The 1,153,433-nt window shown below is 40.1% G+C and overlaps 9 protein-coding genes, 7 long non-coding RNA genes, 2 other non-coding genes and 2 pseudogenes across 52 annotated transcripts; 13 read left to right on the top strand and 7 right to left on the bottom strand.

Moving 5' to 3' along the window:
• Nucleotides 1-196,601: 196,601 nt before the first annotated feature.
• MIB1 (MIB E3 ubiquitin protein ligase 1) lies at nt 196,602-322,664 on the bottom strand. Of its 4 annotated transcripts, XM_003356369.5 has the most exons (21): nt 322,170-322,664; nt 304,240-304,411; nt 301,483-301,612; nt 292,994-293,098; nt 289,487-289,553; nt 286,482-286,686; nt 282,072-282,255; nt 273,152-273,296; nt 271,380-271,513; nt 262,731-262,838; nt 249,011-249,208; nt 246,122-246,273; nt 227,235-227,367; nt 224,435-224,521; nt 222,373-222,534; nt 219,705-219,886; nt 216,562-216,754; nt 212,218-212,296; nt 208,463-208,576; nt 207,099-207,199; nt 196,602-203,724 (listed from the first exon to the last, which is right to left on the bottom strand). In XM_003356369.5, exons 1-21 carry the CDS (start codon nt 322,396-322,398, stop codon nt 203,584-203,586), a joined length of 3,021 nt encoding a protein of 1,006 aa, XP_003356417.1. In that variant the 5' UTR covers nt 322,399-322,664; the 3' UTR covers nt 196,602-203,583. The 4 variants fall into 4 exon arrangements, 2 of the variants coding, with proteins under 2 accessions (XP_003356417.1, XP_084820467.1); XM_084964341.1 differs by lacking the exon at nt 271,380-271,513; XR_014807734.1 differs by lacking the exons at nt 196,602-203,724; nt 207,099-207,199; nt 208,463-208,576; ... (5 more) ...; nt 227,235-227,367; nt 246,122-246,273 and adding an exon at nt 245,449-245,896 and having other exon boundaries at nt 247,663-249,208.
• On the top strand, nt 236,292-245,756 carry LOC110261182 (uncharacterized). Of its 4 annotated transcripts, none has more exons than XR_002345058.2 (4): nt 236,292-236,378; nt 236,922-237,088; nt 238,282-238,518; nt 245,493-245,756. It is a non-coding gene; the product is annotated as an uncharacterized LOC110261182 (long non-coding RNA). The 4 variants fall into 4 exon arrangements; XR_002345059.2 differs by having other exon boundaries at nt 245,490-245,756; XR_014807784.1 differs by lacking the exon at nt 245,493-245,756 and having other exon boundaries at nt 238,282-242,228.
• On the top strand, nt 241,939-242,011 carry MIR133A-2 (microRNA mir-133a-2). Its single transcript, NR_049174.1, has one exon. It is a non-coding gene; the product is annotated as a microRNA mir-133a-2 (primary transcript).
• Nucleotides 322,665-322,970: 306 nt separating the features above from the next.
• On the top strand, nt 322,971-389,576 carry ABHD3 (abhydrolase domain containing 3, phospholipase). Of its 9 annotated transcripts, XM_084964398.1 has the most exons (11): nt 344,028-344,248; nt 344,736-344,899; nt 346,443-346,625; nt 362,059-362,104; nt 376,835-376,947; nt 382,502-382,675; nt 384,247-384,295; nt 384,385-384,550; nt 386,995-387,106; nt 387,631-387,632; nt 388,714-389,482. In XM_084964398.1, exons 1-11 carry the CDS (start codon nt 344,087-344,089, stop codon nt 388,890-388,892), a joined length of 1,350 nt encoding a protein of 449 aa, XP_084820524.1. In that variant the 5' UTR covers nt 344,028-344,086; the 3' UTR covers nt 388,893-389,482. The 9 variants fall into 9 exon arrangements, with proteins under 9 accessions (XP_020951829.1, XP_084820521.1, XP_020951828.1 ...); XM_021096170.2 differs by lacking the exons at nt 344,028-344,248; nt 386,995-387,106; nt 387,631-387,632 and adding exons at nt 322,971-323,205; nt 335,661-335,801 and having other exon boundaries at nt 388,714-389,576; XM_084964395.1 differs by lacking the exons at nt 344,028-344,248; nt 386,995-387,106; nt 387,631-387,632 and adding exons at nt 323,380-323,431; nt 335,661-335,801 and having other exon boundaries at nt 388,714-389,576.
• On the bottom strand, nt 326,807-343,915 carry LOC146402762 (uncharacterized). Its single transcript, XR_014807807.1, has 4 exons — nt 343,698-343,915; nt 341,187-341,249; nt 327,907-328,138; nt 326,807-326,900 (listed from the first exon to the last, which is right to left on the bottom strand). It is a non-coding gene; the product is annotated as an uncharacterized LOC146402762 (long non-coding RNA).
• On the bottom strand, nt 370,460-376,433 carry LOC146402761 (uncharacterized). Its single transcript, XR_014807806.1, has 2 exons — nt 375,002-376,433; nt 370,460-374,707 (listed from the first exon to the last, which is right to left on the bottom strand). It is a non-coding gene; the product is annotated as an uncharacterized LOC146402761 (long non-coding RNA).
• On the top strand, nt 381,801-381,908 carry LOC146402760 (U6 spliceosomal RNA). Its single transcript, XR_014808686.1, has one exon. It is a non-coding gene; the product is annotated as a U6 spliceosomal RNA (small nuclear RNA).
• A 40,395-nt stretch (nt 389,577-429,971) lies between the features above and the next one.
• On the bottom strand, nt 429,972-442,944 carry SNRPD1 (small nuclear ribonucleoprotein D1 polypeptide). Of its 3 annotated transcripts, none has more exons than XM_021096167.2 (4): nt 442,829-442,944; nt 437,287-437,363; nt 433,438-433,629; nt 429,972-431,582 (listed from the first exon to the last, which is right to left on the bottom strand). In XM_021096167.2, the coding sequence occupies exons 2-4, from the start codon at nt 437,354-437,356 to the stop codon at nt 431,506-431,508; spliced, it is 339 nt and encodes a 112-aa protein (XP_020951826.1). In that variant the 5' UTR covers nt 437,357-437,363; nt 442,829-442,944; the 3' UTR covers nt 429,972-431,505. The 3 variants fall into 3 exon arrangements, with proteins under 3 accessions (XP_020951826.1, XP_003127902.1, XP_005653461.1); XM_003127854.6 differs by having other exon boundaries at nt 442,850-442,944; XM_005653404.4 differs by lacking the exon at nt 442,829-442,944 and adding an exon at nt 442,543-442,809.
• An 8,866-nt stretch (nt 442,945-451,810) lies between these two features.
• Nucleotides 451,811-459,135, bottom strand: LOC146402759 (uncharacterized). 2 transcript variants are annotated; one of them, XM_084964320.1, is made up of 2 exons: nt 457,852-459,135; nt 451,811-454,999 (listed from the first exon to the last, which is right to left on the bottom strand). In XM_084964320.1, the coding sequence occupies exon 2, from the start codon at nt 453,077-453,079 to the stop codon at nt 452,702-452,704; it is 378 nt and encodes a 125-aa protein (XP_084820446.1). In that variant the 5' UTR covers nt 453,080-454,999; nt 457,852-459,135; the 3' UTR covers nt 451,811-452,701. The 2 variants fall into 2 exon arrangements, with proteins under 2 accessions (XP_084820446.1, XP_084820447.1); XM_084964321.1 differs by having other exon boundaries at nt 451,811-455,003; nt 457,856-459,133.
• ESCO1 (establishment of sister chromatid cohesion N-acetyltransferase 1) lies at nt 452,303-543,227 on the top strand. Of its 4 annotated transcripts, none has more exons than XR_002345054.2 (13): nt 452,303-452,428; nt 470,163-470,277; nt 488,336-488,438; nt 488,678-490,813; nt 504,185-504,299; nt 505,379-505,439; nt 507,189-507,303; nt 510,717-510,848; nt 526,199-526,322; nt 526,864-526,953; nt 530,913-531,056; nt 535,286-535,473; nt 542,031-543,227. XR_002345054.2 is itself a non-coding variant. In XM_021096164.2 (12 exons), exons 4-12 carry the CDS (start codon nt 489,275-489,277, stop codon nt 542,176-542,178), a joined length of 2,532 nt encoding a protein of 843 aa, XP_020951823.1. In that variant the 5' UTR covers nt 452,303-452,428; nt 470,163-470,277; nt 488,336-488,438; nt 488,678-489,274; the 3' UTR covers nt 542,179-543,227. The 4 variants fall into 4 exon arrangements, 2 of the variants coding, with proteins under 2 accessions (XP_020951823.1, XP_003127900.1); XR_002345055.2 differs by having other exon boundaries at nt 452,303-452,715; XM_021096164.2 differs by lacking the exon at nt 526,199-526,322.
• On the top strand, nt 516,261-521,771 carry LOC146402758 (uncharacterized). The gene is made up of 2 exons (XR_014807732.1): nt 516,261-518,156; nt 518,990-521,771. It is a non-coding gene; the product is annotated as an uncharacterized LOC146402758 (long non-coding RNA).
• Nucleotides 543,228-547,489: 4,262 nt separating the features above from the next.
• GREB1L (GREB1 like retinoic acid receptor coactivator) lies at nt 547,490-821,328 on the bottom strand. 7 transcript variants are annotated; one of them, XM_084964308.1, is made up of 34 exons: nt 821,298-821,328; nt 689,693-689,800; nt 674,477-674,636; nt 674,064-674,261; nt 666,170-666,346; nt 652,113-652,289; nt 647,280-647,402; nt 632,056-632,184; nt 629,471-629,587; nt 628,553-628,672; nt 627,402-627,539; nt 625,624-625,809; nt 620,128-620,454; nt 618,693-618,821; nt 618,023-618,157; nt 614,992-615,189; nt 594,534-594,714; nt 592,609-592,801; nt 586,338-586,471; nt 582,191-582,530; nt 577,316-577,431; nt 576,378-576,622; nt 573,535-574,073; nt 573,301-573,403; nt 569,455-569,610; nt 569,045-569,184; nt 563,186-563,347; nt 562,837-563,044; nt 557,435-557,600; nt 556,287-556,514; nt 555,265-555,406; nt 553,551-553,751; nt 550,965-551,103; nt 547,490-550,241 (listed from the first exon to the last, which is right to left on the bottom strand). In XM_084964308.1, exons 3-34 carry the CDS (start codon nt 674,631-674,633, stop codon nt 550,078-550,080), a joined length of 5,868 nt encoding a protein of 1,955 aa, XP_084820434.1. In that variant the 5' UTR covers nt 674,634-674,636; nt 689,693-689,800; nt 821,298-821,328; the 3' UTR covers nt 547,490-550,077. The 7 variants fall into 7 exon arrangements, with proteins under 7 accessions (XP_084820434.1, XP_084820435.1, XP_084820438.1 ...); XM_084964309.1 differs by having other exon boundaries at nt 562,837-563,041; XM_084964312.1 differs by lacking the exon at nt 632,056-632,184.
• On the top strand, nt 583,362-605,010 carry LOC110261180 (uncharacterized). Its single transcript, XR_014807730.1, has 3 exons — nt 583,362-583,499; nt 590,478-590,557; nt 604,874-605,010. It is a non-coding gene; the product is annotated as an uncharacterized LOC110261180 (long non-coding RNA).
• On the top strand, nt 618,784-620,122 carry LOC146402757 (uncharacterized). The gene is made up of 2 exons (XR_014807731.1): nt 618,784-618,910; nt 619,473-620,122. It is a non-coding gene; the product is annotated as an uncharacterized LOC146402757 (long non-coding RNA).
• LOC146402756 (uncharacterized) lies at nt 642,458-646,897 on the bottom strand. The gene is made up of 2 exons (XR_014807733.1): nt 646,463-646,897; nt 642,458-645,385 (listed from the first exon to the last, which is right to left on the bottom strand). It is a non-coding gene; the product is annotated as an uncharacterized LOC146402756 (long non-coding RNA).
• Nucleotides 820,617-885,047, top strand: LOC102157456 (uncharacterized). Its single transcript, XM_084965711.1, has 7 exons — nt 820,617-820,732; nt 820,798-821,021; nt 821,057-821,778; nt 822,729-822,808; nt 846,843-846,994; nt 878,683-878,926; nt 881,832-885,047. Exons 1-5 carry the CDS (start codon nt 820,617-820,619, stop codon nt 846,895-846,897), a joined length of 1,197 nt encoding a protein of 398 aa, XP_084821837.1. The 3' UTR covers nt 846,898-846,994; nt 878,683-878,926; nt 881,832-885,047.
• Nucleotides 885,048-905,872: 20,825 nt separating this feature from the next.
• Nucleotides 905,873-906,464, top strand: LOC110261179 (proteolipid protein 2 pseudogene; annotated as a pseudogene). Its single transcript, XR_014807729.1, has one exon. The product of XR_014807729.1 is annotated as a proteolipid protein 2 pseudogene (transcript).
• Nucleotides 906,465-907,623: 1,159 nt separating this feature from the next.
• LOC100620187 (grpE protein homolog 1, mitochondrial pseudogene) lies at nt 907,624-909,585 on the top strand (annotated as a pseudogene).
• Nucleotides 909,586-926,745: 17,160 nt separating this feature from the next.
• Nucleotides 926,746-1,077,779, top strand: ROCK1 (Rho associated coiled-coil containing protein kinase 1). 7 transcript variants are annotated; one of them, XM_084964317.1, is made up of 33 exons: nt 926,746-927,703; nt 964,361-964,442; nt 982,764-982,864; nt 983,557-983,694; nt 985,063-985,238; nt 986,582-986,666; nt 987,926-988,070; nt 988,386-988,524; nt 991,190-991,281; nt 1,003,511-1,003,670; nt 1,005,782-1,005,842; nt 1,010,284-1,010,369; nt 1,013,085-1,013,133; nt 1,021,805-1,021,940; nt 1,024,017-1,024,108; nt 1,024,209-1,024,455; nt 1,035,015-1,035,121; nt 1,036,557-1,036,707; nt 1,039,565-1,039,725; nt 1,041,338-1,041,522; nt 1,043,301-1,043,370; nt 1,046,521-1,046,615; nt 1,051,877-1,052,042; nt 1,055,076-1,055,169; nt 1,055,614-1,055,702; nt 1,059,757-1,059,945; nt 1,061,254-1,061,413; nt 1,067,780-1,067,850; nt 1,068,062-1,068,150; nt 1,072,656-1,072,734; nt 1,072,893-1,073,154; nt 1,073,852-1,074,059; nt 1,076,233-1,077,779. In XM_084964317.1, exons 1-33 carry the CDS (start codon nt 927,611-927,613, stop codon nt 1,076,234-1,076,236), a joined length of 4,062 nt encoding a protein of 1,353 aa, XP_084820443.1. In that variant the 5' UTR covers nt 926,746-927,610; the 3' UTR covers nt 1,076,237-1,077,779. The 7 variants fall into 7 exon arrangements, 6 of the variants coding, with proteins under 6 accessions (XP_084820443.1, XP_005653457.2, XP_084820441.1 ...); XM_005653400.4 differs by having other exon boundaries at nt 1,010,281-1,010,369; XM_084964315.1 differs by lacking the exon at nt 1,076,233-1,077,779 and adding an exon at nt 1,074,355-1,074,593 and having other exon boundaries at nt 1,010,281-1,010,369.
• Nucleotides 1,077,780-1,102,400: 24,621 nt separating this feature from the next.
• USP14 (ubiquitin specific peptidase 14) lies at nt 1,102,401-1,151,363 on the top strand. 2 transcript variants are annotated; one of them, XM_021096161.2, is made up of 16 exons: nt 1,102,401-1,102,524; nt 1,107,254-1,107,399; nt 1,111,026-1,111,058; nt 1,121,605-1,121,709; nt 1,122,439-1,122,542; nt 1,127,485-1,127,543; nt 1,130,536-1,130,666; nt 1,132,553-1,132,633; nt 1,133,005-1,133,090; nt 1,134,061-1,134,175; nt 1,137,216-1,137,281; nt 1,137,435-1,137,527; nt 1,141,046-1,141,174; nt 1,149,034-1,149,094; nt 1,149,463-1,149,570; nt 1,150,608-1,151,363. In XM_021096161.2, exons 1-16 carry the CDS (start codon nt 1,102,509-1,102,511, stop codon nt 1,150,754-1,150,756), a joined length of 1,482 nt encoding a protein of 493 aa, XP_020951820.1. In that variant the 5' UTR covers nt 1,102,401-1,102,508; the 3' UTR covers nt 1,150,757-1,151,363. The 2 variants fall into 2 exon arrangements, with proteins under 2 accessions (XP_020951820.1, XP_020951821.1); XM_021096162.2 differs by having other exon boundaries at nt 1,102,401-1,102,814.
• The last annotated feature ends 2,070 nt before the right edge of the window (nt 1,151,364-1,153,433 follow it).

Raw genomic sequence — 1,153,433 nt, 5'->3', positions numbered from 1 at the left:
CCCAAATTCCGTATTCTTCTCCATCCCTATTTTAAAATATACATATGCACAAAATACACACGCCTGCGTAGTATGTGTCTGAATATATACTTGTTTGGGGCTCATGGGGCTGGGCCAGGCTGGCTGGATGCTACAAAGGGCTCTGCCTGCAGCAGGGTCTAGGGAAGGACTCTCGGGAAAAAGCATGCCGGGAAACTGTCCTAAGAGATCCCCTCAGACACACTGTATTTCCACTAACGAGCGAAATAGAGTCAAGCAAATGATTAACAATGACCATACTGTGGGCCAAAACATTCCACAAAAGGAATGTTTTTTGAGATCTTTTGCCCCTATCAGGAAGTGTTTTGGCTACACAGCATATTTCCTCTCAATTTTATCCAAAGAAGAAATAAGCATTGAAATGGAAGAAGCTTAGGAGTTCCCTTTGTGGCTCAGCAGAAACGAATCCGACTAGTGTCCGTGAGGACTCGAGTTCAATCCCTGGCCTCCATCAGTGGGTTAAGGATCCGGCATTGCCGTGAGCTGTGGTGTAGGTCACAGACACGGCTCGCATCCCACTTTGCTGTGGCTGTGCCGGAGGCCGGCAGCTATAGCTGATTTGACCCTTAGCCTGAGAACTTCAATATGCCGTGGGTGCAGCCCTAAAAAGCAGGGGGGAAAAAAAGAAGAAATGGGAGAAGCTTAATTTTGCTAATATCCAGAAGTGATGATGATGATGATGATGATAATTTATATTTGTATTAGAATAGCGTTCAATGCTAATAGAACTTTAGGGCTCAGGGCTTTTTTTTTTTTTTTTTTTTTTTTTTTTTTTACTGCCACACCCATGGCATGTGGAGGTTCCCAGACCAGGGGTCAAATCAAAGCTGTAGCTTCCAGCCTACACCACAGCCAGAGCCACACAGGATCCGAGCCGCATCTGCGACCTATACCACAACTCATGGCAACACTGGATCCTTAACCCAATGAGCAAGACCAGGGATGGAACCCGAATCCTCATGGATACTAGTTGGGTTCTTAACCCCCTGAGCCATGACAGGAACTCCTACTCAGAGCATCTTCATGATCTCCTCCTGCTCCATGACCTCCAAAGTGAATCATCAGACAACACTAGAGTGGAGTTCCCTGGTGGCCTAGTAGTTAAGGACATGGCATCATCACTGCTGTAGTGCAGGTTTGATCTCTAACCCTGGAACATCAGCATGCCATGGGTGTGGCAAAAAAGAAAAAAAAAAAGGAGAAGAAAAAAGAAAATACCAGAGTAATTTCCCCTATGTTCAGCTCTTGATGGCTCCCCATTGCCTACAGAAAAAAGACCAAGCTCTTTGGCGTGGCACAGAGTACTGTCCTAGCCTGTTCCACCTCCTCATTCTACTGCAGCTGCAATCGGCTCTGTTCCTTCCTCCTTGATCTTGAACACACTGTTCCCTATTCCTAGAATTACCTTTTCCCCTTTATCTGTCCCCTGAATTCTCATCCTTCAGGATTCTGTTCAAATAGGGTCTGTTTTCTCATAATTTCTCATTCCCAAAAATGTCATTCTCCTCTCTGTGTCCCCACTTGATAACTTAGTATATGCGCCTCACAATGCGTTTATTGATTCATTTGCCTATCTCTGCCACTACTGTGTGATTTTACCAAACAAGAACGTGGTGTCTGTCACTAATGGATACCTCTAGAACCTAGCACAGGATATCACAAGTATTATCTAAGCTTCACAGTGCTGCAAAATGGGGGTGGGGGGAGGCCACCTCTCATGATTTTCATGAGATTAAAATCACATGAGTAAGAGGTCAAAAGAATGTAGACCTATCGATTGAAAGTATCAATAGACCTATCCATTAAAAGTATCAATATTGTAAGTTTATTAAATGAATGCTTGAATCTCACTTTAACAAATTTACTCACATGGTCACGCAGAAAGTTCACGGTTACATCTGTGCAAAGCAGACGGGGTTAGAGCAGGCAGTTTGGAGGCTGAGCCTTGGAAGAAGCGCTGGAATGCTTGCTCACTGCCCCCCACCCCCCACCCCCGTTAGGGCTGAGCTGTGCCCTGCAAGGTAGGCAGGAGTGTTAGTCAAACCCACCCTACAAGGGAAGCAGTTCCAGGAGAGCCAGTCCCTAACATTCCTGGAGTTCTATCAATAGCACTGAGAACTTCCTGGGAGCCAAGGACAGTGGTGGACACAAAAATAAGTCAACATTTTCCTGGCTCTCCAAGAGCCTACAATCTCATTCAGGCAGCAAAGACATACAGGAGGGTCAACAACACAAGCTAGAATTTGGTGACTGTTGTCAGACAGGTACATGCAAAGCCCCTTTGTGGCATAAGGGAGGGACAGAATTTTAGCCCAGGGGATGGGAGGTGGGGGCTCTAGTGTATTCTGTGCTTATCCTGGGCCCTGGGGGGTCACATGGGTTTCATTTAGTTGTCACATTATGGTGAGGTAAAGGGTCTTAGCCCAACTTAAAGATGAGCTTGGAGAGGCTAAATAACTTGCCGAAGCCACAATGACGACACATGCAAAGCTTCAAGTTGTGATACTAACCTCTGTAGTTCACCAGCCTGATCCCCAAGCAGGGTGAGACAGCCTCCTGAAGATAGGGGGACCATGGGAGGGACGATTGAGTGCCCCAGGTAGAAAGACCATGTGGACAAAGAGCCAGAGGGCAAAATTTACCAAGGGAGTAGCCTCTGTGTGTGTGTGTGTGCGCACGTGTGTGCACATGAGAGAGAGAGAGAGAGATGGGGGAGTAGGAGGAGTGAGTCATAACTAGACAAAAGACTGGTATACTAGTAGACTGGGACCAGATCAGATCATGGGTGCTTTGAGTTCCAGAACTAAGGTAATTTAAAAAATAATGATATATATATTTTTACATATTTTTAAATTTATTTTTAAAAGATTTTCATTTTTATTATAGTTGACTTACAATGTTCTATTAACTTCTGCTCTACAGCAAAGTGACCCAGTCATATATATATATATATATATATATATATATATATATATACACACACACACACACACACACACACACATATATACAAGCATATACACACACACCATGTATACATTCTTTTTCTCATATTATCACAAGTGACTAGGTATAATTCCCAGTGCTATACAGCAGGATCTCATTGCTTATCCACTCCAAATGCAACAGTTTGCATCTACTAACCCCAAACTCCCAGTTCATTCCACACCCTCCCCCTTGGCAACCACAAGTCTGTTCTCCATGTCCATGAGTTTGTTTCTTTTCTGTAGATAGGTTCATCTGTGACATACACTGATTCCAGATATAAGTGATATCATATGATATATGTCTTTCTCTTTCTGACATACTTCACATAGCTTGAGAGTGCTGCAAATGACATTATTTTTCTTTTTTATGGCTGAGTAGTATTCCATTGTGTAAATATACCACATCTTAATTCATTCATCTGTCAATGGACATTTAGATTGTTTCCATGTCTTGACTATGTGAATAGTGCAGCTATGAACATAAGGATGCATGTATCTTTTTCTTTTTCTTTTTCTATCTTTTTTTTGGTCATTTTTAGGGCTGCACCCATGACATATGCAGGTTCCCAGGCTAGGGCTTGAATCCAAGCAGTAGCTGCCGGCCAGCTACTACCACAGCAACATGGGATCTGAGTCACGTCTGCGACTTACACCATAGCTGACAGCAACGCCAGATCCTTAACCCACTGAGCAAGGCCAGGGATTGAACCCACTCCCTCACGGATACTAGTTGGGTTTGTTAACCACTGAGCCACGTTGGGAACTCCTGCATGTATTTTCTTCAATGAAATTTTTGTCCGGATATATGCCCAGGAGTGGGATTGCTGGGTCATATGATAGTTCTATATTTAGTTTTCTGAGGTACCTCCATAATATACATATAAAACATATAATTATATATAATTTATTTATATTATTATAGTTTATAATTATATACTATATAATAAAATTATAAAATACATATAATTTATATATATACATATATAGGCTGCACTTGTGGCATGCAAGAGTTCCTCAGCCAGGGATCCAACCTGGGTAACAGAAGCAACTTGAGCCACAAAAATGACAACACCAGATCCTTGACCTGCTGAGCTACCAGGGAACTCTAGTGATGATGTTTAAAGTAATAATAACAATACTTTGTGATTATCATGGTTCCTTTCTTACAATCAACTTAAAGGTCTTTCCAATCCATAATGTCAAATTCCTGCTGCCATTTACCCCTGTCTTAGGGATTGGGAAGAAGAGACGGCAAGCGTGTTAGTAACTTGTGCAAAGTCAGGACACGTGTGACACCTGGAACACTGAGTCCCTGGCAGCCTAGACAACCACATACAAACCTTAGTAATGGATCAACCCTGAGCCTTATTTTTCTCACCTGTACAAGGGAAACAATGACCACTGTGAGGTTGTCTTGAAAACTTTTCAAACTTTATAAGACAGCGTAGGGTAGGATGGACAGAAGTGAGATAAGCAAATATTTCCTGTAATCCTGGAAATGTCATTAGGGTCCCTGGCAATAGGGGTCTAATGTTCAGAGAGATTTATCTGGAAGAGGGAAATTTGCAACTCATCGGGGCCGTGCTGGTGGGCACTGTGAGAGGAAATCATTGCCTTTGCATCTCTGAACCATTGACAATGTCTTTTGTTGCTGAATGTGCTACTTTGCTCCTGCTAGTAAAATCTTGTCAAACAGGAAACAGGTTTTTAAGGCAATGGGGTCCCCGTGAGTTCAAACTTCTGCTTTCAAATGTTCTTCCAAGATGCACAATTGGCACGACTCACAGGAAATATTTAATTGGAATCGGAAGGCGCTGGCTCCACGGGCCTTGTTTTATATTGTCTGCAGGCTTCTGCTGAAATGGCTTTGGTGTGTAAGCAACAGTCAGTCATTTTTATACTTGCCGATGGGGAGTGAAACCAAAACAGACTTCGAGGGTGCTTGGGAGACACAAGTGCAATCTCCACGGGGTTAGGAAAAGAGAGGAGGAGGAGAACTGTCATAGGAGAATTACGCTCAGAGCGGAGAAGGGCCGAGACTGAGCTGGGACTGACATATTTATGAGCTCAGTATCAGTTGCTTGGGCTGATAAGCGTTGGTCACTCAAGGAAGGAAAAGTCACCTTTGTGTGTATAAAATATGCAAGATTCATAGCCTGAAAGGACTGAACAGGAAAGCATTAGGTAAATAGAGGACTTCCTTTCAAATATAATGTGAAAATTAAATTACTTCAAGGAGGAAGAGGGGCGGTGTTTCTTTCTGAGTCAAATGTTGAGAAAACTAACTACTCCTAAATTTGAAATCAAGGTTAACTGGCTTTCAGCCTTTTGTGACCCATTTCTAGGAACATCGGGAAAAGCAATTCCCCCTGCAAAGCCCTCCAGCCTCCTTTTGGTGTGTCCCCTGCCTGCGGACGGGTTTTAAGGAGGCTCGGCTCTCAGATCTGCTTCTAACTGGCTGGATGAGATTGGGCAGTTTACCTGGTTCTCCAAGACTCCCTTTCTTTACGTGCAAAATGTGGATAATAAGGGTACCTGTGCCCTCAGATGGTGTGAGGGTTAGATGAGAAAATGCCCTTTAGTTGCCCCCAGCATTTAGCAAGTGTTCTGTAAAAGTGAGCTATGATTATCCTTATACCCCAGACCACTGGTTTTCCCCAGAGTTTTCTACTCTTGGGACATGAGAGTTTGGCAATTATCCCCACGAAGTTCAGGAAATTCTCCCCAGGCCCTCAAAGAAATAGATTGCTTTTAAAGATCTGCCTTAGGAGTTCCCTCATGGTGAAGTAGGTTATGGATCCAACGTGGGTTTTGATCGCTGGCCCAGAAACTTGCATGTGCTATGGGTGAGACAAAAAACAAAACAAAACGAAATGAAATGAAACGAAACAAAATAAAATAAAATAAAATAAAATCTATGTCGGAGTCTACAACACTCTGGTAGTTGAGGTGGGGGTGGGGACAGAAGAGGTTTTCCCGGAAATTCTAGCCTGATTAATTTCCCAATCCCCAAACTACCTTGATCCATGGAAATGACCTCCATGCCTTGGCCTTTAGAGCATTGAATGGCTTCTGGATTAGACTTCCCAACATAGATAAAGGTCCTTCTACCCCATTCCTGCCACCCGTAAACCTTCCCCATTCCTTGTTCCCTACTTCCTCTGAGAACCAACACGATTCTGGCCTGATAAGCCTATCTCCGTTCACAGGCGGGCTTTGCATATCTCAGAACCTACCCTCACCCTCAGAATATTCTCCGGGAGCCACTAACTGCCCTGGCCCATTCAGGCACCATTGTAGGTTCCTGCATGATGAGGGTTTGTGACAAATGTTCTTCCTTCAAGGCTGGGCTAGACAAGATACTTTCTAGAAGAGACAGGAAAAGATCTTATCTTTGTAGACTTTTCTATCACATAGGAGAACCTCCAGTCAATCTGCATCCACCATATACTCTTAGAAGCCCCCTCTCAGTGTCTCTTGTTTGGCAATAAACTCACTTCGTGGAGTAAAAGTTATTCACAGGAGCCCATTTTATAAATCACCTATTTCCTCATCTCTCTGTGGTGTCTTCCACAGAAAATGCATCTCCATTTTGATTTTAAGTCACTGTGTTTTAACTCCTCACAGGGTCTCACCGGAAACAGCCTAACACTTATCTTTATCTCACATCCCACAACCCATCAGCAAGTTCTCATCCACCTCCATTTATGCTGAGAACTGGTCCGCTAGCCATCCCCGCTTTTGTTCCTGCCCTGGGACAAGCCACCATCGTCCATGCCGAGTTTACTGCCAGCATGTCCTAGCCAGGCTCCCTGGCTCCACCCTGTCCCTCCTGAGTCCACCTCACACAGCAGCCAGAGGAATCCTTTTAAAAATTTAAGTCAGGGGTTCCCATTGTGGCTCAACCGAAAGGAACCTGACCAGTATCCATGAGGATGTGGGTTCCATTTCTGGCCTCACTCAGTGGGTTAAGGATCTGGCATTGCTGTGAGCTGTGGTATAGGTCGCAGATGTGGCTCAGATCTGGTGTTGCTGTGGTGTAGGCCGGCAGTTGCACCTCCGATTCCACCCCTAGCCTGGGAACTTCCTTATGCTGTAGTTGCACTCCTAAAAAAAAAAAAAAAAAAAAAAAAAAACCTTAATTGATTAATTAATAAGTCAGAGCAGGTCACTTTTCTGCTCAAAACCCTCTATAGAGTCCACATCACATTCTGTGTAAATAGTGATGTTCCCATACGGTCAGCACCCCTCATCTGCCCTTCACTTTCAGTGGTTTCAGTTACCCAAGGTCATTGTGGTCTGAACATACTAACTATTAAATTCATAAGACATAAACAATTCATAAGTTTTCAATTGCCCACTATTCTGACCGTGTGATGGGCGAAATCCCACTCTGTCCCACCTATTCGTCTCTGAGTTATCGGATGACTGTCACACTACCACAGTGCTTGTATTCAGGTGACTGATTTTACTTAATAATGGCGTCCAAGCACAAAAGTAGGGATACTGGCAATTCGGATGCTCTCTTACTGTGCCTAAGTTATAAATTGAACTGTATCAAAGCTGTATGTACACAGGAAAAAAGTGGCATATATAGAGTTCGACACTCTCCACTGTTAGAGGTGTCCACAGGGGCGAGGGGGGCGGGGAGTGTCTTGGAACGTATCCTCCAAGGATGATGATGAACGAGTGTAGGACCTACAAAGCCGTACGCCGCCCAGCCTCCACGGGCCTTTCTCATCTCATCTACTGCCTGCCTCTCGCTCAGCTACTTCTGCCCCCACCCTAGTCTTCTTTTGGCTCCTGAAACATGCCAAGCACAGCCATACTTTAGGGCCTTTGCAACACATGTCCTCACCTCCTCAAGCTCTTTCTTCAAATCTCACCACCTTAACCAAGATTTCCCTGACTCTTCTATCTAAAATTGCCCCCCCCCAAAAACTGTAATTGTAATGTATACATGTAAGGATAACCTGACCCCCTTGCTGTACAGTGGGAAAAAAAAAAATTGCCCCCCCCTTGAGAGGTCCCATCGTGGCACAGCAGGAACAAATCTGACTAGGAACCGTGAGGCGGTGGGTTCGATCCCTGGCCTCGCTCAGTGGGTTAAGGATCTGGCATTGCCTTGAGCTGTGGTGTAGGTCATAGACACGGCTCGGATCTGGTGTTGCTGTGTTGGCTGGCAGCTGTAGCTCCAATTCGACCCCTAGCCTGGGAACCTCTATATGCCGTGGGTACAGCCCTAAAAAGCAAAAATAAAAATAAAATAGCACCCCCTTGGAGTTCACATTACTGCTCAGCAGTAATGAACCCAACTAGTATGCATGAGGACGCAGGTTCAAGCCCTGGCCTGGCTTAGTGGGTTAAGGACCCAGTGTGGCTGTGGCACAGACCAGTAGCTGCAGCTAGCTTGGGAACTTTCATATGCTGCGGGTGCAGCCCTAAAAGGAAAATAAATAATAATAAAATAAAATAAAATAAAATAAAACAGCACTCCCTGTGTTCATGCTTTCTATATTCATGTCCTGATTTATTTTTCCCCTCATCATATTTAGCACTTACCTAGTGTATAATCCATCATTTATTTTGTTGATTTGATAGCTCATCTCACTGGCCTCACTAGAATATAACCTCCAGAAGGGCAGGGGTTTTGTCTGCTTTTGTCCCCTATCTCCAGTGCCTAGAACATTGTCTGATACCTGAACAATGCTCTTATCATATTCGGGCTCAATAAGAGGCTTCATTCAACGCCTCAGTCCTATGGGACACGGACATAGTCATTCCAGTAAGAATAGGAGTTAGAGAGAACTGGTCTTAAACCCCATTGCCCACCATTTAATTGCTGTATGACCTTGAGCAAAAGACCTCACTTCAAAAACTTAGGTTCCCATCAGCAAAGAGGGAATCATAACAGGACTCATTTCACAGGACTGTGTGGCTAAATAATTTCTAGAGAGTGCTTTGTCTGGAACTTCAATAAGTAGTAGGTGTATTTATTGTTGCTGTCATTATTCTCAGGTGTCATGAACACCCAAAGTAAAACTCATCTGCCACAGGATGGAAGAAAAGAACAGAAAGAACACATTAAACTTTTAAAACTAACTACCACATGGGAGAATGGCCGTGACTCAGGAATGTGTTGAATTTTCTCACTCAAAATTGCCACATTTTCATTATTATAAAGTATACCACTAACAACTTCCTTAGAGAAGCAAAAAAGGGCATGGCAGGAAGTAGAAAAATATTTTGCAACCACAGCAGATCACAGAAGAGACTCCCCACATTAATCAAGTGTTTTCTTCTTCCAGTGGGGTAATCTCGAGTACATGACACAAGATAAACAGAGAGCCATGCTCCATTAAATTTATGAAAGGGCGTTGTTTATTTTTATCACATTTATTAGACTTGAAAGATATCCTTTAGTTCTCAAATCCACATCGGCTGCCATGTTTATTTCTGGATTGCTGAGTGCTTTCACAAATAAGAAAAGGCTGGTTTTTCACCTCCTGCAGACTAGTTGCATGCCAGAGCGCAGAGGGTTAAAGATGGTTCTGGTGGTGGCGCACTGCATTGATGTGTTGTTGGGGTTTGTTTCCTTTTTGTTTTGTTTTATTTTCTTTTCTTTTTTTGGCCGCCCCAGGCATATGGACATTCCCAGGCCAGAGATCAAATCTGAATCGAAGTTGTAATCTACACCACAGCTGGGGCAACGCAGGATCCTTTAACCCACTGTGCGGGGCAGGGGATCAAACCTGTGTCTCTGCTGCAGAGACACTGCCCATCCCTCTGTGCCACAGCAGGAACTCTTGTTTTGGGGTTTTAAAACAGCTTTTTTTATCTGGTGATTTAAGGCACCCTGGAATTCTGTGCAATTCAAAAAATAGGTTCTAGGATTTCCCATTGTGGCACGGTGGTTAACGAATCTGACTCAGAACTGTGAGGTTGCGGGTTCAATCCCTGACCTTGCTCAGTGGGTTAAGGATCTGGCATTGCCATGAGCTGTGGTGTAGGTCACAGACATGGCTCGGATACGGAGTTGCTGTGGCTATGGTGTAGGCTGGCGGCTACGGCTCCAATTAGACCCCTAGCCTGGGAACCTCTACAAGCAGCAGGTGCAGCCCTAGAAAAGACAAAAAAAAAAAAAAAAAGTTCTATCTGCTTGGAGAAACAATCAGGTCTGATTAGGCTGTTGGCCCTTGCTCAGGTTTCTAATGTGGGGTGACCACACCATCCATATTTCAGAGCAGCTTGGTCCTCTGCTGCTTCCTGTGCCAGGAGGGGCTGAGAAATGACTCTAAGAGCCCTTCTCCAGCTGCACCCTGCCCTCTCCCCTTCCCTCTTGGTCCTGCTGGCCTCTCTCCTGGAGAAGTCCAAGGAGCACAGAGGTCACAGCTAGGACAAGGCAAGGCGACTGTGCACCTGTTCCTCCCCAGCTCTGCAACCCTGTCTGCAGTGCTCCTACGCTCTCCTGCATTCCCTTGTATTGGGTCCCTCTGCTCTACCTCTGCACTGATAGGGGGATCAGAAAGTTGCTGGCAGTATAGATTTCTCAATCTTTTATCGTTTACTGTCCTCTTAACATCGAAAATATCATAATTATTCTTAACTCCAAATAAACCTAGATTTCAGGTATTTTATCTTTTTTTTAACTTTTTTTTTTTTTCCTTTTTAGGGCCACACCTGCAGCATATGTAGGGTCCCAGGCTAGAGGTCTAACCAGAACTACAGCTGCTGGCCTACTCCACAGCCACAGCAACGCAGGATCTGAGACTTGTCTGCGACCTATACCACAACCCACTGAGCGAGGCCAGGGATTGAACCCTAATCCTCATGAATACTAGTCAGGTTCATAAACCACTAAGGAATGGGAACTCCTACCTTTTTTTTTTTTTTTAAAGACAAATTGGTGGGAGTTTTGGTAAGAAAGGCTCAAGAATAAATGCCCTAGGAAGGCTCAAAATACTCTCCAAATTCTAATATGCACAGCATGTCTAAAGTACTGGAGATGTCTGTCTTGTTCCAAGAACATCTGCTGTTAGATGCTCATTTCTTTGAGCTCTGCTCCCATCTCACTACCATTTACCATTTCCAGTACATTTTCTTCCCAAAAGACTTAGTCCAGGACCAGGCCAGTATCCCCCTTCCCTCCCCATGCCTCTCCTCCCAACCCATCCCTGCTAGTATTATCAAAACTCCCCAGCCTACTGCTCATCCTAAAATCAAAGTTTCTGGCCATTCACACCCCAGTGAAGACTGGCACAGATACTGTGATCAGGTCCCCCAGGAAAGCCACCGCCCCCAACGCAGTAACAGGATGTCCTCTCCAGCGGAGTGAGGATCAGCTTTCTGGTCTGAAACCTGATTGCCACCACTCCTTTGGAGTTAGGACCACGCTAAGTTGATGACCAGACTCTGGAAAAGATGGTCTCAGCCACTTCCCTGTCTAAGATAAGGTAAGGGCTTTGCATTTCATCTGAAAGAAAGGATCATCCTGGGGATAGAGGACACCGAGAAATAGACATTCCTCACTCAAGGCTGGGAAGGCTCTCGTCCTCAGTGAGGGACACAACTTTGGGGTTTTTTTGGCCGCTCTGGCAGTATATGGAGGTTCCCAGCCAGGGATTGAACCCAAACCTCAGCCGTGAAGTGAGCTGCTGCAGAGACCATGCTGGACCTTTATCAAGCTGTGCGAACTCTTAAGACACCTTTTTTTTTTTTTTTTTTTTTTTTTTTGTCTTTTTGCCTTTTCTAGGGCCTATCCAGTGGCATATGGAGGTTTCCAGGTTAGGGGTTTAATTGGAGCTGTAGCCACCAGCCTATGCCACAGCCATAGCAATGCAGGATCTGAGCCACATCTGCAACCTACACCACAGCTCACGGCAACGCCAGATCCTTAACCCACTGAGCAAGGCCAGGGATCGAACCCCCAACCTCATAGTTCCTAGTCGGATTCATTAACCACTGAGCCATGACGAGAACTCCCTAAGACAACTTTTAAGGCTGAGAAAAGGATACTTGAAATTTCCTGACTGTGCTGAGCACACAGTGACCTGGGGAACTGAGACAGGCGGGGTTTCTAATCTCCCCTGTTGTTCTCAAACACTCCTGGAGCCTGCACCATCTGGCCACAGCGCCATGGGCTACCAAGCACCTAGGACTCCATCAGCCAGTGTGTAATTCCAGCTCCAGAAAGTCACTCAATCAGTAGAGCCTCGTGCCTCAGTGTCGTCTGTTGCAGAACGGAGACACTGGGCTCGTGAGCTTGGCTATCCTTCCCCCTTCACAGTTTTGTGATTCTGTTGCAAGCAGTGACTCCCTGCGTTATGCTTTCTGTCCTAGAGTAAGGTCATCAGAGTGGTAACCAGTAGCCCTGGAATCTAAAATGTCATCTCCAGAAACTCGTGTCCACCGTGCTCAGGATACCTGCCACCCACCCCTAGTCAGCTCTGCAGGGCCCACCAGGAAGTCCTTGGGCAGGGACCCCCACCCGAAAGGGGAGGCCTGTGAGATCACCACGGTGTCTGCCCTGATTGATGGATCAGAGTCCCCGGGACGGGTCCTGCCTTGTCTCACAGAACATTTAATCACACTCTTTTTTAAAAAAAATTTTTTAAATTGTATTTATTTATTTATTTTTGTCTTTTGTCTTTTTAGGGCCACACCCACGGCATATGGAGGTTCCCAGGCTAGGGGTCGAAGCAAGCTGTAGCTGCCAGCAGATACCACAGCCATTCTTTTTTTTAAACTACCAAGTTCTCTCCCCCGAAACTAAAGGTGAGGAGTAGCTGTGGGTCAGAGGCACAAGAACAAAGGACACCCTCCCCCAGGGAGGAAATACAGAAAGGATTATCCTTTTTCAAAGGTACAATAATGAAATACTTTCCTTCCCCTGGACAGGCAATTTTATCAGGGTTCACTGCAGGGGAAACAAGATGCTATTGTCTCGATTTAATTGGCATAATCTCTCCCCCTCCTCCTAATGATCCTTCAGATGGCTGCTAAGTGCTTTCTGCTTGAAGATGAAAACCCCTTTCAACTTGGCACCTTGCGTCCTGCCCAGGCCCCTCCCCGGGCTCCAGAGGGGACAGTCCCTGCCTTTGCCCAGCGCCTTTCTCCTTGGCCCAGCTGGCCGGTGCCGGGTCCCCAGATCTCAAACACTCTCCCTGGCCCTGTTGTCTTGACCCCTCACTTCCACACAGCATGGACATTAAACTAGTCAGCAAGGGAGCTGTGCCACAGTCCCCACAAGAGTCACAGAATTCCTGAACCAGAGTCCTTTCCTGAGACTTTCACAGCTGCAGTGAGGGGAGTTCAGGGGTGTGGACACACAGAGAATTCTGTCATGAAGCCCTGACATTTTTGTCCTGTGTAGTGGAAGATGGGAAATGCTGAGTAACCCGCAAAGGGTCCTGCTTACATGGGCCACATTGACTCACCTCTGTGGCCCCTCCGAGGTGCCCTGGTCAGACGCCTCAGCCAACAAAGCCACACGGGGCAGGGCTGGGCAGGTGACCACCGGTCTTGCCCCCATGGTCTTCTGGCTGAGAGGAAGTGGAAGCAAGCTGTCAAGATGTTGCAGCTGCCTGCCACCTCTGGGGGTCTTATTTCCAGAAGAATTTGAAAACAGAAACTCAAAAGGGGAGCTGGGCAGAAGGGGCAATCTCCATGGAGAACAATGCAAAGTCCAAACATCAAGCAGACAGATATCCGAAGAAGCTTGCATACAGAGCCCCCCACCCCACCCCACCCCAATGCTGAGCTTCCGTGATAAGGAGCCCATGACTAACGCCCCACCCACCCCGCCCACTCCTACATCCTGCATATTCCTGAGGAAGATGCAGCTCTCAGGTTAGAACTTCAACCAAGAGGAGGTTAATAAATTCTGGAAGGTTAAATTAACTTACTGGGGAGATTTCTCTTTTACCCCCTCTCACAACATTTTACCCCTTCCCCACCCACCCCTCCCACCCCACCCACTCCGTTCTGCAGTAAAGTCTAGAGGATTGAAATCTCGAGAATTTTTATCAGGATTTTCTGCTCAAGATAACCGATCTCTAACCCAACTTGACAGTGCTTTGGCACGAGTATTTCAATAGCCTCGTTTCTGGCAAGTTCTGAGACCTCCAGGAAGACCAGGTCTCTGAATCAGACTGTTAAACCAGACCTAAATCATCCCAGAGGGACTCGGGTTTAAATGTCAAGAAACGAGGATATGGAGGTGTTTTCTTCTTGTGCTGTTTGGTGGTTGCGGAAGCCTGGAAAGCTCAGGAAGACTTCAGTGAAGTAGAGGAGTTCCTAACATTATCTTCCACTTTTTCTTTTTTCTTTCTTTCTTTTTTTTTTTTTTTTTGTCTTTTTAGGGCCACACCTAGGGGTCAGATTGGCGCTACAGCTGCCAGCCTACACCAGAGCCACAGCAACACGGGACGTAAGCCGCATCTGCGATCTACACCACAGCTCATGGCAACGCTGGATCCTTAACCCACTGAATGAAGCCAGGGATCAAACCTGATCCTCATGGATACTAGTCAGGTTCATTATTGCTGAGCCAAGATGGGAACTCCCCACTTTTTCAATTGAGAGCACTTTCATCAGAGGTGAATTTCACACAGGACACTTCAAACATCCAGAGTTTAAAAAAAAAAAAAAAAAAAAAAGATACAAGAAAATAAAATCTAACTCATGGAAAGAAGCCTGTTTCCTCCATTTGGCTGGAAGAATATGATGAACCACCATTTTAAAATTTTAGTTCTGGAACCCAAAATTATATCCTAAGCTGCCCAGGATGATAGCAGTGGCATCTAGCTGTGTATGAGCCCAGTGTGTGTTTTGGTCCAAAGAGACTTTTTCAAAAGCTTTGTGAGTCGGAGTTCCCTTTGTGGCTCAGTGGTTAATGAACCTGACTAGGATCCATGAGAATGCCTATATATACAGGCTCAGAGTGGAACCTGATATCAGGAGAATGATGTTGCCTGTTGAGCAAACTCAGAATGGACCCAGGGGTACTAATCCCCCTCAACCCAACCCCATTGAGCAAAGTGTTCACATGCACCCAGACACAGCTCCAGAATGCAGGGAGAGAAGGGGGGCTCCAGGGTCTTGATCTGAGTCTTGAATTGAGTCAGCATTTCGCTAAATCACCTTAACTGTCTTTTCTTTTCTTTTTTTAAAATCTTTTTAGGGCCGTACCCAAGGCATATGGAGGTTCCCAGGCTAGGGGTCGAATCAGAGCTATAGCTGCCAGCTTACACCACATCTCGCAGCAACGCTAGATCCTTATGTGAGGATCAGGGATCGAACCTGCATCCTCACGGATGCCAGTTAGGTTCATTTCTGCTGAGCCACGATGGGAACTCCATCTTTTCTAATAGCGTTTACACTTAACATTTCCTCCATAGCTTCCATTCAGGCCCCCTCTCCTTTAAACAACCACAAATGAACCCATCAGTAAGCCTCTGTCCTGCCCAGAGGGTAAGGAAGTGACCCTCCTGACCCGGGGGGGGAGGGGGTTCTCCTCAGATCTCCTTCTCTAAGTGAGAAGAGAAAGAGCCAACAGAAGGGCAGAGGGAAAGCATCACCTTCCAGAACACAGCATAGTGTATCAGCCTTTCTATATTTCCATCCTTGGCTGAGTGTTCATTTTGCAGCCCTGACTGTCCCCAAATTCTGGGTCAGTCATATAAATTTAATTTTCTACCACCACATCAGGTTTCCACAATCAAGGAAAAAAGTTTCATATATATAAAGTAATATTACTTAAAAACTTCATTTCAGAAAAAAATTAAGCATTAAAATGTTACTCCCATTGTGTCTCAGTAGTATCCATGAGGTTTCAGGTTCCATCCCCGGCCTCGCTCAGTGGGTTAAGGATCTGCTATTGCCGTAAGCTGTGGTTTAGGTCGACGATGTGGCTCAAATCTTGAGTTGCTATGTCTGTGGCTGTGGTGTAGGCTGGCAGCTACAGCTCTGATTTGACCCCTAGCTTGGGAACTCCCATATGCCACAAGTGCAGCACTAAAAAGAAAAAAAATTTTTTCATTCTTTTCTTTTCCACCTCCTTTATACTACACACTTTTCCACGGTGACTGACTGATTTTGTTTACACTTCTATTTTATAAGTGCTGGCCCTTCTACTGCCCTCCAGGGCATGGCCACAGCATGGTTCTCCTTTTGCATTTCCTTATAACAAGGATGTATTAGTTCCCCTTTTGTAGACACCTAGAACCACTGATGACCTCTCAACACGAGCTTAACACTTTTATTTCCTCAAACTATCTTCCAGGTTTGGGGCTTTTTCTTTGTTTTTTGTTTGTTGTTTGTTTCATTTGTTTTTTGTTTTGTTTTGTTTTGCTTTTTATGGCCTAATCTTTGGCATATGGAGCTTCCCAGGCTAGGGGTCCAATCAGAGATACAGCTGCTGGCCTACGCCAGAGCCACTGCAATGCAAGATCTGAGCCATGTCTTCGGCCTACTCCACAGCTCACAGCGATGCTGGATCCTTAACCCACTGAGTGAGGCCAGGGGTCGAACCCTAAAGCTCATGGTTCCTAGTCGGATTGCTTCCACTGCGCCATGATGGAAACTCCTGGGGCTTTTTTTTTTTTTTTAATACTTCTTAAATCAAAGACAATTGTGTTCCTCATCCTAGACATACTGTTTCTGGTATCTATGTGTTGATTACAAGAAAGAAAGAAAGAAAGAAAGAAAGAAAGAAAGAAAGAAAGAAAGAAAGAAAGAAAGAAAGAAAGAAAGAAAGAAAGAAAGAAGGAAGGAAGGAAGGAAGGAAGGAAGGAAGGAAGGAAGGAAGGAAGGAAGGAAGGAAGGAAGGAAGGAAGATGGAAAAGGAGCAGATAGCAAGAGAAGTTTAACACCTAAACATGGGCTGAGTTTCACTCCTTCTCTGTCTTACGGAGGGTTTAACATCATTTCTGAAAATGTGTTTTCAGGGGAAGTTTACAGACAATTGTCAAATACTTTTGATGCTACTCTTAGGTAGCAAGTTCCATAACTAACTTGTCTTAGGAAATTCCATAATTAATCAATTGTCTCAGGAGAGTTTTAGCCAACATTTGTTACTTTAACTGTAATTTGGTTATTTCACACAGAAAGTGGCTCCTGTCTGCAGGCCAGAGCCCTGACGAAGAAGCAGGAGGCTGTGGGCAGCACTGGCCCTGCCTCAGTTGGAGCTGTGTCACTCTGGATGATTCACTGAGATCACTGGGTCTCCATGTCTTCATGCAAAATGGACTTTCTGTCTCCCCACAACTCAGGGCCATGGCAAGATTAAAAGAAGAGTGCAAAGCTGCTTGCAAGAAAGAAAGGAGGATCGTTCATCTACTTGTTCAGTCAGCGTTTCACGTGGACCCAACGTGTGTGTGTGTGTGAGATGAGTTGCCTGGCATGGGGCTGAGAAGACACGGACTGGGTCCAGGATAGCATACTGCATTTTGTCCTCAAGGCTCTTCGGTCTCCTCTGGTCTGCGACAGGTTATCAGGCTTTTCTTGTTTGTTGATGACCTTGACAATTTTGAGGAGACCGAGTCAGGTATCTTATTGAATGTCTCTCAATTTGGGTCTATCTGATCATTTCCTGACGATTATGCAGTTATGGGTAGGACCACCGTGAATGTGAAGTGCCCTTCTCATCGCATCACATCAAAGGTGCAAGCTAAACACGACTTATCGCTGATGATATTGACCTTGGTCACCAAGCCAAGGTAGTGTTTGCTAGATTCCGCCTCTGAGGAAGTTACTGCCCCTCCCTCTTCTGCCCTTTGGAAGCAAGTCACTAACCACAGCCCCCCGCTCAAGGTGGGGAGAGGCCCCGAGGGGACCTTAGCTCCACCTCCTGGCAGAAGTATCTATGTAAATTATTTAGAAATCTCCTACAGAGATTTGCCTCTTCTCTCCTCATTTCCTTTTTTTTTTTTTTTTTGTCTTTTTAGGGCTGCACCCACGGCCTAAGGAGGTTCCCAGGCTAGGGGTTGAATCACAGCTATAGCCACTGGCCTACGCCACAGCCACAGCAACGCAGAATCCAAGCCACATCTGTGACCTACAGCACAGCTCTCGACAATGCCAGATCCTTAACCCACTGAGCGAGGCCAGGGAGTGAACCTGCATCCTCATGGATTTGTTTCTGCTGAGCCACAACAGGAACTCCACTCCTCATTTACTTTTATCAGTAGGGACTCATGGATATTTATTTTAGACTTTGGGTTATAATCCAGTACTGCATTATTTATTTTCTTGCTCAAACTCTTCCAGCTTTGGCCATTGGGAGCTCTCTCAGGTTGGGTCTCATGTCCCTATGATGTACCTTATTGTTCTGTGTTGGGTTTTTTATTTTAGCATTTCCTTTTCCAGCACTGCAGGATGCTTCAGGCTGTATTTCCCTGCCCCAGCCTTAGCATCAGCCTTTTCTCCAAGGGACTGGAGTTCCTTTTCCTGGACATTGATGGTCTTAGAAACCAGGATCTGTGTGTGGGGGGGTTCATCTACCACTTTTTTCTTACTCTAGACATCAGTCTTAGCTCTTAATAACTCCTCTGCTTATGAATCTCCATTGTTCTGATTATTTGCAGAATGAAGCCCAGACTCTTTGGCTTCGTATCAGGGCTCTCTTATAATTAGCTCCCCATCCAGCCTTCTTGGGACTTATCTCAACTCTCCCCAAGTCTCTCATGCCTCAGCCAGATGGCTTTTACTCACAAGGTCCTAAAATTCTCTTATCCTGGGGAGTTCCTGTCATGGCTCAGCGATTAACAAACCCGACTAGGATCCCTGAGCATGCGAGTTTGATCCCTGGCCTCACTCAGTGGGTTAAGGATCCATTGTTGCCGTGAGCTGTGGTGTAGGTTACAAACACAGCCCAGATTTTCTGTTGCTGTGGCTGCGGCGTAGGCGAGCAGCTGCGGCTCCAATTGGACCCCTAGCCTGGGAACCTCCATATGCCGCTGAAGCAGCCCTAGAAAAGATGAAAAGACAAAAAAAAAAAAAAAAAAAAAAATCGTAACCTCTGTAAAGGGCATATCCCACATATTTTGTATGACTCCCAGCACCTAAAAATATGTCTGGATATAGTAGGAACTTGATAATTACTGACTAATAAAAGAATAAATAAAATATCTTTAGAACAAAAAGGGCATATCAATTTACTTTTTCATGAGGAGTATTATAGCCTGCTATCTCTCTCATCGGTATTATTACCATGACCGGCATTACATTTTCTGGGTTTCGTTTTGCATTTATCTTCGCCAACCTTATAGGTATCAAAAATAAGATCATATTGTGGCCTTAATTTGTGTGTGTCTCTCTCTTTGTTTTTTTGCTTTTTAGGGCTGCACCTGTGGCATATGGAGGTTCCCAGTCTAGGGTTTGAATCAGAGCTGTAGCCGCCTGCCTATGCCACAGCAACGTCAGATCTGAGTCGTGTCTGTGACCTACACCACAGCTCATGGCAATGCCGGATCCTTAACCCACTGATCGAGGCCAGGGATGGATCCCTCGTCCTCATGGGTATTAGTCGGGTTTGTTAACCGCTGAACCATGACAGGGACTCTATAGGCAATTTCTTTCTTTTTTTTTTTTTTTGTCTTTTTGCTATTTCTTGGGCCGCTCCCACGGCATATGGAGGTTCCAAGGCTAGGGGTTGAATCGGAGCTGTAGCCACTGGCCTACGCCAGAGCCACAGCAACACGGGATCCGAGCCGCATCTGTGACCTACACCACAGCTCACGGCAACGCCGGATCGTTAACCCACTGAGCAAGGGCAGGGACCGAACCTGCAAACTCATGGTTCCTAGTCGGAGTCGTTAACCACTGCGCCACGATGGGAACTCCTTTTTTGGTCTTTTTTGGGCTGCACCCATGGCATATGGCGGTTTCCAGGCTAGGGGTCAAATCAGAGCTGTAGCTGGTGCCCTATGCTAGAACCACAGCAACGAGGGATGCAAGCCGAATCTGCAACCTACACCACAGCTCACCGCAACACTGGATCCTTAACCCACTGAGCGAGACCAGGGATAAAATCCACGTCCTTGTGGATGCTGGTCAGGTTCTCTAACCTCGAAGCCACAACGGGAACTCCCATAGGCAATTTCTATTTAAAGTATTTCTGGATGTTCTCTGGTGGCACAGTGGGTTAAGGATCCGGAGTTGTCACTGCTGTGGCTCAGACTGCTTCTGTGGTGAGGGTTTGACCCCGACCCCGGAACTTCCACAATCCTGGGTGGGGGAGTGTGTTTTTGAGGGCATGTTTGAGGCTGGCAGGATTATTAGGAAGTATCTATAACTCCCATTGGCCAAAGAGAGGGACCAGAGGTCCAGGGCAGCAAGAAATCTTCCCAAGGTGACCCAGGAGTGTAAACTCTGCAGCTCTGCAAGTCCAGAGTGTTGCTTAGCAACCCATGCCCCCGCCCAACCTCTCAATAAATATATTCTCACACCTCACACACAGGATGCATCGAGATAAGAAAGCAGGCGGTTTCTGTAGAGCTGCATAAGAGTAATCAAATAAGAGACGTGGAATAGGCTGCAGATTCCCAGAACTGACCATGTCCTCATCCCCCAAATATCACCACAACCCAGGATTTGCCATAGGAAGCCAAACAATTATGCCTCTTAGTTATCAAGGCACACAAGAGTCACATTTCTCAGTGACCCCCTGGGGGAATTCATAACCTGCTAATCCCAGCCAGAGCATTCTTGGAAATGTCACCTGCCGAAGCCAACCATTCTGAGAACAGGGGCATGGATGGTGGTGATGGGTGAGGGAGCTGCAGCAGTTATTTAGGGATAAGTGTTTCTGTGGGAACAGTGGTGCCTGGTGGGCACTCCTCACAGGGGTGTTGCTTTATCTGCACTTAGCACAGGCTTGGCAGAATCTCTTTCCAGGACCCTGGCCTTTTCCCATGTCCTCTGGCTTTCTGGTTTTCCAGGAAGGAGGAAGTCCCAAAGCAGGCTTCTGAACACTGGAGCCAAAGTGCCTTCTCACTGTCCCCCTGCTCTGCCCTGAATCTTGAGAGTGGAGACAGTGGCTGACCCCTGCGGACTGTGCTCCCCAGGATCTCACTGCATTCTGTCTGGGTTCAGCATCAGCCAGTGAGAGGTTCCAGTGGGAGATGGGGAGGGAGATGAGCCTTTCTCCACTCCCTGCCCTCTGCCCGTAAAGGATGCATCGCCTCCAGCTCGGGCTCCTGCAAGATGGGCTCGCCGTGGTCCCACTTCTGCTAGGTGACCATCCCACATTCAAGTAATGCCACCTCCTTCTACCCCTTCAGCCTGAAGCACTGGGGGGTGCCTGTCGAAGCTGACATCTTGGTTGCCTCAATGTCCCCTGTTCAGCTTCTGAGCTGTACCTTCACCTACATAAGGATTCCTGCTATAGGAAATGCCAGGGCAGGTCCCATTTGCTGGTTGGACACTCACTCTGGCAGGAGTAGCAAATACCATCTCAGTGAACTTCTGTCCCATTTTTAGTTCAAAGATCCAAAAGTAGGAAGAAATTGGTCTGGACTGAAAGAAACCACGTTACGGACAAGGAGACCTTCCAGTGAAAATCCTCCACCCAGCTGGCAGTGGCTTCCCCATGACTGGGGCCCTGAATACCGGCACCAGAGTTGGGCACCTCTGTTCTGCTGAACCTTCTCACACACTCAGTCATTTTGTAACCTCCTGCAGGAACTGGGCGAGACATGGGGCCTGAACACGTTCTTTAAATCCTGTCAAGACGTTTTGGAGTTTCTGCTGTGAAGCAAAAGATCAGCTGCACCTCTGCTGTCCTGGGATGCAGGTTCAATTCCTGGTCCAGCACAGTGGGTTCAGGGTGTTGCCACAGCTGTGGCATAGGTCACAACAAGTCGGATCTGACCCCTGGGCCTGGAAATCCATGTGCCTGGGGGTGGCCAAAAAACAAACAAACAAACAAACAAAAACCACATACACACAAGACTTTCTTGTAAAACGTCTAAAAAACCCTGGCAAAGTCAGTCCTTTTTTCTTTCTTTTCTTTTCTTTTTAGGGCTGTACCTGCAGTATATGGAGGTTACAGTCTAGGGGTTGAATAGGAGCGGCAGCCACCAGCGTACAGCACAGCCACAGTAACACCAGATCTGAGCTATGTCTGTGAGCTACACCACAGTTCACATCAACGCCGGATCCTTACCCCACTGAGTGAGGCCAGGGATCAAACCCACATCCTCATGGATCCTAGATGGGCTCTGAACCTACTGAGCCGCAACAAGAACACCCAAAAGTCATGGAACTCGGGTTCCAATGGAGACTCTCCCCTGAATTCCAGCGCCCCTCAGGCTGCCCCTGAGGAATTTCCCCTTGGGGAGTCACCTCTGGCACCTCCCCCAGTGATGGGTCAGAGGTTGTCCAGCAGAGGTTCGGGTGACCTAACAGAGGAGGGAAGCAGAAGAGTCGGGAACCCATTCATGAGGGCAGGTCCACTCCAGAGTTTCTGGAACAGGAAGCTGGGGTCGCCTCCACCGCCCCTGGCTTTGCAGCCCTGGGAGCCAGGCCTGAGGGGAGCAGGCGGCCCTCGGCCATGCCAGGCAGGGCGCTGCGCTGCAGAGACAAGAAGAGGCCTCTTCTCCCGATGCAGCTCTCCTGGCCCAGGAGGAACAGCAAGTGCAGGATCAAATGAGTTCCTCCTCCTCTAAAGTGCTCTGCTGACGGAGGGGGTTTGAAGCCAAGGCCCAGAGGGCACATTTGTCAAGCTCTCAAAAAATAGAAGCCAGGATCAAAGCAGAAGCACTTTCCAAATATAAACATTTGTCACCTACGTTCACTTTTGATGTGCCCCATTTTGAATACGTCTCTCCTTTATAAGAAGGACAGCTTAATCTTTCCGTACACACACTTGGGCCCTTCAAACGGAGCCCAGGGACAATGTGGGGTGGGTGGGGGAGGAGAGAGAGGAAGTTCCAGCCAGGCAAAATAAAAGACAAGAGGAGAGAGACCCCATCAGAAGAGCGAAACAGGAAGGAGAAAAGGAAACTAGCATTTATGGAGCCCCTGGCATTGTATGCATTACCTCATATTTTCCTGCAGATTAACTCTGGAAAGAGGGCATCATTATTCCCATTTTATAAAGGGTGTTAAGTCACGAACCCAAGCTTGTAAGAGTAGAGCCAGCATCTTTTCCTGGCTGCGTCTGACCCTTCGGTCCTCGCTGCCATCTGTAATAAGTGACCTCAATTAAAGAAAAGTAAGTGACCTCAGGTCAGCATGATGTCCATTGGACATTCAGTGCCCACTCGCATCTATATGTCTGGAAGGTACCATGTATTTTAGAGCTGGAAAGAGCCTCCATGGTTCACCAATCCAGCTCTTAACCAAGACCCGATGCCCAATTCCAAAAGTACAGCATTTCAGTTTTCCTTACTTTTTTTTTTTTTAGGGCCACACCTGCAGTATATGGAGGTTCCCAGGCTAGGGGTGGAATCAGAGCTGCAGCTGCCAGCCTACATCACAGCCGCAGCAATGCTGGATCCTTTAGGCACAGAGTGAGGCCAGGGATTGAACCTACATCCTCATGGATGCTAGTCAGATTCATTTCTGCTGAGCCATGATGGGACGCCTCAGTTTTACTTTTGAAAGCACCCAACTCTGCCATGTTTCTACAAAGTGTCACAATGGAGCTATATGTGCCTGCCATCTACGGATGGTGTGCCATTGCCCTCATCTAGAACACCCCTCCTCGCTCGTCTAAACCCTACTCACTCATGTTTGGTTGGTTAGTTGGTTTTGGTTTTTTTGTCTTTATTAGGGCTGCATCCACAGCATACGGAATTTCCCAGGCTAGGGATCAAATCAGAGCTGCAGCTGCTGGCCTACACCACAGCTACAGCAGCACCAGATCCTTAACCCACTGAGCAAGACCAGGGATCGAACCAGCATCCTCATGGATACTAGTCGGGCACATTAACCACTGAGCCATGACAGGAACTCCCCCAGCCCTACTTACTCTCGAAGGCCGAGCTCAAGGATCAACTCTCTCCACAAAGCCTTTCAGCGCACGTCCACATCCATCAAGTCTCCACTCTCATTTGGAATTCTACTGTCTTATATTTACTCTCTAATGGTATTCGTGGTTTAGTCCAGATCCTTTCATGGGATTGTAAGAACCTTACAGCAAGTGGAGCAAAGGGAACAAAATTCAGCAAGAATTGTGGGTCATTCTCTTCCCAGAAGCAGACTTTCTGGTTGGAAACCACTGGAGTTACCACTCAAGGGACAAGAGAGTGACTGGTGAGGGGTCTGGCCCTCCTGAGATTTCGGTGCAGTCACTACCAGTGACTGGCTTCTTCTACGTGTTTAAGCAAAGGAAAAATGGAGACAAGTGTTCTCATAAATCATGGACCTTGACAGCCTCAATTTTCTAAAAAAAAAAAAAAGGAGAGAGAGACAGAGAGACAAGGAATTAGGATCTGGAAGGAGGAAGATGAGGCTGAGGTTGGGAGGAAGGTTCTTCTAACTTGCCTTTCTGACCAGGGAATTGGTTCTGGTTTCTTCCTTCCTCTCTGTGCTCCTGAACTGGGAATCAGTCTGAAGACTCATTTAAAAAGCCAACCCAGGAGTTCCTGTCATGGCTTAGTGGTAACAAACCTGAGTATATCTGTGAGGATGTGGGTTCAACCCCTAGCCTCGCTCAGTGGGTTAAGGATCCAGTGTTGCCATGAGCTGTGGTGTAGGTCACAGAAGTGGCTTGGATCCCACATTGCTGTGGCTGGGGTGTAGGCCAGCAGATGCAGCTCTGATTCAACCCTAGCCTGGGAACCTCCATATGCCATGGGTGTGGCCCTAAAAAGACCAAAAAAAAAAAAGCCAATCCAGAGAGATTTACCCTGAGTTCATATATTTCTCCTGATGAAATTGTGAAATGTATAATTACAACAAATGATCAGGTTTAATTTAGGAAATGGTCATTGTTGAGCGTGGTAAATCATCTTTCAAATAAACACACTTACAGTCTTAGAGATAAAGTTCATTCCCCTGGGATGAGGTCGTTTGATGGAATGCTACTAGGTCCTGGGCAGGGTTTCAAAGCCATTCAGTTACCCTCGGTGAGATAGAGCTGCTGGGGTTTATGGGAATGTTGGCACCCAGGTGACACATTGGATAATCTTTAACAGAGGAAGTCTGTCTGGTGCCTGCTCTTTGTTCCAACCCCACTTTCATATTTGAGAACCCTTGTGATACACTTGCTATTCACGGCCGCATTTGGGACCGTCATGAGCACAGTCTGGCCTTGGATGTTGAGCAAATAAAGCCAAGCCTCCCCCCTCCCCTGGCCTGATTCTCCCTCCTTGAGAGCCGGAGGGCAAGGACAGACGTTGCTCTCTGCCCAGTCATATTTTGCAGGGGCAGTGGGGTGCATTTTCTAAAACATATTTTACACCCATTATTTATTTTCTTAGGGAAAACATTATACTTTGGGGCTCCAGACTTGCTGTGTGAGCCTGGCTGCTGGTGTCACACAACATATCTCTTGTAAAGAGTAGTTTCTCCAGGACAACATAAACTCTTGTCCAGACATTTTTTTTTTTTTTTTTTTTTGGTCTTTTTGCCTTTTCTAGGGCCACTCCTGTGGCATATGGAGGTTCCCAGGCTAGGGGTCTAATTGGAGCCGTAGCCACCGGCCTATGTCAGAGCCACAGCAACGCAGGATCTGAGCCGCATCTGCGACCTACACCACAGCTCACAGCCGGATCCTTAACCCACTGAGCAAGGCCAGGGATCGAACCTGCAACCTCATGGTTCCTAGTCAGATTCATTAACCACTGTGCCACGATGAGAACTCCCAGACAATTTCTTGAAGATTATTCATAGGAGGAGACAAGACGGTGTCTTCATGACCAATAGAAGAATTTGGAAAAGAGCATCTGAGACACCAAGCGATTTGATTGGAAAACAAGGAGAGACATTCTTTGACATATGCTGAAAGTTTATACATGAGTGTGTGGTTAAACCAAGAATGACTGCACCAACCATTACTTCTCACCTACACATTTCCTTGCACCAGCTGGACATTACCTGAGGCAACAACAATACCCAAGATGACTTTGAGTTCATTGACTTTCTCCCAGTGCCCTTCCGGCAAAGATGAGGGTTTAGTCCCCATCACAAGGCCACTGGTGAGCACATTTGGACTGACTGACTCAACTCCATGTGTCCTATTTGTTAATTGGACACCCTTTGAGAACAGAGGCTGCACCCCCCACCCCCCAAAGGAGGACTCAGTGACTGCTTCTTACTAGGTGATTGAAATGGAAGATATGGTTTGGCTTTGTTTCATTGCTCCAGACTTGAACGTCCAGTTAACATCACTTCTTGCACAAATATCTGTGAAATACTCACCCTGCGTTACAGATGAAGATGGAGAGATAAATGGGACACGGTGACTGTCACCCAAGAGCCCCACGGGGGCAGGCAGGATGAGGAGCAGCTATGGAAGAATGGCTGCAGGAAGTCCAGGCAAAGCCTGGGCCCCCGCATCCCTCCCCCCATCCCTGAGGGAGCCCATGGCCAAACTCACCACTGCGTTCCTGGCTCAAGGGGGCTCATCCTTCTCAGAGGAGCCCCACTGACAGCACTAACGGAGGCTGAGGGCGGCAGCTGGTGCCAGCGGACACAGCCAAGGGCCATCAGCAGCCCCAAAGCCAAGTGGAGCAGACATCTGCCTGCCTCACTGAGTTCGTGAGCCGGAAGCCCCCACACGCTCACCCAACACTCTCCTCTGGGGTGACACTTTGGGCGACGAGGGACGAAATCGAAAGATAGGACACCTCTGAGGGCTCAACCATAGAGGGAGACTCAGCACAGCCCAAGTTCACTCGAGGTTAAACTGCACAGCCTGGGGGGAATGGCAACCTTCCCCCAAGGACAGACTTTTCATCAGCAAAGACAATAGAGACAGACAAGAGAGGTCATGAGGAGGTAACCAAAGGATTTCTTTCCTAAGGGGCTTTTCCTAGAGCATCATGTCGCTGGAGAATTAAGTGTGTTCCTCACGTCTCCAGACACAGGTGAGCCCCGAACTATCTCGAGATGAGGCTTTGCGCTCCGTACCTTGCGTGTAACATGAAGGATTGAAGCAGGTGATCGCTGAGGGCTCCCATTTCATCTATTCACTTCTCGGCCCCAACAAATCATTTCCTCAAACCTTCTATCAGCAAAGCCCAACACGGGCTTTTCATTTAACCATTTGTCTTCATCACGAAAGGCTTTTCTCCAAGACAAAGAAAACTTCTAGGAAAGAAAAAGGAAGGAAAAAGGGGGAAAGACGTAATAATCGCACCCAGATATTTATCCTTCACAGTGCTTTATGTAGAGAGTGATTTTCCTGTTATATTTAGATTACAATCAAACTGTAAAAGAACTCTTATCTCCCTGAGCCTGCTTTTTTACTTTAAACTCCGGGACCTTTGTCCCCCTACATTAGAGAAGCTGTAAATACTACAAGAGAATGTTTACATTTTAAAAATCCATTTTCCTTGATCATTTGTAGAAGGAAGGAAAAAAAAGATCTTTGTACTAACACACCAATTCATCTTGACTTTGTAAAAACTGTTTCCCACAGAAATTACATTTTGTGTTCAAAGTCACCTGAAGGCCGCCCTTCTGTAGAGCCACCTTCATTTCTCCCAGCTTTGGTCATAGGTTTGCTATGTGTGTCTCTCGATCTTTCCTTCTCTTGTCCTTGACATGTCCCTGAGAGTGGAAAGCACTCTCCACTTTGGGAAATTGACCTTGTAAACCTGAAACAGACCTTGCATGGGATGTGGGGCTTGGGTTTGTGGTGTTCTAAATCTGCAACTAGTGCTTAGGGAAATGGGTTTGGGAGTCCTTCCTAAGAATTAGAAAAATCCCGGAGTTCCCGTCGTGGCGCAGTGGTTAACGAATCCGACTAGGAGCCATGAGGTTGAGGGTTCGGTCCCTGCTCTTGCTCAGTGGGTTAAGGATCCGGCGTTGCCGTGAGCTGTGGTGTAGGTTGCAGACGCAGCTCAGATCCTGCGTTGCTGTGGGTCTGGCGTAAGTCCGTGGCTACAGCTCCGATTCAGCCCCTAGCCTGGGAACCTCCATATGCCGCGGGAGCGGCCCAAGAAATAGCAACAACAACAAAAGACAAAAAAAAAAAAGAAAGAAAAATCCCAAGCTAGTTCTCAAGCACCGCAACAGCACATCGCACCTGGTCACCAGTAAAGCAGACACCTTACCAGAGAAGCAGACACCTTACTGGAGTTGCCTTTGCTGGCCAACGAAAAGTGTCGTGAAAGACCAGCAGAGGAAGTTCAAGGGAGATGTTTGGCGAGAGAGCTCAGGGGAATTTCGGCTGCCCCAGGGATAGATCCACGAAGGTCGGCACTTACCCTCCATTCATACACTTGCTCAAAGCGGGAGTGCCCTAGCCACTTCAATCAGAGCATCTGCACCCGTGTGTCCACGCGGAACATCCACCTGGCAGGAAAAAGCAGGGTTGCAAATGAAGATCACTTGCCAAATTATTCACTTCCTAGCTGCCGAGGAAGCAACTCGGGAGAAGTCTTTTTTTTTTCACCCATTATAAAATCAGTTGGGGAGTTCTCCCTGTGGTGCAACGGGATTAGCGGCATCTCTGCAGTGCCAGGATGCAGGTTCCATCCCCGTCCCTGCACAGTGGGTTAAAGCATCCAGTGTTGCTGCAGCTGCACCATAGGTCTCAACCTTGGCTTAGATCTGACCCTTGGCCCAGGAACTCCTTATGCCTAGGGTGGCTGAAAAAGAAAAAGAAAAATCAATTGGAAGAATTTGGAGGGGGACACCATGTGACAAGCTCTAACTGGAGGCTTCCTCTCATTCTGAAGTCATTTCCCAACTTTCCATAGACATACTTACTTACAGAGCCTTGATCGATCAAAATAGATACTTTTATCCAGAAGAAAATCCATGCCTAGTTCACACGATTGAGACCATTTAACATTAATAAGACCCCATTTGGTCAAATGCATTCTTATTGCTTGTGACCCTTTGGAAAGCACTGTTCTTAGAATGGAGGGCAGAGGAGAGAGAGGGAAAGGGACAAGATTCAGCCACTGCCCTCAAGAAGATAAAACAAAAATAATTATGATATATCAGAGTTCCCTGGGTGGCGCAGCAGTTAAGGAAGGCTAACAGGATCCTTGAGTATGCAGGTTCAATCCCTGGCCTCCCTCAGTGGGTTGAGGATCCGCAGTGGCCATGAGCTGTGGTATAGGTTGCAAACAGAGCTCAGATCCCACACTGCTGTGGCTGTGGCGTAGGCCACCAATTCAACCCCTAGCCTGGGAATTTCCATATGCCTAGGGTGCAGCCTTAAAAAGAAAAATATATATATATGATATAGAATGAGACCATAGAGAAGTGAATCTGGCATGTATTTTATGCTTAATAAACATTTACTGAATGAATGAGTGATTAAATGGTTGGAGAGTAAGTATTTCAGAAGCACGCATGAGAAGGAGGTCACCTCTGACTGAGGACTTCCAGGAGCTGACATTTGAATTTGACCTTGAATGGTAAGTAGGATTTGCTCAGTGATAGCTCAAAATCCAATCCAGGTCAGGGAAGGGTGTGAGGAAACAGTAGGCACAAAAATGTACATAGGTCATAGCTAGAGGTCTGTTGAGATGGAATATTGAAAGAGGAGCAGTGGAAACTGGTTAGGGGTAAGACAGGCAGTTCCGAGTTTGAAAAAGGAAGATTTAGATGCCAAAGCAATGGTGACTTGCAGAAACTTTTTTTTAGGGTGAAGTCTATGAAATTCATCAATTGATCAACCTATCTGCAAGATAATTTTCACTTTACTGCTTTAGGATCTGCATATTTTTTGGCCTGAACCATCCTATGTGCATTCTAAGGCCCTCAGAACAATCCTATAATCAATGGTTGTGCCCAATTGGACTTCCTTCAGTCAGTGTGGTCCATGCCATGAAGGATGAATTAGGGCAGGAGAGATAAGGGTGCAGCCTCTTAGCCCAGCATAGATGAGGGAAAAAAATCTAAGTCTCTGACAACCCACAGGAATTCAAAGGCAGCTGAGATTCTCAATGGATTCAATCTACTTAATTGAGGCCCAAAATGTTCTGGGCATTCTGATCCATGCTACCAAAGGGCGTCCAGAAGCTGATGATCTGGTAAGAGATGTCCATCCCAAATAACCATCGTGAGCTATCATAAGAGTGGTCCAAACAGAGCGTCACCTAGGATCACACAAAGGATCATCTGGATTTGGGTGCCTTGAGAAAGAAGTTCCAAAGTGGCATCTTTGAGGCAGGTGCTGGGTCGGACAGAGAGGACCTTCCATCAGAAGGAGCAGCAAAGGCCTCGGTGGTGATTCCCAGACCTGGCTGCACATTAGATCCAGCTGGAGGAGTTCCCACTGTGGCTCAGCGGTTACAAACCCAGCTAGTCTCCATGAGGACCCCTGGTCTTGCTCAGTGGGTTAAGGATCTGTGGTTGCCATGAGCTTTGGTATAGGTCACAGATGCAGCTCAGATCCTGTGTTGCTGTGGCTGTAGTGTAGGCCAGCAGCTATAGCTCCGATTCAACCCCTAGCCTGGAACTTCCATGTTCCACAGGTGTGGCCCTAAAAAGCAAAAAAATAAAATAAAATAAAATATTAAAACAGGATTAGCATCGTCTTGGGAGTGCAGAGACACGGGTTTGATCCCCAGTACAGCACAGTAGGTTAAGGATCCAGCATTGCCTCAGCTGCAGCTTAGGATCTGATCCCTGGCCCAGGAAATCCCTATGCCACAGGGTGGCCAAAAAAAAGAAAGAGGAAAAAAGTGTTAATCAAATGATTGTGCAGGTGGTTAATTACAATCTTGATCAGTGCTGGGAAGGAGATGTATGATGCTCAGAGAAAGATATCTAACCAGAGGGACCCCACCTGGGGTATCAGAAATGGCTTCCTGAGGAAATGATCTGTAACTGGGACTGGAAGGTGGTTTGGGACAAGATGAGGTCTGCAAGGTGTTCAGGAGCCAGGTGGCAGGAGCTGCTGGCTGTGTTGAGGGGACAGTGGTCTGTAACCTAAGAGCAAAGGGTGGGTTTGCTGGAGGAGAGGACGACTGGGTCAGCTCTGGGGTGACTTTGCCTGCTGGGTGCAGAGAGGTTGGTGGGGTTTGGAGATATTAAGGGACTTGAGAGGAGGGTCTGGGACAGACACCAAAAAACAACTGCACGGAAGGGAACGTAGGGGAAGAGAAGCCTGTGAAGGGGACGGTGGGTGAGGCAGTGGCTGGAGCGGCAGGAAGAAAACCAGGTGAGAGGGAGACCAGACGCCCAGGGAAGAATTGTCACTGTGGACTCGGGTAACTCGGGTAACTCGGGGACAGAAAAGCATCTGCTCGATTTTGCCCCAAGCAGGTCTTAGGTGACCTTGGCCAGAGCAATTCCCGCTTAGTGGTGGGTCCAAATCAGATTCCTGAGGTTGCAGGTGCAAATGGAAGTGACAAAGCAGAGTCTTGAGGGTAAACAATTCTTGCCTGAAGCAGAGCAATTAAAGGGAGGAGGGACAGAGCTCGAGGGCTCAGAGGAGCGAATGCACATGAAAGGGTGGGCCAGCTCTGCCGCTCTGTAACAAAATAGCTCATTATTATAGGGCACAAAGTGGTGTCTGAATCCAATCCCCCACTGCTGTCTTGTGCTGTAATAGGCCAGCCCTGCAAGATAGGGGCTGTTGTCCCACTTCATAGATGACAACACTGAGGCTCAGGGAGGAACTTGCCCGCACGTTGTTGAGTTAGAGACAGGATTCAACCCAGCTCTTCAGCCTGCAAGGTCTGTGCTCTTACCACACTGCCTCTGCCTTATGGAAGCACCTGCAAACAGACGTCTCCTGAAGACCCTTAAATTCCCCTGAATCCACATGTGATTGTGGCTGCAGTAACTAGCTCTGTTTCTCACTGTCAGTCAGCCAAGGTCCATGGGGTTAGGCGGTGGAGTGATAATGTGCGTGAAATTTGGATACAGCTAGACCTGTTTTTATCACTTATTATCTGTGAGCTTTTTTTTTTTTTTGTCTTTTTAGGAGGCATATGGAGGTTCCCAGGCTAGGGGTCGAATCGCAGCTATAGCCGCTGGTCTACATCACAACCATAGCAATGCCAGATCTGAGCCGAGTCTGCAACCTACACCACAGCTCACAGCAATGCCAGATCTTTAACCCATTGAATGAGGCCAGGGATCGAACCTGTGTCCTCATGGTTGCTAGTCAGATTCGTTTCTGCTAAGCCACGACAGGAACTCCTGTGAGCTTTAATTTTCACGTCACAGGGGAAGAAAAGGGAGAGTTTTTGTCTTGGTTTAGGTTGGGGTTTTTTTGTTTGTTTTATTTATTCTTATTTTATTTATTTATTTATCTTTATGGCCACACCCTTGGCATATATAAATTCCCAGGCCAGGGACTGAATCCCAGTCACAGCTGCAAACTATGACCCAGCTGTGGAAACACCGGATCCTTTAACTCACTGTGTAGGGCCAGGGATTGAAACTTCTTCTTCTATAGTGACCTGAACTTCAGTCAGAACTTCTGAGAGTTTTTTTTGTTTTGTTTTGTTTTGTTTTTGTTTTTGTTTTTTTTTTGTCTTTTTAGTCGCAAACCCTCGGCACATGGAGATTCCCAGGCCAGGGATCGAATCAGAGCTATACCTGCCCGTCTACTCCACAGCCACAGCCATACCAGATCGCAGCGGCATCTACAACCCACACCACAGCTCACGGGAACACTGGATCCCTAACCCACCGAGCAAGGCCTAGGATTGAACCTGAGACCTCATGGATGCTAGTCAGATTTACTTCTACTGAGCCATGACGGGAATTCCAAATTCATTTTTTTCTAATCCATAGGCTTCATAGAGAGAATACAATCGTGGACTTTGATGGAGACTTTTGTCTGAAGGGCTTGCCCAGGGCCAACACAATAAGCACAATGATTGGTGTTTCTCTGGTTCCTCCCCCAGCACATGCCTGCACATGAGCCCAGATTACGACTTTCTCTCTGACAGTGCACGTGCCAAGAACAGTGTGCTGCTGCAGAGCCCACCACACCTCAAACACAAGCTGTTCAGCTTCAGACCCACCCCGGCCACTCCTGGGTCATGGCAGGGAATTCACCATCACTTTGCCCATGGGTGGGCTATGACTTTACTTCTTAGGAAACCTCCATTTAAAAAAAAACCCTCTTTAAATGCAGTGCAGGATAGTTCCTGTCGTGGCTCAGTGGTTAACGAATCCAACTAGGAACCATGAGGTTGCGGGTTCGATCCCTGGCCTCGCTCAGTGGGTTAAGGATCCGGCGTTGCCATGAGCTGTGGTGTAGATGGCAGATGTGGCTCAGATCCCACGTTGCTTTGGCTCTGGCATAGGCCGGCAGCTACAGCTCCAATTCGACCCCTAGCCTGGGAACCTCCATATGCCGCCAGAGCGGCCCACGAAACGGCAAAAAGACAAAAATAAAATAAAATAAAAATAAATGCAGTGCAGGCAGGTCAGTGACCTCTGACAAAGTAGACAGGAGGTAGAGAAAAATCAGTAGTAGAAGTGCTAATCACATTATATCGCTTTAAGCTCCATTACTCCACACCGCCCCCGCTGGGCTGGGGTAATTCAGCACTCAAGCCACTCCAAGAAATAGCATAGAAAAATGACAATTCCTTCCACCCTTTCTGTATCCCATTCCCAGGTATGAACAGTCTTCCATTGGATGTGTATCCTTCCTGACCCCTTCCTATAGACACAAAGATTACATGCAGATATTAGAGGATGATTAAATTTTTCTCCAACTCACTTTCTCATCTAATGCCATGGATATCCTGCCACATCAGAAATACAAGTCCACATTCTTATGAAAATTTACGTCGTTTTCTGTGACATAAATTTCCCTGGGTCCTTTGACCATAACTCCCAATATGTTGTTCTCAAGAACTACACTTGGGATAGAATCCTAGAAATAGAATTTTTTGATCAAATTCTTTTTTTTTTTTTTTTTTGTCTTTTGTCTTTTGTCTTTTTAGGGCCTCACCCTTGGCATATGGAGTTTCCCAGGCTAGGGGTCTAATCGGAGCTGTTGCTGCCTGCCTATACCACAGCCACAGCAACGCCAGATCCAAGCCACATCTGTGACCTACACCACAGCTCACGGCAACGCCAGATCCTTAACCCACTGAGCAAAGCCAGGGATCGAGCCCCAACCTCATCGTTCCTAGTCAGATTCATTTCCGATGCGCCACAACGGGAACTCCGATCAAATTCATTTTAAAAAGCTGTTAGTTAACACAAGAATGCCCTCCGAAAATGCTTTTCTTTCCAAGTCTGGAGCACAAGGACTCCAGACTTTGCACTTTCAACCAAGGTGTCAGAAAAACAGTGGAGCCAACCAAAACCGGTTACATGTTGCTAAGAATGCTTTGTTAAAGAAGCTCCATCTAGGGAGTTCTCATTGTGGCTCAGGAGGTTTAGAACCTGCCATTAGTGTCTGTCAGGATGTGGGTTTGATCCCTTGCTCAGTGAGTTAAGTATTCGGTGTTGCTGCAAGCTGCGGTGTAGGTCACAGATGTGGTTTGGATCCTGTGTTGCTGTGGCTGTGGTGTAGGCCGGCAGCTGTAGCTCCAACTCAACCCCCAGCCTGGGAACATCCATATGCTGGAGGTGAGGCCTTAAAAAGAAAAAAGAGAAAAAAAAAAAGGTCTATCTAATGCATATGGGGAAGATTTCTATTTACAATGACTAGGGAACTATATCTAATCACTTGTGATGAAACATGATGGAAGATAATATGAGAAAAAGAATATAGATATCTGTATGACTGGGTCACTTTGCTGTACAGCAGACACTGACAGAACGTTATCAGTTTTTTTTCTTTTTTTGGTCTTTTTGCCTTTTCTAGGCCTGCTCCCGTGGCATATGGAGGTTCCCAGGCTAGGGGTCGAATTGGAGCTGTAGCTGCTGGCCTACGCCAGAGCCACAGCAACGTAGGATCCCAGCTGTCCGCGACCTACACCACAGCTCACAGCAACGTCAGATCCTTAACCCACTGAGCAAGGCCAGGGATCGAACCTGCAACCTCATGGTTCCTCGTCAGATTCATTAAGCACTGAGCCATAATGGGAACTCCTCAAAAAAAAAAAATTTTTTTTTTTTGTCTTTTTGTCTTTTTTATTTTTTGCCATTTCTTGAGCTGCTCCCGAGGCATATGGAAGTTCCCAGGCTAGGAGTCTAATCGGAGCTGTAGCCACCAGCCTACGCCAGAGCCACAGCAACTCAGGGTACAAGCCGAGTCTGCAACCTACACCACAGCTCACAGCAACGCCAGATCCTTAACCCACTGAGCGAGGCCAGGGATCGAACCGCAACCTCATTGTTCCCAGTCGGATTCGTTAACCACTGCACCACGACGGGAACTCCAAAAATACTTTTTTGATAAAACAAAATAAAATGACTGAGCAAACAAGTCCTGGTCACCAGTATTTTGCCTCCTTTGTAAGGTGCTGGGATAGAAAGACAAATAAGGCGTCATGCCCATCCTTATGGACTCAGACTGGAAGAAAAGGCAGATCTGGTCTCAGGAGAACAGTCATGCAGGGCTGCAGGATTGCATAAGACAGCCAGAGACTTGGAGCAGAAATTACCTGGAGAAATTCAGCCTGTGAGCTCCATGGGACAAGGAGAGAAGGAGAGAAGTGGGTGCCAGACCCTTAAGACTCTGAAGGGCATGAAAGGGCTTTTCTCAAAAACGATCAGAAACTATTATTTATTTTATTTATTTATTTATTTATTTTATTTATTTTTTTTTTTTTTTTTGCTATTTCTTGGGCCACTCCCGAGGCACATGGAGGTTCCCAGGCTAGGGGTCTAATCGGAGCTGTAGCCACCAGCCTACGCCAGAGCCACAGCAACGCGGGATCCGAGCCGCGTCTGCAACCTACACCACAGCTCATGGCAACGCCGGATTGTTTAACCCACTAAACAAGGCCAGGGACCGAACCCGAAACCTCATGGTTCCTAGTCGGATTCGTTAACCACTGCGCCACGATGGGAACTCCCAGAAACTATTTAAAAACTTTTCGGCTGGGAAGGCAAGCTGAGAGGTCCCACAGCTCTGCCTACAGGGACTCATCGAGGGACCCTCTGGCCAAACTGGAGAACTTGCAAGACAGAAATGTGGTGCTGGACCTTACTGGGCTGTGAGGAAGGGGCCAAGGGAGAGAGACGTGAGTTTCTGGAAAGGGTTCATTTTAGGTCACAGGGGGAGATACTGACTTTACTAAGCTTGTGAATTGCCCTTGATGGAGGACAATCAGGACTAGCTGTACCAGACCCCTCAGTCTGCTGGAAGAAAGTCCTATGAGAATGTGAGAAGGAGTACAACTTAGGGCAGGGCCCCAGGCGGAGGACAGCCCCTGCCAGAAAGTGGGTGGAGATTCCAGAAGGCCTGGGTAGGCTGGCCTGGGGTCCTCTCTGACCTGCGGCCCTACTTCCTGACCTAGCTTCTCAGTTTGTAATCCCTTTAACAGGACAAAGAGCTGAAATGCTCACGGGCATTTCGGGGGTGAGATGGAGGTGGGGGGGCGGGGGCTAAAACCAAACTTTAGCAGAACAACTGGAGGAGTTTGTCAGCACAACAGACCATGGCTACGATTAAAGCGATTTGGGAGAAAGGTGTTTTGGTCTCCCCGTCATGGATATTTTTGATAAACTCTCGGACCCCCAGTTTTCCAGGGACTCAACTTAGAGAAACGCCGCCCTCAAGTCATCACAAGGAGACAGTGGGCTTCTCAAGGAATCCAATGCCTGAAGTTTCTCCTCAGCCCCAAATCTAGTCAGAAACTTGTTTTCTGAGGCCCAGGCATGAGCTCACCCTCCAGGGGTGTAATTCAGTATCACCCCAACCAAGCAGAATCACAGGACACCCTCAAGCCTTGGCCAAGGGCTCCCATCACACTCCAGAGACTAACAGAGGCCAGCATTGTAATTCCCCTCCCCCAGAAGAATCAATAGGAGCCAGTCGGCGTAAACAGATCCTCCTCTGCTCGGATGAAGCCACACAGGAGCATCGGAGGGAGCATTAACAACACTGCTTTGTGAGCCTGCTGGCATGGCGCCACCCTGCTTCTCCCTCCCAAGAGGTGGTGACCAGCGCGGGCTGCGTACTTGTGCCCAAGCCTTACTGCACATTTGGAAACCTCCACGAGCTATTTGAGTAATTCACTTGGGGCTGGAGGTTCACCCAGGCAGAGGCCAAAGCCCTCGCCCTGTGGCACGCGGGTTCTCTCTCCTCTGGACAGGGGCTCCTTTTTTTATGCAGGTGGACATGCCTCTGGTCCCCCTTGAATGAAAGGAAGCACAAATAGAAGAGTGGAGGCAGGGGGGATGGGGGTTGTCCTTTTCCACCCCACAAGCCTTGAGCCTCACACAAAGACCCTCCTTTAGGCAGCCCGACTCTGCCAAGCCGGTTCTGTTTTCACACCTCGGTTTAGAGATAAGAGGTAATGCTGGGGAATCACATAACCAAGTTGCGAAATGAAGCTGATCAGCTAAAATTGACCATTTTAGGTGCCAAAGGGGGAGCTAGCTAGGTCTGTCCTCAATGGGGCCCCTGTTTTCCTTCCTCCTCACCCTTGAGCAGCACGTTTCTTCCAGCCTCCGGGCGGGCCGGCCCATTGGCTATGGCTGAGAGCTGACGGGGATTTGTTCTCGGTCAAGTGCATCGACGTTCACTCACTGCCTTCTGGGAAGCACTGGGATTAGCTGACACCAGGAAGCCCGCTCTGAGCCTCCCAGCAGCACAGGCAATTGCTCTCTTGGCAGGTGACTCCTGTCAGGAGCTCAGTTATCTAGACTGTGGGGACTTAAGGGGACAAAGGCAAGATGTCAAAGGACCCTTGGATCTCTGGTCTCCTGAGTACTACCCACTAGGATGCTTCCTGGAGTAGGAGGGGAGGAGCCCATATCCAAGGGTGTGAGCAAAAGCTGTGAGGAGGTGCACCTTTGGGAGAGACCATTGTTTCAGGGTGACCCTGTCCAGACTGCTGCTGCTGCTTTTTTTTTTTTTCGCCTTTTGGGGCCTCACCCGCGGCATATGGAGGTTCCCAGACTAGGGGTCGAATTGGAGCTGTAGCTGCCAGCCGACACCACAGCCATAGCAACGTGGGATCGAGCCGCATCTGCAACCTACACCACAGCTCACGGCAACGCCGGATCCTTAACTCACTGAGCAAGGCCAGGGATCGAACCTGCAACCTCATGGTTCCTAGTCGGATTCGTTAACCACTGAGCCATGAAGGGAACTCCCAGGCTAGGGTTTGAATCAGAGCTACAGCTGCCAGCCTACACAACAGCCACAGCAACGAGGGATCTGAGCTGTACCACAGCCCATGGCAACACTGGATCCTTAACCCACCGAGGGAGGCCAGGAATCGAACACGCATCCTCAAGGATCCTAGTGGGGTTCATTAACCACTGAGCCACGATGGGATCTCCAGGCCTGGGAACCTCTATACTTGGCTTGGATCACTGCAGAGCTTCAGGTTTGATCCCTGGCCTGGTGCCCTGGGTTCAGGATCTGGTGTTGCCACAGCTGTGGGATAGGTCGCAGATGTGTCTCAGATTTGATCCCTGGCCAGAAACTTCCATAAGCTTCAGGTGCAGTGCAAAAAGTAAAAAAAAAAAGGAAAAAGAAAAAAAAAATTGAGGAGTTCCCGTTGTGGCGCAGCAGAAATGAATCTAACTAGGAACCATGAGGTTGTGCGTTCGATCCCTGGCCTCGCTCAGTGGGTTAAGGATCCGGTGTAGCCGTGAGCTGTGGTGTAGGTCACAGATGCAGCTCGGATCTGGCATTGCTGTGGCTCTGGCATAGGCCGGCAACAATAGCTCCATTTCGACCCCTAGCCTGGGAACCTCCATATGCCACTGGGTGCGGCCCTAAAAAGGCAAAAGATCAAAGGGGAAAAAAATTTTTTTTGAGTGAGAATAAATATCAAACTTTGGACAGAGCCAACCTGAATTCGGCTTCTCTGGGCTGAGGGTAGAGTGGGGGCAGGAATGGGGAGGGAGGTTTCAGCTGCTTAGCTTGATCTTGGAAACATGTGCATCAATGGGCAGGTACCAACTAACAGCAAATTTGGATAGGAAGCCTAATGGAGACTCAGAACTCTTCCTAAGGATGGCTGCAAAAGCTGACCTTCACTCAAAGAGAATCAGAAATGAGTGGCAGAACACCTCTGCCTTGCCTTCCTTTCTCCCAGTTGATGTGGTCTTGACTACAGCTCTTTTTTGGATAGAAGGCACTCTGCCGGGCTTTTGCCACTCTCCTATATTCTTATTCCCTCTTGCTTGGCAAAATTTGATTCTCCTTTTAATTACTCAAACTTTTAAAAATAAGGGATCCTAATCTTTGCTCATCCACTACTTTGTACTATTATTACTATTGTTGTTGTTATTCCATGGATTCCATGTACTAAAGATCCTGTCTACCAAACAAACTGCATTTATTAAGAAATACCTCTTAGGAGTTCCCATCATGGCTCAGCAGAAATGAATCTGACTAGCATCATGAGGATGCAGGTTCAATCCCTGTCCTCACCAAGTGCGTTAAGGATCCGGCATTGCCGTGAGCTGTGGTGTAGGGCGCAGAAGTGGCTCGGATCTGGCATTGCTCTGGCGTAGGCCAGCAGCTATAGCTCTGATTCAGCCCCTAGCCTGGGAACCTCCATATGCCTCTAGTGCAGCCCTAAAAAAAATAAAATAAAATAAAATAAAATGCATATAGAAACAGAAAGGACCAAGAAAAGTAAAAAAAAAAAAAATTTTTTTAAATGCTTCTTAGTGTTTCCATTGTGCGTCAGCAGGTTATGAACCCAACTAGTATCCATGAGGATGCGGGTTCGATCCCTGGCCTTGCTCAGTGGATTAAGGATCTGGCGTTGCTGTGATATGTGTTATATCACAGACACAGCTCAGATCCCGTGTTGCTGTGGCTGTGGTGTAGGCCAGCAGCTGCAGCTGCAATTAGACTCCTAGCCTGGAAACTTCCATTTGCCAAGGGTGCAGCCCTAAAAAGCAAAAAAAAAAAAAAAAAAAAAAAAAAAAAGAGAGAGAGAAAGAAAGAAAGAAAAAATACTTCTTTGCAATCAGCATCAGTGACCAATGTCACTACATTGGGTAGTTACAATTCTAGCACAAAGCAAAAAAGACTTGAGCTTCTTAGTCGTATGTATCTTATCCCGGCTCAATGCATTAATTTTTAGGCAAATTTTGTAAAGCAAAATTTTAGTAATTGTATATTTTTATATTCTGCCATTTGCAATATTAAAGTGACTAGGAGAACTCCCTCTCTCTCCACTATCCTACTTAGAGGTACAACTTAGAGACCCAATTTAGAACCAAAGACATTAAGTTTTGCTCCTCTTTAAGGAAAGGGATTCCGGAGCTTGCAGAATGGGAAGAATTCTTTGCTTCTGGCTTTCCAGAATAAGAAAATCCAGTGGGCAGAGGCAAGAAAACCAGCTTCCCAACTCTTCAGGCTCAAGGTTGACCAAACCAAATTCTTTTATATATCTGGATCCCTCCTCCCCATCCAACAAGGACCAAGAGCTAAAGGGGGCCCACAGAGGTGGGCTCCGGACTCCCGTGTGCCCTTAAATGGCCCTCTCTGCCCACCTCTTTTAAGAAGAATTTGTGCCTCGGGTGGGGGTAGTTACAGTAGCAGGTACATTAGCAACATTTAAGGCCCTCTTATCTGGCTCTAACCTGCTTTCCAGGAGAGCTTATCTCTCCCCCACCCACACCACTTATTTTGCAATCAATGGTCTGGGGTAGATGGCTGCAGCTGGAGGCAGTTTCTGAACTTCCGAGGAGGGGTGGATGAAACTTGAAAAGCATAGTTTGTATGATAATTTTATATAGGGGTGGGGTGGGGGGGAATGGAAGCAAATGCCTATTGCTGTCCCAATAATAACTACAGAAAGAAAAGCTTGATAAAATCTTAGCTAATGGAGATCCAAGTAAGATAACTAAGAGCCCACCCACTTTAGAGAAGTGAATGTGTGTCTTAGGAGTGGGGGGTATTGGGGGGAGAGGGGGCAGCGGGGGCGGGGGGCAAGTGTGCGCGTTCTCTGTTTATCCGAAAAGGGCTGCCATTGAACAAGCCACTTTCTCTGGCCATGGGGTCTATGCCCAGTCTCTGCTCACACCCTGCGTTCTCATTCTTCCAGCCCTCCACCCCTCCTACTAGCCCACCGGCCTCCGAGGCCTCTACCCTCCTCTGAACACCGTGTGGGCCGGCCCAGCCGCCCTCCACGTTCCCTCGCCTCCTGGTGTCATCACTCCCAGGCCAGGACACTGTGACGGAGGTGTTCATGAATATTCTCAATTTGACTGCTAAATTACTCAATCTCTCTCTCTCTCTCTCTCTTTTTTTTTTTTTTTTTTTTTTTTTTTGGCAGTGTCTGAGGCATGCGGAAGTTCCAGGCAAGGATTCAACCGGAGCCACAGCAGCGACTATGCCGGATCCTTAACCTGCTGAGCCATTAGGGAACTCCAATTATTCAATATCTTAACATCTCTAAAGTCCTAGTAGTGAGCCCCCAGGATACGTCCGGGGCGGGGGTGGGGGTGGGGGTGGGGGGAGAACACATCATGGCCTGTGAAAGTTCCTGAGCCAGGGAGCCAAGCCCAAACCACAGCAGCGATCCCCAGCCGCTAGAGTGACAACGCCAGATCCTTAACCCGCCACACCACACAGACTCCCAGTGTACTTTTTTTTTCTTTTAGGGCCACACCGGCGGCACATGGAGGTTCCCAGGCTAGGGGTCTAATTGGAGCTGTAGCCACCGGCCTACGCCACAGCCACAGCAACACGGGATCCAAGCCACGTCTTTGACCTACACCACAGCTCAGGGCAATGCTGGATCCTTAACCCACTGAGCAAGGCCAGGGATCCAACCTGGAACCGCATGGTTCCTAGTCGGATTTGTTTCTGCTGCACCACGATGGAAACTCCCCTGTGTATATATATATATATATATTTTTTTTTTTGTACTTTTTTTTTTTTTTGTCTTTTTTTGCCATTTCTTGGGCCGCTCCCGCGGCGTATGGAGGTTCCCAGGCTAGGGGTCGAATTGGAGCTGTAGCCGCCGGCCTACACCAGAGCCACAGCAACGCGGGATCCGAGCCGCATCTGCAACCTACACCACAGCTCACGGCAACGCCGGATGCTTAACACACTGAGCAAGAGCAGGGACCGAACCCGCAACCTCATGGTTCCTAGTCGGATTCGTTAACCACTGAGCTACGACGGGAACTCCTATTTTTAATTTATTTTAATGATGGAAGGATTGGAGACTTTGTTCTATATCTTACTCTTTTAACCAACAGTATGCTTTTTAAATACATGCTGGTGTGTCTATATCAAATTCCTTAATCTAAAAAAGACAGAATGTCATTGTTTACATCCACCAACGTTGACTTATCCTGTCCCCTAGTGTGTGACATCTCATTTGCTTCCCCGCCACCACACACACACACACACACACACACACACACCAATGCACTTTCAGTCTCAGTGGAGGTGGGCTCTATGTTTCTGTGAGCATGTCTACTGGGTTGCATCTGGGGATATGAGGCTGGGACATAAGGACAGGAACATAAGAAGTGACCTATCAGACCCTTTGGGATTTGTACATTCAGAATTTGAGTCTCCAAGGATACCTTCAGAAAGAAGTTTCAAACCATTTTGATTTTTTCCCCTTTCTTTCTTTCTTTTTTTAATTTTTTTCTTTTCTTTTCTTTCTTTCTTTATTATTTATTTTGCTTTCTAGGGCCACACCCGAGGCATGTGGAGGGTCCCAGCCCAGGGGTCCATCAGAGCTACAACTGCAAGCCTACATCACAGCCATAGCAACATCGGATCCGAGCCAGGTCTTCGACCTACACCTGAACTCATGGCAATGCCAGATCCTTAACCCACTGAGCGAGACCTGGGATTGAACCCACAACCTTATGGTTCCTAGTCGGATTTGTTTCTGCTGCGCCATGACGGGAACTCCTTTTTTCCTTTCTTCTGCATATAAACCTGGCCAATATACTCTTAAAAAGCACCAACACTATAAATCAACTATAATTTTTAAAAAATGTTTTAAAATAAAAATAAAAAGCATTACAACTATTAGTTTTGTGGGCAGATACTGGAGACATACAACCTAGGTTCAAATTCCAATTTTACAATTTACCAGCCAGACTCAATTTCTGTGTCTCATTTTTTTCTCCTCTGTAAAATGGGCATAGCAATAACAATCGTATCTACCACTCAGGCTGTCACATTTACAACAGTGCTTGGCAGTACTCCTGCCAAGCACTTAATAAATGTTGGCTGTCATTGTTTAAAATACATACAGGTTCAGAACCTACAAAACCATTTACATAACTTCTGACACCGTCAGCATAGAAAAGCTAAGACGTTGAAAAGAAAATAAAGAGAAACAGAGGATGCGTCTGGCCACACCAAAGGAATTCTCTTTGTAATCTCTAAGGGCCAGAGCTTTACAGGCCCATAGACCTAAGACCAAAAGACCAAACACTTAGCCATAAACAACAGAACCCCAAAGAAATCAGCTCCTTTCTCTCGATCTGGCCCTGAGGGGTTTACAGCTAGCAAGTTCTGGCTCCAGGGGGCCGCTGGTCCCCCCAGTGTATGAGATGTTACTGGGGGTCACTATTGGTTTTTCAGCTTCTTTGTCACTTTCCCATGCTGGACCCCTTAGGGTCTAAGCTGGATTCAGAAGAGACAGCGCCAGCCGCCAGGGAGCTTGAAGGCTGACACTGGCTGTGGAGAGAGCTTCTCTTTCATGTCCTGTGACTCCAGAGTGACTCAGTCCTAACAGCCTTGATTCAGGCCGTATTTAGGAGGGGGCTCTGGTGGGGCTCAAGCCTGAAATTTATGGCTTGTTTGTCCTGGACCCATGCAATATTTTTTCCTGCCTTGAAGATGAAAGGGTTACTATTCTTCACACTTGCCCATCTCCTGCATTTTGTGGGATGTAGGCTTCTGCAGTATCCCTCTTATTTATCTGGAGAATTAACTTCTAAAGGATATGCTCATCTTCCTAACCAGCCATAGCTGAGGGCCTTGATATATAAGACCCTCAATGGACAATTGGACAACTTTCTGAAAAAAAAAAAAAAAAAAGCCATGATCCTTCCCACCCTGATGACTATTATCTGTATAAACTCCATGGAAAGACCTTTGAGTAGACAAAGAGAAGCCAATCCTCCCACAAAGTTATAAATTCCTTGCAAGAAGGGCTGGGCTCTTGTATTTCTTTGATCCCCCTACAGTGCCTAGCACAGTGTCTGGTACATGATAGATACTCAAATATTTGTTGATTGATAAGATTCCAAGACTCAGATCAGAGTGAATTGACAACAATTGTCTAAGGAGAACTGAATGGTTTGATATACACAATCTCTTAATTCTCCTTATCAGGAGTAGTCAAAATTCTAATCTACACCAAAATATTGAAAAGCAAAAATTGCGGTATCTATAAAATATTTTGTAAGTTTTGGGATCTGCCTAATGAGATCAATCCAATGCTTATTTGTTTCCTGATAAATGACAGACATTTATCAAGTTTCCATATATGTCAGGCACCAATTCCAGGCCATCAGAGAAACAAAGACAGAGACATTTCCTGCCCTAAACTCACCAACAGAGTAGAGACTGGAAGGCCAGCAATTAAGATATTATAAAGTGAGGAGTTCCTCTTGTGGCTTAGGGGGTTCAGAATCCGACTAGAATCCATGAGGATGTGGGTTCAATCCCTGGCCTCACTCAGTGGGTTAAGGATCTGGCTTTGCTCTGAGCTGTGGTGTAGGTTGCAGACGTGGCTCAGATCTGGCATTACTGTGGCTGTGGTGTTGGCTGGCAGCTGCAGCTCCAATTCTACGCCTAGCCTGGGAACCTCCATATGCCTTAAACGAAAAGAAAAAAAAATTGTGAAGACAACATCAAAGTTATAATTTACTGAGATAATTTAAGTTGCAGTTTGAACATTATAAAGCGTACACGAAAAAGTTACATGAAAAAGCAGTATGCCAAGAGGCCCTATCTCGGAGAAGGGCCATCAGAATACATTTATTTCTCATCTGTGAAGGTGCTGAAACACCTTGAAAAGCTACACAAATGTCTGCACCATTTTAAAATTAATTGACCTCTGATCTTCTCACTTTTGCAAGGTTAAAGCCAAAGGTCAAAGTTGAGAAGCTGGATATTGTCCCCTTTAAACTGTCTTATTTTTGTATAGGACAACATGACCCAGAGTTTGATCAAATCTCAGGGAGGGGGTTTGGATGTGGCCGACATTGACTAAATCGACAGCAGCGCTGGTTTATACATTTAATTATCTCCACAACCCACTATGACAAAAGTATGAATTTGTCTCAGTGCTGCTCAGATTGAGCAGGATTTCATCTGGCACCGCTTCGATTCTTTGGAATGTCCAGTCGTCTACAAAAATAAGAGAGCAAAGCAGTAAATGGGTTTCAATTCCAAGCCCACAGCTAGAACATGAGTCAGCGGGAGGAACAACCTTTTTCTGGATTGAGTCTAAGAGTCCTAGCCTTTCTGTCACCTACGTCTTTCTTGTTGTTCAGAGATCAGCATAAACCACTTCTAAGACATTCTTTAGTCATATTCCTTCAGAATCATGACCGAAGGGATGAGCCTCTTAAAAGTAGGTCAGATCCTCGCCAGCCAGGAATAGAGAAAATTAAATACAGGCGTGGAAGCCAGCGAATGGGTTGTGCTCTCCACCCCATTCAGCTAAAAAATAGTCAAGGAGGAAGGGAAATTAAACCAAATGGGCTTGCTAACATGCCCCTCTATTCTCCATTTCCTAATCCTTTTATAAATTCCATTGAGATGGGATTTGCTTTTAGACTGATTATGTGGCTTAAAAATCAGCATAATTACAAGATATTTGTTGAAAGGAAATTCCTCATCTGGGCTATTTGGTTTCCTTTCCAGTATTGCCTAGTGGATGACCTGGCTGCAACCAGCTCCATCTGGGACCTTCCGCAGGCATTTCAGAAGGAAAGACCTTCACAAGAACCTCACAATCTTTAAACGAGGAAACCAGGACCCAGGAAGAAGGCAGATGGTTTTCCCAGCAACTTGGGGGCAAAGCCAAGAATGGGGCTCTTTTCTTTTCTTTTTCTTTTTAGGGCCTCATCCGCAGCATGGGAGGTTCCCAGGCTAGGGGTCTAATCAGAGCTGCAGCCTCTGGCCTACACCACAGCCACAGCAACGCAGGATCTGAGCCACATCTGTGACCTATACCACAGCTCACGGCAACATCGGATCCTTAAGCCACTGAGGGAGGCCAGGGATCGAACCCACATCCTCATGGATGCTAGTTGGGTTCGTTAATCTCTGAGCTACTAGGGGAACTCCTCTTTTCTTTTTTTTTTTTTTTAATGAGCTCATTTATTAACATTAATTATTGACCACATAGAAAATGGGATCTTGAAAAAAATTAAATTTAAATATGATATCATAGAGCTGAATTTCAACAGTAACAGGAATCAGGTAATAAACCGCTCCCTTTGATCAAGAATGGGGCTCTTGACAAAGGGATTTTTTTTTGGAAATGGAAAACACAGGCTTCCTCCACATCTCCACTTCCCTTTTGGCCTCAGAATGGATCTTCTGGGCCATTCCAGGCCAGGATTTTTCTTGTTCTGCCTTCCGAAAAAAATTCCAGAATTTCTAGCATCTGTCATCATTATATTATCAACGGCCACTTACTGATTATCATAAAAGACCTTTGTAGGAGGGAGATAAGTTCCCACTTTCACAGAGCTTCAGTCCGGAAAATATGATCTGAGATTAGGAGAAACATTTATAATAATAATAATAATAAATTTTATTGAGCCAACTCTTAAGCATTTTACTTGTCTCTTATCATGCGCACATTCAACTCCATACCCATTTTACAGATGAGGAAACTGAGGGAGTTTCCTTGCTGAGGCTCAGTGGTTTAAGAGCTGGTCTGGTATCCATGAGGATGTGGGTTCGATCTCTGAACCCACTCAGTGGATTAAGAATCCAGCATTGCTGCAAACTGCAGTGTAGTTCACAGAAACAGTTCAGATCTCGCACTACTGTGGCGGTGGTGTAGGCCAGCAGCTACAACTCCGATTCAACCCCTAGCCTGGGAACTTCCATATGCTGCAGGTGTGTCCCTAAAAAAAAAAAGATAGGAAACTGAGACCAGCTAAAAGTCACAGAGCTTGAGTGATGACAAACTTGTATCTCACTCGAAAGCCCTTGCACATAAGCAATAACAATCGCTCATAGAAGAATAGGTGTGTGTGGGCGGGTGGAGGCCTAAGAAAATGGAGTCATGTGGGCTCTTTCCTCAAGGAGGGCCCTAAAGTATTACATATTATACACACCATTTTATGGTTATTCTAATGATGATACAGTCTCATCTTATACCCCAGGAAATGGGAGTTTTTCTCAGCAAGGACACTTACTGGAAACAAAACCTCTCTCCATAACACTCCTTAAAGTTGACTGGATATTTTAACACAGTAATGTTCCCTTTGCAGGCGCAGATCCATCAAAGGGTGGTTTTGTTTTGTTTTGTTTTGTTTTGTTTTTGGTCTTTTTGCCTTTTTCTAGGGCTGCTCCTACAGCATGGAGATTCCCATGCTAGGGGTCTAATGAGAGCTGTAGCTGCTGGCCTACACCAGAGCCACAGCAACGTGCGATCTGAGCCAAGTCTGCGACTCACACCACAGCTCCCGGCAACGCCGGATCCTCAACCCACTGAGCAAGGCCAGGGATCGAACCTGCAACCTCATCGTTCCTAGTCAGATTCATTAACCACTGAGCCATGATGGGAAGTCCTGTGACCCCGGATTCTAAGCCAGGTAGCCAGGCTTCTGATTCCAGACTGTCCCTTATCACCTCATCCACACAGTACAGCTGCCTGGGAAATGTTAGAAACGAATTCAAACCTACAGGGAATCAAATTCTTTGCTTTTTAGAGCTGTGTAGAGCTGTGTAGAGGTGTAACAGGGCACAAGGGTTACTTTCAAATCATTCTCACTCCGGTTGCCTCCTCTGTGGCCCCTTACAGAGTTTGGGCGTCTGGTCTGTTCTTAGCAGAGAGAAGCGGAGTTGCATGAGCCTCAATGTTTGTGAAGGTCAATGTTGAAAGGGGTGCCCTTGAGTGTTTCCTTTTACATGTTTCTTCTGGAAGTAAACAGATATTTGGGTCACCAAAAGCAGCTGGGAATGGGGACCAAGGACAGTCAGGATGCATAGAAAAACAGCATCGTTGAGGCTGTTTGGGATAGAAAGTGCTCAGGGGTTTTCTTCCTTTTTTGGAGAAACATTGCAAAATAGCTAATATACAGTCAAACGGGCTTTTTCCCTTGTTCCCTTATACTGTTTCAAATTTCCCACTTGATTTCTGGTCACTGGTTCTTTGTGGGGTTTTTTTTTTTTTTTCTTTTGGTTTTTAGGGCCGCACCCATGGCATATAGATGTTCCCAGGCAAGGGGTTGAATTGGAGCTACAGCTGCCAGCCTACACCACAGCCATAGCAATGCAGGATCTGAGCTGCGTCTGCAACCTACACCACAGCTCACAGCAACACCCAACCCTTAACCTACTAAGCAAGGCCAGGGATCAAACCAGCATCCTCATGGATAACAGCTGGATTTGTTTCCACTGCGCCACAACAGGAACTCCCTCTGGTCACTTTTAAAGGTTTGAAGTCACTTAAGTTTTATGGAAGAGGATTTTCTTATAAATATATACATATTTTTTTGGCCACACCCCCAAGGTGTAGAAGTTCCCAGGCCAAAGATGAAAACCATGCCACGGAAGCAGCCCAAGCCACTGCAGTGACAATGCTGGGTACTTAAGCTCCTGAGCCAGGCAAAAACTCTTATAAATAGTTTTAATCATCACAGCTAATTTATTTTTACCCCTTAAGAAAATAGCTTCACCGTGTAAGCTGGCCTTACCAACAGTTGGTAGACTGAAAAACTTTATGATGATCAGAGTATCTATGAAACTTTGAAGTAGCATTTGAATATAATATTTTATCCACATTCTAACTCCAATAGGAGAGCCGATGTGGAATCAGAAATGGCTGGTTTTCTTTCAAACTGAGCCAGACACTGGGCAGAATGGGAGGGATGTCATTCTTACCTACCCCCAACTTTATTCCCAGGATGCTGGAAGTGACTAAGACAGCAGACAGTAAAATACCTGGGGAGTTAAACAGTGACTTGTGTGTGTAGAACTCTTATGAAAAATAGACAGGAACACCTGAGAGAGAATTTACTAGAGGCAGGCTTCACCTTTTTATTGGCTTTTCATGAGAAAGGTGTGGAGTAGGGAGCCACACAGAGAGGTTTTGACTATGAGTACAAGCCTGAACATTTTAGCTGAGGCAGCGGGTGGGGAACCAAACAGTGGAAGAAGCTCAGAGCTTGGTGTGCAGGTTAATAAATATGAGGAGGAATTATGTTTTATGTGATACGTAGAATTGTGAGGGAAAGGTGAATATTATTTCATTTTCTTTTCTTTTTAGGGCAGCCCTTGCAGTATATAGAAGTTCCCAGGTGAGGGGTCCAATCACAGCTAGCAGTTAGCCAACCCACCTAGGATCCATGAGGATGCACGTTCAATCCCTGGCCTCACTCAGTGGGTTAAGGATCTGGTGTTGCCATGAGCTGTGGTGTAGGTCACAGACACAGCTCAGATCCCACGTTGCTGTGGCTGTGACAGGCCAGCAACTGCAGCTCCAATTCTACCCCTAGCCTGGGAACGTCCTTACAGCGTGGATACAGCCCTAAAAACCAAAAAAAAAAAGGCTGAGATGATTCCTCCATTCCTGTTTTACCCCCTTTGTAATGTGCCTTTGCCACTTCTCCCACTGAGAAGTGAGGTGCCTTTCCCCAGCCCTTGAATCTGGGCCAGCCTTGTGACCTGCTTTGACCAATAGAATATAGTAGAAGCGACATATATGACTTCTGGTCCTGGGCCTCAAGATGCCTTGCAGCTTCTTCTCTGGGCCTCTTTGATTCTGCCCTTGGAAGAAATTCAGGCCAGTCTCTTTGAGGAGGAAAGACCATGGGGAGAGAGAGGCCCGGCTGGAGCCAACACCGGTTCTAGGCATGTGAATGAGGTCACAGAGCAGCCAATCCCAGCCCACCTGCCATCTGGCTGCTGTCCTGAGTGACCTCAGGTGACACCCACAGAAGAACCTCCCAGCTGAGCCCAAATTACTGGCCTACAGTATCGTGAGCAAATAAATGGTTATCGTTTAAAGTGACTACATTTGGGGCAGGCATGTTATGTATTCATAAACAACTGATAGAGTGATAGAGAACTTGGTATTAGAAGTGGGGTGCTGGTAAGGGGGAGGGAGTGGAATGGACTGGGGTTTGGGGTTATTAGATGCAAACTATTGCATCTGGAGTGGATAAGCAATGAAGTCCTGCTGTTCAGCACAGGGAACTATATCCAATCACTTGTGATGGAACATGATGGAAGGTAATAGAAGAAAAAGAATGTATATGTGTGGAGTTCCCATCGTGGCTCAGTGGTTAGCGAATCCAACTAGGAACCATGAGGTTGTGGGTTCGATCCCTGGCCTTGCTCATTGGGTTAAGGATCCGATGTTGCCGTGAGCTGGGGTGTGGGTCGCAGATGCAGCTCGGATCTGGCGTTGCTGTGGCTCTGATGTCGGCTGGTGGCTACAGCTCCAATTCAACCCCTAGCCTGGGAACCTCCATATGCCGCAGGAGCGGTCCAAGAAATGGCAAAAAGACAAAAAAAAAAAAAAAGAAAGAAAGAAATGGGGGTGCTGCCATAATTAACCTAAAATATGTGGTATTTGCTTTAGGACCAGATGGAGTGTAGAGACTGGAAAAGTCATAAAGAAACTGCTAGTGGACTAACTGCACTAGAAAAGCAGGGAGAAAACTTCTGTAGGGAGTTCTCATTGTAGCTCAGCAGGTTAGGAACTCGACTAGTATCCATGAGGTTACAGGTTCAATCAATCCTGGGCCTTGCTCAGTGGGTTAAGGATCTGTCATTGCCATGAGCTGTGGTGTAGGTTGCAGATGCAGCTGGGATCTGGCATTGCTGTGGCTGTGGAATAGGCCGGCAGCTGTAACTCTGATTCACCTGCTAGCCCAGGAACTTCCTTATGCTGCAGGGGCAGCCCTAAAAAAAAAAAAAAAAAAAAAAAAAAAAAAAAAAAGGGAAAAACTGTTGTAGGAGGCTGGGAAAAGGTAATCTGTGTTTTGTAGCAAGGGAACAATTGGCCACATGTTGCCTGCCGTAACATGGAAGATAGAAAATATGCCTAATGAACTATGGATCTGAGTAAAGAGATTCTGTCTTAGAGACAGAGAGAGAAGCTAAAGGAGTACTCAGTCTGCAAGTAGAACTTAGAGGGAATGCATGTGGAAGGCCTACTCTGTACTTGATTGAAAAAGAAAATAATTTTTCATCCCCACATCTCTTCAGTTGCAAAAGTTTCTCAGAGTAAGCAATGGCTTCCAGAAAAGATAAAACAAAAGCTGTGGCTTAAAAACCTTCTGTCGATACCTCCGAAAACCTAGGAGACCCTCTCATTTGGACAAAAGAGCTCTGCACATCTTAAAGGTATTTTCCTAGAGCTTCTTGACTTGCTGCCTAAAGTAAGAGAGATCTTATCTATTGGAGTGGACTGCAATCTGACATAGCGGAAATCCACAGATTTTAAAGGAATCATACAATGTTAGACGAAAAGGGACAAAGTCTTCAAAATGAAAATAGGCTTCTGCATCCCCAACTTTCTATGGGCAGGAAGCCGGCAGAGAAGTTTTTTCAGGTGAAAACCTGGGCAATTTTTTTTTTTTTTTTTGGTCTTTTTGTTCTTTTAGGGCCACACCTGTGGCATATGGAGATTCCCAGGCTAGGGGTCCAATTGGAGCTGTCGCTGCTGGCCTACACCAGAGCCACAGCAACACCAGATCCAAGCCGAATCTGCAACCCTACACCACAGCTCACGGCAACGCCAGATACTTAACCCACTGAGCGAGGCCAGGGATCGAATCCACAACCTCGTGGTTCCTAGTGGGATTTGTTTCCACTGCACCATGACAGGAACCCCAAACCTGGGCCATTTTTAAGGAAAAAGAAATAACGTCTTGGAGGTGGGGAGCCAAGAGCCCAGAGGGCAGAACCATGAGTCAAAGACCACAATGGACTAGGGAACCACTTCCAAGGAGCAGAACTGGGTTCTTTTTTTTTTTTTTTTTTTTTTTTTTTTGCTATTTCTTGGGCCGCTCCCGCGGCATATGGAGGTTCCCAGGCTAGGGGTCGAATCGGAGCTGTAGCCACCGGCCTACACCAGAGCCACAGCAACTCGGGATACGAGCCTCGTCTGCATCCTACACTACAGCTCACGGCAATGCCGGATGGTTAACCCACTGAGCAAGCGCAGGGACCGAACCCGCAACCTCATGGTTCCTAGTCAGATTCGTTAACCACTGCGCCACGACGGGAACTCCCAGAACTGGGTTCTAATCAGGAAAATTCCCTGCCTTAGAGTAGAGGGACCTGAAAACACTTACCCAGCTGGGTTTTAGCATTGTCCTGTACCAGTGATGGCTATGTGTCTCCAGTTCTTTCCTTTTCTGAATGGAAGTGCCTGCAGTGGTGGTCTGGTTTCTCTCTCATCATTTTATGTTTAGGGACAGAATGGTCCAGATTCCTATAAACTAAAAATACAAGTTTCCAGCGTTCCCACTGTGGCATAGTGAGTTAAGGATCCAGTGTTGCTGCACTGTAGTCCAGGTTGCAGCTGCAGCACAGGTTCAACCCCTGGCCTAGGAACGTCCACACATGTGGGTGTGACCAAATAAAGAAAAAACAAATACAAGTTCTCTGCATTGTTCTGCCCCATACACATACTGTGATGTGTTTTAGGAGGCACCAGAAGAGGCTCATTCAGATCTGGGCCTAATTTTTCTTTTTTGTCTTTTTAGGGCCGCATCCATGGCATATGGAAGTTCCCAGACTAGGGGTCAAATTGGAGCTGCAGCTGTCGGCCTATACCACAGCCATAGCAACATGGAATCTGAGCTGTGTCTGTGACCCTCTCCACAGCTTGAGGCAAGGCCAGAGCCTTAACCCACTGAGTGAGGCCAGGGATCGAACCCATGTCTTCATGGATACTTGTCAGGTTTGCTACCCCTGAGGCATGACAACGGAAATTCCTGGACTTAATTTTAATGACTAGATCCTGAATGTCAAACCTAATGCCATATCGGAATGACTCCTGTAGGGAGACGTGTTTTTTGTGGAAGAAGGATGTGACTGATTACGGTCAGAGGTGGACTTCGGTATATGATTTGCAAAAATGGGCATGAAAATTTCTCCCACCCCTATATGTACATCGCTTTGTAAGAGGACTTGACTGTGTTTCCCCAATAAGAGAGCCTATTTACCCACAATCAGAATCGGAAGAGGCCTTCGATAGATGGCGGCAGAAGCACCATGTACAACTGGAGGCTCCAAAAGGGCTTGCAGCTTCTGCTCTTGCCTCCTTGGAAGACTGCTCTCTTGTGAAGAGCCCAGGTTTGCCTTCTCGAGGATGGACAGACCCCATGAAGAGACCCCTCACCCCACCGACCCACCAACAGACCCAGGAGAGACCAGCAGAACCATCCAGCTGAGCCCAACCCAAATTGCTAACCCACAGAATCATAAGTAAACAAAAATGGTTATTGGAGTTCCCATTGTGGCTCAGTGGGTTAAGAATCTGACAAGTATCCATGAGGATGCAGGTTTGATCCCTGGCCTCGCTCAGTGAGTTAACAATCTGGCCTTGCACAAGCTGGGGCATACATAGGTTGAGGATGTGACTCAGACTTGGCATTGCTGTGGCTGTGGTATAGGCCGGCAGCTACAGCTCCAATTCAGCCCCTAGCCTGGGAACTTCTTTATGCCACAGGTGCAGCCCTAAGAAGACTAAATAAATAAATTTACAAAACAAAATTTTTTTGATAAAAGATAATTCAAAAAATAAAAACATAAAATATGGGAGTTCCCATTGTGGTGCAGGGGTTAACGAATCCAACTAGGAACCATGAGGTTGCAGGTTCGATCCCTGGCCTTACTCAGTGGGTTAAGGATCCAGTGCTGCTGTGAGCTGTGGTGTAGGCCGGCAGCTGTAGCTCCGATTAGACCCCTAGCCTGGGAACCTCCATATGCTGCGGGAAGCAGCCCTAGGAAAGGCAAAAGACAAATAAATAAATAAATAAATAAATAAAAACATAAAAACCAAAAAATGGTTATTGTTTTAGGCCATTTGGGGTTGACATGTTACACAGTAATAGATAACAGATAAAAGGGGGGAGAGTCTACCTCAACAGTCAAAGACTTTTTTTCACCTTCCTTCATAGTTCCTGGCTCACTATGATGTGGGCAGAGTTATGAGGGGCTCAGGCCTGGGCAGCAGGACAGTCCCTGTGTGCTGGGGTGTAGTTTGAATTTCTCTGACTCTCCCTGGAAGAGCGAGGAACATTAACTCCCTTTGAGACTTAGGACTTCCTCAATAGTGGGTAATGATAATGATTACAGCCCTGAACACCTATTAGTGTCAACACAGCACGAAGCGTTTTGCTTGGATCACCTACTTTAACAACGGGTCCTATTGTACCTACTTGCAATTGAGGTAACCGAGCCTTAGAGAGGTTATTTTGCTGGAATTCAAACCTCATCTCACCCTAGAGCCTTAAGTATTGTGCTGAAGCCCAACTTTGCTGGCACAAGGACGCAAATGTAGACGCAGATAGGAAATAGCGATTGGTGGGGGCTTGAGAAATGCTAAAGATTGAATATGGAGAAAACTTTCAGAGAGCTCCTAGCTTAGGTGGCCTCTTTTCTCCAGACTCCCATACCACCAACTTGATTATTTCCCCACTTTTCTGCAGCCATGACATCTTTTGCAAATTACTTCTCAATCTTTGCCTCAAATTCATAAACTCTGGGGAGCCCTATTGTAATCATCAGGTAAAGAGAAAGCAAGTCAGCCTGAATTGGCTCCAACACAACTATCTCACCAACTCCTTGTCACCCTTGTGCTGTTTTTGCTCCACGACAGCTCACCACAAGCTAGAAAGACAGCCACCTCCATTGGATTTGCAGCTTTTAGAATCCCAAGGTCAATTCAGGATTCAGAACAAAAGTAGAGGAGTTCCCGACGTGGCTCCGCAGAAACAAACCTGACTAGCATCCATAAAGATGCAGGTTCGATCCCTGGCCTCGCCCAGTGGTTTAAAGATCTGGCATTGTCATGAGATGTGGTATGGGTTGCAGACGTGGCTCGGATCCCGTATTGCTGTGGCTGTGGTGTAGGCCAGCAGCTACAGCTCTGACTAGACCGCTAGCCTGGGGGCCTCCATATGCCACAAGTGCAGCCCTAAAAAAAAAAAAAGAAAGAAAAACTTGACATTTTCACTGCAGTGGTTCAATTCACTGCTGTGGCACAGGTTCGATCCTTGGCCCAGGAATTTTCCCATGCCTCAGGCACAGTAAAAATTGTTACTGTGTGTGGTGATGGATGTAGTGATCATTTCGCAGTATACACAAAATATCAAATGATTATGTTTGTTGTACACCTGAAACGAACATAATATGTCAATTACAGCTCAATAAAAATAATATTTCTTTTTTTTTTTTTTTTTTTTTGCCTTTTCTAGGGCCACTTCCCACGGCATATGGAGGTTCCCAGGCTAGGGGTCGAATCGGAGCTGTAGCCACCGGCCTACGCCAGAGCCACAGCAATACGGGATCCGAGCTGCCTTTGCGACCTACACTGCAGCTCACAGCAATGCTAGATCCCTAACCCACTGAGCAAGGCCAGGGATCAAACCCACAACCTCATGGTTCCTAGTCGGATTCGTTAACCACTGCGCCACGACGGGAACTGCTAAAAATAATATTTCTAAAAATTCTATTTTCCACGTTTCTCCTATCCCACTGCAAGTCATAAGTCTACATGGAAATATAGATCTCTCCGGAATCAGCATTTTCCTCTACCCTCCCCCCCCCCCCGCCCCCGCCACACACCCAGACACACACTTGTGCACGAGCAGTGATAGGAAGGGGTCAGGGAACCAGATCCAAGCAGGCCTAGTGTGTGATCTGTGTTTCCTGGCGCTCCCAGCCTCTCCAAGAGACCCGTCGCCTTCCAGGTGTCCTTAGCAAAGGGCAGACACACTCGTCTCTGCCGAGCCTCTGATGTTGTCATCCCCCAAACATTTTCATAAGATAGCGAGTGAGGGACCAGGGTGTTCAAAGGGAGGATTTAGTCTATTTACAGATTCATATCAGTGGGTGGCCAACTTAGTTTGAATCCTGTCAGAGGACAGGAAAACCAGAAGGCTGGCTTGCTCAATCAAAGGTTTTCAAATATCCATTTGGAAAAGATGTAGAGTTTTGAGGAAAATCCCAAACATATTTTCGGAGGCGTCTGCTCCTCCGCTGTAAGTCTCACATGACCCACAGTCAACATCGTGTCTACCTCAGACTTTAGTATTCTGAGGCTTGGGACCCGCGAGAGAGCATGTTGCAATAGCTATAAAGGACCTCTTAATTTGTGTGTGTGTGTGTAATTTAAGGAACTGTTTTTGCCTTTGCTCCTTAAAAAAAAGTGTTTTCCTAAAATGAATAGAAAAAAAAAATACAAAGAGTTATATACTAAATTAGAGAGCTAAATACCAGCTCCTCTGCCTCCTGACTAGATGTTGGCAAAATTTAGTTACAGTTCTTCAAATTATAGACTGCCAGACACCAAAGTTACATGTATTTTTTTAAACTTTCCAAAGGTCTAGAAAACGTTGCAAACAAAGTAAGAAACTCCAACAGAAGAGCAAGAAACAGTCTTGGAGTCTTTTTTTTTTTTTTTTTTTTTTTTTGCTTTTTAGGGCTACACCCTCGGCATATGGAGGTTCCCAGGCTAGGGGTCAAATCGAAGCTGTAGCCATCGGCCTACACCACAGCCACAGCAATGTAGGATCTGAGCTGTACCTTCGACCTACACCACAGCTCATGGCAATGCCAGATCCTGAACCCACTGGACAAGGCCAGGGATCGAACTCACAACTTCATGGTTCCTAGTTGGATTTGTTTCCACTGTGCCATGATGGGAACTCCTTGGAGTCTTTATTTCCTGTCACCGCCCTCTCCTCCCCCTGCCTCCATCCCCAGTCCCAGCTTCCCTCTAACAAGGAGAAGGGTCAGGATGTTGAGTGAGATTCTGACTTTGAAACAGAGCAAATAGGAGTTCCCACTGTAGCTCAGTGGGTTAATGATCTGGCAGAGGCACCAGTTCAATCCCCAGCCCACAAGGTGGGTTAAGGATCTGGCATTGGTGTCCCAATAGCTTGGGAATTTCCATATGCCACAGGTGCAGCCCTAAAAAGTAAATAAAAACAAACAAACAAACAAAAGTACAAAAAGCAGAGAGGGGAGGAGGGAGGGAGGGAGGACACTGGCATTTTTCTGCCAGGCTTGAAAATTTTCCCACGCCATATGAAACAAATGTTCTGTGTAATTTTCCAGTGGCCTTGATTAAAGATGTTGTGTAACTCAATATAACTATAGCTTGAAGAAATTGAAGACCATGCCAGGCTTATCAAATGTTTGGACCTGGCTAAAAATCCAGAAACATTAAGCCCTCAAAATGTGGCCAGCTTATTTCTGCAGTCTGGTCCTTCAGGATCTCCCCTCCTTTGCCTGGCACTCAAGTCCTTTTATAGTCTGTCCCTGATCTACCTTTCTCAAGGTCCCAGGCCTTGCATATATCATTCCCTGAGGACCCATGCTGGCTCAAGCCCCCGACAAGCCCTCTGTGTAGCCTTGCCACCCCATTTCCATTCTCTCTCATATTCCCTGCTGATCTGAATCTGCTTCTTTCTGGAGAATCCATACACTCCTTCTTGGAGACTTTCTTCATCACCCCCGTTGTCTGAACTCCAAACATTTGTCCTGGTCCAAGGCAGTCCCTTGGTGCAGGAATAACTCAGGCACTGCCTCTTGCCAGTCCTTAACTTGGGCATGACCTTGGCTTCCCTGACCCTCTTCCTCCCTCACGTGAACAGCACAAGATCCTCCTGCTGGAAGTTTTGTGAAGATGAAGTGAGGTAATTCAACTAGAGAGCCCAGCACAGTGTCTGGATGTTTGGGGGCCCACTATAAATGCATTTTCCCATCTCCTGTGCCAGGCACAGGCTAGGCTCAAGGAGAGAGCAGCAGTCTCCTCTGCGTCTGACATTGCAAAAGCAAGTTTTCCATTTGTCTGTGCCTCATTTTCTTCATCTTTTTTATTTTAGGGCCGTACCCATGGCAGAGGGAAGTTCTCAGGCTAGGGGCAAAATCAGCTCTGACCTACGCCACAGCCACAGCAACACCAGATCAGAGCTGCATCTGTGACCTATACCACAGCTCACAGCAATGCTGGATCCTTAACCCACTAAGCGAGGACAGGGATCGAACCCGCATCCTCATGAATACTAGTTGGGTTCGTAAGGCACCAAAGCCACAATGAGAACGCCCTCATTTTATTTATCTTGAAAATGGGCTGTTGCTAGTATCTCCATTATAGCCTGTATTGTAAGCCTAGTGGAGTTAATGCCTAGAAAGAGCTTAGAAAGTTGTCTGGGCCATAGGAAATGTTCAGTACATCTTAGCGATAATGCACATGTGGGCAGAGGGAATGTCGTGGTGAACAAGACAGATGTGGTTTCTGTCTTCATGGAGTAAAGTGGAAGATAAGACACAAATACGTTTGTCTACCGGACAACTCTTTTGGCATTTGACATATGTTATCTTGAGTTGTTAGTTATCTATTTACATGTATGTCTTGTCCCCTATCAAGATGGTAAATTTATTGAGGGAGGAGGGCCTGGTTCCAATTCTGCCACGTCCCCTGCATGGCCCCAAGTGTCATGGATAGGGCAGACATTCAGTAATATTTACTGCTGATCACCGAAAAGGTTGATCTTTCATCCGAAATAAAAACTTTATTATGAAGATCCTATTCATCGGTGAGGATCTATGACTCACTCTCAGTGCAGTGCTCGAAGCAAAGCCTGAAAGATAAACGTGTCACCACACCCAACGGGCACACCACCTCTAAGTCCCTCCCACCTGGAAATTCATCTTGGTTTTGGTTCACACACATTAAGCTCAGCCACTGTCCATCGACAGCTACTGTTGACCCCTGGTCCCCCGAACTGCACGGTTCCAAGAAGTAACCACCCAGATTATTTCATTTCACCCTGGCAATACCCTGTGAGGCGGGCACAGTTACCATCCATATTTCACAGCTGGGGAAACTGAGGTTTGGGGAGCTGAAGTTCTCTGCCCAAAGCCATGGGTGAGCGGTGGAACTGAGGTTTGGCACTAGGTGGGGAGTGGGCAACCTTATGACAGCCTGCCCGATCTGGTGACCAAAAGACAGCTGGCCTTCCTCAAATGAGAAGGCAAGGGCATGGGAGAGCCAGCGACACGGCCCAGCACCCTCTGCAAGCCTCCAAAGGAAGATCTCAAGCCACAGGGAGAAAGCCTGTGGGGTGGGTAGCCCTTCTCCCTTGGGGCTCTTGGCCACTCGTGCTTGTCTGCAGAGCACTGGCTCAGCCTCTGGCCCTGGGCCTTCACATGGGCCCCCCACCCATGGCTCCTCACCCAGGGGCTACCAGCCAAGGCCCCCATCCTCAGCCCTCCTACCCAACCACCCCCCCACACCCTCCCACACGCCCCACATGCCCCCTCTGCCAGGGCCCTCACCAAGGATCCCCACCCACAGCCCCTACCCATGCCCCACCCCATTGGCCCCACCTATGCCCCCCCAAGCCAGAGCCTTCCCCCAGGGCCTCTCACCCCGGGGGGCCCCCCACCCAGGGGCCCCTCCAGCAAAGACACTGACCCACTTCTTCCCTTCTTCCTCTTATACTGCCTCTTGTTGGTGACTTTTTTTTTTTTTTAATTTATGATTTTCAGCCCAGCCGGTTGTTAGCCTGCTGTGTTTGGAAATGGTAGATAATTAAACCTCCTGGCCAGGTGTAAATGCAACCTTTGTCATCTGGAGGCTGGGAGAATTACCTTGCTGGGCTGCCACCTCCCTCCGGCTCGGCTCAGACCCTCTTCCAGGCCAAGGTCTGCCAGCCTCAGGCCTCCCAGCGGATTTCCCTGCCCTGAGCCCAGCTCAGAAGTCAGAGAGTTCAAATGGATGAACATGGCTGCAAAAAACACTCTGAACAGAGCCTAGAATCCAGGGAAACACCAAGCTTCCTGTCTCTCTGGCTCTGTTTTTTTCTTTCTTTTTTTTTTTTTTAAGAGAATTTTTACCAAGGAAATAATAAAAATATGTAATCATTGACCAAGCCTTTCCATGTGAACCAGAGATACGTGCTCATTTCTGTTGCCAATAAACATTCCCACTCGTCCCTTCCTTTGCCTCCGAAGCCCCCCTGTGGCCCTCAGAGTCCACTTGCCCGCTTCCTCACTCACGTGTGGCTTCTGGCCTGAGCCCCAGGATGCTGCAGCCAGGTGGGGAAGGGCAGGAGCTGGAGGAGGCCACCTTCTAGAAATATGTTTCCAAGAGCCCTCCCTCGAGGAAGGCCAGACAACCAGCACGAGCCGTGACCGCAGGCCTGCGGGTGGGGGAGGCCCAGCCAGGACGCCCTGTGCTGTGAAATCGCTACACCGAGGACAGGAAGTTCTGGATCTGCATTAAGGGATCAGCAGCCTGAGAAGCAGCCAGAAGCCTTCTGTTGACTTTTTCAGGCCGAGTTCTCACCAACAGACATGTGCTTCAGGAAGGTTATGGCTGAGCAAACAGCACGCAGCTAGTGTGCTTTCCGCACCCACAGCCCGCAGGTCCTGGCGCTGCCCAGGGGAGCTGGAGGCAGCCGAACCTGTTCTCCAGCTGCTGCCATTTGTCAGAGTCCTTTCAGGCAGGCGCTGGGTGGCTTTCGTTGAATTTCAGAGCAGTTTGGGCAGAGAATTAAGTCTACTTGGGAGTTCTCTGCAGGCAGTAAATAAATATTTGTTGAAGGCAGAATGAATAAATCAATAAATCAATTAAGATGTGTTCAGCAAGTGGCCCCCCTGAGCCCGGCCCTGAGTCTCACTGTGGGAGACTCAATGCCCCTCCAGCCACTGCAGGCACGTCGGGGCACAAAACTAACCACCGCAGAATCATCTGAAACCACCTCATGCTAAATTTGCTTTAACATCGTTCCATTTGGGTCTTTGCAATTGATGTTACAGATCACACGGCACTGTGAATTTTGCAAAGGCTTTTGGTTGAAACAATACAATTCTCTCTCTCTCTCTCTCTCTCTTTTTTTTTTTTTTTTTTCTTTTTTGGCCACCTCATGGCATATGGAGGTCCCCAGCCATAGTTGTGATCTACACCGCAACTGCAGCAAGCCAGATCCTTAACCCACTGTGCTGGGCTGGGGATCAAACCTGTGTCCCACCACTTCAGAGAGGACACCAATCCCACTGGGCCACAGCAGGAACTCCCTGAAACAATACAGTTCTAACCAAGAGAAGGATGTCGACAATCCACAGCAATGGCAGGCATGTTCCATATGCCAGCGAAGGAGGAGAGAGGAGGGTGGCTTGGAGAGGCTCATGGGCGGGAGGTAGGATGCAGGTGCATGGAGAAGAGCAGGGTCTTGGGCAGCAGGGGAAGCAGCTGAGGGGGTGGCTGCTTGAGACAGTTCCAGAAGCTGCAGTGATGGGCTTCCTCCAGGATGGCGTAGGTGCCCAGTGTGTGGCGTGGGAAGGAAGCACACCCCAAAAGTCCCAGAGGTGCTAAGATTTCTCTAGCCCAGGAGGGGTGTATTTGGAGGACTGGACTCGGCCAGAGGCAGAACCAATCAGAGAGAGATCAGCCTCGGGGCTGGAAAGATATTAGGCTGGAAAAGAAAGGGCCGATCAGAGTTCCCGTCATGGCGCAGTAGTTAACGAATCCGACTAGGAACCATGAGGTTGCAGGTTCGATCCCTGGCCTCACTCAGTGGGTTAAGGATCTGGCATTGCCATGAACTGTGGTGCAGGTGGCAGACATGGCTCGGTTCCCACGTTGCTGTGGCTCTGGCATAGGCCGGCGGCTACAGCTCTGATTAGACCCCTAGCCTGGGAACCTCCATATGCCGCAGGATAGGCCCTAGAAAAGACAAAAAGACCAAAAAAAAAAAAAAAGAAGAAGAAGAAGAAAACAAAAAGAAAGGACCGATCTTAGACATATTTCAAAGAACCAAAGGCAGAATGGTGACAGGTGGGTGACAGATGTGGAAGATTGCGGCAAGGGGGGGAGGGGATGGTGGTGACCTTGTCCTGAGGTCTGGGCTGGGCGGTGAACAGGATTGGGGACATGGGAAGGGTGGCATCGACCTGCTGCAACAAATCCCCTGTGCCCTCGGAGCAGCCCCTGGACTCTCCCTACTCCTGCCCTCCCCTCCTGCTGGCCTCAGAATCTCCTTTTCTCCTGGTTCTCAAATCAGCCTCATTCTACCCCAGACTTAACCTCTACATAGACTTTCTCACTCTTCAGATGACTAGTTATCCTTTTTTGTGTGTGTGTGTCTTTTGTCTTTTTAGGGCCTCGCCCGCAGCATATGAATCGGAGCTGTAGCCACAGGCTTCCACCACAGCCACAGCAATGCCAGATCTGAGTTGTGTCTGTGACCTACACCATTGCTCATGGCAATGCCAGATCCTTAACCCACTGAGCAAGGCCAGGGTTCGAACCTGCCTCCTCATGGATGTCAGTTGAATTCATTAACCACTGAGCCATGCAGGAACTCCTATCCATTTTTGAGAAGAGAGACATTGCTGAAAAAACAAACAAACAAACAAAAAGATACACCCATGAGATGGGGAAACCCCAGCCTTGGACACCATGGGGAAGTTCACTTGTGAAAATTTCAGTGATCCATCTCCAAAAGGCCGGCCCTTGGATCTCCTGTCATGGCTCAGCTGAAGCAAATCTGACTGGCATCCATGAGGATGCAGGTTCAATCCCTGGCCTCGCTCAGTGGGTTAAGAATCCCGCGTTGCCGTGAATTGTGGTGTAGGTCCCAAATGCGGCTCGGATCCCGTGTTGCTGTGGCTGTGGTGTACGCTGGCAGCTATAGCTCCAATTTGACCCCTAACCTGGAAACCTCCATATGCCATAGCTGAGACCCTTAAAAAAAAAAAAAAAAAAAGCCTGGCCCTCAGAGCACATCAGGGAGATTCTCTGAAAGAAGAGACAATGGCATTTCAAGGAAGGAAATGGGACAAGGAGGAGTTTGGAAAAGAATTCAGGGGCATTGATGGCAAACAAGGGAGGAGCTCAGACTTTAGCCTTGGCCAGCCCCCAGGAAGGAGTGTAGTCTTCGAAGTCCCTGAACGGGTGGGAGGTCTGGGAGGTTGGTCTGGAAACCAGATACCAGCAGAGTGGTGGCTGATTGAGTGAATGAATGAGGAAACGGAGGGATGGAGGGAGTGGCTTTAACACTAACTGTGCTGGGAGGTGGGGGGAGGGGCTGTCTATCACAAAAAAGAACACAATCCCTGTGCTTTGGAGACCCACAGTTTATGCAGAGAAACGTAAAGACAGAGAATCCCAACCATGGAGCCGTCCCAGAAAAGAGAGACTAGGGATTGATTCTTCCAGGAGGAGCTGGGAAAATTCCATGGATGAGGAGACATATGAGCAGGACCAAGAGGGTAAAAACAGAGTTCCTGCTGGGGCGCAATGGGATCAGTGGCCTCTTGGGAGTGCTGGGACACAGGTTGGATCTCCAGCCTGGTCCAGTGGTTTAAGGATCTGGTTTTGACCCAGTTTACAGCTTAGTTTGCAACTGTGGCTCAGATCTGATCTGTGGCCCGGAAATTCCATATGCCTGTGGAGCAGCCTAAAGAAAGAAAGAAATAATAAAAACAAAAATGTAGGGGGTTCCCTTCATGGCTCAGCAGTAATGAACCCAACTAGTATCCATGAGAATGTGGGTTCAACCCCTTGCCTCGCTCGGTGGGTTAAGGATCTGGCATTGCCGTGAGCTGTGGTGTAGGTCACAGACATGGCTCGGATCCTGCATTGCTGTGGCTGTGGTGTAGGCTGGCAGCTGTAGCTCCGATTCGACCCCTAGCCTGGGAACCTCCATATGCCACAGGCGCGGACCTAAAAAAAAAAATTAATTAATTAAAAAGAGGGTAAAAACACTTGCACACACAAACACATACACACCCTAAAGATATATGCAGAGCGGCCCAAGCCAGAAGTAACATGGAAGCTCATTACAGGCCACAGGCACATTGCATGACACATGCAAAAGCAGGAAGCTATGACAAGGTTAGGGGTGAACTAAAAAAGTTCCAAGAGGCTTGGAACATCAGGTGTGAGGGAGGAAAGCCAGGGAGGAGACTGGCCATCCCCATGATGCCATTTTCTGACGTCAGGTACCCAGGAGCAGCCTGGATGGGGTGGAGAGATGGTAGGAAATTAAGGAATTCTGTTTGGGACAGGCTAGTTGTTCATCATCCATCTCTTCAGCCTCCTCCCACAGCAGCCTGAAAGACCCAACCAAGCTTTGTCAGAAAGACTCCCCAGAGCTTGGTCACTCAATCTACCACATTTTCCAGAGAGTGAAATGATCAGTTGAGCATGAAAGAGGATTATTCTCACTGAAGAGGTTCAGATGTTGGCATTTTAATTGACAACCCTTCTCCACTGTGGAAATAGACCTAGGGTGGTCAGGACTCAGGACTCTCCTAAAGTATGGGCATCCTGATCTGTGGTTGAAAATTATTATTATTATTATTATTACTATTATTATTATTATTGTATTTTTAGGGCCACACACATGGCATATGGAGGTTCCCAGGCTAGGGGTTGAATTGGAGCTGTAGCTGCAGGCCCACACCACAGCCACTGCAATATCAGATCTTCAACCCACTGAGCGAGGCCAGGGCTCAAACCTGTATCCTCATGGATGCTAGTCAGATTCATTTCCACTGAGCCACGACAGGAATGCCTCAAAAATGATTAAGAGAGGGGTTCCCGCTGTGGCACAACAGGATCAGCATCATCTCTGCAGCACCAGGTTGCAGGTTCAATCCCCAGCCCACCACAGTGGGTTAAGGATCCGGCTTGCTGCAGCTGTGGCATAGGTTGTAACTGCGGCTCGAATATGATCCCTGGCCCAGGAACTCCATATGTCTCTGGGTGGCCAAAAAAAAGGCAACTCTGGCAAAAGGACAACAAGACATTCTAATAGTTGCTATAAATCCGCCATAGGATGGTGGGCATGAAACAAATGTTGATCAAGTGAGTGACTGTAATGACTTTAGCGCCGGCCCCGTGCGAGGTGCTTCAACAGGCAAATACGGCCCCTGCCCTCAAGGCCTTCGCAGTCCAGTGAGGAAGACAGGTGTGTAAACACATTGTTACGGTGAGATTGCTGTCATACAGGAGAAGCAGACGGATAATAAGAGACCTTTATTGCTAAAGTACAAGGGGCAAGGGGGCGTGTAGCCCAAGCTGATGCCAGGACCAGGGTGCCAGGCTGGAGCATCTGATCTTTATCAGGGAGGCAACATGGAGCCATGGGAGAGTTCTAAGCTGAGAAGGGACCTCATCACGTCCACATTCTGGAAAGATCGCTTTGGCAATGGTACAGGCAATAGGTTTAGTTTCAAACTGGGGAGAAGGTAGGCCAGCTGAGAGGACAGTTCAAAGGTCCAGATGAGAGAGGGTGACTTTATTTATTTATTTATTTATTTGTCTTTTTGCCATTTCTTGGGCCGCTCCCAAGGCATATGGAGGTTCCCAGGCTAGGGGTCCAATTGGAGCTGTAGCCGCCAGCCTACACCATAGCCACAGCAACATGGGATCTGAGCCGCATCTGCAACCTACACCACAGCTCACGGCAACGCCGGATCCTTAACCCACTGAGCAAGGCCAGGGATCGAACCTGCAACCTCATGGTTCCTAGTCATATTTGTTAACCACTGAGCCACAATGGGAACTCCAGATGAGAGAGGGTGACTTTCTGAACCCAGGGAGCTCCAAGAGGGGACAAAGAGGAAGGCATTCTGTTAAGAGGGGTCGAGAAGAAGGATGCTGTTCAGCTTGGTGCTGATCTGGTGCAGGAAGGGGGCAGCAGTGGGGAGAGGGCATGTCAGGCAGCTTCCTGGTTTCCTATTTGGGTGGTGGGGTGGTTGGTAATAAAACATCACCAAGGAGGTGACTCAGGACCAAGAGCAGCTGGAAGTAGGGAGGGTGTGAAGGGCGGGAGGGAGAAGACACAGCAAATTCGAGGAGCTGAGATCCTGTTGGTGGAGGGCCTGGAGGCAGCTGGATGTTCAATCAGCAGGAAACCAAATCAGGGCCCATGGGACTCACTTGTGGCGTGACCTTGAACAAGTGCCTTGGCCTCTCTCAGCCTCAGAGTCTCCATCTGAACAAGGGAGAGGCAGATTTGCATGTGACTCCGGGAGCTTGGAAAGGGCACTGGTGGGGTGCGGACATGCCACTCAGGGTGCCAATATAGCTCTCTCACTCAGCGCTGATGCCATCACTGGATCCCCCATGCTGCTGGCTCTCAGGTGCCATCATTAGCAAGCCACAAAAGACATTCCAAGTGGGTGTCCTCCCTCTCAGCATCCTTCAGGTTATGCCTGAGTGTTTATCGAGAGGAAGGATGCTGAGCTCAGCGGACTTCTATGGAGCTGGTGCCTCTCAGCAGCTGCCTACAGGTCTCATCCCCTCTTGGCTCCAGCAGAAATAATTCACATTCTTTATTGATTTATCAAGTATCAGGAGTCACAAGACACTTCCATGTTTCAACAAAAGAGCTGAAACAGTTGAATAGTCATAGCCAAAAAAACCCTCAACCCTTACCTCGCATCTTATAAAAAAACGAACTCTAAAACGATCATGAGCCTAAGCATAAAGGATAAATCTGCGAAACCTCTAAAAGAAAACACAGCAGAGGGGGTTCCTGTCGTGGCTCAGTGGAAACGAATCTGACTAGTATCCATGAGGTTTGATCCCTGGCCCTGCTCCGTGGGTTAAGGATCTGGCATTGCTGTGGCTGTGGTGTAAGCCAGCAGCTATAGTTCCAATTCAACTCTTAGCCTGGGAACTTCCATATGCTCCACTTGCAGCTCTAAAAGAAAAAAAAGAAACACAGGAGAAAATCTTTGTGACCTTGAGTTGGGCAAAAAAGTCTTAGGTAGGACAAAACAAGCACAAATGATTTTTTTTTTAAAGTTCATAAGGAGGCTCAGTAGCTCAGCACGTGCATGCACACACACAAGCACATACCCAGCCCACTGCCCTCACAGGTGATCTGAACCCAACAACAAAGATTTGCCTTCGCAGCCCCTCTTGAGCTCTGCTGCTGGAAATGTAAATAGGACAAGATCTGAGGAGGGTAATTTTGTGTTAAAAGTGCTGAAAATTCTCCAACACATTCATCCTGATATGTTATGCTAGGGAATCAAATAAAAGTTCAGGAAGTAATAGTAAATTTACAAGATGATAATTTATCAGGGTAATTTATAAGATGATAATTTATCAGGGTATCACAATGTCTAAAAGTACAGACTCAACTGAACTGGCTGACTTGAATGCGACTCCATGCCTTACTAGCTGTGTGACCTTCAGGAAAGTTACTGAACCTCTCTGTGCCACGGTTTCATTATCTGCGAAATGGAGGTAACAAGAGTACCTACACCTTAGGGTTGTTAAGGGATTAATTGAGATGACACATGTAAAGCAATCAGCACAGCTCTTGGCCCATAGTAAGTCTTCTAAAAATAGTAGCCATTAGAAAATAATAATAGGAATTCCTGTTGAGGCTCAGTGGTAACCAGCCCAACTAGTATCCATGAGAATGTGGGTTCAATCCCTGGCCTCGCTAAGTGGGTTAAGGATTCAGCATTGCTGTGAGCTGTGGTGTAGGTCACAGATTTGGCTTAGATCCTGTTTTGCTATGACTGTGGCGTAGGCCAGCAGCTACAGTGCTTATTTGATCCCTAGCCTGGGAACCTCCATAGGCCGCACACGTAGCCCTAAAAAGAAAAAATAATAATAATAGTAGTAGCTATTATTGAATGGCTAAAGGGTGTCCCTCAAAATTCATATATTGCAGTTGTATCCTTCAGTATCTCAAAGTGCGACTGTATTTGGAGAGGGTTTTTTTGTTGTTTCTTTTTTTTTTTTTGTCTTTTTGCCTTTTCTTGAGCCCTTCCTGTGGCTTATGGAGGTTCCCAGCCTAGGGGTCTAATCGGAGCTGTAGCCTCCGGCCTACACCACAGCCACAGCAATGAGGGATCCAAGCGTTGTCTGCGACCTACACCACAGCTCATGGCAACGCCGGATCCCTAACCCACTGAGCCAGGCCAGGGATCAAACCCGCAACCTCATGGTTCCTAGTCAGATTCATTAACAACTGAGCCACTGACGGGAACTCCGGAGAGGGGTTTCTTTTAAAGAAGTAGTTAAGTTAAAGTGAGGTCCTTAGAGTAGGCCCTAATCCAGTAGGACTAGTGTCCTTACAAGAAGATTTGGACACAGTCAGTTACAGAGGGATGAACGTGGGAGGACATAGGGAGAGGCCTCAGTAAAAGACAACCCTGCTGACACCCTCATTTGGAACTTCCAGCCTCCAGAACCATGAGGACACAAACCCTGCTGTTAAAGTCCCCAGTCTCCACTGCTTTGTTACAGTAGCCCCAGCAAACAAATGTAGCCATTAAATCACCAACTAGGGGAACTAGTTAAATATATTTTGATACAGCCATTCAGTGATAAGCAATGCAGCCTTTAAAAACAACTCTCAGGGAGTTCCCTTGTGACTCAGTGGGTTAAGGTGCTGGCATTGTCACTGCAGTGGCTCCGGTTGCTGCTGTGGTGAGGGTTCCACTCCAGGAAAAAAAAAAAAGGTCTCGGTATATATTTACTGAACTATAATAAAATATTATTAAAGGGAAACAGGCTATAAAATATTATGCATAAATAATATATTTTTGCTCATAGGTCTAGGTGTATATACAAATAAATAAGATGTGGGAAGCATGATTATCATTGAGAGAATAATGTTTAGGATTTCTTTCCTTTCTGCTCATTTGAAAGTTTTTTGTTTTTGTTTTTTGCTTTTTAAGGCCGCACCTGTGGCATATGAAAGTTCCCAGGCTAGGGGTTGAATCAGAGCTGCAGCTGCCAGTCTATGCCACAGCCACAGCAACACGGGATCCAAGCCGCGTCTGTGACCTACACCACAGCTCACGGCAACACCAGATCCTTAACCCACTGAGCGAGGCCAGGGATTAAACCCACATCATCATGGGTATTAGTCAGGATCATTACTGCTGAGCCACAATGGGAACTCCATTGTTTTTAATTTTTCTATCATGAGCAAAGATTGCTTACACACTCCAAAAAAAGAAAGAAAGAAAGAAAGAAAGAAAGAAAGAAAGAAAGAAAGAAAGAAAGAAAGAAAGAAAGAAAGAAAGAAAGAAAGAAAGAAAGAAAAGAAAGAAAGAAAGGAAGGGAGGGGGTGCTCTTGAAGCCAGTCACCCTGAGCTGGGCCAGAGCTGCTGCCACTCAGCAGAAATCCCCAGACAGGAGCCAGAGGCAGACAGGGGTAGAGAGTCAAAGGGCCAGTGGCCCACTTCAGGGCAAACGAAGGCTGTGGGCAGGTCAGCCCCGTGTGAAAAGACCATAGCAATCCGTCCTGGAGAAGGCATTCCGACCAAAGACTCCAGCACAGACTCAGAGTAGATCTGCTCCCTCTTCTGTCCCTCTCTGCCACGAGCCCCTCCCTCCCCACGTTCCTGTCTTTCTGGAAAGCCTACTGGTTATAAACAGAGGATGCCAGGCTCCGGGGATTGGGAGCAGCCCGGGAGACATTTAGATTTGCCCCCAGGATTAATGACTTCAAGGAGCATTTGCCAGGAACTCTTCAAAGCTGAAAACAGAAGCCCTGAAGCATTAAATATAAATAAATACTTAGTCGATTGGTTTCTTCCTTGCTTTTCAAAGGGCAATTTACTTCCTGGATTATCATTACAGTAGCCTGCTCTCCGGAAACCAGGATTGTTCAAGTGCACAGCTCAGGGTTGGGGCAAAAGAAAAAAAAAATGTAAAAAGATCACCTTGTCATAGATCTGTTTCACCCTATATTTCCTCCTAGGTTGCCTGCATCTGGAAGGGCAGAGCAGAAGCACGCCCCCACCTGAGGCGTGTTGTTTTCCGTGGCAAACCTGTCCTTTTCTCCCTTTGGGGTATATTCATTTCCTTTGGGGCGGGGGGAAGCTCAGTTTCTCTAAGTTAACAAGAAACTGTTGTTCTTGCAGCTAAGGTGGGAATTCACTTCAACAAGTATTTAGTAGGCTTCTCGCATGTGCCTGAAACTCTGATGAGGCCAGGGAGAAGATCCCAGTTTAAGACCTGGTGCCCATCGTCAAAAAAACTTGCAATCCACTGTGCAGATATGACCATTACAAGGCAGAGGAGGGGGTTATCACAACAGCATGGGTTTTTAACCGAGGCCACCAGATGGGCCCCTGCTCTGTGACCTGCAGAGACTGCGGGCACCCTTTGCAGGTATGTCCCAGAGCTCCCTGGAGGAGAAGCCCACACGTTCCTCCGTTCTGAAAGGATAGGGGAGACCCACAGGTCAGAGATACAGGAATGAAGGTTGGGAGATGCATCCTGACACCTTCCCTTGTCCCAACCTCATCTTGGTGGCAAAGCGAAGAGTCACGAGGCGGGGGCATGGGGCCTGTGGCTGCTCCATCTCAGGGAAAGTTCTTCCATGTTATTTTATTTATTTACTTATTTTTGGCCATGCCCTCGGCATGTGGAAGTCCCTGGGCCAGGGATTGAACCCATATCACCCAAGCAGCCTCTGCTGCTGCAGTGACAACCCAGATAGATCCTTAATCCACCGTGCCACAAGGGATCCCTATCATCCACGTTCTGATGGAGTCCCTCACACCACCACCTCCTCACGCCATCACTTCCCCACAGGCAGTTGCAGAGCCCCCACATCAGGTCTTGCCCTCCCAGCAAAGCACCTGTGTATATGTTGAAAGACTTTGGGGGTGGATTTTTTTTATTTTTATTTTTTTGCTTCTTAGGGCCACACCCTTGGCATGCGGAGCACGCCAGATTCAAGCCGTGTCTGCAACCTACACCACAGCTCACCGCAATGCCGGATCCTTTAACCCACTGAACAAGGCCAGAGATCAAACCCGCAACCTCATGGTTCCTAGTCGGATTATAAAATATTGGCTATATTCTCTGGGCTGTACAATATATCCTTGTATCTGATTTATTTTATGCATAGTAGTTTGTGCCTCTTAATCCCTGACCCCAGCTTGCTCCTCTGGAGACCAGAAGCCTTGAGAGGAGTCCAGGCAGAGGAGTGGCCTGCCCCAACTGGGCTGTAAGCTGACCACCTGCTGGTCCCCCCAGCCCTGCCTTCCAGGCCTTCTCAGAGCCTTTGCCCACCTGGCCCACTCCACAGATCTTAGGGGATCACCTCTTCATCACCCATCCAAGTGAGTGTCATCATTTTTTCCTTTCCAGTTCACGCTGACCTTTGCTTCTTCTGAGCACCTTATGGACACACAGTCCGTTCAGTGGTCATCTCGCTTGTAGAATCTCCCAGGAGCATATGAGCTCGTTGCCAGCAGGAAGCAGTCTTGCCCTCATTGCCCCCTTGGTGCCAAGTGGTTGTCAGCCATGACCTGGAATAGGAGGGTGACTGTCCGATTAGAAAGTTCTTCCCAGGAGTTCCCGTCATGACTCAGTGGTTAATAAACCCAACTAGCATCCATGAGGATGAGGACAAGGGTGCAGCCTTAAAAGACAAAAGACAAAAAAAAAAAAGTTCTTCCCAGAGTTCTCTTGTGGCTCAGCCCCTCAAGGACCCAGGATTGTCACTGCAGCGGCTCTGGTTGCTGCTGTGGCTCAGGTTCAACCTCTGGCCTGGGAACTTCTGCATGCCCTGGACGTGGTAAAAATAAATAAATAAAAGAAAAAAGAAACTTCTGTTGTTGACCTAAGAGCTACATCCCTATGTCTTCCATCCTCAGGGTCAGCTTTGGCCTCAGGAACTGCACAGGGCGCATCTACGTTCTCTTTCACATGGCAGCCCTTGAACGCTGCTTTAATGCACGTACCCTTCCTGGTTCCCCTAAGAAGCTGATAACTCCCACATCTAAGTCCCCAGGCCAGACCCATCCCCCCGACCCAGAAGAAAGCAGCTTTTGGATCTGGTCCAGACTTCTCACCATCATCATACCCAAAGTCCAGCCTATCCACCTCTTCCTAAAATGTGCTTCCACCATAGTCTTAATTTTGGTAAAAGGCTTCATCCAGTCCCTGGGGAGAGGCAGTGCCCCAGCACTTTCCTCCCATCCCCTACCTGGCCTCGCCCACCCTCTTCTCTCTACCCCACCGCTCACCACTTTCACCCACTCTCCTCTCCACAGTGAAACTGGCCTTCCTCCCTGGCACTGTGCATCCCTCTAAGCAATCCTCCCCCTTGCTCCTTGGGTGATATTTCTGGAAGGCAAACCTGCCCCCTACTTCCCTACTCAAAGCCCTTCAGTGATCCCTATTTATAACTCTTAGAATAAATGCCAGACTCATCAGTTTGGGGCGCCGAAGGGTGGGGAGGGATAAGCTTCCAGAACCAAACAAGAATTGAGATTCAGCATCTGTACAGAATAGAAACATGGACTAAAACTACTATAGGAAACTATAAAATAGGAAACTATTAGGGAAAAGATTCAGAAAAGTCCCAGATTAAAGTTGAAGACTATGAGTTTAAGGGGAACAGAATGAGGAGAACTTGGCTTAACAGGTATTTCTAAAAAACAACTGCCCTAGGAGTTTCTCATCTGTGACAACAGTATGATGTCACCATCTGCAAGATTACAGCTGCCCTGTCCCGCCCTGTGGGTGACACATTTTAAGTGGAATACTGGCATCCTGGCATTTTACCAGCAGAGGGTAGCTAGGATAGTGAGAGTCTGTAGACCTGGCCAAGTAGAGAACTTTCCATTCATTTGAGTTCTGTGCAATTCAAATGAAGTATCTTTGGTCATGAAGTGCTGTGCTTCAAATCATAAAAATACATCATGAAACTCAAGGTCACACCTGGACTCTAGATCCCCCTTACCCAGATCTACCACTTCCCCCATTTTCCACAGCACTATTTCTTTCTAACATATGGTGTCACTTCCTTATTTATCATGTTTATTGGTATCGATCTTCCCCAGCTGGTTCATTGCCTCCATGAAGGCAGGGACGTTGGTTGGTTTTATACACTGATAGATCCTAAATACCTGCAACAGTATCTAGCACATAGTAGGTACTCAATATAGCAAAGATAGCTATCACATATATATATGGCTATATAGATGCTAGTCTAGTGGAGACAGACATGGAATTCTGCCCACTAATTATGCTATTTCTCCCTTTCAGCAGAGTCTGCCTTCTATATTTGCAACCACGTTGCTAATTAAGGCATTGGAAAGTACAAGGCTACAGGTATACTGATGTATGTGCCTCAAGAAATATGGCGACAAGGTCAGACATAGCAAAAATTACATGCACCCATCACTCAATAGAGGTTCATGTAATAGACTATCATGCTGTCGTTTTTTAAAAAGAATGAGCAGGAGTTCCCACTGTGGCACAGTGGGTTAAGGATCCAACTGTAACAGCTCCAGTGGCTGGGGAGACACGGGTTTAATCCCTGACCCAGTGCAGTAGGTTAAAGGATCCAGTGTTGCTGTACCCGTGATTCAGGTCACAGCGGTGTCTCTGATTCAGTCCCTGGCCAGGGAACAGATGTGGCCATTAAGAAAAAAAGAAAAAGATTAAATAAAGCGAGGCCGATCTGCAGGTACTGATTTCACGTGATCTCCAAGGTGTATCATTACATTGAAAAATGTTTTTTTCTTATTTATTTATTTCATAAATCTTGCCTTCTGCAATAATATGGATGGGCCTTGAAGGCATTATACTAAGTGAAGTAAGTCAGACAGAGAAGGATAAATTATGTGCAGAATCTAATCAAGTCAAGTTTGGGAGTTCTCATCGTGGCTCGGCGGTAACAAACCCGACTAATATCCATGAGGACACAGGTTCCATTCCTGGCCTTGCCCAGTGTGTTAAGGATCTGGCATTGCTGTGAGCTGTGGTGTAGGTCGCAGATGCAGCTGGGATCAGCTACAGCTCCAATTCTACCTCTAGCCTGGTAACTGGCCCTAAAAGACAAAAAATAAAAATAAAAAGGTTATAGAAACAGAGTAGAGTGGTGGTTATGGGGGTGGGGGCATTGGTCAAAGGGTACAAACTTCCCTTTGTACCTAAGTTGAGTGAGTTCTGGAGATGTAATCATGACACAGTGATTCTTTTTTTTTTTTTTTTTTTTGTCTTTTTGCCATTTCTTGGGCCGCTCCTGTGGCATATGGAGGTTCCCAGGCTAGGGGTTGAATCAGAGCTGTAGCTGCCAGCCTATGCCAGAACCACAGCAACGCGGGATCCAAGCCACGTCTGAGACCTACACCACAGCTCACAGCAATGTCGGATCCTTAACCCACTGAGCAAGGGCAGGGATTGAACCCTCAACCTCATGGTTCTTAGTCGGATTCATTAACCACTGCGCCACGACGGAAACTCCCCACAGTGATTCTAATTAACAATACTGTGTTATATACTCTGAGTTGCTAAGAGTGTAGATCTTAGATGTTCTCACCACCCAGATACTCACACACACACATACACACACAGGTGATGTATGTGAGGTGATGGAGATGTCAATTAACTATTGTGATCATTTCACCATATATACATTTGTCAGATCATCACATTCCACACTTCAAAGTTATACAATGTTGTATGTCAGTTACATGTCAACGAAGATGCAGAGGGAAAGGGAAAGTACATAATAGCACTTATTATGCTTCTGTGTTTTTTGAAAATTTGAAGGCATTTTTTTTTTTTTTTCTTCTTCTTCTTTTTGGCCATGCTCCTCGCAGCATGTCGAAGTTCCCAGGCCAGGGATGGAACCCACGCTACAGCAGCAACCTGAGCCACAACAGTGACAGCGTGGGATCCTTAACCCACTAAGCCACCAGGGAATCCCCTAAAAATATGAAGAGCTCTCTACCTCAGCCTTGCCCCTGCTTTAACTTTTTGGTTTGGTTTTGGTGGTTGCATTAATATTTATCTAATGGATTTTTTAGGAATAATTGAACCACCACCATTAATCAAGCACCACAATATGCCAAGCAGGTGCTAGAACCTTTAAATCCTAGGACATAGTGGTCACTCTTCCTCTTTCACCGCTGGAGAAATTAAGACTCAGTGGCTTGCCCAGGATCACACGACTCCTGGAATCTTCGGGACTTTACCCTTCCAAGCCCTGCCCCTCTGTCAAGGGCAGAGTTTGCCCCTGCATTTCTCGGTGTCTCCTCTGGGTACACAGATCACAGTCTTCAAGGCACCCTGGCTTCCTGGCTTCCTGGCTTCCAGGAGCCTGGCCAGCTCTCCCCCTGTCCCCTGCAGAGGTGTGGAATGACGAGGCATTGTCAAAAGCCTGTCAGAAAGCAGGAGCCGGCAGCTCTGTCTCTCACCTGCCCAGGAAACAGAACCTTGCAGACTCACTTCTGACGGTCCAGGTGGGATAATTTATCGCCTGCCCCTCAGACGGACTGCTGTGCAGGAGGCAGCCGGTTCTGGGGCGTCACACCAGCTTCTCCTTCTCAGGCTGCAGGGAGGAGCAGAGCCACCCGCCATAGGGCCGCCTCAATATCAAGGCGAGCTCTGTTGTGTCTAAGGCTGAAGGCCGGAATTTAGTTAATTTTATCATTTAGGTGATTCAACTGTTTTAACGAGGAGACGGGACCTTGGGGCTGGTGGCGTCACCGATAAGCAGTGGGGACAGCATCCACAGATGGGTGACCTTGCTCTGCTTGTAACTGCTCCTTTCCCCTCTGTCCTTCCACACCCCTTCCCTGATTTCATTTTCTAGTCCAAGGTTTTAGCACCCGAAGGGGAAGGAATAATTAGCACAGCTGAGCCTTGGGAAAACGCTGCTTCAGGGCAATCCACATGTGCTCAGCTGGATCTGTGGCCTTCGAACAGAGCCTGGCTGGATGCTCCCCAGTGCCAGGCCCCACGTCCACAGGGGGAAGCAGGCTGCCAGCCTAGTTCCCCTCTCCTCGGGGCACAGGATAAGGCCGTCTGCAGGGCCAGCCAGTGTCGAGGTGAGGGCTCTCTGGGAGGCCCTAACCCAGGTGGCTCAGGAAGGGAGGGAAGGCCGCTAATTCTCAGCCCTGCTGATTCAGTCCCATTCAAAGTTTATGGAGAGCCTGTGAGGACAGAATTCTTTGCAGGAGCTGGGATTTGAAGAGGAGAGAGATGTGTCCCCACCAGCCCCAAAAGAACTGAGCTGTGGTTGTTTGGTTGACAGAGCCCGACAGGGGCCCTGCCTGGGGGTCAGAAGAGAATTTTTGGCCAGAGAGCAAGAAATAAGCCCAAGAGCCCAATTAGGAGGGACCGCTTGGCCCTTGGAAGCCCGGTTCACCCAGATAATGGGAAAGAGCCACACCAGGCAAGGATGTGGTACAAGGAAGTTCTATCATGTAAATATTCTATCCCATTACCCCCTTGAAGATGTCTGTACTCATCTGATAGACCCTAATTTGTGATTTGATAAAAATGTTTTCTTGAGATAAATGTCATGTGATCGTGTGTATGAGTGTGTGTGTTTTTAATGTACTTGAAAACCCATTGCCTCTAACCGGTTCTATCTCTACACACATCCTGAGATATTTATTCACCACCCACTTCCATTCATTCTGCCCATTTCATTGGAAGCTGTATAAAGTTTTAAGGTTTCTGTATTCAACATATTTAAAACATGAGATGACTTGGAGGTTCCAGTTGTGGCTCAGTGGGTTATGAACCTGACTAGTATCCGTGAGGATGTGGGTTCGATCCCTGGCCTCGCTCAGTGGGTTAAGGATCTGGCGTTGCTGTGAGCTGCGATGTAGGTCACAGACGCGGCCCAGATCTGGTGTTGCTGTGGCTGTGGCATAGGCCGGCAGCAACAGCTCCAATTGGATCCCCAACCTGGGAACCTCCATATGCCACAGGTGAGGCCCTAGAAAGACCTTAAAAAAAAAAAAAAAAAAAAAAAAAAAAAGAGAGAGAGAGAGCGACAACTTCATTGGCTTATATGTAAGGATATTATGATGTATTCAAATGCATTTTTCCAAAAACAATTATGTCCGTGTGTAAATAATTTTTCAGGTCATCATTGGAGTAAATCCCTGGAAATTTTCAAATAAGGAAGTTTCATTTATTTGCTATTATTGGTTTACAAACTTTGTTTCAGTGAAAATATGCCTTCTAACACAGTGTGCAACTGCTTCCCTGCCTGAACATTACCTGAGTGAATCAGGGTATTATTAATTACATAAGAATTATACAATATGATGCCTCCAAGTGCTGTAGAACTGCATTGATCTAGTTTCCTTTACACTGACACTGACATTTATTATTTTTTAATTTAATGCTTAACTTTTTATAATTTTTTTTGCCTCTTTCTATCAATGTTAGGCTGTAACTTTTTTTTTTTTTTCCAGCAAAGACCTTCACATACTTATTACTGAGAAACAACAACATAAAGTGAACCCATTTCCTGATGTACTCAACAGCGGCTGTGCTGTAGTGAAATGCAAGCAAGTGGCCCCACACAGCACAAATACGTGCACCACCTCATTTGGGGAGGCTCCTTTGAGACCCAGCTTGGTTCCTCTCCAATGTCTTCTCTTTGAGTTGTACCTGATTTTATTACTGGTTTTCATTCAAATCCACTGGGGAATGGGATGATTCTGCTTTTGCTTCTTGGCCAGGAATTGCTTGATCCTGAAAGTCTTGTGAGAAGACATGGCGAGGAACTAATTCAACCACACATAGGATGGCAGAGAAGAGAAGAGAGGAGGGTAACTTTTCCTTTTTGGCCATGCCCTCAGCATGCAGAAGTTCCTGGGCCTAGAATCAAACCTGCGCTAGAGCAGTGACCTGAACCAGATTCTTAATCCACTGAGCCACCAGGGAATTCCTAAGCTGTAACGTTTAAAAATTGCTTTTAGCATTCCAACTTATAGCCCTTAATTTGTTGCTGATATTGATATTAATTATTAATGCTAATATTAATAGCTGTTTATTAGGCAGATACCATATACCTGACACTGTCTTAAGCACCTCAGGATTAAATAAGGAAATTATTCCCGTATGAAGCAGGTACACCGTTATCCTCCATTTACAGATGTAGACACAGAAGCTTAGAGAAAAATCACCTTGCCCTTCTTCTCACAGCTGGAGGCAAGAGGGAAATTTATGCTGGATGAATCCAGGACTCATGCTGTGCACCACTCTGCTCTCCTAACTGCTCCTCTGGCCTGGTCTACCAGACATTTATAGTCAGTTACAAATGTTTCTAAACTAAGAGTTCCTAGGCTCCGAGTGAGGATCCATGAAGCTCTTCAGTTTGGAAAGTCCCTTGAGAGTTAGTGGACTTCCTTTCTTTGCTGACTCCTTTGTCCTCAAGCATAGCTGAAGTAGCTAAGTTTGCTGAAAAAGAAAAGCTGGCTTGGAGTTCCCATCGTGTCTCAGTGGTTAACTAATCCAACTAAGAACCATGAGGTTGCAGGTTCGATCCCTGGCCTTGCTCAGTGGGTTAAGGATCCGGCATTGCTGTGAGCTATGGCGTAGGTCTCAGACGAGGCTTGGATCCCTCGTTGCTGTGACTCTGGCATAGGCCGGCAGCTACAACTCTGATTGGACCTCTAGCCTGGGAAAATCCATATGCCATGGAGCGGCCCAAGAAATGGCAAAAAGACAAAAAAAAAAAAAAAAAAGAAAAAAAGAAAAAAAGGAAGAAAGAAAAGATGGCTAACTGAGGTGTCCCCACCCCCAGAATAATACCTTGCTTTTTTTATACACCATCAATCCTAGAATTTGTTCAGAACCATACACGCATATAAATGAGCATTTTATTTATCTTTACAACGTCTGTGATAAGCAGTTGGTAGTAGACCCTATTATGACAATTTTACAACTTTTTAAATGAAATTAGAGACACCAAACACCAAAAGGAGAACCCACAGGAATCCTGCATGTTCATACTGACCCCAACATTTCCTTGATCCATTGACCCAAACTATAGTGTCCTTGACCCTCGGAAACCCAAGATCTCTTCACATAGCATTAGGCAAATATTTGCTCTCCTTTTCTGTTCTTCTTTATGTTTTTCCACTGCTTCCATAGTGCTCACTGACAATGCATGAGGCCCCATGCCAGGCACCGAAGTACTTACTCTCCTTCCATCCCTTCATGACTGCAGTTGCTGCAGAGTCAGCAGAGGATGCAGACTTGGTGCAGGAAATGGTTTTATGTCTTTGTCTTCTCAGCACATGGCTGCTCCATTCTTCCAGATGCTCAGGCCCAGCTCTCGAAGTCATTCCCGACTTCTCTCTTTCTCTCCTACGTCACATCCAATTCATGAGAAAACTCCTCAAAATAGACCCAGCATCTGACCCCTTCTGACCACGTCCATGGTCACCACCTATTTCAAGCCATCATCACCCTCCTATGGTACCAAAATGCCCCCCCCCCAGGCCCTCTCAGTCTATTCTCTAATAACTAGAGCAGTTCTTTTAAAACTCAAGTTAGGGAGCTCCCTTTGTGGCTCAGCAGGTTACGAACCCCACTAGTATCCATGATGATGCGGGTTTGATCCCTGCCCTCACTCAGCGGGTTGAGGATCCCGTGTTGTGAAGGTCTCATATGCAGCTTGGATCCCCCATTGCTGTGGCTGTGAGGAGGCAGGCCAGCAGCTGTAGCTCCAATTCGAGCCCTAGCCTGGGAACTCCCACATGACATGGGTGCAGCCCTAAAAAGCAAAAAAAAAAAAAAAAAAATCTTAAGTTAGACTGTGTCAGTCCTCTACTCAAAACCTTCCTAAGGCCCCCAGCTCATGCAGAACCAAAGCTAGAGGCCTTTCGAAGACCTGTACCTCCCTTACCCTTGACCCGAGCCCCCAGTTGCACAGGCCTCCTCTAGGGCACCCACTGGTGACAGTTGTGCATGTATCTTTCCAGATGTTTTTGATTTTTTCATTTTTGCCTTTTTGTCTTTTTAGGGCCACACCTACGGCATATGGAGTTCCCAGGCTAGGGGTCCAATCAGAGCTGCAGCTCCAGCCTATGCCACAGCCACAGCAACACCAGATCCAGGTCACGTCTGAGACCTACACCACAGCTCATGACAATGCCGGATCCTTAACCCACTGAGTGAGGCCAGGGATTGAACCTGCATCCTCCTGGATACTAGTTGGGTTCATTAATCACTGAGCCACAACGGGAACTCCTCCAGATGTTTTTATCTGAAATTTTGACCTGCAAACAAACACTGGGATGCTACCAAGAGCCACCCAGCAGGCCTCGGGGATCCCAACCAGTGCTTGGCTTTCCTCACATAGCCAGCAGCCAGCCCCCACCCTGGGCACTGGAGGGTTCCCTCCATCAAGCTGGAGAGCCTGCCCCTCCCCTGCAGGCACAGCAAACACGGGTGGTGACAGAAGGACAGACTTTCTTTTTCAATGTGCTGGAGGTGGCAGAATGCCCAGGACCAGCCCAGCCCCGGCATTTCAGAGAGAAATTCCAGACTGAAGAGACACCTAGAGAGAAAGGGAGGCATGGAAATCCCTACAGGCTTCAACACTAACCCTTCCAAGGAGGATGGGAACAGGAGAGGTTAGCAAGAGGGCATGAGGGCTAATGCAGGACAAAACCAAGCCAAGCCAGGAAAAAAAAAAAGGAGTTGGGTATTCTTCACAGGCCACCAGGGATCAACCTCTGGGTGCCCAAGCAAGCTTCCGCGTACCAAGGCCAAGTTCCTTCTCTGTGTCTGGGAGGTGGGGGGAGGGGAGGAGATTTCCCGTCTCCTCTGGTTTCCTGTCGTAACTGCCTCAACAGCACCTGGCACACAATAGGTGCCCCCATGTCTGCCCGCTGGTGGAAGGTGTGAACTAAAGGCCTCCCTGTTTCAAGCCCCTTTCCTTTCCTTTCAGGGCCCTAGAGGCCCCGCCACTTCTGTGTTCCCAAGGCCTATTCCCTGGGCTATACCTTCCCAATAGAGGGACAAAGGGGCTCTGTTCCCAGAAACTCTGTCTCCTGGAGTCAGGAGAATTCCCGGACGGGGCAGGGACCTTGCCTAAAACAGAGAAAGGAGAAAGAGCTCTAGGTGAAGGCAGAGGAAGGCCAGGGGAGATCAAAGAGGGCCTGGACAGGGTCAGGGGTAAGGAGTGCTGGCAGGGAGACAAATGAGGCTGCCCGAGGGGTCAGCCGAAGGACAGGCTCAGACCCAGGGACAGCGCAGGAGCACCTCTGAGAAGGAGACCTGTCATTGCAAAGAGACAATAGATGCAAAAGATAAGGGAAGGTGTAAATTAATGGAGCAAAGACCTGGCCAGAGATAAGGGTATCTCCCTGTAATTAAAAACGTACAGACTCACCATCTCCAAGTTTGGGGCGGGGGGGGGAGGGGGGGGGAAGGAGTCCCAGACTCTCCTGTGTCGGAGCCCGGGCCCTCCCAGGAGGCGCAGGCCAGTTCATGATTAGCTCCTAGCTGAAGGTTTGGAAGCTGACTCATCTTCATCCTGGGCAGGAGGAGAGCGGGAGCCAGTTACTTGACATGAGAGGAGTAACAAGCTCAGCAAGAGCCAGTGGAGCCCTGTGCTTTCTTCCACGGGGACCCTCACTTCTGAGGCTGGCCACCAGAGGCCCTTTTCCAATTTCCGAGGCTTTTTGTTGCTGTTTGGTTGTTGATGATGTTGGCGATGGTGATTGTGTTTCATTTTGGTGCTAAAATGCTAAGCTCTAGCTCAAATACTGATTGAATTTGAACTTGACCTCACTGGTTTCATACCCCAAAAGGTGCTGGCTGGCAATTTCAGGCAAAATTCGTCTCCCTGCAGCCAAAGCTGATTAAATAGTAGAATGGGAAAGATCATAAATCCTAGAGCCGTCTGGGGCCACCATCCTACTTTATCTACCTGCTCCCTCGAAATTTAGGTCCAGAACCTCCACCCTCTCATAGGGAGCTGGGTGTGCCTGGTACGTGGTAGGCACCCAACAAATGCTGGCTGTCATCATTGTCGTCATTATTTATTTTATTTATTTTGTCTTTTTTTGTCTTTTTAGGGCCGCACCCAAGGCATATGGAGGTTCCCAGGCTAGGGGTCCAATCAGACCTACAGCTACCAGCCTATGCCACAGCCACAGCAACACAGGATCTGAGCCGTGTCAGCAACCTACACCACAGCTCACAGCAAGGCCGGATCCTTAAACCCACTGAGCTGAGGCCAGGAATCGAACCCACAATCTCATCATTCCTAGTCGGATTCATTTCTGCTGTGCCACGATGGCAATTCCCATCATTTTAATTATTACCATCTTTCCACCACAACAATTATTACCATTAGCAATGCCCTGAAGTAAGCGCAGACCTCTTTTCCAAACCCCCATTTCCTGCCTAAGCGTTAGAGAGCCTTCCCAACCCTTCACTCAGATGTGTGGGGCCCATTCTAGGACAGCCGACCCAAGGAAACCAGCATCTCAGATGACAGCTGTGGGGGTGGGGAGTGGGGTAACCACAGACCCTCGGGTGCAGTGTCCAAAAATCCGTGCATCCTTCTCACTCTCTCCTCACAGCCCGTCCTGCACAAATCCTGTCTAGTATACTGCCCAAAGAAGTGCCGACTGCACCTGCTTCTCCACTTCCAAAGCTGCCACCACCCCGACCTGAATTGCCTGAACTGCTGCAAGAGCCCTCTGCCTGTCCCCCTGCTTTGACTCCTCCCTGCACTCCCTAATCCATTTTACACAAAACAGGCAGTGATTTTTTTATTATTTTGGCCACGCCTGAGGCATGAGGATGTTCCCAGGGCAGGGATCGAAACCAGAGCCACAGCAGTAACAATGCTGGATCATTAACCCACAGAGCCACCAGGGAACTCCAGCAGACTGATGGTTTAGAAGACAGGACCACAGATGTCCCTCTTGAGCTTAAATTCCCTCTGCCCCCCCACTCACTGTGGCTTTCCTTGCACTTCAGATAAAATCTCAAGATCTCTGCTGCCTGAAAACTGCCTGCAGGACTGGCCTCGCCCACCTGTGCAATCCCATCTGCAGCAGCTCCTGCTTGTCCACTTCCCTCCAGACTTACCAGCTTCCTTTCAGGTCTTCAAACACCCTTTCTCCTCTTCAGAGGCCAAGTTTCATCATCAATGGCACTGCCTGGCCACCCTCTCTAAATACCTCCCCAACCCCTGCCAATGACTCTCTTTTCCAGCATTGTGTTCATTTTCTCCCTCAAGTTTATTTCTGTAATTAGATATTTATGTGTTTGTTTCCTTTTTTTTTTTTTTGTCTCTATTAACATGAAAGAAGAGGTCTTGTGTGAATAAGGAGGAATGGAAGACAGTGAATAATTATATCTTCAGCATTAATGAACTTCTAGGCGTTCCTGTCGTGGTGCAGTGGAAACGAATCCAACTAGGAACCATGTGGTTTCAGGTCCGATCCCTGGCCTCCCTCAGTGGGTTAAGGATCTAGTGTGGCTGTGAGCTGTGGTGTGGGTTGCAGAAGTGGCTCAGATCCTGCATTGCTGTGGCTGAGGTATAGGCCGGCAGCTGTAGCTCCAATTCAACCCCTAGCCTGGAAAACTCCATATGCCACAGGTGCACCCCCCCCACCCCCCAAAAAAACAAAAAATAAAGAACTTCCAAACAGGTCATTAGAAGCTATCAATACAGAACAAAAAGAAAACAAGACTTAACACCATCAACAAAGCTTCCATGACCCGTGGAACACTATCAAGTGATTTAACATACCTGTAACCAGAATCCCAATTGTAAAAGAGAGATCAGGAGAGAAAAAAATTTTGAGTATAGAATGGCCAAAAATGTCCTAAGTTTGATGAAAAAGTCAACTCCATATCCAAGAATTTCTGCAAACCCCAACCGGGATAAAAACAAAAAATCACACCTATGCACATCATGGTCAACTTGCTATCATAAGAACATAACAGCATTCTTTGAAGCCCCATTGTTTAAATAATTTTATTGGAGTGTAGTTGACTTACAATGTTGAATTAGTTTCAGGTGCACAGCAAAGTGAATCAGTTAAACATACACATACCTTCATTCTTTTTCCCCATATAGGTCATTACAGTCTATTGAGTAGATTTCGTTGTGCTGTACAGTAGGCCCTTGTTAATTATCTTTTTTTTTTTTTTTTTTTTTTTTTGTCATTCCTGCAGGATGTGGAAGTTCCGAGGCTAGGGATCAAACCTGCACCACAGCAGCAACCCTGCTGCTGCAATGACAAGGGATCCTTAACCCACTGCTCAACAAGGAAACTCCAGTTACCTGTTATATATCCAGCAGTGTGTATATGTTATTCCCATCCTCCTAATTTATCCCTCCCCTGGAGCCTCATTTTTTCTCTTAGAATATTCTACACTTCATATGAACCCTACCATATGTGACTTTCCCAGTTTGTAGCAGCTTCAAACGTCCCCAACCAGGCTAGCTTCCTTCAACTCTGAACGTGAACCATCTCTGATGGTTACGTCTCTGTTTTAAATTTTTATTTACTGTTTGAACTGATAATACCCAAACATGTTGAAAAATCTAACAATTCTGTATTCGGGTCCAATTAGAAAGGCAGACCCATTAAGAAATACATACACACAAATACACACATACAAAAGAATTTGCAATGCACAATTGCAGGAGCTAGTTAAGTAGTCTTTGTCGGACGGTCCATCTGATGTTAGAGTTTGAGGTCTATAGGAAGATGGATATAAAGTGGGGGAGAGCAAGGATAAGCAGGAACCCACAAGGGTGTGCTAGAACCCATGAAGATGGACTGAAACGTGTGTCAGTTCTTGTGGCCTCTGATGGTGGTGTCCTGCAGGAGAAGCTGGTGCCCTCAGCACATAGCTAAACATAGGATTCAGATGGGCACAGAAGTTAGAAAAGCTGAAAAAGGATCCAGGGGAACATGATTCATTGCGGCCCCAGCTGCTGCCCCACGCCAACAAGGGTGGCCAGCAGATAAACGGCAGAGTGTTAAGATACAAAACATCTTCTGCTTCCCTTCCACCCTCCAAAGCTCCCACGGTAATCTCTTTGGGCACCTACTCTAACAGGAATGGGGAGATGGCATTCTGGGAAATGTAGTTCAGCAAAGTTGACCCACAGCAAATTTGCCAACCCTACAAAAAGGTTCACACTGCAAAATGTCTCCTTTCCACCTTTATCTTTCAATTTCCTTCCCCCAAACAGCTGGTTATCAGTATTAGTCTCCTGTGTTTTCTTCCTGAATTACTCTCTGCACACACAAATATACGCAAATACCTGGCACTTGGTTTATTTTACACAAGAGTTTGCATACTATACCCATTGATCAACATCTTGCTTTTTTCTTTACTTTTTTATTTTTTCCTTTTCTTTTTTTTTAGGGCCACACCTGCAGCATATGGAAGGTTCCAGGCTAGGGGTCAAAGCAGAGCTGCAGCTGCCAGCCTACGCCACAACCACAGCAATGCCATATCTGAGCTGCATCTGAGAACTACACCTTGCCTTGTGAGCATGCTTTTTAATTTTTAACTAAACAATATATCTTGATACATTTTTCATATCAATATATGAAGTTTTGCCCTTTCTTTCCTTTGACATTTGCATAGTATTCTACTGTGTAGATGTACCACGATCTGTTTAACTCACCCTTATTGATGGACATCTATATTATTTTGAAACTTTGCTATTTTACATTCAACAAAGAATAGCCTTGCACACACATGAATGTCCTTATAATTAACGCTCATTGTCAGTCTGGTATGGTATCAGCAAAGCTGAGGCCAGAATTGGAGATTAGTGGTGCCAGTTAGTGCACCCAACCTGCAGTTGCAGTGAAGTGTCTGTTTTCAGATATTCAGTCCATTTTAATGTCCACCATTTGCAAATTCATGTCATACCTCTTGTGCATCTGTGCCTTCTTCTGTCTCTGTCCTAGGTCATGAGCTGCATCTGAAACTGTTGTATAAAGGCTCAGTAAAATAATCTAACCAGTGATTTAATATTTACAGGATAACCATCTAAGATGCTCACCAGGGAATTCTTACTGTGGTGCACTCGGTTAAGGATCTAGCATTGCTGCAGCTGTTGCATAGGTCACAGCTCTGGCTCAGATTTGATCTCCGACCCAGGAACTTCCAACTGCTGTGGGGGCAGCCAAAAAAGAAAAAAAAGAAATTTAAATAAATTTAATTTTTTTTTTTTTTTTTTTTTGTCTTTTTGCTATTTCTTGGGCCGCTCCCGTGGCATATGGAAGTTCCCAGGCTAGGGGTCGAATTGGAGCTGTAGCCACCAGCCTACACCAGAGCCACAGCAACGTGGGATCCAAGCCACGTCTGCAACCTACACCACAGCTCACGGCAACGCCGGATCCTTAACCCACTGAGCAAGGGCAGGGACCAAACCCGCAACCTCATGGTTCCTAGTCGGATTCGTTAACCACTGCGCCACGACGGGAACTCCTAAAAAAATTTTTTAAGTAAAAAAAATAAAATGTTCTCAATAGTATAGATGTAATCTTTACAAACAAAGTAACATGGAAATCCATTGACAGATGAGGCAAGTGGTTGACAAAGCTGAAAAGTCATTCATTGTTCTGCTGTCTGAATGTTACATTTTCCAATGGCAGACGTTGCAAATATCAAATGGGAGACAAGCTGCTTGAGCAAAGAAATGTGAGACTCACAAAGAAAGACAGATTGGCCAGTTTCTTTTCCTAAGAACATTTTCATTGATTTTTCCATTATTGAGTGTTTGCTTAAAGGCCCTTTCACCCTTCATTCCAAAGGGTTTTTTAAATATCACCTTCACTTCATTAATACATTAAAGATCTGGTCCTCTCTAGAGAGGAAATATTTTTCTTTCAGGAGTCATTGTTTCAAAACATAAGCATAGAATGTTTTGAGTCATAGCATGATGGGGGCGTGCAGATAAGACACATACACAAAAGAAGAAAATGCAGAGTCGCTTGTAATAGCACATCCCAAAGTGGCTTGTTGTACCGTGCTAAGAAAAACCCTCAAAGAGCAGTGAGAGATCTGAGGGTGACCCCACTGTCCCAGAGCATTCCGCCAAAACTCCCCAAAACTTTTCTGATGCTCCTGGTTCCTTCTGTCTCCCACAGCCTGTGGTTCTAGAAGGCATTTCCTGGAGAGTATGACCAGAACCCAGAGTCAAGATTTTGAGCCAGAAAGAAGAGCAGTCTCAAGAGATAGTACAAAGTCCCTTTGGGACAGAGCAAAGAATAGAAGCATGAAATTGGAAAGAAGTGGGAGTTCCCGTTGTGACTCGGCAGGTTAGGAACTCAACTAGTATCCTTGAGGATGCAGGTTCGATACCTGGCCTCTCTCAGTGAGTTAAGAATCCAACATTGCCACAAGCTGTGGTGTAGATAGCACACACAGCTTGGATCCCACGTTGCTGTGGCTGGGGTGCAAGCTGGCAGCCGCAGCTATGATCAGACCCCTAGCCTGAGAACTTCCATATGCTGCATGTGAGGCCCTAAAAAGACAAGAAAAGAAAAAAAGAAAAAAAGAAAGAAAGAAAGAAAATAGGAAGAACTGGGTTGGAATCAGATTGGAGAGACCTTGAAATGTCAGATTTGTAAGAAGAAAGAGAAGTTATTCCACACAAGCGTAGCCCCCAAAGAGCGGCCAATAGGAAAGGTCCCTGATTTGGGACCTTGGGAGGCAACTAATATTAACAACTGTTTTATAAATGGATACACTCGGGTCTGGATGAGGAATAAGAATCAGATCTTGAGAGTGGCTGACTTCCAGATCTGCGCTTAAGCAATCTCACAAGCCGGGCTACTTGCAGAGCTCAAAAGATTTACAAACACACGAGGAAGGCTCGGCAGAGCCAAAAGCCAGCCGTGCTCTTTGGTCCCAGGCTCAGGCTCCTTCACGGAAAGGCTGCAGCAAAACTGAACCATTGGCCCCTGGCCATATAATGAATCAGCTTGAGTGAGAATATTTCGCCAGTAGAGTCCAAACAAGCTCCCATAGGGGCCTCCAGACCAGCTCCTAATTAATAGACTCTTGGCCCACAAGTATGAGAAAACATGTTTGCAACAATAAAAGGAAAAGAGTGATCACAATGGGGGTGGGGCTAACGGAGAAAGCAGAGGGGAACATTCTGATGGGAAGATGGATCCAGGTCTAAAGTTAGCTGGTGAAGCAATAATTCAGACCTTTATTTATTTGTTCAAGTCAGATGTGAGCAGCTACATAAATTTGATTCCTGGTTTTGAAATCCAGTCTACACAGCAGAAGAGGAGAAAACCACCACGTTGAGAGGACTCCAACATACAGTCAAATCTCCAACAATTAATATTTTTGAGTGCCCCTTTGCTGCAGTGTTAGTGCAGGCACTGGGAAAGTCACACAAAGGCCATAAGATATAATTATTGTTCCTTATAAAATGCATATGAGAAGTTCCCATCGTGGCGCAGTGGTTAACGTATCCGACTGGGAACCATGAGGTTGCGGGTTCGATCCCTGCCCTTGCTCAGTGGGTTAAGGATCCGGCATTGCCGTGAGCTGTGGTGTAGGTCGCAGACATGGCTTGGATCCCATGTTGCTGTGGCTCTGGCGTAGGCCGGTGGCTACAGCTCCGATTCGACCCCTAGCCTGGGAACCTCCATATGCTGCAGGAGCGGCCCAAGAAATGGCAAAAAGACAAAAAGACAAAAAAAAAAAAAAAGTATATAAACATAGGCTGATCATCTTTAAAGTCTCAAAAACCCAAATATAAATAAAGCACAGAAAATAAATTCAACTGAAAAAAGTTCTGACATAATTCTTCTGCAAGTTACATGGACTCCTATGAACAAATCACAGCAGTAATTATCCAAAGTAATATTTAAGATAACAAAAGAGATGTTTGGTCTTAAATGTAAATTCAAATATAGAGTGTCTATCATAGCAGATCAGGAGTTCCCTGGTGGCCTAACAGTTAAGGATTTGGCATTGTCACTACTGCAGCTCCGGTTTGATCCCTGGACCTGGAATATGCCATTGATGCAGCCAAGGAAAATTTTTTAACTTGTAAATACTGTATTCTTTAATGAAGTAAGAAAGAAGATCAAGAATAAAATGTTGAAAGAGTTCCTGCTATGGCTCAATGGGTTAAGAATCTGACTGCAGGAGTTCCCCATCGTGGATCAGTGGTTAATGAGCCCTACTAGTATCCATGAGGATGCAGGTCCAATCCCTGGCCTTGCTCAGTGGGTTAAGGATCTGGCGTTGCTGTGAGCTGTGGTGTAGGTTGCAGACGCAGCTCGGATCCTGCATGACTGTGACTGTGGTGTAGGCCGGCAGCTGTAGCTAGGATTTGACCCCTAGCCTTGGAACCTCCATATGCCACAGGTGCGGCCCTAAAAAGACAAAGGACAAAAGACAAAAAAAAAAAACAAAAAACCCAACTGCAGCAGCTAAGGTCACTGTAGAGGCTTGGGTTTGATTTCTAGCCCTGGTGCTTCCATATGCCATGGGTGCAGCCATAAGAAAAAAAAGGGAAGAAAATGTTGGATGGTCTTATAAACTAGGTCATCTTTAGGATAAAGATAATTTTTTCAGGACAGCAAAAATTAGGAGTTCCTGTTGTGGCTCAGTGGGTTAAGAACCCAACTAGTATCCATGAGGATCTGGGTTCCATCCCTCACCTCACTCAGTGGGTTAAGGATCCATCCTTGTCACAATCTGTGCCGTAGTTCTGCAGCCTCATCTCCAATTTGATCCCTAGTGCAGGAACTTCCATCTGCCAAAGGTGTGGCCTTTAAAAAAAAAAAAAGTAGAGTAGCAAGTAAGCTCTGCACATACACCTAAACCATTTGTTGTTATACTAGAGCCAGTACTTGTATTCGTAGAGTTCACAAATCCAAACACAACAAATAATTAGATATCAGTATCGATAGGAATAGCAATTCTTTCACAACCACCACACTGTGTTTCTTCTTCTCTGATAGGTTGAGGGTCACCAGGTAGATGGAGGAGTGAGTGGTCATGCCTGACACGCAGGGCTTCCGAGCCCCCGGAACTCTGAATGTGCAAGGCCCCTCGGAAGTCTTTTCTTCTGTTCACTTTCAGAGGATGCAGGACTACAGGGAGGGCTTGGGGTGGGTGTCTACAGTAATGGCAAATTAGAAGAGAGGACGCCAAGAGCACAGAACCAAGACTTCAGAGAGTTTGAAATCTTCCATGTCTTTTTCCATTTTGATCTGTTTTCCTATTGTGTATCTTGGTTGTGTGTTTTTTTTCTAACTTTAATTTTAATTTTTTTATTTTTTGCTTTATAGGGCCACACCCGTGGCATATGGAAGTTCCCAGACTAGGGGTTTGAATCAGAGCTGCAGCTGCCGGCCTACACCACAGCCACAGCAACGAGGGATCCAAGCCTCATCCGTGACCTACACCACAGCTCACGGCAACACCGGATCCTTAACCCACTGAGTGAGGCCAGGGATTGAACCCGCATCCTCATGGATCCTAGTCGGGTTCATTAACTGCTGAGCCACAAAGGGAACTCCCTGAATTTTTATTTTTTGTTGATTTAAAATGTTGTGTCCCTGTTGTTTATCTTTTAGCATAAATGTTAGCACACTCCAGCTTAATAATACCCTTGGGTATCAGAGAGAATTGTAATAAGGGAAGTTAGTCTTCAGAGGCAGCAGTACAGTCTGTACAGACAGCTACATAGACTACTAGTGATAATCAGTCGGAGCTCTTATCTTTTTATTTTATTTTATTTTATTTTGGCTGTGCCCACTGCATGTAGAAGTTCCCAGACCAGAGATCAAAACCTTGCCACAACAGTATCCTGAGCCGCTGCAGTGACAATGCCTGATCCTTAACTCACTGCACTGCAGGGAACTCTAGTCGTGCTTTTAAAATGAGTATGTTGGCTCTTTGGAACCTCTAACACCTCTTGTAATAGAAACAGTGTTACAAACAGACTTCACGTCCTGGTACTTGCTCATAAAGCCTATTTAATAAAGTCCCCAAATATTTCATATGACTTTTCAATGAAAAATATAAAAATATAAAATACTTATAATATTGGGAATGACTTCTTGGCACATCATGATGTTTTAACTACAAGTTATGGTTGAAGTAAAATTACAAAGGCTACCCTGGGAAATCAACTTGTTAAAGTGTTTTCAAGGCAAAGGTACTCTGAATTCCATCTTAAAACTTGGGAACTTGAAGAAAGTTACACACACACACAAACACACGTGTGCACACACGCACTCCATGTGCTAGAGTAGAGCACACCCATTCAGGGAATACTTCTTGTTGTGGGGGACTCCGGGGAGAGAAAAAGTTGGTAGTTCTCATGTGTAAGATATTTCCATGTCAAGATTTTTTAATTTAGAGAAATGCCTATTTAATATCTTAACTGATAAAGGAAAATTTAAACAGCTACTAGTATTAGCATTAATAATTATGATCAATATCAGCAACAAAATTAAGTGCTATAAATTGGAATGCTAAACGCAATTTTTTAAAATTACAGCTTAGGAATTCCCTGGTGGCTCGGTGGGTTAAGGATCTGGCATTGTTACATCTGTGGCCCAGGTCACTTTCTTAAAGATAAAGGAAATTTTAAGTCAAATTCTTATCTTTCCTACGTTTCCTTCTAAATTTTGTATCATTGCCATCCCAGCCAGGCTGACCCTCAGAGAGCTGCGTCCTGCCCCCAGCTCAGCTCCTTGCCAGCTGTGTGACTTTGGAAGGGCACCCTGGCTTTCCTGGGATTTAATTTACTCAAATTAAAACTGAAGACATTAACGTCTGACTTGTCAGCTTCACAGAGTTGTGGTCGGCTCAAGTGAAATAACACTGCGTTCTTTGTGTGTAATACTTAGGCTTTTTTTTTTTTCTAATGTGTTCACACATTTTACCCTCTTGCCAACTCTTTAGGAAAATTAACTCTTTAAACTTTAACATCCTCCACGAAGCCAAAACAGAAAAAAATATGTGAGAATTCCAAGGCTCTTGGCAACTCACCCAGGCAACCTCCACACCTCTGCCAGCTCCCAACCCTTTGCTGCCCTAACACCAGCTGGTACCAGGAAAAACACTCTTTTTCTCTTCTTCTTCACTCCTACTGAAAGGTCATAAAGGAGGCTAAAGTTGTTTTCTGTTTTGGGGGGGGGGGGTTGTTGTTTGTTTTTTGGGCTTTTTGGTTTTTGGTTCTTTTTGTTTTTGTTTTTGTTTTGCTTTTTAGGGCCACATCTATGACAAGTGGAAGTTCCCAGGCTAGGGGTCAAATCGGAGCTACAGCTGCCAGCCTACACCCACAGCCACAGCAACGCCAGATCTGAGCCACATCTGCAACCTACACCACAGCTCACAGCAACGCTGGAACCTTAACCCAGTGAGCAAGGTCTGGGATAGAACCTAGGTCCCATGGGTACTAGGTGGGTTCGTTACCACAGAGCCACAATGGGAGCTCCCAAGCCTAAAGTTCTGAGAGTAGAGAGAGTTAAGGGGAATATTATCTCACTCAAACACTCTTACAGAGAAGTTTCCCTACGTCTCCAGCGACACCCACAGGATCTAACCCACTTAGACCTGTTCAGGTAGTGCAGGTTTAAAGGGTCCCTGTCAAATCAAAGAGCCCTTTTTTTCTTCCCTCGGGGACAACATGCGGGGCTGCCCTAATGCCCATCAGACATTAATCCCTTGCCTGACTTTCTCTGCGGTCACTCTTGACTCACCTCAATGCAGACACACCAACGGCACAAAGGAGCCGTGACTCAAACAGCGGTCAGTGAGACCAGCCTCAACAGTGTGGCCGCTGAGTTAATCATAAATCATCTTTATTCTCTCCTACGCCTTAAGACCAGCGTTTGCCCTTCCCAAAGCAAGTCCACGTCCTCCCTTTGAGTAATGGGTTTGACAACCCCAACTCAAACACAAGCCTGCCCCGTGCACCGACTTATCAGGGCTGCTTGGAATGGAGGAGGGGAGGGGCCGAGGGACAGAACAATGGCGCCCTGACTGGAGACTCGGCGTTATCGGCCACCATCGGAACAGGGCCAGCACCTGTTTTCTGTGCAGCATGGGAGCTGGTTCCAGTGTACAGTACCAGGTGGTGTCAAAGGCTGCTGCAGGGCCCCTCTGTTTGTGAGGGCTGTTGACACAGGGTGGAGCCCGGGTGATGGAGGCTGATTCCTGCCCTATTGTTCCGATAGCCATAACTGAGGGGAGCACTCTGGGCGGGCGGGCGGGCCCCTCTGCCCTGAGCTTGGGAGTTCCATCTTTTTGGAGATGAGCCTTCAAAGAAGAGCTGAAGAGCTGTGCCTTTCCCTCCAGGTCACCAGAGAGAGCACATTACAAAGAAAAGGTGTTTTCGGGACTCATCGTATCCAACTGGTACCAAGGAAGAAAGGAAGTAAGAACTTAAGAACTGCTTACACAACTGGAGGCCTATGGCTCTTCAGCCAAACCCTCATCTTGTCAGGAGACCTACCAGACAAACGGAGGGCCCCAAACCACCCCAGACTTTAGGTCGAAGATCCAGCGTATGTCTTGAAATAACCCCAATTGCTATATAATTCATGTGACCCATGGATGTAAGAGGGCTCCCCCTGGAAGCTACTTGGATTTTTCTGCTAATCATCTCCCCTGGGTGTAATCAACCTTCCAGTTCAATGAAAGCTGCCTCACAGAACACCCCACCTGATTCAGGGCCCATTGGCCTACATTTCTGTAACTAACCTTATTCCTACCCTAAACTGGTTTTTCCTACCTCAGTTTCCCATTCTTTTACAGTTCAGCTGATTAGGTATAAGGTACCTGAACTTCTTCTTGGAAAGGGATGAACCGCAAATCAAAAATAAAACACTTCTTGGAGTTCCCATCGTGCCTCAGAGGTAAGGAAGCCGACTAGTATCCATGAGGACTCGAGTCCAAGCCCTGGCCTCGCTCAGTGGGGTAAGGATCCATCGTTGTGGCGAACTGTGGTGTAGGTCACAGACATGGCTCCGATCTGGTGTGGCTGTGGCAGTGGCTATGGCCGGAAGCTGTAGCTCCGATTCGACCCCTAGTCTGGAAACTTCCAAATGCCGCGGGTACAGCCCTAAAAAGACAAAAAAAAAAAGAAAAAAGAAAAAAGAAAAAAAAAAATACTTCTAGAAGGGAGCTCTACCTATGTGCCCTTCCAGGATAGGATTTCAGGCAATTCTAGGAGAAGCTTTTTCCGAGTGTAGATTTTATGATGGAGGAGTTTGAAAGTGGAAATAAATCTTAGGGACTTTGGGAAATTGGAAGGGGTGTGATTTTCCTTGGGGGACAAATCAAGTCATGAATTCAGGTGTTTTCTAGGCTTGCTTGGACTTTGCCCTCAGGATGAATTCCCAGCTCCTTCATTCACGAACTTGTAAAGCTGATCAAGTAGCTGAACCCCTCTGAGGCTCCGCTGTTCCCCCACCCCACCCCAACTGCGTCGGTCACATCACGGAGAACCAGGAGCATTGGTGAGTTCACGCACATGACTGTAGTCGGCCCAGCGCACAGTGGGTTAATACATGTTCCTCTGCTCCTTTTTTCTGCCTTCAAGCTGCTCTTTCTTCCTTAGCTTGCAGCAATACATTTTCTTTGAAATATATGAGAGAATCAGGCCAGTAAAACAACAGCACGGACATATGTTGCCACCCAATGGAAAGAACATTTTGTTCACTGGTTTTTTTAGCGTGGGGCTAATTTAGTTGATGGAACAGTTGGTCTGGATTCAAATTCCAACTCCATTTAAAAGCTCTGAGCCTTGGGCCAATTATTAATCTCTCTCTCTAGGCCTCAGTTCCTTCATCTATAAACTGGGATTAGTACCATCAACAACATATATCAGATGAAATAATCAAATGAAATAATCCAGGTGAGATGCTTTACTAAGTGCTTGGCTTGTATTAAGTACAGTTAAAGTTGGCTGTGGTTGGTATGTATGGCATTATAATCATTGTCATGTTATTGATGTTATTGTTGATTTGATTATTATAACCATCATCACCATTATCCAGGTTGGTTTCAACAAGAACTTTTTTTTTTTTAAATGGCCTCACCCACAGCATATGGAGGTTCACAGGCTAGGGGTCCAATTGGAGCTACAGCTGCCGGCTTGTACCACAGCCACAGCAACATCAGATCCAGGCCTTGTCTACAGGCTACCCCACAGCTTGCAGCAACACCAGATCCTTAACCCATTGAATGAGGCCAGGGCTCAAACCCCAGTCCTCGTAGATAAGAAGTCAGGCTTGTTACTGCTGAGCCACAACAGAAATTCCCTCAAAAAGAAACTTATTCAGGAGTTTCTGTCGTGGCACAGTGGAAACGAATGAGGTTTCGGGTTCGATCCGTGGCCTGGCTCAGTGGGTTAAGGATCCGGCGTTGCCATGAGCTGTGGTGTAGGTCACAGATGTGGCTCAGATCCTGCATTGCTGTGACTGTGGTGTAGATCGGCAGCTGTAGCTCTGATTCAACCCCTAGCCTGGGAACCTCCATATACCTCAAGTGCAGCCTTAAAAGCAAAGAAAGAAAGAAAGAAAGAAAGAAAGAAAGAAAGAAAGAAAGAAAGAAAGAAAGAAAGAAAGAAAGAAAGAAAGGAAGGAAGGAAGGAAGGAAGGAAGGAAGGAAGGAAGGAAGAAAGAAAGGAAGGAAGAAAGAAAGAAAATGTGTTATTATTCAACTCCTTGAATTTCAAATTTAGTATGTTAATATTTATTAATACTGGTAGTGGTATTGATGGTTATTTTCTCCTCTCCACCTCCTGCCAGTCATGAGCTGTGATAAAACTATGTGTAAATATTATTTAATTGGGATCAGGCCTGTGCTAGGCACCTTCCACGCACTGCCACATTGGGTATTCATCACAACCTAGAACTCAGGCATTTTTATTTTCTCATTTTCACAGCCCAGCAAAAAATATTTAGTGAGAGGAATCATTCAATCTAGATCACACTGCATGTGGCAGATGTGAGAAATCCTAAAACTATCTGCTTCAGGGGCCAAAAGAATTAGACCAACGATGATTCCAAAAATTCCCTTCCAGCCCCAACACCTATTATTCTAAACTGATCATAATTCTTCTTTGTTTCCATCTCCCGTATGAGTGAATATATCATGTTGGATTGAGTTTAATGTAATTCTATACTTTGTATTTTAATATTTTAATAATATAATATTAAAATACAAATAGAACCATGGTTTTAATATTAAATATTGTTTTGATATTTTAATATTTTAAATAAATGTCTATAACTTTACAATTTTTTTAATGATTTTTATTTTTGCCATTATAGCTGGCTTACAGTGTTCTGTCAATTTGTGCTGTACAGCAAAGTGACCCCATCACACATACATATACACTCTTTTTCTTACATTATCATGCTCCATCATAAGTGACTAGATATGGTTCTATAGTTCCCAGTGCTACACAGCATAACTTTATAATTTTTTTTTTTTGTCTTTTCTAGGGCTGCTCCCACGCCATATGGAGGTTCCCAGGCTAGGGGTCCAATCAGAGCTGTAGCTGCCAGCCTACACCAGAGTCAGAGCAACGCGGGATCCAAGTCACATCTGTGACCTACACCACAGCTCAGGGCAACACCAGATCCTCAACCCACTGAGTAAGGCCAGGGATCGAACCCACAACTGCATGGTTCCTAGTCGGATTCGTTAACCACTGCGCCACAACGGGAACTCCTAACTTTACAATTTTTATCAATGCTTTTACTCTAGCAAATTCTATGTAAGTAGCCTGATTTCTGTCTGTCTCTCCTCTCTTTGCTCCCAAAGCCTTCAAAGAACTCTTCCTCCTGCTCAGGCACTACAGCCCTTCCCATGCCCTTCCCACCTTTCTAAATTCTCCCTCCACCAACAGTCCACATAAGGTCCCCTTCCCCCTCTGCTGAGCCTACCTCTGTCTGGACCTGTCTCAGACTCCGTTTGCCACCAAGGCTATTTCTCTGATCATTATCAAGACCCAGTTGCGGGAGGCAGTGGGTTGGATGGGGAGTTTGGGGTCGGTAGATGCCAACTATTACATTTAGAATGGATCAGTGGTGGGGTCCTGCTGTACAGCATAGGGCATGATGTCCAGTCTCTTGGGCTAGAATATGATGGAACATATAGAAAAAGGATTGGTGACTATGCTGTGCAGCAGAAACTGACAACACTGTAAATCAGCTATACTCTAATTTAAAAAAAATTCCAACCAACACCCCTCTGAATCCAAAGTCACCTCAAAAGGGCTGAAAAGAACTCTTTGAATGCTCTTATCCACTCCACAGAGATCCATACACTGATTATTCCTTCCTTGAGGACAGGGATTCTTGAAGAGTTGACCTGAGGTGTAGGCATATGATGTGGGATTCTTAAATGCACATTCTCCTAAATGCAGATTCTAATTTGTAGCTCTGGGATGGGGCCCGAGAGTCTGCATGTCTACAAGCTTCCCCAAAAAGCTGGTCCTTGACCATACACCTTATCTCAATTCTGCCTCTCAACATCCCTTCAAGGAAGGCACACTGCCCACATCTTATAGATGAGAAATGGACTAAGAGAAGTTAAGAGAAGGACCCAAGGTCCTAGAGCAAGTGAGTAGCCGGAGAGGGATCTGCAAGTAGCCAGCCCTTTCTGACTTCATCCAGCTAAAAAGAATACAGACAAAGACATATAAATATCTGTGTGTATATGCACGTCTGTGTGGAATGCTATCGAAGGTGTTTAATGGCCCATCTTATTGCAGTAACCTGAACACACATCAGTGGCAAGAGAAAATTTTCAGTCCTGCATGCCGTCAACACTTAATAAACATGAAGTCTGGAGGTGTGAGTAGGGAAGGCTGAGCACCTGTTGTAGGGGAGGCGTGTTCCTTTCATTAGGAGCAAACCCCGGGGAGGCCTTTGCAGAGTTTTCCCTTGGAGTGCTGCATTTTACGTGTGTTACTGATTAAACTGATTGACTCTAACACGTTTTTTCCTCGAGCAACCCAGTCCCACAGAGAGCCTCACAAAGACAGGCATTTCATAACTAATTGGAATCGTGAAAGTAGGAGTGTGGATAATGGGGATCCTGGATGGTGAGTCACTGCCGTCTCACCAAGTGGGAACAGGATGCTGCTGAGTCAGCGAGAGGCGGATGCAGCCTTGGCTGCTCCCAGGAGAGACGCCTCTGTAGCAGCCATAGGTGGTCCAACGAGGGAGGTTTTGGGGGAGCCCTGCAATCGAGTTGGAATATGTGTGTAGGGTGGAGAGGAGGTCCAGGAAGATAAAAATTAAATAGAAAACTCAGAAGGTAAAGCAGCGAATACACAAAAGATTACCCTGCATGCAGACTAGAGGCCATCAGAGCCCAAAGGAACAGAACTGCAGCTGGGACTTAAAGAACTGATGGGATGTGGAGGGAATGGTGTTCCAGACAAAGGCCCAGGGAACAGGGGCATAAAGGCAGGGTGTTCACAGGGAGGATTGGAGAGGAGAGGGTGGAACACCGCCCCCCATCCCAAACCCACCCAGGAGCCTAGCAAAGGAAGTTTGGGTGGGCTGCCTGCCAAGTGGAGGACTGACTACCTCGGGGTCTTCGCAAGCCAGGCCAGAGAGTGTGGGGGCCATACAGCAGGGGAGCGGCTTAGGAAAGGCAGCAGGCAGGGTGACATATAGTAAACAGGGCATCTACAGTCAGGAAAAGTGGCTTTGGATCCTGGCTTCATTCAATGTGTTAAAAACGGGAAAAATCATGCCTGTGTGAGTGTTAGATATTTCTGTCTGTAACTTGGGCATAATAATTGTTTCTCATAGTATTCTTTCTGTTGACCCTCCTTAAAAATAATAACAAATGGAGTTCCCACTGTGGCACAGTGGGTTTAGAACTGGGTGTTGCGGCAGCTATAATGTAGGTCACAGCTCAAACCAGAATTCAGTCCCTGGCCCAGGAACCTCCATATGCCATAGGTGCAGCTGAAAAAGGAAAATAGTAATAATAATAATAATGATAATGAATGAAAGAACTAGGGGAAGGGGGTGCTAATGGCATGGAGGAGGGTGGGGTGACAGACACCTGCCCCCTCTGACTCACAGGTTATTTTCAACGTGGCAATTCACATCCTGGTCCCAGAGCTGGCCAAGAGGACACTTGGTCAGCTGCCCCGTGTCCAGGGTGTCCTCAAGGGTAGGATAGGGAAAGGAGGTGGCAAGCTCTCCAGGGACAAGCCTGTCCCAGGGCCTTCCTGGGCCCCGCCTGGCATTCGAGGGGGAGGGACCAAGTCCAAACGGGGCTGAAGAGGCTGAGACACTGGGCCTCTCCCAGGGACCTGCCACCACTCCCTGCCCAGCACCTTCGGGAGGGGCCAGAGAGGAGCGAGGACAGGCAGAGCCACCAGCTGCTGCAAGCAGGACACTTCTCCTCTTTGTGGAACATGAGCCAGGGGTGAAAGATATTCAGTTTGTCTTTTTTGTGAATGGATTTTATGAACAAATAGCATAAGACCTCTCAGAACAATGGGCCCAAGAAAGGGCCTGGCCACAAGGAATGTGAGTCCAGGTTTCCAGCCTCTAAAACACAAGGACCAAAAAATAAAAAGTAAAAAAATAAAGCACAAGGACCAAAGGCCTTCCTGGATGAAAGTTCTGTGGCCAGGATGGAGTGACCAGCTGCTTCCTCGTGGATTTTCAAAGGCTGCTCCTGGCCTCCAGGCTCAGGAGCCTTCAATGATTTCTTATTCAACACCCTTCAGACCCTGTTTAGAAAACAAACATTTCCTGGATATCCATCCAAGTGGGATACTTTGCATAATTACACTACTTACCATCACAACAACTCTGTCCTTCAGACACTTTTCTAATCCCCATTTGACAAAGCATGACATGAAGGCTCAGAGAGTTCGCTCCAAATTCTTGGTACAGCCCAGCCCACCGTTTTTCCACAATCAAAGCTTTCTTGCTTCTGGTTTTTTTCATAGCCACAGGCAGCATTTGGGAACTTGTACTAAGCTTCCCTCCTGCTGTGTTTGCCCATCAAGACACACCTACCATGGCCTTGTAGATTGTCCCCTGAGCTGATCCCAAAGAGAGCTATTATGACCTTTACCACCACTAATAAACCTGGCTTTCATTTACTGAGCATCTACTGTATGCTCAGCACCTGAGTTTATTTATATGATCTTATTTAAATCTATAGTTGTGTTTATTTGATATGTTAGAATACTGAAACACAGAAAGATAAATCCATTTGCCCAGCATCACAGGGGTAGTAAGTGATGAAAGTGGGATTTGAACCCTTAAATATTGAATCTAGATCAAGCGGTGTTAAGCAGTGACTTGCACGTGCATATAGACTCCAACTTGTTCTCCCAATTTCCTTAATCATTTTGAAAGTGCTCACTAATGACAGGAGCAGGACATTTGGGAAATGATCAAGACAGAATAAACACATGACACAACTTTCCCAGGGCCTCTCTAGGGAAAATGGCATCACCATCTACCCAGTCGCTCCAGCCAGATATCTGAGTCCTCTTGGTTAAGAAAATTTTCATATATCAGTATATATTCTGATAATTGTGAAACAGAGTATTTAAGTATATGATTTGTTTTGTTTTTTGTTTTGTTTTGTTTTATTTTGCTTTTTAGGGCCTCACCTGTGGCATAGGGAAGTTACCAGGCTAGGGGGTCAAATTAGAGCTACAGCAGCCAGCCTACACCACAGACACAGCAACACAGGATCCTTACCCACTGAGCGAGTCCTGGGATCGAACTGGCATCCTCATGGATTACTATTCATGTTCCTTACCACTGAGCCCAGACAGGAACTCCCTAAGCTACAATTTGTGATTATTCAGTGCAAGAATTTGAATCTATTAAAATGGCGATTATTCTTCCCAAGCTGCAGACATTGGTCTCGACTCAGTCTTCAGCCATGAAATGTGTTACACACGTCACGCTAAATCTAATTGTCTGCTGGCAAGTGCCACCCTCCCCTGAACAAGTGAACTACCCAGCCTAAAATAAATAGAACGTTTTATAACCAGCCACATTGTTTTCACTTCTAAACAAACGCCCATTTTCAACATATTTGTCAATTGTAAATGGCCATCATTAGAACCAACAAAGTTTAAACCTTTCGAGTGTGTGGAGTTTATAATTTGGGGAGTTCAGATGGGGGCTGGAGGAGGAGGTGGCATCCTTAAAAAGAATAATCTAATCTAAGAAAAATGTCCTAATCTTGAAGGATCCACGTTCACCTTAATGAGAACAGTAGCATGCAAAAAAAAAAAAAAAAATTTATTATTATTACTATTTTTGCTTTTTTTAGGGTCACACCTACGGCATATGGAAGTTCCCAGGCTAGGGGTCGAATGGGAGCTGCAGCCACCAGCCTACATCGCACCCACAGCAATGCCAGATCTGAGCTACATCTGCGACATACACCACAGCTCACAACCACACTGGATCCTTAACCCACTGAGTGGGGCCAGGGATTGAACCTGCATCCTCATGGATACCAGTCGGGTTCTTAACCCACTGAGCCACAATGGGAACTCCAGAAAAATTATTATTCTAAAATGAGCCAGTATGCCATTTTCACAGGAGGAAAAGAAACGGAAAGACAGGCTCACCCATCACAGCTCAGCTCCCCAGCTTGGCCAGTGGAAGGTGCATTCCTGGTGTCCAGGGGATCTCTGCGGCACAGATGGAGGCCAGCTGGGCCCACCCAACCACGGCTCTCAGAGTCCCAGCCCCTCTTAAGTCCCCAAGACTCACCCTCCACATCCTTTACAAACTGCACAGATTGATAACAAGACTGAGTCTGACTCTCTAGCACCCTCGCGCCAGTCTCGCTAAGTTTACTTTAATCTGTATCGTCAATATTCCCTTGACTTAACTGAGACCTTTCATTTTCAAGTGTTTGGGGCCAGGCAGCCTTCCGGCAGCAAAGACCTGAAATGCTACAAGAAGCTCCCAGCTTCTACTGAAACCAGCGTGGTCATGGTCTGGTTTTGAAAAGCTTTGGCTCACAGCTTGAGAAGCTCTTAGAGCCGAGGAGGATGGAGCTGCCAAATGGATTCAGAACAGCGGCTGTTCTGTGCTCTGTCACACTACTGTTTGCTTTGCGGTTCCCTGGGCCCATGAAATGATACCAGCCACCCAGAGCAACAAAAGCAGCGACCCTCACGTCTGCACAAAACCGAGTTGCTCAGGAAGCATAGAAAGCCCTTTTGTCTGAAAGCCATGTTTTAAAGTACTCATCAAAATACCATGATGAATTTTTGTTTAACTTCGCAAAGATATTTTCACCTTAGACATTCATGCTAACAGTGAAAGAGCATTGTCTCCAGTAAGGTGTTGCTCTGCGAAATCTGTTACAAATAGTTGGCTCTAACTTTATTTTAAGGAAGTAGAAAGGGCAATCTCAAAAAACAATAGCCAGGAGCTCCCATCATGGCTCGGCGGTAAGGAATCCAACTAGGATCCATGAGGACGCAGGTTCGATCCCTGGCCTCGCTCAATGGGTTAAGGCTCCAGTGTTGCCATGAGCTGTGGTGTAGGTCACAGATGTGGCTCGGATCTAGGGTTGCAGTGGCTGTGGTGTAGGCCAGCAGCTACGGCTCCGATTTGACCCCTAGCCTGGGAATTTTCCATATGCTACAGGTGCAGCCCTAAAAAGCCAAAAACAAAAACAAAAACAAAAAGCCATCTTAAAATGAAGGTGACGAGCCCTCCATCCACCAATAAATAGTGGGTTTTCAGATAGTACCATTTCTATCCTTTGCTCAATGCTTATTTATTTAGCAGAAGGCCTGCTCGCGTGATGTTCCATTAACATATCAAAAGTGAGTTGTTTGTTTTTTAACTTGTGCTGATGAATTCGACATTTTCATTCTTTGGTGGGGGGGATACTTAGAGGATGGTGCTGCTGAAATGGGAAGGGTTTTGAGAACAGAAGGATTTTTGTTTTAACCCAATGAATTTTATTGTATTTTTAGTTGTACAACCATCATCATAACGCAATTTTACAACATTTCCACCCCAAATCCCCATCCCATCCCTCCCCCCCAACCTATCTCCTTTGGTAACCTTAAGTTTTTCAAAGTGAGTCAGTTTCTTTTTAATTAATTAATTTTTTTAATTACTCAGTGAATTTTATTACATTTATAGTTGGCCAATGATCATCACAACCCGATTTTATAGCATTTGCATCCCAAACCCCCAACCTGTCTCATTTGGAAATCATAAGTTTTGCAAAGTCTATGAGAAGAAGTTCATTGTGTCCTTTTTTTAGATTCCACATATAAGTGATAGCATATGATGTTGGTGTCTCAGTGTCTGACTGACTTCACTTAGCATGATAATTTCTAGGTCCATCCATTTTGCTACAAGTGCTGTTATTTCTTTCCTTTTAATGGCTGAGTAATATTCCACTGCGTGTATGTACCACATCTTCTTTATCCTCTGTTGATGCACATTTAGGTTGTTTCTGTGTCTTGAAGATTGTATATAGTGCTACAGCGAACATTGGGGTACGTGTATCTTTTCAAGTCACGGTTTTCTCTGGTTAGATGCCCAGGAGTGGGATGTTAATCCACATTTGGATTTGACCATTTCACTCTGGGTCATAGGGGCAAGTTACCTTTCACCCCTTTGAGTCATTGTCTTTTTCTGCCAAGTAATGCTACAGGTTTGCGGTGGTAGTAAAATAAAATAACATAAGCTGGAACTTTGTAATTTTTCTAACCCTTTCTGTGGGAAGCATCTCTCATGAGTCGTCACACTTGGTTTTGGAGTCTCCCCCAAACCCACATGCCTCTGATGGGAGAATGGTTCACGTGAGGCCTGATCACTCAGGGCGGTGCTGGCCAGGCCCCGCATTGCCGAGATGCCTTCTATAATTCCCAAATTCTTCTCATTTTTTAAGGCTTTCTGTCCTTTACCCGAGGTCAAAGGAAAGGGTATGATCTTTACAATAAAACACAGACAGTTGGATCAGCCGGTCGGTCAAATACTCCCAAATTGCCCCTCTGCGACCTGAGGATGAAGTAAGCACACCTGAGGAATTCCTCATCCGATATTCTTATGTGTCCTTGCCGAAACCTGGGTATGTCATTGCAACTATTTTTATGAGATTGTAAAAAATAATATCTGAAAACAAACAAACAAATATCTCCATGTTTGTGCTGCCCTTGAACTGTTATGATTAAAGAGAGATACCTGGCATTAAGTTATATATTCCTTATATCCTGTCCTCCTTGCAAGTGCAAGCTTTCATATTTTGTAGACTTTGAGGTCCGACCTATTGACCCGGGTCCCGATGTGCTCACTGTCAGGCCGAAAGGACCACCCTTCCCACTGGCTCTGCAATCAGGAGGCTGACAACCACCCAGTCAACCACCCGTCAAAGTCCCTGCTGGTGACTCTCTCCCCAGAGGAAACTGCCTCCCTTCCCCCACTTTTCCAAACATCTTGGGCATCTCAAACAATTGCAATTACACTCTGGTTGTTTAAACAAACAGCAGCACAATTCCCCAGCCCAGGGCCCCAGCTGAGGGATTCCCTGGGCCCCACTCTCACCACCTTCCCCCGCCCCCAGCCACTTTCAGGCAAGACAATGGCTCTGCATTTACCGTGGGCAGTTTTGCGCATCGAAATGTTTGCAGACACTTGGTAAAGTGTCCCAGGCCAAGTTTCCAAAGGACATACCTGCACATTGTGTTTGTTTAAGCAGCCAATCCCAGATAAGAGGGGGTTGCCTCCCCTCTTCAAAAGCCAAGAATGCAGGACCAAGGCTAGAGGCAATGCTGTGGGAAGATGGGGCAAATTCCCCTGGAACAGAACACCTGAGCCCCTAAATCCACATCCCACTCCCACCCTCCTTTCAAAGAGCGGACCTGCTTTACAGAGAAAGTGAAATCAGGGAACTGGTGGGATTTTTAAAGTATTTTCCAAATAAGACAAATGGGACAGGGAAAGGGGACATTTTCAGTTCTGCAGCCGGGCTGGACCTAGGAGACCCGCAGGTTCCCTGTGGAGGGACTGACCACAGCTTCCCCACTGGGCAGCCCACATCACATTAAAGCCCACTCATGCCCAGACTTGAAAAGAATAAGAACCTCTCATCCCGGCCTCCAAGTCTCTCCAGGCCATTTCTGCAAAGGCTGCCAGCCAACCTGTAAGGACAGCGTGGTGGGTACCACTACAATTCATTTACTCACCCACCAAACATTTACTGTGATTTACTTACCCCAAATCCATAACAGTACAAGAATAGGTAAGAAAGGAGAAGTCTAGACTCTCACGTGTGATAGAAAGTGATAAGTATCTTAAGAGAGGAGCAAACAAGGACACTGGGAGTTCAGAGAAGTCATGACTTCTGGCTGAACAGAGGTAAACAGATCAGAGAAAGCTTTTTAAGGAAGAAACCCTTTGGGTGGGTCCTTGAAGGCTGCCGTCAGGGGAGATGGGGGGGGGGGGCCGTTGCTCCGCAATCTGGCTCTGGACAGGCTCTTCCTCACTTAGTTCTAGTTTTGGTTACTTCTCCTTGATCCTTCATCCCTTAAAACAGAAGTTCTTAGGAGTTCCCGTCATCGCTCAGCAGTAATGAACCTGACTAGTATCCATAAGGACGCAGGCTCAATCCCTGGCCTCACTCAGTGGATTAAGGATCCAGCGTTGCTGTGGGCTGTGGTGCAGGTCACAGCTACAGCTCCGATTAGACCGCTAGCCTGAGAACCTCCATATGCCACATGTGTGGCACTAAAAAAAAAAGACAAGAAAAATTTCTTATATTTTCTGAGTCAGAGGCTTAGAGAATTTCTTGACTCTCTCTAGAAAAACGCATATATACTGAAATATGGCACATAACTTCAGAAGAGGCCCAGATTTATCCAGGAAGTTCATAGTAAGAATCATTAGGATTGAAAGTAGGTATTGAGAAACCCATTTTTGATAGGAGGAGTGACAGAAAAATGAAATCTCCATCTACCTATCCTTTGCATTTTCATCCATATTTTTTGAGTTAATATATGTGGTCTACAAAACCCTAAAGGAGAAAAAAAAAGGGCTTCTTGGCTTTCCATGTCATTTGAAAAGCTCATTGATCTCAAGAGCAACATCTAGGAAGAAGCCAGAGAGTCATCCCGATATAAGCCTGTCTTATTTCATCAACAAAAGCTTATTTCACCTTTCAAAGTTGCTTGGGTTGCAAATTTGGAAGCAGGTTTTTCAAAAACCCCAAAACCGACCCTCTGAAATTGTCACAAATTCACACAGGAATCTAAATCAGACTTCAGTGTTTCCTTTCTACAATACCTGAGAGCTGTGGAATCCAGGAGGAGCAATGCTGACTTAATGGCATTCCATGGAGATGGGACAGTGTGTGGCTCCCAGCCTTGCTCAGATCCACTTGCCATACATGTTCTATGAACGAAAAAAATTAAGACCGAGGGAGTGGATGAGAGGTTTTATGATAGAGCAGACACACGAGACAGATTACCTACTTAAAATATACATACCAAGCAAGCTCATATTTAAAGATATTAGGCTCCAAAAACTGATAACACAGAAAAAAAATATGTTTATTAAACTTTTAGGATAATTGTGAATTCACATGCACTTGTAAGAAAGAATACAAAAGAATCCTGTGCACCCTCTACCCAACTTCCCTGAATGGTGACATCGTGCAAAACTATAGCCCAGTATCACAATCAGAATATTGACATCACCCCAGTGACATTACAACAAAGACAGAGAACAGATCCATCACCACAAGAAGCATTCCTGCTGCCCTTTTAGAACCACACCTCCTTAACACCAGTAGTTACTAACCTGGTTTTTTGTTTTTTGGGGGTTTTTTGTTTTGTTTCTTTTTTTAGGTCCATGCCCATGGCATGTGGAAGTTCCAGGCTAGGGAAACAATCGGAGATGCAGCTGCCAGCCTCCACCACAGCAACACCAAATCCAAGCCAATTCTGTGACCTATACCACAGCTCACGGCAATGCCAGATCATTAACCCACTGAGCGGGGCCAGGGATCAAACCCAAGTCCTCATGGACACGAATTGGGTTTCTTACCACTGAGCCACAGTGGGAACTCTGTAACCTATTCTTTATTTCTAAAATGTTTTCATCTCAAGCATGTTACATAAATGCAATCATGAACTATTTAACTTTTTTTTTTTGTCTTTTCTAGGGCCGCTCCCACAGCACACGGAGGTTCCCAGGCTAGGGGTCCAATCGGAGCTGTAGCAGCTGGCCTACACCACAGCCATAGCAACTCCAGATCCGAGCCCCCTCTGTGACCTACACCACAGCTCACAGCAACACCGGATCCTTAACCCACTGAGCAAGGCCTGGGATCGAAACTGCAACCTTGTGGTTCCTAGTCAGATTCGTTAACTGCTGCACCACGACGGAAACTCCAGTATTTAACTTTGTGATAATGGCTTTTCTTCCCTACTCAACATATTGCCCTTGAGATCCATCAAAGTAGTTGTGTGAATCAACTGTTTCTTTTTATTGCTGAGTAGTATTCCATTATGTGGATGTACCACAAAGTGTTTAACTTGCTATCTGCTGAGGGACATTGGGATTGTTTGAGAGCTATTAGGAATATAGTCACTATAAACATCCATGTATAGGTTTGTTTGTTTGAAGATTTACAATGTCATGTTTATTTCAGGTATACAGCACAGTGATTCAGATATACATATATATTTAGATTTTTTTTTCATTTTTCAGAATCAAATTTTTAGATTATTTTCCCAAAATATTGAGTATATACAGTAGGTCCTTGTAGGTTATTTATGTTATACATAGCAGTGTGTTTATATGGGTCCCAACCTTCTAATTTATCGCTCCCCGCCTCCACCTCCATGTACAGGCTTTTGTGTGAACCCCAAGTTTTCATTTCTCTGGGATAAAGGCCCAGGAATGTAATTGCCAAGTCACTTCATATTTAGTTTTCTAAGAAACTGACAAACTATTTTCCGAAGTGACTATACCATATTACATTCCCACCAGCATGGTATTTTGGTTTCCTGCACAATGTCACCAGGAAAAATAGTGTTGTCACTACCATGTATTTAGCTGTTCTGATAGGTGTCTGGTGATATTTCATTGTGGCTTTAATTTGTATTTCCCTAACGTCTAAGAACATTGAACATCTTGTCATATGCTTATTTGCGTATTCTCTTCAATGAAACGACTTATCTTTTGTCTTTTTTCTAATTGGACCATTTGGTGTTTTTATTGTCTAGAGGGTTTTTTTTGTTTTGTTTTATTTTTTATTTTTATTTTTTTGTCTTTGCTGCACCCATGGCATATGGAGGTTCCCAGGCTAGGGGTCTAATCAGAGCTGTAGCCACCGGCCTATGCCAGAGCCACAGCAATGCCAGATCCGAGCCACGTCTTCGACCTACACCACAGCTCACGGCAACGCTGGATCCTTAACCCACTGAGAAAGGCGAGGATCGAACCTGCAACCTCATGGTTCCTAGTCGGATTCGTTAATCACTGAGCCACGATGGGAACTCCCAGTCTTTAACTTATTTTTTATTTATTTATTTATTTTAGAGCTGCATTCATGGCATATGGAGGTTCCCAGGCTATGGGTTGAATCAGAGCTACAGCTGCCAGCCTACACCACAGCCACAGCAATACCAGATGCAAGCCAGTTCTGTGACCTATGCCACAGTTCATGGCAATGCTGGATCCTTAATCTACTCAGCATGAGCAGGGCCAGGGATGGAACCCACATCCTCATAGATACTAGTCAGATTCATTACTGCTGAGCCACAATAAGAACTCCCTTGTATGACTTTTCATAAAGGAAAATTTAATTTTTTTTTTTTTTTTTTTTTTTTTTTTTTGCTTTTAGGGCTTCACCCTTGGCATATGGAAGTTCCCAGGCTAGGGGTCAAATCAGAGCTACAGCTGTGTATGTCACAGCCACAGAAACACAGGATCCAAGTCGTGTCTGTGACCTATACCACAGCTCACGGCAACGCCGGATCCTTAACCCACTGAGCAAGGCCAGGGGTGGAACCCAAAACCTCATGGTTCCTAGTCGGATTTGTTAACCACTGCACCATGACAGGAACTCCAGGAAAGTTTTAAATTTTAAAGAAGTACAGTTTATTTTTTATAGGTCACACCTTTGATGTTAAGTTCAAGAACTCTTTGCCTAGCCCTAGATCTTGAAGGATTTTTTCCTAAAATTTTTATTTATTGAAACCTATGCCAATTTTGATTTAGTTTTTGTGCAAAGTATGAAACAAGATGAGATTGGTGGGGGGGGGGGTTGTTTGTTTGTTTGTTTGTCTTTTTAGGGCCACACCCACTGCATATGGAGGCTGGGGTTGAATTGGAGCTACAGCCGCTGGCCTATGCCACAGCCACAGCAGAGCCAGATCTGAGTACCTGCAACTTACACCACAGCTCACATCAATGCCAGATCCTTAACCCCCTGAGCAAGGCCAGGGATCAAACCTGTGTCCTCATGGAGCTAGTCAGATTCGTTTCTGCTGAGCCACCATAGGAACTCTGAGGTTGGGTTTTTTTGCCTGTCATTGTCCAATAGTGCCATTACTATTTATTGAAAAGACAATCTTTCCTCCATTGAATTTATTTTACCCTTTGTTAAAAAGTAGTTAGAGTGTATTTCGGAGTTCTTTAATCTGTTCCACTGACATATGTGCTTATCTCTGCCAAAAGCATACACTCTTGATGACTATGGCTAGGCAAATCTTGAAATCAGGTAAACTGGTTCTTCCTACTTTACTCGTCTTTTTCAAAACCGTTTTAGCTATTTTAGTTCCTTTGTCTTTCCATATAAATTTTAGAATTTTGGAATTTTGATAGGAATTACATTAAACCTGTATTTCTTTTCTTTTCTTTTTTTTCTTGTGGCTGCACCCATGGCATTATGGAAGTTCCTCGGCCAGGGATGAATCCAAGATGCAGCTGTGACCTATACTACAGCTTCCCTTCCCGGTTTTTGTTTTTGTTTTTTGTTTTTTTTGTCTTTCTAGGGCCACATTTGTGGCATATGGAGGTTCCCAGTCTACAGGTCAAATCGGCACTGTAGCAGCCAGCCTACACCAAGCCACAGCAATGCAGGATCTGAGCCACATCTGCGACCTACACCACAGCTCACAGCAATGCTGGATCCTTAACCCATTGAGAAAAGCCAGGGGTTGAGCCCTCATCTCCCTGGATGCTAGTTGGGTTTGTTAACCACTGAGACACGACGGGAACTCCCCCTTCCTCTTTTCTAATGTAAGCATTTAAGGCTATAAATTTTCCTTTCAGCACTGCTTTAGCCATATCCCTCAAATTTTCATACATTATATTTTCATTTTCATTCAACTTAATATATTTATTTGTTTTCCCTGTGATTTTCAAAAGAGAATTTTCTCTTCGTGTTTAGTTTCCAAATGTTTGGGGATTCTCCTGTTACATTTCTGGCATTGATTCCTAGTTTGGTTCAGTGTGGTCATAGACACTCCATAGGATTTCAGTTCTTTTAACTGTATATTTTCATCGATCTCTACATGTATCTTTAAATGCATCTTTATACATGTCTTTAAATGCATCTCTAGTGTATTATATATTTTGTAAATTGAGTTTAATTAAATGCTGTCTACCAATATCCCCAAGAAGTTTTTTGTTTGTTTGTTTTTACTACTTTCAGCATTATGTTTATCTAAAAACACTGGCCTTTTAGACTTTTTTTTTAGAGCCATACCTTCAGCATATGGAAGTTCCCAGGCTAAGGGTCGAATCAGAGCTACAGCTACCAGCCTATGACACAGGCACAGCAATGCCAGATCCGAGCCTCATCTGTGACCTACACTGCAGCTCACAGCAATGCCAGATCCTTAACCCACTGAGCAGGGTCAGGGATTGAACCTGTGTCCTCATGCATCCTAGTCAAGTTCGTTAACCACTGATCCACGAAGGAACTCCCCTTTAGACTTTTTATTAGATAAGAAAGGCTCTTTTTCAGAGAATGCAACTGAATCTTGGATTAAAAAGTCTTTTTAATCTGAAATCTTGAAACACAAAAGTGCCATCAGTTCTAAATGTCCATCATTTGATGTCACATCTTCCTCCTGTGCCAGATTTTCCTCCAAATGAGAGGAAATTGGAAGGTGAGTAAACAGAGGGAATTATGGGAAGGTGAAGAAGGTCAGCTAAATATCAACTAAGGAGGTCATAATACATATCCCCACTTTCATCTCTCTATCAATCTTAAGGGCCTTGCACAGGAAAAAAAGAAAGTTTAGGATCATTCTTTTAAAAAGCCCCCAGTTGGTAAGGAATGTAAAACTGAGGAAATATTTTCCAAGAAAATTGGTAAGATCTAGAAAAGGGATAGGAAAAAGAAAAGTTTCCAATTTCTTCAAATTTTCTAGTTTTGACTGCCGCAATTTCATAAAGTAAACTCTTAACTCACTCCGGGCTCTGAAAATCCCCTTAGCTGATTCTGCAGCTCAGGTGACTGGGCCCCACATATCCTGTAATCTGTATTTCCCAAATAACTTGTTCATTAACTCCAATAAAAAAATTTTTTTTAATTTTAAAATGCAGAAGCCTATGTTCATGCCTCTTCCTGGGTTACTCAGAGAGGGCTCGGCACTGCCTCTCTTCCAAAGGCTCTGATGAGCAGGCCAGGGATGTTTCCCCAATTGAGACCATCCCTCGACCCCCCAGCCCCTCCTGCTTTTCCCCTCCCAGGATAAACACAAAGCAGAGACCAGGCTCCCAGCGGGATGACCTATAAGTGACCCTTGGACTGACCTAACACTCTGGTCACTCTCTCCGACAGGTTTGTTTATCTTGGAACCTCGGAGCCTCTGCACCCAAAATTTTCATCTCTAGACTCCAGGTCCTCCCAAGTGAGCTGTCAGTCACAGCTTAAGTGCGTGGGGGACAGTTGCATGATAGCCTGAGTTTATTTACCAAAACCTGATGTTTATGCTGTTCAGCAAAGGGGAGGGGCCACAGGCTGCTAAATTTAGTAGGTTGGGAGACAATGAAACATTTCCATCAGGCATTAGCCTTCACACTACAGAATTATCAGTGGTCCCTGAGAGCCCATCTCTCCCTAGGAGATTAAAGGTCCTCAGGTAACCGAAATTTGGTATCTCCAAAGGAGGGGAGTCTGTGGTCAGTCCATTCCCTAAGAGCTTATTTTTAATCAGCCAAATGTGAGGCAAGAGGGAAGCTTTGGCTTCTAACCCCTGAGTATCACCGTGTGGCTTGTCTGCTGGGACTGCAGGCAGGTTTACACTTGATAGTGATGTCTTGATATTTACCTAAAGAAAATATAGATGTTGTCCCTACTCTGGGTGCTGGATGGAGGGATGATCCATAAATGATGATCAATAAATCCAAAAGCAAGGATGGGTATAAGAATTTTACTAAAAATTTTTTCATAGCTATTTTCCCAGATAGTCACTTAAGAAGTGATTGACATATAGAATTCTGTACTTCTATTCACAGTGTCAGTGCTAATCCCAAGGGATAAAGCCTGTTCAGAGGTTTGGATTCAATCATACACAGGCCCAGCCCAACAGTGCCTTTCAGGACACCATTTTCCAATGGTTGAGTCCAGCAAACATGGACTTTTAGCTAAATGAGGCCAAATCAAGAACGATGACAAGGTTGATCACAGAAATAGGCTTCTTCCCCACCCCCTCCCAGGAGATTTCAAATAGATCCGAATTGCCAAAGAATGCTTTTATTTGGTGGACCAGATGAGGAGAGGGGAGAACTGTCCCTTCCGAGGGCAGTGCAGAAAGAGGGCTCTCCTCCCCTTTTATCCCATTAGAGTCCTGCTGGTGGGTGACTGAGAAGCCCCCTCTATTATCAGCCTTGGCTTAAATAAACCTTCTGCCCCTGCACCCAGCCACCTCCCTCCGTGCGGCAGGCCCCATCCATCACTGTCACCTTTGCAGAGTGGCTGCCATGACAGTTCATGATCATTAACCAGCCCGGGTGTGCTTTGTGTTAAAGTGAAGACACATCAAACGCAGGAACACTGCAGCTCCTTAAAGTTACAGGAGACGTGGATGCGCTGGGGCCCGTGGTCGCCAAACTTGACACAGGGCTTGGACAAAAGGTGAAAATGAGCCCTGGGTCGCAATGCCTTCGGGATCCCTTCTCATTCCTCAGCTCCCCCTCTCAGGGGCAGAAACCAAGTGGAAAAGAAACAGTGTGGGAACTGGGCTACAGAGGCCTGATAAAGGAATGTGAGCAAAGGAGGCAGCGACACTGCCCCTTAAATCGCCCCTCCCCCCATACGCTGCGGGGGGGGGGGGGGACGCGCACACTCAGTCAAGCACCTCCCCCGCTCTCCCTGGCACCCCCCACCCTCACCCCCTACACCCTCACCCCCCACCCCTGTCTTCATAAACCTTCTTAACTAGTGGGCTCAAATTCCTGAAGCACACGGAGATTGAAGCTGCCTCTCCATTTCACAAAGGTTTATAATACATAAGCAACAGAATTCAGGAAAGGTATTCAGGTATTTGGGTGATTCTGCTTACGTTTCATGATTTCTCCCGCGGGGGCCCACGGTTTAATGAAGACACTTGCTTTTCTTATCTGGACTTTTCTTCAACAAGGCCCAGCTTGGGGAAATGACCTTGAGAGCAAGTTTGAGAAGGAAGAGGGAGCAGGCTCTGCCAACCAGTACATAAAAATTAAATGACAAAAAGAAAGAGAAACAAACAAGCAGTCCATAACCACGCTGCCATCAAAGCAAAGGAGTATGCATGCAACTCTTTATTCATTCAAATGATATTTATTCATTCAAATGACTTTATTCAGTCCCTCCCATGTGCCCCAGGGCTATAAAGAACAAAAAGTGGTTCATAATTCTTAAGGAGCTTAGAGTCTCTGAAGATAAACAAAGTATCTACAATGGAGATGGAGGGGTCAGGACTGGATGTCTCAAGAAGACCTTCCAAGGCATGTGGCCAGGTGGCTGGGTCTTAAGGTAGAAGCAAGAGGTCATCAGAGAAGGGGGAAGTGTAACCGCACACACAAATCTGCAACATTAATTGTAGAGGGTGTAGCAGTTGTTTATTAAGCATGTATATCCAGGCTATGGAGCACTTGTAATGACTTGTAATGACTCTGAGTTGAGATTGTTAAATCTCAGAAGATTTCAACAATTCAGTTTGTAGGCTCTCTCAATAATTGTGTTTTATATTAATTACATGTTGAAATGATCCCATGCTGGACACAATGGGTTAAAGAAAACCTGTTATCATTGTTATCATTATTTTTGGTGGCACCTGTGGCATACAGAAGTTCCCAGGCCAGGGATCAAATACAAGCCACAGCTGCAACCTATGTATGCCACAGCTGTTGCAATGCCAGATCCTTACCTGCTGTGCCACAAGAGAATGCCAAGAAGATCTATTATTAAATTAATTTCACTTGTTCCTCTTTTTTTTTAACAATACAGAATTTTTTTAATACATAAACAGAAAATATTTAAAAATTTCTAACTCTCCTAAGAGGCCACTTTTGCACTTTCTTTCTTTTTCTTAAATTGAATTTTTTTTTTTTTTTTTTTTTTTTTTTGTGCTTTTTGGGGCTGAAGTTGGAAGTTCCCAGGCTAGGGGTCAAATCAGAGCTGTAGTCATCGGCCTACATCACAGCCACAGCAATACCAGATCCGAGCCTCGACTGCGACCTACACCACAGCTCACGGCAACGCCAGATCCATAACCCACTGATCAAGGCCAGGAATCAAACCTGCGTCCTCATGGATACTAGTTGAGTTCGTTAACCGCTGAGCCATGACGGGAACTCCTGTCTTATTTTTTAAAGTGACTACTAAAAAAAAAAAATTGAAATTGGACTTCCCGTCGTGGCACAGTGGTTAACTAATCCAACTAGGAACCATGAGGTTGCAGGTTCTATCCCTGGCCTCACTCAGTGGGTTAAGGATCCGGCGTTGCCATGAGCTGTGGTGTAGGTCACAGACGCGGCTCAGATCCTGTGTTGCTGTGGCTCTGGTGTAGGCAGGTGGCTACAGCTCCGATTGGACCCCTAGCCTGGGAACTTCCATATGCCGTGGGAGCGGCCCTAGAAAAGGCAAAAAGACAAAAAAAAAAAAAAAATTGAACTTAGCTATGTGGATCACATTTCTGGTTCCTCTTATATTTCTATTGTATACAGACTCTTTTTTTTTTTTTCTTTTTTGTCTTTTTAAGGCCACACCTGTAGCATATGGAAGTTCCCAAGCTAGGGATCAAATCAGCACTGCAGCTGCTGAGCTACACCACAACCACAGCAATGCTGGATCCTTTAACCCATTGACGAAGGCCAGGGATTGAACCCACGTCCTCACGGATACCAGTGAGCCACGACGGGAACTCCTACAGACCTTTTAATTGTCCCAGCAACCATATGTGCTTTGTATCTTCTTTTTTCAGATGAGAAAGAAGGCCTGGTGAAGGAACTCCTGTGCCTGCAGCCCACAGCTGGTTCAGTAGCAGGAAAGAGGAAGCTTTAAGGGTTCAGTACATATTGGCAGTTTCCATGGCTGAAGTGGCCAGCAACGTTGAGCTCCAAGGAGAAGGAAGTGAGAAAGAACACAGCAAAGCACCTTCATTAGATATATTTACGTGTGTATGTTGTTTAAAAATTCAGACAATATAAAGGAATGGAGTGGCATGTAAGGATCTCTCCAACACAACCCACTTCCCAAAGCCATTTCTTTGTTTCCCCTGAGAGGTGCTCAAGGCATAACAAGTATATATATATGTGTGTGTACATACATACATATTACTAATATATGATGCAATATATAATACCTATGATACATGTATGTATATTTTTATACACATAGCAAGTGTATATAAATATAAATTTGTATAGTGTGATATAGAATACATATGTATGTTTTACACACAAGTGTATCTATTTTATATAAATGTGTATATTTAATCCCCCATCTTGTACAAATGGCCTGGCTCCTTTTTTATCTATTCTGTACAGGGGGGGCTAATATAAGATTTTGCTGAAAAAAGAGTTCTTCTGCTTTTAAAAAAACTCTTGAATCTACTTATTATATAGCTTCTGAGGCCCCTTGGAACTCAAAAAACCTTTGACTTCGGAGTAATATAATTTCATTGTTTGGTTCTGCTCTTCTACCGTATCATTGGTCATCAGTTTGATTTATTCAATGTGAAATTCTTGGCCAAGGGCAAGGGCCTTCGTGACACCATTGCTCCTGCAGGAAAATGTGATTTACTTTCCAGCAGGTCATTTGAAGATAGAGAGCAGCTCCCTTGAACATAAAATGTTCACTTGTAGTGTTTTTGCCTTATGTATCTATGAATACAATGGAAATTGAAAGGAAATCATTTTCTTTACCCACAAAGAGGAATTAAATACTACTCAGCCATAAAAAAGAACAAAATAATGCCATTTGCAGCAACATGGATGGAACTAGAGACTCTCATATTAAGTGAAGTAAATCAGAAAGAGAAAGACAAATGCCATATGATATCACTTACATCTGGAATCTAATATACAGCACAAATGAACTTTTCTAGACAAAAGAAAATCATGGACTTGGAGAACAGACTTGTGGTTGCTGAGGGGGAGGGAGTGGGATGGACTTGGAGTTTGGGATTAGTAAATGCAAACTATTGCATTTGGAGTGGATAAGCAATGAGATCCTGCTGCATAGCACAGGGAACTATATCTAGTCACTTGTGATGGAACATGATGGAGGATAATGTGAGAAAAAGAATGTGTGTGTGTGTGTGTGTGTGTGTGTGTGTGTGTGTTTGAGTCACTTTGCTATACAGCAGAAATTGATAGGACACTGTAAACCAACTATAATGGAAAAAATGAAAATAATTTTAAAAAAACAAAAAGAAGAATCAAGGTTCCTCTGATTTACTCCATGTATTAATATTTCAAATCCTAGCCTCAGCCTTTTAATAGTTCGGTGGACTTAGGTATGTTTTTTAACTTCTATCTTAGTTGAGAAGTTAAATAGAACAGAGGGAATAACAATATCTACCTCGTGGGATGAGGAGAAGTAAATGAAATAATAAAGCTGCTTAGGTTAGCTCCCTGAATACAATAAACACAAAATGAGTGTAATTCATTTTATTATTTTTATTATGCTTATATCTATTGACTTTTACTATGTGCATGACGTGTCAAATGAGTACATTTTTATTTATTCATTTATTTACTTATTTATTGGCTATGCCTGTGGCCTATAGAAATTCCCTGGCCAGGGATCGAATCTGAGCCACAGCAATAACCAGAGCAGCAGCAGGGACAACACCGAATCCTTAACCCACTGAACCACCAGGGAACCCCTAGAATGGGTAAGGTGTATTGCCTATGTCATAGGACTATTTCGTGGATTGAATGTAGTAATAAATATTAAGCCCTCAAATACCAGGGGCATGGAAGCATTCAATATCATATTACATCCTTGTCACTTACCTCCTTTAAACTATAATCTTGAAATGATTAAGGCATAAAGTTATAGTTGTATGCGATTGGTATTAAATGTAAAATGTAACCATATTATCAAGCTTACTTTCTTAATGTTATTCTGAATTATTGCTAATCATATTGTGCTTTTATGCTCATAGAGGTGATATTGAATAGCAAAGAATTCCCACTGCTTTTCCATAACACTCAAAGTCCTCCTACATGACACCTCCTTCTTAAAACCCTTGTTATACCTAAGGCCAGATCATCTCTAGACCTTCTTTAACAGGCAAGAGAGATGACATGTCTGGACCATCTCTGGACCTAATTTAAATCTCTTTCGACAAGCCCTCACCCCACGCTTCCATCACCACAGGCCTCCGAGTTTAGAAAAGTGGTTCTCAAATCCTGGCCCTGGTGTGTAATTTATCTTTAAAACAACCTGCTTCTGGCTTTTGGTGTCACAGGGCAGAAGCTACTGTCATTCAGGAAGAAGACTATGGGCCCCATCAGGTCCAAGCTGGCCTGAGAAGCCACCACACAGCTCGGTGGCCTGTGCATCAACCTTGCCAAGGGTTATGTGGTGCCCAGGGGGTCACACAACCACATCCTGACTTTGGGCATTATTATAGTTTTCTATACCAGCAGGAAAACCAAGTGCCGTAATTTCTAGTCACTCTATTTGGAAAGGATAAAACAACAGCGAAGAATCCACTGCCCCAGGTCAGAGCCCAGGAGGTAGAGTGGTGGTGACCAGCCATGCTCTCAAACCTGCAGGAGGAGCTAGGGCTTCACCAAGGTCCAGGAGAGACCGTCAGGCAGAACCACCAGGCAGCACTGAAGATGGTTGCCCCCAAATCTTAATAAAACCTTACCTAAGAGGGAAGACTCTGTGTCGGTGTGGTAAATGGGCCTTGACGAAACACAGCCAAATGAATGAGCATGAGCTTCTGGGTGTTGGAAACAGCAAGGGAAGAAGGAGGCAGAGAGGGGAGCAGAGAGGGGAGCAGTGAGATCTCAGGCAGGCTTATCTACAGACAGAGCGGCTGGGAGCACTGAGCAGAGAGAACTCAGGGTCCCCACAGCTTGGGGTGGGCGGGGGGGGGGGGGGGCCAGCTAGTTATATAAGGAGAGTGGTAGTTTCTATTTTTGGCACATTCTATTTTTAGGACAGTTGGATGGAGTAAGAAACAGGGAGGATATAAAGTATGTTGTTATAATTTAACAGTTTCTCCAGTTATTTTTGTCTTGCCGCTTTATGTTTCATTTGGTACAGTTACCTCCTGACACTGGGGGCACAGGGGCAGAGGTGGCAAGTGTTGCCTTAGGCTTGAAACCTCATCTTGGAAATTCTGAATCCCAAAGCAGAGATGTGTAGTTTCTGAATGAGGGAGGAAGCTTTTATTGACATTGTGACATTCTATTCCAGCCGCTCCCCCAGAGCCATTAGTTATGGAGTTATACTTGTAAGTGTGGACCTACAAGTATAACTCCCAAAGGCCTTTTCACAAATCCCAAGAACATCCACCGAGACAGGGGAGGAGATGCGCTCACACTGGTTCCTGGCTCTAAGACCCTGCGGGTGACCAGGGGCAGAGGGGACGCCATGGGGAGACAGTGCCCCTACTGCTGCCAAAGGGAAGCACCAAGCCTCTGCCCCTTACCAACTGGGACACAGGGGGCAGAGGTTAAAGGTCAGGAGGTGAGCATTACTCTCCCTTGGCCCCTGCTCACAGAACCATTCCTCCTATGGGGCCAGCTCAGAGAAAACAAACAAAAAAAAAAGCCATAAAAAGCTGGCTTCCTACCATAGCCAGTCATACCCACCATGACATACTTTTTTTTTTTGGCAGGGAGGCCCAACCTGTGGCATATAGAGGTTCCCAGGCTAGGGGTCGAATCAGAGCTATAGCCGCCGGCCTACACCACAGCCACAGCAGTGCAGGATCCAAGCCACATCTTCCACCTTCACCACAGGCAACACCAGATCCCTAACTCACTGAAGAGGGCCAGGGATAGAACCTGCGTCCTCATGGATACTAGTAAGGTTTGTTACTGCTGAGCCACAGTGGGAACTCCTGTAATATCTTTTTATAAGAACAAAAGCTAGAAAGAACCTAAATGCCTACAGTGAAAGAATAAAGTTAAATCAACTATGGTGCAGGTAAATCTACACAGCTGTTACAAGGAATGACATAAATCTGTGGAGAGACACAGGGAAAGACAGCTGAAATGGTTCTGAAAACACATTTAAGACTCATACCTCATACTTTGCTGCTCCCGTGGTTACACTATTTGCATGTTTTATTTTAATTTTTTTTTCTTTTTAGGGCTGCACCCATAACATATGGAAGTTCCCAGGCTAGAGGTCAATTTGGAGATGAAGCTGCGGGCCTACACCACAGCCACAGCAATGTCAGATCCGAGCCAGATCTGTGATCTACACCACAGCTCACAGCAACTCTGGATCCTTAACCCACTGAGCGAGGCCAGGGATAGAAACTTTGTCCTTATGGGTACTAGTCAGACTTGTTCCCACTAAGCCACGGCAGAAACTCCCTATGTGCATGTTAATGTAAGATAAGGATGCCTAAAGCAAAAAGAAGTGAATCTTGATGAGTGGAATTTGCAGATGTTCTCAGGCCAGTATAATAAACACCTTCGAACCCTCCAACCCACCACCCAAAATAAAAGCAAGCAACTATACAATAAACCACATTTAACCCGATGACCCCTCATCACCTTTCCTGATTTCCTGATCCCCTATTAACCACATTCTCACTCCCCTTTATAAATAGTTGTGTTGACTTTGTAGATAGTCCCTGACTTAATGATGCTCAAGGAAGGTCTGTATATGTATATTTAAGGTATATATTTCACTTTTATTTTTAATTATAAAAAAGGGTATTATGCTCTTTGTAATATTTTGAAACTTATTTCTTTACTTAGTAATATTCAAAGAATTATTCACTTTGCTATATATTGTTAAGTTCATACATTGGGCTGCTCTGTAATATTTATTCGTCTACTCTCCTGACGTTTCCAGTTTTTTGCTCTGGTGGACAGGACTGTTTGATCATTCTCTTTTTTTTGCTTTTTAGGGCCACCCCCATGGCATATAGAGATTCCCAGGCTAGGGGTATAATCAGAGCTACAGCTGCCGGCCTACATCACAGCCACACCAGACTGAAGCCACATCTGCAACCTACACCACAGTTCACGGCAACGCTGGATCCTTAACCCACTGAGCACGGGCAGGGATCGAACCCACAACCATTTCTTGGGCTGCTCCTGCAGCATATGGAGGTTCCCAGGCTAGGGGTCTAATCCGAGCTGTGGCCACCATCCTACACCACAGCCACAGCAACGCGGGATCCAAGCCGCGTCTGCAACCTACACCATAGCTCATGGCAACGCCGGATCCTTAACCCACTGAGCAAGGCTAGGGATTGAACTCACAACCTCATGGTTCCTAGTCGGATTTGTTAACCACTGAGCCACGATGGGAACTCCCTGTTTGATCATTCTTGTGCATGCCTTTTTACTGTTACTGTTGTTGTTGTTATGCAAGAATTGCTCTTTGGTACATGCCATGGAGTGGGACTGCTTTGTCATAAAGTCTGTAAAAGTTCTACTTTAGGAAACAATGCCACTCAGCTTTTCAAATGGGTTGTATGAATTACTCCCACTAGCCAAGCCTTAGAGCTCTCTCTCTAGATTTGCTGCCTCTCCAACATTTAGTACTGACTTTCGTTTTCTTTTTACAGCTGCTCCAGCAGCCTATGGAAGTTCCCGGGCTAGGAGTCAAATTGGAGCTGCAGCCTATACCACAGCCATAGCAACACCAGATCTGAGCTTGCAGCAAAGCCAGATCTTTAGCCCATTGAACGAGGACAGGGATTGAACCCACATCCTCAGGGAGACAATGTTGGGTCCTTAACCCACTGAACCACAATGGAAACTCCATGTTGGACTTTTTTGACTTTTGCCAACTGGAAGGATGCAAGATGGTGTCACAGTGTATTTGATTTGCATCTTGCTAACCACTGTGAGTACCAGATATCTCTTTAAATGGATCTTGGCCACACGTAATCTATTTTCTATGAAATGCCTGCTTGTGTCTTTTGCAGACGCTTCTCTTGAGTTGTTTGTGGTCTAAGTAAGCCTCGCTGGTGCCTGAAATGGAAATTCCAGGGGAAACATTTTTCAAGGAAACTGATGTTCACCTGCCAGGAGATGGGGCTGGAGGGACACACAGAATCCTAAAAGGTTGGTTTTCATAGAGGAATTCAACAAAAGTCTGAGTGTGACATCCTAGAGACACCAGGAGGTGAATGGGGCTGGAATGTCAAAATCTCCCCCTTTCCTGCCTCGCTACCTGCCACAGCAGCAAATCCCCAGTGCCCTGTGCCAGGGGCTTCCCGCACTTTCCGCAGCGCCCTGCCAGGAGCCCTCAGCACCTAAATGTTTGGTGTCCCTTCCGCTGAGAGCAGAATAGCAAGTTCAGATTACTGCCCAAGTTCTTTGGCAATGGAAGAGATCACTTTAGCTCTGCCCCCCAGCCATTAGGAAACAAATTTCCAGAGGTTTCTGAGTAGCGAGGAAAGAACCTACGTAGACACAAATCTTCCAATTTATAATCGGAAACTGCAGGCCCAGTTCTTTTAAGGAAATAGATTGAATTTCAAGAGGAGACAAATAAATGGAAAGCACAGAGCATACTGCTTCCAGAAGTGGCGGCTCCCAGCTCTGCTCTGGACCAAACCATTTTCAGCATCACAAATCACCCTCAGCCCATTCGGGGGCTGCTGCTTCCAGGAGCCTCACAAAGCCTCCCCCAGAGCAGCCTCATTTGGATCCAGAGGGATCACTTCCTGTCCTTCCCAAGATCTGTTCCAGTTGCATCTACCAGCTGCTGTCATTCTTTCATGATCAGTTAATTTCTTCTTTATGATCTTAGAGGCCTTTTCCCCTGTTCTCCTTCCTTTCTGCTCTGCCAACACCTGACGTCAGCCTGTCTCTGGCCACAGACGAGGTGAGGTCAGGATGACCTGCCTCTGACTTAGTTCCTGGGCACTGGGTCAAAGGCCACCCAGTGTGGACATGAGCCATCAAGAGGCAAAGGGAAGGGGAGGCTCAAATTGAAAATGAAGTCTTTGGTTTTTCCTAACTTTGTTTTGTTTTATTTATTTTAGCGTTTTAGTGCTGCACTTTTTAGGCATGTGGAAGTTCCCAGGCTAGGGGTCTAATCAGAGCTGCAGCTGCCGGCCTACACCAGAGCCACAGCAAGGCTGGATCCAAGCTGCATCTTCAACCTACACCACCACTCATAGCAATGCCAGATCCTTAACCCACTGAGCTAGGCCTGGGATCAAACCCCCATCTTTGTGGATAATAGTCAGGTTCATTACCGCTAAGCCACTTTGGGAACTCAGGATTTCCCCTAACTTAAATGGAAATCATCAAAGGAAATTCTTTGAGTCATGTACGTCCTTTTTTTTTTTTTTTTTTTTGGCCAGGCACGAGGCACATGTGGAAGTTCCTGGGCCAGGGATCAAACCTATGCTACAGCATACTTAATCCACTGAGCCACCAGGGAAATTCTGTACACTTTTTTTTATTATGGTAAAATATGCATAGCATATAATTAACCATTTTAAAGTGCACAGCTCAGTGGCATTTAGTATTTACAACATTGTACAACCACCATCATCATCCATCTCCAAAAGTTTTTCTTCATTACAAAGCGAAACTCTGTCCCCATTAAACGCAAACTTCCTACTCTCCCCTCTCTCCAGCTTCTGCAACCAATATTCCACTTTCAAATTTGACTCTTCCAGGTACCTCATAGAAGTGGAACCGTCCAATATCTGTCCCTTTGTATCTGGCTTATTTTACTTAGCAAAATGTTTCCCAGATTCATCTATGTTTACGTGTATCAGAATTTCATTCCTTTTTGAGGCTGAATGACATTCAGTTGTGCATATATACCAAATCTTATTTATATATTCATCTGTTGATGGACACTTGAATTGTTTCCAACTTTTGGCAATTGTAAAAGTTGCAGCTATGAACATGCTTGTGCAAAGATCTGTTTGGTGAAGTGTTTTTAATCATTTAAAACTGTTTTTCTCCAATGCACACACTACCTTGTGCCTCTCTAAAAAGCTAGTAAAAACAGACCAAAGGGCTGGGTAGCATCATTAGCCAAGGACTATGCACTTTCTGAGTTCTGCACAGTTTGCATTGGGCTCAGACCAGGGGTACATCCAATCAGTGTGGACTGCTGGGGACACAGACGGCACTTGTCACGTGGATTCCTGCCAAGGCTAGTCCTCACAAAGGGCCAGCTGGGTCCAAGTGACCAGCTCCTGCCTCAGCCCAGCCTTATCAAAGGGTTACTGAGCCCTCATTTTGATTAGGCAAGTACTTTATAATCATTTACTAACAGATCATTTCCATCCTCAACAGCCATCAGCCAATGTAGAAATGGAGTATTTACATGGGGCGGGGAGCCAATTTCATATGGAGTTGATGTACAAATATGGGTGCAACCTTAGAGACCAAACTTGCTTTGCTCTCAGGAAATAAGCATAAATGTTATACTTGCTGTTCTGTCGGTGAAGCCATAGTCCCGAAGGTGGGGACTTCTGTACCTGACCACTCCACCTGACCATGGCATCCAAAAGGATGACCTAAGAGCTATGAGTTTTCCGAAGTTCCTGTTGTGGCTCAGTGGATACGAACCCAACTAGTATCCATGAGGATGCAAGTTTGATCCCTGGCCCCGCTCAGTGGGTTAAGGATCCTGCGTGAGTTGTGGTGTAGGTCGCAGATGAGGCTCAGATCTGGCGTGGCTGTGGCTGCAGTGTAGGCTAGCAGCTGTAGCTCTGACTTGACTCCTAGCCTGGGAACATTTTTAGGGTGGGTGCTGCCCTAAAAAAAACAAAAAATAAAAAAAGCTGTGAGTTTTCACTGACTCCTCCATATGCTCTCCCCCAAATCCTCAGAGAGGACTGTGGGGTGAGAAGCATGAACAGTAATAGCTGATCCCCAAGAAAAGGATATAACTGCCAAGCAAATGCCACTATGACAGCATAATACCATCTGTCATTCAATAATGCAAATATTGGGGAGCACAGCAGAAACGAATTCTACTAGAAATGATGAGGTTTCAGGTTTGATCCCTGGCCTCAGACAGGTTAAGGATCCGGCACTGCTGTGGGCTGTGGTGTAGGTCAAAGACATGGCTCAGATCTGGTGTTGCTGTGGCTCTGGCGTAGGCTGGCGGCTACAGCTCCGATTCGACCCCTAGCCTGAGAACCTCCATATGCTGTGGGCATGGCTCTAATAGTACAAAAAAAGACAAAATATAAAAAAATTTTTAAAAAATAATGTCCATGTTATTTCAAACCCCACTCCTAACTACAATTTCCATAGCCTTTTACTAATTTTGGTTTGTGGGATTCTATAGTTTTAAATTCCATTTCTCAGGTGAACCACATGTTTTACACACACACACACACACACACACACACACACACACATATATATTTTTTAAGGATATGTGGGCTTTACTTATTTATTTTTTCTTTTTACAACCTCACCCAAAGCATAAGGAAGTTCCCAGGTCAGGGGTCAAATCAGAGCTGCAGTTGTCGGCCTACAGCACAACCACAGCAATGCCAGATCCAAGCCACATCCAAGACCTACACCACAGCTCCCAGCAATGCCGTAACCCAGTGTGCGAGGCCAGGGAACTTGCATCCTCATGGATACTCATCAGGTTCTTAACCTGCTGAGCCACAATGGGAACTCCCTAAAATTAAATTCTTGATGTAATCTCAGGCTCCACCCCAGACCACTGGAAATAGAATCTGCATTTTCACAAGATCCCCGGGTGCTCGGAGGAGCCCTGCCCTGGAGCACAGGCCAGCCTTCAAGATGATGGAGGACATTTGTCCAGCTGGGAGGAGGGACGTGGAAGAGGTGTGTGTCAGGGTAGGAAAGTCAGAAAGTTTCGCCTGGTGGCCTCTGCTCCTCAGGGAGATCAAACATCAGTAGTTCATTTTGGTAAAGAGCCTGAGAATTCAAATACCAAGGCCAGGGAGCTTCACTCTTCTTGATCTAATGATTAGGATACTGCTTTCAGAGCCGGAGCTGCTCGTTCAGAAAATATCCATTTCTGGAGTTCCCGTCGTGGCTCAGTGGTTAATGAATCCAACTAGGAACCGTGAAGTTGAGGGTTTAATCCCTGGCCTTGCTCAGTGGGTTAAGAATCCGGTGTTGCCATGAGCTATGGTGTAGGTTGCAGGTGTGGCTCGGATCTGACATTGCTGCGGCTGTGGTGTAGGCCAACAGCTACAGCTCCAATTCAACCCCTAGCCTTGGAACCTCTATACGCCTTGGGTGCGGCCCTAAAAAGACAAAAAGAAAAAGGAAAAAAAGAAAATATCGAGTTCACATCCTTTTTTTTTTTTTTTTGAGGGCTGCACGTGCGGCATATGGAAGTTCCCAGCTAGGGGCAGAATTGTAGTTGCAGCTACTGGCCTACACCATAGCCACAGCAATGCCAACTCTAAGTCCCATCTGCGACCTACACCACAGCTCACCACAACACCAGATCCTTAACCCACCAAGCAACGCCAGGGATTGAACCTCAATCCTCATGAATACTAGTCAGGTTCTTAACCCACAATGAGCCACAATGGGAACTCTGAGTTCACATCCTTGAGGGGGACACTGTGACACATCAAAGCCACTCATTGGAGACAAGAATCTAGCCTCTTCGCTCCCAGTTTGAAGAATTTTGCTACTGTTTAATTTAATTAATCACAAAAATTATAACAAGAACTTATAATTCCAAGAGACCCAGGGATCTTGATTTGATTTGATTTGATTATACCTACAGCATACACAAGTTCCAAGGCCAGGGATTGAACCTGTGCCACAGCAGCAACTGGGGTCAGCCAGATCCTTAAACTGCTGCACAGTTTTAAAAAAAACTCCCTGGATTTTTTTTTTTTTTTTTTTCCAATGCAGAGAAGCCAGTCCTGAGCTGGTCTTGGGAAAGGAGAAAAAACCGGCAAGTCGCAGGGACCCAAGGAGTGAATGCGCTCTAATATCAACCATATGTTCTCTGCACTTCTGATGGGGATCCCACTCTTCTCCCTGCAAGGTTTTGACTAAAGCTTACCATATGCCGCGGGAATGCTTCACCACCGCGATCTGACCATATACGCCGAGAGCTATATATTATTACACAGAGTGAGTTAATCTGTGCCTTGATTATCTGTGTGTCTGGCCATCTAAAGACATCCATGGCATGGAGCTCTAACTCATGACTGACTTGCTAATTTGAAATAAAGATATCTGCCTCCCTTGTATACACCCCCCCCCCACACACACACACTTAGATGTACATTACAGTAGCATCTGCCAATACATTCTGAATGCATTGTCAAGTCTATCCTCCATTCCTTCCTACAGATGTATTGCTGCCTGAGAACTGGGGAATTACCTTGCATTTGAAAGTCACAGTGGGGGAGTTCCCTGGTGGCCTAGTGGTTAAGGATCTTGTGTCATCACTGCTGTGGCATGGGTTGGATCCCTAGCATATGGAAGTTCCTGGGCCAGGGATTAAATCCAAACCCACACCTCTGCAGTTAGCCAAGCTGCTGCAGTTGGAGTCTTAACCCACTACACTACAGCGGGAACTCCAAGATGAGGTTCTTTCTGCCTGCCCGCTAAGAGGAGAGATTGTGGACAGATATAGTAAGATTGTCTTCAGGGACATTGACTGCTTTGATTTGATTATTTTATTGAGCTATTCAGTATTTTTCAGTTATCAGAGAACGTAATTATCACAAGTGGTGAATGATGATGATCCATTAGTAAAAATAAAATTAGGAGTTCTCGTCGGGGTGCAGAGGAAATGAATCTGACTAGGAACCATGAGGTTGTGGGTTCGATCCCTGGCCTCATTCTGTGGGTTAAGAATCCGGCATTGCCGTGAGCTGTGGTGTAGATTGCAGACACCAATCAGATCTGGCGTTGTTGCGTCTGTGGGGTAGGCAGCTACAGCTCCAATGAGACCCCTAGCCTGGGAACCTCCATATGCCTCAAGTGTGGCAAAAAAAAAAAAAAAAAAAAAAAAACTAAAACAAATTTAGTAGAAGGAACAACAGTAATAATCATTGCTGTATGCTGGAAATGTAAGCCCATGAACTTTGTGGCTGAATATTTCAGATACTATGAGTAGACATGTCCAAGTCTGGCTATTTCTGTTAAGATAAATTTACAAGGTAGCACTTTCATAGACCTTTAGAATCAGCAAGAAATTTTCTTTTAATCCCAGCAGTATAGTTTTTAGAATGTCCTTGGCAAATTGGGCCTGTCCAGATACACATGTTAAGTTATTGCTCTGTTATTTCAGGTGTCAAGAACACTTGGATGAGAAAGTCTTTCCCTGTATGAAGGACCGTGCTGGATACTGGTAGCTTTGTAGCTCTTCAAGTGAAGGAGTAGTCCAACTGGACCAAGAGCCATGGCCAAAGCCAGAGGAGGACCCCCGGCCTGTCAGTCCATCCCTGGACTTCAGAGCTGTGGAACCAGAGGCTCGCTCTCCAAGGAGCTTTCCATCTACTCATTCCAACTTGTTCCCTAAATCACCAGAAAGTAAAAATAACACTTACTTATTTATTAGGCCCTTAACTACATGCCAGAAATATGTGTTAACTCATTCAGCCCTCAAAATAATCCCATAAATTAGGAAATATTGTGTTCCTTACACAGGTTAAAAACTCTGGCTCAGAGAGGTTAATTAACTAGCCCAAGTTCAACCAGCAGCAAATGATGAGCTGGGAACTGAATTTAAATATGGCAAGATACTGCTGCTTCCCACATCAGAGGTATTTCCTCAGCCTCTTAGAGTTTTAGTTTATACCTGTTTTATAACTTATTCTATTTCCCTAGCATCTCCTTCAGATAAGAAAACATCCGAGAGGCTTTTCAAAAGCTTCACCTAAATCAGAAAGGACTACTCTCTTTTAGCTAAGAAACTTTAGTGATCTCATTCCATTTTGTATTCTTGCTTTTTTTTTTTTTCTTCTTTTTTTTTTTTTAGGGTCACACCTGGGGCACAAGGAAGTTCCCAGCCTAGGGGTGAAATCAGCTGCCGGCATACACCACAGCCACAGCAACACCAGATCCAATCTGCATCTCCGACCTGCACTGCAGCTGATGGCAATGCTGGATCCTTAACCCACTGAGCAGGGCCAGGGATCGAATCCCCATCCTCATGGATACTAGGCAGGTTCTTTTTCTCCTGAGCTACCACAGGAACTCCTCTTGCATTTTTTTAACATGTACATTTCATCCTCTTTCTTTCACTTCCCTAACCTCACAAAGCTGCTGCCCTTGGCCTACTTTTGCTATAAACTCATTCATTTGTTTGAATGTCCATTGAGGGTCTGTTCTGAGTTCAGGGCCTGTGTTCTTCCCTGGAAAGACAAATATTCATAAGTTCTCACTCTCAAGATGCTCCCAGTCTAGTGAGGATGACAGTCATGCAAACATGATTGCAGGGGAGTGGGTTTTGTTTGTTTGTTTTAGAGCCACATCTGCAGCATATGGAGGTTCCCAGGTTAGGGGTCAAATCAGAGCTACAGCCACAGCAACATAGGATCCAAGCAGGGTCTGTGACCTACACCACAGCTCACAGCAACACTGGATCCTTAACCCACTGATCAAGGCCAGGTATCAAACCAGTATCCTCATGGATCCTAGTTGGGTTCATTAACTGCTGAGCCATGAAGGGAACTGGTACAGTTGAGTTTTTTAATTTTTTTTTTTTTGGCCACACGTGTGTCATGTGGATGTTCCGGGGCGAGGGATCAAACTTGCACAACAGCAGTGACAACGCAAGGTCCTTAACCCACTGAGCCAACAGAGAGCCCACTCAGTGGAGTTTTACACAATCGTGGCCACTATTAAGTACTTTTATACACCCTTAGACACTTTCAGTTAAAGCTGGAGAAACACAGAGAAACCAGCAATGAAATCGGCTTTGAAGCACTGAGGTGGTATCAAGGAGAAGGGTGAGCATTTTTGGAAGAACAACAAGAAGAAGGCATGAGGGAGCTCCCATTGTGGCTCAGCATGCTACGAGCCCAACTAGTATCCACGAGGACTCAGGTTCACTCCCCGGCCTCCCTCAGTGGGTTAAGAATCGGCCTTGCCGTGAGCTGTGGTGTAGGCCAGCAGCTGCAGCTTCAATTCAGCACCTAGCCTGGGAAATTCCATGTGCCGCAATTGCGGCTCTAAAAAGGAAAAAAAAAAAAAAAAAAGGAGTTCCCATCGTGACACAGTGGTTAACGAATCTGACTAGGAACCATGAGGTTGCAGGTTCGATCCCTGGCCTTGCTCAGTGGGTTAAGGATCCAGCATTGCCGTGAGCTGTAGTGTAGGTTGCAGACGAGGCTGGTATCCCGAGTTGCTGTGGCTCTGGTGTAGGCCGGTGGCTATGGCTCTGATTGGACCCCTAGCCTGGGAACCTCCATATGCCACGGGAGCGGCCCTAGAAAAGGCAAAAAGACAAAAAAAAAAAAAAAAAGAAGGCATGATGTCTCGGGAGTATTTCAAGGTCTACACTGTGACTCTGGAATGTGAGGAGCAGGGATTCACATGCGATGAGAGAAGAGTGAGGGGGAGGGGTCTGGGGCCCAGGATGGCAGGCCTCGTGCCCCTGGCTAAGAGTCCAGGCTCCATACTGAGAGCAAGGAGGTGCCACAGAGTCTTTTTCCTTTGGGAAGATCCCTGGGTGCCCGTGAGAGACGCCACAAAGACAGAGACCAGTGAGAGGGCATCTGAGGACAAGGCTGTGCCGGTACCCGATGGAAAATGGGCTCGATGTAAGGGAATGAGGGTGGGGCCACATTTTAAGACGTTTCTCAGTAGGGTCCAGATGGTGAGAAGCCTGGATGGGCAGGGCTTGGAGCCTGAGTTCAGTTCCACTCCGAAATGTCTTACCTGAGAGTCTGGCAGATGGTGACAATATTAAATGAAATACGGCGTTTCTAGGAAGAACAGGTTCAGAGGATTGGGGAACGTGGTAAAGAGCATAAAATAGCAAAGAAAACATATGAAGCCTGGTGCCTGGGTCCTACTCCCAGAGATTCTGTTTAATTTGTCTGGGATATAGCCTAGACGTGGAGATATTTTATTTAATCTCACTGGGGAGTCTAATGAGAAACCAAGTTGAGAACCACTGTTCTGAAGAAATAAGGAAAAATAGAATTGTCAGAAACACTGAAATTTAAAAGACAGGAAGGGAGTTCCTTGGTGGCACAGCGGGTTAAGGATCTGGTGTTGTCACTGCTGTGGCTCGGGTCCCAGCTGGTGGGGCAGTTTTGATCCCTGGCCCTGGAACTTCTGCCTGCTGTGGGTGCCGCCAAAAAATAAGTAAATAGATAAAAGGCAAGACGAATAGACCAAATGTCCATTAAAATGTTGTTAATCAAATTAACTATGTGATTTGAAACTCAGCCCCGAATTCCAGGTAAGAAGGAATAAACACAGTCCACCCCATCTCTCCTACCAAATGCAGCTCCTAGCTGGGAGGAACGCATGGAGCAGCAGTTTGAAGATTCTGTAAACAGTAGCAGATGGATCGGGAAGGAAAACCAAGGTTCAAAGTACCTCTGAACCAAGGGTGAGTTGATCACATTGTCTGCTTCAGTATTGTCCAGTCTGGACATAAGGTAGCCTGATGGTGGACGTGGGCTCCAGGAGAAACCCTCTGATTCTGACTCAAGGACCAGGAAAGAGGTCTCCTAATGTGGGAGAATTTTCCTTTTTCTTTTGTGTTTTTCTTCTGTCTGGAGGTCTGAAAAGGGAAACCCAGAAGCCACAGTGTACTGGGGACACTGAAGAGAGGAAGGAGTTTGGGGAAGTGACTTGGAGAAGTTGTTTATAAATACCTGGGCTCACCCTTAAGTGGCACAAGTGTGAGCCTGACCCTAAATAGTATACCAGAAGCTTGGAGATGGAACTATAAGCCCAGATGGGCCACCACCCACTTCCCACACTGGCCACCAGGTGGCACACGAGCCGGAAGGGTCTGAATAGCATTGCAAAGACTTTGAAAGTGTAACTGACAGAGAAACCACAGCCCACAGAAGGCTGGTTGGAACTTGCTGGCTGAACCCAAGTGGTAGAGCAAAGAAATCAACATTTTCCATAGGATTTAAATAAGACCCAGAGATTCAAAATATCCAGAATATGGTACAAAATTACTCATCATATGAAGAACTAGGAAAATCTCAACCCAAATGCTGAGATGACACGGTGGGAATTACCTGACAAAGACGTTAAAGTAGCTATTATAAAAATCCAAACATATAAATAATTATATTAAATGTAACTGGTCAGAACAAATCAATTGGCAGAATGGCTTTTTTTTAGTGACCAAATTATGTTCTGTGTTATAAGAATTCACTTGAGGAGTTCCTCTCATTGCTCGGTGGTAAACAAACCCAACTAGCATCCATGAGGACTTGGGTTTGATCCCTGGCCTTGCTCAGTGGGTTAAGGATCCGGCATTGGCATGAGCTGTGGTGCAGGTCACAGACAGAGCTCAGATCCCAAGTTGCTGTGGCTGTGGCGTAGGCTGGCAGCTACAGCTCCGATTCAACCCCTAGCCTGGGAACCTCCATAGGCTGTGGGTGCAGCCCTAAAAAGACAAAAAAAAGAAAAGAAAAGAATTCTCTTGAAACAAAATGGTATAGGAAAGGATGAAAGTAAAAAAAAATGTAACATTTACCGTAAGGATTTGAAAACTATGTCCACACAAAACCTGTACAATAGTTTTATCACCATTATTCATAACCGCTCACAAACTGGAAACAACCTAAAAGTCCTTCAACCAGTGAATGGTTAAATAAATATATATATGATAATAAATATATATATATATATACACACACACATACACACACTTGAAAAACAACTCAGCAAATAAAAAGAATGAGCCATTGATAACACACAACTTAGATGGGTCTCAAGGGAATTATGCTAAGTGGATAAAGCCAGTCTCTAAAAGTTATATACTACTATATGATTCTGTTTCTATAGCACTCTTTTTTTTTTTTTTTTTTGTCTTTTTGCCTTTTCTAGGGCCACTCCCGTGGCATATGGAGGTTCCCAGGCTAGGGGTCTAAAAGGAGCTGTAGCCACCAGCCTATGCCAGAGCCACAGCAACGTGGGATCCGAGCCGCGTCTGCAACCTACACCACAGCTCACGGCAACACCAGATCTTTAACCCACTGAGCAAGGGCAGGGATCGAACCTGCAACCTCATGGTTCCTAGTCAGATTCGTTAACCACTGTGCCACGACGGGAACTCCTATATAGCACTCTTGAAATGACAAAACTATAGGAAATATAACTCACATCTGCTTGTTTCTGCATAAAGAATCACTGGTAGGCTACACAAGGAACCAAGTAAAGTAGTTCCTTATATGAGTGGAGGAAAATGGGGCAGATATGGTAGCAGGAAGAATAAGATTTTTTTCAATGTATTCCTTGTTTATTGCTTTTCTTTGTTTTTTTCTTTTTCTTTTTTTGGCTGCCCTGATGGTGTGCGGAAATTCCAGGGCCAGGAATCAAACACATGCCCCAGAAGCTACCTGAGCCACAGCAGTGGCAATGCCAGATTCTTAAACCACTGCACCACCAGGGAACTCCCTATCGTTTTCCTTTAAAAAAAATTGAGGTCAAGTTCACATATAAAATTAGCCATTTAAAAATATACAACTCAGGAGTTCCCGTCGTGGCGCAGTGGTTAACGAATCTGACTAGGAACCATGAGGTTGCAGGTTCGATCCCTGCCCTTGCTCAGTGGGTTAACGATCTGGCGTTGCCGTGAGCTGTGGTGTAGGTTGCAGACGCGGCTCAGAACCTGCGTTGCTGTGGCTCTGGCGTAGGCTGGTGGCTACGGCTCCGATTAGACCCCTAGCCTGGGAACCTCCATGTGCCACGGGAGTGGCCCAAGAAATAGCAAAAAAAGACAAAAAAAAAAAAAATATATATATATATATACAACTCAGAGTTCCCGTCATGGCTCAGTGGTTAATGACTCTGACTAGGAACCATGAGGTTGCAGGTTCGATCCCTAGCCTTGCTCAGTGGCGTTAAGGATCTGGCGTTGCCGTGAGCCTGTGGTGTAGGTTGCAGACGGAGCTTAGATCCCGCATTGCTGTGGCTGTGGTGTAGGACGGTGGCTACAGCTTGGATTAGACCCCTAGCCTGGGAACCTCCATATGCCACGGGAGTGGCCCAAGAAATGGCAAAAAAAAAAAAATATATATATATATATACATATATATATATATATACACACAACTCAATGGCATTTAGTATATTACAATACAGTACAACCACCACCATTATTAAGTTCCAAAATATTCCATTACCCCCCAAAATACCTTTGTACCAATTAAGCAATCAGTCTCCATGCCTTGTGCCCAAGATCCAAGTAACCACCAATCTGCTTCTATCTCTATGGATTCACCTATTCTGAATATTTCACATAAACTGAGTCATACAATATTTGGATTTTTGTGTGTGTGCAGATTTTTTTCATTTAGCATGTTTTCCAAGTTCATCCACATTGTAGCATGGTTCAACATTTCATTCCTTTTTATGACTCAATAATATTCCATTGTATGGAATATGGCTTTCTTTTTTTTTTTTTTGTCTTTTTTTAGCTATTTCTTGGGCCGCTCCCGCGGCATATGGAGGTTCCCAGGCTAGGGGTCGAATCGGAGCTGTAGCCGCCAGCCTGCACCACAGCCACAGCTATGCAAGATCCAAGCCATGTCTGCAATCTACACCAAGCTCATGGCAATGCCAGATCTTTAACCTACTGAGCGGGGCCAGGGATCGAACCTGCATCCTCATGGATTGGTTTCCACTGCATGATGGGAACTCCCTAAATTTATTTAAAAGAGAAAAAAGTGGAGTTCTCTGGTTGGTGGCTCAGTGGGTTAGGATCCAGCATTGTCACTTGGGTTACTACTCTAGCACAGGTTCAATCCCTGGCCTGAGGATTTCTGCATGCCACAGGTACAGCCAAAATAAATAAATAAATAAAATAAAATAAAAGGAAAAAATAAAGATCAAGCAGAAGAGAAGGAGAAACTAGTTTACTATGGTACATAGAATAATGGCCCTCAAAGATGTTCACATTCCAGTTCCTGAAACCTGTGAGTATCTTATCTTACCTGGCAAAAGAGACTTAGCAGATGTGATTAAGTTAATGACCATAAAATAGGGAGATTATCCTGGATTACTGGAGTGGGCTTGATGTAATCGCAAAGGACCTTATGAGAGTGAGGTCAGAGTCAGGAAAGGAGATATGGTGATGGAAGCAAAGGTCAGGGAGAAAGACTTGAAGGTGCAAAAGGGTGGGCCTCAGAGATGGAGGAAGGGGGCCTGGAGCCAAGGAATGCGGGCTTCTAGAAGGCAAAAAGGCAGGCCAACCGATTCTCCCCTAAAGCCTCAGAAGGAACACAGCCCTGCTGACACCTCTGTTGGAAGACGTCTAACTTGCCGAATTGTCAGATAATAAATACATGTGTTTTAAGCCACTGAGTTTATGCTTCGACAGCTGTCAGAAACTAACACAGCCACAAATGTTCTATCCCCTCCAGAACAAAATCTTGCCCAAGAACCTCCTTATCAAGGCTTCCCACTCAGAAAACACCACACATCTTACAAGTCTTTTCTTTTTTCTTTTCTTTTTTTTTTCCCCATCTGAATCTCTTTTCTTTTTCTTTTTTTATTACTCAATGAATTTATTACATTTATAGTTGTACAATGATCATCACAATCCAATTTGTTAGGATTTCCATCCCACAACCCCAGCGCATCCCCCCACCCCCCAAACTGTCTCCTATGGAACTTTTCTTTTTTTTTTTTTCTTTCTAGGGCCACCCCTGTGGCATATGGAAGAAGTTTGCAGGTTTGGGGTCAAATCTGAGCTGCAGCTGTCAGCCTATGCCACGGCCACAGCAACACCAGATCTGAGCTGCATCTGTAACCCATGCCTCAGCTCACAGCAACACTGGATCCCTAATCCACTGCTCAAGGCCAGGGATCGAACCCTCGTCCTCATGGATACTAATCAGGTTCTTAACCCCCTGAGCCCTCCTCATAAGTCTTCTAAATCCCTTGGGTGAAGGTGGGAGGATGAACCACAGATGGCAAACTTTCACTGTCCTGTGAGGTGTGAAAGATGTCAGGGACAACATAACCCAAGTTGTCTTCTATGCACCTCCAGAGCAAATGCTAAGCTCTAAGTCTTGTTGGATAAAGATACATGACTGAAAGGACTCAAAAATCTTGTACAAATAAATAAATAAATAAGCGATCATTATTACCCTTCTCAGGGATTGAACCAGAGCTGCACAAACCAAAGCCAACAGGCTTCTTTCTTATCCCCACTGGCAGTATTATTACCTTCAGGTGGCAGCTGCAAAGGCAGAGAAGTTGAAAAGCTGCCCCCTGCTTCACTCTTCCTCCTGACCCCTTTCCCAGAGCTCAGCGGGAACTGGCAGCACCTGCTCATCCGAGGGTCATTCATCAGCTGAAATGTCTGCGTGTGGTTTTGCTTCATGTCCATCCTCTTTCAAAGCCCCCAGGGATGCCTCACATCTAATGCATGTAATATGTTCACTTGGTGGAGTTGGCCCACAGAGGGTAACTCCAGGAGATAAAAGACCCAAGAGCCGGTTGGGTGGTAGTCCAACGAGAGGATGGCCTATAAATTTCTGCTGGCTCTTTCTACTTCAGATGGATGAGGACAGCACCATCACTATCACCACCTGCATGGAAAAGACAGCTTTGGAGCTCAGCCAGCTGTGACATAAAAGTCCACTTAAAATTCATTGAAGAAGCACTTGAAGAATGTGGATCCATGACAAGGGGATAGGGCTGAATAAAGCAATGTAATATTTCTTAGAACCCAAAAGAAAGGGTTACTATTTAAAGGGGGAACTATTTGGTAGTATCCTCAGGGAAACAGTCTCCAGAAGGTGGAAATTTCATTATCGATGAGATCAATAACAATATTTATTGGGTGCCCGCTGCAGTAATCCTGTGGGTGTCTTGCTGGCAGTGAATTCCATTCCCTTCCAGGCATGACGTTTGGGAAGGATTACCCACCCCCAGTTCAAGGTGTGAGCCCGGATTTGTTGGAACCAGTCAGTTATTTCATCTCCCTTGCCACACTGATTGGTTGAGGGATAAGCACCCAATGCAGACCCAAGCCTATCAACACTTGGCATTTCACAGCCACTGGTTCAGGGGATGAAAGTGCATGACCAGATATGGCTTCATTAGTTGGAAGCCCTGCGTTTTGGATCTATAGTTGAGGAAAACACATTCTCTTTCTTTCTGACTGTGATGGGGAAGCATGCAGTATACACAGCAAGGGTACCCTCCTTTCAAGAAGGAGGGTGACAGCCTGGGATGGGACCAATATCTTGGAGGGCCATGATGACATGCTGGGACAACTAGATTAAACAACCCTGCAGCCTACGCTCTGAGTTTTCAATGACACAAAGCAACAAAATCTCTTGCTATTGTGGCCAGTGTGTGTTAGTTTTTTTTCCGCTTTCAATTGAACGCATCTTAACCAATGCGCACACCAACACCACATGTCAGGGGCTCTCACACATTCTGTCTCAATTAATCTTTACCGTGGCTCAGTGGTGGAGGTGGCACCCTCCTCTTTTTACAGATGTCAGGTGTTCTATCCACCTTGAAACTACTGATGGGTGGCAGGGTCAGGGTGTGGCCTTGGTTCAGCCCATCCCTCAGACCTCTGCTGTCCTCTGTGGGCACAGTGTCTCAGGGAAACTCTCCAGCACCACCTTCTGCAATAATTCTTCAGATTGGCCCCAGGAGAGATTGTTCCTATTGTGAGACAAGCTTCTATATTTCATATCTGGCATCCTGTCTCAGGAGCTGGAAATTTCATACAAGTGATTGCTATACACTTGAAAAAAATACAGCATCATAAGTCAACCATACTCCAATAATTTTTTTTAAGAAAAGGAAAAAGAAGTCTAGCAATTCTTGGAAAAACATGTGGGAAATCATGTGTATGTGTAAACTCATGCCTGTGTCAAGTCTCAAAGAATGAAATGTAAGTACAAGGGGTACCTAAATACACCTTAACAAAAGCAAATTCACAGATGTGGATGAAATCCCCACATTTTGTATTTATTCTTCAAGTTGGGATATTCCATCAGTACAGGAAAATTATTGTTATTATTATTATTATTATTATTACATATTGTTATTATACATTATATATTGCTATCTTATTATATTATATATATAATTTCAAGATACATATTAAGGCATATATCTTGGTTCAGCTGAGGTTAAAGCAGAGCTCCACCTTCAAGGACTCTATGCTGTCTAGTGTAATAGTCTCCAACAGAGTTTTTTAATCATTGGCTGCATCAATTAAAAAGAAAATTGAGGAGTTCCCATCGTGGCGCAGTGGTTAACGAATCCGACTAGGAACCATGAGGTTGCGGGTTCGATCCCTGGCCTTGCTCAGTGGGTTAAATATCCGGCGTCGCAGTGAGCTGTGGTGTAGGTCGTAGACGCGGCTCGGATCCCGCATTGCTGTGGCTCTGGCGTAGGCCGGCGGCTACAGATCCGATTCAACCCCTAGACTGGGAATCTCCATGTGCCATGGGTGCGGCCCCAGAAAAGGCAGAAAGACAAAAAAAAAAAAAAAAAAAAAAAAAAGGAAGAAAATTGAGCGGAATTTCCCATTGTGGTTCAGTGATGACAAACCCAACTAGTATCCATGAGGATGTGGGTTTGATCCCTGGCCCAGTTAGGTGGGTTAAGGATCCAGAATTGCTGTGAGCTGCAGTGTAGACTGGCAAATACAGCTTTGATTCGACCCCTAGCCTGAGAACTTCCATATGCCATGGATGTGGCCCTAAAGAGACAAAAAAAAAAAAAAGAAGAAGAAGCAAAAGGAAAAAAAAAAGAAAATTGAGCAGATACCCCAGTTTATGTAAATGTAATTATTTATAAATCAAATACAAATCCTACCACATGTAATAGTGATCTGTTGTATATGTGTGTATACATGTGAAAATATACATGCATATATAATAAAACCTAGTTATATTTATATAAATATACAAAATAATAACACATAAATAAAACATAATAAATGTGAAAGGCAGCAATAAACAATATAAATAGAAGTTATAACATTTTCTTCCCTTTCCCCACCATGAATGAATCTTCTTCTTTGCCCCCTGAGATGCTCAAATCCCAGTTGGGAAGCCATCCGGCAAGTGGATAAGGAAGACTTGCAAGCAAATAATTTGTAATGTAAATGGGAAGTTAGAAGTGCACAGCAGAAGGAATGAGGAACTCTACTGGGGAGGAGAAGGAGGAGGGCTGCCTGGAGGCAGGACCTCTGATGAGACTTTAGGAATGAGCAAGACTTTGCCAGCAGACTTGGGGATCAGGGTGCTTTTCAGGCAAAGAAAACAGCCTTTTGAAAGTACGTTAGTATGAAAGAGGACGCGGTACGCAGAGAAGCAGGAGCAATGGTTTCAGGATAGGGTAGAGGTGGTAAAAGAAGAGTTAAGTGCAGTGAGAAGAGTCGGTTCCAGAACATGCGGTAGAGATGAAGCCTAGGACATAATGCAAACCTGAAATGGGAACTGTTTGCTCACATTTACATTTTAGAAAGATCATTCTGATAGAGATGAGGAAATTCTAAATGAAGTCTTAGAGTATCGAATTAAAGCAGTAAATCATATAATAGATTAGCATGTCCAAATAGTGTTTATCCTAGGGTTATCCAGATGGTTTAATATTAGAAAATTTATTAACATGGAATCTTGGATTGCTTTTTAATAAACAAAGTTCATCCCAAGAGATGCTAAAAATCTTTTCTATCGATTTCCAACTTGGGGAAGTAGGACATTCTTAAAGAGCAAAGAACATCTATCTCAAACATACAGCCCAACATGTTATTTAAAGCTTTTCCATTAAAGTCAGAAAAAAAAACCAAAAATACCAAAAACTAGCATTATCATTTCATATTGTGGCAAACATTCTAGTCAATGAGAAAGACATTAAACAAAAACAAGCTTACAAAATGAGGAAGTGGAAAAGCTGGGCTGTGAACTCAGAGCCTTCATTCTAAGCACTGCACCTGCCAGCCTCATGAGTAGACCCTCACTTGGAGCGTCTAGTTATGGTGAGAAGCGTAAAGCCATAGCTTCTAAACCTTAAAACACAGATTGGGATAAATACGGACACTTAAAAGGGTAAAAATATAGACACATTAAAAAAATGCCACTAGGGGAATTCCTGTCATGGCGCAGTGGTTAAAGAATCCGACTAGGAACCATAAGGTTGTAGGTTCAATCCCTGGCCTTGCTCAGTGGGTCAGGAATCTGGTGTTGCCATGAGCTGTGGTGTAGGTCACAGACGTGGCTCAGATCTGGCACTGCTGTAGCTGTGGTGTAGGCCAGTAGCTACAGCTCCAATTCAACCCCTAGGCCTGGGAACCTCCATATGCCACAGGAAGCGGCCTAGAAAAAGGCAAACACACACACACACACACACACACACACACACACACACAAATGCCACTAGGTGCTTAGCATCACACATAGTACCTTGTAAGTGTTCATCCGTCCTTCACTCACCCAACAAATGTTTATTGTCTGCTGTGTGCTGTGAGTCTGAACTACTTGATGTGGTGTCCCATGGAATTGAGTCAGGAAAGGGGAATCAGAGAGTTAATCTGTATAAAGAGAAGCTAATCACAAATTGAGGTGACATGGAGGGAAAGAAGAGGGTACAGAGAGAGAATGAGAGAGGGAATGTATCTGGGGCCTGAGGCAGACACAGAAGTGGCAGGAGATTCCTCTCTGAGAAGCTCCTTTTTTAAAAAAATTTATCTTTTATTTTATTTTTTATATTTTTAGGGCTATACCTGTGGCATATGGAGGTTCCCAGGCTAGGGGTCAAATCGGAGCCTTAGCTGCCGGCCTACACCACAGCCACAGCAACACAGGGCCCAAGCCATGTCTGCGACCTGCATACACCACAGCTCCCAGCAATGCCGGATCCTTAATCCACTGAGCGAGGCCAGGGATCGAACCCTGGTACTCATTAATACTATCTGGGTTTGTTACCGCTGAGCCACAACGGAACTCCAAGAAGCTCCATTCGAGAAGTGAGCTCTGAAGGATGCGTAGGAGCCAGGTGAGAAGCGGAGGGGGGACCCCAGAGATTGTGGGGTCAGGGGAGGCAGGGACAGAGAAGCCAAGGGCGAGATAGGCCACTCAGATGGAGACTGGGAAGGGCCCCTGGATTTGGCCACTCAGAGGTCCTGGAGTTGAGGACTAGAGCAGTTACAGGGGCAGGGCATGCATGGAAAAGGGTGAAGTCGATACGGAAAGGAGGTGTAGACACTAAAAAAGATAGCAGAGCAAAGGCAGTGCCCCTGGAAGAAAGGAGCCTTGATGCACTAAGCCTCAGATCCAAAACAAGAAAGACATCAGCTCAGCCCCATTGTCCACCCTCCACTACTGCAGACTGTCCCCTGGAGACAAAGCCCCAGGCCAAAGCCTAGGAATTGGTGCCTTGAAACAGGTATCTGAGCCTCCACAGAAAAGATTCTTTCTGAGCTTTAAGACATTGGTCCAACACTGGGACCCAGAGGCTCTGCCTCGATGCCTCCCATTAAAGGAGGGCACAGCATTTGACCCCTGCTCTTCTTTGAAGCAGCTGCAGCTTCTGGCACAGTAGGGGAGGGCCCCAAAGCCACCTGTCCCCAGCTCAAAGGCCCGACTGGCCTACATCCCACTCATTCCTGCTTGATTCTGAGTCTATATTTGAAATCACCCCTTTGTTGGAGGTCTGGTTTGGGGCATTGGGAACAACATCTGGAGATGATCTGTGTTCCCCCCTCCCTGGGTCCTGGGATGGGGAGACCTCTGGGATTCTGGTCCCAACACCTGAGCAGGTTCCCCAGTGAGTAACAGCAGCGGGATGGGTCTGAGGGAGGTGTTTCCTAGAGAAAAATACTGGGCCCCTTCCCCAGGGGTCGCTGGACCACCATACGCCAGCCAGAGGAACGCCTCAACATTTGAGGTGGAGGAAGTGTGATGACAGGGGCCAGCGTGACATGATGAGCCGGGAGCGGAGGCCAAGGCTGCAGAGACGGTCCTTCTCGGTGATTTTCCTGGGTGGCTGGGTTTGGGCAGCTCCGCCCACGTGGGTGTCAGATCAGGGCCAGAATGTCCTCCTGTCCTCCAGCAGGTCAGCTGGGACAATGAATGAGTGGCACTGAGCCTGGGCAACAGCCCTACGGAGGAAAGTGGGGGAGAGGCTGCCTCCCTAACTAGGAGCCTGGTGACAGATCCCCACTGAGAGCGCTGACAGCTTCCCTCAAAGGCCTGAGCCCGGCCCTGGGAACCTGGAGAGGAAGGAACCCTAGGCCCCCAGTCCGCAGCCCTCTCCCTTCAGACACTGTGCCCATTGTTGACGAGCAACCTGGCGGTTACTCTAAAGTGGCTAAAGTGTGGCACATCCTCCAAGGCCTTTCCTGGTCAGATCAGGTGACGGTTTTCCCTGAGCCAAGCCGAAAAAGAAAGGATTAGCCGCCACCTCCCCTCTCCCTCGGAGGCAGGTGAGAGTAAATCCATTTAACTGACGGGCGCTGTCAGTTTACAAATAAAACAGAAACTTTAAAAGCCGCCTTTGTTCCACTGAGGCAGCCGGCCTGGCAGGGAGGTTAGATTAGCAATTTGTCCTTTGTCGGAGCTTAAACTGAACCTCCTTGTTTTAATGTTTATTTGCCAATTTGCATCTTCTGGCCATTTCAACCCAACTCCAGCCCCCACCCCCCCGCCCCCGCCCCCAAGTGTCCCTGCTCAGTTTTCCTCCTCTGCAGAGGGCCTGACAAAGCTGGATGAGGGCACTCCCAGCGTGAAACTCCTGCAGGCCCGTACCTTTCCTTCTGCCCCCGTTGAAACTGCTTGGCCTTCCCCTGGCCGCATCATGGAAATGACGGCCCAGGCAGCTGGGAGAAAAGATGGTTCATCCAGACGAAGGGAACCTTCTCCCCACCTAAACGTGTGTCACCTCTAACACACAGCTCCCCTCTCCCTCCATTTCCTGAAATAGAGTCCTGGTTTTTAGGCCACACTCACAGCATGTGGAAGTTCCCAGGCCAGGGATCAAACCCATGCCACAGCAATGACTTGAGCCCCAGCAGTAACAATGCCAGGTCCTTAACCCACTGCACCACATGGGAACTCCAACAGAGTTCTAGTTTTGACGTGGCCAGTCCTTGGGTGGTGGGCAGGTGTCACCACATGTGAGCATCTCCTTTTGATTTTGCCAAGGTCCTGGAGGACCTGAGAGGGTGGGGATGATCTCTGCAAAGCTGACAATATGCTGGGCAGAGTTATCTGGAGGGGCTGACCAATTGTTATCACAGTCTTCTCCTAAGATTATGTATTAAGTACCTAATTGTACACGATCCTCTACAGGATCTCAGGGCTGCCTCACCTAGGATGAGCTTTCACCTAAGATATGAGCCTACTTCTTTACTTTAAAAAATTATATATGTACGAAATTTTAGAACTTCACAATTTTTTCAAGCTTGCAAAATTATTTTTTCCAAATAAAACTTATGTGGGGCCAAATGCATGAAATAAAATAAGCAACCCGTTCTCCCTGGTGGGCCCCCTGAGGCATCTCAGAGGAGAACCCTGTACTGCAGGACACAGTTTGAAACTTCTGGATTAAATAAAGGGGTGCTTTCCTGCAGTTCTCACAGTCAGGCTATTCCTCCCACATCCCTTTTCCCAACCTGCCATGTGTCCCACCAGATACCAGTCCTGGCCCTCCTTTCTAATTCCTTCCTCACATTTTCTAAACATCAGCAGATACTTTGGGAAGATTTCTTTTTTTTTTTTTTTTTTTTTGTCTTTTTGCTATTTCTTTGGCCGCTCCTGCGGCATATGGAGGTTCCCAGGCTAGGGGTCGAATCGGAGCTGTAGCTGCCGGCCTACACCAGAGCCGCAGCAACGTGGGATCCGAGCCGAGTCTGCAACCTACACCAAAGCTCGCGGCAACGCCGGATCGTTAACCCACTGAGCAAGGGCAGGGACCGAACCCGCAACCTCATGGTTCCTAGTTGGATTCGTTAACCACTGTGCCACGATGGGAACTCCGGAAGATTTCTTTTAATATTTTCAACATGTGTCCAATCTCTTGAGATAGAACATGATGGCAGATGATAGGAGAAAGTTATATGTATGTATGACTGGGTCACTTTGCTGTAGAGCAGAAATTGGCACAACATTATAAATCAACTATAATTTTTTTTTTTTTTTTTTGGTCTTTTTAAGGCCACACCTGCGACATATGGAGGTTCCCAGACTAGGGGTCCAATCAGAGCTGCAGCTGCCAGCCTACATCGCAGCCACAGCTACACGGGATCCAAGCCACATCTGCGACCTACACCACAGCTCTCGACAATGCCAGATCCTTAACCCACTGAGCAAGGCCAGGGATCAAATCTGCGTCCTCATGGATGCTAGTCAGATTCATTTCCGCTGAGCCACGACAGGAACTCCCTAAATCAACTATAATTTTTTTAAAAATAAAAGAATAAAATTTTCATCCTATCACCTCTCCTGGTAAGACCTTCCAAGTCCTTCACAACTTGACCTTAATTTAATATTTCAGTTTTCTCTTTCGCTGACTCCCTAAACAAAACTTCCACCTCCACTCCTCCTTAAGCCTTATGACTCGCCAAGACCAGCCAGCTCTCCATGCTGAGGATGTCAGCCTGTGCACTGCAGCCAGCCCCAGGTCACTTCAGGCTTTAAGGTTCGACTGAGTCTTCAAACTCTTGCTACTCTGTGGCATCTTCCAGGTGTATGCTGATGCTGGCTCATGGTGTGGTGTGCGTGGGGGGTGAGCTCATACTCTATGGGGGCTTTGTCTGTATAGACCCCGTGTAGCTTGAGTTGATGGACTCTCCCTTCAGATCTGTTTCATACTTGCTTCTCCCAAGAAAGCACTATGTTTATGTTAGTCAGTTGGCTTGAGAGTTGGGGGTGCTCCTGGACCACATGGGTAGTTTCAATTCAAACCCCAAACCCATGTGAGGGACCTATTGTTATGGATTCAGGCACAACTTATTCCACCTGGATTCTAGGCCAGGTTCCCTTATTGTCTTACTTTGCGGGTAGGTTAATTTCCCCTCCTCTACGTCACCCTTTTACTGAGGGTGAGGTCCTTTGAGTGTCCCAGATTTAAGCAGGTCTCAGATCCTTCTAATCCTTGGGCATGAAAAGCCATGCTTCTAGGTTGGAGAAACCGCCATCCCCACCCCCCAGCCCCAGGAGAGCCCAAAAGTCAGCACTAATTTATACCACTTTGCTTTTCAGTTCCTCTTCTTTTTTTGGATCTTGGGGATTTCCTTTACATTTTTATGAGCTCATTTTACAATTTAAGCATTTCTGTTTAAAAACAGACATGTCGAGGAGTTCCCATCGTGGCTCAGGGGTTAACGAACCTGACAAGCATCCACGAGGATGCAGGTTTGATCCCTGGCCTTGCTCAGTGGGTTAAAGATCCGGCGTTGCCATGAGCTGTGGTGTAGGTTGCAGACATGGCTCAGATCTCAAGTTGCTGTGGCTCTGGCGTAGGCCGGTGGCTACAGCTCCGATTCGACCCCTAGCCTGGGAACCTCCATATGCCGTGGGAGTGGCCTTAAAGGACAAAAGAATAAAAAAATTAAAATAAAATAACAAACATGTCAAGGAGTTCCCATTGTGGCACAGCAGAAACGAATCCAACTAGTATTCATGAGGATGTAGGTTCAATCCCCAGACGTGGCTCACATCTGGCATTGCTGTGGCTATGGCATAGGCTGGCAGCTACAGCTCCAATTCAACCCCTAGCCTGGGAATTTCCATATGCTGAGGGCACAGCCCTGAAAAGCAAAAAACTTTTACAAATTAACAAACACATGGATACAGAGAACACAGTGATGGCTACTAGAGGGGAAGGGATGCGGGGAGGCTGGAGTGGATAAAGGCGAACAACTGTACAGGGATGGAGGAAAACTAAATTTTGGGTGGAGAGGACACTGTAGTGTATAGTGAAGTAAAAATACAGTGTTTTACAAAGGAGTCTTATATGGTGTTATAAACCAGTGTTACTTCAGTTAAGAAGAAGATGGAGGAGGAGGAGAAGGGACAGTCAGATCTTCAGGTGGCCAGGAATTTCCTTGTCACTCTAATTCTAGGCCAGAAGTAGAACTTTGGGTTCTCATCCCAGCTAAAGCCAAAGTAATTTGTGACCTGCCTTTTCATCAGAGACTTCAAGTGGTAATGGTAGCAATGTATTAAGATTAATTTCCTGAGGGTGATGGTTGTGGTTTGATTTACAGGAGAATTTCTTGGTCTAAATACTGAAGTATTTAAAGGTGTTAGGGCATCAGGTCAGGAAGTTTGTTTCTCATGGTTCAGGGGAAAAATTACTTATCCTGGAAGTCTAACTTTTCTGTGCATCTTGTTGTTTTCAAATTATTGAACTAAAAAATAAACGTCTGCTTTAATTTTTTTTTTCTGTATATTTTATGCAGAATTTCCAAGCGTTTTGTAGTGACGAGGTGAGGGGTGGGCACATTTCAGGCTCCTAAGTTTATAATATTTTCGTAATTGTTTCTTTGGTTAGAGTATAAGTTCCCACATTTATTTCTTTGTACTGTACACACAGCTTCTAAAACTCTGCCAAGCACATCGCAAAAGATCAATAAACATGGGGTGAATGAATGAACCAAAGATATTCGTGCTTTCCCTTTTCCAGAAGGATGACATAGGGATCAATCCTGACCCTCCTAATCAATCAGCCCTATGACCCTGGGCAAACCACTTCCCTGAACCTCATTTTTCTTAAGTGCAAAATGGAGATGATCCCTATCTTACATGGAAGTTGAGAGGATGAATATGTACTTCAGGCAAGGGCCTGGCTAGTGCTTAGTTATAATGCGGGTCTGGAGGACATGCACAGAACGTTTTCTATTTAGTGATAAGGGTTGAGTTGATACATTAAAAAGGCCCTTCTGGGGAGTTCCCACTGTGGCTCAGCAGTAATGTACTTGACTGTATCCATGAGGATGCAGGTTCAATCTCTGGCCTCGCTCAGTGGGTCAAGGATCCGGCATTGCCGTGACCTGTGGTGTAGGTCGAAGATGCGGCTTGGATCCCGAGTGGCTGTGGCTGTGGTGTAGGCCAGCAACTGAAGCTTCGATTTGACCCCCTAACCTGGGAACTTCCATATGCCCCAAGTGAGGCCCCAAAAAGCAAGGGGAAAAAAAAGACATTCTGGGAGTTCCTGACTGGCCTAGTGATTAAGGATCTGGCATTGTCACTGCTATGGCACAAGTTCAGTCCCTGGCATGGACAAAAAAAGAAGAAAAAAAAAAAGCCTTTCTGTTATTTATTCATTCATGTAAAAGTCTTGCCAATACTTGTTGGCTCTAGACTGAAAGAAATGCTTAACAGAGGGCCTACTAAAAGCCATCACATATATATTTTTAATTCCCTCCCAAACCTGATCATTCAGGTGTTACTCTTTTCTTTTTGGAGGATTTCATAGATGTTTAATGACTTTCTGCTTATCCAGTAAGGCAGAAAGAAGATTCAAGCCCAGATCTCTTGGACCTGTGTCAGCCACCACAGCTAATTAGATGGTGGAAGTGGATCAGGTACGTCTGTAGCCTCAACTCTAGAGAACTTGATTAACCAGTCACAGGGAGCAATTCAGAAATAAAAACAAAAGAATAACCACAAAATCTCCTCTGCCATCCAAGATTTCCCCCAACCCAGGCAGCCTAGCTCTCTGAGGTACCCAGCCATCCTGAAGATCTCAAAAGCTGTGATAGAGGTGGCTGTCTCACCTCCCAGTTCTCTCCAAGATGTTGGCAAGATATTTTACTACCCCTGAGGGGAGACACGAAGGCATGGAAGCAGTGAGGGGAAAATCCAAATCCAGATTAAAAGGAAAGTTAGCTGCCAGAATGAATGTACTACATTTATGATTAACCACATTAACGTGAAAAGAGGGATTAGCTACTTGATTAAGAGCAAGGCTTCATCCCAATGCAAGCAAGCCCTGGTTTGAGTGCTGGCTCTACCACTAATATCAGTAGAATGATCTAAGTTACCGAGACTTAGTTTCCTTGCCTGTTAAAATGGGTGTAAGGGAGTTCCCTTCATGGCTCAGCCGTTAACGAACCTGACTAGTATCCATGAGGCCACAGGTTCGATCCCTGGCCTCCATCAGTGAGTTAAGGATCTGGCATTGCTGTGAGCTGTGGTATAGGTCATAGCCAAAGCTACAGCTCCGATTGACCCCTAGCCTGGGAACCTCCATATGCTGTGGGTGTGGCCTTAAAAAAAAATCAAAATGGGTGTAAGGATATTCAAATCACAAGGTCTCTGTAAAGATTTAAATAAAATATGTGAGATGCCCTTAAAGTACCTGACACTTTGTAAGCATTCATTAAATGGTAGTTAGACAACCAACAATAACAATAGAAAAGATAGGACATTTTTAAGAACTTTACTGGAGTTCTGCCATGGTGCAGTGGATTAAAGATCCAGCATTGTCCCTGCAGTGGCTCAGGTCACTGCTGTGGTGCAGGTTTGATCCCTGGCCCGGGAACTAACACGTGCCGCAGGCATGGCCAAAGAACTTTGCATACATTTATTCTTTATTCACAACACCCCTATGAAACAGAGACTATTTTCCCTGTTTTACAACTGAGGCACAAAGGCACAAACACTCAGGCAACTGCCCAAGGTCACACGTGTAGGAAGCGGAGACAGAACATAAACGTAGGCGCTCTGCCTGCAGAATCCACACCAGTTAAGCTGCATCCTAGTTCTCTTGCTGCCAGTATCAGTATCAGTATCAGTATCAATACCAGTCAGTGATGGTGAAACTGGAGGAGGCAGAGACAGATTCAAGTGGGCAAAGACAACAAGAACATCTGCTGTGGGTCCTCAGACAGACAGAGCCAGGAGGTCATGGTCGTTTGGGTGAAAACCTGGATGCACTCAGCCAAAACTCCCAGAACGTTCAGGGCCTCTAAGGCTGAGAAGCACCTACCTGCATACAAATTAGATCCATGCTCCTAGAGAGAGATGACACAGCTCCAAGCTTCAGAAGGACTGCAGAACTGTCCCCAAGCATCTGTGAGCAAGGGAAGCACCTACCTGTGTACAAATTAGATCTGTGCTCCTAGATCTGTCAGAACTGTCCCCAAGCATCTGTGAGCAAATGGATGTGGCAGGTAATATGTTGAGCACTGTGTGAGGTTTCCAAGGCTATATGATTAGGAGCTTAAACCTTAGAGGGAAATAATCTATCACCCATGAGAAGTCAGGGCCTGGAGAAGATAGGACAAAGTTGGCCTTGAGACTGGGAAGATGTGGACCAGTAAGAATGTTCTTGAAAGCACCTGGTGTATTCACGGGGAGCTGCCATCTCACTGACTTAGTTGAAATCAACGTTGGTTCACCAAGTGGCCCACTCGAGGCAGCAGCTGCAGGAGACTTACCCACAACAAGCCGAGTCACCTGGTCTGAAACAAATCACATTTCTCAGTCTCTTAAGAACATCACTGGGAAATGCTAGGGTGAAAGGTTGATTTGGAAATAGCTCAGTTCCTGGCCCTGGAATTTTTTTGACAAGATGGATTCAGGAAAAATAAATTAATCTGTGCAGCAGGGTCAGCAGTGGAATGGTGAAAGAATGCTGGCCTTCACTGCAGGAAGGGAAAGTGCTCGAAAGCTGCTTCAATGAGGGCTCAGGGCTCCAGGAAACGCTGTGTCTTGGCCTCTGCCCCCAACCCCAACCCCACTCTCGTCATTAAATTGGGAAGGGGCGGGAAGGAGGCCCCTCGGCTTTCTCTTCGGTGCTACTCTGGACAGTGAACACTCTTATTTATGCTCACAGAGAAATCGGAGTCCTATTTTAACATAGAAAGAATGAAGATTGGAAATACTTTGTTTCTGTGGAACTGAATCCAAATGCATCTTGGGAAATGCTAAATTCAGCTTGGAGAAAATGCATTAAAACTATCCTTTTTTTAAAAAATTAATTTATTTTTTATGGCCACACTGATGGCATATGGAAATTCCTGGGCCAGGGATTGAATCCAAGACACAGATGCAACAGCGCTGGATCCTTTAACCCACTATTCCCGGAGGGGAATCAAATGTACACCTTGGGCCGCTGCAGTCAGATTCTTAACCCACTGCACAATGGTGGGAACTCCAGATTAAAATTATTCTTGAATAAAGCAAGAGAATTAAAACAAAAATAATAATTTCAAGTCCAAAAAGTAGCCCCCTCCTCGTTTCATCTTAATTGAGAAAGAGCCTAGGAAATGTGGGAAAGGTTTAACCAATGCATTTCTCTAGGTTAGAATTATATTTTTGTTTGTTTAGTACTGATTCCTAACACCTGGTAAAATCAAACTGGACCCCAGAAAACAGAAAGTATATTCAAAGAAAAGTCAAATCAGCCGCTTGTTCTGGAATCAAGATGCCATTGGAGCTGTCTACTCAGCCCTGCAGCCAAAGGAGCCGTGGGTTAGATGCTCAGGGTTCCCAAAGAATTCTCAGGAGTGACATCAGGCACTGGGACAGAAGAGTGAAGGGATAAGGAGTTCTCCTGCCAGTGACATTTGCACTCTTCCCTGGAGTCTTCAGTAGAGACCAGAAATCCCAGAGAAAAGAAAGGAAACCCAGAACAATGAAAGAGGTCGTGGCGCAGCAGAAATGAATCCGACTGGGAACCATGAGGTTGCAGGTTCAATCCCTGGCCTCGCTCAGTGGGTTAAGGATCCGGTGTTGCCTTGAGCTGTGGTGTAGTTCACAGACAAGGCCCGGATCTGATGTTGCTTAGGCTGTGGCATAGGCCGGTGGCTGTAGCTCCGATTAGATCCCCAGCCTGGAAACCTCCATATGCTGTGGGTGTGGCCCTAAACAACAACAACAACAACAACAACAACAAAGATATATATATATATATATATATATATATATATCAATTCCAAGTCCTTCCCCTGGCCCCTTGTAGTCAACCACATCTGCCTTCCCCAGCCCCCGGCAACCACTGATCTGTCTTCTGTACACAAAGTTTTACCTCTTCCAGAAAGTCAAACCAATGGAATCACACAGTACATAGTTTTGAAAGCTTAGCTTTTTTCACTTGGTATAATGCACTTGAGATTTCTCCATGTTATCTTAAAAAAATCAAGCAAATGAACTTATTTACAAAATAGAAATAGATTCACTGACATAGAAAAAAAACTTATGGTTACTAGAGGGGATGGAGGAGTGTAAATTAGGAGTTTGGGGATGTTCCCCTGTGGCACAGCTGGTTAAGGATCTGGAGTTGTCACAGCTGTGGCACAGGTTACAACTGCAGCATGGGTTCGATCCCTGGCCTGTGAGCTTCCACATGCCAGGGGTGTGGCCAAGAAAAAATTATGAATTTGGGATTAACATATACACACTACTATATATAAAATAGATAAGCAACAGGGATCTACTGTATAGCACAGGGAACTATACTGAATATGTTGTAATGACTTATAATGGAAAAGAATCTGAAAAAGAACACACACAAACTGAATCACTTTGCTATACACCTGAAACTAACACAACATTGTAGATTAACTATACTTCAATTTAAAAAATGTTTAAGAGACAAAAAAGGAGATAAATATACAACTATATACAATTAAAAAAAGCAATTTGCCAAAAAAAAGATTCCTCCATGTTATTGTGTACATCAGAAGTTCATTTCTTTTTCTTGCTGAGTAATATTCCATGGTGTGGATATACCACAGTCTGTATAACCATTCACCTGTTTAAGAACATTTGAGTTTTGTTTCCACTTTGGGACAACCAAAATCATAAAGATTTTGAGTGAACGTAAGTTTTCACTTCCCCTGAGTGAATACCTAGAGATATGATTGCTGGGTTTTATGGTAAATATATTTAACTTTATGAGAAACTGCAAAACTTTTTTCCAAAGTTGCTGCCCTGTTCTGCATACCCCCAGTGATGTACAAAAGTTCCAGTTGCCTCCCATCCTCGCTAGTAGCCGATGCTGTCATGGTTTTTGTTTTGTTTTGTTTTCTACTTTTAGCCACTCCATTAGGTGTAATATCTCATTGTGGTTTTATTTCACATTTCTCTAATAACTAATGGTGAATAATGCCTTTTCATGTGCTCATTTGCCATCCTACATCTTTTTTGGTAAAGTGTCTGTTCAGATGGTTTGGCCCATTTTTAAATGGGTTTATTCGTTTTATGTATTCTGGATACAAGTCCTTTATCAGGTGTGTGATTTGCAAATATTTTTCCCCCATTGTAGCTTGTCTTCTCATTTCTTAACTGTGTTGAACAAGGACCTTTTTGTTTGTTTATTTTCTTTTTTGTTTCGTTTTGTTTCTCAGGTTAAAAAAAAAAAAAACAAGGATCTTTTGGGAGTTCCCATTGTGGCTCAGTGGTAATGAAACCAACTAGTATCCATGAGGACACAGATTCAATCCATGTCCTTGCTCGGTGGGTTAAGGATCCAGCATTGCCATGAGCTGTGGTATAGATCTCAGATGAGGCTCAGATCCCGCATTGCTGTGGCTGTGGTGGATACAGCTCTGATTCAATCCCTAGCCTAGGAAATTCCATATGTCACAGGTGCGACCCTAAAAGACAAATAAGAAAAAAAGGATCTTTTTACTTCAGATTACATGACGTTATGACACATGGTGAACAGTTAATTGTTCAAGGGTATGTGGTTTGGATTTGCTCTACTGCATGCCTGGTAGGGATCAGAAGAGGGATCAGCATGAATGGCCATGGCCAGCTGTCCTCCTCCTTAGGAGGCACTGTCTTGTTCCCATGACATCCAAGGATGCAGCACATCCCCTGGTGAACAGTGGGCTTTCTATAAGCATACATTCATTCATTACTGAATGAATGGTTGAATGAAAGATGGGGCCATCCAGAAGAGTGCAATGGGAGATGCGGGTGAAGCATACAGGGGCTGCTACCAAGCTAAGAATTCTATTTTATTTTAAAAATTTGGAGTTCCTGTCGTGGCTTAGTGGTTGACAAATCCAACTAGGAACCATAAGTTTGTGGGTTTGATCCCTGGCTTTGATCAGTGGGTTAAGGATCTGGCATTGCTGTGAGCTGTGGTGTAGGTCGCAGATGCAGCTTGGAGCCCAAATTGCTGTGGCTCTGGTGTAGGCCGGTGGCTATAGCTCCAATTCAACCCCTAGCCTGGGAACTTCCATATGCTTCAGGTGCAGCCCTAGAAAAGACAAAAAATAAATAAAAAATAAAAATAAAAAGTAAAAATTTGTTTATTTTTATGGCCACATCCACGGCATATGGAAATTCCTGGGCCATGGATTGTATTCCTTTTTTTTTTTTTTTTTTTTTTTTTTTAGGGTCACTCCTGCAGCATATGAAGGGAGATTTCCCAGGCCATGGCCACAGCAACCAAGATCCAAGCTGTGTCTGCAACCTACACCACAGCTCATGGCAACACTGGATCCTCCTTACAACCTCATGGTAGCTGGTTGAATTTGTTTCCCCTGTGCCACAACAGGAACTCCCAAGTTTGAGAACTTTTGACCAATATATATCATTATGAGAAAGAATGGAGTCATTTGTGAGAGACCCAGTGTGCTTCATATAATTCTTCCTCCTAGACCCCATGCAAACCGAATCTAAATTATCCCCCCACTAGTCTTCACAGCCAACTCTCTTTTCTAAAAAACAGGTCCACTTGCTTTTCCCACTCCCTCATCTCTGTTTTATGCCTTTTGAACTTGATGTGTGAGAAAACCACAATTAACCTTGAATCAGGAGCCCAAGTGCATTCTACTAGGATTATTATATTACTGAAATTAAGTACTTTAATGATTCATGTAGAAAAGAGTCAACACAAATGTATAAAACCATTCATCCCTCTTTTCAATGCTATCCAATCAAATTCTACAAGTCACTTCTTCTTGCCCTTATCTACTCACTCAACAATTTTCCAAATGCACCCAAACATGGACATTGGAAGTGTCAGGACCCGGATGTCTACAGTTGGGATGTTGCCTTGCAGACACTAGCCCAGAAAGCAACAGAAAGTGTCAGGAAGTGGCTGTTGCCCACAAAATATCATATATTAGGACAGTATGAAATCTTTAGGGAGACGGTTGTATTCCCAATTTAAGCATATTTTCGACAATGCCTTTGGCACTAGTCTTTTTCTGCTTCCTGTCGTTTGCAGCCTGGTTTACCATCAGGACAACAACAGCTAGGAGATTCTGGTCCCAGCTCTGCTATTCATAACTTGGAGACGTTACTTAACCCCTCTGGCCCCAATGTCCTCATCGACAGGTAAGACTGGACTCGAACTAGATCATCTTTTCCTGATTAAATGAGATTCTGGTTATAAACCTAACGTCGGGGGAAACATCCTAATTCATAACCATTGATCTTAGTGAATTAGGGCAATAAATGTCTTTCCAAAGATTTAAAAGAGAAAATGATCCCTTATTATGCCAGTGGGGCAAAGTGAGACTTTTGTTGATCCATTTACAACTAATCAGAGCAAAGAAAAAACCTGGTACCTATTAACAAAGTCCATTTTTTAAAGAATATTTGTATGCCAGTCTGTTACCTAAATGCCAAACAAAAGAAAGAACTCAAATTACTCTCCAATTCTTTTCAGCCACCATACCACCTCCACGACTCATTTAATGAAACTTCCAAAATCCTCTCTAAAAAAAAGAAACTTCAGCACACGCACATATATATAAACATTTGAGAACTTGGAGTGGTATGAACTATGTAAACTTTTCCTTCACAATGATCTCCAATAAAGAATGATTTTATAGGGCCTGTTAAATTTCAAGACTTTAGAGATGTGATTTCAAGAGACATAATTATTAGAACAAAATCTCGTGACAACAACATTATAGTTATGAAGGTAGAGATATATAGTTAGGTGTAGTTATGTACAGATATAGTTACGTTGACTTTCTAATAAGACTTCGCCAGTCCTCACCAGACAAAATCCAGGAACTTAACATTTATTTGACCTTAGGATGACATATAGAAAAAGTTTTAGCATTATCTGTGTCATATGAAGACACAAAACATTGACATTTTTTATACATTCAAATTTGCTCACTTTTTTTTTCTTTATTATTTCCAGGTTTCCAAAAATGTCTTAAAATTTTCCCCCACTGAAATTATATAAATATTCTACTAACTTTTCTCCTACCATTTTAATTTTTTACATTTAAGTCATTGTAGCTAGAGATTATTTCTATACATGATGTAAGAAAAGAACATGACTTTTTGTTCAATATAAAAATTGTAAATTATGCCTGCATCATTTATTAAATAAATCATGTTTTCCCCTTGAATTGAAATATTACTTGTATGTCATATCAGGTTGCAATACAGTCTTTCGATCTTTTAATATATTCTTTGAGTCTTTCTGGACTTTACTCATTATAACAGATTCAAGGATATTTATTGCAGTATTTTTTATATTTACAAAAACTTGAAAAAACTAAGATGTCTATCAGTAGAAGAATACATAAACAAATTACAGAGACATTCATATCCTTTAGAAAACTATTTATTAGACCATAAAGGTAACCTCAATAGATTCTGTCTCCAACCATAATGTAATAAAATTAGAAATTAAAAATGTATTTCCTTTAAAAGACTATAAATATTGATACCCAAAAATCATATTATAAAGTAATACTGTTTTGCAACTTTTTTTGCAAAGTTTTATTTATTTATTTATTTTGCTTTTTTTAGGGCTGCACCCGTGGCATATGGAGGTTCCCAAGCTAGGGGTCTAATTGGAGCTGTAGCCACCAGCCTACGCCACAGCCACAGCCATGCCAGATCGAGCCTCGTCTGTGACCTACACCACAGCTCATGGCAATGCCGGATCCTTAACCCACTGAGCGAGGCCAGGGATCAAACCCACTAGTTCCTAGTCGGATTCGTTTCCACTGCACCTCAACGGGAACTCTGCAAAATTTTAAAGTTTTAGATTAATAAATATTTAGGGAGTTCCTGACATGGCTCAGCAGTAATGACCCGACCACTATCCAAGAGGACTCCAGTATAATCCCTGGCCTTGCTCGGTGAGTTAAGGATCCCGTGTCACCATGAGCTGTGGTGTAGGTTGAAGATGCAGCTCAGATCCAACATTGCTATGGCTGTGGTGTAGGCTGACAGCTGTAGCTCCAATTCAACCCCTAGCCTGGGAATTTCCATATGCCCCAGGTACCGCCCTAAAATAACAATAAATAAATAAATATATAAATGTATAAATATTTAGAATTAAAAATATTTAGAATTAAATCAGAAGCACATGTCAAATTTTGGAGGACACAGCTAAAGGATCACTAGAAAGAAATTTATATTTCTAAACACATTTATCAGAAAATGAAAAAGGTTATAAGCAAATGAGATAAGAATTCAGCTCAAAAAACTGAGGAGGAATTCTCTTGTGGTGCAGCGGGTTAAGGATCCAGCATTATCCCTGCAGTGGCTTGGGTCACTGCTGTGGCGAGAGTTTGATCCTTGGCCGGGGAAGTTTTATATACTTCGGATGAAGCCAAAAAAAAAAAAAAAAAAAAAATCAAAACACCAGGGAAAGCATAACGGAACAAATTTTATTTTAAAAACCAAGAAGGAAGTGTAATCTTGACTCTAATATTAGATAAGGACATGATAAGAAAAGAAACTTAGAGGTCACTTTCACTTATGAATGTAGACGTAAAAATCTTAAACAACTAACTGAATCTTTTTTTTAATTCATTTTAATTTAAAAAATTTTTTCTCTTTCTCTTTTTTTTAATTTTTATTTATTTATTTATTATTTTTTTAATTTTTTTTTTTTTTTTTTTTTTTTTTTTTTTTGTCTTTTTGCCATTTCTTGGGCCGCTGCCGCGGCATATGGAGGTTCCCAGGCTAGGGGTCGAATCGGAGCTGTAGCTGCCAGCCTATGCCAGAGCCACAGCAACTCGGGACCCGAGCCGAGTCTGAAACCTACACCACAGCTCACGGCAACGCCGGATCCTTAATCCACTGAGCAGGGGCAGGGATCGAACCCGCAACCTCATGGTTCCTAGTCGGATTCGTTAACCACTGAGGCACGACGGGAACTATTTTTATTTATTTATTTTTTGTCTTTTTGTCTCTTTTTAGGACCAGCACCTGCAGCATGTGGAGATTCCCAGGCTAGGGGTCTAATCAGAGCTGTTGCCGCCAGCCTACACCAGAGCCACAGCAATGCCAGATCTGTGACCTACATCACAGCTCACAGCAAAGAGGGATCCTTAACCCACTGAGCAAGGCCAGGGATCGAACCCGAAACCTTGTGGTTCCTAGTCGGATTCATTTCCGATGTGCCATGTCGGGAACTCCTGAATCTTTTTTTTTTTTTTTTTAATTTATTCTATACTTTATCCCATTTTTTTTTTTTCCCACTGTACAGCAAGGGGGTCAGGTTATCCTTACATGTATACATTGCAATTACAGTTTTTTCCCCCACCCTTTCTTCTGTTGCAACATGAGTATCTAGACATAGTTCTCAATGTTTGTTTGTTTGTTTGTTTGTTTTACTGAATCTTGATCAAATAAGGTTTATTCCAAGAACGCAAGTGTGATTTAACAAATGGAAATTTATCAAATTCACTCACCTCATTAACAGGCTATAGGAAGCAAACAGCATTATCTTAAATGATGAAGGAAAAGCTTCTGATAAAATTCATCGCTTATAATTTTTCTTAAAAATTCTAGCAAACTGGGAATAGAAGCAAAATTTCTGAACTTTTAAAAGTTATACATCAGTCTTCAGTTAACATACACTTAAGACAGAAACTTGAGATGTGTTCCCTTTAAGATAAGAACGAGATAAGGGTGCCCACTATCACTATAGCTGTTCATTATTATAGTGAAGGTCCTGCCCAACCCTACAAGAAAAAAAAAGTAAGAGGAATTAGAAGGAAAAGGGGAGATACAAAAATGCTAATATTTACAGATCATCATCTATGTAAAAAAAAAAACTAACAAAATAATCAACAAAACCATGAAAATAAGAGACATTAACAAAGTTATAGAATAAAAGAGCATCATCTTACGTAAATCAATAGCATAGTTCTTCTTCAGGAATTGAAAAACTAAGACCCTGAGGGCAAAATCCCCTCAAAGGCCTGTTTGTGTAGGCCTCCACCAACTAAGAATAATTTTTACCTTTTTAAAGTTGTTTTTAAAAGAAGAAGAATATTCAATAACCATATGCAACTAAAAAGTCTAAAATATTCATTATTTGGTCTTTTATAAAAAAGTGTGTCAGGAGTTCCTATTGTGGCACAGCAGAAATAAATCTGACTAGTATCTATGGGGATGTGGGATTGACCCCTGGCCTCGCTCAGTGGGTTAAGGATCTGGCATTGCCCTGAGCCATGGAGTAGGTCACAGACACGGCTCGGATCCTGCGTTGCCAGTGGCAGTGTCTGGAGGCTGGCAGCTGTAGCTCTGGTTTGACCCCTAGCCTGGGAACTTCCATATGCCTCAAGTGTGATAAGAAAGAAAGAGAAAGAAAGAGAAAGAAAGAAAGAAAGAAAGAAAGAAAGAAAGAAAGAAAGAAAGAAAGAAAGAAAGAAAGAAAGAAAGAAAGAAAGAAAGAAAGGAAGGAAGGAAGGAAGGAAGGAAGAAAGAAAGAAAAAGAAAGAAAGGAAGGAAGGAAGGAAGGAAGGAAGAAAAAGAAAGAAAGAAAGGAGAAGAGAAGGAAGGAAGGGAGAAAGAAAGAAAAAGAAAGGAAGGAGGGAGGGAGGGAGGAAAGAAAGAAGGAAGGAAGGAAAGAAAAAAAGTGTGCCTGTTTCTGATTCAAACCAAGGATAATCAACTGGAAAAATCTAACTTGAAAAAACAGAGCACAGGGAATACCCATTGTGGTTCAGCAGGTAACAAACCCGACTGGTATGCATGAGGATGCAGGTTCAATCCCTGGCCTCACTCAGTGGGTTAAGGATCCGGCCTTGCCTTGAGCTGTGGTGTAGTAGGTCACAGGCACGGCTTGGATCCCATGTTGCAGTGGCTGTGGTGTAGGCCAGTGGCTACAGCTCCATTTTAACCCCAGCCTGGAAACCTCCGTATGCCTCAGGTTTGGCCCTAAAAACACCCAAAAAAAAGTATTAAAATGGGCAGGGGGAGGGAGGGGTCTACCTTAGTACTGACAACTACAGTAAAATATTAATAATAAAGAAATAGAAATAGGAGTTCCCTGGTGCTCATTGGGTTAGGCATCCAGCATTGTCACTGCTGTGGCTCTGGTTACAGCTGTGCTTCGTGGGGGTTTGATCCCTGGCCCAGGAACTTTTGTACACTGTGGGTGCGGCAAAAAAAAATGTTAAAAAAAAAAGAAATAGAAATAATAAAGAAATAATATGATTAAATAATAATAGAAGGAGTTCCCGTCGTGGATCAGTGGAAACGAATCTGACTAGCATCCATGAGGACACAGGTTCGATCCCTGGCCTCACTCAGTGGGTTAAAGGATCTGGCATTGCTGTGAGCTGTGGTGTAGGTCGCAGAGGCGGCTCAGATCTGCCATTGTTGTGGCTGTGGCATAGGCTGGCGGCTATAGCTCCAATTTGACCCCTAGCCTGGGAACCTCCATACGTGGCCCTAAAAAGACAAATAATAATTATAGTAATAATAGAATAACACGTCTTTGAAGCATTGAGTAGTTTTAAGTGTGGTAGACGCCGTCAGCGCCACACTCATTGCTCCCTACACTCTGCTTTCCAACACGTGTCTGCTGATGTATCCTGCCCCAGCTTGTACCTGCTCACAGGGCAGCCCCCCAAATGATGGGATGCTCACACCCCTGGGAGTAGCTGTTGGCCAAGGACAGAGGGAAGCAGAGGACAAGAAGCTCAGCTTCCTTGTGCTTCAAGGGAGTAGCCCTGAGGCAGTTCTTCATGGGTTTCTAGAGTTCCCCAGAGGCTCCATGTCCAGCTGCCCCAGGAGGAGTGTCTCAAACACACCTGAGAGTGGCTTCCTTCTCTTCTCCGCAGCCCTTCTCCACCCTCTGAGATCTCCTCCCGGACAAACCGCTTGGACTCAAATCCTCATTTCAGTGCCTGCTCCTGGGGATATGCAACCTAAGACAGTGAATAAGTCTTATCCAAGGACCTAGAGCATGCAGCCATCATCAGATCAAAAATCTCACGAACTCCCCCCCAAATCCTCTCCAAGAGGAGATCTCCCTTTCCTGGGATTTGAATCTGAGAGTAGCCTCCCCCTCCCTTCTCCCTTTGGTCCTTGCCCAGTCTTCCCTTCCACCTCTCAACCTCTTCCCCTGCTCCCACTCCCCTCCCACCCCCGTGGCCATCTTCTCATTCCTCTTCATTATAAACTTGACTTTGGTTCTTTTCCCTCCAGTGCTTCCAAGAACTGCCTTGTGAGTTAAGATGAGAAGAAAAGTCTCTATATAGAGTCTGACCCTCTAGTGCAGAAGAGGTATGTCCACAGGTTATTTTTTTAATACTGAAATTAATAAAAACAAGTGATTTTTTTTTTTTTTGTCTTTTTGCCATTTCTTGGGCCACTCCAGTGGCATATGGAGGTTCCCAGGCTAGGGGTTGAATCGGAGCTGTAGCCGCCGGCCTACGCCAGAGCCACAGCAACTCGGGACCCGAGCCGAGTCTGCAACCTACACCACAGCTCACGGCAACGTCGGATACTTAACCCACTGAGCAAGGCCAGGGATCGAACCCGCAACCTCATGGTTCCTAGTCGGATTCGTTATCCACTGAGCCACGACGGGAACTCCACAAGTGATTTTTTATCCCTACAATACTCACGGTTTTTGGGTTTTGTTTTGTTTTGTTTTTTGCTTTTTTAGGGCCATACCCAAGGCATATGGAAGTTCCTGGGCTAGGGGTCAAATCAGAGTTGCAGCTGTCAGCCACAGCCACACCAGATCCTTAACCCACTGAGCAAGGCCTGGGATCGAACCCACATTTTCATGGATACTAGTCAGGTTCTTAACCTGCTGAGCCACAACAGGAACTCCAATACTCATATTTAGTGGTCACCATGCAACAGAGAGGTTCAGAATGTCTCAGAATGCATGCAGCCTGCTAGCAAAAAAGAAAAAATCTCCCTCAGTGAGCACAAGCAGAGCTATCAAGAGGCAGGGAGATATGAAGAATGCCCAGCAAGCACATGAAAAGATGCTCAACATCAGTAACTGTTAAGGAAACGTACATCAAAACTACAATAAAGCATGGTCTTAGTCATCTCAGGCTAGCGTAACAAAATACCACAGACCTGGTGGCTCATCAACAACAAATACTTTTGCAAAGTTCTGGATGCTGGAAGTCCAACATCGGAGTGCCAGTATAATCAGGTTACAGTGAGGGTCCTTTTCTAGGTTGCAGATGGCTGCTTTTTCATCTGATCCTCACATGGCCGAAAGAGAGGAAGCCAGTTCTCTGGCCTCTTCTTATGAGGACACTAAAATTCATGAGGGTTCCATCCTCATGACCTGGTTACCTCTTAAAGGTCCCATTGGACTTAGGGTTTCAACATACAAATTTGGGGGTAGGGGAGAGGACAAATATCAGGTCCATAGCAGGTATGGGCTCACTCCATTAAGATGGCTACTATCAACAAAGAAAATAGGGAGTTCCCATCATGGCTCAGCAGAAATGAATCTGACTAGCATCCATGAGGATGCAGGTTTGATTAGCGGGTTAAGGATACAGCGTTGCCGTGAGCTGTGGTGTAGGTCACAGACATGGCTCAGATTTTGCATTGCTGTGGCTATGGTGTGGGCCAGCAGCTACAGCTCTGATTTGACCCCTAGCCTGAGAACATCCATATGCCGTGGGTGTGGCCCTGAAAAGAAAAAAAAACAGGAGTTCCCTGGTGGCCTATTGGTTAAGGATTTTAGGTTGTCACTGCTGTACCTCAGGTCACTGCTGTGGCACCAGTTCAGTCCCTGCCTGAGGAACTTCCACATGGCTCAGTAGCAGCCAAAAGAAAACCAGAATGTCACTGCTGACAAGGATGCAGTGAAATTGGAACCCTTGAGCACCATTGGTGAAAATGTAAAATGGTGCAGTTGCTAAGGAAAGCAGTTTGATGGTCCCTCGAAAAAGTACAAAGAGAATTATAAGATGATCCAGAAATCCTGGGTCCCCAAGAGAACTGAAAGCAGAGACTAGAACAAATATTTTATTTTATTAATTTATTTTTTTGTCTTTTTACCATTTCTTGGGCCGCTCTCGTGGCACGTGGAGGTTCCCAGGCTAGGGGTTGAATCGGAGCTGTAGCCACCAGCCTACGCCAGAGCCACAGCAACGCCAGATACAAGCCGCGTCTGTGACCTACACCACAGCTCACGGCAACGCCGGATCGTCAACCCACTGAGCAAGGGCAGGGATGGAACCCGCAACCTTCTGGTTCCTAGTCGGATTCGTTAACCACTGCGCCACGACAGGAACTCCCTAGAACAAATATTTTAAACACCCATGTACATAGCAGTATTCATTATAAAACCTCAATAACTAAACAGATAGAATTCACAATAACCATTATTATTCACAGTAACTAAAACATGGAAGCAATACAAACATCTATCAATGAATAAATGGATAAACGAAATGTGGTCTATCCATACAATGGAATATTATTCAGCCTTACACAAAATGGAAATCCTGTCTCATGCCACAACATGGATGAATATGATATTATGACATTATGATAAATGAAATAAGCCAGTCATAAGACATTATGATAAAGAAATAAGCCAGTCATAGAGGGATAAATACTGCATGATTCCACTTCTATGAGGTGTCTAACATAAACAAACTCGTAAAAACAGAAAGTAGAACGGTGGGTACCAGGAACAGAAGGGGAGAGGAAAATGGGGAATTAGTGTTTAATGGGGACAGAGTTTCAATTTTGCAAGATTTAAAAAAAATTCTGGGGTGGATGGTGGTAATGGTTGCTCAGTGTGAAGGTGTTTAATGCCACTGAACTGTATGCTTCAAAATGGTTAAGATGGTAAATTTTCTGTTGTGTGTATTTCACCACAACTTAAAGTAAAAATAAAAATACAATGGCACTTTTTAAACCGGAAGTGGGGGCAGGAGAGACATGAAAAGCTAAAACATTTCTTACCTTCTGCAATTCTGCCTTAGTAATAGACAGAAAAAGAAAATACTTGAAATGAGCCATGAGATGCTCTACGTGCAAGTTCTGGGCCGATGTTTGGGTCTGAGGAGAAGCAATAATAAAGCTCTTCTGAGCTGGGACTACTTCTTATGCTTGTTTTACGCTTTTGTAGCCCTGATTATTTATATCCAGTTGGATGTGAATAAAGGTAACACAGGCTGTTTTACTTTTTTTCTTTCTAACGAAGAGGAAAACGCATAGAAAGAGTGACGATGTCAAACACATTTGGTTAGAAATCTCTTATTAAAATAAAAGACGAACGCAAACATCTTTTTTGTTACAATGATCCAGTAACATAAAAGGACACAAAATTAAAAGCACACAATGGCTTATGGGTGCCCCTCAGCCAAGGGTAGCGATGTTTACTGAATTATTAAGTGAGCAATTATGATAACATATGATATTAAAGACTGTGGTGTTGGTAACGCCTGGTGTATTGTTGGGGGGGGCTGGCCAGAGAGGATGGCCCCCACCCCACCCCGCCTTGTCGGGGCACAATGGATTCAACGACACAGGGGCTCATCCACAAGCACTATACTGAACACAAGAACAACATGTGTTTATTCCCAAAATTATGTTAAACAAAATAAAATTAAACGAACACCCTTGCATTTCCATCCCATCAGGGAATAGAGTTTTAATGAAGCCACAAAGCAACTAGGTGACATCTTTATCAGCCCTCATAAACCTTGATTGAACACACAGCGATAAGGCCTGTTTAAACTGTGCTCCTCCTGATAACAGGCCTGGAGTCCGCGCCGGCCTTAGCAACCAGCCGTGACAGAGCCACCCCCCATCCCAGAGTCGCCCGCTAGGCACAGCAAGCCGCGGAAAGCCACCGCTCAGGGCAGCTGGCTTATTTGGGGGTGAGGGTAGTGGGGTGGGTAGATGGGAGCAAGGCCCCTCTCCCTGGTTTTCTTGGAAGGAGACTTTTTCCCCGAACCAACTTTGGCAACTGGGGGTGAGGAAGATGCTGGAGAGGAGAGTGCTTTAAGCCCTAGTGACCTTTAGCATTGATGTCTGCAAACACAGAGAACTCCAAAGGGCCGGTTTTAAAGGATTTTTGAATGGCCAGCTCTGGTTTTCTTTCCGCCAGCATCATAAAGGCATGAAAGGTAAAGACATCTAAGAACAGGGAGCCATGGGGTTTTTCTAATAAGCTTCAAGTCTGGTTCCTCTGGCCCTTTCTTTTAATGCTCAGCACACCCAGTCGCTACTGGTTTCTTCAGTCCCATCCCCGTTGCCCGCCAGCCTTCCCAGCCCAGAGCCCACAGCGCCCCCCACAGGCTGTGGCAGCCAACGCCTTCGGTGGGAGAGGCTATAATTCTGCAAAACAGTGGAGAGGACATCCATCCGGGAGGCAGGCTGAGGATCCACTTCTTGCGCAAGAGGGGAAACCGCTCGGAGCTGGGATTCCTGGCCCTGGTTCCAGCCCTAGCCTTCTCCAACTAACTGGCAACCCTTGGGGACAGCCTGTAACTTTTCTGGGCCTCACCTTCTTCAATCAAAAGAAGAGACAGTGGGACTGAAAGACCTTTCAGTTGTCTTCCAGGTCTAAAAGGAAAAGATTCCATTAAAAAGTGTTTTTCAGGTGTTCCCGTTGTGGCGCAATGGTTAACGAATCCAACTAGGAACCATGAGGTTGCAGGTTCAATCCCTGCCCTTGCTCAGTGGGTTAACTATCCGGTTGTTGCTGTGAGCTGTGGTGCAGGTTGCAAACTCGGCTCGGATCCCCCGTTGCTGTGGCTGTGGTGTAGGCTGGTGGCTACAGCTCCTATTAGACCCCTAGCCTGGGAACCTCCATATGCCACGGCAGCGGCCCAAGAAATGGCAAAAAAGACCAAAAAAAAAAAAGTGTTTTTCAGAGTTCCCGTTGTGGCTCAGTGGTTAACGAATACAACTAGGAACCATGAGGTTGCAGGTTTGATCCCTGGCCTCTCTCAGTGGGTTAAGGATCCGGCGTTGCCATGAGCTGTGGTGTAGGTTACAGACTCGGCTTGGATCTGGCATTGCTGTGGCTCTGGCGTAGGCCGGTGGCTACAGCTCAGATTAGACCCCCAGCCTGGGAACCTTCATATGCCGCTGGTGTGGCCCTAGAAAAGGCAAAAAGACCAAAAAAAAAAAAAAAAAAAAAGCGTCTTTCCATATTCCTTTAAGCGCCCCTCCCCCAATTTTTGATACTATTTCATTACTACAGTGGGTTATCCTATAGGTCAGGGCAAAGTATACAGTAGGTTATTTCCTACATCACTAAGATATCGGTTTTCACAATTACCTCCAACACACAGACAACAATAAAACGTCCCCTCCTCTCCCCTCACCCTTCCCCTCACATTAGCCATGCCTCCCCAGAGGGCAAAGTCAGACCCCTCAGATGCCTCCTGCAGGGCGGTAACCTGGAGCCGGGGTGGTAGCCTGGAGCCCCCACAGAGCAGGGGGGAAGGAAGTCCTTCAGCTGGGGAATTCCGCCGCTCTGTGGAAAACACCTGGCCTCTGTGATACTCAGGGACTTGTATCTTCGGTTGAGTTTGCAAAAGAACCAAGCTCTTTCAACCCAGGAGATAAATAGGAAGCAAGGTCATCTCTAGGGAAATTGGCCTTTAGGATAATAACCTATCTTTGGAGGTCTACCCCAGCCCACGCTCCATGCCAGCAATTTCCCTTGAACATTTGCGTGGAATTTTATATGTGTAAAGTGGTTTTCCATCACTTTGTCATCAGTCTACATTCCCACGACACCACTATGGTTAATATTACTTGCTTTTTTTTTTTTTTTTTTTAAGGGACTTTATGCACAAGGAGAGAAAAGCATGTCAAGTGACAAAACTAATAAATACTAAGGCAATGATTCTGGTTCTATCAGTGATAATCTTACACACATTGTTACAGCGTCAATATGTTCCAAACCCCAAACTAGCCTGAAATGTGATGACCCTGGAGGTGTTTTGAGGGTGATGTGGCAGAACAGCTAAAACCCCAGCTGCCTTGGAGGCAATCTCCTATCATCACCAAAACTGCAGGAGTTCAGAGTTCCCACTGTGGCCCAGCAGGATAAGAATCCAGCTAGTATCCATGAAGATGCCAGTTTGATCCCTGGCCTCGCTTGGTGGCTTAAGGATCTGGCATTGCCATAGCTTCAGGGTAGGTCATAGATGTGGTTCATTATCTGCCATTGCTTTGGCTGTGGTGTAGGCCTGCAGCTGCAGCTCCAATTCAACCCCTAGCCTGGGAACTTCCACATGCCGCGGGTGCGGCCCTAAAAAGCAAAAAAGAAAAAATAAATAAATAGAAGAGAAGGACTGTAGAAAAGCCAAAATTATGCAGGCAGGAAATAAACCCATCATGTCACACCATAGGATTTGTAAGATAAAGTTCTCCATTGAGCCTTATTCCAGGGAAACCCAATCTCCTTCCTTACCCCTCAAGCACAAGGCTGGATTAGAGAGGTAGATATTTTTGGTTTTAGACAGTAATTTTCCAGGTTCCTTCATCGTGTAAGATCCTATACCAGGAGTTCCCGTTGTGGCTCAGCAGCAATGAACCCAACTGGTATCCATGAAGACTCAGGTTCAATCCCTGGCTCTGCTCAGTGGGTTCAAGATCCTGCGTTACTGTGGCTGTGGTGTAGGCCAGCAGCTGCAGCTCAGATTCAACCCCGTACCCTGGGAATTTCCATATGCCACGGATGTGGCCCTAAAAAGACAAAAAAAAAACCACCACTGGGATTTTTCATCATAGACTGCAAAGCCTCTACATGATGCTCCCAGCAACCTTGTGTGTTAACCACCCCCATCATGGCCAAAGACCATGGTAAATCTGGCCCAAAGTTCCAATTCTGAATCGCATTTATTTTCCATGGAAGGATTTATTTTGCTGCCTCTTTGGGGGAATATTTAATTTTCTCACGTTGGGGTGAAGGGGCTAGAGAAAGAAGCCACGTTTCAGAAAGTACATTTTGTTACCATTAGTTGGCTTCCACTAACATCTCTAAGACCAGCACTGACAACTTAAGGCGTCTGAAAACTTTATCTCTGCTTTCATGCAGCATTCTCTGCCTTGCTAACGGGGAGGACTGTGTCAGGCTAATCTCTAATCCCCCAGCGGCCCCAGGGGTGGGCCCTGCAGAGGTGATCCCGCCCCTCCCTACGTGATGATGAATTGTCCCAGAGGTGCGATGGACCAATTTCAGGAGCCAAAAGAACAAAAACCCACGGAACTTAGTAATCCTGCAACAACCCCCCAAAAAGCAAACTCCAAGTATTATCAAGGGTCAGGTCCAGGCGTGGAGACACTCCAGACTCTTTCTGTGTGTGGAATTCCCACTGAGACCTTCAGCCATCCTCACTGGGGTTTCAGACTGTAATGTCTTACAGATTTCAGGGCTGGCCTTTGACAGCTCTGACATATCTGAACTAAGGCTAACCTCAGCTAGTGACTTGAAAGCCTGATAAGTTATACTGTACCTGTCAAAGCCTCTCTCCACTGAGATTCTCTCTCCTCCAAAGGGCCGACAACAACAAAAAAAGGATGATGATGAAAATGTACCTTCATTTGACTGGCATAACCTCCTCTGCATATTATCACTGCTGTTCTATTATTCTAAACCTTAATTCATAAAAGAAAATAGAGACCACTTAGCGGAGGAGAAAATATATCAACTCAGTCTCTTCCAACCCTCTAAGCATTGCTGGCCTGTCTAGGAACATCAATTCCAGTTTTGAGCTGGGTTAGGAGAGATAGAAGGCCAAATCCACACGGTCAAGAAATGAGACGTGTCAATATCCCCCTCCAAAAATTCAAGGTCTATCTCATAGACCCCACAGTGGAAAGTCATCCCTGCACTAGTCATCCTCTGTCCCCACAAAAGGTAACTGCAAACACTCATCCCAGTCCCTAATATCACCCTGGTCACTGTGACACTGGGGCCCGAGTCAGTCCCGAGCACGGAACCCAGAGGGAGCCAGGGGGAATTTTGCTCCAAAGACCCCGGAAGAAAGGAAAACCCGCCTCTCCACTCCTCTGTCCCCAGGCCTGACTAGTGATGAGGTTTTACCTTAGACCATGGAACATTTAGGAAATGAAAGACTTAGCCAGATTTATAAAAGTAAAGACTTTGGGAAAAGCAATACATCATGAAGAACCCCAAATCATAAACAATTTCTACCCTTTGCTAGCTCTGTGCTGTTATAAGTCCTTGAAAAGGTACTTTTCACCTTTTTTGTCACAATTCTTTACTGTGACAAAATGGGAAAGCTATGTCTTCCTTTCAAGAGTATTGAAAAGGAATTAATTTAAAGCACCATCATACTGTAAGAATTGCATAAATGTCAAATCACGAAGAATACTGTAAATGATTTATTTCTCATCAAATAAAGTAACCCCAGCTAGACAACTAAAAAAAAAAAAGACTTGAAAGAGGGTTTTGGTCTAGGTTGGCACAAATGCATCAATGTGCCTGGGACCTGGGCCTGCAGGACACATTCCTGCACTCTAGACCCTTCGACTCAGGACACTCCACTTTCACAACGATATTTTGTTTATTACAGGAATATATTCTCCTTTTTAAATTTAAACAGGGAGTTCCCTGATGGTTTACTGGTCAGGACACAGCATTTTCACCACTGTGATCTGGGTTCATTCTCTGGTCTGAGCACAGATCCTACATCAGACTACTGCATGCCACAGACAAAAAATAAAATTAAATAAAAATTTAAATTTAAACAAAAAAGCTTTTAAAAGCACCTCCTGCCCCTTTGTCCCTACTCCTGCTCCCATTCCTATTTTCCTTTTTTTTTCTTTTTTTTTTTTTTTTTTTCTGGCCATACCCACAGCATGAGGAAATTCCAGGGCCAGGGGTAGAACCCATGCCACAGCAGCAACCTGAGCCACAGCAGTGACAACTACCAGGTCCTTAACCTGCTGAGCTATCAGGGAACTCCTCCCATCCCTATTTTCTACCAGCCCTACTTGTCTTCCTTAATGTAACTCCTCTTAGCTAAGCTGTGTGTCCTGATGGGCAGTGTTCAGGGCATTTAGTTGTATGTGTGTATATAGTGTCAGACTTTTAAATATACAATTTCTTACTCAAGGATTAAAGCATTTGACCTGAGGCACTTAGATATTGATGTGAACCTCTAGATTAAACTTTAATCTCTTCAGCTGGCTTGTGCCCTTTACAAGGTAGAAGCTAACTCCTCAGTAATTGCAAAAGAAATCAGTACTGTGGTTAACTCTCAGTTACCTGAAGACTCATTTTCCAGTCTGGTAACTCCTGGGCCCTCTCTGCTTTTCCAACTCTGCTTGGGTACCATATTTGGCTATTTTCCCTTTCATTAGCACCTCAGACAGAAAGCAAACTGATTAGATTAAAAAGACTTTTTGAGTATAACAGTTGTTACTTGTGACACTTTTCTTCAGTGCATTCAAAAGCAGAGAACTTGGGGAGTTCCCTTTGTGGCTCAGCGGTCACAAGCCCAACTAGTATCTGTGAGGATGTGGGTTCGATCCCTGGCCTCGCTCAGTGGGTTAAAGATCTGGCATTGCTGTGAGCTGTAGTGTAGGCCAGCAGCTGTAGCTCCAATTCGACCGCTAGCCTGGGGGAACTTCCATATGCCGCAGTTGCAGCCATTAAAAAAAAAAAAGCAAGAGAGAACTCGGAAATTAAATTTTTAAAAAACAGAGAATTTGGAAATTATTTTTCCTCTGATTGCCTAAAATGAGATTTGAGTTTATCGGCAAATTCTACCTACTCACGCCCTGGACACCCCTCCCCCACTGCCCAAAAGCTGGGACAATCATGGTTTGGCTTTGGCTGAGATTTATAGGGGAATGTATCTGGATTTCCCTCTCTACCCTGGTCTGCTAATGTCCAGTTGGCTGCCGTTCAGGGCAAGGTGCCAGGCCTATATTTTGGGGAAGGATCCTTCAGAGAGATAGGGGCGGATGTGATTTGGCCGCTATGTGAGATCTGGCATGTGACTTTATGTGCTTCGGTGTTATGTTTCCCAAATTCAGCACATGCACTTAGAAGGCTGCTCATCATCATCACAGAATATCTAGGCAGCAACCTCTTGGCACCAGAGTGCATTCGGAATGTCTTTTTAAAATACTATTTGAGTGAGAGGCCCGGGAAATGCACAATGGCATGGCACTGCATGGTACTGACCTGTTATGCTGATGTGGGCGTTTCCTGGGAAATTTTAAGATATTTCCCTGTTTCTGACAATCTGAAAGAACTCTGGAAAGACATGGAATCCATTTTATAATTGTTTTCATTTATTCCGTGAAAACAATGGCAAGTGCTAATTTGAAATTAAACATGACAGAAAAAGAAAGGAATATTAGAACGCTGCCTTCCCTCTCTTAGACAATTCGCAAACAAGGGTGAAGAATGTTTTTGAATCACTCTTCTGAGCAAAACTGTCTTGCCCATGGCTTCCAAGTGTTTTCAGGAATACTTTCCCCCACCAAGCTGGGGTTTCAAATTTGTGATGATAGATTCTGGCAGCAGGTTTTTGGAAAACATATCTCTATACCATGTGAAACTCCAGCTCTTCATTTAGCTGAGCACGCTGTTACTTTGCTGTCATCAGAAAAGACACCGGTGTATCACTTAAGAGAATAGCAGAGTCCCAAATAATTTTTAAGGGATGGATGTCAAACACCTGGTGTCAGTTTTGTAGGAAGAAGTCAGCAAAAATAGAGCAGGCATGGCCCCTTGTCCCTTAAAACCATCAAGTGGCCGGCCAAGTTAAAGGTGTATTGGTGATGTATATGGTTCATCTTCTGATTTTGGACAAAGAGTTTGATAAAGAAAAGTAATGCCACCCCATTGGGAGAATGGCTTCCTGAAGGCTGGATTTCCTCCTTGGAAAATCAAAAAAAGGGGAGCAGGCTGATGACCTCAAAGGCTTCTTCAGACCAAGAATTCTTAGCCTGCTGGTAGGGTTCTGTCTATGTCCTTTTCCCCAGCAAGAACATTATTAGAGGATCAGGGTGGGGAGAAGCGCAGGGAAAATGACAGGCCAACATGTTTTCAAGGGCTTCATTTACTTTCCCCAATGTCTTGTCCTCACACAGAGCCCAGCCAAGTTCAGAGAAATTGGTTTGGGGAAACAAACACAACTTAGACATCACAATGTCATGTTAAAAAAAAAAAAAAATGAGTAGTTCCCATTGTGGCTCAGTGGTTAACAAATCCAACTAGGAACCATGAGGTTGAGGGTTCAATCCCTGGCCTTGCTCAGTGGGTTGAGGATCCGGCGTTGCTGTGAGCTGTGGTGTAGGCTGCAGACATGGCTCGGATCCCGTGTTGCTGTGGCTCTGGCGCAGGCCGGCAACTACAGCTCCAATTGGACTCCTAGCCTAGGAACCTCCATATGCCGCGGAAGCAGCCCTAGAAAAGGCAAAAAGACAAAAAAAAAAGACAAGACAAGTCACTCCAGGTGTGGGTTTGCAGCATTTTAACCAACTGGTAACTCTGTTTTCCTTCTTCCTTATCAGGGCCCAAGTTACTAAGAAAACAGTTTATTTGACTAAAAATCATAAACGACAATAGGAATCTTGGTGCTGTGCAAATTAAATGAGATGTAAACTCTTAGCATGGTGATTGGCATTAGTAAATAATCGATAATTATTAGCGATTGTTGCATTGGTGACAACTTACTTTTGGTAATCTCCTTATGAAGCAGTTTCACATATTATTTCACTTAATCTGATCTTTCAACACGTGTTTAATGGATGCCTGCTAGGATGTGTCAGAATCTGTTCTGAGCACTGGGAATACAATCATGACCAAGATTGGCAGAGGCTGTGCCCTCACAGAATTTATGTTCTGGTTGGGGGAGAAAAACAGTGAACAAGGAAAAATGGTACAGTGAGGGGACCAGGGTAAGAAAGGGTGGGGACTGGTTGTTACACTCAGAGTCGTCGGGGAAGCCCTCTTTGGTGAGGAGACATTTGAGCAGATGCCTGAAGGAAGTGAGGGGTGAGCCCTGTGAATGTTCATGGGAAAGTCGTTGAAGGTGGAGGGAACAGCAGATGCAAGGCCCAGGGGTAGAAAAGTGGGTGGCATGTTTGGGAAAGAAAAAGGAGGCAGTGAGAGGCTGGGGTGGGAGGATGCCAGGGGCCTGGACCATGGAGGGATTCTGTTTTCTTTCCCAGGTTAGAGGCAAAGCCTTTGGAGGGTCCTAAGCACAGGAGGAAAGCAGGGCGAGGAGGCAAGGGGACAGAGCACTGAAACCAGGTCAGGGTGAGACTTGAGTCGCTCTGCCCATGCCTCCCCGGACAGACACATGACAAGAGAAGGTCGGATGTACTCATGACATTAGGAGACACCGGGCTAGATCCAGTTTTGAGTAAAAAATCTGGGGAGTTCTCATTGTGGCTCAGTGGGTTACAAATCCAACTAGTATCCATGAGGATGCAGGTTCAATCCCCAGCCCTGATCAGTAGGTTAAGGTCCTGTGTTGCCACAAGCTGCAGCATAAGTCACATATGTGTTTTGGATCCAGTGTTGCTGTGGCTGGGGTGTAGGGTGGCAGCTACAGCTCCAATTTGACCCCTAGTCTAGGAACCTCCATATGCTATGGGTGTGGCCCTAAAAAAAAAAAAAAAAGGAAGAAAAAGAAAGAAACCTGGGCGAGGGGTGGCAGTCACTAGATTCGGAAGACCATTTTGCAAAAATCAAAGCCTCTAACCAGTTCCCTGGAGAAGAAAAGTTGCTTGTGATCTGAGCTACCAACTGTGAGAGAGCCCCACAGCGAGGGTAGGGGACCCCATTAGAATCCCTTCAGGGAACTTTATCTCCTTCTCCACCAGGCTAGGGAGCCTCCAGGCTCCTCAGAGGAAGCTGCCAAGAGGTTCGGTCCTCAGAGAGGAGACGGACCTGCATCAATCACTTGAGTATTTATCCAGTGCTGACATGCCCACAGCTGCGATAGGCCAGCAAGAAATCCTGGTCCCTGTCATCAATTTGTTTATAATTTGGCTCAACAGAGATGGGACTCACATAAAATGCTTTGTAAGCAAACCCCTGAGGTTAAACCAAAGGCTCACCCAGAATAGGTCCTTAACAAATAGCTGTGACGGGAACTGTTAAAACTTGTAGGAGTTGGGATAGAGGAGAGATCCCCATCTTGACACTCCTGGGAAGGCTCCAGGGCTCGGGGGCAGAGTGTAGGACGTGCCCTGGATGGAGAAGTTCTCAGGCCAAGGGAGAGGGATGAGCAAGGCTTCCATCTGCACCGGGTCCCCAGGGACGTGGCTAACACGAGAAAGCTGCATGTTGTTAGGTGTCTGCTGCACAAGCACTTTTGTCCCGCTGTCCCTTGATCTTTCTTACTGATATAACGATACCGCCCTTCCCTATTGCGTTTTATCCTCGAAGAGACTGCAACATTGGGGGTAATGGGGAAACCTGTGATCCTGTGCCTGGCCTGCCTGCTGTTGGAGAGATCCTCTCACTAGATGGAGATGGTGTCCTTGCCAGCAACAGGCGGTGGTGACTCTCTGCCATCTGCTGGCACACTCCCCTCCAGCCACAGAAAGGCCAGGCCTGAGTTAGCTCCGTAAGGACGTCTGGGGGCATTTCCCCTAATCCTCAAGAGGCCTGAGCCACAGGCCCTCAGGCAGGCCCCTCCCAAACCTGGGGAAGGGTCCCGGAGTGGTTCATAGGGTCACATTGTTTGTAAAATAGGTGAAAGTAATATTTTGTTTTGTTTCCCACCTTTGGCCGCAACCATCACATAAGGAAGTTCCCGGCCAGGGATCGAATCCGAGCTGCAGCTGCAGCAGCTCTGGATCCTTAAGCCGCTGTGCCACAGTGGGAACTCTAAAAGTCATATATTTCAAGGGCAATTGGTGAAGACTACTTAGTGTTTGCACTCCCACTTTTCTTCTGCTTCTCTGTGTCAAGGGCAGACATCGACATGGCTTGTGGTGGCTTCTCTGTATGTTGAAGTGATTGCTAAGCCAGCCTGGTATGGACATGGCTTCTAGGACCACGCCTCTCCCCCTCCCTGCCTGGTGGTGTGATGAAAGAAGGCAGGGCCAAGAGGGTCCGTCAGGATACATGTGTCCCATGGCCCCCTCATACATGGGTCGTGCGGGAGAAAAAACATTTGCAATAAAGGCAACTGGAAGCTGGCCTGTGAAAAATTCTTCCAATCATCGGACATGTAAATGGTGAGCCAAAGATTTAGGTATTAACACCTAGTCAAAATGGCCTGGTCTCCAGTCAAGATATTAGGGATGGGGTGTGTGTGGGGGAAGCATTTACAATAAAGGGATTTCTTAATAAAAATATGTTCCCCCCATCCCCGATTTGGAAATATTTGTAGTCTTTTTTCCTAATTGCAATTTGCTGTGATTTATTTTTCTCATTCTAAATAAAAATTTACTGGAGTTCCTGTCGTGGCTCAGTGGTTAACGAATCGAACTAGGAACCATGGGGTTGCAGGTTCAATCCCTAGCCTTGCTTGGTGGGTTAACCATCCGGTGTTGCCGTGAGCAGACCCGGCTCGGATCCTGCGTTGCTGTGGCTCTGGCATAGGCCAGCAACAACAGCTCCGATTCGACCCTAGCCTGGGAACCTCCATGTGCCACGGGAGCGGCCCAAGAAATGGCAAAAGGACCAAAAAAAAAAAAAATTACTTTAATGTCTACGTTTGTATTTGTGATTTTCTATTGTTTTCCTAAAGAGGACATCCCAAATTATATAAGCTCCAGGCCCCACAAAAACCTTGATCTTGAATGTCCATATTAACTTGAATACCTCTTTTGCCAAAACCATGGAAGGCACTGATTTCTGTTTGTCTGGTCGAGAGGCTATGTGCTACAGACTAGGGTCAGAGACTGGAGCTGGACTGCCAGGGTTCAAATGCCATGGGAAGAATGAGCCACCACACCTTAGGAGGTACTTCATACATGTTAAATGTATGATTAGTGCTTTTGACCTGTCAGTTCTCATTCTGAATACTTAGATACAACAATTACAAAACATAGAACTTTAATAATTTGTAACCCTGTTTTATGTTCAATCATTTTTTTTCTTTTTTTAAGGCCATACCTGTGACACATGGAGGTTCCCAGGCTAGGGATTGAATCAGAACTACGGCTGCTAGCCTACACCACAGCCACAGCAACGCAGGATCCCAGCCACATCTGCGACCTACATCACAGCTCACAGCAACGCCAGATCCTTAACCCACTGAGCAAGGCCAGGGGTCGAACCCACAACCTCATTGTTCCTAGTTGGATTCGTTTCCACTGCGCCACAACAGGAACTCCTATTTCAGTCATTGTTAACTGAAACACTATTTTAAAAGAAAAGAGTAAATTAAGGCTTTGTGTTCATTTCATCCATTTCACACCAGAAGGTAACGTGGGGATGGGGTGCAGGTGTCAGATGAATTCGGCTTGAAGAAAGAGGCATGCGAAAGAGAGTACGTGAAAGGCAGAGCTCCCTCCAACAGCAGAAAGATCCCCCTGCCCCAGGGCTAAGCCATGGAGTCCTAATGGCAGCAGCAGCTCTTCAGGTCACTAAGAGGATTTTACTGACCCCTCGTGGGAGAGAGGAGTTGGTGCACCAAGGAAGACACCAGTCCAGGGAATTTTTTTTTTCCTACAATCCTTCAGGGAAAAACTCAAGAAGGGGGAAGGTGAGGTATGTTACTAACCGCCTGGGTTCTTCCCATTCAACTTGAAACTCTCATTGACAGTCAATTCTCACATCACCTTTTTTCCTGACAGACCTCAGAGCTCCCATCAAAGGCAGGTGTGCGATATCAGGTTGTGGTTTAAAAAAAAAAAAAAAGATAGGAAGGGAGGGAGGGGAGATAAGAAAAAGAAAACTAATGTTGGAACCCTAGTGCAGCTACTAACTAAATGAAAAACTGAGAAATTTGCTGAATTTCTCTGAACCTCCCCATCCTCACAGGTAAAATGAAATTCAGTGACGGAATCAGACGATATGTATAATGCACTGTGTGTGGTAGGTACTCAATAAGTGCTTACGTTGCTATCCTGACGCACAAGAATGTCACATTTACTCACCGTCTTGACGTTTATTAGGCAGTTACTTCACACCTAGAACATCCCCTTAAAAAGAGAAAAAAATTTAGAGGTTTCTCTTTAATGAACAATTTCCTCAGTTGAGGCCCGGTCTGACAGCCTCTGACCACACACACAGATAGAAAACACTTCTTGTTCAGGAAGCTTGGTTTCCCCTGTGCAAGCAGAATTCCAGGTGGGGGCACAGAGAACACCACCTGCCCTCCCCAGTGGGGCCAGCAGGACGGTGTGTCTTCCTTCACCTTCACATAGGAAATGCCTAAGGTCCCACACAGAGGTAAATACTCTGCTGAAACCAGAGGGAGATGATTCCTATTTTTTCCAACCTGCAGTCTGAGGTTCCTATGTTGTGAAATAACAAGCCCTCAGGATTCCTGGGACATAATGGGATGGAGAGGAGGTGCAGGACAGCATGGTGGCAGTGCTTTTCCCCCGCAGGAGACACTGGGGTGACGCCTTCTTGCTCTTTTCTTCTTCCCAGGGGAGAGGAGATCAGGCTGAAGGATAACAGATGCTGAACTTGAAGGGACTGGGTTAGAGGAAACCAAACTGCCTGGCTTAGGATAACTTCGCCAGAGCCCTGGAATGATGCCCACAACTTTCCAGGCAACCCTGACCTCCCTCCTTACCAAGCCAGGGCGGCCCAGAAGAAGACTTTCCAGGCCACGCTCCCAAGGCCCCTCAGCTCTGGAATGATAACTTCTACTTTTCCTTTTCTTGTCTCCCTCTACAGAGCAATTTATTTTAAAAGTTATTCTATGTAATTAAGTATTAGAAGTCACTGCAAAAAAAACACAATAAAACAAAAAACCTTCATTTCCACACCCCAAAGTCAGAGCCACTAGCGCTATCAACACTATTGAGTTGTTAGAGGATTACGATGCATGGGTAACACATTCGGCATGGTTCTTGGCTCATAAGAAGAACTCAATAAATATCAGCTGTTAAAAAAAAATAAATATGAGTTCCCATCATGGCTCAGCAGAAACGAATCTGACTAGCATCCATGAGAACGTAGGTTCGATCCCTGGCCTTGCTCAGAGGGTTAATGCTCCGGCATTGCTGTGAGCTGTGGTGTAGGTCGAAGACGTGGATCAGATCTAGCGTTGCTGTGGCTGTGACATAGGCCATCAGCTACAGCTCTGACTCGACCCCTAGCCTGGGAATTTCCATATGCCACGCGTGTGGCCCTAAAAAGATATAAATAAATAAATAAATAAATAAATAGTAAAAGTCATTGTTACTAAAATGTGAGAGGTTAGGTAAAGACCTTCGGCATAGTATGCATACCTGTGTTTTTTTAGAAAGGGAGGAACCAATATAATTGGTTCCTTAAAAAAAGACTAAATAAATAAATAAAATAAATAAGGACCTGCTGTATAGCACAGGGAACGCTACTCAATATTCTGTCTAACCTATATGGGAAAAGAATCTGAAAAAGAATGGATATATGTATATGTAAGCTGACTCACTTTGTGTACACCTGAAACTAATACAACACAGTAAGTCAACTATGTTCCAATAAAATTTTTTCAAAAAAGAAAGTAGAAAAAGTAAATAAAAATAATGGAGGGTATATAAACCATAATTATTTATAATTATTAAAAACCATATTATTTATAGTTTAATTTCTTTATTTAAATTAATTATTAAATTAATAACTATGTAATTATTTTATAACTATTATTTACATGGGAATGGAGGTTGGAAGGGACAGGAATGGAAGAATACATCTTGTTTTGTATAACTGATTTTGGAAAAATGTACATATTTTACATAATTTGAAATGAAATTGAATAAGGCAATTCTTAATATCCAAAAATGAAAGTAAACCTGTATACCCAGTTGGTAGCATAATCACACAGAGAGGGCTACTCCAAGGACTGTAAAACACAGAACTTTGAGTAAAACATCCCCAGTGGGAAATACTCCAACATTAGAAAGAACTATAAAAAAAATTAACTGTTTCTGCAAATTATATTGTTGGTGAAAACATTGTGCTTATGCAATAAAAAGCAAATATATTTATTAAATAATTGAAAAGACATGTAGATATACAATCAATGAGGCTAAATAGAGAACCAATTGTCCTGAATTTGAATAGAAAGTTCAGTTTGAACACATGGTCTAGTTTTTCTTAAATATGTTCCTAGCTCTTTCCACTGAAAAGGTCAGGAAATAAAGACCAATCCAAAAGCACTGACATTGCCTTATCGCCTTTATATGTCATTTATCACTAAATAGTCAGGACGCCTTGGAGAAAGGTTCTATTCCAGGTCTGTACAGAAAATGTACAGATGAGATGGAAATCTTATCATTTCAGAAAGTGAGGAAGCTCTCAAGGATGAACAGGTTTGTGTCAATTAGAACTCAGGAGGGAATCTGAATAACTTTCCACTGACCAAAGATGGGACAATGTGAGCTTCAAAGAGAATAATAACTGCAATATACTGAAACATACAAACTGTTTAAATATGTGAATTTATAATACTGCAAACAAAAGCCCAGGATCAGATGGCTTCACAGGCGAATTTTACCAAAGATACAAAGAGGAGCTTATATCCATTCTCCTTAAACTTTTCCAAAAGGTGGAAGAAGAAGGAACACTCCCAAAGACATTCTGTGAAGCCACCATCACCCTAATACCAAAGCTAGACAAACATACTACTAAAAAAGAAAATTATAGGCCAATATCTTTGATGAATACAGCAAAAATTCTCAACAAAATTTTACTCAGCCAAATCCATCCAACACGTAAAAAACCCCACGACCAAGTGGGATTCATTCCAGGCTCACAAGGATGGTTTAACATAGGCAAATCAATCAACATCATACACCACATTAACAAAAGAAAAGTCAAAAACCACATGATCATCTCAATAGATGCAGAAGAAGCATTTAACAAAGTCCAATATCCATTCATGATAAAAACTCTTATCAAAGTGGGTATAGAGGGAACATACCTTAACATGATCAAAGCCATTTATGACAAACCCACAGCAAATATAATACTCAATGGAGAAAAGCTGAAAGCCTTCCCACTAAAATTTGAACAAGACAAGGATGCCCACTCTCACCACTTTTATTCAACATAGTATTGAAAGTCCTAGCCACAGCAATCAGACAAACAAAAGAAGTAAAAGGTATCCAAATTGGAAGAGAAGACGTAAAACTGTCACTGTATGCAGATGAAATGATACTATATATAGAAAACCCTAAGAACTCAACACCAAAACTACTCGAACTGAGCAACGATTCAGCAAATTAGCAGCATACAAGATTAACATTCAGAAACTGCTCGTATTTCTGCACACTAACAATAAAATATCAGAAAAGGAACACAAAAATATAATACCTTTTAATATTGCACCCCTGAAAATTAAATACCTGGGAATAAACCTGACCAAGGAGGTGAAAGACTTATATACTGAGAACTATAAAACATTCATCAAGGAAATTAAAGAGGATTCAAAGAAATGGATATTCCATGCTCCTGGGTTAGAAAAATTAATATTGTAAAAAAAGGCCATACTACCCAAAGCAATCTACAGATTAAATGCAATCCCTGGAGTTCCCGTCGTGGCGCAGTGGTTAACGAATCCGACTAGGAACCATGAGGTTGCGGGTTCGGTCCCTGCCCTTGCTCAGTGGGTTAACGATCCGGCGTTGCCGTGAGCTGTGGTGTAGGTTGCAGACGCGGCTCGGATCCCACGTTGCTGTGGCTCTGGTGTAGGCCGATGGCTACAGCTCCGATTCAACCCCTAGCCTGGGAACCTCCATATGCCGCGGGAGCGGCCCAAGAAATAGCAACAGCAACAACAACAACAACAACAACAATAAATAAATAAAATGCTTTAAATAAATAAATAAATAAATAAATAAATAAATGCAATTCCTATCAAACTACCCATAGCATTTTTCGCAGAACTAGAACAAACAATCCAAAAATTTATATGGAACCATGAAAGACCCAGAATTGCCAAAGCAATCCTGAGGAACAAAAACCAAGCAGGAGGCATAACTCCCCCACCCAGACTTCAGGCAATATTACAGAGCCACAGTAATCATGTGGTACTGGTTCCAAAACAGACATACAGACCAATGGAACAGAATAGAGAACCCAGAAATAAACCCAGACAGCTTTGGTCAATTAATCTTCAAACAAAGCAAGAATATAAAATGGGCAAAAGACAGTCTTTTCAGTAAGTGATGCTGGGAAAACTGGACAGCTGCATGTAAATCAATGAAACGGGAACACATCCTCACACCATGCACAAAAATGAACTCAAAATGGCTTAAAGACTTAAATGTAAGACAAGACAGCATCAAACTCTTAGAAGAGAACATAGGCAAAACATTCTCTGACATCAACCTTACAAATGTTTTCTCAGGTCAGCCACCCAAGGCAACAGAAATAAAAGCAAAAATAAACCAATGGGACCTAATCAAACCGACAAGCTTCTGCACAACAAAGAAAATCATAAAAAAACCAAAAAGACAACTTACAGAATGGGAGAAAATAGTTTCAAATGATGCAACTAACAATGGCTTGATCTCTCAAATATACAAACAACTTATACAACTCAACAGCAAAAAAGCCAACAACCCAATGGAAAAGTGGGCAAAAGACCTGAATAGATATTTCTCCAAAGAAGATACAGGGATGGCCAACAGGCACATGAAAAAATGCTCAACATCACTGATTATCAGAGAAATGCAAATCAAAACTCCTATGAGGCACCACCTCACACCAGTCAGAATGGCCATCATTAATAAGTCCACAAATAACAAATGCTGGAGGGGGTGTGGAGAAAAGGGTACCCTCCTGCACGGTTGGTTCGAATGTAAACTGGTACAACCACTATGGAAAACACTATGGAGGTACCTCAGAAAAGTAAATATAGAACTACCATATGACCCAGCAATCCCACTCTTGGGCATATATCCAGACAAAACTTTCCTTGAAAAAGACACATGCATGTTCATTGCAGCACTATTCACAATAGCCAAGACATGGAAACAACCTAAATGCCCAATGACAGATGGATAGATTTAAGAAGATGTGGTATATATACACAATGGAATACTGCTCAGCCCTAAACAAGAACAAAATAATGCCATTTGCAGAAACATGGATGGAACTAGAGACTCTCATACTAAATGAAGTTAAGAAAGAGGAAGACAAATACCATATGATATCACTTATACTGGAATCTAATATACAGCACAAATGAAGCTTTCCACAGAAAACAAACTCATGGAGAACAGACTTGGTTGCCAAGGGGGAGAGAGAGGAGGAGGGATTGGGATGGACTGGGAATCTGGGGTTAACAGATGCAAACTATTGCCTTTGAAATGAATAAGCAATGAGATCCTGCTGTACTGCACTGGAAACTATATCTTGTTGCTTATAATGGAGCATGATGGAGGATAATGTGAGGAAAAAGTGTATATACGTATGTGTGACTGGGTCTCTTTGCTGGACTGTAGAAAATTGACAAAATACTGTAAGCCAGCTATAACAGAAAAAATTAAAATCATTTTTAAACAAACTTGTAATATTAAAAAATATCAGTCATCTTTGGAAGTTGCTAAGGATCAACTCAATAAAGTAAACAAGCCATTTATTATTTATAAATGAAATAAATCAGAAATAATTAGTCACTGCCTTTCTTTTAGGAGGTCTTATGAGTAAATACATGGTGTCAAAGCAAAGGCCGCTTCACTATGATAACCGTGGAGGAGAGGAACCATCTGATGGCTGGGATGGAGGGGGTGGGAACTAAATAAATCCTGGTTAACAGGTTGGACAGGTTAAGATGATGCTTTCACTCTCAAACCAAACCCCATTTCCTGGAGCAGAGCTGTGCGGGTCACTAATGGTCTTTTTTTTCTTTCCCTTTTTAAAAACTGAAATACAATTCACATACCATTAAAATTCACCACTTTAAAGTGTAAAATTCAGTGGTTCTTAGATGTTGTGCTGCCTTCATCACTGTCTCATTCCAGAACATATTACATATTACCACCCCCCAGAGAAACCCTGTACCTGTTAGCAGTCATTCCCCATTTGCCCCTCCCCCCAAGTCAATGGCAAGCATTATAATCCACTCTCTGTTTGGATTTACCTATTACATTTCATGTAAGTGGAATCAGAAAATACATGGCATTTTGTGTCTGGCAGTTTCTCAAAAGGTGAAACTTAGGGTTACCATATGATCTAATTCCCACCTAGTTATATACCCAAGATAACTGGAAACATGTATATTTGTCTGCCACATGTAATATCTTCCTTAGTAAGATTTCTGTTCAGATTCTTTGCACATTTTTTATTAGGTTCTTTGCTTTCTTAATGCTGAGTTTTAAGAGTTCTTTGTACATTTTGGATACAAGCCCTTTGTAAGATGTGTTTTTAAACTATTTTCTCCCAGTTTGTGGCTTATCTTCTCATTTTTTCAACAGTGTCTTTTGTAAAGCAGTTTTTTTTTGTTTTATTTAATTTTATTGGAATATTGCTGTATTGGTTTCAGGTGTATGGCAAAATGTATCAGTCATACATACAAATATATCCTTTTTTTTCCCATACAGGTTATTACAAACTATTGAGATTTTCCTGTGCTATACATATACAGTAGGTTCTCATCAATCATGTACTTTGCAGTGTGTAGATGTTATTCCCACTCTTAATTCTTTCCTCTCCCACAATGGTTTCAACTATGGTAAACATAAGGTTGGATTTGAAATCCGTGAGTTTATTTCTGTTTTATAACTAAGTTATTCTGTGTCATTTTTATTAGATTCCGCATATAAGTGATATCAAATGATATGTCTTTGTCTGATTTACTTCGCTCAGTATGATCACCTCTAGGTCCATCATCCATGTTGCTGCAAATGGCATTATTTTGTTTTTTTAATGGCTGAATGATATTTCATTGTACCACATCTTTATTCATTCCTCTATTGATGGACATTTAGGTTGGCAAAGCAGAAGTTTTTAATTTTAAAGAAGTCCAACTTATCGATCTTTTCTTTAATGTATCATGCTTTTGGTATTGTATCTAAAAACTCATAACTAAGCACAAGGTTACCTGGGTTTTCTCCTGTGTTATCTTCTAGAAGTTTTATATTTTGGCATTTCATTTTTAGCTCTATGATCCATTTCGAGTTAATTTTTGTGAAATGTTTATGGTCTATATCTAGATTTTCTTTTCTGCATGTATATACCCAGTTGTTTCTGAATCGTATCTTAAAAAGATATGTTCTTTTCTATTTCATTGCCTTTGTACCATTGTCAAAGATCTGTTGACCTATATTTGTGTGTGCCTATTTCTAGGCTTTATGCTGTTTGATTGATCCATTTGCCTATTCTTTTATAGGCAAAGATAATATCACACTGTCTTGATCACTTTTTTTTAAAATTGAGATATAGCTGACATAATATCTTGATTACTAGCTTTATAGCAAGTCTTGAAGTCAGGTAGTATTTGTCCTATAACTTTGTTCTTCGGTATTGTATTGGCTATTCTGAGTCTTCCCTTTCCATGTGAACTTTAGTATCAGTTTGTCAATATCCATAACATAACTGGCTGGAATTTTAATTTGGGAGTGCACTGAATCTTTAGAGGAGGTGAAGAGAAACGACATGTTTACACTATTGATTCTATCCATAAACATGGAATCTTCATTTATTTAGATCTTTTAAAATTTTTCATCAGTTTTATAGTTTTCCTCATATAGATCTTGTACATATTTTGTTATATTTATACCCAAGTATTTCAGGATTTTTGGTGCTAATGTAAATGATATTATTTTAAATCCCAAATTTTAATTTTTGTTTCATTGTTCATGTTTCACAGAAAAGCAGTTAAGTTTATATCTCGTAACCTTGCTATAACTGCCTATTAGTTTCAAGAGTTTTCTTGTCATTCTTTAGGAAATTTCTATATAGGCTATCAAGTCATCTCCAAACACGATTTTATTTCTTCCTTCCCAGTGTGTGTAGTTTTTACTTACTGTTCTTTTCTTACTGTATTAGCTAGGACTTCAGTGCAAGGCTAAATAGGAGTGCTGAGAGGGGATATCTTTGCCTCATTCTCAACCTTGAAGGGAAAGAGCATCTAGTTTCTAAATATTAAGGTGATGTTGGCTGTATGATTTTTGTATAAAGCTATTCAGATTATCTATTTCTCCTTGTGTGAGTTTTGGAAGATCTTATCTTTCAAGTAATTGGTCCATTTCATCTAAGTTATCTAGTTTGTGGGCATAGGGTTGTTTACTATCCTTTTAATGTCCATGAAACCTGTAATTTTAGTAAGTCTTTTCATTTCTTGTATTAGTCATTTGTGCCTTCTCTTTTCTTAGATAACCCGGCCAGAGGTTTATCAATTTTATTTATCTTTTCAAAGAACCAACTTTTGGTTTCCTTGATTTTCTGTGCTGACTTCTTGTTTTTACTATCATTGGCTTCTGCTCTAATTTTGTTTTTCTTCTCCTGGTTTCTTCGGATTTAATTTTTTTTCTTCTTTCCCTCATTTCCTAAGATGGAAACTTAATCCTTTTTGATCTTATTTTCTAATTACATATTTAATGCTATGAATTTCCCTCTAAGAGCTGTTTTCACTGAATTCCACAAATTTTGATAATTTGTATTTTTATTTTCATTTATTCCAAAATATTTTTTACATTTGAAACTGCCAGCCATATTATTTGCAAGTTTGTTTAATCTCCAAGATCTGTGGGGTTTTCTAGCTGTCTGTTAGGAATTTCAGAATTCTATGGTCATCTGTGAAAATACTGTGTGATTTCTCTGCTTTTATATTTGTTTCCATTATTCCTTCTCTTATGTTTTCCTTTGATAGAACTGAGTTTCTCACCAATGTTATTTTATTTCCCTCTGAAACTCTTCCTTTGACACTTCTCCCAAGGTCACTCCAGTGGCAACAAATTTCCTCAATTTTTATTTCTCAAAAAAAGTCTTTGTTTCCCCTTCACTTTTGAAGGATAATTTCACTGGAGATAGAATTCTAGATTGATATATTTTTTTCTTTCAACACTTTAAATAATGTTCCACTCTCTTCTCACTTGAATGGTATCTTAAGAGAAGTCCAATATAACACACTTGCTCCTTTAGAGGTAAGCTCCTGTCCCAGGCTGCTTTCAAGATTTTTCTCTTCATCTTCAGTTTCCTACAGTTTGGGTATGATATGGCCATATATCATTCTTTGGTATTTACCCTGCTTGGTGTTCTCCGAGCTTCCTTCATATGTGGTTTGGTGACTATCATTAATTTTGGGAAATTCTCAGTCATTATTGCTTTAAACATTCCTTCTGTTCCTTTCTATCTTCTCCTTCCAGAATTCTCATTAAACATGTTATAGCTTTTGTAATTTTCCCATAGTTCTTGGATAGCTGTTCCATTTTTTTTTTTTTTCTTTTCTCTCATTTCAGTTTTGGAAGTTTCTATTGACCCATCTTTAAGTTCAATATCCTTTTCTCAGCCATGTCCAATCTATTGATGAGCCCATCAAAGGCATTCTTCATTTCTGTTAAGTGTTTTTACCTTTAGTATTTACTTTTGATCCTTTTTTTAGAGTTTGCATCTCTCTGTCTACATTATCTATCTTTTTGGATGCTGTTTACTTTTTCTATTAGAGCCCTTATCTAGGAGTTAGGCCCATGTTTACTGTTTGCTATAGCTGTACTAGAAGCTAAAATTTCATCCCGTGTCCTTGTTTTTGTCTCCACTATTGTCTTTGAGCTTCCCTAGAGACTTTTAGAAGAAGGTCTGAAATGTGCTGTTATTTCAGTTGTTCTGTTATTACACAGGAGCCCTCTTGATGTGGTGGTAAGATGTTGGAGGAAGAAAATATTTGATAGTTCTATGATTAGGTCTCAAAATTTTAGCGAGCTTCTGCCCCAGAGTGTCACCTTCACCAATGGTTCTCAGTAGTCTTTCCCTCTTAAGTGAACCAAGAAGTCTCCAGTGTGCTAGAGTTGGTTATCTGCCTTCCCCCACGTAGAAGCCTAGAGTGGATTGGGGTTGAGTATTTTGTCAGTTAGGCTCTGGCAAAATAGTTTCACTTAAGGTCAGGACGTTAAGTTTAACGGAATGTTCTGGGTTACTTCCTCCCTTCCCCTACCAGAAGCACAGGGGGCTTTTTCTCTGATCTTCATTGTTGAGAATCTTTCAGTCCTCTTGGTGGTGAAACTCACAGAAGTGTGGGGATCACTCTGGAGTTTTAAGTTTGTCCACAGTGAGTCTCTAGCACTCAACAATTACAGTTTAGAGTTTCCTATCCTAGCACTGGGTTCAGCAGTGGTCTCAAGCACCTGGGCTTCTGCTTTATGAAGCTGTGATTCTATCTGCCTGTCTACTCTTTTTGGAGCAATGGCTCATCCCATGACCTCAAATCTCTGGTGGGATCAAAAAGATTATTTTCTGGTTGTTCAGGTTTTTTTTTTTTTTTTCCCTTGCCCTTAAGACAGGGTGTCAACTTCCAAGCTCCTTACATGCCTGACTGGAAACCGTAAGTCCAAACTTGTTTTTATTTATTTTTTATTTATTTATTTATTTTCCTTTCCTAGGGCCGCTTCCCACAGCATATGGAGGTTCCCTGGCTAGGGGTCGAATCAGAGCTGTAGCCACCAGCCCACGCCAGAGCCACAGCAACGCAGGATCCGAGCAGTGTCTGCAACCCACACCGCAGCTCACAGCAACACTGGATCCTTAACCCACTGAGCAAGGCCAGGGATAGAACCCACAACCTCATGGTTCCTAGTCAGATTCATTAACCAATGTGCCACAACGGGAACTCCCAAACTTGTTTTTAAAGGACAATAACTACTAGGGTAATATGGCAAGGGCAGGACTGAAATGGGAAGGGGCTGTTGTAGTAAGACCAAGTAGAACACTTCTGAAATTATGATGGAAGAGTTGACGAGTCCTTGATAAAAGCATCAGGAGTGAAGATGAGGACTAAGCTCAAGAGACAGTTCCAGGGAGGACAAGATGGCGGAGGAGTAGGGGGACACGCTCGCCCTCTCCCACAAACACAACAAAAAAAGCACATCTACAGAAGAAATGACTCGCACAGAACAGCAACCAATCGCTGGCAGAGGAACCTAAACTCCAATAATGGCAAGAAGTTCGTGACATTATTGGGCAGAACGGGAGAAAAGAGGAGAGTGAGAGAAGGTGAATCCGAGCGGGACGGGCGCTCCCGAAAGGGAACTGCGGAGGAGAAAGAGATCCTGCACCCTGGAAAGTCTCCTACCGGGCGAAAGATCAAATGAACCGGAGGAATCCCCAGATCCAGAGAAGAGTGTAGCAGTAAGTCGGAGTACGGAAAAACGGATCAAGAACCCAACGGACCATCTGAACTACGGGCACAGTCACCAAAAATTGAGACGCCTGGGTGGGGGCTGGGCACCGAATCCTCGGCTCCAGAGGTTAGTCCCCGGGAAAGGGCCGGGGGACGCCTGGGTGGGGGCTGGGCACCGAGACCTCGCCTCTGAAGGTTGGTCCCCGAGAGGGGGCCGGGGGACGCCTGGGTGGGGGCTGGGCACCGAGACCTCGCCTCCGAAGGTTAGTCCCCAAGAAAGGGCCGGGGGACGCCTGGGTGGGGGCTGGGCACCGAGACCTCGGCTCCAGAGATTAGTCCCCGGGCTAGGGGGGCGGGGAAGAGCGGAAATTGCTTGGGAGGTCTCTAAACCATTTGACGGGCAGAGACTGCCTGGGAGACTAGAAAACAAAGCTGTCGCAGAGGAAGGGAGCAATACTCTAGGGGCGGGGAAGTGGAAAGCCGCCTCAGAGGGAACCTGGGAGAAGAGCCTGGTCTGCGCCCGTGCTGGGGAGCGGAGAAAAGAAGGGGTGGGTTCCCATAGAATACCCCCCACGCCACAGCAAGCTTACAGGCCCGCTAGCTAGCAGAAAGCTGTGCTTCCCAGTGCATTCCCTCCCCCCACCCCCGCCACCCCCTACGCTCTCGCGGAACCTGGGGCTGCCTGCCATCCAGGAGGGCTGGCCTCAACAATTGCCTGAAGCCTACCACCGCAGGGGCTCTCCCTGCACAGGCCTGCTTGCCCTTTGGAGGGGCTACACTTCCACAGAGCAGCACCAAACACCACCAGCCCCCTAGAAAAGGCCTGCAGCCCAGAAAAGCTAGAACAAGCCTAGCCAGGCCGTGAATAGATCGACCTAATTCTCCGACGGTTTTTCTGAGACGGGCTCCCCCGGGGAGGAGCCTCTTGGGTCTCCAAGGGCCCTGCTACCCGCCCAAGACCCCAGGGGGTGCTAAGACCTAGTGGACCAGCTGCATAGGACTGCCAGCTCCAGGCAGGACCCCCTGCACCCCAGAAAAGCTGCAACAAGCCTGGCCGACTTAGGAAAAGATCTCCGACGGTCTTTCTGAGTCGGGCTGCCCTGGGGAGGAGCCTCTTGAGTCTCCAAGGGCCCTGCTACCTGCCCAAGACCCCAGGGGGTGCTGAGAACCAAGTGAAATCTGCTACCATCGTGGGGTGGACCTCCCAGTCCTGTCTGCCCTCAGGAAGTCCTCCTTTGCTTCAAAGAAACACTGTTAGTTCCATCAACACTCCAGAAAAGCCACACTGCCTCAAAAAAGATTGACCAACAACGACAGCCCTCAGGAAATATTCCACGGCAGTGACAAGGCAAACACTACCCGATAACGGAGAGTACAACTCCCTCAGGAGAAAGAAGACAACAAGCAAGATGAAGAAGCTGAGAAACCACCCCCAGTCAAACCAACAGGAGAACTCACCTAAAACAGTCAACAATGAAACAGATCTCGGCAGTCTGACAGACCTAGAATTCAAAAGAGAAATACTGAAAATACTGAAGGAATTAAGAGAAGATATGAACAGTAATGCAGATACCCTCAGAAAGGAGCTAGAAAATATAAGGAGGAGCCAAGAAAAACTAGAACATTCATTTGCAGAGATGCAAACTGAACTAGGGGCAGTAAAAACCAGAATGAATAATTCAGAAGAACGAATCAGTGATGTGGAAGATAGAATAATGGAAATCACTCAATCTGGTCAACAGACAGAAAACCGAATCAAAAAACTGGAAAGCAATATAAGAGACCTATGGGATAATATAAAGCGGGCCAATCTACGCATAATAGGAATTCCAGAAGGAGTAGAAAAAGATAAGGGAATGGAAAATATATTTGAAGAAATTATCGCTGGAAACTTCCCAAATCTAAAGGATACTGGATTCAAGATACAAGAAGCACAGAGGGCCCCAAACAAACTGAACCCAAACAGACCCACACCAAGACACATCATAATAAAAATGGCAAAAGTTAGTGATAAAGAGAGGATCCTAAAGGCAGCAAGAGAAAAACAGAATGTTACCTACAAGGGAACCCCCATAAGAATATCAGCTGATTTCTCTACAGAAACACTACAGGCCAGGAGGGAATGGCAAGAGATATTTAAAGTGCTCAAAGGAAAAAATATGCAACCTAGAATACTTTATCCAGCAAGAATATCATTTAAAATAGAAGGGGAAATAAAAATTTTTCCCAACAAACAAAAACTTAAAGAATACAGCAACACAAAACCCAGGTTAAAGGAAATATTGAAAGGGCTTCTCTAAACCAAAAAGAAAGGAAGGAAAGGGAAGAAAAAAGAAAAGAAAAAAAAAAAAAGAAGAAGAAGAAGAAGAGGAAGAACTAGGACTGAGGAAACCGTAATCAGAGAGCAGTCACTCAAATAAGCCAGCATACAGATTTAATCATGAACATGCTTCAAACAAAATAAAATTAAAAAGAAAAAAATAAAAGAGTCATCAAAACCATAAAATGTGGGCAAGGGATGTTAGGAGGTAAATAATCCTTTTTGTTTGTATGTATGTCTCTCTTCTTAATTTTAATATAATAATGAAGTGTTTGAACTTACAGGACCATCAGGCTAAAACACACAATTATGGGAAGGAGTTAGCATACTTAAAAAACAGGGCAACCACAAGCCAAAACCAAATAATGCATTTGCAAAAAATGAAAAAAAAAAATACACTCAAGCAGATAATAACAGGAGACCATCCAACCAAAAAAAAAAAAAGAAGAATGGAGAACCATAGAATCAACTGGAACACGAGGATCAAATGGCAATAAATAATCATCTATCAATTATCACCTTAAATGTCAATGGACTGAATGCCCCAATCAAAAGACACAGAGTGGCTGAGTGGATAAAAAGGCAAAAACCTTCAATATGCTGCCTACAAGAAACTCACCTTAGGACAAAAGATACATATAGATTGAAAGTGAAAGGCTGGGGAAAAGTATTTCATGCCAATAGACATGACAGAAAAGCAGGAGTTGCAACGCTCATATCAGACAAAATAGACTTTAAAACAAAAGACATAAAGAAAGACAAAGAAGGACACTATTTAATGATTAAGGGATCCATCCAAGGAGAGGATGTTACTATCATCAACATATATGCCCCAAACATAGGAGCACCCAGATACATACAACAAATATTAACAGACATAAAGGGAGATATTGATGAGAATACAATCATAGTAGGAGACCTAAATACCCCCCTCACATCAATGGACAGATCCTCCAGACAGAAAACCAATAAAGCAACAGAGATCCTAAAGGAAACAATAGAAAAGTTAGACTTAATTGATATCTTCAGGACACTATATCCAAAAAAAGCAGAATACACATTCTTCTCAAATGCTCATGGAACATTCTCAAGAATCGACCACATATTGGGACACAAAGCGAATCTCAATAAATTTAGGAGCATAGAAATTATCTCAAGTATCTTCTCTGACCACAATGCCATGAAATTAGAAATCAACCATGGGAAAAGCAAAGAGAAAAAACCTACTCCATGGAGACTAAACAACATGCTACTAAAAAACCAATGGGTCAATGAGGAAATCAAGAAGGAAATTAAAAACTACCTTGAAACAAATGATAATGAAGACACAACCTCTCAAAATCTATGGGATGCTGCGAAAACAGTGCTCAGAGGGAAATTTATAGCAATCCAGGCCTTTCTCAAAAAAGAAGAAAGATCCCAAATTGACAACTTAACCCTCCACCTAAATGAATTAGAAAAAGAAGAACAAAAAAGTCCTAAAGTCAGCAGAAGGAAGGAAATTATAAAGATCAAAGAAGAAATCAATAAAATAGAGACTCAAAAAACAATAGAGAAAATTAATAAAACCAAGAGCTGGTTCTTTGAAAAGGTGAACAAAATTGATAAACCCCTGGCCAGACTCACTAAAAAGAGGAGAGAAAGAACCCAAATCACCAAAATTATAAATGAAAAAGGAGAAATCACAACGGATACAGCAGAAATACAAAAAACCATAAGAGAATACTATGAACAACTATATGGCAATAAGTTTGACAATCTGGAAGAAATGGACAATTTTCTAGAATCTTACAGCCTGCCAAAACTGAATCAAGCAGAAACAGACCAACTGAACAGACCGATCACTAGAAATGAAATTGAAGAGGTCATAAAATCACTCCCTACAAATAAAAGTCCAGGACCAGATGGCTTCACAGGTGAATTCTATCAAACATATAAAGAGGAATTGGTGCCCATCCTCCTTAAACTCTTTCAAAAGGTTGAAGAAGAAGGAATACTCCCAAAGACATTCTATGAGGCCACCATCACCCTCATTCCAAAACCAGGCAGAGATACCACCAAAAAAGAAAACTATCGCCCAATATCATTGATGAATATAGATGCAAAAATTCTCAACAAAATCTTAGCCAACCGAATCCAACAACATATCAAAAAAATTATACACCATGACCAGGTTGGGTTCATCCCAGGTTCACAAGGATGGTTCAACATACGCAAATCAATCAACATCATACACCACATTAACAAAAAAAAAAGTCAAAAATCATATGATCATCTCAATAGATGCAGAAAAAGCATTTGACAAAGTTCAACATCCATTCATGATCAAGACCCTCGCCAAAGTGGGTATAGAGGGAACATTCCTGAATATAATCAAAGCCATTTATGATAAACCCACAGCAAATATAATCCTCAATGGGGAAAAACTGAAAGCCTTCTCACTCAAATCTGGAACAAGACAGGGATGCCCACTCTCACCACTGCTCTTCAACATCGTTTTGGAAGTCTTAGCCACAGCAATTAGACAAACAAAAGAAATCAAAGGCATCCATATAGGAAGAGAAGAGATCAAACTGTCACTGTATGCAGATGACATGATTCTATACCTAGAAAACCCTAAGGACTCAACCCCAAAACTCCTTGAACTGATTAATAAATTCAGCAAAGTGGCAGGATATAAGATTAACATTCAGAAGTCAGTTGCATTTCTGTATACCAGCAATGAAACATTAGAAAAGGAATACAAAAATACGATACCTTTTAAAATTGTACCACACAAAATCAAATACCTCGGAATACACCTGACCAAAGAGGTAAAGGACCTATATGCCGAGAACTATAAAACCTTAATCAAAGAAACCAAAGAAGATGTAAAGAAATGGAAAGATATTCCATGTTCCTGGATTGGAAAAATCAATATTGTGAAAATGGCCATCCTACCCAAAGCAATCTACAGATTCAATGCAATCCCTACCAAATTACCCATGACATTTTTCACAGAACTAGAACAAACAATCCAAACATTTATATGGAACAACAAAAGACCCAGAATCGCCAAAGCAATCCTGAGAAACAAAAACCAAGCAGGAGGCATAACTCTCCCAGACTTCAAGAAATACTACAAAGCCACAGTCATCAAAACAGTGTGGTACTGGTATCAAAACAGACAGACAGACCAATGGAACAGAATAGAGAATCCGGAAATTAACCCTGACACCTATGGTCAATTAATCTTTGACAAGGGAGGCAAGAACATAAAATGGGAAAAAGAAAGTCTATTCAGCAAGCAGTGCTGGGAAACCTGGACAGCTGCATGCAAAGCAATGAAACTAGAACACACCCTCACACCATGCACAAAAATAAACTCCAAATGGCTGAAAGACTTAAATATATGACAGGACACCATCAAACTCCTAGAAGAAAACATAGGCAAAACACTCTCTGACATCAACATCATGAATATTTTCTCAGGTCAGTCTCCCAAAGCAATAGAAATTAGAGCAAAAATAAACCCATGGGACCTCATCAAACTGAAAAGCTTTTGCACAGCAAAGGAAACCCAAAAGAAGACAAAAAGACAACTTACAGAATGGGAGAAAATAGTTTCAAATGATGCAACTGACAAGGGCTTAATCTCTAGAATATATAAGCAACTTATACAACTCAACAGCAAAAAAACCAATCAATCAATGGAAAAATGGGCAAAAGACCTGAATAGACATTTCTCCAAGGAAGATATACAGATGGCCAACAAACACATGAAAAAATGCTCCACATCGCTGATTATAAGAGAAATGCAAATCAAAACTACCATGAGATACCACCTCACACCAGTCAGAATGGCTATCATTAATAAATCCACAAATAACAAGTGCTGGAGGGGCTGTGGAGAAAAGGGAACCCTCCTGCACTGTTGGTGGGAATGTAAACTGGTACAGCCACTATGGAGAACAGTTTGGAGATACCTTAGAAATCTATACATAGACCTTCCATATGACCCTGCAATCCCACTCCTGGGCATCTATCCGGACAAAGCTCTACTTAAAAGAGACACATGCACCCGCATGTTCATTGCAGCACTATTCACAATAGCCAGGACATGGAAACAATCCAAATGTCCATCGACAGAAGATTGGATTCGGAAGATGTGGTATATATACACGATGGAATACTACTCAGCCATAAAAAAGGATGACATCATGCCATTTGCAGCAACATGGATGGAACTAGAGAATCTCATACTGAGTGAAATGAGCCAGAAAGACAAAGACAAATACCATATGATATCACTTATAACTGGAATCTAATATCCAGCACAAATGAACATCTCCTCAGAAAAGAAAATCATGGACTTGGAGAAGAGACTTGTGGTTGCCTGATGGGAGGGGGAGGGAGTGGGAGGGATCGGGAGCTTGGGCTTATCAGTCACAACCTAGAATAGATTTACAAGGAGATCCCGCTGAATAGCATTGAGAACTATGTCTAGATACTCATGTTGCAACAGAAGAAATGGTGGGGGAAAAACTGTAATTGTAATGTATACATGTAAGGATAACCTGACCCCCTTGCTGTACAGTGGGGAAATAAAAAAATAAAATTAAAAAAAAAAAAAAAAAAAAAAGAGACAGTTCCAAATAAGCAATAACAGGATCCAGCAAATATTAGATGTGATAAAAGTATGGAGTTTCCTGGTGGCTCAGCAGGTTAGGGATCCAGCATTGTCACTGCTATGATGCAGGTTTGATCCCTGGCCCTGAAATTTCTACATGCTTCAGGCGGCAAAAAAATAGCTAGTCAAATATGACTGAAGTTTCTAGTTTAAGAAACTGGATAAAAAAGACAATACTATTATTAACACAAGTATACTGGAAATAGTCAACTTAAGGTTGGGACATACTAGGTTTGAGGTTGGGACATACCAGGTTTAAGGAGTCTGGATACCTATTAAAACATGCCCAGATTAAGTTGCAAATAAGAATCTTAGGATATAAAACTCAGAATCTTCCAAACCTATATATGGTAACTGAGCCAATGTAATGATGAGATTATTGATAGAAAATTAAAAGAAGCAGCAACATGTAAAACATCAGCATTTTCATAAACCAGGGATATCATGAACACTTTCCTCTAGAAACACTGAGAATTTTGAGCAAATTATTTCCTTTGAGATTAATCCCACACTTACATAGGAACTCCTATATAACACTTCTGTTCATCTTAGTAGATTTAAGATAACCCTGCAATGAAATCTTAGTTCTCTAAATCTACAGGTTGGGAATATATTCTCAACATGTAGAACATACATAAATACAGGCCATCTATACCTTTGGAGGTAATAATACCCCTTCCCCCAAAATATGACTATGTCCTAAGCCTTGGAACTTATGAATATGTTACGTTACATGGCAAAAGGGAATTAAAGGTGCAGGTGGAATTAAGGATGCTTATCAACTAAAATTAAAGAGGTTATCCAGATAGACCCAGTGCTATAACAAGGATCCTTAAAAGTGAAAAATCTTTAGAGGCAGAAGAGGCAATGTCAGAGTGATTTAGTGTGAGACACAACTGGCAATTGCTGGCAGAAGAAGATGAAGATGGATGAGACCAAGGAACGTGGGCCACCTCCTGCAGCTATAAAGAGCAAGGTAATGGATGCTCCCCAAGAACATCCAGAAAGGAACACAACCCTGACAACAACCTGATTTTAATCCAAGGAGACTCATGTCAGACTTCTGACCTCCAAACTTTCTATTGTGTTAAGCCACTACATTCACAGCAATTTGTCACAGTTGCAATAGGAAACTACCACAATACTCTTATACTATAACATACATATTAAGGGCATATAACCTTTCTGAACTTCAGACTTTCTTCAGTATGATTTGGCCATGGTCAGTAGTCAAAGGCTCTCTGATCTGATTGTTTCCCTATTTTCAGGGTTAATCTCACCTATAAAAGCTTTTTCCAAACTGTATGTCAATGTTCCCCTCAAGATATTAATTGGTGTTCTGTGGAAATAAAGGAGAAAGTATGATTAATAAATAGTCTTAAATAGATGAGAAATAATGTTTATACTGATTTGAAAATCTGCCTTTCAGAAAGTTGCTGTATCTCAGAGTGTGGGGACTTGGTATGAAGCGGCATTTTAAGCATGAATGCATTACATTTGGTTAAAACATCACTGCAGAGGCAGCACTGCCCAGTGCTGTCTCAGTGACATGACATCAATTCATGGACTGACTGATGGTCACTGCTCCAGGTCTTGTCTAATTTTTTCATATCATGTTTATCACTTTTTTATCCGTAAAATAAAAATAAATTTATCAACTAGTTTTGTTATAAAGAGAAAAACTATTAGTCAAATGATCATTCTTCAGCAATCAATTTACCTGAGAGATCATTTCCGGGTTCTACTTTAATCCATGCACTCATTCTATCCTATAAACTCCTATAAATGCTCTACATCTACCATTTAAAAGTTTCCATTATTAGTAAATTCAGGAAATGCTACACTGTAAGACTAACAAATAATTCTCACTCCTGTGAAGGATGAATAATACCAATGATAAAAAAGCAAAATCACATTTTCTAAAATGGCTTTATTTTCAAAACCTATACAGAGTTTCAATTTAATAAAAAATATTGCCATGAAATACCTAATTATACAGCAACAGAAATAACTCCCCAAAATACAGGTAGAGGTTATCCAAAAATAAATTCACAATTTTAAAGTTGGAATACATATGCTTTTTTCAAATAAACAATTTTAAAAGATTTTTGTTTCAGACGGTTTCCCTCTTAAACATAGGAGATATACATACGTAATTTTTTGAACTAACACAAGACCATTTTTCAGTAACTTCACAAGTGCTTCTATTAACCTAAAAAATAAAACAACCCCCAAACCCTTCAATTACTGACTTAGTCACAAAATGCTAACAAAGTCAAATAAATCATTGTTTTAAAATGTATACCTCTTGAAAATGAAATCTACATCTGAGTTGGGAAGTGTAATAAACTTTTTATAGAAGTTGAATCTTCATGACTAGTTGATCTGTTTTCTATCAAGTTTATGCTATTCAGACTACTTTCACAATATCTCTTCATCCTGAAAGAATACGAGGTGTTATAATAGGAAAAGCTTCTTTGGCCCTAGAGATATAGAGGTACCTTAAATGTAAACAACTGCAATGAGAGCCTTCCTTCTAGATGCAGGCACCTACGTCTTATATAGAATTGGAGATGTTTTTTCTTGTTTCTCAAAGACGTGATAATTTCCTTCCCAATAATAAAAGATTTGATATATGAGATTTGTTTTCAAATGCTGCAAGAATCAAAATTCATGTATACATCTATAAAGAACATTTTCAAAAGATCAGAGAAAAGCATTATATAATATCACAGGCTTTATTAATGGTAAATGCATTCATTTTTAAAAGCTTAGCTCTTGCTACGCATTCTTTAAACAAAAGCTAATAAGCAAGAATCATTTGTCATACAAAAACTATACTCACAAACAAGACTTTAAACCTAATTAAGTGAAAGCTAAAAAACACTAGAAAAATACAAAGCAAAACAAAGCTGTAAGTCAATTAAACCACCTTCTATCGCTGAATATACAGCATTCAGAAGGACACAAGCATACTGAACGTAATAAGAGTATTGATTGGGGGGATTCGGTCTAAGTAAGACTACCATTTAAAATGTCATGCACTTCGTGATTCTGGTTACTCATTAACCAAATCACTTGAACAAAAGGTCTTCTTCTTCTTTTTTTTTTTTTTTTTTCATTTGAGAGGAAGACAATCTGTGTTTACCAAACAGATTCTCCTTTTATACTAAAATAGTAAACTGTATGAACTCTAGCTCCTCTTTCCAGATGCTACTTATACATGACTTTTCATAATGACTTAACAAGTACTTTCCTGGTAACAGTGTCATGGCCATAAATAACCCATTTAAAAAAAAAAAAAAAAAAAACAAATTTCAAGTGCAAATCTAAGGAAACTTCCTTTAAAGAAAGAATTACCCAAACCCAGCACACAAGCAGTATCATTATTACAACACAAGTAACACAACTTATGAATGTGTGTGTAATGATAAACACACACTAAAGACCACCTTCTGTAAAGTTTTAGTAGTGTTGCCAAGTTTATAATTCTTTCAAGGCACTGAAGAATTATGTAGATGAATTTTCCAAAATATAATTAACAATTGCTTAAACTCTTAAAAAGCCCTGAGTCAGAACTTTCAATAGCTTCCTGAAATTACAGATTTCAGACAAAATGGCACATTTATTTTACAGAAAATCACAACACCATTTTGCTTTTGGGAAGAAGTCATGTTTATGAAACAGAATTAAGTAGACTTCACAAAAAAAGTAAAATATTCAGCAATATTATCTTTCTTATACATTTTGTAAGCATCATTGTAACTTGTAGTTACAGATTTAGGCACCAAATTGATGTGGGAAGTCACCTTTCTTGTAATACTAGCTTCCTCAACAAGATAATCACAACTTCAACCTCAGATTCCCATCTCCTTCTTAGCTCACAAATATGAACGCATGCTGGAAAAGTAATACTCTGACAGAAAAGGAGGGAGATAGAAAATGCTGATGTAGCAACTTACAATTTTTCATTCATCAGTTCTACTATCTAGTTTATATTTTCATACTCTAGTTTCACCAACTACTGACCATTTATCAGCAAATTGAGGCTCAATCTAAAAAATTTTCCCTCTCACTGTAGCAAAGCAATGTACACATGACACAGTATTAAATAGTTTTTCCTCAAATTTAATGTTTTAAAGAAGTACAGCTATAATTATTAATACTGTATAGCTTTATATAAATGTTAAAGTTCCAAGGCTATATACGATTATCAAGTAATTATCAGTAAGCATTCCTATCATAATATTCAAGCAAATAAAATAGGTCACTTTTTGAGAGAAAAAAAATATTTGAAACAGTTACAAGCAGACTTAAAGACAAGTAACATTTTCAACAAGGCACACATAATTTGTGAAGATCTGCTACTTTTCCAATTTAGTACAAATTCAGAGTTAACCTAATTCTAATGTTAAAAACATGTTTCTTCCCTCTGGCTCAAAATGAAATAACAAGCTCTTCTAATCAATAGATATTTGAAATCCACTCAATTATGACTGAAGATAACTGGGAGGGAGGGAAGAAATTCTATCTCCTTCAAATTTTAGGAACTTGATGTTTACCATAACTTCAGATCTTGCAACACAAACACTGGAGATATTCAGGTGTTTCTTGTTTTACATTTAATCAAAATTCTATTCCTCCCGGCAGAAGAGAAAGAGGGGGATTGTTGCTTAACAGGTATAGAGTTTCAAGTTTTCAAGGATGAGAAAGTTCTAGAGATGTTTCACAACAATGTGAATAGACTTACATCATCAACTGTACACTTAAAACTGGTTAAGATGGTAAATTTCATGTTATGTGTTTTTACCACAATAAAAAAATGCAAAATATTCTATTCCAAAATTCAATTTTTACAGAAATTATTCCTATAAAATATTTTAGATGCTCTGAGAAGATAAGTGCTTTTCTTTTTGGATTTTGTTTTTAAGCAAGCTATAAGCAAGTCTAATTATAGACTTATTAAAGTCCATAATTTCCAAAGCAATTGTCAATTAAACTACACTAAAAACTGGCTGAAAGACCCTTTATCCAATTAAGTCTACTCTCTACATTTACCACATTAATAAAATAGACATGACCTCTTCTCTAAACTCAAAACCTGATTTTTATTCTGCAATCCCTACTGTCCTCCCTGTGCAATCTCATCACCAATTCTCCTAGTTCATAAGTTTAAATAATTTCTTGTCCAAAAGGGCCCCAAATTCATAATAAATAACAGTAATTGGGCAACACATAACTAGAGAGTCTATTTCTACTATGTAAAAATGACCCAGCAAGCTTTTAAATTTGAATTGGACCTAAACCTTAAGCAGCATGCATTGCAATATGTTAAAATGCTCTCATAGGCTGAAGCCATCAAAGTTATAAATTTAAGAAAGTTATTTTCAACATTATCAATTAACTTTATGCCTCAGTAGCTAGACGGCCAATTTGCAATGTTTAAAATTACAAACAACCAAGCATAATTTGGCCAGCTAAACTAAAACACATGTGTAATATAATATTCCTATACTAATACAAAATGATCTTCTCTTGGAAAACTTTCTTGCTCCCAACAAAATTAAATATCTAAGTATATAGTATAAGCAGTAAGAATGTTAAAGTATGTGAAGAAAAACTACTAGAATAGCACCATCTGGTAGGTTGTATGTATGTTCTGGGTAACAAAGCTGACAACGTTAGTTAGAAGAATAAAAAAGAGAAAATGTGGTAGGAGTCAGGGGGTACAGAGAGGGACTCTGAATACTATCAATGACAATTCCTCCAAGTATTAGGAAGATATGTTATCAGGATCTTTAGATGCCTTCTTTTTGAAGGGATCACTTCAAATATCCAATGGTTGCATGATAAATTCTGCACGTGCCAAAACCCTGACAATTTTTTCAATGTTGTGTATCTAGCCTCCCACGCTCAATAAATGTTTTTTTTTTCTATGAATGAATGTAATTTTTAAGTAATTCTAGGAAAAGCAAAAACTCTTTTGAGGCACAAGATAAAGAGATGATAATGACAAGGAAACATCCTAATTGGGAAAGCACTGCTGAGACATATAATAAGAGGTAGCAGTTTCAGTTAGAGGAAATTCACTTAAACAAGTTCTTTTTTTTTTTTTTTTTTTGTCTTTTGTCTTTTTGTTGTTGTTGTTGTTGTTTAAACAAGTTCTTAATCTTATTCTCTCACAAACCTGCCAAAAAAATTTAAAATAATTTTTCAAGGGCTTGAAAACATCAACAGAGAATCATTTTCTATTCACTTAAACAAATTTCAAAGTGGTACAAACAAAGGCAATCCACAAGCACACAGCACTACATTTATAGTGACTTTGACTTCTGCAATAGTCTATGTTATTAATTCTTTTATTTTTTATTTTTTTAGGGCCACACCTGCGGCATATGGAAGTTCCCAGGCTAAGGGTTGAATCTGAGCTGCAGCTGCCAGCCTACACCACAACCACAGCAACGCCGGATCCTTAACCCACTGAGTAAGGCCAGGGATTGAACCTGCATCCGCATGGGTAACAGTCAGATTCTTTTCTGCTGAGCCATGACGGGAACTCCTATACGGAGGGAATACACTAGTCTGGAAGATGAAATTGCCTTTTAGGGATACAACTTTAAGCACTGCAGCACAGAAGACAAACAACAAGGGTCTGAGTGAGGCAGAACTCTTGACCATACAATACTCTGGTTGGCCAAACTATGCATGAAGCAGCCAGAGGCTCGCTCTTCACAAGCTGATCTAGCGGAGAAGAGATGGGCAGCCTATGGCACAGGAAGAAAAGGAAAATCCTGACTTACACTGTTTTCAAATATGAAAGAAAATCGTCTGTTCCTTTATGTCAACATCATCAGACAGATGTTCCATCTTTTTATAACTTTAAAATATGGCTTAAAAAAACAGCCCCAGTGGCCCCTTATTACATAACTGAGTAGAGTCGATACAAATTTTCAAATTTAAAATTTGTGAAAACTTTTAAGTTAATCAGCTAAGCACAAATATGGAATTACTGAGATTATACAGTCAACCACCAAAGCACACCATTGTTTTCACTAGGACTTGCAAAGCCAGCTGCCATTAAATAGCTAGAAAAATAATGTTTTGAGAGCTAGAAACTTTGTACTTTCAAATTTAGTTCTTGGAGCAGAAAAACTGAAGTAAGAACCAGATTCAAAGGAGAGGGGAAAAACTACAAAAAAAGATAACCACCCTGGAGCTCCCACTGTGGCACAACAGGATCGGAGGCATCTTGGGAACACTGGGACGCAGGTTCTATCCCCAGCCCAGCCCAGTGGGTTAAGGATCCCGCATTGCCACGGCTGAGGCTTAGGTCATGACTGCGGCTTGGATCTGATCTCTGGCCCAGGAGTTTCATTTGCTGTAGGGCAGCCAAAAATGAAGTGGGTAAGAGAAAAGGTAACTATTCTTAGGAGTAAACTTAGATAGTATGTAATAGATACTATTGTAAACAGCTGATACTTCTATAACCTGGAAGTTATGAACCCTAAAACACTTATTTATGTGTATATTCATCCTAGATGCTGAAAGATTACTCATTCAAAGGAGGAAAAAAAATCATCAGATGTCCTAGAGTCAAAGATTGAGTTAAAAAAAAAAAAAAAAAAACACAGGTAAGCAGACATATTTCTGTAAATGTCCTAGTCATTCTTTCTAAACTTATTTACCAACAGTTATTTACTACATCTTGGATATTGCTGGAAGTTAAAATAATAATCTTCATCATTAAGTATAAAGAGAGACTGTTTTCTTCATAGTAAGAATCTGAGAGATAGTATCTGAGAGATAATGGGAGTGACGCCTATGATGAAAGTAGAATCAGTAATGCTGGCAAAATGAACAGATACTGCAGACAGACCACCACTGCCTGAGGACAGTGCATGACCCTCCTCAGGTCCCTGGGCACCACTACTTAGCACATTAGAAAAGCTAAATGGAACCTCAGAGGCCCAAAGAGGGCAGTATCATTTCACTGGTCAGATCAAGTCTGGATAAGTAACCACAGGGGAAACTGAGGCACATTTTTCACAGACTTTTTCTTTTTTAAAGCTGGCTGAACAAAACACTGTATAAATTAAGAAAAGCAACTGGTAATGGTCAGTTAATAGGTACTATTTTATTGGATAATTCCCCCCCCTTCCCTGTCAGTTCCCCACTATGACTGCTTATTTTTCCTTTTCATGCCTATCAGTCATTCTGAAACTGGCAATTAGATTCAAGTTAAATAATTTTCCTCTGAATCCAGAAAATAAGTTAAATGCAAAGTCATTATTCTCTCATTCTGTTACCATTAACTCTAAGAATTCAGAACCAATCATTTGGATACTTCATGTTACCTTAAAAAAAGAATCCTCTTTTCAGTATTCCCTAAACCATGCAGAACATGTACTATCATTTTATCATTAATATATGTGACATAATGGTTTGACTTGCCCTTTTCATTTGATACATGATTTTTTTGAGTATCTCTGTCAATTCACTGTGTGAAATCATGATAAACTGAAGGATGATCATAAGAAAGTGAATCTTTTGAGGGCTAACTAACATAAGCTGTAAGAGAAAATTCAGTATAAATAAAAAATAACAGGAGATCCTTAAAGGAGTTTTTCCCCCAGAAGTCAAAGGTAAATTATCTATGAATTACATGGATTTGATGTTTCAAACTGAAAGGGAAAAAAAAACAAAAAACACAGCTTCAAATACTGTTTCATAGAGTTTTTTGTTGCTGTTCTGGTACATTTACAGTCTTATTACACTCTAGTAAAGAAACTATGATATTAAAAATTAATTCATTGGAACATCCAACTAGCTGAAAAGCTCACTAAGATCTCATGACCAAATACTTTAGCTAACAAAACACACCAAGTTTTTTAGTTAATACAAAAGTATTCTTCGTTCAATAGCCTTTCGACAAATAGGACATTCACTCATTCGGTCTCCACAGAGCTGGCATGTTCCGTGGCCACATAGGAAAATCATATTCTTCAGACGATCCAAACACACAGGGCACATTGTCTGGAATATGAGATAACAACATAATAAATGCTGAGACATTTTCTATTTCAAAAGTGTATGTGACAATTTTGTAACATCATTAATTTTGTTGCTTTAGTCAAATAATCTATTGCTTTAAAATTTTTAAATAGTTCCAATATCCTTATAAAACAAAAATATTGGCTGCACTGTCAGGTCAGTAGAAAAAGTACTACATAAAATAAATATTACAAAAAGCAAATAGTGAATAAAATTTAGAATGTAAATGCTAAAATCTAATAGGAAATGGATGAAAATAGCCCCATTCAGTCTGAAACAGATTCTCCAACTCTAGGTACTCTATGCATGCTCTTTTTGTATGAAAATAACACAACGTACCCAGGGAAGCAGTGAGGAAATCCTGTTAAGAACCAAGCACTACGCTACATGGGATACAATCTCAGTCCTAAATCACTCCCACTTCAGGCTTAAGGAAGTTAAAAACTTCCCAAGGCAACTCACAGTGTGAACTCAGGTCCACGAGGCCCCAGAGCTCTTGCTTGTAAACCTGATGCTGCCCTGCACTGCTGTCAATGTAGACCCCTTAATTAACCTTAGTTACATATTGATAAAGACTTTTTCATCTTGGAAGAATACAGCTGTATAGTTCTGTGAAATTTTCTAGAAAATCACATATTTACTTATAAACTGTATTTTAACATTTATAAAAACCTTTTACCTTAATATATCATAACACTTCATTCTGAATTATACTTTTCCCAAATAACAGAGAAATGAAATAAACAAGAATGTCCAGATAAATAAACCAGGCCTAAAGCCTATATAAAAATGTAGCTACCAATTTTGACAATACCAGAAATCATTGCGAAGAAAACAGAAAAAAGGAACTGCAGTCTAACATGCTAGCTCCATTCTTCCAAAGTAATTTTCACATTTAATCTTAAAGTTTTGAGAAGCAAAACTATAGAAAAATCATGTTTTAATTTTAAGAAGCCAAAGAAGCTTATTAAAATAGTTTCTTTTCCATTAAACTTTCAAGAGGTCTCTAACTTTCACTACAGTTAATTAATAATTCTTAGTTCCAAAAGTAAACACATCTCAGCAGCCCAGGTTAAGTTACTTTAGATTAATATATTCTTAATAGTACATAAAATTAGCTTTTGTCTTTTAAAGAGACATTGAGGTAATAGAAAGATTAGAGTTTTAAAACTTAAAAAGAGTTATTCAGATGCTTTCTCTGGGTGACCCTGAAGGGGTCCCTGAAAGAATTTCCAACATTCCACAGAAAATGAGTTTTAACTGTTTAAATACTTTAGTGATGAAATATGGTAATGAAGATTATTTAAGAAAGAAAAACTTCTTTCAAATGGTAAACTTTGGACAAAGGTAGGGCTGAATTATTCTTTTACGATCCTATTTTATAATGCTCAATAAATGTCATTATTCACTATAAGAACAATTCTAATTCACAATTATGAGACAAAAAAAGCTCTTCACAGAAGATGTGTCCAAAAATCAGTTTTATCCTTCTCTAAGTATCTTATGGAAATTGAACTGAGATTCTAAGGGGCTTCAAAATTTTAAAACATCGGAGTTCCCATCACGGCTCAGTGGAAACGAATCTGACTGGTATCCATGAGGACTCAGGTTCGATCCCTGGCCTTGCTCAGCAGGTTAATGATCTGGCATTGCCATGAGCTATGGTATAGGCCAGCAGCTACAGATCTGATTTGATCTGGGAACCTCCATATGTCTTGGTGCAGCCCAAAAAAGACCCCCCCCCAATTTTTTTATACATATCAGATGAGCTAAATATGTTTCTACATTAAGAACTTATAAATCTATCTTTATCTTTACTTACTACACAACAAGTATTACAAGATGCTGGATTTCAGAAGAAAAACTGGCCTAATCGTAGTTTTCATCACTTCAGATGGGTATTTAAATTCCTATTAAATATATGCAATTAATTCTAAATGAATTATCCCAAAGATCATTAGTTATCCTGGGCCACTATCTATTGATTATTTTACTTCCCTATAAATCCAGATAGAAAAGACAAGGGCATGACTCTAACAACTGCACAGCAACACTGATGTGACTGCCACACTAAGAAGTAACACCCTCTGCTGCTCAATTCTTTGAATTAATTGCTGGGTCAAATGGTAAGATAAGGGGGAAAAAAGACTTTCTTATGTTCCATATAGCTATGAGTTTTAGGTAACTTCTTTATTTTAATGCCATTTTGATTAAATATTAAGTAGCTATAAAGAAGTACTTCTTTGATATGTATACCATACAGAGAACAATATAACCACTACTCAGTGTAAAGCATGGAATTCCACCCGTGCTTTTGAGGCCCCTCGGTATGAACTCTTCCATCCTTCCCTGATAACCACTGTTCTGAATTGTGTTCATTTCTCTTTTCCTTGCTTTTCTTTATGGGTGTATGGGGGTGTGTGTGTGTGTGTGTGTGTGTGTGTGTATCCTTTTCTCCTTGTTATTGAAATATCACATCTATACAGAAATGTGCACAAATCATAAGTATACAATGTAATAAACACTCACAAACTGATCAAATGCATGTAATCAACTTAGATCATGAAAAAAAGAGTTATCAGTACTCTTAAAACTTCTTATGCCCCCTCCCAGCCACCCCAGCCAAAAATACTCTCCTTGATTTTAAATACCATCTGTGTGATTATTTTTTCCAAGGTTGCATCCCCAAATATATCCTTTGTAGGTTTGTTTGTTTGTTTTGGTTTTATTGCTTTTTAGGGCTGCACCCGGGATATGGAAATTCCCAGGCTAGGGGTCAAATCAGAGCTGTAGCTGCTGGCCTACACCACAGCCACAGCAACACCAGATCTGAGTCGCGTCTGCAACCTACACCACAGATCATGGCAGTGCTGGATCCTTAACTCACCGAGCAGGCCAGGGATCAAACCTGGGTCCTCATGGATGCTAGTCAGATTCATTAACTGCTGAGCCACAATGGGAACTACCTTTTTAGGTTTATGAAATGATGACAAACTATTCAAGTGTTTTTACTCATATATATTCTCACTAGCATTGTAAGAGTTACGGCTGCTACGTGTTCTGCCTAAACACTTGACATTGACAGTTTCTAACATTTTTCCCCTCAATCTGATAGGTGGAAAAAGATACATCATTGTAGTTTACCATTTTTTCATGTTGCATATTGGTCATTGGTGTGTTTCCTATTTTGTAAAGGGGCTATTGAAATCTTCTAATAAGATTTTGCCTATTGCAAATATACAAATACTACAAATGATGCACTAGTATGATACATGCTCACTACATAAAACACTAGTACTTTTACAGAAAAATACCATTCTTTGAATCATTGTTCACCATGAAGAAATCGCTGTTACCTGCTCTTTAATGTCCTGTAATTGTTGCTGCAGCTTCTGCACGTCTGCGTTGACATTGGTGTTATCCTTATCCTTTTGTAACACTGGAATATTTCCACTTGCTATAATACAGATAAAGAATCTTAATGCTTTGACTGTTTTGAAAGAATGGCTTTTTAATTTCTAAAATTAATGGTTTTATTTATTAAAAAGACAAGACTATTATTATTAAATTTTTTCCCACATGTGGACAACAGATATGGCAGCGACATTAATGTTATATGCCGTCATTTATAATCTTCAAAAAGGAACAGGTTTATCTATTAACTTCTAATTACACTAAGCTCAGCTAGACAATAACCTCCAGGCAGACTTTTGGGTTTTCCAAGGCTCTCCCTGTTGTTACTGATCTGAGATTAGGAACTCCACAAAAGAAAGCTCATGATCTCCTGAATGAAGAAAAAATTTTTATTTCACTTTTCCTACTTTCTAGATTCCTGGTCTTTTACTCCAGCTAATCTGTCCCTGGGATTTTTATTCTGCCCTGTTGTGATAATGACAAGAAGGCCCGGGTGCAAATGGCTGCACTAATGTTCTTCCTCATCCAAACAAAGAAATCAAAGAGACCAACCAGCTTATGTCTAGTGCAAAGATGAAAAGTATTTTCACAAAGCTGTACTACAGCTGACCATTGAACAACTCAAGGGTAAATCAACAACCACTTATAGTTGGTCCTCCATAGCCACTATTTCTCCACATTCCCTGGTTCAACCAACTGCGGACCATGTAATCCTATAGCATTTACTACAGAAAAATATCTGAGTATAAGTGGGCCCTCGCAATTCAAACTGCCTTGTTCAAGGGTCAACTACACTGAAAAGGTTGAAGGTAAATAATTGCTTTTCATCTTTCCACTTGTTCACTTGGTTACATTTCAGTTTATCTACAGTTAGTCTGTCACAAATAATTCCTGTTCCATAAAATACTCAAACACATCAACAGGTAAACCTGTTACATAAAGGAATGAGGTTAACACTTGCATAATCTGAAAATAATAATATACAATATGATGTCTTCCTCCACTAAATTTCATCTTAAAAAGAGCCAGCAAATTTAGTTAGGTAAGAATGCAATAATACTCTTTATATCATACACGGAGGTTTCTTAAAAGCCTAATGTTTAAAGTTCTATAATCATACTTCAAGATAGAAAAATATAATTTCATGTTTCTTATTATATAACAAGAACAAAACCCTACCTATTCCTTGTAGATTCAGGACACATACCTTATGTTTTGCAAGGAGACACTGTACTATGAGAAAAGATATCCATGAAAGTCCCAACAAGAAAGCAAAATAAGAAAATACTTAAGAAAACGCACTTACAAATGTCATCAGTGGCATCCTCTGAGCTCTTCCCTCCACAACACATGATGAAGGGCACTCTTCGTTCAACTACTGCGCGACACTGCACACACTTTTTCATCAGGCTAGCACAGTCTGGAAACAGCAAGAGGACACGTCTCACAAAAGAGGACATGAATAGGGTCGCCTTCCTCGGCTCATTTTTCGTAACTCAAATTTAACACTAAAATAAACATTAGGTAAGTTATATCAATAACATAATTCTATCTCCTTAAAAAATGTTATCAATTTAAGAGTGTAATTTTTCATTGGTAGCCTCTAGATTAGCCCATCATTATGGAAATAAAGACACTTTCTATTACACTGGAATAAACTGTGAGGGGGGTTCTAAGTTTTTAAAAAAATATGTAACAAATATTTCAAGATCTTAATGCTTGAGAAAAAAGGAGGGAGATATCCTTTACAAATTTAACTACTCCAAGATTTAGAAGGGTGCTTACATGAAACTTTGAATAATTTCCTTTCTACCAAATTGATGTAATCTAACAAGGAAATTGCTAAGTGACTGCTTTTTTAATGCAGTAGTCAGGAAAATACCAAAAAAATTATCACATGGACTCTTTCTAATACTTACATATCAGTAGATTGCTTCCCTATTCCAAGAAAAAATATCAGGCACAAATCTATGTTCTGGATTATTAATATTACATCTAAAGTTATTAATTAATTATAAAATTGGAGTTCCCATTGTGGCTCAGAGGAAATGAATCTGACTAGCATCCATGAGGACATGGGTTCGATCCCTGGCCTAACTCAGTGGGTTAAGGATCCAGCGTTGCTGTGGCCGTGGCGTAGGCCAGCAGGTACAGCTCCAATTCAATCCCTAGCCTGGAAACCTCCATGTGCCACCAGTGCAGCCCTAAAATGACAACAACAACAACAACAAATTATAAAATAACACCTAGCAGGAATTTCCATTGTGGCTCAGCAGGTTAAGAACCCAACTAGAATCCATGAGGACATGGGTCTGATCCCTGGCCTCACTCAGGGGGTTAAGAATCCAGTGTTGCTGTGAGCTGCAGCATAGGTTGCAAATGCAGCTCGGATCTGGCATTGCTGTGGCTGTGGCATAGGCCAGCAGCTGCAACTCCAATTCGACCCCCAGCCTGGGAACCTTCTGTACGTTGCAGGCACTAAAAAGAGTAATAATAAAATAACACTCCTAGTGCCCAACATTCTTCCCCATTAGCATTTATTATGAAAGTTTACTCCATATCTTAGGCTATGTGCCAAGTATTTTAGTCATTTCAAAAACAGGAAAAATAACAAAACTGTGGCAAGCTATCTTGTAACAAGATAATATGCCTTAACAAAGCACAAAAGCACTGCCATGGTCAAGGGGATCATATATTCCCAACAGTATTTACACCAGTTAGCCAGAGAATTGTCGTCAAAGCTGATTTTGTGCTGAGGCCTAAAAAGAAATGTTCTGATGCTGGCTTAGGCAAGAAGCACTAGGTAGGAGCTAATATTAGTAGATATCTAGTCTGGAATTTGTCTTCAATCTGAGCATAGATCTTTCTTTCCTTGAATTTAAAGGATTAATTTCATTGCCTGAGTATATACTATGTAACCATAATTATTTTGAATTCTTTTAACTATTAAGTTAGGTTGTCACATTGTTCACATAAAATCTTTCTTCAGCCCTTCAAAAGGGATACAATTTCTCCTTCTGAGCTGTTAAGGAACCTTACTCTCTCTCTTTTTTTTTTTTTTTTTTTTTTTGTCTTTTTAGGGCCGCGCCCGAGACACATGGACGTTCTCAGGCTAGGGTTCAAACTGCAGCTGCTGGCCTACACCATAACCACAGCAACACCAGATCCAAGCCATGTCTGAGATTTACACCACAGCTCACGGCATGGAGATCCTTAACCCACTGAGCAAGGCCAGGGATCAAACCTGCATCCTCATGGATGCTAGTCAGATTCCCTTCCACTGAGTCATGACGGGAACTCCAGATACCTTACACGCTTCAGGGCTGTAATACTCTGCAAACATTACTCTGATGTGCAGACTGGACTAACTGCTGTACTGCACAGTTTCTCCTTGAGAAAGGGATATTTTCCATCTTAACTTCATCTTCCCTAGCAAATAAATGTTTACGAATGTGTCTATTAAAATAAACAATCTACTTCTTATTGTGAAAATAAATGAGATACTCAAAAGATTAAGACAAAATGCCTGGTACTAATTAAGAGCTCAGTAAAGTTAGCTGTTACTCTTATTTTAAAGCAAAAATAATGTAAAAGCTTTGGGAAACTCCTAGGGGAAAATACTACATTTAAGGCTCTAGAATCTGTGTTATCAACTGCTAACTGTAACCAGCTTTCATGTCTCTGTAGGCATCACTATGATCTATGATAGGGTCAGCAAACCACAGCCTGTTGGCCAAACCCAGTCATCTGTTTTTGTAAATAAAGTTTTAATGGAAAACAGTCCAACTCATTTTTTTTTTTTTAACTTGTCATCTCTGATTGTTTCTGCACTACAAACGCAGAAGTGAATGCTTGGAAAGGGGTGAGTAGTTACTAGGGAAATCATGTGGTCCAAAACGCCAAAAGTGTTTATTATTTGACCCTTTACAGAAAATGTTTGCTGGGCTATGAAAACTTACAAAACCTGAGCTCTTTTTGCTTAAGATAGAATTCTCTTTCTTCGTGCCCTCTGACAGCTGATAACAGCCATTATACCAGTCTTTGGTAAACAGAAACAATTACTTATAGCAGAACATTACTGTAGAAAACCTTGATCCTTTCTTAGTTGATGGGCTACTGATTAGAATGAAAAAAACACCAATGCTGAAAGCAAATCTGTGTCAATGGGATTAATCTATCATACAATTTGTTTCTTTAGTCAAATATTATATTAAAACCCAGCACCTAAATGACTGAACTACTTTCTAATAGTAAAAAACATGCTCTACTTTGGGCTCATTTTGGGGGGGGCATGCCTACAGCATGTAGAAGTTCTAGGGCCAAGGACAGGACCCAAGCCACAGCAGCAACCTGAGCCACAGCAGTGACAACACCAGATTCTTAACCTGGATCTCTGAGCCACCCACCAGGGATCACCTACCTTGGGCTGCACTTTACTTCAAGTAAAGTGTAAGTTGTTAAACTTGTTTAAAATTCTTCATTGACAAGTAAAAAGAAGAGAATATTAATACTAAGTATATTAACTTGAACAAAGGAGACATACAAAAGCAAAGTTTAAAACTTCTCTTAAACTTTAATGTTACTTATCCTCACAAAGAAAAGATTTCTATGAGCTCTCAACACAGAAAGGTTAAGAAAGCCAGACACTACTCCCGCCCTATGGTTGCTGCGGTGGTTCAAAGGGCAAGTGTACAAGAGGGACAACATAAAGGTGAAGACATGAAGATGTGCTAATTAAGATGTGAAAAAAGGCTAGACTAAATATTTCAACATTCATTTTTGGCAATGATTTCTCCTGTGTGTGAGGAGAGATCATTCTGCAGACACAGAAATGAAATAAAAGGCGGAGCTGGTAGAATGCAGCACATTCAGTTCCCTAACACTAGGGACTGAGGTAGGAAAGAGGTGACATTCTTGAACAGAGAACAACTAGAAGGTCCTAAAAGCCCACCAACTCTTCTGCTCATGAGGTACTAAAAAAAAAAAAAAATCCAAAGATACAATTTGTTTCACTTTCTATTTTTATGATAATTCAGAGGAAGTTTTGTATGAGCTACTTACTCTCACAAGCACACATGTGTCCACACGGCTGAAAAAGAACAGCTGCTTTCTTGTCAGAGCATACCACACATTCTTCAATCTGCAAAAAAGAAGTTACAGCACAAGTGTGAACATCTACAAATAAATCCAGTGACTCTAACAGTGCCTTCTGTATCCCGATGTATTTCTCCTCCATAAGGAAGCACCCCCCCCCCCCACAGAGGAATTTAACACACACTTCTCCCCTGTGCTCTACTCTCTTGGTTACTCATTTTCATATCTTTAAATACTCCACCTAAACATGTTCTATTTCCATTTTATTCTCCCTACCTATCTGAAAGAATGATACAGGAAAACTCCATTTTCTCTGAAGTCAGGGAGACCAAACTAGACTTCAATTTCCTTTTTTTTAAAAATACTTTTGAGAGAAAAATTTTTTTAAAATGACTAAGATAGATTACTAATATTGATTTTAAAAAATCTAGCCAAATTAGCCAGGGGTATTGATGACTAAGATAGATTACTAATATTGATTTTTAAAAATCTAGCCAAATTAGCCAGGGGTATTGTTCAGCTATCCCACATCTGAGGAATTCTATCCCAGCTGTCCACTGCCCTTGGCTCCTTATCTGTTTTTCATTGATGCGCCTCCCTTCTGACATACATTCTCCCCTTTTTGTGTCATTTAACATTACTGTCCAAAAATGATGACCAACACTTCACCTAAACAACCAAATATTGCACACACTCTCTCTACGAACCTTTCCAACTTAGACCTTGTTATGTACATAGAAACTATACACTCATGGGAACCTAGTGGGAAACAGTAACACACAACTGGTCAGGATCTTTCTATCCCTGGGTTCAATCCCAGCTCTGATATTAACAAAGTATCTAACACTGTTGAGCTGCAGCTTCTTAAAAGTCTGAGCGATAAAGAACAATCCTTTTTCACAAGGTGGTAAAGAGTCAATTAGAAGACATGGAGAGGAGTTAGGTGGCCTTTATTCAAGCACATCCTTGAACGACTCTATGTATGAGATACTGAGGGCATATCTGAACTACGACACAGCAATATGGAGGAGTAGAAAGAGTTCTGAGAAATATTTTTACAAAGACTTGGTAACTAATAAAATCTAAGGAATGGTGAAGAACAAATCTGATATCTGTTAAGTTTCTGACCTAATCGATTCAAAACAGTTAAAAGAAATGAATTTCAGTCTCCTACAGCGTACAGGAGGCAAGACCACGGTGTTCTTTCCAACTGCAGGATTATACATCCAATCTTTAGACCTATTCAAAGTCAGACTACAATAAAGGGAATGGTCACCTTCAAGTATACCAAGCTGACCCCCAAACCTTAAACACTAAGCAGTACACCACCAGAACCATGGGGTGGGGAGCAGAAATACAAAGACTCTGGAAATGAGGGACTCATCGCCTGGAGGTAGGTACTACTAATTTTTCATAGCTCCCAACAAAGGTTTTCCTCTCTTATAAGGGCTGAAGGACCATGGCTAGTCCTTCAAAGAGCTGTGAGTCAACTATCTGTCTGGCTAGTAAGCTACACAGAAAAGTAGGTACAATCTAGGTCAAAGAAGAAATGAAAAACCCAAATGTTACCAGTTAGACAGACAGGCAAGTCTCAAGGCAATGACAGCAGGGAGGTGAAACTCTGACCACTGTAGCCATCTGTATGTACACAGCATTTTTCATATAAATATTTTAAGAACTGTATGTGCTAAAACACTGGCCAAACATTAAAAGGCGACAATGAAAAAAAAAAAAAAAAGAGTCAATTAGATATCATGTGTAAAGTGCTTTGTTTAGTTCCATGCTTAATATAAAATCAGTGGCTAATACATAATAATTCTCTTCTCCTCACTATTTGAAAGATGTGCTGGTTTTTAAAATTATTCCAATGCAACCATCTATGCATCTGAATTGTTTATAGAGTTAAGAATAATCTCGCAAACTGATTTAATAATCATTTACCTAGCCATTCCTCTATTTTAAAGAAGGAATCCTTGTAAGTACAACTCTTTCCCCTTTTGGATTTTTTTTGCTCAGGTTACATTCCCAGGAGTGTTACTGTAAAGGTTTATATGTTGTCAGGATGGTCTCTCAAAAAACATGAACGCATTTAATCAGCCAAATGCAGTGTTAAAAGAGTGCCCACGTTTTCCACTTTCCGGGCTAGCATTTTTTAATGTTTATTTTTGCCAATTTGATAAGAATGGTTAACAATAGTTCATAATGTTATTGAATTTCATTAATTGCTAAAGAAACCAAACTTGTTTATTCTCCTTCCCTCCAAATACTAGTTTCATATTTATCTTCAGTGAGGATGTACATGACTCTTTAACCACTTGGGGTCACTATTTCTTCATGTTCAAAGGCTCTGCAACCAACCTGGAAATCTGTCTGGTGGGTATGTAAGCTTTCATACTTTTGCAGGTTTGAGAATTCTGTTAACTTAAAATACAAACAGAGGCTTACTGATTCTTAGCTTCAGAACTGGTCTAGAGAGGAAGAACAACATATTCCTTCCTCTCTACCTTCCTATTCTGTCCACCCTCCTTGCAGATGTAGTTCTTCATTTTGTCTGTGCGTCATAACACAAAGGAAAGAATAGGGACTTAAGAATCAAGAGAACTGCACTGACAATCCACCATCAGTGTACTTCTTTGAGCTTTGATTTTTCCAAGTAAATACCAGACTTAACTAGATGACCAATAAGGGCTATGAGACTCTGCGTGTCACAACCTGGACTCCAAACTCACTTTACATCTCTTAAAGCACCTATGATATCCCATATGACTTTTAACTTAAGTCATAATTTGCCAAGAGATTACAAATTTTTAGCAAGAAATTATCATATACATCTCTGTCTTGGCTACAAAACAAATGCTCAATAAAGGTTTCTGAAATAAAGCCTAATCTAACAAAAAGTTTCCGGCACAAAAGCAGAACATACAGACCAACCTAAAAACAAGAGAATGGTTTACATTTTTATTCTTTCACATTCTTTCTCAAACTGTTACTCTGTAAGCAGGTAACTAAGGCGAATTATAAATACCAAGAAGAGTGACCCACATTAATTAATTAAAGCACAGGTGACATAGATGCAATGCATATAAAATGCCAACACAGTGCCTGGCATACAAGTACTGTCAGTACATGCATCTCACCTTTACACATAGATTAAACAACTACACATGTACTATTACTCCAGTATCTCCTGTCCAAAAATAACTTCCTTGAACTTTTTCCTGTGTCAAAAAGTTTACCAATGATATATTATTCATTTTGACCAAAAAAAAAAAAATAGCTTTAGAAGGAATCCTATGAAAACGTAAGAAACACTGGCAAGATTTCACCTTTTAAGTCACTGCCAGCTAGTTCTCATGAGAATTAGTGCCAGCTCCTTTCTAATTAATGAAGGTTAATGAATAGCTTAGGAAATATCAAGAGATAAATGAAAAGAATCAAAACAAGGGAGTGAAAAGAGTGTATAAACTTCATAAATGAAACCAAAGAAAATCAATACATTTTTTTAAGACACTCAACCTTGAAAGAAAGCTTTTGTAAGAAATTTAAATAGTACTTTATACACACATACTAGAAAAATCTAAAAAAAATCAAGTACTTCAGTAAATCAAAATGATTAAGACAGTACACTTACGAGAAAGCACTAAGTTGCATGGAAAAAGAAGGAAACCAGAAACCCAGACAATAATACAACTTCTCAAAAAGCAAAAGGTATCAGATCAGATAGAAAGCTCAGAACAGATTCAGAATCTGGCCATCAAGAATCACAGGATGATCAGACTTTATGTGCCAAATGGGAAGATACAATATGAAATGAATAGCATCATCTATCAGGTTTTCTTGCCAAAAATGTCTAAGTTGACCCTAATCAAGCCATTATATCCAACTTCCAGTTTACAGAAACACAGAGGACACAGAAAATTAAAGAATGCCACGATAAAACAATTAAATAAATCCAGAATGTGTGACATTCTACTGAAAAAAATCAACTTGTCTTTTACAAAGGTGAATACAATAGAAAACAGTCCATGCAAAAACGTGCAGTATAAAAGTAGCTACAACACAGAGTGGAATTAAATACATCTTTAGGTTATAAGGGACTATGAAAATGAAATAGGAGGTTACTTTTATTTTTAACTAGTACTACAGTTTACATATCTCAATTGGCATCATGATGAATGTTTAAATTATAAATTCCTATATTTAGATGATTCTTAAGAAGAACAAATTAAACACACAGCATCTTAATTAACATTAGCTGTAGTCTCAAAGAACTTCATAAAATAAAATACTACATTTAAAAAAAAATGTTACCTTTGTCCTGGATTGAACTTGTTCTTTACAGATGAGGCATTTCTTGACTCGAGGAGAACATAAAGAACAGGTAGCAATATGTCCACATGGGCCAAAAAGAGTATCTCTCTTCATATCTGAGCACACCATACACTCTTCTAAGGTTTCAGAATCATTACTAATCATAGATGGACTTCGAGAACCCACCTGACCACTAACAAAAGAAGATATTTCTAATCAAGCCTATCAGAATATTTGTATTACAAATTCATTATTTAAAAAAAAAAAACATCTAGAGTATCATTAGTATATGTAAAAAAAAACAGCTTTGGATATATTAAAATTAGGCTTTAATATCTATATATGAAACACCATATACTACATATTTTTCCGTTTATATACCTCTCTGCATTTTACATACTTCTAGAACTATTCAAATTTCAAATGAACAAATCCTCACCCAATGGAAAAGGCTGAATCTTCTTCTAACAAAGAAAAACACTAGTTTAAGAAAATTAACATAAACACAGTTTCACTCAGAAGTTGTTTCATCTATAGAGAATCAGCTGAGGAAGCCAGAGGACACAGGAATAAAACAAAAATCTTAACTAGAGTTCATGTTAGTTATCCTAACTACAGACAGAATGAAGCATCATCAGAGTCCCCCACAACTGACAGGCACTCTGGAAAATATGTCACTGCAGCTGCTGTTTTGACATTTAAGTGTGTCTTTAAGGAGCATAAAATTCTATTACAGAAAGACAGAACACATTTATAAATACACACACACACACACACACACACACACACACACACACACACGACATAGACATGACCAACCACAGCCATAGAAAGGGGTTCTTTTCCCTTTCCACTACAGTCCTCAGAAACTCATGAACACATGTGCTCACACAAAGTGGTCTTCCTTTATACCCCAAGTTAAGTTACTACTGCAGGAATCACTGTGTCTATATATATATATATATTATATATATATATATATATATATAATATTTATTTATTTATTTTCTTCTCTTTTCTTTTTTAGCCACCATGCAGCAAATGGAGTTCCTGGGCCAGTGATCAGATCTGAACCATATCTGCGGCCCAAGCTGCAGCTGTTGCAATGCCAGATCCTTAAGCCACTGTGCTAGGCCAGGAATCAAACCTGCGTCCCAGTGCTCCCAAGGCACTGCCAATCCCATTGCGCCACAGCGGAGAACTCCACTATGTATATTTTAGATGCTTTTTGTCTTTCTCTAACAGAATTTTGTGCTCCCTAAGGATACACTTAAAGAAATGTATATGCCTCTAAATATAATGGAATACTACTCAGCCATAAAAAGAATGAAATAATGCCACTTGCAGCAACATGGATGGACTTAGAGATTACCATACTAAATGAAGTAAGTCAGAGAAGGACAAATATCATATGATATTACTGATAATGTGGAATCTAAAATATGATACAAATGAACTTCTTTATAAAACAAAAACAGACTCACAGATATAGAAAACAAACTTATGGTTACCAAAGGGGAAAGAGAGAGAGGGATAAATTAAAAACTTGAGATTAGAAGCTATGAACTACTATATATAAAAAAAACAACAAAGTCCTACTTATAGCACAGGGAACCATATTCAATATCTTATAATAACTTATAATGAAAAGAATATTAAAATACATATATTATAATGGAATCACTTTGCTATACACCAGGAATTTACACAACAATATGTTAACACAATTTAAAAATTAAAGAGAAATGATATATCTCATTATATTAATTTCCCTGTAACAGAGCTCTATGTATGAATCCTAAAGAGATGTCATTTCATCACTATACATAAATTATAAGAGAAGAAAGAAAGCACAAAGGTCCAGGGACAACTACTGAAAGGTTTAATGACAAGAACCAGGGATAAAGGGCAATAATACTGGTATAGCATCATCTGGATAAAAAAACTAATGAGGAGTTCCCGTCGTGGCGCAGAGGTTAAAGACTTCGACTAGGAACCATGAGGTTGCGGGTTCGATCCCTGCCCTTGCTCAGTGGGTTAACGATTCGGCGTTGCCACGAGCTGTGGTGTAGGTTGCAGACACGGCTCGGATCCCGTGTTACTGTGGCTCTGGCGTAGGCCGGTGGCTACAGCTCCGATTCGACCCCTAGCCTGGGAACCTCCATATGCTGCAGGAGCGGCCCAAGAAATAGCTAAAAAAAAAAAAAAAAAAAAAAACTAATGAGATGTACCTTTTTGTATGTCTATAATATTTCATAGTAAGAAATCCAATGATATCATAAATAATTAAAATCACTGACATTTTACCTTTAGAAAAGAAGACAATCTGTAAAATGATCACTTTCAGAAAAAAACTCCATCGGGAATTGGTTCATTCACTTCTTTATTCTTTCAATCTTTTGTTAATAATTACTGACTGCCTATCAGGAAACTGTGCAGGGTACTAGAATTATTGCAGAATTTGTGTGAGATACACCCTATTGGTGAGTGTGTAAACTGCTTCTATTTGGAAGAGTCTATTAAAATTTTAAATACATTTAACATTAACCCCAGAAATTTCACTGGTGAGACTTTTTCTTATAGATAGATTCTCTAACATACTGCAGCACAAAAAGGTCAGATTGGTTTAGAAAAGTTTCTTCAATCGTATTATGCATAAAGCATCATATTTAATAAAGAAGAGAATACAACATGAAATTAAAGACATGCTATCTCTAGGAAAAATTTTAACATATAAAGGATAAACATAGGAGTTCCTGTCGTGGCACGGTGGTTAACGAATCCAACAAGGAACCATGAGGTTGCAGGTTCGATCCCTGGCCTTGCTCAGGAGGTTAACGATCCGGCGTTGCTGTGAGCTGTGGTGTAGGCTGCAGACGTGGCTCGGATCCCGCGTTGCTGTGGATCTGGCATAGGCTGGCAGCTACAGCTCCAATTAGACCCCTAGCCTAGGAACCTCCATATGCCACGGGAGCAGCCCAATAAATGGCAAAAAGACAAAAAAAAAAAAAAAAAAAAGGATAAACATAAAGACAGGAAGTACAAAGACAAAGACTCTTTAAGAAATCAAGTCCTCTATTGTAAAAACCACATGATACTTTATGTACAGAATATCAGGCTTTATGATAATAAACAATACAAACCTGACTTTTTCTTTATGACACTTTGCCAGTGCTTTGCAGAGACTTGGATCAGGACAGAGATCAAGTGGTGACTGACCCTTCTTATTTCGAATGCTAAGGTCAGCACCATTAGCAGCCAAGAAGCAGGCAATAGATGCTGCACTCTTCTTCTCAGCTCCCTGGGTACCAAGTCCCATTATTAACTGAAATCAAATGAAAAGAGTTGTTATTTTTCCTTTAGGAATCTGTTATCAATTATTATCACCAAATATGTGTGTGTTTGCATATATATGTATGTATCTATGTGTGAATATATATGTGTGTGTAAAAAACATGTCTGGGAAGAACTTACAGACTGCAGCAATGTGGTGGACAGCTCTGAGTTGCAGTCCTACTACCTATCCTCTCCCTCATCTCACCTACCCCTTGACTCCTCAGGTAAGGTTGGAGGACTGACCCACTCTCCAGCTTGAGAGATGAACGGAGGGTGACTCAAACCACTCAGGCATCCAGCTCATCTATGTGATTAGTTAACCCAAACCAGGTCAACTGAGGCCAATAAAACTCAAGAAAAGGACTTCTAATTGAAATACTGAGGAAAAAGCACTCCCTTTTAATAGTCAATTTGGCTCTGGAGCTGCTAGCAACCAACTTAAAACAAGAAGGGGAAAGACAGCTGAGAAAAGAACCAAGAACTAGGAATTGAGCCGCAAAGTGGAGAAGGAGACAAATCAGGTTCTGCTGTCATCTTAGCTACTGACTCACACATCTTATCTGAAAATAGTCATAATAATTGTTAATATTTATGGATCAGTTATAATGGGCCAACAACTATTTGAAGTACTTTCCAAGAATTAACTCCTTTAATCTTTACAACCTCATGGAGGTAGTTACACCCTTCCCCTCATTTCAAAATGAGAAAAACAAGGCATGGAGGAGTTAGAGTTATTACCCGTGGTCATACAAAAAGGCAGAAATTCTGAAACACTTTGGTCTTAGAACCCTTTTGCCTTCTTTAAAATGATTCTAAAATTCATATGGAAAGGTGAAGGATTTAGAACAGTCAAACAACTCAAATAAAAGAAGAAAGCTGGAGGACTTATATTACTGACTTCGACATTTATTATGAAGCTACAGTAATCAAGTTGGCATCACATAGCTAAAGACATAAACAGAAGATAATTTATCTGTGACTTTAGATAAAGACACAACAGGCAATTCAACAGAAAAACACATTCTTTTCAACAAATGGGGCTAGAACAATAGGATATCCACAAGCAAACCACCCCCCCCCGCAAAAAAAAAGTTTGATTCATACCTCGTACTATATATATATATAAATTAATATATATATAAATTAATTCAAAATGAACCCCAAACCTAAATGTAATAGCTAAAACTTCATAAATTTTTAGGAGAAAAACCTTAGTTTCCTTCAATTAAGCAAAGATTTTTCGGGACACAAACAATGAAAGAAAAAAACTGATATTCTAGGATAGACAATAATGGAAAATAATATAAAAAAGAACGTACATGTATGACTGAGTCACTGTTGTACATAAGACACTGGCACAACATTTTTTTTTTTTTGGTCTTTTTGTCCTTTTAGGGCCATACCCTCGGCATATGGAGGTTCCCAGGCTAGGGATCTAAACAGAGCTGTTGCCACCTGCCTACGCCATAGCCACAGCAACTCGGGATCCAAGCCGCATCTGCGACCTACACCACAGCTCACAGCAACGCCAGATCCTTAACCCACTGATCGAGGCCAGGAATTAAACCCGCAACCTCATGGTTCCTAGTCAGATTCGTTTCCGCTGTGCCACAACAGGAACTCCTGGCACAACATTTTAAATCAACTAATAAATAAATAAGCAAACAAACAAATAAAAAGGAAAACATTGGTAACTCAAACTTCATTAAATTTAAGAACCTCTGCTCTTCCAAAAACACTGTTAAAAGAATGAAAAGATAAGCTACAGGCCAGGAGAAAGTATGTGCATATCACATATCTGCTAAAGAACTTATACTCAGTTTATTGGAGTTCCCGGCGTGGCGCAGTGGTTAACGAATCTGACTAGGATCCATGAGGTTGCGGGTTCGGTCCCTGGCCTTGCTCAGTGGGTTAAAGATCCAGCGTTGCTGTGAGCTGTGGTGTAGGTTGCAGACGCAGCTCGGATCCCGCGTTGCTGTGGCTCTGTCATAGGCTGGAGGCTACAGCTCTGATTCGACCTCTAGCCTGGGAACCCCCACATGCCGCGGGAGCGGCACAAGAAATGGCAAAAAAAAAAAAAAAAAGAACTTATACTCAGTTTATAATAAGAACCCTCAAAACTCAAGAGTAAGAAACAGCTCAACAAAATAATGAACAAAAGATTCGGACAGACACTTCATCAAATATTGCGAGTGATGAACTAGGAAATGCAAAGATGTTCAACACCAGCAGTCATAAGGAAATACAAATTAAACCACAAGACACCACAACACTCCTGTTTGAATGGCTAATGTTACAAAAGGAGAACCAAAAACCTTTTAGTAAAAATCTGAAACAATATAGTTAGTATTGACTATTTTCCACAAATAGCTGATAAAATATTTTATCAGTTGCAGGTTAAATTAGCCATAAATATAAGATCTTGCATTGAAAGATGCCCCACCAGTACTGAGGTAAAAGATTATCTTGACTCACTGTGTTCTTGGACGGCTCCCAGGCAGCATCAACCTTCCCCACATCCTGCATGTCCTGAAGCTGACGCAGCTGAGACAAAGTGTGATGCCTCAGGGCTTCATGCAAAGGTGTATCCCCATCCTTATCCTGAATATCTAATTTGGCACCTGCACGGACCAAAAGCTAAAAGAGAAAAACATCTCACTTTGCTAAGTATCCCACCCACGATAAATTACATCTAAAGCAACAGTGTGACAGCCCTTGACCTACCTGATAGGGCTGCCATGAAAGCTTAATTTTTTTTATGTTTCTGCTTGTTACTTACACCCCCCTGTGATTCCTTGCAAGTTACAATGTGCCTGATTATCCAAATATATCAAATTAGAGAAAGCAGAAAGAAATGAGAACCAATGTTTGTTAATTCGTCTTTTCTAAGATCAAGATAACTAAGGGAAATTTAGGACTTTTTTTTCCTCCTTCTAATTTCAGGTATGTGAGTTGGGATATTTTAAGTATTTCCAATAGGATCAAATCATAATGTTCAAAATTCTATTATTTAAATAAATAAACAAGTTATTTATTCAATTCTCTTTGGTCAATTTTCTCCAAATGTGTGGTTATAAGTCCAAATATCAGAGAAATAAAGAATTTTTGGCAAGAGAAATTTTATTAATTAATTGATTTTTTGGCTGCGCCTGCAGCATGTGGAAGTTTCCAGACCAGAGATCAAACCCGCCACATCTTTAAGCACTAGGCCACCAGAGAACTCTCAAGAGGAATTTTATATAGTAGTAAATGTGAAGTGTTTGCTAAACTACAAGCTCTTACAGAAAATGCATAACTGATATATTTCAATCAATATTTTAAGTAGTAAATATAAATCTTTGCTTATGGTGCTTTAATAAGCTCCCTAATCCTTTCTACAAATGCTATCAAAGGTTTTATTTATTTATTTTTTTAATGATTTTTATTTCTTCCATCATAGCTGGTTTACAGTGTTCTGTCAGCTATTAGAGGTTTTAGAAAAACACCACACACAGAAATTAATCTCGAGCATATGGTCTTACCTGTCTTGTCAAATTATCGTTTTGTTTTATTTTTTTTCGAAAAGATTACACATTATGTCGCTCTAGGACAATTTCTCAAATTTGAACATGCATCAGGATTACCTGGAGAGCCTGTTAATCCATAGATTCCTAATTCCCACCCTTGAAGGTTCTGATTTTGGTCTGAGATGGGGCCAAGAATTTACTTTTCTACCAAAGTCCCAGTACTACTGCTGCTGCTGTTTCAGCCTCCAAACTTTAAGAAATCAGCATTCCTTGGTGGTCTGGTGGTTAGGACTCAGTGCTTTCACCATTGTGGCCCTGGTTCAGTCCCTGGTCTGGGAACTGAGATCCCACATCAAGCCACTGCAAGCCACAGCCAAAAAAAAAAGGAATCACTGCTTTCACAAACAAGTTTTAAACAGTTAAATCTTTCAAAACCTTTAATCCTGGTTTACTCTCGATTATAAAAATTAAAAGTAGAAAAAAAAGAAAAAAAAAGGGGAGTTCCCGTCATGGCGCAGTGGTTAACGAATCCGACTAGGAACCATGAGGTTGCAGGTTTGGTCCCTGGCCTTGCTCAGTGGGTTAACGATCCAGAGTTGCCGTGAGCTGTGGTATAGATCGCAGATGCGGCTTGGATCCCGAATTGCTGTGGCTGTGGCGTAGGCTGGTGGCTACAGTTCCGATTCGACCCCTAGCCTGGAAACCTCCATATGCCGCAGCAGCGGCCCAAGAAATAGCAAAAAAAAAAAAAAAAAAAAAAAAATTAAAAGTGAGTGTACTTTATAAAAAAACAAATTTATATGTTCTTGAAATTTAAGTATTTTGGGAATTTATAAATCTGGTCACAAAATTTAAAAAAATTGGATTATCAGAGTTTTAAGATTTTCTCTAGTACAAATTAAAACTCTCTACCCAACTGATGTAAAATGTTAGCGGAAAATCATCACAGTTTTTACATCTAACCACGCCTTTTGAGAAATCTAACAATATTGCACTTAACAAGCTAAGATTCACTTTAGCAGACACATTACCCTCACAATCTGGGTGTGCTGCCGCTCAACAGCAAGGTGTAGGGCAGTCTGCTGGTTCACATTCTGGATATCCAGGTTTGCGTTACCCTGAAGAAGAACAGAGCTTCCATGGTTAAAGGTGACAGGAGAGAAGCACATAAAACTGCAGCTTTGTGAGGAATTGATAACAACACTGGACACTGCTGACCATGGCGCCCTAGCTGCTGGGACACTGTTCTCACGTGGTAGCAGATACCGTAACAAAGGAAGAAGTGGGTGCTACAGCAAACTTTCTGAAGTAGAACAGCAACTTTAAAATGTTTTTATTATGATAATTCCATCTACGAATAGTTAAAGGACAAAGTACAGAGTCAAACACAGCTCCCTTTCAGTCTCCATTATAGAGCAATGGAGATAACTGGCTCATTTTAACTGTTTACTGAAATTATCAATGAGTCATCATACTGGATTTAGATTTCTTTTAATGACCTAATAAGGTCACTTCCTCTTGCTGCATAATTAAGCTCTCTCTCATTCAGTGAAAAGGAACTTTGCTGGAAGGTAAAAAGTCAATGCTTAATCGGTACATACAAGTACTCACTGAAGGAAAAGATCAAAGTCCCACCAGGTCCTGGGAAAGCCAAAGAACTACATGACAACAGACAAAGCCAAGGACAGAGAAAAGGGACTGAGGAAGCAAAAGTGCTAAACTTAGTGTCAGTGGACCTAGGTTCAAGGGTTGTCAGCTCTGAGCTTTGTGAACTTAAGCAAGTACCTTATCATTTCATGCCTATTTCCTCAGCTCTAAAATGGTAACAGCACAATCTATTTCACAGGTTCAATGTGAGGCTTAAAAAAAAAAGGATGTTAAAATATCTAACACAACGCCTAAAATTAAAAAAAAAACAACTAAATACAATAAAGCGCTACAGATTCAAAAAAAATAAACTTTATGTCTTAGAAGCATTCATGCCCTTTGGTCACAATTCTGATATTTCCACCTGTGCACTTGCTTGGAGCATCAGACAGAGCTGAAACTCCTGTGATGCTATGACATGTTCTGGAAAATAGGAGTTTCTGGTTTATTTTTTATTATTTATATTCCTTTGAGTGTAATCATTATGTGTTTTCTTATCATGTCTGTTCTCAATATAAATCCAGAGAGTGAGGGAATCTCCTTTTTAAGTTTCCTGAACTTTTTCATCATTTGGATTTTCCAAAGTAGTATTCATTGTATGGATGTACCATAATTTGTTTATTTGGGCACTAGTTGATGAACAACTGATATGCTTCCAGTTTAGGGCTATTATAAATAAAGTTGCTACAAATATTTAGTAAGTACATTTGTGTAAAAATGTGCCCTCAGTTCTCTTGGATACATACCTAAAAGTGGGATTACTGGGCTGAATATATGTTTAACTTTGTAGGAAAAGTGCCAAATTGCTTTTTAACATGGCTACCTTGAAACACACCAGCAATATTTTTGAATTCTAATTGCTCCACATCCTAATCAAAACTTGGTTTTCCTGGTATTTTTAATTTTAGTTGTTGTAGTTGGTGATTAGTAGCATCTCACTGTCATTGCAATTTCTGTTTTCCTAATGACCAATGGTACTTTAAGGAAGGTCACAGGATACATGGGAAATATACAAAAATTGCAATGCTATATATTAGCAGTACATGACAAGAAACTGAAATTTTAAAATGACAATTTATAAGAGTCAAGAAATTAAAGATAAATCTAATTATGTACAAGAGCAAACTCCCCTAAAGATTTTTAACAGAAACTAATAATCTGATTCTAAAATGTATTTGGAAATTCAAAAGATCTAGAATATTAAAGTAGTTCAGAGGAAGAAGAACAGAGTTAGAGAGGACTTACTCTGACTTCAAAACTTAACTATAAAGCAACAATAACCAAGACAATGTGGTTTGGCTTAAGGTCAGTCAATTGGATTCTGGATGAAAAGGAATTTACAATAACATTTCTAGGAGAATTAATAAAGGCTGATGATGGCAGAGGAAAGGTAGCTAAACTTGTGAATTATTCCTTTATCTAAACTTTATAGTTTTTGCAGCGTCTATCTTATGACCTAAGACCTAATTACACATAATGTACTAACTACTAAATTTTTCTGCTGTCTCATCTTCTTAACTAGACTGTAAGTTCCTTGAAGTCAGGGATCACAAATAATTCTTTGGTAACTTCAGTGCTTCTCTATGGCATCTGCTTGACTGAAGCATTTAAAAATTTTGCTGTATACCAAAACATTAAAAAACTACAATAAATAGGTTCCTCCTCAAATCCAATCTCAGAAAAATGTAGAGGCATCTTCTTCCTGAGATGAATGAAATGACTAACATGGGCCTGTGCTGCTCTCCAACCACATATTTCGGGGGTCCAACAGTAGTCATGAACTGAATCCCAGATCCTGGCTGCAGCCTGGTGTTACCTGTGGCGAGTGGCCACACCAGCTTGGTCCTATGGCTGATTCTTCCACAACAGTGGCAGCAATTCTGGAAAATCCCTTTTACTTGATGTCCATTTCACTGGACCAATCCAGGAAGACTGCGCAGAGGAAATACTGGAGACAAGGATCCAGAGCTCACCCCTCTTCCCCCAATACACACACACACACACACACACACACACACACACACACTCTCTACCTCCCTCCATTTCAGACTAAATTCATATCATATGTGAATTTACATCATCATGTGATTTTACTGTAACCTATTAATAAGTAGTTGATGAAGGAATAAATAAACGAATAGCAATAACCCCAAATTGTTAAAAATACTGAACTGCTTTTCCTACCTGATGTACCAACAGTTCAGCCACTTCTACATGATTATTAAGGGCAGCCAGATGCAAAGCAGTATAACCATCATCTTTCTTCTCATCCACAATCCATGGTCTTGGTAATTTAGATAGTAAAACACGCATTGCACTGAAAGTCAAATTTACATATAATTTGATATTTAATTAAATATTTTATTATTTTATTCAGAAAATAATTCAAAAGTAACTTTTATAATGAAATGAATATCCCTCTTTAAAGAAAAGTATGCGCTAAAAACACACAGAAATTCAAAATTTCTAAATCTTAAATGCATAGCTTTTTGATAATTTTAAGAGGTAAACAAATTACTGCTATTTGGAGAATAGAATAAAAACAGAATGGAAGTGCTACAAAGGGGAAACACCATGAGAGGAAAAAGAACCAAAGATGAAAGAAATATATTCCAATCAGGACACAAAATTGGCTTTGTGGAATCTCTTAGGTTCAAAAGGAATTGTATGTATTAATGAAAGAGTTGATAAAGCACGACCAGGTAACAACAACTAAGTGGGAAAAATAGTGATAATTAAGACAAATTTATTTAGCTGGCATGAACTCTGCATTTTAAAATGTAATACATGTTATTTAGCAATGCTAAATCCAATTGATAACAAAGCACACAAAATGGTCACCATAATCTAATATTTAAAATTTAAGGTATGGTAACAAAGTATTTCCAAAGCAAAAAAGACAATGTTATCCTAATGAGCACCCAAGAGTAAACCATCAAAGATAAGGGGAACTAATTATCAAGAAATGATGCTTCATAAAGAAAAAGCTAGCCTACCCCTCAAAAAGGAACATAAAATCAGAAGCAATTTTTCTTACCTTAAGTCAGTAACTTTTAACATAAACGTGGTATGTGGAAAACTCATAATTTGGAAAAATGCTCCCTTAATATAACTATGCACTAATTGTTGGTTTAAAAAAAAAAAAAAAAAAAAAAAGACTGAGATCTAAGATACCAAAGTAAAGAGTATTGGATTTGGCACAGACAACATTGATTAGATACTGAATCTTCCCCTACACCTAAAAAAGGCAGTAAACACTGAAAAAAAACAGCTTTTAAAACTGTGCCAGTATAAAAAGGGCAGGAAATAATAGTAAGATACATACTGGAGTAGTTTTTCCCTAAGGGAATAAATATGAGTGAAAATTTGAAATAGAGAATTATAAACATATAGAGAAACAATCTGAAGTTGCAGAGTAAGAATATGTGTAAATAATACTGTATGTCTCTAAAATAATGAGACTAAGGCCTAACGTGACCCAGAACATGGTTCCTTAATGGCAGTGGTCTATGAATCCCATGTAGGCAGTCCAAGACACCTGAGAACAGGCTTTGGAGGATCCAAGAACCTCTAAAATTGTACTCAAATTTGGAAGTTTATAGCTTTTATCAGATTTTTAAACAGGTTTATGACCCAAGGGATACTGAGAATCAAAACTTAAAAACACCCTTCAGTGGTTGTTACTGAAGTTTACAATCACTGTTCATGGGTGATAGATTTCTCGGAAACCTATGGAAATGCATATAAGAATACTTTTTTTCTTGTCTTCTTTTTAGGGCCATACCCGCCCCATATAGTTCCCAGGCTAGGGTTGAATCGGAGCTGTAGCTGCTGGCCTCCACTACAGCAACAGCAAGATACACCAGATCTGAACCACATATGTGACCTACACCACAGTGCACAACACCACCAGATCCTTAACCCACTGAGCAAGGCCAGGGAATGAACCCGTGTCCTCATGGATCCTAATCGGGTTTGTTACTGCTGAGCCACAGTGGGAACTCTGAAAATAAGAATCTTTACATACAATTTGGAGGGAGCCCCAAACCCTTAAGTCCCATTCATTGACCTCATATAAAGCTAAAGATTCCTGTTTTAGTTCATTTTTGATAATTATAAGGGTTCAAAACCTCCTCATTCAGAGGCTTTTTTTTTTTTTCTGTCTTTTCTAGGGCCGCACCCATGAAATATGGAGGTTCCCAGGCTAAGAGTCAAATCCGACCTGTAGTCGCCAGCCTACACCACAGCCACAGCAACGCAGGATCCGAGCTGCGTCTGCAACCTACACCACAGCTCACGGCAACACCGGATCCTTAACCCACCAGGCAAGGCCCGGGATCAAACCTGAAACCTCATGGTTCCTAGTTGGATTCATTAACCACCGTGGCTCAAATTCTTAATGGGGGAAAAGTACTAGTACAACTATATACTATGGAGTGTTTGGATTTGACATAATCGTGATGCTAATGCTACACATTATCTATTACTTTACACACCTGACCATGTGAGAAACAGTTTTATGATTCTTTTGGAGAGTTTTAAAGATGCAATCATTTAAAATCATGTGAAAAAAACTTTTATTAAAGACAAATGTAATCATTAAATAAGGTAAACATGTTATTGATATAAAGAAAAATGGTTATATAAATGTGTTGAGAGAAATGGTGATAAGAGAGGGCGTTAATAGTTTTCACTTACATGTTCTTGCATTTCACAAATGAACAAGGTAAGGAAAGCTGAGGACTCTCAGAAAGAATTGCCAGTGGCTCAGAAAGTTACCAAGGCATTTAAAAACAAACAGATATGTATGCATTCTTGAAAGCCTATGGCCTCTCTGCACTCTCACTGCTTTGTGCCTTTTTGCTTTTTCCTCTCTTAGCATAATATGTATAACTGAACTATCAGAACAAGAGAAAGGCCATACCAGGCTACTGTTGAGAGTGACAAACAAAAACAAAAAAAACAAAAACCCTAGTCCCTTTCAGATCACATTCTACAAAATATATCATATCCTAACATTAAAATGCAAAATTCAAATTTTCAGGAAGCAAGTTTTTATTTCAGAATAAACTTCTATAAATTAGTCCCACATATATAAATGTTATAAATTATACCGCAGAATACCCATATTAAAATATCTTTTTTCCTCACAATCCTGAAACATTAAGAAATATACTTAAGGAGTTCCCGTTGTGGCGCAGCAGAAGCGAATCTGACTAGGAACCATGAGGTTGCAGGTTTAATCCCTGGCCTTGCTCAGTGGGTTAAGGATCCGGTGTTGCCGTGAGCTGTGGTGTAGGTCGCAGATGCGGCTCGATATGGCATTGCTGTGGTTGTGGTGTAGGCCAGTGGCTACAGCTTTGATTAGACCCCTGGCCTGGGAACCTCCACATGCTGTGGGTGCAACCCTAAAAAGACAAAAAAAAAAAAAAAAAAGAGAAATATACTTAAAAATAAAAGAAATTTGGGATTAAACCAAACCCTTTAATTTAAACTCATTAATATTATTACAATAAATGCAATGTTTTTTGTTTTTGTTTTTTACGGCTGCACCCACAGCATATGGAAGTTTCTGCACCAGGAACTGAATCCAAGCTGCAGTTGCAGCAACACCAGATCCTTTAACCCACCGTACCAGGCCAGGGATTGAACCTGCACCTCGACAGCTATCCAAGCCACTGCAGTCAGATTCTTAACTCGCTGCACCACATCAGGAAGTCCAAACACAATGTATTTTAAAAAGAAATGGTAATTTCTGATTTTCCATAGAAACAATGTCACATTGGCAAATGAGGTGAATACACCAAACAAGAGTCAATTAAGTAAATAAAACAAATGTGTAGCTAAAGAAAAAAAGATCTGTAGAAGAGAAGATCCAGAAGTCTAATTGGGATAAGTGAATGAATGAATGAAAAATCACCAGGATGGAATTATAATAAAAAAGATGAAAATTATGTCTTTTTCTGGAAAATAATAATTGGTTAAAAAGAGAGTGAAGAAACGGTTTGTACAAAAACTGGAGAAAATGAGAAAAAGTTTGTCAGTGTATCACCAGCATTATCCATAAAAAAAGTTCCATGACAAACAACCCCAGTATTCTAATTTACCCTCCAGGAGAATCAGGAGAATGCTATCAGTTTTCAGTACACCATCATATGCAAAGTCATCACAGTTTGATGACACTGTCTGTTAAGATCATCCAACCAGCTGTCTTGCTCACCAATTTGTTTCCATTTTTTAACTTGGCTTTTCATAGATTTCTTCCCCATACCCCCACCCCTGCCCCCAGGGAAAAAGAAATCTACTGATCAGCTGGTGTAAGTACCATAACCCATTTAGGAATATTTCTTCCTGTAAACAGTAATTTGGCATTCTTTATTAATGTTAATTAGTGTTGGTCATCTCTATGGATCTAAAAAGCCCTGTGAAGTCCCCACTACACACTCTCATCATCATATTTCTATCTCATATCTCTACATGCAACAAATGGTCATGATTCATCTCTAATACCAAAATTTCCATAGAAATCTCTGCAAAATGTAAGATTGCTATAAGAAATAAAGTAAGGTTGCATCTGTGGCTCTGATTCAACCCCTGACCCAGGCATTTCCATATGCTGCAGATGCAGCCATAAAAAGAAAACAAAAACAAAAACAAAAACAAACCTGGAGGACTGGGTAAACATGTAGTGTGTGTGTGTGTGTGTGTGTGTGTGTGTGTGTGTGTGTGTGTGTGTGCGCGCGCGCATGTGTATATAATGGAATATTACTCAGCCATAAAAAAGAATGAAATAGGAGTTCCTGTTGTGGCGCAGTGGTTAACGAATCCGACTAGGAACCATGAGGTTGCGGGTTCGGTCCCTGCCCTTGCTCAGTGGGTTAACGATCCGGCGTTGCCGTGAGCTGTGGTGTAGGTTGCAGACGCAGCTCGGATCCTGAGTTGCTGTGGCTCTGGCGTAGGCCGGTGGCTACAGCTCCGATTTGACCCCTAGCCTGGGAACCTCCATATGCCGTGGGTGCGGCCCAAGAAATAGCAACAACAACAACAACAAAGACAAAAAGACCAAAAAAAAAAAAAAAAATGAAATAATGGCATTTGTAGCAACTTGGATGGACCTAGAAATTTTCATACCAAGTACAGTAAGTCAGACAGAGAAAGACAAATACCATACGAGAGCACTAATACATGGACTCTAATAATAAAAAAATTAAATGAGATAATGTAGGTGAAATCTTTTAGTACAGATTCTAAAACTCAATAAAATAGTGTTGTTATAACTCTAACATTACAGACCTATAATCTACACACAAATTTCACTTTTCCCCTTCCCAAGAATTCCTCCTGTATTTTTTTTTTTCAATTTTTAAAAAATTTTATTGCCACACCTGCAGCGTGTAGAAGTTTCTGGCAAGGACTGAATCTGAGCCAGAGCTGCAGCAACGCTGGACCCTCTTAACCCACTGTGCTGTGCCAGGGATCAAACATGCACCTCCACAGCAACCCGAGCCACTGCAGTTGAATTCTTAACCCACTGTGCCATGGCAGGAGCTCCTCCTCCTGTATTCTTGATTTTGGTTATTATTATTACCATTTAACTAGCCATTGAAGTCAGAAGCCTGGGAATCATTCTCGATCCTTTACTCCCTTCTTATTCCTACATTCAATTTGTTCTGTTTGATTTTCCCTTTTAAAACTAAAACTATTCTTTCCCATGGGTCCCAATATTCTAGATATGCTTTTATTACCTTTTCTCTGAACATTTATAACAGCCCCCTTCCAATTCTATCCTCTATACCACCTCCACACAAATCTAATCATTTCATAGTATTCACAAATTCAGAAAAGTGCCAATCTTTGGGCCAGTCTGCAAGGTGAGCTAAGAAAAAAAAAGACAGTCCCTGGTCCCCTCACCCTCACATCCAGAGCAGCTGTGAGTGGCCTATCTCCCTTCTTCCCATGGGGAAGTCAATCTGAGGAACCCACAATATAACTATGAAGGTCGGTTGTGCCCTATAGCACCCTAGTTAATTAAGAGGATACTGCAGTCATGCTACAAGCACTCAGGCCCATAGAGTTGCTGAGATAAGTGCAGAACCAACTCAATAAATCAATAATTTTATTAAGCCAACAGACTCTCACTTGCAGAACAGAGTATGAGATTTGGAGATAGTCCCCCTAACATCCAAACACTCTTCTTCATTTCTCAATCTGGTTGTTTTCCAAAAGGTTAAGGACATGGATGGTTTAAGGATAAGATCTTACTACCAGTTAAGCAGGCATTTGTGAATAGTGCCAAAGAAGCATTAAGTTCCAGAACAACTAAGAGTGGTGCCTAGCATAATCCCTGGCACATGGTAATACTCAAACGTTTGCTGAATGATGAACAAATGAGTTCTAAGAAGCAGAGGGGACAAGCAGCTGTTTGCATTGGTATGTAACAATCAAATGGCACTGGGTCCATTTTTAGGCCCTGCCATGCTTTGCAATCTTTCTTCAAATAGGCAACATTTTTCCAAACAAAACATAGTAGCTACACTGAGGAGACCTTATATATTAGCATTATTTGATGCAAAAAGACATTAGACTGGCACTATAGCACATTTTTGGTGTGCAATAAATGCTTGCTGAGTCAATGAACAATCCCTCAAATAAAGCATGTCCAGAATCCATAAAGGAACTTATTAAGAAAACTGATCAATCCCAAGCAGTTCTTTAGGGTACCTAAAAGCAGTTTAGTATGTAACAGTCTCAACACATTTTTATTCAATACACACTGCTAACTAATGGAAAGAAATAAGAAGTGTAGGAGGGTAATATACCAAACTGCTATCTGTGAAAATCACTTTGGCAATGAATATGGATGTTTTTAATTTCTTTCATCTATTTACAGTGATAAACAGACAGGACTTAAATGTTTAACTCTTGTGTGTGTGTGCTTTAGTTTTTTCCCACAAACTTTTTTTTGACAGAAATCATAATTAAAAGGTTCATTAATTTAATTTAAATCCATTAACTAGGAATCTGGTAATGTAGTAGAACTTAGCTCAAAATGAGAGTGACATGCAGTGACAATACAGGCTGTAGAGAGTTGTACAGGTGAGTCCTCAATCGTTCTTAAAACAAGACAACTAAAATTATCTCTAGAAAAAAAAATTGTATTGGGGAAATAACAATTAAAAATAAATACATGTTTTAAAAATGAAAAAATAAAAATAAAATAATCTCTTAAATAACCAACAAGCCCCATTTCCCTTCTATGATGTAAGCCAGGGACACCCATTTTACTTATCTTTATACCTGCCTTATGCAGCTATTATAAGGTGTTCAAAGTTTTGTTGAATGGAATGAAGAAAAAAATAATCAAACGAACAACCATCTTTCTGAGCATACTGAGACAAGAATTTAGTAACATGCTACATTTTTGGTGCATGTTCCAGTCCCCAAGGATCCATTCCCTAACTGATTTCATTTTTATAAACCAGAGCAGCAGCAGGCACGGTGGTGATGATTTCAGTCTGAGGCCAAACTACCTGGGTTTACCTTCTGGCACCAGCGAACTGAATGGCTGGTGACATGAGCAAGTTACTTATCTTCTATGCCTCGGTTTCCTCATCTATAAAATGTGAGAAGAACCACAAATCTTATTTCCTAGGTCAGTTATGAAAATTTAAAAGGGTCAGGAAGAGTGCCCAGCCCTTCATACATTATGTGAGTGTTTATGTGCAGGGCTTGGGGGACAGTTTCACTGCTACAAAATGGTCAGCAAATATGGAGTAATTTAGAAAGCTGAAAAATTAACCCACCTCATACTCTGAGACATGTGTCATCTTCTCACAGTATGTCTAAAATTATTTCAATATCTAGGAAAGTTGGTGGTTTAAAACTGTCAAGTACCTAGAGAAGCACTCTTTATGTCACTGTTTTAAAACAGCCATCCAAAGTAATTAAACTGCTATGTTATTAAATGCCAAAGACAAAAAGGCTGTCAAGGACAATCTTCCTGTGTAGGAGAATGAGCTGAGAAAAGCGATAATGGTTTTTCTTCATTCTTAACTGAATCAGTACTGAAGAGACTATATTTGAACAAGAACAAAGGTATAGCTGGTTTTTCTTGGGCATTCTTAGATTTGTTAAGATCTTAAATTGTATCTCTATAGGTTTGTTGGATTTGATGTTATTTTCTTCTGCTTGGTTAAAATATAAATTTCAATATTAAAATTTATGGTGAATATACAATTAAATTTTAAAGCAAAAGCATTTTTCCTTTGCAACATAATGTGAAATGATCATGCCTAAATGCTATATCAGAAAATTACACAAGGCAATGTAAAAGAGAAAAAAAACTACTTCACATTTGAAAATAAAACAGAATTTAATTAACAATAAAATGATTTTAATTATGTAAGTATACATAGTTTCAATATAAAAGTATACAATTACTTAAAAGCATTCTAGACCCTATTTTTCACCTAAGCACTACAAAAAAAATTTACTAAAATTGACAAAGAATTAGAAGTTTTAAGTAGCATTTCCAAGATTTCATTTACACACTTTTTTCTACTTTAGTGCTCTCTCTCCACCTTCAATATACAGGTTCTACTTACCATTTTTACAAATTTTTCATCAAATGTTATTCATTAAATTTCAAAAGAATGTATACCAATAACCAGCTGTAAATGTAACACTACAAAATTCCCTCAGGCTTTTAGCTATGTAAAATATCAATATCCAGATTTTTTACCAAAGAAAAAAAATCACATCATGAAATATATTTGGCAGAGGCATTTTACGTGTTCCCTATCTGTCCTAAGACTGTCCTGCTACTAGCCAGGGCAGTATTTTTTCCTCTTTTCTTTTTTCTCTGCAGTGCTTCTAAGTATAGTGACAGCCGCATCAGGCTTTCCCAAGTCTCAGCGCAAGCTCAGTGAAAATGTGGGAAATGTAAGTGGAAACATGAGACCGCTTTATTTGGCAGTGCTTTAAAAAAAAATAAATAAATAAAAGGGCAGGACAAATGGCAAGGCAGTGTTTGGACTGCAGGATGAACAATCAATAGGCAGAAAGCAAGATAGAGGCTTCCTCAGCTTTTGGATCGACAATCGACAGCTGAGAGACTATTTTTTGCTATGGTTGACTAAATATGGTCAGGGAAGAGAGAGGCACAAGAGAGCCTGTTTGCCTGGGAGTGCATGTTTCAAATGCTTAGCTGCCTATAAAGCTGTAACAGTTCAGCCTGTGGCCACTGAGGGAAGAATATAAGTTAACCTCTGTAGTGACCATGTGGAAGTCCTGACCTTGCTTGCAGACTTGACCTCTGGATATGACAAGGTAGCTTCAATGCAGATCTACCATTTAATCCTGGAAACTAAAAACAAACAAACAAACAAACAAAATCTCACAGCAAGAAAGATGCAGAATATTTCCTGAGAAGTCAGAGGAACCCAATGTATTCTGGTGGGCAAAGGAAAAGAGGGTGAATGTTATTTGGAGGGGGGAGTGAGGTGTGTTTTGGTTTTTGTCTTGGGTTTTTTTGTTTTTTGGGGTTTTTTTTTTTTGGCTTTTTTAGATTATAAAATTAACCTCTTCTGCAACTTTTCCCCCCAATTCTGAAGCATTCCATCTGAGAAATAAGTGAGGTTCATTTTTTTTTTTTTTTTTTTTGGCTATCGGAGCAAACTTCCTTGATTTCTTAACTTTCCATAAGCAGATACAAGGTACAATATTAGTAATAGGACATCCACATCAAATGGCCAATGCTGATTTAATGTTATTGCAGGGTTTTGTTTTTTTTTTTTTTAGGATAAGGAAAGGGAGAAGGAAATGAAAGCTGATTTATTTTTGTTCATTTGTTTTTCAAATTTATCTTAAAAGGTAAGGTCCTGTGTTCACTGATACTTCCCTCTTACTTCACCGACTCATGAAAAGAAGCGCTGATTCAGCAAATAGAGTGAAGAATCAAGATGAGATGGCTGCTGCCGATGTGACTCTCTAGGTCATATCTCTCCTCCTGCTAACGCCGCATGACACTGAGCTTACAGGTAACAGAGCACCATAGGCCTATACTTTTAAGGATGCTTAAGACTTTCTGACTTTCTGCATGCTTACCTATTATTGACCTGATACATGTCTTCATTGTTAAATTCTATCTGTGCACAACCTAATTTCACAGTTCAAGTAGATAGCTTATGTAGTGTAAAAAAAGAACGTTGTTCAAATATCATGACCGATAACTCTAGATCTCAAACTTGTACAAATCCATTCCTGCCTTTTACCTTATTAAAGAGTTAGTCTTTATTGTTTCAAATTAAATGCTGATTTTGCATCCCAAGTAAATCACATTCTGCTTTCAAAGTATACTATCTTTTAAAAACTATTAACTATTTCAAGGTTTAGTCAATCCAATATCTTTTAAAAACTATTAACTATTTCAAGGTTTAGTCAATCAAGAAACTTTGGAAGACTACAAAATACTTTTTAATGCTTACTCTAATAGTTGGGCACAAAAATAAATCAGAAATGTGCATGGTGAAATTCTAACGCTGCACTGCTGAAACTGCTATAGTACTGGGCTATCTACTGCTACATTCTGATTTGCTCTCTAGAAACTGCACCAGCTTTTTATCACAGGCAACAGAAATTCTACTTCCCATGCCTTTTTTTCTCCTTTCTCAAATTTAAATTTCTCACAGCTTTCCTTGAAAATAACCTTTTAAGATCACAATAATAAAAGGCAACTGACCAACTATATTTCTTTTTATGCTAAATGGTCAAGCTAAAACCCAATTGCTCACAGGCTAATACCTTTCAGTTCTTTTAAGTGAGATTTTGGAAAAGTTGATTGTTCTGGTACTTATCCTTTATATTAAATTAAAAAAATCAAAGATCAAAACAACTGAACTCACTAAAATTAGATACTAATACATCTATCTGTATTTATATTTAACCCAAACAGAAGCACTAAAGTACAAAATTCAGGTAAGTAACCAATAAAAAAGGGAACAACAAAGTTTTCAAATGATCATGATCTGTGACCTTAAAAAAAAAAACAGAAAATTCATCTTTAAAAATTCAATTCATTCACACTCTAAAAAAATCTGTTTTTTCTCCTTGTCATTTCAACTTTAGAGTCAATATCAGAAGTACTAACTGGCTAACTGTTAAGTTTTTAATAAGACGTTTAGTTTGTAAAAAAAAAAAAATTTGCATCAAATTAATTCATGTCTACTTGTAGGATCTAGAAGCAAACTGCAATATAAGAAGAAATTTGCTCTGAAGACTATGAAGAAACACTAGGCTGATCTTAGCAATTTTTGAAATACACTCTGTAAATCCTCACTCTGTAAATCCTATGAATGTCTTGAAAAAAGAACCAAACCAGGACAAAATTCAACAGATAACTGGTCAATGTTTAGAAGTGTATGTCCACCAAGAACAAGGAACCATAAATGGCACTACTCCCATGCCTCAGGTAAATTTGTTATAATGTTTATTAGTCTCTGACAGTCTTTGCAAATGATCTTCCATTGCTCTCCATCAGTAAGATAAATGCTTTACTAACAAATGAGAAAATAAAACATTTCATGTTTTTACAGCTACCAACTTAATATTACCTACTCAGAGTACATACTTCTTTATGTACCCATATGAACATACAATGCTATGGAATGTAAAGAAGTATGTATTTTTGGTAGGCAATAAACCGCCAAGAGGGAACTAAACTGCAGCCATCTGAATGATCTTTCTATGACAAATTAACCTAATATCAAAGAGATGACCTTTGGCAATACTACAGCAGAAAAAGGTACCTACTACTTACAGATGGAAACTAAATGTTAAGATTTCTATTTTGTGAAGAAAAAAAGTTCTACTGAAGTAGATTTAAAATTACCATGAGGCTTCTTTAAAGTCTTTTAAGTTTAAAGCATACTATATTTCACAATTTTAAATTAAGCACCAACATGATTAAAAGTTGAATACAAAAGAGAAAACAATATTGCTAGCAAAAAAGAATGACTGATACCCATGGCCTATTTTCTGTCTCCACAATTTGATCTTAATTTAAATGTATCACATTAGTGGGGCTGACTGATTTGTTAAGAAAAACAAATATAACAAAAGCTGACTTCATTTACATTTTAACAGCTATTCTTCTATTTTGATAAATTTATAATTTAACAATATTAGAGGAATTTCTGAAGCAAGTTTTATTGTTTTGGGTTTTCTTTTCTGAAAGCTATAAACATAGTTATAATTTTAAAAGACTATCTTTAAGTAAAACTCTGCCCTCAAAGGAAAAAAAGTGGTCCTTGTACTTCTCAAGTTTATCAGGTCCTTAATCCAGTCTCTACTTTCAATACTAGGTAAGTACTTAGAATAAATCAAGACATATGATTTATTCATGAAAAATGACATTCTGAGAAACAACTATAAGTCAACACAGCTCACTGGTAACAGACTTCCAAATATTTAAAATAAATTAATTATCTATATTACCCTTGAATTTGCTTTCTCCAAAGAGGGCACATAAAATGAAAACACTATAGTCAAGAAATCAATTTATACAGAGAGAATAACCATCTTTTATTGGCATTGTGCAATTACAATTAAATCTTTTATAAACGTGATAGGCCTACTATTTCTGGTATGCTAGATATCAAAATACTTTTTTGTATTTTATGTAAAATTTTGTGTAATATACATATTAATATCAAATTATAAATGGTAAAGCTCTTAATTTATTAGTATCTGTCTTAAGAACTTAGAAAAAAGTAATACTAATATTCATATATTTTAATGATTTATTACTAAAAGTTTTGTTTTGACTGGAGTATTCAGACATGTATAAAAAGCATAATAGAAATTGCCATAAGGTTATCTATCAATTGTTGAATAGAAATTGCCATAAGGTTATCTATCAATTGTTAATTTTCTCTCTATTTAAAAAGACAACTATATAACTGTCAAAAGATGATCTTCATTTTCTCAGCAGATTATGAAGAATGAGAGAATGACTTAGATATGGTAACATGTTATTACATATTTATTAGAAATCACAGAAAGTTCATAATTTAAAAATTCTACAAAGAAAAAAAATCAGTTCAAAGCTTAACTTACTCAAGAATAGCCTTTCTTTCAGATTATCCACAGAAAGAATGGCAAAGCTTCATGTTACAGTTAAGTTTAACTGTACGTGCTCTAACTACCAAAACCTGACAATATATACCCCAAAAGTAGAGTTTCCTCTATAAAGCTACTCGAAGGGTATTACCATACCCATATTTTATAATGAACAGTTACATTTATCATTCTACAGGTATAAAAGTTTTTAATTATTTTAAAACACCCCATCAACTAAGAACCTCACCGCTACAATGTTAAAAATATATAATCCTTAGAAAATAAAATGACAGCATTTGTTATTCATTTGAAAAAGTAATTTATATACTGATTCTAGTGCTTACAAGTTTAGCTTAATATATCTAAGAGTATTTTCAATCACTCTAAAATGTCACATCCATCACTTAGATCAGCTGTTCATTTTTAACCGAGTACATATTAAACTCCGGGCATCTGCTGACACTGGTGTAACTCAAACATTTCAACTGTCTCTCTGACAGGGATAACAGATGCTGACATTATCAAATGCTGTACTATTTTTTTTCCATGGCCTTTCCTTGCCCCGATATGGCCAGTATATGAAACTGAACTGTCATCCAAAAGCACACTTGAGCAACTGGATCTGCTGAACAACTCCCATATAACTAGTAAAAATAGAAGCCAGTTTTATTGCTATCTTCAGCACTTAAGTCCAGGCAATTTAACACCTGTTTCACTTCTATTAGTAAAAATGACAGAAAGACTTGTAGTTACATTAATTTCACTACCAGCATGATACCAACCAACAGATGCAGAATATACTTTATATGAGAATTGTTTGAATATTGCCTGAATTAGTGTTGACCTTCTCCCAGTTTGGTTCAATACGGTTAACTATTTATATTTCACTGAAAGCACTTACCTTATAGACAAACTGTGATTACTCAAACTTTCAGAAGAGATCTCTTCCCAGTACTACACTATACTGCTTTACCGAGTTTTAATGGTAATTTTAATACTCAAGAACACGATTATTGCGAACCACAAGTCAATGTATTATTAAGCTGATAATGAAAAGTAACTAGGCAATCTGTATCCAAAATGACAGAGAATTCAGTCAAGGAACTAGATCTTTAAAGTTACATTGTTAACCATGATTAGTAACACTGCATAAGCAAAAACAAACAAACAAAAAATAAGCTATTACACACAGCTGTTCCTTTCAACACAAGTCTAAGTAATACATTGAATATATGTGTGATCTGTTTATAAACCAAAGGACAGAGGTACTTTCCACTTTCTTAAGGCCACTCATTCTTTGACCCCCTGTCAGCAATTTGCTGCTGGTCCTTAAGAATATACTAAAAAAAAGCAGCAGTGATAGAAAAGTGTGACTAGCAGTATTCTTCCCTAACCTATTTTGTTTACTTGGTTTACTGCCCAAAGATAAACAGAAAATATTACTCTGAAATACATCAAGGTCTATTTGCTCTTTTAAATGGTGTTGGTTTTGAAATAGGTTACTGCCTATATTTAAGAATTAAGGTGTTAAAGATGTTCATCGATAAGTCCTTAACGCAGTAATAATGCGTCAAAGGGTAAAGACTTCTGCGCTACTAGAGTAGGAAATAGTGAGGAAAATGCCTTCAAAATAGTAAATTTTACATTCAATGACTGAAGTACTAATGTGACAATCACTTAACATCTGTGGAAGGTCCATAACCATAATTTTACAAATAAAAAACATTGTAACTGTTCTGGATCCCAAACTAGCAGCACTGCAATGCTTTGCTAGAGCTGGTAAAATGGAACCAAATCGCCTCTTCAATGGATTTGGTCCCCTTCAACCAGCTGTAGCTATGCATTGATTACTACAGGACAAGCCAGCGTTTTCATTTATCAATATCAATCACATGTCAAATAATTTCAACTTATTTAAATTATTCAGATTATAACTTAAATCAAATAATTTGTTACTATTAATTCTACTTGGAAAAGTCAAGCGGTAAATGATGCTTATAAAAAGCCTTATGAAAAATGTGTGTATGACTTAAGTATTTCAAATAAAATTATTTTACTTACTTTTGGTCTTGGTATTAAATCACTTAACCTTCAAAAAAGAAATGGTACTGAAATGTAAACTATGCCACATAATTTTAAAAATACAAAACTTCCTTCAAAGGAAGAAAATATCTGGGAAGACCATCTGAAACCGCAAGAGGAATGCCAGTGTGGTTCACAAGGACACACACATATTTTAAATTAAGGAAAAATATAATATACAAAACTCCAGAAATGTTGAGACACTACCTTCTACAGGATTAGCATGTATTCCACTGCTATTAACCAGAACACTGATAGGTACGGCGGGAAAGGAAATGCTGACACTGGCAGAGCATCTTGTGGACAGACTTAAACCTTAAGTATCTCATTCTTCTGACCCTGAACCTAAGACTTTAATCTTTTAATTCTTTACATAAAAAAGAAACAAGATAATAAGCATTGCTACTTTTTAACTTATGCAGGTATTTTACCTCTCCAAACTTGTTTCCTTAGTTTTAAAACAAGACTTTTCTTTTTCTTTTTTTTTTTTTTTTTGTACACTAAAAATGGTTCCTTCTGCCAGGAGAGAAAAGCCAATTTTAAGAATAAGATGTTTGATATGGAAAAAAAAAAAAAGAAACCCAAAATAACCCAATTTCCAATTACGACCATTATACAACTTGTAAGTTGTGTTATCCTCTGATACTCTTTCATGTCCAATTAAAATTACACTCTTTATTTGGCAATCTACAGTCACAACTGCACAAAATGTCTTAAGGAAACAGGGATAAAGAAGTCGTGCAGCCTTATCGAAAGCACCACCACTTTGTTGTAGAATGGAAGGTTTTTTTTCTTTTCTTTTCGATTTTTTTTTTTTTTAGGGCCACATCCGAGGCATATGGAAGTTCCCAGGCTAGGGGTCTAATTGGAGCTGCAGGTGCCAGCCTACACCACAGCCACAGCCAAACCAGATCTGAGCCCCATCTAGAACCCACATCACAGCTTGCAGCAACACTGGATCCCTAACCCAATGAGTGAGGCCCAGGATCAAACCTGCACCCTCACAGAGACAGTGTCCTTAACTCACTGAGCCACAAGGGGCACTCCTCTTTCCTTTTTTTATGTCACCTGACACTCAGTAGCTAGTTGGAGTTACTGTTACAAACTTCCAGGGGAATTCTCAGGAATTGAAGAAACAGAAGTAGTATTTTTTTCTTCCTTGTATAGGCTTAATAACACTATTAAATATACTATGCCTATTCTCAATCAAGTTAAACAAATCAATATATTTAAAAGTTACTCATTTTCTCCATATTTCAATTTTCAGTCTGTCTTAAACTCTATAATTTGAAAATACTATAACCTAAATTAAACTCCCTCAATAAAATCTCTTATTGATCATCCTAATTTGAACTGCTCTGTTTGAATTCCTGATAGCTTCTCCACAGAATTTATATATATATATATATATATAATAGTGGGGACTAACATGTATTGCATTCCCACTATAGTCAAGGCATCATAGGAGATACACAAATAAATATTCACGCCCACAATTTTAACAGAAACATAAAAATGCACGTTCTAAGGGACAGCATGAAGCAGATTATAATTACAACTAGAACAGAGGACAAGGAAACATAGGGTAATCAGAAAATAATTTCAATGATGAGATCTAGGCTCTCTGGTAGAAAGTTGGTTAAGAAAAATAAGAGGGATACTGGCACCTTAATGAATGAAAATGCTTATTTACTGAAGACAGCAGATAATTTTAGGAAGAGAGAATAGTATAAGGGCTGAAGGGCAAGGCAGGCAGAGGGATTTAAATTAGTGGGAGATAAAGTTAGAAAGATAGGCTCAGGAGACACAAAGTGGGACTGATATACTAAAACATCCTTAGTTAAATCATTGACTGTCCATGTGTTCCAGTCTTGCCTCATGTATAGGCCATACTATAGAGAACATAATATAAAGTGGCTAAAAGCAAGGATTCTAACATCAACTAAACTTTGCTCAAGTTCCAGCTGTTCTACTAGTCAGCTGCATGATCGTGAATAAGTCAATTCATCTCTTTATAAGCCTCATATTCTTTGTCTATAAAATGAGGATACAGCACCTGCTTTAAAAAGCTGTTCAAGGGATTAAATGAGATAATGCATGTTAAATACTCAGTAGAGGCCTGTTTGTAGTAAATGCTATCATTATCATTTTCCATTTGAAAGGCAGGGAATATATAATACTATTTTGTCTCTTTACAATGCCAAAGTCTGAAGTGTTCAAATACTTAAAATCTGAAAAAACAAATCAAGACATAACCTAAAATACAGTCACTTATTTCATCTTAGATTAGTACCCATTATTCCGGGTACCAACAAGCAATCACAATAAAATCCTTTTGTTCTCTGTGCTCACCCTCTAGTGGTGAGACTAAGAAACTAAAAAAACTGCAGGGAAAAAAAAAAAAAAAAAAACCTAGAAGGAAACATGATGTATAAATGCAATATGGAGCAAAGAATAAGAATTCATGATGACTACAATTAATAATACTGTACTGTATATCTGAAAGCTGCAGAGGGAGTTGATCTTAAAAGTTCTCATCACAAGGAAATACAAAAAACTGTAACTGTATATAAACTTACTGTGGTGATCACAATATGTACAAACGTCAAATCATTATTTTGTAACACCTGAAGTTAACGTTATATGTCAATTATATCTCAATTTTTTACATTTACGATAGATCAAGTTTTCAAAATAAAATTCTAAATAAACATCTCCTTTAGTCAATATATATGTAGGCTTGATTAAACTATAAACAGAAGACATTTCTAATACAGTTTTCTAAAATGCTTCTCAAGATAAAGTTGTTCCAAAATATTCATTCATAGAAAGTTCTAGGTTAAGTGAAGCTAAGCATTTTCTTTTCTGTGGGACTCTGCAGATCCTTTATGAATTCTACGACTTCCCCAAGTTATTTCTCAAACATTAACCAGGGCACTTTTTTCAGTAGACCACCTATTATTATAAACAATGGTTGAGGAACATCTATACTAGAAGTTTATATAGCTAGTTATATGATTTAAAAGAAATTAGGTAACTTAACAGTTATTTAGCCACAAGTTAAAAAAAAATTACCCTACAAACAGATAACACGGCGTTAAAGGACATCTGAGAATGATCTTGAAGCACAGATCTCAAAATGGAATGCATTTTAATTAAATCTTTAGAATGTAAGTGAGTATTCCTGATATTTTGTTTATTTATTTGTTTGTTTGCTTATTTTCTTTTTTGGCTACCCAGCAGCATATGGAGTTCCCGGGCCAGGGATCAGATCCAGTTTGGACATACGCTGCAGCAACACCGGATCCTTTGCCTGCTAGGTATCGAACCTACCACCTGGTGCTGCAGAGACACCGCCCAGCCCATTGTGCCCATTGTGCCCGTGGAGGAACCCTGGGGATTCCTGATACTTTATAACTGTATTTAATATATATTTAAACAGTCATTTCATAACACTTGTATTAGTTTTAAGTAAAAAAAAACCATATAAAACTAATGAAGACATAATTTCCACAGACCTTAAAATTATTTAAAAGATTAAAATAAGCCAAAATTATTTCCTCATCATTATCAGAACAAGGAAAATTTCTTCATTTATTTATTTTTGCTTTTTAGGGTTGCACCTGCAGCATATGGAGATTCCTAGGCTAGGGGTTGAATCCAAGCTACAAGCTGCCAGCCTACACCACAGCCACAGCAACACCAGATCTGAGCCACATCTGCAACCTACACCACAGCTCACAGCAATGCCAGCTCCTTAACCCACTGAAGGAGACAAGGGATTGAACCCAGAACCTCATGGTTCCTAATTAGTGGGAACTCTGAAAATATTTTAAAATTGCATATAAAACAGTAAAAGGTGACATCTTTACCTGGGGTTTCCTCTTAGTGCAGCATGGTGTAGTGCATTAAATCCATTATTATTTGTAATGGTAACATCTGCTCCAGCTTCCAGAAGAACTGCCAGGATATCATCACGTTTCTTACTTATTGCATCATGAAGAGGGGTGTCACCTTCAGAATCCTTTTTTTTTTTTAATGTAAAAAGATTTTCATTAGTTCTTAAATCACTGTATGTAATATTGTTATATTTACCTACTAAACAAAGAAACAAAAACAGAAGCCATATCCAACAACTGCAAATAGAATACGCTGTGTTAAGTTTTAAAATGCAGATGAGAAAATTAGCCTCATTTAAAGAAATTCCTACTTAATCTAGATGGAAAACACAATAAACATGCTATAGGTTTCCAAAGAAAATGAAAAATAAAATCAAAGAAGCACCCTCAGATATAACCCAGAAAATAATAAAATTTAATGAGTTGGAAAAGGCCCTTCCCAAATTCATTAGCTTCCAATGGCCTGCCATACCACATTCCTACCATTAATTGTTTTACCCTAAAATTCCATACCAAACCTACAGCAGTCTTGGAGCCCCACAGTAATGAATTAAAAGTCAGTGATTCTCAACATTAGCTGCACTTTAGAATCTGTGAGGAGGTCTTAGAAATTCTGATACCTAGGATGTTCTTCAGAGTAACTAAGCTAGAATCTCTGAGTGTGAGAACCAGGCATCAGCAGTTGCCCATCACAGCTCCCCAGATGAATATGTTGTACAGTCACAGTTGAGAATCATTAATCTAAATGTTTTTAAAGGGCAAGAAACTAGCTAGTTAACTCAAAGTGAAACAAACGTAAAAGAAAATTTGGCAGTCTCAGTCTACCTTTTTCTCAAGCTGGCTAATTTTTTTCACTAATCAACAATTTAGCAGTTAAGTTTTTATTCAATATAAGTCATCTGGATAAATGGGTAATTTAGACCTCATTCATTTCACAGTTGTAAATACTATACTCAGGAAAGCCATATATAGCCAAACCAATGGTATATACCACAGTTGCCCAATCCAGTCTTCCACCTACTTTTGTAAACTGTTTTACTGGAACACACTCGCACACTTTCATTTACGTATTATCTAGGGCTGCTTTCATGCTACAATGGCAGCAGTGGAGAGCTGTGATAGAAATCATAAGAAAGACCAAAATATCTGAACCATCACAAAATAAGTTTGCCCATCTCAGATATATATTCATCCACCCGCATAAAAAATTCCTAACACTTCGGAGTTCCTGTCGTGGCACAGTGGTTAACAAATCCGACTAGGAACCATGAGGTTGCGGGTTTGATCCCTGCCCTTGCTCAGTGGGTTAACGATCCGGCGGTGCCGTGAGCTGCGGTGTAGGTTGCAGACGCGGCTCGGATCCCGCGTTGCTGTGGCTCTGGCGTAGGCCGGTGGCTACAGCTCCGATTCAACCCCTAGCCTGGGAACCTCCATATGCCGCGGGAGCGGCCCAAGAAATAGCAACAACAACAACAAAAAAAGACAAAAAAAAAAAAAAAAAAAAAATTCCTAACACAAATTCAACCCAACAATCCAACTTCTATCCCATCTGATGGCACTGAAATTTAGTTTGAGACAGGCTCTTAATTAACCTGGTGGAAAAGAAGCTTCTACAGGCCCTGATCTATCCTGCCTTCTCTATCCCACAGGACCTATTCCAAAACTTTATCATTCTTCTAAATCACCCCTTCTACACCTACCATTCCCCACTCACTCTCAAAAGATGACTGTGCCTCCCATTTCAGACAAAAAAAAAAATGTGAGCAGGTATAAATTCTGGCTCCTTCAACAGAATAACAACTTCAACTCCTCTCCCATCCTCCAATTCAGCCATCCACTTAGAAGCTGTCAGTTCCAAACTCTGTCAGTGCCAAAATGGATGCACCTCAGAAATAGTAGTGTGTAGTAACCACCTAGCTGAACAAAATCTGATTTTTTCAGTTCTTCTCATACCCTCAGTCCCATTACCTCTGTTCTTCTTCATTACTTCTCTGAGGTCTATCCAATTTAATTCACCTGACTGCCAAAACTTTAGATGAGAAGAATCATTTAAGTGACTCTTCCTTCAAAAATTAGGTCCTACTATATAAATCAATCCTAAAACCCTATCTATACTGTCCAAGTCTGAAAATCTTCCAAGACTAGATTAATGACTGGACCAAGACTCTAAGATAAATTAAGTGACAATTAAAATAATTTAGATTCTTGGAGTTCCCCTCACGGCACAGAGGAAATGAATCTGACTAGGAACCATGAGATTGCAGTTTGATACCTGACCTTGCTCAGTGGGTTAAGAATCCAGCGTTGCTGTGGCTGTGGTGTAGGTCAGCAGCTGTAGCTCCAATTGGACCCCTAGCCTGGGAACCTCCATATGCTGCAAGTGCAGCCCAAAAAAGCAAAAATAATGACAATAATAATAATTTAGATACCTCTGAAGTAATAATTATTATGAATACTGAAGCTCACTGTCATGATCAATAAAGTTAAATCAACTCATAGCTGATATTTTTTACAAGGCAGTCCCCATTCTCAACCCCCTGACTTTCTTATAAAAGGCTTTTCCAAGAAGGAATAGGTCACAGACGCAGCTCAGATCTGGCGTTGCTGTGGCATAGGCCAGAGGCTATACCTCCAATTTGACCCCAGGCCTGGGACCTTCCATATGCCTCAGGTGCAGCCCTAAAAAATAAATGAATAGGAATAGCTGCCAATTTTATGACATTCTATACTTTGGTACCATTTACTACAACTGACCATACGAAAAAAAAGAACTGATAAAGAAATGCTTACCACGGAACCCAGTATTTCCATTTAATAGAATCCTTGAAATATCTGCAGAATATATTTCTTTACGGGTTTTACCTGAAGACTGGGATGACAGCCAAAGTCCAATAAAGTCTTCACCACTTGAAGGTGACCTTTGTTGACAGCAATATGAAGTGGCGTCTGCCGGCGCTTGTTTCGAGCATTCAGGTCAGCACTCCCTCGGTGCAGCACTTCTATAACAGCACCTTCATCTCCAAAAGCTGCATGGTGAACAGCTCTGTCTCCATCTTTATCCTAAGTAGCAGCATTTAAATCCGAGTCAGTGAATATTTTAGAAAGAAAAATAAAACTTGAAGCTCTAATAATTAAGAAACAGATTCACATTAGAGAGGAAAACAGATTAGAGCCAACAAAATAACTAGAAATTCACTTGAAGAGTGATTAGCTCCAAAGATAAATGACCTGTATTGTTTTATGTCACACACATACCGGACCAATGGTTATATCAGTAGTAGTCTGATTCTTCAGTTCTCCTAATTTATCAGCCATGATGGTAAGCCAACATTAGAAAAATGTTAAATCAGGATACAGGTACATAAGGTTTTTTCCATTTAAAAATTTTTACACAAACTTTTTAATGGCATAAACATTATACTAACAATTGAGTAATTTAAAAAAGAAAGAATGCCCAACAGTGTGATCTCAACTAATTTTAAGAGAAACATATCAACACGTTAAAACTGGTTATCTCTAGCTAGTAAGCATACATTTTTCGGTATAAGAACAGAAAAAATTTTAAGTACTTAAAGATAAAAATGAAACACAACCAAGCATAATTCCATATATTGATAATTCAAGAATTATTTCAGAGGAATCAGTAGGTATGCCTCACTTTCAGTAATAGGCATATATCTAAGGAGATGAGAAGTAGAAAAAGACCCAATTGCTTAAATTTTTTTACTTTTAAATTTTATATTACTCAATGAATTTATTACATTTATAGTTGTACAATGATCATCACAACCCAATTTTATAAATTTCCATCCCAAACCCCCAGCATCCCCCTACCCCCCAACCTCTCCCCTTTGACTGACTTCACTTAGCATGATAATTTCTAGGTCCATCCATGTTGCAAGAATGCTTTTGTTTTGTTTCTTTTAATGGCTAATATTCCATTGTGTATATATATGTACCACGTCTTCTTTATCCACTCTCTGTGGATGCACATTTAGGTTATTTCCATGTCTTGGCTCTTGCAAATAGTGCTGCAATGAACATTTTCAAGTCATGGTTTTCTCTGGATTGATGCCCAGGAGTGGGATTGCCAGATCAAATGGGAGTTCTAGTTTTAGTTTTCTGAGGAATCTCCATACTGTTTTCCACAGTGTTTGCATCAATTTACAATCCCACCAACAGTGTACTAGGGTTCCTTTTTCTCCACACCCTCTCCAGCACTTATTGTTTGCAGATTTTTTGATGATGGACGTTCTGGCTGGTCTAAGGTGGTACCTCATCATGGTTTTGATTTGCATTTCTCTAATAATGAGTGATGTTGAACATCTTTTCATGTGTTTTTTGGCCATCTGCATGTCTTCTTTGGAGAACTGTCTATTTGGATCTTCTGCCCATTTTTTGGATGGGGTTGTTTGTTTTTTTGGTATTGAGCTGCAGAAGGTGTTTATAAATTTTGGAGATTAATCCCTTGTCAGTGGATTCATTTGCAAAGATTTTCACCTGTTCAAATTTTTTTCAAATGGAAGAAATTGCTTTAAAAAATTCTTTTACTGCACCATAAATACACACAGTCCACATCAAAAAGTCTCACTACTTTGCTAGGTGCAGATGAAGACGGGTAGTATAGAGTATTGTCTTTATTTCATACACATCTCAAATTTTCACATCCACAAGCAGGAATACTCTCAGACTTTCTCAAACCCACAGTAGCCCCTGGTGGACTCTAGTTTTTGCAAGTAGTATGAAAATCCATATGGCACTCAGGCTTATCTGAACTACTTTTCAAAGATAACTGAGATAAGGACCATTGTGGTTAAATATATTTAAAACAAACGAGTTATTCACTCAAAACAGATGCTGAATTCAAAATAGTTTTTGGTCTTTGCATATCTTCTCAAACAGACATTAAAAATAAAACCGCTCATGTAGGAGTCTAAAACAATTTGACAAACATACTTTTTTTTAATTTTTTATTTTGTACTGGAGTATAGCTGATTCATAATGTTGTGTCGGATTCAGGTGTATGGCAAAGTAATTCAGTTACACATATACATACAGCTATCCTTCTTCAGATTCTTTTCCCATTTAGGTTATTACAGAACATAGAGTTCCCTGTGCTATATAGTAGGCCCCTGTTGATTATCCGTTTTATATAAAGTAGTATTTATATGCTATTGAAAAGGTAGGAAACCACAACTCAGGAGTACTTCTACTTTACTAATATTCCAGCTAAATAAGGTTAGGAGTTTTTGCTACCTCTCAACTTTGATCATAAAGTAACTGGCAAATTACCAAAGGAAAGATTTAAGATTCAATTCTTGTGCCTCTGAGCAGCATTATACTTAAACATTCTAGGAAAAAAAAAAAAAAAAAAGCTTTTTTTTTTTTTTTTTAAGTCCTTTTGCCTTTTCTAAAGCCGCTCCCGTGGCATATGGAGGTTCCCAGGCTAGGGGTCGAATTAGAGCTGTTGCCACTGGCCTACGCCAGAGCCACAGCAACGTGGGATCCAAGCCGTGTCTGCAACCCACACCACAGCTCACGGCAACGCCGGATCCTTAACCCACTGAGCAAGGCCAGGGATCGTACCCGAAACCTCATGGTTCCTAGTTGGATTCATTAACCACTGTGTCACGAACTCCAAAAAAAAGCTTCTTACAAAAAAAAAAAAAAAAAATTGTGTGTGTGTATATCCTTAACCTCACTAGTAACACATTTCAGTATTTCAGAATCTTAGATTTAAGATCTTCCTAACCTCCAACCTGGATCTATTTTTTAAGCCTATATGGTGGTATTCCTTCCATTAAAAATGGGTATATAGGAGTTCCCACTATGGTTCAGTAGGTTAAGGACCCAACATTGTGAGGATGTGGGTTCAATCCCTGGCCTCGTTCAGTGGGTTAAGGATCTGGAGTTGCTACAAGCTGTGGCGTACACAGGTCACAGATGCAGCTCAGATTCGGTGTAGTAGTGACTGCACAGTAGTCCTGCAGTTGCAGCTCCAACTCAACCCCCAGCCTGGAAACTGCCATATGCCACAGGTGTACCTGCCCCCTGCCATAAAAGGGAACATCAACCTACGAACACTCACTGAATAAAAACAGGAACCATTTAAAGAAGTGTAACATGTATTTATGATTCTTAGAAAATCGCTACTGAAACATTTTTTATACAAGTTCCATCAACAATTTATTTACATTCAAAAAACCCTAAAAAATTAAAAACTATATATGTCGAAAGGAAATACATAAGAAAAATTTAAAGATTTCTGGAAAATACATACACAAGAAAACAATTACTTTACAGATTATTATTCTAAATTAGAAAACCTTAGTTGCACAAAGACCTTAACATACAAGGTATGTTGCTTCCTTTCAAATTTATCTAAAGTATTCAAAAAACCTAAAACATTCAGGTCATTATTCTGTATTGATACTGGCACCAAATGAGATGTTGAGGGACAACCCTATGGCCCACTTCCAAAAGGTTACCTAACAAGACTTGTGAAGGGGCCTCAAATTAAAACTTGGCTCTTTTCCCCTCTTGTCCCATCTTCCTTCCTCTCAAACCCAAAGCGGCTCTTGTTCCAGTCCTCCCTTTTAGCTGTCAGCACCACTGACAATATGGCAACAAAATAAGTACCTGTAGGTCATGCTTACCAATTTCTTTCCCTGAACCTTAACAAGGAAATACCCAATCCTATGGCTTTTACTCTTCAATTTAGGCTCCTATCTAGTCTCTCTTCACCAATTACGTCTAATTAACTCAGGCCTCCCGTCATTCTCATTCATCTGACCTACTCCCATAGTTTAACCAGCATTCACTTTATTTGTAACTCAAGTTATTCTTCACACAAAAGACAAAATTCTTTTTATAAAGCACAAAATTTGTTTCAAACTCTTTAATGTAACTCTACTAAATAAAGAACAAATCTCGTTTAAAGCCTACTTCTGTGGACCATTCCAGACTCATCTGCTGCCATGTTCCCTCATACATAAATCTCTAACTTATCAACTTAACATGTGCGGCTCCTCAGACTTCAATGCTCTTATACATTACCTTGTTGGCTTGAGAATAGATATCCTTTAAAACTCAGCTTCTCTCCTATGAAACTTTCCCTGACTCTCACAAAATTAGTTTATATCTTCTGTCATCTCACTTATCACATGATAGAATAATAATTTGTTTCCAAATATGTTGTTTTTATTGGACTGTGAGCTTCTTGGGGACTCTATGTCTTAATTATTTTTATTCTCAGGATGTATCATAGTACCTCCTAACTAGAAAGAACCAAAATAGGTGTTTAATCGAATCCTTAATTCACCTTAATAATAATCATGGGTTTTTTTCCCCTTATTTTTGAATCCTTTAATATGCCTTAATAACAATCATGGATTTCCCCACCCCACCCCACATCATGTTTTTTAATGGCTTTTTTTTTATTATTGTGGCAAAATACAAGTAACATATTGGTAACTTTGCATAAAATAAGTCTCCTAAAGACAGCACACAGCTGAAACATTTTTTTTTTTTTTGTCTTTTGTCTTTTGTGGTTTTTTTTTTTTTTTTTTTTTTTTATTTTCCCACTGTACAGCAAGGGGGTCAGGTCATCCTTAGATGTATACATTGCAGTTACAGTTTTTTCCCCCACCCTTTCTGTGTTTTTTTTTTTGTTGTTGTTGTTGCTATTTCTTGGGCCGCTCCTGAGGCATATGGAGGTTCCCAGGCTAGGGGTCGAATCGGAGCTGCAGCCACCAGTCTACGCCAGAGCCACAGCAAAGCGGGATCCGAGCCGCAACTGCAACCTACACCACAGCTCACGGCAACGCCGGATCGTTAACCCACTGAGCAAGGGCAGGGACCGAACCCGCAACCTCGTGGTTCCTAGTCGGATTCGTTAACCACTGCGCCACGACGGGAACTCCCTGAAACATTTTTTAATCAATCCCACCATTCTCTGTCTTTTGGAATTTAATCATTTTAAAGTAATTACTGAGAAGGAAAATCTATCATTTTACTATTTGTTTTCTACATGCCATATAGCTTTTTCCACCCTCGTACTCCTACATCACATCTCTTGTATTTAGTTGATTTTTTGGTAGTGAAACATTTTAACTCCCTTCTCATTTCTTTTTTAGTATATTCTATAACTGTTTTCTTTGTGGTCACCATGGGGATTGCTTCCTAAAGTTCTGACACTCTAATTTGAATTTATACCAGCTTAACTTCAACAACATACAAAAACTACTCATTTACGGCTCCATTCCCACCCTTTCACCTCATCTTTGTACACTGTGTGCCCAAAAACATGAACTAATAACTTGAAATTTGCAAAATTTCTGGTCATTGTTTCTTTAAATAACCTCTCTGCCCTCTTTGCTTTCCCCCTTCTCCTTCTAGGATTCCCACAATGCACATGGTGATATGACAGGTGATCACCCACAGGTCTCTTGGGTGCTCTTCATTTTTCTTCAATTTTTTTTCTTGCCTTCTATTTATCAGACTTGATAGTGTCCATTGTCATGTCTTCTAGTTCACTGGTTCTTTCTTCTGCATGGTGAAAATTGTCTTTGCAGTCCCCTGCGAATTTATCATTAAAGTTCTTATACTTCTCAGTTTTGGAATTTGTTTTTGGTTTCTTTTTAGGTTATCTATGTCTTCACTGATATTTCCATTTTGTTCAATATCCATCTTCTTGACTTCCTACACATCTTCATTTATTTCTCAAGGATATCTAAGACACAACCGTTTCAGAGTCTTTGTGTAGTAGATCTGCCATCAGGTTTTTCTCAGGTCCAATTCCTGTTGATATTTTTTTTCTTTTGAATGAGCTATGCTATCCTGTTTCTTTGTATGCCTTGTGATTTTTCCATTGAAAACCTGACATTTGAATCTAATAATGCCATAAGTCTAGAAATCAGAATCTTCTCCCTCCACAGAGTTTTTTAACTGTTGTTTTTGGTTTTTGGTTTTTGGTTTGGCTTTTGACTATTTTAGTGTGTCTTCGTGCTTACAGTCTGAGATGTAAACTTAAGGTCCTGAGGTCTTTTTTGTTGTTGTTGGCTTTTTTGTTGTTGTTGGCTTTTTTTTTAGGGCCACACCCACAAAATATGGAGGTTCTCAGGCTAGGGGTCGAATTGGAGCTGTAGCTGCCAGCCTACATCACACCCAGGGCAACACAGGATCTGAGCCATATCTGTGACCTACACCACAGCTCATGGCAATGCTGGATCCTTAACCCACTGACCATGGCCAGGGATCGAACCTGGGTCCTCATGGATGCTAGTCAGATTCATTAATCTGAGGTCTTTTTTAAGTCTACACTTTTCCTCAGGTATGTGCAGTGTCTTTCTAATTTCCCTCATATGTGCAGTTGCTTTTGAATATCCTCATCTTTAATGCCAGACCCCAGTAAAAGAAAAAGAGAAAAATGGGAGAGGAAGGATAAAAGAGCACAGACCCTTAAATTCTCTGGAAGATCCTTCTGCCAAAGGGTAAGGGCTTGCAATGGGAGGGTGCAACATTGACTGCCCACCTCTGTACCTGCATCTCCGTAATAAGAAGCAGCAATTAGCAATCAGAACACAGATCTTGATATTTGTAGGACCGGATTCTTATTACCCACCCTGCAAGCTGATCTAACAACATATACATGGTTACCTGTATGGCTTGAGGTAGGGGTATGGGTAGCTCCTGCTGAGCTAAGAGCTGAAATTAATCAAAGTTAATCACAATTAACCCCCAAGCCTTTCCCTTGAAATAGCAAGCCTTCAACAAGACCCAGGAGTTCCCCTCGTGGCTCAGCAGTTAACGAATCTGACTAGTATCCATGAGGATGCGGGTTTGATCCCTGGCCTCACTCAGTGGGTTAAGGATCCAGCATTGCTGTGAGCTGTGGTGTAGGTTGCAGATGTGGCTGTGTTGTAGGCTGGCAATTATAGCTCCTATTCGGCCCCTAGCCTGGTAATCTCCATGTGCCACAGGTATGGCCCTAAAAAGACAAAAATAAATAAATAAATAAATAAAAAATAGTTACATCAGAAAGAGTCTGTCAGTTCAATTCCTAGTACTTCCTAGGCCGCCACTGTCCCAGAATCTTCTTGTAACCATCATGATTTTTACCTTCAATAAAATTAAACATTTCCTGAGCCCACTGACATTTTCAGCAAATTAATTCAGCTATTTTATTATTCTCAAATATAACAATATTGTACTTCTTCTTATTTTCCTTAAAGCTCAATTCATCAAGATGCTGCTATTCTGATTTTAAAAGTTAAACATAATGTTTGGAAATGGTGTATTCTGGTTCATTCATTCATTCATTCATTCAATGAGTATTTACTATGTGTCTACTACGAGTTCAGGACTGTTCTAGACATGAGAGATACAACAATGGGCAAGATAAAATTCCTGCCCTCATAGAGTTTAAACAAAATAAGTAAATAAAGTATAAATGTTAGGTAGTAGAAAGTGTCAAGGAGAAAATACAGCAGAGAAGAAGGATTAGATAAGACAGCCAAGGGATGTCCCCTCTCAGGGAAGGATTCAGTAAATATGTGAAAAAGAGAGAGAAAGCCATGAAGATATGTGGGGTATGAGAAGGTTGAGGAGATTAGCATGGTAGCAGCAGGAAGGTTGAAAACTATTTAAATTTTGGACATATTTTAAAGAGCCAAGAACATTTAGTGGTAGGTCAAATGAGGAATACAGAAAGGAAAAAAAAAAAAAAAGAGGAATCAAAAATAATTCTTAAGATCCAAACTGAGCAACAAAATAAACTTACTGATAAGGGAGGACTATAAAACTATGCTATGTCCCCTTTCAAAACCTGAACTTTTCTCATTTGGGCAATCTCAGATTGCAGTTTACCTTCCTATAAAAGGGACCTTAAAGACTATTTTCTGGGTCTTATAAATTAAATCTTTCTTTTGATATCCCATGTTTTTAATAGTGCCAGTATTCTGGAGGGTGGGGGAAAGTGTGGGGATAGGGTGGCGGGAAAGTCTCTAGTTACAACTTGAACTAATATGAATGCCCAGGAACCATGTATACCAATTCCTAGAGCCATTTTGGAGGTTATTATTGTGAGTCCTGGCTTGTTTTAAACTGACCGGTCCTTAAAGCCTACTTGCCCTTTCCTTTTCAGATTACAGTTAAATAAAATGTTTCTACAGTTTTGTTTTCATTAACCAGACAGAAGAATAGACAGAATTAGCAACTGTTTTTTGAGAAACTGTACTATCTAACTTCTACTAGCTGGAAAGAAACATTTAATAAGAACAGAAAACAGGAGTTCCCGTTGTGGCTCAATGGTAATGAATCCAACTAATATCCACGAAGATGCAGGTTCAATCCCTGGCCTCATTCAGTGGGTTAAGGATCTGGCATTGCCATGAGCTGTGGTATAGGGCACAGATGAGGCTCAGATCCTGCATTGCTCTGGCTGTGCAGCAAGAGCTAGATCTCCGATTCAACCCACAGCCTGGTAACTTCCATATGCCACAGGTGCAAACCACCCCCCCAAAAAAAAGAACAGTCCAACACAGGTAATAATACCTTAAATTCCCATTGTGTTCTATATTATAAATGATGTCTTATTTATTTCAAGTTATTAGCACAGAGGAGGAAACTTATACCAATTAATTGGTATAAGGAGGCTTATACCAATTAAACTTTGTGCCCAATATCATTTTGGACAGTAATACCATTAAAACTGAGTTTTCTGACAAAGTCTAGTATTGTTCCCTACCATTAATATTCTCTATTCAAAACAATTTTCATTAAGCTTAAATAATAAAACCACCTCAAGTTTGCTGCTATCTTCAGTATATATTTGCACTGTATTTGAAAAACATCGTGAAGAACACACTTTTTAAAACTGAACTTTTTTTTCATTCAATCCTTCACATATTTACTTATTATATTCATCATAGGGAAAAAATACTGAGTCCCTGGAGGATCAAAAATTAGCTCAACTATATCAACATACCTAAGATCTCACAGTCCTCGGCGCCTTTACCTATACATTAAGAAGCAAACAATGTAACCCTACTGTACTGAGGGTACAACTTTCCAAAATAGCTGAGTTTTCCCTAAGACAAAGAAATAGGGAAAAAATGTAACCTTATTACATATTTGAAAGGTAATATATATGAAATAATGTAGTTGGATAAAAGCTTAAATCAACCCTCCAAAAAAACCCCTGTAATAGTCATCTATACTAGAGGCCAGCAAACTTTTCTGTGAAGAGCCAGAAAGTAAATATTTTAGGTTTTACAGGCTATATCTCTTGTCACAACTACACAACTACTCAGTTCTGCAGCTATAGCATAAAAGCAGCCAGATACAATAAAATAAATGAATGGGTATGTTGTATTCCAATAATACTTAAAAATACAAATGGAGGGCTGGACTTGGCCAGTAGGCTATAGATTGCAAACTGTGATCTGTACTATGCTGAGCCCACTTCCTGATGAAGATGAAAAAAATGAAAGGATACAGACTATTACTCTCTTTATTCTTTAACCTCAAAATTTTTAATAAAATTAGATTTTTAAAAAATCATTGTTAAGTATAATAAAGTTTTTAGAAAAGAGCACTGATCTTTTAGGATACATACTAAAACATTTACAGATGAAATAATATGATATCTGGATCTGCTTCAAAATAATTCACTGGAGGAAACGGGAGGTAAGAGGGTACAGATAAGACAAAATCAGCCAGAAAAGGAAAACAAAGTAGGGTAATGGGTACACAAGATTCACTATACTATTCTATTTCTATAAATGTTTAAAATTTCCAATAATAAAAATATTAATAGCAACAAATCAATTTACCAACAAGCTAGCACATGATGAATCACAACTTGAACTGCATTTGCAAAATCATTTTCTCCATCTTTTAAACCAGAATTTCCCAACTTCAACACTACTGACATTTTGAACCACACGATCCTTTGTTGTAGGAACTGTCCTGTATATTGTGGGAGGTTTCAGTAGCACCCTAGTATCCGCCAATTAGATGCCAGCAAAACTGCCCTGCTCCCTACCAACCAATTGTGATAATCAAAAATATCTCTAGAGGGAGTTCCCGTCGTGGTGCAGTGGTTAACGAATCCGACTTGGTTCGATCCCTGGCCTTGCTCAGTGGGTTAAGGATCTGGCGTTGCCGTGAGCTGTGGTGTGGGTCGCAGATGCAGCTCGGATCCCCCAGTGCTATGGTTGTGGCATAGGCCACTGGCTATAGCTCCGATTAGACCCTAGCCTGGGAACCTTCATATGCTGCGGGAGCGGCTCAAGAAAAGGCAAAAATACAAAAAAAAAAAAACTCTAAAAAAATGTCTCCTGTGGGACAAAAATGTCCCTAATTGAGAATCACTGTTTTAAACAAACTACATTGCTGTTTATGACAGATAATGTTATTCTTAATTCTAGAAATATAAAACTACAATGGATTTTTTGGTCTTAGGCAATGAATTGTATTCATACTTCTTTTTTTTTTTCTTTTTCTTTTTTTTTTTTTAAAGCCCGAACCCACAGCATATGAAGGTTCTTAAGCTAGAGGTTGAATTGGAGCTGTAGCTGCCAGCCTATACCACAGCCACAGCAATACGGGATTCGAGCCACTTCTGTGACCTACACCACAGCTCATGGCAACGCTAGATACTTAACCCACTTAGCCAGACCAGGGATTGAACCTGAGTCCTCACAGATCCTAGTCAGATTCGTTTCCACTGCACCATGATGGGAACTCCATATTCATATTTCAACCCAATTTTTATATGTAGTTTTTCCTTTACCAGTTGGAACACTGTGTTATTAACTTAACCTGATATGTAAATAATCCTTTTTTCACACTATTTCTACAAATCACATCTGCCTCCAATGGTTTTGAAACAAAAAATGCACAGAATGGAAATACAAATGAGAAGTATGGTAAAAGTCCACATGTATCTCACTGCTTTCGTAACACACCCAGTTTTCAAACTGAAAGGTAAAATTATTTACAAACAACTAGCCTACCAAGCAGTGCTCAAACTCTAGTCTTGGCATGTGTACTGTAATAACTAACCACTCATTTTGTATTTGAGTTCAATTAAGGAAAAAGAAAACTTATTCTTAAAAAAGTGGCAACTTTGTTCCCTCTCCCACAGCTGCATCCCTATTCTTTTTTTTTTTTTTTTTTTTTTTTTGTCTTTTGTCTTTTTACCTTTTCTAGGGCTGCTCCGTGGCCTATGGTGGTTCCGAGGCTAGGGGTCTAATCAGAGCTGTAGCTGCCAGCCTACGCCAGAGCCACAGCAACATGGGATCCGAGCCGCATCTGCCACCTAAACCACAGCTCACAGCAATGCCAGATCCTTAACCCACTGAGTAAGGCCAGGGATCGAACCCGAAACCTCATGGTTCCTAGTCGGATTCATTAACCACTGAGCCTCGACAGGAACTCCAGTTGCATCTCTATTCTACACAACCTCTCACGTGAACAAGTCTTTAGAAACACAAATTTATGGATAGTCTCATGTTGTCAGGTTTAGTAATTAAATTGTGAATAAGAAAAATACACTTTAAAAAATCAGGCAGGAAGAGCTCCTCTTGTGGCTCAGCAGAAATGAATCCGACTAGGGTCCATGAGGACACAGGTTCAATCCCTGGCCTCCCTCAGTGGGTTAAGGATCTGGCGTTGCCGTGAGCTATGGTGTAGGTCTCAAGACACGGCTCAGATCCCGCATTGCTGTGGCTGAGGTGCAGGCCGGCAGCTACAGCTCCGATTCAACCTCTACCCTGGGAACCTCCATAAGATGTGTATGCAGCCCTAAAAAGACAAAAAAAAAAAAAAAAAAATCGATCAGGAGTTCCCGTCAGGGCTCAAGGGAAATGCATCTGACCCGGTTCAAACTCTAGCCTGGGAACCTCCAAAAAATAAAATTAAATTTAAAATTCAAAAATCAGGCAAAAGATTTTTCATTTTTCAAGCTCTCACCTTACTAGCTTTCATCAGAAAGATGTTAATATTTTAGTAGTTGTTGCTATTGTAGTTTCTGGAATTCATTAAACTAAAAAGTGGGACGTTCAGCTTGGGGAATTCACCCCATTTCGCAGATCATTTTAAAACAATAAAATAAAGCAAATGCCTGCTATTTACAAAACACTGAATTTATAACAAATATTAGGTTCCTAAATTAATGACCAAAAAAAGTATGACTTAAAAATTACTATTGTAAAAGCAAAATCAAATAATGTAATCTCATTCATAAATACATCACGGTAATAAAACTAGTATGAAGTTTACAGACGACTAATGTGCTAATTTAAAATTCAAGCTTTAGGCAAAAGAAAATTCCAACATCAAAGATGACTTATTTATAGCTACAACACCAATGGCTCTTTCGTAGCTGTCCAACAACTTGATACATATAACAGGAAAAATAAAAACAAAAATAATGTTAAGACTTCTCTTTTCAAATATATGTCTCCAAAATTTTGCACATCCTGGTGCTGCAGAGATGCAGCCAATCTTGTTGTGCCACAGTGGGAACTCCTATAATATATTTTTAAATGATTAGGTTATGGTTAATTACAACAAAAGTCATCCCTCATGCTAGCCCTACAATGAAATCCCAGTGACAATAAAAAACCATTTATTTCTTCTTTTTTTTTTTTTTTTGGCCAGGCTGGTGGCATGTGGAAGTTCCTGGGCCAGTTAACTAACCTGCACTACAGCAGAGATCTGAGCCACACAGCAGTGACAATGCTGAATCTTTAACCACTAGACCACTGGAGAACTCCTTACTTCTCCTTTAATAAGAATATACTCTAAGTTAAATTAAGCACATATACACACATAGAGTGATACACATGCACTGCAAAATCTTCAAAAGCCCACATTAGGGTCAAGAAACATTAAAACTAAATAAATTCTAATTTACTGGTGCCCTCGGGGGCGGGGGAAGGGACAGAGAAAGGTCACAGATCAGGAACAGTTTTGCCCCACATGATTTATACTCCTCTTGCCTCCATTTTTCCAGTATGGTTTGTGACTAAATCCAACTGGGCTCTCAAGGGCAGAGAGGTCTTACCATAACAAAGGGAAACTCAGAAATCTCCACTAAGAATCAAGCCTGGAATATTAAGGAATCACAGAAAGACATAAAATGGTTCAAGATGTCTCTTTTTTGTTTGTTTGTTTTTGTCTTTTGTCTTTTTTTTTAGGGCCGCACCCGCGGCATATGGAGGTTCCCAGGCTGAGGGTCAAATCGGAGCTGTTGCTGCTGGCCTACGCCACAGTCACAGCAACACCAGATCCGAGCCTCGTCTGCGACCTCTACCACAGCTCACAGCAACACTGGATCCTTAACCCACTGAGCGAGGCCAGGGATCGAACCCGCAACCTCATAGTTCCTAGTCAGATTCGTTCCCACCGTGCCATGATGGGGACTCCTTCAAGTTGTCTCTTGCCAATTTTTTCTTTTCAATCAGAAGAGCTTAAGAAAATATTAAATTTCAAAATGAAAACAATCCATCTCATAGAAATACCATCTAGGACATTAATTTTTACTTAAGATATTTTTAAAGCTTAGTTTAATTACCTCTGCTTCTACATCCACATTTTGCTTCAAAAGTAACTTCAAAATGTCAACATGTCCATTCTGACTAGCAGCTTGCATAGCTGTGTGACCAGCACACTGTCCATTTACCTAAATTAAAAAAAAAAAAAAAGATGAAGAAATGTTACAAATCAGAAAAAGCCAATCTATACATCTAGTATAGGTTTAAATCCGGCAAACTGTGTGATTCTATGAGAACAATTTAATTTGATGTTCTGTATATCCTAGTATAGGTCATCAGAAACCAAATTCTCTAATTTAGGGAGAAGTGCAGGCGTTTTTTAGAAAGATGAAAGTTCCATTGTTCAAAGAGTTATAAAGAACTTGTACCAGTCTGCAAAGTTGAAAACAGAAAGGAAGGAAGGGAAGGAGGGAAGAAGGGACAAAGGGAAGTAAGTTATATTTGTTTTGTGCATGTGTGTCTATTTGAATCATTAAATCTCAGAGTCTGTTCCAATGAATAAAAAAGCAATGAAGTGAATGGAAAACCTTTAGAAAAGATATGGGCTACTAGAGTATAAATAAATTCAACTCAATGAATATAACTAAATACCAACTGTAAACAAACTACCATGAGGAGTACATAAATGAGTTACCAGGGTAGCTACACATAGCTGTTCTACTATGAAGGAGTAATCTCCAACTTTTTCTTCACTTTAGATATTGTGCAAATGCATAACTTACCCATAACATATGCAAGCCTAAGTACAATTCCTTAATCCCAGCACATTCACTCCCATCCATAAAACCATAAAAGATGGTTAAGGACACCAATTACTAATATCAGAAACAAAAGAAGGGATATCATTACAGAATTCCTGGACATTAAAAGGATAGTAAGGAATATTTATGCCCACAAATTTGATAAACTAGATGAAAATGGTCCACTTTCTTGAAAGATATACTCTGCCAAAACTCATACAAAAAGAAACGAACCATCTGAAAAGGTTTATATCAAATTAAATAAAAAACTAATAACTTTCCAAAACAGAAAGCACCAGGCCTATATGGGTTTTAACAGTGAATTCTACCAAACTTTTAAAGAATTATACCAATTCTCCACAATCTTTTTCAGAGGATAGAAGCAATCTATGAAAGTAGCATTACCCTAATACCAAAAGCAGACAAGTATACTACAAGAAAGGAAAACTGCAGACCAGTATCTCTCATGAACACAGATGCAAAAACATCAACAAAATGTTAGCAAATCAAATCCCAAAAAGTACATAAAGAATTACACACCACAACCAAGTGGGATTTATCCCAGATATGCAAGACTGGTTCAACATTCAAAACTCAGTGTTATCCATCACATGAACAGAGTTACAAAGGAAAATCACATGATCATTATCAGTAGATACAAAAAAAAATCATCTGACAAAATCCAACACCCATTCACGATAAAAACTTGGTAAACAAGGAATTTCCTCAATTTGATAAAGACTAGATACAAAAAACTACAGCTAGCATATTTGATATACTAATCAATGGTGAGAAACTCCAAAGTTTCCTACTAAAATCATGTGCAAGACAAGCATGTCCTCTCTCATCACTTTTTCAACATCATACTAAAACTCCCTGCTAATACAGTAAGGCAAGAAAAAGAAATAAAAAGGATACAGATTGAGATATAACACATAAACTGTCCTTATTCACAAATGACATGATCATCTATGCAGAAAATCCAAAAGAATGGACTAAAAAACTCCTAGAACTAATAAGTGATTTATAGCAAGGTTGAAGGATATGAGGTTAATACAAAAGTGTCAATTGGGTTCCTAAATACTAACAAGTAGAATGTGAAATTAAAAACACAGTACCACTGCATAGAAAAGGAAATAATCAACAAAATGAAAAGGCAACCTACCAAATAGGAGAAAATATGTGCAAATTATATATCTGATAAGGGACAAATACCCAAAATATATAAAGAATTCAAACAACTCAATAGCAAAAAAAAAAAAAAAAAAAAATCTGATTAAAAAATAGGCAGAGGGGGATTCCTGCCATGGCTCAGCAGAAATGAATCTGACTAGCAACCATAACGTCGCAGGTTCGATCCCTGGCCTCACTCAGTGGGTTAAGGATCCAGAGTTGCCGTGAGCTGTGGTGTAGGTAGCAGACGTGGCTCAAATTTGGCGTTGCTGTGGCTATGGCGTAGGCCAGCAGCTATAGCTCCAATTTAACCTCTAGCCTGGGAACTTCCATATGCAGAAAGTGAGGCCCTAAAAAGACCAAAAAAAAAAAAAAAAAAAAAAAAAGGCAGAGGACCTGAATGGACATTTTTCCGAAGAAGACATACAGATGGTAAACAGGTACATGAAAAGATGCTCAACATTACTAATAATCAAGGAAACGGAAAAAACAAACAAACAAAAAAAAAAAAACAATGCATTTACGTTATCATCCCCACAAATTAAATTCTTAGGTATAAATCTAACAAAATATGTATAAGATCTACATGAGGAAAACTACAAAACTCTGGTGAATGAAATCAAGGAACTAAAGAAACAGAGAGATACTCCATCTTCATGGATAGGAAGACTTAATATTGTCAAGATGTCAGTTCTTCCCAAACTGATCTATAGATTCAGTGCAATCCCTATCAAAATCCCAGCAAGTTATTATGTAGATACAGACAATGTGATTCTAAACTTTATGTGGAAAGGCAAAAGACCCAAAATAGCTAACCCAGTATTGAAGGAGAAGAACAAAGCTGGAGGACTGACACTATCTAAGACTTATTACAAAGCTCCAGTAAACAAGATAGTGCAGTACTGGCCAAACAATATTCAAATGGAACAATGGAAAAAAAGACAGCTCAAAAACAGCCTCTGATATATCATCAAGTGATTTTTAACAAAGGAGCAGGAGTTTCCATTGTGGCTTAGCAGTAACAAACCTAACTAGTATCCATGAGGACATGGGTTCGATCCCTGGCCCTGCTTAGTAGGTTAAGGACCTGCCATTGTGTGGCTTGGATCTGGCATTGCTCTGGCTGTGGTGTAGGCTGGTACCTGCAGCTCCGATTCAACTCCTAGCCTAGGAACTTCCATATACCATGGTTGTGGCCCTAAGAAGACCAAAAAAAGGAGCAAAGGCAATACAGTGAAGCAAAGATTGTCTCTTCAACAAATGGTGCTGGAACCACATGCAAAAAATGAATCTATACATAGACCTTACACCTTTCACGAAAACTAACTCAAATGGGTCATAGACGTAAATGTAAAACACAAAATTATAAAACTCCTAAAAGATAAAATAGAAGAAGCCCTTGATGATCTTGCATATGGTAATATCTTTTTAAGATACAACACCAAAGACATAATCCATGAAAGAAATAGTTAAACTTTAAAAAATGGAAAAATAAAAAGAAATAATTGATAAGCTAAACTTCATTTAAAATTAAGAATTTCTGTTCTTTACTCCCAAAGCAATGGAAATTTAAGCAAAAGTAAACCAATGGGACCTAACCAAACCGACAAGCTTTTGCACAGCAAAGGAAACCATAAAAAAAAAACAAAAAAGGAGTAAAAAGGAGTTCCCGTCATGGCTCAGTGGTTAACGAATCCAACTAGGAACCATGAGGTTGCGGGTTCGATCCCTGGCCTCGCTCAGTGGGTTAAGGCTCCGGCGTTGCCGTGAGCTGTGGTGTAGGTTGCAGACACAGCTCGGATCCCACGTTGCTGTGGCTCTGGCGTAGGCTGGTGGCTACAGCTCCAATTAGACTCCTAGCCTGGGAACCTCCATATGCCATGGAAGCGGCCCTAGAAGAGGCAAAAAAAAAAAAAAAACCCAAAAAGACAACTTACAGAATGGGAGAAAATAGGTTCAAATGATGCAACTAACAATGGCTTAATCTCTCAAATATACAAACAACTTATACAACTCAACAGCAAAAAAGCCAACAACCCAATGGAAAAGTGGGCAAAAGACCTGAATAGATATTTCTCCAAAGAAGATACAGGGATGGCCAACAGGCACATGAAAAAATACTCAACATCACTGATTATCAGAGAAATGCAAATCAAAACTCCTATGAGGCACCACCACACACCAGTCAGAATGGCCATCATTAAGAAGTCCACAAATAACAAATGCTGGAGGGGGTGTGGAGAAAAGGGAACCCTCCTGCACGGTTGATTCAAATGTAAACTGGTACAACCACTGTGGAAAACACTATGGAGGTACCTCAGAAAAGTAAATATAGAACTACCATATGACCCAGCAATCCCACTCTTGGGCATATATCCAGACAAAACTTTCCTTGAAAAAGACACATGCACCCGCATGTTCACTGCAGCACTATTCACAATAGCCAAGACATGGAAACAACCTAAATGCCCATCGACAGATGAATGGATTAAGAAGATGTGGTATATATACACAATGGAATACTGCTCAGCCATAAACAAGAACAAAATAATGCCACTTGCAGAAACATGGATGGAACTAGAGACTCTCATACTAAGTGAAGTCAGAAAGAGTAAGACAAATACCATATGACATCAGTTATAACTGGAATCTAATATACAGCACAAATAAACCTTTCCACAGAAAAGAAACTCATGGACTTGGAGAACAAACTTGTGATTGCCAAGGGGGAGGGAGTGGGGTGGACTGCGAATCTGGGGTTAACAGATACAAACTATTGCCTTTGGAATAGATAAGCAATGAGATCCTGCTGTACAGCACTGAGAACTATATCTAGTCACATGTGATGGAGCGTGATGGAGGATAGTGTGAGAAAAACAATGAGTATATGAATGTGTGATTAGGTCACTTTGCTGTACAACAGAAAATTGACAGAACACTGTAAACCAACTATAATGGAAAAAATAAAAATCATTTAAAAAAAAGAATTTCTGCTTTTCAAAATATCAAGGTAATAGGAAGACAAGCCACAGACTGAGAAGAAAATATTTTCAAAAGGCATATCTGATAAAGTACTGTTATCCAAAATACATAAAGAGGAGTTCCCGTCCTGGCACAGCGGAAACAAATCCGACTAGGAACCATGAGGTTTCGGGTTCGATCCCTGGCCTCGCTCAGTGGGTTAAGGATCCAGTGTTGCCGTGAGCTGTGGTGTAGGCCAAAGACGCGGCTCAGATCCCGAGTTGCTGTGGCTATGGCGTAGGCCAGCAGCTATAGCTCCATTTAGACCCCTAGTGTGGGAATCTTCATATGCTGCAGGTGTGGCCCTAAAAAATATATATATATGTATGTATGTATTTTATATATATATATATATATATGTGTGTGTATGTATTTTATATATATAAAATACAAAGAACTGTTAAAACTCAAAATTAAGAAAACAACCCATTAACAAATGGGCCAAAGACCTGAACAGACATCTTATTAAAGAAGATACCCAGATGCCAAATAAGCATAGGAAAATATGCTCCAATCATATGTCATCAGGGGTTAAAACAACAAGATGCCATCGCCACCTATTAGATTAGCCAATATCCAAAACACTGGTAACACCAAGTGGTGGCAGGATATGGAACAACAGGCACTCTCATATAGTACTGCTAGGAATGCAAAGTGGTGCACCCAATTTGGAAGACAGTGTGGCAGTCTCCTACAAAACTGAACACATTCTCACTATATGATCCAGTAATTACATTCCTTAGCATTTAACTAAAGAAGTGAAAAGTTATGTCCACATAAAACCTACATGCAGACGTTTACAGCAGCTTTATTCCTAACAAAACTTGGAAGCAACCAATATGTCCTTCAATAGATGAATGCATCAACTGTGGTATATCCAGACAATGAAATATTAATTAGCACTAAAGAGAAGTGAGCAATCAAGCAATGAGTGCTGCAAAGTTATATATGGTATGATTCCAACTATACGGTTTTCTGGAAAAGGCAAAACTATGACTACAATGAAAATATCAGTGGTTGCCAGAGGTAGGGTGGGAAAGAGAGGTGAACAGGTAGAGCACAAAAGACATTTAGGACAGTGAAAATACTCCATGTGATGTTATAATGATAGATGTCATTATACTTTTGTACAAACCCATAGATGGCACAATACCAAGAGTGAATCCTAAGATAAACTATGGACTTTGAGTGATTATGATATGTCAATATAGGTTCATCCTAAGTAAACAAATGTACCATTCTGGCAAGTGATGTTGATAATGGGGGAGGCTATGCATTTGTATGGACTGGGGGAATACATGGGAAATCTCTGAACCACTCTCAGTTTCAGTTTGTGAAACCTAAAACTGCACTAAAAATAAAATCTAAAAATAAAAAATCATCAATAATTCTAGATATGAAAGACATGATTTCTAAAATAAAAAGATCAAACATCAAAAGCAATGGATGAAAACAGATCCACATCAAGGCACAACATTGTACAAGTTCAGACATTGGTGAAAAAAGGAGATCTTCATGCTTGACAGAAAAAACAGCTCCCATGCAGGATCAGGAATCAAAACGGCTTAATAAGTCTTCTCAACAGCAATTCTGAATGCTGGAAGAAAATGGGATTATTCTGAAGAAACGATATCTAACCATGAATTTTATTCCCATTTAAAACTTAATTGTGGATCTCTCTGGTGGTGCAGCGAGTTAAGGACCCGGAGTTGTCACAGCTGTGGCTTGGGTTGCTGCCATGGCATGGATTTGATCCCTGGGCCAGGAACATACTCACAGACTTAGAGAACAGACTTGAGGTTGCCAAGGTGGGGAAGGGATGGAATGGGAGTTTGGAATTAACAGACACCAACCTATTATACATAGAAATACAGTCCTACTGCATAGCACAGGGAACTATATTCAACATCCTGTGATAAACCACAACTGAAAAGAATACAAAAAAGAATGTATATTCATATGAATACACATATATATGTATAACTAAACATGAATAACTGAACGTATGAATGAATATATATTAGACATTATATAGATATAACTGAATATATATGAGTACACATATGTATGTATAATTGAACCACTTGCTGTACAGCAGAAATTAACACAACATTGTAAATCAAGAATACTTCAATCAAATAAAAAAAAAAGCAAAACTCCTAAAATAAAAATCAAGAAATAACAACAGGAGTTCCTGTTGTGGTGCAACGGAAACGAATCTGACTAGTATCCATGACTAGTGTCCATGAAAACGTGGGTTCAACCCCTGGTCTCACTCAGTGGGTCGGGGATCTGGCATTGCTGTGGCTGTGATGTAGGCCGGCAGCTGTAGCTCTAATTCGACCCTAGCCTGGGAACCTCCACATGCCGCAGCGGTGTCCCTAAAAAGAAAAAAAAAAAAAAAGAGAGAGAGAGAGAAATAACAATAGAAGTATGTTACTGAAAGATATGGAGGTAAATGTATGAAGAAAAATTGGCTGAAAGAGATGAAAATAGTTGTCTCTGAAGAAAAGGAAAGTAAGATGGATGAGATGTTATTTTTTATAACAAACCTTATAGAGCTAGTTTTTCCTTTAAATTTTGAGAATGTATGACATTTTAAAAAACAATGAAAAAGATTAATGAAAAAAATTAAGTACAATAAAATGTAAATCTGCTTGACTGAATATAAGAGAGGTCTGACTCTACCTTCCAAACACAAAAACATCTGGTACTTTAATATCTGAAACAAATTATTTGCGATAGAGCTCACGTGCAATTAGGAAATCACTGTCGTACTGCTGCAATTGATCTCTCTCTAGAAAACCTAAAATGCCACATAAGCTCATAGAAACAAGAAGTTTTTTACCTTATAATTATAACTATCTACATACTTACATGCAAAGATGTGGCAACAAAAGCCCTTGCTACACAGTGACAAGGATCCAAACTTACACTCAATGTACAGTCTCTTCCCCAGCACTGGTATCACACTGGTGCCAGAAAAGTACCAATGGCAAAGCCAATGGACAACTAAGAAAGAACCAAAATTTAAATTTTTTTTCTTTTTGTTGACACACTTATGGCATATGAAAGTTCCCAGGCTAGGAGTCAAATCAGAGCTACAGCTGCTGGCCTACACCACAGCCACAGCAACACTGGGTCCTTAACCACAGAGTGAGGCCAGGGATCAAACCCCCATCCTCAGGGACACTATGTTGCGTTCTTAACCAACTGAGCCAAAACAGGAATTCCCCAAAATTTAAATTCTGGACCCATTTAAAATAGGGCTTATGTGAATGATGAAATTACAATATAAACTATTAACATTTACAAAATGCAAAACCCCTAACTCGCCCGCACTAAATTAAGGAACAGTCAACTTTCACAGGGAGAAGAGGGAAAAAGTTTAGATTAAATGTATTTACATGAGAAAATTTCACTGAACTTCCCAAAAGGACACTAACTACTCAAAAATCTATGCTTGAACTAAATTTTGTCAGTGACTGACCTAAGTTGATGTAAATTTTGTCAATCATAAAATTTTAAAAAGTCACAGTGTTAAAACATCAATATCACTTAGAAATACACATTGAAGAAATGATGTCTGGTGTCTTTTTTAAAATATCACAGAAAAACAGGGAAGAAGGAACAGATGAAGCCCAGGTGGCAAAATCTTAATAACTGCTGAAGTTTAAGGTTCATTACACTATTCTATTTTTGCGTATGCTTCAAAATAATTTTTAAAATGCTCACATCCACATCTGGTCTTTTTAGCAAATCTTCCACTTTAGCAACATCTCCATTGGCAGCAGCCTTAACTAATTCTTCATTGAGGTCACCAGATTCTTGGGTTTCAAATAATTTCTTCAAGAGTTGGGAGAGTCTTTCTGTAAAGCATCAAATAAAGCTGCTAATATAGGAGGATCTCAAACCTTAACTACTAACAGACAAGCATTACCCATATGCCTATAATATATACTTTTCCTTTTTTATTATTTCTACCATTAATATCATTTTGTACTGTGCTGCTATTACCCATGCAAGTTATAATTACTACCATATAAAGCTGCATTAAATTCAAGCCCACAAGTATTTCCAGTTTATTCCAATTCATATATTTCAAGTTAAAATTTCAAAAAGAAGAGCATTACATACAAATTATAATTTAAGATTTAGGTGTCATACCAAAATATTATATGAACACACTGCAATGGAAGTGTTATAATGATACAATTGCCTTTCAGATCTTAAGCATATTATATTGACTCTTAGAGCTCAATGCTACAGATGAACAGATCAATGACTAGTATTCATCTATAAATGTAAAAATTGAGAAATAAAAAAATTAAAAAAGATTATTATTCAAAAGAAATATAACCTTGTGGAAATATTTTATGGACAAACCAACATTTAGTTGAAGATGGAGCTCTAGGTATTAATAATATACTTCAAAGGTGGCAAGTGATAGGTTTTGACTAAAACAAGAAAAAAATAGGGATGTGTTTATATAAACCCTTTCATAAGTTTTTTTTTCCTAAATAGCATTTATCAGTAGGGAATCTACTCAGTTCTACTCCTTAACTCTTGGATCTACTTACTAGAAAGCAAAGAAATCACAAAGTGGGGTAGAGGACCAACACCAAGTCCACATTATTTGAGAAAAGGATATTAACCATGCTTCACTCTTTTGAATTGTACAGAGTCAACCTATACTCAGCCTACTATGATGTCATCTAATCTCAAGGTAAAAATAAATACCACATGATTTAAATTTCAAACACATTAGCAAATTACAGCAGGAAAGAAGAGACAAGCTGAGGAAGTAGAAAGCGGTACAAAATAAAACTGGAGGTCACCCAATGTTTCCTTTACTTTCTTAACGTTCACAGTTATGGTTCTATCTCCTTTTCCCGATGGCAGTAATATACATTCAGTAAGTTTTAATTTGTAGAATGAACTGAGTGTGTACAAAGCTGGAGTATAAGAAGGAAAGACTTTCGGCGTGAGTCCACCTCAGCATCCAGCGTATTCAATCTCAACACACAGCTCTCTATTCACTGTGGCACGTATAACTCATTTAATGACTAGAGAAAAAGTATAGTTGACATGTAAAAATATCAAAAAGAAAGCCATCTGCTAGCAATAATGCTGGAAATAAAAAGAAAATAAAGCAGTCTAAGAAAGTGATGGTTCCTTGGCAGAAAACAAAACTTCTGACTCAGGAGTAGAATACTGAATTCCAAACATCTCTGATTTGATTTGGAGAAGCCCTTGATACGTCCAAGAAAAAAACACGTGTTTATGAAAATTTTCCAGGACATGCCTCAGCCAGAACATAGTTGTGAATTGTATGAAAAAGAAAACTTTAGCAAAAACTTAAAAGGTAGTTAATATTTCAGTGAATTTATGTGACCTGGGAGAAAACCAAGAACACATACAACATTATCTGTATATGAGAGCTGGAAAATTAGGAAGGTTCTAGTGTAAACCACATTACTTTCAGAGAAACATGAAACAAAACATACCACCAGATGCATTGCTTATAGCTGATCCTGCAGATGCCACCTTGGAAACTGCTGCGGGATTGTATGTCCAAGACGTTCCACAAACTTCTACCTTTAAATCACTGTCTGAATAAATCTGTTGTACTCGGCCAACTTTACCTAAAGTCTTTAAAAAAAATTGAATTCATGTTTCCAAGTCTAATGTATATATCATAAAAAATCAATCACCAGTTTTTACATGTTTAAAGTATTAATTTTACTTCATTCCTAATTTAAAAAAAAAGATAATCATGTTCAAATGGGTTATTTGTTAACTACAAGCTATAGAGTATCTTTAAAAAATATTTTCATATTATATATCTCTCTCTTAAATATTCCACAAGAATATAAAAACAATCATGACAATCTGCCTCATTCAGAAAAGCTCACAAAATCCTCCTTTTTGATATAACCTTTCTTTTTTAATCTCTTAAGATACCTCTTAAGAAGTTGTAACTCAAGTAGTCCAAAACCATCATGAATCCAGCCTAAAAAAATAAAATCTGATTTCTGAAAAAGACAACTTAAACCAAAAAGGGCTCAAAGCGTACATCTATGTTTAAATCCTTTTTGGAATCAAATCTGATTTCAAAACAGAATTATGTAGAAATAACACGCTTAGTAAATGTAGGGAATAGGAAGAGCAATGAGGTACAAAACACAATCAGCAGCAGCTCTTACCATATGGCAGGTTCTGTTCTAAGAGTGTTCTATGTATTGACTCACCTTACGTGTAAAACCCTGAACGTTATGTGATATTATTAGCCCCATTTCAAACTCAGGCCCCAAACCCATTCTCTTATGCACAATAAAATAACCAATAACAACACTAGAAAACTGGTGAAGAATAGTGATAATATCTATTTCCTAACACAGAGGAGATTGTCCTTAAACTTGTTTTCTCATTTGACCTCTCCACAGCATCAACCTCAACTTCTTGAAAATACTCCCTGGATTTCTGGATAACAGTCTTGTCTTTCTGCCTGTTCCTCCTCTTTCTCCACTCTCTGGACTCGTTTCCTTCTTCATATCCCTAAATCTGTTCATTCTCCCCAAATGCTATTCCTTAGCTCTTTACCCTACTTTCTTGGAAATTCATCCTGTTTCCAATAACTTCAAAATATAGTAACTACTCTAGGCCTGTTTATCCCTCTCCTCACCCCCAACACACACAAATTTTAAGTTCCAATTAGACATTTTCACTTAGAATTTTCGGTAATCACCTCAAACTCTTAGGCTGTATTCTTTGTTTCTTCCTCCTTCAATGTTCTTTATAGAAAATCTCAAACACACAAAAACAGACAATAATACATTAAATCCTCATATACCCATCAACCAGTTTTAATATTTGTCAGCTCATGGCCAATCTGGTTTTCCCAACCCATTTCCCCTCCTGTATTATTTTGTTATTGTAAACTCTTCTTTTAAAAAAACCCCGTAACTTCAATATTATTATCAGTCCATCCCAAACTACCAATAACTCTAAAATAACATAAACTACTAATCAGTGTTCAAATTTCCAGTTGCCTCACAAATGATTTTTTTTAGTTTGTTTAAATCAAGTTCCAAATAAAGTCTACACATTTTTTCTTTGCAAATTATTTGTTGAAGAAACAGCGTTATTTGTCCTATTAAGTTTCATCTGATCTGAATTTTGCTAAATGGTATAGTTTAATAGGTTATCTGTCTTTGTATTTGGTAATAAACCCTTCAAATTGGCTGCTAGATCTTTTTAACATCACCTTGAAATCTTTGATAGTTTCCTTGCTATCTGGTATGAGCCTCATCTTGGTCACTTCCTGCCAAAGAGCTGTAATTCACCATTTCTCCAAAGAGCCCTGCTTCTTCAGAGAGGGAAAGGCTACTTCAAGACATAATCTGGGCACCGAAGTTGGTTACTGTTACTGGAATGGTTACTGGATCCAGGCCTTATCAAGGACAGAGCTAGAGAGTTGGGGGGAGGGGGTTTGATTTGAAACAAAGATAAAATAAGTCAGGGGTTTAAACACTCTACCAATTCAAATTCAAGACTAGAGGGTTTTTACTTAACCGCTTCTCTAACACATCTGTATCTTCTTTTTGCCACTCTGATCATTCTGGTTCTCACAGTCATTGGGGATAACAGAATCAGAATTTTCATGTAACTACTCATTTGGTTTTTTGTCATATTACAAACACAACAATCTCAACAATCTCAACACTATCACAAACAATATATTTCTGAAAATTGCTAAATATTTCTTTTTTCATGCAGTTCTCAAGGGCACAGTCCTTCTATAAGGATACAAAGACAAATAACTGTGTTTAGAAATCACTTGGAATTTCCTCTATATGGCTATACCAACAGGAAACACATTTACGTTCATTTCTTTCATTTTATTTTCCACTTTCAGTAGTTTCCTTTTCTTTTTGAACTTAATTTTGTTTTCTAATTGAATAAAATACATGTGATTTCAAATCAAATCTGAAAAACAAGACATATTCGAAGATATCTCCCTTCTACCTTTGTCCCTACACTATATTCCCTTTCTAAATACAAACACCTTAAGTTTATAGTTAATCCTTCCATTGTTTACTTTTTTAAAGTTTGTATTAAACTTTATATTAAACTAATTATCCTAATAGTTTTGTTTACACTAATAACCATATATATACATGTCCTTATTCCCTCTTAAAAAGAAAAAAAAAAATATATATATATATATATAGTCTATTGATCCCCTAGCATGTACAATATTGGAATTAGTCATTCATATGTTCTTCACCTTACCCTCCTTCTCCCCTAAAATTACAATTTTAAATAACAGTATTCAGTCTCAATTAAAAAATAAATGCAATCAAAGAGCTTATTAAATTTTCCATATCCCCTCTGCATTTCTACCCCAGTTTGCGACAGTTGTATTTTAAGTTGTGAACACACACAATCACTATGAATTCTCCTCTATAACCATTATTTAATCTTAGTTCAACAGATAAATGTGTATTTAATGATCACCACCAGTCCTTCAATTGACATCTCTTCAGTCATCTTGGCTGTCTGAGACTAATTCTCTGACAGATTACTCAGAAGAGGCTCAGAGGGGAGTGATTCTCTGGAGTCTTACATGTTCATAGTATCTATAAACTTTAGAGGACTTGAAGGTCAGTTCAGTTACACATAAAATGCTTAGCTTATATTTTCTTTGTTAAGTACCTTAAATAAATGTTACTTCATTGTTTTCTGGCAAAAAACATTGAGACCATATTTTTTTTCTTAACAATCCTTTATACATAACTTGGTCTTTTTTACTAGATACCCAAAGAATTGTTCTTTTCTTCAAAATTCAATTATTTTATCAGAATATGGCTCAGTGTTTGGTTTTATGAGTCAGTTTTCCCAGGTATGCAATATGCCCTTTTAATGTTCAGTTTCAAATTTTTCAATTTCAGGAAAACTTTCCTAGAGTCACAAACTTTAGTACTTGTTATAGTCCATTACTTTGGTTTCTGCTCTTTCATTTTTGCAAGGACTCCCTAATACATAGGTAGTCTATATTTGTCACCTCTCAAATACTTTTTTTTTTCTTTTTATGGTCGCATCTGCGGCATACAGAAATTCCCGGGCTAGGAGTCAAATCAGAAATGCCTTACCCACAGCCACAGCAACACCACAACCACAGCAATGCCAGATCTGAACCACAACTGCTACCTATGCCGCAGTTTGCAGCAATGAGAGAGGCCAAGGATGGAACCTGCATCCTCACAGACACCATGTTGGGTTCACAACCTGCTGAGCCACAGTGGGAACTCCACTTTTTTCGTTTGATTTTAAAATTTTTCCTACTTTTTACCTTCTATTTCACTTAAGGCATCATCTTTTGTATTTATTTGCTCTGTGTTACTTCCAGCTTACTCTTCATTTCTGAAATAATCTTTTAAAAAATTTCCCTAAGTTCCAACACCTTGATTCTAATTATGATTTATTTCATTCTTTCACATCTTTTATTATTTTCTTCATTTTTACTTGTTTTGGGGTTTTTTGTTTGTTTGTTTTTTGGCTGTGGTATGCAGTGGCTTGATATGGGATCTCTGTTTCCAGACCAGGGACTGAACCCAGGCTACAGCAATGAAAGTGCCAAATCCTAGCTACTGGACCATCAGGGAACTCCCCTCACTTTCCTAATTTTTTAGCTCATTCTGAATTACGAGGTTTAGTTTTCTGTGCATATCTTTTTGGTGTACTTTCATCCATCAATGGAGAAGTTATTCTATTTCTTATTGTCTTTTTTCTTTCTTTTTTTTGGTCTTTTTAGGGCCACACTTGTGGCATATGGAGGTTCCCAGGCTAGGGGTTGAATCACAGCTGTAGCCACTGGCCTACGCCACAGCCACAGCAAGGCCAGGTCCGAGCCACATCTGTGACCTACACCAGGGCTCACAGAAATGCCAGATCCTTAACCCACTGAGTGAGGCCAGGGACTGAACCTGCATCATCACGGATACTAGTCAGATTCGTTTCTGCTGAACCACGATGGGAAATGGGAACTCTTCTTTTTTCAATAATAACAGTATATGGGGCTTTGACCATGAATCCCTTACAAATTTTACCTGGATTTACTCTTCTTTGTCCCTGGAGGGTAAGGTGAAGAACATATGAATGACTAATTCCAATACTGTATACATGCCAGGGGACCAAGAGGCTGTATGTATTTAAGAAGGAATAAGGGGTGTGTGTGTGTGTGTGTGTGTGTGTGTGTGTGTGTGTATTGGTATAAACATAACTACTAAGATAACATAGTTTAATATAAAGTTTAATACAAACATAAGGGTGTGTGTGTGTGTGTGTGTGTGTGTGTGTGTGTGTGTGTATTGGTATAAACACAACTACTAAGATAACATAGTTTAATATAAAGTTTAATACAAACTGGCTTCTATTCCTAGCACTTTCTCTTCAATGGAGAGCTCTGCTTTGGAAGGGAGATTTGGCTGGTTAATTCTCAGTTTACTTCCCCCAGTTACTCCAGGCCCTTCAGACTTTAGCATGGACCTGTTACTCTCACCCCAAGTTGGGGTCTACCAGAGCCTTCCCAGGTTCAGCTGTTGTTACCATATCAACATACCACACTAGCCAATGAATGAATACTCATTAGCTCTTTAGGAGTTCCCCTGTTCTCAGGTCCATCTGATGCTCCATTAGTTCTCTCTGCTGCCATACTAACAGATGCAGACCCAGTAGCTGTCAATGGTTTACCTCTACTCATTCACATTTTAGGGTTCAAAGATTAACTGGTTTTGATGTTTGCAGCTTTTTTGGTTATACTAATCTAGTTGTTGACTGTTTTAATCAAGAGGATTTGAGAAGATTTAAATCTGTATCACCACTACTAGAATCCCAGAGTTGCCCTCTAGAAATGTATCTAGAGGTTTTATTTATACAGCAGCTTAAATGGGAGGTAGACTTTGAAGTAAATCAGATCTGGATTCAAATTCCAGTTCACCACCTTAGCTCTGATTTTTTTTTTTTTTTTTGGCCGCCCCACAGCAGAGCATATGTAGTTCCTAGGCCTAGGATCAGATCTGAGCTGTAGTTATGACCTAAGCCCCAGCTATAGCAATGCCGGATCCTTAACCCACCGTGCTGGGCAGGGAATAGAACCTGCATCCCAGTGCTCCCAAGACACTGCTATTCCCATCGTGCCACAGCAGGAACTCTTGGTTTTCTCATCTTTAAAATAAGGATGCCACAACATTGTAAATCACCTACACTTCAAAAAAACTTTAAAAAACGAAAATAAAATAAGGACCTACTTATAATATTCCTGAGACAAATAAAGTATGTTTATGTACATATCTGTATACATATATATGTAGCACACTCTCAGTATGTACATGTACATCATTCAGCACAGGGCTTAGAATAACTAGGCACTCGGCATACATAAGATGTTATACAGTGTCAGAGAGTTCTGGCTGTGGCTCAGTGGTTAACAAATCCAACTAGGAACCATGGGGTTGCAGGTTCGATCCCTGGCCTCACTCAGTGGGTTAAGGATCCAGTGTTGCCATGAGCTGTGGTGTAGGTCGAAGAAAGGCTCAGATCCCACACTGCTGTGGCTCTGACGTAGGCCAGTGGCTACAGCTCCGATTAGACCCCTAGCCTGGGAACCTCCATATGCCGCAGGAGCTGCCCTAGAAAAGGCAAAAAGATTAAAAAAAAAAAAAAAAAGATGTTATACAGTGTCACTGCTAAGGGAAAAAACAAAAATATCTCTACCATAAAAAAATCTTAAGGGTTCCTGTTGTGGCTCAGCAGGCTAAGAACCCAACCAGTATCCAGGAGGCTTCGGGTTCAATTCCTGGCCTTGCTCAGTGGGTTAAGGATCTGGCATTGCCTCGAGCTGTGATATAAGCTGCAGATCCAAGATACAAGGCTATGGCAAAGGCCAGCAGCTGCAGCTCCAATTCAGCCCCTAGCCTAGGAACTTCCATATGCCATGGGTGTGGTCCAAAAAAAGAAAGAAAAGGAAAAAAAAAAAAAAAAAAAAACTTAAAACAGTATATATAGCTCCTAGAAAATGCTGGAAAAATGACATTTTAAATAACACCACACTATCATGAGGCCTGAAGTATGTTAAAACTACTTTAACCAACTTTATTATTATTATTATTACTATTTGTCTTTTTGCCTTTTCTAGGGCCGTTTCCTGCGGCATATGGAGCTTCTCAGGCTAGGGGTCTAATCAGAGCTGTAGCCAGGCCTACGCCACAGCCACAGCAATGCCAGAGCCAAGCCACGTCTGTGACCTACACCACAGCTCATGGCAACACTGGATCCTTAACCCACTGAGCAAGGCCAGGGATCGAACCCAAAACCTCATGGTTCCTAGTCGGATTTGTTAACCACTGCTCGATGACGACGGGAACGCCTATTTTAACCAACTTTAATATCAAAAACAAACACAACGAAGAGGGATTACATTAAAGTCAACTTCTTGGAGAAAAATAAAAGATCCTAAAATATAGTCCCAAAAAACACATACAATTATCACTTATTCAATACTTAACTAAAGCAATAAAAAATGTCAGAAGCATGGGTAAATTACAAAATGTCATTGTTTGTTAGCTTTTTTAGGGCTGTACCTGCAGCATATGTAGGTTCCCAGATTAGGGGTTGAATCACAGCTGTAGCCATTGGCCTATGCCATAGCCACGGCAACACGAGATCTGAGCAGCATCTGTGACCTACACCACAGCTCACAGCAAGGCCAGATCCTTAACCCACTGAGCAAGGCCAGGGATCGAACCTGAAAGGTCACAGTTACTAGTTGGATTCGTTTCTGCTGCACCACAATGGGAACTCCTACAAAATGTCTTTGAATGAAAGCACCATAACAGAGATCTTTCTTCTTTTATGTTCATTACTTTATCTCTAAAGGCTAACAGGTATATTGCTTGTGCTAAGACATCTGCTGACAAACTAAGGCAGGGGGAAAGAATGGACTGATGGAAGGACAGGACATCATGAAGGATAGGAAAGGGAGACTGGACAGGACCAGAGGGGACAGACAGCAAATGGAGGAAGAGTTGGGGCTGGATAGGAAGAGAAAAGGTGTTGACCACGTCAGGGGACTGAACAGCACAGGAGGGTGGAGGGGATGGGATGTGAGGACGGATGGGAGCGGATGTATATGGGATAGGAAGCAGGTACTTAATAGGACTTGAGGGCCCAGGAGCAGGGAGAAGGCAAAGCAGAGGGCTGAAAAGGAGAAAGCAGCAAGGTGGAAGGACAGGATAAAGGGCAAGGCGGGGGGAGGGGGAGCAGGATGGAACAGGTAGTACAGAAGGAAGGGGACAGGAGGACAGAAGCAAAGGGAAGATGGAGAAAGAGAAGGAGAGATAAAAGAATCCAGAACAAATTATTTGCTGCTGAAATCTGATGTATTGAATGAATAAATACATTAAACTGTAGCTCTTTGGGAGCAAAGCTGCCTCAGAAGGCACACATCTGAGCAGCTATTCCAACCTAAGTTTTAGAGAAGCAGGCCCCCCAAGTGAGGAAAGTTGCAGTGGTCCAGCATTGCTGGTGACTGGGTGAGCACATCACTCTCATTCTAGGGTTAAGTATCAGGAAGCCTCTTTGCCTCATTCCAACACTACATTCTCCACCAACAGCTCTATCAAAAAACCCTTCCCAGGCTAATCTAACTGGAGTAAGTTAGAAAATAAAAGGCATACATATGCCAAGCTGCCAATAAAGAGTACAATTCTCAAAGGATTATGCTAATTGAGTTTCTAAAATTAAAGTCTTGGAGTTCCCATCGTGGCTCAGTGGTTAACGAATCCGACTAGGAACCATGAGGTTGCGGGTTCGATCCCTGGCCTTGCTCAGTGGGTTAAAGATCCAGCGCTGCCCTGAGCTGTGGTGTAGGTCGCAGATTCGGCTCACATCTGGCGTTGCTGTGGCCGTGTCGTAGGCTGGTGGCTACAGCTCTGATCAGACCCCTAGCCTGGGAACCTTCATATGCTGCGGGTGCAGCCCCAGAAAAACACACACACACAAAAAAAACCTCGATAAAATTAAAGTCTTAAAAACTATGTTATCATCGGAGTTCCCGTCGTGGCACAGTGGAAATGAATCCGACTAGGAACCATGAGGTTGTGGGTTGGATCCCTGGCCTTGATCAGTGGGTTAAGAATCCGGTGTTGCTGTGAGCTGTGGTGTAGGTCTCAGATGCGGCTCAGGTCTATGCCGTGGCTCTGGCATAGGCTGGTGGCTGCAGCTCCAATTAGACCTCTAGCCTGGGAACCTCCATATGCTGCAGGTGCAGCCCTGGAAAAGACAAAAACAAAAAACAAAACAAAAAAAAAAAAACTACGTTAGCATGGTGTAATTCCTAGTCCCAACTACTTTATATATACTTACTGGGAGCATAGCTTCAGCCCATTCTCCGTGTCCTCTTTGTAGAAGTTTAATTCTTTCCAGATCATAACAAACTTGAACAAGATCCCCCACTTGAAACTGTGAGGTGCCTCCTTCTGCACCCTGAGCAGCATCCCCACTTCGGACAATGTTTGCTTTAGTGAGAACAGCAGGATTGAAGGTCCACCTAAAAGTCAGAGCCAAAATTCAAAAGGAGTAAGTTTACTTAATTTTAACACAACATTCTTAGCTAACCATTGCAGAGAAAAAGCCTTCTAATACATCAATTAAAAGCCTTCTAACACATTTGCAATGACATTCTGAATGATTTTACAATTTTATCATACAAATTTGGAAAAAGAGTCATGAATAATCTTACCACCCGAATATGATACACTTCTGTCTATATTTATTCTCATTCACATGTTTTTTAAAATTATTATAAAAGTAATACACACTTACCATTAAAAATTAAAACAGTTTAGAAACAGGTAAAGCAAAAGTCCCATTTCACACAAACACACCTGGATTACCATTCTCCACCTCACTAGACACCAGTTAATGGAGTTAATACTCCACTACATAGCCTTGCAGATCTTCTGAGAGAGAGTTATAAAAGAGAGTGAGAGCTGTTTTCTTTTCCATAAATGGGATCACAATATGCATACATATATATTATTCTATAACTTCTTTTTTGTCAGAGAATGCATCTTGGAAGATTTATTTTTCAATGTAACAGATAGAGATCTACTTATTTCAATTTGATGGCTTCAGAGTATTCCACAGCATCAATATACACAAATGTACTTAACCATTCTCCTACTGATGACTATTCAATTTTCACTATATTACAAACAATATTACAAAGAACATCCCTGGATATACATCTTTGTGCACATGGGGGTCAGCACTTCATTAGAGATTCTTAAAAGAATTACCTAATCAAAGTACATATTTGTTTACAACTGTTAAAACCAAACTGTTCTACAAAGAGTATACTGTTTTCCCATTCCATAGGCAACTTCGTGAATAAAAATACATAGTTTTAGTTGGTCATGTATGGTTATTACATAATCATAATTATTATATCAAAACAAGTTTGGACTCCATTTCTTCTTTCCTATTACTAAGCATTTTTCTATGCTGATGCCATCTTCTTAACCACCATTTTATTGACTACTTGATATTCCATCAAATAGTTGTACCACAGTGTATAACACATTTCCCCTAGACCCACAGGGCACTCCAGGGAAAGAAGGTTCCTAGTGAAATAAGCATTTACATTCTGGCACACCCGCCACCATTTTACTAATGGTCATTAGCATATGAAAGGCTCTGAGAGGCCACAACATATAAAAACCCACAAACTAAATTCCCATGCCATGTAAGTAAACATTTCTTATTAAAACAACCACAAAGAAGTGCCTCTGATCAGTTTAGAATAAAAATCAGATACACAAAGTTCTCAGCCTTATCAATCACAGTGCCCTTTGCCTCACCCTCACACTACTAGACCTAAGTACTGCCTGAACACAGTAGAATTTACTCAAGTTCCTTTTGTCTATAATAGGGCTTCCCTGCCCAGGTGAAAACTGCATCTTTCAAACTTCATGTAATTTTCTCTCTTAAGTGTTCTCTGATTTGTCCAACTGAAATGATCACTCTTCCGTTTTTTTCTCAGCAACAGTTTATTAAATTTTTATCCTGCATTAGACCTTGTGATTAGCGTTAGAATTACAAAGACGACATGGTCCTCTGTTTTGAAGGAGTTTCTCTTTTAATTTGGATAGACAAAGTCAAATAGCTGTATTAAAATGTTTTAAGTCATCGTGATAGATGAGTTATTCAGGCTGTTTCGAAGACAGAGGCAGAGAAATAAGTGCTACATATACAAGCCAGGAATACCAAGGACTGCCAGTAAACACCAGAGCCTGGGAGTGAGGCACAGAACAGATTCTGCCTCAGGGCCTCCAGAGGAACAAGTCTTGCCAACAAGTCCTTGACTTTGGACTTTCAGGCTCCAGAATTGTGAAAGAATAAATGTCTGTTGTTTTAAGCCACTGTTTGTGGTAATTTATTATGGCAAGCCTAAACCATATTGAATCTTCTGATCAATAAACATGAAATGTTTTTCCATTTATTTAGGTCATCTTTAATTTCCTTCAACAATGTTTTATAGTTTTCAAGTACAGAATCTTGTACTTCTTGGGCTAAATTTATTCTAGGTATTTTATTTTTTGTGAAGCTATTGTAAATGGATTTTTTTTTTTTTTTTTTTTTGCTTTTTAGGGCCACACCCACGGCATATGGAGGTTCTCAGGCTGGGGGTCTAATAAGAGCTACAGCTGCCGGCCTATACCACAGCCACAGCAACACCAAATCTGAGCCGCATCTGTGACCTACACCATAGCTCACATCAACGATGGATCCTTAACCCAGTGAGCAAGGCCAGGGATCGAACCCACAACCTCATGGTTTCCAGTCAGATTCGTTTCCACTGCACCACAACAGGAACTCCGGAATTCTCCTCTTAATTTCATTTTCAGATAGTTCATTGCTAGTGCACAGAGAAAGAACTGATTTTCCTATACTGTTCTTGGATCCTGTGAATATGCTGAATTCATTTATTCTGTTTTTTTGTGGATTCCTTAATTTTTTCTTTTTGGGGGGGGGGGTTTCTTTTTAGGGCTGTACCAGAGGCATATGGAAGTTCCCAGGGTAGGGGTCAAATTGGAGCTGGAGCTGTCGGCCTGCACCACAGCAACAACAAATCCCAGTTGCATCTACAACCTACACTGCAGTTCATGGCAAAGCCAGATCCTTAACTCACTGAGCAAGGCCAGGGATCGAACCCACATCCTCACAGATACTAGTCAGGTTCATTATGGATGAGCCACAATGGGAACTCCAGATTTTTCTATACACAAGGTCATGTCACTATGAACAGAAATAGCATAACCTCTTCCCTTTTCTTATTTCTTCATCTTATTTCTTTTTGTTGCCTAACTGCCCCAGATAGACCCTTCAGCACAATATGGAAAAGGAGTGCAGAGAGCAGACATTGTTTTGTTCCTGATCTTAAAGAAGAAAGTATTCAATCTTTCACCATTGAGTATGCTATTAGCTGTGGGTTTTTTGAGAAATTTTTCTGTTCCTAGTTATTAAGCATTTTTATAATATATTATGTTGGATTTTGTCAAATGCTTTTTCTGCGTCTTGATATGATCATGTGTATCCTTAAGATTCAAACACACACAAAAAAAGATTTGAACACATTTAGAGCTAATTTTATAATTTGGTTAGAGACTTAGTGTCAATTTTTCTTATTCCATATAAAATCCATCCCCTAAAGAACCTCAAATAGTTTCTTTATGTACAGTTCAGTAATAAAGCTTTGACAGTTATTCAATTTAACTACTGATTTTTCTTTTTTTTTTTTTTTAGCTGTTTCTTGGGCCGCTCCCACGGCATATGCAGGTTCCCAGGCTAGGGGTCGAATCGCAGCTGTAGCCACCGGCCTACACCAGAGCCACAGCAACGCGGGGTCCGAGCCGCATCTGCAACCTACACCACAGCTCACGGCAACGCCGGATCGTCAACCCACTGAGCAAGGCCAGGGACCGAACCCACAACCTCATGGTTCCTAGTCGGATTCGTTAACCACTGCGCCACAACAGGAACTCCTGATTTTTCTTTAAAATACTTTAAACATACTAGTAAATTGGATATATTTTGGCCCCTAGGGACAAATAAATAAAAGCTACGGGCCCAGTCTTCAAGAAACTTGAAATCCAGAGACAAAATAAATAACAATTTTAACAGAAAATAGGAGACCTACAGATGAACAGCATATGCATATACCAGGAGAGTGGAAGGAGAAAGGAAATAAGCATAGAAGTTGAATATTTATAGGAGGCAGAGGAGTTAATCCAGAGAAAGATGTAGAAAAGGAGGAAAGGGCATTCTGAATGGAAGGAGTGGTGGGTACAAAGTTTACAGAAGTGAGAAAATGCATGCAATTAATTCTAGACTGTGATTAGGGTTGGTGTGTGCATAGGTGTCAGTGCTGGAGATATAGGCCAGAGTTTTATTGTTATCTTCCTTATTCAGGGAAGACTCATAGAGTCCAATATCAACACAGAGTTTTTAGCTATACTTGGACCTAATACTGATACAGTGTACTCAGCTCCCTAAAGGAAAAAGTACACAGAACGTTGAATCACATTCATATAAATACACACACAGTTCTTATTTCCCTCCACTTTAGCAATATATTCTGGATTTTCATTTACTAAGAGCTAGCTGTAAGAAGTCTTTATTACACCTCATCACTTGCTTTCTTTAAGGCTCTTTTCTTTATAGTTAGTATAATGGTAACTTTATCATTACTGAAAATTAAGAAATATCACCAACCTATTGCCACTTGGATACTGTACTACTATGTCATGATCTTCATCAATGCCACAAACAGTTCCAGTTGTAGTTAAAGTCTCAAACATGCCATCAGTCCATCCTCCATGACCGTGCTGTAAAGACTGTACAATTTCTAGGTCAAGATCTATATTGACCAGGTCACCAATCTGCAATCCACCAGGGTTCCTATTGCCATTCTGCTCACCTGTAATTGCAGAGAGAGTTGACAAAGGAAAAGGAAATCACCACAATGACACGCAACTGCATTGTTTTAAACAAGAAAAGTCCCAGATATTTGAGTTTTAGTTACCATCTAATCTTAAAATGTTTTGAGGATATACTGTATCAAATTCTAGAATGAGAGCTTTAAAAAAAGAAAGAAAAGAAACATCAAACTCAAACACAGAAATAATAATTTACAACAATGACTAAACAGGAGCAGAATCTATAGAAGACTAGGCAACTACCTATCAGAACACAAAGTTCTGGGTATTGATGATAATCACCCTTTTGCCTGGATGACCTGGTGAAGAGCCAGGACAACTAACTAAAAAATATGAAAGTCAGCCCTAGAATTTTTTTCTCTAAAGTTCTTCATATAATTACAACCTACAGAAGGGGAAAAAATAGTTTCAAATGATAGAAGTGACAAGGTCTTAATCTCTAAATTATACAAACATTTGATACAACTCAACAGCAAAAAAACCAACAACACAGCTGAAAAACAGGCAGAAGACCTAACAGACATTTTCCTAAAGAAGATATAGATGGCCAACAGGCACAGGAAATAATGCTCAACATCACTAATTATTAGAGAATGCAAATCAAAACTACTATGAGGTACCACCTCACACTGGTCAGAACGACCATCATTATCATTAATAAGTGAACAAATAATAAATGCTGGAGAGGGTGTGGAAAAAAGGTTCCCTCCTTCACTGTTGGTGGGAGTGCAAATTGGTACAACCACTATGGAAAACAGTGTGGAGGTACCCTAGAAAACTAAATATAGAACAACCTTATGGCTCAGCAATCCTACTCCTGGGCATATATCCAGACAAAACGTTCACTGAAGAAGATATATATGCACCTGTATGTTCACTGCAGCACTATTCACAACAGCCAAGACATGGAAACAACTTAAATGTCCACTGACGGATGAATGGATTAAGAAGATGGGGTACACATCATGGCTTAGTGGCTAACAAAATCTAACTAGTAACCATGAGGTTGTGAGTTTGATCCCTGGCCTCACTCAGTGGGTTAAGTATCTAGTGTTGCCATGAGCTGTGGCATAGGTCGCAGACTCAGCTCGGCATTGCTGTGGCAGTGGCGTAGGCTGGCAGCCTCAGCTCTGATTAGACCCCTAGCCTGGGAACCTCCATATGCCGTGGGAGCGGCTCTAAAAAAGACAAAAAGACAAAAAAAAAAAAAAAAGATGGGGTACATATACACAATGGAATATGATACTCAGCCATAAAAAAAAAGAACAAAATAATGCCATTTGCAGCAACATAGATGGAACTAGAGACTCTCATACTAAGTAAAGTAAGTCAGAAAGAGAAAGACAAATACCATGTGGTATCACTTATATCTGGAATCTAATATACAATACAAATGAACCTATCTACAGAAAAGAAACAAAACTCATGGACTTGGAGAACAGACTTGTGGTTGCCAAGGGGGAGGGAGTACAATGGACTTGGAGTTTGGAGTTAGTAGATGCAAACTACTGCATTTGGAGTGGATAAGCAATGAGATCCTGCTATACATATATATATATATAGTCCAGGGAACTATATCTAGTCATTTGTTGTAGAATGTGACGGAAAGTAATGTGACTCTCCGTGTGACTGGGTCACCTTGTGTATATATTTACGTATGACTGGGTCACCTTATAAATATATACCCCTTCAGTATATATATATATATATATATACACATATATACACTGAAAAAGAATATACATACACACATACACACACACACACACATATATATACATATATATATATATATGTATACACATATGACTGGATCACCCTGCTGTACAGCAAAAATTCAAAGAACACTGTAAATCTACTATAATAGAAAAAATAAAAATCTTTTTTAAAAAGCTCCTCATATTATTATTCACCAAATGGTTCTTGTGATTTTTGCCTAAAGCTCATCTTTAAATATTTCAAAGCCCATATCTGTGATTATTTTCAAAGCTACTTCTGGGATAAAGTATTCATGATCATAAAATATTATGCTGAGGGACCCTAAATGTGTATGTTGAGTCTACACTTTTCCCATAAAGGCAAGACACAAAACAAGAAAGTTTCTGAAAGCAAGAGAAAGAGATGATCTCATCAAAACTGTAAGATTTTCTTCTACATTCTCTTTTTGTGAAAAATTAAGGTATGCCACAAGAAAACAGCACGTTGAGGCAATAAGGCAAATCAATGATTTGGAAAGAAGAACACAGAGTTCACATAAGAAAGGAAAGCATTCAGAGATTAAAGGCTTAAACAGAACAATGTGGTAAATGCTCATTATGGCAATCACGAAGAATCTATGAAATGAAAACAGTTTTGTTCTTCTTGTTCTTTTTTTATTTTAATGATACATTAAATTATATTCACCATATTATTTTACTCTTGGCGCTTTTCTTATACTTTCAAAGGAATTCTACAGAAATTTTGAGGAATTTTTAAGCATTAAAGTGTTAGATCCTATTCTCAGTAGTGTAAGAGATATAACATTGGTAATCTAACACAAAATTTTTCAACAATATAAGTTTATGGTTAAAAGACAAAAGTCTCAAGTACAGTAATGTCATGTAAATGGTATATCAATTCTCAAGACATGACAACTCTTTCAGAGTCTAAATAAATCACTTAAAAAAGAACGAATGCTTTAAAATGAAAATGAAATCAAAAGTACATGTCTTTAAATAGCTTTAATGGTAACTAAAATTTTTAAAGCTCAATTAGGTAATTTTCTCTAGACTAATAACTCACCTAGCACAGGACAATGATCTCTGTAGAAAGAACCTCCTTTGGCATCCTGGACACACTTCAGATCAGACTGAAAAGAAAAGAAACCAAAAAAATTCACCCTTGAAAACTTCAAGTATAACTCAATATCTAAAAGAGGAAAAAATGTTCATCAGCATAAGTCAAGAGTGGCTCTGGTCAACAGTCACACTAAACACTGCTACCAAAAACACCATCATCAAAAATTATAAACTTGATCTTCAGATAAGTCATACTTTAAGCTTTCTTTTAAAGTCCAAAATCAAAATGCCCAGATCTTTACCATTATACTTCAAAAACAAATGTTGATAAAAAGGATTAAAACAAAAATCATGTGTTTCAAAAGTATGTAACACATCCAATTCAAAAATACTTTTACCAAGAGTTCCCAATGTGGCTCAGTGGGTTATGAACCCGACTAGTATACATGAGTATATGGGTTTGATCCCTGGCCTCACTCAGTGAGTTAAGGACCTGGCATATCTGTGAGCTGTGGCCTAGATTGCAGACAAGGCTCAGATCTGGCATTGCTGTGGTATAGGCTGGCAGCTGCAGCTCCAATTTGAGCTCTAGCCTGGGAACTTCCGTGTGCTGCAGGTGTGCCCCCACCCCCCACCAAGAAGGAGTTCCATTCATTTGATCTTTCTAATCAATCTTATAAGATATACAAGGCAGATACTGACTCATTTTATAAAGGAGATTATCCAAAACTAAACTGCCAAAAAGGAGAAAAGGAAAGAACTAAATCCAGTCTTTTGATTCCTTGTCCAGTTAATTTTCATTTACATTACCTTTTAGTCCTTACTTCACCATAACTTGGTTAATTCAAGTTCCTTCCCACTTTACTTTTATAAGAAATTATAAGTATTTGAATGGGGAGCAGTTGTAGTATAATAAAAAGTACAGAAAATACGTATTTAGAAGAGCAATCTTTGGGGTGACTGAAAATTCAGAAACAGATTTCACTGAAAGTGCCTAATAGGGGAGTTCCTGTTGTGGCTCAGCAGAAACGAACCCAACTAGTATCCATAAGGATGTGGGTTCGATCCCTGGATTGTTCAGTGGGTTAAGGATCCAGCATTGCTGTGAGCTGGGATCTAGGTCGAAGATGAGGCTTGGATCCCGAGTTACTGTGGCTGTGGTGTAAGCCGGCAGCTGCAGCTCTGATTCGACCCCTAGCCTGGGAACTTCCATATGGCGCAGGTATGGCCTTGAGGAAAAAAAAAAAAAAGTACCTAATAGTACCATGTACACACACACACACACACACACACACACACACACAAATCGATCAGTATATACTTACCTATTAAGGAAAGGAGCTCCTTTTACATACGCATAAACACACATAGAACCCAAGTCTCTTTTACAGCCTCCTTTACAACTAATGCTCAGATTTAGTTCAATCCCAGCCAAAGAGACATGGGTCAAGTTGTTTTAAAGAAATACTTTAACCTCACAATTCCACTTCTAGGAATCTCTCCTAAGGAAACATACCCATAAATATACAAAGACATCCACAGGGATGCTTACTGAAACACTTCTCGCAACAATGAAAAAAAAAAAAAACCCAACCCAGAAACCCATCAATAGAAACCTCATTTATGTAAACAATGGCATAACCACACAAAGGAGTACTACTCACTCTTCAAAAAGAATGGGATCGATTTATACACATACTGCTCATGAAGTACCTGAGCACACATAGCATGTAAGCCTTCATTTGAAGCAAGTTAATAATCAGTTGGAATTCTAAAAAAATCTACAATTTAAAAACAAGGAAAGGAGTTCCCGTCATGGCACAGCAGAAACGAATCCAACCAGGAACCATGAGGTTTTGGGTTCGATCCCTGATCTTGTTCGGTGGGTTAAGGATGCAGTGTTGCCATGAGCTATGATGTAGGTCGCAGACGCGGCTCAGATCCTGCGTTGCTGTGGCTGTGGTATAGGCCAGTGGCTACAGCTCCGATTAGACCCCTAGCCTGAGAACCTCCCTATGCCGCAAGGTGCGGCCCTAAAAAGCAAAAAAATAAAATTAAAAATAAAAACAAGGAGTGGCATGAAGATAATAATGAAAAACTCAATACCAATGTTATATATGATTATAAAACTGGCATATAAAGTGTCTGTTTAGATTCAGAGTGACTTGTTATTTTGTCTTTTTAGGGCCACACCCATAGCATATGGTACTTGCTGGCCTACACCACAGCCACAGCAATGCCAGATCTGATCCACAACTGTGAACTACACCACAGCTCACAGCAATGCCAGATCCTTAATCCACTGATCAAGTCCAGGGATCAAACCCATGTCCCCATGGGTACTAGTCAGGATCATTACTTCTGAGCCACAACAGAAACTCCAACTTTTACATATAAATGGAATAAACTAAGGCAAAGGGACAGTGGGATATTTTTCCCCCTCTTAATGAGCATAAAATAGGTGGGGAAAGATGAAATTTAAGAATTCTTTAAAAAGAATACGTGTGTGTGTGTGTTTGCGAGAGAGACTGGGTCACTGTGCTGTACAGTAGAAAACTGACAGAACACTGTAAACCAACTATAATGGAAAAAAATAAAAATCATTAAAAAAAGAATTCTTGGGGAGTTCCCGTCGTGGCACAGTGGTTAACGAATCCGACTAGGAACCATGAGGTTGTGGGTTCGATCCCTGCCCTTGCTCAGTGGGTTAACGATCTGGCGTTGCCGTGAGCTGTGGTGTAGGTTGCAGACGCGGCTCGGATCCTGCGTTGCTGTGGCTCTGGTGTAGGCTGGTGGCTACAGCTCCGATTGGACCCCTAGCCTGGGAATCTCCATATGCCGAGGGAGCGGCCCAAGACCAAGAAATAGCAAAAAGACCAAAAAAAAAAAAAAAAGAATTCTTGGAATGAAAAATGTATTCAAGATGGAAAGGCTATAAAAGCATTAATATTTTGGCATTAATATAATATTTAATTATACTCTATAAATTAAGAAGCTATGGTAAGAATTTGAACAATGATCCATCACATGCAGAAATATAGGGCAATCCACTGAATAAACTGCCATTACTCTCCTTAACCACTTAAGTAATTCAAAGTGTTTCTAGGAGAGTCATTTTCAATTATCAACACTCTACTCCAAAAATACAACAAGGGAGTTCCCTGGTGGGTCAGTGGGTTAAAGATCTGGCATTGTCACTTCTGTGGCATTAATTTGATCCCTTGCCTGGAACGTCTGCGTGTGCCGTGGATGTGGCCAAAGATAAATAAATAAATAAATAAATAAATAAATAAATAAATAAAGGCGGAAAAACTCCTTAAAAATAATTTTAACATCTATTGTATTAAATTCTCACTTTACAGATGTTCCCACACAATGCATGATCATGATCTGGATGGCTGTATTCTGACAAAGAAGACAAAAGAAAACAATAAAAGAATACAGTAAGGGCTATTTTTATTCCCTTCTTTCACTCATCCAATGTTTTCATCTGTGTGGTTCTTGCACTTACCATGCCCTCAAAGCCAACTCTGTAAAGGTTCTTAGCACCATTATCCCAGAGAACATATGCTGCACTATGCGGGCTTGATGCACTCCAGTCTTGGATTTCTGTTACCTAAGGGAATTTTTTGAGAAAAAAAATATTTTAAGGGGGAGAGGCGAGGTTGGTTTTTTTAATTATATTTAAACCTTAAAAGTTATTTCAGTTATAATCCTGTGTAAACAGGATCATGAAAAATAATGTATTTGCCAAATGCACATCACTTCTAACATATAATTGAACTAGAGACATTTTTCCAGAATACTGTAATTTCTAAAACCACTGTATGAATTTTAAATTGGGAGGCTTAGTGATTACAGTGATGGATTATCCAAAAATATATAATTCAATATAAAATTTTAAATCTTTACTCTTAAAGGGTTCCTTCTAACGACAGTGTATTCTTTTAAGCCTATTCTTTGATAAAACATTTTAAATCTTTGACTAAATACTCTGAATGATTCAAGATAAACCTGCTCTCTAAAACAACTAAATCAGCTAAAAGCTGAGAAGCACAAGGCTCAAAGGCCATGTTCAAAGAAGTACCCCTCAGTTGCCCCAAAAAGCAGGCCATCTAAACTAAAACACGATGACTACAATAACAAACCCAGACAGAGTCTCTAGGCCCCACATTCCACCAGACTGATTCATAAGACCATATAATATTAAACAAACAAACAAAAAAAAATACTGGAGTTGTTACTCCTTTAGGGCCAAGAATCAACTACACAAAAATGATATACAATGAGCACTAAACCTGGGTATTCTCAAGTGAACCGGTCTACAGCTGAGAATGGGAAGCTGCACATGCACAACTCTCGTTTTCTTTATCTTGACACTTATAATCAACCAGCCTTCACAGTAACTTAGAATGCCAGGGTGATGTTACATGTCATTTTTAAGGCATGTATCATGCCTACTATTTCAAATAAAATATGTAATGATCCTTCTTTTTTCATCTTGTACTAAAGAAAGAGTTTTGCAAGCTAGGTATTTTATGGTGCTTTTGTAGAGATAAGAAGTTTTCTGAAAGATGTTTCAAACTGTTAGTAAATGAGTCCATTTATTCTTTTTAGTTTTTAAATAAATGCATTACAGAAATGTATGTAAACTTTAAAGAATAAAAAACGAAATGGGAGTTCCCGTCGTGGCGCAGTGGTTAACGAATCTGACTAGGAACCATGAGGTGGCAGGTTCGATCCCTGGCCTTGCTCAGTGGGTTAAGGATCCAGCGTTGCCATGAGCTGTGGTGCAGGTTGCAGACGAGGCTTGGATCCCGTGTTGCTGTGGCTCTGGCCTAGGCCGGTGGCTACAGCTCCGATTCGACCCCTAGCCTGGAAACCTCCATTCGCCGTGAGAGCAGCCCAAGAAATGGCAAAAAGCCAATAAATAAATAAATAAAAAACGAAATGAAGACCAGACTGAGAAAAAGAATATTATCAGTGCTCTTCAAGCCCCTGTGTCTCTCATCAATCCTACCCTCCCTTGCTTTGCTTTATGATTCCACAATTAACCACTATTAACCTTACAAAGCAAGTTTCTAACACTCTAAGTGAAGCATAAATTTTAGCAAAAACTCCCTTCCCGTTATAATAAAATCAGATTCTGCTTCATTTATTTTAAAAAAATGCAATGCTAGATTAAGTAAGTCTGTGTTTTCATGAGGGGGACAAAAAAGCATTTGAACTATTTTTTAAAAAGACTATGAATTTTATTTAAGTCGAATTCATCCTAAATTTCAAATTATTTGGAAAATAAGCAAGTTCATTACTCAAGCTCTGAATCACCAAATGAAATTCCTTCATTGATTTGGCTCACTGAGGAGGAAATAAGATGGAAGGCATAAGAAAATAACTATATTAATTTCATACTTTCAATTCTGACTAAGAAATATGTACAGGAGTTCCTATACCATGGCCCAGTGGTAACAAACCTGACTAGTATCCATGAGAATGCAGGTTCAATCCCTGGCCTCGCTCAGTGGGTTAGGGATCCAGCATTGCTGTGGTGTAGGTCACAGACATGGATCGGATCTGGAGTTGCTGTGGCTGTGGCGTAGGCTGGCAGCTAGAGTTCCAAAACCCCTATCCTAGGAACTTCCATATGCTGCGGATGTGGCCCTAAAAAAAAAAGAAAGAAAGAAAGAAATAGGTGCAGGGAGTTCCCACTGTGGCCCAGCAGATTAAGAACCCAACTAGTATCCATGAGGACAAGGGTTCAATCCCTAGCCTCACTCAGTGGGTTAAGGATCCAGCGTTGTCATGAGCTGGGTGTAGGTGGAAGACACAGCTCAGATCCTGTGTTGCCATGGCTGTGGTATAGGCCAGCAGCTGCAGCTCCTATTCGACCCCTAGCCTGGGAACTTCCAGATGCCACACTACATATGTGGCCCTAAAAAGACAAAAAGTAAATAAATAAAAAATAAAAATTAAAAAAGAAATATCTAACTATATATAATAGAAAAAATAAAAATCATTATTAAAAAAAGAAATATGGGCACCATGAAAAGATGTTCCACATCGCTAATTATGAGAGAAACGCAAATCAAAACCAAAATGAGGAGTTCCCACTGCAGAGCTGCAGAGAAGAATCCAACTAGGAATTATGAGGTTGTGGGTTCAATCTCTGGCCTCGCTCAGTGGGTTAAGGATCCGGCATTGCCATGAGCTGTGGTGTAGGTTGCAGATTTGGCTTAGATCTAGCATGGCTATGGGTGTGGTGTCAGCCAGTGGATCCCTAGCCTGGGAACCTCCATATGCCATGAGAGTGGCCCTAAAAAAAAAAAAAAAAATGAGGTACCACCTCACACCAGTCAGAGTGGTCATCATTAAAAAGTCTACAAATAACAAATGCTGGAGAGGGTATGAAGAAAGGGGAATCAAATCCTACTACACTTTTGTTGGGGATGTAAACTGGTACAGTCATTTGGAAAACAGTATGGAGGCTCCTTAAAAAAACTAAAAGTAGTATTGCCATATGATCTAGCATTCCCACTCCTACTAATCATATATCCAGAAAAACAACTGTAATTCAAAAGGTACATGCACCTCTGTGTTTATAGCAACACCATTTACAATAGCCAAGACATGGAAATAACCTAAATAATCCTTCAACAGATGAATGGATAAAGAAAATGTGGTACATATATACAATGGAATAGTACTGAGCCATAAAAAATAATGAAATAGTATCATTTGTAGCAACAAAGATGCAACTAGAGATACCATACTAAGTGAAATCAGAAACAGAAACACAAATACCGTATGATATCACTTACATGAGGAATCCAAAATGTGGCACAAATGAACTTATCTACATAACAGAAACAAACTCACAGACGTGGAGAACAGACTTGTGGTTGCCAAGAGGGAAGCATGAATTGTGAGTTTGGGATTAACTGATGTAAACTATTATATATAGAAAAAAAGACCTACTGTATGGCACAGGAAACTATATTCAATATCCAGTGATAAACCCTAACAGAGAAGAATATGAAAAAGAATGTATATATATGTATAACTAAATCATTTTACTATATAGCAGAAATTAACACAACACTGTAAATCAACTATACTTCAATAAAAACCTTTTTTGAAAGGTTAAAAAGAAAATCTGTATGGAATGGCTGCTAAAACCATTAGGTAAAAGATTGCTGGGAAACTGCAAAGGATCAAACTGACAACACCTGCATTGCTCAATCTTAGGAGCACTAGGAGACTTTACGTGCCTCTTAATATGAAAATACACACACCACTGATGAGGTACTCTTGCCAAAATAAACTTGAACCTAAATCTAATCATTCTCTACATCTAACAAATAATTTATTAGAAATATAAAGGTTAGAGGAACAAGTTAAAGAATGCCATAAAGAATCAATCAGCCAAATCCAAAGAACTTGGTTTCTTCAACAAACAAATGACATTTTTTAAAATTTTTGAAGTTGGGGAGTTCCCGTCATGACGCAGTGGTTAACGAATCCGACTAGGAACCATGAGGTTGCGGGTTCGGTCCCTGCCCTTGCTCAGTGGGTTAAGGATCCGGCATTGCTGTGAGCTGTGGTGTAGGTTGCAGACGAGGCTCGGATCCCGCGCTGCTGTGGCTCTGGCGTAGGCCAGTGGCTACAGCTCCGATTCAACCCCTAGCCTGGGAACCTCCATATGCCGCGGGAGCGGCCCAAGAAATAGCAACAACAACAACAACAAAGGACAAAAAGACAAAAAAAAAAAAAAAAAAAAAAATTTTTGAAGTTGGATGTTCAGTTCATGGGAATTTGTTACACTATTCTTTCTATTCTGGTATATGTTTGAAATTCATCATTATAAAAAGAAAGAAATATATCTGCGTATCTATGTGAAACAATTAACATACACTTAAAAGTATTTATAAAACGAAAACAATCTTAAAATATTAACATAGGTAGTTAAGAATACACTATACACTTCCATGATATCCTTACATCATGTTTGCCAAAGCCTACACTTGATGTGTTTACTTTTGTGTTAACACTGTTGCCACTATGCAAAAAATCATGGTACATGGTGGGCCACAGATTGCGTCAGTACTGCAGCATCAGCCTGGACTGAGTACATGTAGTAATGAGAATGGGGTGGGGATCTTGAACTTCAAGGAAAAAAAAAGATAAGAATATACTACACACTGCTCACATGAGTTATACTAACAGACCGGGACAGAGTAGCCAGCACTGAAGGGAAAGGGGGGGATTTAAAAACTTTCTCCATTCATACACAGGGTCAAAAGTGTCAAAGGACTTCGCGTCGTGGCGCAGTGGTTAACGAATACGACTAGGAACCATGAGGTTGCGGATTCGGTCCCTGCCCTTGCTCAGTGGGTTAACGATCCGGCATTGCTGTGAGCTGTGGTGTAGGTTGCAGACGCGGCTCGGATCCCGCGCTGCTGTGGCTCTGGCGTAGGCCAGTGGCTACAGCTCCGATTCGACCCCTAGCCTGGGAACCTCCATATGCCGCAGGAGCGGCCCAAAGAAATAGCAAAAAGACAAAAAAATTTTTAAAAAGTGTCAAACAATAAAAATTACATTTCATCTCAACCCTGCTTATACAATGTTACCCTGAAGACTTCCTCTTATATTAAGCTCCCTCATTCAATCACATGTGCAAAATGGTTTCATTTATTTTTTCTTCACTTTGTTCTTAAAATGTAACAAGTATATAAATCATAACAAACCAAAAATGTAACATTGATGAATCAAAGCTTCAAGAATGCCTGCTTCTCAACCCCCTTAAAAAAAGTGCAAATATAACAAAAATCCAGAAAATTCCATTTATGTGGCTTTAGACTTTAGCAGCAATTGTCTTCAAAAGCTGATAAGACAGAATTTTTCCAACCCTCTGACCATAAAATGAACTGTGAGGAAGAATATAAAGTTAAAAATTTTTAGACTGAAAATACTAAAATTTACATCTTGTGCACTCTTTGAAAAGACGTTATCAGAATTCACACTCCACCAAAGGACAGAGTAAGCAGGATGATGTACCAGGAAAGAGGCAGAGGCACCCATAGAGGGAGCTTCCAGGATGATGATGGGCACCAGGCACCAAGGGCAATCTCTCCAAACTGCAGCCACATGATTCACAGGCCAGACATGCTAAAGGCTCTTATCACCAAGATCCCCACTGCCACTGTATCATTTTATCAACCTAAGGACACACTGCTTGAGTGAAGCTGATCCAAATTCCCAATCATACTTGGCTTATTGAACTATGTAATGATGAGGTTCCCTCTCTCCCCTCCCCCTCCCATCCCCTGCCACCTAAATCAGCTGGCTCTCGTCTCACCCTACAGAATATTCTGTTTTGACCTACTCCTAAAACACTGAGGAGTACTATGGCAAGCTTAGAAGCAAAAAATGCATGTAACTCATGTCCTCTGACCATATTCCTGTCCAGTGCCCAGTACCTGGCCCATACCTCTGCCCTGCCTGATGTCCTGTGTGTAGCTCTGTGCTTCCCAGGACTTACTAACGACCATGCCTACTAACTACTCCAGAAAGACTCATAAACCTCCAGGGTCGCATAGCAGGTTATCCAGAGACTCGATTCAGTTTATATTCTCCTGGGAGCTTTTGTCTAAAAGTGGCAACTCTGCCCTGTCCTTACAATAGTTAGTTTTGTGCTTGCTACCTGGTTTCTCAAAAATCAAATCCTACATGTATAGGACACAGCACTAAGTCATACAACAAAAAAGAAAAACAATGGAATAATGACAGCAGCAATCAGTTACCATGGAAGGTTGCAACTGGGAAAGGGTAAACAGAAGGCTCTCAAAGGTATTTATAACATTCTATTTTTTAATCTGTATAGTGGGGGAAACGTTTGCTTTTTTCATTTTACTACTCTTCTTCAAACTTTAACATATGTTTAATACATCCCATGTGACACAGGACTGCTATCAATGGCTGGATAAGTTGTACACTGCAGAAAGGGTCTCTCCAAGGAGAAGAGTAGAGTCTGACAGTTCTGCCTAACAAGACTCTACACCCAGGGATAAGGCTGTTTCTGCGCCCACTCCCAAAGGGGCACCTTTTCTCTGCCATTGGTTTGCCAAGCATGTCCCCACAGCACTCTATCTATCTACAGACGACATCCTTCCCAAATTCACACCAGGCTATTTTTCTTTTTAGAAATGTGCTTCTCAAACTTTAATGTGTACCTAAATGACCCAGGGATCTTGTTAAAATCAAAGTCCTAAATTTAGAAAATCCAGGCAGAAGGGGACCCATTATACTTCTACAAGCTCACACCAGCTGCATGTCCACATGTTACACTACAGTCACAGAATTTAGATTTACACTTTTGGTTATCTAGCTCTCCTAATTAAATTGCATGTTTCTAGAGTTCCTTTTGTGGCTCAGTGGTTAAAGAACCCAACTAGGATCCATGAGGATGGGGGTTTGATCCCTGGCCTAAATCAGTGGGTTAAGGATCCCATGTTGCTGTGGCTGTGGTATAGGCCGGCAGCTGTATCTCCGAATGGACCCCTAGCCTTAGCCTAGGACCCTCCATATGCCACAGGTGCAGCCCTAAAAAAAAAAACAAAAATAAAATAAAATAAAATAAAATAAATTATAGGTTTCAGGAGAGGAGACCTTTGCCTCTTTTGTTTATTCCTATAATTCTTATGCTTGGAACAGAATCCTGCACATAAGTGTTCAATAAATATCTACTAAATTATAAAAAAAGTACTGCTTCCTCAATAAAAATCAAAGCACTTAAAAATATAAAAGCCAAAATATTTGTGTGACTTTCAAACATTAAAATTAAACCTTACTATTTAAAGTGAAATCAGTGTAACAATTCTCTGAATTTAGAAAAAATGTTTAAAAATCTTAAATTCTAAAGAATCTATATACCCCAAGTTGTTACAAAAGAGGAACCTGTAGGAAGAGTTCCTCAGATGACAGAGACTTTAAAATCATCATTCCTTAACGCTAAAAACAATACTTTGAAAAAGGTTAACAGTGGAACTGACAGTGATTAACAGCTAAGTCTCAAATGTGAAATACTATTCATTTCAGTACATCTAGCAAAACACAGAGAGTACAGTCTGTATTTGTTGACTGACTGAATCAATGACGGCATAATCAGCAAAAGCAATATGAAACCCAAAATAAATAAAACCAACACCCACTTACCCTAATATCCCTGGCAATCTCACCCAGTTAAAGGGACCATTCACAATTCCTTCAGAACAACTGCTGTAACTGACGCCAGACAGCTCTACACACCACCCAAAAAGGGTAAAGAGCTAAATGGACTAGATAACAAAGTAGCTGTCTATTAGGCCTCACAAACAGGTCTCTGAGAGAATGGAATACAAAACAAGTAAATTCAAATGAAATTTTTAAAAACAAGATAGTCAAGAGCTTGAGATACTGCTTATGGAAGACTGGTCCAAACAGGATGTTTAGAAAGGCATGCTGGGCAACAGAATGGCAATATGAGGCCTAATGGTGGAAAGCTAAAATCTACCCAAAATCCTTCTCACTGAGCCAATACTTACAACAGAGCAGGAAGGGTCTTTTCTTACAGGAAAAAAAAAAAATGAAAATTTTAAAAACTGTTTTTGGCATTAAAAAATGGGCCAAAGAGTTCCCATCATGGCATAGCAGAAACTAATCCAACTGGGAACCATGAGGTTGCGGGTTCTATCCCTGGCCTCACTCAGTGGGTTAAGGATCCAGTGTTGCCGTGAGCTGTGGTGTAGGTCACAGACGCGGCTTGGATCTGGCATGGCTGTGGCTGTGGTGTAGGCCAGCAGCTGTAGCTCTGATTAGACTGCTGGCGTGGGAACCTCAATATGCTGGGGGTGCAGCCCTAAAAAAGCAAAAAAAAAAAAAAAAAGGCTAAGAACTTTGATGAGTGATAAAAATCTACTAAATATACAATATTCTAGAACAATGATAAATTTAAAAAATACTTACCTTTCCCCTACGTCCATTTCCTCCATCCTGATCTTCCCACTGCCAGTCCACTCCTCGTACCACTCTGGCACCTGCAAAGATCCCTCTGGCTGTAATCTTCTTAGATTTTCTACGAGACTCTAACAGAACCCTAAAAATAAAATCATTTATTTTCAAATTTATATAAAAATAGGTAACAGGAACATTTTTTAAAATGACATTATAGAAAAGTTTATTTTGAAAATATAAAAGATTTTTCTTTGTTCTGGTTACCACTATATAACAGTGTGTTTCAGGAATACCATCCACATTCCAAAGGTTATGACAATGAAGACATTTGTAGCTGGAATAATAATAATGGCTAATATATACTTACCTTTTCCTATACATAAAAGCACTAACAGAGGTGTAAAATCTGTTATGCTCCTTAAGAAGAAGGTATTGTTATTCATTACATTTGTTTTACAAATGAAGAAACTGTGTCCCAAAGAGATATGTAAATTTGCCCAAGTTAAACTGGAATGGAATCAATACTTCAGGGTATCACTTTACTCTTCACTGATTTAGAGGTAGCAAACTCAAAACCCTACAACTGTCAGGCAAGTACTATAGATGAGGGCTTAAGAAAGATAGCACCAGGAGTTCCCGTTGTGCTAGGAATCCGACTAGGAAGCATGAGGTGGCGGGTTCAATCCCTGGACTCGATCAGTGGGTTAAGGATCCGGCATTGTCGGATCCAGTGTTGCCGTGAGCTGTGGTGTAGGTTGCAGACACAGCTGGGATCCCACATTGCTGTGGCTGTGGTGTAGGCCAGCGTCTACAGCTCTGATTGGACCCCCAGCCTGGGAACCTCCATATGCTGCGGGTGTGGCCCTGAAAAGACAAAAAAAGAAAGAAAGAAAGGAAGGAAGGAAGGAAGGAAGGAAGGAAGGAAGACAGCACCCCTGCAATGACAAATGGTAAATGGCATTTGACCTCAAGAGCATGATTTGTATAAAGGGTACAAGTCTTTCCGTGCTTCAGCCAACTACCGCCAGGAACAAATGCAGGCTCTGTGTTGACAGTCTTTAGGGGAGTGAGGGAGGTTGGGTGGTAATTCAAAAACCTGGTTTTCTGTGAAATCACCTGGTTTTATAAAGTTCCAACTGTTCAAAATTCAGAGCACTGTGTATGTCAAGTGGCCCGGATCTGACCTACACTAAACTGTCTCCAAAGCAGTGCATAGGAGTTCCCGTCGTGGCGCAGTGGTTAACGAATCCGACTAGGAACCATGAAGGTTGTGGGTTTGGTCCCTGCCCTTGCTCAGTGGGTTAACGATCCGGCGTTGCCGTGAGCTGTGGTGTAGGTTGCAGACGTGGCTCGGATCCCGCGTTGCTGTGGCTCTGGTGTAGGCCGGTGGCTACAGCTCCAATTCAACCCCTAGCCTGGGAACCTCCATATGCCGCGGGAGTGGCCCAAGAAACAGCAAAAAGCCAAAAAAATAAAATTAAATTAAACTAAATTTAAAAAAAAAAAAAAAAAAGCAGTGCATATCTACAAAAGCCTATGGACCTTGAAAAAGATTTTATACTCAACTATCTAGACCAGCTTGGTTCTCCAAGGCTTTCTACCCCTTATTCTTCTACATCTTTCTCATTTCTAAAAATCAAAAAGATTTCCTTTTTTTCTTTTGTTCTACTCTTATCTCACTATTTTATTCATTTTCAGCATGTCTCAACTATACCCTAACTTTAAAAACTGTAAGCAAAAGACAAAAATAATTTGTTGAAAATTACTCCCTTAATAATTGGCAGGCCCAGGATTTGAACCAGGGCAGTCTGACATCAAAATCCATTTTTCTATTATTCCTGTTGGCTCCCTTTCATGGACCTGACTCTTGCTCTTACGCATTAGCAATATCTTCATGACAAAACTCAATCACCTGAAATTCTGCACTCATTTGCAATTAACACCCCTCTCTCTTTGCTCATAAGACACTCAATACTATCTCTATACACAGGCAGAAACACCACATGGTAATCACTGATGATCAAATAATCTCTTAGCCTGTAAACTCCTTAGGAATACCATGTCTTACTTATCTTCAAATTTACACAAGTATAGTCTTAATGCTCTGCAGTCTTAATAAATGCCTCTCGCTGCAATAAATGGGCTCTAGGAGTTCCCAACATGGCTCAGTGGTTGATGAACCCAACTAGTAACCATGAGGTTGCAGGTTCAATCCCTGGCCTTGCTCAGTGGGTTAAGGATCCAGTGTTACTGTGAACTGTGGTATAGGTCACAGATGCTGCTCAGATCCCACATTGCTGTGGCTGTGGCGTAGGCCAGAAGCTACAGCTCCAATTAGACCCCTAGCCTGGGAACCTCCATATGCCGCGGGTGAGGCCCTAAAAAAGACAAAAAAAATTAAAATAAATAAATAAATGGGCTCTAATGCTCATCTGACAGCAGCTAACAGAACAGACTGCATATGGAGAAGAAAACAATCAGCCTCTCTTGGGCCACCCTTGCATTTCTAAAGACTGAGCAGTGCCAAGTCTCCATACTAGAGAAAGAATAGCTCAGACTACCTTGGAAAAAACACATGTAGCTCCATCTTCACAGAGCTCTTTTCTCACTATGTGGTAGGCCTTGTCCACACTGAGCCTGCTATCTGCTTCTTCCTGACTAAACCAGCTGTCAGAAGCTACTTCCTAATCTTATTTTTAAGGCTGAATGATATAAAGAATTTGATAGAAACAAGAAGTTGCAACTGGAGAAAAAAATTGATTCCCATACCTCTCACTTCCTGGTGTAGTAATTCTATAAAAGCGATGCCTTAAATGATGTTTATCTCCATGATAACAAACTGTGCACAAATCGTAATTTGTACACTCCGCACATTTCCATCGAATGCCAATGATTGGTTGCTGGCGGCAGGTATCACACATGGTTCCATCATGCTTGATGCCTATTAAAACAGAAATACACGCTTACATTCATTACAACTGTTACTTATTTGAATATTATTCCCCAAGGGAAAAAAAAGAACACACCATTTTACAAATTATTTCAATAAAGCAGGAAATAACATTTCAAATGTTCTATTTCAAGATAACAAATTGTGAATATTTTAATCAGTATAAATTATAGACAAATTGATTTCTATCCCTTTTGTTTCAATAGTAAAAGCACTTCTCAATAGCATTTTTCTTGCTCTCATCCACAAACCGAAACTTAGGTTCAATCCGGAGAAACAAAGAATCCTTTACCACCAAGTAGATATGTCAGACTTCAAGCACACAAAAAGCTTTTGAAGAATGTGAACCTATTCTCCAGGTAAATAATTTCAAAAGCAAAGACAGTTTTATCCTTATGACATCAGAAACAAACTATCAATTAACTTAAGCATTTATCCCTAGGTACTAAAAACTTTTTCCCCATCAACAATACCCAGTTTAATAGGAAATAATATACTATAGTTGAGTTTGGTGTGTGTGTGTGTTTTAAGGAACAAGAGAAAATAAGCAATTGGTAATATAACCTCTACTAAAAATGTTCACATAGATACAGAGTTTCCATTGTGGCTCAGTGGTTAACGAACCGGACTAGTTTCCATGAGGACCAAGGTTTGATCCCTAGCCTAGTTCAGTGTGTTAAGGATCCGGCGTTGTTGTGAGCTGTGGTGTAGGTTGCAGACATGACTCGGATCTGGCGTTGCTGTGGCTGTGGCGTTAGCCAGCAGCTACAGCTCCAATTAGACGCCTAGCCTGGGAACCTCCATATGCCACGGGTGTAGCCCCAAAAAGACAGAAAAAAAAAAGTTCACACAGATAGATGAAATAGATATTAGAACTATAAAAGTACCACTATAAAGCATATAAAGTAATGAAATAGGAGTTCCCGTTGTGGTGCAGCGGAAACGAATCTGACTAGGAACCATGAGGCTGCAGGTTCAATCCCTGGCCTCGCTCAGTGGGTTAAACATCTGGCGTTACTATGAGCTGTGGTGTAGGTCGCAGACGCGGCTCAGATCCTGCATTGCTGTGGCTATGGTGTAGGCGAGTGGCTACAGCTCCAATTAGACCCCGAGCCTGAGACTCTCCATATGCCGCCGGTGCAGCCCTAGAAAGACAAAAGACAAAAAACATAGATATATATATATATATATAAAACATGACTTGTGTCCTATATATTTAAACCATTGCACTAAATGGAAAAAACAAAGGTATAAAATCAAGATTCTCATCTATAAATTGAGAAAATACTTACTTTCCTATCTGTTATAGACTGGGAGTTTCCCCCACCAAAAAAAAAAAAAAAAAATTCCGTAAGTTAAAGCTCTAACCTCCAGTGTGATGATATTTGGAGGTGAGGCCTTTGGGAGGTAATTAGGTTTAGATGAGGCAATAAGGCTGGGCACCCATGACGGGAAGTAGTGTCCTTTTAAGAAGAATGAATAGAAACCAAGGTCTCTCCTTCTCTGCCAAGTGAGGATATAGCAGGAAGGCAGGGAGAGAGTCCTCACTAGGGAACCAAATTGGCCACTACTTTGATTTTGGACTACTCAGCCTCCAGAAATGTGATAAATAAATTCCTGTTGTTTAAATCACCCAGTCTGGGTTGCTGTGCTGTACAGAAGAAATTGACACACTACAAATCATCTATACTTTAATTTTGTAAAATATAATCATTTTTACATAAACAAGGAGACAAAATAAATAGATAAATAAATAAAAAAAAATAAGTCACCTGGTCTGTGGTAGAGTGTTTTGGCAGCCCAAGCAGGCTAAGACAATACAGAGAGGGACACTATAAAGCTAAAGAGATATAACAGAGAGAAACATACTCTGAAAGGCTTTAAAGCAAAATGCAAATATAACGAATTACACTGCACTTAATCTTAACATAGATGTACTAAATATACTAGTCATCTATTTATTTAGTGATCAAAGCCATCATGGAGATCCTGCTGTGGCACAGCAGGTTAAGTACCCAGCATTGTCTCTGAGTGGTGAGGGTTCAATTCCTGGCTCAGGAACTTCTGTATGCTATAGGTGCATCCAAAAAAAAAAAAGTCATTACATATCCCAAGGAAAAATTAAAGAGCCTAATAAGTTTCTCAATTTTCCCAGAGATGGCATATAACAAATTACCCAACTTCTCCACTGCTATTCTCTAATTACTATTTTATCTCGGGTTTTTCCCCAGAGCCATGGCTTCCCTGCAGCTTTGCCTGTCCTCTCGGTTCCTTCGTCTTCATGTCAGAATAGCAACAGTGGACACAACAGCCATGCAAGGCAGCCCTATATACCAGTAGCTCATCTACCACTTCTCATTCTGTCTTATGTCCTATGGCTAATTAATTAAGATTTATCAATCATGAAAATTATCATCAGCCACAGGCCCAAAAGAAATTATACACTAGTTTAACAAACTGTAAACTAAAATTAAAACCCAAATTTATAGCTGCACAACTCAGAAACATCAGCATTCAATAGTACTGTATGTTTCAGTTTTTTAGAATATAAATCAAAAGAATGAAATGCAATTTTCATCTACTCCTCCTTTTCAGGCTATATAAATGAATACACAGGAAAGGATTTGTTTGGTGTTTTTCAATTACATAAGGATTTTTTTTAAAGTACTAAATAATCCACAACCTGGCTTATCATCTCCATGGCTTACTAAGAATTTACTACATTTTGCTTTAAATCAATATATAGTCAATTCTGTATAGTATCCATTTTAAAAATAAAATTTCATAATTATTCCTGTAATTATTATTTCCCAACACAAACAACAAAAGTTTACAAAGAGAAATTATTCTAGCTTGTATACCAGTATTTTTAAGTATATTCCAAAACCTACCCACAAAGATTCCAAAGAACTGTCGTAATTGTCTGACACAGGCTGCTAAAATGAATTTTAAATTTTCATAAAATTGCAATTTTTAATTAAAAAAAATGGAAGCAATGAGATCCTGCTGTATAGCACTGGGAACTATATCTAGTCACTTATGACGGAGCAGGATAATGTGAGAAAAAATAATGTATGCATGTATGTGTGACTGGATCACCTTGCTGCACAGTAGAAAACTGACAGAACACTGTAAACAGCTATAATGGAAAAAAATAAAAGTCATTAAAATTAAAAAAAAGACAAAAAAAAATGGAAAGATCACCATATGAATTTTTTAAAATTCATCGATCTTAATACTGAAATACAGCTATATCTCAGCTTTATTTATGCCAGTTACATTCCTAGAAAACCAAGTGTATACTTAAAATGGAGGAAAGGTATGGCAGATTATAAGGAAAGCCACCAATCTAATTCCATTTCGAGTGCTCTTCTGAGAATAATACAACGGCAAGTGACCATCAAGAGGCAGGTCTGTATTCCTCCTCCATAGAACCTGGAGAGATATTTACAACTGCCTCGGTAAACATGAGGTGGCAGAAGTGACCCTATATGATTTCTGTGCCACTTGTCTGTCTCTCTCCCTCCCCCAGGATGCACGCCCTGCACACCTTGTATTTTAGTACTAAATCCGACTCCCCTGAAGCTGCACAGAGGAGAGACCACAAGGAGAGGCCACAAAGAGGTATAGACAGAGATGCCCAAGGAAGCCTGGATGTACAAGCCCCTCCACGGTTTGACTCTTCTGGCTGAGGCCTTAGATACTGTGGAGCAGTGGCAAGCCATTCCCCACCAAGTCTCTCCAAATCCTTGACTCACAGAAGCCTTAAACATATAAACTGCTTCGCACACACCAAGTTTCGGGGTACTTTATCATATAACCATTGTAATTAGAACAAAGCAAGTTAAAAATAAGCTACAATCTTTGTTATAGTTCTTTGCAGTACAATATATCAAAAATAATATAAATTAAAGAGGTAAATATGAAAAAAGGAAACCACAAAAATACTAGAAAAAAAAATAAACACCACATTTTACAATTCTGAACAAAGTTTCTCTGAGCATGACACAAAGCCTAGAAGTCAAACACACACCCATGAAAGCACACACACACATGACATGTATAAACAAAGAACATCTGAAAACTCCTCCCAACTGTTACAGTGGTTGAGGTACACAGAGGCGGAAGAAGGCATTTTCACATTTTTTTTCTGTATACACTTCTGAGTTGCTTAGTTTTATTATAAGTATATTAATTTCATAATTCTAAGAAGAAAACACGAGATATCAATTTTTATCTTCTTGAATTGGCAAATAATAAAAAATCATATGTCAGTGTATGTGAAGATGGTGTCAAGAGAGACAGAGTGCGCTGACAGGGAACTATAAACTGGTAAAATCTCTGGAAGGTACTCGCCAATGTTTCAAATGCTTCAAAAGACTTTGATCCTGCCTTCAAATTTTTTAAAAAGTAGATCCAATGATACTAAAATTATCTGTAGTGAATAAAAATTTAACATAACTGACATTGAAAATATAGGGCTATTTATGTACAAATTAAGGTAATCCACAGAGGAAAATTCTATGCAGTCAGTACACCATGTTGTAGACAAAATGCTACTGAGATGGTAAACTATTATTTTATAAAGCAGTTTGCAAAGAATTACAGTATAGCACTTTGGTAAATAAATTACATTATATGGAGTTCCCGTTGTGGCTCAGCAGTTAAGGAACATGACTAGGATCCATGAGGACACAGGTTCGATCCCTGGCCTTACTCAGTGAGTTAAGGATCCAGTGTTGTCATGAGCTGCTGTGTAGGACGCAGACTTGGCTCAGATCCGGAGTTGCCGGGTGTGGTGTAGGCCAGCACCTAAGGCTCTGATTCGATCCCTAGTCTGGGAGCTTCTATGCCGTGGGTGCAGCCCAAAAAAGCAGACAGACAGACAGACAGACAGATAGATAGATAACATTAACACATGTGCAAAGAATACATGTGCACATATACTAATACATGTGCAAAAAACATATTAATACACGTACATAGAAAAACTAGAAAGATAACCCCCAAAATGTGCTGATGGGATTGCCCCTTGTGGTGTTCCAAATTCTTGACACTGAGAATTCTAGGAAGCAGCAGGGTGAGTAGGGGCATTTAATAAGCAGGATAAGCATCAGAAATGCTGGTATATGTCACTTATACTTAAAACGAAAGCTACTGTTCCTGTCATGGCTCAGCGGAAACGAATCTGACTAGTATCCATGAGGACAAAGGTTTGATCCCTGGCCTCACTCAGTGGGTTAAGGATCCGGCAATGCCATGAGCTGTGGTGTAAATCGCAGACATGACTCAGATCTGTCGTTGCTGTGGCGTGTGGCATAGGCCGGCAGCTACAGCTCCAGTTCGACCCCTAGCCTGGGAACCTCCATATGCTATGGGTGTGGCCCTAAAAAGACTAAATAAATAAATAAATAAAAGTTTTTAAAAATAAAAGCTAAAAGTAAAGACATAAGGAACTCAAAACAAGCATTTACAGAAACCGACTTTCAGTTACTTTAGCAGTGTGGTATCTAGCTGCTACTGGGAAGTTTTTCTTTTAACTCTTACCGTAACTGAGCTATTCCATGCTTACGTAAAGAAAACATGCCTAACCTAAGTATACTCTTCACTGTCATGTGCCTCAAGTCAGAGTCTAATGTCCCTACCACAAGAAAGCACCAATGACTGAAAACTTCATTATTCATATCAAATAGCAGTTAATAGTAAAAGTCCATAGTGGTTAAGTTTCTGAACAAGGTCTCAAATTGGTTTCCTATGTCATCACAAAAAGTCAAATGTACTAAACAAACTGCTATCCACTACACACTAACTGGTGTATCATAAATTAGACGCACAGTTCTTCAAATGAGTGCAGATTGATGAAAAGCACAGGGAAAATGTATCCCAACTCCCCTCCTGACCAAAAAAAGAAAAATCCAGTTTTCAGCTATTCCCTAATTTATATATTTTTCAGCTCTAAATTCATTTTCCACAAAGTACACTGACACATTCATGAGCTCATAATCTGAGCCATTACAGGCCTTCTTTAGATGGAAACATTTCAACACTTAATGACAACTGGAAAAAAAAAAAAAAAAAAAAGCTTTCTACAATTCATGGTAGAAAAGAATACTTCAGGAAAACCATTAATGCACACAAAAGCACATCCAAATCCTTTCTTAGTTCTCACAGTTCAAATGCCAACAAAGCTACTGAACAGCTGTGAAACAGACTAACACTGAGAATTGAAAAAAAGTAAACAAAGCAACCTACTCCACTACCAAAATAAGCAGTACAGAATTGTTAATGAAAATCCAATTAACTGACTTTAAAACAAAAGTTAATATTTAAAGAGAAAGAGCATTAAATGAACAAGTCCAACAGTTTACAGATCCCATAGTTTGGTAGCTTTTTTGTTTCCTCTTACTACACCTGCCCAATTCATTCTCATCTAAAACCACTCCCTCCAGTCTAAACCTACTTAGCTCTGACAAGACTTATTCCTTAAAATTTTAATTTCATAAAACTTAATTCCCTAAGCCAATTAGTGCTTTTTCTCCTTCCTACAAAATAACACATTGCCCCAGAGAGCTAATGCTCTTTCACTTTGCTAAAAGCTTTATGAAGACATCTGCCACCGTTAAACGAACCACCTGATGATAGCTTTTGACTCATTCTAATACTCAAATGACCATCTGCTCTTCATTTTAGTGACATCTCATCTAAATTCAGTAACTTAGAGAATGTAGACAGCTTAAGTCTTTTTGTTGGAAAAATTCAGGAAAACAGTAAAACATGCTAGCCGAGATCAATAATCACAAGTTCTTAAGAGAGTCATGAAAAACAATTCAATTCACAAAGCACTGATTTAGTTAAGAAAAATGTTAAATTTCCAGAGAGAAAAGATGATTGAAAAAGAGAAGGTTCTCATTACAAAGAGTTCATAGATAAAGCACTTCAGCATGGAATAGGAATATCTAAATTATCATTTCGTATAATAGCAAAAGAAAACAAATATTCATTAACAAGAGAGGGAAAACATGTATTAGGTATACAATGGAATACTTAAAATGAATGTTCAAGATACACAAATTCCATATGGATGCTGAATTTTAAATAATAAATGATAATAATAACATAATAATGCTGAATTAAAAATTACACAAGAATAAAACAAGTACTATATAAAGTAATCCATATAAAGTACTATATAAAGAAATCCATGGGAATTACTAACTTCTAAACAGTGGTTACACCTTAGGAGAGGAAGGAAATGAAACTAGGAAGGACACAGACTGTTTCAATGATATTAGAAATGCTACATATATATATATATATACATATACATACACACACACACAATTATTTGTATACATATATAGATAGATACAATTATATATATATATATACATACAATTATTTATGAATCACTTATCTACTTGGATATCTTAAACACTATGTAACTTTAAAACTTTTTTATGGAGTTCCAGTTGCGGCGCAGTGGAAATGAATCTGACTAGTAACCATGAGGTTGCAGGTTCGTTGGCCCTGCTCAGTGGGTTAAGGATCCAGCAATGCTATGAGCTGTGGTGTAGGTCACAGACTCAGCTCAGATCTTGGGTTGCTGTGGCTGTGGCGTAGACCGCAGCTATAGCTCCGATTAGACCGCTAGCCTGGGAACCTCCATATGCCATGGGTGCAGCCCCAAAAAGACAAAAAGACAAAAAAAAGAAAGAAAGAAATTGGCTGAAGTATAATTAAAATTCCTAATGAGGGCAAGGCCTTTGTGACCTTCCAGTTGCTTAGTATACTCCACATTCCTTACTCTTGAGAAGCAGTTAATTAATGAAAATAAGATTGTTATTATTTCTTTCGGCCAAGCCCGCAGTACGTGGAAGTTTCAGGGCCAGGGATGGAACCCATGCCACAGCAGCAATCCAAGCTGCTGCAGTGACAATGTCAGAGTCTTAACCCACTGCACCACAAAAGAACTCCAGATTGTTGTTATTAATAATACTAGCCACTATTTAAATCAGTAGCAAGCTAGGTGCTTCACATAAATTTTATTTAATCTTCCCAACAACACTAGAAGGTAGGCATTCTTATTCTCATTTATAGATGAAGAAACTGAGGTTATTAAGTCACACATTAGTAATTGAATAGAATTGAATAGGCCCAAATTCAAACCTATGCGAGTCTGATTACAAAGTCTGGCCTTTTATGCTCTTCATTCTACCAGGGTGAAGAATAATTACATATCTAGGCCATCATGTTTCCCATTCAGCCTAATGGATTCAAGATATAAGTTATTAAATCCAATTCTGACATATTCGAATAAATCTCAAAGAGATACATTTTAAAAACTGAAAAGATTATCCACTTCTCAGTTAATTTTAATAGCGTAGTAGAGTGAAAAACCATCTATTTCCAGCAGACTATTGTTAATGAGTTAAGGAGATGTCTTTGAAAGCATCTCACCCCAAACCTAAAACTCCCTCATCATATCTTTTCTGTTGGACAAGTTATTCTCTCTATTTTTGCAGCCTCTGCTACTCTATTATAAGCTTGCATAATAAACTTACAATCATATCTCACACAGTCCAAACAAAAGAAACAAGGTGTCAAATTAGGCATACAACTGGCAATTTTAGTAATATATATTTATTTTAGCATTTGTTACACAAGAGTTGAAAATTAATGAGGTCAAACAAAAATGAGAATTTTATCCACTTTGTTTTTTCCTGCTAGTAGGTAAAAATTCATTATTTCATTTTAGAAGCAAACATGTACCTGGATCTACACACCTTAATTTTACAGGTGAAGAATTAAGGTTCAAAGAGACTAATGTTACAAAGAAGGAAAAAAAAAAGTCTGACAAACCTGGATTTGAATCTCCACCATCAATTAATTACTTATGACATCTTGGGTAAGTTAGTTCATTCCTCATAGCTGTTTTCTCATCAGTAAAATGAAGGCTATCAAATAACATTTTCATGAGGATTAAATAAGATAAAGTATGTAAAAAGCTTATTAGCACAGTTCCTGACACATGAAGGAGCTCAATAAATTTTAGTCCACTTCCCCTAGTTAACCAGCCCACGTGATAAAATCCAAAATGAATACAGACCTTAATTTCCCTACTAACCTAGTACCTTTTCCATTACTCCATGAAGAGACCAAGGAAGAGGGGTGAGCAAAGCATCATGATGCAAAATATTACAATCCTAAGCTTTTATGGCTTATCATCAATAGCCTTGCAAAATTCCTAAAATCCAATGACTTTTTTTTTAATATCAAAAAGTTTTCACCCTGTTTCTTGCCTTTTTAGGAACAAAATTATCATCAAGAAGATAACCCCACCCCAGGAGAAAGCCATAGCATATACTCTTATCAGGAGAATATAAACTAATCCTAACCACAGCAAGCATCTGCAAAAGTAAATAAGCTTCCAAAAGTACTCCAAAGCCAGAAATGAATGTCTGGACTACCTGCTGTGTTCCATTATCTCCACCATTAATTTAAACCTCACTTTCTCTTAGTTGGCTCCACAAATTCATTTATAAGCTAGTTGCTTACAGAGTTAAGAACTATTTTCCCTCAGAAACAAAGTTTTAAAGATAACTAAGGTATCAAACTATTTCATAATTACATAGCACTTATCCATGGGCAAAGATAAAAACTGTTACTGTGGTCATAGGGCTCCATCTCAGGAAATGGTTTAATCCTTGTCATGCAAACATGATGGTTAAAAAAGGCAAGGTAAATTGGGATGGGGCACACGAAAGTACATGAGTAAAGAAATGGGCTTAGGAGAATGAGAAGGAATGTTCTAAAAAAGTTCCTACAGATACTTAAAATGCATAAGCTCCTGCCTGGTGACTCAGTGCAATGGTTTCCAAAGTAAGGTACATGACCTGGGAAACATAGAAGTGATCCTCTGAAATGCAAGAAGAAAACCCACAATCTCATCTGTAGATCCAAAATTCCAAAACTCTAAGATATTCTGTGAATGAGCAGCAAACTCACTCAGTGGTAAATCCTGACCCAAAGAGGCACATAGTCTTTATTTACTGCCTTAGTATAATTATTCATATGCTTCCTGCAGAAATATCAGTGTATCTGACAACAGGGTGGTGCTGTGGACCTGGAAGTGAATGGCAAACACATTGTATTACAGCAAAATACTATAAAATCCAAAAGTTTAGGAACTCAGTCCCAAGTATACTGAATAAAGGATTAAATACTTCTATTAAAACTTTTATGTTTACCTTTTTGCCTAAAAAAGTCTAAGAATGAAATTAGTTTACTAATTGTACACTACCAGCACCCTCGGTGGGCCCCCACAAAAAAATCACGCATCACACACAGAATACAGGTGTACTGAGGTGGGGGTTTTGGAGTATTAGGGCCTCACAATGATGCTCACTTCTAGTGAAGACATGCTGCATCTTTTTGTACCCAGTTAAGCAGACTTGTGGAATTTGTTCTAATGATACAAAACATGTTAATTATCTTGAGACAAAGTGCTTTGTCAAAATTAAGAATGAATTCCATACTTTTTTTTTTTTTTTTTTTTTTTTACAAAATAAGCATTCCCAAATTGTACACCTTTTCTGGAATGAAAAGTGGTTGTTAGTGGTATGCTCCCTCTAGAAGATTTTTTTTTTTTTTTTTTTTTGCTTCTTAGGGCCATACCCACAGCATATGGAAGTTCCCAGGCTAGGGGTCAAATCAGGAGCTACAGCTGCTGGCCTATACCACAGCCACAGCAACATGGGATCTGAGCCTTGTCTGCAACCTACGTCACAGCTCACAGCAATGCCAGATTCCCAACACACTGAGCGAAGCCAGGGATGGAACCCGTATCCTCATGAATACTAGTTGGATTCATTTCCGCTGTTCCATGATGGAAACTCCCTACATTTTTTTAAAAAACTAAACTCATGTGGAGTTCCTGTCGTGGCGCAGTGGTTAACGAATCCAACTAGGAACCATGAGTTTGCGGGTTCAATCCCTGGCCTTGCTCAGTGGGTTAAGGATCTGGCGTTGCTGTGGCTGTGGCGTAGGCTGGGAACCTCCATAGGCCACGGGTGCGGCCCTAAAGAGATCAAAAAAAAAAGAAGAAATGCACTTCCTCCCTTTGGATCTATTATCTATCTCTATCAGGTATCCTGAAAGCTAAAGCATCCAACAAAACCGAGAATGAAAAAAAAAAACAAATTTTGACTCAGACTTGATTTACTAACATACTAATGAAGAAAAATCACATTGCTCTTATATAAAAACATATAAATATTTTGATGAGATGAGAAGTAAAATACCAAAATACCACCCCAAGGTTAAATCCTTTCAGTCTAAGTGGCTATCCTTTTTCTACATATTTTCCATTAAAAAAGCTTTAGTCTTTTTTTCAAACTCACATAAAAAGCATTATCTAGGAGTTCCCGTGGCGCAGTGGTTAACGAATCCGACTAGGAACCATGAGGTTGCGGGTTCGGTCCCTGCCCTTGCTCAGTGGGTTAACGATCCGACGTTGCCGTGAGCTGTGGTGTAGGTTGCAGACGCGGCTCGGATCCCGCGTTGCTGTGGCTCTGGTGTAGGCCGGTGGCTACAGCTCCGATTCAACCCCTAGCCTGGGAACCTCCATATGCCGCGGGAGCGGCCCAAAGAAATAGCAAAAAGACCAAAAAAAAAGCATTATCTACAGTATTTCATTAAAATCTACTTTTGCACTCACCATATCTTTGGTAGATATAGGCCAGTTCTTTTATTTTAACTGTTAATATTTTATTGTATGGGAGTCATGCAACATAACATACTCATTACATATAAATTTTCATTACTTTCCAAATTATTGCTTTTATAAACAATACTGTAACGAATTTACTTATACATACCTCTTTATGACTGTGCTTGAGAATCTTGTGAATATAACACTAGAAGTAAATTCTTTTTTTTGCTTTTTAGGGCTGCACTTGCAGCATATGGAAGTACCCAGACTAGGGCAGAATCACAGCTGCAGCTGCCACAGCAACACGGGATCTGAGCCCCATCTGTGACCTGCACTGCAGCTCACTGCAATGCTGGATCCTTAACCCATTGAACAAGGCCAAGGATCAAACCCACGTACTCATGGATTCTAACTGGGTTTGTTACTGCTGAGCCACAACAGGAACTCCTAAAAGTAAATTTTAATGCAGGGTATATGCATATTTGAAGTTTACAAAATGTTGCCAAATTGCTTCTCAAAGTGGTTGTACCAATTTACAATCCCACCAGCAGCTTGAGAGTTGTTGATTTCCCAATATTCTTTATCAATACATAATATTTTTAGTATGTATCAAATGAATGGAGTGAAATCTCTTTTAATTTCTATTTCCCAGGTTAGCTGTGAGTTAGCTGTATGAAGAGTTATTAGCTCTATAATGTCAAATCAAATTTTCAAAGCTAGAGGAAAATTTATATTTAAATTGACTAATTCATTTATTTTATAGATAAAGGAAAAGCTAACTAGCTGTCGTCCAATTTCTAACTGAAATTTTTCTTTCACACCAGGTAATGTAATTTTCTGCGTTGCCCCTGACCATACACATACATGCATAAATATTAATAGGCCAATTTTTCTATGTCATAAAACAAAAGAAACTTTATAAATAAGGTGAGATTTCAGTAATTTGAATATTGGGTAGGATATGATAGTTTAGTAGATATGATCATGTCATATCTTCTGCCAAGGTCAGAGCCTGGCTTCAAGAGCCCAGGATGAGAGGGCTTTGAGCCACTGTTTGAAACAAAACATAAAAATTAAGAACCCCAATAAAGTAAAAAAACAATACCATGATAGTAAAGGCTGACCAGCTGGAGAACTGACCGCCTCATGTGCAGCTCAATTACTTACTCTGACAGCATAAGATCTAAAATAGGACAGGTATGTTTCCTTAAAGGAGGCTAAATTATGTACAATATACTACCTGTTACATACTGGATACACAAACAGAAAACCATTAATGTCCGACCATAGTGTTACCTTAAGTTAATCAAATAACAATATCATAGACTAAAATAAACCATTTAAATTTATTTCAATTTCCTGGTCAATTTTCCCTCAGGAAAACCAGTATAAATGGTAATTATTTCTGAACTACTATACTATACGTGGAAGAGAGAATGATGGAGAAAAGCAAGGCCCGACTCTTTAATCCTATACCTGCCATTCACCAGATCTGAATGGACAAGTTTCTTCCTCTCTCCAAGCCTTAGTTTCCTTTTATCTGTGTTAGGATATCTATCTAACATCAGATCAAATGAGTCTAAAGCTCTTTGAAAAGATTATTTTATTCAGAAAATATTCACCCACAGCCATGGCTTTGCTAGAAAACGGAGATACAAGGAACACACTCTCTCCCTCTCTCTCTCTCCCCACCCCCTTCCCCTCAAACTCATAATCTAGTGTAAAAGACAATTACAGCATAGCATGCCTGTGGCAGTAGACAGAAACACAAGAGCACACTTCGATCACACTGACCAGCAATTAAAGCAGGTGGAGGAGAGACCCTAGTGGACAGCTTCCTGGAAATATACCCCCAAAGAAACATCTAATCCAACTAGAGGGATAATGCAGTAAAGTTTAGAATCTATATATTAGAACAGCATTGTATTTGCAAACAAATACATACATGAGAAAGCTGTTTCATGTTCTTTTATTTTCCCCTTTCTCCCCACTCAGTAATGTCAATCTCTATGAGACATATATTACTGACATACAATGAAGACTTGGAATCAGCTGAGGGGAAAAGGAGACAATAAAGACTGTGGACATCTCAAACAAACAAGCATCCTGCTATTCAAAGTGTATCCATGAGCCAGCATCATCTGCATCATCTGAGGACTTTTAGAAATACTCTTGCTGAATCCCATACCTACTGAATCTGAATCTGCACTCTTAAAGGTTCCTAGGTAATCTGTGTGCTTCCTGTCTGTCTGAGAAGTACTGACAAAGGGGTAACTATTTCTTGAGCTCTTCAAGTTGATTCCTTGAGCTCCTCAGTTCAACCAAGCTGTGTGGAGTTTTAAAACTAGAAAGACTTTCATCATTTAAAACATGGTTTTAGTAGATAAAGATAAAAAGGAAAAGGCATTTTACAAAGTCTTTAAAATAGACAGAATCCAGGAGTTCCCATCATGGTGCAATGGAAACAAATCTGCCTAGCAACCATGAGGTTGCGGGTTGGATCCCCGGCCTCGCTCAATGGGTTAAGGATCTGGCGTTGCCATGAGCTGTGGTGTAGGTGGAAGATCTGCCATGGCTCAGATCTGCCATTGCTGTAGCTGTGGCTGGCAGCAACAGCTCGGATTAGACCCCTAGCCTGGGAACCTCCATATGCCTCAGGTGCAGCCCTAAAAAGACAAAAGACCAAAAAAAAAAACAAACAAACAAACAAAAGAATCTGTAGGAAAATCAAGTTTTCCCTGCAGATGCCATCAGTAAAAAACATCTCACAAATATCTTATCCTTTCCAAGTCTGGCATCCTATTCACCAAACATGGTTCCCACAAGTCCTGTTTTTTCCTAGGGCTCTGTCCTCTGATAATACTCTTTTCTCCTATAGTTTTAGAAACAGATCAGGAGAGAAATAGGGAACCTCAGAAAAGAAAAGCTGAGGGTTATTAATTCATTTCACTTTTTTATCCAGAGTGAGCATTTCTAGACCTTCAATTGAACCTGGTCCACACATGACCTAGGAAGTACTCTTTGCTTGAAAAGGACAAAGAACTGGCCCCAAAACAGTCAGCAACACCAGAAGCAGGTTTTGTTAAACTTATACCTCTAACTTTTGTTATCTATATTCAGGAGGGGGTGGAAAGAACTTTAATATGAAACCCAAATTCATTTTCTCCACTCTTTCTGTAATCAACTGACCAAAAAACAAGCATTAAATAAATACACATTTATTTAATGCATTAAATAAAAACACATTTCTCTGGAGTTCTGTGGCACAGTGGGTTAAGGATCAGCATTGCCTAAGCTGTAGTGTAGGTCACAGCTGTGGCTCAGATTCAATCCCTGGCCCAGGAACTTCTATATGCTACAGGGATCCTTGTGGGTTCACTGAGCCACCAGGGAACTCCCATAGGTTTTCTTTTGAAGAAACTTTATTTTCTTGCTTTATTTGCTTGACATTTTCTCCAGAAGTGCTTTTAAAATTTAGCCAACAGAATCAGATAAACAAGATGAACTGCTATGCAAAAAAAATTAAATAACATGTAAAATTACCTTATAAATTAAACTAAGATTTTAAAACCTCTGAAAAATGCCTATTTTTACATAAGATAAACTATTTACATGACAGATATACTCCATACTAAAAAACATAACGACAGCATTAATATTCCTTAAAAAATTGCTGTAGTACAGGATTTGTTGCACTTTACCTTTACCCTGGAAAGATATTTAAAACACCCCATAAACCTACAATTACTGATCCCAAGATGCCTCCAAATTATTGAGCTGTGGTCAAACTTTAGCTTGAGCCAGCATGATAAAATTTTAAGAGTAAGCAGAAACAGGTACATGTCCCACACAGTGTTGCTAGAAGGGTAAATTGGTAAAATGTTTTCAGAGGGCACTTAGTCAACATCTGCCAAAAAGTTAAATATGTTACCCTTTGACATGCAATTCCACTTCTGAAGTACTTAGTACACATGCACAAGGATATATGTACAAGGATTTATTCACTGCATCATTGTAAATAAAAAGTCTGGGAGTTCCCACTGCAGTGCAAAGGGATCAGCACCCCAGCTCAGAATAGCCGGTTAAAAGGATCCAGTAGTGCCGCAACTACAGCACAGGTTGCAAATGTGGCTAGGATCTGATCCCTGGCCTAAGAACTCCATATGCTGCAAGGCAGCCAAAAATGGAAAAAAACAAACAAAAAAAAGAAACGGTATAAATGCCCATCAACAAAACACTGGTTAAACAAATACTGCATCCAGTCACTGGAATACTATGCAGCTACAAAAGAATCGGATAGACCTATATGTGCTAACATGGAACAATCACCAATATGTTGTATTAATCTAAGAAACAAGTGTGCAGAAGAGAATATAGTGCTTTATTGCCATCTGTGCTTTAAAAGGATTGCTGATTTACAATACACATGCTTGCAATGAATAGAGTATTCTGTAAGAACACACAAGAAACTGGTAACCTGGCAACCTCTTTTGTACTTCTGAGCCTTTTCTTTTGTTTCTACACATACATCCTCTTCAACATTTGAAAACCCAGATAAGAGGAGTTCCCTTGTGGCACAGTGGGTTAAGCACTGTCGCTGCTGTGGCACAGGTTCAATTCCTGGCCCGGAACTTCGACATGCCTCAGACATGGCCAAAAAAATAAATTAAATTAAAATACAGCTAAGAAACACAATTTTATTAATTATTTTTTCAAAATCTGCACTGTCTTGTGTTAATTTCCTTTTTATTGCTGCTAACAATAACTATGTAACTATTTCAGGATTTGTTAGAGTTTGCCAAACTCAATCGTAAAGCTTCAGAAGAAACTTATTTAAGCATTTTGGTTTGTTTTTGTTTTTGTTTTTTGCTTTTTAGGGCCACACCCACTGCATATGGAGGTTCTCAGGCTGGGAGTCCAATCAGAGCTACAGCTGCCAGCTTATGCCACAGCCAGAGCAATGCCAGATCCGATCTGCGTCTGCGACCTACACCACAGCTCATGGCAACGCCGGATCCTTAACCCACTGAAGGAGGCCAGGAATCGAACCCGCATTCTCAGGAATCCTACTCAGGTTCGTTAACCACTGAGCCACGACGGGAACTCCTGAAAATTTTCAAACTTTAAATTTGAACTATTTCCTACTGAACAAAGTATCAAGGATAAATCTATGTGAACATGAATTCAAGTAAATTATTTTATGAGAGCAGGCTTTCAGTCTATCATATTATATTAAAGAGTCAATAATAAACAGTTCCCTGAAATTTGGTGAATCAAGGACACTGACTCACTGCTGTGTTAATGGATAAGTCTCTGACACAAACTTACATATGAACTGAGATGTTAAAATACATATACATACCAGGTGTCCCTTATACCTATCTTTCACTTGAACAGAGTATTTAACACAAAAATATAATTCAACAGCTTAAACTTTTTCCGTTCGTTGGTATAAATATATACGAGGAAACATTGAGGATTTTTCAATCATTGCACAAAGTACCAAGTAGCATTCAGCTACTGAACTCCAAGTCTTTTTAGGTGTTGGGGGGAGAGGGAGGGCATCTCAAAAAATCTGAGGTACCAATGGCCCCTCGGCAATTGTAACCCATCAACTACGCACCATATGGCAAGGCAAGCCTCCCTTCGGACAGTTATCACTCGGTGGCTGATTAATTTCAATGGCTTGTTAGAAAGGCCTCTCCAGATCCCTTCCCTAGAGAAGGAGGGGAAGTGTCTGTTGTTTTCCCGATGCTTTGTGTCTTCAGGCTTGAAAGCATCCCGGTGAGGCTGCTGCCACCGTTTCTCTTGCGAATTGAGTGCAGGGAATTGGGGCGGGGGAGGGGTCTTCTCTGTAAGTTTTTGTTTACCAGGTAAAGAACCTAAAATTCTTTCGACTCATTCTCTTTCCGCTCCAGCCCGGCGCTGAGGGCGAGGCGTTCCAACAGCGGGCCTCTTTCAAGCCTCGCGACGCACTTCTCCCCGGCCTCCCCCTTTCCCCAACGCGCGCAAGCCGGGGGCCAGGTGGCCGCCGCTTACCGGTGGGCGCGCTGTCCAGGATGCGCAGGTCGTAGGCCCCGGAGCAGCGGTAGTTGGCCGCGGTGCCGTTGTCCCACACCACCACCACCTCCTCGGGGCTCTCGAAGCTCCGGACCGTGCCCACATGGCCCTCGCCGCCGTCCTGCTTCCCCCACTTCCAGTCCGGGCCGCGCACTACTCGGGCGCCGACCCCTTCCACCATCACCCGGTTATTCCTGGAGTTACTCATCGGGGCCCCGGCGGTGGGCTCCGCCGCCGCCGCCGCCGCTGCCGCCGGAGGGCCCGTGAGGGAGTTGGGCCCCGGCCGGACTCTCGGCGCCGGCGGGGGCGGCAGCGAGCCCCGGGGAACGTGGGAATAACTCACGGGGGCGGCGGTGCAGTCACCGCCAAGCCCACAGCCGCTCCCCAGCCGTTGCCGCCGCCGCCGCGCCCCCCGCTCGGACTGGAGGCCCGACTGCAGCGGCTCGGAGGCGGCGGCGGCGGCGGCAGGCGGGCAGAGGGGAGGGGGCCGTGGGCGGGGACTCCCCCGCTTCCTCCGGGCTCCCGGGCCGGGCTACAGCGACGGCCGCCAGGAAACCACGCTCTCCCCCGGCCGGGAGCGCAGGGAGCGCGGGGGGCCGGGGGAGGCTAGCCCGGGAGAGACGGCGCGGTCGGCGGAGAGCAAGCCTAACTGCTGGCCTGTTTTCTCCCCCAGGCCCTTGCTCCAGGGTGGACGCCCGAGCGCCGGCGCCGCCTCCTCCCCCGTGGGCAGTGATGGTACCTCCCGGCGTCCGGCTAGCGTCCGGGCCCAGGGGCCCCCTTCTCTCTGCCCCCGCGCACGCCGCCGCGCTCCGCCCCTCCACAGAGTCCCTGCCCGGCGAGAGCGGCTCCACATCCGGGTACTGGAGCACCCAAGGACCGAGCAGCACCTTCTCTGAGAGATTAGGAGGGGACTTCTCAGCAACAGTAGGATGGAAGCGCTTTGGAGATCCGCGCGACTGGGGAGAGAAAGGAGAGGAAAATTGATCCCTAAGCGTCTCGCCACGGCTTTATGAGAGTGCGCATGCGCGCGGCCTGGAAAAAAAGGGGGGGTAGACATCCACCCCAGCTTGAGGCGATGGAGGGGTGGCTCCCCGGAGTAGTCGTGGACCGGTGGTGCGGCGCACCCCATTGGCTGTAAGGGAAGGGGCGGGGCAAGGAACTCCCTCAGGCCGCGGTGGAGGTGGGACTGGAGGAAGTGAGGATCCGGATGCGACCCGGGTTGCTGAAACTGGGTCCCTCTGGTGAGGTCAGGCTTTCCTCAAATTCTTGTGTACCTGGGTGTGCTGGGTGGAAATTTGGGATTACATGTCCTTTTAGTCTTCTTTTTTAATGGGGCGGGGAATAGGACAAATTATGGGCAATCTGTATTTTTGTTTGTGTAAATTGAAAGCATTTCAGACCGCAGTATGTGATTAGGGATGTGTTTTTAAGCTGAGCAGAATGGTGATGAATGATGTGTGTCTTGCTTTTGTGCAGAGTCAGGATGGCAAGTAGACTCCAAACAGCACAAGCTCCTGGGAAAGAGATTTACAAGCACTTTGCCCATTATAACAACTCCCATCCATTAAATAATTCCACCCCCCTCCCATAGCAAAATACAACCCTGAAAGGAAAATAAGTGTACCGTAAGAGCGGATTCTGGCCGCTATTACTTAAATGACTTTGTGTAGGATTTAAAACCACTGGTTCACAGCCCAGCACGGATGCATTGTTAGCATACTGTTGTTTTTCCTGAGAGTCAATTAAGCAAAGAATACAAATATTCAGCAGAAGGAAATATTCAGTTGGAAAGAAAAGGTGTGTAAAATGGAACCCATGAATTATTATATAGTGAAATTAATTAAATGTTCTTAATTTTTCATATTAAATAAAATAGGAAAATACCAGTATGGCGAAACAGGGCTTATTTTGGGTTTTTTGGGGGGGAGGGGGTTTGTCTTTTTAGGGCCACACCTGCGGCATATGGAGGTTTCCAGACTAGGTGTCTAATCAGAACTGTTACCGCCAGCCTACACCAGGGCCACAGCAACGCCAGATCTGAGCCGTGTCTGCAACCTACACCACAGCTCACGGCAATGCCGGATCCTTAACCCACTGAGCGAGGCCAGGGATCGAACCCGAAACCTCATGGTTCCTAGTTGGATTTGTTTCTGCTGTGCCACCACGGGGACTCCAAATAGAGCTTATTTTGGAAACTAAACAGTTAACATGTTTGTTCCAAATAGGCCAGCCAGGAGTTCCCATTGAGGCTCAGCAGGCTAAGAACCCAAATAGTGTCTGTGAAGATATGGGTTCAATCCCTAGTCTTTTTCAGTGGGTTAAGGATCTGGTGTTGCTGCAAGCTGCAGCATAGGTCACAGATGTGGCTCAGATTTGGTGTTGCTGTGTCTGTGACATAGGCCTGCGGCTGCACCTCCAACTCAGCCTCTAGCCCAGGAACTTCCATATGCCGCAAGTGCAGCCCTTGAAGGAAAAAAAAAAAAAAAGGCCAGCCAGGGAGTTCCCTGGTGGCCTAAAGTTTAAAGATCTTGGTCGCTGCTGTGGCGCAGGTTCATTCCTTGGCCCAGGAACTAATGCATGCCATAGGCGCAGCCAAAAAACCAAAAAAGTCCAGCCAAATATCTAGTGTATTTTAAAGTGTTTTCATCTTGGAAGTATAAAATGTGCTATTCCTGCTCTGCCAACTCTTTCTTCTCTCTCTGGGATCTTTTCTGGCTTCTTTCTTTTCTTGTTAACCAATTAAATTGATCACATGCATTAATAAGTTGATAAAAATATTTTTAAAAATATATAGCCACTGGGCAAGTTATACTGTGCTTTACCTTGTAAAGAAAGTTAACTCAAGAAGAGGCCAGCTGAGATGTTAAGATTCTTAACATCGTGGCTCAGCCAGTGGTTAACAAATCCGGCTAGGAACCATGAGGTTGCAGGTTCGATCCCTGGCCTCGATCAGTGGGTTAAGGATCCAGCATTGCCAAGAGCTATGGTATAGGTCACAGACACAGCTCGGATCCCGCACAGCTGTGACTCTGGCGTAGGCCAGAAGCTACAGCTCAAATTAGACCCCTAGCCTGGGAACCTCCATATGCCATGGGTGTGGCCCTAGAAAAGACAAAAAAAAAACAAACAAACAAACAAAAAACACCAAGATTCTTAACAGTGCAACCTTACATTTTACATCAAACTCAGCATATTGATAATGGTTTTGATAAGTATGATTGTATTCATCTCACCCAGGAGTTTATACTTATGAAGACGTCTAATATATAGGTAGGCTTTTATTCTCAATACTAGAGATTAGTTATAATAACTTTGAATTTTATTTGCCCTTAAAATGGAAACAGATCTTAAGAGATCTAGCCCAGTGGTTTTCTTGGTTTTTTTTTTTTTTTTTTTTTTTGTCTTTTTGCTATTTCTTTGGGCCGCTCCCGCGGCATATGGAGGTTCCCAGGCTAGGGGTCTAATCGGAGCTGTAGCCACTGGCCTACGCCAGAGCCACAGCAACGCAGTATCCGAGCCGCGTCTGCAACCTACACCACAGCTCACGGCAACGCCGGATCGTTAACCCACTGAGCAAGGGCAGGGACCGAACTCGCAACCTCATGGTTCCTAGTCGGATTCGTTAACCACTGCGCCACGACGGGAACTCCCCAGTGGTTTTCTTTTCTTCCTCCCTCCCCTCCACACCCGCTTAACAAATCCTCTGTTCTTACTCTGTACATATGACCTATAACAGGAAATAGGTTCTCTATGGATGAAGCAACATAGCAAGGCCGGAACCTGCCTGTGGTCTTCGCTTCCTCCTATCTTTGCAGGGGCTATACAGAAACTCATCAAAATCTCTGGAGTACCACTGAGCACAATTAATCAAATTAGCCTATTCCTCATATTTGATAAGAAAATGAGGCCAGCATTGTGCCCAGTATTACAGAGGAAATTAAGAAATAAGGTAAAACTATAACCCATCTAACACTGGATGAATTTCTGTATATTAAACACTCTTTTATCCATCCATCCCCTCATTAAATACCTTGTGAATTTATAAACTATCATGTTGCTAAGTCTATTTCGGGACCCTTAAATTAATGCACTTTGCAAATCGTCTCCAAATATTTTTGATCAGACACCCTTTCAGTACAAAATTTTTGAACGTGTACTTCTAAAATGTGTACTTATTAATGTATAAATTATACATGTGTCTGTCATGCTTAGAACATAGTCATTTTGAACACATGTATGCTTATCTGCCCATTTGATCAGAAACATTTGCCATTGGAAACTGGTAAGATTTTTATTCCAACCATAAGTAAGATTAAAAATAAACCCTTGCTTCAGAAATGAAGTCATTTTGCCATTCATCTACTATCCTACACTATGACTGAATCTGTGTCTGCTTTAGAATCTATAAAAATGTCCAGTATTTGGAGAGTGACTTTATTAGAGTAACACTGTCTACTGCAATGGACCCCAAAACACATAAAGGCTCAGATACAACTTTTGTTCCTCATTCATATGATAGCCTAATGCTTTCCTCCACGTGGTGATTGAGAGACTTATGCTATTGTTCCACCACCCCCTAAAGTCATCATTGTCTAGTTTAAGAAAGTGGGAAAGAAATACAGAGGGAGGCATACTTACTTCTCAAAGCCTTGGCCCCAAATAGCATTCCACGCAGTCACATTCCATCATCTAGAATTCAGCAACATCTAACTGAAAGAGGAGAAAAAGGTAGCTTAGCTGGGTGCCCAAGAAGAAAAGTGTATCAGCTAGTGTCCAGTTAAAAAAGCATAGGCCAGGAGTTCCCGTTGTGGCTCAGTGGTTAACGAATCTGACTAGGAACCATGAGGTTGCCGGTTCGATGCTCAGTGCGTTAGGGATATGGCATTGCCGTGAGCTGTGGTGTAGGCTGCAGACGAGGCTTGGATCCCGAGTTGCTGTGGCTGTGGTGTAGGCCGGTGGCTACAGCTCCGATTGGACCCCTAGCCTGCGAACCTCTGCATGCCGCAGGATTGGCCCTAGAAAAAGGCAAAAAGACAAAAAAAAAAAAAGCATAGGCCACTCTCAAGAGTTCCAGTTGTGACTCAGTGGTAACGAACCCAACTAATATCCATGAGGATCCCTGGCCTCACTCATTGAGTTAAGTATCCGGCGTTGCCACGAGCTGTGATGTAGGTCCCATGCAGCTAGGATATGGCATTGCTGTGGCTGTGACGCACGCCCACAGCTGCAGCTCTGATTCGACCCCTAGCTTGGGAACTTCCAGATGCTGTGGGTACAGCCATAAAAAAGCAAAAAAAAAAAAGCCATTCTAAATATTAAAACAGGAGTTCCCGTCCCAGCTCAGCAGAAACAAATCTGACTAATACCCATGAGGATGTGGGTTCAATACCTGGCTTTGCTCAGTGGGTTGGGGATCCGGCGTTGTCGTGAGCTGTGGTGTAGGCCACAGACTCGGCTAGGATCCAGTGTTGCTGTGGCTGTGGCCTAGACCAGCAGCTGTAGCTCTAATTAGACCCCTAGCCTGGGAACTTCCATATGCCGCGGGTGTGGCCCTAAAAAGCAAAATAAATTAATAAATAAATATTCAAACAGAAGGAATTGAATGCAGCTAATTGTTGGCAAAAGCATGAGAAGGACTGCAAGAGCAAAAAGATTAGAAAGTCCTGGAAAACCCTAGTCCTCGGGACTAGAAAAAGAGAAGAAAAAGTAATGTTACCTAGGACCCACAATCACCATGCCCTTGAAGCTGCTGGTGTGGGAATGCTGCTGTTGTTGCCAAAGAACTCCATGACTGGAGGGCACACTCTGCTACTGCAGCCCCTGGAACTGCCTTGTTTGAGTAGGAACCCGGATGCTGCCTGAAGCTCCATCAGAAGCAGAAAGCAAAAAATGGCTTCTCCTGTCATCAGCTGGTCTCCCATTAGTCTCCTACAAGTAAAAAGAACAGACTACCCTGGGGGTACTCAGCACCATTCTCACCCTTCTATTATACTTAAACTTCCACGAAACAAGGGAGTAACATCATTCATCTGCTTGACAGGATGCAAATACTTCACTTAAAATGAAGATACCTTCACCCTCTCCCCAAAAAGAGATGGCACAAAGTCCCACTCATCACCATATCCATATCTGGGAGATATTAATTCCATTTCCGGTTCAACCACAGTTCCTCCTAGATGCTCTGTAATCTACATTCTCGTTAACCACAGGAGTGCCTGCTGTGGCATAGTGGGTTAATGATTCACCTGCAGCAGCTCAGGTCTCTGTAGAAGCACAGATTTGAACCCTGGCCCTGCCTCCCCTTGCCACAGCTGTGGTGTAAGTCAAAGCTGTGGCTCAGAGTCAGTCTCTGGCCCTGGAATTTCCATGTGCCACAGGTGATGTATTGCTAGACTGACAAAAAAGAAAGAAGTCTCAAAAACAACCAACACTCATATAAAATGGCAGAGTCCATAGGAGGAAGAATGGATAAAGGAATTATAATACACATATATCACATACACACACAATGGTATATTATTCAACCATAAAAGAATGAAATCTTGCTATTTGTGACAACATGGATGGACCTTGAGAACATTATGCTAAATGAAATAAGTTAAATGGAACGACAAATACTGTATGGTCTCACTTATATGTGAAATTAAAAAAAAAAAAAACGGCTTATAGATTTGTCGTTGCCAAAGGCAGTGATTGGAGGGTGGGCAAATTGGATGAAGGAGGTCAAAAGTACAAATTTCCAGTTATAAAATAAGTCATAGGGATGTAACATACACCATGATGACTATAGTTAATAATACTGTATCATGTATTTAAAAGTTGCCAAGAGAGTAGATCTTAAAAGTTCTCATTACAAGAAAAACACCTCTGTGTGTAGTGACAGCTGTTAACTTACTGTGATGATCATTTTGCCACATGTACAAATGTCAAATCACTAGGTTGTACACCTGAAACTAATACAGTGTATGTCAGTTACACCTCAATAAAAAATAATCTGGAAAATAATTGGTTTTATACATAACAAGTGTTGCACATTGAGGAGTTTCCACCATGGCTCAGCGGAAATGAATCTGACTAGCATCCATGAGGACGCAGGTTTGATCCCTGGCCTTGCTCAGTGGGTTAAGGATCCGGTGTTGCCGTGAGCTGTGGTGTAGGTCATAGACGCGGCTCGGATCCCATGTTGCTGTGGCTGTGGCGTAGGCCAGCGGCTACAGTTCCAATTAGACCCCTAGCCTGGGAACCTCCATATGCCATGGTTGCGGCCCTAAAAAGACAAAAGACCAAAAAAAAAAAAAAAAAGTGTTGCACATTGAATTATGTTCTCCAAAAAATAACCTCTGATAGCTGCAAATATGACTTTATTTGAAAAAAGAGTGTTTGTAGATTTAAGTAAATTAAGATCATGTCATACTAGAATAGAATGCGCCCTAAATCCAATGACTAATGTCCTACAAGAGAAGGGAAAGGAGATTTGGATACACCGACACAAGGGAAAGAAGGCCATGTGACAACAGAGGTAGAGATTTGAGATAATGATAAGAATTGCCAGCAACCCAGAAAACGCAGGGAAAGATTCTTCCCTGAAGCCTTCAAAGAGAGAGCATGGCACTGACAACACCATGACTTTGGATTTCTGGCCTCCAGAACTGAAGAAGAGTAAATTTCTGTTGTTTTAATCTACCAAGTTTATGATACATTCTTCCAGCAGCCCTTGGAAACTAATACAGCAAGAAAAGAAGAAAACAAGTATGGCTGTTACTGTTCTCAACAGTGATGGCACTCATCTCTGCAGGTGCCCTAGGGAGGTGATTTGCTTTGGGTTTATTGTTTTGATGAAGAAGAGCAGTTAACAGGACTTCCATTTGGACTTTCTTGCTATTATGTTTCACTCCGTAGATCAGGAAGCCAATATACATGTTCTTCCATTTGCCAAGTAAGTATGCTCCAATTGTGCATTCAGGAACTAGGGAACTAACTCTGGAAATCATTGTACAGTGTACTGGAGCCAAAACTGGATTTACCATGTGACCTCCATAAGCTGCCACTCTGACCAGTGGGTTCCGGTGGCTTCTTGGGTGCCCATAAGGGTTGGCATACTCATTGCTAGTATATAGGAATTTCTAAAAGGGAAATTTTCCTTTCCCTAGTGCCCATTCACTCTGGAAAATGGCTGCTGGTTTTTTGAGGGGAGGAAAAAAAAGGGAGTGTTCTAGATACATTTTTGGCTGTGTCACAGGGCTCTCTCAAGAAGACCCAACCTCCTCTTTATTCAAGGACTTGTAAAATGGCATCTATTGCAAACTACTACATTTAGAATGAATAATAACTATAGCACAGGAAACTATATCTAATCTCTTGGGATAAAATGTGATGGAGGATGAGAAAGAAATGTATATATATGTATGACTGGGTCACTTTTGCTGTATGGGAGAAATTGGCACATTGTAAATGAATGATACTTTATTGGCATATGTGGGTGAAAGGCTGCAGTATGGCTCTTCACTGTGGTGACTCAGGTCTCTGCCTACCAGAGCTAGAGGTTTTCTGATTATATAAATCAAAAATTACTGCATGAGTTCCTGCCATGGCACAGCGGAAATGAATCCGACTAGGAGCCATGAGGTTGTGGGTTCAATCCTTGGCCTCACTCAGTGGGTTAAGGATCCAGCATTGCCCTGAGCTGTGGTGTAGGTCACAGATGCAGCTCAGATCCCTTGTTGCTATGGCTGTGGCGTAAGCTGGCAGCAACAATTCTGATTGGACCCCTAGCCTGGGAACCTCCATATGCCGCAGCTTCGGCCCTAAAAAGACAAAATACAAGAAAAAAAAATTTACTACAGCAATTGGCACAACATTGTATATCAACTGCACTTAAATTTTTTTAATGTGGAGTTCCCGACGTGGCGCAGTGGTTAACAAATCCAACTAGGAACCATAAGTTTGCGGGTTTCAGTCCCTGGCCTTGCTCAGTGGGTTAAGGATCTGGCGTTGCCATGAGCTATGGTTTAGGTTGCAGACGCAGCTCGGATCCTGCGTTGCTGAGACTCTAGCGTCGGCCAGCATCTATGGCTCCAATTAGACCCCTATTCTGGGAACCTCTATATGCTGAGGGAGCGGCCCTAGAAAAGGCAAAAAGACAAAAAAAAAAAAAAAAAATTTAATGTAAAAAAAATTACTTAAGTGAGGTGCTCATCTATTTAATGCACTATGATTAATAGCCACTGCCATAGATCTATGTGAGTTAAAACATTCTGACTGCCACACTGGTCCCACTGCCCATTTTATTATCTACATTCACTTAGTCTCTGGGAGTTAAGGACTGACACCTGACCTCTGTGATTCTGGCCTTGAAATAAAAGAACCTATTTCAGTGGTGAAATCTCCCACCATCAGCCCTGACCTGCAGGTGGCAGCCATCAATGAGCTTTTTAAAGAGGCTAGTGACCCCCACCAATTGATGCATTTCTCACTGTCTTAACAAAAAGAGTCTCCTTCAGGACGACTTTTCCTGCTTCTAAAGCTCTTAGGTTCCTTCCTTGAAATTATACTAGGGGAGTTCCCGTCATGGCGCAGTGGTTAACGAATCCGACTAGGAACCATGAGGTTGTGGGTTCGGTCCCTGCCATTGCTCAGTGGGTTAACGATCCGGCGTTGCCATGAGCTGTGGTGTAGGTTGCAGACGCGGCTCGGATCCCGTGTTGCTGTGGCTCTGGCGTAGGCCGGTATCTACAGCTCCGATTCAACCCCTAGCCTGGGAACCTCCATATGCCGCGGGAGCGGCCCAAGAAATAGCAACAACAACAACAAAAAGACAAAAAAAAAAAAAAATTATACTAGGGAAGTTTTGGCATCTTAACCTACTGAAAATAAGCCACATTCATCAACCAAACTACACATTTGTCCAAAAACTCTGGAAAGTGCTCCCATATTGATAAATTCATCCCAGCCCAATGTTAAATTCTATTCTTTTTTGTCAGGCACTTGTACAATCCATTCCCCATATATTCTCAGGTCTCTGACAATATAAATTTGCGAAATCTTGCAATTTGGGGGAGCTTATAATATTTCTTCTCCCAAGTCAGACAAGGAAAGACATCAGATGAATTCACTATAGGGTCTTCAATAAAAGAAAGCTAGTCTCCTCAGATATGGGGAGAAGGAGCGTTTGGGTTGGCAAAGAAAGCTCAAAGGAATGAAAATATACACAACCACCTAGATGGATCTCAAAGGGTTACATACTGTATAAATCCATGTATATAACATTCTTGAAATGACAAAGTTATAGAGAAGAGGTCAATGGTGGCCAAGGGTAGAACAGGTGGAAACGTGTAATACAAGAGTTTCTTTTTTTTTTTTTTTTTTTTTTTTTTGTCTTTTGTCTTCTTGTTGTTGTTCTTGCTATTTCTTGGGCCGCTCCCGCAGCATATGGAGGTTCCCAGGCTAGGGGTCGAATCGGAGCTGTAGCTGCCAGCCTACGCCAGAGCCACAGCAACGCAGGATCCGAGCCGCATCTGCGACCTACACCACAGCTCACGGCAACGCCGGATCGTTAACCCACTGAGCAAGGGCAGGGACCGAACCCGCAACCTCATGGTTCCTAGTTGGATTCGTTAACCACTGCGCCACGACGGGAACTCCAGAGTTTCTTTATGGTGTTGAAACAGTTCTGAATTCTGATGGTGGTGTCAGTTACATTAATCCACACATGATAAAATTTCATAGAACTATACACTCAAAAAAAAAGTGCATGTAAAAGCTGGCTAATCTGAATAAGGTCTGTATCTGAGTTAATAATGTACCAATGTTAGTTTCCTGCATTTTACAAAGTACTGTGGTTATGTAAGGTACTAATCATTGAAGAAAACTGAGCTAAGGGCACACAGGAACTATCTACTATTTTTGCAACTTATTTATGAGTCCTAAACTTTTAATATAAGTTGAAAGAGGTGTTCCCATTGTGGCTCAGTGGGTTAAGAACCCAATATAGGAGTTCCCCTCTTGGTGCAGTGGTTAACGAATCCGACTAGGAACAATGAAGTTGAGAGTTCGGTCCCTGCCCTTGCTCAGTGGGTTAGCGATCCGGCGTTGCCCTGAGCTGTGGTGTAGGTTGCAGACGCGGCTCGGATCCCGTGTTGCTGTGGCTCTGGTGTAGGCCAGTGGCTACAGCTCCGACTGGACCCCTAGCCTGGAAACCTCCATATGCCACTGGAGCGGCCCAAGAAATAGCAAAAAGACAAAAAAAAAAAAGAACCCAATATAGTCTCCTTGAGGATGCAGGTTCGGTCCGTGGCCTCACCAAGTGGGTTAAAGGATCCAGCATTGCTGCAAGCTGTGGTATAAGTCACAACTGGGGCTCGGATCTTATCCCTGGCCTTGGAACTCCATATACCACTGGATGGCTAAAAAAGGAAAAAATTTGGAAGAAAGAAAGATGGAAAGAGAAATAGATGGAGAAAGAGAATCTAAGGAGGACATGGAGGTTCAAGTTTTCAGATTTGTCTGAATCCACACAAATGCCTTCATTCTAAGTCTCAGAGTCAAACTTTTTCCCAGTCCACGCCCATAGCAGGGGTTCTGGGTCCTCAGTGGTATCGTTGCACTGACAAGTTAACTAACCCTGGTACTTCCTTGCTTCTCTGCTTCTAGACTTCTTTTTTTATGAAGACCTAAATACCCTTTTTGTTGAAGATGTTTTTAGATCATTCTTCTTAGTTGTTTTGTAACTTGAACCTGAAAGCAATCCTAATTCAAGTTCTTGACTCATAATTTGATAAGTGAAAATTTTATTCTCTAGTGACGTCCATCCTCTTCCTTTCTAAAATTATTTTTTCCTAAACAACAAAAACAATATTATATTAGTTGGAATCTTTACTTCAGAAGACAGAAAATGCAGTTCAAATTGGCTTCTCTGAAAGGAGAAATCTATTAGATTAGGATTCAGATTTTCTTCAGTTCCCATTTCTGCCTTTCCTTTTCTTGGTTTCCTTTGTAGTTACCAAGTGGCCTCAAGCTCTTGGCTTCATTCATCCTCACTGCTAGAAGTTCCAGTGGAAAAGAGGTTCCCTGCCCTCTCCTAACAGTCTCAGTAAAGCCTCCTTATAAGACAGTGACTGCAAATGGAAATCGTACCTATCTTTGAATCAAACTCTGAGGTCATGATAGGTCTGGGTTTCACATGACTCGTAAATTAGAGGTGATGTCAGCTCTAACCAAAGCAGCTGATCTAACAGCAGAAGCAAGGATACCAGTGCCGGAGTTCCTATCATGTGGCACATCGGAAATGAATCCCACTAGGAACCATGAGGTTGCAGGTTCAATTCCTGGCCTCGCTCAGTGGGTTAAGGATCCAGCATTGCCATGAGCTGTGGTGTAGGTCGTAGATGTGGCCCGGATCCTGCCTTGCTTTGGCTTTGGTCTGGGCCAGCAGCTGTAGCTCCAATTAGACCCCTAGTCTGGGAACCTCCACATGCCATCAGTGCAGCCCTGAAAAGAAAAAAAAAAAAAAAAAGATACCAGTGCCAAAGAAAGTAGAATAAATGCTCAAGATTCATTGCGGAAAATAAATATTAGTGATCACATTGGAACATACCACAATGCTTAAGCTGAAATTGTTTGTATTCCAAAACAGATTTAGAGGAAATCATCTGACATTAATTTTTTTTTTTAGGGCAGCAGGTGTGGTATATGGAAGTTCCCAGGCTAGGGGTCAAATTGGAGCTGCAGCTGCCAGCTAACACCACAGTAACACCAGATCTGAGCCTTGTTTGCAACCTACAACACAGTTCACGGCGAGGCCAGAATCAGACCCTTATCCTCATGGATACTAGCCGGTTTCATAACCCACTGAGCCACGACAGGAATGCCTCATCTGACATTTTAGGTAGCACCAGTATTTTTGAAGAGAAACAATATGGTAGGCCGACATGAGCACTGAAATCAGGAGCCTGGTAACTACCACTGAGGCTTACTTACTAGCTCTGTGTGCTTCAGCAAATCACCTAACTTCTCTGATCCCAGTTTCTTCACACGTAAGACAAAGGTGTTAGCAATGTTTGTACATGTAATGGTTCTTGATTTGCCTTGTAATATATTCCAGCATGCTTAGCATTGAGAACCGCCAGAAGTTGGTGTCTGAGGACACTGCATACATTTCTCTGGCCAAGCTTGTCAAATGCAAGAATTTTAGGGGCCATGTGACCTGTGTGCCAGGCTGGCTCTTGAAGACACTCTGCTGAGAAGTAGGGACAATATCAGCCTGCACACACCCCTTGCCTGACAGCATTTGTCTTTGGGAACTGAGACATACTTGCATCATCCCCATGAATTTATTCCAGCCCCTCTCCTCCAAGCCAAAATATAGCACCTTTTTGTTTGTCCTCGCAAATGAGATTCACCAACCAGTGAGAACTTGAGTGATGTAACAAGACCCTTGTGAAATCTTAGGTGTGTTTCATTTTGTTTTCCCAGGAAGAAGAGAGAGAGCAATCCTTCTCCTCCTGTTGGCATGTGTTCAGACATTCAACATTAATTCCAGCAGCTCTGCATGTTACCGTGAACCCCTTTGAGCGCTCTCAGACATTCCATCGCAGAAAAAACTGCAAATTGGCAGTGAGTCCCATTGTCGTTCCTAGTGCTCAACTGTATAAATCTTCTCTTATCTGTTACTTCTCTACCTCCAAGCTCTACCACACTTACGACGTTTCACTGAGATGGATATTCTAATGGGAAGATGAGAGGGTTCTAGAGATAGGTGATGGTGATGGTTGCATAACAATCCAAACATAGTTAATGCCACTAAAGTGTACACTTAAAAATGGTTAAGGAGTTCCCATTGTGGTGCAGCAGAAACAAATCTGACTAGTAACCATGAAGATACGGGTTCGATCCCTGGTCTCACTTAGTGGGTCTGGGATCCGGCATTGCCTGAGCTGTGGTATAGGTTGCAGACACAGCTCAGATCCCATGCTGCTGTGGCTGTGGTGTAAACCAGCAGCACTAGCTCCAATTCAACTCCTAGACTGGGAACTTACATGTGCTGCAGGTGCAGCCCTAAAAAGCAAAAAAAATTAAATAGGATGTCCCCCATTAGGGCAGTGGGTTAAGAGTTCAACTGCAGCAGCTCAGGTCACTACAGAAGTATGGGTTTGATCCCTGGCCCAGTGCAGGGGGTTAAAGGATCTGGCATTGCTGCAGCTGAGGCTTGAATTGAGTCCCTGGCCCAGGAACTTCCATATGCCATGGATGTGGCCATAAAAAAAAGGAAGAAAAAAAATGGTTAAATTTTATCTATGTATGTTCTGACAACATAAAAAGAAAATAAAACAAGAATTACAGTAGGATCTAGCAATTCCTAGATATATACCCAAAGAAGTTGAAAGAAGTCACTCAAACTAATATTTATATAACAATGTTCATTGCAATATTATTCACAATAGCCAAAAGGAGGAAACAACCCAAGTGTTCATCAACAGATGAATGGATACACAAAATGTGGTGTATACATACAGTGGAATATTATTTAGCCATAAAAACAAGTGAAGTTCTGATGCTACAATATGAATGAACCTTAAAGACATCATAATAAGTGAACTATACCAGAGAGAGAAGGATAAATATTGTAGATTCTACTTATATGAGGTACCTTTAATAGTCAAATCCGTAAAGATAGCAAGTAGATTAGAAGTCATCAGAGGGGTTGGTGGAAAGACGATTGAGGAGTTATTGCTCAGTGGTTATAGAGTTTCTTCTTGGGGCTAAGAAAAAGTTTTAGAAATGGAAGTGGTTGGAGTTCCCGTCATGGCGCAGTGGTTAACGAATCCGACTAGGAACCATGAGGTTGCCGGTTCGGTCCCTGCCCTAGCTCAGTGGGTTAACGATCCGGCGTTGCCGTGAGCTGTGGTGTAGGTTGCAGACGCGGCTCGGATCCTGCGTTGCTGTGCCTCTGGCGTAGGCCAGTGGCTACAGCTCCGATTCAACCCCTAGCCTGGGAACCTCCATATGCCGCAGGAGCGGCCCAAGAAATAGCAACAACAACAACAACAACAACAAAAGACAAAAAGACAAAAAAAAAAAAAAAAAAGAAATGGAAGTGGTGATGATTGCACAACATTGTAAATGTAATTAAATGTCATTGACTTTTATACTTAAAAATGGTTAAAGTGACAAATTTTGTTATATAGATTTGATCATATACATAGAATATATATAATACATATATAACAAAACAGTGCATGTATTTACTACATAAATAAATATGTATTTATGGGAGTTCACTTGTGACTCAGCAGGTTAAGGCTCTGGCATTGTCACTGCTGTGGCTCTGGTTATAGCAGTGGTGTGGGTTTGATACCTAGCCTAGACACTTCCAAATGCTAGGGGCATGGCCAAAAATAAAAAAATAAATAAATATGGGAGTTCCCATCGTGGCTCAGTGGTTAAGAATCCGACTAGGAACCATGAAGTTGCAGGTTTGATCCCTGGCCTTGCTCAGTGGGTTAAGAATCTGGCACTGCCATGAGCTGTGGTGTAGGTCCCAGACATAGCTTGGATCCCAATTTGCCATGGCTGTGGCGTAGGCCGGTGGCTACAGCTCCAATTCGACTCCTAGCCTGGGAACCTCCATATGCTGCAGGAGCAGCCCTAGAAAAGGCAAAAAAAGACAAAATAAATAAATAATATGTATTTACATATAATTTTGAAAAAATTTATAATATAGGATTTCCTACTGTGGCCCGGTGGGTTAAGAATCTGATTGCAGGATTTCCTTTCGTGGCTCAGCAGAAACGAATCTGACTGGCATCCATGAGGACACAGATTTGATTCCTGTCCTCGCTCAGTGGGTTAAGGATCCGGCATTGCCGTGAGCTGTGGTGCAGATTGCAGATGCAGCTCGGATCTGGCATTGGTGTGGCTGTGGTGTAAGCCAGCAGCTGCAGCTCCAATTTGACCTCTAGCTGGGAACCTCTATATGCCTCAGGTGCAGCCCTAAAAAGGAAAAAAAAAAAATGTATAGAGAAATTTGAACAGACCTATAGCAAGTAAAAAGACTGAATCGGAAAGCCATCATGTGATATCACTTATATGTGGAACCTAAAAATAAGATACAGAAGAGCTTATTTGCAGGACAGAAACAGACTCACAAACTTTGAAAACAAACTATGGTTATGAAAGAGGACAGGTTGGGGGGAGGGGTGGACTGGGGGTTTGGGACTGGCACATGCACACTGAGGTATATGAAATGAGTGGCCATTGGGGACCTGTGCAGAAAACTTTACCCAATATTCTGTGATAATCTATGTGGGAAAAGAATCTGAAAGAGAATGAATGTGTGTACATGTACAACTTAATCACCTTGCTGTACACCAGAAATTATCACAATAGCAGAAGTTATCACAACATTGTAAATCAACTATATTTCAATAATGCTTTAAAAAATGGAAAAAATATGAACATCTGTGTGCCAACGAATTAGATAATCTAAATGAAATGGACAAACTCCTAGAAAAATACATACTACCAAAACTGACTCAAGAAATAGAACAGACCTATAGTAAGTAAAAAGATTCAATCAGAAATCAAAAACCTTCCCACTACCTCCTACCCCTCCCCCGCAGATACTCCCGCAAATAAAGCCTAAGGCCAGAGGGCTTCATGGGTGAACTCCACCAAACATTTAAAAGAGAATTAACACCAATGCTTCTTAAACGCTTCTGAAAAATAAAAAACAAAGCATTTACTAACTCATTCTATGACACACTATTACCTTGATACCAAAGCCAGACGAAACCAACACAAAAAAGGGAAACTAGAGACCAATATCCCTTATGACTATAGATTAAAAAAATATTCCAGGAGTTCCCCTCTTGGTGCAGTGGTTAACGAATACGACTAGGAACCATGAGGTTGCGGGTTCGGTCCCTGCCCTTGCTCAGTGGGTTAACGATCCGGCGGTGCCGTGAGCTGTGGTGTAGGTTGCAGACGCGGCTCGGATCCCGCATTGCTGTGGCTCTGGCGTAGGCTGGTGGCTACAGCTCCGATTCAACCCCTAGTCTGGGAACCTCCATATGCCGCAGGAGTGGCCCAAGAAATAGCAACAATAACAACAACAACAAAAGACAAAAAAAGAAAAAAAAAATATTCCAAAAAGTAGTAGCAAATCTAACCCAGCAGCTCAGTAAGAAGAGTATTCATCATGACCAAGAGGGATTTATCCCAGAATGAAAGAGTGGTTCAACGTATAATAACTATACCATGGAATTCCCGATGTGGCTCTGAAAGTTAAGGATCTCTGTGAGGATGCAGCTTCAATCTCTGGCCTGGCTTAGTGGGTTAAAGAGCCAGCATTGCCTCAAGCTGCAGCCTAGGTCACCGACAACGTGGCTCAGATCTGCTGTTGTCATGGCTGTGGGGTAGGCCAGCTGCAGCTCCCTAGCCCAGCTGCAGACCCCTAGCCCAGGAACTGCAATATACCACAGGTGCAGCCCTAAAAACCAAAAAAAAATTATACCACATTACAAGGATGAAGGGGAGAAAAAAACCACATGATCATCTCATTTAATGCAGAAAAAGCATTTGAAAATATCCAACACCTTTTCATGCAGAAAACCCACAACAAACTAGAAGGGAATTTCTTCCCCATGATAAAGGGCATTTATGTAAAACTTACTGCTGACATTCCACTCAATGGTCTAAGGTTCAGGATCCTCTTCCAAGTAAGTGTGGTTATTCCGAGAATTCAGTTTCTTGCAGCTTTTATGGAGGCATGCTTCTTAAAGGCCAGGAGAAGAAAGAATCTCTGACCTCTCCCATGCCTGACCCCTGCGGGCTCATCTGATTAGGTCAGTCCAACCAGGATAACCTCCTCTTTGATTAACTCACAGATTGCAGACCTTGACTACATCTACAAATCACTTCACCTTTGCCATATAATGTAACATGAAAACAGAAATGACATCCTTCATATCTACACATCCCACCCATACTCAGGGAAAGTGGATTTTGCAAGGGTGTGTACAGGCGAATATTTCACTGCCGTTGGCAGATTCTGTGCTCTTACACACTGGAGGTTTGTGACAACCCCACTTTGTCAGGTGATGGTTAACCTTTTTTTTTTTTTTTGTTGTTGTTTTGGTTTTTTAGGGTCGCACTCGCAGTACATGGAAGTTCGCAGGCTGGGGTCAAATTGGAGCTGTGTCTTCGACCTACACCACAGCTCACAGTAAAGCTTGATCCTTAACTGACTGAATGAGTCCTGGGATCAAACTTGCATCCTCATGGATACTAGTCAGATTCATTTCTGCTGCACCACAATGGGAACTCCCAGGCGACGGTTAACTTTTTTAGCAACAGGAGTTCTTGGCTCAGCGGAAACAAATCTGACTAGGATCCATGAGGCTGCAGGTTCAATCTCTGGCCTCGCTCAAGGGTTAAAGATGCAGCATTGTCGTGAGCTGTGGTGTAGGTCGCAGACACGGCTCGGATCCTGCGTTGCTGTGGCTCTGGTGTAGGCCGGTGGCTACAGCTCTGATTAGACCCCTAGCCTGGGAACCTCCATATACCCTGAGTGCGGCCTTCAAAAGACAAAAGGACAAAAATTTTTAAAAATTTTTTAAATAAAAAATAAACTTTTTTGGCACTAAAGTATTTTTCAATTAAGATTTGTAAATTTTGGAATTCCCGTTGTGGCTCAGCAGTAAAAAATCAACTAGTATCCATGAAGATGTGGATTTGATCCTTTGCCTTGCTCAGTGGGTTCAGGATCCAGTGTTGCCATGAGCTGTGGTATAGGTCGCAGACTTGGCCAGCAGCTGCAGTTCCAAATTGACCCCTGGCATGGGAACTTCCATATGCTGCAGGTGTGGCCCTGAAAAAAAAAGAAAAAAAGATTTGTAATTTTTTAAGACATAATGCTATTATACACTTCATAGACTACAGTATAGTGGAAACACAACTTTTACATGCACTGGTAAACAAAAAAAAATTCGTGTGACTCACTTTACTGTGATACTCGCTTGATTGCAGTGATCTGGAACCAAACACAGTATCTCCAAGGTAAACCTGAACATCGGGGGGGAAGAAACTTGAGAGGAGGACATTTTAGAATTCTGTCTGCCAGAGGCTGTGATCTTTTTTTTTTTTTGGTCTTTTTAGGGCCGCACCTGCGGCATATGGAGGCTCCCAGGCTAGGGGTCGAATTGAAGCTGTAGCCGCCGGCCTTCACCACAGCCACAGCAACATGGGATCCGTGCCTCGTCTGCGACCTACACCACAGCTCACAGCAACGTTGGATCCTTAACCCACTGAGCGAGGCCAGGGATCGAACCCGCAACCTCATGGTTCCTAGTCAGATTCGTTAACCACTGAGCCACGACGAGAACTCCAGAGGTTGTGATCTTTGATGAAGGAGGAAAGCGCCTTGCCTTCACCTGTGTTTGGTATCATTTTCCCCTCCTCCTACCTCCTCAAAGACCATATCCCATCAGTCATACAAGCGTGAGTGTATACTTGAGGTAAGTTTGGAGGTATTCAGCTAAGACCATAAGAACATACTATTCTCTTTTCCTTTTTTTTTTTTTTTAACTTTAATGAGTTGCCTTGCTTAAGAACTGATTTTAGCACTGATCCTTGCAGTGTTTCACATGACCACTCCACACTTGCCTACTATGGGTACATTTGCTTGTAAACAAGCTATTTAGGAATTAACAGAATAGGGTGTTTTCACAGATATCATAGTGGCCAAAAATATTTCTCTTCCCAGCTACGTAAGATCAGAAGTTGCATCTTTGCCTGAAGGATAATTATATAGACGTTCTATTAAGGTAATTTTTATCTCAACCATTTCAGTTGGAACCTATATGATAGCTTGTCTTTTTCTTTCTGTCTATATATCATTCTGTCTTACACAAAATATGTCTTTGGCTTTCCCCTTTGGAAAGCAGGAAGAAGAAGCATCAACTTTATGTTCCTCCAGTTGAGTTATAGTCTAAATTAGTCCTCTCCATAGGAAGGTATTCCCAAGTGACTCCAGTTACCTTGGAGGAAGCAGGCTAATTTATCTCCCTATTATGGATACTACTTGGCTGCCATACTCTGAATCTAATGAACACAAATTAACTTCTAAGGAAGCTTTAAGGATTATAGCAATAAATCTGTACAGACTGGGCTATGGACCAGAAACTCATCTTTTTTTTTTCTTTTTTTTTTTTAAGATACAGAGAATTTTAATGAAATTGGCATCCCCGTGGATATCAGTCAGGTTCTTCACCTGCCAAGCCACAATAGGAACTCCTGATATGTGTATATTTCATTTTGACTAAGTTTGAAGTAAAAATATCAAAATGTGGAGTTTCCACTGTGGCTCAGTGGGTTAAGAATCAACTAGTATCCATGAGGATATGGGTTCAATCCCTGGCCTGGCTCAGTGGATTAACAATCCAGCATTGCCTCAAATTGTGGTGTGGTGTAGGTCACAGATGCAGCTTCAATTCAACCTCTAGACTGGGAACTTCCATATGCTGCAGGAGCAGCCCTCAAAAGAAAAAATAAAAAAGAAATACACATGCATCTCTGTGGCCAGGACAGAAAGCAGGTGCTGGCATTGCAAAGAATTCTGCATGTAAATTGTCAAGGATGGCAACCACCAAATGCCATTTGAGTTTCTGGGTCTACTCAAGTATAAAAGCCAGTGAAAGATACATTCAAGGGGAGGCTAGCATACATTATTTCATTTAGTCATCTTAACAACTCTAAAGCAGAAATTACAGATTAAAAAAAAAAAAAACAGACTCAGTGAAAATAGTTATTCTGGATACTGGAAACCATTTGGCTATGGCCAAATAAAATAAATTGCTCACTCTGGCCCATTCCATTTCCCTGTCACTAATTTATATCATTAATTTACAATCCTGTGAAATTCGGCATGGTCTTTAAGGCTCTTGCCTTTTTCCTTTTGCTTATTTGAGCCTTGCCACCCTTGGTACCTTTTGGTGGAAGTAACTCATAAGAGAGTGTTAAATCTTCTAATCTTTTTAGATGCCTGTGAGTATCTCCTGGCTTTAGTCATGGTTCCATAAATAAGCCTAGGTTTCTTGTCCCTACATTAGGTAACTGAATTTCCATTATGTCCATAAATTCAAAGCATTAATGAACCACAAAAATTTTGAATCCCAGTTTCTATTCTTGATCTCATTTATTTTGGGGAACCACTTCTCATTTAAGTCATACTCAGCTACTTAAAGGATTCAGAGAGATTCAAAGCCAAGTATGAATGTCCTCACTGTTGAATGTTTATAGACTCGTTTTTCTCTTTTGATAATCCTCGAGGGCAACACAACTTCCTGGGGGATGTCGGGGTTTTTCACTTAGTAGTACATCCTCCTAACATACCTTTGACATTAACTCCTCAAATCTTTAACTACCAAGTGCACTTCCTGGGCACCCTAAACCTGCTAGTTTACTATAAGGATTAACCCAGCCGCTTAGCCTTGCGGAACCGTTCAAGGTCACCTGAACGCAAGCTGCCGGGCCCATCTCCTTCTCCGAAGTAGCGCCCGCTCTCTCCCGACTCTAGGGGTTCACTAAGGCTGCTTGAAATATGACGGAGAGACCCCCTTACGCCTCGCGGTAGCCGGGCTCGGAACCGCGAGTCTGGAAGGTTCCAGAGTGGCTGGCGGTAGGGGCGGCCCGGGGGAAGCCGGGGCGGAGCCGGCGGCGTCCGGCGGGCCGGGCTACGCCTCCAGGGGCCGCGGGACCGCGCCCGTTGGCGGAAGCCGCGCTCTGCCCGGCAGGAGACGCTCTGGTCTAGGGTCCTTGGCGGCGCCGCGCCCGCTCTGGCTCATTCTCTCGCTGGCTGGCTGGCTACCGCCGAAGGACCGGCGCGCTGAGGTCCCCGCGCCATGCAGCGCTTAGCCATGGACCTACGGATGCTCTCCCGGGAGCTTTCCCTCTACCTGGAGCATCAAGTCCGGGTTGGTTTCTTCGGTTCGGGAGTAGGCTTATCCCTGATCCTGGGTTTCAGCGTCGCTTACGCCTGCTACTACCTGAGCAGCATTGCGAAGGTGAGCCGGGGGATGGCGTGGGGCCAGGCGCAGGGCCGCGGGCGGCTTCGCCGGGAGTGACAGCATCGGCGAAGCTGAAGGCTGCCCCTGGCAGGGGCGAGTGGCGGTGGCGGTCCGGGGAGCGAGCTTGCGGCTCCTGAGTTTTTCCCCTTTTCACCCTCGGCATCTGATGGGCGTCTTTTGAGCGCGCGCCAGACCTGCTGACCTCCGCGCAGGCGGCACGGTCCTGTCACCGTTCTCTCACCCGGCTAAGCTGCTCCAGCACTTTTGAGGATGACTCCCGCATGTCAACTCTCGCCTTCCCTAGAGGGCCTTGATAAACCACTTTCAAGTTCGTTGTGCTTGAATTATTTGCTTCGGGCTTCCAGAAGGATATGTAATCGGAGGGATCGCGCGCGAGGGACGAGTCTGCGCTCGTTTCTGGTTTACGGTTGGCAGAAACTTTACTCTGTTCCGGACCCTACACTGACACTGGCTTTCCCCACAGAAGCCCCAGCTGGTGACGGGGGGTGAGAGTTTTAGCCGCTTCCTTCAGGACCACTGTCCTGTGGTAACAGAAACATACTACCCGACGGTCTGGTGCTGGGAGAGTCGAGGACAGACACTGCTGAGACCTTTCATCACTTCCAAGCCCCTGGTGCAGTACCGGAAGTACGTAAATTTACATTTTCGGTCATTTCTTCAAAATCAGGTTTTCGCATACCCCCAGTTCTTGGTAAGTATACAGAAAAGAAAGGGGGAATGAAAATGGGAGTTATGTCTGCCGCACACAGTTGTAGGGAAGTATTCAGATATTGCCTTTCACTATTGGGGGGGTGCTCTGATGTAAGTGGTTTATTTCTAAGATGAGAGAAGTGTTTGGGGGTTACTCTTTTCCAATTTGTCATGCACCTGTCCTTCAGGACCTGCATCCTTTGATGAGAGAGTGTGAAAGTGAGATGGGGGTGAGCTTTGAGCTGGGGGTGAGCTTTGAGCTGAGGGTGAGGGTGGGTGGGGGTGAGAAGGATGCCAGTTAATTTGGAGGACCCCAGTAAAAGGACTTCATATTGATAAGCAAACGGGTTCTTGATGACAATGTCCTTGAGGTGATAAAGATATGGCCCAGAATATATCAGTAACAGCAGATTTAAATGGTGCCCATTATAATTATTATTTTTGTCTATTTTGGGCGACACCCACAGCATATGGAGGTTCCCAGGCTAGGAGTCAAATCCCGGCTACAGCTGCTGGCCTATTCCTCAGCCACAGCAACAGCAGATCTGAGCCATGTCTGCGACCTACACCACAGCAATGCCAGATCCTTAACCCACTGAGCGAGGCCAGGGATTGAACCTGCATTCTCGTGGATGTTAGATTCATTTCTGCTGAGCCACAATGGGAACTCGAGTAGTGCTGATTATTAATTTTCCTGAGTCATCTAGTCCTTCTGGAGTTTCTTTTGTTGCCTGAAACTTGCACTGTTTGGGACAAGTTCATTGATACTGTGTGAGAAGTAACTTTGAAGTGTTAAAGAAGCAAGTTTTGTAACATATGCTGTAAGGAGACTGCATTATTGAGTCAAAGAACTAGAGCCGTGATCATATCAGCATTTTACTTATTCATAATTCCCTATTGAATTATTTGGGTGACCTCAGTCAAGTAGGGGTTAAATGCTGGGTGTTTTAGAGTAATGAGGAAATGATTAAAATGAACACTTGTAACAGTTTGAAATTTATTTTTATGTACTACCTTTTACTGATGTTGCTGGAAATGCTTTATGGTACTAGTTTCATGACATTCTTGTGATGAAAGAAAGTGATGTGTGTATTAGTGAATGCTGGAAGAAATTATTTTCAGACAGAATTCCCGTCATGGCACAGCGGAAACAAATCAGACTAGGAACCATGAGTTGTGAGTTCAATCCCTGACCTCACTCAGTGTGTTGAGGATCCATTGTTGCTGTGAGCTGTGGTGCAGGTTGCAGACACGGCTCAGATCCCTCGTTGCTGTGGCTGTGGTATAGGCCCGTAGCTATAGCTCCTATTGGGCCCCTAGTCTGGGAACCTCTGTATGCCTCAGGTGCAGGCCAAAAAAAAAAAAAAAAAAAAGGAAAAAAATTATTTTGAGATGACCAAATAATGTCCTATATTGTATTAATAATGTACTAATGACTTGAAACACTTAATGAGTATATCTTTTGAATTATTTCTTTTAGTGAACTTATTAAAACTGCAGATGGAGGACAGATTTCACTGGACTGGTTTGATAATGATAGCAGTAAGTGTTATATGGATGCTAGCACCCGACCTACTGTCTTATTGTTGCCCGGCCTCACTGGAACAAGCAAGGAATCATATATCCTTCATATGATCCACCTTAGTGAAGAGTTGGGATACAGGTACCAGTGAAAGATTTCTTCTATTTTTCACTTAAGTCATTCTAAATGAAGCTTAAATATATCTATGTGTTTGTTTCAGAAACACTTGTTATTTCTCACATGGATTAGGCAATTCCCTACATTATTATTTTTCCCTTCTACCTCCTGTCCTTTTCTCAGGAAAATGTATAACTGAAGCATTTCGTAGGAAATAGCACTTAGGTACTCAGCAGATTTTGCCTGAATGAAATTAGAATCACCTAGGAATTGACATTGGACCCAAGTCTAAGAAGTAGTAGGCCCCATTGAAGCAACTGCTGTGGAGAATAGCAGTTACAAACCCTGAGAGACTACACAGTGGCCCTCATGTTACCCTCCATATTTGAGCCCTGTATCCACTCACCTTGTCTCATTGCTCAGATCTCAAGTGTAAGAAATATTCGGGAGTTCCCATCGTGGTGCAGCAGAAACAAATCCGACCAGAAACCATGAGGTTGCGGGTTTGATCCCTGGCCTCACTCAGTGGATTAAAAATCGGGTGTTGCTGTGAGCTGTGGTGTAGGTCACAGACTTGACTCAGATCCGGCATTGCTGTGACTGTTGTATAGGCCAGCATCTGCAGCTCCTATTCGACCCTTAGTCTGAGAACTTCCATGTGCCGTGGGTGTGACCCTAAAAAAGACCCAAAAATAAATAAATAAATAAATATTCAGAATCAACTTGTAGGTCACCCTTATTCTTCCAAAGGTGATCTGTGCTTTTTCTGTCTGAGTTTGCAGGTGTGCATGGCTAGTGTCCAGTTAATGATGGCACAGCTGTTTTTGAGTAACCATTATTCAGCTCGGTCACCAGATCCTATTTGATTTTCGCAAGCAACTTTGCAACTTTAAGTTTCTGTTTCAGCTTTAAAATTTAAAAGACGGTCATTATGAAAGATACTGTGCTTCTTTGTGCCTCAGTCTTTTTTAGCTGATGGTAATTATTGTAGTGGGATCAATCTGAGTTGCATTTAAAATAGAGTTGTATCTTTTCTTAAGCTTGAAATACTTGTTTGTGTGAAAAACTGAGGTTGACTTTATATTAATAAAAATGTTTTGATATAAAGAAGAAAATACCATAAGAACTAACTCAATTTTACTAAGTTAACTCTGATTTTTTATAGATAAAGCCTGTTTTGTTCAAGAGGTGACAGTCTCTTGGAAGCTTTGCTGGAGTATTCCAGGATTATGGTTCCAATTAAATTTGCACCAAGAAATAGCAGGAATTCATCATTATCCCATCAGTTAGATGTGAGGCTTGATGCCAGTTTTTTGCTAAAACTTAGTCATGCTCAAAAAGTACAGATCATAAAGTCTTTTGTACATATTTAAATTGGTGATTCTATACTTGGTCTGAACTGTCTCCTAAGACTTAGAAAGTGTTTTTAAAAACAATGTAGTTGAAACTCAAGGTCTGAATCTCATAAACCCTGGAGTTACCAGTATGCGAGACTTTTTTCCATCACTTGTAAAAGCTGCCAGAATTTATTACCATGGCTATCATTGCACTGTGCTGGAAGGTTGGAAGGTTCTGGCTTCCCTAAGGGTTAAAATATCTTCTCAATTCAGAAATTATATTGAGAATGTACAGTATAAGGAAGGCTTTGTGCTGGGTACTGTGAAAAGATGGAAAGACTTGTGAGAAATTGTCCTTTCCACAGGGGGCTCATGAGAGGGAAAGGCTGAACTAGGTCACTGCTTGAAGACCCAGATTATTTGGGTGCAGGAAGCTCTAATGCTGAGTGACACTGGACTTGAAGGTAGAATAAGCAGTGGTCAATAAACTTCTCAGTGGCCTTTGGGCTTATCCCCATTTGGGGTTTGTTTTTTTTTTTTTGGTTTTTGGGGGGCCGCACCTGCAGCATATGGAGGTTCCCAGGCTAGGGGTCCAATCGGAACTATAACTGCTGGTCTGTGCCGCAGCCATAGCAAATCTGGATCCAAGCTGCATCTGCAACCTACACCACAACTCACGGCAACACCAGATCCTTAACCCACCAAGCGAGGCCAGGGATCAAACCCGCATCCTCATGGATGCTAGTCGGGTTCACTAACTGCTGAGCCACGAAGGGAACTCCCATTTGGTTTTAACTGCAAGAAATCTTTGAATCCGGGTTGGAGAGGGTTAGCTATTGTTGTATAACAAATTATCCCCAAACTTAATAGCTAAAATCAACCAGCACTCTGCTCACAATTCTGTGGGTCAGCAATTTGGGCTTAGCTCAGCTGGGTGGCTCTTCTGGTCTTGGCTGGGATCATTTGTGCATTTGTGGTCCACAGCCAGGACAATGCCATGCCTGGGAGCCATCAGCAGGGGTGACTCATCTCAGCTCCACGTGGTCTCTCATCTACCATCAGGCTTACCTCAGGTGCACTTGTTGGCAGAGGGTTCCAAGAGTCCAAAAGTTACAGCTGCAAGAACTTCTTCAGGCCCAAGGCTGAGGACTTTCACAATGTTGCTTCTGCCATGTTATAGTCAAAACAAAAGTCATGTGGTCAGCCCTGAGTCAAAGGGTAGGGATACGGACGCCATCTCTTGATAGGAAGTAAGGCTATTAAATGTGTTTGCAATCTGCCACCGACAGCCAATAAAAAATGCCCTGGGACTTTGGCACAAGACTGGGTTGAGTCCTTAGGCTGCAAAACAGATCCATGTCACTGATACTGTTGCATTGGATCTAGTAGGTAACAGGGCTTGCCGGAGGTTATGTAATATGGGGAGCAGGGGTGTGCATGGGCTTCAGAGCCAGGTCTGGGTTCTGATGTTAGAGCCAGCACTTACTGAGTGACCTTGCACAACTAACTTTTAACTTCCCCAATCATAGCTTCTTGCTTACTACAGAGTTTAAATGAATTAGAATGTGTAAAGTGTTTGGTTTCGTGCCCTGAACAAAGTGGGTTTTTAGAAAGGTTTCTGTCTTCCTTCCTAGACCTTCTATTCCCTGAGCAAAGTAGGACATTTTTTATAATTTAAAGAGCAAGTATGAGCAAACCTACCATGTAGGAAATACAAACATCTAGCTTCCTTGCAAGAATGCTTTGATGTTATTGTAATGTCTCTTAGACATTAGTTTCATAGACAGTGTGAACAGCCCAATATCGTGAGGGTGCACTTGACTCAGGCCCAATTTTCCTACCTTATGTAAAGGTTGAGTATGTTGGGAGGGTCATGAATTCTGTCAGGTCACCAGGGAAGCAGTGATGCTCTACTGGTGAGTTAAGATTTAGACATTAGAGAGAACCTAACTCCTGGCATATTGTCAAATGAAACCTAAGGGTTTCCTGTTGTTACTGTTAAGTGAATCTTTTTTCCCTGTACCTGAAAACTAACAAAGACACACGACTTTTCTGTTTAAAGTCCACTCATTCAAAATTAATAGTGAGGAGTTCCCGTTGTGACGCAGTGGTTAACGAATCCAACTAGGAACCATGAGGTTGCGGGTTCGGTCCCTGCCCTTGCTCAGTGGGTTAGCGATCCGGCGTTGCTCTGAGCTGTGGTGTAGGTTGCAGACACGGCTCGGATCCCACGTTGCTGTGGCTCTGGCGTAGGCTGGTGGCTGCAGCTCCGATTCAACCCCTAGCCTGGGAACCTCCATATGCTGCGGGAGTGGCCCAAGAAATAGCAACAACAACAACAACAATAACAACAAAAAGAAAAAAAAAAAAACAAAACGAAACAAAATTAATAGTGAAAGGAAACTAAGCTGAGGTTCATTTAAGGTAATTGTGAGCAAAGGCTGAAAAGTCAAAGGTCAATAGAACTGAACGGGAAGGACTTGGCCTGCCAGCATGTAGTCCATCCTCACTGGCAGAGTGCACTGTGTATGCCCTGAAAAAACTCACCCCTGAGAGGAGAAGAGAATTGCTGAGCCAGACAACCCCAGTTATTCTTCCAAATTGTATCAATCAGCCAAGTCCTTCATCTCCTGGAGAGCAAGTGAAGAAGTAGGAAAGGCCAGGAGTACATTTAGAGAGAAGCACTCACAGAAACCAGAGGCCTGGAGAAAAAGTCATTCCCTCTAATAAGCTGGACCCATGTGATTGAAAAGTGGTTAGAAACCACACCCATTTCTTCAAGATTTTTTTTTTTTTTGCCTTTTTTTTTTTTTCTACAGTTGCACCTGCGGCATATGGAAGTTCCCCAGACTAGGGCTTGAATCAGAGCTACAGCTGCCGGCCTACACCGCAGTCACAGCAACATAGGATCTAAGCCGTGTCTGCAATCTACACCTGCAGCTCACTGCAATGCCAGATCTTTAACCCAATGAGAAAGGCCAGGGATCGAACTCACATCCTTATGGATAGAAGTAGGGTTTGGTACTGCTGAGCCACAATGGGAACTCCCAAGTTTTCTTTCTTAAAAATTCTAATTCTATTCGGGGAGTTCTCGCTGTGGCAAGGAAGGATCAGTGGCATCTTGGGAGTGCTGGGATGAGGGTTCAATCCCCAGCCCAGTACAGTGGGTTAAGGATCCGGCATTGCCACAGCTGTGGCTCAGATCTGATCCCTGGTATAGGAGCTCCATATACCTCCGGATGGCCAAAAAAGAAAAAAAAAATTCTTCTCAGTAACATAGCCTGATAGATATCATTTTGTATGCCAGGATAAATCCTGTTTTCTTAAATCTTTTTTCCATTCTCTGAATTAAGTTCTAGCACTTCATCTAAAGTCAGGAAGAAAAACAGTAACTCTGAGAACTTCTTAAACCATATTTTACTCTGACCTCTTTTATTTATTTGCATATATATATTTTTTTCTTTTTCCACTGTACCTGTGACATATGGAAGTTTCTAGGCCAGGGGTTGATTCAGAGCTGTACCTGGGGCCTACACCACAGCCACTGGCAACACCAGATCCATCTGCATCTTGGTGCTGCTGAATCCTTAACCCACTGAGTGAGGCCTCCTCTGACCTTTTTTATTGAGAGCTTTTATCTGCTATTTTATTCCACCTCCAACTAATATTAAAAAAAGAGTGACCCATACAGAATTATGTGTTAATAAGCTCATTGGAATCTAGGTCAGTCATTAAGTATTTTGGAACTGTAAAGTACAGTATCAGAACCTATATTCTCAAAGAGCATATGCACAGTCTAGTGGAAGTGACATTCAGTAATAGGGAAGAAATGCACTAGAGAGGACTAGGATTGACAGCAAGTGACAGAAAACTCAAAATAACAATGACTCAAGCAAGACACAAGTTTATTTCTCTCTCATGTGAAGATCCAAGAAGTCAGACCAGGGCTCTATAGTGTCAGGAAACTAAGTTTTATCATGGTGCTTCATAACCCACGGCTGCCTCAGCTCCAGCTATTACATCTGCATTCCAACACTCAAGAAGAAGAAAAAAGGAGACTAGAGAATGCACCATCTTCCTCGGATGCTTTCCAGCCATTGTGCACACCAGTTTTGCTTTTGTCACATGGGGCTGCTCTTTATGTAGAAGGGAGGCTCAAAAATGAAGTCTTTATTTTGAGCCGCCATGTACCAAATTGCATTGGGCACTTCTGTTACTGAGGAAGAAGGAGAGGGTGGATAATGGGAGATAAGTGGCAACCTCTAGCACCGACTGGTCAGAATGTTGCAAGTGCCAGGATCCTGGAATATCAGAAAGCCAGAGAGACATTTCATAGGTGGAAGAAATAGGTCAGCAGTGTCAGGTGCAGACAAAAGGGCAAGGAGGCCGAGGATGGATAAAGCACAATTTGAGAAGATTCAGTAGAGTAATGGGGAAGGACACCCAGCTGCTGCAGGCAAAGATGATCTCAGGAGGTGAGAGCAGGAGTGGGTCACACATTTCTTTGGACAGAGAAAGAGAAATAGCAAAAGAGGGCAAAGGAGTCAACTAAGGAATTTGTCAAGATTGTAGGCTTATGTTTCAAGAAATGTCCTTCTTGCCACATTTTTTTAAATACTTAACAGAAAGCACTGATTTTCTGATGTGGTTTGACAGGATCAAAATCTGTCCTTCACTGCAGAGCCTGCCTCTTGGTAGCCAGGATGCTATTGTCCATCATTTACCTCTCTGAGATTTGAAGTGGGAGAGGATTTTTAAAGTGGTTAACATTTGACTAATTTTAAATGTTCCACGGAGACCCCATTGTAGCTAAGAACAATGACTAGTTAAAAACCAGACTAGTATCCATGAGTATGTGGGTTCAATCACTGACCTCTCTCTGTGAGTTAAGGAACCTGCATTGCCGCAAGCTGTGGTGTAGGTTGCAGATGAGGCTTGGATCTAGTATGGCTGTGGTGTAGGCCAGCAGCTGCAGCTCCGACTTGATCCATAGCCTTGGAACTTCCATGTGCTGCAGGTGAGGCCCTAAAAAGAAAAATAAAATTTTTAAAATAAATGTTCCATCACTTTCCAGTTTGAAGTTTGGGCCTGTGCTTTTTATTTATTTATTTAGGGGAAGCAGCACCAGTGGAAACTAAGCATTAGGTGACATTTAACTTTTCCTGAAGCAATGGGAGTGCACTGGTGGGTCATCTACAGACTCTTCCTGAGGGAGGAAGGAAGAGGAAGCTGAACTAAGGAAAATCAGGCAGCAAAACAAAAGGACAAATTTTGACTACTCCCCAGTCTAAAAGCAGTATCTTTTTTTTTTTTTTTTTGTCTTTTTGGGGCCACACTCGAGGCATATGGAAGTTCCCAGGCTAGGGGTTGAATTGGAGCTGTAGCTGCTGGCCTACACCACAGCTACAGCAACACCAGATCCCAGCCACATCTGCGACTTACACCATAGCTCACAGCAACGCCAGATCCTTAACCACTGAGCAAGGCCAGGGATCGAACCCAAGTCCTCATGAATACTGGTCAGGTTTGTTACCATTGAGCCACGACAGGAACTCCTAAAAGCAGTATCTTAGATAAGAAGTTATTTTAAGTTAATACAAGAATGTTTTTATCTAAAAGAATTTTTGTCATTATCAAAACAACTTGATTTTTAAAGTTTTGAGAAAGAGTTGGTTAACAGATTACTCATGAGACTAGCTAGATGAAATAATGCTAAATATTAGAAAGCACTGAATGAAGAACTTAGTTTATTTAATGGTATTTCTGGGAAAAAATTATAATGGATACTGACCAGTGGTTTTAGTCTCTAGGGAACTAGCTTTAAGATATGCTACTAGAAAATGATACCTCAATTAACAAACTTTCAGAGATAAAGCTCCTTTTATCAGAGCTGGCATGCACGTGAGGGGCACTCTGTGCCCAGAGCGTCAATCTTCTTTGGAAAAAGAGACTTTAATGTTCCTAGCTTAGATAGCATGGGGCAACATAGTGAGCTGGTTAGGTGGATCAATGAGTCAGATCTGCCTGGATTCAGATCTCAGCTCTGTCACATACCACTTATGATCCATGGACAAATTATTTAGTCATTCTGTGCCTCACTTTTTTCATCTGTAAAGATACCTATACTTCATAGGGTTATAAAGACAGCATTAATATGATCCTATGCGTAATGTATGCATGATATAATAGATATGAAGAACGTTGACCCAGTTAGAATTCACATGAGGAAGATAGAATGTGAGAACATTGGAAAGCAACTGAGCAATTCCTACTGTGCAATGGGATCAGCGGCGGTGTCTTTGCACTGACAGGACACACGTTCAATCCCCAGCCCTGCACAGTGGGTTAAGGATCTGGTATTTTCACAGCTATGGCATAGGTTGCAACTGTGTTCAGATCTGAGCCCTGGCCCAGGAACTCCATGTACTGCGGGGTAGCCAAAAAAGAAAAACGAAAGAAAGCAACTGAGTAAATATTATGGAAAATGGGAGAGCTACTGGGAAAATAAAAGATTCCAACAAAATGTTCTAAGAAATCTCTGAAAGAGAACTCTTTATGCTAGTTATGTAATAAGGTTTTCAGCTTCCTCACATTAGAGATAACTTTGACTTTTGCCCCTTGTGGCCACTGGTTTTGAAATATTATGCCTAAAAAAAACTGCATTTAATTAAATATTAACTTGTTGGGGTTTTTTTTAATTCATAAAGCTTATGATCAGCAAGAAATGATTATTATTACCATTTTGGTGCACTGAAATTAAAGTTAGTTTTGTTGGGTAGGTGCCACATGATAGGCCCCACACTAGATGCAATACACAGGTTATCTTATTTCATATGTGCCCAATTCCATAATATATTATTATCAGAGTTTCCGTCGTGGCTCAGCAGAAACGAATCTGACTAGTTATCCCTGAGGATGCAGATTCGATCACTGGCCTCACTCAGTGGGTTAAGGATCCAGCATCGTTGTGAGCTGTGGTGTAGGTCACAGACATGGCTCGAATCCTACGTTGCTGTGGCTGTGGCATAGGCCAGCAGCTACAGCTCCAATTCAACTCCTAGCCTGGGAACCCGCATATGTCCTAGGTGTGGCCCTGAAAAGACAAAAAAAAAAAAAAAGAAAGAAAAATATATATATAATTGTTATCCCTATTTTACCAACCAAAACCAGAACTACAGTATTAGTAGTTTCACCAGAACTAGACAGTTAATGTGTAACAGAGTTATGATTCAACTGTACAGTCTTGCTGCAGAAAAATGTATGATTTTTGTTAGGTTTCTTTGAAATGTTGGTCACTTTTGAATAGTCTCCTTTACTACTTTTTTATACCCTTGGATATCTCAGGCTCTTAACTTGGGAACAGCTAGCCCCTCACATCCCATGAATGTTGCCTATCAAGATAATCTAGACCTGTAATATCATAGTACTCAGTTTTATCCGGGAAATTCAAGACATAACAAGAAAACAAGTCATGTTTCCTACTCAGGGAATAGATTTTATAGGCAAAGAGTTGAAACAGAAGAATGAGGTTCTTAAATTTTGAATTATTTTTCACTGTTCTCCATTGCCACGTGATAATCAGGAGTTGGGTATGTAATACAGTCAGTAATATATCCTTGGTAATTACGTGTTTGATTTCTGATGCTTCACATTCTAAAAAAAGGTATATGCATTATTTTTATCTGTCTTAATGCCTTTATAACCTCAGTGAGACTGGAAATGTTCAGGTAGTATCTTTTTTTTTTTAGGTGGTATCATTTTTTTAAGAGAACGTGTATTATGCTGTTGGACGTAGTGTTATAGAGTGTCATTCATACACTTTGTATCTATTCATTTTTTTCTCATTGATAAAGGGATATTAAAATCAATTATGATTGTAGATTCTATTGCTCTATTTAATTCTGTCAATTTTTGCATCATGTATTCGGAACTTCTGTTATTAGTCATATGTACATTTATGATCTTTAGTCTTTGTATGAATGAACTCTTTTTTTTTATAGCAAGAAATAGATTTATTAAGATAAGACGCTTGTGAGAGATGCAAGCAGCAGGCACGGAAGCTCTGCCTGAATAAACTCTTACACCATTGTGAAATGTCCTTTATTTCTCCTTGTGATATCTATGTGATAATACTATAGCCACTCTGGCCTTCTTATGTTTCTTATACTTCAACTTCTTTAACTTTCAAACTATCTATGTATTTATATTTAAAATGTATTGCTTATAGATATCATATGGTTGGATCTTGGCTTTTTTATTCTGTCTGATAATTTCTGCCTTTTAATTGGAGTTTTTAGTCCAATTACATTTTATATAATTATTGATATGGTTGATATAAAGTTTACCATTTTAGTATTTGTTTTCTGGTTTTGTTTGTTTCCTTAATCCACTATCACTTTTCTTTCTCTTTTTGAGTCTGAGCTGTGGCTTTTTATCAAATTTGGAAAAATTTTGGCCATTGTTTCTTCACATATTCTTCTGCCCTGTTTTCTCTTCTCTCTTTCTAGGACCAAAATTACATGTGTATTTTATCTTTTGATAACATCCTCCAAATCACTGAAGTTCTGTTCTTTTTTCTAAATCTTTTTCTCTCCCATCTTGAGATTAGAACTGCAATTTATAAATCCAGTGAATGTTTTATTTCAGATATTTCATATTTTATCTAGATTTTCCTTTTTTTTTTTCCTGTCTTTTTGCCATTTCTAGGGCCGCTCCCACGGCATATGGAGCTTCCCAGGCTAGGGGTCTAATCGGAGCTGTAACCGCCAGCCTACACCAGAGCCACAGCAACATGGGATCCGAGCTGTGTCTGTGACCCACACCACAGCTCATGGCAACACTGGATCCTTAACCCACTGAGCAAGGCCAGGGATCAAACCCACAACCTCATGGTTCCTAGTTGGATTCGTTAACCACTGAGCCATGACAGGAACTCCTAGATTTTCCTTTTTTTTTTTTTTTTAATTGGAACACAGCCATGGCAATTTCTTTTTTTTTTTTTTTTTTTTTTTTTTGTCTTTTATTGCCATTTCTTGGGCCACTCCCGTGGCCTATGGAGGTTCCCAGGCTAGGGGTCGAATCGGAGCTGTAGCTGCCAGCATATGCCAGAGCCACAGCAACATGGGATCCGAGCAGCGTCTGCGACCCACCCCACAGCTCACGGCAATGCTGGATTGTTAACCCACTGAGCAAGGCCAGGGATCGAACCCGCAACTTCATGGTTCCTAGTCGGATTCGTTAACCACTGAGACACGACGGGAACTCCCCGATTTTCCATTTTTGATAGGTTTTATTTCTCTGCTGATATTTCATCTTTTTTTAATTCATTGCAAGCTTATTTTCTTCTCTGTCCCTAAATATAATTATAATAGCTACTTTATTTATTTATTTATTTGTCTTTTGTCCTTTTAGGGCCTCACCCACAGCATATGGAGGTTCCCAGGCTAGGAGTCTAATCAGAGCTATAGCAGCCAATCTACGCCACAGCCACAGCAACACCAGATCTGAGCTACATCTGTGACCTACACCACAGCTCACGGCAACACCGGGTTCTTAACCCACTGAGTGAGGCCAGGAATTGAACCCACAACCTCATGGTTCCTAGTTGGATTCGTTTCCACTGCACCACATCAGGAACTCCATAGCTACTTTAAATCTTTACCTATTAATTCTAACATGTAGACCATCTCAGGATCAGTTACATCAGTTATCTCACCTCTTGAGTATGGATCATGTTTTCCTCTTTCTTCGTGGTCTAGTAATTTTGGATTTTGTTTTGGACAGTTTGAATGATCCATTATAGAGATTCTGGATTCTGTTCTCTTTTCCTAGAGAGTTTCTATATATTTTCTAAAGACTGATTTTTGACTTTTGTTTGTTTTATCAGGCAGCACATTTGGCTAAATTCATACTTCAAACTCTGTCTCCTCTATTGTAAACAGCTGCTGGAATCTCTGTTCAGTTTTCCATCCTTAGTTGGACTGCTTGGAGTCTGCCACACAGAAGGCTCAGCCAGAGCTTTGGACTCAGTTTTTTTAACCAGAATTTAGCACTTTGCCTCTCTATCTCTTTTCTGAGAATCACCCTCTCATTTTCTAACCCTTGTAGTTGCAAAAAACTCTGGTTTCTGTTTTTTAAGCCCATGAGACTGAACATTTCTGTTTGACCTTTATCCATTACTGAGTAATACCACCTGGTGCCTCCCTTCAGGCAAAAAGCTGTAAAAACAAGAAACTCATCCAATATTGTCTTTTCTTCCAAGTTGTCATCTCCCATTTCATTTCTGCCTGCTTTGGTTGTTCTCCATTGCCTTTATAATTTATCAAGAGTTTTTAGTTATTACTCTATGGAAGGGTTGGCCCAACAGGATCTTCCATGACATTTCTGCAAGCCGAACTTCCTTGTCATCTTTTCTTAACCTGGCATTCTGAACCCTAGGCTTATTTTGATCCTAACCTATTTTTCCATCTTTATTTTCTATCATTATCCTACTAATGATAGAATTTTCACATTAGTAGGATTCTAACTACTAGTTTCAGCTGATATGATCTAATTTCACATCCCTCAGGAACTTTTATACATTTCTACCTTATATCTTTGCTCACATGCTCCCTTCAACCCATTTTATATCCCACATTTTCCTTCTGCTGAAGTCTACCATTTTCTGAGTCTCGGCATAAGATCTCTCTGCTGTTTTCATGAATCCTTTGCTTACTGATTTTAACCATCCTGAGCTCATAGGGCTCTATTATCTATACCACTCATTGAACATTGAAATATATGCTGCCTCATGACATCACTTTTGTTGTGGTCACTGAACTGAAAATATGATGCATTTCCTTTCAACCTAGTTAGGTTCTTGAGGACAGGAACTTTATATATATATATATTTTTTTTTTTCTCCTACAAGCTCTAACTCAGTTTTTAATTTAGTAACTGGTTTGTTTAATAAATTTCTGAATGAATGAGCCATTCCAATATTGATATTCATATGAATTGCCTTGAAGATGATCTGGCACATAGAAAACACTAAGTAGTATCTGTTATTATTATCTGAAATCAGCAAAGTGATCTCTAAATATTCCTCTCACTCCACCCTTTGCTGATTATTATTTCCTTTCATAGACTTAAAGACATGTGGAATTCTAAACCTGGAAACTATTTAAATTTGTCTGATAAAATCCCCTAAAAATCCTTATCAAATAAGTGGTTCTCAGCAGCCCTACTACAAAGAAGTGTTTGATCGGAAATGTCTGTAGTGCCCAAGGTTGAGAAATCCTGTGCTGTGGGTAGCTCTCTACCTCTTATTTAACCTTCATGAAGTAAAAGGCACCTGCTTTCCTAGTTAACATGTTCTGTTATAGAAATTTCGTAACACAAGAATTTATTTAGTATTTCTTCTCTTTATATTTCCCCTGTTTTGAGAAGAAAATTTAAATAGTTAAATATGTAGGAAAAATAAGTTTTACACAACACTTTCCCTCATATACACACCCTTTAAAATCATCTGGGAGAGGAGCTCTCTGGTGACTTAGTGGGTTAAGGATCCACTGTTGTCACTGCTGTGGCTCAAATCGCTGTTATGGCTCAGATCCAATCCCTGGCCTGGGAACTTCCACATGCCACAGGCCAAAAAAAAAAAAAAAATTTGCTTGGGAGAAATTGTAAAAAATTATTTGGAGAGAGTTGTTATAAAGTTAACAGGGGCTTAGTAAATATCTCAGGAATAGTAGTTGTTTCAGAGCCATTCTTTTAGTTTTATATGAAAAGTGTAAAGTATCCCCTGATAATGGTCAGGGTGGGAAAGGGGTTAAACGAAAGCTGCTAGTTGCTTGTCACCAACTGGAGTAGGAGAAAGGGACCCAGCAGACTCCTTCTACCTTCCTCCTTAGCTGCTTTCTCCCTCATCCTCCCTTATCACTCTGCCTCATTCCCGAGGTTAGAAGTGTATACAGTGGTGACAGCTGCTGATTGAACATTGTCAGGAACAAAGGCAATGGAGAGGTCAGTCCAATTACTCCTCTAGCAAGAGGTACTAGAGTTGTGATCCACTTTTCTTAAGTTGCCTAAAGGAAAGTCCAAATATCCCAGTCTGCAGTTTGAAAGAAAATCCCAGGTGTATAGGCTGCTTTTTCCTGACTTTGCAGATCATCTTTTTCTTTCCCCTCACTGGTTCTCTCAGGGGCAGTCACATGAAGATACCTTGCCCCAGAAGCCATTTTTATCCTTACTTAGTGTGTGCTGAAAGGGGTTCTTTTCTGAATGACGGGAAGCCTCCCGGTTCAAGGTCACAATTAACTCTAGCCATGTTACCTAGGGGCTTATGCAAGTAAACACAAAGTGGCTGTCTGTCTTGCCATTCTTTTAGCAAGAGAAAATTAAGGACTCAGTGATCCTACTCCAAGTTTCCTGCATGTTTTCATAATATATTTAAGATCTTTGATTAGTCAATAAATGTAATATTTCTAGCATTTTTCCAAATCAGATTTCTGAGATTTTAAACATTTAAAACATTTTTCTTTTTTCAGCTGGGCCTAATAAAACTTCCTGTATGACTTTTCAGATGCAAAAAAGAACTCCTTTGCAAAAACATCCTGAATTGAAATCTAAATCCCCTGAGAGGAGAGTCCCACTCATGAATGTTCACTAAGGTAGTCAGTTAGTTCATGCATGCTTAGAACCCATACAGCAATCAGCAGTGCCCTGAAAGAAGGGAATTCAAGAACATATAAAATTGTCACATATATTCCTTTTTTTTTTTTTTTTTTTTTGATGTACCCATGGCATGGTTGAAGTTCCTGGGCTAGGGATTAAACCTTTGCCATAGCAATAGCCCAAGCCATAGCAGTGACAATGCTGGATCCTTAACCCACTGTACCACCAGGGAATGCCCCACATATATTCTTAATTATAGGCTTTTTGTATTTATTTCTTCTACATTAAATCTATCATGAAGGAGTTCCTATTGTGGCTCAGTGGGTTAAGAACCCAGCTAATACCCATGAGGATACAAGTTTGATCCCTGGCCTCACTCAGTGGGTTAAGGATCGTTGCCGTGAGCTGTGGTGTAGGTCACAGACACGGCCTGTAGCTGACATTGCTGTGGTTGTGGCCAGCAGCTGCAGCTCTGATTCTGTCCCTAGCCTGGGAACTTTCACATAAACCAGGTAGGGCCCTAAAAAAAAAAAATCATGAAAACCAAGGAAGGGAATTAGAACCTTAAATGGCCTTGATTGATTACAAAAGTAGATAGACAAAAGCAAAATGGATTTTAATGAACATGAACATAGATTCACCAGATCAGAGAGAACCCATGCAGACATAAGTCAGGATTTTGTTTGAGAGTGGCAAAAATGTGTACGTGGGGTTATGGCTGACAGTATTTTTTCAATGCAGAATGACTTTGTAAAGAACCACCATTGCTACTAGTTAGCTAATTGTTGTTGTGTACTTATCTGTGAGCCAACATTGCCTTAAAGTCCCTCATGTATGACCATTGACCCAGGAGAAGCAAACAGGATTATAGGTCACACAGGTAGTCTTTCCTCCCCTAAGTCAGCTGAACACCAAGCACTACCATAGTGGGAGCCCAATTTCCCATTCAGGTGCCATGCTCCCTGCAGCTCTACCACTGGTAATGTTTTCACCAGAGGTAAAATTCCAGTCTCCGTGTTCTCTGAGCCTCGAGGGAACAAGAGCTATTTCTCAGGTTAGGAATAGATACTTATTAATGTTATAAATAAAATAGGTAGAGGACTTTTTTTTTTAATTTAAGGCAAAAACATTTAAGTTTGACTTGTATTCAGAATTGTTTTTTTAATAATACTCATTGGAGGGCTACACATGTATGTAGGGAAGAAATTGTAAAAATTCTGCTTTTGGTAGGAAAAGTTAACATCACTTTGATAAACAGTTTTCCAGTTTGAACTCACATATTGAATTAGAGAACTAGAAATGTGTTTTAATGCATTTAAATCAAATTGTCAAACATACTCATGTCTTTGGAACTGATTTTAAGAACCTTTTCATGCTCTAAACAGTGTCGGTAAGATGATTTTAATATTATCCTGTGAGTAAGAATCATGTGTAAAAATAACAAAAATTACTTTCCTGGTTTTTAGATGTGTGGTTTTTAACAACAGAGGAGTGGCGGGGGAGAATCTCTTGGTAAGTAAATTTAAATTGACAACAGCTTAATTTTTAAAAGAATCATTTTCCAGTTTTATAACAAAAACATATTCTTTCATTTAACTCATTATATAAACAATACAAGTTCACTGTGGAAAATACAGATAAGAAAATAAAAGGAGGAGTTCCCGTCGTGGCGCAGTGGTTAACGAATCCGACTAGGAACCATGAGGTTGCGGGTTCGGTCCCTGCCCTTGCTCAGTGGGTTAACGATCCGGCGTTGCCGTGAGCTGTGGTGTAGGTTGCAGACGCGGCTCGGATCCCGCGTTGCTGTGGCTCTGGTGTAGGCCGGTGGCTACAGCTCCGATTCAACCCCTAGCCTGGGAACCTCCATATGCCGCGGGAGCGGCCCAAGAAATAGCAACAACAACACAACAACAACAAAAGACAAAAAAAAAAAAAAAAAAAAAAGAAAAGAAAAGGAAACTTGTAATATGCATAATTATACAGCCAGAGGAATCTCCTTAGTCTATGTCCATCCAGACCTTATATTTAAATTTTAACATGCAATATGTTTCTAATCTTATAAAAATTAAGGCTTTGTTTTATAACTTTTATACTTCTATATTTTAGCACCAGTAGATTTTTATCTACATTATTTTTAATGCAAAACATATTTTCTTTAAAAATTAACTCATACAAAACAAATTAACCAGGATAGTAATACTTTTTTTTACTTAAGAAATTTATTATTGTCATGAAACAGATGAACTGCATGTTATATGCCTATTTGCCTGCCAAAGTTTACATAAAGGAAAGATTATTTATTTATTTATTTATTTTTGTCTTTTTAGGGCAGCACTCTTGGCATATGGAGGTCCCCTCCCAGGACAGAGGTCAAACCACAGCCACAGCAATGCCAGATCCAAGCCACGTTTGCAACCTACATCACAGCTCACGGCAACACCAGATCCTTAACCCACTGAGCAAAGCCAGGGACAAACCTGCATCCTCATGAATGCTGGTCAGATTCATTTCCCCTGAGCCACAACAGGATCTCCAAAGAGATTGCTTTGAATCAGCTTTTTTTTTTTTTTTTTTCCCATTAACCTCTAAAGTATTTGCTAGGATTCAAGTTCTTCCATCGCTTATAAAATTGTCCCTCTCTCTGAAGTTAAACCTGTGAGTTGGAGTGAGAATTAATGCCCTCACTGGGAGTTTCTCAAAGCTTTTAAGCTGTTAGTCCCTCAGCACTTAAACAGGTCAAAGGCAATCCTATCAAACTAGAAACTTTTTTGAGTCATAAACAGATAATGATTAAGACTATAAATGACTGAGTCATACTGGGAGTAAAAATTTATAATCATGTCACTAAAGTCAGTACATGGAAAAGAGTTCCTGCACTTTGCTTTACAGTGACTGCACTTTGCTTGCACAAGTCTTGGAGAGAACCAAAATCAGTTCGATTTCAAAGGCTAAAGTTACAAAGTGTTTATGATCTTACTGAAGGGCCTCATAATAAGTAGTTTGATGTGAAGGTTCACATTTCCTTATTTAGTCCAGCCCTTGAGAAATCTTGTAGACAGACAGTAGGTGCTCTTAGGGGAAAGATTGGAATTTGTCACTGTGGCTCTGGGCTAAGCAAATCATTTTTGAGCAGACTTTGTCTGCTAAGTGTCCTCCTATGTGTTTCCAGGACACAAAGATGAGGAAGACATAGCCTGAGGCTCTCAAGAACACAACATGCTGCAAAGTCCATTCGGTCCCATAAAGAGAGGGGCAAGGATCTCTTCTTTCAGCCAAGCTGTGTGGTGTGCCTGTTAAATCAGGCACCATACAAGGCAGTAGAGTGAGACATGTACACATTATGATACACAATCCTGACCCTACTTAGGAGCTTGGAAGTTGCAAGTCAGAAACATAAGGATATATATAATACAGTGCCAAGTGTAACCACAGGAAAGTTTATTAAGGCTGCAGAGCTTAAAGGGGAGCTGTAACTAACTACCTGGAGGAGGTGGGAGAACATCACAGGGCGGGTAGATTGGAGTTGGATCTTGAAGGCTGTGGGTGGAACCAGCAGAGGGGATAAGAGAACTTTCAGCATAAAGAGAAAGGTATTAAAGAGCAAGTACTTGTGGAGGGATAACAATGGGTAATGTTATCTAATGATTATTGAGTCCTAAGAATATATCAGTTACGTCTTTCCATATTTAATGTTCAAGAAATAGGAACAACCCAGTGATTTAGGTAAGCATAGCCACTACCACCACCCTCCCTTTCCAGATGGAAGAAAATGAGGCACAAATAGGTGAAGAATTTGCCCACACCAAGAAATTCAGAACCTGGCTTCAGACCCAGATAGGCTGACTATGTGCTTGACTATGTTCTTTTTTTTTTTTTTTGGTCTTTTTTGTCTTTTCTAGGGCCTCACCCACAGCATATGGAGGTTCCCAGGCGAGGGGTCTAACTGGAGCTGTGGCCGCTGGCCTACACCAGAGCCACAGAACACCAGATCCGAGCCACGTCTGCTACCTACATCACAGCTCACAGCAATGCCAGTCCTTAACCTACTGAGCAAGGCCAGGGATCGAATCTGCAACCTCATGGTTCCTAGTCAGATTTGTTAACCACTGCGCCACAAAGGGAACTCCTTTTCTTTTTAATTTTAAAGAATTCTTTGAGTTCTTTTAGCTTGGTCTCTGTTGTCTTGTGCATTAGGTTGAATTATGATGAACTGGTACAAATATCTGTATCATAAACACTAATACAATCTAACTTAAGAAAGAATAAAGAATAAGAAAGAGTAGCTCCCACTGTGGCACTCTGGGATCAGCAGGGTCTTGGGAACACTGGGATGACAGTTCCATCACAGGTCCGGCACAATGGATTAGGGATCCAGTGTTTTCGCAGCTGCAGCTTGGATCTGATCCCTGGCCCAGGAGCTCCATATGTCAAGGGACAGCCAAAAAAAAAAAAAGAAAGAACAATGCCCAAGTGTAATGATAATTATATCCTTTTAGAATAACTACTCTAAAAAATAAATTAAAGGGTGTAAATGAATCATAATTTAATATATGCTTCATGTACCCTAGTGGATCACAAAAATGAGATGCCAGTATTGGTTATTAGAGCTAGCTTTGATATTTAGACCTCTTGACAGTGCTTCTTCCTTCTGCCTTATAGCTATGGACAATTATTGTTTCAGACTAGAGGAACTTTATGTTTATTTATACCTCACCTTGTTCCAGAAAGTATTTAATGCAGCTCAGACCCAGAGTAAGTAAGACTTTAGAGTAGGCATAAAAAAGAACAAAAGATGCAGAGTTCCCTTCGTGGCTCAGCAGTTAATGAACCTGACTAGGATCCATGAGGATGCAGGTTCAATCCCTGGCCTCACTCGGTGGGTCGGGTATTCTGCATTGCCGTGAGCTGTGGTGTAGGTCATAGAGGCAGCTCGGCTGAGTTGCTGTGGCTATGGCCATGGCTGGCAGCTGTATCTCTGATTTGACCCCTAGCCTGGAAACTTCCATATGCCATGGCTGCAGCCCTAAAAAGGAAAAAACAAAAAACAAACAAACAAAAAAAGATCAAACAGGAAGAAACTGACGCTTGACTGAAATTAACCCAAAAAAGCTAGCAAAGGTGAAATGGAATTTAGGTTAAGGAGTTCTCCTAGGAGTGGAAGCAATGCAGAAGTAAAAGATTTGCTGAAGTATGTTGGTGATATACTTAGAATTTGTAAGGATTACAGTGGCTCCTGCAGAGCAGAATAAGAAAGCAGAAACTTTCCACCAACATATTGTCCTCATTTCCAATTAGTCATTGCAGGATTGAGAGAAAGCCAAAATCCTTGCTCACTAGAAAATGAGGAGCATGCATGTTGGCCTGCCTGGAGCTCTTACCTGTGGAAGAAAGAGTCCTAGTCTCAGTAGACTGATCCTCAGATATCCCCCGAGAATTCTTGGGGCCCTCCAAGTAGATGGTGCCTTTTCTTGCTCTCTGCAGATTGGTTTTCAAGGATAGGAATCCAGGGTGTTGTTGTTGTTGTCTTTATAGGACTGCATCTGTAGCACATGGAGGTTCCCAGGCTAGGGGTCCAATAGGAGCTGAAACCACCGGCCTATGCCACAGCTCACAGCAACGCCAGATCTTTAACCCACTGAGCAAGGCCAGGGACTGAACCCACGACCTCATGGTTCCTAGTCGGATTTTTTTTGGCGGCACCACAACGGGAATTCCACAAACTCCCTAATATTAATGATTACTTTGTGGACCATCATGTTTACAGCATGGTTTAGGAATGATAATTTACAAAGAACTCTGCCAAACCTGAGTTTGTTGAAAGCTACACAAGGGTCCCTCTTTTTCTGTTTAAGGTCATGTAGACTTCTGTACCCCCAAGCCCAACCAGTACCCCCTCCTAGCCACTTTGGAAAATACTCTGGCAGTTTCTCAGAAACCTGAAAATTGAGTTGTGGTGTGACCCAGCAGCAGTTCCACTCCTTGGTTTGTACCCAAGAAATAAAAATGTATGTTTATACAATAACTTGTACACACATATTTACAGCAACATTACTCATAATAACCAAAAGATAAACCGAGATAACTATCAGCAAACAGATGGACAAATAAAATACGATACAGCCTTGGCACAGAATATTATTCAGCATTAAAAAAGAAATAGGAGTTCCCGTCGTGGCGCAGTGGTTAACGAATCCGACTAGGAACCATGAGGTTGCGGGTTCGATCCCTGGCCTTGCTCAGTGGGTTAAGGATCTGGTGTTGCGGTGAGCTGTGGTGTAGGTTGCAGACGCCGCTCGGATCCTGCATTGCTATGGCTCTGGCGGAGGCCGGCGGCTACAGCTCTGATTAGACCCCTAGCCTGGGAACCTCCATATGCCACAGGAGCGGCCCAAAGAAATAGCAAAAAAGACAAAAAAATAAATAAATAAATAAAGTGCTGACACATGCTACAATGTGAATATACTATGCTAAGTGAGGGAAGCCAAACAAAAGATCGCATATTGTATGATTTCATTTATATGAATTATTCAGAATAGACGCATCTGTGGGAATAGAAAGAAGGTAGATTGGTGGTTGCCTAGAGGTGAGGGGAGGATGGTGACTGTTAAAGGTAGGGGGTTTCTTTTGGGGGTGATGAAAATGTTCTACAATTGTGATAATAGTTGTACGACTCTGGCATTCCCGTTGTGGCATCTCGGAAATGAATCCGACTAGTAGCCATGAGGTTTCAGGTTCAATCCCTGGCCTCACTCAGTGGGTTGAGGATCCAGCGTTGCCATGAGCTCTGGTGTAGGTCACAGACTCAGCCTGGATCTGACATTGCTGTGGCTGTGGTGTAGGCTGGCAGCAACAGCTCTGATTCAACCCCTAGCCTGGGAACCTCCATGCCGCAAGGGCGGCCCTAAAAAGCAAAAAAACATATGTATTTGTACAACTGAGTATAGTGAAAAAAAAAACCCACTGAATTGTACATCTGCAATGGGTGAATTGTATGGTATGTGAACCATATCTCATAAAGCTGTTAAAGAGAAAAGCCTCCTTCAGGTACTTTCCAGTTCAAGTTAGAGCCAGTTCAGCAAGTAGAGAGGGACTGGTGGGGGTGGCAGTGGAACAGAAGCCCGAAAATACTTTAAAGCCGTGCTGCTCCAAATGTGGTTTGAGGGCCAACTTCCACTTCTCAAACTGACACCAATCACTGACCATATGAGGGGCTGCAAGAAAATATAAAGCCACTTCAGCTCCAGGCACACTGCCTAGGGGAGCTGATTATGTTTTTCTCGTAGAAATGCCCTGTGGTGAGAGGAGCAGGATGCTGATTTACCTTCGGACACCAGCCCCTTATCTCACCCTGGACTAGCCCTTTAAGTAGCTCTGCCTCAGGGATCCTCTAATCCGAAAAACCTCGTTTAATAGATGAGGACGCCTCTGCAGAAGTGGGGTGACAGGCCTGAGGTCATAAAACTGATTAGTGGTCTTAGGGCAGGAACTCGGACTGTCCGATGTCTTTGTGGTTCAGCTCTGGCTTTAAGTCAAGTCAGGCTGCAGAGCTGGGGGGTAGAGGTAAAGAGGGTTTTCAAAGAGTAATCTTGCCTCCATCTCCAGTTCCTCGGGTGGTTAATTAAGGACTCAGATCAAGTGAAATCCGATCATTTCCTACTGAGTTTTTCCACCTTAGCTTTACCTTGGAAGCTAATGGGGTAGGAGGAAGGTGGGGCTCTTCCCCCTCCTGGACCCCGAGTTCTGAAGGGGGCCTTCAGAAGGGTGGGGGACGTTTATGGCCTGAGGGAGAAGGGGCACAGAGTCCAGGGCCAGTGAGGACCCAGTTCAGTTGTCAGGCTTTCACCTTCAGGTACTGCCTGAAGGTCTTCCTACCAAACACCACTGAGTGCCACCCATGTCTGCCCTTTCCTCAGTGCTCCCCAAAATAACCTCTCTCTCCTCCCTCTACCCATCAGAACAACCCAGGAAGGTTGGTAGCGAGATGTGAGCCTGCACTGAATCCTTCAGAATCTTCTCCTGACACTTGTAGGTCCAGTTCAGTAACACCAGCTGTCGGTACCTAAAGGATTGTACAGTTCTCTGTTTCAACAATTTTCAGAGTTCTCTTGTGATGCAGTGGGTTAAGGAGCCGTCATTGTCACTGCAGTGCCTGGGATTGCTGCTGTGGCTCCGGTTTGATCCCTGGCCCAGGAACATGCCATGGGCTTGGCCAAAAACAAAAAAAAACAAAAACAAAAATAGAACAGAACAAACCAACAACAACACAATTTTAAAATAAAAGAAAAAGAATGTTTAAATAATTAAAGAATTTGAGGAGCAGAGTTCCTGTCATGGCACAGCAGAAACAACTCTGACCAGGAACCATGAGGTTACAGGTTCGATCCCTGGCCTCACTCAGTGAGTTAGCGATCTGGTGTTTCTGTGAGCCGTGGTGTAGATCGCAGACTTGGCTCCGATTTGACCCCTAGCCCAGGAACCTCCATATGCTACCGGCGCAGCCCTAAAAAGCAAAAAAAAAAAAAAAAAAAAAAAAAAAAGAAGAAGAAGAAGAATTTGCGGTGCAATGATAACAGTAGTGTAATAGCTCACCACCATTTCTCGAAGGCTTCATCTGAGCCAGGTGCTCCTTTAAGCCAGATGTTTAGCAGTACTTCCCCGAGCACTGCAGGGAATCCCAGTAGAACTAGATTTCCCTCTTCCCAAGTCACTCTAGGTAAGTTTTGTCATTCTTGTCACTGCAGTCTCCTCTTGGCTCAGCTCTCACCCTCCTTCTTTATTCTCTTCCAATAATTGGTTCTCATCCTTGGCTGCACAGGAGAATACCCTGGGAAGCTTTGGAAAAAATACTGATTGGAGTTCCCATTGTGGCTCAGCAGGTTAAGAACCCAACATAGTGTCCTTGAAGATGTGGGTTTGATCCCTGGCCTAACTCAGTGGATTAAGGATTGCATGGCCACAAACTGTGACATAGGTCACAGATGTGGCTCAGATCTGGGGTTGCTATGGCTGTGGTGTAGACTGGCAGCTGCAGCTCCAGTTGGACCACTAGCCTGGGAACTTCCATGTGCCGGGGGTGCGGCCCTAAAAAGAAAAAAAATACTGATCCTTAGACACCATCCCCCAAAGATTCTGATTCCTTTGGGCTGAGGTGGAGTCAGGTGTCTATAATTTGTCCTAACGCTCCTTGGCGAGTCTGATAGGCAGCAAGGACTGAAAACCACTTTGAGGAGGTGAGGAGTCCCAGCTTCTTAGGGGTCTAGCCTGAGAAATCCCGTCTGCCTGGCTGACCTACTCAAAGCCACTCACAAACTGTGCTCATTATCAGTGTCACTGTGTAGCCTGACCACATAAGCATGTGCCACGGCCTTCTAGAACGTTGGCAGGAACATGACACATAGGCTGTCTTGCTCTCAGACTTGGCCGGGTGATTTCCTGGGTCCCTTTGTTTTGTGGTTGGTTATTCTAAATAGCAAATATCAGGCAAATTTAGATACTTGGTCATTTTATATCAATGTAGGTGAAGTGATGATTCCTTAACGTGCTAGTTTTATTTAGATATGCATACTTTTGTTTTCTCTTATTTAACAAACTCAGTTTCCGCAAATATGATCAATTTTCCTAAGAATGCTTTGGGCAGCTCTCTGGGTACTGGACTGAGAGTGGATGGAAGGGAAACAAAACAACACAGCAACAAAAAAACACACTAGAGAGAGCAGTTTAAAAACATAATTAGGGAGTTCCCCTCGTAGCGCAGTGGTTAACAATATCCGACTAGGAACCATGAGGTTGCGGGTTCGGTCCCTACCCTTGCTCAGTGGGTTGACGATCCGGCATTGCCATGAGCTGTGGTGTAGGTCACAGACGCGGCTCGGATCCTGCGTTGCTGTGGCTCTGGCGTAGGCCGGCGGCTACAGCTCTGATTCGACCCCTAGCCCGGGAACCTCCATATGCCGCAGGAGTGGCCCTAGAAATAGCAAAAAGACAAAAAAAAAAAAAAAGCATAATTAGTCCTATTATAAAAAGGATAATTCCTTTGGGGGTAGGCTGCATCTATGGAAGAATCATAGAGTTCATTTAAGCAGCATTTTATCAAATATTTGAGTGCAGATCATTAAATACTGTAAGGAAGTAAATTATAAGGAAGACTGTAAGATAAAATATCCTAAGCTCTTGATAATTATCAAGACATTACAATAAAGTAAATGTTAAATTGAAATGTAAATTATTTTTAAAAAGACATTTGCATCCTTTTCCTGTTTGTTGTTTTTTTTTTTTTTTTTTTGGACAGAAAGCTAAAATGTTTTTAGGATTTGGCCTGGTTCTGTATTGGTAGTGTGGCAGGCATTAAGAGAAGGGTCCTGGGTTATAGCTTTTGCTGCAGATTAGCAAATTAATCTGCTCCCAGAATAGCTAGAGAGTCAAGCTACCTGATTAACAGGGTGAATTTTGTTTCTAGATCAAAAAAATTTTTAATGAAATTTGCATTTTAAAATAAATGACTTCTAATCAGGACAAGAAAATTTTCTTTCGCGATAAAGAGAAATCTTTTTGGGGTTTTCCATTGTAATTTCAGAGGTAATGAACCCAACTACCATCCTTGAGGATGTGGTTTCAATCCCTGACCTCGATCAGTGGGCTAAGGATCCAGTGTTGCCATGAGCTATGGTGTAGGTCGCAGATGCAGCTCAGATCCTACATTCCTGTGGCTGTGGTGTCGGCTGGCAGCTGCAGGTTTGATTCGACCCCTAGCCTGGGAACTTCCATATACTGAAGGTGTGGCCCTAAAAAGCAAAAATAAGAGAGAGGAATCTTTTTGGGAAGTTGATCAACAGATAAATTAGATGTAGTCCATAGATAAACATAAGATATATGCTTTATTCTTCTTAAATATTATGTATAAAACATTAAAAATTAATTTCACTTCATTATTCTCTTTATTGCTTTTTTGAAAAACTAACCTCTCAAATCATTTAACAAATTACTACTCTTTCTCTCTGATCATAGTTGAAGTTGAACAATTCAGACCATCCCGGTTTGTAATTATCATCAAATTATTCTGTTTAACTTATAAAGTATCTATGCCCAAACATCTGCTAGAAGGTTATCTATCCTTTAGATTTTATGCATTTTTCCAGAATACCTTTCCCATCCTCATCTCACTCTAAAAGGCGTTTTTGGGGAGTTCCCTGGTGGCTCAGCAGGCTAAGGACCTGGCATTGTCACTACTGTGGCTCTGGTTATTGCTATGACCTGGGTTTGATCCCTGGCTCAGGAACTTCACATGCCATGATTGCTTCCAAAAATAAATCAATTAAAGTAAAATAAAAGGAGTTTTATCACTCAGCTGAATCCTCCCAGGCCTTCCTTCCTCCCCTTAGTGATTAGGTGTGGCTTTGCCTCTGTTCTGGAAGCATGAAATAAGGCAAGGATTACTGCAATAGGATGGCTGCTGATTGTATTAGTAGCCTAAGCAAGTGAGAATTAAATACATGTTTTAATCCAAAAAGCCATCATAAAGTTATATCTTCAAACCTGAAGAAAATATCTGCCAGGCCTACCAATTCAGTGTATCACCCCCATTGGTATCTTTGCTGTGTATCCTAGGTGAATTCTTCCTTTAATGGGACTTAAGTCCTATGAAGAAAGAAGGCCTATGAGATTTCCTCTTGGTACCCACCAAGTAGCAAGAGATTGTGTGACAGAACCACAGAGTTTTGCATATCAGGTTACTAATTTGCATACAAGTTACTAATCAGGTCTTGCAGTTCTGTGTGTTTCCATTCAACTGGATGAGTATTTATTGACTATTAGAGATAGAGGTGGAGTTCCCATTGTGGCTCAGCAGGTTAAGAACCTGGTTATTATCTATGAGGATGCAGACTCAATTCCTGGCCTCGCTCAGTGGGTTAAAGATCCGGCATTGCTGTGGCTGTGGTGTAGGCCGGCAGCTGCAGCTCTGATTCGACTCCTAGCCTGGGAACTTCCATATGCCATGGGTGCAGCCCTTAAAAAGAGAGAGAGAGAAATAGAGGTGAGCAACATAGTAATGGAGAGAGCCTCACACAGATAGGGAAGGCAAGGAGCAGGCAGGCCAGGATAGGTAGGGGTGGAATTGGAAAAGGCTGTGCATCCTGGAGAACAGGGGCTAGGTCTAACCTTTTGTCTGATGTTTACTCAGTTTCTTCAGGGCACGATTTCAACAGGCATAGTTGACTATGAAGGCAGCGTGGCAGATGAAGTTTACACAAGTGGCAAGGATATTCGAGAGGCCTAGCAGGCAAGAGAACAGCAGAGTCCCATTGACCAGAATCCATACATGGGGAGGAATAGTAGAACACCGAGCTGGAAAGGTTTCCTGGCATATCGTGAAGGGCCTTAGCAGAGGACTTTGCATGTGATTCAGTCGGCAGTGGAAAGCTAATGAAGAATTTTAATCCAAAACATTGTCAAGATTAGAGCTGGAAGTGTTCTTTAGGGATAGTAATCTGATGGTGAGTGGAAAGAATGATTATGATGGTATTTGGGAAAGGCTAGGAGTTAACCAAGTAAGAGGTTATTGCAGTGGCCCAGGTGGGAGATATAAAGGCCTTGGAGCAGAGACAGCTGGCACCATGCCCCTTCCACGCCCCTATCCCCTTGGCACTCACCATCCGCATGCTGGCCTACCTAATGGCTTCCCACTGCATACACTCCCATCTCTTTGACTGGGGAACTTCTCTAACCACAGCATTCTGCTGAGCCTGTGCTCAGGGCAGACCAGGGTGCCAGGAGCAGCCTTCAACCAATGGCTAAAGCGAACTGGTGGATAAATAACCCAGCTCCCTTGCCAGTCAGTTGGGATAATTCTGAGTCATGTTCAATGCAGTCTTCCCAAGTGCCCCAAAAGGAGTGAGTGAGACTCAGCTGCCCACTTCTGGCATCATTATTGGCTTCCTGCCCCTCCTTAGTCACTCACCAGTTCCCCACTGTTGCTTTCTGCTTGCATGCACATCTTTGTCTCAGGGGCCTCCTGAGAGAATCTAACCTAGAAGGCCTTTGCTAGAGTAAGAAAGGACTCTCCTGTGTTTCCTGCAAAGGTACTGGGGAGGAAGAAGCTACAGGGCTTGGCAGTTGATTGGCTCTACATTAAGGGAAAGGAAGAAGGCAGTGTCACCTGCCCTTTTAATTAGGGATGTATAGATGTCCTTTATAGAAAAATGGAAAGTTAGGTGTTTTCATGAAGAGATAAAAGTGCATTTGGGGGCATTTTGAGTTTGAAGTACTGGCAGACCATGACTTTTAGAACTTGGGAATTTGCATCTGGAGCTCAGAAAGAAGAGACTGGAGATTCAGGTTTAGTCACAGCCTAGAGGTGGTTGACAAAGCTGCGAAGATAGACAAGACCTCCAGGAGTTCAGAATTGACCAGAGCATAAGTAGATGCATGCTTAAGACAAAACTTTTGGAAGTGAATTCTCACATTTGAGGTTTTGGGAAGAATGACAGGAACTGGCAGGAAATGGAAAGCCAGCAGCAGCAGGAGAACAGGATGGAGCCATCTCGGAGCTAAGGGAGTGGCCAGCTAGAGACACATTGTGCCAGAAAGGCTCTAGATGTGCTGCGTTTCAGAGTTCTGATCCACACCAGCATCATCAGTTTCCATCTTAACATAACCCATTGAAAGAAGAACATTTCGGGGAACCAGAAACATATCTGAGGGTACCAGATATTGATTTGTTTACGAAGTATCTCATGGAATCCCAGTGCTTTACAAGAGTTAGTTAACTAATTACAAACTTAAAATCCAGGCTCTGCTACTTTGTGACTTCTGACAAATTACTTAACCTTGCTGAGCCTGTTTCCCCTTGTGTAAATAAGGAACCAGATGTTGTGGTCCTTCCTGTTCCTGAGATTCTCTGATCCTAATAGTCTCCCATCGGCCATTTTTCTTGTCCCCTGTGTATGTTCATGCATGTGTGTGTGCATGAGTATGTACATACATGTACACAGATACTTCATTGAAGCCTGCATAACAAGAGTATGTGTTGGTGACAATAAATAACTCAAATTTTAAAGCCTTACAGTGTGGGCAGACCCAGATGTAGTAACAATGCCAAATAAAGATGATCTTTTTCACCTGAATTCTTTTGTTTTTTTTTTTTTTTTTTTTTTTTTGTCTTTTTTTGCTATTTCTTGGGCCGCTCCCGCGGCATATGGAGGTTCCCAGGCTAGGGGTCTAATCGGAGCTGTAGCTACTGGCCTACGCCAGAGCCACAGCAACGTGGGATCCGAGCCGTGTCTGCAACCTACACCACAGCTCACGGCAACGCCGGATCATTAACCCACTGAGCAAGGGCAGGGACCGAACCCGCAACCTCATGGTTCCTAGTCGGATTCGTTAACCACTGCGCCACGACGGGAACTCCCTCACCTGAATTCTTGTGACAAATTCTGCAATTACTATGCATCTGCGTGGTAGTAGATATTGTTTGTTTAGATTTTGCTTTGAATTATTTACTCAAATGCATTTAATCATAAAATATCTTTGGAAGTATCTCAGCTTTGTCACTTATTGGCTGTTCAGGAGTTTACAGAAGTTATTTAACCTCTCTAAACTCAATTTTCTCTTAACTCAGTTTCTTAGGTATAATAGGATCTTCCTCAGGGTTTTGTGTACACATATTTAATTATTCAATAAATGTTACAAATACTGTCAGGTTAACAGTTATCTTTTGGAAAGCTTTATATTTGCAGATCTCAAAAATATGGTTATAGGCAATAGGAATGTTTTACACTTGAGTTTAGTTGGAGGGATCTCTGAAAATTATAGCTTTCTCAGAGAGCTCATTAGTGATTGGTGAGTGACATAACTTTTGATTACAGTTTATTGGAATATTATGGTCAGTGTGGTACAAATAATTGGTTTCAGTATTTTTATTAGGGTAATATTACCAGATGTTTCTCTTTGTCATAGATGTCTGGTTATTTTATTTCACGTAACTTTATTCACAAACACACTCTTTTTCACAAAAACAGGATTGCCCTCTGTCCTGGATCTCAAACAAAGCACCTGTGAAGCTTTTCTGCTGGAAACAGAGCCCTTACTGATGAAGTTCACATGAAGGCCATTTGTTTTAGTGCATTCTGTATTGAGGCATAATCAGCTTTACGTATTTTAGTATGGTTTTTAGTGTAGCGCAGCTGGGGCTATGTGAAAATATTCTTGAAAAAGAAAATATGTAATTAATAAAGCAGACTGGATGTTGCTTTATGTAGAGTGAAGGCAATGCCAGAAAAATCACACTCCTTCATTGGTAGACAGAACTCAGGACAGAGCAAACAATTCTCCAGTCAGAAGCCACAATTTAATTTTTTTGTGTGTGGCATTATTGGAAAGCCTTTTTTTGTCTGTTTTTGGCCACACCTGCAGCATGTGGAAGAGATTGAACCTGCACCACAGCAGCGACCTGAGCTGCTGCAGTGACAACACCAGGTCCCTAACCTGCTGTGCTGCAAGAGAACTCCTGGAAAGCCTCTTTTGTTTGCTTGTTTGTTTGTGTTTTTAAATAAGAATTAGTTTGGGAGTTCCAGTCGTGGCTCAGTGGTTAACGAATCCCACTAGGAAGCATGAGGTTGCGGGTTCCATCCCTGGCCTTGCTCAGTGGGTTAAGGATCCAGCGTTGCCGTGAGCTGTGGTGTAGGTGGCAGACATGGCTCAGATCTGGCGTGGCTGTGGCTGTGGAGTAGGCCGGTGGCTACATCTCTGATTAGACCCCTAGCCTGGGAACCTCCATATGCTGCAGGTGCAGCCCTAGAAAAGGCAAAAAGACCAAAAAAAAAAAAAAAAAAAAAGAAAGAAAAAGAATGGCTTTGGCTTTGGTAGGCATAAGTTGTTGGGCTTTCTTTTCTATAAAGAGATGTGATTCTCCACTTTTTCTTTCTAAATTGACTCTGTTCTTGTTTAGAGATAACATTTGAGTACGATACTGTATATCTGTTTAATTTAAGGCATTTATATTGGTCTTGCCCAATTTCTGTCAAGGTTTCCTTGTATGATCAGTCGTTAGTGCCAGCTTGAATAGTATTGACTCTAAATGGTATATATGTGTACTGCGAGACAGGAAAATGATAAATTATTATGACTCATAGGTGTGCAAAGGTCATTTTCTCATATTTACAGCTTTTCTTTTTTACATTTCTGTATTTATGCAAATCATTAACCTCACGATTTTAATTTCTCTGCTTTACCTGTCATTGCTTATAGACACCGAGGACTTACTGTTGTTCAAACACTGAAGACTTGGAGACAGTCATTCAGCACGTACACAGTCTGTACCCTTCTGCTCCATTCCTGGCAGCAGGGGTTTCAATGGGAGGGTAAGGTTTTCCTTTTCTAAATTATCCAAGAGGGAAGTGGTCTTAGAGACCCCCTTTCAGGTGACTGTAAGCTATGAGGATATGTAAATGTTTGGTTTTATTTATTTATTATTTATTTATTTATTTATTTATTTAGTCTTTTTGTCTCTTAGGGCCACACCCAAGGCATGTGGAGGTTCCCAGGCTAGGGGTCCATTCAGAGCTGTAGCTGCCGGCCTACACCACAGCCACAGCAATGCCAGATCTGAGCCTCATCCCTGACCTACACCACAGCTCACAGCAACACCAGATCCTTAACCTACTAAGCAAGACCAGGGATCAAACTCGTGTCCTCATGCATGTTGGTCTGATTCGTTAACCACTGAGCTACGATGGGAACGCCTTGATTTTTTTTTATATTTCACCATATGTAGTTCAATGAATGAGGGGATTAATTCAGGTAGATTTTAATATTTTCCTTGTCTACTGACATCTGTGGCAATGTCTTAGAGTGCTTGGGGTTTTGTGAGCCTGAAGGGTTGTCTGAACCCCACAGAGTTGATTTCTGTCACTCAGCAGCAGTCACATTCACTGCAGAGTCCCTGGTGTGCTCCCAGCTGTCCCTGCCACCGCATTCTCTGGGACCATTCAGGAAGCCAAACTTGTACAGTGACTTGCGTCACTCCAGTCATTGAAATAATCACTTACTGCTCTCTCCAGCTGAAGAGGCCTTCAAAGTAGTTTTTCCCCCAGGTGGTGTGTTTCTTGTTTGTTTAGTCTTGTTTAGTTTTGTTGCTGGATGCTCTGGGATGCTCTCCTGGAAACTGACAAATTCTGTTTGTAACCCCCTTCTCCAACTGCTATTTTAAGCAAATAAATATTATAATTTGTGCTTCCAGCATAGGGACTTTTGGGAAACTTTTATCCTGTGTATATATTTAGCCTCATTTCTACTAGTAATTGTTTAAACTTTCTGTTCTAGTAATAGTGAGCTTAATAAAATCCAAAATTTTTGTCATATGGCACTCGGCTGTGCTTAGATTACCTGAACGATTGTCCAAAGTCAACACAGGAGAGAGAAAATGATTTTTTCCTAATTTTGATTGATTAATCCCTTTTTTCAATTTTCAAAACACCTTAGGAGCATATTTACTTGAAAATGACCAACTTTACAAATGATGGACTCTGAAAAATTGGCTCTAACCACCACTTTTTGGATTCTGATAAACATAAAATCAGGAAGAAAAGAATACGTTTCTTACATTAGCATGGAAGGTCTGACTTGACCTACTAAAGCAAAAAATCTGAATCGGTGCAGAAAACCCAGGCAGAATCTGTGAATTGTGCTTAAAGGACAATATTTCTCTTCCCTTTCCTTTGCCCCTTAATGAGAAGGACAGGATGCCAGCTGAACTTTTTTCCCTTAATCATAGAAATTCTTGACTTTTTAAAGGCCAGATCTTACATAAACAGGCCCAGATTCTCTATTCAGGAGCTCCTGGGAAATGCCTATTCATGTCGAATTGAAGCCTCAGTGCCTGCAGGCAGAACTTGACCATTAGCCTTTGCAGCTGGTTGAATATTAATGTCTTGTAAATTGTTCCGAGGAAGTACCCTTTCTAGTTGCCTAGCACTGTGACACGTTCCCAAGTGGGCTTACCACTTGGGGATGTATTTTACAGCTCGACACATTTTTCCTTTTGGAAATGCACCAGACAAAAGCGTCTGCACCCCTCCCTGCTCCCGACTGGTAATCCCTAAGCCTGTAGTGTCTGGGGCCAAGTAAGGGTTTTGTGCCAGACTAAGTCTAGCCAAGGAATCCATGCTGCTCTGGAGTCAGTCAGATTCCAGTCTTCCACAGTTGGTAAACTCACTCAAAAAATTTATAGAGGGAGTTCCCATTGTGGCTCAGCAGGTTAAGAACCTGACTATTATCCATGAGAATGCAGGTTTGATCCCTGGCCTCACTCAGTGGATTAAGGATCTGGCACTGCTGTGGCTGTAGCGTAGGCTAGCAGCTGCAGCTCTGATTTGACCCCTAGCCGAAGAACTTCCATATGCCACATGTGGGGCCCTAAAAAAAAAAAAAAAAAGGTATAGAAACTTCCAAACAAATAATATACAAGTAAGGAATATAATGAGTTTCCGTCATGGCACAGCGGAAACAAATCCAACTGGGAACCATGAGGTTGAGGGTTCGAACCCTGGCCTCGCTCAGTGGGTTAAGGATCCTTCATTGCCGTGAGCTACGGTATAGGTCGCAGACTCAGCTTGGATCTGGTGTTGCTGTGGCTGTGGTGTAGGCCAGAAGCAACAGCTCCCATTAGACCCCTAGCCTGGAAACCTCCCATATGCCACAGGTGCGGCTCTGAAAAAACACCAAAAAAAAAAAAAAAAAGAATGTAATGACCCCCTCATTAATATTCATCACTAGGCTTCAATAACTATCAACTCAAGGATAATCTTGTTTGTCAGTATCACCACCTGCTTCCCAACCCCCATCCCCATTCCTTCCCAACGCTGATGATTTTTAAATAAATTTCAGGCATCATTTATAAAGATTTCAGAGGTTATCACTAATAGGTGGGGTCTCAAAAAAAAAAAAAAACCATAATACATTATTTCCTCTGAACAAAACTAACAATAATTCCTAAACACCATCAGATATTCAGTCCGTATTTCCTTTCCCTGTTAGTCTGTTGGCTATAAGTTTATCTGGCAAGAGCCAGATAAAGTTCGTATATTGAGATTGATAGATCTCCTAAATCTCTTAATCCATGGGTTCTTTATTTTCTCACTCTCTCCCTTTCCTTCTCTCTTTGCCTTTTTTTTTTTTTTTGCCTTTTCTAAGGCTGCTCTTGCGGCATATGGAGGTTCCCAGGCTAGGGGTCTAATGGCCTACGCCAGAGACACAGCAACGTGGCATCTGAGCTGCATCTGCAACCTACACCACAGCTCACGGCAATGCCAGATCCTTAACCCACTGAGCAAGGCCAGGGATCAAACCCACAACTTCGTGGTTCCTAGTCGGATTCATTAATCACTGAGCCACAACAGGAACTCCTATGATATTTTTTCTTTTGGTGAGAAAAATGGAGTCTTTTTTTTGTCAAAGTGTAACAGCCTTTTTTGAGGGTAAACATCTTGACCTAATTTTGCTCCTGAATAATAACCAACAGATACCCCTACCTACTCAGTCATACCTACTCCTGGTCCTTCCTACTCCTGAGAGGTTTGCTTCCAACTCTTTCAATTTGTCTATTATACCAGCCTCAGGGAAATCTCTGACCTCCAGCCAAAGAATGGCGCCACCAAAACCAGGACCCTAGATTGATCCCTTTGCAGGAGAGTAAGCATCACCCCTAAATGGCTTGCTGAGTCGTAGTACTATAAACAAAGAATGCAGTCATTATGAAGAGTTGTATTCAAAACTGAAATTTCCATTTTTGATCTTTTTGTTTGTGTGTGTCTTTTTAGGGCTGCACCTGTGGCATATGGAGGTTCCCAGGCTAGGGGTCAAATCAGAGCTGTAGCTGCTGGCCTAAGCCACAGCAACACCAGATCTGAGCCGCATCTGTGACCTACACCACAGCTCAGGGCAACGCCAGATCCTTAACCCACTGAGTGAGGCCAGGGATCGAGCCTGCATCTTCATGGATACTAGTCAGATTCATTTCTGCTGAGCCATCATGGGAACTCCTCCATTTTTTAATCTAAAACCTCATCAGATTCACTTTGCAAGCCATTCTTGTTGGGGGGGAAAAAAAGGAATTTGTACCCGTTTGTCCTATTTCAGAACCTGGGCAGTTAGAGAAATAAAGAATAGAGGAATTCCTTGGTGGCCTAGTAGGTAAAGGATCTGGCATTATCACTGCTGTGGTTCAGGTCACTGCTGTGGCATGGATTCAATCCCTGGCCTGGGAACCTTTGCATGCCACAGGTGGGGCAAAAAAAAAAAAAAAAAAAAAAAAAAGAATGAAAAATATGAGAGACAGAATTTAGACTATCATCCTTTGTCTTAGTTGGCAATGCCAAACTTAGGTTTCCGATGTGAGTATTAGATGAAACTATGTTCTTGTCCCTCTTACCAAAATAGAACTAGAATAGAATCAGGAAAATTGGTAGAACAAAATGAAAAGGGGGAAATGTGTGATAGGAGATAAGGACAAATAGCAGTGGAGGGTAGGAAGAGAAAACAAATGACACTAAAGGCCAGTTGCACTGCCATGATTCAGACAGTCTAACTCTGGATGAGGAGCCCCTGGAGACTTGCTGTCGGGTGCAAGGATACATGGGCACCTGGATGCCCACCCTGACCAGTTACTCAGAATCTCTGGAGGTGAGACCCAGATTCCTACAGTAGTTTCAGAAACTCCTCATTTGATTCCAGTGTGCAGCCACATTTGAAAACCAGTCCTCCTGTAATCTTTCATCTCTGCCAGGGATTAGCAAACCACAGTCCAAAGCCCAGATCTGGCCAGATGTCTGCTTTGGTACAGTGCCAGAGCTAAGAATGGTTATTACAGTCTTTAATGGTTGGAGAAATCAAAAGAATAACTATTTCATGACATGTGCAAAATATATAAAATTCAAATTTTAGTGTCCATATAGAATGTTTTGGTGAAACATGGCCATGTCCATTCATTCATGTATTGTCTACAGCTGCTTTCCAACTACAGTCCCAGAGTTAAGTAGTTGAAACTGAGATTATAGGCCCACTAAAGCCCCAAACATTTACTTCTTGGCCCTTTTTAGAGCAAGATTGTCTGAAACACCCCTCACGTAATAACTTAAATACCCAACTGGAGGCTGGGGCCCAGGGAGTTGCAAAATTTTAATAAATTCCTAATGTCATTTTGAAAAAAAGAAAAAGGGTACTTGCTTTGGCAGCACATATACTAATTAGAACAATACAGAGAAGATTGGCATGGTCACTGCCCATCAAGGATGACGTGAAAATTCTTGAAGCTTTCCATATTTTACTGTACAGCAGAGATTGGCAAACTATTGTAAGTCAACTATACTTTAATAAAAGAAAATACATTAGAGAGTTCCCGTCGTGGCTCAGCGGTTAGCGAACCGGACTAGCATCCATGAGGATGCGGGTTCAATCCCTGGCCTCACTCAGTGAGTTAGCGATCCGGTGTTGCCGTTAGCTCTGCCATAGGTCGCAGAGACAGCTCAGATCCCAAGTTGTGGCGTAGGCTGGCGGCTATAGCTCCGACTGGACCCCTAGCCTGGAAACCTCCATATGGCACAGGTGTGGCCCTAAAAAGACAAAAAGAAAAAAATTAGGAAAGAAGAAAAAAATCACTCTTATGGTGGATTTTTCTTACATTTTATTTATAAAAAGATACTTATATAATAACTGTATGCTTTGTCACATTCTCATTATAGCTGACTGCAAGATAAGTAGATGAAAGTCAGAAAAGAATGAAGATATTTGCATGTTTTCCAAGATAAAGGGCTTAAACACTGGTTTATATTTTTCTTCTCCGTAAAGTCCACAATTAGTGGTGGGATTCTTGAGAGAGGACAAATTCGTCACTGAGTTTTCTGCTTTTCTTCATTTTAGAATGCTGCTTTTAAATTACCTGGGCAAAATTGGACCAAAAACTCCTTTGAAGGCAGCTGCAACTTTTTCAGTTGGTTGGAACACTTTCGCTTGCTCAGAATCATTGGAGAAACCACTGAACTGGCTGCTTTTTAATTATTATTTGACAACTTGCCTCCAGTCTTCTGTTAATAAGTAAGTCATCTTTGACACCTGATGTCTCTCTAAACTTTTTTTTTAGGGCCACACCCACGGCATATGGAGGTTCCCAGGCTAGGGGTCTAATCAGCTATAGCTGCCAGCCTAGGCCACAGCCTCAGCAATTCTGGATCCAAGCCGAGTCTGCAACCTACACCACAGCTCATGGCAACACTGGATCCTTAACCCACTGAGCGGGGCCAGGGATAGAACCTGCAACCTCATGGTTCCTAGTTGGATTTGTTTTTGCTGTGCCACGACAGGGACTCCATCTCTAAACTTTTTGGATTACATGTCACAGCAAAAAGTTTTAAACCACAAGACTGCTAGTATATGTATATTTATGTTTGCAATATACGCATTAACTACTGCACCAAAATATTCTTTCCATTGTCAACATATACAAAAAGGAAAAGATGTTAAGTATAAGCTAAAAATATACATAAATGTTCTAATGTTTTTTTTCTATACCCCAATAGATTACCTTGTGCGTCACCACAGCTTATGGCAACACCAGATCCTTAACCCACTGAGTGAGGCCAGGGATCAAACCCACATCCTATTGGATACTAGTCAGGTTCCTTAACCACTGAGCCATGATGGGAACTCCTCAGCCCTCATGGTTCTTAACATTACCAAAATACTGTCTTAGCATCAGTTTTTCTAGAATTGTTTAGGTATCTTCTAACAGTTAAATAGTTTGGTAACAAAGAACATGGAGATGTTTTTATTCATTTTTTTGATGACTGTTATCATGCATTTTTAAGTGAATTGACAAATTTAAATATAAACTCTAAATAAAAAGTGCAGTTAATTTGGAAAACCATGGTTATCCTGAAAGTTGACAAGGAAAAGTACTTTTTAAAAAATGTGCCTTGAAGTTCCTGTCATGGCTCAGTGGAAACGAACCCAACTAGGAACCATGAGGTTGAGGGTTCGATCCCTGGCTTCGCTCAGTGGATTAAGGATCCGATGTTGCCGTAAGCTGTGGTGTGGGTCACAGATGCAGCTCGGGTCTGGCGATGCTGTGGCTGTGGTGTCGGCTGGCAGCTACAGCTCTGATTAGATCCCTAGCCTGGGAACCTCCATGTGTCACTGGTGTGGCCCTCAAAAGACAAAAGACAGAAAAAAAAAAAAAAAAAGCCTTCTGGAAAGATCCCCTGTCATGGCTCAATAGTTAATGAACCTGACTAGTAACCATGAGTATGCAGATTCGATCCCTGGCCTCACTCATTAAGTTAAGGATCTGGTGTTGCCATGAGCTATGGTGTATGTCGCAGATGCGGCTTGGATCTGGCATTGCTGTGTCTGTGGTATAGGTTAGCGGCTCTGATTCGACCCCTAGCCTGGGAACCTGCATATGCTGCAGGTGCAGCCCTAAAAAAAACAAAAAGACAAAAAATAATAATAATAACTTCAGGACATATATCAATGTATCCTTTTCATGTCTGATTAAGTAAATATTCATTAACAACTTTATGCCCTAGTGCTAAGTTACTTATGTATTTTAGGTATGTTTGAGATGGGAATGACCTTAATGTTTTACTTTTGAAATTCTTTTGTTCCAGGCACCGGCATATGTTTGTGAAACTAATTGACATGGATCATGTCATGAAGGTAGGAGAGAAACTTTATGTCATCCTTTCATTTCCTCTTTCAATTCTAAAAGTAAATGTAATCTCTCTTTTTTTTTTTTTTCTTCCCAGGCTAAATCCATCAGAGAATTTGACAAGCGATTCACAGCAGTCATGTTTGGTTACCGAACAATTGACGATTATTATACTGATGCCAGTCCAAATCGTCGACTGAAATCAGTGGGGATTCCAGTGTTGTGCCTCAATTCTGTGGATGATGTTTTTTCACCCAGTCATGGTAAATTAACATCTTTGTATACAATTTGACATGAATGAACCTTTAAAATACTGTTCTTTTTAGGAAAATACAAGGATAAGAAATAAAATGTCAGTCATATATTGTTTTCCACTGTGATAAATAAAAAAGAACTTGAGGAGTTCCCGTCGTGGCGCAGTGGTTAACGAATCTGACTAGGAACCATGAGGTTGCGGGTTCGGTCCCTGCCCTTGCTCAGTGGGTTAAGGATCCGGCATTGCCGTGAGCTGTGGTATAGGTGGCAGACGCAGCTCGGATCCTGCGTTGCTGTGGCTCTGGCGTAGGCCGGTGGCTACAGCTCCGATTCGACCCCTAGCCTGGGAACCTCCATATGCCGCGGGAGCGGCCCAAAGAAATAGCAAAAAGACCAAAAAAAAAAAAAAAAAAAAAAAACTTGACACTCATAATTTAGTGTCTAAATATCTCAGATCACTTTACATATTTTTATACACCCTTATCTAGTCTACTGTGACATCCTCAGAACAAATTATGACTCTCAATATTTTGCTTGTTCCCAGAGTTCCCGTTGTGGCTCAGTGGTTAACGAACCCGAGCATCCATGAGGATGCAGGTTCAATCCCTGGCCTTGCTCAGGGTTAAGGATCCGGCATTTCTGTGAGCTGTGGTGTAGGTGGCAGATGTGGCTTGGATCCCAAGTTGCCGTGGCTGTGGTGTAGGCCAGCAGCTACAGCTCCTATTGGACCCCTAGCCTGGGAACCTCCATATGCCACAGGTGCAACCCTAAAAAGACAAAAGACAAAAAATATTTTGCTTGTTCTCACTTTTTTTTTTCTTTTTTTTTGTCTTTTTGCTATTTCTTTGGGCTGCTCCCACAGCATATGGAGGTTCCCAGGCTAGGGGTCGAATCGGAGCTGTAGCCCCTGGCCTACGCCAGAGCCACAGCAACTCAGGATCCGAGCCGCATCTGCAACCTACACCACAGCTCACAGCAATGCCGGATCGTCAACCCACTGAGCAAGGGCAGGGACCGAACCCGCAACCTCAAGGTTCCTAGTCGGATTCATTAACCACTGTGCCACGACGGGAACTCCCTGTTCTCACTTTTTATAACCTTTCATTCTTATCAAATAACTGTTCTTTGGACAAACTATGTTACAGTATCTTGGCCTCTAGAATACATTGTCATCACTTGTTTTATCTTCCAGAAGTTCTTATCCAGAAGGCTTTGGAATTTTCCTCTCCTTTTAATCTAGAGGAGAACTTGACTGAGACTTAGATATCTCAATGAGTATAGCACCTTTGGACTATAAGGTCATTTTCAAGGGAAACAGCCTGTTTTCCCCCTGAATACTGGATAAAAGTATGGCCAAATTTAACTTCCTAGCTCTATTAATTCAAGAAATATAGAATTTGGTAACAAAGCTGTATGTGCATGTGTTCATACATTAAAGCAATATAAGATGCCTAGAAGTAACTTAAATATAAGTAGACTTAACCTCTAATATTTTCTAATGAATTTTCACAAAGCTTTTTATAAAATGTTTTCTCCTTATTTCTCCCCTAAATTGTTTTTTATTACTCAGTGAATTTATTACATTTATAGTTGTACAATGATCATCCCAATCCAGTTTTATAGTATTTCCATCCCACACTCCCAGCACATCCCCCACTCCCATCTCCCCTAAATTCTTTTAAAATATTTTCCCAAGTATTTCATTTAAAAAAAATTATTTTGGCTAAAAACACAGTACATTGTATTGTCAAAGTTTCAGAAAGTCCCCAAAGTTTTTTTTTAAAAATCACTGACCATCTCTCTAGTGGATATCATTTTATTGTATGATTTGTGACTAAATCACAGGTGGCTTTAGATGACTGGGACTTTTGGTCTTTGACTACAAATCAGAAAATTACACTGTGAACTTTAGTATCAGTTGAATTACGTGGAGATTGTTTAACCTTTCTCATCAAATTAACAAGGTCTTGTATTTCTGCATCTATTTTTATGTTTCACAGGCTCTTCTTCCACCAATAGAAATTTCCTAGCTTTTAACTTGACCCACTTGTTTGAAGTTTAAGCCATTCCTTATTCTTTCCCAAACCCTTAAAATCATCTCACCACTCTGAAATAGTGGACAATTGTCTGTGTTCTGAGAGCACAGGCAGCCAGTATCTTTCACATGACTGGTACATGGCCCAGCCTTTTGTTCTTGTGATATGACTGTGACTATCAGTGTGTTAGAAATTTCTGAAATTGGGGCTCTTAATAATCCCATCAGAGGCAAGTGAAGCACTCAAAGTCCTTAATGTGAGGTGAAAAAGGAAAAGCAAAAATAGTATGTCATTTCACCTGCTCCTCCCCTTAAGCTCTCACACCTGATCCCAAGATAGATGTTCATGGTTTTTAGGTGTGACTGGATAAGGATATGAGTTCAGGGCCTATTTAGGACAAGGATTAGGCTTCCTAGGCCTTGATTTAAGGTCTTTAGCTTTATTCTTCAAGGGATGTGGTGAGAGGTCCAACTTAGAGCATCATCTAAACAGGCAGTTTGGGTCCAGCAGTGGCTCTATCTTGGAAGGGTCTCAGTTCTCCTGTAGTGTGTTAGTTTACATTCCTTCGTTGGAAGGGTGTGGGATAGGGAGATCTTACCTTTAATGAACTCATTTACCTGTAAGACTCTACCCAGGATGTGAAGGTCTAATTATTGCATCAACCATGTTATCTTAATTAGAGATATAAGATGTAGCAGTATCTTTAATCAGAACATTTCTCCTTCTCATACCAGGTTGTGATCCAGTACAGATCACAACCCACAGTGTGTACCCACAGCATGTTGAAGTTCCCAGTCCCAGTATGGAACCTGCAGCACAGCAGTTATGATGCTAAATCCTCAACCACTAGGCCACCAGAAAACTCCATTATAGATCCTAAATCAAAACATTTTCACTGTTTGAGCTCTAACCCAGGGTTGGGGGGAAAATAAAAATAAATAATTCATGTCCTTTAAAGTTTTTTGGGTTTTTTGGTTTTTTGATTTTTTGTTTGTTTGTTTTGTTTTGTTTTTTAGGGCTACACCCATAGCATATGGAGGTTCCCAGGCTAGGGGTCCAATAGGAGCTGTAGCCACCGGCCTACACCACAACCACAGTAACTCTGGATCCAAGCCACGTCTGTGACCTACACCATAGCTCATGGCAATGCTGGATCCTTAACCCACTGAACAAGGACAGGGATAGAACCTGCGTCCTCATGGATGCTAGTCTTGTTCGTTAACCACTGAGCCACGATGGGAACTCTGTTCACCATTTCTTTTTTTTTTTCTTTTTTACTTTTTTTTTGGTCTTTTTTGCCATTCTTGGGCCGTTCCCACGGCATATAGAGGATCCCAGGCTAGGGATCTAATCGGAGCTGTAGCTGCTGGCCTACGCCAGAGCCACAGCAACTCGGGATCTTGAGCCACGTCTGCAACCTACACCACAGCTCATGGCAACTCCGGATCCTTAACCCACTGAGCAAGGCCAGGGATCGAACCCACAAGCTCATGGTTCCTAGTCGGATTTGTTAACCACTGAGCCATGACAGGAACTCCACCATTTCTTGAATTATTAATTTCTCAAAACAAAGCTGGACCTATACTTTTGTGTCAAGATTAAATACTTGGTTTGGATTGATTCCTCCAAAAATAATGTGAAATGATATGAACATGAACCGGTATAAAAATATAGGTGATTGATATAAATTAGTCAGACTTACTCCATTAGCCGTGCTCATTACAAATGTTTGTTTGTTTGTTGTCTTTTTGCCTTTTCTAGGGCTGATCCCATGGCGTATGGAGATTCCTAGGCTAGGGGTCTAATCGGAGCTGTAGCCACTTGCCTACACCAGAGCCACAGCAACACGGGATCCAAGCCGCATCTGCAAACTACACTACAGCTCATGGCAACGCCGGATAGTTAACCCACTGAGCAAGGCCAGGGATTGAACCCTCAACCTCGTGGTTCCTAGTCGGATTCGTTAACTACTGAGCCACCATGGGAACTCCACAAATGTTTGTTTGTTTAATGGTGTTTTAGTTTATAGAGATTGGAAATGATAAAGGTGTATACTTTTCCAAACAACAACTGGTAATAATTATATATATTTTCTCTTTTTCCCTTCTCTGACCCCTCCCCCATTTTTCATCAAGCTATTCCAATAGAAACTGCTAAGCAAAACCCTAATGTCGCTTTGGTCCTTACTTCTTATGGAGGTCACATTGGTTTTCTGGAGGGAATCTGGCCAAGGCAGTCCACGTACATGGATCGAGTCTTCAAGCAGTTTGTGCAGGCCATGGTTGAACACGGACATGAACTCTCTAGCATGTAGTTCTTCTGGGGCATTTTGTCTGAACCACTGTAGGAAGGTAGCTCAGCTTAGTGCACAAACCTTAACTACTGTATATAAAGCAAATAAGCCAGCAGGGGTTAAAGAGGTCCAGAATGACATACAAAAACTACTTTTGGGGGAAACAACTTTGTAGCAAGAAATAAAATATAGATTTAGATGGTAACTTACGTAGATTTTATTTTTCCTATGCCTTACCACGTTTGACCTTAAGTAAAGTAGTACAAACATGGAACTGCACTTAACCAAAACTATTGTATGAAAAGACTTTAATTCCTCAGGGTTTTAATTTAGGCTAGTATTTTTTTAGATTACTTATTTTAGGTGATATATGGTCCTTTCATAATTGTTAAAGAGACTTTTGTTGTTTGAGTGTAAGTTATAAGTTGGCACATTCCTAGGGGTATTTATACCTAATGATGGCAGCCTACAAACTAAAATAAGATAAAATGCAATGTGCTGAATCTTTTATGTATTTTAACTTTGAAAGGCAAATGCAACAATGTTAGACTGACTTCTGTACATGCTCTTTTACTCTGATAATATTAAAGCTGATTTATGTTTTATAATGATTATAGTTCACATGCTTATTTTTAAAATAGTACATATGCATACATATATAACATATATAGTATTATATTAAATAAATTGTACCATTTTAAATCATTTCTTTGTGAGGTGGTTTTTGTTTTGTTTTGTTTTTTTGCCCATGTCTCATGCATGTGGAAATTCCTGGGCCAGGAATCAAACCTGCACCACAGCAGTGGCCCAAGCCACAGCAGTGACAACACCAGATCCTTAACCTGCTGAGCCCCACAGGAACTCCTTTGTGAGTTTTTATCCACAAAAATGTAGTCCTTAGAAAGTAATTTATGATAATTTCATAAATGCATTAGTAAGAAATATTAAAATGGTTTTGTTGCACTGTTTCCAGAATACTGGGCTTCCGCCATTCATACCAATTAAAAATTCTTTCAGCTAGGAGTTCCTGTTGTGGCTCAGTGGTAACAAACCCGCCTAGTATCCATGAGGACATAGGTTCCATCCCTGGGCTCACTCAGTGTGTTAAGGATCTGGCATTTCCCCGAGCTGCTGTGTAGTCTGCAGACTCAGCTTGGATCTGGTGTTGCTATGGCTGTGGTGGCCGGCCCTAAAAAGAAAAAAAAAATTCAGCTATAGGAAATGCATCTAACAGTTGCCGAGACCAGCTCAGCAGGGTGGGGCTGAAGAACAGGTGCTATAGAACTTAAGGAAAAAAGTTAACATAAAACAAGACACAGAGACATTTATCTTAAGTAAAGGTGGGAACTGGGGACTCAAGGTCTCAGGGACCAAGAGCCCTGCCTCAAGAAACCACACTGCTTTTATTGTGCTCTTTAGATGAGATCAAGTGAGGAGTGGCTGTGGGTGGATGATATAGGGTTTGTTTACTATTATATAAGTTCTTTTACTATATTAAAAGCCACTTAGTTGATAAAAGGTTAAGCTCTTACTCTGACCTCTAGGCACATAACAGTTCTTAAGCTTAAGTCATTTACCAGCACTGTGACTGTTTTTCAAGCAGGAAGATGGGATAAAGTAAAGAAGGACAAAATGGAGTTTTCAGAGAAATATGTCTCACAACAGTGACTTGGGAATAACAATATTTAACAACATTGCATCACAAGAAGTCTCCAGGTAAGCAGGTCAGGGCTGATGTAGGTGTTTACCACGGTCATCAGAGACCCAAGCACTTTCTATTGCCACATCCCTAGCAGGCAGAGTAGCTAGTTATCTCTAGACACAGGACATCACATTTGTATTCAGAGAAGAGAAAGAGGGAAGGAGTGGGGCCAGACACATCTTCCCCTTTGGGAAAGTGAAAGCTTTCTCAGAAGACTTGGCTTGTATCTACCAGCCAGATCTGTGTCAAATGGTCGCCCTGGTTGGAGGGAGGCTGGGAAATCAAGTATATAAACTTTTCCAATTGCAGTGGAGACAAAGGAGAAGGGAAAGGCTAACCAGGCAATAGCAATATCTTCCATACAGTTCAACATCTTTTCCTACTATTTCCACCGTTTAAAAAATGTATTTTGTATCATGTTAAGAAAACCATGTAATAAAAGCATATTAACACAGAACTGTTTACTAAAAATGCCACCTTTTGGAGAGTTAGTGTTAATGTACTCTCGTAGATACGCTGTAACCGTGTCTAGAATGAAAGCAGTGATAATGCCAGTGATTTTCTTTCCTTTCAGATACATTCCGATTCGATAGTAATAACTCTCATGTTCAGGTGGGGCTGATCTTATAGATTTTAAACAAATTATGTCAGGAAGATTGTCCCCCTTGGCCATTGTCAGAACTGGCAAGGTAGCTCACACAAAAATTAATTCCAGCTAGATGAAAGAGAGAAGCATTTTTTAATTTATAAAAGTCCAAATGAAAATGTGGAAGGTTTTTATAATTTTTAGAATTAGAAGTCCTTCTTAAGCAAAATATAAAAATGAGAAGGCCAAAGAACAAAACCGACAGATACATTCACATAAAGATTAAGAAAAAAAACTTCAGTTCTACAAAACCACCATAACCAAAATTAAAATACAAATGGCAGGAATTCAGTTGTGGCTCAGCAGTAATGAACCCAACTGATATCTGTGAGGACGCAGGTTCAATCCCTGGCCTCACTCAGTGGGTTAGGGATCTGGTGTTGCCGTGAGCTGTGGTATAGGTCACAGACACAGCTTAGATCACGTGTTGCCATGGCTGTGGTATAGACCAGCGACTACAGCTCTGATTCGACCTGTAGCCTGGAACTTCCATATACCATGGATATGTCCCTAAAAAGACCAAAACAAACAAGAAATATTTGCAATATATACAGGGCTAATATATCAAATAGCTAAAGAACCCCTAAAAATTAGTAATGAAATATCTGATTGAAAAATGGTCAAAATATATAAAAAAGATACTCATAAGAAAAATAAGTTTATAATAAGGTGAATAGGGAGTTCCTGTTGTGTCACAGTGGTAACAAATCTGACTAGGAACCATGAGGTTGCAGGTTCGAGCCTTGGCCTCCCTCAGTGGGTTGAGGATCCAGCCTTGCCATGAGCTATGATGTAGGTCACAGACAGGCTCAGATCTGGCGTTGATGTGACTGTGGTGTAGGCCAGTGGCTACAGCTCCAATTCAACCCCTATCCTGGGAACCTCCATATGCCATGGGTATGGCCCTAAAAAGACAAAAAGACCAAAAAATTTAAAAAATTTAAAAAATAAGGTGAATAATCTCACTAGTAACTTAGGAAATGAAAAATTTTAAAACAGGGATATTTGTGACCATTGGAGTTCCCGTCATGGAATCCAACTAGTATCCCTGAGTATGTGGTTTCGATCCCTGGCTTCACTTGGTGGGTTAAGGATCTGGGGTTGCTATGGGCTGTGGTGTAGGTTGCAGACATGGCTCAGATCCCAAGTTGCTGTGGCTGTGGTGTAGGCCAGTAGCTGCAGCTCCAATTCTACCCCTAGCCTGGGAACCTCCATATGCCCTAAAAAGACCAAAAAAAAAAAAAAAAAAATTGTGACCATCAAACTGTGAGTGTAATAACATACAGGATAATATACAAAGTTGGTGATAGTGTGGGGAAAGTTACCGAAATCATTGGTGGGTATGTAAACTAGCAATTATTTTTTGGAAGACAAAAAATTTGACAGTATTAAAGTACAAAAGCAACCATGTTTAGCAATTCCAATTTGAAGAATCTACCCTATAGGATAGGAATAGCTATAGGAAAAGCTAGCAAGGATGTGTAAATATATAGGTTTGTAGCTGCTCTGGACATTTAGGATAACATACTCAGTGAGAAAGTGGGTAAGTTATGACACATTCACAGAATATAACGAGCAAAAATAATGAGGTAGTCCTTTATGTACTGATTTATAAAGCTATTTCTGATCAACTAATAAAACAATTTGTTGGTTCATACGTATTATCTCAGTATAAACAAAAACAAAATACAGCAATACGTGCGTGTGATGTGTTATGTTAGTTACAATGAGATGAGCATTTTCAAGTGTTAATTCTTTTACACGGAGGGTAAACGATTCTCAACAGTTGTTTCTCCAATACTAATAAGCTCTGAGAAAGAAGGACTATCTTTTCAATATGTCTACATCCCAAGCACTTAGCATACTGCATGGAACAGTGTAGGTCCTTAGCATCAGCTGGGTAATAGTGGTTTGTGTAAGAATGAAAATATTGGGTGTTCCTGTTGTGGGGTGCAGCAGAAACTAATCCAACTAGTATCCATGAAGATGCAGGTTGGATTCCTGGCCTCACTCAGTGGGTCAAGGAGCAAACAAAAAAAAGAAAAGAAAAAAGAAACTACTACCTTGTAAGCCTCTTCTCTATTTTGAAGAGTCAATTTGAAGTGTATTCTGGAATTTTTCCAGCTGATTACTCAGTTTCTATTGATTATTGTCACCATTAAACATTTATTCAAAGCTTCCTTCCAGAGCATTGTTTTTTGTTTTGTTTTGTTTTTTTAGGGGCCACACCCTCGACTTTTGGAATTTCCCAGGCTAGGGGTCAAATCGGAGCTATAGCTGCTGGCTTATACCACAGCAACATAAATTCTGAGCTGCGTCTTTGACCTACACCACATCTCATGGCAACACTGGATCATGGACGCATTGAGCAAGGCCAGGGATGGAACCTGCATCCTCATGGATACTAGTCAGATTCATTTCCACTGCACCACAACAGGAACTCCCAGTGCATTGTTGTTGAAGTAGGGATACAAAAGGATACACTGGCTTTTTCCCCCTTTCTTTCCCTTTTGGCAGTTTCTATACATAATATCTCAAACCCAGTGCATACACACATACGTATTGCTGCAGGCCCGTCCCCAGCCCGTCCCCAACAAGGGTCTGCCTTCCTGGTGTTGTTTCAGCTGAGACTGAATTTGGGTCAGAGGCAAAGGAAAGTTTTATTCTTCTATTAAAGAACAGAGACTTCACGTACTCTCGGTGGGTGGGCTGCTTCATAAGGATCTGGGGGGGTGGGGGGGGCGCCGTGCGAGGTTCTCGTGAGGCAGGCACAGCAGCGGCTGTGCAGTTGGGGCAGGTGTCTCTGCCCACAGCCCGGGGCCACCATCTTGGATTGAGTGTCCTGTGCTGCCGTCTGCTCACAGCCTGTCAGTGCACCCAGCTGAGGTGCTGGCGCAGCCATTTCACACAAGGAACTCCAGCCTGAAGTGCGGGGTTTGACGCCTCTAAATGCTGCGCCCTGCGAGCAAGGGGAACTATACTAAGCACAAAGGAAAAGAAGAAAAAAAAAGGTTAGACTTTATTACCCAGCTTCTATTTTTATTTCCAGGGAATTGTCAATGGGCTTTGCCGAAGACAGTTTTATAGAACAAAAGTTACTATGTGCAATAGTCATAGTGCAATATTTGCTCATATTTTGCAGCCCATCTTATTCTAGTCTTATCTATTTTATTTTCAACTATCCTATTTTCATTCTTTAAGAGAAAATGAAAAACTCTTTTCAGTTCTTAAATCTGGGCCATGGGTGTACGGAACTCACTGCATTCTTCTCTCTACTTTTTGGGTTTTGTTTTTTTTTTTTTTGTTTTTTTTTTGCAGTCCTTTTAGGGCCGAACCCGCAACATATGGAGGTTCCCAGGCTAGGGGCTGAATTGAAGCTGGAGCCGCCCGCCTACACCAGAGCCACAAGCAGCGCTAGGTCAGAGCTGCGTCTGCGACCTACACCACAGCCTACACCACAGCTCACAGCAATGCCGGATCCTTCACCCACTGAGCAAGGCCAGGGATCGACAGGGCAACCTCATGGTTCCTAGTCGGATTCGTTTCTGCTGTGCTACGACGAGAACGCCTCTCTACCTTTTGTGCTTTTTAAAAACGACTCTAGGAGTTCCCTTGTGGTGCAGCAGGTTAAGGATTCAGCATTGTCACTGCAGCATCTTGGGTCGCTGCTGTGACATGGGTTCAGTCCTTGCCCTAGGAACTTCCACATGCTGTGGTGTGGCAAAAAAATAAGTAAATAAAAATCAATTAAAAAAATTACTCTAAAAATGCACTTTTGAGGAGTTCCTGTCGTGGCTCAGTGGTTAAAGAATCTGACTAGGAACCATGAGGTTGCAGGTTCAATCCCTGGCCTTGCTCCATGGGTTAAGGATCCAGCGTTGTCGTGGGCTGTGGTGTAGGTCGCAGACGTGGCTCGGATCCCGCGTTGCTGTGGCTCTGGCATAGGCCGGTGGCTACAGCTCCGATTCGACCCCTAGCCTGGGAACCTCCATATGCCTCGGGTGCGGCTCTAGAAAAGGGCAAAAAGACCAAAAAAAAAAAAAGATGCACTTTTGAAACCCACTAATGTGTTGCAATCTGCAGTTTGAAAAACCATTCTGGAAGTTACTAGAAGTTAAAAGAAAAAAGTCACTATTGTCTATGGCAGCGTCAAGCTTAGTTAATAGCTTCTTTACTTCTCTGCTTTTCTCCAGCAGACTGAGCACATTGAAGACAAGAAATATGTTCTTTGCTCTTCATCTTATCCCCTGGGGCCAGCACAGTGGCAGCCTCATATTAGGTGTATTTTTAATTAATGATAATGAATACTTAGTGATACTTGAAATTTAGGCCCTGACGCTGACATAATGGTACATCTTACATACAAATCAGGGGTGAAGAAAGGAGGGATTTTTTACAACCTTTTCCCAAGTCGGAACATCTGTTAAAGCAGTCTGGGGAATTCCTGCTGTGGCACAGTGGATTAAGAACCTGACTGCAGGAGTTCCCATCGTGGTGCAGTGGTTAACGAATCTGACTGGGAACCATGAGGTTGCAGGTTCGATCCCTGGCCTTGCTCAGTGGGTTAAGGATCTGGTGTTGCGGTGAGCTGTGGTGTAAGTCGAAGACACGGCTCGGATCCCGCATTGCTGTGGCTCTGGCATAGGCTGGTGGCTACAGCTCGGATTCGACCCCTAGCCTGGGAACCTCCATATGCTGCAGGAAGCAGCCCTAGAAAAGGCAAAAAGACAAAAAAAAAAAAAAAAGAACCTGACTGCAGGAGTTGTGGATTCCATCCCCGGTCCGGCTCAGTGAGTTAAAGGAACCAGCGTTGCTGCATCTGTGGCTCATATTCAGTCGCTGCCCCTGGAACTTCCATATGCAGCGGATATGACTATGAAGAAAAAATAAAAATTAGGGAGTTCCCATTGTGGCTCAGCGGTTAATGAACCCAGCTACTCTCCATGAGGACATGGGTTCGATCCCTTCTTTGCTCAGTGGGTTAAGGATCCGGTGTTGCCATGAGCTGTGCTGTAGGTTGCAGACGCAGCTCAGATCTGGCATTGCTGTGGCTGTGGTGTAGGCTGGCAGCTGTAGCTCTGATTTGATCCCCAGCCTGGGAACCTCCATATGCCCGCAGGTATGACCCTAAAAAGACAAAAAGACATAATAAATAAATAAAAATATTTTAAAGGGCAGTCTGTTTCCCCTGCAGACTTCGATGTCAAAATGGTAATTTGTATTTATTTATTTTTATGGCCACACCTGCGGCATATGGAGGTTCCCAGGCTAGGGGTCAAATCAGAGCTACAGCTGCTAGCCTACACCACAGCCACAGCAACGGGGAATCCAGCCGTGTCTGTGACCTATACCACAGCTCACAGCAACGCTGGATCCTTAACCCACTGAGCGAGGCCAGGGATAGAACCCGCAACAAATGAATTTGTTCCTATTTGGATTCATTTCCACTGTGCCACGACGGGAACTCCAGAATGGTAATTTTTAAAAATCTCGGGAGTTCCCGTCGTGGCGCAGTGGTTAACGAATCCGACTAGGAACCTTGAGGTTGCGGGTTCGGTCCCTGCCCTTGCTCAGTGGGTTAACGATCCGGCGTTGCCATGAGCTGTGGTGTAGGTCGCAGACGCGGCTTGGATCCTGCGTTGCTGTGGCTCTGGCGTAGGCTGGCAGCTACAGCTCCGATTCGACCCCTAGCCTGGGAACCTCCATATGCCGCGGGAGCGGCCGAAGAAATGGGAAAAAGACAAAAAAAAAAAATCTCACTGTTGGCCTGAACCTATAAAAGTGCTAGTCATAAAGGTAAACACTTCTTAGAACTGAATTTGGAGTCAGTGAGGACAACCTGAAGTTCAGGTGATAAGGCATACTTAGGAAATATACTATTTTAATTCCAGTTCTCATTTAAAAGACAGTCTTTTGGTCCTAACTTTTTTTACATGTAGGCCAAGATATAGAATAGAAGCTGGTGTTACTTTTGTGATATAATATTGATATCAATATCAATAGTAATGCATTGATATTTACTGAAGCACATGGAGTTCCCAGGCTAGGGATCGAACCAGAGTTGCAGCCACTGGCCTACATCACAGCCACAGCAACTCTAGATCCGAGCCATGTCTGCGACCTACAGCACAGCTCATGGTAAGGCTGGATCCTTAACCCACTGGGCGAGGCCAGGGATCGAACCCACAACCTCATGGTTTCTAGTTGGATTCATTTCTTCTGTGCCACAACGGGAACTCAATTTTTGTTTCTAAGCAAAGAGAATGCTGTTTATATATTCAAGGCCTCATGATGATAAAAATGATGTTTTATGCTGTTGTCATATGCATTATAAAGATGTGAATTATTCAGCCATGCTATTTGACCCTATTAGTACTGAAACTAAGAGATACTTTTTCTGGCTCTATTCTCCAACCACCTAAATGTGAGAATTACTTTGAAAAAAGTAAAAGGCAAGAATTTGACAAAACTAATTTACCTCATTGAATATCTCTTTTAAATAAATGTAATAACTTGAATCAAATACAAAAGACTTGGGGGAGGGGGAGGGAGTTGGATGGATGGGGAGTTTGGGGTGAGTAGATGCAAACTGTTGCATTTAGGACAGATAAGCCATGAGGGCCTGCTGTATAGCACAGGGAATTATATTCAGTCACTTGTGATAGAACATGATGGAAGATATGAGAAAAAGAATGTGTATATATATGTATATATGTATAACTGGGTCACTTTGCTGTACAGTAGAAATTGACAGAACATTTAAATCAATTTTAATGAACATTTTAATAAGAAATGCTTCACTGTCAGTTGACAATGACACAGTATTGATTTATTACCAAACAATTGCATATTTGTACCATCTATAAAATGTTGTCATCCTCCCAGAGTTAGATGCTGATACCCATATTTTGCAAACAGTGCAATAATCATATCTGCTCCATCTGTACTAGTTAAGTTTATTGTTGATTATATTACCAAGGACTCAGTAGCAGCTGGATATGAATAGACAGGCTACCAGCATATCAAGAGATCTGAATGATCACAAAAAAGCATTATTCTTTTCAAACTGTCAACTTACTAATTGGTTTCTGTAAATTTTAAATGTCCAATTTATCTGCCTCTGGGCAAAAAGTTTCAGATTCTTTTTCTCTATTTTTCCAAGCTCATAGTGAAGCATGCGTAGCTTAATTCCGGGGCTCTCACTACAGTTTATTTCTTCTAATGCCACACGGAAGTGCTTCTATATGGCCTTTGAAACCTCTAGATTTTCTTATCAGAGTTAAAAGGACGCTTTAAGAAACATGATGTAGAATAAACTATTATATATGTTGTCATGATATATATTCTAGAATATTGGAGTTCCCGTCGTGGCGCAGTGGTTAACGAATCCGACTAGGAACCATGAGGTTGCGGGTTCGGTCCCTGCCCTTGCTCAGTGGGTTAATGATCCGGCGTTGCCGTGAACTGTGGTGTAGGTTGCAGACGCGGCTCGGATCCCGCGTTGCTGTGGCTCTGGCGTAGGCCGGTGGCTACAGCTCCGATTCAACCCCTAGCCTGGGAACCTCCATATGCCACGGGAGTGGCCCAAGAAATAGCAACAACAACAACAACAAAAGACAAAAAAGACAAAAAAAAAAAAAAAAAAAGAATATATGAGTAATGTTATAGACAAGATATCAATATAGAAACTTTAAAATGCCTAATACTCTCTATATTTCCTAGAGCTCTTTATAATTATTAATCATAGTTCCTAATATTTTTAAGATCATTTCTTGGGAAAGAAATTTGGGCTTAAATTCAGAACACTTGAGACTGATTCTTGGCTCTGTTGCTAATTCACCATTTGACCTGAAGCAAATACTTTATCCTTTCCAGGCTCTGATTTCTTCATCTGTAAAATGCAGATGGTAATATCAAGGTTACAGATTTATTATGAGGATTAAAGAGATTATATATGTGTGTATATATATATATATATGAAAATGCTTTGTGAACTATTAAAGTGCTATAGAAATGGAATATGTTGCTATGAAAAGATATTTACTATTATGAACCAAATCAAAACAAAATGACATTTTGTTACTAATGTAACTTTCTCTAGCAAAAACACATTGGGGGAATTCTCTGGTTGTGCAGAGGGTTAAGGATCCAATATCGTCCCTGCTGTGGCTGAGGTGACTGCTGTGGTAAAGGTTTGATCCCTGGCCCAGGAACTTCCACACACCGCAGGAATGGCAAAAAAAAAAAAAAAAAAAAAAAAAAAAGGGATTGAGGGTAGGAAAAAAAGTACATTTTGCTCTGTTTGGTGATGTTAACCTTGATCCTTTGGCTGCAGTGGCACCAGCCAGGATTCACCACAGTGAAGTTACTAATTTTCCCTTTGTAATTATGTAACATCTTGGGATGGGATGGAGGGTGCCTACTTTGAGACTGTGCAAATATCCCACTTCTGTTTAAAATTATTCCCACTTATTAATGGATCTTGCCTACAAAAAGATACTATTGTATTTTGATAGTCATTTTTTTTCTCACATTCCTTCTGTGTTTATAAATGGAATCCTGGAGTTCCTGTCGTGGCTCAGTGGTTAGCAAATCCCACTAGGAACCATGAGGTTGCGGGTTGGATCCCTGGCCTTGCTCAGTGGGTTAAGGATCCGGCATTGCCGTGAGCTGTGGTGTAGGTTGCAGACACGGCTCGGATCCCACGTTGCTGTGGCTCTGGTATAGGCCGGTGGCTACAGTTCCAATTCGACCTCTAGCCTGGGAACCTGCATATGCCTCGAGAGCAGCCCAAGAAATAGCAAAAAGCCAAAAAAAAAAAAAAACCAAATGGAATCCTTCTGAAAAAAATGTTGTTACTTCTCTCCCCTACCCATCCCATTTCTTTATTTGTTTAGTTATTGACATCTGTGCGGACTCATGAATATTTTCTTTTTTTCTTTGGGTTATAATTCAACACTATCCTTATTTTATTGTTCATGTTATTTAACTTGGGGGTTCTGAACGGTTTCTATGTCCCTTTGCTATGCTGCTTTATTTATTTATTTATTTATTTTTAAAGCATGTCGGCACCATCAGATGTTCTAGTCTCATCTTTTCTTTTCCCTACTCCAGTCTGGAATCAATTAATTCTCTAAGGAGTCCCGGTTCTTTTTTTTAATTAAAGAATAGCATTTAAAAAAACCAAGATCTGGGTGCCAGATATGCTCATTGTTACTGGGGTCCCACTGCATGTAACCCCTTTCAATGGAGGTAGTAAAAAAAAAAAAATTATGTGTAGTTATAATGCATCACACACGGTCTATATTTATCATCTGTAAATAAACATGAGTCCATATTGATACCTCTGACTCTCAGGTTGGCATACAGAATGAATTCCCTTATTTGTAATTTCTTTCTCCAAGTGAGAAACCTGGCTCTGATTTTCTACCATATATTTACTTATTTATTGAACAATGTGAATAAAAGTAGATTCCAAATAGTTTCAGAATGTCTAACCTACACATCTGTGAGAAACAAATTTACTAGCTAGAGCACTTAGTGTAGTTTTGTGACTCCTTTGTAACACATTTAGATTCATTTGTCACTATCTGTATTCCACCCTTCTCTCCACATCCTGGTGGGGATTTTAAAATTTATTTAAAGTTTATTCTTTGTGGTAAACTGGTCTATGGGTTTTAACAAATGTTTAGAATTGTATGTCCACTACAAACTTTCTATCACCACCTAATTCCCCCATGACACAGATTAATAGAAATCCACACTCTTCATCCCCATAGACCCTGGCAACCACCAACCCAATTTCCTCCCTGGGATTTTTGCCTTTTCTAGAGTGTTATGTAAATGAAACCATGCATTTTAGGTCTGGCGTCTTTCTCTTAGCAAAATGCATTTGAAATTCTTCTATACTGTGTGATTCAGTAGTTCATTCCTTTTTATTTGAGTAGTATTCCATCATATGGAGGTACCATGCTTTGTTTATCTGTTTACTTGTTGAAGGACATCGGTGTTGTTTTTTTTCTTTTTTTTTTTTTTTTTTTTTTTGTCTTTTGTCCTTTTAGGGCCATTCCAGCAGCTTATGGAGGTTCCCAGGCTAGGGGTCCAATAGAAGCTGTAGCTGCCAGCCTCCACCAGAGCCACAGCAACACCAGATCCTTAACCCACTGAGCGAGGCCAGGGATTGAACCTGCAACTTCATGATTCCTAGTTGGATTCATTTCCACTGCACCACAATGGGAACTCCTGTTTTCAGTTCTTAGTGACTATGAATAATACTACTATAAACATTCACATACATGTTTTTGTGTGAACATAAGTTTTCCATTTCTTTTGAGTAGATACCTAGGAGTGGAATTGCTAGGTGATATGGTTTGTATATGTTTAACTATATAAGAAATTAATGAACTATTTTCCAAAGTGACTGTACCGTGTGCATTCCTACCAGGAATTTATGAGAGTTCCAGTTGCTCCAATCCTCAGAGCATTTGGTATTTCTTTTTCTTTTTTTCTTTTCAATTTATATTCTAATAGATTTTAAACAGGCAAATATTAAACTAAATAAGTCAGGAGTTCTCTGGTGGCCTAGCAGTTAAGGATCCAGCATTGTCACTGCTGTGACTCTGGTCACTGCTATGGCACCCGAGTTTGATATCTGGCCTAGGAATTTCTATATGCTGCCTGCACAGCCAAAAACAAACAAGCAAACAAACAAAACAAAACAAAAAACCCCTAGGAGTTCCTGTTGTGGCTCAGTGGTAATGAATCCAATTAGTATCCCTGAGGAGGCGGATTCGATCCCTGGGCTTGCTTAGTAGGTCGGGAAACTGGCATTGCCTTGAGCTGTGGTGTAGTTTGCAGATGTGGCTCAGATCAGGCATTGCAGTGGCTGTGGTGTAGGCCGGCAACTGCAGCTCTGATTCAACCCCTAGCCTGGGAACTTCCATATACCATTGGTGTGGCCCTAAAAGGTAAACAGAAAAACCCTAAATAAACTCAGCTCAAGATATTCAAACTACGTAGATGTGCAAATTTTCCATTACATCACATTTTATGTATCAAAGAAAAAAATATTAACAAATATCAGAAACTGAGAGGCAGAGGAAGATATGAGAATAGTTCATTTAAGATATTTTGGGTTTTTTTGGAGTTCCTGTCATGGCACAGCAGAAATGAATCTGACTAGGAACCATGAGGTGGTGGGTTCTATCCCGGGCCCCGCTCAATGGGTTAAGGATCTGGCATTGCCGTGAGCTATGGTGTAGGTCGCGGGCTCGACTCAGATCTGGCATTGCTGTGGCTGTGGCGTAGGCCAGCAGCTGTAGCTCTCATTTGACCCCTAGCCTGGGAATCTCCATGTGCCACAGGTATGGCCCTAAAAAGACAAAAAAGACCAAAAAAAAAAAAAAAAAGATACTTTGTTTTTGTTTTTGCTTTTGGGGGCCACATGTGTGGAATATGGAATCAGAGCTGTAGCTGCTGGCCTATGCCACAGCCATAGCAATGCCAAATCCTTAACCCTCTCAGCAGGGCCAGGAATCACACCCCCATTCTCATGGATACTAGTGGGGGCTTGTTTCCACTGAACCACAACAGGAACGCCCAAGATAGTTCTTTTTATACTCTTTTTTTCCTTCTTCTTTTTCCTTTTTTTTTTTTTTTTCCTCTTTTTAGGGCCAAACCTACGGTATACGGAAGTTCCCACGCGAAGGGTTGAATGGGAGCTGCAGCAGCCAGCCACAGCCACAGCCACAGCCATAGCAGTGCCAGATCTGAGCTGTGTCTGCAACCTATACTACAGATCACAGCAGTGCCAGTTCCCCAACCCACAGAGCGAGGCCAGGGATCGAACCTGCATGCTCATGGATACTAGTCAGATTCATTTCTGCTGTGCCACAATAGGAACTCCTCTAAAGCTTCTTTATTGACATGTCCAGTCCTATACTGCTCAAAAAGATAAAATATTAGTAATCATTAATGTATATTTGAGTTTCAGGTTTGTACAGGATATACTTGTGTTAGGCTGGGATGGATACTGAGAACCACAATAATGGTGAATTCAGATACATACATTCTTTTCCTTTTACCAGGTAGATTTTTATAAATGTTATAGCAGATACACAAAGTGCTTTAGGGATATAGGAGATATATCCTATATATAATTATGATGGGTGTAAGGATTAAGAGGGGCTTCACAAAGAAGGTAATATTTAAATGAGATGTTAAAGGAAAGATAATTCTTGGAGTTCCTGTCATGGCTCAGCAGAAATGAATCTGACTAGTATCCATGAGGACTCAATTTCCATCCCTGGACTTGCTCAGGGTTAAGGATCCAGTGTTGCCTTGATCTGTGGTGTAGGTTGCAGATGTGGCTCGGATCTGGTGTGGCTGTGGCTGTGGCATAGGCCAGTGGGTACAGCTCTGATTTGACCCCCTAGCCTGGGAACCTCCACATGCACCAGGGGCAGCCCTGAAAAGACAAAACATGAAATAAAATAAAGATAATTTTTTTAGATGTGTACAGGTGGAAGAAAAGGGTTCTGAAAGGAATGTATAAACCAAGTTACAGAAAAGAGAGAGCAAAGCAAATCATTTAAATCATTTAAATCATTTTCCTTCTGCAGGTCTCTTACACTGCATCAGTTTAAGGATCTGGCATTGTCACTGCAGCAATTTGGGTTACTGCTGTGGCTTGGGTTCAGTTCCTAATCTGGGAACTTCCGCATGCCATTGATATGGCCAAAAAAAAGAAATAATTTTCCTTCTGTAACAACTTTATTATTCCTCAGTCCTGCAATTAATTAACTCTTCATCCAACTTGACTTTTGGACTTCATCCAACTTGACTTTTGGAGAGGGGAATATTTCAGTCTCAACCTCAGGTCTCAGTGACCTCTGGGCAACTTCCTACAGCTACAAAGAAGGAGGGGGAAAAAAAAAAAAAAAAAGAAGGAGGGTAGTATAAGTGAAATTCCAGCACCTCAAAGTAACAGGGGAGGATGCATATCTTTAGAGAATGTGAGCATGAGATTTAGCAAATCTCACTGGAGGCAAAAATGCGTGTGCTATAGTGTCTCATTAGTTCCCTGTGTGTCCTTCTTAATCTACTGCTGAAACAAACAAAACAAAACATTCGCACACACGCAAAAAATCAAAAAAACTAAAAAGGTGGAAGTGGTTAATATTAGGCACAAAACATAAATATATCCAGGCTGGGAGTTCCCGTTGTGGTTCAGTGGAAACAAATCATTTTCATTTCTAATTTTATTGATCTGAGTCCTTTTCTTGATGAGTCTGGCTAAGGGTTTGTCAATTTTGTTGATCTTTTCAAAGAACCAGCTTTTGGTTTCATTGATTTTTTTTTTCTATGGTTTTCATCATTTCTATTTCATTTATTTTTGCTCTGATCTTTATGATTTCTTCTGCTTACTTTCAGTTTTGTCTGTTCTGTCTCTAGTTGCTTTAGATATAAAGTTAGTTTGTTTATTTGAGCTTTTGCTTGTTTTCCAAGATATGGTTGTATTGCTATAAGCTTCCCTCTTAGAACTGCTTTTTGGAGTTTCCACTGTGGCTCAGTGGTTAAGGAACCCAATTAGCATCCATGAGAACGCAGGTTTGATCCCTGGCCTCACTCAGTGGTTTAAGGATCTGGTGTTGCTGTGAGCTATGGTGTAGGTCTCAGACTTAGCTTGGATCTTGCGTTGCTGTAGCTGTGGTGTAGGCTGGCAGCTACAGCACCAATATGACCCCTAGCCTGGGAACTTCCATATGCGGCCCTAAAAAGACAAAACAAACAAACAGACAAACAAAAAACTCTGGGGAGTTCCTGTCGTGGTGTAGTGGTTAACGAATCCGACTAGGAACCATGAGGTTGCGGGTTGGATCCCTGGCCTTGCTCAGTGGGTTAAGGATCCGGCGTTGCCGTGAACTGTGGTGTAGGTCGCAGACATGGCTCGGATCCTGCGTTGCTGTGGCTCTGGCGTAGGCTGGCGGCTACAGCTCCGATTAGACCCCTAGCCCGGGAACCTCCATATGCCGCAGGAGCGGCCCAAGAAATGGCAAAAAAAAGACAAAAAGACAAACAAAAAACCCTGTTTTTCCTGCTTTTGCTGCATCCTGTAGATTTTGGATGGATTTGCCATTGTTATCATTTGTTTCTAGGTGTTTTTAAATTTCCTCTTTGATTTCTTCAATGATCCACTGATTGTTTAGTAGCATGTTGTTTAGTCTCCATATGTTTGTGTTTCTTGCAGTTTTTTTTCTTGTTGATTTCCAGTGGTATAATAGCATTGTCATCAGAAAAGATTCTCAATATGATTTCAATTTTCTTAAAGTTACTGAGGCTTGATTTGTGGCCCAGAATGTGGTCTATCCTAGAGAATGTTCTGTGTACACTTGAGAAGAATGTGTATTCTGCTGCTTTTGGATGGAATATTCTATAAATATCTAATAAGTCCATCTGGTCTAATGCACCATTTAAGGCCTGTGTTTCCTCAATTTTCTGTCTGGATGATCTGTCCATTGTTGTAAGTGGGGTGTTAAAGTCCCTGCTATTATTGTGTTATTGTCAGTTTCTCCTTTTCAGGTCGTTAGCAGTTACCTTATATATTGAGGTGATCCTATATATTTATAATTGTTATTTTTTTTTCTTCTTGGATTGATCCTTTAATCATTATATAATGTCCTTCTTTGTCTTTTATAATAGTCTTTAAGGTGTATATTGTCTGATATGAGTATTGGTATTCTAGCTTTCTTTTGATATTCATTTGCATGGATTATTTTCTTCCATCCTCTCACTTTCAATTTGTATGTGTCCCTAGAACTGAGGTGGGTCTCTTGAAGACAGCATATATATGGGTCTTGTTTTTTGTATCCATTCAGCCAGTCTTTTTGTTGGGGCATTTAATCCATTAACATTTAAGGTAATTATTGATTTGTATGTTCTTATCATTTTATTAACTATTTTGAATTTGTTTTTGTTGGTCTTTTTTCTTCCCTTCTCCTCTTGTTCTCTTCTTTTGTGGTTTGATGACTAGTGTTGTGTTTGGATTGCTTTTTCTTATTTGTGTGTGTATCTATTATGGATTTTTGGAAGTTTTTTTTGTGGGGGTGGGTATCTCTTTGAGATCGTATTCTCATTTCCTTTATTTTTTTTATTACTCAGTGAATTTACTACATCTGTAGTTGTACAATGATCATCACAATCCAATTTTATAGGATTTCCATCCCACAACCCCAGTGCATCCCCCCACCCACAAACTGTCTCCTCTGGAGACCATAAGTTTTTCAAAGTCTGTGAGACAGTATCTGTTCTGCAAAGAAGTTCAGTCTGGCCTTTTTTCAGATTCTACATGTCAATGAAAGCATTTGATGTTGGTCTCTCATTGTATGGCTGACTTCATTTATCATAATAATTTCTAGGTCCATCCATGTTGCTAAAAATGCTGGTGTTTCATTCCTTTTAATGGCTAAGTAATATTCCACTGTGTATATGTACCACATCTTCTTGATCCACTCCTCTGTCAATGGACATTTAGGTTGTTTCCATGCCTTGGCTATTGCGAATAGGGCTGCAATGAACCTCGGAGTACATGTGTCTTTTTGAGTCATGGTTTTCTCTGGATAGATGCCCAAAGTGGGATTGCTGGATCAAATGGTAGTTCTATTTTTAGTTTTCTGAGAAATCTTCATACTGTTTTCCACAGTGGTTGCACCAATTTACAATCACACCAACAGTGTACTAGGGTTACTTTTTCTCCCCACCCTCTCTAGCACTTACTGTTTGTAGACTTTTTGATGATGGACATTCTGGCTGGTGTAAGGTGGTACCTCATCGTGGTTTTGATTTGCATTTCTCTAAGAATGAGTGATGTTGAACATCTTTTCATGTGTTTTTTGACCATCTGGTATGTCTTCTTTGGAGAACTGTCTGTTTAGATCTTCTGCCCATTTTTTGATGGGGTTGTGTTTTTGGTATGGAGCTGCAGAAGGTGTTTATAAATCTTGGAGATTAATCCCTTGCCAGTTGATTCACTTGCAAAGATTTTCTCCCATTCTGTGGGTTGTCTTTTCGTTTTGTTTAGGGTTTCCTTTGTTGTGCAAAAACTTTTAAGTTTGATTAGGTCCCACTTGTTTATTTTTGTTTTTATTGTCAGTACTCTTAAGAGGTGGATCTGAGAAGATGTTGCTGTCCTTTATGTCGGAGAGATTGTTTGACCTATGTTTTCCTCTAAGAGTTTATAGTGTCTGGTCTTATATCTAGGTCTTTCATCCATTGTGAGTTTATCTTTGTGTATGGTGTTAGGGAGTGTTCTAATTTCATTCCTTTCCATGTGGCTGTCCAGTTTGCCCAGCACCACTTATTGAACAAGCTGTCCTGTCTCCATTGTATATTCTTGCCTCCTTTGTCATAGATTGGTTGGCTGTAGGTGTGTGGGTTTAATTCTGGGCTTTCCATCCTGTTCCACTGATCTATATGTCTGTCTTTATGCCAGTACCATGCAGTTTTGATGATTGTTGCTTTGTAGTATAGTCTGAAGCCAGGGAGTCTGATTCCTCCAGCTCCATTTTCCTTTTTCAGGATGTCGTTGGCTATTCTGGGGCTTTTGTGCTTCCAAACAAACTCTAAAATATTCTGTTCAAGTTCTGGGGAAAATGTCCTTGGTAATTTGATAGGGATTGCATTGAATCTGTATGTTGCCTTAGGTAGTATAGTCATTTTGATAATATTAACTCTTCCAATCCAAGAGCATGGTATGTCTTTCCATCTGTTTGTGTCGTCTTTGATTTCTTTCATCATTGGCTTGTAGTTTTCAGAGTACAGGTCTTCTGACTCTTTAGGTAGGTTTACTTCTAGGTATTTTATTCTTTTGGATGTGATGGTAAATGGGATTGCTTCCCTAATTTCTCTTTCTGCTCTTTCATTGTTAGTGTATAGAAATGCCGTCGATTTCTGTGTATTAATTTTGTATCCTGCGACTCTGCCAAATTCATGGATGAGCTCTAACAGTTTTCTGGTAGAGTCTTTAGGGTTCTCTAGGTATAGTATCATGTCATCTGCCAATAGTGATAGTTTTACTTCTTCCTTTCCAATTTGGATTCCTTTTATTTCTTTTACTTCTCTGATTGCCGTGGCTAGGACTTCCAAAGCTATGTTGAAGAGTAGTGGCAAGAGCGGACATCCTTGTCTTGTTCCTGATCTCAGCGGGAAATCTTTCAGGTTTTCACCATTGAGAATGATGTTAGCTGTGGGTTTGTCATATATGGCCTTTATTATGTTAGGTAGGTTCCCTCTGTGCCCACTTTCTGAAGGGTTTTTATCAGAAATGGGTGTTGGATTTTGTCAAAGGCTTTTTCCCTGTCTAGTGAGAGGATCATATGGTTTTTATTCTTCAGTTTGTGAATGTGGTGTATCACACTGATGGATTTGCAGATATTGAAGAACCCTTGCATCCCTGGGATAAACCCCACTTGATCATGATGTAAAATCCTTGGAATGTATTAGTGGATGTGGTTTTCTAGTATTTTGTTGAGGATTTTTGCATCAATGTTCATCAGTTAAAATTGGCCTCTAGTTTTCTTTTTTGTGGTATCTTTGTCTGGTTTTGATATCAGGGTGATGGTGGCCTCATAAAATGAGTTTGGGAGTATCCCTTCTTCTGCAATTTTTTGAAATAGTTTCAGAAGGAGAGGTGTTAGCTCTTCTCTAAATGTTTGATAGAATTTGCCTGTGAAGCCATCTGGTCCTAGACTTTTTTTGTTGGAAGTTTTTAAATCACAGTTTCAATTTCAGTTCTTGTGATTGGTCCATTCATCTTTTCTATTTCATCTTGATTTGGTCTTGGAAGATTGTACCTTTCTACAAATTTGTCCATTTCTTCTAGGTTTTCCATTTTATTGGCATATAGTTGGATATAGTAGTCTCTTATGATATGAGCCTTTGTATTTCTGTGATGTCCGTTGTTACTTCTCCTTTTTCATTTCTAATTTTATTGATTTGAGTCTTCTCTCTTTTTTTCTTGATAAGTCTGGCTAAGGGCTTATCAATTCTGTTGATTTTTTCAAAGAACCAGCTTTTCGTTTCATTGATCTTTTCTATGGTTTTCTTCGTTTCTATTTCATTGATTTCTGCTCTGATCTATATGATTTCTTTCCTTCTACTAACTTTAGGTCTTGTCTGTTCTTCTCTCTTGAGCTGTTTTAGATGTAAAGTTAGCTTGTTTATTTGAGCTTTTTCTTGTTTCCTGAGGTGGGCTTGTATTGCTATAAACTTTCCTCGTGGAATGGCTTTTGCTGCATCCCATAGGTTTTGGAGTGTTGTATCTTTGTTGTCATTTGCTTCTAAGTATTTTTTAATTTCCACTTTGATTTCTTCAGTGAGCCATTGGTTGTTTAGTAGCACGTTATTTAGTCTCCATGTGTTTGTGTTTTTTGCAGTTTTTTTCTTGTTGATTTCCAGTCGTATAGCATTGTGGTCAGAAAAGATGCTTGATATGATTTCAGTTTTCGTAAAGTTACTGAGGTTGGATTTGTAGCTCAGGATGTGATCAATCTTGGAGAATGTCCCATGTGCACTTGAGAAGAATGTGTATTCTGTTGCTTTTGGATGGAATGTCCTATAAATATCTATTAAGTCCATCTGGTTTAATGCTTCATTCAGGGCCTGTGTTTCCTTATTGATTTTCTGTCTGGATGATCTGACCATTGCTGTAATTGTGTTATTGTCGATTGATCCTTTTAAGGTTATTAGCAGTTGCCTTATGTATTGTGGTGAACCTATGTTGGGTGCATAGATATTTTAAATTGTTATATCTTCTTCTTGGGTTGATCCTTTGATCATTATGTAGTGACCTTCTTTGTCCCTTAGAATATTCTTCATTTTAAAGTCTATTTTGTCTGATATAAGTATTGCTACTCCAGCTTTCTTTTGATCCCCGTTTGCATGAAATATTTTCTTCCCTCCACTCACTTTCAATTTGCATGTGTCCCTAGAAGTGAAGTGGGTTTTTTGAACCACTATATGGATCTTGTTTTTGTATCCATTCAGCCAGTCTTGGTCTTTTGGTTATGGCGTTTAGTCCATTAACATTTAAGGTAATTATTGATATGTATGTTCTTATTGCCATTTTATTAATTGCTTTTGATTTGTTTTTGTTGCTCTTTTTTCTCCCCTTCTCTTGTTCTCTCCTCTTCTGGTTTGATGACTATCTTTAGTGTTGTATTTGTGTTGGGTTTTTTTATTTGTTTGTGCATCACTTGTAGACTTTTGGTTTGCAATTACTCTGAAGTTTTGATATAAGAGTCTATATATATATGAGATTGTTTTAAGTTGTTGTTTCTTAATTGCAAGTTCATCTCCAGTGTCCTGCATTTGTACCCACCTCTTCTCATGATTTCTGATTTTGGTGGCATAATTGTGCATGGATGATTTCGTGTCTTTACTGTATAGATACCTTTACTGGTAAGCCTTGTCATTTGTGGTATTTTTGTTTCCTGTTGCTGTCTTTTCTTTTCTGCCTAGAGAAGTTCCTTTAGTATTTGTTGTAAGGCTGTTGCTGAATTCTCTTAGCTTTTGCTTATCTGTGAAGGTTTTGATTTCTCCTTCAAATCTGAATGAGAGCCTTGCTGGGTAAAGTAATCTTGGTTGGAGGTTTTTCCCTTTCATCACGTTAAGTATATCATGCCACTCCCCTCTGGCCTGCAGAGTGTCTGCTGAAAAATCTGCTGATAACCTTATTGGGGTTCCCTTGTATGTTACTTGTTTCTTTTCCCTAGCTGCTTTCAAGATTTTCTCTTTGTCTTTGATTTTGGTTAGTTTGACTAATATGTGTCTCAGGGTATTCATCCTAGGGTTTATTTTATATGGTACTCGTTGTGCTTCCTGGATTTGAGTGAGTGGTTCCTTTCCCATGTTAGGGAAGTTTTCGGCTATTATCTCTTGGAATATTTTTTCTGTCTTCTTCTCTCTCTCTTCTTCTTCTGGCACCCCTATAATATGGATGTTGGTGCGTTTAACGTTGTCCCAGAGTTCTCTGAGACTCTCTTCATTTGTTTTCAATCTTTTTTCTCTTTTCTGTTCCGCATCCATAATTTCTACTAATCTGTCCTCCACCTCGCTTATTCGTTCTTCTGCCTCCTGTAGTCTGCTGTTAGCTGCTTCTAGTGAGTTTTTTATTTCAGTTATTGTATTTTGCATCTCTTCTTGTTTACGTTTTATATCTTGTATCTCTTTGCTCAGTGTTTCCTGTAAGTTATCCATCTCTGTTGCCTCCAGTTTATTTCCAATGTCTTGCCTCATCTTCAGCATCAACAATCTAAAGTGTTTTTCCTGGATGCTGAGAATCTCATCATCACTTAGCTGATTTTCTGGGTTTTTTTCCTTTCTCCCTCATCTGAGTTATAGTTCTCTGTCTTTTTGTTTTTATAGGTTTTTGGCGTAGTGATCTTTTTACAGATAAATAGAGTTGTAGTCTCTCTTACTTCTGGTGTCTGCCCCCCTGGTGGCTGAAGTCAGTATGGGGGCTTGCTGTAGTCTTCCTGATGGGAGGGACTGATGCCTGCCCACTGGTAGGTGGAGCTGATTCTAATCCCTCTGGAGGATGGGGCTTTGTCTCTGGATGGGATTAGAGGCAGCTGCTGCCTGAGGGGTCTTTAGGCAGTCTGTTTACTGAGGAGCAGGGCTGTGATCCCACCTGGACTGTTGTTTGCCCTTGGGCTTCTCAGTGCCACTGACTTGGGTGGGGCCAGATTATCCCAAACTGGCCACCTCCAGAGAAAAGCATATTTCTCAGGAATATTCTGCTGAGTATTCCCAAGAGCTTTGCTTCCAATGTCCTTCCCTCACAACAAGCCACATTCACCCCTGTTTTCCCAGGAGGTCCTCCAAGAACTACAGTCAGGTTTGACCCAGATTCCTATGGAGACTTTGCTTTGCCCTGGGACCCAGTGCACGTGAAAGTCTGTGTGCACTTTTTTAGAATGGGATCTCCGTTTCCCCCAGTCCCGTGGAGCTCCTGTGCACAAGTCCCACTGGCCTTCAATGCCAAATGCTCCAGGGGCTCTTTCTCCCAGTGCCAGATCTCCACACGTGGGAGTTAGATGTGGGGCTCAGAATTCTTTCTCCTGCAGGTGAGTCTCTGTGAACCAGTTAGTTTCCGGTCTGTGGGGCTTCCCACCTGGGAGGAGTGGGGTTGCTTATAACACATAATCACCCCTCCTACCTCTCGATGTGGCCTCCTCTTTGTCTTCTGGAGTAGGATATCTTTTTGAAGGTTTCTAGTCCATTTGGTTGAAGATAGCTCAGCCTTTAGTTGTGAATTTTGTTGTTTTTAGGAGAGAAGTTGAGTTCCAGTCCTTCTATTCCACCATCTTAATCCCATCTCTCACCATGAAGTTTTGATATAGAAGTCTGTGTATATACAAGATTGTTTTATGTTGTTGGTCTCAATTGCATTTCCAGTATCCTGCATTTTTACCCTCTTCTTATTATTTCTGGTTTTGGTAGCATATTCATGTGTGGATGATTTCCTATCTTTACAGTATAAACGCCTTTACCAGTGAGCCCTGTCATTTGTTATGTTTTTTTTTTTTTTTTCTAGTTGTGGCCTTTTCTTTTCCACCTAGCGAAGTTCCTTTAGTATTTGTTGTAAAGCTGGTTTAGTGATGTTAAATTCTTTCACCTTTTGCATGTCTGTACAGCTTTTGATTTCTCCTTCAAAACTGAATGAGAGCCTTGCTGGGTAGAGTAATCTTGTTTGGAGGTTTTTCCCCTTTCATCACTGTAAATATATCGTGTCACTCCTTCTGGCCTGCAGAATTTTTGCTGAAAAATCTGCCGATAACCTTATCAGGGTTCCCTTTTATATTATTTGTTTCTTTTCCCTAGCTGCTGTCAGTATTTTCTCTTTGTCTTTAGTTTTGATTGGCTTGATTAATATGTGTCTCGGGGAGATCCTGTTGTAGCACAGTGGAAACAAATCCAACTAGTAAACGTTGGGTTCAATCCCTGGCCTCACTTGGTGGGTTAATGATCTGGTGTTGCCCTGAGCTGTGGTGTAGGTTGCAGATGTGGCTCGGATCCTGCATTGCTGTGGCTGTGGTATAGACTGGAAGGTGTAGCTCTGATTCAAACCCTAGCCTGGGAACCTTCATATGCCATGGGTGCAGCCCTAAAAAGCAAAAAAAAAAAAAAAAGAAAACAGGAGTTCCCATTGTTGCTCAGTGGCTTAAGAACCTGACATAATGAGGATGAGGGTGTGGCTCTTAAAAAAAAAAAAAGAAAGGCAAAAAATCTATATATGTGTGTGTATCTCAGGGTATTCCTCCTTGCATTTATTTTATATGGTACTCATTTTGCTTCCTGGATTTGAGTGAGTGATTCCTTTCCCATGTTAGGGAAGTTTTCAGCCATTATCTCTTCAGATATTTTCTCTGGCCCTTTCTCTTTCTCTTCTCTATCTGGTACCCCTATAATACAGATGTTGGTGCATTTAAGATTGTCCCAGAGTTCTCTTGGACTTCTTCATTTCTTTTCAATCTTTTTTCTCTTTTCTGTTCCTCATCAGTGATTTTCACTAGTCTGTCCTCACCTTGCTTATTCATTCTTCTGCCTTCTATATTCTTCTGTTGGTTGCTTCAAGTAAATTTTTATTTGTTACTGTGTTTTGCATCTCTGCTTGCCTAATCTTTTTTTTTTTTTTTAGGGCCCCAGACCCAGGGCATATGGAGGTTCCCAGGCTAAGGCTCAAATCAGAGCTACAGCTGCTGGCCTATACCACAGCCACAGCAACACAGGATCCAATCCCAGTCTGCAACCTACACCACAGCTCATGCCAGCGCCAGGTTCTTAGCCCACCAAGTGAGGCCAGGGATTGAATCTGAAACCTAATGGTTACTAGTCAGATTCATTTCTGCTGTGCCACAATGCGAATTTCTGCTTGCTTAATGTTTAAATCTTTTATTTCTTTGCTCAGTGTTTCTTGTAATTTATTGATCTTTGCTTCTAGTTTATTTCCAGGATCTTGAATCATCTTTGCTATCATTAGTCTAAAGTCTTTTTCATGGAGGTTGGTAATCTCCAGGTGATTCAGCTGTTTTCCTGGGTTTTTTTCCTTGTTCCCGTATCTGCATCATAATTCTCTGCCTTTTCATTTTGTATAGATTTTTGGTATGGTCTCCTTTTTGCAGACAATAGGGTTGTAGCCTCTCTTGCTTTTTTTTTTTTTTTATGTCTTTTGTCTTTTTTGTTGTTGTTTTGTTGTTGTTGTTGTTGCTATTTCTTGGGCCGCTCCCTCGGCATATGAAGGTTCCCAGGCTAGGGGTTGAATCGGAGCTGTAGCCACCAGCCTACGCCAGAGCCACAGCAATGCGGGATCCGAGCCGAGTCTGCAACCTACACCACAGCTCACGGCAACGCCAGATCGTTAACCCACTGAGCAAGGGCAGGGACCAAACCCGCAACCTCATGGTTCCTAGTCGGATTCGTTAACCACTGCGCCACGACGGGAACTCCCTCTCTTGCTTTTGATGTCTGCCCCCCTTGTGGCTAAAGTTGGTACGGGGGGCCTGCTGCAGGCTTCCTGATGGGAGGGACAGGTGCCTTCCCACTGGGTGAGATTAGAAGCAGCTGTGTGCCTGGGAGGGGTCTTTAGGCAGCCAGTTTGCTGATGGGTGGGGCTGTGTTCCCACCTAGTTTGTTGTTTGGCCTGGGGGTTCTCAGCCCTGATGGGTAGAGCCAGACTTTTTCAAAATGTCCACAGCTAGAGGAGTTCACTCTGAGGATTATTCCCATGACGTTTGCTTCCACTGTCTTTCCCCCACAATGAGTCACAGTCACCCTCTGTTTACCCAGGAGATCCTCCAAGAACTGCAGGCAGTTCTGGCTCAGATTCCTATGGAGTCTCTGCTTTGCCCTGGGACCCAGAGCACATGAAAGCCTGTGTTCACCTGTCAAGAATGGAGTCTCCATTTCCCCCAGTCCCTATGCACATAAGCCCTGCTGGCCCTCAACTCCAAAAGCTCTGGGGGCTCTTCCCCCCAATGCCAAATCTCCAGATGTGGGAACCTGATGTGGGGCTCAGGACTTTCACTCCCATGGGTCAAAGTGCTATTAAAAATGTAAGATATTATTAAGTACTCTTACTGTGACTGAAGTACTAATACTCCAGAAATTAGTATTTATTAGCCTGTGCTTTCTGAGGGCCGGTTAAAGAAAGGAATTTATAACTGTTGTGACCCTTTCCCTTCATTCCAAATACTATTCACAGTGCCTTAAGCATGTTTGTTATCTTAATCCTCCAAGAACACTTTTCATGTTTGATGGATGAGGGAAGTGAAACAAAGAAAGTTTGTTCAAGAGAGAAGGGCAGAGCCAGTATTTAAACTCAGTTGCTGTGTTATACTGCTTCAGAAGCTTCAAAGAACACAGGAATAAAAATCAAAACAGGGAGTTCCCATTGTGGTGCAGTGGAAACGAATCTGACTAGGAACCATGCGGTTGTGGGTTCAATCTCTGGCCTCGTTCAGTGGGTTAAGGACCTGGTATTGCCATGAGCTGTGGTGTAGGTTGTAGACGCGACTTGGATCCCGCGTTGCTGTGGCTGTGGTGTAGGTCAGCAGCTGTAGCTCCGATTGGAGCCATAGCCTGGGAATCTCCATATGCCATGGGTGCGGCCCTAAAAAAAAAACAAAACAGGAATTCCCATTGTTGCTCAGCAGCTTAAGTACCTGACATAATGAAGATGAAGGTTCAATTCCTGGCCTCCCTCAGTGGGTTAAGGATCTGGCTTTGTTGCCCAAGCTACAGCATAGATCACAGAAGTGACTCAAATCCCACGTCGCCATGACTGTGGTGTAGGCCAGTAGCTGCGGTTCCAATTCGACTCCTAGCGTGGGAACTTCCATATGCCAAGAAAAAAAAACAAACAAAAAAATAATGCCACCCATAAAAATTTATTGACAAAAAATTAAACTTGAAATAGATTAATCCAATTCAATCAAACCTCTAACTTACAGAAAATTCAGGGGCAAGAGATGATGGTGAAATAATACCTAGGGGTCCAATCAGCAAAGTCAGGAAACTACAAGTTGCAAGGAAAAATCCAAAAAGGAGTAACAAATCAAATCAAGTGCAGGAGTTCCCATCCTGGCTCAGTGGTTAACAAATCCGACTAGGAACCATGAGATTGCAGGTTTGATCCCTGGCTTTGCTCAGTGGGTTAAGGATCCAGCGTTGCCATGAGCTGTGGTGTAGGTCCCAGATGCGGCTTGGATCCCATGTTGCTGTGGCTCTGGTGTAGGCCGGTGGCTACAGCTCCGACTCGACCCCTAGCCTGGGAACCTCCATATGCTGCAGGATCGGCCCAAGAAATGGCAAAAAAAAAAAAAAAAGACAAAAAAAAGATCAAGTGCAAAAATATCATTTATAAGACAATTTGAGGAATGTAAAAACTGCCTAGATATTTGGTAGTATTCTTGTGCATAACATAATGCCATAAAACAGCCCTTATCTTTCAGGAATACACTTTGAAACATTCGTGGATGAAATGTCTCAGATAGGCTTCAAAATAAGTCAGCAGGTCATAGTGGGGGCTAAGGGTGGGGAGATGGGTAGTGGTATAGGTGAAAGTTTGACCATAAGTTGACAGTTATTGAAGGTGAATAGTAACCATATGGGGGTTCAATGTATCATTCTTTTTTTAGTCTTTTGTTTTTTTAGGGCCACACCTATGGCATATGGAGGTTCCCAGGCTAGGGGTCAAATCGAAGCTGTAGCTGTCAGCCTATGCCACAGTCACATCAATGCCAGATCCAACCCACATCTGTGACCTACACTACAGCTCAAGGCAATGCCAGATCCCCAACCCACTGATCGAGGCCAAGAATTAAACCCACGTCCTCATGGATACTAGTCGGGTTCATTAACCATTGAGCCATGACGGGAGCCAGCGTACCATTCTACTTAGAGTATGTTTGGAAGGTCCACCATAATGAAAGTGGCATATAATTCCACTAGGGAATACTTGGACATATGCCATGGGAGTGGCCCTAAAATGAAAAAAGAAAAAAAAACAAACAAACCTCTGGCTGTGTCTGTGAAGATGTTTCCGGGTGAGATTAGCATTTGAGTTGGTAGACTGAGGTAAGCAGATAGCCCTGCCTTTTTTTTTTTGCTCTTTAGAGCCGCACTTGTGGCATGTGGAGGTTCCCAGGCTGGGGGTCTAATCAGAGCTTCAACTGCCGGCCTACACCAGAGCCACAGCAACACCAGATCCAAGCCGTGTCTGCAACCTACACCACAGTTCACGGCAACGCCGGATCCTTTACCCACTGAGCGAGGCCAGGGATCAAACCTGCAACCTAATTCCTAGTCAGAGTTGCTTCCGCTGCACCAGGCCGGGAACTCTGGCCCTGCGCATTTTGGTAGGCATCATCCAATCTGTTGAGGAGCTGAATAGAAATAGGCAGAGGAAGACAGAGTTTGCACAGGGAAATCTGTGTGCCAGACTGATTTATCTGTACATCTGTCTTCTGCCTGCAGAATGGGATTTACATCATTGACTCCCCCATTTCTCAGGACTTGGACATACACCATTGATTCTCAGGTGTTGGGGCTCAGACTGGAATGTTCTTGGGTTCCAGCTTAGAGAGGGCTGATCATCTCTGGTCTTCTTAGACTTTATAATTGTGTGAGCCAATTTATTATAATAAATTTCTTTGTATGTGTAAGTGTCTCCTAGTAGTTCTGTTTCTTTGGAGAACACTGAGTAATACAGTTCTCCAAGAAAGTTTATTGGTTTCCTTTAATCTACTGGTAAACATTAAAATTCTTCTTGGCCAAACCCCTCAGATGATGTACACTATTTCCAGCAAGAAGAGAAACGGCATTTTTATATGCTTTATTGTGCACAGTTGAGGGGAAATACCCAATAAGAACAAATATCAGGCCCCTGGCTCAAATCTTAAAACTGCAGAATTGAATCCAGATTCTTTTTGGTCTTCTGTCAAAAAGGCTGCACCTGCAGTATATGGAGGTTCCTAGGCTAGGGATCCAGTCGGAGCTGGCAATTCCAGCCTATACCACAACCACAGCAATGCAGGATATGAACTGCATCTGTGACCTACACCACAGCTCACAGCAATGCTGGGTCCTTAACCCTCTGAGCAAGGCCAGGGATGAAACCCATATCCTCATAGATACTAGTTGGGTTCGTTAACCACTGAGCCACAACAGGAACTCTGGAGTCCAGATTCAGATTGCACAAGCTGTAGATCAGTCTGTGATTTGAAAGGCACTTATTATACAAAAGGTAGCTGCTAAATGAATATTAACCTTGCCAAGGCTCAAGGTGTTGCTGAAACTCGGCCTCTGTCTGACAGTGCTGAACAGAAACGTGGAGACAGAGTTTATGGGTGAAGGAGAAAAAGATAGCTTTACTGATTTGCCAGACAAATGGGGCCACAGCCGGCTAATGTCTTAATGACTGTGCCCCCTTTGGGAGAGACTGGGAGGTGGTTTTATAGTTTGGGAGTGAAAAATAGGGCCATTGATAAGATCAGGGTAGGTGAAAGCTTGCATTTTCAGATTTGGTATTTAGGTGGTCCCAAGATTGGTTCTGATGATCCTTCTTTTAGAATGAAGAATGCTTCATCAACATCTTCCACCTATTGGGAGTTTCAGTTCTGTGGAAGAACTCAAAGATGCTGTTATATATATTCCTTGAAGAGGAACCAGGCCCCTGGCCCAAGTTTGCACTACTGTCTCCTAACTGTTCCTCCCTTGTCTCTGATCCCCTCCCTTCCCTGATTAGCAACTGTTTGAACTTGCTTTTTGGAACTCAGAAAATTGAAACTGACAGCACTCATGGCCTGAACCTAGCCAGAACGCAGACTGGGACTTGAACCCTCATGCTGAGACTCGAACCCAGCCTAAACCCAGATTGGGACTTGAACCCATGATTTTAAATTAGAATCACTCACCTGGTGACTGGACTCGCTGAGGTTCAGGTTCTTCATGCCTCAGCGCAGAAGGAATTTAGCGAGAGAGAAAGTAATAGGCAAGAAACAGATTAGGACTGGACGCTTGTAACAGATGCAAGCAGGCAGGCACAGAAGCTCTGCCCTGAAGATCCAGTGGGCTACAGTTTTATTATCCAAGTGGAGTGGGGGTCGGAAAAGACTGCCTATTCCTTTCTGGGAGTAGTAGCTCCTCCTTGGTATCCAGTGAGGTGTGTATTCAAGTCAGCAGAAGGGAGGTCCTCAAACTCTCGCCCTTGGTCTGAATCTGAATACAGGTCTCACCCCATCCCCTAGCCAACGACCTGAGGCAACTTGAGGCAATTCTCGTACTTCCGCTAGTCAAGCAAGCCTGCCTTGTTCTGATGGCTTTTTTGAGCAATTTATTAACTTAAGTGATCTCCCAAAATCCCTTAGATTTCCCTATCTATGATCCTTTATTGGGACTTCTATAACTACCTGTTCCTACTCCATCCCTATCAGAATGTCATGGAGGCTGAAGCCCATTCCCCCAGAAAAAAATGGGAGACAGAAAATCTTGTGTGCCCAGGAGCCCCACAGGGCCTTGCGCAGTTTCAAAGACAAAGAAAACTGAAGTTCCAGCACTGGCAATTCTTGTCAGTTGCCTTTCCATGTTTCATTTTGGCTTCTAGATAGAAAATATTCCTTGCTGTGGGACAGTTGATTTCTTTTGTCAAATGCATCAAATTGAACAGAGAGGTTCCCCAGAGTGGAAGTCTTAGGGACAGCTCCATCCTCAAGTGACCAGTTCTGCAGCTATGAAGGCTGTTTATAATAAACATAGGACAATTGTGGTCTAAGCTGCCTAGCAGTTCCCATCATCTAGGCCCTGCTTCTCCCCTGAAGCCAGTGGACAAGAGCAATTCTGACAGTGATTTGGGACGAGAGCTGATAGGGAGGTTTTGTTTTCAGAAGCAAATAGCTTGTTGGAATTCGATTCCAGTTATCAAGGTACTGAATGGTGGAGTTCCTGTCATGGCTCAGCGGTTAGCAAACCCGATGGGCATCCATGAGGTTTGATCCCTAGCCTTGCTCAATGGGTTAAGGATCTGGTGTTGCTGTGAGCTGTGGTATAGGTTGCAGTCTCAGCTTGGATCCCGCATTGCTGAGGCTGTGGCATAGGCCGGTGGCTACAGTTCTGACTGGACAGGCTGACCTAGTGTGGTATGTTCTGTACTAGTCATCCTGGGGGAGACATAGGTAAAAATCTGATGATTTTCTTCAGCCTCACTTTATGCCAGTGGAAATTCTGTCCTGGTTATAGTGATTATAATGATTGTCACATTTTAAAATGTAGCAATACGCTTGGAGGAAAAAAAAGACAACAAATTCAGAATGTACATTGCTTAGTCTCTTTAATTTGGCACAACATGGATATTGCATTTCCTAGTCTAACAGCAACACAGGGTATGAACATCCAAATGTCACATGATTGCTGGTGAGGATGTGGAAATTGGCTGGAGTGCCAAATAGTATAGGCACTTTGGAAAACAGTCTAGCAAAAGTGTAACCACATAATCCAGTAGTTCCACTTGAGTGTGTATAGGAAAGAACTGAAGACTTATGTTCACCAAAACTTGTACAGGAGTGTTTGTAGCAGGATTACTCAAATTACCAAAAATGGAAATAACCAAAATGTCCATGAACTGATGAATGGATAAATGCAGCATACTCAAAACATGAGATATTATTCAGCAATAAAAATGACTTAAGTACTGACATATGCTTGGATGAGCCTCGAAAACATGCTAAATCAAAGTCAGTTTCAAAGGATCATACATGATGATTCCATTTATAGGAAATACCGAGACGAGGCAAATTTAGAGACAGAAAGTAGGTTAATAGTTGGTTAGGGCTATAGGGGGATGGGATGGGAGAGATTGGAGGATGATGCCTAAGGTGGATGGGATATTTTTGCGGTAATGAAATGTTATAAAATTGATGGTGGTGATGGATGCCCAAATCTGTAATATACTAAAAACCAATTAAAATGGGTAAATTGTCTGACATGCCAATTATATCTCAAGAAAGCTTTTTTTTTTTTTTGGTCTTTTTAGGGCCACATTAACAGCATATGGAAGTTCCCAGGCTAGGAGTCAAATTGGAGCTACAGCTGCTGGCCTACACCACAGCCACATGGGATCTGAGCCATGTCTGTGACCTATGCCTCAGCTCAGGGCAAAACCAGATCCTCAACCCACTGAACAAGGCCAGGAAGCAAACCCGCATTCTCATGAATATTAAGTGGAATTGGAATTCCCGTCGTGGTGCAGTGGTTAACAAATCCGACTAGGAACTATGAGGTTGCGGGTTCAATCCCTGGCCTTGCTCAGTGGGTTAAGGATCCAGCATTGCTGTGAGCTGTGGTGTAGGATTGGATCCTGTGTTGCTGTGGCTCTGGTGTAGGCCGGTGGCTACAGCTCTGATTCGACCCCTAGCCTGGGAACCTCCATATGCTGCGGGAAGCGGCCCTAGAAAAGGCAAAAAGACCAAAAAAAAAAAATATATATATATATATATATATTAGTTGGAATCATTTCCACTCAGCCACGACAGGAACTCTCAAACTTGGTTATTTATTTATTTGTCTTTTTAGGGCTACACCTGTGGCACATGGAGGTTCCCAGGTGAGGGGTAGAATTGGAGCTACAGTTGCTGGCCTACACCACAGCCACAGCAACACGGGATCCGATCCTACACCTGCAAACTACTACCCCACAGCTCATGGCAAGACCGGATCCTTAACCCACTGAGCGAGGCCAGTGACCGAACCAGTGTCCTCATGGATGCTAGTCAGATTTGTTTGTGCTGAGCCATGATGGGAACTCCAAACTTGGCCATTTTTAATTCAAATGTCAAAGTTACTTAGAGCTATTCTATATATTAACTTTAACTGCAAAATATTTCCAACACTGACATAAATATAATTCTCTCTACCAATTCAGTTAATTTAGTTATCAATTACAAATTGTCTCGAGGTATTCACTGTAAAGAAATACTATTTAGTGTCCATGATGATGTGTGTTCGATTCCTGGCCTTGCTCAGTGAGTTAAAGGATCTGTTTCTGTGAGTTTCGGTGTAGGTCACAGATGCTGCTCGGATCTGGCATTGCTGTAGCTGTGTCGTAGACCAGCAGCTATAGCTCCAATTCAATCCCTAGCTGGGGAACATCCATATGCTGTAGGTGCAGCCCTAAAAAGAAAAATCAAAACAAAACAACTCCAAACACCATATAGGAAAATTTTCTTATCATTCTTTGCTTCAACAGGCATGTCAATATAGACCTTGGTACACTTACAACTTTCCTGAAGAGAAAAGGTGTGACCATATGCTTCTCCGTTGCTAAAATGGTCAGCCAGAAGTAGCAGGGGCATAAAACTTGGATTGTAGAAGACTTAAGAGGAAGAGAACATAGCTTGTCCTTGGCCAGTTGTCTCAAGAAAATTTAGTTCAGGAAGTCAAGAATTCACAGCCGACAGTTCAACATATGCAAATCAATCAAAATCATACACCACATTAACAAAAGTCAAAACCACATGATCATTTCAATAGATACAGAAAAAGCATTTGACAAAGTCCAACATCCACTCATGATAAAAACTCTTACCAAAGTGGGTACAGAGGGAACATACCTTAACATAATCAAAGCTATTTATTACAAACCCACAGCAAATATAATACTCAATGGAGAAAAGCTGAAAGCCTTCCCACTAAAATCTGGAACAAGACAAGGATGCCCACTCTCACTACTGTTATTCAACATAGTATTGGAAGTCCTAGCCACAGCAATCAGACAAACGAAAGAAATAAAAAGGTATCCAAACTGGAAGAGAAGAGGTAAAATCGTCACTGTATGTGGATGACACGATACTATATATACAAAACCTTAAGAACTCAACCTAAAAACTACTCCAACTGGAGTTCCCATCGTGGCGCAGTGGTTGACGAATCCGACTAGGAACCATGAGGTTGCGGGTTTGGTCCCTGCCCTTGCTCAGTGGGTTAAAGATCCGGCGTGAGCTGTGGTGTAGGTTGCAGACGCGGCTCGGATCCCGCGTTGCTGTGGCTCTGGCGTAGGCCAGTGGCTACAGCTCCGATTAGACCCCTAGCCTGGGAACCTCCATATGCCGTGGGAGCGGCCCAAAGAAATAGCAAAGACAAAAAAAAAAAAAAACTACTCCAGCTGATCAACAAATTCAGCAAAGTAGCAGGATATAAGATTAATATTCAGAAATTAGTCACATTTCTATATACTAACAATGAAATATTAGAAAAGGAATACAAAAATAAATACCTTTTTAAATTGTACCCCCCAAAACCAAATACCTGGGAATAAACCTGACCAAGAAGGTGAAAGACATATATGCTTAGAACTATAAAACATTCATCAAGGAAATTAAAGAGGATTCAAAGAAATGGAAGGATATTCCATGCTCCTGGGTTGGAAAAATTAATATTGTAAAAATGGCCATACTGTACAAAGCAATCTACAGATTTAATGCATTCCCTATCAAATTACCCATGACATTTTTCACAGAACTAGAAAAAAAATCCAAACATTTATATGGAACCACTAAAGACACAGAATTGCCAAAGCAATCCTGAGGAACAAAAACCAAGCAGGAGGCGTAACTCTCTCAGGCTTCGGGCAATATTACAAAGCCACAGTAATCAAGACAATGTGGTACTGGTACCAAAACACACATACAGACCAATGCAACAGAATAGAGAATCCAGAAACAAACCCAGACACCTACCATCAATTAATCTTCAACAAAGGAGGCAAGAACATAAAATGGGAAAAAGACAGTCTTTTCAGCAACTGGTGCTGGGAAAATTGGACAGCTGCATGCAAATCAATGAAACTGGAACACACCCTCAGACCATGCACAAAAATGAACTCAAAATAGCTTAAAGACTTAAACATAAGACAAGACACCATCAAACTCCTAGAAGAGAACATAGGCAAAACATTCTCTGACACCAGCCTTACAAAGTTTTCTCAGGTAGTTTCCCAAGGCAACAGAAATAAAAGCAAAAATAAACCAATGGGACCTAATCAACTGACAAGCTTTCGCACAGCAAAGGAAACCACTAAAAAAAAAAAAAAAGACAAATTACAGAATGGGAGAAAATAGTTTCAAATGATATAACTGATAAGGGCTTAATCTATCAAATATACAAACAACTTACAGAACTCAACAGCAAAAAAGCAAACACCACAATAGAAAAATTGGCAAAAGACCTGAATATGACCTGAATAGACATTTCTCCAAAGAAGATATACAGATGGCCAACAAGCACATGAAAAAATGCTCAACATCAGTGATTATATTAAGACAAATGCAGGAGTTCCCGTCGTGGCTCAGTGGTTAATGAATCCAACTAGGAACCATGAGGTTGCGGGTTTGATCCCTGGCCTTGCTCAGAGGGTTAAGGATCCGGCATTGCCGTGAGCTGTGGTGTAGGTCACAGACTCGGCTCGGATCCCGCTTTGCTGTAGCTCTGGTATAGGCCAGCAATTATAGCTCCAATTAGACCCCTAGCCTGGGAACCTCCATATGCCGTGGGAGCGACCCGAGAAAAGGCAAAAAGCCAAAAAAAAAAAAAAAATGCAAATCAAAACTCCTATGAGATACCACCTCACACCAGTCAGAATGGCCATCATTAATAAGTCCACAAATAACAAATGCTGGAGGAGGTGTGGAGAAAAGGGAACTCTCCTTCGCTGTTGGTGGGAAGGTAACTGGAACAACCACTATGGAAAACAGTTTGGAGGTACCTTAGAAAACTATACATAAAACTACCATATGACCCAGCAATCCCACTCTTGGGCATATATCCAGACAAAACTTTCCTTGAAAAAGACACATGCACCTGCATGTTCATTGCAGCACTATTCACAGTAGCCAAGACATGGAAACAACCTAAATGTCCATCAACAGATGAATGGATTAAGAAGATGTGGTATATATACACAATGGAATACTACTCACCCATAAATAAGAACAAAATAATGCCATTTGCAGCAACATGGATGGAACTACAGACACTCTCATCCCAAGTGAAGTAAGTCAGAAAGAGAAAGACAAATACCATGTGATACCACTTATATCTGGAATCTAAGATATGGCACAGAAGAACCTTTCCAGAGAAAAGAAACTCATGGACATGGAGAACACACTTGTGGTTGCCAGGAGGGAGGGGGAGGGACTGGGAATTTGGGGTTAACAGATGCAAACTATTGCCTTTGGAATGGATAAGCAATGGGATCCTGTTGTATAGCACTGGGAACTATATCTGGTTACTTGTGATGGAGCATGGTAATGTGAGAAAAAAGAATGTATACATGTATGTATGACTGGGTCACCTTGCTGTGCAGTAGAAAATTGACAGAACACTGTAAATCAGCTATAATGGAAAAAATAAAAGTCATTATAAAAATTTTTTTAAATAAAAATAATGATAAAGAACCAAGGAAGATTAAACCTGCAAATTTAGAAGATAAAATGGATTACTCTGAAAAATATTTTTACAGATGGCCAGAAAGGCCTTGTGAACCACTTAAAGCAGAGGGTTTTGTTGGTTTCCATTCCCCTCACTCTAACTCCCAGGACCTACACCAAACCACCCCAAATCTACCTCCAGTTCTGCAGCTTCACCCTATCAGGATCATGTCAAAAGAGGCTTAACTTGATCTGGTGTTGCTGTGAGATGTGGCTCAGATCCCAAGTTGCTGTGGCTGTGGTTCAGCAGCTGCAGCTCCTATTCAACCCCTAGCCTGGGAACTTCCATATGCCCTGGGTTCAGCCCTAAAAAGACAAAAAAAAAAAAAAAAAAAAAAAAAAAAAAAAAAAAAAAAGGCTTAACTTACCAGTCCAGATGTAAACAATGAGCTGGTTATCATTCAAGCCAGAACAGATAGAAAAGAACTCCCCTCGCCCACATTTTTGCAATGGCATTATAGTGTATCTTGGTGGTTGGCAAACCATGACTTGCAAGCCAACTTGAGCCCTCAGCCCACTTATGTAAATAACGTTTTGCTGGAACACAGCTATGCCCGTTCACTTAACTATCGCCTATAACTGCTTTGAGCAGAGTGAAATAGTTAAGACAGAAGCCGAAAAGCCTAAAATACATACTACCCGGCCCTCTACAGAAAAAGTCTGGAGAACTCATTTATCTATAAATGACTTAACTGTTCTAGTTTTGGACAAAAGGGGTTGTTTTTTTTCTTTTTTTGCTTTTTAGGGCCGCATCCATGGCATATGGAGGTTTTCAGGCTAAGGGTCTGATCGAAGCTACAACTGCCAACCTACACTAGAACCACAGTAACGCCAGATCCAGGCTGCCTCTGCAACCAACACCACAGCTCACAGCAATGCCAGATCCTTAACCCACTGAGCGAGACCAGGGATCGAACCCTCAACCTCATGGTTCCTAGTTGGATTTGGATGGGAACTTCCTGTTTTCTTTTTAAATTAAGAAATGATGAGAGATTTCCCATTGTGGCTCAGTGAGTTACAAGCCCAACTAGCATCTATGAACATGCCGGTTCCATCCCTGACCTCGCTCAGTGGGTTAAGGATCTGGCAGTGCTGTAAGCTGTGGTGTAGGTCACAGATGCAGCTCAGGATCAGGTGTTGTTGTGGCAGTGACACAAGCTGGCAGCTGCAGTCTGATTCGACTCCTAGGCTGGGAACTTCCATATGCTACAGATGTAGCTGTAAAAAAAGAAAAAAAAAAAAGGTTGAGGAGTTCCTGCTGTGGATGCAATGGGATCTGTGGCATCTTTGGAAGGCTGTGACACAGGTTCCATCCTCAGCCTAGCACAGTGTGGTAAAGGATCAGATGTTACGGAAGCTGTGGCGTAGGTTGTATTGTGGCTCAGATCTCATCCCTGGCCCAGGAACTCCATATGCCTTGGGGTGGCCAAAAAAGAAAGGAAAAAAAAAAAAATAGTGAGCAGTCTGTAACCTTTTATCCCTTGGACTCTCAAATGAAATCCTGAATCAAAGGACAGAAAAAAAAATTTAAGATTCTTGACTTTTTTTTTTTTTTTGGTCTTTTTGTTCTTTTCAGGGCCACTCCCACGGCATATGGAGGTTCCCAGGCTAGGGGTCTAATTGGAGCTACAGCCACAGGCCTACCCCACAGCTCACGGCAACGCCAGATCCTTAACCACTGAGCAAGGCCAGGGATTAAACCCGAAACTTCATGGTTCCTAGTCAGATTTGTTTCCACTGCACCACGACGGGAACTCCAGATACTTGACATATCTTAAACTGCTTAGTTTCTCAATTCATATTCCCATTAACCTACTCCAAATGGTCTTCTACCCTCATAGTGATAAACACTACTAAAAAATTACTTGAGTTCCTGTCATGGCTCAGAAACAAATCCTATATATAAATTTTTAAAGGAAAATTTCAGATAAATTTTTGGCTCAGATAAATGGAGCACTACCACGTTCTTGTACAGAAAATAGTAAATGCTTCAAAATTTCTCATCAAATGTATACCTCTTATTTTGTGGATCTGGATCCACAAGAGTTTTCACATTAAATAACAACCAATATCAGACAGTTTTCTATCTAAACTCATAATAAATTCTTTTAAACAAACCCCAAAAGTCCACAATCAAAAGCTTAAGCTTTAAAAGATACCAAATTGTGCAAGATGCAGCAGTACTGAGAGCCTGTATACTTTATGGGGGAAAAAAGGGTGGGCAAGAGAAGAGTATTACAATCTAGCCTTTTTTCTATTTGTGCTGCAGTGCTTCTTTATAATGATAGTCAGGTCAAAAGGCTTTTTCTTCATACAATTTCTTTTCACATAAAAATGAAGTAATGACCTGTAGTGGAATAAACTTCTGGAATTAAAGCACGTTGATCTAAAACTGGAGTTGGGAGGAGTTCCCTGGTGGCGCAGCAGGTTAGAAATCTGGCCTTGTCACATCTGTGGCACCGGTTCAATCTCTGCCAACTTCTGCATGTCCCTGGCACAGCCAAAAACAACAAAAAACCAAACTGGAGGCGAGACAGGCCTGTAGCAGAGCACTCACAACCTGCCATACATTAATTACTTCAAACAAGATGCAGGCCTACATCTTGACAGGAAGGTGATGACTGTTTCACAGTCTAGCAGGAAGAAAACTCTCTCTCTGCCCAAGGACAGCCAAGCCAATCAGAAACTGTAATCACTCCACATGGCTTACAGGCACATGAAAAAATGCTCATCACTAATTATTAGAGAAATGCAAATAAAAACTACTTTGAGGTGCCACGACACACCAATCAGAATGGCCATCCTTAACAAATCAAATTAACAAATGCTGGAAAAGGTGTGGAGAAAAGGGTACCCTCCTTCACTGTTGATGGGAATGTCAATTGGTACAATAGCAGGAAGGTACCACAGAAAACTAAATGTAGAACTACCATATGACCCAGCAATCCCACTCCTGAGTATATATCCAAACAAAACGTTCCTTGAAAAAGACACATGCATGCGCATGTTCACTGCAGCACTATTCACAAATGGCCAAGACATGAAAACAAACTAAATGTCCATCGACAGATGAATGGGTTAACAAGATGTGGTATATATATACACAATGGAATAGTACTCAGCTATTAAAAAAACACAAAATAATGCCATTTGTAAGCCTCATGGTTGGAACAAGACTCTCATACTAAGTCAGAAAGAGAAAGAAAAAAACTCCATATCGCTTATATGTGGAATCTAAAATATGGCAGAAATGAAGCTATCTATAGGGAAAAAACCCAAAAACTCATGGACATGGAGAACAGCCTTGTGGTTGCCAAAGGGGAGAGGAAGGAAGTGGGATGGAATGAGAGTTTGGGGTTAGTAGATGCAAACTACTACACTTAGAATGGACCAACAATGAGGTCCTGTTGCATAACTCAGGGAACTATATCCAATAACTTGTGATAGAACATGATAGAATATGAGAAAAAGAATGTATATATGTATGACTGGGTCATTTTGCTATACAGCAGAAATTGACAGAACACTGTAAATCTACTTAAAAAAAAAGGAAAGAAAGAAACTAATGACTCAACCAATGAGAAACCTTTTCCTGCAATAGACTCTGGATATTAGAGCCTTTCCCAAGGTCTGCCACCCCCATGCTCTATAAAAAGCAAGCTCCATTCCTGGTTCTCTGGATTTGCTTATGGTTTGCCATAGCTTGCCTGTTCCAAATTCCAACTCCTCTGATTATTCTCAAATAAACTCATTTTTGCTAGTACAGCAGCTGGCTACCGTATTATTTAATCTAGTACCTACTAGGGTTTAGCCTTACATTTAAACAGTATTATTAGACTGGTTTCACACTATAAATATCTACATGTTAAAATTCACAAGATAGGAGTTCCCGTCGTGGCGCAGTGGTTAACGAATCTGACTAGGAACCATGAGGTTGCGGGTTCGGTCCCTGCCCTTGCTCAGTGGGTTAACGATCCGGCGTTGCCGTGAGCTGTGGTGTAGGTTGCAGACGCAGCTCGGATCCTGCGTTGCTGTGGCTCTGGCGTAGGCCAGTGGCTACGGCTCTGATTCGACCCCTAGCCTGGGAACCTCCATATGCCAAGGGAGCGGCCCAAGAAATAGCAAAAAAAAAAAAAAAAAAAAAAAATTCACAAGATAAAAGTTAAAAATCCTGTTACACTGGCATTTAGCTTAAAATGAAAATGAGCTTCCACTGCTTTTAAAAGACAATAGGAAGTATTTTTATTATCGAGTATTCACAAAGTACAACTATGTATAAATGTATATCTAACTCCTATAAGCTCCATGAGGGCTCCAGTCAACTTCTTTATTCACTACTTATACTTTTCTGTTTGTGCCCTTCAAATCTCTCCACATTGATGCATCACTGGGTTCCCTTGCCTTCTGCTTACGTTCAATAGGAGAACAGAACATGGAAAAGAATGACACACACATTAATACACACCACACACAAATGTTCTTCTTATCTCTCAATTTACATACCTTCCATACAACACCTAAACTTCCTTTTCATTTATTATATTACTCTTTTCCTTTTAGGGCTGCAGCTGCAGCATGTGGAAGTTCCCAGATCAGGAGCTGAATCAGAGCTGCAGCTGTGGGCCTACACCACAGCCACACTGGATCCAAGCCACATTTGCGGCCTATGCTGCAGCTTGCAGCAGCACCAGATCTTTAACCTACTGAGCAAGGCCAGGGACCAAACCCACATCAAGGACACTATATCAGGTTAATTCATTGAGCCACAATGGGAATTCCCTAAACTTCCTTTTTAGATAAGACTCTCCAGAAAATTTTCTTCTCATTAAACAAACCCACATAAATGATTAAATGAAAATACAGATTTAGTTCACCCTAACCCTGTTAGGTTTTTCTCTCTTTAATATATAAACAAGTGGTAGTTAGCTTTATAAGAAACTATACACTATTTTTCTCTAAATTTAACTAATTAAAACAAATTTTTAAAAATCCTTATTAATGATTGGAAAGAATCCAGTTTTGCTATCAAATAAGTAGGTCTTTTTCCTTCTGTTCTTAAAGGACTACTTGTAAAAATATTTGATAACGAAGCCAATGACAGGTACATTCCAAATTAAGATGTCACAACATTGCTCACAACAAATAATCTAGGGAACATTATTTACAGTTTCAACTCAAGAGAATGCAAAACTACATTCTGTTGAGCACCCATTTAAAAAAATGAAACAAAACCAAAAAAATCATTAACAATGACAACAAAATCAATGACTCCTGAATTTTAAGACGATCATTTTTTTTTACTAAGAACCTAAGTTTCAATGAAACAAAACTCAGGAAAGGAGAATCAATTTTAAACCTCATTCCATAGGACTTTAGTTTCTGAAGTGCCAAAAAGAACTTACTCCACTTGTAGGAAGATTCCACAGAATGGAGTCAAGGTAAAACAATAAAGCACATAATCAGAGAATGTGAAATAAAAAAATGTATATTCTATATATATTCATAAAAGAAACATTTTAGTTTGAAAAATTAAAAGTCTGATCAAAGAATGGAATTATCTTGGGACTGCCTCACAGTAATGCTTAGCTCTTACTGTGTTAATATCATGAATATACATGAACTATTCAAACAATTTGATATAGTCAATAGACAACTCTGTCCTGCATTTATGTTTATTAAAAACTGACAGAAACAAACAAAAGCTGTACAAAAAAGTCTGACCACCCTTTGAAACAGTAATCTTGAGAGACATTATCGCCTAGGACCGCCTCTTCCTCTGCCTCGGCCACGTCCTCTTCCTCTGCCTCGGCCTCGGCCTCTTCCCGCAACTGAGGGAAAATAAAAGCAAAGATAAATTCTCTTCTGTGCTGATGTCGCCTGGTCACCACAAACAGCACACACAATAAAGAAAACTTTAACTCAGAATCACCCTTTCTAACACATTATCATGCAGAACCAAGGGCCACTAGCCTACTAAAACTGTAATATTTGTTTCATTTGATTTTATTTACTAAGAAAATTGTCAAGTTTAAAATTTCTTTCTTTTTTTTTTTGCTTTTTAGGGCCGCACATGGAGGTTCCCAGGCTAAGGGTCAAATCAGAGCAGTAGCCACAGGCCTACACAATGCAGGATCCGAGTCTTGTCTGCAACCTACACCATAGCTCACAGCAATGCCGGATCCATGACCCAGTGAGTGAGGCCAGGGATGGAACCCAAAAACTCATGGTTCCTAGTCGGATATGTTTCTGTTGCACCACGACGGCAAACCCTTAAAATTTTTTTTTATATTATGCCTCAAATTCACCACAAATGAAATACAGATGATTTGAATCTTCACATAAGATGAAAGAGGTATCATCTCAATGGACCGGAACAGGAACACAATGAGCCAGATTTTTTTGTTACTGAATAGATTCCAAGCAAGCTGGTCCAAAATCAAGAAGGTTTAAAATATAGTACATCAAGTAACAACTTCATGACTTTTCAAAATCTTAAGTCATCTGATCCAATCATAACCAAATACTTTAATCCAATAACAATATTCCTATCACCTGGTCATCCTAAGGGCTACCTGAATATCAATGACAGAAAACTCACCTCCCAAATGAACTTTTCATTTTCAGACATCTATGAATATTTTAAAAATCCTGACATTTCTACTCATTCTTCCTAGTCTTACCATTCAAAGCAATAACATAAGTCAAAGACTTCTCTTAAAACAAGGAACTTAACCACACTTATCTCCAATTCCCTCTGAAATACTACTCATGATAAAATGGTAAACACCGGAGTTCCTGTTGTGGCTCAGCAGTTAACAAACCTGACTAGCATCCATGAGGACGCAGGTTTGATCCCTGACCTCGCTCAGTGGGTTAAGGATCCAGCGTTGCCGTGAGCTGTGGTGTAGGTTGCAGACACAGCTCCGATCGTGCATTGCTGCAGCTGTGGCATAGGTTGGCAGCTGTAGCTCCAATTCTACCCCTAGCCTGGGAACCTCCATGTGCCAAGGGTGTGGCCTTAAAAAGACCAAAAAAAAAAAAAAAAAAAAAGTAAATACCCACAAGGAAAAAAAAACCCAAAACAGTGACTGAAAGATATTGAAGCAGAAAGATTTCAGATTTGAAAATACTTGCAATGTGGATCAGAGCAAAAGTCAGAACACTGGGGATCAAGTGTTTTTTAGGCCATGCACAAAGGGACAGGAAGTAAGAACAATGCATCAGTCTTTTAAATAGCAAGACCAGGGGAGTGTGCATTGTGGCGCAGTAGAAACAAATCCAACTAGGAACCATGAGGTTGCCGGTTCGATTCTCTGGCCTTGCTCAGCAGGTTAAGGATCTGGCATTGCCATGAGCTATGGTGTAGGTCTCAGATGAGGCTCGGATCTGGTGTTGCTGTGGCTGTGGAGTAGGCCGGCAGCTGTAGCTCCAATTAGACCCCTAGCCTGGGAACCTCCATATGTCGCGAGTGCGGCCCTAAAAAGACAAAAACTAAAAAAAAAAAAAAAAAAAGGAATAGCAACACCAGGAACTATAAAACACTATAGGTACTTTCAGCAAGTACAGGCAATTAAAACCAACCAAACAACCTGTGTTGTCTGCAAATATAAACATGTTTTGTGAATAGTGTATTAGGGTACAAACACACCATATACAAAAATGTTCGTAATCCTTTAAACTTACCAGCTTCCCTCTTCTTAGATTTCACCTTCGGTTCAACATCCACAAGTAGTGTATCCAGAGGTAAACTGTCCGGCAGAATAAAATATCGAATGTTATTGCCTCGAATACTCAGTGTTTCCAGCTGTACTGGTTCTCTGTTCTTCAGGGTCATTTTCACAGCTTTAAGATGTGTATTCATGCTGACATCTACACCTAGAGAGAAAAAAGGGCAATTATTAGTATAATGAAGGCAATCACTTAATCTACCAAGCCAAAGGAATTTCCCTTGTGGTATAGCAGGTTAAGGATCCAGTGGTGCCACAGCTGCAGTGTAGGCTGCAAGTGCAGCTCAGGTTCAATCCCTGGCCCAGGAACTTCCGCATGCTGGAGCCTTGGCCAAAAAAATACACTATCAAGCTTCAATCAGTAGCCTGTTACAGAAGAGTACTGGTTCTGCTACAGCGCAAGTTTCTATGATACAATAATAGTACAATTAGTACAATTGAGTACAACTGGTAATGATGACAGTATAAATCAGAAATCTTTCCTTCACTAGATTTTCCCTAACTTGTTGTTTTGCACTTATGTGTGCTTACAGCTAGCCATGAAGAAACCCAGACCGGTACACATGCCTTATTCTGACAATCCCTATGTATCCTCCTCCCATATCAGCATAGGCAATGCTTACTGTGTGGTTCTCTGTCTCCTTAACTTCCTTACACCCCATTCCACCAAGCTGTCTTCATTTCTGTTTAAGACAGCCCTAGGGAGTTCCCGCTGTGGCTCAGCGGAAACAAACCTGACTAGTATCCGTGAGGATTTGAGTTCAATCTCTGGCCCCACTCAGTGGGTTAAGGATCTGGTGTTGTTGTGAGCTGTGCCGCAGTTCACAAATGCAACTGGGGTCTGGCATTGCTGTGGCTGTGGCTCTCAGCTGTAGCTCTGATTAGACCCCTAGCCTGGAAACTTCCATATGCCTCAGGTTTGGCCCTAAAAAGGAAAAAAAAACACCCTATTAAGTACTGTGCTATCTGTCCTTATTAGCAGGAAAGTGACATGTCTTGTGTCTTTTAAACTGTGCTTTAAAATAAAGGATTCAGAGTTCCCATTGTGGTTCAGTGGTTAACAAACACGACTAGGAACCAAGAGATTGTGGGTTTGATCCCTGGCCTCACTCAGTGGGTTAAGAATCTGGCGGTGCCGTGAGCTGTGGTGTATGTCGCAGATGTGGATCGGATCCTGAGCTGCTGTGGCTGTGGCGTAGGCTGGTGGCTACAGCTCCAATTAGACCCCTAGCCTGGGAACCTCCATATGCTGTGTGGCCCTAGAAAAGGCAAAAAAAGACAAAAAAGAAACCCCAAAAACCCACAAAGGATGCTATTGTTTTAATACTTTGATTACTAAGTAGCACACGTTTTGAGTGGTCTGCCTCAAACAGTTTTTCCCTTTAAGCCATTATTTTTAGTATGAGATTTTACAAAATGAAAGCAATTGTTTTCTAGGATGAATATATGGCATTAGAGTAGGAATACTTGATTATTGGAGCCTTTATCAGCATGTTTCAATAAATGGGATAACTAAAGATCTAATTAATTTCTGTCCCTAGAAAGGCCAGAAAATATGAACCCTCCCAACATCCACCTCAAATTTACTGAACTTACTACTACAAATCCTCTGTCCTCTTCTTTCCCAAAATGGATATACTTTTTTAAAAATGGCCACACCCTCGGAGTTCTGGTTGTGACTCAGCAGAAACGTATCTGACTAGTATTCAGGAGGACACAAGTTCAATCCCTGGCTTTGCTCAGTGGGTTAAGGATCCAGTGCTGCTGTGGCTGTGGTGTAGGCCAGTGGCTACAGCTCCGATTCAACCCCTAGCCTGGGAGCCTCCATATGCCATGGGTGAGGCACCCACAGCAACACCAGATCCCGTGCCAGGCTGAGGATCAAACCTGTGCCTCTGTAGTGACTCAAACCACTGGACCTGGGTTCTTAACCCACTGTGCCACAGTGGAGACTCCTTTAATTTTTATTCCCCTAATTAATATACCTTTTCTTTTTGGTCTTTTTAGGGCAGCACCTGTGGCATATGGAGGTTCCCAAACTAGGGGTCAAATCAGAGCTGTAGGCCAACTACAGCCACAGCCACATGGGATTAGAGCCAGATCTGCAACCTACACCACAGCAATGCCGGATCCTTAACCCACTGAGCAAGGCCAGGGACTGATCCTGCATCCTCATGGGTATCAGTCAGATTTGTTTCTGCTGAGCCACTATGGGAACTCCCAAATTAATATACTTTTGATAAAGTCCACCTCATTGGGGGTACTTGATACAATAAGGAGAGGGAAAACAATAAGATTTATGAGCCTCTTTCTGGGTTCCAGGAACTGCACACTAATGCATTTTAGTTTCATCCTCCATGTTCCTATGGTAGACAGTATGATTACCCCTATTAGGAGGACTAAAATACACATTCATATAGAATACAGAAATTTGTAACTGAAGTTGACAGTGGGGAAGGGAATTGGATTTTTACTAGGCTTTGCTCCCCAATTTAGTGAAATTTTCTTCCTGGGACATGATTTATTAAGTTTTTACCGTATGTAAGGCAAACTTTGCATTGCATTGTTTTTGTGCCTTTTTCCCATCACTAGATTTTCCTAAAAAGCAGGAAGAACACTGCTTCTCTCATGCTGTATAGCAGAGAGCTCAAAAGACAGCATTATGGAATTTTAACAGGACAGAAATTACATTCCCCCAAATTTGATCAGAATGTATGAAAATCTTACACTAGACTGATTTCCTTTCATGGCACCTGGTGTTGCAAAGTTCTAGGAAACCCACACGTATCAGTTTAATACTATGTATATCTCTTCTTTACTCAGATGCTGAATCTACATGTTAAAGAATTACTTAAAGCTGTAAATGAAGATTCACAGTGGCTTTAAATAGAAAACTAGAAGTTCCCGTTATGCTGCAGAGGAAATGAATCTGACTAGGAACCATGAGGTTGCAGGTACAATCCCTAGCCTCACTCAGTGGGTTAAGGATCTGGCGTTGCCATGAGCTGTGGTGTAGGTCGAAGATGCGGCTCAAATCCTGTGTCGCTGTGGCTCTGGCTTATGCAGGTGGCTACAGCTCCGATTAGTCCCCTAGCCTGGGACCCTGCATATGGCGCAGGTGCAGCCCTAAAAAGACACACACTCACACACAGAGAAACTACATATCATGAATATAGTACCATCAAAGCAGAGAAAAAAGCATAAGAAAAAAGAGGAGTTCTCTTGTGGTGCAGTGGGTTAAGGATCTGACCCTCTCACTGTGATGGCTTGGGTCACTGCTGCGGCACAGGTTTGATCCCTGGCCCAGGAACTTTCACGTTACTTGGGCATAGCCAAAAAGAAAAAAAAGGAAAAGAAAGAAAGAAAGAAAATACTCTAAAATGTTATACAACAGTGTTGTCTTAGGTAAAATTATGGTTCGCTTACCACCCTCTCCCCATTTCCCACATACTTTCTACCCAAGATAATCAGGCATGGAAACCCCATTCTCTATCTTCAAGAACCTTAAAATCTAACAGGGGACGCAAAATTCTAGAAAAGTAATACGTACACTGGAAGATAACAATATTCCAGGGGACATGTATAGGCAAAAGTGGAAAAAGCATAAAGGAGGAAAACAGCAGTCAAACATAGAACCCGAGGAATCCAGTTTGATCTTAGCACTAGAACTTAAGGTGAGATTTAAGTAATAAGGTCAATGAAATAATCCAGACAAAAGGAATTATATTTGTACTACATAACATTCATTAACCAAAGAATTCTGGCCTGCATGTGAAAGAATTGTAACACATTCCAACATCCATACCTGTGATTGTTCCATGGACCTGTGTTCCATTCTTTAATTCAATGGTTACAGTTTCATGACTCAATTTCATCAAAAATCTATAAAGACAGTAGGAATGAAATAATAAAATTTTCACTTTTAACACTTTAAAACATATGTCATATGGTGAAACTTCTAGATGCTGAAAATCTGCTATAAATACTACCTGCATCAATTCCTATTAATAACATGCATAACAATTTGAGCTTTCCTTGATTAATACCCTTTAACAGAAAGTCTCCTGGACACTTCTGATTCCCTAAGCTATCAAACTTCTTAACCTCCAATCCATGCATATAGATTTTGAAGTCACTATAAGCTGCAAAATTGAAATCAAGAAGTTATATCGATAAAGGTGGTCAAAAAGCACAGGCTTCCAGGAATATGTAAAACTGGGGATGTAATGTGCAACACGATGGCTATGGTTAACACTGCTGTGTGGTATATCTGAAAACTGCTAAGAGACTAGATCCTGAAAGTTTTCATCATGAGGAAAAAACACATTTTTCTTTTGTGTACATGAGTTGATGGCATCATGTGCACAAACTTACTATGATGGACTCACTGTGATAATGTGATAATCATTTCACAACATATGTAAGTCATGCTGTATACCTTAAACTTACATAGTGTTGTATGTCAATTATATCTCAATGAAACTGAAAAAAAAAAAAAAAAGATAAAATTATAATTAGTATTGGAGTCCCCACTGTGGCACAATGGGATAGGTGGCATCACTGGAGTGGGATGAAGGTTCAATTCCAGCCTGGCACAGTGGGTTAAGGATCTGAATTGCTGCAACTGCAGCTCAGATCTGATCCCTGGACTGGAAACTCCATATGCTGTGGAGTGTCCAAAAAAGAAAAAAAAAAAAAATCCAATTTATAATTATACTTGTTTTACATGTATAAAGTAAATCTTGTTTTATTTTATTTTATTATTATTATTTATTTTTTGTCTTTTTGCTATTTCTTGGGCCGCTCCCGCGGCATATGGAGGTTCCCAGGCTAGGGGTCAAATCGGAGCTATAGCCAATGGCCTATGCCATAACCACAGCAATGCGGGATCTGAGCCGTTTCTGCGACCTACACCACAGCTCACGGCAACAGCAGATCCTTAACCCACTGAACAAGGCCAGGGACTGAACCTGCATCCTTATGGATGCTAGTCAGATTCGTTTCTGCTGAGCCACGATGGGAACTCATTTAGCAGTTTTTATGACATTTATACAAATCTTCAACAAATTCATTTATGCAAACCCTCACCAACACTAACTGTGGTGGCCTAGTGATTAAGAATCCGGCATTGTCACTGCTGTGGTGCAGGGTTGATCCCTAGTTCAGAACTTCCACATGCCACAGGGGCAGCAAAGAAGGGGAGGAAAAAAAAAAAAAACCCACCATCTATGAGTAAAAAGTACGAATTACTGATAAAGGCCATGATGTGGAAGAATCTCAAAAATATGCTGAGGGAGTTCCCTTGTGGTGCAGTGGGTTAAGGATTCAGCACTGCCACTGCAGCTGCTTGGGTTGCTGCTGTGGCAAGGGTTCCCTCCCTGGCCCAAGAACTTCCACATGCCACAGGTGCAGCAAAGGAAAAAAAAAAAAAAAAGCGCAAAGTGAAAGAAACTTTACACAAAAAGAATGCATACAAGATCCCATATATATGGAATTCCAGTGTAAGCAAAACTAAGCTATGTTGGAAGAATCTGGTTCCCTTTAGGGGTATGGGACCAGAACTTGACTACAAAGAGCTTGAAGAAAGTGAGGTTTGGGAAAGTTCAATATCTAGATAAGGGTTTGGGTTACACAGGTGTATATATTTTTCTAATTCAGGAAATGTACACTGAATTTCATCATGTGAAATGTAAAAACCATGGGTGGGGAAAAGGGAGCCTGAATAGGTTAGAGTTGTAGGGAGGGTATATTGAGGGCAGGAGAAACAGACAGAGTTATCTGAGTGCAGAAACTAAACAGATTCTAATTATTTTCTTTCTTTTTTGGCCACCCCCATGGCATATGGTAGGTTCCCAGGCCAGGGATGGATTCCAAGCCGAAGCTGCAACCTATGCAGCAGCAGCATGTGGAAGTTCTCAGGCTAGGGGTCAAATCGGAGCTGTAGCCAATGGCCTATGCCACAACCACAGCAATGCAGAATCTGAGCCGCATCTGCAACCTACACCACAGCTCACTGCAACACTGGATTCTTTTTACCCACTGCACTGCTCAGGGGATCAAACCTGTGCCTCAGCAGAGACCTCGGGCCACCTCAGAGACAACACAGGAGGTGTTGACCCTATGTGCTACAGTGGGAACTCCTAAATTATTTTCTGATGAATCCTTCACTATCTGAATTTTTTCTACTCACTGAAATTTAGATATTCAGGTAATACTCAGATAATAGGACAAAATGGTATCCTTCAGTATCCAAAGCCACATTATTTAAAAATTCAAAAATCAGGAGTTCTTGTCATGGCCCAGTGGTAACAAATCCAACTAGTATCTACTACAGGTTCAATCCCTGGCCTCATTCAGTGGGTTAAGGATCCAGCGTTGCCGTATAGATCACAGACAAAGCTTGGATTCCAGTCGCTGTGGCTGGAATTCAGATACGTCCCATAGCCTGGGAACTTCCGTATGTCATGGATGCAGTCCTAAAAAGACCAAAAAAAAATTTTTTTAATATAAATAAAAAACAAAAATTAAAAAATCAAGATAACAGGATAGTGAGATACTTTATTAAACAGGTTAAAAACACCAAAACCTGGCAATTTATCACATTATCAGGATTACTGAGAGAGCTAAGTCAAGGAGTTCCCCTCACGGCTTAGCGGTTAGTGAACCCAACTAGCATCGCTGGCCTTGCTGTAGGTTAAGGATCTGGCGTTGCCATGAGCTGTGGTATAGGTCACAGACGCAGCTCAGATCCTATGTTGCTGTGGCTGTGGAACAGGCCATTGGCTATAGCTCAGACTGGATCCCTAGCAAACTAGTTATACAAAACCCATTTTCCCAGTGCAAAATACATTCTCCAATTATTAGGAATTTTGCTTCTATAGTCTAAGACACAGAATAGGATTCAGTACAGCATTAATATTTATAGGAGGAGTTCCTGTCGTGGTGCAGTGGTTAACGAACACGACTAGGAACCATGAGGTTTCGGGTTCAATCTCTGGCCTCACTCAGTGGATTAAGGATCTGGTGTTGCCATAAGCTGTGGTGTAGATCACAGATGCGGCTTGGATCCCAAGTTGCTGTGGCTCTGTCGTAGGCCGGTGGCTACATCTATGATTAGACTTGGGAACCTCCATATGCCGAAGGTGCGGCCCCAGAAAAGACCAAAAAAAAAAAAAAAAAAAAAAAATTTTATAGGAAAATTCTGTCACAACATGGACTATCGTTAAGTGGGACAAAAGACTCCAAAGAGTATTATCTATACTAAGACTCTGACTGGCAAGTATTCAGACATTAAGAAAATAAACTTTAGGAGTTCCTGTCGGGATACAGCTACAATGAATCCGACTAGGAACCATGAGGTTGTAGGTTCAATCCCTGGCCTCGATCAGTGTGTTAAGGATCTGGCGTTGCCATGAGCTGTGGTGTGGACTGCAGACATGGCTGGATCTGGCGTTGCTGTGGCTGTGGCGTAGGCTGGCATCTGTTGCTCTGATTAGACCCCTAACCTGGGAACTTCCATATGCCGTGGATGTGACCCTAAAAAAAAGAAAAAAAAATAAACTTTAAGTTCTGAGATGTTTACCTTCAAAGTTATACCTCAAATAAAATGGACAAAGTCTTTCAGTTATAAGTAAGAACTAGAAATGTAATATGCAATATGATAAATGTAATCAATACTGCTGTATGTTATATATTAAAGTTGTTGAGAGTAAATCATGAGTTCTCATCAGAAGAAAAAAAATTTTTTTGTCTATTTCTTTAATTTTATATCTACATGAGATGATGGATGTTCACTACACTCTTTATGATGTACGTAAATCAAATCATTATGCTGTGGGAGTTCCCTCGTGGTGCAGCTGGTCAATAAAGAAAGAATCCAGTGTTGTCATTGCAGCCTTGGGTTGCTGCTATGGCACAGGTTCGATACCTGGCCTGGGAACTTCCACATGCCTTTGGCACGGCCAAAAAAAATCATTATGTTATATACCTTAAAGTTACACAATGCTGAAAGCCAGTTACATCTCAATAAAACTGGAAGGGAAAAAAATAGACAAAAAGTCAATCTTAAATGCCTTCTCTACAAACACCAGCCTGAATATGACAATGAGGATTCTTTATGTTATCTCAAACTATCTTCTTGTCTATCTTCTCTGCAAAACGAACGCTACTACAACATAGGACTCTTTAAGGGGGGGGTGGGCTACTGCTGTAGCACAACTGGGATTCTTGGCGTCTCTGGAGCACTGGGATGCAGGTTCGATCCCCAGTTCAATCCCCACCGGCACAGTCCAGCATTGCTGCAGTTGCCGAGTAGGTTGCAAATGCAGCTAGGATGTGTTCCCTGGTCCAAGAACTCCATGTGCTTAACTATTTGGTCGACATTGACAATTCTTGACTCAACAGACAATAAACTAGTTAAGCTAGTTTATAACTGCCGGCTGAGTTGTAAAAGCCTCTGCTTCTATGTTCCAGGCTCTCAGCCTCAAGGAGAAACATCAGAACTCAATCTATTTGCAGGTAGTTTTTGTGATGAATTAGCTCAACCAGTAAACGAGTCTTCAGCAGGCTCAACTAATCGACCAAATTTAAATACAGAAATAAACAGAATAAATCTCGATTATCTGTGTAATCAGCCAAAAAGTACGGAAGAGTGATTCTACCCCATATTGAGAGGTTTTTTCCTAAATCAAAGGGCTATTTTAAAGGGAAATGTAAGTTGAATAATCTTAAGGCTAGGGAATAACAACAAGAGGGAAAAAAAACACTATTAAAAAAAAAAAAAACCTCAGGAAATCAGAAGTCCATCCCTGATCCCTGATTTAAAATACTTCGGAATTGGATTTCATTATCTCCAGATAAACCCCTGCAGCTTCTAAGTACTCTTTTAAGTGTGACGGTAGTTTCATTAAAAAATATGCATTAATTTAAACTACTTGTGCAGGATGTACAATTTTTATGTCTCCCACGTTCTCAGGAAGCGTGGACCTAGTTAAATTTGCCGGTTCCTGAGTGCTGAGACGAGCCAGAAACGTTCTAACAGAAACGGAAGTCTGTAACTCACCGAAAGTAAGAGCTTGTAAGCCTGGCTCTGTACTTTTAAGGCCTCTAAGACACCTGATGGGAAAACACCGCCCGGCCTTCAACCTCTCGGAAGACCCGCAGATCCCTGGGCGACCCAGTCTGAAGCCTGGTCGAGTGCCCGCGGCGACGCGACCAAGATGGGGCGGGAGCGGCGGGCGCCGAAGGCCGTTAGCAGGCCGCGCGCGCACGCGGCTTTCGCGCCTCCTGCATCTCGGGCAGCTCAACCCCCCCGCTCCCGGTCCAGGACATCCCCTCATAGTACCCACCCTGCTCGGTCACCTCCTCACCTCACGAGCTTCATCCTCTCGGTCCGATAGTACACAAAACCCCACCGCAGAGGCCGACCCGCAGGGAGAATGAATGACCGGAAACGCTTACTCCCGGGGATCGACGTAAAGAGCGCGCGGATCCCTGCGCACTCACGGCGGAAACGCCGAGGCTGCGCTTGGGCCACTCTCCCTTCCGGCCGCGAGTAGCGCCAGTGCGGCCTCTGGCGGCAGGAGGTGTGCCTTGCAACTGTTAAGGGCGTTTAGGGCCGATCCAGGAGGAAACTTCCTGTAAGAGAGAGTATTTCAGGAAATTAAATCCTATTAGCGAGCATAACAAGGCTCCGGGTATTATGTAGCACCAAATTTTCTCGTGAATGAAAGGAAATAATTGGAGAATCCCAAAGGATTATGCTCCACCACCAGGTATCTCAGCGTTACTTAATGTGCCTGAAGAAAATCATACAATTTAACTGATTATTTTCACTTTAAATTCTGGTCACAAACCTCAAAAGTGTCCCTTGCACTGCCCAGAGATCGTTATGCTTCTCTAATAAGCTCACAAAGTATTTCATACCTTCTTTCTTCTCTTTATCTCAAACCTTTTACAGTTCTTCTCCCAAATCACTCTCTAACGTATCCTACTTTTAGAAAACAGAAGCCATCCTTCTGCTTCCCTTTCTGTGACAACGATAGAAGTATTATTGCTCCTTTGGAAAGCAAATTCCTCTTGGTTGTAGTCTGGATCCCATCTCATTTCCTCAAGAATTTCACTCCTTCAATGATCCCCTTCTAATTTGAATCATCAATTCCTCCTTCTCTACTGATTTTTTCTATCAACATATAAATTTATCTAAAAAACAAACAAGCAACGAGTTCCCACTGTGGCGCAACAGGATTGGGCAGCATCTCTGCAGCTCCAGGACGCGGGTTTGATGTCCAGCCCTGCATTGCTACAGCTGGCTGTAGTGTGGGTTCCAACTGTAGGTTGGATCTGATTCCTGGTCTGGGAACTCCATATGCCTCGGAGATGGCCAAAAATGGAAAAAGAAAAAAAGGAAAGGAAGAAAGAAAAAATTTTGTAGTGCCAGTTGTGGGAACTCGGCAGGGTAAGAACCTGACTAGTATTCATGAGGATGTGGGATCTATCCCTGGCCTCATTCAGTGGGTTACGGCTCCAGTGTTGCCACAAGCTGCAGCGTAGTTCACAGATGCAGCTCAGATCCAGTGTTGCCGTAGCTGTAGTGTAGGCCTCAGCTGCAGCTCTGATTCAAGCTTCCATTTGCTGCAGGTGAGGTCTTAAAAAAAAAAAATTCTCCTCTCATGCAGCTCTAGCTCCCACCAGATTTCTTCCACAGAAAACCTCCTTAAATGAGCTGTCTATAACTTGTTTTTATTGCCTTGTAATTCGATCTTCAAATACACTGAGATTGCTTTTCTAATGGTGATCAAAAACCCAATACAAACTTCTGTCTTCCTCTTACTCAGCATCTCAGCAGCATTCAAAACAGACACTCTCCTTTGAAACATGCTCCTTTCTTGGCTTCCAGGATGCCAAGTATGCCTGGTTTTAATTCAATCTCACTAATGACTCTTTCTAGGTCTCCTTAGGCTGCCTCATTGTCTCCTGAGCCATTACATGCTGGAGTGCTTCTTGGCTTACCCTCAGCGTAGTCTCTTCATGGATACTTTCTCCTTTAGCCTAGGTGATCTCCCAAACCACAGCTTTAATATGTATCTCAGGACTTCATCCCTGGTCATCAGAATTCTTGAATGTTGTGAGGCAATGCTCATCAAACATTAATGTGCATAAAAAAAAATGGAGTTCCCGTCGTGGTGCAGTGGTTAACGAATCCGACTAGGAACCATGAGGTTTCGGGTTCGATCCCTGCCCTTGCTCAGTGGGTTAACGATCCGGCGTTGCCCTGAGCTGTGGTGTAGGTCGCAGACGTGGCTCGGATCCTGCGTTGCTGTGGCTCTGGAGTAGGCTGGCAGCTACAGCTCTGATTCGACCCCTAGCCTGGAAACCTCCATGTGCCTCGGAAGCGGCTCAAGAAATGGCTAAAAGACAAAAAAAAAAAAAAAAAAAAAATTAATGTGCATAAGACTCACCTGGAGGAAACTTTAGAATGAAAATTATGATTCCATTGGTATGGGATCTGAAATTCTGCATTTCTAACAAAACTTCAGTTGATGAAGATGAACTGAATCCCTAGACCATGAATCTCCATTTGGGTAGTAAGCAATTAATGTACATATGTGTGCTGCTTTCTTAATACCTATTCCCCTGTCTTTCCAACAGTTTCTAAGAATCTCCTAGAGATCCATGTGGTCATATGGGAGCTGACTCTACTCTTATGTCAATCACCACATTCCATTACTTGTCCACAGTGGGCATGGGATGTAGCCTGATCCAATCAGTCACTGTAGAGAACTCTGCTTTTGGAGGTGAATGGAGAGATAGAGCTATTGGGAACTTTTTTGTTTTGTTTTGTTTTGTTTTTGTCTTTTTGCCGTTTCTTGGGCTGCTTCCACGACATATGGAGGTTCCCAGGCTAGGGGTCTAATTGGAGCTGTAGCTGCCAACCTACGCCAAAGCCACAGCAACGCAGGATCCGAGCCACGTCTGCGACCTACACCACAGCTCACGGCAACGCCGGATCGTTAACCCACTGAGCAAGGGCAGGGACCGAACCCGCAACCTTATGGTTCCTAGTCGGATTCTTTAACCACTGTGCCACGATGGGAACTCCTCCTTTCTACCTTAAAACTTTCTTACATGCTCTTACCTCCATGTAGCTAGTCTCCCCCCTTCCCTACCTCCAACCTGACTTCTTTAGGTATCTCACATTAGAAACCCTCTGGCTTCTAGCCTCCGCTTCCTGTTGTTTTATGAAATGTTATATGTTTGCTGTTTTTTCACAAAATTCTTAGCAGCAGAATTACAAACGTATATGCTGTTTATAGAATAGATATTTTCCTCTTTAGAATAGAAATTCTTTGAGGGACAGTCTCTGTTTTGCCTAATTCTCTATACCTGGAACTTACTCTAATGCCTGACATATAGTTGGTGCTTCATACATGTTTATGAAATGAAAGCCAGAACTCCTTTAGTGTGGGAATTTTTTTCCTTGCTGCAGTCTCTTATTTTTGTTTTGTTTTGTTTTTTGTTTTCAGGAAAGTTAAAAAAAAAAACAAAAACGGAGTTTCTGTCGTGGCACAGCAGAAACTAATCTGAGTAGGAACCATGAGGTGGCAGGTTCAGTCCCTGGCCTCACTCAGTGGGTTAAGGATCTGGCGTTGCCGTGAGCTGTGGTGTAGGTCGCAGATGCAGCTTAGATGCTGCAGCTGGGGTGTAGGCTGGCAGCTGTAGTTCGGATTCAACCCCTGGCCTGGGAACCTCCATATGCCGCTCGTGCAACCCTAAAACAAACAAACAAACAAACAAAAAACCCATGATGACATTAATAAGCCCCTGGATTAAAAACAATATCTAAATTTGGCTATTTAGGGAGTTCCCGTCTTGGCTCAGGGGTTAACGAATCCCACTAGGAACCATGAGGTTGCAGGTTCGATACCTGGCCTCGCTCAGTGGGTTAAGGATCTGGCATTGCCGTGAGCTGTGGTGTAGGTGGCAGACACCGCTCGGATCCCACATTGCTGTGGCTCTGGAGTAGGCCGGCGGCTACAGCTCTGATTAGACCCCTAGCCTGGGAACCTCTATGTGCTGTGGGAGCAGCCATAGAAGGCAAAAAAATTAAATAAATAAATAAATAAATAAATAAATAAATTTGGCTATTTAAATTAAAATTAAGTCAAAAAGTCAGTTCCTCATTTCCAGTCATCACATTTCAAGTGCTCAATAGCAGCCATAAGTGGCCATGTTTACCCTTTTAGGTAGCACAGAAATAGAACATTTCCATCATCACAGAAAGTTTGATTAAACAGTGCTGCTGTTTATTACCATTTTTGTTTCCTTCTTTGCATTTAATTGTTTGTTTATGCATTTATTGTCTGACATGGGAATGTATATTATCTAAAGATGGATTTGTTTCTGTTAACTTCTGCATCTCAAGCATCTAGGACAGTGTCTTGTATACAATGTGCCCTCAAAAATATTTGCGAAATAACTCCCCCAGTAAAATATTTGTTCATGCAGATAGAGACCTTGCATCTATTGGACAGTGCAGTATCTCTAGTTATGAGCACAGGATATTCCTCTCCCTACTATCCTCAAGACCATTCCTTTGGGCTCTGCCTCTTAATCCTTTTTGCCCTTGGTAGTACTGGAATATTTGAGTTCCTGTAACTCATCAAACTCACTCTCCTTTTCAGACTTTGTAATGTAGTTCTTTAATCTGGCTAACTCCTATTACTAGTGAAATTGTGAAAGTGGGGCTAGCATTATTATTCAATGTGTTAGTGTGGGTCTCCGGAAATATGGCAAATTGAAATATCATTGTCGATTGATACCAAATTGCTATAATTTTTCTGTTTTTTAATCTTCTAGCTTGAAATTTTTTTGAGGATTTTTATTCTCTCATAGTATTAAATTGTCAAGAAAAGGTTAGCAAGAATGGAACAACAAAGAAAAACCCTTACTTGCTGGTAGCAGGAGGGTCAGTCTGAAAATGAGACTACTCTGTCTTCTTGGCATTAGCAGAGGTTTTATATGTTAGAAGCATTTAGATTGGTCATAAGAAAGAAAAGGAACAAGAAAATGAGACATTGATGGCAATACAACTATTCCATTACTAGATTTTAGAAGTAGGTGTCTTTTTGAAGTTCCCCTTGTGGTGCAGTGGAAACAAATCCTACTAGTAACCATGAGGTTGAGGATTCCATCCCTGGCCTTGCTCAGTGGGTTATGGGTCCAGCGTTGCTGTGAGCTGTGGTGTAGGTCACAGACATGGCTCAGGTCCTGCGTTGCTGTGACTTTGGTGTAGGCCAGCAGCTGTAGCTTTGATTAGACCCCTTGCCTGGGGACTTCCATGTGCCGCTGGTGTGGCCCTAAAAAAAAAAAAAAAAAAAAAAAAAAAAAAAAAGAGGAGTTCCTGTCGTGGCTCAGTGGTTACCGAATCCGACTAGGAACCACGAAGTCACAGATTCAATCCCTGGCCTTGCTCAGTGGGTTAAGGATCTGGTGTTGTCATGAGCTGTGGTGTAGGTTGCAAGACATGGCTTGGATCCCGCATTGCTGTGGCTCTGGTGAAGGCAGGCAGCTACAGCTCCAACTAGACCCCTCACCTGTGAACCTCCATGTGCCGAGGGTGTGGCCCTCGAAAATATTAAAAAAAAAAAAAGTAGGTGTCTTTTTTTTTTTAGCCACACCTGTGGCATATGGAAGTTCCTAGACCAGGGATTGAACCTGCACCACAGCAGTGATGTAGGCTACTGTACCAGCAGTGATGCTGGATCCTTAACCTACTGTCCCACAAGAGAATTCCTAGAAGTAGATGTCTTAATGAAGAGAACTGCAAAAAAGTACATCTTGCAATTTGTAGTCAGCACAGAACACAGTTTAAACAAATCCAGGAGATTACATATACAATTTTGAGTGTGGCAAAAAAATTTACAAGTAGGGGCTTAGTGTAGGGTTCTGAAAAAGAACTTCACAAATTTACAGAACCATAATGTCAAATACCAAGATGCATCATTTAGGCCACAGCATTTGTTTTTAGCATGTTCACATGGCAAAAGATGAACCGATAACAGCTCCCCCAACCCACCCACTTCCTCAGGAGCTCTCAGGAATGGAGGCCTCTCTTTTTACTAAGATAATTTCCCTGCATGCTTATATGATCTTTGAAAGCTCAGTCAAGCAAGATAATTTATTTAGTGGATCATGATTATTTTTTAATAGATAACAAAAATCAAATGAACCAACTTTGAAGTTTATAACACAGTACTGTGAAAGCAAGCTATTTTCATAGCATGCTTAAATAGCTGAGTATATTTAGTTTTAGAAAAGCAAATCTAGAATAAATTGCAGACATGAATTATAAATCAAATTTGAATTACTGGAGTTCCTGTTGTGGCTCAGCAGGTTGCAAATCTGCCTAGTACCCATGATGACACAGGTTCAATCCCTGGCCTTGCTTAGTGGGTTAAGGATCTGGCATTGCTGTGAGCTGTGGCATAGGTAGCAAATGTAGTTCAGATCCTGAATTGTTGTGGCTGTGGTGTAGACTGGCAGCTGCAGCTCTGGTTGGACCCCTAGCCTTGGAAACTCCATAGGCTGTAGGTGTGGCCCTAAAAGGAAAAAAAGCAGAAAAAAAAAAGGTGAAGGCAAATATAGGCCAGATATTCTAGTAGATAACCAGCTTTAACCAGGTTTGAAGTCTACTCCTGAGTTTTTCCCCAACTTAAGCCTTTTGGCACATGCCATTAAAGTATGCTGCTGACCCTGTAAAAACTCTGGCATTACAGGCACAGACCCTCTACTTGGTGGAAAATTCATGCACAACTTACTGTGGCCCCTCCATGTCCCCAGTCCCACTTCCTCCAATTCAACCAACCAATTGATGATGATTGTTTACTATTGCAGTATTTACTATGGTTTTGTTTTTTTGTTTTTGTTTTTGTTTTTGGTCTTTTTAGGGCCACACCGTGGCATATGGAAGTTCCCAGGCTAGGCGTCGAATTGGAGCTGCAGCTGCCGGCCACAGCCACAGCCACAGCAGCACCAGATCCAAGTTGCGACTGCAGTTTGGGTGGACTTGGCTCCAAAAAAAGAAGGGCAGGAACTGAGAACCCACCTATGATCACCACTCTCCAGATTCTCAAAGGCAAGAGTACCATTTTACCCATCCCCACAGTTGTGCAACGCAAAGAGTAGCACAGAATTTGTGTTCAAAAGCCAAGGATCATAGTGCAAGAGCCCTGGATTCTATATCTAGAGTCTTCTAAGAGGCTTTCTCTGAACACTCACCATGGTTAAATCTGGTGGAAATTTCCACAATTTCTTGTTGACACCACACTGCTGCCCAAGGAAGAGGGTATGTAAGGAGAAGCTGAGGTCCCGAGTTTAGACAGGCTCTGGGGAAGGAGAGAAGGGTGGATCACCTCCCCTTTACTTTGCACTGGCCCAGGTCCAAGATTAAAGGTATGTTTCTTTTTCTCTTTTCTTTCTTTGTCGTTTTAGGGCTAAACCCTGGGCATATGGAGGTTCCCAGGTAGGGGTCCAATCAGAGCTATAGTCAATGGCCTACCGCAGAGCCACAGCAACAGCTGTGTCTGCGACCTACACCACAACTCATGGCAACACTGGCTCCTTAACCCACTAAGAGCACTGAACCTGAGTCCTCATGGATGCTAGTCAAGTTCATTAACTGCTGATCCATATGGGAACTCCGTATTTTTCTTTTTCTTTCTTTTTTTTTTTTCTTTTGTCTTTTTGACTTTTCTAGGGCCGCTCCCACGGCATATGGAGGTTCCCAGGCTAGGGGGTCTAATCGCAGCTGTAGCCACCGGCCTACGCCACAGCCACGCTGGATCCGAGCCTTGTCTACAACCTACATCACAGCTCATGGCAACACCGGATCCTTAACCCACTGAGCAAGGCCAGGGATTGAATCTGCAACCTCATGGTTCCTAGGTGGATTCGTTAACCACTGAGCCACGACAGGAACTCCTCTTCTTTTGGTCATTTTAGGGCCGCACCATGGCATATGGAGGTTCCCAGGCTAGGGGTCCAATTGGAGCTGTAGCTGCCGGCCTACATCACAGCTCACGGCAATGCTGGATCCTTAACCCACTGATTGAGGCCAAGGAAGAAACCCGCAACCTCATGGTTCCTAGTCGGATTCGTTTCCACTTCACCACAATGGGAACTCCCATATTTTTCTTTTTCAATGAAAAGTTTTGTCTGGATATATGCCCAGGCGTGGGATTCCTGGATCATATGTAGTTCTACAGTTTTCTGAGGAATCGCCCCGCTGTTTTCCATGATGGTCGTACCAATTTACATTCACACTAACAGTGCAGGAGGGTTTCCTTTTATCACATACTCTCCAAAATTTGTTACTTGTAGTCTTATTAATGATAGCCATTCTGACTAGGGTGAGGTGGTACCTCATTGCAGTCTTGATTTGCATTTCTCTATTAGTGATGTTGAACATTGTTTCATGTGCCTGTTGGCCATCCAAATGTCTTCTTTGGAGAAATGTCTATTCAGGTCTTCTGCCTATTTTTCAACAGGGTTGTGTTGAGTTGTAAGAGTTGGTGTTTGTGTATTTTGGAGATTAAGTCCTTTTCTGTTGCATTCTTTGCAACTATTTTCTCCATTCCATAGGGTTTTTTTTTTGTTTGTTTTGTTTTGTTTTTTAATGGTATCTAGTCACTTGTTATGGAACATTATAGAGGAAAATGTGAGAAAAACAATACAGGTACATGTGTAACTGAGTCACTTTGGTCTACAGCAGAAATTGATGAAACACTGTAAATCAAGTATAATAAATTAAAAAAAGAGGAGTTCCCGTCGTGGCGCAGTGGTTAACGAATCCGACTAGGAACCATGAGGTTGCGGGTTCGATTCCTGCCCTTGCTCAGTGGGTTAACGATCCGGCGTTGCCATGAGCTGTGGTGTAGGTTGCAGACGCGGCTCGGATCCCGCGTTGCTGTGGCTATGGTGTAGGCCGGTGGCTACAGCTCCAATTCGACCCCTAGCCTGGGAACCTCCATATGCCGAGGGAGCAGCCCAAGAAATGGCAAGAAGACAAAAAAAAAAAAAAAAAAAAGTAAATAAATAAATTAATTAATTAAAAAAAGAAAAGGCACTTGGAACTATACCTAGTTACTTATGATGGAGCATAATGTGAGAAAAAAGAATGTATACATGTATGTGTGACTGGGTCACCTTGCTGTACAGTAGAAAATTGACAGAACACTGTAAACCAACTATAATGGAAAAAATAAAAATCACTATAAAATAGAAAAAAATTTAAAAAGAACAGAAAAAAAGGAAAACAATGAGATACAGAGTCAAGTCAGAATAAGTCATTTAAATAAATAATAATGCTACAAATCAGAAAAAAATTAAAGGTATGTTAATTATTAGTCTCAGAGAGCAGTACCTACAACCTAAAGAATCAATACTGAGGGATTTTTCAAGAGAAACCACCACCGCTACGGGGGCGGGGGAGGGGGCGTGGAGGTGGTTTATACCAACAGACAATCCGGGGAAAGGCCAGTGGCCGCCGCTTCCCAGTTGAGGCACCCGCCCGCCCGCGGGGTGCGCGCAAAGCCTCCCATCACGCCTGCGCTGGGCTCGGACGCGGGCTCGCCTTTCCCCGACGCCCGGCCGTCCAGGACGGGGTGAAAAACTGCGTGACACGCAACGAGCGTGGCGGCCATCTTCGTCTTCTGGGCATGTCAGCTGAGCCGGTTTGAGCAGAAGAGGAGCGTTGCGCAAGCGCGCCCAAGACGGTCCCAGGTAACTCCCATCTGACGGGCGAGGCGTCGCCGTCGTCGCCGGAAGTTTGCCGTTTCTGCGCCGCGGGAGAGGCGGCGGTGGCGGCAGAAGCAGCTGAGCGTCCCTGGGTACCCGGATGTGAGGCGGTCTACGGGCTCGCGTCGGACTCTCTGCCAGGAGTGAGGAAGGTACGCGAGCTTCCCCACCGGCTCCGCCGCCCGCTGTCGCGCCCCCGGCGTCCTCGCAGCGCTGCTGCCAGCCCCTCCGGCGAGCCGGACGCTTCTCCCCCTTCCTGTCCCACCCTCTGGGTCGTTGCCTCGCACGCCTCTTCCTACTCCTCGGGTCTCAGTTCTCGGCGCCCCTGGTAGAGAGTGGGCGGCTCGGAGAACGCGGTCGCCCGAGGCAGGCAGGCAGCCTGCCCGTGTCGGTTGCCTAGTCGCCGCATCACCTGCCACATCCCGCTAGGCGGTCACAGGTAATGAGGGGCCGTGGCTGAGAATCGGGTCGGGCCGGTGCTCTCGGCGGCCGCGCGGGCTTCCGGAGCCCCGAGGTGGCGTGCATCCATTACGACGGCCGGGGCGGTGTTGGCGCCCGCCCGTCCGCAGGTAGCCCGGGCCTGGCCCTCGCCCCCGGCGTCTCTCCTGCCCGGTGTCTCCCAGGTCCAGCCGCACCAGCCCCGGCGGAGCTGCGGTGCTACGGTTCTGTCCCCCTGCCCCCGCCGCCACCCACTGACCCCGCGTGAACCCCGCGGCCTCTGCAGTCTGCGCGGCGGGATGTGGGGCTCCTGGTTTCCCAGCCCTTAACCCGGGAGGGGAGCGGTGGCCCGGGTCCAAGGTCATAGAGTGTTTCTGGTTGGACTTGAAGGTCTGGGCGCAGGGTAGGGCTGCCCCGGAGTAGAAATTGGATACGTTGAGGGCTCGAGAGAAGTTTGTAGAGCTCGATGCGAGCAGAAGGGAATTGGATCTTCGATTTTGATCACTATTCGTAAGATTATTTTGCAGCGGGGGTTTGTTTTACTCAGGCAGAATGAGATAGATAGTAAGTCCAAAAATTGGACAGCACTCTCACACTCTCAACCTCCCCCCCGCCCCCATCCTCCTGGGGTTGAGTTCTGAAAACCCAAAAGGTACTGTATTTTCCAGGAGAGGGGGCGGGGAAGGGAGAAGGCATTAAGTCGTTGAGGTTTGAGAAGTTCTGTAAACCTTGTTTCCTGTAAAGCTTTTGGAGAGCTGAAAAGGGATTCTTGAAGCAGGAAGTAATTGCAACACACCGTATTTAAATAGTATTATCAAGTGGTATTTCAATAAATAGCCTTTCCAGAAACTAATAAAAGAATGTTGCTTAGTGGAAGAGTAGGATGTGGGTGTGCTTTGCTTTTTCCCCTACCGAAACATTATTTTTAAAAAACTGGGTAAAACAGGATTTCAGTTTAAAACATTTTGAATGTCGTGAACCATGCTGTATTGACTCAGCTTCTTCTGATTAGCTCTTTAGTTTCTGCTTTACACGGGGCACCAACTGCGAAGTTTTTTTAATTTGGAAAAAAAAATCTCACGATGGAATTAGATGTGAGAGTGCATGAAAGGTGCTTTAAAAGTGCTTAATTTGGAAGCTGCAAATTCAGGCCCAGGGCATGTGAGGAAATGAGAAAACTAACGGAGACAATTGCCACTTTTAGGCTGAATGCAGTATATGCCCCTTAGGTCAGATATGTGACTTTGAAAGTATCTTTCTTAGAATAAAGCTTGCCCTGCTTTATGAGCTTCTGCCTATTTTAGTACTTCCTGGGGAGGGAAAATACGCTGTCATTTCTCATTGATTAGTATTATAATTCTGCAGTGAAAAATAATTTTTTAAAAAATATCAGCCTCAAGATTTTATACCAGGCATTTAAATTGATAAATTATGCCTACAGAATAACTGAAAAAGGACCTTAATTTATTGAATGCCGTTAACCCCTTTTGCTAGATGGCCCTTTTTATAGCTTGGTAATTCATTATAGCACAAAGGTGACTTTAATTTTTCTAATAATGAAGGAGATTAGCAATATACAATGGATTGTTTTTACAGTGGAGTTAAGTGTTTTTCATAAGTTTTGCTAGCAGATTTATGTACACACAGTTATTTGAATAATCTCAACTGCAAGTGATAAGAATTTTAGTGGTAGTGAGAAACAAACGCTAGTAAAATTGTTACCACACGTAATGCTCTTAAGGACTGTTAATTTTGTGAAGCCCAGACCTTAATGTTTTTCTGTGCATCCTTTTTTCTTGACACCGTGAAAGTTCTTTGACTCTATTTCTGCATAAGTTCTATATTCAGCTGCTGTGGCTACTTTTGACAAATACATCATTCTGTTTGCCTGACTATCCTTTTTTGTGGGAGCTACATCTTGTGCTTGATTGCGTTATATTACACCTGAAGAAGGCAAGATTTATACCATATCTCTTCAGCTTTATGAAGTTGCATGTGTGAGATTCACAGAGATAAAAACTCAGAATATAAATAAAAATAGGGTATTAAATATTACTTTAATATAGTGGTCTCAAACTTTTTGGTCAAAATCCCTTTGCATTCTTGAAATTATATAGGATTCTAAATGACTTTGTTTATATGGGTTATACCTATTGATAATCAGTATTTGAAATTAAATATATTAGTTTTTTGAAAAATAACTAATAAATTAATAACAGGTTAATATAAATAATATTTTTTGATGGAAAACAACTATTTTCCAAAACAGAAAAAGTGAAAGAATGGCAACTATTTTACATTTTTGTAAATCTTTTTATAGTGTTTTTTGCCTAATAGAAGACAGCTGAATTCTATCAGTGTCTGCATTTAATCTTTATATGTTGTTCTGGTTGAAGCATGTGAAGAAAGTCCAGCTTCACACCAATGTATTGGAAAGAGTACTTTTCAGATAATTTGATATAACATTTCATTAAAAATGTGTAGGGGTTGGGGTGAGGATCATTGCGTTATATTCAGAAAAACAACATTTTTGGATAATTGTGATATTTTTCTCTGACTCTATGGCAAAACTCAACAAGTGGCAATTTCTTAAATATTGGTTGCAATGTAGAACCTGAAACCACATCTATATACTTGTCAGACAGTGTTGCACTAAAATGCTTTGTTCTCTTTGCACTTTGAATGGATTTTTGATCCATGTATGATTTTGAACTCATGAAAATGTCTCTGAAATCTCCACCATCCTGGTACCATACTTTGAGAACTACTGCCTAAATGTAAATACTTAAATAGTTTAGAATTAATGTAATTATTAGCTGAAGGGATAAAGGTAATATGGAGTTACAGCTGCTAAGTAGTTAAGTGAAACCAGGAGTAACTAAGGTAAAATTTTTCTTTTTTATGCTTTTTTTTATCAAAAAATTATTATATAAATAATATTAATTATTATAGCTTATTATTATTTTGGTCTTTTTGGGGCCGCACCTGCGGCATATGCAAATTCCCCAGGCTAGGGTCCCAGTCGGAGCTACAGCTGCCAGCCTCTGCCACAGCCACAACAACTTGGGATCCGCCATCTATACCACAGCTCACGGCAACGCTGGATCCTTAACTCATTGAGCAAGGCCAGGGATCAAAACCGCAACCTCATGGTTCCTAGTTGGATTTGTTTCTGCTGTGCCACTATGGGAACTCCAGGAACTGTTTTAAGGACTTTATATTAGGAAATGTTTCCATTGTATCATACCCCCCCCCCCCCCCCCCCCCCCGTTTTGGCTGGGCCCAGGGCGTGCGGAAATTCCCTGGGCCAGGGGTCAAATCCAAGCCACAGCAGTGACAGTGCCAGATCCTTAACCCACTGTGCGACCAGGGGAACTCCTGTTGTATCATCCTTACTGATGGTTAAGAGAAGAGCAAATATAATTCAACTTTTTTTCCCCCTGCAGATAGTACATTCTTTTTTTTATACTGTTTTCTCTTATAATGCAGATACAGTTCCATTTTAGAAGAAACGTAGTACTTAGATAATTTCTCTGTAAGGAATTTAAGATCTATCATTGGTGTATTTAAAATACATTGTTTTATTTTTTATTTATTTTTTGTCTTTTTTTGGTCTTTTTAAGGCTGCACCATGGCATATGGAGGTTCCCAGGCTAGGGGCCCACTTGCAGCTGTAGCTGCCAGCCTACGCCATAACCACAGCAAAACCAGATCCAAGCTGTGTCTGCTTACTGCAATGCCAGATCCTTAACTCACTGAGCGAGGCCAAGGATCGAACCCAATACCTCGTGTTTCCTAGTCGGATATGTTTCCACTGTGCCATGATGGGAACTCCTAAGATACATAGTTTTATTTTTTTCCTTTTTTATTTTTTTGTCTTTTTGCCATTTCTTGGGCCGCTCCCGCGGCATATGGATCTTCCCAGGCTAGGGGTCTAATCAGAGCTGTAGCTGCCAGCCTACGCCAGGGGCACAGCAATGCAGGATCCGAGCCATGTCTGCAACCTACAGCACAGCTCACGGCAATGCCAGATCATCAACCCACTGAGCAAGGGCAGGAATCGAACCCGCAACCTCATGGTTCCTAGTCGGACTCGTTAACCACTGGGCCATGACGGGAACTCCATAAAATACATAGTTTTAGATTGGAGTTCTCTTCTGGTGCAGTGGGTTGGGAATCCTGTGTTGTCACTGCTCGTCACTGCTGTGATGCAGGTTAGATTCCTGGTCTGGGAACTTTTGCATGCTGTGGACACCGCCAAAAAAATGCACACACACGCATGTATTCATATACATACAGATTATATATGTGTAGTTTTAGACTCATCAGAAAATTGAGTTATTAAATAAAACATGTATCAGTTTTAGGAGTTCCTATTGTGGCTCAGCGGTCGCAAACCCAACTAGTACCCATGAGGACACGGGGCCATTTGGCATTGTCTGAAGATAAATTTTTTTTTTTTTTTTTTTTTTTTGTCTTTTTTTGTCATTGTTGTTGTTGCTATTTCTTGGGCCGCTCCCGCGGCATATGGAAGTTCCCAGGCTAGGGGTTGAATCGGAGCTGTAGCCACCGGCCTACGACAGAGCCACAGCAACGCGGGATCCGAGCCGCGTCTGCAACCTACATCACAGCTCACGGCAACGCCGGATCGTTAACCCACTGAGCAAGGGCAGGGGCCGAACCCGCAACCTCATGGTTCCTAGTCGGATTCGTTAACCACTGCGCCACGACGGGAACTCCTGAAGATAAATTTGATTGTTAGACTGAGGGCACAGTGCTACTGGCATCTAATAGATAGGCCTCAGCTGCAGCTCCAGTGAAACACCCTAGGCCGAGAACTTCCATATGACGCAGGTGTGGGCATAGGAAAAAAAAAAAAAACAAAAAAAAACAAACAGGAGTTCCCGTCGTGGCGCAGTGGTTAACGAATCCGACTAGGAACCATGAGGTTGCGGGTTCGGTCCCTGCCCTTGCTCAGTGGGTTAACGATCCGGCATTGCCGTGAGCTGTGGTGTAGGTTGCAGACGCGGCTCGGATCCCGAGTTGCTGTGGCTCTGGCGTAGGCTGGTGGCTACAGCTCCGATTCAGCCCCTAGCCTGGGAATCTCCATATGCCGCGGGAGCGGCCCAAGAAATAGCAACAACAACAAAAGACAAAAAGACCAAAACAAAAAAAAAAAAACAAAAAAAAAAAAAAAAGAAAAAAGAAAAAAAAAAAAACAGTGGAAGGAGAGTCAGAAGAAAGATAAAGGAAGAGATAACCAATAGGAGGAGCTTGCATTTGGTTGGTGGATGTGCATAATTTGTAGGGACCTTTTAAGACTGTATATGTGCCAATTGAAGGTCTTCAGTGTGAAAAGTCTGATGGTATTGGTAGACTTATAGTCTTTGCTTTGTGCTAAGTTCAGACTCAGTATTGCTGAAAAGTTATCCTGTGATCTCAGAAGCAGAATCTTTCCCTGGCTGGTTAGACAGCTTTCTGAATTTTCACAAGTGTTTTATGGAACTGAGGAGTGTTTTGTATTATTTTGGGGAATATTCCTTCAGTAAATTATTTTGGAATTGAGAGGTGTACGGAGCTGGATTCTGCAGTAAATCTGACAGAATTACTTTACCTTAAGATGGCCAGAAGTTTTCAATGATGTTTGAAATACCAAGAACAGGGAGTTCCTATTGTGGTGCAGCGGAAACGAATCCGACTAGGAAGGAACCATGAGGTTACAGCTGCTGACCTATGCCAGAGCCACAGCAACGCCAGATCCAAGCCACGTCTGTGACCTACACCACAGCTCATAGCAACGCCAGATCTTTAATCCGCTGATCGAGGCCAGGGTTTGATCCCTGGCTGTGGCTCTGGCATAGGCCAGCAGCTATAGCTCCAATTAGACCCTAGCCTGGGAACCTCCGTATGCCACAGGTGTGGCCATAAAAAGCAAAAAGAAAAAGAATTTGGTGTTGCCGCAGCTACCACTTGGATTCAATCCCTGGCTTGAGAACTTCCATATGCTATGGATGTAGCCATAAAAAAAAAAAAAAAATCCAGCTGAGGGACAGTGGCTTGGAGCAGAGTAGTAGTAATGTTAGGAGGTCAGATTTTGGATGCATTTGGAAGGTATATGGGTTAATAATGGATTGAGTCGATATGAAGCTTAAGAGAAAAGTTGGGGATGGCTTCAAGGTTTTGTTCTAAACAATTAAAGAGGAACGTGTCATTTACTGAGATGGGGGGTAAATCCTTTGGAAGTTTTAGGTTTAGGAGGCAAGATTAGGGGTTCACTTGTTAATATGTTAAAGTTTCAGATATTTAATGATCCAGTAAAAATCTCTCCATGAATAGTATTCTGTGGGTTTACATTTTTTTGTATTTCAAATTATATTCTCTCTCTCTCTTTTTTTTTTTTTTTTGTCTTTTTGCCATTTCTAGGGCCGCTCCCACGGCATATGGAGGTTCCCAGGCTAGGGGTCGAATTGGATCTGTAGCCTCTGGCCTACGCCAGAGCCACAGCAACTCGGGATCCGAGCCGCGTCTGCAACCTACACCACAGCTCACGGCAACGCCGGATCGTTAACCCACTGAGCAAGGCCAGAGACCGAACCCACAACCTCATGGTTCCTAGTCGGATTCGTTAACCACTGCGCCACCACAGGAACTCCATCAAATTATATTCTCTTCTATTTCTATCTCTTCTCTTTTTCTTTGATGTATGTGTTGAGTGAATTATGGTAAATAATTTTCAGAACTTCAGTTCTGGTGAAATTTTAAAATACACTGTGCATTCTAAGTTTAAAATATGGCTGAGGAGTTCCTGTTGTGGCTCAGCGGAAACGAATCTGATTAGTATCCATGAGGATGCAGGTTCAGTCCCTGGCCTTATTCAGTGGGTTAAGGATCCGGCGTTGCCATGAGCTGTGGTGTAGGTCGCAGACGTGGCTCAGATCCTGCTTTGCTGTGGCTGTGGTATAGGCCAATGGCTACAGCTCCAATTTGACCCCTAGCCTGGGAACCTCCATATGCCTCGGGTGCGGCCACAAAAAAAAAAAGAAAAAAAAAAAAAAAAAAAAGACTGAAACCCTTATATGCCAATAAAGTAGACCTGTTGAATGCCAGGATAAGTGGACAGAAATGCACTAAAACTGGAGAACTTTCTCAGAATTTTCAAAGTAACACTAAAAGCCTTAAAATGGTATTGTCCCTTTCCCCCACCTCCCAGTACCTTTCTCTACAAGCTACCACTTTCACTCTCCTAGCTGTTTTCTTTAGTATCTAGCTCATTAGTTTTGGGGTGTGCAATAACTGTCATATTTTGATTGATCAGTTTCAGATGTTACTGACTTTCTGCCTCCCTAATTGAGAATTTGTCTTCTGCTTTCCTCCCCATATACCTAAAGTTACATTTCAGTTACTGGGTAAGGCAATAGTGAGTGGTGTTGTAATGTAAATATTGTTTACTGCTAAGCTTAGTATTCTTCTGGAACTGTATCCCCCTTTTCTTTTTTCTGTGGAGTTAGTAATAGCCTCATTTTCTTTTGCCTAATTTTCTAAGATACTAGGGCAGTTTTTCTCCAAAAATCATGTGCCTGGCAGTAATATTTTTCATACTTAAACATCAGGTCTAATCCCTTCCCTAACCTACCCACACAAGCCTAAAGGTTCCTTTTGGGATCCTTCATTCTGTCTATTTCATTGTGGGTTGGTTACTCTCGTGGTCTGTTCTCCAAAGTATTTGTGCGAATAATACTGCTGCTGGCAGCAAATACATTCTTTGTGTTCTCAGACTTAATTTTAGACCATTGTGGTATTTTTCTATTGCCCTTTTGGATTTCTTTTTCCTCTCCTCTTCTTTTTTTTTTTTTTTTTTGTCTTTTTTGCCATTTCTTGGGCTGCTCTTGTGGCATATGGAGGTTCCTAGGCTAGGGGGTCGAATCGGAGCTGTAGCTGCCAGCCTACGCCAGAGCCACAGCAACGTAGGATCTGAGCCACGTCTGCGACCTACACCACAGCTCACTGCAACGCCGATCGTTAACCCACTGAGCAAGGGCAGGGATCAAACCCGCTTCATGGTTCCTAGTCGGATTCGTTAACCACTGTGCCATGAAAGGAACTCCTTTTTTTTTTTTTTTTTTTTTTTTGTGATGAGCTTGTTCAGATTTCTTGTCCATTTTTTCCTTTGATTAACTATTTTATTAATTTTTAGGATTTAAAAAATGTAATATGTACATATTAATCCTCTGTAGTTTTGTTTTGTCTTTAAAATTTTATATCTATAATCAGTCCATTTGGCATTGACTTTAATATGTGGTATGAGGTAGGGATCCAGTTTCACTTATTTACCCATATGATATCCAGTTGTCCCAGCACTATTTCTTTAATAAAAATCTATTTTCCCAGCTGTGGCATTATATATCATAAACCAGTTGACCATATAGATGAGCTTGATTCTGGGTACTCTATGTGTCATTGTTCTGTTCCATTGGTTTATTTAATCTATCCAGTATCACACATTACTTATTACTCTGCTTTTATAGTAAATGCTGATATCCGGTAGGACAAGTTCACCACTTTGTGGTTTCCTTTTTTTGGGGGGTGGGGTGGGAGACTGCACTCATGGCATGTGGAAGTTCCTGGGCCAGGGATTGAACCCGTGCCACAGATGCAACCCAAGCCACTGTGATGAAAACATTGGATGCTTAACCTGCTGTGCCACAAGGGAATTCTAAATTTGTAATTTTCTTCAGTGTCATTTCTTATGGTATATGTAGAATAGATTTTAAAATTTTCAGACATCTGGGCATTTTCTACTTAGAATTTTATGGGTTATACATTCCTAGTATCATTGCATCATGATCAGTGAACATACTCTGGTATCATTTCTTAGATGTTTGTGGAGACCTGATTTAGGTCTTGTATTTTTTTCTTTCTTTCTTTTTTTTGGTCTTTTTAGGGACGCATCTGAGGCTTTGGGAAGTTCTTAGACTAGGGACTGAATTAGAGCTATAGATCTAGTGTTGCCTACTCCACAACCACAGCAACATCAGATCCGAGCCTCATTCTGAGACCTCCACCACAGCTTATGGCAACACCAGATCCTTAACCCACCCAGTGAGGCCAGGGATCAAACCTGTGTCCTCATGGATACTAGTCAGTTTTGTTATTGCTGAGCCACAACAGAACTCCTAGGTCTTGTATTTAGGAATACTTGAAATGTTCTATGTGTGACTTGAAAATAATATATTTGGCAGTTGTTAGGATAATATTTTGTATATATTTGCTAAGTCAAATTTAAAATTACTTGTGTTCATTGATTTTGTATAATTAGTGGGGTGTTTTGTTCATTTGTGTTTTTGTCTCCCTTTTCTGTCATTTGCAAAGAGGGATGTTTTCTAAATCTCTGAGTTACAATTTTGGACTTAAATATTTTTCTTTGTGGTTCTTTCAGTTAGGGGGCTATATATGTCAGTTTGGGAATTTCAGATCACGTTTTTAGGTGCATGGAGTTTGAAATTGTTTTATATTCTTGTCACAATTGATGCTTTTATCATTAGAATATGACCCTTTAATATTGCTTTTTTGTCTTGAGGTTCTTATTTTGATGTTAATGTAGATATACCAGCTTTCTTTTGGTTAGTATTTACACGGTTTATGGATTTATTTATTTATTTATTTATTCGTCTTTCTAGGGCTGCACCCAAGACATATGAAGGTTCCCAGGCTAGGGGTCAAATTGGAGCTGTAGCCGTCAGCCTGCACCAGAACCACAGCCATGCAGGATCAGAGCTGCGTCTGCAACCTACACCACAGCTCATGGCGACGCTGGATCCTTAACCCACTGAGCACAGCCAGGGGTTGAACCTGCGTCTTCATAGATGCTAGTTGGGTTCATTAACTGCTGAGCCATGATGGGAACTCCTGGTTTATTTCTTTTTCTTGTCCTTAAACTTTTCTGTATCCTTATGCTCTAAGTAAGTCTCATAATCAGTTTATCTAGAGGATTTGGTCCAAAGATTTATTATGTAATTTCTGATATATTCAGGGTTAAATCTGTTAATTTGTGTTATTTGTACTGTCTGCTCTACATTTTTCTCTCTTTTTAAATTTGTTGGAATATAGTTGACTTACACAGTTGTGGTGCAAATGGTATTACTTCATTCTTTTTTTATGGCTGAGTAATTTTCCATTGTATGTATATGTATACACCACTTCTTTATCCAGTCTTCGGTTGATGAATATTTAGGTTGCTTCTATGTCTTGCAGCAACAATGAACATTGTTGTTAATAGTGCCGCGATGAACATTAGGATGCATTTTTCTCTTTTTATTGTTAAGATCATATTGTTGTATCATGTGGAGGGTGTGTGTGATGTGAATTCAGTGATTTTTTTTTTTTTTTTTCACCTGCAACTTAAAACATTCCCACCACCTTTAGCCCTTCATACAAGTTGGAGCAGAAGGTAAGAAAAGAAACAGCATAAAGCTGCTGCTAGCTGTGGGCCTCCCTTCTGCAAGTGGTCATGAAAATTAAATAATAGTGGTTAGGTTATCTTCTTCATCTACCTATTTCATGTTGGTTTATGCCAACATTGGACTGGATGAGTTTAATTTGGTGAGGATTTTCATTCTGTGGAAACTGAGTACTTGGTGGTCCCTTCTTTGTTGTCCACTGACCAAGGTACTGAATAAAGAAGCTCCAGGAGATGCCCTAGTGAATCCCGTGGGTTCTAGAAATAGTCCTCCTTGCTCTCATTGTGTTGCAGCAGCTTAGGTGTCAGTCATGTACAGCTGCCTTCTTTACCCTGTGGTATAGTGGCATGAGGAGCCCCAAGTGACCAGGACTCAGATCCAGTTATAAGAACCGTGATAGTGTTTGCAGACCTGCTTATTGTTGAGTTGTTGTATGGCTGAGGGAGTGACTATAGTAAATTCAATCTAGCAATCCCATCTTCCTAAGTTTTTGGACTCCTTAGGTATATCTGGGAAATGTGGACATTTCAGCCTCATTGACTAATCCAGTCTTTTTTTTTTTTTTTGGTCTTTTTTGCCATTTCTTGGGCCACTCCCACAGCATATGGAGGTTCCCAGGCTAGGGGTTGAATGAGAGCTGTAGCCGCTGGCCTATACTAGAGCCACAGCAACCTGGGATCCAGGCAACGTCTGTGACCTACACCACAGCTCCTGGCAACACCGGATCCTGAACCCACTGAGCAAGGCCAGGGATCAAACCTGAAACCTCATGGTTCCTAGTCGGATTCATTAACCACTGAGCCACGACGGGAACTCCAATCCACTCTTGAGTCTAGGCTTCAGTTAATCAATTTAACAGGCTGTTTAATGTAGCTCCAGTGTGCTCTAGAGCAGGCATTGATAAATTATCAAATGTTGATAAACTACTTGGGCCAAATTTCGCCACTTCTTCTCCCCTCCTTCATTCCCCCAAATGTTTTTTTTTTTTCTTTTTAGGGCCACACCTGTGGCCTATGAAAGTTCCCAGACTAGGGGTCAAATTGGAGCTGCAGCTGTCGGCCTGCTCCACAGCCACAGTAAAGCAGGATCTGAACTGCATCTGCAACCCTCACCACAGCTCACGGCAACACCGGATCCTTAACCCACTGAGCGAGGCCAGGAATTGAACCCGCAACGTCTTGGTTTCTAGTTGGATTTGTTTCCGCTGCTCCATGACGGGAACTCATAGTATTTCTTTTTTTTTTTTTTTTTTTTTTTGGTGGTGTTGTTGCTATGTCTTGGGCCGCTCCCGCGGCATATGGAGGTTCCCAGGCTAGGGGTCGAATCGGAGCTGCAGCCCCCGGCCTACGCCAGAGCCACAGCAACTCGGGATCCGAGCCGCGTCTGCAACCTACACCACAGCTCACGGCAACGCCGGATCGTTAACCCACTGAGCAAGGGCAGGGACCGAACCCGCAACCTCATGGTTCCTAGTTGGATTCGTTAACCACTGCGCCACGACGGGAACTCCAGTATTTCTTTTTGAGGCACCTGCTTCAGGTGCAGTTACTGAAAGGTTTTTACACAGAAAGCTCATTAGAGGTGGTATACCTTTGCAGGCATGGGACATTGAGGGGAATTTGGGAGTTTTCAGCCTCTTCTGGGTCTGCCTAAATATCCCTGCATCTTTGCCTTGAGTTCCTACCTTTTCAATAAAAAAAAAAATAGGAGCCCACTGGTAGTACTCAGCATGGTGGGAACCTATATCATTTTTAGCAGGTACACACTGAAACTGATATTAATTTTCCTTTTCTGGTTTTATTTTCTAGGTCAGGATTAGCATCGTCCAATAAAAATATAGTACAAAGTCATAAATATGAGCCATACAGGTAATTTAAAATTTCCGGAGTTCCCGTTGTGGCGCAGGGGAAACGAATCCGACTAGAAACCATGAGGTTGCGGGTTCGATCCCTGCCCTTGCTCAGTGGGTTAACGATCCGGCGTTGCCGTGAGCTGTGGTGTAGGTTGCAGACGCGGCTCGGATCCCGCGTTGCTGTGGCTCTGGCGTAGGCCAGTGGCTACAGCTCCGATTCGACCCCTAGCCTGGGAACCTCCATATGCCGCGGGAGCGGCCCAAAGAATAGCAAAAAAAAAAAGACAAAAAAAAAAAAAAAAAAAAGTTTGGTTCCACTGGCTCCTAGCTCTCATCCTTAGGTGCTTTCCTAAAACTGTGTCATTAGCATAACAAAAGACCCTTTATTACTCTTAACATTTAATTCTACAAATTCCAAGGACTTTGTGAGCTATGAGCCAGGAACTATGGGCAAAGACCAAATATATATGACGTATTTGGACATCTGACCAAACATATATTCTTATAAATCACAGTGTTATACTGTGTGACCTCACTTATATAACAAAATTAAAAACAAACCCAAAAGAAGAAAAAACAAGCTCATAAACCAGAGAGCAGATTTGTGGTTGCCAGACGCATGGGTGGGTGAAATGGGTGAAGGGGAGTTAAAAAGATATAAACTTCCACCTATAAAATAAATAATTCACGGGGATGTAATGTACATCATGGTGATTTTAGTTAATAATGCTTTATTTCATATTTATAAGTTGCTGAAAGTAGATTTTAATTTTATTTTTGTGTTTTTTATGCACCCATGGCATATAGAGGTTCTCAGGCTAGGGGTCTAATTCGAGCTGCAGCCGCCGCTAGATCTGAGCCGCGTCTGTGACCTATACCACAGCTCACGGCAATGCCAGATCCTCAACCCACTGAGTGAGGCCAGGGATTGAACCTGAAACCTCATGGTTGCTAGTCGGATTCGTTTCCACTGTGACTCAGTGTGAACTCCTGAAAATAGATTTTAAAAGTTCTTTTCACAAGAAAAAAATTTTTATAACTAAGATTACAGATTTAAAAAATTTTTAAATTAATTTTTTTTAAGTTTTATTGATTTACAATGTTGTGTTAATTTCTGCTGTTAGGATCACAGATATTAACTTAGACCTAGAGTTCCCATCCTGGGTCAGTGGTAATGAAGCTGACCAATGTAAAGATGCAGGTTTGATCCCTGGCTTTGCTCAGTGGGTTGAAGATTCGACATTGCCCTGAGCTGTGGTGTAGGTCGAATACGTGGCTCAGATCCCTCATTGCTGTGGCCATGGTGTAGGCAATCAGCTACAGCTCTGATTTGACCCCTAGCCTGGGAACTTCCATATGCTGCAGGTGCTGCCCTAAAAAAAAGCAAAAAAACACAAGAACAAAAGACAAAAAAAGCAAAGTAAAACCTAAGACCTGTTGTGACAGTTTTGCAATGTAAACGCATATCAAAATAACTGTTGTATACCTAACACTAATAAAATATGTCTATTATACCTCCTGAAAAAACCCCAAACCTACTACAGTACTATCATAATCAAGACTATGGTATTGGCATAAGGTAATATGGATCAGTGGTGCAGAATTGAGAGTCCAGAAATAAACCAGTGGGCATTTGATTTTCAGCAAGAGTGACGAGGTAATTCAGTGGATAAAAAATGGTCTAACAGATGGTGCTTGTTCAATTGGACATCTACATGCAAAAGAATGAAGATTTTACCCCTACCTCACACCACATAGAAAATAAATTCGAGATGGATCAAATGCTAAATGTAAGCTAAAACCAGTAAAATTCATAGGGGTAAATTTTCACAGTCTTGGATTAGGTAATAGTTTCTTAGATATGACACCTAAATCACAAGCACCCAAAGAAAAAATAGATTAATTAGACTTCATCAAAATTAAGAACTTTTGTGCATCAAAGAGCTCTTTCAAAAACGTGAAAAGAGCGAGTTCCCTTTGTGGCTCAGTGGTTAATGAACCGGACTAGGATCCATGAGGATGTGGTTTGGTCTCTGGCCTTGCTCAGTGAGTTAAGGATTCAGTGTTGCTGTGAGCTGTGGTGTAGATTGCAGACTTGGCTTAGATCCCAAGTTGCTGTTTTTGTGGTGTAGGCCAGCAACTGTAGCTCCAGTTTGACCCCTAGTCTGGGAACTTCCATATGCCACGGGTGCGGTCCTAAAAAGCAAAAAAAAAAAAAAAAAAAAAAAAAAACAACCAGTAGAATTGGAGAAAATACTTGTTTTTTTTTTTTTGTCTTTTGTTGTTGTTGTTGTTGTTGTTGCTATTTCTTGGGCCGCTCCCGCGGCATATGGAGGTTCCCAGGCTAGGGGTCGAATCGGAGCTGTAGCCACCGGCCTACGCCAGAGCCACAGCAACGCAGGATCTAAGCCGCGTCTGCAACCTACACCACAGCTCACGGCAACACCGGATTGTTAACCCACTGAGCAAGGGCAGGGACCGAACCCACAACCTCATGGTTCCTAGTCGGATTCATTAACCACTGCGCCACGATGGGAACTCTGGAGAAAATATTTGTGATTCATACATCTGATGAACATCTAATATCCAGATAAAAAACTGTTTCAATAATGAAAGGAAGATAACCAAATTTTAAAAATGAGGAAAGGTTTCATATAGACATTTCTCCAAAGAAGAAATACAGATGACCAAAAAGCACATGAAAAGATGCTCAACATGGTCATTAGGAAAATACAAATTAAAACTGCAGTGAGATACCATTTTACACACACAAGGATGACTAAAATTTAAAAAGAAAAAGATAGCAAATGTTAACAGATGTGGAGATGGAATTCCCCTTATGGCGCAGCAGATCAAGAACCTGGTTAGTATCCATGAGGATGTGGGTTCTATCCCTGGCGTCACTCACTGGGTTAAAGATCCTGTGTTGCCGTGAGCTGTGGCGTAGGCCAGCAGCTGTGGCTCTGATATGACCTCTAGCCTGGGAACTTCTGTGTGCCACAGGTGCAGCCCTAAAAAGAAAAACAAAAGAAAACAAACCCAAGGATGTGGAGAAATGTGGAAATAGCTGGTTTGGAAAACAGTCCCTCAGAAGTTAAATTTAGGATTTCCATGTGGCTCAACAATTACACTCTTAGATATATACCTGGGAAACTTGAACACATGTTCACATAAAAGCTCACTCAGGATTATTCATAGCATTGTTCAGCCTAGCTAAAAGGTAGAAATATCTCATCAATCCGTCAGTGGATAAATAGGTAAACAGAATGTGGTATATTTATACAATGGAATAGTATTTAGCCATAAAGAACAAGATATTACTAATAAATGCTACAATCCTATTTGAACCTTGAAAACATTACGTTAAGTGAAATAAACCACCCATAAAAGACTGTGTATAGAGTGACTCATAATGGGTTTCTTTTTGAGATGGTGAAAATATTCTGGAATTAGTGGCAATTATTGCACAACTTTGAAAACACTAAAGATTGTTAAATTGTACACTATAACCAGGTGAATTTTATGGTTTTATCACAGATTTATCTCATTTATAAAATGGTTTTTAAAAATCACTTTAAACAGTATATTGGGTGATGTATAATCTAAATATTTTAATGATTAAAATTTGAGTATATATATCTTAAAGTACTGTTGGGAAATTTGTTAACTCTTAAATTCTCTGAACTTTTTTTTTTTTTTTTTTTTTTTTTTGTCTTTTTGCCATTTCTTGGGCTGTTCCTGCGGCATATGGAGGTTCCCAGGCTAGGGGTCTAATTGAAGCTGTAGCCCCCGGCCTACGCCAGAGCCACAGCAACGCGGGATCTGAGCCACGTCTGTGACCTACACCACAGCTCACGGCAACACGGCAACACCGGATCATTAACCCACTGAGCAAGGCCAGGGCTCAAACGCGCAACCTCGTGGTTCTTAGATTCATTAACCACTGCACCACGATGGGAACTCCCTCTGAACTTTTTAACATGTAACTTGTAAATTATCTTTCTACATAGACGTTATTGGGGGTTTTCCAAAGTGATTGGTTTACGTTAAGTTTGATTATTGTTTTTTGGTCCCAATATTGATTTCATTAGAATTCTGTTAATAAGCTAGCTGTGTTGTGGAGGAATCTTGTCAATTTCTTAACAGGTTAGAGAGTGAATGCATTTCAGCCCTTGTTACAAGGTTTTATTTAATAGAGAGGGATGTTATTAGTTGTATAATGCTAGGTTAATGATGATTTAATACATAGGGCAAACTAAAGTGAAGTGATCCTTAGCATACTTGTACAGGTGGTCATTTACTTTTTTTTTTTTTTTTTTGTCTTTTTGCCATTTCTAGGGCCGCTCCCGCGGCATATGGAGGTTCCCTGACTAGGGGTTGAATCGGAGCTGCAGTCGCCAGCCTACGCCAGAGCCACAGCAATGCAGAATCTGAGCTGCGTCTGCAGTCTGCACCACAGCTCATGGCAACGCTGGATCCTTAACCCACTGAGCAAGGCCAGGGATCGAACCTGCAACCTAGTCGGATTCCTTAACCACTGAGCCATGACGGTACTCCTACTTCTTTTTTTGAAATAAATAACTGACTTTTTTTCTGATAGGTCCCAACTGCCAAATGTTGTTTTAGATTATTAGAATATTTAGAAATTGAGAGGAAAAGAAGTAATTGATCATTTTTTAATTTAATTTAATTTTATTTTATTTTTTGTCTTTTTGCCTTTTTTTTTGAACCGCTCCTGCAGTGAATGGAGGTTCCCAGGCTAGGGGTCTAATCGAAGCTGTAGCCACCGGCCTACGCCAGAGCGACAGCAGCTCTGTCCATCATGAGGCCAAAAAAAACATATGGTTTAAGCTCAGCGTCTTGGGAGGTAAAATAAACTCCTTCCAAGGGGGTGGGAATGCGGGTAAAAGGTAGTAGTTATTTGAAGAAGAACCAAATCTGTTATATCATGTAAAAAATGAGATGGTGGCCATATTGTAGTTGTGTGATTTTTGTATGTAGAATGAAAAATTGTCACTAATCCGTTGTTTATTTAGTCTAAAAGTCTGTTGTTTTAATAGTGAATAGACAATACTGTTTTTGTACTCATGTTTTTTAATGATTGTTTTACTATAGCTATAGAATTTTTTTTTTTTTTAGAAATATTTAAGGTTAATAGCCAAATACAAAGGAAGTTAATAGGAAGCATCATTCATTAGACGCATCATCCATCAACCTGAAGAAAAAAGTTACATGTAATTTTCATTTCAGTAAGGTAAGTGGTTTATACTGTTATAATTTAATGTCTTTGAAGATAATTGGCCAGTGTGCCAAATATACTTAATATTTTCAGAGAAATATAACTTTTTTTTGAAAAGGTTGTATGTTTACGTAGTAAAATAAGAGGTATACTGAGAAGTAAGCTTTTTCACACTTCTGACACTTGGTCCCATAGTTCTCTCTCCCAGAAGAAGTCTTCACTATTACTAGTTTCTTGTGTGCTTTTCCATACACATTGTGTGCATAAATAAGCACATGTTTCCTTTCCTCCCTTTTATCTTTTTACAGAAAGGGAAGTACACCCTGTTCTTCACCTAGCTTTATTTGGTTTATTTGTCAGTTGTAGGTCCATTATCAGTTACTTACAGTTCTATTTTTTGGACAGATTTATTAAAGTATAATTTATGTATGATAAACTACACCCTTTTAAAATGTATGGTCTGATGGATTTTGACAGATTTACACATTCTTGGAACTACCACCACAATCAAGATACAGATCATTTCCGTAACATCCAAAAGTCTATCTCTCCCTCCACTCCTGACCCCAGGCAGTGACTCATCTGCTTTCTGTTACTGTAGATAAGTTTGCCTTTTTGAGAAATTAATGAAAAGTGGAATCATACATCATTTACTCCTTGTTTAGCTTTTTGCTCTCAGTATTATGATTGTGAAGTTCATTCATATGGTTCCAGTAATTCCTCCCATCCCCCCCCCCTTTTTTGTTTTTTTTAAGGCCACACCTGTGGCACATAGAAATTTCTGGGCTATGGGTCAAATTGTCCACAGCCACAGCAACTTGGGGTCCCAGCCATGTCTGTGACCTACACCACAGCTCAGGGCAAGGCCTGATCCCTAACCCACTGAGTAAGGCCAGGGATTGAACCTTTATCCTCATGGATATTAATCGGGTTCGTTACCACTGAGCCATGACAAGAACTCCAGTTTGTTCCTTTTGATTGCTAATTTTTAAAATTATCTTGATATAGCACATAATGTATCCATTCACCTGACTTTTGAATTGTTTTCAGATTTTGGTTATTGTGCACAATGCTGCTTTGAAGATATTTGGACACATATTTATGTGGAATGAATAGGAGTCCTTCCTGAAAAAAGCTTTGTATACCTCAGAGTCTCAAAGAGTTTTGCCTTTTTTCCTCTACAGATTTATTTATTTATTTAGTCTTTTGTCTTTTTAGGTTCCCAGGCTAGGGGTCTAATTGGAGCTACAGCTCTCGGCCTGTGCCAGAGCCACAGCAATGCCAGATTTGAGCCACATCTGTGACCTACACCACAGCTTACGGCAATGCCGGATCCTTAACCCACTGAGCGAGGCCAGGGATTGAACCTGCAACCTCATGGTTCCTAGTCGGATTAGTTTTCGCTGCACTCTAACAGGAACTCCTTTCTTCTACAATTTTTTATTTTTTATTTTATTTTTTGTCTTTTTGCCTTTTCTAGGGCCACATCTGCAGCGTATGGAGGTTCCCAGGCTGGGGGGGTCTAATCTGAGCTGTAGCCACCAGCCTATGCCAGAGCCACAGCAACTTGGGATCTGAGCAATGCCGGATCCTTAACCCACTGAGCGAGGCAGGGATTGAACCCACAACCTCATGGTTCCTAGTCAGATTTATTAACCACTGAGCCACAAGGTGAACGCCTCTTCTACAGGTTTATACTTTACATTTATGTCTATGATCAGTCTCAAATTATTTTTGTGTGTTGTATAAGGTAAGGGTTGATTATTTTAATTTTTAATTTTTTATTTTATAATTTTAATTTTTCCATTATAGATGGTTTACAGTGTTCTGTCAGTTTTCTACTGTATAGCAAGGTGACTCAGTTACACATGTATATATACTTTTTTCTCACATTATCATGCTCTATCACAAGTGACCAGATATAGTTCCCAGTGCTATACAGCAGGATCTCATTGTTTATCCATTCCAAAGGCAATAGTTTACATCTATTAACTCCAGATTCCCAGTCTGTCCCACTCCCTCCCCCTTGGCAACCACAAGTCTGTTCTCCATGTCCATGAGTTTCTTTTCTCTGGAAAGGTTCATTTGTACCATATCTTAGATTCCAGGTATAAATGGTATCATATGGTATTTGTCGTTCTCTTTCTGATTTACTTCACTTAGGATGAGAGTCTGTAGTTCTATCCATGTTGCTGCAAATGGCATTATTTTGTTCTTGTTTATGGGTGAGTAGTATTCCATTGTGTATATATACCACATCTTAATCCATTCATCTGTTGATGGACATTTAGGTTGTTTCCATGTCTTGGCTATTGTGAATAGTGCTGCAGTGAACATGCGGGTGCATGTGTCTTTTTCAAGGAAGGTTTTGTCCAGATATATGCCCAAGAGTGGGATTGCTGGGTCATGTGGTAGTTCTATGCATAGTTTTCTAAGGTACCTCCATAGTGTTTTCCATAGTGGTTGTACCACTTTAAATTCCCACCAGCAGTGCAGGAGGGTTCCTTTTTCTCCACACCTCCTCCAGCATTTGTTATTTGTGGACTTATTAATGATGGCCATTCTGACTGGTGTGAGTGGTATCTCATGGTCGTTTTGATGTGCATTTGTCTTAATGATCAAGTGATGTTGAGCATTTTTTCATGTGCCTGTTGGCCATCTGTACATCTTCTTTGGAGAAATGTCTATTCAGGTCTTTTGCCCATTTTTTCATTGTGTTGTTTGCTTTTTTGCTGTTGAGTTGTATAAGTTGTTTGTATATTTTAAACTCTTGTTAGTTGCATTGTTTGAAATTGTTTTCTCCCATCTGTAAGCTGTCCTTTTTTTTTTTTTTATAATGATTTTCTTTGCTGTGCGAAAGCTTGTCAGTTTGATTAAGTCCCATTGGTTTATTTTTGCTTTTATTTTGCCTTGGGAAAACATTTGTAAAGTTGATGTCAGAGAATGTTTTGCCTGTGTTCTCTTCTACCTGTTTGATGGTGTCTTGTCTTACATTTAAGTCCTTAAGCCATATTAATTTTTTTTTCCTATTTGGATATTCAGTAGTTCAACACTATTATTGCAGACTTTTCTTTTCCACGTGGACATGGCTTAGAACTTTGGCCGAAAATCAACTGACCATAAATGTATAGGTCTATATCTGAATTCTTTTCCACTGATCTGTGACCCTTTGTCTTGATTTCTGTAGTTTTATCATAAGTCTTGAAATCAGATAGCATCAGTTTTTCAAATTTATGTTGGGGAGGGCTTTGTCTGTTGTACATGGTTTTTGCTTTTCTTTTTCCTTTTTTTTTTTTTTTGGTCTTTTCTAGGGCTGCACCCATGGGATATGCAGGTTCCCAGGCTAGGGGTCTAATCCGAGCTGTAGCCCCCGGCCTATGCCAGAGCCACAGCAACTTGGGGTCTGAACCTTGACTACGACCTACACCACAGCTCACTGCAATGCTGGATCCTTAACCCACTGAGCGAGGCCAGAGGTCAGACCTGCAACCTCATGGTTCCTAGTTGGATTCATTAACCACTGAGCCATGACGGTAACTCCAGTTTTTGCTTTTCCACATAAGTTTTATTTTTTAATTTTAAAAAATTTTATGGCTGCACCTGTGGCAAATGGAGGTTCCCATTAGGGATTGAATCCAAGCTACAGCTGTGATCTACTACGCTGCAGCTGCAACACCAGATCCTTTAATCCACTGTGCCATTCCGGTATTCAGACCTGCCCCTCCACAGTGACCTGAGCCTCTCCTTTTTTTTTTTTTTTTTTTTTTTTTTTGCTTTCCAGGGCTGTGCTTGTGGCATATGGAAGTTCCCAGGGTAGGGGTTGAATTGGGGCTACAGCTGCTGGCCCATGCCACAGTAACTCCGAATCACAGCCACATCTGTGACCTACACCATAGCTCACGGCAATGACAGATCCTTAACTTAGCAAGGCCAAGGATTGAACCCTCATCGTCATGAATACTAGTAAGATTAGTTTCCTTTGTGCCACAACGGGAACTCCTCCAGTCAGATTCTTAACCCATTGAGCTATGGTGGGTCAGGCCATCAATTTCCATATAAAAAATCTGTGTGGGAGTTCCTGTCATGGTGGAGTGGTTAACGAATCCGACTAGGAACCATGAGGTTGTGGGTTCTGTCCCTGCCCTTGCTCAGTGGGTTAAAGATCTGGTGTTGCCATGAGCTGTGGTGTAGGTCGCAGACGCAGCTCGGATCCTGCGTTGCTGTGGCTCTGGCGTAGGCTGGCAGCTATAGCTCTGATTAGACCCCTAGCCTGGGAACATCCATATGCTGCTGGAGCTGCCCAAGAAATGGCAAAAGGACAAAAAATAAATAAATAAATAAAAATAAAAAATCTGTGTGAATTTTGCCTGTAATTGAGTTGAATCTCATCTCTTCTTTGACATGATTGCATGATGCTCAGTAGTATGAATATCATTAATTATAAAGTGGTTTATAATAATGGGTGTTTATTGTGGATATTCAGTCTGTTTATTGTGATTATACAGTGTTGCAGTGAATTTTATATTTATTTGTGTCTTTGTTCATTTGTGCAAGTATATCTGTAAAGTCTTAGAAATGAAATTGTTTGAAATTTAGCATTATTTATTTGTGTCTTTGTGCATTTGTGCAAGAATATCTGTAAAGTCTTAGAAATGAAATTGTTTGAAATTTAGCATTTATAATATTTATTGATTTTTTTTTTTTTGACAAATTTTCCTACATAGACATTCAGTCACCTGCAATGACATCAGAGTAACCTGTCTCAAACCCTTGCTAAGGCTGTGTTGTTAAACTTCCTAATCTTTTGCGGGCCTGATGTGTAGAAAATGTTATTTTGATTTGGTTTTAATTTGTGTGTGTTCTGCTATTATCATACCAGCCATCTGTGGTTTCTTTCTGGTGAATATATTATGGTGATATTTCCTTTTTTTTTTGCTTCTTAAAATTTTTTTTTTATTAAAGTATAGTTGATTTATAATGCTGTGCCAATTTCTGCTGTACAGCAAAGGGACCCAGTCATGCATATGCATACATCCTTTTCATAACATCTTCCATCATGTTCTATCCCAAGAGACTGGATATAGTCCCCCGTGCTGTACAGTAGAACCTCATTGCTTATCCATTCTCTTGTTTGCTGAGGTAGGCTTGTATGTCTATAAACCTCCCTCTTGGAATTGCTTTAGCTGCATCCCATAGGTTTTGGAGTGTTGTATCTTTGTGGTCATTGCTTTTAGGTATTTTTTAATTTCCTCTTTGATTTCTTCAGTGATCCATTGGTTGTTTAGTAGCACGTTGTTTAGTCTCCATGTGTTTGTGTTTTTTGCAGTTTTTTTCTTGTTGATTTCCAGTCGTATAGCGTTGTGGTCGGAAAATATGCTTGATATGATTTCAGTTTTCTTACAGTTACTGAGGCTTGATTTGTGGCCCAGAATGTGATCAGTCCTAGAGAATGTTCTGTGTGCACTTGAGAAGAATGTGTATTCTGTTGCTTTTGGGTGGAATGTCCTATAAATATCTGTTAAGTCCTTCTGGTCTAATGCTTCATTTAGGGCCTGTGTTTCCTTGTTGATTTTTTGTCTGGATGATCTGTCCATTATTGTAAGTGGGGTGTTAAAGTCCCCTGCCATTACTGTATTATTGTCGATTTCTCCTTTTAAGGTCGTTAGCAGTTGCCTTATATATTGAGGTGGTCCTACGTTGGGTGCATATATATTTATAATTGTTATTTTTTTGTCTTCTTGGATTGATCCTTTAATCATTATGTAATGTCCTTCTTTGTCTCTTATAATAGTCTTTATTTTAAGGTCTATTTTGTCTGATATGAGTATTGCTACTCCAGCTTTCTTTTGATTCTCGTTTGCATGGAATATTTTCTTCCATCCTCTCATTTTCAATTTGTATGTGTCCCTAGAAGTGAAATGTGTCTCTCTCTCTCTCTCTCTCTTTTTTTTTTTTTAATTTCTTTGGGCTGCTCCCGTGGCATATGGAGGTTCCCAGGCTAGGGGTCTAATCGGAGCTGTAGCTGCCAGCCTACGCCAGAGCCACAGCAACGCTGGATCCCAGCTACAGCTCATGGCAACGCCGGGATCGTTAACTCACTGAGCAAGGGCAGGGACCGAACCCCCAACCTCATGGTTCCTAGTCGGATTCGTTAACCACTGCGCCATGACAGGAACCCCGAAGTGTGTCTCTTTTGAAGGCAGCATACATATGGATCTTGTTTTTGTATCCATTCAGCCAGTCTATGTCTTTTGCTTGGGGCATTTAGTCCGTTAACATTTAAGGTAATTATTGATATGTGTGTTCTTATTGCTATTTTATTAACTGTTTCGGATTTGTTTCTGTTGATCTTTTGTCTTCCTTTCATCTCTTATTCTCTCCTCTTGTGGTTTGATGAGTATCTTTAGTGTTGTATTTGAGTTGATTTTTCTTATTTGTTTGTGTATCAATTGTAGATTTTTGGTTTGCAGTTACCCTGCAGTTTTGATATAGAGGTCTATATATATACATGTATATATATGTATATGTAGATATACATGAGATTGTTTTAAGTTGTTTTTTTTTTCCTTTTTCTTTTTTTATTGTTATTTCCCAAATACAGTTTTTTTTTTTCTACTGTACAGCATGGTGATCCAGTTACACATACATGTATACATTCTTTTTTTCTCCCACTATCATGATCTGTCATAAAAAACTAGACATAGTTCTCAGTGCTACACTGAAGAATCTCATTGCTAATCCATTTTTTTTAATTTAATTTTATTTTTTTTTACAGAATGAAATACATATATTTAAACACAGTTACGTTCACACAGATTATTATATCATGGATCTTAAGAAACAGATTAAGTGACTCCCGCTGGAGAAGTGGAATGGAAAATGTGCTGAGACAAATAGGAAATTTATTCTATATTTTATCCCATTTTGTATGGCTTTCATCTTTACTATTTAGTATTATCTATTACATTTCAACTTTTCTTTAAAAATTAGCATTATATTAAAATTGTGTATATTATGCAACTAAAACTTATAAAGAAGAAAGCCTTATATATCATTAAATATTTTATGTAGCATAATAAAAGGAATAACTTAACTGGTAAGAAAAACAAAAATAATAGACCCTCTGAAAATAAGTAAAATATAAAATGCATAAATTGGTTAAAAAACAGTGTAACTATATAAATATGTCCTCACAATTTGTAACATCTTATTGATTCTTCAATATAGGCATTACACCATTCTAGGTGATGTGATAAACAAGACATTATAGACCTTACATTGTACCATGGAGAGAAATGGTTATTAGTAATACACTTGTAGAACTGTATTATTTAATTGTACAGTTGCGTTATTTAATTATAATTATCATAAATTTTTTGATGGAGAGGAAATCGGAATCAGATCTAAGAAGACTTCAGCATTCCAAGAATGATGTCAAATGACCCCCTTCATGGTGGATTATGCACTTATTTACTATGAGATATATTTCTTCTCCAGAGATTCCTTGTTTGTCTATCAACTGTAGATTTTTGGTTTAAAGTTATTCTGAAGTTTTGATATAAGAGTCTATAGGTGGAGTTCCCGTCGTGGCGCAGTGGTTAACGAATCCGACTAGGAACCATGAGGTTGCGGGTTCGGTCCCTGCCCTTGCTCAGTGGGTTAACGATCCGGCGTTGCCGTGAACTGTGGTGTTTGCCGTGAGCTGTGGTGTAGGTTGCAGACGCGGCTCGGATCCCGCGTTGCTGTGGCTCTGGCGTAGGCCGGTGGCTACAGCTCAGTTTCAACCCCTAGCCTGGGAACCTCCATATGCCGCAGGAGCGGCCCAAGAAATAGCAACAACAACAACAACAAAAGACAAAAAGACAAAAAGACAAAAAAAAAAAAAAAAAAAAAAAAAAAGAGTCTATAGGTATGTGAGATTTTTTAAAGTTGTTGTTTCTTAATTGCAAGTTCATCTCCAGTGTCCTGCATTTGTACCCACGTCTTCTCATGATTTCTGATTTTGGTGGCATAATTGTGCATGGATGATTTCGTGTCTTTACTGTATAGATACCTTTACTGGTAAGCCTTGTCATTTGTGGTATTTTTGTTTCCTGTTGCTGTCTTTTCTTTTCTGCCTAGAGAAGTTCCTTTAGTATTTGTTGTAAGGCTGTTGCTGAATTCTCTTAGCTTTTGCTTATCTGTGAAGGTTTTGATTTCTCCTTCAAATCTGAATGAGAGCCTTGCTGGGTAAAGTAATCTTGGTTGGAGGTTTTTCCCTTTCATCACGTTAAGTATATCATGCCACTCCCCTCTGGCCTGCAGAGTGTCTGCTGAAAAATCTGCTGATAACCTTATTGGGGTTCCCTTGTATGTTACTTGTTTCTTTTCCCTAGCTGCTTTCAAGATTTTCTCTTTGTCTTTGATTTTGGTTAGTTTGACTAATATGTGTCTCAGGGTATTCATCCTAGGGTTTATTTTATATGGTACTCGTTGTGCTTCCTGGATTTGAGTGAGTGGTTCCTTTCCCATGTTAGGGAAGTTTTCGGCTATTATCTCTTGGAATATTTTTTCTGTCTTCTTCTCTCTCTCTTCTTCTTCTGGCACCCCTATAATATGGATGTTGGTGCGTTTAACGTTGTCCCAGAGTTCTCTGAGACTCTCTTCATTTGTTTTCAATCTTTTTTCTCTTTTCTGTTCCGCATCCATAATTTCTACTAATCTGTCCTCCACCTCGCTTATTCGTTCTTCTGCCTCCTGTAGTCTGCTGTTAGCTGCTTCTAGTGAGTTTTTTATTTCAGTTATTGTATTTTGCATCTCTTCTTGTTTACGTTTTATATCTTGTATCTCTTTGCTCAGTGTTTCCTGTAAGTTATCCATCTCTGTTGCCTCCAGTTTATTTCCAATGTCTTGCCTCATCTTCAGCATCAACAATCTAAAGTGTTTTTCCTGGATGCTGAGAATCTCATCATCACTTAGCTGATTTTCTGGGTTTTTTTCCTTTCTCCCTCATCTGAGTTATAGTTCTCTGTCTTTTTGTTTTTATAGGTTTTTGGCGTAGTGATCTTTTTACAGATAAATAGAGTTGTAGTCTCTCTTACTTCTGGTGTCTGCCCCCCTGGTGGCTGAAGTCAGTATGGGGGCTTGCTGTAGTCTTCCTGATGGGAGGGACTGATGCCTGCCCACTGGTAGGTGGAGCTGATTCTAATCCCTCTGGAGGATGGGGCTTTGTCTCTGGATGGGATTAGAGGCAGCTGCTGCCTGAGGGGTCTTTAGGCAGTCTGTTTACTGAGGAGCAGGGCTGTGATCCCACCTGGACTGTTGTTTGCCCTTGGGCTTCTCAGTGCCACTGACTTGGGTGGGGCCAGATTATCCCAAACTGGCCACCTCCAGAGAAAAGCATATTTCTCAGGAATATTCTGCTGAGTATTCCCAAGAGCTTTGCTTCCAATGTCCTTCCCTCACAACAAGCCACATTCACCCCTGTTTTCCCAGGAGGTCCTCCAAGAACTACAGTCAGGTTTGACCCAGATTCCTATGGAGACTTTGCTTTGCCCTGGGACCCAGTGCACGTGAAAGTCTGTGTGCACTTTTTTAGAATGGGATCTCCGTTTCCCCCAGTCCCGTGGAGCTCCTGTGCACAAGTCCCACTGGCCTTCAATGCCAAATGCTCCAGGGGCTCTTTCTCCCAGTGCCAGATCTCCACACGTGAGAGTTTGATGTGGGGCTCAGAACTCTCACTCCTGTAGATGAGTCTCTGTGAACCAGTTGGTTTTCAGTCTGTGGAGCTTCCCACCCCAGAGGTATGGGGTTGTTTATATCACGAAATCACCCCTCCTACCTCTTGATGTGGCCTCCTCTTTTTCTTCTGGATTAGGGTATCTTTTTTAAGGTTTCCAGTCCATTTGGGTGGAGATTGCTCAGCCTTTAGTTGTGAATTTTGTTGTTTTCAGGAGAGAAGTTGAGCTCCTGTCCTTCTATTCCGCCATCTTAATCCTCTCTCTCTGCTAATCCCAGTTGTTGGTTTCTTAATTGCAAGTGCATTTCCAGTGTCCTGCATTCTACCCTCCTCTTCTTATGATTTCTGATTTTGGTGGCATATTTGTGCGTGAATGATTTCCTACCTTTACTGTATATATATGCCTTTACTGGTGAGCCTCATCATTTGTGGTGGTTTGTTTCTGGTTGTGGCTTTTTCTTTTCTGCCTAGAGAAGTTCTGTTAGTATTTGTTGTAAAGCTGGTTTAGTGTTGCAGAATTCTCTTAGCTTTTGCATGTCTGTAAAGCTTTTGATTTCTCCTTCAAATCTGAATGAGAGCCTTGCTGGATAGAGTAATCTTGGTTGGAGGGTTTTTTCCCTTTCATCATTTTAAGTATACCATTCCACTCCCTTCTGGTCTGCAGAGTTTATGCTGAAGAATCTACCGATAACTTTATTGGAGTTCCCTTATATGTTATTTGTTTATTTTCCCTAGCTGCTTTCATTATTTTCTCTTTGTCTTTAATTTTGGTCAGTTTGATTAATATGTGTCTCGGGGTGTTCCTCTTTCAGTTTATTTTATATGGTACTTGTTGTGCTTCCTGATTCGTGTGAGTGGCTCCTTTCCCATGTTAGGGAAGTTTGCGGCTATTATCTCTTTGAATATTTTTCTCTGTCTCTTTCTCTCTTCTCCTTCTGGTACCCCTATAATACGGATGCTGGTGTATTTAATGTCCCAGAGTTCTTTTAGACTGTCTTCATTTCTTTTTAATATGTCTTCTCTTTTCTGTTCTGTGTCATTGATTTCCACTAGTCTGTCCTCCACCTTGCTTATTCGTTAGTCTGCTTCCTGTATTCTGCGGTTGAGTGCTTCTAATGAATTTTTTATTCAAGTTATTGTATTATATTTGCATCTCTGCTTGCTTAAGTTTTAAATATATTTGCTCAGTGTTTACTGTAAATTATCAGTCTTTGCCTCCAGTTTATTTCCAATGTCTTGCATCATTTTCAACATCATCTGTCTAAAGTTTTTCCTGGAGGCTGATGATCTCCGGATCACTTAGCTGTTTTTCTGGGTTTTTTTTCTTGTTCCCTTATCTGAGTTATAGTTCTCTACGTTTTCATTTTTGTAGGTTTTTGGTGTGGTCTCCTTTTTGCAGACAATATAGTAGAAGCCTCTCTTACCCTTTTTTTTTTTTTTTTTTTTTTTTTTTGTCTTTTTAGCGCCACACCCATGTGGAGGTTTCCAGGCTAGGGAATCTAATCTGACCTACAGCTGATGGCCTTTGCCACAGCCACAGTAATGTTGGAACCAAGCTGTGTCTGTGACCTACACCACAGGTCACAGCAATACTAGATCCTTAACCCACTGAACAAGGCCAGGAATTGAACCTGCAACTTCATGGTTCCTAGTCAGATTCGTTTCTGCTGTGCCACGATGGGAACTCTGCCTCTCTTGCTTCCAGTGTCTGCCCACCTCGTGGCTGAAGTTGGTAAGGGGGCTTGCTGTGGGCTTCCTGATGGGAGGGACTGGTGCTTGCCCACTGGTAGATGGGGCTTTGTCTCTGGGTGAGATTAGAGGCGGCTGTGTGCTTAGGGTGTCTTTAGGCAGCCTGCTTACTGATGGGTGGAGCTATGATCCCACCTGGATTATTGTTTGGCCTGGTGCTTTTCAGCCCTGATGAGGGGGGCCAGATTTTCCCAAAATGGCCATGTCTAGAGGAACACACGCTGGTGAATATTCCTGAGAGCTTTGCCTGTAATGTCCCCCCCTCCCCAACCAACCACAGTCACCCCCTGTTTTCCCAGGAGATCCTCCAAGAACTGCAGTCAGGTCCGACCCAGATTGCTGTGGAGCCTTTGCTTTGCCCTGGGACCCAGTGCACCTGAAAGTTTGTGTGCAACTTTCAAGAATAGAGTCTCTGTTTCCCCCAGTCCTGTGGAGCTCCTGCACACAAGCCCCACTGGGCTTCAGTGCCAGATGCTCCTGGGGGCAGTTTCTCCCAGTGCCAGATCCCCAGGCGTGGGGATTGAACGTTGGGCTCAGAACTCTCACTCCTGTAGGTGGGTCTCTGAGATGCAGTTACATTCCAGTCTGAGGGCTTCCCACTCGGTGGGTATGAGGTAGCTTATATCATGTAATTGCTCCTCCTGCTGTCTTGATGTGGCCACCTCTTTGTTTTCTAAAGTGGGATATCTTTTTGGAAGTTTCCAGTCCCTTTGGTTGAAGGTCGTTAAGCATTTCTGTAGTTCTGTGGTTTTTTATGAGAGAAAGTGAGCTCCAGTCCTTCTATTCTGTCACCTTAATCCTATCTCTATTATGGTGATACTTCTTGACAGCATTTTTTCCACTGGTCTTGTCCCTCACACTTGACCTTTGAATTTTGTGACAAGACTTTGCCACTCTGAAAACAGATATTAAAATTCTCCCACATTTTAGTCTTTTTTTTTATGTGTGAATTTTTTTTTCTTTTTAAAGTTTATGCTGCACCCACAGCATATGGAAGTTCCTGGGCCAGGGATTGAATCTGAGACTTAACTCTGACCTGTGCCACAGTTGTGGCAGTACTGGATCCTTTTCAACCACTGTACTGGCCCAGGATTAAACCTGTGTCTACACAGTGATTTGAGCCCCTTCAGTTTAACCCACTGCGCCATGGCAGGAACTCCTGTTTATTTATTTATTTTTTTGTCTCTTTGCCTTTTCTAGAGCTACTTCTTCGGCATATGGGGATTCCCAAGCTAGGGGTCTAATTGGAGCTGTAGCTGCTGGCCTATGCCAGAGCCACAGCAACGCGGGATCTGATCCTCGTCTGCAACCTACACCACAGCTCACAGCAATGCTGGATCCTTAACCCACTGAGCGAGGCCAGGATCGAACCGGCAACCTCATGGTTCCTAGTCGGATTCATTAACCACTGAGCCACAATGGGAACGCCGATGTTTTTTTATGTTTAAATTTTTAACAATTAATTTCTTTTGGACATTACCTCAATCTTAAGCTGTAATTATCCAGAGGGTTACCCAGTTGTCCTCATACTGACTGTTGAATACTCTTTTCTTCTGTAATTGAAGTTAATACTTTGTTATGGACTAAATTCGCTCATGTGTTTGAGTGTATTTTTTTGAGTCTCTGATCTGTTAATGTTTTGTCTATTGATATATTAGAACTAAATTGTTTTTTTTTTTTTTAGGGCTGCAGCTGAGGCATTTGAAAGTTGCCAGGCTAGGGGTTGAATTGGAACTGCAGCTGCCAGCCTACACCACAGCTTACGGCAATGCCAGATCCTTAATCCACTGAGCGAGGCCAGGGATTGAATCTGCATCCTCACGGATACTAGTCGGGTTTGTTACTGTTGAGGCACAACAGGGACTCCACACCTAAATTGTTAGAGTTCCTTTGTCATGCATTGTGTTAGGGATTTGATGTTGTCGCTGCAGTGGCTTGGTTTGCTGCTGTGGTGTGAGTTTGATCCCTGGCCCGGGAACTTCCAAATGTTGTGTGTGGGGCCAAAAAAAACCCCCAAACTAAATTGTTAATTATTATAACTAGGTGTATTTTAATATCAAGAAGTCCAACCTGTATCTCATTATGTTTTCTTTTTTGTTGTTGTTGTTGTTTTGTCTTTTTAGGGCTGCACCCTCGGCATAAGGAGGTTCCTTGGTTAGGGGTCGCATTGGAGCTATAGCTGCCAGCCTCCGCCACAGCCACAGCCATGCAGGATCCAAGCCACGTCTGCGATCTACACCACAGCTCATGGCAGTGCTGAATCCTTAACCCACTGAATGAGGCCAGGGATCAAACTCGAGTCCTCATGGATTTTAGTCGGGTTCATTAACTATTGAGCCACGACAGGAACTCCAACTTTTTCTGATTTTTTTAAGTTGAGATATGTTGATGTAAAATATTATATACGATGCAGGTGTATATACCAAATTACTTTTTAAGTTGACTTGTGTATGTGTATGTTACTGTAACTGGTATCTGATACTTTCTTCCCTTATGTATTTCAGGTGATTGTTCTTTGTTTAAAGCTTTTGAATTTTTAATCTTTATTTTACCAATTTACCGTATTGAATTCACATACTGAATTTTTCTCTTCGTTGTCTTAAAAAATAATTTTCTTTGTGTATTATTTCTTTCTCTTACTTAATTTTACCATCTTTGCAACACTTAAAAAAAAACAAAAACTGAAAACACTTGGAGTTCCCACCTTGTTTCACTGGGTTACAAATTTGACTGCAGGAGCATGGATTGCTGCAGAGGTGCTGGTTCAATCCTCTTCCTCTTCCTGGCGCAGTGGTTTTAAGGATCCTGTGTTAAGTTTGCAGCTGCAGCTCAGATTCTCTCCCTGGCCTGGGAACTTCCATATGCTGTGGGTGCAGCCATAAAATTAAAAACAAAAACAAAACAACAACTTGCTGGGAAAAAAATACATGCTGAATTTAGTGGAAGATTTTTTGTGTCACTGACACAGCATGATATTTATTTTTGTTGTTTGTACACTCCAAAAGTTGATGATACTAAGAAAGATATATTTGAAAATATCTTCAGTTCTTTAGCTGCCAACATTTTCATTTTATTGTCATGAGTAGATAATCAAGAGTGACTATATATATCTGTATTATCCATAGCAGTTATATTATCTTTAGCCTCCTCACAGCACATGGGGTTCCTGGGCTAGGGATCAGATCTGAGCAACATTTGTGATGTGAGCTTCAGCTGAGACAGTGCTGGATCTTTAACCCACTGTTCTTGGCTGGGGACCAAACCTGAGTCCCTGTGCTCTAGAGATGCCACTGATCCCACTGAGTGAGGCCAGGAATCGAACCCGCAACCTCATAGTTCCTAGTAGGATTCGTTTCTGCTGCACCATGACGGGAACTCTCTTACTATTTTTTTCAATAGCAGTTATTTTAAAAAATTTGTTTAAATTATCTATATGAACTTCTGTAAGGACACATTACTTGTTTCATTTTTTTTTTTCTTCTGAACCCTCTCCTCATTTCTTCTCTTCCTTTGATTAATTTTAACATTCATTTTGTGGTGCACTTTGAATAGTAGCTCCTAGATATGTGGGAGGTAAATTTTTTTTTTTTTCTTTTTGGCTGCCCTGTGGCCTATGGAGTTCCCAGACCAGGGATCATATCTTAGCTGCAGTCGTGACCTAAGCTGCAGTTGTTGTAGTGCCAGATGCTCAACCCACTTGTGCTGGGCTGGGGATTAAACTTGTGTCCCAGCAATCCCAAGGTTCCGCTGATCCTGTTGCACCACAATGGAAACTCCTGTGGGAGGTAAATTTTTTGAAGCCCCCTACATGTCTGAAAATATCCTTAATTGTTTGAGCATTGAAGTCTACTTTGGACATAATTTTCTTTTAGTGTTGTGGAAGATTTCCCACATTATCTCTCTTCTATTCTTGGTGCTGAGAGGTCTGGTGTAATATTTATTCATAATCTTCAGTATGTTGTCTAGATTTTTTTCCCTTTAGAAGTTTGAGGGTCATCTTTTTTGTCCTCATGATAAGCTTTTTAAAATCTTTTTTTTTATCCATTATGCTACATGTTCTTGGCCCTTTTAATCTGGAAACTCATGTCTTTCAGTTCTAGAAAAATTTATTGAATTTTTAAAATTTTTTCAGTGCCTTTTCTCTATTTTCTAATACTCCAGTTACTGGATATCCTTTTTCTTTTTTATCTCATATTTGCCATCTTGCTATTTTTGTTCTACTTCATAGGAAATTCTTTTTTTCCCCACACCTGCATCATGTGGAAGTTCCCGGGCCAGGGATCAAACTTTGCTGTAGCTGCAGCAATGCCAGACCCTTAACCTACTGTGCCACAAGGGGACTTCCCATAGGACATCTCTATATCTTCTGATGCTTCTTTTGACTTTCTCATTTCTTTTATATAATTTTTAATTTTCAAGAGTTCCTTTTTGTACTGTGAATGTTCTTATATAATTGTTTCATGGATGAATTAGCTTTTATTTTTTTATTAAAATTTTTTTTTTGCCTTTTAGGGCCACACCTGAGGCATATGGAGGTTCCCAGGCTGGGGGTGTAATCAGAGCTATAGCTGCCAGCCTGCATCACATCTCACAGCAACACCAGATCCTTAACCGACTGAGCAAGGCCAGGGATCAAACCCGAAACCTCATGGTTCTTAGTCGGGCTCATATCTTCAGCGCCATGACAGGAACTCCAAATTAGCTTATTTTTAGTTTGTGCTTTTTTTCTTCTAAGCAACTTCTTTCCTGTTTTTTTTTTTTTTTTTTCTTTTCTTCTTTTTTTTAAGCTTTAGATTTTCTTCATGTATATGGTGATTCTTGTTTATCTGCTTGTGGTTATAAGTGATGCACTAAAAACTGATTGGAAACTGTGTGTTTTGGGTGGTGGGTGGGCTGGTAGTCTCCAGCTTGTAGGGTGTGAATGAGGGGGTGAGAGAGACAGAAATAGACGGAGACAGAGAGATTGTGCTTAATGACTTTGGGCCCTATCAGTATTTTTTAGATCCTTTCTCTGGTTTTGTCGAATTCATTAGGAATTAATCTTTCAGTTTCCTTCCTAGAAAGTATAAGCTTGGCTCCTGTTCTCTGGGGGTTTCTGAGTAGGCAGAGAGCTTTGGGTAGAAGGAGTGGGTTTCAGTAATCAGTATGTGCACTGCTACTTATTTCCTCTGTTGTACGTATGATACTTCTCTTCTTCCCTCAGTTGTGACTGTTGAGCCCCCAGACTAAAGACCTTTTGTTTTACTCCTTCCAAAGATTTATACAGTCTTTAGGGAGTTATGCAGGCTAGTCTTCTGGGTAGCAGTTCATGGAATGGCAGGTGGGAGGTCCACGCACCCTTTTTTTTTTTTTTTTTTTTTGTCTTTTTGCTATTTCTTGGGCCGCTCCCGCAGCATATGGAGTTTCCCAGGCTAGGGGTCTAATCGGAGCTGTATCTGCCAGCCTATGCCAGAGCCACAGCAACTCGGGATCCGAGCCGCGTCTGCAACCTACACCACAGCTCACGGCAACGCCGGATCCTTAACCCACTGAGCAAGGGCAGGGATCGAACCCTCAACCTCATGGTTCCTAGTCGGATTCGTTAACCACTGCGCCACGACGGGAACTCCTTTTTTTTTTGCTGCACCCATGTCATGTGGAAGTTCCCAGGCCAGGGATTGAATGTGCACCACAGCAGTGACTGAAGCCAGTACAGTGACAGCACTGGATATTTAACCTCCTAAGCCACAGGAGAACTCCAAGTCTTTTTTCTCCCCCCACTGTTTTTGTGTGTGTGTGTGTGTGTGTGTATTTTTCTTTCCCCTTTTTTGAGTCCCCTTTTTTCCCCTCCATCTCTCCATCTCCTGGTACTGCCAGTTTCTGCTTCTTGAGGGATTCTGTGGCTTAAGTAGAGCTGTTGCTTGCTTGGTTTTTCTGGTTTCCTCTTCTAGTTTAGGATTAAGTTTTTTCTTGAGTCTGAAGTTTTTTTGTCCTTTTTTGTAGCTTCTATACTGTTTATTTTTATCATTTACACTTTCGTTTTTTGTCCTTCAGGCTTAGGGTTTTGTTTTGTTTTAATGCTTTTTGTTTTTTAGTAGATAGCACATGATAGAGGTAAATACTGTGTGTTTAAACCTGCCTTTTTAACTATGTGTTACCGTTTTTCTATGTATATAGATATTTATGTGCAGTTTTTCCTTAAAATAGGATTTTACCACTTAACCATGGTATGTCTGCATTATGAATTTTTTGGTATTTTTAAAACTTTTTCTAAAACATAAAATGGGAGTTTGCCGGTAGTCTTGTGGTTAAGGATCTGGCATTGTCACTGCTGTGTCATGGGTTTCATCATGACCTGGCAACGTTTTCATGCCATGGGCACAACCAAAAAAACAAACCACAAAACAGATTTCATCAATGAAATAGAAAAGTGTATTTTGTTGGATGCATGTACCATAGTTTACTTCAGGTTAGAAATACTGAAGTTCTGTGTATAAATTGAATTCTGAAGACAAATGGTAGAACAGGTTAAAATTATGGAGTATAGATTAATATAGTAATAGATTTGAGAGGTGAATGATTACATCTTTCCTTTATACCTCTTTTTTAAAATATTTTTTCTTTTAGGTGCTGTGAAATGTGTTAAAAGGAAATTATAAGGAATGATTTTGTCAAATTTTTATGAGTTATGGTGGCTGAAAGATCAATTCAGTCTTGGGGGAAAGGAACTGTAAGTAACCTCAAGAAATAGACTGACTTTTCCACTAGTCTTTGCTTATATACGACAGATTATTGATTTATTTATAAGATTGTACCCGGGATACTTTTATCTTAGCCTTATGTATACAGACTAAATAATTCAAAAAGAGAATTTAGATTTTATGTAAATCATGGTTGTTTCTGTATAGTATTAGTATTGCCAAATTTCTTAGATTGTGCAAAATTTAATTTTTTTTTTTAATTTTTCAGAAATGCCAGCACAAAAGGAAATCTCTATTAATAGAGTATTTTATTAAACGGGAGTGGTTAGATAAGAATTTTAAGCCAACAGACTTAGCAAACAAGGAGAGAAACGTGTTAGCTGTAAGACATGTTTCCAGTGAATCAAAGTCCAGTAACTGTAGACTTCAGAAGAAAAAAGTTTTCAAAAACTTTTTCAAAACAGACAAGTCAGTGATAAATAACTCCTTCAGTAATAGGGCTAGGCCTGAAAACTAATATTAATTGAAAATTTAACAAAACAAATCAAATTTGAGTGAAACATTTTTCATAAAAAGTTCTAAAAATAGAACTAATTTAAATTAGATTTAAAATTTCCACAAATTTCTATTACCTTGTCCAAAATAAGGCAAATATATTTTAGCCTTCATGCCAGCTTTTCTCATGTCATAAGGATGACAGAAATCTTAGCAAACTAGTATTTTTTGTTGAAAAAGTATATCAGTATCAGCTAAAATTGATTTTTAAGACCTGCTCTTCAGTAGTAACAGTAGACATTCAGCATTTACACCTACTGGAACACAAAAATTTCAAAAATTACTCAGAAAAAGAGGACCGTACTCAGGAATGATGTCCATTCAGGAGAAATCAAAAGAAAATTCCTCTAGTGCTATTACAAAGAGTGAAGATAAGAATCTAGAAACACAAATTCAAGATTCTCAAAAGACTCCAGCAAAAAAACCAGGTCCAAAGGAAGCTGTAAAATCACTGGTTAATTCTTCCAATAAAAGTAGAACAAATCAGTCTGAATTAGGAACATGTATGAGTACAAGGTCAGCATCCAGTGATAAAAAACCTGGTAAATCAATTAATAAAAATATGGTGACTGTAAAGGGACATTCACAACAAGAATCTATAAAAAAGAAATTGTCTCAGAAAAAATCAGTGCATGAAACCCCTAAATCACATGAACAGCTTAATAGGAGATCACAAAGACTACAACAGTTAACAGAGGTTTCAACAAGGTCTCTGCGTAGTAGAGAAATTCATGGTCAAGTTCAAGCAGCTAAACAAAGTTTGCCATCAACAAGGAAAGAGCACTGTAGCAATACTCAAAGTAAATCTAATAAAGTTAAAACAAATCAGAAACATGTGAAAAGAAAAGTACTGGAAATAAACTCGGATTCTAAAGAGGATGAAAATTCTGTAATGAATGAAGTAATAAATTCCCCCAAAGGAAAAAAACGCAAAATAGAGCCTCAGACAGCTTATACTTGTAGTTCTCAGTGCATAAAAGAATCTGAAAAGTGTCTTCAGAAGAATACTAGAAAAGAGGAAACAAAATCTGTGCCTGTAACAACTTCTGAGATAAAAAGATCAAAAAAGGCTACTTCAGTGGTATCTAAAAAGAATGAGATGAAGAAGTCAGTTCATACACAAGTGAATACTAGTGCAAAACCCCAAAAAAGTCCACAGCCGTCAGTGCCTGAACAAAGTGTAGATAATGAGCTGGAGCAAGCAGGAAAGAGCAAACGAGGGAGCATTCTCCAGCTCTGTGAAGAAATTGCTGGTGAAATTGAGTCAGATACTGTAGAGGTAAAAAAAGAATCTTCGCAAATGGAAAATATAAAGGAGGAGAAGCCTACAGAAATAAAATTGGAAGAGACCGATACAGAAAGACAGATACTTCATCAGAAGGAAACAAATCAGGATGTTCAGTGTAATCGTTTCTTCCCCAGTAGAAAAACAAGGCCTGTGAAATGTATACTAAATGGAATAAACAGCTCAACTAAAAAGAACTCGAACTGGACTAAAATTAAGCTCTCAAAATTTAATTCTGCACAGCAGAATAAATTAGACACTCAAGTTTCCCCTAAATTGGGCTTATTACGAACCAATTTTTCACTACCACCGTTAGAAATGCATCATCCAGTGACTCAGAGTACATTTTTAGGGTCAAAATCATATGATGATAAAAAGAAAGCTTGCCAGCAGGAAGAAATGAAAGAAATTAATTCTGAGGAAGTTAATGATATTACGGTTGAAATTAATAAAACCACAAAAAGGGCTCCTGAAAATTGTCATTTGGATAATCAGATAAAGCCACCTCCTGACCAACCACTGGATAACCAGAAGAAAGATTCTTTTGAATCAACCCCAGATAAGGTAATCTCCTTTCATTATGTACTTAGAGGTGTCTGAGTACTCTCTGATAAGAAATAAGTGTTTACAACATATTTTAGCATAAGAATTGTGTCGTAAAAGATTGAAGAGTCATTTATTAAGGAATTCTATTCAGTTGTTAGCAAGAGTTTTATTAACTCAGTCTAGTAGTGAGTAATAGAATTTACTGACTCCTTTAGAGATCTTACATTTACATGAATGGTTTCCTCATTTTCACCCTTATTTTCACTTACGTGAAGCATAAACCTTTTGAATTCTAGCTTCTCTTTCATTTAATACACACCTGGTTTCCTTTTTCTATTAATTGTAACCACAGAAAGTGTTTCACAGTGAATGACTAAAATGTAGAACTTAAACTTGGGGCACTTCCTTTTTTTTTTCTGGTTCTACAACCCCCGCGCCCTCAGAATACTACAGAGGCCAGATTTTTTTTATTTTAATAAAGATTTTTATTTTTTCCATTACAGCTGGTTTACAGTGTTGTGTCAGTTTTCTACTGTACAGCAAGGTGACCCAGTCACACATACATGTATACAGTCTTTTTTCTTACATTATCATGCTCCATCGCAAGTGACCAGATACAGTTCCCAGTGCTATATAGCAGGGTCCCATTGCTTATCCATTCCAAAGGCAATAGTTTGCATCTACTAACCGCAAACTCCAGTCCATCCAACTCCCTCTCCCTCCCTCTTGGCAACCACAAGTCTATTCTCCATGTCCGTGATTTTCTTTTCTGTGGAAAGGTTTATTTGTGCCATGTATTAGATTCCAGATATAAATGATATCATATGGTATTTGTTGTTATCTTTCTGGCTTATTTCACTTAGTATGAAAGTCTCTAGTTCCATCCATGTTTCTGCAAATGGCATTATTTTGTTCTTATTTATGGGTGAGTAGTATTCCATTGTGTAGTATTCCACATCTTCTTAATCCATTCATCTGTTGATGGACATTTAGGTTGTTTCCATGTCTTGGCTACTGTGAATAGTGCTGCAATGAACATGCAGGTGCATGTGTCTTTTTCAAGGAAAGTTTTGTCTGGATATATGCCCAAGAGTGGGATTGCTGGGTCATATGGTAATTCTGTTTTCTAAGGTACCTCCAAACTGTTTTCCATAGTGGTTGTTCCAGTTACCTTCCCACCAACAGCGAAGGAGAGTTCCCTTTTCTCCACACCCCCTCCAGCATTTGTTATTTGTGGACTTCTTTTTTTTCCTTTTTTTTTTTGTCTTTTTGTCTTTTCTAGGACCGCTCCTGCAGCGTATGGTGGTTCCCAGACTAGGGGTTGAATCAGCTGTAGCCACCGGCCTACGCCAGAGCCACAACAACACGGGATCCGAGCTGCGTCTTCAACCTATACCACAGCTCATGGCAAAGCTGGATCCTTAACCCACTGAGCAAGGGCAGGGATCGAACCTGCAACCTCATGGTTCTTAGTTGGATTCGTTAACCACTGCGCCACGACGGGAACTCCTTGTGGACTTTTTAATGATGGCCATTCTGACTGCTTTGAGGTGGTATCTCATGGGAGTTTTGATTTGCATTTGTCTTAATGATCAGTGATGTTGAGCATTTTTTCATGCGTCTGTTGGCTATCTATATATCTTCTTTGGAGAAATGTCTGTTCAGGTCTTTTGCCCACTTTTCAATTGGGTTGTTGGCTTTTCTTGCTGTTAAGTTGTATAAGTTGTTCGTATATTTTAGAGATTAACCCTTGTCCGTTGCATCATTTGAAACTATTTTCTCCCATTCTGTAATTTGTCTTTTTGTTTTTTTTTTTAATGGTTTCCTTACAGAGGCCAGAATTAAACTTGTGCGTGCCATTCATATTTGACAAAAACTAACATTTTATTGACTTTAGGTCTTTTAAGGTAAGAAAAGTACCTTACAGATGTAAAGACCATACTTCCCTCTGCTTCCCATTCACCTCTCTCTCCAGAATTAAACATGCTCCTAAAATTGGTGTGGAGCTTTTGTTTTTTATTTTCATGACTTTGCTGTGTATATATGACTATATATCTATAAAGAATACTTAGCATTGTTTGTATTTTAAATGTTTACCTAAATGCTCACATAGTTTGTGTGTATCTTATATATGTATTTTGCAACTTGATTTTGATATTGATACATGGGTATTTTAATTGCTATAAATGAACATACCACGGTTTATTTATGCATTCCCCTGTTAAAGTACTTTAGGATGGTTTCCAACTTTTTCTTTTTCCGTAGATATTAGCAATGTGATTGGTATCACAGAATGATCAGGAAATGTGGTGGTGACCATATCAGTTCAAGTAGTGCCTCCTGCATCTAAAACACTGTGCTGGGAGTTCCTGTCGTGACGCAGTGGTTAACGAATCTGACTAGGAACCACGAGGTTGCGGGTTCGGTCCCTGGCCTTGCTCAGTGGGTCGAGGATCTGGCGTTGCCATGAGCTGTGGTGTAGGCTCAGATCTCGAGTTGCTGTGGCTCTGGCATAGGCCGGTGGCTATGGCTCCGATTAGACCCCTAGCCTGGGAATCTCCGTATGCCGCGAGAGCGCCCCTAGAAAAGGCAAAAAACCAAAAAAGTAAAAATAAATAAATAAATAAAACACTGTGCCGATAAGGCTAGAGAAGATGATCTGTTTCCTGCCTTTAAGGAATTTACACTGTAGTCGTCACTTGGAGATCTTCCCTTCAACACTAGGATGTTTTGTTCAGCCATCATAATACCTTTTGTTTAATGAACACTGCTTCTTTTTTGGCAAAGGGGAGCTGCATGTAATTATCACCACATTCTACAATCTGAGTTCTATTATCCACATATATTACAGGTGAGGAGAGTGAGGCTTAAGAGATTGAAGTCATTTATTTGAGTAACATTTAAGTTTTGGGGTCAGGATTTAAACTGAGATTGTCTGGCTTCAGAGTCTAGCTTGATTTATACTTGGGGAGGTAGGAGAATGTAAAAAGAAACCTTATTACATCACTTGAAAACTTTCTGTGGCTGCCTGTAATTTTGCTCTTTTTATTATATGGTGTTAATCTCAGCCGTACTGAAAAATGTTGATGGTTGGTAAGGCTAAGAATCTGATAGGCTTTCGTGACTGGCAGTGACACAGTCATACATATATTTCTTTTTTTTTTTTTTCTTTTCCCACTGTACAGCAAGGGGGTCAGGTTATCCTTAGATGTAAATATTTCTTATATTATCTTCCATCTGGTTTATCTCAAGAGACTGGATATAGTTTCCTCTGCTATATGGTAGGACCTCCTTGCTTATCCATTCTAAATGTAATAGTTTGTATTTACTAACCCCAAACTCCCAGTTCATCCCACTCTCTTCCCTTCCCCCTTGGCAGCCCCAAGTCTGTTCTCTCTGTGTGCCTATTTCTGTTTTGTAGGTAGATTCATTTTGGCCATATTTTAGATTCCACATGTAAGTGATGTCATATGGTATTTGTCTTTCTTTTTCTGACTTACTTCACTTAGTGTGAGAATCTCTAGAGAATCTCTAGTTGCATTCATGTTGCTGTAAATGGCATTATTTCATTCTTTTTTTTTTTAAGAGGCTGCTCCCGTGACATATGGAGGTTCCCAGGCTAGGGGTCTAATCAGAGCTATAGCTGCCGGCCTACGCCACAGCTCGCGGCAACACCAGATCCTTAACCCACTGAGCAAGGCCAGGGATCGAACCTGCAACCTCATGGTTCCTAGTCGGATTTGTTTCCGCTGCTCCATGATAGGAACTCCTCATTCTTTTTATTTTATCTGAGTAGTATTTCATTGTATGTATATACCACATCTTCCTAATCCATTCCTCTCTTGATTGACATTCAGGTTGTTCCATGTCTTGGCTATTGAGAATAGTGCTGCAGTGAATAGGGTGCAGGTATCTATTTGAATTACAGTTTTGTCTGAATATATACCCAAAAGTGGGATTGCTGGATCATATGGTAGTTCTATATTTAGTTTTCTGAGTAACCTCCATACTGTTTTCTGTAGTGGTTGTACCAGTTTACATTCCCACCAACAGTGTAGGAGGATTTCCTTTTCTCCACACCCTCTCTAGCATTTGTTATTTGTAGTCTTATTAAGGATAGCCATATTGGGAGTTCCCATCGTGGTGCAGTGGTTAACGAATCCGACTAGGAACCATGAGGTTGCGGGTTCGATCCCTGCCCTTGCTCAGTGGGTTAACGATCCGGCGTTGCCGTGAGCTGTGGTGTAGGTCGCAGATGCGGCTCGGATCCTGCGTTGCTGTGGCTCTGGCGTAGGCTGGCAGCTACAGCTCCGATTCGACCCCTAGCCTGGGAACCTCCATATGCCGCGGGAGCGGCCTAAGAAATGGCAAAAAGACAAAAAAAAAAAAAAAAAAAAAAAAAAAAAAAGGATAGCCATATTGGAGTTCCTGTTGGCTCAGTGGTAATGAACCTGACCAGTATCCATGAGGATGAGGGTTCAATCCCTGTCCTCGCTCAGTGGGTTAAGGATCCGATGTTGCTGTGAGCTGTGGTGTAGGTCGAAGATGCGGCTTGGATCTGGTGTTGCTGTGGCTGTGGCCGGTGGCTGTAGCTCTGATTGGACCCCTAGCCTGGGAACTTCCATATGCCATGGATATGGCCCTAAAAAGACCAAAAAAAAAAAAAAAAAAAAAAAAAAAAGAATAGCCATTTTGACCACTCAGGGTGGTATCTCATTGTAGTTTTGATTTACATTTTGCTTGTAATTAGTGATGTTGAGTATTTTTTCATGTGCCTCCTGGCCATCTGCATGTCTTCTTTGGAGAAATGTCTGTTAAAGTCCTTCTGACCATTTTTTGACCTTTTTTTTTTTTTTTTTTTTGCGATTGAATGGTATGAGTTGTTTGTATATTTTGAAGATTAAGCCCTTGTCAGTTGTATTGTTTGCAACTATTTTCTCCCATTCTATAGGTTCTTTTCATTTTTTTTTTTTTTATGGTTTCCTTTGCTGTGCCAGAGCTGGTAAGTTTGTTTAGGTCCCATTTGTTTATTTTTGTTTTTATTTCTTTTTTTTTCTTTGCTTTTTAGGGCTGCACCTGCTGCATATTGAAGTTGTCAGGCTAGAGGTCAAATTGGAGCTATAGCTGATGGCCTACACCACAGGGATGTGGGATCCGAGCCATGTCTGCAACCTACATCATAGCTCACGGCAACATTGGATCCCCTACCCATTGAGTGAGGCTAGGGATTGAACCACATCTCATGGATACTAGTCAGATTTGTTTCCACCGTGCCAAAATAGTAACTCCTTTGTTTTTATTTCTGTTGCTTTGGGAAATTAACCTAAAACATTTGTACAGTTTGTGTCAGAGAATGTTTTGCTAATGTTCTCTTCTAGTTTTATGGTGTCATGTTTAAATCTTGAAGCCGTTTTGAGGTTTTTTTGTTTGTTTGTTTGTTTGTTTTTGTCTTTTTAGGGCTGAACTTGCAGCATATAGAGGTTCCCAGGCTAGAGGTTGAATTGAAGCTGCTGCTGCCAGACTATGCCACAGACACGGCAACATGGGATCTGAGCTGCGTATGTGATCTACACCATCGCTCACAGCAATGCCAGATTCTTAACCCACTGAGCAAGGCCAGGGATCCAACTTGAGTTAGTGTGGATATTAGTCACGTTCGTTACCACTGAGCCATGACGGGAACTCCTTTTTTGGAATTATTTTTCTGCGTGGTGTTGAGAGTTTCATTGATTTACATGCAACTGTTCAGTTTTCCCAGCACCACTTGCTAAAGAGACTATTTTCCATTTATAGTCTTGCCTCATTTGTCAAAGATTACTTGACTGTAGGTGTCTGGGTTTATTTCTGGGCTCTCTATTCTGTTCCATTGATCTGTATGCCTCTTTTTGTACCAGTACCATACTGTCTTGATTACTGTAGCTTTGTAATACTGTATGGGAGAGTTATGCTTCCTGCTTGTTTTTTTTTTTCCCCCTCAGAATTGCTTTGGCAATTCTGGGTCTTTTACGGTTCCATATAAACTTTTGGATTATTCTGATTTTGTGAAAAATGTAATGGTTAATTTGATGAGGATTGCCTTAAATCTGTAGATTGCTTTGGGTACTATAGTCGTTTTAACAATATTAGTTATTCCAATCCAGGAGCATGGTATAGCTTTCCATTTCTTTGAATCCTCTTTAATTTCCTTGATTAATGTTTTATAGTTCTCAGCATATAAGTCTTTCACCTCTTTGGTCAGGTTTAATTCATAGGTCTTTAATTTTTTGGGGTGCGATTTTATAAGGTATTTTTTTTTATATATTACTTTTCTAATATTTCATTGTTAGTATACAGAAATGCAACTGAGGAGTTCCTGTTGTGGCTCAGTGGTAATGAACCAGACTAGTATCTGTGAGGATGCAGGTTCAATCTCTGGCCTCACTCAGTGGGTTAAAGATCCTGCCTTGCTGTGAGCTGTAGTGTACATTGCTGATGTGGCTTGGATCCTGGGTTGCTGTGGCTGTGGTGTAGGCTGACAGCTACAGCTTCCATTTGACCTCTAGCCTGGGAACTTGCTGTGGGTGTGGCCTGAAAAAGCAAAACAAATGATTATTTTAAAAAAAAGAAACGCAACTGATTTCTGAATGTTAGTCTTGTATCCTCCTACTTTGCTGAATTCACTGATCATTTTGAGTCATTTTTGTGTGGCGTCCTTAGGGTTTTCTATCATGTTATCTGCATATAGTGACAATTTTATCTCTTCTCTTCCAATTTGGATACCTTTTATTTCTTTTATTCATCTGATTGCTGTGGCTAGGACTTTCGATATCATGTTGAATAGAAGTGTTGAGATTTGGCATCCTTGTCTTGTTCCAGATTTTAGTGGGAAGGCTTTAGCTTTTCTCTGTTTAGCACTGTATTTGCTGTGGGTTTATCATAAGTGATTTTTACTATATTGAGATATGTTCCTTCTGTACCCACTTTGGTAAGAGGTTTTTTTTGTTTGTTTTTGTTTTTTTGTTTTTTTTTTGTATGGTTGGGTTTTCATTGTTTGTCTCAAGGTTTTTTTTTTTTTTTTTTTGCTTTTAAATACTTTTGTTATTTCTTTCTTTTTTTTTTTTTCCAAGGTATTTTTAAATTTCCTTTGTGATTTCCTCATTGACTTTTTTTTTTTTTTTTTTTTTGTAGCATGTTTAGTCTCCATGTAGTCATTTTTTTCTCATATAATTTTCTGTGGTTGATTTCTGGTTTCATGCCATTATGGTCAGAGAATATGCTTGAAATAATTTTTATGCTATTAAGTTTTTTGAGGTTGGTGTCATGCCCCAGTATGTGGTCAGTCCTAGAGAATATTCCATGTGCAGTTGAATGTATATTCTGTTTTTCTTTTTATATATAATGTCCTGAAAATATCAGTTAAGTCTAGCTGTTCTATTGTGTCATTTAGGATGTCTGCCTTACTGATTTTCTGTCTAGAAGACCTGTCCATTGATATGAATGGGGGAGTTCCCGTTGTGGCGCAGTGGTTAACGAATCTGACTAGGAACCATGAGGTTGCGGGTTCGATCCCTGCCCTTGCTCAGTGGGTTAAAGATCCGGCGTTGCCATGAGCTGTGGTATAGGTCGAAGACACGGCTCGGATCCCGAGTTGCTGTGGCTCTGGTGTAGGCCGGGCGGCTGCAGCTCCGATTGGACCCCTAGCCTGGGAACATCCGATATGCCGCGGGAGCGGCCCAAGAAATGGCAAAAAGACAAAGAAAAAAAAAAAAGATATGAATGGGGTGTTAAAGTCTCCCTACTGTTACTGATTATCATCAATTTCTCCTTTTATATCTGTTAGCATTTGCTCTTATATTAGGGACACACACACACACACACACACAGACAGACACACACACACACTTTGTGCTTTTTAGGGCCACACCTGAGGCATATGTAGGTTCCCAGGCTAGGGTCAAATTAGAGCTGTAGCTGCTGGCCTATACCAGAGCCACAGCAACACCAGATCCGAGCCGCATCTGCAACCCTACACCACAGCTCACGGCAACGCCAGATCCTTAACTCACTGAGCGAGGCCAGGGATCGAACCCAAATCCTCATGGATACTAGTCGGCTTAGTTTCCCACTGCTCCACAACAGTAACTCCAGGGGTATATACATTGATGTGTATAATATCCTCTTCTTAAATTGACCCTTTTATCATTAAATAGTGTCCTTTATCTTTCTTTATGGCTTTTGTTTGAAAGTCTGTTTTGTCTGATATGGGTATTGTGACTCCCACTTTCGTGTCACTTCCATTCACATGAAATATCCTTTTCCATCCCCTAACTTTCAGTTTATATGTGTCCTTTGCTTTAAGGTGAGTCTCTTGTAGGCGTATTGTAGGCTCTTGTTTTTTTATCCAGTCTGCCACTTTGTGGCTTTTTTTTTTTTTTTTTTTTTTTGCTTTTTGGGGCTGCACTCTCAGCATATGGAAGTTCCCAGGCTAGGGGTCAAATTGGAACTATAGCTACTGGCCTACACCACAGCCACAGCCACTCTGGATCTGGGCCGCATCTGTGACCTATACTATAGCCCAGGGCAATGCCGGATCCTTAACCCACTGAGGGAGGCCAGGAATCGAACCTGCATCCTCATGGATCCTAGTTGTTTTGTTACTGCTGAGCCACGATGGGAACTTCCCACTCTGTTTCTTTTGATTGGAGCATTCGTCTATTGACATTTAAGGTACTTATTTTATTGATAAATAAGTATTTATGGCCATTTTAAACCTTGTATTCCAGTTGATTCTGTTTCTCTTTTTTTTTTTTTTTTTTGTTTGAATCTATTGTTTGTTTTTGATTTGTGGTTTCCCACTTTTTCAGGTATGTTAACACCTTCCTATATCTGCTTGCTTTAGACTGATAGTCATATGGGCTTAAACATATTCTAAAAAAAGTCCAGATTTTCTTACTCTCCTTCCCCACATTTTATGATTTTGGGTTTTTTTTTTGGCATCTTCATGGTTATCCTTTTGCTGTTTTTTGTGTTTATCATTGTTTTCACAAATAAGTTTTCTTTCTTTTTTTGAGCTATATGGTGGCTTAAGTGATTACTTTCCAGTTGTGATTTCCCACATCTTCTTACTTCTTTGCTATTTAGGAGAGACCTTTCAGTATTTCTTTTAGGATAGGTTTAGTATTGCTGTATTTCTTTATTCTTTAGTTTTTGTTTGTCTGAGAAATTATTTTTTTTTTCTTTTAGATATTTTTTATTTCTCCTATTTTAACTGATAATCTTTCTAGGTAGAGTATTCTAGCCAATTTTCCCCTTTAGAACTTTGAATATATCTTGCCACTCTTCTGGTCTGTAGCATTTCTGTAGAGAAATCAGCTGATAGCCTTATGGCAGTTCCTTTGTAGTTAACTCTTTGTTTTTCTCTTGCTGCCCTTTTAATTCTCTCATCCTTAACTTTTGCCATTTTTATTATAATATGTCTTGGTGTAGGTCTGTTTGGGTTCAACTTGTTTGGGGCCTTCTGTACTTCCTGTATGTGCATATCTGTTTCCTTCTTTAGATTTGGAAAGTTTTCAGTCATAATTCCTTCAAATATATTTTTGATCCCCTCTTTTTTTTTTCTCCTTCTGGAATCCCTCTTATGCATTGATTGGCATGCTTTATATTATACCATAGATCTTTTATAGTCTGTTCATTTTTTTTCCATTTGGCTTTTTGTCAGCTGTCCTTATTAGGTGACTTCCATTGTTCTATCTTCCAAGTCACTTATTTGTTCCTCTGCACTGTTCATTCTGCTATTCAATGCCTTTAACTCAGCTTTTGTCTATGCAAATGAATTTTGTTATTTTTCTTGGCTCCTCATTATAGTTTTTAGTTTTTTGGGGGGTCTTTTTTCTTTTAGGACCTCACCCATGGCATATGGAGTTTCCCAAGCTAGGGGTCCAGTTGGAACTGTAGCCACTGGCCTATGCCAGAGCCACAACAATGCCACATCTGAGCCATGTCTATGACCTACACCACAATTCATGGCAATGCTGGATCCTTAACCCACTGAATGAGGCCAAGGATTGAACCCGTGTCCTCATGGATGCTAGTTAGGTTCACTAGCTGCTGAGCCATGACAGGAACTCCAGTTTAGTTCCTTTTAAAAGTAAACTGTGTTACCATTGATATCCATTCTTATTTCTTTCAGTATTTTCAGTGCTTCCTTTCTGAACTCAGAATCTGTTAGACTGCAGAGATCTGCTTCATTGCTCCTTCAGGGGAATTCTGTTCTTTTAACTGGTATTGGTTCCTGTGCTTCTTCATTTTGCTTATATTTTTCTTACTCTGAGTTTAGGGAAAACAGTTACTGTAGTGTGGGAGGGCGATTTATATGTGGGAAGATCCCTGAGTTTCTCGTGAGGGCTTACTGTATTTTTTGGCACGAGAGCTGCTTTTGGTTTGGATGCTTACTGTCTCTTTTCTCAGTGTTTGCAGGCTATTATCCACTTAATAGGGGTGTGATGGTGCACAGCCTGCCTGTGCTTCCAGGGAGGTGGGGGACAATGGGCGGTTCCTGCAGGTGTCACTTGGTCACTGGGCCTTGATGGTGGTGGGGACCCATGGGAGATGGCAGCGGTACCTGGGGTCCTTGGCAGCAGTAACGGCATGGCTTTTGAGTGCTCAGTGAGGTGAGGGCAATGGGTGGAGCTCAGTTCAAGACCTTCTACTTGCAACCCCTGAGGTGACTTGGGGCTGTAAGCGGTGCCTGGTCTCAGGACCCTTAGTGGTGGCAGGCCTTTCCTACCTCAGGAGTCTGAGATGGCTGCAGCCATTTGCTGCCCCTGTGGCCCACGCAAGACGTGCCTTGTCACCTGAGAACATGTGCATGCATAGAGAAAGAAGTTCCTATGATGGTCCAGGCCCCCCTCCCCCAATATTCCCCAACAGTGGTGCCTTGCTTCTTTGGCAGGCCCAGGCCCTCTCCCTTGCTTCCTGAGTTGTGGCATACTTCTGTTTCCATATAGCCAACCCCGGTTGTCTCCTGGGAACTGAATCTCGGCACCCAGCCCCCACCTGAATGTCTTAGGCTGTGGTGGGCTGGATGGTAGTACCAACTGTCTGTGCAGCTTTCTCTTTCCTTTGCCCTTCTCAGACTAGATACTGTGCTTTTCTCTGAGTCCCAGTTGAACTCCCATCAATTAGGTGGCTTCCCAGGGTGCAGATTCCTTTCCTCTTTCACAGCTCCCTCTGAGGAGTGCTGGTCCCATCCTGATTCCTTTTTTTTCCCTTCTCTCTCTCTTTTTCCCTTTTGTTCTATCCAGTTATATGGAGGGTTTCCTGCCCTGAAGTCTCAGGTCTTCTGTCAGCATTCAGTAGATGTTCATTGTGAATTGTTCTACATTGTTCTACATGTAGTTTTTTGGTTTTTTTATTTTTTTGTTTTTTTGTTTTTTTTGATGTGTTTGTGGGAGGCGAGCTCCATGTCCTGTTCCTCTCCATGATTTGTGTTTGTTTGTTTGTTTTGTCTTTTTGCCTTTTCTAGGGCTGTACCCACAGTATATGGAGGTTCCCAGGCTAGGGGTTCAATTGGAGCTGTAGCTGCCAGCCTACACCAGAGCCACAGCAACAAGGGATCCGAGTCGCGTCTGTGACCTACACACAGCCCACAGCAACACCGGATCCTTAACCCACTGAGCAAGGCCAGGGATCGAACCTGCAACCTCATGGTTCCTAGTCGGATTTGTTAACCACTGAGCCATCGTGGGAACTCCCATCATTTGTTTTTTAAACTGGTAATTTAACTGACTTTCTAATGAAGATAAGCAATGTGTCATTGTTCTTGTTTTTAATTTTTCTTGCCCTCCCTCCTTTTGTCTTTTTAGGGCCACACCTGCAGCATATGTAAGTTTTCAGGCTAGGGGGCCAATTTGGAGCTGCAGCTGCCGGCCTATACCACAGCCACAGCAACGCAGGATCCAAGCCATGTTTGCACCATACACCAGAGCTCTTGGCAGTGCCGGATCCTTAACCCACTGAGCAAGGCCAGCGATCAAACCTGCAGCTTCATGGATACTAGTCAGGTTCATTACCACCAAGCCATGACAGGAACTCCAGTTTTTCTGCTTGTTATGACAAAAAAAGTTCATTCTTAAAAAATGTAATGTTCAAAAAAATGTTGCCTGTTACAATAGATACATATGTACACCTGTACACACATAAAGTAATTGTTTACCTCTTCATTTCTATTTCTCTGAAATAACTAATGTTGATAGATTTTGTAGTATTTTCTTTTGGTAGTTATTGAACATCTGCTTTGACAGTGTTCTGATTTAGGAGTTCTTGGGAATACAAAGATAAATATAATAGTGGTCTTTGCTCATTTTTTTTTAAATGACTGCACCATGACATATGGAAGTTCCTGGGCCAAGAATCAAATTTGAGCCACAGTTGCAACTTATGTCACAGCAATGCTGGATTCTTTAACCCAGTGTGCCAGGCTGGGGATCGAACCCCTGTGCCACTGCAGCTATCCTGGAGCTGTTGCAGTTGACTCTTAATCCCCCTGCACCACAGTGGGAACTCCTTTGCTTTTGAGTTATAGATTAAAAAACAATTCAAAATTGGAAGTGATATGGGTATGAAAAACAGAAGGTGGAGAAAAGGGATAGAAAAACTTGGAGGAGACTTCATGGAAGAGGTTAATATTTAAGTACTGACTTGAATTTACACAGGCTGTAAGGTGTTCTAGATCAGCACTATCCAGTATAACAATAATGTGAGCCACATAATTGGTCTAAAAATTTTCGGTAGCACATTAGAAAAGAGAAAAGTAATTGGTAAAGTTAATGTATTTTATTTAACTGATGTAAAAATACTGTCATTTTGAGGTATCATAAATTTTAAAAATTGATACAGTGTACCCTTTTTTTGTACTAGTGCATCAAAATCTTGTGTGATTTTCTTGTTTCTTTCTTTCTTTTTCTTTTTGGCTGTGACGTGCAGTGGCTTGATGTGGAATCTCAGTTCCCAGGCCGGGGATAGAACCTGGGCCACAACAGTGAAAATACTGAGTCTTAACCACTAGACCATCGGGGAACTCCCATTATTTTCATTTGTAATCTCAAATCAGTCATATTAAACACATTTCTCATCTCAGTAGTGAGATGTTGCAGTAGCTGTTGTATTGAACAGTGCCACAGTGGGAACTCTGGGAATATTTCTCTTAGGTAAATTTTTCAATCTGGCCTCAAAGCAAATAATAGGAGTTAATGCTAAGACTTGTAAGGCATATCTATGTGAATTACTCTGTGTATAAAGTATTACCTTAGATTTTCTTAGTATAGTGCTAAAATTTACTGGATGTGTTAGGATAAGACTGAAAGGTTAATATAAAAGCAAATATTAATGTTTTGAATTATATATGCTTAGAATTGCAGCCTATGTTTGGAATCCAACCTTGGAAATAATCCAGTGGAAAATACTAGTTCTGTTTCAACTCTGCTCAGTCAAGCAAATGTTGATACAGGGGAGAATAAATTTCCAGGTAATAACTTTGAAAATATTTGTATTTCACAATGGTCAGAGATATTTTTGTCAGTATAACAGGAGACTATATCCACTACCAAATAAGCCTCTTAAATCCTTTTTTTAACGAGTGCTTATGTTTTTCAGCATAATGTGTAATTATCATGATTGTGACCATTCTTTGGGGGAGAATTGCTTCTCTTGATTGCCTTGTTTAAAGTACTTAAGCATGATTCTTTGACTCCCTACCAAAAATTCTTTTGTTTTTGGACCAGAAAGTGTTGCTTAATGAATTGCTTAAATTAGTTGCAGCAGATTACTTCTCAAGTAAAAATGACTGTGCTTTACCACTTCACAGTCTTATCTTTAATGCTTACTCAGTTTTCTATCTTAGTAATTCTTTGAATTAAGGATTTAGTCAAATGCTGCAATTTGTTCACTTAGGCAATAAAAAGCTTTATTTTGTAACCTTATGAAAAATTTTGGATGGTAAGTTATTTGAACTGTTGTTCAGCTCTGTCAAATGAAGCATCAGGAGATATAGAAAATACGTAATTTCTGTTGATTCTTTCTGCTAAAGGAGAGGAATACTTGGAGCAAAATACTGAGTTCAGATGCTTCTATTGCATATCATTTAACTCTTAGTAGGGGAAGGGGAAGTATAGTATGAGTACGAGAAATGCATTTACTTGTTCAAATATAAATTGATTATTGCATTATTTGATTATTAATGTGATTAAAACTCCAGAAACTACAGTTTATTTTAAACAGATGTTTTCATGTATTCCCATTTAGAGACAGTATAATTATATAGGCATTTAAACAATTTCCTTTATTATTCAGTGCTAGTCATTATTGGTGAAATTAGAGGCAGACTATTCATCTACCATTAGTTCTGTGTGGCTCTAAAGCCTTTTGCTTTTTCTCTGAACTGTGGCTTCTAGGAAGAGGGCTCTAATTTTATCAAATGTTGTTTATTAAAAATAAAGCATTTAAGTACGTTGAGTTTTTTCCTTTCTTTTTGATAATTTTTGACCGTGACATGGAGAGCTAGTACAAAGCTTAATACATAACCTGGCTTTTTTGATTAAACCACAGGTTCAGCTCCCAAACAGCACAGTATATTCAATAACCAAACATCTAAGACCAGTGATAACAGGTAAGGTGTTAGTTTATTATAAATATAAATGTGAGAACTTTAGAATTTTATACCTGTTAAATTTGAGTTTGGGGGGATTTTTTTTTCCCTGAAAGGTTATACTACTAACACTCAGTTTTTCACACAGAAAGAGTAATACAAATTCCCTTTTCATTATATTTTTTTCTATGCCTATGCATACTATTTTGTAGCTTGTATTTATTTATTTTTACCTAATGTGTTATGGGCATCTTTTGTACATTCCTCATTCTTTTAAATTCTACGGTAGATTTTATTGTGTGATTGTCCATTGTTTTTTTAACAGTTCTCTATTTTTTTATTTTTGAATTTTTTTTTTTATGGCCGCACCTGTGGCATATGGAAATTCACGGGCTAGGTGGTGAATTGGAGCTGCAGCTGTGGCCTATGCCACAGCCACGGCAACACCTGATCCAAGCTGTATCTGCAACTTGTGCTGTAGCTTGTGGCAATGCTGGATCCTTAGCCCATTGAGCAAGGCTAGGGGTCAAACCCATCCTCACAGAGACAGTATCAGATCCTTACACACTGAGCCACAGTGGGAACTCCTACAGTTCTCTACTTTATAGAGATTTTGGTTGTTTTGATTTATTTCTATCAAAAAAATATACTGCAATAAACACATATTTGTCCACTTATGTGACTATATCTAGGATAAATTAATAGCTATGATACCTAAACTCTATCACCAAATATTCCTGCAAATTGGTTGCGTCTCTTTATTTATTTTTTATTTTTTTTTTTTGTCTTTTTGCCATTTCTAGGGCCGCTCTCCTGTGGCATATGGAGGTTCCCAAGCTAGGGGTTGAATCAGAGCTGTAGCTGCCGGCCTACGCCAGAGCCACAGCAACTCCAGATCCAAGCTGCATCTGCAACCTACACCATAGCTCATGGCAACGCCAGATCCTTAACCCACTGAGAAAGGCCAGGGATCGAACCCACAACCTCATGGTTCTTAGTTGGATTCATTAACCACTGAGCCACGATGGGAACTCCTGGTTGTGTCTTTTTATACTCCCTGCATCATCAGTGTGTGAGAATGCTCTTTTCCCCAAAACCCTGATGATACGGTTATTAGCAACATGTAAAAGTGTTTTCAGTAGATTAAAAGCTTTCTCTTTGTCTTTAATTTCAGAATTAAATTAAATATGACTTGTTTTGCTTTACTGATTACTGAAAACAGCATTTGGGACAAACTATAGTGATTTAAATTGCTAAAACTGAAACTTAAAGCTTATACTCTAGCAAGTATTGCAGTTTTTGTTTGTCAAAAATTAGTTAATTCTTTGGGTTTCCCCCTTTGGTATTTATTTAATTTATTTAATTTATTGTCTTTTGTCCTTTTAGGGCCGCGCCTGAGGCATATGGAGATTCCCAGGCTAGTGGTCTTAGTGGTCTAAGCAGAGCTGTTGCTATGGGCCTACGTCAGAGCCACGCAGGATCCGAGCCGCTTCTTTGACCTACACCACAGCTCAAGGCAACACCGGATCCTTAACCCACTGAGCGAGACCAGGGATCAAACCCGAAACCTCATGGTTCCTTGTTGAATTTGTTTCTGCTGCACCATGGTGGGAACTCCCTCTCTTTGGTTTTTAAAAGGTTATCCCCCCTGGAATTGAACTTCGTCAGTATTATAGAGAAAGTAAGTTATTTTTTTCTACCAGTGATTTGAAATGATATGGATCTATAAAATTTAATAGTTTTTGTTTGTTGTTTGGTTGGTTTTTTAAGGGGGACACCGCCAAATCATTCTTGGCCTAAGTGTAATTCCCATTTGGAGATAAGAATTCCTAGAGACTTGAAACTAAAAGAAGCAGAGAAAGCTGATGAAAAACAGTTGATCATCGTAAGTGTACAACTGACCTTTTTGGTGAAATATTATAAGCATCTTATTTATGAATGTTGTTAAAGAATACATTCATTTTTTTTTTTTTTCCTAAAGAGCCTTTTGGTCACTACAAGTCTTCATTATGGAAATCTTGATATCACAGCCACCGACCCCCCATGATTCCATTCTGTAGCAAATAGTAAAAATTTAAATTTCCACACTTGCAGTTTTATTTACAACAGATTGACAGTTTATTTCACATTTCCTACTTTTTTTTTTTTTTTTTGGTCTCTCATCTTTCTGAGGCCCGCACTCACAGCATATGGAGGTTCCCAGGCTAGGGGTTGAACTGGAACTGCTGGCCCACAGCACAGCCACAGCAAAGCCAGATCCGAGCCATGTCTGCAACCTACACCACAGCTCACGGCAATGCCGGATCCTTAACCCACTGAGCCAGGTCAGGGATCCAGCCTGCAACCTTACGGTTCCTAGTCAGATTTGTTTCTGCTGCGCCACAATGGGAACTCCTCTTACTTTCTGAAATGTATTATTTGATCACTACCATCTTTTAGTAGTTGGTTTAAATTTTAAAGTAACATGGAGCTTAATAAAGTGATTTTAAATATCTATATTTTAGTGAACATTATTTTATATATATATATACATATATATGTATATATATATATGGTGTTTTGTTTTTTGTTTTTGCCTTTTCTAGAGCCGCACCCTCGGCATATGGAGATTCCCAGGCTAGGGGTCTAATTGAAACTGAAGCCACCGGCCTATGCCGGAGCCACAGCAACTCGGAATTGGAGCCGAGGCAACGCCACAGCTCACGGCAACGCCAGATCCCTAAGCCGCTGAGCAAGGCCAGGGATCGAACCCCCAACCTCATGGTTCCTAGTTGGATTTGCTAACCACTACACCACGACAGGAACTCCTGGAACTATATTTTATATGAAGATAAACCATCAGTTAATTTGAAATAGTATATAAGTACTCTACTATTTGGTAGCAAGATGGGAAGGAGAGGGAGATATTTTGACTGATTAAAAATCTCTATTGAGGAGTTCCTCCTCTGGTATAGTGGGCCAAGAATCTGACTGGGGCAGTCAGGTTGCTACAGAGGTGCTGGTTCAGTTCCTGTCCTGGGAACTTCCATATGGCATGGGTGCAGCCATTAAAAAAAAAAAAAGGAGCTCAGTAATAAAAACTGAAGGAATCCAAAGTAATAGTATCATTTAATGTAGTTCCAGTTGACATAATTGGATTTTTTTGTATAGATGATTTATTCTAACTTTAATATGGAAGAATAATTTTGTAAGAATTGTCTAGAAATCTTTGAGGAAGATAGTATGGGAAAAAGTTGTTTCATTGAATTTAATAATGTTTCCCTTGTCAAATCAGTGTAATAGTGAAAAAAAGAATTAGACAAGTAGAATCTAGAGCTGCATTGTCCAGTATGTTAGCTCTGTGTTACTGTTGAGCACTTGAAATGTGGCTTGTCAGAATTGAGGTATGCTCTAAGTGTAAATGTATATGCTACATTTCATTTTTTTTTTTTTTTTTTTAAATGGCTATACCTGTGGCATATGAAAGTTCCCCAGGCTAGGGGTCAAATTGGAGCTACAGCTGAGGCCTATGCCACAACCATGGCAACACAGGATCCTTAACCTTCTGAGTAAGGCCAAGGATTGAACCTGCATCCTCTTGGACACTATGTCAGGTTCTTAACCTGCTATGCCACAATGGGAACTCCTGTATTGCATTTCAAAGATTAGTACAAAAAAGGATGTAAAATATTTCACCAATGTTTAACCTTTTTTTTTTTTTTTTTTTTTTTTTGGGCTTTTGTCTTTTTAGGGCCGCACTCTCGGCATATGGAAGTTCCCAGGCTAGGGGTCTAATAGGAGCTGTTGCTGCCAACCTGTGCCACAGCCACAACAATACCAGATCCAAGCCACATCTGCGACCTATACCACAGCTCATGGCAACACCAGATCCTTAACCCCTTTGATCCCTGTGAGGCCAGGGATCAAACTGCAATCTCATGGTTCCTAGTCGGATTCGTTTCCGCGGTGCCACAATGGGAACGCCTGCTTTTAAATTCTTTAACATGGCTACTACTACATTTAAAGTTACTTTTGTGGGAGTTCCCTGGTGGCACAACAATATAAGGAGCCAACATTGTCACTGCTGTGGCTCTGGTTATTGCTGTGGCATGGTTTTGATCCCTAATCTGGGAACTTCCATGCTGTGGGCATGGCCAATAAACAAATAAATAAATAAATGCTTTTGTGGATCACACTTCTATTGGATAGTGTTGGTCAAGAGTTGATGATGTTAATGATCTTGATAGCATCTAATATTTTTTAATACATGGTTCTATTTGCTCCTCTCATATTAACTAAGTAAAGCCTTATAAAAAGAAGTATGAGTTAGGTATGACTGGTTTTCCATTACCAGTGAGGAAACTGCGGTAAATGCTCACTCATTACTGTGAAAACTGCTTGCTTGAAGAGATATTTGTACACCTTTGTTCGTTGTTCACAATAGCCAAAAGATGGAAGCAGCTAAAGTGTTCATAATTGGACGAATGGCTGAACAAAATGTGGCGTGTATGTATACAGTATAATTTTATGCAGTCTTAAAAAGAAGGGGATTCTGATACATGGTATAATGTGGTTGAGTCTTGAGGACATGATGCTAAGTGAAAGAAGTCAGTCATAAAAAGACAAATACTCTTATGATTCTACTTATATAAGATACCTAGAGTAGTGAAATTTCTAGAGATAGAATAGAATGGTAGTTTTCAGAAGCTGGGGGGGGAGGGGGATTGGGGAACTGTTGTTTAATGAGTATAAAGTTTCAGTTTTGCAAAATAAAAGTAATTCTGCTGATTGGTTACTGGAGTAATGGTGATTATAATCAGTCTTTCATACTTACTTGATGTAGAGAAAGTAGAAAATATTTAATTTTACTTTTTCTCAGGAGTTTCTGATGATATCCAAATATCCTTTAATATAATTGGAGCAAAACCATTAGAGAAAAGATTTTTAAGACACTAAGAAGTCTGTGAAACATTACTACTTCTAAACTTTAGCAGTATTGTTGCAGATATATAGTACATGCTAGTTCTTAATTATAGTGTTTGCTATTTGAGACTTTAGAACTAAGATTGTAGTATTAAGGATATTTATCATTTCCTTTTAATTATTAAATGCTGTGGCGTGAGTGATTACTAAAATGAAAACATTCTTAATAAAATTAATTACACATAGATTTCAAAGATTAACCTGTTTTTGTTATCAGCATTGAGTATTATTTATTTTAAACACTTGTCAATTTATGTGTACATTATAGTGTTAGAGGCTGATGTTCTGGAATTAATTCTTTTAGGAGGAAAAAAACTTGTTTGTTTTTTATAATAGGATGCAGGACAAAAAAGATTTGGAGCAGTTTCTTGTAATGTTTGTGGCATGCTTTATACAGCTTCAAATCCAGAAGATGAAACACAGCATCTGCTTTTCCACAACCAGTTTATAAGTGCTGTCAAATATGTGGTAAGTGGAATTCGTGACTTCTAAAATTCAGAATCATATAAATAGAGATGAATTGCTAGATTTAAATGTCATTAAAATTTTGATTTTAGGAAATAGTAATTTATACAAAGCCCTTGTAGTATATATACAGGCTTACTTTGAAACAAAGCCAAACATAAAAACCAGCAAATGTATTCTGGCTGGTGTATGTTGTGGGATTTTTTAATATAAGTTTTATTTTTAAAGTGTCACTGTACCTCTTTAACAAGTAATGCTTTTCAACTTGGGTATTTAAAAAATTATCTTTGATTTTAATAATTATTAACTGTTGATAAGCCTGTTTAATATTCACTATAGCTTGGCACAACTTTTTATTTGGGGATCGGTAGTATTACATGTTATACCAAATAGATAGTTTTTAATTTCCTTTATTTTTTCTAACATGTGAGTTTTTTAAATGAACTTAAGAGAAAAATTCTTAACTGTTAAAACCTCAAAATCTGTAGTATACTTAAAAAAAATCCCACAAAAGCAAAACTATTTTAGTGTATATATTTTCATGTATGTACATTTGAATCATAACGGGTTATTTAATATTTGTTTCTGGAAGTAGCAAAATTTTAAATAATTTAGAATCATTTCAAATGTCTTGTCCAAATATTAATTTAATATAACTGCCATTTACCCATTTCTGAAATGGAATTTATTTTTATTTTTACATGTTACCTTCAGTACTGTACACTCACATTAATAAGACCTCCAGGATATCTGAACTGAGATCACCAATTCATTTCATATAGGCACCAAATGTTAAAGATTCTTATTGGCTTTAAATTTGTATCCTTACCTTTAGTTGAAGAGTTCATACTCATGTTTTTGTTTATTCAGTTACTTCTTCCCAAGATAGGTGTGGTTTTCTTTTTTTGCTTCCCTTCTATGGTGATCCTTTATATTCCTTATTTTATCTGCTTTTCTACACATAAACCCTCCTGAAGGTGTGTGGTCATAGAAAATTTATAGCTAGATACTGATTTGTTATTTGAAATTTGTACTTTTCCACTTTGACTATATTAATATTCTTTCAACTTGAAAAATATCAGGTAGCTAAATTATAGACAACTTCTGGGGCAAAACTATTTGTTTACATACATGATTCTGATAGAAGTTAGTTTGTGTTCTCCTCAATTTACATTATTTGATTCTTGTGACCACTTTCCTAAAATTATGAAAAGATTAGGTTTAAAAGGCTTAATTCTTCATTTTAAGGGAAGTTTTTAATTTCTGAGACAAACTATAAAGAGATCAACCAGGAAGTAATGTACTTTGCTCTTCCACAGTACCAAAAGGAAAAGAGATTATGGAACAAGGTGCAGTCATCACCTTCTCAACAAATTTTGGCTCTTGCAAAATTGTAAAGCAATATAGCAACTTAGGGAAGATTGATTCTTGCCTCAGCCCTTCACCCCCACCCTCCTTGATGGGACAGAGCTATGGGTTATTTTATTTACTTTTGAAATAAGCTCAAGAGAAGGAATTGAGTTTAGCAGTTGGCCATCCTTTGTTAACATCAAGGTTAATATTCTTATCTTTTGCTCTCTTCAAATGTAAATATTATATAGAGATTTTAAATAGAAACTCCTCTAAAACACTGTAGCATTCTTTTCTAGTGTATGGAGAGAGAATAAAAACATAACCTTTGTTAAAGCTGTTCTGCTGTGATCATAGCCCTGGATTTTGGGTTGTAATGTGAAACATTTATTGGAACTTAATATTGTGCTTTTTGCATTATGCACTCTTATGTGTTTGACAAAACATCTAAATTTTTTTAAACGCCAGTTTTATCTGTTGTGTATGTTTCTTGGAGAGACGCACATAGCAGAGAAGTCATTTGGTGCTCTGGCTGTAATTGCTTTAAATGAGCAGTGTTCAGGGAATAGAAATAAAGTTTTATTCTACTTAGAATAAATTAAAGTGAGTTTTACTTTATGTTAAACATTCTCTAGAAAATAAGCTAAATAATTTTTCTTTAGGTAAAAATTTCCCTTAAATATGGTAATAATATATGACAGGTAAAAATGGCTGACGTCTTCTTTTCAAAAGATTAAAATAATATATAATTATATAGTCATGGTCAAAATTGATGCCCTCAGAGCTTATTTTTCATTGACTGAAATATTTTTCTTTTCCTTATCCTCTGGTTTGGGATAGGGGAGAGAATGATGGTACTATGCCCTCTTTCTCTGCCCCTTCGTTGTACTCCATCAGCCTCATTGGCACCATTTGAAGAAATGTATTTTATCTGACTTATTAGAAACTCTTTAGGAAGGAGCCTCTTAAGGCTTCATCTGGAGTCTGGATTCTGGTTTAGTACCTTCATTTTCCCTTCATGAACTAAGATACTTTTTTCCTAAAGGTGTGAAGAGAAAGCAGGAGAAACTCCCTCAAGACTATTGAGCCACATTGTCAAGCAAGGAACCTGTTCAGCCCCAGCTGTATTTTGAGCTTTTAGTAAAGCAGAAGAGGAATAAATTAACTTTGCAGTTTAGAAGTGATAATTACTTTAGTAGAGCAGTGATCAGAAGAGGGGTTTCATGTGTGAGAAGAGTTAAGCTTTGATTTTTGAAAATGGACATAGACTGCCTGCCAATGAGTAGTAGGGCTCAACAAATATATTGAGTTAAAGAACAGATTTTGATTTGAAGCCACAGAACAAAAGTGGTTTTCTCAGTTTTTTCATTTAAAAATGAGATTAGAAGTTCCCGTTGTGGCTCAGTGGATAATGAACTGACTAATATCGTGAGGATGGTTCGTGAGGATGGTTCGATCCATGGCCTTGTTGGGTGGGTTAAGGATCCAGTGTTGCCATGAGCTGTGGTGTAGGTTGCAGACTCGGCTCAGATCTGGCATGGCTGTGGTGTAGGCTGGCAGCTGCAGCTCTGATTGGAACCCCTAGCTTGGGAACCTCCATATGCTGCTGGTGCAGCCCTAAAAAGACAAGAAAGAAGGAAAGGAAGGAAGGAAGGGATTTGGAAGACAATAAATAAATAGATTTGGAAGACAGTTAACTAAATATATAAAATGAGATTAGACCAGAAGATTTCTCTGAGCTCTGGCAACTCTAATATTTGCTGGTTTTAAATGACTGGGAATTAATAGTGTAAATATCTTTTGGGTACATGGAACACATTGTGTTGTGCAAGTTAGACAAAATTAATAGTAATTACTTCAGAATATGTAAAGGAGCCCAAATTTGATATCATCGTGGCAATTAGAGGTTTATTAACTAGGTTACAGATTGAGCTATATATCTGACTGAATTTAGGTGCTTAAATGGTTTGTTCTTCATTTAGAAAAATATTTAAAGCAATTTAATTCTTTTTCTTACTAAGATGTAAGAGGTTATTATAGATCATTATACCAGTGGTTTTTCTTCTAATTTTAAGATACAGCTTTCTTTATATGAAAATAATGCTTCTGATCCTTCTATCACAGAATTTACATCTTAGAGTTTCAGTTTCTCTCCTCAGATTCTCTCACATTTTGTTTATCTTGTCCTTTAAAATTTTTAGCGTACTTATAATAGCAATTTTAAAGTTCTTTTCTGCTAATTCAGACATTTGGGTCACACTGGGCCTGCTTATATTGACTTTTTCCCTCTTGATCTTGGATCGTAATTTCCTATTTCTGACTATGGTCATGTTAAGGTTTTTTTAAAAATAGACTTTATTTTAGGGCAGTGTAGGTTCATAGTGAAATTGAGCCAAAAGTATAGGGAATTCCTGTGTACCCCTGCCACCACTTATGCTTTAACATTCCACGGCAGAGGGTACATTTGATGAATGTACATTGACACATCATTATCACCCAGAGTTCATATTAGGGATCATTCTTGGTGTTGTGCATTCTATGGGCTTTGAAAATAATGACCTGTATCCACTATTGTCATACAGAATGGCTTAACTGCTCTAAAAGTTCTTTGTTCTCCACTCTTCATCCTTGCATTCCTGTAGCCCCAACCCCTGGCAACCATTGATCTTTTTAACTGTTTCCAAAGTTTTGCCTTTTCCAGACTGTTACATAGTTGAAATCATTGTAGCCTTTTCACACTAACTTATTTCATTTAGTAATATGCATTTAAAGTTATTCTATATCTTTTCACAATAGCCCATTTCTTTTTTTTTAAATTTTTTTTAATTACTTGAAGCTTTTATTTTATTTGGTGTGTCTTTTTAGAGCCGCACTTGTGGCACATGGGAGTTCCCAGGCTAGGGGTCGAACCTGCAACCTCCTGGTTCCTAGTTGGATTCGTTAACCACTGAGCCATGATGGGAACTCCAGCCCATTTCTTTTTAGTGATGAATAATATTTCATTATCCTGACGTATCATAGTTTATTTACCTATTCAGCTACCCAAGAACATCTTGGTTGCCTCCAAGCTGCTGTAAATCCCCATGTGCAAGTTTTTGTGTGGACATACTTTTCAAATGCTTGAAAAAAATCGTGGATGCTGGATTGTGTGATAGGAGTATGTCTAGTTTTGTAAGAAACTGCCAAACTGTTTTCCAAAGTGGCTGTACCATTTTGCATTCCCATCAACAATGAATGATATTTCCTTCAAATTCTTGCCAGCATTTGGTGTTGTCATTGTTCTGAAGTTTGGCCATTCTAATAGTTGTGCATTTTTATCTTACTGTTTTAATTTAATTTCCCTGGTGACAGGATAGGGAGCATCTTTTCATATGTTTATTTGCCATCTGTGTATCTTTGGTGAGGCATCTGTTCCAGTCCTTGGTCTGTTTTTTTTTTTTTTTTTTTTTTTTTGGTCTTTTTAGGGCCTCATCCAAGGCATATGGAGGTTCCCAGGCTAGGGGTCCATCCAATCAGAGCTGTAGCCACCGGCCTATGCCACAGCCACAGCAACATGGGATCCAAGTCGCGTATTCGACGTACACCACAGCTTATGGCAATGCTGGATCCTCAGCCCCCTGAGCAAGGCCAGGGATGGAACCTATGTCCTCAACGATGCTAGTTGGGCTCATTAACTGCTTAGCCACAATGAGAACTCCTTTGGTCTGTTTTTTAACAGGTTGTTTTCTTTTTTTTTGAGTTTTAAGAATTCTTTGTATATTTCGGATAACAGCTCTTTATCAGTTAAGTGTTTATAAATATCTCCCACCTAAGGTTTGTCTTTACCTTTTTTGATAGTGTCTTTTGCATAGCAGAAGTTTTAAACTTTAATGAAGTCCATCTTAGCAGTTCTTTCTTTCATGGATTGTGCTTTTGGTTGTATCTAAAGAGTCATTCCCATACCCAAGGTCATCTGGATTTTTTCCTTTGTTTTCCTCTGGGAGTTTTTATAGCATTGCTTTTTACATTTAGGTCTATGGTCTATTTTCAGTTAATTTTCGTGAAAGGCTGAGGTCTGTGTCTAAATTTTTTTTTTTTTTTTTTTTTTTTTTTTTGGCATGTGGGCAATTAGTTGTTCTAGCACCATTTGTTGAAAAGATAGTCTTTTTTCCATTGTATTGCTGTTGTTCTTTTATCAAAGATCAGTTGAATATGTGGGTCTATCTCTGGGCTTTCTATTCTGTTCTATTGTCTCTTTTTTTCTTCTTTTACCAATATCACACTGTCTTGATTATTCTAGGTTTATAGTAAGTCTTTTTTTTTTTTTTGTTTTTTTTTGTTTTTTTTTGTTTTTTTGGTCTTTTTAGGGCCATGCCTGCAGCATATGGAGGTTCCCAGGGTAGGTGTCAATCGGAGCTGCAGCTGCCAGCCTATGCCACAGCCACGGCAACAGCAACATGGGATCCGAGTTGCATCTGTGACCTACACCACAGCTCATGGCAATGCTGGATCCCTAACCCACTGAGTGAGTCCAGGGATTGAACCCACAACCTCATGGTTCCTAGTCGGGTTCGTTAACCACTGAGCCCCAACGGGCTTGATGTCCAAGTGTTAGTTCCCTAACTTTGTTCTTTTTCAATATTGTGTTGGCTATTCTGGCTTTTTTGCCTATCGATGTACGCTTTAGAATCAGTGTCAGTATCCACAAAAGAGCTTGCTGGGATTTTCATGGGGATTGCGTTGAATCTATAGATCAAGTTGAAGAATTGACCTGTTGACAATTTTGAATCTCTGTCTTGCCTTGTAAATTTTTATTGGATATTGTATATAAAAGAACACTGGAGACTAAAGTAGATAATTCCCAGCCCTCCTCCCAAGGACTTTCTCTTTGTTCTGTCAGGCAGCTATGGTTAGGGGTGGGCTGATCTCTTAGATTTAATGAGAAATTAAGTTGGGTTTAAATTTTAGTTTTATCTTATTTTATTTTGGCTGAGCTTGTGGCATGTGAAAGTTTTTGGGCCGGGGATTGAACCCTGCTAAAGCAGTGACTTGAGTCACAGCAATGACATTGTTAGATTCTTAGGCTTCTAGACCACCAGGGAACTCCACATTAGGGTTTTTAATGTCTTAATGTTGGGATCAGGCACCTCTCTCCAGCAGACATTTAGAATCTAAATGCCACAGGGATGCAAATCTCTCTATACCTCCTGGTCCCACTTGGCAGGTGTTAATAATAAATTTGCATAAATAAGTTTAGAATAAACAAATGAGTATTAGTAGTCATGTCACTCAGTTGTGGGATAGCACAGTAGTTGTTTACTGGTTGAAGAGTCAGTCAGTGTGCTCCAGCTACTAGTTTCTTTTACTCAGGGAAAAGTAAATGTTGGTCTTTCCAGCAAGTTAAGTGGATATCATTTAAGAAAGTTACTACCTCCAACTTCCCATCTTGGCTCAGTGGTTAACAACCTGACTAGCATCCATGAGAACTCGGATTAGATCCCTGTCCTCAGTGGGATAAGGATCTGGCGTTGTGAGCTGTGATATAGGTTGCAGATGTGGCTCAATCTGGCATTGCTGTGTCTGTGGAGTAGGCTGATGGCTACAGCTCCGATTCGACCCCTATCCTGGGAATTTCTGTATGTTGTGAGTATGGCCCTAAAAAGCCAAAAGAAAGAAAGAAAAACGTTACTGCCATGTATTAAAATATCTAATTGCTAAGCCGTAGACTCTTTCCCTTAATTTCACATTGGGGTACTTTAATAAACTAGATTTCATCACTTTTCTTTTTTTTAGATTTTGTTTTTCTTGATCAGAAGCTATTAAAACTCCAAATAGTTTTAAGAATCTACCATTTTTCCCATGAAAATGTTTTGCTATTCAGAACATATTAAGCACCTCTTTTGAAAACTATTTCTTAGAACTTAGGTTTTTCTCAGGGAATGGTGAAAATTATAATTTAAAAAAATGTACATACATGTCAGGGTGTTATAGGAATGGAACATAATTATTGAAAACAGATTACTCTGTAAACCATTGACTTCCTTCCAAAGTAATTATAAAAATTGTACTTCTGGAGTTCCCATCATGGCTCAGTGGTTAATGAATCCCTGGCCTCACTCATTTGGTCAAGGATCCGGCATTGCTGTGAGCTGTGGTATAGGTTGCAGATGCGGCTTGGATCCGGAGTTGCTGTGGCTGTGGCATAGGCTGGCAGTTACAGCTCCGATTAGACCCCTAGCCTGGGAACATATGGATGCCGTGGGTGCAGCCCTAGAAAAGACAAAAATAAATAAATAAGTAAGTAAGTAAGTAAGTAAGTAAGTAAAAAAAAAGCAGTGTGTGTACCTGGAAGTAGAAACTTCCAGTATTGTAAGGTGTAGAATGAGAAAAGCTTCCTTTTTCCTTACTCTATTTCCAGTCTCCTTCTCCACTGTTTAAGCACTTTTGTCTTTTACAGTGTTTCCAACACAGCTTAAATCAAGCTTCGTATGTATAGCTTAACTATATCTCAAGCTATATATAGATGTTTTTAGTAAAATTTTCTTTTCCCAGTTTTTATTAGCTATATTTTTATGTTTTGTCATTTATCTTTAATTTTAACATTTATAAATGACATCGGTCTCCTTTTTTTTTGGTGGGGGTGCTTTTTAGGACCTCAGATGCGGCATATGGAGGTTCCCAGGCTAGGGGTTGAATTGGAGTTGCACCTGCCGGGCTACACCACAGCCATAGCAGTGAAGGATTCAGGCCGAGAGTCTGGACCTCCACCACAGCTCGCAGCAACACCAGATCCTTAACCCACTGAGCGAGGCCAGGGATTGAACCCACATCCTCATGGAGCCTAGTCAGGTTCATTAACCATGGAGCCACGAAGGGACTCCAACGTTGGTCTCCTTGATGATTTCGTTCTCCCCCTCTCTACCTTCCAAATACTGTCAGCTGTAATTAAGTGTTTTAAGTGTTAAGTGTCACCTTATTTAATTCACTGTAACTTAGTGAAGTAGTTTTCTTTCTTTTTTTTATGGGTTACAAAACTAAGACACAGAGACATTAAGCTCTTGGTTTCATAAATAGTCTTGTCCTTCAAGTACACCCTAGCCTTTCAGAAATATTTGTTGTATACTTAATTTTCAGTGCTGTGAGCTTGGGATATAGTGTGTGTCAAACCAAATCTTGGTCCTTTTGGAGCTTAATGGTCTATATTGATAGTAAATCTTACTGTAGGCCTTGGCAGCCTAGTTATCCTAAAACTTAGCTTCATCCTTAGAGCAAAGAAAACTTGTGGTAGGGTATAAGATATACCAAAACAAATAGCTTCACTGGAGAAGTAGAAATTTTTAGGGGTTCTAGCTTCTCTTCAGTTTAAATATTTCAGAGAACAGGAAAAGTACCCTGGAGGAAATCCTGCAGTCATAGCATACCTAAAATGAAAAGTCTATATCATCTTTAGAATTGAGTCATATTTTTCAAAAATGAAAGTTAAACTCTCATGTGTTGTTTGATTCCTCACTCACTTAATGAGTTAAAAAACCACTGTGCCATGTTTCTCTGAATAAATACTATCTTTCAAACTATGAAAAGTTAAGCAAGCTGGTTTGCTTTTTAGTGGTTAAGTCGTTTAAAGTGTGAAGGTATGTATCTTGAAATACTCTAGGGGTAATATAGTTAACAGATTTGAAGGTTAACTTCAGATAGCATTATGCTTTATTATGCTTTAACAGACATTGTATCATTCATGCCTCAAGCTGAGGTGAATCAACATGTAAGATAACTTCATGGGAGTTCCTGCCTGCGGTGCAGCTGGTCAGGGATCTGGCATTGTGGCTGTGGCTGCAAGGGTTCAATCCTTTGTCCAGTGTAGTGGGTTAAGAATCTGGTGTTGCAGCTGTGGCACAGATCACATCTATGGCTTGGATTTGATCCCTGGCCCAGGAACTTCCATATGCCAGTGCAGCCAAAAAAAGATGTTTTTAACTTCCCAGAGAAACTTTTTTGAGATAAATAAATTGATACGAATTATTTTATATCTAGGAGGAAAAAATAATAAATGTAATAAATGACTTTAATTATGGTCTTTCTATGTACCAGGAATTCCACTAAACATTTTACCTATATAAAACTCCTCTTAGTTCTTTTCACAAATCACTAAGTAGTTATAATTAATATATAAATGAGGAAACAGCAGAAGGAAGGATATTTTGTCTGAAATCACATAGCTAGTAAGTGATGGAATTGACACTAGGATTCGTGAATAATAGTCTAGGTTTTTACTGTTTTATTTGAATTTCAACAAAATGTGTGTTCAATTATATTTAGCTCAGAAATAAATTGACCCCCTTCACTTTTAAACATACGTTCTCTCAGATAATCATCTTTAGTGCTTGTGATTTATAAAAAAAATACAATTTGATCTTCATCCTTGGTTTCTGGCTCACAGCTCCCAAAACTTTTGGAATTTCCTAAGCAGTGGGGAGAATGTATCTTATGTTATATTACTGAGATGGCCTACGGGACATACCTAATGATGGGGACCATTTGCCAGGAGAGCCAACTACAGAGGGTTGAAACTTTTTGAATTCTCATACCCTGATTCTGGGGAGGTGAGAGGGGCTGGAGGTTGAGCTCTGTTACCAGTGGCCAGTGATTTAATTAATCATGCCGCCAAAAAACCCAGGACACCCTTGGCCATTTGCTCCATAGAAAGGCTTTAAGGAGCATAGTCCCGGATGAGTGGCCATGCCGCCTTCCACTCTGGAGCTGGCTCTCAGTGGAGAAGGAAAGTGATTTTGTGGATGGTGATAGCCTCTTGTTGGGGGCAGGGATGGAGGTGGTAAAGGCTGTAGAGGGGCTTTGGGGGAACTCTGTGGAAGGTCAGTCTTAGTGATGAAGCCAGGAATCCAGATGGAGCAGAGCTGCTAGTGAGAGGAGATTCCAGCAGGAGTGCTGGGAAATCTTGTCTGTGGATCAGACAGGGATGGGGTTAGGGAGAATCATTGCTCATTGAGCTGTTGATTTTCATAAACCGCATTAAAAACTCTCCTGTGTAGGATTGATGCTTTAGGGGGATTTGGCATCCAACTCACCCCCTCCCCTCCCCGCCCAAGTCCATTCTTGGTGGGGAGGCAGGTGAATGTTCCCTCCATATGCCTGTAGTGTGTGTGCTCAGCTTTCATTCTGATGCTGACAGGGGAGGGTGGGATCTGGGATGGTGAATGAATTCCCTATATCAAATCCTTTGGTGGCACAAGACTGAGGGGTTGATTTTTTATTTTATTTTGTTATGAATATCTAAATCTGTATTTCCCTCTGTTCTCCCAGACTTGTGTGGCCAGTTGGAAATGTCTGATTTGTGTTCATTTCTCCCTCATTTCTGGAGTAGGACTAAGACTCTACCATACCTCCTGTGCTCTGCATCTACACTTCTTTGGACATTTAAGGCCCACTGATGCACTTCAAAAAAACAGAAAACCCACCACACAGTTCAGAGGGCTTCTGGATTGGTTGAACTTGTGGCAGTTCAGGGAATGTGGTGTACCTGGAAAGGGCATGAAAACACGTCTTTATCTTTGTTGTTAATAACAAGATTATTTTTGCAAAGAAGTATCCAAATGTGAATTTAAAAAACAGTTGTTTGGGGGTAAAGTATATTAATACTTTTATTATACCATTTATTGAAGTAGAAAAAAAAGGAAATATAGGTAAGCTAAAAGAAAAAAAATAATCATTCAGGTAACTTCTGTTTATGTTTTGGTGTATATCCTTGCTGACTTCCAAAATATGCATAAATATATGTTTACATTTAGGATCCATTTCAGTAAAATATATATATTTCGAGAGTCTATAATTTGTTTCTCTTATGCAGTTTTTCTGCAGTTTATTTATGCTTTCTGCCTTGGGTACTGTCAGAAAGAGCACATGACTAAATTTCAAATGAGCTAATTTTAATTTTACTTTTGTTTCTGAAGACTTAATATTTTAAAAAGAGATGGTATAGATTATATTTTTTTTAACATATAATAGTTGTTAGACTTAACAATTGAAGTAATGTGTGTTTTTCAGATTCCTTTAGTAATTATTTTTAAAATTTACTTGAAATATAACATGTAAAGTGCACAGATAATGAGGGCACAACTCAATGGTGTGTTTTCTCAAAATGAACACCCATGTGGCAAGAAACACTACTAGCATCTCAGAAGCCCCTTTATGCCCCCATTGTAGTTACTGTTTTTCCAACTTCAGGTCTTACTGCTCTGCTGATTGGATTCATTTTACATTTATTTTTCACTTCTAAATAAGTGGTATTTGAGCAAGGCTGGGGCCCTTGGCACAGTTTTGACAATGGGTGATTTGAATTCTCCAAAATAGAGAATTAATACACACTCTCCCAGCCCCACTCAACACACACACAAAGAGTGAATCCCCATGTGTTCATCACTCAGCTTCAACAAGTAACAATTCATGAAAAATCTTTGTTCATCCAACCCTCCTAATTATTTAAAAGTGAAACCCAGGTGTCACATTATCATTTTAGTAGAGTTTTTTTGTTGTTGTTCGTTTATTTGTTTTAATGGCTGCACCCGAGGCATGTGGAAGTTTCTGGGCCATGGATCGAATCTGAGCCACAGTTACAACGTATGGCAACACTGGATCCTATATCCCACTGCACCCTGCCAAGGATCAAACTATGCCTCCTCTGACCTAATCTGCTCTGGTCAGAGTCTTAACCCATGACGCCACAGTGGGAACTCTTTAGTAAATATTTTAAAATATGGTGGTTTTTTTTTTTTTTGGCCACAGCATGTAGAAAGAAGTTTCTGGGTCAGGGATTGAACCTGCGCTACGGCAGTGACCTAAGCCACTGCAGTGACAGTGCCAGATCCTTAACCCCTAGTGCCACAAGAGAACTCCTAAAATGTATATTTTTAAAAATTGAAAAGATTACTCTTTTTTTTTTTTTTACCATAAACATGATTTAAAGAATGTAGCCACACCTTTAAAAAAATCAGTTAATTCCTTAATATCAAATAGTCCCTCAGTGTTTGAAGGCTCCCCAAATACCTTCCAATTTTCTATACTGTTTGAATTAAGGTCCATATATTGCATTGGTTGGTATGGCTCTTAAATCTCTTAATCTAAGGCTTCTCCTTCTAAGTCTTTCTCCTCCCCCCCTATGCCTTGTAGCACATGGAGTTCCCAGACCAGGGATCAGATCCAAGCCACAGTTGCGACCAATGCAGGAGGTGCAGTTGCAGCAACACCAGATCTTTTTAATTAATTGTGCTTGGGCTAGGGATTGAACCTGCTTCCTGGTGCTGCAGAGATGCCACTGATCCTGTTGTGCCACAGGGGGACATCCCCTCTAAATGTTTTATTCCCTCCTTGCCATATTCATTGATAATTTTTTGGAAAAGCTGGTTGTTGGTCTTATTTCTCAGGGTATTCTTTTATGGATATTTCTATTCAACCTTTTATGAAAGTAATTAGTATGAACTTTTGCAATTGGGATATAATTTTAAACACATAGCTCTTGAATGTTTGGTTAATAAATTTTGACAGTTGTATATATCATTTTGTCTACCACTCAATGAATTTTGTTTTCAATTGTTAACTTCTTCAAATGGGAAAGAGGAAGAACCCATTCCCTTCTTTAGATTCTAAAGTTTGGAGTAACTACAGTAGCAAGGGACGGAAATATAGTCATTGATTGCTATTAGGAAAGTAAAGCTCTCTGCTTTCCAGCAGCCAATAGGTGATTAACAATATTTAAGTTTTGGAAAATATTACTTGTTAGCAGAGATATGGTGGAGCTAAAGGGAGTGGTGTAAATGCACTGCCTTGAAATTTATATCTTTGCAAAAAAGCTATTGGTTATTCGTCTAAATCGTATTTACCCCCCCCCCTTTTTTTTTTTTTTTTGGTCTTTTCTAGGCCTCACCCACAGCATGTGGAGGTTCCCAGGCTAGGGGTCTAATCGGAGCTGTAGCTGCCGGCCTACGCCAGAGCCACAGCAACTCGGGATCCGAGCCGTGTCTGCAACGTACACCACAGTTCATGGCACTGCCAGATCCTTAACCCTCTGAGCAAGGCCAGGGATTGAACCTGCAACCTCATGGTTCCTAGTTGGGTTTGTTAACCACTGTGCCACAACAGGAACTCCTAAATCGTATTTACCTTTACCCAGAACCTCCACCTCTGCCTCAGTTTCAAGCAACAGAGAGACTTCATCTCATCTGAAGTCTCTAAAGATAGGAGAATTGTGTGGTTATTGACTCTAGGAAAGCATTAACTGCAGTTGAGGCATTTAAGTGTCTTCAGGGAGTTCCCTTCGTGGCTCGGTGGTTAAAGAACTCAACTAAGATCCATATGGACTCGAGTTCGGTCCCTGGCCTCGCTCAGTGACTTAAGGATCCAGCATTGCCGTGAACTGTGGTGTAGGTTGAAGATGTGGCTCGGATCCTGTGTTGCTGTGGCTGGCAGCTATAGTTCTGATTCGACCCCTAGCCTGAGAACCTCCATATGCCTCGGGTGTGGCCCTAAAAATCGAAAAAAAAAAAAAAGTTCTTTGGTATCTTATTTGATAGATATCAGCCAACTTGATTCCTTCGTCTTTGTCCACAATTTGAATTTATTGTTGTATTTGATTTGGGGAACTTTACTGTGTTTTTTTAAAGTAGTACATTATTTTAGTTTGATTACATTAGGAAATAGAATGAAAGTTACTAAGAGTTACTGAATGGCTATTCTGTGTGAGGAATCATCTTAAATACAGTCTTCTAAACTACTAAGTGATCTAGGTGATTACAGCTATTTTGTCCATAGCCTAAATCAGGAAAGAGAATGAGAGTTCCAGTGATTTGCCCGAGGCCATATAGCTAGAAACTACCAAGAACAGGGACTTAAATCCTGAATTTTTACTCCAGAACTCTAAAATTTGCACTTAAGTATGCTGTCTTCATGAATATTAGAATCCTAAGCAATGCTATGTCCTTTGCAGTTTCTGCTTATACATGTATATGAAAAAAATCATATTTAAAACATTAAAAAAATTATATCAAATCCAGTTGTAAAATCTTCTGCGTGAACATGCAAGTCTCAACTTGTTTCAAGAGAGTTTTGTACTATTAAAGCCAATAAAAGCAAAAATAATTTGTCTAGTACCTATGGTGTAATATAATGACATTAGACCGGTATTGTTTTTAAAGACAATAAGAAAATAGCTTATTGGATTATTTTTAGGTGATTCAGTTCAGGAAGTATGACTTGGTTGTAAGTTGTAACTTTCATTGAATTTGTAGAATGAAAAGTTTCCATTTTCATTTAATGTAGAATAGATTTATTTTTAAAGCTTTCCCCCCAAATAACATTAGTGTAAATTTGTTTTAAAAGAAGTGATATCCTTTATGTCTTTTTAACATGTTTACCTATATTTGGATCTGGATGAGATTCAGATTTAGTTTCTAATTTGAAAAAAAATGACTTCTGTGACTATTGTTTCTGCTCCTTTTTTTTTTTTCTTTTCAAATCTTGGGAACACATTGCTGATCATAATTATAATCATCTGAATTTTACTTTACCTTTGGTTGCTCTATTTTTTAAACAAATTCTGATTTTAAATATTTTCATCCAAATTGTTATTTATACCAAGCTTGTAACTAGACTTTTGTGCCCAACTAAGATCCTGCCCTCTCCCCAAAAGACAATTATGGATTAAGCAAATAAACCTCCTTTCAGACTTGCCATAGTATTTTTAACAATGTAGTTGCCTTTTTCTTGGTTTCATTGAGCTTTAATACTCTCAGACAAATCTCAGAAAGAAGATGCTGGTTTTCTTTAATACAAATACATATTACTTATTGAAAGGCCTTTTAATTTAAAGTTGGTTGGGTAAGACAAATGGAACAACCAGTTAAGCTCATTCCTTCTGTACTTATTTTTATAACTTCAAAGCTCCTAGTTTTAACCTCTGGTTCAGTCCCATCTTACTAGATTTAAGTGGCTTTTGTTTTGTTTTTTTTTTCATGCAGGTTCTGCTCATTAATCACCACGAGTGTGGATCTGAAGAAGAGTTTATTACCCCTCTTTTTTTGAGTATGTTTAACTTCAGATACACACAACGTAGCCTCTCCTTCCCTATTAGATTCTTAGAAGGTAGTTATATTTTTATAGTCTCCTTCTTGTGACTTTGATAGTTGTGATCAATAAAAATAAAAACTATTCCTTACATATTGGGCTACTGCATGCGAATCAGTTCATTTTAAACCTCCTGGAGGTCTTTGGCATGCTAGACATAATACCATGAGTGTTTGTTTGTGGAGGTAACCATGTTCCAAAGAAATTTAAGATTTTAATTTATTTAATCAAGAAACTGGGAGAGTTATCTTTTAGGTTCTGGGAATGACTGACTGTAAGGGGCTTGCTTTTGGTGTGTGGTTTTCAAAATTAGTTTAAAATGAGAAATGATAAATTAGAAATGCTTTCGTGGTATTAGATCTCTGAATAGCAGAGAGAAATTAGTTTGTATTGTACCTATTGTATGCTTAACAGATTAGCTGACTTATCATGTCTTGTTAAACTTTAATCAGCACATACCTTTCCATGTTTGCAATTTTTAGAACATTGATATATTTTTGTTATTATATATAAATATGTATTAAATGTGATACATAAAATTCATTTTTTTTTAATCTAGGGATGGAAAAAGGAAAGAATACTGGCTGAATATCCAGACGGCAGGATAATAATGGTTCTTCCTGAAGACCCAAAGTATGCCCTGAAAAAGGTAAATTTCCAGTGAAATTTCATGAAGAATGGATAATTTTACAGCTACTTTTAAGAGGATAACATACTGCTACAGAGCGTATTTAAACACAGTTCTGAAAACAAGCATTTAAAGAATACAACCCAACTGAAAAATTAAGCTTCAACTTTGCAATGTGTCTAGCATCTATGCGGTGACTTTTTAGTGATTGCCATCTCATACTCTCAATAATTTGAGTGATGGTATTGAAGGCATAGTAATGAATAATGCCACATGAGTGAGTTCAAGAATCAGAATAAGGGAGTTCCCATTGTGGCTTAATGGTAACGAACCCGACTAGTATCCATGAGGACATGGGTTCGATCCCTGGCCTTGCTCAGTGGGTTAAGGATTGGATGCTGCTGTGAACAGTGGTGTAGGTCTCACACTTGGCTTGGATCTGGCTTTGCTGTGGCGAAGGCCGGCAGCTGTAGCTCTGATTCGACCCCTAGCCTGAAAACTTCCATATGCTGCAGTTGCAGCCCTTAAAAAAGAATCAGAATAAGGAGTTCCCTGGTGGTATATCAGGTTAAGGATCCAAGTTGTTATTCCTGTGTCTCTGGTTTGATCCTAGCCCTAGAACTGTGGGCACAGCCAAAAAAAAAAAAAAAAAAAAAAAATCAATCATAATTATTTAGAACATTAAAATTAATACATGTTGGAGTTCCTGTCGTGGCGCAGTGGTTAACGAATCCGACTAGGAACCATGAGGTTGCGGGTTCGGTCCCTGCCCTTGCTCAGTGGGTTAACGATCCGGCGTTGCCGTGAGCTGTGGTGTAGGTTGCAGACGCTGCTCGGATCCCGCGTTGCTGTGGCTCTGGCGTAGGCTGGCGGCTACAGCTCCGATTCAACCCCTAGCCTGGGAACCTCCATATGCCGCGGGAGCGGCCCAAGAAATAGCAACAACAACAACAAAAAAGACAAAAGACAAAAAAAAAAAAAAAAATTAATACATGTCATTTAATTCTGAGGGCAGATTTCTAAATAAAAGCTTATTGCAGAAAGGGATCTAATAATAGTAGATCATAGTTATTCTTAAGTTAAACACAAAGTAATCATAATGTTAAGATAAAGAGCAAGATATATTCTGATTTATATATATAATGTAGAAAACTTAAAATCCTCTAATCTAGTGTGAGCCAGGTTTTAGTCTAGTATAGGATTCAGAGAAATGAACCAGAGAAATAATGAAGTCTAGAACATTTTATAGAGTACCCTAAAAGTCAGGAAACCTTAGGACAAACTTATTTTTAAGCAATATCTTAATTACATTTTCAGATCATATGCCCAAAATATTTTCCTCACAAATGCTTTTTCAAAAGTACCTCAGACTGTATGTAAAGCAATTGGTCCAATTATTTATCTGAAAACCTTAATTAGACTAGAGTGTGTCCAACATGTCTAGAAACACAAGAAAAGTAGTGTATTGTATTTTCTTAGGTTAATAGTTGGACCTCTTTATTTTTTTGCCACAGTAGTGGCATGTGGAAGTTCCCAGGCCAGGGATTGAAGCTGAACCACCGCAGTGACACCAAATCCCTGACCACTAGGCCACTAGGGAAGTCCAACAGTTGGACCTCTTTAAATTTAGGAATACTTCACCTGTAAGAGAGGGTGAAGAAAAACACTTTGAAGATGTTATTTGAAAATATAGCTAACATTCTACTTACATTACAGTTGATCTTTGAACAGCAATTTGGGGGGGGGGTGTTAATTTATATGTCATTCCATCAGTGTGCTAAGTTCCACTGTATCTTGACTGAACCATGACTGTAGCACCGTAGTGTTTACTGTTGAAAAATATCCATGTATAAGTGGACCCATCCTATTCAAACCTGTGTTGTTCAAGGATCAGTTGTACAAGTTTATCCTGTGGTTCTAACTTCTCAGATACATCATGTATATGAATTAACAATCCCAGATAGTCAGATAACTCCCTGTACTACCACTGCTGACAGTATAGACAGTAGCATTTAGAATGACAAACATGCCGTCTATCTCTACTTGAAACATTGATCCTTGCATAAAAACAAATACTTATTGAATTAATTTTGGATTAGTAATTGATTAATGAAAATTAAATAGAATTTTTGGAATTCCAACAGTTGTTATTTGGAAATGCACAGTGGGTACTTTGCTTCACCGCATGTGACATCTAGACATTTCTTACCATGGCTCCTCAGTAAATTTTAATTTCCTCATTTTTTTTTTTTTTTTTTTGTCTTTTTGCTATTTCTTGGGCCGCTCCCGCGGCATATGGAGGTTCCCAGGCTAGGGGTCTAATCGGAGCTGTAGCCACCGGCCTACGCCAGAGCCACAGCAACACAGGATCCGAGCCGCGTCTGCAACCTACACCACAGCTCACGGCAACGCTGGATCGTTAACCCACTGAGCAAGGGCAGGGACCGAACCCGCAACCTCATGGTTCCTAGTCGGATTCATTAACCACTGCGCCACGACGGGAACTCCTAATTTCCTCATTTTAATTTCTCATGGCAAAATCTTAGCAACCTAAAATTGAGTATGTTATTGGTTAGTAACCCATAATAGGTTAAAAATTAAAATCTAAGGAATTGTGAGTTAGGTGTTCCCAACTGTGGTGCTGTGGGTTAAGAATCTGACTGCAGCAGCTCAGGTCATTATAGAGGCATGGGTTTGATCCCCGTCCTGGTTCAGCGGGTTAAAGGATCTGTTGGCTGCAGCTATGGCATAGGTCGAATTTGTGGCTTGGATTCAGTTCATGGCCCTGGAACATCCATATGCTGAGGGTGTGGCCGTTAAAAAAGAATTATGAGTCATTTGCTTTTAGGAACTGAATCAGGAATTGTATTGTGGGATATTGTTCCAGGATTAGGAGGACTTGAATTTTCATCACTGAATAAGTGATGTATCATTACATTGTATTGTACATGTCAGAGGTATGAGTACTTAACCGTCTTAGGTGTTATATGCATTTTAAAATTAGTGTCACAAGTGAATGTTTATTGGACTAAACATTTGCAGAATTTTTTTTTTTTTGTATATGTATTTTTTAACTGAGGAAGGAACTAATGTTTGAGTACCTACAAAAAAACAGAAGTTTGAGCTTACTGTGTTTGCCCTTGGTCACAATTTTATGAGGTGAACTGGAAGAAGCACTGTGGGTTCAAATCCCTGCTTTTTGGTTCTAGATGTCCAATGTCTGACATAGAAAGTTCCTTAACCTTTGAATTTTATTTCTTTGAATTGCAAAGTGAGAAACTATAAACCTCTATGAGGTATTGAATTTAAATGAGATAATATTCATAAAATGCTTTGCACGATGTCTGATCTGTAAATGGTTGATAAGGAGTAAACATGTATGTCTTTCCTCTGTGCTCACTTCCATTTTATCCATGAGAGTACTATTTAAGGCTTGGGAGTATTAATTAAGGCTTGACTTGCCTGGCTAAGATTCCAGTGAAATCTCTCCAGTTCTCAAACCCATGAATCTCTACTGAGAAGCCTTACTGTTCTTATTGTGGATTCTAGGAGCTCTCACTTCTCTTGTTCCCAGACTGCTGGATGTTACATTACTCTCCATTCCTTCCTCATTTTGCAAATTGGCCCACAGAGCTTGAAAAACAGTCACTGATTAGGACATTCAAAAGCACTCTTTAGAGGATGTCATGCTTGGAATAATATATTCAACTTACTGTCCTGAAATATATTTTTACATATATAAAATTCTTTTGGGAAATTCCCTGCGGTGCAGCAGGTTAAGGATCTGGCATTGTCACTGTAGCAGCTTGGGTTGCTGCTGTGGTACAGCTTTGATCCCTGGCCCAGGAATTTTTGCAGGCCACAGGCAGGGCCAAAAAAAAAAAAAAACCAAAAACAAAAACAAAAAAACCAAACAAACAAACAAACAAAAAAAGAATTATTATTTCATTATTAAAAAAATATTGTTCTTTATTTGGCAGGTGGACGAGATTAGAGAGATGGTTGATAATGATTTAGGTTTCCAGCAGGCTCCACTGATGTGCTATTCCAGAACGAAAACACTTCTCTTTATTTCTAATGACAAAAAAGTAGTTGGTTGCCTAATAGCAGAACATATCCAATGGGTAAGTGACTTTTCCCCCCCTCTGAACTCAAATTTTATTTATTTATTTTTATTATTATAGTTGATTTACAGTGTTCTGTCAATTTCTGCTGTACGGTAAATGGTTTTTGAAGAGTGGTCATATGTAATTTGGTGTTTAAAGAGTTATAGGGATAACAGGAGTTTTCCTGTGGCGAAGTGGCTTAAGGATCCAGCATTTTTTTGTTTGTTTTTTTTTTATTTTTTAGAGTTGTACCCGCGGCATGCGGAGGTTCCCAGGCTAGGTGTCTCTTTGGAGCTATAGCTGCCAGCCTATGCCACAGCCACAGCAATGCAGGATCCGAGCAGCCTCTGCGACCTACACCACAGCTCATGGCAACACTGGATCCTTGACCCACTGAGCAAGGCCAGGGATTGAACCCACAACATCATGGTTCCTAGTCGGATTCGCTAACCACTGTGCCACAGTGGGAACTCCAAGGATCCAGCGTTTAATCCTGGTAAATTTATTAACATTTTATGTAAGAAAGAGTATGAATGCAAGAATTTTTGTGTGCAATTAATTCTTCATTTCACTGAGGTTGCATCTTGCGTGTGATTGTTTCTCAAGTCAGTAAAAATTCTGTAAATGAAAAGTACTATTCAGGTTTGTTTAGGACGTGTCTTCGTTGGCTGCTAATGTCTGTCTCTCTCAGTCCTTTCAGCACTGGAATAAATCAAGGGTTGGCAAATAATAGCCTGAGGGAGTCATACAGTTTTATAATAACACTTAACATATAGTAAGCCCATTTGCTTACTCTGGCTGCTTGTACATTACAAAGATTGAGTTGAGGCCACATATGCAGAGCCTAAAATATTATTTCCAGGCCTTTTATGAAAAGTTGCTCACCACTGTAGTATAGATCACCACTTCTTTGGGTGAGCTCTATCTACATGAGGACTTGGCTTGCGTTTTAAGAGCCAAATTGTACAAAGACCAAATAATGGAATCACAGTAAAAGTGATATATTTCCATTATGCAGTAACCAAGTTAGACTAATTTGAGAACAGAAGATTCTGGACTTCCTAGTTATGCTAACTTTGAGTCATACCTCTTGTGAATTCCATCTTTTTTTTCAGCTGAGTTCTTGCTCATGAATTCACTATGATTGGATCTGGCTTCTGTTTAGTTGGTATCTTTTAGTTTATTAATAGTTGCCTACAAATGTATGTTTGGTCACAAAATTTTTTTCTAGTAAAGTACAAAATGAAAACAAATCTGCATGAGTTAATTTCTGTATATTAAGCTACATTAAAAAAAATTCAACCTCCCTGGCCTTGCTCAGTGGGTTAAGGATCCGGCGTTGCCATGAGCTGTGGTGTAGGTTGCAGACGCGGCTCGGATCCTGAGTTGCTGTGGCTCTGGTGTAGGCTGGAGGCCTGATTCGACCCCCATCCTGGGAACCTCCATATGCTGCTGGAGCGGCCCTAGAAAAGGAAAAAAAAAAGACCCCCCAAAAAAAAATTTCAACCTGAAATTGTGCAGTTTATGAATTTTGCTATTTGTAATAACAAAACTGATTTAAATAAATAACTGACAAGGTAGTTGGGAGATAGAAATTTGATATAGAATGACTGAACTCATAGAAACTTGCTATACCGTAACTGAGTTAACTTTATATAGTGTAAATCTTGTGGGTTGTTTTTCTCTTTCCGTCGCAACAGATTTATTCTTTGCTTTATCATTTATACGTTTGACAGATGTCTGAGTCTCGATTGCCCTACTTTTAAGAAATACCAACAATGTCACACTTGATTTACCTAAATGCCAAAGTGCTTTCAGTGTGTACTGAATAACCGTGTTGTGTGTTTAAGGATTGTCCTTATCCCCCAACACCTTTTCTTTTCTTTTTCTTTTTTTTTTTGCTTTTTAGGGCCTCACATGCAGCACATGGAGGTTCCCAGGCTAGTTGTCTAATCAGAGCTACATCTGCTGACCTACACCACAGCCACAGCAGCGAGAGAATCTGAGCCACATCTGCAACCTACACCACAGCTCATGGCAATGCTGGATCCTTAACCCACTGAGCAAGGCCAGGGCTCAAATGCACAACCTCATGGTTCTTAGTCAGATTCGTTTCCACTGCGCCACTGTGGAAACTCCCCCCACACCTTTGTAATTTCATTCCAACTAGCATGATTTATTACTCCTACACTTGATCTTAGCCGAGAGGCCGAGAAGTGATGATGATATATTACTCCTGAGGATGGTTGTTAGTAAGATACTCACTTAAGGGAAGTGTCACCTTTTGGAGGGACATGCTTTAGATAAAGTTACTTATTGAAACGAATGAAGTTAATTTAACTAGATGAGGGAAATTAAATAGATAATTCAGATTTCCACAGAGTGACAAAAATATTTGCAAGCTTTATGATAGAGTATTCTTTTTTTTTTTTCCCCTGCTTTTTAGGGCTGCACCCAAGGCATATGGGAGTTCCCAGGTTGAATTGGAGCTGCAGCTGCTGGCCTACACCACAGCCATAGTGACTCAGGATCCAAGTTGTGTCTACAGCCTATGCAACCGCTCTGGGTGATGCCAGGTCCTTAACCCACTGAGCGAGGCCAGAGATCAAATCCGCATCCTCATGGATACTATTCGGGTTCGTTACTGCCGAGCCATGAAGGGAACTCCAGAGCATTCTTAAATTTTGCAAATGACTGAGCATTAGAAAAATTGCAGACATCTGTCTTATTTTTGACTGTCTCTTGCAGTGTTTTTGTTTGGTCGGTTGTTATTGTTTACATGAATGTTCTTTGGTAAACCCTTGTTTTTTGTTTGTTTGTTTTGTTTTCTTTTTAGGACCACACCTGTGGCTTATGGAGGTTCCCAGGCTAGGGGTCCAATCGGAGCTACAGCTGCCAGCCTATGCCACAGCCATAGCAACAGCAGATCTGAGCGGTGTCTGCTCATGGCAACGATGGATCCTTAGCTCACTGATCGAGGCAGGGGATCCAACCCACAACCTCCAAGTCAGATTTGTTTCCTCTCCACCACAATGGGAACTCCAACCCTTGTATTTTTAAAATTTCTATTGTACATAGCTTCAAAAATGACTTGTAGTGGTGTTTAGATTAGAAAATAGCCGTGCAGTAATGTTCGCTTGTTTTTTATTAACTCCCAGTTGTGTAGCTAATTATTTTAAGTTTGTACTGTATCCTACATGCTGGCCATGTCCTTTTTTTTTTTGGCCACTAGGCTGACAGAAGATATGTGTGGTTTTTTTTTTTTTTTTTTCTTTATTTCTTTTTTAGGGCTGTACATGTTGCATATGGAAGTTCCTAGACTAGGGGTCAAATTGGAGCTGTAGCTGCTGGCCTACACCACAGCCACAGCAATGTGGGATCCTTAACCCACTGAGCCACAAATGCAAACTCCAAGAGATGTATGGTTTTTTTTTTTTTTTTTTTTGTCTTTTTGCCTTTTCTAGGGCCGCTCCCTCGGCATATGGAGGTTCCCAGGCTAGGGGTCAAATTGGAGCTGTGGTTACCGGCCTACGCCAGAGCCACAGCAACGAGGGATCCGAGCCGCGTCTGCAACCTACACCACAGCTCACGACAACGCTGGATCCCTAACCCACTGAACAAAGCCAGGGATCGAACCCGCAACCTCATGGTTCCTAGTCGGGTTCGTTAACCACTGAACCACGACGGGAACTCCTGAGATGTGTGTTTTTTAAAATGTTACTTTATTATTTTTTTTAGAGAGATGGGATTATAGAGAAAAGCCTTTTCTAAATTCTTGATTCCTCTGCCATTCCTAGTCCTGGTTCCTGCATAGTTAGGAACCCTCGAACCATGGCAGCAATCATGGAAACAGGTGTGACATTAACAGGTACTTTTGAATAGAATATGGCAGTAGCGAAAACTTAACATTGAGTTTCTGTTTTGTGCCAGTCATGATGGAACGGTATTTGTATATATTACCTTGTTTACTCTCTCAGCAGTTCTCTGAAAGAGGTGGTTTCCAATTTCAAGGTAAAGAACCCAAAGTCGAATTAAGTAATTTCATCTAATGATTATATAACTAGTGAGTTAGATTAGAATGCAGATCCAGGTCTGTTTATTTCCTAAAATGAGAATGAAATCGTAAGTAGTTCCCATAGTTTGTTAAGAAGCCAGATGAAAGTAGTGACCTCACTAAGGTCAGCATTAGACAATTGCTTAATAATTTTCTCACTTCAAAAATTTCCTCCCAATTTTCCTACATGTAGGGCTACAGAGTTATAGAAGAAAAACTTCCAGTTATCAGGTCAGAAGAAGAAAAAGTCAGATTTGAAAGGCAAAAAGCCTGGTGCTGCTCAACATTGCCAGAGCCTGCCATCTGTGGGATCAGTCGCATATGGGTATTCAGCATGATGCGTCGGAGGAAAATTGCTTCCCGCATGATTGAATGCCTAAGGTAATTGAAATGTAATTTTTCATGTTGATTTCTTTTTTTTTGTCTTTTGTCTTTTCTAGGGCTGCTCCCAAGGCATATGGAGGTTCCCAGGCTAGGGGTCTAATCAGAGCTGTAGCTGCTGGCCTACAGCAGAGCCATAGCAACATGGGATCCGAGCCACGTCTGCTACCTACATAACCTTAACCCGCTGAGCGAGGCAGGGGATTGAACCTGCAACCTCATAGATCCTAGTCGATTCATTAACCACTGAGCCACAAATAGGAACTCCTTCATGTCGTTTTCAGTAATTTAGGATTGAAACAGAGTTTTAGTACAAAAATTCGCATTTAGTTAATATTATATGTGCCACCTTTATATTAATTTAAAATGTCTATGAGATATGAGAATGTTGGATCTTCATGTGATGTTAATCTGAAGGGGAAGAAAGCACTAGTAATTAAATATTATTAAAATGGTTTAATTTTTTTTCTTTGTAATGATGACATTAGGCCAAAATAATCCACCTGTTTCAAACTGTGTGTAATGTTGGAGAATTTTAAAGATAACCAAAGAAGTACAGGGAATTTAGCTTTTAGGAAAATTTGTCTTAAGAATTGTTTTTTTTTTTTTTTTTTTTTTTGGCCTCCTGGCAGCAAGTAGAGTTCCTAGGCCAGGGTTCAGAGCTGAGCCATAGTCATGACCCAAGCCACAGTTGTGGCAATGCCAGAGAAGACCCTTAATCCACTGTGCTGGGCCAGGGGTTGAACTTGCATCCCAGCGCTCCCAAGACGCCACTGATCCCATTGCACCGCAGCGGGAATTCCTAGTTTAAGAATGTTATTTGTTGGAGTTCCTTTTGTGGCTCAGCAGTTAACAAACCAGACTAGGATCTATGAGGAAGGGGGTTCAATCCCTGGCGTCGCTCAGTGGCTTAAGGATCTGGAGTTGCTGTGAGCCGTGGTATAGGTTACAGATGTGGCTTGGATCCTGCATTGCTGTAGGCTGGCAGCTGTAATTCTGATTAGACCCTTAGCCTGGGAACCTCCATATGCTGCATGTGAGGCCCTAAAAAGGAAAAAAAATTTAAAAATTATCTATAAATTAAGTCTCTTTAATAGTTTTCTTCTTTTATTGCTTGATTTTTAATCAGTGATATAGAGAAGATTCAGAAAATTGTGTTTGTTTTTTGCTCTGTAAAGCATCTTTGCTAAAAGATTAGTGAAAGATGTTGGAATTAATCATGCCAAATGAGGTTTCTTAAGTCTATCTCTTGTTTTTGTTTATTCGTAGAATCCATATCTACTTTAACTATAGGTGTAGCTTTCAGAACAATCCATCATTGTTATGAAATCCTAGATACTTAGATCTTTACTATATTTCAGGTTTCTCCTTCTTATTTTTTTTTTTTTAATCAGTGAGTGGTGATCCAGAAGGGCTTAGATCTGCTCACCCTTCTTGTGATAAGAGGCAGGTCTGTTTTTAGCTCTTTCAGAACTAAACCTGGGAAATGCAGCTGCTTAAATAATAGTCATTAAAAGAGAGGGTATTGTCCCTCCTTTAAATCCTGTAAAACTTAGGTCTTGGCCTAACTATAAGATGGTTCCAGTTTATAAAAACATAAAATAGTATAGTCATTGTATTTGTTCTTTTCGATAATGAGATTGCCACTATAAGCTTCCTGTAAAAACCACAGAAGTTTCTAATTTTTTCATTTATTAATCCTTATGTATCCATTTCACCTTGTTAAGATTAGAATATGAACATTCTACTAATAGTCTATATCCTGGCAAAATTTAAAACATTTAGAAATTAACAGGAGTTCCCATCGTGGCTCAGCAGAAACGAATCTGACTAGGAGCCAGGAGGTTGTGGGTTTGATCCCTGGCCTTGCTCAGTGGGTTAAGGATCTGACGTTGCCGTGAGCTGTGGTGTAGGTCACAGATGTGGTTTGGATCTGGCGTTGCTGTAGCTCCGGCGTAGGCCAGCAGCAGCAGCTCCAATTAGACCCTAGCCTGGGAACCTCCACATGCCACAGGCGCGGCCCTAGAAAAGACAAAAAAAAATAGAAAGAGAGAAAAGAAATTAACAACTTTACAGTTCCCTGGTGGCTCAGCACTTTAGGGATCTGGTGCTGTCACTGCTGTGGCTTCAGGCACTGCTGTGGTGTGGATTTGATCCCTGGCCTGGGAACTTCAGCATGTTGTGGGTGCGGCCATTTTAAATAAATAAATAACACTTTATTGAGATAGTTACATAGCATAAAATTTATCTTTTAGAAAAAATTAACAGTTTTATTTTTTCTTTCAGTTTTATCGAGATAGAAGTGACCTAACAGTACTGTGTAAATTTAGGTGTGCAGCATAATGATTGGACTTAAAATAATACATCACGAAATGATTATCATAATAAGTTTAGTGACTGTCCATTACCTTAGCTAGATAGAAAATTAAAGAAATGGAAAAAATTTTTTTCCTTGTGATGCAAACTCTTAGGATTTATTCTCTTACCAACTTTCATATATAATATTACAGTAGTGTTAATAATATTTATCATGTTGTATGTTACATCCCTAACACTTATTTATCTTACAACTAGAAGTTTGTACCTTTCGATTGCTTTCATCCAGTTTCTCCTCTCACAACCCCCGCTTGTCATAATCACAAATCTGTTCTCTTTTTATGAGTTTCAAGTATATGGAGTTCCCGTCGTGGCTCAGTGGTTAATGAATCTGACTAGGAACCATGATGTGGGTTCGATCCCTGGCCTCGTTCAGTGGGTTAAGGATCCATTGTTGCAGTGAGCTTTAGTGTAGGTTACAGAACCAGCTTGGATCCACGTTGCTGTGGCTCTGGCATAGGATGGTGGCTACAGCTCTGATTGGACCCCTAGCCTGGGAACCTCCATGTGCTGCAGGTGTGGCTCTAGAAAAGACCCCCCCCCCCAAAAAAATATATATATGTATATGTATAATTGGCCTATAATACTTTCTTAGTTCCTATTATACAACATAGTGTTTCCATATTTCTATACATTTCAAAATGATCACTACAGTAAGTCTAGTTAAGGACATGTCATCATACCAAGATATTACATAGTTATTGACTGTATTCTCTACACTTTACATTTCATACTGGTGACTCATTTATTTTGTACCACTTAATCTCCTGAACCTATTTCTCCCCCTATCTTCAACCCCCATCACCCTGCCCTGGCAACTACATCTTTCTTCTCTATCTATAACTGTTTTTCTATTTTGTTACGATTGTTTTGTTTCTTAGATTCTATGTATCAGTGGAATATATAGTATTTGTTTTTGACTTATTCATCCTCTAGGTCCATCTCTGTTGTTGTAAACGGCAAGATTTCATTCTTTTTTATGGCTGAGTAATATTCCATTGTGTGTATATGTGTGTGTGTGTGTGTACACAACACACCTTCTTTTCTTTTTTTCTTCTTTTTAGGGCTGTACCCTCAGCATATGAAGTTCCTAGGCCAGGGGTCTAATTGGAGCTGTAGCCGATGGCTTACACCACAGCCGCAGCAACGCAAGATCCTAGCTGCATCTACGACCTACATGACAGCTCACGATAATGCCGGATCCTTAACCCACTGAGCAAGGCGGGGATCAAACCCACAACCTCATGGTTCCTAGTCATATTTGTTTCTGCTGCACCACAACAGGAACTCCCCACACCACACCTTCTTAAAATGATGGGTGTTTAATTTGCTTCCATATCTTGTCTGTTGTAAATAATGCTACAGTGAACATAGAGGTGCATGTATCTTTTCTATTAAGTGTTTTTGTTTTCTTTGGGTAAATACACAGGAGTGGAATTCCTAGATCATATGGTAGTTATTATTTTTAAGTTTTTGAGGAGTCTCCATACCGTTTTCCATAGTGGCTTTATCAGTTTATGTTTCCACATGCCATGTAGGAGTATTTCCTTTCTCCTTGCCAACACTTGTTATTTTTTCATTTAGAAATAGCCTTTCTGACCAGCATGAGGTGACGTTGTGGTTTTGATTTGCATTTCCCTGAATAGTGATATTGGACATCTTTTCATGTGCCTGTTGACCACTTGTGTGTCTTCCTTGGAAAAAATGTCTTTGTGAATTTTCTGTTCATGTTTTGATCAGGCTGTTTGTCTTTTTTCAGTGTTGAGTTGTATGAATTCTTTGTGTATTTGGAGTATTAACTCCTTGTTGGATTTTTTGCAGCTGTCTTCTCCCATTCAGTGGGTAGCTTTTTTGCTCATCTTTTTAAAGTATGACACTTAACTGGGTTATATCAGAAAGCTGAGTAACCATCACCACTGTCTAATCATAGGACATTCCCATCACTCTCCGTACAACCCAAATACCTAGGAGTTGCCTGCTAGTGGGGATTCAGTGCTTTCACTGCTGTGACCCAGGTTCAGTTCTTGTTCTGGGAACTGAGGTCTCATATCAAGCTGAAACATGCAGCCAGAAAAAAAGGGACAAATCCTTCAACAACCCAGTACCCCATTTCCTTCTCCCTCCAGCTTCTGACAACCACTAATCTACTCTTATCTCAATAGATTGCCTATTCTGAACATTTTTTTTTCTTTTTACTTTTTAGGGCTGCACCCACGGCATGTGGAGGTTCCCAGGCTAGGGGTCCAGTCGCAGCTGTAGCTGCTAGCTTCACCACAGCCACAGCACCACAGGATCTGAGCTGCATCTTTGACCTACACCACAGCTGATGGCAGCGCCAGATCCTTAACCCACTGAGCGAGGCAGGACTCAAACCCCCAACGTCATGGATCTTAGTTGGATTCATTTCTGCTGTGCCACGACAGAAACTCCTGAACATTTTTTTATAAACTGATTCCCATGACCTTTTGTGACTGTTTTCTTTCACTTAGCGTGTTTCAAGGGTCATCCATGTTATGTTTTTGATTTTGAACTCCAAATTATGTATCTTTTTTTGTCACTTTTTTTTTAGTGTCATATCTAAGAAACCATTTCCTCATACAGGGCCACATATTTTCTTTCAAGAATTTGTAATTTTAGTTCTTACATTTAGGTCTTTGATCCATTTTAAATAAATTTTTGTATATGATGTGAGGCAGTATCCAGCTTCATTCTTCTGCATGTGGATATCCAGTTGTTCCAGCACCATTTATTAAGGACCTTTCTTTCTTTTTTTTTTGGTCTTTTGTCTTTTTAGGGCCAGACCCATGGCATATGGAGGTTCCCAGGCTAGGGATCAAATCAAGCTACAGCTGCCAGCCTAACTGCTGAGTGATGAAGGGAACTCCTGCAGTTGGATTCTTAACTTACTGCACCACAGCAGGAACTCCAGGTCTTACACCTCTTTATTAAATTTAATCCTGTGTATTTATTACTCTTTCACTGTTACTGTAAATGGACTTTTCTTTTTTTCTTTTTTTTTTTGTCTTTTAGGGCCACACCCGCAGCATATGGAGATTGCCAGGCTAGGGGTTGAATCGGAGCTGCAGCTAGCTGCCAGCCTACTCCAAAGCCACAGCAACGCAGGATCCGAGCCGCATCTGTGACCTACACGACAGCTCACTGCAACACCAGATCCTTAACCCACTGAGCAAGGCCAGGGATCAAACCCACGTCCTCAGGGATGCTAGTCGGGTTTGCTAACTGCCGAGTGACATGGGAACTCCAAATGTACTTTTCTAAATTTCATTTTGAATTATTCGTTGCAAGTGTGTAGAAGCATAATTAATTTTAATATTGATCTTATATCCTGCAGCCTTTTTAACTAATTTTATTAGATGTAATCATTCTTTTGTGAATTACTTAGGATTTTTGTGTATAAAAGATTATGTCATCTGTAAAAAGAGATAATTTTACTTCTTTTCCAGTGTGGCTTCTTTTTCTTTTGCTTGTCAAATTGCCCTGTATGTGTATGTATATATGTACATACATATACATACCACACCTTCTTTGTACATTCTTCCGTCGCTAGACAAGGTTGTTTCCTTGTCTTGGCTATTGTAAGCAGAGCTGCTGTGAACATAGGGGCACATGTATCTTTTTGAATTATATCTTTGTCTCAATATATGCCAAGGAGTGGGATTGCTGGATTGTATGGCACAGAGTTGTTGAGTATTTTTATCATGAAAAGGGGTTCGATAAATGTTTTTAAAACCATTGTTGCTTTTATAAAATAATTTTTTTTTCTTGTCTTTTTTAGGGCTGCACCTGTGGCCTGTGAAGGTTCCCAGGCTAGGGGTCCAGTCAGAGCAATAGCTGCTCACCTATAGCTATAGGATCTGAGCTGTGTCTGCCACCTACACCACAGCTCACCACAATGCCAGATCCTTAACCTGCTGGGTGAGGCTAGGGATCGAACCTGTGTCCTCACAGTTACCAGTCAGATTCGTTTCTGCTGATCCACCATGGGAAGTCCCTAAAACAGTGATTTTTAACAGTTTCTAGAATATAAATCATGTCAAAAGTTTTTCTGTTTAAATTGTATTTGACAGGTCTAATTGTAATGATTAAAAATAATAACACCTTTTTTTTTACCCTTTCCCACCCCCTCCCTTTTCGTTGTTTTTTTTTTTTTTTTTAAATAGGAGTAACTTTATATATGGCTCATATTTGAGTAAAGAAGAAATTGCTTTCTCAGATCCTACTCCAGATGGAAAACTGTTTGCAACACAGTACTGTGGCACCGGTCAGTTTCTGGTATATAATTTTATTAATGGACAAAATAGCACCTAAAGTAAATTCATGCCTACAGTATCAGAAGACATCTACTGAAGAGAATGGATTGGTTGCTGTCTTTAACCAGGAACTAGGGCCATTTTTATTACAATGAACTCAGGACTGGCAACAACCATAAGGTTGTTCCATTTTCATAAAATTGGAAAAAATGCAGTAATTGCTTATTGTTGTTTTTGTTTTTTAAAGAAGATATTTTATTATCTTTTACAGAAATTTATGATTGATGTATTTTATCTATAGTTATTTAGACATGTTTACATGCAGCAGATAATTGTTCATAGTGGACTGAAAACTTAATGCAAGGACTATGGTCTCAGTGATAAGTATATTTTGAAGTTCTTAATTATGGAAATATACCAGTGTAGCTTGGTACTGTATTTTTTATATTGATCTGCTGATACCAGTTATAGTTGTAAAGATTGTATTTTCCCAGAGTGGAAACCAGTGTTTTTGCATCATTAATAAAGGAGGGTATGATATTACATGTTTAGGAATTCACAGCTAATTGTTAAAGGGCCTGAAATACACTTTAAAGAAATTCTTACAAAAAAGCAAAGCTCCATTAGCAAGGAAGAATTTGAAGTATTGAGCTTTTTCTTCCATTTTACTCTTTCCTATTCTGATGGCAGCAAGAACTGGAAAGTGGGAAAGAACTGAGGCTTTCCTTTTTGGAGAGCTATGAATGACTAGAATTAGAATGGGACCCTTTAGTTTATTATTCTTTTGTTCTGGTTTTACTTTTTAAAATAAATGAAAATTTGGCACACTTAGGGTGTTAACAAATCCCAAAGAGGCTGATAAAAAACCCTGTTGAATAGTTGCAAGCTAAATATGATTGACTTGGTATCTGCTTGTTACTCCTCAGAAATACTACACTGCGTATATGTCCTTATTACTGGACTTCATTTTGATACTTGTCTATCCTTCATAGTGCCCTCTACTTTTAAAGGGTTTATATGTTGAAAAACTGCTGTGGCCTTTTATGACCTGTATATAATTGTAGAATAAAATAATAAAATACTTGATAGCTTTTTCTAAGTGATAAATGTGATAATGGTGTGTTGTTATTGTGTTTTTTCCAGGGAGTTTGTTAGGTTTGCTACCTTGAAATACGATTAAAATACTGGCTTCTTAAAAGGTGGTTTTCATGAGTTTGCCAAAGGATTAGTATGTTGGTAACATCTCAGTAGACAAGGCCCTAACGTGAGAATTTTCTGGTTTCCAAAGAAACAACCATAGCCCAAGAAAGAAGCACCACTATGATTTAACATAGAGTAATTTTATGAGCTGAAATTAAAAGCAGGTAAAAATTAGGGCTTTTAAACTAAGATTTGCAGATGGATATATATATATATATATATATATATATATATATATATATGTTATCCCCTATATATATTATCCCCCTAAGTGTGCTTTTAAAATTAATAGAGTGGTGTAAGACTCTGCTCTTGTAAGCTGGGATGATTAGTCAGTGTAACCATTGTCCTCTGGTTCATCTTGATGGTCTGACTCCTGACACTGCTTTTCCCTTTGGGCTTGAGACTCTTCTAGTCATCCCTGGTCTCATTATTTGCCTGTCAGGAACTGTAATTTTTTAAAAACATGGTGAAGTTTTTCGGGTGTAGTGTAAATATTCTAGATACTGTTAATGTCATAATATGGCCCCAGTTTTCATAAAGCAATAAATAGTATGCCTCTTTTGGGAGCCAAACTTGGTAGTCTCAAGAGGACTTGGGGTTAGAGAGGATGTATTTATTGGTTGGTTTAAAGGTTACCATTACTAGGAAAACAGTTTATTTTCATGTTTATATTAAAGACACAGCCCCTCAATAACTTTTACAGTCTAGCTATTTCTCCAGGAATAGAAATAATAGAATTATTAATAATGTCTAACATTTGAGTGCCATGTGTCATACCTTATATTTAGTGATGGATTATTATCTTTTTTTTTTTTTTTTTTTGTCCTTTTAGAGCTGCCCCCGCAGCATACAGAGGTTCCCAGGCTAGGGGTCTAATCAGAGCTGTTGCTGCCAGCCTACACCACAGCCACAGCAACACTGGATCTGAGCCCCATCTGTGACCTACCCCACAGCTCACAGCAATGCGGGATCCTTAACCCACTGAGCGAGGTCAGGAATTGAACCCTCAAACTCATGGTTCCTAGTCCGATTCATTTCTGCTGTGCCACGACAGGAACTCTTTTTTTTTTTTTTTTTTAATTATCGTGGCAGCCCCATGAGGTAGAGATGTCAAGTGAGGAAACTGGAACTGAAAAGATACTTCAGAGACTGTAGTAGCAGTCTTGGTGAAAGATGTTGAAGACTGATGTTATCTATGATCTGTGGATGAAGATGAGGAGTCAGACTTGGAGAAGATAAAATTTAGGAATTGATGGAGTTGATAACTGACCAGAGAAGGATCATGATGGAGTATCTAGAGTAATTTTTTTTTTTTTTTTTTTTTTTTGTCTTTTTCTTTTCTAGGGCCGCACCTGAGGGATATGGTGGTTCCCAGGCTAGAGGTCTAATCGGAGCTGTTGCTGCCGGCCTAGCCAGAGCCACAGCAATGCAGGGATTCAAGCTGCGTCTGTGACGTACACCATAGCAGAAGGCAACGCCGCATCCTTAACCCACTGAGCAAGGCGAGGGAGCAAACCTGCAACCTCGTGGTTCCTAGTTGGATTCGTTAACCACTGAGCCACGACGGGAACTCCGGTAGTTTTGATTTGGGTAACTGAGTGGACAGACTGACTGAAAAGGGTGTATTGGAAAATTATGTTGGGAAGATTGTATGGGGAAGGATGAGAGCTCAGTTTTGATTACAATTCTAAGGTAGTTCCAGAATCTCCAAGTGGAGATGTCTATTTGGTGTATAACTAAACATAGATCTAGAGTGTGGGAAAAGTTTGAACTAAGGAAAATTGTTGGTTTCGTTATTTGAAGATTTAGAAGAGATAGCCACCCTGGGGTTTATAAAACGAGAGTGTAGGAGAGAGTTGTGTGGAACACTGTCTTTTAAGATCTCAAAGAACATCTGAGAACACGTGTACAAGGAAGAACCAGGAGAGAGTGGTGGAACCCGAGACCCAGAACCGTCAACACCATCACACCGCAAGTGAGGGCTGGAGTGGTGATAGAAAAAGAAGAGCAGTCTACAGAATGGTGGAGGCACTAGTGGGTACAGTGAGTAAACACCAATGGCTACCATTGTCCAAAGAGGTTGATTCTCTAATTGCTGATTACATAAAGGTGCCTATAAATTTTCTTTCAGCTACCCTTGAATAGTAGTTCCATTATAAAATGTCTAGGATATAGGCATTATAGGAACCAAAAGTATAGACAGGACCACAAGATCTAATGGGTTTTGCCTTTATCTGCATGGGCATACAATGGTTTTATTTCATTTTGTAATCATTATAAAAATCACTATTTTACCAGTTCATAACATGCAGGAGTGAACTTGGTATATCTACTAAGAGTATGACTAGCAAAAGAGCACTAAGTACAGTAGACATGCAGTGATATTTTAATGGTTGTTGCTTACTTTGCATGGCTGCCCAGCTAAGGGTCTGGGTAGGAATACAGCCATGTTTCTGCCTAGCTGTATTTCACAGGGATTAAGGTGACTAAACTGATTTTTGGGGTAGTGACGGTAGACATACATACAGCTTCCACCTGTTCTCATGGCTCTTGGGCTTTCTGGCAGATAAAGGGAAGATTGCATTTTATAACAACAAAGAAGTGGTAAGAAAACTTATTTATGTTGCTCTTTCTTTCAACTTAATGCATCTGCTGTCATAGTCACTAAAGTACAGCTGACCTTTGAACAACGTAGGGGCTAGGGGCGCCAACCCCCCCCACAGTTGAAAATCAGGTGTAACTTTACAATCAGTTCTTCATATTAGCCCTCTCAATCTGCGGATTTAACCAACGATGGATCTTGAACTGTAGTACATACTTTTTTTGGAGGGGGAGGAGGGGGGTCTGCATGTCAGTGGACCCACAGCTGAAAGCTGTGTTGTTGAAAAGTCAACCATAGAGCTTTCCTTAACTTATTTGTACTTAACCTCAGAGGTCCTTCCCTTCATTTTTTTTCCTTTTTTGAGAGGGGCAGGTGCTGCATCTATGGCATATGGAAGCTCCTGGGCCAGGGATGAAATCCAAGCTGCAGCTACAGCCTATGTGACAGCTGCAGCAACACGGGATCCATAACTTGCTGCACCACAGAGGGAACTACTCTGAAGTCATATTTAGTAAGTTTTTTTCAGGGAAGCACAGGGTTTCATTGTTTTATCAGTATTCTTAGACCTAGAGGGAGTTTAAGGGCCAGTTTCCACGACTGAGGACAAGCCTGAAGAATGTTCTTTGGATGTTGTTCACCTGTTCGTGGTTGAATATGAAGGTATAGCAGTCAGAGTTTCATAGTTAGCAGTCTTTCTAAGGCAGCTGCTTTGGAGTATGCACTGGAACACCTGCAGTTTCTCCTTGCTACTGAATCTGTCATCATACTTAAAATTTGTTGCCCCTCCTAACGCATCAGCCAGGGGCCTTTGGCCCTGAAGAATGTTTTTATGGTTCTATATCAAAGTCTATTATTTTAGCACTTTTTTATTTTGGCCATGCTCATGGCATGTGGAAGTTCCCAGGCCAGGGAACAAAACCCTGAGCAACCTGAGCCGCTTCAGAGACAATGCCAGGTCCTTAACCTGCTGTGCCATGAGAAAAACAACTATTTTAGCACTCTTGATATGATAGAACTCAAAAGCATTTTGCGGGGGGGGGGGAAATAATTTATTCTCAAAAGTTGGTAAAATAAGTTGGAAGGGTTCCTTCATGGCTCAGTGGGTTAAAGATTGGCATTGTCACTGCTGTGGTACAGGCCTGGAAACTTATGTATGCTGCAGGCGAGGCCAAAAAAAAAAAAGGAAATTGGAGAGTAACACCTTATGTAATACTACACATTTCTACCATCCCAAAGTTTTGCCTTTTGGGACACCAGGGTGAGTGTAGTTGCCATCTATAAAATATTGGGGATGTACCATGAGTATGTTTCTTTAATGATCATTTCTGGATCTCTTGTCTGTAATTATGTGGCACTCCACAAGTGGGTGTAGTGTGTGGATACTTTATACGTGTCTTTGTGTATAAGCTAGAGATTTATTTAGCCCTTTCTTGGACTGTTAGGCTAGAATAGTACAATCTTAGAGTCATCCAACCTCTGACAAGTGGACTTCCAGCCTTTCTTGGACAGTGCCAGACTTGGGAGCTCATTCCATTTTTGAACATACCAGAAACTTAAAACAAACTTTCTTTTTTTGGAGGATGGGAGAGAATTTTAATACATTCATGAAATCAAATGAAAGGACAAGAACACACTGTAGACACAACTTAAGACAATTTAGAATCATAAACAAAATGTGAGGTAGACTGGCTAGTGAAATTCACCAAATTTTGGTTAAGAAAATTTTACAGTAATAAAGTAATACAGGTGCCTCCTTTTCTAAAAATCACAAAAAAGCAATTGCATAAATTACAGCCAAAAAAATCGAATACAACAATTCTCATTGTAATTTTAGTTTACATTCAGTATTGACCTGTGTGAACTGTCGTATCATGGCCAGGTTCAACAGGTCTCCAGGTCAATTATTATGCAGGCCTAGTGAGCACATTCACACCACAGTATTCTCCGGGATGGCAAGGCTCGAAGTGGAACACGCCAGGGTATGAAGTACTAAGCATGGTGTCCTGTGCTTGTGCAATTTTATCCTTAAAGGAGAAGGACCTAACATTCTTTAAAAGAGTTATACTGATGATTTTAAACTGCTGGTTTTAAAAGACCCAAACCTTGGTAAGATAGACATTGAAAAGAATAGGCAGGTCAATTTGAATTCTCCACCATTTGTGGGATGATCTCTGGGCTTTATTCTGGCATTTCTCTTCCTCAGAGTTAAATAGTATTTAAGAGATCATAATCACTTTATCTTTTCCTTACCTAATATGGACTCCCTGTAGCTAAAGTAACTACTTTAAAAAAATTTGTTTTTCCTTAGACTGTGACGTCATAAAGCCAGAAGAAACCCTGAAAAGCCATCTGCCTCAGGTACAACTGTTTTAAGATTATTTCAAGCATTTTTTTTTCTTTTGCCCTATATAGTAAACATTGCACAGATGGTGGGTTTCTTGATATTATCTGTATTGGGCCTTTTCAATAAACAGGAACAACTGAAATACATTCTTATCTAAATTCGCCTGCTTCAGAACATACCTCTTTGCCAGAAATTCTGTTGTACTTAAAATTAAGGAGTATTTTTAAAGCATATAGAAAGCAGGTCCTCTCTGAAAGTCAATTAAAAATGGGGTTTAAAGGAATTGTTCAAGATACATATAAAGCATCATGAATAGTTAGATTAAAATCAAGAGATCTGAAACCATCTTCAGATTAGTACATTCCATCTTTCACTAGCTGTAAACGCTTCCTTATCACAAACTAATAAAGCTGGTCAATTAATACTATTTGTTCTAAGTAAACACGGGCTTAGTAGGCCCCTCTCAGTAGTTTGGGCCACAAATAAGATTCAAGTAAAAAGGGCCATTTTAAGTGGGGATAAAATGGGCTAGTGAGAAAAATGTCAAGATTATTTAGTGATGAGAATTGGAGTAATTTAGAGTAAACTTCCAATAGACTTACTTTGTTCTAGAATTTTTAAAAAAATGTTTTTGATTAAAATAATGAGCTAAGAAATGTGTAGAAACTTATGCCTCCTACTGTTGATACTAAACAAATACCCCCTGCTGATTTTAATGAGTCAATCCTACGTCACTGGTAGGATTAAGTAAAACAGCCTCTCTCTTTCTATGGCTCTGTTTCCCATTCAGCAATTTCTATGGTATTATCAGTATAAGGCAGCTAATGTTCATTCAGTGTATCTTTTAAAGGAAAGGTTGCTTTAGTCTTGGAAAGGAAATACACTAGTTCCACTCCACACAAATCCTTAGCCTGCCTGCCACTTAGCTCTGCTGGTGCCCACTGCTTAATTCCAACCAAACAGGTTGGATGTGGGTGACTGCTGAAAGCTGCTTAATTGGCTCATCTACCGAGTCAGGTTCTCCATGTACAAGATTAATCCCTGTTCCCTATTCTCATAGATTTGGTGTGCTTAAGAGACTGGAAATGTTTTTAAAGAATGGATAAAGCAAAAGAACTTCAGCCAAGAGAAGCTGCATAAATACACATAATGCCTGCTCTGCATTTACTAATTTGTTCAGTTTAAATAGTAAACTTTTTACTCCTGTGGAAATTTTGCCAAACGTTTCAATACATATAAGATTATAAATCTTAAAACTAACACTGCACAGAGAAAGACAAAGCTACTTCTTTTTTTTTTTTTTTTAAATACAAGTATCTTCTACATTCTATCATTTTCAGACCCCTGAGTAATACTGTACCAAAGTACAGATCTGAAGAGAAACTGAGGGTTCTGGCCTCAAACGTTAATCTTCAATGAATCCACACCAACGGCGTGAGTCTCATGTAACACATTCAGGCTGGCTAATGCCGAGTCAGTTTCCCCCAACCTAGCGTAGTAGAAAAAATAATTCAGACTCCATGTTGTTTCTCCAAAGCATCTCCTCAGGCTCCCATGGGCAGACCCTGGCTTACATAATTGCATAACTACCTGGGTGGAGTTAACCTGAATTTAAGGTCCTGAAATTGGAACTGAAGGAGAGTGATGCCCCCAAAGACCTGGGTCAGATGTGAGGGGTTCTTTGGAGAATAGACAAATATGTTGCACTTTGCTCCACAGTGATTGTACTTTAAAGGAAAAAAAATCTCAAATAATTGTGCCCCACCCCACCTAGGCATCCCTTTGCTAGTTTTGGTCTCTTCAAAAGCTCATACGTGACGTCCAGTAAGAAAGTAGAGGGGCTTGTCGTCATTGCTGTTAGCGGTTTGAAACTCGTCCCGGAGGCGGAACTGCCACTCATCCTCCAGCTCTAAGCGGACAATTGTTTGGCGTAAGGAACTTCTGTCTTGGCAGATGACACAGAGGGTAGCACCTTCAGGAGAAGAGCAGAAATGTGTCTTATGCTCAGGGATTGAAGTGATACAGAGTCTTACTATCTCCCTCTGATTATATCGCCTAAACCAAGATGTGACAGCCGACATAAAGTAACCAATCAGAATTATTATTTTCAATAAACAGTATTGTTACAAATTCAGAAGTTTAAAAGAGCGTAAAGTGACAAACCTCCCAACAGCATCCTCCCTTCCCTTGTGGTGACCACTCTTAAAACCCATGTCATAACATCTCCTGTGTCCCTCTGGAGCAGGGGCTCTCAACCTCAGCACTGCAGACTAGATAATATTGTGGGGGCTGTTTTGTTTTAGGATATTTAGCAGCATCCTCTGCTTCTACCACTCTATGCTAGATCCCATGTGGGATCCAAGCTGCGTCTGCAACCTACAGCACAGCTCACAGCAACACTGGATCCTTAACCCACTGAGCGAGGCCAGGGAGAGAACCTGCATCCTCATACTTCCTAGTCGGGTTCGTTAATCACTGAGCCACGAAGGGAACTCCAATCTGACTGTCTTAATCTGCATTTAGTCTAACTCCCCTGTTTAAAACAAAACAAACTAATCAGTGGCCCTGGTTTAAAGCAAAGTATACAGTTTACGGGCAAAATGATTGTTAAAGTGTTCTTTTTTATCTTTCACCTCTGTATTTTGTGCAGTGGGAACTGATAGCATTCACAAGCAAGATACTAAATTTGATTTACCTTTTAGAAACTTAAATTTCTTAAGAAGATCAGCACCTACAAAAGAGTCACAGAGGTACAAGAGGAGTCCACTGAAACACACCCCTTCACAGTTGACATTGCTGGAGTGGGGTCGGGAGCTGACGTAGCATATGGCCACCTGGAATCAGCAAGCAGAAATAGCACAAGCATTTCAAAAGCAAGTGAAACTTTTGCATCTTTAGCTGAATGAGTAATTGTTCATTTCAGGGTCAGGTAAAGGAGACACTTTTTTTTCCCCAGGCTGTGTCTGTGGCATATGGAGGTTCCCAGGCTAGGGGTCTAATAGGAGCTACAGTTGCCGGCCTACACCACAGCCACAGGAACACAGGATCCGAGCCACTTCTGTGACCTACACCACAGCTCACAGTAGCTCCCTGATACCTGATCCACTAAGTGAGGCCAGGGATTGAACCCACATCTTCATGGATCCTAGTTGGATTTGTTTCTGCTGTGTCATAAAGAGAACTCCCTAATAGTCTTTATAAGATGAAAAAGTTTAAAAACTACCTTCCACAAAAAGTCATACTTAGGAAAGATTAAATTTTCAGATCACCTAATTGATGAGATTAAAATTTTTTAGTAAGTGTTTCATTTAGATATATGTAAATTTTTAGTTGGGTAGAAGCTTCACAGTAGTACATGGATGTAAATTTTTAGCTCTATGTGGTTTGTGTGTACAAAAGATAACTTCACAAAAACTGCAGCTAAGTAAGTGTAGGATAGTTAGACTTTGAGAATGGTGCAGTGGCTTACTGTGTGCGCCAGACTGTTCATGTTCAAATATGGTTCCTCTATTTTAGAGGACACCGAACAAGTCTCTGTAGAGGTAATAGCAGTACCTGTCCATAGGACTGTTTTGTGAATAAAATGAATAGAAACCACTTAGTAGGTGCATAATGAGTGTAGGTGCTGTTAGTAGCAGTGGTCTGGAGACTGTGTTGTCAGACATCTGCAGCCCTGGATTCTGGAGTGACAGCCTTGGGAGACCTGAGTCAGACACGTATAACTTACGTGGATGTCTGTCCCAAAGTGCGTTTTTACATCTGATGGTTTTTAAGGTTCCTTCTGCTCCTAAAATTGCAATTCACTGTCCAACCTGCTGTGCAGATTACTGAGATATTGTAAGATTGAGAATGTAAAATGTTTACACTGTTCAATTTTAAAAACGAGTTTTGAAAATTGAATACAGTTGGATTTTAGTCTTAGGAGGTTGTGTTTGTCAACATATACCTAAAAAAAAAAAAGCCTGGAAGGAAACAGTGATAAAAATGTTATGTTTCCATTGCAAGTGATTTTCTTTTTCTTTTTAGGGTTTCACCTGCAGCACATGAAAGTTCCCAGGGTAGGTGTTGAATCAGAACTGTAGCTGCTGGCTACACTGGATCATTGACCCACTGAACGAGGCCAGGGTTCGTTACTGCTGAGCCACAACAGGAACTCCTTTGCTTTCTTTCTGTGTATCCTCTATTTTAATTCTTTGAGGAAGATATGTTAATGAATAGGGTAAAACAGAAGAAAAAATTTAAAATAATCCTATGGGGAAGCCTAGTGGAAGAAGTTCTTAAAGTCTTGAAGGTCATCAGTGGTCAGAAGCCTAAAGGTACAAGTGGCAAATGAAAAAACTGATAGAGAACTTGAGACAGAGGAGAGTGGGGAAAGAATGAAAAATAAATGAGGGAGTTCCCATCGTAGCGCAGCAGAAATGAATCCAATTAGGAACCATGAGGTTGCAGGTTTGATCCCTGGCCTCGCTCAGTGGGTTAAGGATCTGGTATTGCTGTGGCTGTGGTGTAGGCTGGCAGCTGGAGCTCTGATTGGACCCCTAGCCTGGGAACCTCCATATGCCATAGGTGCGGCCCTAAAAAGACACGGAGTTCCCATTGTGGCTCAGTGGTTAACGAATCCAACTAGGAACCATAAGCTTGCGGGTTTGATCCCTGGCCTTGCTCAGTGGGTTAATGATCCGGCATTGCCGTGAGCTGTGGTGTAGGTCGCAGACGCAGCTCGGATCCCGTGTTGCTGTGGCTCTGGCGTAGGCCAGTGGCTACAGCTCCGACTGGACCCCTAGCCTGGGAACCTCCATATGCTGTGGGAGCGCCCCTAGAATAGGCAAAAAGAAAAAAAAAAAAAAGAAACAATAGAAAAGCAGAAAGTTCAGGAGTGGGAGCTAAAAGGTCTCCCATGATCCCCTGAATTGTTCAGCAGTCACTGAGCTCCTCTCATCCCCTAAAACAGTGCCTAGAGCCCTGGTGCCTCTGAAGAACTCGGTCTCACAGAGAAATGTCACGCAATTGTGGTCTGTCTGCTTCATGTCATGAGGGAGAAGCAAGTAACCATTTCTGCCTCAGGTCACCCAGGTGGGCGTCTCAGGGCAGCTGACCTAAGCTAGCTTGCAGGGTCCATGGGCTTATGGCCGGGGAGGGAAATAGGTGTGTATGGGGGGTGCCATCACCCCCAATGTGTACTCTGCTCCTTGTCTGTCTTCCACTTAGGCTTTCAAACGGGATCCAAAATGGGAAAGAACTGGATGGAACAGGTCAGGCACAGCACCAGCCCCTTCTTTACCTCAGGCCCAATGTTAAGGTAGCAGTCGATGGCCAACACGGGACTCCTGAAGTTCTGGATGGCTTTGGGGAAGAGTTTGTACGAGGCATGCTGAAGGAACTTCTCCAGGAGAAACTGTGCAGGGGCTGCCAGTAGCGTGTGTTCGCTGTCTGGAGCACAGACATACTGCAGGGGCAAGATAGGTGCTAGGCTCTCTGACACCTGAAATCAGAACCAAGATGGTCATGGGCAACGTGTTGGTCTCTGTGTGAAACTGGCAAGGAAACACTGCATTGCATCCCAACAGTCCCAAAGAATGGCAGTAGCACAGTGACAGGTGTTGGGCTCAAATGTAAGCCTGTCATTCTTGGGTTCTGAAATTTTTTTTCTTTTGTCTTTTTAGGACCACACCCGTGCGTGGCATATGGAGGTTCCCAGGCTAGGGTCCAATTGGAGCTACAGCTGCCGGCCTACACCCCAGCCACAGCAATGCCAGATCCAAGCCGCATCTGCAACCTACACCACAGCTCAAGGCAATGCTGGATCCCCCGACCCACTGAGCAAGGCCAGGATCGAACCCGTAACCTCATGGTTCTTAGATTTGTTTCCGCTGTGCCATGACAGGAACTCCCAAAATTTTCTTCCCTTGGAAATAGTGCAGTTGGATGTAACATCACCTGGGCACATCAAGGGCAGAAGCAAATGCGAAGTAGGTGGCTTTGAAAGTGCATTTAGCAGGTACACTGTGAGGGCCAAGAGGAAGCCTCTTGCAGCTCAGCTGGATGTGGATGGGTTAAATCCTATCCCATCCCCAACCACCACCCCCCCAAAAAAGACAACATAGCAGAGAGGTTTCTAAGCTCCACTGGGGAGCTCAGAATGATTGCTTTAAATGATTAGATACCAGTGAATATCTTAAACAGAAGAGGGTAGGCCCATGGAATTAACCCTTAACAGGTTTTGATCTGCAAAAAAAAAAAACCAAAAAACTGGCAAAAGACCACATGAGCGTCTTGATTTGTATTTCTCTGATGTGTTACATGACGAATGTACAAGTGTTAACTTTGCCAGTTCAAGAATGTTGAATGCCCCTTGATGGAGTTAAGCCTTAAGTCTAAAGAAAGGTAATTTTCTTAAGTTTTCAAAATCCAGGTTTGGGAGTTCTCTTGTGGTGCAGTGGGTTAAGGATTGGGTGTGCTCATTGCAGTGGCTTGGGTTGCTGCTGTGGTGCAAGTTTCTGGCCCGGGAACTTACACATGCTGTGGGTGCAGCCAAAAACAAAACAAAAAAATCCAAAATTGATGTTTGGCTCTATCTGAGTCCAAAGTAAGGGAAACTACTACAAGTGGCAAGTGCTTAATGCCAGTACCTAATAATGAAGATACTAATGAGATCATTGTCTTATTTTCTTTTCTTTTTTTTTTTTTTCAATTTTGGTTTATTTTATTTATTTATTTATTTATTTTGTCTTTTTAAAAAATTTTTATTTATTTATTTATTTATTTTGTCTTTTTGCCATTTCTTGGGCCACTCCCGCGGCACATGGAGGTTCCCAGGCTAGGGGTCGAATCTGAGCTGTAGCTGCCGGCCTACGCCAGAGCCACAACAATGCGGGATCCGAGCTGCAAGGCCAGGGATCAAACCCGCAACCTCAGTTGGATTCGTTAACCACTGAGCCCCGACGGGAACTCCCATTGTCTTATTTTCAATAGTAGACTCAAGCTTGGAAACTTACCATGATCTTTGGTTTAATGATAAAGTCCCTTTGCCCTCCAACCTGAACTTGCTTCTTCATGAGACTGAAGTTATTAAAGCGGCAGATGAGCAGGCCACTACTGTTTGTTCTCAGGTTAAAGTCAACATCTTCACAGAAATACCTAAATTATAATCACAAAGATAGGTTGTCTTGACTACCTGTCACATCTCAAGCATGATGATTACACACAGGGAAATGTGTGGCAGAAGTCAGGATACAGCCTCAAGCAGAAGCAGCCATTTCCCCTCGTGGAGCCGGCTGTCCTAACACTGGCCTTTGAACCTCCTGATTTGGGTCTTCCAGCCACTCAGGAAGGGGAAGGTGAGGTGACAGGTCCCGGACGTTCTGCAGTGCCTCAGGTGTTCCTGAACTGAAGCTGGACAGCACATTCTGTGCACTATTGTGGGACAGAAGTGGAGAGCTGCCCCCAGTTTTAAAATCCTGGCTGTGAACCGGTGAAGTATCGGCCAAATTTAAAACACAGAAGTGAATTAACTACAGAATATCCTAATAGCTATGGGGGTGGGGGTTGACATAAGAGGGACTTTATGGCCATTTCAGACTTTCCAGAATGTGGACATAATTTATTCAGGAGGCACGGCCATGGCTAGCTGGGCTTTCCCTACAGGATCCAGATCTCAGGGTCTTGCTAACATTTGAGGAAGTAATTACCTTTTGAGTTCTGAGGGTAGATGAAAGGTTAATCTTGAATGGATTTATGGGTCCACACTGACATATGTTGGTATCACAGTATTTTCTGTGTTTCAGTTCTTGTGGAATAATGAGATGGCCGAGATTTGTTTTCCTAAGCATGTGACATTGCAGCATCTATTCTTAAGGGTCTGGGTCAGTTTGAAGGGTGATGAAGGGGTACTTTTTGGGGCTTGTGATCCCCCTTTCTCTGTCCATATAAAGAGAGCCTCAGTCTCTCAAAGACACAGAGACAGGAGCATAAACACTACAGAGGCTGCCTGGGCAGAAACAGTTGGTGCCAGGATTACCTGTTGAAGTCATACTGCACATTCTGAGTCAAGTCTATGTTGAGGAGAATGAAGTCGTGCACGTGGCACCTAGAGAATGGGGACTTGAGGCTCTGAGAAGTCAGTTTGCTGCTCCACTTTTGTATGCCCAGGATTGCGTAGTGGATGATTTTTGGTGTTGCTTCAATGTGCTGCAAGACACTCTTCAAGGACACGTTCTTACTGGAAACTCCTGTTTCCACGGGCTGTCTGTGAAAAGTAGAGTTAATTTATATGAGCGATAAACCAGTGTTACTGAAGAGAGGGTCACGTAGGAAGAACACGCACACATTGGTATCTGTGAAGGATACGATAAGCTGATTTACTTCCTATTAGCCTGAAATGGAGAAGGATGTCAAGCCAGCTTTCATGCTGCCTGTCACTGCTCACCTAAGGAAGCTGCCTTCTGGGGTTGGGGCTGATCACTTAAAGGCAAAGCGTGATATCCGGCCCATTTCAAAGTGAGTAATGAACAGGGTAACCAAAGGGGGTAGCCAGAGCTTAGAAGCACGAGCATACTTCCCAGTACTGGTAATTACGGGAGAATAAAGGACTATCTGAAAACCTCACTGGCTTCAAAGCCACAGGGGAAATGGGCACAGAATCACGATACTGAGCTGGAAGAGGCTAGAGACCCTCTGGCACAGTATTTCATGGGGACGTGAACATTTGGGACCATTTATTGCAGAGGACTTGTCCAGTTTAGCATAATTGCATGGTCCTCATGGATCCCCTCACCACTGCCCCAGGAGAACACTGATTTTGGCCTTGACATAATTTTACATGTGATAGAATTGAGACAGAGGTGAAATAACTTCCTTTTCATCCAGATAGTTATGAAGCATTTGGGACTAAAAAAGCAGGTCTCCTGATTCAGAAGCCAGTGAACTTTCTAAATAAACCACAGTGTCTTTCAGCAGACTTTAATAGCAAATCAAAGCTGTGATGCAGAAATGGTCCAAGAATTTAACAGCATACTGAATGTCTAAAGAATTCCCAAGCCACCACAAAGTGTGCTAGTGAGAGTAGTTTCACGGGCAGCCGTTCTGCTCTGGAAAGCAGCACCTCTCTTATTTTCTTCCCTAATGGCATTGTGTCACGCTCTAGAACTGCTTAGGAGGGACCATTACCCGCTCTGCTCCTCAACACTGTGGATGTTCCACAGGACGCACGAGTCGTCCATCACAACGATGAAAGGCCAGACACACTGGCGTTTAATGCCCAGCTCTTCCAAGCGGTTCCTCTCCAGCTCCAGGTTGTGATATGACAGCTCCTTAATGAGAAACCTGGCAGCACCTAGAAGACAACATAACCTAGGCTTGTACATCCTTTGCTCCGGCTTGGCTGAGGCCCTGCAGACAGCTTATTACATCCTCTTCATAAGCTTGCCTGTTCACATGGTGACTGTGCAGGTGGGGGTCAACCAGATATTCAGAGCAGCGGTGCTCAAACATCAGTGTAGATAAGAATCATCCACAGAGTCCCTGTCATGGCTCAGTGGTTAATGAACCTGACTAGTATCCATGAGGACACAGGTTTGATCCCTAGCCTTGCTGAGTGGGTTAAGGATCTGGCGTTGCTGTGGCTGTGGTGTAGGCTGGTGGCTACAGCTGCAGTTCGACTCCTAGCCTGGGAACCTGCATATACTGCGGGTGCGGCCCTAAAAAGACAAAAGACAAACCCCATAGGGGTTTAAAAAAGGCAGATTCCTAGAGCCTGCCACCAGAGATTCACTTTAGCAGATCTGATAAGGGGCCAGAAACCAGAGATGTCTTTGCAAGTGATACATAAACTACACTTTGAGGAGTACTGCAAGGACCTGGTTTCCCTGGTAGGACAAAGGATACCACAGAGAAGAAACACTTATTACTGGTTCCTTAAAGCCATGATAAAAGCCTCGTAGTCTCACAAGCAGCCACTTGCATGTCCTGCAGTGGGGGTAGCTGGGCCTGCAGTAGTGGGCATGCCACTATTGTGGCCCCGGCTTTAGATACTTTTAGGAAATTGACAGCAGTGTCTTTGAAGAAGATTCTGGAAACTGGTATCTTTTCCCTAGGTCAGCTTTTGTGAAAGAGGAATATAGTATAGTAAGAAAAAAGACTGGAGCCAAGCTGCTTAGATTTGAATTCTGATTCCACTAGTTTCTGTGTGACAGTGAACAAGTTAACTCCCCTGTGCCTAGGCTTCCCCACCTGTAAGAAGGCGATGATAATGTCTACTTCATTGTATTGTTTGGTGCTCAGGACAGTGCCTGGCACATGGTAAGTACTCAATGAGTGTTAGCAATTATTAAGATGATCATCAGGAATTAGCCAGGTTTTATGAGTGGGCCACCCTAAAATGAAACAAAATGTAGAAGGTAATGAAAAGGCTAAAGAGAAAAAAAAAAACCCCAAAAAACCAACTATTAAGTCTATGGAAGAACCAGGAAAACAGTTTGCATAGATCAGGGCGATACTAGGATTTAGGAAATCTGCCTTTCAAGAGCATTGTATATAACAGTTGGCATTCGCAACATAATAAAGGCCATAGATGAAAAGCCCACCGCTAAAATTACACTCAGTGGTGAAAGGCTGAAAGCTTTTCCTTTGAGATCAAGAGTAAGACAAGAATGGAGCTCCTGCTGTGGTGCAGCAAGATCGGTGGCACCTTGGGAGTGCTGAGACGTGGGTAAAATCCCTGGCCCAGCACAGTGGGTTAGGAATCAGGTGTTGCCACAGCTACGGCTTAGGTTGACACTGACTTGGATCTTATCCCTAGCCTGGGAGGTCCATATGCCTTGGGGTGACCAAAAATGAAAAAAGAAAAAAAAAAAAGACGATGCCTACCTTTACCACTTCTATTTAACATAGTGCTGGAAATCCTAGCCAGAGCAGTTACACAAGAACATGAAATAAAAAGTCACCCAAGTTGGAAGTAAAATTACCTGTTTGCAGACATGATCTTACATGTAGAAAACCTTAACACACAATGAATTCAGTGAAATTGCAGATATAAGAACACTCATAAAAATAGATGTTTCTGTGTACTAACAACAATCTAAAAAGGAAATTAAGAAAGCAGTTCCATTTCCAGTAGCATCAAAAAGAATATACTACTTGGGAATAAATGTTTAACCAAGGAGGCAAAATACTTGTATACTAAGTACAAAACATTGCTAAAAAAAATTAAAGACACAAATGGTGAGTCATCCCATGTTCATGGATTGGAAGATGTAATATTAAGACATTAGTATCACATAAAGTAATCCACATATTTAATGCAACCCCTATCAAAATATCAGTTTTTTTTTCAGAAATAGAAAAATCCATCTTTAAATTCATATGGAATCTCAAGGGACTCTGAATAGCCAAAACAATCCTAAAAAAAGAACAACAAAGTTAGAACTCTCACACCTGGCTGATTATGAAACTAGAGTAATCAAAACACTGTGGTAGTAGCATAAAGACAGACAATATAGATCAAAGGAATAAAAATTCAGAGCCCAGAAATATACCCTTGCATATATGTATGGTCAAATGTTTTTTTTTTTTTTTTTTTTTTTGTCTTTTTGCTATTTCTTTGGGCCGCTCCCGCGGCATATGGAGGTTCCCAGGCTAGGGGTCTAATTGGAGCTGTAGCCACTGGCCTACGCCAGAGCCACAGTAACACAGGATCCGAGCTGCGTCTGCAACGTACACCACAGCTCACGGCAAAGCCGGATCATTAACCCACTGAGCAAGGGCAGGGACCGAACCCGCAACCTCAAGGTTCCTAGTCGGATTCGTTAACCACTGCGCCACGACGTGAACTCCTCAAATGATTTTTGATAAAGGTGCCAAGACCATTCAATGTATAAAGGATAGTCTCTTCAACAAGTAGTGTTGGGAAAACTGGATATCCACATGCAAAAGAATGAAGTTGGAGCCTTGCTTTATACTAAATAAAAAATCAAAATGGATCAAAGAGCTAAAAGTATAAAACTCTTAAAACATGGGAGGAAGTTTGATGATAGTTTTGGCAGTGATTTCTTGGATATGACACCACAAGCATAGGCAACAAGAGAAAAAACAGACTGGACCACATAAAAGTTTAAAAATTCTGTGCAAAGAACACAACAGTGCAAAGGCAACCTATGGAATGGGGGAAAATATTTACAAATCTTGTATGATGAAGGTTAATATCTAGAATATACAACCTCCTACAAGTCAACAACAACGAAAAACCTTTGTCCAAAGAAGACATACAAGTGGCCGACAAGCAAATGAAAAGATGATCAACATCACTAATCATTAGGGAAATGCAAATCAAATCACAAGAAGATACCACTTCACACCCATTAAGATGGCTACTAACAACAAACAGCAAAATCTCAAAATAACAAGTATTGGTGAAGATGTGTTGAAGCTGGAACCATTCTGCATTGCTGGAAGGTAGGTAAAATGATACAGCCATTATGAAAAACAGTATGTCAATTCCTCAAATTTAAAAATGGAATTACCACGTAATTAAGCAATTCTACTTATGGGATATCACCGGAAGAACTGAAAGCAGAGTTTTGAAGAGATTTGAACACCCATGTTCATAGCAGCATTATTCACAGTAGTCAAAAGGTGAGGAGCAGGCCAAGTGTCCATCAGTGGATGAATGGATAACAAAAATGTGGTGTATGGAATATTATTTAGCTTTAAAAAGGAAGGAAATTGGAGTTCCTTCGTGGGGCAGTGGAAGCGAATCCAACTAGGAACCACGATCCCTAGCTTAGCTCAGTGGGTCAAAAATCTGGTGTTGCTGTGAGCTATGGTGTAGGTTGCAGATGTGGCTCGGATCTGGCACTGCTGTGTCTGTGGTGTAGGCTGGCAGTTGCAGCTCCGATTAGACCCCTAGCCTGGGAACCTCCATATGCTGTGGGTATGGCCCTAAAAAGGCAATTAAAAATAAGGAAGGAGATCGACACATGCATAACATAGATGAACCTTCAGAACACTATGCTAAGTGAAATCAGCTAGACACAAAAGGACAAATATTGTAGAACTGCACTTATATGAGGTACCTAAAGTAGTTAGAATCAAAGACCAAAAGCAGAATGGTGGTAGCTAGGGACATGGAAGTTAGTCTTGAATGGTACTGAGTTTCAGTTTTGCAAGATGAAGAGTGTTCTGGAGATTGGTTGCACAGCAATGTGCATATACTGAACACTACTGAAACATACACTTAAAAATGGCTAGGGAGTTCCCTGGTGGCCTAGAAGTTAAGGATTTGGTATTGTCACTGCTGTGGCTGGGGTTTGATCCCTGGCCTGGGAACACTGGCATGCTGTGGGTGTGGCCAAGAAAAAAACCAAAAATGGCTAAGATGATACATTTTGTGTTTTTTACCATAAGTAAAGTTTTGGAAAATATTTTAATCCCATATTAAAGCTAAAGTTTTTAGGAGAAGGAGCGGAAGGGAGAAAAAGGATGGAAGAGACCCAGGAAGGAAGGGAGAGGCGCAAATCAGGCAGAGATGGGAAAGAGACCTGGTCTCTTCTGTGTTTGCTCCAGCTCTGGGCTGGACGTTCGTCCCTCTAAAGCTCTTGACGAAGGTCAGCCCTTCTGAGACTCTGCATTGAGTGAGAAATTCACAGAAGCCAGTGGGAAGTGATTTAGATACAGGAAGTGACCAGAGAGTAGAGTCAGGAATACTGGGCCCAGGGGTGGGTTCCCTGCCTGCAGGAGGTAAATGACGGAGCTCTGGATGCTCCCTCCATCCCCTCCCGTGGCTGTCAGTTCCCTCAGCAATCACAGGCCCCTCTGAGAAATCAGCCACTGCTCTTAACTCCCTGGGGAGGAGCAGGAAAGACTTCTTCCAGGCACTTGAAAGGCGACTGCCATGGACAGTGATAATGCTTCTGGTCCCCAGCTGTACAGGCCCCCTGAGAACTTGCCGTGTGCCTTTAGGATTAGTGAGGACCTTCAGAGATTCCATCCAGATCCCTCCAAACTGGAGTGTAAACTACTAACTTCCCTCCTCTCAGACCAGCCTCCTCACTGTGATGCCCCTGCTGCCAGCTTGCAGCGAGGAACGTCAGTGGCCCAGCCTGGGCAGAGCCCCAGCTTTCCCGGAGTGCTCAGTGTACCAGTGGTTTCTTTGGTTACTAGTCCTCAGAAGTTAAAAATTCTGCAAAACTGCAGATGAAGATAAATGAAAACGCAAAGAGGAGTCAGGAGTTCCCATTGTGGCTTAGTGATAATGAACCTGACTAGTATCCATGAGGACACGGGTTTGATCCCTGGCCTCATTCAGTGGGTTAAAGATCTGGCGTTGCTGTGAGCTGTGGTGTAGGTCGCAGATGCCGTTTGGATCCCTCCTAGCCTGGGAACCGCCATGTGCAATAGGTACAGCCCTGAAAAGCAAAAGAATTTAAAGAAAGAAAGAAAGAAGAGTCAAAAGTCTATTGGTCCACAGGACAAGATACTCTCCAGAGGCTGGGGAACCTCTGAAAGTTCCTGCCTGGGGAATCCAGCTCAGTGTATCCTTCCAGCCCTTCCTCCCACCCCGGGGCCCCTCTTACCCACGCCTGCATTATTGAACATGCCCGGAAGCACCAGCATGATGTGGTTGGGCCAGTACTTGCGGTACAGCGGCATCTCATATTCTTTGACCACCAGAAGGTGCAGGTGGCTGATGCCCTCCATGGCGTGAAAAAGGTTTAGGAGTCCATGCTCGTGGCGACCACTGGAGGGAGTGAAGATGGGGCTCTTGACTGCGTTCAAATTCTGCTGAAAGAGGAGGAAAAAAAAAAAAAAAAAAGCCAGAGACCAAAAAAGAAATTAGAGCTCTTGGTTGGCTATAAGAGGCTTAGAAGAGCTAATCTAGTACCTGAGGCCCATCAGGCCTCATGTCCAGGCACCTTCACCCACCTTGTCTGAAACCAGGGGCAGCCGCATGCTCTCCAGGTGTTTGCCCTGCTTGCTGAAGACAAAATGACTCTCTTTGGACTTGGGAATGATGAAATAGAGCTGCACCTCTTCTCCCAGCATAGACGAAGAGAAGGTGAAGGCATGAAGGGTGGAGTCGGACATCTGTGTTTGCAAAGGAGACAGGGAAGGGGTGTAAGCTTGTGGTTTGCAAACGTCCTGGCCCCTTGTTGAGGTTAAGACCTGCAAACTCACCTGAACTTCTGCCTGCCGCCAGGTCCTGCTGTGTGTGTAGTGTCAAAAGGGTTGGAGGGGCAAGAACTTCACCTTTTAGAGGCTGCTGCAGACACGAGAGCCAAGCACCTTTCCCCTAAACAGCCTGTCCATGGGCGGGGAAGTACCTGTTGCTTGAAACTGCCTGCACTTCCCATGTTCTTAGAAGCACTACTGCTCAGTCCTAGGAGGTCCAATATACATAGAAGATATATTGCTACAGAAAAATTCCCAAAGGTGCCCAGTGATGGGGAAAACTCTCCTATGTGGGTCAGGTCAAATGAATGTCATTTTTCTTTTTCTTTTTTTGAAAATAGAGGGGTTTTTAAATTTTATTTTTTGTTTTATATAATATTTTAATAAATGTATTAATATAATATATCCTACAGTATGGGATTTTTCTATATTAAAGCTTTATAATTTCCTGTCTCTTGATCATATCTATTCAGGTTTAAACTCTATCTAAATTTTTTTTTAATGATCATAATCTAATTTCATAGAATTTCCATCCCACAGCCCAAGCACATCCCCCCACCCCCCAAACTGTCTCCTCCGGAGACCATAAGTTTTTCAATGTCTGTGAGTCAGCATCTGTTCTGCAAAGAAGTTCAGTCTGTCCTTTTTTCAGGTTCCACATGTCAGTGAAAGCATTTGATCTTGGTGTCTCATTGTATGGCTGACTTCACTTAGCATGATGATTTCTAGGTCCATCCATGTTGCTAAAAATGCTGGTATTTCGTTCTTTTTAATGGCTGAGTAGTATTCCATTGTGTATATGTACCACATCTTCTTGATCCACTCCTCTGTCCATGGACATTTAGGTTGTTGCCATGTTTTGGCTATTGTAAATAATGCTGCAATGAACATCAGAGTACATGTGTCTTTGCGAGTCGTGGTTTTCTCTGGATAGATGCCCAGGAGTAGGATTGCTGGATCAAATGGTAGTTCTATTTTTAGTTTTCTGAGGCATCTCCATACTCTTTTCCACAGTGGTTGAACCAATTTACAATCCCACCAACAGTGTACTAGGGTTCCTTTTTCTCCACACCCTCTCCAGCACTTACTGTTTGTAGACTTTTTGATGATGGCTATTCTGGTTGGTGTAAGGTACCTCAGAGTGGTTTTGATTTGCATTTCTCTAAGAATGAGTGATGTTGAACATCTTTTCATGTGTTTTTTGGCCATCTGGTATGTCTTCTTTGGAGAACTGTCTGTTTAGATCTGCCCATTTTTTGATGGGGTTGTTTTTTGGGTTTTTTTTTTTTTTGTCTTTTTGCCATTTCTTGGGCCGCTCCTGCAGCATATGGAGGTTCCCAGGCTAGGGGTCTAATCAGAGCTGTAGCCACCAGCCTACGCCAGAGCCACAGCAATGCGGGATCCGAGCCACGTCTGCGACCTACGCCACAGCTCACGGCAATGCCGGATCGTTAACCCACTGAGCAAGGCCAGGGATCGAACCCACAACCTCATGGTTCCTAGTCGGATTCGTTAACCACTGGGCCACGACGGGAACTCCCTGTTTGTTTTTTTTTGGTATGGAGCTGCAGAAGGTGTTTATAAATCTTGGAGATTAATCCCTTGCCAGTTGATTCACTTGCAAAGATTTTCTCCCATTCTGTGGGTTGTCTTTTCGTTTTGTTTAGGGTTTCCTTTGTTGTGCAAAAACTTTTAAGTTTGATTAGGTCCCACTTATTTGTTTTTATTGTCAATACTCTTAAGAGGTGGATCTGAGAAGATGTTGCTGTCCTTTATGTCGGAGAGATTGTTTGACCTATGTTTTCCTCTAAGAGTTTATAGTGTCTGGTCTTATATCTAGGTCTTTCATCCATTGTGAGTTTATCTTTGTGTATGGTGTTAGGGAGTGTTCTAATTTCATTCCTTTCCATGTGGCTGTCCAGTTTGCCCAGCACCACTTATTGAACAAGCTGTCCTGTCTCCATTGTATATTCTTGCCTCCTTTGTCATAGATTGGTTGGCTGTAGGTGTGTGGGTTTAATTCTGGGCTTTCCATCCTGTTCCACTGATCTATATGTCTGTCTTTATGCCAGTACCATGCAGTTTTGATGATTGTTGCTTTGTAGTATAGTCTGAAGCCAGGGAGTCTGATTCCTCCAGCTCCATTTTCCTTTTTCAGGATGTCTTTGGCTATTCTGGGGCTTTTGTGCTTCCAAACAAACTCTAAAATATTTTGTTCAAGTTCTGGGAAAAATGTCCTTGGTATTTGATAGGAATTGCATTGACTCTGTAGATTGCCTTGGATAGTATAGTCATTTTTGATAATATTTACTCTTCCAATCCAAGAGCATGGTATGTCTTTCCATCTGTTTGTGTCATCTTTGATTTCTTTCATCATTGGCTTGTAGTTTTCAGAGTACAGGTCTTCTGACTCTTTAGGTAGGTTTACTTCTAGGTATTTTATTCTTTTGGATGTGATGGTAAACGGGATTGCTTCCCTAATTTCTCTTTCTCCTCTTTCATTGTTAGTGTATAGAAATGCCGTCGATTTCTGTGTATTAATTTTGTATCCTGCGACTCTGCCAAATTCATGGATGAGCTCTAACAGTTTTCAGGTAGAGTCTTTAGGGTTCTCTAGGTATAGTATCATGTCATCTGCCAATAGTGATAGTTTTACTTCTTCCTTTCCAATTTGGATTCCTTTTATTTCTTTTTTTTTTTTTTTTTTCTTGATTCAGAGCAACAACCCATTTTTTTTTTTTTTTTAATTTTCCCACTGTACAGCAAGGGGGTCAGGTTATCCTTAGATGTATACATTGCAGTTACGGTTTTTTCCCCCACCCTTTCTTCTGTTGCGACATGAGTATCTAGACATAGTTCTCAATGCTATTCAGCGGGATCTCCTTGTAAATCTATTCTAGGTTGTGTCTGATAAGCCCAAGCTCCCGATCCCTCCCACTCCCTCCCCCTCCCATCAGGCAACCACAAGTCTCTTCTCCAAGTCCATGATTTTCTTTTCTGAGGAGATGTTCATTTGTGCTGGATATTAGATTCCAGTTATAAGTGATATCATATGGTATTTGTCTTTGTCTTTCTGGCTCATTTCACTCAGTATGAGATTCTCTAGTTCCATCCATGTTGCTGCAAATGGCATGATGTCATCCTTTTTTTATGGCTGAGTAGTATCCTTTTATTTCTTTTACTTCTCTGATTGCCGTGGCTAGGACTTCCAAAACTATGTTGAAGAGTAATGGCTCATTCTTCTATGTAAACTATTAAAACTGACATCATTAACATGACTGTGTGGCCCCATCTCTCCTGGTTACACTGGAAGCTGAAGTTGTTTGAATAGTCGTTTAGCCTTGAACTCTGGCTTCTTGGAGAGACCATTTGATTCATCCATGCTAATGAATGAATTAGATCTAAACTTTTTTTTAGTTTTCATTATTTTTTTCTTTTTATGGCCACATCTGTGGCATATGGAAATTCCCAGGCTAGGGGTGAATTGGAGCTGCAGCTACCAGCCACAGCCACAGCCACATCGGATCCAAACTGCCTCTGTGACCTACACCACAACTCACAGCAATGCTGGATTCTTAACCCACTGAGTGAGGTCAGGGATTGAACCCAAATCCTCACAGAGACGTCAGGTCCTTAACCCACTGAGCCACAATAGGAACTTCTAGCCTGTTTTTGTTTGTTTGTTTGTTTTGTCTTTTTGCCATTTTTTAGTCTGCTCCCGCGGCATATGGAGGTTCCCAGGCGAGGGGTCGAATTGGAGCTGTAGCCACTGGCCTACGCCACAGCCACAGCAACTTGGGATCCGAGCCACGTCTGCAGCCTATACCACAGCTCACGGCAACGCCAGATCCTTAACCCACTGAGCAAGGCCAGGGACCGAACCCACAACCTCATGGTTCCTAGTCGGATTCGTTAACCACTCCACCACAACGGGAACTCCCTAGCCTGTGTTTTAAATTGCTAGAGAGTTCACATGCTCTCTCAGTAACCCACCTCAGTGAATAATTTACATAAAAGTCTTTACAATGCAGATAGTATTTGGCTTAATGAAAAGATAGCATCACTTTTCAGCAGCAGCTAGAATCCAGGTAAGTTTCAAGAGTTTCAATCTAAAAAATAATATTGTGGAGTTCCTGTCGTTTTGCAGTGGAAATGAATCCGACTAGGAACCATGAGGTTGTGGGTTGGATCCCTGGCTTCACTCAGTGGGTTAAGGATCTGACATTGCCATGAACTGTGGTGTAGGTCAGCTGTAGTTGCCATTAGACCCCTAGCCTGGGAACCTCCATGTGTCTCGGGTGTGGCCCTAAAAGGCAATATTTTATATATATATATATATACATATATCTATATATATAAAATAGTAATTCTTCCCCTACATTCTCATTCATTCTGCTTCACCAGTGTGGGAATGTACTACTTGGTGAATACTATAATCGCACAGAATCTATATAAATAGAGGACTTTTAAGAAGGAAATTTCTAAAATCTATGGTTTATAGATCAGCGGGCTTGAATCCTCTGAATTCAATCCCCACTTGAATTGTGAGCTGATTTCAAACTAGTTTCAATAACGCAAGCATACAAGTGGGATGTGAAAGGTAACTTGTATCAGAAGAGCAGAAAGTCAATTCACTTACTTAGTAAATCCCTGCTAGGACGCTGTGGGGAGAGAGGAAGACCTGGTCCTCAAGAGCAGAAGCAAGGACGGGGGAGTCCACCCAGCACATCCTCAACGAAGGAGGAGTTGTCTGAGTGTTTAGAGCCAAATAATAAAAGCCAAGAGGATAAAGTGGGGAACGTGACATCAATTTTTTTCCCAAAGAGGTGCTGGATACTATCATCATTGGCCTTTCCCCTCTTCTGTGCTTAAAGGTGCACTGGCCCAAAAGAAGCTAAATACGATGGGGTATTTGCTCCCCTTCTATGTTCCTAGCTCTCTCCAAACAAAAGAGCAAACACTGACTCCTCTGTATGCTTAGTGGTCAAAACCATCCCACACTGAAGTAAGGGTGAAACTAGGTCTGTTGAAATCAACAGACTTAGTCACACCTCAAAGGGTGCATGCTACAGGTGTGTAGGTAATAGTGCCATTTTTCATCAATAACCCAAAGTGGAGGGGGAAGACCCTTTCACCAAACATACTATAATATCCAGCTTTTTCAGGATCACAGATAAACACCTCAGCTATTGTTTTTTTTTTTGGTTCACCCCAAGGCACATGTAGTTCCTGGGCCAGTGATTAGATCTAGTGCTGAGTCCCTAACCCACTGTGTTGGGTGTGGGATCGAACCTGCATCCCAATGCTCCCAAGACCCTGCTGATCGTGTTGTGCCACAGCAGAAACTCCTCAGCTACTTTCTAATCTCAACATGACGAATGTAACCATTCTGATGAAGGGACTTAAGACACAAATCAGTTCCTTTTTCTCTTCCCCTCTTCCTGCCTGTAATCCTAATAAGCCTAAAGTCATCTTAATCAATTGCTTCCTTCATTTTGCTCAAAAACAAGATGCCCCATCTCATACATAAGTGTCTAGGGCTTGACACTGGGACCTTTTATTTCTTCCATAAAAATCCCCATTAGGTAACAGGCAGGGGCAAGGGGGCTGCACCTGGGAGGCAGAGGTGAAGTCCATGTACTGGTGGCACTGCTCGCAGTGGTGGAAGGTGTTGTAGGCTGCATACTTGGTCAGCATCATGGACACAGTTTCTCGTTTCCGGGGCTCCTCAACTTTAGATTCCTTTATTGCTTCTGTGTATAAAGGGGCAAAACAACCTTTTCGTGAGGTGCATGAAGATCTACACCTGGAAAGTCCCCCCACTCCCCAGGAGGGCTTTTGCTAGGTCTTTGTAACTTATGCCCTGAGACGAAGGTATGAAAAGTAAAAGGTGATCACGTGTGTGTGTAAAACGAGAGAAAAGCAGAAGAGAAGGACTGAAGCTGCTCTCCAAGATTAAAATGTCCCAGGCCTCCTGCCCTGACTTAGGTTCCCCTTGACCTTGGGGCTCCACATGCACTGACCTCGTTTGACCCCTGCCAGCTTCTCAGTGTAGACCAGGCTCATCAGCCTATACTTGGGGTCGTGCACACTGACGTCAAAGGGAATTTTACTGAAGCTCTCGATGTCAGGCCAGGGCTCTCCCTCTGACTGGCTCACTTCACTGCTTTCGCTGTGATCTAGGACAAGAAGAAAGTGCACAGAGCAGGCAGACTGCCTGGTCTCCCTCCCTCCCCCCAGCTGTCAGGGGCTTAAGGTTTTATGAAACATAAAGCCCACATGAGGGGACAAAGGCCTTTCTGGAAAATGAGCTCCCTTGTCCAGGGCAGTGGGAACCAGAGTTGTCCCTTCAGAGCCCTGCTGTGGGGAGGGGGGCAGGTGCTTGCCCTCACTGGTGCCCATCATCAGCCTCTGCACCCCCATCCACAAACTCTCACATCTATGAGATCAACTAGTCTCCCACTCCAGCCCCCCAGATTGCCTTAAAATCTTATTTAAGATGATCTGAATTCTTAGAGTTTTAGTTGTGGGATTCTCAGACGCTGACAGCTGAAGTGATTTCAGGGGCTCATTGAGCACGATTTACAGTGTGTGCTGCATATTAGAACCAGCTGGAGCTTGTAAAACCCTGTGCTCAGGCCACACTGCCCCAAATCTCCTTCATGACCCAAGTGCCTGTCATGGTGTTTAAAGCTCCTTAAGTGGTTCCAACACGCATCCAGGCTGAGAACCTGGGGCCCTGGGTTTGAGACCAGACCCCACCCCTTGTTATTTCATACCTCAGGCACCCTCACCCCTTAGGGTCCCCTGACTGTTGTAAGGATTCCCAATGGTATATTGGAAGTGCTAAGACGGTGGCAGGCACGTGGTATGGTATGTGTCCAATAGATATTTGTCTTTATTTTGGCTTTTAGGACCAAACCTGCAGTATATGTAGGTTCCTAAGCTAGGGGTTGAATTGGAGCTGCAGCCACTGGCCTACACCAGAGCCACAGCAACATGGGATCCAAGCTACGTTTGCGACCTACACCACAGCTCACAGCAACATTGGATCCTTATTCCCTGAACAAGGGCAGGGATTGAACGTGCATCCTCATGGATACTAGTCGGGTTCATTAACTTCTGAGCCACGATGGGAACTCTGGCATTTGTTATTAATAACAAAAAACTATAAGATCAAGCTTAAGACAACCTTTAAAGGGAGAAAGGATGGAAAAAACCTCCCCCATCAAAAGCCTCAAGACTAGAAGTACAGCTATTACCTTTTAAACACAGCACTTTTTATTTTTATATCCCTGAGCATTTTAAGTTATTAAAATTTTTTTTTGTGTGTTTTGTATTTTTTGTTGTTGTTGTTGCTATTTCTTGGGCCGCTCCCGCGGCATATGGAGGTTCCCAGGCTAGGGGTTGAATTGGAGCTGTAGCCACCGGCCTACGCCAGAGCCACAGCAACGCGGGATCCGAGCCGAGTCTGCAACCTACACCACAGCTCACGGCAACGCCGGATCGTTAACCCACTGAGCAAGGGCAGGGACCGAACCCGCAACCTCATGGTTCCTAGTCGGATTTGTTAACCACTGCGCCACGACGGGAACGCCTAAATTTTTTAAAAGTATGATTTTGGAGCTCTCTGGTGGCTTTGTGGGTTAAGGATTCAGAATTGTCTGCTCAGGTTTGATCCCAGGTCCAGGAACTTCCACATGAAGCAGGTGTGGACCAAAAAAAAAAAAAAAAAAAAAAAAAAAAAGTGTGCAGTTAAAAGTTAAAGCTTATTTTCTAGTTATTTATTTATTATTATGTCTTTTTGCCATTTCTTGGGCTGCTCCTGTGGCATATGGAAGTTCCCAGGCTCAGGGTCAAATCAGAGATGTAGCTGCCGGCCTACACCAGAGCCACAGCAACGTGGGATCCGAGCCGTGTCTGCAATCTACACCACGGCTCACAGCAACACTGGATCCTTAACCCACTGAGCAAGGCCAGGGATCGAACCCGCAGCCCCATGGTTCTTTGTCGGATTCGTTAACCGCTGCGCCACGATGGATCTAGTTTTTTTTAAAAAGGCATCCTGGAGTTCCTATTGTGACTCAGCGGGTTAAGGACCCAATGTAATCTCCATGAGGATGTGGGTTTGATCCCTGGCTCACTCAGTGGGTTAAGGATCTGGCATGGCTCTGGTGTATGCCCGCAGCTGCAGCTCTGATTCGATCCCTGGCCTGGGAACTTCCAATATGCTGCATGTGTGGCCATTAAAAAAAAGGCGGAGTTCCCATCGTGGCTCAGTGGTTAACGAATCCGAATAGAAACCATGAGGTTGTGGGTTCGATCTCTGGCCTTGCTCAGTGGGTTAAGGATCCAGCATTGCCATGAGTTGTGGTGTAGGTCGCAGATGCAGCTCGGATCCCGCGTTGCTATGGCTGTGGTGTAGGCTGGCGGCTACAGCTCCAATTAGACCCCTAGCCTGGGAACCTCCATATGCTGCGGGGGTGGCCCAAGAAATGGCAAAAAGACAGAAAGACCAAAAAAAAAAAAGGCATCTTTATGTCTCTCCAGAGCACTACTTCTTTCACCTGCAGTAGGGAGGGAGGAGTAATAAAGCCAAACTAATAGTGCCTCTCATTACAAAGCCAGGTTTGACTCTCACAGCTTAAGGGCCTGTAGCAGGATCTGAGGCGAAGCAGAAAGCCATGAGTCTCTCCTGTGGGACCAAGGAGCCTGGGAGTAAAGTCAGCAATATGAGGGGCCCTCACTCCTTGTCTGCTTGGTTTTGCCTCTGCCATTGAGGACCAGCCCCCTCCTGGCAGCCTGGCTGTTTCAGGCCCTCTTAGAGCCCTGAGTTTCCTTTGTGGTGAGCCTGGGGGCCCAGTACAGCTCAGCTGGGGACACCAACCTGGAGATGTGGGTGGGGAAATAGGATTGTGTGTGTCTGTGCCTGGAATCACTGATGTGAACCTGTGAGGAATGGAAGTAGAGCCAAAAGCCACAGTAAAATGATTAAATATGGCTAATTTTACCCAGTCTTGCTCTGAACTAAGAGCCTCTTGGGCTGGTCACAGAGTAGGCCTGACTACTGAGGAAAACAAGTGAGGGGAGGCTTCCAAGGGCTGATCAGATGGAAGACGCCAAGGCCTCTCCCCTCTTTGGACTCGTCTTTGAGGAACCTGGCACGAACTTCTACTCTTTCTCTCCCCTGCACCCACCCCTCCTGGTTCCCTTCCAGCACACAGATTGTTCTCAGAGGTGAAGCGTGAGGCCACACTCTCTTTGGCTGCAGGGCTCATGCTGCCTGACCCCTGTTCATAGCCACTCTCCGGCCTTGCTGGCTGGGCAGCAGAGATGAGCTGCCCCACAGGTGACAGCCGGAGGGAAGGGCTGTGAAGGGGGCAAAGTGGGAGAAGCTGGGGATATTCTGTCAAGTACTGGGCCCCTGCATCTTACTACCAGTATGAGGGGGTCGTTTATGGTGCCAGGGTTCTGTTCTCACGGAATTTTCCTTTCATTAAAGTATCCACCATATACCCTCACTGGGAGCCTACAGGAAAACTGTCAACTGACTAACCAGCTCTGGCCCCTTAAGCTCTGAACACCACAATTGAACCTTAAACCTGAACCGTTTCACCATCTGAGCAACGAACCCACCTAACAGGGCGTCCTCCTGGACACTGAGAGAATCCGGGCCCACCCCGACGTCGGGGAGAAAAACGTGGCCACAGTTTACTGACAACTATTTGCTGGTTCAGGACTTTTAACCTCTCAATAACCCTGCACACGAGCGGGTGTAGACCTCCAAGAGGCCGTGGGTCGTCCCGGCTGTGGGGTCCATGTCTGCGCTGCCTGGTTTTACCTATCTTGTCTGAGTGAGCGGGACTCACCGGCGTTGATCTCCCCCTCGTCGTACACGTCCACCTCCAGGAGCCTGATGAGCATGCGGAAGAGGATCCTGAGGAACTGTAAATAGGAGCCGGTCTTTCCCACCTGACGGCAATGCGTTCAATTGGGGGAGGAACAGAGAAGAGAGAGTTCACACCTGGGCCCTGCGGGCCTCCTGCCTCGGGGCGACGGCCTCGTCCCCCCGCCCCCCCACGTCCCCCCGCAGCGCCTCGCACCTGGGGCGGCCCGCTCAGCAGCAGGCGGCGCGGGTGGCAGGCGCGCGTGCCCGAGCCGGGGTCGGGCTGGTTGCTGTAGTCTGCGTGATGCGGCCGGGCCGAGGTCCACTGGCGGTAGTAGCGCGACTGCTCCTCGCCGCCGGCCTGCCGGGGCGGGAGCGGCCGCAGCGAGCTGACCCAGGCCACGTCGGCGTGCGGCAGCAGGGCCGCGGAGGCCGGCAGCCTACCCGCCCTCGGGGAGCCCAGGAGGCTGTAGGCCGCCTTGGACAGGATCACTATCGGGGGCAGCGCGGCGGGCGGGCCCGGCCACCGCAGGGTGCGGGGTCCCGACGACGACGATGAGGGCTTGGAGGTGGTGCTGCTCGCCATCGGGGGGCCCAGGGAGTCGCACTCCTGCTTCAGAGGCTCCGCGATGCCCGCCGAGACCCCTTCGTCCAGCCCCGCGCTGTTGCCTGGGCTCTGGAAGCTGGGGGTCGGCGGCTGCTTCTGGGACTTGTCGGCTGTGCTGGAGGAGCTCACTCCGTTCTCCATGATGGAGCCTGAAAGAGCACGGACAAGGCCACCGCATGCCCGCCCTGTGACCCATGCTGAACTGGAGGGAAAGTCCAGAAGGCCCCCGCCCGCTTCCTCTGCTTGGCCGTGGAGACACTGGCGGGAGGTGGGCACTTACTCCCAGGCCTCCTCCGTGAGGGGAACGGCCGCCTGGCAGGCTGTGTGCCCTGGGCTGGCCCAGCCACCTCCTTGCCCCTTTCCTCATCCTGCCCGGTCTCTCTACATCGCCAGTTCGTAAACTCTCTCAGGTACCTCACTTAGACATCAGCCAATTTGTTCCAGGACCCTGACCAACACTGGTTCCAATCCAAGTGTCCTGCCCCACGCCTCTGGCTGTGGAGACCACCCCCCCACCCCCGCCTCAGGGTGCAGCCATTCCATGGAAGCCCAGAGCATCATGGGAAAGGGCTCCGTAGGAGGTGGGGAGCACATCCGTACCCCATGAGGTGTTGCTCTTGCCAGAGATCTCTGCACATGCGGCCAGTTTACTTCAAAAAGGTTTTCCTCTAGTCCATTGGCCACTCAGGTTTGAGGACAAACCAGAAATTTATTACATTGAGGACTGAAGGCCTCTCTGGTTCACACTGGTGCTTCCCATGGCATGGGGTCAAATCCCAGTCTTGGGAGATCCCAGATGAACAGCCAGTCACAGGAGGCTAGTGACGCTGCCATTTTGCTGCTCATCTGACTTTTGTGTGACAGCTTGCCTCTCTCTCCATGGCTCTTGAGTCCACATGCCTGAACACTCTGGAAAGTGAGCCTCCCTGAGGCCCCAAGTTGTGCGTGTGTGTGTGGGGGGGCAGCATGTGGGTCACAGTGTCCTGGGGTGAGGCTGATTAAAGAGCCACAGGAGGGAAGGTGAACTCTCATCATCATCACCCTCTTCAGCCACATCTTCCTTGCCTCACCCCCAGTGATGCTGGTATCTAAAAGCTTCTGGATGTGATAGTCCCCCTTCCTTCTGTTACCCTTTACTATCCTCCAAACCTCTCCCCTTTATTCTGAGGTGGTCTCAGAGCTCCCTCTGGGGCCATAGTGATGGGTGGGGGAGGTGCAGCCCTGACACCTGTCTGCTCAGGTGACTTGGGCAGACCCTGCAGGACAGTCCTCATGCTCCTCCAGGCCAAGGGGCACTTACAGAAGGACAGATACCTGTGTCTTCAGTTCCCACAAGGAGCCATCCAATAATGGCTGACAGAGTGAACAGAAAGACTGGTGCTGCTTTTGGACATGAAATTATGTGTGTGTGTTTTCGTGTGTGCATCATGGATGGAAACATGAGGGAGAAGGAAATGATGGTTCCCTTTGTTGTGGGTTTTTTTCTTTTCCATTTTTTTTTTTTTTTTTTTTTTTGCTTTTTAGGGCTGCACCCACGGCATATGGAAGTTCCTAGGGTAGGGGCTGAATTGGAGCTACACATGCCAGCCTACACCACAGCCACAGCAATGCCAGATCCGAGCCACATCTCCTATCTACACCACAGTTCACGGCAACACCAGATCCTTAACCCACTGAGTGGGGCCAGGGATGGAACCCAAATCTTCACGGATTCTAGTTGGGTTTGTTAACAGCTGAGCCACAATGGGAACTTCTAGGTTTTCATTTCTAATCTCTTCTCTATCATTATTTTCTTGAAGTGTTCTATATTAAGCTTTATTATTGTAACTTTCACAATCAGAAAAAAAGGAAATAGTGCATTTGCTTAATACTATTTATCAGAAAATTGATGCCAGGCATTGCTATTAGCCACACAGAAACACAATGAGAGGCTGACAAGCTGCAGGCTGGATCATCCCCGTCAACCAGTGGCTCAAGAGTAGCCTTCAGTGTACAAACACTTGCCACTAACTACTTAGAAAAGTCACCCATTCATTCATTCAAACACAGACTTTGTGCCAGGTACTAGGCCAATTAGCACAAACTTACAGCTTTAGGATCTGGAAGGAAAAGAACGCCTTTGTGCAAATATTAGATGCATGATATCTGTGAGATGATCAGGGTGGGAAAGACTAGGGGAAATGGTGGTGGCTGGAGAGGATGCTATGTATTTATTATATTTAGCCTATTAGTATGCTCATCATTAACTGTATCCCCAGGGATGTATTTTGTAGCTGCTCACAGTCATGTTTTCCAAGTATCTCTCCTGGGGAACTGAGGTCGGGACGGGATGCCTGAAGCACCAGAGGCTGCTCTGAAAGCCTTGATGGTGTCAGCAGATGCCTCTGGCTTGCAAACACCTACCCCTGCTCACTCCTGCCTCTGATCCTTGAAAAAGAAAAGGAAGTACTGACCTGAGGTTCCAGTGACAGCACTGCTATTGCTCTGGGGCCTCTCCAGGTCGATCAGCAGCTCCTCGGCGTCATTCTCGCTGGCTGTGGCTCTCTCTTGCTCCTTGCTACTAAGGTCCAGGGCAGCAGTGGGCCCTCGAACGACTTCCTTTGAGACATAGCAGCATGCCAGACCCACCTCCTGCTCCAAGGCCGTGCGAGTTAAATAGCTTGAATCAATTAACCGGAGGTCACAATACTTCAAAGACCTGCACAAAAGTAATGATGCCTTTGGGGAGCCTGTCCTGACGTGCATGCAAAGTTCCTATGCACCTAGCTGGCTGGATGCGGCACAGTGGTCAAATACACGAGTTTCTGTGTCAGGTAATGGTTGATTTAAACCTCAGGTCTGCCATCTCTTAGCTATTAGGACCTCTGGCTAGCCACTTTATTTTCTCTACATACAAAATAGAGTAACAGTGACGGACTGATACATTTATTGTAAGGAATGAATGGCACGAGCTAGGAAAGGCATTTAGGACAATGCCTTTGTTAGGACAATGCCTGACACATAGTAAGCATGCAGTGAATGTTATGATTATTGCTGCTGTTGCCGTCCAATCTACCAGTGATCTCTAATCCTTGAGAGAACAGCAGATTAACAAGACATTTCATCCAAAAAACTCTTCATGGGGGCAATGCTTTTCCTCCCTGCCTCTCTGGCTGCTCTGCTTTGATGGGTTAACACATCTCATCTGTGGCTACCTTCCATTCCCCAAATTGCTGGGTGATCTGTGGAAAGTCAAAAGAAAGATCAAGGAAGGCTAAATTTTTATATCCCAGAATAAAACAATTCTCTTCTCACTTGCCAAGTGGATGAAATGGGTGAGTGTCGGCCAAGTTTTAACCATCAGCTCAGCTGGGCAACTAATGGAAAATGAGAACTAATGATTCCATTGTACCTGGGAAAGGTTTCTCCAAGAGGATCTTTGCCAGTTAAGATCACAATACAAGGCAGACCTTCTAGATCTTGGTATGTCCGAGGGATCCACTCTTCTGCTTCATTTCCTCTCCAAGTCTGTAGAAAGGGACCCATATGATAAAATTAAAACCCTTTAAGTTTCCACCTTCTTAAAGGTTTCTGTGTCTAGACATTTTACACATCTGTGCTCACCAATGACTTCCAATAGGTGTGTTGGTGTGTGTACATATATTTTAATTGCTACTAAAAAGCATACACAGGAGTTCCCATCATGGCTCAGTGGAAACGAATTTGACTAGTGTCCATGAGGAAGCAGGTTCGATCCCTGGCCTTACTCAGTGGGTTAAGGATCCAGTATTGCCATGAGCTGTGGTATAGGTCGCAGATGTGGCTTGGATCTGGCCTCTGGCATTGCTGTGGCAGTGGTGTACGTAGGCTGGAGGCTACAGCTCTAATTCGACCCCTAGCCCGGGAACCTCCATATGCCACAGGTGCAGCCCTAAAAAAAAAAAAAAAAAAAAAGACAAAAAACCCCTCTTACCTTTCCTTAATAAATCAAAATGCAAGAAAATATGAAAAAAATGTATAAATGTATAACTGAGGCACTCTGCTCTAAGAAGAAACTAACACAGCATTGTATCAGCTATACTAAATAAATAAATTTAAAAAATAAAAAGCTTATACAAAGCACTTTAGAAGAATGCGGCTTTTTCTTTTATCTCAATAGGATAAAACAGGAGATCTTAGTATATATCATGCATAGCCACATATGTCAAAGAAAAATACAACGTGAAATATCCCATCAATGGTGCAAACCTTACAGAAATCCTAAACTACCTGATGTAAGGCTCTTAGGTACACTTTCTTCATATAAAGGACAGACTCTTGGGCCTGACTGACTGAAAAAGACCATTTCAGTTGTAAATGACTAATAAAAGAACCTCAAAAAAACTCTTCATGTATAACCAACTTTTCATATACATTAACCTATATATACCTATACACACTTATGTATATCTTTAATAAATGGAATATCAGTTTTGAAAACATGAATATATCAGTGAGGAGAAAGAAAATCCCAACTTGAAGGATGTTCAAAAGTGAAAGGATTTTTTTGTCTCTTTTGGAAGAAAACAAACTATCTCTTAAGTAGATAAGGTGGTTTATGCTATTTATGAAGTGTGTAGCATCCAGCTATGTTTCATATTAGCTTTCTAGCAGGAGTTGAAAGAAATGAACTGACATTTCTGATAATGGTTTTGAGAACAAGGACTCAGGAGTGAGGTATTAAGTAATGCATATGATTTTATTTTCAAATGGACTGGTACTTCCTTTGCTAAAACCAAAATGGGATAAAGAAAAATGTACCAAGCAAGATATGCTATAACAGAATTTGGTTAATGATTTGTTGATGTCTAGGAAAACCAATCTTTAGAAATAAATATACCCATAAGTACTTCAAACAAAATGCATATAATTTGTAAAACTGGAAGAACAACTTGAACCTTGTTGTCCAATCTTTCATTATACATTTGTGTACCAAGGAGAACTCTGAGGATCTTCGTATCTGTTTAAAGTTTGGGAGACTTTCTATGTCTTAGAAAAACAATCTGTAGAAAATATTTTTTTAAGATATTAGAAGAAAGTTTATCCCTCCAAATTTGGTTTGCCATATATTTTCATGTCAAAGGGAACCAGAACATGACGTAATTTAAAGCTAACAATTCTGCAAATAGGAATCATTTTACTTTTCAGTCCTCACACTAGACTTAGGATATCCTTGATACTGGGGTCTTGTGGAATATAGTTCATGATTCTGGCAAGAATGAGGTTGGGTTATAATGATGGGTAACAGATATTATGTTTTATAAGGAGATTACTTTCAAAAGATTATTAGACAAATTCCACTTTTGCTCTGGACCGATCAGAGCTAGCTAAACCCACTATAAAATGCTTTTCTGTCACATTGCCACTTCTGATGATGGATGGCTGCCGTTCTTCTAAGGATCTGCCATGCCCTCAGGATGATTTTCCTGCTGAGGCATTAAAGGCAACACAAAAGAGGAGTTCCCATCGTGGCTCAGTGGTTAACAAATCCGACTAGGAACCATGAGGTTGTGGGTTCGATCCCTGGCCTTGCTCAGTGGGTTGAGGATCCCACGTTGCCATGAGCTGTGGTGTAGGTTGTAGACGTGGCTTGGATCTTGCGTTGCTGTGGCTCTGGCATAGGCTGGCGGCTATGGCTCCGATTAGACCCCTAGCCTGGGAACCTCCATATGCCATGGGAGCGGCCCAAGAAATGGCAAAAAAATAAAAAAAATAAAAAATAAAAAAATGAAAAAAAAAGACAACACAAAAGACTGAGCGAGCATTGACTTCAGGAATAATATGGGGTTCAAGGCCAAGGAAATTGAATGAAAGCTTCACAGACCTTCTGAAAGAACTGATTTATTTAGATTTAAACTTTGTATCCTTCCAAAGTATTTGTTATCACTTATAAGTTAACCCAATCCCTAAAGGATAATAGAGGTAAGTATCAAAAAAAGACCACTTAATGGAAGAAGAGGCATTGGATTTTAGCCAAGACTAGAGATAAAAGGCATACTGGTGCCGTCTTGTCAGCGGTAAAGGAATTTGGTAATTTATAATGAACAGGTGAAATAGAGACCACGTGGCAAGTGGCAGTCTTGTTAAGAAGGTGAAGATCCCAAAGGGATTTCAAATGTTTATTTCCACACAAAAAGAGAATATAAAAAAGGCTGGATTGATGTGATCAAAGGGTTTTGAAAATATGGAAATCTCTTTGTGTAGTTGGTGCCTGGCAGCTACTCATAGGATATAATTCCTTTGAGAAGGAATTGCTTGAGACCCTCTTCATGTATGGCACACTCCCAGCCTTCTGGAAACCCTGTGGGTGATTCTGATATGCCTGCAGCCAGGCTAAGAACCTCAGGTCTTGACGGTGGTTTTCAAACATTGGCCCAAGGGTATATTATTTAGGACCCACTGATTCATACTGACTTAGAGACTGGCACTTCTGAAGGATCTGAACAAGTGATCTAAGACTCTATAAGTAGCCACACTTGTGGAGTGTCAGTGGCGAGCCAGAGAAGCCCCTGCTGACGCGCATCCTTTTAGACCATCTCCTGGCACCGCACCAGGTGTGTGAGACTTCACAGAGGAGTGCTGACTATCTGCCTTTCCAGATTCCTCATCATTATTCAAATTGTCTCAATGAATTATACTGTAAGAAGAGTTTTAGGACTCTCATTTGTTATTTATCCCAAGAATTCTGCTGTAAGGTGGTCTACAACTCTTAAAATTGTGAACATGGTATCTATATAGCCATATGTGAAATGTACATGTTACAAGTGCCTCTAAATATAGGAGCTTCTATTTTTTAGACAGATTTATTTTTTTCAAGTACCTATTTAGTTTATACAAGATATTTTGTTTGCATTTTGGATTACTCAAGTTAGGTAGTAGACTATAATAAGAAGGTTTACATTTGCAAAGTGCTTTATGAACACTAAATAATAACCCCCAAATTAGAACTCTTAGAGATCATACAGTCCAACTCATTTTTCAGATGGGGAACTTCAGCCCAGGTAGGAATAATCATCCCCTAAGACTATGTGCTTTCTTTTCATAAAATTTGTGTCAAACTAGGTCTTTCTTTTTTTTTAATTTAAATTTTTTTTTTTTTTTTTTTGTCTTTTCTAGGGCTGAACCTGTGACATATGGAGGTTCCCAGGCTAGGGGTCGAATTTCAGCTGTAGCTGCCAGCCTATGCCACAGTCACAGCAACTTGGGATCTGAGCCGTGCCTGCGACCTACACCACAGCTCATAGCAATGCCGGATCCTTAACCCTCTGAGCGAGGCCAGGGATCGAACCCACAACCTCATGGTTCCTAGTTGTATTCGTTAACCACTGAGCCACGATGGGAACTCCACTAGGTTTTCCTTCACCAAATTTAGCTCAGTGTTTGGTATGCAAGGTGCAGAAACCATGTTGGTCTAATCCAGACATAGAGAACCTAGCTCAGGATGGTACCTACGTTTACTCAGGTATTTTATTACATGCTCCCTAATGGCTGAGACATGTTGGATTATAAAAGTTCCCAGAAAAATCTGAGCAGGGCATGAGGTGGGTACTTAGATTAGTTGATTAAGGAATCCTCCCCTGCCCACCATGCCTGATAGGAGGGGGTCCAGGAAAAGCATTGTGTCCCAGGCTGAGGGGGTGGGGGCTGGTGCTTAGTCATGCAAAATTCCTTCTGCAGGAGGATTGGATGTGCCTTAGTCTGGCCCAAACCTTGGGGTCAAAGCAATTACAAAGCAAGAGCAAACCATTGGGAAATCCACATGCAAGGGGGCAGGAATAGTTCTACACGAGCACTGAAGAGAAAGCAGAATACTTTACCAACTGTCACGAGCAGACAGCTAGGCTAGATGGACAGAAAACAATCAGTGAGTGGCTGACACTTAAAGGCGTGCCCCACAGAGGTCCGAAGGAACAACTTACCTTTTTTTTTTTTTTCCTGAGAAAACAGATGGCCGTGGGCTAGATGAATCTTGAACAAGGTCAATAAACATGGGGTGAAATTGGGTCATCGAATTTTTGTACCTGCAGTTGGAGAGCATGGAAGACCAACTGCATGCATGTGCTGAAGAGGGGGCTGGACAGACTCTTAATACACTATGAAGGTGAACGTGTCCCTTAGTTTAGCCTTAATATTGTCCTGAAGATCACACTGACACAGGTGCAAAACTGTCAAACTCAGGCCTCTGAGTCACCTACCTGGGAGTCCTAAAAAATAGAAAGAAAGGGAGAAACGGCCGTCCCTTGCTAACCTTTAATCGCGTCACAAAGTGGGTTGCAACGCTGAGTTCAGAGGCTGGGTTCCCGAGGATGATCTCGAAGCGGTACTGCAGCCCCAGCTTGTCGCGCACCTCCTGCAGCCGCTCCTTGGCCAGCATCGCCAGCTGCACGGAGGGCACCCTGAGAATGAGCATGTGTCCCTTCCCACTTTTGTTTTTTCCTGGGGAGCTGAGGAGGTCATCCATGATGCTGAGTGTTTCTGGCGTGCTGTGGTCCCGGAGCGACGCCATGGTGGTGAGAGCCATCAGTGCCTCTGAGTACTGCTGGATGAGAAGGTAGCAGCGGACGACCATGCTGTGCAGCCTGGGGTACCTTCAACAGAACACAGGGACTAACATGCGGGTGGCGGGCCTGCGGGGACCGCGAGGTCCCTGCGGTAGGAACGCAGAGCAAGCGTGGGGGGGGGAGGAGTTAGGGATGGGCGGTGGGCTCCAGCTCTAGAATGACCTTGGAGCCCACCTTGCTAGGAGGAAAAGGCAAGCTCACAATGCCTGTTGGGATAGATGCGACCCCAGCTTCTCCTGGACCAGCAGGATCGCCCAGCAACATCTGGGAGCTTGTTAGACCAGCCAAATCCCCCCATCCCACATGTACTGAATCACAGTCTGACAAGGTCTGCAGGTGATCTGTATCATATTACATTTCGAGAAGCTCTGGTCTGCTCCGGTTTACTGTTGACAGAATCATAATGGATCGTCCCTGGGTCCTAACTTCTTGCTCGTGGCTTTGGGTTAGAATGCTTACTAGCTTATTTCTGATACTTAAGAGTACAGTTAAGGAAACTGAGACACTGATGTAATGTCTGTGGAGTATCAGGAATAAAACAAGTAATTATTATTGCTAACGAGGTCGGCTTCACTCATAGCAATAACAGTATCATTCCTTAAAAATGCATGTGGGTACTGGAGAAAACTCGGGGCTGACTGGAGAAATAGCACCCCCTAGTGGTTCGGCCTTCTATCGCCTGAGCTCTTGCTCAGTAAAGAGAGCCCAGCAAATAAATAGCAGGGGTGTCCTTGACTCACCCCAAAATTACTCCTCCCTCCACTTCCATCCGATTGCCAATTGGAAGTTGTTATAATTACAGAGCAGACAGAAAATAAATCTCTCCTTTATGTGCTATTCCTCAGAAAGCCCGGCCTGGTGGCAGGGTGAATACAAATGGGCAAAGAGGACCCATTTGCAGGCATGAAGAGGTGCTGGTTAAGAAAGTAGGCACCGGCAAAGCAAAGCCCCGGACCCAAGCTTGGCCAAGCATCTCATGCAGCCTACAGAACGGTGGTGAGTCTGTGAGCCTCTCTCTCTGGTTGCCAGCTGGCACATGCAGCTGCCTAGCATGGAGGATTTCACCTTTGCTCCACTTTATAATTCTATTTAAAGTCAAACAAGTGGTCCACCAGCCTTGCATGGAAAAGCCCAGGGTCAAATACTAGTTAGGGTCACCAAATGAATAGTGTGGTTTTGAAGTACTTAGAGCTGGAAAGGACCACAGACGCCCTGGGTTCTTTTTTTATCTTTGCTTTTTAGGGCCACACTTGCGGCACATGGAAGTTCCCAGGCTAGGGGTTGAATCAGAGCTGCAGCCACCTGCCTACTCCACAGCCACAGCAACACAGGATCTGAGTTGCATCTGTGAACTACATCACAGCTTGCGGCAATGCTGGATCCTTAACCCACTGAGCAGGGCCAGGAGTCGAACCCACATCCTCATGGATGCTAGTTGGGTTTGTTTCCACTGAGCCACAACGGGAACACCTGCCCTGGGTTCTGACCACACCACATTCTTATAGAAGGAGGCTGAGTTAAGGGTTGGGAGAAATTCAGCTACTTGCCCAACAACATCAGACTGATCAGAGACAGAGCTGAGTGCAGATTTTATTCAGCTCTCTGACATCGTCTTATGTGGCAAGAATTTAGTAGATTGGGGAAAAGTGAAGAAAACCTTTAAGAGTTCAATAAATCATAGCTATTTTTAGCCTGGGGTGATTGGGCTGAAGGAAGTAAGCACAGATGATTTAAGTTTTTTATTTTTTTGGTCTTTTTAGGGCCACATCCATGGCATATGGAAGTCCCTAGGCTAGGGGCTGAATCGGAGCTGTACCTATCAGCCTATGCCACAGCCACAGCAACGCCATATCCGAGCTGCATCTGTGACCTACACCATGGCTCACGGCAATGCCGGGTCCTTAACCCACTGAGCAAGGCCAGGGATTGAACCTGCATTCTCATGGATCCTAGTCGGGTTTGTTACTGCCATAAGGCGAACTCCCAGATGATTCAAGTTTAAAGCTAAGTGTTTTGTTTTTGGCCGCACCTGTAGCATTCAGAAGTCTTGAACAAGGGATCAAACTGACGCCACAGCAGTGACAACACTGGATGCTTAACTTGTTAAGCCACCAGGGAACTCCAAGGCTTAATGTTTTTTTGCTAGGCCATGTATGAAAGCCAAAGTTAGATCAAAGGGTAATTAAATTTTATACTGAAAGAGCTCTGAATTTAGAAGTGAATAGTTTCCCCCGTCTGTTATGTTTGCATCAAACTGTAATTATAGCCTGTAAGTATTCCAAAAGTGCTATGCGAGTGTATGGGATCATCCATTAAAATATGAGTTATGGGAGTTCCCTTAGTGGCGCAGCAGAAATGAATCCAACTAGGAACCATAAAGTTGTGGGTTCAATCCCTGACCTCGTTCAGTGGGTTAAAGTTCCAGCATTTCCACGAGCTGTGGTGTAGGTCGCAGACGCAGCTTGGATCTGGTGCTGCCATGGCTCTGGTGTGGGCTGGCAGCTGTAGCTCTGATTTGACCCCTAGCCTGGGAATCTCCATATGCCACAAGGGTATCCCTAAAAAGACAAAAAAAAAAAAAAAAAAAAAGTTATGAAACTCCGAGTGAGGTTACTGGAAAAAAAGATAGGTTCCAAGCTGGAGGACAGAACAGGAGGGTGGGGAACACTGAAAGGGGAGACTCATGGGATGATTTTGGAAATCTAAGATCACATGTGCTGTGAAAGGATTAATGTCACAGTGTCAGTTAAGTCTTCTCAAATCCCACAGCTTTGAAAATATAAATTCCTACTCTAAGCCTGCTCCTTTTCCTGACACAGCATTATAGCCTAATGGGTAGGATGCAGTCACCTGTCCTTGTCTTTATTTCTCTTTGTTTTTTCTTAGCAAAGTTATAGGGCAGCATATTAAATAGATGGTTTGTGATCAATTAGAGCCAGAGCTAATAGAGCCCAACTGCCCCCATCACTGAATGATCAGACAGAATATTGTGGTGGAGGGCAGGGAGGGGCCTCTAGCAGGTTAAATTCTAATGCCTCAACCTATTCTTTGAATCTATGGCTCAGCATCAGAGAGGGAAAAACAGGAAGACCCTTTGTTCTTCCAGAGTTTGGCCTGGAATTGGGGAATAAAAAAGAGACAAGATTCATGATCCTTAACCCCACAGTTGGGCGCTGGAGGAGGGACCCTTGGAACTGAACTCACTTTAAGGATCCAATTGTTTTTTAATCTTCTCCAGTCTACACCCCAAATCTCTCATAGTGAAGTTTTATATTTACTGCGTTATTGAAGGGTACTTGCCTGAGATGGACAGAGAAGAGAGGAAAATGTAAAAGTGTGGGATGTGGGGTGTGTGGTGGGGGAGGCTGGGCCTCAGAGGAATCATTTTTAATAAGCAAATCTCCCTCTGCCCGTGTCATCCCCAGGTGCACTATGAAGCCTACTTGGAAGACAATTCAGAGCACAGAAAGTAGTTCTACTTCCCACTCTGGGTTGCTGGTCTCCTTTGTTGGTCTTGGATGATCATAGAAAACCCTTATGAGTAAAAGGTCATCTTATGAAAAGCTTTTTTTTTTTTTTTTTGTCTTTTTAGGGCTGCACCCATGGCATGTGGAAGTTCCCAGGCAAGGGGTTCAATCAGAGCTACAGCTGCTGGCCTATGCCACAGCCACAGCAACACTAGATCCTTAACCCACTGAGCAAGGCCAGGGATCAAACCTGCATCTTCATGGATACTAGTTGGGTTTGTTTCCACTGAACCACAACGGGAACTCCCGTTTAGCTATTTCAGACATGCAAGGATAGCTAAAGAAAAGGTTGAAGGTCCTTACTTACCTCTCCAATAGAGTGTTCACCATTTTTTCAAAAGTCTCATCGCATCTCAGAAGGGGGCTTGTGATTCCCCACTGAAGAGATTTACTGTACTCATTTAGGCCGAAATACAGCTTTTCCTCACCGTTCATGTCCTCCTGATCCAAAACACAGAGCAAAACCAGTGAGGGCAGGATACAGTGTCTTGTTTTCTGGTTGGGTGGGTGGTGGGTGGGGGACTGTAATAGCCTGGAAGGTTAAGAAAATTGTGAACAAGGAGTTCCCATCGTTGCTCAGTGGTTAACGAATCCGACTGGGAACCATGAGGTGCAGGTTCGATCCCTGGCCTTGCTCAGTGGGTTAACGATCCAGCGTTGCTGTGAGCTGTGGTGTAGGTCACAGATGAGGCTCGGATTTGGCGTTGCTGTGGCTGTGGTGTCCACTGGCAGCTATAGCTCCAGTTAGACCCCTAGCCTGGGAACCTCCAGATGCTGTGGGAGTGGCCCTAGAAAAGTCAAAAAGACAAAAAAAAAAGAAAAGAAAATTGTGAACAAACAAGCAGTACTAGGTTAAACTAAAAAAACTTCTGCACAGCAAAGGAAACAAAATGAAAAGGCAACTGACTGAAAGGGAGAAAATATTTGCAAATCATTTCTCTGATAAGAGTTAATATTCAAATTATATGAAGAACTCATACAACTCAACAGCAACCCCCCCCAAATCCAATTAAAAAATGGACAGAGGATCTGAGTAGATTTTTTTTCTGAAGATGGCCAACAGATACAGGAAAATTCTAAATAGATTTTTTTTTTTTCCTGAAGAAGACCTACAGACAGCAAACAGGCACGGAAAAATGTGCTCAATATCACCAATCATTAGGGAAAATGTAGATCAAAACCACAAGGAGATATCACCTCACATCTATTATAAATATCAGAGCCTTGGAGCAAAGACTGGGCAACATCTATAGTTTGTTTGGGTCCTTCTAGGTTCTTGGTTGTGTTCTGAACAGCTGTGCCAAAGAAGTCATTTCAGGATGAAAAGAAATCATTTGCGTTTCCCTCCTTATCTTGACTTGGCACAGAGTCAGTGGAAAAGCTTTGCTTGCTTGCTTGCTTGCTTGCTTGCTTGCTTTCTTTCTTTCTTTCTTTCTTTCTTTCTTTCTTTCTTTCTTTCTTTCTTTCTTTCCTTCTTTTGGGCCACACCCATGGCATATGAAAGTTCCCAGGCTAGGGTCCAATCAGAGCTACAGCTGCCAGCCTACACCAGAGCCACAGCAACTTGGGATCCCAGCCGAATCTGAGACCTACACCACAGTTCACGGCAATGCCAATCCTTAATCCACTGAGTGAGGCCAGCGAGAACCCAAGAACTCGAGTCCTCAAGGATACTAATCAGGTTCGTTAACTACTGAGCCACGATGGGAACTCCAAGACCACCTTTTAAAACACGAGTTATCAGAGTAGGCATAAGCCGGGGGCTACGGCTCTGATTAGACCCCTAGCCTGGGAACCTCCATATGCCGCCAGTGCGGCCCTAAAACACAAAACAAAAACAAAAATAAGTTATCAAACTCTGAATGATGTCAGTCTAAAGAAACAAACTATCACAAATTATTCAAGTATCACAAATCATAAATGATATGATTAATCAAATCCTTGTATCTTTGGGAAAAATGTCCTTCTCTTGAAAAAAAACTTCCTTCCCAAAGTTCTGCCCTCTCAGTGACCCCGAGTGGCAGCCCTCCCTGTCCTTTTGCTGCTGTCTCTGCTTTTCCTCCAGCCAAACACTCTGCTCTGTGGACGCAGTTCCCTGGAAGGTCACCAAGGACTCCTGAGGCCAAACAGCTCAGTCCTTGGCCTCACTATCCTCTTAGCCATTCTCTTCATTATTTTCTCCCATGATTTTATCTACATCAGCTGGCTGCTTCAGTGATTGGTTTCTCTGTAAATATCCCGAATCCTCACTGCAAATCCCCAGTCCAAACTGCAGCTTTGCATTTCTGACAGTGCACTCAGCCCAGTCTTTACTTGGTCCAGATCCTCCTCCCTTTGACTTCTCTTTTCTTGTTAAAGGCATCATCTGAAAGATATCTCTGCCTTTTCCTGCTTCCCCAAGAAATAAATCCTAGAAAATTTACGATTTCTTCCATCTTTTTTATTGTTAAGACCACTATTCTGATTTAGGTATTTGTTCTTTCTAACCTGAATTATCAGAAAAGCCAGATGACTCATCTCCCCCCTTCTAATCACTTTGACTTGGCCTCTATAGATAATAAATTGCCTTAAAGTTCAGCCTGTTAGTGTCTACTAATGCTGAACTCAGCAATTTCACTACAAGATACATACCCAACGAAAATACACACATATGTCTACCAAAAGGCATGTTTATTGCAGCGCTATTTGAAATAAATGAATAGGGTGAATACGTGAATGGTGGTGAGTCATCCAGCATAATCATTTTTTTCTCTTTTTTACAGCTGCACCTGCAGCATATGGAGGTTCCAAGGCTAGGGGTTGAATCAGAGCTGCAGCTGCCAGCCTGTGCCACAGCCACAGCAACAGAGGATCCAAGCTGCATCTGTGAGTTATGCCACAGCTTGTGGCAACACCAGATCCTTAACCCACTGAGCAAGGCCAGGGATTGAACCCACATCCTTATGGATACTACGTCAGGTTCTTAACCCACTGAGCCACAGTGTGAACTCCAACCCAGTGTAATCTTTAAAAAAAATTCTTTTTTGGAGTTCCCGTCGTGGTGCAGTGGTTAACGAATCCGACTGGGAACCATGAGGTTGCGGGTTCGATCCCTGCCCTTGCTCAGTGGGTTGACGATCCGGCGTTGCCGTGAGCTGTGGTGTAGGTCGCAGACGCGGCTCGGATCCCGCGTTGCTGTGGTTCTGGCGTAGGCTGGTGGCTACAGCTCCGATTCAACCCCTAGCCTGGGAACCTCCATATGCCGCGGGAGCGGCCCGAGAAATAGCAACAACAACAACAGCAACAACAACAACAACAACAACAACAACAAAAAAAAAAAATTCTTTTTTATGGCCATGCCCACAGCATAGGAAAGTTCCTGGGCCAGGGACTGAATCCAAGCTGCAGCTGTGGCAATGCTGGATCCTTTAACCCACTGTTCTGGGCTTGGAATCAAACCCACACCTCCACAGTGACCTGAGCCACTGCAGCTGGATTCTTAACCCACTGCACCATAGTGGGAACCCACCCAGTGTAATCTGTACACAACAAAAAAGAGTGAATGTTTTATGACTTATCCAAAATATAGAAGAATCTCACAAACAATATTGAGCAAAAGAAGCCAGACAGAAAAGAGTGCATACTGTATGATTCCATTTATAGAACATTCAAAACCGGGCGAACTAGGTCTGCAGTGTAAGAGGCCAGAAGAGTGTTTTCCTCTGGTAAGGGGAGTGCCTGGCTTCTGGGTTGTGGGAATGTTCTAGTTCTTCATCTGGGTGCGGTCCATGGGTGTGTTCAGTTTGTGAAAATTCATCCAAATGTACACTAACATTGTGAATGTAAATAATAAAAGAAATATGTATATTCTGCTAATTCCAGTAATACTATGCCCTTGCTAAAAAATGCCTGTGTAACAAGTGTACACTTTCCCAGCCTGGTCTCAGAGATTCCATATGTGTATTTCCAGGTTTCTTTTCATCCCACCAAGTATTCTCTGAAAAGTGCCTGATGCCTCTTCCTCTGTTGTCCTGCCGGAGCTGCCTGCTGCCAGGAGTGGCTGCTCCGCTGTCTGCTCTGTCCTTCCTCTCCTCCAGGGCCCATCCTGAGTGCTCCATCCTCCATGTCACCGTTTCTGATGCTCTCAAGTGGGTGGCACTCCTCCCTCCTTTCAGCCCACAGGGGACTTTGGCTTTTTGAAATTCTCTCTCTGTTTTTTGTTTTGTTTTGTTTGCTTTTTAGGGCTGCATGTGCAGCATATGGAAATTCCCAGGCTAGGGGTCGAATTGGAGCTGTGTCTGTGATGTACACCACAGTTCACAGCAACTTAACCGTAACCCACTGAGTGAGGCCAGGGATCGAACCCTCATCCTCATGGATACTAGTCAGGTTCATTTCCCCTGAGCCACAACAAGAACTCCAGGAATGACTTTTAAGGAATATTATTTTCTCTATTATTTCACATCAGGAGAAGACAAAAGGCAGAAGCTATAAGCTTGTCTACCTGTCCCTGGAGTGATCCTGTTTGGAAAAGACTCAATGAACCAGGTAAATTAGGATAGTTGCCACCGCCCACCACCAACAATATATTAAACTTAACATCCAATAGGAGAACTCTCTGTTGGATTAAAAACAAAGTTTCCTTTCCTCAGTTCTGTTGGCAGTCCCAATCCATGTTAGGACAGGTACCTGGGCAGCCCATAGGTTGGCCCTGGGGTTCTGAGGCAAAGAAACTATGCAGCCTCTTATCTCATCCATACCTGGATCACCCAATTAATGGACATATCTGTAGGGGAGAAGATACCAGCAACATGAAAGCTCAAAGCAACCTCTTTGTGATCATCCACACACTGAAAAAGTTCTCATAAGTTCTCCCATCCACACTGGTGGGGCCAGTGTGAATCAGGGAGCTACGCTTGCTTAACTGCAAAGGACACACCAATACTCAACAAGGGGAGCTCCAAGTCTTCTTACCTGCTTCATAACAGAGTGAAATGCACTGGATTGAAAAATAGTTATTCTTTTTATGACACGCAAAAGTTCCCAGGCCAGGGATTGAACCTGTGTTGCAGCAGCAATCAGAGCCACAGCAATGATAATGCCAGATATTTAACCTGCTGAGCCCCACCAGAGAACTCCAATGGTTATTCTTACGTAAGACATTTCCAGTACCTTTTACTTAAACATGTTTATTTAAAAATATCCAATAGGTCAATATTTCTAAACAAAGGATCATTGCTTAATGGCTAACCTTTATTGTTTTTTTTTAAATGAAACTTTGATTTCTTTTCTTTGCTAATATATTTAGCGTACAGTTTATAGACCATAGAAAATATTTTTTTTGGCCATGGAAGTTACTGGGCCAAGGATCAAACCCAAGCCACAGCAGTAACCTGAGCCGCTGCAGTGACAATGCCAGATCCTTAACCCACTGTGCCACAAGGAAATTCTGAAAATGTTTTTTAAGAATTATGGACTGGACAAAAAAATATAAAGACCTGGGTATGTACAATGTTGAGCTATTCTCAATGCTTTAAGTGATACTACTGAGTAATTTACAGTAACAGTACCATCATTCTCTGTTTCAACAAGAAGTCTGTGAACTGATTAAAAGGAAAAACCCAGTTGCTGGGGAAGTGAGCAAGCAATTAACAATGGTGTAGATCATGGGAGTTCCTGTCATGGTTCAGTGGAAATGAATCTGACTGGCATCCATGGGGATTCAGGTTCCATCCCTGGACTTGCTTAGTGGGTTAAGGATCCAGCATTGCCATGATCTGTGGTGTAGGTCTCAGACACGGCTCGGATCTGGCATTTCTGTGGCTATGGCGTAGGCCCGCAGGTACTGCTCCGATTCAACTCCTAGCTGGGGAACCTCCATATGCCGCAGGTATGATCCTAAAAAGACAAAAACAAATAAACAAACAAAAAACAATGGTATAGATCACTAAGACTAAAACAAGAAAACAATAAAATTTCCAAGTCTTATATTGGAATTAATAATTTAAAGGCACAAAAAATCAGATTTCCTGTTGTGGCTCAACAGTTATCAAACCCAACTAGCATTCATGAGGACCCAGGTTTGATCCCTGGCCTTGCTCAGTGGGTCAAGGATCCGGCATTGCTGTGAGCTGTAGTGTAGGTTGCAGATGTGGCTCAGATACCGCATTGCTATAGCTGTGGTGTAGGCTGGAGGCTTCAGCTCTGATTGGACCCCTAGTCTGGGAGCCTCTATATGCCACAGGTGCAGCCCTCAAAAGACAAAAGACAAAAAAAAATCATTTAAAGGCATAAAGCTGATCCAGGATATTGGTGATGATATCAGATGACATCGTTTGGGGGAACAAACTACAGGATGGACAATTTTGTATCTGCATGAAAACCTAAAAAAAAAGAACCACCTAATTCAATTTATAGAGGATGCTATTCACTGGTTTTCAGTGAAAAGTAATTGTAATTCTATGGAACTTTTAGAAGAGAAAGCATTGTGTTAGTTATACTTTTGAACTCTTCCATCATCACTGTATTTTATTATAAGGTTCCACTCCCCTGGGAACTGAAAACAAGTCTGTGTATCAGAGAGTAGCGCAGAGACTCACTGTGCTGTCCAGCTGGATCCAGTGAACCTCGTTGCTGGTGCTGATTCGAGATTGTTGGGTCTGCAGAGTGTATGGGCAGGAGGTAACCTGGAGCACCAGAAGGTTGAAAGCTTCCAGAACCTCTCTGCAGTTAATGACTCTGTCAGCCAATCCATGGCCAGGTTCACCATGTGACAAAGAGCCCGAAATGACACTGTAGATGTAGAAATATTGAAAGTTACATCAAAACCTCCTAGTTTAACTGATTAGATGGAGGCAATATTTTAGCTCTTATTTTTCTAGTTCTTATTCATTGGGAGCAAGAGTAGAAGCAATTAACAGTTGATCTGGAAGAACAAAAATGACCTTCTTACCCCTTACAAATAGATTTCAGGGATTTTTTTCCCTTTCTCAGTTTGTCCCTGATACCCTCCAAACTGTAAACTCAGTTATGCAAGCCAAAGACATCTAAATCCTTGAATCACTTCAGTTTGAAAGCCCATCTGAATGAGGGTGCGCTCCATCAAGGCATGATGCTTATTAACTGTGCAATCATCTATACCTTTAGAGAGGCCCAGAAGCCTCAAGGAGCCCCGATGTGGTAATAAACTCTCCTTCCTCCCTTGAGGCTGAGAGACTGTGGGGAGGGCTCCTCCCACCCCCTCTTCATGACCAACATGTTCATATTTCTGAGTCATTTTCAGTTCTGCTCAATATGGATGTACCAGGTTGCCATGCAGCCTCAAAACTATTCATTCATACACACACACACACACACACACACACATATATATACACAAACACACACACACACACAGTCAAATAAGTGATCTCAATGAACGTGAGACCTAAATACAGAGAGACCCAATGTGTAATCCTAAAAGCAATTACCCCATACTTTCAAAGATGAGGTATATAAGGTCAGTGAGCTATTTCTGCTCATGGGACACTAGCAGTAACTGTAGAGGATGTGGGCAAAATTTCTCTTCTCTTTCCTCCCTTTCCTTCATTCCATCCTTCCTTGCAAATCTAACAAGTTAAGCAAGATCTTTACACCTACATATGGCTCTAGGCTTCACAGACTGTGGAGTACCAAACACAGTCTGGCTTCCGAACAAGTGTTTTTGCAATTCAAACATTTCTACCATAACTCCAAAAAATTCCAGATGCCTAACCTCAGCGTGTCCTGAGGAAAGAAAATCTATAAGTGCTTGATGATGCCTGAAATTTCCCTCCCACTACCTGGTGGGGACAAACCATGATATGCAATATCTGACAACAATTTGCTCTGGGGAAAAAAAAAAAAGATTTGCCTTTTTCAATTCACAAGAACAAAGATACGCTCTACCAGACAACTGCTGTGATTTGATCTGACTCCATCACGCCACAAATACTGGCTTTTTGTTGTTGTTATTGTTAGTAGGCCCACCGAGCGACAGGATGGTCTCATTTAAATTGGCAAATTGTGGAAGTTTTCAGATCTGCCCTCAATCACTGAAGTGGCACCTCTGTTCCTGTTAAAGGGAAGACAGCAGAGAAAAGGCAAAGAGGAGGAGAAACAGCAGGAGAGGAAGGAAAAGAAGAAAGGAAAGGAAAAAAGGAGAACAGGGGAGAGAGGAGGTGGTAGGCAGGGAGCACAAGGCGCTCACCAGCCACAACCTCCTTGCTGCCACTCTTTCCCCAAAGTAGCTGAGGTCCTCAGCACTCGTGAGAATGGATCTTAACAAGAAGTTGCAAACTCACCCATAGTATAGTTAAAGTAAAATCAACATGAAAGTGGTAAGAAAAGTTGAAAGAGCAAGGGAAGAGTGGGAATAACTTGTCCATGAGAAAACGCCAACTAGTAGGATCCCTGGGCTTTCAGATCACCACCCTTTGAGTAACTTATGACATGTCCATTACTGCTGTAGAAGGAATATCGTATTTGCTCACTCGGAAGCAATCACCTCGTTAGTTCCACATGGGAGTTGTCATGAACTAGCACAAACAGTGTGTATGGGTTCTGTTTCACCCTTCTCATGAAAACTTCAAACTTGGTTTGAATCTCATTGTCTAGACGAACCACGTATTTCTCTGCTCTCTGATAGGCCGTCCCATTTTCCTCCAGACCCAAGTCTACAAGGACACCTGCCAAGAAGAAAAAAAGAGTTTATATTTTTTCCATACATACCTCTAAGACAAATTTAAGTTCAGTGTCAATTGATATACTGGGTACTCACCACACTTAGAAGTGTACAGAGCAGATAGTTTTTTCCATGTTCCCCACCAAATTTTTTTTTTTTTTCTTTTTAGGGCTGCACTCGTGGCATGGAGGTTCCCAGGCTAGGGGTCTAACCAGAGCTACAGCTGTCGGCCTACACCGCAGCCACAGCAATGCCAGATCTGAGCAGTGTCTGTGACCTACACCACAGATCAGAGCAATGCCGGATCCTTTACCCACTAATTGAGGCCAGGGATCGAATCTGAAACCTCACGGTTACTAGTTGGATTTGTTTCCACTGTGCCACCATTTTGAGGAGGAAATATCAGATTTCCTTTTCTTTAGCACACCGTATCCCACCTCCCACGTCTTGAACAAATAACAACAGGGGCTGGTCTAATCCATTAAGTAGGAGCAATTGAATGTACAAGACCTCTGTCTAATTAATGCTACTTATATGTGAAGTGATTTGCTAACAGCCTATAGAGGCCACTTAGAAAAAAAATGAAGCTTTGGGCTATAGCTCTTGGCCAAATTGATATAACTGTATAAGTCTTCCTTACCCTAAATTTATTAATAAGAAAAAAGAAAAGTAAAATGTGATGTCTAAAGATACCACTGGTAGATCATGAGCTTTTTTAGGTAGTATTTTATTTAAAAAATTTTTTCTTACAGTGATGATGTTGCACAGTATTTAGAGTATGAGGTACCCTCAGCAAATGTTGGATTAGGTACCAAATTAGTAGGATGACACGAATTACTCAAGATAACTATATTCTCTAAATGTTAGAAACGGTAACTTTAGTACTGTATCTTTATCTCTGTCTACAATAAAATGAATTCTACAAACAAACATCTAAAACAGTTCTAGGCACATGCAGCTCTTGTTGGATAATTAAAACACCCAAATCATGCTTTAAAATGAAGAGACAGGAGTTCCCGTCGTGGCTCAGAGGTTAACAAATCTGACTAGAAACCATGAGGTTGTGGGTTAGATCCCTGGCCTCTCTCAGTGGGTTAAGGATCTGGCATTGCTGTGAGCTGTGGTAGAGGTCTCAAATGTGGCTTGGATCTGACATTGCTGTGGCTGTGGTATAGGCCAGCAGCTACAGCTCTGATTAGACCCCTAGCCTGGGAACCTCCATATGCCTTGGGTGCGGTCCTAGAAAAGACAAAAATAAATAAATAAATAAACAAACAAACAAACAAACAAACAAACAAATAAATAAAATGAAGAGACAAAATGGTAATTATGTGAGGTAAAGATGTGTTAACTCACCTTATTGTGGAGAACATTTCACAATATATACATGTGTTAAATGTCACCTTACATACTTTAAACTTACACAATATGTTAGTTATAGCTCAATAAATTTAGAAAAAAAAAACATTGCCCCATACAAGGATATACAACACCCCTTCCCTGCAAACAACTCATCCCTCTGAAATGAGAGTCTTGTGACTCAAGCCCATGACCCTCTAAACAGCAAAAGGAACCAGAAGACTGATTTGGGGTTAGATATGTCACATTTGGGGGTGAGATATGCTCCTCCAAGGGCTGAAGGATATCTATTTAGCCTCTAATATCAGCTATCCACCAGCCCCAACTATATGGAAAAGAAATTAAAATTAAAATAAATACACAAGTTAAGAAACTTTTGTGAATTATGTTGACTTAGTTTCATTGATCTAGTTTTTCTTTTTATGTAAAAACAGCTCAATTAACGACCACACGCAATTAGCATCTAGATGACATAGTACTATTAGTTCTAGATGGTGTAAACAAAAATAGGAAAAATGTTTTATCATATGAAAAATTCATTATACCAGAAAAGGTGAACAGGAAGGTAATTTTGCTTTCAGTCTTTTTTTATTAGGAGACTTTACTCAGAGATTGTTTTTAATTTCCACCCAAATGTAGTCAAATATTGTTGTGGATATTTCTAAAAGCAATCAATGAAGCATTTTATTTGGCAGGTAGTCTGATTTTTTGGAAAGCAAATTGCTTATAAAATTTATTCAGCATTTGATAGAGATTTACTGAATATCTATTATGTATCAGGTACTATGTCAGGTACTGTACTAGGCCTGGGGATACACAGAAGGGCAGGACAAAGATTTTAATCTCATTCATGGAGCTTATGATGGAGAAGGCGGATATTTTTGACAAGTGTCATAATGAGAGACAAGTCCTTTGGGGCAAAGGAAGTGAACAGAGGCACAAAGAGAGGACCTATGTAATCTCTGGGGGGTTCTGTTTCCTTATTTGTAAAATGGGGAAAGTAGAACCAGTTGAAAATTAGTCTATGTCTCCTAAGTTTGTCCTTAGAAACTAGCAGTGAGGGTTAAGAGTCTCTGAATATGGGAGTTCCCGTCGTGGCTCAGTAGTAACAAACCTGATTAGTATCCATGAGGACGCCAATTTGATCCCTGGCCCTGCTCAGTAGGTTAAGGATCTGGTGTTGCTGTGAGCTTCGGCATAGGTCGAGGATGTGGCTTGGATCCTGAGTTGCTGTGGCTGTGGTGTGGGCCGGCCGCTGTAGCTCTGATTTGACCCCTAACCTGTGAACTTCCATGTGCCGTGGTTGGGGCCCTAAAGGGACAAGAGAAAAAGAACAAAAAAGAGTCTCTGAATATGAAAAGACCATAAATAATTCACAAAGAGGAAAAAATATATCTTATGGATAATTAAGAGTTGATCACATTTCAAAACAGATGAAATGAAAACCAATTGTGTGCTTTTAATAGGTCAGGTCCACACATGCCCTTAACGGAAAGACAAAGTCGCATGAATCTCCGAGGTCATTCTCTTAGACATAACATGGTATTTTAGTCTGTAACTATGCAGCTAGCTGGCTCTGAGGTGGTATATTTGAGGGCAAGGGCAGGGAACAGGCACATCAGAGGTACTTGATTGTTTTATTTCTAGCTGGGCATTTTTGGCAGATCATCCTTACCTTTAAATTTGTTTTAGACTTGCTTTTAGTTTTAAGTTTTGTTTCTTTCCTGGTTATGAAAGTGATAGATACTCATCTTGGGAAAACTGGAAAGTATAGAGATATATTAAAAAAAGAAAGAATTATCCATGATTCTTTAACTCAAAATAAGCCACTGTGAACATTTTTGTGCATTCCTTACTAATTTTTCCCCTATGGATATTCTGCTACCTAGCTCAGATTTTATAATTGTATATCCTGACTTTTTTTTTAACCTAAAATTAGAAAGTAAGAAACAAAACTGTCTACAACCAGTCTAATGATACATTATTTATCTTTTCATGGAAGCTGGTGGTCTTACACAGTGTATATTAAAATTTAAACAGAATATAATTGAATATTCCATTTTTAAGTCCTTTCTCCTTTCATAGCTTATCCTTAGTAAATATAAAACGAAAATGGACATGGTCTCTTCCTTCAAAGGGTCTCTTTTCAAGAGGTATTAATGGCATCATTACAAGTGTTTTATTTCAACTCAATAAAAATTGCTTATGCATCTACTATATTTAGAAATAAATGGAACCACTAATTACTTCAAAAAAGAGAAAGAAAAATGATTACTATTTACTAATAACATGTCTTGTAGAAAACACAAAATAGTCCACAGATGAATTTACTAAATTAATACAAATTTAGTTAAGTTAATGGTCTCAAAATCAATTTATAAAAATTAGGTCAATTTCTACATGCCAAGCAGCAAACAGGAAATGTGGTTAGGGCCGCACCTGTGGCACATGGAGGTTCCCAGGTTAGGGGTCGAATTGGAGCTACAGCTGCCAGCCTACAGCCTACAGCCTACGCCACAGCCACAGCAACGTGGGGATCCAAGCCGTGTCTGTAACCTAGACCACAGCTCACGGCAACGCCAGATCCTTAACCCACTGAGTGAGGCCACGGATTGAACCCGAAACCTCATGGTTCCTAGTCGGATTCATTTCCACTGCACCATGACGGGAACTCCAGGAAATGTGTTTTTTAAAAAAATGATTCGTAATAATATAAAATAATATTGTCTAGGAATAAATCTTATAAAAGATATATAAGACCTTTATGGAGAAAATGATGAAACTACTAGTGACGTTAAAGAAGACCTAAATAGAACGAAATCATAAAAATATAGTTAAAATTTAAAATCATTTAAAAAATTTATGTGGCAGAGCAAAGAACCAAGACTATTTCAAAGTCAGCCCTGAAGTAGAAAAGGTGGGAGCGATCTGCCTTACCAGAGACTAGGAATTATAGACCTGTATTCACAAGATAGTGGTTTTTGGGATGGGACAACTCTGGAAACAGACCCCCCCTGCATATAAAAACTTGACTTATGATAAGCTCGCATTGTAGATTAGTGGCAAAGGATGGGTTCTTCAATAATCAGCACTGAAGAACCAAGAAATTATATTGTACCTTACCTTATCTGATATGCCCCCCCCCAAAAAATTCTGGTGGGAAATGTTGATAATGAGAGGATATGTATATGTGGGGGGGGGAAAGGAATTATAAGGGGAATCTCTGTCTTTCGCTTTCATTTTGCTATGAACTTAAAACTGCTCTCAAAAAAATAGTCTTAAAAAAATGAAGAACACAAGATCTTACTCAAAGGAGCTCCCAATGGCCAAAGCTGGAAAATGTAAGCACCAAAGTAAGTGATGATGGTATCAGAAATGACCCATGGAATAAAATAAGTGTTGAAGAATCCATGCCAATAAAAATAAACAAATAAAGGAGGAGGAATAACTCTTCTTTATAGAAAGATTCAATTACTAAATTCCTATTAATACTTTTAGGAAAAATGATAGAAATGCAAAAATCACCAGTATGCAAATACCACAATAAATGCAAGCAAGATCCACTGATGGATGCTAAAATTAGTGGTTGAAGATTTAAGGGGAAACAGAATATTAGCTCAGTCTCAAAGTATTCCCCAAGATTTTTATCAACAAAGAGGAAAATAGTGATTTTACAGTGGAGACACCTGGCAGACACCACCTTAGTCAAACGATCAAGGTTAACATCACCAATAAGAAGACATATCAACATCCTGTCCTCCCTGATACCGTGCACTAAGAAGAACAGAGCATAGCTTTTGTGGTCCTCTTGCCCAAAACACATAACCTCAATCTAATTGTGAGAAAACACCAGACATTCTCAAATTGAGAGACATTTGGCAAAACAACTGACTACTATTTTCCAAAACTAGGAAAGGTCATGGAAACAAGGTAAAATTGAAGAAATGTCCCAGATTGCAGGCAACAACAACTGAATGCAATGTTTGATCCTGGATTGGATCCTGGAACAGTAAACTGTCACTGAGGTCTTTAGTTGGTTAATACTATCGTTCCTAAACTGACTTCCTGTTTTGATCATTGTACTATGGTTACATAGGTTCTCAAATTAAGAGAAGTGGGTAAAGGGTTTCTGTGAACTCCCTACTTTTTAAACAGCTTTATTAAGATACAGTCCACATACAATTCACCCATATAATGTAAAATTCAATAGCTTTTAATAAGTTCACAGTTGTACAACAATCACTACAGTGAGGTGAAAGTCTGACTTAATTTTTTTTGCATGTGAATATTTAGAACATTTTCATGACCTACAAATGAAACCCAATACCCTTTAACCATTCCCTCCTCAGTCCCCCAGCCCTAAGCAATCAGCAATATATTTTCTTTCTGTATAGGTTTGCCTGTCCTGGATATTTAATGTAAACAGAATCGTAACAATATCTGATCTTGTGCTACTGGTTTCTTTCACTTGGAATACTGTTTTTGAGTTTCGCCCATGTTTTAGCATTCATCAATACTTCATTTCTTTTCACTGCTGAAAAGTGAGGTAGTGTATGGACTACCTCATTTTATAAATTCATTCTTTAGGGACACGACAGACAGTTGAACTGTTTCCATTTTTTGGTTATTATGAATAATGCTGCTATAAACTTTTGTGTACAGGTTTTTGTGTGGACATATATTTTTCACTTCTCTCTCATTTCATATCTAGGAATAGAGTTGCTAGATCATATGGTAACTCTTTGTTTAACCACTTGAGCAAGTGCTAGACTGTTTTCTAAAGTGGAAAAGCCATTTACATTCCCACTGGCAATGTATGAGCTTCCAATTTTGCTACACATATTTGATAACGTGTTACTGTCTCTGTTTTTGCATATAGCAATCCTAGTGGGTGTGAAGTAGTATTCATTGCGGATTTGGTTTTTCATTTCTCCAACTGGCTAATGGTGTTTCATATCTTTTCCTGTGTCCACTGGCCATCTGTGTATCTTCTTTGGATATATGCCTATTCAGATACTTTAGGAGTTCCCCTGTGGTGCAGTAGGTTAAGGAGCTGGTGTTGTCACTGCAGTGGCTCAGGTCACTGCTGTGGTGCAGGTTTGATCCCTAGCCCAAGAACTTCCACACACCATGGTGTGGCCAAACAAACAAACAAACAAAAAAAAACAAACTCCGATCCTTTGCTCATATCTTAATTAGGCTATTTGTCTTTTGGTTACTGAGTTGTAATAAGTCTTTAAATATTGTAGATATAAGTCCATTATCAGATAAATGATTTGTAAATAATTTTTTCCATTCTGTGGGTTTTCTCTTCATTTTCTTGATAGTGTCCATTGAAGCATAAATGTTTTAAACTCTGATAGTTTCCAGTTTATCTTTTTTCAAATTGTTGGTGCTTTTGGACTCATATCTAAGAAATCATTGCTTAATCCACAGTCATGAAGATTTATACCTATGTTTTCTTCTAAGAATTTTATAGTTTTAGGTCTTACATTTAGGTCTTTGATCTGTTTTAGTTTTCGTTTGTGAGGTGAAGGTCCAATTTCATTTTTTTTTGCAAATGAATATCCAGTTGCCCCAGCACTATTTGTCAAAAAGATTATTCTTTGTCCATTGAAGGGTCTTGATACCCTGGTCAAAATTCAGTAGACCATAAATAGGAGAGTTTATTTTTGGACTCTTTCAATTCTATCCCATTGATTTATATGTCTATCTTTATGCCAGAACCATGATATCTAATTTCTGTAGCTTCGTATTAAGTTTTAAGATGGGGCAGTGAGTGTCTTCCAACTCATTCTTCTTTTAAATATTGCTTTGGTATTCTGAGTCTCTTGAATTTCCACATGAATTTTAGAATCGGCTTGTTAGTTTATGCAAAGAAGCCAGTGTGTTTTTGATAGGGAATGCATCGAATCTGTGGATCAATTTGGGGAGTATTGCCACCTTAAAAACACTGTCTTCCTGGAGTTCCCATTTTGGCTCAGAGGTTAAGGAACCCGACTAGTATCCATGAGGACACGGATTTGATCCCTGGCCTCGCTCAGTGGGTTAAGGATCCGGCGTTGCTGTCAGCTGTGGTGTAGTTTGCAGATGTGGCTTGGATCTGGTGTTGCTGTGGTTGTGGTGTAGGCCCGCGGCTACAGTTCTGATTTGACCCCTAGCCTGGGAATCTCCATATGCCATGGTGTGTGGCCCCATATGATAGACAAAAGCAAAAAAGAAAAAAACAAAAAACCCAAAAAAACCACTGTCTTTCAATTCATGAACATAGGACATCTTTCCATTTATTTAGGTCTTTCTTAATTTCTTTCAACAATTTTTTTTTCCTAGTTTTCAGGGTATAATTTTACTTTTTTGTCAAATATATTCCTCAGTATTTTATTATTTTTGATGCTATTATAAATTGAATTATTTTTAAATGTCACTTTTGGTTCTCTTGTACTTTTTCTCTGACTTTTCTATAGATATAAAATTACTAAAAAACAAAACAAAATGAACCATGACCATAACTGAAACACATGCATTGCTGGTGGGAGTGTAAATATAACCAACCGTCTTGGAAAAAATTTAGCCTTATTTAATAAGGTTGAAAATGTACATAACCACAATGCTACTCTCAGAGAAAGTACCAGCATTGTTTGAAATAATAAATAATAAAATATTTATTTTTTATTGAAATAATAAAAAACTAGAAAGAACCCAAATGTCCATCAGTAGTAGAAATTATTTTTGAAATGTGTGGTATAGTCATGTAATAGAACACTAAAAAATCAGTAAAGTGAATGAATTATAGCTACATGCACAACAGGATTAACCTCAGCGATATAATGTTGAGTGTAAAAAGTAAATCACAGGCAAATGCATAGAGTGGTTCCACTTACAAAAAGGTTTAAGGTCAGCAAAATTAAACAACATGTTATCTAGGAGTTATGCATTATGGCAAAACTGTAAATAAAACAAGGGAATAATAAACACAAAATTCAGCATAATGATTACCTTTGAAAGAAGAGGAATGTTAGCAGGCAGGGGTGGGGGCCGAGTGGAGAACATGTCTCCGGTGCTTCTTATTTTGATAGGTACAATGGTGTTCACTATATTGTGATTTTTAATACCTTTTATAAAATTTAAAAATTTAATCTATTCAATATTTAAAATTTCTCAAATAGGGGGAAGGCAAATTACATACATGTTTTAGAAACTTTTTGAAGATATTAATTGCTATACTAAATTCTATCTGATGAATCAATTACAGCAACTATTTTCCCATCATTTTCTACTTGAACTATAGAAAAGTTGAAAGACTAGTACAATAAATTAGTTTAATCAATTGTTAATATTTTGCTACATTTGCCTTTTCTCTTTATTACTTTCTATTCATTGTTGTTACTATTGCCGAATAATTTGGAAGTAACATATAATATTCACTCCTAAATACTTCAATGTGTATTTCTTTTTCTTTCTTTCTTTTTTTCTTTTTTTGCTTTTTTAGGGCCGCACCTGCGGCATATGGAAGTTCCCAGGGTAGGGGTTGAATCAGACGCCACAACCACAGCAACGTGGGATCCTAGCCACCTCTGTGCCCTCATCACAGTTCATGGCAAAGCAGGATCCCCAACCCATTGAGCGATGCCAGGGATCGAACGTGCATCCTCATGGATACCAGTTGGATTCATTTCTGTTTCCGCTGCACCACAAAGCGGAATGTGTATTTAAGAGCAAAGACATTCTCCTGCATAACTAAGATACTGTTATTATAATCCAAAGAATGGAACTAACATTGATATAATATTCTCTAATACACAGCCCACATTTGAGTTTCACTCACTGTCCCAGAGCTATGTTTTTTATTTTTTATTTTTAGGTCTAAGATCCAATCAAGAATAAAGCACTGCACTTGGCTGTCATGTCTCTTTATTCTGCATAATTAAAACAGCCTAACTTTTTTTTTTTGGTCTTTTCATTGATATTTTCAAAAATACAGGCTAGTTGTTTTGCAGAATGTCACAAAATCTGCCTGACAGTGTTCTTGTGATTAGACTCAATTATACTTCATAGGTGACATCATATATTTCCCCTTGTTCGTAATGTCAATCTGTCCCATAACTGGAGAAGGCAAAGTTTGATCGCATAGATACGGTAGTGTCTTCTGCCAGATCTCTCCCTTGTAAGGACACCTTTTTCTCTCTGTAATTTTTAATACATGAGATAACACTTTGAGACTGTGTGAATATTAAATCCCGAATGACATTTTACCCAATGGTTTCAGTATCCTTTGATGATACTTGTCAGATTCAATAATTACATTGGCAGTGCAAAACAGGGATTTCCTAATTCTGTCATTTTCTTATATTTATTAGCTGGTACCCTAGAGCCTGCCCCCCCACCCTCTCACTCCTCTTGCCTCTTTTATTTTCTTAATATTATATATGGATTTATGGGCTTTAGAAAACCCCCAAAGATTACAATCCATTGCCATCATTCCATTTTATACTTCAAATTACCAAGTCTGGACAGTAAAATCCCCTTCGAGGTGATTGCTATGCCTTTTGACACACCCCCAGTGATCTTGGAGTACTTTCTCACTTTCTGGCAAACCAAGATTTCAGACTGTTCCCACTTCAGAGCTGGGATAGTGGGGAGTGATTTTTATAAAGCAAGGTATAGATGATAATGTGCACATTTGATACTAAAATATCACTGTTTTAAAGACTTTTCAGTGGACAGAGCTAATAAATATTTAATATTTTTCAAGTTTTAAGTTTAGACTTCTAGCTCTAATTTATTCATTCATTCATCTTTTTCAGTCACACCACAGCATATAGACATTCCTGCGCCAGGGATTGAATCCGAGCTGGAGCTTTGACCTATGCCACAGATGCTGCAACTCTGGATCCTAAACCTACTGTGCTGGACTGGGGATCAAACTGGTGCCTCCACAGAGACAAGCCGGATCATTAACCCACTGTACCACAGTGGGAACTCCTCTATCTCTTAAATCTAAAAGGAACAGATTTTCATGTGACAACTTTTCCTTCATGTGACAATCCTGGTTTTCAGCAAATACCTACTCATTTTCTCTGTGTTGTAATATACACAAAATAGCTTAAAATCATCAATTCCAATAACATACTTATTGAAATTCAAGATTTGTTTGTAATTCTTTTTGCTCTCAGCATATGATGTATCACATTGAGAATGCTGAATAAGAAAACTGTGTTCAAAAAAAAATCTTTGGCTTAATTCTTTTTGGTGTGTGGTTATGTTATAAATTTAATATGCAATTAGGTTCATTTATTTGTTAGCACTTAATTTTTTTTCTCATTATTTTAATTTAATTTTTTGACTGTAACTCATTTTTAAGGATCAAAAGACAAAACAATATTAAAAGTATACCCATTCCATCCCTATCTCCTGCCCCTCATATAGAGTCAATTTTTCATTAGTTTCTGGTTTTGCCCTCATGTTTTGTTTTGTTTTTCAAAAACATGCTCAGAGGGGTGGAATGTGTGGATGGATGGTCAGAAGTGCTAAGAAATGGCTGGCCTGGGAAAAGTCACTTTCTATATTCTTGATAATTTAGTTTGTTTATCACAGTTCTATAGGATTAAATAAAAGCTTATGTTCTAGTAAATCATGAGCAAATCCCATATTTTTCCAACTCCACAATAAAAAATGGGCATCAGCAAGGTCTACCCCGGAGACTGATGGTGGCACTGAGAGATTCAGGGCCATGCCCACCTGAATAATAAATCTTACTTTCTAACATGAATGGCAACTTAGGAGGCATCAGTAACTCTTCTTCTTTTATGACATTTTGCAATTTGTTGAGTCCTAGAACAGAGTCACTGGGGGTTGGGAATCACTGTGTTCCCTAAAGGTGATTAATCTGAATCTTGGGAAGCTGCCATAGATGATGCCACCATCGTGGGCATCTCCATGGAAATAACCAACCCAAAAGGCACCAGGAGAACAATCTTTTCAGACAGCCAGAACTCCAAACAGCTAGACTATTGCCATTTGTATTCTCTTTTGGTTTACTGAAGCCTATGGAGTCATGTGTGTTTTAAGCATTGGCCTGAGTTCCTCTTTATGGGATTAGAGAAAAACAATATCATGCCCTCTGAGGCCATTCCTATAAAAACTTTGAAGGGGAAACAGCAATTTTTCAACCACCTAATGGCCTTTAAGGGGAATAAATCCAAGAACACAGGTGCAGAGTCCACAACACCTCATGAGCAACAGTGTCAAAGCCATGAAGGTGCAAAGTCTGAAGGAGTGGCCAGAACCCATCACTAGAAGGAACTCATCAGCCTGAGTATCAAGTAAAACTGATAATGGCCAGGGAAATCTAAAATGTCCAGGTGTCAGTAAAAATGACCCAGTGCTCAACTCAAGGCCCCATATGTACTGCCTATTTGGAGAGAACAATGTGGTCTGGCTCGAATGTTATTATTCCTTGATGTTTTTAATAAAGAATTTTATTTCTATGAAAATCGAAACTACATTGAGATACTACCTCACACCGGTCAGAATCATCATTAAAAAACCTACAAATAAATGCTGGAGAGGGTGTGGAGAAAGGGAACATTCCTACACTGCTGGTGGGAATGTTAATTTGTGCAGCCACTATAGAGGTTCCTCATATTTTTCCAACTCCACAATAAAAAGTGGGCATCAGCAAGGTCTGCCCCAGAGACTGAATAGAAAACTAAAAATAGAATTACCATATGATTCTGCAATCCCACTCCCGGGCATACATCCAGAGAAAGATATAATTTAAAAAGATACATGCACCCCAGTGTTCACTGTAGCACTATTCACAATAGCCAAGACATAGAAACAACCTAAATGTCTATCAACAGATGAATGGATAAAGATGTGGTACATGGAGAGAGGGATGGATTGGGAGTTTGGGACTGGCATATACACATTACTATATACAAAACTGATTGGTAACAAGGACCTACTAAATAGCTCAGAAAAATCTATTCAATACTCTGTGATAGTCTATGTGGGGAAAGAATCTGAAAAAGAATGGATATATATGTATATGTAGGGCTGATTCACTTTGCTGTATGCCTGAAACTAACACATCATGTGAGTCACCTATATTCCAATAACATTTATTAAAATTTATTAAAAAGAAAATATGGTACATACATACAATGGATATTACTCAGCCATAAAAAGAATGAAATAATGCCATTTTTGGCAACATGGATAGATCTAGAGATTATCATACTAAGTGAAGTAAGTCATAGAGAGAAAGACAAATACCATATGATATCACTTATATGTAGAATCTAAAAATATGACACAAATGAACTTATCTACAAAATAGAAACAGACTCACAGACATAGAAAACAGACTTGTAGTTGCCATGTTGGGATGGGGGAGGGATGGATTGGGAGTTTGGGATTAGTGGATGCAAATTATTATATGTAGACTGGTAAACAACAAGGTCCTACTATATAGCAAAGGGAACTGTATTCAATATCCTGTGATTAAATCATAATGGAAAAGAATATGAAAAAGAATATATAAATGTGTAACTGAATCACTTTGCTATAGAGCAGAAATTAAATCAACATTGTAAATCAACTATATTTCAATAAATAAATTTTTTAAAAAGAATTTTTTTTCTAATTTTTTTTCTCTAATTTTTATTTCTTGTTCTCCCCATCAAGAAGATAACCTAAAGAAAAATAAAACTACTCTCAGTTTTAGCTGTTCATTCCCTCTTGGGCTCAAATTAATTTCTCCAAAATTTTGGTTTGCAATAATATTCTAATGCTTAAAAGGAAATGAAAATCATATTTAATTTTTTTGGCAATTTTATGGGTTTTTCATATCTGGTCTTACTGAAATCTCTTCAGATCCATATTATAAAAAGTAGAATATAAACAATAAATCACTATTGTTATAAAAAGAGGAAATGAAAATCAAGAAGATATGAAACCATTAGAGTATGCTGAATTTTCTTCTTTTGGTCTTTTTAGAGCTGCACTTGCAGCATGTGGAGGTTCCCAGGCCAGGGGTCGAATTGGAGCTACAGCTGCTGGCCTATGCCACACCCACAACAATACCAGATCCAAGCCATGTCTGCGACCTACACCATAGCTCATGGTAATGCTAGATCCTTAACCCACTGAGAGAGGCCAGGGATCTAACCCACAACCTCATGGTTCCTAGTCAGATTCATTTCTGCGGAGCCACAACGGGAACTCCTAGAGTATGCTGAATTTTTAAGTACTATAACAATGGGAATTCCTTCATCCTGGCCATTTCCTTTCCGCAAATAAATAACCTGGGAATTGAAACAACAGGCTAAAATTCCTGGTCATTGCTTTTGGTGCCCATTGCATTGGTGGTCCCATTGACTTCTGGTGGCCTGGCTGGCTCCCTTCTGTCCTCCCAGTAGGAAAGAATTCTCCAAACTGGGTTTGGTGAGACTTGTCTGTTTGTTTGGGTCAAAGAGGGAAACAGCACTAGACCTACACTAGAGCAGATTTCTGAACACACAGATAACAACTTCAGGGCCCCTGAGGGACTAAAAGACAGCTGACACATGCTCATCTCAGGCCTCTACTCTTGGCCAAAGTAGATTTGTGAAACATGTTTTTTGTTTGTTTGTTTTGCTTTTTAGGGCCGCACTTGCACCTATGGAAATTCCCAGGTCAGGGGTTGAATTGGAGCTATATATAGCTGCCGGCCTACACCACAGCCACAGAATGCAGGATCCGAGCCGCATCTGTGACCTACACCACAGCTCATGGCAACACCGGATCCTTAACCCAGTGAGTGAGGCCAAGGATCAAACCCACATCCTCATGGATCCTAGTTGGGTTCGTTAACTGCTGATCCATGAAGGGAACTCTGTGAAACATGGTTTTAATGACAAAATTTGTTTTTGCCTGGGGACTGGCACATCTTAAATACTGATTACTTCTATATCTTCCTCTTAAAATATATTTTAATTTAAAATTCAATTTAGCGGGTTAAGGATCTAGTGTTGCCGTGAGCTGTGGTGTAGGTCGCAGACACAGCTTGGATCCCCTGTTGCTGTGGCTCTGGCATAGGCCGGTGGCTACAGCTCTGATTAGACCCCTAGCCTGGGAACCTCCACATGCCATGGATGCAGCCCTAGAAAAGGCAAAAAGCCAAAAAAAAAAAAAAATTCAATTCAACAGAATGTTATAAAACAGTCAAGACGGACATGTACCCAGAATATCTGCTTTCTAGCTGAAGAGGAAGATCATTAATAAACACAGAGCTACTACCCCATCTTGAGTGTCAGGGCTGGAGGACCACAGAGGGCAGAAGAGCACCATGTGTGACCCGCAGAAGGAAGGTGGGCAAGGGTGTTCTCGGAAGCCAAAGGAGCTCTAGTGTTTAAAGGGAGGAATGGAATCATCTGTGCTGTCAAGAGTTCAGCTAAGGACAGAAAACACTGTTGGTAACGCTGGTGAGAGTCCTGCAAGGGTGGGAGTGGAGAGTAGAAGCCAGTTTGCAGGGTGCTGAGGGACTGGGAGATGGAGATACCAACAGACAACTCAAGCTTGGCAGTTAAGTAGAGGAGGATGAACTGGAGGGTTAGGTAGGATTAACAGAAACTTGTTTTGAGAGAGTGGGGTAGGTTTAAACTGATGGAATGAGCTCTGGGAGGGAAGAAAACAGAAGGTGGCAACGAGAGAAGAGAGAATCAATAGTGTGAGGTCCATGAGAATGGGGAGAGGATGGCATTCAGAGCAAGGTGGGAGAATCAGGCTTAGACAGAGGAAGACAGTCTTTCACTGATAGGAAAGATGGGTGTGGATGCAGTGAGGTTTCCAGGTTTGGAAGGAAGAAGTTTTTATCTGAAGTTTTCTTCTTTGGTGGGGTTGGGGACAGGAGAAGTAGTTGGCATGAACATTTGCTAAGAGAAGGATGAGGTCAGAAGTTTGAGTGAAATGGTGGAATCTGTAATAGAATGAGAGAGAGATCCAATTAAAGATCCAGAAAGAATTTATGAAGCATCGATTGGAAAGGTTGATTTTTTTTTTCTCCACTGTGTATGTTGAAAGCAGTCTGTGGTCTGATGTTGGGGATATTGGAATGTACAATTCCAGGATCCACAGGGTCTGGGATATGATCTAGAGGGCAGGTGGCTCCAAATAGCAGAGATCTGAGGATGAGAGTTTAAGGTAGAGAAGCTGGGATCTGGTGGGATAAACTACCCAGATGGGATCGGAGAAGCCTGTAAACCAGGTGCCAGCACCTCCTGTAAACTAGGGGTGGGCACCAAGCAGCTACCACCTATTTGGAAATTGACTTAACGAATGCTAACTGGAGGTACTTATCCAGTTACATTCGTATGAAGGGATCTCTGGCATTTCCCTACTGCACCTCAGGCTTCCTAAAAGTTTCTTCCCTGGGATCCCACTCCCTGCTGCCTTAGTCACTGCCCTTACTGCTGACATTTTAGGGGACTGACAAGGAGGTATAAGGTTTATGACACCAAGAAAATATAGTTTGGAAAGTGAAGACGTCTTCCTCTATTTCTTCCCTTCCCTTCCTACTCTCTACCACTGCCATAAAACTTCCTTATGTCCTTTTGGATAGAATAATCTGTCTGTCCATCAGCACATGAAACTTCCTTGCCTGGATACTCCATCTGCTCCCATCTGCTGGAGCATTTTAAAAGCAAGGAGGAGGAAAATATAGATAGTCTGTAATCCTTCCTGTTTTCATCCCCCCCACTTTGAATAGAAAGGGGTTTGCATGATTTATTTATTTGGCTGCACCTATGGCATGTGGAAGTTTCCCAGGCCAGGGATCAAACCTGTACCATAGCAGCAACCTGCGCCACAGCCGTGACAATGCCAGATCCTCAACCCACTGCACCATAAGGGAACTCTGAAAATGGCTTGCATTTTGATTGTACGAATACTCTAATATTCTAATTTATAGAATTTGAGGCTTCCTGAATTAGGATTTTGCTACAACATCAATTTGTAAAGAAGTGACACTAAAACCAAAGTACTTCCTACAGTCCAAAAATTCCTCATGCTGCTTCTCCACTGATCACTGCAGCAGTTACAAGTTCATTTTGGGAAAACTTAAACATGTTTAACCCATTTCACTTCAATTATTATTATTTTTTACCTTTGAATTCTTTCTGTAATGTTTTGTTTTCTTTTCCTCCCTCCCTCCCTTCCTTAATTAGAAAATGAGTTGAGGTATCAAATGCTTCGTCTTGGTGCTGAGTCTGCAACAATGTGATGGTTTCTATTTTCACCTTTTTCTTTCAGTCACCCAAGGGCTGCCAAGGATGTGGCCTTTCTGCATGTCCTGGCTGCCTGCTTCTCCCTGCCTGGTGCTTTTCCTGGCAGCTTGGATGCTGAGATGCTTCCTTTAGGGAAAGGCAAATGGAACCAGAGAGTGAAGCACTTGGACACTGTTGCTCCCTCTGCCCATCCCACCCCTTCGTCCCTCCAACCCCACCTCTCCCTTCCAATGGTAGCTAAACTCCTTTGGGTGCCAGGCCTGAGAGAGGCAGAAACGAGGCACCGGGCACGTAGAGATGAAGAAACGATCCTTGTCCCCAAAGCACTGCCTTCTGCGACTTTAGGCAATGAAGCTTTCCTTGATTCACATGGCAAAATATAAGAAAAGTGAGTTAGATGATTTCTTTTGATCCGTTATGTTTTCATGGCAATGGACTTTCAAGAGTTGTTTGAGTGGAAAATCTTTGCTCTGGACAATCTCTTGACACTTTCATGCTTCTAGTCCTTCCTGTTTTTATGATTGTTATGTGTTCCAAGAATATGAAGGTATTCAAATAAAAAAGCAAATAAAATTTTGGTGTTGTTATGACATGGAACATCACATACATTCATTAAGAATGATGCTTACAAAAGCTTACAATGACATGGAAAAATGACACAGGCAGAGAAGAAAGCCTGGAACATTAGATATTAAATCTTTTTTTTTTTTTTTTGTCTTTTGTCTTTTTAGGGCCACACCCATGACCAGGAGTCGAACCCTGGCTAGGGGTCGAATCAGAGCTGTAGCTTCTGACCTATGCTACAGCCATAGCAATACCAGATCTGAGCAGCATCTTCAACCTGCACCACAGCTCATGGCAATGCCAGATCCTTAACCCACTGAGTGGGGCCAGGGATTGAACCCGCAAACTCATGGTTAATAGTCAGGTTCGTTAGCCACTGAGACACAATGGGAACTCCAATATTAAATCATTTTAACAGTGGTTTTCGTTGAGCGGTAAGATTATAAATGTTTAAAATTTCCTACTTTGTTTCTTTTATTTTTCAAAAGAAAGGAAACTATAACAGTTTTTTATATAATAAAAATCAATAAAACCATTTCTAAATATATGTAAGTGATTACTTTTGCAGCAAAAATTCTAGTGTATATGTCAATGCCAGATGTGAATAATTTAAAAAATGTGCTTTGCCTTGAATTTTCTGAATCTGTCTATAACACTGATTTTCCTAAGCTTATGTAACCAGTCAAATTCCAGTATCTTTTTGAGGTATGATAATCTTAAAATCCTCACCTTGGAAAGATCTGAGGGCACTGAGAAGGGAAAAAGAGGGACCAGTGGAATTTCTCTGTCAAAAATGCAGTTTTATTTAGGGTCTTGAACTGATTAAGAAAGGAGAAAGAACAGGTCATCTAGAGGTTATTTCAGGAAAAGGCTCTGGGGAGAGCACAGCTGCTGACCAAGGGTGATTTCACCACTTGAAACAGGTGTTAAGATGCCCTGGCTCAAGCATGACTGGGGTATCAGATCACAAATGTAGGAAGGCCACAAATGCCATTTGATACAAGTAAAACACCTATAAGAGAAGACGCTCCCTCCACAGGAAGGAAGTGGAAAATCTACAAGCAACAAAAATCTGAATAATGCTTGGTGTGAAAGCCCATCCATTTCTCTCAGTAGAGGGATTGGAAAGAGAATGCAGAATGGCCAGTAGCTGAGGATGCCTTGAATTCACTCCAATTTCTGGTAGAGCTGTGAGAAAAGGCGTTTGACCTTCCCTGGCTAAATCACCTATACTTAATTCCAGCAGGCCATTTTGTAGCTTGTCATTCAAAATTTTAGAGGCTAAAACGAAGACTGCACTGTTAACCAGGCACTTAAGTCTCCAGAAAGCAAGGAAAGACTTTACGGTGTCAGCCACAGCCACCAAGAGACATTAAAGAGGGAAAATCTATTGTCAGTCAGCTCATCTGGCCCTAACCGGGAACTAACAATGAAAGGTTTCTTGTAGAGCTGTGCTAATCAAAGTGGTAGTGGTGGGGAGGGATGGAGGGGGGTTTGGGACTGGCATATGTACACTGTGGTATATGGAATGAATAGTAAATGGGAACCTGCTGTAGAGTACAGGGAACTCTACCCAATATTCTGTGATAATCTATAGGGGAACAAAATCTGAAAAAGAATGGATATGTGTACATGTACAGCTAAATTACTTTGTTGTACAGCAGAAATGATCACAACATTGTAAACCAACTGTACTTCAATAAAACTTTAAAGAATGAAAAAAATAAGGAACTCTATGTTTTGCATAAACCTTTTTTTGATTATGTTGAAAACAAACAAACAAAAACAAAGTATGGTCCACGGACCAGCTGCCTGGGAATCCCTGGGGGCAAGTTGCAAATGCAGAATCTGGAGCCCACCCAGACCCTCGGAAGGGGAATCTGCATTTTAACCAAGATCCCCAGGTGATCTCTATGCTAAATTCTAAGGAGCACTGTGTGACATTCAGGAACATATAAACTATATTTTATTTTATTTATTTCATTTCATTTCATTTCATTTCATTTTTGTCTTTTTAGGGCCACACCCACAGCACATTGAGGTTCCCAGGCTAGGGGTCAAATCAGAGCTGTAGCCACTGGCCTATTCCAGGGCCACACCAACGCGGCATCCAAGCCATGTCTGCGACCTACACCACAGCTCACAGCAACACTGGATCCTTAACCCACTGCGTGAGGCTAGGGATCAAATCTGCATCCTCGTGGAAACTAGTCAGATTCATTTCCGCTGAGCTACGATGGGAGCTCCTAAACTATATTTTAAACTTTTCTGAAATGTTCTGCTTCTTATTTGTTTTCAAATAAATTAAAAATAATTTTTTTTACTGTGGCAAAAATATTTATTCTCCAGTTAAAATCTGTGTGTGTTTGTTTTCCCCCAGCAAAAGTACTCAGAAGCAACTTGACATTTATAATTTCCTTTTCAAAACTAGTTCACAAAGGCAAGCATTTTCAGCAGTCTCTATTTTCTAAATTCCTTATTGCTTCTTGCAATTCTAAGCAAATTTTATGTTTGAGAGGGATATGCTTACCACAGACTTCTAAAATATTTACACCCTACCTTTTTACATTTTCTGGGAAAAACATTTTTTCCTCTCTATTTAGTCTCTTAAAGTCATTAGGAGAAATTCTAACTTCACGTTTTTTTTCAATGAGGTTTCTCATTGTAGACATGGGGTGTTCTGGTTTCTAGATTGAAAATATGTTGGTCATGTGCTAAATGCATGAGTCCTCCTGGGAGACAGTGACCCACTCTGAACCACAGATAGGGTTCAGATGGCACAGACCCCATCACCCCATCCTTTTGCCTTAAGGAAATGTCTCTTCATAGATGAGTGACCAGTTTCTAGTCACAGACTTACTGGTATTGACAAACATGCACATCGATTTATCCTTGACTCAGGAGGAGAAAGTTCAGAGTACTGAGGGAACACTTACAGATAAATTCAAAGTAATATTTAAAGTACTCCTGTGATACTTATTAATGTGAAAAGGGATGGAAATGTCCAATAAATTCTGGATTAAGCCAAAGAAAGACACAGAGGGAACGAAAGGCTGCATCTAGGTGGGGTCCTCTTTGCAAGTCCATCTTACCCGATTGTCGGATCCGTTGAAGAGTCTGCTGGACCAGAACCTCTGATCTCGGGACAATGATGATGAAGTCCACTTTGCTGAAGTGGCCAAGGTCCAAGCTCTGGCTGCCGCTGTCTGCTATAGCACACACCTGGGACAAGAGTTTTCTGGCAACGGTGAGCTGCGGCTGATAAATTTGGAAGGTTTCATTATCTGAATCTAAAATTAAAAAAATAAAAAAGTCATAAGAACAAGATTAATTCACTTCTGTGATGACCTCTATGAATCCATCCAGGGACATATAGTACACACATGGTGCTTTGTCACCAAGAGTCCTTCTTTTCTATCCTCACTCTCTACTGAGTTTTAATATTTGCCCACTTTCCCTGAAAACTTGGCTGAAAGCACGTGCTCAAGAGTGAATGCGGTCGTCTTACATATGCATTATTTTAAAATCGATCATCTCACAAAGCACTAACACAACACCGCTCCCCTGTCTGGGAAAGGGGGGACAGGCTACACGTTCAGGGCCGGAGCCAGGGTTCATCTATGGAATGGGGAAGAGTTTCCAGGTTCCTTTAGGACTATGGGCACAGGTCAGGTGCCCGAGCCCAGACCCAGTTCAGGGAAGGAGGCAATGCCATAACCATAATAATATTTTGAGTTCCTTTGAGCTTTTCTGGATGGTACCACAGTAAACATTTCCTCTCCAGCAAGTCAGTGGCAACGTGGTTTGAAATTCTCCTCCCCACGACACTAACTTTACCTTTCTTCCCACTTAACTCCACTTTGCCTGTGCTTGTGACCTGGCAGGTCTGGATGGCTGTGGTCAACTCCGGTGCTGACGCCTGCACTATCTGAAGAGACCTGACTCATGACAGGGCCCGGTGGCCACTCAATAGGTGACATATTAGAAAAAATATTGCCCAGATACTCTAAACATGCCAGTAGGTTTTTATTACAAATTCTAACCAGGCACTCAATCTCTCTTACACGTGATGTGCATACACACATACGTATGAGAGACAGCCTTAGTTAGCTACATACCTGGACAGGAGACCTTTTAATGATTCTTTAAAGAGCTGTTTTTTTTTTTTTTAAATCAGGAACACGTGTAGAAGTCTGACTGGAACACACAAGGGTGCATTTAGCCTGTGCTAATGGATGCTTTCTAAAATCACACCGCTGTGCAGCCCAGGCAAAAATGGTAGTCACCACACCCCAGTCACTGTGGTACCCTGACAGTGGCTGGAGCTTTATACAGTTGGGTCTCCCCACTGTCTGAAACCTCTAGAGAAGCCTCAAACTGGAACTTTTTTTTTTTTTTTTTGCTTTTTCTTTGCTTTTTAGGGCCACACATGCAGCATATGGAAGTTCCCAGGCTAGAAGTCAAATTGGAGCTGCAGCTGCCGGCCTACACCACAGTCACAGCAACACAGGATCCAAGCCACATGTTCCACCTACACCACAGCTCATGGTAACACCAGATCCTTAACCCACTGAGTGAGGTCAGGGATCCAACCCATGTCCTCATGGATACTAGCTGGGTTTGTTACTGCTGAGCCACAATGGGAACTCCTCAAACTGAAACTTTTAATAATAGCCCAAATAGTTTTTGACCCACCCACAGAGAATAGCAATCAAACTAAAATCTGTCTTTTGGTAGTTAGACTGTTATTTCTTTCATTTCACAGGTTAGATGGATAGGGACTAACACACAGGGTGGCATAACCTTTTGTAGAATTGAACTTAGCAAATTTTGAAGTTGGAGGAAACCTAAAAGTATCTTTAAACAGTATTTTTTTTATAATCACCAAGATCTCAATTAATTAATTAATTAAGAGCTATGTTTCATAAACAGGGAATTGAGGATATATACATGGGAACCTGTAAGTACTCTGAGAATTTGAATTTCTAACTTTGTTTGCATAACACATTCCAGATTCATCTGGATGATCACTTTATTGCCCTATAATGTCCAGAAGTCAAAAATTGTATTGTCTTTGACTTTGTTTTTACACTGGAGCTGATGCCAAGCCATGCTTTCACTGCCGAGGCCACCCTAATACATTCATGATGTGTTCCTATCAAGTGAGAGCCACAAGGCTGTCAGCATCCACTTGTACAGTTCTGTTTCATATCCATCCCTTCTTCTGTGCTTTGTTCTGTTTTTTTTTTTTTTTCTTTTTTTAGGGCCTCGCCTCCAGCATATGGAGGTTCCCAGGCAAGGGGGCGAATCGGGGTTGTAGCCATGGGACTACACCAGAGCCACAGCAAAGCAGGATCTGAGCCACGTCTGCGGCCTACACCACAGCTCATAGCAACGCTGGATCCTTAACCCACTGAGCACGGCCAGGGATCGAACCTGCAAACTCGTTGTTCCCAATCGAATTCTTTTCCACTGCCCCATGACGGGAACTCCTGTCCTGTCTTACACTGTCCCAATACAACAGGGAATTGGGGAAAAAACTGAACCTAAAGGAACCCAATCTAGTGACCCGACTTCTCAACCCTGATGCCACGTGTCCCCTACAAACTCATTATAGGGCAGATGATACGTCAGTATTGCTGCTCCAGCTGCCAGGAAGGCCTTGATCTCCCTGAGAATGTATGTTTTGCATGTTGGAAGGTAAATGCGGGGCGTCGAGAGCCAGGAGCCCTGCATAGACTATAGATTCCTTCAAGAAGTTCTTTAACACTCTGCGTGAGCTGAGGGCACAGTTGGTAGAGCTAAGGAAAGTACACCAAGGACCCCAGAATCTTCAGAGAAAAAAAAGAGAGAGAGGGAGAAAGGGAGAGAGAGATGTGGGGGGGACTGCTTAAAATAAAGTGTTTGGCTTTGCTTTTAATTCTAGGAGGCAGTTATAAGGTGTTGGACCCAGGCCACAGGGTAAGACATTTCTAACTTGAGCCAGATTTATCACGGAGATAATGAGGAAAGGCCTGTCTCATTCTGTGACTTGAAGACAAGACCGTAAAACCCTCGGAACGACTTAGCTTTTGTGACTGTCCTGAGGTTGGGTTTCCTCCTTTGGGTCTGAAGTGACATTACCCAGGTTCTGCGTGGGGATCATAGCCGCAGCCTCCTGAGGGGACACACATTCGTTAAGGTCTCCGTTGAAAGGGGTCACCACACTATCTCCTCTTCTCTGTTGCATTTTTTCTAGTAGCTTGTCTAGGTCATCTCCTATTTAAAAACACAAGCAGAGATAAGAAGGTTACGAGGAATGATGTTTGTATCAGTCTCCGAGTTGGGCAGCGCAGCTGAGTTTCCATGGAGATCTGCTAGTCATCCCACTTTTCATGTTGGAATTTACGCCCAGTCACACCAACAGCAGGGTCTCTGTAGCCAGAGCTGCCCTTGTTTGCACCGGGCTTACAGTTTACATGCTTTTATAAACCACATCTCTCCCGGCCTCCATAATACTTCGAGCAAGGAGGATGGGATTGTTATATCTCCATTTGCCACATTAGAAAACTGAGATCCAGGGAGGCAGTGTCGCCCAAGGTCAAACAACAAAGTAGTGGTGGAGTGGAGGCCTCCCATCCTAGTGCCTGAACCCCTTGCTGTGTCAGTAACAAAAGGCTTAGAAGAAACCATAGAAGGAAGGTCAGCGGGCAAGCTTAAGCTCCACACTCAGCTCCTTGACGGGTAAAGATTTAAATTCAGAAAATCAGGCAGCTGGGGGCTGGCAGTATTGCTGAACCCGAGAGCCACTCACCTAATGATGTGGTTTTGAAATGCGATGCCAGGAAACTGACCTTTCCTGTGATGAGCTCATAGCTAATTTCTTTCAAAAACTCACTTGTGGTGAGCATGCTCTCTGCCAGAGCTCTGGACTGATGCTGACCTGCAGAACAGAGGGAGAGACCATGTGCCAGTGAACAAATGTGCACCGGGACGTGATTTATAACAGCAGAGACTGGAAACAGAACTAAAGTATGTAACTAGAGGGACCTGACTAAGAAAGGGATGGCACATAAAAAGGTGGGCAATTACACAGCATCTGAAATGACAATTTCAAACTTTCATCTGAAATGAAAAGTTTATAATATCAAAGTTAGGTGATCAAGGGGAAAATGACATAACCTTATGTCAGTAACTGTGAAAACATATCACGCATGTGTTTAAAAGACTGGGGAGGACTGTGAAAAGCCTTTAAAAAATTGTGTCTGCATGGCTATTATGAATGTTGGTCTTAAAAATATAAACATATGTTGTTTTTACAAATGAAAATTAGAAAAGGAATGCATTACACTTTCTGATGAAGCTTTGTGAAAGAGATATAGGTCACAGAGGGACAGGCAGGTGGGTTTGGCGAAAGCGAGGGGGCTTGGCACCTTTCCGAGGAAGATGTGAAAGCCACTCACAGAGAGGAGAAAAGCAAAATTTAGTCCAAATGGCAACTCAGGATGGTGTCTGATAGGAAATCAGCACCAGAAACAAAAATACATTTTGTAATGTACCAACTTTCTGAACTTTTTGTTTTTCTTTGTTTTAGGGCTGTACCCAGAATATGGCAATTCCCAAGCTAGGGGTAGCATCGGAGATACAGCTGCCAGCCTACACCGCAGCCACAGCAACTTGGGGTCTGAGCCTGGTCTGCAACCTACCCCACAGCTCATGGCGACACCAGATCCCCAACACACTGAGTGAGACAAGGGATCAAATCCACATCCTCATGGATACTAGCCAGGTTCATTACTGCTGAGCCACAATGGGAACTCCTCTGAACCTTTTCTTTCGGGTCAATGTTATAACATGAAACATCCTCTTTAGTGAAGATATGAATATATGAGCTAAGTTCCTGGCAAATATGATTAACTGGCTTAGGCACCTGTGGCAATGGCTTTATCACATGCCAGAGGGGTAACATTTCCAAAACCTTGTAAGGACAGAAGTTACATGAGACAAGGGTATCTGTTACAAGGGTGTGCTTTGAAATAATGCTCCCACAACCAGCTGACAGGGACACCAGCCAAATGAAGGGCTACACAAATCTGATCTGAGGAGCAAAGGAAAAGTTAAAATTAGGAGGAAGAACCCAAGTTGGAGCCCTTGACCAGAGATTAATTACATGGATGCCTGAAACACCCCATTAAGTATTTTTCAAATGGACAGATAACTGAATAAATGGATTTTAAAAAATTACTCACCTAATACTACCACACAAAATTCATTTCCTCTGATTTTCGATGCACAAATTGTCACAACATAATCTGGTAGTTTTTGATAGTGTCTCATTTCACTGAGAGTCCTCAATGTCTCTGAAATACCCTCTGCCAAAGAGTTCTGGGTCACAATCACATGAACCAAGTCTTGAGATACGCTGGCAATTAACCGAGCCAGCCAGGGCAGCTGTCCTGGTGACACGGGTGTGCACTGAGCCCCCATCTGCAGGGCTCTCTCTCGAAGAGTAAACTCCTGCATAGCTTTCAGCATAATTTGCTCAAACTCTTCCCTGAGAGGTATCTGGTCAGGACCTAAATTGAAGAGAATTACAGCTAGAATTTTTTTTTTAATCACAGCTAGAAAAGAGAGATACACACACAAACACACACATCAGTGTGCAGTCTACTCCAACTGGCAAATAAGCTTTTTAGTTATAGTGGCCTCAGGTATAGAGCCTCTACTAACCATTTTCCATTGTGAAATTACCTTCTATTTTCTCTGTCTTCCTTTTCCTCTCTCTATATATATTTAAAAATATATTTATAAAATATTTATTAAAATATATAAACACACACACATGGATATGTATGTGTGTGTGTGTATTTATTTATTTATTTATTTATTTTTTAACTATGCATCCCTCGCCCAGGAACTTCCACATGCCACAGTATGGCAAAAAAAAAAAAAAAAAGATTCAGACTTCTATTCTTGGTATATTTCAAGAGGATGGGCTCAGAGATAGTATCAATTCCATTGCAAGTTTTGGGAGATGGTCACTGAAGGTGGTATTTTTGTTGACTTCTTGAACTTGGCATTACAAAAACAGTTAATGACTAATGATTCAAGGAGCTAATCTACTGGTATAAAATCAGCTTCAGGCTTCACTCATTTCTCATTTTATTCACAAGCATCTTAGGAAAACATTTTAATGGATTGCTTCTACCCCTAACTATGGGATACTGTCCGCAAGGAAAATTAAGTTTAATTATTTTCCACACCCAATTTATATTTAGGCAGTTTCACACCTTCCCCAGATAGAGAAAACTCTCATCATCTAGTTATTCCCCAGGGTTCTGGGTTGTTAGTATGGCCTTTGGCTCTCTTCCTTGGCTATGGCTATGGCTGAGTTTATATGGGTGATCCATGGTCTCTGGCATTAGGAGGATTTTGTTTCTCTTTAGAAACTCAACCAGTTTTTAGGACAAAATAAGCAAGTCAATGTTTGACATCTAAGTGACAAATGAATTCCTATACTTAGTTTAAATTGAAATCAGCAATTTATACAGGAAAAGAATCTGAAAAAGAATATATATATGTAATCACTTTGCTGTACACTGAAAAAAATTAATGAAATCTAAAACATCATGAATTAAAAAAAAAAATTGAAACCAGCAAGACTACGTTCACTCCTGCTACTCAAAATCATTTATTTTGCTGTGCGGACCTGAAATTTGAAACTTGGGCTTCTGAAACAGATAAAGACCTCTCGGTGTCTGTGGTTTCTTGGATCAGGAAACAGACTCAGAACATCTTGCAAAAGAACATAGGCTTTGGAATGGATTAGCAATGAGATCCTGCTGTGTAGCACTGGGAACTCTATCTAGTCACTTATGATGGAGGATGACAATGTGAGAAAAAAGAATCTCTACATGTATGTGTAACTGGGTCACCATGCTGCATAGTAGAAAATTGACAGAACACTTTAAACCAGTTATAATGGAAAAAAAACCCATTATATATTAAAAAAAAAGAATATAGGCACAGGGGGCTGGACTTCCGCATGAGAGGGAGACACCCTGAGTGGATCAAAAATCTTTCCTTCTTCTAGCAGAAGTTTAAGTGGCCTCCTTGGCCCCCTGCCCTTCTTCTCTAGGAAGTAGGACAATGAAAGTTTAGTAATGTTTAGGATAAGAAACATTATATAAAATATTATACATTAAAAAACAAACAACTTCCATAGGGAAAAAACCCTGTTTTTCCAGGATTGGTTGGAGGTCAGAGAGAAGTGGGACAGTCAAGTCCTCACAGAGTTTTCTCTTCTATAAGGTGGAGAGAGGGCAAAAAAGTGGCCAAGCTTACACTGTTTGTGTTGTGCCTTCCCCACCCCTTATGAGGGGGAGATGGATGCCTTCCTATCACCTGGGAGCCACCAAAGCTTCTGATCTTCATTTAGCTTTATCAAATTAGCACCATGGTTCGTGGCCACTAAGTACACACTTGGTAGTGAGCTCATCGTGCACAGATTTACTGACTGCCTGAGAAGAAGGCAGGGTGCTTGTCTAATTAAAGTTTTCTTCTAGCAGAATAAATGACAGCTCAAAAGCTCTGCCTGTCTCTGGTCCCCTACTGCCCTTCACAGACAACCTGAAGAGGCTGGTTAACAGGTGTGTCCACAAGACTCACTTCCAACCATGATGGAGTAACCTGCTCTGTTAGGCAGCATAATCAATTCCAAAAACAAAGGCATTCTGGGAAAATAAAGCATCCGACATGTTCATAGCATTCTCTGTTGCCTAAAAACTCACTTTTATGAAGTTTTGACTGAATTACTATTAGGAGTTGAGAAATAGAGGGAAATGTACCAAAGTTTACATGACGTAAGAGACTTTTTCAGTAAATTGCCTTGTTTCAATCACCTCCTGTCACTTCTTCCTCTGTAGCCTTTATAAATTGCAGAAGCCTTTTCTTCACTTTTCACAGGCTTGATAATAGTCATTTTTTTCCCTTCAAGAGCTGATATCCAGTAGCTTGGGCATCAGTTCTGAAGGCTTTTCAGATAGAGCTACCTTAACAGGAGAAGACAAGGTTCCAACAGACCCAGAGTCTTCCAAGAATCTCTGGATTTGTTGATTTCATGATCTACTTCAAAAGATTTCCAGCTTGTGAAATAACAGATTTATTTTTTATTATTTTATGTCTTAATTAAAACTTTTTATTCTTAAATTATTATTTATCTATTTATTTATTTAATTTTTAAAAAAAGTGACTATAGTTCCTTCTGAAAAATCTTGCTTTTCTTCTTCTCAGTTACCTTCAGAAAACTTAACCATCCAAGTATTAAACATGTCCTTACAGTGATTTAGAGTTACTTTTTTAAATGTTTATTTATAATCTATAGCATAGATTCAAAACTTCCGAAGGCAATAAATACATAAAAATAAGGACTCCAGAAGAGTTAGTTATTGAGGAGAAGCGATATCCCAATGTACAAAATTTAGGTTAAGAGATATCCCAATGTACAAAATTTAGGTTAATTATGCCTCTCAAAGTCCAATATGAGACTCTTTATATTGGACTTTGAGAGACATAATTAATTGGTTGCAAGTAAAACTGGAGAGAACTGGTCTTGCAGAGCAGAGAAAAGTTTTGTCTGATTTATTGGAGATTGTTATTTTTTTAAATTTTTTAATTTTTTTTTGGCTGCCTGAGGCATGTGGAAGTTCTGGGGCCAGGAATCAAACCCACACCTCTGCAGTGACCCGAGCCACATCAGTGACAACAGTGGATCCTTAACTTGCTGAGCCACTAGGGAATTGCAAGATTGTTCCATTTTTAAGAAAAGAACTTTTAGTAATTTAAGGGAAGATGTTTTGTTTTGACCATTTAGTTCATTTAATTAACTTGGACTTTGATTATTTAAACTGTCATTGGGATTGAAAAAAAATACTGTACTGATAGGCTTGGTTTGCTATAATAGCATTACTTTAGGTGGCCTTGTTTCACTGATTCTGGATGCATCTAGAAGCTGGGTTTTCATCTGGGAACATAGTTGAAAATCAGTATTTTTTTTTTTTTTTGTCTTTTTGCCTTTTCTTGGGCCGCTCCCGCGGCATATGGAGGTTCCCAGGCTAGGGGTCTAATAGGAGCTGTAGCTGCCAGCCTATGCCAGAGCCATAGCAATGCAGGATCCGAGCCGCGTCTGTGACCTACACCACAGCTCACGGCAACGCCGGATCGTTAACCCACTGAGCAAGGGCAGGGATCGAACCTGCAACCTCATGGTTCGTAGTCGGATTCGTTAACCACTGTGCCACGACAGGAACTCCAAAATCAGTATGTATTAATTAAAATTACGACATCAAATGAGCTGCAGACCTGGGTGATTTTTATAATTTTAGTACCCACTAATAAAAATGATTATCAAGTCCTAGATTTCTCATGAAAATGGCTCATGAGCTATCTGAAACCTTGTAAGTGTCAAAAGCCCATGCCAAAGCAGGCCTGTGGCTAGCTTATGCACCAAGGACTGAACCTGGCCAGTTGAAGGGATGTGTGTGTGTGTGTGTGTGTGTGTGTGTGTGTGTGTGTGTAACATTATTTAGCCTTTTTAAAAAAACTGTTTAACACCAAGGTAGTTTTTTGTGTGTGTGTGTGTGTGTCTTTTTAGGGCCGCACCTGAGGCATATGGAGGTTCCCAGGCTAGGGGTCTAATTGGAGCTGTAGCTGCCGGCCTGCATCACAACCATAGCAACACCAGATACTTAACCACTGAGTGAGGCCAGGGATTGAACTCGCAACCTCATGGTTCCTAGTCAGATTCGTTTCCACTGCACCACGACAGGAACTCCAACACCAAAGTAGTTTCAAACATTAAAACAATTCACAAGATTGCAGATACAATTTTTAATGTGCAATTTTACAACCTGAACACTTTCCTAAGTAAATCAGTGGTTTGAAGCCCTGGAGTGAGTGTATAATTAGGCTGCATATTAGATGACCCGCTGCACTTTGCAAAATAAAGGTCATTGCAATGTAAATGCTGTGGAACCACTGCAGTATTGTCAGGGCACCTGCATACACCCACTGTGGGGCTCAGGAGGAGATAGAGGAAGTGAAGGGTTCATGACCTATATATCCCCCTTAACCTAAAGCCCAGAGAGCCCTCCAGGGAGGTCCAAGTTACTACCTCAGTGAAGGGAAGCAGGATGGGACCACATCAAAGGGGTGTGGCTAGAGAAGAAAACGAATGGGTGTGGGGACAGAGGATAAACAAGGTAAAAAGGCTAGGTGGAAAATTGGAAAATAATTGTCTAAGGCAATGGTTATACTTGCATTTCAGACTGGTAGGTGCACTTTCAGAAATGTGGCTTGGCCTGACTCTCCCCAGGAGGAGGAGGGTGGCACAGCCCTTAGAGGTTCTGCCCACAATTGCTCTGGAGATGTTAGGACTATCATGGGACTGGACACTAGGTGGAGCAATTTATCTCTTCTAAGACCCAAAGAAACAAAACGAGAAACCAGGGAGGCTAGATCTGAGAGAAATGAGGACAGGAAAGAGAAGTAAAGGAGTAGAAAGAAATAGATGAAAGGAAAGAGAAAAGCCATAGAGAATGCGGTTGAAGAAAAAGAATGTTAGAAGTGACAGAGGGAAAGTAAGAGAGGGATAAATGTGAGAAAATGGGTAAGAAAGGAAAGAAGTATGTTACCAAAAAACCCCAATAAAAATCGTTACCATCAAATGATTATTGAAAATAGCTTACCCAGCCGCACAAGATACTGTATGGTCAGAAGAATCATGTTTTCCACGCTCAGGAGCTGGCTGCCAGTCAACCCTAATTGTTCCAAATCTTTGTTTTCCAACTGTGGAATCTTGTAGCAATTCACCAGCAGAGGACTCACAACAATGTCACCAACATTTCCATAGAAATAGGGTAAAGTGCCATAGCCTGCCCCAATAGAAGCAAGCCAATAAAGTTCAATATTTCTTTTTGAGGTCCAACCAGGTACACTTGCTCAACTAGGATCAACGATGCTTAACAAAATTCCCTGCCCTCTGCGGTGGCTGCCAAACAAATCACTCAAATATATCAACCCTAGGGATTTTACTTGAATGCTCTAAATTCTATCCTTTTATTACATTAGGTGAACAGGAAGCAAAAATAGTCAAATTATATTAGTACTCATATTATATAAGGGATATGTTAATATTATATCTCTGCCACAGAGGATTGATGAGAGTTTGCAAAAAACATCTCTGAATCCTTCATAAAACTGTAATGTTAACATATTAAAATTCCTAATCAAGTTCCTTTTCAGATAGGAAGTCAGAAAACAAACTATAATAACATGTTTCACTTCTTGAGCTTTCCTTTTAAAAAATTTAAGCTAAGCTCAAATTGATCAATAGCTATATTCTGCCAGTTGCACTTTCTTGGAGGTTCTTAATCTTTTTGCTATTTTAGCTATTTTTTTATGTTCTCTTCCTAAATGTCAGGAAACAGCCTCCAAGCATCTTAGAAGTAGAGAGGGAAAAAGTGTGTTGAAAATACACCCTCTTTTCATTGTTTGGTGAAGGGGACAGTCCTCTGTGAGTCTTTCTAAAAGCCAGACACCATGTTTTATGTATCTTTCCAAGGCTTAGTTGCACTACACACACAACTCAAAAGCTCAATAAGAACTTCCTGACTATATGGAATTTAAACAACTGGGATTCCCCCAGTGTCTATAGGTCCAGGAGCAGTGACTGATAAAGAACAGGGCTCAAAGCAAAACCACTCATGTCAGTATGCTCAAGCCAACTGTAAGAAGCAGATAACACCTCCCATAGATATACCGTAAAGACCTCGTGGGCTGAAACACCTTATCTGTTTAGTCCCAAAGGTAAAGCTGGCCGTCTTCTTCTGGCCTAAGCTGGCCCCCAAATGAAGGGACTCTTGATGTGGGTATGAAAGGCACTCAATTAGTCCAGAATCTAGGGACCCCTAAATTTCCACATCTCCACTTATGGAAACTTGGAGAACCTCTGACTTCTTAAAGATTCACAGATGCTTTGCTGTGGTTTAGAACTGCAGCTCTGGGGCAGCCCGGGTCTGCTGAGTGGGGCCCCTTAGCCCCACTCGGCTTAGTGTGTTCCTCTTCTCTGTGGTTCGGCTCCCTTTGACTGGAAGGAGCCCTTCCCCACCTTGTCTTCTCTCACCCACCCTTCAGTTCCCCAGCTGGAACATCACCTCCGAGAAGTCTTCTCAGACCCCCTCCAGGCAGAGTTAAGCTCCCTCTCCTCTGAGCTCTTGGAGTTCTTGGTTGTGAACCTCTAGACTCCCCCACTAAACAGTGCTTCTCGTGGGCAAAAAGACTTTGCCTTATTCCCAACTTCTAGTCACATGTTTAGTATAGCATGAAGGAGCTGACCAATAAAAGCTGAAAAAATTAATAGACGGATCAATGAAGACATTCATGAACACATGAATAAATACACAATGAAATGGAGAAACATTCCTGGACTCCAGCAGACACAAGAACTTGGAATTCCTTTCCTTACCTATCAGGATTACTGGTCTAACTCCTGAGTTACTCAGCAGATTTTCAGGAACAATTACAGTTTCCCCTGCAGGAATGGGTCGAGGTTGTAAAATTCCAGTTAATGGAGTCTGTGGAACTGGGGCAGATAAAAGGGACTCTGGAAAAAAAGTTGTTTGACAAGAAGGATTAGACAGGAAGACTAAAGGAGATACAATTGAAATCGACACAATGTTAATACTTTAATATGCAAATTTTGTAAGTCTAATTTTTTTTAGTAAAGTAATTTGCGGTTTATTATATAAAACAAGAAAGTGAGAAAAACAAACAAAAAACAACCATTATCAAATTGTCTGGAGATAAACACTATTTAGCATTTTGGTAGTTTTTCCTTCTAGTTATTTTGCCAACATACATTCTTTTGGATTCTGTTATGTATGTTATCTCTTCCCCCGCCTCAGACTATCAAGGCATATCTACTCATTAGAGAAAATATGAAAAGTATAGAAAAGTGAGAAAAAGGATAAATTCATCATTAATCAGTACTTTCTAGAAGCAACCACTGTAACACACTGGCATAATTCTTTGTGTAAACAGTACTTCTATGTAGCATTTAAAACTACCTTTTAAACAAACTTAAATTTTTAAAGAACCCCATCTCTGTCTTAGAATTGTTATATTTACATTTTTCTGTGTTTCATACAGCAAGCATTTGATACTTAACTATAGGCACCAAATGGCCAAAGCTTGGTTATAAGAAAGGACAGCCAGTTATTTTTTTTTAAGGATTCTAGTCAGACTGAACTATCTAGATCAGAAATAAGTAGAGGTCCTATAAAGAACCAGAGCACAGGAGGATACATTTAATACCGCTACTGGCAAAGCAAGTTCATTTGTGCTCTATGATGGCAGATTGATAGTCTCATGCTCTATGTAAAGAACGGTTTATTGGTACTATGGCTAAAATAAAGCCAGATGGTGAATCAACATCTGTCGTGATGGTACGTGAGCTTGTAGGAAAGGCAGATGTGATGGGGACAAAATATTAGCTGCATAGCACTGGAGAAAATGGTTAAGGAAATTTATCTTCACGAGTTCATGGAAAGAACAAGAGTAGGAGATACCTCAGCTAGTTTACGGAAACTTAAAACCCATTTTCTGTCAAAATCTTACCAGTTCTTGAAAGGGGGCGAACTGTGGGAATAGGTACAACTAAACCAGGTTGGGGAACAGGTGAGCCAGGATACCATCCTCGGTGTCGTTTCTTTGGTGGCCCAGAAATGAACATGGTAGCTGAAGGCAAAAAGAAAGATGAGCGTCTTTAGTGGTGGAAGAAAGGAAAGGAGCCAGACTAACACAGGAGTTTTAATATTATACTCAGAAAGTCTAAGTCACCTTTTCTAAAGGTAAGGATAAAGTTAGAAAAAGTCATACTAACAGTACCGTCTAACATCTGCAGGCTGTTTTACAATTATCCAAATTATTTCATCTTATTCTATCAACAAGCCTATGAAATTGGTGGACAAGTATGTTATTATACGTATTTTGTAGATGGTGAAAGGAAGGCTCAGATTTACCAGAGAGGTTGGTCAGCAAAGCCCATGGCTTTTCAAGACGCTTTTTTTTTTTTTTTCTTTTTAGGGCCACATCTGCAGCATATGGAACCTCCCGGGCTAGGGGTTGAATCAAAGCTGCAGCCACAGTAAAGCCAGATCCGAGCTGCATAGTCGATCTGACTGCACCTTGCGGCAATGCCGGATCCTTAAGTCACTGAGTGAATCCAGGGATGAACCTGCATCCTCACGGACACTATGTTGGGTTCTTAACCTGCTGAGCCACAACAGGAACTCCTTAAGACACTTCTTATACATGTGTTTCAATGCTATTTCCTAGATAGGCCTGTTCTTGTACAATCACCAAGATATGTAATCATAACTATTCATACCAATCATAAGCTTTCAAAACATGATATGAGAAACTAAGGAAAACCTGTGAGTGTGCTGCCAGATAATTCATCATTACAAACCCTTTGGGGCACTTCTTCCATAATTAAATTGCATTCTTTCAAAACTCTAAGATTGGATGTTGTACCTTGGTCTCCTGAGGCAAAGCTAGGTCTTGGTGACAAAGAGTAACTTCCAGGGCGGGCTGGAGTGGAGCCAGAAGCACTGCTCTTTCCTCCATGGCTACTGTTGCCATTAGCAGCATCTGTAGTAGACAAGAGGAACCTCTCAGAGCAGAGTCTGGGGAGGCAAGATATTGCTTTCTGTGATGGTGCAACCGTACGACAGACCTCACACTCTAGGATTCAAAGATATCCACTCACGGGACAGCCCAGTGGTATAAAGCCAATGACAACCATCGGAGAGTACCTTCATTAACATGAAATGTCACCTAAAAATAATTTCCAGGACCCCAAGAGATCTTTTAGAATAGTGTTCAGTAAAGTCTTTGGACATGGTGGATGGAAAGAGGAGACAATTTTTTAAAAAAACTTTGTATCAAGAAAATATTTAAACATATATAAGAGTAGAGAAAAGAGTATATTAACTATGTACTCACCACCCAGCTTCAACGTTTATCAACATGTGGCCAATCTTGTTTTATCTATACCCCCTACTCTTTCCCCTGACTCCATAGACACACATACATGGACTCTGGATTATTTTGAAGCAAACTTATTTATCAGATCACTTCATCCATAAACACTTTTTTTTTTAAATGGCTGGATCAGTGGCAAATGGAAGTTCCCAGGCCAGGGAGAAAATTATAGCCACAGCTGCGACCTGCACCACAGCTGCAGCAACACCAGATCCTTAACCCATTGTGCTGGGTTGGGGATTGAATCTGTGCTTCTGCACCAACCCAAACCACTGCAGTCAGATTCTTAATCCAATGCACTACAGTGGGAACTCCCATAAATACTTTTGTATGTGTTTCTAAAAGAAAAGGACTCTTAAATGACATAACTATGATATTGTCTTATATTTAAAATGAATAATGATAAGTAATTTCTTAATATCCAATATCCCATTAGTATTCAAATTGCCCCCAATCATCTCAGATTTTTTTTTTCTTTTGGTCTTTTTTAGGCCCGCACCCATGGCATATGGAGGTTCCCAGGCTAGGGGTCGAATTGGAGCTACAGCTGCTGCCTACACCACAGCCACAGCAATGCTGGATTCAAGCCTCGTCTGTGACCTACACTACAGCCCATGGTAACGCCAGATCCTTAGCCCACTGAGTGAGGCCAGGGATTGAACCCGAAACCTCATGGTTCCTAGTCAGATTCATTTCCGCTGCGCCACAATGGGAACTCCTCAGAAATGGCTTTTTACACTTCTTGTTCAAACTGGGGTTCAAAAAAAATCCACACTTTGAATTCAGTTGCTATATCCCTTAAACTTCTTCTAATCTGTAGGATTCTCCTTCTTTTCCTTTCTTACAATTAATTTGCTGAAAACAATGGCAGAATCTCTCATTTTCTGGATTTTGCTTGTTGGATATCCATGGTGTCATTTAACATCTCCTCCATTTGCTAAACTAATCACTAGATATAGAGGCTTGCTCAGATTCAAGTTTGTTTTGGCAAGTATCTCATAAGTTTTACCGTATTCTTCCATCAGAAGGCAATCTCCTCCTGGGAAACCTGCTCCTCCTGCTTTATTGCTTATCCCAAGCAATGGTATCACCATTAGCCCAGAAAGACAGACCTCAACTGAGAACCCTTCTTCTGCTTCATGCTCATGTTAATCAATCAAGTCTGCTGATTTTACTTCCTGAGTAGTTTGCCAGTCCGTTTCCTCTCCAACTTATTTTCGCTCTAGTTAAGGATCGCATCATTTCTCCCATTATTGAAAGGACCTACAGTTAATATTCCCATCACTTATCTTTTTGCTGCCGAAGCTTCAGTTAAAATCAGACCATGTCACTCCTCTGTCCCATATGTTAAAGAGTAAAATCCATGCTTCTTAGCCTGACCTCCTGTGATCTTTCCCTTGTCCACCTCTTGCTCACCTCCTGCTACAGCTTGAGTTTTACATTGTATGGCCCTAACGAGTCCAAACTACTGGAAATCCCTGTGTATAACATGCTGCTTCTTTCCTTTCCTTTTCCATTCAAGCTTTGTTCCTGCTTTTTCCTGTATTTGAAATGTCTTTATCCCACTCCTTTGTACAGTGAGTATCTCTGTATAGCTCAAGACCAAGCTTCTCTAAGAGCCTGTTCTTGATTACTCCTTAAAATGTTGGGCTAAAATCCCCTCCTCTGCACTCCGCTAGGATATTATGTATTTACTGCAGTGTGCTGAAAATATCTTCTTAAAGGTCTATTTCCTCAAGTAGGTTACAAGTACATGAGAGATCAGGAATTAAGCCTTATTTATCTTTGTGTCTCTAGTTCCTCATCAGAGCAGGTAACCAAGAAATGTTTATTGAATAGAATAAACATGCTTTGTCTCCCCTGTGAGGTAAATGTTATTCATTGATTCTTCTGGATATAACACAGAAAACACAAAGCTTTGTATAATAATGTGTTATTGTAGATAACCCCAATTTTGTTTTCAACTGGCAAAGAAGGAGCTTCTGTTTCCTTCTACCAAACTGTCAATTAAATTTCACACAAGTCTTTTAGAGACTATGTATTTACCAAAGAAATATAAGTGAGGGAAACATCACCTGCAGCAAAAGTCTTCCCTACAACCTGCAAAGACAAAGCCAGTGGCTTCACAACATTCTTATTCCGGGTCAGGTCCTGAGCTCCACTTAAATTGATTGCAGAATTAGCTGGACTGAGAACCGGTGAATCTTTAAAATGAAAGAGGATGTTCAAATTAGAAACTATTTATAGATGCAGGAAGGAAGTTAATTCAACAAGAGTGAGATGAGAGAGAGTAGATTGTAGAATTTCAATTTTTCCTTTGACCTATTTTAAGAAAGTCCATTTCTCTGTACTAAGGTTTTACTTTCCTTTTATGTATTTAACAAACACTTACTACCAGGTACTACGTGTTGGGTCTAAGCACTTTAAATATATCAATACACTTAATCCCAATATGAACTCAAGGTTGGTATTATTTATTACCTTAAATAATGGAAGCCATTTAACTCTGTCAAAGTTGTATGATATGGCATGAAGGATATCATCCTGTGTGTTATTAAAACTGTCGCCACAGTCTCCTCTAAAGCCATATTTTAGTGAGATATATTTATCTCTATCCAGATGAGTTTTCCACTTAAAAAGTGTCATGGAATCTAAGTCATTGCAATGTCAGGGAAAGAAATTTTCTCTGAAGAAAGTTTTTTAATATTTGGAATAAACTAGAATTTTTATTTTATTTATTTTTTTAGGACCACACTCGAGGCATATGGAGGTTCTCAGGCTAGAGGTCAAATTGGAGCTGCATCTGCAACCTACACTACAGCACACGGCAACACTGGATCCCTAACTCACTGAGCAAGGACAGGGATCAAACCTGTGTCCTCATGGATACTAGTCAGATTTGTTTCTGCTGAGCCACAACTGGAACCCCTACACTAGAATTTTACTTATGTAATACTTTACTTTCTTTTTGGACAGCCAAAAGGAAAGTTCCTATTTAGACTTACAAAATAATTCAGCCCAGAAAAAAACCACATGCCACTTCAGAAGCAGGCTGTGGGAGAAATGAAAACTCAAGCCAATTAGAGTTTTCCAAAATGAGTAGGACAGACTCCAAATCCCTGACTCCACCCCAGCAGAACAGCATAGGCAGGTAACAAGGAAAAGTGTCAAAGAGACCATTACAACTCTCCAAGATTCAAACACAGTGTTCTAGAGAGTAGGATACTGGTGGTGCTACATTCAAAATTATCTAAAAAATTAGTACTCAGTCCACAATGCGATTCCTAATATATCTAACCAGTGCTTCTCATAAGAACTCCAAAGATTGAAATAGTTCCCTACTGGCTCTGAAGAATTAATGTATCTCTCTGAGGGCCTGACTTACCACCAGGGAGTTAATTTTTTGGGGGGGGGGCTTTTTGTCTTTTTAGAGCCACACCCGCAAATGGAGGTTCCCAGGCTAGGGGTCAAACTGGAGCTACAGTTGCCGGCCTACACCACAGCCACAGCAACGCCAGATCCCAGCTGCATCTATGACCTACACCATAGCTCATAGCAATGCCAGATCCTTAACCCACTGAGCAAGGCCAGGGATCAAACCTATGTGTTCATGAATGTTAGTCGGGCTCATTAACTGCTGAGCCATGACAGGAACTCCAAGGGTGTGATTTTAAGGTGGACGGGAAGAGCAGAGATCAACAACTGCACACACATCATTATAAAGTCACAAGAAACTGTGACAGGTCAAGTTTTTTAGGTATTAACAGAGAACTTACAAAATAGGAATCCTAGGTAAGTTTGCCATGTCATTACACAGGTTGGTCATTATGTTTCAGGCTGCAAATATATTGTTTGGTGGAAGACTAAGTAGCTTACTACACTAGTTTAAACCTAGAATTTTAGCCTATTTCAAACAGTCTAGGTAAGTATACAGGTGAAATTTGTTTAACAAATTATGAAGGGTGGTGATTTTTTCAAAACAGTGAATTCAAATTAGCATAGACCATTATTTTAAAAGTTACAAAAGGGTACAAAAGCCAATGTACAGAAATAAAACTCCATATATAAAAACAACCACCAATGGATAAAATGCCTAGGAATAAGATTAATAAAAATGTTCACAACTATATGAAGAAAAATAGTAATACTTTTAATACAATGTTTGGGATTTGTTTTAAAATATTGAGAAAGAAGGGGAGAGAGGCAGTAAGATTGAAACAATTTGGCCATATGTTCATAGTTATTGAAGTTGGGTGCTAGGTCCATGATAAAGGTACATTATATTATTCTACTTTTATATGTATTTTAACTTTTCATATTAAAGATTTTTAAAAATTAAAAGAATATTTCTGAAGATCATGAAAATAGACCTGAAAAAATGTCGACACACCATGTTTCAGAGTAGAAATATTCAATGTCAAGAAGATGCCCAATCAAAGTTAATTTATAAATTTCATATGATCCTAGAAAGATGCCAACAGGTTAGATATATTAGAATTACAATTATAATTATTAGAATATTTAAGTAGGTGAATTTATGTAATGTTGATATAAAAAATATACACAAGAATAGCAAGAAACATTCTGAAAAATAAGAGAAATTAGAAGAGGCTAACATGATGATATAATAAGACATTATTAAAATCTTAGTCTATAAAATACTGTGGTACTAGAACATTAATAAACAGAACAATGGAACAAAAAAGAGGGTAAGAAATAGATGCAAATACACAAGAGAATTTAGTATAAGATAAAGTTAGCAGCTCAAAGCATCAATGAAAATGAACCATTCAATAAACTGTGCTAAGGCAAACTGGATATATAAGAAAAAATTAAGTTGGATCCACACCTTACACTAAGTAGCAAACAAAATCAAATGGACCAAAGATATAAACCTAAAAATTGGAGATACAGAAATAATATAAGACAACATGGGAGAGTTAATTATCACCTTAAAATGGAAAAAAAGCCAAACTATTGCTCAATATCCAGATGTCATCAAAAATTTATATATTCAGCTACAATTAAAAAATTCTGTATGGCAAAACACACTATAACAATGCAAACAGTAGCCAGAAGAGACCTTGTGTGACTATACTAATACCAGAAAAAAGTAGCCTTTAAGACAAAAATTATTACTTGAGAAGAAAAAGGATATTTTATAATGATAAAAGGGTCATACAACCAGAAGACATATCAATCATAAACACATATGTACCTAACAACAGAGCCTCAAATTCACAAAGCAGATCATGACATAATGGAAGAGAAAAATATGCAATTTGATGATGATAGTTTGAGATGTCAGTACTTCATTTTCAATAATGCATAGAATAACTAGGGAGACCATCAAGAAGGAAATAGAAGACTCCAGAAACACTATACACAAATTATACTTAACTGATATCAACAGAATATTCCCCCAACAAAAGCAGAAATACAGATTCCTTTTTATTGCACAGGGAAAGGATAGGTTAGACATAGATGATAAAACAAGCCTTGATAAAATTAAAAGGATTAAAATCATACAAAATACATCCTTTAACCTCACTGGAATCAAATGTGCAATCAATAACAGACGAAAATTTGAGAAATTCACAAATATATGGAAATTAAACCAGGTACTACTAAATAACCAATGGATAAAAGAAATCACAAGAGAAATTAGATATCACTTTAAGATAAACAAAAATGAAAACACCACAGTTGAAAACTTGTAAGATGCTATTAAAAAGTATTTGGGAGTTCCCGTCGTGGCGCAGTGGTTAACGAATCCGACTAGGAACCATGAGGTTGCGGGTTCGGTCCCTGCCCTTGCTCAGTGGGTTAACAATCCAGCGTTGCCGTGAGCTGTGGTGTAGGTCGCAGACGCGGCTCGGATCCCGCGTTGCTGTGGCTCTGGCGTAGGCCTGTGGCTACAGCTCCGATTCAACCCCTGGCCTGGGAACCTCCATATGGGAGCGGCCCAAGAAATAGCAACAACAACAACAACAAAAGACAAAAAAAAAAAAAAAAGTATTTGGAGGAAAATCTGTGGCTGTAAATGCCTATATTAAAAGAATAAAATCTCAAATAAGTAACCTAACCTCTACCTTAAAAAACTAGAAAAAGAAGGAGTTCCTGTTGTGGCTCAGTGGAAACCAATCTGACTAGCATCCATGAGGATGAAAGTTTGATACCTGGCCTCGCTCAGTGGGTTAAGGATCTGGCATTGCCATGAGCTGTGGTATAGGTCACAGACAGGCTCGGATCTGGGGTTGCTGTAGCTGCGGTGTGGGTGGGAAGCTACAGCTCCAATTCAACTCCTAGCCTGGAAACCTGCATATGCTGTGGGTGCAGTCCTAAAAAGACAAAAAAAAAAAAAAAAAAAAAAAAAAGACAAAAACCCCCACAAAACCTAGAAAATGGACAAACTAAACCCAAAATAAGCAGAAGAAAGGAAATAACAAAGACTAGAACAGCAATGAATGAGGTAAGGACTAGAGAAACAATAGTCAAAAGCAACAAAACCAAAAGTTTGTTCTTCGAGTAGATCAACAAAATTGACAAATCTCTGGTTGGACTGACCAAGATAAAAGGTGCTAACTACTAAAGTCAAGAGTGAAAAAGAGGGCATTGCTAGCAACCTTACAGAAATAAAAAGAATTATAGAGAAATACTATGAACAATTACATGCCTTTATTTTGGACTGAATTGTTCCTCTGTCTCCACAAAACATATATTGAAGCCTTAATCCTCAGTGCCTTAGAATGTGACAGTATTTGGAGATAGGGTCCCTAAGTAATTAAGATTAAATGAGGTCATAAGGGTGAAGACTTAATCTACTATGATGGTGTCCTTATAAGAAGAGGAAGAGACACCACGGATGTGCAGGCACAGGGAAAAGGCCATGTGAGGATAGCAGGAAGGCAGCTGGCTATCTGCAAGCCAAGTAGAGAGGCCTCAGAAAACACAACCCTGTTGCACAACGATCTTGGACTTGCAATCTCCAGAACGGCAAGAAAATAAATTTTAGCTGTTTAAGCCACTTGGTCTGTGCTGTTTTGTCATGGCAGCCCTACCTAACTCATATAGACATAAAATTAGATGATTCAGATGAAAAGAACAAAAAGAAAATACTACAACACTACTAAAGCTAATAAATGAGTTTGCCAAAGTTGCAGGAAATACGATCAATATACAAAAGTCAATCGAATTTCTTTCTTTTTTTTTTTTTTTTTGCTATTTCTTGGGCCGCTCCAGCGGCGTATGGAGGTTCCCAGGCTAGGGGTCTAATCGGAGCTGTAGCCACCAGCCTGTGCCAGAGCCACAGCAATGCAGGATCCAAGCCGCGTCTGCAACCTACACCACAGCTCATGGCAACGCCGGATCGTTAACCCACTGAGCAAGGGCAGGGACCGAACCCGCAACCTCATGGTTCCTAGTTGGATTTGTTAACCACTGCGCCAATGACGGGAACTCCTCTTTCTTTCTTTTTTCTTTTTCTTTCTTTTTTTTTGTCTTTTTGGGGCTGTGCCCATGGCATATGGACGTTCCCAGGTTAGGGGTCGAATCAGAGCTGTAGCTGCTGGCCTATACCACAGCCACAGTAATGCCAGATCCAATCCGCATCTGTGACCTACACCACAGTTCACAGCAGGATCCTTAACCCACTGAGCAGGGCCAGGAATCAAACCTGTATCCTCATGGATACTAGTCAGGTTTGTTACTGCTGAGCCTCAACTGCATATATATATGTCTTTTTAGGGCTGCATTGTGGCATATGGAGATTCCCAGGCTAGGGGTTGAATGAGAGCTGGAGCCACTGGCCTATACCACAGCCACAGCCACAGCCACGCTGGATCTGAGCTGCATCTGCGACCTACACCACAGCTCAGGGCAATGCTGGATCCTTAACCCACTGAGCAAGGCCAGATATCAAACTTGTGTCCTCATGGATGCTAGTCAGATTCGTTTCTGCTGAGGAGTTTCTGTCGTGGCTCAGCAGAAACGAATCTGACTAGGAACCATGAGGTTGTGGGTTCGATCCCTGGCCTCTATCAGTGGGTTAAGGATCCGGCATTGCCGTGAGCTGTGGTGTAGGTCGAAGACTCGGCTCGGATCTGGCGTTGCTGTGGCTCTGGCACAGGCCGGCAGCCATAGCTCCGATTAGACCCCTAGCCTGGGTATCTCCATATGCCATAGATGTGGCCCTAAAAAGACAAAAAAAAAAAAAAAAAAAAAAAAAAAAGATTAGCTTCCACTGAGCCAAGATGGGAACTCCCTCAATTGCATTTCTATGCACTTACAATGAACACAAAAATAAAATTAAGATAAAACTTTCACTTACAATAGCATCAGAAAAATAATTACTTCAGAATAAGAGAAGTATAAAACTTACACTCTGAAAACTACAAAATGTTGTTAAAAGAAATTTTTAAAGATCTAAATAAATGGAAAGACATTCCATCCTCATGGATCAGAAGACTTAATATTGTTAATATAGCAACTCGTCACAAATTGTTCTAAAGATTCAGTGCAAGGCGCATCAAAATTCTAGCTGGGGAGTTCCCGTTGTGGCTCAGTGGTTAACGAATCCGATTAGGAACCATGAGGTTTCAGGTTCAATCCCTGGCCTTGCTCAGTGGGTTAAGGATCTGGCGTTGCCGTGAGCTGTGGTATAGGTTGCAGACACGGCTCAGATCCCATGTTGCTGTGGCTCTGGTGTAGGCCGGTGGCTACAGCTCCGATTCGACCCCTAGCCTGGGAACCTCCATATGCCGCGAGAGTGGCCTGAGAAATGGCAAAAAGACAAAAAAAAAAATTCTAGGTGGTTTCTTTGTAGAAACTGACAAGTTAATCCTAAAATTGATATGGAAATGCAAGGACCCTGGAGTACCCAAAACAATCTCAAAAAAGAAAAAATAAAGCTAGAGGATTCACACCTATTTCAAAATTTCATACAAAGATACAACTATCATGCAATGTGGCATTGGCATAAGGATGGACACACAGATCACTGGAATAGCATTGAAAATCTAGAAATAAAACCTTACATTTAATGGGCAATTGGATTTTGACAAGAGTGCCAAGAAAATTCAATGTATAAAAACAATCTTTTCGATAAATGGTTATGGGACAACTGGATATCCAAACACATAAGAATGAAGGTGGATCTTGTCCTCATACCATATACAGAAATTAACCAAAAATAGTTATAGATCTAAATGTAAGAGCTAAAACTATGAAACTCTTAGAAGAAAACGTAAGAATAAATCTACATTACTTTGGTTTAAGCAATGATTTCTTTTTATTTTATTTTTTTTACTTTTTCAGGGCTGCACCTTCGGCATATGGAGGTTCCCATGCTAGGGGTCTAGTTGGAGCTACAGCCGCCGGCCTACACCACGTCCACAGCAACGCCAGATCTGAGCCGCATCTTCGACCTACACCACAGCTCATGGCAATGCTGGATCCTTAACCCACCAGGGAAGGCTAAGGATTGAACCTCATGGATACTAGTTGGGTTCTTAACCCGCTGAGCCACAGTGGGAACTCCTCCTTATCCTCTTTATGTAATAGTTGGGTAACTCTCTGCCTGAAAAATCACTGGGATTAAAAAACAAAACAAGACAAAAAAAAAAAAAAAGACAAAAAACACAATTTCTAAAAAAGTAGCCATTTAAGTAGCAAGAACCTCCATATGCCGAGTTTGAATTCTGATTCTGCCACTTTTTTTTTGCCAAATACTAACCTTTTCTGAGATTCTGCAAAAAGGTACTACAACCTACCTCATGGTAGCAATGAACATGTTAGCAAGTGCCTAGAAAACAGTTGATATTCAATAAACATTTGTTGTGCTAAATTTTGTTAAGGGTTTTCCAGACGTTGGAGAACTTAAATCTTTACAAGCTTTCTTTTTGCCCTTGGTACCTGTATTAAACTTAGACTACATAATTTGCTTCACTTTCGAGTAAAGCACATGGAACCTATTTTCATATTAAACTGCAATTAGACTAATGTCCTTCTAATAAGACACAATACTTCCATTAGTGCACTCTGAGACTGCATCATTTACTTATGTCATCCAATGAGACTAACACTTAATTAAAACATAATTCTCCCTAAAATTAATATTAAATCAGATATCTTCCTAACCTATTCTTATGCTGTTGATTTTTTAAACTGATTTACCAAGGTAAACAGTTACCAAGGTAACTGACAATAAACTGCACACACAAAGTATACAATCTGATAAGTTATGGCCTATGTATATACTTGTGAAATACTCACCACAATCAAAACAGTAACATATTTATCACTTCCAAATCTCCTTGTGACTCCTTGTCACTCTTCTCTCCTGTCTCCCTTGCTCTCCTATCTCCAAACAATCACTGGTCTGCTTTAGATTAGTTTGCATTTTCTAGAGTTTTATACAAACAGAATAATAGAGTATTCTTTTTCATTTGTCTGGCTCCTTTCAAGTGAATTGTTACCTTAATTATTTTGATATCCATCCATGTTGTTATGAGTATCAGTAGCTCATTACTATTTATTTATTTATTTATTTATTTATTTTGGCTGTGCCCACCACATGTGGAAGTTCCAGGGCTGGAGATCGAACCCACTGAGAGCAAGGCCAGGGATTGAACCCGAAACCTCATGGTTACTTACTATTTGGGTTCGTTAACCACTGAGCCACGATGGAAACTCTGAGTATTACATTTAGATCTCTGGCCCGTTTGAGTTATTTTGGATATGGTAGAGGATATGCATTGAAGTGCATGTTTTTGGATATTGATATCCAATTATTCCAGAACCACTTATTGAAAAGGTATCCTTTCTTCGCTGCATTGTTTTGTGCCTTTGTTAAAGGTACATACATGTGTGTTTATTTCTAGACCTTTCTGTAGAAATCTATTGATCTATTTGTAGCATATCTATTTGTAGTATATCTTTACACAAGTACCATACTGTTCTGAGTATTGTCACCTTACAATAATCCTTGAAATCAGATAGCATTAACCTTCCCACTTTTTTCTTTTTTCAGAGTTGTTTTGGCTATTTTAAGTCATTTGCATTTCCACATGAATGAATTACCTTCTCAACTTCTAACAAAATGGGAAAAAAAAGCCTCTGAGATTCTCAGTTGGATTGTGTTGAATCTATAGGTCAGTTTGGAGAGAACTGACATCTTATGTAAGATTAGTCTTTCAACCCATGAACAAGAGATATCTTTCTAATTTATTCAGGTTTCCTTTACTTTCAGCATGGTTTTCTAGTTTTCAGGGCCACAGTTATTCCACATCCTTTATCAGATTTATCCCTAAATATTTTTGTTTTCATGCTATTATAAATGGCATTTATTTTAAAAATCTTATTTCCGATAGTTCATTGCTGATATATCAAAATACAAGTGGTATTTGTATACTGATTTTATATCCTGCAATATTGCTAAATTCACTTACAAGTCTAACAGCATTTTTGTAGTTTTCATTGGATTTTCTCCATAGTTAATCTATTGTCTATGAATAAAGGCAGTTTTACTTCTCTTCCAAACTGGATTTTTTTTTTTTTCTTGTTTGAATGCACTGGCTAGAATCTGCAGAACCTGCAGTACAACACTGAAAAGAAGTAGTAAGAGCAGTCATGTCTGTCTTGCTTTGATCTTAGGGAGAAGGGACTTTTCAATTCCTTGTAAAGGACTGACATTTTCTTCTATCTGGTATCATTGTCCATCTATATGAGTGATTTCTTTTAGCATTTTTCACAGTGTTAATCTACTGATGATGAATTCTTCCATATTTTTTATGTCTGAAAATATATTTCACCTTCATTTTTTTCTCACGGCCTTAACTGAGGCATATGGAAGTTTCCAGGCTAGGGGTTGAATTGGAGCTGCAGCTGCCAGCCTACGCCACAGTCACAGCAACTCTTAGCTGCATCTGTGACATACGTCACAGCTTATGGCAGTGCTGGTCCTTAACCCACTGAGCAAGACCAGGGATCAAACCCGCATCCACTTGGATACAAGCCAGGTTCTTAACCCACTGAGCCACAATGGGAACTCCTTCATTTTTGAAAAGCATTTTTGCTGAGTACAGAATTCTAGGTTTACAGTTCATATCTTTCAGCACTTTAAAGATGTTGCTCCTCTGTCATATATATATATTTATTTATTTTGGCTGCACCCACAGCATATAGAAGTTCTTGGGTCAGGGACTGAATCTGAGCCACAGCGTCAACCTAGGTGCCATAGCTGAGGCAATACCTGATCCTTAACCCATTGTGCTTGGGCCAGAGATTGAACCCATGCCTCAGTAGTGATCAGAGCTGCTCTAGAGACAACATAGAATTCTTAATTCACCGCACCACAGTGGGAACTCCTCCTCTGTCTTATTTGTATTGTTTCCCATTAGAAATATAATGCCATGCTTATTTTAATTCCTCTGTGCCTAATGCTCTTTTTTCCCCTCTTGCTGTTTTTAAGATCTTCTCTTTATTTTATTGGTTTTAAGCAATTTTATTATGATGTGCTTTGTTGTGGTTTTTTACATGTTTCTGTGCTGGGGGTTTACTGAACTCCTTGGACCTGTGGGTTTATAATTTTCATCAAGTTTGGAAAGTTTTTATTCCTGGCCCTGTGTGAATGCTGGGCACTGTTCTCTCTAATTCTTCTGGATAGTACTTTTTACCAGCCTTGAGTAGTTTCCTCACATGCATGCATCAGTCAGTACTATGAACATTTCAGCTGACCTGCACAACTCTAGGGTTCTCTCTCTTCCTTCTGGTACTTGGTCCAATGAACTTTAGCTGTTTTGGTCTCCCAGTACTCTCTTTGTTGTGAGAGAATGCTATGATTTATTTGATTGTTTCTATATTAAAAGGTTGCTTCTCCTTTTTTGTTAATATAAAGAATAACTTCAGTGAATATCTTGATTTTCCTTTTAGGTTATTTTCTTGGCTATGCCCTCTGAGGTAAGATTACTAGAGTAGAGAATATAAATATTTTTAATGGTCCTGTTACATATTGCCAAATTGCTTTCTTAAAAGGTCATATCACTGTTTACCTCTACCAGCCTGTCTAAGATTGTCAATTTTTTTTCTTTTTTAAGGAAATACATCCACGGCATATGGAGGTTCCCAGGCAAGGGGTGGAATCAGAGCTGTAGCCACTGGCCTTCACCACGGCCACAGCAATGCCAGATTCCAAGTCGCATCTGTAACCTACACCACAGTTCATGGCAACACCAGATCCTCAATTCACTGAGCAAGGCCAGGGATTGAACTTGTGTCCTTATGGGTGCTGGTCAGATTCGTTTCTGCTGAGCCACGATGGGAACTCCTGAGATTGTCAGTTTTACCATATCCTTGCCAGCACTGTGTATTATCACTTAGAATGAAATATTGTGACTAATGTAACTGGAAAAAATGACTTTTCCTTATTATTACTTACAGTTTCTTCATTTCTACAAAATGGGTCATTCTTCCTTATATTTGCTAAAGAGCTGCATTTTCTCTTTTGCAGACAGAAGTCTCACAGGCACATTCATGGCCCTGTCTCAGAGGAATATGGTCATTGGCCTTCATCCCTCTCTCTCACATGCATTCATTCATCAAATGTTTATTGAGCCTCTTCAGCAGGCTAAATACTATGCTAGGCTCTGGTGGTAGAATAGGGGAAGAAGGCAAAGATACAACCCCTGCCCAAGGAATTGACAGTGTAAAGGAAAAGCCTACATGTTCTCAGCACCTCATTGGGAGTAGGCAAATCTGCCAGTCAAAGGGTTCCCACCACATCTGGAAAAAGAAGACTGTTTTGCCAAAGTAATAATTTGAATAATCATGAGAAACTAAGTTTATAAAAACCTGTTAGAGGAATTTTTTATTATTCTGATTTCAAGGAAGTGTAGCAGCTAAAGGCTACACTTTTGACAAATCAAAAGAGGAAAGGGACAAACAAACTACATTTAGGGTCAGTTAAATGATAACGGAAACTGTTTTCTAAACGGCTGTCACCAGGGATAGAGGAGTTGTATGGGGAGTGATGGTGGAGGGGGGTGGATGGAGACAAAATAACAAGGTCTGGACTGGATGTGGTGCATCATGAAATATTCTGGACAGACAGAGGGCAGCGTGAGAGCTCTAAACTCTCAGAAGGCAAAGGAGAGAAGGCCAAGAGGTTGCAGGGAAGGGAAAATTTTGAGCACTTAACGCTTTCTCTTAGGGTTGGCTCTGCCCCTTGAATTGTCATTTTATTACTAAATTGTAAGAGTTCTTTGTAAATTTTGGATACAAAAGCTTTATTAAATATATGTTTTTCAAGTATTTTTTCTAGTCTATCACTTGTCTTTTAATTTTTATAATGTTGTCTTTTGAAGTGTAAAAGTTTTGAATTTTGATGAGTTCCATTTTATGAATTTTTCCAGAAGAAAATCCTTGTATTTATAACCAACTGATTTTTTGATAAATGAAATTCACTGACAAAATGATAGCGTGTTCAATAGGTGGTGCTGGGACAACTGGATATCCACATTCAAAAAGATGAACTTAGATGTTCACCTCATACCATACCCAAAAATTAACTCAAAATGACTCATAGACATTAATACAAGAGATAAAACAATAAAACTTTTAGAAAAAAACATGGAAGAGAAACTTTCAAGATCTTGGGTTAGGAAAAGTTTTTTTTTAAATCTACTCTTGAATTCCATGAATGTGCCTGGTGTATGCATATTACACAGTTAACTACATAATCACTTTCAGTCAAAAGCATAAACTATTTACTGGGATCATTGGCTGAAATTTGAGTTCTCAGTGACACAAATATGTTGAAAGAAAATATGCAAAAGATAAGAGGCAAGCCAACCAGAACAGAATGTCCAGAGCTTGGCAGGTGGAATGTGAGACAAAGCTGTGTAAATAGTAAATTAATCCCTTCTTCAAATACTTTGCAATGTGTATACCTACATTGCAGGCCAAGAAATGTTAATTATAGGCAGCTACTGATGGAAGATTAAGAAGGCAATCTCCTAAAGAAGGATGAATATCTATCATCTCAGGAGATGCTGCATTCTCTAATGCTTGCAATACTATCACAGGCTAATGTGAAATTCTTATAGTCTACTTTATTGACCATATGTAAGAAAAATAATTGTTGAAGACTCCATAAACATAATTTGTCAAGAAGAAAGTTTAGACACAAAGCTTTACTTTTAAAGGCATTATTGTCCATTAAGTTCTCTGGATAGCACCTAAAGTTAATTGTTCATTTCACAGTCAAATGACCATGCTCACCCCAACAAGGGACACATGAGAATATTGGCACAGTATGTGGCCACTTGTGTTCATTGTGAATCAGTGCCTTGCCTATGTCTCTTCATAGGCAACTGTGGGAGACTTTGCTAAAGCCTGAATCTTGAATTCCTGTCTTCAGAGCAGTATTCATTTTCAAAATACATTTCCACATATCGTTCTTCTATCTTTTTTTTTTTTGTCTTTTTTTTTTCTTGCTATTTCTTGGGCCACTTCCGCGGCATATGGAGGTTCCCAGGCTAGGGGTCTAATCGGAGCTGTAGCCACAGGCCTACGCCAGAGCCACAGCAACGCGGGATCCGAGCCGCGTCTGCAACCCACACCACAGCTCACGGCAATGCTGGATCGTTAACCCACTGAGCAAGGGCAGGGACCGAACCCCCAACCTCATGGTTCCTAGTCGGATTCGTTAACCACTGCGCCACGACGGGAACTCCTCTTCTATCTTTTATACAAGAGGTTTTTAAATCAGCAGAGCCAGCAGCCAAGTACTGAAACCCTGCCTATGGCACCTGACAAGGGCCTGAGAACATAATATACACTTGGTAAATTTTTGTTGGAATGAAGTAAATACTCAGTTTTAATGCTGTGGTTGTAAAACTGCATTTCATTAGCCCCAAGTTCTTTTTTTTTAACCACTGAGCCACGACGGGAACTCCAAAAGTTAGACTTTTAAAATCCAGATGGAAGTTCCTGCCATGGTGCAGCAGAAACGAATCTGACTAGGAACCATGAGGTTGTGGGTTCTTTCCCTGGCCTTGCTCAGTGTGGGTTAAGGGTTTGGCATTGCCATGAGCTGTGGTGTAGGTCGCAGATGAGGCTCGGATCTGGCATTGCTGTGGCTGTGGCTGTGGCTGGCAGCTGTAGCTTCTATTAGACCCCTAGTCTGGGAACCTCCATGTGCCTCAGGGGGCCCTAAAACGCCAAAAAAAAAAAAAAATTAAAAAAAATAAACCCAGGATGAAATGGATTCAGTTGAAGTGCCCAAAATATAGTTAGCTTTATAATCACTCCAATTGTTGCTAACATATTGTAATAATCACTTCCATCTTGAAATTAAGTAGAAACGATTTACCAGCCCATCAACGCCAGATCCTTAACCCACTGAGCAAGGCCAAGTATCAAACCTGAACCCTCATGGATACTAATCAGGTTCATTATTGCTGAGCCACGACAGGAACTCCCCACAAATTCTTTGAAAATTCTTTTCTTCTTGCCTAAGATATAACCTAGACTGGTTCTAAATGATTTTCTCCAATACTATCTGCAGTGATTATTTCAGTTATAGCCCTCCAGCCCTTTAGCCGCCTGGAAACAGTCCCTCTGGAGTCTTATCCCTGTCCTGAGTGGAATCCCCTATACTGGAGGAATTTTCAGAAGCTTAGGCTAGTAATTTATCTGTTCAGTATCAGATCAGCCATTCTGCTGATCCTGCTCTGATACTGTAACCTAGTTTCAGGCACTAAAATTTTATCTGGTTATTTGTACCCAAGTCCCTATCTTGTACTACCTGAAACCTGATCCTAGATTCTTCCATTGTGATCCTCAGTCCTACTGAGGACCTTACTTGCATCCAAGTTGGTGCAATAATGCCTATAACATCAAGCAAGTTTACTGGAGCCCTACCCTAGAACTTCAGTCTTCATGAGTGTGTCTCCAATACATGCTATCTGATAGCCATGATCAGACTTCTCTCATGTCTGGATTTCTACTTATTGTCTCCTGTGAGACTCCTCAAGAGACAGGTCCTGTGCTTGAGCTAAATTCCCTACCAGCTGTAAGTTCCTTTCCCCATGTCTCGCCTAGCATGGGCAAGGCTGGGATTTGGGGTCCTGGTCACCCACAGACTGAGCCTTCTCAAGGCTGAGTTCTAATTCTAATAGTAACTCAAATAATACCTCTATTGAAAAAGATCTCTAGTCAAACCAGCCAATAGTAAGTTCAAAAAGCCTCTCATTAAATATATATCTGCTGCTTGAAATTCCGAAAGAATATAACCCCATACCTGTCTGAATGAATCCTGATTTGTATCCATTTGTTGTGCCATTTTCTGGGGTCACACTTGATGACACTGAAGAATTTGGTTTAATGGAGTGGCAAGTGGTAGAGGATTGTCGGCTTCTACATTCTAGAAAGGAGTAATAATCGCATTATGTGAGGAGAAGAATATTCTGTTAAAACAGGTGATGGGGACACAATCCATAAGAAAATCTCTAAAGTAAACTGCTGTTCCTTAAGTGGCAGCCACTTTCTGTAACAGATCCCTGACTCCAACAGAATGTTCAAGCTGAGCTGGTGAACACAATTTGTTTTCCTAAGGCCAGATGTCATGTTTGAAAGGCAAAGAAATGATTCCAGAGAACAATCTCACTTTTGTTCCTCACAGACTAGTTCCCAGGAGAAAAATTACTCATAACCAATATAGTCATGCTAGATTTATGGGTAAGACTGAGGCTAAAAATATCAATAATTTATAAAAACATAATAAGCTTTCAAGCACCAGTTAACCTCCTGTCCAGGATTGATTTAAATGTAGAATAATAACCTAGAGTCCATCCAGGCTGCCTTCAACGTTAATTTATGTCTAAAAACAGAAGCGAAGAAAAATTTATAGGCAGAAGAGAAAAATGAGAAATTCTTGAATTCTATATTATTCTCAGTTTTTGTTTTTGTTTTTTGCCTTTTTTAGGACCCTACCTGAGGCATATGGAAGTTCCCAGGCTCAGGGTTGGAGCTGGAGCTGCCAGCCTACACCACAAACACAGCCACCAGATCCAAGCTGCATCTGAGACCTACACCATAGCTCACGGCAACACCAGATCCTTAACCCACTAAGTGAGGTGAGGCCAGGGATTGAACCCGTGTCCTCATGTATACTAGTCGGGTTTGTTACCAATGAGCCATGATGGGAACTCTCGTTCTCAGTTCTTATTAAAGGTGGACAATATAGAAGGTGATCACTGATCATGCACCACCAAGCTTCATTTTATTTTATTTTATTTTATTTTATAGAAACGTTTATTCTTCAGAGAAAAACACAGCAGCACCTTGAGCTTTTTTGTTGTTGTTGTTTGTTTTTTTGTTTTTGTCTTTTTGCTATTTCTTTGGGCCACTCCCGCGGCATATGGAGGTTCCCAGGCTAGGGGTCTATTGGAGCTGTAGCCCGGGGCCTACGCCAGAGCCACAGCAACTCGGGATCCGAGCCGCGTCTGCAACCTACACCACGGCTCATGGCAACGCCGGATCGTTAACCCACTGAGCAAGGGCAGGGACCGAACCCGCAACCTCATGGTTCCTAGTTGGATTCGTTAACCACTGCGCCACGACGGGAACTCCAGCACCTTGAGCTTTAAGCCAGTCCTGTGAATTTATTTTCCTCATCAGCTGTCATTTAAAACCTATAGACTTGATAGTCACCAGGACACTATTCTGCTGTTGTAATTGGGGTTTCTTTGATTACTCGTTGCACTGAGTTGAATGAGAGTCTTCCCAAAATTCTTGTCCACCTGGAACCTCAGAATGTGACCATTTGAAAAGGTCTTTGCAGGTGGTAAGGTAACTGGCTAAGATGAAATCCTACTAGATCAAGGTAGATTCTAAATCTGATGACTTGTCCTCAGAGACAGAACACACAGAGAGAACACATGAAGATGGAGGCAGACGGAGTGATGCATCCACCAGCCCAGGAATGCCAGGGACAGCAGACTGTCAGTAGGAGCCAGGAGGAGCCTGGACCATGTTGTCCCCCTAGAGCCTCCAGAAGGAACCAACTCTGCCCTCACCTACAAATTTCAGACGTTTAGCCTTTAGAGTTGAATCAATTTGTTTAAGCCACCATGCTTGGTAGCCAGCCCCAAGAAACAAATACACTAGTAAAAAATTTTTCTTGGAGTTCTTGCAGAGGCACAATGGGTTAAGAATCTGACTATGTGGCTCAGGTGGCTGTGGATGTGTGGGTTCGATCCTTGGCCAGGCACAATTGGTTAAAGGATTTGGCCTTCTCACAGGCATGGTTCATATTTGATCCCTGGCCAGAGAACTTCCATATGTCACGAGTGTGGCCATAACCAAGCCTCATTTTAAGTGAGTTGATATTAATTAGGCTATGGTGTAATATATATATATCTACATATATATATATATAGATATATATATTTTTTGGTCTTTTCTAGGGCCCCACCCGCGGCATACGGAGGTTCGCAGGCTAGGGGTCCAATCGGAGCTGTAGCCGCCGGCCTACACCAGAGCCACAGCAACGCAGGATCCAAGCCCATCTGTGACCTACACCACAGCTCATGGCAACACCGGATCCTTAACCCACTGAGCAAGGGCAGGGATTTAACCCGAAACCTCACGGTTCCTAGTCGGATTCGTTAACCACTGAGCCACAACGGGATCTCTGGTGTAATATTTTATTTTTTTATTTTATTTCATTTTATTTTTGTCTTTTTGCTATTTCTTGGGCCGTTCCCGTGGCATATGGAGGTTCCCAGGCTAGGGGTCGAATCGGAGTTGTAGCCACCGGTCTACGCCAGAGCCACAGCAACTCGGGATCCGAGCCGCGTCTGCAACCTACACCACAGCTCACGGCACCGCCGGGATCGTTAACCCACTGAGCAAGGGAAGGGACTGAACCTGCAACCTCATGGTTCCTAGTCGGATTCGTTAACCACTGCGCCACAACGGGAACTCCTTTTTTCTTTCTTTCTTTCTTTTTTTTTTTTGGTGTAATATTTTAATACTACTTTGTACTGATTCTGGTGGAAAGTGAATACTGTGACAACCTGTGGGGCTATAACTTCCAGGTAAAGTATACTATATGTTATCTTAGTCTTTAAAGATAGCATGTGAAAAAGAAACACAAATGGTTGTAAATGACAAAGTTAATTATAGTGGGTCCTTTAGAGAGTTTCCAAGTTTATCAGATATGTGCAAAATTTAGGGACAGTCTTCTATAACCTTCCATGAAGAACTACTATATTATGGCTGAGAAGGATATCTCCACATTACCTGTATTACATACATATATGTAGATTGATATATTTGTAAATATGTATACATACATATATACAATTCCAATTCCAGAGTAGCAATGGCTGTAAGTGTGAGGCTTCAGACACCACCCACGATTATTGTATCACAAATTATTTCATTAATGTTATGGAAAGATGAATTGTCACTGAGCACTAAATAAGAACTTAAAAATATTTTACACAACCAAAATAAAAGCTAAAAAATGGCAGTTAAAAGGCAGCGATGTGATACTTATCCTACTTTTACTCTTTTATTAGGGTTCATGACATTTAAAATGATTTTTCTAGAGGAAAATTCTTTAGACTTTATCAGGATAAGAAGGTATTGATAATCCACCATGCTTATCATTCTGTGGTCACAAGCATTAAGTTCTGATGATCCTTGGCTCAGAACATGTGGCCATTTCCTAAGGAGTTAGATAATTTCTCCACAAATGTAACCAAGAGTAATTATGGTGAAGGACTCTGAGACAACTCTGCAGTTGTCATTTGGATTTATTATGCTATTTTTTCATAGTCAGACCAAAATCTTGCACAAACAACAAACACAAACATTAAAGACAATTATTCCATTATCTTTAACAATATAATATTAATAATGGAGGGAAAAACCTCAGCATCTAAGAAACTGCTCAAAAGAGTAAGGATTAGATGTTCTATGGCATTAATTAAACAATGAGCAGAACTTGTGACAAATCCTGTCAACCACAGGAGATGTGAGGTTTCAACTGGATTCATTTCTATAAATAAGTTAGTTAAGTTCTTCCTAATTGAAGAGAAACAAAACTTCATCAACCTAATAGTGTCTTTCCCTAGGTATTAAGAAGACAGCATTGGAGTTCTTGTCATGGCTCAGTGGTTAACGAACCTAACTAGGATCCATGAAGATGTGAGTTCTATCTCTGGCACTTGCTCAGTGGGTTAAGGATCCAGTGTTGCCATGAGCTGTAGTATAGGTCGCAGATGCAGCTTGGATCCAAGTTGCTGTGGCTGTGATGTAGGCCGGCAGTTGTAGCTCCAATTCGACCCCTAGCCTGGGAACTTCCATATGCTGCATGTGCGGTCCTAAAAAGAAAAAAAAAAAAAAAAAGAAGAAGAAGAAGAAGAGAGCATTATTTATTCTAAAGTTTGTTTAGTTCTAAAAGAAAAATAATATAGGGAGTTCCCATTGTGGATCAGTGGAAACAAATCTGACTAGTAACCATGAGGTTATGGGTTTGATTCTTGGCCTTGCTCAGTGGGTTAAGGATCCAGTGTTGCCGTGAACTGTGGTGTAGGTCGCAGATGCAGCTAGGATCCCGCATTGCTGTGGCTATGGTTGTGGCTGGCAGCTGTAGCTCTGATTAGACCCCCTAGCCTGGGAAATTCCTATGCATCATGTGCGACCCTAAAAAAAAAAAAAAAAAAAAAAAAAAGGTAAAGAAAGGAAAAATATAAATGCTTGAGAATTACCAAAGAACCCACATAAAGTAGAGAGAGTGTCTGACCAGGACACTGACACTTTGAGGTCCTCTCTAAATAACAGAAGAGCTTGAAAGAGTCCATTTTCCCCCTTGGTGCTGCAGTCCCCACTCCTAAGAGACACATGCAAGGAGACACACACTTTCCCAAACTTGAGGAGTTTCTGTTAAAAACAGAAAGGAGTGAGGTAACCTGCCAGAGGGCTTTACATTTTTGGAGAGTCTTCTTAACTTGGGATATTGTTCGATTCCACACCTGAATTCTGAACCCTGTATGGGTCACTTGTCAATGTCATAACTTCCACATTCCCTTACCATTCCCTCTCAGAAGCTGACAGACACTACCTTTCCAGCAGATAAGAGGTCCCTTCGACAGTACACCCTGGGAGCTTCTGACTAGGTAGTACTTTAAGTGCTTCTGCTTCTTTGGCTGGGTGGTGAGCTTCAAGTTAATGTGGTTGGAAAATTCTGTGAAATACCGAAATCCTCTTTCTCCACAGCCGATACAGTTTCCAGAAAACCCTGAAAGGAAGAAAAACAAAGTTACTGGTAGCTTTGTACACTGTTACAATATTTTTACGTATAACAAGCATAGAAATATTCACTCTTTGGTCTGATAGCATCCTAATTTCAAGGAAATAATTCAAGAGAAAAAAAAAAGTTACCAAAAAAAAAAAAAAATTAGTAGTTATTTTAAAACGGTGAAAGACTGAAAATAACTTAAAAATTTGAAAATGTTCTAAAAGGATATTCTCTGAAAGGATAATGGTTAAAGGAAATAGAATGGACAGTATCATATGATAGAATTAATGTAGCTGACATAAAATTATGAAATATTTTGGTCCTAGAGATAGATGTCTGTTATTTCTTTCCTACATATTCCATTCTTAACCTACTGGCCCTGGTTCTTGACCCTAGCCACTATGTGGACTTGACTCCACATAGCTGACTAGACTATGGATGACTATTTGACCCAGTCAGGTGGTACCGAGCCCTGGATATTTAAGGTTTTGTAAAATCGGAACCCAAGTTGGGGTTATGTCAGCTAGGGTGTGGGAGAGAACAAACTGAATTGTGAAGAGGAAGGTGGTCTCCAGATAGGACAGCCCAGACAGAGATGTGTTTCCATCCCAAACCCCCAACACATCCCCCACCCTACAACCTCCCTCCCCAAAGAGATAGATTGCATTTGGAAGCATTTGTCCAATCACTTAGGGCATTGTCAACTTTCTAATTTCTAAGAGCTCCACCTGTGCTTTTCTCAGTTACCTGAGAGGTCAATTTCCTCTCTAATCAACCCCTCTTTATTCAAATGAGTTTATTATTCATTTAGATTTAACATGCAAACAATTCTACTCAGGTTAATCAAACAAAATAAAACTTGAGTGATCTTCTTGAAGAAGATGGGGAAAGAAGAAATGAGGAAGGTTGGGAAGATAAGAGGTCAGCCTTTACTTGATTGGCAGTCAACTTTCCTGTCTCCCTTATTACAGACAAGGAATGAGGGCATTTCACATTGCATAAGCACAATGCCTCTATATATAAATAGCTAATGGAAAATAAATTCACGGTTGAAATAATACACACTTTTTAAACCCCAAACCAATTTTTTGTACAATTAACAAAGATATATAAGGAGAGAAAGAAAGACCACCAGGATTAAAGATAGAATTCCTCACAATGTCCCAATCTTAGAATGCTAACAATCAATCAATAAAATTTAGAAACAGGCAGATCAATTTACTATTATTCAGTCAACAATTATTATTATTTTTTCCTTTTTAAAATTACTCAATGAATTTTATTACATTTATAATTGTACAATGATCATCACAACCCAATTTTATAGCCTTTCCATCCCAAACCCCCAACACATCCCCCCACCCTACAACCTGTCTCCTTTGGAAATCATAGGCTTTTCCAAGTCTGTAAGTCAGTATCTGTTCTATAAAGTTCATTGTGTCCTTTTTTAAAATTCCACATGTAAGTGATAGCATATGATGTTGGTATCTCACTGTCTAACTTCACTTAGCATGATAATTTATTGAGCACCTGCGTATATGCTAGGTCTGGTGCTAACCACTGGAAAAACAGTGGTGAACAAGAGATAGTCACAATCTCTGTTCAGTTACATAAAATTTGGAATTCTATATAAATGAGTTTATTACCATCACTTTATAGAAATGTAAACATTAATATAATTTCATAAATTATTTAAAACATATTTAGGAATTCCCTGGTGGCCTAGCAGTTAAGGATCTGGCATTAACTGCTGTGGTTTGGGTTCGATCCCTGGCCTGAGAATTTCCACATGCCACAGGTGTGGCCAAACCCTCCCTCTCCAAAGAGATAGATTGCATTTGAAAGCATTTGTCCAATCACTTAGAGCTGTAGGCAAAAAAAGAAAGAAAGAAAGAAAGATGTCAATGACTGCCTAGTTCGCCAAATTCCTAAAGCCAACCTTTTATTCAAATTCATCCATCCAGCCATCCATCCACGCATCCATGCATGCATACATACATGCATGCATCTGTCCTTCAATCCATGCATCTATCCACCTGTCCATTCATCCAGAACTATTTGCTACTATGTGCTAGGCACTATTGTGGGTACCAGGTTTTTAGCCCCAAACAAAGACAAAACCACTGCTTCTATGGAACTTACTTTTTGACGTGATAGTTATGCCTTGATGGAAAACTGTCTGACTTACGAGCAGATGCAACATACTCAAAACACAACACAAATCAGAACCTTCAGATGAAATAGAGATGGTGCCAAAAAAATGAGGCTTATCTGATAAATCCAAGTAGTTCATAACAGATAAATATGAAAACTAGAATTAACAAATTACTGAGGTTAGGTTTTATCTTTTACCTTTCTTTCTACCTGTTTTCTTTTTTTTTTCTTTTTTTTTTTTTTTTGTCTTTTGTCTTTTTTTTTTGTTGTTGTTGTTGCTATTTCTTGGGCCACTCCCGCGGCACATGGAGGTTCCCAGGCTAGGGGTCGAATCGGAGCTGCAGCCACCGGCCTACGCCAGAGCCACAGCAACGCGGGATCCAAGCCAAGTCTGCAACCTACACCACAGCTCACGGCAACGCCGGATCGTTAACCCACTGAGCAAGGGCAGGGACCGAACCCGCAACCTCATGGTTCCTAGTTGGATTCGTTAACCACTGCGCCACGAAGGGAACTCCTACCTGTTTTCTGAAGTGAAAAGCAAGAGAGTATGAGGAGGAAGAAAACTAATCAATCTAGATAATCTTCAAAGAAGAGAAACTTCGCATTAATGATGAGAATTAACAATATAAAAGAGTTAGAACCCTACAGTCCATTTTAAAAACTCTGTATGGTTTTAATATTAGTCTTGGTTCTGGAGAGATTTTATCTGCTCAAAGTTCTTGCTGCCACTATCACAAAAAATAACACCTCTTACAGTCAAATTACCTTTCTAGTTTTTCTAGCAATCAGGTCTTCCAATTGCATGGCAGATTTAGGGCACATGGACTGCTGACTGGATCTATATCTATATCTATATCTATATCTATATCTATATATATTTTTTGTCTTTTCTAGGGCCTCTCCCATGGCATATGGAGGTTCCCAGGCTAGGGGTCGAATTGGAGCTATAGCCACTGGCCTACACCACAGCCACAGCAATGTGGGATCCGAGCCGTGTCTGCAACCTACACCACAGCTCAAGGCAACACCAGATCCTTAACCCACTGAGCAAGGCCAGGAATCAAACCCGCAACCTCATGGTTCCTAGTCGGATTCGTTAACTACTGCGCCACGACGGGAACTCCATGGATCAATATATATTAAAATCAATTCCCTTATAGCCTTTGGAATCTGTATAATTCATATAAAAATTGAAACAAATTTATATTGGGATTCACAGGGATTCTAGAATATTTTAAGCTTAAAAAATTTCCCAGTATATCCTAAAGTATGCTAAAATCATCCATTATAGGAAATGCTGGATGAATATTAACTCTTGGACAATACAGTACTGAAAATATAAAAATCTCAATGTGCTTGAGAAAAACTTTTACCATTATGTTGCACTATACTTTTACTTAGAAAAGTGGTTAATAAAAATTACATCCATTTACAAGGCTAAAGAAAGTAAATGAAGTTCTATGTCTGTAAGGGTATTTAATAAATATGACAGAATGGCAGAATAATTACCATTTAAAGAGCAAATACTATATGCCAGGCACTGTGCTAATGAGTACCTTATAAACATCATCTCCTTTGATCTTTACCACCCTGAAAGGCAGGCGTTACTGGCTGTATTACACAGATGAGGAATCTGAAACATCAAGATGAAGAGTAACTTGCTCAAATTTTTAAAGTGCTAAATAGCAAATCTGGAATTTAAACCCATTTCCAATTCCAAAGCCCATGAACTCTGTTTTAATATTCCTGATCAAAAAGGATTTTATTTTATTTTTTTGCCTTTTTTTTTTTTTTTTAGGGCTACACCTGTGGCACATGGAGGCTCCCAGGCGAGGGGTCCAATCGGAGCTGCAGCTGCTGGCCTACGCCACAGCCACAGCAACGTGGGATCTGAGCCACATCTTCGACCTACACCACAGCTCACAGCAACGCCGGATCCTTTACCCACTGAGCAAGGCTAGGGATCGAACCCACAACCTCATGATTCCTAGTTGGATTTGTTTCTGCTGCACCACGATGGGAACTCCCCAAAAGGATTTTAAAATGTATTATTCTCACAGTGTTTTTTTGAGAATTATGAGCAATTTTTCTATCTGTAGTCAGACCCACATATGAACTGCTCAATTTGGTGAAACTTTGATGCTTTTATTTACTTACTTATGTATTCATTTATTTGGCTGTGCCTGCGGCATGAGGAAGTTACCCAGCCAGGGACTGAACCACTGTAGGACCAACAACAGATCCTTAACCCATTGCGTCACCAGGGAACTCTGAAACATTGATACTTTTAAAGTGCTAAAAAGAAGTTTCCCAAAGTTTCTGCCAGAGCCAACTAGGTTGTTAGCTCTGTAATGGAAAGGACTGTGTCTTATTCTTTAGGCCCCCATATCATAGCCTAACATGACTTTTGGAACAAAAACTGTTGAACGAATGAGTGAAAAAAATGAATACTTGGATCTTCTTTGCTAATTTAGTCCAACGTATAACTTTTACCATTAGGTGTCTATATTAAGCCATCTACTCAATTTCCCTGAAAGAAAAAGGATTTTTTTTTAAGAATAAGAGCTTTATGAAAATGAAAATCACCACTTCTTTTCCTATGATCCAAGAGAAAGCTTTGAACCATAGTTTAAGGAACCTTTATAAAGCATGTGCGGGGTCACTTTTTAACTTGAGATAGTGATCTATGTATTTCTAGACTTTTTGAAGATGCTCTGTAATGAGGAGGAATGCATCAAACTAAGCACACACAACCCACAATCAATACAATTCTTGAATTCTTTGCCCTCTTCTCTCTTTTTCATTTTTACTGATATTGTGCCAAAGACACATATCTGATTCTATCCATGGTAGATAGAAATTCTGATTCTATCTGATTCTTTCCATAGTAAGAAATTCTGAGAAACAAAAACAAGCACAGCAGCAAAAAAAAAAAAAAAAAAAAAAAAAAGCAACAAACTTCATGTGCCTTCTTAATTTTTTTTTTTTTTTAATTGTCACACCTGGGGCATATGGAAGTTCCTGGACCAGGGACTGAATCCAAGCTGCAGCTACAACCTAGGCTGCAGCTGCAGCAATGCTGGATCCTTTAACTCACTGTGCCAAGCTGGGGACTGAACCAGCACCTTTGCAGTGATTCGAGCGGCTGCAGTTGGATTTTTAACCCACTGTGCCACAGTGGGAACTCCTTATTTGTCTTTTTAATTATTAAAAATAACTTAAGGGGTTCAGATCGAGATGGCAGAGTAAGATGAGGTAGAGCTCACCTTCCCCCAGGAACACATCAAAAATACATCTACACGTGGAACAATCTTCACTGAAAACTAACAGGACTCTTGTACAACCAAGGCTGTAGCAATAAGGTAGAGACCTGTGTCCCTGGGAGGGGACTCAGAGGAAAAGGGAGATTACACGTGGACACCCACCATGTGGAGTGAGTGGTTTGATCCACAGATTGGATGCCATAGTCCAAGGGTCCTGTGTGGAGGACACAATCCCTCTTGGCTGGGTGGAGAGCCACAGCGACTAATAGGAGGACTGAAGGAAGCATGGAGTCCACTTGTGAGGAGTGGGTACACCAGCTTGCCCTCAAGGCAAGGCAGATAGAGCTCTGCTCTAGCGGCTGCTGGGTTTCTCACAACTGCCTCACCAGGCACCCTCGTCCAAGCTGAGTGAAAGTGTCAGCCCTTCTCACTCCATGTCACAATGTGGGACAACTTGGGATGTAGAGGTGACCTGGTTCCATGGTGGGTCTGAAAGGGGTGGTGGTGGCCATTGTCGGCACTTGCCCGAGCAGCACATCAGAAGCACCCCAGATCTCTGATGTGGCTGCTCTACCACAGCCCACCTCCCCCGTATATGCTGAGACTCTACGTGGGCCATGCCTATGCTGCAGAGCCTGGGGGCAGTGGGAACAGCTGTGAAGGACAAAGGGGACTTGCACCTGAGTCTGCATTTGAGTGGAGCTGCGGGTGCCTGCGCAGACCTCTGCCCATGGCCTAAATGAGCTGAGAGCTCACACAGGCCCCACTTGCTCCAGCACTCCATTCATCTGGGGCAAAGGGTCCTAGTGCAGGGAGAGGAAAAAAAAAACATGCTTAAAGGGAACAGAGCCAGCATGGGCTTGACCCTCAGGGCTTTTGCTCTAGCAATTTGGAATCAGATGCTGCCCTTGATAGGGGGGTGATGGCCACTGAGCAGAAGGTAAGCCCTTACACCCAGCTTAGCTCTAGCCCCTCTATCTCCAACCCCACACCAAACCAGGGGATAGCTGCCAGCACACCCTGAGGAGAGATGTGACTTGCATCCACATCAAATCCAGCTCCCCCACCAAAGACATAGGGCATATGCAGTCTATATAGGGATGCTGACACAGAACAATCCTTCAAGACCAAAATAGGTAACTCTTTCATTTACATTCAGAGGCAGAAAATGTTAAGCAAAATGAAGACAGGAAATTGAAAGAGGAAGAGTAAACCCCTGAAAAATAACTAAGACATAAATAAACAATTTACCAGGTAGAGAATTTGAAGCATTGGTAATAAAAATGTTAAGCGAATTAGGGAAAAGAATTAATGTACACAGTAAATGATTTAACAAGGAACTAGAACATATAAAAAAGACCCAATCAGAAATAAAGAACTCAATAACTGAAATAAAAGATACTTTGGAAGAAATAAATAACAGACAGTGATATAGAAGAAAGCATAAATGATCTGGAAGATAGAATAATGGAAATCACCCAATCAGAACAGCAAAAGAGAAAAAAAATTTAAATGAAAATAGTTTAAGAGATCTCTAGGATAACATTAAGCATACTAGCATTCACATTATAGGGATCCTAGATGGAGAAGAGAGAGGAAAGGAAATAGAAATTTATCTGAGGAAATTATGACTGAAAAATTTCTAAATCTGAAGATGGAAACAGATATGCAGCTAGAGAAAGCACAGAGGATTCAAAAAAAAAAAAAAAAAGATGAACCCAAAGAGACCCTCAGCAAGACATGTAATTAAAAATGACAAAAATTGGAGTTCCCATCGTGGCTCAGAGGTTAACAAATCCAAGAACCATGAGGTTGCGGGTTCAATCCCTGGCCTTCCTCAGTGGATTAAGGATCCAGCATTGCTGTGAGTTGTGGCATAGGTCACAGACGCTTGCTGTGGCTCTGGTGTAGGCTGTCGGCTGCAGCTTCGATTAAACCCCTAGCCTGGGAAACTCTATATGCCGTGGGAGTGGCCCTAGAAAAGGCAAAAAGACTATATATATATATATAGATCTGTTAGAATGCGTGTGAACTTAAATGACTACCAGTTTAAAATAGTAGATATAGCTATAGGTCAACACATATGAACCCCATGGTAATCACAAATCAAAAGCTTATTAGAGATACACAAAAAACTAAAAATAAAGGTGCTATTAAAGAAAATCACCAACCCACAAGGGAATCAGCAAAAAGAAGAAATGAACTAGAAGAACTACAAAAACAACTTCAAAACAAGTAATAAAATGGTAATAAGTACATATCTATCAATAGTTACTTTAAAAATCAATGGACTAATGCTCCAAGTCAAAAGACATAGGGTGAAAAAAAATAATAATAACAAAAGCCAAACTTAGAGTAATAGAGAATAGAAGGGTTGTTTCCAGAAGCTGGAGTGTGTGGGAAAAGGGCAGATTTTAAAAAAAGAAGAAACAAAAAAATGGTGGTTGCCAGGGGTTAGAGGGAGGTGGTCCTGGAGAACAATAGTTTAATGGGAACAGATTCTTAGTTTTGCAGGATGAAAAGAGTTCTGTGGTTGGATGGTGGTGATGGTTACATAGAAAAATGAATATACTTAATACCACTGAATTATACACTTAAAATGATTAAGATGGTAAATTTTATGTGTCTTTCACCAAAATAAAAAAATTGGACACACATAAAATATATAGGGTGACTGGATTAAAAAAACAAGACCCTTCTATACGTTGTTTACAAGAGACTTCAGAGCTAAAGGCACACATAGACTTTAGGTGAGGGGATGAAAAAAATATTTTATGCAAATGGAAATTACAAGAAAGTGGGGGTAGCAATACTCACAGCAAACAAAATAGACTTTAATACAAAGACTATAACACAAAAGACAAAGGAGGGCATTATATAATGATGAAAGGATCAATACAAAAGGAGGATATTACACTCATTAACATATATGCACCCAATACAGGAGCACCTAAATGTATGAAGCAAACACTAACAGACAAAAAGGAGAAACTAACAATAATATAATATTAGTAGGAGGCTTTAACACCCCACTTACATCAATGCATAGATCATCTATACAGAAAATCAATAAAGTTACAGTGGTCTTAAACAATGCAAAAGGCCAGTTGGACTTAACAGATATCTGCAGGATAGTACAAAACAGCAGAATACACATTCTTTTCAAGTGTACATGGAATGTTCTCCAGGATAGATCATTGCTAGGCCACAAAACAAGTCTCAAATGTTTTAGGGGATGAAACCATATCAAGAATTTTTTCTAACCACAACAGTATGAAAGTAGAAATCAATTACAGAAAGAAAAATGGGAAAAGAACATACATGCGAAGACTAAACAGCACGCACCTAAAAAAACCAATGGGCCAATGAGGAAATCAGAAAATACCTCAAGACAAATGAAAGTGGAAACACAACACTCCAAAATCTATGGGATGCAACAAAAGCAGTTCTAAGAAAGAAGTTTCTGGCAATAAGGCTTTCATCAAGAAACAAGAAAAGGGAGTTCCTGTCGTGGCGCAGTGGTTAACGAATCTGACTAGGAACCATGAGGTTGCGGGTTCGGTCCCTGCCCTTGCTCAGTGGGTTAATGATCCGGCGTTGCCGTGAGCTGTGGTGTAGGTTGCAGACACGGCTCGGATCCTGCGTTGCTGTGGCTCTGGCATAGGCCGGGAGCTATAGCTCCGATTCGACCCCTAGCCTGGGAACCTCCATATGCCGTGGAAGCGGCCCAAGAAATAGAAAAAAGACAAAAAAAAAAAAAAAAAAAAAAAAGAAACATGAAAAATCTCAAAATAAACAACCTAACTTACCACCAAGAGGAATCAGAACAAACAAAACCCAAAGTCAGCAGAGAGATGAAAGAGGAAATAAATAAAATGGAGATTTTAAAAAATAGAAAAGATCAATGAAACCAAGGGCTGTTTTTTTGTTTGTTTGTTTTTTGTTTTTTTTGAAAAGGTAAACAAAACTGACAAACCTTTAGCCAGCTCACCAAGAAGAAAAGAAAGAGGACCCAAATAAACAAGGTAAGAAATGAAAGAGAAATAATAACTTATATCACAGAGATGCTAAAAAACATAAGAGAATACTACAGTTATATGCCAACGAACTAGACAACTTAGAAGAAATGGACAAATTTCTAAAAACATACAACTTGCCAAGACTGAATTAAGAAGAAACAGACCATTTAAATAGACTGATCACTAGCAGCGAAACTGAATTCGTAATAAGAAAACTCTCAGCAAACAAAAGCTGGACAGTACTGGACAGCTTCACATGGTAATTCTACCAAACATAGAAAGAAGAGATAGTATGTATCCTTCTCAAACTATTCCAAAACACTGAAGAGGATGGAACACACCAAAATTCATTCTTTGAGGCCACCATTAGCCCTTATACTAAAACCAGCCAGAGACACTACAGAAAAAAAAAAAAAAAAATTACAGGCCAATATCTTTGATGTATATAGACGTAAAAATCCTCAACAAAATATTAGCAAACTGAATTGAACATATAAAAAGGATCATATACCATAATCAAGTTGGATTTGTTCCAGGGACAAAAGGATGGTTCAATATTTGCAAATTAATCAATGTGATACACCACATTAACAAAAGGAAGGGTAAAAGTCACATGATTATCTCAGTAGATACAGAAAAAGCACTTGACAAAATTCAACATCTGTTCATGATAAAAACTCTCTATCAAAATGGGTACAGGAATTCCCGTTGTGGTGCAGTGGAAACAAATCTGACTAGGAACCATGAGGTTGCGGGTTTGATCCCTGGCCTTGCTCAGTGGGTTAAGGATCTGGCGTTGCCGTGAGCTGTGGTGTAGGTCGCAGACGCAGCTCGGATCCTGCATTGCTGTGGCTCTGGTGTAGGCAGGTGGTTACAGCTCCGATTGGACCCCTAGCCTGGGAACCTCCATATATCATTGGTGAGGCCCTCAGAAAGACAAAAGACACAAAAAAAAGGGTACAGAGTGAACATATCTCAACATAATAAGGGCCATTTATGATAAATCCACAGCTAACATCATACTCAATGGTGAAAAGTTGAAAGACTTTCCTCTAGGGAGGAAATGCCCATTCTTGCCACTTTTATGTAACACAGTATTGAAAGGCCTACCCATAGCAATCAGACAAAACAAAGAAATAAAAGGCATTCAAATTGAAGGGAAGAAGTCGAATTGTCACTCTTTGCAGATGACATGATATTTTATATAGAAAACCCTAAGTCTCCACCCCAAAACCATTGAAACTAATAAACAAATTCAGCAAAGTTGCAGGATACAAAACTAATATACATGGAGTTCCCAATATGGTGGAGCAGATTAGGGATCCCATGTTGTCTCTGTGGCAGCATGGGTTTGATTCCCAGCCTAATGTAGTGGGTTTAAGGATCCATCATTGCCACAGCTGTGGGTAGGTCACAGCTGCACCTCCAATTTGACCCCTAGCCTGGGAACTTCCATATGCCACAGATGCAACCCTAGAAAGCAAAACAAAACAAAACAAAAAGCCCAAAACCCCAAAACCAAACAAAATACCCCCCAAAACCTAGGAATAAACTCAACCCAGGAGGTGAAAAACCTATACTGTGAAAACTATAAAACACTGATGAATGAAACTGAAGATGATAGAAAGATATCCCATGCTCTTGGATTGGAAGAATTAACATTGTTAAACTGCCCATACTGCCCAAAGCAATCTACAGATTTAGTCTCTGTCAAAACACCCATGATATTTTTTACAGAATTAGGACAAATAATCCTAAAATTCATAATCCTAAAATTCATTCATTCAGGCCAAAAAAGACCCTGAATTGGCAAAGCAATCTTGAGAAAAAAGAAAAAAGTGGGAGGTATTACCCTCCAACACTTCAGTCTATACATATAAAAGCTACAGTATCAAAGCAGTATGGTACTGACACACAAACAAACACATAGATCAATGGAACAGAATAAAGAACCTGCACTTACGGTCAATTAATCTATGACAAAGGAGGCAAGAATGTATGATGGAGAAAAGACAGTCTCTTCAGTAAGTGGTGCTGGGAAAACTGGATGGCTACATGTAAAACAATGAGATTAGATCATTTCCTCACATTATATACAGAAATAAACTCAAAATGGATTAAAGACCTAAATTTAAGACCTGAAACATAAAACTCCTAGAAGAGAACACAGGCAGAACTCTCTGTCATAAATTGTAGCAATATTTTTTTGGATCCATCTCCTAAGGCAAAAGAAACAAAGGCATAAATAAATAAATGGACCTAATTAAACTTAAAAGCTTTTGTAAAATGGAAACCATAAACAAAATGAAAAGACACCCCATGGAATGGGAGAAAATATTTGCAAATGATATTACCAAAAAAGGGGTTAATATCCAAAATATATAAACAGGTCATACCTCTTAGTATCAAAAAAATAAACAATACAATCAAAAAATGGGCAGAACACCTAAAGAGACATTTTTCCAAAGAAGACATACAGATGGCTAACAGGCACATGAAAAGATGCTCAAAGTCACTGATTATTAGAGAAATGTAAATCAAGACAACAATGAAATATCACCTCACCCCTGTCAGAATGGCTATCATCAAAAAGTCTACAAATAACTAATGTTAGTGAGGATACAGAGGAAAGGGAACCCTCCCACATTGTTGGTGGGAATGTAAATTGGTTCAGCCATTGTGGAAAACAGTATAGAGGTTGCTCAAAAAACTAAAAATAGAACTACTACATGATCCAACAATACTACTGCTGGGTATATAGCTGAAAAAAGTGAAAACACTAATTTGAAAAGACATATGCACCCCAATGTTCAAAGCAGCATTACTGACAACAGCCAAGAGATGGAAGTAGCCTAAGTGTCCATCGACAGGTGAATGGATAAAGAAAATATGTGCGTGCGCTGCGCGCGCGCGCATGTGTGTGTGTGTGTGTGTGTGTGTGTGTGATGACATATGACTCAGCAATAAAAAAGAATGAAATTCTGCCATTTGTAAGAACGTGGATGGATCCAAAGGGTATTATGCATAATAAAATAACTCAGACAAAGACAAATAATGTATGATATCACTTGTACGTACATAGCAAAACAGAATCGGAGTCTCAGGTATAGAAAACGAACTAGTGGTTACCAACGGGTAAAGGGAAGGGGGGGCTACTTAGGGGTATGGGATTAAGAAATACACATTACTAGTACAAAATAGATAAGCAACATGAATATATTGTACAGCACAGGGAATTATAGCCATTATCTTGTAATGCTTTTTAATGGAGTAAAAATATTGAATCACTTTGCTGTACACCTGAAACTAATGCAAAGTTGTAAGTCAGCTATACTTCAATTAAGAATAATAATTAAAGGAGTTCCCGTCGTGGCGCAGTGGTTAATGAATCCGACTAGGAACCATGAGGTTGCGGGTTCGGTCCCTGCCCTTGCTCAGTGGGTTAACGATCCGGCGTTGCTGTGAGCTGTGGTGTAGGTTGCAGACGCGGCTAGGATCCCGCATTGCTATGGCTCTGGCGTAGGCCGTAGGCCGGTGGCTACAGCTCCGATTCGACCCCTAGCCTGGGAACCTCCATATGCCACGGGAGCAGCCCAAGAAATGGCAAAAAGACAAAAACAAAAACAAGAATAATAATTAAAAAATAAATCCACTCTTTGTTATTCCTGTAATGTAGGGAAGCTATGCTGTAGGAAAAAAAGCCAGATTCAAAGTAATGTCAGAAAGTAAAACAATTCTGAGATAAAGCTATGCATTTTACATCATAGGCATATTCCTAGTTATCTAGGTTGAGCTAATGCTAAAGATGAAGTGAGAATCACATCAATTAAATGTAGTTTAGAATAATGGGTGGTATGGAAAAGCTACCAATAACTTGCAAAGTGGATAATCCACACGTGAATTAAGAGTTGACTTGATAGGTCCAGATTGATGATCTTGTCAAGTATGAATCTTCATTTGTTTTACAAAATATTGTTTGATAAATTGTATGCTGCCCTTTAATGCCTGGTTTTAAAAAAGTCTTTTCATTAAGGTGAACACTTTGAGAATGAATAAAAATGGAGAGCTAATTTTTAAGTTACTAAATGAAAAAAAAAAGTTTTTCACTTAAACTCAGCTATATAGTCCCCAAATAATTCTGTGATTTAAAAAATTCAGTGATTATGTATTTACTTGTTTATTTTTCTTTTTAAGGCTACACCTGTGAGATATGCAAGTTCCCAGTCCAGGGGCTGAATCAGAGAGGGAGCTGCAGGCCTACACCACAACCATAGCAATGCTGGGATCTGAGCCACATCTGTGACCTATAACGCAGCTTGCAGCAATACCAGATCCTTAACCCACTGAACCACAACAGGTACTCCGTTCTGTGATAATTTAAAATAAGCTTGTATCTTAATTCATTTATCTCAGAAGGATTTTATAGGTGTGAAACACTCACCTAAAAGTGCATTTTTCCCATGATCATCTGGTAGAAATCTCTTGTCTACAGCACACACCAGGATGTGTTCAGGAAGATTGGGAGACTTCGCCCCCACCAGGAGGAATCCTGCTGGGATGTCGATTTGTTCCATACACAGAGAAACCAAACGCAAATCCTTTCCCGCTTGACAAAAACCTAAGAACGGATGAAAATGAGACAGTGGATTGTTTAGAGAAGTGATAACTCCTCATCTCCCACTTAGAAAGCAGATTTCCCTGTGGGAATCACCCATAAGGACTAAATTTAAAGTCCATGTATTCCAACCAAAAGACAAATATGTGCTCCTCTGAGCAAAGCTTGAAAAGACACTAAGTGGAGGTCTTTCCAACTGTTTTAGCTAACACTAAGGAGTATATTTTGTGATCCATAAGTAAGCAAATGATAAACACACAGCAAACTTTGAAAAAATACATACTTTTTATGATATAGTATTTTTACTTTCAATGCATATTCACTTCTCTAAATGGGGCTAATCCTAGAATATAGACACTCTCCATTTTAAATAGGAAGAGTGAAGCTCAGAGTTTGATGAATCATCAATGAATATGGCAGAACTAAGACTCAGAACTGTCAGGTAATTTTCACCTGATAAGACATAATAAGACATGGAAAACCTGACATAACCACTTTGTATACCGTAATGTATTATGTTAATTCATTACTTCATCATTTATTGAAAATAATTTGCAGCAAGTGCTGTCCTGGGCCTGGAGATAGAGCTGAACAAAATATATCTTCCTCTAAGAAATTACAGGTAGTCAGTTGGAAGAATGTATAAGGAACTGACAATTATAAAATAACATCACAGAGGACAGCTATGCTCTGCTACAAAGCACCAATCTCTACCTCTTCTGGGAGATGATCCTCCTTGCACTGTAATTATGTGATTGCCCTGGACAGTTGTCATATTCCAAATTGAGTAGGAGCTGGCACCTGGTCAAATCTGGGCCACTGGAATACGCCTTTCCAGCCATATTGATCAGTCCAGGTGTGGGTACCTGACATAAACCAGGCCAATTTTTCCTAAGAATTCTGAACATGGAGCCAGGGAGACCATGGCTTGGCTTCCTCTGTGGCACTCTTTTTCTTGTCCTGTGAGTATGTCAGTATGTCATCAGAGACAGGTATGTATGTCAGCAGAGACAGGATTAGGTCAGCAGAGACAGGAGGCTCAAGGGGATCTGGCAGTGTTTGGATCCTTGAGCCCAGCTGTATCTGCCTTTTCCATGGTTTGCTCTTGAAACCTTTTGTTTGGAGTTCCTCCACTATCTTAATTCTACCTAAGCTGGTCTGAGTTGGGTTTCTATCACTTGCAACCAAAAGTGGTTGAATAAAAGTATGAATAAATGCTGTTTCAGAGTTGTGGAGGATGGAAGGTGGATCCCTAACTCACAAACAAACCTGAGGAGACTACCATTTTTACCTAACACCAAGTAGGCAAGAACCCCATGCTAGACTCTCCCGGTGTCAATTCATATTATGATGTTAACCAAATGCCCATAAACAATTGGATGCCATCATCTAGTAAAGGGAAATAAAAAGGAAATAGCATCCAAACATTGTATGAAGCTGTGGCGCATAGGAATCTGCTGTATGGTCTGGATCATTAAAACTCAAAAGCAGATATAATGAAACTGGAAAAGTCAATAAATGAAAGACTAAAATGATAAAGACAATAGGGTTCAACCATTTCAAGCTCGCAGATCCCTATTTAACTTTTAATGTTCATGAATTGAGAAAAAATACCAAAATGTTACTGTGAATTTTTAACAATTTAAATGAATCTGTATTTTATCATTCATAACGTCATCTATGTCTATTTGAACAATAGTCATTTATACATGTGAGTTATATAATGAAATCTGTTCACAAACATTTTTTAGAACCTATAGATACCCAGAACTCTTAAAAATATCTCTGTCCCCACCTTCATTAAAGCAGAAAGACTCCAGGTTTGAAAGTTGGGAATTAATGGTGATGATGTTGATAATATTAATGGCAGTTGAAATTTTATAGAGCACTTAACATAAGCCAGGTCCAGTACAGATTATCTTATTTAATCCTCTTGACAACTCTAGCTAGGTACCACTATCTCCTTTTCATATATGGAGGAACTAGGGCTCAGAAAGGTGAGAGTGTTTGTCTAAGGTGTTATATAATGAGTCCCATAATGTCCAGTGATGCATGACATGGAAAGTTTGCTACATAAAAACAACTGAAAAGCATTATTACTCAACTTGGCAAGAGAAAAGCTACAAAAAATTGTAACCTAGAGCTAAAACCATGAGGAGGGGACACAGACTTTCTCAATGAAATTCTAAAATACTAAACCTAGGAGGCATTTAAAGTCCTTAAAGGAGCACTATTTTTTTTTAACCAGAAAAATTATTTACATGTATAGACAATAAATCTAGAAACATATCTCCTCTAGTAGGTAGCACGTTTATTTTGCCTTTCTCCAAAAGGCAGAACACATGAAATATCTTTCTGAATGGTGTAGACAATTCAGTGATTAGAGGTGCATGATTACCTACTCATTACCTATTGAAAACAGGATGCTTGAGGAGCTTTCTCTGTCTCTAAGAAGTAGTACTGCAAACTTTTAAAACTTTCACTCACTCCATATTAGAAAGAGTAGACAACTTTGTACCAATTTGCAAATTATTACAAGCTTTTTAGAATATCAGAGCTATATGGAACTTCGTATATAGGAATCAGGTTTCTAAAAACAAATAATTTTTCTAATATCCTATTTTTAAAACAGAATGTTCTGAGGGATTTCCATGCTACCTACATAGGGATAGTGGAAATCAGCTAAGTGAACTCAGGACTCACTCGATTGAATCTCATATCAGTGTATTGTTTTGATTAATTACACAATTTTAAATTGCTTTTATTATCAGTCACATGAATTGATATGTTGCTTAATTTATACTTGTAATGGGCTTTTGGTTAGTAATGGGAAGCTCAGGGAATGTGGATTGTGTTGGTGGACATAGTCATTTTATAAATGTACCTATGATGTTCTTTGCCACATATCAAAGTTAGATTCAACCCTAGTCCCACTCACTATAAAATTATATAAAATGAACCAATATCTTCCAGGGCACCAAAAAAAAAAAAAAAAAAAAAGCAAATGTAAGGTAAAATTTTAGTTATTTTGTAATCTAATTTGACTTTTCATGTAAGAAGGAAAAAACTACCTATTTTGGCAGTATGTTATTTGCAGAGAAATTCTGCAAACAGCAACCTGAAACTTTTTAATCGTGTAAAGCAAAAATAATAAAAAAATAAACTAGAACATCCTTTTAATTCTAAAATGTAGAAATATCAAAGTTTGGGTATTGACTTTTTTTTGAAGGTGGGAAATATTTAAATACACTTGGCTCCCCATCCTCACCCCACTCCCAAAGCATAACATTTTATTTTTGAATTTGTCAACAAAATATGCTTTTTCTTATACAACATTTAAAGTAAATTAAATAATTACTTGATAAAATGCATACTTTTTTCTCATGCAAGAATAATCAAAGAGCATATTAATATGCTGATCTATAATAAACACTTTCTACTTAAAACTTTTTCTTCATCACATGCCATATAGTGACAGAATTAGTCTAAAAATTCCTAAGGGGTTCAAAATTTCCCTACTGGTAAGGAAGATTTGTGAGGCAAAGACTGTGTAACACTAATCTACCCCAATCTCTTTAGTATGTAGATGCAGAAACTAGGGCCTATAAAGGTTAAGAAAACAGCCCAAGTTAAAAAGCCAGCAACCTGAGAAGTTGGGACTGGAACCCAGATCTCTGGACTCCAGGTTAGAGCCTGCTTTGTCCTTGTTGACATCACTCTGACTCACAGAGTGTGCCACCATCCCTGGTCTGATGTAGGACCCTCTCCTGGCCTGCTTCTTCCTGGCCTGCCCTTGCTGAGTCTCATCACCAACTTTCCAGACTGAGTCCTAGGAGGCACTTGAAACACCAGTCCCAGCCAGCCATGTCAGCACCCACCTATTTCACAAGTAATGATGAATCCTTAAAATTCATGGCTTTGCAAGCCACAAAGGTATACTGTGATTAGAGAGCAACATTTCTGATGAGCTTTCTCAAAGCAACACAGCCAAAGAATGATTAAGGGGGAAAAATACAATTTTGGTTCTGGGCTAAACAGGGATGGAGTAGAGAAAACACAGTGTGGAAAATATATGAAGAAAGCAGGATTCTCCCTGAAAGAAAGATGATTTCAGAGTGATTTATCTGACATAATGAAAACTACACAGTCTGCTCTAATTAAGAAGCACAGGTAGATTTCCACACTACAGCCTTTGAAGGTTTTCCCACTTATGATATGAGGACACCTAGAGGCAAGAAGAAATATTATCAAATTATGATTGGATTCTAGGAGATGGACGTTTTCTCATAGAGGAAACAAACGTCCTCCTCTTAAAATTTTTTTCAAGAAGTGCTTGTGAAAATGAAAAGAGAAAGTGTCCTATTATGATTAAAAAAAAACCCTATAATGATGGAAATATACAAAAGGGGCACAGGAACCAACTGAAATTGCTCCCAGTGGCCCAAACTGGAAAACTCTGAGCAAGAAAATAAAGTAGTATTAGATTATAATTCCAAATATAAAATACATATCCATGAATATAACAATATAAATAAATGCCTATATAAATTAACAAACGAAGGCGAAGAGACGAATTTCCATGCAGTAGAATTTCAAATAATTAATGCAGATACTCTGCCTTTAAGGAGGTGGAGCATAACTTTCCATTCCTTAAGTGTGGGCTGAGTGTAGTGACTTATTCCACAGTCCAGAGACAGGACGGGGTGGGGTGGGGGTGGCGGGTGGAGATAACACTGTCTCAGCTAGGTGATCAAGGTCAACATCAACAGTCATAAATCATGTTGATAGTATGTACCCTTGATACAGGATGATGAAAATGGCACTCTACCACTGTGATCTTCCTCAAACACATAACCCCAGTCTAATCAGGAGGAAAAACATGAGACAAATACCAGTAAAAGTCTCCTAGAATATATTTAACTAATAATCCCTATGACCAATAATCAGGGTCATGAAAAACAATGAAAGTCTGGGAGTTCCCCTGTGGCACAGTGAGTTAAGAGATCTGGTGTTGTCAGTGCAGTGGCTAGGGTCAGTATGAGGTGCGGGTTCAATCCCCAGCCCAGGAACTTCCTCATACCATAGGCATGGCCAAAAAAGACAGAAAGTCTGAGAAACTCTTATAGCCAAAAGGAGCCTAAAGAAACATGACAACTAAATCTAATGTAGTATTCTGGATAGGATTCTGGAACAGAAAGAGGACACTGAGTAGAAGTTAAAGAACCTGAATAAACTATGGACTTTAGTTATTACTAAAATAACTAATAATATGTTAACAACATAGCAAACTTTTGGATATATAGAAACTCTATACTATTTTCTCAATTTTTCTGTAAATCTAAAACTGTTCTTAAAAAATAAAGTCTATTTTTAAAATGTCCTATTTTATCTTCTTGTCTTCCATTTAGTCACTAACATAAGCCATAGAGGCAATTTAATTAAGAGGAAAAAGAATAGGAGAGAAAGAGAAAGCAAGGCTGAGTCCTGGAACAGGATCTGGAAGAAATTGATCCAAGGCCAGAAAGAATTCCAAAATCAGGGAAAATTCCTAAATTCAGTTTGCACTTATTCTGAGAATATGCTCACCTACCAAGGATCTGGTATGTTTCCTCCAGACCTTCATTCTTGGGATTCAGAGCAGCTAATTATATATAAAATGTGTCATCAGGGATTCCCAGTTAAGGAAAAAAACACATTATACAAATAGATTTTTTTTTTTAGGATTAAAAATAAGCTGTGTGTCTGTAAAGAAGTAGCTAAAGAATCTATGAAATGTAAGTGTATTTCAAAATCTGCGGATCCAAAGTTCTATTCCCCCACTATCAGAAATATGTCAGAATACAAATACAATAAAGATCAAATATTAAGTCTCAAAACCTCAAACGAAATGAAAAGAAACCTTATTGCTCCCTTGTGGGCTAATTTGAAATGACATCTAAACTAATTCTGGAGTTCCCGTCATGGCTCAGTGGAAACGGATCTGACTAGTATCCATGAGCACGCAGTTCAATCCTTGGGCTCGCTCAGTGGGTAAGATTGGCGTTGCCTGAGCTGTGGTGTATGTTGCAGACGCGGCTCAGATCTGTGGCTGTGGCGTAGGCCGGCAGCTGTATCTTCAATTAGACCTCTGGCCTGGGAACTTCCATATGCTGTGGGTGTGGCCCAAAAAAGACAAAAATAAATAATTAAATAAAATTAAATAAATGACGTCTAAACTACTTCTGAAAGAAAGATAGGGTCTTTCTTCTAGAGGCTATTGGAAGACCTGGAAAAGACTACCTGAAGGAAGGATATAAGCCTGTTTACTGTATGCAAGGAAAGAAAGATACATTACTGGGCACACAGATAGCAATTTATTTGACAAACCTGCCCCTAAACAAGTTTCTTTTTCTGAGAGTAATATTAAAATACTGCTTTAAAACCAAGCCTCTTTCAAGCAAAAGATTTTAAAGAGGAGTCACAGTACAGAGTCCTACTTTGTAAACTTCATCTGCATTCCCTTAAGAAAATAGCCAAGGTTTTCACTTCACAGAACCAGATTTGCATTCTCCAATTATCTCCAACTTGAAGGTTACAGAGTAATCTAAATGGGGGAAGGGAAAGTTTACTGAAACAGCTGTAAACACAAACTAAAGTAATCAAAGCAGTATTGGGAGGCTTAAAATTTGGTGGCCTCTTTTAGACAATCAACTGCCTCCCAGCAGGGTAGGAACCTACACTATTCCAATAATTTACATAAGAAATTAGCAACCAAAATTTACATCTGAATGGTAACCCCCAGAAGCCCATCAGGTGTTAAGTATCTGCTTATCTAAATTGCCTCTAAAAATAGCTTTACCTTCCTTTAAGATTTAGGTAAATAGAGGATTTCCCACGAAGGAAAGGAGGTATGCTAAAACAAATCCAGGCACTTCATTGCCCTATTTCACTGTCATTTTCATAAGGAACATTTCAGGGATGTTCTGCCTCTGAGTGAGCAGACTCTTAGAACTACCTTAGAATGAGCCAAGCTGAAAGAGCTATGGACAAGCTATAAACTATCAAATTATGAACTAATTAGACATCAGGCTAGGATGGTCAGAAAACAGCACTGTATACCACTAGATGGAGGGGAAAGAGTATAATTTACATTGTTACATTACCAAGACGACTAAATGCTGAAAATATTTTATGTAGGATTTTCATTTCAAAAGTGTCATTAATACCTTGGTAGAAGAGAAGGTTGATGAGATAAATAAAATGGGATTATCAAAATATGTTCATTTTAATTACCTATAGATAACAATACACTGGATGAAATAAATGGAAAGGTAACATAAAACACCTGATATTCCTGTTCCTGTCTTGAGAGTTGGACAGAAAGAAGTAGGAAGAACATTTTTGAAACGTTCCTAATATAGTAGCATTCTTGCAGGAAGCACCTGAAGCATTGAAAAAGTCCTGACCTAGGTCTAGGCTTGCCTTTGCCACATACCATCTCAGAGATTCTCAGTCTCTTCATCTATAAGATGGGGCGATAATGCTTGTCTTTCTTAATAGACACCTGCTATGAAGTCACAGGCCATAATGCAAGTGAGAGCATAATCATTCCTCATTCCTTTCTGTAATTACTGGTTTCCAGCCTTGAGGACCCTGTGCAATGACTGGAGACTAGCCAGACAATATTAGAGGAACTGGAGAGAAAAAACAAACAAAACAGAACACCAAAACGGAAACCCACCATCTGTAGTGCAAGACCCTTCTGGGGCAGGTTTTTGTGAATAGGGAATTGGTGGGCTATTCGAATCAGACATTTCTTCATCATCTTCGTCATCTTCCATTTCATTAACTGTTAGATTGTTAGAAAAATCCAGGCTTCCATTTTGAGTGTAGCGGTGTACCAAATCTTTATCCAGATCCTCCACTTTGGGTTTGACATCTGGGTAAGCAAATAAATCACAGCTAATTTAATTTAAAAAAAAAAAAGATGCTTGTGGGAAAATAACCCAAAGAAAAATGCAGTTCTGAAAGATATCCGAGGACAGGGAGACTGGCATTAGCTAACATTTAACCCACTTATTTCACAGGTCCCCAGATCTGGAATTCCCCTTCTTTTTAAAGGAGTCTAGAAACGTGTGGGATTGAGAAACTTACCTGCAGATGAGAAAGAATGCTGGTCAGGGTCCAGGTACAGCTGGGAAAAAATTGGTCGTGGCACCACACTACTACATCTGAGAGAGGCTTCTATGGAGTTGTGAAGAGCTTCCTCAAATCGAGCAGATTTCAGCTGCCCAGCATATGAATTCCCCATGGTCTACACCACCCCCCAAAAGAAAAAGAGAGAAAGGAGAAATTGATATCATTAGAGGGCTATACGTCTGCAAAGCACATGTATAGCTGATATAACTATATTCATCTATCTTAAGATAGGAACTATATGACCTTTACCTATATTTCTTAAGACAACGTATCAATTTATCTGTTCTATCACTTTTGCTTCTTGTCTTTACAGTCCAAACCCATTTCAAAAAGCCCCTTTAAGGGATCTTGTATCGGAGAATCAAACTGTAATAAATGCTTTAAGTCAAGGTTCTCCAACCAGTAAATCAAGATTGACCTGTCAGTCATGAAGCTCAGCATGGTGACAATGGAGCCACACCTTCTTCAACTGGTGGGCTGCCATAACCCCACAGGAACACCAGCAGTGGTTTCTGAGTAAATATTGAATTACTTTTCTCTCTACTAATATCTTAATACCCTAGGAAGCAAAATGATTCTTCTCTGGAACAAAAAAATGAAAGTTTTATGATAATATATTTGATAAATTCTTGACAGCAAGATTCGAGCCTTTTAAAATTCAATGAACTTGTTCATGCATTTTCAGTATTTATTTGAAAAACAATGTTATTTCTTTTGCTTAGTCTTCATCACAATCTTATTTGAGACCCTTTAGGAAAGTATAGAACAAGAAATTTTGAAGCAATCATCTTTACAATAATAACTAATTGTATTGGCCATACCAACAATTCTCCAAGTATGATCTGAGGTCCCCAAGACCCTTTCTAGGGTCCATAAGGTCAAAACTCTTTTCAAAGTATTACTCAGGTATTACTTCCCTTTTTCATTCTCATTTTCTCATACACTCATAGTGGAATTTCCAGAGACTATATGATGTGTGATATTGCAACAGATTGAATGCAGAAGCAGACAGACTACTATTTTCACTAACTTTTTAAAGGAAACATAGTCATTTTACTTAAAATGTTATTAATGTGGATATGTAATAGGTTTGTTGTTAATTTTTGTGACCATAGCCATGCAAAAGTTCCTGGGCTAGGGATCAAACCTGAGCCACAGCAGTGACAATGCCAAATCATTAACCACTAGGCCACCAGAGAACTCCTATTATTAATTTTTAAGTTAATAAAATAAATATTTAAAATTTATCTTCATTTTTAATTTCTAATAAATATAATCCACATAAAAAATCCTAATTTTTTTTAACAGTATAAAGCATTTATGAGATGAAAAGTCTGAGAACTGTTGGGTAGACAGTATATTAAGCACTTTCTAAAAATTATTTTGTTTAACTCTTTTCCTCAAGTTAACCTCTTCCCACTTCACAGATAAAAAACCTGATGCTTGGAGAAGCCAAGTGACTTGCTCACTATTACTCTGCTGGTAAAGGTCAGACCCAGCACTCAATACTCAGACAACAAACCCTGCACTCCTAGGATATGGGTTCAACTTGGGTAAATTTCATTTCAAGAAAGGCAGTTTTGAGGAGTTCCCATTGTAGCTCAGCGGTAACGAACCCAACTATATCCACAAGGATGTGGGTTTGATCCCCAGCCTTGCTCAGTGGGTTAAGGATCTGGTGTCGCTGTGAGCTATGGTTGCAGATGTGGCTTGGATCCCACACTGCTGTGGCTGTGGTGGAGGCTGGCAGCTATAGCTCCGATTGGACCCCTAGTCTGGAAACTTCCATATGCCATAGGTACAGTTCTAAAAAAAAAAAAAAAAAAGGCAATTTTGAGAATATCTTAGCCCCACTTATCTCATCAAAGAGAGGGGATAGATATTAAATATCATCTGTATCTCCAACTCTGACTGACTCTGTAGAGAACAGGCTGAGAGGAACCTGAGTGTTCATCAGGCTCAGCAGGAAAAGGGAGCCAAGATCCAGGGGTGGTGACTCATGAGCAGAGAAGGGGCGATGCAGAGAACATCACAGCCCTCCTTTCAAGTTTCCCAGATTCACACAATGAGCCCCACAGGAGATTCTGGTGGCCCTGGACTGCCGTTATATGTAGAAAAGAAGGCTTCCTACATGATTCCTGGTATTAGTGAATAGCATACAGAGATTTCCATTAGTGTCTCATTTATCGAAGTTTTGTTAGAGATTCCTATGATTTGGAGGAAAAACTGGAATCATATTTTGGCAACCTTTCCCTTGGTAGGTAATAAAAAACTAAATGACCAGGTTACTCTTCACAAGAAAAAAACATTCTATAACTATGTGAGGTGATGGATGTTACCTTAATTGTTGTAATCATTTTGTAACCTAGTCATATGTCAAATAATTATGGTGTACGCCTAAGATTAATACAACATTATATTTCAATTATATCCACTAAAACTAAAAATAAATAAATTACTAGGTTCTTACTTATAATAAATATATACCCCAAGGTATACATACATATAATACTCAGTTAAAAGTGGTATAAGTGAAAGAAAATCAACAAAGCCTGTCAAAGGAAATTTTCCTGATACACCAAGTTTTGTCCAAGCATCTACAAACCCCACCACTACAACTATAAGCATTTAATTTTTCCTTTTTTGGCTTTATTTTGAGGGGGCCGCACCTGTGGCATATGGAGGTTCCCAGGCTAGGGGTCAAATGTGAGCTGTAGCTGCTGGCCTACACCACAGCTACAGCAACTCGGGAATCTGAGCCACATCTCCGACCTCTGCCGCAGCCTGCAGCAACACCAGATCCTTTACCCACTGAGCAAGGCCAGGGATCGACCTGAGTCCTTATGGATGCTAGTCAGATTCGTTTCCACTGAGCCACGACGGGAACGCCAACATTTAATTTTTTTAAAGCTCAAAAGCAACTTATTTTTGGAGTTCCCTGGTGGCCTAGCAGTTAAGGCTCTGGCATTGTCACTGCTGTGGCATGGGTTCAATCCAGGCATGCTATGGCTATGGACATGGCCAAAAATAAAAAGCAATTTAATTTTCAACAGAACCACACATGACCAGAACGGGGTAAAGATTGGAGGAGAAATATGCTGTGTTACTAGTTTACGCATAAGTTAAAATCCAATAGCCATTTCAACTTTCTTCCTCACTGAAGGGAGAAAAATACCAAGAACTAGCACAGTCAACCATGGGATTTCTTACCCATGGAAAATAATGGAATAACTTCAAAAGTGGACGGTTAGCCTTTCTCCAGATCACTAAATGCCTGGAAATCTTGCCTCTTCTTAATATATTACCTGCTCACCAAGTTATCTTTCTTTCATCACTGAAAACTTACATTCTCTAAAAGATCTTTTTGGCTGAATAAAGGAGTGCCCAATTATATGTGGAAGATTGCACAAGCTCAATCCCTTTCATTTATACATAGTTTAAGGAGCAATACGACAGATATATCAAATAAATATTATGCTAGTTAAAAATATTAAACCAGCCTGGTTTGGTGCCTTTCATTTCTAGCCTTTCCCCTTCTCTACAGAAAGACGGACAAAAGAAGAGGGCGGAATAAAACAGGGAACCTCTATCACTGGTAGCTTTAGGAATCCGGACTGGATCAGTAAGGAGAAGAGTAGCTGGGGAAACAGGGGGTGCCTCCCCTCAGTTCTTCTGCTGAAACAGAAAGGAGAAGCAATATGCACTGAGGGAGGCTTCTACTTGATCAGTAATGTTTTTATTCCCTTTTTGTCAATGGTTTCATGGTTGATAATTACTGTATTATTAATGCAGTAATTAGTTGTACAGTAGTTAAAGGAAAAACTTCTCCTTGTCTCCTGTGTACTTAATTCCCCCAAAGACTTTTTAGCATTAAAGCATTGATTGGATTTCAGAATATATATATATTCTGACTTTTCAAATGTTCAGTCATATGTGAAGCACATAGCACCGTGGTAGGTGTCTAGCAGGCAGATGATATAGCTGGTAATGGTCTAGTGGTAATGGGAGTAGCAGTCATCATCATCATGATTGCCAAGAAATATGAAAGGGAACATTCTTCTTTGAACCATTATAATAAAACAGTAATATGGGGAACTTACTAATTACCAGGAATGTACTATCACTGCCCCCATTTTTAGGAGAACTGAAGCCTAGAAAAGTTAAGGAACTTGCCCAAGGTTATACTATGAGGAAATGGCCAAGACAGGAGTGGAATCTAATCAGTCTTCTACAGCAGCAGTTGTCTCAGGCTATCTAATCATGGATGCCCTTCATTGTTAAAACACCTACAATAATAACCTAATTGGGTAAATGGATACTACTCAATTGCCAAGCCTAAATAAATAAATAAATAGAATTAAGAAAGAAGATTTTTGGGGGTTCCCGTCTGTGGCTCAGTGGTTAATGAATCTGACTAGGAACCATAAGGTTATGGGTTCGATTCCTGGCCTTGCTCAGTGGGTTAAGGATCCGGCATTGCCGTGAGCTGTGGTGTAGGTTGCAGACATGGCTCGGATCCCGAGTTGCTGTGGCTCTGGTATAGGCCGGCGGCTACAGCTCCGATTTGACCCCTAGCCTGGGGAACCTCCATATGCCGAGGGAGCAGCCCAAGAAATGGCAAAAAAGACAAAAAAAAAAAGAGAAGATTTTTGTTTGCTTGTCTACACATATCACGGCTGCCAGACAAGGCTGACAAGGCAGTTTTAAAGTAGGATATGGGACTAACAGGCACAAAACCAAGCAACAACTTAAAAAATCGGAACAAATAAAAAACACCACCTCTCCTCTCAATTAAAAAAAAACCCCAAGCCTCACTGTAAATGTCAGATGAAAGGTAAAGGTGACAGAGTGTATCACTTCACAAAGAATAACTACATTGCCCCTCAGAATCTCTGGAGAATGGGTTCCAGGACTCAGGTGGATACCAAAATCCGTGAATGCTTAAGTCCCTTATATGAAAAGACTAGTACAGTTGGCTCTGCAAGTGGGTAGGTTGACTGAATCCTTGGATGCAGAACCCATGGATGCAGAGGGTGAGCTCTGCACACATACAGGTGGGGAAGCACAGATCTGCCCTAGACTCCAGAGCATCAGATCAATTTGCATCATGTCTCCTAATCTGGAGAATTCTCTTGACAATACCCTTTCCTCCCCATTGTTCTTAACTTTAGAATATGCAGTCATGTTTCATTAATTCATTATGCGGCAAATCTAGAAATCATAAACATTATCAACTGCCCAAAATATTAGGAATGTTTATACAATTTTTCCTATTTGCCTCCAATTTTCCCTTCTCTAAAAGAAATTACAGTTTATCTAGCAAAGACGAGAAAGTTTTCTAAAGCTCAAACGATAAAAAGAAATGAATTTGAGAAATGTATCTTCCTTTGTCTTTCTTTTCACACCAGTGTAAAAAAAAAAGTGCTAGATTTTAGATATTGCCCTATCTGTTACCATTAAAAAGTTAACACAATTTGGAGTTCCCGTTGTGGCTCAGCAGGTTAAGAACCCAACTAGTATCCACGAGGATGCGGGTTCGATCCCTGGCCTCAGTAGGTTAAAGATTCAGCATTGCCACAAGCTGTGGTATAGATCACAGATGCAGCTTGGATCCTGTGTTGCTGTGGCTGTTACAGCAGATACAGCTCTGATTCAACCCCTAACCTGGAAACTTCCATCTGCTGCAGGTGCAGCTCTAAAAAGAAAACTAAAAAAAAAAAAGTTAACTCAATTTATTTCAACTCCCCTCCTCTATCCATGGCAAGACAATTTAGGTAAGCAGAAGTCACAAGAAAAAGATTATGATATTAATTCGATATGGATTTACCAGAAATTTAATAAATATATTTTTCTTGTAAAGATAATATTGATGCAAAAAAGAAAAAAAAGCTAGAAAGTACATACAATAAACTGTTAGTGTTTATTTATTGATGGCATTGTTTTTAAATGATCTTTCTTTTTTCTTAGTGGTATCTTTCAATTTTTAAAGTAGTTAACAATATTGTAGTATAACACAGTAAATGAAAAGGAAAATATCATATAGCAACTGAACTAATTCTAACTCTGTGATTATTCCTAGTTTTAAAAATAGACTTATTATGAAGTAAGTCAAAAAGAGAAAGACAAACATGATATGATATCACTTATATGTGGAATCAAAAAAATGGCACAAAAGAACCTACCTACGAAACAGAAACAGACTCACAGACATAAGAAACAAACTTGTGTTTGCCAAGGGGGAGGGAGGGGGTTGGGAGAAGGATGGAATGTGAGGTTGGGGTTAGCAGATATAAGCTATTAAACATGGAGGGGATAAACAAGATCCTTCCTACCGTATAGCACAGAGAACAATATTCAATGTCCTGTGATAAACTGTAATGGAAAAGGATATTTTTTAAAAGTGTATATATATATATATATATATATATGTTTGTATAACTGAATCACTTTGCTGTATAGCAGAAATTAACACAGCATGGTAAATCAACTATACTTCAATTTTTAAAAATATTGATAGCTATAAAAATGGAATTATTACTCAAAAAGATGGCAAGAACAACAGAACTTCGAAGTGAACTCCCCTCCCCCATACCTTGCTGGTACTTCAGGATTCCAGAGGAAATAAAATTCATTCCAGTGCTTAGACTGAGAACTTCCATTAAGATCTCGTGTTTTTACTACACCTTCCAGTATAAGACTCCAAAATATTTTCCCCCAGGTTTGAAACACTTGGACTAGTCCAACCATCTCCCTCAACAAGACCTTTGACCAAGTATAAATATTTTCAAGGTACTGCACTTGGGTTACTAATAAAAGTTGACTTTTAAAACCAACTACTTGGAGAAGATAAATGATAAGAAAAAAATATTTTTAAAAGGCTTAATCATAGTTTGTGACTAGTAAGAACAAGAAAACTGCTACTTTTTTAAAAAAAAATCATGTACAGTTGGCCTTCATATGTGTGAGTTTCTACATCCAACCTCAAAATCAGTCCTCAGTTGGTTAAATCTGAGGATGCAGAACCCCACAGGTACGGAGGACCAACTGTACTAGTCCCATTTTATGGGACTTGAGAATCTGGGATTTTGATATCTGGGAGGTCCTGGAAACAATCCTCTGAGGATACCCAGGGAGGACTGTATATGCTAAAAGAAAAAGAACTGTATCTGGGATACTGCCCTAGAACTGCCTGGTTTTAACAGCAAATTAAGTTGTGCTAGATAGGGATATATAAATTTTTAGGTTTCAAATTTGTAGTTCCAAGATTTGTCTACTGAAAAGTCCCAGAAGCAACAACAACAATAACAATAAGCACTTCCCAATACTCTGTGGTTTCTTTTCTTTTTTCTTTTTTAGGGTCACACCTGCAGTATATGGAAGTTCCCAGGCTAGGGGTCAAATCGGAGCTATAGCTGCTGCCTATGCCACAGCCATAGCAACACTGGATCCAAGCGACATCTGTGTACATCACAGCTTGTGACAACGCCAGATCATTAACCCACTATGGAGGCCAGGAATTGAACCTGCATCCTCATGGACACTATGTTGGGTTCTTAACCTGCTGGGCCAGAAAGGGAACTCGGTCTGTGGTTTCCTAATACCATTCCCACTGAAAAGAACCAAGACTCCTTGAAGGCTCCAATTCCAGGTCTGGGGCACAAAATGCTACATCAGGAACTACACATTAGGTGGTTAGCTGAATTTGTGAATGTGGAACCACAGATACTAAGGACTGACTATAAGACTTGAGCATTGTGGATTTTGGTATCTCTGATAGATGGTGGAACCAATCCTTTCTTGGATATTGAGGGATGACTGTACACACAATGAGCCTTGTACCAGAAAGTAAAGAAGCCATCAGAGATGAAGGGGTCATGTCAAAAGACACAGAAAACAACATGAAGGGTTCCCATGGGCCAAGAATTTGAGAAATTGAACATAAAAGAGAATAAATGGAATGGACCAAAGCATATATAAGATATTAAAACTCACAAATTAATTTTGCTTCTCAAGAGGAAAAACAGAACTCCTCTTGGGAAACAAAACAAAACAAAACAAAACAACCCCCCCCCTCAAAAAAAAAAACACCCCTAAACCAAGCACCTGACTGAATGCTACTAAAAGGGAATGGAAATAATGAAACATTTATCCTGGTCTTCCTGTACTTCAAAGAAACTAAGCAGTTCTGGTTCTTGAGAGAGTTTTTATTTTTTCCATGAAGAATTTCAATTAATAAATGTAGAGGGACTTCCCTTTGTAGCTCAGAGGTAACGAACCCTACTAGTATCCATGAGGATGCAGTTTGATCTGTGGCCTCGCTCAGTGGGTTAAGGATCTGGCATTGTTGTGAGTTGTGGTGTAGGTAGCAGACACAGCTAGAATCTGTCATTGCTGTGGCTGTGGTGCAGGCCAGCAGCTGCAGCTCCAATTTGACCCCTAGCCTGGGAACCTCCATATGCCATAAAAAAAAAAAAAAAACAAAAAAACTACTACTTTGCAACCCTTAATGCAAAATTCATTTAGGCAGTAAGAGTAAATGAAGAGTAAATGATAAAAGGTTAGTGAGGAGGAATTAGGCTGTCACTTCCTGAACCACTGATAAAGTTTAGAATCACTACAAGTGAGGCAATGAGACACCCTGTGCCTCCCCATGGGAGGTGATATTAAGCACACACAACACCTAGGACGAATTTCTGCCAAAGGGTTTAAGAATGTAGTCAAAACTCTAAAGCAAACTTTCATTTATGGGATGGAGGACCAAGTTAAATGAAACCACATGGAAACAGATTCAGAAAGAGGGACAGGTGGACAGAGTGGCTGATCTAGTTTCTGCAAAGGAGCCAAAGTTTGTGACAGAACTAGAATTCAAATTTAGACTCAAAAGGCCATGTTAGTTTTTTTCCTTCACTAAACCAAGCTATTGAAAATAGAAAAAAAGGGAGTTCTTGCTTTGGTGCAGTGGGTTAAGAACCTAACTGCAGAGGCGTGGGTTCAGTCTCTGGCCTAGCTCAGTTGGTTAAAGAATCTGGCATTGCCACACGTGCTGTGTCTCGGATTCAATCCCTGGCCCAAGAACTTCCACATGCTGAGGTGTGGCCATAAAATTAAAAAAAAAAAAAAAAAAAAAAAAAGAGTTCCCGTCGTGGCGCAGTGGTTAACGAATCCGACTGGGAACCATGAGGTTGCGGGTTCGGTCCCTGCCCTTGCTCAGGAGGTTAACGATCCGGCGTTGCCGTGAGCTGTGGTGTAGGTTGCAGACGCGGCTCGGATCCCGAGTTGCTGTGGCTCTGGTGTAGGCCAGTGGCTACAGCTCCGATTGGACCCCTAGCCTGGGAACCTCCATATGCCGTGGGAGCGGCCCAAGAAATAGCAAAAAGCCAAAAAAAAAAAAAAAAAAAAAAGTAAGGGAGGGAGGGAGGACAAAGGAAGGAAGAAAAGAGGGAGGGAAGGAAGGAGGGAAGGAAAGATAAAAAAGAAAAAAAAGGTGAGAATGAAAATGATACAATCTGTGTGTGTGTGGTTGTTTCGGGTTTGAATTTTTTTTAAAAGGCACAATTGATTGACCGAATGCCAGGCATAACAGTACATAGACAATTTCATATAACTTGTCAGTTTTTGTTTTGTTTTGTTTTGTTTTTTTAAGGCCACACCTGAGGCATATTGAGGTTCCCAGTCTAGGTGTTAAATTGGAGCTAAGGCTGCTGGCCTACACCACAGCCATAGCAACTCCAGATCCAAGGCGCACTGGCGACCTATACCACAGCTCTCAGCAATGCCAGATCCTTAACCCACTGATCGAGGCCGGAAATTGAACCTGTGTCCTCATGGATGCTAGTCAGATTCCTGTCTGCCGTGCCACGACGGGAACTCCAACTTGTTGGTTTTTTGTTTTGTTATCTTTTTCTATACAGATGTTGTGACTCACTTTCCAAAATTTAACAATCATCCACCCAGCCAGGCAGCATTTATAGATATCCAACTACTGAAGTGATTAAGCACACAGGCTCTGGAGTCACATGACTTTAATTCAAATCCTGCACCCACTACCATGTGCAATACTGGCAAGTTATTTAATCTCTCATGTGTAAAATGGGGTAATACAATCGATATCATGAGGTTTTCTTTTTTCTTTTTTTTTTTTTTTTTGTCTTTTTGCTATTTCTTTGGGCCGCTCCCGCGGCGTATGGAGGTTCCCAGGCTAGGTCCAATCGGAGCTATAGCCACTGGCCTACGCCAGAGCCACAGCAACGCGGGATCCGAGTCGCGTCTGCAACCTACACCACAGCTCACGGCAATGCCGGATCGTTAACCCACTGAGCAAGGCCAGGGACCGAACCTGCAACCTCATGGTTCCTAGTCGAATTCGTTAACCACTGCGCCACGACGGGAACTCCCATGAGGTTTTCTAAACATGTAATGTTTTTAGAGTAGTGCCTGGCTCAAAATAAATGTGCAGTAAATGTTAGAGGTGATATGTAGGTTTATTTATTTATTTATTTATTTTTGTCTTTTTGCCTTTTTTCTAGGGCTGCTCCCTCGGCATATGGAGGTTCCCAGGCTAGGGGTCTAATCAGTGCTGTAGCCACCGGCCTACGCCACAGCAACTCGGGATCTGAGCAGCTCTCGGCAACGCTAAATCCTTAACCCACTGAGCAAGGTTGTGGGTTGCTATAAAACCCACAACCTCATCGTTCCTAGTCGGATAAGTTAACCACTGCGCCACGATGGGAACTCTGTTTTTTTTCTTTTATTTTTAAAACTTGGTTCTACGTTGAAGATACTAAGAATAGTAAGATGCGCTTCCTTGTATGTGCTGGACACTGCAGTAGATTTGGGGGCATTATTCTAGGAACGAATGACGTTCAATGTAAAAGTTCCAAAAGCTGGTATTTGGTAGTATATACATTTCATTTATTAAGACATTTTATAATCAAATATACAAGTCATTATTGTCCCTTATAGCTATCAGATTCTTTGACTTTGTATAAGAAAATTACTTGCTATAGGCATTACTGCTTACAGGCCCTTTCTCTGTTAAAAAATATTCACCGATAGATAATGTATGCCTACTAGGCCAAGAAATCAAACATGGTTCTTGCAAGCACATGGTCACAGTTCTCTCCTTTGTGCTCGTTTTGCATTTGATTTATTCTTTTAAACTGATATTTGTTGCTCTTAATTATAATTAGTTGGGTCTAGTATTTGTCTGACTCCATTAAATTGAAATCGCTTGGGGCAAAATATTTTGTTTACAACTGTAGTTGAGTTAAAAAAAAAAAAAGAATATATTGAACTTTTTTGTGTTTTATCCAATTTCACATTAAACAGGTCTGACGAGATTTTATCTCTTCTCAAGCACATTCCAAAAAAAGGACAAAATTAATGATGCATTCAAAACAAAAGTGTTCTATTTCATTTTTATTCATTTTCCTTATTGAAAATCTTTAGAGAATGCAAAAAGATTAAAATACAAAATTTCCAACTTCTTTAAATAGTTCTTTACATTTAAATCTGGGTGACTCTCTTTTGACAGTTTCTGAAGCCAAAAGTATTTTAAGTACTGACATAAAAACCTAACCTTAGAAAGTTTACTCTAAAATTAAAATTTTTTACCAATATATTTAAAGATATGCAATATGTCTTAAGTTGCTATAGAAATAATTCCTGTAATATGCCAATACATTTCATAATGATTATATTAAAAGTATCATAATTAAAAGATAAAGGACAATGCTATTTTTCCTTTGTGACAAGGAGTTACAAGTTACTACTGGAAATTTTTACTTTCTTCTTTGAAATACCAGAAATTCTTCTGTAAAATAAACACATCTCGTCAAGAGTCTCTGGAACTAGTATAATTACCAGAGGCAATCCCTGTGTTAGATCAAAGAAGCAAAACAATAATAGGAAACGTGTGACCTCTACCATGTCACCAGAGACCAATTTTTCAACAGGGAGAAGAGTCAATAATCCAGAACAGAAAACATTAAATAACCAGAAATGCTTCCAAAGTGTGGCTTACCACATCCATCAAGACTGCCACACTCAGTTCAGAGTCTCCAAGGTTTCCAAGAACAAACTTATGGGGATTTATCACGACAATCATTAAAATCTGCATAAAACACCAGAGGCAAAAACCAATTTCCCATTTGCAGAGTAGAATTTCAAAAGATACTAGGATAATTTTCCAAATTTCATTGGATGCTTTAAAAACCATAATGGGAAGAACACAGATGTTTAATCATTTTCCATATAATATTCGCCTAATTTTTCTTATTTCCCTATCCCCATTTAATTTTCCTAAGAAGCTGTTTGGGAAGCAGGCTATGAATATTAACCAGATCAATATAATTAGTAAGAACACATTAAAGACCTGCAGATTTTTTGTTTTGTTTTGGTAATACTGAGTCACTAAATCTAGAAACAGGGCTTTGGTCTCCTTTGTAATGTGTGTGGTTGACTCATAAGAATTATAAGGGTGCAAAGAGGGGTAAAGAAATTCCCCCTCACAGTAATTACAGTCAAATAGAAATACATTTAAAATTGATTTTTAAGAGGCACTGCAAAGAAAATCGTTGCTTTAGAATCAGCAAATTCTGACTGGTTTTCTTAGCTGCTACTGCTGTCTTCTTTCAAAGTCAGATATAAGGTAGGATTGAACATGCATATATGAATTATTTAATTTGTAAACACCCTTCTGCTGGTAAAAGAGGGGCTGAGCTTAAAAGAAAAAGCACTGGCAATTCAAAGCCACCATGAACATTCTGTTCAACGGATGTGTTGCTCCTACTACCTTCATCTTTCCACTGTGTCATCTGCCCCTGACTTTCCATCTTCTTATCTTATTAACGTTGCTAATTGTATTTGTCAGTTTTGCCACAATTTCAATGCTACTTAAACAGCTGTGGGTTTTCTCTAGGCAATTATCAGTCACTACACTTAAGTTTCTGAATTAGTTGTTGAAAGGCACTTTAACCTTGAGAAAATAGACACAGAGCATATTGCACAGCTAAGCCTTACATTTAGGTATATGTGGCTTTAAAATGGATAATTATTTAAAAGAATTGGAAAAATTCATACACACACATGTAATTCCAACTTACTGTAAAGTTAGAAATTAGCACGTAAATGCTTAATAAAGTCTCTTCTATACTAGCCATCATTTTATCTTTCCCCCTTACTATACATGTTGCAATACACACACTCCTCTTCTATACACAAGTGTAAAGTGTATAAACTGAACATCAAAATATCACCAAATTCCTCTGCCTTTTGCTACCTATCTGCCAGGTAGCAATACATTTCCAAAGTCTCCTCAATCACATAAGTGGTATCTTGAGGTCACGGGTTGTGTGGCAAAGATCTCTTACCACAGGCAAATTTCCCCTCTGTCTCCATTTTCTTTCAAAAAGAAAATTCTTTATTTGCTTTTCTTATTCTCTATTCTTGACTCTGACATTGATTTTCTTCTTACTACTACAAAATGCACAAGAAACACAGTCGGGGAAGCCCCAGGTTTAAGGTTCTTCGTCAACTGATACCCACTTCTATGACATACGACTAAATTAAAAAAAAAAAAAAAAAGAACTTCTGTAATCCAAGACTAAATGGCACTTCATTGATTCCCCTTTTTTGTTAAAAATAAATTCAAAGAATTTTTTAGAGTTAAGTTTTGGTGTTTTTAAAAGTTAATAATATCCTGCTTTAGAGTCAGTCAAAGCTTGTTAAAATAATTTTAAAATTAATGTAAGCTCATTCCTTACCCCACCCCTACCCCACCTCTCACCAAATTTTTGCCACATTTTGCTGCAAAGAAAGAAAAAGGTGATATTTCAACACTGTAAAATTCTTCACTGAGAGACAAGCATTGAAACGATAAACATTTTGGAAAGCAAAGTATACTCAAACCCTAACTGTTCTTTCAGACCTATATTGACTCTTATAGTAGTTGCCAACATTTGGTAAGGATTATCCTTCCATTAGACAAAAGCAAGCATTCCTTAGATAAATCAGGAGTTTTTGCCATGAGACTCATAAAACCTTTTCACAACACAGATTTTCAAGAGAATCCTTTAAGGTTTTAGGAGGCTGCTCCTTTTACTAAGTAACAAAATACACCCCATGGTGTCTCACTGACCCCACTCAGCTGTCCTTTGACCTCTTCAATTGTTGAAGCCTAACTCCAGGGCCTGCAGAATTTGCCTCCCATATCAAAAAGGGGAATGCTGCTTCCTCCTAGCACCTGGTGTAACAAAACGCAACAGTTCTCCCTCTCGGGTCTCCTCCACTCCCTCTCAGGCCCTTTTCCAGATGTTCCAGGCCCAAATGTTAAGCCAATACTAGGTTTCAAGATCTGTGTAGTCGCTATGAAGGAACAAACAGGGACAGGGCTGAAGTGGCAATGACCCTCTTGTTCTTTTTGGCCTCAAAAGGATACAACGGGTCATAAAAGAGGAAAAGATCTTTGGCCTCTCTTGGAAATGCCAGGCTATTTAGGCACGTTGTAACTTGCAAAAGGAGGGAGCTGGTCTTGGGTTATGCCCTGAGAAACCAGAGTTACCTTAAACAGTATCCCTAAATTCTCCATTCTAAGCAAACTTTTGATTTACTTTGATATGGGGGTGGAGGGCGGTGGGGGGGGAAGACAGTATTGGCTTTTTTCTTTTCTAAATAAAAAGGCTTCCGAAAATAGAAAAAGAAAATGTTTATAAAGCTTTTAAAACCTACATCTTAGGATCCTAATTATATGATAAAAAAGTTTAAATATATGTGATCATTAGAGATGGTTTGGGTTTTTCTGCAGAGGACAATAATCTAGATGTCTCTCTTATTAGACAACTTGAAAGATAAAACAACAATCAACAAAGCAGAATCAAGAACTGAATTCGTACTGTCTTAATTTAGGTATACGGGAAATATAACACAGAGGCTGCTGTAAGGAAAAAAAAAAACCAAACTTTAAAGCTGAGAAAGTGTTTTGGGTTTTTTTTTTTTTGTTTTTGATGGAGAGAATGGGGGAGGGGAGAGGAAAGCAAGGAAGAGAAGAAATGGAGGTAGAGGAACCAGTTTAATTACCAAAGACAGCAGCTTTATTTAAATTCTAAATATATTCCAAAATTATTTTGATCTTGAAAACTTTGGAAGAGGGGGCATATTATAATTGTACAATACCTTGGTTTATTTATTAACATTTTTGAGTCACGTTCATGATTAAGTTGAGCTGTCAACACTTCAGGGAGCCTGTTGCCTAGATTTTACTTGTTTAAAGCTTTTTTGTACCTGCAAAAACATAAAAAATAATATATATATGTAAAGACATGAATTAATTTCCAAATGCATTATATTCCACAAAACAGTAATTTAAATATTTACAATTCAACAAAAATTCCAATTAGAAATGGATTATCCAAGTCTTACACAACTCCATATATATCATAAATGGCAAATACAGATACTCCTCCTTCTTAAATACTCCCCAAATGATCACTCTTTATTCTATACACTCAAAAATAATTTCTGTTCTTAGGATTTCCCTCCACTAAATGTAAATTAAATAAATCTGTTTAGTCTGCATTTTGGACAGGTGTCACCATAATGCTTAAGCTCCAGATGATTTTTATTTGGGGGAATGAAATTAGTGGAAGATAATTTTCTTATGCTAAGGAGTTTGAGTTTTATAATCTCTGGTGCTTGACCAAAATTTATCTTCTCAAAGAACTATCAAAAATTTAAGACAACTAATACTGATTAAAATTACTTTTCTACTTTTTCAAATGAATGCTTTAATATTATCCAAATAAGAAAGCCTGCAAAATTAAAAAGAGCTAGTGTTTCCTACCCTTTTGAGTAGTGTATTCCTAGAAAAAAATTAAACTAAATAATTATAGTTATATATAACTGGTTGAAAATTACAGTGTGCATATTATTCTCTATGCTAACTACATGATGGTCAATATAAACTATTGCATGAAAAAGAAAGGAAATATAGTCATAAAGCATCAAGTAAAAACGAATTGTCATTTATTTTTATACATAACTTAGAAGTATTTCTATTTTGTTACTGTGTCTAAAAAGAAAATAAAAGAGGACTTTCCTAAGAATGTACTAATTTCAAAATGCATATTCACGACACTAAAATGTTTAAAATAATGTTAACATATATTTTCTTAAAAAAGTTTTCATTTTATTCTCCTTTTATGCCAATTTGAAAGAGAGGAAAGAGAAAAGAACCATTTTAGATTTTGAAAGAAAAATACCCTACCTCTTTTACTGTCAGAAAAATGTCTTCAAGCAAAAGAATAATTAAAAATACAAGACACAGATTTTCAACCTCATGTATTTTCTCACCCACTCACCCCCAAATAGACATCTTTTTCTAAATCAGAGGAGTCTTGCTCCCAACATCCAAACCAAAATTACCCCATATGGTCAGCAAGGTCAAACTGCATTACTGCCAATGAAACTATATGACTCCACAAGGACCTTAATGATTTTTAAAAAAAGTCAGTAATCCAATTCCAATAGCTCCAGAGTCTAAAATTGCTAATTTTTGGCCACGTGCTGCACACTTCACCTGCTAGTAATGACATTTTTGTATTTTCTTCTAATTACACTCAAAGCTAAGACCTTTGGCCCCGGGCCACAGACCCCTATTCAGGCTGCACATATTCTCTTAAACGACCTGATCCTTTGTTGTCACTTACTCTTTCATCTATTATTTACACCCATAGAGAAGGAAGATACTCCACCATTTGTATAGCTTAAAGCTTCTAATCATCTTAATTTCTTTGCCTTTCAACCTATGGTCTTTTTCATAGACAAATGCCAAAAAGTTTGACAAAATCATTTTTTTTCAACCACATACTCACCCCCACTTCCCCTTTCTTACTCCTCAATTAACCTGCTTCCTGTTCCTTCTCTTCCACAGGAGAGACTTTGTATCAGCTGAGATTCACAAATTTTGACTTTCACCAACAAAGTGAATTTCTAAACATGATACAAAATCTCTACCTTGTTCTCACAGATCGATAATGATTATATTTCTCTCATTAAAGAGCCTATTAAATTAAGCGGAAGCTTACTTAACATAATATCTGCCCCTAGCCTCCCTAGGACGGGAACATAGAATTTTCAGAATTCCCCTGTAAAAATGTCAAAGAAGCTTCAATAAACAGTAAGGATGTTAGTTATGTAGCTTAAACTTTTCAAACATTTTATTTTCTACTGATGCTCAAATGTTTATAAGGAAAGAAAAAAGAGGAAGGAAAGCATAAAGAAAAACATATCTAAAGAAAATTTTACAGATTAAAGAATTTTTAAATCTTTACCACATTTTAAGACTTCCCCAAATAGCAAAATCCTTATATAAAACATTCCATATCATTATAATTTGCCAACATTTTCCCCACACTTTTTAAAAATGTCCAAACATATTTCGAAAATCCAAAGCACAGAATTGTTTACCATGATGCAGATGTCCCCTTCAGATCACAGTAGCCACCCCAAAACTCTGATTTCCAAGACGTTTATAAAAGGACATCTGATCCATCTTTGCTCTCTCTTCCTCTATTGCTCAGCTTACTCTTGATTTCTAACAGTTATTTCCTTGTTGTCTGTCCTCTCTGCAGACCCTGAAACCCCTTGTCTTTTCTTAATTTCACCATTTGCTTCAACCAGCAGCTCACTGGAGACCCATCCATCTTGTAATGCCTAAAGTGACAGATGCTCTCAGGAACCACCACACTGCTGAGTGAACAAAAGATAACATCACCTCTAGGAACTCCAGAGAGAAATACAACTGCAACCTTAAGACAGGGGCTGACTTGACAGACATTGGACCATAAACCTCTTCTAAGCGAAAAAGAAAACAATTGCCACACACACAAAAAAAATCTGACACAATCAAAGGCAGAAAAGAGTGATTATTTGTGGATTGCCTTTTCACTCTGTGGCTCACTTTCCCCCCCCTCAACGCTTTTATATTGGGGCAATTCACTTGCCAAGAGGCAAGAGAAGTTCTTGTGGTGGGGGGAGGGGGGCGCGCTTTCTCGAGTATCTTCTTTCATTCAACAATATTCAAAGTGAAATTCATTCACATGTGTTTCAGTAAATTTAAGATTCATTGTACAGCATCCTTAAGCCTGACCCATCCTGTCTGCATAAAGCAATATCTAGACTCAGAAATGCTGGCTTGGTTCTACTGCTGTGAAACGCATATGCATGCTTTGCAAATTAAATACACATTAGAAATTAAAAAGCAACCTGTGATACAATGTCAACAATATGTCAGCTCATTAAAAAAACCCTCACCATTCATTCATAAGACAACCTCCAGCTTGGGTTGAAGATATAGTTAACAAGATGATTCTGGGAAGAACTAGAGCTCTCTCTCTCTCTTTTTTTTTAATAACAAAGAAAAGGTCATATTAATATCTCCCTGCAACTAACTAATGACATGAATGCTGTAGATGCAGGGGACTCTGCTTGATGCCATCTAGGTTTTTGTGGTTTTGGTTTTTATTTTTTAAAGTATCTTATTTAAAATCTTAATGCAGCAAAAAGCAAATTTAAACTCTAGCATTTAAATTTAATTTTAAATTAACACCAACATTTAGATAAATACAGTAAGAGAAATTTTAGAAGAATGGAAAAACAAAAACTGACTTGGAGGGCAATTAAGAACATTGTGTGATCAATGTCAATTATGAAGATTAACAACCTGTTTTTATAATAGCTCTCAAGCAACACAGAATTCTGCTGCAGCTAAATAAATACGTTATTTTCAAACAGGGTGAATGATAACAAATATCTTTGTTAAATCTAAAGTAAAGAGCTAAATGCTCAAGAAAAGTTCTGTTAACCTTATTTTAAGAAATGTCATTTATAATGACATTATTTCTTTAATACAAATATTTCAATTTTTCTTTAAAATTTTGCACAAAAAACCCTTAAGATACAATTATTTTTCTTTGGAGTCACTAATGACTCTTCATCCCTATTTTACTTGAAAAACATAAAATTTAAAATATACTTTTTTGTCTCCTACATTTGGATTATTTGTAGGATAAAAGAAAAATTTTCAACTTGGTAAATCAACATCTTTTTCTTAAACATTTTTTGTTTTCCTTATTTCCTCAAACACTTCAGTGTATCTGTACAAATAAAATAGTACGAATGCTTCACAATCTCAGAATTTCTGGTTTTTATTTTAATACTGGAAAAATATAACACATAAAATAATGAAATGAATATATACAATTATATAACTCATTGGGGAAAAATTAATTATAGACTGCTTATCAATACATAAAAGATTTGTTCTACTATGGACTTGATCTTTAACTAGACAACTTTGTTTAACACACTGACCTTAAGTAATCCTCTGAAAAAACTCCTGATCCAAAACTTTGGCATTAATATTGGGAAAGAGACATGACCTTGAAATGACAGTTGTATTGCAGAAACTCAAAAAAAGACTCAATTAAAATATCTACTTTTAAACACAATAGGATCAATATTGCATGCAGGAAAAGTACACCCCTGTGGAAAGTTCGTATTGCCTGATTGATCAAAAACAAAACAAAACTTCTTTTTTCAGGGCTTCTTCCAGATCACAGTCAGTGCCAGAAATCCACACAGGAAAAAAATCCATCAAAATGAAGCCCTAAAAGGGTTTACCCTTCACCATCCTATTTGCACTTCAAAACGCTGTAAGTCCTTCAGTTAAACCCCAGGGCTGAACCATTTCAATAATAAGAGAGGTGGCCAGCAGTGATTTATCTCCCATTTGGCCTCTGGACAGAGCTGTAATGTCTAGGAAGCTTCCCTTCCCTGACTCGAACCCTCCCCCAAGTCTCGACCTTCATTTGAGCCACTTTGGATCTGTAATACCTTATAAACAACTCATACGTTCCTTCCAATCAAATGTAAGAACAGTTTGTAACTCAAGATTTGAGTACATTTTCTTGGCAATGCTTTCACAACATGGAATGCTGCTGAGGTAATTAGAACATTGAAAATATCAGGTTAAATTTCAGGTTCTCTTTGCTGTAATAAGCTGGAGAAGAAACTTCCTTAGCATTAGCCTCCCTCTTCTCACACATGTTGATTGCTGTCAGAACTTAAACTTTTTCAATATACACCTGGATGTAACTTTTGGGCTACATCAGCCAACTTCTTGCAGTAATGTTCATGTAAATTTAAATCTCCGTACTATAAAATATCTTAACAAATCCAAAAATGTGGAGATTTCACAGGTCACAGACTCCTGGGTCAAAAAGAACTTAAAAACAGATATCAGACCACTACGACTCAACTGATTCATTCTACACCTCTTATCAAATACCTACGAGAACTGTCATCACATACACACACACACAATTTTCCTCTAGTAAAATAAACACCGAACAACATCATCAGTTATTTAAATTGAATTACGGGTTCCAGAAGTTATCATATGTGAAATAGTGAGGCTACTCCTTAAAAGTGGAGACTATTTTGTCACTAGGCATGAATTTTCAATTTCAAAATTATATTTATATGTTCAAAGAAGATGAAAAATATATGTACCCTTTTCCCTACCTGTTACTGTTTTCTGTTTTCATAAATGAGAGGAGTTTGTTTTTCTAATTGATTCTGATAAATTCCATTTGAATGCCACATCAGCAACTTGCCCTACATGAATGATTCCACTAAGTTATTCTAGTTTTACAAGATGAAAACTTTCAAGCTATTGCAACAACTTTATAAATTTAGACTTCACAGATATTAATGTATTTCATTTAAACCTAATATTAATTAAGAGAAGTTTAAAAGAATAAAATTAAATATATGACTGATAGCTAAACATACGGTGCAAATTTTTGTTAATTAAAGTAAAAGAATTATTTATTTTTTGGAGATGTTTATCAATAAAAATTATTTTTCTTCCATTAAAAATATACGACTATTTTATAATTCATTAGCAAATATTTTTCACTTTCAGAGCTCCAAACACCACAAATCATGAAAAAACCAACATGCACAGCAAATGACTTTATTGTATATGACCAGGTCAATGAATCTCAGATATGTGTGTGAAGTAACAAAAAAATTCTATCTGCATATATAAACCAAAAAAAATGAGCTGAAAAAAAAACTCACTGAAACAAATTTTGTCACCAACAACAATATTCAGGAAAACAAATTTCTTTTTCTTTTCTTTTTTTTTTTTTGTCTTTTTAGACCCTTGGCATATGGAAGTTTCCAGGCTAAGGGTCAAAATGGGAGCTGTATCGCTGGCCTCGCCACAGCCACAGCAATGCCAGATCCAAGCCACGTCAGTGACCCACACCACAGCTCATGGCAACACAACGCTGGATCCCTAACTCACTGAGCGAGGCCAGGGATGGAACCTGCATCCTCATGGATACTAGTCAGATTTGTTTCCAATGAGCCATGACGGGAACTCCCAAATTTCTTAACCTATCACATGACATAAAAAAAAAAAAGCTTTCCTTAGAGAGTCAACATGAGTAATTGATCCACCACAGAGGAAATATTCAATCTTCATTAAATATTTATCCAGTGCAATAGATTGTTAGGTCTATTTAGACCTCAAACAAGAAATAGTTCCTGTCTGGTAGGAATTAGGCCTTGGGAGAATGGAATGGAGATGAGAGGCAGTTTATCAGGTTATGACACTATATTTCAAAATGACAATGCTAAACACTGGAGATGTGCTCAAAATGTATGCTATTACTGTGAAATCTGATACAAAGAAAAATAATACTTAAGGGAATATTAAATTTAACAAATTTAACAAGGTTTGACTGGATAAGCAACTTGATTTCCTATTAATGTAGCACAATAAGATTTGAATGTTCAAGATCTGTGGTTCCCAATACTCTCACTGCAGCCAAGTCACCTGCCTTCCCCGGGTCTGTTTCCTTATCCATAAAATGAGGGAAAAAAGTAATACATTTTCAGATTGAAAACACTATGGTTATAATGGGGAATAGGAAAAGATCCCGTTCACCTTCCTTTTTTATTGTCCATGCCCTCAGCATGAGGAAGTTCCTGGACCCACACCACAGCAGTGACCTGAGCCACAGAAGCAACAATGCCAGATCCTTAACCTGCTAGGCCACCAGGGAACTCTAGGAATCATCTCAGTGACAGAGAGGTGATAATATCAATTTTTAAATTGCCAACATTTATTTAGGTGATTTTTCTCTGTGTGTGTGTGTGTGTGTGTGTGTTTGTGTGTGTGTGTGTATCTTTTTTAGGGCTGCACCCATGGCACAGGTGGCAGCTCATGCCAATGCCAGATCCTTGACCCACTGAGCAAGGCCAGGGATTGAATCTGCATCCTCATGGATACTAGTTGGATTTGTGACTGCTGAGCCATATAAGGAACTCTCTATTTAGGTGATTTAAGTGAAAATTTATACACAGAGAAACACACTAAGTTTCTAAAAGAGAAGCCTAATCTTTGCAAAAATACCTGTTTCTCAAAAAAAAAAAAAAAAAACAACAAACAATTTCAATCAAAGTAACAAGAAGTTGGGGGGAATGTTATGAAAATGTTCAAAATTCATAAGGAAGAGTATCAAAGAAAAGACAGGAAAAATATTTTCAAAAAAGGTTACAGGAGAGGTTAATAAAAAATCAGTGGTAAGTCATAGTATGAAGAAAGAGCTTTTGGCTATTAATTCCATTCCACTAAATCCAAAGAACATTTTTCAGTTCCCATCTAACATGCCCTCTGAGTATATTCCTTGAAATTTCCTTCCTCAGGATTTCATCTGACTACTTTCTGGTTTTGCTCCTTCCCTACGCTACTTCTCAACTTCCTTTGCACTTCCATAATACACTACCCAGCAAAGAAGTGTTGGAGTTCCACAGGGTTTAGTCTGTGGCAGCCATCTTCCAAGATGGCCCCAATGATTCTCCCTTCCTAAGTAATCACCTCCCACATCCAATCAGGACTGAATTAGGTAATCAACCAAATATGAAACAAGTGGCAGTATGGGATTTCCAAGGTCTTAAAAGATATCGAAGTTTTTGACTTGACCTCTTGAATCACTTGCTGTAAGAAAGGGCAACCACCATGTTGTAAAGACACCCAAGCAGCTCTGTGGAGTGGCCCTTGTAGATAGGAACTGAGGCCTCTTGCCAATAGTCAGGACCAGCTTCTCTAGTTGCTCTCCTTGCCTCCTCTCTGGCACCCTCCAATCACTTCTCTGCATTAGAGTGCAAATATAATCATGCCAACTCTTTGCTAAAAACCTTTGAAGCTTTATATTGCTTTGAGGATAAAAATCAATATTGTAAATATCCCTGCCTATCTCTCCAGGCTTATTTTGCACTGTTCCCTCCCTAAATGCTGTTCCCTCCAGCAACACTGATCCAAACTTCCACTTATGTTCCCTCTGCCTCTATCCCCCATTCTATCTTTTACTTTTGCCTAGTTAATTCCCCGCATCCTTTAGATACCAGCTGAAGCACTGCTTCCCTGATCTCCTCAGCCCTTTGCTAATAGCTCTCATAGAACCTTATTTATCTCCTTAACTTTTAATTCAGTTTTGAGCTACATAATTTGTATGATCAACTGATTAATGTTTGTCTTTCTCCCTAAGTTCTAAGATACATTAAAAATAGGGACTAAGTTTTTCTGGTTTTGCCTGTTACTGAAATCACAGCACCTATAGCAGGGCCCTCCTACATAAAAGGCACTCAAAAACATTGTTTTAATACTTTAGTAATTTAAAAATACCAAGTGAGAAGCTCACTGGTGACAGTCCAAAAAGACTTTATAAGAATTATTATATGATAATGGAGGCATTATAAAGAAGTAAAGAGAAACAACAGGCGCACCTGTTGTGGCTCAGTGGTTAACGAATCTGACTAGCATCCATGAAGACGCAGGTTCCATCCTGGCCTCACTCAGTGGGTTAGGGATCTGGCATTGCCGTGAGCTGTGGTGTAGGTCGCAGATGTGGCTTGGATCCTGCGTTGCTGTGGCTGTGGTGCAGGCCAGCAGCTACAGCTCCGATTTGACTCCTAGCCTGGGAGCTTCCATATGCTGCAGGTGCAGCCCTAAAAAAAAAAAAAAAAACAGAGAGAGAAAGGACAATCGTTCATTTAATTATACTGAAGTCATGATTAACAATTTAAAAAGTAACAGCTAACAAACAACTTAGATTAGACACTGAAAATAAATTCCAGAGAGGAAAAGGATTAAATTTAAATATCTATACCTAAATACATTTACAAGCATACCCACATCAAACCACACAAAAACTAGGAGGAAACAGAATTAAATATCTTTACACTGATATTTATCATGTACCAAGATTTATTATAGTATCTTAGAATTTATCTTTCTAAGCCTGGAAATCACAAAGGATAAATAAGGTTGATAGATGCGACTAGTGAACATATAAAACTTCCATATATTCAAGACCTAAAACAAATAAAAAGAATTTTTTTTCTAGCTAATGAAAAGAGTTAATGCATATTAGGTATATGATGAAACATTAATACCCCCACTCAAGGGGGGACAACCTAATATTCCATCCATGGGAAGAGTTAAGCACATTATAGTAACAGCAACAACCACCACTTATTCAATACCTAACATGCACCTCATGTACATTGTCTTATTTACCTCACAAATCCATTCATAAATGGAACTCTATGAAGCTGTAGGAAGTATATTTTTGGAGCCTCTCTTGTGGCACAGCAGGTTAAGATTTGGCATAGCAGCAGTGGCCCGGGTTCCATCCCTGGCCTTGGAACTTCCACATGCCACAGGTGCAGCAAGAAAAAAAAAAGCATATTTTTGACATAGACATATGTTCATAATATATGAAATGGAAAATACATTATGAATCAATATGTTCCTATTTCTACAAGGAAAATTATATAAGTAACCTATTAAAATAAAGAGCTAAAGATATAAATCCAAACAATATGATGTAAATTTTATATAAATTTATATAAAAATGTAAATAGTGGGTGATATGTTTATAGGATGTAATTTTTTTCTTCCTGCTTATCTATTTTCCAGTTTTCTACAAGAACTTATTTAAAATTTTATGCATACTGCAACCTTAAGCCCTACATCTGTGTATTATTATCATCACTAATACTATCTTTATTGACTTCGAACATTTGATAGTTGCAAAATAATTGACTTTCTTATTTGACAAGTATTACCTTTTCACATTATAGGTTTTTTGTTTGTTTGTTTTTGTCTTTTTAGGGCCACACCTGTGGCTTTATGGAGGTTCCCAGGCTAGGGGTCCAATCAGACCTGTAGCCACCAGCCCACACCACAGCTCATGGCAACACCAGATCCTTAACCCACTGAGTGAGGTCAGGGATCAAACCTGGATGCTAGTCGGGTTTGCTAACAGCTGAGCCACGATAGGAACTCCTCACATTATAGTTTTATTGTAGGTAAACAGACAGTGACAAATACAGTTTTATGAATGTATACATAGGAAAGACTATAAATAAATAAATCCCACTTGTATGGGACTGCCCACAATCAAGGCACAAGAAACAAAGAAGAAGAACCCTTTCAGTAGGCAGCTAGAAATTGGGACTCAGGAATGGGGACTGAACAGGCAGACAGACCCTGAATACAGACAGCTGCCACACAGATAGGTGACAGTAGTACTGCTGAGATTTCCTAGGGATTAGCTCTGCAGAGAAAGCATGTGGAGTAAGAGGGTCAAGGTGGGAAGCCCGAGAAACATCATTTCTGTGTCAACAAAGGAAGAGGAAAACCCAGCAAAGCAAGACGGAGAGGAGCAGGAGGAAGGAAACCAGGAGCCAATGGGGTTGTAAAGGCCGAGGGACAAGAGGATTTGGAGACATAGCAGGTGGTCAACAGTTTCAATAGGTAAGAGAGGTGGGTCAAGAATGAAAATGTGCCATGACATGTAGCAATTACTCTTTCAAGTAGTGTGGTGAACTAGGATGGAAATAAGTTGTCAGCTAGGAAAGGTAGGAAGGCAGGGTAATTAGATGGAGGGATGCTTGTAGGGTGGGATTCTCTCCTAAAAAAAAGGGAGAGGTGATGATGCAGAAGAGAGGAGATGACTAAAGCAATGAGATTCTAGAGGAAGGAGAGAAGGAAGAGAGGAACAGGATGCAAGTCATGCATACATGGCAGAACCACAAGGCAGGAGCCTGGGTCCATGGTGACAGCAGAGATTCTTTGTGTGTGTGTCTTTTTAGGGCTGCATCCATAGCATATGGAAATTCCCAGGCTAGGGGCTGAATAGGAGCTGTATCCGATAGCTTACGCCACAGTCACAGCAACTCGGGGTCTGAGCCGCATCTGAGACCTACACCACAGTTCACGGCAACATTGGATCTTTAACCCACTGAGCAAGGCCAGGGATCCAACCATGTCCTCATGGATACTAGCTGGGTTCATTACCGCTGAGCCATGATGGGAACTCCGACAGCCATGATTCTTTACCAGCCTTAGACAATTACCTCCATGTTTATGTGTGTGGGGGGGGGATCAACTTTTAACTTGCTATTTAGTGTTTCCTGTCATTTGTGAACAAATGTAATCCTAACTGATACAGGAGAGAAGAGTGTTGAAAGAATAAGCAGGCACCTTTCAAAAGCATGAAATAGCCCAGTATAATTCAAGACCAATCTGTCATTACTAGACTCCAAGTGGGAGAGAGGGAGGGCTAGGAAAGCGAGCCATGTTTTTAATCACTTGACCATGTTCTTTTTCACGCAATTACATACAATGTATTGAAGGCCCAGGTGTAAGGAGGTGAGACTGGATCCTATAGATAAAAAATAGCCACACAAACGAGTGTTAAGCAAAGGAATGACATGTTCCACATTTCAGTTTTGAATAGATTCCTCTAATGTCAGACTGGAAGGGGATTGTGAGAAGGCAAAACTGCATGCAGTGAGCATGTTCAGAAACTTTTATCCTAGTCCTGGAGATAGACCATGATGCCTGCATGGGTGCAGTTATGGTAGAGTTTCAGATGATGGCTAGACCTGAGAAAAACTTGGGAATTAAATCCTTAGGAATTGATGACTAATGACATGAGCAAGCAAATCAGCATGAAGCCCAGGTCTCTACCTTGCTGTGCTTTTCTCCATTGCTACTGTCAGTACTTCATTTCCAGCCTGCTGGAACCTCATGTATTCATTTAACAAATATTTATTGAGAACCTTCTCTGTGTCTGTAGATACCATGGGGAATGAACTACAAATTGCCTTTGCCCTCATAGATCTTAGGGATACCAGTGCTGAAAGCTTCATAAGTGATATCTCATTTCATCCTTGGAATACCCTAAGATATTGTTATTGTCCCAATTTTTTCAGGTGAGGTAACTCAGTCTTAGAAAGTTTCATAATCTGCTCAAAGTCACATGGCCAGGTGATGAATAGTGGTGTCAGGAATCAGACACAGATCCATCTTACTTCAAAGCCATGTTGTTTGTTTTTTGGTCATGCCCATAGCATGCAGAAATTGCTGAACCAGGGATTGAAACAGAACCACAGTGATGACAATGGTGGCTCCTTAACCCACTGAGCCACCAGGGAATTCCTCAAAGCCATGTTCTAAATCACTTGACTATGTTATCTCTTGTGCAATTACATAAAATGTATTATGACAAGCAGTAGTAATTTAGATTATTAACTGGACATTCTTTCTGCATTTGGCATGTTCCAGCCAAAATAGTTTTTCTAAAGTGCAATTTGGGGAGGATGGTGATGTCTTGTCTGATTAAGTTTTGAATGGAAAGTGATGCATTCAAATCTTAGACGTACTGATTTTGAGACAGCTGTGAAATATTCAAATGGAGGTGTCCAGCAGTAATTTGATAGATGAATCTGACATTTAGGGGGAAGCAGGGTTGCAGATAAAGTGCTTGGCATCACTAGTTCTTAGAGGTCAGCTAAAGTCAAGGCAATTATTGGCACTCTTCAGGGGCTCCTGGAAGTGAGAGGAGAAGCCTGCTGAGAAAAGGGCAGTTGGGTAAGGCTTGAAGAGAATAGATTCAAAATAATTGCTTAGAGAAAAAGGAGAGGGACTCCATCAAGGGCAGTCAAATATATATAATTAAGTCATATTTAGGGTTAGGGACGACGAATTTACAGTGATATCAACCTGAGTGGTTGGAGGATTTTCTCTCATAGCAATCACTAACTTGAGAATAGGAAAACTTGCCAAATTTTCATTGTTTTACTAGTTCTTTTCTTTCCTCTGAGTCTGATTTAAGACCTTGCCTAGGAGTCCACAGAGTACCCTGAATCTACCCACTAATAAACACTTGACCTATTTATAAATAAATCAGATTCTATTTACATCCATCTCCCCCTTTGAACCTTGAAATCTTCAAAAAGTCCTTTGAAACCTGAAAAACTCTCATATTTTTAAAAAATAATTTTTATTCCCAGGAACAGCATTATCTGTATACTTGTTTATCTCCAGGTTTGACTGTAAAGTCTTTAAGAGCAGGAACTGTCCCATGCACAATATGTCCTCATTAAGCAAGGTAGAGACCTGATTTGCTTCATCTTGATTTGCTTGCTCATGTCATTCGTCATCAATTTCTAAGGATTTAATTCCTAAGTTTTTTGTTGTTGGTCATTTTTTCAGTGCCCTACCCGAGGCATGTGAAGTTCCCAGGCTAAGGACTGAACTGGAGCTGCAGCTGCCAGCCTACACTGCAGCTCACAGCAATGCTGGATCCTTCACCCACTGAGGGGGCCCAGGGATCGAACCTGAGTCCTCATGGATTCTAGTCGGATTTGTTATGGATAAACCACAACAGGAACCCCTGGATTGACTTTAATCTGTAAATCTCAATGTAGAAACTAACCAACTATCTAATATCAAGCAGTGATTTTTAAGTTTTCAGATCTGGAATAAACAGTCCCTCCTCTCAAGCTTTCATTCTCTGTTTTCCATTAAGACATAATTAGGACACCTCCCAGGTACGTGCCATTTTGTCTTTGGAGTCTGGGTGGGCCCCGCTGGCAGCTTTTTAGGTTCTGTGACCATGGATGGGTTACTAAGAATTTCTTGGCCTCCAGAATTCTCATTAGTAAAACTCAAGTGATTGGACCTGATGACTGCTGATGTCCCTTCTCATCTTAAAATCTAAAGATTCCATGACCCCTGTGAGACCTTTAAACCACACCTGAGAATCACTGCCTCATAAAATACAGTTAAAACATGGGCTCCAGGTTTCACTATAGGAAAATGGGCAAATAAATCCCGCTAACCATAAAACTGGGTTATAATCTAGAAAGCATATCACCTCTAAGATGAAGACACTGATGCCTGATACTGACCTATTGCTTTGGCTACTGGTTAAAACATTTAATCAGATGCAAGTTTGTTTTTCAATGTAGGTTTACCCAAGAATCAAATGAAAAAGCACTTTGGTAGTAAAAAGAGAAGAAAGCTGATAGAATATGAAATATCATCTTGGATCTCAAGTGTACTCTGGTAATACTTTCCTTTTTTTTCCAGATGAGAAATAATCAGAGTGTGACTCAGAATTATAGAAGTACTAAATGGCAAGGCTGATACTAGAATTCAAGGCTCCCAATCATATGCTTTTTTTTAAAAAAAAACGACCAAATTGGTGAAAAATCCCTGAAAGACAAAAACAGATGAAGGTGAAATGCCAGTTGGTTGAGTTTAAACAGAGACCCCACTTTGTTCTTTCCAGGTTCGATAATAAACAATTCTAGTGATTAGCATGAAGGGCTGGCAGAGGAAACATTCTGACTCCTAAAGAAAATATTTGTATTTTTGCACCACAGTTATTTACTAAATTGTAAAAATTAAAGTCAACGGAAAGCAAGGAGAATTAGTGAATCCAGAACACAATTTTCCTTCACTCTTTTGGAAGACAGATTGAAAAAAAAAACAAAACAAAATCCCCGTGGTTCCCTTCATTAGCAGCCAGGGTGGTGAGTCCCATTGTAAATCCCACATATAAAGGCTCATGGCTACCTGCAGAGCCTAGGAGTACCAATCACATTAGTAAGACACCAGATGACCAAAGGAAGCTGAGAGGGTCTGGGAAAGCTAGTAAACAAAAGGCAGCATTCCAAATGAATGCCATTGCTAGAGCCTGCATTGTAAACTGCCTGGATTTAAGAACCCTAAAGCAGATTAGCTTAAGGCAACAAAGGGTTCAAGTAAGATACAAAGAACTCATTTTGACACATTAAGAAATTGTCTTCATTAGATCATCAGGTACTTAAGTGCAATTATTAAGAAAAAAATTATTCTACCTAAGTTGTGTTTGAGGCAAAGGCGTAGAAGAACAGGGATCAAAAACCATGATCAAAAAAACACATTCTTGAATACGTGTTCATGACCAAAATTCATGAACCAGTCTCAGGGACCTCTTCCCTTTCAATCTCCCTGACATTTTAAAGGCCTATAATGACTTTAAAATTTGTCGTACACATCATTTTAATTTTACCATCTACTTATGGGTGCTACTTTAAATATCAACTAGAGAAATTTAAATCTCTCCAATTGTAAGAAATTTTTCTTCCACATTGGTACCTCATTTACACAGAAAATAAGAAACACTTTTGGGGTGTGAAAGGCCAATAAGAGAAGAAGCAAAACAGTGGGCCATGGTATAATTTCCTGAACACTTTCCATCAATTTACATGTTTGTTTGACTTTTAAACTCAGATATGATTTAGATACTTAAATTTTAAAATGTGGAAGGAACTTCTATGTGGAAAAGGCTGTGGTTTGTTTGTTTTTTTATTGGGGGGGCAGATAAGAAATTACGTTAAATAAATTTAATAATTTCCAATATTTTCTGTCATTTTATTCACTGAAGTATCCATTTTGTTAAGACTAATAACACTGATGTAAAATAGAAACGATTACTTATTGAAAGTCCGGTAAGACTTGGTCTCTGACAATATGTGTAAGATTAGATCAAATGGGCCTCCACTCAACATTTTCAGTGTTCAGACCATCAATCAGTCTGAAATTGTACAAAGGTATTTAAAGATCCACCGCCCTCCCTCATTATCAATAGCAGATTAGCAGATGGGCAAAAGTGGTTCTGATCATTTAAATGATCCTAAAATCCTAAAGCCAAAATTGAGATATAATGATAAGCTTTCCCTGGAAATTTTATTTTTTAAAAACCATTTCTCATCACATGTCCTCAGTTTTGTTTGATCACAATGATCAGCCCTCACCAAGAACAGAAATAGTTTAACTCCCACTTTCCCATTTTCCCTTTGAGAGGCACTCCCATTGTTTTGTCAAACACCAATAGCGTCATAAGCAAGGCTGCCCAGACTAGGAAGCAAACAGTTTATATTCAATGAGCTGATGTCACCTAAGGCTTTTAGGCTAGGTGAAAACTTTTGACTTCATTTGTGTTCCAGTGGAAAAACTCTGGAAAAGGTCCATGAATCTGAATTTCAAAAGGCTGTTTGGCTTCTTTATTCTTCTAGGTTTAAAAATTATATAATCATGGTAATAAACTTACAATAAAGTTTACAATGTTTATAATAGTCACACACATAATAATCAGCCAATCACTCTTTTTTTTTTTTTTTTGGCTTTTTGCTATTTTTTGGGCCGCTCCCGCGGCATACGGAGGTTCCCAGGCTAGGGGTTGAATCGGAGCTGTAGCCACCGGCCTACGCCAGAGCCACAGCAACGCGGGATCCGAGCCGTGTCTGCAACCCACACCACAGCTCACGGCAGCGCCAGATCGTTAACCCACTGAGCAAGGGCAGGGACCGAACCCGCAACCTCATGGCTCCTAGTCGGATTCGTTAACCACTGCGCCACGACGGGAACTCCCAATCACTCTTGTTTAAGAGAGGAAAAAAGAAGTATGGAGGTAAAGGGACTTGTGGTTGAACCAAGTTCCAAGTTGATGGTAGAGGAGGATCACTCCCCACCCCCACCCATGCCCCCACAAGCTCTCAATTGAAGAAAACTTCGTCTGTGTCCTGGCCTCTTTGGCCTTTTCAGTTTTGTCGCAAAGACAGTGGCAGAAATAAGCCTTTTCAAGCCAGTGACCATATTTTCTCAGATGGTTCTTTGTCTGTGGAGTGCATACATGGACAGTCTCCTTCATTTTCTCATCTCCTCCTTCCCTTTCTCCTCCAGGAGGAGGACCAATGCAACAGAGACAGGCAGGGTGGTGAGTGATAAATCTGATTCAAATCATGCTCTGCTACTTTACAATCAAGTGGCTCACGGCTAGATATCTGTAAAATGGGAACAGTATCTCCTACCTCATAGGGTTAAGATAGAGAAGATAATAAATGCAAAGCACCTGGCATATATTAGATATACAATCAATATTCATACCCACCCTTATATAAATCCTTAACCATAGGAAGAATAAGCCTAAAGAGTTCTTTCATGCATGTATATTATCTCAGTTCATCTTTGTACTATCACCAGCCAAGTACTCAAATACATGTTCTCTGACTCCAGAAATAATTTTTTTTTTTCCCATTGTGCCGCTATTTGAGAGGTTCTCCTAGTGGAGACCACATTACATTCCTTTATCATCAGCTCCTGGGGGTAGGGATAGGAGCACAGGCTGAACTGCAAGAGATCTTAGAAGCAAGCAGAAGAAATAAAAAATTGCAATCAAACAAACTCATACCACTTAGGGTGATTGCCAGAGGGACATGCTACCTCTGGAGTTCATTAATAAAGTATCTTATATTGGTAAAAAAGGCAGTGAGAACAAAAGTGAAACCCAATTACATGTCCCAGGTTCTAGATCTTTATAAGAACATAATTATTTTAAGTTGGTCAAAGAAAAATTCCTGAAAATAATAGACCTAAAAATCTTGTCTCAGCCTCAGGTGAGAAAGGTTTCTTAATCATCATGACATGCAACCAACAACTCACTTAAATCCAGATTTCTAAACAACCCCTCAGAACTATATGGGGAAGTTGGATACACTCACTTCATTTAATCCTCACAGTTCTTTCTAAGATACTTATTATATTTGTTACATGAGAACACAGATTCCAAAAGACTAACTTGTTTAAGAAAGTTTGCAGTGCTGCAATTCAAATCTACATCCTTCAAACCCTATATGTTGTGCTCTTTAAGCAGTCACACTATGTTCTCTAATGCAACAGAAGAGAATATGTAAAATGGTCCAAACCATTATCAAAATTGTTAATTAAAACTCAAAAGAGAGCTAACAAAGGTTAGGTTGGTTAAACATGAGTTTACTTACACAAATTGTGAAAATCCCTAATTAGAAAATTCTGAGGTTAGAATGACACCCATGAAGAATTGCTTTAGATTTTAAAGCAATTTTAAATATTATTCCTGGTTTACTACAGAAGTCAGACTAAAAGAAAATGAGATTCCTGCCTCACTCTTACATCATTCGGCACAATTAAGTACATTTTGACTCTACTATTTGCATTTTTTAAACACTGTATTTTCCTAATAACATGAATTTAATACAACCCAGAATGACAATTTTTCATCCAGGAATATGATCTTCACTCTCCCTTATAACCTTTCATTCTATTATCTGCTCTGAGAAAATCTTCCTCGAGAGAAACTTCCTAATGGATTTGAGGGCTGTAAGCTGATGTTGGAAGATAATGTGCTCTTTTTTTTTGATATAAAGTGAAGAAACCAAGAAGAACCACGGGAAGAAAGAGTATGGAGAAAAGTGATCACAGCTATGGATAGAGGCAACCCGAGGTGGAATGAATCAGTCCTGCTGAACTGCGGGGCCCAGAGAGGCCCTGAAGGTCACTCGGCTGGTCAGATGGTGATGAGAAGTAAGGAGTCACAGTGAGGAAGAACAGAAAGGAAAACAGTATGGAGGTACCTCAGAGAACTAAACATAGAACTACCATATGATCCAGCAATCCCACTCCTGGGCATATACCTGGACAAAACTTTCATTGAAAAAGTACTCCCTATGTTCACTGATGCACTATTCACAATAGCCAAGACTTGGAAACAACCTAAATGTCCATCAACGAATGTAGTTTCAGAAGATGTGGTACATATACATGATGGACTACTACTCAGCCATAAACAAGAACAAAATAATGCCATTTGCAGCAACATGGATGGAACTAGAGACTCTCATACTAAGTGAAGTAAGTCAGAAAGAGAAAGGCAAATACCACATGATATCACTTATATATGTAATTTAATATATGGCACAAATGAACCTATCTACAGAAAAGAAACAAATTCATGGACATGGAGAACAGACTTGTGGTTGCCAAGGGGGAGGAAGAGGGGGAGGGGGAGGGATGGACTGGGAGTTTGGGATTAGTAGATGCAAACTATTGCATTTGAGGTGGATAAGCAATAAGATCCTGCTGTATAACACAGAGAACTATATCGAATCATTTGTTATGGAACATGATGGAGGATAATGTGAGAAAAAGAATATATATATATATACACACATATATATTCTGGGTCACTTTGCTATACAGCAGAAATTGACAGAACATTGTAAATCAGCTATAATAAAATTAAAAAAAAAAAAGAATAGAATGGGGAGTTCCTGTCGTGGCTCAGTGGTTAACGAATCCGACTAGGAACCATGAGGTTGCAGGTTCAATCCCTGGCCTTGCTCAGTGGGTTAAGGATCCAGCATTGCCGTGAGCTGTGGTGTAGGTTGCAGATGTGGCTCAGATCCCGAGTTGCTGTGGCTCTGGCGTAGGCCGGTGACTATAGCTCCGATTGGACCCCTAGCCTGGGAACCTCCATATGCCATGGGAGCAGCCCCAGAAAAGGCAAAAAGACCAAAAAAAAAAAAAAAAGAATAGAATGGATATTCCCATTTGTTTCCGCAACTGCTATAGCATGGGCTATATTTGACTTGAGACAAAATCAACTGAGGAACATGTTTACTGTGAATACTCCTTATCTTCTTCCTCAGACACTTATGAGTCACTAGTTTTAGGAAAGGACTGAGGAATCTGAAATTTGAATACCCCAGAAAGCACTGCCAGATAGGCAATGCTAACCCACTTGATTTTATGATGTTACAGTTTTGAAAGCCACTTATATTTGGATAAAAAAAGAGGGAGAAGGAGTTCCTGTCATGGCTCAGTGATTAACAAGTCCAACCAGGAACCATGGGGTTTCAGGTTCAATCCCTGGCCTCGCTCAGTGGGTTAAAGATCCGGCATTGCTGTGGCTGTGGTGTAGGCCGGCAGCTACAGCTCCAATTTGACCCCTAGCCTGGGAACTTCCATATGCTGCAGGTATGGCCCTAAAAAGCAAAAGCAAAAAAAAAAAAAAAAAAAAAGTGAAAAAAGAAAAATATTATAGAAGTTCACTGGTGGCCTAGTGGTTAAGGAGTTAAGGATTCAAGGATTCGAGGTTGTCACTACTGTGGCTTGGATTTGATTCCTGGCCCAGGGAACTTCTGCATGCCATGGGCACAGCCAAAAAAAAATTTTTTTTTTTTTGTCTTTTCTAGGGCCGCACCCGCGGCATATGGAGGTTCCCAGGCTAGGGGTCTAATCAGAGCTGTTGCTGCCAGCCTATGCCACAGCCACAGCAATGCCAGATCCGAGCCGTGTCTGTGACCTACACCACAGCTCACCGCAACACCTGGATCCTTAACCCACTGAGTGAGGCCAGGGATCGAACCCACAACCTCATGGTTCCTAGTCAGATTTGCTAACCGCTGAGCCACGAAGGGAACTCCCCCCAATTTTTTTTAATTAAAAAAAGAAAAAGTATAAACATTGTTTATCCACTACATTTTAACCATGAAATCTTTACAAAATTATTCAATTGGAACACTGAAAACAAACAAAAGAATCCCAGCAATGTCCTGGGAAATATTGTTCTCATAAAACCTCATCGAAATTGTTGGGATAAAACATTAAGTTTAGGACCCAAAGGAAAAAGCCCAGTGCTCTAGGTTTTGTATTCCAATTTTCCTTCCAAAAGGACTTCTAACCAAACTTTAAGTAATGATGATTGGATCCTGTGTTAGATAAAGAGTATATTTTTAGAGAACATTGTGGATATTCAACTATGAGAATAAGAGGCACCAAGTTGGTGGCATTCCAAGGTAAAGGAGTCTGCAAATGATGCTATTTCATTGAAGAGTTGAACAGAAAAAATTGCAATATTATTATATACCAATCATTAAAGTATTTCATTAGAGAAAGAATGCCAGCAAGAAGAGGAGTTCTCAGGAAGTGGCCCAGGAGCATAGGAGGGTGGAGGTGGGGGTAGAAAGACCTACGAGGAGCCCACAAAAATAAATCTTGATGACTAGTAGTATGCTGGTGGTTAGTAAATGCCAGTGTGCCTTAGAAATCGTGGTATAGCTGCCTGTGATATCTTACTCTGGGTTGCCACTGCTGGTGTATTCCATAAAGGAAAATAAACAGAAAAATTAGTCACACTGAGTAAAGTTCATACACACAAATAAGAATAACCTGACTCAATGTGATGGGTAGCCGGCAGAATTTGTTTGCTTACTCAAGGCTTCTGGCTGTATCGTTGTCACTTTACTAACACGTATGTGGGAGGCTGGAACGTATGTCATTCCCAGTGCTGAGGACGTTTACTTTGTTTGTTTCTATATAATGATGTTCTTAGACTGTAGGAGCAGCCAGGGTCTTTCCTTATTACAGTGACACAAGTTACTTTACAGAAGGAACGAAGACACCTGATTCGCATGAGCAGGCATAGAAAAGGGAGCATGTGAATTTTCAATGAAGGAGGAAGCTTTGTACCAGATGTGAAGAAGTTACGTTTGTTTTTCCATTTAGCATGTTTATTTCAGTAAGAAGGAAGGCGACAGTGGCTGCTCCCCTTTCCAAACTGGTCAGGGAATGGCTTCTCTTTCTTTCTTAGCAAATGAACAAGGTTGGCTATTGCAGTTTTTAGAGGGACCTGGAAAGGAGTCAAGTCACTAATGATTTCATCTCATCTATAGCTAGTTTAATCTTTGAAACCTGCCAATCAAGAGGGGACCTAGAGGAGAGGTCAAGGCAGCCTCTTGCTCATCTAGCATCCTCTCTGTTTACACAGAAAACAACTTATTAACAAAGTTATTTTAGGAAACACAAAGCACATTACAGAGACTTTTAATCTAGGTCTCACAAAATTAATTTAAACATCTAACAACTGAGAACTCTCAAATCTTACTTTATTTTCCCTTTTAATCTTCATGTACAAGAAGCAGTGATAGAGCTTTTACATTTAAAACAAAATAACCAAAGAAAAACATCTTTTGTCTTTGATTCATCTTATCTTTTCACAGTATTTTGTTCCAACACACCATTTGTTTCTAAACTAAAGATTTTCTGTGGTATATAGGCAAAGACATATGCTATCTTTTTCACAAATTGTTGAAACATTCCTCTTAGTGCTAAAGATATTATATGCTATTAATAAATAATACAAAATACACCACAGAGCAATCTCATATTCCAAGCATGTATTCATTTTCTAAACAGCCAGGTAGGAGTTCCTGTCATGGCTCAGCAGAAACGAATCTGACTAGCATCCATGAGGACACAGATTCAATCCCTGGCCTTGTTCAGTGGGTTAAGGAGGTTAAGGATCTAGCGTTGCAGTGAACTTCGGTGTAGGTTGCAGATGTGGCTCGGTTCTGACGTTGCTGTGGCTGTGGTAGCCCATCGGCTACAGATCTGATTTGACCCCCTAGCCTGGGAACTTCCATATGCCTTGGGTTTCGGCCCTCAAAAAGACAAAAAAAAAAAAGAGAGAGAGAGAGATAAATAAATAAATAAATGGCCAGGCTACAAAATATTACATGGCATTTTCTATTATCTATCTATCTATCTATTTTAAAGCTTACCTCCTCTCCTCCCCCGTAGTATCCCCACACCCCACTTCTTGTAGGAAAAGAAAGGACATCATCACTAAGATTAATGGAGCATCAGTAAAGTATTTTAGGTACAAATGACCCACTTTTATGTACTGCCAGAACAACTCAGCAAGGGTTTAGGAAAGAGAAAACCTGAAGTTCTTTTCCATTGAATTCATTCAGCTGGTGGTGATGAATTGATTGTTATCCTTTAATGGCAGGGTCAGACAGACAAAGAGAGAAACATTTTCTATAACTGGCTATATATTTTTTAAAATTAGTAAACTGTGTTTTTTTTTTCCTTCAGACGTTCTATGTCATTGATAAATTATCTCCAATTTTAATTAAAGCCCTCTTTTGCGATACAACATGATGGAGAATAATGTGAAAAAAAAAAGAATGTATATATGTGTGTGTGTGTGTGTGTGTAACTCAGTCACACACAGCAGAAATTGACAGAACACTATAATCAACTATAATAAAATATTAAAAAAAAAATTAAAGCCCTCTCAAAGGTTAACTCATCCTGTTAAAAAAGAGGGCAAGAGTGGCATAACAGGATGATTTTTCTGTCAGAAAGACAAAAAACAAAATGTTCATTCTTTGTAAAAGAGGAGAAAAGGATTGTATCTATGCTCAGATTTTTATTTCCTGAAACTGTTTCTTCTACATATGTGCTCAAGAAAATCATCACTTTATCAGCTTCAAAAACTCAAACTGAAAATAGATTGCTAATATATCAAATTTTATATCCTGGTTGAAAGTTAAGAATCCCAAATTGTGAACTTAAATCTATTCACCTAAGTATCACTATCGAGTTTGAATTAAGATAAAACTCACTCATTAGTCTTTGCTACAGATTCTCCCAAAGATCTGAATCTGGTTCTACAATTACTACAGTTACTACAAAACTTATAGTTACTAACATCAGCTAGTATTTAATGCTCAGTTTAGAGATTTTTTTCAATTTAGTAGTTGACTTTCATTTAAAACTATGGTGTGGCTACCATTTTACAACAGTGGTTTGGGGGCCCCAGGAAAGGTAGGAGAGATGGTCACGGTAGATCTGTTCTTAAGACTCAGATGTAAAAGCCTACTACTGGTGATACATATTCATAGAGCCTCTAAAATGATACTTTATACACAGTACTATATTTGATACAATTAGTAAGTGTGTGTCTGTGTGTGCATGTGTATACAGTGTGTGTATGGAGTAATGCCTCCTTCCAGAAGTCAGGCTCCTGGGAATCCTCAACCACCTAGCCTAGAACCCCAAATAAGAGAAAAATTAACAATTTACAGGAATATAATGAAGGAATGTAACTGGCTTATATAATAGATACAGGCTACACTCAGATATAAAGCAAAAGAGCAGTTAACCAGCAACATGACACACATATTCCAAGGAGAAGTGATAATTTATCTGAAGAGACTCCATATCTATTAAAAATGGACAACAAAAATAAAAATATGGCTGCTCAGACCATTAGTGTAGAAACAAATAGCGCTGGCTCTGGCGTAGGCCAGCGGCTACAGCTCCGATTCAACCCCTAGCCTGGGAATCTCCATACACTGCAGAAGTGGCCCTAGAAATGGCAAAAAGACAAAACAACAACAACAACAAAACTAGGACCCTGAGTAAGTTAATTTGCATTATTCAAAAGACAGAGTGTTAAGTATGTATTTTAGGAAGATCTTTCACTGAAACACATTTTTTTTTTAAAGTTTCAAGGCTGCAGTTATCTGGAAAATAAAGTTATTTGAAATAACTTTACTGTTATCGTTTTTCTTTTTTTAATTACTCATTGAATTTTATTACATTTATAGTTGTACAACAATCATCACAACCAGATTTTATAACATTTCCATCCCAAACCCTCAGTGCATCCCCCACCCCACTAGTGTTGTATTTTATGCAATGTATTTTGTCTAACTTTCAAAGGTTTTTCTGAATACTGATTCATTATGCTCAGAGAGCTTTTAAGGAATGTAAATATCTTAAACAGTATCACTATTTACAGTCAGATTAAATTCTACAGTAGAGTTGATTTTTTTTCAGGATACCTTTTTAGATTGTAGAATTATTTGCCCTGTTAAAAAGTGTGTTTACTAATCTGTAGTACAAGTTTTGCATTGTACTGCAGTGTCTCTTCTATGTTCCTATAACAAGAGGCCATTCCTAGCTTGTAATAAGTTATCACTTATACTACTATTATGTTATTTTAAAACCTAACACATAAATTTGGGTATTCAGAACTCTGAAGAGATTTGCATGAGGAACAGGAGGAGGAGTTGCTTGAAACAAAAATTCCCGATTTATTAATTACTTGTTGAGTGTCACAATGTCATGGATGTAATCCAAGGGTCTTGGAGGACACTTAGAAGACAACAGAATAAGAAGATTTCAGAGCTGAAATCTTTAACTCTCTTTCTTTGAAAACCTTCTGTCACAAGTCAGAAGGATAACGTCTCTTTTCACCCAATGAGAAAGCTGTTCTCACACGAGCATAATTAATCTTCTGACACCATGACAAAGAAATTCCTTAAAAGGATTTCTCCGATTTCCTCTCGAGACAGAAGATTGTCTTTATCCATCATCTGTTCTTCCTGATCCCTTCTTTTTGAATATCCACATCAGCAGAATTGTCCATCAGAAGGGACAGCAGGAGGGAAATCTCTGCATGATTGATAGGGCCCCAGTGCTCTGCAGGCCTATTTAAGTGTGAGCATCTATTGTTGCAAACTTACTTTACAGCAGTTAAACAAATATAATAGTCACCAATTCAACCATTGTGCAGCTTAGACTTGACTAAAACTAGTAAGTGAAGTTTGCTAATGACAAGGCACTGATTTTGAATCAGATAAACACTTTGCAGATGAGTTAGCCTGATGTCTACTTAGAAAAAAGAAATTCCCAAAGCTATGCAATGGTATACATTTATTAGAAAACATTGTGTACTATATATTCGATGTAGATGGACATCCCATTAGAAAACAAGAAAACTCTGATACTTCTTATCCTGACAGTCACTCAATGCTTCTTACCTATATCATGGTTACCTGGAAAGAACTCCCTCCAAAACCGCACAAGTTACCAACTGAAAAAAAATCAGGTGTGGTAGAGAAAAAAGCACAACAAACACACCCTTAAAAAAATTCTTTTCAGACTCATTCTAGTAAAGTTTTTCAAAGTGAGAGGTAGTTATGTCTATACTTACTCCGGCCTATGAAAGAAAACCAACCAAAGACCATTTGAAATGCCTTGTGAGTACTTGCTACTTTCTTGGGTGGAACTAATAAACAAGCACCAGCAGTCAGCTCCAAGCGGAGAAGCAAGGTATCCTGGGCAGAGGCCCAGTCAAGGACAGTGCAAGTCTGGCTCAACTTACAACGCAAACTACATGAAATGCAAAAAGATCTAGAAGTCTCACTAAGCTGAAAGAGTCCACCCAATATCAACAGCAGAGATTATAGCATGCTCTGTGTTCCTTAGCGATGCTGCCAAGAAAGGCCACTTAAGCCCAGACCCCAGGACGCACTGACACCATGTGTTCTGTTTGCACCACAATGACCTTGACTACTCAGTTCTGGACGCACCCTGTGAAAATATTTGTTTATCCTTGCAATCCCCAAACAGTGAGGCCAGGCCATAGGCCAGGGCCCAGCTCACTGGCACTCCCCTGGGCACAGTTAGAAGGACACGCTGCCACTGCCCGACCCACCATGGGCCTTCTTCTCCAGCTGACCTACCTCCTCCAACAAAGGAGAGCAAATAACTGGCAGCTGTCCTGAAGCCAAGACCCACGTGTCTGCAGAGAGCAGCTTCATTTTGGTTTCTCTTAAATTACAGAGTTATATTCAGGACTGGTTACCCCTTTGAAGATCTAGTTTAAAAAAAGAGCTCTATCCAGAATAAAGACTAGGAAAATCCTTGTGGATAAAGACTAAGCAGTTAGGATACAGAATATACCCTAGGGTTTACCCTAAAGAAGCTGGAAGCCTGCAGAGAATGAGCTGGTAATGAAAGTAACACAAAGCCCCAGAGGGGGCTCCGAAGTGTTCTCTCACCAGCCAAGGACCCACAGATCTTTCAAGGGCTCACATCACCAACAGCCGGCTCCACTTTGTTGGATGAGAGTTCTTGTATGAACAACTTGTCTTTGCAACAAGATTGTGTGTGTTGGAGCTGGGGGGGAAGAGGGGAGAGAAAGTAGGCAAGAATCAATCTTCATCATTTTTATTTGCTAGTTATATACCATACAGCATCTTGTTAAGCAAGATCAACAAATGCTAACTGGTTAGAATGGAAAGTGAGTGACAGGCTGTTAGTGCTGCCCAAGGCTAGGTGTGTAGGGCCCAGGAGCAGGAAAGGCAAATCATCCTGTACTCTCTGGGTGGAAAAGCAATGAAGTCCTTGACATTAAGTCCAAGTTCAAGATATAGAAAATAAACTAGTGGCTACCAAAGGGGAGAGGAAAGGCAGAGGGCAAATTAAGGATACAGGGTTAAGAGACACAAATACCATGCATAAAATAAATAAGCAACAAGGAAATACAGTATAGTATATGGAATTATAGCCATTATCTTATAATAACTTTTAAGGGAGTATAATCTGTAAAAGACATTGAGTCACTATGCTATACACTTGAAACTAATATAATATTGTAAATCAACTATACTTCAATTTAAAGAAGTCCAAGTTCATGAGCCGGGAATTATTAACAGAATTTTAAAGGACGGTGATATGACATTAGTAAACAATATGCACAAAAAGTCCTGATAAATAAAATTGCTTTAAATAAAGAAGTCTAAGTTCAATAGGAATATCCTCTTGCTTATAATGAACCCTGGAGTTAAATCCTTGATGAGAAAAACCTATTGGTGTATATGGGAAATCTCTATGTCTTCCTCTTAATTTTGCTGTAAATATAAAACTGCTCTAAAAAAATAAAGCCTTTAAAGAAAAGCTTAAAACAAAACAAAACCCACCCGTGTTCACAAAAACTGAGGGGAAAACAAACATTTCATTATTTTGCCCTTCAGAGATATCTTTGTAAGATGAGGATCAGCTGTAATGTGGTCCACTACAAATATTTAAGACTAATTATGGTCACAGAACACCTCTAAATTAAGGCATGCATTAACTGGATTCAAGCCCCTCCCCCAAGGGTGCACACAATTCAGTCTCTCTCAGCCTCAGTTAACTGTAAAGTAGGAATAATAGTGGTGTGTACACTTCACAGGATGTTGTGAAAATTAAATGTGAATCCTAATATTTGGCAAACAATAGAAAGCAGTGGATTATTTCTCATTCCCTGTAGTATTTTTTCTTCCCACATTCATACAAATCTCTAAGTGGACACATCTAGCTCTAGTTCTGGAAATTTATCTACACACACACACACACACACACATACACATGATACAGTGACCTTTGGTACTAAGGAGAAGACCCAATAGATTGAGCTAAATGGACACTTTCAAGCTATTGAGAGAAATGAATGAGGAAATTAGGCAGGACAAGCAAAGAACAGGGCAGGACAAGGTGTCATGGGGGCTGGCAACAGGCAATTTCTCAGGGCTCCATATGAACCACTGCAGGCCTGTGTGTGCTTGGTTTGGCCTCATCCAGCTCAGCTTTACCACCTGGTTTCCTGGTTGTCTTGGCACTGTTTTCAGGTTGGCGTCTTACTGGGATACACAAAGTACATTCTGTACTTGTTTTTATTTCCATGCCATTCAATGAATACTTATTTGTTTCTGTCATGGCCAAACAGTGCCATGGATGCTGAGGATACAATTTGTGAATAAACCATACCACCCAGAGGCTCACAACTCAGAGGGACTGACGTGGCAACTGCATACAGCATAAGGGAGAACGTGCACAGTATTCAAGAAGACTGGAATGAGGGTGGTGGCCACACTTGGTTAGGACTTCAAAGATGAGCAAGAGTTTGCATGATAGAGAAGGCGGGTGTTCACAGAAAAGAGTTGTGGGGTCAAACAGTTGTGTCACTCTGTGTGTGTCTGAGTCATAGATCACATGAAGGCACAATGACAAGAAGTTAGCTAGAGGGGGAAGCTGTGTTAAGAAAGACAATTAGGCTTTTAAAGAAAAAACTTTGAACGGATATAGGGCATCCTTAAAGATTTAGGCAAAATAGTAATATGATCAAATTTATTTTTGCAAAAGATAATTCATAGCACCAAATGGAAGACACTGGGATGGGAACAGGAAGAGGAACAACAAAATTAAAATGGTCCAGGAGACAATGAAGGCCAACAAGGAGACTGGAGCTACGATGCCATGTACGCAAGTCTTAGGATGCTGAGTAGATGGAGTTCAGTGCCTCATTTGACATAGAACATGAAGAGGGGAGGAGAAGGTTTGGGTAACTGGGAAGTTTCTTATTTGAGCACTTGAGTAAATGTCATGCCATTAATTTGAAGGAAGCAGGAAAGGGGGAGGTGCTAGTTTCTATGTATGTGATTTTGTAGAATAAAATACCTGAAGGTGCTTTTCTTTTCTTATGTAGCATTAGTTTATCAATTAGTTTTTGTTTTTGTGTTTTTATGGGTTTAATGTGGGTTCAGTTTTTGTTTGTTTGTTTTGGCTGAACCCAAGGGCCAGGGATCGAACCTGCACCACAGCAGTGACAATGCCGGATCCTTAGCCTGCTGAGCCACCAGGGAACCCTAAGGTTCAGAGGGTTTTTTAGTTAACTTTTAATTGGATATATGTTATATACAACTGTGTAAATTTAAGGTGTATAATATGTTAATTTGATACATTTATAGACTGTCATATGATGGCCTGAAGACCTTTGGTGTGCCTTCTGTCACTAACACCTGAGAGAATCTAAGAATAGATTGAAACCTTAGGAAAATAACATTTTTCAATTTGTCTTTAATAAGGTAGTCCTTTAATTCCTTTCAAATGAATCCTGTGACACCCACTATAAATTCTAATTTTAACAGTTGCCCCAGAAATTCAAAATTTCATGAACTGAATGGCTCAGTGGGTTTTGTGGCTAGACCCATCTTTAAGGATGAGACAGCTAGGTGAAAAAAAGAAAAAAAAAAAAAAAAAAAGAGCAGACATCTGCCAAAAGGCTACGGGTGCCAAATGGGAAATGAGAGCACGTTTGGAGAAAGAGGAAGAAGGAACATGAACTGAATGGCTCAGTGGGTTTTGTGGCTAGACCCATCTTTAAGGATGAGACAGCTAGGTGAAAAAAAGAAAAAAAAAAAAAAAAAAAGAGCAGACATCTGCCAAAAGGCTACGGGTGCCAAATGGGAAATGAGAGCACGTTTGGAGAAAGAGGAAGAAGGAACAAGAGGCTGGTTGATGTCTCCTTTACTGCTAGGGAAGTTTCTAAATGGGGAGAACTAGCTTAATGATCGGCTTCAGACATTAGAGGTCCAGGCCAAAGAGAACATGGACACTTTTTGGAAGGTGGCAGCAGTCCTAGTCTGATGTTATTCTTTATGGACATCTACATCAGATTAAAAGATGATCTGTATTAACAATTAACCAGCATGTTACAAATGTAAACCAAATTAATGACATTTTAATGAAGAGCAATTTGGTTTACTCACAATACTACATGGTTACTCAGAACATTAATTTTGATTAAAAAGAATATAAAATTGCTACTGAGAGTGGGGAAGGGCTGTGAACCAGATGGCTGGCACTCCAGCGCTCAGTTATGTTGGACCCTGAGGTGTCTTTAAATAGAAGCCATGCATAGCAGAGCAAAAGATGGGAAGAACCCCAGAGTTCCCATCGAGGCTCAGTGGTTAACGAATCCGACTAGGAACCGGCGGCTACAGCTCTGATTCGACCCCTAGCCTGGGAACCTCCATATGCCGTGGGAGGGGCCCAAGAGATGGCAAAAAGACAAAAAAAAAAAAAAAGATGGGAAGAGCCTGGGATCATCTCAGGCCCTGACTGTCTCCCCTGGAAGATCCTAAAAGTGAGAGAGAAATAAATTCTATTTTATTTAAGCCACACACTATTTCTTAGCTTTTTGTTGCTCATTGTCAAATGTAATTGCAGCAGAAACAACTTCTTTTAACATTTTTCCTATTATTCCCTAGGGATTTTTTTTTTTTTTGGTTTAGTTTTTTTTGTGTGTAGGTATTATATTGTACACATTGCTCTTTTTCAAGTCACTTTATGATATGCTAAAGATGATCTATGACACAATCCTTGAAGACTAGCATAGAATTCTACCATACATAATATATTGATAATGCCCTGTTTCAGGACATTTAGTAAGTAGTTTTACTTATCATTGGACTCTCTCAATTTATTATAATTTATTGAGGGCCAAAAATTATATGGCTATACCTTCACAACAAGCCAGCATGATAAATAAAATATCCTATACCATACAGGATTGAGCTGTGTGGCCATTATTTCACTTAATTCAACTCCTGTCTAAGCCAGGTTTAAGCATAAGAGAGAGTGACGAAAAGACATTTGGTTATTTGCCCAACTAAGATGAAGAATAGCTGCCAATCTGTATAAACTTATGATAACATTTATTATTATTATTATTTTGTCTTTTGTCTTTTTAGGGCTGCACCCACAGCATATGTAGACTCCCCAGGCTAGGAGTCAAATTGGAGCTGTAGTTGCCGGCCTACACCGCAGCCACAGCAATGCCAGATCAGAGCCATGTCTTCGACCTATATCACAGCTCACAGCAACACCAGATCCTTAATCCACTAAGTGAGGCCAGGGATCAAACCCGCAACCTCATGGTTCCTAGTTGGATTCGTTTCTGCTTCGCCACGACGGGAACTCCTGATAACAATTATTTTATCAAAAAACTTCAGACTAGAAGTTTCACTCCCACAACAAATACTATCTTTATAAGCTCTATGGCAACTTCCCTAGCCTAACTGGGCAGAAATAGATAAGACTTAAGTAGAATTTCTCTACTAATTAAGTGACATTGGGAAGCTCAAAAACTATAAAATTATGTCTAAACTGGACATAAAATAAAGATCAAGAAAACATACCCTTACCAATATTTTTATTGAATATCATTCTCAAATCCCAGTGAGTACCCTGAGAGTGATGAAAAGTTAGTCTTATGTATTAAGTCATCATAATCCACAGCTCTACCACGATGTAGTGACAAACTCTGTTGAGAACTGTAACTCCAGGAGCCACAAGGAGTCCTCATTTGTGGCAACTAGTTTATGTCAGGTGTGGTTTCCTTCTGGAGCAGGAAAGTGAACTAATTCCCCTTAGACACATTTTCACTAGGAAGGGTTGAAACAGAAATTATTTTCTGATTGATGTTTATACAAAAATTGCCAGTTACCTCGAATTTCCAGTTTCCTGTTATTTTAGCAGATGAACAATACCTTTCATATTTAATCAATATTTAACACCCCCCACCCGCCCCAGGACATCATAGCAATAGAGATGCATCTTCACTCAACCTCCCACAAACCACGTTCTCTAATGCAGCTTTTATTTTTTATTTATTTATTTTTTTTTAGGACCACACACACAGCATATGGAGGTTCCCAGGCTAGGGGTCAAATCGGAGCTGTAGCTGCTGGCTTATGCCACAGCCACAGTAATGCCTGATCTGAGCCACATCTGTGACCTACACCACACCTCATGGCAACACCAGACCCTTAATCCACTGAGAGAGGCCAGGGATTGAACCCGCTCCTCATGGCTACTAGTAGGGTTCGTTACAGTTGAGACACAATGGGAACTCCTCTAATGCAGATTTTACTTTTGTCCAGAATGATAGGGTAATACAGTGCTTCTTCAGCAGGTTCAGTCAATGTGAACCGAACATCGGTGTGCTGGGTTACAGTCATTTTGTTAAATAGTATTTGTAAGAAGCATTACCTATGTACACACCCAAGTTTTCCAACAATTCGAATACAGTAACAACTTCTTTCTCTAGGGGTCACTGACCCAGCATTATCAACTACTGGATATACAATCCAGTGTCTAAAAGAAAGCAAACAAGTATAAAAACAGACCCAACAGACAGCACAAAGTTCACATTCTGAAAGTATTTACACTTCACTCAAGGGGAGCCACTTAGGCATCACCGAAACTTGTTTCCTCTCATTTTAGACACAGTGGGAAGAAGTTTGCTTATATGATTCCTTGCTTTTGATAGACATTTCATAGGAATGAAATGATGGGGCAAGGACAATGACAGTAAAAGAAAACCAAACAAAAAGTGAAGCTTTATGTTTGACACTGACCATGAAGATAGAAAAATAATTTTTAAAAGGCGACAAGAAGAACTTAAAATACAAAACAATTTGGAGCCATTTAGTTTAGGAGTATGTGGTTCTAGTCTATAGCTTGATCCCAAACTAAGATGTTGACAATAACCAAACAATCAACAAAGTTATACTTATCAAACAATTAATAATCTATATATTCGTGATTCTCTGGAAAAATCGGCAACTCTACTTCCCAATGATGTGGGTTCTATACTTCTCTTAAAAATTAAAAAGAAAATTACATGCAAGCTATTGCATTTGGAATGGGTAAGCAATGAGATCCTGCTGTATAGCACTGGGAACTATATCTAGTCACATATGATGGAGCATGATGGAGGATAATGTGAGAAAAAGAATGTATATGTATGTGTGACTGGGTCACTTTGCTGTACAGTAGAAAATTGACAGAATACTGTAAACTAACTATAATGGAAAAAATACAAATCATAAAAAAAGAAAAATTACTAGTTTAGTGGGCAATGTACATTCACAGACAAGCCACTTGTCTACAATTTAATACCTCTCCTAGGGCCAACCACTTTTACCAGTTTCTTGTTTGTGCTTCTGAGGGAAGAGGGAATATAACTGTAATATAAATACATAGCCACACATATATCATAATTAAATAATGTATGTGTGTATTGACACACATGGTACTATACTACAAACACTATTTTGTTGGACATCTTTACACATCAGAATATCAAGTGCTTCCATATCCTTTTTTTTCCTGGTTGAATCATATTCCATGATTGATTTAACCAGTTCACTAGTGAGTATCCACTTCTTGCCTATTACCAAGAATGCTGCAATGACTAATTGTATACACAACCATTTCAAACCTCAGTAGGATAAATTCCTGCAAGATGAATTTCTGGGTATGTGCATTTAAAAATCGCTAGAGATCACCAAATTGCTCTTCATAGAAGTTATATTAATTTCCACCAACAATGTATGAGAGAGCCTGTATGTTTCACCATATTTAGCACAGGGTCATAACTTTTAGAACTCTGATTACGCAACTGGAATTGAATTGGGAAAAAAACAACAGGAGTTCTCATTGTAGCTCAGCTGGTTAAGAACCTGACCAGTATACAGGATAAAGATCAGGTAGGATACTGGTTCGATCCCTGGCCTCGTTCAACAGGTTAAGGATCTGGAGTTGCTGCAGCTGCGATATAGATTGCAGACGTGGCTTGGATTTGGCATTGCTGTGGCTGTGGTTTAGGCCTGCAGCTGAAGCTCCGATTAGACCCCTAGACTGGGAACTTGCATAAGCCACAGGTATGGCCATAGAAAGAAAAGAAAAAAAAAAAAAAAGAGAGAGAGAGAGAGAAAGAAAGAAAAAATAAACAAGCGTGATTTCACTGGGAATTGAAATGAGAAAACAAAATGGAGAAATAATAGCCGACTGCAGTTTTAATTTGTATCCCTCTTATTATAAGTGATGTTAAGCATCCTCTCAAGTTGAAGAACCATTTAAGCTCCTTACTAGGAAATGTCTGTCCATATTCTTTACCATTTTCCCACTTTTTGTTGGCTGCTGTAGAAGCACTTTTCACAAATTAAGGAAACTAGCCATTTTATCTGTGACATGTTACACATTTTTTCAATTTATCACTTATCTTCTGCTTTCAGCTATGTTGTTATACAATTTTTATTTCTATATATTTGAATTTATCAATTTTTCTTTTATTTTCAAGCTTAAAAAGTCCTTTTATAACTTGAAGAAAAAAAGTCCCATGTTTACTACTGTAATTTTTGTACTTAGATATTTAATTCACTTCTAATTTATTTTTAAGATACAGAACATGGATAATTTTCTTTTCCAATTGCATCCATTTACCTTAAGCCCATTTACTGAATAGTGCAAATTTCTCACTTTGATTTGAAAGGTCTTCCTTTTTTTTTTCTTTTCTTTTACAGCCACACCTGTGGCATATGGAAGTTCCCAGGCTAGGGGCCAAACAGGCTACATACACCACAGACACCGGATCCAAGCCACATCTGTGACCTACACTGCAGCTTGTGGCAACTCTTGATCCTTAACCCACTGAGTGAGACCAGGGATTGAACCTGCATCCTCACTGACACTATGCCAGGTTCTTAACCCACTGAGCCATAATGGGAACTGAAAGGTCTTTATTGCATTCTGAATTTCAGTATGTGCTTGAGTCTCTTACAATGTATTCAATGTTATATTTGTCATGGTTTCATACATGTTTTAATATCTGAGATTGTCCTATACACCATTATTGTACTTATTTTAAAATGTTTTTTGAATTTCTTGCTTCGTTTTCCATATAACTTTTTTTTTTTTTTTTTGGTCTTTTTTAGGGCCACACTGCATCATATGAAAGTTCCCAGGCTAGGCGTCAAATCAGAGCTACAGCTGCCAGCCCACACCACAAACACAGCAACTCCACATCCGAGCCGTTTCTGCAACCTAAACCATAGCTGGAGTCAATGCCAGATCCTTAACCCACTGAGTAAGGCCAGGGATCCAACCCGCATCCTCATGGATACTAAATAGGAACTCCCACTTTCCATATAACTTTAACATCACCTTTCTGGTTTAAAAAATCATTTTATAATTTGTTATTAAATGTATATATTAATTTAGGGAAATTTTATATTTTACTATTTTGGAACTTCTTATCCAAGACCATGATTAGCCTTCCTTTGTAGTCCTAAGCAGCATTTTAAAGTTTTCTCCACCTAGATCAGAGCTTCTCAACCTCAGCACTCTTGACACTGGGCATTTAAAAATATCTCTAGATGTTTTCAGATGTCCCCTGGGGAGCAAAATTGGTCAGGTCCAGAACGACTGGTCTACATCAAGCATACTTCTCTTTAAGTTTAATACCAAGTAGGTTTTTTTCCCCTTTTCTTGCTAATCTAAATGATATCTTTTCTTCTAGTATGTCATCTAGTTAATTGCTTTCATATTCATATAAAAGAATACAACTTATTTCCACTTTTAAAGTATATATTCAGGAGTTTCCTTTGTGGCTCATGGATTCCTAGGATCCATGAGGATGCAGGTTTGATCCCTGGCCTCACTCAGTGGGTTAAGAATCTGGCGTTGCTGTCACCATGGTGTAGGCTGGCGGCTGCAGCTCCTATTCAGCCCCTAGCTTGGGAATCTCTATATGCCATGGTGTGGCCCTAAAAAGCAAATAATAATAAAGTATATACTCAGCCATTTTTCTGATTTTTTTTTTTTTTTTTTTGGTGTTTTGTCCTTTTAGGGCCTTTTAGGGCATATGGAGGTTCCTAGGCAAGGGTCTAATTGAAGCTGTTGCTGCTGGCCTACACCACAGCCACAGCAATGCGGGATCTGAGCCGCATCTGCAACCTACACCACAGCTCATGGCAACGCCAGATCCTTAACCCACTGAGTGAGGCCAGGGATCGAGCCTGCATCTTCATGGATACTAGTCAGATTCATTTCCACTGCGCCACGACGGGAACTCCTGAATTCTCATTGTTTATCATAGCTTTCAGTTGATTCTCATAAGTTTATGAGGTAATCACATCATATGAAAAATGATAGTTTCACCTCCTCTTTTCCTATTTATAAAATATTTCCCCCCTTTTCTAGTTGCATAGTCTAGAGACCCACAGTGATGGTAAATCAAGTCGATAATAGTGAACATTTGGAATTCATATTTTTTATGTTGAATGTTTCTAATATTGCCCCATTAAGCATGATGCTGGTTTGGGGTTGGACACATAGTATATCATGCAAAGGAATAGTGTATCATGCAATGGAAGTATCTACCTCTTGTGGGTTTTTTTTAAGGTGTTTTCAACCAAGGGCCGCTTTGAATTTGTAAAGTGCTTTTCAACATCTGAGGAAATAATTATATGCTATTTCCCTGATGTAGAAAATTTTTTGAAAAATTCTAGAATACCTAGAATAAGCTCCATTTGGTAATACTACATTGTTCTTTTGGAATGCTTTAGAACTACCTGTAGTTATCCATTTTGTGCTGTCTTTGCTGGGTTTTGATATCACTGTCATGATAACATCACAAAAAGAATTTTATTAAATATTTTCTTCTTTCACATAGTTTATATGTAACTGAAAATTTTATTTCTTAGAAGTTTAATAGAATTGTCCCATGAAAAATCTGGAATTCATGTTTTTTGAAGAGCTCTTATACAATTTTCTCTATTTTATTTGTGTGATTGGTGAGCTTGCATACTTTGTCTTCTGAGGTCAATTTCAATAATTCATATTTGTCTATAAAGTTGTTCCTTCCATTCATATTTTAAAATTTATTTGTGTAGTGGATCAACATTATCTCTTAGGATTCTTTTAACCAATCTTCTTTTGTGTGTGATTGTTTCCTCTTTAGCATTTATTTTGTGATTTATACTTTCTTCCTCTTTTTGTAGTAACATTTTTATCAAAAATCTTACTCCCCCCTCAAAGATCAAGTTCTTATATTACTTTATTTTTATTTATTTATTTATTTTTTTTGCCATTTCTTGGGCCACTCCCGCAGCATATGGAGGTTCCCAGGCTAGAGGTCGAATCAGAGCTGTAGCCGCCAGCCTACACCACAGTCACAGCAACGCCAGATCCGAGCCGAGTTGCGACCTACACACAGCTCACGGCAATGCTGGATCCTTAACCCACTGAGCAAGGCCAGGGACCAAACCCACAACCGCATGGTTCCTAGTCGGATTCGTTGACCACTGAGCTACAACGGGAACTCCCAGCATCACTTTATTAGTGTTGTCTTTCTTTGCCTTCTAATTTATTTATTTCTGCATCTACCTTTATTACGCTTTGATATACTTTCTTTGGATTTATTTTGTTGTTATAACTTCCAGTTCGTTGCTCAATTCACTCATTTTCAGTCTATTCCATTTATTAATTTATGTATTTTAGGCAATGAGTGTTCCTCTGAAAGCTGCTTTAGCTGCATCTAGGGATTCAATGCATAGTGGTTAAGAACGCAAGCACTGGAACTAAACTACTTGTATGCAAATCCTATTTATTTCATTTATCAGTGGTGAAGTTAGGAAGCAAGTCACTATTCCTTGCTGTTGCTCTATTTCCTCATCTATAAAATGTGGATAATAATAGTTTCTTTACTAAATAGCTATGCCGAGGATTAAATGGGTCAATACTTAGAGCAATGCTTGACACATAGTATGGATACTAAAAAACAGTTCTTGAATGAATTAATTACATGATAGGTTTAATTTCAACTTTAAATCATATTTTATATTATGCTTTCTATTTTTCTTGTTTCTCTCTTTTAAAAATAGTTTTGAAGTTCCTGCTGTGGCACAGCCAGTTGGGGATCCAGTGTTGTCTCTGTGGTGGTGCAGGTTCAATCCCCAACCTGTCAGCACAGTAGGTTAAGAATCTGGCATTACTGCCCCTGTGGCTCAGATTTGATCCCTGGTCCAGGAACTTCCATATGTCACAAGTGTGGTTAAAAAAAAATCTTTTTCAATGTGAGCTGTATTTGCTTTCTGTATGTGTGTATGCTTTTTCTGGTAATTTTGAAGTGTTTTTGTGTTTGGTTATTTATAACTTCATCACATTTAATCTTCTATTTCTTTGTACTTCATCTACTGACTCCACACTGTGAGTAATGACAAGTTTAGTATATTTCTACTCTTTTCTTTCTCCCAGTCTTTACTCTTTCACCTGATTTTATTATATTTTTTTCTGCATTTTTACCTTCATAGTTTAAATTACACTTATCCCTCTATTCTTGATTTGAATCCTATCTTTGACCATTGGCTATAAAACATGAGGAAGTCAGTGTTCCTCAATAGTCTACAACATTCCTTCCTCATTTACCCTGAGTTTTTTTTATATCAGTTAGGTTTTAAATTTTATTTCTTTTCTCAGATATTTTAAAGTCTTATTTCCAGAGTTAAACAGCTTTGATGTACCTCAGATGATCCTATGACAGTTTAACCAGTGGTCACAAAAAACTCTTAGGAGATATGTTCCTGAGTCCTTACAGGTTTAAAAATGTTTGTTTATTACCTTTAAAGGTTAAATAATATTTTGTCTGAGTGTGAAATTTGGAGGTAGGGAGACAGAATTTTTCCCTCCTGATCTATCTATCTATCTATCTATATATATATATATATATCATTTACATTTTACAATTGAATACTGCTATATAGAAGTCTCGGGCTGACTTGATTTCCATCCTTATAGATAAATTAAATCCTTTTGCCTTGATCTTTGAAATCTATTCCATTCATTAGGATATGACTTTATGTTGATTATTGTGTTTTAATTTTTTAAAAGCTGGGAAGTTACATTTCAATCTGCTGATCAATGATTTCTTTAGGTTTCTTAAACTATATCTTTAAATATTATTTTTCATCCTTAAAAAAATCTTCTTTAGGGATTGTAGTTATACAGATACCAGATTTATTTTGCCTGTTGTCCATATGTATTATTTTTCCATGTAATTCTTTTAAACTTTATTGTTACTTCATTTTGCTTTCTCTTTTCAATCCTCTTTACTATGCTTTCAGAATTTCTCTCTTTTTTAAGGTGGACTTTGTTGCTAAAGTATTTTTTTCCTTTCGTTTCTTTTCTGAGTTTTATCATATTTATTCTTCAGCTGCCTGGGCTCTTGCATCTCTGCTTTAAGTACTTGTTTTTAAGCAGTGATTAAATTTTAAACTATATATATATGTATATTTAATATATGAGTTATTTATATATTTAATATGTGAGTTATTTGGTGACACTTTCTACATGTTCATTTGAGGCAATATTTCTTTTTTGTAAGTGTTCTTCATCTGCCATTTTTCTCCCTTTTTCTGATTGTAACTTGGTATATATTCTGTGCAGTTTCCCTTTTGGTTATTAGTCATTCTTTTTTTTTTTTTTTTTTTTGTCTTTTTGACATTTTCTTGGGCCGCTCTTGCGGCATATGGCGTTCCCAGGCTAGGGGTTCAATCGGAGCTATAGCCACTGGCCTACACCAGAGCCACAGCAACGTGGGATCCGAGCCACGTCTGCAACCTACACCACAGCTCACGGCAACACCGGATCGTTAACCCACTGAGCAAGGGCAGGGACCGAACCCGTAACCTCATGGTTCCTAGTCGGATTCGTTAACCACTGCGCCACGACGGGAACTCCTGGTTATTATTCATTCTTGAGTTTTTCTAGGAATATTTAGAGAATATTCATGTGGGAAAGGACTAGGATCATAGTTTGAGCTAGGAGGAATTTATTCTTTAACACAATGTTGTGTATATTATATTAGCTTTAACTGTTCCTCAGTCAGAAGAGAGCAGTAATTAAAGGACTATTCGAAATAAGAGTCCCCCCACCCCATACTCTGCCTCGTTCAAAGATGGCTATACAAATGTTATTTCTCTGGACATTTTTTTCTTTTTTGGTATTTTTAAATTACTTTATTTTATTTATTTGATTTTTAAATTTTTAAATGATTTTTATTTTTTCCATTATAGGGCCAAGTCCTACCGTACAGCCAAGTGACCCATCACACATTATTCTCCATTACATTCCATCACAAGTGACTAGATATAGTTCCCCGTGCTATACAGCAGGATCTCATTGCTTATCTACTCCAAATACATTAGTTTGCATCTCTGGATATTTCGTATGCAGTGTCAACAATCTTGCTTCTTTTTCAGGCCAAACCAGCTCCAGGGAAGCTCTTGCATCAACTTGCACACTCATTCTTATTGTTCCACACAAAGAATTATTGGTTTTACTCCTAAGACTGTCCTGTTTACTTTACTATTCTGCCAGCTTTTTTTCAGATCTGTAGATACAAGGATCTTCCCATGCCCTAGTCCCACCTTCACTGTATTTGGAGTGGTTTCTCTCGCCTTACAGTTTGGGGTTATAGATATTATCTAGGCTTGTCAAGGTTGGAGGTTTTAAAAAATATTCCTCTTCCTGCTAATTGCCATCATGGAATTTCCAAGAGAAGAGGGGAAAAAAACAAACAAACTGGAAATACTACCCGATAAATTACTCCAAACTCTAGAACTATCTAATAATTCAACTTTTTTTTTTTTTGGTTTTTTTAGGGTTGCACCCACTGCATATGGAGGTTCCCAGACTAGGGGCTGAATCAGAGCTACCGCTGCTGGCCTACACCACAGCTACAGCAATGCCAGATCCAAGCCTCATCTTCGACCTACACCACAACTCACAGCAATGCCAGATCCTTAACCCACTGATCGAGGCCAAGGATTGAACCCGCAATCCTTAACCCACTGATCGAGGCCAAGGATTGAACCCGCAATTCCTACTCGGATTGTTTCTGCTGCGCCACCATGGGATCTCCTAATAACTCAACTTTTGACTCTTAATTCTGAAGACACAATAGTAGATGATAAGACCTTAAGGCATAATTTCCTAACATTATTTATCAACATACTTCCATGTAGATGGTAGAATTAACAACAGTAGAATCCCTCTTTATCCCAATGACTTGGACCCATGATTAGTTGGTTAACTGAAAGAATCATTTAAGGGGGGTGTGTAGGGTTGGGCTTTGTCAATTTGGTTAACCTTTGGTTTTCCCAAATCTCCTTCTCTTTATGGTTCTAGATTAGAATTGGGAGATGGGAGGATGGTGGTGTGAGATTTGGGAGGTGGGGGTAAAGAAACAGCCACTACCCTTGGCATGTTGCTGCACTCAGAAACAGTGACAGATTGTCACAGGTGCCAATGTGGATCCTCACTTGTTCCTGCTCTCCTCTGTTCTAGCTTTTTGTCCTGACTCCTGTCTGAGAATGATTCCAGGGCCACCTGCAGAGGTTGGCTGCAGCTCCACCGAGGCAGCCTCCCTTAGGTGACAGTTCCCCATAGACCTCTCCCTGAGGTGAAGTCTCACCTCAGGAACAGCCATGGTTGGCTTCCACATCAGTATTTTAGGATGACTTGTTAGTGACTCCATGAGCTTCTGCTTTTCTTTCAGAACTCTCCTTTCCCAGTTCCTCCCACATTTGCAATTTCTAATTCCTAAAATAAACTCTTTATTCACATAACATTCACAGTGGCTCTGTTTCCCTGACTGAACCCTGACTGATAAAGTGTAGACTTAAACACACACAGATCTATTTGTATATTTAACTTGAAACATGTAAATGTCCATTCATTTGCCATCTTTGAATGAAGTATAGGGTGTGAGTCAATTGTTTGTAGATTCCTTTGATGTACCATACCCTTAATGCAGTATCTATAATTTCTAGTTTCCATCTTAGAGTGAAACATGAAATAATATGGGTCCAGAATACTTCTAGATTTTTCTGATCCTGCCTATCAATATCTTTTACAGTAACTTCACCAAACCTATTTCTGCAGGAATTATTTCTGGCAAGCACCTTTACCAAGTCTATCCAAATTGCTTAACCTAGTTTTCATAGAAACAATAACTATCTTTTATTTATATTTCATTGGTTATTTAATGTCTATTTAAATTGTGCATTTATAATAACAACTGGCAAACACATATTTAGGAACAAACGAAAGATTCCTGGAAGGAGAAATGTTGGGCTACTGAATAACAGCCGTGATCATTCAGCTACCAGTGTGCTACCCATGGGCATCTGGTGAGCATTTTTTTTTTTTTCTTTTTAGGGCCACAGCCGTGGTAAATGGAAGTTCCCAGGCTAGGGGTCCAACTGGAGCTGCAGCTGCTGGCCTACACCACAGCCATAGCAACAAAGGATTTAAGCCGCATCTGTGACCTATGCCAGAGCTCACGGCAACACTGGATCCTTAACCCACTGAGCAAGGCCAGGGATTGAACCCACATCTTCATGGATATTAGTCTGATTTATTTCCTCTGTGCCACAACAGGAACTTCTGGTGAGCATGTTTTACATGTGGAGAACCCTGGTAACTCTTAGGAGGTCAAAAGAGTTATCATTATAATCTGAATCTGACACATCCCACAGATTGTTTTTGGAATAAATCTCTGACATCTCATTTACTCCCTCTTCATGAAGGCAGAAAACATAACACGCACAAAAAAAGTATCTGAGTTTCATAATCATTAGATTTACATTATTTTGAGTTTTCTAAATTTTAGGTATTGGAAGGCAGAGACCAATTACGACTATGTTTTGACCCATAGATGTGGCTTTGTTAAGGTCAGAGTAGCAGTTCTTTGGAAGAATCTTGCATGTAATTAAACAAATCTAGGAAGGATAAAGTAAAACTTTTAAGGTCATTCTGCTGTCTCTATTTTGGAAGAAAAGGGCCAAAAACTGTATAAGACACCCTAAGGATCTCAGAGTCTTTATTTGAATTTAAGGACTAGTCCACTATTATTTATTTTTAATCTTCCTTCTTTTTCTGTGGCCTGATCAAACAGATAAATCTAAAGATTGTCTAGACATTGCTGAATACTTATTACATACCAAGTTCTGAAATGGCTATTATCACAGGTACCGTCTCATTTAACCCTTACACCAATCCTAGAGGACGTGATTTATTCTATATGAGGATATTTTCTATATGAGGAAACAAATCAGCAGCATTGGGGACTTAACCAAGGTTACTCAGATATAAGCAGTTAAGGCGAATTCACCCCAGGTCAGCTCAATGGCTTTTCACTTCAGAGCTGGAAAGAATGTGAGTAGGAGATCATGTTTCTTAGTCCCATGAAATATAATTGATAAACTTACATTTGTTTTACAATTACAAAATTATTATATAATGAGTTTACAATTTTTTAAAACATTATATAACTTGAAATAAGGGGATTTAAAAATGTATTAGGAAAAAAGAGGCCTATCTCATTAAACTATCTACTTGCTAAGAAATGGTAGTGAGACAAATTTTAAAAAGTCAGAGCAATAACTGATGTAAATACGCTTTGTATTTCTCTTTTCTCTGTTTAGCAACCTAAAACAACTTTTAGAAACACTGCCTACTCTTTCACAAACGCCCAATAGCAAGAGGTAGTTGTTACTGCCAGTTAACACGGGAGAAAGCAAGCTCAGAAAATCCCAAGAACACAAAAGTATGTGGCTAAGGTAGGAATAATCACCTTTGTGCCTGGTGTTCTGTCCATTAATGCTGGCTTCATCTCTTCAGCCACCATCAAAATGAGTCAGTACCATTTGGCGGAGACAAAAAGATCTGGGTGACAAATTTCAGCTATAATCTTGAGAGTATTCTAAACATAATATTGCGCCTTTTCTGATTTTCTGTAATTTTAGCGAGACCTCTCTCTTTCATCACTTAGACAATGACTGGAACAAAAGGAAATTGCTCATGTCCCAGTTTTGCGGAAGCCTCCAATAACACAAATGCTAAAGGCGGCCGATTTGCTTTTTGCTTGTCACAAATATGTTTCCTTGGTTTACTGAAATAAGCAGGCTATAGCCAGGAAGTTACTCTACAGTCAAATTAATAGTTACATTCTCCATCCAGCTTCTAAGTGAATTTTGAAGAGATGTGTGTCTCTTGTGTGTACTTTTTTACCCAGTTAATAAATGTATTCAAGATCATGGAAAGCCCAGTCATGGTCTCCAGGGAGTTCTGGCTTTAAGTATTCTGGTCTAAGTTATCTTCACATCTATGAATAAACATCATTTATTGGGTGAAGCTCTCACCAGAACCAGAAAAAATGAATTGCCAGAGTTCCCGCTGCGGCTTAGTGGAAAAGAAGCTGACTAGTATCCATGAGGACATGGGCTTAATCCTTGGCCCTGCTCAGTGGGTTAAGGATCCAGCATTGTCTCGAGCTATGGTATAGGTCAAAGATGTGGCTTGAATCACATATTGCTGTGATTGTGGTGTAGGCCAGCAACTGCAGCTTCAATTTAACCCCCAGCCTGGGAACTTCCATATGCTGCAGATGTGGCCCTAAAAAGCCAAAAGAAAAAAAAAAAAAAGAAAAAGAAAAAAGAAAATGAAACGAATTGCCGATGGTTCCCTCCACCTCCAAACACATTCATTTTAGTTTTACTCTTTGTACTTAGATTTTTCTTTGGAGACTGTTCTCTAGCTGATCATTCTGTGCTTTATGTGTTCTCTTTCCCATTAATTTGCAGACATCCTCAGAAGAGCACATCTGTCTCTGCTCTACTCCTGGTTCACAAATCATAGAAGGGGGGAAGGGTGGTACAGACAGCAAAGTAATACCGATGGCCCAATGCACACCAAGTCCTCTTCATATGCTATTACTTTACCTCTCCACAAACATTTTATGATTTAGCCATTATTATCTCCATTTTACAAAAAAAGAACTTGAAGTTCAGAGAAGCTGAACAATTTCCCTGCTGTAACAGAGCTAGTAAACAGGATAAGACCCAAACAAGATCTGCCCTCTCTTCCCACTGTCCCACACTGCCTTCTTCTCCCTATTTTTTTGGCCATGTCCATGGCATGTGGAAGTTTCAGGGCTAGGGATCAAACCTGTGCCACAGCAGGGACCCAAGCCATAACAATGATGACACCAGCTCTTTAACCAGCTGAGTCATCAGGGAACTCCCCTCTACACATTTTTAAGAAATCCTTCATTGTAAGATTTTCATCAGAAGAAAGGCAGTAAGGCCATCTGCAGCAACATGGATACTACTAGAGATTCTCATACTCAGTGAAGTCAGAAAGAGAAAGACAAATACCATATGATATCACTTAAATGTGGAATCTAAAATACCGCACAAATGAACCTATCTACAAAACAGAAACAGACTCACAGACATATAGAACAGACTTGTGGTTTCCAAGGGGGAGGGAGAAGGGAGTGGGATGATGGGGAGTTTGGGGTAGCAGATGCAAACTACTATGAATTTATTTTTTTACTAAATAAAATTTTTTTTTGTCTTTTTAGGGCCACACCCACAGCATATGGAGGTTCCCAGGCTAGGGGTCCAACTGGAGCTATAGCTGCTGGCCTACACCACAGCCGCAGAAACACAGGATCCAAGCCTCATCTGTGACCTACACCACAGCTCAAGGCAATGCCAGATCTTTAACCCACTGAGCGAGGCCAAACCTGCAGCCTCATGGTTACTAGTCGGATTCGTTTCCACTGCACCACGACGGCACCTCCAAACTATTACAAATTTATAATGGATAAGCAATAAAGTCTTATTGTAAAGCAGAGGGAGCTATATCCAGTCTCTTGGAATGGGCCATAATGGAAGATAGTACAAGAAAGGGAATGTAGATATATGTATGACTGAATCACTTTGCTGTACAGCAGAAATTGGTACAATATTAAAAAAAGAAAAGAAAAGAAAGGCAATAAGGGAGTTCCATGGTTGCCTAGCTTCATTAATTTAAAAGTTTTTTTTATTTTTTAATGATTTTTATTTTTTCCATCACAGTGGTTGCCTAGCTTTAAAGATCCAGCATTGTTATTCCTGTGGCTCAAGTCACTGTTGTGACACAGATTTGATTCCTGGCCCAGGAATTTCCGAGTGCTGTGGGAATGCAGGGGGATAAAAGTAATAAATTCTATTTTAAATATAAAAAGAAGAGTAAAAAATAACTTTTTCTAGCCTCCTGAGAACTATGATAAAGAAAAACAGTTATTGTAGTACTATGCTACCTTTGTAATACACTTGGTCAAAATTTTAGAAAGTGTTTTATGTTATTTTTCTCCTGATTATCAACACAACAGCACACTCATTTTAGGAAATACAGACGGTCCTTGACTTTCAATAGTTCCACTTAAGATTTTTGACTTTACAATGGTGCAAAAGGGATATTCATTTGGTAGATACCATACTTTGAATTTTGATCTTTTCACAGGCTAGTGGTATGCCCTAGGATGCTCTCTTGTTATTTTGTTATTGTTGTTGTTTTGTTTTGTTTAGGGCCGCACCTGTGGCATATGGAAGTTCCCAGGCTTGGTAGGGGTCAAATCAGAGCTGCAGCTGAAGGCCTGTGCCACAGCCATAGCAATACCAAATCCATGACTTATACCACAGTTTGTGGTAATGCCAGATCCCTAACCCACTGAGGGAGGCCAGGGATTGAACCCAAATCCTCATGGATATCAGTCAGGTTCTTAACCTGCTGAGCCACAATGGGAACTCCCCCCCACCCCTGCCTTTTTTCTTCCAGGATGCTCTCTTGTGATGCTGGGTGGCAGCAGCCAACTCAACTCCCAGTCAGCCACATGATCACAAGGGTAAATACCAATATGCTTGCAATCATTGTCTACCCAGACAACAACTCTGTTTTTTTAATTTCAGTATAATATTCAATAAATTAATTGAGAGAGTCAACACTTTATTATAAAATAGACTTTGTGTCAGATGATTTTGCACAACTGTAGGCTGATGTAAGTATTCTGAGCACATTTAAGGTAGGCTAGACTAAGCTACGATGCTTGGTAGGTTAGGGTTATTGGGATGTGATCCCATAAGGAGAAAAAGAGCTATATGGCAAGTAAGAAAAAGTTCAAGTACTTAAAAGAAAAACACCCTAATCTCAGCACTCAGAGACAATTACATTTAACATGTCACTATGTTTCCTTCTAATTCTGCTTTTTCTCTTCCAGTCATTTTTGTATATATTTTCTTCATATAATTGAGATCAGTCTGCACATTTACTATTAAACCTCTTTCACAGAAAATCATATGGAAAACATTTTTCACTTTATTAAACCCTTTTACTAGACACTGCAATGGGCAATACTGTCCTTAAAGCAGGAATAAGTTCCCTTGCCCTGGATCTGGTGTTTTACAGCAGCTCTGCTGCAGCCCTTCTCTTGCTATATACTCCTTTCCACAAGATGAGGGGTCCAAGGGAAGGGAGTGTGTATACACACAGAGTCTGTGTCATCTTTCTAGACCATTCTTGAGGTACTTGGAATCCTGAGATTCCATGACTAAAAGGCCCTGCTGAGACCTCTTCTCCAGGCTTGTCCTCTGAGGCTGACTGCATAGCACTGTGCCTTCCAGGTGTTGCTGGACTTTGGATATGAAGATTGGGTGTCCTCACAAATGTGGGTAAGGCTCCTCTTGGACTGAAACACAGCCAGGAAGAGTCAGGGGCTGGCTCTACTGATGGTACCTCATTCCAACATGGAATTCCAAACAGTCTGAGAATTCTAAATTTAAGCCTGGCCATCCCGGTCATTTAAAAGATATATATGTCAAAACAGGAGTATGAAACATATTCAGTCTGGTAGCTTGATTTATAGCTTTAAAATATTTAGACATGCTTTGCAAGCCTTCATTCTTTTCCTCCTGCCTTGAGTTCCAAAAAATGTTGTGGCAAATATATTTTTTCATGTGGGTATATCATTAATAACCTAACCATTCTTCTAATGCTGAACATTTAAGTGATTCCTAAATGACATATATTGAACATCTGTGCATAAATATTTGCCTTCATTACTGATTACTTCTTACAATATACTCTGAGAAGGAAAATTACTGGAAGGGAACCCTCCTACACTGCTGTTGGGAATGTAAATTGGTACAACCACTATGGAGAACAGTATGGAGGTTCCTTAAAAAACCCAAATATAGAACTACCATATGATCCATCAATTCCACTCCTGGGCATATATCAGAGAAAACCATAATTCTAATTCTAAACCATAACACATGCACCCCAATGTTCATTCCAACACTATTCACAATAGTCAATACATAGAAGCAACCTAAATGTCCATCAACAGAGGAATGGATAAAGAAGATGTGGTACATACATACAATGGAATACTACTCAGCAATAAAAAAGAAAGAAAGAATGCCTTTTGTAGGAACAAAGGTGGACTTAGAGATTATCTTTGTCAGAGAAAAACAAATATAATATGATATCACTTATACATGGAATTTAATAAAAATGATACAAAAGAACTTGTTTGTAAAACAGAGACAAACATACAAATTTCAAAACCAATCTCAGATTATCATAGGGGAAAGCGTTGGGGGAGGGAGGAACTGGGAGGATGGGAATAACATATACACATCACTGTATAAAAGAAATAATTAACAAGAACATACTGTTTAGCACAGGGAAATCTACTTGATAGTTTGTCATAATCTATATGGGAAAAAATATATATCCATTCTTTTTGTCCATTGCTATACAGAAAAATTATATATGTATAACTGACTCACTTTGCTGTACACCTGAAACTAATACATTGTAAGTCAACTATACTGCAATAAAATTTTTTAAAAAAGAAAAATTACTAGGTCAAAGGGTATAAGCTCTTAACATCCAACATCTTAAAACTAATGGTTAGATTTATGGGCGATCTCTCTGAGGGCTACCCCTATCTCTCTCTCTACCCTCCACCTGCACACCAGTTCCACTGACCTATAGGTTAATGGTTACAGAGACTATGCCTACTTTTAAAGAATTTTATACATGGTCATTTTGTGTCAAGGTAGGAAGCGGACTCATAAAGTATCTTTTTTTAAGTTGAGGAATAATTGATAAGTAATATATTACATCCAGATGTACAAAATAATTATTTAATATTTGTGCATACTGAGAAATGATTACCACAATAAATCTAGTTAACATCTACAAAATATCTTTTGATATTCTTTAGCAATATGTTAAATTTCAATCCTTAAAATCAGGAACGGGCAAACCATGGCTCTTGCCTGTTTTTTAAAATAAAGTTTCATTATTACACAGCTCTGTACATTCATTTTCATACTGGGGACATCTGCTCTCGAACTACAACAGCAAGGTTTGAGTCACTGCAACAGAGAGCATATATGGCTGGCCTAGAATGTCTAAAATATTTCTGACTCTTTAAAGAAAAGTCTGCCAACCCCTAACCTAAAATTATCACAGAAATGGGACCTAATCAAACTTACAAGCTTTTGTACAGGAAAGGAAACTATTAAAAAAATAAAAAATAAAAAAGAACAACCTAAGGAATAGAGAAATTATCTGCAAATGATGCAACTGACAAGGGCTTAATCTCCAAAATATACAAACAACTCACACCACTCAACAGCAAAAAAAAAAGCAAACGACCCAATCAAAAAATAGGCAGAAGACATAAATAGACATTTCTCCAAAGAAGACATATGGCCAGTAGGCACAGGAAAAGATGCTCAACATCACTTAGGGTCCTCAGAAAACTAAATATAGAACTACCGTATGATCCAACAATCCCACTCGGGGGCATATATCCAGACAAAATTACAATTTAAAAAGATACATGTACCTGTATGTTCACTGCAGCACTATTTACAATAGCCAACACATGGAAACAACCTCAATATCCATCAACAGACGAACAGACTAAGAAGATGTGGTACACCTTCTACAGCTCAATACCAAAAAAACAAACAAAAATCAAAATACGGGCAGAAGATCTAAACAGAAAATTCTCCAAAGATATACAGATGGCCAAAAAAATACATGAAAAGATGTTCATCATTATTAGAGAAATGCAAATCAAAACCATTATGAGGTACCACCTTACACCAGCCAGAATGGTCATCATCAAAAAGTCTACAAACAGTAAGGGGTGAGAGGGGGTGGAGAAAAGGGAACCCTATTACACTGTTGGTGGGAACATAAATTGGTGCAACCACTGTGGAAAACAGTATGGAGATTCCTCAGAAAACCAAAAATAGAACTACCATTTGATCCACCAATCCCACTCCTGGGTATCTATCCAGAGAAAACCATGACTTGAAAAGATACATGTACTCCAATGTTCATTGCAACACTATGTATAATAGCCAAGGCATGGAAACAACCTAAATGTCCATTGACAGAGGAGTGTATAAAGAAGATGTGGTACATATACACAATGGAATATTACTCAGCCATTAAAAGGAAAGAACTAATGGCATTTACAGCAATATGAATGGACCTAGAAATTATCATGCTTCAAAGTGAAGTCAGTCAGACAGTGAGACACCAACATCAAATGCTATCACTTACATGTGGAATCTAAAAAAAAAATACACAATGAACATCTTTGCAGAACAGATACTGACTCACAGACTTTGAAAAACTTATGGTTTCCAAATGAGATAGGTTGAGGGGTGGGGTGATGTGCTGGGGGTTTGGGATGTAAATGCTATAAAATTTGGTTGTGATGATTGTTGTACAACTATAAATGTAATAAAATTCATTGAGTAATTAAAAAAAGGTATTCTAAAGTTTTAACAATCTAGGAAAAAAAAGAAGATGTGGTACATATATACAATGGAATACTACTCAGCCATTAAAAAATAATGAAATAAGGCCATTTGCAGCAATATGGACGCAACTAGAGATTCTCATACTAAATGAAGTAAGTCAGAAAGAGAAAGACAAATACTATATGATATCACATATCACTTATATGTGGAATCTAAAATAGGGCACAGATGAACTTGTTTACAGAACAGAAACAGGCCCACAGACATAGAGAACAGACTTTTCATTGCCAAGAGGGAGAGGGAGGGAGTGGGATGGACTGGGAGTTTGGGGTTAGTAGATGTAAACTATTACTTTTTAAAAAAAAAAAAAAAACTTTTTAGGGCCACACCTGAGGCATATGGAAATTCCCAGGCTAGGGGTCAATTGGAGCTGTAGCCACCACTTAATGCCACAGCCACAGCAACTCAGGACCCAAGATGCATCTGCAACCTACACCACAGCTCACAGCAACGCCGGATCCTTAATCCACTAAGCAAGGCCAGGGATCAAACCTGCATCCCCATGGATACTAGTCAGATCCTTTTCATTGCACCACAATGGGAACTCCCAAACTACCACATTTACAATTGATAAGCAATGAAGTCCTACTGAAGAGGGAACTCTATCCAGTCTCTTGGGATAAACCATGATGGAAGATAATATAAGAGAATGTATATATATATGACTGGGTCACTTTGCTGTACAGCAGAAATTGGCAAAATATTGAGAATCACCTATACTTTAATAAAGGAATTTAATTATCACAGGATATAAACCATAAAACAAGAGATTAGAGGATACTGAGTAGTCATAAATGTACAATACGTTCTTCCCAATTTCACAAGTAAAGTGTTCTGGCCTCGAGTGTCTTTTTTTTTTGGTGTTCCTGCTGACATCTTGATCAAGCTGTTGCTCTTTCATCTGTTTAACAAACATTTATCAAGTACCTACTCTGTGTCAATTAACTTTGCACCAGGTACTGATTGTTCAGGGAAGAATAATTCATCATTTGGGCTAAAAGGAGTTTACTGATTCTCTAAGTGCACGCGCCTAAGCTTTGACAAAGCCAATGGGACCATTCCAATCTTCCCAGACCATCTCCTGTCACTTTGAGATTCTAAGAATGAGTTCTGTAAATAGCAAGTGTTAGAAAGAAACTGTGGCAGAGAGTAGAAGCACTTTTACTGTAGCATCTTGGAGTTTAAACCATAATAATTAAGCTACCCTGGTGAAAAATCACTGATAGCAGACACAAGAAGAGAAGGCAAACAGGCAAAACAAACAATTCCTGTGTACCAAGCAATTCCTCCTGCAGAAATTCTTTTGATGTTTCTGCCTCAGTCAGGCAGCGAAAAGAATTGCCTACTTTTTGACATTGGGATGAGCAAGAGGTTGGTAATCTGTGATTTTGTTTCCTTGAAAAATTAAAATTCCTATATATGAGGAAAAGCCCTTACATGTGCAGGGAGGAGAGAGAGAAAATTTAAAGGTCATCACTATTTTTTTTAACTGTCCATAAAGATGGGGCAATGACAGCGTAATTTAGCTTTGAGAAAAGACAAAACCTGAGCCAAGAATTTCAGAAGATTCTAAGAAATGTGGTTTGGATCCAAGTTTGATGGATGTATTTTTGGAGTGTTAAAGGAAAGATAAAAGGGAGAAATCATTTACAACCCAGATACTTTCTCACTGTTCGTTGGCACAATTAATTTGTTATAAAATTACATTCAAAAATTAACAAACCAAGAGTTCCTCTTGTGACTCAGTGGAAACAAATCTAACTAGTATCCATGAGGATGCAGGTTTGATCCCTGGCCTTGCTCAGTGGGTTAAGGATCCAGCGTTGTGTGGCTTTGGTGTAGGCCAGCAGCTATAGTTCGGATTCGGCCTCTAGCCTGGGAATCTCCATATGCCGGTGCAGCCCTAAAAAAAAAAAAAATTTAACAGACAAAAAACAAATGTCTTGAATGCTCTGTAGTCTTGGATGGTCACCGGTATAGCTGTCTTCTGTAACTCGAATAAAAGAGAGAAGAGCCTGTGTCTGTGGATTTGCTTTCCTCTTCTGCCTCTTAGCTGGTCAACCTTGTGTAAGTTTCCTCCTTTCTCAGAGCCCCAGCCTCTGCAGTGTTGATAATAACACTTACCTTGCTGGGTTCTCTCATGGACTAAGTAAGGTAACATGAGTCACTCATAACACAGTTATTGGCATTTATTTGGTGCTGAACAAAATATATGTTTGTTGTTGTCGTCATAATTTACAATATGTGTTAAATTCCACCCCTTCCCCCCAAATGATGGGATAGACCCTTGCCTCTATGGTTTTCCTTGGCAATTACCTGCCTGGCTTCCATTTTTCTTTTCAGTCACTAAAATTCTACCAACAGAGTTGTCTTCTTTTGGCTACTGAAATCTCTCCCGCTGAGAGTGGTCAGCAAAAATGTAAATGCCTGTGCGTGCTCGACCTCTTAACATGTTATCGGCTGAGCCCTCTCTGGGGATTATGCAGTATCTAGCTGAGCATAGTATCTTTAGGATAAAGTTCCCTTGTTGAGCAGCACATGTGCCTGGAGAAGGGAAAGAAATACTTAGCAGGCGGGTGGGTGGGTGCCACTTGGGCACAATTTATCATCTTGCCAAGGATTCTTCTTTGATGGCTCATTTGTGGAAATATGCTCATTTGCAAATAGGAGTACCTATCTGCAAAAGGAGAGGCCAGTTCTCCTAGGTCATGGCAACTCAGAACCACTAGAATGACTTGTTCTGACCTACTTAGAATAAACAAAGCTCCATGCAGCTATTAACTATTTGCATCACCCGACTTTGCTATAAAAACACAGTTCTCAGACAGTCTCCAAAGTATGTGCCAAGGACTTTGTTTTGTTTATTTTGTTCTTGTGAGAAAAGTCAAAGATAACTAATACTTGCATTACTAATTAGCTTCTTTCTATTGTCTTGATTATTACATTCTTTTTCAAGTGCTTCTAATGTCTCTTCTACCTAGTCTTTGCCTGGCCAAAAAAATTATTGTCTTCCTGTCCCTCACAGAGTGTTAGAGAAGTTTGTCTTGACTTCCTCACCCTCCACCATTCCCCCTTCAGTCCTTGTAAACATTACTTATATATGTGCACCTTGATGGATTTTGCTTTCTCAAGTTTTGCCAATACAAGCCCTCTATTCCCCAAACCCAAAGGCCTTATGTCCATCTTCATCCTCTACAGCAATAGGTCTCTAATAAGAAGTGTGCTATGCAAAACAATGCTTGAAGTGCAAAAAAGGAAAAATTTTTGACTTTTATTACTATTTTATTTATTTATTTTATAATAATTTTTTTCTATTATAGCTGGTTTATAGTGTTCTGTCAGACTTTTATTACTATTTTAAATTTCCACCTTAAAATTTTTATTTTGTGTATTTTTTTTTTTCCTACAGAGACCCTTAAGGGCATCTAAGATCCTTGCAGGGCATCTGCAAGGTCAAAACTGTTTTCATAATAATACTAAGATAGAATTTATCTTTCTTCACTCATTCTCTACAGAGTATATAGTGGAGTCTTCCAGAGGCTACACGACATGGGATATGGCAACAGATTGAATGAGGAAGAAGATATGAGAACTCAGTTTTTCTATTAAGCCAGATATTAAAAGGACTTATAAAAAATGTAAAACAATGATATTCTTGTCACCGAATTTATTCCTGTTTTAGAAAAGTTGTTTTTCATAAAAATGTTATTTATGGAGTTCTCATTATGGCTCAGTGGGTTAAGAACCCAACATAGTCTCTGTGAGGATGTGGGTTCGATCTCTGGCCTTGCTCAGTGGGTTAAGAATCTGGCATTGCCATGACCTGTGGTGCAGGTTACAGATGCAGCTCGATTCTGGCATTGCTGTGGCTGTGACAAAGGCAGCAGCTACAGCTCCAATTTGACCCCTAGCCTGGGTCCATATGCTGCAGATGTGGCCTTAAAAAAATTTTATTTATATTACCATGTTATGAATGATTATTGTTATTTTTAAATGAAACAAATATTTTAAAATCTTAGTTTTAAGTATCAGTATGGTAAAATATGGTAAATATCAAGAGATTTACAGTGATATGTTGGAGTTGGCTCCTATCAGTTTGCCAGAGAGCTATTCATAGCTTGAAATAGTCCATGGTGGGAGTTTATACCACAGAAATCAGCAAATGCCACAAATCAAGACTTTTGTTTTTGGCAAAACAGTGGTAATGAACCCAACTAGTATCCATGAGGACGTGGGTTCAATCCCTGGCCCCACTCAGTGGGTTAAGGATCTGGTGTTGCGGTGAGCTGTGGTGTAGGTCACAGACCTGGCACTGCTGTGGCTATGGCTGTGGCTGGCAGCTACAGCACCAATTTGACTCCTAGTCTGGGAACCTCCATATGCCGTGAGTGCAGCCTAAAAAGCAAAAAAAAAAAAAAAAAAAAAAAGACTGGTTTTGAAGAACTGGTTTACCAGCACACCACTGGATAGAACTCATTTAAAAATTCTTTGGGCTCCTATATAGAGTTCCGAAAACCAAAAAAAAATTGGGAACTTCTGCTCCATAGTATTTAACACTGGGTTTTAAATTTTATTTTTTATTTTTATTTTCACTTTTTTTAAATATAATGATTTTTATTTTTTTCATTATAGCTGGTTTACAGTGTTCTGTCAATTTTCTACTGTACAGCAGGATGACCCAGTCACACATACATGTATATATTCTTTTTTCTCACATTATCATGCTCCATCATAAGTGACTAGGCATAGTTCCCAGTGCTACACAGCAGGATCTCATTGCTAATCCATTCCACAGGCAACAGTCTGCATCTATTAACCCTAAGTTCCTTGGAGAATAGACTTGTGGTATTTTTATTTTTGTTTCCTTGGCTTTGGTGTGCAATGGCTTGATGTAGGTGTTCACAGACCAGGGATCAAACCCGGGCCACAGCGGTGAAAGTGCCGAATCCTAACCACTAGGCCACCAGGGAACTCCCATAATACAGGTAATTGCTACATTCTTGATACTCTTTCCACGCCCTCACCCCCTTCCTTACAGAGAACACAGAATCCTCAGAATCTGCTCATCTCATTCTTTTTCTTCATTCCTCCCATTTTCCCTCTAACCTGATAGAGCACCAGTCATTCTCCTAATTTAGTCTCTGAAATGTTTCTCTGCTAAAATATATTGCTTCTCAAAGTGCAACAAAATCACTTGGAGGTGCTCATTAAAAATGAATATTTTTAGGAAAATTATATTGTTCAAACCTATTGAAACACAAGTCTCTGAGGGAGTAGAGTGATCAACTTTTTAATATCCAGAGGTGATTTTTGCAATGATCCTAAGTTTGAGAAGCTTCTAGTCATCTCTTCTTTGAGGATCTCACCCATTTCCTTATGCTTAACACCTCTTCTTTGTTTCTAGCCTCAGCTACTTTCTTGTGCTCCAGAGAGACATCTTTAAAATCTCCTATGACATCTCCAAAGACTGTCTTGCCATCACTTCAAGTTCAGCAGGTCCCACGCATAACTCCTCGACTTCGCAAGCAAATCTGCTACTCATTCTCTTGTCTTTCCTTAGTCAGTGACACTATGGTTATCTCAATTACTCAGATCTAAATGCCTGAAATCATCATTACCTTTTACTCCTTCTCCACTGCTCCCACATCTGACTACGCTCCCAGGCCTATAGAGTCCATCTCTGAAACATCACTTGCTTCTCTCCTGTCCATTTCCAAACTAGTCTTGGCCTTCTTGATTCAGCCCTTGATGATTACATCACCTTTCTCTTTTTGCCAAGACTTCTCAGTGACTTGAAAACCAACACATTTTAGTGCCCCTATGACTTCTAATGCCACCTGTCGCCAGGTCAATACTGTTTAAAGCTCTTGGAAAATTCTTCTGGAGATCGTTGTGTGGTCACTCATCATTCACTCTATCACTGGGTATAGGTGTAGGGCTGCCTTCAGCACAGAAAACTGACCTCAAGATGAACAGAAGCAAGACTTTGGTAGAAGAGGAAGCTGGAGACTCTGCTGCTGGTAGGCAGAGCAGAGATGCTGAGAAGTCATTCCGAAGAGTTACAACACCAATACTGCCCATGAACTTGGAATTAAAACAGTCTTAGCTGGAAAGGACATGTTAGAGTTAACAAGTGAAAGCTGAGTAACAGTCAGAGAAAAAAATGACATGTAAGGCCAGCAAGAAAAGGAAAGGTTTGAAGGAAAAAGAGTAGACATGTGTGTGGGATAGCTCCTAGTCACCCCTTTGGCCCCATCTCCCCCCATCTCCACCTGCTCTGTGTTGGGAAGCTGATCTGCATGTATACCCATCCTGTACATCCACCTAAGTTACCCATGCTCTGGCTTCTGGCTGGGGTTGGCCTAGGGGAGCCCTGGAGGGTGGGAGAGTATAGGAAGGAAGGGAGTGAAATCAGAATATTTGCCCCATCAGCCAGATCTCCCACAGTTGCAGCTCCTGTCCTCTCCTCCCTCCTCCATGGTGCAGGTCTAGTAGCAGCTCCCCCCTCACACCTCTGGCTTAGGGGTGGTGAGCATACCCCCTGCTGTTAACAGCCCTGGGGTCTTGTATCACCCCTTGTGCTGCTTCATCTCCTGTCCTCACTTCTGTAAACAGTTGCTCCACCAACTTCTCGAATCAGTCCAATTTGAGTATATATATCGTGTGTTTCCTGACAGATATACACAGGTCCAGAAAAAAAAAATCACTGAAACTAGAGAGCAAGGGGAGGAGGAGAACAGTTGAGAACTGATTTTCTTCCATGAAAGATGCTTTTCCCCTGTCTTGGTCCCATTCTTCCTCCAGCCCTCTTCCCATCTTAGGTTACCCTCTTTTTCCATGTTTAATCTACTTTCCTCATTACTTTGCTGTATCCACCACCATTTCTTCTTTCATATTTTCCTCATTCACTAATATAAGTTTCTTATTCCTCTTGAACAGTTTATCCAACCCTTTATCCATTCCGAAATAAATACGGGGTGGGGGGGGTGGTTGTTTCATCTTTCAGTACAGCATAGTCTTCTGGGCCTTGCCTCATGAAACCTTACTGCTAATGAGGTTCTTTCAAATCTTTCTTCTTCATAGGAACCAGCACTGCATTCAGTCTCATGGCTTCTTTGAAAATACTCTCCCTTACAGATTCCTCTAAATTTCCTCACCAACCCTTCTGCCCATGATTCATGTAACATTGATATTGTTACTGGTGTTGGGACAAGGGACATATGGTCCAGGTTTGCATTGTCTAGTGTGGCAGTCTCTAGCTATAAGGTGGCCATTAAAATTAAAATTAAAAATTCAGTTCCACAGCTGCATTAGCCATGTTTCAAATCCTCAATAGCCACGTGTAGTAATAACATCTATATAGAATATTTCCATCATCACAGAAAGTGCTATTGGACAGATTAGGGTCTAGATCAGGGTTTCTCAACCTTAGATGTACTGATATTTTGAACCAGATAAGTCTTTACTCAGGGTTGGGGTTGCGGGGGAGGGGGGGGCTGCCTGGGCACTGAAGGATGTTTTCAGCATGCCCGTCCTCTACCCACCAATGCCAGGAACACTCTCCCGGTTGTGATAACCAAAAATGTCTCCAGATGTCTTCAGACTCTGGTTTAGGTGCAATCATTCAGCTATAAATTGTGCTTTGCTCACCCACAAAGAAGGGGAACATAATTCAAAGAGTTAATATACACCTGGAGCAGGAGTTGAGACATACTTGGAACAGGAGATAGAGTAAGGAAAGGAGGCCAGAGAGTAAAAGGTCTCCACAAAACCCTTGTGCAGCTTATTACAACTTTTTAGTAATAAGTCCTAGTCCTTCTATAAAATGCAGTGAATTTTCCCTGGCTGCTCCCATGGCACTTGGAAGAGTCAAACAGGGTCACCTTAAAGTACAGTTCCCCTACCGCACCCCTGGAAAGTATCAGGAAGCATTCTGGCTGACAGGCACATTGATGATGTCTCCAGTTGGAAGTGCGAGGAGCAAGGCTGCCAGAACATCATCTTGTAACAATGTTAAAGATAACCAGGAGGCCTTACTAACTGGACAGGGAAACTCACACACATTCCTGCCCCCAGCACAGGAAGGGAGTGTCATCCCCTCCTTGACCTGCCCAATACTGTGTCTGCAGACTTTTTACAGCTCCTCAGGGTTAGCAGGCATTGAGAGCAACATAGGAAAAAGCTACCATAGCCTAAGGTTCTAGTGGATACAACTCAACTGTATAGAACAGGTTTTCCCAAAATGTAGCCACCAGTCCTAAGAGGTCCTACAGTGAAGAAATTTTTTAAAGACAATTGCCCACATTTATTTAGCCATGGGCTCACCTTCTGAAACGCACCTATTATAAGTCTTTGCTGAAGAGTGGGGAGGGGCTGTCCTGGGCACTGAAGGATGTTTGCAGCATCTCTGTCCTCTACCTACTGTGCCAGGAATATGATTTACCCAATGCTGACAAAAAGAAAAGAAGAATTGTGTTCAACCTGAAGTCTTCCCTCTGCCCAGAAGGCTTTCTTGACACTCTAAAGGATTTCCATCAGAAAAATGAAGGCACAAAAGAGATCCTGTCATCGGCTCAGGAAATGGTCACGCTTGAGAATATCAGAAGTCACTGTATGGAACTGGGAGTTGGAACTAAGAACAGAGCAGACCAGGATCAGGCTCAACCAGACAGGCTGGTGATTTTCTGCTTTCTTTTTTCTTCTTATTTATTTATTTATTTTCTTTTTTTTAGGGCTGCACCTGTGGCATATGGAAGTTCCCATGCTAGGGGTCAAATCAGATCTATAGCTACTGGCCTATGCTCAGAGCAATGTGGGATCCAAGCTGCATCTTCAACATACACTACAGCTCACAGCAACACCAGATCCTGAACTCACTGAGCGAGACCAGGGATCAATCCTGTATCCTCATGGACACTATGTTGGGTTCTTAACCTGCTGAGCCACAATGAGACAACCTCTGCTTACTTATCACGCACTCAAGGTAGGAAGGAGACCACTGCAGATGAATGAAAGTCTGTAGCACCCTGAGCTATATAGGGAGACAGAAATCAGGTTGACACTGCCCATTCAGTCCAGGGTCTCAAAGAGCAATGACATAGTTTCAGGAATTGAGCATTAGAGAGGTTTACTGAACCAGTGATATAACTCAACCAAATAAAATAAATCACAGGGTGAAAGTCTCCTGCAGGCTCAGCCAAGGCACTGTGTGGTGCTAATACTCTAAAAATGAATAAAGGTAATACTCTATGGCCTCCATGTGCTCATAACCAGCTCCTGTGGACCAAGGATGGTGGTGGTGGCAGCACCCTTAACCCATTGTTTAATCCTGGCAAATGCATGAGGCTGGGACAAGGGACTGCCTGGTCCAGGATTGTAAATTACAATTATCTGAACACTAGGATATTCTGTAAATACACAGTTAAAGATATAAAATGGCAGGGACTAAATATTGCTCATCTTTGTATTTGACTCAGATGCTTACACCATATGTAGTTTACGGAAGCTATTCAATAAACATTGACTGAAGACTGAACGAGGTAAAAGGAAAAGCCTGTCTGTCTCACATGATAGATACACCCAGAAGGCAGGGACTTTTTCTGTTATTGTGTGTCCGCTCCATAGACTATTCAGGTGACATTGATATAGGAGGCACTGAGTCCAAGGCTAGTAGATAGTATCCAACATCTAAGAAATGATAACATTCGCATCAGACAGGATCCTGATCGGAAACAAATGGAACATTTAAATTAGGATAATCTGTGGAGACTTATCTGAAAGGGACTTGCAAAGCTGTGGACACAGTGTTAGAGATACTGTTGTGATTCAGTACTGGTGGCAGCAACACTGTTACCAGTCCTGGAGGAAAGAGATGAGAGGCAGGATTGATTACAGGAACCTGAAAGGAGAAAGTCTTAGAGGGAAGAACAATGACCTTAGGTCGAGGGCCACAGGCAGCCTAGGGCAACCCCATGAGGAGGGAGCCAGGAGGGCAATTAGCCTGACCTCAGTCTCCCTCCCCAGGATCTCCTACTGGGACTGTGCCATTGGCAGAAGGCAGAGGGCACAGGAGCCCCCTTCTGCAATCTTCAGGGGGTATAGGGAGGGACAGTAAAGAAGGGTAGAGAGTAGAAGAGATGGGCAAAAGGAAGTTTCCCTTAACAACAGGTCAACAAGGTATCCCTGAACTGGTGGTGTTTTGGAAATGTGTAAAATGCTAACTCTTGACCAATTTTTCTACGATATAATGAGAAAGAATCACTTCTAAACTCTTATTCCATATTGATGGTCAGCAACTGAGTGTTAGGACAATCACTCTAAATTAAATCTAGTCTATCACTCTAAATTAAAAATGGGATTTCAGCCAGGCCAAAAATCAAATCCTAATTAAGAGGAAAGTGAAGTTCAAATAACAGGTAAATTATGAACCTTAATTCTTCCAGACCTGAAGTTCAGCCACGAATTCACCAACTCCAGACTCCTGGCTAGAGGTGAAGATGTGGTTCTTCCCATCAGGAAAACTGATCAAAGGATAATATATTGCTACATATAACTAAAGCCTCTATTGTTAGAGAATATAGCAGAACTCAGTATGTGGAGATTTGTCAGTAGAATAGGGGGAAGGAAAGGTGCCCAAAACTCATAAGAAAAAACTTACTGCCATGCAGTAAAAACACAGACATTTGAGGACTGGGAAAACCTCATGAAGAAAGTCAGTGAAGAAAACCCTTTACCCTGAGGGCGGGTACTTTTCCTAAGAAAGTGGACAAGAAAACATTATCCATCAAATGACAGAAAATAACACAGTGGAATACCGGAGAGAAGAGGCTAAGAAAGATTCTGATTCTGACCTCAGAAATAAAAGAAACAAAAACAAAACATCTTTATCATCTTTTAACTTTGGGGAGTCTGTGGCCTGCAGTCTATTGACATTTTTAGCAAAGGCAAACAAAACAAAACAAAACAAAAAAACAAACCCTTTGGTTTTCTCCTCTCTTTGACCTTAAACATAGGCATACATTCGATATATTATACTTGACTGGCAAAGATTTACAGTCACAAAATGAATATTCAAGTGTTCCTTATCTATATAGTCATCGATTCCTGGAAAATCATTATATATTCAGAATCTTTACAGTTAAATGAATTGCTGCTTACCACACTCAGTCTGGAATTTGATTTTTTTTTTTTTCAAGAGAGACATATGCATGGCTACTGCCTGTTCAGTGCAAGCTGTTCTTGTCAAAATGAGCACTTATCACAATTTCAGACTCTTATCTGCAAGGAGTACACTTTGTACTGTTGTTCAAGCATGTAACACTCACAGCAAGTTGCAAATAAAAGATATGAACAACTGATAAATGATGACTAGTTTATATGCAAAGATACTGCAAGAGAAAAGCCAACTGACTACAAGGGCCAATCTCATTTGCTTGCCACAAATTAATAGAATAACCAGAAGAGAAAGGTCCATTCCCTGGCCTTTGGGTCACTTAATTATCATAAACATTTGGCAGGAGTGGTTCCACTAAAATATAACCTACCTTACATTCACAGATTCAGTAGCTTATATTTTTTAGGGACCTAAATGTGCTTATTCATGAATTCAACCAGAAGTATTTACTGAGCACCTACTGCACATACCAAACAGGGTTGCAAGTACTGGGGGTACATCAGCAAATATGATAGGCAAGGTTCCTGGCCTCTTTGAGCTTACATTCTAGGGGAGATGGAGAATTACAATAAAAAGGTAAATAAATAAGTAGGAAAATTTAGCTAGTGATCTTTTATCTAAGAATAAAATAGGTAATGTGATGAAGAGAAACAGGGGAGGGTCAGGCACAACTTAGGTGAAATATTCAAGGAAGGCCTCTCCGAGGAGTTGGCAGGTAAGGAGTTGATAGGTAAGTCTTGAACAATAGGAATAAGTCAGCCACGTGGAGCTATGGGGAAAGAGCATTCTGGGACAGAGAAGAGCTAAGGTTTATGCCCTGAGGTGGGAATAAGCTGGGGATGCTTCAGTAAGAAGGTCAGTAAGTGAGAGGGAAATGATAGGAGATAAGACAGCCCAGGTAGCCAGATGCCAGACCACGAAGCGCCTTGTAGAGAAAGGAATTTCGATTTTGTTCCAGCCATGGGGGTTTTGAGACAGACAGGATATGATCTCTGCTTTAAAAGGATAACTCTGCTCCAATGGAGAAGAGACAGTAGGAGAGAGAAGGCCACTGCAGTCAAGTAAGAGAAGATGGTAGCTGGAATGACCACAATCATTAAAACAATACTATGGGCTTAGCTAATGAAGATCTGAAATACTATACTGATTCAGAAGCAGATGTATATGGTGGGAAGTGGACAGATTAGGGCCCCTATTCTGGAGACAGGCCTGCTGGCAAATTCAATGGTGATATGTTCAGGGAAAGAAAACATTAAAAAACAACTCCTAGGTTTTTTATTTAAGTGACTATGTATTGTCATTTACTGAAAGGGGGAAGAAAAGGAGAAAAGCAAGGATGAGGTAGGTGGAGCTGTAGAGGAATCAAGAGTTGCATTTTATATACATTATACTTGAGAACCGATTAGATATCCAAATGGAGGTGAAAGTAGACAACGGTATGTATGTATCTGGAGTTCTAGGCAGAGGTCAGACATACTTTTACAAAGTCCAAATGAAAAATTTTATTAGATAAATAGGCTCAAGAGCAGTGGGGGCTGTGTCTAAATTTACTCTGGAGGCTACTGTGCCTCACACACTGAAGTGCTGAAAAAACACAGGATGGTGTGAGGTAGTAACCATAAAACCCAAAACTGAAATAGCATTTTTGATCTGTTCACTTGATGTAGCTCAAGTATTCCTCCACCCCAAACTGTATGACTGATAATTCCTTGTAGCAGAGAATACCACAATCAGGAAAATAAGACTATGGGCTTAGCTAATGAAGATTTGAAATGCTGTACTGATTCAGAAGCAGATGTATGATTTGCTAGCTCAATTCTGAACACAGTCATCCCTCAAAGATGATATCTAGGAAGAGGCAACCTCAGGAAAGACCTGCCAGTGCTGCTACATCAAAAGAAGAATAAATTCTATGAAGGGTACCTGACTAAAAGGTGTAAATAATGCCTTTTGTTGGGGGGGGGGTAGGTCAATAGAATTTCATAGAAATATAAGCAACTTCTGACTGGTTGTTCCTCAATACAATCTCAACTCCTGGTTGATTGGCTTTCTTACTCAACTACACATTCATCCACACATCTTACTCAATACATGATTCATCATGGTTTCAGAAAGGGAGCAAAGGAAGGCAAAAAGCATTTTAGCTCCTAAACATGGAACTCCAAAGTCTCAGTAAGTAGTACCTTACAAATTATACATTAAAACAGGTTCAAATGAAAAGCCAACGTGTTGAATTTAATAGACATGCAAATATGAAGAATTTTTACTTGGGCTGATTTCTTTACAGTAAGGTCTAACCCCCACAAGACACTTTTTGTAAGATCAATAGGGCAGGAAGTGGCAAAGTCATAATCAGTGACCTTAGATCTTTTTGAAGTGCAAAGAAGCAGAGTTACAGCCTACAGGGTAAAACTAACATCACACCTTTGAATCAGTGAGTGAAGAGAGGAGATCATTAACAGCTAACCTATTCTTTAGTGAGACTTTCAAAACCAATTAGAAAGTCCCTGGAAAATGTTATATTTATGCTTAATAGTTTAGTCCTGCTCAGACTACATTTTAAAATAATAATAATAATAATAACGACAACCTCCCAAAGCATGGTAATTTTCCATTTGGGAACTTCTTTTTCTATTTTTAGTTTAATTCTAAGAGATTATTTGGTGGTTTCTGTGCAAGTCTAATAAAAGGCAGTAACTACACCCGGGGGTGAGAATGTAGTGTATAAACACTTGAAGTTTCACTTTAAAAGTGCCCATGTGAAGATCTAGACTTCAAGAACATGTTGTATTCAAAAGGCTTGGCAACATAGATTGAAAGTGACTATTAAAATCCTCTGAATATGAAGTCCACCTACGTGAAAAAAAGTATATTATTGCAATTCAATCCTGAGACAACCTTTGGGTGGTGAGGTGTGTTTCTCCAACCTTCCAAACCCACCCCCATGACACTCCACCCCTGCTTAAAAAAAAAAATTCTTGTACATCCCAGGTTCTAGTCTGCTTTTCCTTAGTTTCAACATATTTATACCCACAGAGAGAGATGGCGGAGGGGAGGTGAAGAAAAAAAAAAGAAGAGAAAAGGAAGAAAGCAAAAGGCCATCAATGTTCACTTTCATGTGGCAGAGTGAAGAAGTGGTAAATGCTCTTAAAAGTATGTGGTCTACCAGGGTGTCCATGCCCTTCTCAAAGTTTCCTCCTCTCTGTCTCCCTTCCTCTGTTCTCCCTTTAGCAACATCCTCCTGACCCAGTCTCTATGTCAGCACTGGCCACACCATGCAGAAGCAAGCCAAAAATTAAATGCTGGAGATGTTTCAACATAGTCCTAATAGATTAGCGTAGAATATTAGAACTGGCCATTGTAAAGATTTGGTAATTGGCTTGAGCCATATGGAGTAAGTATTCCAAATTAGTGATTCCTTGTTCAACAATTTGAGAATAAAAAAATTTTGTTCATTCCGATGAGATATCACCACCAGCAATAAAAGACTGATAGGATTTATCTAAGATACGTAATGAAATCAGGTCCCATAGTGATTTCTAGTCTTTCAATAGGAAAAAAATGACCAAAGGAGACCTCATTAATGTTTCAGTTCTACCACCTCTAGGCTTTCTCTGAAAATTTCACCAGTGTCTGGGGTTCTAGAGCATGAAAAGAATTTGGCCACCTCAAATGCTTTCAATTCACTGGCCTAAAGTTCTTTGGGGGGTCAGGGGGTGGGGGTGGGAATCTGCCCGGAACTAAAATGTTCTGTGTCAAAAGACAGCCTCTGGGAGTTTCTGCAGGCTTCCCTCCCAGGATACCAGCAACCAAGGATACACTTCCTCCTGCTAAGTTCTACAAAGCAAACAAAATGACTTCTTGTCGCCCTCACTCCAACAATGCTCATAGATAAGGGAGGTTAAAATTCCATTAAGAACCGGTGAAATAAATGGCAAATTATTTCAATTGCACTAAATGATTCTAAGACAACCTGCAAGAACATTTATATTTTCTTTTCTGAACAGTGTTCTGCCAGATTATCAAACATTCTCCAAATGCCCACAACATGGAGGGCATCACACTTACTGAATTAAATACAGGCTTTACATTCTAAACACAGAGACACGGGAAAGACTCAAACTTCCTTTAGGCATATGTTAGGCATGGCTGGATCTTGGGTAACCCTTACAGTGCCAGAAAGGCCTTCCTGAAATCAAGCTGGAGAATAATTTTCTGAAAGCAAGAGCCTAATTATAGGATAATATAGCTTTATTCAGATAGCCTTTTCTCTCCCTACTCAGGAATGGTTTGTGTTGGGGGCGGGATGGGGTACAGGGGGTATTTCCAGATAGTATTTCAAAAAAAGGTGATGAGAAAGGGGAGAAAATAGCATAAGAGCAAGAATATAGCAGGGAAAAGTTTTCTGTACTAGTTTTGCATAATTCCTGGCATGTAGGTAGACATATGAATTAAAATATGTTCCATTCTTTTTGCTTATTTTGAGCTTATTTTATAGGAAAAAAAAACCAACATAACTACATCAAAGCATCTGCAAAGATAAAAATCTAGGGACTTTTCAAAACCTGAGAATGTTTGGAGAGGGGGAGGGGAAAGGGAAGAGGCAACAGAAGTTAGAGGAGGATAAAATAGAAAACTGGCTTTTGAATCAAAGAAAAATAGGAGCATAAAACATTTATGAGTGTTTTCATTGATACCATTTCTTCCTGAATCAATGAAAACCTTGGCTTACAATGGATTTACACTACAGTGAAACTCTTGACAACTTCAAAATCAACTTCATGTTTGGGTTCCATTCTTCCAGGTGATGAATAGTGGGAAATCAGTGAAGGGATGTCACTTAAAGTCAGCCATTTATCATGAACCAAAATGGCTAAGGGCCCCATGAACTGCAATGATCCATTTCCTATTAGCATCACACAACAGAGGGCAGCCTAAACTGCATTAACAAGTCTGATGACCTCAGCAGGCAGAGAGGCTAATGTTAGGAAATAGGTTATTTTTGTTCTGTTCATTATTATAACACAACAAATTTCTGAAGGATATAAACTACTGATTGACTCCTTAAGGAATTCTTTTAAAAGGTTTTTCCCATCTTAAGCTTTTCTGTTATATTTTTAAAAATTTAACTCTGGCAAAATAGTTTTACTTTTTTTGATCAAGCTCTGTCTGGTTTTCTCTATATAATACATGCTTCTTTTTACCATAATGTCAAATACCAGGACAGACTACAGGAAATAATTCCCTGTTCCCCACAAAATTTAGGTGACACTGACAATTTTTCAATGTCCTGAGTTTCAAAATATATACCCCTTTTGAATGTGGGCAAATACTAGTTTTCCTAATTCCAAGAAAAGGCATTAAAATAGCATGTCATGATTTAAAACTAAAATGGTGGAAGAATTTAAGTTCAACAGATTTCCCATAAAACACAATCTAGCAGTTTAAATGTGTTAGGGGCTAACACCCACATGACTAGTGACACTCTTGACTACAAACATAATCAGGAGTTACCTTCCCTTAACAAATGGTAAGACTTCCAAACTGAAAGAAAAAAGAAAAAGAAACCCAAATGGCAAGATGAGAAAAGCAACTAAGAAAAATGGGTACCATATTAAAAGATTAGGAAAACAGGACTATTTACTAATTAACTATGTGTCTATAATTAAAAAAAAAATCTTCTCTTTTGAAATGAATCACTGAAAGCACAAAAGAGATTTTATCTGATGGTACTCTTTTGGCTTAATTTTAAACTGCGGACTATAGTTTAAAATGCACACTGTATTTTTACTGTATCTTTGAAGATTCTTCAGCCTTCTGTCCACCCCTATATTTTTTTTCTTCAAAGGAAACATCAACAAACTTGGAAAACAAAATGCATATGGCAAACTATTTTTGATCATGTACACTCAATTATGAGCACCCCAAGAAAAGCCAAATTTTTGACCTTTATAAAGTCAAATGGCTAATTTTTTACTTTTATAAAGTAAAAAATTCCCAGGGGCAACAAAGAGGAATTAGACATGGTCTATGTCCTCAAGGTGCTTATAATCTGTGGAGGGATATAGGATACCTTCATAAATAAGAAAAATAAACTCAAGTGAATTATTATAAAATAAGTATGTATTGTAGTACTTTTCAAATATCAGGACTAAAAAAACCCAAAACTTGTTGACTCATTACAAAGAATTTTGGCATTCGTAGATGCAAACTATTACATTTAGAATGGATATGTGATGAATCCTGCTGTATAGCACAGGGAACTATATCCAACCTCTTGTGATAGAAGGTGATAGAAGATAATATGAGAAAAAGAATGTATATATGTATAACTGGGTCACTTTGCTGTACAGCAGAAATTGACAGGACATTGTAAATCAATACAATAAAAATTTTTAAAAAAAGAATTTTAGGAAATAAGAGAAGAAAAGAGAGAAAGAGCAAACTATGACCTGGGATGACTAGGAAAGAATTCATGGAAGAGGACAACTTTAGCTTGGCCTCTAAGAATAAGAAACTTAGCAAATGGATACTTTCAACATTTTTTCCCAAACAAAATAATCTCCTGGAATATACAGGTTCCCCTGTAACCGTTGTCCCAACTAGAATGTATTGTTCTGAGTCCCCACAACGGTCAGCCTTTCATACTTGGACTTTTAACCTTTCCATTTCCTGAAATTCTCCCTTGCTGCCTATTCACCGAATGATGACCATCATTGTTTTCCTTTCTCCTTTGAAATCACTAATAACCCTCAAGTCAGATGATCCCACCCACCAAGAACTAGAGGATCCTGCAGAGTGAGGGCTGAATGTTTATGACCTAATTTATGCCAAGTAGATTTTAATCAACAGAAATGTTCCTGACTCTTTGAGAGAATGTCACACAAAGATAAACTAAAATAAAACAGAAAGTTTTACCTCTAAAAAGGTACAAAGGAATCTGTTGTAACTCCCTTCAAGCTTTGCCCTGAAGATTTGGGGGCAGGTATTTACATGTTATACAGATTCCTAAACATGACCATGCCTCTCTCACCTTATGTGGGAATTATTGTGACTGTCCTTTGCCATGTCTCTCAGATTGTAGAATAGCCCCCCAGCCAGTCCCTTCTACATGCCTCTGTCAGGAAAATCTTTCTAGACCACAGCATAGTACATATAACACCATCTGATAAAAAATCTTCAGGGGATCTCCACTGCTGATAGAGTGCAGTCCAACTCTTTAGCTAGTGCTGCCCAGCCTTTTTTCCCTCAAGGCACCCAGAGAAAATGCAAGAATATTTATGGAGCACATATAGATAACCAGAGACTTCTTGCAACAAGATGTACAAGCATCCTTAATGGCTTGAGGGCAAAACAGTATCACTGCCCACCTGGAATTCATTCCTAGCCCAGCATAAGGGCTGGGAAAATCTGGTTAGCTAATCTGCCCTCTGCAACCATATCTCTCATTTTTTTCTCTACAGCCATGCTTCTCAAACTTTACTGTGCATACAGGCCACCTGGGATCTTGTGAAAATGAAAATTCTGATTCACCAAGTCTGGGATGGGACTTGAAATTCAGCATTCTAAGAAGCTTCCAGATCTGGCCAGCTCTTCTGGTAGGAGGACTGAACTCCCCCGAGTGAGGAGACTGTGGCAGTGGCCCTCAACCAAGGTTGGACATTAAAATCACCCCGAAGGTTAAAAAGCCAGCTGCCTGGGCTACAACTCAGACCTACCAGAATCTTTAGGAGAATTATTTTTAAAGCTCCCCAGGTGATTTCAGTGTGCAAAGTTGTATTTTATCTTTCAGCCAAACTATTCTCTCATTATTCCCCTCACCCTGTATCTCTGCCCCATCTCTGCTCTACTAGACACTTCCCTCCTCGTAGGACCTGACGTGGGCCTTCCCTCTGTGAAGTATCTAACCCTGGGTATCTGCTGCCTCCTCTCAAACCCTCTAGCACTGCCCAGCCCATCCTTATCCTCTGTTCTGCATCAGCAATGGGGTGTGTGCTGTTCCACACAGGTGCTGTTTATTACCCGTCTTCACAAGCTCAAGCCCCGGCAGGTACAAATTTTAGATTCACCTCGCTATGATGCACTTTTAGAGAAATTCAGCAAATGACAGCAAGTGCGTTCTTTTGTGTCTGTAGAGAAAAATACAAAACAAAAAGGTGCTCATAGAGCACAAGTACTTTCTCAGCCAGGAAGAGAGATTTTTAGGACTTGACCGTGCCTGCCAGACAGGTGCAGAGATCTCTCAGTTAAGAATAGCAAAGCTTCCATCCAGTCACTAAGATTTGCTCTTAGAAAAGGGCCAAAAGGAAGAAAGAAGCCGGAGCCCAGGGTCATGACCTTTAGGGTAAGATGTGGAGAGGCTCAAATAACAAGCCATCCCCCTGTGGGGAAGCAAGAATTCTCTGGGCACAACGGTCACAGGAGCCCATTCAAATTTGGGAATGAATGCACCAAGTCCTCCAATTTAACAGACTAATTCCCTAACCACTCCATTTTAGGATAGAAAAGGCTCCTGGTGCCATAAATATACAGATAAAGAAAGGAATTGTCAGTATAGGTATTTTTCAAAACCAGAGTTCATGAAATGCTTAGTTAATGGAATAGGCTATCTCATATCAGTCTTTTGGCCAGGAAACATTGTCAATATGAAATCGAAAAATTAAAAAACAAAAACAAAAAACTAGTGGGCTTCTAATAATAAGAATGAGTCATAGAAGATAGACAAAGGGAAATCCATCACAATTCTAAATTGAGAAAAACTGAAATTGAGAGATGGAGGGTCACTGATGAAGATACTCATCTCTGAAGTAAAATAGGTCTGGATTCAAATCCTAACACTGTCCGCTAACTGTGTCCTCAGGCAAATTCCTTTACCTTTCTAGGCCTCGGTTTTCTCTGAGAAACGGGGATCATAAGGGCAACTCATGCATCTATTTTAAACGATAAATGTGGCCATTTCTCCAACAATGTATACCACACAGTAAGTGTTAAAAATGGTAAAAAAAAATTTTTTTTGTCTTTTGTCCTTTTAGGGCCACACCCACGGCATATGGAGGTTCCCAGGCTAGGGGTCTAATTGGTGCTACAGCCGCTGGCCTACACCACAGCCATAGCAATGCCAGATCCGAGCCACTTCTGTGACCTAGACCACAGCTCACAGCAACGCTGGATTCTGAACCCACTGAGTGAGGCCAAGGATGGAATCCGCAAACTCATGGTTCCTAGTCGGATTCATTTCCGCTGTGCCACGACGGGAACTCCGTAAATTTGTTTTTAATCTGTTTAATTAGGCCTTTACCACCAAAGCCAAGCCACAGCATAGTAACATTACAGTAATATTACAGACCTACACTTAGACCCTACCAAGCCACACACCTTTTGCTGAACTTGCATGCTTATGTCTAATGCCTCAATGCTTCTGCACATATGCCTTTTGCCTGAATGAACCCTTTCAACTTCCTCCCCTCCTTCTCTTATGCTATTATTAGTATAACAATAATTATTATTACTATTTTGTTTTAAAGTCTCACTTCCATGCTACTTCTTCTCCTCTGGTGCTTCCCCTGTCACTTCCACCACCAGGCTGTCTCCTGTGCCCCTAGAACACACTGGAAGGACCTGTGTTGGAGTACACAGCACACCCTGAATTGTGAGCACCTATGTTTCTTTCTCTTCTTTGTGCATTTCTATTTTTTTTCTTTTTTTATGCTTTTTAGGGCCGCACCTGTGGCATATGGAGGTTACCAGGCTAGGGGGTCCAATCAGAGCTGCAGCTGCCAGCCTACACCACAGAGTAACGCCAGATCTGAGATGCATCTGCAATCTACACCACAGCTCACGACAACACTGGATCCTGAACCCACTGAGCCAGGCCAGGGATCAGATGTGTGTCCTTATGGATACTAGTCAGATTCATTTCTGCTGAGCCACAATGGGAACTCCCTCTTTTGTGCATTTCTAGAGCCATGCTGTCCAAACTCATCACCACTAGCCTCATGTGCCACTCTTGCTACTTAAGTAAATTAAACATAAATTTAAAATTAAAGTTCAGTTCTTCAATCCCATGAGTCAATTTCAAGTGCTCCAAAGGCATGTGTGGCTGTGAACACTGCATTGGGCCACGCAGAATGGAACATTGCCATCATCACAGAATATTTCATTGAATAGCACTGTTCAACCTCTTGGGCAGGGATCACCTTGTTTATTCCTAGAGCCTAGCACTCACTACAGAGAGTTTGAAAATGTGTGACAGTATCGACAAATACAGGCATGTTTACACATACTCATTTGACTGCATGAGAAAGATTAATTTTTCATTAATTTTAAAACCTACCAGAGGAAATATATACAAATTCCCAGCATGAAGGCCATCACAAGGCAGGCAATGAATAAAAGGTGCTTATTCATATGAGTTGGTTGAGAAGTCAAATTCCTTGCCTTCTGATAAAATTCATAAAGTTATTCTGCCAGAAGACCATTAAGATTTTATGCGAAGGGATGTCACCACCATGGGTGAAGGTCAGTCTTATTTGGTAGTTCGGTTGTGAGTTACTTGCCTAATCTTGGCAAGTATACTTGTCCCTTAATCCCAGAACCAGAGTGTATCCCTCTCCTCTGAGAGCGTGTAAATCAGCTCTGTGACGTCTCCAACATTCTCAGACAAGGCCAACAGCATGGTCAAGAGAAAAAATTCCTCCCAAGGCCAGATCAGGCTGCAAGACCATTCTGGGGAATCCTGCTTCCTCCCCTGTGGCTTCCCCAGCCTTCCTTTGTTCCTCGCCCACCCTGAACAAAGATCCCTGAGATACCCAAGTATTAAACTGCCCCTGCTTCATGATACCACCTAATCCAGTGTTGTTCATCTCTTCCCTTGTCCCTCCTAAAATCACTCAGCCAAGTCCAAACCTGACAAAAAGACCCGTATCTCTCTGGATGTCTCACAGTCCCGTTGCCATGTCCTCTCCTTCACTGCATCAAGTTAATACATTTAACTATGATTACAGTTAACATTCCTGTGGTCTTTCTCTGTCACCAAACTTCAGGACCTGGCCTAGAATGGCATTCATTCCACTCCATAAAACTTTCCACAGCATAAAGTAACAGAATGTCTTTTGCTCATTGACTTTCTGGTCCAGAACCATGTTTCTCAATTCAGCCCTAAAAGGAACTGGAGCACTGATACATGCTCCAATCTGGATGAACCTTGAAAACAATAGGCTCAGTGAAAGAAGTCAGACATAGAAGGCTACATACTGTACAACTGTATGCATATGAAGCGTCCAGAATAAGTAAATCCAGAGGTAGATAATATGAGTGGTTACCAGAGGCTGGTGGAAGGTGGGAATGGGGAATGACTGCTAGTAGAAATGGGTTTCTTTTTAGGGTGATGAAAATGTTCTAGAATTGTCAAGTGGTGATGTTTGTGAGGCCTGGTGAATATACAAAAAAAAAAAAAAAAAAAAAACAAAACTACTGAACTCTTCACTTTAAAATGCTTTTTAAATTTTATGGTATATGAATCATACCTCTCTTTTAAAAAGAACTGTCTGTGCCTTTGACTGGGAGTACAGTTTTCTATACAAGTGACAGAGCCATTAAGGGAAAAGAACCTCTTCAAGCAAGCTCAGCAAACTGCTTTGGACGGAGTTCCTAACTGATCCTGGTAGCATCCAACAAGGTTTCTCAAGTAAATCATTCTATCTACCTTGTCTTTATTCATATTCATCCCTAGTTTGTTTCTTTCTCATTTATTGCTTCCACCTTTTCCTCTAAAGCCCATAAGGGTTTTGTTGTTGTTGTTGTTGTTATAAAAATGTTTATTGAGCTTGCAATATTAATTATTTAGCCTCTATTACAGTTTCTAGTCACCAGTTAACACAAGCCATTAGGAAACAGATTCTGGATTCAGACATCCTGGTTGCAGACTTCAGCCATGTCACAGTATTAAACTTCTCTAATTCCCAATTCCTCATACAGATGGTTTGAGGACAAAGTGAGTTATTAGTGAAACACATAGTTAATGCTTACTCAGCAATAGCTATTATTAGACCCTGGAGGTGTTTTCTTATAATCTTTATATATTCAAAAGTAGCAAAATATATTTTTAATGTGGACACTTCTAGCTTTGACATTATGTATATGCCACACAAATATCTGACCTTTCATTGACTATGTTCCCTTCATCTGATGTAATAAGAAATGAAGATGATGAAGCTGTAATGATTTTTCAAAGGACAGAAAAGAATCTTATTTAAGCCTATGACATGAAGTTTTTTAAGGACACAATACCTATCTATTATTGGAAGTATAATCATTCAGGTACTTTAAAACATCTAAAAAAAGAAAGCACTTCTGCTTGCTTTGGTTTCCACTCTACAAAAGAATACCTTATCAAATAAACAGTATCTTTTATAAGCATATAGAGACCCAGGTCATCATGTCTGCAGCCACAGAGCCAGCAGACACAGTATTATAAAGCCTGTTGGTTCTGCCCTTGGAAATTTTACCATAAAACTGCCCCAGTAGATAAAACTCTTCAAAGCTACAGCCATGTACAGATACAGCTTCTCTGGTCCTCTTGTCTCCACCTTACCAATAGAAGAGTTAAACAGGGGTGCCTTGGAGCTGTTGGTACTGGGGCAGATCTAAGGGTGCCAGTCGGGACATACTAAGGTTCCATGCAATGCCAGATCCCCTTTCAACTCGAATTCCAAATAGGAAGGGGCACTTCCCTCAGAAACAGCTTAAAACACTCCATCTGCTGCCACACCACACAAAGCACGCTCATCGCACAGAAAAAAAGGCATCTAATCAAGAGAATACTGAAAAGAAAGAGGCACAGAATGGCAGCACCATAAACTGAAAATGTGAACAATTAGCAGTAGGCAAAGGAAGGACAGCCTTCTACAGAAATCTGGTGTGAGGACATAGTATTGGAGCCTGCTCTGAGCATGTACATTCGTAAAAGACAAGGACTTTTTGACTTTTTTCTGATTTGTAATTAAGGCTCTCAAGCAAGGGACAGACATGCCTAATACAAAGCCTTGCAAGTCAGCATGGCACAGAGTTTAACCCAGACCATGACAGAGAACAGTCTAGGGCTACTCAGTAAAGGCCACCACCAGCTTCCCAGAGAGGAAGAAACTGAAAACCCATCAGAACATTTACAGTTCATATTAGAGAGTATTCAGAGAAACTATGTAGGCCAGTGATTCTTATTGCACAAGTGTGACTTCTGCTACTCGTTATAAATTTCTCAAACTTTTGGTGTTGTTACATAGCAAGAGCTATACACATGGGGTGTGGTGGTGTTTCAGGGTCCCCAGAAATTCCACAGCCCACCCCTCATGCCCCAAAGTAGTCTATACTTAACTTATTTTTTTTCTTTAAGATCTGAGTCCCCAGTGACATGCATGAATTCAGTCCTACAAGGGGAACCCAGGGGACAAGCTACTTTGCCTACTTGACAGTTCTGTCCAAAGTTGGCTGATTCACAGTTTCAGCATGTTGTTTATACAAAGCCATCCTGTTCACAGTATCTTCAGACAACATGGGGCCCTCCCTTCTGCCCTCCTTTAGAAGTATAAAGGAAGATAAAAAGAATAAAAATAATGGCTTTCTCTAACCCTGTATTCATTCATCTAACACATACTGACTACCAGGTACTATATCAAGTGTCAGGAACACAAAAGAGAAAAAAAGCACTTACTTTGTAATGGTGAAACAGACATGTGTCCAACAGGGAAATGTCCCAGGTGATCCTAAAGCAGGGGTGACAGTGAGTCAGAGGAGGCTTCACGGCAGAGGTAACACTGAGGCGGAACTAGCCCAGCTTTCCTCAGGCAAGTGTCTGGGAAAGCAGGAGCAGGAGTGCATTCCAGGCCAGCCGAGGGGACAGTATGTGCAAAGTCACTGAGATGTGAGAATGCCTGGGTTTTAAGAACAATGAGGCAAGTCCCCTGTGCAGCTCAGGCACAGCCTGGGCAAGCATGAGAGGAGATGAAACAGCCAGATTACAATGTGTGATTCACCTGGCTGAAGAATATGACAGAATATTGGCCTAGGAATCATTTTGAGTTAATAACATCAGTGGGAAGATATAGAGAATTCCTTTAGAGAATGAATTTCTTGGGAAAAACATCCTGTAGTAGGACAAATATTGCTTGTAATAAAGCACTTTCACAAAGGAAAATATCTAAATGACAGCTAATAATACCACTTGTACAGCTCTGTGAAGTGTTACACACCTTGAGACTATAGTAAACCTTCACCATAAACTTGAGATGTTCTATTATAAACAAGCTGGGGTTTTCTTTTCTTTCTTTTTTTTTAAATATCCAAATCATGATTTAGAAGAAGAAATGGAGCCATGTGCCCAGCAGTTAAGGGATAAGATAAGCACTATATTATTTTAAAGTAACATATTTTAAACTAAAATATTTATTTTAATATTTAATATAAACTATTTATTTTATATATTTAATATAAACTGAAATATTTTAAAGTAACATTTACATTAGATATAAGCCATATCAGTTATATTGTGATATCAAGATAAACACACTTAGTGGTTTAAATACCACAAGATTAATCATCCATTTCATACAAAATATAAGCAAGTTATTTGAAATAAAAGCTAAAAGACTTACTTTATCCTTGAAAGGAATATAGTATGACCATTAGAATTCACTGAAGCCACCTCATTCTCTTTATTGGCTACATCTGGAATGTAAATAAAATGACCCATTGGGCAGTTGACTGAAGAAGCAGGATAGGGAACCAGGTGTTCATGCTATTATACTTTCCACAGAAACACTCCCAAGGCCAAATACCTTTTCCGTTTCCCAGAAGCCAAGTAGCAGTATAGCATTTGTCAGCAACCAGAGTCAGGGCAGTAAGTCACTGGGAAGTTCTTGTAACACATCTATCTCAGTCATTGTGGTCCCCGAGCCGTTGGTTCTAAATAGAGAGCTCTGACAGAGCCCTTTTTGCACTTTCTACAAACACTGTGCACTGTCAGCTGGAAAACCTCCCTACCCTCATAATTCTGGAGGCAATTAGTAGCAACCAAGAATGAAGCCTGTTGCTATGGTAATGGAATGCCACCAACAACTATCACCCATGGACAAATGTATACAATTCTGACTTAATTGCCTAGATAAAGCAGGAAATAATCCAGGTTATCACAGTCCAGATAAACCAGTGTTCCCCTTCTTACGCAAAATCAAGGGCAAGACTAAATGCAAAGTAAACTGGAGTTAACCAGCGGCACAAAATTATTATGTAAGCCGGTTTCAGCAAAATGGTAGTTTACATTATACCCTAATAGGTACATACACTTATTAGGGACAAGACTAAAAAGCCTATTTTACCGAAGCTTCCCTCTGGTAAATCTTCACCATTGTAATTTAGAGATAGCTGTTAGCAGTTTCCTTTCTGTAAATTAAAGTCCCCTCAGTGGGTTGGGTAGCTCAATCTCTAACTGATGGGTATGATGTACAATCTTCACCTTCTCATCCTCAGCCTGGGAAGGATGAACAAGAAGGAGAAAGAAAGCACAGCCGCCTTACAAAATCCATGCCATTTGTTTCAATTCTTCAGTCAGGAGGAAGTCACTATAAGCTAAGTCTGCCCAAAACAATTACGGTGACCCACAGGCTCAGTGATAAAAAGGAGTAATTTATAAAACCAAAGCAAGCCTCTTAAATCAAGGGCTGCCCACCATACTCCCTGCCAGGCATGGACTTGGGAATGGAAGGAAGAAATCTGGAAGAAAAATGCCCACAGCCATTGCCCCTGGGGAGAAGGAAGAATAACAAGAGAGGTGGGAGTAAGTACCTTATATTTGAGAAGCATGTCTCTCTTCTGGTACATTTAGGACTTGCTACCACATGATCCCTCACCATCCTCATGACAATCGTCTTGGGACGTACATAGTGTATGGGTGTGTATGCTTATTTTAATTAAAGGGCCTAGTTGCCATGGCTATCATTGATGTTAAAGATAATGTAACTGTCTTCCTTTCAAAATGGGGATAGTCATATCTACTTCATGTGGGTTGCTATGAAAAATACCTTAAAGGAAATCACTTTGTAAACTGTGAAACATTGCCTCAAATGTTATTTCTGAGTATAAAATGCCTTACAGCAGACATTTCATCATGCCCTTATTGGCATTATACTTTATCAACCTCCCAAAGTATATGTTACAAAAGTAAACAAAACATTTTTGTATCCCTCACTGTTTTTCACTATTAAAAAAAAACTACATGGGATTTATTCTTGTCCATTTACATAAGTACTATAATGCGTATTGGGCAAAAGCAGCCTCTTAAATACTATCCAAAGTTCTATTTTACAATGTAATTCCCTCTACTAAATTCAAGACAGGTAAAATGTCACCCAGAGAATGTGAGAAAAGTAGAGGAAAGCTGATTTTCTTAAATATAACTTCTCACATTTCCTTGGAGTTTATCTAAAAGTATCCATTGTGGAGTTCCCATTGTGGCTCAGTGGTTAATGAACTCGACTAGAATCCATGAGGGCTTGGATTCTATCCTTGGCCTCATTCAAGGGGTTAAGGATCCAGCATTGCCATGAGCTGTGGTGTAGGTCACAGACGCAGCTCAGATCCTGCGTTGCTGTGGCTGTGGTGTAGGCCAGCAGCTGTAGCTCTAATTCAGCCCCTAGCCCGGGAACCTCCATATGCCGCAGATGTGGCCCTAAAAAAGGCCAAAAAAAAAAAAAAAAAAAGTCAACTGTATAAAAAAGGATTAAAAAGATATTTTTAGTTCAGTTCTTAAAAATCTCCTGATGTTATGCTCAGAGACAAACTATGAAAACAATGATATTTAATTAATATGAAATGTAGCCTTTTCATCTTTATTTACTGTTGAAAAGGAAGAAATAACCCCACTGGCATTTTTCAAAGCTGAGCTCACCACCATTCATTAATTAATACGTAGTACTGACTAGTCACCTCAGAGGTGTGGTACTTGGTCCAAAAGCAGAAATCTGGCTGTAGCCCTGCAGTGGGACAAATGCATTCACTGGAGAAATGAGGGGTTGTAGAACTTTGCTCCACAGTTAGACACATACCCCTTCCCCAAACTGGAAAGAAAAAAAAAAAAAAAAGACTGCTTTTCTGGATAGTCTTCTTGTTTATCTGAGGGGAAAAAAATCCTTATGGACTATTTTCAGTTAACACAACCCCAAATGTCTTATGTACCAACAGACAAACAAAAAGCAAAACAACAGCAACAAAGGAAATAATATTACACTGACTTTTAATAAGCTAAAATAATTTTTAATTTATTTTATGCAGATAGGCTTAGGTTGATTTTGATCTTTTTCTCTTATCACAAAGCTGCTAAAACCTATTACAGCCTCTTCCTCCACTTCATTAGATCAGCACCTCTACCCAAATGAAAAGATGGTAAGTTTTAGCTTTCATGCCTGTACAAAAATAGATTCAAGGGCAGTGTTTTTCTTGTTAAAGGTGGGAGTGAGTTCAAAGGTACTTGACTGCTGCAGGAAACAAACACCTTGGGTCTGTTTTTTACATTAAAATTTATTGTTAGTAACATGTAAGAAAAATAGATAATTTCAATGAAGATCTGATGATGGGATTGATATGTATGTGTGATAATAAACAATTAAAAATATTTAGGTCATGTATCATGGAATATGTATTTCAAATGGCAATGAACTCTGTACTCCATTTTATCAAAAGACTTCCTCTCCTTCTGAGGAGTTATACTTTGACTGAGTACCAATAGTGCAGTGGAGGGTACAGCTCTTTAGAACAATGTGTACAAGTTCTGGTTCTAAGTTCTGGTTCTAAGTTCTGCTGTGGGAAAAAACAGCAGGTATGACTAACTACACGCTCTATTCTACTTCTCAAACAGACAAGTAAAAAACTCACACCCCCAAGAAGTCTCATAGAATTGATCTTTTAGAGGGTAAGCTTATCTGGAAAGTCAAGGAACCCATTGCAAAATACTTCACCCAATGGAGAGACTACAGACCTATGTGATCAGAATTAGATTTATAAAATGCCACTTAAAAATTGGAAATCAGAATCTCTGGCCCAGCATTTGCATATTCTCTAGGTTGACTCTACTTCACAGGGTTGTTTTGCTCCAGCCATGACTAAAACCCTCAGAAGTAACTCTTACTAAACCATTTTATCTCTTTGATTCAGGCCCAACCTGTTCCCCTCATGGCACAGCAGAAACAAATCTGACTAGGAACCATGAGGTTGCGGGTTCTATCCCTTGCCCGCTCAGTGGGTTAAGGATCCAGCATTGCCGTGAGCTGTGGTGTAGGTCATAGATGTGGCTTGGATCTGGCGTTGCTGTGGCTGTGGTGTAGGCTGGCGGCTACTGCTCCTATTAGACCCCTAGCCTGAGAACCTCCATATGCTGTAGGTGAAGCCCTAAAAAGACAAAAGACAAAAAAATTTAGACAAGAAACAGTTGAAGTGCTGAAAAGAGTGGTTAGCAGACTATCTGGTATCCAAGGACAGTGATAATCCTCAAGTCCATGGCCCAAAATGCTAAGCAAGATTTGCCAAAACCTTTGTATTTAGGTACTCATTTAAGAACCCAAGAAATCTGGGTTCTGGATTACATACTTCAAACATCTGAAAATCACTCCTGTCATCTAAAGTGACCTTAGGGCAAGTTACTCAACCTTTTAGAGCCTGTTTCCTCATCTGAAAAATGAGGTTAATAGTACTACTAAACAGGATTGTTGTAAAGATGAAATGAGATAGCCTATGCAAAGGGCTTAGTACTATATTTAGTACACAGGGAGTTCCTGTTGTGGCTCAGTGGTGACGAACCCGACTAGTATCCATGAGGATGCAGGTTTGATCCCTGGCCTTGCTCAGTGGGTTAGGGATCTGGCATTGCTGTGAGTTGTGGTGAGGGTTGCAGACAGAGCACGGATCCCATGTTGCTGTGGCTGGCAACTGCAGCTTTGATTCAACCCCTAGCCTGAGAAACTCCACATGCCACAAGTGTGGCCCTTAAAAAAGAAATTAGTATATAATAGGGAGTCAGTAAATATTTCTGCTCCTCTTCCATTTTCCCCTCTGTAGTCTCAGATTGGACCAGGTATTTATTGTTCATCTTTTGCTTAAACTCTCATAACTTTCTTGAAAGTCTCACTGTGTTTCACTTTACCTTATATAAAAATCTTTTCCAAAGATACCATTTTTATTACATTATAGACTTCTTTCTGTTCAAATGATTTCATCCTACAGAATGAAGACTAAGCTCAATTTTCAGCCTGGTCTCACCTTGAGACACAAGCATCTTTTCTTACCCCTGAGCATTCATTCTAGTCAAACAGATCTCCTAATCACCTTGGACAGGTGATCCAAGCACCAGGTGGGCACATCAGAGCAGCCCACCTTCTAAGTCACACTTACTCAAAGTGTGGTCCAGCAATTTGACTGAAGAATTTTAGTCTGTTGGATCTGCTATTTTAAAAATGGGGGCTAGGAGTTCCCATCATGGCTCAGCGGAAACAAATCTGATTAGCATCTATGACAATGCAGGTTCGATTCTTGGCCTCAATCGGGGGGTTAAGGCTCCGATGTTGCTGTGAGCTGTGGTGAAGGTCGCAGACACTGCTCGGATCTCATGTTACTATGGCTGTGGCGTAGACCAGCAGTTGTAACTTCGATTCGACCCCTAGCCTGGGAACTTCCATATGCTGTGGGTACAGCCCTCAAAAGACAAAAAAATAATAAAAATGGGGACTACATTTTTTATGCCTTTTTAAATTTCATCTTTTCTAGTTATTTATGCCTGTCATATTTTACAAAATTATTAGTCTACCTGAATGGAAAAGAAATAACTGGCGCTTCACTACACACAGTTTGAGAAGCATTGCTTTAATGTACAGTCCTGCTTGATTAAATGCTATTTTCCTAGTCTTTCTTATCCAATATGGAGGGTTCCAAGTAACCTGACCACTGAAGGCAATACTAAGCTGTAAGAACTCACTCCGCCACAGGAGCAAATATCATTATCTATTATATACATGTATTAGTTGCTTTGCCCACTGGAATCTTGCTAGATGACAACTTACTATGGCATGGAATTTAATATAGGGTTAATCCATTTAGGGCCCCTTCCAGGCATTCTCTAAGGGGTTTTTCCCCACATTTTTTTTTCTTTTGGGGGGCAAGCCTGTGGCATATGGAAGTTCACAAGCTAGGGGTCAAACTGGAGCTGCAGCTGCCAGCCTACACCAAAGCCACAGCCACGCCAGATCTGAGCCACGTCTGCGACCTACATCACAGCTCATGGCGATGCCAGGTCCTTAACCCCCTTAGTGAGGCCAGGGATCAAACCCACATCCTCATGGATACTATGTGGTTCTTAACCTACTGAGCCACAATGGGAACTCCTTTTTTCATGCTCTTAATGAGTTGTTTCTGTTAGAGAAATATTTAAGTAAGTGCTCCTACTGAACTAACCCCAAGGACAACATTATGAGGAAGTTCTAGTTGGTTTGTTCTTTTATCAGTGGTGTAGGTTCATCAAAATCATCTCCTTATCTGTAGGAGGACTTCCACCAGGGCCTTCTGCAAGAATTATAAACCCTGGCACTTGTATACAGAATACAGTAATCTATCGGAAATTTGTTATGATCAAGTGTGCAAAAATGGCAGCTGACTGAGGTGGATATCTGTCCAAATTCCTTCTATCTTGAGCCAGAAATTGAATTTAACAAAGATATTTAAACACCCTGAATGTTCAAAGAACTAGAGGAGGAGGGATTAACCAAGGGACTTACCAAGATTAACAACACCCAGTGCCTAGACTCAAGAAGCTTATAACCTAGTTGGGAAATAATATAAGTACTCAAATAACTGTTATCCAAAATGACATCTAGTAGGTGTTGTGAGAGATTTATAAACCTCCGTTTATACAGAAATTCAAAGAAGATTATCTCACATCCAGCTGGGAGGGTCTAGACAGGCTTTATGGAATAGGGTGCATTTGAGATGAGGATGGATAAGGCATCAACAGCTAATAGGATGAGGTGGAGAATGAAGAAATGAACATGAGATGAGTTTTACACACATACACACCCCCAAAAATCTTCATTAGTTTATTACCCATAAACATCCTCGTTGAAGTCTGTAGGAATTGTATCAAAAACTATTATATCCTTTATAAAAACTGGAAACTGTTAAGCAAATTCATTCTCTCACCACTGGATGGTATTATATTGTATGGCTGTTAACTCAAAAAGCGAATGTAAGAAGTCAAATTTCCAATGTGAGGAAAAGGACAGTGTACTTAAAGAAATGTTCAGGTTACATTTATACTATTAACAAGATTCTTTGCTTATACAATATTAACATTAACTTCTTTAAGTTGATCAGAAGTTCAGAAACCCAGAGCTATATTCCAGAGTGAAAGGTGACAAAGCCAGAAGAGAATATGTATCACCTACAAGTTTTCAGACCCTTGGGAAAGGGGCTGGACTGAAGCACAGACCTAGTTGGGTATTAAAGGGAGAAGACTCTTCCTGCAAGTGGGAGAACATGTGTATTTTCAGATCATAATAAAATAAACACACATAATCTCTACCCAACACTTCATCTCATTGGACACCCAGGTTTTCCTGTATCTGTCAGCCTCTGACTGGCTGTTAAATAATGACCATCCCAGTCTGCCAAGATTAGGAAACTGAATTTCTTAAGGATTAAAAAATATATGTTCCAACACTCTTTCTTTATCCTCCACTTCCTTGGAGACTAGAAATGCCACTTTTTTTCCTTGAAAGTTTTCTTAGTGGAAAACGTCCCTTTTGCTACATATTTAAGTATTCCCCCTTATTTTCTATGGTTAATTCATCAAACATCTGTCAGTGTAGTGGGAAGAAACTGGGCTTTTGAGAATCAGATAGATGCAGGTTTTTCTAGAGTGCAGATCATACCTGAGACAGTGGTAAGAACTGAGGCCAATGGATGAAGGACCTGAAGAATCAGCTGGATGCCAAAATGCCTTGGAGTATATTGTTATTATGATGCATAGCATTGAGTGCTTGCTGGGCATTGCACATGGATTCTTTCATCTAATCTTCACAACATCCTTGGACATAAATACACTTATTAACCATGTTTTATATTCGAGGAAACTGAGGCAGAGAAAAACCACATTGGACTGCTAACGTTTATCTGAATGTTGATATGAGTCTTTCTTCTTGTCTTTCAGGACTAAGGGCAATGATAACTGCATTGTCTGGGAGAGGAATAAGAAAGGGAGATTCATAAGATGCCGCTTTGATGCCCAAAGCAACCACGTGAAACAAGACCTTGAGATCCACAAATTCAGTGCAATTTATATCAAAATCCCAACTAGCTTTTTAGAAAAAAATGACATATTGATCCTAAAATTCACCTAGAAATTCAAGGGACCAAAAATTGCCAAAACAATCTTCAAAAGGAACAAAGTTGGAGAACTCACACTTGCAACATCAGAATTTAATCTCAAGCTATAGTAATCAAGACTGTACTCTACTGGCATAAAATAGACATGTAGGTCAACAGAACATAATTGAGGGGCCAGGGAAAAACTTTATGCTTCTGGTAAATTGATTTTTGCTAAGGGTTCCTATATAATTCAATCAATTTCTTTTTAACAAATGGTGCTCAAGGAGTTCCCATCGTGGCGCAGTGGTTAATGAATCCGACTAGGAACCATGGGGTTGAAGGTTCGGTCCCTGCCCTTGCTCAGTGGGTTAAGATCCGGCGTTGCCATGAGCTGTGGTGTGGGTCACAGACGCGGCTCAGATCCTGCGTTGCTGTGGCTCTGTCGTAGGCCGGGGGCTACTGCTCCGATTCGACCCCTAGCCTGGGAACCTCTATATGCCGTGGGAGCAGCCCAAAGAAATAGCAAAACAAACAAACAAACAAACAAACAAAAATGGTGCTCAAACAACTAGACATCCACATACAAAGAGTGAAGTTGGACCCTGGCTTTATTCTATACCTAAAAATTAACTCAAAATAGCTCATATACCTAAATGTAAGAGCTGGAACTATAAAACTTTTAGAGGAGAAGATAGATATAAATCTCTGAGACTAAGATGAAGCAATGGTTTCTTAATCATGACACCAAAAGCACAGATGACAAAATCAGATAAACCAGGCATTACCAAAATTAAAAGCTTCAATGCTTCAAAGGACTCCACCAAGAAAATGAAAAGATAGCCCGCAGGATGGGAGGAAACATTTGTAAATTATAAATGTGATAAATGCCTCATATTTAGAATATGCAAAGATTTCTTACAACTCAACAATAAAAAGACAAACAGACCAATAAAAAAATGGGCAAAGGGGAGTTCCCGTCGTGGCGCAGTGGTTAACGAATCCGACTAGGAACCATAAGGTTGCGGGTTCGGTCCCTGCCCTTGCTCAGTGGGTTGACAATCCGGCGTTGCCATGATCTGTGGTGTAGGTCACAGACACGGCTCAGATCCCGCGTTGCTGTGGCTCTGGCGTAGGCCAGTGGCTACAGCTCCGATTGGACCCCTAGCCTGGGAAAATCCATATGCCGCGGGAGTGGCCCAAGAAATAGCAAAAAGATGAAACAAACAAACAAAAAAATGGGCAAAGGATCTAAACAAATACTTCTCCAAAAGAGGACATATTAAATAGCCAAAAAAATAAATAAAAAAGTGGTCAACATCATTAGCTATTAGGTAATTGCAGATGGAAACCATAATGGAATACTACTTCATACACACAAGGATGACTAAAATAAGACAAACAGTAACAAATGTTGGGGAAATTGCAACCCTCATATACTGATGGTTGAAACAAAGAATGGTGTAGCCACTTAGAAAAATAGTCTGGTGGCTCCTCAAAATGTTAAACATAGAATTACCATATGACCCAGCAAATCCAGCCCTAGGTATACACCTAAGAAAACTGAAAATATATATTCACATAAAAAATTGCATATGAATGCTTAGAGCAGCATTAAGCATTATCTATAACATCCAAAAGAAGGAAACAATCCAATATCCTTCAACTGATGAATGGATAAGGAAAATAATAAAATAGTATTTAGTGATATAAATGAATGAAATATTGATACATGCTATAGCACGGATGCACCTTGAAAATATAAAATGTAAATATGGGGAGTTCCTGTTGTGGCTCAGTGGGTTAAGAACCTGACATAATGTCTCTGAGGATTCGGATTTGATCCCTCACCTCACTCAGTGGATTAAGGATCCGGTGTTTGTATAAGCTGCTATGGGTTGCAGATGTGACTTGGATCCAGTGTTGCTGTGGCTGTGGCAGTAGACCTTAGCTGTAACTCTGTTTCGATCCCTAGCCCGGGAATTTCCATATGCAGCCATATAAAAGAAAAAAAAAGAAAAATGAAAATAATAAAATAAAAAGAAAATATGAAATATCTAGGGTAGGAAGGGTTGAAAACAGACTCACAGACATGGAGAACAGACTTGTGGTTGCCAAGGGGGTGGGGGAGAGGGGAGGGAGTGGGAGGGACCAGGAGTTTGAGGTTAGTAGATGCAAATTATTACTTTTAGATCATTATAATGGATAAGCAATGAGATCCCACTGCATAGCACAGGGAACTATATCCAATCTCCTGGGATAGACCAGGAGAGAAGATAATATAAGAAAGGGAATATATATATATATATATGTATGTATGTGTGTGTATGTCTATGTGTGAGACTAGGTCATTTTGCTGTAGAGCAGAAATTGGCACAGTATTATAGATCTACTATACTTTAATAAAAAAATTTTTAAATAAATGGAGGGTGAAAGATTAATGGACACCGTACACAACGGGGAAGGAAATGGAATGCTCCCTGCTCCTAATGTTGGGTGTTCCTGGTCACTCAGGGACTCAAGAGGGGAGAGAAAGAGAAGTAGTTAACGAGGAAGGAGCTAATTTTACAATTTGGATAATCTTTACAATCACCCTTTAAAGTGTTCATGATAAAGTCCCGGGTGTCATGCCCTGGTTATGGCACAGAGAGAAGTTCAATGAAAATTGCAGATGGCACGCAGTTTCTCAGGAGCCCACATGATCTTGGGCTTCCTGTGGCCCTATCATCAAACTCGTGCAGTGTTGAACACAATGTCCTAAAGACAGTGTCAGGCTGGAGGTGGCTGTTCATTTCAGAACAAAACCCTCAGATTCCTTGCCTCAAGGGATCTGAGTACCTGCTCATACAAAGGGTGTGGTGTTTTCAGTGGATGCTGAGAACTCCTGGAGCTTCTCCAGAATGCCCATTCTCTTCTCCATGTGGCCAAGGGGTAATCCACAGATGCTAATTTAAAAAAATTTTTAACTAAGTTTTTAGTTTAAATAATGCTTCTCAGTGTACATTCAGTAAAGCACAGCTACGAACCGGTGATGAGCTATCCAAATACAGATAATTATTTATGATAAACAGAGAAATCTGAGCTACCCAAATAGTACTGCTCCCCTTCAATTTGGAAAATTTAAGTAAAGTAAAAGCACTGTGAGATTGTTGCTGCTGTTCCATTCTTTTTTTTTTTTTTCTGTTCTATTCTTCTTTTTATTCCACATAGAAATCCTGCCTTTCTTCACTTCTTCAAATCAGTATACCTGATCTTAAAAGTATGTTCAGCAAAATACCATAACAGAACAACTTAAAAGGTAACAGTAACAGATGATAGTTTCACCATTCATGCAATCTTCTAAAATAAATTAAAAGGGAATTATACAAAAGCCAACTTATTTTTCTCTGAAGTTATTTATGTTTATTTTAGTTCAAGAGCAGTAGAGGCTTTCTAAGAATTTATCCTAAGTAAATTTTGTTTTGTTTTGTTTTTGCTTTTTAGGGCTGCACCCATGGCATGTGGAAGTTCCCAGGCTAGGAGTTGATTCGTAGCTACAGCTGCTGGCCTATGCCACAGCTACAGCAATGCCAGATTCAAGCTGAGTCTGCAACCTACACCACAGCTCATGGAAATGTTGGACCCAACCCACTGAGCGAGGACAGGGATCCAACCTGCATCCTCATGGATCCTAGTCGGATTTGTTTTCGCTATGCCACAATGGGAAGTCCATAAATAATTTTTAAAAGAAAAAGCTATATGCATAAATTTATGCATTACATCACTATTTTTAACAATATAAACTTTGAAAGAGCTTAAATGTTCTAACATAAGGATATAATAATTACTGTATGATACATGTACCCTGTAGAGTACTTTGTAACTGTCAACAATAATTATGTAACATATGGGAAAATGTCAGGATGCTGTTTTACAATCACATTGCTAAACTGTATGTAATAATTATAACTATGCATCAACATATAAGTATATGAACAATAATGGGAAAAGAAATACAAAAATGTATTATGGAACTGGAATTTTATATGATATGTTGCAAGATGAAAGGAAGAGAGCTAGGAGAAATACAATTTGCTAGTTATACATTTATAATTTCTATTTCATAGTTCTAAATTTGTGATATGAAAAGTGTTCATAACAAATTTTTAAGTGAACAGGGATATATGTGGTATGATAAGCCCATGTTTTGTTTTGTTTGTTGGTTAGTAGGGAATTTTTAAAGCAAATTTATGATTATATACTATAAAATGATTTTTAGTAAATTTGTAACATTATGCAATGATCACCACAATCCAAATTTAGGGTATCTCCATCATGCTGAAACTTCCCTCATTCATGTTTCCAGCCAATCCCCACTTCCAACCCCAACTGATCTGCTTTCTATCTCTATAAAAATAATTATATTTTGATACAAACAAAAAATTATAAAAATAAATCACATGTTTATACATTCATACAGAAAAGTCAAAATGGACATGAACCAAAATTTTATGCAGTGGTCCATAATATTATCAGTAGATAATATTAACTAAAATTTTTTTTCTGATGTTTTAAACCAATTAACATCTATTGCATATAGAGAGGGGTTTTTGTTTTACCTTCTTTTTAAAAAAGGATATACAGGAATTTCATATAAATATGGCAGAGTATATAAATACAGTTAATTTTACTTCCTGCCAAAACTTAAATAAAAATATAGCAAAGGATTTTTTAAAGGCTTGAAATCATAAGGACAAAAGAAAACAGAAGCAAAAGAAACAGCAACAAAAATTCTGAACTGGAAAGCAGATGGATAAGCAGATGACCTCACAGAATTGAGAAAGTTGAGTCTCATGTCAAGTTTTAGAAACAGCCAGTTTACACAGTAAACCACATACCTCCCCCAGAGGCACTGCAAGGTTAGGTTCCAGATATGAGGATAAAGGTGAGGTTAGAAACAGAAGGATTAAATGAAATTTTCTTTTAAGAATCAGATGAGTCCCCAGAGCCCTTCCCCAAGTCCAAGCAGGTAATTCTATCTCTTGCATCTGCAAAAAGTTGGACAGGCACAGTTGGTGGAGGGAGGAGGGGGGTGCCAGGGGGGAGGGGGGCAAGCAAACAGGGATTAGGTGAACATTTTTTATACTAAAAGTTGAGTCCACTCACCGCCAGACCTCTTCCCCAACCCAGCTTCCAGAAAGATGATACCCAGTCCTACACCATCAACTGAGAAGGTCAGAAGATTTTTCTCCCAGGAATCTAACCAGTCCAAGACGAAAGTTTTAACATACCAACAGTGAATATTTCTTAGTGAAATGGCCCACAGGTGGCAGGCCTCACCATGGAATCAGAGCTTCTTATCAGCTTTATGGGGCATTGCTCTTAAAGAAGACCAAACTACCAGGATCACCAGACAACTGAGGAACACCTCAGACACAGAAGATAGGGACAAAAACAAACAAATGAAAAGCAATCTGGAGAAATCGGAGACTGCAGGGAGAAAAATGTGTTTAAACATTTGTTTCATTCCTATATTCAGGGACAGAAGAGAATACATGCCTAAAACAATAACAGGTAGATATTGTTATTGAAATACATACACTTTATCCAATGAGTTGAAAACTTAGGTCCACCCACAAAAAAACTGCACACAAATATTTATGGCAGGTTTATTCATAATTACCAAAACCAGAAGTAACCAAGATGTTCTTCAAAAGGTACACCCTTACAGTGCAATATTATTCGATGATTAAAAAGAAACAAGATAACAAGCTATAAAAAGACATGGAGGAAATGTAAATGTATATTGTTAAGGGAAAGGAGACAGTTCGAAAATAATATAGTTGTATGATTCCAACTATATTAACATTCTGGAAAAGGCAAAACTACTGAGACATCAGTGGTTGCCAGGGACTTGTGGGGAGCAAGGATAGAAAGTGGAGCACAGGAGATTTTTAGGGTAGTGAAACTGTTCTGTACCATACAGTAATGGCAGACACATGACATTAAATATTTGTTAAAACCCATAGGTGTGTACAACACAAAGAGTGAATCCTAATGTAAACTATGGACTTTAATTAATAATAAAGTATCAATATTCATTCATAAATAAAATTTATTCATCAAGAAATATATTGCATGAATGCAAGATGTTAATAATAGAAGAAACTGTAGAAGTTCCCATCGTGGCTCAATGGAAACGAATTTGACTAGCATCCATGAGGACGCAGGTTTGATCCCCGGCCTCACTCAGTGGGTTAAGGAGCTGGCGTTGCCGTGAGCTGTGGTGTAGGTCTCAGATGCAGCTCGGATCCTGCGTGGCTGTGGCTGTGGTGTAGGCCGGCAGCTGTAGCTCCAATTGGACCCCTAGCCTGGCAATCTCCATACACCATGCATGCGGCTCTAAAAAAAAAACAAAAAACAAAAAACAAAAAACTGTAAAATGCTGTTTGAAGTTGGGATTACAGATTCCCTTTTTCTCTACCTCCCAAACTTTCTAAAATGTTATATTTTATTTAATCAAGGAAGGGGTTTGGAGTTCCCATTGTGGCTCAGCAGGTTAAGAACCTAATTAGTACCATGAGGATATGGGTTGGATCCCTAGCCTCGATCAGTGGGCTTAGGATCCAGTGTTGCTGCAAGCGGCAGTGGAGATCGAAAATGCAGCTGGGATCCCGAGTGGCTGTGGCTGTGGTATAGGCTGGCAGCTGTAGCTCCAATTTGACCCATAGCCTGGGAAATTCCATATGCCACAGGTACAGCCGTAAGAAAAGAAAAAAAAAAAAAAAAGAGAGAGAGAGAGAAAAAAGGAAGGGGTTTGAGGTAATGAGGCAAATTGCATTGTTGGTATTACTTTAATGTAAATAATGGATTTAGTAATGTCTTAATGATAATTTTTTACCCTATGGAAGACTTAGACTCTGAATACTTACTTTTATAATAAATATTTGTCAAAAAAATTTAAAGAAACATGAAGTTAGCTGCAGATAAGTTACCTTATAGAACATGTGTTCAGTTGTGTAAGAACTATTACTATTCTAATGTGACTGTTAGGATATTCCAGATTCATTAATTTCAAATTTCCAAAAGTCTTGAATTGACTTTTTTTGAAAAATAAAGTATTATTATTGGCATTAAACAATCTGGGTTTCACGATATACAACTGATTGGTTCCTGGCCTCAGGTATACACATCTTTTTTTTATGACTTTTGATTGCCACTTTATTAATTCAAATCTGATCCCTGAAGAGCATAATTCCTCTACTTTGTAATATAATGTGACCAGTGTTCTCTCTTGCCTGTTTATAGGTGGTGTTACAAATTGCTCAAGGATTAGTACTCTGACTTAAACATTCCAAGAACACTTGATGCTAGAACATTTTACACTCAGAACATTTTACACTATGTTGTCAGTACTGCCAGATACCAAGAATGCAGGTACTAAATGAAACAGTGCTAAGTGCTAAATGTAAAATGTTCGATGGTTACTGTTGAACTTCATGAGGAAAAGACTGCAGTAGCTCCGTATCTAACAATTCACAAGCCTAAAAGGCTTCAATACTAAATAAAAAGTCATCTGTCAAAGCTGTTTAATCAGTTTCAAAAGGCCTCATTGAGTTTTTGTTGTTTTATCAATGGGCCCTAGGAAAGGAGAATGTTTTTGGCACTTTGCCATTCAGCCAATTACCCATCCTCAATTCATTTCAGGGGACAGTCTACTGATTGATTAGTCATGATTTTTGCTGGGAACACTTGAATCCTCAACCGGTTTCATCCTTTCTTGTTTTCACTCATCTTCCTTTCTTCCACTCTCTCACACATTTATTGAGCAAACCCAATGTACTGAACACAGAGATACAGAACTGAATGTTTTATGTTGTAGTCCCTGCTCTTGAGAAGCTCAGAAAGGAGCTGGGCAGAGAGACAAGTCACGGAGGATTATGGCACAGTGGTTCACGCAGTGTGATGGAGAGAGAATGGCATGGTGTGGATGGCATGAGGGGGTGACAGGAAGATGAATTTTGCTGTGTTCAGTCTGCAATGATCTTGGGACATCCAGGCATGTGGATTATCCTAGTGGGCCCTTGACTGACGAGTCTGAAAAAAAGGTCCAGGGTAGGGGCAGAGATTTGAGTCAGTAGCAGAGAGATAATGAGATAGCCTAGGAGAGAAGAGGGGACCAAGGATGGAAAGGCTGCTTAAAAGGAGGGAAAATAAGCAGCAGCACAGAGCTCTTGAGGGAAAAGAAAGAGGAAAATCAGAAGAGAGCAGTATCAACAAAGAAAGTAAAGCAAGTTTTAAGAATGAAGTAACAGCTGTATCATAAGCTCAAATGAGTCTAATAAGACAGGGATGGGAGGGATGCTCTCTGTGTGGCAACTTGGCCAGGCAGCCTTCACGTGCCTCATGGGAAGGTAAAGCACATGATGCTATGTAACGGTAACAAGTAGGGAGCAGGTGTTCAAAAAGCTCAGCTGCAAAGGGGTGGGGACAGTTGGTGAGGAGCGTAGGGTCCAAAGAATCATTAAAAAGCTTCCTTTCTACCTTTCTTCCTTTCTTTCCTTACTTTTTCCTACCTCCCTCCTCCCCTCTGTCTTTCTCTCATTTTTCTCTGTCTCTTCCTTCTCTCTTTATTCTTTCCTTCCTTCATTTTTTATAGGAAGAACAGAGATGAAATAGGTTTAAACTATAGGAAAGAAAACAGTTTAGAAGTAAATGTTGGAAATAAAGCAGGAAGAAGGTATCATAAATGGATTCCTCATCCGAGGAATCTGAATAGGTTGGGATCCAGCATTCACTGAATGAAGCTCTCTTTTTCTCTTCTGTGATGTAGAAACAAGTTCACTTTCAGAGAGCTAAAAAAGAAACAGGAATGGTGAAATGAGAGAAGAAAGTTTAGACAAGGCAGGCATGAGATGTACTTGGGAAGGAACCAACGTGGGGTCATGTAGTAATTCAGGACAGAGTTCCTAGTAGAGGTAAGAGGTGATAAATGTAGTTGTATCACCAACTGCCCTAGTTACATGAATTTCTCTAGCAAAAGTCAACAACCTGGATGGCAAGAGCAGAGAAAAGCAGATGGTTGGAGAGTCAGGCACTGATGAAAGCCAGAGAACATGTCTTGAAAGCACTGAAGACTCTACACAGTTTGCTTCCCATGGAAGAGGTGGGGCTGCAGAGGAAGGTAAGGTTAGAAAGACAGGTCAACAGGAGGCTGACCTAATAGCAATGAGTGCACAAGAGAACAAATGCCCACAGGTACTCACGTCTGATAACTCATCCCAAGATGAGCTCAATATAAGAGGATGGAAGTGAGAAAGGGACCTCCAGAGGCTGACCGGACCACCTAAAGCCGAATGGAAGAAACTTCCTCTTGTCCTTCAAGACCAACAAAAGTGGATATTCCTCCACACCAGAGGTCAGGGAACTTTTTCTGGAAAGGGCTAGATAGTAAACACTGCAGCCTTTGATGTCACAATGATTCAACTCTGCCGTTGTAACTCAAAAGCAGCCATGAACGATATGCAAGTGAATGAGCACGTCCACACTCCCACAAAGCTTTATTTTAAAAAAACAGCTGGTGGACTGGACTCAGTCCAGGACCAGTTTGTTGACTCCTGCCCTAGACCATTTTCTCTTGGAGGATTAGTTCTTTTTTATTGATTGTAAGAATGCTTTACATACAAAGAATATTAATACTTTATTATACACACTACCAAACTCTTTTTCTTATTTATATCTTTCATATTCGATATTTGGGGGGGAAATGTGAAAGTTTAAATAAATATAAGTCTAGGTAGTCAAACTTTTTTTTTTTAATAGGGCTGCATCTGCAGCATATGGAAGTTTCTAGGCTAGGGGATGAATCAGAGCTGCAGCTGCCAGCCTACTCCACAGCCACAGCAATGTGGGATCTGATCCTTGTCTGTGACCTATACCACAGCTCATGGAGACACCTGATCCTTTAACCCACTGAGTGAGGCCAGGGATCAAACCCATGTCCTCATGGATACTAGTCAGGTTCGTTACCACTGAGCCACAGTGGGAATGCCAAATAAACCAAACTTTTTTTTTGTTTGTTTGGCTTTATATCCATGATTAGAATGATCTTCCTTATTTATATATTTTATTGGTTTATGGCAGCTAAAAGTTCAGGCTACAGGGTCTGCTGCTATCTAAAACAGCTAAACTCTTCTCGTCTTTTTAAATCACTTGAACTAATGGATTAAAGCAAAGGTCCAACATCTTAACTTGGCCCCTGAGGCCCAGGAGGCATGGCCGTGCCTACCTGTCAGCTTCTCCCTCCAATCTAATGGCCCTCACTTTCTTCTCAGGTCCTCACAACCATCAAGAAATTCCCCCAAGAAACTTCATACATCCTAAGGTGCTCTTTCTCAATTCTCCTCTAGCTTTGTTTCACTCTTCCTTTCCATCTCAACCTCCTCAGAAATGTCCTTGAGTCTCCAATATAAGTTATTTTATTTTATTTTACTTTATTTTATTGATTTTTAGGGCCACAACCACAACATATGGAAGTTCCCAGGCTAGGGGTTGAATCAGAGCTGCAGCTGCCAGCCTACACCCCAGCCATAGCAACTTGGGGTCCAAGCCAGCCTACACCACAGCTCATGGCAATGCCAGATCCTTGACTCACTGATTGAGGCTAGGAAAAGAACAGGTATCCTCATGGATACCAATCAGGTTCATTTCTCCTGGGCCACAACGGGAACTCCTCCAATATAAATTATGCACTCTTGGAATTCCTGCTGTGGCACAGTGGGTTAAGAATCCCACAGCAGGGGCTTGAGTTGTGGAGTTTTAGGTCAGCCCAGCACAGCAGGTTTAAGGATCGGGTGTGGCTGCAGCTGTGGCTCAGATACAGTCCCTGGCCTGGGAACTTTCATCTGCCATGGCTGCAGATATATATATATATATATATGTTTTTTTTGGGGGGGTCTTTTTGCCTTTTCTAGGGCCGCTCCTGCGGCATATGGAGCTTCCCAGGCTAGGGGTCTAATCGGAGCTGTAGCCACCGGCCTATGCCAGAGCCACAGCAACTCAGGTCCAAGCCGCGACTGCAACCTACACCACAGCTCACGGCAACGCCAGGTCCTCAACCCGCTGAGCAAGGCCAGGGATCAAATCTGCAACCTCGTGGTTCCTAGTTGGATCCATGAACCACTGCACCACGACAGGAACTCCCATAAAAAATATTTTTTTAGTGAAAAAAATGAAAATAAAATATTATGCACTCCTTGTTCCTCTTTGCCTTTATAGCACTCATTCTAATTATAAATCATAGCTATGCAGAAGTTCCCATTGTGGCTCAGAGGTAAGGAGCCCAACTAGTTAGTATCCATGGGGTCGGGTCCCTGGCCTTGCTCAGTGGGTAAAAGATCGGGCATTGACATGAGCTGTGGTGTCGGTCGCAGATGCAGACTGGAATCTGACATTGCTATGACCCTGATGTGGGCCAGCAGCTATAGATAGCTCTGATACGACCCCAAGCCAGGGAACTTCCATATGCTGCAGGTGCAGCCCTAAAAAGCAAAGTAATAATAATAATAATAGCTATGTAATTACAGACTAGTGTGTTTATCAGTGTCTTCTGTTTGAGTAAGAACTCACTGAATATTGGTTGAATTAATGAACAGAAAACTAAAATAGTATTATGAATATTACTAGTGAAACCAAAATCTCACTAACTTATTCACAGATATGAAATTTAAGGCCACTCAAATTCAAATGTATTTAATCTATTTATAGAAAAATTTAAGATTTTTGCCTGATAAACATCCATATACAACTAGATGCTATGTTATTTGTGAACAGCTCGTTCAAATGATCATTTATGCTCATAAAGAGAAAAACATATTTTTATAAATCAAAATCTTCATGAATTCAAAATTAGCCTTTTCTCCCTTTAGTCTGATTTGAAGTTTTACTATTATTAATATATTCATTCATGCATTTATCCATTCAATCATTCATTCAATTACATGTTAACTGATTACTTTCTTGGCATTAAACCCTGGTGATTGAAAAATGAATTGTGCGCTCTTGGAGTTTACAGCCAAGTGAGATACTTGCCAACTGGCTATTACAGCCAAGGAGCAGCACATAGAGAAATAAAACACCTCGCTGCTTGCTGTCTTGAGAGGTCAGGAAGGTTTTTGGAAATAATGCTCTTGAGACTTTAACTCTCCATACTTTAACTCTCTATAAAAAGGAATATTCAGTGAAATCCCTTTAAGAAATATTGAAAGATAGTTAACGTCATTTATTTATAATTTCTTGAGAAACATATATCTCACCTTTGTAAAGCACGCCTTTATCTATATTGTCAACTGTCTCCAATGACAACTAGATTTCACTCAACCTCAGAGTGACAGCAGATGACTAGAGGTTCACTAAACCCACTTCCTCTCCCTGGAGACATGGCCAAACAACACTTCCTAGTTCTCATAACGGAATGTGCCTGATGTGACAGCCAAGACACTTAAGTGTTGTGTGCCTTCCCCATACTCCCTACTTCTTCCAGAGCAATCTTGATGGAATTTGAAGATGGTAGTTGAACAAGATGGAACGAGCCTGGATCCTTGAGCAACAGCAAGAACCTCGCCACGATGGACCGAAATGTCAGGAAGTCATAATAGGAAGCCAGCTGAAATTCTGAGGATGTTTGTGAAAGTGGTTGCTCATTCTGATGTATCATCCCATTATGAGGGTAGTACATAGTCAATCAGAATTTTAAAGAACACAATGACAGACATTCTTTGTCCCTTTTCTAATGCCGATCCCCATACTTTGCTAATAGGACCCCAATTGTGTTGGTGTGCTAATGCACACAGCTCCAGGTGAGGATTTTGACTGGTCTAAGCTCGACATGAAAATCCTGTTCCCCACCATTTAGTCTTCACTGCAGTAAGGGCTGGCCATGCAGCCCAGTTCTAGCTAAGGTGACTTAAGGGGTGTGTTGCAGGGGGTCCTGGGAATGGTTTCCCCTCTCCTGATAAAGGGGACTTGCATCCTCATCCCTTCTTTCTTCTCTTTGACTCAGGGGGACTTTCGTGACTGCCACATTCTGAACTAACACAACTACATTCTGAACTAACATAACATACTGGCATAACATGTTTGCCAGTGCCATAAACATGTGGGGTGATATGGAATATTCAGGACAAGAAAAGGGCTTACCCAAGCTAAAGGCTTTCAAAGATAATTCTCGTTTTTGTTTTTTTATTTTTTATTTATTTTTTATTTTTTTGGCCATGCCTGCCACATGTGGAAGTTCCCAGGCCAGGATCAAACCCAAGCCATAGCAGTGAGTTGGGCCGCTACAGTGACAATGCCAGCTCCTTAAAATGCTGTGCCACAAGGGAACTCCTCAAAGATAATTTTTTATTTAAACATTGACATGACAAAATAAAGCCCTCAGAGGTCTGATGGCCACTCAGTTCATGAAACTTGAAACATCAAGGTCTATTAATTTAACATTAACTCCTAATTTTTTGTCATCATCTATTGCATATAGAACAACATGTTTATCACTCACACTTTCTTAATGTGCTTCTGAGTCAGCATAATGCACTGGCTAAAAGCTCAGGTTCTGAAGTCAGATTGCCTGGGTTCACATTCTGGCCCTGGCATTTACTGTGTGAACTTAAATGCTACTAAAGTTTTGTCCATTTTTTTCATTACTAAAATGGAGATAATAACAGTATATGCTTCTAAGGATGGTGATAAGGATTAAGTGACATAATCATTATAAAGTTCTAAGATGAGTGCTTAACATATAATGCTTAATAAATAAAAGCTTTTATCTTTATTCCCTCCATATTTCACCCATAAACTTCAAGTAATGAAATAATCCTTTTGTTTGTTTGTCTGTTTTTTGGCCACACCCTGTAGCATGCTTCCTGGGCCAGGGATTGAACCACACCACAGCAGTGATCAGAGCTACAGCAGTGACCCAAGCCACAGCAGTGACAATGCCAGGTCCTTAACCCCCTGAGCCACCAGGGAACTCCCCCAAATAATCTATTTTTTGTGTTTGGGGGGGGGCGTCCCTGCTTCCTCTGAGTATAAGTGTGTTTTATGTTCACAGCTTCCTGGTAAGTGAACTAAAGTTTGATTAAGATTGTCCACCAGCCTTTGGACTGCTTGGGTTTTAAGCAGGGTTAAAATAACATCACGGCTAAGTTGGTTTAAGTAAAGGATTAGAGTCAATGACTAAGAGTCAAGGGCGGGATGAGAGAAGACAGTAGTGGCCGTGTGCTCTCTTGTCCCTGTGAACTCTTTCACCCTGGACATGTGGACTCTGGAGCCATAGCCCAGACAAGATGATAAAGAGACAAGAGCAAGTAATAGCCCCAGATGATAATCCTAACCCTGGTATTGAGTCAGGCTCCCCTCCCACCTCTCCATTTTCCTTCCTCATGCTTCTCCAAAATGGATTACTCACCACTACAAGAGCATAGCCCATTTCCCCACATTTTCCTGCCTCCACATCTCTGCTTGTGCTACTCCCTTACCTAAAAAAACCACCAGCATGTTGAAATTCTATTCATATCTCAGTCTAGCATAAATGCCGCTTCTTTCAAGATAACATCTCTAGTTTTCCCTTTCAAATAGCCTCCCTGACTTTTCTGAATCCTTTTTGAGACTTCAAAATATTTTTTAGTATCTACTGTGAACTTGGAATTATCCCATGTGCTGAGGGGACATGGACTTGACCCTTTGAGACTAGTTTAATAGTTATAACAAATTTAATTTATTTGTACCTTCTCTTCCCCCAGCAAGATGCACTGTGTCTTATAATTAGAGATATATGCTGTGTAACCGAATAGTTAAGAGAAAGTTCAGGTCTAGAAGAGAAGAAACAAAAATTACAAACCAATATAGTTCAGCATCAGCTTTAGCTCCTGGGGAACCACAGTAAATAAAAAGAGGGATACAAGGATCTTTTTTCACATTCTCTTATCAACAGAGAAGAGTTTACACCAGTTCCTCAGGGCAAATACACTTTATCCCTCACCCTTAAATATCATATACTTTTCCCCTTGGGATGTTACAGAAGTTTCAGATGACTACATTTCAATGTCAAAACTGCTAAAAGAGAGGCGTGTACATTTATGCCATAGGATACAAACTAGTTCACTAAATTTCAAACTCCTCAAATGTAAGTGTTACATTTATTAACAACAATAAAGAAAGCAGTACTATAGTATAGGTTAACCCACTAGAACACTACCTTCAACCTCTTTTTCAGAATCAAACAAACCGAAATAGTATCAAGGATTTAAATGACTCTCAGTCAAAATAGGATAAAACACATTCCATAGAGATAAAATGTAATGTTCATGTCAAATAACAAAAGGCTACTCATTTTGACATCTCCCTGTACTGGCCATTACATTGCTACTAGTAAACAGTTCCCTTCCACTCAAACTGAGTCTGAGGTGAGTTCAGCTTTCTTGAGCAGGAAGATGGGGCACTGTGGAGGGGGCCATCTGGGTCTAAAAGACTGAGTTGGGGATGGGGTCATCTGCAATTCTAATTTCTTTTTTTTTTTTTTTTTTTGTCTTTTTTTTGTTGTTGTTGTTGCTATTTCTTGGGCCGCTCCCGAGGCATATGGAGGTTCCCAGGCTAGGGGTTGAATCGGAGCTGTAGCCACCGGCCTATGCCAGAGCCACAGCAACGCAGGATCCGAGCTGAGTCTGCAACCTACACCACAGCTCACGGCAACGCCGGATCGTTAACCCACTGAGCAAGGGCAGGGACCGAACCCTCAACCTCATGGTTCCTAGTCGGATTCGTTAACCACTGCACCACGACGGGAACTCCTGCAATTCTAATTTCTTAGTCCCACTATTTCAACTACACCATTTTGACTGAATCTCTTGCATCGTGTTAACCTTAATATAAAATCTAAGTCATCACCCCTCTCCCCCAAAATACTGATACCTGTCTTCCTTTTTCTGTTAATGGCACCATTTCTTCCCCCAGGCAATGGGGCTTGAAGACATGGAGTCATCAGTCTCTCACTCCTTTCCCTTGACTCCAAAATTCAATCAGCAATCGTATCTCTTTTCATTTTACTTTTTGATCCTCTTTCTCTTTTATCGCCAGGACTAATATTCAGGTCCGTTTTACCCTGAGCCCATATTTATACTATAGGATGCATTCACTTTTCTAAAATACTGTCACATTGCTGTTCAGAAACTTTGAGTGGGCCCTTGTTACTCCCTAAATGTGGGCTGCGCTTCAGAGCCGGAATTCACCTGCTTCACGACATGGTCTAAACCCAACAGCTCTATTCCCCATAGACTTCATACTTCCACCACATTCATACTGTCCTACCCACTGGCCCTGCATTCACTTTCAAGTGTTCCTACAACTCTGCCAAACCACTCTGCTCAGCATTTCCCTGTCCATCCAAATGCAACTCTTCAACGCTCAGGTACAATCCTACCTCCTCAGGCTTCTTGACCCTTTAATTAACTCATGGTACTTACTGTCCTCTACCTGGCTCATTCTACAACTATATGTATATATAACTCTGCAATATCATTAATTTTGTCTTATAGAATTTTTCACATTTACACCGATGGTGTATATATGAACTACAGCTTGTCTTCCCAACTGAAATGTAAGTTCCTTATAGTTCTTTTTTTAGTTGAAATATAACTGACCTACAACATTTTACTTCTTTACACATAGCATTTTAGTTCCATAGTACCTATATATTATAAAATGATCACCATGATAAGTATAGTTACCATCGGTCACCATAAAAAGTTATGAGAGTATTATTGACATAGTTCCCATTACAATATATGCAATATATTCCCCATGCTGTACATTTCATCCCTGTCATTCATTTCTGTTGTAATTGGCAGTTTATACCTTTTAATCTCCCTTGTCTATTTTACTCATCTCCTCCCCTCTGGCAACCACCTGTTTGTTCTCTGTATCTATGAGTCGGTTTCGGTTTTATTACATTTGTCCATTTGTTTTGGTTTTTAGGTTCTACTTATAAGTGAAATAATATAATATTCGTCTTTCTCTGACTTATTTCACTTAGCATAGTACCCTCCAGGTCTAGCCATGTTGTCACAAATGGCAAGATTTTATTCTTTTTATGGCTGAGTAATACTCCACTGGAAATATATATATATGTGTGTATATATATATACACACACACATATATAAAACATCTTCTTTATCTGTTCATCTATTGATGGACACTTAGTTTGCTTCCATATTTTGACTATTGTAAATAATGCTGTGATAAACATAGGGAGTGCAAATATCTTTTCAAATTGGTGTTTTTGTTTTCTTCAAAGTGGAAGAAAGTGGAATTCTAGAAGTGGAATTGCTGGATCATATGGCAGTTCTATTTTTAACTTCTGAGGAATCTCCATATTGTTTTCCACAGTGGCTGCACCAATTTATATTCCCACAAAAAGTGCAGGAGAGGTTTCCTTTTCCCCACATCCTCACCAACACTTGCTATTTGCTATCTTTTTGCTAATAGCCATTCTGACAGAGGTGAGGTGATAGCTCACTGTGGTTTTGACTGGTGATATTGAGCATCTTTTTAGGTGTTCATGGGTCATTCATATGTCTTCTTTGGAATAATGTTTATTATATTTCTTTTTGACCCCAGTGCTTAGCACTTAGTAGGCACTTAACTATATCATAGAATTTAAGAAGGGGAATCCCTGGAGGTCATCTACTGCCAATGTCCACCCAGAATGGGAATCCATTTAACATTCCTCAGAGCCAATCCTCCAGCCCTTCTTCAACACTTAGGTGACACTTCTCAGCCACATCACAAGACAGTCTGTTTCACTGCTGAAGAGCACTAGTCAACAGAAAGGTTTTTGTCAATCTCTAAAATACAGCTAAGTGAGTGAAAGTACAAAGAACCAAACTGTGTTCAGTATGCTTCCCTGTATGCATGTACATGCCCAGAACATGTCAGGGAGGCTATCCAAGAAGATGGAGTTATCTCTGGATAGGGAATTTGGGTGGCTGGGAGACAGAAGACCTAATTTTCACTATTAGGCTCTTTGGTATAAATAAAAATTAAAGAGGGGGGAGTGGGATGGATTGGGAGCTTGGGGTTAATAGATGCAGACTATTGGCTTTGGAATGGATTAGCAATGAGATCTTGCTGTGTAGCACTGGGAACTATGTCTAGTCACTTATGATGGAGCCTGATAATGTGAGAAAAAAAATAGATACATGTATGTGTAACTGGGTCACCATGCTGTACAGTAGGAAAAAAATGTATTGGGGAAATAAAAAAAATTTTAATTAAAAATAAATTAATTAGTTAATTAATTAAAGGTAAAATATGATTTAAGTTCTGTCTTGTTATGTACTTAAATCTTCTTCTGTGAAACTTTTATCCTGATTCTATTTCTGCTCTCTGGAGCTGCCTAGCATAACTCAACAATGTTGCTTGATTGATTGACATTTTAATGAACTGTGGTTAAGAATCATATAAATATGCACATTTAACTAAGGTTTATTAAAGTCTTCAAAAGTAATGTATTCTCTTAAATGAGTTAAAAATTGGCTTCAGCATGCTTTAATATGCTTAAACAATACTTATTTTTTCACACAATTTCCAAATCAGTTGTCCTAATTGTCTTAAAAAATTTTTTACATGGGTGTTCTAGTCTCACCACATTAGCATAAGACACTTGTTGCCTAAGGCATTATGATATTATCTTATATATTATGTAAGCAGCTTTGTGATGTTCTTGACACCTGAAGTGCCCTCTTATTAGCTGAAGCCCTAAAACATGCTTAGCAGCTTTAAGGCTATATTGAAAATTTTCAGAATTATGCATAATCCCCAAATTTCAAAACAGCTGTGAGAAGAATGGCCATTCCTTAAATACTATGAAAAATTTACAGAATGAATAAAGGCATTCTCTCAGCATTATGAATGAACATTTAGCTCAGGAATCCAATAACCTATGTTCTAGGCTTTGCTCTTTAAGTATCTCTGGACAGCCAATTTCTTTTTCATCAGTAGCCTAGACCTGGGTATTAGACTATCTTTGAGAGCCCTTCCCCAATGAGCTTTCTCTCTTAAAAAAATTTTTTGGTCTTTTTTTTTTTTTCCTAGAGGCATATGGAGGTTCCCAGGCTAGGTGTCTCATCAGAGCTGTAGCTGCCGGCGTTCGCCAGAGCCACAGCAACTCAGGATCCGAGCCGCGGCTATGACCTACACCACAGCTCGTGGCAACGTCAGATCCTTAACCCACTGATCGAGGCCAGGGATCGAACCCACAACCTCATGGTTCCTAGTGGGATTCGTTAACCACTGAGCCATGACGGGAACTCCTCTCTTTTTAAAATTTTTATTTATTATTATTTTTTATTTTTAGCACTACATCTGTAGCATATGGAAGTTCCCCAGCTAAGGGTCAAATCAGAGCTGCAGCTGCTGGCCTACACCACCGCCATGGCAACACTGGATCCGAGCCACATCTGCAGACTACACCACAGCTTGTGCCAATGCTGAATCCTTAATCCTCTGATTGAGGCCAGGGATTGAACTCACATCCATACAGATCCAATGTCAGGTTCTTAACCCACTGAGCCACAACAGGAACTCCTCCATCAAACTTTCTGTCTGTTTATGACATTTGCGCTCCAGAAGGCAATCAGCATTATAACACACATAGTCTGGATTTATAACTACTACCTAAGGAAGGCATCCCTGGGTAGGTATGGCAAGCCTTCCTTATTGCTGGAATTCTTACTTGGACAGAGAGCTTTCATAAGCCTGTTTGTGTTTTCAGATGTTACCCAATTCTGCATTTGTTTTATTGTTTAATTTTTGTCTTTCTTTGTCTTTTTAGGGCCGCACCCGTGACCTATGGAGGTTTCCAGGATAGGGGTCCAATTGGAGCTGTAGCTGTTGGCCCATGCCACAGTCATAGTAACAAGGGATCTGATCCTTGTCTGCAACCTATACCACAGCTCACTGGCAACGCCGGATCTTTAACCCACTGAACGAGGCCAGGGATCGAACCCACATCCTCATGGATGCTAGTTGGCTTCGTTAACCGCTGAGCCATGATGGGAACTCCCCAATTCCCCATTTGAATTTTAAGATATTAAACACCATGAAATGTGTCATCCTGAAACTCAGTTACAGAGTTTGTAGAGGTTTAGTGGCGACTTCCAGCAATGATGATGAATAACACCAGCTACAGTGTGGACTACAATTGGTATCTGGCTCTGAAAGATCCCTTAATAAAATTCAGCTCAATTAAATAAGCACTTCTTGAGGAGTTCCTGTCGTGGCTCAGTGGTGTGAGTTTGATCCCTGGCCTTGCTCAGTGGGTTAAGGATCCGGCATTGCCGTGAGCTGTGGTGTAGATTGCAGACGCTGCTCGGATCCTGAGTTGCTGTGGCTGTGGTGTAGGCCGGTGGCTACAGCTCCAATTCGACCCCTAGCCTAGGAAGCTCCATATGCCGTAGGAGCGGCCCAAGAAATGGCAAAAAAAAAAGCACTTCTTGAGTGTCTACTAGGCACAAGGCAATATGCCATGCATGGCAGGGTAGGGGTAGGGAGAGACACCGTCCTTTCCACCCAGTACAAAGAGAATATAGACGTTCTCCTTTGAGTGAAAGAGCTGTTTGAGATAACACTGTTCATCAAGTACCTGCCTGCCCCTATCAATCCTATCATGATGACTAGATTCAGTCTTGCATCTGGAAAATGTTCCTGTAATTCATACCCTTTAGTTCTACTCTCACTAACATCACAACCAACTGAATCATGAGGAAAAATAAAAAATAAAAAAATCTGAAGTCCAGGCTGGTGATGTGAGCTTTGTATTGCACCCCCTTATCTGTGCTTGGGATAGCTGGAAATCTCACTTTGCCCTCTTGCTACGTCTCAGTTTCTCAGTATGGAGAGTCATGATTTCCACATTCAAAGTTTCACCTGTTAGCAGCACCCCCCACAGGGGGGAGGGTAGAGGAGAAGGGAGAGGGCAGAGGTCATGTTCACTTTTTCAGACACAGTAGTTAGTACACAACGGTATTCTGGCCTCTTGGCCAAAAAAAAAAATATATATATATAATATATATGTATATAATATATATATACATGTTAATCTTAAATCTCTTCTGTCATTTCTACTAACTATTCCTAGAGGGCAGAAAGCAATAGTTTAAAAAAAATTCCTGCAAATGCCTTTCCTTATCTCCCTTTGTAATTGGAAGAGGCAATCAAGCATGTGCTTCTTGCAGTTATTTCTTGTATCAACAGGTATTTACTGAGCCCCAACATCTATGCTAGGATCTGAAGAATCCAAAGGTATTGTTCCTCCTCTCTGGAGCCTCATGATTTAATGGGGACATGGAGTTTACCCAAATAACCAATTGAGAACAGCTAAGTGCCAAGTCATCTGATACTGACAGTCAAAGAAGAAATCAGCCACACAGCCTGGGAACTGCAAGAAACTTAGGGAGGACCCAACACAACTCCCCGTAAGCAGAAATCTTCCACCATCCTTGTCAGGGCCATTAAGCTTCTGACTTCATGTGGAACTCACACATTTCACAAAAGCAGCCTCTTATTACTGAAACATTTTATCCCACATTGAATCAAAACTCTCATCTATTTTTTTATTCTATCCAGTAATGATTTTCAAAACTTTATTCTTTTAAGCAGTGCAATGTGCCTTTAAAAGAAATAGTAGACACAAACCCAATACATAAAGCAGTTAAAAGTGGAACTCTTCCATTGGGAACGGCAGGGAGCCCTTAGCGCATCCGCTTGTGCCCCCATCTCCTCTACCCCCTGCAGCCCAAGGCACAGCCCAGAATGCCTGCAGCTCTGCAGAACCACAGCAAACCACTGCTTTAAAGGTAATTAGAGTAAATCAAATTCCAGATGCAGGTCAGCCCTAGAAAAAAGCTGTCTTGTCTCTAAATTTCCCTGAATTAAACTTGCCCCTTTCAAACTGTCTATTCCATTTGTCATTTTCTTCCATAACTTCCTCATCCTAATCACATATCCAAACTACAATTCTTTAGAGACTGTGATCAGCTAGGATACTCTCTCTCTTACTCTCTGGACAGCAACTGAAGTGGACAAGGGCTTAGTGGATGAAGAAGGACCTGAGCTGAACCCTGAAAAATGCAGGATTAAATAGGCGAAAAGGAAAAAAGATATAATTCCAAGCTGGGAAGCCAGCATGAGCAAAGATACAGAAATTAAAATAAGGGCTTTCTGACACTCTTTGAACAACTCTCTTTCCAGGCTCTTTCTGGTTCTTCTCCAGTTGGCCAGCTGCCCACTCTCTTGCATTAAGAGAAAATTAAACCAGACCTTCTCCCCATGAATTTAGACTTTCATTGTGTCAGTACCAAATGAGGGCTATGATCTGATCGGTATTAAAACTAGATCATTTCAATATTATAATTATTGCCACAGGGAAAGAGTACTTGAATAAGCCTATAAAAACAAACTGTGTCATCTTTCAATGAGTCAACATCTTGTCAAGAAGATTCATAAAGGCTATGATGCTATTGAGAAACATCCCTGGGGGTTCTCAAATCTAAAGTGTATCCAAAGAACACCTTGCCTTTAAGAAATTATTTTTTGTTGATTTCATATTATGCCATAGATAATATGTGCCCAATGGTTTCCTGATTATAAAAACAACAGCATTTTCATATACAGGAGGGCTAATCACCAAGGCAAAACATTCCATGAAAACAAATATTAAAAGGCCAATTTGGGGGGCAAATATATTCATCAAAGTCTATCTTTTCATGTTACTTAATTTTCTTGTCTACAGATAAGAATTCAAGCACATCAGTGTTTTGTATAATTTGGTTCATTATTCAATAAGGAAAATCTTAAAGACAGGGTATTTAACCACCTCTCTCTCCCACATATATACACACGTGTGTGTGTATGTGTGTATGTATTTTATTCTCATAAAAACGTATTTGTTAGTGATTAAATGAATATTTACTATTTTACATGATAGAAATGGGATTTTCACACACACAGTACTGACAAAGCCGAGGAAGTTGATCCTGTCCTAAATTTAAATGTGTTACCAATCTAAGAATTGTAAGATGTTGACAAAAAACTGATCCTAACTAGCATTTGGTGAAACTGATTCAGACATTTTATTTCCATTATTTTTCTCTTTTCCTTCATCTCAAAAGGAGATAATCTGAATTGCTCTAATCTGAAAAACAACAATAAGTGTAGCAAATACTTGACAATGAAGATGGAAAGCCTCAAAAAATCTGTTACCTTAGTAACGGCAAGAATGTGGAAGAATAAGAATACACTGTCAGGACATCATTTCAGATTCTACAGATTTGAGGCCTAAATACAGTCAGCTTTCATTAGCTTTTTGTTTTTCCCAGCAGGTCCTTGGACTTTGAAACAGAACCTGAATGACAGCTACGAGCAATTCCAGCCTGGCTCCTGATTAGCCATGCCAAACAAAACAACTCTCTGCAGTGTAAACTTTCCAGGCATCTGCAACGAAGCCTCTGTGGAGACTCTGAGTCCTCCGTGAGATTTGAAGGGGAGTCAGAGGTTGGGGGGTAAAGGGTGAACGAGAGGGGGGAGGGGGAGAAAAGGATAAGACCTTCCCCTCCACCTCGAACTAGTTCCCTAAACTAGTCTCTGATTAAAGCAGAGGGGGAAAGTAAGTAGAACTTGTCTTCATTGCAGCTTTTTAGTATTATCGTTGCAGCTTTTTAGTTCTACCTATTCCGTGATTTAAGTAACCAGTTCTATAAATCTGAATATTCCATTCCAATTAACATCCATAACGCTCTCATATTCCCAACCACCCATGCATTTAAACCAAACAAGCAATTCCAAGGCCCCATTAGCCTTAAATAGAGCAGGCAGTCGATTAAAGAGATCTAAAAGAGAAAGGAGCAACATATATGAATAGACAGTGCTCCATATGGATGCAAACTAAGATGGTGTGCCATTTGTCGTTGTTCATTTTCACTGCAAGCGGACCTAAAATTAATTACATCAAATGACAGTGCACTGTGCTGTGTGGTCCCATCTGCTACTTAATTAGATCCCAGCGGAACTAACTATTAAGAAGCTTTTTGCCTACGATCAGTCCCCTTGATTCTACCTAAAGAACATTCCTTTATCTACACAAAAGAATTACAGATTAGATCTCAAAGCAGATCAGATTTCCTTTTTGTCAGACGCTTAATTTTAAAAGTTATAAGTGGTTTCAGCAAAAGCTGTCTGGAGAAAATTCTGTATTGGATTGCTAGATAGCAATTTAGCTGTAAAGAGATGAGTTAAGTTAAAAGGTTGACTTAAACTCTGCCAACAATCCTCTTAAAACTTCAGATGATAAAAATGAGTAGTCTGTATTTCTTGGCCACACAGCAAAATGGTAGCACTGAAATTTCCTCTTGTCTTCTGGAAAAATGACACTTAACCACACTCTGATCTCTAGTGCTTCTGAGATAACCTATAATAGCTGATGGTTGGCTTACTTATAAGGCAGGGCAACAAAAGTGCCTGATTCTAGTCAGTAACCACTTTTTAACAGTCTTGTGATGATTAGGTAGCATTTAAAGTACGGAAAATAGCTCTAACACCCTAAGATGTAATTTGCAGATATATGGCAACAGATGTCACAGAAAACTTAACCATTTACATATCCACATCATAAAAGCCTAGCCTAGATTTAGGACATTAAATTTAATTCATCAAAGGTTCAAGTTCAGACATAGACAAGACTACAGAAGGATTCATCAAAAATCACAATCGGAGAGATAATTTTGGAAGCTAAGAACAAGGAACTTTTCAATCTTTGAGATAGGTATTATCAAACCAGAAAGCTACATTCTCAATTATTTAATTTGACTTTGTCTGCAATTCTGCCACTCTATTAAACTTATAGAAAAGCACCTTAAGAATATTTTTATAATAAATGAAGACAAAGTTAGTGATGTCAGAACAAAAGATTCAATATGAGTCTACGCTTGAAATCCCAAACCAAACCTGCTGATTCAGCACAAAGTCATCAAACAGAGTTCTTATCTGCAAAAGGAACGATCCATTGTCTGGTCGAAACAAAGGGCAATGCACAGGAAATCAGCCAAATCTGGGCCAGATGGTCACTGATTCAAGTTTCATTCTCCTCATCCTCCACCCTGCCTGGCACTACAGAAAGAGATTCAGGCAGCATTTTTGGTTACCAGGTAATAACTCTGAGCATAAGGTAAAAACATCTTAGGATGACCTAAAACATCCCTCACCTCAACACTATCTACTTAACTCAAACAGAATGTCTTTATAAAAAATTAAAAGAGGATGCAGCAGTTATTGAAAGGAAAATACCTCTGAAAACTCAATGCCTGTTCGTTAGGCATGCCATGGAGTTTTAGCAGGAGGAATGATTTAAGATACTCATACTGATTTGCTCTCATCTTTTTTTTTTTTTTCTTTCTCAAACCGTGACACAAAACAGAAATGAATCCAGAGAAAACTGATGTATCACACTCATTTTCTACAGGTTGACCACTGGGCCATCACCCTGCAGAGCCTTGTGGTTCGTAACCCAGGAACACTTTTTACCAGTGACAGGCTACCAACAAAGGTAATCACCAATTTTTTATTATAAACCAATGTGTCTGACCTTGTACTGCTGTAAATACACATTTCACATCCCTATTGAGTACTGTAAAACACAATTTTAAATTCTAAGGAGCAACTACTAATTAAAATAAAACATGCAGAATTATGTCTTATAATTTGCAAGCAATCTATGGAAACATACAATTTAAAAATGGTATAAATAAAAACTTGGGTGGGAGTTCCCGTTTTGACTTAGTGGTTAATGAACCCAACTAGTATCCATGAGGATGTGGATTGGGTCCCTGGCTTTGCTCAGTGGGTTAAGTATCTGGCGTTGCCATGAGCTGTGGTGTAGGTCACAGACACAGCTAGGATCTGGCATTGCTGTGGTGTAGGCCAGCAACTGCACTTCTGATTCTATCCCAGCCTGGGAACTTCCATTTGCTGCATGCATGCTCCAAAAAACAAAAAACAAACGAAAAAACCCTCAGGCTCTCTCATTAAACGTACTTGAGAAACACTCATTCTATTTCCTAACATATAGGGTTTTAGATTTAAACAAAGTTCTTTTCTTTCAAGAGAACCCATGACTCTATTAGTGATTGCTTGGGAAGTACTTACATTTATGTGATTTAAGTAAATTTTATCAACCAACAAATAGCAATTCCTTTACTAAACTTTATAATCCTTTGACTTTACTTTGGAAATGTCAATGAGTACATTTTATTGGTATGCCACAGTGCTGCTCTTCCAAAATTTACATATAGAAAGGTTAGGGGAGATCAAAGAGTTTTTGGTCTATTTGTTTGTTTTTTTTACACAAGATAATCACAGGCCTGTAATGCAATGGCTAAAGACAAAAATGACTTCAAAATATGCAATCAAAGCAACTCACACAAATGGTCTGTTTTATTGTAGGGAAGTAGAAAAGTCAGCTAAAGTCAGCACAAATAACCATCATTAAGACAACAATTAATGGTAGCTCACACAATGCCAACAAGTAAGTATAAAACGAAGCCAACTAACAGAGTTTCAAACCTTGGTCTTCTATCTTAAAGGGAAACTTTTCCAAAAACTAGTCCTCAGAAACTGTTCCTGGAACTTGAGTTAAAATTACAGTATCAGACTGAGTTTTCAGCAGTGGTTTAAAACATAGTCTAAATACATACATAGTACTTTATATAGATTTGTGTGTGTGTGTGTGTGTGTGTGTGTGTGATACACACGTCAGCATGCTTCTGCTAACTTCAGTAGTTTTTTTTAAATCTCAGATTTATTTGAAGTGTATTCCTGCAACTTGTAATACAAAATAATATTCAGCATCATACCGGAAATTGTTGAACTATTGTCATATGTGCTTTTATAGAGCACAAATTAATTTTCTTTTAATATGACTATATCATCTTAGAAAAAATGCTGAAAAAAATTAATAATCCATTAAAAACCTTTTAAATAAGGTAGCTGAGTCTGTTTAGCAAGTTTTTTTTTCTTTAGTGCAAAATACAAATGTATTTCACTATTCATGCAAAAAGAAGAAAATGACTATTCAAATTAAAATTCTCTACCTTCTGAGCTCATCTTTAGAGTCTCTAAGATAAATTTACATTTAAATGAAACACACACAAAGACAGCTGGACAATCTATCATAACCATCCCACACACATGAATGTTTTCAATGATTTAAATCTCTAATTCTTAGGAGAGAGAAAACTGTGCCTATATAACTATTTTTAATCAGTCAGTTTTATTTATACATCATTGCAATAGGATTTACATGCTAATACTTCAACTTAATATAAGAGTTAAGAGAAAAGTATCTCTCAACAGTTAGTTCAAAATAGAATTCTACTGATAAAAATTGACTCAGAAGAGACTTTTCATGCATATAAGTTTCTGGAAAATCAGTTTTTAAATAAGATTAAAAAAAAACTATATTAACAACAGTAAATGACTACATAAGTGTAACATGTTAGTATTTAGCAGACTAAATTATGATCTTGTTCTTTAATAAGCCCTAATATAAAGCAGTAACAGAGTTTAAAGCTAAAATATTAATGTGCAAGTACTGAGTTCTAGTTACCCCTTAAGTCTTTGCTTTTTCTCTTTTTCTTCCCTTCCTTAACACATATCTTTCTTTCTCTGGTGGTACACAAATCAGGCAGAAAATTTAATTCCATTCAATTCAAAGAACATTTGCAAAAAGGGCAACATATTTGTGATAAATATGGCACTGATTAGTCTTATTTTTTATTAGTGTACATACTAATAAATTTATATCAAGGGCCAAATTAGAGTGTGCATAGCTTTCACTGATAAAAAATTGACATGAACCATGGTTCCTAGTTGGATTCGCTTCCACTGGGCCACAAAGGGAACTCCCATGAAACAAATTTCTAAAGAATGAATTGTATTCATAAGAAAATGCTTTATGATTGATGCTTTAAATGTTTATTACTTCTCAATATAATCTATATGCACTAGTAAAATAGCAATGTGACAGTAAATATGCTTTAAGACTGAAGGCCAAAATAAGCTTTCACTCATTTTCTCTCTAAATGATAATTTCTCATACCTTATATTTACCACATAAAGAACATCTCAAAAGGAGCTTACCTACTAAAATTAGTTTCTGTTCTCCAAAAAAAAAAAAAACAGAGAGAGAGAGATAAGAATTGAATACTTAATGTCCATAAAGTTTTACTAACAAACCTGAGACTCATACCAGGAGTTCCTTAACAACACCAGCTCTGTTTCAAATTCTACATTCAATCCCTCATAAACAAAGTTAAAAATGCCTTCTAGTTAAAAATGAAATGGACATTAAATTTCCACCAGATATCAGTTCGACTGATTTCTTTTTATAATTTTGGTATTTGGCAATAGAATAAATAACACCCTTTATATTATGTTATATAAATCATTTACTATATGAGTAACAATTTGGGAAACAGAGTTTAAACAAAATTAGATAAGAATCTAAAGCCACACAACTGTCTTAACTAGACTGTAGGCTTCCCCAATGTCAGGGATAGTTCTTTATTTTCCTTTCTCTTTCTCCAAGGCACTATTCTAATTATAGGTACTTGATAAAGACTTATTAAGTTGACTTTTATTATTAATTTCCTGCCCAGTAGAGAATTCTGTTACCCCCACTGGATATAAACTTCTTGCTCAGGAAAACTATGAAGAAAAAAATCATTTTTAAGGAAGCGACAAATGTATCTGATGCAGTAATTACTGTTTATCAAAATGAAAATTGAGAGGCAATTTTACATTACAATTGCTGCTGCCAATTATTACTTTGAAACCTTAAAAAAATCAGTACAGGCTGAACAAAAAGATAGAATTATGGTGTCTGTTTGCAATATGTGAAATTTAGAACTTTAGCTTCCCAAGGGTAAACACCATGAAGATGTCTGGTAACCTCCTATATAATGGTATCTAAAGTAAGCTCATAGCATTTTGATTTGGAGAGTCTTATCAATTTAAAATCAAATGAACAAAATGAACTGTAATATTTATACAGAACATTTGTCCCATTTTTCAAAACACTTTTTTTCCAGACTACCAATTCCATGGTTCTTTTCCACTATGCAGTATTATCCTGGAAATATATAGCTTTCAATTATTTTTTATTAACTAGAATATTTATTGACAGATTTAAAGCCCATATTACCTAAATTATGTAAGTAAATTTGTAAGTAAATATGATGATAAACTGAACATGCATGAAAGATTAAAAAGACATCGTCATTTTTTAAAACTCAAAAAGAAGAGAAAATAAAATGTATCTCCTTTCATCTCTGCCACAGTATTGTTGTGGATTTAATTTTCTTCATCAGCATCCTTTATTCAAAAGGTAATGCTACTAACTTAGCTTTGGAAGTCACTAACTCATCTTGGTACTGCCAGTAAAGGTGAAAAGCTTATGTTTTCCATCTCCTTCCCTTCTCCCAGCTCCCTTGGAGTCAGTCACTTAGATCTGAAAGAAGTTTGGTTAAGGATGGATTCCACAGCCACAAAAGAAAGCTAACAGTTCCCTAAAGAGGTCATTCATTCATTCGTTGACAAATATTTATCGAGTGGCAACTATGTGCTTGTTCTAGGTGTGGAGAGGGAGTAGTGAGCAAAAGAGACAAAAGCACTTCCAGACACAAATTTCATTCAAATCTGATGAGTGAATCCAAGACCTGACCTCCAATACACTCCTCACCAACCAAGATACAGCCTTGGTACAGTATATTTCCCAAAAATACAGTACTAAATGATCCTTTAGTTGTCTGAAAGAGTTAATATGTCCCTTAGCATCTATCTACATTGTCTTCAGCAGGAGCAGCAATATTTTCCACAGAGTACAATTCCTGATATCCAGGTCTTACCTTCTAGTTGTGTCACAAGACATGTACCCAAGAATGCGACAGAGAGGAAAGAACAAAGATTTAGAATCAAGCAGCCATAGGTTTGAATTCTGACTTTTCTATGTATTATCTACCTGAGCTCTTTGAAATTTACTTAAGCCTTAGTTTTTCTTACCTATAAAAATGAGAATCATGATGCATACTTTACAAGGCTGTTGTGAAGATTAGAAATCACATACATACAATGCTTGAAGTAGTGTACATTAATTTTTATTAATTTATTGGGTTAAATTACCAATTTCTGCTATAGATTAGATTATTACATAGCAGGAAAGGACTATGCAGAGAAGTGTATATGGGTCATAAAGATCCTTATGGTTATTTATTTATTTATTTATTTATTTATTTATTTTTTGTCTTTTGTCCTTTCAGGGCCACACCCGCAGCATATGGAGGTTTCCAGGCTAAGGGTCTAATCAGAGCTGTAGCCAGAGCCATAGCAACACCAGATCTGAGCAGTGTCTGCAGCTTACACCCCAGCTCACAGTAACACCAGGATCCTTAACCCACTGAGCAAGGCCAGGGATCAAACCCACAACCTCACGGTTCCTAGTCAGGTTCGTTTCCACTGTGCCATGACGGGAACTCCTTTACGGTTATTTTCAATTAAAGGTTATGTTCTGTGCCTACACACATTCTCTAACATATACACACTCTCTCTCTGATATTCCAGATACACAACTATGGGATGTATTACACTGTTCTGTCATATTTCCTGTTCTGGAGGCAGAAGTTGAGATAAGGCATACCAATGACTCAGGAGTCTCTATGATGGCGAAAAACCTCAAACACTTAGAATATCTGAAATACCATAACCCAGACACTACACTTCCAGACTCCAACAGAGCTTTAGCTTTAGATACAGATTGTGCACTTAATACCTGCCAATATCAAACAATTCCTACACATCTTCTGACCAACATACTATGAAAATATCACACCTAACATTAGGTTGTTACTTTTTTTTTCTTTCCCATTTTGGCTATCCCACAGCATATGGAGCTCCCTAGGCAAGAATCAGATCCGAGCTGCAGTTGGAACCTAAGTTGTAGCTGCAGCAGTGCCAGATCCTTAACCCACTGTGCCTGGCCAGGGATAGAACCTGCATTCTAGCACTCCCAAGATGCTGCTGATCCCATTGTACCATAGTTGGAACTCCTCGGTTGTACCATTTATATGAACAAGGGGGAGATAGGTGATTTTTACATGGTCAAACTTTTCTAGAAAAGGAAGAATTTGGTAATATTAGTTGGGAGGCAAAACTTTTAATACTAATTGCCACTCTCTGATGAAGTCTGAGGCTTGTCATTCAGCAATTCTGATGAAGAAAAAGAACTGACATTTTCTGAGGTATCTCTTTTGTACCAGGCACCATGCTTGGTGCATTGATCCGTTATCTCAGAAATGTGACTGTCTGGGAATCCAGTTACAAATCAACTGTCTTCAAATCAAAAGTATACCAAGCCTCTCAGAGGAAAATAGTTATTTGTTCAAAACAGATTTTATTTCTAAAAAAAAAATTTAATTGATTTTGCATTATCAGGTAAGGAGCCTACCAGAGAGTATTGTTGTTTGTTTTCACTTCAACCCACAGAATAATACAATCTATGAAATTATGCACAGGAGAATGAAAGAGAAACATGTCCTTATATTAGTCCTAAATGAGATGCTGCTCATGGGTACCATTACTAGTAACATTACTATTACTAGTGTTGGTTTATTATTAGTCCAACTTGATGCTTCAGTGTGCTGCGACTTGTGAAGATACAGGTCTAGTCATTCTCTCACATACCAAAACCTTAACTGCCTGCTCCAACAATTCTCAGGTGATTATTAAATCATCAAAGTTGAGGAGGATGGCTATCTGGATTCTCTAGTTGCAATAGAAAATTTTTCTATCAGCTATGGCTCCAGAGGTTTGATTAGTTTGTATTCCACAAGAGAACCAAGGAATTGAGCACTTTTCAAATAGCCATTTTTTAAAATCCTGCAAATCTAAACCATATATATAGAGAACATCATCATACAATATTTGTTAGAAATCTAACCAGAATTTTTAGGTCTATTTCTAACAAATGAAATTGAGGAAAAATATTGTGGAAATACCCTTACCATCATCCATTTCTCATCTCCAATACTGTAGACAATAGTGGGACTATTCAAAGAACTGCCAACTAAATAGACTGTAGACTATCAATTCTGCACAATGTAATTAACCAATTGATACTTTGTATTTACTATGTATCCAACACTGTATCAGACATTTTGGAAAATGCATAGTACCTCCTCTCAAGGGGCTTACACTCTAATATTCAGAAAAAAAAAATGCTTTCTGAAATAGAGTATAAATGCCTAAAATGAAAATTTAAACCTGTGATATATATAAACTACAAATGCCAAAGAATTTTAGAGTAGGAGAAAATTAATGAAAAATTCAATATTTAGTATATGTCCATAAATAAATTAAACTAAACTAGACCTCATAGTGGTTCTTCAACTCTTAGGGGCCTAAAAGTGGCCTAGGGCCAACTCCTAGAACTCAGAATCTACATTTAAATAGCATCTTCTTATATTCAGTAAGTAGTCAAAATCCAAAATATATAAAGAACTCCTACTCAACATTAAAAAAACAAACAAGCCAATTAAAAAATAGTCAAGGATTAATAGACATTTTTCCAAAGAAGACCTACATATGGCCAACAGGCATATGAACAGATGCTCAACATCGCTAATTATGAGGGAAATGCAAATCAAAACCACAATGAGATACTACCTCACACCTATTGGAATGGCTTCATCAAAAAGACCACAAATAAGAGGATTCGGAGAAAAGAGAGCACTGTACACTGCTGGTGGGAATGTAAATTGTGCAGCCATTAGGGAAACCAGTATTGAGAGTCTTCAAAAAAACCAAAAACAGGAGTTCCCATCCTGGCTCAGGGGTTAACCAGCCTGATTAGTATCCATGAGGATGCAGGTTCAATCCCTGGCCTTGCTCAGTGGGTTAAGGATCTGGCGTTGCTATGAGCTGCAGCGTAGGTTGCAGTGTAGGTGGCATTGCTGTGGCTGTGGCATAGGCCAGCAGCTGTAGCTCTGATTTGACCCATAGCCTGGCAACATCCATATGCCCCAGGTGTGGCCCTAATAAAACCAAAAAACAAAAACACTAAAAGAGGCGTATGCACATCTATGTTCACTGTAGCATTATTTGCAACAGCCAAGACATAGAAGCAATCTAAGTGTCCATCAATAGAAGAATAGACAAAAAAGATGTAGGAGATATGTTGAGTAAACATATGTACACATATAATGGAGTGTTAGCCATAAAAAAGAATGAAAACTTGCCATTTGCAGACATGGATGGATGTAGAGGGTACTATACACTAAGTGAAATATGTCAAAAAGAGAAAGACAAATACTGTGTGATTTCATTTATATGTGGAATATAAAAAACAAATGAACATAACAAAACAGAGAGTCATAGATAGAACAAACAGGTGGTTGCCAGAGGAAGATAGAGGAAAGAAATTGAGGGAAATTAAGAAGCACATTCTTCCAGTTGCAGAATAAATGCACCACAGATGTGAAATGTTCAGTGTGGAAAATATAGTCAGTAAATATGTAATATCTCTGTATAGTGACTGATGGTAATGAGACTTATCACTATGTACAGATATATCAAGTTACTACATTCTGTAACAGGAACTAACATGGTACTATAGATCAATTATTCAAACAACAAACAAACTCATAGAAAAAGAGATCAGATCTGTGGTTACCAGAGGTGGGGGGGGGGCGGTAAGAGGAGGGGGAATTGGATAAAGACAATGAAAAGGTAAAAACTTCCAGTTACATGATAAATAAGTGGTATATATACACAATGGAGTACCACTCAGCCATAAAAAAGAACAAAATAATACCATTTGCAGCAACATGGATGGAACTAGAGATTCTCAGGCTAAGTGAAGTAAGTCAGAAAGAGAAAGACAAATACAATATGATATCCTTTATATCTGGAATCCAAGATATGGCACAAATGAACCTTTCTACAGAACACCAACAAACAAACTCAAGAACATAGAGAACAGACCTGCGATTGCCTAGGGAGAGGAGGAGGGAGTGGCATGGACTGGGAATCTGGGTTAATAGATGCAAACTATTGCCTTTGGAATGGATAAGCAATGAGATCCTGTTATATAGCACTGGGAACTATATCTAGTCACTTGTAATGGAACATGATGGAGGATAATGTGAGAAAAATAACATATATATGTGTGACTGGGTCACTTTGCTGTACAGCAGCAAATTGACAGAACACTGTAAACCAACTATAACAGAAAAAATAAAAATCATTTTTTAAAAATTTAAAAAAGATAAATAAGTACTAAGGATGTAATGTACAACATGGAAATATAATTAACACTACTGTGTGTTATATATGCAAGTTGTTGAGAGTAAATCCTAAGAATTCTCATCACAATAAAAAAAAAATTTTTCTATTTCTTTAATTTTGTATCTGTATGAGAAAATGGACAGTCACCAGACTTCTTGTGGTAATCAGTTCATGACATATGTAAGTCAAATCATTATGCTGTACACCTTAAACTATACAGTGCTGTATGTCAATTATAGCTTAATAAAACTGGGAGAAAAAAATAAACAGCATCTCTGGTTGATTCTGATATAGGTGCCTATAGTTTGGCAAACACTGTATTAAATAATAGGTATGATTTTCAAGAATCTCTATACAGTTATATTGTCCAAGAGAATTTTCTGCTGTGACGGTAGAGATATTCTATACTTGTACTGTCCAATACAGTAGCCACTAGCCAAATGTAGCCATTAAACTCTTAAAAAGTAATTAGTATGCCTGAACAACTAAATGTTTAATTATGTTAAATTAATTTTAATTTAAATAGCCAGAGCTAGCTCTCACTATTTAATAGGAGGTGATTTCTAAGAGAAATGTGTGTCAAGCCATGGGTAGGAATGTACATGGGAAAGGCAAAAGAGACAACTGATTGGCATGTCTAAAATGGAGGTTTTATAATAGATTACCATGAGGTCAGATCATGAAGAACCTTGAAGGGAACTGAGGAAACTGGATTTCATGGCACATACTGCTAGTTGTCTAATCAAGCCATTTCCTGATCTTCTTCAACATTAAAAACCCCAGTGTTTTATGCTCACCTCAGAGAGTGGATCTGTCCCCAGGCTCAGGGGTCAATCTTGATTATTCTATACCAGTCATGGTATTTCTATTTTCCTTGTCATTGACTGGCTTACACATAAGCATAGGGCAAATTCTTGCCAGTGGGATTTGGTACATCTATGCATGTGGGTAAATCCTTTAAAAGGCATTTAGCTAGAAGAAAAAGAACCTTTTTCTGACTCCAGTTAAAGCTATGTGAGGCTTGGGTATGCAGCTGACACCTTGGTATAATGAAAAAACAAGAAGGAAGACAAACACCAACAAACCAAGGACAGCAGAGAATGACCAAGAGAACTTGGGTCCTTGATAACATCATCAAGGACCTAGAACTGCCCTCCTCTCTCCTTCCCCATATATTTGAGGGATATAAGGAATTAATAACTGTTTAACACATTTACAGTTTTTTTTTTCTTTTCCACGCAGATGACAGCATTAGACAAGAATACTAATGTTTAGGGTGACACCCTCTGGGAAATGCTAAGGTAGGCAACTGGAAGTCATTGAAGGCATTTGATCGAGGTTGAGACTGATACAAAACAATGTTCAAGGCTTAAAAATAACATGCATGAAAAAAAGATCAGAAGAAAGGAAAGACTGAGGCAAGCAGACCAGATTAAAAGATCTGAAAGTCAAAGTTACCAAAGATTTTGGAAATATTCATGAAATATTACCATTTGCAAAATCATTAATGCATATAGATAAGTACTTGAAGCAAAACTGGGAAGCAGCTCATTTTGTAGGTGCAGTAGGATTGTAAGTTATATGTGTCTTTCCTGATTTTTCATATTGTTCTTTCATGTTATTATTTCTACTGAAAATCTAAACAACTTAAAGAATGTAATTTCTCTAAATGTTGTATATTCAGAGAAAAAAGGAGTATATATGTATGAGTGACTGGGTCACCTTGCTGTACAGTAGAAAATTGACAGAACACCAGCTATAATGGAAAAAAAATAAAAATCGTTAAATAAAAAAATAAATGTTGTATATTCAATACTTTTTTGAAAATGTAAAAATAATGTATTGAGATGCAGTTTCTCTGTATTAAGCTGCAGTTAAAGGTAGAAGACACTGCAGAACAGGAGTAAAGCGGAAAGAACGGAGGAGTAGCTGAGTAACCTTGGGAAGTCAAGTAAAACCCCGAGGCACTGTTTTCCTCTCCCTGGCTCTAAAATCCCAAAATTTCTATCTTCAAATGGAGGAGAGTAATTTAGAATAAAGAATCCTACAGTTGACATCAAACTTCAATTTTCTAAGCTCTTTCTCACCCTTTGTGCCATGAGCTGAGTCTGAAAGGGAATAAAAGTCAATCTCCCCTCAAATTCTCTGAACAAACGAAAAACCCCAGAAAACAATTATATTTTATAGCTTTACTATAATTTTACAGAAAGGAGTTGCAGCATACATTTTCAGTAAAAGAAAGCTAAAGTAAAGAAGCTAAAGTAAGAAAGTAAAGTAAAGAAGCTAATGCTGGAAATTTTAACGTGTATTAAAGTTCTATATTAATATCAAGTAGGTATCATGTGTAGCTTACTATTATTTTTAACTTGCATTTTCCAAGAACTGATAAGACTAAACATTTTTTCATATTTATTGACCTTTAAGAATTGTGCTCCTGCGAATGATCTAGTCATATCATTTTTAAACAATTTTAAAATCATGTTTTAGGAGTTCCCGTTGTGGCGCAGTGGTTAACGAATCCGACTAGGAACCATGAGGTTGTGGGTTCGGTCCCTGCCCTTGCTCAGTGGGTTAAGAATCTGGCGTTGCCGTGAGCTGTGGTGTAGGTTGCAGATGTGGCTCGGATCCTGCATTGCTGTGGCTCTGGCGTAGGCTGGTGACTACAGCTCCGATTCGACCCCTAGCCTGGGAACCTCCATATGCCGTGGGAGCAGCCCAAGAAATAGCAAAAAAAAAAAAAAAAAAAAAAAAATCATGTTTTAGAAAATAGTTTATTATCATTTTGTTAAGAGTTCCCTATACATCAAAGATAGTAAGTAGCGTTTTGCCTGAACATGTAGAGATTTTTTTCCAATCTATCATTTGCCTATGGTATTTGTTTACAGTTCTTTTTTGCTTTACAAAAATGTTTTTAAATTATATAATCAGATATGTCTGTCATTTAGTATACACCTCTGGTTTCCTGTTTAGTTAAAATAAATATCCTTAAATAAAATTAGTGGTTAACTGTGGAATATGTATACCACAGAATATTACATAGTCATTTAAAAGAATAAATAAGAACTATATCAACTGACTCCACACAAAACAACATGGATCAATTCCAGAACATTTATGCTGAGTAAAATGAGCCAGACTCCCCCAAAGAACTATATAATTTAGTTTATATGAAATTCAAACTAACCTATGGTGACAGAAACAGGTCAGTGGTTGGAAAGGGATATGAAGTAGAGATATATAGGAAAGAGGAATTAGAAAAGCGCATGAAAAACTTTGGAGGTGATACAGGAGTTTTCATCTTGATTATGATGATGGTTTCATGGGTGTATAGATACATCAAAACTTATTAAATTGTACCCCTGAAGTATACGCAGTGTACTGCCTGTCAATTAAACCACAAGTAAAACTTTTTTTAAAAAGTTAAAAAAAAAAAGGGCTATATCATTTGACTTAGAGGTATACCCTTTGTGTTTCATTAAGTGAAAAAAGAAACTTTATATATGAAATATGATCGTATATATAAGATGATCAAAATATACAAAATATATAAGGTTACAGGACCATGGAAAAAGTTTTGACAAAATAAATAGTAGATTGGCCACATTGTTGCAGTGAAAAAGGAGGGTAAAAAGAGAAATTTTCCCTGAATTTTTAAAAAGACATGAGTAGTTCTTTAAAAATCAGTTACCCTATTATGTAAAGTTGTTTGTATTGCTGAATATATATAAATATGCATAGAATGCCTAAAAAGAATGGCAACCAAAATATTAATGGTATTCAACCTAGGATAGTTAGATTTTAAGAAGAAAGGAAGAGATGATGGAAAAGAAAAAAAGAACATGATTTTAAAAATCCAATACATTTAAATTCACCCTTTCCAAAAAAAAACAGAGCAGACTAGATGAGGGCAAGACAGAACCCTCAAGTGAAAATGTTCCCCAATCCTCTGATATGGGTTGGAATTATGGCAATAGTCTTACAGTCCCTGAATATTCCAATAGAGTTGTACACACAAACTTACTATAAGTAGTGTTGATTTAATCAGTTTAAAAATGCAGGAAGTGGAGTTCCCATCGTGGCTTAGTGGTTAACGAACCCAACTAGTATTCATGAGTGCTCAGGTTCGATCCCTGGCCTTTCTCAGTGGGTTAAGGATCTGGCATTGCTGTGGCTGTGGTATAGGCCGGCAGCTACAGCTCTGATTGGACCCCTAGCCTGGGAACCTCCATATGCCTCTGGTGTGGCCCCAAAATGACAAAAGACCAATAAATAAATAAAAATGCAGGAAGTAAGACACTCTATGGATTACATTTTCTCATTGTGATCTTCACAGGCAGTGGTGAGAATTTTAGGCACACCTCCTCTATAAACACTAAACTTATAGAATGATAAATGTGAGGAGTGGTTCCCATAAAAATCACCTGGGAAGACTGCTAAAATGCACATTCCAGGGTCCCACCCCAGAACTCTAATTCAGCAGGTCAAGAGACCAATAATCCTCATTTAACAAGCACCCCAGGCGAATAAGGCAGGTGTTGACAGATCACACTGAAAAACAGTGAATTTAAGGATGTCTGATCTCTTTACAAACTGATTAACCAAAGAATTCGAGGAGTGTGATACACTAGAGAGAACAAAGAATTTTGAAGTCAAAAGATCTAGATTACCGCTCTGACCTAATCCCCCTCACTCCCTCACTCCTCTCCTTCCTAGCGCAGGGGTCTCCTCTGTCAGACCTCTCTCCCAAGACCACCACGAATGCTCTTCCTCTAAACTCCCAAAGGTTCAGTTCCTCGCACCTATCAGGTCCTCACTGGAGAGAATCCCCACTCCCATCCCATTTTCTAAGGTCCCTATCTGCTTCAGTTTCCTCCCGACCACTTCTCACTAACTAAAATAAAACCTATTTTACTCATTTTTTTCTTATTATTGCTTGATTTCCATAGGGAAGGGGTGTTTGTTAGTTTTCTTCACTGCAGCCTCTGAAGCACCTACAATGGTGCCTGGATAGAGTTCAAGGAGATCTCACTAGGCCAAGATAAAACAAATGACGCTTAAGAGATTCAGTGATAGGACACAGATACAGGCAGGAAGTGGAGAGCTTGTTAATACACAGATTCCTGGGCCCTGCCAGAGGCTCTGATTCAGGAGGCTTGGAGTGGGATCTGGGACTGAATTTCTAACAGGAACTCAGCTGATACTGATGCAGCTTGGAGAGTTCTCAAGTGCCTCTGCTTGTTCTTTAGTGAAAGTCAACCTACTGTATTATGAGTCAATCTAGAGGCTAAAAGGAAAAGCTTTGCTGTACTTACAATTATTTGTTGGAAGAGAAAAACTGTTCCGGTAATCTCTAGTACCTAAGCTATCTATCCAAAGAAATAGTCATTCTACAATAAGCGTATTTTCAAATAACAGTATATTGTGGATAGTTATTGCAACCTGGATGTTAGTAAAAACACGATACTTAATTTGTTTCCAATGTTTTATTCTTAAAAATGTTTTAGATGATGTTTTTATTATCTACCTTTGTGAATTTGTCCAATTATTTCTTTCTTATAAATTCTTACAAGGGGAGTTCCCGTGGTGGCGCAGTGGTTAACGAATCCGACTAGGAACCATGAGGTTGTGGGTTCGATCCCTGGCCTTGCTCAGTGGGTTAAGGGTCTGGCATTGCTGTGAGCTGAGGTGTAGGTCGGCGGCTGTAGCTCTGATTAGACCCCTAGCCTGGGAACCTCCATATGCCGTGGGTGCAGCCCTAAAAAAAAGACAAAAAAAAAAAAATTCCTACAAGGGAAATTTCTGAGTCAGAGTTTAGATCAGAGCTGTCCATAAGAGATTTTTTCAATGACAGAAATGTTCCATATTGTCACGGTCCAATTAAATAGCAGCCACAAGCCACATGCAGCAACTGAATACTTAAAATGTGACTACTGCAACTGAGAAAATGAATCTTTGGTTTTGTATAATGTTAATTAATTTAAATTTAAATAGCCACACATTGCAAAGGACTACCATATTGGACAGGGTAGGTACAGAAATTTGAAATCTTGATACATGATGCCAAGTTGCTCCAAAACAGTTGTAATAATTTGCCTTCATTTCATAGTGTATAATAATAACCATTTCTTTTTTTAAGAATTTCTTGGGTTTTTCTTGGCCACTTCTGTGGTATGTGAAAGTTCCCCAGCCAAGGATCGAACCTGTGCCACAACAGTGACAACACCAAATCCTTAACCCACTGAGCCATCAGGTAACTCTGATAATAATCACTTCTTTACTGCATTGCCAATACTGGATGTCTACTAGTTAGTTCAGCTGATCTACTAAATCTTTATAATCTGAAACTTGAAATATGTCTGTGGGGTTTTCATGTGCATTTCTTTATTAATAATGTTAAAGGGGTCTTCTGTCATTATATTCATTCGAATGCAAATATTTTCACCCATGTTAATTAATTGTGAAGTCAGAAATTACCTGTTTCGTTGGGTCCAAATGTTTTCTCTAAAAGGTATTGTTGCCTTTTTTTTTGGCCACACCGATGGCATGTGGAAGTTCCCAAGCAGGGATCGAACCAGCATCACAGCTGCAACCTGTGCCACAGCTACAGTAATGCCAGATCCTTAACTCACTGTGCTACACAGGAACTTCTGTTCAACATTTAAATTCATGTAAATATATGAATTTCCAGCTCTACTTGGAAAATCAAAAGATCTGGCAACGGTGACACAAACTCCCATAGGACAAAAATCAGTGGACCCTTAGATATTGCGCCACCTTCAGGCTTTCTTGCCCACCAGAACTTATCATCTCCTATAATTTTATAGATTGCCTGCTTCATTCATTCAAATTGCCTGTTTGACCCCTAAAGACACCTGAGTTTACAATTCCTTCTCTGAATTAAGTTTTGAGAGATTAAAAGGCAAAGAGCAGCTAATGATAATAGTTTATTTTCATTTCATAGCTCACAAAAGTGATGTCATGATATTTCTGGATTATCTTATAACTTACATTTAAGTAACATAAGAACACTTTTCTAGTGGTTGTTGACATTTCCTACTCCTTAGAGCAGTGGTTCAGCATCAGAAGGGCTGCCAAAACACAGGAGTTTCCCTGTGGTGCAGTGGGTTAAGAGTTCAGCACTGTCACTCAGTGGCTTGGGTTGGTGCTATGGCGTGGTTTCAATCCCTGGCCTGGGAATTTCCACATGCCACAGTCTTGGCCAACAAAAAAATAACAACAACAAAGACAAAAACAAAAACAAAAAAAACTGAAGAACAGTAGGCCCCATCCCATGAGTTTGGGTGGGATCCCAAGAATTTTCATCTAACCCCAAGCTCCAAGTGCAGCTCCACATTGAGATGAGGCCTTCTCAAAGATATGAACACTCATGGAAGCATAGTGATAATGTGTAATTCTGACAACACAGTATGACTTTGTACACCCTTTTTTCCTAAAACATATCCACATTTATTATTTCATTTTATTTTCATAACAATTTTGTGCAGGTTGATAGAGCGGTATTTTAATTGTTAATCCTGTTCAACAGAAGAAAAGAAAGGTATAAGAGTTAAGACTCTCCTCTAAACACACAAGAAGTGAAAAGAGCCAGAGCAAGCAGGTTTCTTAACTCCTAACCTTGGTAATACAGGCAAACACAACAATCCAGCACACAACTGGAGCTTGCTTTTTATTTTTACTATAAAAAGAGAACCATGCCCAGGAATAGAGAAGACCATACAAGATAAGGTTCACAGCAACAAGCATTTATCCAATGCTGATTATGTGTTAATCTATGCTAATCGGGCCTGAAGTCTCTGCTATAGTGACTGTTGAAGACACTCATAAAGCATAGAGATAAATTAAAAATAATATCTGAAACCAGAACCTTGAAAAGATAGTGAATTCTCTATGTCATAGGACAAAAGCAAAGGCACTGAAGGGGGTGGGTGGTGGGGTAGATACAGAATTGGGTAGAAGAAAGGCGTCCCTATGGGAGCTTCACATCTGGACTTGGAGGAGTTGCTATCACCAGTCAGTCAAGAATGGGAGGGAAGGAAGAGTACACAATAGGAAGCCCTCCTGGGGCTCAGGAGCACAAAGAGCTGCTGTTATCCACGTTGGGTGTGTGTTTGCCAGAAATATCAGGGCAGCTGGAACTCCAGAACTTACAAGGGCATGCTTTTGTGTAGTCTAAATTACCTCGACTATATAAGAACTCAAGTCAGAGGATATAACTTCATTATCCACTTGTAGCCAAAAGATAACATGATTAGTGATCATGAAACTTTCTCCAATTTTCCCTCCAAGTTTTAAGAAGCATTCCTAGCAAAAATCCACAAAATTGGATCACAATAATGCTAATTATAAATTAGCCCCTCAAGGGGAAAAAAGAGAAGATTGCATTTTCACTTAAACAAAATTGATACATAACATGATTTATTAACTTAAACAGCTATATTTTATATTTTAAGATCAATAATAATAATAATAATAATTAGCATCAACTGAAACTACAAGAAAACTACAATTAATTTGAAAGAAGAACCTATTGGAAAATTTGGTTCAGGCATTAGTGTTGTAACCAAACTGTCCTATTTGCCTGCCTGATAGTTTAGTTCAAAATGACTGAAGTGATGAAATTTCCACAACACCATATAGAAAACTGTAGCAATACTGCTGAAAAAACTACCTCCCACTTTGCACAAGACCAAAGAAATACAAATCAAAACAAAGGAATACAATTTTACATCAATCAAATTAGTCACAATAATATAAATGTTTAGAATAACATGAACACACATAAGATGGTTAATGAAGTATAAATTCATGTAATCCTTCTGCAAAGTAATTTGGAAATTATAAGAAATTGGGAAATCTCCTAATAAAAACAAGACCTACCATTTACATGTGTTTTCATGCATTCCTGCTTTTTATCTTAACCTTTTAGAAAGCTAATACTATACCCACTTTACAGATTAGAAAGCTCTGAGAAGAAAAGTTACTTGCTCAATATTGCCCATAAGTGATGGAGCTAAGTTTTGGACACTGAACCTTTAAATTTAGAACCAACCTATTTAGAACTACATTGCACTGCCTCTCTAGGGAAGAAATTCTAAAGGTTTTTTTTAAAAAGAAGAAGAAGAAGAAGACAGTCACATTCATAAGGGTGGTCATTATATTTTTTAAAACACTGGAAAATCATAAAATAGACAAGAGCTTAAGTAAATTATGACACAATAAATTAACTCCAAATAATAGTAAATTATAGAAAAATGTTTGTGAAAAAAATAAGACTACAAATGTACCTGCAAAATGATAAGACACCTGTAAGAAAACATATTCATACAGCAAGGTTGGAAAGAAAGCTGGGGAAAAAAATCTATTCCGTTTTAGAAGAACTTCACTATTAATATTTAATTTTCTTTGTTTTTGTTAGTTTGGTCAATCAAGATTAAGCACTCTTACAAATCTGTCCTTCTAATTCATATTCTTATCACCCCAACCAAACAATTTTTAAAACTTTACTATAATTTATTTATATTACAGCCATTCAAACTAATCACATAATATTCTTTATTAGTGACTCTGAAGCTTTAAAATATGAGAGCTCCTTCTTAACATGAATAATTTTTGCAACCACCACTTATGGTGTACTTTTGAAATCCCTTAATTGAGCTCATCTATAGTGACTAAAATCTACTAGTTCTTTTTACTTTCATAACCTTGAAATTACTCCTCAGCTCCCTGCACCCATCCAGGACTCAATAGTTGCAGGTGCTTTAGAGACTAGAAAAAGTTTCCTACTAAGAACATGATCTCTAAGTTAACACTTACATACTTAAAGCAACTAAAATAGTTTGGCAATAAGAAGTATTCATATTCTAAATACTTTGAGAATTACTAATTAAATTATGCCAAGTCTCTTTGAAGTAGGTCCATGAATTTTATTTCCACTGTACCGAAAACTTCCCTGGTGGTCTAGTGTTTAGGATTGGCTCTCTCTCCACTGTACCAAAAAGAAAGTAAGAGTTTGGTAAAAGCAATTTCCCTAGAAATGGCACCGTGAGCTGTGAAGAGAATTCACTCTCCTTAGCCATAGAAGGTGATGCACAGAGGCCCAATGAACACAGGGTTTGGCCTCTATCAGTAACATAAACAGACATTTTGTGGGAAAGTAAAGTAGCTGTTCTCCAATGATATCAATCTCATAGAACAGGAATGTTGTTTAAACACCTCTAACTTCTTTATGAATCTAACATTTAGGAATTTTTCTTTTGTCACTCCACTGTCTAATAGCCACATATCCAACTGGCTTATCCTCCGCCATTCTTGGGACGCATACAGAACCACCATTTTACCAAAAAATCATAGAATTTTGGAGTTAGAAGGATGCTCAGAAGCCACATGGTTCAATTTCTTTATTTAACTTGGGAGGAAACAAAAGCATATCTTAAAAAGTTACTTCCTTAGCTAGTTTATGGCAAATCTAAGCCTGGAACTAAGATGTGACAAATGTGTTAAACTTGGCCTTCATATTTCTCCCATACCATTGAAAATTTTAAATTATTTCTTGTCAATGGGAGTATTTGTATGTCATTGCAATGTCTTAAGATATGCATTGCACAGGACAGAATAAACTATATTTTCACTCTCTACTTCAGAAAGAGTTCCAAAATGGAGGAAAAATCCAACAAGGGTCATAAAAACCAAGTGTAAAGGAACTGGTGATAGAAGGAGGTGGAGATAACACTTTAATAGTTCTGCTTTCCACCGAATACTTTGTTCTAAGATTTTTAGCGCTTTAACTGATAAGTGCCTTGGACCAAATAAAAGGGTCTAATATCGTCATAAGTGGATATCAAATTAAGAGCCATCACCACTAACACACAGTTCAGTTTTACACATTCAGTTCCTTTCAGCCACTATTTCCACAGTGTAATTCCATTCTAATGGAAGGCTTTATGGAAGGATATACAATTGAGAAGAGTGGTTGCCTCTGGGGAAGAGGTTAGGGCATCGGCAGTCTGGGGTCGGAAATAGAGGGCTTTTCACTGCTGTTTGACATTTTTACCCCATGAGTATAATTTTCCAACATTCGTTCATTAAAAATTTCCCTTTAAACACATGCCTACATGCACGTAGTTCAATTACTATTTTCGATAAAACAATTTAATTTGTTTTGTCCATGAAATGTTTTCAGTGTTGCAATTTGTAAAACTACATAGAAATATTCCGGGGGGAAAAAAAAAAAACCAAAACAGTCACAAAACTCAAAGAGAATTTCAGGCTTTAAAGTTTTTTGTTTTTGTTTTTGTTTTAATGAATAGAGGAAAGAGGTTTCTAAGGGGGCATTTAATTAAAAAACCTTTTGTGGACAAGCTCTTGCCCATATTTAAATGGCTATATTTTAAAATGAGATTGAAGTGGGATCTCCCACCTCAAGGGCGAGGTCGAGGCGGAACTCTAAAGGGGTAAAAAGCAGAAATGAAAATTTGGTTTCTATCTTCTCAACCGGGGCAGATGGCCGGGGTGGGATGATAAGGACCTTGTAACAGTCACGGTCCCAGAGGGAAGGAGCCGATCGCGGAGTTGCTCCGCGATCCGTTGCCTCCGCGAGAGGCAGCAACCGTCCCTGCGCAAAGGAGTCGGTTTCTGGACCTGACGTGGGCTCAATTTAACTGAGAAACGCCAGGAACTGCAACTGCACGGATCGCTTCTCTTCATGGAGCTCGGACGGCAGAGTGACTGAGGCAACTGATTAACTTGAACAAACCGACTCCTCATCCCCCTCCCCGGCCAGGGCACACACCGGACCTCGCTGTCCACTTATGTCAGGGTCAGCTGTCAACACGGCCCTTTGTGTCTCCTTCAGCGCAAGAGTGGTGCTTAGCCACTCGCAGAAAAATGGAAATGATGGAGGACACACGCGCGCGCTCGTGACCAAGTGACATTTGGTGTGGAGAGAAAGAGCCCAGGGACACTGAGCAAACGCCCAGCCACGGCTGGAAGCTCTCAACTTCCTCCAGCTGAGCTCTCTCCATCCCCTCCCGTCACCTCCACCCCTCTCGACCTGGCGGCCCCCCGCTCGGGCGACCCCCTTGGCGGCCCTCGGGCCCGGGGGACCGGTCCCGGGCTCTCCCCGCCGCGCCGCAGCCTCGCTCGGTCCCTCGCTCCCGCCACAAAGGCGGCGCCGAGAGCTGGGGTGACAGGCCTTTGGCCTCCGGGCGCGGACCGCACCGGCTGGGTCTCCTCAGGCGGCTGACGTGAGGTGTCCGCTCCCCGGCTGGCACCAGCGCCCGCCCTCGCCTCACAGACGCACCGGCGCTCACACCCCCGCTCCGCCTTCCGAGCCCGTCAGAAAAAGTCAGCCGCTGCGTTTCCCCGCGCAGGCAGGGTGTCCACAGCCCGCCAAAGGGCAGCTCCTGCCGGACAGAGGCGGGCGCTCGCGCCCGGCTGGCGACCTCTCACCTCCCCGCCTCCACGCGCCCCGAATCCCCACAGCCGCTCACCTGGCCCTGGCAGCGCGCGAGGGCAGAGGACCGGGGGTGGCCCGCGCCTCGGCCGGGGCTCGTCTCCCCACCCCCAGTCGGGTCGCAGCGCCGCGCTCAGCTCGCTCGGCCGCCCTCCTCCGAGGTGCTAGCGCCGCCGGTGGCTGGCGTCTCTCTGGCAGGCTCGCTTGCCGCGCGCTCAGTTCCCCGGGGCGGAGCGAGGCGGCCGCCGCCGCGGCCGGAGGCGGATTCCTCAGGTGCTGCCCCTCCCGCTTCCCCAGAACCTCCGCGGCGGGGACCCCCGCGCCCCCTCCCTCCGCCCCGCCTCTCGGCCTCCCGCCGCCTAGGCGCCCGCGAGGGCCCTTCAGGGCTCCCGGCCCTCCTGGAGTGGAGTGAGCGGACGGTTCCCTACCCACCCTCCGAGGACGCCCCCAACCCAGGTTGCAGCCCTCAGCACAGTGTGCCGCGCCTCCATTTCCAAATCCGCAGCCTCCGTGACGTGGTGTGTGGCCGCTGCGGGGTGTGGAGGGCGGGGTGTGGACGGGGGCTCTTCTGGGAAGGAGCATTGCCCCCCGGGCGGCTGACGCGCGCCGCCAAGAAGAAAAATGATTTTCTCGCCGATTCCGCCTTCGTTCACAGAGTGCTCTCGCCTCGTTGCGCGATTGCTTTCTCTGTCCGCTGGCTGGCGGCGAGAGGGCCCTAAGCGCGAACTCGGTCTGGGCGGCGGTGGGTCAAAAAGCCTTGGCCTTTTGCTTTACGGGGGATAGGGTGGGTAGGCGGGGGCAGGACGGGGACAAAACCAAACCGACCCAGGAGCTTGGGCCAGAGCAGTCCTGGGCACCTCCTGGACGAACACGTCCCCCCGACCCCCAGTCCCCAGTGCTCGCGGCGCTAGTTCCGAGCCTCCTAGACTGAGAGGGCCACGCCCCCCATCCCGCCGGGGGGCAGCCGCTAACCGCGGGCCCAGCGCCTTGACGGGCGCGGCGGGGGCAAACGTCCCTGAGAGATGCTGACTCCCGATAGGGACAGATGTAGCTCCACTTTTCACAGCTGGTGGGCGTTGTGATTAGAGCTGGCGCTCCATTTTTTAAAACTGTCGTTGTTGCCAGAGACAGGCGACTAGACTCCCTTAGTGAGTCTCCCACACTGCAAGAAGCAGCTCCATGCTGGACTTGGCGGAAGTCTAGGTAGAGAAAGGCTGATCTAGCTGTAGTGCCTTTGGGGCCAGTATAGCCTCGGGTAGGTCAGCAGGTTCGTGGGAGTGGGGAAGCGGTGCCCAGCCTCGGGCGGGTTATCAGTCTGTAGTTACGGTATCGCTGTCAATTATAGTTTAGAGACAGCATTAATTAAAGTAGATCTCACATGATCTCTAAGTCAGTTCATTTTGTCTGCTCATCTTGGCCTTTTTTTCTTTTCTAAGAACAGAAATGCATTTTTTGTTTTCTCTTTCAGTCCATACAGAAAGAATTGACTGGAAGTCTGGAACTGTCAGAAAATAACTCAAGGCATAGTTCAGTTGTGAGTTGCAAAAAGTAAGCCATTTGTTTGTGATTTGGATTGTCTTCTCTCTCTCCTCCACTGAGAACACATGCCCAACTGCCATTAAGTATATATATATATACATATATATATATATAGTTCATTGTGGGCATAAGGAATTTTACAATTAAATCCCTATTGTCCAGTCTTTTAAAACTCATAGGAACACTTTTGTGTGCCATGAGGGCAGGAACTATGGCTTTCTCAATCACTGCTGTATTGCCACAGTTCTGGATCTTGCACACAATACCGGCTTAGTGAATGAGATTAATGTGGTTTTTAAATGACTACAACACAGAAAGGTGTAGCTGATTAGCATGTGGAAAAGAAAGTAGAAACCTGAGATTTCTTTTTTTTTTTTTTTGTCTTTTCTAGGGCCACACCCTTGACCTATGGAGGTTCCCAGGCTAGGGGTCTAATTGGAGCTGTAGCTGATGACCTGTAGCCACCCACCTACGCCAGAGCCACAGCAACACTGGATCCAGGCGGCATCTGTGACCTACACTACAACTCATGGCAACTCTGGATCCTTAACCCACTGAGTGAGGCCAGGGATCAAACCCAAAACCTCATGGTTCCTAGTCGATTCATTAATCACTGAGCCACAACCAGGAACTCCAGAAACCTGTGATTTCAAGTTCACCTCTGTGAACATGAACTAAGAACTAAGCTCACAAGAGGTTAAAGAATCTTTTGAAAACCCATTGCTTCACTCAGCCTGTAGAGTTGGGGAGGGGAAGACTTTCTATTTTAAAGATAAGGAAATTGGGAACAATGAGCAGCCTTTACGTAAAACCACAGTGCAGTTTTCTTTCAGTTTAGTTCAAGGACCATTTGTTGAGCACCAAACACACTAGACTAGAGATGTAAAGGTAAATTTGGCACAGTTGCTCAAGGACTTTAATATTACAGAACTCTGGTCTTCATTCTTCACTCATTCAACAAATATTTATTGAGCACCTACTGTGAGCCAGATGGTGAAGTGGGAACTGGTGATTCATCAGTAAACAAAACAAGTCCCTAAGAAGGTTAAAAGTTAGTGGTGGTGGGGGGAAAAAAAAAAAAAACAGTGATGGCGATCTGTCTATATTCTGGTAGTTTGAAAAATTTCAGTATCTTCTTTATTAGATAATACACTCCCTTGCCTTGAATTTGTTTGTGTATGTGTCTTGTCTGCTTTTTGAGGTTTATCTATCCCTCATCATGCCCAGTAGACTTATGTGATTATAAAATATCCCAGAGTTAAGAGTGAACACTTTGGAGATAGGCCTCATAGTCTTGGATCCTGGCTCCAAGATTACCTGTTAGGTACTGTTGACAAAGTTACTTGACTCCATTTTAGTGTCCCCATTTATAGAATAGCATCATGATAGTATATACCTCAGGGAGTAGCTGTGCACATTGAGACAATGCATAGTGCCTAGCACCCTGTAAAATGTTAACTGCTGTCATCTATGAATCCTTCCTCTCTTCTCCACAACAGTGATTCTCAAATGCATCTCCATAAATACACTGTGTTAGAACCAAGTTCAGTGAAAAGTGTGAGACTCATAGCAGTCAGGGTTCATTTAAATGATGGAATCCTTCAGAGTAATTATTGGGGAGATCTTCTGTCTGCAGGATGGGAGAAGTTCTGTGATTACATCCTGGTTCTGCTCTCAAGAATGAATACCCTTTTGCAGTAAGTTCTGTTGCCCTTGGCATCACACTCCGGAATGCCTTTCCTTGTTCACTATCCTCCATGGTCATATCTCTATGGTCATTGGGAACTAAGTAAGCCCTCCTTGGAGACATCACAGTTTTCACAGTCCATTTCCTGCTGCTATAAGTTATGAGTCTTGCAACTTCTTTTACAGTTAAAGATTATTTAAGGATTAGGTTCGTGGCTGATTTGGCTGTATAATTCCCTCGAACACTTATTAGACTTCATTTTTATTTGCTTCCATTGAGTTCTATGTGCCAATAGTCATACGTAAAGTTCTTTCCTGGACAGAGTTTCAAATACTTGATTTCTTTGCTTCCTCACTCTGTTCCTTTCTCTCTCAACTTAAGGTTTGAGACTTGGTAGCTCAGCAGCCTGTGCACCATAACCAAGATATTGCTTTCATTCTCAAAGCCAATTCACTGGTTTCTCTACTGAAAACCAACCTACAGCCTACCACTATCATCCACAGAGGGTAAGACCCACCATGGGGAATTGAACAGTGGTCTTTCTAATTCCAGATGGGATTTCAGTTACTGATGATAAATGATCTAGATCTCCACTTATCAATATGAGCATATAAAAAAAATCACTAACCATAAAGAGAGGATCCACAATTTGGAGGAAGAGGAACAAATTAGAGCAGCTATCACTGAACTAAAATGGAATTAATGCAGGAGACAGGAGAAAACTTTTTTAAAAATCTTGTTTGGGGAGTTCCTGTTGTGGCTCAGCAGTAACGAACCCAACTATTAACCATAAACATGTAGGTTCTATCCCTGGCCTTGGTCAGTAGATTTAGGATACAGCATCACCTTGAGCTGCAATGTAGTTTCCATATGTGGCTTGATTTGGTGTCGATGTGGCTGTGGTGTGGGCCAGCACCTACAGCTCTGATTTGACCCCTAACCTGGGAACTTCCATATGCCATAGGGATGGCCCTAAATAAATAAATAAAAAGGAAGAACATTCTGACACATGCAACAGTGTGGATGAACCTTGGTGATATTGTACTAATTGTAATAAACCAATCACGAGAAGACAAATACTGTTTGATTCCACTTAGAATAGTTAAAATCCTAGAGATATAAAGTAGAATGATTGGTGGTTAGGTTGGGGATGAGGAGTCTGGAGAGGGCAGGAGATGATGGGGAGCTATTGTTTAATGGATACAGTTAAGGTTAGGGTTAAGGTTAAGTTTCAGTTTGGGAAGATGAAAAAAGTTCAGGTAATGGCTGAAGATGAATACACGAAAATGTGAAAATACTTAATGCCACTAAACTGTATCCTTAAAAATGGCTGGAATGGTAAATATCATGTGATGCGTAGTTTTCCATAATAATAAAAAAGAGACTCAAAATTTTTGTAAAGCTGTAATAACAAATGTTAACAAAGATGTGGAGAAACTGGAACCCTTATACTTTGCTGGTAGGAATGTAAAATGGTATTGCCATTTTACATGGAAAACAGTGTGGCAGTTCCTCAAAAAATTAGAGTTATAATATGATCCAACAATTCCACTCCTAGATATATACCCCAGAGAATTTAAAACATATAGTCACACAAAAACTTGTACATGAATGTTCACAGAAACATTATCCATAGCAGCCAAAAAGTGGACACAGTGTAAATGCCCATTAGCCAATGAATGGATAACCAAAATGTGGTTTATCCATAAAATGGAATATGATTCAGTAATTTTTTGGGCCACACCCATGGCATGTGGAAGTTCCTGGGCCAGGGGTCAAACCTGTGCCACAGCAATGACCTGAGCCTTAGCAGTGACAATGCCAGATCCTTAACTCACTAGGCCACCAGGGAACTCCCAGTAATTTTTAAGAAATGAAGTACTGATACATGCTCCAAAATGGATGAACCTTGAAAACACTGTAAGGAAAATAAGCCAGACATTAAAGGTCATATATCGTATGATTATATTTATGTGAAATATCTAGAATAGGCAAATTCATAAAGATAGGTAGTTGCCTAGGCTAAGAAGTTTGGAGAAAAATAGAGAGTAACTGCTAGCAGATACAGGTTTCTTTTTGGGGGGATGATGAAAATGCTCTAAGACTGATTGCGGTAATGGTTGCACAGCTCTGTAAATACATAAAAACCACTGGATAGTACACTTTGAAAGGGTGAATTTTACTCTATGTAAATTATATCTCAATTTAAAAACGAATGCACCCTGGAGAAACAGTATTAATACAGAGAGCAGAAGAAAAATTTCCTGAAATGTAAATGTGTGTATTCAGTTTGAAAGGACAACATTAGTTCAAAAAGAACTGCATTTATACATCTAAATTTTCTTCTACTATCTGTATTAATACTGTTTCTCCTGTGTGCATTCCATTTTTAAGTTGACATCTTTGATGTTGCTTGCAATTAAATAAAAACTCAGTAAAAAGGAAAATAGGGTATACAAAACATACTGGAGAGTAAAAACCCAGTGAAATATAATTATTGATAATGGTTTTATAAAATCTAAGGTACATGTTAAAACAGGATTATTACATAGGAAAGCAAAAATTAAAATATAAAAAATAATGTAGTATTTAAATTCCAGTTTATTTCAACAAAGGTAGGCGGTATGGGTTCCTGGAGAGAGGATTATAACTGTTAAAATTTCATTAGGGGTTCCCTTATGGTACAGGGGGTTAAGATTCTGGCGTTGTCACTGCTGTGGCTTGACTTCCACAAGCCATGTGCATAGCCAAAAAGAAACAAACAAATGAGACTTAGACTTCCCTTGTGGCACAGCAGGTTAGAGATCCAGCACCATCACTGCAGCAGCTCAGGTCGCTGCTGTGGTGCAGGGAAAAAAGAAAAGAAAAAGAAAAGTCTCATCACTTTGGGGAAGAAAACAGGGCATAAAGAATGATCACTTTTTTCCCTTGATATTTATAAGCATATATTGGTTTGATTTTCTTTAATTTAAAAATAATGACCACAATGGGTTGTAGAACTTTCAAACAGTGAAGGAAATAAACATGCAAAGAAAATATCGCTAAAACTACAACAGTCAAGAAAAGAGGAAAAGCAATAAAGAATAATAAAATAAAATGTATGAATATATTCTTAATGTTAATAAATTGAGCTAAATTTCTCTATTGAAAGACAAAAACCTCTGAGTAAAAAAACAAAAGAAAATTTAACTAAATTCTCCTTATAAATTATACCTATAATAAAATGACACAGAAAGGTTGAAAATAAATGAAGTCAATAAAGTTATAAACAAATGCAGACAAAAAAAGAAGCAATATAAAATCAAAGTGAAAGTCGTGATTAAAAAGTAAATATCAAGTAGGACAATAAAACCAATTTACATTGAAGAACAGTGAACATTTACTGTGCACTCACTACATGCCAAGTACTCAACTGAAGATTTTCTCAAGTAATCCTTACAACATTATGGAGTGACTGTGGCTAACACTTCCATTTTGCAGATGAGGAACTAGGCTTTAGAGAGATTAAGTGTTCTCAGTGTCTGTTACACAGTGGTAGATAGACATGAACCTCAAACCCTAATCAGCTAATTCTAAAGTGTAAACTTACAGCACCAAAATATTTAAATAACTAATGAATGGGAATAAAAGAAGAATTTATTTAAAATTTTTAACACATTTCTCTAAGAACTGGACAGATCATAAAGACCAAAAATAAATAGAAAAGAGAGGATTTTGATAAAGCAAGAAAACATATATATAGTACATAGAGATAAAACCATAGCACCTGCATTCTTTTCTAAAGTCTAAGAATATATACAAATGCTAAAATATTCTAAGCCACAAAGAAAATCTTATCAAATTTTAAAGAATGGAAATCTGGGGTATGGGCCATAGCTTTTTACCCTAAAATTGGAAAGCTGTAAATAAATTATAAAGAGAAAACTAAGATAAACCTACTTGATGATTAAGAAATCTTTCTAAACAAAAATAAATCTAAGTTGAAATTTCAGATTAGTTTAAAATTATGAATAGTGAGAACACAAATTAAAAACCTGGGGAGATTAACATTCAGAAATTAGTTGCATTTCTATATACTAACAATGAAATATTAGAAAAGAAATACAAAAATACAATACCTTTTAAAATTGCACCCAAAAAGATCAAATACCTGGGAATAAACCTGACCAAGGAGGTGAAAGACTTATATGCTGAAACATATAAAACATTAATCAAGGAAATTAAAGAGAATTCAAAGAAATGGAAAGATATTCCATGCTCCTGGGTTAGAAAAATTAATATTGTAAAAATGGCCATACTACCCAAAGTAATCTACAGATTCAACCCAATCCCTATCAAATTACCCATGACATTTTTCACAGAACTAGAACAAACAATCCAAACATTTATATGGAACCAGAGAAGACCCAAAATTGCCAAAGCAATCCTGAGAAACAAAAACCAAGGAGGAGGCATAACTTTCCCAGACTTCAAGCAGTATTACAAACCACAGTCATCAAAACAGTGTGGTACTGGTACCAAAACAGACATATAGACCAATGCAACAGAATAGAGACCCCAGAAATAAACCAAGACACCTTGGTCAATTAATTTTTGACAAAGGAGGCAAGAATATACAATGGGAAAAAGACAGTCTTTACAGCAAGTATTGCTGGGAAAATTGGACAGCTGCATGTAAATCAAAAAAACTGGAATATATCCTCACACCATGCACAAAAATAAACTCAAAATGGCTTAAAGACTTAAAACATAAGACACCATCAAACTCCTAGAAGCGAACATAGGCAAAACATTTCTGACATCAACTTACAAATGTTTTCTTAGGTCAATCTCCCAAGGCAACAGAAATAAAAGCAAAAATAAACCAATGGGACCTAATCAAGCTGACAAGCTTTTGCACAGCAAAGAAAACCATAGAAAACCAAAAAGACAACTTACAGAATGGGAGAAGATAGTTTCAAATGATGCAACTGACAAGGGCTCAATCTCTAAAATATACAAAGAACTTATACAACTCAACAGCAAAAAAGCCAACAACCCAATAGAAAAATGGGCAAAAGACCTGAATAAACATTTCTCCAAAGAAGATACACAGATGGCCAACAAGCACATGGAAAAAATGTGTAAAATCAGTGATTATTAGAGAAATGCAAAACAAAACTACCATGAGATACCACCTCACACCAGTCAGAATGAGTCCACAAGTAACAAATGCTGGAGGGGGTGTGGAGAAAAGGGATCCCTCCTGCACTGTTGATGGGAATGTAAGCTGGTACAACCACTATGGAGAACAGTATAGAGATACCTTAGAAAACTATACATGGAACTACCATATGACTCAGCGATTCCACTCTTGAGTATCTATCCAGACAAAACTTGCCTTGAAAAAGATACATGCACCCTTATGTTCATTGCACCTCTATTCACAATAGCCAAGACATGGAAACAACCCAAAATGTCCATCGGACAGATGATTGGATTAGGAAGATTTGGTATATATACACAATGGAATACCACTCAGCCATAAAAAAGGACAAAATAATGCCATTTGCAGCAACATGGATGGAACTAGAGACTCTCATACTGAGTGAAGTAAGTCAGAAAGAGAAAGACAGATACCATATGAAATCACTTATATCTGGAATCTAATATCCGGCACAAATGAACCTTTCCATAGAAAAGAAACTCATGGGCATGGAGAACAGATTTGTGGTTGCCAAGGGGGAGGGGAAGGGTGTGGGATGGATTGGGAATTTGGGGATAATAGATGCAAACTAATTGCCTTTGGAATGGATAAGCAATGAGATCCTGCTGTATAGCACTGGGAACTATCTAGTCACTTATGATGGCACATGATAATGTGAGAAAAAGAAATGTGTATGTGTATTTGTGACTGGGACACCTTACTGTACAGTAGAAAATAGACAGAACACTGTAAACCAGGTATAATGGAAAAAAAATCATTAAAAATAAATAAATAAATAAATAAAAACCTAGGGGTTCATAACATTAGATTTGTCAGTAATTTCTTGGATATGGCACCAAAGACATAGGTAACAAAAATAAAAATAGGAAAAAATGGACTACATTAAAATTTAAAACTTCTGTTTATCAAAGACAAAATCAACAGTGAAAAAGCAACCTATGGAAAATATCTGAGGGAAGATATTTTCAAATCCTATATCTGATAAGGGGTTAAAATAGAGAATATATAAAGAATTACTACAACTCAACAACAACAAACTTAATCAAAAAATGGGTAAAGGACTTAATAGGCATTTCTTCAAAGACATACAAATGTCCAACAAGCATATGGAAAGATGATCAACACCAAGCAATTATCAGAGAAATGCAAATCAAAACCACAAAGCGTTTTCACACCAATTTAGGATGGATGCTAACAACAACAATGACAACAACAATAACAAAACAGAAAATAACAATTGTTGACAAGGATGTGGAGAAATTAGAAACCGCTATTGTACTCACTGTTGGTGGGAATATGAAATTGTGAAGCCACTATGGACAACAGTATAGCAGTTCTCAAAAAGTTAAAAATAGAATTAGTTATGGGATCCAACAATTCTACTTCTGAATATATACACAAAAAAATTGAAAGCAGATTTTCAAAGATATTTGTACACCCATTATTCATAGCAGCATTATTCACAGTAGTCAAAAGTTGGAAGTAACTTGAGTGTCCGAGAAATGAACGGATAAATAAAATGTGGTATATAAATAAAATAAACTTTTTTTTTTTTTGTCTTTTTAGGGCTGCACTTGCAGCATATGGAGGTTCCTAGGCTAGAGGTCTAATAGGAGCTACAGTTGCTGGCCTACACCACAGCCACAGCAACGCAGGATCCTAGCCATGTCTGCAACCTACACCACAGCTCATGGCAACGCTGGATCCTTAACCCACTGAGCAAGGCCAGAGATTGAACCCGCAACCTCATGGTTCCTAGTCGGGTTCGTTAACCACTGAGCCATGACAGGAAGTCCAATACAATAAACTATTGTTCAGCTTTAAAAAGGAAGGAAATTCTGACAATTTGTGAACCTTGGGAGCATTATACTAAGTGGCTTTTAAACTCTTTAGTTTATATCATCCTCCTTACATGCTTGCATCTCTTTTTAAATACTTTGTATAAAAAGATCATGATATCTATAATTTCTTTTTGACCATACAAAACTAGTTGTTGGGATTTTTTAATATGTTTCTTTCAATAGATTTTCTGAGAAGCCGAGTTTTTCTTTGCTCCTTTTCATGTATTTATAACTTTCCAGTTTTTTTATACACACATGTTCCATGCTGATATTTCCTTGTTATCATTACTTGTCTTTGTTTGAAGTTACTTTTGTTTGCTGAAGAATAGTATGGGATAGAAGAATTAGGGAACGTAAAAAGAAAAAATAATTATCAATTTTTTAAAAGATAAAATGAATTTTAGCAGTCTCAGCTGTGTGTGGAATTTTTTTTGTCATTAATGCACTCTTACCAAGTTTGATATGTCATTTCCCCATAAGCATGTCTTCTTTTAGCTTTTGACATTCAAGAAGATTGTGTTATGCACAGTGAAGCTTCTATGTCACAGACTCTTTTCATGTGATGTAGCAATCAGTTCCTCTTCTCCTTCCATCTTACCTCTGATAGTCTCCCTTGGCCTACAGGCTAGGTTGTTAGTGATAAAAATGATATGCTTATGGAATATTAGTCATAAAAACAATGAAATAACACCATTTGCAGCAACGTGGATGGACCTAGAGATTACCATACTAATATAGCCACATTACTTACTTTATAACTGGAAGTTTATATATTTTGACTCCTACCCATTTCACCTACTCCCTAAGCCCTTCCTACAGCAAACACGAATCTGTTCTCTGAATCCTTGAGCTTGTTCTTTTGCGTCTGGGGTGGTTTGGGGATTTTTTGTGTGTGTTTCTGTTTTTGTTTTTAAAGTTCACATATAAGTGAGATCATATAGTATCTGTCTTTCTGTCTAACTTAACTCCACTTAGCATAATGCCCTTGAGATCCATCCTTGTTGCAAATAGCAAGATTTCCTTCTTTTGGCTGAATAATATTCCATTTTCTATAAATATAGACCACATTTTCTTTATACATTCATATATCAATGGGCATTTATATTGTTTCCATATCTTGCCTGTTTTAAATAATGCTGCAGTGAATGTGAAAGTGTATATATTTTTTGAAGTTAGTATTTTCATCTTGTTCAGGTAACTGCCCAGAAGTAGAACTGATGGATGGTGAGGTAGTCCTATTTTGAGTTTTTTGAGGAAACTCCATAATGTTTTTCACAAAGATTTTACCAATTTACATCCCCATCGTGAGGGCATAAGGGTTCCCTTTTCTCCACATCCATGTCAGCATCTCTTGTCTTTTTGATAACAGCCATTTGAACAAGTGTGAGGTAGTACCTCATTGTGGGTTTGATTTTCATTCCCCTAATTAGTGATATTGAACATCTTTTCTCATACCTATTGGTGATTTGTATGTCTTCTTTGGAAAAAATGTTTATTCAGAACCTCTGTCCAATTCTAAACAAGATTGTTTGGTTTTTTGACATTAAGTTGTATGAGCTTTTTTCATAATCTGGATATGAGGACTTTCTCAACTTTCTACTATCTCTATGTTTATTAGATTCTTTAGTGATTAAAGGTAAATTCCATAAAACCTAAGGACCAGGTTGTTTGCCCTTGGGCATTTGAGGAAGAAGGAATTTATGGAAATTCCAAGACTCTACAGTCAGTCTTGTTATAAAGAAAATGACAAAAGGATTAGAGACAATAACAACATAAAAAAGGAAAGACAAGAAGTCTGCCCTGGGGCTCCTCCCCTCCCCCCCACACACAAAAGGAGAAGATAGGGAGCTGCCTGGGCCTTATAGCCTAGAAGCTTCTTCTCTGGTTTCCCAAAACCTTTAATTCCTCTTGTCCAAAGAATTGCAGCCATCTTAGTGGACTTCTTATAGCGCCTGTCTTTGCACCTGCCTTTTCTTCAGCCCAGGTTACTCTTCTTTGAGCACCAGAGCAGGGACTAAGTGCAAACAAGTCTCCTCTGGTGCAAAGTGTAACAAGACACCACTTTCTGGTGCTAGCCCTACATTTCCACCACCATGGGAGTGAGAGCTCCCCTCAATTTTGCACCCTAGTTGCCTGTTGGGTAAAGCAAGGCTATTTACCCTTCAGTGCTCATCTACTCTGTCTCCATAACCCCAGTCAAAAGTAACTGCTTGTCCTTATGTGCTGCCACAACTCTTTGCTAATTTTTCTATTTATATTTTTCTATTTCTATTATTTTTTTATGAACCAACATTTTTCTATTAGTTAATACTCCTATCATTCTATGTCGATATCTGGAGTCATCCTTGACTTTTCTCATTCTTTCCCAACCACATTCAATACATAGAGAAATCATCTTGACTCTGCCTTGATAATATGCACCTGTCTGACCAGTTCTCACTCCCTACACTGTTACCACCTTCTTCTGAGACCCCTGAACAGTCACAGCAGCCTCCCAGTTTTCACTCATTTGTCCTCCCCCCATCCCCACCCCCAACTCCCATCTCTCTCTAGTCTGTACTACACAAAGGAGTCAAGGGGATCACCTTTAAAATTTGAGACAAGAGTTCCCGCTGTAGCTCAGCAGTAATGAATCCGACTAGTATCCATGAAGATGTGGGTTCAGTCCCTGGCCCTGCTTAGTGGGTTAAGGATCCAGTGTTGCCATGAGCCATGCTTGGATCTGGCATTGCTGTGGCTGTGGTGTAGCCTGGCAGCTGTAGCTCCAATTAGATCCCTAGTCTGGGAGCTTCCGTATGTCTCAGGTGGGGCCCTAAAAATTTTTTTTTAATAAAGTATTAAATAAATAAATGAAAAGTTTGAGACAGATCACATCACTCCCCTATCAAAACTCCCAAGTGACTCCCCATTGACTCAGAACAAGAGCCAATCCCTTACCAAGGCCTAAATGCCCCATCTGGTTCCCTACCACATTCCCTGTCTCTCTCCATTCCAGTCACATTTATTCTCCTCCCTAGTGATCCTCCAAGCCCACTTCTCAGGTATTTGCCATTCAGTTGGTGCTACCTAGAAATCTGTTCACTCAACAAGTAGCACATTTTCTGCCTAGTATTTTTTGGTTCTCTACTTAGCATATTCTCAAAGGCTATCTGAACTAGTACCCTCATCACTGCTTTACACTGCTTTATCCCTTCACGTGGCTTTATTTTTCTTCAAGGTATTTATTACTCTCTATATTTTAGTATTTATTTGTACATTATCTGTCTTTTCCACTAGAATGTGGACTAATAAGGGCAAGGATTGTTGTCTGTTTTTTCCATGATTTATCTTCGGTATCTAGAACCATGAGTAGTATAGGGAAGGAGATGAATAGATCAGATAGACCATGGATGGATAGACAGATTGATGGATGAATTCTGCTCAGCTGTATAGCACATTCACATCATTGTTTTACCCATTAAAACCTTTGTGGTAACTGTCAAAATCTCACTCCGATCTATTTCCAAGGCATCTAGCATAGTGCTGTGTCTCATGCATACTCAGTAAATCTCTGTTAAACTGAATCAAACCTACCTCTCTATAACATTTTTTCCATTACTTTTATCCATCACACATAATTCTACAAGATTAAGCCACCTAAAATCCAAGTCTGATCATTTTTTTTTGTCCTACTACTGTAAATCCTTCAAGGAATTTTTCCTAAATTTTTCATGAAATTATTGTTTTGAGAAATCTTCTATTTATGAAATACAGATAGTGTGCTTACATGTTACTTAATCTTCACAATTACCTACTAGACAAGTAATACTCTCATCACTTGACAGACAAGGAAATAGAGCCTCAGAAAAGTTTAATGCTTTTTCCAGGGTCAGTTACCTAATAATTGTCTGATCTACCTTATTCCAAGAATGCAGCTGTTACAATACATTTTGGTGTAATTTCCTTGGTATTCAAAGCCTTCCACAATATGGTCCCTATCTATCTTTTCAGTCTTACTCCTCTACTCTAGTACTCTAGCCAAAAACTATGATTAAACTATAGAAGTTCATGCTTCCTAGGAAAGCTTGTGTAAAACAGGAAAAATGGGAAGTTAGCAATTAGTAAAAAATAGGGAAATAATTTTATTTCTATTTTTTTACTTATTTATTTATTTATTTTTAGGGCCACACCTGTGGCATATAGAGGTTCCCAGGCTAGGGGTCTAATTGGAGCTGTAGCTGTCAGCCTACAGCACAGCCACAGAAACACCAGATCTGAGCCACATCTGCGACCTACACCACAGCTCACGTCAACACCAGATCCTTAACCCACTAAGCGAGGCCAGGGATCAAACCCCAGTCCTAGTCCAATTCGTTTCCGCTGCACCACAACTGGAACTCCCCAGGGAAATAATTTTAAAGACAATTATATTTCACTCCAAGGACTATCAATGAAATTAGTATCTATCAAAAATAACATGGATTGATGGGTGGATAGATAGAAATGCGACAAAGCGTCAATAGTAAAATGTTAACTATGTCTATGACTCTAAGTGATGAGAATACGTGTGTTCATAGTAAAATATTTTCTTCGACTCTTCTTATGCTTCAAAATTTTTGTAATAAAATCTTAGGAAAATGTATCAAATAATAGGGAAATTTCTTATAATAAAGTAGTATATTTTGAAAGCATAGGAAAATAGACTCTGCCCCCTCCCCAAAGAAAACAATTTACAAAATTATTAATAGTAGCTGTGTTTAGCTAGTACCATATGGGTAATTTTAATTTTTCCTTTTTGTATTTTTAGCATTTTACAAATGTTTAATGAGCATGTCATTCAGTTCAAATTTTAAGTGTTTTAAAAAGTAAAAATGCATAGTAAATTGCACTTTATAATCCTATAATAAAATTAGCAGGATTCATGAGAAAGAATAGGAATCAACAGATAGAGGCAGGCAGATCAAATGGAGAACTGGCCCTAAGACTGCCTCTATGCTTTGATAAATGTTACCTGAATTACTTATAGGATCACTCCCCACACCTTGTTTACCAAAAAGGTACCTGCTATTTAAATATGCCTTTTAAAATTATTTCCTTGATGATTAAAAAGGCCATTTCTAGTGGAACTCTTTCATATTCCTCTGGGTCCTATTGCCTAGAGCTGAACCAATATCCACGTAGCCCTTGATACTATTCACTCGTATTCACTTTATTTGTTAGCAGAGGCCTCCAATCATATGGAGCTGAAGATTTGGTAAATACATCTTGGAAGCTTTTTGTAAGAATATTCCTGGAATTCTGACTCCCCACTGCTAACATAAATAAATTCTCTATATCAGCATGCCAGAATGGAGTTGGGCTTTGGAGCTAAGGTCAAGGGTAGGGTCAATCAGCAGGGGTCTTAAAAAACTTCAGAGGCTATGACATCTCAGTGTAGAGTAAGTTTTTTCTAACGTAAAAGGGAATGTTTGCAGATTCTTGAAACAAACAAACAAATGTGACTTGGCTTTTTTTTTTGGTCTCTTAAAAAAGCCAACTCTTTAGCAGTTCTCAGATGGTAAACCCACAAATAAAGCTCTAGGCCGCATTTAGTTAAAAGATAACTCTTCTGAGTTTTAACCATTATTTTAATCAGGTAATTTTCTACCATATAGCAAGCAGAGCCCATTTAATGGACAAATTTTAAGCACAAAAAAGTCTCTAAGGCAGTATCTTTGGAGAAAACACTAGAGAATCAAGAGACTATAAAATTAATACCAAAAAAATTTATTGGGCTTCAATTAGATTCTTGGCACAGTTTCAGTATTCTAGTATCATACAGATTTACCCATAACTACAATTTGGTTTGGATTATCTGAGGAAGAAAATGAAGATGTTCTTTAAATTTACAATGTATAAATGTCATATGATTCTTATAATTCTAAGTGAAATTAGCCCTAGCAAAATAATTGTTTCATATAGATCTACAAATACACATTTAATGTAAAAATGAAGAATCATAGCATTTTTATTTATTTGAAATTATTCTTATTTCAAATTTAGTTTCCAGAACATAGACCTATGTGGCATTTCATGAAAAAAGTATTCAATAGTCAAATAAGTCTGGGAAATGGTATATGATCTACCCTTATCTTGAAAACTTATAATTCAAATAATCATATTAAAGACTTCAAGAAATTCTTTAAGAAGCCAGTACAACTTTGTTTAACCCAATGTTTCTGAAATTTCCATGATCATGGAGCCCTTTTATTGCCTAGCATTTATTAACATTTTGCAGAACCTCTTTGGGAAACAGTGCTCTAGACCTCATTATCCTCATTTTTATAGGAAGCGAGGGTTTGGAGATAAACTAGTTGGCTTAAAGAAACAGTTCTTTATTTACTTAGACTCATCGGAAGGTAAACTACACAGTATTTTGTTTTCTTTTTCAGGTACACCCAAGGCATATGGAAGTTCCCAGGCCAGGGATCAAATCCAGGCTGCAGCTGTGACCTTCCCCATGGCTGCAACAATGCTGTATCCTTAACCCACTGCACCACAGTGGGAACTCCACCATACAGTATTTTTATTTTAAAATCAATTGCAATTATTTCTTCCTATTGAAACTTTGTTTTGGGAGTTCCTGTTGTGACTTAGCAGGTTAAGGATGTGACGTTGTCACTATGAGGATGGAGGTTCAATTCCCGGCCTCACTCAGTGGGTTAAGGATCCAGTGTTGCTGCAAGCTGCCTCTTAGGCCTGCAGATGCAGCTCCCATTTGACCCCTAATCTGGGAACTTCCACATGCCTTAAAAAGTGTGGCCATAGAAAGGAAAAGAGAAAGGAAAGAAAGAAAGAAAGAAAGAAAGAAAGAAAGAAAGAAAGAAAGAAAGAAAGAAAGAAAGAAAGAAAGAAAGGAAGGAAGGAAGGAAGGAAGGAAGGAAGGAAGGAAGGAAAGGAAGGAAGGAAGGAAGGAAGGAAGGAAGGAAGGAAGGAAGGAAGGAAAGAAAGAAAGAAAGAAAGAAAAACTATCAGTGATCATAGATAAAAACAGTGTACACTTGCCTTGGTTTCTGCAGCTAGACCCTTGGTGAAAAATACTACATACTCCAGTCTTCTCTGATTCTTAAATCAGTTTGTGTATATTAAGTAACTAGGCATCTGAGGTACATTAAATTATTTGGGAGGGTAAATTACCTACCTGTTAATGTCCTAGCTATGAAAATATCACTGTAAATATCTCTTTCAAGGTTCAGTAGTGTTTCCAACCTTCCCACAAAGTCTTCCCTGACAACTCCCATTCACAGTGATTTTCCCTGTGATCAATAAGTAATCAAATTCTGTCATCTATTGTTACTTACCTGCCCCGTGTGTATATCTTATCACCCTAAAGAGATTGCAAGCTCCTAGAATGCTAGAATTAATTCTTACTTTCCTTTGAGTTACCTTAGACACATGATAGATTCTCAAGAAACAGTTTTAAATGACCAAATGACTAGTTGCATAGAGTAGGGAAAATTAGCCTGAAAGATTGGAAAAGGAATCCAGCATTTCACCTTGTTTCTACCTTCAGAACTCCCTCTTTCTCAGCCTATATGGCCAGCAATACCCTCTTGGCAGTCTTGTCTAGGGGCCCACAGTAAGCTAGGCTGCCTTGCTCACAGGATACTGCTTAAACCTGCCAACATTCCAGTGATTCAGGGAGAACTTCATCAAATCAGTAAGACAAGTACATGTCATCCCCCAAATCTATTTGGCAATCAAATGGGCCTTAATAATAAAATGGAAGCCTGGCTTTATTTCTGTTTATTTGGCTTCAGATTAAGTACATTCCCCAAAAGTACAAAGTAGTGCTTTTCTGACATTCAGTTAAATTGTCCTTCTCAAAAAGAAGCTGATACCAGAGTGTGGATAGTTCCAATTAGGTTTTAGCCTGTTTTCTGGCAATACTAGAAATGTTGAAAAGGAAACTCCCTATCCTTCTCTGTCACTGGTGATCCAGGCCAAATTTGGTTAGAGGACAAACTCTGTACTAAAAAGGTTTAAACAAACCAAGTAGCCGCAAAGTGGGATCCTCCACTATTCCCAGAAAATATACCTTTTGCTATAAACACATCTTTGATTGATATGGACCAATATTGTCAGATTGATTTATTGTTTTTGCCCACAAACAAGCCAATTTGTGTTGATTGTGTTTGCAGCACTGCTATCGACACTGTGGGGTTACAGAGGATGAATAAAGGTATGGTTCCTCCCTTCCAGGGATTTAAAATCTAAAAAAAGTGAGATCCTGCTGTATAGCACTGGGAACTATGTCTGGTCACTTGTTGTTTTTTTGTTTGTTTGTTTTTTGTTTGTTTTTTGTTTTTTGTCTTTTTGCCTTTTCTAGGGCCGCTCCTGCGGCATATGGAGATTCCCAGGCTAGGGGTCTAATCGGAGCTGTAGCCGCCCAGCCTACGCCAGAGCCACAGCAACGTAGGATCCGAGCCACATCTGCAACCTACACAACAGCTTACGGCAACGCCGGATCGTCGACCCATTGAGCGAGGTCAGGGATCGAATCCGCAACCTCATGGTTCCTAGTCAGATTCGCTAACCACTGCGCCACGACGGGAACTCCTGGTCACTTGTGATGGAGCATGACAATGTGAGAAAAAAGAATGTATACATGTATGTGTGACTGGGTCACCTCGCTGTACAGTAGAAAGTTGACAGAACACTGTAAATCAGCTATGATGGAAAAAATTAATATCATTATTTAAAAATTAATTAAAGTTTCCCAAAAAAGTGACATAAGACTAACATTGAAAACAGCTGTGAACAGTACAGGGTGTTCTATATGATCCAGTGCTGACTTGGAGGCCTTGAACTTTAAATGCAACAGAAATTCAGTGAAGGGGGAAAGTTACCAGGAGTTTCGATCATAAAAGAAGATTTTGTGAAGAAAATAGGATAGTAAGTGAACACTGCAGGAGAGACAGGATTTGAGGCAGAGAAGGTAGGCTGTCCATTCTAGTTTCAAGAAACATCAATTTGTTAATTCGTTAAGATGCCCAGTTCTTGATTGCTATATGGCAGAACATATGTAAACAAATACACTTTCACTCATTAGGCTATTAGTTTTTAAAAAACTACCTTTAATATACTATTATTTTAGTGGTCTATAAATAAATTTGCTCAATTTTCCATTTCACTTTTGGCAGAGTCAGGCCAAAAATTTGGCTTATTAGGCTGAAAGTTATTAATCATATGCATGTAGTTGATTAACAAATAAAAAAAGTGGTCACTATGTGCCAGGCACTTTTCTGGGTGCTGAGGATAAAATGGTGCATAAGGGAATTCCCATTATGGCTCAGTGGGTTAAGAACCCAACTAGTCTCCGTGAGGACATGGGTTCAATCCCCAGCCTTGCTCAGTGGATTAAGGATCCAGCATTGCTGCAAGCTGCTGTATAGACTGCAGATGTGGCTGGGATCTGGGTGTTGCTGTGGCTGTGGCATAGACCTGCAGCTGCAGCTCCAATTTGACCCCTAGCCTGGGGACTTCCATATGCCACAGGTACAGCCATTAAAAAAAGAAAAAAAAATGGTGCATAAGTAATCAAGATACCTGCCAAGCTTAAATATGTTGGTGGAGACAGACATACAGAGAACACCATGATTACAATTATAATATGTGTCCTCAAAGAAAAATACAGAGATCTCTGAAAGCATCTATCAGGGAAGCTGAACTTAGATTAGAGAAGCAGTGATAAATTTCTTGAGAAATAGATCATGTAGACTGAGACCTGAAGTATGCTTGAGTTAAAGGTGAGGGTGGCAGAAACAGAGTATCCTAGGAATAGAGAAAGCAAATAATGTGGTTGAAGGTTAGCAGGAGATGAGGCTGGACAAATAAATAGAGCTGGGTTATGCTTATGCATCTATATTATAAACAAATAATAAATTATATCAAGCTAAAATATTCAGCAGCAGTGGCATTTAATTTTACTTTTTTATTATAAACTATGATGAGAATTAAATTTCTTTTATTGTAACAAAAATGCGAAGCAATTACCCTCCAGGAAGGTGAATAGAATCTCTTCTCTGGGGAAAGCAAACCTCTCCAAGAGGAAAGACATAAAGGTTTTGATGGAGAGATTCCTCAAGTGCCAGATCATCCTATATCGAGCACCCATGTGATCAGAGACTCCTGTCAGCTTCTTAGTGCTCTTCTCTTAAATGTGAGTTTATAACTAAAGACCACCAGATATTGGAGAAGAGTCTCTAACATGAAAGATAAAAACCAAAACAAATAAACAGAAAAAGAAACTTGAAGAAAACAGAACTGTGCATGGTGATGAAAATGTCAAAGAATTAATATCTTCAGAGAGAGAAGATATTGAATACACAAAAGAATGGGATGATATAAAGAGAGCTACTGGAAATTAAAAATGTGATGGTATAAATAAAAATCTAAATGGAAAATTATAAAATAAAATTTAGAAACTCTTCCAGAAAGAAAAGCAGAAAAGCCAGAAATGAAAAATTGGAAAGAAAAGTTAGGAAAACTAGAAGACCAGTCCTAGACATCCAACATATATCAAACAGAAGTTCCAGAAAGACAACAGAGAAAATGGAAGGAGAAAAGTCATCAAAGAAGGAATTCAAAAATTTTTCTAGAAATGAATAATACAAAACTTTTAACTGAAAAGGCCCAACACGGTGAATAAAAATAGACTCACCAAAAAGCACGTCATTATGGATAAAGAGAGAATTCTATAAGCTGTTGGGGAGAAAAAAAACAGGTTACATACAAAGCATCAAGAACCAGAATATCCTATTGTACAGCACTGGGAACTATATACAATCTCTTGGGATAGAAGATAATGGAAGATAGTATGAGAAAAAGAATGTATATATACATATATACATATATATATACATATATATATATGGATGACTGGGTCACTATGCTGTATAGCAGAAACTGACAACACTGTAAATAACTATACTTTAATAAAAAATTAAAAAAGAATGAACATAGATTTACACTTCCCAACAACACTGAAATCTAGAAGACAGTGGAGAAGTACCTTCAGATTTTTGAAGGAAAATTATTTCTAAATAATAATTCTAGGTCCACCTAAACTATCAATTAAGGGGAAAGATCAAATAAAGACATTTTCACTCATACAATGTCTTGAAGATTTACCTTTCATGCCTTCTTTCTCAGAAAACTATTAGAGAATATACTCCACTTAAACAAAGGGGTAAATCATAAACATACAAGATACTGGGTATAGGAAACAAAGGATCCAACACAATGAGAGGCAAACAGAATCCTCAGAATGATGATGATGAAAAATCCCAAGATAATGCCTACCTATCAAGGATAGATGACAACTGGTACAGACTAAAACAAACCAGAGAGTTCAGAGAAAGCTTCGTAAGAAGATTAAATTGATGGAACACCTGATGCATATCAAATGTGTTAAGAGAGTTAGACAGGAGTTCCCATCGTGACTCAGTGGAAATGAATCTGACTAGCATCCATGAGGATGCAAGTTCAATCCCTGGCCTTGTTCAATGGGTTAAGGATCCGGCGTTGCCATGAGCTGGGATGTAGGTCGCAGATGCAGCTTGGAGCCCACGTTGCAGATGCAGCTTGGATCACACGTTGCTGTGGCTGTGGTGTAGGCTGGCAGTTGTAACTCCAATTAGAGCCCTAGCCTGGGAATTTCCATATGCTGTGGGTGTGGCCCTGAAAAAGAAAAAAAAAAAACTAGAAAAAAAATCATTAAAAATAGTAGTATAATTATTATTCAGAGGTAAATAGCAACATTATTAGATGAGAGAGGAAGTAATGAAAGAGAACTAATTTTCCTAATAAGCCTTATAGAATTATTTGGCTCTTTCAACTGTATGCATGTATAATACTGATGAAAGTAAAGTTTGTATTGGTGCTATGGAGGCTAACAAATAAAATCAAGGCCCTCAAACTGCTCATTGTCAAGTTGGGAAAGAGACATAGTCAGCTATTTCGTATGAGACTAAAAGCAACGTGTGTGCTAAGAGGTTAAAACAGAAAGCTATGGGAGACAGAAGGAGGAGAGCAAAGGTACAGCCTTTAGAGATAAACAGTTTTTTATAAAGTTTTTGTGTCAGGTCTGGAAGGAAATGGGGGGATTTTAGTAGGTAGAGATCAGTGTGGTGGTATAGAGATTGTGTAAGTAAAGGCAGACAGGCAGAAAAGCTATGCTCCTGCTGATTCGGTAGAGTGTGCAGTGCAAGCAAGATGTGCTGAGAAATGAGACTGGGGGGAGGAAGTTGAGTGCATACATTTGAATGACTTTGAAAACTCCATTAAAGCTTTTGGAAGGCAATGGGAAATTGTTAACTTTTTGGAGCAGGGAATTGGTATTATTTGAGCTGTAATTTAGGAAGATTGTCTGGCAGCAATACATAAGTTGGACTGGAAAGGAAAAGAGAAGGCAAGGAAATAAGGAGGAACCCAATTTAATAGCCCAGGGCAGGGTTCTGAGGGTCTGAACCTGAACAAGTTTGGTGGAAATTGAAAGGCAGGGGTGGATAGTAGACAATTCAAAGATAACAGTTAAACCTACTTTTAACAATGTGTTATTTGCTTTCACTTTTCTTCTGCTGGAAATTCTTGATGGGGACTCTGTGGCTTTAACTGGCTGAGGTAGGGAGACCAGGTACCAAATCACAGTGATTTGTCTTATATATTTGAAAAGCCAACTGGTTAATAAGCCTTAGAACATTCTGATCTTGGTATAAAGACTTGAGGTACTGATGTTTTCTAATACTATATTTTATTTCAGTTGGCTTTTTTAAATATAGTTACTATACTGTTGACCAAGGACTTCAAAAGGATTTAATTATGCTTTACTCTTCATCATCTCATCATTCTTGTAAACCACAAGTATTTTAAAATAAAGAAACAAGCCACAGTTAACATTATACTCAATAGTGAAATCTGAAAGCTTTTCCTCTAAAATCAGGAACAAGACAAGGATACCCACTCTCACTACTTTTATTCAATATAGTGTTGGAAGTTTTAGCCAGAGAAATTAGGCAAGAAAAAGAAACAAAAGGGATCCAAATTGAAAAAGAAGAAAGAAAACTGTCACTCTTCATAGATGACAACATTACATATAGAAAACCATAAAGACTTCATCAAAAACCTGTTAGGACTAATAAATTCACTAAACTTGTAGAATTCAAAATCAATACACAAAAATCTGTTGCATTTATATATATAAAAAATGAACTATAAGAGAAATTAAGAAAACAATTCCATTTACGACTGCATCAAAAAGAATAAAATACCTATGAACAAATTTAACCAAGGCCATGAAAAACCTCCTTCTAATAGGAAATTGGCCAATCTCTTATGTTTAACCTCTAAAGTGGCTACAAATCTAGTCACACTGACTTCAGTCTCTCCCATATTCCCAATCTACCCATCATTCACAACATTGTCAGGTACATGTTCCTGTTTAATAATCACCCATTCAAATTTATATAGTGGTTCCCTAATGGCTGCCTCCCCAACACTACAAATTTTCTGTTCAATATTCAAGGCCAATACCTGATCCCATTCACCTCTGCAGCTTTACTGTCAGTGGCCTCTAACACTACACCTCCATTCCAGTCTGGCTGATCTCATTACCCCACTCTCATCATGAACCGAACTGCTTGCAGTTCAGTATTCTGCCTTTAGCCTTTTCCTACCTGGAATTCCCTCCCTTGACCTTTTCTCTTGTTCAGGTTCCTCTCTGTCCTTTAAGGCTGGCTCAGTTTCTACCTTCTCCATTACCTCCTCTCTCGGGTACTTCAGAGAAAGTATTTGCTAAAGTTGTGTAGCATTGAGAGTCTGCACCATATAATTTGACATTTAATTATCCACTTTATTTTTACATGTGCTTCCTGCCTCTCCTTTCTAAGCAGACCAGCATTTCCTGGAGAACAGATTAACTCTATCATGTACTTCTGATTCCTTCTACCTTTAGTCTTTGGATTAGTCAGAATTATCTTGGTTGCAAGTGACAGAATCCCAATTCAAATTAGCTTAAATGGAAAAGGGATTTTTTTTTTTTAATACTCAGTATAAATAAAGAACCTATGGGTAGAGCAGGACTTAAAAAACTTATAAACATATTTGAACTTAGGTGCTTAAACAACATCATCACAAGTCAGTCTTCATCTCTTAGCCCTGCCTTCCTCTGAGAGAATGAGCTCAGGCAGTATTAGCAAAGGTGACCAGGGGCAATTCTGAAGTTACATCTGAAGGACCTAGTAAACTCAGCAGAAAGAATGCATTTTTTTTCTCCATTGTTTCAGAAAAGACCCAAGGCTGACTCTCACTGGCCTGGAGAGGGTCACATACTCACTCTTGAACCAATCACAGCAACTTTGATTAATTAGGTCTGGGTCACATGGTCATGCCTTGACCTGAGAAAATGTGGATGCAGGGTCTCAGGTGGATACAGAACACGCCCATTGAGAAAGGTTCAGGAATATTACTACAAAGGAAAATTCAGACATGTTTCCCAAAGAAGCGAAAATGATTCTGGACAGGCAAAAATAGCCAATGTCTGTAAACATGTCCCATCTCCTCTGTCATTTAGAACATTATAAAAGTTCTTTCAAATGAGATAAACCTTTCTGAGGTGTTAAATTATATTTATTTATTTTTGATTCACTATGGGAGAAACATGGGCAAAATGTGGCATCTAGGGGAATGAAGAGTCATCTTTTATTCTCCTTATGTAAACCTGGGAAGCCATGGCAAGCATTCCTTGAAGTAAAATAGTATTGCCAAAAGAATTCTCCTTAGGCTTTGATTCAGGCAGATTTGAAAAGAGCTGATTAATGCACTATAAAAGATCTTAATGAAATTAGACATTCTCTTCTTGTTTCCTGTGCTATTAGAGCCCAATGAACTTCAAGAATAAAGGCATTCATGGAGTTCCTGTCGTGGCACAGCGGAAATGAATCTGACTAGGTTGTGGGTTTGATCCCTGGTCTCGCTCAGTGGGTTAAGGATCCGGTGTTGCTGTGAGCTGCAGTATAGGTCTCAGACGCGGCTCGGATCTGGCATTGCTGTGGCTCTGGCATAGGCTGGCAGCTAAAGTTCTGATTAGACCCCTCCTAGCCTGGGAACCTCCATATGCCACAGGTGCGGCCCTAAAAAGAATAAAGGCATTCATGTGGTGAAGAACTTGAAATAGAAAACAAATTTAGTCATAAGTCAGAATGACCTAGTTATAAATAGTAACAGTAATTTAACTTTAATGTTTACTCAACATTACAGAAGCAAACACTCTTTTATTTCTATTCTCTTCAGATGTTGTCAGAATCCCTGTCCCCACTCCCTCCTCAGGAAATCTGACACAAGCTGAACATGAGCTTTGATGGCTGTCACCATGGGAAAAGTCAGGATGTCATGTGTGGGAGAACCTGGAAGTATTGAATGGTAAAATGGATACAGTTGTACAAGTAAGTCATTAACAAGTCAGATGCCAATTTGCTGAGAACTGCCTTATTAATTAGAGAAAACCTAGAATCAAAAGTTCAATTTGGATGAGATCATCACTCACCTCAAGAGAAAAATATATTGGAATTACCTGGTGGCTCAGTGGGTTAAGGATCTGGTGTTGCCACTAATGTGGCTCAGGTCACTGCCCTGACCTGGGTTCAATCCATGGGTGGGAAATTTCCACATTCAAAAGTAAAAAAGAAAGGAAGGAAGGAAAAAGAGAGGGAGGGAGGAAGGAAAGAAGGAACAAAAAAGCATCAAGTTGTATTTTACCGGAAGCTGGAAGCTAGAAGCCAGATAATAATATGAAGGGTGGTGACCAGAAGACAGCACAGTCCACTTGCCACACATTAATTAAGTGGGTGAACAATGGAAGGTGTTTATTAAAACCAATCAGGAGTTCCCACTGTGACTCAGCGGTTAAGAACCTGACATAGTCCATAAGGATATGGGTTTGATCCCTGACCTCTCTCAGTGGGTTAAGTATCTGTTGCTATAAGCTGTGGTGTAAGTTTCATATGTGACTGGATCCTGAGGTGCTGTGGCTGGCACAGACCAGCAACTGCAGCTCTGATTCAATCCCTAGCCTAGGAACTTCCATATGCCATAGGTGCAGCCCTAAAAAGAAAAAAAAAATCAATAAATTTGGTTAAATTGGCCTGGGAGAGGGCTAGAAATGAAAATGATAGCCCTGAAGAGTATATTTTAAAATATAAGATTAAACAGTTCTGTTAATGATTCACATGACAGAAAAAAAATATCTATGCTAATTTTAAATTAAGTACAGAGGGGAATAGGAAAAAAAGGAAAAAAATTGGAACTTTGAAATCAGAAAGATCCAAATTCAATTTTCGACCACTTACTAGGCACAATCTTGGCAAAGTTTTACATTCCTTCCAAGGCTAAGTTTCCCTTTTTGTAAAATGAAGGGTAATAGTAACAGTATATGCCTCATAGACTGGTCTAAGGATTAAACAAGAAAATATATGTGTGATTTTTTTAGCATGATACCTGGAATATAGTAAGTGCTAATTAATTATCAGCCCTTATTACTATTATTATTAATTCTAAGGTGAGATCTTTGAAGAAAACAATGAACCATCCAAATAACTTTGTTTTGTGGAAGCAGGATTAGAAACAAACTGAATGGGCTCAAATAATTCAAAATTGTGACAGTACATTTGCAAGCGTATATCAAGATGGCTCTGACAAGATTCTCCAGCAAAGAATGAGTAGGTTCGCTCTAAGAGGGTGAGGATGAGCCATGCATCCTTTTGTAAAATCAGAGATTTGGTCACATCTGTATCATGTGTGCCTGTATCAGACACATATCTGTAGAATGAATGGAAGAATGACTCTAGGGCACATTAATGAGGACATATTACCCTCAGAAATCATGAAATGATTCTATGTGTCAGAATTTAATCGACAACCTGCAGTTTCTAGAAAAGGAGAGATCATGATAAGCATACTCATTTCCCTAAAGGATCTTCATGTCTGAATGGAACGTCCTAGCAGCATAAGGAACCCTAGAAACTGTCAGTCATTGTGCTAGTCTTGGTTTTCACACTGCTGTTGTTTCCAGAATCCTTGAGCTCTGTGCAAAGATAAGGCAGAATGGGTTATAAGGCTGGGGCCAGATTCAAAGTATGATTCATTTGCAAATTCAAATCAAATGAGTGTATACTCAGTCTCCACAAATCAAAGCTATTTCAGGTAGCTTTAAGTACTCAGGCTTGTTTCCCTTGTTGTTGCTGCTGCTGCTGTTGTTGTTTAGTATTACTGTGGTGTACCTTCTCTCAGTGTTCAGAGCTCCTATCATTGCACGATACTATTTTCAAATAAAACAGTGACAACAACAAATTTTCTTCAATCTACGTTAACATTAAAAAAGGTCATATACATTGGGAAACCAATATATGAAGGCATTTAAAAAAGCACATTACGGGAGTTCCCCATTGTGGCGCAGTGGAAACAAATCCAACTAGTATCCATGAGGATACAGGTTAGATCCCCTCGCTCAGTGGGTTGGGGATCCAGCATTGCCATAAGCTGTGGAAGACACAGCTTGGATCCCACGTTGTTGTGACTGTGGTATAGGCCAGCAGCTGTAGATCTGATAAAAGCCCTAGCCGGGGAACTTCCATATGTTGTGGGTGCGGCCCTTAAAAAAAAAAAAAAAGTAAATTAGCTTTTAACACATAGCTAAATGCTGTGTTTAAGGTTTAACAGTGGTTAGTGATTGAAACTAAGCTGTAAAGTTCAATAGGCTCCAATAGTATAGCTGTCACATGATTTTTACAGGTAATATGCATGAGAAATGACATCCTCTTTTAAATGCAAAACCCATCCTATAACCACTAATCAATTAAATCTTGGGTTAAAATTATTGGACAATAGAAGGATAAAAGAGAACATAGGTAAAGGAGACTAAAATGGTAAAATAAAACATAGATTACAAATTAAGAAACAGGAAATTGGAAGAAATAAGGTTGGTTAAAGGAAAGAAGAAAGAAAAGTTTGAGTTTTTGCTGAACCTGCCTTTTGGAAGAGGAATGGTGAGATGAAGGGTTTGGGGACAGGCAGGGAGGATTCTCTAGCCCTCCATATCAAAGAGAAACCAAGATTGTAAGCCCAGAGCCTGGAATTTTCTTGGGACTCTATACAGACCAGCATCTGCCACCGTAATTACAAAAGGTGTCATCTGACCAACTTCATGCTGCAATGTTAGGCTAGCGGTGTGAAACAAAACAAAATTTTACTTTCTTAACATCCTTTAAATAGGTGTTACTTCCCTTAATAGCACTGCTTTGCTTGGTCAGGGGAGAAAGGAAACCTAAAATCCTCATTCAATAGCTTCAGTAATGTTCCAACTATTATTTTTAAGCCTATATATTTTCCCCTCTAAAATCTTCTAACTTCTTAAAGGCCTATAGGTTTACATAGTTTGTTTCTCCTTCTTACTGAGATGGTTATTGAGTATTTTTAATTTGTTTCACTAGAAACACCAAATAGTTATTAAAAGTTCTTATTATTGCCTTAGAATGCATAATTTAAAATTCCAAATTTAACTTGTCTTATATTCAGTACAAAATGAATTTCCCTTTAAGTTCTGTGGAATCTAGTTTCCAGGGTTGTTGTTGTTGTTTTAGTTATGACTGAATATCACAGCTAATATAGTGGGGAAGAAAAGATATATTTGGTGTTAAAATTTAAATTTGATTTTAACATTTTCCCTGGAGGTAATATAAGGGATAAAAAGTAGGTTATATGTGTCTATAATTCTGGTCACAGTTTAAATGGACAATATTTCAGTCTTCAGTAAAATTTTCATCTAATATCCAACATTTATAAAATAAGTAAAGCAAACCTCTAGAGAATAATAGAAATTAAAGAGTGACATTCTGCAAATAAAATAAATGAATTAACTCTTGCTAGTTACATTATGTTTCTATACTTTTTTAAAAAAAAAAAAAGATGATAGCTACAGCCATAAATTGACTTGGATATCACCTCAGTTTAGCACCTCTTTGGTCCCTTACACATGGTCCACTGACTTCACTTGTGATCATCTGTCCTTTCTCATTAAGTATATTGGAGTCTTGAGATGCTGCTCCTTCAGTGTATCTATCAATCTAAACTTTCATAGTTTTCCCTAGTGGTCTGATCAGAGGACTAATAGCTCTGGAGCATTGTGAGGCTCTAAGACATCTACAGGATTCTTCCTGACCTCACAGTAAAAATTGAGTGATCTACCAGATTCCAGCTTTTATGTCAATTATCATGGGCACAAACTGTAGAAAATGGGGAAGGACTTTTTTTAGTACTCAAAAAGGTACTTAATCTCTCAGGTTAAATTTGAGAAATGCATTGTATGTCTTGGTTTTTGTTTGTTTGTTTGACATTTGGTTGGGGTTTTTGTGTAATTTATTTTATTTATTTATTTTTCTTGTCTTTTTAGGGCCATACCTGTGGCATATGGAGGTTTCCAGGCTAGAGGTCAAATCGGAGGTGTAGCTGCTGGCCTGCACCACAGCCACAGCAATGCCAGATCTGAGCCACCTCTGCAACCTATGCCACAGCTCACGGCAAAGCCAGATCTTTAACCCATTGAGCAAGGCCAGGGATCAAACCTGTGTCCGCTTGGATGCTAGTCAGATTCCTTTCCACTGAGCCATGACGGGAACTCCCTTTTTTTGTATTTTAAAAGACAATTTGGTAAGTGCTTTCTAAAACTGTCCACTTGACTCAGATAAGTCTTCCGTGTTTCATTATATTTTAGACTAGCTCATTGAAAGTGACAGAAGTTGCCAAAGATTCAAAATCTCCCAAACACTTGAAGATTGTAAGTTATTCACATGATTATCTACTTGACAATACTTTGAGGGAAAAGGCATAAAAGGACATACAGGGTGGTTAAAAACAAGCAAACATACTTTGGGTTCAGGAAGAATTGTGCTTGAGTCCTTGTGCTGCTACATACATACTGGCTGTGTGACTCTGGGCAATTATTTAACATCATTAACTTCTGTCTCCTCAAATGTAAAGGAGAATAGTAAAACCTCATAGGGTTGATGTGAAGACTGAATAAGTTAAATGAGAAAACACAGAAGGTGCCCAGTTTAGCAAATGACACATAGAATATGTTCAAAAAATGGTAACCAATAGTATTAAAAACATATTAAGAGAAGGAAGATGTATCAAAGATAAGACTCTGTATATAACATGGGCTACCATAATCTGGACAGTTTTTCCTATCTCCTTTATCTAATATTGGAAAAAATATTTTTGGAGTATGGATTAAGAATAAAAGCTATATATCTAGGGAGTTCCTATCATGGCTCAGCAGTTAACGAACCCATCTATGAGGATGAGGGTTCGATCTCTGGCCTTGCTCAGTGGGTTAAGGATCCGGTATTGCTGTGAGCTGTGGTGTAAGTCACAGACATGGCTCGGATCCCACTTTGCTGTGGCTCTGGCGTAGGCCCGTGGCTACAATTCTGATTTGGCCCTTAGCCTGGGAACCTCCATATGTTGTGGATGTGGCCCTAAAAGGACAAAAAGACCAAAAAAAAAAAAAGAGAGAGAGGGAAATTGCATACTGTTTACATGATTTTTTTTTTTTTTCTTTTTGCCATTTCTTGGGCCGCTCCCAAGGCATATGGAGGTCCCCAGGCTAGGGGTCTAATCAGAGCTGTAGCAGCCGGCCTACACTAGGGCCACAGCAACTCAGGATCCGAGCCGTGTCTGCAACCTACACCACAGCTCACGGCAACGCCAGATCCTTAACCCACTGAGAAAGGCCAGGGATCAAACCCGCAACCTCATGGTTCTTAGTCGGATTTGTTAACCACTGAGCCACGACGGGAACTCCACATACTGTTTACATGATTTAAATAAACTAATAACTTTTTTTAAAAAAAGCTATATGTCTATACAGCTTTACACAAATATTAGAAAACAATTTTAATTTGGGAACAAAACACTATGCATTAAAAGTGGTGCTTATATCTTATTTTCAGATAGTTTGTATGTGTTTAATGTTCCTTCTCTGTGGTAAACTGAGAATGAAAGAAGACACTGAGTCAAAGCACATGGCAATATATAACCAGACTCAGAAGACCCTAAGAGACAAAGGAAAATTAAAGATGACAAGAACACTTCATTCCAATTCATTTAAATATGATTCTCAGTTGGGCAGCAACTGAGGCTGGGCAACAAAGTACAAATGATGTTTAGTTTCAGGCTCAAGTTTGATCTCCTAAATGAAGCTAATAATAAATGTCAGGAAAATTTAACAGATTAACCCCTCCTATGTGTTACTATGTTAGGGGTCTTACAGGAGAAATTACCTTATAAAGTAGGAAAGGAGTAAATGTTACTCTGTTTCTAACTCAGTCACTAAAAATCAGCTTGGAACTGGAGGCTCGTCAAATATATGTTCTCCAACAAAATGAATTTCAAAGAGGCTGAACTGTTTGATTAAAATAAACAGATGAAATTTTCAATTATTTATAGAAGCTGCATTCTGTATAACAAAAAGCATTATTGCCATAAAAGAAGTACTTTCAAGATTCTTTCATTAATATATATAACCCCATTTTGGCAGTTCAGATTATTTAAAATACAATAAAGAAAAGAACATTGTCAGTAACATCCACTCTGACAGAAAGATAGCAATATCAAAATCTCTTTTCTTGAAGCCCTGAGATGGAACTGTGATGTTCCCAGGATTAGTCACCTAAAGTGCTTCATAGTTCTTTACAGGATGTTAACTGAGATTATTTCAAATTTACAAGAAGTTTCTACATGAGTTGTTCCTTAAGGGAACTATTAGAATTATTTAGAATGGACCTGGTCTTTTTTTCCCCAGAGTTGAGGGTGCCTAGTGACTAGGGCAGGGAGATCAGCAAGAAGGCTGTGTGATCAGTGCCCAGGGTGGTGACAGAGGAGATAAATAGTAGATAAATCAGAGATATATTTTGGAGGCAGAACCAATAGTCTTTGTTAATTATTTCCATATAAAAGAAGAGAGAAAAGGAAAAATCAAGAACGACCACAAATTTTGGAGTTCCCATTGTGGTCCAGTGGAAATGAATCTGACTAGTATCCATGAGGATGTAGGTTCAATGCCTGGCTTGCTCAGTGGAAGGATCCAGCATTGCCATGAGCTGTGATGTAGCTGCAGATGCGGCTGGGATCTGGCGGCATAGGCCAGCAACTACAGCTCCAACTCGCCCCCTAGCCTGGAAACCTCCATATGCCACCAGTGTGGCTCTGGAAAAAAAAAAAAAGACAGAAAAAAAAAGAAAGAATGACCACAAATTTTTAGGTGAGAAGTAACTGCAAACAAACTCTATAATAGATATACACAGAAAAAAAAGAAAGGGCAGGATCAAACATAACACTAAAGATAGTCAGCAAATCACACTAGAAGAGAACAAAAGAAGAAGGGGGTAGGAGAAAGACCTAGAAAAACAAATCCAAAACTTTTAACAAAATGGCAATAAGAACATACACATCAGTGATTATTTTAAATGCAAATGGACTAAATGCTCCAACCAAAAGGCAGAGTTGCTGAATGGATAAAAAAACAAGATCCATATACATGCTATCTACAAGGGACTCACTTCAGATCTAGTGACACATACAGATGGAAAATGAGGGGATGGAAAAAGATATTCTATGCAAATGGAAATGAAACAAAAGCCAGAGTAGCAATACTTATATCAGACAAAATAGATATTAAAATAAAGACTATTGCAAGAGACAAAGTAGGGCACTACCTAATGATCAAAGGATCAATTCAAGAAGAAGAGACAGGATTTCCCGTCGTGGCGCAGTGGTTAACGAATCCGACTAGGAACCATGAGGTTGCGGGTTCGGTCCCTGACCATGCTCAGTGGGTTAACGATCCGGCGTTGCCGTGAGCTGTGGTGTAGGTCGCAGACGTGGCTCGGATCCCGCGTTGCTGTGGCTCTGGTGTAGGCCGGTGGCTGCAGCTCCGATTGGACCCCTAGCCTGGGAACCTCCATATGCCCCAGGAGTGGCCCAAGAAATAGCAAAAAAAAAAAAAAAAAAAAAAAAAAAAAAAATTAAAAAAAAAAAAAAAGAAGAGACAGCAATTATAAATGAACATGCACCCAACATAGGAGCACCTAAATATATAAGACAAATATTAACAGACATAAAAGGAAAGGTCAATAGTAACACATAACATTAGGGGACTTTAATATCCCACTTACATCAATGGACAGATCATCTAGTCAGAAAAATGAGTAAGGAAACACAGACCTTAAATAATACATTAGACCAAATGGACTTGATATATAGAGCACATTCCATCCAAAAGCAGCAGAATACACATTCTTTTCAAGTACACATGGAACATTCTCCAGGATAGATCACATGCTGGGCCACTAAATAAGCCTCAGTAAATTTAAGAAAACCAAAATCATGTCAGGCATTTTTTCAGCTGCAACACTGTGAGACTAGAAATCAACTACAAGGGGGAAAACATGCAAAAAACACAAACACGTGGAGGCTAAACAATATGTTACTAAATAAACAATGGAATACTAAGGAAATTAAAGAGGAAATTAAAAAATACCTAGAGACAAATGAAAATGGAAACATGACTATCCAAAATCTTTGGGATACAGCAATAGCAGCTCTAAGAGGGAAGTTTATAGTGATACAAACTTACCTCAGAAAACAAGAAAAATCTCAAACAACGTAATAATTAAATGAGAGCAGAACCATTTACAAAGTTGGTAAACTGGGAGATTATTATGTTTAAGAAGAAAAATAAAATGAATATAATTTGAGTCTTTCTGTAAATAGGAAATATTTTTAAATACTTTAAAAAAATTAAATGATCCTTAAACTTTTCCAAAAGACTGAAGAAGGAACACTCCCAAAGACATTCTATGAAGCCACCATCACCCTAATACCAAAACCAGACGAAGATACTATCAAAAAAGAAAATTACAAGCTGGTATCTTTGATGAATATAGACACAAAAATTCTCAACAAAATCTTAGCCAGCTGAATCCAAGGACACGTAAAAAAGATCATACACCACGACCAAGTGGAATTCATCTCAAGTTCACAAGGATGGAGGTCAATATACACAAATCAATGTCATATACCACAGTAAGAAAAGTCCCAAACCACATGATCATCTCAATAGATGCAGAAAAAGCATTTGACAAAATCTAACATCCATTCATGATAAAACTCTTACCAAAGTGGGTATAGCAGGAATACATGTTAACATCATAAAAGCTTTTTATGACAAACCCACAACCAATATAATACTCAAAGGAAAAAAGCTGAATGCCAGAGTTCCCGTCATGATGCAGAGGAAACGAATCTGACTGGGAACCATGAGGTTGCAGTTGGATCCCTGGCCTCGCTCAGTGGGTTAAGGACCTGGCGTGGCTGTGAGCTGTGGTGTAGGTCACAGACATGACTTGGATCCCACGTTGCTGTGGCTGTGGCATAGGCTGGCAGCTATAGCTCCGATTAGACCCCTAGCCAGGAAACCTCCATATGCCATGGGTGTGGCCCTAAAAAGCAAAAAATAAAAATAAAAATAAAAAACAGCTGAATGCCTTCCCACTAAAATCTTTTCTATCTTTCTTTCTTTTTTCTTTTCAGGGCTGCACTCACGGCATACGAAAGTTCCTGGGCTAGGGGTTGAATTGCAGCTGCAGCTGCACCTGCTGGCCTACACTACAGCCACAGAAACACAGGATCTGAGCCATATCTGCAACCTATACCACAGCTCATGGCAATGCTAGATCGCTGACGCACTGAGCAAGGCTGGGGACTGAACCCGCATCCTCATGGATACTAGTGGGATTCATTTCTGCTGTGCCATGACAGGAACTCCCCCACTAAAATCTTGAACAAGACAAGGATGCCTACTCTCACCACTTTTATTCAACAATGTATTGAAAGTCCTAGACACAATCAGACAAACAAAACAAACAAAAGGTATCCAAACTGGATGAGAAGAGGTAAAATCATCACTATATGCAGACAACATGATACTATATATAGAAAACCTTAAAGACTCCAAACAAAAACTACTTGAATTGATCAGCAAATTCAGCAAAGTAACAGGACACAAGATTAACATTCAGAAATCTGTCGCATTTCTATATACTAACAAGGAAATATCAAAAAAGGAATATAAAAAATACCTTTTAAAATCACACCCCAGGAGTTCCTGTCGTGGCACAGCAGAAAAGAATCTGACTAGGAACCATGAGGTTGCGGGTTCAATCCCTGTCCTCGCTCAGTAGATTAAGGATCAGGCATTGCCCTGAGCTGTGGTGTAGGTCACAAACACAGCTTGGATCCCAAATTGCTGTGGCTCTGGTGTAGGCTGGCGGCTACAGCTCAGATTAGACCCCTAGCCTGGAACCTCCATGTGCTGTGGGTGCGGCCCTCGAAAAGACAAAAATAAAAATAAAAATAAATGAATTCAGTAAATCACAGGATACAAGATTAATATACAGAAATCTATTGCTTTTCTATACACTAATAGTGAACTGTCAGAAAGAGAAAGCAAGAAAACAATCCCATTTACAATCACGTCAAAAAGAATAGAATGCCTAGGAATAAATTTCACCAACGGGGTGAAAAACTTTTACTCGGAAAAATTTAAGACATTGGCGAAGAAAATTGATGATACAAATAAATGATATCCTTTGTTCATGGATTAAAAGATTTTATATTGTTAAAAAAATATTTTATATGTTAAAATGTCCATACAACACAAAGCAATCTATAGCTTTAATACCCATGGCATTAAAATACCCCTGACATTTTTCACAGAACTATAATAATCCTAACATGTGTATGGAACCACAAAAGACCACAAATAACCAAAGCAATCTTGAGAAAAAAATAACAAAGCTGAAAGTATCATGCTCCCTGAATTCAGACAATACTGCAAATCAACAGTAATCAAGACAGTATGATACTGGCACAAAAATAGACACATATATCAATGGAACGGAATAGAGAGCCCAGAAATAAACCAATGCAATATGGTCAATTAATCTATGACAATGGAAGTAAAAATATCCACTCTCTTCAATAAGTAGTGTTGGGAAAACTGGACAGCTACATGTGAAAGAAGGAAATTAGAACATTTTCTCACAACTAAATTCAAGATGGATAAAGACCTAAATGTAAGGCCAGAAACCATAAAACTCCTAGAAAAAAAAAAAAAACAGAAGCAGAACACTCTTCAACATAAGTCTTAGCAGTATTTCTTTGGATCTGTCTCCTCAGGCAAGGGAAACAAAGCAAAAATAAACAAATGATACCTAACTAAACTTAAAAGCTTTTGCCAAGTGAGATAAATCATCAACAAAACGAAAAAACCTACTGAGAAGATATTTGCAAATTTTATGTCTGATAAAGTGTTACTATCCAAAATATATAAGGAATTCATACAACTCAATATAAAAAAAAAAAAAAACTGGGCAAAAGGAGTTTACTGGTGGTCCAATGGTTAAAGATTTGGAATTGTGACTGCTGTAGCAGGGGTGGGATCCCTGGCCTGGGAATTTCCACATGCCATTGGCGTGGCCACACAGACACACAAAAAACGGACAGAAGACCTGAAGAGACATTTTTCCAAAAAAGACTTAGAGATAGCCAGTAGGCACATGAAAAGATGTTCAACATCAGTAATCATCAGGGAAATGCAAATCAAAACCACATGAGGAGTTCCCTTAAATTGACACAGCTGTATGTCAATTAAATTAAAAATTATCTTAAGGAGTTCCTGTTGTGGCTCAGTGGGTTAAGAATCCAACTAGTATCCATGAGGATGCAGGTTCAGTCCCTGGCCTTGCTCATTGGGTTAAGGATCCAGCGTTGCTGCAAGCTTCAGTGTAGGTCACAGATGTGGCTCAGATCTGGCGTTGCTGTGGCTGTCAGCAGCTGACACTCTGACCGTGACCTTTTCACATACCACAGGTGCAACCCTAAAAAGAGAAAAAACAAAACAAAATACATGAGATACCACTTCATAGCTGTCAGAGTTGCAATTGTTAAAAAGACAAGAAATAATAAATGCTGGTGAGGATGTGGAGAAAAGGGAACCCTAGTACACTGTTTGTGAGAAGGTAAAGTGGTATAGCTACTATGGTAAAAAGCAACTTATACAGCTCAACAGCAAAAAAAGCCAACAGCCCAATAGAAAAATGGGCAAAAGACCTGAACAGACATTTTTCCAAGGAAGATGTACAGATGGCCAACAAGTACATGAAAAAATGCTCAACATCACTGATTATTAGAGAAATGCAAAACAAAACTACCATGAGATACTACCTCACACCAGTCAGAATGGCCACCATTAATGAGTCCACAAGTAACAAATGCTGGAGAGGGGGTGTGGAGAAAAGGGATCCCTCCTGCACTGTTGGTGGGAATGTAAGCTGGTACAACCACTATGGAGAACAGTATGGAAATACCTTAGAAATCTATACATAGAACTACCATATGACCCAGAGATTCCACTCTTGGGTATCTATCCAGACAAAACTTGCCTTGAAAAAGACACATGCATCCTTATGTTCATTGCATCTCTATTCACAATAGCCAAGACATGGAAACAACCTAAATGTCCATTAACAGATGATTGGATTAGGACGATGTGGTATATATATACAATGTAATACTACGCAGCCATAAAAAAGAATGAAATAATGCTATTTGCAGTAACATGGATGGAACTAGAGACTCTTGTACTGAGTAAAGTAAGTCAGAAAGAGAGACAAAGACCATATGAAATCACTTATATCTGGAATCTAATATATGGAAGAAGTGAGCCTTTCCACAGAAAAGAAAATCATGGACTTGGAGAATAGACTTGTGATTGCCAAGGGGGATGGGGAGGGAGTGGGGTGGTTGGGGAGCTCGGGGATAATAGATACAAACAATTGCCTTTGGAATGGATTAGCAATGAGATCCTGCTGTGTAGCACTGGGAACTATGTCTAGTCACTTATGATGGAGCATGATAATGTGTGAAAATAGAATGTGTGTATGTATGTGTAACTTGGTCACATGCTGTACAGTAGAAAAAAATGTATTGGGGAAATAACTATTTAAAAAGTCCTTTAAAAAAAGAAAAAAAATATGAAGCTTCCTCAAAAAATTAAAATTAGAACTACCATACTATACAGCAATTCCACTCCTGGGTATTTATCTGAAGAAAAGGAAAACACTAATTAAGAAAGATACAAGCACCCCACTTTTTATAGAAGCACTATTTACAATAGCTAAGATATGGAAGCAACCTAAGTAAGTATCCATCAACAAGGAAATGGATAAACTAGATGTGGTATATATATACAATGGAATCATTAGTCATAAAAAAAGAATGAAAATTTGTCATTAGCAACAACATAGGTAGACTGGAGGGTATTAAACTTAGTTAAGTAAGTCAGACAAAAATGAATACTGTATGTTTTCATTTACATGTGGAATCTAAAAAACAAACAGAAACAGACTTACAGATTCAGAAAACAAATTAGTGGTTACCAGTGGGGAGAGGAAAGGGGCCAGGATAGGTGAAGGGGATCAAGTGGTAAAAACTACTAGGTATAAAATAAATAAGATACAAGGTGTAATGTACAGCATAGGGAATATAACCAATATTTTATAATAACATTAAATTGAGTATAATTTATAAAGATATCAATCACTATGTTGTAACCTGAAACTAATATAATGTTATAAATTAGCTATACTTCAATAAAAAATAAAATTATCATCTACAAAACAAAAAGATTAGAAGAAAATTTAAGGTAATTTGTTCAATCTTTTCTGAAGTTCCATGATTTTTCAAAGGAATGCAATTAATTACATGCTTTTTGAAATCCATGTATTTCTGATAGTCAGCAAATATGAGTTGGGCTGGTGATGCTAACTCATAATGTTGAGAGTTGGGCAGTTGGTTAAAAGGATCCTGCGTTGCCACAGGTTCAGCTATGGCCCACAGCTGTGGCTCAGATTCAATCCTTGGCATGAGGAATTTCCATATGCCAAGGGTGCGGACGTTTAAACAACAACGACAACAACAAAACGAGTTTAGAGACTGAATCAGTAGCTGTTCATGTGTTCAAACAAAACAAAAGGGTGACATCTAGTGTTTATTAGGAGTATATGTAACCTTGACTAATATTTTCATTAATTTACCCCACCTGCAATACATTGAATGCAGCACAAAAACAAATGAGGGAAGCCAGTGAAAAAGGTCACTGTGGTAGTTATGACAATAGTGGTAAATAGACCATAATTTCTAATCTGGTTCTAGAAACTCAGGAGTGGCACCATGAAGTAACTACTTTCTGAGCTGATACCCAAGAAAAGTGGAGCAGTCACAAATGACAAGGGTGGGAAGAGCATTGCTGTCGAAAGAGATAGTAGTATGAGTCAAGGTAGGAAAATCAAGTAACAGCATGATATTGTGATTCAAGTCATAATATCACAATGGAGCAAGTTCAGCTGCTCCAACTGTGCCCCAAGTTCAACTGTTTGCACTTTCTATGTAATGGTAAGCCACCCTAGAGACACCCCTGTGATTCAGACAGAGCTGTGGCTGTTCTTGGGGGAAGTTGATGCGAGCAGGTTGAGACTAAAATTGTATGTTATTGTAATAGATTATGGTAGTAGTGAGAGGAGAACATGCATTTAATAAATTGGAAGACAAAAATCAATAGTTTGCCTTGATGGCTTGATTGTACATAGAAGGTGAAAGGCAAAGAGTCAAGGATGTCACCTTCCTTTAGAGGTCGGGTAGATTGTGTGTTCATCAATTAATATTTTTAAGTTAAAATAAAAAGAGCATGGTTAGTGGGGAAGATGATTCATTCACTTTTGACAGGTTAACTTTGAAGTGCTTGGGAAATAGTAAAGTGCAACTGGATATCTGATTCTTGAAGCTTTGAGGAGAGGATTAAGCAAGCCATGTGAATTTACTTTCATCAGCATAGAGGTGGTTGAAAAACAATGAGAGTGTATAAGATTGCCCAGGAAGGGTATACAGTATAAATTAAGAACATGGATAGAAAAGGTATCGTTAATGCTTTGCAGGAAAAAAAAATAGCAGTTTGAGTTTGGATTTGTATAGAATATATTAGAAGGAAAGGGTACAATTTCTTCAACATCAAAGCAGCTTCCTGAAAGGATTAGCATTTTAGAGGTTGCTTTTTAAGGCCTATTGACACAAATACTATTGTAGTACCAAATAAATACATGTTCTGTTTATTTAACTATATTAACCAGGACTCCATCAGCAAGGAATAGAAACTTTACCGAAAGCGACATGGGTTAGACTTCGTTGCCAGATAACCCAGCGTCTCAGAGGATGGGCTGGCTCCAGGCACTGCTGGATCCAAATACCGTGTCTTCAGTGGGCTCTCTCCAAGTCTGAATCTTACTTTATTGTATTGACTTCATTTTCACGCAGAGGCAAAAAAAGAAAAAAATATATATTGTAGGATTAATTTGAATGTTAAAAGTAATGGCAATTGAAAAAAGAACAAATCTCTTTCCCTCCCTTGGCACACTGACCTCCAGAAAATTCCGATTGGCTGACTTTGATCCCGAACTTATCACTGGAGCCAATCGCGGTGGCCAGAGGGAGGAAATATTCTGATTGGTCAACTTGGGTCTGGTACTTCCCAATAGCAGTAAAGAGAAAGTCGTAAGTGATTATAGCCTTCTCAGAATCATGTGGGGAGGCCTTTTCCTTCAGGAACTCGTACTTTAGTCATTAAAACAAATAGCTTGGATACAAGGAAGAATGTAGATACTGATATAGAAGCAAATACTATGAAAGCCCAGTGGAAGGAAGGTCTCCTCCCTGGAGAAAGCTTCTTGAAAGTTATGCTATCTCAGAGTGTCCTTCCTGAGAAAGCCAGTGATCTTTCTGTGGAAGCTAAACTCACATCCACTCAGGCGTCAGGAGGCTGACGGAGCTGCAGGGAAAGGCGAGCGTTTGCAAGCCCAGCCCCTGCCTCGCCCCGCGTCAATCGAGTGAGCCAGCAGATAGCGTGGGTGAGCCTGCCCAGACTGCGCAAGAAAGCACAAAAGTGGCTTCTGTTTCGCCTCCATCCTCCAAATGTCTTATGACATGCCTCTGTGGTCTTTTCTAACTGGAAACCTTCAGGATGTGAATTATGGGACATGGAGCCCCTCCACCGCAGCCAAGGTGATACTTCACAAAACCACCACACTCCTTCGTTAATCTTGAACCGCTCAGGAGGAAATATAATACCTAGTTCAGCACATTTCATTTATTCAACACATTTTTGTTGGGCACCTACTATGTGCAGGCCTCTTGCCAACGAATGGTGACACAGAGATGGCTCTTATCCAGGCCTGACCTTCCAGAGATATTGCTCTGGTTCCAGGACTGGATTCTCATCCTTGGTCTTGCTCTTTTCCTTAGAGGCTGTGCGTTCTCGGACCAGTCACTTCTTTTTGCTCTCCGTGCCTGGTCTCTGTGAGGATTCAATGAGGTCCGAGTTTGAGCTGTCTCAGCTCTGTGTCTGTATGTCGACAGTGCTATGCCCTGTTAGAGACTCTAATAGTCTTCAGCATCAAATTGACCTATGATCCTAGTAGCTTGAAAATGACTATCAAGACGGCTGGACAACTGTTAGGCTTTTTTTAAATCAAAAATTTTTATTGACAAATTACACATAATATTTTCCATGTTAACCATTTTTAGGCATACCATTCAGTGGCATTAAGTACATTTACATTGTTTCATACCCATCATCACTATCCATCTTCAAAACTCTTTTCATCTTGTGAAACTGGAACTCTATCCTCATGAAAAAATCTCCTTCTCCCTGCTGGCAGCCACCATTCTTTCTGTCTTTATGAATTTGATGACTCTAGGTCCCTCATATAAGTGGAATCACACAGTAGTGTGTGTGTGTGACTAGTTTATTTTGCTTGGCATGTTGTCCTCAAGAACCCATGATCTAGCATGTTCAGAGTTTCCTTCCTTTTTTAGGGATGAATGGTATTCTATCGTGTGCATATACTACATTGTGCTTATCCATTCATTTGCTGATGGACACTTGGGTTGCTTCCACCTTTATGCTATAGTGAATAATGCTGCTGTGAACATGGGTGTACAAATATATATGAATTTATTTTTAAAAAGTCACATGGAGTTGGAAAATGGCAATTCCAAAAAGGAAGGAATACAGGGCAGACAAAAAGTAATAGAAGTCTCCTGCTTTTAATTTTCTTTTTCACTAAGTTTAGTGAATACACTAAACCAAATCTCTACACATTTTGAATGAAAAGAGAAAACAAATAAGATCCAAAAAGAGCTGAAGAAAAAAACAGATGAAAGAAAAAAATTTCATGGAAATAATCTACTTACATATCCAAGCAGGTCAACAAATTCCAAGCAAGATAAATACAAGAAAATCACAACTACACACTTCATAGTTCAACTATCAAAAAGAGACTATTGAAATAAAGAGACTCTTGAAAGCCATCAGTGAAAAACATTACATATGGAGGAACAGTGATATATGATGGCATTTCATCAGGGAAATGATATTTTGTGAGAAGAAATGAATGCCAGAGACAACGAGAAAACATCTTTAGAGTGTTTCCGGAACATCCACCAACATGGCCACCTGCTAAGCCATAAAACAAGTTTCATGAAATTTCAAAAATATTGATATTTACAAAGTATGGGCCCTGACCACAATGAAACTAAAGAATATAAAGGAATAAGTAAAATTGTCATTATTCACAGATGATATGATCATTTATAAAGAAATACCAAAATGAATGTACAGAAAAACTAGTAGGTCTAAAACCTGAATTTTAGTCATAGAATATTAGGTCAATATACAAAAATCAATTATATTTCTGTTTATTGTCATAATTGGAAAATAAAAACTTTAATACCATTTACAATAGCATCAAAAATATAAACAATTTATGAATAGATTTACAAAATTTGTGTAAGACTTCTACACTGAAAAATACAAAACACAGTTGAGATAGTAAAGAAAACAATAAATGGAGTTACATCATAATCATGGATTAAAAGACACAGTATTCACTAATAATCTTATAAAAGATCTGTAAGTTCTACACAATTCCAACTAAAATCTTAATAGATTTTTTCTAGATATTGATAAACTGACACTAAAAATTTTATGAAATGTGAGAGACCTAGAATAGCCAAAACAAACTTGAAAAAGAACGAAGCTCAAAGACATACACTATCTTATCACAAGACTGTTTAGAGAGAGTGAAATTAAGACAGCATGATAAGGATGTAGTGATTGATAAATAGATAAAGGGAACTGAAGTTGAAAGCTGAGAAATAGACTCACACTTAAACAGTCAGTTGATTTGTGACCTGGGAACCAAGGTGTTTTCATGTGGAAAGTAAAGTCTTTTTAAAAAACGGTGCTCCACAAATTCTAGCTGCCTTGGCCTCACCAAACTCTGATCTCTGTCTCTTCACTTCAGTAAGACCTCCAGGATCTGTTTGGATTTGTGCTGTCTGCTTGAGGCCTGGAAACTGCCTCTGGTAACCAGGACAACCATAGGGCTCACCTTATTGTTTCCTTTGTCTCAGAAATAATAGTCCTGTGCTGCCAGGTGTCTAATGTCTGAAAACAGTTGTCTGATATAGTTTGTCCAGTTATCTAGTGATGGGGGGCGATCAACCCCCATCTTACACCACTATGGCTGTAACAACCTGGTGTGCACTTTAAAAAATGTTCTCTGACTGCTCTGTGAAGAATAGGTTGTCATGGAGCAAAAATGGAAGAAGTGGAAACAGAATCCATTGGGGAAGTACTGCAGCTGTCCAAGTGAGAAATGATGGCTCCTGGATCTGCAGGGTAGCCATCAAATGGGGACTGGTTGACTGCTGAATGTGTTTTGCAGTTTGAACCAGTGGTACCCACTGATAGATTGGATTGGGAGCAAAGAGGAAGGGACAAGCATGGACATTGACAGCAGAAGTTTGGGGCCTGAAAAACTACCTAAATGACATTTACTGGAAAGGAGAAGGCAGAGATGTGAGAAGATTCAGTGGTTGTGTTTTGGGGTTGGGAGGGAGTGACAGAGGAGTCTGAAACCTCCATTGTTTGTCTGCAAGTATAAAAGAAAAAAATCCATATTCTCTCTCTAGGAATGAATTTTTTAATGTATTTTCATTGAAATTATAGTTTGGGGTTTTTTTGTTTTGTTTTGTTTTTGTTTTTGTTTTTGTTTTTTGCTTTTTAGGGCTGTACTCGTAGCATATGGAGGTTCCCAGGCTAGAGGTCAAATTGGAGCTACAGCTGCCAGCTTACACTACAGTCACAGCAACAGCAGATCCAAGCCGCGTCTGCAACCACAGTTCACAGCAATGCCAGATCCTTAACCCTCTGAGCAAGGCTAGGGATCAAACCCACAACCTCGTGGTTCCTAGTTGGATTCGTTTCCGCTGTGCCATGATGGATACTCCCTGTAATTATGTTATAGTTTTGTGTCTCTCTTTTCCAGACCATGATCTCATTGAAGAAAGCCTCATTGTCTTATTCATTTTGATGTCACATTCAATGCACATGATAGTCTAATAAGTACGTGAGAGAAAGTAGGGGATCTGATCAACTTGGTGTCAGATGTGAAGAGCTGAGTGTTCTGGGTTGGAGGAGAGATAATACTGAATCTCTGGAGAAGATCTGGAATCCTCTGTTATTCTTTCTTGGAAACCAACTTAGCCCAGTAAGGATAAAAAATGTGTATTAAATCATAAATACTCTGTGTTTATATAACCTTAGATGGAAATAATCTAGAGAAGATAGCTTATGATATTGTTATCATTTGTTTCCATGAAGAATAAAAATCCTTCTTTGAATTGAAAAACACAGGGGTGAAATGCAGAATGGGCTCAAGTATGTGTCTAATAACATGCCAACATATCTAAATACACTGCTGAAAAAACTAGTCTTTCTCAGCTATAGTTTATAACGTAGCTTCCACAGAGCTTTTCATGGTCATAGATGGCTTTATTTTTCTAATCTTTAACTGCAGTGTTAAAAATGCCAAATCAACGCTGCATTCTGTAGGGCAGGCTGGAAGAAGGTAACCCTAAATGGCAGTGAAAGGCCCTGCTGCTTAAAACGTTTGTTGTATTTGAATTTTTCACTATTCAGTTTAAAGCATTGTTTTGAAAAATAACCATTAAAAGTTTTCAATGTCTTATTGTGTGAGCTAGCAAAGTAAATATTTTCTAGTAGAGGGAGACTGTATGTAGTAGCTCAGAGCTGTTAGGCTGAAGACCATCTTGGACTTGCTAGTCTTGTGATCTTGAACAAGAATAGTTTAACCTCTCAGCCTCAATTTATTCATCTGTAAAATGGGACTAATAATTCAATCACACAAGGTTGTTGTAAAGATTAAACCAGTCATGAACATAAAGTTCCTCAGAAATAGCTTGTGGTACCTTTTGTTAGCTAAAAAAGAGCAGAGGATAATGAAATAAGATCCTGGACATGTAGGTTTTGATGAGATGGGTGGGATCAGGAAAGGCCTGAGGCATGCAGAGCTGCCATGCAAAGAAAAGGAAGGCCTTGGCTGAGCAGATGCCATCGCTGGGATTCCAAAAGGCACTGGAGACACTCTAGAAAAGAGGGCTAGGATATTATCACTAATAGAAGATGGGGAGCTGGTGCAAAAAAAAAAAAAAAAAAAAAGAAGAAGAAGAAAAAAGAAAAACCCACATGGCTATGTGGCCATTTTACTTTAGGCAGATCCAACTAGATATTTACCTACTCTCACTATGGGAAAAATACTTCTTAATCTTGGAAACAATGAAAGAATCATATACACAAAGTTAATTATGTTCGACTAAAAAAAAAAACAAACGACTTCTGTACTTTAAAAAAATTTAGAGAATTTTGAAATGAATCGGGAACTTCATAAACAAGTGATTTTTAAAGATTCCTTAGGAAGCCTTTCAGGTGAAGATAGTGGGTACCTGCTTCTGCTTCTTCTCACAACCCACTAAAACAACAGTGAGGTGATTGTCATAAAGGCACAAACCCACAAGGATGGAGAGAAAAGGAAGAGGAGGCACTGAAAGCTAGATTCTGAAGCTAGAAAACAGATGAGATAATAAATGGCTTATAAAACCACCCCAAAACAGAACCTTAAGTCAGCAGCAGGGAAAGCTGACATCCAGACCAGTTTACACTACAGTCTCCAAGGGGCTCAGGTAGTGGCAGCGTGTGGAAGCAGGGGAGTGGGGTGGAGAGGGGCTGAAAAAGGGATCATCAGTTTGGGAGTCTGTTAAGTAATTGGAGCCCAGGTCTCCTCCCTGCTCTGCAGCTGCACCACTGGTGAGGCCAGGTAAGACCTGGTGAGACTGGGGAGGTTTGCCCTCAGGAGAGATTAAATCAGAGGACACCAGGCATGACTGAAAGCAGAATGTATAGTACTGATGACAGAGATTAAGGAAACCTCTACGTCTGCATCCCAAGACACCTTGGCCTCATCTCCTAATCAGCAAACCAGAAGTCCTGTCCTTAAGAAAAGAGAGGGGAAGTTTCCTTTGAGGAATTTGACCAGCCTAATACAACAGATCTAAACATACTGATAGGGAAGGTTCCTAACTACGAAATCTGGCCAGATCTCTCTGTGTAAAGGTAACATTCAACACGTGCCACCTTTCTGCTTCCTGCTCAGAGCATGCAAGCAGCTTTTTAAGATATGAAAGATATGAAAACAGCCAAGAATCACCAGACATCTAAGGGAAGCCTCCAATGAGAAAGATAGAAACGAAAGAAATAAACAGAAAAAAGCAACTTTGAGGCAATAAACCTTGAAAGAGAAAAGAACACTTTTTAAAAGAAATTCTGTGCTGTATAGCACAGGGAACTATATCCAATTACTTGTGATGGAACATGATGGAGGATAATGTGAGAAAAAGAATGCATATATATGTATAACTAGGTTACTTTGCTGTACAGCAGAAATTGACAGAACATTGTAAATCAACTATAATTAAAAAAGAAATGATCCCATCAATATCTTGAGAGAGATAAGAAAAGGTATTGCTACACAGAAGAATAGGACACTGTTTTAAAAGAGAACGTTCTCTCAAAGGAAAGGAAAAATCTCTTGAAACTAAAAATATGATAACAAAAATTAACACTTGAGAAAACGTCTGAAAGAAAAAATTACAGACATTTTCCAGAAAACAAGGTAAAAGTAGATGAAAAATAAGAAAAGCAGATTGAATGTTGGAGGCCCAAGTAAAAGGTCTAAAATCCTAATAATAGGATAAACAGAAATACAGAGCAAAGAATGTGTATAAGGGATTTGCTTTGTGGTGCAGTGGGTTAAGGATCCAGCATTGTCACTACAGTAGCTTGGGGCTGCTGTGCTGCATGGCTTCAATCCCTGGTCTGGGAACTTCCACAAGCAGCAGGCATGGGCAAAAAAAAAAAAAAAAAAAGTGTGTAAGAAAATATTCACAGAAAAGATTCAATAAAATTTCTCAGAACTGAAGCACATAAATCTACAGATTAAAGGAGTCCATTGAGAGCACAGCACAGAGTATAAAAATAGGCCTTCGCCAAGGCACATGGCCTGTTTAATTTCATGTGTCAACTTGGCTGCATTGGATATTTAAACAGGATGTTTGATTAAATATTATTCTAGGAGTACCCCTTGTGGCTCGGTGGTTAACAAACCCAAATAGGATCTACAAGGATGTGGGTTCAATCCCTAGCCTCACTCAGTGGGTTAAGGATCCAGCATTGTGGTAAGCCATGGTGGAGGTCGCAGATGAGGCTCAGATCCTGTGTTGCTGTGGCTGTGGTGTAGGCCTCAGTTGTAGGTCCAATTCGATCCCTAGCCTGGGAACTTCCACATGCCGTGGGTGCAGCCCTAAAAAAATAAAAATAAATAAAGAGAACCATCAAAATGAAACTGAAGTACAAAAGCATTAAAATTATCATGTTTTTCTTTGAAAGCAGGTGATTATAATGTTTTTTTAAAAAAAATCATGGGCCCATTTTGACTGTCTCAAAATACAAACAGATCTTTGGCATTTATCATATCAAGGAGGACCTATCCCACTATGGTGCCTGAGCTGATAGTACCTATTGATATAACGCTGCTAATGTTTTTTGTACATGTGTTAAACAGTCAAGGTTAAATGTTAAAAGATAGCCAGATGAAAAGAGGCAGAGGCAATTATAAGCAGCTGCAACCAGAAAAAAAGAATTATAATATTCATTGCCATTTTGAATTCAAGCTTTTCTGCATGGACTTTTCCTTCGTGTGGGTTGAGCTACCACTAGATGGCAGCGCAGTGGCATTCTGATGGTCTTTAAACTACATCCTGGATTAGAACCAGGAATCTGGCTTGAAGACTTCCATCAGCCTGGCTGAAGTGTAGAGCTGAGACTCACATTGCCTCCACTCATCCAGCCATCCATCCACCCAACTATCCATTCATCATCCAGTCATTCCACACATATTAATTGCCCTTAAAAAGAACTCTTGTGGAGTACTCATCATGGCTCAGTGGAAACGAATCTGACTAGCATCCATGAGGATGCAGGTTCCATCCCTGGCCTCGCTTCAGTGGGTTAGGGATCCAGCGTTGCCGTGAACTGTGGTGTAAATCGCGGATGTGGTTCGGATCCCGAGTTGCTGTGGCTGTGGCATAGGCCAGCAGCTACAGCTCTGATTCAACCCCTAGCCTGGGAACCTCCATATGCCGCGAGTGCGGCCCTAAAAAAAAAAATTAAAAAGTAAAAAGAACTCTTGCGGAGTTCCTTGTGGTCTAATGATTAAGGATCCGGTGTTGTCACTGCTGTGGCATGGATTCGATCCCTGGCCTGGCAACTTCCATATGCTGCATCTGTGGCCAAAAAACAAACAAAAAAACCTCTTGATAATGATACATGAGGTATCATTGAGTTTAAAACAATATTACCAAAACCATACTTTAAAATAACTGAATGATTGATTGACTGATTGATTGAAGGAGCCCAGATAGAAAAGGGACAGATCGAAGTATCGTGTCCCTGCACAACTCTTATAGATTAAAAAGTCAAAAAGTAAGCACTGCATGTTTTTATTTTTATTATTTTTTTATTATTATTTTTTTTTTTTGTCTATTGTCTTTTTTTTTTTTCTTGTTGTTGTTGTTGCTATTTCTTGGGCCGCTCCCGCGGCATATGGAGATTCCCAGGCTAGGGGTTGAATCGGAGCTGTAGCCACCGGCCTACGCCAGAGCCACAGCAACGCGGGATCCGAGCCGCGTCTGCAACCTACACCACAGCTCACGGCAACGCCGGATCGTTAACCCACTGAGCAAGGGCAGGGACCGAACCCGCAACCTCATGGTTCCTAGTCGGATTCGTTAACCACTGCGCCACGACGGGAACTCCAGCACTGCATGTTTTTAAACACAAGGGATTAAGCATTAGATCTGACTCAATTAGAGAGCCTTGAGAACCATTTCTTGGAATCAGAAACCCCAAAATAACTCAAGGTCAAAGCTTTGGAAGTAGAGGAAGCAAATCATCTTCAGAGTCAGGATAGGTAATGTTGATGAAATTTGGCCACTGTTCTTTGTGGATCCAGGAATTTTACAAAGGGGTCACATTGATAATTGCTGACAGCTTGCCAATTTTTAACCATTATTTTTCTTGTACATTATCAAAGAGGAATGTTTGGTTCCTTTGTTTACATATCTGCCACTTTTATGCATTGTCCCCAGGCTGTTTTTCCTAACTTAAACTTCACCTGCATCTGCTAGGAGATTATCTCCTCTACTAAGAGCTTTTGTGTTTTTCTTTTGGTCTTTTGTCTTTTTTTCTAAGGCCACACCTGTGGCATATGGAGGTTCCCAGGCTAGGGGTCTAATCAGAGCTGTAGCTGCTGGCCTATGCCAGAGCCACAGCAATGCCAGATCCGAGCTGAGTCTGTGAACAACGGATCCTTAACCCACTGAGCGAGGCCAGGTATCGAACCTGCCATCTCGTGGTTCCTAGTCGGATTCTTTTCCGCTGTGAACTCCAAAAGCTTTTGTATGACTACTTCAAAGCCAATGGGAGAAGTAGGTTAGTCTCCCAATTCAACTTTGTTAGTTCAGACTATCTTTTTCAAACACATCAAAAAAGGGCAAAAGTTTGGCATCTTCTACTGATCAAATTATGATTTTATTCTTTATTTATTTTATTCTATACATAGAGAGAATAGCATAAAATAGAGAATAGCTTTGTCTTCTAAAGCAATGTCTTTTAAACCTTTTTAAATCTGACGGTCAATCAGAAATACCTTTTATTTCCCAGCTGTACGAGTCCCTTGCCTATCTGCTCTCAAATCCATTTCTTGCTCTTCCTCTGCTGTGTCACAGGGATGCTGATCCTGACAGGCTGTATTTCTGAGGCTTCTAGGTTATGTACTGACTTCTGGCTGGGTCCCATCCATGCACAGCCCTGCTATGACACTGGAGGGTGGGAGGAATGGAAAAGCTGGGAAGATTCTCCCCATATTCTTCATGCAGCACATCATTGAGAGTGGCTGGGTTTCCTCTCTTGTTCCAGATCCAGCCAGATAGGCCCCCTGTGATTTCAGTTTCTCCTGGATAATCCCAACTCCAAGGACCCAGCTACACTGCCCCCTTCCTGGGTCCCTGGGCCCCTGGGTCCCTGGGTGTTATGGTTTCTGCCATTTACTGATCTCTGAATTGCCTAATCTTCCCTTATTTTGCTTCTCAACTTTTTCATCATGTGTGCAACCAATTGACTGTATTAAAATTCCCTCTATTAAAAACACACTGACAATGGGAATGTCTGTTTTCCTGATACATTTCCCCGGTGCAAATGTTTCATAAACAGTTTTCTTTCTACAGTATGCAATGACTCTGATATTTCCTATTATATTTCACTTTTAAAAAAATGCCAATCACAACGCCAAAACTGAGTTTGCAACTCACTGATGGTTATGTCTCACTAATGGAGATTTGAAAATGGCATTAGAGACTGTATTTATTCACTTATTGTTTAAAGCCAGGTTTACTGCGTTATCATTTGTGCACAGTAAATTCACCTTTTTAGGTGCACAAAATGAGAATTTTGACAAATGTTTGCAGAATGTTTTCATCACCCCCAAAAGCTCCCTGTTCTCCTTTGTAGTTTAACCTCTCCCTGCATCCCTAATCCTGAGATACCACTGATATATATTTATTTTGGTTCCTTATAGTTTTCACCTATTCCAGAATGTCATATAAATAAAGTCATATTATATAAGGTCCTCTGAATCTGGGTTCTTTCACTTAGCATAATACTTTTAGATTCATTTGTGTTTTTGCAAATATAAGTGGTCCATTCCTTTTTATTGCTGAGTAATAGTCTATCATCATGTTAAATCTCAGACTTTTTTAAAATCCAAAAGGAATATATTACTTTTGCTATTTGTTTTTTTAGTCTGAAACCATGCAAAACCTTTGTGGAGGTCTTAACTGCTAGATCCGATGATGAAAGGCATGAAGGTGAGGGTTCATTATAGAATAGCCTCAACAATTTTCATGTTCACAGGCAGGAGAATAAATAACTTGGGCTCTGGAGTCTTACTCTCTGGGGTTGAATTCTGCATCCAACTCTTGGTACCTCATGACCTGGAACAAATTATTTACCTCCCTTAAGCTGCAGTTTCCTCATCTGTAAAATGTGATGATAGGAATGGTATGCATTTCCCTGAATTATTGGGATAAAACAAAATGAGATAAAATGTGTAAAATGTACAATGACTGGTCACAGTAAGTACTCAGTAAACTAGCATAAGTTTTCTGAAAGCTGTTATGAATTTAGCCAGTCTAAAAAGCCAGGAGGAAGCACTTTGTTCAAGGACAAGCCACTTCCTTTAAGCCTCTATCGCCCACGTCTGAATATCTGGGAGCAGTGCCATTGCCAAGCAAGGAGACGTGGCCTGATTCAGTCCATTAGGTCAGGAAGAAATATCTGTGAAACCCAAATTTGGGACTGTCCATTTATTCTAGCATCTCATGTCATTAAGTTAGATGGTCACTGGACCCTTAATCAATAGACATGATGTCGTTATAATCCTTCGATCAATATGACTTTGGCTCTCCAATGCACATCTTGAAAAAATGCAGGCAACAGAACACTTTGGTACCAGCTTGGACTTTGCCACTTTTACTACTGAGAACTTGAGCAAGTTACTTAGCATTTCTGTGCCCTGTTCTGCTCTTCTGTGAATGGATATATGGTTATTTCCCATAAGTGTTCCTGAATCAACTGTCACTTGCAATGCTTTCACAATTAACATTTTATTATTATCTTATATAGAAAATATATTTGATTACCCAAGGGTAGCCATTCAGATTTGAATGATATACACTCTCTGGGATACAATGACTGTGGAGATTAGTTCTGTGAAAGTATTTATTGCTTCCGTAATAAAGACTGTTAGAGACTGCCTTTATAATAAACACTGTTCCACCTGACCCCTGAATGTCCTGAATGTGCTTACTACTCACCAGGCACGCACATTCTAACAGCCTTTGTGTTAGTATAATGGACCAGCAAATTCTATTTGCTGCTGGGGATTCTATCATATCCTACTAACAAAGACTAATTGTTTTGAATCAGTGTGTGTTGGGGGAAAGATGTTCAATTGTTAAATTACTTTAACTGTGTGAGATTTTTAATCATTTTGAGCCTATTAATTTACAAATTATATTTCTCCAAATTATAAAATTTTTCTTTATGAATTAGATAAATTATTGATATGTTATATATTTAAATATAATACATATTAACATATATTTAAATATTTGTTTAAATATTTATTATATTTAAATATATAAATATATGTGTATAATATATAACATAAATATATTTATAAATGTATAACATATTTTATATTCAAACACTTATGTATTTAAATATGATGTATTTAAATCAATCATACCATTGAAGCATAGTCTGTCATTCGAAAAAATACATTTGGGGGCTTTCAGAAAGCCATTGATGGAGTTCCTGTTGTGGCTCAGCAGGTTAAGAACCCAACTTAATGTCCATGAGGATGCGGATTCGATCCCTGGCTTGCTCAGTGGGTTAAGGATTTGGCGTTGCTGCAAGATGCAGTGTAGCTCACAGATGCAGCTGGGATCCATTGTTGATGTGACTGTGGCATAGGTTGGCAGCTGCAGCTCAGATTTGATCCCTTACCCAGGAACTTCCAGGTGCAACCCTGAAAAGAAAAAAGAAAGAAGGAAAGAAAGAAAGAGAGAGGGAGGGAGAAAGAAAGAGGAAAGTATCCTAAAAAAGGAAAAAAATACAATAGCCAAGGCTTAACTTTTTTCTGCATAATCACATCTGATAAATTTGTTGAGGCACCTAGAAATGATTAAGTATAAGATCCATCCATTTATTCTGTCATAAAATATCTGTTCTATACCTGTGATTTCATTGCCTGAGAAATACAAAGATGAATAAGGGTGAGAAGCTCACAATATATTGAAGAGATGAGGATAAAAACTAATAATGTATAATATAATACAAGGAGTACTGTCATTGAGATATCAATTCATCAGTAAATATTGTTGAATCAATTTACTGCCAGCATGTGCCAGACCCTATACTAGCTAATAAGAATAAGACATAAGATTTTAGGATCCTACAGTTTAATAGAGAAGACAGACAAATTGAGAAGAAATTACCCATGAGTACGTAACCTAACCTTGTGCGGTGATGCAGGAAAACCTTCTTGTAAGTGAAAGTTAAACTGAGCTTTGCAAAACTAATGAGAGGAGGAGGAAGAAGAGGGATAAGTATAGTCTAGGCATAAAAGCGACTTTTGCAAAGGTACAAACATGAAGAATATTGCAAATTATTTAGTACATGTAGATATTCAGGTACATATTGGAAAGTGGAAAGAAATACAGCTAGGATAAATAGAGGCCGGCTAATGAAGCACTGTATGTGCTGTTCTAAAGGTTTGTATTTTATCCAAACCCTGAAGATTTTTCATCACATAATATGTATATGTGTATACGTATATGTATCTATATATGCATTCACATATGTATATTTACATATAGATCTGGGTATATATGTATACTTTATTGAGATGTAATTCACATACCATACAGTTTTTAGCCTATTCTCTGAGTTATGCTACCATCATCACAATCAATTTTAGAACATTCCATTACCCCAAAAAGAGACTCTTTGCCCATTAACAGTCACTTTCCACTCCACCCCACCTTCTACCTCACCCCAAGTGTAAGTAATCACTAGTTTTTCTGTATCTATAGATTTGCCTCCTCTGGGTATTTCATATAAATGGAGTCATGCTCTGTGATTAGATTTAATCACTTAGCATAATGTTTTCAAAGTTTGTCCATGTTGTGGCATGTATCAGTATCCATTTCTTTTTTATTGTTGAATAATTTTCTATTTGTTTTCATCTTCTACTGCTGCTGTAACAATCTGTCACAAATGTGGTCACTTAAAACAATGCAAATGTATAATCTTACAGTTCTATAGGTCAGAAGTCTGATATTGGTGTCACTGGGCTAAAATCAAGGTGCTGTAGGGGATGTGTTCCTTTCTCAAAGCTCTAGGGGAGAATCAGTTTCCTTGTCTTTTTCAGATTCTAGAGGCTGTCTGCATTCCTTGGTTTGTAGTTCCCTTGCTCCATCTTCAAAGCCAGTGACAGCAGGCTGAGTCCTTCTGACTCATAATTCCAGTGTTTTCTTCTGCCTTTAAGGATTTTGGTAATTATCCACTGGGGCCAGGTGGATATGCCAGAATAATCTCCCTATTTTAAGATCAGTTGATTAGCTGTCTTAATTCTATCTGCTATCTTAATACCCCATTTTCCATTTAATATAATATACTCACAGATTTTGGGGATTAAAATAGAGACCTCCAGTGGTTTACCTACCACCCATACAAGGATATACCTCATTTTATTTATCTGTTCATTGATTGATGGATATTTGGGTTGCGTGCATATTTTGGTTATTATGAACAATTGTGTACAAGTTTTTGAATGGTCATTTTTTTTTTTCTTTTTAGGGCCACACCTGTGGCATATGGAGGTTCCCAGGCCAGGGAATTGGCCGCAGCCCCCGGCCTATGCCACAGCCACAGCAACGCCAGATCTGAGCCATGTTTGCACAATGCTGGATCCTTAACCCACTGAGATAGGCCAGGGATAGAACCCGAAGCCTTATGGATACTAGCTGGGTTCATTACCAATGAGCCACAACAGGAACTCCCTGAATGGTCATATGTTTTAATTTCCCTTAGATATATACTAGGAGTGGAATTACTGGGTCATAAAATTTACTTTTTAGGAAGATCATTCTGGATCCGAGTGGTGAATGGTTAGAGATGATATCCCAAGTGTTATGTGAACATAGCGAGGGAGAAATTAACACCTGTTGGTGAAGGCCACAGAGAGGAAACATTTGATCTGGATCTTTAAAAAGTTATAATATAGGTTATTGGGTTTCTTTTTAATTTTGAAAGCAGCAGATACTTTGTAGAGAAAGTGTGAAATATAGAAAAATCTCTCAAAGAAAATTAAAATTATTTGATGATTTCACTCAATGAAAACCATTGTTATTCTGCAGTAATTTCTTAGTGTGCAGGTGTATGGATTGAGTTCATTTTATATACAGTTTTGTTATTGAATCAGTTATTGTTTTGAATAAACATTATGTCATGAGCATTTTTCATGTCATTAACTATTAGAAACAGTGAAGATAGCCAAATAGTATTCCAGAATAGGAAAATACTATCTCTCATTTAATTAGTCCTCTACTGTAGGATATTTATTTAGGTGGATTTACAACTTTCTATCATGGTATGTAATGTTTTGAGGAACATTCTTGTACTTAAATATTTTCTTTGATTTGGATCTTGAAGAATGAGTAAACAAGGTATCACAAAGTCTAGAGAGATAGCAGTCCCCTGAGAATACACCAACAAGTGACTTTTTGCACAAATCCTCTAGGATCTAAGAGTTAAAGTCTTGCAAAGTTAAAAGTTGTAGTTTGCCTTCCTATATGTAAAATTAAATTCTTTTTTTCTTCTTTACTATCTTAAGTTTGTATTAAAGCAGTGCTACTTTTTATTTGTTCAGAAAAGAATTTTCAGGAGAAGCCATCTGGCCTTACAGATTGCTCTGTACAGATTTTCAATTACAGATTGAATTTCTTTAATAAATATAGGACTATTACAATTTCTATTTCTTTTTCAAATTTAGTTTTGTTTTCCTAGGGATCTGAATATATTGTTTAAATTGTCAAGTTTATTGGTATAAAATTGTTATAATTACTGTAATTTTTTTTAATTCTTTTTTTGGTCCTGTGATGTGCTGCTAAACCAGTGGTCTGGAAAAACCCACTTGATTTATAATATTTGCCATTTTCCATGCTGTATATCATCAGACCATAGCCAATTTCAGTTTGTAGAGATGGAAGACATGTACATAGTTTGCTATCTTGAGCAGAAACTATAGGTAGTTCCAACATATCACTGTTGTAATCTGTAATGAAACCATGATATTGCTAATTTATGTCTTCTGATTGGTTTTTTGAGATCATTCAATGTTATTAGTTATTATAAAAAAATTAACTTTGAACTTTTTAAAATACTTTTTTTTTTTTTTTTTTTTTTTTTGCTTTTTAGGGCTGCACCCATGGCATATGGAAGTTCCCAGTCTAGGGGTCGAATTGCAGCTGTAGCTGCCGGCTTACACCACAGCCACAGAACACCAGAACTGAGCCTCGTCTGTGACCTATACCACAGCTCAAGGCAACGCCGCATCCCCAACCCACTGAGCGAGGCCAGGGATCAAACCCACATCCTCCTTGAAACTGGTTGGCTTTGTTACTGCTGAGCCACAATAGGAACTCCCTAAAGCTAAATTCTTCATGATGCAAAATTTTATTCCAGCCATGATAATAATCTATCATTGTTACTCATAATGTGAAAGTATCAACCTAATGTTGGGCTAATCAAACTTCTCCCCTTCTAAGAGTCTGTTTTTTTGTCTTGTTTTGTTTTGCTTTTTAGGGCAAAACCCCCTGGAGGTCCCCAGGTAGGGGTCGAATTGGAGCTATAGCTGCCACCCTACACCACAGCCACAGCAACCCAGGATACCAGCTGTGTCTGCAACCTAAACCACAGTTCACCGCAACTCCAGATCCTTGACCCAGTGAGTGAGGTCAGGGATGGAGCCTACATCCTCATGGTTCCTACTCGGGTTCGTTACCACTGAGCCAGGATAGGAACTCCCGAGTTTGTTTCTTTTCTGTGGGTAGGTTCTTTTGTGCCATATATTGGATTACACATATAAGTGATATCATATGGTATTTGTCTTTCTCTTTCTGACTTAACTTCATTTATATGTCTCTAGTTCCATCCATGTTTCTGCAAATGGCATTATTTTGTTCTTTTTATGGCTAAGTAGTATTCCATCGTGTTTATGTACCACATCTTCTTAATCTGTTCACCTGTCAATGAACATTTGTGTTGTTTCTATGTCTTGGCTAGTGTGAATATTGCTGCAGTGAACATAGGAGTGCACGTATCTTTTTCAATGAAAGTTTTGTCTAGATATATGCCCAAGAGTTGGGATTGATGGATCATATGGTAGTTTTATATTTAGTTTTCTTTTCTTTTTTTTTCTTTTTGTCTTTTTAGGGCCGCACCCACAGAATATGGTTGTTCCCAGGCTAGGGGTCGAATCGGAGCTGTAGCCGCCAGCCTACGCCACAGCCACAGCAACACCACGTCCCAGCCGTGTCTGCGACCTACACCACAGCTCAGGGCAACACCGGATCCCCAACCCACTGAGCGAGGCCAGGGATCAAACTCACAACCTCATGGTTCCTAGTCGGATTCGCTTCCGCTGCGCCAGGATAGGAACTCCTATATTTAGTTTTCTGAGGTACCTTCATACTGTTCCATAGTGGTTGTACCCATAATTAAGTTTCGGGGAGTTCCCGTCGTGGCTCAGTGGTTAACGAATCCCACTAGGAACCATGAGGTTGTGGGTTCAATCCCTGGCCTCGCTCAGTGAGTTAGCGATCCGGTGTTGCCGTTAGCTCTGCTGTAGGTCGCAGACACGGCTCGGATCCCTCGGTTGCTGTGGCTGTGGCATAGGCCGGCGGCTACAGCTCCGATTCGACCCCTAGCCTGGGAACCTCCATATGTGCAGGTGCAGCCCTGGAAAAGGCAAAAAAAAAAAAAAAAAAGTTTATTAATAGCAGGCCTGGTTCTTCAATTCTAACTACCCTGGTCTCAAACAGTGCATATACTAACCCCAAACTCCCAGTCCATCCTCTTCCCTCCCCCTTCCCCTTGGCAACCCCAAGTCTGTTCCCCACTTCCATGAGTTTGCTTGTTTATTGCCTTTACTGTTTAGCAGTCACACCTGTCAAATAAGTTCACACAGTGCTGGTATTTCAAAATGTTCTTGTGGACCCTTGTACGTTGTTATTTTCACCAGCATGCATGAGAATGCAGCCACTGAGTCAGGAAAGTTGAGGGAAAGAAAGTGAGGAGATGGTGATGGCTGAGATAATGTATACAGAGTGCAGCTGACCTTGAAGATTGTAAAAGGTAAAAGTGATCTGAAGTCCAGAGAGCTGAAAGGAAGGATTCTTGATCTTCTCCAGGTTATGGAAGAAAACTTTAATGTAGCCACATCCTTTTTTTTTTTTTTTCAGATTTAAAAAGCAGATATCATAGTTCCTGGAGGCGCAGCAGGTTAAGGATCCAGCATTGTCACTGCAGCAGTTCAGGTCACTGCTGTGGCTCAGGTTCCATCCTGTAGCCTGGCTCAGGTTACTTCCACATGCCATGGGTGTAGCCAAAAAATAAATAAAAGCAGATCACTTAGTAAAATTAGAGGTGGTTTTTATTATGTCAATGCATAAGAGGTAAAATAACTATTTCTCTAGAGTCTGAGAAGCATTCTTTCACTACGTATCACTGGTAGCAGCCCCTAAATTATAGATCCCATGTTCTGATCCATGACTAGTATTTAGCAGAACGATTTCTAAAACTATGTTTAAATGTTATTTTAATGTGGGGTAACCAGTCACTTCTACTGTCACAAAGTTCACAGATCAAATACCTCAAGTTAGTAATCCTTGTGGAGAGGACTTCTAATCAGAGTGACTCTTTGTTTACGGTGGGTTCATCTCAGGTGCCTGTGCATCTTCCCTGACATTCCATCTCCTCAGCTTCTTTCTAGATGCTAATTTGCTTAATTTGTACTTTTTTCTCCATCCTTTCCCCCCCCCCCCGGCTTTTTAGGGCCGCACCCATGGCATATGAAAGTTCCCAGGCTAGGGGTCTAATCAGAGCTACAGCTGCCAGCCTACACCACAGCTACAGCAACACCAGATCCCAGCCACATCTGTGACTACACCACAGCTCATGGCAAAGGTGCATCCTTGACACACTGACCGAGGCCAAGGATCGAACCCTCATCTTCATGGCTCCTAGTAGGGTTTGTTAACCACCAAGCCACGAAGGGAACTCTGTACAATGCCCTATTTTTAAATTTTGTTTACGTAGAACACTCATATTTTCTCAGTTTTAATTTTTCCCCAAGAATTTTGGTTCAGAGCAATACTATGTTTGAAGTGGGTTTTATGAATTTTTTGATGTTTGTTTTGACACCTGATTGGAGCAAGGTGTGTTCTTTTGTAGACTTTCAGATTTCTGGAAAAAATTTGATTTTTTTCTTTTTTATGCCATAAATCAGATGGGTAAAAGGCCATCTTACTTTTTTTTTCTCCTTTTAGAGTTAAAGTAGCCTATGGAAAATGAGAAGGAATAGTTTGAGTAGATACAACAGTAAGATTTAGAAAAACACTATCCTCTTCTCACTTCCTCTTTTTTGCATGGCGTAAATTACTTCCAATTCAATAAGAAACACAAATTGGTCCTTGTCTCTTGTTCAGTTTGACTGCCTCTCAGATCCTGCTGTCCAATGATCTCTAACGGGCCTTTTTATTAGAACAGTGTAAAAAAAATATTCTAGAGCAAATGATAATAATATGCTTTATATTTCTAGTATTGGTGGTATGAGAATATGAGATACAATAAAACTGGGCTAGCAAGGAAGAGCCAAAGGTAGAAATCCAGGAAGCAAGGAATATGTCATAAAACTCTCAACAAATTTTTACTGAACATTTTTTTATTTTCAGGAACCCAGCTGACAGCTGGTCAGATTATGAAGATGTGTCAAATACAGTCCTTACCTTTGATGAACTTAACAGTCAAATGTAAGAGACACGCTCACGTACCCAAATCATGGTACCAATTATAAAAGATATTTGAAGATGCCTTCAGTGCTATAAGGGTGTCCACAGAGCCAGGGGAGGGAAGGTGGTTGTTTGTTAACAGTTTTATTGAGATAAAATGTATATGTGATAAAATATGCGCATTGGACATGCACATTTGAATGATTTTTTAGTAAATTTCCACGATTGTACACTCATCACCACAATCCAGTTTTAGAACAGCAGTAAATCTCCCTCTTTACCCCCAGTCTCAGACGCCCATTGATCTGCTCTGTCATCACAGCCTTGCCTCTAGGGCTAATTTGACCTCACTGCTGAGACAGTGCCCTTCTGAGGACTTTAACAGCACTGATGGGAACATGAACTATTCTTAGCCCTGGACAGATAATCCTCTAGGGATTTTTCTTCCTGCCTCTTTCCTAGGGCTCTTTCCTCTGCCTCGGTAGTTTCCTCACACTCAGCCTAAATCTCCAGAGGGACTCTGAAAATCTCTGAGCACAATGGTCTCTCTCTGGGCAGCTCGCTCTTCTCTGATGCTTCATCCCATAAATTTTAGTTCCTTTGTTTTCAAGCTCCCAGCTCTGGCTCCTCAACTCAGTGACACTACTGGGCTCAATTTGTGTTCCTCCTCCCTACGTTGTGGCCTGTGAGCTGGGGTTACTGCTGGGCTTTCAACACATTTGTTCCCTTATCTCAGGGTTTGCTGTCCTGCGCTGCCTGTTGTCCACTCTCTGAAAACACATTGTTTTATACGTTTTATCCAGTTTTCTAGCTGCTTAAAGTGAGAGGGTAAGTCTAGCCTCTATTATACCATTAAGACTAGGAGAGCAAGTTCTAATATTAAGGGTATTTTTAAATTATTCCCATGTGCCACCTACCTATGGCCAGTTCAATACAATAGAATTAATTCTCAATAAATTAGCAGAGGATTAATCCAGTTTGAGATTAAACATGGAAAATATAGATATACATTCCCAACACATATATATGTGTATAAATACTTAAAAAGCATAAAAATAAAGGTGAATCAATGAAAACCTCTGTATATTGTTATGAACTACAGTATCTGCCACAATATGTCAACCTAGTAACAACCCATCGCTTTCCAATTTGCAAGGAGATAAATGTCTTCTTAAATTTCATATGGATAAGGGGTCAAATGATTAGTTTTTAGGGTTTTTTTTTAATGAATTTATTTTGTAAACTTTTGCATGAGATTTGTAGGGTTGGCTAGGAGAGAAGAGAATGGCGGTAAAAGAACACTGTGCCACAGCCAACATCCTACATGATGTATTTAATGGCATGCTTTCATCCAGGCAACTGTATTTGTAGTCTTGAAATATTTTTTTGGCCATGCTCACAGGATGTTGAAGTTCCCAGGCCTGGTATCGAACCCATGCCACAGCAGTGACCCAAGCCACCACAGTGACAATGCTAGATCCTTAACAGCTGAGCCACCAGGGAACTCCATTGCAATATTTTTGAATGATAATTACAGACTGATAAATGTGTTCTTTTATAAGGATCCTATGCTTCCTAGTGGCAGAGATCCCCACCCAAACTAGCTATTCAAAAAAGGGGGGGGGACTTAAAAAGCTAGCTATTGACATCATCCTTACAAATGTTTTCTCAGGTAAGATTCCCAAGGCAACAGAAATGAAAGCAAAAATAAACCAATGGGAGTTCCTGTCATGGCTGTTAATGAATCTGACTAGGAACCATGAGGTTGTGGGTTCGACCCCTTGCCTTGCTCAGTGGGTTAAGGATCCAGTGTTGCCGTGAGCTGTGGTGTAGGTTGCAGACATGGCTTGGATCTGGTGTTGCTGTTGCTCTGGCATAGGCCAGCGACTATAGCTCCGATTAGACCCCTACCCTGGGAACCGCCATATGCCACAGGAGCGGCCCTAGAAAAGGCAAAAAAACAAAAAATACATATATATAAAATTTTAAAAATAAATAAATAAACCAATGGGACCTAATCAAACTGACAAGCTTTTGCACAGCAAAGGAAACCATAAAGAAAAAAATAAGAAGGCAACCTACAGAATGGGAGAAAATAGTTTCAAGCAATTCGGCTGACAAGGGCTTATTAATCTCTAAAATATACAAACGACTTATATAACTCAACAGCAAAAAAAACCAACAACCCAGTTGAAAAATGGACAAAAGACCTGAATAGACATTTTTCCAAAGAAGATATATAGATGGCCAACAAGCACATGAAAAAATTCTCAACATCACTGATTATTAAAGAAATACAAATCAAAACTACTATAAGGTACCACCTCACACCTGTCAGAATGGCCATCATTAATAAGTCCATAAATAACAAATGCTGGAGAGGGTGTGGAGAAAAGGGAACACTCATGCACTGTTGGTGGGAATGTAAATCAGTACAACCACTATGGAAAACAGTATGGAGGTAACTTAGAAAACTATACATAGAACTACCATATGACCCAGCAATCCCACTCTTGGATATATATCCAGACAAAACTTTTCTTGAAAAAGATGCATGTACCCATATGATCATTGCAGCACTATTCACAATAGCCAAGATATGGAAACAAACTAAATGTCTATCCACAGATGAGTGGATTAAGAAGATGAGGATATACATAATGGAATACTACTCAGCCATAAAAAATAACAAAATAATGCCATTTGCAGCAACATGGATGGAACTAGAGACTCTCATATTAAGTGAAGTAAGTCAGAAAGAAGAAGAAAAATACCATATGAAATCACTTATATCTGGAATCTAATATATGGCACAAATAAACCTTTCCACAGCAAAGAAATTCATGGACTTGGAGAACAGACTTGTGGTTGCCTAGGGGGAGGGGGAGGGAGTAGGGTGGGCTGGGAATCTGAGGTTAATAAATGCAAATTATTGCCTTTGGAATGGATAAGCAATGAGACCTGGCTGTATAGCACTGGAAACTATATCTAGTCACTTGTGATGAAACATGATGTGAAAAAAACATGTGTGAGAACATGATGTGAGAAAAAGAATGTATATATGTATGTGTGACTAGGTCACTTTGCTGTACAGTAGAAAATTGACAGAACTTGTAAACCAATTATAATGGAAAAAATAAAAATCATTAAAAAAAAAAAGCTAGCTAAACTTCAGGTCTAGTTTCAGACGTGGCTGGGTACAGAAAACCAAAAAATGTTATCAGCTTTCTGTTTTTCTCTCTCCAATTCTGACTCTGCTTCCTTTTTTTTTTTCTTTTTTTCTTTTTAGTGCCACACCCATGGCATATGGAGATTTCCAGGCTAGGGGTCTAATCAGAGTTATATCTGTTGGCCTATAGCCACATCAACGCAAGATCCAAGCCACATATTTGACTTACATCACAGTTCATGGCAACACGAGATCCTTAACCCACTGAGTGAAGCCAGATATCCAAACCTGCGACCTCATTGTTCCTAGTGGGATTCATTTCCGATGCACCTCAACGGGAACTCCTGGCTCTGCTTCCTTTATTCTGACTTCATTCTCGGGAGGTTCTCTCATCCTGGTTGCAAGATGGTTGCCTGAGGCTGCATATTTCCACTTCATATTTCCAATTATTCCAAGCAAAGGTCCCAAGATTCACTCTGGATCAGCCAAGGTCATATGTCCACCGTGACCCCTTTGGCAAAGGAAATGTAATGCTCTGATTGGCTTAAGCCAAGGTCACGTACCTTACTTTTAGAGTGCCTTCCTTTCAGATCAGGTGACCTGAGGCTAGAAATTAGACTGTGGTTACAAGTTGGGTGAATGGCTGCTGAAAAGGCAAGTAATAAATGTGCTCTCTGTACACCAGGTATAATCATAGCCAAATAAGTTTGCTTTAAATCCACTTCAAACCATATTTTGACTGTGACATCCTGCATTATCTCCCTCTCCATTCTTTTTTTTTTTTTTTTTTTTTTTTTTTTTTTTTAGGGCTGCACCTGCAGCATATGGAAGCTCCCAGGCTAGGGGTTGAAGTGGAAATGCAGCTGCCAGCCCACACCACAGCCACAGCAATGCCAGATTTGAACTGCATCTACAGCCTACACTACAGCTCTCGGCAGTGCCATATCCTTAACCCTCTGAGGGAGGCCAGAGATCCAACCTACATCCTCATGGATACTAGTCAGATTCTTGACCTGCCGAACCAAAACAGGAGCTTCTCTTCCTCCATTCTTGTTCCCACCACACATATAGTCTATTACCCTCATTAGTTGACGGCTGATTATACTTGAGTACATCGTGCAATAGGAGAACACATAAGAAGAATGTACAATCAGACAGCGGAAATCTTGGAAAAACTCACCTAAAAGGGAAGACTTTAATATTCGGGGATGGAAGAGGAAGGAGATTCCAGAGGAAGAGAATAGCACAAAGAAAACAGACATGGGGAGTTCCCATCATGGCGTCATAGCGCAGCGGAAACGGGTCCAACTAGGAACCAAGAGGTTGCAGTTTCAATCCTTGGCCTCTCTTAGTGGGTTAAGGATCCGACGTTGCCATGAGCTGTGGTGTAGGCCGCAAACATGGCTTGGATCCCGTGTTGCTATGGCTGTGGTGTAGGCCAGCAGCTACAACTCCGATTTGACCCCTAGCCTGGGAACCTCCATATGCCGCGGGTGCGACCCTAAGAAGACAAAAGACAAAAGGAAAAAAACAAAAAACAAAAAAACAAGAAAACAGGCAGTAAAACAGAACATGAAATAGGTCAGTGGAAGCACGGATTGGGATCCAGGGTGAGACTGTAAAGAAGCTGAGCGAAGATCATGCAGGTTCTCGAGCCTCAGGCTAAAGGGTTTGAATGACCGAATGTGCTTAAGGCATAAGTCAGCAAACTTTTTCTATCAAGATCCAAACCCCAAATATTTTAGGCTTTGAGAATCAAGAGGAAAATCATGGACCTTATGTAAGAACTTATACAAGCGAGAAAACAAATTTCCATAATGAAATTCAAAATATAATAATTATTATTATTACTTTTTGTAATAGAGGCCTACTGTATGAAATTCCTTTGAGTAATCACATTTTACTTAATCAAGATTCAAAGTTAGCATGCTGTATGAACAAATGCATTACCCATATTCACATATAAAAACCATTCTTAGTTCACATGCCAGAAAAAAACCGGCAGCTAGATTTAATCCACACACTGTAGCTTGTCAACCCCTGCTCTAGGGAATTGGTTCATGCTTTTGAGAATAGGAGGTTATCTGATCATAATGTTGGCTACATCAGCATGAGACGAACTGGAGGCAATAGTGTATAGGTAGGAGATAATAAGAACCTAAATTAGAATGTCCTGGGTTTGAGTGGTCCTGTTTAGGAAAGCAGCTAACAGGAAGCAGGTGAGAATCTTGGGTCAAGTCAAAGTCAGATGAAGCAGCATTAACTACTCAGATCATAAACCCTTATCGTAAGGAGTGTCAGGAGTGTCGGCTCCTTTTCTATACTTCCTCGACAGGTACAGGACCTCTTATTTGTATTGGGAAAGGAGTCCAGATGCCTCTAGGCAACTCTTGCCCCTGATGGAAGCAGAGAAAGAAAAGCTAAGTGAGCCTACAGAATAAGACATTTGAAATTTGAACTGACTGGCAAGAAGAAGGCAAACTCTTTGAGCTGTATTTTCAGGTGATGCAGAGACCCTTTGCAAGAATCTTGTCTCTCTTAAGTAATGCTGAGTCATCATATCTTTGCAATCCATCCTGTTTGGTTGTATAATCTTGTCAATTTGGCCAAACTCTCAGTTATCCAATAGATATGCTAATTAAATTATCAACAACCTTTAAGGCTACATTAGGTTGATCCTGTATCAAGTGAAACTGTTTTCCAAAAAGTAGAAATTATGTGCTAGTTTCATCTTGAACTGGAACCTTATTTACCTAGAATCCAAGGTGAACACGAGGGAGTGTTTCAAGAAGCAGTGTCTGAGCTGTAGAAGTTTGTTTACATGGAGGACCAAGGATCCTGTTTGGACAGTGTTAGGGGAGAGGGATGTGTCTGCTAGGCTGTGTCTGTCAAATTGTTCTCCAGCCTGGTTCCCACAGTCTTAGCTTTAGTCTTAGATTATGGGGGAGGCAATGAAGGAGGGAGTTAAAACTTTGTTGAGAGATTAGGAACCCTGGAATTCATGATTTCATCAGTAACGAGACTTGTTCTTGCACAAATCACAGTACACTTGACCCAGGTATGTACCACCTTTGGGTAAATGTTGGCAACAGGGTACTTGCATGTCCCTGAAAGTGAAGGTCTCCTTAAACTGTATACCTTGACATCAAGGTCCCAGCCCTGATTGGCAGTCATAGGCAGCATTATGGTAATTTCTGTGACAATTAGATGCTAGAAGGAGAGGGGAATATGGTGAGTTCCATAGGAAGCCATCAGTGTGTAATCTTTGAAAAATTCATGAAAAGATAGTCACCCCATGAGCTCACGTAAGACAAATGTTGGGATGGCCTCAGAATACATTTTATTGCCTCACATCCTTGGTGGCACATGATAGGCTAAAAATACATATACCAATGACTCAATCATATAAACATTTAATTACGTATGCAAACTTAGGTGTTATATGGATATATGAATTTCCCTTCCACAAATCAAATTGTATTTGGTGTATAATATTACTCCTGGAAAAACAAAGAGAAGTTGCAGCCATGAAATTATGTTATTTCCCACTAAGTGTTTGATTTGTAATGAAGGAAAACAAGCATATTTCTCAAGGAACAGGTGTAAGTGCTAGTTAGGAGAATAGCAAACAGCAGTGCCTGCTGCCTTGGAAACAGCCTGGTGTCCTAGCAACAAGCAGATTCATTTGCCTGGCCTGCCCCGCAGAGTTCTGTCAACACAGGTAAAGGGCTCACCCAAGGACTTAAGTGACAGCCTTGCTGTTCCAGAGTAAAGCTAAGCTAGTATATGTAAACTTGGAAGTGGAGGAGAAACCAAATCATTCTGCCAAGAAGCTAGTGGTTTGGAAGCTAAAAGGTCAGAAATGTAGGAGTTAAATTTCTTCATGTCTACTCTTCCTCTAGGGTGGGCTAAACATGTTTCTTCATTTGTGGGCTCTCCTAAAGGAAGAATAAAAAATGTGGTGGCAGTGAATAAAGCCCTGCTATAGCTCTGACCCTCCCCACCTCAACCACTCCCCCACCTGACCTTCCTTGGGTTAAGTATAGTATTTTCCCCAAATTTCATTTGACCTCTGCCTCTATATTTGAAGCCACAAAGACCAATAGAAAGAGGACAGAACATTTCCTTGCATGTGATTTGAATGTGGTAGCTTCTCTTTTCCCACATATTTTAATTGTAATTACTCAGTTCTGTGAGAATGATTGAAAGGATTTTTGATCTGGAAAATATCCAGAATATCTCAAGAGACCCATAGGAAGTTTCAGATGATTGGAACTAGCTATGAGATAGCATAAATGGCAAATTTTATGAGGCCAGGGCAGAAACCATATATATATATATATATAGTTATATATTATATAGTTTTATATATTATATATTATAATATATATATTACGTAAGTTATATGTAGTTATATATTTTATATAATGATTGCATAAAAAGAAATTAAAAACTTAAGGAGTTCCTGTCGTGGCTCAGCGGAAACACATCCGACTAGGAACCATGAGGTTTTGGGTTCGATCCCTGGCCTCGTTCAGTGGGTTAAGGATTCAGTGTTACTGTGAGCTGTGGTGTAGTTCACAGACGCAGCTCAGATCTGGCATTGCTGTAGCTGTGGCATAGGCCAGCAGCTACATCTCTGATTTTCCCCTAGCCTGGGAACCTCCATATGCCACAGGTGCAGTCCTAAAAAAGAAAAGAAATTAAATACTTAAAACTTTTATTCCTTTAAAATAGTTTAACTCTTTTTATTAGTGGGTGTCATATTCTAGTGGGTCATTATACACTCATACACCAAACGTTGAAAATTTTTTCAGGGAGTTCCCATCGTGCCACAGCAGCAACAAATCTGACTAGGAACCCTGAGGTTGTGGGTTTGATCCCTGGCCTTGTTCAGTGGGTTAAGGATCCAGCGTTGCCATGAGCTGTGGTGTGGGTCACATTTGCGGCCTGGATCCCGAGCTGCTGTGGCTGGGGTGTAGGCCGGCAGTTATAGCTCCAATTAGACCCCTAGCCTGGGAACTTCCATATGCCCCGGGTGCGGCCCTTTAAAAAAAAAAAAAAAAAAAGGCAAAAAAGTTTAAAACTTTTTAAAAAAGTAAAAAAATTTCATAGCTAAATTAACCAGAAGCCAAAAGAAAAATCACTTTAATAATGAATTTCAGCTGTTAGTTTAGTTGCTAAAAGAAATTCAATCTTTCATTTTGACTCAAAATGATATAAAGTTCTAGTGAATTCGTATTTTTAAAAACTGACAAGGAGAGTGATGAAACAAATTATAAATTGAGTTTAAAAATTCAAATGGAGGAGTTCCCATTGTGGTGAAGCGGAAACAAATCCGACCAGGAACCACGAGGTTGCGTGTTTGATCCCTGAACTTGCTCAGTGGGTTAAAGATCCGGGTTGCCGTGAGCTGTGGTGTAGGTCACAGACGTGGCTCAGATCCAGCGTTGCTGTGGCTGTGGTGTAAGCCGGCAGCTACAGCTCCAATTTGACCCCTAGCCTGGGAACTTCCATATGCCCATGGGCTTGGCCCTAAAAAGAAAAAAAAAAAAAAAAATTCAAATGTATACCTGAGAAATGTCTTTGGTAACTAGGGAGATAATTGTTTATAACAAAGAACATGTTGAGTAACTACATAGTTATCATTATGACAGCTTAGGCTTTTAGAATGTGGTCTTACAGAAGAAATAATCTCTATGTCCAAGTTGGTGACCAACCAACTAATTTAGAGATTAAAACTACAAACCAATGGTATCATATTTCAGCTGATTATGTTAATTAATTAGTGAAAGAAAAGCACAAACAAATGAGGTTTTTTTGAAGTATACTTGACAAGGAAAAAACAAATGATGCTGAGTGTGTAAGGTAAGTTTTGGCAGACATAAAGAACCCTAGGAAATAATCCCAGGTGAAGCCAATCATATAGGACAGAGAGTCTTGAAGAAGACAGTGAAAAAAATCTTTGTTAAAAGTGAATGTAGGAGTTCCTACTGTGGTGCAATGGCTTAATTTAAGATCCCACTTGTGTCTGGGGCAGTATGGGTTTGATCCCTGGCCCTTTGCAGTGGGTTAAGGATCCAGCATTGCCTCAGCTGTGGCATAGGTTGCAGCTGCAGATTGGGGTTGATCCCTGGCCCAGAAACTTCCATATGCTGTGTGTGTGGCCAAAAATAAAAGTGAATATAGAGAAAGTTATATGTGTTAATAGCTTAAATAAACACCCAAATATATTTTATTTTCAGGAAAACCTTAAATTAAATGTAAACAGCAAACTCAGTAGTTATGTCAACTTCTATTTTAGTAATATGTTTAAAGCAGATTACAAATATCCTAATAATGATGTAGCCACAGTTCTTGCAGGGGCGGGGGGGAGGGGAATTTTTTCTCTTCAGCAGTTGGTTCTGGAAGACACTGTATTTGTAGAAAATGAAAGTTATCACCAAAGAAGTATTATTTTGCAGGCAAAGTATGTGAATGTTGACTTGCAGTATGCTCATCTAAATGCATTTAATTTTCCAAAGGACAGTTCTACACAAGATTCAACCAAAAGTTTAACAAAAGTTTCAAAGTCCTTTTAAAGATTTCCTAAGAGTCCTTGTCTTGCTTGCTTCCATTTTACTTCTGCTTCTCTGTGGTCACTACTAATGCGCAAGAAGCAATTTTGCAAGCATTTACATGGCTGTGAGCCATGTATGAGTCAATTAGATTGCCTATTTTTTAAATCTCTCTAACAGTTTATAGAACAGACTAACTCCTCTCACACTGCATCAGGCCTGGATTCTGCCCTTTTGAGGAAGAATACATTACACCAAAAAAAAAAAAAAAAAAAAAAAAAAAAAAAAAAGCATCTCCATGAGATCAGGGCAGAAGTTAGTATCAAACTCTTCTCCCTCTCCTTTTAAAAATGATCTACAAAATCTTCTTAAGATATTTTTGAAACATGCATGCAATGCCGAGAAAATAGCAGTTCTTTAGTAACAGGGACACCTCTATCCTCAACCACCCCCCTAAATTCCTTATTCTTTCATATTTTTTGTTGTCGTTTTAGTGCATGTGGGAGTTCGAACCTGAGCCACAGTTGCAACCGGCACCACAGCTGTGGCAACACTGGATCCATAACCCACTGTGCCACAAGGGAACTTCCTAGATTTGTTTTACATTGACTAAACCATGTTGCTTATCAAAATTGCAAATAACTCCCCATGAGAAACTCACTTTCTATGAATACAGGTCTCTATAGATAGAAGAGAAAGCCAGGGATGTGAAACAGAGTCTGTTCAATATTATTCTAAACTAAGCTAAATATCATGGTCCAATTAAAAAGAGTAGCATGGATAATACAAAAACAGGAGGTTAAAAAAATATTTTAATTGCCTTCAAGGGCAGCAAACTTGCCTTCCTTCCTCTTTTCTTCCTTCCTTCTGCTCTTCATTCCTATGTGCTGATAAAGCTAATATTAGCATTAGTTTGTATTCCCTAAGCACAGGGCAGATGCTGAGGCTAACCGTGATGAAAAGTGGACTAATAGTGTGCTGGAAAAAAAAAAATGCAACCTGGAATTTATGTTTCATGTTTTTGCATCTTAAGAACTACTTGGCCTGCCTTGGTAAGATAACTGGATGCTATTTCATTCTACATATACAGTCTGTATTAGGCAATAGAGCAGTTGATGTTGGCCATTAGTTACATAGGTTCAAGGATTGGAGTGATCCTCTTTTTGCTCATCATTACAGCCTAAGAATCTAGCAAAACATGGCATGCAATAGGTACTCACTAAATACTGAGGGATAAAGTGGCTTTGGTTTACTTTTCTTTAACATTTCCAAATGCGAATAAAGAAAACAGCATTGGAGTTATCTTGGGCACATCAGGTTAAGGATCTGGTATTATCATTGCAGCGGCTCAGGTCACTGCCATGGCACAGGTTTGATCCCTGGTGGGGGAACTTCCACATGTGGAGAGAAAAAAACAGTATTGAAATGGCCATGCTAAAAGCTATTTACCCTTACCCAAAGACACCATGTTCTCTACATCTCCCTGTATTTTGACCCATTACTTACTCATTGTAGAGTTTTTTTCCTTTCGTTTTTTTGTAGGGCTGCACCCACAGCATATGGAAGTTCCCAGGCTAGGAGCTGAATCATGCCACAGTCACATAATGCCAGATTTTCGCCACATCTGCAGCCTACATTGCAGCTCACAGGCAACGCCAGATCCTTAACCCACTGAGGGGGGCCAGGGATCAAACCCAAGTCCTCATAGATATTAGTCGTATTTGTTACCACTGAGCCACATGGGTCAGAATTTCTTTTAACTAGCCTTTTACGTATAGATTCCTACTTAGCTCCCAAGTTCCGGATGGAGGCATAACACTTCTGTAATGTTTAGCCAACTCCTCTCCTTTGTGATGTTTCTTCCTACAATACACAGCATCTTGTACATACCACTCTCTGATGGCATCATGATTGCTTATTGGCCAGAAAGGATATCCTCTCCCCAAGTTATGAATTCCTTAATGGTAAGAAATATATCTTTTCTTCATTGTAGTCCCATCCTAGCATGCATCTGATTTGTTGGGATACAGGCACTATCCTTTGAATGAAAAACACTTCCTTTCACATCCCAACAGGAAAATCAGACACCTGATCAAGCAATTAGGTTAAATATAATGCAACTGATAGTAGAAATATGCTATAGTAAGACCCATGAGAGCATAAAGAAGAGGTTATTTCTTCCTGGAGGGTGACACTAGGCTATATAGAGAAGATAACATTTGACCTGGCCTTGGGACATGAGAAGGAGTTCACCAAGTGGATAATATAGAAAAGAGAACACAATGAGCAAAGACAAGAAGATTTAAAAGTGTACAGTGTAGCATTGGAATTCTTCTTCCAGCCAAGATGGAATAACTAGAAGCAGATTTATCATCTCACCTGAACCAACTGAAAAACCAGACAAATTCTATAAAATATTTTCAAGATGTTAAACACAGATAACAAAGGACAGTGATGGATGTAAGATAGAAAACAAGTAAGATGAGCCCTATGATTGTCTCAACTTACTTGGAGTTTCCAGACCATGGTTCAGGAAGAAGGAACCTAGAAAGAGTCCACTTGTCTTCCTGAGTGAAGGAGCTGAAGCTGGGAGCCTCAAGGGGCTCCATTTTCCTTGGATTGTGTTCAAGGACAAGTACTGAGTCTGCAAAAGAACGAACTCCTGAGACCTGAAAAGACTCCTTCTGGAGTCTTCAGCTAAACGCTGACTAAGAGATTCATGTGAGGAAACCACCTGGAGCTGGAGAAAGAACAACCAAAAGGATTAAAAGGAATAATCCCTGGAGTTAATCCATTGATGGAAATGGTTTATATTCCCATTGTCAGAGTGAAAAAACCTTGTAATTCGCAAAAATTTGGACAGAAATGGATTTGCTTCAGTAATGGGACAAAATTAGCACTAGACTGAAAACTGCTCTAGTTCCACCTAATGAAGTTCAACAGTAGAAACTATGTATTAGTTTTTCATTGCTGTGTAACAAACTGCCACAAACACAGCAATTTAAAGCAATATGAAATTGATCTCATAGTGGTGTGGGTCAGGAGTCTAGGTGCAGGTTAGCTGGTTCCTCTGCTCAGGGCCTCATGAGGCTGAAATGAAGTAAGGATATTGGCTGGGGTTATGATTCCCATCTGAGGCGTGGAGTCCTCTTCCAAGTTCATTCAGGTAGTTGGCAGGTTTCGAGAAGTTGGAGGACAGAGATTCCTATATTCTTGATATCTGTAGCTGTAGGACCACTTTCAGGTCTCAGTGGGCCCCCATAGGCAACAGACCAATAGAAGTATAGCCTCTGATGTTTCATCTTCTTTTAATGGAGACTTTGATTTGCTCAGGTGGACCTGGGATGATGTCTCACTGATGATGTGGTTCTAATGCATATAGAGGAAATATTTAAGACAAATATATTAAAAACAGGGCATAGTAGGAGTTCCCGTTGTGGCTCTGGCAGGTTAAGAATCTGACTAGTATCTATGAGGATGTGGATTCGATCCCTGGCCTTGTTCAGTGGGTTAAGGATCCAGTGTTGCCACAAACTGTGGCATAGGTTGCAGATGCAGCTCAGATCTGGTGTTGCTGTGGCTGTGGCACAGGCCAGCAGCTCCAATTTGACCCCTCACCTGGGAATTTCCATATGCTGCAGATGTGGCCCCCCCAAATAATAATAATAGTAATAATAAATACAAGGGATAATAAGGAGATATATACAGATAGATAGATAGGAGCACAGTATACTTTTTTTTTTTTTCTTTTTAGGGTGGCACATGCAGCACATGGAGGTTCCCAGGCTAGGGATTGAATTAGAGCTACAGGTGCCAGCCTACACCACAGCCACAGCAACACAGGATCTGAGGCGCATCTGCAACCTATACCACAGCCCACGGACAATGCCAGATCCTCAACCCACTGAGCGAGGCCGGGGATCAAACCCGCAACCTCATGGTTTCTTGTCTGATTCGTTTCCCCTGTGCCACACTTAAAACTAATAAATTGTCAGTTTCTACACTTAAAACTAATAAATTGTCAACACCAGTAAACTGCGATAAGTTGTGCATATGTAAAAGGTAATACCTAAAAAAAAATACAAAGTGATATATGCACAGGTACATAATAATAGAATTGTAAATATGTTCAAGTAACCCATTAGAAAACAGGAAGAAAAAAAAAACACAGGGAAACAAAAAAGAGATAAATACAAAAGAAAAAATAAATAGCACATTCAAGTCCTAAAATAATAATAACTACATTAAATGTTAATGGTCTAAAATGCTAATCAAGACTTACTATAAAGCTAAAATAATCAAGACAGTTTAGTATTGGTGGAAGAACAGATAAATAGGCCAATGGAACAGAGCAGACAGCATAGAAATAAATATAGTCAACTGATCTTTGACCAAAAAGCAAAGGCAATAAAATGGAGCAATGATTGTCTTTTCAACAAATGGTACTGGAACAACTGGACATCACATGCAAAAAAATGAATCTGGACACAGACCTTACACTCTTCACAAAAATTAGCCTAAAATGGATCACAGACCTAATGTAAAATGCAAAATTCCTAGAAGATAACATAGGAGAAAACCTATGATCTTGTGTATGGTGATAACTTTTTAGATACGATGATACCAAAGACATGATGAACGAACTGAATTAATTGATAAGTTGGACTTCATTAAAATTAAAAACTTCTAGGAGTTCCCGTCGTGGCGCAGTGGTTAACGAATCCGACTAGGAACCATGAGGTTGCGGGTTCGGTCCCTGCCCTTGCTCAGTGGGTTAACGATCCGGCGTTGCCGTGAGCTGTGGTGTAGGTTGCAGACGCGGCTCGGATCCTGCGTTGCTGTGGCTCTGGTGTAGGCCGGTGGCCACGGCTCCGATTCGACCCCTAGCCTGGGAACCTCCATATGCCGCAGGAGCGGCCCAAGAAATAGCAAAAAGACAAAAAAAAAAAAAAAAAAAAAAAAAAAATTAAAAACTTCTACTCTAAGAAAGATGATGTTGATAGAATGAGCAGACTCAGAATGGCAGAAAATATTTGCAAATATCTTGCAAACTATCTGATTAAGGACTGTTATCCAAAATTTGCGAAGAATTCTTAAAACTACACAATAAGAAAATGAACAATCTGATTTTTTTTTTAATGGGCAAAAGATTTTTAACAGACAACTCACCAAAGCAGATATACAGATGGCAAATAAGCATATGAAAGTAGGCTGAACATCATGTCATTAAGGAGTTGAAAATTAAAACAATAATGAGATACTACTACACACCTGTTAAAATGACCATGTAATTTTTTAAAAATGGAGTTCCCATCATGGCTCAGTGGTTAACGAATCCAACTAGGAACCATGAGGTTGTAGGTTCAATCCCTGGCCTCGCTCAGTGGGTTAAGGATCCGGTGTTGCCGTGAGCTGTGGTGTAGGTCGCAGATGTGGCTCAGATCTGGCGTTGCTGTGCCTGTGGTGTAGGCTGGCAGCTGTAGCTCCAGTTAGACCCCTAGCCTGGGAACCGCCATATGCCCTAAAAGGCCCTAAAAGGACAAAAGACAAAAAGAAATTTAAAAAAATTTTTTTGGAAAACCTTAAAAATTATGTAATTCTTTGGTCTCTTAAACTACATACTAGAGGAAAAAAATTTCCTAGCTTTCTTTTTTAATATAAGTGAAAATATTAGTCTTTACTTGTATATTGACACACACAAATACATATAAAAATATGCAAATTAGCAGACTACAAAGTCAGAGACCTTGTTTTATTTTTTTTTCAGCTTTTTTTTTTTTTTCCCACTGTGCAGCAAGGGGATCAAGTTATCCTTACAGGTATACATTGAAATTACATTTTTTCCCCCACCCTTTGTTCTGTTGCAACATGAGTATCTAGACAAAGTTCTCAATGCTACTCAGCAGGTTCTCCTCGTAAATCTATTCTAAGTTGTGTCTGATAAGCCCAAGCTCCTGATCCCTCCCACTCCCTCCCCCTCCCATCAGGCAGCCACAAGTCTTTTCTCCAAGTCCATGATTTTCTTTTCTGAGGAGATGTTCATTTGTGCTGGATATTAGATTCCAGTTATAAATGATATCATATGGTATTTGTCTTTGTCTTTCTGGCTCATTTCACTCAGTATGAGATTCTCTAGTTCCATCCATGTTGCTGCAAATGGCATTATGTCATCCTTTTTTATGGCTGAGTAGTATTCCATTGTGTATATATACCACATCTTCCGAATCCAATCCTCTGTTAATGGACATTTGGGTTGTTTCCATGTCCTGGCTACTTTGAATAGTGCTGCAATGAACATGCGGGTGCATGTGAGAGACCTTGTTTTAAATTGTGTTTCTGGAGTTCTCTCATGGCATGGCAGGTTAAGGATCTGGTATTGTCTCTGCGCTGTGCAGATTCAACCCCTGGCCCAGCACAGTGGGTTAAGGAACTGGTATTGCCACAACTGTGGCTTAGATTCGATCCTTTGCCTGGGAACTTCCATATGCAGTGGGTGCAGCCAAAAAAAAAAAAAAAAAAAGGAATTCCAGGAGTTCCCTTGTGGTGCAGCAGGTGAAGGGTCTGGCATTGTCTCTGCAGCAGCTCAGGTTGCTTCCCTGTCAGGTTTGATCCCTGTACCAGGAAATTCCACATGCCACAACTGCAGCCAAAAAAAAAAAAGCATTCTAGAGAATTCCCTGGTTAGGATTCAGTGCTTTCACTGCTACATCCCAGGTTCAGTCTCTGGTCTGGGAACTGAGATCCTACATCAAGCTGCTGCATGCCTCAGCCAAAAAAAAAAAAAAAAAAAAAAAAATTCCAAATAGGCAAGCTGATTTGGAGAACTTTTTTTTTTTTTTCAGTTTTCCAGGTTATGCTTTCAACATTATTTCCTGTAATGTCTATAAACAATCATGTTCATGTTGATACATGATGCTAAAAAAAGTTGATGCTGAAGCTCACTAAAATCTTTGAATTATTGATGTAATTTGTGCAAATTAAAATTATTTTTGTCAACCTCACATTTCAAAAAACACATACACTATGTGCAGAGACTTTATGCTTTGCATAGACTAAAGAGCTGGATTATGCAGTAAGACTATTCCAACTGGCCTTATCTAAAACAGATATATATATTTATACACACACACACACATCTCGAGCTTTGGTGATGATTGGATATGAATTTTGAGAACCTGAAGACTGGTTTTTAGGGGCAAAGTATTTTAGAAATAGCTGAGGAACGATTTTTAGCTTTTCAAATTTAGTCTTTAAACGATAAGATGAGATGTACCGTGTTATTTGTGGACATATCTTATATTCTTAAAATACTTTTAAATGAGCATGGCTTCATGAAAATAATAGGGATAGATTGAATCATCTTGTTTAAAATAGAAAGCAGAAGAATTAGTATAAAGAATAATGGGGAGTTCCCGTCGTGGCGCAGTGGTTAATGAATCCGACTAGGAACCATGAGCTTGAGGATTCCGTCCCTGCCCTTGCTCAGTGGGTTAACGATCTGGCGTTGCCTGTGAGCTGTGGTGTAGGTTGCAGACGCGGCTCAGATCCTGCGTTGATGTGGCTCTGGTGTAGGCCGGTGACTACAGCTCCGATTCGACCCCTAGCCTGGGAACCTCCATATGCCGCAGGAGCGGCCCAAGAAATGACAAAAAGACAAAAAAAAAAAAAAAAAAAAGAATAATGGACTTTCAAAAGTAATTTGCTTGTGGTCTATGTAAGTCAAATCATTATACTATACACCTTAAACTTATACAGTGCTATATGTCAAGTATATCTCAATAAAACTGAAAGAAAAAAAATTACTGAAATGCTGCTTCTCTCCATAAAGTACAAAAGGAATTTGAAATATAAGCTAAGCGAACTGTTTTAAGGTGATAAATCTTATAGAAGCATGCAAAAAGCAATATTAATAACTAACATTTAGGGTCCTACAGCTTATTAAGTTATTTCTTAGCAGTTTTTTTTTTTTTCAGTTGTGCCCACAGCATGCATAAATTCTGGGGCCAAAGACTGAACCCATGCCACAGCAGTGACCCAAGCCACTGCAGTGACAATGGTGGATCCTTAACCCACTGCACCACAAGAGAACTCCTCTTATCAGTTATCTTATTGTTTCTCACAACAACCATCTGAGGCAGGCGTTATCATATCCTTATATTTCAGGTGAGAAATTTGAGACTCAGACTACGCATTTTCATCACTTAATTTTTCTGCCAAATCGCAAGGATAATTTTCCCTTTCTCTAGGCAGTAAGAACTGTTTTCTGGTTTGTAATGTTTCATTTTTCTTTTCAAAGTCCCATGCCAGGGAAATAACAAGTCATAAATAGTGATGAGAGGATACTATTTTCTCCACCATTGAAACAGCAAGTTATGATAACTAGTGCTGCCTTGTTAGGACTAAAAACAACCTAACAAAACTCTCCACTATTCCAAGATCCAGAAATAGAGATAAAGTCAATTCTGGCTCCCTCGGGAATTTAAGTTGGCATTTAGGGAGTGGGAGGCTGTGTACTCTGGCATTAGGGGTCACTCTAATGCTCAGTCCCACTGATGTTTACTAGAACATTAGTTTGGGAGAAGTACAGGCCAAGGAAACAGACTAGAGATCCTAAAATGTAAGGAAAAAAAGTACAACGAAGATTCCATACGGGATTTCAAATTTCATTCAATCAACTTTCTCAACTACCACCATAAAATGCTTTCTAAAATTTTCCTCTTTTGCTTATATGAGATTGCCTCGTATTTGAAGGGCATATGTTTCAGTCACTACACAGCTCTCAACTTGTTCTGTAAGCCAAATAGTTCCATTTTTGGAAACATATAAACTACTATACTTATCTGACAAAATGAGATTAAGATATGTGACTGCAGAGTGTGAAATGGAGTATTTCCAGTTCATGAATCTGGAGAGTTTATACTGAAGAAGATTTAGAAAAAGAAGTATTAGCACGGATTAAAGCGAGGCATTACATAGTTACAAATGAGTAAGTCATCAAAAAAAAAAAATGCAACAATCCTAAATGTGTATGCACCTAAAAATAAGGTTTCAAAATATATGAACCAAAAGCCAGTAGAACTAAAGGAGAAATCCACATTAATACATGCAGTCCTCAACATTTCTTTCTTGGGAATCACTAGAACAATTGAATATCAGTAGTGTATGAAAGAAGTTACCATTGTGACTCAGTGGTAATGAACCCAACTAGTAACCATGAGGACTCAGGTTCAATCCCTAGCCTCGCTCAGTGGGTTAATGACCCAGCATTGCCAGGAGCTGTGTGGTGTAGGTCTTGGACAGGGCTCAGATCTGGCATTGCTATGGCTGTGGCATAGGTCAGCAGCTGCAGCTCCAATTCGACCCCTAGCCTAGGAACTTCCATATGCTAAGGGTGTGGCCCTAAAAAGACCAAAAAAAAAAGTGTACAAAAGAAAAACTTGACCATGTTTATATTTATAGAATATTCCACCATCAGCAGAATACACAATTTCTTCAAATGCATATGGCATATTTACCAAGACAGACCATAGTCTGAACCATAAAACAGATCTTAACAAATTTAAAGAATCAGAAACATACACAGAATAGGCAAATTCATAAAGACAGAAAGTAGAATAGAGATTACAAGGGGCTGAGGGGAAGGAAGAGTTATTTTTTCACGGATGGAGAGTTTTTATTTGGGATAGTTAAAAATGAAAAAGTTCTAGAAATAGAGGCTGGTGATAGTTATGCAATATTGAAAAGATTAGTAAATTTTATAAATCTCTAGCCAAACTGCCCAAGAAAAGAGAGATGATGTAAACAACCAGTATTGGGCTCAAAAGAAGGTCCATCACTAGAAACACTATAAATATTACAGGGACAGTAGGAGATAATGATGAAAAAAACTGATTCCCAGAAATATAAAAATCTAAATGAACTAGACCAATTCTGGTGGTCCCATTGTGGCTCAGCAGGTTAAGAACCTGACATAGTATCCATGAGGATGGAGTTCGATCCCTTGCCTTGCTCAGTGGGTTAAGGATCCAGCATTGCCTCAAGCTATGGTATAGGTGACAGATGTGGCTTGGATCAAGAATTGGTGTGGCTGTGGCACAGGCTGGCAGCTGTAGCTCCAGTTCAAACCTTAGTCCTGGGAATTTCCATATGCCACAGGTGTGGCCATTAAAAGATCAATTCTCATAAACTAACAAAACTCCCTCAAGAAGAAATGGATAACCTGATTATCTACTAAAGAAACTGAATTTATGGCACAAAATTTCCAACAAAGAAAATTTAGGTTTTATTAATGTTATACCAAGCATTTAAAGATATTGTAACAATTCTATACAAACTCTACCAGAAAATGGTAGTAGAAGGACTCTTTCCCAACTTGTTATATGAGACTAATGTTACCATGATAGTGACACAAAGAAAAAAGGAAAAGAAAGGAAGAAATGGAGGAAGGAAAGAAGAAAGGAAATATAAACATAGACACACACACCAAAAAAACTTCTAAAAACATATGTAAATTGAATCCATAAATACATAAAAAGGAAAATATTTCATGCTAAGTTGGGTTTATCCAAGGAGTGGGAAGTTGTTTTAACATTTAACAATCTATGTAATTTACTATATCAACAGAATAAAGAAGAAAAACCACACAATCATCTCAACAGGTACAGAAAAAAAATCCATACTTGAATTTTTCAAAAGCTTATCAAGCCAAGAATTTTTAAAAGCCCCTATTTTAATAGAGGGCACCTGTAATTAACATAATGGTGAAATACAATGTTTTCCTTACGATGGGTACAAGGAAAATGACTACCCTCATTGCTTCTATCCAATACTGTTCTGGAGGTTGAAGCAATAAAACAAGAAAGAGAAATAAAGTAAATATAGATTTTTTGGTATATATTTTATTTTTATTTATTTATTTATTTTGCTTTTTTTAGGGCCACACCTGTGGCACATGGAGGTTCCCAGGCTCGGGGTCGAATCAGAACTACAGCTGCCAGCCTACACCACAGCCACAGCAACACCAGATCCTAGCCGCATCTGTGACCTACACCACAGCTCATGGCAACACTGGATTGTTAACCCACTAAGCGAGGCCAGGGATCGAACCCGCAACCTCATGGTTCTTGGATTCATTTCCGCTGTGCCACGACAGGAACTCCAGTAAATACAGATTAAAAGAGAGAGAAATCTATCTCTCTAGGCTGACAACAAAGAAAATATTCCTAAGAATGTATAAAAGAGCTACTGGGACAAATAAGTGAATTTAGGAAAGTCATGGAACTTAAGGTCAATGTACAAACATCCACTGTGCATCTGTAAAGTAGCATAAACTAATAGAAATTAAATTTTGAAAAGAATACTATTTATAATAGTATAAAAATATGATATATTTAAGTAGATAATATACATGCTAAAAATCATGTCATTGATGTAAGAAATAAAAGAAGACCCAAATAAGTGGACAATATATTGTGTCATGGATTGGAAGACTTAATATTATTAGAGTGTCAGTTCTTCCCTCATTGATCTATAGGTGTAATTTAATCTCATCAAAATCTCTACAGTGTATTTTATAGAAATCAGCAAGCTGATTCTAAAATTTACATGGATAAACAAAGGACCTACAATAGCCAAAACAGCTTTGAAATAGAAATTGATTTAAACTTTTTATAAGGCTACAGTTATCAGGACCAGGTAGTACTGGTAAAAATAAACATATAGATCAATTGAATAGAACAGAGAGTCCAGAAGTACATTCATACAAAATAGGTCCATTGATTGATTTTTGACAAAGATACCAAAGAAATTCAATGGTGAAAGGATAGTTTTTCAGCATCTGGTGATCAAACAATTTGACATCAGTATGTAAAACTAAAAAAGAAATATGTTTCTGTTGTTGATTTATAATTTTATTATGGTCTATTTACATACTTTGTATGATTTTATTTAAATTTGTCAAGGTTTGTTTTTGCTACATGTGTTTTATATAAAGCCTTGTTATTAGGTGCATACTCGTTTAGAATTGTTATGTCTTCTTGGTAAAGTGACCACGTTATAAATCCATAATATCCTTTTTAAATCCTAAATAATATTCCTTGTTCTGAAGTCTACTTTGATATTAAAACAGCCGTTCAAATTTCCTTTGGATTATTGTTTGTGACTTTTTTCCATTCTCTTACTTTTAATTTATCTAAGTCTTTATATTTACACTGAGTTTCTTGAAACCAGCATGTGGATTTTTTAAAAATCTAATGACCATTTTCAATCTCTTAATTGGTATATTTAGACTATTTACATTTAATGTAATTACTGGTGTGGTTAGGTTTAGGTCTATTATTTGGCTGTGCTTTCTTTCTTTTTTTTTTTCTGTCTGCTTTTTTCATTTCCTTGTTCCCTCCTTCCTGCCTTCTTTAGAATAATTTGAATAGTTTTAGTATTCTACTCTATTTTATCTATTGCTTTTTTGGTGTTCTCTCTCCCTCCTCCTTCCCTCTCTCCCTCTTTCTTTCTGGGTTTTTCTAAGGAAGAGTTTCTCAAATTCAGTACTATTTCTATTTTGGACCAAATAATTATCCATTCTGGACAGCTGTCCCATGCATTGTAGGATATTTAACAGTATTTCTGATCTCTACTCACTAGATGCCAGTTGCACCTCTTCCCCAGTTATGGCAGTCAAAACTGCCTTTAGGCATTGCCAGTTGTCTTCTGGTGCACAAAACTACTCCAAGTAGAGAACTGCTGCTCTAAATAATATAATAGAAATACTTCACATTTCAGAGTATACTTAAAGTAATATTTTACTATTTAATATTTAGAAGCTTTACAATCATATGTCCCTTAATCACCTCACTTTATATTATAGTTATCATATATTTTAATTTAACATGCATTAAAACCCCCCACAGTTTTCTATATATACTCAGACTTTACTGTTTTTGTTCTTTGATTCCTAATGTCCTAGGTTTCATCTGGTATAATTTTCCCTCAGTTTGAAGAATTTACTTTAGCATTTCTTTCAGTTGGCTATATGTTCTCTCAGTTTACCTTCATCTAGAAATATCTTTATTTCTCTTTCATTCCTAAAGGATATATTTGTTGGATATAGGATGCTTGGTTGTCAGGTTTTTTCCTATCATTTTAAAGATGTTCTACTATCTTCTGGCTCCCGTGGTTTCTGATGAGAAATCCATCATTACTAACATCATTGTTCTCCTACAGAGGTACTGCTTTTCCTTAGTTGCTTTTAAGATTTTTTTCTTTACATTCATTTTTCAGTAGTTTGATTATAATATGTCTAGGTATGGTTTTCTTTGAGTTTATACTATTTTGTGTTCAATGAATTTTTTGAATCTGCAAGTTAGTGTTTTTCACCAAATTTGGGGAGTTTTCAGCCCTTGTTTCCTCAAAAAAATTTTTCTGCACCAGTTTCTTTAAAGGATTCTATTGTTGTAAATGTTAGACATTGTGTAGAGTCTCATGACTTGAAGTTCTATTGTTTTTTTTCTGATCTTTTTTTCTCTGTGTTCTTCAAATTAGAGAACTTCTGTTAATCTGTGTTCAAGTTCACTGACTCTTTTCCATGTCATCTTCATTCTGCTATTGAGCTTGTTAGTGAATTTTAAATTTCAGAGATTGTATGTTTTTATACTATTTTGTTCATTGTTGTAATTTATTTTCTTTGCAAGACCTCCTATCTTTATATTAATTTTCTTTCATGTGTATTTACCTTTACCTCATGAAGCTTATTGTAGTATCTGCTTTTAGGTCTTTCTCTCATAATTTCAACATATGTGTCATCTTGGGGTTGGCTTCTATGTCTTTTCCCTTGAGAATTGGTCACACTTTCATGGTTCTTTGCTTATCAAGTAATTGTAGATTGGAGTTCCGGTCCTGGCGCAGTGGTTAACGAGTCTGACTAGGAACCTTGAGGTTGAGGGTTCGATCCCTGGCCTTGCTCAGTGGGTTAAGGATCTGGCATTGCCGTGAGCAGTGGTGTAGGTCGCAGACACGGCTCGAATCCTGCGTTACTGTGGCTCTGACATAGGCCAATGGCTACAGCTCCGATTCGACCCCTGGCCTGGGACCCTCTATATGCCACAGAAAGCGGCCCTAGAAAAGGAAAAAAAAAATTATGAATTATATTCTTGACTTTTTAATATTAAATTGTATAAATGTGAATTCTATTAAAATTCTCTAAAGGGTGATATTCATAATGGTTATTGTTATTATTATTATCATCATTACTGTTTTGGCAGGTGATTGAACCAGTTAGCTTCAGCCTACAAGTTTTAAAATCACTTTCTAGACAACAGACAAGACAACTGGGTGTGCACCAGCCTTGAACCTGCAAGCAGATACTCCCTTTCCCCAGGAACTCCAGCCTATGCCATGGCAGATTCCCGTCACCCATCTGCTCCCAGCTGCTGGACCACCTGCACCAACTTCTTGTGCACCCAAAAGGGAATTCTCCTTTTTGCTCAGATTATAATGTGCGTGTCAATTCTGACTCTCTTCAGTGCATCAGCACCAGGATATTCCTCTCTGTCGGTGATTGAATTGATCTGCACTTGTATCTTCTTTGTTGTCTATATGTGTGACCTGCACACCAAGATACAATTCATTCATTGGCCTTGGAGTGACTTCTTCCGAGCCTTTATAGCAGCCATCCTCTACCTGATCACCTCCATTGTTGTCCTTGTTGAGAGAGGAAGCCGCTCCAGAATCACTGCAGGGGTACTAGGCCTAATTGCTGCGAGCCTCTTTGGCTATGATGCCTATGTCACTTTTCCCTTGCGACAATAAAGATGTACAGTAGTGCCTACAGTGCCCTGCTGATACCATGACCCCGTATCAAGGAACTCAGTTCATTTCTCTCTGTAACCTGCAAATAACTCTTCCATCAAATTAACTTCTCCCATCCTGACCCCGCAACACTCCCAGCCAACTCCCAATCCCCTTCTGAAGTGAGAGTGCTGCTATCCAGAGAATTTATCTCCCAGCCTGCCAACCAACCCTCCTGGGTGTGTCTGGGTCCCCCTCCCTATGCAGTATCCAAAAGAACATGCCAGTTCTGTCTGGTCTATGCCCTGATCTAAGCCAGAAAATGAGGGAGGAGGGTAACTCATATTTCAGACTCCAGGCCCCAGGTTGTGACACACACCAGATAACCTCCTCAGTGTGTGTATGTGTGTGGGGGGGAAGGGTGTTTCTGTGTAGAAATAAATATATAGTAAATAGATTGTTAGAACAATAACAACAAAAATCACTTTCTGGGGGCCGTGGTTCCAATTCTAGTTCAATTTCCTAACTTTGTTGATGCTACTTTGGGTCTGTTCGACCATACACACCTCTGAGTGGTTAGTCTAAGACCTGGTTGGTGGTTTAAATCTTAGCTCAATTCTCAAAGCTTTTGCTGTGCTGCTTTGAGCCTGTCCCATGCATATGCAGCTCAAGGGTAAGCTAGGGACTTGTCTAGTTTCTTACACAGTTTGTTGTTTTTTGCTTTTTAGATCCACACCCATGGCATATGGAAGTTTGCAGGCCAGAGGTCAAATAGGAGCTATAGCTGCTGGCCTACACTACAGCCACAGCCATGCAGGATCCGAGCCAAGTCTGCAACCTACATCACAGCTCACAGCAACGCTGGATCCTTTAACCCACTGAGAGGGGCCAAGGATCAAACCCACGTTCTCATGGATACTAGTCAGGTTTGTTTTCCACTGGGTCACAACGGGAACTCCTCATACACAATTTTGAGACATCTTTTTCTTCAGCTTGCTTCTCACCAGGATTCCACCCACACTCTCTGCCCTGCAGAGGCCCCCTTTCCCAATTCTGTTCAAAAAGGTGAGGTTTTGTATAGAGTTTCAGAGTGCCTGCAATACTGCTACTGAACAGTTCTGCACCTGGGGCCTGTACCTGGAGAAAAGCCACAGGAGAAAAGAGGAGAAAAAAATGGAAAACTCATTCTCAGATGTGTTGCATCTTCAACTTTTGACTCCACTCCACAATGCACCTGATTTCATTTACTCTTAAGGGTCCTCAGGTGATTATTTTTGTGTTTTTTTTGTCCAGAGTTTTAACTGTAATCAACAGGTGAGATGGGCCATAGTGTATGTACTCTAATTTGGTTGGAATTGAAAGCCACATCCTGATATTAGATGTAAGAAAAAAAATGTTTAAAGGTGTTTGTAAAGAAATATAAAATGAAATGGAAGAGTAATGTCTTGATGATCGCATGGCCCAGTGGAACTCCCTCAGTAGTTGTTGCCTGAGTAGGGAGGGAGTAAGAGTGCTAAGTATAGACAATCCCAATTGAATGCATTCTTAAAATAATACACAAAGTCAGAGCTCAAGCATTCTAGTTATGCTGAGATGTCTTGATGCCCTTTCTCATACTCTTCTTCAGTGGGTAGTTTGCACAAACATCCTTTAGTGATGTCTAGGATAGTGATTTAGAAATTATGCTACTCAGAACTCTACACATTCCATGGAGCCTTTTCCCAGCCAAAAGTAGTGGAGAGAGGGTGGACACCCTGGTACTACTCCCTGCTTCAATTACTACAGCAGCCCACTTTTATCTGTTTTTCTTATTGGACTGTGTCATAAGATGTCATAACAACTGAGATTTGCATCAGTAAAAACAAAACAAAACAAAAATAGAAAGCCACCAGTTTACAGTAAAGAGCCTGGGTTGATCAGCAGTAGCGTCTCAGATGGTGCTTTCCAGTTCTTCTCCTTCATGCTTGTAAGATAGGCGAGATATTCTAGATAAGAAATACTGAGGACTTTTCCAGGATTGCCTGGGGGCATTATGGGAAGCTCAGAACAGTAAAAGTGTTTCTGCTCTTCTGATTTAAAGTACTTGTCTGAATACTGGAAAATGCAACATGGTCTGTTACCAGTTTTTGTGCCTTACTCCCTTACTGCCAGAGTACTTTGCTTGATGACTTAAAGTTATCAAACCAAGATGATACCGACCTGTTTCACCCCTTTGGAGAATATTCGCTTTTTATTAGGCTCTTGAGAACGGCAAGTACTTAACCAAAGAGATTATTTTAATATTATACATAAGGTATCAAGCCAGTGAGGAAGAGACTCTTCTTTGGGCGTCTTATAACACCCAGGTTGTATAAAGTAAATTAAACAATCTTGGACCTACACTTCAGGGATGGCTGAGTAACAACGGCATTTAATAGTTCATCTCTCGGTGTGCATGCAGTGCTGATGGTTGCAGCAGTGACCGTGGCTCTGTGCGTTAGCCTGGCATAGCGCAGCTTCCTGGCTTTAGTGGTGTCTCTCAGTTACAAAACAAAAGAACAGTGGCCAGAACTCGGACGAGGGTATGGGTCAGAATGAACAGAAGACAGATCTTCCCTCTACAGAGAAGACACTCATGGAGGAGAAGGTCAAGGTGGAAGAGCAGCTAAGAGAGACCACGGGAAAATATAAGCAAGCTTTGGCAGATACTGAGAACTTGCAGCAGAAGAGCCAAAAATTGGTGGAGGTAGCAAAAAACTATAGGGCATTCAGGGCTTCTGAAGGATGTGCTGGAAGTTGCATCTTGGAGGTGACACAGTGTGTTCCAAAGGAAGAGATTAGAGATGATAACCCCCACCTGAAGAACCTTTACAAAGGAATTGTGATGACTGGAGTCCAGATCCAGAAGGTGTTCACAAAGCGCCGCTTATACCCTCTGAATCCCCTGGGTGCCGTAGGAGCACAAGGCCTCATTCCACACGCCAGGTGAGGGGAGGGAGCCACACGCAGGGGTGCTAGTTAACAAAGTGGGGTACAAGCTGCCTGGGCACACCCTGAAGCCTGCACTGGTCCAAGTGGTGAAGGAGGCCTAGCTACCACTAAGGGGTTCTGGTGTTTTGGAGTAATCACTCACGTGACTCTTAAAAGGCTGGTTCATCTTTTCTCATCTATGAATGCTCTTGATCTTTGCCTAAACCTTACTGGAAGACTTTAGTTACTGGTGGCTCAACAGAAAAATAAGCCAGTTGCCCAGTTGCATTAAGAAACTGGAATTCAGGAAAAAATGGTTCATCTCCCAACTTCCATTAAATATTTATGAAGTAGTACAAAAAGATGAAAATGGACAGTCACCCCTGAGGTAAAGGATAAAAGTCATAAAGAAGAATCCTGGAGGTATTTCTATTATTAAATTTTTGGTTCGTGCCAAATTAAGAAACAGAATGAATGTCTGAGGCATACAGCATCTTTTGAATGAGGAAAGCATAGTTGTGAATGATGTAGAAAGAACTCTGCATCATGCCTCGCCTTGATTCCCTTCACTGCCCATGGTTTGGGAACACAGAGCTTCACTAATAAGAAAGCTAAGCAACCACGGCCTTCACTGTGTGGAAACAGATTTCTGAATGGTCACAGTGACCCTTCTTGTCAATAACATCCCCTCTCCACCAGCTCAGATTCTACAAGCCCAGTACACAATAAAGCTTAAAATAAGAGAATAAGACCTTGGAAGAGGTAGTCCTCTCAAAAGTAAAGAATTTCAGGTAAAGTAACACCTTAATCTTATACAGTGCTGTGTATTAATTATATCTTGATATACTGGAAGAAAAAATTAGGAAAAAAAGAAAAATTTAATTGAACAATTATGAAAAAAAAAAAAAAGAGTTTCAGGTAGAGGTAGAGATAGAGGAGCCCTAAAAGCACTGAAAGCTCGGGGGAGGGGTAAAGTTGTCACTTACCATTCAATGTCCTTAAAGAAGAGTAAATAGTTAAATTCTCTCGGTTAAACATCCTCTTTCTAATAGAGAATTGGGAAGTGATTCTACTTCATTTCAAAAGAGCTTCACAAAAGAAATACTTGCTAAGCAGTAACAACTAGAATAAGGCATGTGCATATCAATTCACAGAAGAATATTAGAGTAGGAGAATCCATCAGTACCTAAGCTAGATGGTGAAAGAACTAAAAAGCAACACTCTGCACAGCATCTGTTTTCAACTCTGGGCCTAGAAATTTTTCTCCCAACTCAAAGTTGAGACTGTGGGGGTGGGGTAGGGAATGAGAACTATGGAATAAATTTCTGCATTATAAGACAAGAAAAATAATCTAAGAACTTAAAAAAATTCTTTAATATTTACTACAGGAATGGGAAGAAATTTTAGGAAGATTTTTTTAAAAAAAATACATGTCCATCAATGGATGAATGAATGAAGAAAATGTGGTATTTACGTACAATGGAAAACTATTCAGCCTTAAAAAGGAAGGAAATTCTTACACATGCCATAGCATGGAGGAACTTAAAGATATTATGCTAAGCAAAATAAGCCAGAGACAAAAAGATAGATATCACGGTTCTTTTTTCCATGCAGGATCTGGCATCATCACTGCAGCAGTGAGTTGCTACTGTGGCATGGGTTTGATCCCTGGCCCAGGATCTTCCACATATTGTGGGTATGGCCAAAAAAAAAAAAAAAAAAGAAAAGAAAGGAAAAAGTAGATACTGTATGATTACACTTATTTGAGGTACCTGAAATAGTATTTCATTCATGTACTATAAATAGTACCAAATTCATAGGGATGAAAAGTAGATTACTGGTTGCCAGGGGCAGAGGGAAGGGGTGTATGGGAAATTGGTGTTTAGTGGGTATAGGATTTCAGTTTGAGAAAATGAGATGTTTTGGAGATGGATGATGGTGATGAATATTCTGCAATGTGAGTATATTTAATACTACTTTTCTGTATACTTAAAGTGGTTAAAATGGTAAATTTTGTTATATATATTAAATAAATTAATTTAATAAGTAAATATATTTATTTAGTACAATAAAAAATGCCCCCCAAATCTATAAAAAACAAAGAAACTACATACTATATGATTTCATCTTTATGAAATTCTAAATCATGTAGAACTAAACTATGGTTATAGGAATCAAATATAAATTAAACTTCGTGAGCTATTTATGGGGAGGGGGAATGAGGAAATATTTGGGAATGTTGAAAGTGTTCTAAAACGATGTGCTGGTGTCCACACAGTAAACATACATACACGTAAATGTATATAAACTCCATTGAGTTATACACTTAAGATTTGTGCCTTTTACTAGATATACCTTTTTAAAAATCATGCCAGGAGTTCCCATTGTGGTTCAGTGGGTTATGAACTAGTATCCATGAGGACTCAGATTCAATCCATGGCCTCACCCAGTAGGTTAAGGATCCAGCATTGCCATGAGCTGTGGTGTAGGTCACAGACACAGCAAGGACCCTGCGTTGCTGTGGCTATGGTATAGGCTGATAGCTGCAGCTCTGATTCCACACCTGGCCTGGGAACTTCCATATGCCGTAGGCATGGCCCTAAAAAGCAAAAAAATAAAAAAGATCACGCCTATGAAATATAAACAACGTATTAAAAAGAGAGAATAGGATAAAAAAATACAGACTGAGATGAGATAAAAACAGATTGAGGTGAAAAGAAAATAGGCTAAAAAGTCTTTAAGGAAAACGAAATTTTTAAATGCAGTAACAAAATCCATTCTGGAGGCCATGTATAGCAGACTTCTCATTGCAGCAAATCATATCAGTGTATCAGAAAAGAGCAAAGAAAAATAAAAAGAGATAAGGAAGACAAAGATGAGATCCTAAGTATTAATTAATAATAGATGCTCCGAAAGAAGAAAATGAGATAAATGGAGCATATGAAATAAAATAATACATAAGAAAATTTCAGTAAGGTGAAGAAAGACCTGAGTCTTTCTTTAAGAGTTCCTTCTTTCAGAAAAAAAATTATAGGAGATCCATCCTTAAGATTATTCCAGTGCAATTTTTGAGTTTCAGAAATATACAAAGAATCCTGCAAGAACTAAGCAAGAAAATGTTGACCATAAAGTAGCAAAACACAGGTTGGTCTTTTATTTTTTCCGTAGCACTAAGTCTAAAAGAGATAGTGAAATAAATCTAATGAATTTTTAGGACAACGATTTATGAACCTAAAATACAATATCTATCCATGTTCTCATTGATATGTGAAGACAACAATCACTCTTAAAGATATACTAAATCTCACTTAAATAGTCTTCATTTTAAAACTATTTAAGGTTTTTTTTGGAGTTCCCTTAGGCTCAGTGGTTAGCAAACCCAAGGGTTCGATCCCTGACCTAGCTCAGTGGGTTGGGGATCTGGAGTTGCCGTGAACTGTGGTGTGGGTCGCAGATGCAGCTCGGAGCCCGAGTTGCTGTGGCCATGGTGTAGGCCAGTGGCTGCAGCTCCGATTTAACCCCTAGCATGGGAACCTCCATGTCCCTCGGGTGCGGCCCTTAAACGACAAAAAGGAAAAAAAAATTATTTAACATTTTAAGTGAGTCATGGTATGAAATGTATAGTGTGGGGAATATAGTCAATAACAATGTAATATCTTTTTATGGTGTCATATCCTAACTAGATTTACCATGGGGATCAGTTAGAAATGAATAAAAATATTGAATCACTATTTTTTGTAACAGGATCACAGGTTAAGTATACTTCAAAAACCAACCAACCAGTGAATCAACCAATGAAATCATTGAAAAAAGAGATCAAATTTGTGGTTTACCAGAGGCAGGGGTTGAATTGGATGAAGGCAGTCAAAAGGTATAGACTTGCATCTATAAGATAAGTAAATACTAGGAATGTAATGTATGACATGATAAATGTAATTAACACTACTGCATGTTCTTAAGGTTTTGAGGAAATCCTGAGCTCTCATCACAAGAAAAAATTATTTTCTGTTTTTTTAACTTTATATCTATACTAGATGAGACGGAGTTTCACTTATTGTAACCATTTCATGATGAATGGAAATCAGATCATTACCTGCACATCTTAAACTTGTACAGTGCTGTATGTCAACTACATGTCAATAAACCTAGAAGAGAAGTTCTCTTGTGGTGCATTGGGTTAAGGATTCGGCATTGTCACTGCAATGGGCTGGGTTGCTGCTATGGTGTGGATTCAGTCCCTGGCCTGGGAACTTCCACATGCCACAGACATGGCAAAAAAAAAAAAAAAAGTAAAGAAAAAGAAAGAAATCTCCTTTAATAAAACTGGGAGAAAAAATAAAATAATTTAAGGTTTTACTTTAGGTCATTCAAAAATGAGTAAAAATTAAAATACAAGAAAACAGATTCTCTACAAGGACTAGAAGCAAATACAGAAATTTAAAATACAGGATTTCCCGTTGTGGCTAGGGAGGTTAAAAACCCGAGGATGCAGTTTCTTTCCCTGGCCTCAGTCAGTAGGTTAAGGATCCAGCATTGCCTTGAGCTGCAAGGTGGGTTGCAGATGAGTCTCAAATCTGGTGTTGCTGTGGCTGTGGTATAGGCTGGCAGCTGAAGCTCCGATTTGACCCCTAGCTTGGATGAATGATTGAGCACTTATGGAAAGAATTCAAGAGTTCCCATTGTGGTGCAATGGGATCTGTGGCATCTCTGGAGTGTTGGGTCGCAGGTTTGATTCCCCCCCCCCCCCCCCAGTGAGTTAAGGATACAGTGCTGCTGCAGTGTAGGTCGAAACTATGGCTCAGATCTGATCCCTGGCCGGGGAACTCCACTTGCTATAAGGCAGCCAAAAAAGAAAAAAAGAAAGAAAAAAAATTATTCCTGGAGTTACTGTTGTGGCTCAGTGGGTTAAGAACCAGACATTGTGTCCTTGAGGATGTGGATTTGATCCTTGGCCTAGCTAAGTGGGTTAAGGATCTGGCATTGCCACAAGCCGCAACATAAGTCAAAGATACAACTCCAATCTGGTGTTGCTGTAGCTGTGGTATAGACAGGCATCTGCACCTCCGATTTGACCTCTAGCCTGAGAATTTCCATATACTGCAGGTACCGAGGTAAAAAGACAAAAATAGAAGAGTCAAGACACTGAATAGCCATTGCCTTTTTTTTTTTTTTCTTTTTTGGCCACGCCCATGGAAGTTCCAGGGCCAGGGATCAAACCTGTGACACAGCAGTTACCATGCTGCTGCAGTGACAACATCAAATTCTTAACCTGCTGCACCACAGGAGAACTCCAGCTATTGCCTTTTGTGTGAAGGAATAAGTAGCTTGTGGACAGAGGTGAGAGGAAAAATTACTTTTTATTGTGTACCATATTGTATCTGTTGGATTTATATGTTAGATGTATGTATTAACTGTTCAAAAATTAATTATATAAAATTTACGGATTGGAACAAGGGATACTTCTCAAACTCTGTTAGTTCTTAAATTCATTGTATGTATATGATTCCAAAGTTGCTATATTTGGCTTTATGAAGGAGACGTAGGAAAAAAATCAGTTCGTGGACATAGGGAAAAGAATAAAGTAGGCCTGCAAGAAGCAGAGATGGTGAGTCTGAGAGTGTATCAGTGGGTCATCTACGCTTCTCAACTCTGGTTTCAGCCCCCTTGATGTCCAACTAGACTTTCTTCTCTTGCTTAAATAGGCTCAAGTTGATTTCTCTGTACTGTAACAACTCTAACAAAATCCCTAAAATCCTGGCAATACAGTTGTAAATACTAACGGGAAAATCCTAAATAAACTGTTAGAAAATAGGATTCGTTATATCTTAGAATGAATGTGTGTGTGTGTGTGTGTGTGTGTGTGTGTGTGTGTGTGTGTGCGTGTGTTTACACCAGGATTATGCTACAGGGTAACATAATAATAACAACTTATTTATAGGATACAAATATCAGTCATTAGCTTAAATAAAACAAAAGCTATAAAATAACTTCAACATATACCAAATGCATATGCCATATATGCATTTGATAAAATATGAAATACATTCCTAGCAAAGTTTCAAAAACTGATTGGAGAGACTCTTTCACCTGTGACTCAGACAGTTTTAACTATAGTGAGAACATTACACTATTTCAATTCTCTTTGTAATCTGATTACTTCCAAGTTTCGGTCTTGCATGTATCTTTAATATTTACTAATATAGTTTAAAAAAAAAAAGTTAGCATTATGCTCAGAGTCTTAAGCAAGCAACAGTACATAAACAGAGTACTTATAACCTTGTTTTGTGTTATTTTTTTTAAAAAGCTATGGTTACCTTCTATTTATGGGAAATGATTTTCTTTTTCCATCCTGTATAATGATGTAAGATTTCCTTCTTAATCTTAAACTAATTTACTTTTAAATTTACATTTAAAAAGTGACACAATTTAAGAAAAATGATAAGCAAATAAAAGTAAATGTAGCAAATAAGAAATTAGATTTGACTGATGCCAGTACACTGGTATCTTTTTATACTGTCTCAAAGTGATAAATATGAGTATTTATTTCAGTTGAAAGTTAACATTGCACTTAAAGATGAATTATCTCTGTGGCAAATTGGCAAAGAGCAAGGATGCCTGTCATCTACCTCTATTGCTCTGGCTAAGACACAGAGACCTGAAATGGATGTGAGACCTGAAATTGGTGAGAAAGAAGCCCAATCATCATTATTCAGAAATCTATAATTTGTATTTTTTTCTCATTTTAACCTTTCTAAAATTTAGATACATCTCAGAAGCAATGGTTTTCCAGAGTTTGTTAGTGCTCCCTCCTTTCAGTAGCATGTAAAATTACTGTGTATCTTACAATCGATTATGTCATACACTCAATGAAATATGGTAGTTATCAATATATATTTAAGAGTTTCAAAACAGGAGTTCCTTTCATGGCTCAGTAGTTAACAAACCCGATTGGGATCCATGAGGATGCGGATTTGATCCCTGGCCTCGCTCAGTGGGTTAAGGATCCAGCATTGTCAATGAGCTGTGGTGTAGGTCGAAGACACAGCTCAGATCTGGCGTTGCTGTGGCTGTGGCATAGGCCAGTGGCTACAGCTCCGATTCAATCCCTAGCCTAGGAACCTCCATATGCAGAGGGTATGGCCCTAAAATAGCAAAAAAAAAAAAAAAAAAAAAGAAGAGTTTCAAAACAATTAAGAAAATTTTAAAAGCCCTACAGCAATTCAGCAAAAAGACTTGGTAAAAGACATTAAATATATCAAATTCAATAATATGCCTTTGTACAGAATGCAGTTCCTATTCACTAAGTAACCAAAATTTTAGAATATCCAGAAAAAATTCCAGTGACAAATTGTGTTGCTTAGGTGATAAAATCTGTGAAACTCTGTTTAGAAATCTTTTTAAATTTTTTGAACAAATAAAAGTTACTTTTTTTTTTTTTTTTTGTCTTTTGTTGTTACTATTTCTTGGGCCGCTCCCGCGGCATATGGAGGTTCCCAGGCTAGGGGTTGAATCGGAGCTGTAGCCACCGGCCTACGCCAGAGCCACAGCAACGCGGGATCTGAGCGGCATCTGCAACCTACACCACAGCTCTGCAACCTACACCACAGCTCACGGCAACGCCGGATCGTTAACCCACTGAGCAAGGGCAGGGACCGAACCCGCAACCTCATGGTTCCTAGTCGGATTCCTTAACCACTGCGCCACGACAGGAACTCCTAAAAGTTACTTTTTTTTTTTGGTCTTCTTAGGGCCTCATCCACGACATATGGAAGTTCCTGAGCTAGGGGTCAAATCTACCAAATCTACCTGGCATGACCTACACCACAGCCACAACAACATGGGATCCAAGCTGCCTCTGTGACCTATACCATAGCTCACGGAAACTCCACCTTACCACTAAGTAAGACCAGGGGTGGAATCCACATCCTCATGGATACTCGTCGAGTTCGTTACCACTGAGCCATGACAGGAAATCCAAAGTTACTGATTTTTGAACTAGAAGATGGACTGTTATAAAGATCTTTCCAAATTGCTATAAATTTAAAGTATTTTCAGTTAAAATAGTAATAGAAAGGAGTGTAGAGTGAGGAGGTACTTGAAAAATTATTCTAAAAATCATATATAAGAGTAGCTGTTAAAAGAATTATTTTAAAAGAAAAGTAACAAAGGAAAAGCAGCTTTTCTGGGCTATTAAATGCACCACATAACAATAGTTACATTATTATACTGGTAGAATTACTATATCTACAATGAAATACAATAGTTCAGGAATAAATATAATTAGATATTGTAATCAATGTGGGATAATGAATAACATAATCAATAAGGAAAGGCAAGCTTATTTAATAAACTGTGTTAACAGAATTGTTCAGCAATCTGAGAAAATACAATTAGATTCTCATCTTATTCAATATATCAAAATGCATATCAATTAGAATTTAAAAATATATATATAGATATAGCAGAAATTGACAGAACATTGCAAATCAACTATAATAAAAAAATTTTTTTTTAATATATAGAAAGCAAGCCATGACAGGGTGGGGGAAAGGACACAGAAGAAAATAGAAATATATATCAAATGTTTGGAAGATAGGAGGACTTTCTGAACATAAAAATAATAAAAGGAATTCTTTTAAAAAATCATAGATTTCATAGAATTTTTAAGTATGTATTTAATTGTCAAAAACATTCAAAATGTTTAAATTAAAAAAGGTAAAATTCAGATGGCCAACAAGCACATGAAAAAATGCTCAACATCACTGATTATTAGAGAAATGCAAATCAAAACTACTATGAGATACCACCTCACGCCAGTCAGAATGGCCATCATTAATGAGTCCACAAATAACAAATGCTGGAGGGGGTGTGGAGAAAAGGGAACACTCCTACACTGTTGGTGGGAATGTAAGCTGGTACAACCACTATGGAGAACAGTATGGAAATACCTTAGAAATCTATACATAGAACTACCATATGACCCAGAGATTCCACTCTTGGGTATCTATCCAGACAAAACTTGCCTTAAAAAAGACACATGCACCCGCATGTTCATTGCAACTCTATTCACAATAGACAAGACATGGAAAAAACCTAAATGTCCAGTGACAGATGATTGGATTAGAACAATGGGATATATATACACAATGGAATACTATTCGGCCATTAAAAAAGGACAAAATAATGCCATTTGCAGCAACATGGATGGAACTAGAGACTCTCATACTCAGTGAAGTAAGTCAGAAAGACAGAGACAAATACCATATGAAATCACTTATATCTGGAATCTAATATATGGCACAAATGAATCTTTCCACAGAAAAGAAAATCATGGACTTGGAGAATAGACTTGTGGTTGCCAAGGGGGAGGGGGAGGGAGTAGGATGGATTGGGAACTTGAGGTTAATAGATGCAGACTATTACCTTTGGAATGGATAAGCAATGAGATCCTGCTGGGTAGCACTGGGAACTATGTCTAGTCACTTATGATGGAGCATGATAATGTGAGAAAAAAGAATGTATACGTGTATGTGTAAATGGGTCACCATGCTGTACAGTAGGAAACTGACGAACACTGTAAACCAGCTATAATGAAAAAAAATTACATAAAAAAGGTAAAAATTTTCAATTCTAAAACAGAAGTTATATCCTTAAGACATACATATATATATATATACATATATACATATGTACACATATATATATATATATATGGTCATACAAATCAAAAAGAAAAATTCTAAGGCCCAATTGACAAATAGGCACAAATTACAAATTAATTAATAGAAAAAGAAAACAACTAATTAATAAACATATGGCAATATACTCAACCTTGTAATCAAATATAGGCAAATTGATAAAACAATGAGCTAAGATATTAATAATGAAACATCCAGTGCCAAGGAGAGGATGATAAAAAGGGACATAAACATCAGTAGTTGGAGTGTAAACTTGCATTGCTATTTGAGAAACAATTTGGCAAAATATATCAAGTGTTTAAAATGCTTTAGCCCACCTCTGAGAACCATTTCTAAAGAAATAATTTTCAGTGAATAAAATGCTTTAGGGAGTTCCCGTCATGGTTAAGCAGAAATGAATCTGCCTAGCATTCATGAGGACACAGGTTCAATCCCAGACCTCCTCTATCAGTGGGTTAAGAATCTGTCATTGCCCTGAGCTATGGTGTAGGTCACAGACACTGCTGGGATCTGGCATCGCTGTGGCTCTGGTGTAGGCCAGTGGCTATAGCTCCAATTCGACCCCTAACCTGGGAATCTCCCTATGCTATGGGTGCGGCCCTAAAAAGACAAAAAAAAAAAAAAAAGTAAAGAAAAAGTTTATGCACAAAGGTATTTACAGTAGCAATATTTATAGGATCAACAGAATGATGGTTAAATAAATTACAGTAAATTTCTGGAATGGAATATTATACAGGTATTAAAAGTTATTTTTAAGGTAAATATGCTTATAAAAATCATTATATAGGCTGAAAAAAACTATGTAAGAATTGTACATATAGCGTATAAAACAAAACTTTGCAGGAGAAAAAAAAAATAGTTAAAAGAAAAACTCCAAAAATATCAATAGTGATTGTAATCTAGTGGTGGGAATATGGATGAATTTTGTTCTCTTACTTTTCCATATTTTCCAAAAATCTTAAAAATAAGCATGTACTATTTTTATAATGAAAAGGAAAACATGATTATTGCTTTTAAAGTCCTAGCCTAGGCCCTAGGGAATGTATGAAGCAGCAATGACAAGAATACATAAACAAGAGCGTATGTATAAATCCCACTAGCAGAGTACTAACATTGTCTGCAGATAAAAAAGAGTTAAGTTTATAAAGGGTCATGGTTATTAAGAAAGAATATAGAGTGTACAAAGGTAATATTTATATGTTGATGGGTGAACATGAGGAGTTAGTTCCTCTCTTCCAGTTACAGAGATTTTTAGGGAAGATATTTCAGGAGGTCTTTAAATGATAGAAAGGAGGGAAAATTATGAAATGTCAAAAAATAGATTTTTTGTTTCCACGTGTTTGGTGTGGAAGTCTTAAAGTTGAGACTATGAAGAGTGATAAAAGCTGTGATTAAAAAAAAAAAAAAAAAAAAAGAGGGGGAAGTAGATACTGAGTGAAGAGACTGTCATTGCCAAAAAAGGTAATTCACCAATTTAAGGGCCCTAAAGAGGAAGACCTAAGAACCTAAAAAGCAGTAGGCTAGAAAGCACACAAATGGGACTCAGTGGAGGGCTGATGGGTAAAAGGGGGAATTTTGGACAGGAGGCTCTTGCAAAAAATGGAAAAGAGTATGTGACCAGCTATGTGTATCTGTTATTATCTCCTTGATCTGGGCTTTCCTCTCTTACTGCGATCATGCATACATCATGTCGGGGGTCCACAAACATAACAGCCCTCGTCCTTGGAATAAATGTAATATCAGACATTTACATGCTTGAGCTTGTGAGTGCGGTAACAGTAGGGTCCCCAAGATGGTGATAACCTGGAGCAGAGAAGTAACTTTTACAGAAATCTATTTCCTTCCATTTCTCCATTCTGTTTCTAGGGTCAATGCAAGTATTTTTCAGTTGAATGGAATAGCAGCTTCAAAGAAATAAAAAACAGATGTTAGAGGAAGACATTCCAGGGTGAGTCAGGAGAAGCCCTTAAGGGCACTGTGTGCTCACAGCATGCCCTAAACTTTTCCTTGCGGTAACCTTGATAGATGCCACACCCCTTACTCTGCCTAGGCAGCACCAAGGCTGGAGCGATGTAAAAACGTCCAACTACAGTGACTCCCAAGCCTGAAAATTCTGTGGAAAGAAAAGGAAAGCTTGGCTGATCTCAAGAGCACTCCCAGGTAAAGGAACATATTCTTCCTGATTGACCTCACAGATGGAGAAGAATATGTACATGTAAACTACTTTGGGGTAAATAGTAATCATCTAAAATCAACCTCTTAAGACAGAATTTAAATTTTCACAACTTTTTGTTTACTAAAGTTGTTCAGAATCAAGAGAAGCTGTTCTACATTAAAAAAAAAATTGAATGTCCTTTTGGAAAATCATAAGAAACATAAGTATCATACTTTCTTGGTAATGTTAGCTACAGTTTCTATAGGAACTTAGCCACATAACATTCTTAACACATTTGTGGTATGCATTTTTGAAATTACATGCAATTTATGACACTGAATCACAATTGATATGTAGTTTATAGTATTTACCTGAATTTTTGGTATGTTTTTAAGACAGAATAGACAATTGCACTACATTGAGAAAATACAGAAATATAGGTGAAAATGTTTATATGGAAATATGATAACTTTATAATGTTTTTTAAAATTTGGACGCGTTCCTTAATTTGATTAAAAAGCTTTTACATTCCTTTTGTACAGAGATTTGTTGAAGTAAAGACAAAAAATAAGGGAGTTCCCATGTTGGCTCAGCAGGCCAAGAACCAGTCTATTATGTATGAGGATATGGGTTAGATCTCTGGCCTTGATCAGTGGGTTAAGGATCCAGAGGTCGCAAATGCAGCTCAGATCTGACGTTGCTGTGGCATAGGCTCCAGCTGCAGCTTTGAATCAACCCTTAGCCTGGGAACGTCAATATGCCATAGGTGCAGCCATAAAAAGTCCAAAAAAAAAAAAAAAGAAAAGAAAAGAAAGAAAGACAGGAGTTCCCTTCCTGGCCCAGCAGTTAATGAACCCAACTAGGATCCATGAGGATGTGGGTTCAATCCCTGGCTTTGCTCAGGGGGTTAAAGATCTGGCATTGCCATGAGCTGTGGTGTAGGTCGTAGACGTGGCTCGGATCCCACGTTGCTGTGGCTGTGGTGTGGGCCACTGGCTACAGCTCCAATTCAGTCCCTAGCCTGGGAACCTCCATATGTTTCAGGTGCGGCCGTGAAAAAGCAAAAAAAAAAAAGACAAAAAATACGAGTTAATTTGTTATTCTTTTACAAAATTTCATTGTGGACCCCTTCCTTGTACTGGTAACATTAAAATGTACAAAAGGGAGTTCTGTTGTGGCTTAGTGGTAAGAAACCCAACTCGTATCTTTTAGGACGTGGGTTCCATCCTTGGCCTCGCTCAGCAGGTTAGGGTTAAGGATCTGGCATTGCCATGAGCTGTGGTTTAGGTCACAGACACGGCTGGGATCCCCTGCTGCTGTGGCTGTGGTGTAGGCCAGCAGCTGTTTTAGCCTGAGAACTTCCACATGCCAAGGGTGACGCCTTAAAAGGATAAAAAAAAAAAAGGTACAAAGTAACTCTCAATATATGTCTATATACATATTTTGCTATGAACTTTTTCTCCCCTGAAATCTGTTTTTGTTATCCAACTGCTGAGAAACTACCCCAAAACTTAGTGGCTCAAAGTAACAACCATGTTATTATATGCTTATGATTCTGATGTGTGGGCAGTGCTTGGAGGAGTTATTAGTTTGTCTGTGTTGCATATGGTGTCATCTGGGGGCATATCAAATGGCCAGGTGCTGCTGGAATGAACTCGATTTGAATCTTAAGTCTGGAGTCTCTGTTCTCAAGCTTTGCTGGATTTCTCAGTCTTCTTCCAACTCATCTCTTCATGTGGATAGTCAACTCTGGTTTCCTCACACCATGGTGATCTCATTTGAGTTGGACTTCCCAGAGCACTAAACTGTTAGTTGCCAGGCCAACTCTAAAGTTTAGGCTTGATACTGGCACAGTGCCATTTTTGCTACATTCTGTTAGTTAAAGCAGATCACAAGGTCCCAGCCCAGACTGAATGTGGGAGGTACTCCAGCAGGGCATGAATACTGGGAGACATGGTTCATTGGGGGCCATCCTTGGAAGCTAGCTACCACATCAGTGTTTATGAAATAAATTCCATAAACATTAAATGGAATCTATTTCCTACCAAATAACCAAAAGCAAAAGAATGCTCAACTTAACTGTCTTTCACTATACACAAGTCTACACCCCAATCTTTCTACTTTTTCCATGCTCTCTCCCAAACAGACCTGATTCAAATCCTTTCAGCACCACAGTCGCTTCATTAGGTTCTAGGAATCATCTGAACATTTCCAGATGTTTGAATTCCCAAAACCAGAAAAATTAAAGCATAACTAACTTTATATATTTGCATGGGTTGCACATTTTGTAATTTTTAAATTTCCAAGTGAAAACATCAAAAAAAATTGTACCACTTACTTCTTAAGGAAAGTACACTTCACTTTCTTTTTGGTTTTTAGGGCCAAACCCATGGCATATGGAGGTTCCCAGGCTAGGAGTCTAATCAGAGCTATATGGCTGTCGGCCTACACCACAGCCCCAGCAAGGCCAGATCTGAGCCACGTCTGTGACCTATACCACAGCTCACAGCAACACCGGATCCTTAACCCACTGAGCAAGGCCAGAGATCGAACCCACGTCCTCATGGATACTAGTTGGTTTCGTTAGCTGCTGAGCCACAAGAAGAACTCCTGCCATTGGTTCTTGGATCCGGGGTTTGGGAACCTCTAGTCAAGCCGCTGTTATTAAACTTTGTCAAGGTCCTTTTTATTCACATTTTGCTAAAATCATTTCACATCTTTCTCTAGGGACTGTAATCATAGGGATTATATTGCAAATTTTAAAATTCCCTTTTTTATACGGAATCATTTAAATCTGTGCCATGTAGGAGTTCCTGTCATGGCACAGTGGAAACGAATCTGACTAGAAACCATGAGGTTGTGGGTTTGATCCCTGTCCTTGCTTAGTGGGTTAAGGATCTGGCATTGTTGTGAGCTGTGGTGTAGTTCACAGACACAGCTTGGATCTGGCATTGCTGTGGCTGTGGTGTAGGCTGGCAGCTACAGCTCCAATTAGACCCCTAGCCTGGGAACCTCTATTTGCTGCCCTAAAAAGACAAAAAAGAAAAAATAAATAAATAAATCTGTGCTATGTAAATACTTGTTATTGTATTAAGATTGGATAGTGTTAGCATACTCAGCAGTTACAACTGGGGATGCTGAGTCAGACTGTCACTGTTCCAATCTGGGCCTGTCATGACCTTGAGCAAGTAACATATCTTTCTGTACCTGTTCCCCATCTGCCATGTAGAGATAATCATAGCAGAGTTCTTTTGAAGTTTTAATGAGATAGGTAAGAAATAGTGCCTAAAACATGGTAAGCACTTACTATTATTATGTGTAATAATATTATATTCTTATATTTATACATGGAATCAGTAGCTTGCAATTGCACTTAGGATCTTAACTTATTCTTCAAGTGTGATCTCAGATATTCACAATACTTTTGAAGAGACTAGTAACAATTAGACAATAGAATTTTAAAGTTGGAAAGGAACTTTAATGTCCTATGATTCTACTCTTTTACAGGTGAGGATTTTTCTATTAAAAAACAAAAACACTGATACAGAGTCTATCCATCTTAATGTAAAAGACACCGCATAGGTTACAATAATCAGAATAGCCTTGTGGATCAGTAAAACAGGCCTCACATATATTTCTGGTAGCTTTGCTAGACTGATTTTCAGTCCCACTTATCAGTGCCACTCATGAATTGTCTTAGCTGCATTTTTTCATGTGTCTAAGTGGAAAGCAGCATAATGCTCACAGTTCTCTGAGAAAAAAACAAAATTCCTAAGACTACCTAAAAATGGTAATAAAAAAGGACAAGCAGGGTTTAGAAAATTTATTCTAAGGCAACTGCCAGATTTATTTTAAGCCCTACGCTTAAAAATAAATTTAATTCACATGACTGGCTTAAAACACTGGAACCAAGAAAAGTCACTGCAAAAGCATTTAATGAAATACCTGAATTCCATCTAGGTTTTTTTTTTTTTTGTCTTTTTGCTATTTCTAGGGCCACTTCTGCGGCATATGGAGGTTCCCAGGCTAGGGGTCTAATCGGAGCTGTAGCTGCTGGCCCACACCAGAGCCACAGCAACAAGGGATCCGAGCCTCGTCTGTGACCTACACCACAGCTCACAGCAACGCCGGATCCTTAACCCACTGGGCAAGGTCAGGGAGGGAACCTACAACCTCATGGTTCCTAGTCGGATTCATTAACCACTGAGCCATAATGGGGACTCCCCATCTAGTTGTTTTTGATATGATTCTTGTGAGGACTTCCTATCTTGATTTATACAGTGGATTTTACATCTATTTCTTGTATCTAATGCAATGAAAAGAGAAGAGACATTTTTCAAATAATATAACTTTTCCTAAACCCTGACTCACTTCAGAAAGTTGGTGAACTGTTCAGACGCTGCACAGTGATTTTTACATACAAAGACAATTGGTTCATCTGCAGCATTTTCCAGTGTGGGATAAAACATTTACATTTTTTATTTCTGGCAATACTTCATTTGACCTATGAGCAAAACTAAAGATTGACTACATACGAATTACGGTAGATTTCCTGCTGAAAGCAGTGAGGAACATAACTTTATCAGCAGATTGGGGAACAGTCTCACTCTCTCAGTACAGTCAATGACGCAACTTATTTAAGAGGACATGCCCATTATTTTCACGTTCTACTTTAGTCTGGTAAAATCACAATTCCAAGTTTCACTGAATGTTTTGAAATTGAAACGTCAGGATTACGCATCAATAAGTGAACTACAATGGTGTAGGACAACTAGTAACATTAACTTAAAAATACGGATTTTTCCTACGAGATTATAATTATTATTTGGCTTGTTTTTTAAACTAAACTGAGTTTGATTTCTACTGACTAGATCTTCCGGAGTCAATATTTTAATGCTCCCCTGACACACACGCTCGGTTTAGGAGGGTTATGAACTGCATTGCTTCGTAATTTTCCCATGGAAGCACAGGCGAGTTAAACCATGTGGAGTTCACTCAGTACTACTGAAGACCTGAAACCGGTGGTGCCAAAATGCTGATGCCTGCCGGCGGAAAGGTATTTGCCCTTAAAACAAGAAACAAACGACAACAAAAACAAAAACCCACTTAGCTCCAAAATAACAATAACAAGCACCCTTTCTTTCTTGCCAGAATTCACCCGACGGTTGCAGCCCAAAGGAAGCGGAGCTGAGGCAGCGGCCAGGACGCGACTAGAGGCAGCAAGAGCTCCTCCCCAGCCCGGACTCTCACAGCCGCTTCCTAAGCGCTGCGTGGCTCCCTAGAGCCTGCCGGCGAGAGGGTTACGCTGCCTGCCGCACCCGGTCGGCTCCTCACGGCTGCCAGCCTACCCCGCCCGCCCGCGAAGCCCGGGGTGCGCCACGCCTTCCGTCCGGCCCCGCCCAACCCAGCCCCGCCCGGCCCTGCGGAGGCGCCGGAGTGCGCGCGCGCGCGCGCGCGCGAGGCAGGCCCGGTTCCCCTTCCGAACGTCCGCGCCCCGCATGCGCAGTCTACGCCGGCGGTCTCCGTTTGTTTGAACAGGAAGGCGGACATATTAGTCCCTCACGGCCCCCATCGCCCCACCCCCCAAAGCGTTCGCCGTCGCGACTCGCCCTTTCCCCAGCCGGGGCCGCAGCACCTCCCAGGAGCTCCCCCAGCAGCAGCCGCCGGGACCCGACTCTCATCTCCTTTACCGGCCGCTCTCCAGCCTGTCCTCTCCTAAGTCTCCATCGGGCACCGACCTCGCCCTGCCCCGCCGGACGCCACAGCAGCAGCCCCAGCAGCGCCAGGACAAAATGGGAGAGTGAGGCTATCCCTCGGGGACCAGCTCTTGGCCGGCGCGGGTCGGTGCGTCGGGCCGGGCCAAGTGGTGCCGGGGATGCAGGGCTAGACCGCCTCCAGCGCCTCAGAACGGAGCGGGCCCGGCCGGGGGCCCAGGCGGCGGCGGCGGCGGCAGCTGGCACGGCTCCGCACCCGCCCTTCGCTTTCGCCTTTCCTCCTCTCCCTCCCCTGCTGCCCGGAGGAGTCTCCACCCTGCTTCTCTTTCTCTACCCCCTCCTGCCCATCTCGGGACCGGGAACTCTCCATGGCCAAGGCGGCCGGGGCCCGCTAGGCTGAAGCATTTGCCTGGAGCGACAAGTCTGGTGGCGACGGCGCTGTCGGCTGTCGTGAGGGGCTGCCGGGTGGGATGCTACTTTGGGCATCCGAGCGGCTGTGGGTCGCCGTCGCCCCCGGCCCGGGGTCTGGAGAGCGGAGATCCCCTTAGTGAGGGGGAGGAGGGGGACCGCGCGCACCTGGTGACCCTGGAGTTCCGGCTCCTCCGCCCGGCGGCCGCGAACCCACCGCCGGAGGAAGTTGGCTGAAATTGCTTTCCGCTGCTTGTGCTGGTACGAGGGTATTGTCACAGTAGCAGCAACATGTCGACTGGGGACAGTTTTGAGACTCGGTTTGAAAAAATCGACAACTTGCTGCGGGATCCCAAATCGGAAGTGAATTCAGATTGTTTGCTGGTGAGTAGCCCCGTTCTCTTTTGCTTGTCTGAGGTTCTCTGTTTATTTCCTTCCTCTTGCTTTCAGTCTGGTTATCGGCAAAAGAAAAATTCAGGTGTGGAAAACACCAAAATCTGGTGGTGTTTGTGAAGAATATTGGAGTACCACTAAAATCTCGTGCTGTGGCCCTGTTTATCATTGTACTAACTACTCTCTCAACTTGTAGTTCTGACTCAGTTCATCATTACACAAAAGACACTTAATAAACTTGCAGGCATCATAGTTACCCCGTCCAGCTTATTACTATGTGTATAGTTTGTTGATTGGCGATTTTAGTAATATTAATCTTTCTGATCGGTTTGACAGTAAGATTGGAAAAGACTGTTTTCCATTTTCAGCGATTTACCTCCTTAAGGGTTTAATTTTTAGACTTGTGACAATGTAGAATCTATATTGAGGAAGTGATTTTTGAGCCAAAGTGTCATAGGTGATTTGAGTCTGAGAGAACTTTTTTGCTGGACTACTAAGTGTAAAAATCCAAGATAACTGATGATAGGTCATCACATTAAAGTCTTTTACAATATTGTTGATTACAGAAGTCCTGCACAGATATTTTATCATAACTGCCCTTTTTTTGGTAGTGTTGTACCTGTTAACATTATGTCTTTTGAAACATTCTAAAGAAGTTTTTATGATATGAAAGGCCAAAACACGATTTTAAAAATTCTTCAGTGGTTTATAGCATGAACAATTAATTGTAGATAATTGGAATTCTTAAGTTTTGTCAATTTCCCCTAATAGTAATAGTTGGAAACCATCTGTAAGGAAGTTTTTCTTTTTATTTTACTGAACAACTAAAAGTTATATAATAGTTCTATTGGTCCATGCACAACCATATAATCTCTAAGGTTGCAAAGAGTATGTATATGAATAGTGATTTACAACCTTCTCAGGGATAGGTGTTAGATGTACACAATATTTGGGATTAGAATTAAGTGAACTAAATAATTCCACTCCAGAGAAATAATATTTTAAAATCTCATCTTGAATCAGGGAAATGATGTAGATCATTTAAAATTAACATACATTTCAGTTACTCCCAAATACCTGTGTATGTTTTCTAATGTGTATGGTTCTACATGAAAGTTTCTCCCCACAGCTTTTTAAATTACTCTGAGCATCCTTGACTGAAATAAACTGTGGGCTTTATGTTTGAAATGTCTCACCCACGTTGTGCATGCTCTTCATATTGAGAAACAAAAAGGAGGGTTAATGCTTAATACAATTGAGAACATTTTATCGAATGAGAGAAGTGGAAGAATTTAGGACATGTCTTTCTAAGAAGAATCTCTGTAACTCTTAAGATGTCTAATTCTTCATTTAATATTTGTCCAGTTTCCTTGTATCTGTGATTTTACATTGCTTTTTGATCTCCTTATTCCATTACAAGGAGGGTTTAGTAGATTTTTTTGTTGTTGTTTGGTGGGGTTTGTTTTTAGTTGTCTTCTAGCCTATTGCCATAGCTTCATTTGTTGGGAACGTCACAAGTTTATTGAAATGTGGAGGATACAAGGAAATATAAGTCATGGAGTCTTTCCTTAAAAGTACCAATCTGTTTAGAAAAACAAGTCCTAATCTTATACACATACACAAAAACAAAGCTAACACTTCACAGAGGAAATATGTGATAAATTTCAAATATTTGGTATAGGTAATATACATTCTTGTATATTGAAAGGAAGAACTCTCTGTGAGTTGAGAGCCAGAGTATGCTATATGCTGCATGGATAGGATTTAGATGGAGAACATTCAAAGAGGGAGTGAAAGATAACAAGAATGGAAATGTGATCGGCCAGGAAGTGTTTAGGGAAACAGTAGATAAAGTTGGAAGGACAGATTGGCGTTAGAGTGTGAGGGATTTGACTGGTAGGTTAAAGAATTTAGATTTTCTTCAGTATGTTGTGGCTATTAAGTGTTTATAAACAAGACTGTGCCAGGATGAATGAAGAAGATGAATCTGGTAGTTGTGTGCAGGATGGGTTGTGTGGAAAGAGACTGGAGATGGGGAGAGATTGGGAGTTTTTTTGTTCGTTTTGTTTTTTTAATTATTGTAATAGTCCAGAAATGATTGGAGCCCCAAACTGAAACATTAGAATGAGAAATGAGGAATTAATGGAATTTGATTGGCAAGGTTGGGGAGAAGAGAGAACCAAAAAAATTGTTAGATTATTCTAACAGTTCTAAGCCTGAGTTATAGGGAGACTGATGAAAACATGGGTGAAAATAATGAAATCACATTTGGAAATCATTTGGGAAGAATAGGCAACAGGTTAATTTAATATTAGATTCGTGTTTGAGGGGGTAGTGGGACAACTACAAAGAAGTGGTCTATAGACTGTTGGAGACATGAAACTGAGCTCATAATTAAAGGCAACAATTCGAAAACCATTTGCACAGAGGTACAAGTGGAAACTGATATAATGATAACAGGGGAAAAGAACAAAGAGAAAGAATCAAGAAAGTAGGCAGGCAGTCATTGCCTCAGAGTTGGAACAGCCAAGTGTCTTGGTGCCCAAGACCCCTCCTCCCCCTTTCTGTTTAGTTCCATAATTTTTTTTTCTGTCTTTTTAGGCCATACCCTCAGCATGTGAAAGTTCCCAGGCTAGGGGTCAAATCAGAGCTGCTGTAACTGCTGGCCTATGCCACAGCCACAGCCACGCCAGATCTGAGCCACATCTGTGACTTACACTGCAGCACACAGCAACACTGGATCCTTAACCCACTGAATGAGGCCAGGGATTGAACCCCCATCCTCATGGATACTAGTCAGTTTCGTTACTACTGAGCCACAATGGGAACTATCCATAATTGTTTATTGATAGCTGTTGAAATTTTGTTATATTAATCTGAAGTTGGTAAAGCTTGCATTTTTCTTTGGAGGCAAAATCTTTTCCAGGTTACAGCATCTAGCATGAATTTTCTTTGCATGATAGTTTACATTTATCATTGAGCATTCATTCATTCAGCCATTTAGAATGCAACTCCGTCTTTTTCAGTGAGTCTGTTCTTCCCTATCTGTACTTTGGACATCTCATGTATTGTAGGAACAATACCCTTTTTAAATTGATTGCCTTTCTCTATTATTTTGGGCCTTTGTTGATTTATTTAACTGATACTTAGTGAGTATGCATTTTGTGCCATGTGCAAACCTCAAGTTCTAATATTTTTTTTGAAATCTCAGAAAACAAAGTTGTCAAATTATGTTTATTCTCCACTTACTTGACTAGATCCACTTTTTTTTTTTTTTTTTTTTTTTTTTGGCTTTTTAGGGCTGCACCTGAGGCACATGGAAGTTCCCAGGTTAGGGGTCAAATCGGAGTTAGAGCTGCTGGCAAACGCCACAGCCAGGCTGGATCCGAGCTGTGTCTGGCAACGCTACAGCTCACAGCATTGCTGGATCCCCAACCCACTGGGTGAGGCCGGGGATCGAACCTGCATCCTCATGGATACTAGTCGGATTCATTTCCTCTGCACCACAACAGGAACTCCTAGATCTACTCTTTAGAAATGAAAGCTGCCACACCCTTTGGTTTCAGAATAGTTTTCTGGCAAAGGTCTTTTAACCCACCTCACCCACAAAGAAAACAGCTTTTTTGGTTGAGATACTAGTGATGAGCTTTAATAGTTACAATGTAGCTGAGAGAAGCTTTGATAAATGACTTCTTTAACCTTTTCTTGAACACACAATTTATTTTAAGAACTAGACTAAACCCATTTTTCATATTGCAAATGTCAATGCTAAAGTAGTCTGCAGATACTAAGATAATATTATGGTAAGTATTCACTTGTTTCCTAAATCATACATACAAATTACTCAACACTGGTCTGTAAGTCAGATTCTTTCCAGTGTCCTTCGTAATGGTTCTCTTACTGTCCCTGTTATAATGATTATCAAGAGCTGTTTCCCTTTTTCCAACTTTTTTCAACCTTAGGGTTATTTTATCTCACGCTTGTTAAGAATTTCTCAGTGGTTTTGAATACTTCTGAAAACAGTAAGTGATGGGTTTTAATTAAGGTTAATTCTTCCAGAGGAAAAAAGGCTTATGATTTGTAAATTGAAAAGGAAAAAACAAAGGTAGGTTAGTAGGAAAGTTAGGTATATATTTGTCTTAAAGTTTGACATAACATTTCTTGAAAAGGCAAGAAATCTGACTTGCTATCTGACTATAGCATCTTTAGCACATTGCTTCAGAATGCCAGTTAACATTTTTTTTTCTTGTTTTGTTTAGCAGGTGGAGTTGTAGCAATGAATGGGTAGCATGGAGGGAAGGGAACCAGTAGTTGTTGCACAGTGCATACTGAATTCTGACTCTGCTATTCACTTTCTTTTGTTGCTACCACCTTTCATTAGTCAGTTTTTCAGAATGTAGAAGGCACATGTAAATGAAATTTCTGGTTTTTGAAGTTTTCTTCTTTAAATTTTCTTTTTCTGGACTTCCTTGATCTAGTGCTTTCCCATCTTTTCATTACTGACTTTTTCTCTTAGCCTCAATCTTTGGCCTGTAATACTTAACCTTTCTCTTCACCTCTCTTGGAGAGTTCATCCATTCTTACATCTTCAACTGCTGTTGTCTCCATACCCGTGATACCCAAATATTTATTTTTTAGTGTTTTTTGTTTATTTTTAAATCCTAAATATCTGACTGGCTATTAGGCCGCTCTACTTGGATGTCATGTTATTACTCAGATTACTAATATTCCAAAATAATAAGCCTTGTCCCACATAACTTACCTGTTTTGTTAACACTGCTAGTGTGCCTCAACTCACCTGGAACTTTTGTTGTGTACTTTAGCCTTGACAACCCTAGGTCACATGTTGGATTATTTCAAAAGATTGTGGCAAGCATTCCGGATTCTGGATTATTGCTGTAGAGTCCCTCTGTGTGTCCTGTCAGTTGAATTGATCACATTTGTGGTTATATTACTGTTGGTGGAATGAAAAGACTTGCGGTCATTAAATCTTTGGGCCTTAAAGGTATATACTTGCCAGTGTTCATAATTTATGACCTAATGGGTGTTACCAGTATCAGTTGTATATCTGGTTAGTTTGGACCAGACTGTTTTGATGTTAATATGTTGCACAATTTTTTTTTTAAACAAATTACTTCATTCATTCAGCAAATCTTTGTGTAGGGTCTAAACTTGGATTCAAATGTAAGCTCTGCCATGTACTTACTAGATGGTTTTAGGTGAGTTATTTTAATTTCTAAAAGCTTGTTTCAACTTTGGGAGAGTGGAAGGATAGTAACACTAGATTTTCATAAGGATTAAATAAGATAGACAAAGTAATTATCTTAGTATATGACACTTAGCATTTGTTAATTGGTAACTATTATTTTTGTCATATTTATTGTATTCCTTTTATGTGCTAGTCACTGTGCTTAGGTTGGAAATTGATATTTATTGTCTTCTTTAAGTGCAGAATAATTTATTTGGCACTTCAAACCATGCTTGTAAATTTATAACCCAGCTGTACTTTATTGAACTGTCCGAGCCAATTGCTGCTGAAAATAGAGACCTTTTGATGGCTCTATTTGATGGCTCAGTAGAATGGGGAGGGGCTTTTGGAGACTATTTATTCATTTAGTCATGATTTTTAACATACCTACTTTGTGCCAAGGGTTTATATTGATAAAAAAGACACTTGGGAGTTGGTTTGCAGAGGTTTTAGTTATTTTAACTTGCTTTCTGTGTGTATCTTATACTTTTCACTATTCTGTAAATAGGCCTTTTTGCACTACAAGAACTCTGTATAGAGAGGTGGCTCAGAGTAACAGCTGAGACATGAATTGGGCCATTCATTTAATCTCTTGAGTCAGAAATATTCTTAATACAGAAGAAGGAACCACATATAACATTTTGTAATGAACAAAGAGTAAATTCCCGGTTTTAGATTATATTTTGCATAACTTGACAATTTTATTTCATGATTACAAGTTTTGATGTTGTGTTTATATGGTAAAAATCAGAGATTCTATTATGACATGACAGAAAGGTCCACATTCAGGAAATATTACGTATGGCGTTCTCTTGCTGAAAATAGTCTGGTAGCTCCCCTCCTCCATTCCCATCTTCACTAAAAACAGGTACATGGAGTTCCCGTCGTGGCTCAGTGGTTAACGAATCCGACTAGGAACCATGAGGTTGCGGGTTCAATCCCTGGCCTTGCTCAGTGGGTTAACGATCCGGCGTTGCCATGAGCTATGGTGTAGGTTGCAGACGCGGCTCAGATCCTGCGTTGTTGTGGCTCTGGCGTAGGCTGGTGGCTACAGCTCCGATTCGACCCCTAGCCTGGGAACCTCCATATGCCACGAGAGCGGCCAAAGAAATGACAAAAAGACAATAATAATAATAACAATAATAATAATAAAGAGGTACATCCATTTAGTGTGGGTTTAGCCCAGAACATAGCTGATGATTACTCTGAACAAGACGAACAGATACTAGTGCATTTCACAACGGAAATTTTTTTTTTTTTAGGCCCAGACCTGCGGTATATGGAGGGTCCCAGGCTAGGGGCTGAATTGAAACTATAGCTCTGGCCTATACCACAGCTACAGCAATGTGGGATCCTAACCGGATCTGGAACCTACACCACAGCCTAAGGCAACGCCAGATCCTTAACCTACTGAGCGAGGCCAGAGATCAAACCCTCAAACTCATGGTTCCTAGTTGGATTCATTTCTGCTGTTCCACAGTGGGAACTCCTGTAAAATATTTTTTAAAATATCCTGTTAGCATGGTATAGTGAGTGAGACATACATTGGACTGGGCATTTAGAGCATTGGCATATCCTTGTTTTGCAAGTGACTCTCTGTGTAGCCAAGAAAATCTTTTTCTTATCTGGGCTTCAATTTCCCCAGTGAATAGTTGGACTATATAGTTGCTGATGTCCATTGTGTCTCTAAAAATTCTATGAGTCTTTGTTTGTTATAATCCCATAAAAACTTAAAAGTTCTGTTATTGATTTATTATTTAAGAAGGAAAATTAAAAACTTAAATGAGATTGAAGTATAAGAATAGGAACAGAAAAAGTAGTAATGGAGTTACTCATTTGTATTTCCATTAAAATGTATGCATGTACTAGTTTACTTTTCTAATGTATCTGCCCTCCCTTTTTTGGAATTGTGAAATGTAAGAGCACATTTTCTTTTTTTTTTATTGGTCTTTTTGTTGTTGTTGCTATTTCTTGGGCCGCTCCCGCGGCATATGGAGGTTCCCAGGCTAGGGGTTGAATCGGACCTGTAGCCACCGGCCTACGCCAGAGCCACAGCAACGCGGGATCTGAGCCGCGTCTGCAACCTACACCACAGCTCACGGCAACGCCGGATCGTTAACCCACTGAGCAAGGGCAGGGACCGAACCCGCAACCTCATGGTTCCTAGTCGGATTCGTTAACCACTGCGCCACGACGGGAACTCCTTTTTTTTTTTTTTTGTCTTTTTTTAAGAGCACATTTTCATTGTAGTTTCTAAACAGTGTGAAGTTAAGTGTTCAAATTAATTTCCAAAGTTTGATGTCTTAGATGAGAGATTGTCTTATTCTTGTATCATGTTTTTTTTTTTGCTTTTTATTTTATTTTATTTTTTTGTCTTTTTGCCTTTTCTAGGGCCACTGCTGCGGCATATGGAGGTTCCCAGGCTAGGAGTCTAATTGGAGCTGTAACCACCGGCCAGAGCCAGAGCCACAGCAATGCGGGATCCGAGGAGCGTCTGTGACCTACACCAGAGCTCACGGCAACACCAGATCCTTAACCACTGAGCAAGGCCAGGGATCAAACCTGCAACCTCATGGTTCCTAGTTGGATTTGTTAACCACTGAGCCACAATGGGAACTCCTCTTGTATTATATTTTTAAAAGTAGGCTAGCCTGTGTATCCCCTTTATTCCTACATTTATTTATTTTTATTTAATTTTAATTTTATTGTTATTCCCATAACTTATTTACAGTCTTTATCCCATATTTCCTATGCTGACTTTTGGCAAGAAATTGAAATTTTATCTCAGGTTGTTCCTTTGAACTAATCTTGAAATAGCGGTTTGCAGTTAACTCTTATTTTTTTCTCTTTGCTGTCCATTCATTCATTCATTCATTCAACAAATGTTCATTTAGTATGTACTATGTGCTAGGTACTCTGTCAGGCATGGGGGACATAGAATGATGGATAATAACAAAGAGCCCTGCCGTCATGGAATATATAGTCTCAGGAAAAGGATAAGTTATGAACAGATATGAGGGGTAAGGCTTGAAGGGGAGATGATCATGCCTTTTCTTTAAGATGGGGTATATTTAAAGACTTATGATAAAGTAGTGTAAGTGTATAATTTTCAGATTTGAGTCTGTAGCTTGTCTCTACCAGATTTGCTTGAGGAATTGTTAAAAATGGAACCTGGGCCCATGCCCAGACAAACAAAATCGGAATTTGGGGGGATGAGTCCTAGGATTGTGCATGAAATTTGGATTCCTAGACACAGTCAAGTTTGAAAACTATGGTCGTGATGGAAAGAACATGGATTTTTGGTTCATTTGGTAATTTTATAAGTGAAAACTTTCAAACATGCACGAAAGTAGGGGAAGTAGTATAGTGAATCTGATTGTTCCAGTCCTGTAATTTTCAAAATTTTGTCACAGTTGCTTCATCAGTCTCCCTTTTTCTTGCCAAAATATGTTAAAGCACATTCCAGATATTATCATTCACCCTTACCTACTTCAATAAATATCTCTCTAAAAACTTTTTTGGGGGAGTACCATTGTGGCACAGTGGAAATGAATCCAGCTAATATCCATGAGGATATGGGTTCGATCCCTGGCCTTACTCAGTGGATCAGGGAATCCATCTTAGCAGTGAGCTGTGATGTAGGTCATACATGCAGCTCGGATCCCATGCGTTGCTGTGGCTGTGGCGTAGGCCGGCAGCTGTAGTTCCAGTTCAACCCCAGCCTGGGAACTTCTATATGCTGCAGGAGAGGACATAAAAAAGGCAAAAAAAAGTTTTTTCTCACATTACCACAATGGCCATTATCATATCTAACCATTAATTCCCAGTTTATATCCAAATTTCTCTGGTTGTTTAAAATGATGTCTTTTTTTTGCAGTTGCTTTATTAGAATCTAGATCCAAAATCTACATGTTGCTTTTGTTGGTTGGGTCTTTAAGTCTCTTTTTCTTTTTTCTTACAGCCACACCTATGGCCTATGGAGTTCCCGGCCTAGGGGTTGAATTGGAGCTGCAGCTGCAGGCCTATGCCACAGCCACAGCAATACCAGATCCAAGCCTTATCTTTGACTTCTGCTGCAGCTTTTGGTAGTGCTGGTACCTTAACCCACTAAGTGAGAGGCCAGGGATTGGACCCACATCCTCACGTGGGTGGGATGGGGAGTAGGGTGTTCTTAACCTCCTGAGCCACAGCAGGAATTCCTTTAAGTCTCTTTTTAATGTAGAGCAGTCTCTCCAACCCCCACCCCCCCCAATCTCCTCTAACCTTCTCCCTTCTTACCTGCCCCTCCTCAGTTGTCTTGTTGAAAAAGCTAGCTAGTCATTATGCTGTACAGTGTTTCACATTCTGGATTTTTCTTTTGGTTTTCTTGTGATATCATTTAATACTTCTTTAACAGTAGGACAAAGAAAATGTTTCTCTTAATTTTTATCATCTACTCAAAGTGTTTACTTATCTCATCCTAATTGTATTTCCTCTCCTTATTTCCAATTATATTTAGTCATGGAGGCAGTGAAACATAGTGGCTAAGAGCCTGGGCTTTGGAGTCAAACTGTGATTTTGAATCCCAGTCAGATCAAGCACTTAGTAGCCTCGTGAGTTTGGGCACAGTTCTTAACTTTTTTAGTATTCAGACACATACCTCATTCTCCAGTAAGATTAATCATAGACTCTTACAGGGCTGTTAGGAATATTAAATGTGCTAATGCACGTAACATGCTTTGCATAATTCCCAGCACTTAGTAAATGTTAGCTGTCATTATCATCATCATTGTCTTTATTCTATGTCTTCATAATTTATCCTGTGAAAAAGGACTTTTGTGTTGACCAAGTGTATTATTATCCATCTCCCCACTCCGCAGGTCAAATTTTTATTTAGTTGTGTGATCTTAGACAAGTTATTTAACTTCTTGGAGTTTGAATCTACAGAATGAGATTCATGATAACATTTGCTTTATAGATTTAATTGTGAGGATTAAATAATTTATATGTAAGTGCTGTGGTTTCATCAGGTGTTAATAGCTACTGCTTTTCCTTGCTCTACCTTTATGTGACACATTTGATGAAGGTTCCATTGTAGTTATAAATACTGGTACTTGGCAACTTGAGAGAAGAGTAGAATAGTATTCTTTATTTGAAATATTTCCTGACTCTGATCTTTGCTTTCTATTATTGCTGCCTTACAGAAGTCTAAATTTTCAGCCCAGTATTCTTGGATTTAGTGGGACACCCTAGCATTTAGCCAATATAATCCATAATATATCTTTTTTTTTCTTCAGTTTTAGTGCTTTTTGTCATGTGGTCTTAGTATACCTATTTACTTAGTCTAAATTCCTACCACTGTCCAGACTAACTGTATCTTACAAGTAAATTTTCTCACTTTCCTTTTTTCCTTTTTTTTTCCTTTTTGGCCATGCCCACAGCATGGAAAGTGTCCAGGCCAGGGATTGAATCCGTGCCACAATAGCAACCCAAGCCACAGCAGTGACAATGCCAGGTCCTCCTTAACTTGCTGTGCTGCAAGAGAACTCGTAGATTTTCTCACTTTCTATAGCATGTTGCTTGCTGTTTCCTACGAGGCCCTATCTTTCTTTTCCTTTGAGTTCTGTCCTCCTCACCAATTTTCTCATCTTTATAGTCTAACATAAGCCACAACTATGTTAACACTGTTATTTTCTGTTTTGAACTTCTGTAGTATTTATAATCTGTCTCATGTAGTTTAGAACTTGCTCAGAACTATCTCGTACGAGTGTTTTAGGTGCTAATCTAACCTCTCTAGTGAGAATTTCTTGAGGGCTTAGTAATTCTGGGCAATTATTACTTGTTGATTTTTGTGAATGATTATTCCTCCTGCCCCCATTCCCATTCTTTCTCTCTGAATTAAATCAAACTCTGTCAATTATTCATCTTAGAAGTCAACTTAAATTTTCTTAGAAAAAAAGAATTTATAGATTCAGGGAAACCAGATCTCATTAAAAGTAAAGATTAAGTTGAGTTTCAATAAGAATTGAGAACTGGACCTCAAATGCAAGCAAACCTTTCTCTCTTTATTCTCTTTTTCTTTCTTTGTGCTCTCGTTGTCTCTGATTGTAGATGGGTTTTAGTCACTTGTGGAAAATAAGGTTGCCCAGAGCACTGGAGCTTTTATATCTAAGAGCCTTAGCTTCAGCCATAGACTTTAGATCTTGGAGTGTCAAACCCAGAACTCTGGAGCAAAAGATGCATTGGTTCAGTTTGGGTGCTTGCCCCTCAGCTAATGTGATAAGGATCACGGAGAGCTGTGGAATGGGGAGGCAGTTCCCAGGAAAATAAGAGCAGTGGGACAGGGCAAACTATCACACAGATGTTCATTATAGCACTCCTTCCCTCTCTTTTGATCTTGGATAAGTCACTTAAACTCTGTTCAACAGCCGTTTTCTCAGTCTGTGAAAGAGAGTTAATAATAGTTTATTTCATGGGATGGTGTTAAGTGTTAAACGTAATCATCTAGAAATCAGGATTTGAAACATCACAAAAACAGTAGTATAAGCTGGTGATAAATGGTTGTCCCTTGGTCCTTTTTTGCCCTCATGCCCTGTGCTCTTCTGGTCTGTCCCCAGGCTTTTTTCCTGTATGCCACTTTAGGTTGTTACCTGGTCTTTTGGCATTACCCAACTCAACCTTTTTGAGTAGAAGAGCATGAAGAAGTTATTAATGTCATATAGCTTTTATAAGTACTTTTAGAGTAAATATTTATTATAATTAAATGAATTTGTAATTGTAGCATCCATTCTCAGTCCCCTGCCCTGTCCTTGCTCCTTCTTACAAGTAGTGGAGGAATAGCCACTGAATTTAGTGAATTGAAGGCTAAGGGCCCATTGAGATTCTGCTCCCTTTTATCTATAGTAATGAGAGTCTTTTTATTATAAAGTATTGAAGACCCAACCTAGATTAATTTAAACAACAAAGAATGTTTAGTGCCTCTGAGTACTTGATAGGTAGATTCTAGCTTCAGGAATGTCCTTTTTCACGGCTCAAATGATGTGACTGGGAGCTGGTTTTCCAAATCTGCTTCTTTAGTATTGTCTCACTTCTCATATACATAACTCCTTGTGGTTGTAAGATGCCTGTCATTAGCTTTTAAGACTATTTGTTCGGTACAGTGAGAAGAAAAAGTCTTTTCTTCTAACCTTCAAATAGGGTTTCTAACTTATCTGGCCAACTCAGGTCATTTGCCCATATCTGAACCAATCACAGTGGTGCGAAGAATGTATGATGGTAGGTGTAGGCCTCTCTCATGTGCTCCAGTCTAAGAACTGGGAGTGAGTTAGCTTATTCCAGGATAGAGTATTAGAGTTGCATGAGAGAAGGATGGAAATTGGAGTTGTTTAGTTTCCAAGATAAAGGGAAATGACATGCTGGGCAGATCCAAACAACAAATATCTACTACATTAGTTGGAGTCTCCTCATTAAGAGAAACCCAAGTTATAGTACCTTTTTTGGAAGTGCTCTTTTTTTTTTTTTTTTTGCTTTTTAGGGCCACACATGCAGCATATGAAGGTTCCCAGGTTAGGGGTCAAATTGGAGCTACAGCTGCTGGCCTACACCATAGCCACAGCAATGTAGGATCTGAGATGTATCTGTGACCTACATTATAGCTCATGGCAATGCCAAATTCTCAACCCACTGAGTGAAGCCAGGGATCAAATCCACATCTTCATGATACTAGTTGGGTTTGTTGCTGCTGTGCCACAATGGGAATTCCTGGAAATAACTTTCTTATTAAATTTTAAGTTCTCTGACATTAGAGTAAGTATTGTGAACTAGTTGCCTAAAACCACCAACTTAAGACCATAACATGTGGTCCTTTAACAAAAGGGTGCTGGTATGCTGCTTTGCCTTAATGATAAGTCTTTTTGGTGAAAGATTTCCAAATGCTTTTTCCTGGATCAACCACGTAAAAACCCAATACAAATTCTTGCAGGCCTCACCACAGCCTTACCATAAGAAAATTGGAGTTGGGAGGTATAGTATGCTGAAATTTATATTCTTAACAGGGCCTAAGTGATTGCATAGCCAGATTTGGGAAGAACTGGATTGTTGCCAAGTAGCTAGACACTATGCCTCCTGCATATGCTTCATTTAGGAAGCTGCTATGAGGAAAATAAATTGAAGTAAGATTGGGTAGAAAAAAACTTAATTCCACTTTAAAAAAGTAGTTTCTCTCTTTTTAAAGAAAAAACAGATTATATGAAAAAGAATGAGCATTTTCTGAAAAAACTGGTTTTCTTTTGATTGGTTGATATGATTTTAGTGTGGTGGACAGGAAGTAAAACCTGATGAAGAATCCAAATAGTGTTACCCTCAAACATCATTGTAACTCCCCAGTACCTTGTTCCTGCTAAAAAGAAAGGCCATGTTACTGACAGCAGCAGACAAACCTTTAGTTCTGTCATGGGACCGTTAATCCTTGCACCAAGTAAGTTTTTTTTTTTTCTTTTTTAAAATTAAAGTCAGGTTTACTGGGTATAATTTATGTAAGGTAAAATTCATCTTTTTTAGGTTTATAGTTCCAGGAATTTTGACAAACAGCTGTATAACCACTGTCACTACCACAGTCAAGATACAGAACACTTCCATTACCCTAAATGTTCCCTCATACCTCTTTGCAGTCAATCCTCTATCCCATCCTCGGCCCCTGATAAACATTCAGTTCTGTTACAGGACAGTAATCTCTTCACCAAATACGCAGATGTTATTTTTTTTTTTTTAACATTCTCACAAAGTCATCCCATATTTTATACCAATTCTGTATAAAATTTTTATTCTACTTCAGATGACCTTACTTCATGGCTTAGATTGCCTATCAATGCTCACTTTCTAGACATGTCAAATCCAACAAAAATGTTTTATCAGACAGCTTTTTGAACCTTGCAGTAAATATACTGCAGGTTTGATCAAAGAGTAGACTCCCACCCCCTCGTTTAGTCAAGTTGTAGACCACTGCTTCTGAGATAAAATACTGCAGAACTTATTGTACCCCTCAAACCTAGTCAAACACTTTGCAAGATCTTTTCCCTACTACTGCATATTTCATCTTCCTACCCCATTCTTTACCAGTCCCCATACTTTTCAATTTAAATGTATTTCACTTAGTTTGTAACGTACACAAAGCACTGTACTTTGAATATGAAGGATGTATCGGTCTATGGCTTCATATATGTATATATATGTGTGTGTGTGTATATATAGATATATGTATATGTATGTATTTGTCAGTTGGAAAAGACCTTGCTGACTGAACTTTCAAAGTATGATGATTGGAAAACAACTGATAAGATTTGTGGTCAGTAATAAAATTAGAGCTTTTAGGTGAAAATTAGATTTTCTAAAAGAAAAATTATAAAATCATCCATGAGTAAAAGATCTACTCAAAGTACAAAATAGACCAATACATTTTAATATTGCAGAGAGAGTGCAAAAAAGTCATTGATGCAGTTTCAGATTCTATATTGCAACTAACCTTTAAGGAGTTTTCTTGTGGCATAGTGGGTTAAGGATCCAGGCGTTGTTACTACAGTGTCTTGGGTTGTTGTTGTGCCACGGACTTTGACCCCTGGCCAGTGAACTTTGACATGCCATTAGCGTGGCCAAAAAAAAAACACCCAAAAAACAAAAGAAACAGCCACATGTCTTGTCAAGTTTGGTTTAGTAGCAAAAAATTTTCACAACTATCTGAAAATGCTGTGAAAATACTCTTTTCTTTTCCAACTACATCTCTAAGTGATTTTCACAGTTCAACCAAGACAATGTATTGTAGCAGATTGAATGCAGTAGATATGAGAGTTCATCTGTCTTCTACTCAGCCAGACAAAAATGATTTTTTAAATATAGAATAATACCATTCATTAATTTTCATAAAAATGTTATTAGCATGTTATGATTTTTTAAAAAAAAATCCATTCTGTTGATCTGTCAGTGTGTTAAGACTGTTCACATTTAATGTAGTATTAATGTATTGCTGGGTCATCTCCCATTTTATTACTTATTTTATAGCTCTCGTTCCTGTTTTCTTCTTCTTGCCTTCTTTTGGGCTATTTGTATATTTTTTTAGTATCCACCGTAATTTATCTGTTGTGGGTTTTTTTTTTTGGTCTTTTTGCCATTCTTGGGCTGTTCCCACGGCATATGAAGGTTCCCAGGCTAGAGGTCCAATCAGAGCTGTAGCCACCTGCCTACGCCAGAGCCACAGCAATGCGGGATACGAGCTGAAGTCTGCGACCTACATCACAGCTCATGGCAATGCCGGATTCTTAACACACTGAGCAAGGCCGGGATCAAACGCACAACCTCATGGTTCCTAGTCGGATTCGTTAACCACTGAGCCATGACGGGAACTCCCAATCTGTTGTGGTTTTAATTATATTTTTGATCTTTTGTTGTTTTAGTGGCTTCTGTTCTAGGGATTTCTGTATATACTGAAATATAATACTTGCCAACTTTTCAATCTAGAATGGGTAAGCTAAAATTTATCAAGGAATTTAGAAACTTTACCACCATAAATGCCCCTTCACCTTCCCCTTTATGTTGTAGTTGTCTAATGTATTGTACCTATACATACATTAAAAACCCCATCAGAAAATGTCATCAGTGATCAAACATATTTTAAATAACTCAATAGAAGGGGAATAGATATTTATCATTTCTTGTGTTCTTTCTTGTCTGTTGTTCCAGGTTTCTTTCTGCTGTCATTTTCCTTCTCTCGGAAGAACTTCCTTCATGAATTTTTTTTGTTGTTTTTTAAGTAGCTTTTTTTTTTTTTTAAACATCAGATCAGCTGAATGAATTTTCGTATTTTCCTTCCTATCAGGATGTTATTTCATTTTATTTCATTTTTATCCCTAAAAGAGATTTTCAATGGCAGTAGAATTTTAGATTGATACTTCTTTCCTTTTGATACTTTAAAAGTGGTGTTCCACTTCTTTCAGAGGTTTCACACAGTTTCTGGTGAGAAATATACTGTTATCCAATTCATTCTTCCCCTGTAAGTAATGTCATTTTCCTCTAGTTGTCTTCAAGGTATTTACTTTGTCTTTAATTTTCAGCCGTTTGATTATGATGTGTCTAGAAGTAGGTTCCTTTGGGTTTATCCTCTTGGGGTTCACTGAGCTTGAATCAGTAGCAAATATGGGAGATTTTCAACCTTTGTTTCTTCAAATATTTTTACTGCCCCAAACTCTTTCTCTTCTTTTGGCGTTCTAACAACACAAATGTTCCCCTGTCCGTTTTTGTCCCACAGGTCTCTGGGACTCTGTTCATTTAAAAACTTTTTTTTCTTTTTGGAGTTCTCATTGTGGCTCAGTGGTAACAAACCCAGCTAGTATTCACAAGGACACGGGTTTGATCCCTGGCTCTGCTCAGTGGGTTGAGGATTCGGTGTTGCCATGAACTGTGGTGAAGGTCACAGATGTGGCTCGGATCTGGCATTGCTGTGCTGTGGCATAGGCTGGCAGCTGTAGTTCTGATTCAACCCCTTCCATGTGCTGTGAGTGTGGGCCCTTCCCCCCCATTTTTTTTCCTCTTTGTTGATTAAATAATTTCTACTGATGTATCTTCAAGTACAGGCGTACTTCATTTTATTGTATTTTGCTTTGTTGCACTTCGTGGATACTGCATTTTTTTTTTTTTTTTTTACAAATTGAAAGTTTGTGGCAGTGCTGTGTCAAGCAAATCTAATGGTGTCATTTTTCAAGCATTTGCTCACTTTGTGTCTTTGTGTTACATTTTGGTAATTCTTGCAGTATTTCAAACTTTTTCACTATTTATTATGGAGATCTGTGATTAGTGATCTTTAATGTTAGTATCATGACTACTGAAGGCTCAGTTGATGGTGGTTAACATTTTTTTTTAGCAATAAAGTATTTTAAATAAAAGCATATGCATTGTTTTTTTAAGAACATAATGTAATTTATTGCACACAATAAACTATACTATAGTGTAAACAAAAGTTTTATATGCACTGGAAAGCCAAAAAATTTACGTGACTTGCTTTATTGCGGTGGTCTAGAATCAAACTATACTCTCTCTGAGGTATGCCTGCATACTGAGTCTTTGCTCTGTCATCTCTATGCTGCTATTAAGTGTATGGAGTGTATGTTCTTTATTTTGGTCATTGCACTTTTCCATTTAAAATTTTCCATTTAGTTTTTTTCCCCCTTATACCATTAATTCTAAGAATGTTTGCCCTTATTTGGGGGAGCATTTTATTTTTCATTTTTTAAAGTTTTATTGATGTATAGTTGATTTACAATGTTGTGATAATTTCTGCTGTACAAGAAGGTGATTCAGTTATATATGTACTAGGGAACTTTTTTTTTTCTTTTTTTTTAGGGCCATACCTGGGGCATATGGAAGTTCCCAGGCTAGGGGTCTAATCGGAGCTGCAACTGCTGGCCTATGCTACAGCCACAGCAACACCTGATCCAGGCTGCATCTCTGACCTCAGCCACCTTGCAGCAACACTGGATTCTTAACTCACCGAGCAAGGCCAGAGATTAAACCTGTATCCTCATGGATACTAGTTGGATTCTTAACCTGCTGAGCCACAACTGGAACTCCAGAGGAAAATTTAATAATAGCTGTTTTAAAAGTTTTTGTTAGGGAGTTCCCGTCATGGCGCAGTGGTTAACGAATCCAACTAGGAACCATGAAGTTGCAGGTTCGACCCCTGGCCTTGCTCAGTGGGTTAAGGATCCGGCGTTGCCGTGAGCTGTGGTGTAGGTTGCAGACGTGGCTCGGATCCCGCGTGGCTGTGGCTGTGGCGTAAGCTGGTGACTACAGCTCCGATTAGACCCCTTGCCTGGGAACCTCCATATGCCACGGGAAGTGGCCCTGGAAAAGGCAAAAAGACAAAAAAAAAAAAAAAAAGTCTTTGTTAGATAATTCCAACCTATGTATCATTGCTATTGGCATCTGTCATTTGTCTGTGTTTTTAACTTTCCGTTTTGAAATAGTTAAACAGATTTTTAGGAAGTTGCAGATGTAGTGCAAAGAGGTCTAGTGCACCCTTTGCCCAGTTTCCCTCAATGGTTACATTTTAAGTAACTATAGTGCCACATCAAGATTAGGAAATTGCATTTAGTTCAATGTGTATGTATAGTTCTATACCACTTTTTCACATATGTAGATTCCTGTTGCCACAACTACAATCAAGATACAAAACTTTCATCACCACAGTATTTCCCTGTGTTACTCCTATATAGTCATATCCCCCCACTCCTCATATCTCTAACCCCTGGAAACATTAATCTGTTCTCCATCTCTAATTTTATCACTTGAAGAATGTTATTAGAATGAAATCATACAATATATGAACTTTTGAGATTTTTTTTTTCATGCCACATAATGCCCCTGAGATGCATCCTTGTTGTCGCAGGTATTAGTAGTTCATTCCTTTTTATAGCGGTATATTACTCCATGGCATGGATGCACCACAATTTATTTAGCCACTCATTTATTGAAGATAATTTTTGTTGTTTTTCCATTTTTTTGGCTACTAGAGGTAAAGCTGCAATGAACATTCATGCACAGGTTTTTGCATATATAGCATTTTCATTTCTCTGAAATAAATGCCCATGAGTGCAAATACTTACATACCCCTTTGCAATGTATGAGAGATCCATTTTATCTGCATCCATATTGCATTGGTATTGTAACTTTTTTCATATTAGTTGTTCTAAAGGAGTGTATAATGATATTTCATAATGACTTTAGTTTACATTTACTTAATGGCTAGTGATATTGAGTATCTTTTCATGCATCTGTTTGCCATCAGTATATCCTCTTTAGTGAAACATCTGTTTTATGTTTTCTGCCCATTTTCTGATCAGGTTGTTGAGTTTTGAGAGTTTTTCAAGTATTCTAGTATGTGTGGTTTGCGAAAATTTTTCCCTAGAGGATCTTTTCATCCACTTCCCTGGATCTTTTGAAAAGTGAAAGTTGTTTTTGTTTTTTCTTTTGGCTGCCCCATGGCATATGGAGTTCCTGGGCCAAGCATCAGATCCAAGCTGCAGCTGTGATCTAAGCCGCAACTGTAGCAACACCAGATCCTTAACTCACTGTGCCAGGCTGGATATCAAACCTGCGTCCCAAGGCCCCCAAGACAACAAGATGCCACCAGTCCTGTTGCACCACAGTGGAAACTCTGAAGGCTGTTATTTTTGACAAAGTAGTTTATCAAAAAAATTACTTTTATTAAAGTACGGTTGATTTACAATGTGCCAGTTTTTGCTGTGCAGCACAGTGACCTATTTATACATATAGATAGATAGATAGATAGATAGAGTCTTTTTCTCATATTCATCTATCATGTTCTCTCCCAAGAGATTGGATATATTCCCTGTGCTATACAGTAGGACCTCATTGCTTAACCATTCTAAATGTAATAATTTACATCTACTAACCCCAAAATGCCAGTCCATCTCACTCCCCCCACCACCACCACCTTGGCGACCACAAGTCTATTCTCTATATCTGTGGGTCTGTTTCTGTTTTATAGATAGGTTCATCCATACCATATTTTAGATTCCACATAGAAGTGATATCATATATCTTTCTTTCTCTTTCTGACTTACTTCACTTAGTGTGAGAATCTCTAGTTCCATCCATGTTGCTGCAGATGGCATTATTTCATTCTTTTCTATGGCTGAGTAGTATTCCATTGTGTGTATGTGTCACATCTTCTTAATCTGTTCATCTATCGATAGATATTTAGGTTGATTCTATATCTTGTCTATTGTGAATAGTGCTGTAGTGAACATAGGGGTGTATGTGTCTTTTTTTTTTTTTTTTCTTTTTGCCATTTCTAGGGCTGCTTCCATGACATATGGAGGTTTCCAGGCTAGGGGTCTAATTGGAACTGTAGCCATTGGCCTATGCCACAGCCACAGCAACGCAGGATCTGAGCTGCATCTGCAACCTACACCACAGCTCATGGCAATGCTGGATCCTTAACCCACTGAGCAAGGCCAGGGATTGAACCCAAAGCCTCATGGTTCCTAGTTGAATTCGTTAACCACTGAGCCATGATGGGAACTCCTGTATGTGTCCTTTTGAGTTGTAGTTTTGTCCAGATATATGCCCAGGAGTGGGAGTATTGGATCATATGGTAGCTCTATATTTAGTTTTCTGAGAAACCTCCAATTCTGTTTTCCATGATGGTTGTACCAGTTTACATTCCCACCAGCTGTGTTGGAGGGTTCCCTTTTCTGTATAGCCTCTCCAGCATTTGTTACTTGTAGACTTATAGAAAGAGGGCCATTGTGACTGGTGTGAGGTTGTACCTCACTGGGTTTTGATTTGCATTTCTCTGATAATTAGCGGTGTAGAGCATTTTTTCATGTGCCTACTGGCCATCCATATGTCTTCTTTAGAGAAATGTCTATTTAGGTCTTCTGCCCATTTTTTGATTGGGTTGTTTTTTGTTGTTGAGTTATATGAGCTTTTGTATATTTTGGAGATTAAGCCCTCCAAAATATACAAAACATTTGCAGTTGTTTTCTCCCATTCCATAGGGTGTCTTGTTTTTCTTACCGTTTTCTTTGCTGTGCAAAAAAGCTTGTAAGGTTGATTAGGTTTTATTTTTGTTTTTATTTCTGTACCTTGGGAGACTGACCTAAGAAAACATTTGTATGATTTATGTCAGAGAATGTTGTGCCTGTGTTCTCTTCTAGGAGTTTTATGATAACATGTCTTATGTTTAAGTCTTTAAGCCATTTTATCAACAGAATTGTTAATGGATAATACTTTCTGTGTCATGTCTCAAAAGCTTTCATTTAGTTGTAGGTCTCAAATATTTTACCATTATTTCCCAAAACATTTTAACAGTTAAGTCAGTGATCCAATTTGAGTTAATTTTTGTGTGAAGTGTGACATTAGATTGAGGTTCCTTTTTTTTTTTTTTCTTTTCTTTTTTGGCAGCATCTGTGGCAAATGGATGTTCCTGGGCTAGGAATTGAATCTGAGCTGCAGTTACGACCTACACCACAGCTGCAGCAATGCTGAATCCTTTACCCACTGTGGTGGGCCAGGGATTGAACTGGTGCTGCCACAGAGATGCCACATCATTAATCCACTGTGCCACAGCAGAAACTCCTGAGGTTCATTTTTTTTTTTTTAAATGGGTATCCCATTTTTCAGCACCATTTTTTGAAAAGAGTACCTTTACTCATTGAATTGCTCTGCGTCTTGTCAAAATCATTTGGCTATATACTTACGCAGGTCTAGTTCTTGGTTCTTTGTTCTGTTCCATTGATCACAATGGTTGGCCCTCTGTAGCCACAAGTTCCACATCCACAGATGTCAACCAACTGCAGATTGAAAACATTTGGGGGAAAAAAATCCAGAAAGTTTTCAAAAAGTAAAACTTTTTGCTGAGAGTGGGCAGTTACTTACATATCATTTACATTGTATTTACAACTGTTTACATAGCATTTACATTGTATTAGGTATTATAAATAATCTAGAGATTACTTAAAGTATATGGGAGTGGAGTTCCCGTCTGGCTTAACAGAAACAAATCTGACTAGTATCCATGAGGATGTAGGTTCAATCCCTGACCTCGCTCTGTGGATTAAGGATCTGGTGTTGCCATGAGCTGTGGTGTAGGTCACAGATGGGATTCAGATCTGGCATTGCTATGGCTGTGGTGTAGGCCAGCAGCTGCAGCTCGATTCCACCCCTAGTCTGGGAACCTCCCTATGCTGCGGGGCGGCCCTAAAAAGACAATTAATTAATTAATTAAAGTATATGGGAAGATGTGCATATGATATATACAAACACTATGGTATTATATTTAAGGGACTTGAGCATCTGCAGATTTAGGTATTTGCAGGGGTCCTATAACCAATCCCTTGCACATACCAAAGAAGGACTGTATGTTGGTCCTTCCATGAATGGCATACTGTCCTGATTGTGGTAGCTGTGTAAGTCTTAAACTTAGGTACAGTTTTTCTTCCACCTTTCTCAAAATTGTTTTATCTTTTCTAGTTCCTTTGCTTTTCCATATAAATTTTAGAAAAATCTTGCCTGTATCTACAATATCTAGAAAATTTTTGCTGGGATTTGTTAGGAATTGTATTAAACCTATATGTTAATTTTGGGAGAATTGATGTCTTTACTTGGTTGAGTCTTCTAATCCATGAACACTGTAAATCTCTCCATTTATTTAGATCATTTTTTGTGCTGGGAGCAGCAGGGGAGTTGTATACTACATGATACATGATCATTATATCCATTTATATCCTCCTGTCAAGGAACTTACCTGCTTTACTTTCGGCCATGCCTACAGCATGCAATAGTTCCCAGGCTGGGGATCAAACCCAAGCCACAGCAGTGACAATGCCAAATTCTTAACCACTGGGCCACCAGGGAACTCCTACATCTTAAAAAAAATTTTTTTTAATTTCTTTCATCAGTAGTTTATAATTGTTAACTTAAGTCCTATGTATATTTTGTTAGATTAAATATTTTATTTGAGTAAATGTAAGTGGCATGGATTTTTGATTTTGGTTTCATCATGTTCATTGCTAATATATAAAAATGTAGTTGTTTTTGCATGTTGGTCATATGTCTCATGACCTTATGGCACTCACTATTAGTTCTAGGTGTGTTTTTTTTGTTCTGTAGCCCCTTGTGATTTTCTACTTAGACAATCATATTATCTATAAATACGGACTTTTTTATTTTATTTCTTCTTTCTGAACTATATGCTTTTTATTTCCCTTTATTGAGCCAGTTATGAGTTCCAGTACTGTGTCGAATAAGAGTGGTGTGAGAGGACATCCTTGCCTTGTTCTTGATTTTTGAGGGATATTATAGGTTTTTTTCTCTTTCTTTCTAGTTTTCTGAAAGTTTTTCTCATGAATAGATGTTAGATTTTTGTCAAGTACTTTTCCTGCACATGATATGTGATTTTTTTTCTTCTTTAGCTTGCTTGTGTAGTGAATTACATATGAAGAGAACTTTTAAGATTTACTTTTAGCCATATCTGCAACCTACATCACAGTTCATGGCAATGCCAGATCCTTAACCCACTGATCGGGGGCCAGGGATCAGACCCATGCCCTCATGGATACTAGTTGGGTTCATTACCACTGACCCACAACAGGAACTCCTCAATACTGTATTGTTAACTACAGTCGCATGTTATATCCTTAGGACCTTTCTTGCAACTGGAAGTCCAAGCCGCTGTCTTACAGCTAAGACCTCTTTCCATTCTAGCCGCATATCCCTTCATAAAGCAACTGATGACTGTTGTTGCCTCCCTGTGTGTGTGTTGCGGGGGATATGAACAGGGGCTGGACGTCCTGTGGAAGCCTCTTCAGACTTGAGTTATTCTTGGCTCAGGGGTCTTCACATAATGAATTACCATCACCTTGCTTCCCCAGCTGCTCACACAAGCTGGAGAGGCTTCGAAGGAAAGAATTCCTTTCCAGTCAGAAGTGTGAGAGCTTTGAGAGGCATGTGCCTCTTTACAATCTTTCTTTGAGTCACTGAGCTTTTGAAAAAGTCCCTTTAGACCAAAACACCTGTATCACAGTGGGCTGGTACACACGTAGATGCTACAGATTTTATCCTGAGCAGCTTATGATATAATCTTATATGCCAGAATTAAAATTTAAAAATGAATGTTTATTGTATTCTTCCAACCAACCAGGGAAAACAAGCTTCTTTACCTATAGTGCTTTTGTATGTGGGTTTTTGTTTTTTTGCCTTGCCCTCAGGATGTGAAAGTACCCCAGCCAGGTACCAAACCCATGCCACAGCAGTGATAATGCTGAATTTTTAACTACTAGACCATTAGGGAACTCCTTGTGTGTATTTTTTTGCACAGCTTTTTTATTGGTTACTCTAAGTATTGGACATAGATAACTTATACATTTGATTGGTGTTGACATTTTACTAGTTTAAGTGTAGAAATCTTACCACCTTTATATTCCTTTACCCTGCTAGTATATAATATATTCATCTTTATAATCTCCTTACATACAGTGAGAAACAGGTAATGTTAAAATTTTCTGCTTCTACTTTCTAGAGAATGAAGTTGTATTGTATTTTTCCATATTTTTACTTTTTCATTCATTCTTGATATCCCAGAATTCTTTATCATTTTCTTTCTATTTGAAGAATTTCCTTTAATAATGATGCCAGCTGTACTTCAATTAAAGTTTTTTTAAATAAATAAAAATTTTCTTAAACCATTGCTTTTAGGATAGGTCTCTTGGTAACAAATCTCTTAGTTTTTTTGTCACTTGAGATTTTTTTTATTGTTTTTTTCTGGATATAGAATTCTAATTTGACAGTATGTCTTGTTAGTTTGTTCAATCTATATAGGTTTATGTCTTTTGTTAAATTTAGGGAATTTTTAAGCCTTCATTTATTTCAATCCTTTTTAGTCCCATTATTTTTCTTTTCTCCTTTAAGCTTCCAGTGACTTAAGTGTTTAGTCTTGTTAAGATTCCACAGGTCTCTGAGTCTGTTCATTCTTTTTTTTCCGCTATAATCAAGGTCTGGCCTTAGGAAAATTTGTATAGGAACTTTAAGAAGATAGCAATGAGCTGTTGGTCTTTTTTTTTTCCTTTTTATAGCCGCACCTGAAGCATATGGAAGTTCCCAACTAGGGGTTGAATTGGAGCTGCAGCTGCAGCCTACACCACAGCCAGGGCAATATCAGATCAGAGCTGCAACTGTGAGCTACACTGCAGCTTGTGGCAATGCTGGATCCTTAACCCATTGAGCAAAGCCAGGGATCAAACCCACATCCTCAGAGATGCTATGTCAGCTTCTTAACCTGTGGAGTCACAATATGATCTCAAGTTGTTTTTGCTTTTTTTTTTTTTTTTTTGTCATTTCTAGGGCTGCACCCACAGCATATGGAGGTTCCCAGGCCTAGGGGTTGAATTGGAACTGTAGCTGCCGGCCTACACCACAGCCACAGCAATGCCAGATCTGAGCCACGTCTACAACCTACACCACAGCTCACGGCAACGCTGGATCCTTAACCTACTGAGTGAGGCCAGGGATCGAACCTGCAACTCACGGTTCCTAGTCAGATTTGTTAATCACTGATCCATGATGGGAACTCCAAGTTTTGGGTTTTTTTTAAACAAAGTTATTTTATTTTGTAATTCAACAGCAAAATACAATCATTCTGAAAAAAAAAATACAACATTGTAACTAAAAGTGCTGATTAAGGTGTCATGAAGCACAAAAGCACACATGCTAAGTGATTCATTTTGCTGCCTTTGAAAGGAAGCACTACTTTGCATCCTTTTCCTCTTTATTAAATAATGAAGATCACGCACTATTGTTTATTAAAATAACTAATAAATTTGGCTCTTTGACATGTGCCAACCCAGTTGCAAAAAGGACCCTGAAAAATAAAGACTCCCCAAGCCCTTTTCTTGGCTCAATGAAAGGTTTCAGACTGGGAGGGAAAAGTACATTTCATTTTTTATTGGTCAAGTGTAATTGGCTGAAAATAAGCTTGGTTTTCTCACTTCCATTTACAAATTGACTAAGCTTTTTTTTTTTTTTTTAAATGTTTTCCTAGTACTACTAACTAAATATATGACATGTTTTGTTTTTCCCCTAATGAATTTGAAAAAGAAACTCTGTCCCCAAAGCAAAATTGAACCATCTGAACTTTTTCACAAAGTCTAACCAGCTTGTGCTCTCCCCTATCTATAAACTATGAAAGTGATAGGAGCATCCTCTTTGAAATTACCTGTGAACATATTTCTGTAACTTATTAGGATATATCAGTTTCTTTACACAACAGCCCTACGTGGTACTTATTGTTATTATCCGTATTTTACAGATGAGAACATTGAGGCTGTGAAGGCTTAGATAACTTACTCAAGGTCATGTGACTATTAAGTGTTCTAGGTTGGATGTGACCCCATGTCCTTTTGATAGGATACTGTTTACATGGAAGTGTTTTCTCTATTCTATTTTATTTTATTTATTTTTGCTTTTTGGAGCCACACTCTAGGCATATGGAGGTTCCCAGGCTAGGAGTCAAATCAAAGCTACAGCTGCCAGCCTACACCACAGCCCACAGCAGCGCAGGATCCAAGCCTCGTCTGTGATCTGCACCACAGCTTATGGCAATGCCGGATCCTTAACCCACTGAGCAAGGCCAGGGATTGAACCTGCGTCCTCATGGATGCTAGTCAGATTTATTAACTGCTGAGCCATGATGGGAACTCCTATTTTTTCTATTTTATAAGGTTTTTCCCTCAATTTTGTATCTTAATTCTGTCCTCACAGTTTTTGGAGCCTCACTTAATCATTTTTTTTCTAAAAATATGTTTTGTTTGTTTGTTTTTTTACCTTGACAGTGTTTCATCAAGTTTAGGTTTTTAATCTTTCTCATTCTTTTGGCCGTTATTTCATTTGTTCCTTTTCTGTTAACTTTTCTACCCACTGTAAGCTAGTTTATGCCCCTTTCACTGTGAGAAGAATTAGATTTAAGGTTGATAGTGAATTTTAAAAAATTTTCCCAGAGAGCCTCTCCTCTGGGCTGTTTCCCAGAGAGCCTCTCCTCTGGTCTGTTTTACATCTGTTATAATCTTTTTGCTCACATGTCTATGGGGTTTGTAGCTGTACCTTTTATGAGCCATGCCCCTACTGCTTTTTCTACCAGTACTCTTAGTTATACAAAGCAGAGACAAGGTCCTTGCCTTGGTCCTTCAGGCATCCACCTGGCAGGTTAGAACAGACATATACAGTGTTCCATTCCCTCCTGTTCAAGGTGGGGGAAGTGGGAACCAACTGGACCACCCCCACTCTGGGAGTGAGGAAGGCAATAGTGAGTAAACATATCACAAAACTTTCCTACCATATGAATATAGCTTTTACTTGATTCCATGTTGCCTTGGTTACTTTAAACCTTTGTTTTCCTGAGCTCCTACGAAGTTGATTCAGAGAGCTTCTGGTTTGGTTTTTATTTATTTATTTATTTATTTGGTTTGTTTTATGTTTCTGTAGGGGAATAAGAGTTGAGTGTCCTAGTCCACCGTTTTGCTAATGTCCTATAGTGACTTTTTACAGAAATTGTGGCACTTGTTTCCTGTACCTCCTCCTTCTCACCTCATGGAGCTCTAGAACATCCTGTTCTCATTCTCTAAATTTTCTGTGCCTCTCTTCTCTCTAGATTGCCTTGCCCCACCTCCATCTTATTCTTTTTAAATTCTGTTCTTTAAAGATCAGCTCAAACAAATGAGACCTGATTAAATATAAAAACTTTTGCACAGCAAAGGAAACCATACACAAAACCAAAAGACAGCCTATGACTGGGAGAAAATATTTGCAAATGATGCTACCCAAAAGTAATCAACTTCGAAAATATACAAGCATCTTGGATAACTTAACATAACCGCCCCCCCCCAAACCCAGGATGTTCCCATTGTGGCTTAGCAGCTTATGAACCCTATAGTATCCATGAGGACACGGTTCAATCCCTGGCCTTGCTTAGCGGGTTAAGGATCTGGCATTGCTGTGAGCTGTGGTGTAGGTCTCAGACAAGGCTCGGATCTCATGTGGCTGTGGCTGTGGCACAGGCCAGTGACTCCAGCTACAATTCGACCCCTAACCTGGAAACATAAGCCACAGTGTGGCCCTAAGAACCACCCCCTCCACTGAAAAAAAAAAAAAATAAAACAACCCAAACAACCCAATCAGAAAGTAAGCAGAAGACCTAAATAGACATTTTTCCAAAGAAGACATACAGATAGCCAACAGGCACCTGAAAAGTTGCTCAGTATCATCACTAAGTAGTGGAGAAATGCCAGTCAAAATTACAGTGAGGCATATCACCTCATACTGGTCAGAATGGCCATCACTGGAATTCCTGTCATGGCTCAGAGGTTAACAAGCCTGAGTAGTATCCATGAGGACTGGGGTTTGATCCCTGGCCTCACTCAGTGGGTTAAGAATCCAGTGTTGCCTGAGCTGTGGTGTAGGTCACAGCTGCGGCTCGGATTTGATGTTGCTGTGGCTGTGGTGTAGGAGGGCAGCTACAGCTCTGATTCAACCCCTAGCCTGGGAACCTCCATATACCACGGACTTGGCCCTAAAAAGACCAAAAAAAAAAAAAAAAAAAAAGGCCCTCATCAAAAAGTCTACAGGTAGTAAATGCTTCTGGAGAGGGTGTGGAGAAAAGGGAACCTTCCTACACTGTTGGTGAGGATGTAAATTGGTGTAGCCGCTATGGAGAACAGTATGGAGGTTCCTTAAAAACTAAAAACAGTGTTACCAGATGATCCTTCAATCCCACTTCCAGGCATATTATCTGAAGAAGACACTAATTTAAAAAGATAACAAGCAGGAGTTCCTGTCGTGGCGCAGTGGTTAACGAATCCGACTAGGAACCATGAGGTCGCGGGTTCGGTCCCTGCCCTTGCTCAGTGGGTTAACGATCCGGCGTTGCCGTGAGCTGTGGTGTAGGTTGCAGACGCGGCTCGGATCCCGCGTTGCTGTGGCGCTCTGGCGTAGGCCGGTGGGTGGCTCCAGCTCCGATTCAACCCCTAGCCTGGGAACCTCCATATGCCGCGGGAGCGGCCCAAGAGATAGCAGCAACAACAACAACAAAAGACAAAAAAAAAAAAAAAAAAAAAAAAAAAAAAAAAAAAAAAAAAAAGATAACAAGCACCCCAGTATTCATAGCAGCACTATTTGCATACAGTAGCTAAGACATGGAGGCAACCTAAATGTCCATGGACAAAGATGATGTGTGGTGTGTGTGTGTGTACATGCACACACATATATAATGGAATATTACTCAGCCATAAAAAGAATGAATTAATACTCTTTGCAGAAACATGAATTGACCTAGAGATTATCATACTAAGTGATTTCAGCCAAAGACAAGTATCATATGATATCACTTACATATGGAAAATTTTAAAATGATACAAATGAACTCATTAACTGAACAGAAATAGAAAACAGATTTATGGTTACCAAAGGGAATAGCAGTGAGGAGAGGGGAGATAAATTAGGAATTTAGGGTTAACAGATAATATATAAAATGGATAAACAATAAGGACCTACTGTATAGCACAGGGAACTGTATTCAATGTCTTATAATAAGTCTTATGTATATAAAACTGAATCACTTTGCTATCCACCTGAAACTAACACAGGATTGTAAATTAACTCTAACTTTTAAAAATGGTTAAAGAGCAAAAAAAAGGAATCAGCTCAACTGTTATTTCCTTTATGAAGCCCCAACTGATTAAACAGTCATTTCTCTGTTTATGTAGTATCTACTTATAATACCGAGGCATCTATATTATTTATTTTTTTCTAACTACTAACCAGTAAACTGCCAGAGACAGGAAGTATTTTGTTACTACTGCTACTACTATTACTAATCCTGTTTTCCTACAGAGGAGGCAGACTTATAAATAAATAATTATAACAAATATGGAAATTCCTGAAATAGGAAGCACATAGAAGATGTTTATTAACGTCTTCTCAGAGTCTTTGGGAAGGCAGCACAAAGTGACATTTGAGGCAGTCTGAATATAAGAAATATTCACAGCCCAGCTAGAAAAAGAGAGCAGGTGCAAAGGCAGTGGGGTAGAATGAGTGTGGCCTTTTTGGGAGATGACTGGTAGCACACTATGGCTCAAGTCTAGATTTACACATGTAGATAAAAGGCTAGAAAGGTGTAGTTTGAGGTTGATTGGGAAGAGCTATTGTATGTTTTACTAAGTATTTGGAATACTTAATTTTTTTGTATTATAATTGTCCTGGGGAACATTGGCAGGTATATAGTAATGTCACATTGGTTAAACAAATTTTAATTGTATTTAATATCATAAATTGTTAAAAATTCCCTGAGGAAATTGTTTTCATTTTCATATCAGTACTAAATTTTGAGAAATTCCTTATCTCTTTACTAACAAAGAAGTTTACATTTGCTTTAGTAGCAAAAATATTTTCTTTAAATGGTAATCCTCTGTCATCAAACATTTGACAGTAGTCCAAAAAAAAAAAAAAAAAAGTCACCCTGTTTTAGAAGCAGTTTGGTTTTCAGAGGCCCTAATTTTACTGCCATAGTTTTACTGGATTTGTTGGTGGTTTCTCAAAAAAATATGTCTTGTTTAGAATAGTAACAATTTCGATTTTGAAAATTTTACTTGAAAATGAATGTTTTTTTTATACATAGTATATTTTCCTTTGCTAGTGCCATTATATTCTCATACCTTATAACAGATGTGTTATTACTAATGGCTCTAATCCTAAATGATATTTTACACAGGATTCTTACTTTTGTAATTCAGAACTATCCAAAGACTAAAGTTTGCATCAGTGTTTTGTTGAATAATTTTCTTCTATCTCTCCTTTGCTTAAACTCTGCTGTGAGATAACACAACCAGCGTTTTTTCCCCCTCCTAATACCACTTCTTAAGAAATATGACAATGTCCACTCTTTAGAGATTTTTGTAAAATGTTATACTTGTTAATTATGCCTGTCTTTCTTTGCTTATGTGAAAGTACTCCTCCAGTACAACTAGCGTCTTTCAAAATACACAGCTGCAATTGGTTTACTATCATTGTTCAACTATAAGTAGCAAAGAATCTATTATAATTCTTTGACATTGATTGGCTTCTCTCATATATTTACTCCTCTGCAATTTTTTTTTTTTTTTTTTTTTTACAGCTGCAACTGTGACTTAAGGAAGTTCCCAGGCTCAGGGGCAAATCAGAGTTGCAGCTGCGGGGCTATGCCATAGCCACAGCAATGCCAGATCTGAGCCACATCTGTGACCTATGCCACAGCTTGTGGCAGTGCCGGATCCTTAACCAACTGAGTGATAGCAGGGATCAAACCCGAATCCTCACAGAAATTAGTTGGGTTCTTAACCTACTGAGCCAAAATGGGAACTCCTCCTCTGCAGTTCTTACATTGATGATAGAGCTATATTATGGACATGCTGTGAAAGTAGAAAGTAGAGGGTAGCTTGGTTTCTTGGATAAATCTTAAAATTAAGTGAAGGAACAGTAAGGACTACATGCTTTGACTGTCATTCCCTGTGAATTGTTTTTGCACGTAGAGAAATGTTAATTTCTGTTAAGGTCCTGAATCCTGGTACTAGAATATGGACTTCAGGAAGTGAGAAGTCTTACTCTTCATTATTTTACAGACCTTCAGAGTGTCGAATAACAGTCAAGATTGTTTGCCTAAGTTTATGGCTGGATATAGACATTTCCTACCTCATGTAGCTTCTCCACTGCGTTAAAGTGGAAGCCTGAATTCCCTTCCCCAACCCTAGTGTCTTGACTCTCTTAGCTTCTGTTGGTATATGCCTTAGGTTATGCTAGGTGAATACCTTCTTGCCCATTTTATTTCTCTGATAAAATCATATAAGTTTTCTTATGGATGATACTGAAAATCCATATACTGTCTCCTACTCCTGTAAAATTAAAGTATACGGTGATAGGTCCAGACACCTAGTGACAGTAAAAAGTTCATGGAAGCAACTAGTTTTCCATTAACAAATGCATGATTGAATTCCATGGTCAGGCCTTATGTAAAAAAAAAAAAAAGGCAACAACACATTTTTAAAACTGCATATGGGATTACTACACTGGGAAGGGTTGAACAATCATGACCTAATATTTACTCATAAGGTTTTATGACCACATGACTAAACATCTATTTTCCTCTTTATGTCATTTCCATCAATAGTGAGCTAACTTGTAAAACTTTCAAATGTCTGCTAGAGAAATAAAGAGTGGGAAGTGGAACTATTTAAGGGTCAAACATTTCATGTATTTTACTCATTTAACTCTCAGAAATTCATTCTGAGTTGTAGTTAGTTATCATCACCATTTTACAAAAGAGAAAACTGAGGCTCAGGAAGGTTATGTGACTTGTCCTCCCAACAGTAACATGTAAATATATATTTTTTTTCTTTAAAATGCTGTTGTTGCTTTATTTTTTCGTGGTTGAATTCTTTTGACCCATCTGGAATTCATTTTATTATTAATATGACTCAAAAGTCATTCTTCTCCTGTAGTGCCATCCAGTTATACAAACAACGTTTACCAAAGAGTGACACTTTTTGTCACCCTTGTCTTACCCCTGGCCTCAGGATTTGTTGTTTTGGGGTTTGTTTTTTGTTTGTTTGTTTGTTTTCTTTTTTTGCCATTTCCATGACATGTGGAAGTTCCCAGACTAGGGGTCCAATCGGACTATAGCTGCCAGCCTACACCACAGCTCATGGCAATGCCAGATCCCTGACCCACTGAGTAAGGCCAGGGATCAAACCCGCATCTTAATGATTAGTTGGATTTGTTTCCACTGTGCCACAACAGGAACTCCGGTTCATGCTATTTTCATTCAGTGACATCAAAGTGTTTGAATTAGGATGCTTTTAGTCACAAGAAATAGAAGATTCAATGCAAATTCAGATAAGCCATAAGGAAAATTTATTACCTCAAGAAAGCACAGGAAGAATAGGCTCCAGAGAGTTTAATTCTGTGATTCAACAAACATCATTGGAGACCCAGGTTCTTTCCATCCTTTGTCTGTGCTGTCCTCATTTTGTTTGGCTTTGACACTTCCCAACTTCTCTTGAGGTCACAAGGTGGCTACTGTTGTTTAAGATGTCACATACATATATAACAATTTCTTATGAGAGGGAGACTGTCTTACATGTATCTCTTTCAAGAGAGAAGAAACTTTCCCCAGAAGACTTTCTGTATTCCTACATGTTTCTTTTCATTTGCTAGATTATTACCATGTTCCTATATTTAGGATGAACACTGGCAGGATTAATAGGCCTCTATGTTTGGCTTAGATTCAACTAAGCAGAAGTGACCTCTTGGAGCCAGGAAGTTCTTCCCTTCCTTGGAAACTCATAATCTTATGGAGGAGGGTGGGTGACCTGAACAAAATCGGGGTTGAATTAGGAAGGTAGAAGGGGGAAATAGTTGTGGTCAAAGAGCCAGCAGTATCTGCCACGCTATGAGTAAAACATGCTCAGTTATGGGGCTTAGCTTACTCACAGATTCTGAAGTCTAGCTATGAAGATTAAAGTGAAAAATAACTCTAATACAAGAAGTGTTTTAATAGGTAGATTAGGGAAGGTCATGCAAAAGAGTAAATAGTGGTGTACTAAAGAAAACATAGGGAGTTCCTGCTATAGCTCAGTGGTAATGAACCTGACTAGTATACATGAGGATGCAGGTTTGATCTCTGGCCTCATTCAGTAGGTTAAGGATCTGGCATTGCTGAGAGCTGTGGCGTAGGTCGCAGATGCTGTATAGCTATAGCTGTGGTGTGGGCCAGCAGCTGCAGCTCCATTTGGACCCTTTGCCTGGGAACTTCCATTTGCTGCGAGTACAGCCCTAAAAAGACACATGCACACACACACACAAAAGAAAAGAAAAGAAAACATAGTGTTTTGAACCAGAACACTGGGTTTGATCCTTAACCAGTGTACTTTCTAGTTTTAATTAGAAAAATGATATGATTTTCTATTAATTTTTGAATAATACATCTTGGATTTAAATATACATGTTTATTTTCAATCTAACTTCAATTTAAAGAAATCCAGGATTTTAAAATCATTTTTTTATCATAGTCACATTATTTCTGTAACTGTTAGACTAAGAGTTTGTGTTTTGATTGTAATACCACTTACTAACTAGCTGTGTGGCACTGGAAAAGTCGGTTAATATTTCTGATTGTTATTGGCCTTGACTTTGGTATGAAGTGATTAAACAAGGTATTTTTTGAGGTTCTTTTCTTTCTAACATTTAGTAACTTTAAAAAAACTTATTTGGAGTAAGATTGGGGCAGTTGTTTTCAGTATATTTATTGAAGAGAACATGTGAGTAAAATTTAATATACATGTCCCTCACTTTTTAATGTTTGATATAAGAAAACAATTTAAGCTGTTATAAATGTAGATGTTCTTACCCTTCTAAAACTAGAAAGGGAGTTCCTGTTGTGGCACAGTGAAAATGATTCTGACTAGGAACTATGATGTTGTGGGTTTGATCCCTGGCCTTGCTCAGTGGGTTAAGGATCCAGCTTTGCCGTGAGTTGTCGTGTAGGGTTGCAGACTCAGCTTGGATCCCGCATTGCTGTGGCTATGTTGTATGTAGGCTGGCGACTACAGCTTCAATTCAACCCTAGCCTGGAAACTTCCATATGCCATGGGTGCAGCCCTAAAAAGCAAAGGTAAATAGATAGATAGAGAGATAGAGAGATAGATAGATAAAACAAACTAGAGTATCTTTGAAAGTAGCTATTTACTAGGAGCTCTTAAAGTATAATAATATATTGATATTATTGCATTATGCCTACTTGTATTTCCCAGATAACTTTATCAGAATTCAGCCTAAAAATTTTTCTTGTGTAGCTAATATTATTTGTACTACTCTATAATCTATAATTTTTTGGAGTGACACGATGCACTGAAACTTAGTATCTAATCTAAGAAAAGTATTATTTCTTGAGTAACATAATGCCTTTACTATGGAGCATAAAAATTATTGGTTTAATGTACATTTTATGCCCACTTGTTCAAGACACTCTACAAGGTGCCATGGGCTAAAATGAGATGTTAACTGTGGTTTCTGCTTTAAAGAACTTAAAATCTAGTCAAAGGTGTTTTTAAAAAAATATATTCATATTTAATTTACCTTTTCCTAGAAAGTAGTGAATTCAAATATTTATTGAATTGGTTTTCAATTTAGACTAAGTAAAAGTTCTCATCTCTCTTCTGTAAAAATTAACAGAAATATTCAAATTGCTTTTGAGATTCTAAGAAATGTATCTCAAGGATAGATGAACTTGTGCGGTGGAGGAAATTTTTCTTCAGATCTGCAAAAAACCTCTGAGTTCCAAAAAGCCAGTAATAGGGTGGGTTAATCTCTTCAAGCAGTTATCAGTAGTATTACTAGTTGTCTTCTCCATGGTCAGTTTCCACCTTACGCAGTGATGTATTTTAAAGCCTATTAAAATTTGACTGGGCCTTTTGGTTTCCTAGGGGAATATTTTAAGTATTCTAAAATAGCTGAGTTATTCACACCTTTGTTTTAACAATAAGCATAAAGCCAGTATATACTCTGGCTTTGGGTTCTTCATTCTTTTGTGAACATGACTGCACATGGTCTCCAGAAGGTGTGTTTTCCTTTGCTGTTTTTGTTTTTATTCTTAGGCTGTGTTATAGCAAACTGAATTCCCCAGCTAAGTGAAATGAAGATTTGGGGGATTATCTGAATGTTCCCTTTGCTTCTACCACATGACAAGATACAATCAGAATAGATGCATTCCTGCTTCAACACTAATGGTCCACCTTGGCGTTGCCCTGCACTTCCTTAGATAATATTTAAATATCCCCTTAAAAGTAGGAGTTCTCTGGTGGTTCAGCAAGGTAAAGATCTGGCATTATCACTGCTATGGCTCAGGTTGCTGCTGTTGTATGGGTGCATCCCCTGACCTGGGAACTTCTGCATGCCATGAGTGCAGCCAGAAGAAAAAAAAGTAAAAGTAAAAGCTCATGTTTGTCCTTTACTAATGGTTGCCCTGGAAAGTGCTTCAAAGAAAGAAAAAGACCCCTATGAAAACTGCAGATATTTATTTTAAAAAATACATTAAAATGTATCTAAATGCAGAGTTTATTTTGTACAAAACTTCACATTTTAGGAACTAATATTTAGTTACTGCCTTATAAAATATTTGTAGTAAAAAATACAGGCCATTTTTGGAGTTCCCATTGTGGCTTAGCAGGTCAAGAACCCAGTGTTGTCTCTGTGAAGATACTGGTTCAATCCCTTGCCTCTCTCAGTGGGTTAAGGATCTGGAGTTGCTGCACATTGCTGCATGGATTGTAGGTGCCGCTTGGATCTGGTGTTGCCATGGCTTGTGGCATAGACTGCAGCTGTAGCTCCAATTCAACCCCCGGCCTAGGAACTTTCATAGGCCACAGGTGCTGCTGAAAAAAGGGAAAAAGAAAAATAGATATTTGCCGTTTTTTTAAAAATCAGTGCCTGAAATAAATAAATGCAGTAGTTAAGGGAAAATGAAAAGTAAAAGTCCATGCCCTTATGGGGGAAAAGGCATGAGCTGAAGTCGAGTATAGCCAATTTGTGGTGATTTTGCTGCTCTTTTGCCAGGGAGAGTTAGAAGGTGAAAACTCTATGAAATTAAAAACAAATTTTCTCTTCTCCCAATATTTGTGTAACCTTGTAGAAGGTGTTACATGAATGCAAGATGACTGAGAGGGCAAATTAAATGTTAAAGCATGTTTTATTCTTTACTTCTTTCATTCTTTACTATGAAGAAAAGTGTTCATAGTGTGAGCCAAAAAACTAACTTTGTTCGTTTATTTGTTTAGGATGGATTGGATGCTTTGGTGTATGATTTGGATTTTCCTGCCTTAAGAAAAAACAAAAATATTGACAACTTTTTAAGCAGATGTAAGTAATTTTTTCATGGAGGTTAAAAACAGACTGTATATAATGACAGATAATTCATTTTCTTCTTTTTTTCTTTCTGTCTACTCTGGTTGTTTCATCAATAATATCTACATCAGATGAGGATGAAATGGGTAAGAAACTTTCAGTCAGTTTAGTTGCTTATCAGGAAAATCTATAAAATGTTTTGCAGACGTTTGGAGTTCCCGTCATGGCTCAGTGGTTAACGAACCCGACTATATCCATGAGGATGTGGGTTTGATCCCTGGCCTTGCTCAGTGGGTTAAGAATCTGGCGTTGCCATGAGCTATGGTGTAGGTTGCAGACATGGCTTGGATCCCGAGTTGCTGTGGCTGTGGTGTAGGCCAGCAGCTACAGCTCCAATTCGACCCTTAGCCTGGGACCCTCCATATGCCGCTGGTGTGGCCCTAAAAAAGACAAAAAAAAAAAAAAAAAAATGTTTTGCAGAGAAGGCAATGAAATGTAAATGGCTAAAATAAACATCCATTTACATTGATTTTCATTAATGTTATATTTACCCTTTATTTTTCTTTTATAAATGAATTAGCTATTATATTTTAATACCTGCAGGTAAGAATTGATTACTATGCTCCTATCACTGAGATATGAGAATTTTCTCCATGAAAGGTGGCTTATTTAATAGTTTTATAAATGTTCTTTTATAAAAACCTTTTTTTGATTTTGAAATTAGATACTATCATTTAAAATTTGATTAGAGAACTTACTGAAATAGTTTCAAACTTTTTATCTTAAAGAATTGATAGTAAGATTTTAGATTATAAAATCCTCCCCACTCCTTTTTTTTTTTTTTTTTGTCTTTTGTTGTTGTTGTTGTTGCTATTTCTTGGGCCGCTCCCGCGGCACATGGAGGTTCCCAGGCTAGGGGTCGAATCGGACCTGTAGCCACCGGCCTACGCCAGAGCCACAGCAACGCGGGATCCGAGCCGCGTCTGCAACCTACACCACAGCTCAGGGCAACGCCTGATCGTTCACCCACTGAGCAAGGGCAGGGACCGAACCCGCAACCTCATGGTTCCTAGTCGGATTCGTTAACCACTGCGCCACCACGGGAACTCCTCCACTCCATTTTTTTTATCTCTGTTCCTAAACCATGCGTATTGACAAGAGGTTGGTTTTAGTGTTATCTTTCAATTTTGATTATGTATGTTTTGTTAGAAAAATTTTAGTTTTGTTAGAAAAGTTTTAGTTTTCTAAATAGTCAAATCCTTTTTACTTTGTCTTTAACTTCTTTTATCATTTCTATACTTTGAAATTTTGCCTCAGAATTTTACTTACCAATTTTGTGTGTTTTGTTTCTCTCTCTCTCTCTCTTTTTTTTTTTTTTTTTTTTTTTTTGTCTTTTTTGGCTGCGTATGGCATAAGGAGTTCCCTGGCCAGGGATCAGATCCGAGCCACAATCATGCCCTAAGCCACAGCTGTGACAATGCCAGATCCTTAACTCGCTGTGCAGGGCCAGAGATCGAACCTGTGCCTCAGCACTCCCAAGATGCCACTGATCCCATTGTGCCATAGTGGGAAATCCTCAGATTTTTTTTTTTTCTTTTTTATAAAAATATTTGTTCAGCTTTAATTTTGTTTTGAAATATGCTACCAGATTCTGAATTAGAAACTTTTTAAGTATAAAAGTCTTCTTAATTTCTCACATCTTACTGAAATTGCAGAAAAATTTTATTGCTGTTTAATTTGTTTCACCTCTCTACTTAACAGTATAGCAAAATAACTAAAAAGATGGAGAAACTTGAACATTCCTTATTTGATGGAAGGCAAAAGAATAAATGCTTGTTAGTTCAAAGTAGAGGCTGTGTGATTTTATGAAATAGGGTAGCAAGAATTGGAACATATGTTTTTAAAAGTTTGTTATTCCTTTTGCTATGCAACATTGCTGCTTTCATAATATTGTTTGCTTTATATGTTATAAATAGAAATATCAGTAGCCACAGTGGAAATAAGTAAAATAAAATGAAAGCATAAAGCTAAAGTAAACTATTTGGCTGATAAACCTATGTAGTTTAGCCTAGTTTTTAGATTGGAGAAAAGTACAGAAAATAATATTAAAAACTTTAGCAAATCATATCTAGCATCAGGTAAAAATTGTGATCAAGTAGGGTTTATACTAGGATTTCAGACTTAGTTGAAGGTTCAAAAATGTTTTATTTATTTAGATAACATGCTTTTCTGTATAGAAAATCCTCATGATTCTACAGAAAGAGCTATAAGAACTAATTAAATAAGTTCAACAAGCTTGTAGGCTAGAAGGTTAATATATGAAAAGCAGTTTATTACCATATATATCACTATATAAAATTTATAATTGACATTGTATCAAATAAAGCACCACTTAGAGTAGAAACAAAAATGTGAAAAATTTAGGGATGAATTTGAGAAAATACATGGAAGAATAAACTGGAAACTAATATTACTGAGAGAAATTAAAAACATAAAAAAGTTACCCAATGTTGATGGATTGGACAATTTAATATTAAAATGTCAAGAGACCCCAAATTAATTTATCCCTAGAGTCTATGTAAACTAAAACTTTTTTTTTTTATATAAAATGACCATCAATTCTAAAATTCATCTGGCAATGTGAAGGGTATGGGACAGCCAAAACAATTTTGGAAAATAAGAACAAAGTTAGGACTGGCACTATTGGATTTCAAGATCAAGGCAGTATAATGAAATGAAAGAATAAATATATAGATAAGTAGAACAGAAACAGACCCATATGTATAGTCAATTGATTTTCAACAAAGTTGACAAGGTAATTCAATATTCAAGCCTTACTTTGCAATATATGTATATATAAATCAACTTAAAATAGATCATAGAGCTAAATATGAGAGTTAAATCTGGTTACACTTCTAGAATAAAACATGGAAAATATTTGTGCTTTTGTTTAGGCCAGAATTTGTTAGATGGTATACAAATAGCACAAACCACTTTTTTTTTTTTTAAAAAAAGATAAATTGTAATCAAATTCAAAACTTTTTCTCTTCAAATGACACTGCTAAGAAAATGAACAGGTAAGCCACTTCTTTTAGACTTCTGTTTCATACCACATACAAAATTAATTCAGAATTTAAAACTGTGGAGTTCCCTGGTGGCCTAGTAGTTAAGGACTTGACATCATCACTGCCGAGGCTCGAGTTCAGTCCCTGGCCTGGGAACTTCCAAATGCCATGGGTGCAGCCAGAGAAGGAAAAGGAACAAAATAAAAAAAAATAAAACCAACAAACCAATAATTCAAACAAAACATCAAAAGTTTTAATGCTTTGTAGAAGAGCCTTCATTTTAATGTTTGTGACTAATTTCTCCTAAGATTGTCTCATTACACTTGTAAAATCATGTATTGTACTATTGAAAAATGAATACTACATTATCTGTAATAAAATTAAAGATGCTTTTCATGTGCTTTGAATATAAAGTTAGACGTAGTTAGAAGTCTACACTTTTGGGGAAATTCTAAGGAAGAAAAATTGTGAAATAGTAAAATTTATATTTATTTTTTATATAATCTACTTCTGCATTTAAAGCAGATAAATTTGGGGATTTCCTTGGTAGCCTAGTGGTTGAGGACTTGGCCTTGTCACTGCTGTGGCTGGGGTTCGATCCCTGGCCTGGGAACTTCCATGTGCAGTGAGCATGGCCAAAAATAAAGCAGATACGTTTCTTGAGAGGAAAATATAAATAGATATAATGATCATATACTGTGTAGTATACAATTCCATTTTCAAGATGTTCAAGTGATGAAAAAAAATGTAAGGATTCTCTTGTGGTACAGCAGGTTAAGAATCCAACATTGTCACTACATATAGTAGCTCTGGTCACTGCTGTGGGGTGGGTTCAATCCCTGGCCTGGGAACTTCCACGTGCTTCAGGAAGGCCCCCACTCCCCCGCCCCGCCCCGGCCAAAAAACCCAGTAAAACTACTGTTTGGTTAGTGGCATTGAATGTTTCCTTCTCCACAATTAAGTAGTAAGGTACATCTAAGAGTCTGCCTTAATGTGGGACATATCCAACCAGAAAGTATTGAATGTGTTAGGGTTTTTACATGTTTTCTTATGAAGTCTATGAATGGCTTGTGTAGTTAGGTAATTCTAGCACTTTAGTGAAAGTATCTCCATTTCTGAAGGTCGAGGGGCCAGATTGCAGTCATAATATTTTGGGATTATTTTTTCAAACTGGATACTCAAAAGTGGTACTTTGTTGAAGGCCATAAGACCAGTAGATCATCATAGACAGTCTAAAAGCATACTTTTTTTTACTATATGAACATTTGATGTAAGTTTAATAGAGCAGTTAGGTCATTGGTGAAAAAGTAGATTATTCAGTAATTTGTTTTGAGACAATTGGATATCCATATATGTGGAGAAAATGAATTCAGTCTCCACTTCACAACATATACCAATATAAAGTCCAAACACACCAGATGAAATTATAGGTATTACATTTATAGTCTTCAAGTACAGAATGGCTTTTTTTGTTTGTTTTTAAAGCAGAATGCCACAGTTAGAAACTGTAAAGGAAATATTGGCAGTTTTTTTTTCCATATCAAAACTTTTTATATAAAGAAAAATAAATATAGAGGTTACTGACAAACATATATGATATGAGAACTTCCATATATGGGAACATATATTATGTGTTTGTCAGTAATCTTTATATTTATTACAACATGCAAAAATTACAACATATATGATAGAATTATATTCCTAATATATGAATAGATCCTTTCAGTCAGTGAGAAAAACAATTTAAAAATGGGCAAAGCTACTGATTGTGTAGTATAAAGGAGAAAAAATTAAAATGTCCACTGAGCAATTAACAGTTGAACAAATGCATTGAGATTTCAAGAAATATGGGTTAAAATAACCACCCTCCCCCCATCTCCACAATCTGAAAGATAAAAATTAATAATATTTAGAATTTGTGAGTAATTAAGTGAGAGTGGAAATCGGTTTATTCATTTTGGAGGGCATTTGTACAGTGTATTTTATTTTATTTATTTATTTTTTGTCTTTTTGCTATTTCTTTGGGCCACTCCTGCGCGGCATATGGAGGTTCCCAGGCTAGAGGTCGAATCGGAGCTGTAGCCGCCAGCCTACGCCAGAGCCACAGCAACACGGGATCCAAGCCTCGTCTGCAACCTACACCACAGCTCACAGCAACGCCGAATCGTCAACCCACTGAGCAAGGGCAGGGATCGAACCCGCAACCTCATGGTTCCTAGTCGGATTCGTTAACCACTGCACCACGACGGGAACTCCTGTACAGTGTATTTTAAAACTAGTACTGTTCATGAGCATAACCTAATACTTAAAGAAATGTATCCTGCAAAAACTGCTCTGCAAATACACAGGAATGTTCATCATGGCAGATATATATTGTTGTTAGAGCAAAAAGTTAGAACAACCCAAATAAAAATCGGAACATTTCTGGCAGCTGTCCACAGTGTGTTCAGTGAAAAGCAAGTTGCAGAATATCTTTTTATGTCAGTAATTATGGAAAATACATTTTTTTAAGTGAATACATATATTCCCTTGAATGAATGTACCATAGTTTAAAAAGCTGTTACTGTGGTAGTGGGCACTTAGTCCCCTCCCAGTTTTTCACTGTTATAAATAAGGCTGTTACAAAAAATGTAATTAACATTTTTTGCGTATACAACTTAGTATTTGCTCTTCCTTTCTATGAAATGAACTTCGGCAATTGTGGAGTCAAAAGTTGCATCCAGTTTGCATTTTGATATATGTTGCCAAAATACAGTTTTACACCAGAAGGTAAAAAATTCTGTATAAAAGTCAATTTTTTAATGGAGCCACAAAATTGGATATATTATGCAATATAACCTAGGATGGTATATAATCTTGTTTGAAGTTATTATAAATAAATATTACTAAATCAGGTAGATTTTCAAAAAGAAATGTTAAATATTCTCTTTTAAAATAAATTATTTATCTTGGAATAAACTCATGGAAAAGTTGCAAAAATAGTACAGGGATTCCCGTATGCCCTTTACCCAGCTATCCCTAGTGTTAACATTTTATTATAACCATGGTACATTGACAAAACCAAGAAATTAAAATTGGTATATTACTATTTACTACATACTTTACTTAGATAACAATTTTTCCACTAATCTCCTTTTTGGGGGGTTTCAGAATCCAATCTAGAATATCACATTGTATTTAGTTGTCATGTCTTCTTAGTCTCCTCCAATTTGTGAGCATTCTCAGTTTTTTTGACCTTGACAGTTTTGAAGGTTATTTGTCAGGTATTTAGGAGAACTTTCCACAGTTTGGTTTTGTCTGGTGTTTTCTCATAATTAGATTGCAATTATGAGTTTGGGGAATGAGAGATGAAATACACTTCTCATTACATTATATCTGGGAAATGTGATATCATCATGATTTATTAATGATAATATTAACCTTTATCACTTGTTTTAAGATAGTGTCTGCCAGGCTTCTCTCTTGGAAAGTTACTATTCTTCCTTTCTGTTCCTTTTTCTTTGGAATCTGGTCACGAGTCCAGTCCATACTTAAGGGGCATCAGTAAGCTACATCCCAGACTCAGAAGAGAGTCTTTGACAGAGCAAATGCTTTGAATTTTTGTAAAGTCTCATTTGTCATTTACTTTTGTTGTGGATTCTGCTTTTTGTGTTGTATGTAAATATCATTGCCAAATCCAAGATTGGTTTTTTTTTTTTTTTTTTTTTTTTTGCTTTTTAGGGCCACTTTTGCGTCATATGGAGGTTCCCAGGCTAGGGATCTAATCAAAGCTGCATCTGCCAGCCTATGCCACAACCACAGCAACACAGGATCGGAGCTGCATCTGCGACCTACACCACAGCTCACAGCAACACTGGATCCTTAACCCACTGAGCAAGATCAGGGACTGAACCCACAACCTTATGGTTCCTAATCGGATTCATTTCTGCTGTGCCATGATGGGAACTCCCCAAGATTAATTTTTAAAACAACTTTATTTAGTTATAATTTATATCTAGTAAGATTCACCCAAAGTGTAAGTTCATTGGTTTTTGTCTGTATTTATATGTGCAGTCATTACCTCAGTTACTCTTTGAACTTTTCATCACCTCATAAAGAAACCCCCTACCCATTAGCAAGCACTCTCCATTTCTCCCCAAGTTCCCCAGCCCTAGGCAGTGACTAATATATTTTATGTCTGTGTAGATTTGCCAATATGGACATTTCCTATAGATGGAATCATACAAAGTATGATCTTTTATGACTGGCTTTTTAGATTTGACTTGATCTCTTCAGGATTTATCTATGTCATAGCATATATTTCATTGTTTTTAATTGCCAAATAATGTCCCATTGTATAGATATGCCACATTTTGTTTATCCATCATTTAGTCAATGAACATTTGGATTGTTTCTACTTTTGGGCTATCATGAATAATGCTGCTGTGAACATTCATGCACAAGCTTTTCTGTGGACATACGCTTTCATTTCTCTTGGATAGATACCTAAAAGTGGAATTCTCAAGTCATATGATAATACTATATTTAATATTTTGAGAAATCCAAGATTGATTTTTAAGAATATACTTTTATTATTTTTGGAGTAAATATGTAGCTTTTCTGTTGTTCCTAAACAGATAAGAACAGCATATAATTGTGTCCATTTGTAAATAATATCATTAAATGTTTTTAATATTTCAGTGGGTATCATTGAGCATATACATACATCAAAGATATATCCATGAATGAAGTATGGTCTTTACCCTTAAGGAAATGGGAACATACACTCTAACAGAAGAAATACAGCTATGTAAACAATTCCAGGCCATATTGATAGATGAAATAATAAAGAGTGGTCTCCCAGAGGAGGAAGGTGGCCTATCAGATTGAGGGAATCAGGAATGGCTGAGGAGGAGATATAGAATTAGATCTTGTTTGGTAGTAACTTGCTCAACGAAAGTGGAGCTGGTCGTTTTAGGTTGGAGAGCCGTATCTGCAAAGGAAGAGTTCCCGTTGTGGCACAGCAGAAACGAATCCGATGGGGAACCATGAGGTTGTGGGTTTGCTCCCTGGCCTCGATCAATGGGTTAAGGATCCAGCATTGCCATGAGCTGTGGTGTAGGTCACAGACACACCTCAGATCTGGTGTTGCTGTGGCTGTGGTATAGGCCTGCAGCTGTAGCTCTGATTAGACCCCTAGCCTGGGAACCTCCATATGCTGCAGGTGTGGTCCTAAAAAAAAAAAGCGCATCTGCAGAGGAATGGAGATGTGAAGCAGTATGGCTCTGTGGGAAATTGCAAGTAACTGGGCATTGCTAGAGCATTGTTGGGGAAAGAACCTAAAAATAAAAGCTTGGAGAATCAGAGAGTTAGAAGATCTAAAAGCCATTTTATGCTGTGTTGAAGAGTTTGGGGCTTCTTTTTTTTTTTTTTTTTTTTTTTACTGATCTGTTTCCCAAATTGGATTTATGTGTACGTGTGTGTGCACGCACAGTACACATGTGTGCACACTAGCAGTACATGGCACATCTTCCTGGAGCTTGAATTCTATTTGAACATTTGGGTTTTTTTGCTTTTTTTTTTTTTTTTTTTTTTTTTCCCTTCCGTCTGCACCTGCGGCATGTGGAAGTTCCTGGGCCAGGGATCAAACCCGCACCACAGCAGTAACCCAAACTGCTGCAGTGACAGTGCTGGATCCTTAACCCACTGCTCCATAAGAGAACTCCAAAACAATCAGATTTTTATGGAATTGAATCTCACATTGTAAATTTTCCAGGTAAAATTTTAGGTAATTTTAGAGCTTATTAGGGCTGCTTTGATTGATCTTTATGTATGCAAGGTATATTGAATTTCTTTAGGCAAAGAGTAGCAGTATATTGGGCAGATAGTGTATTTTGCATAGCTTTTATTACCATGCTTTATTTATTCTGTCATTTTTAAAAACATTTTTTAAACATCTGGAAAGTGTTTTAGAATCTATAGTGGTACATAAGATGATGCATTTTATAATCGAGGCTAAGTGGCAAAATATATCGTTTTCTCTTTAGAAGCCAACAGAGTTATTATAGAAAACTTGAAATGTATGGAAAATGTGAGGAATAATCTAATCTATAATTCCACCATACTTAAAGATGACTTATTATTTTGGTATATTTCCTCTTGGCCTTTTTCTGTCTATATATACCAGTATTTATTTGTGTTTTTAGAAAACTGAGTTCATATACCACATGCAGTTTAAACTGTTTCTTTGCTCAACATCATATGTTGAACATCATTCTATGTAATTATTCTTCAACAACACAATTTAAATGTTTTCTAATACTCCCATTGTATGTATATGTATTCCTAGAAGTAGAATTTATTGGGTATAAAGTGTGACTTTTTTTTTTTAAAGACCCTTAAGAAAAACCATCCGTTTGCTCTTTAGAAAGTTAGATTGAAGAGTCTGTATGTGACTGAATTTTTTTTTTTTTGTCTTTTCTGGGGCCGCACCTACAGCATATGGAGGTTCCCAGGCTAGGGGTCTAATTGGAGCTGTAGCCGCTGGCCTACACCAGAGCCACAGCAACTCAGGATCTGAGCTGCGTCTGCAACCTACACCACAGCTCATGGCAATGCCAGATCCTTAACCCACTGAGCAAGGCCAGGGATCAAACCTGCAACCTCATGGTTCCTAGTCGGATTCATTAACCATTGCGCCATGACAGGAACTCTGTGACTGAAATATTTTTAAATTTTTTGTAACTCTGGGACTAAATTAACAGCCTTTCTGTACTGCCTCTTTTTCTAACTTGTGATTGTTCAGAGGTGATTAGCTAGATAGTGGCCAGTCAAGACTTATGGTGTTTGTTTGTGACTCAGTTGGCCCATTTCATTCCTTACTAACTGGGCTGTGTGGTATTATCTCACTTCACTGATTTTTAGCTTTCTATCTGTATCGCCTGGCTCAACACAGTTGACAATCAGAAATTGTTAAAAGGATCTGATGGTTACACAATCGTGCTTATTGATCTTAGAGTAATAAGAGCTTACCACATTTATAATTTTGCAAGTATTACTTTGTTTTAAATTCTATAAATAATAAAGAGGTTAATAATTTATTATGGGGAAAAATGGAACACTGTAAGAAGGATCAGAAGTTCTGAGCACTTTGCAGTTTTAGGTAGGGTGACTTGGATAGGGCTCACCAAAAAAGTGACATTTGAGTAAAGAGTTGAAGAAGTTGAGAGAGTTAGCCATGTGGGTGTTTGACGAAAGAAAACGGCATACAGAGGAACAGCCAGTACAAAGTAAGAGTGCAGTGTACCTGCAAGTTTGAATAGTAGCAAGGAAACCATTGCAGCTGGAGAGAGTTAATAAGCAGGGTTGAGAGTAGTAGGATGATGTCAGAGAAGGAAGGAAATAGGGAGGGTGGGTCATGTAGAGTCTTGTAAGCCATTGTAAGATCTTTGACTTTTGCTCTGGGTAAGATGGCAAGACTTTAGAGAGTTTTGAGCAGAGAAGTGACATGACCTGACTTGTGTTTTAAGAATATCACACTGTGTTAAGAATATACTATTGCAAGGCAAGGAGAGACACCAGGAAATCAGTTAAGAAGTGATTGCAGTAATCCAAAGAGAATATGAGGATGGCTTGATCCAGCATGGTAACAGTGTAGGGAGTGAGAAGTTATCAGGTTCCAGATATATTTTAAAGGTAGAGCCAGCATGTTTTCCTAAAAGATAGGATGTGGAGTGTAAGAAAATGCCTCTAGGTTTTTTCCCCCAAGCAAAATTGACCCATCAGCTGAAATGTTGAAATCATAGGTGGAGGCTTTGGGTGAAACACCTCTTCAGTTTCAGACACATTAAATTGGAGATGTCTGTTAACCAAGTGGATGTATTGTGTAAGCAATTAAATATATAAATCTGAAGTTTAAGACAGAGGTCTGACCTAGAGATAAAAATTTGGGAGTTGTTGACATGTCAGTGCTTTTTAAGCCCACCAAATAAATGTGTGTAGATAAAGAAGAAACACCATGAAAGCCTGAGCCTTTAGAAGCTTAAGTGTTAAGAAATCTCAGAGAAGAGGAAGAACCAGCAAAGACAACTGAGAAGTAATAATCGACATTAAAAAAAAATTGTTAGTATTGTTGTAGGCGTGTGGTATCCTGGAAGTAAAGAAAGTACAGCAGGAGAGAGTGATCAAACTGTTAAAAGCTACAGGTGAGGACTGGGAATTGGTTGTTGGGTTTAGGAACATGGTGGTCACCTGTGACTTTGACAGGCAGTTTGGAAAGATAGGTAATGGGCAAAGACCACCTGGAATGGATTTATGAGCAGATATGAAGATTTAGAGGTAGAGTATAGACAGCTTTTTGAGGAATTTTGTTATAGAGGGGTTGGTAATGGGGCTTGTGAGAACTGGCATCAAAAGAATTGTTTTTTTGTTAAAGATAGAAATGAAAATAACATGATACAGTCCATTTAGGAAGGGAAAAGTTTAATGATATAGGAGAAAGAGGAGAGAATTGCTGGAGCAGTGTCCTTGATCTGGTGAGAAAGGGCTACATCATTGATGGAGAGATTGGTGTAAGATAGCAGTCTTCTTCTACTGTTAAAAAGTCAAGAGACCAAATATATAAGTGCACATGCTTGTGGTTGAATGTGAATGTATAAATATAAATACATCTATTTAGTGGTAAGTCTATGGCAGTGTTCTTCTAATTGTTTCAGGGTAATAGCCAACAAGTTTCATTAAGTATGAATGAGGATCAGTGGGAGAGCTGTAGGAGGTTTGAGAAGAGAGAAGAAAATGTGAAATATGGTCTCTAGTAGAGTGGGAGAGTGAATAGACTAAGGAAATATATTATTGCCAACAGAATTAATGGCAAGCTTTATGTTTGCAATGATGAATTTATTTATTTATTTATTTTGTCTTTTTTGCTATTTCTTTGGGCCGCTCCTGTGGCATATGGAGGTTCCCAGGCTAGGGGTTGAATCGGAGCTGTAGTCACCAGCTTACGCCACAGCCACAGCCACAGCAACTCAGGATCTGAGCCGCGTCTGCAACCTACACCACAGCTCACGGCAACGCTGGATCGTTAACCCACTGAGCAAGGGCAGGGACCGAACCCGCAACCTCATGGTTCCTAGTCGTATTCGTTAACCACTGCGCCACGACGGGAACTCATGCAATTATGAATTTAAAGTGGGGTCAATCACTATGATTTTATGTGTTTATCCAAACATATTCAACTGCATGGGTGCTGACATAGAGTTAGATTTAACTAGAATTACGGTTTTGCCAAACTAAGTATAATGAAGCAGAAAAGAGCCAAGGCATTGAAGGTATATGCAAATGAGTGATGGTAATAATTGATCATGTAATTTAAGCTGGGTAGATAAGAAAAAGAAGCTTTCGGTGCGGTGAGGTACCGAGCGACATAGAAAAACTGAGGGAGGAGTTCCCGTCGTGGCGCAGTGGTTAACAAATCCGACTAGGAACCATGAGGTTGCGGGTTCGGTCCCTGCCCTTGCTCAGTGGGTTAATGATCCGGCGTTGCCGTGAGCTGTGGTGTAGGTTGCAGACGCGGCTCAGATCCCACATGGCTGTGGCTGTGGTGTAGGCCAGTGGCTATGGCTCCAATTGGACCCCTAGCCTGAGAACCTCCATATGCTGCGGGAGTGGCCCAAGAAACAGCAAAAAGACAAAAAAAATAAAAAATAAAAAATAAAATAAAATATAAAAAGAAAAAAGAAAAACAGAGAGTGCTTAGACAGTATAGAATTTCAAATTGAAGTTATGGGAGGATTACAATTACTGATAATGGCAAGGTCTAATATGTGGCCCTAGAAACAGTGGCTAAGATAAGGTGGAAGAGAAGATCATTTAAAGAGTCCAGGTTATTAGAAGTATCATTTATAGATATATTAACATCCTTAGAATTAAAAAGAAAAATACTGGGGAGTTCCCATTGTGGCTCAGCGGTAACAAACCCGACTGGTATCCATGAGAATGCAGGTTCAATCCCTGGCCTCACTCAGTGGGTTAAGGATCTGGCATTGCTGTGGCTGTGGTGTAGGCCAGCAGCTGTAGCTCCAATTCGACCCCTAGTCTGGGAACTTCCATATGCTATGGGTGTGGCCCTAAAAAGCAAAAAAAAAATTAATTTGAAAAAGAAAAATATTGGAAAGTCAGTAAACCAGGAACTAAAATTGTCCAGCAATGGGATGTTAGGACCTGAGGATTATAGCAACAATGAGGAGTAATGGCAGATAAAATCTAATAAACATGAAACTCAAAGCTGGTAGATTTCATGTGGGTGTATAGAGATGGCAGTGGAGTTCACCTGTCCCACTTTCAGGGTCGGGTATAAAGCATGTTGGGGGAGGGTGTGTAAAGGAGACTACTGTTGTGCTGTAGGGGAAGTAGGGTCTTCAGAGGGAAACTGAGTTACCATTAGTGCAGGGTTGGCACACTAGAGCCCACAGGCCAGATCTGGCCTACCACCTTTTTTTTTTTTTTTTTTTTGCCATTTCTTGGGCTGCTCCCACGGCATATGGAGGTTCCCAGATTAGGGGTTGAATCGGGACTGTAGCCGCCAGCCTACACCAGAGCCACAGCAACTCAGGATCTGAGCCGAGTCTGCAACCTACACCACAGCTCACGGCAACTCCAGATGCTTAACCCACTGAGCAAGGTCAGGGATCGAACCTGCAACCTCATGGTTCTTAGTCGGATTCGTTAACCACTGCGCCACGATGGGAACTCCTCTACCACCTCTTTTTAGATGGCTTATGAGCTATGAATGGCTTTTATATTTTGAAATAATTTATAAAAAGTCAGAAGAAGAATATTTCATGACTTGGAAATTATATGAAATTCTGATCTCAGCGGTGTTCATAAATATTTATTGGGACATAGCTAACTCATTCTTTTATGTATTGTCTCACCATTTTTGTGCTTACAACACAAGTTGGGGAGTTGAGTAGCTGTGATAGAATCATACATGGCATTGTCATTGCTTCACCCTGCTGCTCAGCATACCGTGAATCACAGTGACGTAATTACAACTCAGTAGTGTTCCACGTGTATCACCATACCACAGTATTTTATTTATTTTCCATTGCCAGTGCATGCCCATGATATCAGAAGAAAAGTGAACTTCGAATGTTATTTTGAGACACAATGAAGTATGGATTAGTTCATCAAGTTAGATGACGAAAGCATTGTGTTCATTATTCAGTGTCACTATTGCTGTGCTAAAAGAATACAGTATGCATTGACATTACCAGAATAAGCACTCACCATGATAATCCCAACTCACAGGAGAGCAACAGTCAGAAGAAACCAGAAAACTTAAAATGGAGTATCTCATTACAGCAGAATTTTCTTTACAAAAATAAAAAAGGGGAGTTCCCGTCGTGGCGCAGTGGTTAATGAATCCAACTAGGAACCATGAGGTTGCAGGTTCGGTCCCTGCCCTTGCTCAGTGAGTTAAGGATCCAGCGTTGCCGTGAGCTGTGGTGTAGGTTGCAGATGCAGCTCGGATCCCATGTTGCTGTGGCTCTGGCGTAGGCTGGCGGCTATAGCTCCGATTCGACTCCTAGCCTGGGAACCTCCATATGCCGCAGGAGTGGCCCAAAGAAATAGCAAAAAAAGACAACAACAACAACAACAAAAAAAGGAAAATGAGGCTGTGGGCTTATATAAGTTTACAAGTAGCATATTTGTTAGCCAGGCAGGGAAAGGGCTTCACTGATGGTGAATTTTGTGCCAGCAAAACAAATGCATTTAGAGAGAAAAACTTGCTTGAGACTATTAGCTTTTTGCAAGAACAGGTTCTCAAAGAATTGAGGACATTGGGAGCAACAACAAAAGCCAGTTAAAAAAACAAGACAGTTTTGAGTGATTTTCCTTGACTCTTGTTTATTTGAGGAGTCGATGCTGAGTTCGAAATAATTGATGGTAGTTAAAATTACATATGTTGTAAAAAATGGCTTAGTTGAACAAAGCTTGTGAAAACACAGTTGTTTTAATAATGTAAGTTATTCATTGTATTACACATCAGCAACTACTTCTTGGAAAGTACATGAATCTGTTCTGCATTATTGATCCATAGTATTAGTTGGTAAACATCATGCATTGTCATGGACTTAGCTATTATCAGTTCTGTAAATTTTTGACAAATTGAAGCTGAACATCCCGGTTTATCTTTGCATACAAGGTACTGACATAACAGTGGTAACGTTTCATTTTGATTTTTTTTTTGATGGACTAAAATGTATGTGTTGACTCACCCCCACCCCCAGTCCACCTGTTGAAGCTCTAACACACTAATGTGACTGTATTTGGAGGCAGGGCCAAGCAAGAGTCAGTTAAGGTTAAATAAAGTCAAAAAGGTGGGATTCTGATGACATGGGATTAGTGATGGGAGTAGTGTCCTTACCTGTGCAGCACATAAGAGGTCCTGTGAGCACATAGAGAGATGCTGGCTGCCAAGAAACAGGAAGACCTCAACAGAAACCAAACATGCTGGCCCCTGATCTTGGACTTTGAACCTCTAGAACCATAAGAAAATGAATGTCTTTTTAAGCCACCCAACTTATGGTATTTTGCATGGCAAGATGAGCTGACTGAGACAAGGACCAGGATGAAAATTTTTTGGAATGAGAACCACTCTCAACTATCATTGAATTATCATTGCACAGTAACTTTGGAAATTGGTTTTTGTTCCAGACTTAATAATGTTTCTTAATGTATTCAACCTAAAAAAAATTACAAGATGACAGTACTTTTATGCAAAAATTAAATCTAATAAATTCATTTTAACAACTAATGTTGTTTGAATCATAAGTAATGTTGAGCTGCTTTTTAACTTCCTGTACTGTCAGAAATTAAAACAAGAAGTAAGATCTCCCTTTCCGTACAAATTTGCAGCAGAGATATTTTCTGAACTCAGACTACAAACTTTACAGCCTAGGTATGACTCTAAACATGGTGTAACTAGGGCCAGTGATCCTTTCTCAACCACATTGGCTATTATATAATACATTATCCTGGTTCAGGACTGTCTTATCATCTGAGTATTACAATACTCTTAACATTCTACCCCTCTCTAGTCTTGGCTTATTGAATTTGTCTCTTACATACTCCCAAGGGTAGTTTAGCTGAAATGTAAATTTGACTATGTTGTTTACATACCTTATTTCTTTTCATGGCTTCCAATGCATAGTAGTGGTTTTCCAGTTGTTCTTTCCAGTTCCCAACAGATAGCGCAGGATCAAGGCCTGCATTAAGAAAGCTTATGAGGTAGATGAGGCTCTAGCCTCCTACAACCACAGCCCTCTTGAAGTAGAGCACTTTTCTTTTATCTATTTGCATATTTTCATATTGCTTTTAAAGTTTCATGTGAAAAACATTTTTGATGATTAAATAATTTTACAACTACTGGCCTACAGGTAAAGTTCAAGTTCCTTAATTAGTTGGGGCTCTCCAGTCTCTCCTTCCAGTCCTTCCCACAAACCTGACCACTCCAGCAGTACAGTTCTGTTGTGCCTTTGCTTAATTTTCCCATCTGCCTGTTATATTCTCTTTTCTTCTCCCCAGCTAGCTAACTGCTACTCTTCATTTTAGACTTGTTTCAGGTAACGTCACCCCTAGTAGAAAGCCTTTTCTAGCCACCTCCCTCCCAGGCAGTCTTGATTTGGTGTCATTCTTGATATTTCACAAACTCTGTGCTTGTGCTTATTTTCCTTATTGCATTTTTTGGTATTATTCTTTGTTTATTTCTGTTTTTTGGGTTTTTTTTTTTTTGAAATCCGTAAGAGAAGGAGCTGTGTTTTAAAGTTATGTTTATATATCTACAGTGATTACTATAGAGCATGTATGGTTGACACAAATGTTTGTGCAGTAAATTAATTGATTATTGTTTATATCTTACTAGTGCATCTTGTAATAGGTAACCTCAAATTAAATGCACTTATGTTATCCCTTTGTGAAAATTTGCTCTCTGTTGCGTGTGTTTATGGGTCATAATATATACAAACACATTTATGGGTCATAATGTATACAAACACAGGTTTAAATGTGCATTTTAAAAGAAAGACCATATTATATGCAAGTTTTATTATAAACTAGAACCTAAGTTTAATAGCTGCTCTGTATTTTGTACAGCTCTGAAATGTGAAGCTTTTCCATGTAATCTCATGCCAATGTTGACCCATGTGGTTTAAAATAGCCCTATTTTAATCTCTGACCAAATTTGGAATTAGAATATCTATCCAGTGGGGATTTGTAAATTATTGTAGTTTGTAGTGTGATAGGTTTGTATAAATAATTGCAATGATTCCCACTGTGTATTTTAAGTTAAAATATACTCAAATAGACAATGTAATAAGTATGATTTTTTATTGTTTGATATTTTAAGTTATATCTTTTTAAAAGGATCATCAAAACTGATTTGATAAAAAGTACTTTATTTCTCCTGATGTATAGCACAGGGAACTACATTTAGTCACTTGTAATGGAACATGATGGAGGATAATATGAGAAAAAGAATGTGTGTGATTGTGCATGTGTGTGTATGACTGAGTCATTTTGCTCTGCAGCAGAAATTGATGTAAAGTTGTAAAGCAACTATAATAGAAAAAATAGTCTTTTAAAAAATACTTTATTTCATCAGTCTAAAATATCTACCTGTGACCCCTCAATTCAAATTAGATGTATACTTAAATACCAGGAACTAATTAACTAATTATCCTCACTGTGTTGGTAGTATAATACTTGATGTGTTTTTTGTTTTTTGTCTTTTTTATCTTTTTTAGGGCCACACCCACAGCATATGGAGGTTCCCAGGCTAGGGGTAGAATCGGAGCTGTAGCTCTTGGCCTATACCACAGCCACAGCAATGCCAGATCCAAGCTGAGTCTATGGCCCACCCCACAGCTCATGGCAATGCCGGGTCCTTAACCCACTGAGCGAGGCCACGGATCGATCCCACAACCTAGTTGGGTTCGTCTTCGCTGCGCCATGATGGGAACTCCATACTTGTTTTTAAGACATTCTAGTAAGTCAGATTTTAACAAAACTCTTTTAATAGCTAGAGTGAAGTCATTCCAGAATTTATTTAAAACAATTCTTAGCGCACTGAACATTTCTCTATTTTACAACTTTATATTTTACATATGTCAAATAATTCCTGGTGAACATTTTTGTTTTTTATTGTTTCTCAAGAACTTGAATGTAAAATAAGCAGTTTTAATTATAATGTTTCAGTGATTTAAAATTATAAACTTTTCTTTTCATACAGATAAAGACACAATAAATAAAATTAGAGATTTACGAATGAAAGCTGAAGATTATGAAGTAGTGAAAGTGATTGGTAGAGGTGCATTTGGAGAAGTTCAATTGGTAGGTTATTTTAATGAGATTTAAAAAAACTTTTAAAAAATCCATTTGTGTGTTTAACATATATTATTTAGGCAAGAATTGTTTTTATAAAATTGTTGCTTTAAATTGCTGTAGACATTCTTGCCTAAGGATTTGAAAGCCTAGAGTTTTTTGAGCAGTAGTGTGAAATATTTTCCCCAAGCAGCCATGACTAAGGAAGAGGTTTCAGGCGTCAGAAGAGAAATCTTTATTGTTAATATTACACTCTCTAAAGTGTTGTGGCACAGTAAGTTTTATAAACAGAAAGTAGCATACATAGCAGGGAGGAGGAGGGGAAGTGGACCATAATCTAGGGAATAAAGATTTTTTTTTTCCTAACATTGCTACTTCTGGTAATGAAAGCCTTGACATTGTCTAATTGGGTTAATTCAGAAGAGAAAGAATTAAAATAGCTAGACCAATAATGTTAAGTCGTTTAACAAGATGTTGAAATTATTTAGTAGGGAGTTCCCTAGTGGCCTAGTTAAAGGATCTGGTGTTGTCACTGCTGTGGCTTGGGTCACTGCTGTGGCATGGGTTCAATCCCTGGCCTAGGAACTTTTGCATGTCACAGTTGTGGCCCCAAAAAAATTATTTAGTAGATTGTTCTGGGAAACACTGAGCTTTAAGTGTTAATGAAAGGTTAATATTACTTTTCATTTTCCATTTTAAAGGTAAGGCATAAATCCACAAGGAAGGTATATGCTATGAAGCTTCTCAGCAAATTTGAAATGATTAAGAGATCTGATTCTGCTTTTTTCTGGGAAGAAAGGGACATCATGGCTTTTGCTAATAGTCCTTGGGTTGTGCAGGTATGTTTTTGCTGTTGTTTCATTGTTGCTCTACTAATGTGTAACTTAAAATATCTGAAAAACTTTGGTTTTTAGCACAGTAATAGAGAAGTTACTGTCAATTACAAAAGTGTCTAATATACCACTATTTTTAAAATCATAAAACTTAATTTTATTGAATCATCTCTAGGAGGAAAGTTACCTATGTGTGTCTCTAATTTATGAAGTGGAAGCAATGGGAGAGATGAAGGGAAAAAAGTTAAGCTGGGCTTCCAAATAATATTGTATTGGCTTTAGGTTTCTCAAAAGTATTGAAAAAAAAAAAACAAAAGAATTTTAAGACATAAGTGCCTAGGTAAATTAGTTATAATTTTTCTAGAGGGCTTATTTTATTTATTTTAACTTGATTCTAATGTCATGTTTACTTAAAATGTTCTTTTGTAAATCTGCTCTTCGTTTAACTTCAACCCTGGTCTCATCATATATTAATGCCTGATGTTCTTGCCAGTTTTGTATCAATGGACCTTACTCTTCCTGGTTCTTTGTTAACTGTTATTGCACCTCCTCCTACTGACTGCTACTCTTTATTGAACATCTGTTGTACTAAGTGCTTTTTACATTTGCTAGTCTTTTAACAACTCTGAAAGGCAGTTAATCGCTGTTAACTACATCCTCAATTTATAGGGTAATTTGTGCTTTTATTCATTAAACGTTCATTAAGCACTTGCCAACTGCCAGGCATCCAGGCACAGACTAGGTAGCAAGTATAAAAGTCAGGTAAGGTATAGTCTCATATACTCTTCTAGAAAGGATTATAGTTGCACCTGCAGTGCAGGTTTGATCCCTGGCCCCTGAGAACTTCCACATGCCATGAACGTGGTTCCCCACTACCACCACCAAAAAAAGATTCAGTTAGTATAGAAGGGGTTTAGAGAGGAGTTCCCTCTGTGGCATAGCAGTGTCTCTACTGTGGCATAGCAGTGTCTCTATAGCACCAGGGCACAGGTTTGATTCCCGCCTGGCACAGTGGATTAACACTGCCACAGCTGCAGCATAGATTGCAACTGCCAGATCTGATCCCTAGCCGGAGAACTCCATGTGCTGTGGGTGGCCAACAAAGAAAAAAAAAGAAAAGAAAGAAAGGTTTAGAGAAAAAAAAGTCGCTATCTCATTCCTCAGAAATAACCACAGTTAATAATTCCTTTGCATATGCAAAGGTCTTTGTACTGTTTATGTTTGTTTGTTTCCTTTTTTTTTAAAGAGCACTTAGAACTATTGCAATTTGATTATTTTAATTAGATCTTTTATTAGTATTTTAGACAATTCTTAAATGAAGCAGTTTTGCTTAATCTTAATGAATTTGTTTCTTTGTTTTTTATATTTGTTTAGCTGTTTTATGCATTCCAAGATGATCGTTATCTCTACATGGTAATGGAATACATGCCAGGTGGAGATCTTGTAAACTTAATGAGCAACTATGATGTGCCTGAAAAATGGGCCCGATTCTATACTGCAGAAGTAGTCCTTGCATTGGATGCAATCCACTCCATGGGTTTTATTCATAGGTAAAGATCTAAATGCCTTAAATTTTCGCGTTTGTTAAAGAGAAGAGAAGCTAAAAATCAGCACTTACACTTTATTGATTAGCATTTCCCACTCTAAATCCACTCATTCTCCCATATGACATGAGTGGTATTTCAGAATTTAAAACTTTGCAGTTTGTGGTTTTAACATTTCATTCACCCACTGTGGTGCAGCAGATTGAGGATCCACTGTTGTCTCTGCAGCAGTGAGGGTTCCATCCTCCGCCCAGTACCGGTGGCTAAGGAATTCAGCATTGCTGCAGCTTTGGCTAGGTTGCAACTGTTGCGTAGGTTGCAGCTTCAGTTCCTGATCCCTGTCATAGGAACTTCCATATGCTGAAGGTGTAGCCAAAAAAGAGGAAAAAAATCATTTTAGTGTTGATATAAATGTATTTTTTAATATTTCCTAATCTGATTTTATAGCTTTTATATGGTATCCTGAAAAGTAAAATCTATAAGCTGGTTTTTAACACTTTTAATTCTTTATATACAAATTAATTGACTTTTGATTGGTTTTTATACAGATTTTAACATATAAGTCAGTTTGCTTTAAATTAATGAATTGATTATATTTATTTGTTAGAAAAATAATTTCATTTGTTCTGTAAATGCCACTTGAATTTTATGTGTGGTTGCTGTGCTCAATGCCAAGGGTATAAAAATGGAAGTGACTTAGACCTTCTTCTGGGGTTATTTATATATTTATCTATCTTGTGTGTTTCAATTACTTTTTTTTGTTTTTTTTTTTTTTTTTTTGGTCTTTTTCTAGGGCCGTACCTGCGGCATATGGAGGTCCCCAGGCTAAGGGTCGAATCGAAGCTGTAGCTGATGGTCTATGCCAGAGCCATAGATAGCAATGCCAGATCCGAGCTGCGTATGGGACCTACACCACAGCTGACGTAACACCGGATCCTCAACCCACGGAGCAAAGCCAGGGATTGAACCTGCAACCTCATGGTTCCTAGTCGGATTCGTTAACCACTGAGCCACGACAGGAACTCCTCAATTACTTTTTATATGTTTATCTATCTTGTGTGTTTGAATGTTATTTTTTTGTGACTGTTTTCAAATTACTTGATTTTCCTCTTGGAAGAATCAAACTCTACTTAAAAGAAAAAGGAATATTGTATGTTTTCTCTTGAGGCATTAACATAGGAGAGAGTTTCCCTGAAGTTTATAGATGTGGATAGAGAGCACATATACATCAAAGGTGACCTTATCTAAATTGAGTGAGGAAATGTGACACAAAATAACTGCCTCATATAATTTTTATTAGTTTCTGATCTGTTTCAGAGATAACTCTACCTTTTTTTCCCCCTCCTCAGAGATGTGAAGCCTGATAATATGCTGCTGGATAAATCTGGACATTTGAAGTTAGCAGATTTTGGTACTTGTATGAAGATGAATAAGGTTAAATAATTAGATTTTAACTTAGTTTTGCTAATTCAAGATAGATGCTTTTTACAAAATGTTTTAAGAATATACTAACCATATCTGGACTTGCACAGAATTAATGTGCCTTGTCTTATTTGTTGAACTAGATGCCATGGTTTCAATGTTGTGTTAGTAACTCATAAGTGATTTATTTTTTTCCTTCTCTATTTAGGGGAAGTGTGGATTGCCAGATTTGCTAAATCTTTTAAAACAACTCTATAATAATCCACTATTAGTAAATGGAATTGGTTTAAATGTCACTAAATACTAATACCAGTGTTAAAATTGGACTTCCATAAATAAAATTGAAAAAGGGGAAGAAAAAAACTAGACTTTTATAAACTGGATTTCAGTAATATTTATAGTTTTTAGTGTTTTAGCCTTCTATTAAACATGTAAAAGTTCTTACTGCTTATTTTGGGAGTCTATCATAGAAGATATATAGTATAATAAATAACATATATACATAGCTGAAATAGCAACTGTCTGCCTTATTTTCAAGTTGAAACAGTTTATATTCTTCGGAACTTATCATAGAAGCCAGAAAGTTGTATTTATTTGTTAAAAGGAAAACACTATGTCAGAATTATTGTGTGAACGTCTATAATTCTGTTGTATTAATACTAGCTAAAGTAAGTAACAGGTATATATAGCTTTTTTTGTTTGTTTGGGAGAGAGGGTTATAAAGCAATATTAGAGAGATAGCAGTGGGCTTAACACTACTATGCCTTTTCCCATACATGTTTCCCCATTTTATATTCGTATAGTCAGTTCTTAGATGTTTTCTTGTCAGTTTCAAGCATAGTTAAATTGAACAACTATTTTAGTAAAAAAAAATCAGCATTTATATATTAATGTTAACAAGTGATTTCATCCTATCAGCCCCTTAATATACTTGCATTGGCTTATATACTTATTCTCTGCATTTAAGATGAGATCATCATATCAGTACAACTAGAGGGTATAATAAATAGTGCATCTTTCTGGTATTATTACTAAAAAAAAAAAATTGCTGCTGCAGCCATATGCATGTACACAAATATATTATGAATATATTGTATATATAATATGTATATATGATTAAGCTGCTTATTAATTTTTGTCAATTTTGCATTAGATTTTGATAGGATATTTTATAACACAAAGACCTAGAGTTCTATAGGTTATATTAAGAAAAAACTTGTATTAAATAATTGAGACTTTATGTCTTAATTGAAAATTTGACCTATTTTTAGGAAGGTATGGTACGATGTGATACAGCAGTTGGAACACCTGATTATATTTCCCCTGAAGTATTAAAGTCTCAAGGTGGCGATGGTTATTATGGACGAGAATGTGACTGGTGGTCAGTTGGAGTATTTTTATATGAAATGCTTGTTGGTAAGTAAAGGAGGATTTTTTATACCTCTCACATAGTGTTCATATCTGAACTTAGACTTGGCTGCTTCTAGTAAAATATTACATTAAGCACTGTTGATTTTGTCTGTGGGAAACAGACAAATCCAAACCTACTTTGTGTGTTTTGACAAGCTATTTAGAGGCTTGGAGAAACTTTTGATGTGTTACTTTTTATATATTAGGTTTAGATTATGTATATTTAATTATGTTTAAACAGGTAACATTGACTCTTTTCCTTTGAAACTGATTTCTTTAGATGTATCTTAATTTGCTTTTGTTTTCCCATCTCTTTATCAGGTGATACACCATTTTATGCAGATTCTTTGGTTGGAACTTACAGTAAGATTATGAATCATAAAAATTCACTTACCTTCCCTGATGATAATGATATATCAAAAGAAGCAAAAAATCTTATTTGTGCCTTCCTTACTGACAGGTAAATAATCTTTTTTTTTTTTTTTTGCCTTTTATGCCCACACCTGCAGCTTATGGAAGTTCCCAGGCTAGGGGTCAAATCTGAGCTACAGCTGCCACCCTAGGCTATAGCCACAGCAATTCAGGATCTGAGCCACATCTGTGACCTACACCACAGAGCATGATGCCAGATCCTTAACCCAGTGAGTGAGGCCAGGGATCAAACCTGTGTCCTCATGGATGCTAGTCTGGTTTGTTACAACTGAGCCACAGTGGGAACTCCTGCTGCTCAATTTTTAAAGTGTATATCTGAGCTCCTCTGCTTGAACTATCAGAATAAACATGTTACCCTTCCCCAAATCATTCATTTCAGTGAAACCTAATATAATTTTAATGATTTTTTTCTAGATGGCTTTTCTGTGTCTCAACTCATTTGCCTTACCTGGGAAATTGGGATAATAGATTCTTTTCTGATGACTAGACCAGATGGTCTTCCTCCATTGCTAAATTTTAAAACTGTTTCTAAGTATAAAAATGATGGTATACTTTATTGAGTCTGAGGTTTTTCTTTTTAACATGTTAACGTCTGTATAATTAGAGTGCATCTTACAGTCAATGGCTTGTATTAATCAATTGGGAACTTTTTTCCTAGTGATAGAGAAATAATGATGCATCTTCCAGTCGATGCCATTTGAGATAACACTGTATTCTATAATTGAAATTTGTTAAGAGAGTAGAACTTAAATGAATGTTCTTGCTCTAGCCAAATAAAAGAAAAGTAAATATGTGATGTGATTGAGGTGTTGATTAACTTGATGGAGGAGTCCTTTCACAGTGTGTATGTACATATATCAAATTGCCATATCGTGTACTTTAAATATCTTAAAATTTTATTTGCCAGTTATACCTCAGTAGAGCTGGGGGAAGGATTTAATTATGTATGGAATGTGCTTGTTGAAATTAAGTGGATATTGCAAAGCTATATTAAAAAAGTATGTAATATTTCCTATCTCCTTCCTTTATTGATGTGGTCTTCCAGTTTTAAGAAGCATTTTTTTAAATGTAAATGCACGTAAGTGGTTTAGAAACAGAAATGGCATATTGCGGTTTACTTTTTTAATTTAAATATGAACCAGATGACTTACTAAGATAACGTTTAATATACATTGTTAATTTAAATAGTGGAGAGGCTTAGTGTGTTGATGTTTCAATTTCAGATTCACTTTGGTTAAAATTAACTTATCCTCCTTCAGTATGTCCTTTAGAGCCTGAAATATATAGTTTTTGAAATTTTGGGATTCCCATTGTGAGTCAACAGTAACGATCCTGACTAGTATCCATGAGGATGCAGGTTTGATCCCCTGCCTTGCTCAGTGGGTTAAAGGTCTGGCATTGCTGTGGCTGTGGGGTAGGCCAGCAGCTGTAGCTCTGATTTGACCCCTTGTCTGGGAACTTCCATATGCCACAGATGCAGCCCTAAAAAGACAAGAGTTTTTTTAAAATTTAAAAATTAATTTTTTGCATTTTAATATAAGTACTATATAAATATAGTATAGAATAAAAGCTGTTGTGTGTTAGGTGCTAAGGATATAGAAATGAACAAGGTACACAGCCACTGTACTTCACTATTTCATAGTCCTCTGAGGGAAATAGACAAGAAAACGAGACATTTATTGTACAGAGAGATAAGTACTCTAAGTACTGTGGGCCATAGACCCATGGAGAGGTTCCCTAATCTAGTCTGTGGGAGTCAGGGAAAGATTCTTTAAAATATCTCATTATATCTAAAGCAGTTTATCTTTTAAACTCGTGAAAAAATTGGGATTCAGGGTGTTTTTGTTGTTTTATAAGTATTCTACTAAAACAGAAGGTACCAAGTTCCTTCTTCCAACTCAGCTAAAGGCGCAATTTAAACTGTTTTATTTCTTTGCCTACGGAAGAGGCCAAAAATGAGTAACTTTTCCTGTTTAAGCTTTCAATTTTGCAGTAATATCAAGAATTAGTTGTCATTGGGTTTTGATTGGTCAGAAACATTAATAGAGAATAAAATGGAAATTTTAAATTTCAAACATCTTTTGGAATTTTTGTTAGCTCCTGGTGTGAAGTAAAGTTCTCAGTTACAAAAATGTATACCTTTATCAATATTTTAAAAAACCTATCCAGAAAGTTTATTAGGCTAATGAAGCAAGGTAAGTGATTCATTTAGATTTCTGTTGTCAGTAGAAAAGCATAGAGTATCAATAAAGCTTTGGGTTTTGTGTCTTTTTTCTTCAGAAAAAAATCTTTAATATTCTCAGTCTTCATCTTATTTTTTATGTAAGCTAAAAATTATGTCATAGGAGTCCCTGTTGTGGCTCAGCAGTAACGAACCCAACTAGTGTCCATGAGAAGGATGGTTTGGTTCCTGGCCTCACTCAGTGGGTTAAACATCTGGCATTGCCATGAGCTGTGGTGTAGGTCTTAGATGTGCCTTGGATTTGATGTGGATGTGACTGTGGCTGTGGCTGTGGCATAAGCTGGCAGCTACACCTCTCATTAGACGCCTACCTTGGGAATATAATTTTAAGGTGACATAGAATTGTATTTATCATCCTGCACAGATTTAGCATTATGTTCACAAATAAATATGAACAAGTTTAGTAATAGTGTCTTAAATCATTGATGACTCTTCTTCCCTGTCTTTTCAGGGAGGTGAGATTAGGGCGAAATGGTGTAGAAGAAATCAAGCGACATCTCTTCTTCAAAAATGACCAGTGGGCTTGGGAAACACTCCGAGACAGTAAGTTCTTTTCTCTTGCAGTGATTATTTGAAAGCAATTGCTGTAAACAGTCTGTTGGAACTCTCTTGTTAACATATATGTATATCTGATGAAAATCCAAAGTACACAAATGCTGTTTAGTTGTCCTAATCTAGCTAATGGTTAAAGAGAATATTTGATAACATTGGGAAAATTGTACTACTACTTCTCTCCTGTCCCATTCAAGATACCAAAATGACATATATACATGTAATGGAGTTGGGCTCAGCAGTCGTGATGTGATATTTGATCTTTGTTGAATTGCTCTTTGTTTATTCTGTAGTATCTCATTGTAGAGGAAGTTGATAAGTAATAGGTAATGAAATTAAAATATATTTCTTGTGAAAAATAAATATTCTTGTTTTTACTAAAACCTAAAATATAAGGAGGTTCTATCAGAATTTAACTTGTGTCAGGATATAAGAAATTATGGTATGCTTGATTCCATCAGGCTTGCAGCTTGCAATCCAGAAATAAAAATTTGTAGTGTTCAAGAAGTTAATTTTCAGTTTAGAATACTTACCTATTTAAAGAAAAGTTAAAATGATGATTCATAGAAAACTTTACTTAACATAGCTGAATCAAAATCATGATGGCATGAAAAGTTCCCATTGTCTTTGTGGATTTGGGAGGCCAAGAATTCATCTTTCCCTTGCTGAAATGTCAGGAATTATTTTCTTTTATGCTTACCAGAGAAAGGATAGTGTATACCAGGCACTAATTTCCTGCTATAGCAACTACAATGAACAGAGTAATAGAATGAGCTCAGCTGTGTGGATTTTAGCAAGTTACAAATTAGGTATTCTTCTTAAGATCTGCCTATCTGGTTGAGTTCGAGAGAGATTCCTTTCAGGTAAGAGAAATCTTGCTAATTTTGAAGGTTTGTATAGGTTTGCCAATATTATTGACATATCCTTGTTATCAGATATTTTAAAGGAAATCAATATATTGCCTTCAGGTACAGTACATTCATTGTTTTAAGGTACAAAATTGAGAAGGGAAAAGGGGAAGTAAGAAATTTGTCTGCAAATTAAGAAATTATACTGCTATAGAGAATAACACTGAGTGACCTGCTATTGGGAGAAGCTATAGGATCAGCTTGACCTTGGGAGAATTTATTAATAGTTAACTTCCTCCTCTTCATATGCAAGTGTGACATGATTATTGTCTTTACACTGCAGGAGAAACTGTTGCAAGTCAGAGTAGAGTGACATGATGAATAGTTGCATTGAAAAACTTTTATTCAAGTTATGCTCTTAGTGAAGTTTCAGAAGGCTGAGAACATACAGATATGATTATAAATAGAAAATTTAAAAGAGGACCGAAGAAAATACAAAGTATCTTTTCTGTTCTTTCTTTTTCAAAGTCAAGCAGCATATAAATAACTACAGAAGTACAACATAATAAATCACTCTAAAAAACAGGGAAAGTATAATTCCTTTTGTGTGATGAAAACTGATATTCAGGAGTTCCTGTCGTGGCACAGCAGAAACAAATCTGACTAGCACCCCTGAGGATGTGGGTTTGATCCCTGGCCTTGTTCAGTGGGTCACGGTGTTGCCATGAGCTGTGATGTAGGTCGCAGACGCAAATGCAGCTCGGATCCTGTGTTGCTATGGCTGTGGTGTAGGCCAGCAGCTGTAGCTCTTGTTTGACACCTATCCTGGCAGTTTTCATATGCTGCAGGTGCACAAAAAAAAAAAAAAAGAAAGAAAGAAAGAAAGAAAACTGATATTATAGTAATTAGAAGAAGAGGCAACCTAGTCGATAAGCATTATTGAGCACATGCTATATGCCAAGCACTACTCTGTTTCAGACACTAGGAAAATAGTAGTGATCAAACCAGCAAAAGGTCTTCCTTGTTGGACCTCATAGTCTAGTGGAATTGTGATGTCCCAATCAATGGCATTTTTTGATATTGTTATACCTACTTAATATAACCACATTTATGAAAAAGTAAATAAAATGAATTATGTCATTGATTTAAATCAAATGAACCTTAAAGAATTTCTATAAATAGGTAATTTTATTAGTATTGCTGTCATTTCTGTACCTTTTTTTTTTTTTTTTTTTTTTTTTTTTTTCCCCCACTGTACAGCAAGGGGGTCAGGTTATCCTTAGATGTATACATTGCAGTTACAGTTTTTTCCCCCACCCTTTCTTCTGTTGCGACATGAGTATCTAGACATATTTCTCAATGCTATTCAGCAGGATCTCCTTGTAAATCTATTCTAGGTTGTGTCTGATAAGCCCAAGCTCCCGATCCCTCCCACTCCCTCCCCCTCCCATCAGGCAACCACAAGTCTCTTCTCCAAGTCCATGATTTTCTTTTCTGAGGAGATGTTCATTTGTGCTGGATATTAGATTCCAGTTATAAGTGATATCATATGGTATTTGTCTTTGTCTTTCTGGCTCATTTCACTCAGTATGAGATTCTCTAGTTCCATCCATGTTGCTGCAAATGGCATTATGTCATCCTTTTTTATGGCTGAGTAGTATTCCATTGTGTATATATACCACATCTTCCGAATCCAGTCATCTGTCGATGGACATTTGGGTTGTTTCCACGTCCTGGCTATTGTGAATAGTGCTGCAATGAACATGCGGGTGCATGTGTCTCTTTTAAGTAGAGCTTTGTCCGGATAGATGCCCAAGAGTGGGATTGCAGGGTCATATGGAAGTTCTATGTATAGATTTCTAAGGTATCTCCAAACTGTTCTCCATAGTGGCTGTACCAGTTTACATTCCCACCAGCAGTGCAGGAGGGTTCCCTTTTCTCCACAGCCCCTCCAGCACTTGTTAGTTGTGGATTTATTAATGATGGCCATTCTGATTGGTGTGAGGTGGTATCTCATGGTAGTTTTGATTTGCATTTCTCTTATAATCAGCGATGTTGAGCATTTTTTCATGTGTTTGTTGGCCATCTGTATATCTTCTTTGGAGAAATGTCTATTCAGGTCTTTTGCCCATTTTTCCATTGATTGGTTGGTTTTTTTGCTGTTGGGTTGTATAAGTTGTTTATTCTAGAGATTAAGCCCTTGTCAGTTGCATCATTTGAAACTATTTTCTCCCATTCTGTAAGTTGTCTTTTTGTTTTCTTTTGGGTTTCCTTTGCTGTGCAAAAGCTTTTCAGTTTGATGAGGTCCCATGGGTTTAATTTTGCTCTAATTTCTATTGCTTTGGGAGACTGACCTGAGAAAATATTCATGATGTTGATGTCAGAGAGTGTTTTGCCTATGTTCTCTTCTAGGAGTTTGATGGTGTCCTGTTGTATATTTAAGTCTTTCAGCCATTTGGAGTTTATTTTTGTGCATGGTGTGAGGGTGTGTTCTAGTCTCATTGCTTTGCATGCAGCTGTCCAGGTTTCCCAGCAATGCTTGCTGAATAGACTTTCTTTGTCCCATTTTATCTTCTTGCCTCCCTTGTCAAAGATTAATTGACCATAGGTGTCAGGGTTTATTTCCGGATTCTCTCTTCTGTTCCATTGGTCTGTCTGTCTGTTTTGGTACCAGTACCACACTGTTTTGATGACTGTGGCTTTGTAGTATTTCTTGAAGTCTGGGAGAGTTATGCCTCCTGCTTGGTTTTTGTTTCTCAGGATTGCTTTGGCAATTCTGGGTCTTTTGTGGTTCCATATAAATGTTTGGATTGTTTGTTCTAGTTCTGTGAAAAATGTCATGGGTAATTTGATAGGGATTGCATTGAATCTGTAGATTGCTTTGGGTAGGATGGCCATTTTCACAATATTGATTTTTCCAATCCAGGAACATGGAATATCTTTCCATTTCTTTACATCTTCTTTGATTTCTTTGATTAAAGTTTTATAGTTCTCGGCATCTAGGTCCTTTACCTCTTTGGTCAGGTGTATTCCGAGGTATTTGATTTTGTGAGGTACAATTTTAAAAGGTATCGTATTTTTGTATTCCTTTTCTAATGTTTCATTGCTGGTGTACAGAAATGCAACTGACTTCTGAATGTTAATCTTATATCCTGCCACTTTGCTGAATTTATTAATCAGTTCAGGTAGTTTTGGGGTTGAGTCCTTAGGGTTTTCTATGTATAGTATCATGTCATCTGCATACAGTGACAGTTTGATCTCTTCTCTTCCTATATGGATGCCTTTTATTTCTTTTTCTGTACCTTTTTTGATCTACATTGTTATCCATGGTTTTGCTATAGACTACTTAGATTTAATGTACTTAAACACTTTGAGAGCTTTTCCTAATCCTAATCACTACTATTTTGTGCTTATTGTGGAAAAAAAAAAATAAAATTGAAGTCTGTGGAACTTATTGTTCTCTCCTTCCCTTTCCCTCTTCCTACCCCTTCTTTACTTCCCACCCCTAAAATACCAGGAATACTTTTATTCTGAACTGGCCTCTCTGACCTGCTAAGTTTTTTATAATTATATAACAGTTATAATTCTTTTTAATTTTTTTGGCCTCTCTAATTTTCCTTGGCAAAATTTCTTACTGTTTTGCAAATAAAAGTTCTTTTGGTAATTTTACTGCTTACATGTCTGTAAGTTATAATGGCAGTTAATCTTCACCATCTGTTCCTTGGTGGGTGGGAGCAGGGTACAAAATAGCTGGGTTTTTGGCAGAATTTCCATGAGCTTCCTGATTTATTCATTCTTAATTTAGGTGCACAAAATATTAAGACTGTAAAATTACTTTTTCCACTCAAGATAGAATTAAAGAAATGTCAGGAAATTACAGATAAAAGACAGTAGAAAGAAAAGACCTAAATAGTTTGCTTTAGGTCTCACTGCTAGCAAATGACAAGACTCCCGAGTCTGATCTTGTGCAATACCATGTACCATTTAAAGATTTTCACTATTCAGGATTATATAGACTAGAAATGTAAGAAATTCTCACTTGTCAGCAGTTAAATTTTAGGGAAGACAAAATGATAACTTTTATTACATGAAATAACACATTATTAATAAATAATGCTGTGTTAAATATAAGATATGGTTACTTGCAATGCACTTCACCATTCATGATTTCACTTGAAATAAAATATTGCCATTATCTACCTTTAGCTAGTGGCAAACACTAGTTAAGATGGTAACTGTCAGATCATGCAGTGAGTTTTCAGTTTTGTTAAAAACAAAATGGAGTTCCCGTCATGGCTCAGTGGAAACGAATCCAACCAGGAACCATGAGGTTTCGGGTTCAATCCCTGGCCTTATTCAGTGAGTTAAGGATCCAGCATTGCTGTGAGCTGTGGCGTAGGTCACAGACGCAGCTCAGATCCCACATGGCTGTGGCTGTGGCGTAGGCCAGTAGCTATAGCTCAGATTAAACCTCTAGCCTGAAAATCTCCATATGCCTAAAAAGCCAAAAACAAACAAACAAACAAACAAAAAAAACACCCACAAATTATGTACGTGCACATATATACTACTTAAGGTTCATGGATCAGTTAGGTCTAGCGTCTTCTCAGAATTTTACATTCTCATGGGAGACATCATCAGTGTAGGCTTCATGAATAAAGAATTTAGGAGCTACCAAGGGTTTTTTTGGTTTGGGGGTTTGTTTTTTTTTTAAGGGCCCCACTTGAGGCATATGGAAATTCCCAGTCTGGGGGTCAAATCAGAGCTATATCTGCCAGCCACAGCCACTGAGCCCCATCTGCGACCTACACCACAGCTCACGGCAACACTGGACCCTTAACCCACTGAGCGATACCAGGGATCAGATCCACGTCCTCATGGATACTAGTTGGATTCGTTACAGCTGAGCCACAACGGGAACTCCTGTATATTTTTTTTAGACGTAATGCTACTTCACACTTAATAAACTATAGTATAGTGTTAACATAACTTTTGTACACACTAAGAAGTCAAAAAATTTGTGACTTGCATTATTGAGATACTTTATTGCTGTGGTCTGAGGTATTTGTGATATGTTGAGATTCCATATAAATATTCGAATGGTTTTTTCCATGTCTGCAAAGAAGGACAGAATTTTCATAACAGTTACATTGAATGTGTTTACAATTTGACTGCTTTTTTAAAATTTTATTTTATTCTACATCTATATTTGGTTTATAGTCTTTCATAAGTCTTTCATTTACTTAAATTCATCTTCCATTTAGATTTTTTGACCATTACTGAAAGTGGATTATTGAAGAATCTGATAGAGTTGTTTCTTTTATATTTTATATATGTTTATTTACATTTAAATTTGGGGCTGTATTGCTGAATGCATTTATGTTTTTGTTTTTGTTTTTGTTTTTGGTTTTTGTTTTTTTTTTTTTGTCTTATGTCTTTTGTCTTTTGTTGTTGTTGTTGTGGTTGTTGTTGCTATTTCTTGGGCCGCTTCTGTGGCATATGGAGGTTCCCAGGCTAGGGGTCGAATCGGAGCTGTAGCCACCGGCCTACGCCAGAGCCACAGCAACTCGGGATCCGAGCCGCGTCTGCAACCTACACCACAGCTCACGGCAACGCCGGATCGTTAACCCACTGAGCAAGGGCAGGGACCGAACCCGCAACCTCATGGTTCCTAGTCGGATTCGTTAACCACTGCGCCATGACGGGAACTCCTGTTTTTGTTTTTTATGGCTGTAGCTGTAGTATATCAAAGTCCCCAAGCCAGGGATTAGATCCAAGCTGCAGCTGTGGCAACACCAGATCCTTAATCCACTGTGCCAAGCCGTGTATCAAACCTGCATTCCACAGAGACAATGCCAGATTCCCAACCAGCCACTCCACATAGGGAAATCCAATGCATGTGTTTATCATTGTATCTTTTTTTTTTTTTTTTTTTTTTTTTTGTCATTTCTTGGGCCGCTCCCGCAGCATATGGAGGTTCCCAGGCTAGGGGTCTAATCGGAGCTGTAGCCGCCGGCCTACGCCAGAGCCACAGCAACGTGGGATCCAAGCCGCGTCTGTAACCTACACAACTCACGGCAACGCCAGATCCTTAACCCAGTGAGCAAGGGCAGGGGCTGAACCTGCAACCTCATGGTTCCCAGTCGGATTCGTTAACCACTGCGCCACGATGGGAACTTCGATCATTGTATCTTTTTGATGAGTTGACCCTTTTAAAGTCTATTTTGTCTAGTGTTAGTATAGCTACTTTTCAGCTCTTTTATCTGTAGAATATCTTTTTTTTTTTTTTTTTCGGCCACCGTGTAGTATATGGAGTGTATATGCAGCTGTAGCTACAGCAATACCTGACCCTTTAACCCACTGTGCCAGGCTGGGGATCAAACCTGCCTTCTGGTGCTGCAGAGACACTGCTGATCCCATCGTGCCACAGTGGGAACTCTCTCCTTTTAACCCATTTACGTCTGTGGATCTAAAATGAGTCTCTGCACACTGCATGTAATTGGATCAATTTTTAAATCTATTCTTCTGATCTCTACCTTTCAATCAATGAAATTCATTTTGATTTAAAGTGAATACTGCACAGAAAGACTTCTGTCATTGTCCTTTTCATTTTCAGTTTTTTATTTTTTCTTTTTGTTCCTCAATTCTTACATTACTGCCTTTTGTGTTTTGTTTAGTGGATTTCTTTTTCTCGTTTTGAATCCCTCTTCCTTTTTCATAAATTATTTAGTCGTTTTCTTATGGTGATTACCCTGGATGTTACAATTAACATTCTAACTTGATAACAATCTAGGTTGAGCTGGTACAGTTTACTATCAATAGCAACAGAAATTGCTCCTAGGAGTTGCCTTCATGGCTCAGTGATTAACGAACCTGGCTAGCATCCATGAGGATGCCGGTACAATCCCTGGCCTCTCTCAGTGAGTTTAGGATCCAGCATTGCTGTGAGCTGTGGTGTAGGTTGCAGATGCGGCTCAGATCCCACGTTGCTCTGGCTCTGGCGTAGGCCAGGGGCTACAGCTCCAATTCAACCCCCCAGCCTGGGAGCCTCCATATGCCACAGGAAGCAGCCTAGAAAAAGGCAAAAAGACAAAAAAAGAAAGAAACTGCTCTTAGACAAAGCCATTCCCTTTCTTTATATTGTTATTATCACAGATTACATCTTTATATATTGTGTGCTTATTAACATAGATTTATTGTGCATTTGTCTTTTAAGTTAGATGTAGGGGAGTGGAGTTACAGAATAAAATTACAGTAAAGCTGGCTTTTACATTTACCTATGTAATTATGTTTACTGGTGTTCTTTGATTGTAAGGCTTTAAAATAGTGTCTGGTATCCTTTCATTTCAACCTGTAAGACTCCCTTTAAAACATTCTTGTAGGACGAGTTTATTAGCAGCAAACACTCAGCTTTTCTTTATCTGGATATCTTAATTTCTCCTTCATTTTGGAAGAATAATTTCGCCAGATATAGAATTCTTAGTTGAAAGTTGTTTTCTTTCAACACTTTAACTGTTATTCCACTACCTTATGGCCTTTAAGGTTTGTGCTTAGAAATTGGCTGTTAATTTTACTGAGAATCGCTTATATGTTATGAGTTGCTTCTCTATTGTTGCTTTTAATAGTCTCTCTGTCTTTGTCTTTTGAAAATTTATTATAATTTGTCTTGGTATGGATCTGTGTTCTTACGTGGAGCTCATTGAGCTTCTTGGATGTGTAGATTTATATATTCCAGTAGATTTGGCTCATTTTCACACTTCCTCCCTCCCTTCCTTCCTCCATTCCTTCTTCCCACTGTGCCCACAGGATGTGAAAGTTCCATGCCACAGCAGCAACCCTACTGCTGCAGTGAAATGCCCAATTCTTAACCTGCTGCACCACAAAGGAGCTCCAGCCATTATTTCTTTAAATATTATTTCTGCCCCTTTCTCTCCTTTCCTGGGACTCCGAGAGAGAGAGAGAGAGAGAGAGAGAGAGAGGGAGAGAGAGAGAGAGAGAGAGAGAGAGAGAGAGAGAGAGAGAGAGAGGGAGAGAGGGAGAGAGGGAGAGAGGGAGAGAGGGAGAGAGGGAGAGAGGGCGCGCACATGTGTGCGCGTGCATGTGTGTCAGCTTTATGGTATCCCAGAAATCCCTTAGGCCCCATTTACTTCTTTCTGTTTGGCACATTTGACAATTTCAGCTGTCCTATCTTTTAAGTTCACTGGTTCTTTTGCTCAAATCTGTTGTTGAACCTTTCTAGTGCATTTTTAGTTTCAGCTTTTGTACATTCCAGTGCCAGAGTTCACATTTGATTTGTCTTCCTATCTTTTTTATTGATATATTCTATTTGTTAAGGTATCATGCCCTGGTTTCCTTTAGTTCTTTGTTTCCTTTAGCTCTCAGAGCATATTTAAGACATGTATTTAAAGGCTTTGTTTAGTAAATCCAAAGTCTTGGTTTCCCAGTGAGGTTTTCTGTTGTTTTCTTTATTCCTTGTAAATAGGTCATTCTTTTCCTGTTTCTTTACATGATTTCTAATTTTCTGTTGTATACTGGAGACTATAATGTTGTAACTCTTTTTTGGGTTTTATCTTAGTTTGGTTTTTTCCACGGAATGTGGAGGTTCCTGGGCCAGGGATTGAACCCATGCCAGTGATAACGCCAGATCCTTAACCACTAGGCCACCAGAGAACTCCAAATGTTGTAACTCTGGAATCAGTATTCCATCCTTGTAGGATTTGCTGTTGTTGCTGATTTGTAGTCCCCAGCCATCCATTTGTTTAGTAACTTTTTGAATTATTTTTTAAAGTCTGTGTTCCTTATGTGTGCTCATTTATGTCCCCTCTCCATTATCTCAGCAGTTAATGACAGCTCCTTAAATGCCAAAATTAGCAGCCTCTTACCTCGTTAAACATTTCCTTGCTTATTGTAAGTTTTTTCTTAGATTTCAGAATTTTTTAAAAAATAGGTTGTTTTGATAGTTTTGCAGATTTAATGGTTTGTTACTTCAGTGTAAGGGCAGCTTCTTAGAGCTCCCACTCTACCATTTTTGGTAACATCAGCTGAATCAGCTGGATTCTTTTTTATGAAACATGATTCCTTTATTACCAGTTACTTATTAAAAGGTAAATTTTTTAAAAATGGAATACTGTATATTGATAATTCAGTAAAGCTATCTTTATCCTTCGTTTTATCTTCGTATTAGTTCTGGCATGATTATAAGGTATTATGTAAAGTCTTAACATCTTAATTCAGAATCAGAAATAATTACATTTATAATCCTCCCAGGATTTCTCATATTTATATCTCAGTATTTCTCTCTCTCTCTCTCTTTTTTTTTTTTTTTGCTTTTGCTTTTGCTTTTTAGGGCTGCACTTGTGGCATATGGAAGTTCACAGGCTAGGGGTTCTATCAGAGCTACAGTTGCCAACCTACACCACAGCCACAGCAGTACCAGATCCAGGCCACATCTGTGAACTACACTGCAGCTCATGATAATGCCAGATCCTTCACCCACTGAGCAGGCTAGGGATCAAACCCAAATCCTCTTGGATACTAGTTGGATTCGTTGCCACTGAGCCACAACAGGAACTCCAGTATTTGTCTCATTTTAAAACTCCTCTGAAATGGTATGTCATCTATAAAGAGACTAGATCCACCTGAAACAGCAAAAGAAAATTCACCAAAACTTGCTCTGCTTCCTTTTAAAAATCTAAATCAGATTTTTAAGTTTAAAGCAGGTTTTCTCAGCCTCAACACTAGACCAGAGAAATATTTCTGGTGTGGGTTGTCCAGAACATTGTAGGATGTTAAGCAGCATCTCTGGTCTCTACCCACCAGATGTCAGTAGCATGCCTTCTCCAATTTTGACAACCAAAAATGTACCCAGACATTGCTAGATATCCCCCAAGGGCCAAAATTTTCCCTGATTGAGAACCACCATTTAAAAGTAAAATTTATGCCAAAACCATGTACTTTGTAAGGAGGGACAACTCTTTTTTAACCCTCGTTTTACAAATTATAAATTAGGCAATTAATATTGGGAAACTAGAACTGTCTAGTCAGGCAATTTTCTTGGTCTTTAAGGAAACTCTTTTCTCATTCACTGTTAGTACTACAGCTTCTTTTGTTTAAATGTATTGTTTCATTCCCAAATTCATCTGATATTTCACTGTATTTGAAATGTATAACAATAATTATTTCTTGCCTGGAATAGGCAATCAATAGAAAATGATTGTTTTGTATAAGAAGTTAAGATTGTAAAACCAGGTCAGTTATTTTTGGTCAGTTATTTTGTTCTTTGTCTTTTTCTCTAAGGGAAAATGAGATGGCTGTGTCTAAGATAATTACTGAATATGTTAATGATAAGATTTCAGTGACTTTTATTATACTCCTGTATCTTTAAACTAAAAATATTTTTCCTGAAATTTGTTTTTAGGTGTACCTTGTGTGGCATAGTTAAGCTCCAAAAGGGGATATTAGGAGTAATGGTTTCATATGGTATTTTCTTCAGTTTCATAAAGATTTGCATTGCCACATACAGTTTTATATTATTAAGTATATATGGGTCTTGCTCCCAAACAAGTTTATAATTCTTAAAGGTTCTGTGCTCAGGTTTTGTATCCCCGCTGTCTTTTCCAAACAGCCATTTCATAAATACTTCACTGAGTTGTCTCTTAATCACTGAATTCAGGGAAGGTAAAATATAATTCGAAATACTTTATTCAGTATCTTGTAGTAACCTATAATGGAAAAGACTCTGAGAAAAAAAATATATAACTGAGCCACTTTGCTGTACACCAGAAGCTAACACAATATTGTAAATCAACTATATTTCAATTTAAAAAAAATACTTTGTTCTTTGTGACTTAATCTTACAGAGATACTGAGTTGGGGGATAGGGAAATACTGATCATTTAGATTCTAGATGAGTAGAAATATTTCATTAACAAATTATTATACCCAGGATTGTTAAAAAGTAACTTTGATTTCTAAGTTGCTGTAGAGACCTTAACAGACAAAATACTTGTTTTGAAACTAATCAACTTTGAGTACAGTTTGTTATGCTACATAGTTTCTGAAAAGTCTTTTCTGTAGTCCTAACTGCTTTTGCATATCTTTTAATCATACTTGACTTATAATATTCAAATTAACCTTGAAGTATGATTATAGGTGACTTTGAAGATAATCAGTTCACAGAATTATGTAATTAATGATCAATACCCATTGGTTAATAATTCTAGTAAAGCTTACTGTAATAGGATTCAACCCATTTTGAATTTGTGGTTTACAAGTTATTTGTATATGGGAAATCATTAGTAGCTTTTATGGAATCATTGACTCACTTTGTATTAAATTTGAAGTGAACTACTAATTTTGTTTCTGTTTTTCAGCTGTGGCACCAGTTGTACCTGATTTAAGTAGTGACATTGACACAAGTAACTTTGATGACTTGGAAGAAGATAAAGGAGATGAAGAAACATTCCCTATACCTAAAGCTTTTGTTGGCAATCAACTACCTTTTGTAGGATTTACATATTATAGCAATCGTAGGTAAGTACGCTAAATATTGATTTTCGGAGTAGATATTGATTTTGTTGTAGTCATAGTATTTTCTTAGGAATATCTAAGAATCACTTTAAGATCATTTAAAGTAGCTTTAGTGGTATATAAAGAGATATATTAATATGCCACTTTTCAACAATGCATGGTATTTCCAGTATTTCATATTAATTTCTTTCATACTCATCCATGGTCAGGATATTGTTTTTCAGAAATTCTTTGCTGAATGATACCATACATATCTTCAAGTTACAATAATTAATAGATCAAAAGATTCTGTTAATACTGATATTTTGGAAGTTCCCATCGTGGCGCAGTGGTTAACAAATTCGACTAGGAACCATGAGGTTGCGGGTTCGGTCCCTGCCCTTGCTCAGTGGGTTAAGGATCCGGCGTTGCCGTGAGCTGTGGTGTAGGTTGCAGATGCAGCTCGGATCCCACGTTGCTGTGGCTCTGGCGTAGGCCAGTGGCTACAGCTCCGATTCGACCCCTGGCCTGGGAACCTCCATATTCTGCTGGAGCGGCCCAAAGAAATAGCAAAAAGACAAAAATAAAATAAAATAAAAATACTGATATTTTGATTAATTATGTTATTCAAAGAATTCCGATTTTATAACACATTTTGGAACAACAAAATTTTTTAGCATTATCATCACTATATTGATGTTACAAAAGTCCTGTAATTTTTAATTGTTCAAAAATTAAGCAGTTCCTCCCTCAGACTACTAAATGATTTCACCATGGTTTATTTTACATCATGTCATACCCTGTGACTCTGGGCAAATAACTTTCACCTTTTATGTCTTCATTTCCTCAAAAAGAGGAATGATGGTGGTAGTAATAATAACATGTCTGCAGGTTATGGTAAGGGTTCGGTAAATCAAAGCACAGTAAAACAATTAGAAAAATGCTTTGCATAGAGTAAGCACTCAGTGTTAGCTATTATTTTCATTTAATATGAGCTAAAGGACTTGAGATATAAGTTAAACATTTAATATTATTTTTGTTGCTGGGCATTCATTCATTCAACAGACATGTTTGACAACCTACTCTTTGTTAAGTATATACTCGGGATCAAGGTGCGGGGAGAATAATTAATAAGATACCTTCTCTTGAAATACTTATGTCCTAGTGAGGAAATAGATAAATTTTACAATACTACATGATAGAAATAGTAGGTTGGCACATCCTACATGATGGAAATCTGAACAAAATGCTATAACAATATATAAAGTGAACTATATGGCAGCATTAACTGGATGGGTTAAATATCCTTGATAAAAATTCATTTTAAAATGTGTACTTCTGGCACAGCAGAAACGAATCTGACTAGTAACCATGAGGCTGTGGGTTCAATCCCTGGCCTCGCTCAATGGGTTAAGGATCCAGCGTTGCTGTGATCTGTGGTGTAGGTTGCAGATGCGGCTCGGATCTTCTGTTGCTGTGGCTGTGGTGTAGGCCAAAAGCTGTAGCTCCAATTTGACCCCTAGCCACGGGTGTGGCCCTAAAAAAAAAAAAAAGTGTGCTTCTAATCAAATTATATTCCATCAGAATAGTATTAGATATTTGAATTTCTTGGAATAATGATTAAATTGAAGTTATTACAGCTACCCTTCCTTTGTTATTTTATTTTATTTTATTTTTTTTGTCTTTTTAGGGCTACACCTGTGGCGTATGAAGGTTCCCAGGCTAGGGGTCGAATGGGAGCCACAGCTGCCGGCCTATGCCAGAGCCACAGCAACGCCAGATCTGAGCGAGCCTCATCTGTGACCTGTAAGTCTCATCTGTGACCTATACCGCATTGCCATGAGCTGTGGTGTAGGTGGCAGATGTGGCTCAAATCCTGTGTTGCTGTGGCTGTGGCATAGGCCAGCAGTTGTAGCTCTGATTTGACCCCTAGCCTGGGAATCTCCACATGCCATGGGTATGGCCCTGAAAAAAAGAAAAAGGCAAGAATTATGAACCTGCACTTAGTTCTTAAAAGCAGAGCAAGTACAATACTGAACAGAAAATAGGCATATAGTATTTGTTACTGGTTGTTACTGGATATTAAATAAGTTGTTTTTTTGTTTTGTTTTCTTTTAAAAATTTTTTCCTCCCAGATACTTATCTGCCGCAAATCCTAACGATAACAGAGCTAGTTCTAATGTGGATAAAAGCTTGGTAAGTATTTTCTTATTGTTATTTTTTTGTTTTGTAGGTAATGCATTTTGTGTGCATGATACGAAGTAAACATGTGTTGCTTCTGAGTATGTAATTAATGATTTAAATTTTTATAGCACTGTTTACCTGCTCTCTCTTTTCCAGTTTTATTTCTTGCTTGAATATCAAATGGGATATTGTATGTGGAGATGGTTGGTAAACTATACATTGATAAACCAATCAGTAAGGGTCTTGACTGGCAAACAGACAGCACACTCAAAAAACTTAAAAAAGTTTTTTTTGTGTGTGATAAAATTTACACAGCATAAAATTTTACCATTTTATTCATTTTAGGTATACAGTTCAGTGACATTAAATACCCTCACATTGTTGTGCAGTCGTCACTAGCATCGTCTCCAGAAATTTTTCTTCATCCCAGACTAAAATATTAGCACCTATTAAACTCTGCATTGCACTCTCCTTCCAGCCCCTAGTAACTGCTATCCTGTTTTCTGTCTTTTATGAATTGACTGTTCCAAGTACTTCCCATAAGTGAAATCATGCAATATTTGACTTTTTGTGATTGGCTTATTTTACTTAACATAATGTCCTCAGGGCTAACGCATGTTGTGGCATGTATCAGAATTTCATTTCTGTAATATGTATGTATCACATTTTGTTTCTTCATTCACTAAATGAAGAGAGTTTAATGAAGGGACTGTTACCCTTCCTGCAATGAGCAGAATCAAGGGGAGCAATAAATAAAGGATGCTAAAGTGCTTGTTGATTGACAACAATGAGAAGCCATTGCCTCTAGTCTGCAAGGACAAGGAGAGTCAAGTCTTGTTACCACAGCTCAGAAAGAATGTATAGAATTATGAAAGACAACCATAGAACATAGAACACAGAAAACTGCCAGAGCCACAGTAAGGCAAGAAGAGTGTGAGGAGGATGGATATTTCATTTCTCCCAACTGATTTCTGGGTAGTGTCCCCTGTAGGCTGAAACCAACCTTAAATTCATAGGACAAGGGAACCCAGATAATGCAGTCTATAGATTTCAAGGCAAAGAAGGGTGGAGGTTGGATCTTCAAGACTGGAAGGGAGAGGAGGCAGATGGAGAATACCCAGGGCAGTGAGCATCATCTCATTGACCACTGAAAAGTGAATTCCTATAGGAAGTAAGTATTAGAAACATGAGTCCTTTTTATTGTCTGAATAGCTCATGTTCATGAAAGAGTATTAAAAAAATTTTTACATGCTTAAATTTGAAAAGGTTCTTTTAGCCAGGATTTTTTTTAAATATGCCAAAAATAATTATCTGGCCATCGTTAGAGCATTCTTTGAACTCTTTGTGTGCTGAGGCCTACAGGTTTCTGAGACTAGGAGTAGGCAGCAATCACTTTTTTTTTTTTTTTTTTTTTTGCTTTTCAGGGCCAAACCTGCATCATATGGAGGTTCCCAGCCTAGGGGTCAAATTGGAGCTACAATTGCCAGTCTACATCATAGCCACAGCAATGCCGGATCCTTAACCCACTGAGCAAGGCCAGGGATCGAACCCGCAACCTCATGGTCCTTAGTCAGATTTGTTTCCACTGCATCACGATGGGAACTCCAGCAGCAATCACTTTTAAAAACTGATAGAATTCTTCTTTTTGTCTTTCATATAGTTACTCTTAAGTGTAAGAGAACATGTGATGGGAAGGGAAAGTGAGAGAAGGGGGAATGAACTATGTGAATACCTGTTAACTGTCAGGGCCATTTTTCTTTTTAAAATTCTCATCCCTGTAGAGCTAATTGTCAAGTTATATAGATAATAGAAATCTTTAAAATTAACAGCACATTTGATCTAGAGAAGGTAACAATAAGGAGCTGCTGTCACCTACTCTCACTGTATTACTTAGCTGTAAGATCGGAAGTATATTAGGACTTAAAAAATAATTAAGTGGAATCGTGTTTTCTTTGGGTTGCCCTTGTGCAATAGTGATTGTCATAAGGTTCTATCAGTGGCTTTTATCTTTTACTCTGGTGAGATCACAAGGAGGGAAGAAAACATTTGTGTACCTACTATTTCTGTTAACTTAGAACTAACAACAAAAGTCAACTAGTTTAATTTTCAACTCTTTCCTGAAAACCTTTTAGCAGAGGTGCTGATGAACAACTTTGTAATTGCCAGATATGAATATTTTTCATTTCATATCTTATTTTTTCTTTTTTGGTGTATTTGACACTGACTAGTCCTTCCTCCTTGGAACTTTGAGAACTTTCATGTTCTTATTATTTCCCTTTTTTTTTTTTTCTCTTCCTTCCTCTGGATTTTATTTTCAGTCTTCTCTGCAGGATCTCCTCTCCTTCTCCTTTCACCCCCACTCTAACCCCACTTTAATTATTAAATATGTCTCAGGGTAGTTCTGATCTTGGCTCTCTGCTCGTTTTCTGTAGTTAATCTCATGCATGTCCAGCTTGTTCCTCTGAGCTCCACACCTAATCTCTTCTCTTCCTGCACGTCTTTCAGACACCTCAAGCTAGGCCAGAGCTAAACTCACACTTCTCTCTCCATCCCCTCTCCATCAGTTCTTTTTCTGTCACCTTTCTTTTGTAACTCTACTCTGTTATTTCTAACAAGTTGCTGGGTTATAAATTCTGCATTCTATCTGACAGTTATTTATTCCTACAGCTTCTGCCTTCTGTTGTACCTGTGTACTGCTTTTGCCTGAATTGTCTCAATAACTTATTAATTGGTTGCTTGTCTAGAATTTCTCTGCTCTCTTAATCTTTTCACCTTTTTTTTTTTTTTTTTTTCTTTTTTAGGACTGCAACCACAGCATATGGAAGTTCCCAAGCAAGGGGTTGAGTTGGATCTGTAGCTGCTAGCCTGCACCACAGCAACTCTGGAATCTGAGCTGCGTCTGCAACCTACATCACATCTCACGGCAGTGCCGACCCTTAACCCATTGAGCAGGGCCAGGGATCAAACCTACATCCTCATGGATACTAGTCGGATTTGTTACTGCTGAGCCACAGTGGGAACTTCCTAATCTGTTCACCTCATTGTTGCTGAAGTGGTGTTTCTAAAATGCTAATAATACTCTATCATTTCCCTTCCATTTTATTTTTTCTTTTCTTTTTCCTTCTTTTTTTTTTTCCCCCTACAACTGCCATGTGCAGAAGTTTCAGGGCCAGGGATCCCACACCACAACAATGGCCCAAGCCATAGCAGTGACAACACTAGGTCCTTAACCTGCTGAGCCACCAGGGAACTCCTGTTGTTTCCTTTTTTTTTTTTTTTTGACTTTTGACTTTTTGCCATTTCTTGGGCCGCTCCCGTGGCATATGGAGGTTCCCAGGCTAGGGGTCTAATTGAAGCTGTAGCCGCAGGCCTATGGCAGAGCCACAGCAACACGGGATCCAAGCCGTGTCTGCGACCTACACCACAGCTCACGGCAATGCCGGATCTTTAACCCACTGAGCAAGGCCAGGGATTGAACCCGCAACATCATGGTCCCTAATCGGATTCGTTAACCACTGAGCCACGACGGGAACTCCTGTCATTTCCCTTTTTAAAGTGCTGTTAGGTTAAAGTATCCCACTACTTTTTTGCATACAAGCAAGGATCATAATCCCTGTCACATTTTCAGATTTTATGTGATTCATTCTTCCTATTATGTTCTATGCTCTGCCTATTCTTGATTTCTTCCCATTTTCCAAATATGTCATATTTTCTTTATCTCTACTTTTGTTCTAGCTAAAATGTACTTCTTTCATTTCTCTGCTTGGTAAATACCTCTTGTAGGTCTCATCTAAAACATTACATTTTCCTGTCAAAATCAGATATGACCTCTTTTCTCCTTCAAGTACACCTTATATATAAATGTATCATTACTTAACACATGATATTGTAATATTTTGTGTATATGTATTGGAGTTTTTATGGATTCTTTTCACCGTCGTAGTCCCCTGTGCCCCACTACTTAACTACTATTAGCCTTATGAGAACAGGGACCTTTCTTTTTTTTTTTTTTTTGCTTTTTAGGGCCGTTCCCGCAGCATATGCAAGTTCCCAGGCTAGGGGTCAAAGTGGAGCAGCATCTGCCAGCCAACACCACAGCCACAACAGCACCAGATCCTTAACCCAATGAGTGGGGCCAGGGATTGAACCCACTTCTTCATGGATATTAGTCAAGTTCATTATCACTGAGCCACAACAGGAACTTCCAGAACCAAATTTGTTTAAATTTTTTATTACTAATGCCTGCTACAGTGCCTGACATACTAGTAGGTGCTGGGGAAAAAATGCCTGTTCAACTAATAATAAAAATTTCAGATAGAAAGGAAAATGGTAAGATTGGGCCAGATAATTTCCTTGTAAACAAGTGTAAAATGGTAACATAAACCTGATATTTTTAAATTCTGTGTGAATATTCCTAGTAGAATGAGTTTTGTTTTGTTTTTAATTAAAGCAGGAAAATTTGCAAAAAACAATTTATAAGTTGGAAGAACAGCTGCATAATGAAATGCAATTAAAAGATGAAATGGAGCAGAAGTGCAGGTGAGAATATACTTTGTTTTTCACATTAAAAGTTGCATAGCAAATGCTTATTTTAAAGCTTGCACTCTATAAACCCTTGAAAGTAGATGGAAGTAAGGCAGAGATATGAAGGTTGCTACTGATATACATTCAGTGAAGAATATTCATGTAGGGCCTGATTTATTTATTTTCTCTCCCATTTTAATTATCTGTTAGAAAGGGCAAATTAGTTTACATTAAATAAGGTATTGTCTAAAAATGTAAATGTTGTTGAAGATTAAAAAATTCTCTAAATTTTTGATGTAGACACTCTTTAATTTCCACTGAGAATCTCTAGAGTAGTATTTGTTTCAGAATTTTTTTGCCACAGTCTGAATTTAAAAAGAGCCTGTATATTTATGAAAATACAGAAAGAGTAAGATAATATTTTAAAACCTAGCATAATGCTGTGAGTTACTTATTAATTACAAGTAATAAAGTTTTATAATTATATTGTTGGTAGATAGTATTGAATAAATAAAAAATAGGTAACACAGAGGTTAAGTATCCAAAATAAGGAAAGGGAAAAACTGTGTTTGTGACAAGGGAAGAGCAAACAAGTAAAATTCTCACTGACTATGCTTTCTTACAGATTAAATAAGCATATTTACAGATTATATTATGCATATAATGCAAACTTTTTAAGGAAAAGCTCTTTAATATAATTATTATTTATTTTTATAATTATTATTATTTCCTTTAATATAAGGAAATAATTATACCTGAGCCCAGGATTTGGAAAGAATTTCTAAATATCAAATAGAAATAAGGAGAAGAAATGGGTAGATATTATTATATAACTGTTGAGCTGGTTTTGTAATTAAAATTGAAAGACAAATGCCATATGTGGCAGTGGTGGTGTTAGGGATCAATGTAAGGAAGAAATAAGAATAACCAAAGTCAAGTTCCCTCGTGGCATAGCGGGTTAAAGCTCTAGCATTGTGCACCTGTGGTATAAATTCAGTCCCTCACCCAGGAACATCTACAGGCCAAGGGAGAGGCCAAAAAAAAAAAAAGAGAGAAAGAAAGGGTTTGGAGTTGGAGTTGGAGTTCCCACTGTGGTGCAGCAGGTTAAGGATCACCCATTGTCTCTGTGGCAGCTGGGGTTGCTGCTGAGGTGCAAGTTCAACCCCCAGCCCGGACACTTCCGAATGCTTTGAGTGGGGCCCCTCCCAAAAAAGAATGGCCAAGTGGCCAATAATCATTTAAAAATATGTGTGTGTGTGGTTGGGGAGTAATCTGAGATGATGCTGTGAAGATCAACAGAGTCTAAATCTAAGAGGACTGTCTTTGAAAAGCTAAGAAATTTGGGATTTATCCTAAGGGTGATGAAAAGACATTAACATTTATTAAACTTGAAAGTAAAAAAGCGAATCAAAGCTATTGCTTTTAAGAAAGACCTCTGTTAGCTTCCTGAAAGCTCAGTGGGTTAAGGATCCAGTGTTGTCGTTCCTGTGGCTCAGATTCTATCCCCGGCCCGGGGACTTCTGCAGGCTACAGGTGTGGCAATAAAAGGGGGGTTCTGATTAATTAGGCAGCATTTATCCAAATAAATAAGAATAAGGAGGGAGGAAGATGAATGGAAGATCCCAGGTTATGTCCTTTCCTTAGGGATAATAGAGGAGAAGCAGATTGGTATTGTGGGTTGGGTTATGCGGCAGAAGGAGAAATGAACTGGGATGGAATAACACACTTTCAGTGTTTCTCAAATTTTTGCCCAAGTTGCTAAGTGATAAACAAACTGCTTTATATATGCTACTTTTTCCTTCATGTACTTAATCTTACATTAAATGGCTAATCTTTGTTTAGTAGCAAGTATTGCATGAGGGAATTCAAGGATCCTTAACCTAGAATCCATAGATTTCTAAAGCCCATAGACTTCTAAAGCATCCGTGGATGGAGTTCAAGAGCCTTAAACTTGGGCAAGAAAAGTAAATCTTTTCTGTAATTTTTAACTGAAATTCAGTGTTTTATTTAATTAATAAAATAGTCAATAATCCATACTTACTAGCAGTAGCTGTGACTTTTTTATTACCAGTAGAAATCACAAGTATTTTCTTATAATGTCCTTGTTAGTTATCTCTTAAGTACCATTTATGCTTAGTACTACTTTGAAATTACTGCCACTAGGTCTTGTGATTTAATAATTAATAAAACACATATATTAGTGAATCATACTTTTTTTTTTTTTTTTTTTTGTCTTTTTGCCATTTCTTGGGCTGCTTCCGCGGCATATGGAGGTTCCCAGGCTAGGGGTCTTATTGGAGCTGTAGCTGCCAGCCTACACCAGAGCCACAGCAACTCGGGATCCGAGCCCCGTCTGCAACCTACACCACAGCTCACGGCAATGCTGGATCCTTAACCCACTGAGCAAGGCCAGGGATCAAACCTGCAACCTCATGGTTCCTAGTCAGATTCGTTAACCGCTGCATCACAATGGGAACTCCAATCATACTTTTTTTTTAGTTTATGATTGTATTTCAATATTTTGGTTTCTTTTCGTCCTTTGTATTTTATTTTATGCTTTTAAAATATTCTGAGAAAAAGCCATAGGCTTTGCCAGACTGCCGAAGGGATCCACAGCACAAAAAAAAAGTTAAGAAATTTTAGCGAAATCAAAAGTAAGTGATACGGTGTTTCACCCCCGGCAATAAAAAATAAACATATTTCTAATCTATATTGCTTTTGTTTTTACAGAACTTCAAACATAAAGCTAGACAAGATAATGAAAGAATTGGATGAAGAGGTATTTTTTGTTTTCTAACCAGAAGTTTTCCTTTTTGACAGTCTTTTCCTCTTTCAGATTGTTTTGTTTTCTGAGAAAATTACATTGGAATTTTATAGGTTGCAATACATAGTAGAACCAAAAAATTGTGACGGAAGCCTCACTTGGGAGCTGCAGGTTAAAGTGAAATTAGATTATACATTAGTTTCTTTTTAGCCGTTGTATACTAGAACCATTTTGAAATTTTAATACTTAAATTTCAGTTTAGTGGTTCTTAATGGTTGAAAAAGTAAGAAAGGCATAAGAGATCAGAAATTGAATCTGGAACTAGAACAGAAAGAGACAGGTAGGAAACAGGGGAGAATAAATTTCAAAGGGACTGATAGTAACATAATTTTATATGATCAAGTGGGAAATATATGGATTTTTAGGATTGTTCATGTTTTCCATGGTTAACCTAGTAAGAAATTTTTTACTATCAGGGAAACACAGTTTAAATATTTTATGATTCATATGTTTGTTTGCAAATACATAACACTTTTTTATTCCTTTTACCTTGTAAATGTCTTTCAAGAGTCCTCTCATTGAATACATCCTTTGTCCTTTTTAGATTTAATTTTTCTGATGGTTTTTGTGCTATCTTAATTTTCTCTCTCTCTCTCTTTTTTTTTTTTTTTTTTTTTTTTTTTTGTGGCCTTTTTACCATTTCTTGGGCCGCTCCCACAGCATATGGAGGTTCCCAGGCTAGGGGTCAAATCGGAGCTGTAGCCACCAGCCTACACCAGAGCCACAGCAACTCAGGATCCAAGCCGCGTCTGCAACCTACGCCACAGCTCATGGCAACGCCGGATCCTTAACCCACTGGAGCAAGGCCAGGGATCGAACCCAAAACCTCATGGTTCCTAGTTGGATTTGTTAACCACTGAGCCATGACAGGAACTCCAGTTTTCTCTTTTCTTAATAGCATCTGTCAATGGTGGCAGTTTTTTGTGGTTTTTTGTTTTTGTCCTCTTTTCTGTAGCCTTGAATATACATATAGTCATCTGGGCAGATTTACATATATATAATATTTTATCAACTTGCCTTTAGTCAATATGTACTTAGCCTAGCACTATATATTTGACTCTAAGTGTTTAAGAAATCCTTTTTGCATATCCTCCACTTTTTCATTTCTAGAATACATAAAAATCAAGTGTGCTAGGTTTAAGTTATTCAGCTTTCCAAATTCAAGGTAGGAAGAGATCTTAATTATAAAATTAAAATAGTCCTGCTTCTGAAAAGATGGAATGAAAGTGCTTTCCCCTATTTTTCCCACTAAAGAGAGTTCAGCTTTAAATTACAGTTTAGACCTCTAGACATTAAGTATTTAAAAAACATAAAAAATTTATAAAAGATTGAGAGAAGACAGACCAGCTAGAGTACTTGGGTCTCCAGAAATGACACGGTAATGAATGCTATGGATTTTCTTTCCTCAGCATGTATTCCAGACTGGGCGCTGGAGAAGCCAGCAATCTGGGAATACCAATAAGCACAGAGAAGAAAAGCCACTCTCTAGCTAAAGGACCAGGAAAGGGGCAGGCTAGCAAATCAGAAAACTTACACAATCACTGCTCTACTCACCAAACACAACATAAAAAAATACAACCCCTTGCCCCACCAGCAGAGACTGAGAGAGGAGCCCAGACCTCCAGCCCCCTGATGGGGTGATGTCATGGAAGGTCCAATGAGGGACTTTCGTCTCTGCTAGGCAGTGACAAGCCTCCCTGCTTCCCCAGATAGTGTCATTGGGGACCATGTGGGGATCTAATCTTCCATTTCCTCCCAGCAGGACAAGGCACACCTCCCACTCCCTGTTGTGGTAGTGTCAGAAGAGACTAATAGAGCATTCACATTTTCAGCACTGAAAAAATGAACCCCCATTCCTACTGCAGTGTCTTTGGAGGTCATGTAGGCAGTAGTAACCAGGTACCCTCCTCCCAGCTGTGGTATTATCAGTGAAAGCCTAGTGGAGTGCAGAACTCCCATTTCCACCTGGCAGTGATGAGGAGCCACTCAGTAAAAGACAAGTGGAAAAACCAAGATTTCTACCCCCATTTGAGAGAAATGAGGCAATACCTCCTTGGTCCCACCAGAACAGTGACAGAAGAGACTTGCTAAAATAGAAGACTTTAAAAAGATCCAGAGTATTGTACGATACTAAAAATGTCCATGCTTCAATAGAAAAATCACTCATCGTAACCAGAACTAGGAAAATCTCAACCAGAATGAAAAAAGACAATAAACAGATACCAACACTGAGATAATACAGATGTTTAAATTATCTGACACAGATCTGAAGGAGTTATTGTGAATATGTTTCAGTGAGCAATTACAAACAGATGAAAATTTTAAATTACAAAGTTATAGCAAAGAAGTAGAAAGTTTTAACAAAGACATAAAAGATGTAAAGTAGAACCAACCAGAAGTTATAATAACTGAAATAAATTCAAGTGATGGGTTCAGCAGCACAGTAAAGGCTATAAAGAAAAGAATCTTGGGAATTCCCATTGTGACGCAGTGGTTAACAAATCCGACTAAGAACCGTGAGCAGGTTCAATCCCTGGTGTTGCTCAGTGGGTTAACGATCCGGCGTTGCCTTGAGCTGTGGTGTGGGTTGCAGACACGGCTCGGATCCCGCATTGCTGTGGCTCTGGCATAGGCCAGTGGCTACAGCTCCGATTCGATCCCTAGCCTGGGAACCTCCATATGCCACGGGAGCGGCCCAAGAAATGGCAAAAAGACAAAAAAAAAAAAAAAGAAAAGAAAAGAATCTGGGAACTTAAAGGATAAAACAATAAAAATTACCTCATCTAAATAACAGTAAAAAAAAAAAAGTGACAGAGCTTCATTGACCTCTAGGATTGTAGCAGTAAAGTTCTAACATTTGTGTCATTGAAATTGCTGAAGAAGAAGGGGGCAGAAGAATGATGGCTGAAAATTCTACAAATTGGGGAATGACACTAACCTGTAAAGAAAAGACCACAAAAAGAACCACAAAAAGGATAAACGCAAAGATATACACACCAGGACACACAATAGACTTCTGAAAACTAACATCAAAGAAGAAATACAACAAAAGACATAACCTAAAGGGGAAGAACAGTGCAAATGACAGTAGATTTCTTTTTAGGAACCATGGGGAACAAAGGAAGTGGCACTGCTTTTTTTAAGGGCTGAAGGAAAAAAAAAAAAAAAAGAACTGTCAACTAAAAATTCTCATTCTTCCCAAATGGGAACCACAATATTCTGATGAAGGAAAACTAAGAGAAACTGACACCAGTGCATTTCCCCTAAAATAATTGCCAAAGGAAATTCTCTAAAGAGAAGGGAAATGATAAAAGAAGGAATCTTAAAATACCAGGAAAGAAGAAACAATAACAGAGTAAAAATATGAGTAAATACACTTTCCTTCTCTTAAGTGTTTTATGTTACATTTGACAGTTGAAACAGAAATTACAGCATTATCAAGTGTGGTTCTCCATGTATATAGAAGAAATATTTCAGATAATTACAAACGGACAGTTCTCCAGAGAAGACATACAGATGGCAAAAAAACACATGAAAAGATATTCAACATCAGTCATTATTAGAGAAATGCAAATCAAAACCACTATGACTACCACCTTACACCAGCCAGAATGGCCATCATCAAAAAGTCTGCAAAGAGTAAGTGCTGGAGAGGGTACGGAGAAAAGGGAGCCCTCATACACTGTTGGTGGGAAAGTAAATTGGTGCAACCACTGTGGAAGACAGTATGGAGATTCCTCAGAAAACTGAAAATAGAATTACCATGTGATCCAGCAGTCCCACTCCTGGGCATCTATCCAGAGAAAACTATGGCTTGAAAAGACACATGTACTCCGAGGTTCATTGCAGCACTATTTGCTAGAGCCAAGACATGGAAACAACCTAAATGTCTATCCACAGAGGAGTGGATCAAAAAGATGTGGTACATATATACCACCGAATATTACTCAGCCATTAAAAGGAAAGAAATAATGGCATTTGCAGCAACATGGATGGACCTAGAAACTATCACACTAAGTAAAGTCAGTCAGACAATGAGACACCAACATCAAATGCTGTCACTTACATGTGGAATCTTAAAAAAAAGGGACACAATGAACTTCTTTGCAGAACAGATACTGACTCATAGACTTTGAAAAACTTAATGGTTTCCAAATAAGACAGCTTGTGAGGTGGGGGAATGCACTGAGGGTTTGGGATGGAAATGCTACAAAACTTGGTTGTGATGATTGTTGCACACCTATAAATGTAATAAAATTCATTAAGTAATTTTAAAAAAGATAACTATGAATGGGAATAAAGTTAGGTAAGGTTTTATATTTTAATCAAATTGGTAATATGCCAATAGCAGTAATGTAACACCTAGAGCAGCCACTGATTAAACATTATACAAAGAGATACACTTAAAAACATAGATAAATCAAATGGAATTTTAAAAAACATATAACCTATAGAAAGACAAAAAAGAGAAAATGGGATAAAATGAAAACAAAATGGGCTTAACTAACATCAATAATTATATTAAATGCAGCAGCAATTAAAGACAGTTGTGAGAGATTTTTTTTTTTAATTACCACCTACATATGCTGTCAAATACAGCAGTAGAGGCAAGTTAAAAATACATCATGTGGAGTTCCCGTCGTGGCGCAGTGGTTAGCGAATCCGACTAGGAACCATGAGGTTACGGGTTCAGTCCCTGCCCTTGCTCAGTGGGTTAACGATCCAGCGTTGCCGTGAGCTGTGGTGTAGGTTGCAGACGCGGCTCGGATCCCGAGTTGCTGTGGCTCTGGCGTAGGCCGGAGGCTACAGCTCCGATTCAACCCCTAGCCTGGGAACCTCCATATGCCGCGGGAGCGGCCCAAGAAATAGCAACAACAGCAACAACAACATCAACAACAACAACAGACAAAAAGACAAAAGACAAAAAAAAAAAAAAAAAAAATACATCATGTAAACATTAGCAAAAAGAAACCAGCAATGGCAATATCAATATCAGGTGAAGTAGACTTCAGGGCAGAGAGGGACATTGCATAATGACAAAAATATCAATCCTCTGAGAAGACATAACATTCCTAAATTTGTATTCATCAAACAAAGAGCTAAAAAGTGTATAAAGCAAAAACTGAAAAAATGGAAAAGAGAAATAGACAAATTTGCAGTGACTGTTGGGAGACTTTTTAAGTACCACTCTCTAGACAGAGAATCAGCAAACATAGGAGAACTCGGCCACACCATCAGCCAAGAGGATCCATTCAGCACTGGTAGAACTCTCCACCCAACAACAGCAAAAGACATTCTTTTCAAGCATTCAAAGAACACACACCAAGATAGACCACAGCCTAAGCAAACTTTTACAGATTACAAAGAATTAAAATCATACAAAGTGTGTTCTCTGAGCAAAATGTCACCAGACTAGAACGAATAATAGAAAGGTATCAAGCAAGACTACAAGCACATGGAAACTAAACAGTGCAGTTCTAAATATTCCAAAGAGCAAAGTCTCAAACTTTAGGATGTTACTTATATCTCATGAAGTTATTCTTCAAAGTTATAAGTTTTCATCTTTAAAAAATATTAGAACAATGAAAATGAAGATAAGGCATCAGAATTTGTGGGATGCAGTTAACATAGTGCTCTAAGGGAAATTTATACACCAAATGTTAACATTTTAAAAGATGAAAAGTTTCAAATCACTTATCGAAACTCCTGCCTCAAGAACTGAGAAAAAGCAAAATAAATCCAAAGCAAGGACAGGGAAAGAAAAGTAAAGAGCGGAAATCAATGGAATTGAAAACAGAGTAAACAGTTTTAAAAATCTGCAAAAATAGAAACCTAGCCATTGGGAAAGATCAGCAAAATTGACAAACCTCTAGCAAGATTGTCAAAGAGGATACAAATGATCATTATCAGCAATAAAATGACATATCCCTACACACTCTACAGATATCAAAGAAGAAAGTTAAGGGAATACTACAAACAATTCTAAACATGTAAGTGTGAAATGAACTAATTCCTCCAAAAATACAAACTACTACAACTCACATGAGGTGAAATGCATTATTTGAATAGCCCCATGTAACTATTAAAGTGAATTCATAATTTAAAAACTCCCCCAGAAGTATCTTCAGGACCAGATGGTTTTACTGGAGAATTCCACCAAGTGTTTGAAGAATTAACACCAATTCTACACTCTCTTCCAGAAAATAGAAGGGAACATTCCCCAGTAATTTCATGAGGCTAGAACTACCCAGATTCCAAAACCTATCAAAGATAGTACTACAAAAAAAAACAATGGGGAGTTCCCTTGAGGTGCTGTGGGTTAATGATCTGGTGTTGTCACTGCATCTGCTCAGGTTGTTGCTGTGGTACAGGTTCAGTCCCTTGCCTCAGAACTTCCACATGCTGTGGACATGGCCAAAAAAGAAGAAAAGAAAACTATGGATGTGTATCCCTCAATTATGGCCAACTTATTTTTGACAAAGGTGCAAAAGCAATTCAGTGGAGGAAGGATGATCTTTTTAGCAAGTTGTGCTTGAATAATTAGGTATTCCCATGCCAAGATATGAACCTCAACCTAAGTTTCGTGACTTACACAAAAATTAAATTAAAAGGGATAGATTTATTAAATAGGAACATAAAAAATATAAAACTTCTATTAAAAAAATGGGAAATCCTTGGGACCTGCAACTTGAGTTAGTATACCACAGACATGATCCATATAAGGAAAAAGAATTCAATAAATCGGACTTCATCAGAACTAACAGTGCTTGCTCTGTGACAGACCCTGATGAGAGGATGAAATGATAAGCTATAGACTGGGAAAATGAATTGCTGTTACATACAGCAACTTGGATGGATCTCAAGGGTATTATGTTGAATGTAAGAAGCTAATGTCAAAAGGTCCATACTGTGTGATTGCACTACTATGGCATTTTCCAAATGGCAAAATTATACAGTTGGAGGACCTCCTGTTACTGGTTGCCAGGGCTATGGGTGGTGGGAAAAGTGGGGGAGGGGTGTGTGTGTGGCAGTAAGTAGTGACTGGATGAAGATAGTTGTGCTGATGACACAGTTCTGTATCTTGATTATGGTGGTAGTTGCACATGAAATAAAATGACTGAACTAAGACATGCGGGAATTCGGAAATTCCTATTGTGGCTCAGTGGTTTTAAAACCTGACTAGTATATCGGATACAGTTTTGATCCTTGACCTCATTCAGTGGGTTAAGGATCCGGCATTGCCATAAACTGCAGCATAGGTCACAGATGCGGCTGGGATCTGGCATTGCTGTAGCTGTGACATAGGCTGCAGCTGCAGCTCTGATTCTACCCCTAGCCTGGGAACAGTGAGGCCCTAAAAAAAAAAAAAAAAAAAAAAAAAAGTGCAAGACACACTTAATACTGATACCAATTTTCTCCCTTTGTACCATTGTTATGTATAACTATTGTACTGTCTTTGCAACTTTTTTTTTTTTTTTGGTCTTTTTGCTATTTCTTGGGCCACTCCCGTGGCATATGGAGATTCCCAGGCTAGGGGTCTAGTCGGAGCCATAGCCACCAGCCTACACCAGAGCCACAGCAACGTGGGATCCGAGCCATGTCTGCAACCTACGCCACAGCTCACGGCAATGCCGGATCGTTAACCGACCCAGCAAGGGCAGGAACCGAACCCGCTACCTCATGGTTCCTAGTCGGATTCGTTAACCACTGCGCCACGACGGGAACTCCTGTCTTTGCAACTTCTGAAATGTAGAATTATTTCAAATATTTAAAATGAAAAAATAAAAGTTAGAATGATAAAATCTTATAATTGGAAGGATTTTAGATGATCCCTGTCAGTTTTACCATGTCTCTCGGATAGTATCTTTTATTTAAAGGTTGAGTTTTGCTTAAAGATCGGAAAGCCTAGAAAAGCACACACTATTGAGGGTTTTCCATTGTGGAGTCTTGGAAATGAATCATCAAAAGCAGGATATACTGATAGTTGACTCAGAAACAGAAGGTAAAATTTTTTAAGTTGTGAAATTTGAAGTGTTTTTTTCTTCAACCCTCCCTTCCCCTTAGTTTCATTTTCTATATAAGTATTTCTTTCACTACTTTTATATGCACTAGTAGGTACATACATGGAAAGTCTTAGACAAGTTATAGGGAGGTGATTAAGGGAGACCTCACACAGGAACTGGTGAGGTTGAACAATGTTTCATTTTGTATCATTTGAGTTTTGCATCATTTAATTATAAAATATGTAATTATTATCTGATCCCTTTTGTAATTCACATCTGAAATGTAGGAATGTAAATAATCCAAAATATTGGTAATATAAGGCAATCTGTTCATCTTAAACTAATGAAATTACATTCAATCTGATAAGATTAATAGGGTGTTTTTTATATTCATAGATGCTAAGAATCTGAAAATTTTGTATATCTAGTCAAAATAAGGAGATTCTCGATTTTCTTCTAAGGCAAGCTAATTCTATTATTAGAAAGTTACCTTTAGGAAGTATTATCTGATTTGTAAAGTAGAAAATCTATGTTAAGTAACTGTTTTTTTCAAAAAGAGCAGAGTATTTCTCTAAATAAATGAAGAGTATTAATTACAGTGGTAACTTTTGTCATAATTTCAGGGGAATCAAAGAAGAAATCTAGAATCTACATTGTCTCAGATCGAAAAGGAGAAAATGTTGCTACAGCACAGAATTAATGAGTACCAAAGAAAAGCAGAACAGGAAAATGAGAAGAGGAGGAATGTAGAAAATGAAGGTAAATTGTTACTTCCCTTAAAGTACACTGGAATTTCTAACACTATCCTCGAGATCTTTGTCTTGAGGTAGTCTTAAATTTAGTGCCTATGATATATATATATATATATATATAAATATTTTTTACTCCTGATATATTTTTGAAACCACAGTCCTAAAACACCTCATGAACCCAAATACCCATGTCCTAAGATAAATATATAACATATTAAAGTCAGGTTAATATTTTAGCTAGAGTAGTAATTTTTTTTTTCTTTCTGTGTATATTGTAATCTCCCTGAAAACTTTAAACTGATGGCCTAAACTCCAGAAATTCTAATGCAACTCCTCTATATTTTCTTTTTTTTTTTTTTTTTATTATTTTCCCACTGTACAGCAAGGGGGTCAGGTTATCCTTACATGTATACATTACAATTACATTTTTCCCCCACCCTTTGTTCTGTTGCAACATGAGTATCTAGACATAGTTCTCAATGCTATTCAGCAGGATCTCCTTGTAAATCTATTCTAAGTTGTGTCTGATAAGCCCAAGCTCCCGATCCCTCCCACTCCCTCCCACCTCTATACTTTCTTAAGTTTTGGTGCACTATGTGTTTCTAGAAACTTGTCCATTTCTCCTAGGTTGTCCAATTTGTAGTCAAATAATTGTTCAGAGCAGTTTAATTGATCTAGACATGTGAGCTGGGCATTAGTATTTTTAATAAGCATTCTAGGCACTTCTAACAAGCAGCCACATCTGAGAACTACTAAACTAGAATTTTATGTGTTTTGGTAGTAGTGTTGCAAATTTAAAGTAGCTTTCTGGGACTTCCCATTGTGGCTCAGTGGCTTAAGACCCTGACATAGTGTCCGTGAGGATGCAGGTTCAATTCCTAGCCTCTCTCGATGAGTTAAGGATCCAGCGTTGCCACAAGCTGCAGCAGAGGTCATAAATGCAGCTCAGATCCTGTCTTGCTGTGGTGTAGGCCAGCAGCTCCAGCTCCAATTTGATCCCTAGCATGGGAACTTCTGGATACTGCAGGTTCGTCCATTAAAAAAAAATTTTTTTTTAAATAGCTGCCTACACCCTTTGATCCAGTAATTTCATTTCTAAAAATTTATTTTATGTACACCTGTGCACATACACACTGATATATAAACAAAGCTATTTTAGCATTGTTTAAAATTGTAAAAATTATAAATTAAATGTAGTCAGTGATATAATAAATTTTAGTACATCTGTATGGTAGAATACTATATATTTTATAAAAGAAAAAAGCATCTCCTTATAAACTGTTGTAAAAGAATCTCTAAAATACACCTTTAAAAAAACAATGTATAGATTTAAAATAACATTGCTTGTCCATATATGCTTAAATATGTGTGTGTACGCACGTATAGGTATGCATATGAAAACATTTATAGTTTTGTTTTTATATATTAGAGTATAGATACATAGACTATATTAGGATATGCAAGAAATTAGTAATAGTTGCCGCTGGGGTGGAGAGGCAGAGGGACTGGGAGATGATATAGAGGAAGACGTGCTATATACCATTGGGTACCATTTTATAAATAATTCAACTAATCAAAGATTTGCACTATTTAAAAATAGATAATGCTAATGCTAGCTTTGTAACATTTCACTAATTGATTAACCTTATCAAGGGAATAGAAGAATTTGAAATACTGGAGTTCCTGTTGTGGCTCAGTGGGTTAAGGATCTGGCATTGCCATGAGCTGTGGTGAAGGACGTAGACACAGCTCAGATCCTACCTTGCTGTGGCTCTGGCATAGGCTGTTGGCTACAGCTCTGACTGGACCCCCTAGCTTGGGAACCTCCATATGCCAAGGATGCGGCCCTAAAAAAAAAGACAAAAAAAAACAATTTGAAATATAACAACAGTAGAAACAAATCTGTTTTTGCATTCTATATTGTAAAACAGTACTCTACTTTTTGATAAGTTCAAAATAAAAGTACTCCCAGGATGGAATTTGGAGCTAAATGGCTGACTTTTAAGGCCTAAAATCATTTCATTTTTTTATAAGGGATGTATATGTTTCTTCTATGAAAACTTATCATTCCTTCATTTTCTAGTTTCTACATTAAAGGATCAGTTGGAAGACTTAAAGAAAGTCAGTCAGAATTCACAGCTTGCGAATGAGAAGCTGGCACAGTTACAAAAGCAGGTAAGATTTTGGAATGAGATTTTTTTTTTAATCTAAATTAAAATAAATTTTATTGTGTAATAGTAAAAAAACCTCTTTTCTTGCTTTCTGTTTTAATTAGCTAGAAGAAGCCAATGACTTACTTAGGACAGAATCAGACACAGCTGTAAGGTTAAGGAAGAGTCACACTGAGATGAGCAAGTCAATTACTCAGCTGGAGTCCCTTAACAGAGAACTGCAGGAGAGAAATAGAATTTTAGAGAATTCAAAATCACAAACAGACAAGGATTATTACCAGCTGCAAGCTGTATTAGAAGCTGAACGAAGAGACAGAGGTCGTGATTCTGAGATGATTGGAGACCTACAAGGTAATACTTGTTTCTTATTGTGGTAACATGGGTATAAAATTTACTGTTTCAACTTTTTTTTTTTTTTTTTTTTTTAAGTAGCTGGACCTGTGACATATGGAAGCTCCAGGCCAGGGGTTGAAGTAGAGCTACAGCTGCAGCCTATGCCACAGTTGCCATAGCGCTGGATTCTTAACCCACTGAGCAAAGCTAGGGGTCAAACCCTCATCCTTAAAGAGACAACATCTCTGCTGAGCCACAACAGTAATTCCCTATTTCAACCATTTTTAAACATACAGTTCACTGGCATAAAGTACATTCACATTGTTGTGCAATCATCACTACTATCCATCTTCAGAACTTTTTCATCATCCCAGGCTAAAACTCCATCATACCCATTAAACAGTAACTCCTCATTTCCCACTCTTCCCATCCCCTGGTAACCACCATTCTACTTTTTGTCTCTATGAATTTGACTACTTCATAAAAGTGGTACCTCAATATTTATCCTTTTGTCTGTCTTATTCCACTTAGCTTATTAATGTCTTCAGGACCTATCCGTGTTGTGGCATGTATTGAATTTCAATTCTTCCTTTTTAAGGTTGTATTCTATTCCATTGTGTGCACATGTCATATATACCACATTTTTTTTTTCTGTCTCTCAGTGGAAAATAATTTTTAAATTTTTTATTTTTAATTGTAGCTAAAAACGTAAAATTTAGTATGTTAATAATCTTTAAGTTGGAATTTCCTCATGCCTCAGTGGGTTAAGGATCCAGCCTTGTCACTTTTGTGGCTCTGGTTATAGCTGGGGCGTGGGTTTGATCCCTGGCCTAGGAACCTCCTCATGTTGCAGGCATGGCCACATAAGTAATTTTTTAGTTTAAGGTAATGTATTTTTGATTATGTTATCCTCAAAAAAAATGACCTTTGCCTTCACACACTATTGGTGGGAATATAAATTGGCACAGCCACTGTGGAAAACAGTATGGAGGTTTCTCAAAAAACTAAAAATGGAACTACCATATGACCAGCAATTCCACTCCTAGGTATATTCCCCACACACACACAAAAAAAAACACTAATTGGGAAAGATACATGCACCCAGTGGTCATAACAGCGGTATTTACAATTGCCAAGATATGGGATCAGCCTAAGTGCTCATCAATAGATGAGTGGATGAAGAAGATGTGGTATATGTATACACACACACACACACACATATATAGTGGAATACTACTCAGCCATAAAAAAGAATGGAATATTGCCTTTTGCAACAACGTGGATGGACTTGGAGACATCGTGCTAAGTGAAAAAGGTCAGACAGAGAAAGACAAATATTGTATGATATCATATGTGGAATCTGAAAAATACAGCAAACTGGTATTAGAACAAACAAACAAAAAAATAGACTCACAGATAAGAAAAACACACTATGGTTACCAGTTTAGAGAGCGATGTGGGGAGGGGTAATGTAGGAAATGTAGGAATAGGGGACTAAGATGTACAAACTATTAGTTATAAAGTAAACTACAGGGATATTTTGTACAACATGAGGAATATAGCAAATATTTTATGATAACTATAAATGGAGTATAACCTTTAAAAATTGTGAATCACTGTAGTACACCTGTAAGTTATATAATACTGTACATCAACTATACTTCAATTTTTAAAAAAAGAAAAGAAAAATGACCTTGGTAATACTGGAAATGATTAGCATTCTTTCTCTTTCAGGACAATTTGTATCAAGTTGTAATTTCTTTCTTTACTTTTTTAGAGCTATGTCTGTGGCATGTGAAATTTCCCAGATGAGGGATCAAATGGGAGCTACAATTGCCAGCCTGCGCCACAGCCACAGCAGTGCAAAATCTGAGCTGCACTTGCAGCCTACGCCACAGCTCATGGCAATACCAGATCTTAACTCACTGAGTGAGGCCAGGGACTGAACCCTTTTTTTTGTTTTGTTTTGTTTTTTTGTTTTTTTGCCATTTTTTGGGCCACTCGCGAGGCATATGGAGGTTCCCAGGCTAGGGGTCGAATTGGAGCTATAGCCACTGGCCTATGCCACAGCCACAGCAATGCAGGACCTGAGCCGCGTCTGCAACCTACACCACAGCTCATGGCAATGCTGGATCCTTAACCAACTGAACAAGGCCAGGGATCACACCCGCAACCTCATGGTTCTTAGTTGGATTCGTTAACCACTGCGCCACGACGGGAACTCCCGAACCTATATCCTTACAGACCCTTGTCAGATTTGTTACTGCTGAACCACAATGGGAACTTCCCAAGTTGTAATTTCTTTTTTTTTTTTTTTTTTTTTTTTTTTTTTTTTTTTTTTTTTCCTTTTGTCTTTTGTTGTTGTTGTTGTTGTTGCTATTTCTTGGGCCGCTCCCACGGCATATGGAGGTTCCCAGGCTAGGGGTTGAATCGGAGCTGTAGCCACCGGCCTACGCCAGAGCCACAGCAACACTGGATCCGAGCCGCGTCTGCAACCTACGCCACAGCTCACGGCAACGCCGGATCGTTAACCCACTGAGCAAGGGCAGGGACCGAACCCGCAACCTCATGGTTCCTAGTCGGATTCATTAACCACTGCGCCACGACGGGAACTCCCCAAGTTGTAATTTCTTAACTCTCACAGGTAACCTTGTGATATAGGTAATATGACTATTTTATATTTTATAGCCAGATTACTGAAAACTTAATTTGAAAAAGTACCCAACTCATAAAAGTCTTTCTTTAAAGTGGAACTAATCCAGTTACAGAAGATTATCACTCTTATGTACTGTGTGTAGAAATTGAAAGTCAACTGAGGAAACAGAATCTCATTACAAATAAAGAATTAGATACTTGGAAAAATTAGGACTAGAGATATCAGCAGTGGTTTTAAGTCTGAAAGGGAAAAGACTGGGGATAACTAACAGTGAATAAAGGAAAATTTTGGTCATGGTAGTTAAAGTCAGTTTGTTTTCAGCAAGATGCCTGGCTTTAATCACTTCTCACATATTTTTCTATATTCTGTTTCTATAGGCAACAGTTACCATACTACCTAATCAAATCAGATATGTATGGAAGTTGCCAAATCTTTCAGGGAAAGCAAAGGGTAGGTTAGTCCATTTTAACCCAAATCACAGGATGGGAACATAGTTTGTGAACATAGTTTGAGGTCTCATGGGGCTTGATGATTAGTTATAATTCTGTGGAGAAAGGTCAGGGTCAGTTTCTGGACTTTAGAAACAGAAATTAGGATCTGCCATTGGTTCTTCACTGAGGAGTGTTGTGCAATCTTATTTCTCAGGGACTAAGCTTAAAATAGATCTGACTATAACCAAGAAATGTATCCTCATTATATGTATTAGAAAAGCTTTGTATTTGACTTCCTTAAATTGCTTCTCTAGGCCTTTTTATATACAGTTTATCAGCTGTATGCAAGTCACTTCCTTGATCTGTTTTTTATCTATAAACCAAGATTAGGTGACCCCTATAAATTTCAACTCTAAAATTCTTTAAGTCTGTGTTTTTCCACATACCACTGAGCTTTGAAGTGCTTGCTTTCAAAGAAGAGACCATCCCTGTGTTCATCAACAATGGTTTTAATGGACTCTATTTTTTAGATATTGGTGAAGTTAAGAAAAATTCATAGCATGACTTGTTGTTTATCCTTTTTCAGTACGTCCTTTGAGGTTTATTTTTCAATTTAAATTAAAAAATATTCAAAACTTATATGAGCTTCAACATATACATAAAGGTGCATTATGGTTAAAACACACACACACGCACACATACAGTTTTTATGTTAATTTTTTATGGTCCTTAAGAAATTTCAGATCCCCTGGGTATAAATTTTTTATAGTTTGGAAGGCTGAGCTTCTGGTAAAGTCACAATTATTTCCATATTGCATGCCCTCCATGTACACTAGTAAACAGAAACTTCTTCCTATATGTGGGAAATAACTTCTCAAATATAACTGGATAATACATACTTTAGACTTTGTGGACCACGTGCAATCTCTGTGACGTATTCTTTTTTGCTTTTTATAGCCCTTTAAAAATGAAAAAAAAAAAAAAAACTTCATGTCTATAGAGAAATAGATTGAGGGAATAGTATATCATAATGTAATGCACTTTTGTTTTGTTTTTAACTGTTACATGGGCATTTGGAAATTGTATGTTTTTATTTCATATATTTTGGGGTTTGTTTTTTGGAGGAAAAACAATAGATCAGTTTTCTAATCAAACTAATCAGTTTTTTAAGACTTCATTTATTGTCTCTTTGATATGCCAAGAACATGTTTTAAAAGTCATCACTATGGTTGTAGCTTTTTCTCATAACCCTTTATATTTCTAACAGCTTTTGCTTTGCATGTTTTTATATTGAGGTGAAATTCATATAACAAAAAATTAACAGCTTAAAAGTGTACAATTCAGTGGCATTCAATACATTCACAGTGTTGTACAATCACCTGTCTCTCTAGTACCAAGACATTTTCATAGGCCAAAAGAAGACTTAACCCATTAAGCTGTCCTTCCCTATATGCTCTTCTCCCTAGCCCCTAGCACCCACAATCTTTTATATCTCTGAATTACCTATTTTGAGTCCTTCATAAAAATAACTTCATATAATACATGACCTTTTGAGTCAGACTTCCTTCACTTTTATGATTCATCAATATTATAGCATATATCAGTACTTCATCATTTATGGCTGAGTAATCTGTTGTAGGTATGTACCATATTTGTTCAGCCATTCATCTGTTGATAGACATCTGAGTTGTTTCTTCCTTTTGGCTTTTATGCGCACACACACACAGGCATGGAATTGCGGGCTCATGTGGTAATTTTGTGTTTATCTTTTGAGGAATTTCCAAACTGTTTTCCACAATAGCTGCATCATTTTATATTCCCACCAGCAATGTACAAGGGTTTTAATTTCTCCAACTTCTTACTGATACATGGTATTTAACTGTTTTTGGTTACAACCACTCTAATGTATACGAAGTCCTGTCTCGTGGTGGTTTTGGTTTTCATTTCCCTAATGACTAATGAGGTTGAGCATCTTTTCTGTGCTTTTTTGGCCATTTGTGTATCTTCTTCAGAAACATGTCCTTTGTTTCAGAAACATGTTCTTGTCCTTTGTCTATTTTTTAATTGAGTTTTCTATCTTTTTGTTTTTGACTTTTTTAATAGTCTGGATATTAGACATTATCAAGTTTATGACTTGCTAATATTTAATCCCCTTCTGTAGTTTGTCTTTTCATTTTTCTTCATGTACAAAAGCTAATTTTGGTGAAGTCCAGTTACCTAATATATGTTGCTTATGCTTCATATCATGTGCATACACATATACATAATGTGTTACATCTCATAATACATTGCCAAATCCATGATCATGAATTTTTCCCTGTGTCTTCTAAATATTACGTGGTTTTAGCCCTTTGTTCAGGTCTTTGACCTAATTAGAGTCAATTTTTAACTCAAAACAAATACATCTGGTAATAATATAGGGGTCCAATTTCATTCTTTTACATGTGGATATCTGTTTGTCCCAGTAATGTTTGTTGAAGAGACTTCTTCCCCCCATTGAATGGTGTTGGCATCCCTATTGGAAATCTGTTGGCTATAGATACACAGTTTTCTTTCTAAATTCTCATTTCTATTCACTTGGTCTATACGTCTGTCCTTATGCCAGTACCACACTATTTTGATCACTGTAGCCCTATATAACTAGTTCTAAAATTGGGAAGTTTGAGTTCTTCAACTTTGTTGTTCTTCTTCAATACTGTTTTAACTGTTCAAGGTTCCAAGTAATTCCATATGAATTTGAGGATCTGATTTTCCATTTCTGCATGAAAGATATTTGGAATTTTTTTAAGTGTTTCTTTTCATTCATATATATGGTTGATTTACATTGTTCTATTTCTACTCTACAGCAGAGCGACCCAGTCATACATCTGTATACACTCTTTCTCATATTTTTACCATGTTCCATCACAAGTGACTGGACATAGTTCCCTGTGCTAGACAGCAGGACTTCATTGCCTGTCCATTCTAAATTTAACAGTTTGCATCTATGAACTCCAAACTCCCAATCCATCCCACTCTCTCCCTTTCCCCCTTGGCAACCACAAGTCTGATGTCCATGTCTGTGAGTCTGTTTCTGTTCTGTAGATAGGTTCATCTGTGCAGTATTTTAGATTCCACATATAAGTGATATCATATGGTATCTGTCTTTCTGACTTGGTATAAAAATCTCTAGTTCCATCCATGTTGCTGCAAATGATATTATTCTTTTTATGGGTGAGTAGTATTCCATTGTGTATATATATATGTACCACATCTTCTTAATCTATTCATCTGTCAGTGGATATTTGAGTTGTTTCCATGTCTTGGCTATTGTGACTAGTGCTGCAGTGAACATATGGGTGCACATGTCTTTTTGAATGAAAGTTTTAGCTGGAATTATGCCCAGGAGTGGGATTGCTGAATCATATGGTAGTTCTATATTTAGGTTTCTGAAGAACTGCCATACTTCTTCCATAGTGGTTGTACATTTACATTCCTACCAACAGTGCAGGAGAGTTCCCTTTTTCTCCACACCCTCTCTAGTATTTGTGAATTTTGATATGGATTGCATTGAAACTATAGGTTGCTTAGGGTAGTATTGCCATCTTAACATATTAAGTCTTCCAATCCATGAACATAGAATATACTTCCATTTATTTTGATCTTTTTAAAACCAATTTCAGCTCCCATTGTGGTTAGTGGGTTAAGAACCCAAGGATGCAGGTTTGATCCCTGGTCTTGCTCAGTGGGTTAAAGATCCAGCATTGCTGCAAGCTGTGGTGTAGGTTGCAGATGTAGCTTAGATTTGGCATTGCTGTGGCTGTGTCATGGGCTGGCATCTGCGGCTCCAATTTGACCCCTAGCCTGGGAATCTCCATATGCTGCAGGTGTGGCTCTAAAAAGACCAAAAGAAAACATTTTTAATTAAAAAAATTAAATTCATTTCAGATATTTTAGCTTAGTTTTGTTTCATTTTCAGTGTACAAGTCTTATGCCTCCATGGTTAAATTTTTCCTAGATATTTTGTTCTTTTAGATGCTCTAATAAATGGAATTGTCTTAGTTTTCCTTTTGTGTTGTCTATGAGTATGATGTTAGCTGTAGATATTACATGATACCCTGCTTTTGTATATTTTTAATGCAGTGTTATTTGGTGGTTAAGGTTTAATGACTTCTGTATCTTCTTACTGGATTAGAATTGTATTACTATAAATGATATAGAATACATCTGACCATGAGAATTTTTCATCTTAATATGTCTTTTCATGATGTATCTTTCCCATTCATTTATTTTTAATTTTTATATATAGTTGAAGGACCTCAAATTTAGTTTGTAGATTTCATATGTGGGGATTTTAACATACATAGATTTTTCAAAGTGAGGATTTTTGTTGTTAAAACTTAACATGTATGTACATGTTAAAATAAAATTTTAAATATGTACCTGGAAATTCTTTCAAAGCATAAACCACCTGTGTAAAAAGAATCCAGATCATGAAACTGAGCATTACCAGCAGCTCATAAGTTCTCTTGTACCTCCTCTTAGTCACTAACCCCTTTTTCTCCAAGTAATCACAGTGGTTGAGTCAGAGCTGCTGCCGCCGGCCTACACCACAGGCACAGCAACACCAGACCCGAGCCACATCTGTGACCTACACTGCAGTTGACAGCAACACCAGATCCTTAACTCACTCAGCAAGGTCAGGGATCTGACGTCCTCTTGGATTTTAGTCATATTCGTTACCGATGAGCCACAGCAGGAACTCCCTTGCCCATTTTTTTCATTGGATTGTTTGCCTTTTTCTTATTGGTTTTTATAAGTCCTAGCTGTTAGTCCTTCATCAAATGTATTTACCATAATCTTCTTCCACTTCATGATTTGCCTTTTTACTCTTAAATGCTGTCTTCCAATGAACAGGAGGTCTTGCTTTTCTTATTTTTCATGTAGTACAGTTTTTTGTTTGTTTGTTTTGTCTTTTTGCTATTTTCTTGGGCCACTCCCGCAGCATTTGGAGGTTCCCAGGGTAGGGGTCTAATCGGAGCTGTAGCCACCAGCCTACACCAGAGCCACAGCAATGCGGGATCCTAGCCACATCTGCAACCTACACCACAGCTCACGGCAACACCAGATCCTTAACCCACTGAGCAAGGCCAGGGATCGAACCCGCAACCTCATGGTTCCTAGTCGGACTCGTTAACTACTGAGCCACGACGGGAACTCCAGTTTTTTTTTTTTTTCTTTTATGATCACTGCTGTTTAATGTGGCCTGTCGAACGAATTGATTAAATCCTGAAAACATTATTCCCTGTTTTCCTCAAGAATCTTTATTGTGATCCATTTAGCTTGATACCTGATATTTAGGTTCTTATTCCTTCCACTGTTTTTTTGTACATGAGGCTTCTTTGCTTTCATGTATCGTATAGACAAGTTATGACTTCTTAGTGTATTTTAGAAATACAATAAATGAGGAAAATAAACTGTATTTAAGATATGTTTTATATGTTACTCGGACACTAATGGATTCAAGCCATATGTGTTCATTACTTTGTCTTCTTGGGAGTTGGTTTATATAAGCCAACTGCATGAAAAATTCAGTATAATCTGAATTTACTATCTTTCTACAGATTTTTTAAAACCTATTATTTATTATAAATACCAGAAGAAGCATTTTTTTAAATTGCACGTTAAGAGTTCCCTTGTGGTGTAGCGGGTTAAAGAGCTGACAGTATTGCAGTAGCTTGGGTCGCTGCTGTGGCACAGGGTTCGATCCCTGGCCCAGGAACTTCCACATCCTGCGAGTGCAGCCAAAATAAATAAATAAATGTCACTAACATTTAAACACCTACATTTATTTGCTTTAACTCTCCATGCAAACACAACATACCCTATATTTTTGCTCAGCCATTTGAAAGAAATTAGCAAGTGTTTCTTTCTCTGTATGAACATACTCCTTCATAAACAGAATGCCGTATTATCTGACCATGTTGTCTGTGTGTGTAAATAAAATTGTTTCATTTCTCTCTAGATCCTAGAACTAGCCTAGCAGACAATCATTATCAGGTGCCAAAGATTTATTATTAATTTGTTCATTAAAGAACTGCTTCAGAAATACTAAAATATGAGAGGCAGGTTGAGTGGCTTGAAGACTTTGGCAAGTACAGCAAATTAAACACTGAACTTTAAGAAGTACAAAATTTTTCCTGGTTCTTTAGAGTGCTTCATCCATTTCCCTGTCAAATCTTAGGCTACATTGAATCACAAAATCAGAAAATAGATTTTTATTTTTGAACTAGAAAATGTATTCATGTATGTTAGATTCTGCCTCTGCTAAATTTGACTTTATGTAGTACTTATGCATTAAAAATTGTAAAACCTGGGAATTCCCCTCGTGGTGCAGTGGAAAGAAATCCAACTAGGAACCATGAGATTTCAGGTTCGATCCCTGACCTTACTCAGTGGGTAAAGGATCCAGCATTGCCATGAGCTGTGGTGTAGGTCGTAGACTTGGCTCGGATCTGGCATTGCTGTGACTGTGGCGTAGGCTGGCAGCTGTAGCTCTGATTTGACCCCTAGCCCAGGAAGTCCATATGCCGTGAATGTGGCCCTAAAAAGACAAAAAAACAAAAAAATTGTAAAACCTGTAGTTCCCTGTGGTGTGAGGGGTTAAGGATCTGGTGGTGTCACTACACCTCAGGTCACTTCTGTGGTGCATGTTCACTCCCTGGCCTGGGAGCTTCCACGTGCAGCAGGCACAGCCCTTCCAAAAAACCTTGTAAAATCTAAAACATATCTTAATGTGGAGAGTTTCTGACTATGTGGGTTGCTACATACATGGCATGAGCCTCAGGTGGGTTAAGACTAAGCTTTGTTAGAGCACTTGAATTCCTTAAAACTTAGTTTCTTTAACAATGGAGGTTGGCTTCATTCAGTTTAATGGTAATTAAACACTTTTTGGAATGTCTGGCACATAAAAAGCGCTTAAAAGAGTTTCCCTTGTGGCTCATGTAACGAACCCAACTAGTATCCAGTGAGGAAACGGGTTCAATCCCTGGCCTCACTCAGTGGGTTAAGGAACAGGGACAGTTGTGGTGTAGGTCACAGACACAGCTCTGATCCCATGTTGCTATGGCATAGGCAGGAAGCTGCAGCTTCAATTCGACCCCTGTAGCCTGAGAACTTCCGTATGCCACAGGTGCAGCCCTAAAAAGACAAAGAAACAACAACAACAAAAAAACCACAGCACTTAAATACTGGCCTTAATTAACATGGCAGAAAAGAGCACTCGGATATGATTTCTGGACCATTTGTAAAGTGAAGAATATGTACTAGATGGTCTCCAGCTAATTAATATCTTTATCACTGTATATTGTAATTATTGTTTATACTACCAAGAAAATACCTAATAAATTTCTATCAGGAGATTTAAAACTTTTTTATCTTAATTATCATGTTGGAAAAATAAAGATTTCCTTTAATGATTGTATGACTTGAACTTTCTTCTCACTTGGTAGCTCGAATTACATCTTTACAAGAGGAGGTGAAGCATCTCAAACATAATCTTGAAAGAGTGGAAGGAGAAAGAAAAGATGCTCAAGACATGCTTAATCATTCAGAAAAGGTAAATGATTTAACATACCAACTATGAGATCACATTTACTGGTCATCATATATTATAAGGTGGTTTTATGAAGAGCATTCACTCTTAATCTTTATATATTTGCATTTCTAAAAGTTTTTATGATTGGCTGGTATTTGGAGATCTACGTGAGTCTTATTTTGGTCTTTTTATTCTGTTATTTGTTTTTTCCCTTGAGGGGTATTAGATATCTGATACTATCTGATCATCACAGTTTGCTTTGGTTTGGAGGTGCCTCTTCATATAGAATTTTTTCCCCATATTTTTGTACATGGATAAGATGAAGATCCTGAACCTTGCTGGTTAGGAAGAAGGAAAATAAAAGATCGGTGTATAGTAGACCATGTGTACTTTTTCCATTTTGTTGTTAAGAGTTAGCAAAATAGGAGTTCCTGTTGTGGCGCAGTGGTTAATGAATCCAACTAGGAACCATGAGGTTGCGGGTTCGATCCCTGGCCTTGCTCAGTGGGTTAAGGACCCAGTGTTGCCATGAGCTGTGGTGTAGGTTGCAGACGCAGCTCAGATCCTGCATTGCTGTGGCTCTGGCATAGGCCGGTGGCTATGGCTCCAATTAGACCCCTAGCCTGGGAACCTCCATATGCTGCAGGAGTGGCCCTAGAAAAGGAAAAAAAAAAAAAAAAAAGTTAGCAAAATAGTAGAGCATAAAGTAGTTGTCCTTTACGTTTAGAATTTTCTTAATTACAAATCCTTTGTTCCTTCCTTGCTAAGACAATGATTAAATAGATAACATGCAGATTTAGTATACCTCCCTGAAATGTTGTAGGTTTTGTAGATCCTCAGGTAAATGATCAAAAATCCCACCATTTAACTTATCCTTTGGACATGTTTTATGACATTCAGATTAGCTTTTTGATGTCTAAGTCTGGTATAAATATGGAAATGGGATGAAAAATGAGGAGTAGAAGCACCCAAACAGGAATGGAATATATTTTGACTTATTCTTTTATCGGAGCAAGGTAAATTTAAATATAGATGCAAATATAAATAGAGGTGATTTAATTTTTTTAAGGTAACAAAATGTTTAAATGAACTGAAGAAATGTCCTGTTCATTTCTGATCCTCGCAATAAAACCTCCTCAGCAAAACCCTGTCCTACCATGAGCCATGGCTAGTGATTCAGATGGAAAGAAGTGGAGGGGTAAAGAAAAGTGACATTTTGCTTTTAATTATATATGCTTATTGTGACTTTTAAAGTAAGACAGTATAAATAGCGTGAAATACACAAGAAAGAATAATGTAAAATTATGTGCTGAATAAAAATATTTAAGTAAATATGGTATCACATTTCAGGCCAATGTGATTTATATGTTATCTCTTATGAGATATTAATGAATGTAAGGTTTAATGATGTGCCTTTTGTACAGCATATCACATGACTCTCCTTCTCATTTTACAGGAAAAGAATAATTTAGAAATAGATTTAAACTATAAGCTTAAATCATTACAGCAACGGTTAGAACAAGAGGTAAATGAACATAAAGTAACCAAAGCTCGTTTAACTGACAAACATCAATCTATTGAAGAAGCAAAGTCTGTTGCAATGTGTGGTAAGTGTCAGTTTTAATATTTTCTACATGATTGGTTTTTAAATAATGCCAACCAAAAATTTATTCTGTTTAAAATTTCATTTTTATAGCAGTTCAAACTCTTAGAAATTGTAAACGTGGATCTGGGAAAAGGGTGCTTTCCTTTTATTCTTTTTTGAGATCTTTCATTTTTAAAAATCATAGTTTCCCTTACTCTACTAGTTCCCTTACTCTACTACTCTCTACTTCCTATAAAAGTCAGTGGATTCTCTTTTCTCATAGTTTTTCAGCCTGTTCCTTTATTTTCTTCAAGATCTAGTCTGGAATTCATTGTCTGTTAATTCACCTGTTTTCTTGCTTTGTACCCTCAACTCCCTCATTCCTTTGTATTTCTGCTGTATTATGCCTCTGAATACAACCCTAGATCAGACTAGCCAGCCACTTGCATCACTTCAAATAGTTCTTCAGATGGATGTTAGCCTAGTGTATTGTCTCCAGCCTCAGCTGAGCTGTCTTTTTTAATGTAAATCACTCATCATTTTCTTCTTCCAAACTTCTCTTTCTCTCCTTGCTTCCTATGGCATTTATCATTCGCTTTTAGGTGAACATTCTCCTGTTTTAAAAAATTGCGAAAGCAAAGATGTGAACTTCTCAGAAGCTAATTCTCTAACTTAGCCTGTCCTACCACATTGCCCATCTTCATTATCTTCCCTCTCATCTTAGAGGAGGGTGATTCTCTTCCTGTCCTCACTAAGAGGTTCTAGCTGTACTCGGATCCAGTCTCTTATCTGAACTTATTATTTCTTTTTCTTTTCTTACTTCTCAACCTTTTTTTCTCCTCTACTGAATCTTTAGTTGTTGTAAACATGCACAAGTGTCTCCCATCTTAAAAACAAAATAAGGCAAGCCTTATAGCAACCTGTGATCCTTACTGATTGCCACTCTTTTATTCCATCCTTTTATAACCAAATTCCTAAAAAGATGTCTTCCTTTCCTTCACTTCTACTCAATTTTTAACCTACTGTAACTTGGAAGTATCATCTGGCACCTTAAATTCAGTTTATTTAAAGGAAAACTTGTGATCTTATGTGTCTTATCTGTTCTTACCCCTGCTCTTACTGTCTTGGTTAATGGCTATTTAGGTTTCTGAGCTCAGGTTTGTAATCCAACAAATATGCTTTGCCTCTTAGCCACCCTATGACTATTTAAAAAAAAAACTAGATTGGAAAATGCATTTAAAATGCCTCTACATGGAAAGCTCAGTAAATGGAGATACTATCATGGTTATGGATAATGGTGGTGTTCAATATCCAGGAGCCCAAGCCAGAAATCTGGGAATTATTCAAGAAACTCCATTCTGATGGTTTCTATTTTGTCACCTAGAGGACAGTCTGAAAGTGAGGAAGCAGATTTATTAAGTTTGAATCCTGATGATGCAACTTAGGAGTTGCAAGATCCTAGAAAATTAACCTCCAGGGATTTCCCTTCGTTGCTCAGTGGAAACGACCGACTAGCATCCATGAGGCAGGTTGGATCCCTGGCCTGCCTCAGTGGGTTAAGAATCCAGCATTGGCTGTGACTGCGGTGTAGGCCGGTGGTTACAGCTCCGATTGGACCCCTAGCCTGGGAACCTCCATATGCCTCGGGTGTGGCCCTTAAAAAAAAAAAAGAGAGAGAGAGAGAGAGAGAAAGAAAAGAAAATTAACCTCTAGAACCTTAGTTAACATATGTCAAAAAAAGGAACCTTACGGGAGTTCCTGCTGTGATACAGTTGGCTAAGGATCCAGCTTTGTTTCTGTGACAGTGCAGATTCGATACCCAGCCCGGCACAGAAGATTAAGGATCAGCATAGCTTCAGCTGTGGTGTAGGATGCCACTATGGCTAGGATTCCGTCCCTGGCCCAAGAACTTCCATATGCCACAGGTGCTGCCATTAAAAAAACAAAACAAACAAACAAACAAAAAACTGGAACCTCACTGTAGACTAGTATCTTCTGATAATACTTAAATATTCTGTCATGGAATCTTATTTATCTGGATTTGTATAAATTAAAGTTTGGGAGTTCCCTGGTGGCTTAGCAGTTTAACGCTCCAACAGTGTCATTGCTGTCGTTCAGGTTTGTCCCCTGGCCCAAGAAGTCCTACATGCTGCAGGCGATGCCAAAAAAATAAAAGATAAAGTTAGTATCGCAGCCTTAAGCCTCTTGAAACTTTTCTGGAACAATGCTTAGGTATAAATCAGTAACCACAACCTATTTTTTTTACTTTTATCTGAACTACCTCCATTTTTCTCCTTAGATACTTTGCTTTTTTTCCAGCTATACTTTCACCTTTTGATCTGAAGATGGCACTGAATAATCTTTCATATCATTGGTCATGGGCTGGGTTTGGAGGATTAATTATATTTTTATGACTCTCTTCCTTTAGAGATCCCACTATACAAATAATTCACAATGTTAGAACTTCTGTAAAGAGTAGCTCTAAAAGATCCCAAGGCTAAAAGGATCTTTGGCACCAATGTGTCTTACACAGCCTATGAAAGTGAAAAGTGGAGTTCCCATCGTGGCACAGTGGTTAACGAATCCAACTAGGAACCATGAAGTTACAGGTTCGGTCCCTGCCCTTGCTCAGTGGGTTAATGATCTGGCGCTGCCGTGAGCTGTGGTGTAGGTTGCAGACGCGGCTCGGATCCCGAGTTGCTGTGGCTCAGGCGTAGGCCAATGGCTACAGCTCCGATTCGACCCCTAGCCTGGGAACCTCCATATGCCGCGGGAGCGGCCCAAAGAAATAGCAAAAAGACCAAAAAAAAAAAAAAAAGAAAAAGTGAAAAGTATTAAATTAGTCTTTCTTTAAATGTTTGTAACTTTTTCTTTGACAGAGATGGAGAAAAAGCTTAAGGAAGAGAGAGAAGCTCGAGAGAAAGCTGAAAATAGGGTTGTTCAAATTGAGAAGCAGTGCTCCATGTTAGACGTTGATCTAAAACAATCTCAGCAGAAACTAGAGCATTTGACCGAAAATAAAGAAAGAATGGAGGATGAAGTAAGAAAAATAAGAACTAATTTTGTTCATCTTATGAAAGAGAAAATCATTGTTAATGGCTGAAAATTACCTATGATTTAAACAACATGGTGGAGATTTGAATAAAACAACCATTTGTATATGTTCATTGCTGTGAAGTCACCATTAGATCCCTAGCTCCTAGAATTTTCATCTTCAAATAGTTATTGAACATTCACACCACAGGTTCTATGACATTTTGCACTGTGACAGTAGAACTGTATGGAAATGTCACAGCCCCTCCCCTGAAGAAATTGACCATTTGTTTTTTAAGAAAACAGCCAAAAACAAAACCTTCTTTATTATAAGGTATCCAGTAATCCTAAAGAAGATCAATGCTTTTAGATTTCAAAAGAAATGTTAAACTGCAGAGTCCTGTCTGATTTAGGTTGATAGAAAACACAGGGTACACATTTATGAAGCAGTAAATAAGGAAATAAAGTGGCATTATATCCTAGTGATTAGTATATGTACTTTAGAAATTTTAAGACTGAAGGTAATTAGTCCACATCTGTCAATTAGAGAAGAAGACTAGACTAATGAGGAAAAAAGCCTTCACAAGGTAGGAATAGGACATCACTTATATTTTATAGGTTGAGTAAGACCTGAAAAGGCGGTAGTGTGAACGTCAGAAGCCTGCGTTGGTAGAGGAAACATTTTTTAAGTAAAGACAAAAGTGATCACTGCTGTGGTACGGGTTTAGTCCCTGGCCTGGGAACTTCTGTATGCCACAAGTATGGCCCAAAAAAGAAAAATACGTATGTACATATAACTTTTGACCACGTTATCCGCCTAGTTCTTTGCTAGGAGTTAGAATACTGAATAAGATAGCTGTGTTTTTGACATTTGTGAAACTTACTACCCAAAGGGAAAGACATACTAAAATGGTGACTTCCAGCATATGACATACTTAAAGAGGACATACCAGAGTGTTAGGACTAATCATGTCACTACGGGTATGACATTTAAGAGCTGAAGAAAGAATAAATGAAGGTAAGAAAGACCAGCACGTGCAGTAACTGTGCAGTAATGGAGAGTTTGTCATGGTTGAGGATCTGAGGAATACATTAGGATTCAGAGAATGGCCAGTGGTTGGACTAGCAAAGTAAACAATAAATCATAAAGCATGTAAACATAAGAATTTTTTTAAAAAAAGAATTTTAAGTTTTTTAGCCCTAACATCTAATAAGCAGTTGATAAATATTCAAGTTGAGTTAAATATATACTCAGTTTGTTTTGTAAACTTCAAAGGGTTATAGATTAGAGCATAAACATTTCTGAATGAACAGGTAAATTTAAATACCATTTAGGAATGTCCCCCCAAAAAGTTACCTACTCCAAAATTTCCTTACAGGTTAGAGTACAAAGAAACCAGATTTATTTTGACCCAAAATCTCATATCTGAAATTTGGAAATTAATTTGACTTAATGATAAATTTCTACAGTAATAAATGCAGAAACCAGAGGAGACTTTTTAGAATACTAATAGTCTTTTTGTATGAGGAATTATAGTGTACTTGATTAGTAGTCTTTACAGTAATGTCTAATAATTATTTAAGAGATTTATAATCACAATTATTTTTCTCATTCATAGGTTAAGAATCTAACCCTCCAACTGGAGCAGGAATCAAATAAGCGACTATTGTTACAAAATGAATTGAAGACTCAAGCATTTGAGTCAGACAATTTAAAAGGTTTACAAAAGCAGATGAAACAGGAAATAAATACATTATTGGAAGCAAAAAGATTGTTAGAATTTGAGTTAGCTCAGCTTACAAAGTAAGTTTCAGAAATAACATTCATGATTTCTTTATATGTTCAGCATTCGCTTATGTGTTTGATATTTTATGTGTGTATAGATTATGTGAACGAAGGACTTAGGGAAAAGTATTTAGAAAAAATTTAAAAATGTGTTTGCAAAGAAAGTTTGCAAGGAAATTGAGGTCTTGGAAGGACAGGCTTACTAAATAAATACAGGCCTTTAAAAGAGGGAAAACAGGACATTATCAAGACTACTGACTTTAAGAGATCCCATCGTGGTGCAGTGGTTAACGAATCCGACTAGGAACCATGAGGTTGCGGGTTCAATCCCTGGCCTTGCTCAGTGGGTTAAGGATCGGGTGTTGCCGCGAGCTGTGGTGTAGGTTGCAGGTGTGACTCGGATCCCACATTGCTGCACAGGCCGGTAGCAACAGCTCCGATTAAACACCTGTCCTGGGAACCTCCGTATGCCAAGGGAGCGGCCCTAGAAAAGGCAAAAAGACCAAAAAAAAAAAAAAAAGACCACTGACTTTACAACAAGTCTGTTTATGGTGGAAGAAATTTTTCTCATGATTTTCATATTCACAAAAGTCATGTTTCTTCATACCAGCATTAAGAAAGTCAAAAATAACCTTTTTATTAAGGATTTAGTACCTTATGGAAAGAATTGTTCAGGGTTTCTTTATTTAGAAACTAGAACTAGACTTGATGACCCTGAATTTGTTTGTTTTATTTTGTTTCTTTGATTCATCTCAAAATACAGAATGTCCTTTTCTTCTATTCTGAGATGTGATATGCCTGATTACTTAAAACAGAGACAAAGCAATATTTTGAGAATTTGTGTAAGGCCATGCTTCAGAAATTTAATATCAGAGTTGAGTATATTTTATGCAAAATTATGTGATTTTATTTCCCCCAAATATATAACTTCATTTGTCAGCTTTATTTAAACACTGTAACTCTTGAACAAAATTGTCAGTTTTGATGTTGTTGGTTTGTATTGGTAAAATTCTTTCCACCTTTTAGAGCCACTGTTTTTACCAAGTAATGTGTTTTAGTTTTATTCTCCCAAAATAATTTCTGTTCAGCGTTCATCTGAGTACTTTTTGTCAATCATATGCTAAAAATAAAAGGTTATTACTACCTAGTATGAAAACCCAGCAGCCACATATGGAATTGTTCATCATTGAATAGCTGTCTTTGGGTTGTTTTTTTGAACCTGTTCCTCTCTGTGAGCAGTGTTTTCATGTATGTGTTTACATGTACTCACCTCTTTATCTGTGTTACTCCTCCTTTCAGTTGTTTTTAGTGCCTCCCTTCTTAATTTTCTGAGTTTTCATTTCCACCCTACCCTTCTGCTTAATTGACCATAAAATATAGTACTGAATAATTCTCATTTACTAAATGTGTTAATGTTTTTAATTGTTTTCTTACTACATAAGACATTTTAAATGGACCTTAGGAAAGCTTTTCTCTATAAAAATTTACCCCCAAAATCTTTTATTTTTGCATTTTGGTTTAACCTACAATTAATACGCTCCTGAAAGTGATCTTCAGTAGAAAAGTGTTCCCTTTTCATAGTATCATTTTATAAGGAGCTTTTATAACATGGAACCAGACAATGTGGCCTAACCAAATATAACTAATGTAATAATACTGTGTAATGAGGTATGATTTTTTTTTTAAACAGAAGTCATTTTAGTAAACCTTTTTTAATTTAGCAACTTTAAGAAACAAAGAATAATAGTCTACTGTAAATAAGAACATTTGTTTACTGTTTTCTCTTTTGTCTGAAGACAATACAGAGGAAATGAAGGGCAGATGCGGGAGCTACAAGATCAGCTTGAAGCAGAGCAATATTTCTCGGTGAGAATCATTTTTAACATATAGACTGTTTCAAAACTTGACTCAAAACAAAGTATTTAGGAGTTCGCGTCGTGGCACAGTGGTTAACGAAGCCGACTAAGAACCATGAGGTTGCGGGTTCCGTCCCTGCCCTTGCTCAGTGGGTTAACGATCTGGTGTTGCCGTGAGCTGTGGTGTAGGTTGCAGACGCGGCTCAGGTCCCGAGTTGCTGTGGCTCTGGTGTAGGCTGGCAGCTACAGCTCCAATTCGACCCCTAGCCTGGGAACCCGACCCCTAGCCTGGGAACTTCCATATGCTGCGGGAGCGGCCCAAGAAATAGCAAAAAGACAAAAAAAAAAAAAAGGTATTTAGATTCTTTATGTGAAATGTGATTCTTTTTCAAATGATTATAAAGTGGGTTTTTCCCCTTTCTTACCTCCAATCTCTCCATTTAATTTCTGAATCTATTTTCATGTTTAAGTTGACATGACTGTTTTTGCAAGTATTTCCAGAATTCCTTTCAAACTGGAGCTACATTTAAGACTTTGTTGGAGTTCTCTGTGGTCTAGAGGGGTAAGGATCCATTGTTATCACTGCTATGGCACCAGTTTGATCCCTGGCCCAGGAACTTCTGCATGTCATGGGTGTGACAAAAAAAAAAAAAAAAAAAAAAACAACTTTTTAAGGGCTCTATCTGGTAGCAAACTCTAGTGGTTTCAAGTGCCAGTATTATCATGTGTGGTTCATGCATGAACATTACAGTGGCCTACATACATACATCTATAAGCATAACTACATATAGTTTAGGTATAACTAATGTTTAAAAAGCTTTTCCTCCTTTACCTCTGTGTGCACTTTATGCGTGTTAAACTTTTTCTCCATAAAAATCACTTTTTTATTTGCTGCAGGCCAAGTTGTTTTCACTACTACTGTTGATCAGAATTTATGGCTAATGATTTGAGGCTTTGTTGAAACCTTTGAATTTTTGTTTATTTCTTTTGGTTGCCAAGCTGTGGCATGCCATGTCAACTTAATGTATACCTAGCTGCCCCATTACTGTTAGATGGCAGCCACCTTTCTTGTGAGCTTTATGCATTGTAATCAAATGCATGGAGTTTGAGTTGCACTGGTAAACATGCCTTAGAAACCAAGTGTGAGCATTATTGGAAATAATGATTTCCCCAGATTTCTGGACAATATTAGAACTCTACAGAATTTAACACAATTAAGAGCTTCATGCTCTGCTCTTTCTGCTTATCTCCTAATAAACATGGTGACTTTCTATTTTTGGATATTTCTTCTTGGCTTATTGTACTGTCAGTGGAACATGTTTAAAACCTTTTTTTTTACATTCAAGATTGTTGAAAAAACCTTTTCTTGAGTGTAAATTAACCCTAATTATTGAAAGTGTGTGGTACTGACTTAAAAGTGGTCTATAATATCATGTACATCTTCTTGTCTTTAGGATTCCACAGAGCAATCATTCATTGCCTTCATATTTTGAGATGGATGTCAAATGACTTGTGGTGGTTCCTATGGATTCTTGATTTTTGCTTCTGTAAAAACAATACAAAATATTACCCTGTCTTAGTTAGGATTTATTCCATTGCTTGTGAAGAACTAGGTTAGATGCTGTTAAATTTGATAAGCTATTATAAACCAAATTTAAGGTTTTCTTTAGTCTAGGCTCTCAAATCTGATTTTTTTAATCTCATTAATTACTCATAAAATTCAGGAATTGAAGTCAGAGAAAAGAGAATCTGATTCCTAAAGGCAAAATGGATTATTTCATTTTAGAAATTGTAAACATTTAAACTACATAAATTAGACATCATTCTTCATTTGCATTCCCATAGAAATGTATTTTTTTTCCCTAGAGAAGTGCTATTTCTTAGATAATTAAATGTACAGTATAAAAGTAGTTCTCCACAGCTATTTGCTGGACCTTACTATTTTTTTTCCCTTGTCTTTTAAACTAAAAAGGGTAGTTTAAAAAAAATACATAGACTTTAGAATTGGGGAGTTCCCATTGTGGCTCAGCAGTAAGAACCTGACTAGTATCCATGAGGACGCAGGTTCAGCCCTTGGCCTCACTCATTGGGTTAAGGATCCAGTGTTGCCATGAGGTGTGATATAGATCGCAGACTCAGCTTGGATCTGGTGCAGCTCTAGCTGTGGTATAGACCGGAGGCTACAGCTCTGATTTGACTTCCATATGCCACAGTTGCAGCCCTAAAAAAAAGCAAAAAAGATTTTTTTAAAAAAAGTGGAATGGGAAGTTTACTCTAACTTCAGCACCTAACAGTGAATTAAATATTTCTTGATGGAATTGACAAAAAAGGTAGTGAATTTTAGAAGAATCAGTGTTGTGTAATAAGTTAACAGAACACTTGATAAATCTTGTTTATAGGTATTTCTTCTACCTCTCCTAATCTCCCACTTCATCACCCAAAAGAGAAGTGATTTCTCTAACATTGTGCACTTCAAGAATTGAACTACCTTTGAATAAGTTATGCTTGCTAAGTTTTTTTTATAATGTTTTTCCCAAATCAATGTAGTATTTAATAAACCTTTGGGGTATAATTTCTGTGTAATAAATTGTACCCATTTTGAGTCGTTGGTAAGTTTTGACAAGGGTGTATACTGTGTGACTACCACCACAATCAACATATAAAACCTTTCCTTCGCCTTTAAAAAATTCCCTCCTGGCCTTCCTTCTTCTCCACCCAGCTGTATCTGCAGGCAACCATTGATGTACTTTCTGTCCTGTTGATTATTTTCACCTGTTCCACAATTTCTACTATGTGGAATCATGTACCTACTCTTTAGCACCTGGTTGCTTTCACACAGCTTAACCTTTTTTAGATTTATCATGTTGTATATATTAGTAGTTCATTCCTTTTTATTGTGGAGGAGTATGAGTACATCAGTTTTAAAAATTCATCTGTTGATAGATATCTGGGTTTTTTTTCCAGTTTGGAGTTATTGTGAATAAAGCTGCAATGAAAATTCATATATAAATAAGACTTTGTATGGATATATATTTGTATTCGTTTGGGGTAAATACTTGGTACTGGAATTGTTGGCTCATGTGTTAACTTTATAATAAACTATCAAACTGGTTTTTAACCCACCACAAACACTTAATTTTTCTTATCACTTGTTTTGCAGACACTTTATAAAACCCAGGTAAAGGAACTTAAGGAAGAAATTGAAGAAAAAAACAGAGAAAATTTAAAGAAAATACAGGAACTGCAAAATGAAAAGTATGTCCAGTTTACTTTAGAATAAGTATCAGTACTATAGCAAAGCATCTTAAAGTTTTAAGATATGGAGTAGATGTGCCATTATTCTCATGGCGGTGGAATAGTAAATCTTATTGGGCTAATTGAGAACAAATCAAACCAGATTTAGATTAAAATTTCCCTTTATGGTGAAGAAATAATTTGATGCAAGTCATTATTTTATATTAGGTAAAGGTATTTAAGGTCTTCCCCTTAGTATTATAATGCAGGTTAATTTCTTTTCTTTCTTTTTTTTTTTTTTTTTTTTGTGTGTGTGTGTGTGTGTGTGTGTTTTAGGGCTGCACCCACGGCATATGGAGGTTCCCAGGCTAGGGGTCAAATTGGAGCTCTAGCTACCAGCCTGCACCACAGCCACAGCAATGCCAGATCTTTAACCCACTGAGCGAGGCCAGGGATCGCTCATGGATGCTAGTCGGGTCTGTTAACCTCTGACCCACAGTAGGAACTCCTAATGCAGGTTCATTTCCATTGCATCTGTGCTTTTCATCTTATGAGGAGGTAATCTTATAAAGCTGACAACTGCTCATAGCTAGTGTCAGAACAGACAGCTTTAACTTTTATGGTTGAAGTAAACAAATATATAATTTACATGTACACCTTTATGAATTACATGACAAATATCATTATAACCACCACCCATGAACAAAACCTTGCTATCTAGCTCAGAAGCCCACTCTCTCCCGGCTCCTGCTATGGCCTTATCCCTGCCCAACACTAGAATAATTACTATCCTGACATTTTTTGTCTTTTTTTCTTTTTATAATCACACCTATGGCATATGGAAGTTCCTGGGCTAAAGGTCAAGTCAAGAGCTGCATACACAGGCCTACACCACAGCCACAGCAACACCGGATCCAAACCACATCTGCAGCCTGTGCCACAGCTTGCCACATACCAGATTCTTAACCCACTGAGCAAGGCCAGAGACTGAACCCACATCTTCATGGACACTATGTCCAGTTCTTAATGCGCTGAGCCACAGTGGGAACTCCAAGACATTTATTTATTGACGGGACTAAATCATTTGTCCTGTATAGTTTTCCTCAGTTATGATTTTGCCGATTTTATTTTTTTAGTTAGTTGAACATTTTCATTGCCCTTCTGTGTTTCTTGCAAATCAGTGGTTAAATCTAGAGTTGCACTGTCCAGTGTGGTAGCCACTAGTCACCTGTAGCCATTTAAATTTAAATTTTAGTTAGTAAAATGAATGAAGGAGTTCCCATTGTAGCTCAGCAGAAATGAACCCGACTAGTATCCATGAGGTTGCAGGTTTGATCCCTGGCCTCGCTCAGTGAGTTAAGGATCTGGTGTTGCTGTGAGCTACCATATAGGTCACAACTGCAGCTCGAATCTGGTGTTGCTGTGGTTGTGGTGTAGGCTGGCAGCTGCAGCTCTGATTTGACCCCTGGCCTGGGAACTTCCTTAAAAAAAAAAAAAAGTGAAAAAAAGAATTAAAACTTTAATTCCTCGGAGATACTAGCCACATTTTAAGTGCTGAGTAGTCATATGTGGTTAGTGTCTACCATGTTGGACAGCATAGGCAGAACATTTCTGTCATCGTAGAAAGTTTTATTTGACATCCCTAATCTGGAGGCTTAAACAGATTCAAATCTGATTTTTAGAGACTACTTCATATATAACTTTATAATGTCTGGTTGCCTCTACTTTTAGTAACCATTGGCATTCAGTATTTAGATCCTATTAAGGTATTGACATTAGGTACAGTCTAGGGTAGGCACAAAACTACATTTCCTGGTTATTTCTCTGTGACAGTAGTAAACTCCTTTTGTAGAGCATAGTCTGATGCCATTCGTCTGCATGGTATCTGCAGTGTAATGTGCAGTCCCAGTTTGTATACATTCTCTGTGGATGGAGTCCCCAATCTGCCATGTACTGTATTGTTTCATAGCATTAAGTTGCCCTTGGTTGATCTATTTAAGATAAATATATTGGAGTTCCCATCGTGGCGCAGTGGTTAACGAATCCGACTAGGAACCATGAGGTTGCAGGTTCGGTCCCTGCCCTTGCTCAGTGGGTTAACGATCGGCGTTGCCGTGAGCTGTGGTGTAGGTTGCAGACACGGCTTGGATCCCGTGTTGCTTTGGCTCTGGCATAGGCCAGTGGCTGCAGCTCCGATTCGACCCCTAGCCTGGGAACCTCCATATGCCGTGGGAACGGCCTAAGAAATAGCAAAAAGACCAAAAAAAAAAGATAAATATATTGATCCCCACTATTGGGCTGTGTACTGTGCTTTGTGTCAGTGATTCAGTGATATAATTATTAATATGTTTTTTACATTTAAGTGCTTCGGAATCTAGTCAGTAAACAGAATTAAGGTAGGTGGGTTTGAGAACGTGCTACTGGAACATATTGAAGGGATAGATCCTTCATTTTACCATATGAGATTCAGATAACATTCCCCAGATGACAACTAAGGAGAGTAGAATTAGCCAATGAAAGCACTGAGTCCTGGATTTCCTGTTGTGGTGCAGCAGAAACAAATCCAACTAGGAACCATGAGGTTGCGGGTTCTATCCCTGGCCTTGCTCAGAGGGTTAAGGATCTGGCGTTGCTGTGTCCTGTGGTATAGTTCAAAGATGCAACTCAGATCCTGCATTGCTGGGGCTGTGGTCCAGGCCAGCAGCTGTAGCTCTGATTCAGCCCCTAGCAAATGCCATGGGTGCGGCCCTAAAAAAGCAAGCAAGAAAGAAAGCACTGAGTCCTAACCAGTAGACCACCAGGGAATTCCCTGGAAAGTTTTATTTTTGTTGCCATTCTCTATTGTATATCCACAACACCTAGATCAGGGCCTCACTGATTAATGTAGATGGACAAAATTTACATGAATTTATCCAAACAGCTTCTCAATCCCATCCTTTTCTGCCTACTTAATAACAACTCCAATAATTCTCTCTCATCTTTGCTACATCATTTTTTTTCCTTTCTGTAGCCATTCCCATTATTGTCTAAGCATACAGGTAAACATCTCCTTAAAAGGTAACCAACCTCCTTTTCTTTAACTGCATATCCACTTCTAGGTAGCATCCTGGCTTTTGGGCTTCCTTTTGTAGCACATTTCCTTGAAATGTGACATAATGTTTATCATCAGGTACTCTTCTCCCATTTTCTCTCAAGCTCACTCACGACTTCTGCCTTCCTACTCTACCAAAATAACCTTTCTCAAGATCACCAGTGACTTCCTCATACTTAAAAACTGTAGTCAGTTCTCAGCTTTAATTTTATTTAATAGCAGCAATTGACATAATTGATTATGTCAGAATCTCTTGATAAAATTTCTTCACTTGGCTTCTGTGATATCAAACTCTCTTTTCCTCTTATTACACTTGGTAACGTTCCCCATCCTTTTTTGCTCTTTTGTCCTTTTCCATCTCTGAGACTGTTAAAGTTTGGAGGGCCCAAGGGATCACTCCGTGCTTATTCTCATTCAGCCTCGTGGCTTTAAATTGCATCAGTGTACAAGTATGTTCTCCCCTGAATTCCAGATTTGTAAACCCAGCTGTCTGTCTGATATCTCCACTTGAATGTTTAATAAGCCATCTTATATGTAACATGTCCAGAAAAAATGCCTTGTTCCCCCACCTTGCCATCCTGCTTCTCCGTATTTTTCCTGTCAGTATTAGCTATTCTTTTATTCCTAGTTGCTTAAATCCAAAACTTGCAATCATCCTGGATTTTTCTTATACTCTACATGCAATCTGTCAATAAATACTAGCTATAACTAAAAAAAATATATTCAGACTCTGATCACTTCTCACCACTTTTATCATTTACCAACTTGATCCAAACTGCCATCATCTCCAATCTTGATTATTTCACTTGCCTCCTACTGGTATCCTTGCTTCTGTCATTGTTCTCCTACTAGTCTTATCTTCATCAGCAGCCAGGATGATCTTTTAAAAGTAGAATAAAAACAAAATACTCAGTAAAAGCCAAAATCCCTGTATTGTTTTAAAAAGCCTTGCAATATTGTTTTCTTGCCCAGCACCCCGTCTCTCACTCTTCCTTCAGAACATTTAGGCATTTGTTACTAGATGTTTCCTCTACCTAAAATTATTCCCAGATACATACATTGGCTCACTCTTTTATTTCCTTTATGTATTTTCTCAGTTGTCAGCTTAGCAGAGAGGCCTCCTTGATCACCTCTATAAAATAGTAACCACACTCTATAAAATATTAACCACCCTCACAGCTTCTTCTACCTTTCCTTTCATTGTTGTTCTCTGTGGCATACATTGGTCATTTCTTTAAATTGTCTCACTCTAGTAATGTATGCTTTCTGAGAGCAAGGAGTTTGTTAGCGCTGTATACCCTAATTCCTAGAACAGTGTTTGGCACATAGGAACATTCAAATAAATATTTGTTGGACAAATGAATGAATGTTATTACCATTATTTTTAGTTACTTTATGGTTGAGACAGAAAATTTTATTTGTAATACTCCCTTAGTAGAAAATAGGTGGAAGTGATTCATTCATTTAGTAACCATATATTTTATTGAGCACCTACTGTGTATAGGGGTTGCAATCATGCAAGATCACTTATTGAAGACAGGTTCTTTGGGGAGTACAGGCATACTGGTGTGATCTGGTTGTGTTCTGAATGTCAGTTCTGAAAAGCTTTAAAGTACAATTCCCAAGGAGCACTCTTAGAATAGTTTATAGTAGTTTGCCAATCTGTTTACAAGTCTTCATAATTTCATTGAATTTCAGAGCTGGAAGGAACCTCAGAAATAATGTAGTTTAATTCTATCATTCTAAATATTTGAATGGAAGTATAAGGAACTTGCCCAATGTTCCTCCCAATTAGTTAGTGATAGAACAGGGTAAGGGCTCAGGTCTGGCCTCTTGATTTGCTAGCCAAAGACTTATACAAAGGTAGGTGCAATGCTACCTTTTATTCCTGATCCCAGGAAGTTCCTTTTCAGGAGTATACTGCTTGCCATTGTTTTATTAACCTCTTCTTAGTTAAGCAGAATAGCAGGTACAAGATTAAAGTGTCCTTTATTTTTTTTTTTAGTTTTTCTAAGTGTGAGAGATTAAATTCATTACTGTTACAGAATGTTTGTAATGGATGCAAAGTTTATTTTAAGCAGGAGAATATTTAATTCTTTTTATTATTTAAATATAATTGTGTTTTTAAGCATAATAAGTTAAAAAGATGAACTGAGTTCGTTTATATTCATTTTTCTTTTAAATCTATTAGAGAAACTCTTGCAACTCAGTTGGATCTAGCAGAAACAAAAGCTGAGTCTGAGCAGTTAGCTCGAGGACTTCTGGAAGAACAGTATTTTGAATTGACTCAAGAAAGCAAGAAAGCTGCTTCAAGAAATAGGCAAGAGATTACGGATAAAGATCACATAGTTAGTCGGGTAAGTGTGATAAGTTATGTGATTAAAATTAATTTAAATCAGGTCACATTTTAAAGTGTTTGGGTAAGTGTTTGTGCATGAGTATTTACTTATACGTAGTCAGCCTGTACTTATATATGAAATAGTTTATACAATCCAAAACAACTGTTAATGATTGAAGTTCTTCCTTTTTTTTTTTTTTTTTGTCTTTTTAGCGCCACACCCACAGCACATGAAAGTTCTCAGGCTAGGGGTCAAATCGGAGCTGCAGCTGCTGGCCTACACCACAGTCATAGCAATGCCAGATCTGAGCCGTGTCTGCAACGTACACCACAGCTCATGGCAATGCCGGATCCTTGACCCACTGAGTGAGGCCAGGGATTGAACCTGTGTCCTCATGATTAGCAGTCAGATTCACTTCCACTGAGCCACCACAGGAACTCCTGAAGTTCTTAGTCAGTGTATTAGATCTTTTTCTCTTTCTAGATCTTAATATATTTTATGTGAAGAAATACTTAGCTTAAATCCATTTGCTTTATTATATTAATAAATTGCAGCTGATTTTTTTGGCCAGAAACCATTTTGGGATGAACAATTCTTCGTAGGTATCTACAAATCCGTTATAGAAAAGCCAGTACCTATTTCTGAAATTTATACTGGCATATAAATTACGGTGCTAGAAAGGAGAATTGCAGAGATTTTTCTTCTTGGTGATTAAGCCACCAATAAGTGCTCTGGCATAAGCAGATCTGGGTTCAAATTCCAGCTTTGCGCCTAAGAAATTACTTGGTCTTGGCAGTTTGCTTTAACTTTTCCAAGTATCTGATTTTTTATCTATAAAAATAGAAATTATTCCTATTGATACCTATTCCACAGGATTTTTAAAAAAATATTTTTGGTCCGTTTCCACAGCATGTGGAAATTCCTGGGCCAGGGACTAAACCCAGGCCACAGCAATGACCCAATCCACCTTAGTGACAACACTGGATCCTTAACCCACTGTTCCACAAAGGAACTCCTTCCACAGGATTCTTAGGAAGATTAAATGAAATAATATAAATAGAATGCTGAATATATACTACGAAAGTAATTATTTGGAGGACAGAGGGAACAAAAAGTGTTCATTGAACTGAGAAGATATCTTGGGACTGAAAAACAAGTTAGGCAGCTCTGTATAATCAATGGGTCAGTTCACTTATTATAGGGTAACTTACGGAGTGGGATCCCACAGACAACAATCAGGAAGCATCATTTTACAGCTGGACTAACAGCATATGGAAGCTCCCAGGCTAGGGGTCAAATCAAAGCTGCATCTGCCAGCCAGTACCACAGCTTATGGCAACACCAGATCCTTAACCCACTGAGCAAGGCTAGGGATCGAACCCATGTCCATATGGACACTATGTCAGGTTCTTAACCCTCTGAGCCACAATGAAAACTCGTGGGGACAATTTTATAGTTAACCTTGGGTATGGGAGAGTAAGTATTTAAAAACGACAGGAAGTGCATTATGGGGAGTTCACATCGTGGCTCAGCAGGAACGAATCTGACTAGCATCCATGAGGGCACAGGTTCGATCTCTGGCCTTGCTCAGTGGGTTAAGGATCTGGCATTGCCGTGAGCTGTAGAGTAGGTCTCAGATGCAGCTCAGACCTGGCATGGCTGTGGCTCTGGCATGGGCCAGTGGCTAAAGCTCCAATTCTACCCCTAGCCTGGGAACCTCCATATGCCATGGGTGCGACCTTAAAAAGACCAAAAAAAAAAAAAAAATTTGTGGGAATTCCTGCTTTGGCATAAGGGAATTGCTGGCATCTTGGGAGCACTCTGGGATACAGGTTCAATCCCTGGCCCAGCACAGTGGGTTAAGGATCTGGCATTGCTGCAGATGCAGCTTAGATCACAGCTACAGCTCAGATCTGATCCCTGGCCTGGGAATTCCATGTGCCTCAGGGCAGCCAAAAAGAAAATAAAGATAATAAAAGAAAAAAAATTTATGAATGGGTAACTAATCTCACAGGTACCAGGAACACATCAGCAAAGGTCTTCATCATTATTTGAGGACCACCAGAGCATGGAGGCCACCTGGTCCTAATGATTATTAAAGAATATTAACTACAAAGCTCTTAGTGTCAAAGAAATGATTTTATTGCACAGTACAGTCCTGCGTAGTGTTGGAGAAGTACAGAAGGAACTGTGTGGGTATACGATGGTATCATTTATGCTAACAGCTATACAACACTCAATCAAACATTTTAAATTGTCATTTTCATCATCATCATTTAGATGAAGAAACTGAGGCCCACAAAGATTGTGACTTGTTGATGGTCACAGAGCTAGAAAACTAAAATACTGATTTCCTACTTTCTAGTCTTGTTCTCTTTTCATTACATTTTTTTTATTCCTTTCATTCATATGTATATGTATGTGTATACATACACACACTGAAATAATTTTTGGAAGCTAACAATTGTTTTAAAATACTTTAGGAGTTCCCTCATGGCTCAGCAGGTTAAGGACCCTGTGCTGTCGCTGCTGTAGCTCTTGTTACAGCCAAGGCACAGGTTCCATCCCTAGCCTGGGAATTTCAACAAGCTATGGGTGTGGCCAAAAGTAAATAAATAAAATATTTTGAATTTAATTATATCCACATATTTTAAACTGGAAACCAGCCTTTTTTTTTTTTTTTTTTTGGCAGCATATGGAAGTTCCCAGGCTAGGGGTCGAATCAGAGCTGCAGCTGCCAGCCTGTGCCATAGCCACAGCCACATGGGATCCAGGCCGTGTCTGTGACCTATACCACAGCTCATAGCAATGCCAGATTCTCAACCCACTAAGTGAGGCCAAGGATCGAACCCGCGTCCTCATGGATACTAGTTGGATTCGTTTCCACTGTGCCACAATGGGAACTCCCCCAGACATTTTTATAATTAAGCAATGTCTGACCTGTCCTCATCTATAGAAGATGGAAGAAATTTTTTTAAAGGTTATTGCTTTTAATATGAGACTAACAAAGAGACCATATAGCTTACATATAACTTTCTGTGCTTTGTTTAGCTCGAAGAAACGAACAGCATGCTAACCAAAGATATTGATTTACTAAGAAAAGAAAATGAAGAGCTAACTGATAAAATGAGGAAGGCAGAGGAAGGTATGTAGGATTTTTAAAAAATCATAATGTTAAATCAAGTTCAGAGGTAAATCTTTAGCTATTTATGTTGTCCATTAGGTTTTTGAAATATTTGTTTCCATATGTTAAGAAGCTTTGTAGCCTTAAATATTATCTTAGTAGAACCTATTCTTATCACCCCTCACTGAAAAAAAAGATAAAGATGAGGTGATGGATGTGTTAATTAACTTGATTGTGGGGAAATCCTTTCACAATTATACACATATCAACTCATCGCATTGTACCCTTTATATCTTAAAATTATATTTGTCAATTATACCTCAATAAAGCTGAGAAAAAAATTATCTCAGTGAAGTCACTGAAAGTTATTATATAGTATATATTAACTTAAATAATTAAGGACATTGTTACTTTTCAAGGCAGAAATTAGTGCCATACATAACATTTTATATAATTTGTTGACAGAATATAAATTGAAGAAGGAGGAGGAGATCAGTAATCTTAAGGCCGCCTTTGAAAAGAATATCAATACTGAACGAACTCTTAAAACACAGGTATACTTGCTCTCAGTCTTTTCCATGTGTTTATACTTGTGAATCATATATGCAGAAGTTAGTATTCACTCTACATGTCCTTTTTCTTAAAACTGAGGTTAGAAGGTTCACACTTTTTGTTAGAACAAATAATGTAATATTTTTTCTTCAGTGTATACTGAAGACTTATTCAAGAAATTGGATTTCAAATGAGTTAAGAAAGCTAGTTCATCTAATCAACTGATTAGTAAAGGATGTGTTTTAAATTGTATGTAACACCTGTAATTGACAGTAGGAAAACCTAATGAAGAGAAACCACATGCTTGACTAAGGTCAAGAGAGAAGAACAAGTGAGAAACTTAATAGGGGTGGATATATCATTTTGCTTTGTGTTTAATGATGCAGTTAGATAAAATTTTTTATAATAAAACTTGATATCTTGTCATTTTACTAAGTTATCCAGTAGTTTTAATTCTAAATGAGGTACTGTATACTTTAGTTGATTTTTACAGTAAAATAAATATTTTCTACTTAATAGCTGCTTACCACTAATCTACTCTCCCTCTCAAGAATCAAATCTTTCAAAAATGCAATCTTTTTGTGTGTGTGTGTGTGTGTGTGTGAGTGTGTCTTTTTGCTATTTCTTTGGGCCGCTTCTGTGGCATATGGAGGTTCCCAGGCTAGGGGTTTAATCGGAACTGTAGCCGCCGGCCTATGCCAGAGCCACAGCAACGCGGGATCCGAGCCGTGTCTGCAACCTACACCACAGCTCACAGCAACGCCGGATCGTTAACCCACTGAGCAAGGGCAGGGACCGAACCCGCAACCTCATGGTTCCTAGTCGGATTCGTTAACCACTGCGCCACGACGGAAACTCCCAAAAATGCAATCTTTTAATATCTGTTGAAAATCCTTCACTGAAGGTTTTACTTCTCTTTAATAACAAAACAGGGACCATGAAGAAAAAGATTGACATTGACTATATAAAAATTCAAGTCCAAAAGAACATAAGTTAAAAGAAAATAAACTAGGAAGAATATTCACAGCATATATAGATAAATATAAAGAGCATTGGTAAGTAGGAAAAAGATAATCAAACAGAAAAAAGAAAAAGTAGGGGACACTTAAGAGAAAAAGAACTAGTAAAGATATTGTGAAAGATTTGGAGTTCCTATCATGGCTCAGTGGTTAATGAATCTGACTAGGAACCATGAGGTTGCTGGTTCGATGCCTGGCCTCATTCAGTGGGTTAAGGATCCAGCATTGCCATGAGCTGTGGTGTAGGGCGCAGACGTGGCTCGGATCCTGAGTTGCTGTGGCTGTGGCATAGGCCAGAGGCTACAGCTTCAATTAGACCGCTAGCCTGGGAACCTCCATATGCCGCAGGTGTGGCCCTAAAAAAAAAAGAAAGTAATAATGAAGTATTTTTGACAGTCAAACCAGCACATTTTAGTAAATTAGAATACTCTGCCTTGTGTATTATAAGCATATAGGGAAAGTTCATTCATACAAGAACAATTTAACAGAATAAAACATTTGAATGTGCATATTCTGTGACCCAATGTCTGCTCATTTAGGAATTTATCCTGTATAAATACTTCTATAAATGCTCAAAAGAAATAGGTAGAAATAAAATGTTGTAACATCTTTAATAGTGAAAAAATAGGAGTTCCCCTTGTGGCTCAGTGATTAACAAATCCAACTAGGAACCATGAGATTGCAGGTTCAATCTCTGGCCTCTCAGTGGGCTAAGGATCCGGTGTTGCTGTGAGCTGTGATGTAGGTCACAGACTCGTCTCGAATCCCACTTTGCGTAGGCTGGCAGCTACAGCTCCGATTAGACCCCTAGCCTGGAAACCTCCATATGCTGCAGGTGCAACCCTAGAAAATACAAAAAAAAAAAAAAAAAAAGTGAAAAAAATAAAAGTAACCTAACTATCCATCAATTCAGTACCAATAAATAATGATACATCCATACAATGGGATGCAAAGGAGCCTTTAAAAATTAATGAAGTAGGAATAGACCACGATGGAAAATAATACAAGAACAGGAATGTATGTACATGTATAACTGGGTCACTTTGTTGTACACCAAAAATTGGCACAACATTGTAAATCAGCTATACTTTAATTTTTTTAATAAAAAAATTAATGAAGTAAATTTACATATAATGACACAGAAACAGTGTTTACCATGACATATGATATAGTATTAAATTTAAAAAGCAAGTTGCAGAGTTTCTGCTGTGGCTTCTTGGGAGCTCTGGGATTCAGGTTCGATCCCCAGCCTAGCACAGTGGGTTAAGGATTCAGCATTGCCACATCTGTGGCTTGGATCTCATCCCTGACCAGGGAGTTCCATTTGCGGTGGGGTGGCCAAAAAAGAGGGGCGGTTGGGGGAAAGAAGATGTAGTACAGAATGTACAACAATTCCATTTTTAACTTAAAATAGACTATACATAAGGAAAAGTCTAGTACAGACACTTAGCAGATTGAAAGAAAAGAGAAGGCTTTAGCAGAAGTGGTCTTTGAGAAGTGATATTACAAGGCCTTTTCACTTTCTTCACAATATTTAATTTGCATTTGATTTTCCTTGTAATAAACTTGTTAGAATTACTACTGGGAAAAAAAAAGCAGGAGTTCCCGTCGTGGCTCAGTGGTTAACGAATCCGACTAGGAACCATGAGGTTTCAGGTTCAATCCCTGGCCTCGCTCAGTGGGTTAAGGATCTGGCATTGCCATGAGCTGTGGTGTAGGTCGCAGACGCAGCTCAAATCTGGCATTGCTATGGTTCTGGCCTAGGCCAGTGGCTACAACTCCCGATTCGACCCCTAGCCTGGGAACCTCCATATGCCGTGGGTAACGGCCCTAGAAAAGACAAAAGACAAACAACAACAACAGTAAATACATGTTTACAAGCTATTACCCCACTAAAAAAATTATTCAAGAGCTCTTTATCCTATGCTGGATCTAACCTACATGGAAATGATTGTGGTCACGGATTTTTTTCTGTCTTGATGGAAAATCTATGATTTTTTTTTTTAGTCTACCAGAGAACAAGTATACCATGACTTATGTACTTGGCAGTTTACTTAGGTAATTTCACATGTTTCTAATAATTCTGTCTCATTTTGAATATATTTTTTCCTTCTGGCAAAAGAGGTTAGCCTCAACTATATTGACAACTCCTTTCACATCCAAAAGGGCCTCAGTATGGCCTAATCAAGTGCCCTCTTCCTCTACTTTCCTCCTTGTTTAAAAGAAAAAAATTACCTTGAGCCTTTTGCCTATGTACTATTTCCTCTAATTGTAGTGTCATCCTTGGCTCACCTCCTCAATACCATTTCTACTTTGCTTATCCAACTCCTATTTGTCTTGTTGAGAAGCATGTAGACACAAATGCAGGTACTCCAGGACCAGTTAGATGCTTCCATAGCACCCTGCTTGCCTGCCTCTTCTTACTTAGCACTCTGCTATAATGCCTGCTCCTCCATCAGATGAGCATGCCTTTGGGGCACAGCTGTATTTTCTATCCTTATACCTAGTGCCTGTCAGTGTTTACAGGCAGTATAATAAGTGCTGAGTAATTGCTGAATAATAAGTGGATTTTTGCAAGCTTATGTGGCTCTTACATTTGAACAATGAGTTATTAATATTTACTTGTGCTGGAGTTCCCCTTGTGGCTTGGCGGTTAATGAACCCAACTGGTATCCATGAGGACTCAGGTTCAATCCCTGGCCTCACTTAGTGAGTGGGTCAAGGATCCAGCATTGCCGTGAGCTGTGGTGTAGGTCGCAGGCAAGGCTCGGATTCCAAGTTGCTTGGCTGTGGCGTAGGCCAGCAACCGTAGCTCTGATTTGACCCCTAGCCTGGAAACCGCCATGTGTGTGGCCCTAAAAAAAAAGTTAGTTGTGCTGCCAGTTATTATATCCCAACCTTCATTAGGTTCTCCTCATTTTCACATACATAAAAAATCCTCCTTCTTAATTTTGAAGAAAAGTATATTTTTAGTGGAGATTTAAATCGGATGGCTACAATAAAGATCGTAATTAATGATATTCTAATATTTTAATAGGCTGTTAACAAGTTGGCAGAAATAATGAATCGGAAAGATTTTAAAATTGATAGAAAGAAAGCTAATACACAGGATTTGAGAAAGAAAGAAAAGGAAAATCGAAAGCTACAACTTGAACTCAACCAAGAGAGAGAGAAATTCAACCAGATGGTCGTGAAACATCAGAAGGAATTGAATGACATGCAAGCGGTAAGGTTTGTGTGCGTGTGCTTATAGGATTATTTTAAATTGAGATTATTATAAACTTATTGTCTAGTGATCCCGTTTAGTTTTTTTTAATATAAAAATGCATATTTAGGTTTATATTCTCCACAATTTGATTACTGTTGCTCTAATTTAAACCATAATCTTGAAAAACTAGAAAGATACTCTGTTGCCTGTTAACTAAAACTTGAGTTATTTTTATCCCTTAGCATCTGCTTGATTAGAGATGCTACTTTTAGAGAAACAACCAAGGGTTTTGGCTCTTTGGTTTTAGGTTGAAATTGAAAGATGGCTGGTATAATTTTGACTGTAGTTGGGATAAAGGAATTGACGTTATTATGGCTTTTTTGTTTTCTCTAGTCAGGATTCTTCTGAAATCAAAATATGAAACAGTATTTTTTTCTGTATTTCTTTTTTTTTTTTTTTTTTTTTGCCTTTTAGAGCAACTTCCCAGGCTAAGGGTTGAATCGGAGCTACAGCTGATGGCCACAGCCACAGCCACAGCAATACTAGATCCAAGCCACATCTGCCTCCTACACTGCAGCTCACAGCAACGCTGGATCCCCGACCCAATGAACAAGGCCAGGGATCTAACCTGCATCCTCATGGATACAAGTTGGATTCATTTCCACTGAGCCACAGTGGGAACTCCTCAAACAATTTTGTGGTACTTAATAGCACAAAATTGAAAACATGATCTCTGATCCTAGTTTGAGTTAGATTCAAGCACTGACTCCACCACTTACGATTCAACCATCCTGAGAAGCTTTCTGTATCATTTGGAGCCATAAAAGCATTTTCTATTGTTTTAATAGAAGTTTGGGTTTTGGTTTTTGTTTAGATGCTTTATATGAAAAAAAAAAAAAAAATGGAGTTCCCATCGTGGCTCAGTGGAAACAAATCCAACTAGTACCCAAGAGGATTTGGGTTTGATCCCTGGCCTTGCTCAGTGGGTTAAGGATCCAACGTTGTGGTGAGCTGTGGTGTAGGTCTCAGATGCAGCTCAGATCCTGCATTGCTGTGGCTGTGGTGCAGGCTAGTGGCTACAGCTCCGATTCGACCCCTAGCCTGGGAACGTCCATATGCTACGAGTGCAGTCCTAAAAAGACAAAAAAAAAAAAAAAAAATCTATGATAGTAAACATTGATGAAGTTTACAGTAAATTTTTAGTATTAGCAATTCTAGATTACTTATTTTACTATAGTTCCATTAATTTTTAATGTCTTTGTGTTGGAAATTTGACCTTGATTCCTTATCTTGGTTTTTCTTTTTTTCTTTTCTTTTTTTAAATAGCAATTGGTAGAAGAATGTACACATAGGAATGAGCTTCAGATGCAGTTGGCTAGCAAAGAGAGTGATATTGAACAATTGCGGGCGAAACTTTTGGACCTTTCGGATTCTACAAGTGTTGCGAGTTTTCCTAGTGCTGATGAAACTGATGGAAACCTTCCAGGTAAGAAATTCCTATTATATTTCATTCAGGTTTTCTTATACATCATAGGTTTCTTTCATTGAGTTTTCTACCTCCCTGTCATCTTGTCCATGGATTCTTAAGAAGGAATTTATGTTTTTAATAGCCAGAGTCTGATATATGTATGCTTAATGCATTTTATAGAATAAAAGCAGTCATAAGCAGTCTTAAACTATTAAGATATTTGAGTGGCTCTACCTAAAGAGAAACTTGAAGAAGTTTATGAATCAATATTGAGCAACCTAACTCTATGGTGAAAGTTAAAGCTGCTGCTACAGCTCTCACTATTTAAGAAAAATTGTACATGTCTTCATTAGTAGCAGTTAGTTAATGTTTTATGTATTTTTGTACTAAAACTAAGAACTAAATAATTAGGACCACAGCAGCTCTATATAGAAGCCTACCTAGTGTTTTAGTTTTATCTTTCATCTTGGCTTATTCAGGAAGGCTGAACTCAAGCATCATCAGGTGGTTTGACTGGCAGACTTAGGTGAGATAATACTTTTAGATTTCAGAAACCTGATCTAATAAATCTATGCTGGAGTCAGTCAGCAAAGAGATTTTAAAGTATTTCTCCTGGCTTCATTCTGAGCATGTAATTTAGAATGGTTGTGTATTTTCTGAGATTTTGCTTTTAAGGTTTTTGAAGTTCAAACCAAATGAAGAACAGTGGCACAATGGGTAAAGCTGTTGTCACTGCAACAGCTTGGGTTGCTGCTATGGTGTGGGTTCAGTCCCTGGCCCAGGAATTTCCACATGCTGCAGCTGTGGCTAGGGAAAAAAAAGGTGCTGGTGGTCATTCTCCATTTCTATGAAAGGAGACCAGTTATAGTCTTTTTCTCTATTACTGTGTTCTCAATATTGAAATTTTATAGAGGTCTCTTAGTGCTGAGCCTTTTCATTTTGGAGATTGTGACTATTGTATTAAAGGTAGAAATTAATGGCTAGTTTTTAATCAATGTTGTTTTACCTCTGTGTCAGATATTTTGCTATTAATTTGAAAATCTGTACTAAGTCAACCATTTACTAGATTCTCTGGCAAATAAAGTTAGAATTTTGCAGTGAGTTCTCTTCATGGCTCAGCGGTTAATGAACCCAACTAGGATCCATGAGGGTGCAGGTTCAATCCCTGGCCTCACTCAGTGGGTTAAGAATCCAGCATTACCGTGAGCTGTGGTATAGCTTACAGACAAGGCTTGGATCACGAGTTGCTATGGCTGTGGTGTAGGCTGGCAGCTGTAGCTCTGATTCAACCCCTAGCCTGAGAACTTCCATATGCCACAGGTGTGGCCCTAAAAAGCAATAAATAAATAAATAAAATGTTGCAGTCATATCTAGAAAGATTTGTAAAGAATTTTAATATCTATTCTTGATTTGCAAGAGATTATATATATATTTTTTTTTGGCCACCCTGGGATATATAGAGTTCCTGGGCCAAAGATCAGATCCATGCCACCATTGCAACCTGTGCTGCAGCTGCTGCCATGCTATTTCCTTTAACCCACTGTGCCAGGCCAGGATTGAACCTGTGTCCTTGCGCTGCAGAGACACTGTCTATCCCGTTGCACTGCAATGGGAACTCTTAAAGATTTTTTTGAAAATAATGATCGATTACTTAGTTTGAAAATTAATAAATGAATTTAAATGACAGATTAAAAAGGGGAGGTCTTTGATAGTTAAAAAATTGAAATAAAGGCCTTTTGAAATATGTATTATTTTTAGTTCAATGAGGTTATTTAAGTTCTTAGATAAACTGATACTATGACTTTATTTCTCTTAGATTTCCTCACTCAGTATAAAAATTCTTATTTAGTTATCTCATTTATCTAGAGCTCAGCCTTTGTAATCTCAGCAGGCATCTTGTCATTAACCAGATTAAATCGCTCCTCTGAATTTCCTAATTCCAAAGGCTTAGGAAAAATGGTTACTCCTTCTTCTGACTTAGCCCTTTGAAGTTCTTAAAATTATTTTCATTTTCTTATGTCTTCAGCCTAAAAGGTCTGTGCCAGGTTGTGTCCTTAGCAGACTGTATAAATATAAAACTCACCCCCCTAGGGTTAAGGTTTGCCTGTTGCCTAGATGACAAAAAGACTCACGTGATAACTTTCCTTGTTCTTTTTGTGTCCTTTTGGAGCTATTGACCTAAGAATCTGAAAAGAATGTAAAATAGATGAAGCCTTAAGAACACTTGATGGGAGTTCCCATAGTGGCTCAGCGGAAACGAATCCGACTAATAGTATTCATGAGGATGAGGGTTCAATCCCTGGCCTTGCTCAGTAGGTTAAGGATCTGGCATTGTCCTGAGCTGTTGCGTAGGTCCCAGATGCGGCTCGGATCCCGTGTTGCTGTGGCTGTGGTGTAGGCTGGCGGCTGCAGCTTCAGTTTGACACCTAGCCTGGGACCTTCCATGTGCTGCAAGTGCAGCCCTAAAAAGCAAAAATAGAGAAAGAGCACTTGGTTATCAGCACTCCGTTAATATTCTTTACTTCCTATGGATTATCTGCACCATTTTCTTTCTGCCAGCTTGATCTTAGACTCTGTAGCTTAAACCTGTGAATGGTGGATTTTTTGGTCTGTTTCCAAGTATTTAAGAATATAAGAGTTTCTGACTTTGTCCAAATCTAATTAATGAGTGGAGAGAATCAGTGCATTTGAATTCTTGAGCATTAATTAATTTTGTTTCTTTTTTATAGCACTTCTGAATTTAAATATTTTGAAATGGTTCTCAAACTTTGTTTCTTAGGCAGTGTGTAGTTTATCTAAGTAAACTTCAGCAGTCTTCAGAGGTTAGTTTTGATGTTCAAAGTGGCTATATTTGATACTGAGTTCCTTATAGTTTGACTCTAAGTTGCATAAAGGAGTCAATTGCTGATATTTCAGTAATACACATATAAAGTTTTTTTTGTTTTTGTTTTTGTCTTACCCACGGCATATGGAAGTTCCCAGGCTAGGGGTCTAATCAGAGCTGTAGCCACCAGCCTACACCAGAGCCACAGCAACGCCAGATCCAAGCCATGTCTGCAACCTACACCACAACTCACTGCAATGCCGGATCCTTAACCCACTGAGCGAGGCCAGGGATCAAACCTGCAACCCCTTGGTTCCTAGTCAGATTCGTTAACCACTGAGCCACGACGGGAACTCCTCAATTTTTTTGTAAGTTAAAATTGCTCTATAAACATATAAAAACTGTTTTTGTGCTTATGTAGCATGTTATTGATAATAATCTAGACTTAGAAGTCCTCAACATTTCTTTTATCTGGAGAAGGTGATTTCTGTGTCTGATGTAAAAGATAGCCCTTAGTGCATTATACTTTCACATTGCCACTTAGGTCATAAGTGGTCATGGTTTTAAAGGAAGTCTTTATATATTTTTTAAAAACTGGCATATTGCACATAAGACAGAGGTAAAGAAAACAGAAAAGTAACTAATGTGTATTTCTTAGTTATCGCTGATTTTAGTTTACGTGTTTCTCTGAAGGGAAATTATCAGAAGGAATATTAAGTATGTTATTTTAATATATATTCCTCCTATAATATTATTAGGGGTTTTGTTTTTTGGAGGGTTTTTTGGCTGTACCTGTGTCATGTGGAAGCTCCAGGGCCAAGGATTGAACCTGCACCACAGCAGCAACCCAAGCCACAGCAATGACAGTGCTGGATCCTTAACCTACTGAGCTACCAAGGAACTCCATATTATTGTTTCAATTTGGCAGAAAACTACACATCTATTCAGCATCTTTTTTGAGTTCCTAATTTCTTATTTACATTAGAGCAAATATAAAGTTGGGCTTATTTCATAAAATGCCTTTGATGTATAAAATTTCCGTAGGAACATTAGATGACAAAATCATAACGTACACTTCATTGAAAATATATTTCAGTGAATATATTCAAAGAAAACACTGACAAGTAAATCCAAACCTAGCCGGAAATCATAAATATATCTGACATTTATTCTCATAGAGAAATAACTTGGAAGTAGGGATATTTAGCATATACAGTGTATAAATGTCAAGATTTTAAAGGCTTTCACATCATTCAGTTTTAGTAAGCTGCTACTTTTGGCACACTGAAGGGAAATTTTCCTAGCAGTAATTTTTTTGCTTTTGTAAAATAGAGTATTTGTGAATGATTAACAGCCTTCTTTATATTATTTAATATAAAATAGCCCTTTGTCTTTTAAATTACAACCATTATTTAAATAGTAGGTGACTTTAATTGGCTAATTCAGAAAAAAAGCAGAATTGCAAAATAATCAAAAAAGTTCTCAGGTGCCTACTTTGTGGAGTCAGATACCTTGGAGTATACCGAAAAGTAGTGTTGGACATAGTCCCCCACTCTCACAAAACTTAGTGACTAATGGAACAAATTAATTATTAATAAACTAAATAACAGCAAATAAAAAGAGTTGGGAGAGGGGTCATTTTGAACTGAAGTTTTTCATTATTTCTTCCACTGTAACAGCAACGACAGTTTGGATGAAGGAGAATAACAAAAGCAAAGGACATTAAGTACATAGATGTTGAAACAGAACATTACTCCCGATTCAGTTAACTGCAAAGCTTGTTTTTATTTTTTTCTTTTTGGACACACCTGCGGCATGCAGAAGTTCCCAGGCCAGGGATTGAACCCATGCCACAGTAGTGACCTGAGCCAGAGCAGTGACATTACAGATCCTTAAACCACTGAGGTACAAGGGAACTCCTGCAAAGATTGTTTAAGGACAGAGTAGCATTGCATTCTAGGAATTTAAACTCAGAAATTATTCTGCCTAGGTGAACCCTAGAGCTTTAACAGTTGCTGATTACCCTTGGGCATTTGGTTCACCTTGGTGTGCCTTAGTCTCTTCATTTGTAAATAGAGGATGATGATAGAACCTATCTTATCCTGTATTCTTAGGAATGTAATATCCTGTGTGAATGGGATTATACATGGATTGGATATGAGATATTGCTTGTAAAGCACTTGGCAAATAATGTTTTGTAAATGTTACCTATTGTTACTGCAAGGAAGGTTTACAACTTTCAAGTGATGTGGAGGAAGGTAATATATATTCCCATTAGAGTCATGATTTGAGCCACGAATCTGTCATAGTAGCATTGTTACTTAAAGTTGGTTTCTTTTCTTCTTTTGTGTTTCAAATAATTAGATCTTAAAAAACAATTAGGAGTTCCCGTCGTGGCGCAGTGGTTAACGAATCCGACTAGGAACCATGAGGTTGCGGGTTCGGTCCCTGCCCTTGCTCAGTGGGTTAACGATCCGGCGTTGCTGTGAGCTGTGGTGTAGGTCGCAGATGCGGCTCGGATCCCGCGTTGCTGTGGCTCTGGTGTAGGCTGGTGGCTACAGCTCCGATTAGACCCCTAGCCTGGGAATCTCCATATGCCGCGGAAGCGGCCCAAGAAATAGCAAAAAGACAAAAAAAAAAACAAAAAACAATTAAATGTTATTTTTTAATCTCATATAAAATAATCATTCCAAGTGGGACCATCTTTTTCCCTGAGATATTTTTAATGGACATTAATTGTATTTAAACAGAAATAATTATAAAGTGCTCTGATTGAGAATTTCTGGTATGCAGAAACTGGTAAAATAACCATTTTACCAACTGAGTTCTGTGTTCTTTTACTGTTTATTAGACTCTGGTACTACAAATTTAAGGGGGTTTATTTACCTCTTTAGTTTGATAAGAATCATAATCGGACTTAGCACTAGAATTAGGGATGCCCTTGCCAACTAAATTTGGACACATTGAAATTGTTAGGGGTGTTTTACCAAAAGTTTATTGGAATATTGTACTGAGAAAACAAATAAAATGCTTGTCTCTTATTCTTTATATCTAGTTGATTCTGCCTGCATTCCCTATTTATTTATCTTCTATTCTTATCTTCTGTGAGTAATAGGATATGTCTATACTTTTGCTTGCTCTTTCTTGTGTAAATCATGGCTCTGATTTGTTCCACTTGCTGCATTTTTTTTTTTTTTTTTGCTAAGTACTTTTTATATGAATGTTAAATGATATTTAAAGTCTTCTGTATCATATCCCATTTAAGCTGCAGTCCATTCCAGTCTTGCCTGGCTGTTAAGGGTATTGTTGTTACTTCATACTTTTATAATTGAGTACTAAATTTTAATTTTATGGGGAAAATGGCTTGGAATTTTTTTCTGCAATATTATGTATGGCCATTAAAGTTGATTTGTGTGATTGAAGCATGAAAGAGCAAATTATAGCACTTATTCATTTAGCTGTGTTCAAATGCCTGTTGCTGCATGCTGTCAGACAGCTTGTAATAGCCTTTCCTTTTGTGACAGTTTAAGGCTGATTACTATATATTCTTTTTCTTCTAGAATCAAGAATTGAAGGTTGGCTTTCAATACCAAATAGAGGAAATATCAAACGATATGGCTGGAAGAAACAGGTACCGTATGCCTCATTTTTTCTAATTGATATTCTGTTATATATTTTATGTTTTATATTTAAAGCATAGGACTTGTATTAACTGCTCTGTTGTTGGCATTGTTTTTAGATTAGTACAATATAATCCAGACATGAGTGGCAAGTATTATGCTTATCACTTTAATCCAAGTTAACATTGCTCTTATATCTCTTCCCCTTTTTTCTCATTTCAGTATGTTGTGGTAAGCAGCAAAAAAATCTTGTTCTATAATGATGAACAAGATAAGGAACAATCCAATCCGTCTATGGTGTTGGACATTGAGTAAGTTGCCTTTTATTGAATTTTAAGTCTCTCGGGTGTTCACTTATGATAATCAATTATTTTTAGACTTACTGTTTAGTTTTGACTTTGTTATTTAAACATTTTATTGGAGTTCCCATCGTGGCTCAGTGGGTTAAGGTTCCACTGTTGCCGTGAGTGGTTGTGTAGGTCACAGACATAGCTTGGATTTGATATGGCTGTGGTGTAGGCAGGCAGCTATGGCTCCGATTTTCCCCTAGCCTGGGAACGTACCTGCGCCGCAGGTACGGCCCTAAAAAGCAATAAATAAATAAATAAATAACAAATTTAAATAGCAACTTTATGTTAAATCTTATTTTAGGGAAGTTCCTGTTGTGGTGCAGCAGAAATGAATCTGACTTGGAACCATGAGGTTTGATCCCTGGCCTCGTTCAGTGGGTTAAGGATCCAGTGTTGCTGTGAGCTGTGGTGTAGGTTGCAGACATGGCTCAGATCTGGCATTGCTGTGGCTGTGGCGTAAGCTGGCAGCTACAGCTCCAATTCGACCCCTAGCCTGGGAACCTCCATATGCCATGGGCACAGCCCTAAAAGCAAAAAAAAAAAGTCTTATTTTACATGTGGGAAGGAAATTTTTACATACCTGATTGATGTATTCTAAAGACAATTTTCTTTGTAAATTTCAAACATTTGTTGGCTTTAAGTTCATAAAGTATCTCAAAGAGTGTATGATTATGTGGTTGTTGTTAATAAGGAAATAAATGTATCTTTTTTTTTTTTTTTTGGTCTTTTTTGGGCTACACCCCTGGCATATGGAGATTCCCAGGCTAGGGGTCAAATTGGAGCTGTAGCCACTGGCCTTTGCCATAGCTCACAGCAACATCAGATCTTTAACCCACTGAGCAAGGTCAGGGATTGAACCTATGTCCTCATGGATCCTAGTCAGATTCATTCCTGCTGAGCCACAACAGGAACTCCTAAAACCATTTATTAAGCAGTTCTGCCTGTATTATTACAGGGGTTGTGGTAAGACAATTCCATATTTAAGGAGCTTACAGACTAGTAGTAGGGAAAATAAACATGCAGTATTTGTACAGCAGAAATTATGACAACATTGTAAATCAACTATACTTCAGTAAAACTTTAAAAGCCAAAAAAAAAAAAAATGCAGTAAAATACAAATTCAAAGTGAAGTGTGATGGTTGCTACAGAGGAATGTAAAATTAAAATGAAGCATTGCCATTCCTTTGTAATATAGAACCAGTTATAGTTAGAATGTAAACAGAATTGAGCAATCACCAGAGAGTACTGATGTTTTATTTCTCAACTTAAAAAAATTAGTTGTGAAAATTTAAATGATCAACTTAAGTGGAATAATGCATAAACATTAATAAGAATGCCATCTTTCAATTAAGTTAAATACTTTTTACGCTGGTAAGAGTTTGTTGTTTCACCTTTTAATTGAGATGTAATTTTCATGCAGTAAAATGCATATGTCTTAAGTGTTCAGTGACTTTTGACAGTTGTAAGCACCCACATAATCACTATCCAGTACAAGGTAAAGAATATTTCTCTATCACCCTAAAAAGCTAACTTGTGCCTCCTCAGGGGAGGTGGGAAAAAAAGATTATCAAAATTCTGTCACTGAGATTTAGTTTTGTCTATTCTAGAACTTGTTATTAATGGAATTGTATAGTATGTACTCTTTTGCGCCTGGCTTCTTTCATTCAGCATTGTGTTTTGCTGTATTTATCAATTATTCTTTTTACTGCTGAGTAATATTCCATTGAATGAATATATCTGTTTATCAAAAATCTTTTGTTGATAGGCATTTTACTGGCTTCCAGCTTAGGACAATTATAAATGAGACCACCTTGAACATTCTTTCCGTGGACTTAAGTTTTTGTTTCTCATGAATAAATACTGGGAGTGGAATCCTTTGTCATAGAGTTAATCTGTGTAAATCTACCAAATAGTTCTCAAAAATGGTTATATTTTATATGCACCAGTAATCTATGTTTCAGTTGTTTCATATCTTTTTTTTTTTTTTTTTTTTTTGGTCTTTTGTCTATTTAGGGCCACACCCACATCATATGGAAATTCCCAGGCTAGGGGTTGAAGTGGAGCTGTAGCTGCTGGCCCACACCACAGCCACAGCAACACAGGATCTGAGCCGCGTCTGCAATTATACCACAACTCACGGCAACGCCAGATCCTTCACCCACTGAGCAAGGCCTGGGATAAAACCCACATCCTCATGGATACCAGTCAGGTTCGTTGAAAATTGAGCCGCAACAGGAACTCCATCAGCTGTTTCATATCTTAACCAACATTTGGTGTTGTGTGTCTGACTTTCAGCTATTCTAATGATTTGAAATGTTGTCTTATTATTTTAATTTATATTTTCCTTATGACTAATGATCCCAAGAGTCTTTTCATGTGGAGTTCCCATTGTGGCTTAGCAAGTTAAGAACCCAACATAGTGTCTGCGAGGATGCAGGTTAGATCTCTGGCCTCACTTAGTGAGTTAAGGATACAACGTTTCTGAGATGTAGGTCTCAGACATGGCTCGGATCCTGAAATGCTGTGGCTGTGGTGTAGGCTGGCAGTTATAGCTCCAATTCAACCCCTAGCCTGGGTGCAGCCCTAAAAAGCAAAAAAATAAAGTAATATGTAGTGCAAATATTTCCCAATCTGTGGTTTGGTAATTCATTTTCTTTATGGTATCTTTTAATGGAAACCAATTTATCACTTTTTAAAAAGGATTATTGCCTTTTGCTAGTCTGTCCAAGACATTTTTACCTGCCCAAAGGTTGTGAAAGTTTCTTCTAGGAACTTTATTTTTCTAGTTTTTATAATTAAGTTCTGATTGATCTCAAGTGTGTTTTTCTGTTTGTTAAGACGTAGTGGTTGAGATTAGTTTTTTGGGGGGAGGGTGTTTTGTTCACCACTTTTTATATATATTGACCTTGAATACTCACCTTGCTACTAACTTATTAGTTTCAGAGATATTGTATATGAGTATGGATTCCACAGGGCTTTTCGACACAGACGATCATGCCATCTTCAAGTAGTGATAGTTTTACTGCTTCCTTTCCAACCTGTATGCCTTTACCATATGTATAAATTCATATTACCACTACCCCACCACCAAGTTAAAATACAGAATAGTTCCATCACAGGGACCTTCATATTGCCCTTTTTGCGGGGGCTGCATGTGTAAGTTCCCAGGCCAGGGATTGAACCAGCACCATAGCATCAGCAGTGACCTAAGCCACTGCAGTGATCATTCAGATCCTTAACCTGCTGTGCCACAAGGAAATTCCCCATATTGCCTTTTTATAGCCATAGGAAGCATCTTTTCTGTTCCCCTCTCTAATCCATGGCAACTGCTAATCAGTTCTCCATCTCTATAATTTTGTCATTTCAAGGATATTATATAGGTGGATATTATATAGGTGGAATCAAATAGTATATAACATTTGAGATCTGCTTTTTTCACTCTGTAATTCCCCTGAAGTCCATCCAAGTTGTAGTTTTTCCTTCATGGTTGAGTAGTATTCCATCATAGGAATGTACCACAGTTTAACCATTTCAGGTTTTTTTCCAATTTTGGCCTATTAAAAATAATGCTATGGGAGTTCCCTTTGTGGCTTAGTGGGTTAAGAATCTGATGTAGTGTCAGTGAGGTTGCTGTTTACGATCCCTGATGTAGTGTCAGTGAGGTTAAGGATCCAGTGTTGCTGCAAGCTGCAACGTAGGTCATAGATGTGGCTCAGGGTCCTGCACTTACTATGGCTGTGATGTGGGCCAGCAGCTGCAGCTCCAATTTGACACTAGCCTGGGAACTTCTATATGCTGCATGTGCGGCCCTAAAAAGAAAATAAATAAGTAAATAAAGCTATGAACATTCATATACAGGCTTTCATACAGATTTTTAAGAAACTGCCATACTCTTTTTTTCCAGAGTGGCTCTGCAGTTTTACATTTCTACCACAATTGTAAGTGATGATCTAGTTTCTCTGCATCATCACCAACATTTGATATTACTACTATCTTTATTTTTGAAATTCTGATAGGTATACAGTGATACTAATTGTGATTTTAATTTGCATTTCTCTGATGACTAATATTTTCTCGTGCTTATTGGCCATCTCTGTGTTCTTCTCAGTGAAATATCTATGGCTTTTGTTTTAAATGAATTTTCTTTTGTTGTTGTTGTTGTTGTTGTTGTTGCTATTGCTATTTCTTGGGCCGCTCCCGCAGCATATGGAGGTTCCCAGGCTAGGGGTCGAATCGGAGCTGTAGCCACCGGCCTACGCCAGAGCCACAGCAACGCGGGATCCGAGCCGCGTCTGCAACCTACACCACAGCTCACGGCAACGCCGGATCGTTAACCCACTGAGCAAGGGCAGGGACCGAACCCGCAACCTCATGGTTCCTAGTCGGATTCGTTAACCACTGCGCCACAACGGGAACTCCTAAATGAATTTTCATAATGGCTTACATCATATTTATTTTCATTTTAGTAAATTGTTTCATGTTCGACCTGTAACCCAAGGAGATGTGTATAGAGCTGAAACTGAAGAAATTCCTAAGATATTCCAGGTAAAAATCCAAAATTATAATTTTAGAAGATCCTTTACCAAAGTACTAAGTGTATTTTGTGAGGTAAATGTAAATACACCAATACTTTCATGCATTTGAACCTTGTATGTACAGATTAAGACATTTTTTAATCTTTTGTTTACCATTCCCAAATGTAGATACTATATGCAAACGAAGGTGAATGTAGAAAAGACGTAGAGATGGAACCAGTACAACAAGCTGAAAAAACTAATTTTCAAAACCACAAAGGCCATGAGTTCATCCCTACCCTCTACCACTTTCCTGCCAACTGTGAGGCCTGTGCCAAACCTCTCTGGCATGTTTTTAAGCCACCCCCTGCCCTAGAATGTCGAAGATGCCACGTTAAGTGCCACAGAGATCACTTAGATAAGAAGGAGGACTTAATTTCTCCTTGTAAAGGTAAGGCATGAAAATTATTTTTACAACTTTTAACAAATTAGAGAATTAATCCCAGTGAAATCTTCAGGTGTAGCACTTCCTATACCAAGTCTAGAAGAGATGGTAAGAAGTAACATTTTGGTGTTGAGGAGCCATTGCCAAAAGGTTCAGGTGTAGGCTGGCAGCTATAGCTCTGATTCAACCCCTAGCCTTGGAAACTTCCAGGTGCTATAGGTATGCCCCTAAAAAGTAAAAAAAAAAAGAAAAAAATAATTATAAATTGGAAAGAGGGGCTATCGATGAGTTTTACTGTATTTCCCCCTTAAGTTTTGACCTCCACCTTGGTTTTGTTTGTTTGTTTTGTCTGGTTTTCAGTGCCTGGACCAGTGTGCCCTATCATAGACCAGATGTCTTCTAGTTTAGCAGTTAATCTAAGGATATAGAATATAGGCTAAAGCTATTTTAAGATTTTAAGAAAACTTGTGTTCTAAAGATGCATTTATTTGTTTCACTTCTGCAGGTTTTTTTTGTATTTCTGATTTTACTTTATTTTTCTTACTATTTTATAGCTAATGTTTTTAAATTTTCTGACTTAATTGAACTAAGAAAAGGTATTGTCCAAGCCTAATTAAGCATAGTAAATTGTAAGAAAAATTTGATAGGGCTCTTTGAGGTATTATATGATTTTAATTGTGGTCTTTTTTTTTTCTTAAAATAGTAAGTTATGATGTAACATCAGCAAGAGATATGCTGCTCTTAGCATGTTCTCAGGATGAACAAAAAAAATGGGTAACTCATTTAGTAAAGAAGATCCCTAAGAATCCACCATCTAGTTTTGTTCGTGCATCCCCTCGAACACTTTCTACAAGATCCACTGCAAATCAGTCTTTCCGAAAAGTGGTCAAAAATACATCTGGAAAAACTAGGTAAGGATTGAAATGTTAACCTTTTTAATAGTATGTGATTGGATAATATCTATTAAAATCTGAAGCCTATTTCTTCGTTTCCCCATAAAGGGGCATCATTTGTGCTTAGGTATTTATATATGACTTGAAATGACTTTACAAATTATTTTAACTGATTCCTGTTAGAAGCTAAGAAAATTTATAAATGTATTTTTTTCCGTATCAAGTTTGTTGTCATTGATTGTGATATACTTGGTACCTACTTAGCTCTTAATGTTTTAAACAACTGTGGCTTACCTCTTTTTAATGTAAATAGAAAACTTTGCTCACCTTGGAGTTCCCGTCCTGGCTCAGTGGTTAACAACCTCGACCAGCATCCATGAGGATTCAGGTTCCATCCCTGGCCTTGCTCAGTAGGTTAAGGAGCTGGCATTGCTGTGAGCTGTGGTGTAGGTCGCAGATGCAGCTCTTATCCTTTGTTGCTGTGGCCGTGGTGTAGGGCAGTGGCTACAGCTCCAATTATACACCTAGCCTGGGAACCTCCATATATGACGAGTGTGGCTCTAAAAAGACAAAACAAAAAACAAAAAAACACTACTTTGCTCATCTTATTTTGAACTGTACTGGCATAGATTTTTTTTTTTTAACCAAAATTATTTGGTATTATCAGTGTTACAAGTAAAGTCCTCAATTAAGTACCCTTTTTTTCTTTTGAGGGGAGAGAGGGAAGGGTAGTTTAACTGGTTTTGATGGAATTTTTTTCGAAAGTACTTATATGTTAAAATAAGCAATTGCAGGGCATAATTAAACCCTTTCTTGAGGAGTGGTTTTGATATCTCATTCTCATTAAGTTATCATTTAACACATGAAAAGCTTGCAGAAATTAAGCAACTTGCATAAGATCATACAGCTAATTAGTGGCTTAGTCAGGTTGGACTCCTTTTTTTTTTTTTTTTTTTGCTTTTTGGGGCTGCATCCAAGGCATATGGAGGTTCCCAGGCTAGGGGTGGAATCAGAGCTACATCTGCTGGCCAGCCACAGCAGTGCCAGATCCTTAATCCACTGAGTGAGGCCAGGGATCGAACCTACAACCGCATGGTTCCTAGTCAGATTCGTTTCTGCTATGCCCCAGCAGAAACTCTTGGAACGCATTTTTTTCATCCATTTCTAAAGCCTATGTTTTTTTTCCTATACTAAATACCAGCTTTCCCCAGGGTGTAATCCCTACATCAAGAGGATCATTTGAATATGGAAACTGAGACCCAACATTGATTTACCACTCTGCTAATGTCACCCAGGTTTTCCAAGAAAGCTTAAAACCATATTTAATTTATCCTGTTTCTTCTTTGCATATTATCTGATTCTTCGAAATGAGTCATATCCATTCTATAGAGTCCTGGGTCATTGCTCTCCTGTATAGGATAAAAGCTAAATCTAAAATACTTAAAATTGGGAGTTCCCATTGTGGCGCAGTGGTTAATGAATCCGACTAGGAAGCATGAGTTGCAGGTTCGATCCCTGGCCTCACTCAGTGGATTAAGAATCTGGCATTGCTGTGAGCTATGGTGTAAGGTTGCAAGCGTGGCTCGAATCTGGCATTGCTGTGGCTATGGCGTAGGCCAGAAGCTGTATCTCCGATTAGACCCCTAGCTTGGGAGCCTTAATATGCCTCGGGTGCGGCCCTAAAAAGCAAAAAAAAAAAAAAAACCTTAAAATTGGAGCTCCCATTGTGGTTCACTGTTATGAAACCAGCTAGTATCCACGAGGATATGGGTTCGATCCCTGGCCTCACTCTGTGGGTTAAGGATCCAGTGTTGCCATGGGCTGTGGTGTAGGTCACAGACGTGGCTCGGATCTGGCTTTGCTGTAGCTGTGGTGAAGGCTAGCCGCTGAAGCTCTGATTTGACTCTTAGCCTGGGAACTTCCGTATGCCACAGGTACAGCCCTATAAAAAGAGGAAAAAATAAATTGTTTTAGAGCTTTGTGGGGGAAAAAATGTGTTTGAAACAAAGTAGAAGCAAAAAGGAGATAATAGTGTATTTTTCTGTTTTCCTGTTTTCCAAATGTTGTGTATTAGTTAATTATTATTTATATGTACCTTTCCTTCCAGTTTTTATTTTTTGTATTTTTATACTGAGTGTATTTCTTCATTTTTTTTTCCTTTTTTTTTTTTTTTTTTTTTTTCTCTCAACAGTTAATTGTGTGACCTAGTGCCTTGTGGAATTGTGTGAGATGCTACCTGATAAACCAGGCGTCTTGAACCATGCAGAGCAGACAGGCTGTTCTTTTGACACAAATATCACAGGCTTCAGGGTTAAGATTGCTGTTATTCTGTCTTTGCTTTGGCACAAAAAGCACACTGAGGGTTGTTGTGTTTTGTTTTGTTTTTTTCCTTTATTGCGGGTTTGCCTACAGGTAGATTAGATTAATTATTACTATGTAATGCAAGTACAATTGAGGGAAAGCTTAGCTAGATATATTTTTTTAAAAAGGTGCTGCCTTTTTGAACTTCTAAGAAAACGCCTTTCAATCATGATAGAACCCAGTTTTCCTCATACGAATGAGAGGAAGAGACTTTCACTTTCAAGTGGAATGGCCGTCACTATCAAGATCAGCTCATGGAAGGAGTAAAGAAAATATCTCAAAATGAGACAACTGAAATTTTTTTTTAATAACTTCAGTTTTTGTGCTCTTGCAAGACTATACAAAACTATTTTAAGAAAGCAGTGAGGGCACTTGACTTCAGTGCCCTTACTGTAGAATTTAAAAGCCTTACTGTTGATTGCCCATGGTGGACTTAATGGAAAATAAATATTTACATTATGCTTTACAAAATACTGTATGTGTTTCAGCAAGTTTGTAGATTGGGGAATGGGAGAAGGCAAAAAAAAAATTACATTTAATCTATGCATTTTTGCCAAGCCATATCGAGTTATTTTACTACTAGAGACATTAGGAACTAACTGTACAAAAGAACCAAGTTTAAAAGCATTTTGTGGGGTACATCATTTCTGTAATTGTATAATGTGTTTCTTTGTGGTTTTTAAGTGATAAAGACATTAAGTTAACAAACATATAAGAAATGTATGCACTGTTTGAAATGTAAATTATTCTTAGAACACTTTTGATGGGAGTTGCATTGCCCTTTTAGTGCCTTAATTTGAGAGAATTATTTTACTGCCATGACTAAATATAGAAATTTGAAAAAGCATATTTTCAAAAAATTGTCAGTGGGTTTTTCATTGATAATTGGTTTAATTTAAAATATTTAGAAGCTTGTTGGACTTTCATAATTTGAATACAATCTTTGTATCAAACTACCTGGTAAAATAATGAATGACTTTATAGAACTCTGCAAAATATGTTGAAGGTTGCACCTATATAAAAGAAAATTATGGCAATACATCTGTGATGTTTTCCAGTTAACATAGGAATTACCAGATAAATACTGTTAAACTCTTGTCCAATACCAAGAGTTGATTCATGTGTAGGCAGTATGATTTATTGTTTATTTTTTTAACCAAATACCTCCTCAGTAATTTATAATGGCTTTGCAGTAATGTGTATCAGATAAGAAGCACTGGAAAACTGATTCGTCTCTAGGATGATATGCATGTTTCAAGTGGTATTAAAAGCCGCACTGATGGATATGTAATAATAAACATATCTGTTATTAATATGCTAATGACTCTGTGCTCATTTAATGAGAAATAAAAGTAATTTATGGATGGATACCTTTAATATGACTGCTATGGTGTTTTCTCATGGCTTAGATGAATAGAAACCATGCTATAAATTAGTCCCTGACTGTATACAAATGTTTGTTAAATTTCTAGATTAAAATGAACTTTATTTATTTTTTTGTCCTTTTAGGGCTGCACCATGGCATATGGAGGTTCCCAGGCTAGGGCTCTAATCAGAGCTGTAGATGCCAGCCTACACCACAGCCACAGCAAGGCCAGATCCGAGGCGCATCTGCCACCTACAACACAGATCACAGCAATGCCGGATCCTTAACCCACTGAGCAAGGCCAGGGATCAAACCTGCAACCTCATGGTTCCTAGTCGGATTCATTCTCGCTGTGCCACGATGGGAACTCCCTAAAGTGAACTTTTAAAAGATAAAACCTGGTTTGTGCTCTCAAACAGGAGTGGCTACAGTTGAAAAGAAAAGTTGGCTAATGTCTCCATTGGGAAACAATTCTCCATGGGTCTCTTGCATTTCTCACAGCTTGAGAGCAGAGGCTTTGATAAGCCTTTGTTCCACACTATCTTTTTCCAAGGAGATCTGTATAGTGAACAGCTTTGGAAGATGTCTTGTTTCCCTCAAGAAGGAGGCAGGTTTGTTTGCTATTGTATAATAAGGAACAACAGCTCTCTTTATGGCAAAAGTTGGCAGGTTTGCCTGAGCTAATTATAAAAGATTCAGGTACTCTAAACTTTGGGTTCCTCTGCTGCAGTGCTAACCCACTGCATGCTCAGCACCCACCTGGACCACCCTGCTTTGCCCCTGGGGAACCTGGAGGACAGTGGAAACTGATTGGAGACATGAAGTTCACCCTGCTTGCTGTGCTGTTAGTATGAAGTTATTGGCTCTGATCTAGGATCTGTGAAACTGGCAGGCTAACTTGCAAGTAGGGTGAAAACTCAGACCCTTCACAGTCCTGGGCAGTGTCCTTACTACCTTCTCAGACCCATCACCATTACCCTAATATCTTACAGTGTAATGTATTAGAATCCAGTAAAATGCAGAGAACTTGCTTGAGCAAGAGAGGACCTCCCCACCCTACAGCATGCAGATGTTTCCAGGCCAGGGATTAACCAGAGACAGCAGTGACAGCATTGGATCCTTAACCCACTGAGCTACCTGGGAATTTCCACATTATTTTGATTACTGTAGCTTTGTAGTATTGTCTGAAGTCTGGGAGTAGTTATGCCTCCTACTTTGCTTGTTTTCCTTAGGATTGCTTTGGCAATTCTGGTCTTTTATGATTCCATTTAAGTTTTGGATTATTCTGTTTCTGTGAAAAATGTCATGGGGGAGTTCCTGTGGTGGTGCAGGAGGTTAAGGAGCTGGCATTGTCTCTGCAGCAGCTTGGTTCACTACTGACGTGTGAGTTTGATCCCTGGCCCAGCACAATGGGTTAAGGATTGAGCTTGCTGCAGGTGTGGCATAGGTCACAGCTGTAGCTTGGATTTGGTACCTGACATGGGAACTTCCTTTTTTATTATTATTATTATTCTTTTTACTTTCTTTTTAGGGCCACGCCGGTGGCCTATGGAAGTTCCCAGGCTAGGGGTTGAATCAGAGCTGCAGCTGCTGGCCTACACCATAGCCACAGCCACAGCCACACTGGATCCGAACCACATCTGTCACATACACTACATCTTGCAGCAACACTGGATCCTTAACCCACTGAGCAAGCCTTGGAAACTCCAGGCCTGGGAACTACTGTATGCCTCAGGTGTGCCCCCCGCCAAAAAAGATCTGGTAATTTGACAGGGATACATTAAATCCGTAGATTGCTTTGGGTTTGTGTGGCCATTGTAACAGTATTCTTCCAACCTAGGAGCATGGGATAGCTTTCCTTTTTTTTTTTTTTTCCCATCCTCTTTAATTTCCTTTATTAATATTTTATAGTTCTGTGTATCTTTCACCTTCTTTGTCAGGTTTATTCATTTTTATTGTTTTTGGGGGGGTGGGGGTTGGCCTCCCTGTGGCATGTGGAGTTCCCATGCCAAGAATCAGATGCAAGCTGCAGTCTCAACCCATGCTGCAGCTGCAGTAATGCAGGATCCTTAACTTACCATGCTGGGCTAGGGATCAAGCCTGTGTCCCAGCACTCCCAATACACCACTGATCCTGTTGCACCACAGCAGGAATTCCTGGTGCAATTTTAAAAGGTATTTTTTTTAATATTCCCTTTCTGATATTTCACTTTTAGTGTAAAAAAATGCTACTGATTTCTGAATGTTAACCTTGTATCTTGCTACTTGCTGAATTCATTTAGCAGATAGAGCAGTTTTTTTGTGGAATCCTTAGGGTTTTCTATGTATAGTATCATGTCATCTGCATACCAAGAGAGAACTTTTTTTTTTAACAAAATGTTGAGTGTGGAATTGTTGAGAACTGACAGAGCTCTTAGGAATGACTTCAAATGCTATATTGCAAAGCCAGGTCAATCAAGAGACCTGCTTCTGTTTTAAGTTCAGGAAACCACTCAATCCCAAAACATGCCAACATGGAGAGGATCAGGAGAGTGTTGTGATCAGGAAGCTACACCACCGCTGATTCTCCACACCACATTAGATGCTCTATACCATTCCTCTTGCCACTTACAAACTTTGTGTCTGAACAACAGGATCTCTGTCAACAATGCCTCAGAAAAATCATTGTCATGACCCTCTGTATCTACTGGCAGTAGCACACTCTCCACCTCACTTTGGCCTTTCTTCTGTAGGTGTATCTGTTCAACCAAAACTATCACATTCAGAATTCTAGCTGTAAGAAAGTCTGGGAAATGGAGATTCAGCCTTAACCCTACCCTTCCACCATTCCTGAAAGCTTGGGTTGAGGCCAGGGACTCCAGGTTAGAAAGGAAAATAGCCACTGTTGTTTTTCATAGGCTCAAAACAACCATGGGTCATGTCATTATTTGGGGTTTCAGCTTCAAATAACCTCTTCATCCTTCATTTAAAGAAATATCAGTAAGTGAAATAATTTAAACATGGCAATCAAATTCTTATTACTTAATAAAGTATGTTGTTTTAATATCACTAGAAATTTTGTAATGACTAAATTTAGTATTTACATAAGTTTGTTAGTTCTTACCAGGTTGCTGGTTTGAGCTCTTTAATTTTTATCTTTAATTTTCTAACACTTCTGCAATTCTTTCTGCTCAGAAAGAAAACATAAGTAGTTTCCTGGTGACTCAGCAGGTCAAGGATCCACTGGTGGTACTGGGTTCGATTCCTGGCCTGGGAACTTCTGCATGCCATGGTCACAGCCAAGAAAAGGAGCAAATCATTGTGAACCAGTAACAATTTATCACAAACCTTTCTGTTAAAGTCTTCTTTTCTCAATATAAATTCAAATTCCTGCAAACAACTGATTGACTGCCCTCCTCTAGTTGATTCCAGCCATTTCAAAGTAAACTAGCCAGCCCAAAGAGTGTTTGTCCTTTAATGGTTGCCTAAATGCTCGCTTTTGTCCAATCAGCTGTACTAGGGGGCAGTGTCACATGGTCTGCATAAGACATTCTTCAGCAGAATTTGCAAGACAGGATTTTTTTTTTTTTTTAGAATTTAAACTGATTCAAGTCTTTACTATATGGGTTTGGAAAGGAGCATCATGGGTGAATAAAATATCCCTTGTTTATGTCCTCCTCAACAGCTCTAATCTGGAATCCCATTCCCAGACCAAAGTGTCTTTGTGGGGACCTGTGGGAACCAGTGCCATATGCAAAGGGCCCTGGCAGGTGTCTTGCCTACCTGTATCTTAGGTAACAGGTGTACAGATCTGAGTTCCAGCTGTAGACCTTGCAGTGGCCTGTAGACTGATTCCAACCACTCTCAGCTGTGGTCCAAAAGCCTTTGAAAGACATTGTCTGAGCAATCACCCATGGATGAGAGTGCCTTTGTGAAAGTCCAGGTTTCCAGCAGAGAAGTTCCAGCACACCATTGGAGTAAAAAAAAAGAAAAAAAAAAAGTTTGGATGCATTGAAGAGGGTAAGAGGAATGGTTTGACTCTCAACATTAACCCCTACTCCAAGGCAGTACAGCTGAAATCCAAGAAAGATCTTTCTCAGCCCGATAATTCTCCCATGGGGGAAAGCGAGAGCATGTGAGCAAGCACCCAGCTTCCCCAGCTGTGCAGGATGCTGCTGCCAAAGAGGCTTGTTCCCTCTCACTCCATCCAGAGACTGAGTCATGAGCTGTGTGACTGGGGGGCAGGAAGAGGCTGGGAGAGCAGTCAGAAAAGGACACTGCAAGGAAAATCGCAGGCCAATATCCTTGATGAGTGTGGATGCAAAAATTCTCAACAAAATATTCCCAAACCAAATTCAGCAGCACACTGAAAGATCATATACCCCTTATGGTTGCCAAGGGGGAAGGCAGGGAGTGGTAGAGGGAAGTAATTGGAAGTTTGAGATTAGCAAATGCAAACTAGTGTATATAGGATGGATAAACAACAAGGTCCTACTGTACAGCACAGGGAACTCTATCCAATATCCTGTGATAAATCATAATGGAACAGAATATGAAAAAGTATATATATATGTATAACTGAGTCACTTCGTTGTACAGCAAAAATTAACACAATGTTATAGATCAACTATAATAAAACTTTTTTTAAAGGTCATATACCATGACCAAGGGGATGCTAAGATGATTCAACATATGCGAATCAGTCAGTGTGATACCCATATTAATAGGATGAAAGATAAGAATTATATGATTAACTCAATGAATTCAGAAAAAGCATTTGCCAAACTTTCATGATAAAACTTCTCAACATGGAGTTCCCATTGTGGCTTAGCAGTAACGAACCCAACTAGTATCCATAAGGATGCGAGTTCAATCCCTGGCCTCATTCAGTGGGTTATGGATCCAGTATTGCTGTGAGCTGTGGTGTTATGTCACAAACAGAGCTTGGATCCCACATTGCTGTGTCTGTGGTGTAGGCCAGCAGCTGCAGCTCCTATTCAACCCCTAGCCCCCTGAGAACCTCCATTTGCCACAGGTGCGCCCTAAAAAAAAAAAAAAGAAAAACCTCTCAACAAATTGGGTATAGAGGAAATGAAATCAGGATCTTGAAGAGGTATCTGCACTCCCATGTTAATTGTAGCAGTAATCACAATAGCCAAGATATGGAAACAACCTATATACTGATGAATGGATAAAGAAAATGTGTTTATAATATACAATGGAATGTTACTCAGCCATGGGAAAGGAGATCTTGCCATTTGTGACAAGGTAAACGGAACTTTTTATTTTCTTTTTGGTGGTGCACTTGGCATGTGGAATTTCCAGGGCCAGTGATCCTGCACCACAGCAGCAGCCCAGGCTTCAGCAGTGACAATGCCTGAGCTTTAACCCGCTGAGCCACCAGGAACTGCATAACATGGATGGACTTGAGGGTATTATGCTAAGTGAGATAAGTCAGACAAAGAAAGACAAATACTGGATGTTATCATGTATACATAGAATCTAAAAAAGCCGAACTCAGAGAAGCGGAGTACAGGGGTGGTTGCCAGGGGCTGAGGGGCTGAGAGGTGGAGAAAATGGAGAGATGTTGATCAGGGTGCAAACTTCCAGTTGTAAGATGAGTAATTCTGGGGATCTAATATACAGCATGTTGATTATAGTTAACAATATGGTGTTCTTTTTTCAATAAACTTTAGCATCTAGAAGATGGAACATTTTAGAGCAGGAAGAATTTACCTAGTTTTCTTAAAGTCAATGGCCTTAAAACAGAAGGGAAGGGAAAGGCGGGGCTGCTTTATTTTTTTAAAAACTTATGAGACATAACAACTCAACATAGTATATGGATCTCATTTAGGTCCTTATTCTAGAAAAAACAAAACAGACAGTAAAACAATAGCAATGAAAAACACTTTAAAGACATTTGTAGTTTTTAAATGTTTGAGTAATAGTCTAATACGGAGTTTGTAGTCTCTATAATAGACAATTCCAAGAATTATTGTCATTTTGTTAAGTGTAATAATAACATTGTGGTTATATAAGAAAAAATAATACATATATTTTTAGAGATGCTTAATAGAGATGGGTAAACAAAGGGAAAAAGGTAGACAAGGCAATTAGGCAAAATTTTAATTTTTGTTGACTGGATACTGGTAATATAGAGGTTCATTGTACTGTCCTCTACACAACTGGCATTATTATTTTATTCAAGGTGAATTTAATTTTATGAAAAAGTCCTTAAAAAACTTTACAGTGAGGTTGGGGAATTGTTCAAGATTGAAGATTTGCAAGCATCTTACTAAATGCAATGCATGATCCTGGATTGGATCCTAAACTAGAAAAAAAAAAATGCTATAAAGGACATTTTGCACAATTTGAGTAAGGTCTACAGATTAGGTAATAGCATTATTGTATAACAATGGAGGAATATCCTGATTTGATCATTGTTTTAAGGTCATGTGGGTAAATGTCCTTATTTTTAGGGAATACACACTAAAATTTCAGGACTACAGGAACATCATATCTGCAACTTTTCCTTTTTTTTTTTTTTTTTTTTTTTTTGGTCTTTTCTAGGCCTGCACCCGCTGCATATGGAGGTTCCTAGGCTAGGGGTCTAATCAGAGCTGCAGCCCCCCGCCTATGCCAGAGCCACAGCAACGCCAGATCCGAGTCACGTCTTCGACCTACACCACAGCTCATGGCAGCGCTGGGTCCTTAACCCACTAAGCGAGGCCAGGGATCGGCCCTGGAACGTCACGTCTTCGACCTACACCACAGCTCATGGCAGCACTGGGTCCTTAACCCACTAAGCGAGGCCAGGGATCGGCCCTGGAACCTCATGGTTCCTAGTCGGATTCATTAACCACTGAGCCATGATGGGAACTTTTTTGTTTTTGTCTCATATCTGCAACTTTCTAATGGTTCAAAAAAAAAATCACGAGTGTATTTAAATAGAGTAGATAGTAGATGATAGATAAAGCAGTGTGGCAAGGTGTTAACAATTGATGAATCTGAGTAATGGGTAAATAGAAGTTCTCTATTATTCTTGCAGATTTACTGTAAATTTGAAATTATTTCAAAATAATAAGTTAAAACATAGTAATGACCACAAAAAATTAGTATGAATGAATGAATCATATCTTCTTTAAAAAAGACCAATAAATTATGAACAAAATAGGCAAATATTACCTATGTCAATATAGGAAAATTATGGAAAAAATCTATAGGCAGTCTCAGAAATGCAAAATATAATTATTAAAATATGAAATAATATATGGGAAAAACTGTAGACTGGACATGATTGAAGAGAGAACAAATGATTCAGAAGATAGTACTGAGAATTCAGATATAATTTACAGGAGTTCTCATTGTGGCTCAGTGGTAACAAAGCGGACTAGGATTCATGAGGACTCAGGTTCAATCCCTGGCCCCGCTCAGTGGGTTAAGGATCCAGTGTTGCCGTAAGCTGCAGCGTAGATTCAACGCTGTGGGCTGTGGTGTAGACTGGCAGCTGCAGCTCTGATTCAACCCTTGGCCTGATTCAACCCCTGGCCTGATAATTTCCATATACTGAGGATGTGGCCCTAAAAAGACAAAAAAAGAGTGTACCTCTCAAACTGAGAAGGATAAATTAAAAGAAATACACACCGAGGAGTTCCCGTTGTGGCGCAGTGGTTAACGAGTCCAACTAGGAACCATGAGGTTGAGGGTTCGATCCCTGCCCCTGCTCAGTGGGTTAAAGATCCGGCGTTGCCGTGAGCCGTGATGTAGGTTGCAGACGTGGCTCGGATCCCACGTTGCTGTGGCTCTGGCGTAGGCCAGTGGCTACAGCTCCGATTAGACCCCTAGCCTGGGAACCTCCATATGCCACGGGAGTGGCCCCAAAAAATAGCAAAAAGACAAAAAAAAAAAAAAGAAAGAAAGAAATACACTCCGAGACATATTATAATAAAAGTTGCGTAATATTAAGAACAGGAGGGACTTTTGAAAGTTATGAGAGAGAAAGGACACTACATACAAAGTAATGGACAAACTAAAAAATAGTCTCATCAACAATACTGGATGATAGAAAACAATGAAAGAAAGATTATCTTCAAAGTGCTAGCAAAAATTATTATCCATTTACTGATCCCAACTCAGCTAAAATATCATCAAGAGTAAGATTAAAATAAAGATATTTGCAGCCAAATCCAGAATAAGGGTTCACCATTTTCAGAGGCTTACTGAAAAAAAATCTCAAAGTTGTATAGTACTTAATTAAAAGGGTTCATCACTCATATAGTGACAGCAGAGATGATACAGTTTAGTGGAGACTAAAAGGATTATTAACCTAGTTGACATCAATAATACCATGAAAGGGAGTTCCCTGATGGCTCAGTGCGTTAGGGATCCAGCACTGGCATTGCTGTGGCGCAGGTCATTGCTATAGAGTGGGTTCTATCCCTAGCCCAGGAACTTCTGCATCCTGTGGGCATAGCCAGTAAATAAATAAATAAATAAATAAATAAATAAATAAATAAATAAATAAATAAAAGAGTGTTGGTAGAGCTGGGAGATATTGGAATGTGAAAAGTGAGATAAAAAGAAGGGGAAACTATAAATTCTACTTTCGTTACAGTTGCGTTCAAGAAAGAATCTAAGGTCTCTTGCAACAAGAAATGGCTATTTAAGTATATGAGAAGTGTTAAAGTAACCTGTAAAATTGAAAGAAGAAAGAAGAAGGAAGGGGAGGTAAACCTCTCATAATAAGCTACAGCTTCTAATTTTATGAAGGGGATTCAATGGTTGTTGCTTAAATTTGATAAGTTAAAAAGTAGGATATAGGCATATTATTTAGAATTATGGGGCTGACCACCAGGAGCCCTAAAATCACAAAGGCTTGGAGTTCCTGTCGTGGCTCAGTGGTTAACGAATCTGACTAGGAACCATGAAGTTGCGGGTTCGATCCCTGGCTCGCTCAGTGGGTTAAGGATCTGGTGTTGCCTTTAGCTGTGGTGTAGGTTGCAGACGAGGCTGGGATCCTGCGTTGCTATGGCTCTGGCGTAGGCTGGTGGCTACAGCTCTGATTCGACCCCTAGCCTGGGAACCTCCATATGCCGAGAGTGCGGCCCTAGAAAAAGACAAAAAAAAAAAAAAAAAAAAAAAAAAAAAAAATCACAAAGGCTTAAAATCAGTTGCCTTTTACAAGTGGGATTGGGGTTAGAGTGGGGAGCAATAGCATTTTATTTGTCTTTATTTTCCTGTTACTGTTTGAATGATAAAACTTGGATATTTTTTACTTTACTATTGTAAAAGTAGAGAACATGAAAGTGGCCTTTCTGTCTTGACTATACCAGAATTCTGGACTTTGCTTTGGAATAAGAGATCATCAGGAAAAGCATAGAAATTTCAATATTACTTTTCTTGTTTGTGATGACTAGTAACTTTAAGAAGACAGCTAAACCCACTTGATTGAAACTAAACATTTTATCCTGGCAATGAGGAGCTCTCTAATCCTGCCCCATATGACCCACCCTATCTTATCAGCTGCCACAGACCTGCACGTACATCCCCAGCTCTACTCCAGCTCATCTCCTTCCTATCCTACACATGCATAATTATTATTTTAATATTTTTCCCTACATTTTCTGATAGACCAAAATCTCCTCAAATGCAAGATCCATGAGTTGACAATTAATAATTGTTGAATTAATTTGAAAAGATACATGCACCCCAATGTTCATGGCAGCATTATTTATGATAGTCAAAACATAGAAGCAATCTAAGTTTATCAACAGAGGAATAGGAGTTCTCATTGTGGCTCAGTGGTTAATGAACCCAACTAGCATCCATGAGGATGTGGGTTCAATCCCTGGCCTCCCTCAGTGGGTTAAGGATCCAGCATTGCCATCAGCTTTGGTGTAGGTCGTAGACATGGCTCAGATCTTGTGTTGCTATGGCTGTGGTTTAGGCCAGCAGGTACAGCTGCGATTCTTTCCCTAGCCTAGGAATATCCATATGCTGCAGGTACAGTCCTCAAAAAACAAAACAAAACAAAAAAACAAAAAAACAAAAAACAAAAACCCAGAGGAATGGATAAAGGTGTGGCACATATATACAATGGAATATTACTTGACCATAAGAAAGCATGTAATAATGCCATTTGCAGCAACATGAAAGAACCTAGAGATTATCATACTAAATGAAATCAGACAGTGAAAGACAAACATCGTATGATATTTATATGTGGAATCTAAAAAAAGAATGCAGATGAACTTATCTGCAGAAGAGAAACAGACTCAGAGACTTTGAAAACAAACTTTTGGTTACCAAGGGGGACAGGTTGGGGGAGAGGTACACTGGGGGTTTGGGACTGGCAGATGTGCACTGAGATATACGAAATGATTGACCAACAGGGGGACCTGCTGTATAGTACAGAGAACTCTACCCAGTATTCTGTGATAATCTATGTGGGGAAAGAATCTGAAAAAAATGGATGTGTATGACTGAATCACTTTGTTGTATAGCAGAAATTATCGCAACCTTGTAAATCAACTGTACTTCAATAAAACTTTTAAAATAAAAAATTGTTGAATTTATGAACTTTATTGCTTTGATGTTTCACTTTTTCTGTTTCACCTTCCTGCTCCCAACTGCTTCCCATTTGCCTCAATTTCTTTCAGTTCTGAATTCCTATCATCAATACCCCAAATCTATTATTCAGCAAACGTATCAGATGCCTACTCCATGCTGGGTGTGTACCTTAGAGAATGCAGAGATGGACAAGATCCATGTAGTTGCTGCCCAAATAGGAAGCAGATGATATGCAGATAGTGATCTAATTAAAATTGTTAAAGCGCTTCAGAGTACAATTAACTCAATTCTCTAATTGAATTAATAACCATCCATTTTTGGTGTGTTTTTTGGGGGCCACACCTGCGGCATATGGAAGTTCCAGGGCTCGGGGTTGAATCGGAGCTGCAGATGCCTGCCGACCTACACCATATCCACAGCAAGGCCAGATCCAAGCTGGGTCTGCGATTTACACCACAGCTCACGTAATCCACTGAGCGAGGCCAGAGATCAAACCCACATCTTCATGGATACTAGTTGGGTTCTTAACCCACTGAGCCACAACGAGAACTCCCTCAAATATTTTTTAAGGACATGCAAAGATGTATTCATGGTCTAGAAAGAAAGATGAGATCTGCTATGTACATATGTAAAAGAGACAACAAATATTCAATATAAAATGAATGAGACAAAAGCAATTGTTTAAAGCGACAGAGAAGACTTTGCAGTTGGTAAGGTGCAGAAATGTATCATGGATGTGAGATGTAAGTAAAGAGGAAGTGGGGAGAACTTGATTCCGAGGAAGTGGTGGGGGACCAAAAATGGAAGGCAAGAAAGCATGGTATATTCAAGCATCACTGAATTTAATTGAAGCAGGAGGTAGTATAGGTAAGGAAATATTGGGCCAGAACCATTTGTTTGTGTCCTGTTGTGGAGATCTGTTTGCTTGTTTGTTCTTGAAAGAAACTTTTTGAGGGTGATTACAAATGCTTACGAAAAATAAATAATCAATAATAGGAATAGGAAAGAGCTTTATGTGAGCTAAACTGAGGAGTATACCCCAGAAGAGAGCCTCTCGGATAACTTTGAGAAACTACTCCAAAGCAGCATGGTTTTCAGTACAGTCTTGTCAAGTACAGTCTTGTCATAACAGAGAACATCAGTCAGGGATATATTCCTGCGAGGTTTCGAAAAACAAAACAAAACAAAACAAAAAAAAAAACACAAAAAACAGGTCAGCAGGTACACAAGGGGGTGGTGTGGCCTTGGCAACTGGGAAAGAGTCTTATAATTGAAGGAGTACCAGCACTGATGTCCCAGGAAGAGTCATTCCATTTTTTATCGCCACACCCAAGACATGGAAATTCCTGGGCCAGGGATCAAATCCTAGCCGTGGCAGCAACCCAAGCTGCTGCAGTGACAACATGGGATACTTAACCCACTGCACCACAAAGGAATTCCTAAACTTTTTTTCCCTCTAATTTTTTTATTAGCGTATAGTTGATTTACAGTGTTGTGTCAATTTCTGCTGTATAGCATAGTGACACAGTCATACACACCCACACAAATTTTCTTATACCATCCTCCATCATATTCTACCCAAGAGATGGACATAGTTCCCTGTTCTGTACAGTAGGGCCTCATTGCCCATCCACTCCAAATGTAATAGTTTGCTTCTACTAACCCCAAACCCCCAGTCCATCCCACTCCCTCCCCCTTCCCTGCTGGCAACCATAAGTCTGCTCTTCCTATCTGTGATCTGTTTCTGTTTTGTAGATAGGATCATTTGTGTCATATTTTATATTCCAAATATAAGTGATACCATATGGTATCTGTCTTTCTCTTTCTTACTTCACTTAGTATGAGAGTCTCTAATTTCATCCATGTTGCTGCAAATGACATTAGTTTGTACTTTTTTATGGCTGAGTAGTATTCCATTGTGTATATATACCACATCTTCTTAATACATTCATTCGTTGATGGACATTTAGGTTGTTTCCATGTCTTGGCTATTGTGACTAGTGCTGCAGTGAATATATGGGTGCATGTATCTTTTTGAATGAAAGTTTTGTCTGGATATATGCCCAGGAGTGGGATTGCTGGATCATATGGTAATTCTACATTTAGGTTTCTGAGGAACCTCCACACTTTTCCACAGTGGTTGTACCAATTCCTTTCCCACCAATAGAGAAGGAGGCTACCCTTTTCTTTACACCCTCTCCAGCATTTGTTATTTGTTGACTTATTAATGATAACCACTCTGACCCGTGTGAGGAGATACCTCATTGTAGTTTTTGTGGGTTTTTTATCTTTTTTTTTTTTTCAGGGCTGGACCTGTGGCAAGTGGAAGTTCCCGGGCCACGGGGTCGAATCAGAGCTGTAGCTGCCGACCTACACTACAGCCACAGCAATGTCAACGCCAGATCCTTAACCCACTGAGCGAGGCCAGGGATCAAACCCGAGTCATCATGGATGCTAGCCGAGTTCATTAACCACTGAGCCACGATGGGAACTCCCTCATTGTAGTTTTGATTTGCATTTCTCTAATAATTTGTGATATTTCTTGCACCTACTGGCCATCCACATGTCTTCTTTGGAGAAATGTCTCTTTGGGTCTTCTGCCCATTATTCAGTTGGAATGTTTGTTTTTTGTTGTTGAGTTCTATGAGTTCTTCATATATCTTGGATATAAGGCCCTTGTCTGTTTCATTGCTTGCAAAGATTTTCTCCAATTCCATGGGATGCCTTTCATTTTTTTTAATGGTTTCCTGTGCTGTACAAAAGATTTTGAGTTTAATTAGGTCCCACTGGTTTATTTTTGTTTTTATTTTTTTATTTTTATTTTATTATTTTAATTTTTTTGGTTTTTAGGGCCACACCAGTGGCATATGGATGTTCCCAGGCTAGGGGTTGAAATGGAGCTGTAGCTTCTGGCCTACACCACAGCCACAGCAATGCAGAACCTGAGCTGTGTCTGCAACCTACACTACAGCTCATGGCAATGCTGGATCCTTAACCCACTGAGCGAGGCTGAGGATTGAACCTGCAACCTCATGGTTCCTAGTCGGATTCATTTCCGCTGTGCCATGATGGTAACTCCTTATTTTTGTTTTTATTGTCAGTATTTTATGACCTGGGTCAAAAAAGATGTTGCTGTAATTTATGTCAAAGAGTGTTCTGCATGTGCTTTCTTCTAGGAGTTTTATAGCATCTGGCCTTAGATTTAGGTCATTAGTCCATTTTAAGTTTTATTTTTGTGTGTGATTTTAGAGAGTGTTCTAATTTCATTCTTTTACATGTAGCTATCTAGTTTTCCCAGCACCACTTACTGAAGAGACTATCTTTCTTCAGCTATATATTTATGCCTCCTTCATCATAGATTACTGAACAATAGGTTCTTGTGTTTATTTCTGGGCTTTCTATCCTGTTCCACTGAGCTAGACTTCTCTTTTTGTTCCAGTACCATACTGTTCTGATAACTGTATCTTTGTAGTATAGTCTGAAGTCAGGGAGCCTGATTCCTCCAGTTCTGTTTTTCTTTTTCAATATAGCTTTGGCTATTCAGGGTCTTTTGTGTTTCCATACAAATTTTCAAATATTTTGTTCTAGTTCAGTGAAGAATGTCCTTGGTAATTTGATAGGGATTGCATTGAATCTGTAGATCGTCTTGGGTAATATAGTCATTTCAACAATATTGATTCTTCCATTCCAAGAGCATGGTGTATATGTCCATCTATTTGTGTTGTCTTTGATTTATTTCATCAGCTTTTTATAGTTTTTAGAGTACAGGTATTTTGTCTCTTTAGGCAGGTTTATTCCTAGGTATTTTATTCTTTTTAATTTGATGGCAAATGGGATGGTTTCTCTAATTTCTCTTTTCTAATTTTTTTAAAACAATTTTTAAGCCAGGGGAGTTCCCATAATGGCTCAGCGGTAGCAGACACTACTAGTATTCAAGAGGAAGCAGGTTTGATCCCTGGCCTCACTCGGTGGGTTAAGGATCTAGCATTGCCATGAGCTGTGGTGTAGGTCACAGTTGTGTCTCAGGTCCTGCATTGCTGTGGATGTGGTGTAGGCCTGCAGCTACAGCTCCAGTTCAACCCCTAGCCTGGGAATTTCCATTTGCTGTGGGTGTGGCCCTAAAAAGACCCCAAAAAAATTTTTTTTAAGCCAGTAAACTTAGGTTGGTTCATTACAGAGCAAATGCTAAATGATACATCTAAACCCCAAACTCAATGTTTTTAACAGATTAGATGGAGGAGAAAGTCTGATGTCATATTACACGCTGATATAATCAATTTAACTTAATATTTCTTTTTAACATGGACATTCTTTACTTCTGGTCAATATGCCCTTTCCTTAATAATTAAGGCAGATGGGGAGTTCTTTTATGGTGCAGTGGGTTAAGGATCTGGCATTGTCACTGCATCACCTTGGGTGGCTGCTATGGCTCAGTTTCAATCCCTGTCCTGGGAAATTCTGTATATTGTGGGTGTGCCCCCCCCAAAAAAAAAATTAAAGCAGATGTATAATGTTTGTTTGCTAGGCCACAAACAGGCTTTGTTTGTTTGTTTGTTGGCCACACACAGGGCACTTGGAAGTTCTTGAGCCAGGGAGCATCCAAGCGGCAATTGTAAGCTATGCCATAGCTGTGGCAAAGCCAGATCCTTAACCCACTGTGCCTGGCTGGTAATTGAACCCACACCTCAACAGCAACCCAATCTGCTGCAGAGACAATCTCAGATCTTTAACCCATTGTGCCACAGCAGGAACTCCCCACATACAGGCTGTTTTATTTAGCATAAAATTCAAGTTAAGAATTTCCTGTTGTGGCTCAGCAGTGATGAAACTAACTAGTATCCATGAGGATGTGGGTTTGATCCCTCGCCTCTCTCAATGGGTTAAGGATCTGGTGTTGCTGTGAGCTGTGGTATAGGACAGTGGCTACAGCTCCTATTCGACCCCTAGACTGGGAACTTCCATATGCTATGGGCGTAGCCCTAAAAAAAAAAAAAAAAAAAAAAAGACAAAAAAAGTTTCAAATTAATTCATGTCTAACCTAGAATGACTTCCCCATACTTCAATATGTGAAGATTTCTTTTATCTCAAATCATTTACTTCTTCTGTTTGGGGCTCACTAACTAAAACTTCTGGAATTGAACTTAGCCTAGAAGGTAGGTGTATAAATGTGTGAGTGCACCTGGGATTTGTTCTGCTCTGATCAGCTCTATGATTATTCTGACACAGATGCAATCAGCCACCTCCTTAAATTTTACAACATAGAGCATCCAGGGACTGATATAATTTTTATTTTACAGGTGAGAAAATTAAAATTTTTGTTACTTGTTTTAGGAAAACTTTACAAGCTTAAAGATTACTTACAAAAGAACCCAACATTTGCATGGCAGAGACTGCTGGTTTTCCACCCAAATCTGTAGACTCCTTCTTGCATAACAAGAGAGTTCAAACTTGGGACTCTCTGCCTTGAAAAGAGACTACATTTCCCAGACTTCCATGTAGGGTGGCCGTATACTTGTTTTCTCCACTGAAATGTGAATGGACAGGTTTAGTGCTCATCCCTTGCCTTCCTCTTGCTTCAAAGGAAACTGGGGCCCTGTACGTCCCACCTTATATTCTTCCTGTGCCTTGAAACCCAGGTGTGTCTGCATCCCGTCTTTGACCAAATAGAAAAAGACAGATTCCTAATTGCTTTGCTGCTCAAAAGGGTGATTTCCTGAGAGCTTGTTAGTATCTTGGGCTTCAAGACTTACTGAATTAAGAGTTCCCACTGTGGTACAGTGGGTTAAGAATCCGGTTTTCTCTGCAGCAGCAATGGTTCGATCCTAGGCCCAGCATAATGGTTTAAGGATCTGGCATTGCTGCAGCTGTGGCCTAGGTTGCAAATGTGGCTTGAATTCAGTCCCTGGCCCAGGGACTTCCAAAAGCCTTGGGTGTGGCCAATTAAAAAAAAAAAAAACTACTGAATCAGAAACTGCATTTTAACAAAACCCCAGGTGATTCACATTCACAGTAAACTTTGAGAAGCACAGCTCTGGAGGATAGCGAGGAGCTTTATGGAAGGAATTATGGTCTCTGATAAAGCCCTCATGAAATACAGCTATTGCTCCCCTCCTATACATATACATATACATATATGTATATATATATGATTTGAGAATATGATACATTGCTTTTATTTTTTTGGCTGTCCCCAGCGTATGGAGTTCCCAGGCCAGGGATCAGATTCAAGCCACAGTTGTGGCAACGCTGGATTCTTTAACCCACTGCACTGGGCAGGGGGATTGAGCCTGTGTCCTGATGCTGCAGAGACACTTGCTGATCCCATTGTGCCACAGCGGGAACTCTGAGAATATAATACATTTTATATATAAAGTATTATATATATATTTATACATATCATATAGAAATAATTTGGATATGACTATATATATTTTTTCAAATTATTCCCTAATTTTTTAAGGCTAGGATTTTTCCCAGAGTTTACAGCTTAGTGGAGGGAAAAAGATGTAAGAATATTAAAATTATGGATGCTAGGAGTTCCCATTGTGGCTCAGCGGAAACGAATCTGCCTAGCATCCATGAGGATGCAGGTTCAATCCCTGGCCTCACTCAGGGAGTCAAGGATCCGGCATTGTTGTGAGCTGTGGTGGAGGTCGCAGACATGGCTCGGATCTGGCATTGCTGTGGCTGTGGTGTAGGCCGGCAGCTGTAGCTCGGATTTGACCCCTAGCCTGGAAATCTCCATAGGTTGTGGATGCAACCCTAAAAAAAGACAAAATAAATAAATAAAATAAAATTATCAATGTGTATTTGATATTTGCTGTGTGGTGTTTGTTGGGGGGGAAGGCCTGTGGCAGACAATGTAATGCCTCCTCAAAGACGTCCATGTCTTAATGTCTTAAACCTGTGACTATGTTTCTTAATATGACTTTGCAGATATGATCACTTCAGAGATTTTAAAATGAAATTATCCTGGGTTACCCAGGTGAGGCCAATGTAACCACAGCGTCTTTTTAAAGAGGGAGGCAGAAGCTTCGAGTCAGAGAGTTGCCTGGAGGATGGCAGCTGAGGTTGGCGTGACGCCAGTGCTGCTGAGGGGCCTTGAGATGAGTACTGTGGGCAGCGTCTAGGATCTTGGATTTCTGCCTGCCTGGACTGTAAGATGATAAATTCACATTTTAAACTGCTAAACTTGGAGTGCCTGAGGTGGCTCAGTGGAAACCAACCTGACTAGTATCCATGAGGTTTCGGGTTCCATCCCTGCCTTCTATAAACTGCTGAATTTATGGTAATTTGTTACATTAGCAACAGGAGATAGGTACAGGGCACTGCTGCTCAGGGGCAGCCCAGGCCCGGTTCCCCAGTGTGTCTGGGTCAGGGGCAGAGGGTGGGAGGAGAAAATGGCATTCTTTCCTCTTCAGCTTTGGTCAATTGTATATTCTTGCCCAGGACAGAGAATTTTGAGGGAGTGAGGTAGACTTGGAATTAGAAATTACTCATGGAGGTGGTGGCTTGAGTGGACAGACTGTTTCTATGACATGACTGTGTTCCGTTGTTCCTATGTGCCTGGTTTGTGGGTTTTCCTATGGATTCTGCCCATTTACCCTCTATTACCAATCAGTTCCTTCTCTGGGGTATCTGTTGTTTACAACCAAGAGCTCTAATTCAAAAAGCTATGTAGTTAATGTGTGAGTATTCCTAGTAGGTCCTCAGTCTTGGGAGGTGGGGAAACTGATTCATATTTCTATCTACAGCTTCTTTGCTGAGTATCTTGCCCTCAGTACATGCTTGTTGAATAAAAGGAGCAAATAGCCACAATGTTGCTAGTTGGTAGAAAGAAGTTATGTTTTAAGTGTGTCTGAAATACTTAGCATTAAATGGAGACTTTACCTTTTTTGTTTTTTTTCGCCCTGCCCCCAGCATATGGAAGTTCCTGGGCCAGAAATCAAATCCAAGCCACAGCAGTGACTCAAGCTGCTGCAGTGATGAGGCCAGATCCTTAGCCCACTGCATCACAGGAAAACTCCTAAATGGAGACTTTAATTAATTAATTAATTTATTTATTTATTTTGCTTTTTAGGCCACACCTGCAGCATATGGAAGTTCCCAGGCTAGGGAACTGCCAGCCTACACCACAGCCACAGCAACGCTGGATCCTTAACCCACTGAGCGAGGTCAGGGATCAAACCCACAACCTCATGAATCCTAGTTGCATTTGTTTCTGATGTGCCACAATGGGAACTCTCTAAATGGAGACTTTAAAGTTGCAGAGGGGGAGTTCCTGTCGTGGCGCAGTGGTTAACGAATCCGACTAGGAACCATGAGGTTGCGGGTTCGGTCCCTGCCCTTGCTCAGTGGGTTAAGGATCTGGCGTTGCCATGAGCTGTGGTGTAGGTTGCAGACGCGGCTTGGATCCTGTGTTGCTGTGGCTCTGGTGTAGGCCAGTGACTACAGCTCCGATTAGACCCCTAGCCTGGGAACCTCCATATGCCAAGGGAGCAGCCCGAGAAATGGCAAAAAGACAAAAAAAAAAAAAAAAAAAAAAAGTTGCAGAGGATTTCTGTTGGCCAGGTTGGGGCGGGGGAGGATTCTAAGCAATCAACTGTAGGTGGCTCACCAACTGAAAACCTTTCTGGTATCAGCCACATTTTACGGAACTTGTTTATTTATTTATAAACATGCAAGATATTACCAATCTATTCATTACTTAAAGAAGTCAACCTTAGGCATGTAGACTAGGGCTTAGCAATGTTTGAAATGTGGGGTAGGGTTGCTGCTACCTACAACTCTTGTTGACATCCAGGAAAACCCAGGCATCCTCATGGATCCTAGCTGGGTTTGTTAACTGCTGAGCCATGAAGGGAACTCCTACACTCAACTTTGGGTATACCTAACTTCTAACCTCACTGGAGGACCTGGGAGTCTGAAATGAAGACAAATGGGGCAGAGTGAGGATGGGATGTGGAACAGTTCTAGCACTGAAAGGAAGCACGAAAAGAATTTTTGTTTTGTTTTGTTTTGTTTTTACCATTTCTTGGGCCGTTTCCATGGCATTTAGAGGTTCCCAGGCTAGGGGTCGAATCAGAGCTGTAGCTGCCTGCCTACGCCAGAGCCACAGCAACGCAGGATAGGATCCCAGCCGCGTCTGCAACCTACACCACAGTTTACGGCAATGCCAGATCCTAACCCACTGAGCAAGGCCAGGGATCGAACCTGCAACCTCATGGTTCTTAGTCGGATTCCTTAACCACTGAGCCATGACAGGAACTCCCAAAATTGTATTTAAAAAAAATGCCTAGGGATAAACCTGGCCAAGGAAGTGAAAGACTTATCATGGGAACTATAAGACACAAATGAAGAAAACTAAAGACGATTCAAAGAAATGAGAAATATATCCTATGCTCTTGGATTGGAAGAATTAACAGTTAAAATGGCCACTGTATATGAAACAATCTACAGATTTAATGTGATCTCTGTCAAATGACCCATGACATTTTTCACAGAACTAGAAAAAATAATCCTAAAATTTATATGGAACCACAAGACCCAAAACTGCCAAATCAATTGTGAGGAAAAAGAAAAAAGCTGGAGACGTAACCCTCTTAGACTTCAGACAACACCACAAAGCTACAGTAATCATAATAGTGTGGTATTGGCACAAAAATAGACAGAGGGAGCAATGGGACAGAAGAGAGCTCAGAAATAAACCCACACACCTACAGTCAATTAATCTTTGACAAAGGAAGCAAGAATATACAATGGAAAAAAGTCTCTTCAATAACTGGTGCTGAGGAGTTCCCATCGTGGCTCAGTGGTTAACAAACCTGACTAGTATCCATGAGAATGCTGGTTCAATCCCTAGCCTCGTTCAGTAGGTTAAGGATCTGGCATTGTGGTGAGCTGTGGTGTAGGTTACAGATGTGGCTTAGATGCTGTGTTGCTGTGGCTGCGATGTAGGCCAGCAGCTGTAGCTCTGACTCGACCCCTAGCCTGGGGACCTCCATATGCCACAGGTGCGACCCTGAAAAGACAAAAAGACCAAAAAAAAAAAAAAAAAAAAAAAAGACAAAAAAAAAAAAACTGGTGCTGGGGAAAGCTGGACAGCTACATGTAAAAGAATGAAATTAGAAAATTCCCTAACATCATAGACAAAAGTAAACTCAAAATGGATTTAAAATTTTTTTTTCTTTTTATTACCACTACCTGTGGCATATGGAAGTTCCCGGGCCAGGGGTAGAGTCAAAGCTGTAGCTGCCAACCTATGCCACAGCAACTTGGGATCTAAGTCACATCTGTGACTTACACCTCAGCTCGTGGGAACCTCAGATCCTTAACTCACTGAGCAAGGCCAGGGATTGAACCCGAATCCTCACAGACACTGTGTCCTGGTCTTCTTTTAAAAAATTCAGGAGTTCCCATTGTGGCTCAGTGGTTAAAAAATCTGACTAGAAACCATGAGGTTGCGGGTTCGATCCACTGGCTTGCTCAGTGGGTTAAGGATCTGGCATTGCTGTGGCTATGGTGTAGGCTGGCAGCTACAGCTCTGATTTGACCCCAAGCCTGGGGACCTCCATATGCTGCGGGAGGGCCCTAGAAAAGGCAAAAAGACCAAAAAATAAAAAATAAAATAAATAAAAATTCAATGAACTTTACTATATTTTGAGTTGTACATCCATCACCACAACCTAATTTTAGAACACTTGCATCCCAAACCCAGAGTCCATCCTGCCCAACTCAACCTGTCCCCTTTTGTAATCATAAATTTTTCAGAATCTGAGTCTTTTTCTGTTCTACAAATAAGTTCATTTGTATCCTTTTTTTTAGATTCCACATATAAGTGACGGCATATGAAGTTTGTCTCTCACTGTCTGACTAACTTCACTTACCATGGTAATTTCTAAGTCCACCCATGTTGCCTACAAATGCCATTAATGCGCTGAGCCACAAAGGTAACTCCAAACTCAAAATGAGCAGTCAGGATCGTTACTGCTGAGCCACAACAGGCATTTCCTCAGGAATGTTTTTTTGGATCCATCACCTATGGTAATGGAAATAAAAACAAAAATAAATGCGACCTAATTAAATTTAAAACCTTTGCATAGCAAAGGAAACCATAAACAAAACAAAAAGACAATGAATTTGGTTGTGGTTCAGCAGGTTTAGAACGAGACTAGTATCCACGAGGATGCCGGTTGGATCCCTGGCCTCATTCAGTGGGTTAAGGATCCAGCAGTGCTGCAAGCTATGGTGTAATTGGAAGATGCAGCTTGGACCTGGTATGTTTCTGTGGCTGTGGTGTAGGCTGGCAGCTGCAGCTCCTGTTCGACCCCTAGCCTGGGAACTTCCATGTGCTGCAGATGTGGCCCGAAAAAGAAAAAAAAAAAAAAAAAAAAAGACAACCCATAGAATGGAAGAAAATATTTGCAAATAATGAAATTGACAATTAACTAATTTCCAATGTGTATAAACAGCTCAAACAGCTCAACATCAAAAACAAAAACCAAAAAACCCAACCCAATCCCCAAAATGGGCAAAAACCTAAATAGACATTTCTCCAAAAACATACAGATGTCCAACAAGCACATGAAAAGATGCTCAACATCACTTATTATTGAGAAATGCAAATCAAAACTACAATGAAACATCCACTCACATTGATCAGAATGGCCATCATCAAAAAACCTACAAATAATAAACGTTCAGAGGGTGTGGAAAAAGAGGAACTTTCCTATACTGTTGGCAGGAATGTAAATTGGTACAACCCTTATGGAGAAAGGTATGGGGGTTCCTTAAAAAACTAAAAATAGGTGTTCTCTGGTGGCCTAGTGGTTAAGGATCTGGCATTGTCCTTGTTGTGCCCTGGCCAAAAAACGCCCCCAAAACAAAAACAAAAACAGCACAAACTAAAATAGAGTTAGCAGCATCCATATCATCCAGCAATCCCAGTCCTGGGCATATACCCAGATGAAACTATAATTTGAAAAGATACGTGCACTCCCATGTACATAACACATAATTTAAAATAGCCAAGACATGGAAACAACCTAAATGTCCATCACCAGGGAATGTATAAAGAACATGTGGTACATATATACAATGGAATATTACTCAGCCACAAAAAGGAATAACATAATGCTATTTGCAGCAACATTAATGAAACTAGAGATTATCATCTTAAGTGAAGTAAGTCACACAAAGACAAATATCGTATATTATTTGTATGTGGAATCTAAAAAAGACACAAATGAATTAATTTTCAAAACAGAAATAGACTCATAGACACAGAAAACAAACTTAGGGTTGCCAAAGGGGAAAGGGATGGGAGGGATAAATTAGGAGTTTTTGATTAACAGCTACGCCCTATTATATATAAAATAAATAACAAAGATCTAGTGTATAGCATAGGGAACTTTATTCAACAGCCTGTAATAATCTATAATGGAAAATAATCTGAAAAATAAAATATACTTCTATATGTATAATTGTATCACTTTGCTGTACACTTGAAACTAACACAACATTGTTAATCAAATATACTTCAATTAAAAAAAAAAGTCTGTTGGAGTTCCTAATGTAATGAAGCAGAAACAAATTCAACTAGCATCCATGAGGATGAGGGTGCCATCCCTGGCCTTGCTCAGTGGGCAGGGATCCTGCTTGCTGTGAGCTGTGTGCAGGTCCCAGATAGGGCTCAGATGCCAGATTTCTGCGGTGTAGGTTGGCAGCTATAGCTCCAATTCCACCCCTAGCCTGGGAACTTCCACATGCCGTGGGAGTGGCCCTAAAACGCAAATAAATAAATAAATAAATAAATAATAAAAATAAAAAAGCCTTGGAGTTCTCTTGTGGCACAACAGCTTTGGCACAGGTTTGATCCCTGACCTCAGAATTTCTGCGTGCCTGGATGTGGCCAAAAATAAATAAACTAAATAAAAAAGAAAAGTCTGAATCTATTACCATTGGTTTTATGTACTTATAATGCTTAATAAATTCAATATACCCTTTCCACTTAATATTACATACATTACTTTAAATAATGTTCTGTTGCATCTTTGTGTCGTTTTGGTTACATTTTGGGTCACTTTTTTAGGATAGGTCTGGAAGTAGTGAAGCAGTGACCAGTGAATGAGACTCCTGAAGTACACTGACGAAATCACTCTCCAGATGGGTTGTAATGTTTTGAAATATGGATGATTTTAGTTTTGAAATACAGCTTCAACTCATCTTTTGCAGCATATGGGATCATTATAAAATCTCTATATTAGGCAAGAAAGTAACTCAAATTTAAGTTGCATTTCTTTGAAATTCCTGGTTCACTGACAGATTCGATCTCTCCTCTCTAATTCATCTGGAATATCTTAACTGATCTCAACCAGGACAGTTTAGAGTATGAAGAGGCCTTAGAAACAAACCTTCCAGTCTAGTTTCCACATTTTCCATCCTGGGGAAACAGGTCCAAGACAATTAAGTGGAGGGCTGCAAGTAACTCCCACGAGCCACTCAGGGGCATTGTATCTACTCCTTTACTAACCTAGGGAACACATTGTTAGAAACAACAGTAATATGTTACAACAAGACAGAAATATTCGAAGCACTTTGACATTTATTTTTGTGGCAAAATTCTGAAACAAGAGCTAGACATTTTCCCTAACAAGTAGACCAAATGGAGGGGCGGAGCATTAGAAACTACATTAACAGCAAGAATAAAGCTCCAGCTCGTACCGTCCATCATTTAGAAATAAGACCGAGGACTTCTTCAGAAGCTGCTGCAGAATTACTACGTTCTCAGCCTTTCCGCGGTCTGCAGGGCGGGGTCGGGAGTGGGGGGTTGGGGGGAATGGGACGGGGTGGAGCTGGGAGCTCGGGGGCACAGGCGGGGTGCAGTGCGCAGGCGCGCACCTGTGCTGCGCGAGGTCCTTGTGCGCCCCGCCCACCCAGCCATCCCCTCCCTTTTCTCTCCACCTCCAGGCCCCGCCTCGTCGCCTCCCAGTCGCCCCGTGGCTCGGCAGGCAAGCTGCGTATTGCTGCGTCATCGCCAGTGGCCGGTTTGAATGAGTCTTTCGTCGCACCGCGTCTGCCGCCACCGCCGCGCCTCCGCCTCGGCCGCCGCCACAGCTACTTCGCCTCCCTTTCCCTTGGCCGCCCTTGCCAGACCCAGCCTTCCCACGCCGCCGCCTCCCTACGCGCCTCGCCATGCCACTCTACTCCGGTGAGCGCCCTCTTCGCCTCGCGCCCCGCACCTCCGCCACGGGGTAGGCCTCTGGTAGGCCTGGCCAGCAGGGCGGGCGCCCTCCGAGCACGGGGTGGGAGGCTGCAGTGTGGAGCTGACCCCGGCCCCTTTTTGGCTCCCTGCAACGCGAGGGAGCCTCGTGGGGCTTGGGCCGCCGGGTGGGTAGGGTGGGAGCGCGCGGGGAGGTGGGGAAGCAGCGAACGTCGGCCTCTCCAAGAGTGGTGACTCTGCAGAATAGTTTCTGTCGCTGTACTCGCGTTCGTCGAAAGGTGAGGGTGTGTCCCTGGACCCCGGAGACCAGGCTGGAGGTGCTGTGGCATTTCCTAGGCTCTTCAGTGGTAGCCGTGGAAGGGAGCGGCAAGGAGGGGAAGTCTGAGGCAAGGGAGTGATGGAGGGACCTGGGATGTGAGGCTCTCCTTCCTCAGTAGCCTTCCTTCGCTTACCCTTTCCTGCCTTTAAGTTCATCCGCCTTTTTTGTACCAATTTCAATTTTATCCCGAGGTGGATTACGGACTTTTTGCTTCGTTTTCATTTCGTCATACATTGTATTGCTCTTCTTTGTCCGATGCACAGCTTTCGGAAGTAAAGGAATACAAATATCCGCGAGCGTGTTTTCCTTTTGATTGGCATTTGACCGGGTTTTTTTGCATGATGACAGTCTAAGGTGTGGGCAAGAGATCCCGTTTTTACCAGTTAATGGATCTTGCTGTCTCCTGGTCTGATTCAAAATGGCACCTAAAATATATGTGGTGGTTCCAGTTGGCTGAGGATATGTGATTCGTTGGCCATCCTTGACAGTCTATCATGAGTTCTTTATTGAAGATTCAGCATTTTCAAAGAATAACATAAAACAATAGTGTTTAAACTTGGGGTGGATTCCTGATGTTCTAGAGTCTCGAATTTAATACTTTAATATTAAATCTCTTTTAAAGCCACAGCAGTTAACAGTAGAATGGTACTTTAAATATTCCGTTTATGCAATATAGAGTTGAAGGGGCATTAATTAAGGGCAGTAAGTATCAGTGTATGCTACTACTTAAAACACACTGGTAGACCCACACACAATGATCCAGTCCCTGTCGCTGTTCCCCTTAAAAAATGCATATATTCCCCAAACTTTCTATCTTAAAATTTGAGTTCTATTATATGTATTTAATCAGATCTTATCCTCATTTCCATAATGAGGGAACTGAATTAAATTTCTCAGATTTCTTCCTTTAACATCTCCATATTGAGAATCTACATTTTCAGGTTCTGTGAAGAGTCATACATTAAATTACAAACATTTTTAGTACTGTTTTAGTAGAAAATTTTTAGTAGAAAGAAAATTAAATGTCCAGACTCTTTTATGGTTAAGGATAAGTACCATAAAAGTTAACACATTTTTGGGTCTGGTAGAAAGCTAACGGTTTTGATACATGTTGCTTTGTTTTAATTTTTAGCCTAATTTTATAGTACTGGTGTAATTCTCCTTTATAAGTAAATAAAACGTTTAACCTGCCCGTGGTTTCACAGCTCAATAAATTTCAGATAGATTCCTCTTCATTACTGTTTTGATTTGGTTCTCTCTCATCTTTTGTTTGTACTATTGTTATATGTTTCGGGCTTATCTCAGTGATCATAGTTGGCGGTTCCCCTTTTAAACCTGTATATTCCCTGCTGCTGCTAGGGTGATCTAATTTTTTTTTTTTTTTTTGGTCTTTTTGCCTTATCTAGAGCCGCTCCCTCGGCATATGGAGGTTCCCAGGCTAGGGGTCTAATGGGAGCTGTAGCCACCGGTCTACACACCAGAGCCACAGCAACTCGGGATCCGAGCTGCATCTGTGACCTACACCACAGCTCACAGCAACACCCGATCCTTAACCCACTGAGCGAGGCCAGGGATTGAACCCGAAACCTTTTGGTTCCTAGTCGGATTTGTTAACCACTGTGCGAAGACAGGAACTCCTAGGGTGATCTAATGTTCAAATCAGACCAAAGTGGCCTTTATGAAAATCTTTCAAGGATTGTACGTTTCATACAACATAAAGCCTGTATGTGTCAACATGACTTATGTTATCTTCCCTGACTTGATCTTTGGCCAGTTTCTAGTTTTTCACCTGCTTCCCTTCACTCTGGGAATTACTTGTGTATCTCAGGGCACACCATGCTGCTTTATGCTTCTGAATGTCCTTTCCAGGAATGCTTTTTTTCTTATTTCCTGGTTAGCACCTAATTTTTTCTTTGAGACTCAATTCAAAGTTGACAGTGATAACTCAGTTATCACTTTGTCCAGGAAATCCTTCCTTACTCATGAAACATTCCAACGTGCTCCTTTAGCATCACCTTTTTTCTCTGTCATTTATTAAACTATAAGTTCTTAGAGAGTCTCCCTATTGCTTCTTAATGAGTTTATCATGGAAAGAATGCCAACACATTAATTGAACTGGTGAAAGAATTGGGATTTGGAGTTAGGCTTATTTTCTTAATATTCTGATTTTAGTAATTAGAGAAATCAGAGAAGTATTAGTTGTTGGATTCTCATTTTGAGTAGGTATTAAGTTTTCAGTGGCAACAAACTATGTATATCCTTGAGTTTCTTTCTACATATTTCAAAAGTTAGCTATTTTATAAGGGTGATTGAATTTTTTTTTTTTCCCTGCCTTTTTGTCTTTTCTAGGGCTGCTCCCACGGAGGTTCCCAGGCTAGGGGTCTAATCGGAGCTGTAGCCACTGGCCTATGCCAGAGCCACAGCAACTCGGGATCCGAGCCTTGATCCGAGCTGTGTCTGTGACCTACACCACAGCTCATAGCAACGCTGGATCCTTAACCCACTGAGCAGGGCCAGGGATCTAACCCGCAACCTCATGGCTCCTAGTTGGATTTGTTAACCACTGAACCACGATGGGAACTCCCTGAAATTTTTCTATTGTGGTAAAATACATGTAACATAAAATATAGTTTTAAACACTTTTAACTTCAGTTTTTTTTTTTTTTTTTCTTTTTCATTTTCGACGGTCCCGTATGGAGTTCCTGGGCCAGGGATCAGATCTCAGCGGCATTCACAACAATGCCAGATCCCCAACTCACTGTGCTGGGCTGGGGATCTGAACCCGCGTCTCAGTGCTCTCAAGACACTGCCCATCCCATTTTGCCACAGTGGGAGCTCCTGACTGTAGAGTTTCTGACATTGACATTCATATTGCCGTGCAACGATCATCACCATCTACCTCCAGAACTTTTTTGAAACTCTGTACCTATTAAACAGTAACTCCCTATTTCCACTTTCTCCAGCCTCTTGGCTACTACCATATACTTTCTGTCTCAAGAATTTGACTACTCTACCTCACATTTGTCCTTTTGTATCTAGCTTATTTCACTTACCATAATGTCTCCAGGATTAATACATGTGTAGCATGCGTCAGAATTTCATTACTTTTTAAGGCTGAATAATGTCCATTGTGTGTGTATAGCACATGTTGTTCATCCATTCATCTGTTGATAAACACTTGGATTGCTCCCATTTCTAGGCTATTGTGAATAATGCTGCTACGAACATACATGTACAAATATCAGTTTGATTCCTTCCTCCCCATACCTTTGGGTGTATACCTAGAAGTGAAATTGCTGGATCATATAGTAATGCTCTGCTTAATTTTTTGAGGCACTACCATGTGTTTTTTCACAGTGGCAATACCATTTTTATATTCCTGTAATAATGCACAAAGGTCTAATTGCCAACACTTGTTATTTTCTGTGGTAATACTTTTTATTTTTGTAGTAGCCATCTGAATGGCTACGAAATAAGACTTCTGTATTTTTTAATGCTTTAGTTATATTTTTGGTTTCTTCTTAATATTTGAGTACCTCTTGCTCAGGAAGCAGACCTTTCAATTCTCTCATACCTTTCTTATAATCTAGAGTCTGTATTTCTTTTTTTTTTTTTCTTAAATTTTATTTTCCCACTGTACAGCAAGGGGATCAAGTTATCCTTACATGCATACATTACATTTACATTTTTTTCCCCACCCTTTGTTCTGTTAGAGTCTGTATTTCTTAACCTGTTTTTATTTAATTTTTAATTAAAAAATTCTTTGAATTTTGGCCGCACCTGCGGCATGTGGAATTTCCTGGGCCAGGGATTGAACCTAAGCCACAGCAGCAACCTGAGCTGCTGCAGTGACAGTGCTGGATTCTTAACCCTCTGAGCTACCAGGGAACTCCCTTAACCTATTTTTATATGCTTTGTTTTCCCAATAAACTATTTCTTCTCTCAAAATACCATTCTAGCCTTTCTTTCCCCTCTTTATTTCAACAGTGTGTAAGATTCACCTGATTTCAGTGATTGTTTAAATACACACATTTTGAAGTCTGTGACCCTTGTTCTGGGAAATATTTCAGTGTGGTTATATTTTGCAGAGATTATTGAAGTAGGATACAGAAGCCTTGAATATTTACTAACTAGTTTTGCGACAGTAATAAATCAGTCAGCTTCTCTTATGCTTCATTTTCCTTATTTATCAAGTGAGAAATTGGATTAGATCCAGATAAATTTTATCTAAGATCTGCTGCATTCACTTCATTCCTTTTTAGGTAGGCATTATGAGCATAAAATGGTTAATAACATAGTTTGCCATTCAGGAGCTAACCTTATAAAGTTCCCTTAAGGGTCTTCTCAATCTTAAATCTGTTATTTTATAAAGGAAAAAAAATTATGGTTTATTTGCAGTTACTGTGAAATGGGGAAAGGAGAAATTTGAAGGTGTGGAACTGAATACTGATGAACCTCCCATGGTGTTCAAGGCTCAGCTTTTTGCATTGACTGGAGTCCAGCCGGCCAGACAGAAAGTTATGGTAAAAGGAGGAACTCTGAAGGTAAAGTTTAGTTCTCATTTTCATTATGTACTGGTGAAAATTACTGGCACCAGAAAATGTAGCGTTTAAGGTATTTTTTAATATGATGAGAGTATATAATCCATAGGATTAAAACTCTTGCTCATGTTAATGTAAGGAGGGAACATTATAGACATTTGAAAACTATATTATAAAGCATAATTAAAATTTTTATTTTTAGATGCATTGTATCAGAATACTTCCAGGGGTCAGGGCAGTGGGGCAGTTTTTTCTTTTATCTGTGTTTGAACTTTTTTCTTATGAGGGTGTGTTAAAAGTATTTTATTTATACCAAAAAAAAAGTCTATTTGTATTTCCTTAGTAATAGAAATTTTTATCTCTGTTAATAATATGGAACAGCGTAGTAGATTTTTTTTTTTGTCTTTTTGCCATTTCTTGGGCTGCTCCCGCAGCATGTGGAGGTTCCCAGGCTAGGGGTTGAATTGGAGCTGTAGCCACCGGCCTACACCACAGCCACAGCAACGTAGGATCCGAGCTGCATCTGCAAGCTACACCACAGCTCACGGCAACGCTGGATCCTTAACCCACTGAGCAAGGCCAGGGATTGAACCCGCAACCTCATGGTTCATAGTTGGATTTGTTAACCACTGAGCCACGACAGGAACTCCAGTAGATTTTTTTTTTTTTTTAAAAGGCTACTACAGAATGTATTTTTGTATATACATTCAAGTGTACCAGATTTACCTCAGCCTAGGTTCTGGAATATTGGAAAATTTAGTTTTTCCTTTGGCATTCCTTGAATACTACCATTAAAAAAGAGCCCCTTTCTCTTAAAAGTAATCACTGTCTAACACCTAGCTAGAGATGGAAGGGAAAAAAATTTTTTTTAGAAAGAGAGGGAACTTAATTTTTCCTTAGTTCAATTGGAATAAGCATGCTGACTGCAGTTAAAGAGTCCAAGCTTACCAGCATCATTGATGAAGGGCTACAGAAAAAGATGTGAAGGTATTTTCTTTATTATTGTCTGTAACATTATATAAGTATAGTTTGTAAAATACACTTTTTTTTAGAGAGAGTTAGACATGAAATGCTGTAGAAGTCTAGTTAACTGTAGTGATGACTGGCTACCCCTTTTAGCTGGGCAGTAAAACAAATGTTGGTGAAGAAACATTGTTTCTCCTCCAAGTTGCAGTATGAGCTTTTGGTCATTAGTGAATTTGGTAACCTAATTTGTGCTGAACTGTGTACTGGTGATGTACCATAGAGAATTACAGAAAAATGCTAAATGAAGCTGTGACTACTAATAGCTACCATTTACTGAATACGTACTCTGTGTCAGGCTTTTATTTTCCTTAATTTTCAACTGTATGAGTTTTAAAAATGAAAGTGTGTCTTACATACTTCATTTATTTATTTAGTCTTTTTAGGGCTGTACCTGTGGCATATGGAGGTTCCCAGGCTAGGAATCAGAGCAGAGCTACAGCTGCTGGCCTACGCCACAGCCACAGCAACATAGGATCCAAGCCGTGTCTGAGACTTTAGGTATGTAGGTATGTATGTAGCTGTGTAGTCACAGCTCATGATAATGCTAGATCCTTAATGCACTGAGCAAGGCCCGGGATCGAACCTGTGTCCTCATGGATACTAGTCAGATTTGTTAACCACTGAGCCATGACAGGAACTCCCTGTTTTTTAAATTAATTTATTTTTTGTCTTTTTAGGGCTGCACCTGCAGCACATGGAAGTTCTCAGGCTAGTGAGTGAATTGGAGCTGTAGCTGCAGGCCTACATCACATCCATAGCAACACCAGATCTGAGCCATGTCTGTGACTTACACCATAGCTCATGGCAATGCCTGATTCTTAACCCACTGAACAAGGCCAGGGATCAAACCCTTGTCCTTATGAATACTAGTTGGGTTCATTACTGTTGAGCCACAACAGGAGCGCCCCACGTATTTTATAAATGAGGAAACTGAGCTTCAGAGAGGTTTAGAGTAAGTCCCCAAAAGAACATGTGATTTATAGGTCAAGTAGTTCTGGGTTCATGTTCCAGCTTTGTGTGACCTTGCTTAAGTACATTATCTGAGGGGTTATTACTCCTTGTGATTAGTGGTAATAGCCCTTAAATAAACTGAGAAGGGCATTTAGGAACTTACTGTTCCACTTTGAAGTAGGGTGTCCAGAGAGAGAGTGGCACCACCAACAGGAAGTGTATTGAGTGCCTGGTACCTTTTATGAAAAGAGAGGAGTAGTATGGAGCTGACTGTCCTGAGAAGGGAAAGGCTTAGCTGCATTAGGCCAAAATATCTGTGGAGTAATCATGGCTTTTCAAAAAAAAAAAAAAAAAAATTCCGATTTAATTGAACAAATGGAAGTATTTGTTAATTCCTTCATAGATGGGAAATTTAGGAATTAAGAAACATTTGTTGACACAGCAAGTACTATTAAGGCCTTTTTTTTTTTTGGCTACTCCCTCAACATGAGAAAATTCCCAGTCCAGGAATCGAACTGCACCACGGCAGTGACCGAAGCTGCTGCAGTGACATTGCTGGGTCCTAACCCAATGTTCTGCAAGAGAACTCCAGAATTCTTTTTTTTTTTTTTTTTTTTTTCTTTTTAGGGCCGAACTCATGGCATATGGAGACTCCCAGGTTAGGGGTCAAATTGGAGCTGTAGTCGCTGGCCTACACCACAGCCACAGCAACTCGGGATCCGAGCTGCGTCTGTAACCTGTACCACAGTTCACAGCAATGCAGGATCCTTGAACCTGTGTCCTTATGGATGCTAGTCAGATTGTTTCCAGTGAGCCATGACAGGAACTCCCAGAATTTATTTATTTTTAATGGCCACACTAGAGGCATATGGAAGTTCCCTAGCCAGGGACTGAATCCAAGCCATAGCTATGACCTGCACTGCAGCTGCGGCAATGCTGGATTCTTACACTCACTGTGCCAGGCCTGGGATTGAACCTGCACCTCTGCAGTGACCCAAGCCACTGCAGTCAGATTCTTAACTCACTGTACCACAGTGGGAACTCTAGATGTTTAATAGCATTTTCATTCTCAAGAGTCTCTTGATTTGGGTGATAAATTATATAATCACCCTAATTATGTAGACCTTATTTTCATTGTGTAAGTTATTCTTTTTTTTTTTTTTTTTTTTTTTTTTTTTGCTTTTTAGGGCTGTACCTGCAACACATGGAGGTTCCCAGGCTAGGGGTTGAATTGGAGCTGCAGCCGCCTGCCTACACCACAGCTCACAGCAACACCAGATCCTTAACCCACTGAGCCAGGCCAGGGATCAAACCGGAAACCTCATGGTTCCTAGTTGGATTCGTTTCCACTGTGCCATGACGGGAACTCCCTCATTACAGTAATTTTAAGTAACATCTGCATACAGAAAATTTCTATTTAGGAGTTCTTTTGTGGCTCAGCAGTTTAAGTATCTGGTGTTGTCACTGCAGTGGCTCTGGTCACTGCTATGGCACAGGTTTGATCCCTGGCCTGGGAACTTCTGCATGCTGCAAGTGTGGCCAAAAAAAAGAAATTTCTATTTTTGAAGTAGCTTAAAATTAGTTGATTTTTAGATTATGTTTGGATCCTGTAGAGTTGTTTTTAACCTGTTTATTATTTGTCTTTAAAACAGGATGATGATTGGGGAAACATCAAAATAAAAAATGTAAGTATTATCTTAAGAATATTAATTATAATGCAGTTCCCTAATTACTATACCAAAATGTATTCCAAATTCCTTTTTTATCATTTGTAGATCTAGTTGTTCCAGCATCATTTTTTGAAAACATTTTCCTTTTTTCATTGATTTGTGTCAGAGTCTCTTAGAAATGAGTTGTTGGTCTAATTTGCACTCATTTCATTGATATATTTAATTAAACTTATGCTACTACCACATAGTCTTGATTACTAAAGCTTTATAATAGGTCTTGAAATATGATAGTGTAAGTTCTCCAGTTTTTTTCTGCTTCTTCAAGAATATTTTAGTTACTTTGCATTTCCTTATAATTTTAGAATTAGTCACTTCCCACAAATGGACTTCTAGAATTTTCTTTAGATTGTATTGACTGTACTTCAGTTTGGGTTTAATGAACATCTTAAAGGTATTGAGGGAGTTCCCGTCGTGGCGCAGTGGTTAACGAATCCGACTAGGAACCATGAGGTTGCGGGTTCGGTCCCTGCCCTTGTTCAGTGGGTTAACGACCCGGCGTTGCCGTGAGCTGTGGTGTAGGTTGCAGACGCGGCTCAGATCCTGCGTTGCTGTGGCTCTGGCGTAGGCCGGTGGCTACAGCTCCGATTCGACCCCTAGCCTGGGAATCTCCATATGCCACGGGAGCGGCCCAAGAAATAGCAACAACAACAACAACAACAAAAGACAAAAAGAAAAAGAAAAAAAGGTATTGAGTACTAAAATCCTTAAATAAGGTGTACTCTATTTATTTAGGTCTTTATATTCTCTTACCACAATTTTATAATTTTTCGTTATATTGATCCTGCATGGTTTTTTATTAGATTTTGAAATTAACTTTTCTTATCTGTTAAATGATACTTTAAAAATTTTTTTGTTTTTCAGTGTTCATGGCTAGATTATAAAAATGCAGTTTGGAGTTCCTGTTATGGTTCAGTGGGTTAAGAACCTGACTTAGTCTCCATGAGGATGTGGATTGGGATCCCTGGCCTCACTCAGTGGGTTAAGGATCTGGAGTTGCTGCAAGTTGTGGTGTAGGTTGTAGATGCAGCTTGGATCCAGTATTGCCATGGCTGTGGCATTGGCCTTTAGCTGCAGCTCTAATTCAACCCCTAACCTGGGAACTTCCATATGCTGCAGGTGCAGCTGTAAAAGAAAAAAAAATTTTATTTTTATCCTCTGACCTTGCTAAATTCATTTCCTAGTTCTAGTAGTTTTTGCTACATTCCATTGGGTTTGCTATGTGCATAAGCATGCTGTCTGCAAATGGAGGCAGTTTTACTTCTCCCTTTCCAATCTTTATGACTTTTATTTCTTTGCTTTACTTCACTGGCTGGGACTTTTCATTTAGGGCTGAGTAGAGAGTGGTGGGAGTGTACATCTTTGTTGTCTCTTAATTCACTAAGACCTTTTAAATTATGAGTGCTGTTGAATTTTAAGTGCTCATACTGCTTCTTATTAAAAAGGTCGTATGATTTTTCTCTTTTATTCAGGTCATCTGGCTCGTCTCATTGATTCTTAACTGTTAGACCTTGCATTTTTGGCATGTGCAGTTTTCAGATTTCTTGGTCTTTGTGACCTCTTTTATAGTCTCAAATTTTTTTTAAACTTCAAAGAATTTCATATATATGGGTTATATTTGTATTTATATTAGAAATTGGGGCTGAGAAATTAAAAATATTGTTCATTTAAAAGCAGTATCTGACCTGTTATTTGTTAATTTCATATTTTTAAATATTTTCCAAAAAAAAAAAGTAAAAGAACTGACCTGTTCTGTGTTTTTCAAATCTCTTGACAATCTAGCTTAATAGAAGATAACTAGGTTTTTGTTTTTGTTTCTGCATTCTCATTTGCATTTCTGAACTCTTAATTTTGTTTTCACTAAAGTGTATGGAAGAAATTTGGTCTCACATAGTTAGTAGCTGAAAAAGGTAGGTGTCTTTTCAGATAAATTCGGCAAACATTCTTCTTTCATAGTACACCAAAACTCAACATATGGTAGACTGTTTTTGTTTTGTTTTGTTTTATTTGCTTTTTAGGGCTGTACCTGTGGCATATGGAGGTTCCCAGGCTAGGGATCTAATCTGAGCTACAGCTGCCGGCCACAGCCACAGCCACAACCACAGCAATGTGGAGTCTGAGCCGTGTCTTCGACCTACACAACAGCTCACGACAGCACTGGATCCTTAACCCACTGAGCAAGGCCAGGGATCAAACTTGCAACCTCATGATTCCTAGTCGGATTTGTTTCTGCTGTGCCACAACGGGAACTCTACATATGGTAGACTGTTTATTGGTTAGTTTGATATAGTAGAAACTACTTCATTGACCCTTTGTACGTTAAAATCTATTTGATTTTCACTGACGAATGGATCTTAAACTCGTGCATGATTTTGTAACATCATGTGTTTGTCCTTTGGAAAAATTGTTTTTCTGAGTTCTTTGGATCTTGCTTATGCTGTTATACAGTTCCCCAAATTGTATTCATTAATATTACTACCAATCTCAACAGAAAAGTTTTTAATACTGAAAAGTTGTCAAGTGCATAGTGACAGGCAGAAAATTCTCTTCACTTAAAAGGTCTAATTTTGTCATCAGCAGCTGTAAATATTGTCAGTAGTTTTCCCTGAAGTTACTAACTCACTTCCTTCACTTTTGAGAAAATGTTGCCTGAATACTCAAGTCTGAAAACCCAGTTGTCAGTTGTTTTAAGTAAAACTGGTATTCCATTAAAAAAAGACAAAAAGACAATGTCCAGTTTTCAACACACATATTTGTACAAGCTTGTCCTGAAGCCACCTATCATACTTTGGTATGCATAGAGTGGTTTTTCTTTTAATTGATTGGCACTTTGTAATTTTTTTTTTAAATACTTTTTTCTCATATATGTGCATAACCTTCCCCATTATCAACATTCCCCACCAGAGTGGCATATTGGTTAAAATTGATGAATCTACGTTAACACATCATTATGGCCCAAAGTCCATAGTTTATGTTGGGGTTCACTTTTGGTGTTGTACATTCTGTGGGTTTGGACAAATGTATAATGACATGTATCTACCATTATAAAGTCATACAAAGTAGTTTCACTGCCCTAAAATTCTCTATGCTCTCCTATTCATCTTGCCTGACCCTTAACAGCTGTTGATAGTTTTACTGTAAGTCTGTAGCCTTTTCAAATTTGCTTCTTTACATAATTATATACATTTTAAGTTTTCAAGTCTTTTCATGGCTTGATAACTTAGTTCTTTGTAGTGCTCAGCAATATTCCATTGTCTGGTTGTACCATAGTTTTATTTGTTTGCCTACTGAAGGGCATCTTGGTTCCCAGGAGAAGGAAGTTTTTTCTTGTTGTTGCTTTTTTTTTTTTTTTGAGAGCCACACCTGTGGCATATGGAAGTTCCCAGGCTAGAGGTTGAATCTGAGCTGCAGCTGCCAGCCTACAACATAGCCACAGCAACACAGATCTGAGCCACATCTGTGACCTATGCTGCAGCTCATGGCTAGATCCTTAACCCACCGAGAAGGCCAGGGGTTGAACCTGCATCCTCATGGATACTAGTTGGGTTCTTAACCCACCAAGCCACAATGGAAACCCCCAGGAGAAGGAAATTTTTTATTGTACTTCCCGTTCTATAGTTCAGAATATCAAAAAAGAAATATAGGAGTTCCCGTCGTGGCGCAGTGGTTAACGAATCTGACTAGGAACCTTGAGGTTGCGGGTTAGATCCCTGCCCTTGCTCAGTGGGTTAACGATCCGGCGTTGCTGTGAGCTGTGGTGTAGGTTGCAGACGCGGCTTGGATCCTGCGTTGCTGTGGCTCTGGTGTATGCCGGAGGCTACAGCTCCGATTCAACCCCTAGCCTGGGAACCTCCATATGCCGTGAGAGCGGCCCAAGAAACAGCAAAAAGACAAAAAAAAAAAAAAAAGTATTCTGAGTTTGAGATTTGATAAAGTTGATTATTTTTACCAGTTCATTTTGATGTCACTCTTGAAAGTTTTAGCTGCTATCAATTTACCACCATCAGTGCAGATGTGAATATAGTTTAAAAAAGGGGGGGGAGTGACATCTTGGTATCATTTTTAAAATAGTTTTGACCCTGCTGGTTCTGTGAAAGAATTTAAGAGACACATAAAGGTTTACAGACAATACTTTAAGAACCGCATCTTGGGGCAAACCCATTAAACTTGAAATAATATATTTATTTATTGCTGGCTTTAATTTTCTCATTTTATTTTATTATTTATTTATTTTTTCGTCTTTTACCCTCGGCATATGGAAGTTCCCACGCTAGAGGTCAAATGGGGGCTGTAGCTGCCGGCCTACATCGTAGCCACAGCAACACCAGATCTGAGCCACGTCTGTGACCTATACCACAGCTCATGGCCATGTCGGATCCTTAACCAACTGAGTGAGGCCAGGGATTGAACCTGTATCCTCATGCGTCCTCATGGATACTGGTTATGTTCTTTTCTGCTGAGCCACAGCAGGAACTCCCAAATTTGCTTATTTTTAATATGTTGAATACATTGGCATGAAGTTGTTCATAATATTCAAAATAAGCATTAGTTATCCTTTTGAATATGTTATCATTATTTATTGATGTTCCCCTTTTGTTCCTGATACTAATTTAAAAATGTGTATTTTTTTGGTCAGTGTTATGTAAGGATTTTTCAGATATCTGTTCAGTTTTTGACTGTTGACTTTATATATTGCCCATATTCTATTTTGTTGTTACTGCTCTTTAAAGTATTTTTTTCTATTTTGGACTTAAATTGCTTCTTTTTGTGCTATTTAAGGTGTATGCTTGTGGGGTTTTTTTGGCTTTTTTTGGGGAGGCTTTGCTTAATCTATTTTGAAATTCTGTTATTAGGTACATACATATATAGGATTGTTATATCTTGATGAATTGACCTTTTATCACTGTGAACTGCTCCTCTTTATCCTTTGTAATAGTCTTTGCTCTGAGATTTACTTTGTCTGGCTTTAATAAAGGCACTCCTTTTTTTTTTTTTTCTTTGCTTTTAGGGCTGCACCCGAGGCATATGGAGGTTCCCAGGCTAGGGGTCTAATGGGAGCTATAGCCGCCAGCCTATGCCACAGCCACAGCAACACCAGATCCGAGCCGCGTCTGCAACCTGCACCACAGCTCATGGCAACACCGGATCCTTAACCCACTGAACAAGGCCAGGGATCAAACCTATATCCTCATGGATACTGGTCGGATTCCTTTCCACTGCACTACAACAGGAACTCCCTCCATCTTTCTTCTTAATTATTGTTGGCATTTCATGTATTTTCCCATTCTTTTGCTTTTAATTCGTCTGTGGCTTTATATTTAAAATAGATTTTTTTGGAGTTCCCATGTGACTCAGCAGTTTAGGAACCTGACGTACTGTCTGTGAGGATGCAGGTTTGATCTCTGGCTTTGCCCAGTGGGTTAAAGATACAGCATTACTGTGAGTGGTGGCATAGGTCGCAGATGCCTCTTGGATCCAGTGTTGCTGTGGCTGTGGCATAGGCTGGTAGCTGCAGCTCTGATTCTACTGCTAGCCTTGGAACTTTCATATGCTGCATGTGTGGCTGTAAAAAGAAAAAAAATAAAAAGAAAATAGATTTGTTTTAAAAGACAGCATCTACTTGGGTCTTGCCTTTTTATCCAGTCTTAGACTCTCTACCTTGTAATTGGAACCTTTATTTTTATTATTATTTTTTTTTTAGGGCCACACCTGCAGTATATGGAGGTTCCCAGGCTAGGGATTGAAACCACGCCTCTCCACAGCTGTGACCCCAAGCTGCTGCATTGACAATGCTGGAACCTTAACCTGCTGCACCACAAGGAAACTCCTTTATGTTATTCTGCTTGAACTTCTTGGGTCTGTGGGTTTACAGTTTTTATTAAATTTAGAAAATCTTTAATTACTTCTTTAGATATTTTTATTTTTTACTTCTTTGGACTTCTTTAGATATTTTTTCTCTCTTTTCTCTTTTTTGAGCCTACTATATATATATATATATGGGATGGTTTTGCCCATTGTATAATTTTGGTCACTTTTTTACAGATGTCTTATAGGCTTTTTACAGACATTCATCAGGTTAAGAAGAGCTCTCTTTTTCTAGTTTGCTGAGAGTTATCATAAATGGGAGTTTTGTCAAATACTTTTTCTATGTATATTCAAATGATCATTTTTTAAATTCTTTAATCTCTTAATGTGGTAACCTGCACTGCCTTTTGAATAGTATACCAGTATTACATTCTTAGGTAAACCCACTTGGTCATTAGATATTTTCCCTTTTTTTTTTGGCCCAGCCCATGGCATGTGGAAGTTCCTGGGCCGGGATCAAACCCTTGCCACAGCAATGACCTGGGCCGCTGCAGTGTCAATGGCAGATCCTTAACTTGGTACACCACAGGGGGATTTGTATATTTTCCTTTTAATATAATTTTGGATTCTATTGGTAGTATATTGTTGAGGATTTTTGTATCTCTTTTCATGAGAGATAGTGGTTTGTAGTTTTCCTGAAGTTTCTGTCTGATTTTTTGCTATCAACATAATGTTGATGCCTTATAAAATGAGTTATGAAGCATCCATACCTCCTCTCCTTTGTGAAAGAGTTTATATACATATATTTTAGTGTTTCATAGAATTGTCCATTGAAGTTCTCTGGGCTTGCAACTTTCTTTGTTGGAAGACTTTTAATTAAGAATTTAGGGAGTTGCTGTTGTGGTGCAGTGGAAACAAATCCACCTAGGAACCTTGAGGTTGTGGGTTCAATCCCTGGCCTTGCTCATTGGGTTAAGGATCCAGTGTTGCCATGAGCTGTGGTGTAGGTTGCAGACACGGCTTGATCTTTCGTTGCTGTGGCTGTGGTGTAGGCTGGGAGCTGTAGCTCCGATTTGACCCCCAGCCTGGGAGCTTCCATGTGCTGTGGGTGCAGCTCTAAAGTGCAAAAAAAAAAAAAAAAAAAAAAAAAATTTAGTGTCCTTAATATTTGTGGGACTGTTCAGATATTTTGTTTCCTTTATATCAGTTTTGGTAATTTGTGTAAAAGAATTAGTTTAAATGTTGGATTGATTGGCATAGTATACTCTTACTAATCCTTTAACTCTAGACAGTAGTGCTGCCCCCCGCATTGACTAAAAGTGATTTTTCTCTCTTTGAGTTTCAGTGGTTTTTTCCCCCCTCTTCTCCAAAGAATCAGAGAAGATTCTCTGATTTATTTATGTCTCTACTTATTTATTTATGGCTACAACCTCAACATATGTAACTTCCTGGGCCAGAGGAGGAATCTGAGCTGCAGCCTCAACCTATGCCATGGCTGGGCAATGCTGCTGGATCCTTAACACACTGCACCAGGCTGGGGATCAAACCCATGCCACCACAGAGACAATGCCAGATCCTTAACCCAGCGAGAACTCCTCTGTTGTATTTTCTGACTGGCTTTTGTTAGTATATTCTTTAAATATTTGGTTTTCCTGAGACAGTTGTCTTTGAAAAAAGAATCTTTAGTGACAGCTTAATACTGCTTTGCTGTTATCTTATAGTAAGTGTAAGTAAAAACAATAGGGGTAGGATGAAGATTGTTGGATTTCAGCATAGGCATGCATAAGACTATGAATTGATTGACCTCATTAATTTCCTAATTTTAATCTTCATCTAGTTTTTTTTTTTTTTTTTTGTCTTTTTGCCTTTGCAAGGGCTGTTCCTGTGGCATATGGAGGTTCCCAGGCTAGGGGTCGAATCGGAGCTCTGACCTCCAGCTGCGGCCTACGCCACAGCCAGAGCAATGTGATACCCAAGCAGCGTCTTCGACCTACACCGCAGCTCACAGCAACCCTGGATCCCCAACCCACTGAGTGAGGCCAAGGATCAAACCCGCATCCTTGTGGAAACTAGTCAAATTTGTTTTCACTGCACCACAGTGGAAATTTCCATTAAGATATTTTTCAAGATGTTTAAGTTTCAGGATTATGAGATTCAGGATGACAGTATCTTCATTGTTCTCGTATGGAATGTTACATATATATAGAATATTCCCTTAGGTTAGTGATGTGTAGAATTATAAAATTGAATATTTTGAAATAATGTATATATTTGGTTTGATGTTTTCCAATAATGGAGATTTCAGTGCTTTCAGAATATTTCTACTTAATTGTAAATAATTTTTACAGTTACACAATGTACATTCATAGAAAGAATCTTTTTTTTAAGAGCTGCTCCAGTGGCATATGAAAGTTCCTAGGCTAGCGATTGAATTGAGCTGCAGCTGCTGGCCTATGGCACAGCTACAGCAATGCCAGATCCGAGCCACATCTGCCACAGCTCACGACAACACTGCATCCCAACCCACTGAGCAAGGCCAGCATTCAAACCTGCATCCTCATGGTTACTAGTCTGAATCGTTACTGCTGAGCCACAATGGGAACTTCCTCTCAGCTTTCTTTGTAACAGTGTTTTTTTTTCCTTAGCTTTATTAAAGTTTAATATATACAGAGTAAAATTCACTTACTTTAGTGTAAGAGTTTGGTTAACTTTATACAGTAATGTAGCCATCACCACAATCAAGATATAGAAGTTCTGTGAGTTAGAACTGGTGGCTTAAGGAATCTGGTGTTGTTATTGCTGTGGTTCACGTTCAGTCCCTTGCCTGGGAACTTCCACTTGCTGCCGGTGTGGCCAAAAAAACAAAACAACAACAATCAAAAATATGTTTAGAAGTTCCGCCACTGTAAAAAGTTTCCTTATGCCCCTTTGTAAATAAGCAGGTGATCTCTGATCTGAAGCAGCCACTCCAGTACTTTAAAAAATTTTTTTGAAAAGTTCAGTGATTTTTAGTGTATTTACAGAGTTGTGTAACCTTCACCACAGTCTAATTTTGCAAAAATTTTTTTTTTTGGTCTTTTTTTTTTTTTTGCCTTTTCTAGGGCCGCTTCTTCGGCATATGGAGGTTCCCAGGCTAGGGGTCCATTTGGAGCTGTAGCTGCCGGCCTACACCACAGCCACAGCAACGACCTATACCACAGCTCATAGCAGCGCCAGATCCTTAACCCACTGAGCAAGGCCGGGGATCGGACCCGAATTCTTAGTCGGATTCGTTAACCACTGAGCCACGACGGGAGCTCCTAATTTTGGAATGTTTTTATCACCCCAGAGAGAAATGTGTTCCTATTTAAAGACACTCCTATTCCCCACCTTCAGTCCTAGCAACCACTAGTCTACTTTGTGTCTTTAGATTTAACTTTTCTGGCTAGTGGGAGCATGCAGTATGTGTTTTCCTGTTTCTGGAATTTTTCATTGGACATAAACATGGTCAACTTTTTAGAAGAATTTTCAGTTTTTTGTCTTTTTAGGGCTGCATATGGAGGTTCCCAGGCTAGGGGTCGAATCTGAGCTCTAGCGGCTGGCCTACACCACAGCCACAGCATTGTGGGATCTGAGCCACCTCTGTGACCTATACCACAGCTCACGGCAATGCTGGATCCCCTACTGAGTGAGGCCAGGGATTGAACCTGTGTCCTCATAAATGCTAGTCAAATTGTTTCCACTGAGCCACAGTGGAAACTCCAGAAAAAAAATTTTTAATTATAGTTGATTTACAATATTGTGCCAATTTCTGTTGTGCCAGTCACAGCAAAGTGACTCTGTCATACATGTACGTACATTTTTTTTTAATGTAATTTTCTATCATGGTCTCTCCCAGGAGATTGGATGTAGTTTCTTATGCTATACAGAAAGGCTCATTGTCTACCCATCCTGTATGTAAATAGTTTGAATCTGCTAACCCCAAAGCTAGTCCATCCCATTTCCTCCTTCCTCCCAGCTGGCAACCACAAGTCTGCTCTCCCTTTCCATTAGCTGTTTCTGTTTTGTGTATAGGTTCATTTGTGCCATATTTTAGATTCCACATGAAGTGATATCATATGGTATTTGTCTTACTCTTTTTGACTTACTTCACTTAGTATGATAATCTCTGGTTGTATCCAGATCGCTGCAGGTGACATTATTTCATTCTTTTTTATGGATGAGTAGTAGTCCTTTGTGTATATGTACCACACCTTCTTAATCCATTCATCTGTTGATGGACATTTAGTTTGTTTCCATGTCTTGGCTATTTGAATAGTGCTGCAGTGAAACAGTGGTGCACAGAACAAAGTTTTGTTTGGATATATGTGCAGAAGTGGGATTGCTGGATCATGTGGTAGTTCTGTTTTTAGTTTATGAGGAACTGCCGTACTGGTTTCCATAGTGGTTGTACCAGTTTACCTTCCCACCATCAGTGAAGGAGGTTATGCTTATCTTCACACCCTCTTCAGCATTTGTGTTTTGTAATGATGACCATTCTGACTGGTGTGAGGTGGTACTTCATTGTAGTTTTGATTCTTGTTTTTCTAATAATTAGTGATGTTGAGTATCTTTTCCTGTGCCTAGTGGCCATCCATATGTCTTCTCTGGAGAAATGTCTATTTAGGTAAACATGGTCAACTTTTGAACATTTTCATGAAATTAATTTTTTGTTAAACAGGGAATGACTTTACTAATGATGGGGTCAGCAGATGCGCTTCCTGAGGAACCCTCAGCTAAAACTGTCTTCGTAGAAGACATGACAGAAGAACAGCTGGCATCTGCTGTAAGACATATCACATTTTCTTTAATTACTACTTTAAAAAAGTGCTGTTAGTAAGCTGCCTTTCAGAAAGTAGCATCTGTATGTTTGAAGATTTAATCTGTCTCAAGGTGTATGTTATTAGCAGTGAAAATTTTATTTTTGAAATTGGCTCAAGGAGTCATTTTCTAATCAGGTAATTCATTATACAGTCAGTCAATATCTGTAATAAGTATGTGTCTGGCAGGTAGCACTATTTAAGTGCTTACTATTTTATGGGAAAACAGGGTCATAAAGGTTAAGTAGCTTAAATGCTGGGATATTTAAATTCTTAAAACATTCTATGAGGAAAATACATAACAATTTATCCTTAATTTAAATGCATTATTGTTTTAGAAATTGGCTAGCATGTACTTGTCAAATGTTGTTATTACTACCCAGCATTTATAAAGTATCAAATTCATTTTTTTTTGAAGTGTTTCTGTATATATTTTGTTAGCTCTTTCCAATGATAAGCCTGCAAAGGAGGCAGGACTGATGGTTCTCTTGTTTTCAAGAAGAGAATCAAAACACAAAATGATTGTCAGCATTATGCAAGTAAAAATTTCTGTTGGGAAAATAAAACATTGTTACTTTAGGGTTAAAGTAGAGTATAAAATGGTATGAGCTGATGAAGTTGTACTTGCTTTAAAGTGTTTAGTGATTTATATATGCTGTGTTGTGTATAAAATGATTTAATCCTCTCCTTATCAGATGGAATTACCATGTGGATTGACAAACCTTGGTAACACTTGTTACATGAATGCTACAGTTCAGTGTATTCGTTCTGTGCCTGAACTCAAAGATGCCCTTAAAAGGTAAGACGGAGAAATTGTTTATGTCTTCTTTGGGTAAGGAAAGTTCATATTGGGATGAGTAGTGTTATTTTACACACGTGTGTATATATTTTTAGCAGCTTTATTGAAATATAATTCATTTTTGTACAATTCACCCTTTTAATGTGTTCAATTAGTGGTTTTTATTATTTTCACAAGGTTGTGCAGTTACCACTACAATCTGATTTTAGCAGTTATTAGCATAATTTCATTAGCAGTCACTTCTGAATTTTTTTTTTTTTTTGGTCTTTTTAAGGCACCCAGCATATGGAAGTTCCCAGGCTAGGGGTTGAATCAGAGCCGTAGCTACTGACCTATGCCACAGCCACAGCAATGTGGCATTAGAGCCACATCTGTGAGCTACACCACAGCTTGTGGCAGCACCAGATTTTTAACCCACTGAGTGAGGCCAAGGATCGAACTTGTATCCTTATGGATACTAGTTAGGTTCGTTGCTGCTGAGCTGCAACAGGAACTCCCCAATCTTACATTTTTCTTTTGGCCCTAAATTTGTTTTTTAATTATTGAACTCTATAGAAATATGTATTATTGAATTATCCCAGGGGGACCTATGGATCAACAGGACCCTAGTAGCACTCCAAAAATTTCCTCCTGCATCCCGTCCAATTCAGTGCCTCCACCCTTATTTTCACAGTTGTTATACTTACCTGATTTCTAATTTCATAGACTAATTTTGCCTATTTTGAACTCTTCATGGACAGAAACATACAGATTGTGTTCATTTGAGCCTGGCTCATTACATTTAACTTTTCCATGTTGTGTGCATGTTGTTGTAGTTTATTCATGTGCATGTTGTAGAGAGTCCACTATTGTATGCATGTATACCAAATAATTCATTTTTCTGTTGATGGATTTTTGGGCTGATCTGATCTGTTATTATTATGAATATTTCACAGATAGAAAAAAATGTCCTTTTGTAGGTTATTGGGAAAGGTACTCTATTGGTTCTTTTGTCTGTTAAACCTCTCAATATTTTTATTTGTTAAACCTCTCAGTACTCCTGTCATTTCCTTGTCTTTTCTATTACTTTTTCTTTGTAAGGTTAATTATGAGTGTTATTTGGCTTATTGGTTGGTTTTATCTTAATTAGGAATTATATGTTGTCTTGATATAATATTGAAAGTTTTGGAGTTCCCTTTGTGGCTCAGCGGCTAATGAGACTGACTAGGATCCATGGGGATGTGGGATCGATCTCTGGCCTCACTTAGTGGGTTAAGGATTTGGCATTGCTTTGAGCTGTGGTATAGGTCGCAGATGCGGCTCAGAGGATCCTGCATTGCTGGGCGTAGGCCAGCAGCTTTAGCTCCAGTTCGACCCCTAGCCTGGGAACTTCCATATGCCATTGGTATGGCTCTAAAAAGCAAAAAAAAAAAAGGAGAGTTTTGAGGGGCATGGTATTCAAATATCTATGATCTTCCTATTTTCTTTAAATTCAGTACATTTTATTGTATTTTTAGTTGTACAGCCATCATCACAACCTAATTTTAGAACTTTTCTCTCCCAAACCCCCAATCCATCCCTTCCCCTACAACCTCTCTTGATTCTGATTTCTGCCCCCCCTTGTGGCTGAAGTTGGAATGGGGGCTTGCTGCAGGCCCACCGGTAGGTGGAGCTTTGTTACTGGGTGTAATTAGAGGGGGCTCTGTGCCTGCATTGGGGGGTCTTTAGGCAGCCTGTTTGCTGATGGGTGGGCCCATGTTCCCACCAGGTTTGTTGTTTAGCCTGGGGTGTCTTAGTCCTGATGGATAGGACCAGATTTTTCCAAACGGCCACCTGTAGGGGAGTTCACACTCATGATTATTCCCGAGACCTTTGCCTCCAATGTCCTTCCCCCACAATGAGCCACAGTTGCCCCCCGTTTTCCCAGGAGATTCTCCAAGATCTATAGTTAGGTCCAACCCAGCTTCTTACAGAGTCTCTGCTTTGCCCTGGAACCCAGTACACGTGAAAGCCTATGAGTGCCTTTCAAGAGTGCAGTTTCTGTTTCCCCCCAGTCCTGAGGAGCTCCTGGGCACAAGCCTTGCCAGCCCTCAACACCAAATGTTCTGGGGGCGCCTTCTCCCATGCTAGAACCCCTGATGTGGGGCTCGAAACTCTCGCTCCTGTGGGTGAGCCTTTCCAGTCTGTGGGTTGCCCACCTGCTGGTTATGGGGTTGCTTATATCATGTAATTTTCACTCCTACCATCTCATTATAGCCTCCTGTTTGTCTTTTGGTATAGGATATCTTTTTTGGTAGTTTCCAGTCTGTTTTGTTGAAGGATATTTAGCAGTTGGTTGTAATTTTGTTGTTTCCATGGGAGAAGGTGAGCTCTCCAGTCCTTTTACTCTGCCTTCTTAATCCCTTAATCTTCATATTTAAAAAAAAGACTGGTAATTCATTAATGCACCTTTTGCCATAAGTGTAGATAGAAATAGTTATGTTACCCTGTAACTAGATAGAAATTCTGTAACAGTGGCAGTTTGTAATTACATACTACAATGATGACATGGGATGCATCTACTTTATAAGTAATTGATTTAAAAAAATTTTTAAATTTGAAAACATTTTTTTGCTTTTTGTCTTTTAGGGCCACACTTGTGGCATATGAAAGTTTCCAGGCTAGGAGTTCCCATTATGGCTCAGAGGAAACAACTCTGGCTAGCATCCATGAGGATGCAGGTTTAGTCCCTGGCCTTGCTCATTGAGTTAAGGTGTTGCTGTGAACTGTGGAGTAGGTCGAAGACTGGGCTTGGATCCTGTGTTGCTGTGGCTGTGGTGTAGGCCAGTAGCTACCACTCCAATTTGACCCCTATCCTAGGCACCTCCATATGCCTCTGGTGCAGCCCTAAAAAAGACAAAAGACAAAAAAAAAGTTCCCTGGCTAGGAGTTGAATTAGAGCTATAGCTGCCAGCCTATGCCATAGCTCACAGCAATGCCAGATCCTTAACTCACTGAGTGAGGCCAGGATGGGACCCACATACTCATGGATACTAGTCAGGTTCATTACCGCTGAGCCACAGTGAGAACTCCTTGCATAATTGATCTTAATTTCAAAAGTGCCCTTTAAAAAGTTGCTCAGCTTTCTGACAGGGAGACTTATGATTTCTACTTTATTTATTTATTTATTTGTTTGTTTGTTTTTTAGGGCCGCACTTGCGGCATATGAAGGTCCCAGGCTAGGAGTCTAATCGGAGCTACAGCCTGCTGGCTTACACCACAGCCACAGCAGTGCCAGGTTGGAACCGCGACTATGACCACAGCTCATGACAACACCGGATCCTCAACCCACTGAGCAAGGCCAGGGATCTAACCCTCAACCTCATGGTTCCTAGTCAGATTCGTTTTTGCTGTGCCACGACAGGAACTCTCTGATTTTTTATTTTTTAAATTAACGTATCTAATTTAGACAGTATTATGAATTACTGTGTATTTAAAATTAAGAATATTTAGTTTCCAAAAGATAAACAAATGAAGAAAAGAAATAGAACTCCTCAATTGAATATAATTTAACATATATTTTCTGTGACCTCTTTCATTCACTTACATAAAGACTAGAGTTTATATTTTTTTAATTAATAATTTACATCCAATGAAATGCATGCATTTTAATTGCTTGGTGTGATCATTTTGTTTTGTCCTTTATGGGCCATACCTGTGGCATATGGAAGTTCCCAGGCTAGGGGCTGAATCAGAGCTACAACTGCTGGCCTACACCACAGCCACAGCAAAGCCAGATCCAAGCCACGTCTGTAACCTACACCGCAGCTTACGGCAATGCTGGATCCTTAACCTACTAAATGAGGTCAGGGATCAAACCTGCATCCTCATTGTTACCGCTGAGCCACAGCGGGAACTCCCTAGTGTGATCAGTTTTGACACATGCAAATTCTTTGTAACTCATTTCTCAATCAAATTAATAGAACATTTTGATCATCCCAGAAAGGTATGTGGTATCTTTAACTGGCCAATGCCTTCCCTTCCCACTGCCCAGCTTCCCAGGCAGCTACTAATGCATCTTTCCAATCACCCAGTGTTTGGTATTATCTGAATGATAATTTCTGATCTTTTGTCATAAAACATTAAGTGTAGTGCTTTGAATATTTCCTTTGGGTCACCAGTACTACTGTAAATTAACTGAGAACCATAAGAGTAAATTTAGAAACCATTTAACAGAAACTTCTCATTGTACAGACGAAAGAATGGACTTGAAATTTAAGTGACTTAGTATTATAGAGGAAGTTAAGCTGAATGCATGTTTATTGATTTTGAGGTATTGTTTTTGATCTAACGTTTTTTTCTTTGTTTATGAAATTATATTTTAATTTTCTTTGTAATAATTGACAGTAAATATGTACTTTTCTTGTTTTGTTTTTTTTTTTTTTCTTTTGTCTTTTTGCCTTTTCTAGGGCCGCTTCCTGCAGCATATGGAGGTCCCAGGCTAGGGGTCTAATCGGAGCTGTAGCCACTGGCCTACGCCAGAGCCACACAACTCGGGATCCGAGCCGCGTCTGTGACCCACATCACAGCTCACGGCAACGCTGGATCCTTCACCCACTGAGCAAGGCTAGGGATCAAACCGCAACCTCATGGTTCCTAGTCGGATTCATTAACCATTGCGCCACTACGGGAGCTCCCTTTATTTGTTTTATACTGTTTTCAGAAAATGTTTTAGGTGAGTTAGACCAGGGGAAAGAATTTAAAGTAGACTTCATTCATCTAAATTCTGTTGTTTTCTTAGCACTCCTTTTTTCTCATATAATTCTTAAAGGAAGAAGACCAGAAGAGAAGAAGAAAAAATGGTAGGAACAACTTGGAGAAACTTGCAGTTGAGGGTGTCATAATAAGTCCTTTTAACTTAGATTGTTCCCATTTGAGTTTCAGAATGAATTGAATCATTTTAATTCTGCCTTAATATTCCTAGGTATGCAGGTGCCTTAAGAGCTTCAGGGGAGATGGCTTCAGCACAGTATATTACTGCAGGTCAGTATCTTAAATATACCATTCTTCAAGAGGGAGTGTGGTATTCAGTGAATGTTTTTTTCACTCACAATTTGTTTCACCTCGTTAACACTGGAGTACTTACATTAAACAACTTGGGACTTACTTTATTAGATATCTGTCATTTTGAAAAACAATTTTTGGATTAGTGGGTATTGATATGAGGAGAAATAGGAAGGATAGAAGTAACTCATTTCTTCAGTACATGAAGCAGTGTATTCTGCTTCTGCTGCCCTATTTTGTACAGTTTTACAAATAAAAGTACTCTTTTAATTCATTGGGGCTGGGTTGATAGGGTTTTCAACATCCATGCCTTTTCTGGAGGGTGGGGGAAGAGGGTAAAAGCTTTGTTGAGAGAATTCACATGCCATACAATTCACCCATTTAAATTATATAGCTCATTATTTTTTAGTGTACTCACAGAGTTTTGTGATCATCACCACAATCAATTTTAGAGTATTTTCAGCACTGGAAAATAAACCCTGTAACATTCAGCAGTCACTCCATTTCCCCTCACCATTCCCAGCCCTGTGCAAACATTAATCTGTTAGTCTATAGATTTGCCTATTTTGGGCTTTTGATATCAATAGACTAGTACAGTATGTTGTCTTTTTTGACTGGCTTCTTTCACTTTGAGTGCTTTGGCTTAGCCACACTGTAACATGTGTCAGTACTTCATTCCTTTTTATTGCTGGATAAGATTCTTTTGTATTGGATATATTATATTTCCTATATCCTTTCATCACTGATTGACATTTGGATGATTTCCACATTTTTATTTTTAATTTTAGAGCTGCAGCATATGGAGGTTCCCATGCTAGGGGTCAAATCGGCGCTGTAGCCACTGGCCTATACCATAGCCACAGCAACGCCAGAACCAAGCCTCGTCTGACCTACACCACAGGTCATGGCAACGCTGGATGGTTAATCCACTGAGTGAGGCCAGGGATTGAATCTACCTGTGTCCTCATAGATTGGTTCCTGCTGAGCCATGATGGGAACTGCTACTAAACTTTTGTATTTTGAAATAAATTTAAATTCACAGAAAAGTTACAGTAATTCACGAGTTACTTCTTGTCTTACCTGGTTCATCATTCTCTATAATGCATGTTCTTTTTTTCTGAGCCATTTGAGAGTAGGTAGCAGACATCATGTCTTTTGTTCCTAAATACTTCAGTATAAATTTCCTAAGAATAAGGACATTCATAACCACATAACAGTTATTTTTCAAAATCTTGGAGTTTAACACCATAGTATTCTAAAATAAAGACTATTAAATTTTGCTAATTAGCCCAGTATTGCCCATTGTAAAGTTGTTTTACTTTTTTGCTTCAGGAGCCAGTTTAGGATCAGGCATTTAGTTTTTTTTTTTTTTTTTTAGCAAGGGCTCCTTTAGGGCCTTACCCACTTGGGATATGGAAGTCCCAAGCTAAGGGTTGAGAGCTACAGCTGCTGGCCTCTGCCATACCCACAGTGACACGGAATCTGAGCCACGTCTCCGACCTATACCACAGCTCATGGCAACACCAGGCCGTTAACCCACTGAAGAAGGCCAGGGATTGAACCCATTTCCTCATGGATACTAGTCAGAGTCATTACTGCTGAGTCAAGACGGGAACCCCACATTTAGTTGTTTTGCCATGTCTCCTTAGTCACTTAATGTAGAGTGTCTTTTGACCTTTTTCTTTCAAACAAATGAAATATTTGAGATGCTCTGTTCATGGTATGTATTAAATATAAATCATCTGGACGTTTCTCCTCTTTTTTGAGTAATGTATACTTTAAAGTATTACTACAATTTAGGCTTTTTCATTTTAAAAATAATTAGCTTGGTAGTGATGCCTTATTTCAGCCCTCCCTCCAAAAATATATATGTGTATATATATATTTTTTTTTGTCTTTTTGCCTTTTCTGGGGCTGTTCCTGCGGCATATGGAGATTCCCAGGCTAGGGGTCGAATTGGAGCTGTAGCCACCGGCCTACGCCAGAGCCACAGCAACGCAGGATCTGAGCTGCATCTTTGACCTACACCACAGCTCACGGCAACGCCGGATCCCCAACCCACTGAGCAAGGCCAGGGATCGAACCCGCAACTTCATGGTTCCTAGTCGGATTCGTTAACCACTGTGCCACGACGGGAACTCCCTAAAATATTTTTTAAACATTGTATGTAGTGGTTTTCTTCACAGAGTACTTTTTGCTGAGGTGCTGTATGTAGTGTTTACTGTGCTGCAGTCTGTATACTAATGAAAACATTTCACATTTTAGTTAACAAAACAATACAAGATAAGCTCGATTAGAGTTTTGCAGTACATTAGGTAAGGGCGAGGTGTAATAGCTAGGAAGTCAGTAGAGGAAAAGTATTCAAGAACAGGGCTGAGTCCATGACCATGGGATTTATGACGGTAAGAGAGAATAAGTAGAGGAAAGACTTTGAAGAAGGCAAGTTAGTTTTGGTTTTTAGCTTATTGTTCATTAGAATCAATAAATATATTTAAAGCTTTAAACATTTATTTAAATATCCTCCAGATTTCGGTATTCCTAAGTTCAGTATCTGAGAACCAAGTATTGGTTTAAAGGGAGGAGTATTGGCAGTGGTGACCTGATGTCCTGATAATGGCAGCACTGTAACATTCTGCCTGTTTGAGTCCTAGACAGAGCTTATGTGTTCTCAGTACTGAATGAATATACCCTGTTTTTTTTTTTTGGAAAACAAAGGCTGTCAAGGAGAGAGACATAGGGAGGGCCCAGACTTTGTTTATAGCTAGTGATTGCATTATGATGTCTTCTGGGGAGTTCTTTAAGATTTAAAAACAATTTTTTTCCTTATTGGGAATCCAACAATTGCAAAAGGAATAGATATACTTAAAATAGGTAATAAGCAGTTTTTTTGTTTTAACTGAGAATTAATTTACAGTAGCATGTATTAAATATGTCACTGCTTTACTAAGGCAATATTTGCTTTCTTTTTAAGCCCTTAGAGATTTGTTTGATTCCATGGATAAAACTTCTTCTAGTATTCCACCTATTATCCTACTGCAGTTTTTGCACATGGCTTTTCCACAGTTTGCAGAAAAGGGCGAACAAGGACAGTATCTTCAACAGGTAATCAGGACAAAGTCCCATGGTTTTCATTTTGTAAATGTAAAACTTGGGTTTCCTGTACTTCCCAGGATAGGGAATATCCCAATATACTTATTGGGATATATTTGGAAATACAAATATCAGTCCTTTCTAGTTCACACCACAGTTATCTCTTGCTGGGAGTGCTGCAGTAGTCTGTTAACTGATCATCTCTCTGCTGCCCTCTGTGGTGTTTCTCCACAAAGCTCCCAGAATCCCCCTTTTTTGGGGGGTTGGGGGAGAGTGTGGAGGTGGGGAAGCCACACTTGCAACAAGTGGAAGTTCCTCGGCTAGGGATATAACTTGAGACGGCAGTTACCAGAGCTACTGCAGTGGCAATGCTGGATCCTTAACCTGCTGTGCCACAGGAGAACTCCCCAGAATCCTTTTAAGAATGTAAAGATAGGAGTTCCTGTCATGGTGCAGCAGAAACAAATCTGACTAGGAACCATGAAGTTGCAGGTTTGATCCCTGGCCTCGCTCAGTGGGTTAAGATTCCGGCATTGCCGTGAGCTATGGTGTAGGTCGAAGACAAGCCTTAGATCTGGCCTTGCTCTGGCTGTAGGGTAGGCTGGTGGCTACAGCTCTGATTGGACCCCTAGCCTGGGAACCTCCACATGCTGAGGGTGTGGCCCTAAAAAGACAAAAAAAAGAAAAAAAGAATGTAAAGGTAATGTTGGTCCTTTGTTCGATACCTCCTAGTGATTTTCTGTCTTAGTCCTAAACAGTCTAGCACCTGGCTGCCTCTCTGAGCTCATCGTGTGCTGCTCTTCCCCTTGCTCAGTTCACTCCAGATACACTGACTTTCTTGCTATTTGTTTTGTTTTTGCTTTTTAGGGCCACCCCCGAGGCATATGGAAGTTCCCAGGCTAGGGGTCCAATCCCAGTTGTAGCCACCAGCCTACACCACAGCCACAGCAACGCCAGATTTAAGCCATGTCTTCAATCTACACTACAGCTCATGGCAACACTGGATCCTTAACCCACTGAGTGAGGCCAGGGATCGAACCCACATCCTCATGGTTCCTAGTTGGATTTGTTTCCCACTGCACCATGACAGGAACTCCACTCTTGCTTTTTTTTTTTTTTTTAAACCTTCTAAGTAGACTCTCTGTAGGATCTTTCCTCTTGTTCCTTTGTCTCTCAAATAGGTGGCATGGCTTGCTTCCTCACCTTGTTCAGATTTCCTGGCTCAAATATCGAGGCATCATGGAGAGGCTTTCCTTGACAGTCCTATTGGAATAGCACACTTCCCTTCCCCTAATCACTTTCTGCTCCCATATTGCTTTTTTTCCCTCATAACTCTCTCTTGAATTTATGTTATATTCTGTTTATTTATATCCCCCACCAGGACTTTTATAGTTTGTTGATTGCTATGCATTCCTAATTGTCTAGAATAGTGTTTAGAATAATATACTAAATATCTCTTGAATGAATGAATAAACTATTCTTTCATTCAAAACTATGTTTTGAAGATCATGTAGTATTTAATTAGGCTTTATATATATATATATTTTGCTTTTTAGGACTGCACCTGTTGCGCATGGAGGTTCCCAGGCTACAGCTCAAATCGGAGCTGTGGCCTATGTCACAGCCACAGCAACACAGGGTGTGAGCTGCATCTGCGACCTCACAGTTCACAGCAATGCCAGATCCTTAACCCACTGAGCAAGACCTCATAGATGCTAGTCAGATTTGTTAACCACTGAGCCATGATGGGAACTCCTAATTCGGCTTAATGTTTTTAAATTAAAAAAAAAAAATTTCTTCCTTTTCTCTATGGAAACAGTAATTATTTTGGAAAGATTTCATAGACCAAACACTGTAACAGCCAAGATTACTTACTGTGTCACTTTTTAAAATTACAGGATGCTAACGAATGTTGGATACAAATGATGCGAGTATTGCAACAGAAATTGGAAGCCATAGAGGATGATACTGTTAAAGAGGTAGTTGAAATGTATTTGCAATTATAGATTTTCATTAGACTTTGATTCTCCATCTCACTCTCACTGTAAGACTTAAAATAAATTCATCTTAATAGATAGACATGTACTTGAATACATTAGATGCTGAATCTTTAGTTGGAATTTGAAAGCTTGTATTTGATGCTTGAATTTAATTTATTTATTTACTAAACTGGATCAGTTGAGATTATTGAGCATCTCTAGTTTTTTGTTAATATTTTTTGAATGGAGGAAGGGATTACATTTTAAAATGCTTAAATATATATAACTAAACTGGATTGTGTAACAGGAAATGTACATTAATATCTGTGTAAAGTAAAATTTGAATTTTTATTTCATCTTAATTTTTGCAGACAGATTCTTCATCTGCATCAGCAGTGACGCCTTCTAAAAAGAAAAGTTTAATCGATCAGTTCTTCGGAGTTGAGTTTGAAACCACGTATCCTTATGAGCCAAGATTCGTATAGACTGTCTCATAACTTATTAGAAGTCAGTTGGTATAAATAGCATTGTTGACTGTTTGGAGTGGTAGGTGGGATATGAAGGAAAAGTCTTCAGAAGTTTTTAAGCCTAAAAAATAACGAGGAAATTAGCAATTTGGAAAAAAAAACCCATTGGAGCGATCTTGAAGTTTGGGTAAATGTACTCTTTAAGGACATCTTTTATTTTTTTCTAAGATGTTCTTAGTAGAGCATCTCATTAATTTGCCTCAGAGAATTTTTTTTTTTTTTAAATTTTTTTTTAGGGCCACACCTACAGCATATGGAAGTTCCAGGCTAGGGGTCAAATCAGAGCTGCAGCTGCCAGCTTGTATCACAGCCATAGCAGTGGGGGATCGGAGCCTTGTCTGTGACCTACACCACAGCTCACGGCAGCACCAAATCCTTAAGCCACTGAGCAGGGCCAGGGATCAAACCCACATCCTCACGGATACCAGTTGGGTTCATTACTGTTGAGCCACAACAGGAACTCCCGTGAATGAGCATTATTAAGTATGTTGAAATGAATCTCTACTGGGAGACAAATGTTTTATTTATTTATTTATTTTCTTTCTTTTTAGGGCCACATCTGCAGCACGTGGAAGTTCCTGGGCTAGGGATCGAATTGGAGTTGCAGCAGCTGGCCTACACCAAAGCCACAGCAACACCAGATCTGGACTGTTTGCTACCTATACCTCAGTTTGCGGCAACACTGGATCCTTTACCCACTGAACGAGGCTAGGGATCAAATCCTCGTCCTCATGGATGTTGGTTGGACTCTGAACCCGTTGAAACACAACGGGAACTCCCCGAAATAGTTTAAATACCAGTGAATGATTCTATTAATTTTAATAGCATTAGGATAATTTATTCAAGCTTCTATAACAAGTCGATTGTCTGTTGGCAAATTTCTTATCTCCTTTTGCAAAGCATGAAATGTACAGAATCTGAAGAAGAAGAAGTCACTAAAGGAAAGGAAAATCAGCTTCAGCTTAGCTGTTTTATCAATCAGGAAGTCAAGTATCTTTTTACAGGACTTAAATTGGTAAGGAAAATTATAGTTAATTCACATTGTTCGTGGATTCTGATTTATATATGTACCTACTTGCTAAAATTTATTTTTAATTCCAACATCAAATGCTCCCATTGCTTTCATGGTTATTTGTACACATGCTCAGAGTGGCCAAAATTTTGAGACAGCTGACTCACCCTGTCCCACCTGAGATTCAAAAAGGTGAAGCTCTGGCTTTTTGTTTCAGTGCTCATGCTATGAACAAGTGTTTTTTTCACAGTAATTGTAGTTCCACATTTCTTGCATTTTTTTTTTTTTTTTTTTTGTCTTTTTGCTATTTCTTTGGGCCGCTCCCTTGGCATATGGAGGTTCCCAGGCTAGGGGTCGAATCGGAGCTGTAGCCACTGGCCTACACCAGAGCCACAGCAACGTGGGATCCGAGCCGCGTCTGCAACCTACACCACAGCTCACGGCAACGCCGGATTGTTAACCCACTGAGCAAGGGCAGGGACTGAACCCGCAACCTCATGGTTCCTAGTCGGATTCGTTAACCACTGCACCACGATGGGAACTCCATTGTGCCTTTTTTTGATGATCTTGCTGTTTAAAATGGCCTTTAGGCTTAGTGCAAAAGTACTGTCTCGTGTTGAAATTGCAAGAAGGCTGTGATGTGCCTTAAGGATAAAATATCATTTGTTAGATAAGCTTCATTCAAGGATGAGTGACAGGCTACTTGGCTGTGAGTTCGTGTTAATTAATCAGTAGTGTATATTAGGGTGCCATTAAATAGCAGAAGCACACATAAAACAAGGTTGTGTATTGATTACTTTGCAAAAATGTGGCCAGAGGTTTGACAGAAGCCTCTGAGAGTATTATAATGAGGCTATATTAATAATTGTGAGGTATAAACTGGGATTGTAGTATGTACGTCATTCTGCCATTGGACTAGTATTGCATTTGAGTCCTTAGAATTTGAATGACGTAATTGGTTTGTGGCAGAGCCAGATCTAAAACTTGCTTCTTTCAATATTCATTTAGTTCTCTTTCCCCAGTGCCATAGTGAAGAATCCACTCTAATGAGCAGCTTGGTAAAATAGAACAGTTTTGCTTGCCTGATATTTATTGGATACAGTTTGGGGGAATATGATCATCTTTTGAAGGATAGACAGTGAATTGGGGCAGGAATTACATTGATAAACAAGATAATTTGTTTATAGGGAGCTTCCTTGTACAGTTCGGGAAAAGATTGGTTAGGGATAGCATAGGTAAATGCATTGGTAAAAAACAAAGATAGGTCTGTTCTTTGCCCTCTGATACTGAGGGGAGAGTTGTGGTGAGGTGTAATGACTTCTAAGAGAAGTTCAATTTAAAAGCATCCAGATACTTGCTAACTACCAACCAAGAGTTCTGTAACAAATTATGATGCGTGTTTCAGGGCATTAAAACATATATCGGTGTTAGAGAATGTGGGATGGGATGTTTTGGCTTGGGCTCTCAAGGATGATATTATCTTCATGATTTTATCAAGTTCCAGGAGAACTAAATATACTTGGAACTTCTGGTCTTTTTTTTTTTTTTTTTTTGTCTTTTAGGGCTGCACTCATGGCATATGGAGGTTCCCAGGCTAGGGATCTAGTTGGAACTGTAGCTGTTGGCCTACGCCACAGCCACAGCAACTTGGGATCCAAGCTGCATCTGCGACTTACACCACAGCTCACGGCGGTGCCTGATCCTTAACCCATTGAACGAGGCCAGGGATCGAACCCATATCCTCATGGATCCTAGTCGGGTTCGTTAACTGCTGAGCCACGATGGGAACTTCATATGCTTGGAACTTCTAGGTTATCATGGATTGGTGGTAATTTAGATAGTTTGCCTGATGAGTAACATTGTACCAGATAGGCTTTCTTGAAAAATATGTATTTATTAGATGTTATATTTATTGTCTTAGTAATTTTATTAGATGCATACCATCATTTGTTTTATTCTTGAGTAATTTGGCTCCTGTTTTTCCTCTTTGTTGCTGCATAAACTTGGTTAAATGTTAAAAAAACTACTACATGGTGATTCCTGTTGTAATGTGGTTAGTAATTTAAAAAAATCAGACGTGAAACAATTTTTTACACAAGTGGGGTATGCTTATTGAACATAAGATATATGCCAAACTGTTCTCCAAGTTTTTTACATGTACCAACTCATGTAATTCTAACAACAGCACCATGACATAAGTGCTGTTGTCACCATTTATAGATGATGCCCAGAAGGGGTAACTGTTGCTCACTGTTAGGCAGGCGGGAAGGAGTGGAAAGGGAGACCTGATAATATACTAGTTTAATACAGTGGCTAAAGGCTTTCCCAAGTTTTAGAGTAATAGACGTTTTGTGTTACGACTTTGCTCAAATTTGACAGTAATGATTTGTTCCGGAAGCCTTTGTTACATAAAACATAAAGAACAAGGGATGTCTACATACATTCTCTTAATTTTCCTCAAATATGACTATTCTGATGATCCGTAAGTAGAGGAATGCCAAAAAAGGCTTTCTGATGATGTAACACTCTTACAGTCTGAGCATTTGGATCATAATTAAAAGACTTCAAGTATTATTTACCTTCTGAGGAGTTCAAACCGTTAAAAATTATGTGATGGCTTTAAAAAAGTGAACTATATCTAAAAGCCTTGCCGTGTTGTCTTCATGCAAATTATTTCTCAGGGGTATAAATCCATTGACATGCTGTACATTGTCAATTAAGTAGTACTAGTTTTTTTTTTTTTTTTTAGGGCTGCACCCATGGCACATGGAGGTTTCCAGGCTAGGGGTCGAATTGGAGCCACAGCAATGCCAGATCCAAGCCACATCTGCGACCTATACCACACCTCATGGCAATGCTGGATCCTTAATGTACTCAGCGAGGCCAAGCATTAAACCTGCAACCTCATGGTTCCTAGTCAGATTCATTTCCGCTGCGCCATGAGGGACTAAGTAGTACTGGTTTTTAAGAGACTTTAAGGTGTAATACTGTGTTGCAGAAGAAAGTTGTTTAATGTTTGGACTTCTGTTATGTTCTTTTTTAGCGACTTCAGGAAGAAATTACCAAACAGTCTCCAACATTGCAAAGAAATGCTTTGTACATCAAATCTGTGAGTTTTGCATTCCTTTTGAAATCAAATTCCAGTTAGTTGAACTTTTTCCAGTTAATTAATGTTACGCAGTCTTTATTTTTACCAAACCAAGGGATTAAAAACTTTTGTGGTATTTGTATATAATAAGATTTCTTTCCATTTTCTCTTCAGTCCAAGATTAGCCGGCTACCTGCTTACTTGACTATTCAGATGGTTCGATTTTTTTATAAAGAGAAGGAGTCTGTAAATGCTAAAGTTCTTAAGGTTAGTATAATAAATATTACTGTACTATAATAAAATATTATAATTCTTTGAAGGTAATTCCCAGCTTTCAGTAGGTTTCTTTATTCTTTGAGGGATAAACTCACTTCAGAATACTGTGAACAGGGAAACTATCAACGTTAGGCAAGTGGTTCTTAACCAAGAATGTGTATTGAAATTATCCATTGTCCTTTTTATTTTAAATCATACACATGCCTGCTCCTCAGCCCCCACCAAGCATTGGTTAAGTGGGGCCTGAGGTCTTATACTTTTCAAAAGATTCTTAGATAATTCTAATGGATGTCCTCCTTTCCCTAGAAATACTGCCCTAGACCAGATCCTCAATTCCAGAGATACTGGTCCAGTAGGTTTAAGGATGGGAGTGAGGTAAGGGGCAGTATTACACACTCTCTCTAGGCAGTTCTTTTTTTTTAGAGGTGAGTTACATTACTGGCGCCCAAAGACTTAAATAAATTGTAATCTCTCGATGTCAGAGCCAGCCTTGTGATTTATCTGTTTTGTTGAACTTGTTGCCGAAACTTGGCCTCTGTCCACCAATTCCAGATAGAAACAAGGAGACAGAGTTTTGGGTGAAGGAGAAAAAAATAGCTTAATTGCTCTGCCAGGGAAAGGAGGCCACAGCAGGCTAATGCCCTAAAGACTGTGCCCTCCTTGGGAGAGATTGGGAAGTGGTTTCACAGTTTGTGAGTAGAAAATGGGGCCACAGATAAGGATCAGGGTAGATGCAAGATTTCATTCTTCAGAGTTGGTGTTTAGTGGCCCCAGGACTGGTTATGGTGGTGCTCCTCTCTGGTTTTCATTTGTTGGGGGTTTTAGTTTTGCAGAAGAACTCAGAGATTCTGTTATGTATATTCCTTGAAGAGGAACCAGGACCCTACCCAAAGGCTGCATTATTGTTTCTTTTTTTTTATATAGTTTGTTTTAATTACAGTTGCTTTATAATGTTCTCTCAATTTCTGCTATACAGTAAAATGACCCAGTTATACATATATATACATATACACCTAGTTACACTTATGTATACATACAAACCCTATGCACTATTGTTTCTTGACTGTTTCTCCCTTGGCTCTGCATTCCCCCTACCCCGATTAGCAACTGTTTGAACCTGCCCTTTAGAACTCAGAGAAGGTCATGGAGGCTGAAACTTACTCCCTAAAAACAAGAAATGGGGGACACAGAAAGGCTTGTGCCCAGGAGTCCCACAGGGTCCTGCTCGGTTTCATTCCCCCTCTTTTCTCTGTTATTCGTCAGTTTTGAGGAGAATAGGTATTGGACAAGAAAAGGAATCATTGTTTTGGAGAGAGCTATTAATCATAAACTTGGCAGAAGAACTTGGTTTTAGGGAGACTTGGTTTGAAGTCCCCACCTCTGTTTTATCTTTCGCCCAGTCTTAGGGAATGAGTCAGTGATCATTTAGCTACTTCTTGCTGAAATGGGGCATAGTTCTGCCTCATTTTGGGGAATGGACACTGAATTAGAAATATTTCTGAGTTCCAAGTCCTGTATGATTAAGATCTCAATCCCTCGATCTACCATTTTGGTGCAGCAGATCTAGTTAAAAAATAAGAATGACAGCAGGAACTTTAATACACAAAATAGATCTCTTTCTCTGAGGAATTCAGGAATAAGCTCAAAACCCAGTCTGGAACTGGCACTTTGGGGAGACCCAGTGTAGCCCGCCATCTGTTTCCACCCAAGTAGGTTTTAACCTCCTTTTTTTTTTTTTTTTTTTTTTTTACTTTTTTAGGGCCACATATGGAAGTTCCCAGTTCCCAGGCTAGGGGTTGAATCAGAGCTGCAGCTGCTGGCCACAGCCACACCTGCAGCAATGCCAGATCCGAGCTGTGTCTGGAACCTACACTGCAGCTAATGGCAATGCTGGATCGTTAACCCACTGAGTAAGGCTAGGGATCAAACTTGCATCCTCATGGATACTAGTCGGGTTCGTTTCTGCTGAGCCATAACGAGAACTCCTGATACTATATTACCATACATAACAGGAGCTTTTGGCCATTACCTCTCTCTCTCCTTTTTTCTGCTCATATCTGATCTAAAGCAACTTCATTTGCTTAGAAATTTTAATAGTTAAAATTTAACTAAAACCACAAGGTTGCAGCTACCAGTTGCCAGCAGACATTGCTTTGAGAATGGCTAGTGGCATCTGACATAGCTCAGAAAACTCAAGTTCTCAGCAACATAGGAATGTGTAGGAATCCACAGTGGCCAAAGCAGGTGTATAGTACATGTCTGAAAGGCCACAAAACAGGTCACTTTGGTCTGTAAAGTGTAAGTTAAGCCATGTATAAGCCAGAATGACTTCCTCATACCTCAGTACATGCAGATTTTTGCCATCATTTCCCCTTTCAGTTGTAAGTCCTTTGGTAAAAAGCACTGATGATGAAAACATCTGTTTCTTGATGCTGGGGTGATTTAGCTGTTTGTCCCTTGGTGCTGGGCCTCCTTTATATTTGTCTAGTTAATCCACTTTGAGGGAAAACTGGTCACATACCATGAATAAGCTCAGAGGTATGTTAATGAGGAAATGCTTTGTAGATCATACATTTTATTATTTATACCCAGTTGTCACACAAGTATTGTATATGTGCTTTTAACAGCACACCTAAAGCAACTAGTAATATGTCACGTGTAGTTACTCTGTGATAATTCCACTAGATAATTTTCTTTTCCTTCTGAGCATCAGTGCAAACTATGGCTAACACAATAACTTTCATAGATCAAGACTTCAAATAACAGTAGAATTTCATATCTATTGAAACAATCTTTTTCTCTATTCTCATCTCCATTGAACACAGCCAAATCAAATCTAAGTTATTTTCAAATAAGTCTGGTCCATTGATCACATAGGTTCCTCCACATCGACTCTGGTGTAATTCCTTAGAAGTCTCAGACTAAATTCCTGAAAGACATCTCAAGGCCAGGAAAACCATGCCAAGGGCCTGCCATCAGATTCTGCCTAGGTGGTTTCTCTTTCTAGAAGTCCCCAAAATACCAAGATTCCTGCACATGACAGGAGGCAGTTTGGCCTGTTCATCTGATAAGCCTGTTCGGAACCCAAGAGTCTCCACTTTCTGGAGGGACCAGGCAGAGAGAAAGAGAAATATTTCAGTTTTATCCACAGAGGTGTAATTTGCCCAATTGCTGTAACTCATAAGTACCTTGAGGGGAAGGGCTTCCCATGTCTGGAAAGCACAGATCAAAACCAGTTAATGTCCCAGGCAAAATAAACCCATAAGCAGTATAGCCTTGTTTACTAGTTCACTCAGTAACTATTCCTTTTTGTTACCTGCTTTATGAAGGCATCAGCTTTTCCACTAGGATTTTAAACCAGTTCAGTGGTATTGTCTGAAGTTTATCAGAGAAATTTTTTGAACATGAAGCAAAAGAACCACTGTGCTACAGTGGAACTCATGGATAAATATTTTAAATAACTACCTTTATAAGTCTCTTTACACTTTTTCTTTTTGGTTTGCATATAGGATGTTAAATTTCCTCTTATGTTGGATGTGTATGAACTGTGTACACCAGAACTTCAAGAGAAAATGGTTTCTTTTCGATCAAAATTCAAGGATCTAGAAGATAAAAAAGTAAATCAGCAGCCAAAGGCAGTAGGTTCTTATTGCTCATTTTCTAATCTTACTAATATTGATTGATTGATTTTCTTTTTAGGGCTGCACCTGCAGCATGTGAAATTTCCCAGCCTAGGGGTTGAATTGGAGGTGTAGCCTCTGCCAACACCACAGCCACGGTAACATGGGCTCTGAGCCACATCTGTGACCTACACCACAGCTCATGGCAATGATGGATCCTTAACCCACTGAGCAGGGCCACGGATAGAACCTGCATCCTCATGGGTATTAGTCGGGTTGTTTCAGCTGAGCCACGACAGGAACTCCTTTTAATATGTTAATCTTTAATTTGTATTCCACATTCACTTTATATTGTTAAGCTATTAGTAAAAATGGATGAACCTGTATTTGGCATATATACAATCCTTCATATATTGGTGCAAGCCCTTAAAGTTGTAGGTGTATATTAGCATAAGAAAAAGAATTCTAGCTGTGTGAAATGAGTCCTTTATGGTAGAAAAAACTTAATATTTTCTTTTCCCTTAAAATCTGCAGCTTATGTTCTTTTCATATTTATCTCACAGCACTTTACATAAAATCTTGCCTTGTAAAATTCAGCATATTTTATTATTTTCCTTGTAAGTCACAGCATTATCTCCATTTTTTAAAAAGGAATTGGCATTACAGAATATTGGCTCATTTATGTTCTAATTGGGACAGTTTAAGTTGTATCTTTTAATAAGTGCTGCTGGTATGCCTGTCACTGTTAAAATTATAATCATAGCAACTTTAGTAAACTGTATAGTTTAAATTCAGAGAAGGGACAGCTGAATTATATGTTGGATTTTTTTTCTTCAAAAGGAAAAAGATACTTCCTGGTGACTAGAAATATTTCTAGTGTGATAATATATATCAGATTTTAAAATTAAATTCTTCTGCAGGTTATTGTATGTATGTGGTGTTAAGAGCAATTTTTAAAAATTTAAACTTTATTTTGAGGTAATTGTAAAATCACATGCAGTTGTAAGAAATAATACAGGAGTCCCCTTTGTGGTGCAACAGAAATGAACCTGACTAGGAACCATGAGGTTGTGGGTTTGATCTCTGGCCTCACTCAGTGTGTTAAGGATCCATAGCGTTGCCATGAGTTGTAGTGTGGGTCGCAGATGCAGCTCGGATCTGGTGGAGTTCTGGCTGTGGAGCAAGGCCTGCAGCTGTAGCATCAATTCAACCCCAGCCTAGGAACCTCCATATGCCATGGGTGCGGCCTTAAAAAAAAAAAAAAGAAACAATACAAAGAGTTCCCAAGTACCTTTTACCCAGTTTCTCCTAGCGGTAACATTTTGCAAAGCTATGATATCACAGCCAGGATATTGACACTGGTAGCTAGATGCAATGTATTTCCTCACCACAAAGATCCCTTATAGTACTTCTTTGTAGTCAAATTCACTTTCCTTTTGCCCTGCTCCTTCAAAAATTCCTAGCAACCACTAACATGTCTCCATTTCTGTGTCATTTCCAAAAAGTTACGTAAGTGAAATCACATAGTTTGTAGCTTTTAGGGATTGATTTTCTTTTTTCTTTTTTTTGCTTTTTAGGACTGCATCCGAGGCATATGGAGGTTCTCAGGCTAGGGGTTGAATCAGAGCTATAGCCACCGGAATACACCACAGCCACAGCAGCAGTATCAGATCCAAGCCTCATCTTCGACCTACACTACAGCTCACAGCAACAACAGATCCTTAACCCACTGAGAGAGGCCAGGGATTGAACCCGAAACCTCATGGTTACTAGTTGGATTTGTTTCTGTTGAGCTACAACGGGAACTCCTGGGGGTTGATTTTCTTACTCAGCATAATTCTCTGGCAGTTATAACAGTACTTACAGCAGTACTTCATTCTTTATTAGTATTAAAATGGTATTCTGTAGTATGGATATTCCACTGTTTTGCTTAACCATTTACCCATGGAAGGACAGCTGGATAGTTTACAGTTTTATCTATTTTGAATAAAGCTTCTCTGTAAACATTTGTGTTTGTAAATATAAATTTTCATTTGTCTGGAATAAATGCTTAAGAGTGTAGTTGCTAGATTGCATGGTAGTTGCATATTTCGGGTTTTTTTTTTTTTTTTGTCTTCTTTTTTTTTATTGGCTGAACTTGAGGCGTATGGAAGTTCCCAGGCTAGAGTTCAAATTGGAGCCACAGCTGCCATCCTTTGCCATAGCAGTGCCAGATCTAAGCCATGTCTGTGACCTACACCCTATCCATGGCACCCTGGATCCTTAACCCACTGAGCAAGGCCAGGGATAGAACCTGTGTCCTCCTGGATACTAGTTGAGTTCATTACTGCTGAGCCACGACAGGAACTCCTATGTTCAGTTTTTTAAGGAACTCATGTTTTCCATAGTGGCTGTACTATTTTAAATTCTCATCAGCAATGTATTGCTGATCCATTTTCTTTGGGTTTTTGCTAGAATTTGGTAGTGCCACAGTTTTTTATTTTAGCCATATGTGTAGGTTTGCACTGTGGTCTGATGGCTAATGGTGTTGAACATGTCTTCATGTTTTTATTTGCTGTTTCTGTGTCCTTTTTGGTGAAATGTCTCTTGTTTTCTACGCAGTTTCTCATTTTGCTGTTTGTTTTTTTTTTTAACTCTTGAAATTTTTTTTTTTCTTTCTTTTTACAGCTGTACCTGCAGCACATAGAAGTTCTCGGGCCAGAGGTCAAATTGGAGCTGCACCTGAGGCCTATGGCATAGCCACAGCAATATCGGATCCAAGCTGCATCTACAGTCTATGACCTATGCCACATTTTGTGGCAACACCAGATCGTTAACCCGCTGAGTGAGGCCAGGGATTGAACCCACGTCCTCATGGATATTAGTCAGCTTCTTAACCCACTGAACCACAATGGAAACTCCCTTACTCTTGAGTTTTGACAAGTCTTTATAAATACTAGTCTTTTGTCAGATTTATCGTTTCCAAATATTTTCTCCTAGCTTGTAGCTTTGTCTTTTAATCTTATTAACAGGGTCTTTTTATAGTGGAAAAAAATTTAATTTTGTTATAATCCAGTCTGGTTTTTTCTTTGGTTTCTCTTGCTTTTAGTGTTATATCTAAGAAACCATTGCCAGTAGGCCATGAAAGTTTATATTTTCTCATTAGGTTTTTATAGTTTCAGTTCTTCCAATTAGATCTTTGATCCATTCTGGGTTAGATTTTGTATGTTGGATGATGTATAGGTCCAAATTAAGTCTATTGCATGTGAGTAGTATCTGGTTGTACCAGCACTATTTTTTTTTTTTTTTTTTTTTTTTGCTTTTTGCTATTTCTTGGGCCGCTCCCGCAGCATATGGAGATTCCCAGGCTAGGGGTCTAATCGGAGCCACCAGCTCAGGGCAACGCCGGATGGTCAACCCACTGAGCAAGGGCAGGGACCGAACCCGCAACCTCATGGTTCCTAGTCGGATTCGCTAACCACTGCGCCACGACGGGAACTCCTATTTTACTTTTTTTTTTTTTTTTTTAAATATCCACATTTTTTTTTTTGGCTTTTTTTGCTATTTCTTTGGGCCGCTCCCTCGGCATATGGAGGTTCCCAGGCTAGGGGTCTAATCGGAGCTGTAGCCGCCGGCCTACGCCAGAGCCACAGCAACTCGGGATCTGAGCAGCGTCTTGGTTGTACCAGCACTAATTATTAAAAAGACTGTTCTCTGCCCATTAAATGGTCTTGGCACCCTTGTTGAGAATCAGTTGACTGTAGACTTGAGTATATTTCTGGACTTTCGGTTTTATTCTCTTGATATATATGTCTGTCCTTAAGGCCAGTACTGAAGTCTTAATTGCTGTAGCTTTGTAGTGTTTGTAGCAAAGTACAGTCCTTCCGATTTTGTTCTTCAAGATTGTTTTGACTCAGCGTTCCCATTGTTGCTCAGCAGTGACAAACCTGACTAGTATCCAGGAGGACATGGGTTTGATCCTTGGCCTCGCTTAATGGGTTAAAGATCTGGTCTTGGCGTGAACTATGGTGTAGGTTGCAGATGTGGTTTGGATCCAAGTTGTGGCTGTGATGTAGGCTGGTAGCTGTAGCTACGATTCAACCCCTGGCCTGGGAACTTCCATATGCTGAGGGTGTGACCCTAAAAAATGACCAAAAAAAGAAAAAAAAAAAAAGAGATTGTTTTGACTCTTTTTGGTTTTTTTTTGTCTTTTTAGGGCCTCACTTGAGGCATATGGAGATTCCCAGGCTAGAGGTCCAATCGGAGCTATAGCTGCTGGCCTACACCACAGCCACAGCAATGCCAGATCAAAGCCATGTCTGTGACCTATACCACACAGCTCATGGCAATGCTGGATCCTTAACCCACTGAGTGAGGCCAGGGATTGAACCTCTGCTCACATGGATGCTAGTCTGATTAGTTTCCACTGAACCACGATGGGAACTCCAGTAGTTGGAATTTTGGTGGCGATTGTATTGAATCTGTAGATCAACTTAGGGAGTATTGCCATTTAATAGTTTCACAATCTGTGGACTTGAGGTCTTTTGATTTACGTAAGTCTTAATTTTTTTTCAACGTCTTCTAGTTTTCAGTGTATATTTCTTGGGTTAAATTTGTAAGCATTTTATGCCTTTTGATGTTTTTATAAATAGCATAGTTTTTTCAGTTTCATTTTTGCATTCATTGATTCAATTTATCTGGTATCCTCTACATTGTGAAAGTAGTTTATTAGCTGTTCTTCCCCCCACCCCCTTACTTTTTTTTGAAAGAGATTGTGTGGAATTTTGTGTTAATTCTTTTTTCAAACATTTGGTAGAATTGTCTAATCAGATGTCTGGTTTGGTTTGGAGAGTTCTTTATCAGGTGTTTTTAAATTGAAAATTCAACTTTATAGTTACGGGCTATTCAAATCATTTATTTCATAAATGGATTTGTTTTGGTAGTTTGTGGTTTTGTGGAATTGATCAATTTTGTCTAGCCTGTCAATTTTATGTGTGCAGAGTTGTTCCTAGTATCATTATTCTTTTGATGTCTGCAGGGTGCCTAATGATATCTATCCCCTGTTTCATTCCTGATACTGGTCATTTGTGTCTTCTTTCCAGTTTGTCAGTCTTATTGGAGGATTGCCAATTGTATTACTCTTTTCAAAGAACTGACCTTTTGTTTCATTGATCTTTCTCCATTTTTCTGCATCCAGTTCTATTGATTTCTACCCTTATTTCCTTTCTTCTGCTTGTTTTGGTTTCATTTTCCTCCTCCTTTTTCTAGGTCCTTAACCTGTGGATTTCTTATTTCGAGCTTTTACCTGTTTTCTAATGTATTCATTTAGTGCTGTTATTTCCCTCTCAGCAGTTCTTTCAAATTGTGTCTGACAAATTGTTATATCACATTTCCATTTTCATTAAGTTCTTGTATTATTATTATTTTTTTTTTTGTCTTTTTGCCGTTTCTTGAGCCGCTCGCGCGGCATATGGAGGTTCCCAGGCTAGGGGTTGAATTGGAGTCGTAGCCACCGCCTACGCCTACGCCACAGCAACATGGGACCCGAGCCGCATCTGTGACCTACGCCACAGCTCACGGCAATGCCAGATCCTTGACCCACTAAGGCCAGGGATCGAACCCGCAACCTCATGGTTCCTAGTCGGATTTGTTAACCACTGTGCCATGATGGTAACTCCTATGTTCTTGTATTTTTAAAAAATTTCCCTTTGGAGCCTTCTCTTTGACCCTGGATTATTTAGAAGTGTCTTGTTTAGTTTCCATTTGGAAATTTTCCCATTATCTTTTTGTTAGTGAGTCTAGTTTAATTCCATTGTGGTGAGAAGAAAACACACTCAGGATTTAAATTCCTTTAAATTTGTTGAGATTTACTTTATGACTCAGGATGCGATCTATCTTGGTGTATGTTTCATGGGCACTTGAAAAGAGTGTATAATCTGCTGTTGTTTAGTGTAGTGTTCTGTGATGTTGATTAGATCTAGTTGGTTGATGATGTATTTTCCTGTAACCTTGCTGTTTTTCTGTCTAGTTGTTCTATCAATTGTTGAGAGAAAAGTGGTGAAATCTTAACTAAAATTGTGGATTTGTATGTTTCTCTATTCAGTTCTTTTAGCTTTTGCTTTTCATGTTTTATGACTGTTATTTGGTGTGTACACATTTAGGATTGCTATGTCTTGTCGAGTGACTCTTATCTTTATGCAGTGTCCCTCTCTTGTGATTATTTTCTTTGCTCTGAGGTCTGCCTTATCCATTAATATTGCCATTGCTTTCTTTTTGTTAATGTTTGCATGATATATCTTTTTCCATTCTTTTACTTTAAATTTGTCCATATCATATTTGAATGTAGTTTCTTATTGACAGCACATGGTTGGGTCATAGTTTCTAATCCTCTCCTAACTTCTTTTTTTTTGGCTGCATTTGTGGCATATGGAAGTTCCCAGACTAGGGGTTGGAGCTATAGTTGGTGGCCTATGCCACAGCCACAGCTTGTGGCAATGCTGGATCCCTAACCCACTGAGGGAGGAGGGATTGAACGTTCACCATATTCTCACGGATACTAGTCGGCCTTGTTTGTGCTGACCACATTGGGAACTCCTGATTTACATAAAATGTTTTTAAATGTATTTCTTTGTAGCTTTTTTTGGTGGTTGCTCTAGGTGTTGTAAATATGTAAAGGAATGGTTAACCTAATTGCCTTTCTTTTGTTGCTGATCCTTTGGCTTATCACCTTAGCTGTCTTTTAAGCAGTTTGCCATTATAGTTTTCAGAACTTTATGCCCATCTGTCCAGATAATTCTTTTGTTTTGTATTAGACACAGAAATGGTTGAGGTGAGAGAAGTCCCACTAAAGACCCTTATCAAAAGTTGTAATCATGGAGTTCCTGTTGTTGTGCAGTGGAAACGAATCTGACTAGTGTCCATGAGGATTCAGGTTCGATCCCTGGCCTTGCTCAGTGGGTTAAGGATCTGGCTGTGAGCTGTGGTATAGGTTGCAGACGCTGCCCAGATCCCATGTTGCTCTGGCTGTGGCATTGGCTGGCAGCTGCAGCTCCTATTCAGTCCCTAGCCTGGGAACTTCCATATGCTATGGGTGTGGCCATAAAAGCAAAAAAAAGAAAGTTGTAAATCATGCCTGTTTTAGTATAGGTAAATATTTGCTGAATGAAATATTTAATTTCATTTGGCCTGAAGTGGCATGTAGCCATGGCTTAGATTTATTTAATATTATTTGCAGTAATTTGACATCTCTTCTTTGAGGCATCTTTTTTTGTTTTGTCTTTACCTATATAGCTTTTTTTTTTTCTTTCTTTTTTTTAGGGCTGCACTCTTGGCATATGGAGGTTCCCAGGTTAGGGGTCTCATCAGAGCTACAGGTGCTGACTTACGCCACAGCCATAGCCACAGCCACACCAGATCCGAGTCTGCAGCCTACACCATAGCTTATGGCAACACGGGATCCTTAACCTACTGAGTGAGGAGGCCAGGGATCGAACCCACAACCTCATGGTTCCTAGTCGGATTCATTTCCACTACGCCATGATGGGAACTCTTTTACCTATATGGTTTGATAGTGCTGTCGAAAAGTTGCAGAATTGGGTTTTCCTTTTCTGCCCTAGAGCAGTGTTTATCTGTATTCATTGATGTGCTTTAGCTTTAGTGGTTTGAAGTTGGCCCAGTAATCAGAGGATTTGTTACTTATACATATGAGATTGTATATTGTTGAAGAGTAGAAACGGGTTTAGTTTTATGTTAACTGTAGTTGTATCAGTTTAATAATTTATAAGGCAGACAACATTTTTTCTTTTGCCTGTAGAGAGTAAATATATGTGGGACTGTATACTCGCTGAGGATACAAATTTTATTTCCAGTATCATAATTTAAATTTTCTTTCTCTTCAGAGTGACAAAAAGAGTAGTCCCCAAAAAGAAGTTAAGTATGAACCCTTTTCTTTTGCTGATGGTAAGTGAAATCTTCATTTCAATAGAGTTTTACTGTGTGTTAAGGTTTTTTTTTTTTAAGATAAAATTACTCTCTTGCTACAGTTTTTCTTTTTTTAAAGACGCTGTGGTTGAAAGAAAATTGGGTTTCTTGAAGTATAATTTACTTTAATATCACATAGTAAAAACCACATTTTAGTGAATATATGTTCTATGGATGATAACATGCTTAAAACATCTTTCATGAAGCTTTAATTGGAGAGTAGTATCTTCCTGGATTTTAATAGAGTAGTACTTCTCTAGGCTAAACTTGAGTTGTTGCTTGTTACCTAACTTGAGAAAGCACATCCTCTTCGTAACTAATATGATTGGATTTATATCTTTCTTTAGACATTGGCTCCAATAATTGTGGATACTATGACTTACAAGCAGTGCTAACACATCAGGGAAGGTCTAGCTCTTCAGGCCATTATGTATCGTGGGTGAAAAGGAAACAAGGTAAGGATTCCATTTTATTTATTTATTTAGTCTTTTTTGCCATTTCTAGGACGCTCCCATGGCATATGGAGGTTCTCAGGCTAGGGGTCGAATCAGAGCTGTAGCCACTGGCCTACGCCAGAGCCACAGCAACGCAGGATCTGAGCTGCATCTGCGACCCACACCACAGCTCATGGCAACGCTGGATCATTAACCCACTGAGCAAGGGCAGGGACCGAACCCGCAACCTCATGGTTCCTAGTCGGATTCGCTAACCACTGTGCCACAACGGGAACTCCTGGATTCCATTTTTTTAAAATTGTTGCATACTTTTATGTAGAAGTTTCAGGCCAGGGATTGATCCTCTGCCACAGCAATGACCCAAGCTAGCTTGTTAAAGTGACAACGCCAGATTCTTAACCTGCTGTGCCACAAGAGAACTCCTGTTACATACTGTTTTGATAGTTTAGATTAAATTTTATAGCACATTTGTTCTCAAACTTTTTGGTCTCAGAAACTCTTTTATACTCAGGATTCCCACAAGAGCTTTTATTTTTGAGGAGTTCTCAATATTTACTAAATTAAAACTGAGAATAAATTAGTTCATAAATTAGTTAATAAAACTGACAGTAATGAAGTCATTACATAGTAACATAAATTACATTTTTTAAAACAAACCAAAAAAAGCAAGAAATGATATTTACATTTTCGTAAGTCGGTTTTGTCAGGCTTAGTAAGAAACAGTTGTACTCTTCTGTTTCTGTAACTCAGTCTCCTGCTTTATCAACATCACGTAACCTTTGGAGAATTCCAAAGCATACTTCAGAGAATGACGGGGGAAGAGGCAAATTATGCTTTAGTAATTTATGAAAGTAGCTGTAACCTTCATGGAACCCCCCAAAAGATCTTGAACCTGTGGTCCCTGGACCACACTTTGAGAACTGTTGGTATGTCAGATGGAATACTACCGTACACAAAATTACTCAGTACCTTTTTTGAAATGGAACTCTGAAAAGATTCTATGAGATTTAATTTCATTTTTCTCTTTTGCTCTTTAGATGAATGGATTAAGTTTGATGATGATAAGGTCAGCATCGTGACACCAGAGGATATCTTGCGGCTTTCTGGTGGTGGAGACTGGCATATAGCTTATGTTCTACTGTATGGCCCTCGCAGAGTTGAAATAATGGAAGAGGAAAGTGAATAGTAATCTTCATTCTAGCTATTTATGCTTAGGTGTGAAATAAATGTTATTTGTTGATCATTTCTATAACCCAGAGCTTTAGAGAAAGATATTTAGGTGGTTTTATGTGTTTCCCCTCATGTAGAACAAAAGAGGGTAGAAGCAGACCACTCTGTGTATCAACCTAAAAAATTACAGAAAAGAGAAAATTGCCTTTGGACTGTGCTGCCCTGGATAAAGGTGGCAGGAAGACATTTTTAAAAAGCTTATTTCTTGGATTAACTTTTAAAAATCCTTGAGTTGAAATGCCTTTCAGCTGTTACCTTCTGTGATAAATTCTCTGCCTTTTTCAGCCCAAAAGTCAACAATCAGATGTTTATTGCACACCTATTAACCCTATTGTTTGTTGTTCTTGCATGGTTCAGACCACCAGTGATTGAGTAGCTGCCCATCCTTTGCCTTATCTAACAAAAATGTGGCCAGGAAGGTGGAAAGGAAGTAAGTGTTGATCTCGTTGTGTAACTCAGTGCTGCTGTCCCCAACCCATGGAGACATGGGTACAATCAAGTATTTGTCCAGCCTGACTGTTGCTGGCTTTTCATGACTTTAAAATAAATTGTGATCAATAATAGACATTTGATTATACATTTATTACTGTGTCTCTGATGTACTATGGTTTGTACATTTAACTTTGCAATGGTTTTGTAGTAATCAACCTTAAAAAATGTTGACAAGCTCCGGTTGCTTATTTTTAGAAAATGAGGATATTTAATAATAAAAAAAAAAAAAAAAAAAAAAAAGAGGGACTAATAGCTTTTGACCTTAAGTATTTTGTCTGTTGAGTGTTGGAGCTTGGCTGAAGTTCAGATACATTTAATACCACTACAGTTTTCTGCAGAAGGCTAGTTTAACTCTGCCCTTAGGCATTCATTTAAAAATACCATCTTCTTTGCCTGCTAGCATTATATTTCTGTTGAAATAACAAAGTTTTGGAGTTCTTTGGGTACTGAATGCAACCATGTTATCAGATGTGTTTCTTGGCTCAGCTGGGCATTTGTTTCTATTCCCTGTCACCTTCCAAATTCATGTTTATCTCAAACTTTAATACTAATGATCTTTAAAGTGATGGTGGAATATCAATAGATGGTAGGTTTCTTATATTTTAATACATTTAATTTGCTTTTCTTTTAGGAGCCTTGACTGATTGCTAGAGAAAGGATAGAATATTAGCTAACATGTCTGATCTTGGGTTAGGTATTTATAATAAAGTTTTGGGGATTATCATAAAATCTCCTATCTCTGCTTATGCTGTTTTAAAATGCTCTGCTAATGGATAACAGCACTGATAACAGCTTCCTAGAGAATAATGGCCATTTTCTCTCAAGTTTGAATGATGTGCTATAATCTGAGAACACTAGGGGATAAAATAAACATTTCAGGGAAACTTATTTGTAGTAAGTTACAACATAACGCTTTGCTGTTTGGAGGACACTTTCACATATATCTCATTTGAACTTCATAAAAATCCCTGAGGTATGTAACCCTATTTTTCAGCTGAGCTTTAATAATTGGCAGTCAGTACTCCTGCCCTGGAGGGGGTGCAGAATGGAATAGGGATGATGAGACCCTAAGAATTGTGGTGATTCTTTTATATACTGGTATGATGCTTATAAATTTGCAAAATCTTTTTATTCACGGTGTTAGTTGGTGTGAACAATTCTGAGGATATAAATTTAGCAGTTAGAATTCAAATTTTCTGATTTGGAGGATGCTGTAGCTATTAGATCAGATAGGTTTAGAACAAAGTATATAAGCTTTACATGGAATTAGCATTTTAAAATTGTAATTCCTTAACTGTCACTATAAAAAACTTGATTTTATTTGATCCAAAAAAAGCATTATTCCAAAGATTTCTTAAAGTATAAGAAATTGGACTTAATATTAGTCATTTTAAACTCTTAAGGCTGTTTTAGAATTCAGCCTTGAATGTAAGATCTTTGAAAACGGGAGAATAAGAAAACATCTTGATTCCTGAGTGCACCTTTTATGCTGTGCCACCAGCACCAAGGCCCTTTTTGATACTGGGGCTGGATGACTGTTGGACTAGCTAGTGAAGTGAAGCCCAAGTGAGAACATTCACAGTGTAACAGATAGACTCTTGTAGCCCTCCTTTTAGCATTCAAAACAAGGACCTCCTAGAGACCCAAGGTTAACTTAAGTGGAATGGGAAAGGTAGATGATACTGTCTTCAGCCATTATACTACATAATGCTTTGCTGTTTTGCTGGAGGACACTTTCACATGTATCTCATTTGAACTTCCATAAAAATCCCTGAGGTATGTAACCCTGTTTTAACGACTTGAGAGGTTAAAATGAATTCTGAAAGGCTAAAGAACTAGGTTTTAGACTTTGCCCTGTATGTTTTAAAGCTGGGGGTTGGCCAGTATTCTCTGCAGTGGGCTAGATAGTAAATCTTTTTTAACCTTTGCAGGCCATCAGTCTTTGCTGCAGCTACTTAACTTTGCTGTTGTAGCATGAAGGGAGCCACAGATAGTAAGTACTTAAAAGAATCAACATGGCTGTGTGCCGTTAAAATTTTACTTATAAAAATAGGTGGCAAATGGACCATTGTTTGTTGAGCCTCTGCTTTGTGGGATTTTCAAGACAACAAGTTAAATTTTCTAATTACTAATAGCATGTG

Source organism: Sus scrofa, chromosome 6 (assembly GCF_054392235.1).
Source record: "Sus scrofa isolate SSC_HxYL_T2T_F1_AM1 chromosome 6, Sscrofa_HxYL_maternal_Yorkshire_Landrace_v2.0, whole genome shotgun sequence".
In the NCBI taxonomy this organism is placed as follows: domain Eukaryota; kingdom Metazoa; phylum Chordata; class Mammalia; order Artiodactyla; family Suidae; genus Sus; species Sus scrofa.
Note: the sequence above shows the minus strand (reverse complement) of the source record. Positions and strands in the feature narration are given on the sequence as shown.

Coding starts and splice junctions, on each gene's coding strand:
- MIB1 (XM_003356369.5), bottom strand. CDS start 322,398: ATGAGTAACTCCAGGAATAACCGGGTGATGGTGGAAGGGGTCGGCGCC. Junction 286,687..289,486: donor AGATCATTGTCCTGTGCTAG/GTGAGTTATTAG, acceptor CTGCAATTACAG/GTGAGCAGAATGGCAATAGG. Junction 222,535..224,434: donor AGCACACCCAGATTGTGAGG/GTAATGTGTCTG, acceptor TTTCTCTTTTAG/CTTTTGGTCCGTGCAGGTGC.
- LOC146402759 (XM_084964320.1), bottom strand. CDS start 453,079: ATGACCTTGGACCCGGGCCACCGCTCCCCTCCCGGGTTAAGGGCTGGG.
- ABHD3 (XM_084964398.1), top strand. CDS start 344,087: ATGCAGCGCTTAGCCATGGACCTACGGATGCTCTCCCGGGAGCTTTCC. Junction 376,948..382,501: donor GCAGGGGTTTCAATGGGAGG/GTAAGGTTTTCC, acceptor TCTTCATTTTAG/AATGCTGCTTTTAAATTACC. Junction 384,296..384,384: donor ACATGGATCATGTCATGAAG/GTAGGAGAGAAA, acceptor TTTTCTTCCCAG/GCTAAATCCATCAGAGAATT.
- GREB1L (XM_084964308.1), bottom strand. CDS start 674,633: ATGGGGAATTCATATGCTGGGCAGCTGAAATCTGCTCGATTTGAGGAA. Junction 576,623..577,315: donor CTTGGAGAAACCTTTCCCAG/GTACAATGGAAT, acceptor ACTTTTGTGCAG/GTCTTTGAAGTATTGTGACC. Junction 555,407..556,286: donor GTGCAGTATGACTTCAACAG/GTAATCCTGGCA, acceptor ATTATAATTTAG/GTATTTCTGTGAAGATGTTG.
- ROCK1 (XM_084964315.1), top strand. CDS start 927,611: ATGTCGACTGGGGACAGTTTTGAGACTCGGTTTGAAAAAATCGACAAC. Junction 1,013,134..1,021,804: donor TGAAAGAATTGGATGAAGAG/GTATTTTTTGTT, acceptor TCATAATTTCAG/GGGAATCAAAGAAGAAATCT. Junction 1,052,043..1,055,075: donor AAGATCACATAGTTAGTCGG/GTAAGTGTGATA, acceptor TGCTTTGTTTAG/CTCGAAGAAACGAACAGCAT.
- LOC102157456 (XM_084965711.1), top strand. CDS start 820,617: ATGTCAGGGTCAGCTGTCAACACGGCCCTTTGTGTCTCCTTCAGCGCA. Junction 821,022..821,056: donor TTGGCCTCCGGGCGCGGACC/GCACCGGCTGGG, acceptor GGCTGACGTGAG/GTGTCCGCTCCCCGGCTGGC. Junction 821,779..822,728: donor TCCGCAGCCTCCGTGACGTG/GTGTGTGGCCGC, acceptor TTTCTCTTTCAG/TCCATACAGAAAGAATTGAC.
- USP14 (XM_021096161.2), top strand. Junction 1,121,710..1,122,438: donor AAGAACAGCTGGCATCTGCT/GTAAGACATATC, acceptor TCTCCTTATCAG/ATGGAATTACCATGTGGATT. Junction 1,134,176..1,137,215: donor TTTTTACAGGACTTAAATTG/GTAAGGAAAATT, acceptor GTTCTTTTTTAG/CGACTTCAGGAAGAAATTAC.
- ESCO1 (XM_021096164.2), top strand. CDS start 489,275: ATGATGTCCATTCAGGAGAAATCAAAAGAAAATTCCTCTAGTGCTATT. Junction 531,057..535,285: donor TAGCAGAACATATCCAATGG/GTAAGTGACTTT, acceptor TCCTACATGTAG/GGCTACAGAGTTATAGAAGA. Junction 535,474..542,030: donor CGCATGATTGAATGCCTAAG/GTAATTGAAATG, acceptor TTTTTTAAATAG/GAGTAACTTTATATATGGCT.
- SNRPD1 (XM_003127854.6), bottom strand. Junction 433,630..437,286: donor GGTCCATGGAACAATCACAG/GTATGGATGTTG, acceptor TTTTCTCTCTAG/GTGTAGATGTCAGCATGAAT. Junction 431,583..433,437: donor ATCTAAGAAGAGGGAAGCTG/GTAAGTTTAAAG, acceptor ATTTTCCCTCAG/TTGCGGGAAGAGGCCGAGGC.